Consider the following 950,000-nt stretch of genomic DNA (forward strand, 5'->3'; position numbering starts at 1 on the left):
TTTGAAGAAACGTCTATTTAGATCTTCTGCCCATTTTTGTATTGGGTTGTTTGTTGTATTAATATTAAGCTGCATGAGCTGTATATATATATTGCAGATTAAACCTTTGTCCATTGATTCGTTTGTGAACGTTTTCGCCCCTTCTGAGGGTTACCTTTTTCCATTCCCGTTTTTTTAACAAAGAAAGAAAGAAAGCAAAAGAATCAGAACACTAATGTGCGTGAAATATGCCTCTTGAAACTGTCGTTTTGAAATATGGACGTCTTTTGAATTTTTTGGTCGATATATGACCCCAGGATTTGTTTTCAGGGCAGGTGTCATTTACAGGCCTGTAATGATTTGGAATATCCACTGACCTTTAGCGCTGGGATTAAAGCTGCTGTTGTGTGAAACGGCCACAAGGTGGCAGCAGTTCTCCCTTACCAAATCTGGTGACTAGGGCAGCAGAGCCTCAATGGAAGTCGCGTTCTAGATTGGAATGTAGAACGGAATGTGCCAGGAGAAAGCCCCTCAAGTTTGTCTCACTACTTCTTGTTCGTGTTTTTAATTTAATTTATTATTTTTTATTACAGCAAGTTTGAGTACAACGTTTAGCTTGTTGTAGGTGTGCAAGAGGTGGTTCTTTTACACATATACATATGTCTCTTCTTCCTGGGATCCTTTTCCCATGTACGTTATGACAGAATGTTGAGTAGTCTTCTCTTGCTACTCCGTAGGTCTTTGGTGATTATATATGTCACCTGTGTTTGTATATGTCTGTTAACCCCAATATCGTAATGAATTCAATCCTCACACCTTTCCTTTGGTGAACCATAAGTTTGTTTAATGAATCTGTGATTGCCCTTATCCGTGGAAATATCTGCCCTGGTATCAATTTATAGGTAACACCTATAAGTGATATGATATGATATGTGCCTTTCACTTTCTGACTTACTCCAAGTCACGTGATTACCTCTAGACTCATCTACGGTGCTGCAAATGGCATTGTGTGCTTCTTTTCCTTGGCGAATATTCTGTCTTAGCGAGGTCCATTTTCTGCAATGTGATTCCCTGAGGGCTGAGGATTAGCTGACCTGTGCAGCCTGACCCTGCCGGCAAGCCCTCCCCAGGTGTGCCTGGGTTGAGGTCAATATAAACAGCACTCCAGGCAGCAATAGCCCCTGCAGCTGTGCCTGAATCCATATTCTCTGCCCCGTCAGCAGTCTCGGAGTTGTGCTGGTGGGAGGGTGTGTGGGTCCACGGCTGTGTGGGTGGCCCGGTGTGAGTGGGGCTCTGCTGGACTTTCTGCAGGAGTTGCCAGGCTGCCACCTGTAAAGAAGAGGATGTGTCACCCATAACTTCCACTGGAATATCTCTCCGGGCTGAGGTGAGGAAGGAAAAAATGGAGTGGGGGCCGGGACAGGAGGGGTATCTCAGGCAGGGCAATGGAAAGCTTCCAGAAGAGCGCCCGTGGCCAGGACCATCCTGGCTGACCTGCAGGCACCAAGTTGGCCTGCGTGCTGTCGCTGGTGTGGCTCCACGGCCCTTCCTCTAGGCTTTCAAGCCCTTGTACATATTCAGGTGTTTCACCTGGGAAGGGTGGGAACAGTTCAGCAGCAGCTGGCCTGGGGCTCAGCTCACGTTTACTCACAGAGGCCTCGGCATAGTCCCCCAGCTTTGCAATAAGGACGCTCCTTGCGTGGGCGGGCGGGGCTGCTGGCTGTATGGGAGATGATTCCCCACCTCTGACCAATTTCAGAATTGTTTACCACTGGAGCAAGTGCCTTGGTAGTGTTTTCCTCTGTATAACTGTTAGGTTCAGGGTTTTTTTTCTTTTTTGGTTCAAGTTTGATTTTATTCCTCTTTTATGTATTTATAGATATAAGCATGGAAATAATTCATTCTTATAAATACATCAGTGTGAATGGAAGAAATTTTTTTCTGTTTTATTTTTACATTTTATTTTTAAAAATTTTGAAATTTAATTTTATTTATTTTTTTATACAGTAGGTTATTATTAGTTATCTATTATATGCATAAACATGTATACAGGTCAATCCCAATCTCCCAACTCATCCCACCACCACCACCCCATGGCTTCTCCCACTTTGTGTCCATACGTTTGTTCTCTACCTCTGTGTCTCTATTTCTGCCCTGCAAACCAGTTCATCTGTCCCATTTTTCTAGGTTCCACATATAGGCATTAATATACAATATTTGTTTTTCTCTTTCTGACTTACTTCACTCTGTATGACAGTCTCTAGATCCATCAACTTCTCTACAAATGACCCAGTTTCATTCCTTTTTATGGCTGAGTAATATTCCATTTTATATATGTACCACATCTTTATCCATTCTTCTGTCTGTGGGCATTTAGGTTGCTTCCATTACCTGGCTATTGTAAATAGTGCTGCAATGAACATTGTGGTGAATGTGTCTCTGTGATTTATGGTTTTCTCTGGGTATATGCCCAGAAGTGGGATTGCTGGATCCTATTGTAATTCTGTTTTTAGTTTTTCAAAGGAACCTCCATACTGTTCTCCATAGAGACTGTATCAATTTACATTCCCACCAATAGCGGAAGAGGGTTCCTTTTGTCCACACCCTCCCCAGAATTTGTTGTTTGTAGATTATCTGATGATGCCGATTCTAACAGGTGTGAGGTCTTACCTCATTGTAGTTTTGATTTGCATTTCTCTAATAATTAGTGATGTTGAGCAGCTTTTCATGTGCGTCTTGGCCATCTCTGTGTCTTCTTTGAAGAAACGTCTATTTAGATCTTCTGCCCATTTTTGTATTGGGTTGTTTGTTTTATTAATATTAAGCTGCATGAGCTGTTTATATATATTGGAGATGAAACCTTTGTCCATTGATTCGTTTGTGAACGTTTTTGCCCATTCTGAGGGTTGCCATTTTCCATTCCCGTTTTTTTAACAAGGAAAGAAAGAAAGCAAAAGAAGCGGAACACTAATGTGCGTGAAATATGCCTCTTGAATCTGTCGTTTTGAAATATGGACGTCTTTTGAATTTTTTGGTCGATATATGACCCCAGGATTTTTTTTCAGGGCAGGTGTCATTTACAGGCCTGTAATGATTTGGAATATCCACTGACCTTTAGCGCTGGGATTAAAGCTGCTGTTGTGTGAAACGGCCACAAGGTGGCAGCAGTTCTCCCTTACCAAAACTGGTTACTAGGGCAGCAAAGCCTCAATGGAAGTCGCGTTCTAGATTGGAATGTAGAACGGAATGTGCCAGGAGAAAGCCCCTCAAGTTGTCTCACTACTTCTTGTTCGTGTTTTTAATTTATTTTTTTATTTTTTATTACAGAAAGTTTGAGTACAACGTTTAGCTTGTTGTAGGTGTGCAAGAGGTGGTTGTTTTACACATATACATATGTCTGTTCTTCCTGGGATCCTTTTCCCATGTACGTTATGACAGAATGTTGAGTAGTCTTCTCTTGGTACTCCGTAGGTCTTTGGTGATTATATACGTCTACTGTGTTTGTATATGTCTGTTAACCCCAATATCGTAATGAATTCAATCCTCACACCTTTCCTTTGGTGAACCATAATTTTGTTTAATGAATCTGTGATTGCCCTTCTCCGTGGAAATATCTGCCCAGGTATCAATTTATAGGTAACACCTATAAGTGATATGATATGATATGTGTCTTTCACTTTCTGACTTACTACAAGTCACGTGATTACTTCTAGACTCATCTACGGTGCTGCAAATGGCATTGTGTCCTTCTTTCCTTGTTGATTATTCTGCCTTAGCCAGGTCCATATTCTGCAATGTGATTCCCTGAGGGCTGAGGATTAGCTGACCTGGGCAGCCTGACCCTGCCGGCAAGCCCTCCCCAGGTGTCCCTGGGTTGAGGTCAATATAAACAGCACTCCAGGCAGCAACAGCCCCTGCAGCTGTGACTGACTCCATATTCTCTGCCCCGTCAACAGTCTCGGGGCTGTGCTGGTCGGAGGGTGTGAGGGTCCACGGCTTTGTGGGTGGCCCGGTGTGAGTGGGGCTCTGCTGGACTTTCTGCAGGAGTTGCCAGGCTGCCACCTGTAAAGAAGAGGATGTGTCACCCATAACTTGCACTGGAATATCTCTCCGGGCTGAGGTGAGGAAGGAAAAAAAGGAGTGGGGGCCGGGACAGGAGGGGTGTCTCAGGCAGGGCAATGGAAAGCTTCCAGAAGAGCGCCCGTGGCCATGACCATCCTGGCTGCCCTGCAGGCACCAAGTTGGCCTGCGTGCAGTCGCTGGTGTGGTTCCACGGCCCTTCCTCTAGGCTTTCAAGCCCTTGTACATATTCAGGTGTTTCACCTGGGAAGGGTGGGAACAGTTCAGCAGCAGCTGGCCTGGGGCTCAGCTCACGTTTACTCACAGAGGCTCCGGCCCTGTCCCCCAGCTTTGCAATAAGGACGCTCCTTGCGTGGGCGGGTGGGGCTGCTGGCTGTATGGGAGATGATTCCCCACCTCTGACCAATTTCAGAATTGTTTACCACTGGAGCAAGTGCCTTGATAGTGTTTTCCTCTGTATAACAGTTGGGTTCAGGTTTTTTTTTTGTTTTTTGGTTCAAGTTAGATTTTATTCCTCTTTTATGTATTTATGGATATAAGCATGGAAATAATTCATTCTTATAAATTCATCAGTGTGAATGGCAGAACTTTTTTTCTGTTTTATTTTTACATTTTATTTTTAAAATTTTTGAAATTTAATTTTCTTTATTTTTTTATACAGTAGGTTATTATTAGTTATCTATTTTATGCATAAACATGTATACAGGTCAATCCCAATCTCCCAACTCATCCCACCACCACCACCCCATGGCTTCCCCCACTTTGTGTCCATACGTTTGTTCTCTACCTCTGTGTCTCTATTACTGCCCTGCAAACCAGTTCATCTGTACCATTTTTCTAGGTTCCACATATGCATTAATATACAATATTTGTTTTTCTCTTTCTGACTTACTTCACTCTGTATGACAGTCTCTAGATCCATCAGCTTCTCTACAAATGACCCAGTTTCATTCCTTTTTATGGCTGAGTAATATTCCATTTTATATATGTACCACATCTTTATCCATTCGTCTGTCTGTGGGCATTTAGGTTGCTTCCATTACCTGGCTATTGTAAATAGTGCTGCAATGAACATTGTGGTGAATGTGTCTCTGTGATTTATGGTTTTCTCTGGGTATATGCCCAGAAGTGGGATTGCTGGATCCTATGGTAATTCTCTTTTTAGTTTTTTAAAGGAACCTCCATACTGTTCTCCATAGTGACTGTATCAATTTACATTCCCACCAATAGCGGAAGAGGGTTCCTTTTGTCCACACCCTCCCCAGAATTTGTTGTTTGTAGATTATCTGATGATGCCGATTCTAACAGGTGTGAGGTCTTACCTCATTGTAGTTTCGATTTGCATTTCTCTAATAATTAGTGATGTTGAGCAGCTTTTCATGTGCGTCTTGGCCATCTCTGTGTCTTCTTTGAAGAAACGTCTATTTAGATCTTCTGCCCATTTTTGTATTGGGTTGTTTATTGTATTAATATTAAGCTGCATGAGCTGTATATATATATTGGAGATTAAACCTTTGCCCATTGATTCGTTTGTGAATGTTTTCGCCCCTTCTGAGGTTACCTTTTTCCATTCCCGTTTTTTTAACAAAGAAAGAAAGAAAGCAAAAGAATCAGAACACTAATGTGCGTGAAATATGCCTCTTGAAACTGTCGTTTTGAAATATGGACGTCTTTTGAATTTTTTGGTCGATATATGACCCCAGGATTTGTTTTCAGGGCAGGTGTCATTTACAGGCCTGTAATGATTTGGAATATCCACTGACCATTAGCGCTGGGATTAAAGCTGCTGTTGTGTGAAACGGCCACAAGGTGGCAGCAGTTCTCCCTTACCAAATCTGGTTACTAGGGCAGCAGAGCCTCAATGGAAGTCGCGTTCTAGATTGGAATGTAGAACGGAATGTACCAGGAGAAAGCCCCTCAAGTTTTTCTCACTAATTCTTGTTCGTGTTTTTAATTTAATTTTTTATTTTTTATTACAGCCAGTTTGAGTACAACGTTTAGCTTGTTGTAGGTGTGCAAGAGGTGGTTCTTTTACACATATACATATGTCTCTTCTTCCTGGGATCCTTTTCCCATGTACGTTATGACAGAATGTTGAGTAGTCTTCTCTTGGTACTCCGTAGGTCTTTGGTGATTATATATGTCTACTGTGTTTGTATATGTCTGTTAACCCCAATATCGTAATGAATTCAATCCTCACACCTTTCCTTTGGTGAACCATAATTTTGTTTAATGAATCTGTGATTGCCCTTCTCCGTGGAAATATCTGCCCAGGTATCAATTTATAGGTAACACCTATAAGTGATATGATATGATATGTGTCTTTCACTTTCTGACTTACTCCAAGTCACGTGATTACCTCTAGACTCATCTACGGTGCTGCAAATGGCATTGTGTGCTATTTTTCCATGGCTAATATTCTGTCTTGGCGAGGTCCATTTTCTGCAATGTGATTCCCTGAGGGCTGAGGATTAGCTGACCTGGGCAGCCTGACCCTGCCGGCAAGCCCTCCCCAGGTGTGCCTGGGTCGAGGTCAATATAAACAGCACTCCAGGCAACAATAGCCCCTGCAGCTGTGCCTGACTCCATATTCTCTGCCCCGTCAGCAGTCTCAGGGCTGTGCTGGTGGGAGGGTGTGAGGGTCCACGGCTTTGAGGGTGGCCCGGTGTGAGAGGGGCTCTGCTGGACTTTCTGCAGGAGTTGCCAGGCTGCCACCTGTAAAGAAGAGGATGTGTCACCCATAAATTCCACTGGAATATCTCTCCGGGCTGAGGTGAGGAAGGAAAAAAAGGAGTGGGGGCCGGGACAGGAGGGGTATCTCCGGCAGGGCAATGGAAAGCTTCCAGAATAGCGCCCGTGGCCAGGACCATACTGGCTGACCTGCAGGCACCAAGTTGGCCTGCGTGCTTTCGCTGGTGTGGCTCCACGGCCCTTCCTCTAGGCTTTCAAGCCCTTGTACATATTCAGGTGTTTCACCTGGGAAGGGTGGGAACAGTTCAGCAGCAGCTGGCCTGGGGCTCAGCTCACGTTTACTCACAGAGGCATCGGCACGGTCCCCCAGCTTTGCAATAAGGATGCTCCTTGCGTGGGCGGGTGGGGCTGCTGGCTGTATGGGAGATGATTCCCCACCTCTGACCAATTTCAGAATTGTTTACCACTGGAGCAAGTGCCTTGGTAGTGTTTTCCTCTGTATAACTGTTAGGTTCAGTTTTTTTTTTCTTTTTTGGTTCAAGTTAGATTTTATTCCTCTTTTATGTATTTATAGATATAAGCATGGAAATAATTCATTCTTATAAATACATCAGTGTGAATGGAAGTACTTTTTTTCTGTTTTATTTTTACATTTTATTTTTAAAATTTTTGAAATTTAATTTTATTTATATTTTTATACACTAGGTTATTATTCGTTATCTATTTTATGCATATACATGTATACAGGTCAATCCCAATCTCCCAACTCATCCCACCACCACCACCCCATGGCTTCCCCCACTTTGTGTCCATACGTTTGTTCTCTACCTCTGCGTCTCTATTTCTGCCCTGCAAACCAGTTCATCTGTAGCATTTTTCTAGGTTCCACATATAGGCATTAATATACAATATTTGTTTTTCTCTTTCTGACTTACTTCACTCTGTATGACAGTCTCTAGATCCATCAACTTCTCTACAAATGACTCAGTTTCATTCCTTTTTATGGCTGAGTAATATTCCATTTTATATATGTACCACATCTTTATCCATTCGTCTGTCTGTGGGCATTTAGGTTGCTTCCATTACCTGGCTATTGTAAATAGTGCTGCAATGAACATTGTGGTGAATGTGTCTCTGTGATTTCTGGTTTTCTCTGGATATATGCCCAGAAGTGGGATTGCTGGATCCTATGGTAATTGTCTTTTTAGTTTTTTAAAGGAACTTCCATACTGTTCTCCATAGTGACTGTATCAATTTACATTCCCACCAATAGCGGAAGAGGGTTCCTTTTGTCCACACCCTCCCCAGAATTTGTTGTTTGTAGATTATCTGATGATGCCGATTCTAACAAGTGTGAGGTCTTACCTCATTGTAGTTTTGATTTGCATTTCTCTAATAATTAGTGATGTTGAGCAGCTTTTCATGTGCGTCTTGGCCATCTCTGTGTCTTCTTTGAAGAAACGTCTATTTAGATCTTCTGCCCATTTTTGTATTGGGTTGTTTGTTTTATTAATATTAAGCTGCATGAGCTGTTTATATATATTGGAGATTAAACCTTTGTCCATTGATTCGTTTGTGAACGTTTTCGCCCATTGTGAGGGTTGCCTTTTTCCATTCCCGTTTTTTTAACAAAGAAAGAAAAAAATCAAAAGAAGCAGAACAGTAATGTGCGTGAAATATGCCTCTTGAAACTGTCGTTTTGAAATATGGACGTCTTTTGAATTTTTTGGTCGATATATGACCCCAGGATTTGGTTTCAGGGCAGGTGTCATTTACAGGACTGTAATGATTTGGAATATCCACTGACCATTAGCGCTGGGATTAAAGCTGCTGTTGTGTGAAACGGCCACAAGGTGGCAGCAGTTCTCCCTTACCAAATCTGGTTACTAGGGCAGCAGAGCTTCAATGGAAGTCGCGTTCTAGATTGGAATGTAGAACGGAATGTACCAGGAGAAAGCCCTTCAAGTTTTTCTCACTAATTCTTGTTCGTGTTTTTAATTTAATTTTTTTATTTTTTATTACAGCAAGTTGGAGTACAACGTTTAGCTTGTTGTAGGTGTGCAAGAGGTGGTTCTTTTACACATATACATATGTCTGTTCTTCCTGGGATCCTTTTCCCATGTTCGTTATGACAGAATGTTGAGTAGTCTTCTCTTGGTACTCCGTAGGTCTTTGGTGATTATATACGTCTACTGTGTTTGTATATGTCTGTTAACCCCAATATCATAATGAATTCAATCCTCACACCTTTCCTTTGGTGAACCATAAGTTTGTTTAATGAATCTGTGATTGCCCTTCTCTGTGGAAATATCTGCCCTGGTATCAATTTATAGTTAACACCTATAAGTGATATGATATGATATGTGTCTTTCACTTTCTGACTTACTCCAAGTCACGTGATTACCTCTAGACTCATCTACGGTGCTGCAAATGGCATTGTGTGCTTTTTTTCCTTGGCTAATATTCTGTCTTAGCGAGGTCCATTTTCTGCAATGTGAATACCTGAGGGCTGAGGATTAGCTGACCTGGGCAGCCTGACCCTGCCGGCAAGCCCTCCCCTGGTGTGCCTGGGTTGAGGTCAATATAAACAGCACCCAAGGCAGCAATAGCCTCTGCAGCTGTGCCTGACTCCATATTCTTTGCCCCGTCAGCAGTCTCGGGGCTGTGCTGGTGAGAGGTTGTGAGGGTCCACGGCTTTGTGGGTGGCCCGGTGTGAGTGGGGCTCTGCTGGACTTTCTGCAGGAGTTGCCAGGCTGCCACCTGTAAAGAAGAGGATGTGCCACCCATAACTACCACTGGAATATCTCTCCGGGCTGAGGTGAGTAAGGAAAAAAAGGAGTGGGGGCCGGGACAGGAGGGGTATCTCAGGCAGGGCAATGGAAAGCTTCCAGAAGAGCGCCCGTGGCCAGGACCATCCTGGCTGACCTGCAGGCACCAAGGTGGCCTGCGTGCTGTCGCTGGTGTGGCTCCATGGCCCTTCCTCTAGGCTTTCAAGCCCTTGTACATATTCAGGTGTTTCACCTGGGAAGGGTGGGAACAGTTCAGCAACAGCTGGCCTGCGGCTCAGGTCACCTTTTTTTAGAGATACCTCGGCTCGGTCCCCCAGCTTTGCAATGAGGACGCTCCTTGTGTGGGGTGTGGGTTGCTGGCTGTATGGGGATGATTCCCCACCTCTGACCAATTTCAGAATTGTTTGCCGCTGGAGCAAGTGCCCTGATAGGGTTTTCCTCTGTATAACTGGTGGGTTCAGGTTTTTATTCTTTTATGGTTCAAGTTAGATTTTATTCCTCTTTTATATATTTATAGATATAAGCATGGAAATAATTCATTCCTATAAATACATCTGTGTGAAGGGAAGAACTTTTTTCTGTTTTATTTTTAAATTTTATTTTTTAAGATATTGAAATTTAATTTTATTTACTTTTATATACAGCAGGTTATTATTAGTTATGTATTTTATGCATATACATTTATACAGGTCAATCTCAAACACCCAACTCATCCCACCACCACCACCCCATGCCTTCCCACACTTGGTGTCCATACGTTTGTTCTCTACCTCTGTGTCTCTATTTCTTCCCTGCAAACCAGTTCATCTGTACCATTTTTTAGGTTCCACATATATGCATTAATATACAATATTTGTTTTCCTCTTTCTGACCTACTTCATTCTGTATGACTGTCTCTAGATCCATCAATGTCTCTACAAATGACCCAGTTTCACTCCTTTTTATGGTTGAGTAATATTCCATTTTATACATGTACCACATCTTTATCCATTCATCTGTGTGAGGGCATTTAGTTTGCTTCCATTACCTGGCCTTTGTAAATAGTGCTGCAAAGAACATTGTGGTGAATGTGCCTTTTTGATTTATGGTTTTCTCTGGGTCTATTCCCAGAAGTGGGATTGCAGGATCAGATGGTAATTCAAATTCTAGTTTTTTTAAGGAAACTCCATAGTGTTCTCCATAGTGACTGTATCAATTTACATTCCCACCAATAGTGGAAGAGGGATCCTTTTGTCCACACCCTCCCCAGAATTTGTTGTTTGTAGATTTTCTGATGATGCCGATTCTAACAGGTGTGAGGTGATACCTCATTGTAGTTTCGATTTGCATTTCTCTAATAATTAGTGCTCTTCAGCAGCTTTTCATGTGCGTCTTGGCCATCTCTGTGTCGTCTTTGTAGAAACGTCTCTTTAGATCTACTGCCCATTTTTGTATTGGGTTTTTTGTTTTTTTTAATATTAAGCTGCATGAGCTGTTTATATATTGGAGATTAAACCTTTGTCCATTGATTCATTTTCAAAGATTTTTGCCCATTCTGAGGGATGCCTTTTTCCATTCCAGTTTTTTTAACAAAAAAGTAAAGAAACAAAAAGAAGAAGAACACTAATGTGCGTAAAATATGGCTTTTGAAAAGGTCGTTTTGAAATATGGACGTCCTTTGAATTTTTTGGACGATATGTGACCCCAGGATTTGTTTTCAGGGCAGGTGTCATTTACCGGCCTGCAATGATTTTGAATATCAACTGACCATTAGCGCTGGGATTAAAGCTGCTGTTGTGTGAAATGGCCACAAGGTGGCAGCACTTCTCCCTTACCAATTCTGGTTACTAGGGCAACAGAGCCTCAATGGAAGTCGTGTTCTAGATTGGAATTTAGAATGCAATGTGCCAGGAGAAAGCCCCTCAAGTTTGTCTCCCTACTTCTTGTTCGTGTTTTTAATTTAATTTTTATTTTTTATTACAGCAAGTTTGATTAAAATGTTTGGCTTGTTGTAGGTGTGGAAGATGTGGTTCTTTTACACATATACAGATGTCGGTTTTTCCTGGGATCCTTTTCCCATGTACGTTATGACAGAATGTTGAGTAGTCTTCTCTTGGTACTCCGTAGGTCTTTGGTGATTATATATGTCACCTGTGTTTGTATAAGTCTGTTAACCCCGATATCATAATGAAACCAATGCTCACACCTTTCCATTCGTGAACCATAAGTTTGTTTAATGAATCTCTAATTGCCCTTCTCGGTGGAAATATCTGCCCTGGTATCCATTTTTAGGTAACACCTATAAGTGATATGATATGATATGTGTCTTTCACCTTCTGACTTACTACATGTCACGTGATTACCTCTAGACTCATCTACGGTGCTGCAAAAGGCATTGTGTCCTTTTTTTCCTTGCCTTCTATTCTGACTTAGCGAGGTCCCTTTTCAACAATGTGATTCCCTGCGGGTTGTGGATTAGCTGACGTGGGCAGCCTTATCCTGCCGGCCGGCCTTCCCAAGGTGTGCCTGGTTGAGGTCAATATAAACAGCGCTCCATGCAGCAATAGCCCCTGAAGCTGTGCCTACCTCCATATTCTCTGCCCCGTCAGCAGTCTCGGGGCTGTGCTGGTGGGAGGGTGTGAGGGGCCACAGCTTTGTTGGTGGCCCGGTGTGAGTGGGGTTCTGCTGGCCTTTCTGCAGGAGATGCCAGGCTGCCTCCTGTAAAGAGGAGGATGTGTCTCCCATAACTTCCGCTGGAATTTCTCTCCGGACTGAGGTGAGGAAGGAAAAAAGCAGTGGGGGCCGGGACATGGTGGGTATCACAGGCAGGACAATGGAAAGCTTCTGGAAGAGCGCCCGTGGCCAGGACCACCCTGGCTGGCCTGCAGGCACCAAGTTGGCCTGCGTGCTGTCGCTGGTGTGGCTCCATGGCCCTTCCTCTAGTATTTCAAGGCCATGTACATATTCAGGTGTTTTACCTGGGAAGGGTGGGAGCAGTTCAGCAGCAGCTGACCTGGGGCTCAGCTCACCTTTATTCAGAGAAACCTCGGCTCGGTCACCCAGCTTTGCAATGAGGACGCTCCTTGTGTGGGGTGTGTGTTGATGGCTGTATGGGAAATGATTCCCCACCTCTGACCAATTTCAATATTGTTTACCGTTGGAACAAGTGCCCTGTTAGGGTTTTCCTCTGTATAACTGGTGGGTTCAGGTTTTTCTTCTTTTATGGTTCACGTTAGCTTTTATTCCTCTTTTATGTATTTATAGATATAAGCATGGAAATAATACATTCCTATAAATACGTCTGTGTGAAGGGAAGAACTTTTTTCTGTATTATTTTTAAATTGTATTTTTTAAAATTTTGAAATTTAATTTTATTTATTTTTTTATACAGCAGGTTATTATTAGTTATGTATTTTATGCATATAGATGTATGCAGGTCAATCCCAATCTCCCAAGTCATCCCACCACCACCACCCCATGGCTTTCCACACTTGGTGTCCATACGTTTGCTCTCTACATCTGTGTCTCTATTTCTTCCCTGCAAACCAGTTCCGCTGTAAAATTTCGTAGGTTCCACATATATGCATTAATATACAATATTTGTTTTCCTCTTTCTGACTTACTTCATTCTGTATGACAGTCTCTAGATCCATCGCTGTCTCTAAAAATGACCCGGTTTCATTCCTTTTTATGGCTGAGTAATATTCCATTTTATACATGTAGCACATCTTTATCCATTCATCTGTGTGTGGGCATTTATGTTGCTTCCATTACCTGGCCTTTGTAAATAGTGCTGCAATGAACATTGTGGTGAATGTGCCTTTCTGATTTATGGTTTTCTTTGGGTATATGAGCAGAAGTGCGATTGCTGGATCAGATGGTAATTCTATTTCTAGTTTTTTTAAGGAAACTCCATAGTGTTCTCCATAGTGAGTGTATCAATTTACATTCCCAACAATAGTGGAAGAGGGCTCCTTTTGTCCACACCCTCCCCAGAATTTGTTGTTTGTAGATTTTCTGATGATGCCGATTCTAACAGGTGTGAGGTGATACCTCATTGTAGTTTTGATTTGCATTTCTCTAATAATTAGTGCTGTTGAACAGCTTTTCATGTGCGTCTTGCCCATCTCTGTGTCTTCTTTGAAGAAACGTCTCTTTAGATCTGCCCATTTTTGTATTGGGTTGTTTGTTTTTTTAATATTAAGCTGCATGAGATGTTTATATATATTGGAGATTAAACCTTTGTCCATTGATTCGTTTGCAACTATTTTCGCCCCTTTTGAGGGATGTCTTTTTCCTTTCCCATTTTTTTAACCAAAAAAGAAAAAAAGAAAAAGAAGTAGAAAACTAATGTGCGTAAAATATGCCTTTTGAAATGGTCGTTTTGAAATATGGACGTCCTTTAAATTTTTTGGTCGATATGTGACCCCAGAATTTGTTTTCAGGGCAGGTGTCATTTACAGGCCTGCAATGATTTTGAATATCAACTGACCATTAGCGCTGGGATTAAAGCTGCTGTTGTGTGAAACGGCCGCAATGTGGCAGCAGTTCTCCCTTACCAATTCTGGTTACTAGGGCAACAGAGCCTCAATGGAAGTCGTATTCTAGATTGGAATTTAGAATGGAATGTGCCAGGAGAAAACCCCTCAAGTTTGTCTCCCGACTTCTTGTTCGTGTTTTTAATTTAATTTTTATTTTTTATTACAGCAAGTTTGATTACAATGTTTGGCTTGTTGTAGGTGTGGAAGATGTGGTTCTTTTACACATATACAGATGTCTGTTTTTCCTGGGATCCTTTTCCCATGTACCTTATGACAGAATGTTGAGTAGTCTTTTGGTATTCCGTTGGTCTTTTGTGATTATATATGTCACCTGTCTTTGTATAAGTCTGTTAACCCCGATATCGTAATGAAACCAATCCTCACAACTTTCCATTGGTGAACCATAAGTTTGTTTAATGAATCTCTGATTGCTCTTCTCGGTGGAAATATCTGGCCTGGTATGCATTTTTAGGTAACACCTATAAGTGATATAATATGATATGTGTCTTTCACTTTCTGACTTACTACATGTCACGTGATTACCTCTAGACTCAGCTACGGTGCTGCAAAAGGCATTGTGTCCTTTTTTTCCTTGCCTTCTATTCTGACTTAGCGAGGTCCCTTTTCAACAATGTGCTTCCCTGCCTGTTGTGGATTAGCTGACGTGGGCAGCCTTATCCTGCCGGCCGTCCCTCCCCAGGTGTGCCTGGTTGAGGTCAATATAAACAGTGCTCCATGCAGCAATAGCCCCTGAAGCTGTGCCTGCCTCCATATTCTCTGCCCCGTGAGCAGTCTCGGGGCTGTGCTGGTGGGAGGGAGTGAGGGGCCACAGCATTGTTGGTGGCCCGGTGTGAGTGTGGTTCTGCTGGCCTTTTTGAAGGAGTTTCCAGGCTGCCTCCTGTAAGGAGGAGGATGTGTCACCCATACCTTCCGCTGGAATTTCTCTCCGGACAGAGGTGAGGAAGGAAAAAAGCAGTGGGGGCCGGGACAAGTGGGGTATCTCAGGCAGTACAATGGAAAGCTTCCGGAAGAGCGCCCGGGGCCAGGACCACCCTGGCTGGCCTGCAGGCACCAAGTTGGCCTGCGTGCTGTCGCTGGTGTGGCTCCACGGCCCTTCCTCTAGTCTTTCAAGCCCTTGTACATATTCAGGTGTTTTACCTGGGAAGGGTGGGAACAGTTCAGCAACAGCTGGCCTGGGGATCAGCTCACCTTTGTTCAGAGATGCCTCGGCTCGGTCCCCCCGCTTTGCAATGAGGAAGCTCCTTGTGTGGGGTGTGGGTTGCTGGCTGTATGGGAGATGATTCCCCACCTCTGAACTATTTCAATATTGTTTACCGTTGGAGCAAGTGCCCTGATAGTGTTTTTCTCTGTATAACTGGTCAGTTCAGGTTTTTCTTCGTTTATGGTTCAAGTTAGCTTTTATTCCTCTTTTATGTATTTGTAGATATAAGCATGGAAATAATTCATTCCTATAAATACATCTGTGTGAAGGGAAGAACTTTTTTCTGTTTTATTTTTAAATTTTATTTTTTATAATTTTGAAATTTAATTTTATTTACTTTTTTATACAGCTGGTTATTATTAGTTATGTGTTTTATGCATATACATGTATACAGGTCAATCTCAATCTCCCAACTCATCCCACCACCACCACCCCATGGCTTCCCACACTTGGTGTCCATACGTTTGTTCTCTACCTCTGTGTCTCTATTTCTTCCCTGCAAACCAGTTCATCTGTACCATTTTTTAGGTTCCACATATATGCATTAATATACTATATTTGTTTTCCCCTTTCTGACTTACTTCATTCTGTATGACAGTCTCTAGATCCATCGATGTCTCTACAAATGACCCTGATTCATTCCTTTTTATGGCCGAGTAATATTCCGTTTTATATATGTACCCCATCTTTATCCATTCATCTGTCTTTGGGCGTTTAGGTTGCTTCCATTACCTGGCTATTGTAAATAGTGCTGCAATGAACATTGTGGTGAATGTGCCTTTTTGATTTATGGTTTTCTTTGGGTATATGCCCAGAAGTGGAATTGCTGGATCAGATGGTAATTCTATTTCTAGATTTTTTAAGGAAACTCCATAGTGTTCTCCATAGTGACTCTATCAATTTACATTCCCACCAATAGTGGAAGAGGGCTCCTTTTGTCCACACCCTCCCCAGAATTTGTTGTTTGTAGATTTTCTGATAATGCCGATTCTAACAGGTGTGAGGTGATACCTCATTGTAGTTTTGATTTGCATTTCTCTAATAATTAGTGCTCTTGAGCAGCTTCTCATGTGTGTCTTGTCCATCTCTGTGTCTTCTTTGAAGAAACGTCTCTTGAGATCTTCTGCCCATTTCTGTATTGGGAGGGTCGTGGGATGGTCAGGCTGTGTGCTGACGCACGTTTCAGTGCCAACGTAAGGGCTAGGAGTAGCGTACAGCATAGGGTAACGTGTAGGGCTGGTGGTGGGTTTCCGTTCCAGGCTATGGATAGGGTTAGGGAACGGCAAGTTTTAGGGAACAGGTGAGCATAGGGACACGTGGGAGAGGCAGGCTACGTGCTGACAAACGTGTCAGTGCCAGCGTACGGGTCAGGAGTAAAGTATGGTGTAGGGCTGGTTGTGGGTTTCCATTCCGCGCTAGGGTTAGGGTTAGGGAACGGCAAGGCTTAGGGCACAGCTGAGGGTACAGAAACGTGGGAGGGTCAGGCTATGTGCTGACGCACGGTTCAGTGCCAGTGTACGGGCCAGGATTAGGGTACGGAGTAGGGTAAGGTGTAGGGCTGTTGGTGGGTTTCTGTTCCGGGTTAGGGTTAGGGAACGGCAAGGCTTAGGGCACAGGTAAGGGTACAGAAACGAGGGAGAGGCACGCTACATGATGACACACGGGTCAGTGCCAGCGTACGCGCCAGAATTAGGGTACGGCCTAGGGTAAGGTGTAGGGCTGGTGGTGGGTTTCTGTTCCAGGGTAGGGTTAGGGTTAGGGATCGGCAAGGCTTAGGGCACAGGTGAGGGAATGGAAACATGGGAGTGGCAGGCTACGTGCTTACACAAGGGGAGTTCCAGTGTACGGCCCAGGAGTAGGGTACGGCGTAGGGTAAGGTGTAGGGCTGGTGGTGGGTTTCCGTTCCCGGCTAGGGTTAGGGTTAGGGAATGGCAAGGCTTAGGGCACAGGTGAGGGTACAGAAACGTGGGAGGGTCAGGCTACGTGCTGACGCAAGTGTCAGTGCCAGCGTACGGCCCAGGAATAGGGTATGGCGTAGAGTAAAGTGTAGGGTTAGGGTTAGGGAACGGCAAGGCTTAGGGCACAGGTGAGGGTACGGAAACGTGGGAGGGTCAGGCTACATGCTGAAGCACGTGTCAGTGCCAGCGTGTGGACCAGGAGTAGGGTACGGCGTAGGGTAAGGTGTAAGACTGGTGGTGGGTTTCCGTTCTGGGCTAGGGTTAGGGTTAGGGAACGGCAAGGCTAAGGGCACAGGTTAGGGTACGGAAACTTGGGAGAGGCAGGCTACGTGCTGACGCACGGGTCAGTGCCAGCATACAGGCAAGGAGTAGGGTACGGCATAGGGTATGGTGTAGGGCTGGTGGTGGGTTTCAGTTCAGGGCTAGGGTTAGGGTTAGTGAACGGCAAGGCTTAGGGCACAGGTGAGGGTACAGAAACGTGTTAGGTTCATGGTGCATGTTGATGCATGGAATAGTGTCATCGTACTCATTAGGATTAGGGTACGGCGTAGAGTAAGGTGTACGGATGGCGGTAGGTTTACATTCCGGTGTAGGGTTAGGGATAGCGAATTGCAAGGTATAGGGCACAGGTGATGGTACGGAAATGTGTTAGGTTCAGGGTACGTGTTGACTCACGGGTTAGTGTGAGCGTACGCATGAGGATTAGGGTACCGCATAGAGTAAGGTGTAGGGTTGGTGGTAGGTTTCCGTTCCAGTCTAGGGTTATGTTTAGGGACTGGCAAAGTTTAGGGCACAGGTGAGGGTACGAAACGTGTTAGGGTCAGGGTACGTGTTGATGCACAGGTTAGTGTCAGCATACGAATTAGGATTAGGGTATGGCGTAAGGTAAGGTGTAGGGTTGGTGGTAGTTTTCCGTTCCGGGCTAGGGTTAAGGTAAGGGAACGGCAAGGTTTATGGCAGAGGTGAGGGTACGGAAACGTGTTAGGGTCAGGGTACGTGTTGACGTATGGATTAGGATTAGGGTACGGCTTAGGGTAAGGTGTAGGGCTGATGGTAGGTTTCTGTTCCGGGCTAAGGTTAAGGATAGGCAACGGCAAGGTTTGGGGCACAGCTGAGGGTACGGAAACGTGTTAGTGTCAGGGTACATGTTGACTCACCGGTTAGTGCCAGCGTACGGATTAGGATTAGTGTACCGCGTAGATAAGGTGCACGGTTGGTGGTAGGTTTCCGTTCCAGGCTATGGTTAGGGTTAGGGAAAGTCAAGGTTTCTATTTGTAGGTTTTTTAAGGAAACTCCATACTGTTCTCCATAGTGACTGTATCAATTTACATTCCCAACAATAGTGGAAGAGGGCTCCTTTTGTCCACACCCTCCCCAGAATTGGTTGTCTGTAGATTTTCTGATGATGCCGATTCTAACAGGTGTGAGGTGATACCTCATTGTAGTTTTGATTTGCATTTCTCTAATAGTTAGTGCTCTTGAGCAGCTTTTCATGTGCGTCTTAGCCATCTCTGTGTCTTCTTTGAAGAAACATCTCTTTAGATATTCTGCCCATGTTTGTATTGGGTTGTTTGTTTATTTAATATTAAGCTGCATGAGCTGTTTATATATATTGGAGATTAAACCTTTGTCCATTGATTCGTTTGCAACTATTTTCGCCCCTTCTGAGGGATGCCTTTATCCATTCCCGTGTTTTTAACCAAAAAAGAAAGAAAGAAAAAGAAACAGAAGACTAATGTGCATAAAATATGCCTTTTGAAACGGTCGTTTTGAAATATGGACGTCCTTTAAATTTTTTGGTCGATATGTGGCCCCAGGATTTGTTTTCAGGGCAGGTGTCATTTACAGGCCTGCAATGATTTTGAATATCAACTGACCATTAGCACTGGGATTAAAGCTGCTGTTGTGTGAAACGGCCACTAGGGGGCAGCAGTTCTCCCTTAACACATCTGGTTACTAGGGCAACAGAGCCTCAATGTACGTCTTGTTCTACATTGGAATTTAGAATGGAATGTGCCAGGAGAAAGCCCCTCAAGTTTGACTCCCTACTTCTTGTTCGTATTTTTAATTTAATTTTTTTTTATTATAGCAATTTTGATTACAATGTTTGGCTTGTTGTAGGTGTGGAAGATGTGGTTCTTTTACACATATACAGATGTCTGTACTTCCTAGGATCCTTTTCCCATGTACGTTATGACAGAATGTTGAGTAGTCTTCTCTTGGTATTCCGTAGGTCTTTGGTGATTATATATGTCACCTCTATTTGTATATGTCTGTTAACCCCGATATCGTAATGAAACCAATCCTCACACCTTTCCATTGGTGAACCATAAGTTTGTTTAATGAATCTATGATTTCACTTCTCAGTGGAATTGACTGCCCTGGTTTCTATTTTAGGTAACACCTATAAGTGATATGAAATGATATGTGTCTTTCACTTTCTGACTTACTACAAGTCACGTGATTACCTCTAGACTCATCTACAGTGCTGCAAATGGCATTGTGTCCTTATTTTCCTTGGCTTCTATTCTGCCTTAGCGAGGTCCATTTTCAACAATGTGATTCCCTGAGGGTTGTGAATTAGCTGATCTGGGCATCCTTACCCTGCCGGCCGGCCCTCCCCAGGTCTGCCTGGTTGAGGTCAATATAAACAGCGCTCCAGGCAGCAATAGCCACTGAAGCTGTTCCTGACTCCATATTCTCTGCCCCGTCAGCAGTCATGGGGCTGTGCTGGTGGGAGGGAGTGAGGGGCCACAGCTTTGTTGGTGGCCCTGTGTGAGTGGGGTTCTGCTGGCCTTTCTGCAGGAGTTGCCAGGCTGCCACCTGTAAAGAAGAGGATGTGTCACCCATAAGTTCCACTGGAATTACTCTCCGGGCTGAGGTAAGGAAGGAAAAAAAGGGGTGGGGTCCGGGACAGGAGGTGTATCTCAGGCAGGGAAATGGAAAGCTTCCAGAAGAGCTCCCGGGGTCAGGACAATCCTGCCTCGCCTGCAGGCACCAAGTTGGCCTGTGTGCTGTCGCTGGTGTGGCTCCACGGCCCTTCCTCTAGGATTTCATGCCCTTGTACATATTCAGGTGTTTTACCTGGGAAGGGTGAGAACAGTTCAGCTGCAGCTGGCCTGGGGCTCAGCTCACCTTTATTCAGAGATGCCTCGGCACGGTCCCCCAGCTTTGCAATGAGGACGCTCCTTGCATGCGGGGTGGGTTGCTGGCTGTATGGGAGATGATTCCCCACCTCTGACCAATTTCAGAATTGTTTACCGCTGGAGCAAGTTCCCTGATAGGGCTTTCCTCTGTATAACTGGTGGGTTCAGGTTTTTTTTCGTTTATGGTTCAAGTTAGATTTTATACCTCTTTTATGTATTTATAGATATAAGCATGGAAATAATACATTTCTATATCTACATCTGTGTGAAGGGAAGAACTCTTTTCTCTTTTATTTTTAAATTTTATTTTTTAAAATTTTGAAATTTAGTTTTATTTTTTTATACAGCAGGTTATTATTAGTTATGTATTTTATGCATATGCATGTATGCAGGCCAATCCCAATCTCCCAACTCATCCCACCTCTACCACCCCATGGCTTCCCACACTTGGTGTCCGTAAGTTTGTTCTCTACCTGTGTCTCTATTTCTTCCCTGCAAACCAGTTCATCTGTACCACTTTTTAGGTTCCACATATATGCATTAATATACAATATTTGTTTTCCTCTTTCTGACTTACTTCATTCTGTATGACAGTCTCTAGATCCATCGATGTCTCTACAAATGACCCAGTTTCATTCCTTTTTATGGCCGAGTAATATTCCATTTTATATATGTACCACATCTTTACCCATTCATCTGTTTGTGGGTATTTAGTTTGCTCCCTTACCTGGCTATTGTAAATAGTGCTGCAATGAACATTGTGGTGAATGTGCCTTTTTGATTTATGGTTTTCTCTGGGTATATGCCCAGAAGTGCGATTGCTGGATCAGATGATAATTCTATTTCTAGTTTTTTTAAGGAAACTTCACACTGTTCTCCATAGTGACTGTATCAATTTACATTCCCACCAATAGTGGAAGAGCGCTCCTTTTGTCCACACCCTCCCCAGAATTTGTTGTTTGTAGGTTTTCTGATGATGCCGATTCTAACATGTGTGAGGTGATACCTCATTGTAGTATATTTTTTATTTTTTTATTTTTTTTGTGTTACGCGGGCCTCTCACTGTTGTGGCCTCTCCCGTTGCGGAGCACAGGCTCCGGACGCGCAGGCTCAGTGCCCATGGCTCACGGGCCCAGCTGCTCCGCGACATGTGGGATCTTCCCTGACCGGGGCACGAACCCTTGTCCCCTGCATCGGCAGGCGGACTCTCAACCACTGCGCCACCAGGGAAGCCCCCTCATTGTAGTTTTGATTTGCTTTTCTCTAATAATTAGTGATGTTGAGCAGCTTTTCATCTGCGTCTTGGCCATGTCTGTGTCTTCTTTAAAGGATGGTCTCATGAGATCTTCTGACCATTTCTGTATTGGGAGGGTGGTTGGAGGGTAAGGCTATGTGCTCACGCACGTATCAGTGCCAGCGTAAGGGCCAGGAGTAGGGTACTGCGTAGGGTAAGGTGTAGGTCTGGTGGTGGTTTCCGTTCCGGGCTAGGTTTTGGGTTTGGGAACGGCAAGGCTTAGGGCCCAGGTGAGGGTACGGAAACGTGGGATGGTCAGGCTACGTTCTTAAGCATGGGTCAGTGCCAATGTACGGGCCAGGAATAGGCTACGGCGTAGGCTAATGTGTAGGGCTGGTGGTGGGTTTCCGTTTCGTGCTAGGGTTAGGGTTAGGGAATGACAATACTTAGGGCACAGGTGAGGGTACGGAAACGTGGGAGGGTCCGGCTATGTGCTGACGCACGGGTCAGTGCCAGCGTAAGGGCCAGGAATAGGGAAAGGCGTAGGGTAAGGAGTAGGGCTGGTTGTGAGATACCGTTCCGGGCTAGGGTTAGGGTTAGGGAACGGCAAGGCTTAGGGCACAGGTGAACGTAAGGAAACGTGGGAGGGTCAGGCTACGTGCTGACGCACGTGTCAGTGCCAGCGTACGGGCCAGGAGTAGGGTAAGGCGTAGGGTAAGGTTTAGGGCTGGTGGTGGGTTTCCGTTCCGGGCTAGGGTTAGGGTGAGGGAACAGCAAGGCTTAGGGCACAGGTGAACGTACGGAAACGTGGGAGTGGCAGGCTACGTGTTGACGCACGGGTCTGTGCCAGCGTACGGGCCAGGATTATGGTACGTCGTAGCATAAGGTTTAGGGCTGGTGGTGGGTTTCCGTTCCAGGCTAGGGTTAGGGTTAGGGAACGGCAAGGCTTAGGATACAGGTGAGGGTATGGAAACGTGGGAGAGGCAGGCTACGTGCTGACGCACAGGTCAGTGCCAGCGTAGGGGCCAGGAGTAGGGTACAGCGTAGGGTAAGGTTTAGGGCTGGTGGTGGGTTTATGTTCCGGGCAAGGGTTAGGGTTAGGGAACGGCAAGGCTTAGGGCACAGGTGAGGGTACGGAAACGTAGGAGTGGCAGGCTACGTGCTGACGCACGGGTCAGTGCCAGCGTACGGGGCAGGATTAGGGTACGGCGTAGGGTAAGGTTTAGGGCTGGTGGTGGGTTTCCGTTCCAGGCTAGGTTTAGGGTTAGGGAACGGCAAAGATTAGGGCACAGAAGATGGTACGGAAAAGTGGGAGGGTCAGGCTACGTGCTGACGCACGTGTCAGTGCCAGCGTATGGGCCAAGTGTAGGGTGTGGCGTAGGGTCAGGTGTAGGGTTAGGGTTGGGAACGGCAAGGCTTAGGGCACAGGTGAGGGTACGGAAACGTGGGAGGGTCTGGCTACGTGATGAGGCACGGGTCTTTGCCAGCGTACGCGCCAGGATTCGGGTACGGCATTGGGTAAGGTGTAGGGCTGGTTGTGGGTTTCCGTTCCAGGTTAGAGTTAGGGAACGGCAAGGCTTAGTGCACACGTGAGGGTATGGAAACGTGGCAGAGGCAGGCTATGTGCTGATGCAAGGGTCACTGCCAGCGTACGGGTCAGGAGTAGTCTACGGCGTACGTTAAGGTTTAGGGTTTGTGGTGGGTTTCCGTTCCGGGCTAGGGTTAGGGATAGGGAAAGGCAAGGCTTAGGGCACAGGTGAGGGTACGGAAACGTGGGAGGGTTAGGCTACATGCTGAAGCACGGTTCAATGCCTGGGTATGGACCAGGTGTAGGGTACGGCGTAGGGTAAAGTGTAAGGCTGGTGGTGGGTGTCCATTCCGGGCTAGTGTTAGGGTTAGGGAGCGGCAAGGCTTAGGGCACAGGTGAGGGTACGGAAACGTGGGAGGGTCAGGCTACATGCTGAAGAACGGGTCAGTGCCAGGGTGTGGACCAGGAGTAGGGTAAGGCGTTGGGTATGGTGTAAGGGCGGTGGTGGGTGTCCATTCCGGTCTAGGGTTAGGGTTAGGGAACGTTAAGGCTTAGGACACAGGTGAGGGTACGGAAACGTGGGAGGGTCAGGATACGTGCTGAAGAATGGGTCAGTGCCAGCGTACGGGCCAGGAGTAGGGTACGGCATAGCGTAATGTTTAGGGCTGGTGGTGGTTTCCATTCCGGGCTAGGGTTAGAGGTAGGGAACTGCAAGGCTTAGGGCACAGGTGATGGTACGGAAACGTGGGAGAGGCAGGCTACGGGCTGACACATGGGAGAGTGCCAGCTTACGGGCCAGCAGTAGGCTACGACGTAGGGTAGGGTGTAGGGCTGGTGGTGGGTTTCCGTTCCGGGCTAGGGTTAGAGTTAGGGATCGGCAAGGCTTAGGGAACAGGTGAGGGTAAGGAAAAGTGGGAGGGTTAGGCTACATGCTGACGCACGGATCAGTGCCAGCGTACGGGCCAGGTGTAGGGTACGGCGTAGGGTAATGTTTAGGGCTGGTGGTGGGTTTCCGTTTGGGGTTATGGTTAGGGTTATGGAACGGCAAGGCTTAGGACACAGGTGAGGGTACGGGAACGTGGGAAGGTCAGGCTACGTGCTGACGCATGGATCAGTGCCAGCGTACGGGCCAGGATTAGGCTACGGCGTAGGGTAAGCTGTAGGGCTGGTGGTGGGTTTCTGTTCTGGGCTAGGGTTAGGGTTAGGGAAGGACAAGACTTAGGGCACAGTTGAGGGTACGGAAATGGTGGAGGGTCAGGCTATGTGCTGACGCACGGGTCAGTGCCAGCGTACAGGCCAGGAGTAGGCAACAACGTAGGGTAAGGTGTAGGGCTGGTGGTTGGTTTCCTTTCCGGGCTAGGGTTAGGGTTAGGGAATGTCAAGGCTTAGGGCACAGGTGAGGGTATGGAAACGTGGGATGGTCATGCTACGTGCTGACACACGTGTCAGTGCCAGCGTATGGGCCAGTCGTAGGCTACGGCGTAGGGAAAGGTGTAGGGCTGGTGGTGGGCTTCCTTTCCGGGCTAGGGTTAGGGTTAGGGAACGGCAAGTCTTAGGGCACAGGTGCGGGTACGGAAACGTGGGAGAGTCAGGCTATGTGCTGACGCACGGGTCAGTGCCAGCGTACGGGCCACGAGTAGTGTACGTCGTAGGGTAAGGTGTAGGGCTGGTGGTGGGTTTCCGTTCTGGGCTAGGGTTAGGGTTAGGGAACGGCAAGGTTTAGGGCACACGTGAGGGTATCGAAACGTGTTAGGCTCAGGGTACGTGTTGACGCACGGGTTAGTGTGAACGTACAGATGAGGATTATGGTGCGGCATAGGGTAAAGTGTATGGTTGGTGGTAGGTTTCCGTTTCAGGCTAGGGTTAGTGTTAGGGAACGGCAAGGTTTTGGGCACAGATGAGGGTATGGAAACGTGTTAGTGTCAGGGTACGTGTTGACATATGGATTAGCATTAGGGTACGGCTTAGGGTAAGGTGTAGGCTTGGTGGTAGGTTTCCATTGTGGTCTAGGGTTAGGGTTAGGGAATGGCAAGGTTTAGGTCACAGGTGAAGGTACGGAAACGTGTTAGGGTCAGGGTAAGTGTTGACGCATGTGTTAGTGTCAGCGTACGGAGTAGGTTTATGGTCCTTCGTAGGTTAAGGTCTAGGGTTGGTGGTAGGTTTCCGTTCCAGGCTAGGGTTAGTGTTATGGAACGGCAAGGTTTAGGGCATAGGTGAGGGTACGGAAATGTGTTAGGGTCAGGGTACGTGTTGACGCTCGGATTATGATTAGGGTATGGCGTAGAGTAACGTGTAGGGTTGGTGGTAGGTTTCCGTTTTGGGCTAGGGTTAGGGTTAGGCAACGGCACGGTTTAGGGCACAGGTGAGGGAACGGAAAAGTGTTAGGGTCAGTGTACGTGTTGACGCACGGGTTAGTGTCAGTGTACGGATTAGGACTAGGGAACCGTGTAGGGTATGCTGTACGGTTTGTGGTAGTTTTCCATTCTGGGCTAGGGTTAGTGTTAGGGTACGGCAAGGTTTAGGGTACAGGTGACGGAACAGAAACGTGTTAGGGTCATGATACATGTTGATACATGGAATAGTGTCATCATACGCATTAGGATTAGGGTACGGCGTAGGGTAAGGTGTACGGAGGGTGGTAGGTTTCCATTCCGTTGTAGGGTTAGGGTTAGCGAATTGCAAGGTTTTGGGCACAGGTGATGGTACAGAAATGTGTTAGGTTCAGGGTACGTGTTGACTCACGGGTTAGTGTCAGCATACGCATGAGGATTAGGGTACCGCATAGAGTAAGGTGTAGGGTTGGTGGTACGTTTCCGTTCCAGTCTAGGGTTATGTTTAGGGACCGGCAAAGTTTAGGGCACAGGTGAGGGTACGAAACGTGTTAGGGTCAGGGTATGTGTTGATGCACAGGTTAGTGTCAGCATACGAATTAGGATTAGGGTACGGCTTAAGGTAAGGTGTAGGGTTGGTGGTAGGTTTCCGTTCTGGGCTAGGGTTAGGGTTAGGGAACGGCAAGGTTTATGGCAGAGGTGAGGGTAGGGAAATGTGTTAGGGTCAGGGTACGTGTTGATGTATGAATTAGGATAAGGGTACAGTTTAGGGTAAGGTGTAGGGCTGATGGTAGGTTTCCGTTCCGGGATAAGGTTAAGGATAGGCAACGACAAGTTTTAGGGCACAGCTGAGGGTATGGAAACGTGTTAGGGGCAGGGTACGTGTTGACTCACTGGTTAGTGCCAGCGTACGGATTAGGATTAGTGTACGGCATAGATAAGGTGTAGGGTTGGTGGTAGGATTCCGTTCCGGTCTATGGTTAGGGTTAGGGAAAGTCAAGGTTTCTATTTCTAGTTCTTTTAAGGAAACTCCATACTGTTCTCCATAGTGACTGTATCAATTTACATTCCCACCATAGTGGAAGAGGGCTCCTTTTGTCCACACCCTCCCCAGAATTTGTTTGTAGATTTTCTGATGATGCCGATTCTAACGGTGTGAGGTGATACCTCATTGTAGTTTTGATTTGCATTTCTCTAATAATTAGTGCTCTTGAGCAGCTTCTCATGTGCGTCTTGGCCATCTCTGTGTCTTCTTTGAAGAAACGTCTCTTTAGATATTCTGCCCATTTTTGTATTGGGTTGTTTGTTTTTTTAAAAAGCTGCATGAGCTGTTTATATATATTGCAGATTAAACCTTTGTCCATTGATTCGTTTGCAACTATTTTCGCCCCTTCTGAGGGATGCCTTTTTCCATTCCCGTGTTTTTAACCAAAAAAGAAAGAAAGAAAAAGAAGCAGAACACTAATGTGCATAAAATATGCCTTTTGAAACGGTCGTTTTGAAATATGGACGTCCTTTAAATTTTTTGTTCGATATGTGACCCCAGGATTTGTTTTCAGGGCAGGTGTCATTTACAGGCCTGCAATGATTTTGAATATCAACTGACCATGAGCGCTGGGATTAAAGCTGCTGTTGTGTGAAACGGACACTAGGTGGCAGCAGTTCTCCCTTAACACATCTGGTTACTAGGGCAACAGGGCCTCAAAGGAAGTCGTGTTCTACTTTGGAATTTAGAATGGAATGTGCCAGGAGAAAGCCCCTCAAGTTTGACTCCCTACTTCTTGTTCGTATTTTTAATTTAATTTTTTTATTTTTTATTATAGCAAGTTTGATTACAATGTTTGACTTGTTGTAGGTGTGGAAGATGTGGTTCTTTTACACATATACACATGTCTGTTCTTCCTGGGATCCTTTTCCCATGTACGTTATGACAGAATGTTGAGTAGTCTTCTCTTGGTAATCCGTAGGTCTTTGGTGATTATATATGTCACCTCTGTTTGTATATGTCTGTTAACCCCGATATCGTAATGAAACCAATCCTCACACCTTTCCATTGGTGAACCATATGTTTGTTTAATGAATCTATGATTGCACTTCTTAGTGGAAATGACTGCCCTGGTTTCTATTTTAGGTAACACCTATAAGTGATATGAAATGATATGTGTCTTTCACTTTCTGACTTACTACATGTCACGTGATTACCTCTAGACTCATCTACGGTGCTGCAAATGGCATTGTGTCCTTATTTTCCTTGGCTTCTATTCTGCCTTAGCGAGGTCCATTTTCAACAATGTGATTCCCTGAGGTTTGTGGCTTAGCTGACCTGGGCAGCCTTACCCTGCCGGCCGGCGCTCTCAAGGTCTGCCTGGTTGAGGTCAATATAAACAGCGCTCCAGGCAGCAATAGCCCCTGAAACTGTGCCTGACTCCATATTCTCTGCCCCGTCAGCAGTCTCGGGGCTGTGCTGGTGGGAGGGAGTGAGGGGCCACAGCTTTGTTGGTGGCGCGGTGTGAGTGGGGTTCTGCTGGCCTTTCTGCAGGAGTTGCCAGGCTGCCACCTGTAAAGAAGAGGATGTGTCACCAATACCTTCCGCTGGAATTTCTATCCGGACAGAGGTGAGGAAGGAAAAAAGCAGTGGGGGCCGGGACAAGAGGGGTATCTCAGACAGGACAATGGAAAGCTTCCGGAAGAGCGCCCGGGGCAAGGATCACCCTGGCTGGCCTGCAGTCACCAAGTTGGCCTGCGTGCTGTCGCTGGTGTGGCTCCACGGCCCTTCCTCTAGGCTTTCAAGCCTTTGTACATATTCAGGTGTTTTACGTGGGAAGGGTGGGAACAGTTCAGCAGCAGCTGGCCTGGGGCTCAGCTCACCTTTATTCAGAGATGCCTCGGCACGATCCCCCAGCTTTGCAATGAGGACGCTCCTTGCGTGGTGTGTGGGTTGCTGGCTGTATGGGAGATGATTCCCCACCTCAGACTCATTTCAGAATTGTTTACCACTGGAGCAAGTGCCCTGATAGGGTTTTCCTCTGTATAACTGGTGTGTTCAGGTTTTTTTTTTTTTATGGTTCAAGTTAGATTTTATTCCTCTTTTATGTATTTATAGATATAAGCATGGAAATAATTCATTCCTGTAAATACATCTGTGTGAAGGGAAGAACTTTTTTCTGTATTATTTTTAAATATTATTTTTTTTTAATTTTGAAATTTAATTTTATTTATTTTTTTATACAGCAGGTTATTATTAGTTATGTATTTTATGCATATACATGTATGCAGGTCAATCCCAATCTCCCAACTCATCCCACCACCACCACACCATGGCTTCCCACACTTGGTGTCCATACGTTTGTTCTCTACCTCTGTCTCTATTTCTTCCCTGCAAACCAGTTCATCTGTACCAGGTTTTAGGTTCCACATATATGCATTAATATACTATATTTGTTTTCCTCTTTCTGACTTACTTCATTCTGTATGACAGTCTCTAGATCCATCGATGTCTCTACAAATGACCCAGTTTCATTCCGTTTTATGGCTGAGTAATATTCTATTTTATACATGTACCACATCTTTATCCATTCATCTGTCTGTGGGCATTTAGGTTGCTTCCATTACCTGGCTAATGTAAATAGTGCTGCAATGAACATTATGGTGAATGTGCCTTTTTGATTTATGGTTTTCTTTGGGTATATGCCCAGAAGTGGGATTGCAGGATCAGATGGTAATTCTATTTCTAGTTTTTTTTTAACGAAACTCCATACTGTTCTCCATAGTGACTGTATCAATTTACATTCCCACCAATAGTGGAAGAGGGCTCCTTTTGTCCACACACTCCCCAGAATTTGTTGTTTGTAGATTTTCTGATGATGCCAATTCTAACTGTGTGAGGTGATACCTCATTGTAGTTTTGATTTGCATTTCTCTAATAATTAGTGCTGTTGAGCAGCTTTTCATGTGCGTCTTGGCCATCTCTGTGTCTTCTTTGAAGAAACGTCTCTTTAGATATTCTGCCCATTTTTGTATTGGGTTGTTTGTTTTTTTAAAAAGCTGCATGAGCTGTTTATATATATTGCAGATTAAACCTTTGTCCATTGATTCGTTTGCAACTATTTTCGCCCCTTCTGAGGGATGCCTTTTTCCATTCCCGTGTTTTTAACCAAAAAAGAAAGAAAGAAAAAGAAGCAGAACACTAATGTGCATAAAATATGCCTTTTGAAACGGTCGTTTTGAAATATGGACGTCCTTTAAATTTTTTGTTCGATATGTGACCCCAGGATTTGTTTTCAGGGCAGGTGTCATTTACAGGCCTGCAATGATTTTGAATATCAACTGACCATGAGCGCTGGGATTAAAGCTGCTGTTGTGTGAAACGGACACTAGGTGGCAGCAGTTCTCCCTTAACACATCTGGTTACTAGGGCAACAGGGCCTCAAAGGAAGTCGTGTTCTACTTTGGAATTTAGAATGGAATGTGCCAGGAGAAAGCCCCTCAAGTTTGACTCCCTACTTCTTGTTCGTATTTTTAATTTAATTTTTTTATTTTTTATTATAGCATGTTTGATTACAATGTTTGACTTGTTGTAGGTGTGGAAGATGTGGTTCTTTTACACATATACACATGTCTGTTCTTCCTGGGATCCTTTTCCCATGTACGTTATGACAGAATGTTGAGTAGTCTTCTCTTGGTAATCCGTAGGTCTTTGGTGATTATATATGTCACCTCTGTTTGTATATGTCTGTTAACCCCGATATCGTAATGAAACCAATCCTCACACCTTTCCATTGGTGAACCATATGTTTGTTTAATGAATCTATGATTGCACTACTTAGTGGAAATGACTGCCCTGGTTTCTATTTTAGGTAACACCTATAAGTGATATGAAATGATATGTGTCTTTCACTTTCTGACTTACTACATGTCACGTGATTACCTCTAGACTCATCTACGGTGCTGCAAATGGCATTGTGTCCTTATTTTCCTTGGCTTCTATTCTGCCTTAGCGAGGTACATTTTCAACAATGTGATTCCCTGAGGTTTGTGGATTAGCTGACCTGGGCAGCCTTATCCTGCCGGCCGGCGCTCTCAAGGTCTGCCTGGTTGAGGTCAATATAAACAGCGCTCCAGGCAGCAATAGCCCCTGAAACTGTGCCTGACTCCATATTCTCTGCCCCGTCAGCAGTCTCGGGGCTGTGCTGGTGGGAGGGAGTGAGGGGCCACAGCTTTGTTGGTGGCGCGGTGTGAGTGGGGTTCTGCTGGCCTTTCTGCAGGAGTTGCCAGGCTGCCACCTGTAAAGAAGAGGATGTGTCACCAATACCTTCCGCTGGAATTTCTATCCGGACAGAGGTGAGGAAGGAAAAAAGCAGTGGGGGCCGGGACAAGAGGGGTATCTCAGGCAGGACAATGGAAAGCTTCCGGAAGAGCGCCCGGGGCAAGGATCACCCTGGCTGGCCTGCAGTCACCAAGTTGGCCTGCGTGCTGTCGCTGGTGTGGCTCCACGGCCCTTCCTCTAGGCTTTCAAGCCTTTGTACATATTCAGGTGTTTTACGTGGGAAGGGTGGGAACAGTTCAGCAGCAGCTGGCCTGGGGCTCAGCTCACCTTTATTCAGAGATGCCTCGGCACGATCCCCCAGCTTTGCAATGAGGACGCTCCTTGCGTGGTGTGTGGGTTGCTGGCTGTATGGGAGATGATTCCCCACCTCAGACTCATTTCAGAATTGTTTACCACTGGAGCAAGTGCCCTGATAGGGTTTTCCTCTGTATAACTGGTGTGTTCAGGTTTTTTTTTTTTTATGGTTCAAGTTAGATTTTATTCCTCTTTTATGTATTTATAGATATAAGCATGGAAATAATTCATTCCTGTAAATACATCTGTGTGAAGGGAAGAACTTTTTTCTGTATTATTTTTAAATATTATTTTTTTTTAATTTTGAAATTTAATTTTATTTATTTTTTTATACAGCAGGTTATTATTAGTTATGTATTTTATGCATATACATGTATGCAGGTCAATCCCAATCTCCCAACTCATCCCACCACCACCACACCATGGCTTCCCACACTTGGTGTCCATACGTTTGTTCTCTACCTCTGTCTCTATTTCTTCCCTGCAAACCAGTTCATCTGTACCAGTTTTTAGGTTCCACATATATGCATTAATATACTATATTTGTTTTCCTCTTTCTGACTTACTTCATTCTGTATGACAGTCTCTAGATCCATCGATGTCTCTACAAATGACCCAGTTTCATTCCGTTTTATGGCTGAGTAATATTCTATTTTATACATGTACCACATCTTTATCCATTCATCTGTCTGTGGGCATTTAGGTTGCTTCCATTACCTGGCTATTGTAAATAGTGCTGCAATGAACATTATGGTGAATGTGCCTTTTTGATTTATGGTTTTCTCTGGGTATATGCCCAGAAGTGGGATTGCTGGATCAGATGGTAATTCTTTTTCTAGTTTTTTTTAACGAAACTCCATACTGTTCTCCATAGTGACTGTATCAATTTACATTCCCACCAATAGTGGAAGAGGGCTCCTTTTGTCCACACACTCCCCAGAATTTGTTGTTTGTAGATTTTCTGATGATGCCAATTCTAACTGTGTGAGGTGATACCTCATTGTAGTTTTGATTTGCATTTCTCTAATAATTAGTGTTGTTGAGCAGCTTTTCATGTGCGTCTTGGCCATCTCTGTGTCTTCTTTGAAGAAACGTATCTTTAGATCTTCTGCCCATTTTTGTATTGGGTTGTTTGTTTTTTTAATATTAAACTGCATGAGCTGTTTATATATATTGGAGATTAAACCTTTCTCCATTGATTCGTTTGCAACTATTTTCGCCCCTTCTGAGGGATGCCTTTTTCCATTCCCGTTTTTTTAACCAAAATAGAAAGAAAGAAAAGGAAGCAGAAAACTAATGTGCATAAAATATGCCTTTTGAAATGGTCGTTTTGAAATATGGACGTCCTTTGAATTTTTTGGTCGATATGTGACCCCAGGATTTGTTTTCAGGGCAGGTGTCATTTACAGGCCTGCAATGATTTTGAATATCAACTGACCTTTAGCGCTGGGATTAAAGCTGCTGTTGTGTGAAACGGCCACAAGGTGGCAGCAGTGCTCCCTTACCAATTCTGGTTACTAGGGCAACAGAGCCTCAATGGAAGTCGTGTTCTAGATTGGAATTTAGAATGGAATGTGCCAGGAGAAAGCCCCTCAAGTTTGTCTCCCTACTTCTTGTTCGTGTTTTTAATTTCATTTTTATTTTTTATTACAGCAAGTTTGATTACAATGTTTGGCTTGTTGGAGGTGTGGAAGATGTGGTTTTTTTACACATATAAACATGTCTGTTTTTCCTGGGATCCTTTTCCCATGTACGTTATGACAGAATGTTGAGTAGTCTTTTGGTATTCCGTAGGTCTTTGGTGATTATATATGTCACCTGTGTTTGTATAAGTCTGTTAACTCCGATATCATAATGAAACCAATCCTCACACCTTTCCATTGGTGAACCATAAGTTTGTTTAATGAATCTCTGATTGCCCTTCTCGGTGGAAATATCTGCCCTGGTATCCATTTTTAGGTAACACCTATAAGTGATATGATATGATATGTGTCTTTCACTTTCTGACTTACTACAAGTCACGTGATTACCTCCAGACTCATCTACGGTGGTGCAAATGGCATTGTGTTCTTTTTTTCCTTGGCTTCTCTTCTTTCTTAGCGAGGTCCATTTTCAACAAGGTGATTCCCTGAGTGTTGTGGATTATCTGACCTGGGCAGCCTTACCCTGCCGCCCAGCCCTCCCCAGGTGTGCCTGTTTGAGGTCAGTATAAACAGCGCTCCAGGCAGCAATAGCCCCTGAAGCTGTTCCTGACTCCATATTCTCCGCCCCGTCAGCAGTCTCGGGGCTGTGCTGGTGGGAGGGAATGAGGGGCCACAGCTTTGTTGGTGGCCCGGTGTGAGTTGGGATCTGCTGGCCTTTCTGCAGGAGTTGCCAGGCTGCCACCTGTAAAGATGAGGATGTGTCACCCATACCTTCCACTGGAATTTCTCTCCGGACAGAGTTGAGGAAGGAAAAAAGCAGTGGGGGCCGGGACAGGTGGGGTATCTCAGGCAGGACAATGGAAAGCTTCCGGAAGAGCGCCCGGGGGCAGGACAACCCTGGCTGGACAGCAGGCACCAAGTTGGCCTGCTTGCTGTTGCTGGGGTGGCTCCACGGCCCTTCCGCTAGTCTTTCAAGCCCTTGTACATATTCAGGTGTTTTACCTGGGAAGGGTGGGAACAGTTCAGCAGCAGCTGGCCTGGGGCTCAGCTCACCTTTATTCAGAGATGTCTCTGCACGATCCCCAAGCGTTGCAATGAGGACGCTCCTTGCGTGGGGTGTGGGTTGCTGGCTGTTTGGGAGATGATTCCCCACCTCTGACCAATTTCAGAATTGTTTACCGCTGGAGCAAGTGCCCTGATAGGGTTTTCCTCTGTATAACTGGTGGGTTCAGGTTTTTTTTTCTTTTATGGTTCAATTTAGATTTTATACCTCTTTTATGTATTTATAGATATAAGCATGGAAATAATACATTCCTATAAATACATCTGTGTGAAGGGAAGAACTTTTTCTGTATTATTTTTAAATTTTATTTTTGAAAACTTTGAAATTTAATTTTATTTATTTTTTTATACAGCAGGTTATTATTAGTTATGTATTTTATGCATATACATGTATGCAGGTCAATCCCAATCTCCCAACTCATCCCACCACCACCACACCATGGCTTCCCACACTTGGTGTCCATACGTTTGTTCTCTACCTCTGTCTCTATTTCTTCCCTGCAAACCAGTTCATCTGTACCAGTTTTTAGGTTCCACATATATGCATTAATATACAATATTTGTTTTCCTCTTTCTGACTTACTTCATTCTGTATGACAGTCTCTAGATCCATCGATGTCTCTACAAATGACCCAGTTTCATTCCTTTTTATGGCTGAGTAATATTCCATTTTATACATGTACCACATCTTTATCCATTCATCTGTCTGTGGGCATTTAGGTTCCTTCCATTACCTGGCTATTGTAAATAGTGCTGCAATGAACATTGTGGTGAATGTGCCTTTTTGATTTATGGTTTTCTTTGGGTATATGCCTAGAAGTGGGATTGCTGGATCAGATGGTAATTCTTTTTCTAGTTTTTTTTAACGAAACTCCATACTGTTCTCCATAGTGACTGTATCAATTTACATTCCCACAAATAGTGGAAGAGGGCTCCTTTTGTCCACACCCTCCCCAGAATTTGTTGTTTGTAGATTTTCTGATGATGCCGATTCTAACAGTGTGAAGTGATACCTCATTGTAGTTTTGATTTGCATTTCTCTAATAATTAGTGCTGTTGAGCAGCTTTTCATGTGCGTCTTGGCCATCTCTTTGTCTTCTTTGAAGAAACGTCTCTTGAGATCTTCTTCCCATTTCTGTATTGGGAGGGTCGTGCGTGGGTCAGGCTACGTGCTCACGCACGTGTCAGTGCCACCGTAAGGGCCAGGAGTAGAGTACTGCGTAGGGTAAGGTGTAAATCTGATGGTGGGTTTCCGTTCCGGGCTTGGTTTATGGTTAGGGAACGTCAAGGCTTAGGGCACAGCTGAGGGTACGGAAACGTGGGATGGCCAGGCTACGTTCTTACGCACGGGTCAGTGCCAATGTATGGGCCAGGATTAGGCTACGGCGTAGGCTAATGTGTAGGGCTGGTGGTGGGTTTCCGTTCCGTGCTAGTGTTAGGGTTAGGGAATGACAAAGCTTAGGGCACAGGTGAGGGTACGGAAACGTGGGAAGGTCAGGCTAGGTGCTGACGCATGCGTCAGTGCCAGCGTACGGGCCAGGAATAGGGTAAGGCGTATGGTAAAGAGTAGGGCTGGTTGTGAGATACCATTCCGGGCTAGGGTTAGGGTTAGGGAACGGCAAGGCTTAGGGCACAGGTGAACGTATGGAATCGTGGGAGCGTCAGGCTACGTGCTGACGCACGGGTTAGTGCCAGCGTACGGGCCAGGAGTAGTGTATGGCGTAGGGTAAGGTTTAGGGCTGGTGGTGGGTTTCCGTTCCGGGCTAGGGTTAGAGTGAGGGAACAGCAAGGCTTAGGGCACAGGTGAACGTACAGAAACGTGGGAGTGGCAGGCTACGTGTTGACGCACGGGTCTGTGCCAGCGTACGGGCCAGGAGTAGGGTACGTCGTAACGTAAGTTTTAGGGCTGTTGGTGGGTTTCCGTTCCAGGCTTGGGTTAGGGTTAGGGAACGGCAAGGCTTAGGACACAGGTGAGGGTACGGAAACGTGGGAGAGGCAGGCTACGAGCTGACGCACAGGTCAGTGCCAGTGTAGGGGCCAGGAGTAGGGTACGGCGTAGTGTAAGGTCTAGGGCTGGTGGTGGGTTTATGTTCCGGGCTAGGGTTAGGGTTAGGGAATGGCATGGCTTAGGACACAGGTGAGGGTACGGAAACGTAGGAGTGGCAGGCTACGTGCTGACGCACGGGTCAGTGCCAGCGTACGGGGCAGGATTAGGGTACGGCGTAGGGTAAGGTGTAGGGCTGGTGGTGGGTTTCCGTTACGGGCTAGGGTTAGGGTGAGGGAACGGCAAGGCTTAAGGCACAGGTGAGGGTACGGAAACGTGGGAGGGTCAGTCTACGTGCTGACGCACGTGTCAGTGACAGCGTACGGTCCAGGAGTATGGTACGGTGTAGGGTAAGGTGTAGGGCTGGTGTTGGTTTTCCGTTCCAGGTTAGGGTTAGGGAACGGCAAGGCTTAGTGCACAGGTGAGGGTATGGAAACGTGGCAGAGGCAGGCTATGTGCTGACGCAATGGTCACTGCCAGCGTACGGGTCAGGAGTAGGCTACGGCATACATTAAGGTTTAGGGTTTCTGGTGGGTTTCTGTTCCGGGCTAGGGTTAGGGATAGGTAAAGGCAAGGCTTAGGGCACAGGTGAGGTTACGGAAACGTGGGCGGGTCAGGCTACATGCTGAAGCACTGGTCACTGACAGGGTATGAACCAGGAGTAGGGGACGGCGTAGGGTATGGTGTAAGGGCGGCGTTGGGTGTCCATTCCGGTCTAGGGTTAGGGTTAGGGAACGTTAAGGCTTAGGGCACACGTGAGGGTACGGAAACGTGGGAGGGTCAGGCTACGTGCTGAAAAACGTGTCAGTGCCAGCGTATGGGCCAGGAGTTGGGTACGGCGTAGGGTATGGTGTAGGGGTCGTGGTGGGTTTCCGTTCCAGGCAAGGGTTAGGGGTAGGGAACCGCAAGACTTAGGGCACAGGTGATGTTACGTAAACGTGGGAGGGTCAGACTATGTGCTGACACACGGGTCAATGACAGCGTACACCCAGGTGTAGGCTTCGGCGTAGGGTAAGGTGTAGGCCCGGTGGTGGGTTTCCGTTCCAGGCCAGGGTAAGGGTTAGCGAATGGCAAGGCTTAGGGCACAGGTGAGGGTACGGAAAAGTGGGAGGGTCAGGGTACGTGCTCACGCACGTGTCAGTGTCAGCTTCCGGGCAGGAGTAGGCTACGACGTACGGTAAGGTGTAGGGCTGGTGGCGGGTCTCCGTTCTGGGCTAGGGTTAGGGTTAGGGATCGGGAAGGCTTAAGGCACAGTTGAGGGTACGGAAACGAGGGAGGGTCAGGCTCCATGCTGACGCACGGGTCAGTTCCAGCGTACGGGCCAGGAGTAAGTTACTGCGTAGCGTAAGGTGTAGGGCTGGTGGTGGGTTTCCGTTTTGGTATAGGGTTAGGGAACAGCAAGGCTAAGGGCACAGGTGAGGGTACAGAAAGTTGGGAGAGGTAGGCTACGTGCTGACGCATGGGTCAGTGCCAGCGTACGGGCAAGGAGTAGGGTACGGCGTAGGGTAAGCTGTAGGGCTGGTGGTGTGTTTCCGGTCTGGGCTAGGGTAGGGTTAGGGAACGGCAAGGCTTAGGGCACTGGTGAGGGTGCGGAAACGTGGGAGTGGTAGGCTATGTGCTGAGGCATGGGTCAGTGCTAGCGTATTGGGCAGGATTAGCGTACGGCGTAGGGTAAGGTGTAGGGCTGGTGGTGGGTTTCCGTTCCGGGCTAGGGTTAGGGTTAGGGAATGGCAAAGCTTAGGGCACAGTAGATGGTACGGAAACGTGGGAGGGTCAGGCTACGTGCTGACGCACGGGTCAGTGCCAGCGTACAGGCCAAGAGTAGGGTACGGCGTAGGGTGAGGTGTAGGGCTGGTGGTGGGTTACCATTCCGGGCTAGCGTTAGGGTTAGGGAACGGCAAGGCATAAGGCACAGGTGAGGGTACGGAAACGTGGGAGGTTCAGGCTATGTTCTGACGCATGGATCAGTGCCAGCGTACGGGCCAGGAGTAAGGTACGGCGTAGGGTAAGGTGTAGGGCTGGGGTTGGGTTTCCTTTCCGGGCTAAGGTTAGGTTTAGGGAATGACAAGGCTTAGGGTTCGGGTGAGGATACGGAAACGTGGGAGGGGCAGGCTACGTGGTGACGCACAGGTCAGTGCCAGCGTATGGGCCAGGAGTGGGCTATCGCGTAGAGTAAGGTGTAGGGCTTGTGGTAGGTTTCCTTTCGGGGTTATGTTTAGGGTTATGGAATGGCAAGGCTTAGGACACAGGTGAGGGTACGGGAACGTGGGAGGGACAGGCTACGTGCTGACGCACGGATCAGTGCCAGCGTACGGGCCAGGATTAGTCTACGGCGTAGGGTAAGGTGTAGGGCTGGTGGTGGGTTTCTGTTCTGGGCTAGGGTTAGGGTTAGGGCACGACAAGCCTTAGGGCACATGTGAGGGTACGGAAACGGGGGAGGGTCAGGCTATGTGCTGACACACGGGTCACTGCCAGCGTACAGGCCAGGAGTAGGCAACAGCGTAGGGTAAGGTGTAGGGCTGTTGGTTGCTTTCCTTTCCGGGCTAGGGTTAGGGTTAGGGAATGGCAAGGCATAGGGCACAGGTGATGGTATGGAAACGTGGGAGGGTCATGCTACGTGCTGACACACGGGTGAGTGCCAGCATATGGGCCAGGCGTAGGCTAAGGCGTACGTTAAGGTGTAGGGCTGGTGGTGGGTTTCCTTTCCGGGCTAGGGTTAGGGTTAGGTAACGGTAAGGCTTAGGGCACAGGTGAGGGTACGGAAACGTGTGAGAGGCAGGCTACGTGCTGACACCCAGGTCAGTGCCACCGTACGGGCCAGGAGTTGGGTACGGCGTAGGGTATGCTGTAGGGTTGGTCGTGGGATTCCGTTCCGGGCTAGGGTTAGGGGTAGGGAACCGCAAGGCTTAGGGCACAGGTGAGGTTATGGAAACGTGGGAGTGTCAGACTACGTGCTGACACATGGGTCAATGACAGCGTACGCCCAGGTGTAGGCTTCGGTATAGGGTAAGGTGTAGGCCCGGTGGTGGGTTTCCGTTCTGGGCTAGGGTTAGGGTTAGCGAACGGCAAGGCTTAGGGCACAGGTGAGGGTACGGAAAAGTGGGAGCGTCAGGCTACGTGCTCACGCACGTGTCAGTGTCAGCTTCTGGGCAGGAGTAGGCTTCGACGTAGGGTAAGGTGTAGGGCTGGTGGTGGGTCTCTGTTCCGGGCTAGTGTTAGGGTTAGGGAACGGGAAGTCTTAGGGCACAGGTGAAGGTACGGAACCGTGGGAGGGTCAGGCTCCGTGCTGACGCACGCGTCAGTGCCAGTGTACGGGCCAGGAGTAGGATACGGCATAGGGTAAGGTGTAGGGCTGGTGGTGTGTTTCCGTTCCGGGCTAGGGTTAGGGTTAGGGAATGGCAAGGTTTAGGGCACAGGTGAGGGTATGGAAACGTCGGAGGGTCAGGCTACATGCTGAATCAAGGGTTAGTTCCAGGGTATGGACCAGGTGTAGGGTACGGCGTAGGGTAAAGTGTAAGGCTGGTGGTGGGTGTCCATTCCGGGCTAGGGTTAGGGTTAGGGAGTGGCAAGGCTTAGGGCACAGGTGAGGGTACGGAAACGTGGGAGAGGCAGGCTACGGGCTGACACATGGGAGAGTGTCAGCTTACGGGCCAGCAGTAGGCTACGACTTAGGGTAGGGTGTAGGGCTGGTGGTGGGTTTCCGTTCCGGGCTAGGGTTAGAGTTAGGGATCGGTAAGGCTTAGGGAACAGGTGAGGGTATGGAAAAGTGGGAGGGTCAGGCTACATGCTGACGCACGGGTCAGTGCCACTGTACGGGCCAGGAGTATGGTACGGCGTAGGGTAATGTTTAGAGCTGGTGGTGGGTTTCCGTTCCGGGCTAGGGTTAGGGTTACGGAACGGCAAGGCTTAGGGCACAGGTGAGGGTTCGGAAAAGTGGGAGGGTCAGGCTACGTGCTGACGCACGGGTCAGTGCCAGCATACGGGCCAGGAGTCGTTTAAAGCATAGGGTAAGGTGTCGGGCTGGCTGTGGTTTCCCGTTCCGGGCTAGGGTTAGGGTTACGGAACGGCAAGGCTTAGGGCACAGGTGAGGGTACGGAAACGTGGGTGGGTCAGGCTACGTGCTGACGCACGGGTCTGTGCCAGCGTATAGGCCAAGAGTAGGGTACGGCGTACGGTAAGGTGTAGGGCTGGTGGTGGGTTTCCGTTCCCGGCTAGGGTTAGGGTTAGGGAAAGGCAATGCTTAGGGCACAGGTGAGGGTACGGAAACGTGGGTGGGTCAGGCTACGTGCTGACGCACGGGTCTGTGCCAGCGTATAGGCCAAGAGTAGGGTACGGCGTACGGTAAGGTGTAGGGCTGGTGGTGGGTTTCCGTTCCCGGCTAGGGTTAGGGTTAGGGAAAGGCAATGCTTAGGGCACAGGTGAGGGTACGGAAACGTGGGTGGGTCAGGCTACATGCTGAATCACGTGTCAGTGCCAGCGTACGGTCCAGGAATAGGGTACGGCATAGGGTAAGGTGTAGGGCTGGTGGTGGGTTTCTGTTCCGGGCTAGGGTTAGTGTTAGGGAATTGCGAGGCTTAGGGCAGAGGTGAGGGTAAGGAAACGTGGGAAAGGCAGGCTACGTGCTGACACACGTGTCAGTGCCACCGTACGGGGCAGGAGTTGGGTATGACATTGGGTATGGTGTAGGGGTGGTGGTGGGTTTCCTTTCCGGGCAACTGTTAGGGGAAGGGAACCACAAGACTTAGGGCACAGGTGAGGTTACAGAAACGTGGGGGCGTCACACTACGTGCTGACGCACGGGTCAATGACAGCGTACTCCCAGGTGTAGTCTTCGTCGTAGTGTAAGGTGTAGGCCCGGTGGTGGGTTTCCGTTCCGGGCCAGGGTAAGGGTTAGCGAACGAAAGGCTTAGGGAACAGGTGAGGGTACGGAAAAGTGGGAGGGTCTGGGTACGTGCTCACGCACGTGTCAGTGTCAGCTTCCGGGCAGGAGTAGGCTTCGACAAGGGTAAGGTGTAGGGCTGATGGTGGGTCTCCGTTCCGGGCTAGGGTTAGGGTTAGGGAACGGCGAGGCTTAGGGCACAGGTGAGGGTACGTAAACGTGGGAGTGTCAGGCTCCATGCTGACGCACGGGTCAGTGCTAGCGTACGGGGCAGGATTAGGGTACGGCGTAGGGTAAGGTGTAGGGCTTGTGGTGGGTTTCCATTCCGGGCTAGGGTTAGGGTTAGGGAATGGCAAAGCTTAGGGCACAGAAGATGGTACGGAAACGTGGGAGGGTCATGCTACGTGTTGACGCACGGGTCAGTGCCAGCGTACGGGCCAAGAGTAGGGTACGGTGTAGGGTAAGGTGTAGGGTTAGGGTTAGGGAACGGCAAGGCTTAGGGCACGGGTGAGGGTACGGTAACGTGGGAGGGTCAGGCTACATGCTGACGCACGGGTCAGTGCCAGTGTACTGGCCAGAAGTAGGGTACAGTGTAGGGTAAGGTTTAGGGCAGGGGGTGGTTTTCCGTTCCGGGATAGGCTTAGGGCTAGAGAACGACAAGCCTTAGGGCACAGGTGCTGGTACGGAAACGTGGGAGGTTCAGGCTATGTTCTGACGCACGGGTTAGTGCCAGCGTACGGGCCAGGAGTAAGGTACGGTGTAGGGTAAGGTGTAGGGCTGGTGGTGGGTTTCCTTTCCGGGCTAAGGTTAGGTTTAGGGAATGACAAGGCTTCGGGTTCGGGTGAGGATACGGAAACGTGGGAGAGGCAGGCTACGTGCTGACGCACAAGTCAGTGCCAGCGTATGGGCCAGGAGTGGGCTATGGCGTAGAGTAAGGTGTAGGGCTGGTGGTAGGTTTCCGTTCGGGGTTATGGTTAGGGTTATGGAACGGCAAGGCTTAGGACAGAGGTGAGGGTACGGGAACGTGGGAGGGTCAGGCTACGTGCTGCCGCACGGATCAGTGCCAGCGTATGGGCCAGGAAGAGTCTACGGCGTAGGGTAAGGTTTAGGGCTGGTGGTGGGTTTCTGCTCTGGGCTAGGGTTAGGGTTAGGGCACGACAAGCCTTAGGGCACAGGTGAGGGTACGGAAATGGGGGAGGGTCAGGCTATGTGCTGACGCACGTGTCAGTGCCAGTGTACAGGCCAGGAGTAGGCAACAGCGTAGGGTAAGGTGTAGGGCTGGTGGTTGGTTTCCATTCCGGGCTAGGGTTAGGGTTACGGAATGGCAAGGCATAGGGCACAGATGAGGGTATGGAAACGTGGGAGGGTCATGCTACGTGCTGACACACGGGTCAGTGCCAGCATATGGGCCAGGCGTAGGCTACGCCGTACGGTAAGGTGTAGGGCTGGTGGTGGGTTTCCTTTCCGGGCTAGGGTTAGGGTTAGGGAACGGTAAGGCTTAGGGCACAGGTGAGGGTACGGAAACGTGTGAGAGGCAGGCTACGTGCTGACACACAGGTCAGTGCCACCGTACGGGCCAGGAGTTGGGTACGGCGTAGGGTATGCTGTAGGGGTGGTCGTGGGATTCCGTTCCGGGCTAGGGTTAGGGGTAGGGAATCGCAAGGCTTAGGGCACAGGTGAGCTTACGGAAACGTGGGAGTGTCAGACTACGTGCTGACACACGGGTCAATGACAGCGTACGCCCAGGTGTAGGCTTCGGCGTAGGGTAAGGTGTAGGCCCGGTGGTGGGTTTCCGTTCTGGGCTAGGGTTAGGGTTAGCGAACGGCAAGGCTTAGGGCACAGGTGAGGGTACGGAAAAGTGGGAGGGTCAGGCTACGTGCTCACGCACGTGTCAGTGTCAGCTTCTGGGCAGGAGTAGGCTTCGACGTAGGGTAAGGTGTAGGGCTGGTGGTGGGTCTCTGTTCCGGGCTAGGGTTAGGGTTAGGGAACGGGAAGGCTTAGGGCACAGGTGAGGGTACGGAAACGTGGGAGGGTCAGGCTGCATCTGACGCACGGTTCAGTTCCAGCGTACTCTCCAGGAGTATGGTACGGCGTAGGGTAATGTGTAGGGCTGGTGGTGGGTTTCCGTTTCGGGCTATGGTTAAGGTTAGGGAACGGCAAGGCTTAGGGCACAGGTAAGGGTACAGAAACGGGGGACGGTCAGGCTACGTGGTGACGCACGGGTCAGTGCCAGCATACAGGCCAGGAGTAGGCAATGGCTTAGGTTAAGGTGTAGGGCTGGTGGTTGGTTTCCTTTCCAGGCTAGGGTTAGGGTTAGGGAATGGCAAGGTTTAGGGCAAAGGTGAGGGTACGGAAACGTGCGAGGGTCAGGCTCCGTGCTGACGCACGTGTCACTGCCAGCGTACGGGCCAGGAGTAGGGTACGGCATAGGGTAAGGTGTAGGGCTGGTGGTGGGTTTCCGTTCTGGGCTAGGGTTAGGGTTAGTGAACGGCAAGGCTTAGGGCACAGGTGAGGGTATGGAAACGTCGGAGGGTCAGGCTACGTGCTGACACACGGGTCAGTGCCAGCGTCCGGGCCAGGAGTAGGCTTCGGTGTAGGGTAATGTGTTGGGCTGGTGGTGGGTTTCCTTTCCGGGCTAGGGTTAGGGTTAGGGATTGGCAAAGTTTGGGCACAGGTGAGCTTACAGAAACTTGTTACAGTCAAGGTACGTGTTGAAACACGGATTAGTGTCAGCGTATGGATTAGGATTAGGGTACGGCGTAGGGTAATGTGTAGGGTTGGTGGTAGGTTTCCGTTCCGTGCTAGGGTTAGGGTTAGGGAATGGCAATGTTTAGGGCACAGGTGAGGGTACGGAAACGTTTTAGGGTCAGGGTACATGTTGACGTACAGATTAGGATTACGGTATGGCTTAGGGTAAGGTGTTGTGTTGGTGGTAGGTTTCCGTTCCGGGCTTGGGTTAGGGTTAGGGAATGACAAGGTTTAGGGCACACGTGAGGGTATCGAAACGTGTTAGGCTCAGGGTACGTGTTGACGCACGGGTAAGTGTGAACGTACAGATGAGGATTATGGTGCAGCATAGGGTAAGGTGTATGGTTGGTGGTAGGTTTCCGTTCCAGGCTAGGGTTAGTGTTAGGGAACGGCAAGGTTTTGGGCCCAGATGAGGGTATGGAAACGTGTTAGTGTCAGGGTACGTGTTGACATATGGATTAGCATTAGGGTACGGCTTAGGGTAAGGTGTAGGTTTGGTGGCAGGTTTCCGTTGTGGGCTAGGGTTAGGGTTAGGGAATGGCAAGGTTTAGGTCACAGGTGAAGGTACGGAAACGTGTTAGGGTCAGGGTAAGTGTTGACGCATGTGTTAGTTTCAGCGTACGGAGTAGGTTTATGGTCCTTCGTAGGTTAAAGTCTAGGGTTGGTGGTAGGTTTCCGTTCCAGGCTAGGGTTAGTGTTATGGAACGGCAAGGTTTAGGGCATAGGTGAGGGTACGGAAATGTGTTAGGGTCATGGTACGTGTTGACGCTCGGATTATGATTAGGGTATGGCGTAGGTTAACGTGTAGGGATGGTGCTAGGTTTCCGTTTTGGGCTAGGGTTAGGGTTAGGCAACGGCATGGTTTAGGGCACAGGTGAGGGTACGGAAAAGTGTTAGGGTCAGTGTACGTGTTGACGCACGGGTTAGTGTCAGTGTACGGATTAGGATTAGGGTACCGTGTAGGGTATGCTGTACGGTTTGTGGTAGTTTTCCATTCTGGGCTAGGGTTAGTGTTAGGGTACGGCAAGGTTTAGGGCACAGGTGAGGGTACAGAAACGTGTTAGGGTCATGGTACATGTTGATGCATGGAATAGTGTCATCGTACGCATTAGGATTAGGGTACGGCGTAGGGTAAGGTGTACGGATGCCGGTAGGTTTCCATTCCGTTGTAGGGTTAGGGTTAGCGAATTGCAAGGATTTGGGCACAGGTGATGGTACGGAAATGTGTTAGGTTCAGGGTACGTGTTGACTCACGGGTTAGTGTCAGCGTACGTAGGAGGATTAGGGTACCACATAGAGTAAGGTGTAGGGTTGGTGGTACGTTTCCGTTCCAGTCTAGGGTTATGTTTAGGGACCGGCAAAGTTTAGGGCACAGGTGAGGGTACGAAACGTGTTAGGGTCAGGGTACGTGTTGATGCACAAGTTAGTGTCAGCATACGAATTAGGATTAGGGTATGGCGTAAGGTAGGTGTAGGGTTGGTGGTAGGTTTCCGTTCTGGGCTAGGGTTAGGGTTAGGGAACGGCAAGGTTTATGGCAGAGGTGAGGGTACGGAAACGTGTTAGGGTAAGGGTACGTGTTGACGTATGGTTTAGGATTAGGGTACGGCTTAGGGTAAGGTGTAGGGCTGATGGTAGGTTTCTATTCCGGGCTAAGGTTAAGGATAGGCAACGGCAAGGTTTAGGGCACAGCTGAGGGTACGGAAACGTGTTAGGGTCAGGGTACGTGTTGACTCACCGGTTAGTGCCAGCGTACGGATTAAGATTAGTGTACGGCATAGATAAGGTGTAGGGTTGGTGGTAGGTTTCCGTTCCGGGCTATGGTTAGGGTTAGGGAAAGTCAAGGTTTCTATTTCTAGTTTTTTTAAGGAAACTCCATACTATTCTCCATAGTGACTGTATCAATTTACATTCCCACCATAGAGGAAGACGGCTCCTTTTGTCCGCACCCTCCCCAGAATTTGTTGTTTGTAGATTTTCTGATGATGCCGATTCTAACAGGTGTGAGGTGATACCTCATTATAGTTTTGATTTGCATATCTCTAATAATTAGTGCTGTTGAGCATCTTTTCATGTGCGTCTTAGCCATCTCTGTGTCTTCTTTGAAGAAACGTCTCTTTAGATATTCTGCCCATTTTTGTATTGGGTTGTTTTTTTTTTTAATATTAAGCTGCATGAGCTGTTTATATATATTGGAGATTAAACCTTTGTCCATTGATTCGTTTGCAACTATTTTCGCCCCTTCTGAGGGATGCCTTTTTCCATTCCCGTTTTTTTAAACAAAAAAGAAAGAAAGAAAAAGAAGCAGAACACTAATGTGCATAAAATATATCTTTTGAAACGGTCGTTTTGAAATATGGACGTCCTTTAAATTTTTTGGTCGATATGTGACCCCAGGATTTGTTTTCAGGGCAGGTGTCATTTACAGGCCTGCAATGATTTTGAATATCAACTGACCATTAGCGCTGGGATTAAAGCTGCTGTTGTGTGAAACGGCCACAAGGTGGCAGCAGTTCTCCCTTATCACATCTGGTTACCAGGGAAACAGAGCCTCAAAGGACGTCGTGTTCTATTTTGGAATTTAGAATGGAATGTGCCAGGAGAAAGCCCCTGAAGTTTGTCTCCCTACTTCTTGTTCGTATTTTTAATTTCTTTCTTTTATTTTTTATTATAGCAAGTTTGATTAAAATGTTTGGCTTGTTGTAGGTGTGGAAGATGTGGTTCTTTTACACATATACAGATGTCTGTTCTTCCTGGGATCCTTTACCATGTACGTTATGACAGAATGTTGAGTAGTCTTCTCTTGGTATTCCATAGGTCTTTGGTGATTATATATGTCACCTCTGTTTGTATATGTCTGTTAACCCCGATATTATAATGAAACCAATCCTCACACCTTTCCATTGGTGAACCATAAGTTTGTTTAATGAACCTGTGATTGCCCTTCTCAGTGGATATAACTGCCCTGCTATCTATTTTAGGTAACACCTATAAGTGATATGATATGATATGTGTCTTTCACTTTCTGACTTACTACAAGTCACGAGATTACCTCTAGACTCATCTACTGTGCTGCAAATGGCATTGTGTCCTTATTTTCCTTGGCTTCTATTCTGCCTTAGCGAAGTCCATTTTCAACAATGTGATTCCCTGAGGGTTGTGGATTAGCTGACCTGGTCACCCTTACCCTGCCGGCCGGCCCTCCCCAGGTCTGCCTGCTGGAGGTCAATATAAACAGCTTTCCAAACAGCAATAGCCCCTGAAGCTGTGCCTGACTCCATATTCTCTGCCCCGTCAGCAGACTCGGGGCTGTGCTGGTGGGAGGGAGTGAGGGGTCACAGCTTATTTGGGGGCCCGTTGTGAGTGGGGTTCTGCTGGCCTTTCTGGAGGAGTTGCCAGGCTGCCACCTGTAAAGAAGGGTATGTGTCACCCATACCTTCCGCTGGAATTTCTCAGTGGACAGAGGTGAGGAAGGAAAACGCAGTGCGGGCCGGGACAGGTGGGGTATGTCAGGCAGGACAATGAAAAGCTTCCGGAAGAGCGCCCGGGGCCAGGACCACCCTGGCTGGCCTGCAGGCACCAAGTTGGCCTGCGTGCTGTCGCTGGTGTGGCTTCACGGCCCTTCCTCTATGCTTTCATGCCCTTGTACATATTCAGGTGTTTTACCTGGGAAGGGTGGGAACAGTTCAACAGCAGCTGGCCTGGGGCTCAGCTCACGTTTACTCAGAGATGCCTCGGCACGGTCCACCAGCCTTGCAATGAGGATGCTCCTTGCGTGGGGGCTGTGTTGTTGTTTGTATGGGAGATGATTCCCCACCTCTGACCAATTTCAGAAATGTTTACCGCTGGAGCAAGAGCCCTGATAGTGTTTTCCGCTGTATAACTGGTGGGTTCAGGTTTTTTTTTTCTTTTATGGTTCAAGTTAGATTTTATTCCTCATTTATGTATTTATAGATATAAGCATGGAAATAATTCATTCCTATAAATACATCTGTTTGAAGGGGAGATCTTTTTACTCATTTTTAAATTTTATTTTTTAAAATTTTGAAATTTAATTTTATTTACTTTTTTATATAGCAGGTGATTATTAGTTATGTATTTTATGCATATACATGTATGCAGGCCAATCCCAATCTCCCAACTAATACCAACACCACCACCCCATGGCTTCCCACACTTGGTTTCCATACGTTTGTTCTCTACCTCTGTGTCTCTATTTCTTCCCTGCAAACCAGTTCATCTGTACAATTTTTTAGGTTCCACATATATGCATTAATATAGAATATTTGTTTTCCCCTTTCTGACTTACTGCATTCTGTATGACAGTCTCTAGATCCATCGATGTCTCTACAAATGACCCAGATTCATTCCTTTTTATGGCCGAGTAATATTCCATTTTATATATGTACCCCATCTTTATCCATTCATCTGTCTTTGGGCGTTTAGGTTGCTTCCATTACCTGGCTATTGTAAATAGTGCTGCAATGAACATTGTGGTGAATGTGCCTTTTTGATTTATGGTTTTCTTTGGGTATATGCCCAGAAGTGGAATTGCTGGATCAGATGGTAATTCTATTTCTAGATTTTTTAAGGAAACTCCATAGTGTTCTCCATAGTGACTCTATTAATTTACATTCCCACCAATAGTGGAAGAGGGCTCCTTTTGTCCACACCCTCCCCAGAATTTGTTGTTTGTAGATTTTCTGATGATGCCGATTCTAACAGGTGTGAGGTGATACCTCATTGTAGTTTTGATTTGCATTTCTCTAATAATTAGTGCTCTTGAGCAGCTTCTCATGTGCATCTTGGCCATCTCTGTGTCTTCTTTTAAGAAACGTCTCTTGAGATCTTCTGCCCATTTCTGTATTGGGAGGGTCGAGGGATGGTCAGGCTGTGTGCTGACGCACGTGTCAGTGCCAGCGTAAGGGCCAGGAGTAGGGTACAGCATAGGGTAACGTGTAGGGCTGGTTGTGGGTTTCTGTTCCAGGTTAGGGTTAGCGAACGGCAAGGTTTAGGGAACAGGTGAGCATAGGGACACGTGGGAGAGGCAGGCTACGTGCTGACAAACGTGTCAGTGCCAGCGTACAGGTCAGGAGTAAAGTACGGTGTAGGGCTGGTTGTGGGTTTCCATTCCACGCTAGGGTTAGGGTTAGGGAACGGCAAGGCTTAGGGCACAGCTGAGGGTACAGAAACGTGGGAGGGTCAGGCTATGTGCTGACGCACGGTTCAGTGCCAGTGTACGGGCCAGGATTAGGGTACGGAGTAGGGTAAGGTGTAGGGCTGTTGGTGGGTTTCTGTTCCGGGTTAGGGTTAGGGAACGGCAAGGCTTAGGGCACAGGTAAGGGTACGGAAACGAGGGAGAGGCACGCTACGTGCTGACACACGGGTCAGTGCCAGCGTACGCGCCAGAATTAGGGTACGGCGTAGGGTAAAGTGTAGGGCTGGTGGTGGGTTTCTGTTCCAGGGTAGGGTTAGGGTTAGGGATCGGCAAGGCTTAGGGCACAGGTGAGGGTATGGAAACATGGGAGTGGCAGGCTACGTGCTTACACAAGGGTCAGTTCCAGTGTACGGCCCAGGAGTAGGGTACGGCGTAGGGTAAGGTGTAGGGCTGGTGGTGGGTTTCCGTTCCCGGCTAGGGTTAGGGTTAGGGAATGGCAAGGCTTAGGGCACAGGTGAGGGTACAGAAACGTGGGAGGGTCAGGCTACGTGCTGACGCAAGTGTCAGTGCCAGCGTACGGCCCAGGAATAGGGTATGGCGTAGGGTAAAGTGTAGGGTTAGGGTTAGGGAACGGCAAGGCTTAGGGCACAGGTGAGGGTACGGAAATGTGGGAGGGTCAGGTTACATGCTGAATCACGGGTCAGTGCCAGGGTGTGGACCAGGAGTAGGGTACGGCGTAGGGTAAGGTGTAAGACTGGTGGTGGGTGTCCATTCCGGGGTTTGATTAGGGTTAAGGAACGTCAAGTTTTAGGGCACAGGTGAGGGTACGGAAACGTGGGAGGGTCAGGCTACCTGCTGACGCATGGGTCAGTGCCAGCGTATGGGCCAGGAGTAGGGTACGGCGTAGGGTAAGGTGTAGGGCTGGTGGTGGGTTTCCGTTCTGGGCTAGGGTTAGGGTTAGGGAACGGCAAGGCTAAGGGCACAGGTGAGGGTACGGAAACTTGGGAGAGGCAGGCTACGTGCTGACGCACGGGTCAGTGCCAGCATACAGGCCAGGAGTAGGGTACGGCATAGGGTATGGTGTAGGGCTGGTGGTGGGTTTCAGTTCAGGGCTAGGGTTAGGGTTAGTGAACGGCAAGGCTTAGGGCACAGGTGAGTGTACAGAAACGTGTTAGGTTCATGGTGCATGTTGATGCATGGAATAGTGTCATCGTACGCATTAGGATTAGGGTACGGCGTACAGTAAGGTGTACGGATGGCGGTAGGTTTACATTCCGGTGTAGGGTTAGGGATAGCGAATTGCAAGGTATAGGGCACAGGTGATGGTACGGAAATGTGTTAGGTTCAGGGTACGTGTTGACTCACGGGTTAGTGTGAGCGTACGCATGAGGATTAGGGTACCCCATAGAGTAAGGTGTAGGGTTGGTGGTAGGTTTCCGTTCCAGTCTAGGGTTATGTTTAGGGACTGGCAAAGTTTAGGGCACAGGTGAGGGTACGAAACGTGTTAGGGTCAGGGTACGTGTTGATGCACAGGTTAGTGTCAGCATACGAATTAGGATTAGGGTATGGCGTAAGGTAAGGTGTAGGGTTGGTGGTAGTTTTCCGTTCCGGGCTAGGGTTAAGGTAAGGGAACGGCAAGGTTTATGGCAGAGGTGAGGGTCCGGAGACGTGTAAGGGTCAGGGTACGTGTTGATGTATGAATTAGGATTAGGGTACAGCTTAGGGTAAGGTGTAGGGCTGATGGTAGGTTTCTGTTCCGGGCTAAGGTTAAGGATAGGCAACGGCAAGGTTTGGGGCACAGCTGAGGGTACGGAAACGTGTTAGTGTCAGGGTACATGTTGACTCACCGGTTAGTGCCAGCGTACGGATTAGGATTAGTGTACCGCGTAGATAAGGTGCACGGTTGGTGGTAGGTTTCCGTTCCAGGCTATGGTTAGGGTTAGGGAAAGTCAAGGTTTCTATTTGTAGGTTTTTTAAGGAAACTCCATACTGTTCTCCATAGTGACTGTATCAATTTACATTCCCAACAATAGTGGAAGAGGGCTCCTTTTGTCCACACCCTCCCCAGAATTTGTTGTCTGTAGATTTTCTGATGATGCCGATTCTAACAGGTGTGAGGTGATACCTCATTTTAGTTTTGATTTGCATTTCTCTAATAATTAGTGCTCTTGAGCAGCTTTTCATTTGCGTCTTGGCCATCTCTGTGTCTTCTTTGAAGAAACGTCTCTTTAGATATTCTGCCCATTTTTGTGTTGGGTTGTTTGTTTTTTTAATATTAAGCTGCATGAGCTGTTTATATATATTGGAGATTAAACCTTTGTCCATTGATTCGTTTGCAACTATTTTCGCCCATTCTGAGGGATGCCTTTTTCCATTCCCCGCTTTTTAACCAAAAAAGAAAGAAAGAAAAAGAAGCAGAACACTAATGTGCATAAAATATGCCGTTTGAAACGGTCGTTTTGAAATATGGACGTCCTTTGAATTTTTTGGTCGATATGTGACCCCAGGATTTGTTTTCAGGGCAGGTGTCATTTACAGGCCTGCAATGATTTTGAATATCAACTGACCATTAGCGCTGGGATTAAAGCTGCTGTTGTGTGAAACGGCCACAAGGTGGCAGCAGTTCTCCCTTACCAAATCTGGTTAATAGGGCAACAGAGCCTCAATGGAAGTCGTGTTCTAGATTGGAATTTAGAATGGAATGTGCCAGGAGAAAGCCCCTCAAGTTTGTCTCCCTACTTCTTGTTCGTATTTTTAATTTAAATTTTTATTTTTTATTACAGCAAGTTTGATTACAATGTTTGGCTTGTTGTAGGTGTGGAAGATGTGGTTCTTTTACACATATACAGATGTGTGTTCTTCCTGGGATCCTTTTTCCAGGTACATTATGACAGAATGTTGAGTAGTCTTCTCTTGGTATTCCGTAGGTCTTTGGTGATTATATATGTCACCTGTGTTTGTATATGTCTGTTAACCCCGATATCGTAATGAAACCAATCCTCACACCTTTCCATTGGTGAACCATAACTTTGTTTAATGAATCTGTGATTGCCCTTCTCCGTGGAAATATCTGCCCTGGTATCCATTTTTAGGTAACACCTATAAGTGATATGATATGATATGTGTCTTTCACTTTCTGACTTACTACAAGTCACGTGATTACCTCTAGACTCATCTACGGTGCTGCAAATGGCATTGTGTCCTTATTTTCCTTGGCTTCTATTCTGACTTAGCGAGGTCCATTTTCAACAATGTGATTCCCTGAGGGTTGTGGATTAGCTGACCTGGGCAACCTTACCCTGCCGGCCGGCCCTCCCCAGGTGTGCCTGGTTGAGGTCAATATAAACAGTGCTCCAGGCAGCAATAGCCCCTGAAGCTGTGCCTGACTCCATATTCTCTGCCCCGTCAGCAGTCTCGCGGCAGAGCTGGTGGGAGGAAATGAGGGGCCACAGCTTTATGGGTGGCCTGGTGTGAGTGGGGTTCTGCTGGCCTTTCTGCAGGAGTTGCCAGGCTGCCACCTGTAAAGGAGAGGATGTGTCACCCATACCTTCCGCTGGAATTTCTCTCCGGACCGAGGTGAGGAAGGAAAAAAGCAGTGGGGGCCGGGACAGGAGGGGTATCACAGGCAGGACAATGGAAAGCTTCCGGAAGTGCGCCCGGGGCGAGGACCACCCTGGCTGGCCTGCAGGCACCAAGTTGGCCTGCGTGCTGTCGCTGGTGTGGCTAGACGGCCCTTCCTCTTGTCTTTCAAGCCCTTGTACATATTCAGGTGTTTTACCTGGGAAGGGTGGGAACAGTTCAGCAGCAGCTGGCCTGGGGCTCAGCTCACCTTTATCCAGAGATGCCTCGGCACGGTCTCCCAGCTTTGCAATGTGGACGCTCCTTGTGTGGGGTGTGGGTTGCTGGCTGTATGGGAGATGATTCCCCACCTCTGACCAATTTCAGAATTGTTTAGCGCTGGAGCAATTGCCCGGATAGGGGTTTCCTCTGTATAACTGGTGGGCTCAGGATTTTCTTCTTTTATGTTTCAAGTTAGCATTTATTCCTCTTTTATGTATTTATAGATATAAGCATGGATATAATTCATTCCTATAAATACATCTATGAGAAGGGAAGAACATTTTTCTGTTTTATTTTTAAATTTTATTTTTTATAATTTTGAAATTTAATTTTATTTACTTTTTTATACAGCAGGTTATTATTAGTTATGTATTTTATGCATATACATGTATACAGGTCAATCTCAATCTCCCAACTCATCCCACCACCACCACCCCATGGCTTCCCACACTTGGTGTCCATACGTTTGTTCTCTACCTCTGTGTCTCTATTTCTTCCCTGCAAACCAGTTCATCTGTACAATTTTTTAGGTTCCACATATATGCATTAATATACAATATTTGTTTTCCTCTTTCTGACTTACTTCATTCTGTATGACAGTCTCTAGATCCATCCATGGAAAGAAACAAAAAGAAGCGGAACACTAATGTGCGTAAAATATGGCTTTTGAAACGGTCGTTTTGAAATATGGACGTCCTTTGAATTTTTTGGTCGATATGTGACCCCAGGATTTGTTTTCAGGGCAGGTGTCATTTACAGGCCTGCAATGGTTTTGAATATCAACTGACCATTAGCGCAGGGATTAAAGCTGCTGTTGTGTGAAACGGCCACAAGGTGGCAGCAGTTCTCCCTTACCAATTCTGGTTACTAGGGCAACAGAGCCTCAATGGAAGTCGTGTTGTAGATTGGAATTTAGAATGGAATGTGCCAGGAGAAAGGCCCTCATGTTTGTCTCCCTACTTCTTGTTCATGTTTTCAGTTTAATTTTTATTTTTTATTACAGCAAGTTTGATTACAATGTTTGGCTTGTTGGAGGTGTAGAAGATGTGGTTCTTTTACACATATACAGATGTCTGTTTTTCCTGGGATCCTTTTCCCATGTACGTTATGACAGAATGTTGAGTAGTCTTTTGGTATTCCATAGGTCTTTGGTGATTATATATGTCACCTGTGTTTGTATATGTCTGTTAACCCCGATATCGTAATGAAACCAATCCTCACACCTTTCCATTGGTGAACCATAAGTTTGTTTAATGAATCTCTGATTGCCCTTCTCGGTGGAAATATCTGCCCTGGTATCCATTTTTAGGTAACACCTATAAGTGATATGATATGATATGTGTCTTTCACTTTCTGACTTACTACAAGTCATGTGATTACCTCTAGACTCATCTACGGTGGTGCAAATGGCATTGTGTTCTTTTTTTCCTTGGCTTCTCTTCTGCCTTAGTGTGGTCCATTTTCAACAATGTGATTCCCTGAGTGTTGTGGATTAGCTGACCTGGGCAGCCTTACTCTACCGCCCGGCCCTCCCCATTTGTGCCTGGTTGAGGTCAATATAAACAGCGCTCCAGGCAGCAATAGCCCCTGAAACTGTGCCTGACTCCATATTCTCTGCCCCGTCAGCAGTCTCGGGGCTGTGCTGGTGGGAGGGAATGAGGGGCCACAGCTTTGTTGGTGGCCCGGTGTGAGTGGGGTACTGCTGGCCTTTCTGCAGGAGTTGCCAGGCTGCCACCTGTAAAGAAGAGGATGTGTCACCCATACGTTCCGCTGGAGTCTCTCTCCGGACAGAGGTGAGGAAGGAAAAACGCAGTGGGGGCCGGGACAGGTGGGGTATCTCAGGCAGGACAATGGAAAGCTTCCGGAAGAGCGCCCGGGGGCAGGACCACCCTGGCTGGCCTGCAGGCACCAAGTTGGCCTGCGTGCTGTTGCTGGTGTGGCTCCACAGCCCTTCCTCTAGTCTTTCAAGCCCTTGTACATATTCAGGTGTTTTACCTGGGAAGGGTGGGAACAGTTCAGCAGCAGCTGGCCTTGGGCTCAGCTCACCTTTTTTCAGAGATGCCTTGGCTCGGTCCCCCAGCTTTGCAATGAGGACGCTCCATGTGTGGAGTGTGGGTTGCTGGCTGTATGGGGATGATTCCCACCTCTGACCAATTTCAGAATAGTTTGCCGCTGGAGCAAGTGCCCTGATAGGGTTTTCCTCTGTATAACTGGTGGGTTCAGGTTTTTTTCCTTTTATGGTTCCAGTTAGATTTTATTCCTCTTTTATATATTTATAGATATAAGCATGGAAATAATTCATTCCTATAAATACATCTGTGTGAAGGGAAGAACTTTTTTCTGTTTTATATTTAAGTTTTATTTTTTAAGATTTTGAAATTTAATTTTATTTACTTTTATATACAGCAGGTTATTATTAGTTATGTATTTTATGCATATACATGTATACAGGTCAATCTCAAACTCCCAACTCATCCCACCACCACCACCCCATGGCTTCCCACACTTGGTGTCCATACGTTTGTTCTCTACCTCTGTGTCTCTATTTCTTCCCTGCAAACCAGTTCATCTGTACCATTTTTTAGGTTCCACATATATGCATTAATATACAATATTTGTTTTCCTCTTTCTGACCTACTTCATTCTGTATGACTGTCTCTAGATCCATCGATGTCTCTACAAATGACCCAGTTTCATTCCTTTTTATGGTTGAGTAATATTCCATTTTATACATGTACCACATCTTTATCCATTCATCTGTGTGAGGGCATTTAGGTTGCTTCCATTACCTGGCCTTTGTAAATAGTGCTGCAATGAACATTGTGGTGAATGTGCCTTTTTGATTTATGGTTTTCTCTGGGTCTATTCCCAGAAGTGGGATTGCAGGATCCGATGGTAATTCTATTTCTAGTTTTTTTAAGGAAACTCCATAGTGTTCTCCATAGTGACTGTATCAATTTACATTCCCACCAATAGTGGAAGAGGGATCCTTTTGTCCACACCCTCCCCAGAATTTGTTTTTTGTAGATTTTCTGATGATGCCGATTCTAACAGGTGTGAGGTGATACCTCATTGTAGTTTCGATTTGCATTTCTCTAATAATTAGTGCTCTTCAGCAGCTTTTCATGTGCGTCTTGGCCATCTCTGTGTCGTCTTTGAAGAAACGTCTCTTTAGATCTACTGCCCATTTTTGTATTGGGTTTTTTGTTTTTTTTAATATTAAGCTGCATGAGCTGTTTATATATTGGAGATTAAACCTTTGTCCATTGATTCGTTTTCAATGATTTTCACCCATTCTGAGGGATGCCTTTTTCCATTCCCGTTTTTTTAACAAAAAAGTAAAGAAACAAAAAGAAGAAGAACACTAATGTGCGTAAAATATGGCTTTTGAAACGGTCGTTTTGAAATATGGACGTCCTTTGAATTTTTTGGTCGATATGTGACCCCAGGATTTGTTTTCAGGGCAGGTGTCATTTTCCGGCCTGCAATGATTTTGAATATCAACTGACCATTAGCGCTGGGATTAAAGCTGCTGTTGTGTGAAACGGCCACAAGGTGGCAGCAGTTCTCCCTTACCAATTCTGGTTACTAGGGCAACAGAGCCTCAATGGAAGTCGTGTTCTAGATTGGAATTTAGAATGGAATGTGCCAGGAGAAAGCCCCTCAAGTTAGTCTCCCTACTTCTTGTTCGTGTTTTTAATTTAATTTTTATTTTTTATTACAGCAAGTTTGATTAAAATGTTTGGCTTGTTGTAGGTGTGGAAGATGTGGTTCTTTTACACATATACAGATGTCGGTTTTTCCTGGGATCCTTTTCCCATGTACGTTATGACAGAATGTTGAGTAGTCTTTTGGTATTCCGTAGGTCTTTGGTGATTATATATGTCACCTGTGTTTGTATAAGTCTGTTAACTCCGATATCGTAATGAAACCAATGCTCAAACCTTTCCATTGGTGAACCATAAGTTTGTTTAATGAATCTCTGATTGCCCTTCTCGGTGGAAATATCTGCCCTGGTATCCATTTTTAGGTAACACCTATAAGTGATATGATATGATATGTGTCTTTCACTTTCTGACTTACTACATGTCACGTGATTACCTCTAGACTCATCTAAGGTGCTGCAAAAGGCATTGTGTCCTTTTTTTCCTTGCCTTCTATTCTGACTTAGCGAGGTCCCTTTTCAACAATGTGCTTCCCTGCGGGTTGTGGATTAGCTGACGTGGGCAGCCTTATCCTGCCGGCCGGCCCTCCCCAGGTGTGCCTGGTTGAGGTCAATATAAACAGCGCTCCATGCAGCAATAGCCCCTGAAGCTGTGCCTGCCTCCATATTCTCTGCCCCGTGAGCAGTCTCGGGGCTGTGCTGGTGGGAGGGAGTGAGGGGCCACAGCTTTGTTGGTGGCCCGGTGTGAGTGGGGTTCTGCTGGCCTTTCTGAAGGAGTTGCCAGGCTGCCTCCTGTAAGGAGGTGGATGTGTCACCCATACCTTCCGCTGGAATTTCTCTCCGGACAGAGGTGAGGAAGGAAAAAAGCAGTGGGGGCCGGGACAAGTGGGGTATCTCAGGCAGGACAATGGAAAGCTTCCGGAAGAGCGCTCGGGGCCAGGACCACCCTGGCTGGCCTGCAGGCACCAAGTTGGCCTGCGTGCTGTCGCTGGTGTGGCTCCACGGCCCTTCTCTAGTCTTTCAAGCCCTTGTACATATTCAGGTGATTTACCTGGGAAGGGTGGGAACAGTTCAGCAACAGCTGGCCTGGGGCTCAGCTCACCTTTGTTCAGAGATGCCTCGGCTCGGTCCCCTCGCTTTGCAATGAGGAAGCTCCTTGTGTTGGGTGTGGGTTGCTGGCTGTATGGGAGATGATTCCCCACCTCTGAACAATTTCAATATTGTTTACCGTTGGAGGAAGTGCCCTGATAGTGTTTTTCTCTGTATAACTGGTCGGTTCAGGTTTTTCTTCGTTTATGGTTCAAGTTAGCTTTTATTCCTCTTTTATGTATTTATAGGTATAAGCATGGAAATAATTCATTCCTCTAAATACATCTGTGTGAAGGGAAGAACTTTTTTCTGTTTTATTTTTTATAATTTTGAAATTTAATTTTATTTACTTTTTTATACAGCGGGTTATTATTAGTTATTTGTTTTATGCATATACATGTATACAGGTCAATCTCAATCTCACAACTCATCCCACCACCACCACCCCATGGCTTCCCACACTTGGTGTCCATACGTTTGTTCTCTACCTCTGTGTCTCTATTTCTTCCCTGCAAACCAGTTCATCTGTACAATTTTTTAGGTTCCACATATATGCATTAATATACAATATTTGTTTTCCCCTTTCTGACTTACTGCATTCTGTATGACAGTCTCTAGATCCATCGATGTCTCTACAAATGACCCAGATTCATTCCTTTTTATGGCCGAGTAATATTCCATTTTATATATGTACCCCATCTTTATCCATTCATCTGTCTTTGGGCGTTTAGGTTGCTTCCATTACCTGGCTATTGTAAATAGTGCTGCAATGAACATTGTGGTGAATGTGCCTTTTTGATTTATGGTTTTCTTTGGGTATATGCCCAGAAGTGGAATTGCTGGATCAGATGGTAATTCTATTTCTAGATTTTTTAAGGAAACTCCATAGTGTTCTCCATAGTGACTCTATTAATTTACATTCCCACCAATAGTGGAAGAGGGCTCCTTTTGTCCACACCCTCCCCAGAATTTGTTGTTTGTAGATTTTCTGATGATGCCGATTCTAACAGGTGTGAGGTGATACCTCATTGTAGTTTTGATTTGCATTTCTCTAATAATTAGTGCTCTTGAGCAGCTTCTCATGTGCATCTTGGCCATCTCTGTGTCTTCTTTTAAGAAACGTCTCTTGAGATCTTCTGCCCATTTCTGTATTGGGAGGGTCGTGGGATGGTCAGGCTGTGTGCTGACGCACGTGTCAGTGCCAGCGTAAGGGCCAGGAGTAGGGTACAGCATAGGGTAACGTGTAGGGCTGGTTGTGGGTTTCCGTTCCAGGTTAGGGTTAGGGAACGGCAAGGTTTAGGGAACAGGTGAGCATAGGGACACGTGGGAGAGGCAGGCTACGTGCTGACAAACGTGTCAGTGCCAGCGTACGGGTCAGGAGTAAAGTATGGTGTAGGGCTGGTTGTGGGTTTCCATTCCGCGCTAGGGTTAGGGTTAGGGAACGGCAAGGCTTAGGGCACAGCTGAGGGTACAGAAACGTGGGAGGGTCAGGCTATGTGCTGACGCACGGTTCAGTGCCAGTGTACGGGCCAGGATTAGGGTACGGAGTAGGGTAAGGTGTAGGGCTGTTGGTGGGTTTCTGTTCCGGGTTAGCGTTAGGGAACGGCAAGGCTTAGGGCACAGGTAAGGGTACGGAAACGAGGGAGAGGCACGCTACGTGCTGACACACGGGTCAGTGCCAGCGTACGCGCCAGAATTAGGGTACGGCGTAGGGTAAGGTGTAGGGCTGGTGGTGGGTTTCTGTTCCAGGGTAGGGTTAGGGTTAGGGATCGGCAAGGCTTAGGGCACAGGTGAGGGTATGGAAACATGGGAGTGGCAGGCTACGTGCTTACACAAGGGTCAGTTCCAGTGTACGGCCCAGGAGTAGGGTACGGCATAGGGTAAGGTGTAGGGCTGGTGGTGGGTTTCCGTTCCCGGCTAGGGTTAGGGTTAGGGAATGGCAAGGCTTAGGGCACAGGTGAGGGTACAGAAACGTGGGAGGGTCAGGCTACGTGCTGACGCAAGTGTCAGTGCCAGCGTACGGCCCAGGAATAGGGTATGGCGTAGGGTAAAGTGTAGGGTTAGGGTTAGGGAACGGCAAGGCTTAGGGCACAGGTGAGGGTACGGAAACGTGGGAGGGTCAGGCTACATGCTGAAGCACGGGTCAGTGCCAGGGTGTGGACCAGGAGTAGGGTACGGCGTAGGGTAAGGTGTAAGACTGGTGGTGGGTGTCCATTCCGGGGTTTGATTAGGGTTAGGGAACGTCAAGTTTTAGGGCACAGGTGAGGGTACGGAAACGTGGGAGGGTCAGGCTACCTGCTGACGCATGGGTCAGTGCCAGCGTAGGGGCCAGGAGTAGGGTACGGCGTAGGGTAAGGTGTAGGGCTGGTGGTGGGTTTCCGTTCTGGGCTAGTGTTAGGGTTAGGGAACGGCAAGGCTAAGGGCACAGGTGAGGGTACGGAAACTTGGGAGAGGCAGGCTACGTGCTGACGCACGGGTCAGTGCCAGCATACAGGCCAGGAGTAGGGTACGGCATAGGGTATGGTGTAGGGCTGGTGGTGGGTTTCAGTTCAGGGCTAGGGTTAGGGTTAGTGAACGGCAAGGCTTAGGGCACAGGTGAGGGTACAGAAACGTGTTAGGTTCATGGTGCATGTTGATGCATGGAATAGTGTCATCGTACGCATTAGGATTAGGGTACGGCGTACAGTAAGGTGTATGGATGGCGGTAGGTTTACATTCCGGTGTAGGGTTAGGGATAGCGAATTGCAAGGTATAGGGCACAGGTGATGGTACGGAAATGTGTTAGGTTCAGGGTACGTGTTGACTCACGGGTTAGTGTGAGCGTACGCATGAGGATTAGGGTACCGCATAGAGTAAGGTGTAGGGTTGGTGGTAGGTTTCCGTTCCAGTCTAGGGTTATGTTTAGGGACTGGCAAAGTTTAGGGCACAGGTGAGGGTACGAAACGTGTTAGGGTCAGGGTACGTGTTGATGCACAGGTTAGTGTCAGCATACGAATTAGGATTAGGGTATGGCGTAAGGTAAGGTGTAGGGTTGGTGGTAGTTTTCCGTTCCGGGCTAGGGTTAAGGTAAGGGAACGGCAAGGTTTATGGCAGAGGTGAGGGTACGGAAACGTGTTAGGGTCAGGGTACGTGTTGACGTATGGATTAGGATTAGGGTACGGCTTAGGGTAAGGTGTAGGGCTGATGGTAGGTTTCTGTTCCGGGCAAAGGTTAAGGATAGGCAACGGCAAGGTTTGGGGCACAGCTGAGGGTACGGAAACGTGTTAGTGTCAGGGTACATGTTGACTCACCGGTTAGTGCCAGCGTACGGATTGGGATTAGTGTACCGCGTAGATAAGGTGCACGGTTGGTGGTAGGTTTCCGTTCCAGGCTATGGTTAGGGTTAGGGAAAGTCAAGGTTTCTATTTGTAGGTTTTTTAAGGAAACTCCATACTGTTCTCCATAGTGACTGTATCAATTTACATTCCCAACAATAGTGGAAGATGGCTCCTTTTGTCCACACCCTCCCCAGAATTTGTTGTCTGTAGATTTTCTGATGATGCCGATTCTAACAGGTGTGAGGTGATACCTCATTGTAGTTTTGATATGCATTTCTCTAATAATTAGTGCTCTTGAGCAGCTTTTCATTTGCGTCCTTGCCATCTCTGTGTCTTCTTTGAAGAAACGTCTCTTTAGATATTCTGCCCATTTTTGTGTTGGGTTGTTTGTTTTTGTAATATTAAGCTGCATGAGCTGTTTATATATATTGGAGATTAAACCTTTGTCCATTGATTCGTTTGCAACTATTTTCGCCCATTCTGAGGGATGCCTTTTTCCATTCCCCGCTTTTTAACCAAAAAAGAAAGAAAGAAAAAGAAGCAGAACACTAATGTGCATAAAATATGCCGTTTGAAACGGTCGTTTTGAAATATGGACGTCCTTTGTATTTTTTGGTCGATATGTGACCCCAGGATTTGTTTTCAGGGCAGGTGTCATTTACAGGCCTGCAATGATTTTGAATATCAACTGACCATTAGCGCTGGGATTAAAGCTGCTGTTGTGTGAAACGGCCACAAGGTGGCAGCAGGTCTCCCTTACCAAATCTGGTTAATAGGGCAACAGAGCCTCAATGGAAGTCGAGTTCTAGATTGGAATTTAGAATGGAATGTGCCAGGAGAAAGGCCCTCATGTTTGTCTCCCTACTTCTTGTTCGTATTTTTAATTTAAATTTTTATTTTTTATTACAGCAAGTTTGATTACAATGTTTGGCTTGTTGTAGGTGTGGAAGATGTGGTTCTTTTACACATATACAGATGTATGTTCTTCCTGGGATCCTTTTTCCAGGTACATTATGACAGAATGTTGAGTAGTCTTCTCTTGGTATTCCGTAGGTCTTTGGTGATTATATATGTCACCTGTGTTTGTATATGTCTGTTAACCCCGATATCGTAATGAAACCAATCCTCACACCTTTCCATTGGTGAACCATAACTTTGTTTAATGAATCTGTGATTGCCCTTCTCCGTGGAAATATCTGCCCTGGTATCCATTTTTAGGTAACACCTATAAGTGATATGATATGATATGTGTCTTTCACTTTCTGACTTACTACAAGTCACGTGATTACCTCTAGACTCATCTACGGTGCTGCAAATGGCATTGTGTCCTTATTTTCCTTGGCTTCTATTCTGCCTTAGCGAGGTCCATTTTCAACAATGTGATTCCCTGAGGGTTGTGGATTAGCATACCTGGGCAACCTTACCCTGCCGGCTGGCCCTCCCCAGGTGTGCCTGGTTGAGGTCAATATAAACAGCGCTCCAGGCAGCAATAGCCCCTGAAGCTGTGCCTGACTCCATATTCTCTGCCCCGTCAGCAGTCTCGCGGCAGAGCTGGTGGGAGGAAATGAGGGGCCACAGCTTTGTGGGTGGCCTGGTGTGAGTGGGGTTCTGCTGGCCTTTCTGCAGGAGTTGCCAGGCTGCCACCTGTAAAGGAGAGGATGTGTCACCCATACCTTCCGCTGGAATTTCTCTCCGGACCGAGGTGAGGAAGGAAAAAAGCAGTGGGGGCCGGGACAGGAGGGGTATCACAGGCAGGACAATGGAAAGCTTCCGGAAGTGTGTCCGGGGCGAGGACCACCCTGGCTGGCCTGCAGGCACCAAGTTGGCCTGCGTGCTGTCGCTGGTGTGGCTAGACGGCCCTTCCTCTTGTCTTTCAAGCCCTTGTACATATTCAGGTGTTTTACCTGGGAAGGGTGGGAACAGTTCAGCAGCAGCTGGCCTGGGGCTCAGCTCACCTTTATCCAGAGATGCCTCGGCACGGTCTCCCAGCTTTGCAATGTGGACGCTCCTTGTGTGGGGTGTGGGTTGCTGGCTGTATGGGAGATGATTCCCCACCTCTGACCAATTTCAGAATTGTTTAGCGCTGGAGCAAGTGCCCGGATTGGGGTTTCCTCTGTATAACTGGTGGGCTCAGGATTTTCTTCTTTTATGTTTCAAGTTAGCATTTATTCCTCTTTTATGTATTTATAGATATAAGCATGGATATAATTCATTCCTATAAATACATCTATGAGAAGGGAAGAACATTTTTCTGTTTTATTTTTAAATTTTATTTTTTATAATTTTGAAATTTAATTTTATTTACTTTTTTATACAGCAGGTTATTATTAGTTATGTATTTTATGCATATACATGTATACAGGTCAATCTCAATCTCCCAACTCATCCCACCACCACCACCCCATGGCTTCCCACACTTGGTGTCCATACGTTTGTTCTCTACCTCTGTGTCTCTATTTCTTCCCTGCAAACCAGTTCATCTGTACAATTTTTTAGGTTCCACATATATGCATTAATATACAATATTTGTTTTCCTCTTTCTGACTTACTTCTTTCTGTATGACAGTCTCTAGATCCATCCATGGAAAGAAACAAAAAGAAGCGGAACACTAATGTGCGTAAAATATGGCTTTTGAAACGGTCGTTTTGAAATATGGACGTCCTTTGAATTTTTTGGTCGATATGTGACCCCAGGATTTGTTTTCAGGGCAGGTGTCATTTACAGGCCTGCAATGATTTTGAATATCAACTGACCATTAGCGCTGGGATTAAAGCTGCTGTTGTGTGAAACGGCCACAAGGTGGCAGCAGTTCTCCCTTACCAATTCTGGTTACTAGGGCAACAGAGCCTCAATGGAAGTCATGTTGTAGATTGGAATTTAGAATGGAATGTGCCAGGAGAAAGCCCCTCATGTTTGTCTCCCTACTTCTTGTTCATGTTTTCAATTTAATTTTTATTTTTTATTACAGCAAGTTTGATTACAATGTTTGGCTTGTTGGAGGTGTGGAAGATGTGGTTCTTTTACACATATACAGATGTCTGTTTTTCCTGGGATCCTTTTCCCATGTACGTTATGACAGAATGTTGAGTAGTCTTTTGGTATTCCATAGGTCTTTGGTGATTATATATGTCACCTGTGTTTGTATAAGTCTGTTAACCCCGATATCGTAATGAAACCAATCCTCACACCTTTCCATTGGTGAACCATAAGTTTGTTTAATGAATCTCTGATTGCCCTTCTCGGTGGAAATATCTGCCCTGGTATCCATTTTTAGGTAACACCTATAAGTGATATGATATGATATGTGTCTTTCACTTTCTGACTTACTACAAGTCATGTGATTACCTCTAGACTCATCTACGGTGGTGCAAATGGCATTGTGTTCTTTTTTTCCTTGGCTTCTCTTCTGCCTTAGTGTGGTCCATTTTCAACAATGTGATTCCCTGAGTGTTGTGGATTAGCTGACCTGGGCAGCCTTACTCTACCGCCCGGCCCTCCCCATTTGTGCCTGGTTGAGGTCAATATAAACAGCGCTCCAGGCAGCAATAGCCCCTGAAGCTGTGCCTGACTCCATATTCTCTGCCCCGTCAGCAGTCTCGGGGCTGTGCTGGTGGGAGGGAATGAGGGGCCACAGCTTTGTTGGTGGCCCGGTGTGAGTGGGGTACTGCTGGCCTTTCTGCAGGAGTTGCCAGGCTGCCACCTGTAAAGAAGAGGATGTGTCACCCATACGTTCCGCTGGAGTCTCTCTCCGGACAGAGGTGAGGAAGGAAAAACGCAGTGGGGGCCGGGACAGGTGGGGTATCTCAGGCAGGACAATGGAAAGCTTCCGGAAGAGCGCCCGGGGGCAGGACCACCCTGGCTGGCCTGCAGGCACCAAGTTGGCCTGCGTGCTGTTGCTGGTGTGGCTCCACAGCCCTTCCTCTAGTCTTTCAAGCCCTTGTACATATTCAGGTGTTTTACCTGGGAAGGGTGGGAACAGTTCAGCAGCAGCTGGCCTTGGGCTCAGCTCACCTTTTTTCAGAGATGCCTTGGCTCGGTCCCCCAGCTTTGCAATGAGGACGCTCCATGTGTGGAGTGTGGGTTGCTGGCTGTATGGGGATGATTCCCACCTCTGACCAATTTCAGAATTGTTTGCCGCTGGAGCAAGTGCCCTGATAGGGTTTTCCTCTGTATAACTGGTGGGTTCAGGTTTTTTTCCTTTTATGGTTCCAGTTAGATTTTATTCCTCTTTTATATATTTATAGATATAAGCATGGAAATAATTCATTCCTATAAATACATCTGTGTGAAGGGAAGAACTTTTTTCTGTTTTATATTTAAGTTTTATTTTTTAAGATTTTGAAATTTAATTTTATTTACTTTTATATACAGCAGGTTATTATTAGTTATGTATTTTATGCATATACATGTATACAGGTCAATCTCAAACTCCCAACTCATCCCACCACCACCACCCCATGGCTTCCCACACTTGGTGTCCATACGTTTGTTCTCTACCTCTGTGTCTCTATTTCTTCCCTGCAAACCAGTTCATCTGTACCATTTTTTAGGTTCCACATATATGCATTAATATACAATATTTGTTTTCCTCTTTCTGACCTACTTCATTCTGTATGACTGTCTCTAGATCCATCGATGTCTCTACAAATGACCCAGTTTCATTCCTTTTTATGGTTGAGTAATATTCCATTTTATACATGTACCACATCTTTATCCATTCATCTGTGTGAGGGCATTTAGGTTGCTTCCATTACCTGGCCTTTGTAAATAGTGCTGCAATGAACATTGTGGTGAATGTGCCTTTTTGATTTATGGTTTTCTCTGGGTCTATTCCCAGAAGTGGGATTGCAGGATCCGATGGTAATTCTATTTCCAGTTTTTTTAAGGAAACTCCATAGTGTTCTCCATAGTGACTGTATCAATTTACATTCCCACCAATAGTGGAAGAGGGATCCTTTTGTCCACACCCTCCCCAGAATTTGTTTTTTGTAGATTTTCTGATGATGCCGATTCTAAAAGGTGTGAGGTGATACCTCATTGTAGTTTCGATTTGCATTTCTCTAATAATTAGTGCTCTTCAGCAGCTTTTCATGTGCGTCTTGGCCATCTCTGTGTCGTCTTTGAAGAAACGTCTCTTTAGATCTACTGCCCATTTCTGTATTGGGTTTTTTGTTTTTTTTAATATTAAGCTGCATGAGCTGTTTATATATTGGAGATTAAACCTTTGTCCATTGATACGTTTTCAACGATTTTCGCCCATTCTGAGGGATGCCTTTTTCCATTCCCGTTTTTTTAACAAAAAAGTAAAGAAACAAAAAGAAGAAGAACACTAATGTGCGTAAAATATGGCTTTTGAAACGGTCGTTTTGAAATATGGACGTCCTTTGAATTTTTTGGTCGATATGTGACCCCAGGATTTGTTTTCAGGGCAGGTGTCATTTTCCGGCCTGCAATGATTTTGAATATCAACTGACCATTAGCGCTGGGATTAAAGCTGCTGTTGTGTGAAACGGCCACAAGGTGGCAGCAGTTCTCCCTTACCAATTCTGGTTACTAGGGCAACAGAGCCTCAATGGAAGTCGTGTTCTAGATTGGAATTTAGAATGGAATGTGCCAGGAGAAAGCCCCTCAAGTTAGTCTCCCTACTTCTTGTTCGTGTTTTTAATTTAATTTTTATTTTTTATTACAGCAAGTTTGATTAAAATGTTTGGCTTGTTGTAGGTGTGGAAGATGTGGTTCTTTTACACATATACAGATGTCGGTTTTTCCTGGGATCCTTTTCCCATGTACGTTATGACAGAATGTTGAGTAGTCTTTTGGTATTCCGTAGGTCTTTGGTGATTATATATGTCACCTGTGTTTGTATAAGTCTGTTAACTCCGATATCGTAATGAAACCAATGCTCAAACCTTTCCATTGGTGAACCATAAGTTTGTTTAATGAATCTCTGATTGCCCTTCTCGGTGGAAATATCTGCCCTGGTATCCATTTTTAGGTAACACCTATAAGTGATATGATATGATATGTGTCTTTCACTTTCTGACTTACTACATGTCACGTGATTACCTCTAGACTCATCTAAGGTGCTGCAAAAGGCATTGTGTCCTTTTTTTCCTTGCCTTCTATTCTGACTTAGCGAGGTCCCTTTTCAACAATGTGCTTCCCTGCGGGTTGTGGATTAGCTGACGTGGGCAGCCTTATCCTGCCGGCCGGCCCTCCCCAGGTGTGCCTGGTTGAGGTCAATATAAACAGCGCTCCATGCAGCAATAGCCCCTGAAGCTGTGCCTGCCTCCATATTCTCTGCCCCGTGAGCAGTCTCGGGGCTGTGCTGGTGGGAGGGAGTGAGGGGCCACAGCTTTGTTGGTGGCCCGGTGTGAGTGGGGTTCTGCTGGCCTTTCTGAAGGAGTTGCCAGGCTGCCTCCTGTAAGGAGGTGGATGTGTCACCCATACCTTCCGCTGGAATTTCTCTCCGGACAGAGGTGAGGAAGGAAAAAAGCAGTGGGGGCCGGGACAAGTGGGGTATCTCAGGCAGGACAATGGAAAGCTTCCGGAAGAGCGCCCGGGGCCAGGACCACCCTGGCTGGCCTGCAGGCACCAAGTTGGCCTGCGTGCTGTCGCTGGTGTGGCTCCACGGCCCTTCTCTAGTCTTTCAAGCCCTTGTACATATTCAGGTGATTTACCTGGGAAGGGTGGGAACAGTTCAGCAACAGCTGGCCTGGGGCTCAGCTCACCTTTGTTCAGAGATGCCTCGGCTCGGTCCCCCCGCTTTGCAATGAGGAAGCTCCTTGTGTGGGGTGTGGGTTGCTGGCTGTACGGGAGATGATTCCCCACCTCTGAACAATTTCAATATTGTTTACCGTTGGAGCAAGTGCCCTGATAGTGTTTTTCTCTGTATAACTGGTCGGTTCAGGTTTTTCTTCGTTTATGGTTCAAGTTAGCTTTTATTCCTCTTTTATGTATTTATAGGTATAAGCATGGAAATAATTCATTCCTCTAAATACATCTGTGTGAAGGGAAGAACTTTTTTCTGTTTTATTTTTTATAATTTTGAAATTTAATTTTATTTACTTTTTTATACAGCGGGTTATTATTAGTTATTTGTTTTATGCATATACATGTATACAGGTCAATCTCAATCTCACAACTCATCCCACCACCACCACCCCATGGCTTCCCACACTTGGTGTCCATACGTTTGTTCTCTACCTCTGTGTCTCTATTTCTTCCCTGCAAACCAGTTCATCTGTACCATTTTTTAGGTTCCACATATATGCATTAATATACAATATTTGTTTTCCCCTTTCTGACTTACTGCATTCTGTATGACAGTCTCTAGATCCATCGATGTCTCTACAAATGACCCAGATTCATTCCTTTTTATGGCCGAGTAATATTCCATTTTATATATGTACCCCATCTTTATCCATTCATCTGTCTTTGGGCGTTTAGGTTGCTTCCATTACCTGGCTATTGTAAATAGTGCTGCAATGAACATTGTGGTGAATGTGCCTTTTTGATTTATGGTTTTCTTTGGGTATATGCCCAGAAGTGGAATTGCTGGATCAGATGGTAATTCTATTTCTAGATTTTTTAAGGAAACTCCATAGTGTTCTCCATAGTGACTCTATTAATTTACATTCCCACCAATAGTGGAAGAGGGCTCCTTTTGTCCACACCCTCCCCAGAATTTGTTGTTTGTAGATTTTCTGATGATGCCGATTCTAACAGGTGTGAGGTGATACCTCATTGTAGTTTTGATTTGCATTTCTCTAATAATTAGTGCTCTTGAGCAGCTTCTCATGTGCATCTTGGCCATCTCTGTGTCTTCTTTGAAGAAACGTCTCTTGAGATCTTCTGCCCATTTCTGTATTGGGAGGGTCGTGGGATGGTCAGGCTGTGTGCTGACGCACGTGTCAGTGCCAGCGTAAGGGCCAGGAGTAGGGTACAGCATAGGGTAACGTGTAGGGCTGGTTGTGGGTTTCCGTTCCAGGTTAGGGTTAGGGAACGGCAAGGTTTAGGGAACAGGTGAGCATAGGGACACGTGGGAGAGGCAGGCTACGTGCTGACAAACGTGTCAGTGCCAGCGTACGGGTCAGGAGTAAAGTATGGTGTAGGGCTGGTTGTGGGTTTCCATTCCGCGCTAGGGTTAGGGTTAGGGAACGGCAAGGCTTAGGGCACAGCTGAGGGTACAGAAACGTGGGAGGGTCAGGCTATGTGCTGACGCACGGTTCAGTGCCAGTGTACGGGCCAGGATTAGGGTACGGAGTAGGGTAAGGTGTAGGGCTGTTGGTGGGTTTCTGTTCCGGGTTAGCGTTAGGGAACGGCAAGGCTTAGGGCACAGGTAAGGGTACGGAAACGAGGGAGAGGCACGCTACGTGCTGACACACGGGTCAGTGCCAGCGTACGCGCCAGAATTAGGGTACGGCGTAGGGTAAGGTGTAGGGCTGGTGGTGGGTTTCTGTTCCAGGGTAGGGTTAGGGTTAGGGATCGGCAAGGCTTAGGGCACAGGTGAGGGTATGGAAACATGGGAGTGGCAGGCTACGTGCTTACACAAGGGTCAGTTCCAGTGTACGGCCCAGGAGTAGGGTACGGCGTAGGGTAAGGTGTAGGGCTGGTGGTGGGTTTCCGTTCCCGGCTAGGGTTAGGGTTAGGGAATGGCAAGGCTTAGGGCACAGGTGAGGGTACAGAAACGTGGGAGGGTCAGGCTACGTGCTGACGCAAGTGTCAGTGCCAGCGTACGGCCCAGGAATAGGGTATGGCGTAGGGTAAAGTGTAGGGTTAGGGTTAGGGAACGGCAAGGCTTAGGGCACAGGTGAGGGTACGGAAACGTGGGAGGGTCAGGCTACATGCTGAAGCACGGGTCAGTGCCAAGGTGTGGACCAGGAGTAGGGTACGGCGTAGGGTAAGGTGTAAGACTGGTGGTGGGTGTCCATTCCGGGGTTTGATTAGGGTTAGGGAACGTCAAGTTTTAGGGCACAGGTGAGGGTACGGAAACGTGGGAGGGTCAGGCTACCTGCTGACGCATGGGTCAGTGCCAGCGTATGGGCCAGGAGTAGGGTACGGCGTAGGGTAAGGTGTAGGGCTGGTGGTGGGTTTCCGTTCTGGGCTAGTGTTAGGGTTAGGGAACGGCAAGGCTAAGGGCACAGGTGAGGGTACGGAAACTTGGGAGAGGCAGGCTACGTGCTGACGCACGGGTCAGTGCCAGCATACAGGCCAGGAGTAGGGTACGGCATAGGGTATGGTGTAGGGCTGGTGGTGGGTTTCAGTTCAGGGCTAGGGTTAGGGTTAGTGAACGGCAAGGCTTAGGGCACAGGTGAGGGTACAGAAACGTGTTAGGTTCATGGTGCATGTTGATGCATGGAATAGTGTCATCGTACGCATTAGGATTAGGGTACGGCGTACAGTAAGGTGTACGGATGGCGGTAGGTTTACATTCCGGTGTAGGGTTAGGGATAGCGAATTGCAAGGTATAGGGCACAGGTGATGGTACGGAAATGTGTTAGGTTCAGGGTACGTGTTGACTCACGGGTTAGTGTGAGCGTACGCATGAGGATTAGGGTACCGCATAGAGTAAGGTGTAGGGTTGGTGGTAGGTTTCCGTTCCAGTCTAGGGTTATGTTTAGGGACTGGCAAAGTTTAGGGCACAGGTGAGGGTACGAAACGTGTTAGGGTCAGGGTACGTGTTGATGCACAGGTTAGTGTCAGCATACGAATTAGGATTAGGGTATGGCGTAAGGTAAGGTGTAGGGTTGGTGGTAGTTTTCCGTTCCGGGCTAGGGTTAAGGTAAGGGAACGGCAAGGTTTATGGCAGAGGTGAGGGTACGGAAACGTGTTAGGGTCAGGGTACGTGTTGACGTATGGATTAGGATTAGGGTACGGCTTAGGGTAAGGTGTAGGGCTGATGGTAGGTTTCTGTTCCGGGCAAAGGTTAAGGATAGGCAACGGCAAGGTTTGGGGCACAGCTGAGGGTACGGAAACGTGTTAGTGTCAGGGTACATGTTGACTCACCGGTTAGTGCCAGCGTACGGATTGGGATTAGTGTACCGCGTAGATAAGGTGCACGGTTGGTGGTAGGTTTCCGTTCCAGGCTATGGTTAGGGTTAGGGAAAGTCAAGGTTTCTATTTGTAGGTTTTTTAAGGAAACTCCATACTGTTCTCCATAGTGACTGTATCAATTTACATTCCCAACAATAGTGGAAGATGGCTCCTTTTGTCCACACCCTCCCCAGAATTTGTTGTCTGTAGATTTTCTGATGATGCCGATTCTAACAGGTGTGAGGTGATACCTCATTGTAGTTTTGATATGCATTTCTCTAATAATTAGTGCTCTTGAGCAGCTTTTCATTTGCGTCCTTGCCATCTCTGTGTCTTCTTTGAAGAAACGTCTCTTTAGATATTCTGCCCATTTTTGTGTTGGGTTGTTTGTTTTTGTAATATTAAGCTGCATGAGCTGTTTATATATATTGGAGATTAAACCTTTGTCCATTGATTCGTTTGCAACTATTTTCGCCCATTCTGAGGGATGCCTTTTTCCATTCCCCGCTTTTTAACCAAAAAAGAAAGAAAGAAAAAGAAGCAGAACACTAATGTGCATAAAATATGCCGTTTGAAACGGTCGTTTTGAAATATGGACGTCCTTTGTATTTTTTGGTCGATATGTGACCCCAGGATTTGTTTTCAGGGCAGGTGTCATTTACAGGCCTGCAATGATTTTGAATATCAACTGACCATTAGCGCTGGGATTAAAGCTGCTGTTGTGTGAAACGGCCACAAGGTGGCAGCAGGTCTCCCTTACCAAATCTGGTTAATAGGGCAACAGAGCCTCAATGGAAGTCGAGTTCTAGATTGGAATTTAGAATGGAATGTGCCAGGAGAAAGGCCCTCATGTTTGTCTCCCTACTTCTTGTTCGTATTTTTAATTTAAATTTTTATTTTTTATTACAGCAAGTTTGATTACAATGTTTGGCTTGTTGTAGGTGTGGAAGATGTGGTTCTTTTACACATATACAGATGTATGTTCTTCCTGGGATCCTTTTTCCAGGTACATTATGACAGAATGTTGAGTAGTCTTCTCTTGGTATTCCGTAGGTCTTTGGTGATTATATATGTCACCTGTGTTTGTATATGTCTGTTAACCCCGATATCGTAATGAAACCAATCCTCACACCTTTCCATTGGTGAACCATAACTTTGTTTAATGAATCTGTGATTGCCCTTCTCCGTGGAAATATCTGCCCTGGTATCCATTTTTAGGTAACACCTATAAGTGATATGATATGATATGTGTCTTTCACTTTCTGACTTACTACAAGTCACGTGATTACCTCTAGACTCATCTACGGTGCTGCAAATGGCATTGTGTCCTTATTTTCCTTGGCTTCTATTCTGCCTTAGCGAGGTCCATTTTCAACAATGTGATTCCCTGAGGGTTGTGGATTAGCATACCTGGGCAACCTTACCCTGCCGGCCGGCCCTCCCCAGGTGTGCCTGGTTGAGGTCAATATAAACAGCGCTCCAGGCAGCAATAGCCCCTGAAGCTGTGCCTGACTCCATATTCTCTGCCCCGTCAGCAGTCTCGCGGCAGAGCTGGTGGGAGGAAATGAGGGGCCACAGCTTTGTGGGTGGCCTGGTGTGAGTGGGGTTCTGCTGGCCTTTCTGCAGGAGTTGCCAGGCTGCCACCTGTAAAGGAGAGGATGTGTCACCCATACCTTCCGCTGGAATTTCTCTCCGGACCGAGGTGAGGAAGGAAAAAAGCAGTGGGGGCCGGGACAGGAGGGGTATCACAGGCAGGACAATGGAAAGCTTCCGGAAGTGTGTCCGGGGCGAGGACCACCCTGGCTGGCCTGCAGGCACCAAGTTGGCCTGCGTGCTGTCGCTGGTGTGGCTAGACGGCCCTTCCTCTTGTCTTTCAAGCCCTTGTACATATTCAGGTGTTTTACCTGGGAAGGGTGGGAACAGTTCAGCAGCAGCTGGCCTGGGGCTCAGCTCACCTTTATCCAGAGATGCCTCGGCACGGTCTCCCAGCTTTGCAATGTGGACGCTCCTTGTGTGGGGTGTGGGTTGCTGGCTGTATGGGAGATGATTCCCCACCTCTGACCAATTTCAGAATTGTTTAGCGCTGGAGCAAGTGCCCGGATTGGGGTTTCCTCTGTATAACTGGTGGGCTCAGGATTTTCTTCTTTTATGTTTCAAGTTAGCATTTATTCCTCTTTTATGTATTTATAGATATAAGCATGGATATAATTCATTCCTATAAATACATCTATGAGAAGGGAAGAACATTTTTCTGTTTTATTTTTAAATTTTATTTTTTATAATTTTGAAATTTAATTTTATTTACTTTTTTATACAGCAGGTTATTATTAGTTATGTATTTTATGCATATACATGTATACAGGTCAATCTCAATCTCCCAACTCATCCCACCACCACCACCCCATGGCTTCCCACACTTGGTGTCCATACGTTTGTTCTCTACCTCTGTGTCTCTATTTCTTCCCTGCAAACCAGTTCATCTGTACAATTTTTTAGGTTCCACATATATGCATTAATATACAATATTTGTTTTCCTCTTTCTGACTTACTTCTTTCTGTATGACAGTCTCTAGATCCATCCATGGAAAGAAACAAAAAGAAGCGGAACACTAATGTGCGTAAAATATGGCTTTTGAAACGGTCGTTTTGAAATATGGACGTCCTTTGAATTTTTTGGTCGATATGTGACCCCAGGATTTGTTTTCAGGGCAGGTGTCATTTACAGGCCTGCAATGATTTTGAATATCAACTGACCATTAGCGCTGGGATTAAAGCTGCTGTTGTGTGAAACGGCCACAAGGTGGCAGCAGTTCTCCCTTACCAATTCTGGTTACTAGGGCAACAGAGCCTCAATGGAAGTCATGTTGTAGATTGGAATTTAGAATGGAATGTGCCAGGAGAAAGCCCCTCATGTTTGTCTCCCTACTTCTTGTTCATGTTTTCAATTTAATTTTTATTTTTTATTACAGCAAGTTTGATTACAATGTTTGGCTTGTTGGAGGTGTGGAAGATGTGGTTCTTTTACACATATACAGATGTCTGTTTTTCCTGGGATCCTTTTCCCATGTACGTTATGACAGAATGTTGAGTAGTCTTTTGGTATTCCATAGGTCTTTGGTGATTATATATGTCACCTGTGTTTGTATAAGTCTGTTAACCCCGATATCGTAATGAAACCAATCCTCACACCTTTCCATTGGTGAACCATAAGTTTGTTTAATGAATCTCTGATTGCCCTTCTCGGTGGAAATATCTGCCCTGGTATCCATTTTTAGGTAACACCTATAAGTGATATGATATGATATGTGTCTTTCACTTTCTGACTTACTACAAGTCATGTGATTACCTCTAGACTCATCTACGGTGGTGCAAATGGCATTGTGTTCTTTTTTTCCTTGGCTTCTCTTCTGCCTTAGTGTGGTCCATTTTCAACAATGTGATTCCCTGAGTGTTGTGGATTAGCTGACCTGGGCAGCCTTACTCTACCGCCCGGCCCTCCCCATTTGTGCCTGGTTGAGGTCAATATAAACAGCGCTCCAGGCAGCAATAGCCCCTGAAGCTGTGCCTGACTCCATATTCTCTGCCCCGTCAGCAGTCTCGGGGCTGTGCTGGTGGGAGGGAATGAGGGGCCACAGCTTTGTTGGTGGCCCGGTGTGAGTGGGGTACTGCTGGCCTTTCTGCAGGAGTTGCCAGGCTGCCACCTGTAAAGAAGAGGATGTGTCACCCATACGTTCCGCTGGAGTCTCTCTCCGGACAGAGGTGAGGAAGGAAAAACGCAGTGGGGGCCGGGACAGGTGGGGTATCTCAGGCAGGACAATGGAAAGCTTCCGGAAGAGCGCCCGGGGGCAGGACCACCCTGGCTGGCCTGCAGGCACCAAGTTGGCCTGCGTGCTGTTGCTGGTGTGGCTCCACAGCCCTTCCTCTAGTCTTTCAAGCCCTTGTACATATTCAGGTGTTTTACCTGGGAAGGGTGGGAACAGTTCAGCAGCAGCTGGCCTTGGGCTCAGCTCACCTTTTTTCAGAGATGCCTTGGCTCGGTCCCCCAGCTTTGCAATGAGGACGCTCCATGTGTGGAGTGTGGGTTGCTGGCTGTATGGGGATGATTCCCACCTCTGACCAATTTCAGAATTGTTTGCCGCTGGAGCAAGTGCCCTGATAGGGTTTTCCTCTGTATAACTGGTGGGTTCAGGTTTTTTTCCTTTTATGGTTCCAGTTAGATTTTATTCCTCTTTTATATATTTATAGATATAAGCATGGAAATAATTCATTCCTATAAATACATCTGTGTGAAGGGAAGAACTTTTTTCTGTTTTATATTTAAGTTTTATTTTTTAAGATTTTGAAATTTAATTTTATTTACTTTTATATACAGCAGGTTATTATTAGTTATGTATTTTATGCATATACATGTATACAGGTCAATCTCAAACTCCCAACTCATCCCACCACCACCACCCCATGGCTTCCCACACTTGGTGTCCATACGTTTGTTCTCTACCTCTGTGTCTCTATTTCTTCCCTGCAAACCAGTTCATCTGTACCATTTTTTAGGTTCCACATATATGCATTAATATACAATATTTGTTTTCCTCTTTCTGACCTACTTCATTCTGTATGACTGTCTCTAGATCCATCGATGTCTCTACAAATGACCCAGTTTCATTCCTTTTTATGGTTGAGTAATATTCCATTTTATACATGTACCACATCTTTATCCATTCATCTGTGTGAGGGCATTTAGGTTGCTTCCATTACCTGGCCTTTGTAAATAGTGCTGCAATGAACATTGTGGTGAATGTGCCTTTTTGATTTATGGTTTTCTCTGGGTCTATTCCCAGAAGTGGGATTGCAGGATCCGATGGTAATTCTATTTCCAGTTTTTTTAAGGAAACTCCATAGTGTTCTCCATAGTGACTGTATCAATTTACATTCCCACCAATAGTGGAAGAGGGATCCTTTTGTCCACACCCTCCCCAGAATTTGTTTTTTGTAGATTTTCTGATGATGCCGATTCTAAAAGGTGTGAGGTGATACCTCATTGTAGTTTCGATTTGCATTTCTCTAATAATTAGTGCTCTTCAGCAGCTTTTCATGTGCGTCTTGGCCATCTCTGTGTCGTCTTTGAAGAAACGTCTCTTTAGATCTACTGCCCATTTCTGTATTGGGTTTTTTGTTTTTTTTAATATTAAGCTGCATGAGCTGTTTATATATTGGAGATTAAACCTTTGTCCATTGATACGTTTTCAACGATTTTCGCCCATTCTGAGGGATGCCTTTTTCCATTCCCGTTTTTTTAACAAAAAAGTAAAGAAACAAAAAGAAGAAGAACACTAATGTGCGTAAAATATGGCTTTTGAAACGGTCGTTTTGAAATATGGACGTCCTTTGAATTTTTTGGTCGATATGTGACCCCAGGATTTGTTTTCAGGGCAGGTGTCATTTTCCGGCCTGCAATGATTTTGAATATCAACTGACCATTAGCGCTGGGATTAAAGCTGCTGTTGTGTGAAACGGCCACAAGGTGGCAGCAGTTCTCCCTTACCAATTCTGGTTACTAGGGCAACAGAGCCTCAATGGAAGTCGTGTTCTAGATTGGAATTTAGAATGGAATGTGCCAGGAGAAAGCCCCTCAAGTTAGTCTCCCTACTTCTTGTTCGTGTTTTTAATTTAATTTTTATTTTTTATTACAGCAAGTTTGATTAAAATGTTTGGCTTGTTGTAGGTGTGGAAGATGTGGTTCTTTTACACATATACAGATGTCGGTTTTTCCTGGGATCCTTTTCCCATGTACGTTATGACAGAATGTTGAGTAGTCTTTTGGTATTCCGTAGGTCTTTGGTGATTATATATGTCACCTGTGTTTGTATAAGTCTGTTAACTCCGATATCGTAATGAAACCAATGCTCAAACCTTTCCATTGGTGAACCATAAGTTTGTTTAATGAATCTCTGATTGCCCTTCTCGGTGGAAATATCTGCCCTGGTATCCATTTTTAGGTAACACCTATAAGTGATATGATATGATATGTGTCTTTCACTTTCTGACTTACTACATGTCACGTGATTACCTCTAGACTCATCTAAGGTGCTGCAAAAGGCATTGTGTCCTTTTTTTCCTTGCCTTCTATTCTGACTTAGCGAGGTCCCTTTTCAACAATGTGCTTCCCTGCGGGTTGTGGATTAGCTGACGTGGGCAGCCTTATCCTGCCGGCCGGCCCTCCCCAGGTGTGCCTGGTTGAGGTCAATATAAACAGCGCTCCATGCAGCAATAGCCCCTGAAGCTGTGCCTGCCTCCATATTCTCTGCCCCGTGAGCAGTCTCGGGGCTGTGCTGGTGGGAGGGAGTGAGGGGCCACAGCTTTGTTGGTGGCCCGGTGTGAGTGGGGTTCTGCTGGCCTTTCTGAAGGAGTTGCCAGGCTGCCTCCTGTAAGGAGGTGGATGTGTCACCCATACCTTCCGCTGGAATTTCTCTCCGGACAGAGGTGAGGAAGGAAAAAAGCAGTGGGGGCCGGGACAAGTGGGGTATCTCAGGCAGGACAATGGAAAGCTTCCGGAAGAGCGCCCGGGGCCAGGACCACCCTGGCTGGCCTGCAGGCACCAAGTTGGCCTGCGTGCTGTCGCTGGTGTGGCTCCACGGCCCTTCTCTAGTCTTTCAAGCCCTTGTACATATTCAGGTGATTTACCTGGGAAGGGTGGGAACAGTTCAGCAACAGCTGGCCTGGGGCTCAGCTCACCTTTGTTCAGAGATGCCTCGGCTCGGTCCCCTCGCTTTGCAATGAGGAAGCTCCTTGTGTTGGGTGTGGGTTGCTGGCTGTATGGGAGATGATTCCCCACCTCTGAACAATTTCAATATTGTTTACCGTTGGAGGAAGTGCCCTGATAGTGTTTTTCTCTGTATAACTGGTCGGTTCAGGTTTTTCTTCGTTTATGGTTCAAGTTAGCTTTTATTCCTCTTTTATGTATTTATAGGTATAAGCATGGAAATAATTCATTCCTCTAAATACATCTGTGTGAAGGGAAGAACTTTTTTCTGTTTTATTTTTTATAATTTTGAAATTTAATTTTATTTACTTTTTTATACAGCGGGTTATTATTAGTTATTTGTTTTATGCATATACATGTATACAGGTCAATCTCAATCTCACAACTCATCCCACCACCACCACCCCATGGCTTCCCACACTTGGTGTCCATACGTTTGTTCTCTACCTCTGTGTCTCTATTTCTTCCCTGCAAACCAGTTCATCTGTACAATTTTTTAGGTTCCACATATATGCATTAATATACAATATTTGTTTTCCCCTTTCTGACTTACTGCATTCTGTATGACAGTCTCTAGATCCATCGATGTCTCTACAAATGACCCAGATTCATTCCTTTTTATGGCCGAGTAATATTCCATTTTATATATGTACCCCATCTTTATCCATTCATCTGTCTTTGGGCGTTTAGGTTGCTTCCATTACCTGGCTATTGTAAATAGTGCTGCAATGAACATTGTGGTGAATGTGCCTTTTTGATTTATGGTTTTCTTTGGGTATATGCCCAGAAGTGGAATTGCTGGATCAGATGGTAATTCTATTTCTAGATTTTTTAAGGAAACTCCATAGTGTTCTCCATAGTGACTCTATTAATTTACATTCCCACCAATAGTGGAAGAGGGCTCCTTTTGTCCACACCCTCCCCAGAATTTGTTGTTTGTAGATTTTCTGATGATGCCGATTCTAACAGGTGTGAGGTGATACCTCATTGTAGTTTTGATTTGCATTTCTCTAATAATTAGTGCTCTTGAGCAGCTTCTCATGTGCATCTTGGCCATCTCTGTGTCTTCTTTTAAGAAACGTCTCTTGAGATCTTCTGCCCATTTCTGTATTGGGAGGGTCGTGGGATGGTCAGGCTGTGTGCTGACGCACGTGTCAGTGCCAGCGTAAGGGCCAGGAGTAGGGTACAGCATAGGGTAACGTGTAGGGCTGGTTGTGGGTTTCCGTTCCAGGTTAGGGTTAGGGAACGGCAAGGTTTAGGGAACAGGTGAGCATAGGGACACGTGGGAGAGGCAGGCTACGTGCTGACAAACGTGTCAGTGCCAGCGTACGGGTCAGGAGTAAAGTATGGTGTAGGGCTGGTTGTGGGTTTCCATTCCGCGCTAGGGTTAGGGTTAGGGAACGGCAAGGCTTAGGGCACAGCTGAGGGTACAGAAACGTGGGAGGGTCAGGCTATGTGCTGACGCACGGTTCAGTGCCAGTGTACGGGCCAGGATTAGGGTACGGAGTAGGGTAAGGTGTAGGGCTGTTGGTGGGTTTCTGTTCCGGGTTAGGGTTAGGGAACGGCAAGGCTTAGGGCACAGGTAAGGGTACGGAAACGAGGGAGAGGCACGCTACGTGCTGACACACGGGTCAGTGCCAGCGTACGCGCCAGAATTAGGGTACGGCGTAGGGTAAGGTGTAGGGCTGGTGGTGGGTTTCTGTTCCAGGGTAGGGTTAGGGTTAGGGATCGGCAAGGCTTAGGGCACAGGTGAGGGTATGGAAACATGGGAGTGGCAGGCTACGTGCTTACACAAGGGTCAGTTCCAGTGTACGGCCCAGGAGTAGGGTACGGCGTAGGGTAAGGTGTAGGGCTGGTGGTGGGTTTCCGTTCCCGGCTAGGGTTAGGGTTAGGGAATGGCAAGGCTTAGGGCACAGGTGAGGGTACAGAAACGTGGGAGGGTCAGGCTACGTGCTGACGCAAGTGTCAGTGCCAGCGTACGGCCCAGGAATAGGGTATGGCGTAGGGTAAAGTGTAGGGTTAGGGTTAGGGAACGGCAAGGCTTAGGGCACAGGTGAGGGTACGGAAACGTGGGAGGGTCAGGCTACATGCTGAAGCACGGGTCAGTGCCAAGGTGTGGACCAGGAGTAGGGTACGGCGTAGGGTAAGGTGTAAGACTGGTGGTGGGTGTCCATTCCGGGGTTTGATTAGGGTTAGGGAACGTCAAGTTTTAGGGCACAGGTGAGGGTACGGAAACGTGGGAGGGTCAGGCTACCTGCTGACGCATGGGTCAGTGCCAGCGTATGGGCCAGGAGTAGGGTACGGCGTAGGGTAAGGTGTAGGGCTGGTGGTGGGTTTCCGTTCTGGGCTAGTGTTAGGGTTAGGGAACGGCAAGGCTAAGGGCACAGGTGAGGGTACGGAAACTTGGGAGAGGCAGGCTACGTGCTGACGCACGGGTCAGTGCCAGCATACAGGCCAGGAGTAGGGTACGGCATAGGGTATGGTGTAGGGCTGGTGGTGGGTTTCAGTTCAGGGCTAGGGTTAGGGTTAGTGAACGGCAAGGCTTAGGGCACAGGTGAGGGTACAGAAACGTGTTAGGTTCATGGTGCATGTTGATGCATGGAATAGTGTCATCGTACGCATTAGGATTAGGGTACGGCGTACAGTAAGGTGTACGGATGGCGGTAGGTTTACATTCCGGTGTAGGGTTAGGGATAGCGAATTGCAAGGTATAGGGCACAGGTGATGGTACGGAAATGTGTTAGGTTCAGGGTACGTGTTGACTCACGGGTTAGTGTGAGCGTACGCATGAGGATTAGGGTACCGCATAGAGTAAGGTGTAGGGTTGGTGGTAGGTTTCCGTTCCAGTCTAGGGTTATGTTTAGGGACTGGCAAAGTTTAGGGCACAGGTGAGGGTACGAAACGTGTTAGGGTCAGGGTACGTGTTGATGCACAGGTTAGTGTCAGCATACGAATTAGGATTAGGGTATGGCGTAAGGTAAGGTGTAGGGTTGGTGGTAGTTTTCCGTTCCGGGCTAGGGTTAAGGTAAGGGAACGGCAAGGTTTATGGCAGAGGTGAGGGTACGGAAACGTGTTAGGGTCAGGGTACGTGTTGACGTATGGATTAGGATTAGGGTACGGCTTAGGGTAAGGTGTAGGGCTGATGGTAGGTTTCTGTTCCGGGCAAAGGTTAAGGATAGGCAACGGCAAGGTTTGGGGCACAGCTGAGGGTACGGAAACGTGTTAGTGTCAGGGTACATGTTGACTCACCGGTTAGTGCCAGCATACAGATTGGGATTAGTGTACCGCGTAGATAAGGTGCACGGTTGGTGGTAGGTTTCCGTTCCAGGCTATGGTTAGGGTTAGGGAAAGTCAAGGTTTCTATTTGTAGGTTTTTTAAGGAAACTCCATACTGTTCTCCATAGTGACTGTATCAATTTACATTCCCAACAATAGTGGAAGATGGCTCCTTTTGTCCACACCCTCCCCAGAATTTGTTGTCTGTAGATTTTCTGATGATGCCGATTCTAACAGGTGTGAGGTGATACCTCATTGTAGTTTTGATATGCATTTCTCTAATAATTAGTGCTCTTGAGCAGCTTTTCATTTGCGTCCTTGCCATCTCTGTGTCTTCTTTGAAGAAACGTCTCTTTAGATATTCTGCCCATTTTTGTGTTGGGTTGTTTGTTTTTGTAATATTAAGCTGCATGAGCTGTTTATATATATTGGAGATTAAACCTTTGTCCATTGATTCGTTTGCAACTATTTTCGCCCATTCTGAGGGATGCCTTTTTCCATTCCCCGCTTTTTAACCAAAAAAGAAAGAAAGAAAAAGAAGCAGAACACTAATGTGCATAAAATATGCCGTTTGAAACGGTCGTTTTGAAATATGGACGTCCTTTGTATTTTTTGGTCGATATGTGACCCCAGGATTTGTTTTCAGGGCAGGTGTCATTTACAGGCCTGCAATGATTTTGAATATCAACTGACCATTAGCGCTGGGATTAAAGCTGCTGTTGTGTGAAACGGCCACAAGGTGGCAGCAGGTCTCCCTTACCAAATCTGGTTAATAGGGCAACAGAGCCTCAATGGAAGTCGAGTTCTAGATTGGAATTTAGAATGGAATGTGCCAGGAGAAAGGCCCTCATGTTTGTCTCCCTACTTCTTGTTCGTATTTTTAATTTAAATTTTTATTTTTTATTACAGCAAGTTTGATTACAATGTTTGGCTTGTTGTAGGTGTGGAAGATGTGGTTCTTTTACACATATACAGATGTATGTTCTTCCTGGGATCCTTTTTCCAGGTACATTATGACAGAATGTTGAGTAGTCTTCTCTTGGTATTCCGTAGGTCTTTGGTGATTATATATGTCACCTGTGTTTGTATATGTCTGTTAACCCCGATATCGTAATGAAACCAATCCTCACACCTTTCCATTGGTGAACCATAACTTTGTTTAATGAATCTGTGATTGCCCTTCTCCGTGGAAATATCTGCCCTGGTATCCATTTTTAGGTAACACCTATAAGTGATATGATATGATATGTGTCTTTCACTTTCTGACTTACTACAAGTCACGTGATTACCTCTAGACTCATCTACGGTGCTGCAAATGGCATTGTGTCCTTATTTTCCTTGGCTTCTATTCTGCCTTAGCGAGGTCCATTTTCAACAATGTGATTCCCTGAGGGTTGTGGATTAGCATACCTGGGCAACCTTACCCTGCCGGCCGGCCCTCCCCAGGTGTGCCTGGTTGAGGTCAATATAAACAGCGCTCCAGGCAGCAATAGCCCCTGAAGCTGTGCCTGACTCCATATTCTCTGCCCCGTCAGCAGTCTCGCGGCAGAGCTGGTGGGAGGAAATGAGGGGCCACAGCTTTGTGGGTGGCCTGGTGTGAGTGGGGTTCTGCTGGCCTTTCTGCAGGAGTTGCCAGGCTGCCACCTGTAAAGGAGAGGATGTGTCACCCATACCTTCCGCTGGAATTTCTCTCCGGACCGAGGTGAGGAAGGAAAAAAGCAGTGGGGGCCGGGACAGGAGGGGTATCACAGGCAGGACAATGGAAAGCTTCCGGAAGTGTGTCCGGGGCGAGGACCACCCTGGCTGGCCTGCAGGCACCAAGTTGGCCTGCGTGCTGTCGCTGGTGTGGCTAGACGGCCCTTCCTCTTGTCTTTCAAGCCCTTGTACATATTCAGGTGTTTTACCTGGGAAGGGTGGGAACAGTTCAGCAGCAGCTGGCCTGGGGCTCAGCTCACCTTTATCCAGAGATGCCTCGGCACGGTCTCCCAGCTTTGCAATGTGGACGCTCCTTGTGTGGGGTGTGGGTTGCTGGCTGTATGGGAGATGATTCCCCACCTCTGACCAATTTCAGAATTGTTTAGCGCTGGAGCAAGTGCCCGGATTGGGGTTTCCTCTGTATAACTGGTGGGCTCAGGATTTTCTTCTTTTATGTTTCAAGTTAGCATTTATTCCTCTTTTATGTATTTATAGATATAAGCATGGATATAATTCATTCCTATAAATACATCTATGAGAAGGGAAGAACATTTTTCTGTTTTATTTTTAAATTTTATTTTTTATAATTTTGAAATTTAATTTTATTTACTTTTTTATACAGCAGGTTATTATTAGTTATGTATTTTATGCATATACATGTATACAGGTCAATCTCAATCTCCCAACTCATCCCACCACCACCACCCCATGGCTTCCCACACTTGGTGTCCATACGTTTGTTCTCTACCTCTGTGTCTCTATTTCTTCCCTGCAAACCAGTTCATCTGTACAATTTTTTAGGTTCCACATATATGCATTAATATACAATATTTGTTTTCCTCTTTCTGACTTACTTCTTTCTGTATGACAGTCTCTAGATCCATCCATGGAAAGAAACAAAAAGAAGCGGAACACTAATGTGCGTAAAATATGGCTTTTGAAACGGTCGTTTTGAAATATGGACGTCCTTTGAATTTTTTGGTCGATATGTGACCCCAGGATTTGTTTTCAGGGCAGGTGTCATTTACAGGCCTGCAATGATTTTGAATATCAACTGACCATTAGCGCTGGGATTAAAGCTGCTGTTGTGTGAAACGGCCACAAGGTGGCAGCAGTTCTCCCTTACCAATTCTGGTTACTAGGGCAACAGAGCCTCAATGGAAGTCATGTTGTAGATTGGAATTTAGAATGGAATGTGCCAGGAGAAAGCCCCTCATGTTTGTCTCCCTACTTCTTGTTCATGTTTTCAATTTAATTTTTATTTTTTATTACAGCAAGTTTGATTACAATGTTTGGCTTGTTGGAGGTGTGGAAGATGTGGTTCTTTTACACATATACAGATGTCAGTTTTTCCTGGGATCCTTTTCCCATGTACGTTATGACAGAATGTTGAGTAGTCTTTTGGTATTCCATAGGTCTTTGGTGATTATATATGTCACCTGTGTTTGTATAAGTCTGTTAACCCCGATATCGTAATGAAACCAATCCTCACACCTTTCCATTGGTGAACCATAAGTTTGTTTAATGAATCTCTGATTGCCCTTCTCGGTGGAAATATCTGCCCTGGTATCCATTTTTAGGTAACACCTATAAGTGATATGATATGATATGTGTCTTTCACTTTCTGACTTACTACAAGTCATGTGATTACCTCTAGACTCATCTACGGTGGTGCAAATGGCATTGTGTTCTTTTTTTCCTTGGCTTCTCTTCTGCCTTAGTGTGGTCCATTTTCAACAATGTGATTCCCTGAGTGTTGTGGATTAGCTGACCTGGGCAGCCTTACTCTACCGCCCGGCCCTCCCCATTTGTGCCTGGTTGAGGTCAATATAAACAGCGCTCCAGGCAGCAATAGCCCCTGAAGCTGTGCCTGACTCCATATTCTCTGCCCCGTCAGCAGTCTCGGGGCTGTGCTGGTGGGAGGGAATGAGGGGCCACAGCTTTGTTGGTGGCCCGGTGTGAGTGGGGTACTGCTGGCCTTTCTGCAGGAGTTGCCAGGCTGCCACCTGTAAAGAAGAGGATGTGTCACCCATACGTTCCGCTGGAGTCTCTCTCCGGACAGAGGTGAGGAAGGAAAAACGCAGTGGGGGCCGGGACAGGTGGGGTATCTCAGGCAGGACAATGGAAAGCTTCCGGAAGAGCGCCCGGGGGCAGGACCACCCTGGCTGGCCTGCAGGCACCAAGTTGGCCTGCGTGCTGTTGCTGGTGTGGCTCCACAGCCCTTCCTCTAGTCTTTCAAGCCCTTGTACATATTCAGGTGTTTTACCTGGGAAGGGTGGGAACAGTTCAGCAGCAGCTGGCCTTGGGCTCAGCTCACCTTTTTTCAGAGATGCCTTGGCTCGGTCCCCCAGCTTTGCAATGAGGACGCTCCATGTGTGGAGTGTGGGTTGCTGGCTGTATGGGGATGATTCCCACCTCTGACCAATTTCAGAATTGTTTGCCGCTGGAGCAAGTGCCCTGATAGGGTTTTCCTCTGTATAACTGGTGGGTTCAGGTTTTTTTCCTTTTATGGTTCCAGTTAGATTTTATTCCTCTTTTATATATTTATAGATATAAGCATGGAAATAATTCATTCCTATAAATACATCTGTGTGAAGGGAAGAACTTTTTTCTGTTTTATATTTAAGTTTTATTTTTTAAGATTTTGAAATTTAATTTTATTTACTTTTATATACAGCAGGTTATTATTAGTTATGTATTTTATGCATATACATGTATACAGGTCAATCTCAAACTCCCAACTCATCCCACCACCACCACCCCATGGCTTCCCACACTTGGTGTCCATACGTTTGTTCTCTACCTCTGTGTCTCTATTTCTTCCCTGCAAACCAGTTCATCTGTACCATTTTTTAGGTTCCACATATATGCATTAATATACAATATTTGTTTTCCTCTTTCTGACCTACTTCATTCTGTATGACTGTCTCTAGATCCATCGATGTCTCTACAAATGACCCAGTTTCATTCCTTTTTATGGTTGAGTAATATTCCATTTTATACATGTACCACATCTTTATCCATTCATCTGTGTGAGGGCATTTAGGTTGCTTCCATTACCTGGCCTTTGTAAATAGTGCTGCAATGAACATTGTGGTGAATGTGCCTTTTTGATTTATGGTTTTCTCTGGGTCTATTCCCAGAAGTGGGATTGCAGGATCCGATGGTAATTCTATTTCTAGTTTTTTTAAGGAAACTCCATAGTGTTCTCCATAGTGACTGTATCAATTTACATTCCCACCAATAGTGGAAGAGGGATCCTTTTGTCCACACCCTCCCCAGAATTTGTTTTTTGTAGATTTTCTGATGATGCCGATTCTAAAAGGTGTGAGGTGATACCTCATTGTAGTTTCGATTTGCATTTCTCTAATAATTAGTGCTCTTCAGCAGCTTTTCATGTGCGTCTTGGCCATCTCTGTGTCGTCTTTGAAGAAACGTCTCTTTAGATCTACTGCCCATTTCTGTATTGGGTTTTTTGTTTTTTTTAATATTAAGCTGCATGAGCTGTTTATATATTGGAGATTAAACCTTTGTCCATTGATACGTTTTCAACGATTTTCGCCCATTCTGAGGGATGCCTTTTTCCATTCCCGTTTTTTTAACAAAAAAGTAAAGAAACAAAAAGAAGAAGAACACTAATGTGCGTAAAATATGGCTTTTGAAACGGTCGTTTTGAAATATGGACGTCCTTTGAATTTTTTGGTCGATATGTGACCCCAGGATTTGTTTTCAGGGCAGGTGTCATTTTCCGGCCTGCAATGATTTTGAATATCAACTGACCATTAGCGCTGGGATTAAAGCTGCTGTTGTGTGAAACGGCCACAAGGTGGCAGCAGTTCTCCCTTACCAATTCTGGTTACTAGGGCAACAGAGCCTCAATGGAAGTCGTGTTCTAGATTGGAATTTAGAATGGAATGTGCCAGGAGAAAGCCCCTCAAGTTAGTCTCCCTACTTCTTGTTCGTGTTTTTAATTTAATTTTTATTTTTTATTACAGCAAGTTTGATTAAAATGTTTGGCTTGTTGTAGGTGTGGAAGATGTGGTTCTTTTACACATATACAGATGTCGGTTTTTCCTGGGATCCTTTTCCCATGTACGTTATGACAGAATGTTGAGTAGTCTTTTGGTATTCCGTAGGTCTTTGGTGATTATATATGTCACCTGTGTTTGTATAAGTCTGTTAACTCCGATATCGTAATGAAACCAATGCTCAAACCTTTCCATTGGTGAACCATAAGTTTGTTTAATGAATCTCTGATTGCCCTTCTCGGTGGAAATATCTGCCCTGGTATCCATTTTTAGGTAACACCTATAAGTGATATGATATGATATGTGTCTTTCACTTTCTGACTTACTACATGTCACGTGATTACCTCTAGACTCATCTAAGGTGCTGCAAAAGGCATTGTGTCCTTTTTTTCCTTGCCTTCTATTCTGACTTAGCGAGGTCCCTTTTCAACAATGTGCTTCCCTGCGGGTTGTGGATTAGCTGACGTGGGCAGCCTTATCCTGCCGGCCGGCCCTCCCCAGGTGTGCCTGGTTGAGGTCAATATAAACAGCGCTCCATGCAGCAATAGCCCCTGAAGCTGTGCCTGCCTCCATATTCTCTGCCCCGTGAGCAGTCTCGGGGCTGTGCTGGTGGGAGGGAGTGAGGGGCCACAGCTTTGTTGGTGGCCCGGTGTGAGTGGGGTTCTGCTGGCCTTTCTGAAGGAGTTGCCAGGCTGCCTCCTGTAAGGAGGTGGATGTGTCACCCATACCTTCCGCTGGAATTTCTCTCCGGACAGAGGTGAGGAAGGAAAAAAGCAGTGGGGGCCGGGACAAGTGGGGTATCTCAGGCAGGACAATGGAAAGCTTCCGGAAGAGCGCCCGGGGCCAGGACCACCCTGGCTGGCCTGCAGGCACCAAGTTGGCCTGCGTGCTGTCGCTGGTGTGGCTCCACGGCCCTTCTCTAGTCTTTCAAGCCCTTGTACATATTCAGGTGATTTACCTGGGAAGGGTGGGAACAGTTCAGCAACAGCTGGCCTGGGGCTCAGCTCACCTTTGTTCAGAGATGCCTCGGCTCGGTCCCCTCGCTTTGCAATGAGGAAGCTCCTTGTGTTGGGTGTGGGTTGCTGGCTGTATGGGAGATGATTCCCCACCTCTGAACAATTTCAATATTGTTTACCGTTGGAGGAAGTGCCCTGATAGTGTTTTTCTCTGTATAACTGGTCGGTTCAGGTTTTTCTTCGTTTATGGTTCAAGTTAGCTTTTATTCCTCTTTTATGTATTTATAGGTATAAGCATGGAAATAATTCATTCCTCTAAATACATCTGTGTGAAGGGAAGAACTTTTTTCTGTTTTATTTTTTATAATTTTGAAATTTAATTTTATTTACTTTTTTATACAGCGGGTTATTATTAGTTATTTGTTTTATGCATATACATGTATACAGGTCAATCTCAATCTCACAACTCATCCCACCACCACCACCCCATGGCTTCCCACACTTGGTGTCCATACGTTTGTTCTCTACCTCTGTGTCTCTATTTCTTCCCTGCAAACCAGTTCATCTGTACAATTTTTTAGGTTCCACATATATGCATTAATATACAATATTTGTTTTCCCCTTTCTGACTTACTGCATTCTGTATGACAGTCTCTAGATCCATCGATGTCTCTACAAATGACCCAGATTCATTCCTTTTTATGGCCGAGTAATATTCCATTTTATATATGTACCCCATCTTTATCCATTCATCTGTCTTTGGGCGTTTAGGTTGCTTCCATTACCTGGCTATTGTAAATAGTGCTGCAATGAACATTGTGGTGAATGTGCCTTTTTGATTTATGGTTTTCTTTGGGTATATGCCCAGAAGTGGAATTGCTGGATCAGATGGTAATTCTATTTCTAGATTTTTTAAGGAAACTCCATAGTGTTCTCCATAGTGACTCTATTAATTTACATTCCCACCAATAGTGGAAGAGGGCTCCTTTTGTCCACACCCTCCCCAGAATTTGTTGTTTGTAGATTTTCTGATGATGCCGATTCTAACAGGTGTGAGGTGATACCTCATTGTAGTTTTGATTTGCATTTCTCTAATAATTAGTGCTCTTGAGCAGCTTCTCATGTGCATCTTGGCCATCTCTGTGTCTTCTTTTAAGAAACGTCTCTTGAGATCTTCTGCCCATTTCTGTATTGGGAGGGTCGTGGGATGGTCAGGCTGTGTGCTGACGCACGTGTCAGTGCCAGCGTAAGGGCCAGGAGTAGGGTACAGCATAGGGTAACGTGTAGGGCTGGTTGTGGGTTTCCGTTCCAGGTTAGGGTTAGGGAACGGCAAGGTTTAGGGAACAGGTGAGCATAGGGACACGTGGGAGAGGCAGGCTACGTGCTGACAAACGTGTCAGTGCCAGCGTACGGGTCAGGAGTAAAGTATGGTGTAGGGCTGGTTGTGGGTTTCCATTCCGCGCTAGGGTTAGGGTTAGGGAACGGCAAGGCTTAGGGCACAGCTGAGGGTACAGAAACATGGGAGGGTCAGGCTATGTGCTGACGCACGGTTCAGTGCCAGTGTACGGGCCAGGATTAGGGTACGGAGTAGGGTAAGGTGTAGGGCTGTTGGTGGGTTTCTGTTCCGGGTTAGGGTTAGGGAACGGCAAGGCTTAGGGCACAGGTAAGGGTACGGAAACGAGGGAGAGGCACGCTACGTGCTGACACACGGGTCAGTGCCAGCGTACGCGCCAGAATTAGGGTACGGCGTAGGGTAAGGTGTAGGGCTGGTGGTGGGTTTCTGTTCCAGGGTAGGGTTAGGGTTAGGGATCGGCAAGGCTTAGGGCACAGGTGAGGGTATGGAAACATGGGAGTGGCAGGCTACGTGCTTACACAAGGGTCAGTTCCAGTGTACGGCCCAGGAGTAGGGTACGGCGTAGGGTAAGGTGTAGGGCTGGTGGTGGGTTTCCGTTCCCGGCTAGGGTTAGGGTTAGGGAATGGCAAGGCTTAGGGCACAGGTGAGGGTACAGAAACGTGGGAGGGTCAGGCTACGTGCTGACGCAAGTGTCAGTGCCAGCGTACGGCCCAGGAATAGGGTATGGCGTAGGGTAAAGTGTAGGGTTAGGGTTAGGGAACGGCAAGGCTTAGGGCACAGGTGAGGGTACGGAAACGTGGGAGGGTCAGGCTACATGCTGAAGCACGGGTCAGTGCCAGGGTGTGGACCAGGAGTAGGGTACGGCGTAGGGTAAGGTGTAAGACTGGTGGTGGGTGTCCATTCCGGGGTTTGATTAGGGTTAGGGAACGTCAAGTTTTAGGGCACAGGTGAGGGTACGGAAACGTGGGAGGGTCAGGCTACCTGCTGACGCATGGGTCAGTGCCAGCGTAGGGGCCAGGAGTAGGGTACGGCGTAGGGTAAGGTGTAGGGCTGGTGGTGGGTTTCCGTTCTGGGCTAGTGTTAGGGTTAGGGAACGGCAAGGCTAAGGGCACAGGTGAGGGTACGGAAACTTGGGAGAGGCAGGCTACGTGCTGACGCACGGGTCAGTGCCAGCATACAGGCCAGGAGTAGGGTACGGCATAGGGTATGGTGTAGGGCTGGTGGTGGGTTTCAGTTCAGGGCTAGGGTTAGGGTTAGTGAACGGCAAGGCTTAGGGCACAGGTGAGGGTACAGAAACGTGTTAGGTTCATGGTGCATGTTGATGCATGGAATAGTGTCATCGTACGCATTAGGATTAGGGTACGGCGTACAGTAAGGTGTACGGATGGCGGTAGGTTTACATTCCGGTGTAGGGTTAGGGATAGCGAATTGCAAGGTATAGGGCACAGGTGATGGTACGGAAATGTGTTAGGTTCAGGGTACGTGTTGACTCACGGGTTAGTGTGAGCGTACGCATGAGGATTAGGGTACCGCATAGAGTAAGGTGTAGGGTTGGTGGTAGGTTTCCGTTCCAGTCTAGGGTTATGTTTAGGGACTGGCAAAGTTTAGGGCACAGGTGAGGGTACGAAACGTGTTAGGGTCAGGGTACGTGTTGATGCACAGGTTAGTGTCAGCATACGAATTAGGATTAGGGTATGGCGTAAGGTAAGGTGTAGGGTTGGTGGTAGTTTTCCGTTCCGGGCTAGGGTTAAGGTAAGGGAACGGCAAGGTTTATGGCAGAGGTGAGGGTACGGAAACGTGTTAGGGTCAGGGTACGTGTTGACGTATGGATTAGGATTAGGGTACGGCTTAGGGTAAGGTGTAGGGCTGATGGTAGGTTTCTGTTCCGGGCAAAGGTTAAGAATAGGCAACGGCAAGGTTTGGGGCACAGCTGAGGGTACGGAAACGTGTTAGTGTCAGGGTACATGTTGACTCACCGGTTAGTGCCAGCATACAGATTGGGATTAGTGTACCGCGTAGATAAGGTGCACGGTTGGTGGTAGGTTTCCGTTCCAGGCTATGGTTAGGGTTAGGGAAAGTCAAGGTTTCTATTTGTAGGTTTTTTAAGGAAACTCCATACTGTTCTCCATAGTGACTGTATCAATTTACAGTCCCAACAATAGTGGAAGATGGCTCCTTTTGTCCACACCCTCCCCAGAATTTGTTGTCTGTAGATTTTCTGATGATGCCGATTCTAACAGGTGTGAGGTGATACCTCATTGTAGTTTTGATATGCAATTCTCTAATAATTAGTGCTCTTGAGCAGCTTTTCATTTGCGTCCTTGCCATCTCTGTGTCTTCTTTGAAGAAACGTCTCTTTAGATATTCTGCCCATTTTTGTGTTGGGTTGTTTGTTTTTGTAATATTAAGCTGCATGAGCTGTTTATATATATTGGAGATTAAACCTTTGTCCATTGATTCGTTTGCAACTATTTTCGCCCATTCTGAGGGATGCCTTTTTCCATTCCCCGCTTTTTAACCAAAAAAGAAAGAAAGAAAAAGAAGCAGAACACTAATGTGCATAAAATATGCCGTTTGAAACGGTCGTTTTGAAATATGGACGTCCTTTGTATTTTTTGGTCGATATGTGACCCCAGGATTTGTTTTCAGGGCAGGTGTCATTTACAGGCCTGCAATGATTTTGAATATCAACTGACCATTAGCGCTGGGATTAAAGCTGCTGTTGTGTGAAACGGCCACAAGGTGGCAGCAGGTCTCCCTTACCAAATCTGGTTAATAGGGCAACAGAGCCTCAATGGAAGTCGTGTTCTAGATTGGAATTTAGAATGGAATGTGCCAGGAGAAAGGCCCTCATGTTTGTCTCCCTACTTCTTGTTCGTATTTTTAATTTAAATTTTTATTTTTTATTACAGCAAGTTTGATTACAATGTTTGGCTTGTTGTAGGTGTGGAAGATGTGGTTCTTTTACACATATACAGATGTATGTTCTTCCTGGGATCCTTTTTCCAGGTACATTATGACAGAATGTTGAGTAGTCTTCTCTTGGTATTCCGTAGGTCTTTGGTGATTATATATGTCACCTGTGTTTGTATATGTCTGTTAACCCCGATATCGTAATGAAACCAATCCTCACACCTTTCCATTGGTGAACCATAACTTTGTTTAATGAATCTGTGATTGCCCTTCTCCGTGGAAATATCTGCCCTGGTATCCATTTTTAGGTAACACCTATAAGTGATATGATATGATATGTGTCTTTCACTTTCTGACTTACTACAAGTCACGTGATTACCTCTAGACTCATCTACGGTGCTGCAAATGGCATTGTGTCCTTATTTTCCTTGGCTTCTATTCTGCCTTAGCGAGGTCCATTTTCAACAATGTGATTCCCTGAGGGTTGTGGATTAGCTGACCTGGGCAACCTTACCCTGCCGGCCGGCCCTCCCCAGGTGTGCCTGGTTGAGGTCAATATAAACAGCGCTCCAGGCAGCAATAGACCCTGAAGCTGTGCCTGACTCCATATTCTCTGCCCCGTCAGCAGTCTCGCGGCAGAGCTGGTGGGAGGAAATGAGGGGCCACAGCTTTGTGGGTGGCCTGGTGTGAGTGGGGTTCTGCTGGCCTTTCTGCAGGAGTTGCCAGGCTGCCACCTGTAAAGGAGAGGATGTGTCACCCATACCTTCCGCTGGAATTTCTCTCCGGACCGAGGTGAGGAAGGAAAAAAGCAGTGGGGGCCGGGACAGGAGGGGTATCACAGGCAGGACAATGGAAAGCTTCCGGAAGTGTGTCCGGGGCGAGGACCACCCTGGCTGGCCTGCAGGCACCAAGTTGGCCTGCGTGCTGTCGCTGGTGTGGCTAGACGGCCCTTCCTCTTGTCTTTCAAGCCCTTGTACATATTCAGGTGTTTTACCTGGGAAGGGTGGGAACAGTTCAGCAGCAGCTGGCCTGGGGCTCAGCTCACCTTTATCCAGAGATGCCTCGGCACGGTCTCCCAGCTTTGCAATGTGGACGCTCCTTGTGTGGGGTGTGGGTTGCTGGCTGTATGGGAGATGGTTCCCCACCTCTGACCAATTTCAGAATTGTTTAGCGCTGGAGCAAGTGCCCGGATTGGGGTTTCCTCTGTATAACTGGTGGGCTCAGGATTTTCTTCTTTTATGTTTCAAGTTAGCATTTATTCCTCTTTTATGTATTTATAGATATAAGCATGGATATAATTCATTCCTATAAATACATCTATGAGAAGGGAAGAACATTTTTCTGTTTTATTTTTAAATTTTATTTTTTATAATTTTGAAATTTAATTTTATTTACTTTTTTATACAGCAGGTTATTATTAGTTATGTATTTTATGCATATACATGTATACAGGTCAATCTCAATCTCCCAACTCATCCCACCACCACCACCCCATGGCTTCCCACACTTGGTGTCCATACGTTTGTTCTCTACCTCTGTGTCTCTATTTCTTCCCTGCAAACCAGTTCATCTGTACAATTTTTTAGGTTCCACATATATGCATTAATATACAATATTTGTTTTCCTCTTTCTGACTTACTTCTTTCTGTATGACAGTCTCTAGATCCATCCATGGAAAGAAACAAAAAGAAGCGGAACACTAATGTGCGTGAAATATGCCTTTTGAAACGGTCGTTTTGAAATATGGACGTCCTTTAAATTTTTTGGTCGATATGTGGCCCCAGGATTTGTTTTCAGGGCAGGTGTCATTTACAGGCCTGCAATGATTTTGAATATCAACTGACCATTAGCGCTGGGATTAAAGCTGCTGTTGTGTGAAACGGCCACAAGGTGGCAGCAGTTCTCCCTTACCAATTCTGGTTACTAGGGCAACAGAGCCTCAATGGAAGTCATGTTGTAGATTGGAATTTAGAATGGAATGTGCCAGGAGAAAGCCCCTCATGTTTGTCTCCCTACTTCTTGTTCATGTTTTCAATTTAATTTTTATTTTTTATTACAGCAAGTTTGATTACAATGTTTGGCTTGTTGGAGGTGTGGAAGATGTGGATCTTTTACACATATACAGATGTCTGTTTTTCCTGGGATCCTTTTCCCATGTACGTTATGACAGAATGTTGAGTAGTCTTTTGGTATTCCATAGGTCTTTGGTGATTATATATGTCACCTGTGTTTGTATAAGTCTGTTAACCCCGATATCGTAATGAAACCAATCCTCACACCTTTCCATTGGTGAACCATAAGTTTGTTTAATGAATCTCTGATTGCCCTTCTCGGTGGAAATATCTGCCCTGGTATCCATTTTTAGGTAACACCTATAAGTGATATGATATGATATGTGTCTTTCACTTTCTGACTTACTACAAGTCATGTGATTACCTCTAGACTCATCTACGGTGGTGCAAATGGCATTGTGTTCTTTTTTTCCTTGGCTTCTCTTCTGCCTTAGTGTGGTCCATTTTCAACAATGTGATTCCCTGAGTGTTGTGGATTAGCTGACCTGGGCAGCCTTACTCTACCGCCCGGCCCTCCCCATTTGTGCCTGGTTGAGGTCAATATAAACAGCGCTCCAGGCAGCAATAGCCCCTGAAGCTGTGCCTGACTCCATATTCTCTGCCCCGTCAGCAGTCTCGGGGATGTGCTGGTGGGAGGGAATGAGGGGCCACAGCTTTGTTGGTGGCCCGGTGTGAGTGGGGTACTGCTGGCCTTTCTGCAGGAGTTGCCAGGCTGCCACCTGTAAAGAAGAGGATATGTCACCCATACGTTACGCTGGTGTCTCTCTCCGGACAGAGGTGAGGAAGGAAAAACGCAGTGGGGGCCGGGACAGGTGGGGTATCTCAGGCAGGACAATGGAAAGCTTCCGGAAGAGCGCCCGGGGGCAGGACCACCCTGGCTGGCCTGCAGGCACCAAGTTGGCCTGCGTGCTGTTGCTGGTGTGGCTCCACAGCCCTTCCTCTAGTCTTTCAAGCCCTTGTACATATTCAGGTGTTTTACCTGGGAAGGGTGGGAACAGTTCAGCAGCAGCTGGCCTTGGGCTCAGCTCACCTTTTTTCAGAGATGCCTTGGCTCGGTCCCCCAGCTTTGCAATGAGGACGCTCCATGTGTGGAGTGTGGGTTGCTGGCTGTATGGGGATGATTCCCACCTCTGACCAATTTCAGAATTGTTTGCCGCTGGAGCAAGTGCCCTGATAGGGTTTTCCTCTGTATAACTGGTGGGTTCAGGTTTTTTTCCTTTTATGGTTCCAGTTAGATTTTATTCCTCTTTTATATATTTATAGATATAAGCATGGAAATAATTCATTCCTATAAATACATCTGTGTGAAGGGAAGAACTTTTTTCTGTTTTATATTTAAGTTTTATTTTTTAAGATTTTGAAATTTAATTTTATTTACTTTTATATACAGCAGGTTATTATTAGTTATGTATTTTATGCATATACATGTATACAGGTCAATCTCAAACTCCCAACTCATCCCACCACCACCACCCCATGGCTTCCCACACTTGGTGTCCATACGTTTGTTCTCTACCTCTGTGTCTCTATTTCTTCCCTGCAAACCAGTTCATCTGTACCATTTTTTAGGTTCCACATATATGCATTAATATACAATATTTGTTTTCCTCTTTCTGACCTACTTCATTCTGTATGACTGTCTCTAGATCCATCGATGTCTCTACAAATGACCCAGTTTCATTCCTTTTTATGGTTGAGTAATATTCCATTTTATACATGTACCACATCTTTATCCATTCATCTGTGTGAGGGCATTTAGGTTGCTTCCATTACCTGGCCTTTGTAAATAGTGCTGCAATGAACATTGTGGTGAATGTGCCTTTTTGATTTATGGTTTTCTCTGGGTCTATTCCCAGAAGTGGGATTGCAGGATCCGATGGTAATTCTATTTCTAGTTTTTTTAAGGAAACTCCATAGTGTTCTCCATAGTGACTGTATCAATTTACATTCCCACCAATAGTGGAAGAGGGATCCTTTTGTCCACACCCTCCCCAGAATTTGTTTTTTGTAGATTTTCTGATGATGCCGATTCTAACAGGTGTGAGGTGATACCTCATTGTAGTTTCGATTTGCATTTCTCTAATAATTAGTGCTCTTCAGCAGCTTTTCATGTGCGTCTTGGCCATCTCTGTGTCGTCTTTGAAGAAACGTCTCTTTAGATCTACTGCCCATTTTTGTATTGGGTTTTTTGTTTTTTTTAATATTAAGCTGCATGAGCTGTTTATATATTGGAGATTAAACCTTTGTCCATTGATTCGTTTTCAACGATTTTCGCCCATTCTGAGGGATGCCTTTTTCCATTCCCGTTTTTTTAACAAAAAAGTAAAGAAACAAAAAGAAGAAGAACACTAATGTGCGTAAAATATGGCTTTTGAAACGGTCGTTTTGAAATATGGACGTCCTTTGAATTTTTTGGTCGATATGTGACCCCAGGATTTGTTTTCAGGGCAGGTGTCATTTTCCGGCCTGCAATGATTTTGAATATCAACTGACCATTAGCGCTGGGATTAAAGCTGCTGTTGTGTGAAACGGCCACAAGGTGGCAGCAGTTCTCCCTTACCAATTCTGGTTACTAGGACAACAGAGCCTCAATGGAAGTCGTGTTCTAGATTGGAATTTAGAATGGAATGTGCCAGGAGAAAGCCCCTCAAGTTAGTCTCCCTACTTCTTGTTCGTGTTTTTAATTTAATTTTTATTTTTTATTACAGCAAGTTTGATTAAAATGTTTGGCTTGTTGTAGGTGTGGAAGATGTGGTTCTTTTACACATATACAGATGTCGGTTTTTCCTGGGATCCTTTTCCCATGTACGTTATGACAGAATGTTGAGTAGTCTTTTGGTATTCCGTAGGTCTTTGGTGATTATATATGTCACCTGTGTTTGTATAAGTCTGTTAACTCCGATATCGTAATGAAACCAATGCTCAAACCTTTCCATTGGTGAACCATAAGTTTGTTTAATGAATCTCTGATTGCCCTTCTCGGTGGAAATATCTGCCCTGGTATCCATTTTTAGGTAACACCTATAAGTGATATGATATGATATGTGTCTTTCACTTTCTGACTTACTACATGTCACGTGATTACCTCTAGACTCATCTAAGGTGCTGCAAAAGGCATTGTGTCCTTTTTTTCCTTGCCTTCTATTCTGACTTAGCGAGGTCCCTTTTCAACAATGTGCTTCCCTGCGGGTTGTGGATTAGCTGACGTGGGCAGCCTTATCCTGCCGGCCGGCCCTCCCCAGGTGTGCCTGGTTGAGGTCAATATAAACAGCGCTCCATGCAGCAATAGCCCCTGAAGCTGTGCCTGCCTCCATATTCTCTGCCCCGTGAGCAGTCTCGGGGCTGTGCTGGTGGGAGGGAGTGAGGGGCCACAGCTTTGTTGGTGGCCCGGTGTGAGTGGGGTTCTGCTGGCCTTTCTGAAGGAGTTGCCAGGCTGCCTCCTGTAAGGAGGTGGATGTGTCACCCATACCTTCCGCTGGAATTTCTCTCCGGACAGAGGTGAGGAAGGAAAAAAGCAGTGGGGGCCGGGACAAGTGGGGTATCTCAGGCAGGACAATGGAAAGCTTCCGGAAGAGCGCCCGGGGCCAGGACCACCCTGGCTGGCCTGCAGGCACCAAGTTGGCCTGCGTGCTGTCGCTGGTGTGGCTCCACGGCCCTTCTCTAGTCTTTCAAGCCCTTGTACATATTCAGGTGATTTACCTGGGAAGGGTGGGAACAGTTCAGCAACAGCTGGCCTGGGGCTCAGCTCACCTTTGTTCAGAGATGCCTCGGCTCGGTCCCCTCGCTTTGCAATGAGGAAGCTCCTTGTGTTGGGTGTGGGTTGCTGGCTGTATGGGAGATGATTCCCCACCTCTGAACAATTTCAATATTGTTTACCGTTGGAGGAAGTGCCCTGATAGTGTTTTTCTCTGTATAACTGGTCGGTTCAGGTTTTTCTTCGTTTATGGTTCAAGTTAGCTTTTATTCCTCTTTTATGTATTTATAGGTATAAGCATGGAAATAATTCATTCCTCTAAATACATCTGTGTGAAGGGAAGAACTTTTTTCTGTTTTATTTTTTATAATTTTGAAATTTAATTTTATTTACTTTTTTATACAGCGGGTTATTATTAGTTATTTGTTTTATGCATATACATGTATACAGGTCAATCTCAATCTCACAACTCATCCCACCACCACCACCCCATGGCTTCCCACACTTGGTGTCCATACGTTTGTTCTCTACCTCTGTGTCTCTATTTCTTCCCTGCAAACCAGTTCATCTGTACAATTTTTTAGGTTCCACATATATGCATTAATATACAATATTTGTTTTCCCCTTTCTGACTTACTGCATTCTGTATGACAGTCTCTAGATCCATCGATGTCTCTACAAATGACCCAGATTCATTCCTTTTTATGGCCGAGTAATATTCCATTTTATATATGTACCCCATCTTTATCCATTCATCTGTCTTTGGGCGTTTAGGTTGCTTCCATTACCTGGCTATTGTAAATAGTGCTGCAATGAACATTGTGGTGAATGTGCCTTTTTGATTTATGGTTTTCTTTGGGTATATGCCCAGAAGTGGAATTGCTGGATCAGATGGTAATTCTATTTCTAGATTTTTTAAGGAAACTCCATAGTGTTCTCCATAGTGACTCTATTAATTTACATTCCCACCAATAGTGGAAGAGGGCTCCTTTTGTCCACACCCTCCCCAGAATTTGTTGTTTGTAGATTTTCTGATGATGCCGATTCTAACAGGTGTGAGGTGATACCTCATTGTAGTTTTGATTTGCATTTCTCTAATAATTAGTGCTCTTGAGCAGCTTCTCATGTGCATCTTGGCCATCTCTGTGTCTTCTTTTAAGAAACGTCTCTTGAGATCTTCTGCCCATTTCTGTATTGGGAGGGTCGTGGGATGGTCAGGCTGTGTGCTGACGCACGTGTCAGTGCCAGCGTAAGGGCCAGGAGTAGGGTACAGCATAGGGTAACGTGTAGGGCTGGTTGTGGGTTTCCGTTCCAGGTTAGGGTTAGGGAACGGCAAGGTTTAGGGAACAGGTGAGCATAGGGACACATGGGAGAGGCAGGCTACGTGCTGACAAACGTGTCAGTGCCAGCGTACGGGTCAAGAGTAAAGTATGGTGTAGGGCTGGTTGTGGGTTTCCATTCCGCGCTAGGGTTAGGGTTAGGGAACGGCAAGGCTTAGGGCACAGCTGAGGGTACAGAAACGTGGGAGGGTCAGGCTATGTGCTGACGCACGGTTCAGTGCCAGTGTACGGGCCAGGATTAGGGTACGGAGTAGGGTAAGGTGTAGGGCTGTTGGTGGGTTTCTGTTCCGTGTTAGGGTTAGGGAACGGCAAGGCTTAGGGCACAGGTAAGGGTACGGAAACGAGGGAGAGGCACGCTACGTGCTGACACACGGGTCAGTGCCAGCGTACGCGCCAGAATTAGGGTACGGCGTAGGGTAAGGTGTAGGGCTGGTGGTGGGTTTCTGTTCCAGGGTAGGGTTAGGGTTAGGGATCGGCAAGGCTTAGGGCACAGGTGAGGGTATGGAAACATGGGAGTGGCAGGCTACGTGCTTACACAAGGGTCAGTTCCAGTGTACGGCCCAGGAGTAGGGTACGGCGTAGGGTAAGGTGTAGGGCTGGTGGTGGGTTTCCGTTCCCGGCTAGGGTTAGGGTTAGGGAATGGCAAGGCTTAGGGCACAGGTGAGGGTACAGAAACGTGGGAGGGTCAGGCTACGTGCTGACGCAAGTGTCAGTGCCAGCGTACGGCCCAGGAATAGGGTATGGCGTAGGGTAAAGTGTAGGGTTAGGGTTAGGGAACGGCAAGGCTTAGGGCACAGGTGAGGGTACGGAAACGTGGGAGGGTCAGGCTACATGCTGAAGCACGGGTCAGTGCCAGGGTGTGGACCAGGAGTAGGGTACGGCGTAGGGTAAGGTGTAAGACTGGTGGTGGGTGTCCATTCCGGGGTTTGATTAGGGTTAGGGAACGTCAAGTTTTAGGGCACAGGTGAGGGTACGGAAACGTGGGAGGGTCAGGCTACCTGCTGACGCATGGGTCAGTGCCAGCGTAGGGGCCAGGAGTAGGGTACGGCGTAGGGTAAGGTGTAGGGCTGGTGGTGGGTTTCCGTTCTGGGCTAGTGTTAGGGTTAGGGAACGGCAAGGCTAAGGGCACAGGTGAGGGTACGGAAACTTGGGAGAGGCAGGCTACGTGCTGACGCACGGGTCAGTGCCAGCATACAGGCCAGGAGTAGGGTACGGCATAGGGTATGGTGTAGGGCTGGTGGTGGGTTTCAGTTCAGGGCTAGGGTTAGGGTTAGTGAACGGCAAGGCTTAGGGCACAGGTGAGGGTACAGAAACGTGTTAGGTTCATGGTGCATGTTGATGCATGGAATAGTGTCATCGTACGCATTAGGATTAGGGTACGGCGTACAGTAAGGTGTACGGATGGCGGTAGGTTTACATTCCGGTGTAGGGTTAGGGATAGCGAATTGCAAGGTATAGGGCACAGGTGATGGTACGGAAATGTGTTAGGTTCAGGGTACGTGTTGACTCACGGGTTAGTGTGAGCGTACGCATGAGGATTAGGGTACCGCATAGAGTAAGGTGTAGGGTTGGTGGTAGGTTTCCGTTCCAGTCTAGGGTTATGTTTAGGGACTGGCAAAGTTTAGGGCACAGGTGAGGGTACGAAACGTGTTAGGGTCAGGGTACGTGTTGATGCACAGGTTAGTGTCAGCATACGAATTAGGATTAGGGTATGGCGTAAGGTAAGGTGTAGGGTTGGTGGTAGTTTTCCGTTCCGGGCTAGGGTTAAGGTAAGGGAACGGCAAGGTTTATGGCAGAGGTGAGGGTCCGGAAACGTGTAAGGGTCAGGGTACGTGTTGATGTATGAATTAGGATTAGGGTACAGCTTAGGGTAAGGTGTAGGGCTGATGGTAGGTTTCTGTTCCGGGCTAAGGTTAAGGATAGGCAACGGCAAGGTTTGGGGCACAGCTGAGGGTACGGAAACGTGTTAGTGTCAGGGTACATGTTGACTCACCGGTTAGTGCCAGCGTACGGATTAGGATTAGTGTACCGCGTAGATAAGGTGCACGGTTGGTGGTAGGTTTCCGTTCCAGGCTATGGTTAGGGTTAGGGAAAGTCAAGGTTTCTATTTGTAGGTTTTTTAAGGAAACTCCATACTGTTCTCCATAGTGACTGTATCAATTTACATTCCCAACAATAGTGGAAGAGGGCTCCTTTTGTCCACACCCTCCCCAGAATTTGTTGTCTGTAGATTTTCTGATGATGCCGATTCTAACAGGTGTGAGGTGATACCTCATTGTAGTTTTGATTTGCATTTCTCTAATAATTAGTGCTCTTGAGCAGCTTTTCATTTGCGTCTTGGCCATCTCTGTGTCTTCTTTGAAGAAACGTCTCTTTAGATATTCTGCCCATTTTTGTGTTGGGTTGTTTGTTTTTTTAATATTAAGCTGCATGAGCTGTTTATATATATTGGAGATTAAACCTTTGTCCATTGATTCGTTTGCAACTATTTTCGCCCATTCTGAGGGATGCCTTTTTCCATTCCCCGCTTTTTAACCAAAAAAGAAAGAAAGAAAAAGAAGCAGAACACTAATGTGCATAAAATATGCCGTTTGAAACGGTCGTTTTGAAATATGGACGTCCTTTGAATTATTTGGTCGTTATGTGACCCCAGGATTTGTTTTCAGGGCAGGTGTCATTTACAGGCCTGCAATGATTTTGAATATCAACTGACCATTAACGCGGGGATTAAAGCTGCTGTTGTGTGAAACGGCCACAAGGTGGCAGCAGGTCTCCCTTACCAAATCTGGTTAATAGGGCAACAGAGCCTCAATGGAAGTCGTGTTCTAGATTGGAATTTAGAATGGAATGTGCCAGGAGAAAGCCCCTCAAGTTAGTCTCCCTACTTCTTGTTCGTATTTTTAATTTAAATTTTTATTTTTTATTACAGCAAGTTTGATTACAATGTTTGGCTTGTTGTAGGTGTGGAAGATGTGGTTCTTTTACACATATACAGATGTGTGTTCTTCCTGGGATCCTTTTTCCAGGTACATTATGACAGAATGTTGAGTAGTCTTCTCTTGGTATTCCGTAGGTCTTTGGTGATTATATATGTCACCTGTGTTTGTATATGTCTGTTAACCCCGATATCGTAATGAAACCAATCCTCACACCTTTCCATTGGTGAACCATAACTTTGTTTAATGAATCTGTGATTGCCCTTCTCCGTGGAAATATCTGCCCTGGTATCCATTTTTAGGTAACACCTATAAGTGATATGATATGATATGTGTCTTTCACTTTCTGACTTACTCCAAGTCACGTGATTACCTCTAGACTCATCTACGGTGCTGCAAATGGCATTGTGTGCTGCTTTTCCTTGGCGAATATTCTGTCTTAGCGAGGTCCATTTTCTGCAATGTGATTCCCTGAGGGCTGAGGTTTAGCTGACCTGGGCAGCCTGACCATGCCGGCAAGCCCTCCCCAGGTGTGCCTGGGTTGAGGTCAATATAAACAGCACTCCAGGCAGCAATAGCCCCTGCAGCTGTGCCTGACTCCATATTCTCTGCCCCGTCAGCAGTCTCGGGGCTGTGCTGGTGGGAGGGTGTGAGGGTCCACGGCTTTGTGGGTGGCCCGGTGTGAGTGGGGCTCTGCTGGACTTTCTGCAGGAGTTGCCAGGCTGCCACCTGTAAAGAAGAGGATGTGTCACCCATAACTTCCACTGGAATATCTCTCCGGGCTGAGGTGAGGAAGGAAAAAAAGGAGTGGGAGCCTGGACAGGAGGGGTATCTCAGGCAGGGCAATGGAAAGCTTCCAGAAGAGCGCCCGTGGCCAGGACCATCCTGGCTGACCTGCAGGCACCAAGGTGGCCTGCGTGCTGTCGCTGGTGTGGCTCCACGGCCCTTCCTCTAGGCTTTCAAGCCCTTGTACATATTCAGGTGTTTCACCTGGGAAGGGTGGGAACAGTTCAGCAGCAGCTGGCCTGGGGCTCAGCTCACGTTTACTCACAGAGGCCTCGGCACGGTCCCCCAGCTTTGCAATAAGGACGCTCCTTGCGTGGGCGGGTGGGGCTGCTGGCTCTGTGGGAGATGATTCCCCACCTCTGACCAATTTCAGAATTGTTTACCACTGGAGCAGGTGCCTTGGTAGTGTTTTCCTCTGTATAACTGTTAGGTTCAGTTTTTTTTTTTTTTCTTTTTTGGTTCAAGTTAGATTTTATTCCTCTTTTATGTATTTATAGATATAAGCATGGAAATAATTCATTCTTATAAATACATCACTGTGAATGGAAGAAATTTTTTTCTGTTTTATTTTTACATTTTATTTTCAAAAATTTTGAAATTTAATATTATTTATTTTTTTATACACTAGGTTATTATTAGTTATCTATTTTATGCATATACATGTATACAGGTCAATCCCAATCTCCCAAATCATCCCACCACCACCACCCCATGGCTTCCCCCACTTTGTGTCCATACGTTTGTTCTCTACCTCTGTGTCTCTATTTCTGCCCTGCAAACCAGTTCATCTGTAGCATTTTTCTAGGTTCCACATATAGGCATTAATATACAATATTTGTTTTTCTCTTTCTGACTTACTTCACTCTGTATGACAGTCTCTAGATCCATCAACTTCTCTACAAATGACTCAGTTTCATTCCTTTTTATGGCTGAGTAATATTCCATTTTATATATGTACCACATCTTTATCCATTCGTCTGTCTGTGGGCATTTAGGTTGCTTCCATTACCTGGCTATTGTAAATAGTGCTGCAATGAACATTGTGGTGAATGTGTCTCTGTGATTTATGGTTTTCTCTGGGTATATGCCCAGAAGTGGGATTGCTGGATCCTATGGTAATTCTCTTTTTAGTTTTCTAAAGGAACCTCCATACTGTTCTCCATAGTGACTGTATCAATTTACATTCCCACCAATAGCGGAAGAGGGTTCCTTTTGTCCACACCCTCCCCAGAATTTGTTGTTTGTGGATTATCTGATGATGCCAATTCTAACAGGTGTGAGGTCTTACCTCATTGTAGTTTTGATTTGCATTTCTCTAATAATTACTGATGTTGAGCAGCTTTTCATGTGCGTCTTGGCCATCTCTGTGTCTTCTTTGAAGAAACGTCTATTTAGATCTTCTGCCCATTTTTGTATTGGGTTGTTTGTTGTATTAATATTAAGCTGCATGAGCTGTATATATATATTGGAGATTAAACCTTTGTCCATTTATCCGTTTGTGAACGTTTTCGCCCCTTCTGAGGGGCGAAACCTTTTTCCATTCCCGTTTTTTTAACAAAGAAAGAAAGAAAGCAAAAGAATCAGAACACTAATGTGCGTGAAATATGCCTCTTGAAACTGTCGTTTTGAAATATGGACGTCTTTTGAATTTTTTGGTCGATATATGACCCCAGGATTTGTTTTCAGGGCAGGTGTCATTTACAGGCCTGTAATGATTTGGAATATCCACTGACCATTAGCGCTGGGATTAAAGCTGCTGTTGTGTGAAACGGCCACAAGGTGGCAGCAGTTCTCCCTTACCAAATCTGGTTACTAGGGCAGCAGAGCCTCAATGGAAGTCGCGTTCTAGATTGGAATGTAGAACGGAATGTGCCAGGAGAAAGCCCCTCAAGTTTGTCTCACTACTTCTTGTTGGTGTTTTTAATTTAATTTTTTATTTTTTATTACAGCAAGTTTGAGTACAACGTTTAGCTTGTTGTAGGTGTGCAAGAGGTGGTTCTTTTACACATATACATATGTCTGTTCTTCCTGGGATCCTTTTCCCATTTTCGTTATGACAGAATGTTGAGTAGTCTTCTCTTGGTACTCCGTAGGTCTTTGGTGATTATATATGTCTACTGTGTTTGTATATGTCTGTTAACCCCAATATCGTAATGAATTCAATCCTCACACCTTTCCTTTGGTGAACCATAAGTTTGTTTAATGAATCTGTGATTGCCCTTCTCCGTGGAAATATCTGCCCTGGTATCAATTTATAGGTAACACCTATAAGTGATATGATACGATATGTGTCTTTCACTTTCTGACTTACTCCAAGTCACGTGATTACCTCTAGACTCATCTACGGTGCTGCAAATGGCATTGTGTGCTGCTTTTCCTTGGCGAATATTCTGTCTTAGCGAGGTCCATTTTCTGCAATGTGATTCCCTGAGGGCTGAGGATTAGCTGACCTGGGCAGCCTGACCCTGCCAGCAAGCCCTCCCCAGGTGTGCCTGGGTTGAGGTCAATATAAACAGCACTCCAGGCAGCAATAGCCCCTGCAGCTGTGCCTGACTCCATATTCTCTGCCCTGTCAGCAGTCCTTGGGCTGTGCTGGTGGGAGGGTGTGAGGGTCCACGGCTTTGTGGGTGGCCCGGTGTGAGTGGGGCTCTGCTGGACTTTCTGCAGGAGTTGCCAGGCTGCCACCTGTAAAGAAGAGGATGTGTCACCCATAACTTCCACTGGAATATCTCTCCGGGCTGAGGTGAGGAAGGAAAAAAAGGAGTGGGGGCCTGGACAGGAGGGGTATCTCAGGCAGGGCAATGGAAAGCTTCCAGAAGAGCGCCCGTGGCCAGGACCATCCTGGCTGACCTGCAGGCACCAAGGTGGCCTGCGTGCTGTCGCTGGTGTGGCTCCACGGCCCTTCCTCTAGGCTTTCAAGCCCTTGTACATATTCAGGTGTTTCACCTGGGAAGGGTGGGAACAGTTCAGCAGCAGCTGGCCTGGGGCTCAGCTCACGTTTACTCACAGAGGCCTCGGCACGGTCCCCCAGCTTTGCAATAAGGACGCTCCTTGCGTGGGCGGGTGGGGCTGCTGGCTCTATGGGAGATGATTCCCCACCTCTGACCAATTTCAGAATTGTTTACCACTGGAGCAGGTGCCTTGGTAGTGTTTTCCTCTGTATAACTGTTAGGTTCAGTTTTTTTTTTTTTTCTTTTTTGGTTCAAGTTAGATTTTATTCCTCTTTTATGTATTTATAGATATAAGCATGGAAATAATTCATTCTTATAAATACATCAGTGTGAATGGAAGAACTTTTTTCTGTATTATTTTTAAATTTTATTTTTTTAAATTTTGAAATTTAATTTTATTTATTTTTTTATACAGCAGGTTATTATTAGTTATGTATTTTATTCATATACATGTATGCAGGTCAATCCCAATCTCCCAAGTCATCCCACCACCACCACCCCATGGCTTTCCACACTTGGTGTCCATACGTTTGTTCTCTACATCTGTGTCTCTATTTCTTCCCTGCAAACCAGTTCCTCTGTAAAATTTCGTAGTTTCCACATGTATGAATTAATATACAATATTTGTTTTCCTCTTTCTGACTTACTTCATTCTGTATGACAGTCTCTAGATTCATCGCTGTCTCTACAAATGACCCGGTTTCATTCCTTTATATGGCTGAGTAATATTCCATTTTATACATGTAGCACATCTTTATCCATTCATCTGTGTGTGGGCATTTAGGTTGCTTCCATTACCTGGCCTTTGTAAATAGTGCTGCAATGAACATTGTGGTGAATGTGCCTTTCTGATTTATGGTTTTCTTTGGGTATATGAGCAGAAGTGGGATTGCTGGATCAGATGGTAATTCTATTTCTAGTTTTTTTAAGGAAACTCCATAGTGTTCTCCATAGTGAGTGTATCAATTTACATTCCCACCAATAGTGGAAGAGGTCTCCTTTTGTCCACACCCTCCCCAGAATTTGTTGTTTGTAGATTTTCTGATGATGCCGAGTCTAACAGGTGTGAGGTGATACCTCATTGTAGTTTTGATTTGCATTTCTCTAATAATTAGTGCTGTTGAACAGCTTTTCATGTGCGTCTTGGCCATCTCTGTGTCTTCTTTGAAGAAACGTCTCTTTAGATCTGCCCATTTTTGTATTGGGTTGTTTGTTTTTTTAATATTAAGCTGCATGAGCTGTTTATATATATTGGAGATTAAACCTTTGTCCATTGATTCGTTTGCAACTATTTTCGCCCCTTTTGAGGGATGTCTTTTTCCTTTCCCGTTTTTTAACCAAAAAAGAAAAAACGAAAAAGAAGTAGAAAACTAATGTGCGTAAAATATGCCTTTTGAAACGGTCGTTTTGAAATATGGACGTCCTTTGAATTTTTTGGTCGATATGTGACCCCAGAATTTGTTTTCAGGGCAGGTGTCATTTACAGGCCTGCAATGATTTTGAATATCAACTGACCATTAGCGCTGGGATTAAAGCTGCTGTTGTGTGAAACGGCCACAAGGTGGCAGCAGTTCTCCCTTACCAATTCTGGTTACTAGGGCAACAGAGCCTCAAAGGAAGTCGTGTTCTAGATTGGAATTTAGAATGGAATGTGCCAGGAGTAAACCCCTCAAGTTTGTCTCCCTACTTCTTGTTCGTGTTTTTAATTTAATTTTTATTTTTTATTACAGCAAGTTTGATTACAATGTTTGGCTTGTTGGAGGTGAGGAAGATGTGGTTCTTTTACACATATACACATGTCTGTTTTTCCTGGGATCCTTTTCCCATGTACCTTATGACAGAATGTTGAGTAGTCTTTTGGTATTCCGTAGGTCTTTGGTGATTATATATGTCACCTGTGTTTGTGTAAGTCTGTTAACCCCGATATCGTAATGAAACCAATCCTCACACCTTTCCATTGGTGAACCATAAGTTTGTTTAATGAATCTCTGATTGCCCTTCTCGGTGGAAATATCTGCCCTGGTATCCATTTTTAGGTAACACCTATAAGTGATATGATATGATATGTGTCTTTCACTTTCTGACTTACTACAAGTCACGTGAGTACATCTAGACTCATCTACGGCGCTGCAAATGGCATTGTGTCCTTATTTTCCTTGGCTTCTATTCTGCCTTAGCGAGGTCCATTTTCAACAATGTGATTCCCTGAGGGTTGTGGATTAGCTGACCTGGGCAGCCTTACACTGCGGGCCGGCCCTCCCCAGGTCTGCCCGGTTGAGGTCAATATAAACAGCGCTCCAGGCAGCAATAGCCCCTGAAGCTGTGCCTGACTCCATATTCTCTGCCCCGTCAGCAGTCTCGGGGCTGTGCTGGTGGGAGGGAGTGAGGGGCCACAGCTTTGTTGGTGGTCCGGTGTGAGTGGGGTTCTGCCTGCCTTTTTGCAGGAGTTGCCAGGCTGCCACCTGTAAAGAAGAGGATGTGTCACCCATACCTTCCGCTGGAATTTCTCTCCGGACAGAGGTGAGGAAGGAAAAGTGCAGTGGGGCCCAGGACAAGAGGGGTATCTCAGGCAGGACAATGGAAATCTTCCGGAAGAGCGCACGGGGACAGGATCACCCTGGCTGGCCTGCAGTCACCAAGTTGGCCTGCGTGCTGTCGCTGGTGTGGCTCCACGGCCCTTCCTCTAGACTTTCAAGCCTTTGTACATATTCAGGTGTTTGACCTGGGAAGGGTGGGAACAGTTCAGCAGCAGCTGGCCTGGGGCTCAGCTCACCTTTATTCAGAGATGCCTCCGCACGGTCCCCCAGCTTTGCAATGAGGACGCTCCTTGCTTGGGGGGTGGGTTGCTGGCTGTACGGGAGATGATTCCCCACCTCTGACCAATTTCAGAATTGTTTACCACTGGAGCAAGTGCCCTGATAGGGTTTTCCTCTGTATAACTGGTGGGTTCAGGTTTTTTTTTCATTTATGGTTCAAGTTAGATTTTATTCCTCTTTTATGTATTTATAGATATAAGCATGGAAATAATACATACCTATAAATACATCTGTGTGAAGGGAAGAACTTTTTTCTCTTTTATTTTTAAATTTTATATTTTAAAATTTTGAAATTTAATTTTATTTACTTTTTTATACAGCAGGTTATTATCAGTTATGTATTTTATGCATATACATGTATGCAGGTCAATCCCAATCTCCCAACTCATCCCACCACCACCACACCATGGCTTCCCACACTTGGTGTCCATACGTTTGTTCTCTACCTCTGTCTATTTCTTCCCTGCAAACCAGTTCATCTGTACCAGTTTTTAGGTTCCACATATATGCATTAATATACAATATTTGTCCTCTTTCTGACTTACTTCATTCTGTATGACAGTCTCTAGATCCATCGATGTCTCTACAAATGACCCAGTTTCATTCCTTTTTATGGCTGAGTAATATTCCATTTTATACATGTACCACATCTTTATCCAGTCATCTGTCTGTGGGCATTTAGGTTGCTTCCATTACCTGGCTATTGTAAATAGTGCTGCAATGAACATTGTGGTGAATGTGCCTTTTTGATTTATGGTTTTCTCTGGGTATATGCCCAGAAGTGGGATTGCTGGATCAGATGGTAATTCTATTTCTAGTTTTTTTAAGGAAACTCCATAGTGTTCTCCATAGTGACTGTATCAATTTACATTCCCACCAATAGTGGAAGAGGGCTCCTTTTGTCCACACCCTCCCCAGAATTTGTTGTTTGTAGATTTTCTGATGATGCCGATTCTAACAGGTGTGAGGTGATACCTCATTGTAGTTTTGATTTGCATTTCTCTAATAATTAGTGCTGTTGAGCAGCTTCTCATGTGCGTCTTGGCCATCTCTGTGTCTACTTTGAAGAAACGTCTCTTTAGATATTCTGCCCATTTTTGTATTGGGTTGTTTGTTTTTTTTAATATTGAGCCGCATGAGCTGTTTATATATATTGGAGAGTAAACCTTTGTCCATTGATTCGTTTGCAACGATTTTCGCCCTTTCTGAGGGATGCCTTTTTCCATTCCCGTTTTTTTAACCAAGAAAGAAAGAAAGACAAAGAAGCAGAACACTAATGTGCGTAAAATATGGCTTTTGAAACGGTCGTTTTGAAATATGGACGTCCTTTGAATTTTTTGGTCCATATGAAACCCCAGGATTTGTTTTCAGGACAGGTGTCATTTACAGGCCTGCAATGATTTTGAATATCAACTGACCTTTAGCGCTGGGATTAAAGCTGCTGTTGTGTGAAACGGCCACAAGGTGGCAGCAGTTCTCTCATACAAATCTGGTTATTAGTGCAACAGAGCCTCAATGGAAGTCGTGTTCTAGATTGGAATTTAGAATGGAATGTGCCAGGAGAAAGCCCCTCAAGTTTGTCTCACTACTTCTGGTTGGTGTTTTTAATTTAGTTTTTTATTTTTTATTACAGCAAGTTCTATTACAATGTCTGGCTTGTTGTAGGTGTGGAAGATGTGGTTCTTTTACACATATACAGATGTCTGTTCTTCCTGGGATCCTTTTCCCATGTACGTTATGACAGAATGTTGAGTAGTCCTCTCTTTGTATTCCGTAGGTCTTCGGTGATTATATATGTCACCTGTGTTTGTATATGTCTGTTAACCCCAATATCGTAATGAAACCAATACTCACAGCTTTCCATTGGTGAACCATAAGTTTTTTTAATGAATCTGTGATTGCCCTTCTCCGTGGAAATATATGCCCTGGTATCCATTTTTAGGTAACACCTATAAGTGATATGATACGATATGTGTCTTTCACTTTCTGACTTACTACAAGTCACGTGATTACCTCTAGACTCATCTACGGTGCTGCAAATGGCATTGTGTCATTTTTTTCCTTGGCTTCTATTCTTCTTTAGCGAGGTCCACTTTCAACACTGTGATTCCCTGAGGGTTGTGGATTAGCTGACGTGGGCAGCCTTATCCTGCCGGCCGGCCCTCCCCAGGTGTGCCTGGTTGAGGTCAATATAAACAGTGCTCCAGGCAGCAATAGCCCCTGAAGCTGTGCCTGCCTCCATATTCTCTGCCCCGTGAGCAGTCTCAGGGCTGTGCTGGTGGGAGGGAGTGAGGGGCCACAGCTTTGTTGGTGGCCCGGTGTGAGTGGAGTTCTGCTGGCCTTTCTGCAGGAGTTGCCAGGCTGCCACCTGTAAAGAGGAGGATGTGTCACCCATACCTTCCGCTGGAATTTCTCTCCGGACAGAGGTGAGAAAGGAAAAACGCAGTGGGGGCCGGGAAAGGTGGGGTATCTCAGGCGGGACAATGGAAAGCTTCCGGAAGAGCACCCGGGGCCACGACCACCCTGGCTGGGCTGCAGGCTTCAAGTTGGCCTGCGTGCTGTCGCTGGTGTGGCTCCACGTCCCTTCCTCTAGTCTTTCACGCCCTTGTACATATTCAGGTGTTTTACCTGGGAAGTGTGGGAACAGTTCAGCAGCAGCTGGTCTGGGGCTCAGCTCACCTTTATTCAGAGATGCCTCGGCTCGGTCCCACAGCTTTGCAATGAGGACGCTCCTTGCGTGGGGGGTGGGTTGTTGGCTGTATGGGAGATGATTCCCCACCTCTGACCAATTTCAGAATTGTTTGCCGCTGGAGCAAGTGCCCTGGTAGGGTTTTCCTCTGTATAACTGGTGGGTTCAGGTTTTTTTTCTTTTATGGTTCAAGTTAGATTTTATTCCTCTTTTATATATTTATAGATATAAGCATGGAAATAATTCATTCCTATAAATACATCTGTGTGAAGGGAAGAACTTTTTTCTGTTTTATATTTAAATTTTATTTTTTAAAATTTTGAAATTTAGTTTTATTTACTTTTATATTACAGCAGGTTATTATTAGTTATGTATTTTATGCATATACATGTATACAGGTCAATCTCAATCTCCCAACTCGTCCCACCACCACCACCCCAAGGCTTTCCACACTTGGTGTCCATACGTTTGTTCTCTACCTGTGTGTCTCTATTTCTTCCCTGCAAACCAGTTCATCTGTACCAGTTTTTAGGTTCCACATATATGCATTAATATACAATATTTGTTTTCCTCTTTCTGACTTACTTCATTCTGTATGACAGTCTCTAGATCCATCGATGTCTCTACAAATGACCCAGTTTCATTCCTTTTTATGGCTGAGTAATATTCCATTTTATACATGTACCACATCTTTATCCATTCATCTGTCTGTGGGCATTTAGGTTGCTTCCATTACCTGGCTATTGTAAATAGTGCTGCAATGAACATTGTGGTGAATGTGCCTTTTTGATTTATGGTTTTCTCTGGGTATATGCCCAGAAGTGGGATTGCTGGATCAGATGGTAATTCTATTTGTAGTTTTTTTAAGGAAAATCCATAGTGTTCTCCATAGTGACTGTATCAATTTACATTCCCACCAATATTGGAAGAGGGATCCTTTTGTCCACACCCTCCCCAGAATTTGTTGTTTGTAGATTTTCTGATGATGCCGATTCTAACAGGTGTGAGGTGATACCTCATTGTAGTTTTGATTTGCATTTCTCTAATAATTAGTGCTCTTGAGCAGCTTTTCATATGCGACTTGGCCATCTCTGTGTCTTCTTTGAAAAAACGTCTCTTTATATCTTCTGCCCATTTTTGTATTGGGTTGTTTGTTTTTTTTTAATATTAAGCCGCATGTGCTGTTTATATATATTGGAGATTAAACCTTTGTCCATTGATTCGTTTGCAACGATTTTCGCCCTTTCTGAAGGATGCCTTTTTCCATTCCCGTTTTTTTAACCAAAAAAGAAAGAAAGACAAAGAAGCAGAACACTGATGTGCGTAAAATATGGCTTTGGAAACGGTCGTTTTGAAATATGGACGTCCTTTGAATTTTTTGGTTGATATGTGACCCAGGGATTTGTTTTCAGGGCAGGTGTCATTTACAGGCCTGCAATGATTTTGAATATCAACTGACCATTAGCGCTGGGATTAAAGCTGCTGTTGTGTGAAACGGCCACAAGGTGGCAGCAGTTCTCTCTTTCAAATCTGGTTATTAGTGCAACAGAGCCTCAATGGAAGTCGTGTTCTATATTGGAATTTACAATGGAATGTGCCAGGAGAAAGCCCCTCAAGTTTGTCTCACTACTTCTTGTTCGTGCTTTTAATTTAATTTTTTATTTTTTATTACAGCAATTTCGATTACAATGTATGGCTTTTTGTAGGTGTGGAAGATATGGTTCTTTTACACATATACAGATGTCTGTTCTTCCTGGGATCCTTTGCCCATGTACGTTATGACAGAATGTTGAGTAGTCCTCTCTTTGTATTCCGTAGGTCTTAGGGATTATATATGTCACCTGTGTTTGTATATGTCTGTTAACCCCAATATCGTAATGAAACGAATCCTCACACCTTTCCATTGGTGAACCATAAGTTTTTTTAATGAATCTGTGATTGCCCTTCTCCGTGGAAATATCTCCCCTGGTATCCATTTTTAGGTAACACCTATAAGTGATATGATACGATATGTGTCTCTCACTTTCTGACTTACTACAAGTCACGTGATAACCTCTAGACTCATCTACGGTGCTGCAAATGGCATTGTGTCCTTTTTTTCCTTGGCTTCTCTTCTGATTTAGCGAGGTCTATTTTCAACACTGTGATTCCCTGAGTGTTGTGGATTAGCTGACCTGGGCAGCCTTATCCTGCCGGCGGGCCCTCCCCAGGTGTGCCTGGTTGAGGTCAATATAAACAGCGCTCCAGGCTGCAATAGCCCCTGAAGCTGTGCCTGACTCCATATTCTCTGCCCCGTCAGCAGTCTCGGGGCTGTGCTGGTGGGAGGGAATGAGGGGCCACAGCTTTGTTGGTGGCCAGGTGTGAGTGGGGTTCTGCTGGCTTTCTGCAGGAGTTTCCAGGCTGCCACCTGTAAAGAAGAGGATGTGTCACACATACATTCCGCTGGAATTTCTCTCCGGAGAGAGGTGAGGAAGGAAAAAAGCAGTGGGGGCTGAGACAGGTGGGGTATCTCAGGCAGGACATTGGAAAGCTTCCGGAAGAGCGCCCGGGGGCAGGACCACCCTGGCTGGCCTGCAGGCACCAAGTTGGCCTGCATGCTGTTGCTTATTCTAGTCTTTCAAGCCCTTCTTCTAGTCTTTCAAGCCCTTGTACATATTCAGGTGTTTTACCTGGGAAGGGTGGGAACAGTTCAGCAGCAGCTGAGCTGGGGCTCAGCTCACTTTTATTCAGAGATGCCTCGGCATATTCCCCCAGCTTTGCAATGAGGACGCTCCTTGCGTGGGGTGTGGGTTGCTGGCTGTATGGGAGATGATTCCCCACCTCTGACCAATTTCGAATTGTTTACCACTCTAGCAAGTGCCCTGATAGGGTTTTCCTCTGTATAACTGGTGGGTTCATGTTTTTTTTTTCTTTTATGGTTCAAGTTAGATTTTATTCCTCTTTTATGTATTTATAGTTATAAGCATGGAAATAATTCATTCCTATAAATACATCTGTGTGAAGGGAAGAAATTTTTTCTGTATTATTTTTAAATTTTATTTTTTAAAATTTTGAAATTTAATTTTATTTACTTTTTTATACAGCAGGTTATTATCAGTTATGTATTTTATGCATATACATGTATGCAGGTCAATCCCAATCTCCCAACTCATCCCACCACCACCACACCATGGCTTCCCACACTTGGTGTCCATACGTTTGTTCTCTACCTCTGTCTCTATTTCTTCCCTGCAAACCAGTTCATCTGTGCCAGTTTTTATGTTCCACATATATGCATTAATATACAATATTTGTCCTCTTTCTGACTTACTTCATTCTGTATGACAGTCTCTAGATCCATCGATGTCTCTACAAATGACCCAGTTTCATTCCGTTTAATGCCTGAGTAATATTCCATTTTATACATGTACCACATCTTTATCCATTCATCTGTCTGTGGGCATTTAGGTTGCTTCCATTACCTGGCTATTGTAAATAGTGCTGCAATGAACATTGTGGTGAATGTGCCTTTTTGATTTATGGTTTTCTTTGGGTATATGCCCAGAAGTGGGATTGCTGGATCAGATGGTAATTCTATTTTGAGTTTTTTTTAACGAAACTCCATACTGTTCTCCATAGTGACTGTATCAACTTACATTCCCACCAATAGTGGAAGAGGGCTGCTTTTGTCCACACCCTCCCCAGAATTTGTTGTTTGTAGATTTTCTGATTATGTCGATTCTAACAGTGTGAGGTGATACCTCATTGTAGTTTTGATTTGCATTTCTCTAATAATTAGTGCTGTTGAGCAGCTTCTCATGTGCGTCTTGGCCATCTCTGTGTCTTCTTTGAAGAAACGTCTCTTTAGATCTTCTGCCCATTTTTGTATTGGGTTGTTTGTTTTTTTAATATTAAGCTGAATGAGCTGTTTATATATATTGGAGATTAAACCTTTGTCCATTGATTCGTTTGCAACTATTTTCGCCCCTTCTGAGGGATGCCTTTTTCCATTCCCGTTTTTTTAACCAAAAAAGAAAGAAAGAAAAAGAAGCAGAAAACTAATGTGCATAAAATATGCCTTTTGAAACGGTCCTTTTGAAATATGGACGTCCTTTGAATTTTTTGGTCGATATGTGACCCCAGGATTTGTTTTCAGGGCAGGTGTCATTTACAGGCCTGCAATGATTTTGAATATCAACTGACCATTAGCGCTGGGATTAAAGCTGCTGTTGTGTGAAACGGCCACAAGGTGGCAGCAGTTCTCCCTTACCAATTCTGGTTACTAGGGCAACAGAGCCTCATTGGAAGTCGTGTTCTAGATTGGAATTTAGAATGGAATGTGCCAGGAGATAGCCCCTCAAGTTTGTCTCCCTACTTCTTGTTCGTGTTTTTAATTTCATTTTTATTTTTTATTACAGCAAGTTTGATTACAATGTTTGGCTTGTTGGAGGTGTGGAAGATGTGGTTCTTTTACACATATACACATGTCTGTTTTTCCTGGGATCCATTTCCCATGTAAGTTATGACAATGTTGAGTAGTCTTTTGGTATTCCGTAGGTCTTTGGTGATTATATATGTCACCTGTGTTTGTATAAGTGTCTTAACCCCGATATCGTAATGAAACCAATCCTCTCACATTTCCATTGGTGAACCATAAGTTTGTTTAATGAATCTCTGATTGCCCTTCTCGGTGGAAATATCTGCCCTGGTATCCATTTTTAGGTAACACCTATAAGTGATATGATATGATATGTGTCTTTCACGTTCTGACTAACTACAAGTCACGTGATTACCTCTAGACTCTTCTACGGTGGTGCAAATGGCATTGTGTTCTTTTTTTCCTTGGCTTCTCTTCTGCCTTAGCGAGGTCCATTTTCAACAATGTGATTCCCTGAGTGTTGTGGATTAGCTGACCTGGGCAGCCTTACCCTGCCGCCCGGCCCTCCCCAGGTGTGCCTGGTTCAGGTCAATATAAACAGCGCTCCAGGCAGCAATAGCCCCTGAAGCTGTTCCTGACTCCATATTCTCTGCCCCGTCAGCAGTCTCGGGGCTGTGCTGGTGGGAGGGAATGAGGGGCCACAGCTTTGTTGGTGGCCCGGTGTGAGTGGGGTTCTGCTGGCCTTTCTGCAGGTGTTGCCAGGCTGCCACCTGTAAAGAAGAGGATGTGTCACCCATACCTTCCGCTGGAATTTCTCTCCGGACAGAGGTGAGGAAGGAAAAAAGAAGTGGGGGCCGGGACAGGTGGGGTATCTCAGGCAGGACAATGGAAAGCTTCCAGAAGAGCGCCCGGTGTCAGGACAACCCTGGCTGGCCTGCAGGCACCAAGTTGGCCCGCGTGCTGTTGCTGGTGTGGCTCCACGGCCCTTCCTCTAGTCCTTCAAGCCCTTGTACATATTCAGGTGCTTTACCTGTGAAGGGTGGGAACAGTTCAGCAGCAGCTGGCCTGGGGCTCAGCTCACCTTTATTCAGAGATGCCTCGGCACGATCCCCCAGCTTTGCAATGAGGATGCTCCTTGCGTGGGGTGTGGGTTGCTGGCTGTATCGGAGATGATTCCCCACCTCTGACCAATTTCAGAATTGTTTACCGCTGGAGCAAGTGCCCTGATAGGGTTTTCCTCTGTGTAACTGGTTGGTTCAGGTTTTTTTTTTTCTTTTATGGTTCAAGTTAGATTTTATTCCTCTTTTATGTATTTATAGATATAAGCATGGAAATAATTCATTCCTATAAATACATCTGTGTGAAGGGAAGAACTTTTTTCTGTATTATTTTTAAATTTTATTTTTGAAAATTTTGCAATTTAATTTTATTTATTTTTTTATACAGCAGGTTATTATTAGTTATGTATTTTATGCATATACATGTATGCACGTCAATCCCAATCTCCCAACTCATCCCACCACCACCACACCATGGATTCCAACACTTGGTGTCCATACGTTTGTTCTCTACCTCTGTCTCTATATCTTCCCTGCAAACCAGTTCATCTGTACCAGTTTTTAGGTTCCACATATATGCATTAATATACAGTATTTGTTTTCCTCTTTCTGACTTACTTCATTCTGTATGACAGTCACTAGATCCATCCATATCTCTACAAATGACCCAGTTTCATTCCTTTTTATTGCCGAGTAATATTCCATTTTATATATGTACCCCATCTTTATCCATTCATCTGTCTGTGGGCATTTAGTTTGCTTCCATTACCTGGCTATTGTAAATAGTGCTGCAATGAACATTGTGGTGAATGTGCCTTTTTGATTTATGGTTTTCTTTGGGTATATGCCCAGAAGTGGGATTGCTGGATCAGATGGTAATTCTATTTCTAGTTTTTTTAAGGAAACTCCATTCTGTTCTCCATAATGACTGTATCAATTTACATTCCCACCAATAGTGGAAGAGGGCTCCTTTTGTCCACACCCTCCCCAGAATTTGTTGTTTGTAGGTTTTCTGATGATGCCGATTCTAACAGTTATGAGGTGATACCTCATTGTAGTTTTGATTTGCATTTCTCTAATAATTAGTGATGTTGAGCAGCTTTTCATGTGCGTCTTGGTCATATCAGTGTCTTCTTTGAAGAAACGTCTCTTGAGATCTTCTGCCCATTTCTGTATTGGGAGGGTCGTGGGTGGGTCAGGCTACGTGCTCACGCACGTGTCAGTGCCAGCGTAAGGGCCAGGAGTAGGGTACGGCGTAGGGTAAGCTGTAGGGCTGGTGGTGTGTTTCCGGTCTGGGCTAGGGTTAGGGTTAGCGAACGGCAAGGCTTAGGGCACAGGTGACGGTACGGAAAAGTGGGAGGGTCAGGCTAGGTGTTCACGCACGTGTCAGTGTCAGCTTCTGGGCAGGAGTAGGCTTCGACGTAGGGTATGGTGTAGGGCTGGTGGTGGGTCTCTGTTCCGGGCTAGTGTTAGGGTTAGCGAACCGGAAGTCTTAGGGCACAGGTGAAGGTACGGAAACGTGGGAGGGTCAGGCTCCGTGCTGACGCACGGGTCAGTGCCAGTGTACGGGCCAGGAGTAGGATACGTCATAGGGTAAGGTGTAGGGCTGGTGGTGGGTTTCCGTTCCGGGCTAGGGTTAGGGTTAGGGAATGGCAAGGCTTAGGGCACAGGTGAGGGTATGGAGAAGTCGGAGGGTCAGGCTACATGCTGAATCAAGGATTAGTTCCAGGGTATGGAGCAGGTGTATGGTACGGCGTAGGGTAAAGTGTAAGTCTGGTGGTGGGTGTCCATTCTGGGCTAGGGTTAGGGTTAGGGAGCGGCAAGGCTTATGGCACAGGTGAGGGTACGGAAACGTGGGAGAGGCAGGCTACGGGCTGACACATGGGAGAGTGTCAGCTTACGGGCCATCAGTAGGCTACGACGTATGGTAGGGTGTAGGGCTGGTGGTGGGTTTCCGTTCCGGGCTAGGGTTAGAGTTAGGGATCGGTAAGGCTTAGGGAACAGGTGAGGGTAAGGAAAAGTGGGAGGGTCAGGCTACATGCTGACGCACGGGTCAGTGCCAGCGTACGGCCCAGGAGTATGGTACGGCGTAGGGTAAGGTTTAGGGCTGGTGGTGGGTTTCCGTTCCGGGCTAGGGTTAGGGTTACGGAACGGCAAGGCTTAGGGCACAGGTGAGGGTACGGAAACGTGGGTGGGTCAGGCTACGTGCTGACGCACGGGTCAGTGCCAGCGTATAGGCCAAGAGTAGGGTACGGCGTACGGTAAGGTGTAGGGCTGGTGGTGGGTTTCCGTTCCCGGCTAGGGTTAGGGTTAGGGAAAGGCAATGCTTAGGGCACAGGTGAGGGTACGGAAACGTGGGTGGGTCAGGCTACATGCTGAATCACGTGTCAGTGCCAGCGTACGGTCCAGGAATAGGGTACGGCGTAGTGTAAGGTGTAGGGCTGGTGGTGGGTTTCTGTTCCGGGCTAGGGTTAGTGTTAGGGAGTTGCGAGGCTTAGGGCACAGGTGAGGGTAAGGAAAAGTTGGAAAGGCAGGCTACGTGCTGACACACGGGTCAGTGCCACCGTACGGGGCAGGTGTTGGGTATGACGTTGGGTATGGTGTAGGGGTGGTGGTGGGTTTCCTTTCCGGGCAACTGTTAGGGGAAGTGAACCACAAGACTTAGGGCATAGGTGAGGTTACAGAAACGTGGGGGGGTCACACTACGTGCTGACGCACGGGTCAATGACAGCGTACGCCCAGGTGTAGTCTTCGGCCTAGTGTAAGGTGTAGGCCCGGTGGTGGGTTTCCGTTCTGGGCCAGGGTAATTGTAAGCGAACGCAAGGCTTAGGGAACAGGTGAGGGTACGGAAAAGTGGGAGGGTCTGGGTACGTGCTCACGCACGTGTCAGTGTCAGCTTCCGGGCAGGAGTAGGCATCGACAAGGGTAAGGGGTAGGGCTGATGGTGGGTCTCCGTTCCAGCCTAGGGTTAGGGTTAGGGAACGGCGAGGCTTAGGGCACAGGTGAGGGTATGGAAACGTGGGAGTGTCAGGCTCCATGCTGACGCACGGGTCAGTGCTAGCGTACGGGGCAGGATTAGGGTACGGCGTAGGGTAAGGTTTAGGGCTGGTGGTGGGTTTCCATTCTGGGCTAGGGTTAGGGTTAGGGAATGGCAAAGCTTAGGGCACAGAAGATGGTACGGAAACGTGGGAGGGTCATGCTACGTGTTGACGCACGGGTCAGTGCCAGCGTACGGGCCAAGAGTAGGGTACGGCGTAGGGTAAGGTGTAGGGTTAGGGTTAGGGAACGGCAAGGCTTAGGGCACGGGTGAGGGTACGGAAACGTGGGAGGGTCAGGCTACATGCTGACGCACGGGTCAGTGCCAGTGTACTGGCCAGAAGTAGGGTACAGTGTAGGGTAAGGTTTAGGGCAAGGGGTGGTTTTCCATTCCGGGATAGGGTTAGGGCTAGAGAACGACAAGCCTTAGGGCACAGGTGCGGGTACGGAAACGTTGGAGGTTCAGGCTATGTTCTGACGCATGGGTCAGTGCCAGCGTACGGGCCAGGAGTAAGGTACGGCGTAGGGTAAGGTGTAGGGCTGGTGGTGGGTTTCCTTTCCGGGCTAAGGTTAGGTTTAGGGAATGACAAGGCTTCGGGTTCGGGTGAGGATACGGAAACGTGGGAGGGGCAGGCTACGTGCTGACGCACAAGTCAGTGCCAGCGTATGGGCCAGGAGTGGGCTATGGCGTAGAGTAAGGTGTAGGGCTGGTGGTAGGTTTCCGTTCGGGGTTATGGTTAGGGTTATGGAACGGCAAGGCTTAGGGCAGAGGTGAGGGTACGGGAACGTGGGAGGGTCAGGCTAAGTGCTGTCGCACGGATCAGAGCCAGCGTACGGGCCAGGAATAGGCTACGGCGTAGGGTAAGGTTTAGGGCTGTTGGTGGGTTTCTGCTCTGGGCTAGGGTTAAGGTTAGGGCACGACAAGCCTTAGGGCACAGGTGAGGGTACGGAAATGGGAGAGGGTCAGGCTATGTGCTGACGCACGTGTCAGTGCCAGCGTACAGGCCAGAAGTAGGCAACAGCGTAGGGTAAGGTGTAGGGCTGGTGGTTGGTTTCCTTTCCGGGCTAGGGTTAGGGTTAGGGAATGGCAAGGCATAGGGCACAGGTGAGGGTATGGAAACGTGGGAGGGTCATGCTACGTGCTGACACACGGGTCAGTGCCAGCATATGGGCCAGGCGTAGGCTACGGCGTACGGTAAGGTGTAGGGCTGGTGGTGGGTTTCCTTGCCGGGCTAGGGTTAGGGTTAGGGTACGGTAAGGCTTAGGGCACAGGTGAGGGTACAGAAACGTGTGAGAGGCAGGCTACGTGCTGACACATAGGTCAGTGCCACCGTACGGGCCAGGAGTTGGGTACGGCGTAGTGTATGCTGTAGGGGTGGTCGTGGGATTCCGTTCCGGGCTAGGGTTAGGGGTAGGGAATCGCAAGGTTTAGGGCAGAGGTGAGGTTACGGAAACGTGGGAGTGTCAGACTACGTGCTGACACACGGGTCAATGACAGCGTACGCCCAGGTGTAGGCTTCGGCGTAGGGTAAGGTGTAGGCCCGGTGGTGGATTTCCGTTCTGGGCTAGGGTTAGGGTTAGCGAACGGCAAGGCTTAGGGCACAGGTGAGGGTACGGAAAAGTGGGAGGGTCAGGCTACGTGCTCACGCACGTGTCAGTGTCAGCTTCTGGGCAGGAGTAGGCTTCGACATAGGGTAAGGTGTAGGGCTGGTGGTGGGTCTCTGTTCCGGGCTAGGGTTAGGGTTAGGGAACGGGAAGGCTTAGGGCACAGGTGAGGGTACGGAAACGTGGGAGGGACAGGCTGCATCTGACGCAGGGTTCAGTTCCAGCGTACGCTCCAGGAGTATGGTACGGCATAGGGTAAGGTTTAGGGCTGGTGGTGGGTTTCCGTTCCGGGCTAGGGTTAGGGTTACGGAATGGCAAGGCTTAGGGCACAGGTGAGGGTTCGGAAAAGTGGGAGGGTCAGGCTACGTGCTGACGCACGGGTCAGTGCCAGCATACGGGCCAGGAGTCGTTTACGGCATAGGGTAAGGTGTCGGGCTGGCTGTGGTTTCCCGTTCCGGGCTAGGGTTAGGGTTACGGAACGGCAAGGCTTAGGGCACAGGTGAGGGTACGGAAACGTGTGTGGGTCAGGCTACGTGCTGACGCACGGGTCAGTGCCAGCGTATAGGCCAAGAGTAGGGTACGGCGTACGGTAAGGTGTAGGGCTGGTGGTGGGTTTCCGTTCCTGGCTAGGGTTAGGGTTAGGGAAAGGCAATGCTTAGGGCACAGGTGAGGGTACGGAAACGTGGGTGGGTCAGGCTACATGCTGAATCACGTGTCAGTGCCAGCGTACGGTCCAGGAATAGGGTACGGCTTAGGGTAAGGTGTAGGGCTGGTGGTGGGTTTCTGTTCCGGGCTAGGGTTAGTGTTAGGGAATTGCGAGGCTTAGGGCACAGGTGAGGGTAAGGAAACGTTGGAAAGGCAGGCTACGTGCTGACACACGGGTCAGTGCCACCGTACGGGGCAGGAGTTGGGTATGACGTTGGGTATGGTGTAGGGGTGGTGGTGGGTTTCCTTTCCGGGCAACTGTTAGGGGAAGGGAACCACAAGACTTAGGGCACAGGTGAGGTTACAGAAACGTGGTGGGGTCACACTACGTGCTGACGCACGGGTCAATGACAGCGTACGCCCAGGTGTAGTCTTCGGCGTAGTGTAAGGTGTAGGCCCGGTGGTGGGTTTCCGTTCCGGGCCAGGGTAAGGGTTAGCGAACGCAAGGCTTAGGGAACAGGTGAGGGTACGGAAAAGTGGGAGGGTCTGGGTACGTGCTCACGCACGTGTCAGTGTCAGCTTCCGGGCAGGAGTAGGCTTCGACAAGGGTAAGGGGTAGGGCTGATGGTGGGTCTCCGTTCCGGGCTAGGGTTAGGGTTAGGGAACGGCGAGGCTTAGGGCACAGGTGAGGGTACGGAAACGTGGGAGTGTCAGGCTCCATGCTGACGCACGGGTCAGTGCTAGCGTACGGGGCAGGATTAGGGTACGGCGTAGGGTAAGGTGTAGGGCTGGTGGTGGGTTTCCATTCTGGGCTAGGGTTAGGGTTAGGGAATGGCAAAGCTTAGGGCACAGAAGATGGTACGGAAACGTGGGAGGGTCATGCTACGTGTTGACGCACGGGTCAGTGCCAGCGTACGGGCCAAGAGTAGGGTACGGCGTAGGGTAAGGTGTAGGGTTAGGGTTAGGGAACGGCAAGGCTTAGGGCACGGGTGAGGGTACGGAAACGTGGGAGGGTCAGGCTACATGCTGACGCACGGGTCAGTGCCAGTGTACTGGCCAGAAGTAGGGTACAGTGTAGGGTAAGGTTTAGGGCAGGGGGTGGTTTTCCGTTCTGGGATAGGGTTAGGGCTAGAGAACGACAAGCCTTAGGGCACAGGTGCGGGTACGGAAACGTGGGAGGTTCAGGCTATGTTCTGACACACGGGTCAGTGCCAGAGTACGGGCCAGGAGTAAGGTACGGCGTAGGGTAAGGTGTAGGGCTGGTGGTGGGTTTCCTTTCCGGGCTAAGGTTAGGTTTAGGGAATGACAAGGCTTTGGGTTCGGGTGAGGATACGGAAACGTGGGAGGGGCAGGCTACGTGCTGACGCACAAGTCAGTGCCAGCGTATGGGCCAGGAGTGGGCTATGGCGTAGAGTAAGGTGTAGGGCTGGTGGTAGGTTTCCGTTCGGGGTTATGGTTAGGGTTATGGAACGGCAAGGCTTAGGACAGAGGTGAGGGTACGGGAACGTGGGAGGGTCAGGCTAAGTGCTGACGCACGGATCAGTGCCAGCGTACGGGCCAGGAATAGGCTACGGCGTAGGGTAAGGTTTAGGGCTGTTGGTGGGTTTCTGCTCTGGGCTAGGGTTAAGGTTAGGTAATGACAAGCCTTACGGCACAGGTGAGGGTACGGAAATGGGGGAGTGTCAGGCTACGTGCTGACGCACGTGTCAGTGCCAGCGTACAGGCCAGGAATAGGCAACAGCGTAGGGTAAGGTGTAGGGCTGGTGGTTGGTTTCCTTTCCGGGCTAGGGTTAGGGTTAGGGAATGGCAAGGCATAGGGCACAGGTGAGGGTATGGAAACGTGGGAGGGTCATGCTACGTGCTGACACACGGGTCAGTGCCAGCATATGGGCCAGGCGTAGGCTACGGCGTACGGTAAGGTGTAGGGCTGGTGGTGGGTTTCCTTTCCGGGCTAGGGTTAGGGTTAGGGTACGGTAAGGCTTAGGGCACAGGTGAGGGTACAGAAACGTGTGAGAGGCAGTCTACGTGCTGACACACAGGTCAGTGCCACCGTACGGGCCAGGAGTTCGGTACGGCGTAGGGTATGCTGTAGGGGTGTTCGTGGGATTCCGTTCCGGGCTAGGGTTAGGGGTAGGGAATCGCAAGGCTTAGGGCACAGGTGAGGTTACGGAAACGTGGGAGTGTCAGACTACGTGCTGACACACGGGTCAATGACAGCGTACACCCAGGTGTAGGCTTCGGCGTAGGGTAAGGTGTAGGCCCGGTGGTGGGTTTCCGTTCTGGGCTAGGGTTAGGGTGAGTGAACGGCAAGGCTTAGGGCACAGGTGAGGGTACGGAAAAGTGGGAGGGTCTGGCTACGTGCTCACACACGTGTCAGTGTCAGCTTCTGGGCAGGAGTAGGCTTCGACGTAGGGTAAGGTGTAGGGCTGGTGGTGGGTCTCTGTTCCGGGCTAGGGTTAGGGTTAAGGAACGGGAAGGCTTAGGGCACAGGTGAGGGTACGGAAACGTGGGAGGGTCAGGCTGCATCTGACGCAGGGTTCAGTTCCAGCGTACGCTCCAGGAGTATGGTACGGCGTAGGGTAAGTTGTAGGGCTGGTTGTGGGTTTCCGTTTCGGGCTAGGGTTAGGGTTAGGGAACGGCAAGGCTTAGGGCACAGGTGAGGGTACAGAAACGGGGGACGGTCAGGCTACGTGGTGACGCACGGGTCAGTGCCAGCATACAGGCCAGGAGTAGGCAATGGCTTAGGTTAAGGTGTAGGGCTGGTGGTTGGTTTCCTTTCCAGGCTAGGGTTAGGGTTAGGGAATGGCAAGGTTTAGGGCAAAGGTGAGGGTACGGAAACGTGGGAGGGTCAGGCTCCGTGCTGACGCACGTGTCAGTGCCAGCGTACGGGCCAGGAGTAGGGTACGGCATAGGGTAAGGTGTAGGGCTGGTGGTGGGTTTCCGTTCCGGGCTAGGTTTAGGGTTAGGGAACGGCAAGGCTCAGGGCACAGGTGAGGGTATGGAAACGTCGGAGGGTCAGGCTACGTGCTGATACACGGGTCAGTGCCAGGGTACGGGCCAGGAGTAGGCTTCGGTGTAGGGTAATGTGTTGGGCTGGTGGTGGGTTTCCTTTCCGGGCTAGGGTTAGGGTTAGGGAATGGCAATGTTTAGGGCACAGGTGAGGGTACGGAAACGTTTTAGGGTCAGGGTACATGTTGACGTACAGATTAGGATTACGGTATGGCTTAGGGTAAGGTGTTGTGTTGGTGGTAGGTTTCCGTTCCGGGCTTGGGTTAGGGTTAGGGAATGACAAGGTTTAGGGCACACGTGAGGGTATTGAAACGTGTTAGGCTCAGGGTACGTGTTGACGCACGGGTTAGTGTGAACGTACAGATGAGGATTATGGTGCGGCATAGGGTAAGGTGTATGGTTGGTGGTAGGTTTCCGTTCCAGGCTAGGGTTAGTGTTAGGGAACGGCAAGGTTTTGGGCCCAGATGAGGGTATGGAAACGTGTTAGGGTCATGGTACGTGTTGACGCTCGGATTATGATTAGGGTATGGCGTAGGGTAACGTGTAGGGTTGGTGGTAGGTTTGCGTTTTGGGCTAGGGTTAGGGTTAGGCAACGGCATGGTTTAGGGCACAGGTGAGGGTACGGAAAAGTGTTAGGGTCAGTGTACGTGTTGACGCACGGGTTAGTGTCAGTGTACGGATTAGGATTAGGGTACCGTGTAGGGTATGCTGTACGGTTTGTGGTAGTTTTCCATTCTGGGCTAGGGTTAGTGTTAGGGTACGGCAAGGTTTAGGGCACAGGTGAGGGTACAGAAATGTGTTAGGGTCATGGTACATGTTGATGCATGGAATAGTGTCATCGTACGCATTAGGATTAGGGTACGGCGTAGGGTAAGGTGTACGGATGGCGGTAGGTTTCCATTCCGTTGTAGGGTTAGGGTTAGCGAATTGCAAGGTTTTGGGCACAGGTGATGGTACGGAAATGTGTTAGGTTCAGGGTACGTGTTGACTAACGGGTTAGTGTCAGCGTACGTAGGAGGATTAGGGTACTGCATAGAGTAAGGTGTAGGGTTGGTGGTACGTTTCCGTTCCAGTCTAGGGTTATGTTTAGGGACCGGCAAAATTTAGGGCACAGGTGAGGGTACAAAACGTGTTAGGGTCAGGGTACGTGTTGATGCACAAGTTAGTGTCAGCATACGAATTAGGATTAGGGTACGGCGTAAGGTAAGGTGTAGGGTTGGTGGTAGGTTTCCGTTCTGGGCTAGGGTTAGGGTTAGGGAACGGCAAGGTTTATGGCAGAGGTGAGGGTACGGAAACGTGTTAGGGTAAGGGTACGTGTTGACGTATGGTTTAGGATTAGGGTACGGCTTAGGGTAAGGTGTAGGGCTGATGGTAGGTTTCTATTCCGGGCTAAGGTTAAGGATAGGCAACGGCAAGGTTTAGGGCACATCTGAGGGTACGGAAACGTGTTAGGGTCAGGGTACGTGTTGACACACCGGTTAGTGCCAGCGTACGGATTAAGATTAGTGTACGGCATAGATAAGGTGTAGGGTTGGTCGTAGGTTTCCGTTCCGGGCTATGGTTAGGGTTAGGGAAAGTCAAGGTTTCTATTTCTAGTTTTTTTAAGGAAACTCCATAGTGTTCTCCATAGTGACTGTATCAATTTACATTCCCACCAATAGTGGAAGAGGGCTCCTTTTGTCCACACCCTCCCCAGAATTTGTTGTTTGTAGATTTTCTGATGATGTCGATTCTAACAGGTGTGAAGTGATACATCATTGTAGTTTTGATTTGCATTTCTCTAATAATTAGTGCTGTTGAGCAGCTTTTCATGTGCGTCTTGGCCATCTCTGTGTCTACTTTGAAGAAACGTCTCTTTAGATATTCTGCCCATTTTTGTATTGGGTTGTTTGTTTTTTTTTAATATTAAGCCGCATGAGCTGTTTATATATATTGGAGAGTAAACCTTTGTCCATTGATTCGTTGGCAACGATTTTCGCCCTTTCTGAGGGATGCCTTTTTGCATTCCCGTTTTTTTAACCAAAAAAGAAAGAAAGACAAAGAAGCAGAACACTAATGTGCGTAAAATATGGCTTTTGAAACGGTCGTTTTGAAATATGGACGTCCTTTGAATTTTTTGGTCGATATGAAACCCCAGGATTTGTTTTCAGGACAGGTGTCATTTACAGGCCTGCAATGATTTTGAATATCAACTGACCTTTAGCGCTGGGATTAAAGCTGCTGTTGTGTGAAACGGCCACAAGGTGGCAGCAGTTCTCTCATTCAAATCTGGTTATTAGTGCAACAGAGCCTCAATGGAAGTCGTGTTCTAGATTGGAATTTAGAATGGAATGTGCCAGGAGAAAGCCCCTCAAGTTTGTCTCACTACTTCTGGTTCGTGTTTTTAATTTAGTTTTTTATTTTTTATTACAGCAAGTTCGATTACAATGTTTGGCTTGTTGTAGGTGTGGAAGATGTGGTTCTTTTACACATATACAGATGTCTGTTCTTCCTGGGATCCTTTTCCCATGTACGTTATGACAGAATGTTGAGTAGTCCTCTCTTTGTATTCCGTAGGTGTTCGGTGATTATATATGTCACCTGTGTTTGTATATGTCTGTTAACCCCAATATCGTAATGAAACCAATCCTCACAGCTTTCCATTGGTGAACCATAAGTTTGTTTAATGAATCTGTGATTGCCCTTCTCCGTGGAAATATATGCCCTGGTATCCATTTTTAGGTAACACCTATAAGTGATATGATATGATATGTGTCTTTCACTTTCTGACTTACTACAAGTCACGTGATTACCTCTAGACTCATCTACGGTGCTGCAAATGGCATTGTGTCATTTTTTTCCTTGGCTTCTATTCTTCTTTAGCGAGGTCCACTTTCAACACTGTGATTCCCTGAGGGTTGTGGATTAGCTGACGTGGGCAGCCTTATCCTGCCGGCCGGCCCTCCCCAGCTGTGCCTGGTTGAGGTCAATATAAACAGTGCTCCAGGCAGCAATAGCCCCTGAAGCTGTGCCTGCCTCCATATTCTCTGCCCCGTGAGCAGTCTCAGGGCTGTGCTTGTGGGAGGGAGTGAGGGGCCACAGCTTTGTTGGTGGCCCGGTGTGAGTGGAGTTCTGCTGGCCTTTCTGCAGGAGTTGCCAGGCTGCCACCTGTAAAGAGGAGGATGTGTCACCCATACCTTCCGCTGGAATTTCTCTCCGGACAGAGGTGAGAAAGGAAAAAAGCAGTGGGGGCCGGGACAGGTGGGGTATCTCAGGCGGGACAATGGAAAGCTTCCGGAAGAGCACCCGGGGCCAGGACCACCCTGGCTGGGCTGCAGGCTTCAAGTTGGCCTGCGTGCTGTCGCTGGTGTGGCTCCACGTCCCTTCCTCTAGTCTTTCACGCCCTTGTACATATTCAGGTGTTTTACCTGGGAAGTGTGGGAACAGTTCAGCAGCAGCTGGCCTGGGGCTCAGCTCACCTGTATTCAGAGATGCCTCGGCTCGGTCCCACAGCTTTGCAATGAGGACGCTCCTTGCGTGGGGTGTGGGTTGTTGGCTGTATGGGAGATGATTCCCCACCTCTGACCAATTTCAGAATTGTTTGCCGCTGGAGCAAGTGCCCTGGTAGGGTTTTCCTCTGTATAACTGGTGGGTTCAGGTTTTTTTTCTTTTATGGTTCAAGTTAGATTTTATTCCTCTTTTATATATTTATAGATATAAGCATGGAAATAATTCATTCCTATAAATACATCTGTGTGAAGGGAAGAACTTTTTTCTGTTTTATATTTAAATTTTATTTTTTAAAATTTTGAAATTTAGTTTTATTTACTTTTATATTACAGCAGGTTATTATTAGTTATGTATTTTATGCATATACATGTATACAGGTCAATCTCAATCTCCCAACTCGTCCCACCACCACCACCCCAAGGCTTTCCACACTTGGTGTCCATACGTTTGTTCTCTACCTGTGTGTCTCTATTTCTTCCCTGCAAACCAGTTCATCTGTACCAGTTTTTAGGTTCCACATATATGCATTAATATACAATATTTGTTTTCCTCTTTCTGACTTACTTCATTCTGTATGACAGTCTCTAGATCCATCGATGTCTCTACAAATGACCCAGTTTCATTCCTTTTTATGGCTGAGTAATATTCCATTTTATACATGTACCACATCTTTATCCATTCATCTGTCTGTGGGCATTTAGGTTGCTTCCATTACCTGGCTATTGTAAATAGTGCTGCAATGAACATTGTGGTGAATGTGCCTTTTTGATTTATGGTTTTCTCTGGGTATATGCCCAGAAGTGGGATTGCTGGATCAGATGGTTATTCTATTTCTAGTTTTTTTAAGGAAACTCCATAGTGTTCTCCATAGTGACTGTATCAGTTTACATTCCCAACAATTTTGGAAGAGGGATCCTTTTGTCCAAACCCTCCCCAGAATTTGTTGTTTGTAGATTTTCTGATGATGCCGATTCTAACAGGTGTGAGGTGATACCTCATTGTAGTTTTGATTTGCATTTCTCTAATAATTAGTGCTCTTGAGCAGCTTTTCATATGCGACTTGGCCATCTCTGTGTCTTCTTTGAAGAAACGTCTCTTTAGATCTTCTGCCCATTTTTGTATTGGGTTGTTTGTTTTTTTTTAATATTAAGCCGCATGAGCTGTTTCTATATATTGGAGATTAAACCTTTGTCCATTGATTCGTTTGCAACGATTTTCGCCCTTTCTGAGGGATGCCTTTTTCCATTCCCGTTTTTTTAACCAAAAAAGAAAGAAAGACAAAGAAGCAGAACACTAATGTGCGTAAAATATGGCTTTTGAAACGGTCGTTTTGAAATATGGACGTCCTTTGAATTTTTTGGTTGATATGTGACCCCAGGATTTGTTTTCAGGGCAGGTGTCATTTTCCGGCCTGCAATGATTTTGAATATCAACTGACCATTAGCGCTGGGATTAAAGCTGCTGTTGTGTGAAACGGCCACAAGGTGGCAGCAGTTCTCCCTTACCAATTCTGGTTACTAGGTCAACAGAGCCTCAATGGAAGTCGTGTTCTAGATTGGAATTTAGAATGGAATGTGCCAGGAGATAGCCCCTCAAGTTTGTCTCCCTACTTCTTGTTCGTGTTTTTAATTTCATTTTTATTTTTTATTACAGCAAGTTTGATTACAATGTTTGGCTTGTTGGAGGTGTGGAAGATGTGGTTCTTTTACACATATACAGATGTCTGTTCTTCCTGGGATCCTTTTCCCATGTACGTTATGACAGAATGTTGAGTAGTCTTCTCTTTGTATTCCGTAGGTCTTAGGGATTATATATGTCACCTGTGTTTGTATATGTCTGTTAACCCCAATATCGTAATGAAACCAATTCTCACACCTTTCCATTGGTGAACCATAAGTTTTTTTAATGAATCTGTGATTGCCCTTCTCCGTGGAAATATCTCCCCTGGTATCCATTTTTAGGTAACACCTATAAGTGATATGATACGATATGTGTCTCTCACTTTCTGACTTACTACAAGTCACGTGATAACCTCTAGACTCATCTACGGTGCTGCAAATGGCATTGTGTCCTTTTTTTCCTTGGCTTCTATTCTGATTTAGCGAGGTCCATTTTCAACACTGTGATTCCCTGAGTGTTGTGGATTAGCTGACCTGGGCAGCCTTATCCTGCCGGCCGGCCCTCCCCAGGTGTGCCTGGTTGAGGTCAATATAAACAGCGCTCCAGGCAGCAATAGCCCCTGAAGCTGTGCCTGACTCCATATTCTCTGCCCCGTCAGCAGTCTCGGGGCTGTGCTGGTGGGAGGGAATGAGGGGCCACAGCTTTGTTGGTGGCCCGGTGTGAGTGGGGTTCTGCTGGCTTTCTGCAGGAGTTTCCAGGCTGCCACCTGTAAAGAAGAGGATGTGTCACACATACCTTCCGCTGGAATTTCCTTCCGGACAGAAGTGAGGAAGGAAAAAAGCAGTGGGGGCCGAGACAGGTGGGGTATCTCAGGCAGGACATTGGAAATCTTCCGGAAGAGCGCCTGGGGGCAGGACCACCCTGGCTGCCCTGCAGGCACCAAGTTGGCCTGCATGCTGTTGCTTGTGTGGCACCACGGCCCTTCCTCTAGTCTTTCAAGCCCTTGTACATATTCAGGTGTTTTACCTGGGAAGGGTGGGAACAGCTCAGCAGCAGCTGAGCTGGGGCTCAGCTCACTTTTATTCAGAGATGCCTCGGCAAATTCCCCCAGCTTTGCAATGAGGACGCTCCTTGCGTGGGGTGTGGGTTGCTGGCTGTATGGGAGATGATTCCCCACCTCTGACCAATTTCGAATTGTTTACCGCTCTAGCAAGTGCCCTGATAGGGTTTTCCTCTGTATAACTGGTGGGTTCATGTTTTTTTTTTCTTTTATGCTTCAAGTTAGATTTTATTCCTCTTTTATGTATTTATAGTTATAAGCATGGAAATAATTCATTCCTATAAATACATCTGTGTGAAGGGAAGAAATTTTTTCTGTATTATTTTTAAATTTTATTTTTTAAAATTTTGAAATTTAATTTTATTTACTTTTTTATACAGCAGGTTATTATCAGTTATGTATTTTATGCATATACATGTATGCAGGTCAATCCCAATCTCCCAACTCATCCCACCACCACCACACCATGGCTTCCCACACTTGGTGTCCATACGTTTGTTCTCTACCTCTGTCTCTATTTCTTCCCTGCAAACCAGTTCATCTGTGCCAGTTTTTAGGTTCCACATATATGCATTAATATACAATATTTGTCCTCTTTCTGACTTACTTCATTCTGTATGACAGTCTCTAGATCCATCGATGTCTCTACAGATGACCCAGGTTCATTCCTTTTTATGGCTGAGTAATATTCCATTTTATACATGTACCACATCTTTATCCATTCATCTGTCTGTGGGCATTTAGGTTGCTTCCATTACCTGGCTATTATAAATAGTGCTGCAATGAACATTGTGGTGAATGTGCCTTTTTGATTTATGGTTTTCTTTGGGTATATGCCCAGAAGTGGGATTGCTGGATCAGATGGTAATTCTATTTCTAGTTTTTTTTTTAACGAAACTCCATACTGTTCTCCATAGTGACTGTATCAATTTACATTCCCACCAATAGTGGAAGAGGTCTCCTTTTGTCCACACCCTCCCCAGAATTTGTTGTTTGTAGATTTTCAGATGATGCCGATTCTAACAGGTGTGAGGTGATACCTCATTGTAGTTTTGATTTGCATTTCTCTAATAATTAGTGCTCTTGAGCAGCTTTTCATATGCGACTTGGCCATCTCTGTGTCTTCTTTGAAGAAACGTTTCTTTAGATCTTCTGCCCATTTTTGTATTGGGTTGTTTGTTTTTTTTTTAATATTAAGCCGCATGAGCTGTTTATATATATTGGAGATTAAACCTTTGGCCATTGCTTCGTTTGCAACTATTTTCACCCCTTCTGAGGGATGCCTTTTTCCATTCCCGTTTTTTTAACCAAAAAAGAAAGAGAGACAAAGAAGCAGAAAACTAATGTGCATAAAATATGCCTTTTGAAACGGTCGTTTTGAAATATGGACGTCCTTTGAATTTTTTGGTCGATATGTGACCCCAGGATTTGTTTTCAGGGCAGGTGTCATTTACAGGCCTGCAATGATTTTGAGTATCAACTGAAATTTAGCGCTGGGATTAAAGCTGCTGTTGTGTGAAACGGCCACAAGGTGGCAGCAGTTCTCTCTTTCAAATCTGGTTATTAGTGCAACAGAGCCTCAATGGAAGTCGTGTTCTAGATTGGAATTTAGAATGGAATGTGCCAGGAGAAAGCCCCTCAAGTTTGTCTCACTAATTCTTGTTCGTGTTTTTAATTTAATTTTTTATTTTTTATTACAGCAAGTTTGATTACAATGTTTGGCTTGTTGGAGGTGTGGAAGATGTGGTTATTTTACACATATACAAATGCCTGTTTTTCCTTGGATCCTTTTCCCATGTACGTTATGACAGAATGTTGAGTAGTCTTTTGGTATTCCGTAGGTCTTTGGTGATTATATATGTCACCTGTGTTTGTATAAGTCTGTTAACCCCGATATCGTAATGAAACCAATCCTCACACCTTTCCATTGGTGAACCATAAGTTTGTTTAATGAATCTCTGATTGCCCTTCTCGGTGGAAATATCTGCCCTGGTATCCATTTTTAGGTAACACCTATAAGTGATATGATATGATATGTGTCTTTCACTTTCTGACTTACTACAAGTCACGTGATTACCTCTAGACTCATCTACGGTGGTGCAAATGGCATTGTGTTCTTTTATCCCTTGGCTTCTCTTCTGCCTTAGCGAGGTCCATTTTCAACAATGTGATTCCCTGAGGGTTGTGGATTAGCTGACCTGGGCAGCCTTACCCTGCCGCCCGGCCCTCCCCAGGTGTGCCTGGTTGAGGTCAATATAAACAGTGCTCCAGGCAGCAATAGCCCCTGAAGCCGTGCCTGACTCCATATTCTCTGCCCCGTCAGCAGTCTCGGGGCTGTGCTGGTGGGAGGGAATGAGGGGCCACAGCTTTGTTGCTGGCCCGGTGTGAGTGGGGTTCTGCTGGCCTTTCTGCAGGAGTTGCCAGGCGGCCACCTGTAAAGAAGAGGATGTGTCACCCATACCTTCCGCTGGAATTTCTCTCCGGACAGAGGTGAGGAAGTAAAAAAGCAGTGGGGGCCGGGACAGGTGGGGTATCTCAGGCAGGAGAATGGAAAGCTTCCGGAAGAGCGCCCGGGGCCAGGACCACCCTGGCTGGCCTGCAGGCACCAAGTTGGCCAGCGTGCTGTTGCTGGTGTGGCTCCACGGCCCTTCCTCTAGTCTTTCAAGCCCTTGTACATATTCAGGTGTTTTACCTGGGAAGGGTGGGAACAGTTCAGCAGCAGCTGAGCTGGGGCTCAGCTCACCTTTATTCAGAGATGCCTCTGCACGATCGCCCAGCTTTGCAATGAGGACGCTACTTGCGTGGGGTGTGGGTTGCTGGCTGTATGGGGGATGATTCCCCACCTCTGACCAATTTCACAATTGTATACCGCTGGAGCAAGTGCCCTGATAGGGTTTTCCTCTGTATAACTGGTGGGTTCAGGTTTTTTTTTTCTTTTATGGTTCAAGTTAGATTTTATTCCTCTTTTATTTATTTATAGAAAGAAGCATGGAAATAATTCATTCCTATAAATACATATGTGTGAAGGGAAGAACTTTTTTCTGTATTATTTTTAAATTTTATTTTTTAAAATTTTGAAATTTAATTTTATTTACTTCTTTATACAGCAGGTTATTATCAGTTATGTATTTTATGCATATACATGTATGCAGGTCAATCCCAATCTCCCAACTCATCCCACCACCACCACACCATGGCTTCCCACACTTGGTGTCCATACGTTTGTTCTCTACCTCTGTCTCTATTTCTTTCCTGCAAACCAGTTCATCTGTACCAGTTTTTAGGTTCCACATATATGCATTAATATACAATATTTGTCCTCTTTCTGACTTACTTCATTCTGTATGACAGTCTCTAGATCCATCGATGTCTCTACAAATGACCCAGTTTCATTCCGTTTAATGGCTGAGTAATATTCCATTTTATACATGTACCACATCTTTATCCATTCATCTGTCTGTGGGCATTTAGGTTGCTTCCATTACATGGCTATTGTAAATAGTGCTGCAATGAACATTGTGGTGAATGTGCCTTTTTGATTTATGGTTTTCTCTGGGTATATGCCCAGAAGTGGGATTGCTGGATCAGATGGAAATTCTATTTCTAGTTTTTTTAAGGAAACTCCATAGTGTTCTCCATAGTGAATGTATCAATTTACATTCCCACCAATAGTGGAAGAGGGATCCTTTTGTCCCCACCCTCCCCAGAATTTGTTGTTTGTAGATTTTCTGATGATGCCGATTCTAACAGGTGTGAGGTGATACCTCATTGTAGTTTTGATTTGCATTTCTCTAATAATTAGTGCTCTAGAGCAGCTTTTCATGTGCGTCTTGGCCATCTCTGTGTCTTCTTTGAAGAAACGTCTCTTTAGATCTTCTGCCCATTTTTGTATTGGGTTGTTTGTTTTTTTTAATATTAAGCCGCATGCGCTGTTTTTATATATTGGAGAGTAAACCTTTGTCCATTGATTCGTTTGCAACGATTTTCGCCCTTTCTGAGGGATGCCTTATTCCATCCCCGTTTTTTTAACCAAAAAAGAAAGAAAGACAAAGAAGCAGAACACTAATGTGCGTAAAATATGGCTTATGAAACGGTCGTTTTGAAATATGGACGTCCTTTGAATTTTTTGGTCGATATGTGACCCCAGGATTTGTTTTCAGGGCAGGTGTCATTTACAGGCCTGCAATGATTTTGAATATCAACTGACCATTAGCGCTGGGATTAAAGCTGCTGTTGTGTGAAACGGCCACAAGGTGGCAGCAGTTCTCCCTTACCAATTCTGGTTACTAGGGCAACAGAGCCTCAATGGAAGTCGTGTTCTAGATTGGAATTTAGAATGGAATGTGCCAGGAGAAAGCCCCTCAAGTTTGCCTCCCTACTTCTTGTTCGTGTTTTTAATTTAATTTTTATTTTCTTATTACAGCAAGTTTGATTACAATGTTTGGCTTGTTGGAGGTGTGGAAGATGTGGTTCTTTTACACATATACACATGTCTGTTTTTCCTGGGATCCTTTTCCCATGTACGTTATGACAGAATGATGAGTAGTCTTTTGGTATTCCGTAGGTCTTTGGTGATTATATATGTCACCTGTGTTTGTATAAGTCTGTTAACCCTGATATCGTAATGAAACCAATCCTCACACCTTTCCATTGGTGAACCATAAGTTTGTTTAATGAATATCTGATTGCCCTTCTCGGTGGAAATATCTGCCCTGGTATCCATTTTTAGGTAACACCTATAAGTGATATCATATGATATGTGTCTTTCACTTTCTGACTTACTACAAGTCACGTGATTACCTCTAGACTCATCTACGGTGGTGCAAATGGCATTGTGTTCTTTTTGTCCTTGGCTTCTCTTCTGCCTTAGCGAGGTCCATTTTCAACAATGTGATTCCTTGAGGGTTGTGGATTAGCTGACCTGGGCAGCCTTACCCTGCCACCCGGCCCTCCCCAGGTGTGCCTGTTTGAGGTCAATATAAACAGCGCCCCAGGCATCAATAGCCCCTGAAGCTGTGCCTGACTCCATATTCTCTGCCCCGTCAGCAGTCTCGGGGCTGTGCTGGTAGGAGGGAATGAGGGGCCACAGCTTTGTTGGTGGCCCGGTGTGAGTGGGGTTCTGCTGGCCTTTCTGCAGGAGTTGCCAGGCTGCCACCTGTAAAGAAGAGGATGTGTCACACATACCTTCCGCGGGAATTTCTCTCCGGACAGAGGTGAGGAAGGAAAAAAGCAGTGGTGGCCGGGACAGGTGGGGTATCTCAGGCAGGACAATGGAAAGCTTCCGGAAGAGCGCCCGGGGGCAGGACCACCCTGGCTGGCCTGCAGGCACCAAGTTGGCCAGCGTGCTGTTGCTGGTGTGGCTCCACGGCCCTTCCTCTAGTCTTTCAAGCCCTTGTACATATTCAGGTGTTTTACCTGGGAAGGGTGGGAACAGTTCAGCAGCAGCTGAGCTGGGGCTCAGCTCACCTTTATTCAGAGATGCCTCTGCACGATCGCCCAGCTTTGCAATGAGGACGCTCCTTGCGTGGGGTGTGGGTTGCTGGCTGTATGGGGGATGATTCCCCACCTCTGACCAATTTCACAATTGTTTACCGCTGGAGCAAGTGCCCTGATAGGGTTTTCCTCTGTATAACTGGTGGGTACAGGTTTTTTTTTCTTTTATGGTTCAAGTTAGATTTTATTCCTCTTTTATGTATTTATAGATATAAGCATGGAAATAATTCATTCCTATAAATACATCTGTGTGAAGGGAAGAAATTTTTTCTGTATTATTTTTAAATTTTATTTTTTAAAATTTTGAAATTTAATTTTATTTACTTTTTTATACAGCAGGTTATTATCAGTTATGTATTTTATGCATATACATGTATGCAGGTCAATCCCAATCTCCCAACTCATCCCACCACCACCACACCATGGCTTCCCACACTTGGTGTCCATACGTTTGTTCTCTACCTCTGTCTCTATTTCTTCCCTGCAAACCAGTTCATCTGTGCCAGTTTTTAGGTTCCACATATATGCATTAATATACAATATTTGTCCTCTTTCTGACTTACTTCATTCTGTATGACAGTCTCTAGATCCATCGATGTCTCTACAGATGACCCAGGTTCATTCCTTTTTATGGCTGAGTAATATTCCATTTTATACATGTACCACATCTTTATCCATTCATCTGTCTGTGGGCATTTAGGTTGCTTCCATTACCTGGCTATTATAAATAGTGCTGCAATGAACATTGTGGTGAATGTGCCTTTTTGATTTATGGTTTTCTTTGGGTATATGCCCAGAAGTGGGATTGCTGGATCAGATGGTAATTCTATTTCTAGTTTTTTTTTAACGAAACTCCATACTGTTCTCCATAGTGACTGTATCAATTTACATTCCCACCAATAGTGGAAGAGGTCTCCTTTTGTCCACACCCTCCCCAGAATTTGTTGTTTGTAGATTTTCAGATGATGCCGATTCTAACAGGTGTGAGGTGATACCTCATTGTAGTTTTGATTTGCATTTCTCTAATAATTAGTGCTCTTGAGCAGCTTTTCATATGTGACTTGGCCATCTCTGTGTCTTCTTTGAAGAAACGTTTCTTTAGATCTTCTGCCCATTTTTGTATTGGGTTGTTTGTTTTTTTTTTAATATTAAGCCGCATGAGCTGTTTATATATATTGGAGATTAAACCTTTGGCCATTGCTTCGTTTGCAACTATTTTCGCCCCTTCTGAGGGATGCCTTTTTCCATTCCCGTTTTTTTAACCAAAAAAGAAAGAGAGACAAAGAAGCAGAAAACTAATGTGCATAAAATATGCCTTTTGAAACGGTCGTTTTGAAATATGGACGTCCTTTGAATTTTTTGGTCGATATGTGACCCCAGGATTTGTTTTCAGGGCAGGTGTCATTTACAGGCCTGCAATGATTTTGAGTATCAACTGAAATTTAGCGCTGGGATTAAAGCTTCTGTTGTGTGAAACGGCCACAAGGTGGCAGCAGTTCTCTCTTTCAAATCTGGTTATTAGTGCAAGAGAGCCTCAATGGAAGTCGTGTTCTAGATTGGAATTTAGAATGGAATGTGCCAGGAGAAAGCCCCTCAAGTTTGTCTCACTAATTCTTGTTCGTGTTTTTAATTTAATTTTTTATTTTTTATTACAGCAAGTTTGATTACAATGTTTGGCTTGTTGGAGGTGTGGAAGATGTGGTTATTTTACACATATACAAATGCCTGTTTTTCCTTGGATCCTTTTCCCATGTACGTTATGACAGAATGTTGAGTAGTCTTTTGGTATTCCGTAGGTCTTTGGTGATTATATATGTCACCTGTGTTTGTATAAGTCTGTTAACCCCGATATCGTAATGAAACCAATCCTCACACCTTTCCATTGGTGAACCATAAGTTTGTTTAATGAATCTCTGATTGCCCTTCTCGGTGGAAATATCTGCCCTGGTATCCATTTTTAGGTAACACCTATAAGTGATATGATATGATATGTGTCTTTCACTTTCTGACTTACTACAAGTCACGTGATTACCTCTAGACTCATCTACGGTGGTGCAAATGGCATTGTGTTCTTTTTTCCCTTGGCTTCTCTTCTGCCTTAGCGAGGTCCATTTTCAACAATGTGATTCCCTGAGGGTTGTGGATTAGCTGACCTGGGCAGCCTTACCCTGCCGCCCGGCCCTCCCCAGGTGTGCCTGGTTGAGGTCAATATAAACAGTGCTCCAGGCAGCAATAGCCCCTGAAGCCGTGCCTGACTCCATATTCTCTGCCCCGTCAGCAGTCTCGGGGCTGTGCTGGTGGGAGGGAATGAGGGGCCACAGCTTTGTTGCTGGCCCGGTGTGAGTGGGGTTCTGCTGGCCTTTCTGCAGGAGTTGCCAGGCGGCCACCTGTAAAGAAGAGGATGTGTCACCCATACCTTCCGCTGGAATTTCTCTCCGGACAGAGGTGAGGAAGTAAAAAAGCAGTGGGGGCCGGGACAGGTGGGGTATCTCAGGCAGGAGAATGGAAAGCTTCCGGAAGAGCGCCCGGGGCCAGGACCACCCTGGCTGGCCTGCAGGCACCAAGTTGGCCAGCGTGCTGTTGCTGGTGTGGCTCCACGGCCCTTCCTCTAGTCTTTCAAGCCCTTGTACATATTCAGGTGTTTTACCTGGGAAGGGTGGGAACAGTTCAGCAGCAGCTGAGCTGGGGCTCAGCTCACCTTTATTCAGAGATGCCTCTGCACGATCGCCCAGCTTTGCAATGAGGACGCTACTTGCGTGGGGTGTGGGTTGCTGGCTGTATGGGGGATGATTCCCCACCTCTGACCAATTTCACAATTGTATACCGCTGGAGCAAGTGCCCTGATAGGGTTTTCCTCTGTATAACTGGTGGGTTCAGGTTTTTTTTTTCTTTTATGGTTCAAGTTAGATTTTATTCCTCTTTTATTTATTTATAGAAAGAAGCATGGAAATAATTCATTCCTATAAATACATATGTGTGAAGGGAAGAACTTTTTTCTGTATTATTTTTAAATTTTATTTTTTAAAATTTTGAAATTTAATTTTATTTACTTCTTTATACAGCAGGTTATTATCAGTTATGTATTTTATGCATATACATGTATGCAGGTCAATCCCAATCTCCCAACTCATCCCACCACCACCACACCATGGCTTCCCACACTTGGTGTCCATACGTTTGTTCTCTACCTCTGTCTCTATTTCTTTCCTGCAAACCAGTTCATCTGTACCAGTTTTTAGGTTCCACATATATGCATTAATATACAATATTTGTCCTCTTTCTGACTTACTTCATTCTGTATGACAGTCTCTAGATCCATCGATGTCTCTACAAATGACCCAGTTTCATTCCGTTTAATGGCTGAGTAATATTCCATTTTATACATGTACCACATCTTTATCCATTCATCTGTCTGTGGGCATTTAGGTTGCTTCCATTACATGGCTATTGTAAATAGTGCTGCAATGAACATTGTGGTGAATGTGCCTTTTTGATTTATGGTTTTCTCTGGGTATATGCCCAGAAGTGGGATTGCTGGATCAGATGGAAATTCTATTTCTAGTTTTTTTAAGGAAACTCCATAGTGTTCTCCATAGTGAATGTATCAATTTACATTCCCACCAATAGTGGAAGAGGGATCCTTTTGTCCCCACCCTCCCCAGAATTTGTTGTTTGTAGATTTTCTGATGATGCCGATTCTAACAGGTGTGAGGTGATACCTCATTGTAGTTTTGATTTGCATTTCTCTAATAATTAGTGCTCTAGAGCAGCTTTTCATGTGCGTCTTGGCCATCTCTGTGTCTTCTTTGAAGAAACGTCTCTTTAGATCTTCTGCCCATTTTTGTATTGGGTTGTTTGTTTTTTTTAATATTAAGCCGCATGCGCTGTTTTTATATATTGGAGAGTAAACCTTTGTCCATTGATTCGTTTGCAACGATTTTCGCCCTTTCTGAGGGATGCCTTTTTCCATCCCCGTTTTTTTAACCAAAAAAGAAAGAAAGACAAAGAAGCAGAACACTAATGTGCGTAAAATATGGCTTATGAAACGGTCGTTTTGAAATATGGACGTCCTTTGAATTTTTTGGTCGATATGTGACCCCAGGATTTGTTTTCAGGGCAGGTGTCATTTACAGGCCTGCAATGATTTTGAATATCAACTGACCATTAGCGCTGGGATTAAAGCTGCTGTTGTGTGAAACGGCCACAAGGTGGCAGCAGTTCTCCCTTACCAATTCTGGTTACTAGGGCAACAGAGCCTCAATGGAAGTCATGTTCTAGATTGGAATTTAGAATGGAATGTGCCAGGAGAAAGCCCCTCAAGTTTGCCTCCCTACTTCTTGTTCGTGTTTTTAATTTAATTTTTATTTTCTTATTACAGCAAGTTTGATTACAATGTTTGGCTTGTTGGAGGTGTGGAAGATGTGGTTCTTTTACACATATACACATGTCTGTTTTTCCTGGGATCCTTTTCCCATGTACGTTATGACAGAATGATGAGTAGTCTTTTGGTATTCCGTAGGTCTTTGGTGATTATATATGTCACCTGTGTTTGTATAAGTCTGTTAACCCCGATATCGTAATGAAACCAATCCTCACACCTTTCCATTGGTGAACCATAAGTTTGTTTAATGAATCTCTGATTGCCCTTCTCGGTGGAAATATCTGCCCTGGTATCCATTTTTAGGTAACACCTATAAGTGATATGATATGATATGTGTCTTTCACTTTCTGACTTACTACAAGTCACGTGATTACCTCTAGACTCATCTACGGTGGTGCAAATGGCATTGTGTTCTTTTTTTCCTTGGCTTCTCTTCTGCCTTAGCGAGGTCCATTTTCAACAATGTGATTCCTTGAGGGTTGTGGATTAGCTGACCTGGGCAGCCTTACCCTGCCGCCCGGCCCTCCCCAGGTGTGCCTGGTTGAGGTCAATATAAACAGTGCTCCAGGCAGCAATAGCCCCTGAAGCCGTGCCTGACTCCATATTCTCTGCCCCGTCAGCAGTCTCGGGGCTGTGCTGGTGGGAGGGAATGAGGGGCCACAGCTTTGTTGCTGGCCCGGTGTGAGTGGGGTTCTGCTGGCCTTTCTGCAGGAGTTGCCAGGCTGCCACCTGTAAAGAAGAGGATGTGTCACCCATACCTTCCGCTGGAATTTCTCTCCATACAGAGGTGAGGAAGTAAAAAAGCAGTGGGGGCCGGGACAGGTGGGGTATCTCAGGCAGGACAATGGAAAGCTTCCAGAAGAGCGCCCGGGAGCAGGACCACCCTGGCTGGCCTGCAGGCACCAAGTTGGCCAGCGTGCTGTTGCTGGTGTGGCTCCACGGCCCTTCCTCTAGTCTTTCAAGCCCTTGTACATATTCAGGTGTTTTACCTGGGAAGGGTGGGAACAGTTCAGCAGCAGCTGGCCTGGGGCTCAGCTCACCTTTATTCAGAGATGCCTCGGCACGATCCCCCAGCTTTGCAATGAGGACGCTCCTTGCGTGGGGTGTGGGTTGCTGGCTGTATGGGAGAAGATTCCCCACCTCTGACCAATTTCACAATTGTTTACCGCTGGAGCAAGTGCCCTGATAGGGTTTTCCTCTGTATAACTGGTGGGTTCAGGTTTTTTTTTCTTTTATTGTTATAGTTAGATTTTATTCCTCTTTTATGTATTTATAGATATAAGCATGGAAATAATTCATTCCTATAAATACATCTGTGTGAAGGGAAGAACTTTTTTCTGTATTATTTTCAAATTTTCTTTTTTAAAATTTTGAAATTTAATGTTATTTATTTTTTTATACAGCAGGTTATTATTAGTTATGTATTTTATGCATATACATGTATGCAGGTCAATCCCAATCTCCCAACTCATCCCACCACCACCACACCATGGCTTCCCACACTTGGTGTCCATACGTTTGTTCTCTACCTCTGTCTCTATTTAGTCCCTGCAAACCTGTTCATCTGTACCAGTTTTTAGGTTCCACATATATGCATTAATATACAATATTTGTTTTCCTCTTTCTGACTTACTTCATTCTGTATGACAGTCTCTAGATCCATCGATGTCTCTACAAATGACCCAGTTTCATTCCTTTTTATGGCTGAGAAATATTCCATTTTATACATGTACCACATCTTTATCCATTCATCTGTCTGTGGGCATTTAGGTTGCTTCCATTACCTGGCTATTGTAAATAGTGCTGCAATGAACATTGTGGTGAATGTGCCTTCTTCATTTATGGTTTTCTTTGGGTATATGCCCAGAAGTGGGATTGCTGGATCAGATGGTAATTCTATTTCTAGTTTTTTTTAAGGAAACTCCATACTGTTCTCCATAGTGACTGTATCAATTTACATTCCCACCAATAGTGGAAGAGGGCTCCTTTTGTCCGCACCCTCCCCAGAATTTGTTGTTTGTAGATTTTCTGATGATGCCGATTCTAACAGGTGTGAGGTGATACCTCATTGTAGTTTTGATTTGCATTTCTCTAATAATTAGTGCTGTTGAGCAGCTTTTCATGTGCGTCTTGGCCATCTCTGTGTCTTCCTTGAAGAAACGTATCTTTAGATCTTCTGCCCAATTTTGTATTGGGTTGTTTGTTTTTTTAATATTAAGCTGCATGAGCTGTTTATATATATTGGAGATTAAACCTTTGTCCATTGATTCGTTTGCAACAATTTTCGCCCCTTCTGAGGGATGCCTTTTTCCATTCCCGTTTTTTTAACCAAAAAAGAAAGAAAGAAAAAGAAGCAGAAAACTAATGTGCATAAAATATGCCTTTTGAAACGGTCGTTTTGAAATATGGACGTCCTTTGAACTTTTTGGTCGATATATGACCCCAGGATTTGTTTTCAGGGCAGGTGTCATTTACAGGCCTGCAATGATTTTGAATATCAACTGACCATTAGCGCTGGGATTAAAGCTGCTGTTGTGTGAAACGGCCACAAGGTGGCAGCAGTTTTCCCTTACCAATTCTGGTTACTAGGGCAACAGAGCCTAAATGGAAGTCGTGTTCTAGATTGGAATTTAGAATGGAATGTGCCAGGAGAAAGCCCCTCAAGTTTGTCTCCCTACTTCTTGTTCGTGTTTTTAATTTAATTTTTATTTTTTTATTACAGCAAGTTTGATTACAATGTTTGGCTTGTTGGTGGTGTGGAAGATGTGGTTCTTTTACACATATACACATGTCTGTGTTGCCTGGGATCCTTTTCCCATGTACGTTATGACAGAATGATGAGTAGTCTTTTGGTATTCCATAGGTCTTTGATGATTATATATGTCACCTGTGTTTGTATAAGTTTGTTAACCCCGATATCGTAATGAAACCAATCCTCACACCTTTCCATTGGTGAACCATAAGTTTGTTTAATGAAGCTCTGATTGCCCTTCTCGGTGGAAATATCTGCCCTGGTATCCATTTTTAGGTAACACCTATAAGTGATATCATATGATATGTGTCTTTCACTTTCTGACTTACTACAATTCACGTGATTACCTCTAGACTCATCTACGGTGGTGCAAATGGCATTGTGTACTTTTTTTCCTTGGCTTCTCTTCTGCCTTAGCGAGGTCCAGTTTCAACAATGTGATTCCCTGAGTGTTGTGGATTAGCTGACCTGGGCAGCCTTATCCTGCCGGCCGGCCCTCCCCAGGTCTGCCTGGTTGAGGTCAATATAAACAGCGCTCCAGGCAGCAATAGCCCCTGAAGCTGTTCCTGACTCCATATTCTCTGCCCCGTCAGCAGTCTCGGGGCTCTGCTGGTGGGAGCGTGTGAGGGGCCACGGCTTTGTGGTTGGCCCGGTGTGTGTGGGGCTCTGCTGGCCTTTCTGCAGGAGTTGCCAGGCTGCCACCTGTAAAGAAGAGGATGTGTCACCCATAAGTTCCACTGGAATTTCTCTCCAGGATTAGGTAAGGAAGGAAAAAAAGGGGTGGAGTCCGGGACAGGAGGGGTATCTCAGGCAGGGAAATGGAAATCTTCCAGAAGGGCGCCCGGGGTCAGGACCATCCTGCCTCGCCTGCAGGCACCAAGTTGGCCTGTGTGCTGTCGCTGGTGTGGCTCCACGGCCCTTCCTCTAGGATTTCATGCCCTTGTACATATTCAGGTGTTTTACCTGGGAAGGGTGGGAACAGTTCAGGTGCAGCTGGCCTGGGGCTCAGCTCACCTTTATTCAGAGATGCCTCAGCACGGTCCCCCAGCTTTGCAATGAGGATGCTCCTTACATGCGGGGTGGGTTGCTGGCTGTATGGGAGATGATTCCCCACCTCTGACCAATTTCAGAGTTGTATACCGCTGGAGCAAGTTCCCTGATAGGGCTTTCCTCTGTATAACTGGTGGGTTCAGGTTTTTTTTCGTTTATGGTTCAAGTTAGATTTTATACTTCTTTTATATATTTATAGATATAAGCATGGAAATAATACATTCCTATAAATACATCAGTGTGAAGGGAAGAACTTTTTTCTCTTTTATTTTTAAATTTTATTTTTTATAATTTTGAAATTTAGTTTTATTTTTTTATACAGCAGGTTATTATTAGTTATGTATTTTATGCATATGCATGTATGCAGGACAATCCCAATCTCCCAACTCATCCCACCTCTACCACCACATGGCTTCCCACACTTGGTGTCCATAAGTTTGTTCTCTACCTGTGTCTCTATTTCTTCCCTGCAAACCCGTTCATCTGTACCACTTTTTAGGTTCCACATATATGCATTAATATACAATATTTGTTTTCCTCTTTCTGACTTACTTCATTCTTTATGACAGTCTCTAGATCCATCGATGTCTCTACAAATGACCCAGTTTCATTCCTTTTTATGGCCGAGTAATATTCCATTTTATATATGTACCCCATCTTTATCCATTCATTTGTCTGTGGGCATTTAGGTTGCTTCCATTACCTGGCTATTGTAAATAGTGCTGCAATGAACATTGTGGTGAATGTGCCTTTTTGATTTATGGTTTTCTCTGGGTATATGCCCAGAAGTGCGATTGCTGGATCAGATGGTAATTCTATTTCTAGTTTTTTTAAGGAACCTCCACACTGTTCTCCATAGTGACTGTATCAATTTACATTCCCACCAATAGTGGAAGAGGGCTCCTTTTGTCCACACCCTCCCCAGAATTTGTTGTTTGTAGGTTTTCTGATGATGCCGATTCTAACAAGTGTGAGGTGATACCTCATTGTACATTTTATTTTTATTTTTATTTTTTTTGTGGTACGCGGGCCGCTCACTGTTGTGGCCTCTCCCGTTGCGGAGCCCAGGCTCCGGACGCGCAGGCTCAGTGGCCATGGCTCACGGGCCCAGCTGCTCCGCGACATGTGGGATCTTCCCGGACCGGGGCACGAACCCGTGTCCCCTGCATCGGCAGGCGGACTCTCAACCACTGCGCCACCAGGGAAGCCCCCTCACTGTAGTTTTGATTTGCATTTCTCTAATAATTAGTGATGTTGAGCAGCTTTTCATCTGCGTCTTGGCCATGTCTGTGTCTTCTTTGAAGGATCGTCTCATGAGATCTTCTGACCATTTCTGTATTGGGAGTGTGGTTGGAGGGTAAGGCTATGTGCTCACGCACGTGTCAGTGCCAGCGTAAGGGCCAGGAGTAGGGTACTGCGTAGGGTAAGGTGTAGGTCTGGTGGTGGTTTCCGTTCCGGGCTAGGTTTAGGGTTTGGGAACGGCAAGGCTTAGGGCCCAGGTGAGGGTACGGAAACGTGGGATGGTCAGGCTACGTTCTTATGCATGGGTCACTGCCAATGTATGGGCCAGGAATAGGCTACGGCGTAGGCTAATGTGTAGGGCTGGTGGTGGGTTTCCGTTCCGTGCTAGGGTTAGGGTTAGGGAATGACAAGGCTTAGGGCACAGGTGAGGGTACGGAATCGTGGGAGGGTCCGGCTATGTGCTGACGCACGGGTCAGTGCCAGCGTACGGGCCAGGAATAGGGAACGGCGTAGGGTAAGGAGTATGGCTGGTTGTGAGATACCGTTCCGGGCTAGGGTTAGGGTTAGGGAACGGCAAGGCTTAGGGCACAGGTGAACGTAAGGAAACGTGGGAGCGTCAGGCTACGTGCTGACGCACGGGTCAGTGCCAGCGTACGGGCCAGGAGTAGGATATGGCGTAGGGTAAGGTTTAGGGCTGGTGGTGGGTTTCCGTTCCGTGCTAGGGTTAGGGTGAGGGAACAGCAATGCTTAGGGCACAGGAGAACGTACGGAAACGTGGGAGTGGCAGGCTACGTGTTGACGCACGGGTCTGTTCCAGCGTACGGGCCAGGATTAGGGTACGTCGTAGCGTAAGGTTTAGTGCTAGTGGTGGGTTTCCGTTCCAAGCTAGGGTTAGGGTTAGGGAACGGCAAGGCTTAGGACACAGGTGAGGGTATGGAAACGTGGGAGAGGCAGGCTACGTGCTGACGCACAGGTCAGTGCCAGCGTAGGGGCCAGGAGTAGGGTACAGCGTAGGGTAAGGTTTAGGGCTGGTGGTGGGTTTATGTTCCGGGTTAGGGTTAGGGAACGGCAAGGCTTAGGGCACAGGTGAGGGTACGGAAACGTAGGAGTGGCAGGCTACGTGCTGACGCACGGGTCAGTGCCAGCGTACGGGGCAGGATTAGGGTACGGCGTAGGGTAAGGTTTAGGGCTGGTGGTGGGTTTCCGTTCCAGGCTAGGTTTAGGGTTAGGGAACGGCAAAGCTTAGGGCACAGATGATGGTATGGAAAAGTGGCAGGGTCAGGCTACGTGCTGACGCACGGGTCAGTGCCAGCGTATGGGCCAAGTGTAGGGTAAGGCGTAGGGTTAGGTGTAGGGTTAGGGTTAGGGAACGGCAAGGCTTAGGGCACAGGTGAGGGTACGGAAACGTGGGAGGGTCAGGCTACGTGATGACGCAAGGGTCACTGCCAGCGTACGGGTCAGGAGTAGTCTACGGCGTACGTTAAGGTTTAGGTTTTGTGGTGGGTTTCCGTTCCGGGCTAGGGTTAGGGATAGGGAAAGGCAAGGCTTAGGACACAGGTGAGAGTACGGAAACGTGGGAGGGTTAGGCTACATGCTGAAGCACGGTTCAATGCCAGGGTATGGACCAGGAGTACGGTACGGCGTAGGGTAAAGTGTAAGGCTGGTGGTGGGTGTCCATTCCGGGCTAGTGTTAGGGTTAGGGAGCGGCAAGGCTTAGGGCACAGGTGAGGGTACGGAAACGTGGGAGGGTCAGGCTACATGCTGAAGAAAGGGTCAGTGCCAGGGTGTGGACCAGGAGTAGGGTACGGCGTTGGGTATGGTGTAAGGGCGGTGGTGGGTGTCCATTCCGGTCTAGGGTTAGGGTTAGGGAACGTTAAGGCTTAGGACACAGGTGAGGGTACGGAAACGTGGGAGGGTCAGGATACGTGCTGAAGAATGGGTCAGTGCCAGCGTACGGGCCAGGAGTAAGGTACGGCATAGCGTAATGTGTAGGGCTGGTGGTGGTTTCCGTTCCGGGCTAGGGTTAGAGGTAGGGAACTGCAAGGCTTAGGGCACAGGTGAGGTTTCGGAAACGTGGGAGAGGCAGGCTACGGGCTGACACATGGGAGAGTGCCAGCTTACGGGCCAGCAGTAGGCTACGACGTAGGGTAGGGTGTAGGGCTGGTGGTGGGTTTCCGTTCCGGGCTAGGGTTAGAGTTAGGGATCGGCAAGGCTTAGGGAACAGGTGAGGGTAAGGAAAAGTGGGAGGGTTAGGCTACATGCTGACGCACGGATCAGTGCCAGCGTACGGGCCAGGTGTAGGGTATGGCATAGGGTAAGGTTTAGGGCTGGTGGTGGGTTTCCGTTTGGGGTTGTGGTTAGGGTTATGGAACGGCAAGGCTTAGGACACAGGTGAGGGTACGGGAACGTGGGAAGGTCAGGCTACATGCTGACGCACGGATCAGTGCCAGCGTACGGGACAGGATTAGGCTACGGCGTAGGGTAAGCTGTAGGGCTGGTGGTGGGTTTCTGTTCTGGGCTAGGGTTAGGGTTAGGGAAGGACAAGACTTAGGGCACAGTTGAGGGTACGGAAATGGTGGAGGGTCAGGCTATGTGCTGACGCACGGGTCAGTGCCAGCGTACAGGCCAGGAGTAGGCAACAACGTAGGGTAAGGTGTAGGGCTGGTGGTTGGTTTCCTTTCCGGGCTAGGGTTAGGGTTAGGGAATGTCAAGGCTTAGGGCACAGGTGAGGGTATGGGAACGTGGGAGGGTCATGCTACGTGCTGACACACGTGTCAGTGCCAGCGTATGGGCCAGTCGTAGGCTACGGCTTAGGGAAAGGTGTAGGGCTGGTGGTGGGCTTCCTTTCCGGGCTAGGGTTAGGGTTAGGGAACGGCAAGTCTTAGGGCACAGGTGCGGGTACGGAAACGTGGGAGAGTCAGGCTATGTGCTGATGCACGGGTCAGTGCCAGCGTACGGGCCAGGAGTAGTGTACGTCGTAGGGTAAGGTGTAGGGCTGGTGGTGGGTTTCCGTTCTGGTCTAGGGTTAGTGTTAGTGAACGGCAAGGTTTAGGGCACACGTGAGGGTATCGAAACGTGTTAGGCTCAGGGTACGTGTTGACGCACGGGTTAGTGTGAACGTACAGATGAGGATTATGGTGCGGCATAGGGTAAAGTGTATGGTTGGTGGTAGGTTTCCGTTTCAGGCTAGGGTTAGTGTTAGGGAACAGCAAGGTTTTGGGCACAGATGAGGGTATGGAAACGTGTTAGTGTCAGGGTACGTGTTGACATATGGATTAGCATTAGGGTACCGCTTAGGGTAAGGTGTAGGCTTGGTGGTAGGTTTCCATTGTGGTCTAGGGTTAGGGTTAGGGAATGGCAAGGTTTAGGTCACAGGTGAAGGTACGGAAACGTGTTAGGGTCAGGGTAAGTGTTGACGCATGTGTTATTCTCAGCGTACGGAGTAGGTATATGGTCCTTCGTAGGTTAAGGTCTAGGGTTGGTGGTAGGTTTCCGTTCCAGGCTAGGGTTAGTGTTATGGAACGGCAAGGTTTAGGGCATAGGTGAGGGTACGGAAATGTGTTAGGGTCAGGGTACGTGTTGACGCTCGGATTATGATTAGGGTATGGCGTAGAGTAACGTGTAGGGTTGGTGGTAGGTTTCCGTTTTGGGCTAAGGTTAGGTTTAGGCAACGGCACGGTTTAGGGCACAGGTGAGGGAACGGAAAAGTGTTAGGGTCAGTGTACGTGTTGACGCACGGGTTAGTGTCAGTGTACGGATTAGGATTAGGGTACCGTGTAGGGTATGCTGTACGGTTTGTGGTAGTTTTCCATTCTGGGCTAGGGTTAGTGTTAGGGTACGGCAAGGTTTAGGGTACAGGTGACGGTACAGAAACGTGTTAGGGTCATGATACATGTTGATACATGGAATAGTGTCATCATACGCATTAGGATTAGGGTACGGCGTAGGGTAAGGTGTACGGAGGGCGGTAGGTTTCCATTCCGTTGTAGGGTTAGGGTTAGCGAATTGCAAGGATTTGGGCACACGTGATGGTACAGAAATGTGTTAGGTTCAGGGTACGTGTTGACTCACGGGTTAGTGTCAGCATACGCATGAGGATTAGGGTACCGCATAGAGTAAGGTGTAGGGTTGGTGGTACGTTTCCGTTCCAGTCTAGGGTTATGTTTAGGGACCGGCAAAGTTTAGGGCACAGGTGAGGGTACGAAACGTGTTAGGGTCAGGGTATGTGTTGATGCACAGGTTAGTGTCAGCATACGAATTAGGATTAGGATACGGCGTAAGGTAAGGTGTAGGGTTGGTGGTAGGTTTCCGTTCCGGGCTAGGGTTTGGGTTAGGGAACGGCAAGGTTTATGGCAGAGGTGAGGGTACGGAAACGTGTTAGGGTCAGGGTACGTGTTGATGTATGAATTAGGATTAGGGTACAGCTTAGGGTAAGGTGTAGGGCTGATGGTAGGTTTCCGTTCCGGGCTAAGGTTAAGGATAGGCAACGACAAGTTTTAGGGCACATCTGAGCGTATGGAAACGTGTTAGGGTCAGGGTACGTGTTGACTCACTGGTTAGTGCCAGCGTACGGATTAGGATTAGTGTACAGCATAGATAAGGTGTAGGGTTGGTGGTAGGATTCCGTTCTGGGCTATGGTTAGGGTTAGGGAAAGTCAAGGTTTCTATTTCTAGTTCTTTTAAGGAAACTCCATAATGTTCTCCATAGTGACTGTATCAATTTACATTCCCACCATAGTGGAAGAGGTCTCCTTTTGTCCACACCCTCCCCAGAATTTGTTTCTAGATTTTCTGATGATGCCGATTCTAACAGGTGTGAGGTGATACCTCATTGTAGTTTTGATTTGCATTTCTCTAATAAATAGTGCTCTTGAGCAGCTTTTCATGTGCGTCTTGGCCATCTCTGTGTCTTCTTTGAAGAAACGTCTCTTTAGATCTTCTGTCCATTTTTGTATTGGGTTGTTTGTTTTTTTAATAAGCTGCATGAGCTGTTTATATATATTGGAGATTAAACCTTTGTCCATTGATTCGTTTGCAACTATTTTCGCCCCTTCTGAGGGATGCCTTTTTCCATTCCCGTGTTTTTAACCAAAAAAGAAAGAAAGGAAAAGAAGCAGAACACTAATGTGCATAAAATATGCCTTTTGAAACGGTCGTTTTGAAATATGGACGTCCTTTAAATTTTTTGGTCGATATGTGACCCCAGGATTTGTTTTCAGGGCAGGTGTCATTTACAGGCCTGCAATGATTTTGAATATCAACTGACCATGAGTGCTGGGATTAAAACTGCTGTTGTGTGAAACGGCCACAAGGTGGGAGCAGTTCTCCCTTACCAATTCTGGTTACTAGGGCAACAGAGCCTCAATGGAAGGCGTGTTCTAGAATGGAATTTAGAATGGAATGTGACAGGAGAAAGCCCCTCAAGTTTGTCTACCTAATTCTTTTTCGTGTTTTTAATTTAATTATTTATTTTTTATTACAGCAAGTTTGATTACAATGTTTGGCTTGTTGTAGGTGTGGAAGATGTGATACTTTTACACATATACAGATGTCTGTTGTTCCTGGGATCCTTTTCCCATGTACGTTATGACAGAATGTTGAGTAGTCTTTTGGTATTCCGTAGGTCTTTGGTGATTATATATGTCACCTGTGTTTGTATAAGTCTGTTATCCCCGATATCGTAATGAAACCAATCCTCACACCTTTCCATTGGTGAACCATAAGTTTGTTTAATGAATCTCTGATTGCCCTTCTCGGTGGAAATATCTGCCCTGGTATCCATTTTTAGGTAACACCTATAAGTGATATGATATGATATGTGTCTTTCACTTTCTGACTTACTACAAGTCACGTGATTACCTCTAGACTCATCTACGGTGGTGCAAATGGCATTGTGTTCTTTTTTTCCTTGGCTTCTCTTCTGCCTTAGCGAGGTCCATTTTCAACAATGTGATTCCCTGAGTGTTGTGGATTAGCTGACCTGGGCAGCCTTACCCTGCCGCCCGGCCCTCCCCAGGTGTGCCTGGTTGAGGTCAATATAAACAGCGCTCCAGGCTGCAATAGCCCCTGAAGCTGTTCCTGACTCCATATTCTCTGCCCCGTCAGCAGTCTCGGGGCTGTGCTGGTGGGAGGGAATGAGGTGCCACAGCTTTGTTGGTGGCCCGGTGTGAGTTGGGTTCTGATGGCCTTTCTGCAGGAGATGCCAGGCTGCCTCCTGTAAAGAGGAGGATGTGTCACCCATACCTTCCGCTGGAATTTCTCTCCGGACTGACGTGACGAAGGAAAAAAGCAGTGGGGCCCGGGACAGGGTGGGTATCTCAGGCAGGACAATGGAAAGCTTCTGGAAGAGCGCCCGTGGTCAGGACCACCCTGGCTGGCCTGCAGGCACCAAGTTGCCCTGCGTGCTGTCGCTTGTGTGGCTCCATGGCCCTTCCTCTAGTCTTTCAAGCCCATGTACATATTCAGGTGTTTTACCTGGGAAGGGTGGGAACAGTTCAGCAGCAGCTGACCTGGGGCTCAGCTCACCTTTATTCAGAGATGCCTCGGCTCGGTCACCCAGCTTTGCAATGAGGACGCTCCTTGTGTGGGGTGTGTGTTGATGGCTGTATGGGAGATGATTCCCCACCTCTGACCAATTTCAATATTGTTTACCGTTGGAGCAAGTGCCCTGATAGGGTTTTCCTCTGTATAACTGGTGGGTTCAGGTTTTTCTTCTTTTATGGTTCACGTTAGCTTTTATTCCTCTTTTATGTATTTATAGATATAAGCATGGAAATAATACTTTCCTATAAATACATCTGTGTGAAGGGAAGAACTTTTTTCTGTATTATTTTTAAATTTTATTTTTTAAAATTTTGAAATTTAATTTTATTTATTTTTTTATACAGCAGGTTATTATTAGTTATGTATTTTATGCATATACATGTATGCAGGTCAATCCCAATCTCCCAAGTCATCCCACCACCACCACCCCATGGCTTTCCACACTTGGTGTCCATACGTTTGTTCTCTACATCTGTGTCTCTATTTCTTCCCTGCAAACCAGTTCCTCTGTAAAGTTTCGTAGGTTCCACATATATGCATTAATATACAATATTTGTTTTCCTCTTTCTGACTTACTTCATTCTGTATGACAATCTCTAGATCCATCGCTGTCTCTACAAATGACCCGGTTTCATTCCTTTTTATGGCTGAGAAATATTCCATTTTATACATGTAGCACATCTTTATCCATTCATCTGTGTGTGGGCATTTAGGTTGCTTCCATTACCTGCCCTTTGTAAATAGTGCTGCAATGAACATTGTGGTGAATGTGCCTTTCTGATTTATGGTTTTCTTTGGGTATATGAGCAGAAGTGGGATTGCTGGATCAGATGGTAATTCTATTTCTAGTTTTTTTAAGGAAACTCCATAGTGTTCTCCATAGTGAGTGTATCAATTTACATTCCCACCAATAGTGGAAGAGGTCTCCTTTTGTCCACACCCTCCCCAGAATTTGTTGTTTGTAGATTTTCTGATGATGCCGATTCTAACAGGTGTGAGGTGATACCTCATTGTAGTTTTGATTTGCATTTCTCTAATAATTAGTGCTCTTCAGCAGCTTTTCATGTGCGTCTTGGCCATCTCTGTGTCTTCTTTGAAGAAACGTCTCTTTAGATCTGCCCATTTTTGTATTGGGTTGTTTGTTTTTTTAATATTAAGCTCCATGAGCTGTTTATATATATTGGAGATTAAACCTTTGTCCATTGATTCGTTTGCAACTATTTTCGCCTCTTTTGAGGGATGTCTTTTTCCTTTCCCATTTTTTTAACCAAAAAAGAAAAAAATAAAAAGAAGTAGAAAACTAATGTGCGTAAAATATGCCTTTTGAAACGGTCGTTTTGAAATATGGACGTCCTTTGAATTTTTTGGTCGATATGTGACCCCAGGATTTGTTTTCAGGGCAGGTGTCATTTACAGGCCTGCAATGATTTTGAATATCAACTGACCATTAGCGCTGGGATTAAAGCTGCTGTTCTGTGAAACGGCCACAAGGTGGCAGATGTTCTCCCTTACTAATTCAGGTTACTAGGGCAACAGAGCCTCAATGGAAGTCGTGTTCTAGATTGGAATTTAGAATGGAATGTGCCAGGAGAAAATCCCTCAAGTTTGTCTCCCTACTTCTTGTTCGTGTTTTTAATTTAATTTTTATTTTTTATTACAGCAAGTTTGATTACAATGTTTGGCTTATTGGAGGTGTGGAAGATGTGGTTCTTTTACACATATACAGATGTCGGTTTTTCCTGGGATCCTTTTCCCATGTACCTTATGACAGAATGTTGAGTAGTCGTTTGGTATTCCGTAGGTCTTTGGTGATTATATATGTCACCTGTGTTTGTATAAGTCTGTTAACCCCGATATCGTAATGAAACCAATCCTCACAACTTTCCATTGGTGAACCATAAGTTTGTTTAATGAATCTCTGATTGCCCTTCTCGGTGGAAATATCTGCCCTGGTATCCATTTTTAGGTAACACCTATAAGTGATATGGTATGATATGTGTCTTTCAGTTTCTGACTTCCTACATGTCACGTGATTACCTCTAGACTCATCTACGGTGCTGCAAAAGGCATTGTGTCCTTTTTTTCCTTGCCTTCTAGTATGACTTAGCGAGGTCCCTTTTCAACAATGTGCTTCCCTGCGGGTTGTGGATTAGCTGACGTGGGCAGCCTTATCCTGCCGGCCGGCCCTCCCCAGGTGTGCCTGGTTGAGGTCAATATAAACAGCGCTCCATGCAGCAATAGCCCCTGAAGCTGTGCCTGCCTCCATATTCTCTGCCCCGTGAGCAGTCTCGGGGCTGTGCTGGTGGGAGGGAGTGAGGGGCCACAGCTTTGTTGGTGGCCCGGTGTGAGTGGGGTTCTGCTGGCCTTTCTGAAGGAGTTGCCAGGCTGCCTCCTGTAAGGAGGAGGATGTGTCACCCATACCTTCCGCTGGAATTTCTCTCCGGACAGAGGTGAGGAAGGAAAAAAGCAGTGGGGGCCGAGACAAGTGGGGTATCTCAGGCAGGACAACGGAAAGCTTCCGGAAGAGCGCCCGGGGCCAGGACCACCCTGGCTGGCCTGCAGGCACCAAGTTGGCCTGCGTGCTGTCGCTGGTGTGGCTCCACGGCCCTTCCTCTAGTCTTTCAAGCCCTTGTACATATTCAGGTGTTTTACCTGGGAAGGGTGGGAACAGTTCACCAACAGCTGGCCTAGGGCTCAGCTCACCTTTGTTCAGAGATGCCTCGGTTTGGTCCCCCCACTTTGCAATGAGGAAGCTCCTTGTGTGGGGTGTGTGTTGATGGCTGTATGGGAGATGATTCCCCACCTCTGACCAATTTCAATATTGTTTACCATTGGAGCAAGTGCCCTGATAGTGTTTTTCTCTGTATAACTGGTCGGTTCAGGTTTTTCTTCGTTTATGGTTCAAGTTAGCTTTTATTCCTCTTTTATGTATTTATAGATATAAGCATGGAAATAATTCATTCCTATAAATACATCTGTGTGAAGGGAAGAACTTTTTTCTGTTTTATTTTTAAATTTTATTTTTTATAATTTTGAAATTTAATTTTATTTACTTTTTTATACAGCTGGTTATTATTAGTTATGTGTTTTATGCATATACATGTATACAGGTCAATCTCAATCTCCCAACTCATACCACCACCACCACACCATGGCTTCCCACACTTGGTGTCCATACGTTTGTTCTCTACCTCTGTGTCTCTATTTCTTCCCTGCAAACCAGTTCATCTGTACAATTTTTTAGGTTCCACACATATGCATTAATATACAATATTTGTTTTCCCCTTTCTGACTTACTTCATTCTGTATGACAGTCTCTAGATCCATCGATGTCTCTACAAATGACCCAGATTCATTCCTTTTTATGGCCGAGTAATATTCCATTTTATATATGTACCCCATCTTTATCCATTCATCTGTCTTTGGGCGTTTAGGTTGCTTCCATTACCTGGCTATTGTAAATTGTGCTGCAATGAACATTGTGGTGAATGTGCCTCTTTGATTTATGGTTTTCTTTGGGTATATGCCCAGAAGTGGAATTGCTGGATCAGATGGTAATTCTATTTCTAGATTTTTTAAGGAAACTCCATAGTGTTCTCCATAGTGACTGTATCAATTTACATTCCCACCAATAGTGGAAGAGGGCTCCTTTTGTCCACACCCTCCCCAGAATTTGTTGTTTGTTGATTTTCTGATGATGCCGATTCTAACAGGTGTGAGGTGATACCTCATTGTAGTTTTGATTTGCATTTCGCTAATAATTAGTGCTCTTGAGCAGCTTCTCATGTGCGTCTTGGCCATCTCTGTGTCTTCTTTGAAGAAACGTCTCTTGAGATCTTTTGCCCATTTCTGTATTGGGAGGGTCGTGGGATGGTCAGGCTGTGTGCTGACGCACGTGTCAGTGCCAGCGTAAGGGCCAGGAGTAGGGTACAGCATAGGGTAACGTGTAGGGCTGGTGGTGGGTTTCCGTTCCAGGCTAGGTTTAGGGTTAGGGAACGGCAAGGTTTAGGGAACAGGTGAGCATAGGGACACGTGGGAGAGGCAGGCTACGTGCTGACAAACGTGTCAGTGCCAGCGTACGGGTCAGGAGTAAAGTATGGTGTAGGGCTTGTTGTGGGTTTCCATTCCGCGCTAGGGTTAGAGTTCGGGAACGGCAAGGCTTAGTGCACAGCTGAGGGTACAGAAACGTGGGAGGGTCAGGCTTTGTGCTGACGCACGGTTCAGTGCCAGTGTACGGGCCAGGATTAGGGTACGGAGTAGGATAAGGTGTAGGGCTGTTTGTGCGTTTCTGTTCCGGGTTAGGGTTAGGGAACGGCAAGTCTTAGGGCACAGGTAAGGGTACGGAAACAAGGGAGAGGCACGCTACGTGCTGACACACGGGTCAGTGCCAGCGTACGCGCCAGAATTAGGGTACGGCGTAGGGTAAGGTGTAGGGCTGATGGTGGGTTTCTGTTCCAGGGTAGGGTTAGGGTTAGGGATCGGCAAGGCTTAGGGCACAGGTGAGGGTATGGAAACATGGGAGTGGCAGGCTACGTGCTTACACAACGGTCAGTTCCAGTTTACGGCCCAGGAGTAGGGTACGGCTTAGGGTAAGGTGTAGGGCTGGTGGTGGGTTTCCGTTCCCGGTTAGGGTTAGGGAATGGCAAGCCCTAGGGCACAGGTGAGTGTACAGAAACATGGGAGGGTCAGGCTACGTGCTGACGCAAGTGTCAGTGCCAGCGTACGGCCCAGGAATAGGGTATGGCGTAGGGTAAAGTGTAGGGTTAGGGTTAGGGAACGGCAAGGCTTAGAGCACAGTTGAGGGTACGGAAACGTGGGAGGGTCAGGCTACATGCTGAAGCACGGGTCAGTGCCAGGGTTTGGACCAGGAGTAGGGTACGGCGTAGGGTAAGGTGTAAGACTGGTGGTGGGTGTCCATTCCGGGGTTTGATTAGGGTTAGGGAACGTCAAGTTTTAGTGCACAGCTGAGGGTACGGAAACGTGGGAGGGTCAGGCTACCTGCTGACGCATGGGTCAGTGCCAGCATATGGGCTAGGAGTAGGGTACGGTGTAGGGTAAGGTGTAGGGCTGGTGGTGGGTTTCCGTTCTGGGCTAGGGTTAGGGTTAGGGAACGGCAAGGCTAAGGGCACAGGTGAGGGTACGGAAACTTGGGAGAGGCAGGCTACGTGCTGTCGCATGGGTCAGTGCCAGCATACAGGAAAGGAGTAGGGTACGGCATACGGTATGGTGTAGGCCTGGTGGTGGGTTTCAGTTCAGGGCTAGGGTTAGGGTTAGTGAACGGCAAGGCTTAGGGCACAGGTGATGGTACAGAAACGTGTTAGGTTCATGGTGCATGTTGATGCATGGAATAGTGTCATCGTACGCATTAGGATTAGGGTACGGCGTAGAGTAAGGTGTACGGATGGCGGTAGGTTTACATTCCGGTGTAGGGTTAGGGATAGCGAATTGCAAGGTATAGGCCACAGGTGATGTTACGGAAATGTGTTAGGTTCAGGGTACGTGTTGACTCACGGGTTAGTGTGAGCGTACGCATGAGGATTAGGGTACCGCATAGAGTAAGGTGTAGGGTTGGTGGTAGGTTTCCGTTCCAGTCTAGGGTTATGTTTATGGACTGGCAAAGTTTAGGGCACAGGTGAGGGTACGAAACATGTTAGGGTCAGGGTACGTGTTGATGCACAGGTTAGTGTCAGCATACGAATTAGGATTAGGGTATGGCGTAAGGTAAGGTGTAGGGTTTGTGGTAGTTTTCCGTTCTGGTCTAGGGTTAAGGTAAGGGAACGGCAAGGTTTATGGCAGAGTTGAGGGTACGGAAATATGTTAGGGTCAGGGTACGTGTTGACGTATGGATTAGGATTAGGGTACGGCTTAGGGTAAGGTGTAGGGCTGATAGTAGGTTTCTGTTCCGGGCTAAGGATAAGGATAGGCAACGGCAAGGTTTGGGGCAGAGCTGAGGGTACGGAAACGTGTTAGTGTCAGGGTACATGTTGACTCACCGGTTAGTGCCAGCGTACGGATTAGGATTAGTGTACCGCGTAGATAAGGTGCACGGTTGGTGGTAGGTTTCCGTTCCAGGCTATGGTTAGGGTTAGGGAAAGTCAAGGTTTCTATTTCTAGTTCTTTTAAGGAAACTCCATAATGTTCTCCATAGTGACTGTATCAATTTACATTCCCAACAATAGTGGAAGAGGGCTCCTTTTGTCCACACCCTCCCCAGAATTTGTTGTCTGTAGATTTTCTGATGATGCCGATTCTAACAGGTGTGAGGTGATACCTCATTGTAGTTTTGATTTGCATTTCTCTAATAATTAGTGCTCTTGAGCAGCTTTTCATGTGCGTCTTAGCCATCACTGTGTCTTCTTTGAAGAAACGTCTCTTTAGATATTCTGCCCATGTTTGTATTGGGTTGTTTGTTTTTTTAATATTAAGCTGCATGAGCTGTTTATATATATTGGAGATTAAACCTTTGTCCATTGATTCGTTTGCAACTATTTTCGCCCCTTCTGAGGGATGCCTTTTTCCATTCCCGTGTTTTTAACCAAAAAAGAAAGAAAGAAAAAGAAGCAGAACACTAATGTGCATCAAATATGCCTTTTGAAACGGTCGTTTTGAAATATGGACGTCCTTTAAATTTTTTGGTCGATATGTGGCCCCAGGATTTGTTTTCAGGGCAGGTGTCATTTACAGGCCTGCAATGATTTTGAATATCAACTGACCATTAGCACTGGGATTAAAGCTGCTGTTGTGTGAAACGGCCAGTAGGTGGCAGCAGTTCTCCCTTAACACATCGGGTTACTAGGGCAACAGAGCCTCAATGGATGTCGTGGTCTAGATTGGAATTTAGAATGGAATGTGCCAGGAGAAAGCCCCTCAAGTTTGACTCCCTACTTCTTGTTCGTATTTTTAATTTAATTTTTTTTTTTATTATAGCAAGTTTGATTACAATGTTTGGCTTGTTGTAGGTGTGGAAGTTGTGGTTCTTTTACACATATACAGATGTCTGTACTTCCTGGGATCCTTTTCCCATGTACGTTATGAAAGAATGTTGAGTAGTCTTCTCTTGGTATTCCGTAGGTCTTTGGTGATTATATATGTCACCTCTGTTTGTATATGTCAGTTAACCCCGATATCGTAATGAAACCCATCCTCACACCTTTCCATTCGTGAACCATAAGTTTGTTTAATGAATCTATGATTGCACATCTCAGTGGAAATGACTGCCCTGGTTTCTATTTTAGATAACACCTATAAGTGATATGAAATGATATGTGTCTTTCACTTTCTGACTTACTACAAGTCACGTGATTACCTCTAGACTCATCTACAGTGCTGCAAATGGCATTGTGTCCTTATTTTCCTTGGCTTCTATTCTGCCTTAGCGAGGTCCATTTTCAACAATGTGATTCCCTGAGGGTTGTGGATTACCTGACCTGGGTAGCCTTACCCTGCCGGCCGACCCTCCCCAGGTCTGCCTGGTTGAGGTCATTATAAACAGCGCTCCAGGCAGCAATAGCCCCTGAAGCTGTTCCTGACTCCATATTCTCTGCCCTGTGAGCAGTCTCGGGGCGGTGCTGGTGGGAGGGGGTGAGGGGCCACAGCTTTGTTGGTGGCCCGGTGTGAGTGGGGTTCTGCTGGCCTTTCTGCAGGAGTTGCCAGGCTGCCACCTGTAAAGAAGAGGATGTGTCACCCATAACTTCCGCTGGAATTTCTCTCCGGACAGAGGTGAGGAAGGAAAAAAGCAGTGGGGGCCGGGACAAATGGGGTATCTCAGGCAGGACAATGGAAAGCTTCCGGAAGAGCGCCCGGGGCCAGGATCACCCTGGCTGGCCTGCAGTCACCAAGTTGGCCTGCGTGCTGTCGCTGGTGTGGCTCCACGGCCCTTCCTCTAGGCTTTCAAGACTTTGTACATATTCAGGTGTTTTACCTGGGAAGGGTGGGAACAGTTCAGCTGCAGCTGGCCTGGGGCTCAGCTCACCTTTATTCAGAGATGCCTTGGCACGGTCCCCCAGCTTTGCAATGAGGACGCTCCTTGCATGCGGGGTGGGTTGCTGGCTGTATGGGAGATGATTCCCCACCTCTGACCAATTTCAGAATTGTTTACCGCTGGAGCAAGTTCCCTGATAGGGCTTTCCTCTGTATAACTGGTGGGTTCAGGTTTTTTTTCGTTAATGGTTCAAGTTAGATTTTATACCTCTTTTATGTATTTATAGATATAAGCATGGAAATAATACATTCTTATAAATACATCTGTGTGAAGGCAAGAACTTTTTTCTCTTTTATTTTTAAATTTTATTTTTTAAAATTTTGAAATTTAGTTTTATTTTTTTATACAGCAGGTTATATTAGTTATGTATTTTATGCATATGCATGTATGCAGGCCAATCCCAATCTCCCAACTCATCCCACCTCTACCACCCCATGGCTTCCCACACTTGGTGTCCATAAGTTTGTTCTCTACCTGTGTCTCTTTTTCTTCCCTGCAAACCAGTTCATCTGTACCACTTTTTAGGTTCCACATATATCCATTAATATACAATATTTGTTTTCCTCTTTCTGACTTACTTCATTCTGTATGACAGTCTCTAGATCCATCGATGTCTCTACAAATGACCCAGTTTCATTCCTTTTTATGGCCGAGTAATATTCCATTTTATATATGTACCACATCTTTACCCATTCATCTGTTTGTGGGTATTTAGTTTGCTCCCTTACCTGGCTATTGTAAATAGTGCTGCAATGAACATTGTGGTGAATGTGCCTTTTTGATTTATGGTTTTCTCTGGGTATATGCCCAGAAGTGCGATTGCTGGATCAGATGGTAATTCTATTTCTAGTTTTTTTAAGGAAACTCCACACTGTTCTCCATATTGACTGTATCAATTTACATTCCCACCAATAGTGGAAGAGGGCTCCTTTTGTCCACACCCTCCCCAGAATTTGTTGTTTGTAGGTTTTCTGATGATGCCGATTCTAACATGTGTGAGGTGATACCTCATTGTAGTTTTTTTTTATTTATTTTTTTTTATTTTTTTTGTGGTACGCGGGCCTCTCACTATTGTGGCCTCTCCCGTTGCGGAGCACAGGCTCCGGACGCGCAGGCTCAGTGGCCATGGCTCACGGGCCCAGCTGCTCCGCGACATGTGGGATCTTCCCGGACCGGGGCACGAACCCATGTCCCCTGCATCGGCAGGCGGACTCTCAACCACTGCGCCACCAGGGAAGGCCCCTCATTGTAGTTTTGATTTGCATTTCTCTAATAATTAGTGATGTTGAGCAGCTTTCCATCTGCGTCTTGGCCATGTCTGTGTCTTCTTTGAAGGATCGTCTCATGAGATCTTCTGACCATTTCTGTATTGGGAGGGTGGTTGGAGGGTAAGGCTATGTGCTCACGCACGTATCAGTGCCAGCGTAAGGGCCAGGAGTAGGGTACTGCGTAGGGTAAGGTGTAGGTCTGTTGGTGGTTTCCGTACCGGGCTTGGTTTAGGGTTTGGGAATGGCAAGGCTTAGGGCCCAGGTGAGGGTACGGAAACGTGGGATGGTCAGGCTACGTTCTTACGCATGGGTCAGTGCCAATGTACGGGCCAGGAATAGGCTACGGCGTAGGCTAATGTGTAGGGCTGGAGGTGGGTTTCCATTCGGTGCTAGGGTTAGGGTTAGGGAATGACAAGGCTTAGGGCACAGGTGAGGGTACGGAAACGTGGGAGGGTCCGGCTATGTGCTGACGCACGGGTCAGTGCCAGCGTACGGGCCAGGAATAGGGAACGGCGTAGGGTAAGGAGTATGGCTGGTTGTGAGATACCGTTCCGGGCTAGGGTTAGGGTTAGGGAACGGCAAGGCTTAGGGCACAGGTGAACGTAAGGAAACGTGGGAGGGTCAGGCTACGTGCTGACGCACGGGTCAGTGCCAGCGTACGGGCCAGGAGTAGGGTATGGCGTAGGGTAAGGTTTAGGGCTGGTGGTGGGTTTCCGTTCCGGGCTAGGGTTAGGGTGAGGGAACAGCAAGGCTTAGGGCACAGGTGAACGTACGGAAACGTGGGAGTGGCAGGCTACGTGTTGACGCACGGGTCTGTGCCAGCGTACGGGCCAGGATTAGGGTACGTCGTAGCTTAAGGTTTAGGGCTGGTGGTGGGTTTCCGTTCCAGGCTAGGGTTAGGGTTAGGGAACGGCAAGGCTTAGGACACAGGTGAGGGTATGGAAACGTGGGAGAGGCAGGCTACGTGCTGACGCACAGGTCAGTGCCAGCGTAGGGGCCAGGAGTAGGGTACAGCGTAGGGTAAGGTTTAGGGCTGGTGGTGGGTTTATGTTCCGGGTTAGGGTTAGGGAACGGCAAGGCTTAGGGCACAGGTGAGGGTACGGAAACGTAGGAGTGGCAGGCTACGTGCTGACGCACGGGTCAGTGCCAGCGTACGGGGCAGGATTACGGTACGGCGTAGGGTAAGGTTTAGGGCTGGTGGTGGGTTTCCGTTCCAGGCTAGGTTTAGGGTTAGGGAACGGCAAAGCTTAGGGCACAGAAGATGGTACGGAAAAGTGGGAGTGTCAGGCTACGTGCTGACGCACGGGTCAGTGCCAGCGTATGGGCCAAGTGTAGGGTAAGGCGTAGGGTTAGGTGTAGGGTTAGGGTTAGGGAACGGCAAGGCTTACGGCACAGGTGAGGGTACGGAAACGTGGGAGGGTCAGGCTACGTGATGACGCACGGGTCTTTGCCAGCGTACGCGCCAGGATTCGGGTATGGCATTGGGTAAGGTGTAGGGCTGGTTGTGGGTTTCCGTTCCAGGTTAGAGTTAGGGAACGGCAAGGCTTAGTGCACAGGTGAGGGTATGGAAACGTGGCAGAGGCAGGCTATGTGCTGACGCAAGGGTCACTGCCAGCGTACGGGTCAGGAGTAGTCTACGGCGTACGTTAAAGTTTAGGTTTTGTGGTGGGTTTCCGTTCCGGGCTAGGGTTAGGGATAGGGAAAGGCAAGGCTTAGGGCACAGATGAGGGTACGGAAACGTGGGAGGGTTAGGCTACATGCTGAAGCACGGTTCAATGCCAGGGTATGGACCAGGAGTAGGGTACGGCGTAGGGTAAAGTGTAAGGCTGGTGGTGGGTGTCCATTCCGGGCTAGTGTTAGAGTTAGGGAGCGGCAAGGCTTAGGGCACAGGTGAGGATACGGAAACGTGGGAGGGTCAGGCTACATGCTGAAGAACGGGTCAGTGCCAGGGTGTAGACCAGGAGTAGGGTACGGCGTTGGGTATGGTGTAAGGGCGGTGGTGGGTGTCCATTCTGGTCTAGGGTTAGGGTTAGGGAATGTTAAGGCTTAGGACACAGGTGAGGGTACGGAAACGTGGGAGGGTCAGGATACGTGCTGAAGAATGGGTCAGTGCCAGCGTACGGGCCAGGAGTAGGGTACGGCATAGCGTAATGTGTAGGGCTGGTGGTGGTTTCCGTTCCGGGCTAGGTTTAGAGGTAGGGAACTGCAAGGCTTAGGGCACAGGTGAGGGTACGGAAACGTGGGAGAGGCAGGCTACGGGCTGACACATGGGAGAGTGCCAGCTTACGGGCCAGGAGTAGGCTACGACGTAGGGTAGGGTGTAGGGCTGGTGGTGGGTTTCCGTTCCGGGCTTGGGTTAGGGTTAGGGAACGGCAAGGCTTAGTACACAGGTGAGGGTACGGAAACGTAGGAGTGGCAGGCTACGTGCTGACGCACGGGCCAGTGCCAGCGTACGGGGCAGGATTAGGGTACGGCGTAGGGTAAGGTGTAGGGCTGGTGGTGGGTTTCCGTTACGGGCTAGGGTTAGGGTTAGGGAACGGCAAGGCTTAGGGCACAGGTGAGGGTACGGAAACGTGGGAGGGTCAGTCTATGTGCTGACGCACGTGTCAGTGACAGCGTACGGTCCAGGAGTATGGTACGGTGTAGGGTAAGGTGTAGGGCTGGTGTTGGTTTTCCGTTCCAGGTTAGGGTTAGGGAACGGCAAGGCTTAGTGCACAGGTGAGGGTATGGAAACGTGGCAGAGGCAGGCTATGTGCTGACGCAATGGTCACTGCCAGTGTACGGGTCAGGAGTAGGCTACGGCATACATTAAGGTTTAGGGTTTCTGGTGGGTTTCCGTTCCGGGCTAGGGTTAGGGATAGGTAAAGGCAAGGCTTAGGGCACAGGTGAGGGTACGGAAACGTGGGCGGGTCAGGCTACATGCTGAAGCACTGGTCAGTGCCAGGGTATGAACCAGGAGTAGGGTACGGCGTAGGGTAAAGTGTAAGGCTGGTGGTGGGGATCCATCCCGGGCTAGGGTTAGGGTTAGGGAGCGGCAAGGCTTAGGGCACAGGAGAGGGTACGGAAACGTGGGAGGGTCAGGCTACGTGCTGAAGAACGGGTCAGTGCCACGGTGTGGACCAGGAGTAGGGTACGGCGTAGGGTATGGTGTAAGGGCGGCGGTGGGTGTCCATTCCGGTCTAGGGTTAGGGTTAGGGAACGTTAAGGCTTAGGGCACACGTGAGGGTACGGAAACGTGGGAGGGTCAGGCTACGTGCTGAAAAACGTGTCAGTGCCAGCGTATGGGCCAGGAGATGGGTACGGCGTAGGGTATGGTGTAGGGATCGTGGTGGGTTTCCGTTCCAGGCAAGGGTTAGGGGTAGGGAACCGCAAGACTTAGGGCACACGTGAGGTTACGTAAACGTGGGAGGGTCAGACTACGTGCTGATGCACGGGTCAATGACAGCGTACACCCAGGTTTAGGCTTCGGCGTAGGGTAAGGTGTAGGCCCGGTGGTGGGTTTCCGTTCCAGGCCAGGGTAAGGGTCAGCGAATGGCAAGGCTTAGGGCACAAGTGAGGGTACGGAAAAGTGGGAGGGTCAGGGTACGTGCTCACGCACGTGTCAGTGTCAGCTTCCGGGCAGGAGTAGGCTTCGACGTACGGTAAGATGTAGGGCTGGTGGTGGGTCTCCGTTCTGGGCTAGGGTTAGGGTTAGGGATCGGGAAGGCTTAAGGCACAGTTGAGGGTACGGAAACGTGGGAGGGTCAGGCTCCATGCTGACGCACGGGTCAGTTCAAGCGTACGGGCCAGGAGTAAGTTACTGCGTAGGGTAAGGTGTAGGGCTGGTAGTGGGTTTCCGTTTTGGTATAGGGTTAGGGAACGGCAAGGCTAAGGGCACAGGTGAGGGTACAGAAAGTTGGGAGAGGTAGGCTACGTGCTGACGCATGGGTCAGTGCCAGCGTACGGGCAAGGAGTAGGGTACGGCGTAGGGTAAGCTGTAGGGCTGGTGGTGTGTTTCCGGTCTGGGCTAGGGTTAGGGTTAGGGAACGGCAAGGCTTAGGGCACTGGTGAGGGTGCGGAAACGTGGGAGTGGTAGGCTATGTGCTGAGGCACGGGTCAGTGCTAGCGTATGGGGCAGGATTAGCGTACGGCGTAGGGTAAGGTGTAGGGCTGGTGGTGGGTTTCCGTTCCGGGCTAGGGTTAGGGTTAGGGAATGGCAAAGCTTAGGGCACAGTAGATGGTACGGACACGTGGGAGGGTCAGGCTACGTGTTGACGCACAGGTCAGTGCCAGCGTACGGGCCAAGATTAGGGTACGGCGTAGTGTAAGGTGTAGGGTTAGGGTTAGGGAACGGCAAGGCTTAGGGCACAGGTGAGGGTACAGAAACGTGGGAGGGTCAGGCTACGCGCTGACGCATGGGTCAGTGACAGCATACGCGCCAGAAGTCGTGTACGGCGTAGGGTAAGGTGTCGGGCTGGCTGTGGTTTCCCGTTCCGGGCTAGCGTTAGGGTTAGGGAACGGCAAGGGATAAGGCACAGGTGAGGGTACGGAAACGTGGGAGGTTCAGGCTATGTTCTGACACATGGATCAGTGCCAGCGTACGGGCCAGGAGTAAGGTACGGCGTAGGGTAAGGTGTAGGGCTGGGGGTGGGTTTCCTTTCCGGGCTAAGGTTAGGTTTAGGGAATGACAAGGTTTAGGGTTCGGGTGAGGATACGGAAACGTGGGAGGGGCAGGCTACGTGCTGACGCACAGGTCAGTGCCAGCGTATGGGCCAGAAGTGGGCTATGGCGTAGAGTAAGGTGTAGGGCTGTTGGTAGGTTTCCGTTAGGGGTTATGGTTAGGGTTATGGAATGGCAAGGCTTAGGACACAGGTGAGGGTACGGGAACGTGGGAGGGTCAGGCTACGTGCTGACGCACGGATCAGTGCCAGCGTACGGGCCAGGATTAGTCTACGGCGTAGGGTAAGGTGTAGGGCTGGTGGTGGGTTTCTGTTCTGGGCTAGGGTTAGGGTTAGGGCACGACAAGACTTAGGGCACAGGTGACGGTACGGAAACGGGGGAGGGTCAGGCTATGTGCTGACGCACGGGTCAGTGCCAGCGTACAGGCCAGGAGTAGGCAAAAGCGTAGGGTAAGGTGTAGGGCTGTTGGTTGGTTTCCTTTCCGGGCTAGGGTTAGGGTTACGGAATGGCAAGGCATAGGGCACAGGTGAGGGTATGGAAACGTGGGAGGGTCATGCTACGTGCTGACACACGGGTCAGTGCCAGCATATGGGCCCGGCGTAGGCTACGGCGTACGGTAAGGTGTAGGGCTGGTGGTGGGTTTCTTTTCCGGGCTAGGGTTAGGGTTAGGTAACGGTAAGGTTTAGGGCACAGGTGAGGGTACGGAAACGTGTGAGAGGCAGGCTACGTGCTGATACACAGGTCAGTGCCACCGTACGGGCCAGGAGTTGGGTACGGTGTAGGGTATGCTGTAGGGGTGGTCGTGGGATTCCGTTCCGGGCTAGGGTTAGGGGTAGGGAATCGCAAGGCTTAGGGCACAGGTGAGGTTATGGAAACGTGGGAGTGTCAGACTACGTGCTGACACATGGGTCAATGACAGCGTACGCCCAGTTGTAGGCTTCGGCATAGGGTAAGGTGTAGGCCCCGTGGTGGGTTTCCGTTCTGGGCTAGGGTTAGGGTTAGTGAACGGCAAGGCTTAGGGCACAGGTGAGGGTATGGAAAAGTGGGAGGGTCAGGCTGCGTGCTCACGCACGTGTCAGTGTCAGCTTCTGGGCAGGAGTAGGCTTCGACGTAGGGTAAGGTGTAGGGCTGGTGGTGGGTCTCTGTTCCGGGCTAGTGTTAGGGTTAGGGAACGGGAAGTCTTAGGGCACAGGTGAAGGTACGGAAACGTGGGAGGGTCAGGCTCCGTGCTGACGCACGGGTCAGTGCCAGTGTACGGGCCAGGATTAGGATACGGCATAGGGTAAGGTGTAGGGCTGGTGGTGGGTTTCCGTTCCGGGCTAGGGTTAGGGTTAGGGAATGGCAAGGCTTAGGGCACAGGTGTGGGTATGGAAACATCGGAGGGTCAGGCTACAGGCTGAATCAAGGGTTAGTTCCAGGGTATGGACCAGGTGTAGGGTACGGCGTAGGGTAAAGTGTAAGGCTGGTGGTGGGTGTCCATTCTGGGCTAGGGTTAGGGTTAGGGAGCGGCAAGGCTTAGGGCACAGGTGAGGGTACGGAAACGTGGGTGGGTCAGGCTACGTGCTGACGCACGTGTCAGTGCCAGCGTACAGGCCAAGAGTAGGGTACGGCGTAGGGTAAGGTGTAGGGCTGGTGGTGGGTTACCATTGCGGGCTAGCGTTAGGGTTAGGGAACGGCAAGGCATAAGGCACAGGTGAAGGTACGGAAACGTGGGAGGTTCAGGCTATGTTCTGACGCATGGATCAGTGCCAGCGTACGGGCCAGGAGTAAGGTACGGCGTAGGGTAAGGTGTAGGGCTGGGGGTGGGTTTCCTTTCCGGGCTAAGGTTAGGTTTAGGGAATGACAAGGTTTAGGGTTCGGGTGAGGATACGGAAACGTGGGAGGGGCAGGCTACGTGCTGACGCACAGGTCAGTGCCAGCGTATGGGCCAGAAGTGGGCTATGGCGTAGAGTAAGGTGTAGGGCTGGTGGTAGGTTTCCGTTAGGGGTTATGGTTAGGGTTATGGAATGGCAAGACTTAGGGCACAGGTGAGGGTACGGAAACGGGGGAGGGTCAGGCTATGTGCTGACGCACGGGTCAGTGCCAGCGTACAGGCCAGGAGTAGGCAAAAGCGTAGGGTAAGGTGTAGGGCTGTTGGTTGGTTTCCTTTCCGGGCTAGGGTTAGGGTTACGGAATGGCAAGGCATAGGGCAGAGGTGAGGGTATGGAAACGTGGGAGGGTCATGCTACGTGCTGACACACGGGTCAGTGCCAGCATATGGGCCCGGCGTAGGCTACGGCGTACGGTAAGGTGTAGGGCTGGTGGTGGGTTTCTTTTCCGGGCTAGGGTTAGGGTTAGGTAACGGTAAGGCTTAGGGCACAGGTGAGGGTACGGAAACGTGGGAGAGGCAGGCTACGTGCTGAAGCACAGGTCAGTGCCGGCGTAGGGGCCAGGAGTAGGGTACAGCGTAGGGTAAGGTTTAGGGCTGGTGGTGGGTTTATGTTCCGGGTTAGGGTTAGGGAACGGCAAGGCTTAGGGCACAGGTGAGGGTACGGAAACGTAGGAGTGGCAGGCTACGTGCTGACGCACGGGTCAGTGCCAGCGTACGGGGCTGGATTAGGGTACGGCGTAGGGTAAGGTTTAGGGCTGGTGGTGGGTTTCCGTTCCAGGCTAGGTTTAGGGTTAGGGAACGGCAAAGCTTAGGGCACAGAAGATGGTACGGAAAAGTGGGAGGGTCAGGCTACGTGCTGACGCACGGGTCAGTGCCAGCGTATGGGCCAAGTGTAGGGTATGGCGTAGGGTTAAGTGTAGGGTTAGGGTTAGGGAACGGCAAGTCTTAGGGCACAGGTGAGGGTACGGAAACGTGGGAGGGTCAGGCTACGTGATGACGCACGGGTCTTTGCCAGCGTACGCGCCAGGATTCGGGTACGGCATTGGGTAAGGTGTAGGGCTGGTTGTGGGTTTCCGTTCCAGGTAAGAGTTAGGGAACGGCAAGGCTTAGTGCACAGGTGAGGGTATGGAAACGTGGCAGAAGCAGGCTATGTGCTGACGCAAGGGTCACTGCCAGCGTACGGGTCAGGAGTAGTCTACGGCGTACGTTAAGGTTTAGGTTTTGTGGTGGGTTTCCGTTCCGGGCTAGGGTTAGGGATAGGGAAAGGCAAGGCTTAGGGCACAGGTGAGGGTACGGAAACGTGGGAGGGTTAGGCTACATGCTGAAGCACGGTTCAATGCCAGGGTATGGACCAGGAGTAGGGTACGGCGTAGGGTAAAGTGTAAGGCTGGTGGTGGGTGTCCATTCCGGGCTAGTGTTAGGGTTAGGGAGCGGCAAGGCTTAGGGCACAGGTGAGGATACGGAAACGTGGGAGGGTCAGGCTACATGCTGAAGAACGGGTCAGTGCCAGGGTGTGGACCAGGAGTAGGGTACGGCATTGGGTATGGTGTAAGGGCGGTGGTGGGTGTCCATTCCGGTCTAGGGTTAGGGTTAGGGAACGTTAAGGCTTAGGACACAGGTGAAGGTACGGAAACGTGGGAGGGTCAGGATACGTGCTGAAGAATGGGTCAGTGCCAGCGTACGGGCCAGGAGTAGGGTACGGCATAGCGTAATGTGTAGGGCTGGTGGTGGTTTCCGTTCCGGGCTAGGTTTAGAGGTAGGGAACTGCAAGGCTTAGGGCACAGGTGAGGGTACGGAAACGTGGGAGAGGCAGGCTACGGGCTGACACATGGGAGAGTGCCAGCTTACGGGCCAGCAGTAGGCTACGACGTAGGGTCGGGTGTAGGGCTGGTGGTGGGTTTCCGTTCCGGGCTAGGGTTAGAGTTAGGGATCGGCAAGGCTTAGGGAACAGGTGAGGGTAAGGAAAAGTGGGAGGGTTAGGCTACATGCTGACGCACGGATCAGTGCCAGCGTACGGGCCAGGTGTAGGTTACGGCGTAGGGTAAGGTTTAGGGCTGGTGGTGGGTTTCCGTTTGGGGTTATGGTTAGGGTTATGGAACGGCAAGGCTTAGGACACAGGTGAGGGTACGGGAACGTGGGAAGGTCAGGCTACGTGCTGACGCACGGATCAGTGCCAGCGTACGGGCCAGGATTAGGCTACGGCGTAGGGTAAGCTGTAGGGCTGGTGGTGGGTTTCTGTTCTGGGTTAGGGTTAGGGTTAGGGAAGGACAAGACTTAGGGCACAGTTGAGGGTACGGAAATGGTGGAGGGTCAGGCTATGTGCTGACGCACGGGTCAGTGCCAGCGTACAGGCCAGGAGTAGGCAACAACGTAGGGTAAGGTGTAGGGCTGGTGGTTGGTTTCCTTTCCGGGCTAGGGTTAGGGTTAGGGAATGTCAAGGCTTAGGGCACATGTGAGGGTATGGGAACGTGGGAGGGTCATGCTACGTGCTGACACACGTGTCAGTGCCAGCGTATGGGCCAGTCGTAGGCTACGGCGTAGGGAAAGGTTTAGGGCTGGTGGTGGTCTTCCTTTCCAGGCTAGGGTTAGGGTTAGGGAACGGCAAGTCTTAGGGCACAGGTGCGGGTACGGAAACGTGGGAGAGTCAGGCTATGTGCTGACGCACGGGTCAGTGCCAGCGTACGGGCCAGGAGTAGTGTACGTCGTAGGGTAAGGTGTAGGGCTGGTGGTGGGTTTCCGTTCTGGTCTAGGGTTAGTGTTAGTGAACGGCAAGGTTTAGGGCAAACGTGAGGGTATCGAAACGTGTTAGGCTCAGGGTACGTGTTGACGCACGGGTTAGTGTGAACGTACAAATGAGGATTATGGTGCGGCATAGGGTAAAGTGTATGGTTGGTGGTAGGTTTCCGTTTCAGGCTAGGGTTAGTGTTAGGGAACGGCAAGGTTTTGGGCACAGATGAGGGTATGGAAACGTGTTAGTGTCAGGGTACGTGTTGACATATGGATTAGCATTAGGGTACGGCTTAGGGTAAGGTGTAGGCTTGGTGGTAGGTTTCCATTGTGGTCTAGGGTTAGGGTTAGGGAATGGCAAGGTTTAGGTCACAGGTGAAGGTACGGAAACGTGTTAGGGTCAGGGTAAGTGTTGACGCATGTGTTATTGTCAGCGTACGGAGTAGGTATATGCTCCTTCGTAGGTTAAGGTCTAGGGTTGGTGGTAGGTTTCCGTTCCAGGCTAGGGTTAGTGTTATGGAACGGCAAGGTTTAGGGCATAGGTGAGGGTACGTAAATGTGTTAGGGTCAGGGTACGTGTTGACGCTCGGATTATGATTAGGGTATGGCGTAGAGTAACGTGTAGGGTTGGTGGTAGGTTTCCGTTTTGGGCTAGGGTTAGGTTTAGGCAACGGCATGGTTTAGGGCACAGGTGAGGGAACGGAAAAGTGTTAGGGTCAGTGTACGTGTTGACGCACGGGTTAGTGTCAGTGTACGGATTAGGATTAGGGTACCGTGTAGGGTATGCTGTACGGTTTGTGGTAGTTTTCCATTCTGGGCTAGGGTTAGTGTTAGGGTACGGCAAGGTTTAGGGTACAGGTGACGGTACAGAAACGTGTTAGGGTCATGATACATGTTGATACATGGAATAGTGTCATCATACGCATTATGATTAGGGTACGGCGTAGGGTAAGGTGTACGGAGGGCGGTAGGTTTCCATTCCGTTGTAGGGTTAGGGTTAGCGAATTGCAAGGTTTTGGGCACACGTGATGGTACAGAAATGTGTTAGGTTCAGGGTACGTGTTGACTCACGGGTTAGTGTCAGCATACGCATGAGGATTAGGGTACCGCATAGAGTAAGGTGTAGGGTTGGTGGTACGTTTCCGTTCCAGTCTAGGGTTATGTTTAGGGACCGGCAAAGTTTAGGGCACAGGTGAGGGTACGAAACGTGTTAGGGTCAGGGTATGTGTTGATGCACAAGTTAGTGTCAGCATACGAATTAGGATTAGGGTACGGCGTAAGGTAAGGTGTAGGGTTGGTGGTAGGTTTCCGTTCCGGGCTAGGGTTTGGGTTAGGGAACGGCAAGGTTTATGGCAGAGGTGAGGGTACGGAAACGTGTTAGGGTCAGGGTACGTGTTGATGTATGAATTAGGATTAGGGTACAGCTTAGGGTAAGGTGTAGGGCTGATGGTAGGTTTCCGTTCCGGGCTAAGGTTAAGGATAGGCAACGACAAGTTTTAGGGCACATCTGAGGGTATGGAAACGTGTTAGGGTCAGGGTACGTGTTGACTCACCGGTTAGTGCCAGCGTACGGATTAGGATTAGTGTACAGCTTAGATAAGGTGTAGGGTTGGTGGTAGGATTCCGTTCTGGTCTATGGTTAGGGTTAGGGAAAGTCAAGGTTTCTATTTCTAGTTCTTTTAAGGAAACTCCATACTGTTCTCCATAGTGACTGTATCAATTTACATTCCCACCATAGTGGAAGAGGGCTCCTTTTGTCCACACCCTCCCCAGAATTTGTTTGTAGATTTTCTGATGATGCCGATTCTAACAGGTGTGAGGTGATACCTCATTGTAGATTTGATTTGCATTTCTCTAATAAATAGTGCTCTTGAGCAGCTTTTCATGTGCGTCTTGGCCATCTCTGTGTCTTCTTTGAAGAAACGTCTCTTTAGATCTTCTGTCCATTTTTGTATTGGGTTGTTTGTATTTTTAATAAGCTGCATGAGCTGTTTATATATATTGGAGATTAAACCTTTGTCCATTGATTCGTTTGCAACTATTTTCGCCCCTTCTGAGGGATGCCTTTTTCCATTCCCGTGTTTTTAACCAAAAAAAGAAAGAAAGAAAAAGAAGCAGAACACTAATGTGCATCAAATATGCCTTTTGAAACGGTCGTTTTGAAATATGGACGTCCTTTAAATTTTTTGGTCGATATGTGACCCCAGGATTTGTTTTCAGGGCAGGTGTCATTTACAGGCCTGCAATGATTTTGAATATCAACTGACCATGAGTGCTGGGATTAAAGCTGCAGTTGTGTGAAACGGCCACAAGGTGGGAGCAGTTCTCCCTTACCAATTCTGGTTACTAGGGCAACAGAGCCTCAATGGAAGTCGTGTTCTAGAATGGAATTTAGAATGGAATGTGACAGGAGAAAGCCCCTCAAGTTTGTCTCCCTAATTCTTGTTCGTGTTTTTAATTTAATTTTTTATTTTTTATTACAGCAAGTTTGATTACAATGTTTGGCTTGTTGTAGGTGTGGAAGATGTGGTTCTTTTACACATATACACATGTCTGTATTTCCTGGGATCCTTTTCCCATGTACGTTATGACAGAATGATGAGTAGTCTTTTGGTATTCCGTAGGTCTTTGGTGATTATATATATCACCTGTGTTTGTATAAGTCTGTTAACCCCGATATCGTAATGAAACCAATCCTCACACCTTTCCATTGGTGAACCATAAGTTTGTTAAATGAATCTCTGATTGCCCTTCTCGGTGGAAATATCTGCCCTGGTATCCATTTTTAGGTAACACCTATAAGTGATATCATATGATATGTGTCTTTCACTTTCTGACTTACTACAAGTCACGTGATTACCTCTAGCCTCATCTATGGTGGTGCAAATGGCATTGTGTTCTTTTTTTCCTTGGCTTCTCTTCTGCCTTAGCGAGGTCCATTTTCAACAATGTGATTCCCTGAGTGTTGTGGATTAGCTGACCTGGGCAGCCTTACCCTGCCGCCCGGCCCTCCCCAGGTGTGCCTGGTTGAGGTCAATATAAACAGCGCTCCAGGCAGCAATAGCCCCTGAAGCTGTTCCTGACTCCATATTCTCTGCCCCGTCAGCAGTCTCGGGGCTGTGCTGGTGGGAGGGAATGAGGTGCCACAGATTTGTAGGTGGCCCGGTGTGAGTGGGGTTCTCCTGGCCTTTCTGCAGTAGTTGCCAGTCTGCCTCCTGTAAAGAAGAGGATGTGTCACCCATACCTTCTGCTGAAATTTCTCTCCGGACAGAGGTGAGGAAGGAAAAAAGCAGTGGGGGCCGGGACAGGTGGGGTATCTCAGGCAGGACAATGGAAAGCTTCTAGAAGAGCGCCCGGGGCCAGGACCACCCTGGCTGGCCTGCAGGCACCAAGTTGGCCTGCGTGCTGTCGCTGTTGTGGCTCCACGGCCCTTCCTCTAGTCTTTCAAGCCCTTGTACATATTCAGTTGTTTTACCTGGGAAGGGTGGGAACAGTTCAGCAATAGATGGCCTGCGGCTCACCTCACCTTTTTTTAGAGATGCCTCGGCTCGGTCCCCGAGCTTTGCAATGAGGACGCTCCTTGTGTGGGGTGTGGGTTGCTGGCTGTATGGGGATGATTCCCAACCTCTGACCAATTTCAGAATTGTTTGCCGCTGGAGCAAGTGCCCTGATAGGGTTTTCCTCTGTATAACTGGTGGGTTCACGTTTTTTTCCTTTTATGGTTCAAGTTAGATTTTATTCCTCTTTTATATATTTATAGATATAAGCATGGAAATAATTCATTCCTATAAATACATCTGTGTGAAGGGAAGAACTTTTTTCTGTTTTATATTTAAATTTTATTTTTTATGATTTTGAAATTTAATTTTATTTACTTTTATATACAGCAGGTTATTATTAGATATGTATTTTATGCATATACATGTATACAGGTCAATCTCAAACTCCCAACTCATCCCACCACCACCACCCCATGGCTTCCCACACTTGGTGTCCATACGTTTGTTCTCTACCTCTGTGTCTCTATTTCTTCCCTGCAAACCAGTTCATCTGTACCACTTTTTAGGTTCCACATATATGCATTAATATACAATATTTGTTTTCCTCTTTCTGACCTACTTCATTCTGTATGACAGTCTCTAGATCCATCGATGTCTCTACAAATGACCCAGTTTCATTCCTTTTTATGGTTGAGTAATATTCCATTTTATACATGTACCACATCTTTATCCATTCATCTGTGTGAGGGCATTTAGGTTGCTTCCATTACCTGGCCTTTGTAAATAGTGCTGCAATGAACATTGTGCTGAATGTGCCTTTTTGATTTATGGTTTTCTCTGGGTCTATTCCCAGAAGTGCGATTGCAGGATCAGATGGTAATTCTATTTCTAGTTTTTTTAAGGAAACTCCATAGTGTTCTCCATAGTGACTGTATCAATTTATATTCCCACCAATACTGGAAGAGGGATCCTTTTGTCCACACCCTCCCCAGAATTTGTTGTTTGTAGATTTTCTGATGATGCCGATTCTAACAGGTGTGAGGTGATACCTCATTGTAGTTTCGATTTGCATTTGTCTAATAATTAGTGCTCTTGAGCAGCTTTTCATGTGCGTCTTAGCCATCTCTGTGTCGTCTTTGAAGAAACGTCTATTTAGATCTACTGCCCATTTTTGTATTGGGTTTTTTGTTTTTTTTAATATTAAGCTGCATGAGCTGTTTATATATTGGAGATTAAACCTTTGTCCATTGATTCGTTTTCACGATTTTTGCCCATTCTGAGGGATGCCTTTTTCCATTCCCGTTTTTTTAACAAAAAAGTAAACAAAAAGAAGAAGAACACTAATGTGCGTAAAATATGGCTTTTGAAACGGTCGTTTTGAAATATGGACGTCCTCTGAATTTTTTGGTCGATATGTGACCCTAGGATTTGTTTTCAGGGCAGGTGTCATTTACCGGCCTGCAATGATTTTGAATATCAACTGACCAGTAGCGCTGGGATTAAAGCTGCTGTTGTGTGAAACGGCCACAAGGTGGCAGCAGTTCTCCCTTACCAATTCTGGTTACTAGGTCAACAGAGCCTCAATGGAAGTCGTGTTCTAGATTGGAATTTAGAATGGAATGTGCCAGGAGAAAGCCCCTCAAGTGTGTCTCCCTACTTCTTGTTCGTGTTTTTAATTTAATTTTTATTTTTTATTACTGCAAGTTTGATTAAAATGTTTGGCTTGTTGGAGGTGTGGAAGATGTGGTTCTTTTACACATATACAGATGTCGGTTTTTCCTGGGATCCTTTTCCCATGTACGTTATGACAGAATGTTGAGTAGTCTTTTGGTATTCCGTAGGTCTTTGGTGATTATATATGTCACCTGTGTTTGTATAAGTCTGTTAACCCCGATATCGTAATGAAACCAATGCTCACACCTTTCCATTGGTGAACCATAAGTTTGTTTAATGAATCTCTAATTGCCCTTCTCGGTGGAAATATCTGCCCTGGTATCCATTTTTAGGTAACACCTATAAGTGATATGATATGATATGTGTCTTTCACTTTCTGACTTACTACATGTCACGTGATTACCTCTAGACTCATCTACGGTGCTGCAAAAGGCATTGTGTCCTTTTTTTCATTGCCTTCTATTCTGACATAGCGAGGTCCCTTTTCAAAAATGTGATTCCCTGAGGGTTGTGGATTAGCTGACGTGGGCAGCCTTAACCTGCCGGCCGGCCCTCCGAAGGTGTGCCTGGTTGAGGTCAATATAAACAGCGCTCCATGCAGCAATAGCCCCTGAAGCTGTGCCTGCCTCCATATTCTCTGCCCCGTGAGCAGTCTCGGGGCTGTGCTGGTGGGAGGGAGTGAGGGGCCACAGCTTTGTTGGTGGCCCAGTGTGAGTGGGGTTCTGATGGCCTTTCTGCAGGAGATGCCAGGCTGCCTCCTGTAAAGTGGAGGATGTGTCACCCATACCTTCCGCTGGAATTTCTCTCCGGACTGACGTGACGAAGGAAAAAAGCAGTGGGGCCCGGGACAGGGTGGGTATCTCAGGCAGGACAATGGAAAGCTTCTGGAAGAGCGCCCGTGGTCAGGACCACCCTGGCTGGCCTGCAGGCACCAAGTTGCCCTGCGTGCTGTCGCTTGTGTGGCTCCATGGCCCTTCCTCTAGTCTTTCAAGCCCATGTACATATTCAGGTGTTTTACCTGGGAAGGGTGGGAACAGTTCAGCAGCAGCTGACCTGGGGCTCAGCTCACCTTTATTCAGAGATGCCTCGGCTCGGTCACCCAGCTTTGCAATGAGGACGCTCCTTGTGTGGGGTGTGTGTTGATGGCTGTATGGGAGATGATTCCCCACCTCAGACCAATTTCAATATTGTTTACCGTTGGAGCAAGTGCCCTGATACGGTTTTCCTCTGTATAACTGGTGGGTTCAGGTTTTTCTTCTTTTATGGTTCACGTTAGCTTTTATTCCTCTTTTATGTATTTATAGATATAAGCATGGAAATAATACATTCCTATAAATACATCTGTGTGAAGGGAAGAACTTTTTTCTGTATTATTTTTAAATTTAATTTTTTAAAATTTTGAAATTTAATTTAATTTATTTTTTTATACAGCAGGTTATTATTAGTTATGTATTTTATGCATATACATGTATGCAGGTCAATCCCAATCTCCCAAGTCATCCCACCACCACCACCCCATGGCTTTCCACACTTGGTGTCCATACGTTTGTTCTCTACATCTGTGTCTCTATTTCTTCCCTGCAAACCAGTTCCTCTGTAAAGTTTCGTAGGTTCCACATATATGCATTAATATACAATATTTGTTTTCCTCTTTCTGACTTACTTCATTCTGTATGACAATCTCTAGATCCATCGCTGTCTCTACAAATGACACGGTTTCATTCCTTTTTATGACTGAGAAATATTCCATTTTATACATGTAGCACATCTTTATCCATTCATCTGTGTGTGGGCGTTTAGGTTGGTTCCATTACCTGCCCTTTGTAAATAGTGCTGCAATGAACATTGTGGTGAATGTGCCTTTCTGATTTATGGTTTTCTTTGGGTATATGAGCAGAAGTGGGATTGCTGGATCAGATGGTAATTCTATTTCTAGTTTTTTTAAGGAAACTCCATAGTGTTCTCCATAGTGAGTGTATCAATTTACATTCCCACCAATAGTGGAAGAGGTCTCCTTTTGTCCACACCCTCCCCAGAATTTGTTGTTTGTAGATTTTCTGATGATGCCGATTCTAACAGGTGTGAGGTGATCCCTCATTGTAGTTTTGATTTGCATTTCTCTAATTATTAGTGCTCTTCAGCAGCTTTTCATGTGCGTCTTGGCCATCTCTGTGTCTTCTTTGAAGAAACGTCTCTTTAGATCTGCCCATTTTTGTATTGGGTTGTTTGTTTTTTTAATATTAAGCTCCATGAGCTGTTTATATATATTGGAGATTAAACCTTTGTCCATTGATTCGTTTGCAACTATTTTCGCCCCTTTTGAGGGATGAAATTTTTCCTTTCCCATTTTTTTAACCAAAAAAAGAAAAAAATAAAAAGAAGTAGAAAACTAATGTGCGTAAAATATGCCTTTTGAAACGGTCGTTTTGAAATATGGACGTCCTTTGAATTTTTTGGTCGATATGTGACCCCAGAATTTGTTTTCAGGGCAGGTGTCATTTACAGGCCTGCAATGATTTTGAATATCAACTGACCATTAGCGCTGGGATTAAAGCTGCTGTTCTGTGAAACGGCCACAAGGTGGCAGATGTTCTCCCTTACCAATTCAGGTTACTAGGGCAACAGAGCCTCAATGGAAGTCGTGTTCTAGATTGGAATTTAGAATGGAATGTGCCAGGAGAAAATCCCTCAAGTTTGTCTCCCTACTTCTTGTTCGTGTTTTTAATTTAATTTTTATTTTTTATTACAGCAAGTTTGATTACAATGTTTGGCTTATTGGAGGTGTGGAAGATGTGGTTCTTTTACACATATACAGATGTCGGTTTTTCCTGGGATCCTTTTCCCATGTACCTTATGACAGAATGTTGAGTAGTCGTTTGGTATTCCGTAGGTCTTTGGTGATTATATATGTCACCTGTGTTTGTATAAGTCTGTTAACCCCGATATCGTAATGAAACCAATCCTCACAACTTTCCATTGGTGAACCATAAGTTTGTTTAATGAATCTCTGATTGCCCTTCTCGGTGGAAATATCTGCCCTGGTATCCATTTTTAGGTAACACCTATAAATGATATGGTATGATATGTGTCTTTCAGTTTCTGACTTCCTACATGTCACGTGATTACCTCTAGACTCATCTACGGTGCTGCAAAAGGCATTGTGTCCTTTTTTTCCTTGCCTTCTAGTATGACTTAGCGAGGTCCCTTTTCAACAATGTGCTTCCCTGCGGGTTGTGGATTAGCTGACGTGGGCAGCCTTATCCTGCCGGCCGGCCCTCCCCAGGTGTGCCTGGTTGAGGTCAATATAAACAGCGCTCCATGCAGCAATAGCCCCTGAAGCTGTGCCTGCCTCCATATTCTCTGCCCCGTGAGCAGTCTCGGGACTGTGCTGGTGGGAGGGAGTGAGGGGCCACAGCTTTGTTGGTGGCCCGGTGTGAGTGGGGTTCTGCTGGCCTTTCTGAAGGAGTTGCCAGGCTGCCTCCTGTAAGGAGGAGGATGTGTCACCCATACCTTCCGCTGGAATTTCTCTCCGGACAGAGGTGAGGAAGGAAAAAAGCAGTGGGGGCCGGGACAAGTGGGGTATCTCAGGCAGTACAACGGAAAGCTTCTGGAAGAGCGCCCGGGGCCAGGACCACCCTGGCTGGCCTGCAGGCACCAAGTTGGCCTGCGTGCTGTCGCTGGTGTGGCTCCACGGCCCTTCCTCTAGTCTTTCAAGCCCTTGTACATATTCAGGTGTTTTACCTGGGAAGGGTGGGAACAGTTCACCAACAGCTGGCCTAGGGCTCAGCTCACCTTTGTTCAGAGATGCCTCGGTTTGGTCCCCCCACTTTGCAATGAGGAAGCTCCTTGTGTGGGGTGTGGGTTGCTGGCTGTATGGGAGATGATTCCCCACCTCTGACCAATTTCAATATTGTTTACCGTTGGAGCAAGTGCCCTGATAGTGTTTTTCTCTGTATAACTGGTCGGTTCAGGTTTTTCTTCGTTTATGGTTCAAGTTAGCTTTTATTCCTCTTTTATGTATTTATAGATATAAGCATGGAAATAATTCATTCCTATAAATACATCTGTGTGAAGGGAAGAACTTTTTTCTGTTTTATTTTTAAATTTTATTTTTTATAATTTTGAAATTTAATTTTATTTACTTTTTTATACAGCTGGTTATTATTAGTTATGTGTTTTATGCATATACATGTATACAGGTCAATCTCAATCTCACAACTCATACCACCACCACCACACCATGGCTTCCCACACTTGGTGTCCATACGTTTGTTCTCTACCTCTGTGTCTCTATTTCTTCCCTGCAAACCAGTTCATCTGTACAATTTTTTAGGTTCCACATATATGCATTAATATACAATATTTGTTTTCCCCTTTCTGACTTACTTCATTTTGTATGACAGTCTCTAGATCCATCGATGTCTCTACAAATGACCCAGATTCATTCCTTTTTATGGCCGAGTAATATTCCATTTTATATATGTACCCCATCTTTATCCATTCATCTGTCTTTGGGCGTTTAGGTTGCTTCCATTACCTGGCTATTGTAAATAGTGCTGCAATGAACATTGTGGTGAATGTGCCTCTTTGATTTATGGTTTTCTTTGGGTATATGCCCAGAAGTGGAATTGCTGGATCAGATGGTAATTCTATTTCTAGATTTTTTAAGGAAACTCCATAGTGTTCTCCATAGTGACTGTATCAATTTACATTCCCACCAATAGTGGAAGAGGGCTCCTTTTGTCCACACCCTCCCCAGAATTTGTTGTTTGTTGATTTTCTGATGATGCCGATTCTAACAGGTGTGAGGTGATACCTCATTGTAGTTTTGATTTGCATTTCGCTAATAATTAGTGCTCTTGAGCAGCTTCTCATGTGCGTCTTGGGCATCTCTGTGTCTTCTTTGAAGAAACGTCTCTTGAGATCTTTTGCCCATTTCTGTATTGGGAGGGTCGTGGGATGGTCAGGCTGTGTGCTGACGCACGTGTCAGTGCCAGCGTAAGGGCCAGGAGTAGGGTACAGCATAGGGTAACGTGTAGGGCTTGTGGTGGTTTTCCGTTCCGGGCTAGGTTTAGGGTTAGGGAACGGCAAGGTTTAGGGAACAGGTGAGCATAGGGACACGTGGGAGAGGCAGGCTACGTGCTGACAAACGTGTCAGTGCCAGCGTACGGGTCAGGAGTAAAGTATGGTGTAGGGCTTGTTGTGGGTTTCCATTCCGCGCTAGGGTTAGGGTTCGGGAACGGCAAGGCTTAGTGCACAGCTGAGGGTACAGAAACGTGGGAGGGTAAGGCTATGTGCTGACGCACGGTTCAGTGCCAGTGTACGGGCCAGGATTAGGGTACGGAGTAGGGTAAGGTGTAGGGCTGTTGGTGCGTTTCTGTTCCGGGTTAGGGTTAGGGAACGGCAAGTCTTAGGGCACAGGTATGGGTACGGAAACAAGGGAGAGGCACGCTACGTGCTGACACACGGGTCAGTGCCAGCGTACGCGCCAGAATTAGGGTACGGCATTGGGTAAGGTGTAGGGCTGGTTGTGGGTTTCCGTTCCAGGTTAGGGTTAGGGAACAGCAAGGCTTAGTGCACAGGTGAGGGTATGGAAACGTGGCAGAGGCAGGCTATGTGCTGACGCAAGGGTCACTGCCAGCGTACGGGTCAGGAGTAGTCTACGGCGTACATTAAGGTTTAGGTTTTGTGGTGGGTTTCCGTTCCGGGCTAGGGTTAGGGATAGGGAAAGGCAAGGCTTAGGGCACAGGTGAGGGTACGGAAACGTGGGAGGGTTAGACTACATGCTGAAGCATGGTTCAATGCCAGGGTATGGACCAGGAGTAGGGTACGGCGTAGGGTAAAGTGTAAGGCTGGTGGTGGGTGTCCATTCCGGGCTAGTGTTAGGGTTAGGGAACGTTAAGGCTTAGGGCACAGGTGAGGGTACGGAAACGTGGGAGGGTCAGGCTACATGCTGAAGAACGGGTCAGTGCCAGGGTGTGGACCAGGAGTAGGGTACGGCGTTGGGTATGGTGTAAGGGCGGTGGTGGGTGTCCATTCCGGTCTAGGGTTAGGGTTAGGGAACGTTAAGGCTTAGGACACAGGTGAGGGTACGGAAACGTGGGAGGGTCAGGATACGTGCTGAAGAATGGGTCAGTGCCAGCGTACGGGCCAGGAGTAGGGTACGGCATAGCGTAATGTGTAGGGCTGGTGGTGGTTTCCGTTCCGGGCTAGGGTTAGAGGTAGGGAACTGCAAGGCTTAGGGCACAGGTGAGGGTACGGAAACGTGGGAGAGGCAGGCTACGGGCTGACACATGGGAGAGTGCCAGCTTACGTGCCAGCAGTAGGCTACGACTTAGGGTAGGGTGTAGGGCTGGTGGTGGGTTTCCGTTCCGGGCTAGGGTTAGAGTTAGGGATCGGCAAGGCTTAGGGAACAGGTGAGGGTAAGGAAAAGTGGGAGGGTTAGGCTACATGCTGACGCACGGATCAGTGCCAGCGTACGGGCCAGGTGTAGGGTACGGCGTAGGGTAAGGTTTAGGGCTGGAGGTGGGTTTCCGTTTGGGGTTATGGTTAGGGTTATGGAACGGCAAGGCTTAGGACACAGGTGAGGGTACGGGAACGTGGGAAGGTCAGGCTACGTGCTGACGCACGGATCAGTGCCAGCGTACGGGCCAGGATTAGGCTACGGCGTAGGGTAAGCTGTAGGGCTGGTGGTGGGTTTCTGTTCTGGGCTAGGGTTAGGGTTAGGGAAGGACAAGACTTAGGGCACAGTTGAGGGTACGGAAATGGTGGAGGGTCAGGCTATGTGCTGACGCACGGGTCAGTGCCAGCGTACAGGCCAGGAGTAGGCAACAACGTAGGGTAAGGTGTAGGGCTGGTGGTTGGTTTCCTTTCCGGGCTAGGGTTAGGGTTAGGGAATGTCAAGGCTTAGGGCACAGGTGAGGGTATGGAAACGTGGGAGGGTCATGCTACATGCTGACACACGTGTCAGTGCCAGCGTATGGGCCAGTCGTAGGCTACGGCATAGGGAAAGGTGTAGGGCTGGTGGTGGGCTTCCTTTCCGGTCTAGGGTTAGGGTTAGGGAACGGCAAGTCTTAGGGCACAGGTGCGGGTACGGAAACGTGGGAGAGTCAGGCTATGTGCTGACGCACGGGTCAGTGCCAGCGTACGGGCCAGGAGTAGTGTACGTCGTAGGGTAAGGTGTAGGGCTGGTGGTGGGTTTCCGTTCTGGGCTAGGGTTATGGTTAGGGAACGGCAAGGTTTAGGGCACACGTGAGGGTATCGAAACGTGTTAGGCTCAGGGTACGTGTTGACGCACGGGTTAGTGTGAACGTTCAGATGAGGATTATGGTGCGGCATAGGGTAAAGTGTATGGTTGGTGGTAGTTTTCCGTTTCAGGCTAGGGTTAGTGTTAGGGAACGGCAAGGTTTTGGGCACAGATGAGGGTATGGAAACGTGTTAGTGTCAGGGTACGTGTTGACATATGGATTAGCATTAGGGTACAGCTTAGGGTAAGGTGTAGGCTTGGTGGTAGGTTTCCATTGTGGTCTAGGGTTAGGGTTAGGGAATGGCAAGGTTTAGGTCACAGGTGAAGGTACGGAAACGTGTTAGGGTCAGGGTAAGTGTTGACGCATGTGTTAGTGTCAGCGTACGGAGTAGGTTTATGGTCCTTCGTAGGTTAAGGTCTAGGGTTGGTGGTAGGTTTCCGTTCCAGGCTAGGGTTAGTGTTATGGAACGGCAAGGTTTAGGGCATAGGTGAGGGTACGGAAATGTGTTAGGGTCAGGGTACGTGTTGATGCTCGGATTATGATTAGGGTATGGCATAGAGTAACGTGTAGGGTTGGTGGTAGGTTTCCGTTTTGGGCTAGGGTTAGGGTTAGGCAACGGCACGGTTTAGGGCACAGGTGAGGGAACGGAAAAGTGTTAGGGTCAGTGTACGTGTTGACGCACGGGTTAGTGTCAGTGTACGGATTAGGATTAGGGTACCGTGTAGGGTATGCTGTACGGTTTGTGGTAGTTTTCCATTCTGGGCTAGGGTTAGTGTTAGGGTACGGCAAGGTTTAGGGTACAGGTGACGGTACAGAAACGTGTTAGGTTCATGATACATGTTGATACATGGAATAGTGTCATCATACGCATTAGGATTAGGGTACGGCGTAGGGTAAGGTGTACGGAGGGCGGTAGGTTTCCATTCCGTTGTAGGGTTAGGGTTAGCGAATTGCAAGGTTTTGGGCACAGGTGATGGTACAGAAATGTGTTAGGTTCAGGGTACGTGTTGACTCACGGGTTAGTGTCAGCATACGCATGAGGATTAGGGTACCGCATAGAGTAAGGTGTAGGGTTGGTGGTACGTTTCCGTTCCAGTCTATGGTTATGTTTAGGGACCGGCAAAGTTTAGGGCACAGAAGAGGGTACAAAACGTGTTAGGGTCAGGGTATGTGTTGATGCACAGGTTAGTGTCAGCATACGAATTAGGATTAGGGTACGGCGTAAGGTAAGGTGTAGGGTTGGTGGTAGGTTTCCGTTCCGGGCTAGGGTTAGGGTTAGGGAACGGCAAGGTTTATGGCAGAGGTGAGGGTACGGAAACGTGTTAGGATCAGGGTACGTGTTGATGTATGAATTAGGATTAGGGTACAGCTTAGGGTAAGGTGTAGGGCTGATGGTAGGTTTCCGTTCCGGGCTAAGGTTAAGGATAGGCAACGACAAGTTTTAGGGCACAGCTGAGGGTATGGAAAAGTTTTAGGGTCAGGGTACGTGTTGACTCACTGGTTAGTGCCAGCGTACGGATTAGGATTAGTGTACGGCATAGATAAGGTGTAGGGTTGGTGGTAGGATTTCGTTCCGGGCTATGGTTAGGGTTAGGGAAAGTCAAGGTTTCTATTTCTAGTTCTTTTAAGGAAACTGCATACTGTTCTCCATAGTGACTGTATCAATTTACATTCTCACCATAGTGGAAGAGGGCTCCTTTTGTCCACACCCTCCCCAGAATTTGTTTGTAGATTTTCTGATGATGCCGATTCTAACAGGTGTGAGGTGATACCTCATTGTAGTTTTGATATGCATTTCTCTAATAATTAGTGCTCTTGAGCAGCTTTTCATGTGCGTCTTGGCCATCGCTGTGTCTTCTTTGAAGAAACGTATCTTTAGATCTTCTGCCCATTTTTGTATTGGGTTGTTTGTTTTTTTAATATTAAGCTGCATGAGCTGTTTATATATATTGGAGATTAAACCTTTGTCCATTGATTCGTTTGCAACTATTTTCGCCCCTTCTGAGGGATGCCTTTTTCCATTCCCGTTTTTTTAACCAAAAAAGAAAGAAAGAAAAAGAAGCAGAAAACTAATGTGCATAAAATATGCCTTTTGAAATGGTCGTTTTGAAATATGGACGTCCTTTGAATTTTTTGGTCGATATGTGACCCCAGGATTTGTTTTCAGGGCAGGTGTCATTTACAGGCCTGCAATGATTTTGAATATCAACTGACCTTTAGCGCTGGGATTAAAGCTGCTGTTGTGTGAAACGGCCACAAGGTGGCAGCAGTTCTCCCTTACCAATTCTGCTTACTAGGGCAACAGAGCCTCAATGGAAGTCGTGTTCTAGATTGGAATTTAGAATGGAATGTGCCAGGAGAAAGCCCCGCAAGTTTGTCTCCCTACTTCTTGTTCGTGTTTTTAATTTAATTTTTATTTTTTATTACAGCAAGTTTGATTACAATGTTTGGCTTGTTGGAGGTGTGGAAGATGTGGTTCTTTTACACATATACACATGTCTGTTTTTCCTGGGATCCTTTTCCCATGTACGTTATGACAGAATGTTGAGTAGTCTTTTGGTATTCCGTAGGTCTTTGGTGATTATATATGTCACCTGTGTTTGTATAAGTCTGTTAACCCCGATATCGTAATGAAACCCATCCTCACACCTTTCCATTGGTGAACCATAAGTTTGTTTAATGAATCTCTGATTGCCCTTCTCGGTGGAAATATCTGCCCTGGTATCCATTTTTAGGTAACACCTATAAGTGATATGATATGATATGTGTCTTTCACTTTCTGACTTACTACAAGTCACGTGATTACCTCTAGACTCATCTACGGTGGTGCAAATGGCATTGTGTTCTTTTTTTCCTTGGCTTCTCTTCTGCCTTAGCGAGGTCCATTTTCAACAATGTGATTCCCTGAGTGTTGTGGATTAGCTGACCTGGGCAGCCTTACCCTGCCGCCCGGCCCTCCCCAGGTGTGCCTGGTTGAGGTCAATATAAACAGCGCTCCAGGCAGCAATAGCCACTGAAGATGTTCCTGACTCCATATTCTCTGCCCCGTCAGCAGTCTCGGGGCTGTGCTGGTGGGAGGGAATGAGGGGCCACAGCTTTGTTGGTGGCCCGGTGTGAGTGGGGTTCTGCTGGCCTTTCTGCAGGAGTTGCCAGGCTGCCACCTGTAAAGAAGAGGATGTGTCACCCATACCTTCCGCTGGACTTTCTCTCCGGACAGAGGTGAGGAAGGAAAAATGCATTGGGGGCCGGGACAGGTGGGGTATCTCAGGCAGGACAATGGAAAGCTTCCGGAAGAGCGCCCGGGGGCAGGACCACCCTGGCTGGACAACAGGCACCAAGTTGGCCTGCGTGCTGTTGCTGGGGTGGCTCCACGGCCCTTCCTCTAGTCTTACAATCCCTTGTACATATTCAGGTGTTTTACCTGGGAAGGGTGGGAACAGTTCAGCAGCAGCTGGCCTGGGGCTCAGCTCACCTTTATTCAGAGATGCCTCTGCACGATCCCCAAGCGTTGCAATGAGGACGCTCCTTGCCTGGGGTGTGGGTTGCTGGCTGTATGGGAGATGATTCCCCACCTCTGACCAATTTCAGAATTGTTTACCGCTGGAGCAAGTGCCCTGATAGGGTTTTCCTCTGTATAACTGGTGGGTTCAGGTTTTTTTTTCTTTTATGGTTCAAGTTAGATTTTATTCCTCTTTTATGTATTTATAGATATAAACATGGAAATAATTCATTCCTATAAATACATCTGTGTGAAGGGAAGAACTTTTTTCTGTATTGTTTTTAAATTATCGTTTTTTAAATTTTGAAATTTAATTTTATTTATTTTTTTATACAGCAGGTTATTATTAGTTATGTATTTTATGCATATACATGTATGCAGGTCAATCCCAATCTCCCAACTCATCCCACCACCACCACACCATGGCTCTCCACACTTGGTGTCCATACGTTTGTTCTCTACCTCTGTCTCTATTTCTTCCCTGCAAACCAATTCATCTGTACCAGTTTTTAGGTTCCACATATATGCATTAATATACAATATTTGTTTTCCTCTTTCTGACTTACTTCATTCTGTATGACAGTCTCTAGATCCATCGATGTCTCTACAAATGACCCAGTTTCATTCCTTTTTATGGCTGAGTAATATTCCATTTTATACATGTACCACATCTTTATCCTTTCATCTGTCTGTGGGCATTTAGGTTCCTTCCATTACCTGGCTATTGTAAATAGTGCTGCAATGAACATTGTGGTGAATGTGCCTTATTGATTTATGGTTTTCTTTGGGTATATGCCCAGAAGTGGGATTGCTGGATCAGATGGTAATTCTATTTCTAGTTTTTTTTAACGATACTCCATACTGTTCTCCATAGTGACTGTATCAATTTACATTCCCACCAATAGTGGAAGAGGTCTCCTTTTGTCCACACCCTCCCCAGAATTTGTTGTTTGTAGATTTTCTGATGATGCCGATTCTAACAGTGTGAAGTGATACCTCATTGTAGTTTTGATTTGCATTTCTCTAATAATTAGTGCTATTGAGCAGCTTTTCATGTGCGTCTTGGCCATCTCTGTGTCTTCTTTGAAGAAACGTATCTTTAGATCTTCTGCCCATTTTTGTATTGGGTTGTTTGTTTTTTTAATATTAAGCTGCATGAGCTGTTTATATATATTGGAGATTAAACCTTTGTCCATTGATTCGTTTGCAACTATTTTCGCCCCTTCTGAGGGATGCCTTTTTCCATTCCCGTTTTTTTAACCAAAAAAGAAAGAAAGAAAAAGAAGCAGAAAACTAATGTGCATAAAATATGCCTTTTGAAATGGTCGTTTTGAAATATGGACGTCCTTTGAATTTTTTGGTCGATATGTGACCCCAGGATTTGTTTTCAGGGCAGGTGTCATTTACAGGCCTGCAATGATTTTGAATATCAACTGACCTTTAGCGCTGGGATTAAAGCTGCTGTTGTGTGAAACGGCCACAAGGTGGCAGCAGTTCTCCCTTACCAATTCTGCTTACTAGGGCAACAGAGCCTCAATGGAAGTCGTGTTCTAGATTGGAATTTAGAATGGAATGTGCCAGGAGAAAGCCCCGCAAGTTTGTCTCCCTACTTCTTGTTCGTGTTTTTAATTTAATTTTTATTTTTTATTACAGCAAGTTTGATTACAATGTTTGGCTTGTTGGAGGTGTGGAAGATGTGGTTCTTTTACACATATACACATGTCTGTTTTTCCTGGGATCCTTTTCCCATGTACGTTATGACAGAATGTTGAGTAGTCTTTTGGTATTCCGTAGGTCTTTGGTGATTATATATGTCACCTGTGTTTGTATAAGTCTGTTAACCCCGATATCGTAATGAAACCCATCCTCACACCTTTCCATTGGTGAACCATAAGTTTGTTTAATGAATCTCTGATTGCCCTTCTCGGTGGAAATATCTGCCCTGGTATCCATTTTTAGGTAACACCTATAAGTGATATGATATGATATGTGTCTTTCACTTTCTGACTTACTATAATTCACGTGATTACCTCTAGACTCATCTACGGTGGTGCAAATGGCATTGTGTTCTTTTTTTCCTTGGCTTCTCTTCTGCCTTAGCGAGGTCCATTTTCAACAATGTGATTCCCTGAGTGTTGTGGATTAGCTGACCTGGGCAGCCTTACCCTGCCGCCCGGCCCTCCCCAGGTGTGCCTGGTTGAGGTCAATATAAACAGCGCTCCAGGCAGCAATAGCCCCTGAAGCTGTTCCTGACTCCATATTCTCTGCCCCGTCAGCAGTCTCGGGGCTGTGCTGGTGGGAGGGAATGCGGGGCCACAGCTTTGTTGGTGGCCCGGTGTGAGTGGGGTTCTGCTGGCCTTTCTGCAGGAGTTGCCAGGCTGCCACCTGTAAAGAAGAGGATGTGTCACCCATACCTTCCGCTGGACTTTCTCTCCGGACAGAGGTGAGGAAGGAAAAAAGCATTGGGGGACGGGACAGGTGGGGTATCTCAGGCAGGACAATGGAAAGCTTCCGGAAGAGCGCCCGGGGGCAGGACCACCCTGGCTGGACAGCAGGCACCAAGTTGGCCTGCGTGCTGTTGCTGGGGTGGCTCCACGGCCCTTCCTCTAGTCTTACAATCCCTTGTACATATTCAGGTGTTTTACCTGGGAAGGGTGGGAACAGTTCAGCAGCAGCTGGCCTGGGGCTCAGCTCACCTTTATTCAGAGATGCCTCTGCACGATCCCCAAGCTTTGCAATGAGGACGCTCCTTGCCTGGGGTGTGGGTTGCTGGCTGTATGGGAGATGATTCCCCACCTCTGACCAATTTCAGAATTGTTTACCGCTGGAGCAAGTGCCCTGATAGGGTTTTCCTCTGTATAACTGGTGGGTTCAGGTTTTTTTTTCTTTTATGGTTCAAGTTAGATTTTATTCCTCTTTTATGTATTTATAGATATAAACATGGAAATAATTCATTCCTATAAATACATCTGTGTGAAGGGAAGAACTTTTTTCTGTATTATTTTTAAATTTTCTTTTTTTAAATTTTGAAATTTAATTTTATTTATTTTTTTATACAGCAGGTTATTATTAGTTATGTATTTTATGCATATACATGTATGCAGGTCAATCCCAATCTCCCAACTCATCCCACCACCACCACCCCATGGCTCTCCACACTTGGTGTCCATACGTTTGTTCTCTACCTCTGTCTCTATTTCTTCCCTGCAAACCAGTTCATCTGTACCAGTTTTTAGGTTCCACATATATGCATTAATATACAATATTTGTTTTCCTCTTTCTGACTTACTTCATTCTGTATGACAGTCTCTAGATCCATCGATGTCTCTACAAATGACCCAGTTTCATTCCTTTTTATGGCTGAGTAATATTCCATTTTATACATGTACCACATCTTTATCCATTCATCTGTCTGTGGGCATTTAGGTTGCTTCCATTACCTGGCTATTGTAAATAGTGCTGCAATGAATATTGTGGTGAATGTGCCTTTTTGATTTATGGTTTTCTTTGGGTATAGGCCCAGAAGTGGGATTGCTGGATCAGATGGTAATTCTATTTCTAGTTTTTTTTAACGAAACTCCATACTGTTCTCCATAGTGACTGTATCAATTTACATTCCCACCAATAGTGGAAGAGGTCTCCTTTTGTCCACACCCTCCCCAGAATTTGTTGTTTGTAGATTTTCTGATGATGCCGATTCTAACAGTGTGAAGTGATACCTCATTGTAGTTTTGATTTGCATTTCTCTAATAATTAGTGCTGTTGAGCAGCTTTTCATGTGCGTCTTGGCCATCTCTGTGTCTTCTTTGAAGAAACGTATCTTTAGATCTTCTGCCCATTTTTGTATTGGGTTGTTTGTTTTTTTAATATTAAGCTGCATGAGCTGTTTATATATATTGGAGATTAAACCTTTGTCCATTGATTCGTTTGCAACTATTTTCGCCCCTTCTGAGGGATGCCTTTTTCCATTCCCGTTTTTTTAACCAAAAAAGAAAGAAAGAAAAAGAAGCAGAAAACTAATGTGCATAAAATATGCCTTTTGAAATGGTCGTTTTGAAATATGGACGTCCTTTGAATTTTTTGGTCGATATGTGACCCCAGGATTTGTTTTCAGGGCAGGTGTCATTTACAGGCCTGCAATGATTTTGAATATCAACTGACCTTTAGCGCTGGGATTAAAGCTGCTGTTGTGTGAAACGGCCACAAGGTGGCAGCAGTTCTCCCTTACCAATTCTGCTTACTAGGGCAACAGAGCCTCAATGGAAGTCGTGTTCTAGATTGGAATTTAGAATGGAATGTGCCAGGAGAAAGCCCCGCAAGTTTGTCTCCCTACTTCTTGTTCGTGTTTTTAATTTAATTTTTATTTTTTATTACAGCAAGTTTGATTACAATGTTTGGCTTGTTGGAGGTGTGGAAGATGTGGTTCTTTTACACATATACACATGTCTGTTTTTCCTGGGATCCTTTTCCCATGTACGTTATGACAGAATGTTGAGTAGTCTTTTGGTATTCCGTAGGTCTTTGGTGATTATATATATCACCTGTGTTTGTATAAGTCTGTTAACCCCGATATCGTAATGAAACCCATCCTCACACCTTTCCATTGGTGAACCATAAGTTTGTTTAATGAATCTCTGATTGCCCTTCTCGGTGGAAATATCTGCCCTGGTATCCATTTTTAGGTAACACCTATAAGTGATATGATATGATATGTGTCTTTCACTTTCTGACTTACTATAATTCACGTGATTACCTCTAGACTCATCTACAGTGGTGCAAATGGCATTGTGTTCTTTTTTTCCTTGGCTTCTCTTCTGCCTTAGCGAGGTCCATTTTCAACAATGTGATTCCCTGAGTGTTGTGGATTAGCTGACCTGGGCAGCCTTACCCTGCCGCCCGGCCCTCCCCAGGTGTGCCTGGTTGAGGTCAATATAAACAGCGCTCCAGGCAGCAATAGCCCCTGAAGCTGTTCCTGACTCCATATTCTCTGCCCCGTCAGCAGTCTCGGGGCTGTGCTGGTGGGAGGGAATGCGGGGCCACAGCTTTGTTGGTGGCCCGGTGTGAGTGGGGTTCTGCTGGCCTTTCTGCAGGAGTTGCCAGGCTGCCACCTGTAAAGAAGAGGATGTGTCACCCATACCTTCCGTTGGACTTTCTCTCCGGACAGAGTTGAGGAAGGAAAAAAGCATTGGGGGACGGGACAGGTGGGGTATCTCAGGCAGGACAATGGAAAGCTTCCGGAAGAGCGCCCGGGGGCAGGACCACCCTGGCTGGACAGCAGGCACCAAGTTGGCCTGCGTGCTGTTGCTGGGGTGGCTCCACGGCCCTTCCTCTAGTCTTACAATCCCTTGTACATATTCAGGTGTTTTACCTGGGAAGGGTGGGAACAGTTCAGCAGCAGCTGGCCTGGGGCTCAGCTCACCTTTTTTCAGAGATGCCTCTGCACGATCCCCAAGCGTTGCAATGAGGACGCTCCTTGGCTGGGGTGTGGGTTGCTGGCTGTATGGGAGATGATTCCCCACCTCTGACCAATTTCAGAATTGTTTACCGCTGGAGCAAGTGCCCTGATAGGGTTTTCCTCTGTATAACTGGTGGGTTCAGGTTTTTTTTTTCTTTTATGGTTCAAGTTAGATTTTATTCCTCTTTTATGTATTTATAGATATAAGCATGGAAATAATTCATTCCTATAAATACATCTGTGTGAAGGGAAGAACTTTATTCTGTATTATTTTTATATTTTCTTTTTTTAAATTTTGAAATTTAATTTTATTTATTTTTTTATACAGCAGGTTATTATTAGTTATGTATTTTATGAATATACATGTATGCAGGTCAATCCCAATCTCCCAACTCATCCCAACACCACCACACCATGGCTTCCCACACTTGGTGTCCATACGTTTGTTCTCTACCTCTGTCTCTATTTCTTCGCTGCAAACCAGTTCATCTGTACCAGTTTTTAGGTTCCACATATATGCATTAATATACAATATTTGTTTTCCTCTTTCTGACTTACTTCATTCTGTATGACAGTCACTAGATCCATCCATATCTCTACAAATGACCCAGTTTCATTCCTTTTTATGGCCGAGTAATATTCCATTTTATATATGTACCCCATCTTTATCCATTCATCTGTCTGTGGGCATTTAGGTTGCTTCCATTACCTGGCTATTGTAAATAGTGCTGCAATGAACATTGTGGTGAATGTGCCTTTTTGATTTATGGTTTTCTTTGGGTATAAGCCCAGAAGTGGGATTGCTGGATCAGATGGTAATTCAATTTCTAGTTTTTTTAAGGAAACTCCATTCTGTTCTCCATAATGACTGTATCAATTTACATTCCCACCAATAGTGGAAGAGGGCTCCTTTTGTCCACACCCTCCCCAGAATTTGTTGTTTGTAGGTTTTCTGATGATGCCGATTCTAACAGTTATGAGGCGATACCTCATTGTAGTTTTGATTTGCATTTCTCTAATAATTTGTGATGTTGAGCAGCTTTTCATGTGCGTCTTGGTCATATCTGTGTCTTCTTTGAAGAAACGTCTCTTGAGATCTTCTGCCCATTTCTGTATTGGGAGGGTCGTGGGTGGGTCAGGCTACGTGCTCACGCTCGTGTCAGTGCCACCGTAAGGGCCAGGAGTAGGGTACTGCGTAGGGTAAGGTGTAAGTCTGGTGGTGGGTTTCCGTTCAGGGCTTGGTTTACGGTTAGGGAACGGCAAGGCTTAGGGCACATCTGAGGGTACGGAAACGTGGGATGGTCAGGATACGTTCTTACGCACGTGTCAGTGCCAATGTACAGGCCAGGATTAGGCTACGGCGTTGGCTAATGTATAGGGCTGGTGGTGGGTTTCCGTTCCGTGCTAGTGTTACGGTTACGGAATGACAAAGCTTAGGGCACAGGTGAGGGTACGGAAACGTGGGAAGGTCAGGCTAGGTGCTGACGCATGCGTCAGTGCCAGCGTACGGGACAGGAATAGGGTATGGCGTAGGGTAATGAGTAGGGCTGGTTGTCAGATACCTTTCCGGGCTAGGGTTAGGGTTAGGGAACGGCAAGGCTTAGGGCACAGGTGAACGTATGGAATCGTGGGAGGGTCAGGCTACGTGCTGACGCACGGGTGAGTGCCAACGTACGGGCCAGGAGTAGGGTATGGCGTAGGGTAAGGTTTAGGGCTGGTGGTGGGTTTCCGTTCCGGGCTAGGGTTAGGGTGAGGGAACAGCAAGGCTTAGGGCACAGGTGAACGTACAGAAACGTGGGAGTGGCAGGCTACGTGTTGACGCACGGGTCTGTGCCAGCGTACGGGCCAGGAGTGGGGTACGTCGTAACGTAAGGTTTAGGGCTCGTGGTGGGTTTCTGTTCCAGGCTTGGGTTAGGGTTAGGGATCGGCAAGGCTTAGGACACAGGTGAGGGTACGGAAACGTGGGAGAGGCAGGCTACGAGCTGACGCACAGGTCAGTGCCAGTGTAGGGGCCAGGAGTAGGGTACGGCGTAGTGTAAGGTCTAGGGCTGGTGGTGGGTTTATGTTCCGGGCTAGGGTTAGCGTTAGGGAATGGCATGGCTTAGGACACAGGTGAGGGTACGGAAACGTAGGAGTGGCAGGCTACGTGCTGACGCACGGGCCAGTGCCAGCGTACGGGGCAGGATTAGGGTACGGCGTAGAGTAAGGTGTAGGGCTGGTGGTGGGTTTCCGTTACGGGCTAGGGTTAGGGCTAGGGAACGGCAAGGCTTAGGGCACAGGTGAGGGTACGGAAACGTGTTAGGGTCAGTCTACGTGCTGACGTACGTGTCAGTGACAGCGTACGGTCCAGGAGTATGGTACGGTGTAGGGTAAGGTGTAGGGCTGGTGTTGGTTTTCCGTTCCAGGTTAGGGTTAGGGAACGGCAAGACTTAGTGCACAGGTGAGGGTATGGAAACGTGGCAGAGGCAGGCTATGTGCTGACGCAATGGTCACTGCCAGCGTACGGGTCAGGAGTAGGCTACGGCATACATTAAGGTTTAGGGTTTCTGGTGGGTTTCCGTTCCGGGCTAGGGTTAGGGATAGGTAAAGGCAAGGCTTAGGGCCCAGGTGAGGGTACGGAAACGTGGGCGGGTCAGGCTACATGCTGAAGCACTGGTCAGTGCCAGGGTATGAACCAGGAGTAGGGTACGGCGTAGGGTAAAGTGTAAGGCTGGTGGTGGGGATCCATTCCGGGCTAGGGTTAGGGTTAGGGAGCGGCAAGGCTTAGGGCACAGGAGAGGGTACGGAAACGTGGGAGGGTCAGGCTACGTGCTGAAGAACTGGTCAGTGCCAGGGTGTGGACCAGGAGTAGGGTACGGCGTAGGGTATGGTGTAAGGGCGGCGGTGGGTGTCCATTCCGGTCTAGGGTTAGGGTTAGGGAACGTTAAGGCTTAGGGCACACGTGAGGGTACGGAAACGTGGGAGGGTCAGGCTACGTGCTGAAAAACGTGTTAGTGCCAGCGTATGGGCCAGGAGTTGGGTACGGCGTAGGGTATGGTGTAGGGGTCGTGGTGGGTTTCCGTTCCAGGCAAGGGTTAGGGGTAGGGAACCGCAAGACTTAGGGCACAGGTGAGGTTACGTAAACGTGGGAGGGTCAGACTACGTGCTGATGCACGGGTCAATGACAGCGTACACCCAGGTGTAGGCTTCGGCGTAGGGGAAGGTGTAGGCCCGGTGGTGGGTTTCCGTTCCAGGCCAGGGTAAGGGTTAGCGAATGGCAAGGCTTAGGGCACAGGTGAGGGTACGGAAAAGTGGGAGGGTCAGGGTACGTGCTCACGCACGTGTCAGTGTCAGCTTCCGGGCAGGAGTAGGCTTCGACGTACGGTAAGGTGTAGGGCTGGTGGTGGGTCTCCGTTCTGGGCTAGGGTTAGGGTTAGGGATCGGGAAGGCTTAAGGCACAGTTGAGGGTACGGAAACGTGGGAGGGTCAGGCTCCATGCTGACGCATGGGTCAGTTCCAGCGTACGGGCCAGGAGTAAGTTACTGCGTAGGGTAAGGTGTAGGGCTGGTGGTGGGTTTCCGTTTTGGTATAGGGTTAGGGAACGGCAAGGCTAAGGGCACAGGTGAGGGTACAGAAAGTTGGGAGAGGTAGGCTACGTGCTGACGCATGGGTCAGTGCCAGCGTACGGGCAAGGAGTAGGGTACGGCGTACGGTAAGCTGTAGGGCTGGTGGTGTGTTTCCGGTCTGGGCTAGGGTTAGGGTTAGGGAACGGCAAGGCTTAGGGCACTGGTGAGGGTGCAGAAACGTGGGAGTGGTAGGCTATGTGCTGAGGCACGGGTCAGTGCTAGCGTATGGGGCAGGATTAGCGTACGGCGTATGGTAAGGTTTAGGGCTGGTGGTGGGTTTCCGTTACGGGCTAGGGTTAGGGTTAGGCAATGGCAAAGCTTAGGGCACAGTAGATGGTACGGAAACGTGGGAGGGTCAGGCTACGCACTGACGCATGTGTCAGTGACAGCATACGGGCCAGAAGTCGTGTACGGCGTAGGGTAAGGTGTCGGGCTGGATGTGGTTTCCCGTTCCGGGCTAGGGTTAGGGTTACAGAACGTCAAGGCTTAGGGCACAGGTGAGGGTACGGAAACGTGGGTGGGTCAGGCTACGTGCTGACGCACGGGTCAGTGCCAGCGTACAGGCCAAGTGTAGGGTACGGCGTAGGGTAAGGTGTAGGGCTGGTGGTGGGTTACCATTCCGGGCTAGCGTTAGGGTTAGGGAACGGCAAGGCATAAGGCACAGGTGAGGGTACGGAAACGTGGGAGGTTCAGGCTATGTTCTGACGCATGGATCAGTGCCAGCGTACGGGCCAGGAGTAAGGTACGGCGTAGGGTAAGGTGTAGGGCTGTGGGTGGGTTTCCTTTCCGGGCTAAGGTTAGGTTTAGGGAATGACAAGGCTTAGGGTTCGGGTGAGGATACGGAAACGTGGGAGGGGCATGCTACGTGCTGACGCACAGGTCAGTGCCAGCGTATGGGCCAGGAGTGGGCTATGGCGTAGAGTAAGGTGTAGGGCTGGTGGTAGGTTTCCGTTTGAGGTTATGGTTAGGGTTATGGAATGGCAAGGCTTAGGACACAGGTGAGGGTACGGGAACGTGGGAGGGTCAGGCTACGTGCTGACGCACGGATCAGTGTCAGCGTACAGGCCAGGATTAGTCTACGGCGTAGGGTAAGGTGTAGGGCTGGTGGTGGGTTTCTGTTCTGGGCTAGGGTTAGGGTTAGGGCACGACAAGCCTTAGGGCACAGGTGAGGGTACGGAAACGGGGCAGGGTCAGGCTATGTGCTGACGCACGGGTCAGTGCCAGCGTACAGGCCAGGAGTAGGCAACAGCGTAGGGTAAGGTGTAGGGCTGTTGGTTGGTTTCCTTTCCGGGCTAGGGTTAGGGTTAGGGAATGGCAAGGCATAGGGCACAGGTGAGGGTATGGAAACGTGGGAGGGTCATGCTACATGCTGACACACGGGTCAGTGCCAGCATATGGGCCCGGCGTAGGCTACGGTGTACGGTAAGGTGTAGGGCTGGTGGTGGGTTTCCTTTCCGGGCTAGGGTTAGGGTTAGGTATCGGTAAGGCTTAGGGCACAGGTGAGGGTACGGAAACGTGTGAGAGGCAGGCTACGTGCTGACACACAGGTCAGTGCCACCGTACGGGCCAGGAGTTGGGTACGGCGTAGGGTATGCTGTAGGGGTGGTCGTGGGATTCCGGTCCGGGCTATGGTTAGGGGTAGGGAACCGCAAGACTTAGGGCACAGGTGAGGTTATGGAAACGTGGGAGTGTCAGACTACGTGCTGACACATGGGTCAATGACAGCGTACGCCCAGGTGTAGGCTTCGGTGTAGGGTAAGGTGTAGGCCCAGTGGTGGGTTTCCGTTCTGGGCTAGGGTTAGGGTTAGCGAACGGCAAGGCTTAGGGCACAGGTGAGGGTAAGGAAACGTGGGAGGGTCAGGCTCCGTGCTGACGAACGTGTCAGTGTCAGCTTCTGGGCAGGAGTAGGCTTCGACGTAGGGTAAGGGGTAGGGCTGGTGGTGGGTTTCCGTTCCGGGCTAGGGTTAGGGTTAGGGAATGGCAAGGCTTAGGGCACAGGTGAGGGTATGGAAACGTCGGAGGGTCAGGCTACATGCTGAATCAAGGGTTAGTTCCAGGGTATGGACCAGGTGTAGGGTACGGCGTAGGGTAAAGTGTACGGCTGGTGGTGGGTGTCCATTCCGGGCTAGGGTTAGGGTTAGCGAGCGGCAAGGCTTAGGGCACCGGTGAGGGTACGGAAACGTGGGAGAGGCAGGCTACGGGCTGACACATGGGAGAGTGTCAGCTTACGGGCCAGCAGTAGGCTACGACGTAGGGTAGGGTGTAGGGCTGGTGGTGGGTTTCCGTTCCGGGCTAGGGTTAGAGTTAGGGATCGGTAAGGCTTAGGGAACAGGTGAGGGTAAGGAAAAGTGGGAGGGTCAGGCTACATGCTGACGCACGGTTCAGTGCCAGCGTACGGGACAGGAGTATGGTACGGCGTAGGGTAAGATTTAGGGCTGGTGGTGGGTTTCCGTTCCGGGCTAGGGTTAGGGTTACGGAACAGCAAGGCTTAGGGCACAGGTGAGGGTTCGGAAAAGTGGGAGGGTCAGGCTACGTGCTGACGCACGGGTCAGTGCCAGCATACGGGCCAGGAGTCGTTTACGGCATAGGGTAAGGTGTCGGGCTGGCTGTGGTTTCCCGTTCCGGGCTAGGGTTAGGGTTACGGAACGGCAAGGCTTAGGGCACAGGTGAGGGTACGGAAACGTGGGTGGGTCAGGCTACGTGCTGACGCACGGGTCAGTGCCAGCGTATAGGCCAAGAGTAGGGTACGGCGTACGGTAAGGTGTAGGGCTGGTGGTGGGTTTCCGTTCCTGGCTAGGGTTAGGGTTAGGGAAAGGCAATGCTTAGGGCACATGTGAGGGTACGGAAACGTGGGTGGGTCAGTCTACATGCTGAATCACGTGTCAGTGCCAGCGTACGGTCCAGGAATAGGGTACAGCGTAGGGTAAGGTGTAGGGCTGGTGGTGGGTTTCTGTTCCGGGCTAGGGTTAGTGTTAGGGAATTGCGAGGCTTAGGGCACAGGTGAGGGTAAGGAAACGTGGGAAAGGCAGGCTACGTGCTGACACACGGGTTAGTGCCACCGTACGGGGCAGGAGTTGGGTATGACGTTGGGTATGGTGTAGGGGTGGTGGTGGGTTTCCTTTCCGGGCAACTGTTAGGGGAAGGGAACCACAAGACTTAGGGCACAGGTGAGGTTACAGAAACGTGGGGGGGTCACACTACGTGCTGACGCACGGGTCAATGACAGTGTACGCCCAGGTGTAGTCTTCGGCATAGTGTAAGGTGTAGGCCCGGTGGTGGGTTTCCGTTCCGGGCCAGGGTAAGGGTTAGCGAACGCAAGGCTTAGGGAACAGGTGAGGGTACGGAAAAGTGGGAGGGTCTGGGTACGTGCTCACGCACGTGTCAGTGTCAGCTTCCGGGCAGGAGTAGGCTTCGACAAGGGTAAGCGGTAGGGCTGATGGTGGGTCTCCGTTCCGGGCTAGGGTTAGGGTTAGGGAACGGCGAGGCTTAGGGCACAGGTGAGGGTACGGAAACGTGGGAGTGTCAGGCTCCATGCTGACGCATGGGTCAGTGCTAGCGTACGGGGCAGGATTAGGGTACGGCGTAGGGTAAGGTGTAGGGCTGGTGGTGGGTTTCCATTCTGGGCTAGGGTTAGGGTTAGGGAATGGCAAAGCTTAGGGCACAGAAGATGGCACGGAAACGTGGGAGGGTCATGCTACGTGTTGACGCACGGGTCAGTGCCAGTGTACGGGCCAAGAGTAGGGTACGGCGTAGGGTAAGGTGTAGGGTTAGGGTTAGGGAACGGCAAGGCATAAGGCACAGGTGCGGGTACGGAAACGTGGGAGGTTCAGGCTATGTTCTGACGCACAGGTCAGTGCCAGCGTACGGGCCAGGAGTAAGGTACGGCGTAGGGTAAGGTGTAGGGCTGGTGGTGGGTTTCCTTTCCGGGCTAAGGTTAGGTTTAGGGAATGACAAGGCTTCGGGTTCGGGTGAGGATACGGAAACGTGGGAGGGGCAGGCTACGTGCTGACGCACAAGTCAGTGCCAGCGTATGGGCCAGGAGTGGGCTATGGCGTAGAGTAAGGTGTAGGGCTGGTGGTAGTTTTCCGTTCGTGGTTATGGTTAGGGTTATGGAACGGCAAGGCTTAGGACAGAGGTGAGGGTACGGGAACGTGGGAGGGTCAGGCTACGTGCTGACGCACGGATCAGTGCCAGCGTACGGGCCAGGAATAGGCTACGGCGTAGGGTAAGGTTTAGGTCTGGTGGTGGGTTTCTGCTCTGGGCTAGGGTTAGGGTTAGGGCACGACAAGCCTTAGGGCACAGGTGAGGGTACGGAAACGTGTTAGGGTCAGTCTACGTGCTGACGTACGTGTCAGTGACAGCGTACGGTCCAGGAGTATGGTACGGTGTAGGGTAAGGTGTAGGGCTGGTGTTGGTTTTCCGTTCCAGGTTAGGGTTAGGGAACGGCAAGACTTAGTGCACAGGTGAGGGTATGGAAACGTGGCAGAGGCAGGCTATGTGCTGACGCAATGGTCACTGCCAGCGTACGGGTCAGGAGTAGGCTACGGCATACATTAAGGTTTAGGGTTTCTGGTGGGTTTCCGTTCCGGGCTAGGCTTAGGGATAGGTAAAGGCAAGGCTTAGGGCCCAGGTGAGGGTACAGAAACGTGGGCGGGTCAGGCTACATGCTGAAGCACTGGTCAGTGCCAGGGTATGAACCAGGAGTAGGGTACGGCGTAGGGTAAAGTGTAAGGCTGGTGGTCTGGATCCATTCCGGGCTAGGGTTAGGGTTAGGGAGCGGCAAGGCTTAGGGCACAGGAGAGGGTACGGAAATGTGGGAGGGTCAGGCTACGTGCTGAAGAACGGGTCAGTGCCAGGGTGTGGACCAGGAGTAGGGTACGGCGTAGGGTATGGTGTAAGGGCGGCGGTGGGTGTCCATTCCGGTCTAGGGTTAGGGTTAGGGAACGTTAAGGCTTAGGGCACACGTGAGGGTACGGAAACTTGGGAGGTTCAGGCTACGTGCTGAAAAACGTGTTAGTGCCAGCGTATGGGCCAGGAGTTGGGTACGGCGTAGGGTATGGTGTAGGGGTCGTGGTGGGTTTCCGTTCCAGGCAAGGGTTAGGGGTAGGGAACCGCAAGACTTAGGGCACAGGTGAGGTTACGTAAACGTGGGAGGGTCAGACTACGTGCTGATGCACGGGTCAATGACAGCGTACACCCTGGTGTAGGCTTCGGTGTAGGGTAAGGTGTAGGCCCGGTGGTGGGTTTCCGTTCCAGGCCAGGGTAAGGGTTAGCGAATGGCAAGGCTTAGGGCACAGGTGAGGGTACGGAAAAGTGGGAGGGTCAGGGTACGTGCTCACGCACGTGTCAGTGTCAGCTTCCGGGCAGGAGTAGGCTTCGACGTACGGTAAGGTGTAGGGCTGGTGGTGGGTCTCCGTTCTTGGCTAGGGTTAGGGTTAGGGATCGGGAAGGCTTAAGGCACAGTTGAGGGTACGGAAACGTGGGAGGGTCAGGCTCCATGCTGACGCACGGGTCAGTTCCAGCGTACGGGCCAGGAGTAAGTTACTGCGTAGGGTAAGGTGTAGGGCTGGTGGTGGGTTTCCGTTTTGGTATAGGGTTAGGGAACGGCAAGGCTAAGGGCACAGGTGAGGGTACAGAAAGTTGGGAGAGGTAGGCTACGTGCTGACGCATGGGTCAGTGCCAGCGTACGGGCAAGGAGTAGGGTACGGCGTACGGTAAGCTGTAGGGCTGGTGGTGTGTTTCCGGTCTGGGCTAGGGTTAGGGTTAGGGAACGGCAAGGCTTAGGGCACTGGTGAGGGTGCGGAAACGTGGGAGTGGTAGGCTATGTGCTGAGGCACGGGTCAGTGCTAGCGTATGGGGCAGGATTAGCGTACGGCGTATGGTAAGGTGTAGGGCTGGTGGTGGGTTTCCGTTACGGGCTAGGGTTAGGGTTAGGCAATGGCAAAGCTTAGGGCACAGTAGATGGTACGGAAACGTGGGAGGGTCAGGCTACGCGCTGACGCATGGGTCAGTGACAGCATACGGGCCAGAAGTCGTGTACGGCGTAGGGTAAGGTGTCGGGCTGGCTGTGGTTTCCCGTTCCGGGCTAGGGTTAGGGTTACAGAACGGCAAGGCTTAGGGCACAGGTGAGGGTACGGAAACGTGGGTGGGTCAGGCTACGTGCTGACGCACGGGTCAGTGCCAGCGTACAGGCCAAGAGTAGGGTACGGCGTAGGGTAAGGTGTAGGGCTGGTGGTGGGTTACCATTCCGGGCTAGCGTTAGGGTTAGGGAACGGCAAGGCATAAGGCACAGGTGAGGGTACGGAAACGTGGGAGGTTCAGGCTATGTTCTGACGCATGGATCAGTGCCAGCGTACGGGCCAGGAGTAAGGTACGGCGTAGGGTAAGGTGTAGGGCTGTGGGTGGGTTTCCTTTCCGGGCTAAGGTTAGGTTTAGGGAATGACAAGGCTTAGGGTTCGGGTGAGGATACGGAAACGTGGGAGGGGCATGCTACGTGCTGACGCACAGGTCAGTGCCAGCGTATGGGCCAGGAGTGGGCTATGGCGTAGAGTAAGGTGTAGGGCTGGTGGTAGGTTTCCGTTCGTGGTTATGGTTAGGGTTATGGAATGGCAAGGCTTAGGACACAGGTGAGGGTACGGGAACGTGGGAGGGTCAGGCTACGTGCTGACGCACGGATCAGTGTCAGCGTACGGGCCAGGATTAGTCTACGGCGTAGGGTAAGGTGTAGGGCTGGTGGTGGGTTTCTGTTCTGGGCTAGGGTTAGGGTTAGGGCACGACAAGCCTTAGGGCACAGGTGAGGGTACGGAAACGGGGGAGGGTCAGGCTATGTGCTGATGCACGGGTCAGTGCCAGCGTACAGGCCAGGAGTAGGCAACAGCGTAGGGTAAGGTGTAGGGCTGTTGGTTGGTTTCCTTTCCGGGCTAGGGTTAGGGTTAGGGAATGGCAAGGCATAGGGCACAGGTGAGGGTATGGAAACGTGGGAGGGTCATGCTACATGCTGACACACGGGTCAGTGCCAGCATATGGGCCCGGCGTAGGCTACGGTGTACGGTAAGGTGTAGGGCTGGTGGTGGGTTTCCTTTCCGGGCTAGGGTTAGGGTTAGGTATCGGTAAGGCTTAGGGCACAGGTGAGGGTACGGAAACGTGTGAGAGGCAGGCTACGTGCTGACACACAGGTCAGTGCCACCGTACGGGCCAGGAGTTGGGTACGGCGTAGGGTATGCTGTAGGGGTGGTCGTGGGATTCCGGTCCATGCTAGGGTTAGGGGTAGGGAACCGCAAGACTTAGGGCACAGGTGAGGTTATGGAAACGTGGGAGTGTCAGACTACGTGCTGACACATGGGTCAATGACAGCGTACGCCCAGGTGTAGGCTTCGGTGTAGGGTAAGGTGTAGGCCCGGTGGTGGGTTTCCGTTCTGGGCTAGGGTTAGGGTTAGCGAACGGCAAGGCTTAGGGCACAGGTGAGGGTAAGGAAACGTGGGAGGGTCAGGCTCCGTGCTGACGAACGTGTCAGTATCAGCTTCTGGGCAGGAGTAGGCTTCGACGTAGGGTAAGGGGTAGGGCTGGTGGTGGGTTTCCGTTCTGGGCTAGGGTTAGGGTTAGGGAATGGCAAGGCTTAGGGCACAGGTGAGGGTATGGAAACGTCGGAGGGTCAGGCTACATGCTGAATCAAGGGTTAGTTCCAGGGTATGGACCAGGTGTAGGGTACGGCGTAGGGTAAAGTGTACGGCTGGTGGTGGGTGTCCATTCCGGTCTAGGGTTAGGGTTAGCGAGCGGCAAGGCTTAGGGCACAGGTGAGGGTACGGAAACGTGGGAGAGGCAGGCTACGGGCTGACACATGGGAGAGTGTCAGCTTACGGGCCAGCAGTAGGCTACGACGTAGGGTAGGGTGTAGGGCTGGTGGTGGGTTTCCGTTCCGGGCTAGGGTTAGAGTTAGGGATCGGTAAGGCTTAGGGAACAGGTGAGGGTAAGGAAAAGTGGGAGGGTCAGGCTACATGCTGACGCACGGTTCAGTGCCAGCGTACGGGCCAGGAGTATGGTACGGCGTAGGGTAAGATTTAGGGCTGGTGGTGGGTTTCCGTTCCGGGCTAGGGTTAGGGTTACGGAACGGCAAGGCTTAGGGCACAGGTGAGGATTCGGAAAAGTGGGAGGGTCAGGCTACGTGCTGACGCACGGGTCAGTGCCAGCATACGGGCCAGGAGTCGTTTACGGCATAGGGTAAGGTGTCGGGCTGGCTGTGGTTTCCCGTTCCGGGCTAGGGTTAGGGTTAAGGAACGGCAAGGCTTAGGGCACAGGTGAGGGTACGGAAACGTGGGTGGGTCAGGCTACGTGCTGACGCACGGGTCAGTGCCAGCGTATAGGCCAAGAGTAGGGTACGGCGTACGGTAAGGTGTAGGGCTGGTGGTGGGTTTCCGTTCCCGGCTAGGGTTAGGGTTAGGGAAAGGCAATGCTTAGGGCACAGGTGAGGGTACGGAAACGTGAGTGGGTCAGGCTACATGCTGAATCACGTGTCAGTGCCAGCGTACGGTCCAGGAATAGGGTACGGCGTAGGGTAAGGTGTAGGGCTGGTGGTGGGTTTCTGTTCCGGGCTAGGGTTAGTTTAGGGAATTGCGAGGCTTAGGGCACAGGTGAGGGTAAGGAAACGTGGGAAAGGCAGGCTACGTGCTGACACACGGGTTAGTGCCACCGTACGGGGCAGGAGTTGGGTATGACGTTGGGTATGGTGTAGGGGTGGTGGTGGGTTTCCTTTCCGGGCAACTGTTAGGGGAAGGGAACCACAAGACTTAGGGCACAGGTGAGGTTACAGAAACGTGGGGGGGTCACACTACGTGCTGACGCACGGGTCAATGACAGTGTACGCCCAGGTGTAGTCTTCGGCAGTGTAAGGTGTAGGCCCGGTGGTGGGTTTCCGTTCCGGGCCAGGGTAAGGGTTAGCGAACGAAAGGCTTAGGGAACAGGTGAGGGTACGGAAAAGTGGGAGGGTCTGGGTACGTGCTCACGCACGTGTCAGTGTCAGCTTCCGGGCAGGAGTAGGCTTCGACAAGGGTAAGCGGTAGGGCTGATGGTGGGTCTCCGTTCCGGGCTAGGGTTAGGGTTAGGGAACGGCGAGGCTTAGGGCACAGGTGAGGGTACGGAAACGTGGGAGGGTCAGGCTCCATGCTGACGCACGGGTCAGTGCTAGCGTACGGGGCAGGATTAGGGTACGGCGTAGGGTAAGGTGTAGGGCTGGTGGTGGGTTTCCATTCTGGGCTAGGGTTAGGGTTAGGGAATGGCAAAGCTTAGGGCACAGAAGATGGCACGGAAACGTGGGAGGGTCATGCTACGTGTTGACGCACGGGTCAGTGCCAGCGTACGGGCCAAGAGTAGGGTACGGCGTAGGGTAAGGTGTAGGGTTAGGGTTAGGGAACGGCAAGGCTTAGGGCACAGGTGAGCGTACAGAAACGGGGGACGGTCAGGCTACGTGGTGACGCACGGGTCAGTGCCAGCATACAGGCCAGGAGTAGGCAATGGCTTAGGTTAAGGTTTAGGGCTGGTGGTTGGTTTCCTTTCCAGGCTAGGGTTAGGGTTAGGGAATGGCAAGGTTTAGGGCAAAGGTGAGGGTACGGAAACCTGGGAGGGTCAGGCTCCGTGCTGACGCACGTGTCAGTGCCAGCATACAGGCCAGGAGTAGGGTACGGCATAGGGTAAGGTGTAGGGCTGGTGGTGGGTTTCCGTTCGGGGCTAGGGTTAGGGTTAGGGAACGGCAAGGCTTAGGGCACAGGTGAGGGTATGGAAACGTCGGAGGGTCAGGCTATGTGCTGACACACGGGTCAGTGCCATCGTACGGGCCAGGAGTAGGCTTCGGTGTAGGGTAATGTGTTGGGCTGGTGGTGGGTTTTCTTTCCGGGCTAGGGTTAGGGTTAGGGATTGGCAAATTTTGGGCACAGGTGAGTTTACAGAAACTTGTTACAGTCAAGGTACGTGTTGAAACACGGGTTAGTGTCAGCGTATGGATTAGGATTAGGGTACGGCGTTGGGTTATGTGTAGGGTTAGTGGTAGGTTTCCGTTCCGTGCTAGGTTTAGGGTTAGGGAATGGCAATGTTTAGGGCACAGGTGAGGGTACGGAAACGTTTTAGGGTCAGGGTACATGTTGACGTACAGATTAGGATTACGGTATGGCTTAGTGTAAGGTGTTGTGTTGGTGGTAGGTTTCCATTCCGGGCTTGGGTTAGGGTTAGGGAATGACAAGGTTTAGGGCACACGTGAGGGTATTGAAACGTGTTAGGCTCAGGGTACGTGTTGACGCACGGGTTAGTGTGAACGTACAGATGAGGATTATGGTGCAGCATAGGGTAAGGTGTATGGTGGGTGGTAGGTTTCTGTTCCAGGCTAGGGTTAGTGTTAGGGAACGGCAAGGTTTTGGGCCCAGATGAGGGTATGGAAACGTGTTAGTGTCAGGGTACGTGTTGACATATGGATTAGCATTAGGGTACGGCTTAGGGTAAGGTGTAGGTTTGGTGGTAGGTTTCCGTTGTGGGCTAGGGTTAGGGTTAGGCAACGGCACGGTTTAGGTCACAGGTGAAGGTACGGAAACGTGTTAGGGTCAGGGTAAGTGTTGACGCATGGGTTAGTGTCAGCGTACGGAGTAGGTTTATGGTCCTTCGTAGGTTAAAGTCTAGGGTTGGTGGTAGGTTTCCGTTCCAGGCTAGGGTTAGTGTTATGGAACGGCAAGGTTTAGGGCATAGGTGAGGGTACGGAAATGTGTTAGGGTCATGGTACGTGTTGACGCTCGGATTATGATTAGGGTATGGCGTAGGGTAACGTGTAGGGTTGGTGGTAGGTTTCCGTTTTGGGCTAGGGTTAGGGTTAGGCAACGGCACGGTTTAGGGCACAGGTGAGGGAACGGAAAAGTGTTAGGGTCAGTGTACGTGTTGACGCACGGGTTAGTGTCAGTGTACGGATTAGGATTAGGGTACCGTGTAGGGTATGCTGTACGGTTTGTGGTAGTTTTCCATTCTGGGCTAGGGTTAGTGTTAGGGTACGGCAAGGTTTAGGGCACAGGTGAGGGTACAGAAACGTGTTAGGGTCATGGTACATGTTGATGCATGGAATAGTGTCATCGTACGCATTAGGATTAGGGTACGGCGTAGGGTAAGGTGTACGGATGGCAGTAGGTTTCCATTCCGATGTAGGGTTAGGGTTAGCGAATTGCAAGGTTTTGGGCACAGGTGATGGTACGGAATTGTGTTAGGTTCAGGGTACGTGTTGACTCACGGGTTAGTGTCAGCGTACATAGGAGGATTAGGGTACCGCATAGAGTAAGGTGTAGGGTTGGTGGTACGTTTCCGTTCCAGTCTAGGGTTATGTTTAGGGACCGGCAATGTTTAGGGCTCAGGTGAGGGTACGAAACGTGTTAGGGTCAGGGTACGTGTTGATGCACAAGTTAGTGTCAGCATACGAATTAGGATTAGGGTACGGCGTAAGGTAAGGTGTAGGGTTGGTGGTAGGTTTCCGTTCTGGGCTAGGGTTAGGGTTAGGGAACGGCAAGGTTTATGGCAGAGGTGAAGGTACGGAAACGTGTTAGGGTAAGGGTACGTGTTGACGTATGGTTTAGGATTAGGGTACGGCTTAGGGTAAGGTGTAGGGCTGATGGTAGGTTTCTATTCCGGGCTAAGTTTAAGGATAGGCAACAGCAAGGTTTAGTGCACAGCTGAGGGTATGGAAACGTGTTAGGGTCAGGGTACGTGTTGACTCACCGGTTAGTGCCAGCGTACGGATTAAGATTAGTGTACGGCATAGATAAGGTGTAGGGTTGGTGGTAGGTTTCCGTTCCGGGCTATGGTTAGGGTTAGGGAAAGTCAAGGTTTCTATTTCTAGTTTTTTTAAGGAAACTCCATACTGTTCTCCATAGTGACTGTATCAATTTACATTCCCACCATAGAGGAAGACGGATCCTTTTGTCCGCACCCTCCCCAGAATTTGTTGTTTGTAGATTTTCTGATGATGCCGATTCTAACAGGTGTGAGGTCATACCTCATTATAGTTTTGATTTGCATATCTCTAATAATTAGTGCTGTTGAGCAGCTTTTCATGTGCGTCTTAGCCATCTCTGTGTCTTCTTTGAAGAAACGTCTCTTTAGATATTCTGCCCATTTTTGTATTGGGTTGTTTGTTTTTTTAATATTAAGCTGCATGAGCTGTTTATATATATTGGAGATTAAACCTTTGTCCATTGATTCTTTTGCAACTATTTTCGCCCATTCTGAGGGATGCCTTTTTCCATTCCCGTTTTTTTAACCAAAAAAGAAAGAAAGAAAAAGAAGCAGAACACTAATGTGCATAAAATATATCTTTTGAAACGGTCGTTTTGAAATATGGACGTCCTTTAAATTTTTTGGACGATATGTGACCCCAGGATTTGTTTTCAGGGCAGGTGTCATTTACAGGCCTGCAATGATTTTGAATATCAACTGACCTTTAGCGCTGGTATTAAAGCTGCTGTTGTGTGAAACGGCCACAAGGTGGCAGCAGTTCTCCCTTACCAATTCTGGTTACTAGGGCAACAGAGCCTCAATGGAAGTCGTGTTCTAGATTGGAATTTAGAATGGAATGTGCCAGGAGAAACCCCTCAAGTTTGTCTCCCTACTTCTTGTTCGTGTTTTTAATTTAATTTTTATTTTTTATTACAGCAAGTTTGAGTACAATGTTTGGCTTGTTGGAGGTGTGGAAAATGTGGTTCTTTTACACATATACACATGTCTGTTTTTCCTGGGATCCTTTTCCCATGTACGTTATGACAGAATGATGAGTAGTCTTTTGGTATTCTGTAGGCCTTTGGTGATTATAAATGTCACCTGTGTTTGTATAAGACTGTTAACCCCGATATCGTAATGAAACCCATCCTCACACCTTTCCATTGGTGAACCATAAGTTTGTTTAATGAATCTCTGATTGCCCTTCTCGGTGGAAGTATCTGCCCTGGTATCCATTTTTAGGTAAAACCTATAAGTGATATGATATGGTATGTGTCTTTCACTTTCTGACTTACTACAATTCACGTGATTACCTCTAGACTCATCTACGGTGGTGAAATGGCATTGTGTTCTTTTTTACCTTGGCTTCTCTTCTGCCTTAGCGAGATCCATTTTCAACAATGTGATTCCCTGAGTGTTGTGGATTAGCTGACCTAGGCAGCCTTACCCTGCCGCCCGGCCCTCCCCAGTTGTGCCTGGTTGAGTTCAATATAAACAGCGCTCCAGGCAGCAATATCCCATGAAGCTGTGCCTGACTCCATATTCTCTACCCCGTCAGCAGTCTCGGGGCTGTGCTGGTGGGAGGGAATGAGGGGCCACAGCTTTGTTGGTGGCCCGGTGTGAGTGGGGTTCTGCTGGCCTTTCTGCAGGAGTTGCCAGGCTGCCACATGTAAAGAAGAGGATGTGTCACCCATACTTTCCGCTGGAATTTCTCTCCGGACAGAGGTGAGGAAGGAAAAAAGCAGTGGGGGCCGGGACAGGTGGGGTATCTCAGGCAGGACAATGGAAAGCTTCCGGAAGAGCGCCCGGGGGCATGACCACCCTGGCTGGACAGCAGGCACCAAGTTGGCCTGCGTGCTGTTGCTGGTGTGGCTCCACGGCCCTTCCTCTAGTCTTTCAAGCCCCTGTACATATTCAGGTGTTTTACCTGGGAAGGGTGGGAACAGTTCAGCAGCAGCTGCCCTGGGGCTCAGCTCACCTTTATTCAGAGATGCCTCTGCACGATCCCCCAGCTTTGCAATGAGGACGCTCCTTGCGTGGGGTGTGGGTTGCTGGCTGTATGGGAGATGATTCCCCACCTCTGACCAATTTCAGAATTGTTTGCCGCTGGAGCAAGTGCCCTGATAGGGTTTTCCTCTGTATAACTGGTGGGTTCGGGTTTTTTTTTTTTCTTTTATGGTTCACATTAGATTTTATTCCTCTGTTATTATTTATAGATATAAGCATGGAAATAATTCATTCCTCTAAATACATCTGTGTGAAGGGAAGAACTTTTTTCTGTATTATTTTTAAATTTTATTTTTGAAAATTTTGAAATTTAATTTTATTTACTTTTTTATACAGCAGGTTATTATCAGTTATGTATTTTATGCATATACATGTATGCAGGTCAATCCCAATCTCCCAACTCATCACACCACCACCACACCATGGCTTCCCACACTTGGTGTCCATACGTTTGTTCTCTACCTCTGTCTCTATTTCTTCCCTGCAAACCAGTTCATCTGTACCAGTTTTTAGGTTCCACATATATGCATTAATATACAATATTTGTTTTCCTCTTTCTGACTTACTTCATTCTGTATGACAGTCTCTAGATCCATCGATGTCTTTACAAATGACCCAGTTTCATTCCTTTTTATGGCTGAGTAATATTCCATTTTATACATGTACCACATCTTTATCCATTCATCTGTCTGTGGGCATTTAGGTTCCTTCCATTACCTGGCTATTGTAAATAGTGCTGCAATGAACATTGTGGTGAATGTGCCTTTTTGATTTATGGTTTTCTCTGGGTATATGCCCAGAAGTGGGATTGCTGGATCAGATGGTAATTCTATTTCTAGTTTTTTTAAGGAAACTCCATAGTGTTCTCCATAGTGACTGTATCAATTTACATTCCCACCAATAGTGGAAGAGGGATCCTTTTGTCCCCACCCTCCCCAGAATTTGTTGTTTGTAGATTTTCTGATGATGCCGATTCTAACAGGTGTGAGGTGATACCTCATTGTAGTTTTGATTTGCATTTCTCTAATAATTAGTGCTCTTGAGCAGCTTTTCATGTGCGTCTTGGCCATCTCTGTGTCTTCTTTGAAGAAACGTCTCTTTAGATCTTCTGCCCATTTTTGTATTGGGTTGTTTGTTTTTTTTTAATATTAAGCCGCATGAGCTGTTTATATATATTGGAGAGTAAACCTTTGTCCATTGATTCGTTTGCAACGATTTTCGCCCTTTCTGAGGGATGCCTTTTTCCATTCCCGTTTTTTTATCCAAAAAAGAAAGAAAGACAAAGAAGCAGAACACTAATGTGCATAAAATATGGCTTTTGAAAAGGTCGTTTTGAAATATGGACGTCCTTTGAATTTTTTGGTCGATATGTGACCCCAGGATTTGTTTTCAGGGCAGGTGTCATTTACAGGCCTGCAATGATTTTGAATATCAACTGACCTTTAGTGCTGGGATTAAACCTGCTGTTGTGTGAAACGGTCACAAGGTGGCAGCAGTTCTCTCTTTCAAATCTGGTTATTAGTGCAACAGAGCATCAATGGAAGTCGTGTTCTAGATTGGAGTTTAGAATGCAATGTGCCAGGAGAAAGCCCCTCAAGTTTGTCTCACTATTTCTTGTTCGTGTTTTTATTTTAATTTTTATTTTTTATTACAGCAAGTATGATTACAATGCTTGGCTTGTTGTAGGTGTGGAAGATGTGGTTCTATTACACATATACAGATGTCTGTTCTTCCTGTGATCCTTTGAGCATGTACGTTATGACAGAATGTTGAGTAGTCCTCTCTTTGTATTCCGTAGGTCTTAAGTGATTATATATGTCACCTGTGTTTGTATATGTCTGTTAACCCCAATATCGTAATGAAACCCATCCTCACAACTTTCCATTGGTGAACCATATGTTCGTTTAATGAATCTGTTATTGCCCTTCTCCGTGGAAATATCTGCCCTGGTATCCATTTTTAGGTAACACCTATAAGTGATATGATACGATATGTGTCTTTCACTTTCTGACTTACTACAAGTCATGTGATAACCTCTAGGCTCATCTACGGTGCTGCAAATGGCATTGTGTCCTTTTTTTCCTTGGCTTGTATTCTGCTTTAGCGAGGTCCATTTTCAACACTGTGATTCCCTGAGGGTTGTGGATTAGCTGACGTGGGCAGCCTTATCCTGCCGGCCGACACTCCCCAGGTGTGCCTGGTTGAGGTCAATATAAACAGCGCTCCAGGCAGCAATAGCCCCTGAAGCTGTGCCTGCCTCCATATTCTTTGCCCCGTGAGCAGTCTCGGGGCTGTGCTGGTGGGAGGGAGTGAGGGGCCACAGCTTTGTTGGTGGCCCGGTGTGAGTGGGGTTCTGCTGGCCTTTCTGCAGGAGTTGCCAGGCTGCCACCTGTAAAGAAGAGGATGTGTCACCCATACCTTCCGCTGGAATTTCTCTCCGGACAGAGGTGAGGAAGGAAAAAAGCAGTGGGGGCCGGGACAGGTGGGGTATCTCAGGCAGGACAATGGAAAGCTTCCAGAAGAGCGCCCGGGGCCAGGACCAACCTGGCTGGGCTGCAGGCATCATGTTGGCCTGCGTGCTGTCGCTGGTGTGGCTCCACGGCCCTTCCTCTAGTCTTTCACGCCCTTGTACATATTCAGGTGTTTTACCTGGGAAGGGTGGGAAGAGTTCAGCAGCAGCTGGCCTGGGGCTCAGCTCACCTTTATTCAGAGATGCCAAGCTCGGTCCCCCAGCTTTGCAATGAGGACGCTCCTTGCGTGGGGTGTGGGTTGCTGGCTGTATGGGAGATGATTCCCCACCTCTGACCAATTTCAGAATTGTTTGCCGCTGGAGCAAGTGCCCTGATAGGGTTTTCCTCTGTATAACTGGTGGGTTCAGGTTTTTTTTCTTTTATGGTTCAAGTTAGATTTTATTCCTCTTTTATATATTTATGGATATAAGCATGGAAATAATTCATTCCTATATATACATCTGTGTGAAGCGAAGAACTTTTTTCTGTTTTATACTTAAATTTTATTTTTTAAAATTTTGAAATTTAATTTTATTTACTTTTATATTACAGCAGGTTATTATTAGTTATGTATTTTATGCATATACATGTATACAGGTCATTATCAATCACCCAACTCGTCCCACCACCCTCACCCCATGGCTTCCCACACTTGGTGTCCATACGTTTGTTCTCTACCTGTGTGTCTCTATTTCTTCCCTGAAAACCAGTTCACCTGTACCATTTTTTAGGTTCCACATATATGCATTAATATACAATATTTGTTTTCCTCTTTCTGACTTACTTCATTCTGTATGACAGTCTCTAGATCCATCGATGTCTCTACAAATGACCCAGTTTCATTCCTTTTTATGGCCGAGTAATATTCCATTTTATATATGTACCCCATCTTTATCCATTCATCTGTCTGTGGGCATTTAGGTTGCTTCCATTACCTGGCTATTGTAAATAGTGCTGCAATGAACATTGTAGTGAATGTGCCTTTTTGATTTATGGTTTTCTTTGGGTATATGCCCAGAAGTGGGATTGCTTGATCAGATGGTAATTCTATTTCGAGTTTTTTTTTTTTTTTTTTTCTTCCTTTGAGATACGCGGGCCTCTCACCGCTGTGGCCTCTCCTGCTGCGGAGCACAGTCTCCAGACGCGCAGGCTCAGTAGTTGTGGCACATGGGCCTAGTTGCTCCGCGGCATGTGGGATCCTCCCAGACGAGGGCTCGAACCCGTGTCCCCTGCATCGGCAGGCGGACCTTCAACCACTGTGCCACCAGGGAAACCCCTCGAGTTTTTTTTTAAGGAAACTCCATACTGTTCTCCATAGTGACTGTATCAATTTACATTCCCACCAATAGTGGAAGAGGGCTCCTTTGGTCCACACCCTCCCCAGAATTTGTTGTTTGTAGATTTTCTGATGATGCCGATTCTAACAGGTGTGAGGTGATACCTCATTGTAGTTTTGATTTGCATTTCTCTAATAATTAGTGCTGTTGAGCAGCTTTTCATGTGCGTCTTGGCCATCTCTGTGTCTTCTTTGAAGAAACGTATCTTTAGATATTCTGCCCATTTTTGTATTGGGTTGTTTGTTTTTTTAATATTAAGCTGCATGAGCTGTTTCTATATATTGGAGATTAAACCTTTGTCCATTGATTCGTTTGCAACTATTTTCGCCCCTTCTGAGGGATGCCTTTTTCCATTCCCGTGTTTTTAACCAAAAAAGAAAGAAAGAAAAAGAAGAACACTAATGTGCATAAAATATGCCTTTTGAAACGGTCGTTTTGAAATATGGACGTCCTTTGAATTTTTTGGTCGATATGTGACCCCAGGATTTGTTTTCAGGGCAGGTGTCATTTACAGGCCTGAAATGATTTTGAATATCACCTGATCTTTAGCGCTGGGATTAAAGCTGCTGTTGTGTGAAACGGCCACAAGGTGGCAGCAGTTCTCTCTTTCAAACCTGGTTATTAGTGCAACAGAGCTTCAATGGAAGTCGTGTTCTAGATTGGAATTTAGAATGGAATGTGCCAGGAGAAAGCCCCTCATGTTTGTCTCACTACTTCTTGTTCGTGTTTTTAATTTAATTTTTTATTTTTAATTATAGCAAGTTTGATTACAATGTTTGGCTTGTTGTAGGTGTGGAAGATGTGGTTCTTTTACACATATACAGATGTCTGTTCTTCCTGGGATCCTTTTCCCATGTACGTTATGACAGAATGTTGAGTAGTCTTCTCTTTGTATTCCGTAGGTCTTAGGTGATTATATATGTCACCTGTGTTTGTATATGTCTGTTAACCCCAATATCGTAATGAAACCAATCCTCACACCTTTCCATTGTTGAACCATAAGTTTGTTTAATGAATCTGTGATTGCCCTTCTCCGTGGAAATATCTGCCCTGGTATCCATTTTTAGGTAACACCTATAAGTGATATGATACGATATGTGTCTTTCACTTTCTGACTTACTACAAGTCACGTGATAACCTCTAGACTCATCTACGGTGCTGCAAATGGCATTGTGTCCTTTTTTTCCTTCGCTTCTATTCTGCTTTAGCGAGGTCCATTTTCAACACTGTGATTCCCTGAGGGTTGTGGATTAGCTGACGTGGGCAGCCTTATCCTGCCGGCCTGCCCTCCCCAGGTGTGCCTGGTTGAGGTCAATATAAACAGCGATCCAGGCAGCAATAGCCCCTGAAGCTGTGCCTGCCTCAATATTCTTTGCCCGTGAGCAGGCTCGGGGCTGTGCTGGTGGGAGGGAGTGAGGGGCCACAGCTTTGTTGGTGGCCCGGTGTGAGTGGAGTTCTGCTGGCCTTTCTGCAGGAGTTGCCAGGCTGCCACCTGTAAAGAAGAGGATGTGTCACCCATACCTTCCGCTGGAATTTCTCTCCGGACAGAGGTGAGGAAGGAAAAAAGCAGTGGGGGCCGGGACAGGTGGGGTATCTCAGGCAGGACATTGGAAAGCTTCCGGAAGAGCGCCCGGGGCAGGACCACCCTGGCTGGCCTGCAGGCCCCAAGTTGGCCTGCGTGCTGTTGCTGGTGTAGCTCCACGGCCCTTCCTCTAGTCTTTCAAGCCCTTGTACATATTCAGGTGTTTTACCTGGAAAGGGTGGGAACAGTTCAGCAGCAGCTGGCCTGGGGCTCAGCTCACCTTTATTCAGAGATGCCTCGGCACAGTCCCCCAGCTTTGCAATGAGGACGCACCTTGCGTGGGGTGTGGTTTGCTGGCTGTATGGGAGATGATTCCCCACCTCTGACCAATTTCAGAATTGTTTGCCGCTGGAGCAAGTGCCCTGATAGGGTTTTCCTCTGTATAACTGGTGGGTTCAGGTTTTTTTTTTCTTTTAGGGTTTAAGATAGATTTTATTCCTCTTTTATGTATTTATAGATATAAGCATGGAAATAATTAATTCCTGTAAATACATCTGTGTGAAGGGAAGAACTTTTTTCTGTATTATTTTTAAATATTATTCTTTTTAATTTTGAAATTTAATTTTATTTATTTTTTATACAGCGGGTTATTATTAGTTACGTATTTTATGCATATACATGTATGCAGTTCAATCCCAATCTCCCAACTCATCCCACCACCACCACACCATGGCTTCCCACACTTGGTGTCCATACGTTTGTTCTCTACCTCTGTCTCTATTTCTTCCCTGCAAACCAGTTCATCTGTACCAGTTTTTAGGTTCCACATATATGCATTAATATACAATATTTGTTTTCCTCTTTCTGACTTACTTCATTCTGTATGACAGTCTCTAGATCCATCGATGTCTCTACAAATGACCCAGGTTCATTCCGTTTTATGGCTGAGTAATATTCCATTTTATACATGTACCACATCTTTATCCATTCATCTGTCTGTGGGCATTTAGGTTGCTTCCATTACCTGGCTATTGTAAATAGTGCTGCAATGAACATTGTGGTGAATGTGCCTTTTTGATATATGGTTTTCTTTGGGTATATGCCCAGAAGTGGGATTGCTGGATCAGATGGTAATTCTATTTCTAGTTTTTTTTAACGAAACTCCATACTGTTCTCCATAGTGACTGTATCAATTTACATTCCCACCAATAGTGGAAGAGGGCTCCTTTGGTCCACACCCTCCCCAGAATTTGTTGTTTGTAGATTTTCTGATGATGCCGATTCTAACAGTGTGAGGTGATACCTCATTGTAGTTTTGATTTGCATTTCTCTAATAATTAGTGTTGTTGAGCAGCTTTTCATGTGCGTCTTGGCCATCTCTGTGTCTTCTTTGAAGAAACGTATCTTTAGATCTTCTGCCCATTTTTGTATTGGGTTGTTTGTTTTTTTAATATTAAGCTGCATGTGCTGTTTATATATATTGGAGATTAAACCTTTGTCCATTGATTCGTTTGCAACTACTTTCGCCCCTTCTGAGGGATGCCTTTTTCCATTCCCGTTTTTTTAACCAAAAAATAAAGAAAGAAAAAGAAGCAGAAAACTAATGTGCATAAAATATGCCTTTTGAAATGGTCGTTTTGAAATATGGATGTCCTTTGAATTTTTTGGTCGATATGTGACCCCAGGATTTGTTTTCAGGGCAGGTGTCATTTACAGGCCTGCAATGATTTTGAATATCAACTGACCATTAGCGCTGGGATTAAAACTGCTGTTGTGTGAAACGGCCACGAGGTGGCAGCAGTGCTCCCTTACCAATTCTGGTTACTAGGGCAACAGAGCCTCAATGGAAGTCGTGTTCTAGATTGGAATTTAGAATGGAATGTGCCAGGAGAAAGCCCCTCAAGTTTGTCTCCCTACTTCTTGTTCGTGTTTTTAATTTAATTTTTATTTTTTATTACAGCAAGTTTGATTACAATGTTTGGCTTGTTGGAGGTGTGGAAGATGTGGTTCTTTTACACATATACACATGTCTGTTTTTCCTGGGATCCTTTTCCCATGTACGTTATGACAGAATGTTGAGTAGTCTTTTGGTATTCCGTAGGTCTTTTGTGATTATATATGTCACCTGTGTTTGTATAAGTCTGTTAACCCCGATATCGTAATGAAACCAATCCTCACACCTTTCCATTGGTGAACCATAAGTTTGTTTAATAAATCTCTGATTGCCCTTCTCGATGGAAATATCTGCCCTGGTATCCATTTTTAGGTAACACCTATAAGTGATATGATATGATATGTGTCTTTCACTTTCTGACTTACTACAAGTCACGTGATTACTTCTAGAATCATCTACGGTGGTGCAAATGGCATTGTGTTCTTTTTTTCCTTGGCGTCTCTTCTGCCTTAGCGAGGTCCATTTTCAACAATGTGATTCCCTGAGTGTTGTGGATTAGCTGACCTGGGCAGCCTTACCCTGCCGCCCGGCCCTCCACAGGTGTGCCTGGTTGAGGTCAATATAAACAGCGCTCCAGGCAGCAATAGCCCCTGAAGCTGTTCCTGACTCCATATTCTCTGCCCCGTCAGCAGTCTCGGGGCTGTGCTGGTGGGAGGGAATGAGGGGCCACAGCTTTGTTGGTGGCCCGGTGTGAGTGGGGTTCTGCTGGCCTTTCTGCAGGAGGTGCCAGGCTGCCACCTGTAAAGAAGAGGATGTGTCACCCATACCTTCCGCTGGAATTTCTCTCCGGACAGAGGTGAGGAAGGAAAAAAGCATTGGGGGCCGGGACAGGTGGGGTATCTCAGGCAGGACATTGGAAAGCTTCCGGAAGAGCGCCCGGGGGCAGGACCACCCTGGCTGGACAGCAGGCACCAAGTTGGCCTGCGTGCTGTTGCTGGGGTGGCTCCACGGCCCTTCCTCTAGTCTTACAATCCCTGGTACATATTCAGGTGTTTTACCTGGGAAGGGTGGGAACAGTTCAGCAGCAGCTGGCCTGGGGCTCAGCTCACCTTTATTCAGAGATGCCTCTGCACGATCCCCAAGCGTTGCAATGAGGACGCTCCTTGCCTGGGGTGTGGGTTGCTGGCTGTATGGGAGATGATTCCCCACCTCTGACCAATTTCAGAATTGTTTACCGCTGGAGCAAGTGCCCTGATAGGGTTTTCCTCTGTATAACTGGTGGGTTCAGGTTTTTTTTTCTTTTATGGTTCAAGTTAGATTTTATTCCTCTTTTATGTATTTATAGATATAAGCATGGAAATAATACTTTCCTATAAATACATCTGTGTGAAGGGAAGAACTTTTTTCTGTATTATTTTTAAATTCTCTTTTTTTAAATTTTGAAATTTAATTTTATTTATTTTTTTATACAGCAGGTTATTATTAGTTATGTATTTTATGCATATACATGTATGCAGGTCAATCCCAATCTCCCAACTCATCCCACCACCACCACACCATGGCTCTCCACACTTGGTGTCCATACATTTGTTCTCTACCTCTGTCTCTATTTCTTCCCTGCAAACCAGTTCATCTGTACCAGTTTTTAGGTTCCACATATATGCATTAATATACAATATTTGTTTTCCTCTTTCTGACTTACTTCATTCTGTATGACAGTCTCTAGATCCATCGATGTCTCTACAAATGACCCAGTTTCATTCCTTTTTAGGGCTGAGTTATATTCCATTTTATACATGTACCACATCTTTATCCATTCATCTGTCTGTGGGCATTTAGGTTGCTTCCATTACCTGGCTATTGTAAATAGTGCTGCAATGAACATTGTGGTGAATGTGCCTTTTTGATTTATGGTTTTCTTTGGGTATATGCCCAGAAGTGGGATTGCTGGATCAGATGGTAATTCTATTTCTATTTTTTTTTAACGAAACTCCATACTGTTCTCCATAGTGACTGTATCAATTTACATTCCCACCAATAGTGGAAGAGGGCTCCTTTTTTCCACACCCTCCCCAGAATTTGTTGTTTGTAGATTTTCTGATGATGCCGATTCTAACAGTGTGAAGTGATACCTCATTGTAGTTTTGATTTGCATTTCTCTAATAATTAGTGCTGTTGAGCAGCTTTTCATGTGCGTCTTGGCCATCTCTGTGTCTTCTTTGAAGAAACGTATCTTTAGATCTTCTGCCCATTTTTGTATTGGGTTGTTTGATTTTTTAATATTAAGCTGCATGAGCTGTTTATATATATTGGAGATTAAACCTTTGTCCATTGATTCGTTTGCAACTATTTTCGCCCCTTCTGAGGGATGCCTTTTTCCATTCCCGTTTTTTTAACCAAAAAAGAAAGAAAGAAAAAGCAGAAAACTAATGTGCATAAAATATGCCTTTTGAAATGGTCGTTTTGAAATATGGACGTCCTTTGAATTTTTTGGTCGATATGTGACCCCAGGATTTGTTTTCAGGGCAGGTGTCATTTACAGGCCTGCAATGATTTTGAATATCAACTGACCTTTAGCGCTGGGATTAAAGCTGCTGTTGTGTGAAACGGCCACAAGGTGGCAGCAGTTCTCCCTTACCAATTCTGGTTACAAGGGCAGCAGAGCCTCAATGGAAGTCGTGTTCTAGATTGGAATTTAGAATGGAATGTGCCAGGAGAAATCCCCGCAAGTTTGTCTCACTACTTCTTGTTCGTGTTTTTAATTTAATTTTTATTTTTTATTACAGCAAGTTTGATTACAATGTTTGGCTTGTTGGAGGTGTGGAAGATGTGGTTCTTTTACACATATACACATGTCTGTTTTTCCTGGGATCCTTTTCCCATGTACGTTATGACAGAATGTTGAGTAGTCTTTTGGTATTCCGTAGGTCTTTGGTGATTATATATGTCACCTGTGTTTGTATAAGTCTGTTAACCCCGATATCGTAATGAAACCCATCCTCACACCTTTCCATTGGTGAACCATAAGTTTGTTTAATGAATCTCTGATTGCCCTTCTCGGTGGAAATATCTGCCCTGGTATCCATTTTTAGGTAAAACCTATAAGTGATATGATATGATATGTGTCTTTCACTTTCTGACTTACTATAATTCACGTGATTACCTCTAGACTCATCTACGGTGGTGCAAATGGCATTGTGTTCTTTTTTTCCTTGGCTTCTCTTCTGCCTTAGCGAGGTCCATTTTCAACAATGTGATTCCCTGAGTGTTGTGGATTAGCTGACCTGGGCAGCCTTACCCTGCCGCCCGGCCCTCCCCAGGTGTGCCTGGTTGAGGTCAATATAAACAGCGCTCCAGGCAGCAATAGCCCCTGAAGCTGTTCCTGACTCCATATTCTCTGCCCCGTCAGCAGTCTCGGGGCTGTGCTGTTGGGAGGGAATGAGGGGCCACAGCTTTGTTGGTGGCCCGGTGTGAGTGGGGTTCTGCTGGCCTTTCTGCAGGAGTTGCCAGGCTGCCACCTGTAAAGAAGAGGATGTGTCACCCATACCTTCCGCTGGAATTTCTCTCCGGACAGAGGTGAGGAAGGAAAAAAGCATTGGGGGCTGGGACAGGTGGGGTATCTCAGGAAGGACAATGGAAAGCTTCTGGAAGAGCGCCCGTGGGCAGGACCACCCTGGCTGGACAGCAGGCACCAAGTTGGCCTGCGTGCTGTTGCTGGGGTGGCTCCACGGCCCTTCCTCTAGTCTTACAATCCCTTGTACATATTCAGGTGTTTTACCTGGGAAGGGTGGGAACAGTTCAGCAGCAGCTGGCCTGGGGCTCAGCTCACCTTTATTCAGAGATGCCTCTGCACGATCCCCAAGCGTTGCAATGAGGACGCTCCTTGCCTGGGGTGTGGGTTGCTGTCTGTATGGGAGATGATTCCCCACCTCTGACCAATTTCAGAATTGTTTACCGCTGGAGCAAGTGCCCTGATAGGGTTTTCCTCTGTATAACTGGTGGGTTCAGGTTTTTTTTTCTTTTATGGTTCAAGTTAGATTTTATTCCTCTTTTATGTATTTATAGATATAAGCATGGAAATAATTCATTCCTATAAATACATCTGTGTGAAGGGAAAAACTTTTTTCTGTATTATTTTTAAATTTTCTTTTTTTAAATTTTGAAATTTAATTTTATTTATTTTTTTATACAGCAGGTTATTATTAGTTATGTATTTTATGCATATACATGTATGCAGGTCAATCCCAATCTCCCAACTCATCCCACCACCACCACACCATGGCTTCCCACACTTGGTGTCCATACGTTTGTTCTCTACCTCTGTCTCTATTTCTTCCCTGCAAACCAGTTCATCTGTACCAGTTTTTAGGTTCCACATATATGCATTAATATACAATATTTGTTTTCCTCTTTCTGACTTACTTCATTCTGTATGACAGTCTCTAGATCCATCGATGTCTCTACAAATGACCCAGTTTCATTCCTTTTTATGGCTGAGTAATATTCCATTTTATACATGTACCACATCTTTATCCATTCATCTGTCTGTGGGCATTTAGGTTGCTTCCATTACCTGGCTATTGTAAATAGTGCTGCAATGAACATTGTGGTGAATGTACCTTTTTGATTTATGGTTTTCTTTGGGTATATGCCCAGAAGTGGGATTGCTGGATCAGATGGTAGTTCTATTTCTAGTTTTTTTTAACGAAACTCCATACTGTTCTCCATAGTGACTGTATCAATTTACATTCCCACCAATAGTGGAAGAGGTCTCCTTTTGTCCACACCCTCCCCAGAATTTGTTGTTTGTAGATTTTCTGATGATGCCGATTCTAACAGTGTGAAGTGTTACCTCATTGTAGTTTTGATTTGCATTTCTCTAATAATTAGTGCTGTTGAGCAGCTTTTCATGTGCGTCTTGGCCATCTCTGTGTCTTCTTTGAAGAAACGTATCTTTAGATCTTCTGCCCATTTTTGTATTGGGTTGTTTGATTGTTTAATATTAAGCTGCATGAGCTGTTTATATATATTGGAGATTAAGCCTTTGTCCATTGATTCGTTTGCAACTATTTTCGCCCCTTCTGAGGGATGCCTTTTTCCATTCCCGTTTTTTTAACCAAAAAAGAAAGAAAGAAAAAGAAGCAGAAAACTAATGTGCATAAAATATGCCTTTTGAAATGGTCGTTTTGAAATATGGACGTCCTTTGAATTTTTTGGTCGATATGTGACCCCAGGATTTGTTTTCAGGGCAGGTGTCATTTACAGGCCTGCAATGATTTTGAATATCAAGTGACCTTTAGCGCTGGGATTAAAGCTGCTGTTGTGTGAAACGGCCACAAGGTGGCAGCAGTTCTCCCTTACCAATTCTGGTTACTAGGGCAACAGAGCCTCAATGGAAGTCGTGTTCTAGATTGGAATTTAGAATGGAATGTGCCAGGAGAAAGCCCCTCAAGTTTGTCTCCCTACTTCTTGTTCGTGTTTTTAATTTAATTTTTATTTTTTATTACAGCAAGTTTGATTACAATGTTTGGCTTGTTGGAGGTGTGGAAGATGTGGTTCTTTTACACATATACACATGTCTGTTTTTCCTGGGATACTTTTCCCATGTACGTTATGACAGAATGTTGAGTAGTCTTTTGGTATTCCGTAGGTCTTTGGTGATTATATATGTCACCTGTGTTTGTATAAGTCTCTTAACCCCGATATCCTAATGAAACCAAACCTCACACCTTTCCATTGGTGAACCATAAGTTTGTTTAATGAATCTCTGATTGCCCTTCTCGGTGGAAATATCTGCCCTGGTATCCATTTTTAGGTAACACCTATAAGTGATATGATATGATATGTGTCTTTCACTTTCTCACTTAGTACAAGTCACGTGATTACCTCTAGACTCATCTACGGTGGTGCAAATGGCATTGTGTTCTTTTTTTCCTTGGCTTCTCTTCTGCCTTAGCGAGGTCCATTTTCAACAATGTGATTCCCTGAGTGTTGTGGATTAGCTGACCTGGGAAGCCTTACACTGCTGCCCGGCCCTCCCCAGGTGTGCCTGGTTGAGGTCAATATAAACAGTGCTCCAGGCAGCAATAGCCCCTGAAGCTGTTCCTGACTCCATATTCTCTGCCCCGACAGCAGTCTCGGGGCTGTGCTGGTGGGAGGGAATGAGGGGCCACAGCTTTCTTGGTGGCCCGGTGTGAGTGGGCTTCTACTGGCCTTTCTGCTGGAGTTGCCAGGCTGCCACCTGTAAAGAAGAGGATGTGTCACCCATACCTTCCGCTGGAATTTCTCTCCGGAGAGAGGTGAGAAAGGAAAAAAGCAGTGGGGGCCGGGACAGGTGGGGTATCTCAGGCAGGACAATGGAAAGCTTCCGGAAGAGCGCCCGGGGGCAGGACCACCCTGGCTGGCATGCAGGCACCAAGTTGGCCTGCGTGCTGTTGCTGGTGTGGCTCCACAGCCCTTCCTCTAGTCTTTCAAGCCCTTGTACATATTCAGGTGTTTTACCTGGGAAGGGTGGGAACAGTTCAGCAGCAGCTGGCCTGGGGCTCAGCTCACCTTTATTCAGAGATGCATCTGCACGATCCCCCAGCTTTGCAATGAGGACGCTCCTTGAGTGGGGTGTGGGTTGCTGGCTGTATGGGAGATGATTCCCCACCTCTGACCAATTTCAGAATTGTTTACCGCTGGAGCAAGTGCCCTGATAGGGTTTTCCTCTGTATAACTGGTGGGTTCAGTTTTTTTTTTCTTTTATGGTTCAAGTTAGATTTTATTCCTCTTTTATGTATTTATAGATATAAGCATGGAAATAATTCATTCCTATAAATACATCTGTGTGAAGGGAAGAACTTTTTTCTGTATTATTTTTAAATTTTTTTTTTAAATTTTGAAATTTAATTTTATTTATTTTTTTATACAGCAGGTTATTGTTAGTTATGTATTTTATGCATATACATGTATGCAGGTCAATCCCAATCTCCCAACTCATCCCACCACCACCACACCATGGCTTCCCACACTTGGTGTCCATACGTTTGTTCTCTACCTCTGTCTCTATTTCTTCCCTGCAAACCAGTTCATCTGTACCAGTTTTTAGGTTCCACGTATATGCATTAATATACAATATTTTTTTTCCTCTTTCTGACTTACTTCATTCTGTATGACAGTCACTAGATCCATCCATATCTCTACAAATGACCCAGTTTCATTCCTTTTTATGGCCGAGTAATATTCCATTTTATATATGTACCCCATCTTTATCCATTCATCTGTCTGTGGGCATTTAGTTTGCTTCCATTACCTGGCTATTGTAAATAGTGCTGCAATGAACATTGTGGTGAATGTGCCTTTTTGATTTATGGTTTTCTTTGTGTATATGCCCAGAAGAGGGATTGCTGGATCAGATGGTAATTCTATTTCTAGTTTTTTTAAGGAAACTCCATTCTGTTCTCCATAATGACTGTATCAATTTACATTCCCACCAATAGTGGAAGAGGGCTCCTTTTGTCCACACCCTCCCCAGAATTTGTTGTTTGTAGGTTTTCTGATGATGCCGATTCTAACAGTTATGAGGTGATACCTTATTGTAGTTTTGATTTGCATTTCTCTAATAATTAGTGATGTTGAGCAGCTTTTCATGTGCGTCTTGGTCATATCTGTGTCGTCTTTGATGAAACGTCTCTTGAGATCTTCTGCCCATTTCTGTATTGGGAGGGTAGTGGGTGGGTCAGGCTACGTGCTCATGCACGTGTCAGTGCCACCGTAAGGGCCAGGAGTAGGGTACTGCGTAGGGTAAGGTGTAAGTCTGGTGGTGGGTTTCCGTTCCGGGCTTGGTTTAGGGTTAGGGAGCGGCAAGGCTTAGGGCACAGGAGAGGGTACGGAAACGTGGGAGGGTCAGGCTACGTGCTGAAGAACGGGTCAGTGCCAGGGTGTGGACCAGGAGTAGGGTACGGCGTAGGGTATGGTGTAAGGGCGGCGGTGGGTGTCCATTCCGGTCTAGGGTTAGGGTTAGGGACCGTTAAGGCTTAGGGCACACGTGAGGGTACGGAAACGTGGGAGGGTCAGGCTACGTGCTGAAAAACATGTCAGTGCCAGTGTATGGGCCAGGAGTTGGGTACGGCGTAGGGTATGGTGTAGGGGTCGTGGTGGGTATCCGTTCCAGGCAAGGGTTAGGGGTAGGGAACCGCAAGACTTAGGGCACAGGTGGGGTTACGTAAACGTGGGAGGGTCAGACTACGTGCTGATGCACGGGTCAATGACAGCGTACTCCCAGGTGTGGGCTTCGGCGTAGGGTAAGGTGTAGGCCCGGTGGTGGGTTTCCGTTCCAGGCCAGGGTAAGGGTTAGCGAATGGCAAGGCTTAGGGCACAGGTGAGTGTACGGAAAAGTGGGAGGGTCAGGGTACGTGCTCACGCACGTGTCAGTGTCAGCTTCCGGGCAGGAGTAGGCTTCGACGTACGGTAAGGTGTAGGGCTGGTGGTGGGTCTCCGTTCTGGGCTAGGGTTAGGGTTAGGGATCGGGAAGGCTTAAGGCACAGTTGAGGGTACAGAAACGTGGGAGGGTCAGGCTCCATGCTGACGCACGGGTCAGTTCCAGCGTACGGGCCAGGAGTAAGTTACTGCGTAGGGTAAGGTGTAGGGCTGGTGGTGGGTTTCCGTTTTGGTATAGGGTTAGGGAACGGCAAGGCTAAGGGCACAGGTGAGGGTACAGAAAGTTGGGAGAGGTAGGCTACGTGCTGACGCATGGGTCAGTACCAGCGTACGGGCAAAGAGTAGGGCACGGCGTAGGGTAAGCTGTAGGGCTGGTGGTGTGTTTCCGGTCTGGGCTAGGGTTAGGGTTAGGGAACGGCAAGGCTTAGGGCACTGGTGAGGGTGCGGAAACGTGGGAGTGGTAGGCTATGTGCTGAGGCACGGGTCAGTGCTAGCGTATGGGGCAGGATTAGCGTACGGCGTATGGTAATGTGTAGGGCTGGTGGTGGGTTTCCGTTACGGGCTAGGGTTAGGGTTAGGCAATGGCAAAGCATAGGGCACAGTAGATGGTACGGAAACGTGGGAGGGTCAGGCTACGTGTTGACGCACGGGTCAGTGCCAGCGTAGGGGCCAAGAGTAGGGTACGGCGTAGTGTATGGTGTAGGGTTAGGGTTAGGGAACGGCAAGGCTTAGGGCACAGGTGAGGGTACAGAAACGTGGGAGGGTCAGGCTACGCGCTGACGCATGGGTCAGTGACAGCATACGGGCCAGAAGTCGTGTACGGCGTAGGGTAAGGTGTCGGGCTGGCTGTGGTTTCCCGTTCCGGGCTAGGGTTAGGGTTACAGAACGGCAAGGCTTAGGGCACAGGTGAGGGTATGAAAACGTGGGAGGGTCATGCTACGTGCTGACGCACGGGTCAGTGCCAGCGTACAGGCCAGGTGTAGGCAACAGCGTAGGGTAATGTGTAGGGCTGTTGGTTGGTTTCCTTTCCGGGCTAGGGTTAGGGTTAGGGAATGGCAAGGCATAGGGCACAGGTGAGGGTATGAAAACGTGGGAGGGTCATGCTACGTGCTGACACACGGGTCAGTGCCAGCATATGGGCCCGGCGTAGGCTACGGCGTATGGTAAGGTGTAGGGCTGGTGGTGGGTTTCCTTTCCGGGCTAGGGTTAGGGTTAGGTATCGGTAAGGCTTAGGGCACAGGTGAGGGTACGGAAACGTGTGAGAGGCAGGCTACGTGCTGACACACAGGTCAGTGCCACCGTACGGGCCAGGAGTTGGGTACGGCGTAGGGTATGCTGTAGGGGTGGTCGTGGGATTCCGTTCCGGGCTAGAGTTAGGGATAGGGAACCGCAAGACTTAGGGCACAGGTGAGGTTATGGAAACGTGGGAGTGTCAGACTACGTGCTGACACATGGGTCAATGACAGCGTACGCCCAGGTGTAGGCTTCGGTGTAGGGTAAGGTGTAGGCCCGGTGGTGGGTTTCCGTTCTGGGCTAGGGTTAGGGTTAGCGAACGGCAAGGCTTAGGGCACAGGTGAGGGTACGCAAAAGTGGGAGGGTCAGGCTACGTGCTCACGCACGTGTCAGTGTCAGCTTCTGGGCAGGAGTAGGCTTCGACGTAGGGTAAGGTGTAGGGCTGGTGGTGGGTCTCTGTTCCGGGCTAGTGTTAGGGTTAGGGAACGGGAAGTCTTAGGGCACAGGTGAAGGTACGGAAACGTGGGAGGGTCAGGTTCCGTGCTGACGCACGGATCAGTGCCAGTGTACGGGCCTGGATTAGGATACGGCATAGGGTAAGGTGTAGGGCTGGTGGTGGGTTTCCGTTCCGGGCTAGGGTTAGGGTTAGGGAATGGCAAGGCTTAGGGCACAGGTGAGGGTATGGAAACGTCGGAGGGTCAGGCTACATGCTGAATCAAGGGTTAGTTCCAGGGTATGGACCAGGTGTAGGGTACGGCATAGGGTAAAGTGTACGGCTGGTGGTGGGTGTCCATTCCGGGCTAGGGTTAGGGTTAGGGAGCGGCAAGACTTAGGGCACAGGTTAGGGTACGGAAACGTGGGAGAGGCAGGCTACGGGCTGACACATTGGAGAGTGTCAGCTTACGGGCCAGCAGTAGGCTACGACGTAGGGTAGGGTGTAGGGCTGGTGGTGGGTTTCCGTTCCGGGCTAGGGTTAGAGTTAGGGATCGGTAAGGCTTAGGGAACAGGTGAGGGTAAGGAAAAGTGTGAGGGTCAGGCTACATGCTGACGCACGGTTCAGTGCCAGCGTACGGGCCAGGAGTATGGTACGGCGTAGGGTAAGGTTTAGGGCTGGTGGTGGGTTTCCGTTCCGGGCTAGGGTTAGGGTTACGGAACAGCAAGGCTTAGGGCACAGGTGAGGGTTCGGAAAAGTGGGAGGGTCAGGCTACGTGCTGACGCACGGGTCAGTGCCAGCATACGGGCCAGGAGTCGTTTACGGCATAGGGTAAGGTGTCGGGCTGGCTGTGGTTTCCCGTACCGGCTAGGGTTAGGGTTACGGAACGGCAAGGCTTAGGGCACAGGTGAGGGTACAGAAACGTGGGTGGGTCAGGCTACGTGCTGACGCACGGGTCAGTGCCAGCGTATAGGCCAAGAGTAGGGTACGGCGTACGGTAAGGTGTAGGGCTGGTGGTGGGTTTCCGTTCCTGGCTAGGGTTAGGGTTAGGGAAAGGCAATGCTTAGGGCACAGGTGAGGGTACGGAAACGTGGGTGGGTCAGGCTACATGCTGAATCACGTGTCAGTGCCAGCGTACGGTCCAGGAATAGGGTACGGCGTAGGGTAAGGTGTAGGGCTGGTGGTGGGTTTCTGTTCCGGGCTAGGGTTAGTGTTAGGGAATTGCGAGGCTTAGGGCACAGGTGAGGGTAAGGAAACGTGGGAAAGGCAGGCTACGTGCTGACACACTGGTCAGTGCCACCGTACGGGGCAGGAGTTGGGTATGACGTTGGGTATGGTTTAGGGGTGGTGGTGGGTTTCCTTTCCGGGCAACTGTTAGGGGAAGGGAACCACAAGACTTAGGGCACAGGTGAGGTTACAGAAACGTGGGGAGGTCACACTACGTGCTGACGCACGGGTCAATGACAGCGTACGCCCAGGTGTAGTCTTCGGCGTAGTGTAAGGTGTAGGCCCGGTGGTGGGTTTCCGTTCCGGGCCAGGGTAAGGGTTAGCGAACGCAAGGCTTAGGGAACAGGTGAGGGTACGGAAAAGTGGGAGGGTCTGGGTACGTGCTCACGCACGTGTCAGTGTCAGCTTACGGGCAGGAGTAGGCTTCGACAAGGGTAAGCGGTAGGGCTGATGGTGGGTCTCCGTTCCGGGCTAGGGTTAGGGTTAGGGAACAGCGAGGCTTAGGGCACAGGTGAGGGTACGGAAACGTGGGAGTGTCAGGCTCCATGCTGACACATGGGTCAGTGCTAGCGTACGGGGCAGGATTAGGGTACGGCGTAGGGTAAGGTGTAGGGCTGGTGGTGGGTTTCCATTCTGGGCTAGGGTTAGGGTTAGGGAATGGCAAAGCTTAGGGCACAGAAGATGGCACGGAAACGTGGGAGGGTCATGCTACGTGTTGACGCACGGGTCAGTGCCAGCGTACGGGCCAAGAGTAGGGTACGGCGTAGGGTAATGTGTAGGGTTAGGGTTAGGGAACGGCAAGGCATAAGGCACAGGTGCGGGTACGGAAACGTGGGAGGTTCAGGCTATGTTCTGACGCACAGGTCAGTGCCAGCGTACGGGCCAGGAGTAAGGTACGGCGTAGGGTAAGGTGTAGGGCTGGTGGTGGGTTTCCTTTCCAGGCTAAGGTTAGGTTTAGGGAATGACAAGGCTTCGGGTTCGGGTGAGGATACGGAAACGTGGGAGGGGCAGGCTACGTGCTGACGCACAAGTCAGTGCCAGCGTATGGGCCAGGAGTGGGCTATGGCGTAGAGTAAGGTGTAGGGCTGGTGGTAGGTTTCCGTTCGTGGTTATGGTTAGGGTTATGGAACGGCAAGGCTTAGGACAGAGGTGAGGGTACGGGAACGTGGGAGGGTCAGGCTACGTGCTGACGCACGGATCAGTGCCAGCGTACGGGCCAGGAATAGGCTACGGCGTAGGGTAAGGTTTAGGGCTGGTGGTGGGTTTCTGCTCTGGGCTAGGGTTAGGGTTAGGGCACGACAAGCCTTAGGTCACAGGTGAGGGTACGGAAATGGGGGAAGGTCAGGGTATGTGCTGACGCACGTGTCAGTGCCAGCGTACAGGCCAGGAGTAGGCAACAGCATAGGGTAAGGTGTAGGGCTGGTGGTTGGTTTCCTTTCCGGGCTAGGGTTAGGGTTAGGGAATGGCAAGGCATAGGGCACAGGTGAGGGTATGGAAACGTGGGAGGGTCATGCTACGTGCTGACACACGGGTCAGTGCCAGCATATGGGCCAGGCGTAGGCTACGGCGTAGGGAAAGGTTTAGGGCTGGTGGTGGGTTTCCTATCCGGGCTAGGGTAAGGGTTAGGGAACGGTAAGGCTTAGGGCACAGGTGAGAGTACGGAAACGTGTGAGAGGCAGGCTACGTGCTGACACACAGGTCAGTGCCACCGTACGGGCCAGGAGTTGGGTACGGCGTAGGGTATGCTGTAGGGGTGGTCGTGGGATTCCGTTCCGGGCTAGGGTTAGGGGTAGGGAATCGCAAGTCTTAGGGCACAGGTGAGGGTACGGAAAAGTGGGAGGGTCAGGCTACGTGCTCACGCACGTGTCAGTGTCAGCTTCTGGGCAGGAGTAGGCTTCGATGTAGGGTAAGGTGTAGGGCTGGTGGTGGGTCTCTGTTCCGGGCTAGGGTTAGGGTTAGGGAACGGGAAGGCTTAGGGCACAGGTGAGGGTACGGAAACGTGGGAGGGTCAGGCTGCATCTGACGCAGGGTTCAGTTCCAGCGTACGCTCCAGGAGTATGGTACGGCGTAGGGTAAGGAGTAGGGCTGGTGGTGTGTTTCCGTTTCGGGCTAGGGTTAGGGTTAGGGAACGGCAAGGCTTAGGGCACAGGTGAGGGTACAGAAACGGGGGACGGTCAGGCTACGTGGTGACGCACGGGTCAGTGCCAGCATACAGGCCAGGAGTAGGCAATGGCTTAGGTTAAGGTGTAGGGCTGGTGGTTGGTTTCCTTTCCAGGCTAGGGTTAGGGTTAGGGAATGGCAAGGTTTAGGGCAAAGGTGAGGGTACGGAAACGTGGGAGGGTCAGGCTCCGTGTTGACGCACGTGTCAGTGCCAGCGTACGGGCCAGGAGTAGGGTACGGCATAGGGTAAGGTGTAGGGCTGGTGGTGGGTTTCCTTTCCGGATAAGGGTTAGGGTTAGGGAACGGCAAGGCTTAGGGCACAGGTGAGGTTATGGAAACGTCGGAGGGTCAGGCTACGTGCTGACACACGGGTCAGTGCCAGCGTACGGGCCAGGAGTAGGCTTCGGTGTAGGGTAATGTGTTGGGCTGGTGGTGGGTTTCCTTTCCGGGCTAGGGTTAGGGTTAGGGATTGGCAAAGTTTGGGCACAGGTGAGCTTACAGAAACTTGTTACAGTCAAGGTACGTGTTGATGCACAGTTTAGTGTCAGCATACGAATAAGGATTAGGGTATGGCGTAATGTAAGGTGTAGGGTTGGTGGTAGTTTTCCGTTCCGGGCTAGGGTTAAGGTAAGGGAACGGCAAGGTTTATGGCAGAGGTGAGGGTACGGAAACGTGTTAGGGTCAGGGTACGTGTTGATGTATGAATTAGGATTAGGGTACAGCTTAGGGTAAGGTGTAGGGCTGATGGTAGGTTTCCGTTCCGGGCTAAGGTTAAGGATAGGCAACGACAAGTTTTAGGGCACAGCTGAGGGTATGGAAACCTGTTAGGGTCAGGGTACGTGTTGACTCACTGGTTAGTGCCAGCGTACGGATTAGGATTAGTGTACGGCATAGATAAGGTGTAGGGTTGGTGGTAGGATTCCGTTCCGGGCTATGGTTAGGGTTAGGGAAAGTCAAGGTTTCTATTTCTAGTTCTTTGAAGGAAACTCCATACTGTTCTCCATAGTGACTGTATCAATTTACATTCCCACCATAGTGGAAGAGGGCTCCTTTTGTCCACACCCTCCCCAGAATTTGTTTGTAGATTTTCTGATGATGCCGATTCTAACAGGTGTGAGGTGATACCTCATTGTAGTTTTGATTTGCATTTCTCTAATAATTAGTGCTCTTGAGCAGCTTTTCATGTGCGTCTTGGCCATCTCTGTGTCTTCTTTGAAGAAACGTCTCTTTAGATCTTCTGCCCATTTTTGTATTGGGTTGTTTGTTTTTTTTAATAAGCTGCATGAGGGGTTTATATATATTGGAGATTAAACCTTTGTCCATTGATTCGTTTGCAACAATTTTCGCCCCTTCTGAGGGATGCCTTTTTCCATTCCCGTGTTTTTAACCAAAAAAGAAACAAAGAAAAAGAAGCAGAACACTAATGTGCATAAAATATGCCGTTTGAAACGGTCATTTTGAAATATGGACGTCCTTTAAATTTTTTGGTCGATATGTGACCCCAGGATTTGTTTTCAGGGCAGGTGTCATTTACAGGCCTGCAATGATTTTGAATATCAACTGACCATGAGAGCTGGGATTAAAGCTGCTGTTGTGTGAAACGGCCACAAGGTGGCAGCAGTTCTCCCTTACCAATTCTGCTTACTAGGGCAACAGAGCCTCAATGGAAGTCGTGTTCTAGATTGGAATTTAGAACGGAATGTGCCAGGAGAAAGCCCCTCAAGTTTGTCTCACTACTTCTTGTTCGTGTTTTTAATTTAATTTTTTGTTTTTTATGACAGCAAGTTTGATTACAATGTTTGGCTTGTTGTAGGTGTGAAAGATGTGGTTCTTTTACACATACAGAGCTGTCGGTTTTTCCTGGGATCCTTTTCCCATGTACGTTATGACAGAATGATGAGTAGTCTTTTGGTATTCCGTAGGTCTTTGGTGATTATATATGTCACCTGTGTTTGTATAAGTCTGTTAACCCCGATATCGTAATGAAACCCATCCTCACACCTTTCCATTGGTGAACCATAAGTTTGTTTAATGAATCTGTGATTGCCCTTCTCCGTGGAAATATCTGCCCTGGTATCCATTTTTAGGTAACACCTATAAGTGATATGATATGATATGTGTCTTTCACTTTCTCACTTACTACAAGTCACGTGATTACCTCTAGACTCATCTACGGTGGTGCAAATGACATTGTGTTATTTTTTTGCTTGGCTTCTCTTCTGCCTTAGCGAGGTCCATTTTCAACAATGTGATTCCCTGAGTGTTGTGGATTAGCTCACCTGGGCAGCCTTACCCTGCCGCCCGGCCCTCCCCAGGTGTGCCTGGTTGAGGTCAATATAAACAGCGCTCCAGGCAGCAATAGCCCCTGAAGCTGTTCCTGACTCCATATTCTCTGCCCCGTCAGCAGTCTCGGGGCTGTGCTGGTGGGAGGGAATGAGGTGCCACAGATTTGTTGGTGGCCCGGTGTGAGTGGGGTTCTCCTGGCCTTTCTGCAGTAGTTGCCAGGCTAACCCTGTAAAGAAGAGGATGTGTCACCCATACCTTCTGCTGGAATTTCTCTCCGGACAGAGGTGAGGAAAGAAAAAAGCAGTGGGGGCCGGGACAGGTGTGGTATCTAAGGCAGGACAATGGAAAGCTTCCGGAAGAGCGCCCGGGGCCAGGACCACCCTGGCTGGCCTACAGGCACCAAGTTGGCCTGCGTGCTGTCGCTGTTGTGGCTCCAAGGCCCTTCCTCTAGTCTTTCAAGCCCTTGTACATATTCAGTTGTTTTACCTGGGAAGGGTGGGAACAGTTCAGCAACAGCTGGCCTGCGGCTCAGCTCACCTTATTTTAGAGATGCCTCGGCTCGGTCCCCCAGCTTTGCAATGAGGACGCTCCTTGTTTGGCGTGTGGGTTGCTGGCTGCATGGGGATGATTCCTCACCTCTGACCAATTTCAGAATTGTTTGCCGCTGGAGCAAGTGCCCTGATAGGGTTTTCCTCTGTATAACTGGTGGGTTCAGGTTTTTTTCCTTTTATGGTTCAAGTTAGATTTTATTCCTCTTTTATATATTTATAGATATAAGCATGGAAATAATTCATTCCTATAAATACATCTGTGTGAAGGGAAGAACTTTTTTCTGTTTTATATTTAAATTTTATTTTTTAAGATTTTGAAATTTAATTTTATTTACTTTTATATACAGCAGGTTATTATTAGATATGTATTTTATGCATATACATGTATACAGGTCAATCTCAAACTCCCAACTCATCCCACCACCACCACCCCATGGCTTTCCACACTTGGTGTCCATACGTTTGTTCTCTACCTCTGTGTCTCTATTTCTTCCCTGCAAACCAGTTCATCTGTACCATTTTTTAGGTTCCACATATATGCATTAATATACAATATTTGTTTTCCTCTTTCTGACCTACTTCATTCTGTATGACAGTCTCTAGATCCATCGATGTCTCTACAAATGACCCAGTTTCATTCCTTTTTATGGTTGAGTAATATTCCATTTTATACATGTACCATATCTTTATCCATTCATCTGTTTCAGGGCATTTAGGTTGCTTCCATTACCTGGCCTTTGTAAATAGTGCTGCAATGAACATTGTGGTGAATGTGACTTTTTGATTTATGGTTTTCTCTGGGTCTATTCCCAGAAGTGGGATTGCAGGATCAGATGGTAATTCTATTTCTAGTTTTTTTAAGGAAACTCCATAGTGTTCTCCATAGTGAGTGTATCAATTTACATTCCCACCAATAGTGGAAGAGGGATCCTTTTGTCCACACCCTCCCCAGAATTTGTTGTTTGTAGATTTTCTGATGATGCCTATTCTAACAGGTGTGAGGTGATACCTCATTGTAGTTTCGATTTGCATTTCTCTAATAATTAGTGCTCTTCAGCAGCTTTTCATGTGCGTCTTGGCCATCTCTGTGTCGTCTTAGAAGAAACGTCTCTTTAGATCTGCTGCCCATTTTTGTATGGGGTTTTTTGTTTTTTTTAATATTAAGCTGCATGAGCTGTTTATATATTGGAGATTAAACCTTTGTCCATTGATTCGTTTTCAACGATTTTCACCCATTCTGAGGGATGCCTTTTTCCATTCCCGTTTTTTTAACAAAAAAGTAAAGAAACAAAAAGAAGAAGAACACTAATGTGCGTAAAATATGGCTTTTGAAACGGTCGTTTTGAAATATGGACGTCCTTTGAATTTTTTGGTCGATATGTGACCCCAGGATTTGTTTTCAGGGCAGGTGTCATTTACAGGCCTGCAATGATTTTGAATATCAACTGACCTTTAGCGCTGGGATTAAAGCTGCTGTTGTGTGAAACGGCCACAAGGTGGCAGCAGTTCTCCCTTACCAATTCTGCTTACTAGGGCAACAGAGCCTCAATGGAAGTCGTGTTCTAGATTGGAATTTAGAATGGAATGTGCCAGGAGAAAGCCCCTCAAGTTTGTCTCCCTACTTCTTGTTCGTGTTTTTAATTTAATTTTTATTTTTTATTACAGCAAGTTTGATTACAATGTTTGGCTTGTTGGAGGTGTGGAAGATGTGGTTCTTTTACACATATACACATGTCTGTTTTTCCTGGGATCCTTTTCCCATGTACGTTATGACAGAATGTTGAGTAGTCTTTTGGTATTCCGTAGGTCTTTGGTGATTATATATGTCACCTGTGTTTGTATAAGTCTGTTAACCCCGATATCGTAATGAAACCAATGCTCACACCTTTCCTTTGGTGAACCATAAGTTTGTTTAATGAATCTCTAATTGCCCTTCTCGGTGGAAATATCTGCCCTGGTATCCATTTTTAGGTAACACCTATAAGTGATATGATATGATATGTGTCTTTCACTTTCTGACTTACTACATGTCACGTGATTACCTCTAGACTCATCTACGGTGCTGCAAAAGGCATTGTGTCCTTTTTTTCCTTGCCTTCTATTCTGACTTAGCGAGGTCCGTTTTCAACAATGTGATTCCCTGCGGGTTGTGGATTAGTTGACGTGGGCAGCCTTATCCTGCCGGCCGGCCCTCCAAGGTGTGCCTGGTTGAGGTCAATATAAACAGCGCTCCATGCAGCAATAGCCCCTGAAGCTGTGCCTGCCTCCATATTCTCTGCCCCGTGAGCAGTCTCGGGGCTGTGCTGGTGGGAGGGAGTGAGGGGCCACAGCTTTGTTGGTGGCCAGGTGTGAGTGGGGTTCTGCTGGCCTTTCTGAAGGAGATGCCAGGCTGCCTCCTGTAAAGAGGAGGATGTGTCACCCATACCTTCCGCTGGAATTTCTCTCCAGACCGAGGTGACGAAGGAAAAAAGCAGTGGGGGCTGGGACAGGGTGGGTATCTCAGGCAGGACAATGGAAAGCTTCTGGAAGAGCGCCCGTGGCCAGGACCACCCTGGCTGGCCTGCAGGCACCAAGTTCACCTGCGTGCTGTCGCTGGTGTGGCTCCACGGCCCTTTCTCTAGTCTTTCAAGCCCATGTACATATTCAGGTGTTTAACCTGGGAAGGGTGGGAACTGTTCAGCAGCAGCTGACCTGGGTCTCAGCTCACCTTTATTCAGAGATGCCTTGGCTCGGTCACCCAGCTTTGCAATGAGGACGCTCCTTGTGTGGGGTGTGTGTTGATGGCTGTATGGGAGATGATTCCCCACCTCCGACCAATTTCAATATTGTTTGCCGTTGGAACAAGGGCCCTGATAGGGTTTTCCTCTGTATAACTGGTGGGTTCAGGTTTTTCTTCTTTTATGGTTCACGTTAGCTTTTATTCCTCTTTTATGTATTTATAGATATAAGCATGGAAATAATACTTTCCTATAAATACATCTGTGTGAAGGGAAGAACTTTTTTCTGTATTATATTTAAATTTTATTTTTTAAAATTTTGAAATTTAATTTTATTTATTTTTTTATACAGCAGGTTATTATTAGTTATGTATTTTATGCATATACATGTATGCAGGTCAATCCCAATCTCCCAAGTCATCCCACCACCACCACCCCATGGCTTTCCACACTTGGTGTCCATAAGTTTGTTCTCTACATCTGTGTCTCTATTTCTTCCCTGCAAACCAGTTCCTCTGTAAAATTTCGTAGGTTCCACATATATGCATTAATATACAATATTTGTTTTCCTCTTTCTGACTTACTTCATTCTGTATGACAGTCTCTAGATCCATCGCTGTCTCTACAAATGACCCGGTTTCATTCCTTTTTATGGCTGAGTAATATTCCATTTTATACATGTAGCACATCTTTATCCATTCATCTGTGTGTGGGCATTTAGGTTGCTTCCATTACCTGGCCTTTGTAAATAGTGCTGCAATGAACATTGTGGTGAATGGGCATTTCTGATTTATGGTTTTCTTTGGGTATATGAGCAGAAGTGGGATTGCTGGATCAGATGGTAATTCTATTTCTATTTTTTTTAAGGAAACTCCATAGTGTTCTCCATAGTGAGTGTATCAATTTACATTCCCACCAATAGTGGAAGAGGTCTCCTTTTGTCCACACCCTCCCCAGAATTTGTTGTTTGTAGATTTTCTGATGATGCCGATTCTAACAGGTGTGAGGTGATACCTCATTGTAGTTTTGATTTGCATTTCTCTAATAATTAGTGCTGTTGAACAGCTTTTCATGTGCGTCTAGGCCATCTCTGTGTCTTCTTTGAAGAAACGTCTCTTTAGATCAGCCCATTTTTGTATTGGGTTGTTTGTTTTTTTAATATTAAGCTGCATGAGCTGTTTATATATATTGGAGATTAAACCTTTGTCCATTGATTCGTTTGCAACTATTTTCGCCACTTTTGAGGGATGTCTTTTTCCTTTCCCGTTTTTTTAACCAAAAAAGAAAAAACGAAAAAGAAGTAGAAAACTAATGTGCGTAAAATATGCCTTTTGAAACGGTCGTTTTGAAATATGGACGTCCTTTGAATTTTTTGGTCGATATGTGACCCCAGAATTTGTTTTCAGGGCAGGTGTCATTTACACGCCTGCAATGATTTTGAATATCAACTGACCATTAGCGCTGGGATTAAAGCTGCTGTTGTGTGAAACGGCCACAAGGTGGCAGCAGTTCTCCCTTACCAATTCTGCTTACTAGGGCAACAGAGCCTCAATGGAAGTCGTGTTCTAGATTGGAATTTAGAATGGAATGTGCCAGGAGAAAACCCCTCAAGTTTGTCTCCATACTTCTTGTTCGTGTTTTTAATTTAATTTTTATTTTTTATTACAGCAAGTTTGATTACAATGTTTGGCTTGTTGTAGGTGTGGAAAATGTGGTTCTTTTACACATATACAGATGTCGGTTTTTCCTGGGATCCTTTTCCCATGTACCTTATGACAGAATGTTGAGTAGTCTTTTGGTATTCCGTAGGTCTTTGGTGATTATATATGTCACCTGTGTTTGTATAAGTCTGTTAACCCCGATATCTTAATGAAACCAATCCTCAAAACTTTCCATTGGTGAACCATAAGTTTGTTTAATGAATCTCTGATTGCCCTTCTCGGTGGAAATATCTGCCCTGGTATCCATTTTTAGGTAACACCTATAAGTGATATGATATGATATGTTTCTTTCACTTTCTGACTTACTACATGTCACGTGATTACCTCTAGACTCATCTACGGTGCTGCAAAAGGCATTGTGTCCTTTTTTTCCTTGCCTTCTATTCTGACTTAGCGAGGTCCCTTTTCAACAATGTGCTTCCCTGCGGGTTGTGGATTAGCTGACGTGGGCAGCCTTATCCTGCCGGCCGGCCCTCCCCAGGTGTGCCTGGTTGAGGTCAATATAAACAGCGCTCCATGCAGCAATAGCCCCTGAAGCTGTGCCTGCCTCCATATTCTTTGCCCCGTGAGCAGTCTCGGGGCTGTGCTGGTGGGAGGGAGTGAGGGGCTACAGCTTTGTTGGTGGCCCGGTGTGAGTGGGGTTCTGCTGGCCTTTCTGAAGGAGTTGCCAGGCTGCCTCCTGTAAAGAGGAGGATGTGTCACCCATACCTTCCACTGGAATATCTCTCCGGACAGAGGTGAGGAAGGAAAAAAGCAGTGGGGGCCGGGACAAGTGGGGTATCTCAAGCAGTACAATGGAAAGCTTCCGGAAGAGCGCCCGGGGCCAGGACCACCCTGGCTGGCCTGCAGGCACCAAGTTGGCCTGCGTGCTGTCGCTGGTGTGGCTCCACGGCCCTTCCTCTAGTCTTTCAAGCCCTTGTACATATTCAGGTGTTTTACCTGGGAAGGGTGGGAACTGTTCAGCAACAGCTGGCCTGGGGCTCAGCTCACCTTTGTTCAGAGATGCCTCGGCTCGGTCCCCCCGCTTTGCAATGAGGAAGCTCCTTGTGTGGGGTGTGGGTTGCTGCCTGTATGGGTGATGATTCCCCACCTCTGAACAATTTCAATATTGTTTACCGTTGGAGCAAGTGCCCTGATAGTGTTTTTCTCTGTATAACTGGTCGGTTCAGGTTTTTCTTCGTTTATGGTTCAAGTTAGCTTTTATTCCTCTTTTATGTATTTATAGATATAAGCATGGAAATAATTCATTCCTATAAATACATCTGTGTGAAGGGAAGAACTTTTTTCTGTTTTATTTTTAAATTTTATTTTTTATAATTTTGAAATTTAATTTTATTTACTTTTTTATACAGCTGGTTATTATTAGTTATGTGTTTTATGCATATACATGTATACAGGTCAATCACAATCTCCCAACTCATCCCACCACCACCACCCCATGGCTTCCCACACTTGGTGTCCATACGTTTGTTCTCTACCTCTGTGTCTCTATTTCTTCCCTGCAAACCAGTTCATCTGTACCAGTTTTTAGGTTCCACATATATGCATTAATATACAATATTTGTTTTCCTCTTTCTGACTTACTTCATTCTGTATGACAGTCTCTAGATCCATCGATGTCTCTACAAATGACCCAGATTCATTCCTTTTTATGGCCGAGTAATATTCCATTTTATATATGTACCCCATCTTTATCCATTCATCTGTCTTTGGGCGTTTAGGTTGCTTCCATTACCTGCCTATTGTAAATAGTGCTGCAATGAACATTGTGGTGAATGTGCCTTTTTGATTTATGGTTTTCTTTGGGTATATGCCCAGAAGTGGAATTGCTGGATCAGATGGTAATTCTATTTCTAGATTTTTTAAGGAAACTCCATAGTGTTCTCCATAGTGACTCTATCAATTTACATTCCCACCAATAGTGGAGGAGGGCTCCTTTTGTCCACACCCTCCCCAGAATTTGTTGTTTGTAGATTTTCTGATGATGCCGATTCTAACAGGTGTGAGGTGATACCTCATTGTAGTTTTGATTTGCATTTCTCTAATAATTAGTGCTCTTGAGCAGCTTCTCATGTGCGTCTTGGCCATCTCTGTGTCTTCTTTGAAGAAACGTCTCTTGAGGTCTTCTGCCCATTTCTGTATTGGGAGGGTCGTGGGATGGTCAGGCTGTGTGCTGACGCACGTGTCAGTGCCAGCGTAAGGGCCAGGAGTTGGGTACAGCATAGGGTAACGTGTAGGGCTGGTGGTGGGTTTCCGTTCCGGGCTAGGGTTAGGGTTAGGGAACGGCAAGGTTTAGGGAACAGGTGAGCATAGGGACACGTGGGAGAGGCAGGCTACGTGCTGACAAATGTGTCAGTGCCAGCGTACGGGTCAGGAGTAAAGTATGGTGTAGGGCTGGTTGTGGGTTTCCATTCCGTGCTAGGGTTAGGGTTAGGGAACGGCAAGGCTTAGGGCACAGCTGAGGGTACAGAAACGTGGGAGGGTCAGGCTATGTGCTGACGCACGGTTCAGAGCCAGTGTACGGGCCAGGATTAGGGTACGGAGTAGGGTAAGGTGTAGGGCTGTTGGTGGGTTTCTGTTCTGGGTTAGGGTTAGGGAACGGCAAGGCTTAGGGCACAGGTGAGGGTATGGAAACATGGGAGTGGCAGGCTACGTGCTTACACAAGTGTCAGTTCCAGTGTACGGCCCTGGAGTAGGGTACGGCGTAGGGTAAGGTGTAGGGCTGGTGGTGGGTTTCCGTTCCCGGCTAGGGTTAGGGTTAGGGAATGGCAAGGCTTAGGGCACAGGTGAGGGTACAGAAACGTGGGAGGGTCAGGCTACGTGATGACGCAAGTGTCAGTGCCAGCGTACGGCCCAGGAAGAGGGTATGGCGTAGGGTAAAGTGTAGGGTTAGTGTTAGGGAACGGCAAGGCTTAGGGCACAGGTGAGGGTACGGAAACGTGGGAGGGTCAGGCTACATGCTGAAGCACGGGTCAGTGCCAGGGTGTGGACCAGGAGTAGGATACGGCGTAGGGTAAGGTGTAAGACTGGTGGTGGGTGTCCATTCCGGGGTTTGATTAGGGTTAGGGAACGTCAAGTTTTAGGGCACAGGTGAGGGTACGGAAACGTGGGAGGTTCAGGCTACCTGCTGATGCATGGGTCAGTGCCAGCGTATGGGCCAGGAGTAGGGTACGGCGTAGGGTAAGTTGTAGGGCTGGTGGTGGTTTTCCGTTCTGGGCTAGGGTTAGGGTTAGGGAACGGCAAGGCTAAGGGCACAGGTGAGGGTTCGGAAACTTGGGAGAGGCAGGCTACGTGCTGACGCACGGGTCAGTGCCAGCATACAGGCAAGGAGTAGGGTACGGCATAGGGTATGGTGTAGGGCTGGTGGTGGGTTTCAGTTCAGGGCTAGGGTTAGGGTTAGTGAACGGCAAGGCTTAAGGCACAGGTGAGGGTACAGAAACGTGTTAGGTTCATGGTGCATGTTGATGCATGGAATAGTGTCATCGTACGCATTAGGATTAGGGTACGGCATAGAGTAAGGTGTACGGATGGAGGTAGGTTTACATTCCGGTGTAGGGTTAGGGATAGCGAATTGCAAGGTATAGGGCACAGGTGATGGTACGCAAATGTGTTAGGTTCAGGGTACGTGTTGACTCACGGGTTAGTGTGAGCGTACGCATGAGGATTAGGGTACCGCATAGAGTAAGGTGTAGGGTTGGTGGTAGGTTTCCGTTCCAGTCTAGGGTTATGTTTAGGGACTGGCAAAGTTTAGGGCACAGGTGAGGGTACGAAACGTGTTAGGGTCAGGGTACGTGTTGATGCACCGGTTAGTGTCAGCATACGAATTAGGATTAGGGTATGGCGTAAGGTAAGGTGTAGGGTTGGTGGTAGTTTTCCGTTCAGGGCTAGGGTTAAGGTAAGGGAACGGCAAGGTTTATGGCAGAGGTGAGGGTACGGAAACGTGTTAGGGTCAGGGTACGTGTTGACGTATGGATTAGGATTAGGGTACGGCTTAGGGTAAGGTGTAGGGCTGATGGTAGGTTTCTGTTCCGGGCTAAGGTTAAGGATAGGCAACGGCAAGGTTTGGGGCACAGCTGAGGGTACGGAAACGTGTTAGAGTCAGGGTACATGTTGACTCACCGGTTAGTGCCAGCGTACGGATTAGGATTAGTGTACCGCGTAGATAAGGTGCACGGTTGGTGGTAGGTTTCCGTTCCAGGCTATGGTTAGGGTTAGGGAAAGTCAAGGTTTCTATTTGTAGGTTTTTCAAGGAAACTCCATACTGTTCTCCATAGTGACTGTATCAATTTACATTCCCAACAATAGTGGAAGAGGGCTCCTTTTGTCCACACCCTCCGCAGAATTTGTTGTCTGTAGATTTTCTGATGATGCCGATTCTAACAGGTGTGAGGCGATACCTCATTGTAGTTTTGATTTGCATTTCTCTAATAATTAGTGCTCTTGAGCAGCTTTTCATGTGCGTCTTAGCCATCTCTGTGTCTTCTTTGAAGAAACGTCTCTTTAGATATTCTGCCCATGTTTGTATTGGGTTGTTTGTTTTTTTAATATTAAGCTGCATGAGCTGTTTATATATATTGGAGATTAAACCTTTGTCCATTGATTCGTTTGCAACTATTTTCGCCCCTTCTGAGGGATGCCTTTTTCCATTCCCGTGTTTTTAACCAAAAAAGAAAGAAAGAAAGAGAAGCAGAACACTAATGTGCATAAAATATGCCTTTTGAAACGGTTGTTTTGAAATATGGACGTCCTTTAAATTTTTTGGTCGATATGGGGCCCCAGGATTTGTTTTCAGGGCAGGTGTCATTTACAGGCCTGCAATGATTTTGAATATCAACTGACCATTAGCACTGGGATTAAAGCTGCTGTTGTGTGAAACGGCCACTACGTGGCAGCAGTTCTCCCTTAACACATCTGGTTACTAGGGCAACAGAGCCTCAATGGAACTCGTGTTCTACATTGGAATTTAGAATGGAATGTGCCAGGAGAAAGCCCCTCAAGTTTGACTCCCTACTTCTTGTTCGTATTTTTAATTTAATTTTTATTTTTTATTATAGCAAGTTTGATTACAATGTTTGGCTTGTTGTAGGTGTGGAAGATGTGGTTCTTTTACACATACAGAGCTGTCGGTTTTTCCTGGGATCCTTTTCCCATGTACGTTATGACAGAATGTTGAGTAGTCTTTTGGTATTCCGTAGGTCTTTGGTGATTATATATGTCACCTGTGTTTGTATAAGTCTGTTAACCCCGATATCGTAATGAAACCAATCCTCACACCTTTCCATTGGTGAACTATAAGTTTGTTTAATGAATCTATGATTGCACTTCTCAGTGGAAATGTCTGCCCTGGTTTCTATTTTAGGTAACACCTATAAGTGATATGAAATGATATGTGTCTTTCACTTTCTGACTTACTACAAGTCACGTGATTACCTCTAGACTCATCTACAGTGCTGAAAATGGCATTGTGTCCTTATTTTCCTTGGCTTCTATTCTGCCTTAGCGAGGTCCATTTTCAACAATGTGATTCCCTGAGGGTTGTGGATTAGCGGACCTGGGCAGCCTTAACCTGCCGGCCGGCCCTCCCCAGGTCTGCCTGGTTGAGGTCAATATAAACAGCGCTCCAGGCAGCAATAGCCCCTGATGCTGTTCCTGACTCCATATTCTCTGCACCGTCAGCAGTCTCGGGGCTGTGCTGGTGGGAGGGAGTGAGGGGCCACAGCTTTGTTGGTGGCCCTGTGTGAGTGGTGTTCTGCTGGCCTTTCTGCAGGAGTTGCCAGGCTGCCACCTGTAAAGAAGAGGATGTGTCACCCATACCTTCCGCTGGAATTTCTCTCCGGACAGAGGTGAGGAAGGAAAAAAGCAGTGGGGGCTGGGAAAAATGGGGTATCTCAGGCAGGACAATGGAAAGCTTCCGGAAGAGCGCCCGGGGCCAGGATCACCCTGGCTGGCCTGCAGTCACCAAGTTGGCCTGCGTGCTGTCGCTGGTGTGGCTCCACGGCCCTTCCTCTAGGCTTTCAAGCCTTTGTACATATTCAGGTGTTTGACCTGGGAAGGGTGGAACAGGTCAGCAGCAGCTGGCCTGGGGCTCAGCTCACCTTTATTCAGAGATGCCCCGGCACGGTCCCCCAGCTTTGCAATGTGGATGCTCCTTGCATGGGGTGTGGGTTGCTGGCTGTATGGGAGATGATTCCCCACCTCTGACCAATTTCAGAATTGTTTACCGCTGGAGCAAGTGCCCTGATAGGGTTTTCCTCTGTATAACTGGTGGGTTCAGGTTTTTTTTTCGTTTATGTTTCAAGTTAGATTTTATTCCTCTTTTATGTATTTATAGATATAAGCATGGAAATAATTCATTCCTATAAATACATCTGTGTGAAGGGAAGAACTTTTTTCTGTTTTATTTTTAAATTTTATATTTTAAAATTTTGAAATTTAATTTTATTTACTTTTTTATACAGCGGGTTATTATTAGTTATATATTTTATGCATATACATGTATACAGGTCAATCTCAAACTCCCAACTCATCCCACCACCACCACCCCATGTCTTCCCACACTTGGTGTCCATACGTTTGTTCTCTACCTCTGTGTCTCTATTTCTTCCCTGCAAACCAGTTCATCTGTACCATTTTTTAGGTTCCACATATATGCATTAATATAGAATATTTGTTTTCCTCTTTCTGACGTACTTCATTCTGTATGACAGTCTCTAGATCCATCGATGTCTCCACAAATGACCCAGTTTCATTCCTTTTTATGGCCGAGTAATATTCCATTTTATATATGTACCCCATCTTTATCCATTCATCTGTCTTTGGGCATTTAGGTTGCTTCCATTACCTGGCTATTGTAAATAGTGCTGCAATGAACCTTGTGGTGAATATGCCTTTTTGATTTATGGTTGTCTCTGGGTATATGCCCAACAGTGGGATTGCTGGGTCAGATGGTAATTCTATTTCTAGTTTTTTAAAGGAAACTCCATACTGTTCTCCATAGTGACTGTATCAAATTACATTCCCACCAATAGTGGAAGAGGGCTCCTTTTGTCCACACCCTCCCCAGAATTTGTTGTTTGTAGATTTTCTGATGATGCCGATTCTAACAGGTGTGAGGTGATACCTCATTGTAGTTTTGATTTGCATTTCTCTAATAATTAGTGCTCTTGAGCAGCTTTTCATGTGCGTCTTGGCCATCTCTGTGTCTTCTTTGAAGAAACGTCTCTTTAGATCTTCTGCCCATTTTTGTATTGGGTTGTTTGTTTTTTTAATAAGCTTCATGAGCTGTTTATATATATTGGAGATTAAACCTTTGTCCATTGATTCGTTTGCAACTATTTTCGCCCCTTCTGAAGGATGCCTTTTTCCATTCCCGTGTTTTTAACCAAAAAAGAAAGAAATAAAAAGAAGCAGAACATTAATGGGCATAAAATATGCCTTTTGAAACGGTCGTTTTGAAATATGGACGTCCTTTAAATTTTTTGGTCGATATGTGACCCCAGGATTTGTTTTCAGGGCAGGTGTCATTTACAGGCCTGCAATGATTTTGAATATCAACTGACCATGAGCGCTGGGATTAAAGCTGCTGTTGTGTGAAACGGCCACAAGGTGGCAGCAGTTCTCTCTTTCATATCTGGTTTCTAGGGCAACAGAGCCTCAATGGAAGTCGCCTTCTAGATTGGAATTTAGAACAGAATGTGACAGGAAAAAGCCCCTCAAGTTTGTCTCCCTACTTCTTGTTCGTGTTTTTAATTTAATTTTTTATTTTTTATTACAGCAAGTTTGATTACAATGTTTGGCTTGTTGTAGGTATGGTAGATGTGTTTCTTTTACACATATACAGATGACTGTTCTTCCTGGGATCCTTTTCCCATGTACGTTATGACAGAATGTTGTGTACTCCTCTCTTTGTATTCTGTAGCTCTTTGGTTATTATATATATCACCTGTGTTTGTATGTCTGTTAACCCCAATATCGTAATGAAACCAATCCTCACACCTTTCCATTGGTGAACCATAAGTTTGTTTAATGAATATGTGATTGCCCTTCTCCGTGGAAATATCTGCCCTGGTATCCATTTTTAGGTAACACCTATAAGTGATATGATACGATATGTGCCTTTCACTTTCTGACTTACTACATGTCACATGATTACCTCTAGACTCATCTACGGTGCTTCAAATGGCATTGTGTCCTTATTTTCCTTGGCTTCTATTCTGCCTTAGCGAGGTCCATTTTCAACAATGTGATTCCCTGAGGGTTGTGGATTAGCTGTCCTGGGCAGCCTTACCGTGCCGGCCGGCCCTCCCCAGGTGTGCCTGGTTGAGGTCAATATAAACAGCGCTCCAGGCAGCAATAGCCCCTGAAGCTGTGCCTGACTCAATATTCTCTGCCCCGTCAGCAGTCTCGGGGCTCTGCTGGTGGTAGCGTGAGGGGCCACGGCTTTGTGGGTGGCCCGGTGTGTGTGGGGCTCTGCTGGACTTTGTGCAGGAGTTGCCAGGCTGCCACCTGTAAAGAAGAGGATGTGTCACCCATAAGTTCCAGTGGAATTTCTCTCCGGGCTGAGGTAAGGAAGGAAAAAAAGGGGTGGGGTCCGGGACAGGAGGGGTATCTCAGGCAGGGAAATGGAAAGCTTCCAGAAGAGCGCCCGGGGTCAGGACAATCCTGCCTCGCCTGCAGGCACCAAGTTGGCCTGTGTGCTGTCGCCTGTGTGGCTCCACGGCCCTTCCTCTAGGATTTCATGCCCTTGTACATATTCAGGTGTTTTACCTGGGATGGGTGGGAACAGTTCAGCTGCAGCTGGCCTGGGGCTCAGCTCACCTTTATTCAGAGATGCCTCGGCACGGTCCCCCAGCTTTGCAATGAGGACGCTCCTTGCATGCGGGGTGGGTTGCTGTCTGTATGGGAGATGATTCCCCACCTCTGACCAATTTCAGAATTGTTTACCGCTGGAGCAAGTTCCCTGATAGGGCTTTCCTCTGTATAACTGGTGGGTTCAGGTTTTTTTTCGTTTATGGTTCAAGTTAGATTTTATACCTCTTTTATGTATTTATAGATATAAGCATGGAAATAATACATTCCTATAAATACATCTGTGTGAAGGGAAGAACTTTTTTCTCTTTTATTTTTAAATTTTATTTTTTAAAATTTTGAAATTTAGTTTTATTTTTTAATACAGCAGGTTATTATTAGTTATGTATTTGATGCATATGCATGTATGCAGGCCAATCCCAATCCTCCAACTCATCCCACCTCTACCACCCCATGGCTTCCCACACTTGGTGTCCATAAGTTTGTTCTCTACCTGTGTCTCTATTTCTTCCCTGCAAACCAGTTCATCTGTACCACTTTTTAGGTTCCACATATATGCATTAATATACAATATTTGTTTTCCTCTTTCTGACTTACTTCATTCTGTATGAGAGTCTCTAGATCCATCGATGTCTCTACAAATGACCCAGTTTCATTCCTTTTTATGGCCGAGTAATATTCCATTTTATATATGTACCACATCTTTACCCATTCATCTGTTTGTGGGTATTTAGTTTGCTCCCTTACCTGGCTATTGTAAATAGTGCTGCAATGAACATTGTGGTGAATGTGCCTTTTTGATTTATGGTTTTCTCTGGGTATACGCCCAGAAGTGCGATTGCTGGATCAGATGATAATTCTATTTCTAGTTTTTTTAAGGAAACTCCACACTGTTCTCCATCGTGACTGTATCAATTTACATTCCCACCAATAGTGGAAGAGGGCTCCTTTTGTCCACACCCTCCCCAGAATTTGTTGTTTGTAGGTTTTCTGATGATGCCGATTCTAACATGTGTGAGGTGATACCTCATTGTAGTTTTTTTTTGTTTTGTTTTGTTTTTTTATTTATTTATTTTTTTTTGTACGCGGGCCTCTCACTGTTGTGGCCTGTCCCGTTGCGGAGCACAGGCTCCGGACGTGCAGGCTCAGTGGCCATGGCTCATGGGCCCAGCTGCTCCGTGACATGTGGGATCTTCCCGGACCGGGGCACGAACCCGTGTCCCCTGCATCGGCAGGCGGACTCTCAACCACTGCGCCACCAGGGAAGCCCCCTCATTGTAGTTTTGATTTGCATTTCTCTAATAATTAGTGATGTTGAGCAGCTTTTCATCTGCGTCTTGGCCATGTCTGTGTCTTCTTTGAAGGATCGTCTCATGAGATCTTCTGACCATTTTTGTATTGGGAGCGTGGTTGGAGGGTAAGGCTATGTGCTCACGCACGTGTCAGTGCCAGCATAAGGGCCAGGAGTAGGGTACTGCGTAGGGTAAGGTGTAGGTCTGGTGGTGGTTTCCGTTCCGGGCTAAGTTGAGGGTTTGGGAACGGCAAGGCTTAGTGCCCAGGTGAGGGTACGGAAACGTGGGATGGTCAGGCTACGTTCTTACGCATGGGTCAGTGCCAATGTACGGGACAGGAATAGGCTACGGCGTAGGCTAATGTGTAGGGCTGGTGGTGGGTTTCCGTTCCGTGCTAGGGTTAGGGTTAGTGAATGACAAGGTTAGGGCACAGGTGAGGGTACGGAAACGTGGGAGGGTCCGGCTATGTGCTGACGCACGGGTCAGTGCCAGCGTACGGGCCAGGAATAGGGAACGGCGTAGGGTAAGGAGTAGGGCTGGTTGTGAGATACCGTTCCGGGCTAGGGTTGGGTTAGGGAACGGCAAGGCTTAGGGCACAGGTGAACGTAAGGAAACGTGGGAGGGTCAGGCTACGTGCTGACGCACGGGTCAGTGCCAGCGTACGGGCCAGGAGTAGGGTATGGCGTAGGGTAAGGTTTAGGGCTGGTGGTGGGTTTCCGTTCCGGGCTAGGGTTAGGGTGAGGGAACAGCAAGGCTTAGGGCACAGGTGAACGTACGGAAACGTGGGAGTGGCAGGCTGCGTGTTGACGCACGGGTCTGTGCCAGCGTACGGGCCAGGATTAGGGTACGTCGTAGCGTAAGGTTTAGGGCTGGTGGTGGGTTTCCGTTCCAGGCTAGGGTTAGGGTTAGGGAACGGCAAGGCTTAGGACACAGGTGAGGGTATGGAAACGTGGGAGAGGCAGGCTACGTGCTGACGCACAGGTCAGTGCCAGCGTAGGGGCCAGGAGTAGGGTACAGCGTAGGGTAAGGTTTAGGGCTGGTGGTGGGTTTATGTTCCGGGTTAGGGTTAGGGAACGGCAAGGCTTAGGGCACAGGTGAGGGTACGGAAACGTAGGAGTGGCAGGCTACGTGCTGACGCACGGGTCAGTGCCAGCGTACGGGGCAGGATTAGGGTACGGCGTAGGGTAAGGTTTAGGGCTGGTGGTGGGTTTCCGTTCCAGGCTAGGTTTAGGGTTAGGGAACGGCAAAGCTTAGGGCACAGAAGATGGTACGGAAAAGTGGGAGGGTCAGGCTACGTGCTGACGCACGGGTCAGTGCCAGCGTATGGGCCAAGTGTAGGGTATGGCGTAGGGTTAGGTGTAGGGTTAGGGTTAGGGAACGGCAAGGCTTAGGGCACAGGTGAGGGTACGGAAACGTGGGAGGGTCAGGCTACGTGATGACGCACGGGTCTTTGCCAGCGTACGCGCCAGGATTCGGGTACGGCATTGGGTAAGGTGTAGGGCTGGTTGTGGGTTTCCGTTCCAGGTTAGGGTTAGGGAACAGCAAGGCTTAGTGCACAGGTGAGGGTATGGAAACGTGGCAGAGGCAGGCTATGTGCTGACGCAAGGGTCACTGCCAGCGTACGGGTCAGGAGTAGTCTACGGCGTACATTAAGGTTTAGGTTTTGTGGTGGGTTTCCGTTCCGGGCTAGGGTTAGGGATAGGGAAAGGCAAGGCTTAGGGCACAGGTTAGGGTACGGAAACGTGGGAGGGTTAGGCTACATGCTGAAGCATGGTTCAATGCCAGGGTATGGACCAGGAGTAGGGTACGGCGTAGGGTAAAGTGTAAGGCTGGTGGTGGGTGTCCATTCCGGGCTAGTGTTAGGGTTAGGGAACGTTAAGGCTTAGGGCACAGGTGAGGGTACGGAAACGTGGGAGGGTCAGGCTACATGCTGAAGAACGGGTCAGTGCCAGGGTGTGGACCAGGAGTACGGTACGGCGTTGGGTATGGTGTAAGGGCGGTGGTGGTTGTCCATTCCGGTCTAGGGTTAGGGTTAGGGAACGTTAAGGCTTAGGACACAGGTGAGGGTACGGAAACGTGGGAGGGTCAGGATACGTGCTGAAGAATGGGTCAGTGCCAGCGTACGGGCCAGGAGTAGGGTACGGCATAGCGTAATGTGTAGGGCTGGTGGTGGTTTCCGTTCCGGGCTAGGGTTAGAGGTAGGGAACTGCAAGGCTTAGGGCACAGGTGAGGGTACAGAAACGTGGGAGAGGCAGGCTACGGGCTGACACATGGGAGAGTGCCAGCTTACGGGCCAGCAGTAGGCTACGACGTAGGGTAGGGTGTAGGGCTGGTGGTGGGTTTCCGTTCCGGGCTAGGGTTAGAGTTAGGGATCGGCAAGGCTTAGGGAACAGGTGAGGGTAAGAAAAAGTGGGAGGGTTAGGCTACATGCTGACGCACGGATCAGTGCCAGCGTACGGGCCAGGTGTAGGGTACGGCGTAGGGTAAGGTTTAGGGCTGGTGGTGGGTTTCCGTTTGGGGTTATGGTTAGGGTTATGGAACGGCAAGGCTTAGGACACAGGTGAGGGTACGGGAACGTGGGAAGGTCAGGCTACGTGCTGACGCACGGATCAGTGCCAGCGTACGGGCCAGGATTAGGCTACGGCGTAGGGTAAGCTGTAGGGCTGGTGGTGGGTTTCTGTTCTGGGCTAGGGTTAGGGTTAGGGAAGGACAAGACTTAGGGCACAGTTGAGGGTACGGAAATGGTTGAGGGTCAGGCTATGTGCTGACGCACGGGTCAGTGCCAGCGTACAGGCCAGGAGTAGGCAACAACGTAGGGTAAGGTGTAGGGCTGGTGGTTGGTTTCCTTTCCGGGCTAGGGTTAGGGTTAGGGAATGTCAAGGCTTAGGGCACAGGTGAGGGTATGGAAACGTGGGAGGGTCATGCTACATGCTGACACACGTGTCAGTGCCAGCGTATGGGCCAGTCGTAGGCTACGGCATAGGGAAAGGTGTAGGGCTGGTGGTGGGCTTCCTTTCTGGTCTAGGGTTAGGGTTAGGGAACGGCAAGTCTTAGGGCACAGGTGCGGGTACGGAAACGTGGGAGAGTCAGGCTATGTGCTGACGCACGGGTCAGTGCCAGCGTACGGGCCAGGAGTAGTGTACGTCGTAGGGTAAGGTGTAGGGCTGGTGGTGGGTTTCCGTTCTGGGCTAGGGTTAGGGTTAGGGAACGGCAAGGTTTAGGGCACACGTGAGGGTATCGAAACGTGTTAGGCTCAGGGTACGTGTTGACGCACGGGTTAGTGTGAACGTACAGATGAGGATTATGGTGCGGCATAGGGTAAAGTGTATGGTTGGTGGTAGTTTTCCTTTTCAGGCTAGGGTTAGTGTTAGGGAACGGCAAGGTTTTGGGCACAGATGAGGGTATGGAAACGTGTTAGTGTCAGGGTACGTGTTGACATATGGATTAGCATTAGGGTACGGCTTAGGGTAAGGTGTAGGCTTGGTGGTAGGTTTCCATTGTGGTCTAGGGTTAGGGTTAGGGAATGGCAAGGTTTAGGTCACAGGTGAAGGTACGGAAACGTGTTAGGGTCAGGGTAAGTGTTGACGCATGTGTTAGTGTCAGCGTACGGAGTAGGTTTATGGTCCTTCGTAGGTTAAGATCTAGGGTTGGTGGTAGGTTTCCGTTCCAGGCTAGGGTTAGTGTTATGGAACGGCAAGGTTTAGGGCATAGGTGAGGGTACGGAAATGTGTTAGGGTCAGGGTACGTGTTGATGCTCGGATAATGATTAGGGTATGGCATAGAGTAACGTGTAGGGTTGGTGGTAGGTTTCCGTTTTGGGCTAGGGTTAGGGTTAGGCAATGGCACGGTTTAGGGCACAGGTGAGGGAACGGAAAAGTGTTAGGGTCAGTGTACGTGTTGACGCACGGGTTAGTGTCAGTGTACGGATTAGGATTAGGGTACCGTGTAGGGTATGCTGTACGGTTTGTGGTAGTTTTCCATTCTGGGCTAGGGTTAGTGTTAGGGTACGGCAAGGTTTAGGGTACAGGTGACGGTACAGAAACGTGTTAGGGTCATGATACATGTTGATACATGGAATAGTGTCATCATACGCATTAGGATTAGGGTACGGCGTAGGGTAAGGTGTACGGAGGGCGGTAGTTTTCCATTCCGTTGTAGGGTTAGGGTTAGCGAATTGCAAGGTTTTGGGCACAGGTGATGGTACAGAAATGTGTTAGGTTCAGGGTACGTGTTGACTCACGGGTTAGTGTCAGCATACGCATGAGGATTAGGGTACCGCATAGAGTAAGGTGTAGGGTTGGTGGTACGTTTCCGTTCCAGTCTAGGGTTATGTTTAGGGTCCGGCAAAGTTTAGGGCACAGAAGAGGGTACAAAACGTGTTAGGGTCAGGGTATGTGTTGATGCACAGGTTAGTGTCAGCATACAAATTAGGATTAGGGTACGGCGTAAGGTAAGGTGTAGGGTTGGTGGTAGGTTTCCGTTCCGGGCTAGGGTTAGGGTTAGGGAACGGCAAGGTTTATGGCAGAGGTGAGGGTACGGAAACGTGTTAGGGTCAGGGTACGTGTTGATGTATGAATTAGGATTAGGGTTCAGCTTAGGGTAAGGTGTAGGGCTGATGGTAGTTTTCCGTTCCGGGCTAAGGTTAAGGATAGGCAACGACAAGTTTTAGGGCACAGCTGAGGGTATGGAAAAGTGTTAGGGTCAGGGTACGTGTTGACTCACTGGTTAGTGCCAGCGTACGGATTAGGATTAGTGTACGGCATAGATAAGGTGTAGGGTTGGTGGTAGGATTTCGTTCCGGGCTATGGTTAGGGTTAGGGAAAGTCAAGGTTTCTATTTCTAGTTCTTTTAAGGAAACTGCATACTGTTCTCCATAGTGACTGTATCAATTTACATTCCCACCATAGTGGAAGAGGGCTCCTTTTGTCCACACCCTCCCCAGAATTTGTTTGTAGATTTTCTGATGATGCCGATTCTAACAGGTGTGAGGTGATACCTCATTGTAGTTTTGATTTGCATTTCTCTAATAATTAGTGCTCTTGAGCAGCTTTTCATGTGCGTCTTGGCCATCTCTGTGTCTTCTTTGAAGAAACGTATCTTTAGATCTTCTGCCCATTTTTGTATTGGGTTGTTTGTTTTTTAATATTAAGCTGCATGAGCTGTTTATATATATTGGAGATTAAACCTTTGTCCATTGATTCGTTTGCAACTATTTTCGCCCCTTCTGAGGGATGCCTTTTTCCATTCCCGTTTTTTTAACCAAAAAAGAAAGAAAGAAAAAGAAGCAGAAAACTAATGTGCATAAAATATGCCTTTTGAAATGGTCGTTTTGAAATATGGACGTCCTTTGAATTTTTTGGTCGATATGTGACCCCAGGATTTGTTTTCAGGGCAGGTGTCTTTTACAGGCCTGCAATGATTTTGAATATCAACTGACCTTTAGCGCTGGGATTAAAGCTGCTGTTGTGTGAAACGGCCACAAGGTGGCAGCAGTTCTCCCTTACCAATTCTGCTTACTAGGGCAACAGAGACTCAATGGAAGTCGTGTTCTAGATTGGAATTTAGAATGGAATGTGCCAGGAGAAATCCCCGCAAGTTTGTCTCCCTACTTCTTGTTCGTGTTTTTAATTTAATTTTTATATTTTATTACAGCAAGTTTGATTACAATGTTTGGATTGTTGGAGGTGTGGAAGATGTGGTTCTTTTACATATATACACATGTCTGTTTTTCCTGGGATCCTTTTCCCATGTACGTTATGACAGAATGTTGAGTAGTCTTTTGGTATTCCGTAGGTCTTTGGTGATTATATATGTCACCTGTGTTTGTATAAGTCTGTTAACCCCGATATCGTAATGAAACCCATCCTCACACCTTTCCATTGGTGAACCATAAGTTTGTTTAATGAATCTCTGATTGCCCTTCTCGGTGGAAATATCTGCCCTGGTATCCATTTTTAGGTAACACCTATAAGTGATATGATATGATATGTGTCTTTCACTTTCTGACTTACTACAAGTCACGTGATTACCTCTAGACTCATCTACGGTGGTGCAAATGGCATTGTGTTCTTTTTTTCCTTGGCTTCTCTTCTGCCTTAGCGAGGTCCATTTTCAACAATGTGATTCCCTGAGTGTTGTGGATTAGCTGACCTGGGCAGCCTTACCCTGCCGCCCGGCCCTCCCCAGGTGTGCCTGTTTGAGGTCAATATAAACAGCGCTCCAGGCAGCAATAGCCCCTGAAGCTGTTCCTGACTCCATATTCTCTGCCCCGTCAGCAGTCTCGGGGCTGTGCTGGTGGGAGGGAATGAGGGGCCACAGCTTTGTTGGTGGCCCGGTGTGAGTGGGGTTCTGCTGGCCTTTCTGCAGGAGTTGCCAGGCTGCCACCTGTAAAGAAGAGGATGTGTCACCCATACCTTCCACTGGAATTTCTCTCCGGACAGAGGTGAGGAAGGAAAAAAGCATTGGGGGCCGGGACAGGTGGGGTATCTCAGGCAGGACAATGGAAAGCTTCCGGAAGAGCGCACGGGGCCAGGACAACCTTGGCTGACCTGCAGTCACCATGTTGGCCTGCGTGCTGTCGCTGGTGTGCCTCCGCGGCCCTTCCTCTAGGCTTTCAAGCCCTTGTACATATTCAGGTGTTTTACCTGGGAAAGGTGGGAACAGTTCAGCAGCAGCTGGACTGGGGCTCAGCTCACCTTTATTCAGAGATGCCTCGGCACGGTCTCCCAGCTTTGCAATGAGGACGCTCCTTGCGTGGGGTGTGGGTTGCTGGCTGGATGGGTGATGATTCCAAACCTCTGACCAATTTCAGAATTGTTTACCACTGGAGCAAGTGCCCTGATAGGGTTTTCCTCTGTATAACTGGTGGGTTCAGGTATTTTTTCGTTTATGGTTCAACTTAGATTTTATTCCTCTTTTATGTATTTATAGATATAAGCATGGAAATAATTCATTTCTATAAATACATCTGTGTGAAGGGAAGAACTTTTTTCTGTTTTATTTTTAAGTTTTATTTTTTTTAAATTTTTAAATTTAATTTTATTTACTTTTTTATACAGCAGGTTATTATCACTTATGTATTTTATGCATATACATGTATACAGGTCTATCCCAATCTCCCAACTCATCCCACCACCACCACACCATGGCTTCCCACACTTGGTGTCCATACGTTTGTTCTCTACCTCTGCGTCTCTATTTCTTCCCTGCAAACCAGTTCATCTGTATCATTTTTTTAGGTTCCACATATATGCATTAATATACAATATTTGTTTTCCTCTTTCTGACTTACTTCATTCTGTATGACAGTCTCTAGATCCATCGATGTCTCTACAAATGACCCAGTTTCATTCCTTTTTATGGCCGAGTAATATTCCATTTTATATATGTACCCCATCTTTATCCATTCATCTGTCTGTGGGCATTTAGGTTGCTTCCATTACCTGGCTATTGTAAATAGTGCTGCAATGAACATTGTGGTGAATGTGCCTTTTTGATTTATGGTTTTCTCTGGGTATATGCCCAGAAGTGGGATTGCTGGATCAGATGGTAATTCTATTTCTAGTTTTTTTAAGGAAACTCCATACTGTTCTCCATAGTGACTGTATCAATTTACATTCCCACCAATAGTTGTTTGTAGATTTTCTGATGATGCCGATTCTAACAGGTGTGAGGGGATACCTCATTGTAGTTTTGATTTGCATTTCTCTAATAATTAGTGCTCTTGAGCAGCTTTTCATGTGCGTCTTGGCCCTCTCTGTGTCTTCTTTGAAGAAACGTCTCTTTAGATCTTCTGCCCATTTTTGTATTGGGTTTTTAGTTTTTTTAACATTAAGGTGCATGAGCTGTTTATATATATTGGAGATTAAACCTTTGTCCATTGATTCATTTGCAACTATTTTCGCCCATTCTGAGGGATGCCTTTTTCCATTCCCGTCTTTTTAACCAAAAAAGAAAGAAAGACAAAGAAGCAGAACACTAATGTGCATAAAAATGCCTTTTGAAACGGTCGTTTTGAAATATGGACGTCCTTTGAAATTTTTGGTCGATATGTGACCCCAGGATTTGTTTTCAGGGCAGGTGTCATTTACAGGCCTGCAATGATTTTGAATATCAACTGACCATTAGCGCTGGGATTAAAGCTGCTGTTGTGTGAAACGGCCACAAGGTGGCAGCAGTTTTCCCTTAGCAAATCTGGTTACTAGGGCAACAGAGCCTCAATGGAAGTCGTGTTCTAGATTGGAATTTAGAATGGAATGTGCCAGGAGAAAGCCCCTCAAGTTTGTCTCCCTACTTCTTGTTCGTATTTTTAATTTAATTTTTTATTTTTTATTACAGCAAGTATGATTACAATGTTTGGTTATTGTAGGTGTCGAAGATGCGGTTCTTTTACACATATACAGATGTCTGTTCTTCCTGGGATCCTTTACCCATGTACGTTATGACAGAATGTTGAGTAGTCTTCTCTTGGTATTCCATAGGTCTTTGGTGATTATATATGTCACCTCTGTTTGTATATGTCTGTTAACCCCGATATCGTAATGAAACCAATCCTCACACCTTTCCATTGGTGAACCATAAGCTTGTTTAATGAACCTGTGATTGCACTTCTCAGTGGAAATAACTGCCCTGCTATCTATTTTAGGTAACACCTCTAAGTGATATGATATGATATGTGTCTTTCACTTTCTGACATACTACAAGTCACGTGATTAACTCTAGACTCATCTACGGTGCTGCAAATGGCATTGTGTCCTTATTTTCCTTGGCTTCTATTCTGCCTTAGCGAGGTCCATTTTCAACAATGTGATTCCCTGAGGGTTGTGGATTAGCTGACCTGGGCAGCCTTACCCTGCCGGCCGGCCCTCCCCAGGTGTGCCTGGTTGAGGTCAATATAAACAGCGCTCCAGGCGGCAATAGCCCCTGAAGCTGTGCCTGACTCCATATTCTCTGCCCCGTCAGCAGTCTCGGGGCTGAGCTGGTGGGATGGAAATAGGGGCCACAGCTTTGTTGGTGGCCTGGTGTGAGTGGGGTTCTGCTGGCCTTTCTGCAGGAGTTGCCAGGCTGCCACCTGTAAAGAAGAGGATGTGTCACCCATACCTTCCGCTGGAATTTCTCTCCGGACAGAGGTGAGGAAGGAAAAATCAGTGGGGACCGGGGCAGGAGGGGTATCTCAGGTAGGATAATGGAAAGCTTCCGGAAGAGCGCACGGGGCCAGGACAACCTTGGCTGACCTGCAGTCACCATGTTGGCCTGCGTGCTGTCGCTGGTGTGGCTCCGCGGCCCTTCCTCTAGGCTTTCAAGCCCTTGTACATATTCAGGTGTTTTACCTGGGAAGGGTGGGAACAGTTCAGCAGCAGCTGGACTGGGGCTCAGCTCACCTTTATTCAGAGATGCCTCGGCACGGTCTCCCAGCTTTGCAATGAGGACGCTCCTTGCGTGGGTGGTGGGTTGCTGGCTGGATGGGTGATGATTCCACACCTCTGACCAATTTCAGAATTGTTTACCGCTGGAGCAAGTGCCCTGATAGGGTTTTCCTCTGTATAACTGGTGGGTTCAGGTATTTTTTCGTTTATGGTTCAACTTAGATTTTATTCCTCTTTTATGTATTTATAGATATAAGCATGGAAATAATTCATTTCTATAAATACATCTGTGTGAACGGAAGAACTTTTTTCTGTTTTAGTTTTTTTATTTTTTTAAATTTTTAAATTTAATTTTATTTACTTTTTTATACAGCAGGTTATTATCACTTATGTATTTTATGCATATACATGTATACAGGTCAATCCCAACCTCCCAACTCAACCCACCACCACCACCCCATGGCTTCCCACACTTGGTGTCCATACGTTTGTTCTCTACCTCTGCGTCTCTATTTCTTCCCTGCAAACCAGTTCATCTGTATCATTTTTTAGGTTCCACATATATGCATTAATATACAATATTTGTTTTCCTCTTTCTGACTTACTTCATTCTGTATGACAGTCTCTAGATCCATCGATGTCTCTACAAATGACCCAGTTTCATTCCTTTTTATGGCCGAGTAATATTCCATTTTATATATGTACCCCATCTTTATCCATTCATCTGTCTGTGGGCATTTAGGTTGCTTCTATTACCTGGCTATTGTAAATAGTGCTGCAATGAACATCGTGGTGAATGTGCCTTTTTGATTTATGGTTTTCTCTGGGTATATGCCCAGAAGTGGGATTGCTGGATCAGATGGTAATTCTATTTCTAGTTTTTTTAAGGAAACTCCATACTGTTCTCCATAGTGACTGTATCAATTTACATTCCCACCAATAGTGGAAGAGGGTTCCTTTTGTCCACACCCTCCCCAGAATTTGTTGTTTGTAGATTTTCTGATGATGCCGATTCTAACAGGTGTGAGGGGATACCTCATTGTAGTTTTGATTTGCATTTCTCTAATAATTAGTGCTCTTGAGCAGCTTTTCATGTGCGTCTTGGCCCTCTCTGTGTCTTCTTTGAAGAAACGTCTCTTTAGATCTTCTGCCCATTTTTGTATTGGGTTGTTTGTTTTTTTAACATTAAGGTGCATGAGCTGTTTATATATATTGGAGATTAAACCTTTGTCCATTGATTCGTTTGCAACTATTTTCGCCCATTCTGAGGGACGCCTTTTTCCATTCCCGTCTTTTTAACCAAAAAAGAAAGAAAGACAAAGAAGCAGAACACTAATGTGCATAAAATATGCCTTTTGAAACGGTCGTTTTGAAATACGGACGTCCTTTGAATTTTTTGGTCGATATGTGATACCAGGATTTGTTTTCAGGGCAGGTGTCATTTACAGGCCTGCAATGATTTTGAATATCAACTGACCATTAGCGCTGGGATTAAAGCTGCTGTTGTGTGAAACGGCCACAAGGTGGCAGCAGGTCTCCCTTACCAAATCTGGTTAATAGGGCAACAGAGCCTCAATGGAAGTCGTGTTCTAGATTGGAATTTAGAATGGAATGTGCCAGGAGAAAGCCCCTCAAGTTTGTCTCCCTACTTCTTGTTCGTATTTTTAATTTAATTTTTTATTTTTCATTACAGCAAGTATGATTACAATGTTTGGCTTATTGTAGGTGTCGAAGATGTGGTTCTTTTACACATATACAGATGTCTGTTCTTCCTGGGATCCTTTACCAATGTACGTTATGACAGAATGTTGAGTAGTCTTCTCTTGGTATTCCATAGGTCTTTGGTGATTATATATGTCACCTCTGTTTGTATATGTCTGTTAACCCCGATATCGTAATGAAACCAATCCTCACACCTTTCCATTGGTGAACCATAAGCTTGTTTAATGAACCTGTGATTGCACTTCTCAGTGGAAATAACTGCCCTGCTATCTATTTTAGGTAACACCTCTAAGTGATATGATATGATATGTGTCTTTCACTTTCTGACTTACTACAAGTCACGTGATTACCTCTAGACTCATCTACGGTGCTGCAAATGGCATTGTGTCCTTATTTTCCTTGGCTTCTATTCTGCCTTAGCGAGGTCCATTTTCAACAATGTGATTCCCTGAGGGTTGTGGATTAGCTGACCTGGGCAGCCTTACCCTGCCGCCCGGCCCTCCCCAAGTGTGCCTGGTTGAGGTCAGTAGAAACAGCGCTCCAGGCGGCAATAGCCCCTGAAGCTGTGCCTGACTCCATATTCTCTGCCCCGTCAGCAGTCTCGGGGCTGAGCTGGTGGGAGGGAAATAGGGGCCACAGCTTTGTTGGTGGCCTGGTGTGAGTGGGGTTCTGCTGGCCTTTCTGCAGGAGTTGCCAGGCTGCCACCTGTAAAGAAGAGGATGTGTCACACATACCTTCCACTGGAATTTCTCTCCGGACAGAGGTGAGGAAGGAAAAATCAGTGGGGACCGGGACAGGAGGAGTATCTCAGGCAGGATAATGGAAAGCTTCCGGAAGAGCGCACGGGGCCAGGACAACCTTGGCTGACCTGCAGTCACCATGTTGGCCTGCGTGCTGTCGCTGGTGTGGCTCCGCAGCCCTTCCTCTAGGCTTTCAAGCCCTTGTACATATTCAGGTGTTTTACCTGGGAAGGGTGGGAACAGTTCAGCCGCAGCTGGACTGGGGCTCAGCTCACCTTTATTCAGAGATGCCTCGGCACGGTCTCCCAGCTTTGCAATGAGGACGCTCCTTGCGTGGGGTTGGTTTGCTGGCTGGATGGGTGATGATTCCACACCTCTGACCAATTTCAGAATTGTTTACCGCTGGAGCAAGTGCCCTGATAGTGTTTTCCTCTGTACAACTGGTGGGTTCAGGTATTTTTTCGTTTATGGTTCAACTTAGATTTTATTCCTCTTTTATGTATTTATAGATATAAGCATGGAAATAATTCATTTCTATAAATACATCTGTGTGAAGGGAAGAACTTTTTTCTGTTTTAGTATTAAGTTTTATTTTTTTAAATTTTTAAATTTAATTTTATTTACTTTTTTATACAGCAGGTTATTATCACTTATGTATTTTATGCATATACATGTATACAGGTCAATCCCAATCTCCCAACTCAACCCACCACCACCACACCATGGCTTCCCACACTTGGTGTCCATAAGTTTGTTCTCTACCTCTGCGTCTCTATTTCTTCCCTGCAAACCAGTTCATCTGTATCATTTTTTAGGTTCCACATATATGCATTAATATACAATATTTGTTTTCCTCTTTCTGACATACTTCATTCTGTATGACAGTCTCTAGATCCATCGATGTCTCTACAAATGACCCAGTTTCATTCCTTTTTATGGCCGAGTAATATTCCATTTTATATATGTACCCCATCTATATCCATTCATCTGTCTGTGGGCATTTAAGTTGCTTCCATTACCTGGCTATTGTAAATAGTGCTGCAATGAACATCGTGGTGAACGTGCCTTTTTGATTTATGGTTTTCTCTGGGTATATGCCCAGAAGTGGGATTGCTGGATCAGATGGTAATTCTATTTCTAGTATTTTTAAGGAAACTCCATACTCTTCTCCATAGTGACTGTATCAATTTACATTCCCACCAATAGTGGAAGAGGGTTCCTTTTGTCCACACCCTCCCCAGAATTTGTTGTTTGTAGATTTTCTGATGATGCCGATTCTAACAGGTGTGTGGGGTTACCTCATTGTAGTTTTGATTTGCATTTCTCTAATAATTAGTGCTCTTGAGCAGCTTTTCATGTGCGTCTTGTCCCTCTCTGTGTCTTCTTTGAAGAAACGTCTCTTTAGATCTTCTGCCCATTTTTGTATTGGGTTTTTTGTTTTTTAAACATTAAGGTGCATGAGCTGTTTATATATATTGGAGATTAAACCTTTGTCCATTGATTCGTTTGCAACTCTTTTCGCCCATTCTGAGGGATGCCTTTTTCCATTCATGTCTTTTTAACCAAAAAAGAAAGAAAGACAAAGAAGCAGAACACTAATGTGCATAAAATATGCCTTTTGAAACGGTCGTTTTGAAATATGGACGTCCTTTGAATTTTTTGGTCGATATGTGACCCCAGGATTTGTTTTCAGGGCAGGTGTCATTTACAGGCCTGCAATGATTTTGAGTATCAACTGACCATTAGCGCTGGGATTATACCTGCTGTTGTGTGAAACGGCCACTAGGTGGCAGCAGTTATCCCTTACCAAATCTGGTTACTAGGGCAACAGAGCCTCAATGGAAGTCGTGTTCTAGATTGGAATTTAGAATGGAATATGCCAGGAGAAAGCCCCTCAAGTTTGTCTCCCTACTTCTTGTTCGTATTTTTAATTTAATTTTTTTATTTTTTATTACAGCAAGTATGATTACAATGTTTGGCTTATTGTAGGTGTCGAAGATGTGGTTCTTTTACACATATACAGATGTCTGTTCTTCCTGGGATCCTTTACCCATGTACGTTATGACAGAATGTTGAGTAGTCTTCTCTTGGTATTCCATAGGTCTTTGGTGATTATATATGTCACATCTGTTTGTATATGTCTGTTAACCCCGATATCGTAATGAAACCAATCCTCACACCTTTCCATTGGTGAACCATAAGCTTGTTTAATGAACCTGTGATTGCACTTCTCAGTGGAAATAACTGCCCTGCTATCTATTTTAGGCAACACCTATAAGTGATATGATATGATATGTGTCTTTCACTTTCTGACTTACTACAAGTCACGTGATTACCTCTAGACTCATCTACGGTGCTGCAAATGGCATTGTATCCTTATTTTCCTTGGCTTCTATTCTGCCTTAGCGAGGTCCATTTTCAACAATATGATTCCCTGAGGGTTGTGGATTAGCTGACCTGGGCAGCCTTACCCTGCCGGCCGGCCCTCCCCAGGTGTGCCTGGTTGAGGTCAATAGAAACAGCGCTCCAGGCAGCAATAGCCCCTGAAGCTGTGCCTGACTCCATATTCTCTGCCCCGTCAGCAGTCTCGGGGCTGAGCTGGTGGGAGGGAAATAGGGGCCACAGCTTTGTTGGTGGCCTGGTGTGAGTGGGGTTCTGCTGGCCTTTCTGCAGGAGTTGCCAGGCTGCCACCTGTAAAGAAGAGGATGTGTCACCCATACCTTCCGCTGGAATTTCTCTCCGGACAGAGGTGAGGAAGGAAAAAAGCAGTGGGGACCGGGTCAGGAGGGGTTTCACAGGCAGGATAATGGAAAGCTTCCGGAAGAGCGCACGGGGCCAGGACAACCTTGGCTGACCTGCAGTCACCACGTTGGCCTGCGTGCTGTCGCTGGTGTGGCTCCGCGGCCCTTCCTCTAGGCTTTCAAGCCCTTGTACATATTCAGGTGTTTTACCTGGGAAGGGTGGGAACAGTTCAGCAGCAGCTGGACTGGGGCTCAGCTCACCTTTATTCAGAGATGCCTCGGCACGGTCTCCCAGCTTTGCAATGAGGACGCTCCTTGCGTGGGGTTGGGTTGCTGGCTGGATGGGTGATGATTCCACAACTCTGACCAATTTCAGAATTGTTTACCGCTGGAGCAAGTGCCCTGATAGGGTTTTCCTCTGTACAACTGGTGGGTTCAGGTATTTTTTCGTTTATGGTTCAACTTAGATTTTATTCCTCTTTTATGTATTTATAGATATAAGCATGGAAATAATTCATTTCTATAAATACATCTGTGTGAAGGGAAGAACTATTTTCTGTTTTATTTTTAAGTTTTATTTTTTAAATTTTTAAATTTAATTTTATTTACTTTTTTATACAGCAGGTTATTATCACTTATGTATTTTATGCATATACATGTATACAGGTCAATCCCAATCTCCCAACTCATCCCACCACCACCACCCCATGGCTTCCCACACTTGGTGTCCATACGTTTGTTCTCTACCTCTGCGTCTCTATTTCTTCCCTGCAAACCAGTTCATCTGTATCATTTTTTTAGGTTCCACATATATGCATTAATATACAATATTTGTTTTCCTCTTTCTGACTTACTTCATTCTGTATGACAGTCTCTAGATCCATCGATGTGTCTACAAATGACCCAGTTTCATTCCTTTTTATGGCCGAGTAATATTCCATTTTATATATGTACCCCATCTTTATCCATTCATCTGTCTGTGGGCATTTAGTTTGCTTCCATTACCTGGCTATTGTAAATAGTGCTGCAATGAACATCGTGGTGAATGTGCCTTTTTGATTTATGGTTTTCTCTGGGTATATGCCCAGAAGTGGGATTGCTGGATCAGATGGTAATTCTATTTCTAGTTTTTTTAAGGAAACTCCATACTGTTCTCCATAGTGACTGTATCAATTTACATTCCCACCAATAGTGGAAGAGGGTTCCTTTTGTCCACACCCTCCTCAGAATTTGTTGTTTGTAGATTTTCTGATGATGCCGATTCTAACAGGTGTGAGGGGATACCTCATTGTAGTTTTGATTTGCATTTCTCTAATAATTAGTGCTCTTGAGCAGCTTTTCATGTGCGTCTTGGCCCTCTCTGTGTCTTCTTTGAAGAAACGTCTCTTTAGATCTTCTGCCCATTTTTGTATTGGGTTTTTTGTTTTTTTAACATTAAGGTGCATGAGCTGTTTATATATATTGGAGATTAAACCTTTGTCCACTGATTCATTTGCAACTATTTTCGCCCATTCTGAGGGATGCCTTTTTCCATTCTCGTCTTTTTAACCAAAAAAGAAAGAAAGACAAAGAAGCAGAACACTAATGTGCATAAAATATGCCTTTTGAAACGGTCATTTTGAAATATGGACGTCCTTTGAATTTTTTGGTCGATATGTGACCCCAGGATTTGTTTTCAGGGCAGGTGTCATTTACAGGCCTGCAGTGATTTTGAATATCAACTGACCATTAGCGCTGGGATTAAAGGTGCTGTTGTGTGAAACAGCCACAAGGTGGCAGCAGTTATCCCTTAGCAAATCTGGTTACTAGGGCAACAGAGCCTCAATGGAAGTCGTGTTCTAGATTGGAATTTAGAATGGAATGTGCCAGGAGAAAGCCCCTCAAGTTTGTCTCCCTACTTCTTGTTTGTATTTTTAATTTAATTTTTTATTTTTTATTACAGCAAGTATGATTACAATGTTTGGCTTATTGTAGGTGTCGAAGATGTGGTTCTTTTACACATATACAGATGTCTGTTCTTCCTAGGATCCTTTACCCATGTACGTTATGACAGAATGTTGAGTAGTCTTCTCTTGGTATTCCATAGGTCTTTGGTGATTATATATGTCACCTCTGTTTGTATATGTCTGTTAACCCCGATATCGTAATGAAACCAATCCTCACACCTTTCCATTGGTGAACCATAAGCTTGTTTAATGAACCTGTGATTGCACTTCTCAGTGGAAATAACTGCCCTGCTATCTATTTTAGGTAAAACCTATAAGTGATATGATATGATATGTGTCTTTCACTTTCTGACTTACTACAAGTCACGTGATTACCTCTAGACTCATCTACGGTGCTGCAAATGGCATTGTGTCCTTATTTTCCTTGGCTTCTATTCTGCCTTAGCGCGGTCCATTTTCAACAATATGATTCCCTGAGGGGTGTGGATTAGCTGACCTGGGCAGCCTTACCCTGCCGGCCGGCCCTCCCCAGGTGTGCCTGGTTGAGGTCAATAGAAACAGCGCTCCAGGCAGCAATAGCCCCTGAATCTGTGCCTGAATCCATATTCTCTGCCCCGTCAGCAGTCTCGGGGCTGAGCTGGTGGGAGGGAAATAGGGGCCACAGCTTTGTTGGTGGCCTGGTGTGAGTGGGGTTCTGCTGGCCTTTCTGCAGGAGTTGCCAGGCTGCCACCTGTAAAGAAGAGGATGTGTCACCCATACCTTCCGCTGGAATTTCTCTCCGGACAGAGGTGAGGAAGGAAAAAAGCAGTGGGGACCGGGTCAGGAGGGGTTTCACAGGCAGGATAATGGAAAGCTTCCGGAAGAGCGCACGGGGCCAGGACAACCTTGGCTGACCTGCAGTCACCACGTTGGCCTGCGTGCTGTCGCTGGTGTGGCTCCGCGGCCCTTCCTCTAGGCTTTCAAGCCCTTGTACATATTCAGGTGTTTTACCTGGGAAGGGTGGGAACAGTTCAGCAGCAGCTGGACTGGGGCTCAGCTCACCTTTATTCAGAGATGCCTCGGCACGGTCTCCCAGCTTTGCAATGAGGACGCTCCTTGCGTGGGGTTGGGTTGCTGGCTGGATGGGTGATGATTCCACACCTCTGACCAATTTCAGAATTGTTTACCGCTGGAGCAAGTGCCCTGATAGGGTTTTCCTCTGTACAACTGGTGGGTTCAGGTATTTTTTCGTTTATGGTTCAACTTAGATTTTATTCCTCTTTTATGTATTTATAGATATAAGCATGGAAATAATTCATTTCTATAAATACATCTGTGTGAAGGGAAGAACTATTTTCTGTTTTATTTTTAAGTTTTATTTTTTTAAATTTTTAAATTTAATTTTATTTACTTTTTTATACAGCAGGTTATTATCACTTATGTATTTTATGCATATACATGTATACAGGTCAATCCCAATCTCCCAACTCATCCCACCACCACCACCCCATGGCTTCCCACACTTGGTGTCCATACGTTTGTTCTCTACCTCTGCGTCTCTATTTCTTCCCTGCAAACCAGTTCATCTGTATCATTTTTTTAGGTTCCACATATATGCATTAATATACAATATTTGTTTTCCTCTTTCTGACTTACTTCATTCTGTATGACAGTCTCTAGATCCATCGATGTGTCCACAAATGACCCAGTTTCATTCCTTTTTATGGCCGAGTAATATTCCATTTTATATATGTACCCCATCTTTATCCATTCATCTGTCTGTGGGCATTTAGGTTGCTTCCATTACCTGGCTATTGTAAATAGTGCTGCAATGAACATCGTGGTGAATGTGCCTTTTTGATTTATGGTTTTCTCTGGGTATATGCCCAGAAGTGGGATTGCTGGATCAGATGGTAATTCTATTTCTAGTTTTTTTAAGGAAACTCCATACTGTTCTCCATAGTGACTGTATCAATTTACATTCCCACCAATAGTGGAAGAGGGTTCCTTTTGTCCACACCCTCCCCAGAATTTGTTGTTTGTAGATTTTCTGATGATGCCGATTCTAACAGGTGTGAGGGGATACCTCATTGTAGTTTTGATTTGCATTTCTCTAATAATTAGTGCTCTTGAGCAGCTTTTCATGTGCGTCTTGGCCCTCTCTGTGTCTTCTTTGAAGAAACGTCTATTTAGATCTTCTGCCCATTTTTGTATTGGGTTTTTTGTTTTTTTAACATTAAGGTGCATGAGCTGTTTATATATATTGGAGATTAAACCTTTGTCCACTGATTCATTTGCAACTATTTTCGCCCATTCTGAGGGATGCCTTTTTCCATTCTCGTCTTTTTAACCAAAAAAGAAAGAAAGACAAAGAAGCAGAACACTAATGTGCATAAAATATGCCTTTTGAAACGGTCATTTTGAAATATGGACGTCCTTTGAATTTTTTGGTCGATATGTGACCCCAGGATTTGTTTTCAGGGCAGGTGTCATTTACAGGCCTGCAGTGATTTTGAATATCAACTGACCATTAGCGCTGGGATTAAAGGTGCTGTTGTGTGAAACAGCCACAAGCTGGCAGCAGTTATCCCTTAGCAAATCTGGTTACTAGGGCAACAGAGCCTCAATGGAAGTCGTGTTCTAGATTGGAATTTAGAATGGAATGTGCCAGGAGAAAGCCCCTCAAGTTTGTCTCCCTACTTCTTGTTCGTATTTTTAATATAATTTTTTATTTTTTATTACAGCAAGTATGATTACAATGTTTGGCTTATTGTAGGTGTCGAAGATGTGGTTCTTTTACACATATACAGATGTCTGTTCTTCCTGGGATCCTTTACCCATGTACGTTATGACAGAATGTTGAGTAGTCTTCTCTTGGTATTCCATAGGTCTCTGGTGATTATATATGTCACCTCTGTTTGTATATGTCTGTTAACCCCGATATCGTAATGAAACCAATCCTCACACCTTTCCATTGGTGAACCATAAGCTTGTTTAATGAACCTGTGATTGCACTTCTCAGTGGAAATAACTGCCCTGCTATCTATTTTAGGTAAAACCTATAAGTGATATGATATGATATGTGTCTTTCACTTTCTGACTTACTACAAGTCACGTGATTACCTCTAGACTCATCTACGGTGCTGCAAATGGCATTGTGTCCTTATTTTCCTTGGCTTCTATTCTGCCTTAGCGAGGTCCATTTTCAACAATATGATTCCCTGAGGGTTGTGGATTAGCTGACCTGGGCAGCCTTACCCTGCCGGCCGGCCCTCCCCAGGTGTGCCTGGTTGAGGTCAATAGAAACAGCGCTCCAGGCAGCAATAGCCCCTGAAGCTGTGCCTGACTCCATATTCTCTGCCCCGTCAGCAGTCTCGGGGCTGAGCTGGTGTGAGGGAAATAGGGGCCACAGCTTTGTTGGTGGCCTGGTGTGAGTGGGGTTCTGCTGGCCTTTCTGCAGGAGTTGCCAGGCTGCCACCTGTAAAGAAGAGGATGTGTCACCCATACCTTCCGCTGGAATTTCTCTCCGGACAGAGGTGAGGAAGGAAAAAAGCAGTGGGGACCGGGTCAGGAGGGGTTTCACAGGCAGGATAATGGAAAGCTTCCGGAAGAGCGCACGGGGCCAGGACAACCTTGGCTGACCTGCAGTCACCACGTTGGCCTGCGTGCTGTCGCTGGTGTGGCTCCGCGGCCCTTCCTCTAGGCTTTCAAGCCCTTGTACATATTCAGGTGTTTTACCTGGGAAGGGTGGGAACAGTTCAGCAGCAGCTGGACTGGGGCTCAGCTCACCTTTATTCAGAGATGCCTCGGCACGGTCTCCCAGCTTTGCAATGAGGACGCTCCTTGTGTGGGGTTGGGTTGCTGGCTGGATGGGTGATGATTCCACACCTCTGACCAATTTCAGAATTGTTTACCGCTGGAGCAAGTGCCCTGATAGGGTTTTCCTCTGTACAACTGGTGGGTTCAGGTATTTTTTCGTTTATGGTTCAACTTAGATTTTATTCCTCTTTTATGTATTTATAGATATAAGCATGGAAATAATTCATTTCTATAAATACATCTGTGTGAAGGGAAGAACTATTTTCTGTTTTATTTTTAAGTTTTATTTTTTTAAATTTTTAAATTTAATTTTATTTGCTTTTTTATACAGCAGGTTATTATCACTTATGTATTTTATGCATATACATGTATACAGGTCAATCCCAATCTCCCAACTCATCCCACCACCACCACCCCATGGCTTCCCACACTTGGTGTCCATACGTTTGTTCTCTACCTCTGCGTCTCTATTTCTTCCCTGCAAACCAGTTCATCTGTATCATTTTTTTAGGTTCCACATATATGCATTAATATACAATATTTGTTTTCCTCTTTCTGACTTACTTCATTCTGTATGACAGTCTCTAGATCCATCGATGTCTCTACAAATGACCCAGTTTCATTCCTTTTTATGGCCGAGTAATATCTCATTTTATATATGTACCCCATCTTTATCCATTCATCTGTCTGTGGGCATTTATGTTGCTTCCATTACCTGGCTATTGTAAATAGTGCTGCAATGAACATCGTGGTGAATGTGCCTTTTTGATTTATGGTTTTCTCTGGGTATATGCCCAGAAGTGGGATTGCTGGATCAGATGGTAATTCTATTTCTAGTTTTTTTAAGGAAACTCCATACTGTTCTCCATAGTGACTGTATCAATTTACATTCCCACCAATAGTGGAAGAGGCTTCCTTTTGTCCACACCCTCCCTAGAATTTGTTGTTTGTAGATTTTCTGATGATGCCGATTCTAACAAGTGTGAGGGGATACCTCATTGTAGTTTTGATTTGCATTTCTCTAATACTTAGTGCTCTTGAGCAGCTTTTCATGTGCGTCTTGGCCCTCTCTGTGTCTTCTTTGAAGAAACGTCTCTTTAGATCTTCTGCCCATTTTTGTATTGGGTTTTTTGTTTTTTTAACATTAAGGTGCATGAGCTGTTTATATATATTGGAGATTAAACCTTTGTCCATTGATTCGTTTGCAACTATTTTCGCCCATTCTGAGGGATGCCTTTTTCCATTCCCGTCTTTTTAACCAAAAAAGAAAGAAAGACAAAGAAGCAGAACACTAATGTGCATAAAATATGCCTTTTGAAACGGTCGTTTTGAAATATGGACGTCCTTTGAATTTTTTGGTCGATATATGACCCCAGGATTTGTTTTCAGGGCAGGTGTCATTTACAGGCCTGCAATGATTTTGAATATCAACTGACCATTAGCGCTGGGATTAAAGCTGCTGTTGTGTGAAACGGACACAAGGTGGCAGCAGTTATCCCTTACCAAATCTGGTTACTAGGGCAACAGAGCCTCAATGGAAGTCGTGTTCTAGATTGGAATTTAGAATGGAATGTGCCAGGAGAAAGCCCCTCAAGTTTGTCTCCCTACTTCTTGTTCGTATTTTTAATTTAATTTTTTATTTTTTATTACAGCAAGTATGATTACAATGTTTGGCTTATTGTAGGTGTCGAAGATGTGGTTCTTTTACACATATACAGATGTCTGTTCTTCCTGGGATCCTTTACCCATGTACGTTATGACAGAATGTCGAGTAGTCTTCTCTTGGTATTCCATAGGTCTTTGGTGATTATATATGTCACCTCTGTTTGTATATGTCTGTTAACCCCGATATCGTAATGAAACCAAACCTCACACCTTTCCATTGGTGAACCATAAGCTTGTTTAATGAACCTGTGATTGCACTTCTCAGTGGAAATAACTGCCCTGCTATCTATTTTAGGTAACACCTATAAGTGATATGATATGATATGTGTCTTTCACTTTCTGACTTACTACAAGTCACGTGATTAACTCTAGACTCATCTACGGTGCTGCAAATGGCATTGTGTCCTTATTTTCCTTGGCTTCTATTCTGCCTTAGCGAGGTCCATTTTCAACAATGTGATTTCCTGAGGGTTGTGGATTAGCTGACCTGGGCAGCCTTACCCTGCCGGCCTGCCCTCCCTAGGTGTGCCTGGTTGAGGTCAATATAAACAGCGCTCCAGGGAGCAAGAGCCCCTGAAGCTGTGCCTGACTCCATATTCTCTGCCCCGTCAGCAGTCTCGGGGCTGAGCTGGTGGGAGGGAAATAGGGGCCACAGATTTGTTGGTGGCCTGGTGTGAGTGGGGTTCTGCTGGCCTTTCTGCAGGAGCTGCCAGGCTGCCACCTGTAAAGAAGAGGATATGTCACCCATACCTTCCGCTGGAATTTCTCTCCGGACAGAGGTGAGGAAGGAAAAAAGCAGTGGGGACCGGGACAGGAGGGGTATCTCAGGCAGGATAATGGGAAGCTTCCGGAAGAGGGCACGGGGCCAGGACAACCTTGGCTGACCTGCAGTCACCACGTTGGCCTGCGTGCTGTTGCTGGAGTGGCTCCGCGGCCATTCCTCTAGGCTTTCAAGCCCTTGTAAATATTCAGGTGTTTTACCTGGGAAGGGTGGGAACAGTTCAGCAGCAGCTGGACTGGGGCGCAGCTCACCTTTATTCAGAGATGCCTCGGCACGGTCTCCCAGCTTTGCAATGAGGACGCTCCTTGCGTGGGGGTTGGGTTGCTGGCTGGATGGGTGATGATTCCACACCTCTGACCAATTTCAGAATTGTTTACCGCTGGAGCAAGTGCCCTGATAGGGTTTTCCTCTGTAAAACTGGTGGGTTCAGGTATTTTTCCGTTTATGGTTCAGCTTAGATTTTATTCCTCTTTTATGTCTTTATAGATATAAGCATGGAAATAATTCATTTCTATAAATACATCTGTTTGAAGGGAAGAACTTTTTTCTGTTTTATTTCCAAGTTTTATTTTTTTAAATTTTTAAATTTAATTTTATTTACTTTTTTATACAGCAGGTTATTATCACTTATGTATTTTATGCATATACATGTATACCGGTCAATCTCAAACTCCCAACTCATCGCACCAGCACCATCCCATGGCTTCCCACACTTGGTGTCCATACGTTTGTCCTCTACCTCTGTGTCTCTACTTCTTCCCTGCTAACCAGTTCATCTGTACCATTTTTTAGGTTCCACATATATGCATTAATATACAATATTTGTTTTCCTCTTTCTGACTTACTTCATTCTGTATGACAGTCTCTAGATCCATCGATGTCTCTACAAATGACCCAGTTTCATTCCTTTTTATGGCCGAGTAATATTCCATTTTATATATGTACCCCTTCTTTATCCATTCATCTGTCTGTGGGCATTTAGGTTGCTTCCATTACCTGGCTATTGTAAATAGTGCTGCAATGAACCTTGTGGTGAATGTGCCTTTTTGATTTATGGTTGTCTCTGGGTATATGCCCAAAAGTGTGATTGATGGGTCAGATGGTAATTCTATTTCTAGTTTTTTAAAGGAAACTCCATACTCTTCTCCGTAGTGACTGTATCAATTTACATTCCCACCAATAGTGGAAGAGGGCTCCTTTTGTCCACACCCTCCCCAGAATTTGTTGTTTGTAGATTTTCTGATGATGCCGATTCTAACAGGTGTGAGGGGATACCTCATTGTAGTTTTGATTTGCATTTCTCTAATAATTAGTGCTCTTGAGCAGCTTTTCATGTACGTCTTGGCCATCTCCGTGTCTTCTTTGAAGAAACGTCTCTTTAGATCTTCTGCCCATTTTTGTATTGGGTTATTTGTTTTTTTAATAAGCTGCATGAGCTGTTTATATATATTGGAGATTAAACCTTTGTCCATTGATTCGTTTGCAACTATTTTCGCCCCTTCTGAGGGATGCCTTTTTCCATTCCCGTGTTTTTAACTAAAAAAGAAAGAAAGAAAAAGAAGCAGAACACTAATGTGCATAAAATATGCCTTTTGAAACGGGCGTTTTGAAATATGGACGTCCTTTAAATTTTTTGGTCGATATGTGGCCCTAAGATTTGTTTTCAGGGCAGGTGTCATTTACACGCCTGCAATGATTTTGAATATCAACTGACCTTTAGCGCTGGGATTAAAGCTGCTGTTGTGTGAAACGGCCACTAGGTGGCAGCAGTTCTCCCTTAACACAACTGGTTACTAGGGCAACAGAGCCTCAAAGGACGACATGTTCTAGATTGGAATTTAGAATGGAATGTGCCAGGAGAAAGCCCCTCAAGTTTGACTCCCTACATCTTGTTCGTATTTTTAATTTAATTTTTTTATTTTTTATTATAGCAAGTTTGATTACAATGTTTGGCTTGTTGTAGGTGTGGAAGATGTGGTTCTTTTACACATATACAGATGTCTGTTCTTCCTGGGATCCTTTTCCCATGTACGTTATGAGAGAATGTTGAGTAGTCTTCTCTTGGTATTGCGTAGGTCTTTGGTGATTATATATGTCACCTCTGTTTGTATATGTCTGTTAACACCGATATCGTAATGAAACCAATCCTCACACCTTTCCATTGGTGGACCATAAGTTTGTTTAATGAATCTATGATTGCACTTCTCAGTGGAAATGACTGCCCTGGTTTCTATTTTAGGTAACACCTATAAGTGATATGAAATGATATGTGTCTTTCACTTTCTGACTTACTACAAGTCACGTGATTACCTCTAGACTCATCTACGGTGCTGCAAATGTCATTGTGTCCTTATTTTCCTTGACTTCTATTGTGCCTTTGCGAGGTCCATTTACAACAATGTGATTCCCTGAGTGTTGTGGATTAGCTGACCTGGGCAGCCTTACCCTGCCGGCCGGCCCTCCCCAGGTCTGCCTGGTTGAGGTCAATATAAACAGCGCTCCAGGCAGCAATAGACCATGAAGCTGTGCCTGACTCCATATTCTCTGCCTCGTCAGCAGTCTCGGGGCTGTGCTGGTGGGAGGGAGTGAGGGGCCACAGCTTTGTTGGTGGCCCGGTGTGAGTGGGGATCTGCTGGCCTTTCTGCAGGAGTTGCCAGGCTGCCACCTGTAAAGAAGAGGATATGTCACCCATACCTTCCGCTGGAATTTCTCTCCGGACAGAGGTGAGGAAGGAAAAAAGCAGTGGGGGCCGAGGCAAGAGGGGTATCTCAGGCAGGACAATGGAAAGCTTCCAGAAGTGCGCCCGGGGACAGGATCACCCTGGCTGGCCTGCAGTCACCTAGTTGGCCTGCGTGCTGTCGCTGGTGTGGCTCCACGGCCCTTCCTCTAGGCTTTCAAGCCTTTGTACATATTCAGGTGTTTTACCTGGGATGGGTGGGAACAGTTCAGCAGCAGCTGGCCTGGGGCTCAGCTCACCTGTATTCAGAGATGCCTCGGCACGGTCCCCCAGCTTTGCAATGAGGACGCTCCTTGCATGGGGGTTGGGTTCCTGGCTGTATGGAAGATGATTCCCCACCTCTGACCAATTTCAGAATTGTTTACCACTGGAGCAGGTGTCCTGATAGGGTTTTCCTCTGTATAACTGGTGGGTTCAGGTTTTTTTTTCATTTATGGTTCAAGTTATATTTTATTCCTCTTTTATGTATTTATAGGTATAAGCATGGAAATAATTCATTCCTATAAATACATCTGTGTGAAGGGAAGAACTTTTTTCTGTTTTATTTTTAAATTTTATATTTTAAAATTTTGAAATTTAATTTTATTTACTTTTTTATACAGCGGGTTATTATTAGTTATGTATTTTATGCATATACATGTATATAGGTCAATCTCAAACTTCCAACTCATCCCACCACCACCACCCCATGGCTTCCCACACTTGGTGTCCATACGTTTGTTCTCTACCTGTGTGTCTCTATTTCTTCCCTGCAAACCAGTTCATCTGTACCATTTTTTAGTTTCCACATATATGCATTAATATACAATATTTGTTTTACTCTTTCTGACTTACTTCATTCTGTATGACAGTCTAGATCCATCGATGTCTCTACAAATGACCCAGTTTCATTCCTTTTTATGGCCGAGTGATATTCCATTTTATATATGTACCCCATCTTTATCCATTCATCTGTCTGTGGGCATTTAGGTTGCTTCCATTACCTGGCTATTGTAAATAGTGCTGCAATGAACATCGTGGTGAATGTGCCTTTTTGATTTATGGTTTTCTCTGGGTATATGCCCAGAAGTGGGATTGCTGGATCAGATGGTAATTCTATTTCCAGTTTTTTTAAGGAAACTCCATACTGTTTTCCATAGTGACTGTATCAATTTACATTCCCACCAATAGTGGAAGAGGGTTCCTTTTGTCCACACCCTCCCCAGAATTTGTTGTTTGTAGATTTTCTGATGATGCCGATTCTAACAGGTGTGAGGGGATACCTCATTTTAGTTTTGATTTGCATTTCTCTAATAATTAGTGCTCTTGATCAGCTTTTCATGTGCGTCTTGTCCCTCTCTGTGTCTTCTTTGAAGAAACGTCTCTTTAGATCTTCTGCCCATTTTTGTATTGGGTTTTATGTTTTTTTAACATTAAGGTGCATGAGCTGTTTATATATATTGGAGATTAAACCTTTGTCCATTGATACGTTTGCAACTATTTTCGCCCATTCTGACGGATGCCTTTTTCCATTCCCGTGTTTTTAACCAAAAAAGAAAGAAAGACAAAGAAGCAGAACACTAATGTGCATAAAATATGCCTTTTGAAACGGTCGTTTTGAAATATGGACGTCCTTTAAATTTTTTGGTCGATATGTGACCCCAGGATTTGTTTTCAGGGCAGGTGTCATTTACAGGCCTGCAATGATTTTGAATATCAACTGACCATTAGCGCTGGGATTAAATCTGCTGTTGTGTGAAACGGCCACAAGGTGGCAGCAGTTCTCCCTTACCAATTCTGGTTACTAGGGCAACAGAGCCTCAATGGAAGTCATGTTCTAGATTGGAATTTAGAATGGAATGTGCCAGGAGAAAGCCCCTCAACTTTGTCTCCCTACTTCTTGTTCGTGTTTTTAATTTAATTTTTATTTTTTATTACAGCAAGTTTGATTACAATGTTTGGCTTGTTGTAGGTGTGGAAGATATGGTTCTTTTACCCATATTCACATATCTGTTCTTCCTGTGATCCTTTTCCCATGTACGTTAAGACAGAATGTTGAGTAGTCCTCTCTTTGTATTCCATAGGTCTTTGGTGATTTTATATGTCACATTTGTTGTATATGTCTGTTAACCCCAATATCGTAATGAAACCAATCCTCACACCTTTCCATTGGTGAACCATAAGTTTGTTTAATGAATATGTGATAGCCCTTCTCCGTGGAAATATCTGCCCTCGTATCCATTTTTATGTAACACCTATAAGTGATATGATACGATATGTGTCTTTCACTTTCTGACTTACTACAAGTCACGTGATAACCTCTAGACTCATCTACGGTGCTGCAAATGGCATTGTGTCCTTTTTTTCCTTGGATTCTATTCTGCTTTAGCGAGGTCCATTTTCAACACTGTGATTCCCTGAGGGTTTTGAATTAGCTGACGTGGGCAGCCTTATCCTGCCGGCCGGCCCTCCCCAGGAGTGCCTGGTTGAGGTCAATATAAACAGTGCTCCAGGCAGCAATAGTCCCTGAAGCTGTGCCTGCCTCCATATTCTCTGCCCCGTGAGCAGTTTCGGGGCTGTGCTGCTGGGAGGGACTGAGGGGCCACAGCTTTGTTGGTGGCCCCGTGTGAGTGGAGTTCTGCTGGCCTTTCTGCAGGAGTTGCCAAGCTGCCACCTGTAAAGAAGAGGATGTGTCACCCATACCTTCCGCTGGAATTTCTCTCCGGACAGTTGTGAGGAAGGAAAAAAGCAGTGGGGGACGGGACAGGTGGGGTATCTAAGGCAGGACAATGGAAAGTTTCCGGAAGAGCGCCCGGGGCCAGGAAAACCCTGGCTGGGCTGCAGGCATCAAGTTGGCCTGCGTGCTGTCACTGGTGTGTCTCCACGGTCCTTCCTCTATGCTTTCTAGCCCTTGTACATATTCAGGTGTTTTACCTGGGAAGGGTGGGAACAGTTCAGCAGCAGCTGGCCTGGGGCTCAGCTCACCTTTATTCAGAGATGCCTCAGCACGATCACCCAGCTTTGCAATGAGGACGCTCCTTGCGTGGGGTGTGTGTTGCTGGCTGTATGGGAGAAGATTCCCCACTTCTAAACAATTTCAGAATTGTTTACCGCTGGCGCAAGTGCCCTGATAGGTTTTTCCTCTGTATAACTGGTGGGTTCAGGTTTTTTTTTTTCTTTTATGGTTCAAGTTAGATTTTATTCCTCTTTTATATATTTATAGATATAAGCATGGAAATAATTCATTCCTATAAATACATCTATGTGAAGGGAAGAACTTTTTTCTGTATTATTTTTAAATTTTACTTTTTAAAATTTTGAAATTTAATTTTATTTACTTTTTTATATAGCAGGTTATTATTAGTTATGTATTTTATGCTTATACATGTATACAGGTTAATCTCAATCTCCCAACTCATCCCACCACCACCACCCCATGGCTTCCCACACTTGGTGTCCATACGTTTGTTCTCTACCTGTGTGTCTCTATTTGTTCCCTGCAAACCAGTTCATCTGTACCATTTTTTAGGTTCCACATATATGCATTAATATACAATATTTGTTTTCCTATTTCTGACTTACCTCATTCTGTATGACAGTCTCTAGATCCATCGATGTCTCTACAAATGACCCAGTTTCATTCATTTTATGGCTGAGTAATATTCCTTTTTATACATGTACCATATCTTTATCCATTCATCTGAGTGTTGGCATTTAGGTTGCTTCCATTACCTGGCCTTTGTAAATAGTGCTGCAATGAACATTGTGGTGAATGTGCCTTTTTGATTTATGGTTTTCTCTGGGTCTATTCCCAGAAGTGGGATTGCTGGATCAGATGGTAATTCTTTTTCTAGTTTTTTTAAGGAAACTCCATAGTGTTCTCCATAGTGACTGTATCAATTTACATTCCCACCAACAGTGGAAGAGGGATCCTTTGGTCTACACCCTCCCCAGAATTTGTTGTTTGTAGATTTTCTGATGATGCCGATTCTAACAGGTGTGAGTTGATACCTCATTGTAGTTTCGATTTGCATTTCTCTAATAATTAGTGCTGTTGAGCAGCTTTTCATGTGCGTCTTGGCCATCTCTGTGTCTTCTTTGAAGAAACGTCTCTTTAGATCTTCTGCCCATTTTTGTATTGGGTTGTTTGTTTTTTTAATATTAAGCTGCATGAGCTGTTTATATGTATTGGAGATTAAACCTTTGTCCATTGATTCGTTTGCAACTATTTTCGCCCCTTCTGAGGGATGCCTTTTTCCATTCCCGTTTTTTTAACCAAAAAAGAAAGAAAGAAAAAGAAGCAGAAAACGAATGTGCATAAAATATGCCTTTTGAAACGGTTGTTTTGAAATATGGACGTCCTTTGAATTTTTTGGTCGATATGTGACCCCAGGATTTGTTTTCAGGGCAGGTGTCTTTTACAGGCCTGCAATGATTTTGTATATCAACTGACCATTAGCGCTGGGATTAAAGCTGCTGTTGTGTGAAACAGAACCAAGGTGGCAGCAGTTCTCCCTTACCTAATCTGGTTACTAGGGCAACAGATCCTCAATGGACGTCGTGTTCTAGATTGGAATTTAGAATGGAATGTGCTGGAGAAAGCCCCTCAAGTTTGTCTCCCTACTTCTTGTTCGTGTTTTTAATTTAATTTTTATTTTTTATTACAGCAACTTTGATTACGATGTTTGGCTTGTTGGAGGTGTGGAAGATGTGGTTCTTTTACACATATACAGATGTCTGTTTTTCCTGGGATCCATTTCCCATGTACCTTATGACAGAATGTTGAGTAGTCTTTTTGTATTCCGTAGGTCTTTGGAGATTATATATGTCATCTGTGTTTGTATAAGTCTGTTAACCCCAATATCGTAATTAAACCAATCCTCACACATTTCCATTGGTGAACCATAAGTTTGTTTAATGAATCTCTGAATGCCCTTCTCGGTGGAAATATCTGCCCTTGTATCCATTTTTAGGTGACACCTATAAGTGTTATGATATGATATGTGTCTTTCACTTTCTGACTTACTACATGTCACGTGATTACCTCTAGACTCATCTACGGGGCTGCAAAGGGCATTGTGTCCTTTTTTTCCTTGCCTTCTATTCTGACTTAGCGAGGTCCCGTTTCAACAATGTGATTCCCTGCGGGTTGTGGATTAGCTGACGTGGGCAGCCTTATCCTGCCGGCCGGCCCTGCCCAGGTGTGCCTGGTTGAGGTCAATATAAACAGCGCTCCAGGCAGCAATAGCCCCTGAAGCTGTGCCTGACTCCATATTCTCTTCCCCGTTAGCAGTCTCAGGGCTGTGCTGGTGGGAGGGAGTGAGGGGCCACAGCTTTGTTGGTGGCCCGGTGTGAGTGGGGTTCTGCTGGCCTTTCTGCAGGAGTTTCCAGGCTGCCTCCTGTAAAGAGGAGGATGTGTCACCCATACATTCCGCTGGAATTTCTCTCCGGACTGAGGTGAGGAAGGAAAAAAGCAGTGGGGGCCGGGACAGTTGGGGTATCTCAGGCAGGACAATGGGATGCTTCCGGAAGAGTGCCCGGGGCCAGGACAACCCTGGCTGGCCTGCAGGCACCAAGTTGGCCTGCGTGCTGTCGCTGGTGTGGCTCCACGTCCCTTCCTCTAGGCTTTCTAGCCCTTGTACATATTCAGGTGTTTTACCTGGGAAGGGTGGGAACAGTTCAGCAGCAGCTGGCCTGGGGCTCAGCTCACCTTTATTCAGAGATGCCTCAGCTCGGTCCCCCAGCTTTGCAATGAGGACGCTCCTTGTGTGGGGTGTGGGTTGCTGGCTGTACGGGAGATGATTCCCCTCCTCTGACCAATTTCAGAATTGTTTACCATTGGAGCAAGTACCCTGATAGGGTTTTCCTCTGTATAACTGGTGGATTCAGGTGTTTCTTCTTTTATGGTTCAAGTTAACTTTTATTCCTCTTTTATGTATTTATAGATATAAGCATGGAAATAATTCATTCCTATAAATACATCTGTGTGAAGGGAAGAACTTTTTTTGTATTATTTTTAAATTTTATTTTTTAAAATTTTGAAATTTAATTTTATTTATTTTTTTTATACAGCTGGTTATTATTAGTTATGTATTTTATGCATAGACATGTATGCAGGTCAATCCCAATCTCCCAACTCATCCCACCACCACCACCCCGTGGCTTCCCACACTTGGTGTCCATACTTTTGTTCTCTACATCTGTGTCTCTATTTCTTCCCTGTAAACCAGTTCCTTTGTAAAATTTCGTAGGTTCCACATATATGCATTAATATACAATATTTGTTTTCCTCTTTCTGACTTACTTCATTCTGTATGACAGTCTCTAGATCCATTGATGTCTCTACAAATGACCCAGTTTCATTCCTTTTTATGGCCGAGTAATATTCCATTTTATATATGTACCCCATCTTTATCCATTCATCTGTCTGTGGGCATTTAGGTTGCTTCCATTACCTGGCTATTGTAAATAGTGCTGCAATGAACATTGTGGTGAATGTGCCTTTTTGATTTATGGTTTTCTTTGGGTATATGTCCAGAAGTGGGATTGCTGGATCAGATGGTAGTTCTATTTCTAGTTTTTTTAAGGAAACTCCATACTGTTCTCCATAATGACTGTATCAATTTACGTTCCCACCAATAGTGGAAGAGGGCTCCTTTTGTCCACATCCTCCCCAGAATTTGTTGTTTGTAGGTTTTCTGATGATGCCGATTCTAACAGGTATGAGGTGATACCTCATTGGAGGTTTGATTTGCATTTCTCTCATAATTAGTCATGTTGAGCAGCTTTTCATGTGCGTCTTGGCCATCTCTGTGTCTTCTTTGAAGAAACGTCTCTTGAGATCTTCTGCCCATTTCTGTATTGGGAGGGTCGTGGGTGGGTCAGGCTACGTGCTCACGCACGTGTCAGTGCCAGCGTAAGGGCCAGGAGTAGGGTACTGCGTAGGGTAAGGTGTACGTCTGGTGGTGGGATTCCGTTCCGGGCTAGGTTTACGGTTAGGGAACGGCAAGGCTTAGGGCACAGGTGAGGGTACGGAAACTTGGGATGGTCAGGCTACGTTCTTATGCACGGGTCAGTGCCAATGTTGGGCCAGGATTAGTCTACGGCATAGGCTAATGTGTAGGGCTGGTGGTGGTTTTCCGTTTCGTGCTAGGTTTAGGTTTAGGGAATGACAAAGCTTAGGGCACAGGTGAGGGTACGGAAACGTGGGAGGGTCAGGCTAGGTGATGACGCACGCATTAGTGCCAGCGTACGGGCCAGGAATAGGGTACGGCGTAGGGTAAGGAGTAGGGCTGGTTGTGAGATACCATTCCGGGCTATGGTTAGGGTTAGGGAACGGCAAGGCTTAGGGCACAGGTGAACGTACGGAATCGTGGGAGGGTCAGGCTACGTGCTGATGCATGGGTTAGTGCCAGCGTACGGGCCAGGAGTAAGGTATGGCATAGGGTAAGGTTTAGGGCTGGTGGTGGGTTTCCGTTCTGGGCTAGGGTTAGGGTGAGGGAACAGCAAGGCTTAGGGCACAGGTGAACGTACAGAAACGTTGGAGTGGCAGGCTACGTGTTGACGCACGGATCTGTGCCAGCGTACGGGCCAGGAGTAGGGTACGTCGTAACGTAAGTTTTAGGGCTGGTGGTGGGTTTCCGTTCCAGGTTAGGGTTAGGGAACGGCAAGGCTTAGGGCACAGGTGAGGGTACGGAAACGTAGGAGTGGCAGGCTACGTGCTGACGCACTGGTCAGTGCCAGCGTACGGGGCAGGATTAGGGTATGGCGTAGGGTATGGTGTAGGGCTGGTGGTGGGTTTCCGTTATGGGCTAGGGTTAGGGTTAGGGAATGGCAAGGCTTAGGGCACAGGTGAGGGTACAGAAACGTGGGAGGGTCAGTCTACGTGCTGACGCACGTGTCAGTGACTGCGTACGGTCCAGGAGTATGGTACGGTGTAGGGTAAGGTGTAGGGCTGGTGGTGGTTTTCCGTTCCAGGTTAGGGTTAGGGAACGGCAAGGCTTAGGGCACAGGTGAGGGTACGGAAACGTGGGCGGGTCAGGCTACATGCTGAAGCACTGGTCAGTGCCAGGGTATGGACCAGGAGTAGGGTACGGCGTAGGGTAAAGTGTAAGGCTGGTGGTGGGGATCCATTCCGGGATAGGTTTAGGGTTAGGGAGTGGCAAGTCTTAGGGCACAGGTGAGGGTACGGAAACGTGGGAGGGTCAGGCTACGTGCTGAAGAACGGGTCAGTGCCAGGGTGTGGACCAGGTGTAGGGTACCGCGTAGGGTATGGTGTAAGGGCGGTGGTGGGTGTCCATTCCGGTCTAGGGTTAGGGTTAGGGAACGTTAAGGCTTAGGGTACACGTGAGGGTACGGAAACGTGGGAGGGTCAGGCTACGTGCTGAAGAACGTGTCAGTGCCAGCGTATGGGTCAGGAGTTGGGTACGGCGTAGGGTATGGTGTAGGGGTCGTGGTGGGTTTCCGTTCCATTCAAGGGTTAGGGGTAGGGAACCGCAAGACTTAGGCCACAGGTGAGGTTACGAAAACATGGGAGAGTCAGACTACGTGCTGATGCACGGGTCAATGACAGCGTACACCCAGGTGTAGGCTTCGGCGTAGGGTAAGGTTTAGGCCCGGTGGTGGGTTTCCGTTCCAGGCCAGGGTAAGGGTTAGCGAATGGCAAGCCTTAGGGCACAGGTGAGGGTACGGAAAAGTGGGAGGGTCAGGGTACGTGCTCACGCATGTGTCAGTGTCAGCTTCCGGGCAGGAGTAGGCTTCGACGTACAGTAAGGCTTAGGGCTGGTGGTGGGTCTCCGTTCCGGGCTAGGGTTAGGGTTAGGGAACGGGAAGGCTTAGGGCACAGTTGAGGGTACAGAAACATGGGAGGGTCAGGCTCCATGCTGACGCACAGGTCAGTTCCAGCGTACGGGCCAGGAGTAAGTTACTGCGTAGGGTAAGGTGTAGGGCTGGTGGTGGGTTTCCGTTTTGGTATAGGGTTAGGGAACGGCAAGGCTAAGGGCACAGGTGAGGGTACAGAAATTTGGGAGAGGTAGGCTACGTGCTGACGCATGTGTCAGTGCCAGCGTACGGGCAAGGAGTAGGGTATGGCGTAGGGTAAGCTGTAGGGCTGGTGGTGTGTTTCCGGTCTGGGCTAGGGTTAGGGTTAGGGAACGGCAAGGCTTAGGGCACTGGTGAGGGTGCGGAAACGTGGGAGTGGTAGGCTACGTGTTGATGCACGGTTCAGTGCTAGCGTATGGGGCAGGATTATGGTACGGCGTAGGGTAAGGTGTAGGGCTGGTGGTGGGTTTCCTTTCCGGGCTAGGGTTAGTGTTAGGGAATTGCGAGGCTTAGGGCACAGGTGAGGGTAAGGAAACGTGGGAAAGGCAGGCTACGTGCTGACACACGGGTCAGTGCCACCGTACGGGGCAGGAGTTGGGTATGGCGTAGGGTATGGTGTAGGGGTGGTGGTGGGTTTCCCTTCCGGGCAACTGTTAGGGGTAGGGAACCACAAGACTTAGGGCACATGTGAGGTTACAGAAACGTGGGGGGGTCAGACTACGCGCTGACGCACGGGTCAATGACAGCGTATGCCCAGGTGTAGGCTTCGGCGTAGTGTAAGGTGTAGGCCCGGTGGTGGGTTTCCGTTCCGGACCAGGGTAAGCGTTAGCGAACGGCAAGGCTTAGGGAACAGGTGAGGGTACGGATAAGTGGGAGGGTCTGGGTACGTGCTCACGCACGTGTCAGTGTCAGCTTCTGGGCAGGAGTAGGCTTCGACAAGGGTAAGGGGTAGGGCTGATGGTGGGTCTCCGTTCCGGGCTAGGGTTAGGGTTAGGGAACAGCAAGGCTTAGGGCACACGTGAGGGTACGGAAACGTGGGAGGGTCAGGCTCCATGCTGACACACGGGTCAGTGCTAGCGTACGGGGCAGGATTAGGGTACGGCGTAGGGTAAGGTGTAGGGCTGGTGGTGGGTTTCCATTCCGGGCTAGGGTTAGGGTTAGGGAATGGCAAAGCTTAGGGCACAGAAGATGGTACGGAAACGTGGGAGTGTCATGCTACGTGTTGACGCACGGGTCAGTGCCAGCGTACAGGCCAAGAGTAGGGTACGGCGTAGGGTAAGGTGTAGGATTAGGGTTAGGGTTAGGGAACGGCAAGGCTTAGGGCACGGGTGAGGGTACGGAAACGTGGGAGTGTCATGCTACGTGTTGACGCACGGGTCAGTGCCAGCGTACAGGCCAAGAGTAGGGTACCGCGTAGGGTAAGGTTTAGGGCAGGGGGTGGGTTTCCGTTCCGGGATAGGGTGAGGGTTAGAGAACGACAAGCCTTAGGGCACAGGTACGGGTACGGAAACGTGGGAGGTTCAGGCTATGTTCTGACGCACGGGTCAGTGCCAGCGTACGGGCCAGGAGTAAGGTACGGCGTAGGGTAAGGTGTAGGGCTGGTGGTGGGTTTCCTTTCCGGGCTAAGGTTAGGTTTAGGGAATGACAAGGCTTAGGGTTCGGGTGAGGATACGGAAACGTGGGAGGGGCAGGCTACGTGCTGACGCACAGGTCAGTGCCAGCGTATGGGCCAGGAGTGGGCTATGGCGTAGAGTAAGGTGTAGGGCTGGTTGTAGGTTTCCATTCGGGGTTATGGTTAGGGTTATGGAACGGCAAGGCTTAGGACACAGGTGAGGGTACGGGAACTTGGGAGGGTCAGGCTATGTGCTGATGCATGGATCAGTGCCAGCGTACGGGCCAGAATTAGGCTACGGCGTAGGGTAAGGTGTAGGGCTGGTGGTAGGTTTCTGTTCTGGGCTAGGGTTAGGGTTAGGGCACGACAAGCCTTAGGGCACAGGTGAGGGTACGGACACGGGGGAGGGTCAGGCTATGTGCTGACGCACGGGTCAGTGCCAGCGTACAGGCCAAGAGTAGTCAACAGCGTAGGGTAAGGTGTAGGGCTGGTGGTTGGTTTCCCTTCCGGGCTAGGGTTAGGGTTAGGGAATGGCAAGGCATAGGGCACAGGTGATGGTATGGAAACGTGGGAGGGTCATGCTACGTGCTGACACACGGGTCAGTGCCAGCATATGGGCCAGGCCTAGGCTACGGCGTAGGGTAAGGTGTAGGGCTGGTGGTGGGTTTCCTTTCCGGGCTAGGGTTAGGGTTAGGGAACGGTAAGGCTTAGGGCACAGGTGAGGGTACGGAAACGTGTGAGAGGCAGGCTACGTGCTGACACACAGGTCAGTGCCACCGTACAGGCCAGGAGTTGGGTACGGCGTAGAGTATGCTGTAGGGGTGGTCGTGGGTTTCCGTTCCCGGCTAGGGTTAGGGGTAGGGTACCGCAAGTCTTAGAGCACAGGTGAGGTTACGGAAACGTGGGAGTGTCAGACTACGTGCTGACACACGGGTCAAAGACAGCGTACGCCCAGGTGTAGGCTTCGGCGTAGGGTAAGGTTTAGGCCCGGTGGTGGGTTTCCGTTCTGGGCTAGGGTTAGGGTTAGCGAACGGCAAGGCTTAGGGCACAGGTGAGGGTACGGAAAAGTGGGAGGGTCAGGCTACGTGCTCACGCACGTGTCAGTGTCAGCTTCTGGGCAGGAGTAGGCTTCGACGTAGGGTAAGGTGTAGGGCTGGTGGTGGGTTTCCGTTTCGGGCTAGGGTTAGGGTTAGGGAACGGCAAGGCTTAGGGCACAGGTAAGGGTACGGAAACGTGGGAGGGTCAGGCTCCATCTGACGCACGGTTCAGTTCCAGCGTACGGGCCAGGCGTATGGTACGGCGTAGGGTAAGGTGTAGGGCTGGTGGTGGGTTTCCTTTTCAGGCTAGGGTAAGGGTTAGGGAACGGAAAGGCTTAGGGCACAGGTGAGGGTACGGAAACGGGGTACGGTCAGGCTACGTGGTGACGCACGGGTCAGTGCCAGCATACAGGCCAGGAGTAGGCAATGTCTTAGGTTAAGGTGTAGGGCTGGTGGTTGGTTTCCTTTCCAGTCTAGGGTTAGGGTTAGGGAAAGGCAAGGTTTCGGGTAAAGGTGAGGGTACGGAAACGTGGGAGGGTCAGGCTCCGTGCTAACGCACGTGTCAGTGCCAGCGTACGGGCCAGGAGTAGGGTACGGCATTGGGTAAGGTGTAGGGCTGGTGGTGGGTTTCCGTCCCGGGCTAGGGTTAGGGTTAGGGAACGGCAAGGCTTAGGGCACAGGTGACGGTATGGAAACGTCGGAGAGTCAGGCTACGTGCTGACGCACGCGTCAGTGCCTGCGTACGGGCCAGGAGTAGGCTTCGGTGTAGGGTAATGTGTTGGGCTGGTGGTGGGTTTCCTTTCCGGGCTAGGGTTAGGGTTAGGGATTGGCAAAGTTTGGGCACAGGTGAGCTTACAAAAACTTGTTACAGTCAAGGTACGTGTTGACACACGGGTTAGTGTCAGCGTATGGATTAGGATTAGGGTACGGCGTAGGTTAATGTGTAGGGTTGGTGGTAGGTTTCCGTTCCGTGCTAGGGTTAGGGTTAGGGAATGGCAATGTTTAGGGCACAGGTGAGGGTACGGAAACGTTTTAGGGTCAGGGTACATGTTGACGTACAGATTAGTATTACGGTATGGCTTAGGGTAAGGTGTTGTGTTGGTGGTAGGTTTCCGTTCCGGGCTTGGGTTAGGGTTAGGGAATGGCAAGGTTTAGGGCACACGTGAGGGTATCGAAACGTGTTAGGCTCAGGGTACGTGTTGACGCACGGGGTAGTGTGAACGTACAGATGAGGATTATGGTGCGGCATAGGGTAAGGTGTATGGTTGGTGGTAGGTTTCCGTTCCAGGCTAGGGTTAGTGTTAGGGAACGGCAAGGTTTTGGGCCCAGATGAGGGTATGGAAACGTGTTAGTGTCAGGGTACGTGTTGACATATGGATTAGCATTAGGGTACGGCTTAGGGTAAGGTGTAGGTTTGGTGGTAGGTTTCCGTTGTGGGCTAGGGTTAGGGTTAGGGAATGGCAAGGTTTAGGTCACAGGTGAAGGTACGGAAACGTGTTAGGGTCAGGGTAAGTGTTGACGCATGGGTTAGTGTCAGCGTACGGAGTAGGTTTATGGTCCTTCGTAGGTTAAAGTCTAGGGTTGGTGGTAGGTTTCCTTTCCAGGCTAGGGTTAGTGTTATGGAACGGCAAGGTTTAGGGCATAGGTGAGGGTACGGAAATGTGTTAGGGTCATGGTACGTGTTGACGCTCGGATTATGATTAGGGTATGGCGTAGGGTAACGTGTAGGGTTGGTGGTAGGTTTCCGTTTTGGGCTAGGGTTAGGGTTAGGCAATGGCATGGTTTAGGGCACAGGTGAGGGTACGGAAAAGTGTTAGGGTCAGTGTACGTGTTGACGCACGGGTTAGTGTCAGTGTACGGATTAGGATTAGGTTACCGTGTAGGGTATGCTGTACGGTTTGTGGTAGTTTTCCGTTCCGGGCTAGGGTTAAGGTAAGGGAACGGCATGGTTTATGGCAGAGGTGAGGGTACGGAAACATGTAAGGGTCAGGGTACGTGTTGACGTATGATGTAGGATTAGGGTACGGCTTAGGGTAAGGTGTAGGGCTGATGGTAGGTTTCTGTTCCGGGCTAAGTTTAAGGATAGGCAACGGCAAGGTTTAGGGCACAGCTGAGGGTACGGAAACGTGTTAGGGTCAGGGTACGTGTTGAGTCACCGGTTAGTGCCAGCGTACGGACTAAGATTAGTGTACGGCATAGATAAGGTGTAGGGTTGGTGGTAGGTTTCCCTTCCGGGCTATGGTTAGGGTTAGGGAAAGTCAAGGTTTCTATTTCTAGTTCTTTGAAGGAAACTCCATACTGTTCTCCATAGTGACTGTATCAATTTACATTCCCACCATAGTGGAAGACGGCTCCTTTCGTCCACACCCTCCCCAGAATTTGTTGTTTGTAGATTTTCTGATGATGCCGATTCTAACAGTTGTGAGGTGATACCTCATTATAGTTTTGATTTGCATTTCTCTAATAATTAGTGCTGTTGAGCAGCTTTTCATGTGCGTCTTGGCCATCTCTGTGTCTTCTTTGAAGAAACGTCTCTTTAGATATTCTGCCCATTTTTGTATTGGGTTGTTTGTTTTTTTAATATTAAGCTGCATGAGCTGTTTATATATATTGGAGATTAAACCTTTGTCCATTGATTCGTTTACAACTATTTTCGCCCATTCTGAGGGATGCCTTTTTCCATTCCCGTTTTTTTAACCAAAAAAGTAAGAAAGAAAAAGAAGCAGAACACTAATGTGCATAAAATATGTCTTTTGAAATGGTCGTTTTGAAATATGGACGTCCTTTAAATTTTTTGGTCGATATGTGACCCCAGGATTTGTTTTCAGGGCAGGTGTCATTTACAGGCCTGCAATGATTTTGAATATCAACTGACCTTTAGCGCTGGGAATAAAGCTGCTGTTGTGTGAAACGGCCACAAGGTGGCAGCAGTTCTCCCTTAACACATCTGGTTACTAGGGCAACAGAGCCTCAATGGAAGTCGTGTTCTAGATTGGAATTTAGAATGGAATGTGCCAGGAGAAAGCCCCTCAAGTTTGTCTCACTACTTCTTGTTTGTGTTTTTAATTTAATTTTTTATTTTTTAGTACAGCAAGTTTGATTACAATGTTTGGCTTGGTGTAAGTGTGGAAGATGTGGTTTTTTTACAAATATACAGATGTCTGTTTTTCCTGGGATCCTTTTCCCATGTACGTTATGACAGAATGTTGAGTAGTCTTTTGGTATTCCGTAGGTCTTTGGTGATTATATATGTCACCTGTGTTTGTATATATCTGTTAACCCCGATATCGTAATGAAACCAATCCTCCTCACACCTTTCCATTGGTGAACCATAAGTTTGTTTAATGAATCTGTGATTGCCCTTCTCCGTGGAAATATCTGCCCTGGTATCCATTTTTAGGTAATACCTATAAGTGATATGATACGATAATGTGTCTTTCACTTTCTAACTTACTACAAGTCACGTGATTACCTCTAGACTCATCTACGGTGCTGCAAATGGCATTGTGTCCTTATTTTCCGTGGCTTCTATTCTGCCTTAGCGAGGTCCATTTTCAACAATGTGATTCCCTGAGGGTTGTGGATTAGCTGACCTGGGCAGCCTTACCCTGCCGGCCGGCCCTCCCCAGGTCTGCCTGGTTGAGGTCAATATAAACAGCGCTCCAGGCAGCAATAGCCCCTGAAGCTGTGCCTGACTCCATATTCTCTGCCCCGTCAGCAGTCTCGGGGCTGTGCTGGTGGGAGGGAGTGAGGGGCCACAGCTTTGTTGGTGGCCCGGTGTCAGTGGAGTTCTGCTGGCCTTTCTGGAGGAGTTTCCAGGCAGCCACCTGTAAAGAAGAGAATATGTCACCCATACCTTCCGCTGGATTTCTCTCCGGACAGAGGTGAGGAAGGAAAAAAGCAGTTGGAGCTGGGACAGGTGTGGTATCACAGGCAGGACAATGGAAAGCTTCCAGAAGAGCGCACGGGGCCAAGACCACCCTGACTGGCCTGCAGTCACCAAGTTGGCCTGCGTGCTGTCGCTGGTGTGGCTCCACGGCCCTTCCTCTAGGCTTTCAAGCCCTTGTACATATTCAGGTGTTTTACCTGGGAAGGGTGGGAACAGTTCAGCAGCAGCTGGCCTAGGGCTCAGCTCACCTTTATACAGAGATGCCTTGGCACGGTCCCCCGGCTTTGCAATGAGGACACTCCTTGGGTGGGTGGTGGGTTGCTGGCTGTATGGGAGATAATTCCCCAACTCTGACCAATTTCAGAATTGTTTACCGCTGGAGCAAGTGCCCTGATAGGGTTTTCCTCTGTATAACTGGTGGGTTCAGGTTTTTTTTCGTTTATTGTTCAAGTTAGATTTTATTCCTCTTTTATATATTTATAGATATAAGTATGGAAATAATTCATTCCTATAAATACATCTGCGTGAATCGAAGAACTTTTCTCTGTTTTATTTTTAAATTTTATTTTTTAAAATTTTGAAATTTAATTTTATTTACTTTATATACAGCAGGTTATTATCAGTTATGTATTTTATACATATGCATGTATAGAGGTCAATCTCAAACTCCCAACTCATCCCACCACCACCACCCCATGGCTTCTCACACTTGGTCCATACGTTTGTTCTCTACCTGTGTGTCTCTATTTCTTCCCTGCAAACCAGTTCATCTGTACCATTTTTAGTTTCCAGCTATATGCATTAATATACAATATTTGTTTTCCTCTTTCTGACATACTTCATTATGTATGACAGTCTCTAGATCCATCGATGTCTCTACAAATGACCCAGTTTCATTCCTTTTTATGGCCGAGTAATATTCCATTTTATATATGTACCCCAATTTTATCCATTCATCTGTCTGTGGGCATTTAGGTTGCTTCCATTATCTGGCTATTGTAAATAGTGCTGCAATGAACCTTGTGGTGAATGTGCCTTTTTGATTTATGGTTGTCTCTGGGTATATGCCCAAAAGTGGGATTGCTGGGTCAGATGGTAATTCTATATCTAGTTTTTTAAAGGAAACTCCATACTGTTCTCCATAGTGACTGTATCAATTTACATTCGCAAAAATAGTGGAAGAGGGCTCCTTTTGTCCACACCCTCTCCAGAATTTGTTGTCTGTAGATTTTCTGATGATACCGATTCTAACAGGTGTGAGGTGATACCTCATTGTAGTTTTGATTTGCATTTCTCTAATAATTAGTGCTGTTGAGCAGCTTTTCATGTGCGTCTTGGCCATCTCTGTGTCTTCTTTGAAGAAACGTCTCTTTAGATCTTCTGCCCATTTTTGTATTGGGTTGTTTGTTTTTTTAATATTAAGGTGCATGAGCTGTTTATATATATTGGAGATTAAACCTTTGTCCATTGATTCGTTTGCAACTATTTTCGCCCCTTCTGAGGGATGCCTTTTTCCATTCCCGTGTTTTTAACCAATAAAGAAAGAAAGAAAAAGAAGCAGAAAACTAATGTGCGTAAAATATGCCTTTTGAAACGGTCGTTTTGAAATATGGACGTCCTTTGAACTTTTTGGTCGATATGTGACCCCAGGATTTGTTTTCAGGGCAGGTGTCATTTACAGGCCTGCAATGATTTTGAATATCCACTGACCATTATCGCTGGGATTAAAGCTGCTGTTGTGTGAAACGGCCACTAGGTGGCAGCAGTTCTCCATTACCTAATCTTGTTACTAGGGCAACAGATCCTCAATGGACCTCGTGTTCTAGATTGGAATTTAGAATGGAATGTGCCAGGAGAAAGCCCCTCAAGTTTGTCTCACTACTTCTTGTTCGTGTTTTTAATTTAATTTTTTATTTTTTTATTACAGCAAGTTTGATTACTATGTGTGGCTTGGTGTAAGTGTGGAAGATTTGGGTTTTTTACACATATACAGATGTCTGTTTTTCCTGGGATCCTTTTCCCATGTACGTTATGACAGAATGTTGAGTAGTCTTTTGGTATTCTGTAGGTCTTTGGTAATTATATATGTCACCTCTGTTTGTATATGTCTCTTAACACCGATATCGTAATGAAACCAATCCTCCTCACACCTTTCCTTTGGTGAACCAAAAGTTTGTTTAATGAATCTGTGATTGCCCTTCTCCGTGGAAATATCTGCCCTGGTATCCATTTTTAGGTAACACCTATAAGTGATATGATATGATATGTGTCTTTCACTTTCTGACTTAATACAAGTGACGTGATTACCTCTAGTCTCTTCTATGGTGCTGCAAATGGCATTGTGTCCTTATTTTCCTTGGCTTCTTTCTGCCTTAGCGAAGTGCATTTTCAACAATGTGATTCCCTGAGATCTGTGGATTAGCTGACCTGGGTAGCCTTACCCTGCTGGGGGACCCTCCACAGGTGTGCCTGGTTGAGGTCAATATAAAGAGCACTCCAGGCAGGAATAGACCCTGAAGCTGGCATGCCTCCATATTCTCTGCCCCGTCAGCAGTCTCGGGGCTGTGATGTTGGGAGGGAGTGAGGGGCCACAGCTGTTTTGGTTGCCCAGTGTGAGTGGGGTTCTGCTGGCCTTTCTGCAGGAGTTGCCAGGCTGCCACCTGTAAATAAGAGGATGTGTCACCCATACCTATCGCTGGAATTCCTCACTGGACAGATGTGAGGAAGGAAAATGCAGTGCGTGACGGGATAGGTGGGGTATGTCAGGCAGGACAATGAAAAGCTTCTGGAAGAGCGCCTGGGGCCAGGACCACCCTGGCTTGCCTGCAGGCACCAAGTTGGCCTTCCTGCTGTCGCTGGTGTGGCTTCACGGCCCTTCCTCTATGCTTTCAAGCTCTTGTACATATTAAGGTGTTTACCTGGGAAGGGTGGGAACAGTTCAGCAGCAGCTGGCCTGGGGCTCAGCTCACGTTTACTCAGAGATGCCTCGGCTCGGTCCCCCAGCCTTGCAATGAGGATGCTCCTTGCGTGGGGGCTGTGTTGCTGTTTGTATGGGAGATGATTCCCCACCTCTGACCAATTTCAGAATTGTTTACCGCTGGAGCAAGAGCCCTGATAGTGTTTTCCTCTGTATAACAGGTGGGTTCAGGTTTTTTTTTTCTTTTATGGTTCAAGTTAGATTTTATTCCTCTTTTATGTATTTATAAATATAAGCATGGAAATAATTCATTCCTATAAATACATCTGTTTGAAGGGGAGATCTTTTTTCTCATTTTTAAATTTTATTTTTTAAAATTTTGAAATTTAATTTTATTTACTTTTTTATACAGCAGGTTATTATTAGTTATGTATTTTATGCATATACATTTATACAGGTCAATCCCAATCTCCCAACTCATCCCACCACCACCACCCCATGGCTTCCCACACTTGGTGTCCATACTTTTGTTCTCTACCTCTGTGTCTCTATTTCTTCCCCGCAAACCAGTTCATCTGTACCATTTTTTAGGTTCCACATATATGCATTAATATACAATATTTGTTTTCCTCTTTCTGACTTACTTCATTCTGTATGACAGTCTCTAGATCCATCGATGTCTCTACAAATGACCCAGTTTCATTCCTTTTTATGGCCGAGTAATATTCCATTTGATATAGGTACCCCATCTTTATCCATTCATCTCTCTGTGGGCATTTAGATTGCTTCCATTACCTGGCTATTGTAAATAGTGCTGCAAAGAATATTGTGGTGAATGTGCCTTTTTGATTTATGGTTTTCTCTGGGTATATGACCAGAAGTGGGATTGCTGGATCAGATGGTAATTCTGTTTCTGGTTTTTTAAAGGAATCTCCATAGTGTTCTCCATAGTGACTGTATCAATTTACATTCCCACCAATAGTGGAAGAGTGCTCCTTTTGTCCACACCCTCCCCAGAATTTGTTGTTTGTAGATTTTCTGATGATGCCAATTCTAACAGGTTTTAGGTGATACCTCATTGTAGTTTTGAGTTGCATTTCTCTAATAATTAGTCCTGTGGAGTAGCTTTTCATGTGCTTGTTGGCCATCTCTGTGTCTTCTTTGAAGAAACGTCTCTTTAGTTCTTCTGCCCATTTTTGTATTGGGTTGTTTGTTTTTTTTTTAATATTAAGCTGCATGAGCTGTTTGTATATATTGGAGATTAAACCTTTGTCCATTGATTCGTGTGCAACGATTTTCGCACATTCTGAGGGATGCCTTTTTCCATTCCCGTTTTTTAACCAAAAAAGAAATAAAGAAGAACAAGCAGAACACTAATGTGCGTAAAATATGCCTTTTGAAACGGTCGTTTTGAAATATGGACGTCCTTTGAATTTTTTGTTCGATATGTGACCTGGGCAGGTGTCATTTACAGGCCTGCAATGATTTTGAATATCCACTGACCATTAGCGCTGGGATTAAAGCTGCTGTTGTGTGAAACGGCCACAAGGTGGCAGCAGTTCTCCCTTACCTAATCTGGTTCCTAGGGCAACAGAGCCTCAATGGAAGTCATGTTCTAGATTGGAATTTAGAATGGAATGTGCCAGGAGAAAGCCCCTCAAGTTTGTCTCACTACTTCTTGTTCGTGTTTTTAATTTAATTTTTTATTTTTTATTACAGCAAGTTTGATTACAATGTTTGGCTTTGTGTAAGTGTGGAAGATATGGTTCTTTTACACATATACACATGTCTGTAATTCCTGGGATCCTTTTCCCATGTACGTTATGAAAGAATGTTGAGTAGTCTTTTGGTATTCTGTAGGTCTTTGGTAATTATATATATCACCTGTGTTTGTATATATCTGTTAACCCCGATATCGTAATGAAACCAATCCCCCTCACACCTTTCCATTGGTGAACCATAAATTTGTTTAATGAATCTGTGATTGCCCTTCTCCAAGGAATTATCTGCCCTGGTATCCATTTTTAGTTAACACCTATAAGTGATATGATATGATATGTGTCTTTCACTTTCTGACTTACTCCAAGTCACGTGATTACCTCTAGACTCATCTACGGTGCTGCAAATGGCATTGTGTCCTTATTTTCCTTGGCTTCAATTCTGCCTTAGCGAAATGCATTTTCAACAATGTGATTCCCTGAGGTCTGTGGATTAGCTAACCTGGGTAGCCTTACCCTGCCGGCCGGCCCTCCACAGGTGTCCCTGGTTGAGGTCAATATAAACAGCGCTCCAGGCAGCAATAGCCCCTGAAGCTGTGCCTGCCTCCATATTCTCTGCCGCGTGCGCAGTCTCGGGGCTGTGCTGGTGGGAGGGAGTGAGGGGCCACAGCCTTTTTGGTGGCCCAGTGTGAGTGGGGTTCTGCTGGCCTTTCTGCAGGAGTTGCCAGGCTGCCATCTGTATAGAAGAGGATGTGTCACCCATACCTTCCGGTGGAATTTCTCACTGGACAGAGGTGAGGAAGGAAAACGCAGTGCAGGCCGGGACAGGTGGGGTATGTCAGGCAGGACAATGAAAAGCTTCCGGAAGAGCGCCCGGGGCCAGGACCACCCTGGCTGGCCTGCAGGCACCTAGTTGGCCTGCGTGCTGTCGCTTGTGTGGCTTCACGGGCCTTCCTCTATGCTTTCAAGCCCTTGTACATATTAAGGTGTTTTACCTGGGAAGGGTGGGAACAGTTCAGCCGCAGGTGGCCTGGGGCTCAGCTCACGTTTACTCAGAGATGCCTCGGCACGGTCCCCCAGCCTTGCAGTGAGGATGCTCCTTGCGTGGGTGCTGTGTTGCTGTTTGTATGGGAGATGATTCCCCACCTCTGACCAATTTCACAATTGTTTACCGCTGGAGCAAGATCCCTGATAGTGTTTGCCTCTGTATAACAGGTGGGTTCAGGTTTTTTTTTTTCTTTTATGGTTCAAATTAGATTTTATTCCTCTTTTATGTATTTATAGATATAAGCATGGAAATAATTCATTCCTATAAATACATCTGTTTGAAGGGGAGATCTTTTTTCTCATTTTGAAATTTGATTTTTTAAAATTTTGAAATTTAATTTTATTTACTTTTTTATACAGCAGGTTATTATCAGTTATATATTTTATGCATATACATGTATGCATATCAATCCCAATCTCCCAACTCATCCCACCACCACCACACCATGGCTTCCCACACTTGGTGTCCATACGTTTGTTCTCTACCTCTGTCTCTATTTCTTCCCTGCAAACCAGTTCATCTGTACCAATTTTTAGGTTCCACATATATGCATTAATATACAATATTTGTTTTCCTCTTTCTGACTTACTTCATTCTGTATGACAGTCTCTAGATCCATCGATGTCTCTACAAATGACCCAGTTTCATTCCTTTTTATGGCTGAGAAATATTCCATTTTATATATGTACCCCATCTTTATCCATTCATCTGTCTGTGGGCATTTAGTTTGCTTCCATTACCTGGCTATTGTAAATAGTGCTGCAATGAACATTGTGGTGAATGTGCCTTTTTGATTTATGGTTTTCTTTGGGTATATGCCCAGAAGTGGGATTGCTGGATCAGATGGTAATTCTATTTGTAGTTTTTTTAAGGAAACTCCATACTGTTCTCCATAGTGACTGTATCAATTTACATTCCCACCAATAGTGGAAGAGGGCTCCTTTTGTCCACACCCTCCCCAGAATTTGTTGTTTGTAGATTTTCTGATGATGCCGATTCTAACAGGTGTGAGGTGATACCTCATTGTAGTTTTGATTTGCATTTCTCTAATAATTAGTGCTGTTGAGCAGCTTTTCATGTGCGTCTTGGCCATCTCTGTGTCTTCTTTGAAGAAACGTCTCTTTAGATCTTCTGCCCATGTTTGTATTGGGTTGTTTGTTTTTTTTAATATTAAGCTCCATGAGCTGTTTATATATATTGGAGATTAAACCTTTGTCCATTGATTCGTTTGCGACTATTTACGCCCCTTCTGTGGGATGCCTTTTTCCATTCCCGTTTTTTTAACCAAAAAAGAAAGAAAGAAAAAGAAGCACAACACTAATGTGGGTAAAATATGCCTTTTGAAACGGTCGTTTTGAAATATGGACGTCCTTTGAAATTTTTGGTCGATATGTGACCCCAGGATTTGTTTTCAGGGCAGGTGTCATTTACAGGCCTGCAATGATTTTGAATATCAACTGACCATTAGCGCTGGGATTAAAGCTGCTGTTGTGTGAAACGGCCACAAGGTGGCAGCAGTTCTCCCTTACCTAATCTGGTTACTAGGGCAACAGAGCCTCAATGGAAGTCGTGTTCTAGATTGGAATTTAGAATGGAATGTGCCAGGAGAAAGCCCCTCAAGTATGTCTCACTACTTCTTGTTTGTGTTTTTAATTTAATTTTTTATTTTTTAGTACAGCAAGTTTGATTACAATGTTTGGCTTGGTGTAAGTGTGGAAGATGTGGTTTTTTTACAAGTATACAGATGTCTGTTTTTCCTGGGATCCTTTTCCCATGTACGTTATGACAGAATGTTGAGTAGTCTTTTGGTATTCCGTAGGTCTTTGGTGATTATATATGTCACCTGTGTTTGTATATATCTGTTAACCCCGATATCTTAATGAAACCAATCCTCCTCACACCTTTCCATTGGTGAACCATAAGTTTGTTTAATGAATCTGTGATTGCCCTTCTCCGTGGAAATATCTGCCCTGGTATGCATTTTTAGGTAATACCTATAAGTGATATGATACGATAAAGTGTCTTTCACTTTCTAACTTACTACAAGTCACGTGATTACCTCTAGACTCAGCTACGGTGCTGCAAATGGCATTGTGTCCTTATTTTCCTTGGCTTCTATTCTGCCTTAGCGAGGTCCATTTTCAACAATGTGATTCCCTGAGGGTTGTGGATTAGCTGACCTGGGCAGCCTTACCCTGCCGGCCGGCCCTCCCCAGGTCTGCCTGGTTGAGGTCAATATAAACAGCGCTCCAGGCAGCAATAGCCCCTGAAGCTGTGCCTGACTCCATATTCTCTGCTCCGTCAGCAGTCTCGGGGCTGTGCTGGTGGGAGGGAGTGAGGGGCCACAGCTTTGTTGGTGGCCCGGTGTCAGTGGGGTTCTGCTGGCCTTTCTGCAGGTGTTTCCAGGCAGCCACCTGTAAAGAGGAGGATGTGTCACCCATACCTTCCGCTGGAATTTCTCTCCGGACAGAGGTGAGGAAGGAAAAAAGCAGTGGGGGCCGGGACAAGAGGGGTATCTCAGGCAGTACAATGGAAAGATTGCGGAAGAGCGCCCGGGGCCAGGATCACCCTGGCTGGCCTGCAGTCACCAAGTTGGCCTGCGTGCTGTCGCTGGTGTGGCTCCACGGCACTTCCTCTAGGCTTTCTAGCCTTAGTACATATTCAGGTGTTTTACCTGGGAAGGGTGGGAACAGTTCAGCAGCAGCTGGCCTGGGGCTCAGCTCTCCTTTATTCAGAGATGCCTCAGCACGGTCCCCCAGCTTTGCAATGAGGACGCTACTTGCATGGGGGGTGGGTTGCTGGCTGCATGGGAGATGATTCCCCACCTCTGACCAATTTCAGAATTGTTTACCGCTGGAGCAAGTGCCCTGATAGGGTTTTCCTCTGTATAACTGGTGGGTTCAGGTTTTTTTTTCGTTTATGGTTCAAGTTAGATTTTATTCCTCTTTTATGTATTTATAGATATAAGCATGGAAATAATTCATTCCTATAAATACATGTGTGTGAAGGGAAGAACTTTTTTCTGTTTTATTTTTAAATTTTATATTTTAACATTTTGAAATTTAATTTTATTTACTTTTTTATACAGCGGGTTATTATTAGTTATGTATTTTATGCATATACATGTATACAGGTCAATCTCAAACTCCCAACTCATCCCACCACCACCATCCCATGGCTTCCCACACTTGGTGTCCATACGTTTGTCCTCTACCTCTGTGTCTCTATTTCTTCCCTGCAAACCAGTTCATCTGTACCATTTTTTAGGTTCCACATATATGCATTAATATACAATATTTGTTTTCCTCTTTCTGACTTACTTCATTCTGTATGACAGTCTCTAGATCCATCGATGTCTCTACAAATGACCCAGTTTCATTCCTTTTTATGGCCGAGTAATATTCCATTTTATATATGTACCCCATCTTTATCCATTCATCTGTCTGTGGGCATTTAGGTTGCTTCCATTACCTGGCTATTGTAAATAGTGCTGCAGTGAACCTTGTGGTGAATGTGCCTTTTTGATTTATGGTTGTCTGTGGGTATATGCCCAAAAGTGGGATTGCTGGGTCAGATGGTAATTCGATTTCTAGTTTTTTAAAGGAAACTCCATACTGTTCTCTATAGTGACTGTATCAATTTACATTCCCACCAATAGTGGAAGAGGGCTCCTTTTGTCCACACCCTCCCCAGAATTTGTTGTCTGTAGATTTTCTGATGATGCCGATTCTAACAGGTGTGAGGTGATACCTCATTGTAGTTTTGATTTGCATTTCTCTAATAATTAGTGCTCTTGAGCAGCTTTTCATGTGCGTCTTGGCCATCTCTGTGTCTTCTTTGAAGAAACGTCTCTTTAGATCTTCTGCCCATTTTTGTATTGGGTTGTTTGTTTTTTTAATAAGCTGCATGAGCTGTTTATATATATTGGAGATTAAACCTTTGTCCATTGATTCGTTTGCAACTATTTTCGCCCCTTCTGAGGGATGCCTTTTTCCATGCCCGTGTTTTTAAACAAAAAAGAAAGAAAGAAAAAGAAGCAGAACACTAATGTGCATAAAATATGCCTTTTGAAACGGTCGTTTTGAAATATGGACGTCCTTTAAATTTTTTGGTCGATATGTGCCCCCAGGTTTTCTTTTCAGGGCAGGTGTCATTTACAGGCCTGCAATGATTTTGAATATCTACTGACCATTAGCCCTGGGATTAAAGCTGCTGTTGTGTGAAACGGCCACTAGGTGGCAGCAGTTCTCCCTTAACACATCTGGTTACTAGGGCAACAGAGCCTCAATGGATGTCATGTTCTAGATTGGAATTTAGAATGGAATGTGCCAGGAGAAAGCCCCTCAAGTTTGACTCCCTACTTCTTATTCGTATTTTTAATTTTTTTTTATTTTTTATTATAGAAAGTTTGATTACAATGTTTGGCTTGTTGTAGGTGTGGAAGATATGGTTCTTTTACACATATACAGATGTCTGTTCTTCCTGGGATCCTTTTCCCATGTACGTTATGACAGAATGTTGAGTAGTCTTCTCTTGGTATTCCGTAGGTCTTTGGTGATTATATATGTCACCTCTGTTTGTATATGTCTGTTAACCCCGATATCGTAATGAAACCAATCCTCACACCTTTCCATTGGTGAACCATAAGTTTGTTTAATGAATCTATGATTGCACTTCTCAGTGGAAATGACTGCCCTGGTTTCTATTTTAGGTAACACCTATAAGTGATATGAAATGATATGTGTCTTTCACTTTCTGACTTACTCCAAGTCACGTGATTACCTCTAGACTCATCTACGGTGCTGCAAATGGCATTGTGTCCTTATTTTCCTTGGCTTCTATTCTGCCTTAGCGAAGTCCATTTTCAACAATGTGATTCCCTGAGGGTTGTGGATTAGCTGACCTGGGCAGCCTTACCCTGCCGGCCGGCACTCCCCAGGTCTGCCTGTTTGAGGTCAATATAAACAGCGCTCCAGACAGCAATAGCCCCTGAAGCTGTGCCTGACTCCATATTCTCTGCCCCGTCAGCAGTCTCGGGGCTGTGCTGGTGGGAGGGAGTGAGGGGCCACAGCTTTGTTGGTGGCCCGGTGTGAGTGGGGTTCTGCTGGCCTTTCTGCAGGAGTTGCCAGGCTGCCACCTGTAAAGAGGAGGATGTGTCACCCATACCTTCTGCTGGAATTTCTCTCCGGACAGAGGTGAGGAAGGAAAAAAGCAGTGGGGGCCGGGACAAGAGGGGTATCTCAGGCAGGACAATGGAAAGCTTCCGGAAGAGCGCCCGGGGCCAGGATCACCCTGGCTGGCCTGCAGTCACCAAGTTGGCCTGCGTGTTGTCGCTGGTGTGGCTCCACGGCCCTTCCTCTAGGCTTTCAAGCCTTTGTACATATTCAGGTGTTTTACCTGGGAAGGGTGGGAACAGTTAAGCAGCAGCTGGCCTGGGGCTCAGCTCACCTTTATTCAGAGATGCCTCGGCACGGTCCCCCAGCTTTGCAATGAGGACGCTCCTTGCATGGGGGGTGGGTTGCTGGCTGTATGGGAGATGATTCCCCACCTCTGACCAATTTCAGAATTGTTTACCGCTGGAGCAAGTGCCCTGATAGGGTTTTCCTCTGTATAACTGGTGAGTTCAGGTTTTTTTTTTCGTTTATGTTTCAAGTTAGATTTTATTCCTCTTTTATGTATTTATAGATATAAGCATGGAAATAATTCATTCCTATAAATACATCTGTGTGAAGGGAAGAACTTTTTTCTGTTTTATATTTAAATTCTATATTTTAAAATTTTGAAATTTAATTTTATTTACTTTTTTATACAGCGGTTTATTATTAGTTATGTATTTTATGCATATACAGGTATTCAGGTCAATCTCAAACTCCCAACTCATCCCACCACCACCACCCCATGGCTTCCCACACTTGGTGTCCATACGTTTCTTCTCTACCTCTGTGTCTCTATTTCTTACATGCAAACCAGTTCATCTGTACCATTTTTTGTTTCAACATATATGCATTAATATACAATATTTGTTTTCCTCTTTCTGACTTACTTCATTCTGTATGACAGTCTCTAGATCCATCGATGTCTCTACAAATGACCAAGTTTCATTCCTTTTTATGGCTGAGTAATATTCCATTTTATATATGTACTAAATCTTTATCAATTCATCTGTCTGTGGGCATTTAGGTTGCTTCCATTACCTGGCTATTGTAAATAGTGCTGCAATGAACATTGTGGTGAATGTGCCTATTTGATTTATGGTTTTCTCTGGGTATATGCCCAGAAGTGGGATTGCTGGATCAGATGGTAATTCTATTTCTAGTTTTTTTAAGGACTCTCCATACTGTTCTGCATAGTGACTGTATCAATTTACATTCCCACCAATAGTGGAAGAGGGCTCCTTTTGTCCACACCCTCTCAAGAATTTGTTGTTTGTAGATATTCTGATGATGCCGATTCTAACAGGTGTGAGGTGATACCTCATTGTAGTTTTGATTTGCATTTCTGAAATAATTAGTGTTGTTGAGCACCTTTGCATGTGTGTTTTCGCTATCACTGTGCCGTCTATGAAGAAACGTCTCTTATAGTGGGTTTGAGCTGATTCTCAATGCCGTGTTTATGCCATGCTAGACACAGTTGATTCCCTTACGGAGACATATCAATACATAGGTTTTAAGATTCTTACTATTCAGATATATTCCTTTGCCCGGAATATGTTGTTTTGAGTCCCTGTCACTGAGGAAGGTGTAAGTCTTGTTTATTCCGTATTTTGTTTTTAGATCGGTACCTGTGCTTATATCAAACTCTGATTTTATGCATCACCCCACCTCTCCTTCCCCCTTAAGCAGGCATAAGTGTGTTTTCTAAATGTGAGACTCTGTTCTCTTTCCTAACTCAGTTCATGTGTAGCCATGTTTACAGGATATTCATAAGTGCTATCTTATTATAAGTTTATTTTTCTGTGTGACTTATTTCACTTAGAATCATCGTAACTGAATCTACTCACATTGGTGCTCCTGGTCTTATGACATTGATTTAATGGCTGAGCGATATTCCATCGTACGTAAGTACCACAATTTTTTAACCATTTTTATATTTCCTGGGTTATTTAAGGTGTACCCAAGTTGAGGTTCTTGTAAGCAGTGCAGCCCTAAATTTGGGTGTGGTTCTGTCATATTGATTTTCAGTTTTCCCAAGGTATATTCCCTAGACTGCAAATGCCCTTGGCTCTGTAGCTGTTGTTTACTTGTTTTATGGAACACAATGCACTCCACCAGTGAGGCAGTTGGCAATTTACATCCCGCCCATCAGCATAAAAAGGCTCCTATTCTCCAGGGCCTGTCATGCCTTTCTGGTTTTTACATATTTTGTGGATGTCCCTTTTGACCGGTGGGAAGAGATACTTCTTTGAAGTGCAGACTTGCATTGCCCGCTTGCTTTCTTGGCCAAAAAGGGCGTATGAGTTTTTTCCTGATCATATTCAGGAGAAAACGCATATGCCCTTTTTGGCCAAGTGCATCATTGTCGAAGTTGTGCTCCTCTTCCTGTGCTTCACAGGCGATTCCTACGTACCTCTTGAAATCAGTTTCCTGCTATTCTGCCTCGCTTTCAAGGAGGCCACGTTGCCTTCCCTCAGCAGACTTTTGGTCGATAGTTGTCCTTTATTACTCTGCCATTCTGTGAATTTCTGTGCCCCTGAGCTCCAGTTTTCAACACTTTTTTTGTGAGCTGAACGCAAGTACAAAATATTGGTTTAGGATCTATACTGGTTCCCGGCGGGTGTCTGAGACTTTGGTTAATTCTTCTTCCTGCCGGGATATCAGAGTGACATGTGCCCGTCCAAATGCCTAACAGCTACTCTCTCATTGGTTCTCCCTCTTCCCTTCCATCCTCTGCCAAATTGGCAACCGTTGCGAACCAGGAGCTTAAAGGGGCTGTCTCTCCAAGTTGGGAGATTGATAGTAAAGCAGTTGGAAAGTCAAACCGGAGCACCAGGAGAGGGACTACTCGTTGAGTTTTAGAAACCTTTTGTATTCACAGTGTGTCCATTTTCTAGGTTTCCCGTACAGGTTATAGCTGTAGTAATATTCCCTTCAACATGGAGAATTGGGACCCATGGAATGGGGGCCATGCGTTCTTGCTTTAAAGGGTCTGCATTTGCTCACCGAATCTCACCAATCCTCTCAGTCCCAAGTGTCCAGCCTTATGCCACATCCAGCTGTCATTGTAGATAGGGTCATTCCAGGTTTCATCAGAGACCCTGAAGGAAATGTAAAGAATTTCCCTGTTTTTTGGTTTTGTTTTTGAAATTCCGTTTTATAGTGGGTTTGAGCTGATTCTCGCTGCCATGTTTATGCCAGTCTAGACACACTTGATTTCCTTACAGAGACATATCAATACATAGGTTTTAAGATTCTTACTAGTCAGATCTATTCCTTTGTGGGAAATATGGGGTTTTGAGTCCCTTTCACTGTGGAAAGTTAAGGTCTTGTCTATTCCACAGTTGGTTTTAGAAATGGTACCTGTGCTTATATCAAACTCTGGTTTTATGCATCACCCCACCTCTCCATTCCCGTTAAGCAGGCATAAGAGTGTTTTCTAAATGTGAGACTCTGTTCTCTTTCCTAACTCAGTTCATGTGTAGCCATGTTTACAGGATGTTCTTAAGTGATATCTTATGATAAGTTTCTTTTTCTGTGTGACTTTTTTCACTTAGAATCATCGTACCTGAATCCAATCACTTTGCTGCTCCTGGTCTTATGACATTGATTTCATGGCTGAGGGATATTCCATCGTACATAAATACCAGAGTTTTTTGAACCATTTTTATATTTCCTGGGATATTTAAGGTGTACCCAAGTTGAGGTTCTTGTAAGCAGTGCAGCCCTAAATTTGGGTGTGGTTCTGTCTTATTGATTTTCTGTTTTCCCAAGGTATATTCCCTAGACTGGATATGCCCTTGGCTCTGTAGCTCTGTTGATTACTTCTTTTAGGGAACGCAATGCACTCCTCCAGTGAGGCAGTTGGCAATTTACATCCCGCCAATCAGCATAACAAGGCTCCCTGTTCTCCAGGGCCTGTCTTGCCTTTCTGGTTTTTACACATTTTGTGGATGTCCCTTTTGACCGGTGGGAAGTGATACTTCTTTGTAGTGCAGATTTGCATTGCCCGCTTGCTTGCTTGGCCAAAAAGGGCGTATGCATTTTCTCCTGAATATATTCAGAAGAAAACGCTTACGCCCTTTTTGGCCCAGTGCGTCACTGTCGAAGTTGTGCCCCTCTTCCTGTGCTTTAAAGGCGATTCCAACGTACCTCTTGAAATCTGTTTCCTGCTATTCTGCCTGGCTTTCAAGTCCACCTCGTTGCCTTCCCTCAACAGATTTCTGGACGATAGTTGTGCTTTATTACTCTGCCAGTTTGTGAATTGCTGTGCCCCTGTGCTCCATTTTTCAACTCGTTTTTTCTGAGCTGTACGCAAGTCCAAAATTTTGGTTCAGGACCTATACTGGTTCCCGGTGGGTGGCTGAGACTCTGGTTAATTCTTCTTCCTGCCGGGAAATTAGAGTGACATGTGCCCGTGCAAATGTCTAACAGCTACTCTCTCATTGGTTCTCCCTCTTCCCTTCCATCCTCTGCCAAATTGGCAACCTGTGCGAACCAGGAGGTTAAAGGGGCTGTCTCTCCAAGTTGGGAGATTGATAGGAAAGCAGTTGCAAAGTCAAACCGGAGCTACAGGAGAGGGACTTCTCGTTGAGTTTTAGAAACCTTTTGTATTCACTGTGTGTCCATTCTCTAGGTTTCCCGTACATGTTATATCTGTAGTAATATTCCCTTCAACATGGAGAGTTGGGACCCATGGAATGGGGGCCATGCATTTTTGCTTTAAAGGGTCTGCATTTGCTCACCCAATCTCACCAATCCTCTCAGTCCCAAGTGTCCAGCCTTATGCCACTTCCAGCTGTCATTGTAAATAGGGTCATTCCAGGTTTCATCAGAGACCCTGAAGGAAATGTAAAGAATTTCCCTGTTTTTTGGTTTTGTTTTTGAATTTCCTTTTTATAGTGGGTTTCAGCTGATTCTCACTGCCATGTTTATGCCAGTCTAGACACATTTGATTCCCTTACAAAGACATATCAATACATAGGTTTTAAGATTCTTACTAGTCAGATCTATTCCTCTGCGGGAAATATGGTGTTTTGAGTCCCTTTCACTGAGGAAGGTGTAGGTCTTGTCTATTCCACAGTTGGTTTTAGAAATGGTACCTGTGCTTATATCAAACTCTGGTTTTATGCATCACCCCACCTCTCCTTTCCCCTTAAGCAGGCATAAGAGTGTTTTCTAAATGTGAGACTCTGTTCTCTTTCCTAACTCAGTTCATGTGTAGCCATGTTTACAGCATCTTCATAAGTGATATCTTATGAGAAGTTTCTTTTTCTGTGTGACTTATTTCACTTAGAATCATCGTACCTGAATCCACTCACTTTGCTGCTCCTGGTCTTATGACATTGATTTCATGGCTGAGGGATATTCCATCGTACATAAATACCACAGTTTTTTGAACCATTTTTATATTTCCTGGGATATTTAAGGTGTACCCAAGTTGAGGTTCTTGTAAGCAGTGCAGCCCTAAATTTGGGGGTGGCTCTGTCTTATTGATTTTCAGTTTTCCCAAGGTATATTCCCTTGACTGGAAGTGCCCTTGGCTCTGTAGCTCTGTTGTTTACTTGTTTTAGGGAACGCAATGCACTCCTCCAGTGAGGCAGTTGGCAATTTACATCACGCCCATCAGCATAAAAAGGCTCCCTGTTCTCCAGGGCCTGTCTTGTCTTTCTGGTTTTTACATATTTTGTCGATGTCCCTTTGGAACGATGGGAAGTGATACTTCTTTGTAGTGCAGATTTGCATTGCCCGCCTGCTTGCTTGGCCAAAAAGAGCGTATGCGTTTTCTCCTGAATATATTCAGGAGAAAACGCATACGCTCTTTTTGGCCAAGTGCGTCATTGTCGAAGTTGTGCCCCTCTTCCTGTGCTTTAAAGGCGATTCCAACGTACCTCTTGAAATCTGTTTCCTGCTATTCTGCCTCGCTTTCAAGTCCGCCTCGTTGCCTTCCCTCAACAGATTTTTGGACGACAGTTGTCCTTTATTACTCTGCCAGTTTGTGAATTGCTGTGCCCCTGAGCTCCATTTTTCAACTCGTTTTTTGTGAGCTGTACGCAAGTCCAAAATTTTGGTTCAGGACCTATACTGTTTCCCGGTGGGTGGCTGAGACACTGGTTAATTCTTCTTCCTGCCGGGAAATTAGAGTGACCTGTGCCCGTCCAAATGTCTAACAGCTACTCTCTCATTGGTTCTCCCTCTTCCCTTCCATCCTCTGCCAAATTGGCAACCTGTGCGAACCAGGAGGTTAAAGGGGATGTCTCTCCAAGTTGGGAGATTGATAGGAAAGCAGTTGCAAAGTCAAACCTGAGCACCAGGAGAGGGACTTCTCGTTGAGTTTTAGAAACCTTTTGTATTCAAGTGTGTCCATTCTCTATGTTTCCCGTACATGTTATATCTGTAGTAATATTCCCTTCAACATGGAGAGTTGGGACCCATGGAATGGGGGACATGCATTTTTGCTTTAAAGGGTCTGCATTTGCTCACCCAATCTCACCAATCCTCTCAGTCCCAAGTGTCCAGCCTTATGCCACATCCAGCTCTCATTGTAGATAGGGTCATTCCAGGTTTCATCAGAGACCCTGAAGGAAATGTAAAGAATTTCCCTGTTTTTTGGTTTTGTTTTTAAAATTCCTTTTTATAGTGGGTTTGAGCTAATTCTCGCTGCCATGTTTATGCCAGTCTAGACACACTTGATTCCCTTACAGAGACATATCAATACATAGGTTTTAAGATTCTTACTACTCAGATCTATTCCTCTGCGGGAAATATGGGGTTTTGAGTCCCTTTCACTGAGGAAGGTGTAGGTCTTGTCTATTCCACAGTTGGTTTTAAAATGGTACCTGTGCTTATATCAAACTCTGGTTTTATGCATCACCCCACCTCTCCTTTCCCCTTAAGCAGGCATAAGAGTGTTTTCTAAATGTGAGACTCTGTTCTCTTTCCTAACTCAGTTCATGTGTAGCCATGTTTACAGGATCTTCATAAGTGATATCTTATGAAAAGTTTCTTTTTCTGTGTGACTTATTTCACTTAGAATCATCATACCTGAATCCACTCACTTTGTTGCTCCTGGTCTTAAAACATTGATTTCATGGCTGAGGGATATTCCATCGTACATAAATACCAGAGTTTTTTGAACCATTTTTATATTTCCTGGGATATTTAAGGTGTACCCAAGTTGAGGTTCTTGTAAGCAGTGCAGCCCTAAATTTGGGTGTGGTTCTGTCTTATTGATTTTCAGTTTTCCCAAGGTATATTCCCTAGACTGGATATGCCCTTGGCTCTGTAGCTCTGTTGATTACTTCTTTTAGGGAACGCAATGCACTCCTCCAGTGAGGCAGTTGGCAATTTACATCCTGCCCATCAGCATAACAAGGCTCCCTGTTCTCCAGGGCCTGTCTTGCCTTTCTGGTTTTTACACATTTTGTGGATGTCCCTTTTGACCGGTGGGAAGTGATACTTCTTTGTAGTGCAGATTTGCATTGCCCGCTTGCTTGCTTGGCCAAAAAGGGCGTATGCGTTTTCTCCTGAATATATTCAGGAGAAAACGCTTACGCCCTTTTTGGCCAAGTACGTCATTGTCGAAGTTGTGCCCCTCTTCCTGTGCTTTAAAGGCGATTCCAACGTACCTCTTGAAATCTGTTTCCTGCTATTCTGCCTGGCTTTCAAGTCCGCCACGTTGCCTTCCCTCAACAGATTTTTGGGCGATAGTTGTCCTTTATTACTCTGCCAGTTTGTGAATTGCTGTGCCCCTGAGCTCCATTTTTCAACTCGTTTTTTGTGAGCTGTACGCAAGTCCAAAATTTTGATTCAGGACCTATACTGGTTCCCGGTGGGTGGCTGTGACTCTGGTTAATTCTTCTTCCTGCCGGAAAATTAGAGTGACATGTGCCCGTCCAAATGCCTAACAGCTACTCTCTCATTGGTTCTCCCTCTTCCCTTCCATCCTCTGCCAAATTGGCAACCTGTGCGAACCAGGAGGTTACAGGGGTTGTCTCTCCAAGTTGGGAGATTAATAGTAAAGCAGTTGGAAGGTCAAACCGGAGCACCAGGAGAGGGACTACTCGTTGAGTTTTAGAAAACTTTTGTATTCACAGTGTGTCCATTCTCTAGGTTTCCCGTACATGTTATAGCTGTAGTAATATTCCCTTCAACATGGAGAGTTGGGACCCATGGAATGGGGGCCATGCATTTTTGCTTTAAAGGGTCTGCATTTGCTCACCCAATCTCACCAATCCTCTCAGTCCCAAGTGTCCAGCCTTATGCCACATCCAGCTGTCATTGTAGATAGGGTCATTCCAGGTTTCATCAGAGACCCTGAAGGAAATGTAAAGAATTTCCCTGTTTTTTGGTTTTGTTTTTGAAATTCCTTTTTATAGTGGGTTTGAGTTGATTCTCGCTGCCATGTTTATGCCAGTCTAGACACACTTGATTCCCTTACAGAGACATATCAATACATAGATTTTAAGATTCTTACTAGTCAGATCTATTCCTCTGCGGGAAATATGGGGTTTTGAGTCGCTTTCACTGAGGAAGGTGTAGGTCTTGTCTTTTCCACAGTTGGTTTTAGAAATGGTACCTGTGCTTATATCAGACTCTGGTATTATGCATCACCCCACCTCTCCTTTCCACTTAAGCAGGCATAACAGTGTTTTCTAAATGTGAGACTCTGTTCTCTTTCCTAACTCAGTTCATGTGTAGCCATGTTTACAGGATCTTCATAAGTGATATCTTATGAGAAGTTTCTTTTTCTGTGTGACTTATTTCACTTAGAATCATCGTACCTGAATCCACTCACTTTGCTGCTCCTGGTCTTATGACATTGATTTCATGGCTGAGGGATATTCCATCGTACATAAATACCACAGTTTTTTGAACCATTTTTATATTTCCTGGGATACTTAAGGTGTACCCATGTTGAGGTTCCTGTAAGCAGTGCAGCCCTAAATTTGGGGGTGGCCCTGTCTTATTGATTTTCAGTTTTCCCAATGTATATTCCCTAGACTGGATGTGCCCTTGGCTCTGTATCTGTGTTGTTTACTTGTTTTACGGAACGCATTGCACTCCTCCAGTGAGGCAGTTCGCAATTTACATCCTGCCCATCAGCATAACAAGGCTCCCTGTTCTCCAGGGCCTGTCTTGCCTTTCTGGTTTTTACACATTTTGTGGATGTCCCTTTTGACCGGTGGGAAGTGATACTTCTTTGTAGTGCAGATTTGCATTGCCCGCTTGCTTGCTTGGCCAAAAAGGGCGTATGCGTTTTCTCCTGAATATATTCAGGAGAAAACGCATACGCCCTTTTTGGCCAAGTACGTCATTGTCGAAGTTGTGCCCCTCTTCCTGTGCTTTAAAGGCGATTCCAACGTACCTCTTGAAATCTGTTTCCTGCTATTCTGCCTGGCTTTCAAGTCCGCCACGTTGCCTTCCCTCAAGAGATTTTTGGACGACAGTTGTCCTTTATTACTCTGCCAGTTTGTGAATTGCTGTGCCCCTGAGCTCCATTTTTCAACTCGTTTTTTGTGAGCTGTACGCAAGTCCAAAATTTTGGTTCAGGACCTATACTGGTTCCCGGTGCGTGGCTGTGACTCTGGTTAATTCTTCTTCCTGCCGGAAAATTAGAGTGACATGTGCCCGTCCAAATGCCTAACAGCTACTCTCTCATTGGTTCTCCCTCTTCCCTTCTATCCTCTGCCAAATTGGCAACCTGTGCAAACCAGGAGGTTACAGGGGTTGTCTCTCCAATTTGGGAGATTGATAGTAAAGCAGTTGGAAGGTCAAACCGGAGCACCAGGAGAGGGACTACTCGTTGAGTTTTAGAAACCTTTTGTATTCACAGTGTGTCCATTCTCTAGGTTTCCCGTACATGTTATAGCTGTAGTAATATTCCCTTCAACATGGAGAGTTGGGACCCATGGAATGGGGGACATGCATTTTTGCTTTAAAGGGTCTGCATTTGCTCACCCAATCTCACCAATCCTTTCAGTCCCAAGTGTCCAGCCTTATGCCACATCCAGCTGTCATTGTAGATAGGGTCATTCCATGTTTCTTCAGAGACCCTGAAGGAAATGTAAAGAATTTCCCTGTTTTTTGGTTTTGTTTTTGAAATTCCTTTTTATAGTGGGTTTGAGCTGATTCTCACTGCCATGTTTATGCCAGTCTAGACACACGTGATTCCCTTACAGAGACATATCAATACATAGGTTTTAAGATTCTTACTAGTCAGATATATTCCTCTGCGGGAAAAATGGGGTTTTGAGTCCCTTTCACTGAGGAAGGTGTAGGTCTTGTCTATTCCACTGTTGGTTTTAGAAATGGTTCCTGTGCTTATATCACACTCTGGTTTTATGCATCACCCCACCTCTCCTTTCCCCTTAAGCAGGCATAACAGTGTTTTCTAAATGTGAGACTCTGTTCTCTTTCCTAACTCAGTTCATGTGTAGCCATGTTTACAGGATCTTCATAAGTGATATCTTATGAGAAGTTTCTTTTTCTGTGTGACTTATTTCACTTAGAATCATCGTACCTGAATCCACTCACTTTGCTGCTCCTGGTCTTATGACATTGATTTCATGGCTGAGGGATATTCCGTCGTACATAAATACCACAGTTTTTTGAACCATTTTTATATTTCCTTGGATATTTAAGGTGTACCCAAGTTGAGGTTCTTGTAAGCAGTGCAGCCCTAAATTTGGGGGTGGCTCTGTCTTATTGATTTTCAGTTTTCCCAAGGTATATTCCCTAGACTGGAAGTGCCCTTGGCTCTGTAGCTCTGTTGTTTACTTGTTTTAGGGAACGCAATGCACTCCTCCAGTGAGGCAGTTTGCAATTTACATCCCGCCCATCAGCATAAAAAGGCTCCCTGTTCTCCAGGGCCTGTCTTGCCTTTCTGGTTTTTACACATTTTGTGGATGTCCCTTTTGACCGGTGGGAAGTGATACTTCTTTGTAGTGCAGATTTGCATTGCCCGCTTGCTTGCTTGGCTAAAAAGGGCGTATGCGTTTTCTCCTGAATATATTCAGGAGAAAACGCATACGCCCTTTTTGGCCAAGTGCGTTATTGTCGAAGTTGTGCCCCTCTTCCTGTGCTTTAAAGGCGATTCCAACGTAACTCTTGAAATTTGTTTCCTGCTATTCTGCCTCGCTTTCAAGTCCGCCTCGTTGTCTTCCCTCAAGAGATTTTTGGACGACAGTTGTCCTTTATTACTCTGCCGGTTTGTGAATTGCTGTGCCCCTGTGCTCCATTTTTCAACTCGTTTTTTGTGAGCTGTACACAAATCCAAAATTTTGGTTCAGGACCTATACTGGTTCCCGGTGGGTGGCTGAGAATCTGGTTAATTCTTCTTCCTGCCGGGAAATTAGAGTGACATGTGCCCGTCCAAATGTCTAACAGCTACTCTCTCATTGGTTCTCCCTCTTCCCTTCCATCCTCTGCCAAATTGGCAACCTGTGCGAACCAGGAGGTTAAAGGGGCTGTCTTTCCAAGTTGGGAGATTGACAGGAAAGCAGTTGGAAAGTCAAACCAGAACACCAGGAGAGGGACTTCTCGTTGAGTTTTAGAAACCTTTTGTATTCACTGTGTGTCCATTCTCTAGGTTTCCCGTACATGTTATATCTGTAGTAATATTCCCTTCAACATGGAGAGTTGGAACGCATGGAATGGGGGCCATGCATTTTTGCTTTAAAGGGTCTGCATTTGCTCACCCAATCTCACCAATCCTCTCAGTCCCAAGTGTCCAGCCTTATGCCACATCCAGCTGTCATTGTAGATAGGGTCATTCCAGGTTTCATCAGAGACCCTGAAGGAAATGGAAAGAATTTCCCTGTTTTTTGGTTTTGTTTTTGAAATTCCTTTTTATAGTGGGTTTGAGCTGATTCTCGCTGCCATGTTTATGCCAGTCTAGACACACTTGATTCCCTTACAGAGACATATCAATACATAGATTTTAAGATTCTTACTAGTCAGATCTATTCCTCTGCGGGAAATATGGGGTTTTGAGTCGCTTTCACTGAGGAAGGTGTAGGTCTTGTCTAATCCACAGTTGGTTTTAGAAATGGTACCTCTGCTTATATCAAACTCTGGTATTATGCATCACCCCACCTCTCCTTTCCACTTAAGCAGGCATAAGAGTGTTTTCTAAATGTGAGACTCTGCTCTCTTTCCTAACTCAGTTCATGTGTAGCCATGTTTACAGGATCTTCATAAGTGATATCTTATGAGAAGTTTCTTTTTCTGTGTGACTTATTTCACTTAGAATCATCGTACCTGAATCCACTCACTTTGCTGCTCCTGGTCTTATGACATTGATTTCATGGCTGAGGGATATTCCATCGTACATAAATACCACAGTTTTTTGAACCATTTTTATATTTCCTGGGATATTTAAGGTGTACCCATGTTGAGGTTCCTGTAAGCAGTGCAGCCCTAAATTTGGGGGTGGCCCTGTCTTATTGATTTTCAGTTTTCCCAATGTATATTCCCTAGACTGGATGTGCCCTTGGCTCTGTAGCTCTGTGGATTACTTCTTTTAGGGAATGCAATGCACTCCTCCAGTGAGGCAGTTGGCAATTTACATCCCGCCCATCAGCATAACAAGGCTCCCTGTTCTCCAGGGCCTGTCTTGCCTTTCTGGTTTTTACACATTTTGTGGATGTCCCTTTTGACCGGTGGGAAGTGATACTTCTTTGTAGTGCAGATTTGCATTGCCCGCTTGCTTGCTTGGCCAAAAAGGGCGTATGCGTTTTCTCCTGAACATATTCAGGAGAAAACGCATACGCCCTTTTTGGCCAAGTGCGTCATTGTCGAAGTTGTGCCCCTCTTCCTGTGCTTTAAAGGCGATTCCAACGTACCTCTTGAAATCTGTTTCCTGCTATTCTGCCTCGCTTTCAAGTCCGCCTCGTTGCCTTCCCTCAAGAGATTTTTGGACGACAGTTGTCCTTTATTACTCTGCCAGTTTGTGAATTGCTGTGCCCCTGAGCTCCATTTTTCAACTCGTTTTTTGTGAGCTGTACGCAAGTCCAAAATTTTGGTTCAGGACCTATACTGGTTCCCGGTGGGTGGCTGTGACTCTGGTTAATTCTTCTTCCTGCCGGAAAATTAGAGTGACATGTGCCCGTCCAAATGCCTAACAGCTACTCTCTAATTGGTTCTCCCTCTTCCCTTCCATCCTCTGCCAAATTGGCAACCTGTGCAAACCAGGAGGTTACAGGGGTTGTCTCTCCAAGTTGGGAGATTGATAGTAAAGCAGTTGGAAGGTCAAACCGGAGCACAAGGAGAGGGACTACTCGTTGAGTTTTAGAAACCTTTTGTATACACAGTGTGTCCATTCTCTAGGTTTCCCGTACATGTTATAGCTGTAGTAATATTCCCTTCAACATGGAGAGTTGGGACCCATGGAATGGGGTCATGCATTTTTGCTTTAAAGGGTCTGCATTTGCTCACCCAATCTCACCAATCCTCTCAGTCCCAAGTGTCCAGCCTTATGCCACATCCAGCTCTCATTGTAGATAGGGTCATTCCAGGTTTCATCAGAGACCCTGAAGGAAATGTAAAGAATTTCCCTGTTTTTTGGTTTTGTTTTTGAAATTCCTTTTTATAGTGGGTTTGAGCTGATTCTCACTGCCATGTTTATGCCAGTCTAGACACACGTGATTCCCTTACAGAGACATATCAATACATAGGTTTTAAGATTCTTACTAGTCAGATCTATTCCTCTGCGGGAAATATGGGGTTTTGAGTCCCTTTCCCTGAGGAAGGTGTAGTTCTTGTCTATTCCAATCTTGGTTTTAGAAATGGTTCCTGTGCTTATATCAAACTCTGGTATTATGCATCACCCCACCTCTCCTTTCCACTTAAGCAGGCATAAGAGTGTTTTCTAAATGTGAGACTCTGTTCTCTTTCCTAACTCAGTTCTTGTGTAGCCATGTTTACAGGATCTTCATAAGTGATATCTTATGGGAAGTTTCTTTTTCTGTGTGACTTATTTCACTTAGAATCATCGTACCTGAATCCACTCACTTTGCTGCTCCTGGTCTTATGACATTGATTTCATGGCTGAGGGATATTCCGTCGTACATAAATACCACAGTTTTTTGAACCATTTTTATATTTCCTTGGATATTTAAGGTGTACCCAAGTTGAGGTTCTTGTAAGCAGTGCAGCCCTAAATTTGGGGGTGGCTCTGTCTTATTGATTTTCAGTTTTCCCAAGGTATATTCCCTAGACTGGAAGTGCCCTTGGCTCTGTAGCTCTGTTGTTTACTTGTTTTAGGGAACGCAATGCACTCCTCCAGTGAGGCAGTTGGCAATTTACATCCCGCCTATCAGCATAAAAAGGCTCCCTGTTCTCCAGGGCCTGTCTTGCCTTTCTGGTTTTTACACATTTTGTGGATGTCCCTTTTGACCGGTGGGAAGTGATACTTCTTTGTAGTGCAGATTTGCATTGCCCGCTTGCTTGCTTGGCCAAAAAGGGCGTATGCGTTTTCTCCTGAATATATTCAGGAGAAAACGCATACTCCCTTTTTGGCCAAGTGCGTCATTGTCAAAGTTGTGCCCCTCTTCCTGTGCTTTAAAGGCGATTCCAACGTAACTCTTGAAATTTGTTACCTGCTATTCTGCCTCGCTTTCAAGTCCGCCTCGTTGCCTTCCCTCAAGAGATTTTTGGACGACAGTTGTCCTTTATCACTCTGCCGGTTTGTGAATTGCTGTGCCCCTGTGCTCCATTTTTCAACTCGTTTTTTGTGAGCTTACACAAGTCCAAAATTTTGGTTCAGGACCTATACTGGTTCCCGGTGGGTGGCTGAGAATCTGGTTAATTCTTCTTCCTGCCGGGAAATTAGAGTGACATGTGCCCGTCCAAATGTCTAACAGCTACTCTCTCATTGGTTCTCCCTCTTCCCTTCCATCCTCTGCCAAATTGGCAACCTGTGCGAACCAGCAGGTTAAAGGGGCTGTCTCTCCAAGTTGGGAGATTGACAGGAAAGCAGTTGGAAAGTCAAACCGGAGCACCAGGAGACGGACTTCTCGTTGAGTTTTAGAAACCTTTTGTATTCACTGTGTGTCCATTCTCTAGGTTTCCCGTACATGTTATAGCTGTAGTAATATTCCCTTCAACATGGAGAGTTGGGACCCATGGAATGGGGGCCATGCATTTTTGCTTTAAAGGGTCTGCATTTGCTCACCCAATCTCACCAATCCTCTCAGTCCCAAGTGTCCAGCCTTATGCCACATCCAGCTGTCATTGTAGATAGGGTCATTCCAGGTTTCATCAGAGACCCTGAAGGAAATGTAAAGAATTTCCCTGTTTTTTGGTTTTGTTTTTGAAATTCCTTTTTATAGTGGGTTTGAGCTGATTCTCGCTGCCATGTTTATGCCAGTCTAGACACACTTTATTCCCTTACAGAGACATATCAATACATAGGTTTTAAGATTCTTACTAGTCAGATCTATGCCTCTGCGTGATATATGGGGTTTTGAGTCCCTTTCAGTGAGGAAGGTGTAGGTCTTGTCTATTCCACAGTTGGTTTTAAAATGGTACCTGTGCTTATATCAAACTCTGGTTTAATGCATCACCCCACCTCTCCTTTCCCCTTAAGCAGGCATAAGAGTGTTTTCTAAATGTGAGACTCTGTTCTCTTTCCTAACTCAGTTCATGTGTAGCCATGTTTACAGGATCTTCATAAGTGATATCTTATGAGAAGTTTCTTTTTCTGTGTGACTTATTTCACTTAGAATCATCGTACCTGAATCCACTCACTTTGCTGCTCCTGGTCTTATGACATTGATTTCATGGCTGAGGGATATTCCGTCGTACATAAATACCACAGTTTTTTTAACCATTTTTATATTTCCTGGGATATTTAAGGTGTACCCAAGTTGAGGTTCTTGTAAGCAGTGCAGCCCTAAATTTGGGTGTGGCTCTGTCTTATTGATTTTCAGTTTTCCCAAGGTATATTCCCTAGACTGGAAGTGCCCTTGGCTCTGTATCTCTGTTGTTTACTTGTTTTAGGGAACGCAATGCACTCTTCCAGTGAGGCAGTTGGCAATTTACATCCTGCCCATCAGCATAACAAGGCTCCCTGTTCTCCAGGGCCTGTCTTGCCTTTCTGGTTTTTACACATTTTGTGGATGTCCCTTTTGACCGGTGGGAAGTGATACTTCTTTGTAGTGCAGAGTTGCATTGCCCGCTTGCTTGCTTGGCCAAAAAGGGCGTATGCGTTTTCTCCTGAATATATTCAGGAGAAAACGCATACGCCCTTTTGGGCCAAGTACGTCATTGTCGAAGTTGTGCCCCTCTTCCTGTGCTTTAAAGGCGATTCCATCGTACCTCTTGAAATCTGTTTCCTGCTATTCTGCCTGGCTTTCAAGTCCGCCACGTTGCCTTCCCTCAACAGATTTTTGGACGATAGTTGTCCTTTATTACTCTGCCAGTTTGTGAATTGCTGTGCCCCTGAGCTCCATTTTTCAACTCGTTTTTTGTGAGCTGTACGCAAGTCCAAAATTTTGGTTCAGGACCTATACTGGTTCCCGGTGGGTGGCTGTGACTCTGGGTAATTCTTCTTCCTGCCGGAAAATTAGAGTGACATGTGCCCGTCCAAATGCCTAACAGCTACTCTCTCATTGGTTCTCCCTCTTCCCTTCCATCCTCTGCCAAATTGGCATCCTGTGCGAACCAGGAGGTTACAGGGGTTGTCTCTCCAAGTTGGGAGATTGATAGTAAAGCAGTTGGAAGGTCAAAACGGAGCACCAGGAGAGGGACTACTCGTTGAGTTATAGAAACCTTTTGTATTCACAGTGTGTCCATTCTCTAGGTTTCCCGTACATGTTATAGCTGTAGTAATATTCCCTTCAACCTGGAGAGTTGGGACCCATGGAATGGGGGCCATGCATTTTTGCTTTAAAGGGTCTGCATTTGCTCACCCAATCTCACCAATCCTCTCAGTCCCAAGTGTCCAGTCTTATGCCACATCCAGCTGTCATTGTAGATAGGGTCATTCCAGGTTTCATCAGAGACCCTGAAGGAAATGTAAAGAATTTCCCTGTTTTTTGGTTTTGTTTTTGAAATTCCTTTTTATAGTGGGTTTGAGCTGATTCTCGCTGCCATGTTTATGCCAGTCTAGACACACTTGATTCCCTTACAGAGACATATCAATACATAGATTTTAAGATTCTTACTAGTCAGATCTATTCCTCTGCGGGAAATATGGGGTTTTGAGTCCCTTTCACTGAGGAAGATGTAGGTCTTGTCTATTCCACAGTTGGTTTTAGAAATGGTACCTCTGCTTATATCAAACTCTGGTATTATGCATCACCCCACCTCTCCTTTCCACTTAAGCAGGCATAAGAGTGTTTTCTAAATGTGAGACTCTGTTCTCTTTCCTAACTCAGTTCATGTGTAGCCATGTTTACAGGATCTTCATAAGTGATATCTTATGGGAAGTTTGTTTTTCTGTGTGACTTATTTCACTTAGAATCATCGTACCTGAATCCACTCACTTTGCTGCTCCAGGTCTTATGACATTGATTTCATGGCTGAGGGATATTCCGTCGTACATAAATACCACAGTTTTTTTAACCATTTTTATATTTCCTGGGATATTTAAGGTGTACACAAGTTGAGGTTCTTGTAAGCAGTGCAGCCCTAAATTTGGGTGTGGCTCTGTCTTATTGATTTTCAGTTTTCCCAATGTATATTCCCTAGACTGGATGTGCCCTTGGCTCTGTAGCTCTGTTGATTACTTCTTTTAGGGAACACAATGCACTCCTCCAGTGAGGCAGTTGGCAATTTACATCCTGCCCATCAGCATAACAAGGCTCCGTGTTCTCCAGGGCCTGTCTTGCCTTTCTGGTTTTCACACATTTTGTGGATGTCCCTTTTGACTGGTGGGAAGTGATACTTCTTTGTAGTGCAGATTTGCATTGCCCGCTTGCTTGCTTGGCCAAAAAGGGCGTATGCGTTTTCTCCTGAATATATTCAGGAGAAAACGCATACGCCCTTTTTGGCCAAGTACGTCATTGTCGAAGTTGTGCCCCTCTTCCTGTGCTTTAAAGGCGATTCCAACGTACCTCTTGAAATCTGTTTCCTGCTATTCTGCCTGGCTTTCAAGTCCGCCACGTTGCCTTCCCTCAACAGATTTTTGGACGAGTGTTGTCCTTTATTACTCTGCCAGTTTGTGAATTGCTGTGCCCCTGAGCTCCATTTTTCAACTCGTTTTTTGTGAGCTGTACGCAAGTCCAAAATTTTGGTTCAGGACCTATACTGGTTCCCGGTGGGTGGCTGAGAATCTGGTTAATTCTTCTTCCTGCCGGGAAATTAGAGTGACATGTGCCCGTCCAAATGTCTAACAGCTACTCTCTCATTGGTTCTCCCTCTTCCCTTCCATCCTCTGCCAAATTGGCAACCTGTGCGAACCAGGAGGTTAAAGGGGCTGTCTCTCCAAGTTGGGAGATTGACAGGAAAGCAGTTGGAAAGTCAAACCGGAGCACCAGGAGAGGGACTTCACGTTGAGTTTTAGAAACCTTTTGTATTCACTGTGTGTCCATTCTCTAGGTTTCCCGTACATGTTATAGCTGTAGTAATATTCCCTTCAACATGGAGAGTTGGGACCCATGGAATGGGGGCCATGCATTTTTGCTTTAAAGGGTCTGCATTTGCTCACCCAATCTCACCAATCCTCTCAGTCCCAAGTGTCCAGCCGTATGCCACATCCAGCTGTCATTGTAGATAGGGTCATTCCAGGTTTCATCAGAGACCCTGAAGGAAATGGAAAGAATTTCCCTGTTTTTTGGTTTTGTTTTTGAAATTCCTTTTTATAGTGGGTTTGAGCTGATTCTCGCTGCCATGTTTATGCCAGTCTAGACACACTTGATTCCCTTACAGAGACATATCAATACATATGTTTTAAGATTCTTACTAGTCAGATCTATTCCTCTGCGGGAAATATGGGGTTTTGAGTCCCTTTCACTGAGGAAGGTGTAGGTCTTGTCTATTCCACAGTTGGTTTTAAAATGGTACCTGGGCTTATATCAAACTCTGGTTTAATGCATCACCCCACCTCTCCTTTCCCCTTAAGCAGGCATAAGAGTGTTTTCTAAATGTGAGACTCTGTTCTCTTTCCTAACTCAGTTCATGTGTAGCCATGTTTACAGGATCTTCATAAGTGATATCTTATGAGAAGTTTCTTTTTCTGTGTGACTTATTTCACTTAGAATCATCGTACCTGAATCCACTCACTTTGCTGCTCCTGGTCTTATGACATTGATTTCATAGCTGAGGGATATTCCGTCGTACATAAATACCACAGTTTTTTGAACCATTTTTATATTTCCTGGGATATTTAAGGTGTACACAAGTTGAGGTTCTTGTAAGCAGTGCCGCCCTAAATTTGGGTGTGGCTCTGTCTTATTGATTTTCTGTTTTCCCAAGGTATATTCCCTAGACTGGATGTTCCCTTGGCTCTGTAGCTCTGTTGATTACTACTTTTAGGGAACGCAATGCACTCCTCCAGTGAGGCTGTTGGCAATTTACATCCCGCCCATCAGCATAACAAGGCTCCCTGTTCTCCAGGGCCTGTCTTGACTTTCTGGTTTTTACACATTTTGTGGATGTCCCTTTTGACCAGTGGGAAGTGATACTTCTTTGTAGTGCAGATTTGCATTGCTCGCTTGCTTGCTTGGCCAAAAAGGGCGTATGCGTTTTCTCCTGAATATATTCAGGAGAAAACGCATACGCCCTTTTGGGCCAAGTGCGTCACTGTCGAAGTTGTGCCCCTCTTCCTGTGCTTTAAAGGCGATTCCAACGTACCTCTTGAAATCTGTTTCCTGCTATTCTGCCTCGCTTTCAAGTCCGCCTCGTTGCCTTCCCTCAACAGATTTTTGGACGATAGTTGTCCTTTATTACTCTTCCAGTTTGTGAATTGCTGTGCCCCTGTGCTCCATTTTTCAACTCGTTTTTTGTGAGCTGTACACAAGTCCAAAATTTTGGTTCAGGACCTATACAGGTTCCGGGTGGGTTGCTGAGACTCTGGTTAATTCTTCTTCCTGCCGGGAAATTAGAGTGACATGTGCGCGTCCAAATGTCTAACAGCTACTCTCTCATTGGTTCTCCCTCTTCCCTTCCATCCTCTGCCAAATTGGCAACCTGTGCGAACCAGGAGGTTAAAGGGGCTGTCTCTCCACGTTGGGAGATTGATAGGAAACCAGTTGGAAAGTCAAACCGGAGCACCATGAGAGGGAATTCTCGTTGAGTTTTAGAAACCTTTTGTATTCACTGTGTGTCCATTCTCTAGGTTTCCCGTACATGTTATATCTGTGGTAATATTCCCTTCAACATGGAGAGTTGGGACCCATGGAATGGGGGCCGTGCATTTTTGCTTTAAAGGGTCTGCATTTGCTCACCCAATCTCACCAATCCTCTCAGTCCCAAGTGTCCAGCCTTATGCCACATCCAGCTGTCATTGTAGATAGGGTCATTCCAGGTTTCATCAGAGACCCTGAAGGAAATGTAAAGAATTTCCCTGTTTTTTGGTTTTGTTTTTGAAATTCCTTTTTATAGTGGGTTTGAGCTGATTCTCGCTTCCATGTTTATGCCAGTGTAGACGCAATTGATTCCCTTACAGAGACATATCAATACATAAGGTTTAAGATTCTTACTAGTCAGATCTATTCCTCTGCGGGAAATATGGGGTTTTGAGTCCCTTTCACTGAGGAAGGTGTAGGTCTTGTCTATTCCACAGTTGGTTTTAGAAATGGTACCTGTGCTTATATCAAACTCTGGGTTTATGCATTACCCCACCTCTCCTTTCCCCTTAAGCAGGCATAAGAGTGTTTTCTAAATGTGAGACTCTGTTCTCTTTCGTAACTCAGTTCATGTGTAGCCATGTTTACAGGATCTTCATAAGTGATATCTTATGAGAAGTTTCTTTTTCTGTGTGACTTATTTCACTTAGAATCATCGTACCTGAATCCACTCACTTTGCTGCTCCTGGTCTTATGACATTGATTTCATGTCTGAGGGATATTCCATCGTAAATAAATACCACAGTTTTTTGAACCATTTTTATATTTCCTGGGATATTTAAGGTGTACCCATGTTGAGGTTCTTGTAAGCAGTGCAGCCCTAAATTTGGGGGTGGCTCTGTCTTATTGATTTTCAGTTTTCCCAAGGTATATTCCCTAGACTGGATGTTCCCTTGGCTCTGTAGCTCTGTTGATTACTACTTTTAGGGAACGCAATGCACTCCTCCAGTGAGGCTGTTGGCAATTTACATCCCGCCCATCAGCATAACAAGGCTCCCTGTTCTCCAGGGCCTGTCTTGACTTTCTGGTTTTTACACATTTTGTGGATGTCCCTTTTGACCAGTGGGAAGTGATACTTCTTTGTAGTGCAGATTTGCATTGCTCGCTTGCTTGCTTGGCCAAAAAGGGCGTATGCGTTTTCTCCTGAATATATTCAGGAGAAAACGCATACGCCCTTTTGGGCCAAGTGCGTCACTGTCGAAGTTGTGCCCCTCTTCCTGTGCTTTAAAGGCGATTCCAACGTACCTCTTGAAATCTGTTTCCTGCTATTCTGCCTCGCTTTCAAGTCCGCCTCGTTGCCGTCCCTCAACAGATTTTTGGACGATAGTTGTCCTTTATTACTCTTCCAGTTTGTGAATTGCTGTGCCCCTGTGCTCCATTTTTCAACTCGTTTTTTGTGAGCTGTACACAAGTCCAAAATTTTGGTTCAGGACCTATACAGGTTCCGGGTGGGTTGCTGAGACTCTGGTTAATTCTTCTTCCTGCCGGGAAATTAGAGTGACATGTGCGCGTCCAAATGTCTAACAGCTACTCTCTCATTGGTTCTCCCTCTTCCCTTCCATCCTCTGCCAAATTGGCAACCTGTGCGAACCAGGAGGTTAAAGGGGCTGTCTCTCCAAGTTGGGAGATTGATAGGAAAGCAGTTGGAAAGTCAAACCGGAGCACCAGGAGAGGGACTTCTCGTTGAGTTTTAGAAACCTTGTGTATTCACTGTGTGTCCATTCTCTAGGTTTCCCGTACATGTTATATCTGTGGTAATATTCCCTTCAACATGGAGAGTTGGGACCCATGGAATGGGGGCCATGCATTTTTGCTTTAAAGGGTCTGCATTTGCTCACCCAATCTCACCAATCCTCTCAGTCCCAAGTGTCCAGCCTTATGCCACATCCAGCTGTCATTGTAGATAGGGTCATTCCAGGTTTCATCAGAGACCCTGAAGGAAATGTAAAGAATTTCCCTGTTTTTTGGTTTTGTTTTTGAAATTCCTTTTTATAGTGGGTTTGAGCTGATTCTCGCTTCCATGTTTATGCCAGTGTAGACGCAATTGATTCCCTTACAGAGACATATCAATACATAAGGTTTAAGATTCTTACTAGTCAGATCTATTCCTCTGCGGGAAATATGGGGTTTTGAGTCCCTTTCACTGAGGAAGGTGTAGGTCTTGTCTATTCCACAGTTGGTTTTAGAAATGGTACCTGTGCTTATATCAAACTCTGGGTTTATGCATTACCCCACCTCTCCTTTCCCCTTAAGCAGGCATAAGAGTGTTTTCTAAATGTGAGACTCTGTTCTCTTTCGTAACTCAGTTCATGTGTAGCCATGTTTACAGGATCTTCATAAGTGATATCTTATGAGAAGTTTCTTTTTCTGTGTGACTTATTTCACTTAGAATCATCGTACCTGAATCCACTCACTTTGCTGCTCCTGGTCTTATGACATTGATTTCATGTCTGAGGGATATTCCATCGTACATAAATACCACAGTTTTTTGAACCATTTTTATATTTCCTGGGATATTTAAGGTGTACCCATGTTGAGGTTCTTGTAAGCAGTGCAGCCCTAAATTTGGGGGTGGCCCTGTCTTATTGATTTTCAGTTTTCCCAAGGTATATTCCCTAGACTGGATGTGCCCTTGGCTCTGTAGCTCTGTTGATTACTTCTTTTAGGGAACGCAATGCACTCCTCCAGTGAGGCAGTTGGCAATTTACATCCCGCCCATCAGCATAACAAGGCTCCCTGTTCTCCAGGGCCTGTCTTGCCTTTCTGGTTTTTACACATTTTGTGGATGTCCCTTTTGACCGGTGGGAAGTGATACTTCTTTGTAGTGCAGATTTGCATTGCCCGCTTGCTTGCTTGGCCAAAAAGGGCGTATGCGTTTTCTCCTGAATATATTCAGAAGAAAACGCTTACGCCCTTTTTGGCCAAGTGCGTCACTGTCGAAGTTGTGCCCCTCTTCCTGTGCTTTAAAGGCGATTCCATCGTACCTCTTGAAATCTGTTTCCTGCTATTCTGCCTGGCTTTCAAGTCCGCCACGTTGCCTTCCCTCAACAGATTTTTGGACGAGTGTTGTCCTTTATTACTCTGCCAGTTCGTGAATTGCTGTGCCCCTGAGCTCCATTTTTCAACTCGTTTTTTGTGAGCTGTACGCAAGTCCAAAATTTTGGTTCAGGACCTATACTGGTTCCCGGTGGGTGGCTGTGACTCTGGGTAATTCTTCTTCCTGCCGGAAAATTAGAGTGACATGTGCCCGTCCAAATGCCTAACAGCTACTCTCTCAATGGTTCTCCCTCTTCCCTTCCATCCTCTGCCAAATTGGCATCCTGTGCGAACCAGGAGGTTACAGGGGTTGTCTCTCCAAGTTGGGAGATTGATAGTAAAGCAGTTGGAAGGTCAAAACAGAGCACCAGGAGAGGGACTACTCGTTGAGTTTTAGAAACCTTTTGTATTCACAGTGTGTCCATTCTCTAGGTTTCCCGTACATGTTATAGCTGTAGTAATATTCCCTTCAACCTGGAGAGTTGGGACCCATGGAATGGGGGCCATGCATTTTTGCTTTAAAGGGTCTGCATTTGCTCACCCAATCTCACCAATCCTCTCAGTCCCAAGTGTCCAGCCTTATGCCACATCCAGCTGTCATTGTAGATAGGGTCATTCCAGGTTTCATCAGAGACCCTGAAGGAAATGTAAAGAATTTCCCTGTTTTTTGGTTTTGTTTTTGAAATTACTTTTTATAGTGGGTTTGAGCTGATTCTCGCTGCCATGTTTATGCCAGTCTAGACACACTTGATTCCCTTTCAGAGACATATCAATACATAGATTTTAAGATTCTTACTAGTCAGATCTATTCCTCTGCGGGAAATATGGGGTTTTGAGTCCCTTTCACTGAGGAAGATGTAGGTCTTGTCTATTCCACCGTTGGTTTTAGAAATGGTACCTCTGCTTATATCAAACTCTGGTATTATGCATCACCCCACCTCTCCTTTCCACTTAAGCAGGCATAAGAGTGTTTTCTAAATGTGAGACTCTGTTCTCTTTCCTAACTCAGTTCATGTGTAGCCATGTTTACAGGATCTTCATAAGTGATATCTTATGGGAAGTTTCTTTTTCTGTGTGACTTATTTCACTTAGAATCATCGTACCTGAATCCACTCACTTTGCTGCTCCAGGTCTTATGACATTGATTTCATGGCTGAGGGATATTCCGTCGTACATAAATACCACAGTTTTTTGAACCATTTTTATATTTCCTGGGATATTTAAGGTGTACCCATGTTGACGTTCCTGTAAGCAGTGCAGCCCTAAATTTGGGGGTGGCCCTGTCTTATTGATTTTCAGTTTTCCCAATGTATATTCCCTAGACTGGATGTGCCCTTGGCTCTGTAGCTCTGTTGATTACTTCTTTTAGGGAACGCAATGCACTCCTCCAGTGAGGCAGTTGGCAATTTACATCCTGCCCATCAGCATAACAAGGCTCCGTGTTCTCCAGGGCCTGTCTTGCCTTTCTGGTTTTCACACATTTTGTGGATGTCCCTTTTGACCGGTGGGAAGTGATACTTCTTTGTAGTGCAGATTTGCATTGCCCGCTTGCTTGCTTGGCCAAAAAGGGCGTATGCGTTTTCTCCTGAATATATTCAGGAGAAAACGCATACGCCCTTTTTGGCCAAGTACGTCATTGTCGAAGTTGTGCCCCTCTTCCTGTGCTTTAAAGGCGATTCCAACGTACCTCTTGAAATCTGTTTCCTGCTATTCTGCCTGGCTTTCAAGTCCGCCACGTTGCCTTCCCTCAACAGATTTTTGGACGAGTGTTGTCCTTTATTACTCTGCCAGTTTGTGAATTGCTGTGCCCCTGAGCTCCATTTTTCAACTCGTTTTTTGTGAGCTGTACGCAAGTCCAAAATTTTCGTTCAGGACCTATACTGGTTCCCGGTGGGTGGCTGAGAATCTGGTTAATTCTTCTTCCTGCCGGGAAATTAGAGTGACATGTGCCCGTCCAAATGTCAAACAGCTACTCTCTCATTGGTTCTCCCTCTTCCCTTCCATCCTCTGCCAAATTGGCAACGTGTGCGAACCAGGAGGTTAAAGGGGCTGTCTCTCCAAGTTGGGAGATTGACAGGAAAGCAGTTGGAAAGTCAAACCGGAGCACCAGGAGAGGGACTTCACGTTGAGTTTTAGAAACCTTTTGTATTCACTGTGTGTCCATTCTCTAGGTTTCCCGTACATGTTATAGCTGTAGTAATATTCCCTTCAACATGGAGAGTTGGGACCCATGGAATGGGGGCCATGCATTTTTGCTTTAAAGGGTCTGCATTTGCTCACCCAATCTCACCAATCCTCTCAGTCCCAAGTGTCCAGCCTTATGCCACATCCAGCTGTCATTGTAGATAGGGTCATTCCAGGTTTCATCAGAGACCCTGAAGGAAATGTAAAGAATTTCCCTGTTTTTTGGTTTTGTTTTTGAAATTCCTTTTTATAGTGGGTTTGAGCTGATTCTCGCTGCCATGTTTATGCCAGTCTAGACACACTTGATTCCCTTACAGAGACATATCAATACATATGTTTTAAGATTCTTACTAGTCAGATCTATTCCTCTGCGGGAAATATGGGGTTTTGAGTCCCTTTCACTGAGGAAGGTGTAGGTCTTGTCTATTCCACAGTTGGTTTTAAAATGGTACCTGTGCTTATATCAAACTATGGTTTAATGCATTACCCCACCTCTCCTTTCCCCTTAAGCAGGCATAAGAGTGTTTTCTAAATGTGAGACTCTGTTCTCTTTCCTAACTCAGTTCATGTGTAGCCATGTTTACAGGATCTTCATAAGTGATATCTTATGAGAAGTTTCTTTTTCTGTGTGACTTATTTCACTTAGAATCATCTTACGTGAATCCACTCACTTTGCTGCTCCTGCTCTTATGACATTGATTTCATAGCTGAGGGATATTCCGTCTTACATAAATACCACAGTTTTTTGAACCATTTTTATATTTCCTGTGATATTTAAGGTGTACCCAAGTTGAGGTTCTTGTAAGCAGTGCAGCCCTAAATTTGGGGGTGGCTCTGTCTTATTGATTTTCAGTTTTCCCAAGGTATATTCCCTTGACTGGAAGTGCCCTTGGCTCTGTAGCTCTGTTGTTTACTTGTTTTAGGGAACGCAATGCACTCCTCCAGTGAGGCAGTTGGCAATTTACATCACGCCCATCAGCATAAAAAGGCTCCCTGTTCTCCAGGGCCTGTCTTGTCTTTCTGGTTTTTACATATTTTGTCGATGTCCCTTTGGAACGATGGGAAGTGATACTTCTTTGTAGTGCAGATTTGCATTGCCCGCCTGCTTGCTTGGCCAAAAAGAGCGTATGCGTTTTCTCCTGAATATATTCAGGAGAAAACGCATACGCTCTTTTTGGCCAAGTGCGTCATTGTCGAAGTTGTGCCCCTCTTCCTGTGCTTTAAAGGCGATTCCAACGTACCTCTTGAAATCTGTTTCCTGCTATTCTGCCTGGCTTTCAAGTCCGCCTCGTTGCCTTCCCTCAACAGATTTTTGGACGACAGTTGTCCTTTATTACTCTGCCAGTTTGTGAATTGCTGTGCCCCTGTATCCATTTTTCAACTCGTTTTTTGTGAGCTGTACGCAAGTCCAGAATTTTGGTTCAGGACCTATGCTGGTTCCCGGTTGGTGACTGAGACTGTGGTTAATTCTTCTTCCTGCCGGGAAATTAGAGTGACATGTGCCCGTCCAAATGTCTAACAGCTACTCTCTCATTGGTTCTACCTCTGCCCTTCCATCCTCTGCCAAATTGGCAACCTGTGTGAACCAGGAGTTTAAAGGGGCTGTCTCTCCAAGTTGGGAGATTGATAGGAAAGCAGTTGCAAAGTCAAACCGGAGCACCAGGAGAGGGACTTCTCGTTGAGTTTTAGAAACCTTTTGTATTCACTGTGTGTCCATTCTCTAGGTTTCCCGTACATGTTATATCTGTAGTAATATTCCCTTCAACATGGAGAGTTGGGACCCATGGAATGGGGCCATGCATTTTTGCTTTAAAGGGTCTGCATTTGCTCACCCAATCTCACCAATCCTCTCAGTCCCAAGCGTCCAGCTTTATGCCACATCCAGCTGTCATTGTAGGTAGGGTCATTCCAGGTTTCATCAGAGACCCTGAAGGAAATGGAAATAATTTCCCTGTTTATTGGTTTTGTTTTTGAAATTCCTTTTTATAGTGAGTTTGAGCTGATTCTCGCTGCCATGTTTATTCGAGTCTAGACACACTTGATTCCCTTACAGAGACATATCAATACATAGGTTTTAAGATTCTTACTAGTCAGATCTATTCCTCTGCGGGAAATATGGGGTTTTGAGTCCCTTTCACTGAGGAAGTTGTAGGTCTTGTCTATTCCACAGTTGGTTTTAGAAATGGTACCTGTGCTTATATCAAACTCTGGTTTTATGCATCACCCCACCTCTCCTTTCCCCTTAAGCAGGCATAAGAGTGTTTTCTAAATGTGAGTCTCTGTTCTCTTTCCTAACTCAGTTCATGTGTAGCCATGTTTACAGGATCTTCATAAGTGATATCTTATGAGAAGTTTCTTTTTCTGTGTGACTTATTTCACTTAGAATCATCGTACCTGAATCCACTGACTTTGCTGCTCCTGGTCTTATGACATTGATTTCATGGCTGAGGGATATTCCATCGTACATAAATACCACAGTTTTTTGAACCATTTTTATATTTCCTGGGATATTGAAGGTGTACCCAAGTTGAGGTTCTTGTAAGCAGTGCAGCCCTAAATTTGGGGGTGGACCTGTCTTATTGATTTTCAGTTTTCCCAAGGTATATTCCCTAGACTGGAAGTGCCCTTGGCTCTGTAGCTCTGTTGTTTACTTGTTTTAGGGAAAGCAATGCACTCCTCCAGTGAGGCAGTTGGCAATTTACATCCCGCCCATCAGCATAACAAGGCTCCCTGTTCTCCAGGGCCTGTCTTGCCTTTCTGGTTTTTACACATTTTGTGGATGTCCCTTTGGACCGGTGGGAATTGATACTTCTTTGTAGTGCAGATTTGCATTGCCCGCTTGCTTGCTTGGCCAAAAAGGGCGTATGCGTTTTCTCCTGAATATATTCAGGAGAAAACGCATACGCCCTTTTTGGCCAAGTGCGTCATTGTCGAAGTTGTGCCCCTCTTCCTGTGCTTTAAAAGCGATTCCAACGTACCTCTTGAAATCTGTTTCTTGCTATTCTGCCTCGCTTTCAAGTCCGCCTCGTTGCCTTCCCTCAACAGATTTAGGGACCACAGTTGTCCTTTATTACTCTGCCAGTTTGTGAATTGCTGTGCCCCTGAGCTCCATTTTTCAACTCATTTTTTGTGAGCTGTACGCAAGTCCAAAATTTTGGTTCAGGACCTATACTGGTTCCCGGTGCTTGGCTGAGACTCTGGTTAATTCTTCTTCCTGCCGGGGAATTAGAGTGACATGTGCCCGTCCAAATGTCTAACAGCTACTCTCTCATTGGTTCTCCCTCTTCCCTTCCATCCTCTGCCAAATGGGCAACCTGTGCGAACCAGGAGGTTAAAGGGGTTGTCTCTCCAAGTTGGGAGATTGATAGGAAAGCAGTTGGAAAGTCAAACCGGAGCACCAGGAGAGGGACTACTCGTTGAGTTTTAGAAACCTTTTGTATTCACAGTGTGTCCATTCTCTAGGTTTCCCGTACATATTATAGCTTTAGTAATATTCCCTTCAACATGGAGAGTTGGGACCCATGGAATGGGGGCCATGCATTTTTGCTTTAAGGGGTCTGCATTTGCTCACCCAATCTCACCAATCCTCTCAGTCCCAAGTGTCTCGCCTTATGCCACATGCCGCTGTCATTGTAGATAGGGTCATTCCAGGTTTCATCAGAGACCCTGAAGGAAATGGAAAGAATTTCCCTGTTTTTTGGTTTTGTTTTTGAAATTCCTTTTTATAGTGGGTTTGAGCTGATTCTCGCTTCCATGTTTATGCCAGTCTAGCACACTTGATTCCCTTACAGAAACATATCAATACATAGGTTTTAAGAATCTTACTAGTCAGATCTATTCCTCTGCGGGAAATATGGGGTTTTGAGTCCCTTTCACTGAGGAAGGTGTAGGTCTTGTCTATTCCACTGTTGGTTTTAGAAATGGTACCTGTGCTTATATCAAACTCTGGTTTTATGCATCACCCCACCTCTCCTTTCCCCTTAAGCAGGCATAAGAGTGTTTTCTAAATGTGAGACTCTGTTCTCTTTCCTAACTCAGTTCATGTGTAGCCATGTTTACAGGATCTTCATAAGTGATATCTTATGATAAGTTTCTTTTTCTGTGTGACTTTTTTCACTTAGAATCATCGTACCTGAATCCACTCACTTTGCTGCTCCTTGTCTTATGACATTGATTTCATGGCTGAGGGATATTCCATCGTACATAAATACCACAGTTTTTTGAACCATTTTTATATTTCCTGGGATATTTAAGGTGTACCCAAGTTTAGTTTCTTGTAAGCAGTGCAGCCCTAAATTCGGGGGTGGCTCTGTCTTATTGATTTTCAGTTTTCCCAAGGTATATTCCCTAGACTGGAAGTGCCCTTGGCTCTGTAGCTCTGTTGTTTACTTGTTTTAGGGAACGCAATGCACTCCTCCAGTGAGGCAGTTGGCAATTTACATCCCGCCCATCAGCATAACAAGGCTCCCTGTTCTCCAGGGCCTGTCTTGCCTTTCTGGTTTTTACACATTTTGTGGATGTCCCTTTTGACCGGTGGGAATTGATACTTCTTTGTAGTGCAGATTTGCATTGCCCGCTTGCTTGCTTGGGCAAAAAGGGCGTATGCGTTTTCTCCTGAATATATTCAGGAGAAAACGCATACGCACTTTTTGGCCAAGTGCGTCATTGTCGAAGTTGTGCCCCTCTTCCTGTGCTTTAAAGGCGATTCCAACGTACCTCTTGAAATCTGTTTCCTGCTATTCTGCCTCGCTTTCAAGTCCGCCTCGTTGCCTTCCCTCAACAGATTTTTGGACGACAGTTGTCCTTTATTACTCTGCCAGTTTGTGAATTGCTGTGCCCCTGAGCTCCATTTTTCAAGTCGTTTTTTGTTAGCTGTATGCAAGTCCAAAATTTTGGTTCAGGACCTATACTGGTTCCCGGTGCTTGGCTGAGACTCTGGTTAATTCTTCTTCCTCCCGGGGAATTAGAGTGACATGTGCCCGTCCAAATGTCTAACAGCTACTCTCTCATTGGTTCTCCTTCTTGCCTTCCATCCTCTGCCAAATGGGCAACCTGTGCGAACCAGGAGGTTAAAGGGGTTTTCTCTCCAAGTTGGGAGATTGATAGTAAAGCAGTTGGAAAGTCAAACCGGAGAACCAGGAGAGGGACTACTCGTTGAGTTTTAGAAACCTTTTGTATTCACAGTGTGTCCATTCTCTAGGTTTCCCGTACATGTTATAGCTGTAGTAATATTTCCTTCAACATGGAGAGTTGGGACCCATGGAATGGGGGCCATGCATTTTTGCTTTAAAGGGTCTGCATTTGCTCACCCAATCTCACCAATCCTCTCAGTCCCAAGTGTCCAGCCTTATGCCACATCCAGCTGTCATTGTAGATAGGGTCATTCCAGGTTTCATCAGAGACCCTGAAGGAAATGGAAAGAATTTCCCTGTTTTTTGGTTTTGTTTTTGAAATTCCTTTTTATAGTGGGTTTGAGCTGATTCTCGCTGCCATGTTTATGCCAGTCTAGACACACTTGATTCCCTTACAGAGACATATCAATACATAGGTTTTAAGATTCTTACTAGTCAGATCTATTCCTCTGCGGGAAATATGGGGTTTTGAGTCCCTTTCACTGAGGAAGGTGTAGGTCTTGTCTATTCCACAGTTGGTTTTAGAAATGGTACCTGTGCTTATATCAAACTCTGGTTTTATGCATCACCCCACCTATCCTTTCCCCTTAAGCAGGCATAAGAGTGTTTTCTAAATGTGAGACTCTGTTCTCTTTCCTAACTCAGTTCATGTGTAGCCATGTTTACAGGATCTTCATAAGTGATATCTTATGAGAAGTTTCTTTTTCTGTGTGACTTATTTCACTTAGAATCATCGTACCTGAATCCACTCACTTTGCTGCTCCTGGTCTTATGACATTGATTTCATGGCTGAGGGATATTCCATCGTACATAAATACCACAGTTTTTTGAACCATTTTTATATTTCCTGGGATATTTAAGGTGTACCCATGTTGAGGTTATTGTAAGCAGTGCAGCCCTAAATTTGGGGGTGGCTCTGTCTTATTGATTTTCAGTTTTCCCAAGGTATATTCCCTAGACTGGATGTGCCCTTGGCTCTGTAGCTCTGTTGATTACTTCTTTTAGGGAACGCAATGCACTCCTCCAGTGAGGCAGTTGACAATTTACATGCCGCCCATCAGCATAACAAGGCTCCCTGTTCTCCAGGGCCTGTCTTGCCTTTCTGGTTTTTACACATTTTGTGGATGTCCCTTTGGACCGGTGGGAAGTGATACTTCTTTGTAGTGCAGATTTCCATTGCCCGCTTGCTTGCTTGGCCAAAAAGGGCGTATGCGTTTTCTCCTGAATATATTCAGGAGAAAATGCATACGCCCTTTTTGGCCAACTGCGTCACTGTCCAAGTTGTGCCCCTCTTCCTGTGCTTTAAAGGCGATTCCAACGTACCTCTTGAAATCTGTTTCCTGCTATTCTGCCTCGCTTTCAAGTCCGCCTCGTTGCCTTCCCTCAACAGATTTTTGGACGATAGTTGTCCTTTATTACTCTGCCAGTTTGTGAATTGCTGTACCCCTGTGCTCCATTTTTCAACTCGTTTTTTGTGAGCTGTACGCAAGTCCAAAATTTTGGTTCAGGTCCTATACTGGTTCCCGGTGTGTGGCTGAGACTCTGGTTAATTCTTCTTCCTCCCGGGGAATTAGAATGACATGTGCCCGTCCAAATGTCTAACAGCTACTCTCTCATTGGTTCTCCCTCTTCCCTTCCATCCTCTGCCAAATTGGCAACCTGTGCGAACCAGGAGGTTAAAGGGGCTGTTTCTCCAAGTTGGGAGATTGATAGTAAAGCAGTTGGAAAGTCAAACCGGAGCACCAGGAGAGGGACTACTCGTTGAGTTTTAGAAACCTTTTGTATTCACAGTGTGTCCATTCTCTAGGTTTCCCGTATATGTTATAGCTGTAGTAATATTCCCTTCAACATGGAGAGTTGGGACCCATGGAATGGGGGCCATGCATTTTTGCTTTAAAGGGTCTGCATTTGCTCACCCAATCTCACCAATCCTCTCAGTCCCAAGTGTCCAGCCTTATGCCACATCCAGCTGTCATTGTAGATAGGGTCATTCCAGGTTTCATCAGAGACCCTGAAGGAAATGTAAAGAATTTCCCTGTTTTTTGGTTTTGTGTTTGAAATTCCTTTTTATAGTGGGTTTGAGCTGATTCTCGCTTCCATGTTTATGTCAGTGTAGACGCACTTGATTCCCTTACAGAGACATATCAATACATAGGTTTTAAGATTCTTACTAGTCAGATCTATTCCTCTGCGGGAAATATGGGGTTTTGAGTCCCTTTCACTGAGGAAGGTGTAGGTCTTGTCTATTCCACAGTTGGTTTTAGAAATGGTACCTGTGCTTATATCAAACTCTGGTTTTATGCATCACCCCACCTCTCCTTTCCCCTTAAGCAGGCATAAGAGTGTTTTCTAAATGTGAGACTCTGTTCTCTTTCCTAACTCAGTTCATGTGTAGCCATGTTTACAGGATCTTCATAAGTGATATCTTATGAGAAGTTTCTTTTTCTGTGTGACTTATTTCACTTAGAATCATCGTACCTGAATCCAATCACTTTGCTGCTCCTGGTCTTATGACATTGATTTCATGTCTGAGGGATATTCCATCGTAAATAAATGCCACAGATTTTTGAACCATTTTTATATTTCCTGGGATATTTAAGGTGAACCCATGTTGAGGTTCTTGTAAGCAGTGCAGCCCTAAATTTGGGGGTGGCTCTGTCTTATTGATTTTCAGTTTTCCCAAGGTATATTCCCTAGACTGTATGTTCCCTTGGCTCTGTAGCTCTGTTGATTACTACTTTAAGGGAACGCAATGCACTCCTCCAGTGAGGCAGTTGGCAATTTACATCCCGCCCATCAGCATAACAAGGCTCCCTGTTCTCCAAGGCCTGTCTTGACTTTCTGGTTTTTAGACATTTTGTGGATGTCCCTTTTGACCAGAGGGAAGTGATACTTCTTTGTAGTGCAGATTTGCATTGCTCGCTTGCTTGCTTGGCCAAAAAGGGCGTATGCGTTTTCTCCTGAATATATTCTGGTGAAAACGCATACGCACTTTTTGGCCAAGTGCGTCACTGTCGAAGTTGTGCCCCTCTTCCTGTGCTTTAAAGGCGATTCCAACGTACCTCTTGAAATCAGTTTCCTGCTATTCTGCCTCGCTTTCAAGTCCGCCTCGTTGCCTTCCCTCAACAGATTTTTGGACGACAGTTGTCCTTTATTACTCTGCCAGTTTGTGAATTGCTGTGCCCCTGAGCTCCATTTTTCAAGTCGTTTTTTGTTAGCTGTATGCAAGTCCAAAATTTTGGTTCAGGACCTATACTGGTTCCCGGTGCTTGGCTGAGACTCTGGTTAATTCTTCTTCCTCCCGGGGAATTAGAGTGACATGTGCCCGTCCAAATGTCTAACAGCTACTCTCTCATTGGTTCTCCTTCTTGCCTTCCATCCTCTGCCAAATGGGCAACCTGTGCGAACCAGGAGGTTAAAGGGGTTTTCTCTCCAAGTTGGGAGATTGATAGTAAAGCAGTTGGAAAGTCAAACCGGAGAACCAGGAGAGGGACTACTCGTTGAGTTTTAGAAACCTTTTGTATTCACAGTGTGTCCATTCTCTAGGTTTCCCGTACATGTTATAGCTGTAGTAATATTTCCTTCAACATGGAGAGTTGGGACCCATGGAATGGGGGCCATGCATTTTTGCTTTAAAGGGTCTGCATTTGCTCACCCAATCTCACCAATCCTCTCAGTCCCAAGTGTCCAGCCTTATGCCACATCCAGCTGTCATTGTAGATAGGGTCATTCCAGGTTTCATCAGAGACCCTGAAGGAAATGGAAAGAATTTCCCTGTTTTTTGGTTTTGTTTTTGAAATTCCTTTTTATAGTGGGTTTGAGCTGATTCTCGCTGCCATGTTTATGCCAGTCTAGACACACTTGATTCCCTTACAGAGACATATCAATACATAGGTTTTAAGATTCTTACTAGTCAGATCTATTCCTCTGCGGGAAATATGGGGTTTTGAGTCCCTTTCACTGAGGAAGGTGTAGGTCTTGTCTATTCCACAGTTGGTTTTAGAAATGGTACCTGTGCTTATATCAAACTCTGGTTTTATGCATCACCCCACCTATCCTTTCCCCTTAAGCAGGCATAAGAGTGTTTTCTAAATGTGAGACTCTGTTCTCTTTCCTAACTCAGTTCATGTGTAGCCATGTTTACAGGATCTTCATAAGTGATATCTTATGAGAAGTTTCTTTTTCTGTGTGACTTATTTCACTTAGAATCATCGTACCTGAATCCACTCACTTTGCTGCTCCTGGTCTTATGACATTGATTTCATGGCTGAGGGATATTCCATCGTACATAAATACCACAGTTTTTTGAACCATTTTTATATTTCCTGGGATATTTAAGGTGTACCCATGTTGAGGTTATTGTAAGCAGTGCAGCCCTAAATTTGGGGGTGGCTCTGTCTTATTGATTTTCAGTTTTCCCAAGGTATATTCCCTAGACTGGATGTGCCCTTGGCTCTGTAGCTCTGTTGATTACTTCTTTTAGGGAACGCAATGCACTCCTCCAGTGAGGCAGTTGACAATTTACATGCCGCCCATCAGCATAACAAGGCTCCCTGTTCTCCAGGGCCTGTCTTGCCTTTCTGGTTTTTACACATTTTGTGGATGTCCCTTTGGACCGGTGGGAAGTGATACTTCTTTGTAGTGCAGATTTCCATTGCCCGCTTGCTTGCTTGGCCAAAAAGGGCGTATGCGTTTTCTCCTGAATATATTCAGGAGAAAATGCATACGCCCTTTTTGGCCAACTGCGTCACTGTCCAAGTTGTGCCCCTCTTCCTGTGCTTTAAAGGCGATTCCAACGTACCTCTTGAAATCTGTTTCCTGCTATTCTGCCTCGCTTTCAAGTCCGCCTCGTTGCCTTCCCTCAACAGATTTTTGGACGATAGTTGTCCTTTATTACTCTGCCAGTTTGTGAATTGCTGTACCCCTGTGCTCCATTTTTCAACTCGTTTTTTGTGAGCTGTACGCAAGTCCAAAATTTTGGTTCAGGTCCTATACTGGTTCCCGGTGTGTGGCTGAGACTCTGGTTAATTCTTCTTCCTGCCGGGGAATTAGAATGACATGTGCCCGTCCAAATGTCTAACAGCTACTCTCTCATTGGTTCTCCCTCTTCCCTTCCATCCTCTGCCAAATTGGCAACCTGTGCGAACCAGGAGGTTAAAGGGGCTGTTTCTCCAAGTTGGGAGATTGATAGTAAAGCAGTTGGAAAGTCAAACCGGAGCACCAGGAGAGGGACTACTCGTTGAGTTTTAGAAACCTTTTGTATTCACAGTGTGTCCATTCTCTAGGTTTCCCGTATATGTTATAGCTGTAGTAATATTCCCTTCAACATGGAGAGTTGGGACCCATGGAATGGGGGCCATGCATTTTTGCTTTAAAGGGTCTGCATTTGCTCACCCAATCTCACCAATCCTCTCAGTCCCAAGTGTCCAGCCTTATGCCACATCCAGCTGTCATTGTAGATAGGGTCATTCCAGGTTTCATCAGAGACCCTGAAGGAAATGTAAAGAATTTCCCTGTTTTTTGGTTTTGTGTTTGAAATTCCTTTTTATAGTGGGTTTGAGCTGATTCTCGCTTCCATGTTTATGTCAGTGTAGACGCACTTGATTCCCTTACAGAGACATATCAATACATAGGTTTTAAGATTCTTACTAGTCAGATCTATTCCTCTGCGGGAAATATGGGGTTTTGAGTCCCTTTCACTGAGGAAGGTGTAGGTCTTGTCTATTCCACAGTTGGTTTTAGAAATGGTACCTGTGCTTATATCAAACTCTGGTTTTATGCATCACCCCACCTCTCCTTTCCCCTTAAGCAGGCATAAGAGTGTTTTCTAAATGTGAGACTCTGTTCTCTTTCCTAACTCAGTTCATGTGTAGCCATGTTTACAGGATCTTCATAAGTGATATCTTATGAGAAGTTTCTTTTTCTGTGTGACTTATTTCACTTAGAATCATCGTACCTGAATCCAATCACTTTGCTGCTCCTGGTCTTATGACATTGATTTCATGTCTGAGGGATATTCCATCGTAAATAAATGCCACAGATTTTTGAACCATTTTTATATTTCCTGGGATATTTAAGGTGAACCCATGTTGAGGTTCTTGTAAGCAGTGCAGCCCTAAATTTGGGGGTGGCTCTGTCTTATTGATTTTCAGTTTTCCCAAGGTATATTCCCTAGACTGTATGTTCCCTTGGCTCTGTAGCTCTGTTGATTACTACTTTAAGGGAACGCAATGCACTCCTCCAGTGAGGCAGTTGGCAATTTACATCCCGCCCATCAGCATAACAAGGCTCCCTGTTCTCCAGGGCCTGTCTTGACTTTCTGGTTTTTAGACATTTTGTGGATGTCCCTTTTGACCAGAGGGAAGTGATACTTCTTTGTAGTGCAGATTTGCATTGCTCGCTTGCTTGCTTGGCCAAAAAGGGCGTATGCGTTTTCTCCTGAATATATTCTGGTGAAAACGCATACGCACTTTTTGGCCAAGTGCGTCACTGTCGAAGTTGTGCCCCTCTTCCTGTGCTTTAAAGGCGATTCCAACGTACCTCTTGAAATCAGTTTCCTGCTATTCTGCCTCGCTTTCAAGTCCGCCTCGTTGCCTTCCCTCAACAGATTTTTGGACGACAGTTGTCCTTTATTACTCTGCCAGTTTGTGAATTGCTGTGCCCCTGAGCTCCATTTTTCAAGTCGTTTTTTGTTAGCTGTATGCAAGTCCAAAATTTTGGTTCAGGACCTATACTGGTTCCCGGTGCTTGGCTGAGACTCTGGTTAATTCTTCTTCCTCCCGGGGAATTAGAGTGACATGTGCCCGTCCAAATGTCTAACAGCTACTCTCTCATTGGTTCTCCTTCTTGCCTTCCATCCTCTGCCAAATGGGCAACCTGTGCGAACCAGGAGGTTAAAGGGGTTTTCTCTCCAAGTTGGGAGATTGATAGTAAAGCAGTTGGAAAGTCAAACCGGAGAACCAGGAGAGGGACTACTCGTTGAGTTTTAGAAACCTTTTGTATTCACAGTGTGTCCATTCTCTAGGTTTCCCGTACATGTTATAGCTGTAGTAATATTTCCTTCAACATGGAGAGTTGGGACCCATGGAATGGGGGCCATGCATTTTTGCTTTAAAGGGTCTGCATTTGCTCACCCAATCTCACCAATCCTCTCAGTCCCAAGTGTCCAGCCTTATGCCACATCCAGCTGTCATTGTAGATAGGGTCATTCCAGGTTTCATCAGAGACCCTGAAGGAAATGGAAAGAATTTCCCTGTTTTTTGGTTTTGTTTTTGAAATTCCTTTTTATAGTGGGTTTGAGCTGATTCTCGCTGCCATGTTTATGCCAGTCTAGACACACTTGATTCCCTTACAGAGACATATCAATACATAGGTTTTAAGATTCTTACTAGTCAGATCTATTCCTCTGCGGGAAATATGGGGTTTTGAGTCCCTTTCACTGAGGAAGGTGTAGGTCTTGTCTATTCCACAGTTGGTTTTAGAAATGGTACCTGTGCTTATATCAAACTCTGGTTTTATGCATCACCCCACCTATCCTTTCCCCTTAAGCAGGCATAAGAGTGTTTTCTAAATGTGAGACTCTGTTCTCTTTCCTAACTCAGTTCATGTGTAGCCATGTTTACAGGATCTTCATAAGTGATATCTTATGAGAAGTTTCTTTTTCTGTGTGACTTATTTCACTTAGAATCATCGTACCTGAATCCACTCACTTTGCTGCTCCTGGTCTTATGACATTGATTTCATGGCTGAGGGATATTCCATCGTACATAAATACCACAGTTTTTTGAACCATTTTTATATTTCCTGGGATATTTAAGGTGTACCCATGTTGAGGTTATTGTAAGCAGTGCAGCCCTAAATTTGGGGGTGGCTCTGTCTTATTGATTTTCAGTTTTCCCAAGGTATATTCCCTAGACTGGATGTGCCCTTGGCTCTGTAGCTCTGTTGATTACTTCTTTTAGGGAACGCAATGCACTCCTCCAGTGAGGCAGTTGACAATTTACATGCCGCCCATCAGCATAACAAGGCTCCCTGTTCTCCAGGGCCTGTCTTGCCTTTCTGGTTTTTACACATTTTGTGGATGTCCCTTTGGACCGGTGGGAAGTGATACTTCTTTGTAGTGCAGATTTCCATTGCCCGCTTGCTTGCTTGGCCAAAAAGGGCGTATGCGTTTTCTCCTGAATATATTCAGGAGAAAATGCATACGCCCTTTTTGGCCAACTGCGTCACTGTCCAAGTTGTGCCCCTCTTCCTGTGCTTTAAAGGCGATTCCAACGTACCTCTTGAAATCTGTTTCCTGCTATTCTGCCTCGCTTTCAAGTCCGCCTCGTTGCCTTCCCTCAACAGATTTTTGGACGATAGTTGTCCTTTATTACTCTGCCAGTTTGTGAATTGCTGTACCCCTGTGCTCCATTTTTCAACTCGTTTTTTGTGAGCTGTACGCAAGTCCAAAATTTTGGTTCAGGTCCTATACTGGTTCCCGGTGTGTGGCTGAGACTCTGGTTAATTCTTCTTCCTGCCGGGGAATTAGAATGACATGTGCCCGTCCAAATGTCTAACAGCTACTCTCTCATTGGTTCTCCCTCTTCCCTTCCATCCTCTGCCAAATTGGCAACCTGTGCGAACCAGGAGGTTAAAGGGGCTGTTTCTCCAAGTTGGGAGATTGATAGTAAAGCAGTTGGAAAGTCAAACCGGAGCACCAGGAGAGGGACTACTCGTTGAGTTTTAGAAACCTTTTGTATTCACAGTGTGTCCATTCTCTAGGTTTCCCGTATATGTTATAGCTGTAGTAATATTCCCTTCAACATGGAGAGTTGGGACCCATGGAATGGGGGCCATGCATTTTTGCTTTAAAGGGTCTGCATTTGCTCACCCAATCTCACCAATCCTCTCAGTCCCAAGTGTCCAGCCTTATGCCACATCCAGCTGTCATTGTAGATAGGGTCATTCCAGGTTTCATCAGAGACCCTGAAGGAAATGTAAAGAATTTCCCTGTTTTTTGGTTTTGTGTTTGAAATTCCTTTTTATAGTGGGTTTGAGCTGATTCTCGCTTCCATGTTTATGTCAGTGTAGACGCACTTGATTCCCTTACAGAGACATATCAATACATAGGTTTTAAGATTCTTACTAGTCAGATCTATTCCTCTGCGGGAAATATGGGGTTTTGAGTCCCTTTCACTGAGGAAGGTGTAGGTCTTGTCTATTCCACAGTTGGTTTTAGAAATGGTACCTGTGCTTATATCAAACTCTGGTTTTATGCATCACCCCACCTCTCCTTTCCCCTTAAGCAGGCATAAGAGTGTTTTCTAAATGTGAGACTCTGTTCTCTTTCCTAACTCAGTTCATGTGTAGCCATGTTTACAGGATCTTCATAAGTGATATCTTATGAGAAGTTTCTTTTTCTGTGTGACTTATTTCACTTAGAATCATCGTACCTGAATCCAATCACTTTGCTGCTCCTGGTCTTATGACATTGATTTCATGTCTGAGGGATATTCCATCGTAAATAAATGCCACAGATTTTTGAACCATTTTTATATTTCCTGGGATATTTAAGGTGAACCCATGTTGAGGTTCTTGTAAGCAGTGCAGCCCTAAATTTGGGGGTGGCTCTGTCTTATTGATTTTCAGTTTTCCCAAGGTATATTCCCTAGACTGTATGTTCCCTTGGCTCTGTAGCTCTGTTGATTACTACTTTAAGGGAACGCAATGCACTCCTCCAGTGAGGCAGTTGGCAATTTACATCCCGCCCATCAGCATAACAAGGCTCCCTGTTCTCCAGGGCCTGTCTTGACTTTCTGGTTTTTAGACATTTTGTGGATGTCCCTTTTGACCAGAGGGAAGTGATACTTCTTTGTAGTGCAGATTTGCATTGCTCGCTTGCTTGCTTGGCCAAAAAGGGCGTATGCGTTTTCTCCTGAATATATTCTGGTGAAAACGCATACGCACTTTTTGGCCAAGTGCGTCACTGTCGAAGTTGTGCCCCTCTTCCTGTGCTTTAAAGGCGATTCCAACGTACCTCTTGAAATCAGTTTCCTGCTATTCTGCCTCGCTTTCAAGTCCGCCTCGTTGCCTTCCCTCAACAGATTTTTGGACGAGAGTTGTCCTTTATTACTCTGCCAGTTTGTGAATTGTTGTGCCCCTGTGCTCCATTTTTCAACTCGTTTTTTGTGAGCTGTACGCAAGTCCAAAATTTTGGTTCAGGACCTATACTGGTTCCCGGTGGGTGGCTGAGAGTCTGGGTAATTTTTCTTCCTGCCGGGAAATTAGAGTGACATGTGCCCGTCCAAATGTCTAACAGCTACTCTCTCATTGGTTCTCCCTCTTCCCTTCCATCCTCTGCCAAATTGGCAACATGTGCGAACCAGGATGTTAAGGGGATGTCTCTCCAAGTTGGGAGATTGATAGGAAAGCAGTTGCAAAGTCAAACCGGAGCACCAGGAGAGGGACTTCTCGTTAAGTTTTAGAAACTTTTTGTATTCACTGTGTGTCCATTCTCTAGGTTTCCCGTACATGTTATATCTGTAGTAATATTCCCTTCAACATGGAGAGTTGGGACCCATGGAATGGGGGCCATGCATTTTTGCTTTAAAGGGTCTGCATTTGCTCACCCAATCTCACCAATCCTCTCAGTCCCAAGTGTCCAGCCTTATGCCACATCCAGCTGTCATTGTAGATAGGGTCATTCCAGGTTTCATCAGAGACCCTGAAAGAAATGTAAAGAATTTCCCTGTTTTTTGGTTTTGTTTTTGAAATTCCGTTTTATAGTGGGTTTGAGCTGATTCTCGCTGCCATGTTTATGCCAGTCTAGACACACTTGATTCCCTTACAGAGACACATCAATACATAGGTTTTAAGATTCTTACTAGTCAGATCGATTCCTCTGCGGGAAATATGGGGTTTTGATTCCCTTTCACTGAGGAAGGTGTAAGTCTTGTCTATTCCACAGTTGGTTTTAGAAATGGTACCTGTGCTTATATCAAACTCTGGTTTTATGCATCACCCCACCTCTCCTTTCCCCTTAAGCAGGAATAAGAGTGTTTTCTAAATGTGAGACTCTGTTCTCTTTCCTAACTCAGTTCATGTGTAGCCATGTTTACAGGATCTTCATAAGTGATATCTTATGAGAAGTTTCTTTTTCTGTGTGACTTATTTCACTTAGAATCATCGTACCTGAATCCACTCACTTTGCTGCTCCTGGTCTTATGACATTGATTTCATGGCTGAGGGATATTCCATCGTACATAAATACCACAGTTTTTTGAACCATTTTTATATTTCTTGGGATATTTAAGGTGTACCCAAGTTGAGGTTCTTGTAAGCAGTGCAGCCCTAAATTTTGGGGTGGCCCTGTCTTATTGATTTTAAGTTTTCCCAAGGTATATTCCCTAGACTGAATGTGCCCTTGGCTCTGTAGCTCTGTTGATTACTTCTTTTAGGGAACGCAATGCACTCCTCCAGTGAGGCAGTTGGCAATTTACATCCTGCCCATCAGCATAACAAGGTTCCCTGTTCTCCAGGGCCTGTCTTGCCTTTCTGGTTTTTACACATTTTGTGGATGTCCCTTTTGACCGGTAGGAAGTGATACTTCTTTGTAGTGCAGATTTGCATAGCCCGCTTGCTTGGTTGGCCAAAAAGGGCGTATGCGTTTTCTCCTGAATATATTCAGGAGAAAACGCATACGCCCTTTTTGGCCAAGTGCGTCACTGTCGAAGTTGTGCCCCTCTTCCTGTGCTTTAAAGGCGATTCCAACGTACCTCTTGAAATCTGTTTCCTGCTATTCTGCCTCGCTTTCAAGTCCGCCTCGTTGCCTTCCCTCAACAGATTTTTGGACGATAGTTGTCATTTATTACTCTGCCAGTTTGTGAATTGCTTTGCCCCTGAGCTCCATTTTTCAACTTGTTTTTTGTGAGCTGTACGCAAGACCAAAATTTTGGTTCAGGACCTATACTGGTTCCCAGTGGGTGGCTGAGACTCTGGTTAATTCTTCTTCCTGCCGGGAATTTAGAGTGACATGTCTCCGTCCAAATGTCTAACAGCTGCTCTCTCATTGGTTCTCCCTCTTCCCTTCTATCCTCTGCCACATTGGCAACCTGTGCGAACCGGGAGGTTAAAGGGGCTGTCTCTCCACGTAGGGAGATTGATAGGAAAGCACTTGGAATGTCAAACCGGAGCACCAGGAGAGGGACTACTCGTTGAGTTTTAGAAACCTTTTGTATTCACTGTGTGTCCATTCTCTAGGTTTCCCGTACATGTTATATCTGTAGTAATATTCCCTTCAACATGGAGAGTTGGGACCAATGGAATGGGGGCCATGCATTTTTGCTTTAAAGGGTCTGCATTTGCTCACCCAATCTCACCAATCCTCTCAGTCCCAAGTGTCCAGCCTTATGCCACATCCAGCTGTTATTGTAGATAGGGTCATTCCAGGTTTCATCAGAGACCCTGAAGGAAATGTAAAGAATTTCCCTGTTTTTTGGTTTTGTTTTTGAAATTCCTTTTTATAGTGGGTTTGAGCTGATTCTCGCTGCCATGTTTATGCCCGTCTAGACACACTTGATTCCCTTACAGAGACATATCAATACATAGGTTTTAAGATTCTTACTAGTCAGATCTATTCCTCTGCGGGAAATATGGGGTTTTGAGTCCCTTTCACTGAGGAAGGTGTAGGTCTTGTCTATACCACTGTTGGTTTTAGAAATGGTACCTGTGCTTATATCAAACTCTGGTTTTATGCATCACCGCACCTCTCCTTTCCCCTTCAGCAGGCATAAGAGTGTTTTCTAAATGTGAGACTCTGTTCTGTTTCCTAACTCAGTTCATGTGTAGCCATGTTTACAGGATCTTCATAAGTGATATCTCATAGAAGTTTCTTTTTCTGTGTGACTTATTTCACTTAGAATCATCGTACCTGAATCCACTCACTTTGCTGCTCCTGCTCTTATGACATTGATTTCATGGCTGAGGGATATTCCATCGTACATAAATACCACAGTTTTTTTAACCATTTTTATATTTCCTGGGATATTTAAGGTGTACCCATGTTGAGGTTCTTGTAAGCAGTGCAGCCCTAAATTTGGGGGTGGCTCTGTCTTATTGATTTTCAGTTTTCCCAAGGTATATTCCCTAGACTGGATGTGCCCTTGGCTCTGTATCTCTGTTGATTACTTCTTTTAGGGAACGCAATGCACTCCTCCAGTGAGGCAGTTGGCAATTTACATCCCGCCCATCAGCATAACAAGGCTCCCTGTTCTCCAGGGCCTGTCTTGACTTTCTGGTTTTTACACATTTTGTGGATGTCCCTTTTGACCAGTGGGACGTGATACTTCTTTGTAGTGCAGATTTGCATTGCCCGCTTGCTTGCTTGGCCAAAAAGGGCGTATGCATTTTCTCCTGAATATATTCAGGATAAAACGCATACGCCCTTTTTGGCCCAGTGCGTCACTGTCGAAGTTGTGCCCCTCTTCCTGTGCTTTAAAGGCGATTCCAACGTACCTCTTGAAATCTGTTTCCTGCTATTCTGCCTCGCTTTCAAGTCCGCCTCGTTGCCTTCCCTCAACAGATTTTTGGACGATAGTTGTCCTATATTACTCTGCCAGTTTGTGAATTGCTGTGCCCCTGTGCTCCATTTTTCAACTCGTTTTTTGTGAGCTGTACGCAAGTCCAAAATTTTGGTGCAGGACCTATACTGGTTCCCGGTGGGTGGCTGAGACTCTGGTTAATTCTTCTTCCTGCCGGGAAATTAGAGTGACATGTGCCCGTCCAAATGACTAACAGCTACTCTCTCATTGGTTCTCCCTCTTCCCTTCCATCCTCTGCCAAATTGGCAACCTGTGCGAACCAGGAGGTTAAAGGGGCTGTCTCTCCAAGTTGGGAGATTGATAGGAAAGCAGTTGGAAAGTCAAACCGGATCACCAGGAGAGGGACTTCTCGTTGAGTTTTAGAAACCTTCTGTATTCACTGTGTGTCCATTCTCTAGGTTTCCCGTACATGTTATATCTGTAGTAATATTCCCTTCAACATGGAGAGTTGGGACCCATGGAATGGGGGCCATGCATTTTTGCTTTAAAGGGTCTGCATTTCCTCACCCAATCTCACCAATCCTCTCAGTCCCAAGTGTCCAGCCTTATGCCACATCCAGCTGTCATTGTAGATAGGGTCATTCCAGGTTTCATCAGAGTCCCTGAAGGAAATGTAAAGAATTTCCCTGTTTTTTGGTTTTGTTTTTGAAATTCCGTTTTATAGTGGGTTTGAGCTGATTCTCGCTGCCATGTTTTTGCCAGTCTAGACACACTTGATTCCCTTACAGAGACATATCAATACATAGGTTTTAATATTCTTACTAGTCAGATCTATTCCTCTGCGGGAAATATGGGGTTTTGAGTCCCTTTCACTGAAGAAGGTGTAAGTCTTGTCTATTCCACAGTTGGTTTTAGAAATGGTACCTGTGCTTCTATCAAACTCTGGTTTTATGCATCACCCCACCTCTCCTTTCCCCTTAAGCAGGCATAAGAGTGTTTTCTAAATGTGAGACTCTGTTCTCTTTCCTAACTCAGTTCATGTGTAACCATGTTTACAGGATCTTCATAAGTGATATCTTATGAGAAGTTTCTTTTTCTGTGTGACTTATTTCACTTAGAATCATCGTACCTGAATCCACTCACTTTGCTGCTCCTGCTCTTATGACATTGATTTCATGGCTGAGGGATATTCCGTCGTACATAAAGACCACAGTTTTTTGAACCATTTTTATATTTCCTGGGATATTTAAGATGTACCCATGTTGAGGTTCTTGTAAGCAGTGCAGCCCTAAATTTGGGGGTGGCCCTGTCTTATTGATTTTCAGTTTTCCCTAGGTATATTCCCTAGACTGGAAGTGCCCTTGGCTCTGTAGCTCTGTTGATTACTTCTTTTAGGGAACGCAATGCACTCCTCCAGTGAGGCAGTTGGCAATTTACATCCCGCCCATCAGCATAACAAGGCTCCCTGTTCTCCAGGGCCTGTCTTGCCTTTCTGGTTTTTACACATTTTGTGGATGTCCCTTTTGACCGGTGGGAAGTGATACTTCTTTGTAGTGCAGATTTGCATTGCCCGCTTGCTTGCTTGGCCAAAAAGTGCGTATGTGTTTTATCCTGAATATATTTAGGAGAAAACGCATACACCCTTTTTGGCCAAGTGCGTCACTGTCGAAGTTGTGCCCCTCTTCCTGTGCTTTAAAGGCGATTCCAACGTACCTCTTGAAATCTGTTTCCTGCTATTCTGCCTCGCTTTCAAGTCCGCCTCGTTGCCTTCCCTCAACAGATTTTTGGACGATAGTTGTGCTTTATTACTCTGCCAGTTTGTGAATTGCTGTGCCCCTGTGCTCCATTTTTCAACTCGTTTTTTGTGAGCTGTACGCAAGTCCAAAATTTTGGTTCAGGACCTATACTGGTTCCCGGTGGGTGGCTGAGACTCTGGTTAATTCTTCTTCCTGCCGGGAAATTAGAGTGACATGTGCTAGTCCAAATGTCTAACAGCTACTCTCTCATTGGTTCTCCCTTTTCCCTTCCATCCTCTGCCAAATTGGCAACCTGTGCGAACCAGGAGGTTAAAGGGGCTGTCTCTCCAAGTTGGGAGATTGATAGGAAAGCAGTTGGAAAGTCAAACCGGAACACCAGGAGAGGGACTTCTCATTGAGTTTTAGAAACCTTCTGTATTCACTGTGTGTCCATTCTCTAGGTTTCCCGTACATGTTATATCTGTAGTAATATTCCCTTCTACATGGAGAGTTGGGACCCATGGAATGGGGGCCTTGCATTTTTGCTTTAAAGGGTCTGCATTTGCTCACCCAATCTCACCAATCCTCTCAGTCCCAAGTGTCCAGCCTTATGCCACATCCAGCTGTCATTGTAGATAGGGTCATTCCAGGTTTCATCAGAGACCCTGAACGAAATGTAAAGAATTTCCCTGTTTTTTGGTTTTGTTTTTGAAATTCCATTTTATAGTGGGTTAGAGCTGATTCTCGCTTCCATGTTCATGCCAGTGTAGACACACTTGATTCCCTTACAGAGACATATCAATACATAGGTTTTAAGATTCTTACTAGTCAGATCTATTCCTCTGCGGGAAATATGGGGTTTTGAGTCCCTTTCACTGAGGAAGGTGTAGGTCTTGTCTATTCCACAGTTGGTTTTAAAATGGTACCTGTGCTTATATCAAACTCTGGTTTAATGCATCACCCCACCTCTCCTTTCCCCTTAAGCAGGCATAAGAGTGTTTTCTAAATGTGAGACTCTGTTCTCTTTCCTAACTCAGTTCATGTGTAGCCATGTTTACAGGATCTTCATAAGTGATATCTTATGAGAAGTTTCTTTTTCTGTGTGACTTATTTCACTTAGAATCATCGTACCTGAATCCACTCACTTTGCTGCTCCTGCTCTTATGACATTGATTTCATGGCTGAGGGATATTCCATCGTACATAAATACCACAGTTTTTTGAACCATTTTTATATTTCCTGGGATATTTAAGGTGTACCCAAGTTGAGGTTCTTGTAAGCATTGCAGCCCTAAATTTGGGGGTGGCTCTGTCTTATTGATTTTCAGTTTTCACAAGGTATATTCCCTAGACTGGAAGTGCCCTTGGCTCTGTAGCTCTGTTGTTTACTTGTTTTAGGGAACGCAATGCACTCCTCCAGTGAGGCAGTTGGCAATTTACATCCCGCCCATCAGCATAACAAGGCTCCCTGTTCTCCAGGGCCTGTCTTGCCTTTCTGGTTTTTACACATTTTGTGGATGTCCCTTTTGACCTGTGGGAAGTGATACTTCTTTGTAGTGCAGATTTGCATAACCGCTTGCTTGCTTGGCCAAAAAGGGCGTATGCGTTTTCTCCTGAATATATTCAGGAGAAAACGCATACGCCCTTTTTGGCCAAGTGCGTCATTGTCGAAGTTGTGCCCCTCTTCCTGTGCTTTAAAGGCGATTCCAACGTACCTCTTGAAATCTGTTTCCTGCTATTCTGCCTCGCTTTCAAGTCCGCCTCGTTGCCTTCCCTCAACAGATTTTTGGACGACAGTTGTCCTTTATTACTCTGCCACTTTGTGAATTGCTGTGCCCCTGAGCTCCATTTTTCAACTCGTTTTTTGTGAGCTGTACGCAAGTCCAAAATTTTGGTTCAGGACCTATACTGGTTCCCGGTGGGTGGCTGAGACTCTGGTTAATTCTTCTTCCTGCCGGGAAATTATAGTGACATGTGCCCGTCCAAATGCCTAACAGCTACTCTCTCATTGGTTCTCCCTCTTCCCTTCCATACTCTGCCAAATTGGCAACCTGTGCGGACAAGGAGGTTAAAGGGGTTGTCTCTCCAAGTTGGGAGATTGATAGTAAAGCAGTTGGAAAGTCAAACCGGAGCACCAGGAGAGGGACTACTCGTTGAGCTTTAGAAACCTTTTGTATTCACAGTGTGTCCATTCTCTAGGTTTCCCGTACATGTTATAGCTGTAGTAGTATTCCCTTCAAAATGGAGAGTTGGGACCCATGGAATGGGGGCCATGGATTTTTGCTTTAAAGTGTCTGCATTTGCTCACCCAATCTCACCAATCCTCTCAGTCCGAAGTGTCCAGCCTTATGCCACATCCAGCTGTCATTGTAGATAGGGTCATTCCAGGTTTCATCAGTGATCCTGAAGTAAATGTAAAGAATTTCCCTCTTTTTCGGTTTTGTTTTTGAAATTCCTTTTTATAGTGGGTTTGAGCTGATTCTCGCTTCCATGTTTATGCCAGTCTAGACATACTTGATTCCCTTACAGAGACATATCAATACATAGGTTTTAAGATTCTTACTAGTCAGATCTATTCCTCTGTGGGAAATATGGGGTTTTGAGTCCCTTTCACTGAGGAAGGTGTAGGTCTTGTCTATTCCACAGTTGGTTTTAGAAATGGTACCTGTGCTTATATCAAACTCTGGTTTTATGCATCACCTCACCTCTCCTTTCCCCTTAAGCAGGCATAAGAGTGTTTTCTAAATGTGAGACTCTGTTCTCTTTCCTAACTCAGTTCATGTGTAGCCGTGTTTACAGGATCTTCATAAGTGATATCTTATGCTAAGTTTCTTTTTCTGTGTGACTTATTTCACTTCGAATCATCGTACCTGAATCCACTCACTTTGATGCTCCTGTCTTATGACATTGATTTCATGGCTGAGGGATATTCCATCGTACATAAATACCACAGTTTTTTAAACCAATTTTATATTTCCTGGGATATTTAAGGTGTACCCAAGTTGAGGTTCTTGTAAGCAGTGCAGCCCTAAATTTGGGGGTGGCTCTGTCTTATTGATTTTCAGTTTTCCCAAGGTATATTCCCTAGACTGGAAGTGCCCTTGGCTCTGTAGCTCTGTTGTTTCCTTGTTTTAGGGAACGCAATGCACTCCTCCAGAGAGGGAGTTGGCAATTTACATCCCGCCCTTCAGCATAACAAGGCTCCCTGTTCTCCAGGTCCTGTCTTGCCTTTCTGGTTTTTACACATTTTGTGGATGTCCCTTTTGACCGGTGGGAAGTGATACTTCTTTGTAGTGCAGATTTGCATTGCCCACTTGCTTGCTTGGCCAAAAAGGGCGTATGCGTTTTCTCCTGAATATATTCAGGAGAAAACGCATACGCCCTTTTTGGCCAAGTGCGTCACTGTCGAAGTTGTGCCCCTCTTCCTGTGCTTTAAAGGCGATTCCAACGTACCTCTTGAAATCTGTTTCCTGCTATTCTGCCTCGCTTTCAAGTCCGCCTCGTTGCCTTCCCTCAACAGATTTTTGGACGATAGTTGTCATTTATTACTCTGCCAGTTTGTGAATTGCTTTGCCCCTGAGCTCCATTTTTCAACTTGTTTTTTGTGAGCTGTACGCAAGACCAAAATTTTGGTTCAGGACCTATACTGGTTCCCAGTGGGTGGCTGAGACTCTGGTTAATTCTTCTTCCTGCCGGGAATTTAGAGTGACATATCTCCGTCCAAATGTCTAACAGCTGCTCTCTCATTGGTTCTCCCTCTTCCCTTCTATCCTCTGCCACATTGGCAACCTGTGCGAACCGGGAGGTCAAAGGGGCTGTCTCTCCACGTAGGGAGATTGATAGGAAAGCACTTGGAATGTCAAACCGGAGCACCAGGAGAGGGACTACTCGTTGAGTTATAGAAACCTTTTGTATTCACTGTGTGTCCATTCTCTAGGTTTCCCGTACATGCTATATCTGTAGTAATATTCCCTTCAACATGGAGAGTTGGGACCAATGGAATGGGGGCCATGCATTTTTGCTTTAAAGGGTCTGCATTTGCTCACCCAATCTCACCAATCCTCTCAGTCCCAAGTGTCCAGCCTTATGCCACATCCAGCTGTTATTGTAGATAGGGTCATTCCAGGTTTCATCAGAGACCCTGAAGGAAATGTAAAGAATTTCCCTGTTTTTTGGTTTTGTTTTTGAAATTCCTTTTTATAGTGGGTTTGAGCTGATTCTCGCTGCCATGTTTATGCCCGTCTAGACACACTTGATTCCCTTACAGAGACATATCAATACATAGGTTTTAAGATTCTTACTAGTCAGATCTATTCCTCTGCGGGAAATATGGGGTTTTGAGTCCCTTTCACTGAGGAAGGTGTAGGTCTTGTCTATTCCACTGTTGGTTTTAGAAATGGTACCTGTGCTTATATCAAACTCTGGTTTTATGCATCACCGCACCTCTCCTTTCCCCTTAAGCAGGCATAAGAGTGTTTTCTAAATGTGAGACTCTGTTCTGTTTCCTAACTCAGTTCATGTGTAGCCATGTTTACAGGATCTTCATAAGTGATATCTCATAGAAGTTTCTTTTTCTGTGTGACTTATTTCACTTAGAATCATCGTACCTGAATCCACTCACTTTGCTGCTCCTGCTCTTATGACATTGATTTCATGGCTGAGGGATATTCCATCGTACATAAATACCACAGTTTTTTGAACCATTTTTATATTTCCTGGGATATTTAAGGTGTACCCATGTTGAGGTTCTTGTAAGCAGTGCAGCCCTAAATTTGGGGGTGGCTCTGTCTTATTGATTTTCAGTTTTCCCAAGGTATATTCCCTAGACTGGATGTGCCCTTGGCTCTGTATCTCTGTTGATTACTTCTTTTAGGGAACGCAATGCACTCCTCCAGTGAGGCAGTTGGCAATTTACATCCCGCCCATCAGCATAACAAGGCTCCCTGTTCTCCAGGGCCTGTCTTGACTTTCTGGTTTTTACACATTTTGTGGATGTCCCTTTTGACCAGTGGGACGTGATACTTCTTTGTAGTGCAGATTTGCATTGCCCGCTTGCTTGCTTGGCCAAAAAGGGCGTATGCATTTTCTCCTGAATATATTCAGGATAAAACGCATACGCCCTTTTTGGCCCAGTGCGTCACTGTCGAAGTTGTGCCCCTCTTCCTGTGCTTTAAAGGCGATTCCAACGTACCTCTTGAAATCTGTTTCCTGCTATTCTGCCTCGCTTTCAAGTCCGCCTCGTTGCCTTCCCTCAACAGATTTTTGGACGATAGTTGTCCTATATTACTCTGCCAGTTTGTGAATTGCTGTGCCCCTGTGCTCCATTTTTCAACTCGTTTTTTGTGAGCTGTACGCAAGTCCAAATTTTTGGTGCAGGACCTATACTGGTTCCCGGTGGGTGGCTGAGACTCTGGTTAATTCTTCTTCCTGCCGGGAAATTAGAGTGACATGTGCCCGTCCAAATTACTAACAGCTACTCTCTCATTGGTTCTCCCTCTTCCCTTCCATCCTCTGCCACATTGGCAACCTGTGCGAACCAGGAGGTTAAAGGGGCTGTCTCTCCAAGTTGGGAGATTGATAGGAAAGCAGTTGGAAAGTCAAACCGGATCACCAGGAGAGGGACTTCTCGTTGAGTTTTAGAAACCTTCTGTATTCACTGTGTGTCCATTCTCTAGGTTTCCCGTACATGTTATATCTGTAGTAATATTCCCTTCAACATGGAGAGTTGGGACCCATGGAATGGGGGCCATGCATTTTTGCTTTAAAGGGTCTGCATTTCCTCACCCAATCTCACCAATCCTCTCAGTCCCAAGTGTCCAGCCTTATGCCACATCCAGCTGTCATTGTAGATAGGGTCATTCCAGGTTTCATCAGAGTCCCTGAAAGAAATGTAAAGAATTTCCCTGTTTTTTGGTTTTGTTTTTGAAATTCCGTTTTATAGTGGGTTTGAGCTGATTCTCGCTGCCATGTTTATGCCAGTCTAGACACACTTGATTCCCTTACAGAGACATATCAATACATAGGTTTTAAGATTCTTACTAGTCAGATCTATTCCTCTGCGGGAAATATGGGGTTTTGAGTCCCTTTCACTGAGGAAGGTGTAGGTCTTGTCTATTCCACTGTTGGTTTTAGAAATGGTACCTGTGCTTATATCAAACTCTGGTTTTATGCATCACCGCACCTCTCCTTTCCCCTTAAGCAGGCATAAGAGTGTTTTCTAAATGTGAGACTCTGTTCTGTTTCCTAACTCAGTTCATGTGTAGCCATGTTTACAGGATCTTCATAAGTGATATCTCATAGAAGTTTCTTTTTCTGTGTGACTTATTTCACTTAGAATCATCGTACCTGAATCCACTCACTTTGCTGCTCCTGCTCTTATGACATTGATTTCATGGCTGAGGGATATTCCATCGTACATAAATACCACAGTTTTTTGAACCATTTTTATATTTCCTGGGATATTTAAGGTGTACCCATGTTGAGGTTCTTGTAAGCAGTGCAGCCCTAAATTTGGGGGTGGCTCTGTCTTATTGATTTTCAGTTTTCCCAAGGTATATTCCCTAGACTGGATGTGCCCTTGGCTCTGTATCTCTGTTGATTACTTCTTTTAGGGAACGCAATGCACTCCTCCAGTGAGGCAGTTGGCAATTTACATCCCGCCCATCAGCATAACAAGGCTCCCTGTTCTCCAGGGCCTGTCTTGACTTTCTGGTTTTTACACATTTTGTGGATGTCCCTTTTGACCAGTGGGACGTGATACTTCTTTGTAGTGCAGATTTGCATTGCCCGCTTGCTTGCTTGGCCAAAAAGGGCGTATGCATTTTCTCCTGAATATATTCAGGATAAAACGCATACGCCCTTTTTGGCCCAGTGCGTCACTGTCGAAGTTGTGCCCCTCTTCCTGTGCTTTAAAGGCGATTCCAACGTACCTCTTGAAATCTGTTTCCTGCTATTCTGCCTCGCTTTCAAGTCCGCCTCGTTGCCTTCCCTCAACAGATTTTTGGACGATAGTTGTCCTATATTACTCTGCCAGTTTGTGAATTGCTGTGCCCCTGTGCTCCATTTTTCAACTCGTTTTTTGTGAGCTGTACGCAAGTCCAAATTTTTGGTGCAGGACCTATACTGGTTCCCGGTGGGTGGCTGAGACTCTGGTTAATTCTTCTTCCTGCCGGGAAATTAGAGTGACATGTGCCCGTCCAAATTACTAACAGCTACTCTCTCATTGGTTCTCCCTCTTCCCTTCCATCCTCTGCCACATTGGCAACCTGTGCGAACCAGGAGGTTAAAGGGGCTGTCTCTCCAAGTTGGGAGATTGATAGGAAAGCAGTTGGAAAGTCAAACCGGATCACCAGGAGAGGGACTTCTCGTTGAGTTTTAGAAACCTTCTGTATTCACTGTGTGTCCATTCTCTAGGTTTCCCGTACATGTTATATCTGTAGTAATATTCCCTTCAACATGGAGAGTTGGGACCCATGGAATGGGGGCCATGCATTTTTGCTTTAAAGGGTCTGCATTTCCTCACCCAATCTCACCAATCCTCTCAGTCCCAAGTGTCCAGCCTTATGCCACATCCAGCTGTCATTGTAGATAGGGTCATTCCAGGTTTCATCAGAGTCCCTGAAGGAAATGTAAAGAATTTCCCTGTTTTTTGGTTTTGTTTTTGAAATTCCGTTTTATAGTGGGTTTGAGCTGATTCTCGCTGCCATGTTTATGCCAGTCTAGACACACTTGATTCCCTTACAGAGACATATCAATACATAGGTTTTAATATTCTTACTAGTCAGATCTATTCCTCTGCGGGAAATATGGGGTTTTGAGTCCCTTTCACTGAAGAAGGTGTAAGTCTTGTCTATTCCACAGTTGGTTTTAGAAATGGTACCTGTGCTTCTATCAAACTCTGGTTTTATGCATCACCCCACCTCTCCTTTCCCCTTAAGCAGGCATAAGAGTGTTTTCTAAATGTGAGACTCTGTTCTCTTTCCTAACTCAGTTCATGTGTAACCATGTTTACAGGATCTTCATAAGTGATATCTTATGAGAAGTTTCTTTTTCTGTGTGACTTATTTCACTTAGAATCATCGTACCTGAATCCACTCACTTTGCTGCTCCTGCTCTTATGACATTGATTTCATGGCTGAGGGATATTCCGTCGTACATAAAGACCACAGTTTTTTGAACCATTTTTATATTTCCTGGGATATTTAAGATGTACCCATGTTGAGGTTCTTGTAAGCAGTGCAGCCCTAAATTTGGGGGTGGCCCTGTCTTATTGATTTTCAGTTTTCCCTAGGTATATTCCCTAGACTGGAAGTGCCCTTGGCTCTGTAGCTCTGTTGATTACTTCTTTTAGGGAACGCAATGCACTCCTCCAGTGAGGCAGTTGGCAATTTACATCCCGCCCATCAGCATAACAAGGCTCCCTGTTCTCCAGGGCCTGTCTTGCCTTTCTGGTTTTTACACATTTTGTGGATGTCCCTTTTGACCGGTGGGAAGTGATACTTCTTTGTAGTGCAGATTTGCATTGCCCGCTTGCTTGCTTGGCCAAAAAGTGCGTATGCGTTTTATCCTGAATATATTTAGGAGAAAACGCATACACCCTTTTTGGCCTAGTGCGTCACTGTCGAAGTTGTGCCCCTCTTCCTGTGCTTTAAAGGCGATTCCAACGTACCTCTTGAAATCTGTTTCCTGCTATTCTGCCTCGCTTTCAAGTCCGCCTCGTTGCCTTCCCTCAACAGATTTTTGGACGATAGTTGTGCTTTATTACTCTGCCAGTTTGTGAATTGCTGTGCCCCTGTGCTCCATTTTTCAACTCGTTTTTTGTGAGCTGTACGCAAGTCCAAAATTTTGGTTCAGGACCTATACTGGTTCCCGGTGGGTGGCTGAGACTCTGGTTAATTCTTCTTCCTGCCGGGAAATTAGAGTGACATGTGCTAGTCCAAATGTCTAACAGCTACTCTCTCATTGGTTCTCCCTTTTCCCTTCCATCCTCTGCCAAATTGGCAACCTGTGCGAACCAGGAGGTTAAAGGGGCTGTCTCTCCAAGTTGGGAGATTGATAGGAAAGCAGTTGGAAAGTCAAACCGGAACACCAGGAGAGGGACTTCTCATTGAGTTTTAGAAACCTTCTGTATTCACTGTGTGTCCATTCTCTAGGTTTCCCGTACATGTTATATCTGTAGTAATATTCCCTTCTACATGGAGAGTTGGGACCCATGGAATGGGGGCCTTGCATTTTTGCTTTAAAGGGTCTGCATTTGCTCACCCAATCTCACCAATCCTCTCAGTCCCAAGTGTCCAGCCTTATGCCACATCCAGCTGTCATTGTAGATAGGGTCATTCCAGGTTTCATCAGAGACCCTGAACGAAATGTAAAGAATTTCCCTGTTTTTTGGTTTTGTTTTTGAAATTCCATTTTATAGTGGGTTAGAGCTGATTCTCGCTTCCATGTTCATGCCAGTCTAGACACACTTGATTCCCTTACAGAGACATATCAATACATAGGTTTTAAGATTCTTACTAGTCAGATCTATTCCTCTGCGGGAAATATGGGGTTTTGAGTCCCTTTCACTGAGGAAGGTGTAGGTCTTGTCTATTCCACAGTTGGTTTTAAAATGGTACCTGTGCTTATATCAAACTCTGGTTTAATGCATCACCCCACCTCTCCTTTCCCCTTAAGCAGGCATAAGAGTGTTTTCTAAATGTGAGACTCTGTTCTCTTTCCTAACTCAGTTCATGTGTAGCCATGTTTACAGGATCTTCATAAGTGATATCTTATGAGAAGTTTCTTTTTCTGTGTGACTTATTTCACTTAGAATCATCGTACCTGAATCCACTCACTTTGCTGCTCCTGGTCTTATGACATTGATTTCATGGCTAAGGGATATTCCATCGTACATAAATACCACAGTTTTTTGAACCATTTTTATATTTCCTGGGATATTTAAGGTGTACCCAAGTTGAGGTTCTTGTAAGCATTGCAGCCCTAAATTTGGGGGTGGCTCTGTCTTATTGATTTTCAGTTTTCCCAAGGTATATTCCCTAGACTGGAAGTGCCCTTGGCTCTGTAGCTCTGTTGTTTACTTGTTTTAGGGAACGCAATGCACTCCTCCCGTGAGGCAGTTGGCAATTTACATCCCGCCCATCAGCATAACAAGGCTCCCTGTTCTCCAGGGCCTGTCTTGCCTTTCTGGTTTTTACACATTTTGTGGATGTCCCTTTTGACCTGTGGGAAGTGATACTTCTTTGTAGTGCAGATTTGCATAACCGCTTGCTTGCTTGGCCAAAAAGGGCGTATGCGTTTTCTCCTGAATATATTCAGGAGAAAACGCATACGCCCTTTTTGGCCAAGTGCGTCATTGTCGAAGTTGTGCCCCTCTTCCTGTGCTTTAAAGGCGATTCCAACGTACCTCTTGAAATCTGTTTCCTGCTATTCTGCCTCGCTTTCAAGTCCGCCTCGTTGCCTTCCCTCAACAGATTTTTGGACGACAGTTGTCCTTTATTACTCTGCCACTTTGTGAATTGCTGTGCCCCTGAGATCCATTTTTCAACTCGTTTTTTGTGAGCTGTACGCAAGTCCAAAATTTTGGTTCAGGACCTATACTGGTTCCCGGTGGGTGGCTGAGACTCTGGTTAATTCTTCTTCCTGCCGGGAAATTATAGTGACATGTGCCCGTCCAAATGCCTAACAGCTACTCTCTCATTGGTTCTCCCTCTTCCCTTCCATACTCTGCCAAATTGGCAACCTGTGCGGACAAGGAGGTTAAAGGGGTTGTCTCTCCAAGTTGGGAGATTGATAGTAAAGCAGTTGGAAAGTCAAACCGGAGCACCAGGAGAGGGACTACTCGTTGAGCTTTAGAAACCTTTTGTATTCACAGTGTGTCCATTCTCTAGGTTTCCCGTACATGTTATAGCTGTAGTAATATTCCCTTCAAAATGGAGAGTTGGGACCCATGGAATGGGGGCCATGGATTTTTGCTTTAAAGTGTCTGCATTTGCTCACCCAATCTCACCAATCCTCTCAGTCCGAAGTGTCCAGCCTTATGCCACATCCAGCTGTCATTGTAGATAGGGTCATTCCAGGTTTCATCAGTGATCCTGAAGTAAATGTAAAGAATTTCCCTCTTTTTCGGTTTTGTTTTTGAAATTCCTTTTTATAGTGGGTTTGAGCTGATTCTCGCTTCCATGTTTATGCCAGTCTAGACATACTTGATTCCCTTACAGAGACATATCAATACATAGGTTTTAAGATTCTTACTAGTCAGATCTATTCCTCTGTGGGAAATATGGGGTTTTGAGTCCCTTTCACTGAGGAAGGTGTAGGTCTTGTCTATTCCACAGTTGGTTTTAGAAATGGTACCTGTGCTTATATCAAACTCTGGTTTTATGCATCACCTCACCTCTCCTTTCCCCTTAAGCAGGCATAAGAGTGTTTTCTAAATGTGAGACTCTGTTCTCTTTCCTAACTCAGTTCATGTGTAGCCATGTTTACAGGATCTTCATAAGTGATATCTTATGCTAAGTTTCTTTTTCTGTGTGACTTATTTCACTTCGAATCATCGTACCTGAATCCACTCACTTTGATGCTCCTGTCTTATGACATTGATTTCATGGCTGAGGGATATTCCATCGTACATAAATACCACAGTTTTTTAAACCAATTTTATATTTCCTGGGATATTTAAGGTGTACCCAAGTTGAGGTTCTTGTAAGCAGTGCAGCCCTAAATTTGGGGGTGGCTCTGTCTTATTGATTTTCAGTTTTCCCAAGGTATATTCCCTAGACTGGAAGTGCCCTTGGCTCTGTAGCTCTGTTGTTTACTTGTTTTAGGGAACGCAATGCACTCCTCCAGTGAGGGAGTTGGCAATTTACATCCCGCCCTTCAGCATAACAAGGCTCCCTGTTCTCCAGGTCCTGTCTTGCCTTTCTGGTTTTTACACATTTTGTGGATGTCCCTTTTGACCGGTGGGAAGTGATACTTCTTTGTAGTGCAGATTTGCATTGCCCACTTGCTTGCTTGGCCAAAAAGGGCGTATGCGTTTTCTCCTGAATATATTCAGGAGAAAACGCATACGCCCTTTTTGGCCAAGTGCGTCATTGTCGAAGTTGTGTCCCTCTTCCTGTGCTTTAAAGGCGATTCCAACGTACCACTTGAAATCTGTTTCCTGCTATTCTGCCTCGCTTTCAAGTCCGCCTCGTTGCCTTCCCTCAACAGATTTTTGGACGACAGTTGTCATTTATTGCTCTGCCAGTTTGTGAATTGCTGTGCCCCTGAGCTCCATTTTTCAACTCGTTTTTTGTGAGCTGTACGCAAGTCCAAAATTTTGGTTCAGGACATATACTGGTTCCCGGTGGGTGGCTGAGACTCTGGTTAATTCTTCTTCCTGCCGGGAAATTATAGTGACATGTGCCCGTCCAAATGCCTAACAGCTACTCTCTCATTGGTTCTCCCTCTTCCCTTCCATACTCTGCCAAATTGGCAACCTGTGCGAACCAGGAGGTTAAAGGGGTTGTCTCTCCAAGTTGGGAGATTGATAGTAAAGCAGTTGGAAAGTCAAAGCGGAGCACCGGGAGAGGGACTACTCGTTGAGTTTTAGAAACCTTTTGTATTCACATTGTGTCCATTCTCTAGGTTTCCCGTACATGTTATAGCTGTAGTAATATTCCCTGCAACATGGAGAGTTGGGACCCATGGAATGGGGGCCATGCATTTTTGCTTTAAAGGGTCTGCCTTTGCTCACCCAATCTCACCAATCCTCTCAGTCCAATGTGTCCAGCCTTATGCCACATCCAGCTGTCATTGTAGATAGGGTCATTCCAGGTTTCATCAGAGACCCTGAAGAAAATGTAAAGAATTTCCCTGTTTTTTGGTTTTGTTTTTGAAATTCCTTTTTATACTGGGTTTGAGCTGATTCTCGCTTCCAAGTTTATGCCAGTCTAGACACACTTGATTCCCTTACAGAGACATATCAATACATAGGTTTTAAGATTCTTTCTAGTCAGATCTTTTCCTCTGAGGGAAATATGGGGTTTTGAGTCCCTTTCACTGAGGAAGGTGTATGTCTTGTCTATTCCACAGTTGGTTTTAGAAATGGTACCTGTGCTTATATCAAACTCTGGTTTTATGCATCACCCCACCTCTCCTTTCCCCTTAAGCAGGCATAAGAGTGTTTTCTAAATGTGAGACTCTGTTCTCTTTCCTAACTCAGTTCATGTGTAGCCATGTTTACAGGATCTTCATAAGTGATATCTTATGAGAAGTTTCTTTTTCTGTGTGACTTATTTCACTTAGAATCATCGTACCTGAATCCACTCACTTTGCTGCTCCTGGTCTTATGACATTGATTTCATGGCTGAGGGATATTCCATCGTACATAAATACCACAATTTTTTGTACCATTTTTATATTTCCTGGGATATTTAAGGTGTACCCAAGTTGAGGTTCTTGTAAGCAGTGCAGCCCTAAATTTGGGGGTGTCTCTGTCTTATTCATTTTCAGTTTTCCCAAGGTATATTCCCTAGACTGGAAGTGCCCTTGGCTATGTAGCTCTGTTGTTTACTTGTTTTCGGGAATGCAGTGCACTCCTCCAGTGAGGCAGTTGTTAATTTACATCCCGCCCATCAGCATAACAAGGCTCCCTGTTCTCCAGGGCCTGTCTTGCCTTTCTGGTTTTTACACATTTTGTGGATGTCCCTTTTGACCGGTGGGAAGTGATACTTCTTTGTAGTGCAGATTTTCATTGCCCGCTTGCTTGCTTGGCCAAAAAGGGCGTATGCGTTTTCTCCTGAATATATTCAGGAGAAAATGCATACGCCCTTTTTGGCCAAGTGCGTCATTGTCGAAGTTGTGCCACTCTTCCTGTGCTTTAAAGGTGATTCCAACGTACCTCTTGAAATCTGTTTCCTGCTATTCTGCCTCGCTTTCAAGTCCGCCTCGTTGCCTTCCCTCAACAGATTTTTGGACGACAGATGTCCTTTATTACTCTGCCAGTTTGTGAATTGCTGTGCCCCTGAGCTCAATTTTTCAACTCGTTTTTTGTGAGCTCTACGCAAGTCCAAAATTTTGGTTCAGGACCTATACTGGTTCCCGGTGGGTGGCTGAGACTCTGGTTAATTCTTCTTCCTGCCGGGAAATTATAGTGACATGTGCCCGTCCAAATGCCTAACAGCTACTCTCTCATTGGATCTCCCTCTTCCCTTCCATCCTCTGCCAATTTGGCAACCTTTGCGAACGAGGAGGTTAAAGGGGTTGTCTCTCCAAGGTGAGAGATAGATAGGAAAGCAGTTGGAAAATCAAACCGGAGCACCAGGAGAGGGAGTACTCGTTGAGTTTTAGAAACCTTTTGTATTCACAGTGTGTCCATTCTCTAGGTTTCCCGTACATGTTATAGCTGTAGTAATATTCCCTTCAACATGGAGAGTTGGGACCCATGGAATGGGGGCCATGCATTTTTGCTTTAAAGGGTCTGCATTTGCTCACCCAATCTCACCAATCCTCTCAGTCCCAAGTGTCCAGCCTTATGCCACATCCAGCTCTCATTGTAGATAGGGTCATTCCAGGTTTCATCAGGGACCCTGAAGGAAATGTAAAGAATTTCCCTGTTTTTTGGTTTTGTTTTTGAAATTCCTTTTTATAGTGGGTTTGAGCTGATTCTCGCTTCCAAGTTTATGCCAGTCTAGACACACTTGATTCCCTTACAGAGACATATCAATACATAGGTTTTAAGATTCTTACTAGTCAGATCTATTCCTCTGCGGGAAATATGGGTTTTTGAGTCCCTTTCACTGAGGAAGGTGTAGGTCTTGTCTATTCCACAGTTGGTTTTAGAAATGGTACCTGTGCTTATATCAAACTCTGGTTTTATGCATCACCCCACCTCTCCTTTCCCCTTAAGCAGGCATAAGAGTGTTTTCTAAATGTGAGACTCTGTTCTCTTTCCTAACTCAGTTCATGTGTAGCCATGTTTACAGGATCTTCATAAGTGATATCTTATGATAAGTTTCTTTTTCTGTGTGACTTATTTCACTTAGAATCATCGTACCTGAATCCACTCACTTTGCTGCTCCTGGTCTTATGACATTGATTTCATGGCTGAGGGATATTCCATCGTACATAAATACAACAGTTTTTTGAACCATTTTTATATTTCCTGTGATATTGAAGGTGTACCCAAGTTGAGGTTCTTGTAAGCAGTGCAGCCCTAAATTTGGGGGTGGCCCTGTCTTATTGATTTTCAGTTTTCCCAAGGTATATTCCCTAGACTGGAAGTGCCCTTGGCTCTGTAGCTCTGTTGTTTACTTGTTTTAGGGAACGCAATGCACTCCTCCCGTGAGGCAGTTGGCAATTTACATCCCGCCCATCCGCATAACAAGGCTCCCTGTTCTCCAGGGCCTGTCTTGCCTTTCTGGTTTTTACACATTTTGTGGATGTCCCTTTTGACAGGTGGGAAGTGATACTTCTTTGTAGTGCAGATTTGCATAACCGCTTGCTTGCTTGGCCAAAAAGGGCGTATGCGTTTTCTCCTGAATATATTCAGGAGAAAACGCATACGCCCTTTTTGGCCAAGTGCGTCATTGTCGAAGTTGTGCCCCTCTTCCTGTGCTTTAAAGGCGATTCCAACGTACCTCTTGAAATCTGTTTCCTGTTATTCTGCCTCGCTTTCTAGTCCGACTCGTTGCCTTTCCTCAACAGATTTTTGGACGAAAGTTGTCCTTTATTACTCTGCCAGTTTGTGAATTGCTATGCCCCTGAGCTCCATTTTTCAACTCGTTTTTTATGAGCTGTACGCAAGTCCAAAACTTTGGTTCAGGACCTATACTGGTTCCCGGTGGGTGGCTGAGACTCTGGTTAATTCTTCTTCCTGCCGGGAAATTAGAGTGACATATGCCCGTCCCTATGCCTAACAGCTACTCTCTCATTGGTTCTCCCTCTTCCCTTCCATCCTGTGCCAAATTGGTAACCTTTGCGAACAAGGAGGTTAAAGGGGTTGTCTCTCCAACTTGGGAGATTGATAGGAAAGCAGTTGGAAAGTCAAACCGGAAAACCAGGAGGGGGACTACTCGTTGAGTTTTAGAAACCTTTTGTATTCACAGTGTGTCCATTCTCTAGGTTTCCCGTACATGTTATAGCTTTAGTAATATTCCCTTCAACATGGAGAGTTGGGACCCATGGAATGGGGGCCATGCATTTTTGCTTTAAAGTGTCTGCATTTGCTCACCCAATCTCACCAATCCTCTCAGGCCCAAGTGTCCAGCCTTATGCCACATCCAGCTGTCATTGTAGATAGGGTCATTCCAGGTTTCATCAGAGACCCTGAAGGAAATGTAAAGAATTTCCCTGTTTTATGGTTTTGTTTTTGAAATTCCTTTTTATACTGGGTTTGAGCTGATTCTCGCTTCCAAGTTTATGCCAGTCTAGACACACTTGATTCCCTTACAGAGACATATCAATACATAGGTTTTAAGATTCTTTCTAGTCAGATCTTTTCCTCTGAGGGAAATATGGGGTTTTGAGTCCCTTTCACTGAGGAAGGTGTAGGTCTTGTCTATTCCACAGTTGGTTTTAGAAATGGTACATGTGCTTATATCAAACTCTGGTTTTATGCATCACCCCACCTCTCCTTTCCCCTTAAGCAGGCATAAGAGTGTTTTCTAAATGTGAGACTCTGTTCTCTTTCCTAAATCAGTTTATGTGTAACCATGTTTACAGGATCTTCATAAGTGATATCTTATGAGAAGTTTCTTTTTCTGTGTGACTTATTTCACTTAGAACCATCGTAACTGAATCCACTCACTTTGCTGCTCCTGGTCTTATGACATTGGTTTCATGGCTGAGGGATATTCCATCGTACATAAATACCACAGTTTTTTGAACCATTTTTATATTTCCTGGGATATTTAAGGTGTACCCAAGTTGAGGTTCTTGTAAGCAGTGCAGCCCTAAATTTGGGGGTTGCTCTGTCTTATTGATTTTCAGTTTTCCCAAGGTATATTCCCTAGACTGAAAGTGCCCTAGGCTCTGTAGCTCTGTTGTTTACTTGTTTTAGGGAACGCAATGCACTCCTCCAGTGAGGCAGTTGGCAATTTACATCCCGCCCATCCGCATAACAAGGCTCCCTGTTCTCCAGGGCCTGTCTTGCCTTTCTGGTTTTTACAGATTTTGTGGATGTCCCTTTTGACCGGTTGGAAGTGATACTTCTTTGTAGTGCAGATTTGCATTGCCCGCTTGCTTGCTTGGCCAAATAGGGCGTATGCGTTTTCTCCTGAATATATTCAGGAGAAAACGCATACGCCCTTTTTGGCCAAGTGCGTCATTGTCGAAGTTGTGCCACTCTTCCTGTGCTTTAAAGGCGATTCCAACGTACCTCTTGAAATCTGTTTCCTGCTATTCTGCCTCGCTTTCAAGTCCGCCTCGTTGCCTTCCCTCAACAGATTTTTGGACGACAGTTGTCCTTTATTACTCTGCCAGTTTGTGAATTGATGTGCCCCTGAGCTCAATTTTTCAACTCGTTTTTTGTGAGCTGTACGCAAGTCCAAAATTTTGGTTCAGGACCTATACTGGTTCTCGGTGGGTGGCTGAGACTCTGGTTAATTCTTCTTCCCGCCGGGAAACTAGAGTGACATGTGCCCGTCCAATTGCCTAACAGCTACTCTCTCATTGGTTCTCCCTCTTCCCTTCCATCCTCTGCCAAATTGGCAACCTGTGCGAACGAGGAGGTTAAAGGGGTTGTCTCTCCAAGTTGGGAGATTGATAGGAAAGCAGTTGGAAAGTCAAACCGGAGCACAAGGAGGGTGACTACTCGTTGAGTTTTAGGAACCTTTTGTATTCACTGTGTGTCCATTCTCTAGGTTTCGCGTACATGTTATAGCTGTAGTAATATTCCCTTCAACATGGAGAGTTGGGACCCATGGAATGGAGGCCATGCATTTTTGCTTTAAAGGGTCTGCATTTGCTCACCCAATCTCACCAATCCTCTCAGTCCCAAGTGTCCAGCCTTATGCCACATCCAGCTGTCATTGTAGATAGGGTCATTCCAGGTTTCATCAGAGACCCTGAAGTAAATGTAAAGAATTTCCCTGTTTTTTGGTTTTTTTTTTGAAATTCCTTTTTATAGTGGGTTTGAGCTGATTGTCACTGCCATCTGTATGCCAGTCTAGACACACTTCATTCACTTACAGAGACATATCAATACATAGGTTTTTAGATTCTTACTAGTCTGATGTATTCCTCTCCTGGAAATATGGGGTTTTGAGTCCCTTTCACTGAGGAAGGTGTAGGTCTTGTCTATTCCACAGTTGGTTTTAGCAATGGTACCTGTGCTTATATCAAACTCTGGGTTTATGCATTACCCCACCTCTCCTTTCCCCTTAAGCAGGCATAAGAGTGTTTTCTAAATGTGAGACTCTGTTCTCTTTCCTAACTCAGTTCATGTGTAGCCATTTTTACAGGATCTTCATAAGTGATATCTTATGAGAAGTTTCTTTTTCTGTGTGACTTATTTCACTTAGAATCATCGTACCTGAATCCACTCACTTTGCTGCTCCTGGTCTTATGACATTGATTTCATGGCTGAGGGTTATTCCATCGTACATAAATACCACAGTTTTTTGAACCATTTATTATATTTCCTGGGATATTTAAGGTGTACCCAAGTTGAGGTTCTTGTAAGCAGTGCAACCCTAAATTTCGGGGTGGCTCTGTCTTATTTATTTTCAGTTTTCCCAAGGTATATTACCTAGACGGGATGTGCCCTTGGCTCTGTAGCTCTGTTGATTACTTCTTTTAGGGAACACAATGCACTCCTCCAGTGAGGCGGTTGGCAATTTACATCCCGCCCATCAGCATAACAAGGCTCCCTGTTCTCCAGGGCCTGTCTTGACTTTCCGGTTTTTACACATTTTGTGGATGTCCCTTTTGAACGTTGGGAAGTGATACTTCTTTGAAGTGCAGATTTGCATTGCCCGCATGCTTGCTTGGCCAAAAAGGGCGTATGCGTTTTCTCCTGAATATATTCAGGAGAAAACTCATACGCCCTTTTTGGCCAAGTGGGTCATTGTCGAAATTGTGCCCCTCTTCCTGTGGTTTAAAGGCGATTCCAACGTACCTCTTGAAATCTGTTTCCTGCTATTCTGCCTCGCTTTCAAGTCCGCCTATTTGCCTTCCCTCAACAGATTTTTGGACGATAGTTGTCCTTTAATACTCTGCCAGTTTGTGAAATGTTGTGCCCCTGAGCTCCATTTTTCAACTCGTTTTTTGGGAGCTGTACGCAAGTCCAAACTTTTGGTTCAGTACCTATACTGGTTCCCGATGGGTGGCTGTGAATCTGGTTAATTCTTCTTCCTGCCGGGAAATTAGTGACATGTGCCCGTCCAAATGCCTCACAGCTACTCTCTCATTGGTTCTCCCTCTTCCCTTCCATCCTCTGCCAAATTGGCAACCTGTGCGAACGAGGAGGTTAAAAGGGTTGTCTCTCCAAGTTGGGAGATTGATAGTAAAGCAGTTGGAAAGTCAAACCGGAGCGCCAGGAGAGGGACTACTCGTTGAGTTTTAGAAACCTTTTGTATTCACAGTGTGTCCATTCTCTAGGTTTCCCGTACATGTTATAGCTGTAGTAATATTCCCTTCAACATGGAGAGCTGGGACCCATGGAATCGGGGCCATGCATTTTTGCTTCAAAGGGTCTGCATTTGCTTTCCCAATCTCACCAATCCTCTCAGTCCCAAGTGTCCAGCCTTATGCCACATCCAGCTGTCATTGTAGATAGGGTCATTCCAGGTTTCATCAGAGACCCTGAAGGAAATGTAAAGAATTTCCCTGTTTTTTGGTTTTTTTTTTGAAATTCCTTTTTATAGTGGGTTTGAGCTGATTGTCACTGCCATCTGTATGCCAGTCTAGACACACTTCATTCACTTACAGAGACATATCAATACATAGGTTTTTAGATTCTTACTAGTCTGATGTATTCCTCTGCTGGAAATATGGGGTTTTGAGTCCCTTTCACTGAGGAAGGTGTAGGTCTTGTCTATTCCACAGTTGGTTTTAGCAATGGTACCTGTGCTTATATCAAACTCTGGGTTTATGCATTACCCCACCTCTCCTTTCCCCTTAAGCAGGCATAAGAGTTTTTTCTAAATGTGAGACTCTGTTCTCTTTCCTAACTCAGTTCATGTGTAGCCATTTTTACAGGATCTTCATAAGTGATATCTTATGAGAAGTTTCTTTTTCTGTGTGACTTATTTCACTTAGAATCATCGTACCTGAATCCACTCACTTTGCTGCTCCTGGTCTTATGACATTGATTTCATGGCTGAGGGTTATTCCATCGTACATAAATACCACAGTTTTTTGAACCATTTATTATATTTCCTGGGATATTTAAGGTGTACCCAAGTTGAGGTTCTTGTAAGCAGTGCAACCCTAAATTTCGGGGTGGCTCTGTCTTATTTATTTTCAGTTTTCCCAAGGTATATTACCTAGACGGGATGTGCCCTTGGCTCTGTAGCTCTGTTGATTACTTCTTTTAGGGAACACAATGCACTCCTCCAGTGAGGCGGTTGGCAATTTACATCCCGCCCATCAGCATAACAAGGCTCCCTGTTCTCCAGGGCCTGTCTTGACTTTCCGGTTTTTACACATTTTGTGGATGTCCCTTTTGAACGTTGGGAAGTGATACTTCTTTGAAGTGCAGATTTGCATTGCCCGCATGCTTGCTTGGCCAAAAAGGGCGTATGCGTTTTCTCCTGAATATATTCAGGAGAAAACGCATACGCCCTTTTTGGCCAAGTGGGTCATTGTCGAAATTGTGCCCCTCTTCCTGTGGTTTAAAGGCGATTCCAACGTACCTCTTGAAATCTGTTTCCTGCTATTCTGCCTCGCTTTCAAGTCCGCCTATTTGCCTTCCCTCAACAGATTTTTGGACGATAGTTGTCCTTTAATACTCTGCCAGTTTGTGAAATGTTGTGCCCCTGAGCTCCATTTTTCAACTCGTTTTTTGGGAGCTGTACGCAAGTCCAAACTTTTGGTTCAGGACCTATACTGGTTCCCGATGGGTGGCTGTGAATCTGGTTAATTCTTCTTCCTGCCGGGAAATTAGTGACATGTGCCCGTCCAAATGCCTAACAGCTACTCTCTCATTGGTTCTCCCTCTTCCCTTCCATCCTCTGCCAAATTGGCAACCTGTGCGAACGAGGAGGTTAAAAGGGTTGTCTCTCCAAGTTGGGAGATTGATAGTAAAGCAGTTGGAAGTCAAACCGGAGCGCCAGGAGAGGGACTACTCGTTGAGTTTTAGAAACCTTTTGTATTCACAGTGTGTCCATTCTCTAGGTTTCCCGTACATGTTATAGCTGTAGTAATATTCCCTTCAACATGGAGAGCTGGGACCCATGGAATCGGGGCCATGCATTTTTGCTTCAAAGGGTCTGCATTTTCTTTCCCAATCTCACCAATCCTCTCAGTCCCAAGTGTCCAGCCTTATGCCACATCCAGCTGTCATTGTAGATAGGGTCATTCCAGGTTTCATCAGAGACCCTGAAGGAAATGTAAAGAATTTCCCTGTTTTTTGGTTTTGTTTTTGAAATTCCTTTTTATACTGGGTTTGAGATGATTCTCGCTTCCATGTTTATGCCAGTCTAGACACACTTGATTCCCTTACACAGACATATCAATACATAGGTTTTAAGATTCTTACTAGTCAGATCTATTCCTCTGCGGGAAATATGGGGTTTTGAGTCCCTTTCACTGAGGAAGGTGTAGGTCTTGTCTATTCCACAGTTGGTTTTAGAAATGGTACCTGTGCTTATATCAAACTCTGGTTTTATGCATCACCCCACCACTCCTTTCCCCTTAAGCAGGCATAAGAGTGTTTTCTAAATGTGAGACTCTGTTCTCTTTCCTAACTCAGTTCATGTGTAGCCATGTTTACAGGACCTTCATAAGTGATTTCTTATGATAAGTTTCTTTTTCTGTGTGACTTATTTCACTTAAAATCATCGTACCTGAATCCACTCACTTTGCCGCTCCTGGTCTTATGACATTGATTTCATGGCTGAGGGATATTCCATCGTACATAAATACCACAGTTTTTTGAACCATTTTTATATTTCCTGGGATATTTAAGGTGTACCCAAGTTGAGGTTCTTGTAAACAGTGCAGCCCTAAATTTGGGGGTGGCTCTGTCTTTTTGATTTTCAGTTTTCCCAAGGTATATTCCCTAGACTGGAAGTGCCCTTGGCTCTGTAGCTCTGTTGTTTACTTGTTTTAGGGAACGCAATGCACTCCTCCAGTGAGGCAGTTGGCAATTTACATCCCGCCCATCAGCATAACAAGGCTCCCTGTTCTCCAGGGCCTGTCTTGCCTTTCTGGTTTTTACACATTTTGTGGATGTCCCTTTTGACCGTTGGGAAGTGATACTACTTTTTAGTGCAGATTTGCATTGCCCGCTTGCTTGCTTGGCCAAAAAGGGCGTATGCGTTTTCTCCTGAATATATTCAGGAGAAAACGCATACGCCCTTATTGGCCAAGTGCGTCATTGTCGAAGTTGTGCCCCTCTTCCTGTGCTTTAAAGGCGATTCCAACGTACCTCTTGAAATGTGTTTCCTGCTATTCTGCCTCGCTTTCAAGTCCGCCTCGTTGCCTTTCCTCAACAGAATTTTGGACGATAGTTGTCCTTTATTACTCTGCCAATTTGTGAAATGCTGTGCCCCTGAGCTCCATTTTTCAACTCGTTTTTTGTGAGCTGTACGCAAGTCCAAAATTTTGGTTCAGGACCTATACTGGTTCCCGATGGGTGGCTGTGTCTCTGGTTAATTCTTCTTCCTGCCGGGAAATTAGTGACATGTTCCCGTCCAAATGCCTAACAGCTACTCTCTCATTGGTTCTCCCTATTCCCTTCCATCCTCTGCCAAATTGGCAACCTGTGCGAACCAGGAGGTTAAAGGGGTTGTCTCTCCAATTTGGGAGATTGATAGTAAAGCAGTTGGAAAGTCAAACCGGAGCACCAGGAGAGGGACTACTCGTTGAGTTTTAGAAAATTTTTGTATTCACAGTGTGTCCATACTCTAGGTTTCCCGTACATGTTATAGCTGTAGTAATATTCCCTTCAACATGGAGAGTTGGGACCCATGGAATGGAGGACATGCATTTTTGCTTTAAAGGGTCTGCATTTGCTCAGCCAATCTCACCAATCCTCTCAGTCCCAAGTGTCCAGCCTAATGCCACATCCAGCTGTCATTGTAGATAGGGTCATTCCAGGTTTCATTAGAGACCCTGAAGGTAATGTAAAGAATTTCCCTGTTTTTTGGTTTTGTTTTTGAAATTCCTTTTTATAGTGGGTTTGAGCTGATTCTCGCTGCCATGTATATGCCAGTCTAGACACACTTGATTCCTTTACAGAGACCTATCAATACATAGGTTTTAAGATTCTTACTAGTCAGATCTATTCATCTGCGGGAAATATGGGGTTTTGAGTCCCTTTCACTGAGGAAGGTGTAGGTCTTGTCTATTCCACAGTTGGTTTTAGAAATGGTACCTGTGCTTATATCAAACTCTGGTTTTATGCATCACCCCACCTCTCCTTTCCCCTTAAGCAGGCATAAGAGTGTTTTCTAAATGTGAGACTCTGTTCTCTTTCCTAACTCAGTTCATGTGTAGCCATGTTTACAGGATCTTCATAAGTGATATCTTATGAGAAGTTTCTTTTTCTGTGTGACTTATTTCACTTAGAATCATCGTACCTGAATCCACTCACTTTGCTGCTCCTGTTCTTATGACATTGATTTCATGGCTAAGGGATATTCCATCGTACATAAATACCACAGTTTTTTGAACCATTTTTATATTTCCTGTGGTATTTAAGGTGTACCCATGTTGAGGTTCTTGTAAGCAGTGCAGCGTTAAATTTGGGGGTAGCTCTGTCTTATTGATTTTCAGTTTTCCCAAGGTATATTCCCTAGACTGGATGTGCCCTTGGCTCTGTAGCTCTGTTGATTACTTGTTTTAGGGAACGCAATGCACTCCTCCAGTGAGGCGGTTGGCAATTTACATCCCGCCCATCAGCATAACAAGGCTCCCTGTTCTCCAGGGCCTGTCTTGCCTTTCTGGTTTTTACACATTTTGTGGATGTCCCTTCTGACCGGTGGGAAGTTATACTTCTTTGTAGTGCAGATTTGTATTGCCTGCTTGCTTGCTTGGCCAAAAAGGGCCTATGCGTTTTCTCCTGAATATATTCAGGAGAAAAAGCATACGCCCTTTTTGGCCAAGTGCGTCATTGTCGAAGTTGTGCCCCTCTTCCTGTGCTTTAATGGCGATTCCAACGTACCTCTTGAAATCTGTTTCCTGCTATTCTGCCTCGCTTTCAAGTCCGCCTCGTAGCCTTCCCTCAACAGATTTTTTGACGATAGTAGTCCTTTAATACTCTGCCAGTTTGTGAAATGCTGTGCCCCTGAGCTCCATTTTTCAACTCGTTTTTTGTGAGCTGTACGCAAGCCCAAAATTTTGGTTCAGGACCTATACTGGTTCCCGATTGGTGGCTGTGATTCTGGTTAATTCTTCTTCCTGCCGGAAAATTAGTGACATGTTCCCGTCCAAATGCCTAACAGCTACTCTCTCATTGGTTCTCCCTCTTCCCTTCCAACCTCTGCCAAATTGGCAACCTGTGCGGACCAGGAGGTTAAAGGGGTTGTCTCTCCAAGTTGGGAGATTGATAGGAAAGCAGTTGGAAAGTCAAACCGGAGCACCAGGAGAGGGACTACTCTTTGAGTTTTAGAAACCTTTTGTATTCACAGTGTGTCCATACTCTAGGTTTCCCGTACATGTTATAGCTGTAGTAATATTCCCTTCAACATGGAGAGTTGGGACCCATGGAATGGGGGCCAGGCATTTTGCTTTATAGGGACTGCATTTGCTCACCCATTCTCACCAATCCTCTCAGTCCCAAGTGTCCAGGCTTATGCCACATCCAGCTGTCATTGTAGATAGGGTCATTCCAGGTTTCATCAGAGAGGCTGAAGGAAATGTAAAGAATTTCCCTGTTTTTTGGTTTTGTTTTTGAAATTCCTTTTTATAGTGGGTTTGAGCTGATTCTCGCTGCCATGTTTATGCCAGTCTAGACACACTTGATTCCCTTACACAGACATATCAATACATAGGTTTTAAGATTCTTACTAGTCAGATCTATTCCTCTGCGGGAAATATGGGGTTTTGAGTCCCTTTCACTGAGGAAGGTGTAGGTCTTGTCTATTCCACAGTTGTTCTTAGAAATGGTACCTGTGCTTATATCAAACTCTGGTTTTATGCATCACCCCACCTCTCCTTTCCCCTTAAGCAGGCATAAGAGTGTTTTCTAAATGTGAGACTCTGTTCTCTTTCCTAACTCAGTTCTTGTGTAGCCATGTTTACAGGATGTTCATAAGTGATATCTTATGATAAGTTTCTTTTTCTGTGTGACTTATTTCACTTAGAATCATCGTAACTGAATCCACTCACTTTGATGCTCCTGGTCTTTTGACCTTGATTTCATGGCTGAGGGATATTCCATCGTACATAAATACCACAGTTTTTTGAACCATTTTTATATTTCCTGGGATATTTAAAGTGTAGCCATGTTGAAGTTCTTGTAAGCAGTGCAGCCCTAAATTTGGGGGTGGCTCTGTCTTATTGATTTTCAGTTTTCCCAAGGTATATTCCCTAGACGGGATGTGCCCTTGGCTCTGTAGCTCTGTTGATTACTTGTTTTAGGGAGCACAATGCACTCCTCCAGTGAGGCAGTTGGCAATTTACATCCCGCCCATTAGCATAAGAAGGCTCCCTGTTCTCCAGGGCCTGTCTTGCCTTTCTGGTTTTTACACATTTTGTGGATGTCCCTTTTGAACGTTGGGAAGTGATACTTCTTTGTAGTGCAGATTTGCATTGCCCGCATGGTTGCTTGGCCAAAAAGGGCGTATGCGTTTTCTCCTGAATATATTCAGGAGAAAACGCATACGCCCTTTTTGGCCAAGTGGGTCATTGTCGAAGTTGTGCCCCTCTTCCTGTGGTTTAAAGGCGATTCCAACGTACCTCTTGAAATCTGTTTCCTGCTATTCTGCCTCGCTTTCAAGTCCGCCTCGTAGCCTTCCCTCAACAGATTTTTGGACGATAGTTGTCCTTTAATACTCTGCCAGTTTGTGAAATGCTGTGCCCCTGAGCTCCATTTTTCAACTCGTTTTTTGTGAGCTGTACGCAAGTCCAAAATTTTGGTTCAGGACCTATACTGGTTCCCGATGGGTGGCTGTGACTCTGGTTAATTCTTCTTCCTGCCGGGAAATTAGTGACATGTTCCCGTCCAAATGCCTAACAGCTACTCTCTCATTGGTTCTCCCTCTTCCCTTCCATCCTCTGCCAAATTGGCAACTTGTGCGGACCAGGAGGTTAAAGGGGTTGTCTCTCCAAGTTGGGAGATTGATAGTAAAGCAGTTGGAAAGTCAAATCGGAGCACCAGGAGCGGGACTACTCGTTGAGTTTTAGAAACCTTTTGTATTCACAGTGTGTCCATACTCTAGGTTTCCCGTACATGTTATAGCTGTAGTAATCTTCCCTTAAACATGGAGAGATGGGACCCATGGAATGGAGGCCATGCATTTTTGCTTTAAAGGGACTGCATTTGCTCACCCAATGTCACCAATCCTCTCAGTCCCAAGTGTCCAGCCTTATGCCAAATCCAGCTGTCATTGTAGATAGGATCATTCCAGGTTTCATTAGAGACCCTGAAGGTAATGTAAAGAATTTCCCTGTTTTTTGGTTTTGTTTTTGAAATTCCTTTTTATAGTGGGTTTGAGCTGATTCTCGCTGCCATGTTTATGCCAGTCTAGACACACTTGATTCCTTTACAGAGACATATCAATACATAGGTTTTAAGATTCTTACTAGTCAGATCTATTCCTCTGCGGGAAATTTGGGGTTTTGAGTCCCTTTCACTGAGGAAGGTGTAGGTCTTGTCTATTCCACAGTTGGTTTTAGAAATGGTACCTGTGCTTATATCAAACTCTGGTTTTATGCATCACCCCACCTCACCATTCCCCTGAAGCAGGCATAAGAGTGTTTTCTAAATGTGAGACTCTGTTCTCTTTCCTAACTCAGTTCATGTGTAGCCATGTTTACAGGATCTTCATAAGTGATTTCTTATGATAAGTTTCTTTTTCTGTGTGACTTATTTCACTTAGAATCATCGTACCTGAATCCACTCACTTTGCTGCTCCTGGTCTTATGACATTGATTTCATGGCTGAGGGATATTCCACCGTACATAAATACCACAGTTTTTTGAACCATTTTTATATTTCCTGGGATATTTAAGGTGTACCCAAGTTGAGGTTCTTGTAAACAGTGCAGCCCTAAATTTGGGGGTGGCTCTGTCTTATTGATTTTCAGTTTTCCCAAGGTATATTCCCTAGACTGGAAGTGCCCTTGCCTCTGTAGCTCTGTTGTTTACTTGTTTTAGGGAACGCAATGCACTCCTCCAGTGACGCAGTTGGCAATTTACATCCCGCCCATCTGCATAAAAAGGCTCCCTGTTCTCCAGGGCCTGTCTTGCCTTTCTGTTTTTTACAGATTTTGTGGATGTCCCTTTTGACCGGTTTGGAAGTGATACTTCTTTGTAGTGCAGATTTGCATTGCCCGCTTGCTTGCTTGGCCAAAAAGGGTGTATGCGTTTTCTCCTGAATATATTCAGGAGAAAACGCATACGCCCTTTTTGGCCAAGTGCGTCATTGTCGAAGTTGTGCCCCTCTTCCTGTGCTTTAAAGGCGATTCCAACGTACCTCTTGAAATGTGTTTCCTGCTATTCTGCCTCGCTTTCAAGTCCGCCTCGTTGCCTTTCCTCAACAGAATTTTGGACGATAGTTGTCCTTTATTACTCGGCCAATTTGTGAAATGCTGTGCCCCTGAGCTCCATTTTTCAACTCGTTTTTTGTGAGCTGTACGCAAGTCCAAAATTTTGGTTCAGGACCTATACTGGTTCCCGATGGGTGGCTGTGACTCTGGTTAATTCTTCTTCCTGCCGGGAAATTAGTGACATGTTCCCGTCCAAATGCCTAACAGCTACTCTCTCATTGGTTCTCCCTATTCCCTTCCATCCTCTGCCAAATTGGCAACCTGTGCGAACCAGGAGGTTAAAGGGGTTGTCTCTCCAATTTGGGAGATTGATAGTAAAGCAGTTGGAAAGTCAAACCGGAGCACCAGGAGAGGGACAACTCGTTGAGTTTTAGAAAATTTTTGTATTCACAGTGTGTCCATACTCTAGGTTTCCCGTACATGTTATAGCTGTAGTAATATTCCCTTCAACATGGAGAGTTGGGACCCATGGAATGGAGGACATGCATTTTTGCTTTAAAGGGTCTGCATTTGCTCAGCCAATCTCACCAATCCTCTCAGTCCCAAGTGTCCAGCCTAATGCCACATCCAGCTGTCATTGTAGATAGGGTCATTCCAGGTTTCATTAGAGACCCTGAAGGTAATGTAAAGAATTTCCCTGTTTTTTGGTTTTGTTTTTGAAATTCCTTTTTATAGTGGGTTTGAGCTGATTCTCGCTGCCATGTATATGCCAGTCTAGACACACTTGATTCCTTTACAGAGACCTATCAATACATAGGTTTTAAGATTCTTACTAGTCAGATCTATTCATCTGCGGGAAATATGGGGTTTTGAGTCCCTTTCACTGAGGAAGGTGTAGGTCTTGTCTATTCCACAGTTGGTTTTAGAAATGGTACATGTGCTTATATCAAACTCTGGTTTTATGCATCACCCCACCTCTCCTTTCCCCTTAAGCAGGCATAAGAGTGTTTTCTAAATGTGAGACTCGGTTCTCTTTCCTAACTCAGTTCATGTATAGCCATGTTTACAGGATCTTCATAAGTGATATCTTATGAGAAGTTTCTTTTTCTGTGTGACTTATTTCACTTAGAATCATCGTACCTGAATCCACTCACTTTGCTGCTCCTGTTCTTATGACATTGATTTCATGGCTAAGGGATATTCCATCGTACATAAATACCACAGTTTTTTGAACCATTTTTATATTTCCTGTGGTATTTAAGGTGTACCCATGTTGAGGTTCTTGTAAGCAGTGCAGCGTTAAATTTGGGGGTAGCTCTGTCTTATTGATTTTCAGTTTTCCCAAGGTATATTCCCTAGACTGGATGTGCCCTTGGCTCTGTAGCTCTGTTGATTACTTGTTTTAGGGAACGCAATGCACTCCTCCAGTGAGGCGGTTGGCAATTTACATCCCGCCCATCAGCATAACAAGGCTCCCTGTTCTCCAGGGCCTGTCTTGCCTTTCTGGTTTTTACACATTTTGTGGATGTCCCTTCTGACCGGTGGGAAGTGATACTTCTTTGTAGTGCAGATTTGTATTGCCCGCTTGCTTGCTTGGCCAAAAAGGGCCTATGCGTTTTCTCCTGAATATATTCAGGAGAAAAAGCATACGCCCTTTTTGGCCAAGTGCGTCATTGTCGAAGTTGTGCCCCTCTTCCTGTGCTTTAATGGCGATTCCAACGTACCTCTTGAAATCTGTTTCCTGCTATTCTGCCTCGCTTTCAAGTACGCCTCGTAGCCTTCCCTCAACAGATTTTTTGACGATAGTTGTCCTTTAATACTCTGCCAGTTTGTGAAATGCTGTGCCCCTGAGCTCCATTTTTCAACTCGTTTTTTGTGAGCTGTACGCAAGCCCAAAATTTTGGTTCAGGACCTATACTGGTTCCCGATTGGTGGCTGTGATTCTGGTTAATTCTTCTTCCTGCCGGAAAATTAGTGACATGTTCCCGTCCAAATGCCTAACAGCTACTCTCTCATTGGTTCTCCCTCTTCCCTTCCAACCTCTGCCAAATTGGCAACCTGTGCGGACCAGGAGGTTAAAGGGGTTGTCTCTCCAAGTTGGGAGATTGATAGGAAAGCAGTTGGAAAGTCAAACCGGAGCACCAGGAGAGGGACTACTCTTTGAGTTTTAGAAACCTTTTGTATTCACAGTGTGTCCATACTCTAGGTTTCCCGTACATGTTATAGCTGTAGTAATATTCCCTTCAACATGGAGAGTTGGGACCCATGGAATGGGGGCCAGGCATTTTGCTTTAAAGGGACTGCATTTGCTCACCCATTCTCACCAATCCTCTCAGTCCCAAGTGTCCAGGCTTATGCCACATCCAGCTGTCATTGTAGATAGGGTCATTCCAGGTTTCATCAGAGAGGCTGAAGGAAATGTAAAGAATTTCCCTGTTTTTTGGTTTTCTTTTTGAAATTCCTTTTTATAGTGGGTTTGAGCTGATTCTCGCTGCCATGTTTATGCCAGTCTAGACACACTTGATTCCCTTACACAGACATATCAATACATAGGTTTTAAGATTCTTACTAGTCAGATCTATTCCTCTGCGGGAAATATGGGGTTTTGAGTCCCTTTCACTGAGGAAGGTGTAGGTCTTGTCTATTCCACAGTTGTTCTTAGAAATGGTACCTGTGCTTATATCAAACTCTGGTTTTATGCATCACCCCACCTCTCCTTTCCCCTTAAGCAGGCATAAGAGTGTTTTCTAAATGTGAGACTCTGTTCTCTTTCCTAACTCAGTTCTTGTGTAGCCATGTTTACAGGATGTTCATAAGTGATATCTTATGATAAGTTTCTTTTTCTGTGTGACTTATTTCACTTAGAATCATCGTAACTGAATCCACTCACTTTGATGCTCCTGGTCTTTTGACCTTGATTTCATGGCTGAGGGATATTCCATCGTACATAAATACCACAGTTTTTTGAACCATTTTTATATTTCCTGGGATATTTAAAGTGTAGCCATGTTGAAGTTCTTGTAAGCAGTGCAGCCCTAAATTTGAGGGTGGCTCTGTCTTATTGATTTTCAGTTTTCCCAAGATATATTCCCTAGACGGGATGTGCCCTTGGCTCTGTAGCTCTGTTGATTACTTGTTTTAGGGAACACAATGCACTCCTCCAGTGAGGCAGTTGGCAATTTACATCCCGCCCATCAGCATAAGAAGGCTCCCTGTTCTCCAGGGCCTGTCTTGCCTTTCTGGTTTTTACACATTTTGTGGATGTCCCTTTTGAACGTTGGGAAGTGATACTTCTTTGTAGTGCAGATTTGCATTGCCCGCATGGTTGCTTGGCCAAAAAGGGCGTATGCGTTTTCTCCTGAATATATTCAGGAGAAAACGCATACGCCCTTTTTGGCCAAGTGGGTCATTGTCGAAGTTGTGCCCCTCTTCCTGTGGTTTAAAGGCGATTCCAACGTACCTCTTGAAATCTGTTTCCTGCTATTCTGCCTCGCTTTCAAGTCCGCCTCGTAGCCTTCCCTCAACAGATTTTTGGACGATAGTTGTCCTTTAATACTCTGCCAGTTTGTGAAATGCTGTGCCCCTGAGCTCCATTTTTCAACTCGTTTTTTGTGAGCTGTACGCAAGTCCAAAATTTTGGTTCAGGACCTATACTGGTTCCCGATGGGTGGCTGTGACTCTGGTTAATTCTTCTTCCTGCCGGGAAATTAGTGACATGTTCCCATCCAAATGCCTAACAGCTACTCTCTCATTGGTTCTCCCTCTTCCCTTCCATCCTCTGCCAAATTGGCAACTTGTGCGGACCAGGAGGTTAAAGGGGTTGTCTCTCCAAGTTGGGAGATTGATAGTAAAGCAGTTGGAAAGTCAAATCGGAGCACCAGGAGCGGGACTACTCGTTGAGTTTTAGAAACCTTTTGTATTCACAGTGTGTCCATACTCTAGGTTTCCCGTACATGTTATAGCTGTAGTAATCTTCCCTTAAACATGGAGAGATGGGACCCATGGAATGGAGGCCATGCATTTTTGCTTTAAAGGGACTGCATTTGCTCACCCAATGTCACCAATCCTCTCAGTCCCAAGTGTCCAGCCTTATGCCAAATCCAGCTGTCATTGTAGATAGGATCATTCCAGGTTTCATTAGAGACCCTGAAGGTAATGTAAAGAATTTCCCTGTTTTTTGGTTTTGTTTTTGAAATTCCTTTTTATAGTGGGTTTGAGCTGATTCTCGCTGCCATGTTTATGCCAGTCTAGACACACTTGATTCCTTTACAGAGACATATCAATACATAGGTTTTAAGATTCTTACTAGTCAGATCTATTCCTCTGCGGGAAATATGGGGTTTTGAGTCCCTTTCACTGAGGAAGGTGTAGGTCTTGTCTATTCCACAGTTGGTTTTAGAAATGGTACCTGTGCTTATATCAAACTCTGGTTTTATGCATCACCCCACCTCACCTTTCCCCTGAAGCAGGCATAAGAGTGTTTTCTAAATGTGAGACTCTGTTCTCTTTCCTAACTCAGTTCATGTGTAGCCATGTTTACAGGATCTTCATAAGTGATTTCTTATGATAAGTTTCTTTTTCTGTGTGACTTATTTCACTTAGAATCATCGTACCTGAATCCACTCACTTTGCTGCTCCTGGTCTTATGACATTGATTTCATGGCTGAGGGATATTCCACCGTACATAAATACCACAGTTTTTTGAACCATTTTTATATTTCCTGTGATATTTAAGGTGTACCCAAGTTGAGGTTCTTGTAAACAGTGCAGCCCTAAATTTGGGGGTGGCTCTGTCTTATTGATTTTCAGTTTTCCCAAGGTATATTCCCTAGACTGGAAGTGCCCTTGCCTCTGTAGCTCTGTTGTTTACTTGTTTTAGGGAACGCAATGCACTCCTCCAGTGACGCAGTTGGCAATTTACATCCCGCCCATCTGCATAAAAAGGCTCCCTGTTCTCCAGGGCCTGTCTTGCCTTTCTGTTTTTTACAGATTTTGTGGATGTCCCTTTTGACCGGTTTGGAAGTGATACTTCTTTGTAGTGCAGATTTGCATTGCCCGCTTGCTTGCTTGGCCAAATAGGGCGTATGCGTTTTCTCCTGAATATATTCAGGAGAAAACGCATACGCCCTTTTTGGCCAAGTGCGTCATTGTCGAAGTTGTGCCACTCTTCCTGTGCTTTAAAGGCGATTCCAACGTACCTCTTGAAATCTGTTTCCTGCTATTCTGCCTCGCTTTCAAGTCCGCCTCGTTGCCTTCCCTCAACAGATTTTTGGACGACAGTTGTCCTTTATTACTCTGCCAGTTTGTGAATTGATGTGCCCCTGAGCTCCATTTTTCAACTCGTTTTTTGTGAGCTGTACGCAAGTCCAAAATTTTGGTTCAGGACCTATACTGGTTCTCGGTGGGTGGCTGAGACTCTGGTTAATTCTTCTTCCCGCCGGGAAACTAGAGTGACATGTGCCCGTCCAAATGCCTAACAGCTACTCTCTCATTGGTTCTCCCTCTTCCCTTCCATCCTCTGCCAAATTGGCAACCTGTGCGAACGAGGAGGTTAAAGGGGTTGTCTCTCCAAGTTGGGAGATTGATAGGAAAGCAGTTGGAAAGTCAAACCGGAGCACAAGGAGGGGGACTACTCGTTGAGTTTTAGGAACCTTTTGTATTCACAGTGTGTCCATTCTCTAGGTTTCCCGTACATGTTATAGCTGTAGTAATATTCCCTTCAACATGGAGAGTTGGGACCCATGGAATGGAGGCCATGCATTTTTGCTTTAAAGGGTCTGCATTTGCTCACCCAATCTCACCAATCCTCTCAGTCCCAAGTGTCCAGGCTTATGCCACATCCAGCTGTCATTGTAGATAGGGTCATTCCAGGTTTCATCAGAGACCCTGAAGGAAATGGAAAGAATTTCCCTGTTTTTTGGTTTTGTTTTTGAAATTCCTTTTTATAGTGGGTTTGAGCTGATTCTCGCTTCCATGTTTATGCCAGTCTAGACACACTTGATTCCCTTACAGAGACCTATCAATACATAGGTTTTAAGATTCTTACTAGTCAGATCTATTCCTCTGCGGAAATATGGGGTTTTGAGTCCCTTTCACTGAGGAAGGTGTAGGTCTTGTCTATTCCACAGTTGGTTTTAGAAATGGTACCTGTGCTTATATCAAACTCTGGTTTTATGCATCACCCCACCTCTCCTTTCCCCTTAAGCAGGCATAAGAGTGTTTTCTAAATGTGAGACTCTGTTCCCTTTCCTAACTCAGTTCATGTGTAGCCATGTTTACAGGATCTTCATAAGTGATATCTTATGATATGTTTCTTTTTCTGTGTGACTTATTTCACTTAGAATCATCGTACCTGAATCCACTCACTTTGCTGCTCCTGGTCTTATGACATTGATTTCATGGCTGAGGGATATTCCATCGTACACAAATACCACAGTTTTTTGAACCATTTTTATATTTCCTGGGATATTTTAAGTGTAGCCATGTTGAAGTTCTTGTAAGCAGTGCAGCCCTAAATTTGGGGGTGGCTCTGTCTTATTGATTTTCAGTTTTCCCAAGGTATATTCCCTAGACTGGAAGTGCCGTTGGCTCTGTAGCTCTGTTGTTTACTTGTTTTAGGGAATGCAATGCACTCCTCCAGTGAGGCAGTTGGCAATTTACATCCCGCCCATCAGCATAACAAGGCTCCCTGTTCTCTAGGGCCTGTCTTGCCTTTCTGGTTTTTACCCATTTTGTGGATGTCCCTTTTGACCGTTGGGAAGTGATACTAATTTTTAGTGCAGATTTTCATTGCCCGCTTGCTTGCTTGGCCAAAAAGGGCGTATGCGTTTTCTCCTGAATATATTCAGGAGAAAACGCATACGCCCTTTTTGGCCAAGTGTGTCATTGTCGAAGTTGTGCCCCTCTTCCTGTGCTTTAAAGGCGATTCCAACCTATCTCTTGAAATCTGTTTCCTGCTATTCTGCCTCGCTTTCAAGTCCGCCTCGTTGCCTTTCCTCAACAGATTTTTCGACGATAGTTGTCCTTTATTACTCTGCCAATTTCTGAAATGCTGGGGCCCTGAGCTCCATTTTTCAACTCGTTTTTTGTGAGCTGTACGCAAGTCCAAAATTTTGGTTCAGGACCTATACTGGTTCCCGATGGGTGGCTGTGTCTCTGGTTAATTCTTCTTCCTGCCGGGAAATTAGTGACATGTTCCCGTCCAAATGCCTAACAGCTACTCTCTCATTGGTTCTCCCTCTTCCCTTCCATCCTCTGCCAAACTGGCAACCTGTGCGAACCAGGAGGTTAAAGGGGTTGTCTCTCCAAGTTGGGAGATTGATAGTAAAGCAGTTGGAAAGTCAAACCGGAGCACCAGGAGAGGGACTACTCGTTGAGTTTTAGAAACCTTTTGTATTCACAGTGTGTCCATACTCTAGGTATCCCGTACATGTTATAGCTGTAGTAATATTCCCTTCAACATGGAGAGTTGGGACCCATGGAATGGAGGACATGCATTTTTGCTTTAAAGGGTCTGCATTTGCTCACCCAATCTCACCAATCCTCTCAGTCCCAAGTGTCCAGCCTAATGCCACATCCAGCTGTCATTGTAGATAGGGTCATTCCAGGTTTCATTAGAGACCCTGAAGGTAATGTAAAGAATTTCCCGGTTTTTTGGTTTTGTTTTTGAAATTCCTTTTTATAGTGGGTTTGAGCTGATTCTCGCTGCCATGTTTATGCCAGTCTAGACACACTTGATTCCTTTACAGAGACCTATCAATACATAGGTTTTAAGATTCTTACTAGTCAGATCTATTCATCTGCGGGAAATATGGGGTTTTGAGTCCCTTTCACTGAGGAAGGTGTAGGTCTTGTCTATTCCACAGTTGGTTTTAGAAATGGTACCTGTGCTTATATCAAACTCTGGTTTTATGCATCACCTCACCTCTCCTTTCCCCTTAAGCAGGCATAAGAGTGTTTTCTAAATGTGAGACTCGGTTCTCTTTCCTAACTCAGTTCATGTGTAGCCATGTTTACAGGATCTTCATAAGTGATATCTTATGATAAGTTTCTTTTTCTGTGTGACTTATTTCACTTAGAATCATCGTACCTGAATCCACTCACTTTGCTGCTCCTGTTCTTATGACATTCATTTCATGGCTAAGGGATATTCCATCGTACATAAATACCACAGTTTTTTGAACCATTTTTATATTTCCTGGGGTATTTAAGGTGTACCCATGTTGATGTTCCTGTAAGCAGTGCAGCGCTAAATTTGGGGGTGGCTCTGTCTTATTGATTTTCAGTTATCCCAAGGTATATTCCCTAGACTGGATGTGCCCTTGGCTCTGTAGCTCTGTTGATTACTTGTTTTAGGGAACGCAATGCACTCCTCCAGTGAGGCGGTTGGCAATTTACATCCCGCCCATCAGCATAACAAGGCTCCCGGTTCTCCAGGGCCTGTCTTGCCTTTCTGGTTTTTACACATTTTGTGGATGTCCCTTCTGACCGGTGGGATGTGATACTTCTTTGTAGTGCAGATTTGTATTGCCCGCTTGCTTGCTTGGCCAAAAAGGGCCTATGCGTTTTCTCCTGAATATATTCAGGAGAAAAAGCACACGCCCTTTTTGGCCAAGTGCGTCATTGTCGAAGTTGTGCCCCTCTTCCTGTGGTTTAAAGGCGATTCCAACGTACCTTTTGAAATCTGTTTCCTGCTATTCTGTCTCGCTTTCAAGTCCGCCTCGTAGCCTTCCCTCAACAGATTTTTGGACGATAGTTGTCCTTTAATACTCTGCCAGTTTGTGAAATGCTGTGCCCCTGAGCTCCATTTTTCAACTCGTTTTTTGTGAGCTGTACGCAAGTCCAAAATTTTGGTTCAGGACCTATACTGGTTCCCGATGGGTGGCTGTGACTCTGGTTAATTCTTCTTCCTGCCGGGAAATTAGTGACATGTTCCCATCCAAATGCATAACAGCTACTCTCTCATTGGTTCTCCCTCTTCCCTTCCATCCTCTGCCAAATTGGCAACCTGTGCGGACCAGGAGGTTAAAGGGGTTGTCTCTCCAAGTTGGGAGATTGATAGGAAAGCAGTTGGAAAGTCAAATCGGAGCACCAGGAGCGGGACTACTCGTTGAGTTTTAGAAACCTTTTGTATTCACAGTGTGTCCATACTCTAGGTTTCCCGTACATGTTATAGCTGTAGTAATCTTCCCTTCAACATGGAGAGTTGGGACCCATGGAATGGAGGCCATGCATTTTTGCTTTAAAGGGACTGCATTTGCTCACCCAATCTCACCAATCCTCTCAGTCCCAAGTGTCCAGCCTTATGCCAAATCCAGCTGTCATTGTAGATAGGGTCATTCCAGGTTTCATTAGAGACCCTGAAGGTAATGTAAATAATTTCCCGGTTTTTTGGTTTTGTTTTTGAAATTCCTTTTTATAGTGGGTTTGAGCTGATTCTCGCTGCCATGTTTATGCCAGTCTAGACACACTTGATTCCTTTACAGAGACATATCAATACATAGGTTTTAAGATTCTTACTAGTCAGATCTATTCCTCTGCGGGAAATATGGGGTTTTGAGTCCCTTTCACTGAGGAAGGTGTAGGTCTTGTCTATTCCACAGTTGGTTTTAGAAATGGTACCTGTGCTTATATCAAACTCTGGTTTTATGCATCACCCCACCTCTCCTTTCCCCTTAAGCAGGCATAAGAGTGTTTTCTAAATGTGAGACTCTGTTCTCTTTCCTAACTCAGTTCATGTGTAGCCATGTTTACAGGATCTTCATAAGTGATTTCTTATGATAAGTTTCTTTTTCTGTGTGACTTATTTCACTTACAATCATCGTACCTGAATCCACTCACTTTGCTGCTCCTGGTCCTATGACATTGATTTCATGGCTGAGGGATATTCCATCGTACATAAATACCACAGTTTTTTGAACCATTTTTATATTTCCTGGGATATTTAAGGTGTACCCAAGTTGAGGTTCTTGTAAGCAGTGCAGCCCTAAATTTGGGGGTGGCTCTGTCTTATTGATTTTCAGTTTTCCCAAGATATATTCCCTAGACTGGAATGCCCTTGGCTCTGTAGCTCTGTTGTTTACTTGTTTTAGGGAACGCAATGCACTCCTCCAGTGAGGCAGTTGGCAATTTACATACCGCCCATCAGCATAACAAGGCTCCCTGTTCTCCAGGGCCTGTCTTGCCTTTCTGGTTTTTACACATTGTGTGGATGTCCCTTTTGACAGGTGGGAAGTGATACTTCTTTGTAGTGCAGATTTGCATTGCCCGCTTCCTTGCTTGGCCAAAAAGGGGGTATGCGTTTTCTCCTAAATATATTCAGGAGAAAATGCATACGCCCTTTTTGGCCTAGTGCCTCATTGTCGAAATTGTGCCCCACTTCCTGTGCTTTAAAGGCGATTCCGACGTACCTCTTGAAATCTGTTTCCTGCTATTCTGCCTCGCTTTCAAGTCCGCCTCGTTGCCTTCCCTCAACAGATTTTTGGACGACAGTTTTCCTTTATTATTCTGCCAGTTTGTGAATTGCTGTGCCCCTGAGCTCCATTTTTCAACTCGTTTTTTGTGAGCTTTACGCAAGTCCAAAATTTTGGTTCAGGAACTATACTGGTTCTCGGTGGGTGGCTGAGACTCTGGTTAATTCTTCTTCCCGCCGGGAAACTAGAGTGACATGTGCCCGTCCAAATGCCTAACAGCTACTCTCTCATTGGTTAACCCTATTCCCTTGCATCGTCTGCCAAATTGGCAACCTGTGCGAACGAGGAGGTTAAAGGGGTTGTCTCTCCAAGTTGGGAGATTGATAGGAAAGCAGTTGGAAAGTCAAACCGGAGCACAAGGAGGGGGACTACTCGTTGAGTTTTAGGAACCTTTTGTATTCACTGTGTGTCCATTCTCTAGGTTTCCCGTACATGTTACAGCTGTAGTAATATTCCCTTCAACATGGAGAGTTGGGACCCATGGAATGGAGGCCATGCATTTTTGCTTTAAAGGGTCTGCATTTGCTCACCCAATCTCACCAATCCTCTCAGTCCCAAGTGTCCAGGCTTATGCCACATCAAGCTGTCATTGTAGATAGGGTCATTCCAGGTTTCATCAGAGACCCTGAAGGAAATGTAAAGAATTTCCCTGTTTTTTGGTTTTGTTTTTGAAATTCCTTTTTATACTGGGTTTGAGATGATTCTCGCTTCCATGTTTATGCCAGTCTAGACACACTTGATTCCCTTACAGAGACATATCAATACATAGGTTTTAAGATTCTTACTGGTCAGATCTATTCCTCTGCGGGAAATACGGGGTTTTGAGTCCCTTTCACTGAGGAAGGTGTAGGTCTTGTCTATTCCACAGTTGGTTTTAGAAATGGTACCTGTGCTTATATCAAACTCTGGTTTTATGCATCACCCCACCTCTCCTTTCCCCTTAAGCAGGCATAAGAGTGTTTTCTAAATGTGAGACTCTGTTCCCTTTCCTAACTCAGTTCATGTGTAGCCATGTTTACAGGATCTTCATAAGTGATATCTTATGATAAGTTTCTTTTTCTGTGTGACTTATTTCACTTAGAATCAACGTACCTGAATCCACTCACTTTGCTGCTCCTGGTCTTATGACATTGATTTCATGCCTGAGGGATATTCCATCGTACATAAATACCACAGTTTTTTGAACCATTTTTATATTTCCTGGGATATTTAAAGTGTAGCCATGTTGAAGTTCTTGTAAGCAGTGCAGCCCTAAATTTGGGGGTGGCTCTGTCTTATTGATTTTCAGTTTTCCCTAGGTATATTCCCTAGACTGGAAGTGCCCTTGGCTCTGTAGCTCTGTTGTTTACTTGTTTTAGGGAACGCAATGCACTCCTCCAGTGAGGCAGTTGGCAATTTACATCCCGCCCATCAGCATAACAAGGCTCCCTGTTCTCTAGGGCCTGTCTTGCTTTTCTGGTTTTTACACATTTTGTGGATGTCCCTTTTGACCGGTGGGAAGTAATACTTCTTTGTAGTGCAGATTTGCATTGCCCGCTTGCTTGCTTGGCCAAAAAGGGCGTATGCGTTTTCTCCTGAATATATTCAGGAGAAAACGCATACGCCCTTTTTGGCCAAGTGCGTCATTGTCGAAGTTGTGCCCCTCTTCCTGTGCTTTAAAGGCGATTCCAACGTATCTCTTGAAATCTGTTTCCTGCTATTCTGCCTCGCTTTCAAGTCCGCCTCGTTGCCTTTCCTCAACAGATTTTTCGACGATAGTTGTCCTTTATTACTCTGCCAATTTCTGAAATGCTGGGCCCCTGAGCTCCATTTTTCCACTCGTTTTTTGTGAGCTGTACGCAAGTCCAAAATTTTGGTTCAGGACCTATACTGGTTCCCGATGGGTGGCTGTGTCTCTGGTTAATTCTTCTTCCTGCCGGGAAATTAGTGACATGTTCCCGTCCAAATGCCTAACAGCTACTCTCTCATTGGTTCTCCCTCTTCCCTTCCATCCTCTGCCAAATTGGCAACCTGTGCGAACCAGGAGGTTAAAGGGGTTGTCTCTCCAAGTTGGGAGATTGATAGTAAAGCAGTTGGAAAGTCAAACCGGAGCACCAGGAGAGGGACTACTCGTTGAGTTTTAGAAACCTTTTGTATTCACAGTGTGTCCATACTCTAGGTATCCCGTACATGTTATAGCTGTAGTAATATTCCCTTCAACATGGAGAGTTGGGACCCATGGAATGGAGGACATGCATTTTTGCTTTAAAGGGTCTGCATTTGCTCACCCAATCTCACCAATCCTCTCAGTCCAAAGTGTCCAGCCTAATGCCACATCCAGCTGTCATTGTAGATAGGGTCATTCCAGGTTTCATTAGAGACCGTGAAGGTAATGTAAAGAATTTCCCGGTTTTTTGGTTTTGTTTTTGAAATTCCTTTTTATAGTGGGTTTGAGCTGATTCTCGCTGCCATGTTTATGCCAGTCTAGACACACTTGATTCCTTTACAGAGACCTATCAATACATAGGTTTCAAGATTCTTACTAGTCAGATCTATTCATCTGCGGGAAATATGGGGTTTTGAGTCCCTTTCACTGAGGAAGGTGTAGGGCTTGTCTATTCCACAGTTGGTTTTAGAAATGGTACCTGTGCTTATATCAAACTCTAGTTTTATGCATCACCTCACCTCTCCTTTCCCCTTAAGCAGGCATAAGAGTGTTTTCTAAATGTGAGACTCGGTTCTCTTTCCTAACTCAGTTCATGTGTAGCCATGTTTACAGGATCTTCATAAGTGATATCTTATGATAAGTTTCTTTTTCTGTGTGACTTATTTCACTTAGAATCATCGTACCTGAATCCACTCACTTTGCTGCTCCTGTTCTTATGACATTCATTTCATGGCTAAGGGATATTCCATCGTACATAAATACCACAGTTTTTTGAACCATTTTTATATTTCCTGGGGTATTTAAGGTGTACCCATGTTGATGTTCCTGTAAGCAGTGCAGCGCTAAATTTGGGGGTGGCTCTGTCTTATTGATTTTCAGTTTTCCCAAGGTATATTCCCTAGACTGGATGTGCCCTTGGCTCTGTAGCTCTGTTGATTACTTGTTTTAGGGAACACAATGCACTCCTCCAGTGAGGCGGTTGGCAATTTACATCCCGCCCATCAGCATAACAAGGCTCCCGGTTCTCCAGGGCCTGTCTTGTCTTTCTGGTTTTTACACATTTTGTGGATGTCCCTTCTGACCGGTGGGATGTGATACTTCTTTGTAGTGCAGATTTGTATTGCCCGCTTGCTTGCTTGGCCAAAAAGGGCCTATGCGTTTTCTCCTGAATATATTCAGGAGAAAAAGCACACGCCCTTTTTGGCCAAGTGCGTCATTGTCGAAGTTGTGCCCCTCTTCCTGTGGTTTAAAGGCGATTCCAACGTACCTCTTGAAATCTGTTTCCTGCTATTCTGTCTCGCTTTCAAGTCCGCCTCGTAGCCTTCCCTCAACAGATTTTTGGACGATAGTTGTCCTTTAATACTCTGCCAGTTTGTGAAATGCTGTGCCTCTGAGCTCCATTTTTCAACTCGTTTTTTGTGAGCTGTACGCAAGTCCAAAATTTTGGTTCAGGACCTATACTGGTTCCCGATGGGTGGCTGTGACTCTGGTAAATTCTTCTTCCTGCCGGGAAATTAGTGACATGTTCCTATCCAAATGCCTAACAGCTACTCTCTCATTGGTTCTCCCTCTTCCCTTCCATCCTCTGCCAAATTGGCAACCTGTGCGGACGAGGAGGTTAAAGGGGTTGTCTCTCCAAGTTGGGAGATTGATAGTAAAGCAGTTGGAAAGTCAAATCGGAGCACCAGGAGCGGGACTACTCGTTGAGTTTTAGAAACCTTTTGTATTCACAGTGTGTCCATACTCTAGGTTTCCCGTACATGTTATAGCTGTAGTAATCTTCCCTTCAACATGGAGAGTTGGGACCCATGGAATGGAGGCCATGCATTTTTGCTTTAAAGGGACTGCATTTGCTCACCCAATCTCACCAATCCTCTCAGTCCCAAGTGTCCAGCCTTATGCCAAATCCAGCTGTCATTGTAGATAGGGTCATTCCAGGTTTCATTAGAGACCCTGAAGGTAATGTAAAGAATTTCCCGGTTTTTTGGTTTTGTTTTTGAAATTCCTTTTTATAGTGGGTTTGAGCTGATTCTCGCTGCCATGTTTATGCCAGTCTAGACACACTTGATTCCTTTACAGAGACATATCAATACATAGGTTTTAAGATTCTTACTAGTCAGATCTATTCCTCTGCGGGAAATATGGGGTTTTGAGTCCCTTTCACTGAGGAAGGTGTAGGTCTTGTCTATTCCACAGTTGGTTTTAGAAATGGTACCTGTGCTTATATCAAACTCTGGTTTTATGCATCACCCCACCTCTCCTTTCCCCTTAAGCAGGCATAAGAGTGTTTTCTAAATGTGAGACTCTGTTCTCTTTCCTAACTCAGTTCATGTGTAGCCATGTTTACAGGATCTTCATAAGTGATTTCTTATGATAAGTTTCTTTTTCTGTGTGACTTATTTCACTTAGAATCATCGTACCTGAATCCACTCACTTTGCTGCTCCTGGTCCTATGACATTGATTTCATGGCTGAGGGATATTCCATCGTACATAAATACCACAGTTTTTTGAACCATTTTTATATTTCCTGGGATATTTAAGTTGTACCCAAGTTGAGGTTCTTGTAAGCAGTTCAGCCCTAAATTTGGGGGTGGCTCTGTCTTATTGATTTTCAGTTTTCCCAAGGTATATTCCCTAGACTGGAATGCCCTTGGCTCTGTAGCTCTGTTGTTTACTTGTTTTAGGGAACGCAATGCACTCCTCCAGTGAGGCAGTTGGCAATTTACATACCGCCCATCAGCATAACAAGGCTCCCTGTTCTCCAGGGCCTGTCTTGCCTTTCTGGTTTTTACACATTTTGTGGATGTCCCTTTTGACAGGTGGGAAGTGATACTTATTTGTAGTGCAGATTTGCATTGCCCGCTTGCTTGCTTGGCCAAAAAGGGGGTATGCGTTTTCTCCTAAATATATTCAGGAGAAAATGCATACGCCCTTTTTGGCCTAGTGCCTCATTGTCGAAATTGTGCCCCTATTCCTGTGCTTTAAAGGCGATTCCGACGTACCTCTTGAAATCTGTTTCCTGCTATTCTGCCTCGCTTTCAAGTCCGCCTCGTTGCCTTCCCTCAACAGATTTTTGGACGACAGTTTTCCTTTATTATTCTGCCAGTTTGTGAATTGCTGTGCCCCTGAGCTCCATTTTTCAACTCGTTTTTTGTGAGCTGTACGCAAGTCCAAAATTTTGTTTCAGGACCTATACTGGTTCCCGGTGGGTGGCTGAGACTCTGGTTAATTCTTCTTCCTGCCGGGAAATTAGAGTGACATGTGCCCGTCCAAATGCCTAACAGCTACTCTCTCATTGGTTCTCCCTCTTCCCTTCCATCCTCTGCCAAATTGGCAACCTTTGCGCACGAGGAGGTTAAAGGAGTTGTCTCTCCAAGTTGGGAGATTGATAGGAAAGCAGTTGGAAAGTCAAACCGGAGCACCTGGAGAGGGACTACTCGTTGAGTTTTAGAAACCTTTTTTATTCACATGTGTCCATTCTCTAGGTTTCCCGTACATGTTATAGCTGTAGTAATATACCCTTCAACATGGAGAGTTGGGACCCATGGAATGGGGGCCATGCATTTTTGCTTTGAAGGGTCTGCATTTTCTCACCAAATCTCACCAATCCTCTCAGTCCCAAGTGTCCAGCCTTATGCCACATCCAGCTGTCATTGTAGATAGGGTCATTCCAGGTTTCATCAGAGACCCTGAAGGATATGGAAAGAATTTCCCTGTTTTTTGGTTTTGTTTTTGAAATTCCTTTTTATAGTGGGTTTGAGCTGATTCTCACTGCCATCTGTATGCCAGTCTAGACACACTTCATTCACTTACAGAGACATATCAATACATAGGTTTTTAGATTCTTACTAGTCTGATCTATTCCTCTGCTGGAAATATGGGGTTTTGAGTCCCTTTCACTGAGGAAGGTTAAGGTCTTGTCTATTCCACAGTTGGTTTTAGAAATGGTACCTGTGCTTATATCAAACTCTGGTTTTATGCATCACCCCACCTCTCCTTTCCCCTTAAGCAGGCATAAGAGTGTTTTCTAAATGTGAGACTCTGTTCTCTTTCCTAACTCAGTTCATGTGTAGCCATGTTTACAGGATCTTCATAAGTGATATGTTACGAGAAGTTTCTTTTTCTGTGTGACTTATTTCACTTAGAATCATCGTACCTGAATCCACTCACTTTGCTGCTCCTGGTCTTATGACATTGATTTCATGGCTGTGGGTTATTCCATCGTACATAAATACCACAGTTTTTTGAACCATTTTATATATTTCCTGGGATATTTAAGGTGTACCCAAGTTGAGGTTCTTGTAAGCAGTGCAACCCTAAATTTCGGGGTGGTTCTGTCTTATTTATTTTCAGTTTTCCCAAGGTATATTCCCTAGACGGGATGTCCCCTTGGCTCTGTAGCTCTGTTGATTACTTCTTTTAGGGAACACAATGCACTCCTCCAGTGAGGCTGTTGGCAATTTACATCCCGCCCATCAGCATAACAAGGCTCCCTGTTCTCCAGGGCCTGTCTTGCCTTTCTGGTTTTTACACATTTTGTGGATGTCCCTTTTGAACGTTGGGAAGTGATACTTCTTTGAAGTGCAGATTTGCATTGCCCGCATGCTTGCTTGGCCAAAAAGGGCGTATGCGTTTTCTCCTGAATATATTCAGGAGAAAACGCATACGCCCTTTTTGGCCAAGTGGGTCATTGTCGAAATTGTGCCCCTCTTCCTGTGGTTTAAAGGCGATTCCAACGTACCTCTTGAAATCTGTTTCCTCCTATTCTACCTCGCTTTCAAGTCAGCCTATTTGCCTTCCCTCAACAGATTTTTGGACGATAGTTGTCCTTTAATACTCTGCCAGTTTGTGAAATGTTGTGCCCCTGAGCTCCATTTTTCAACACGTTTTTTGGGAGCTGTACGCAAGTCCAAACTTTTGGTTCAGGACCTATACTGGTTCCCGATGGCTGGCTGTGAATCTGGTTAATTCTTCTTCCTGGCGGGAAATTAGTGACATGTTCCCGTCCAAATGCCTAACAGCTACTCTCTCATTGGTTCTCCCTCTTCCCTTCCATCCTCTGCCAAATTGGCAACCTGTGCGAACCAGGAGGTTAAAGGGGTTGTCTCTCCAATTTGGGAGATTGATAGTAAAGCAGTTGGAAAGTCAAACCGGAGCACCAGTACAGGGACTACTCGTTGAGTTTTAGAAAACTTTTGTATTCACAGTGTGTCCATACTCTAGGTTTCCCGTACATCTTATAGCTGTAGTAATATTCCCTTCAATATGGAGAGTTGGGACCCATGGAATGGAGGACATGCATTTTTGCTTTAAAGGGTCTGCATTTGCTCACCCAATCTCACCATTCCTCTCAGTCCCAAGTGTCCAGCCTAATGCCACATCCAGCTGTCATTGTAGATAGGGTCATTCCAGGTTTCATTAGAGACCCTGAAGGTAATGTAAAGAATTTCCCTGTTTTTTTGTTTTGTTTTTGAAATTCCTTTTTATAGTGGGTTTGAGCTGATTCTCGCTGCCATGTATATGCCAGTCTAGACACACTTGATTCCTTTACAGAGACCTATCAATACATAGGTTTTAAGATTCTTACTAGTCAGATCTATTCCTCTGCGGGAAATATGGGGTTTTGAGTCCCTTTCACTGAGGAAGGTGTAGGTCTTGTCTATTCCACAGTTGGTTTTAGAAATGGTACCTGTGCTTATATCAAACTCTGGTTTTATGCATCACCCCACCTCTCCTTTCCCCTTAAGCAGGCATAAGAGTGTTTTCTAAATGTGAGACTCGGTTCTCTTTCCTAACTCAGTTCATGTGTAGCCATGTTTACAGGATCTTCATAAGTGATATCTTATGAGAAGTTTCTTTTTCTGTGTGACTTATTTCACTTAGAATCATCGTACCTGAATCCACTCACTTTGCTGCTCCTGTTCTTATGACATTGATTTCATGGCTAAGGGATATTCCATCGTACATAAATACCACAGTTTTTTGAAGCATTTTTATATTTCCTGTGGTATTTAAGGTGTACCCATGTTGAGGTTCTTGTAAGCAGTGCAGCGCTAAATTTGGGGGTGGCTCTGTCTTATTGATTTTCAGTTTTCCCAAGGTATATTCCCTAGACTGGATGTGCCCTTGGCTCTGTAGCTCTGTTGATTACTTGTTTTAGGGAACGCAATGCACTCCTCCAGTGAGGCGGTTGGCAATTTACATCCCGCCCATCAGCATAACAAGGCTCCCTGTTCTCCAGGGCCTGTCTTGCCTTTCTGGTTTTTACACATTTTGTGGATGTCCCGTCTGACCGGTAGGAAGTGATACTTCTTTGTAGTGCAGATTTGTATTGCCCGCTTGCTTGCTTGGCCAAAAAGGGCCTATGCGTTTTCTCCTGAATATATTCAGGAGAAAAAGCATACGCCCTTTTTGGCCAAGTGCGTCATTGGCGAAGTTGTGAATCTCTTCCTGTGCTTTAATGGCGATTCCAACGTACCTTTTGAAATCTGTTTCCTGCTATTGTGCCTCGCTTTCAAGTCCGCCTCGTAGCCTTCCCTCAACAGATTTTTGGACGATAGTTGTCCTTTAATACTCTGCCAGTTTGTGAAATGCTGTGCCCCTGAGCTCCATTTTTCAACTCGTTTTTTGTGAGCTGTACGCAAGTCCAAAATTTTGGTTCAGGACCTATACTGGTTCCAGATTGGTGGCTGTGACTCTGGTTAATTCTTCTTCCTGCCGGAAAATTAGTGACATGTTCCCGTCCAAATGCCTAACAGCTACTCTCTCATTGGTTCTCCCTCTTCCCTTCCATCCTCTGCCAAATTGGCAACCTGTGCGGACCAGGAGGTTAAAGGGGTTGTCTCTCCAAGTTGGGAGATTGATAGTAAAGCAGTTGGAAAGTCAAACCGGAGCACCAGGAGAGGGACTACTCATTGAGTTTTAGAAACCTTTTGTATTCACAGTGTGTCCATACTCTAGGTTTCCCGTACATGTTATAGCTGTAGTAATATTCCCTTCAACATGGAGAGTTGGGACCCATGGAATGGGGGCCAGGCATTTTGCTTTAAAGGGACTGCATTTGCTCACCCAATCTCACCAATCCTCTCAGTCCCAAGTGTCCAGGCTTATGCCACATCCAGCTGTCATTGTAGATAGGGTCATTCCAGGTTTCATCAGAGAGGCTGAAGGAAATGTAAAGAATTTCCCTGTTTTTTGGTTTTCTTTTTGAAATTGCTTTTTATAGTGGGTTTGAGCTGATTCTCGGTGCCATGTTTATGCCAGTCTAGACACACTTGATTCCCTTACACAGACATATCAATACATAAGGTTTAAGATTCTTACTAGTCAGATCTATTCCTCTGCGGGAAATATGGGGTTTTGAGTCCCTTTCACTGAGGAAGGTGTAGGTCTTGTCTATTCCACAGTTGGTTTTAGAAATGGTACCTGTGCTTATATCAAACTCTGGTTTTATGCATCACCCCACCTCTCCTTTCCCCTTAAGCAGGCATACGAGTGTTTTCAAATGTGAGACTCTGTTCTCTTTCCTAACTCAGTTCATGTGTAGCCATGTTTACAGGATCTTCATAAGTGATATCTTATGATAAGTTTCTTTTTCTGTGTGACTTATTTCACTTAGAATCATCGTACATTAATCCACTCACTTTGCTGCTCCTGGTCTTATGACATTGATTTCATGGCTGAGGGATATTCCATTGTACATAAATACCACAGTTTTTTGAACCATTTTTATATTTCCTGGGATATTTAAGGTGTACCAAACTTGAGGTTCTTGTAAGCAGTGCAGCTCTAAATTTGGGTGTGGCTCTGTCTTATTGATTTTCAGTTTTCCCAAGGTATATTCCCTAGACTGGATGTGCCCTTGGCTCTGTAGCCCTGTTGAATACTTGTTTTAGGGAAAGCAATGCACTCCTCCAGTGAGGCAGTTGGCAATTTACATCCCGCCCATCAGCATAACAATGGTCCCTGTTCTCCAGGGCCTGTCTTGCCTTTCTGGTTTTTACACATTTTGTGGATGTCCCTTTTGACCGGTGGGAAGTGATACTTCATTGTAGTGCAGATTTGCATTGCCCGCTTGCTTGCTTGGCCAAAAAGGGCGTATGCGTTTTCTCCTGAATATATTCAGGAGAAAACGAATACACCCTTTTTGGCCAAGTGCGTCATTGTCGAAGTTGTGCCCCTCTTCCTGTGCTTTAAAGGCGATTGCAACGTACCTCTTGAAATCTGTTTCCTGCTATTGTGCCTCGCTTTCAAGTCCGCCTCGTTGCCTTCCCTCAACAGATTTTTGTACGACAGTTGTCCTTTATTACTCTGCCAGTTTGTGAATTGCTGTGCCCCTGAGCTCCATTTTTCAACTCGTTTTTTGTGAGCTGTACGCAAGTCCAAAATTTTGGTTCAGGACCTATACTGGTTCCCGGTGGGTGGCTGAGACTCTGGTTAATTCTTCTTCCTGCCGGGAAACTAGAGTGACATGTGCCCGTCCAAATGCCTAACAGCTACTCTCTCATTGGTTCTCCCTCTTCCCTCCCATCCTCTGCCAAATTGGCAACTTTTGCGAATGAGGAGGTTAAAGGGTTGTCTCTCCAAGTTGGGAGATTGATAGGAAAGCAGTTGGAAAGTCAAACCGGAGCACCAGGAGAGGGACTACTCGTTGAGTTTTAGAAACCTTTTGTATTCACAGTGTGTCCATTCTCTAGGTTTCCCGTACATGTTATAGCTGTAGTAATATTCCCTTCAACATGGAGAGTTGGGACCCATGGAATGGGGGCCAGGCATTTTTGCTTTAAAGGGTCTGCATTTGCTCACCCAATCTCACCAATCCTCTCAGTCCCAAGTGTCCAGCCTTATGCCACATCCAGCTGTCATTGTAGATAGGGTCATTCCAGGTTTCATCAGAGACCCTGAAGGAAATGTAATGAATTTCCCTGTTTTTTGGTTTTGTTTTTGAAATTCCTTTTTATAGTGTGTTTGAGCTGATTCTCACTGCCATGTTTATGCCAGTCTAGACACACTTGATACTCTTACAGAGACATATCAATACATAGGTTTTAAGATTCTTACTAGTCAGATCTATTCCTCTGCGGGAAATATGGGGTTTTGAGTCCCTTTCACTGAGTAAGGTGTAGGTCTTGTCTATTCCACAGTTGGTTTTAGAAATGGTACCTGTGCTTATATCAAACTCTGGTTTTATGCATCACCCCACCTCTCCTTTCCCCTTAAGCAGGCATAAGAGTGTTTTCTAAATGTGAGACTCTGTTCTCTTTCCTAACTCAGTTCATGTGTAGCCAGGTTTACAGGATCTTCATAAGTGATATCTTATGATAAGTTTCTTTTTCTGTGTGACTTATTTCACTTAGAATCATCGTACCTGAATCCACTCACTTTGCTGCTCCTGGTCTTATGACATTGATTTCATGGCTGAGGGATATTCCATCGTACATAAATACCACAGTTTTTTGAACCATTTTTATATTTCCTGGGATATTTAAGGTGTACCCAAGTTGAGGTTCTTGTAAGCAGTGCAGCCCTAAATTTGGGGGTGGCTCTGTCTTATTGATTTTCAGTTTTCCCAAGGTATATTCCCTAGACTGGATGTGCCCTTGGCTCTGTAGCTCTGTTGATTACTTGTTTTAGGGAACGCAATGCACTCCCCAGTGAGGCAGTTGGCAATTTACATCCCGCCCATCAGCATAACAAGGCTCCCTGTTCTCCAGGGCCTGTCTTGCCTTTCTGGTTTTAACACATTTTGTGGATGTCCCTTTTGACCGGTTGGAAGTGATACTTCTTTGTAGTGCTGATTTGAATTGCCCGCTTGCTTGCTTGGCCAAAATGTGCTTATGTGATTTCCCCAGAATATATTCCGGAGAAAACGCATACGCCCTTTTTGGCCAAGTGCGTCATTGTCGAAGTTGTGCCCCTCTTCTTGTGCGTTAAAGGCGATTCCAACGTACCTCTTGAAATCTGTTTCCTGCTATTCTGCCTCGCTTTCAATTCCGCCTCGTTGCCTTTCCTCAACAGATTTTTGGACGATAGTTGTCCTTTATTACTCTGCCAGTTTGTGAATTGCTGTGCCCCTGAGCTCCATTTTTCAACTCGTTTTTTGTGAGCTGTACGCAAGTCCAGAATTTTGGTTCAGGAACTATACTGGTTCCCGGTGGGTGGCTGAGACTCTGGTTAATTCTTCTTCCTGCCGGGAAATTAGAGTGACATGTGCCCGTCCAAATGTCTAACAGCTACTCTCTCATTGGTTCTCCCTCTTCCCTTTCATCCTCTGCCAAATTGGCAACCTGTGCGAACCAGGAGGTTAAAGGGGCTGTCTCTCCAAGTTGGGAGATTGATAGTAAAGCAGTTGGAAAGTCAAACCGGAGCACCAGGAGAGGGACTACTCGTTGAGTTTTAGAAACCTTTTGTATTCACAGTGTGTCCATTCTCTAGGTTTCCCGTACATGTTATAGCTGTAGTAATATTCCCTTCAACATGGAGAGTTGGGACCCATTTAATGGGGGCCAGGCATTTTGCTTTAAAGGGTCTGCATTTGCTCACCCAATCTCACCAATCCTCTCAGTCCCAAGTGTCCAGGCTTATGCCACATCCAGCTGTCATTGTAGATAGGGTCATTCCAGGTTTCATCAGAGACCCTGAAGGAAATGTAAAGAATTTCCCTGTTTTTTGGTTTTCTTTTTGAAATTCCTTTTTATAGTGGGTTTGAGCTGATTCTCGCTGCCATGTTTATGCCAGTCTAGACACACTTGATTCCCTTACAGAGACATATCAATACATAGGTTTTAAGATTCTTACTAGTCAGATCTATTCCTCTGCGGGAAATATGGGGTTTTGAGTCCCTTTCACTGAGGAAGGTGTAGGTCTTGTCTATTCCACAGTTGGTTGTAGAAATGGTACCTGTGCTTATATCAAACTCTGGTTTTATGCATCACCCCACCTCTCCTTTCCCCTTAAGCAGGCATAAGAGTGTTTTCTAAATGTGAGACTCTGTGCTCTTTCCTAACTCAGTTCATGTGTAGCCATGTTTACAGGATCTTCATAAGTGATATCTTATGATAAGATTCTTTTCTGTGTGACTTATTTCACTTAGAATCATCGTACCTGAATCCACTCACTTTGCTGCTCCTGGTCTTTTGACCTTCATTTCATGGCTGAGGGATATTCCATCGTTCATAAATACCACAGTTTTTTTAACCATTTTTATATTTCCTGGGATATTTATGGTGCACCCAAGTTGAGGTTCTTGTAAGCAGTGCAGCCCTAATTTTGGTGGTGGCTCTGTCTTATTGATTATCAGTTTTCCCAAGGTATATTCCCTAGACTGGAAGTGCCCTTGGATCTGTAGCTCTGTTGATTACTTCTTTTAGGGAACACAATGCACTCCTCCAGTGAGGCAGTTGGCAATTTACATCCCGCCCATCAGCATAACAAGGCTCCCTGTTCTCCAGGGCCTGTCTTGCCTTTCTGGTTTTTACACATTTTGTGGATGTCCCTTTTGACCGGTGGGAAGTGATACTTCTTTGTAGTGCAGACTTGCATTGCCCGCTTGCTTGCTTGGTCAAAAAGGGCGTATGCGTTTTCTCCTGAATATATTCAGGAGAAAATGCATACGCCATTTTTGGCCAAGTTCGTCATTGTCGAAGTTGTGCCCCTCTTCCTGTGCTTTAAAGGCGATTCCAAGGTACCTGTTGAAATCTGTTTCCTGCTATTCTGCCTCGCTTTCAAGTCCGCCTCGTTGCCTTCCCTCAACAGATTTTTGGACGATAGTTGTCCTTTATTACTCTGCCAGTTTGTGAATTGCTGTACCCCTGAGCTCCATTTATCAACTCGTTTTTTGTGAGCTGTACGCAAGTCCAAAATTTTGGTTCAGGACCTATACTGGTTCCTGGTGGGTGGCTGTGACTCTGTTTAATACTTCTTCCTGCCGGGAAATTAAAGTGACATGTGCCTGTCCAAATGCCTAACTGCTACTCTCTCATTGGTTTTACCTCTTCCCTTCCATCCTCTGCCAAATTGGCAACCTGTGCGAACCAGGAGGTTAAAAGGGTTGTCTCTCCAAGGGGGAGATTGATAGTAAAGCAGTTGGAAAGTCAAACCGGAGCACCAGGAGAGGGACTACTCGTTGAGTTTTAGAAACCTTTTGTATTCAGAGTATGTCCATTCTCTAGGTTTCCCGTACGTGTTATAGCTGTACTAATATTCCCTTCAACATTGAGAGTTGGGACCCATGGAATGGGGGACAAGCATTTTTGCTTTAAAGGGTCTGCATTTGCTCACCCAATCTCACCAATCCTCTCAGTCCCAAGTGTCCAGCCTTATGCCACATCCAGCTGTCATTGTAGATAGGGTCATTCCAGGTTTGATCAGAGACCCTGAAGGAAATGTAAAGAATGTCCATGTTTTTTGGTTTTGTTTTTGAAATTCCTTTTTATAGTGGGTTTGAGCTGATTCTCGCTTCCATGTTTATGCCAGTCTAGACACACTTGATTCCCTTACAGAGACATATCAATACATAGGTTTTAAGATTCTTACTAGTCAGATCTATTCCTCTGCGGGAAATATGGGATTTTGAGTCCCTTTCACTGAGGAATGTGTAGGTCTTGTCTATTCCACAGTTGGTTTTAGAAATGGTACCTGTGCATATATCAAAATATGGATTTATGCATCACCCCACCTCTCCATTCCCCTTAAGCAGGCATAAGAGTGTTTTCTAAATGTGAGACTCTGTTCTCTTTCCTAACTCAGTTCATGTTTAGCGATGTTTACAGGATCTTCATAAGTGATATCTTATGATAAGTTTCTTTTTCTGTGTGACTTATTTCACTTAGAATCATCGTACCTGAATCCACTCACTTTGCTGCTCCTTGTCTTATGACATTGATTTCATGTCTGTGGGATATTCCATCGTACATAAATACCACAGTTTTTTGAACCATTTATATATTTCCTGGGATATTTAAGGTGTACCCAAGTTAAGGTTCTTGTAAGCAGTGCAGCCCTAAATTTGGGGGTGGCTCTGTCTAATTGATTTTCAGTTTTCCCAAGGTATATTCCCTAGACTGGAAGTGCCCTTGCCTCTGTGGCTCTATTGTTTACTTGTTTTAGGGAACGCAATGCACTCCTGCAGTGAGGCAGTTGCAATTTACATCCCGCCCATCAGCATAAAAAGGCTCCCTGTTCTCCAGGGCCTGTCTTGCCTTTCTGGTTTTTACACATTTTGTGGATGTCCATTTTGACCGGTGGGAAGTGATACTTCTTTGTAGTGCAGATTTGCATTGCCCGCTTGCTTGCTTGGCCAAAAAGGGCGTATGCGTTTTCTCCTGAATATATTCAGGAGAAAACGCCTACGCCCTTTTTGGCCAAGTTCGTCATTGTCGAAGTTGTGCCCCTCTTCCTGTGCTTTAAAGGCGATTCCAACGTACCTCTTGAAATCTGTTTCCTCCTATTCTGCCTCGCTTTCAAGTCCGCCTTGTTGCCTTCCCTCAACAGATTTTTGGACGATAGTTGTTCTTTATTACTCTGCCAGTTTGTGAATTGCTGTGCCCCTGAGCTCCATTTTTCAACTCGTTTTTTGTGAGCTCTACGCAAGTCCAAAATTTTGGTTCAGACCTATACTGGTTCCTGGTGGGTGGCTGTGACTCTGCTTAATTCTTCTTCCTGCCGGGAAATTAGAGTGACATGTGCCCGTCCAAATGCCTAACAGCTACTCTCTCATTGGTTCTCCCTCTTCCCTTCTATCCTCTGCCAAATTGTCAACCTGTGCGAACCAGGAGGTTAAAGGGGTTGTCTCTCCAAGTTGGGAGATTGATAGTAAAGCAGTTGGAAAGTCAAACCGGAGCACCAGGAGAGGGACTACTCGTTGAGTTTTAGAAAACTTTTGTATTCACAGTGTGTCCATTCTCTAGGTTTCCCGTACATGTTATAGCTGTAGTAATATTCCCTTCAACATAGAGAGTTGGGACCCATGGAATGGGGGCCATGCATTTTTGCTTTAAAGGGTTTGCATTTGCTCACCCAATCTCACCAATCCTCTCAGTCCCAAGTGTCCAGCATTATGCCACATCCAGCTGTCTTTGTAGATTGGGTCATTCCTGGTTTCATCAGAGACCCTGAAGGAAATGGAAAGAATTTCCCTGTTTTTTGGTTTTGTTTTTGAAATTCCTTTTTATAGTGGGTTTGAGCTGATTCTCGCTGCCATGTTTATGCCAGTCTAGACACACTTGATTCCCTTAAAGAGACATATCGATACATAGGTTTTAAGTTTCTTACTAGTCAGATCTATTCCTCTGCGGGAAATATGGGTTTTGAGTCCCTTTCACTGAGGAAGGTGTAGGTCTTGTCTATTCCACAGTTGGTTTTAAAAATGGTACCAGTGCTTATAACAAACTCTGGTTTTATGCATCACCCCACCTCTCCTTTCCCCTTAAGCAGGCATAAGAGTGTTTTTTGAATGTGAGACTCTGTTGTCTTTCCTAACTCAGTTCATGTGTAGCCATGTTTACAGGATCTTCATAAGTGATATCTTATGATAAGTTTCTTTTTCTGTGTGACTTATTTCACTTAGAATCATCGTACCTGAATCCACTCACTTTGCTGCTCCTGGTCTTATGACATTGATTTCATGGCTGAGGGATATTCCATCGTACATAAATACCACAGTTTTTTGAACCATTTTTATATTTCCTGGGATATTTAAGGGGTACCCAAGTTGAGGTTCTTGTAAGCAGTGCAGCCCTATATTTGGGGGTGGCTCTGTCTTATTGATTTTCAGTTTTCCCAAGGTATATTCCCTAGACTGGATGTGCCCTTGGCTCTGTAGCTCTGTTGTTTACTTGTTTTAGGGAACGCAATGCACTCCTCCTGTGAGGCAGTTGGCAATTTACATCACGCCCATCAGCATAACAAGGCTCCCTGTTCTCCAGGGCCTCTCTTGCCTTTCTGGTTTTTACACATTTTGTGGATGTCCCTTTTGACCGGTGGTAAGTGATACTTCTTTGTCGTGCAGATTTGCATTGCCCGCTTGCTTGCTTGGCCTAAAAGTGCGTATGCGTTTTCTCCTGAATATATTCAGGAGAAAACGCATACGCCCTTTTTGGCCAAGTGCGTCATTGTCGAAATTGTGCCCCTCTTCCTGTGCTTTAAAGGTGATTCCAACGTACCTCTTGAAATCTGTTTCCTGCTATTCTGCCTCGCTTTCAAGTCCGCCTCGTTGCCTTCCCTCAACAAATTTTTGGACGATAGTTGTCCTTTATTACTCTGCCAATTTGTGAATTGCTGTGCCCCTGAGCTCCACTTTTCAACTCGTATTTTTTGAGCTGTACGCAATTCCAAAATTTTGGTTCAGGACCTATACTGGTTCCCCGTGGGTGGCTGAGACTCTGGTTAATTCTTCTTCCTGCCGGGAAATTAGAGTGACATCTGCCCGTCCAAATGCCTAACAGCTACTCTCTCATTGGTTCTCCCTCTTCCCTTCCATCCTCTGCCAAATTGGCAACCTGTGCGAACCAGGAGGTTAAAGGGGCTGTCTCTCCAAGTTGGGAGATTGATAGTAAAGCAGTTGGAAAGTCAAACCGGAGCACCAGGAGAGGGACTACTCGTTGAGTTTTAGAAACCTTTTGTATTCACAGTGTGTCCATTCTCTAGATTTCCCGTACATGTTATAGCTGTAGTAATATTTCCTTCAACATGGAGAGTTGGGACCCATGGAATGGGGGCCATGCATTTTTGCTTTAAAGGGTCTGCCTTTGCTCACCCAATCTCACCAATCCTCTCAGTCACAAGTGTCTAGCCTTATGCCACATCCAGCTGTCATTCTAGATAGGGTCATTCCAGGTTTCATCAGAGACCCTGAAGGAAATGTAAAGAATTTCCCTGTTTTTTGGTTTTGTATTTGAAATTCCTTTTTATAGAGGGTTTGAGCTGATTCTCGCTGCCATGTTTATGCCAGTCTAGACACACTTGATTCCCTTACAGAGACATATCAATACATAGGTTTTAAGATTCTTACTAGTCCGATCTATTCCTCTGTGGGAAATATGGGGTTTTGAGTCCCTTTCACTGAGGAAGGCGTAGGTATTGTCTATTCCAAATTTGGTTATAGAAATGGTACCTGTGCTTATATCAAACTCTGGTTTTATGCATCACCCCACCTCTCCTTTCCCCTTAAGCAGGCATGAGTGTTTTCTAAATGTGAGACTCTGTTCTCTTTCCTAACACAGTTCATGTGTAGCCATGTTTACAGGATCTTCATAAGTGATATCTTATGATAAGTGTCTTTTTCTGTGTGACTTATTGCACTTAGAATCATCGTACCTGAATCCACTCACTTTGCTGCTCCTGGTCTTATGACATTGATTTCATGGCTGAGGGATATTCCATCGTACATAAATACCACAGTTTTTGGAACCATTTTTATATTTCCTGGGATATTTAAGGTGTACCCAAGTTGAGGCTCTTGTAAGCAGTGCAGCCCTAAATTTGGGGGTGGCTCTGTCTTATTGATTTTCAGTTTTCCCAAGGTATATTCCCTAGACTGTAAGTGCCCTTGGCTCTGTAGCTCTGTTGTTTACTTGTTTTAGGGAACGCAATGCACTCCTGCAGTGAGGCAGTTGCAATTTACATCCCGCCCATCAGCATAACAAGGCTCCCTGTTCTCCAGGGCCTGTCTTGCCTTTCTGGTTTTTACAGATTTTGTGGAAGTCCCTTTTGACCGGTGGGAAGTGATACTTCTTTGTAGTGCAGATTTGCATTGCCCGCTTGCTTGCTTGGCCTAAAAGGGCGTATGCGTTTTCCCCTGAATATATTCAGGAGAAAACGCCTACGCCCTTTTTGGCCAAGTGCGTCATTGTCGAAGTTGTGCCCCTCTTCCTGTGCTTTAAAGGCGATTCCAACGTACCTCTTGAAATCTGTTTCCTGCTATTCTGCCTCGCTTTCAAGTCCGCCTTGCTGCCTTCCCTCAACAGATTTTTGGACGATAGTTGTTCTTTATTACTCTGCCAGTTGGTGAATTGCTGTGCCCCTGAGCTCCATTTTTCAACTCATTTTTTGTGAGCTCTACGCAAGTCCAAAATTTTGGTTCAGGACCTATACTGCTTCCCGGTGGTTGGCTGAGACTCTCGTTAATTCTTCTTCCTGCCGGGGAATTAGAGAGACATGTGCCCGTCCAAATGTCTAACAGCTACTCTCTCATTGGTTCTCCCTCTTCCCTTCCATCCTCTGCCAAATTGGCAACCTGTGCGAACGAGGAGGCTAAAGGGGTTGTCTCTCCAAGTTGGGAGATTGATAGGAAAGCAGTTGGAAAGTCAAACCGGAGCACCACGAGAGGGACTACTCGTTGAGTTTTAGAAACCTTTTGTATTCACAGTGTGTCCATTCTCTAGGTTTCCCGAACATGTTATAGCTGTAATAATATTCCCTTCAACATGGAGAGCTGGGACCCATGGAATGGGGGCCATGCATTTTTGCTTTAAATGGTCTGCATTTGCTCACCCAATTTCACCAATCCTCTCAGTCCCAAGTGTCCAGCCTTATGCCACATCCAGCTGTCATTGTAGATAGGGTCATTCCAGGTTTCATCAGAGACCCCGAAGGAAATGTAAAGAATTTCCGTGTTTTTTGGTTTTGTTTTTGAAATTCCTTTTTATAGTGGGTTTGAGCTGATTCTCGCTTCCAAGTTTATGCCAGTCTAGACACACTTGATTCCCTTACAGAGACATATCAATACATAGGTTTTAAGATTCTTACTAGTCAGATCTATTCCACTGCGGGAAATATGGGGTTTTGAGTCCCTTTCACTGAGGAAGGTGTAGGTCTTGTCTATTCCACAGTTGGCTTTAGAAATGGTACCTGTGCTTATATCAAACTCTGGTTTTATGCATCACCCCACCTCTCCTTTCCCCTTAAGCAGGCATAAGAGTGTTTTCTAAATGTGAGACTCTGTTCTCTTTCCTAACTCAGTTCATGTGTAGCCATGTTTACAGGATCTTCATAAGTGATATCTTATGATAAGTTTCTTTTTCTGTGTGACTTATTTCACTTAGAATCAACGTACCTGAATCCACTCACTTTGCTGCTCCTGGTCTTATGACATTGATTTCATGGCTGAGGGATATTCTATCGTACATAAATAGCACAGTTTTTTGTACCATTTTTATATTTCCTGGGATATTTAAGGTGTACCCAAGTTGAGGTTCTTGTAAGCAGTGCAGCCCTAAATTTGGGGGTGGCTCTGACTTATTGATTTTCAGTTTTCCCAAGGTATATTCCCTAGACTGGAAGTGCCCTTGGCTATGTAGCTCTGTTGTTTACTTGTTTTAGGGAACGCAATGCACTCCTCCAGTGAGGCAGTTGGCAATTTACATCCCGCCCATCAGCATAACAAGGCTCCCTGTTCTCCAGGGCCTGTCTTGCCTTTCTGGTTTTTACACATTTTGTGGATGTCCCTTTTGAACAGTGGGAAGTGATACTTCTTTGTAGTGCAGATTTGCATTGCCCGCTTGGTTGCTTGGCCAAAAAGGGCGTATGCGTTTTCTCCTGAATATATTCAGGAGAAAACGCATACGCCCTTTTTGGCCAAGTGCGTCATTGTCGAAGTTGTGCCACTCTTCCTGTGCTTTAAAGGCGATTCCAACGTACCTGTTGAAATCTGTTTCCTGCTATTCTGCCTCGCTTTCAAGTCCGCCTCGATGCCTTCCCTCAACAGATTTTTGGACGACAGTTGTCCTTTATTACTCTGCCAGTTTGTGAATTGCTGTGCCCCTGAGCTCAATTTTTCAACTCGTTTTTTGTGAGCTGTACGCAAGTCCAAAATTTTGGTTCAGGACCTATACTGGTTCCCGGTGGGTGGCTGAGACTCTGGTTAATTCTTCTTCCTGCCGGGAAACTAGAGTGACATGTGCCCGTCCAAATGCCTAACAGCTACTCTCTCATTGGTTCTCCCTCTTCCCTTCCATCCTCTGCCAAATTGGCAACCTATGCGAACCAGGAGGTTTAAGGGTTTGTCTCTCCAAGTTGGGAGATTGATAGTAAAGCAGTTGGAAAGTCAAACCGGAGCACCAGGAGAGGGACTACTCGTTGAGTTTTAGAAACCTTTTGTATTCACAGTGTGTCCATTCTCTAGGTTTCCCGTACATGTTATAGCTGTAGTAATATTCCCTTCAACATGGAGAGTTGGGACCCATGGAATGGGGGCCATGCATTTTTGCTTTAAAGGGTCTGCATTTGCTCACCCAATCTCACCAATCCTCTCAGTCCCAAATGTCCAGCCTTATGCCACATCCAGCTGTCATTGTAGATAGGGTCATTCCAGGTTTCATCAGAGACCCTGAAGGAAATGTAAAGAATTTCCCTGTTTTTTGGTTTTCTTTTTGAAATTCCTTTTTATAGTGGGTTTGAGCTGATTCTCGCTGCCATGTTTATGCCAGTCTAGACACACTTGATTCCCTTACAGAGACATATCAATACATAGGTTTTAAGATTCTTACTAGTCAGATCTATTCCTCTGCGGGAAATATGGGGTTTTGAGTCCCTTTCACTGAGGAAGGTGTAGGTCTTGTCTATTCCACAGTTGGTTTAAGAAATGGTACCTGTGCTTATATCAAACTCTGGTTTTATGCATCACCCTTCCTCTCCTTTCCCCTCAAGCAGGCATAAGGGTGTTTTCTAAATGTGAGACCCTGTTCTCTTTCCTAACTCAGTTCATGTGTAGCCATGTTTACAGGATCTTCATAAGTGATAACTTATGATAAGTTTCTTTTTCTGTGTGACTTATTTCACTTAGAATCATCGTACCTGAATCCACTCACTTTGCTGCTCCTGGTGTTATGACATTGATTTCATGGCTGAGGGATATTCCATCGTACATAAATACCAGAGTTTTTTGAACCATTTTTATATGTCCTGGGATATTTAAGGTGTACCCAAGTTGAGGTTCTTGTAAGCAGTGCAGCCCTAAATTTGGGGGTGGCTCTGTCTTATTGATTTTCAGTTTTCCCAAGGTATATTCCCTAGACAGGAAGTGCCCTTGGCTTTGTAGCTCTGTTGTTTACTTGTTTTAGGGAATGCAATGCACTCATCCAGTGAGGCAGGTGGCAATTTACATCCCGCCCATCAGCATAACAAGGCTCCCTGTTCTCCAGGGCCTGTCTTGCCTTTCTGGTTTTTACACATGTGTGGATGTCCCTTTTGACCGGTGGGAAGTGATACATCTTTGTAGTGCAGATTTGCATTGCCCTCTTGCTTGATTGGCCAAAAAGAGCGTATGCGTTTTCTCCTGAATATATTCAGGAAAAAACACATACGCCCTTTTTGGCCAAGTGCGTCATTGTCGAAGTTGTGCCCCTCTTCCTGTGCTTTAAAGGCGATTCCAACGCACCTCTTGAAATCTGTTTCCTGCTATTCTGCCTCGCTTTCAAGTCCGCCTCGTTGCCTTCCCTCCACAGATTTTTGGACGGTAGTTGTCCTTTATTACTCTGCGAGTTTGTGAATTGCTGTGCCCCTGAGCTCCATTTTTCAACTCGTTTTTTGTGAGCTGTACTCAAGTCCAAAATTTTGGTTCAGGACCTATACTGGTTCCCGGTGGGTGGCTGAGACTCTGGTTAATTCTTCTTCCTGCCGGGAAATTAGAGTGACATGTGCCCGTCCAAATGCCTAACAGCTACTCTCTCATTGGTTCTCCCTCTTCCCTTCCATCCTCTGCCAAATTGGCAACCTGTGCGAACCAGGAGGTTAAAGGGGTTGTCTCTCCAAGTTGGGAGATTGATAGTAAAGCAGTTGGAAAGTCAAACCGGAGCAACACGAGAGGGACTACTCGTTGAGTTTTAGAAACCTTTTGTATTCACAGTGTGTCCATTTTCTACGTTTCCCGTACATGTTATAGCTGTAGTCATATTCCCTTCAACATGGAGAGTTGGGACCCATGGAATGGGGGCCATGCAATTTTGCTTTAAAAGGTCTGCATTTGCTCACGCAATCTCACCAATCCTCTCAGCCTCAAAAGTCCAGCCTTATGCCACATCCAGCTGTCATTGTAGATAGGGTCATTCCAGGTTTCATCAGAGACCCTGAAGGAAATGTAAAGTATTTCCCTGTTTTTTGGTTTGGTTTTTGAAATTCCTTTTTATAGTTGGTTTGAGCTGATTCTCGCTGCCATGTTTATGCCAGTCTAGACACACTTGATTCCCTTACAGAGACATATCAATACATAGGTTTTAAGATTCTTACTAGTCAGATCTATTCCTCTGCGGGAAATATGGGGTTTTGAGTCCCTTTCACTGAGGAAGGTGTAGGTCTTGTCTATTCCACAGTTGGTTTTAGAAATGGTACCTGTGCTTATATCAAACTCTGGTTTTATGCATCACCCCACCTCTCCTTTCCCCTTAAGCAGGCATAAGAGTGTTTTCTAAATGTGAGACTCTGTTCTCTTTCCTCTCAGTTCATGTGTAGCCATTTTTACAGGATCTTCATAAGTGATATCTTATGATAAGTTTCTTTTTCTGTGTGACTTATTTCACTTACAATCATCGTACCTGAATCCACTCACTTTGCTGCTCCTGGTCTTTGACATTGATTTCATGGCTGAGGGATATTCCATCGTACATAAATACCACAGTTTTTTGAACCATTTTTATATTTCCTGGGATATTTAAGGTGTACCCAAGTTGAGGTTCTTGTAAGCATTGCAGGCCTAATTTTGGGGGTGGCTCTGTCTTATTGATTATCAGTTTTCCCAAGGTATATTCCCTAGACTGGAAGTGCCCTTGGCTCTGTAGCTCTGTTGTTTACTTGTTTTAGGGAACGCAATGCACTCCTCCAGTGAGGCAGTTGGCAATTTACATCCCGCCCATCAGCATAACAAGGCTCCCTGTTCTCCAGTGCCTCTCTTGCCTTTCTGGTTTTTACACATTTTGTGGTTGTCCCTTTTGTCCAGTGGGAAGTGATACTTCTTTGTAGTGCGGATTTGCATTGCACGCGTGCTTGCTTGGCCAAAAAGGGCGTATGCGTTTTCTCCTGAATATATTCAGGAGAAAACGCATACGCCCTTTATGGCAAAGTGCTTCATTGTCGAAGTTGTGCCCCTCTTCCTGTGCTTTAAAGGCGATTCCAACGTACCTCTTGAAATCTGTTCCCTGCTATTCTGCCTCGCTTTCAAATCCGCCTCGTTGCCTTCCCTCAACAGATTTTTGGACGATAGTTGTCCTTTATTACTCTGCCAGTTTGTGAATTGCTGTGCCCCTGAGCTCCATTTTTAAACTCATTTTTTGTGAGCTGTATGCAAGTCCAAAATTTTGGTTCAGGACCTATACTGGTTCCCGGTGGGTGGCTGAGACTCTCGTTAATTCTTATTCCTGCCGGGATATTAGAGTGACATATGCCCATCCAAATGCCTAACAGCTACTCTCTCATTGGTTCTCCCTCTTCCCTTCCATCCTCTGCCAAATTGGCAACCTGTGCGAACCACGAGGTTAAAGGGGTTGTCTCTCCAAGTTGGGAGATTGATAGTAAAGCAGTTGGAAAGTCAAACCGGAGCACCAGGAGAGGGACTACTCGTTGAGTTTTAGAAACCTTTTGTATTCACAGTGTATCCATTTTCTACGTTTCCAGTACATGTTATAGCTGTAGTAAAATTCCCTTCAACATGGAGAGTTGGGAGCCATGGAATGGAGGCCATGCATTTTTGCTTTAAAGGGTCTGCATTTGCTCACGCAATCTCACCAATCCTCTCAGTCCCAAGTGTCCAGCCTTATGCCACATCCAGCTGTCATTATAGATAGGGTCATTCCAGGTTACATCAGAGGCCTTGAAGGAAATGTAAAGAATTTCCCTGTTTTTTGGTTTTGTTTTTGAAATTCCTTTTTATAGTGGATTTGAGCTGATTCTCGCTGCCATATTTATGCCTGTCTAGTCACAATTGATTCCCTTACAGAGACATATCAATATATAGGTTTTAAGATTCTTACTAGTCAGATCTATTCCTCTGCGGGAAATATGGCGTTTTGAGTCCCTTTCACTGAGGAAGGTGTAGGTCTTGTCTATTCCACAGTTGGTTTTAGCAATGGTACCTGTGCTTATATCAAACTCTGGTTTTATGCATCACCCCACCTCTCCTTTCCCCTTAAGCAGGCATAAGAGTGTTTTCTAAATGTGAGACTCTGTTCTCTTTCCTAACTCAGTTCATGTGTAGCCATTTTTACAGGATCTTCATAAGTGATATCTTATGATAAGTTTCTTTTTCTGTGTGACTTATTTCACTTACAATCATCGTACCTGAATCCACTCACTTTGCTGCTCCTGGTCTTTGACATTGATTTCATGGCTGAGAGATATTCCATCGTACATAAATACCACAGTTTTTTGAACCATTTTTATATATCCTGGGATATTGAAGGTGTACCCAAGTTGAGGTTCTTGTAAGCAGTGCAGCCCTAATTTTGGGGGTGGCTCTGTCTTATTGATTTTCAGTTTTCCCAAGGTATATTCCCTAGACTGGAAGTGCCCTTGGCTCTGTAGCTCTGTTGTTTACTTGTTTTAGGGAACGCAATGCACTCCTCCAGTGAGGCAGTGGGCAATTTACATCCCGCCCATCAGCATAACAAGGCTCCCTATTCTCCAGTGCCTCTCTTGCCTTTCTGGTTTTTACACATTTTGTGGTTGTCCCTTTTGTCCAGTGGGAAGTGATACTTCTTTGTAGTGCAGATTAGCATTGCCCGCATGCTTGCTTAGCCAAAAAGGGCGTATGCGTTTTCTCCTGAATATATTCAGGGGAAAATGCATACGCCCTTTATGGCCAAGTGCGTCATTGTCGAAGTTGTGCCCCTCTTCCTGTGCTTTAAAGGCGATTCCAACGTACCTCTTGAAATCTGTTTCCTGCTATTCTGCATAGCTTTCAAGTCCGCCTCATTGCCTTCCCTCAACAGATTTTTGGACGATAGTTGTCCTTTATTACTCTGCCAGTTTGTGAATTGCTGTGCCCCTGAGCTCCATTTTTCAACTCGTTTTTTGTGAGCTGTACGCAAGTCTAAAATTTTGGTTCAGGACCTATACTGGTTCCCGGTGGGTGGCTGAGACACTGGTTAATTATTATTCCTGCCGGGAAATTAGAGTGACATATGCCATCCAAATACCTAACAGCTACTCTCTCATTGGTTCTCCCTCTTCCCTTCCATCCTCTGCCAAATTGGCAACCTGTGCGAACCAGGAGGTTTAAGGGGTTGTCTCTCCAAGTTGGGAGATTGATAGTAAAGCAGTTGGAAAGTCAAACCGGAGCACCACGAGAGGGACTACTCGTTGAGTTTTAGAAACCTTTTGTATTCACAGTGTGTCCATTCTCTAGGTTTCCCGTACATGTTATAGCTGTAGTAATATTCCCTTCAACATGGAGAGTTGGGACCCATGGAATGGGGGCCATGCATTTTTGCTTTAAAGGGTCTGCATTTGCTCACCCAATCTCACCAATCCTCTCAGTCCCAAATGTCCAGCCTTATGCCACATCCAGCTGTCATAGTAGATAGGGTCATTCCAGGTTTCATCAGAGACCCTGAAGGAAATGTAAAGAATTTCCCTGTTTTTTGGTTTTCTTTTTGAAATTCCTTTTTATAGTGGGTTTGAGCTGATTCTCGCTGCCATGTTTATGCCAGTCTAGACACACTTGATTCCCTTACAGAGACATATCAATACATAGGTTTTAAGATTCTTACTAGTCAGATCTATTCCTCTGCGGGAAATATGGGGTTTTGAGTCCCTTTCACTGAGGAAGGTGTAGGTCTTGTCTATTCCACAGTTGCTTTTAGCAATGGTACCTGTGCTTATATCAAACTCTGGTTTTATGCATCACCCTTCCTCTCCTTTCCCCTCAAGCAGGCATAAGGGTGTTTTCTAAATGTGAGACCCTGTTCTCTTTCCTAACTCAGTTCATGTGTAGCCATGTTTACAGGATCTTCATAAGTGATAACTTAATGATAAGTTTCTTTTTCTGTGTGACTTATTTCACTTAGAATCATCGTACCTGAATGCACTCACTTTGCTGCTCCTGGTGTTATGACATTGATTTCATGGCTGAGGGATATTCCATCGTACATAAATACCAGAGTTTTTTGAACCATTTTTATATTTCCTGGGATATTTAAGGTGTACCCAAGTTGAGGTTCTTGTAAGCAGTGCAGCCCTAAATTTGGGGGTGGCTGTGTCTTATTGATTTTCAGTTTTCCCAAGGTATATTCCCTAGACAGGAAGTGCCCTTGGCTTTGTAGCTCTGTTGTTTACTTGTTTTAGGGAATGCAATGCACTCATCCAGTGAGGCAGGTGGCAATTTACATCCCACCCATCAGCATAACAAGGCTCCCTGTTCTCCAGGGCCTGTCTTGCCTTTCTGGTTTTTACACATGTGTGGATGTCCCTTTTGACCGGTGGGAAGTGATACATCTTTGTAGTGCAGATTTGCATTGCCCTCTTGCTTGATTGGCCAAAAAGAGCGTATGCGTTTTCTCCTGAATATATTCAGGAAAAAACGCATACGCCCTTTTTGGCCAAGTTCGTCATTGTCGAAGTTGTGCCCATCTTCCTGTGCATTAAAGGCGATTCCAACGTACCTCTTGAAATCTGTTTCCTGCTATTCTGCCTGGCTTTCAAGTCCGCCTCGTTGCCCTCCCTGAACAGATTTTTGGACGATACTTGTCCTTTATTACTCTGCCAGTTTGTGAATTGCTGTGCCCCTGTGCTCCATTTTTCAACTCGTTTTTTGTGAGCTGTACGCAAGTCCAAAATTTTGGTTCAGGACCTATACTGGTTCCCGGTGGGTGGCTGAGACTCTGGTTAATTCTTCTTCCTGCCAGGAAATTAGAGTGACATGTGCCCATCCAAATGCCTAACGGCTACTCTCTCATTGGTTCTCCCTCTTCCCTTTCATCCTCTGCCAAATAGGCAACCTCTGCGAACCAGGAGGTTAAAGGTGTTGTCACTCCAATTTGGGAGAGGATAGTAAAGCTGTTGGAAAGTCAAACCGGAGCACCAGGAGAGGGACTACTCGTTGAGTTTTAGAAACCTTTTGTATTCACAGTGTGTCCATTTTCTACGTTTCCCGTACATGTTATAGCTGTAGTAATATTCCCTTCAACATGGAGATTTGGGACACATGGAATGGGGGCCATGCATTTTTGCTTTAAAGGGTCTGCATTTGCTCACCCAATCTCACCAATCCTCTCAGTCCCAAGTGTCCAGCCTTATGCCACATCCAGCTGTCATTGTAGATAGGGTCATTCCAGGTTTCATCAGAGGCCCTGAAGGAAATGTAAAGAATTTCCCTGTTTATTCGTTTTGTTTTTGAAATTCCTTTTTATAGTGGGTTTGAGCTGATTCTCGCTGCCATGTTTATGCCAGTCTAGACACACTTGATTCCCTTACAGAGACATATCAATATATAGGTTTTAAGATTCTTACTAGTCAGATCTATTCCTCTGCGGGAAATATGGGGTTTTGAGTCCCTTTCACTGAGGAAGGTGTAGGTCTTGTGTATTCCACAGTTGGTTTTAGCAATGGTACCTGTGCTTATATCAAACTCTGGTTTTATGCATCACCCTACCTCTCCATTCCCCTTAAGCAGGCATAAGAGTGTTTTCTAAATGTGAGACTCTGTACTCTTTCCTAACTCAGTTCATGTGTAGCCATGTTTACAGGATCTTCATAAGTGATATCTTATGATAAGTTTCTTTTTCTGTGTGACTTATTTCACTTAGAATCATCGTACCTGAATGCACTCACTTTGCTGCTCCTGGTCTTTGACATTGATTTCATGGCTGAGGGATATTCCATCGTACATAAATACCAGAGTTTTTTGAACCATTTTTATATTTCCTGGGATATTTAAGGTGTACCCAAGTTGAGGTTCTTGTAAGCAGTGCAGCCCTAAATTTGTGGGTGGCTGTGTCTTATTGATTTTCAGTTTTCCCAAGGTATATTCCCTAGACAGGAAGTGCCCTTGGCTTTGTAGCTCTGTTGTTTACTTGTTTTAGGGAATGCAATGCACTCATCCAGTGAGGCAGGTGGCAATTTACATCCCGCCCATCAGCATAACAAGGCTCCCTGTTCTCCAGGGCCTGTCTTGCCTTTCTGGTTTTTACACATGTGTGGATGTCCCTTTTGACCGGTGGGAAGTGATACATCTTTGTAGTGCAGATTTGCATTGCCCTCTTGCTTGATTGGCCAAAAAGAGCGTATGCGTTTTCTCCTGAATATATTCAGGAAAAAACGCATACGCCCTTTTTGGCCAAGTTCGTCATTGTCGAAGTTGTGCCCATCTTCCTGTGCATTAAAGGCGATTCCAACGTACCTCTTGAAATCTGTTTCCTGCTATTCTGCCTGGCTTTCAAGTCCGCCTCGTTGCCCTCCCTGAACAGATTTTTGGACGATACTTGTCCTTTATTACTCTGCCAGTTTGTGAATTGCTGTGCCCCTGTGCTCCATTTTTCAACTCGTTTTTTGTGAGCTGTACGCAAGTCCAAAATTTTGGTTCAGGACCTATACTGGTTTCCGGTGGGTGACTGAGACTCTGGTTAATTCTTCTACCTGCCGGGAAATTAGAGTGACATGTGCCCGTCCAAATGCCTAACAGCTACTCTCTCATTGGTTCTACCTCTTCCCTTTCATCCTCTGCCAAATAGGCAACCTCTGCGAACCAGGAGGTTAAAGGTGTTGTCACTCCAATTTGGGAGATTGATAGTAAAGCAGTTGGAAAGTCAAACCGGAGCACCAGGAGAGGGACTACTCGTTGAGTTTTCGAAACCTTTTGTATTCACAGTGTGTCCATTCTCTAGGTTTCCCGTACATGTTATAGCTGTAGTAATATTCCCTTCAACATGGAGAGTTGGGACCCATGGAATGGGGGCCATGCATTTTTGCTTTAAAGGGTCTGCATTTGCTCACCCAATCTCACCAAACCTCTCAGTCCCAAGTGTCCAGCCTTATGCCACATCCAGCTGTCATTGTAGATAGGGTCATTCCAGGTTTCATCAGAGACCCTGAAGGAAATGGAAAGAATTTCCCTGTTTTTTGGTTTTGTTTTTGAAATTCCTTTTTATAGTGGGTTTGAGCTGATTCTCGCTGCCCGGTTTATGCCAGTCTAGACAAAATTGATTCCCTTACAGAGACATATCAATACATAGGTTTTAAGTTTCTTACTAGTCAGATCTATTCCTCTGTAGGAATTATGGCGTTTTGAGTCCCTTTCACTAAGGAAGGTGTAGGTCTTGTCTATTCCACAGTTGGTTTTAAAAATGGTACCTGTGCTTATATCAAACTCTGGTTTTATGCATCACCCCACATCTCCTTTCCCCTTAAGCAGGCATAAGAGTGTTTTCTAAATGTGAGACTCTGTGCTCTTTCCTAACTCAGTTCATGTGTAGCCATGTTTACAGGATCTTCATAAGTGATATCTTATGATAAGGTTCTTTTTCTGTGTGACTTATTTCACTTAGAATCATCGTACCTGAATCCACTCACTTTGCTCCTCCTGGTCTTATGACATTGATTTCATGGCTGAGGGATATTCCATCGTACATAAATACCACAGTTTCTTGAACCATTTTTATATTTCCTGGGATATTGAAGGTGTACCCAAGTTCAGGTTCTTGTAAGCAGTGCAGCCCTAATTTTGGGGGTGGCTCTGTCTTATTGATTTTCAGTTTTCCCAAGGTATATTCCCTAGACTGGAAGTGCCCTTGGCTCTGTAACTCTGTTGTTTACGTGTTTTAGGGAACGCAATGCACTCCTCCAGTGAGGCAGTTGGCAATTTACATCCCGCCCATCAGCATAACAAGGCTCCCTGTTCTCCAGGGCCTGTCTTGCCTTTCTGGTTTTTACACATTTCGTGGATATCCCTTTTGACCGGTGGGAAGTGATACTTCTTTGTAGTGCAGATTTGCATTGCCCACTTGCTTGCTTGGCCAAAAAAAGCGTATGCGTTTTCTCCTGAATATATTCAGGAGAAAACGCATACGCCCTTTATGGCCAAGTGCGTCATTGTCGAAGTTGTGCCCCACTTCCTGTGCTTTAAAGGCGATTCCAATGTACGTCTTGAAATCTGTTTCCTGCTATTCTGCTTCGCTTTCAAGTCCGCCTCGTTGCCTTCCCTCAACATATTTTTGGACGATAGTTGTCCTTTATTACTCTGCCAGTTTGTGAATTGCTGTGCCCCTGAGCTCAATTTTTCAACTCATTTTTTGTGAGCTGTACGCAAGTCCAAAATTTTGGTTCAGGAACTATACTGGTTCCCCGTGGGTGACTGAGACTCTGGTTAATTCTTCTTCCTGCCGGGAAATTAGAGTGACATGTGCCCGTCCAAATGCCTAACAGCTACTCTCTCATTGGTTCTCCTTCTTCCCTTCCATCCTCTGCCAAACTGGCAACCTCTGCGAACCAGGAGTTTAAAGGGGTTGTCTCTCCAAGTTGGGAGATTGATAGTAAAGCAGTTGGAAAGTCAAACCGGAGCACCAGGAGAGGGACTACTCGTTGAGTTTTAGAATCCTTTTGTATTCACAGTGTGTCCATTCTCTAGGTTTCCCGTACATGTTATAGCTGTAGTAATATTCCCTTCAACATGGAGAGTTGGGACCCATGGAATGGTGGCCATGCATTTTTGCTTTAAAGGGTCTGCATTTGCTCACCCTATCTCACCAAACCTCTCAGTCCCAAGTGTCCAGCCTTATGCCACATCCAGCTGTCATTGTAGATAGGGTCATTCCAGGTTTCATCAGAGACCCTGAAGGAAATGGAAAGAATTTCCCTGTTTTTTGGTTTTGTTTTTGAAATTCCTTTTTATAGTGGGTTTGAGCTGATTCTCGCTGCCATGTTTATGCCAGTCTAGACACACTTGATTCCCTTACAGAGACATATCAATACATAGGTTTTAAGATTCTTACTAGTCAGATCTCTTCCTCTTCGGGAAATATGGGGTTTTGAGTCCCTTTCCCTGAGGAAGGTGTAGGTCTTGTCTATTCCACAGTTGGTTTTAGAAATGGTACCTGTGCTTATATCAAACTCTGGTTTTATGCATCACCCCACCTCTCCTTTCCCCTTAAGAAGGCATAAGAGTGTTTTCTAAATGTGAGACTCTGTGCTCTTTCCTAACTCAGTTCATATGTAGCCATGTTTACAGGATCTTCATAAGTGATATCTTATGATAAGTTTCTTTTTCTGTGTGACTTATTTCACTTAGAATCTTCGTACCTGAATCCACTCACTTTGCTCCTCCTGGTCTTATGACATTGATTTCATGGCTGAGGGATATTCCATCGTACATAAATACCACAGTTTTTTGAACCATTTTTATATTTCCTGGGATATTTAAGGTGTACCCAAGTTGAGGTTCTTGTAAGCAGTGCAGCCCTAAATTTGCGAGTGGCTCTCTCTTATTGATTTTCAGTTTTCCCAAGGTATATTCCCTAGACTGGAAGTGCCCTTGGCTTTGTAGCTCTGTTGTTTACTTGTTTTAGGGAACGGAATGCACTCCTCCTGTGAAGCAGTTGGCAATTTACATCCCGCCCATCAGCATAACAAGGCTCCCTGTTCTCCAGGGCCTGTCTTGCCTTTCTGGATTTTACACATTTGTGGATGTCCCTTTTGATCGGTGGGAAGTGATACTTCTTTGTAGTGCAGATTTGTATTGCCCGCTTGCTTGCTTGGCGAAAAAGGGCGTATGCCTTTTCTCCTGAATATATTCAGGAGAAAACGCATGCGCCCTTTATGGCCAAGTGCGTCATTGTCGAAATTGTGCCCCTTTTCCTGTGCTTTAAAGGCGATTCCAACGTACCTCTTGAAATCTGTTTCCTGCTATTCTGCCTCGCTTTCAAGTCCGCCTCGTTGCCTTCCCTCAAAAGGTTTTTGTACGATAGTTGTCCTTTATTACTCTGCCAGTTTGTGAATTGCTGGGCCCCTGTGCTCCATTTTTCAACTCATTTTTTGTGAGCTGTACGCAAGTCCAAAATTTTGGTTCAGGACCTATACTGGTTCCCGGTGGGTGACTGAGACTCTGGTTAATTCTTCTACCTGCCGGGAAATTAGAGTGACATGTGCCCGTCCAAATGCCTAACAGCTACTCTCTCATTGGTTCTACCTCTTCCCTTCCATCCTCTGCCAAATTGGCAACCTCTGCGAACCAGGAGGTTAAAGGGGTTGTCTATCCAAGTTGGGAGATTGATAGTAAAGCAGTTGGAAAGTCAAACCGGAGCACCAGGAGAGGGACTACTCGTTGAGTTTTAGAAACCTTTTGTATTCACAGTGTGTCCATTCTCTAGGTTTCCCGTACATGTTATAGCTGTAGTAATATTCCCTTCAACATGGAGAGTTGGGACCCATGGAATGGAGGCCATGCATTTTTGCTTTAAAGGGTCTGCATTTGCGCACCCAATCTCACCAATCCTCTCAGTCCAAAGTGTCCAGCCTTATGCCACATCCAGCTGTCATTGTAGATAGGGTCATTCCAGGTTTCATCAGAGACCCTGAAGGAAATGTAAAGAATTTCCCTGTTTTTTGGTTTTGTTTTTGAAATTCCTTTTTATAGTGGGTTTGAGCTGACTCTCGCTGCCATGTTTATGCCAGTCTAGACACACTTGATTCCCTTACAGAGACATATCAATACATAGGTTTTAAGATTCTTACTAGTCAGATCTATTCCTCTGTAGGAATTATGGCGTTTTGAGTCCCTTTCACTGAGGAAGGTGTAGGTCTTGTCTATTCCACAGTTGGTTTTACACATGGTACCTGTGCTTATATCAAACTCTGGTTTTATGCATCACCCCACGTCTCCTTTCCCCTTAAGCAGGCATAAGAGTGTTTTCTAAATGTGAGACTCTGTTCTCTTTCCTAACTCAGTTCATGTGTAGCCATGTTTACAGGATCTTCATAAGTGATATCTTATGATAAGTTTCTTTTTCTGTGTGACTTATTTCACTTAGAATCATCGTACCTGAATCCACTCACTTTGCTCCTCCTGGTCTTATGACATTGATTTCATGGCTGAGGGATATTCCATCGTACATAAATACCACAGTTTCTTGAACCATTTTTATATTTCCTGGGATATTGAAGGTGTACCCAAGTTGAGGTTCTTGTAAGCAGTGCAGCCCTAATTTTGGGGGTGGCTCTGTCTTATTGATTTTCAGTTTTCCCAAGGTATATTCCCTAGACTGGAAGTGCCATTGGCTCTGTAACTCTGTTGTTTACGTGTTTTAGGGAACGCAATGCACTTCTCCACTGAGGCAGTTGGCAATTTACATCCCGCCCATCAGCATAAGAAGGCTCCATTTTCTCCAGGGCCTGTCTTGCCTAGCTGTTTTTTACACATTTTGTGGATGTCCCTTTAGACTGGTGGGAAGTGATACTTCTTTGTAGGGCAGATTTGCATTGCCCGCGTGCTTGCTTGGCCAAAAAGGGCGTATGCGTTTTTTCCTGAATATATTCAGGAGAAAACGCATACGCCCTTTATGGCCAAGTGTGTCATTGTCGAAGTTGTGCCCCTCTTCCTGTGCTTTAAAGGTGATTCCAACGTACCTCTTGAAATCTGTTTCCTGCTATTCTGCCTCGCTTTCAAGTCCGCCTCGTTGCCTTCCCTCAACAGATTTTTGGACGATAGTTGTCCTTTATTACTCTGCCAGTTTGTGAATTGCTGTGCCCCTGAGCTCGATTTTTCAACTCATTTTTTGTGAGCTGTACGCATGTCCAAAATTTTGGTTCAGGACCAATACTGGTTCCCGGTGGGTGGCTGAGACTCTGGTTAATTCTTCTTCCTGCCGGGAAATTAGAGTGACATGTGCCCGTCCAAATGCCTAACAGCTACTCTCTCATTGGTTCTCCCTCTTCCCTTCCATCCTCTGCCATATTGGCAACCTGTGCGAACCAGGAGGTTAAATGGGTTGTCTCTCCCAGTTGGGAGATTGATAGTAAAGCAGTTGCAAAGTCAAACCGGAGCACCAGGAGAGGGACTACTCGTTGAGTTTTCGAAACCTTTTGTATTCACAGTGTGTCCATTCTCTAGGTTTCCCGTACATGTTATACCTGTAGTAATATTCCCTTCAACATGGAGAGTTGGGACCCATGGAATGGGGGCCATGCATTTTTGCTTTAAAGGGTCTGCATTTGCGCACCGAATCTCACCAATCCTCTCAGTCCCAAGTGTCCAGCCTTATGCCACATCCAGCTGTCATTGTAGATAGGGTCATTCCAGGTTTCATCAGAGACCCTGAAGGAAATGGAAAGAATTTCCCTGTTTTTTGTTTTTTTTTTTAAATTCCTTTTTATAGTGGGTTTGAGCAGATTCTCGCTGCCATGTTTATGCCAGTCTAGACACACTTGATTCCCTTACAGAGACATATCAATACATAGGTTTTAAGATTCTTTCTCTTCAGATCTATTCCTCTGCAGGAATTATGGCGTTTTGAGTCCCTTTCACTGAGGAAGGTATAGGTCTTGTCTATTCCACAGTTGGTTTTAAAAATGGTACCTGTGCTTATATCAAACTCTGGTTTTATGCATCACCCCAGGTCTCCTTTCCCCTTAAGCAGGCATAAGAGTGTTTTCTAAATGTGAGACTCTGTTCTCTTTCCTATCTCAGTTCATGTGTAGCCATGTTTACAGGATCTTCATAAGTGATATCTTATGATAAGTTTCTTTTTCTGTGTGACTTATTTCACTTAGAATCATCGTACCTGAATCCACTCACTTTGCTCCTCCTGGTCTTATGACATTGATTTCATGGCTGAGGGATATTCCATCGTACATAAATACCACAGTTTTTTGAACCATTTTTATATTTCCTGGGATATTTAAGGTGTACCCAAGTTGAGGTTCTTGTAAGCAGTGCAGCCCTAAATTTGGGGGTGGCTCTGTCTTATTGATTTTCAGTTTTCCCAAGGTATATTCCCTAGACTGGAAGTGCCCTTGACTTTGTAGCTCTGTTGTTTACATGTTTTAGGGAACGGAATGCACTCCTCCTGTGAGGCAGTTCGCAATTTGCATCCCGCCCATCAGCATAACAAGGCACCATTTTCTCCAGGGCCTGTCTTGCCTAGCTGTTTTTTACACATTTTGTGGATGTCCCTTTAGACTGGTGGGAAGTGATACTTCTTTGTAGGGCAGATTTGCATTGCCCGCGTGCTTGCTTGGCCAAAAAGGGCGTATGCGTTTTTTCCTGAATATATTCAGGAGAAAACGCATACGCCCTTTATGGCCAAGTGCGTCATTGTCGAAGTTGTGCCCCTCTTCCTGTGCTTTAAAGGCGATTCCAACGTACCTCTTGAAATCTGTTTCCTGCTATTTTGCCTCGCTTTCAAGTCCGCCTCGTTGCCTTCCCTCAACAGATTTTTGGACGATAGTTGTCCTTTATTACTCTGCCAGTTTGTGAATTGCTGTGCCCCTGAGCTCCATTTATCAACTCATTTTTTGTGAGCTGTACGCAAGTCCAAAATTTTGGTTCAGGACCAATACTGGTTCCCGGTGGGTGGCTGAGACTCTGGTTAATTCTTCTTCCTGCCGGGAAATTAGAGTGACATGTGCCCGTCCAAATGCCTAACAACTACTCTCTCATTGGTTCTCCCTCTTCGTTTCCATACTCTGCCAAATTGGCAACCTCTGCGAACCAGGAGGTTAAAGGGGTTGTCTCTCCAAGTTGGGAGATTGATAGGAAAGCAGTTGGAAAGTCAAACCGGAGCACCAGGAGAGAGACTACTCGTTGAGTTTTAGAAACATTTTGTATTCACAGTGTGTCCATTCTCTAGGTTTCCCGTACATGTTATAGCTGTAGTAATATTCCCTTCAACATGGAGAGTTGGGACCCATGGAATGGGGGCCATGCATTTTTGCTTTAAAGGGTCTGCATTTGCTCACCCAATCTCACCAATCCTCTCAGTCCCAAGTGTCCAGCCTTATGCCACATCCAGCTGTCATTGTAGATAGGGTCATTCCAGGTTTCATCAGAGACTCTGAAGGAAATGTAAAGAATTTCCCTGTTTTTTGGTTTTGTTTTTGAAATTCCTTTTTATAGTGGGTTTGAGCAGATTCTCGCTGCCATGTTTATGCCAGTCTAGACACACTTGATTCCCTTACAGAGACATATCAATACATAGTTTTTAAGATTCTTACTAGTCAGATCTATTCCTCTGCGCGAAATATGGGGTTTTGAGTTCCTTTCACTGAGGAAGGTGTAGGACTTGTCTATTCCACAGTTGGTTTTACAAATGGTACCTGTGCTTATATCAAACTCTGGTTTTATGCATCACCCCACATCTCCTTTCCCCTTAAGCAGGCATAAGAGTGTTTTCTAAATGTGAGACTCTGTTCTCTTTCCTAACTCAGTTCATGTGTAGCCATGTTTACAGGATCTTCATAAGTGATATCTTATGATAAGTTTCATTTTCTGTGTGACTTATTTCACTTAGGATCATCGTACCTGAATCCACTCACTTTGCTCCTCCTGGTCTTATGACGTTGATTTCATAGCTGAGGGATATTCCATCGTACATAAATACCACAGTTTTTTGAACCATTTTTATATTTCCTGGGATATTTAAGGTGTACCCAAGTTGAGGTTCTTGTAAGCAGTGCAGCCCTAAATTTGGGGGTGGCTCTGTCTTATTGATTTACAGTTTTCCCAAGGTATATTCCCTAGACTGGAAGTGCCCTTGGATTTGTATCTCTGTTGTTTACTTCTTTTAGAGAACGGAATGCACTCCTCCAGTGAGGCAGTTGGCAATTTACATCCCGCCCATCAGCATAACAAAGCTCCCTGTTTTCCAGGGCCTGTCTTGCCTTTCTGGTTTTTACACTTTTGTGGATGTCCCTTTTGACCGGTGGGAAGTGATACTTCTTTGTAGTGCAGATTTGCATTGCCCGCTTGCTTGCTTGGCCAAAAAGGGCGTATTCGTTTTCTCCTGAGTATATTCAGGAGAAAACATATTCGCCCTTTTTGGCCAAGTGCGTCATTGTCGAAGTTGTGCCCCTCTTCCTGTGCTTTAAAGGCGATTCCAACGTACCTCTTAAAATCTGTTTCCTGCTATTCTGCCAAGCTTTCAAGTCCGCCTCGTTGCCTTCCCTCAACAGATTTTTGGACGATAGTTGTCCTTTATTACTCTGCCATTTTGTGAATTGCTGTGCCCCTGAGCTCCATTTTTCAACTCGTTTTTTTGTGAGCTGTACGCAAGTCCAAAATTTTGGTTCAGGGCCTATACTGGTTCCCGGTGGGTGGCTGAGACTCTGGTTAATTCTTCTTCCTGCCGGGAAATTAGAGTGACATGTGCCCGTCCAAATGCCTAACAGCTACTCTCTCATTGGTTCTCCCTCTTCCCTTCCATCCTATGCCAAATTGGCAACCTCTGCGAACCAGGAGGTTAAAGGGGTTGTCTCTCCAAGTTGGGAGATTGATAGGAAAGCAGTTGGAAAGTCAAACCGGAGCACCAGGAGAGAGACTACTCGTTGAGTTTTCGAAACCTTTTGTATTCACAGTGTGTCCATTCTCTAGGTTTCCCGTACATGTTATAGCTGTAGTAATATTCCCTTCAACATGGAGAGTTGGGACCCATGGAATGGGGGCCATGCATTTTTGCTTTAAAGGGTCTGCATTTGCTCACCCAATCTCACCAAACCTCTCAGTCCCAAGTGTCCAGCCTTATGCCACATCCAGCTGTCATTGTAGATAGGGTCATTCCAGGTTTCATCAGAGACCCTGAAGGAAATGGAAAGAATTTCCCTGTTTTTTGGTTTTGTTTTTGAAATTCCTTTTTATAGTGGGTTTGAGCTGATTCTCGCTGCCCGGTTTATGCCAGTCTAGACAAACTTGATTCCCTTACAGAGACATATCAATACATAGGTTTTAAGTTTCTTACTAGTCAGATCTATTCCTCTGTAGGAATTATGGCGTTTTGAGTCCCTTTCACTAAGGAAGGTGTAGGTCTTGTCTATTCCACAGTTGGTTTTAAAAATGGTACCTGTGCTTATTTCAAACTCTGGTTTTATGCATCACCCCACATCTCCTTTCCCCTTAAGCAGGCATAAGAGTGTTTTCTAAATGTGAGACTCTGTGCTCTTTCCTAACTCAGTTCATGTGTAGCCATGTTTACAGGATCTTCATAAGTGATATCTTATGATAAGTTTCTTTTTCTGTGTGACTTATTTCACTTAGAATCATCTTACCTGAATCCACTCACTTTGCTCCTCCTGGTCTTATGACATTGATTTCATGGCTGAGGGATATTCCATCGTACATAAATACCACAGTTTTTTGAACCATTTTTATATTTCCTGGGATATTGAAGGTGTACCCAAGTTCAGGTTCTTGTAAGCAGTGCAGCCCTAATTTTGGGGGTGGCTCTGTCTTATTGATTTTCAGTTTTCCCAAGGTATATTCCCTAGACTGGAAGTGCCCTTGGCTCTGTAACTCTGTTGTTTACGTGTTTTAGGGAACGCAATGCACTCCTCCAGTGAGGCAGTTGGCAATTTACATCCCGCCCATCAGCATAACAAGGCTCCCTGTTCTCCAGGGCCTGTCTTGCCTTTCTGGTTTTTACACATTTCGTGGATATCCCTTTTGACCGTTGGGAAGTGATACTTCTTTGTAGTGCAGATTTGCATTGCCCACTTGCTTGCTTGGCCAAAAAAAGCGTATGCGTTTTCCCCTGAATATATTCAGGAGAAAACGCATACGCCCTTTATGGCCAAGTGCGTCATTGTCGAAGTTGTGCCCCACTTCCTGTGCTTTAAAGGCGATTCCAATGTACGTCTTGAAATCTGTTTCCTGCTATTCTGCTTCGCTTTCAAGTCCGCCTCGTTGCCTTCCCTCAACAGATTTTTGGACGATAGTTGTCCTTTATTACTCTGCCAGTTTGTGAATTGCTGTGCCCCTGAGCTCCATTTTTCAACTCATTTTTTGTGAGCTGTACGCAAGTCCAAAATTTTGGTTCAGGAACTATACTGGTTCCCGGTGGGTGACTGAGACTCTGGTTAATTCTTCTTCCTGCCGGGAAATTAGAGTGACATGTGCCCGTCCAAATGCCTAACAGCTACTCTCTCATTGGTTCTCCTTCTTCCCTTCCATCCTCTGCCAAACTGGCAACCTCTGCGAACCAGGAGTTTAAAGGGGTTGTCTCTCCAAGTTGGGAGATTGATAGTAAAGCAGTTGGAAAGTCAAACCGGAGCACCAGGAGAGGGACTACTCGTTGAGTTTTAGAAACCTTTTGTATTCACAGTGTGTCCATTCTCTAGGTTTCCCGTACATGTTATAGCTGTAGTAATATTCCCTTCAACATGGAGAGTTGGGACCCATGGAATGGTGGCCATGCATTTTTGCTTTAAAGGGTCTGCATTTGCTCACCCTATCTCACCAAACCTCTCAGTCCCAAGTGTCCAGCCTTATGCCACATCCAGCTGTCATTGTAGATAGGGTCATTCCAGGTTTCATCAGAGACCCTGAAGGAAATGGAAAGAATTTCCCTGTTTTTTGGTTTTGTTTTTGAAATTCCTTTTTATAGTGGGTTTGAGCTGATTCTCGCTGCCATGTTTATGCCAGTCTAGACACACTTGATTCCCTTACAGAGACATATCAATACATAGGTTTTAAGATTCTTACTAGTCAGATCTCTTCCTCTTCGGGAAATATGGGGTTTTGAGTCCCTTTCCCTGAGGAAGGTGTAGGTCTTGTCTATTCCACAGTTGGTTTTAGAAATGGTACCTGTGCTTATATCAAACTCTGGTTTTATGCATCACCCCACCTCTCCTTTCCCCTTAAGAAGGCATAAGAGTGTTTTCTAAATGTGAGACTCTGTGCTCTTTCCTAACTCAGTTCATGTGTAGCCATGTTTACAGGATCTTCATAAGTGATATCTTATGATAAGTTTCTTTTTCTGTGTGACTTATTTCACTTAGAATCTTCGTACCTGAATCCACTCACTTTGCTCCTCCTGGTCTTATGACATTGATTTCATGGCTGAGGGATATTCCATCGTACATAAATACCACAGTTTTTTGAACCATTTTTATATTTCCGGGGATATTTAAGGTGTACCCAAGTTGAGGTTCTTGTAAGCAGTGCAGCCCTAAATTTGCGAGTGGCTCTCTCTTATTGATTTTCAGTTTTCCCAAGGTATATTCCCTAGACTGGAAGTGCCCTTGGCTTTGTAGCTCTGTTGTTTACTTGTTTTAGGGAACGGAATGCACACCTCCTGTGAAGCAGTTGGCAATTTACATCCCGCCCATCAGCATAACAAGGCTCCCTGTTCTCCAGGGCCTGTCTTGCCTTTCTGGATTTTACACATTTGTGGATGTCCCTTTTGATCGGTGGGAAGTGATACTTCTTTGTAGTGCAGATTTGTATTGCCCGCTTGCTTGCTTGGCGAAAAAGGGCGTATGCCTTTTCTCCTGAATATATTCAGGAGAAAACGCATGCGCCCTTTATGGCCAAGTGCGTCATTGTCGAAATTGTGCCCCTTTTCCTGTGCTTTAAAGGCGATTCCAACGTACCTCTTGAAATCTGTTTCCTGCTATTCTGCCTCGCTTTCAAGTCCGCCTCGTTGCCTTCCCTCAAAAGGTTTTTGTACGATAGTTGTCCTTTATTACTCTGCCAGTTTGTGAATTGCTGGGCCCCTGTGCTCCATTTTTCAACTCATTTTTTGTGAGCTGTACGCAAGTCCAAAATTTTGGTTCAGGACCTATACTGGTTCCCGGTGGGTGACTGAGACTCTGGTTAATTCTTCTACCTGCCGGGAAATTAGAGTGCCATGTGCCCGTCCAAATGCCTAACAGCTGCTCTCTCATTGGTTCTACCTCTTCCCTTCCATCCTCTGCCAAATTGGCAACATCTGCGAACCAGGAGGTTAAAGGGTTTGTCTATCCAAGTTGGGAGATTGATAGTAAAGCAGTTGGAAAGTCAAACCGGAGCACCAGGAGAGGGACTACTCGTTGAGTTTTAGAAACCTTTTGTATTCACAGTGTGTCCATTCTCTAGGTTTCCCGTACATGTTATAGCTGTAGTAATATTCCCTTCAACATGGAGAGTTGGGACCCATGGAATGGAGTCCATGCATTTTTGCTTTAAAGGGTCTGCATTTGCGCAACCAATCTCACCAATCCTCTCAGTCCAAAGTGTCCAGCCTTATGCCACATCCAGCTGTCATTGTAGATAGGGTCATTCCAGGTTTCATCAGAGACCCTGAAGAAAATGTAAAGAATTTCCCTGTTTTTTGGTTTTGTTTTTGAAATTCCTTTTTATAGTGGGTTTGAGCTGACTCTCGCTGCCATGTTTATGCCAGTCTAGACACACTTGATTCCCTTACAGAGACATATCAATACATAGGTTTTAAGATTCTTACTAGTCAGATCTATTCCTCTGTAGGAATTATGGCGTTTTGAGTCCCTTTCACTGAGGAAGGTGTAGGTCTTGTCTATTCCACAGTTGGTTTTACACATGGTACCTGTGCTTATATCAAACTCTGGTTTTATGCATCACCCCACGTCTCCTTTCCCCTTAAGCAGGCATAAGAGTGTTTTCTAAATGTGAGACTCTGTTCTCTTTCCTAACTCAGTTCATGTGTAGCCATGTTTACAGGATCTTCATAAGTGATATCTTATGATAAGTTTCTTTTTCTGTGTGACTTATTTCACTTAGAATCATCGTACCTGAATCCACTCACTTTGCTCCTCCTGGTCTTATGACATTGATTTCATGGCTGAGGGATATTCCATCGTACATAAATACCACAGTTTCTTGAACCATTTTTATATTTCCTGGGATATTGAAGGTGTACCCAAGTTGAGGTTCTTGTAAGCAGTGCAGCCCTAATTTTGGGGGTGGCTCTGTCTTATTGATTTTCAGTTTTCCCAAGGTATATTCCCTAGACTGGAAGTGCCATTGGCTCTGTAACTCTGTTGTTTACGTGTTTTAGGGAACGCAATGCACTTCTCCAGTGAGGCAGTTGGCAATTTACATCCCGCCCATCAGCATAACAAGGCTCCCTGTTCTCCAGGGCCTGTCATGCCTTTCTGGTTTTTACACATTTCGTGGATATCCCTTTTGACCGCTGTGAAGTGATACTTCTTTGTAGTGCAGATTTGCATTGCCCACTTGCTTGCTTGGCCAAAAAAAGCGTATGCGTTTTCTCCTGAATATATTCAGGAGAAAACGCATACGCACTTTATGGCCAAGTGCGTCATTGTCGAAGTTGTGCCCAACTTCCTGTGCTTTAAAGGCGATTACAATGTACCTCTTGAAATCTGTTTCCTGCTATTCTGCCTCGCTTTCAAGTCCGCCTCGTTGCCTTCCCTCAACAGATTTTTGGACGATAGTTGTCCTTTATTACTCTGCCAGTTTGTGAATTGTTAGGCCCCTGAGCTCCGTTTTTCAACTCATTTTTTGTGAGCTGTACGCAAGTCCAAAATTTTGGTTCAGGACCTATACTGGTTCCCGGTGGGTGGCGGAGACTCTGGTTAATTCTTCTTCCTGCCGGGAAATTAGAGTGACATGTGCCCGTCCAAATGCCTAACAGCTACTCTCTCATTGGTTCTCCCTCTTCCCTTCCATCCTCTGCCAAATTGGCAACCTCTGCGAACCAGGAGTTTAAAGGGGTTGTCTCTCCAAGTTGGGAGATTGATAGTAAAGCAGTTGGAAAGTCAAACCGGAGCACCAGGAGAGGGACTACTCGTTGAGTTTTAGAAACCTTTTGTATTCACAGTGTGTCCATTCTCTAGGTTTCCCGTACATGTTATAGCTGTATTAATATTCCCTTCAACATGGAGAGTTGGGACCCATGGAATGGGGGCCATGCATTTTTGCTTTAAAGGGTCTGCATTTGCTCACCCAATCTCACCAATCCTCTCAGTCCCAAGTGTCCAGCCTTATGCCACATCCAGCTGTCATTGTAGATAGGGTCATTCCAGGTTTCATCAGAGACCCTGAAGGAAATGTAAAGAATTTCCCTGTTTTTTGGTTTTGTTTTTGAAATTCCTTTTTATAGAGGGTTTGAGCTGATTCTCGCTGTCATGTTTATGCCAGTCTAGACACACTTGATTCCCTTACAGAGACATATCAATACATAGGTTTTAAGATTCTTACTAGTCAGATCTATTCCTCTGCGGGAAATATGGGGTTTTGAGTCCCTTTCACTGAGGAAGGTGTAGGTCTTGTCTATTCCACAGTTGGTTTTAGAAATGGTACCTGTGCTTATATCAAACTCTGGTTTTATGCATCACCCCACCTCTCCTTTCCCCTTAAGCAGGCATAAGAGTGTTTTCTAAATGTGAGACTCTGTGCTCTTTCCTAACTCAGTTCATGTGTAGCCATGTTTACAGGATCTTCATAAGTGATATCTTAAGATAAGTTTCTTTTTCTGTGTGACTTATTTCACTTAGAATCATCGTACCTGAATCCATTCACTTTGTTGCTCCTGCTCTTTTGACATTGATTTCATGGCTGAGGGATATTCCATCGTACATAAATACCACAGATTTTTGAACCATTTTTATATTTCCTGGGATATTTAAGGTGTACCCAAGTTGAGGTTCTTGTAAGCAGTGCAGCCCTAATTATGGGGTTGGCTCTGTCTTATTGATTTTCAGTTTTCCCAAGGTATATTCCCTAGACTGGAACTGCCCTTGGCTCTCTAGCTCTGTTGTTTACGTGTTTTAGGGAACGCAATGCACTCCTCCAGTGAGGCAGTTGGCAATTTACATCCCGCCCATCAGCATAAGAAGGCTCCATTTTCTCCAGGGCCTGTCTTGCCTAGCTGTTTTTTACACATTTTGTGGATGTCCCTTTAGACTGGTGGGAAGTGATACTTCTTTGTAGGGCAGATTTGCATTGCCCGCGTTCTTGCTTGGCCAAAAAGGGCGTATGCGTTTTTTCCTGAATATATTCAGGAGAAAACGCATACGCCCTTTATGGCCAAGTGTGTCATTGTCGAAGTTGTGCCCCTCTTCCTGTGCTTTAAAGGTGATTCCAACGTACCTCTTGAAATCTGTTTCCTGCTATTCTGCCTCGCTTTCAAGTCCGCCTCGTTGCCTTCCCTCAACAGATTTTTGGACGATAGTTGTCCTTTATTACTCTGCCAGTTTGTGAATTGCTGTGCCCCTGAGCTCGATTTTTCAACTCATTTTTTGTGAGCTGTACGCATGTCCAAAATTTTGGTTCAGGACCAATACTGGTTCCCGGTGGGTGGCTGAGACTCTGGTTAATTCTTCTTCCTGCCGGGAAATTAGAGTGACATGTGCCCGTCCAAATGCCTAACAGCTACTCTCTCATTGGTTCTCCCTCTTCCCTTCCATCCTCTGCCATATTGGCAACCTGTGCGAACCAGGAGGTTAAATGGGTTGTCTCTCCAAGTTGGGAGATTGATAGTAAAGCAGTTGGAAAGTCAAACCGGAGCACCAGGAGAGGGACTACTCGTTGAGTTTTCGAAACCTTTTGTATTCACAGTGTGTCCATTCTCTAGGTTTCCCGTACATGTTATACCTGTAGTAATATTACCTTCAACATGGAGAGTTGGGACCCATGGAATGGGGGCCATGCATTTTTGCTTTAAAGGGTCTGCATTTGCGCACCGAATCTCACCAATCCTCTCAGTCCCAAGTGTCCAGCCTTATGCCACATCCAGCTGTCATTGTAGATAGGGTCATTCCAGGTTTCATCAGAGACCCTGAAGGAAATGTAAAGAATTTCCCTGTTTTTTGGTTTTGTTTTTGAAATTCCTTTTTATAGTGGGTTTGAGCAGATTCTCGCTGCCATGTTTATGCCAGTCTAGACACACTTGATTCCCTTACAGAGACATATCAATACATAGGTTTTAAGATTCTTACTCTTCAGATCTATTCCTCTGCAGGAATTATGGCGTTTTGAGTCCCTTTCACTGAGGAAGGTATAGGTCTTGTCTATTCCACAGTTGGTTTTAAAAATGGTACCTGTGCTTATATCAAACTCTGGTTTTATGCATCACCCCAGGTCTCCTTTCCCCTTAAGCAGGCATAAGAGTGTTTTCTAAATGTGAGACTCTGTTCTCTTTCCTATCTCAGTTCATGTGTAGCCATGTTTACAGGATCTTCATAAGTGATATCTTATGATAAGTTTCTTTTTCTGTGTGACTTATTTCACTTAGAATCATCGTACCTGAATCCACTCACTTTGCTCCTCCTGGTCTTATGACATTGATTTCATGGCTGAGGGATATTCCATCGTACATAAATACCACAGTTTTTTGAACCATTTTTATATTTCCTGGGATATTTAAGGTGTACCCAAGTTGAGGTTCTTGTAAGCAGTGCAGCCCTAAATTTGGGGGTGGCTCTGTCTTATTGATTTTCAGTTTTCCCAAGGTATATTCCCTAGACTGGAAGTGCCCTTGACTTTGTAGCTCTGTTGTTTACATGTTTTAGGGAACGGAATGCACTCCTCCTGTGAGGCAGTTCGCAATTTGCATCCCGCCCATCAGCATAACAAGGCACCATTTTCTCCAGGGCCTGTCTTGCCTAGCTGTTTTTTACACATTTTGTGGATGTCCCTTTAGACTGGTGGGAAGTGATACTTCTTTGTAGGGCAGATTTGCATTGCCCGCGTGCTTGCTTGGCCAAAAAGGGCGTATGCGTTTTTTCCTGAATATATTCAGGAGAAAACGCATACGCCCTTTATGGCCAAGTGCGTCATTGTCGAAGTTGTGCCCCTCTTCCTGTGCTTTAAAGGCGATTCCAACGTACCTCTTGAAATCTGTTTCCTGCTATTTTGCCTCGCTTTCAAGTCCGCCTCGTTGCCTTCCCTCAACAGATTTTTGGACGATAGTTGTCCTTTATTACTCTGCCAGTTTGTGAATTGCTGTGCCCCTGAGCTCCATTTATCAACTCATTTTTTGTGAGCTGTACGCAAGTCCAAAATTTTGGTTCAGGACCAATACTGGTTCCCGGTGGGTGGCTGAGACTCTGGTTAATTCTTCTTCCTGCCGGGAAATTAGAGTGACATGTGCCCGTCCAAATGCCTAACAGCTACTCTCTCATTGGTTCTCCCTCTTCGTTTCCATACTCTGCCAAATTGGCAACCTCTGCGAACCAGGAGGTTAAAGGGGTTGTCTCTCCAAGTTGGGAGATTGATAGGAAAGCAGTTGGAAAGTCAAACCGGAGCACCAGGAGAGAGACTACTCGTTGAGTTTTAGAAACATTTTGTATTCACAGTGTGTCCATTCTCTAGGTTTCCCGTACATGTTATAGCTGTAGTAATATTCCCTTCAACATGGAGAGTTGGGACCCATGGAATGGGGGCCATGCATTTTTGCTTTAAAGGGTCTGCATTTGCTCACCCAATCTCACCAATCCTCTCAGTCCCAAGTGTCCAGCCTTATGCCACATCCAGCTGTTATTGTAGATAGGGTCATTCCAGGTTTCATCAGAGACTCTGAAGGAAATGTAAAGAATTTCCCTGTTTTTTGGTTTTGTTTTTGAAATTCCTTTTTATAGTGGGTTTGAGCAGATTCTCGCTGCCATGTTTATGCCAGTCTAGACACACTTGATTCCCTTACAGAGACATATCAATACATAGTTTTTAAGATTCTTACTAGTCAGATCTATTCCTCTGCGGGAAATATGGGGTTTTGAGTTCCTTTCACTGAGGAAGGTGTAGGACTTGTCTATTCCACAGTTGGTTTTACAAATGGTACCTGTGCTTATATCAAACTCTGGTTTTATGCATCACCCCACATCTCCTTTCCCCTTAAGCAGGCATAAGAGTGTTTTCTAAATGTGAGACTCTGTTCTCTTTCCTAACTCAGTTCATGTGTAGCCATGTTTACAGGATCTTCATAAGTGATATCTTATGATAAGTTTCATTTTCTGTGTGACTTATTTCACTTAGGATCATCGTACCTGAATCCACTCACTTTGCTCCTCCTGGTCTTATGACGTTGATTTCATAGCTGAGGGATATTCCATCGTACATAAATACCACAGTTTTTTGAACCATTTTTATATTTCCTGGGATATTTAAGGTGTACCCAAGTTGAGGTTCTTGTAAGCAGTGCAGCCCTAAATTTGGGGGTGGCTCTGTCTTATTGATTTTCAGTTTTCCCAAGGTATATTCCCTAGACTGGAAGTGCCCTTGGATTTGTAGCTCTGTTGTTTACTTCTTTTAGAGAACGGAATGCACTCCTCCAGTGAGGCAGTTGGCAATTTACATCCCGCCCATCAGCATAACAAAGCTCCCTGTTCTCCAGGGCCTGTCTTGCCTTTCTGGTTTTTACACTTTTGTGGATGTCCCTTTTGACCGGTGGGAAGTGATACTTCTTTGTAGTGCAGATTTGCATTGCCCGCTTGCTTGCTTGGCCAAAAAGGGCGTATGCGTTTTCTCCTGAGTATATTCAGGAGAAAACATATTCGCCCTTTTTGGCCAAGTGCGTCATTGTCGAAGTTGTGCCCCTCTTCCTGTGCTTTAAAGGCGATTCCAACGTACCTCTTAAAATCTGTTTCCTGCTATTCTGCCTCGCTTTCAAGTCCGCCTCGTTGCCTTCCCTCAACAGATTTTTGGACGATAGTTGTCCTTTATTACTCTGCCATTTTGTGAATTGCTGTGCCCCTGAGCTCCATTTTTCAACTCGTTTTTTTGTGAGCTGTACGCAAGTCCAAAATTTTGGTTCAGGGCCTATACTGGTTCCCGGTGGGTGGCTGAGACTCTGGTTAATTCTTCTTCCTGCCGGGAAATTAGAGTGACATGTGCCCGTCCAAATGCCTAACAGCTACTCTCTCATTGGTTCTCCCTCTTCCCTTCCATCCTCTGCCAAATTGGCAACCTCTGCGAACCAGGAGGTTAAAGGGGTTGTCTCTCCAAGTTGGGAGATTGATAGGAAAGCAGTTGGAAAGTCAAACCGGAGCACCAGGAGAGAGACTACTCGTTGAGTTTTCGAAACCTTTTGTATTCACAGTGTGTCCATTCTCTAGGTTTCCCGTACATGTTATAGCTGTAGTAATATTCCCTTCAACATGGAGAGTTGGGACCCATGGAATGGGGGCCATGCATTTTTGCTTTAAAGGGTCTGCATTTGCTCACCCAATCTCACCAAACCTCTCAGTCCCAAGTGTCCAGCCTTATGCCACATCCAGCTGTCATTGTAGATAGGGTCATTCCAGGTTTCATCAGAGACCCTGAAGGAAATGGAAAGAATTTCCCTGTTTTTTGGTTTTGTTTTTGAAATTCCTTTTTATAGTGGGTTTGAGCTGATTCTCGCTGCCCGGTTTATGCCAGTCTAGACAAACTTGATTCCCTTACAGAGACATATCAATACATAGGTTTTAAGTTTCTTACTAGTCAGATCTATTCCTCTGTAGGAATTATGGCGTTTTGAGTCCCTTTCACTAAGGAAGGTGTAGGTCTTGTCTATTCCACAGTTGGTTTTAAAAATGGTACCTGTGCTTATATCAAACTCTGGTTTTATGCATCACCCCACATCTCCTTTCCCCTTAAGCAGGCATAAGAGTGTTTTCTAAATGTGAGACTCTGTGCTCTTTCCTAACTCAGTTCATGTGTAGCCATGTTTACAGGATCTTCATAAGTGATATCTTATGATAAGTTTCTTTTTCTGTGTGACTTATTTCACTTAGAATCATCTTACCTGAATCCACTCACTTTGCTCCTCCTGGTCTTATGACATTGATTTCATGGCTGAGGGATATTCCATCGTACATAAATACCACAGTTTTTTGAACCATTTTTATATTTCCTGGGATATTGAAGGTGTACCCAAGTTCAGGTTCTTGTAAGCAGTGCAGCCCTAATTTTGGGGGTGGCTCTGTCTTATTGATTTTCAGTTTTCCCAAGGTATATTCCCTAGACTGGAAGTGCCCTTGGCTCTGTAACTCTGTTGTTTACGTGTTTTAGGGAACGCAATGCACTCCTCCAGTGAGGCAGTTGGCAATTTACATCCCGCCCATCAGCATAACAAGGCTCCCTGTTCTCCAGGGCCTGTCTTGCCTTTCTGGTTTTTACACATTTCGTGGATATCCCTTTTGACCGGTGGGAAGTGATACTTCTTTGTAGTGCAGATTTGCATTGCCCACTTTCTTGCTTGGCCAAAAAAAGCGTATGCGTTTTCCCCTGAATATATTCAGGAGAAAACGCATACGCCCTTTATGGCCAAGTGCGTCATTGTCGAAGTTGTGCCCCACTTCCTGTGCTTTAAAGGCGATTCCAATGTACGTCTTGAAATCTGTTTCCTGCTATTCTGCTTCGCTTTCAAGTCCGCCTCGTTGCCTTCCCTCAACAGATTTTTGGACGATAGTTGTCCTTTATTACTCTGCCAGTTTGTGAATTGCTGTGCCCCTGAGCTCCATTTTTCAACTCATTTTTTGTGAGCTGTACGCAAGTCCAAAATTTTGGTTCAGGAACTATACTGGTTCCCGGTGGGTGACTGAGACTCTGGTTAATTCTTCTTCCTGCCGGGAAATTAGAGTGACATGTGCCCGTCCAAATGCCTAACAGCTACTCTCTCATTGGTTCTCCCTCTTCCCTTCCATCCTCTGCCAAATTGGCAACCTCTGCGAACCAGGAGTTTAAAGGGGTTGTCTCTCCAAGTTGGGAGATTGATAGTAAAGCAGATGGAAAGTCAAACCGGAGCACCAGGAGAGGGACTACTCGTTGAGTTTTAGAAACCTTTTGTATTCACAGTGTGTCCATTCTCTAGGTTTCCCGTACATGTTATAGCTGTATTAATATTCCCTTCAACATGGAGAGTTGGGACCCATGGAATGGGAGCCATGCATTTTTGCTTTAAAGGGTCTGCATTTGCTCACCCAATCTCACCAATCCTCTCAGTCCCAAGTGTCCAGCCTTATGCCACATCCAGCTGTCATTGTAGATAGGGTCATTCCAGGTTTCATCAGAGACCCTGAAGGAAATGTAAAGAATTTCCCTGTTTTTTGGTTTTGTTTTTGAAATTCCTTTTTATAGAGGGTTTGAGCTGATTCTCGCTGTCATGTTTATGCCAGTCTAGACACACTTGATTCCCTTACAGAGACATATCAATGCATAGGTTTTAAGATTCTTACTAGTCAGATCTATTCCTCTGCGGGAAATATGGGGTTTTGAGTCCCTTTCACTGAGGAAGGTGTAGGTCTTGTCTATTCCACAGTTGGTTTTAGAAATGGTACCTGTGCTTATATCAAACTCTGGTTTTATGCATCACCCCACCTCTCCTTTCCCCTTAAGCAGGCATAAGAGTGTTTTCTAAATGTGAGACTCTGTGCTCTTTCCTAACTCAGTTCATGTGTAGCCATGTTTACAGGATCTTCATAAGTGATATCTTAAGATAAGTTTCTTTTTCTGTGTGACTTATTTCACTTAGAATCATCGTACCTGAATCCATTCACTTTGCTGCTCCTGCTCTTTTGACATTGATTTCATGGCTGAGGGATATTCCATCGTACATAAATACCACAGATTTTTGAACCATTTTTATATTTCCTGGGATATTTAAGGTGTACCCAAGTTGAGGTTCTTGTAAGCAGTGCAGCCCTAATTATGGGGGTGGCTCTGTCTTATTGATTTTCAGTTTTCCCCAGGTATATTCCCTAGACTGGAACTGCACTTGGCTCTCAGGCTCTGTTGTTTACGTGTTTTAGGGAACGCAATGCACTCCTCCAGTGAGGCAGTTGGCAATTTACATCCCGCCCATCAGCATAAGAAGGCTCCATTTTCTCCAGGGCCTGTCTTGCCTAGCTGTTTTTTACACATTTTGTGGATGTCCCTTTAGACTGGTGGGAAGTGATACTTCTTTGTAGGGCAGATTTGCATTGCCCGCGTGCTTGCTTGGCCAAAAAGGGCGTATGCGTTTTTTCCTGAATATATTCAGGAGAAAACGCATACGCCCTTTATGGCCAAGTGTGTCATTGTCGAAGTTGTGCCCCTCTTCCTGTGCTTTAAAGGTGATTCCAACGTACCTCTTGAAATCTGTTTCCTGCTATTCTGCCTCGCTTTCAAGTCCGCCTCGTTGCCTTCCCTCAACAGATTTTTGGACGATAGTTGTCCTTTATTACTCTGCCAGTTTGTGAATTGCTGTGCCCCTGAGCTCGATTTTTCAACTCATTTTTTGTGAGCTGTACGCATGTCCAAAATTTTGGTTCAGGACCAATACTGGTTCCCGGTGGGTGGCTGAGACTCTGGTTAATTCTTCTTCCTGCCGGGAAATTAGAGTGACATGTGCCCGTCCAAATGCCTAACAGCTACTCTCTCATTGGTTCTCCCTCTTCCCTTCCATCCTCTGCCATATTGGCAACCTGTGCGAACCAGGAGGTTAAATGGGTTGTCTCTCCAAGTTGGGAGATTGATAGTAAAGCAGTTGGAAAGTCAAACCGGAGCACCAGGAGAGGGACTACTCGTTGAGTTTTCGAAAACTTTTGTATTCACAGTGTGTCCATTCTCTAGGTTTCCCGTACATGTTATACCTGTAGTAATATTCCCTTCAACATGGAGAGTTGGGACCCATGGAATGGGGGCCATGCATTTTTGCTTTAAAGGGTCTGCATTTGCGCACCGAATCTCACCAATCCTCTCAGTCCCAAGTGTCCAGCCTTATGCCACATCCAGCTGTCATTGTAGATAGGGTCATTCCAGGTTTCATCAGAGACCCTGAAGGAAATGTAAAGAATTTCCCTGTTTTTTGGTTTTGTTTTTGAAATTCCTTTTTATAGTGGGTTTGAGCAGATTCTCGCTGCCATGTTTATGCCAGTCTAGACACACTTGATTCCCTTACAGAGACATATCAATACATAGGTTTTAAGATTCTTACTCTTCAGATCTATTCCTCTGCAGGAATTATGGCGTTTTGAGTCCCTTTCTCTGAGGAAGGTATAGGTCTTGTCTATTCCACAGTTGGTTTTAAAAATGGTACCTGTGCTTATATCAAACTCTGGTTTTATGCATCACCCCAGGTCTCCTTTCCCCTTAAGCAGGCATAAGAGTGTTTTCTAAATGTGAGACTCTGTTCTCTTTCCTATCTCAGTTCATGTGTAGCCATGTTTACAGGATCTTCATAAGTGATATCTTATGATAAGTTTCTTTTTCTGTGTGACTTATTTCACTTAGAATCATCGTACCTGAATCCACTCACTTTGCTCCTCCTGGTCTTATGACATTGATTTCATGGCTGAGGGATATTCCATCGTACATAAATACCACAGTTTTTTGAACCATTTTTATATTTCCTGGGATATTTAAGGTGTACCCAAGTTGAGGTTCTTGTAAGCAGTGCAGCCCTAAATTTGGGGGTGGCTCTGTCTTATTGATTTTCAGTTTTCCCAAGGTATATTCCCTAGACTGGAAGTGCCCTTGACTTTGTAGCTCTGTTGTGTACATGTTTTAGGGAACGGAATGCACTCCTCCTGTGAGGCAGTTCGCAATTTGCATCCCGCCCATCAGCATAACAAGGCACCATTTTCTCCAGGGCCTGTCTTGCCTAGCTGTTTTTTACACATTTTGTGGATGTCCCTTTAGACTGGTGGGAAGTGATACTTCTTTGTAGGGCAGATTTGCATTGCCCGCGTGCTTGCTTGGCCAAAAAGGGCGTATGCGTTTTTTCCTGAATATATTCAGGAGAAAACGCATACGCCCTTTATGGCCAAGTGCGTCATTGTCGAAGTTGTGCCCCTCTTCCTGTGCTTTAAAGGCGATTCCAACGTACCTCTTGAAATCTGTTTCCTGCTATTTTGCCTCGCTTTCAAGTCCGCCTCGTTGCCTTCCCTCAACAGATTTTTGGACGATAGTTGTCCTTTATTACTCTGCCAGTTTGTGAATTGCTGTGCCCCTGAGCTCCATTTATCAACTCATTTTTTGTGAGCGGTACGCAAGTCCAAAATTTTGGTTCAGGACCAATACTGGTTCCCGGTGGGTGGCTGAGACTCTGGTTAATTCTTCTTCCTGCCGGGAAATTAGAGTGACATGTGCCCGTCCATATGCCTAACAGCTACTCTCTCATTGGTTCTCCCTCTTCGTTTCCATACTCTGCCAAATTGGCAACCTCTGCGAACCAGGAGGTTAAAGGGGTTGTCTCTCCAAGTTGGGAGATTGATAGGAAAGCAGTTGGAAAGTCAAACCGGAGCACCAGGAGAGAGACTACTCGTTGAGTTTTAGAAACATTTTGTATTCACAGTGTATCCATTCTCTAGGTTTCCCGTACATGTTATAGCTGTAGTAATATTCCCTTCAACATGGAGAGTTGGGACCCATGGAATGGGGGCCATGCATTTTTGCTTTAAAGGGTCTGCATTTGCTCACCCAATCTCACCAATCCTCTCAGTCCCAAGTGTCCAGCCTTATGCCACATCCAGCTGTCATTGTAGATAGGGTCATTCCAGGTTTCATCAGAGACTCTGAAGGAAATGTAAAGAATTTCCCTGTTTTTTGGTTTTGTTTTTGAAATTCCTTTTTATAGTGGGTTTGAGCAGATTCTCGCTGCCATGTTTATGCCAGTCTAGACACACTTGATTCCCTTACAGAGACATATCAATACATAGGTTTTAAGATTCTTACTAGTCAGATCTATTCCTCTGTGGGAAATATGGGGTTTTGAGTTCCTTTCACTGAGGAAGGTGTAGGACTTGTCTATTCCACAGTTGGTTTTACAAATGGTACCTGTGCTTATATCAAACTCTGGTTTTATGCATCACCCCACATCTCCTTTCCCCTTAAGCAGGCATAAGAGTGTTTTCTAAATGTGAGACTCTGTTCTCTTTCCTAACTCAGTTCATGTGTAGCCATGTTTACAGGATCTTCATAAGTGATATCTTATGATAAGTTTCATTTTCTGTGTGACTTATTTCACTTAGGATCATCGTACCTGAATCCACTCACTTTGCTCCTCCTGGTCTTATGACGTTGATTTCATAGCTGAGGGATATTCCATCGTACATAAATACCACAGTTTTTTGAACCATTGTTATATTTCCTGGGATATTTAAGGTGTACCCAAGTTGAGGTTCTTGTAAGCAGTGCAGCCCTAAATTTGGGGGTGGCTCTGTCTTATTGATTTACAGTTTTCCCAAGGTATATTCCCTAGACTGGAAGTGCCCTTGGATTTGTAGCTCTGTTGTTTACTTCTTTTAGAGAACGGAATGCACTCCTCCAGTGAGGCAGTTGGCAATTTACATCCCGCCCATCAGCATAACAAAGCTCCCTGTTCTCCAGGGCCTGTCTTGCCTTTCTGGTTTTTACACTTTTGTGGATGTCCCTTTTGACCGGTGGGAAGTGATACTTCTTTGTAGTGCAGATTTGCATTGCCCGCCTGCTTGCTTGGCCAAAAAGGGCGTAAGCGTTTTCTCCTGAGTATATTCAGGAGAAAACATATTCGCCCTTTTTGGCCAAGTGCGTCATTGTCGAAGTTGTGCCCCTCTTCCTGTGCTTTAAAGGCGATTCCAACGTACCTCTTAAAATCTGTTTCCTGCTATTCTGCCTCGCTTTCAAGTCCGCCTCGTTGCCTTCCCTCAACAGATTTTTGGACGATAGTTGTCCTTTATTACTCTGCCATTTTGTGAATTGCTGTGCCCCTGAGCTCCATTTTTCAACTCGTTTTTTTGTGAGCTGTACGCAAGTCCAAAATTTTGGTTCAGGGCCTATACTGGTTCCCGGTGGGTGGCTGAGACTCTGGTTAATTCTTCTTCCTGCCGGGAAATTAGAGTGACATGTGCCCGTCCAAATGCCTAACAGCTACTCTCTCATTGGTTCTCCCTCTTCCCTTCCATCCTCTGCCAAATTGGCAACCTCTGCGAACCACGAGGTTAAAGGGGTTGTCTCTCCAAGTTGGGAGATTGATAGTAAAGCAGTTGGAAAGTCAAACCGGAGCACCAGGAGAGGGACTACTCGTTGAGTTTTAGAAACCTTTTGTATTCACAGTGTGTCCATTCTCTAGGTTTCCCGTACATGTTATAGCTGTAGAAATATTCCCTTCAACATGGAGAGTTGTGACCCATGGAATGGGGGCCATGCATTTTTGCTTTAAAGGGTCTGCATTTGCTCACCCAATCTCACCAATCCTCTCAGTCCCAAGTGTCCAGCCTTATGCCACATCCAGCTGTCATTGTAGATAGGGTCATTCCAGGTTTCATCAGAGACCCTGAGGGAAATGTAAAGAATTTCCCTGTTTTTTGGTTTTGTTTTTGAAATTCCTTTTTATAGAGGGTTTGAGCTGATTCTCGCTGTCATGTTTATGCCAGTCTAGACACACGTGATTCCCTTACAGAGACATATCAATACATAGGTTTTAAGATTCTTACTAGTCAGATCTATTCCTCTGCGGGAAATATGGGGTTTTGAGTCCCTTTCACTGAGGAAGGTGTAGTTCTTGTCTATTCCACAGTTGGTTTTAGAAATGGTACCTGTGCTTATATCAAACTCTGGTTTTATGCATCACCCCACCTCTCATTTCCCCTTAAGTAGGCATAAGAGTGTTTTCTAAATGTGAGACTCTGTTCTCTTTCCTAACTCAGTTCATGTGTAGCCATGTTTACAGGATATTCATAAGTGATATCTTATGATAAGTTTCTTTTTCTGTGTGACTTATTTCACTTAGAATCATCGTACCTGAATCCATTCACTTTGCTGCTCCTGCCCTTTTGACATTGATTTCATGGCTGAGGGATATTCCATCGTACATAAATACCACTGTTTTTTGAACCATTTTTATATTTCCTGGGATATTTAAGGTGTACCCAAGTTGAGGTTCTTGTAAGCAGTGCAGCCCTAAATTTGGGGGTGGCTCTGTCTTATTGATTTTCAGTTTTCCCAAGGTATATTCCCTAGACTGGAAGTGCCCTTGGCTTTGTAGCTCTGGTTTTTACTTGTTTTAGGGAACGGAATACACTCCTCCAGTGAGGCAGTTGGCAATTTACATCCCGCCCATCAGCATAACGTGGCTCCCTGTTCTCCAGGGCCTGTCTTGCCTTTCGGGTTTTTACACATTTGTGGATGTCCCTTTTGACCGGTGGAAGTGATACTTCTTTGTAGTGCAGATTTGCATTGCCCACTTGCTTGCTTGGCCAAAAAGGGCGTATGCGTTTTCCCCTGAATATATTCAGGGGAAAACGCATACGCCCTTTTTGGCCAAGTGCGTCATTGTCGAAGTTGTGCCCCTCTTCCTGTGCTTTAAAGGCGATTCCAACGTACCTCTTGCAATGTGTTTCCTGCTATTCTGCCTCGCTTTCAAGTCCGCCTCGTTGCCTTCCCTCAACAGATTTTTGGACGATAGTTGTCCTTTATTACTCTGCCAGTTTGTGAATTGCTGTGCCCCTGAGCTCCATTTTTCAACTCGTTTTTTGTGAGCTGTACGCAAGTCCAAACTTTTGGTTCAGGACCTATACTGGTTCCCGGTGGGTGACTGAGACTCTGGTTCATTCTTCTTCCTGCCGGGAAATTAGAGTGACATGTGCCCGTCCAAATGCCTAACAGCTACTCTCTCATTGGTTCTCCCTCTTCCCTTCCATCCTCTGCCAAATTGGCAACCTGTGCGAACCAGGAGGTTAAAGGGGTTGTCTCTCCAAGTTGGGAGATTGATAGTAAAGCAGTTGGAAAGTCAAACCGGAGCACCAGGAGAGGGACTACTCGTTGAGTTTTAGAAACCTTTTGTATTCACAGTGTGTCCATTCTCTAGGTTTCCCGTACATGTTATAGCTGTAGTAATATTCCCTTCAACATGGAGAGTTGGGACCCATGGAATGGGGGCCATGCATTTTTGCTTTAAAGGGTCTGCATTTGCTCACCCAATCTCACCAATCCTCTCAGTCCCAAGTGTCCAGCCTTATGCCACATCCTGCTGTCATTGTAGATAGGGTCATTCCAGGTTTCATCAGAGACCCTGAAGGAAATGGAAAGAATTTCCCTGTTTTTTGGTTTTGTTTTTGAAATTCCTTTTTATAGTGGGTTTGAGCTGATTCTCGCTGCCATGTTTATGCCAGTCTAGACACACTTGATTCCCTTACAGAGACATATCAATATATAGGTTTTAAGTTTCTTACTAGTCAGATCTATTCCTCTGCGGGAAATATGGGGTTTTGAGTCCCTTTCACTGAGGAAGGTGTAGGTCTTGTCTATTCCACAGTTGGTTTTAGCAATGGTACCTGTGCTTATATCAAAATCTGGTTTTATGCATCACCCCACCTCTCCTTTCCCCTTAAGCAGGCATAAGAGTGTTTTCTAAATGTGAGACTCTGTTCTCTTTCCTAACTCAGTTCATGTGTAGCCATGTTAACAGGATCTTCATAAGTGATATCTTATGATAAGTTTCTATTTCTGTGTGACTTATTTCACTTAGAATCATCGTACCTGAATCCACTCACTTTGCTCCTCCTGGTCTTTTGACATTGATTTCATGGCTGAGGGATATTCCATCGTACATAAATACCACAGTTTTTTGAACCATTTTTATATTTCCTGGGATATTTAAGGTGTACCCAAGTTGAGGTTCTTGTAAGCAGTGCAGCCCTAAATTTGGGGGTGGCTCTGTCTTATTGATTTTCAGTTTTCCCAAGGTATATTCCCTAGACTGGAAGTGCCCTTGGCTTTGTAGCTCTGTTGTTTACTTGTTTTATGGAACGGAATGCACTCCTCCAGTGAGGCAGTTGGCAATTTACATCCCGCCCATCAGCATAACGTGGCTCCCTGTTCTCCAGGGCCTGTCTTGCCTTTCGGGTTTTTACACATTTGTGGATGTCCCTTTTGACCGGTGGAAGTGATACTTCTTTGTAGTGCAGATTTGCATTGCCCGCTTGCTTGCTTGGCCAAAAAGGGCGTATGCGTTTTCTCCTGAATATATTCAGGAGAAAACGCATATGCCCTTTTTGCCCAAGTGCGTCATTGTCGAAGTTGTGCCCCTCTTCCTGTGCTTTAAAGGCGATTCCAACGTACCTCTTGAAATGTGTTTCCTGCTATTCTGCCTCGCTTTCAAGTCCGCCTCGTTGCCTTCCCTCAACAGATTTTTGGACGATAGTTGTCCTTTATTACTCTGCCAGTTTGTGAATTGCTGTGCCCCTGAGCTCCATTTTTCAACTCGTTTTTTGTGAGCTGTACGCAAGTCCAAAATTTTGGTTCAGGACCTATACTGGTTCCCGGTGGGTGGCTGAGACTCTGGTTAATTCTTCTTCCTGCCGGGAAATTAGAGTGACATGTGCCCGTCCAAATGCCTAACAGCTACTCTCTCATTGGTTCTCCCTCTTCCCTTCCATCCTCTGCCAAATTGGCAACCTGTGCGAACCAGGAGGTTAAAGGGGTTGTCTCTCCAAGTTGGGAGATTGATAGTAAAGCAGTTGGAAAGTCAAACCGGAGCACCAGGAGAGGGACTACTCGTTGAGTTTTAGAAACCTTTTGTATTCACAGTGTGTCCATTCTCTAGGTTTCCCGTACATGTTATAGCTGTAGTAATATTCCCTTCAACATGGAGAGTTGGGACCCATGGAATGGGGGCCATGCATTTTTGCTTTAAAGGGTCTGCATTTGCTCACCCAATCTCACCAATCCTCTCAGTCCCAAGTGTCCAGCCTTATGCCACATCCTGCTGTCATTGTAGATAGGGTCATTCCAGGTTTCATCAGAGACCCTGAAGGAAATGGAAAGAATTTCCCTGTTTTTTGGTTTTCTTTTTGAAATTCCTTTTTATAGTGGGTTTGAGCTGATTCTCGCTGCCATGTTTATGCCAGTCTAGACACACTTGATTCCCTTACAGAGACATATCAATATATAGGTTTTAAGTTTCTTACTAGTCAGATCTATTCCTCTGCGGGAAATATGGGGTTTTGATTCCATTTCACTGAGGAAGGTGTAGGTCTTGTCTATTCCACAGTTGGTTTTAGCAATGGTACCTGTGCTTATATCAAAATCTGGTTTTATGCATCACCCCACCTCTCCTTTCCCCTTAAGCAGGCATAAGAGTGTTTTCTAAATGTGAGACTCTGTTCTCTTTCCTAACTCAGTTCATGTGTAGCCATGTTAACAGGATCTTCATAAGTGATATCTTATGATAAGTTTCTTTTTCTGTGTGACTTATTTCACTTAGAATCATCGTACCTGAATCCACTGACTTTGCTCCTCCTGGTCTTTTGACATTGATTTCATGGCTGAGGGATATTCCATCGTACATAAATACCACAGTTTTTTGAACCATTTTTATATTTCCTGGGATATTTAAGGTGTACCCAAGTTGAGGTTCTTGTAAGCAGTGCAGCCCTAAATTTGGGGGTGGCTCTGTCTTATTGATTTTCAGTTTTCCCAAGGTATATTCCCTAGACTGGAAGTGCCCTTGGCTTTGTAGCTCTGTTGTTTACTTGTTTTAGGGAACGGAATGCACTCCTCCAGTGAGGCAGTTGGCAATTTACATCCCGCCCATCAGCATAACGTGGCTCCCTGTTCTCCAGGGCCTGTCTTGCCTTTCGGGTTTTTACACATTTGTGGATGTCCCTTTTGACCGGTGGGAAGTGATACTTCTTTGTAGTGCAGATTTGCATTGCCCGCTTGCTTGCTTGGCCAAAAAGGGCGTATGCGTTTTCTCCTGAATATATTCAGGAGAAAACGCATATGCCCTTTTTGCCCAAGTGCGTCATTGTCGAAGTTGTGCCCCTCTTCCTGTGCTTTAAAGGCGATTCCAACGTACCTCTTGAAATGTGTTTCCTGCTATTCTGCCTCGCTTTCAAGTCCGCCTCGTTGCCTTCCCTCAACAGATTTTTGGACGATAGTTGTCCTTTATTACTCTGCCAGTTTGTGAATTGCTGTGCCCCTGAGCTCCATTTTTAACTCGTTTTATGTGAGCTGTACGCAAGTCCAAAATTTTGGTTCAGGACCTATACTGGTTCCCGGTGGGTGGCTGAGACTCTGGTTAATTCTTCTTCCTGCCGGGAAATTAGAGGGACATGTGCCCGTCCAAATGCCTAACAGCTACTCTCTCATTGGTTCTCCCTCTTCCCTTCCATCCTCTGCCAAATTGGCAACCTGTGCGAACCAGGAGGTTAAAGGGGTTGTCTCTCCAAGTTGGGAGATTGATAGTAAAGCAGTTGGAAAGTCAAACCGGAGCACCAGGAGAGGGACTACTCGTTGAGTTTTAGAAACCTTTTGTATTCACAGTGTGTTCATTCTCTAGGTTTCCCGTACATGTTATAGCTGTAGTAATATTCCCTTCAACATGGAGAGTTGGGACCCATGGAATGGGGGCCATGCATTTTTGCTTTAAAGGGTCTGCATTTGCTCACCCAATCTCACCAATCCTCTCAGTCCCAAGTGTCCAGCCTTATGCCACATCCTGCTGTCATTGTAGATAGGGTCATTCCAGGTTTCATCAGAGACCCTGAAGGAAATGGAAAGAATTTCCCTGTTTTTTGGTTTTGTTTTTGAAATTCCTTTTTATAGTGGGTTTGAGCTGATTCTCGCTGCCATGTTTATGCCAGTCTAGACACACTTGATTCCCTTACAGAGACATATCAATATATAGGTTTTAAGTTTCTTACTAGTCAGATCTATTCCTCTGCGGGAAATATGGGGTTTTGAGTCCATTTCACTGAGGAAGGTGTAGGTCTTGTCTATTCCACAGTTGGTTTTAGCAATGGTACCTGTGCTTATAACAAAATCTGGTTTTATGCATCACCCCACCTCTCCTTTCCCCTTAAGCAGGCATAAGAGTGTTTTCTAAATGTGAGACTCTGTTCTCTTTCCTAACTCAGTTCATGTGTAGCCATGTTAACAGGATCTTCATAAGTGATATCTTATGATAAGTTTCTTTTTCTGTGTGACTTATTTCACTTAGAATCATCGTACCTGAATCCACTGACTTTGCTCCTCCTGGTCTTTTGACATTGATTTCATGGCTGAGGGATATTCCATCGTACATAAATACCACAGTTTTTTGAACCATTTTTATATTTCCTGGGATATTTAAGGTGTACCCAAGTTGAGGTTCTTGTAAGCAGTGCAGCCCTAAATTTGGGGGTGGCTCTGTCTTATTGATTTTCAGTTTTCCCAAGGTATATTCCCTAGACTGGAAGTGCCCTTGGCTTTGTAGCTCTGTTGTTTACTTGTTTTAGGGAACGGAATGCACTCCTCCAGTGAGGCAGTTGGCAATTTACATCCCGCCCATCAGCATAACGTGGCTCCCTGTTCTCCAGGGCCTGTCTTGCCTTTCGGGTTTTTACACATTTGTGGATGTCCCTTTTGACCGGTGGGAAGTGATACTTCTTTGTAGTGCAGATTTGCATTGCCCGCTTGCTTGCTTGGCCAAAAAGGGCGTATGCGTTTTCTCCTGAATATATTCAGGAGAAAACGCATATGCCCTTTTTGGCCAAGTGCGTCATTGTCGAAGTTGTGCCCCTCTTCCTGTGCTTTAAAGGCGATTCCAACGTACCTCTTGAAATGTGTTTCCTGCTATTCTGCCTCGCTTTGAAGTCCGCCTCGTTGCCTTCCCTCAACAGATTTTTGGACGATAGTTGTCCTTTATTACTCTGCCAGTTTGTGAATTGCTGTGCCCCTGAGCTCCATTTTTCAACTCGTTTTTTGTGAGCTGTACGCAAGTCCAAAATTTTGGGTCAGGACCTATACTGGTTCCCGGTGGGTGGCTGAGACTCTGGTTAATTCTTCTTCCTGCCGGGAAATTAGAGGGACATGTGCCCGTCCAAATGCCTAACAGCTACTCTCTCATTGGTTCTCCCTCTTCCCTTCCATCCTCTGCCAAATTGGCAACCTGTGCGAACCAGGAGGTTAAAGGGGTTGTCTCTCCAAGTTGGGAGATTGATAGTAAAGCAGTTGGAAAGTCAAACCGGAGCACCAGGAGAGGGACTACTCGTTGAGTTTTAGAAACCTTTTGTATTCACAGTGTGTCCATTCTCTAGGTTTCCCGTACATGTTATAGCTGTAGTAATATTCCCTTCAACATGGAGAGTTGGGACCCATGGAATGGGGGCCATGCATTTTTGCTTTAAAGGGTCTGCATTTGCTCACCCAATCTCACCAATCCTCTCAGTCCCAAGTGTCCAGCCTTATGCCACATCCTGCTGTCATTGTTGATAGGGTCATTCCAGGTTTCATCAGAGACCCTGAAGGAAATGGAAAGAATTTCCCTGTTTTTTGGTTTTGTTTTTGAAATTCCTTTTTATAGTGGGTTTGAGCTGATTCTCGCTGCCATGTTTATGCCAGTCTAGACACACTTGATTCCCTTACAGAGACATATCAATATATAGGTTTTAAATTTCTTACTAGTCAGATCTATTCCTCTGCGGGAAATATGGGGTTTTGAGTCCCTTTCACTGAGGAAGGTGTAGGTCTTGTCTATTCCACAGTTGGTTTTAGAAATGGTACCTGTGCTTATATCAAAATCTGGTTTTATGCATCACCCCACCTCTCCTTTCCCCTTAAGCAGGCATAAGAGTGTTTTCTAAATGTGAGACTCTGTTCTCTTTCCTAACTCAGTTCATGTGTAGCCATGTTAACAGGATCTTCATAAGTGATATCTTATGATAAGTTTCTTTTTCTGTGTGACTTATTTCACTTAGAATCATCGTACCTGAATCCACTCACTTTGCTCCTCCTGGTCTTTTGACATTGATTTCATGGCTGAGGGATATTCCATCGTACATAAATACCACACTTTTTTGAACCATTTTTATATTTCCTGGGATATTTAAGGTGTACCCAAGTTGAGGTTCTTGTAAGCAGTGCAGCCCTAAATTTGGGGGTGGCTCTGTCTTATTGATTTTCAGTTTTCCCAAGGTATATTCCCTAGACTCGAAGTGACCTTGGCTTTGTAGCTCTGTTGTTTACTTGTTTTAGGGAACGGAATGCACTCCTCCAGTGAGGCAGTTGGCAATTTACATCCCGCCCATCAGCATAACGTGGCTCCCTGTTCTCCAGGGCCTGTCTTGCCTTTCGGGTTTTTACACATTTGTGGATGTCCCTTTTGACCGGTGGGAAGTGATACTTCTTTGTAGTGCAGATTTGCATTGCCCGCTTGCTTGCTTGGCCAAAAAGGGCGTATGCGTTTTCTCCTGAATATATTCAGGAGAAAACGCATATGCCCTTTTTGGCCAAGTGCGTCATTGTCGAAGTTGTGCCCCTCTTCCTGTGCTTTAAAGGCGATTCCAACGTACCTCTTGAAATGTGTTTCCTGCTATTCTGCCTCGCTTTCAAGTCCGCCTCGTTGCCTTCCCTCAACAGATTTTTGGACGATAGTTGTCCTTTATTACTCTGCCAGTTTGTGAATTGCTGTGCCCCTGAGCTCCATTTTTCAACTCGTTTTTTGTGAGCTGTACGCAAGTCCAAAATTTTGGGTCAGGACCTATACTGGTTCCCGGTGGGTGGCTGAGACTCTGGTTAATTCTTCTTCCTGCCGGGAAATTAGAGGGACATGTGCCCGTCCAAATGCCTAACAGCTACTCTCTCATTGGTTCTCCCTCTTCCCTTCCATCCTCTGCCAAATTGGCAACCTGTGCGAACCAGGAGGTTAAAGGGGTTGTCTCTCCAAGTTGGGAGATTGATAGTAAAGCAGTTGGAAAGTCAAACCGGAGCACCAGGAGAGGGACTACTCGTTGAGTTTTAGAAACCTTTTGTATTCACAGTGTGTCCATTCTCTAGGTTTCCCGTACATGTTATAGCTGAGGTAATATTCCCTTCAACATGGAGAGTTGGGACCCATGGAATGGGGGCCATGCATTTTTGCTTTAAAGGGTCTGCATTTGCTCACCCAATCTCACCAATCCTCTCAGTCCCAAGTGTCCAGCATTATGCCACATCCTGCTGTCATTGTAGATAGGGTCATTCCAGGTTTCATCAGAGACCCTGAAGGAAATGGAAAGAATTTCCCTGTTTTTTGGTTTTGTTTTTGAAATTCCTTTTTATAGTGGGTTTGAGCTGATTCTCGCTGCCATGTTTATGCCAGTCTAGACACACTTGATTCCCTTACAGAGACATATCAATATATAGGTTTTAAGTTTCTTACTAGTCAGATCTATTCCTCTGCGGGAAATATGGGGTTTTGAGTCCCTTTCACTGAGGAAGGTGTAGGTCTTGTCTATTCCACAGTTGGTTTTAGCAATGGTACCTGTGCTTATATCAAAATCTGGTTTTATGCATCACCCCACCTCTCCTTTCCCCTTAAGCAGGCATAAGAGTGTTTTCTAAATGTGAGACTCTGTTCTCTTTCCTAACTCAGTTCATGTGTAGCCATGTTAACAGGATCTTCATAAGTGATATCTTATGATAAGTTTCTTTTTCTGTGTGACTTATTTCACTTAGAATCATCGTACCTGAATCCACTCACTTTGCTCCTCCTGGTCTTTTGACATTGATTTCATGGCTGAGGGATATTCCATCGTACATAAATACCACAGTTTTTTGAACCATTTTTATATTTCCTGGGATATTTAAGGTGTACCCAAGTTGAGGTTCTTGTAAGCAGTGCAGCCCTAAATTTGGGGGTGGCTCTGTCTTATTGATTTTCAGTTTTCCCAAGGTATATTCCCTAGACTGGAAGTGCCCTTGGCTTTGTAGCTCTGTTGTTTACTTGTTTTAGGGAACGGAATGCACTCCTCCAGTGAGGCAGTTGGCAATTTACATCCCGCCCATCAGCATAACGTGGCTCCCTGTTCTCCAGGGCCTGTCTTGCCTTTCGGGTTTTTACACATTTGTGGATGTCCCTTTTGACCGGTGGGAAGTGATACTTCTTTGTAGTGCAGATTTGCATTGCCCGCTTGCTTGCTTGGCCAAAAAGGGCGTATGCGTTTTCTCCTGAATATATTCAGGAGAAAACGCATATGCCCTTTTTGCCCAAGTGCGTCATTGTCGAAGTTGTGCCCCTCTTCCTGTGCTTTAAAGGCGATTCCAACGTACCTCTTGAAATGTGTTTCCTGCTATTCTGCCTCGCTTTGAAGTCCGCCTCGTTGCCTTCCCTCAACAGATTTTTGGACGATAGTTGTCCTTTATTACTCTGCCAGTTTGTGAATTGCTGTGCCCCTGAGCTCCATTTTTCAACTCGTTTTTTGTGAGCTGTACGCAAGTCCAAAATTTTGGGTCAGGACCTATACTGGTTCCCGGTGGGTGGCTGAGACTCTGGTTAATTCTTCTTCCTGCCGGGAAATTAGAGGGACATGTGCCCGTCCAAATGCCTAACAGCTACTCTCTCATTGGTTCTCCCTCTTCCCTTCCATCCTCTGCCAAATTGGCAACCTGTGCGAACCAGGAGGTTAAAGGGGTTGTCTCTCCAAGTTGGGAGATTGATAGTAAAGCAGTTGGAAAGTCAAACCGGAGCACCAGGAGAGGGACTACTCGTTGAGTTTTAGAAACCTTTTGTATTCACAGTGTGTCCATTCTCTAGGTTTCCCGTACATGTTATAGCTGTAGTAATATTCCCTTCAACATGGAGAGTTGGGACCCATGGAATGGGGGCCATGCATTTTTGCTTTAAAGGGTCTGCATTTGCTCACCCAATCTCACCAATCCTCTCAGTCCCAAGTGTCCAGCCTTATGCCACATCCTGCTGTCATTGTTGATAGGGTCATTCCAGGTTTCATCAGAGACCCTGAAGGAAATGGAAAGAATTTCCCTGTTTTTTGGTTTTGTTTTTGAAATTCCTTTTTATAGTGGGTTTGAGCTGATTCTCGCTGCCATGTTTATGCCAGTCTAGACACACTTGATTCCCTTACAGAGACATATCAATATATAGGTTTTAAATTTCTTACTAGTCAGATCTATTCCTCTGCGGGAAATATGGGGTTTTGAGTCCCTTTCACTGAGGAAGGTGTAGGTCTTGTCTATTCCACAGTTGGTTTTAGCAATGGTACCTGTGCTTATATCAAAATCTGGTTTTATGCATCACCCCACCTCTCCTTTCCCCTTAAGCAGGCATAAGAGTGTTTTCTAAATGTGAGACTCTGTTCTCTTTCCTAACTCAGTTCATGTGTAGCCATGTTAACAGGATCTTCATAAGTGATATCTTATGATAAGTTTCTTTTTCTGTGTGACTTATTTCACTTAGAATCATCGTACCTGAATCCACTGACTTTGCTCCTCCTGGTCTTTTGACATTGATTTCATGGCTGAGGGATATTCCATCGTACATAAATACCACAGTTTTTTGAACCATTTTTATATTTCCTGGGATATTTAAGGTGTACCCAAGTTGAGGTTCTTGTAAGCAGTGCAGCCCTAAATTTGGGGGTGGCTCTGTCTTATTGATTTTCAGTTTTCCCAAGGTATATTCCCTAGACTCGAAGTGACCTTGGCTTTGTAGCTCTGTTGTTTACTTGTTTTAGGGAACGGAATGCACTCCTCCAGTGAGGCAGTTGGCAATTTACATCCCGCCCATCAGCATAACGTGGCTCCCTGTTCTCCAGGGCCTGTCTTGCCTTTCGGGTTTTTACACATTTGTGGATGTCCCTTTTGACCGGTGGGAAGTGATACTTCTTTGTAGTGCAGATTTGCATTGCCCGCTTGCTTGCTTGGCCAAAAAGGGCGTATGCGTTTTCTCCTGAATATATTCAGGAGAAAACGCATATGCCCTTTTTGGCCAAGTGCGTCATTGTCGAAGTTGTGCCCCTCTTCCTGTGCTTTAAAGGCGATTCCAACGTACCTCTTGAAATGTGTTTCCTGCTATTCTGCCTCGCTTTCAAGTCCGCCTCGTTGCCTTCCCTCAACAGATTTTTGGACGATAGTTGTCCTTTATTACTCTGCCAGTTTGTGAATTGCTGTGCCCCTGAGCTCCATTTTTCAACTCGTTTTTTGTGAGCTGTACGCAAGTCCAAAATTTTGGGTCAGGACCTATACTGGTTCCCGGTGGGTGGCTGAGACTCTGGTTAATTCTTCTTCCTGCCGGGAAATTAGAGGGACATGTGCCCGTCCAAATGCCTAACAGCTACTCTCTCATTGGTTCTCCCTCTTCCCTTCCATCCTCTGCCAAATTGGCAACCTGTGCGAACCAGGAGGTTAAAGGGGTTGTCTCTCCAAGTTGGGAGATTGATAGTAAAGCAGTTGGAAAGTCAAACCGGAGCACCAGGAGAGGGACTACTCGTTGAGTTTTAGAAACCTTTTGTATTCACAGTGTGTCCATTCTCTAGGTTTCCCGTACATGTTATAGCTGAGGTAATATTCCCTTCAACATGGAGAGTTGGGACCCATGGAATGGGGGCCATGCATTTTTGCTTTAAAGGGTCTGCATTTGCTCACCCAATCTCACCAATCCTCTCAGTCCCAAGTGTCCAGCCTTATGCCACATCCTGCTGTCATTGTAGATAGGGTCATTCCAGGTTTCATCAGAGACCCTGAAGGAAATGGAAAGAATTTCCCTGTTTTTTGGTTTTGTTTTTGAAATTCCTTTTTATAGTGGGTTTGAGCTGATTCTCGCTGCCATGTTTATGCCAGTCTAGACACACTTGATTCCCTTACAGAGACATATCAATATATAGGTTTTAAGTTTCTTACTAGTCAGATCTATTCCTCTGCGGGAAATATGGGGTTTTGAGTCCCTTTCACTGAGGAAGGTGTAGGTCTTGTCTATTCCACAGTTGGTTTTAGCAATGGTACCTGTGCTTATATCAAAATCTGGTTTTATGCATCACCCCACCTCTCCTTTCCCCTTAAGCAGGCATAAGAGTGTTTTCTAAATGTGAGACTCTGTTCTCTTTCCTAACTCAGTTCATGTGTAGCCATGTTAACAGGATCTTCATAAGTGATATCTTATGATAAGTTTCTTTTTCTGTGTGACTTATTTCACTTAGAATCATCGTACCTGAATCCACTCACTTTGCTCCTCCTGGTCTTTTGACATTGATTTCATGGCTGAGGGATATTCCATCGTACATAAATACCACACTTTTTTGAACCATTTTTATATTTCCTGGGATATTTAAGGTGTACCCAAGTTGAGGTTCTTGTAAGCAGTGCAGCCCTAAATTTGGGGGTGGCTCTGTCTTATTGATTTTCAGTTTTCCCAAGGTATATTCCCTAGACTCGAAGTGACCTTGGCTTTGTAGCTCTGTTGTTTACTTGTTTTAGGGAACGGAATGCACTCCTCCAGTGAGGCAGATGGCAATTTACATCCCGCCCATCAGCATAACGTGGCTCCCTGTTCTCCAGGGCCTGTCTTGCCTTTCGGGTTTTTACACATTTGTGGATGTCCCTTTTGACCGGTGTGAAGTGATACTTCTTTGTAGTGCAGATTTGCATTGCCCGCTTGCTTGCTTGGCCAAAAAGGGCGTATGCATTTTCTCCTGAATATATTCAGGAGAAAACGCATATGCCCTTTTTGGCCAAGTGCGTCATTGTCGAAGTTGTGCCCCTCTTCCTGTGCTTTAAAGGCGATTCCAACGTACCTCTTGAAATGTGTTTCCTGCTATTCTGCCTCGCTTTCAAGTCCGCCTCGTTGCCTTCCCTCAACAGATTTTTGGACGATAGTTGTCCTTTATTACTCTGCCAGTTTGTGAATTGCTGTGCCCCTGAGCTCCATTTTTCAACTCGTTTTTTGTGAGCTGTACGGAAGTCCAAAATTTTGGTTCAGGACCTATACTGGTTCCCGGTGGGTGGCTGAGACTCTGGTTAATTCTTCTTCCTGCCGGGAAATTAGAGTGACATGTGCCCGTCCAAATGCCTAACAGCTACTCTCTCATTGGTTCTCCCTCTTCCCTTCCATCCTCTGCCAAATTGGCAACCTCTGCGAACCAGGAGGTTAAAGGGGTTGTCTCTCCAAGTTGGGAGATTGATAGTAAAGCAGTTGGAAAGTCAAACCGGAGCACCAGGAGAGGGACTACTCGTTGAGTTTTAGAAACCTTTTGTATTCACAGTGTGTCCATTCTCTAGGTTTCCCGTACATGTTATAGCTGTAGTAATATTCCCTTCAACATGGAGAGTTGGGACCCATGGAATGGGGGCCATGCATTTTTGCTTTAAAGGGTCTGCATTTGCTCACCCAATCTCACCAATCCTCTCAGTCCCAAGTGTCCAGCCTTATGCCACATCCAGCTGTCATTGTAGACAGGGTCATTCCAGGTTTCATCAGAGACCCTGAAGGAAATGGAAAGAATTTCCCTGTTTTTTGGTTTTGTTTTTGAAATTCCTTTTTATAGTGGGTTTGAGCTGATTCTCGCTGCCATGTTTATGCCAGTCTAGACACACTTGATTCCCTTACAGAGACATATCAATACATAGGTTTTAAGATTCTTACTAGTCAGATCTATTCCTCTTCGGGAAATATGGGGTTTTGAGTCCCTTTCACTGAGGAAGGTGTAGGTCTTGTCTATTCCACAGTTCGTTTTAGAAATGGTACCTGTGCTTATATCAAACTCTGGTTTTATGCATCACCCCACGTCTCCTTTCCCCTTAAGCAGGCATAAGAGTGTTTTCTAAATGTGAGACTCTGTTCTCTTTCCTAACTCAGTTCATGTGTAGCCATGTTAACAGGATCTTCATAAGTGATATTTTATGATAAGTTTCTTTTTCTGTGTGACTTATTTCACTTAGAATCATCGTACCTGAATCCACTCACTTTGCTCCTCCTGGTCTTTTGACATTGATTTCATGGCTGAGGGATATTCCATCGTATATAAATACCACAGTTTTTTGAACCATTTTTATATTTCCTGGGATATTTAAGTTGTACCCAAGTTGAGTTTCTTGTAAGCAGTGCAGCCCTAAATTTGCGAGTGGCTCTGTCTTATTGATTTTCACTTTTCCCAAGGTATATTCCCTAGACTGAAAGTGCCCTTCGCTTTGTAGCTCTGTTGTTTACTTGTTTTAGGGAACGGAATGCACTCCTCCAGTGAGGCAGTTGGCAATTTACATCCCGCCCATCAGCATAACAAGGCTCCCTGTTCTCCAGGGACTGTCTTGCCTTTCTGGTTTTTACACATTTGTGGATGTCCCTTTTGACCGGTGGGAAGTGATACTTCTTTGTAGTGCAGATTTGCATTGCCCGCTTGCTTGCTTGGCCAAAAAGGGCGTATGCGTTTTCTCCTGAATATATTCAGGAGAAAACACATTCGCCCTTTTTGTCCAACTGCGTCATTGTCGAAGTTGTGCCCCTCTTCCTGTGCTTTAAAGGCGATTACAACGTACCTCTTGAAATCTGTTTCCTGCTATTCTGCCTCGCTTTCAAGTCCGCCTCGTTTCCTTCCCTCAACAGATTTTTGGACGATAGTTGTCCTTTATTACTCTGCCAGTTTGTGAATTGCAGTGCCCCTGAGCTCAATTTATCTACTCGTTTTTTGTGAGCTGTACGCAAATCCAAAATTTTGGTTCAGGACCTATACTGGTTCCCGGTGGGTGGCTGAGACTCTGGTTAATTCTTCTTCCTGCCGGGAAATTAGAGTGATATGTGCCATTCCAAATGCCTAACAGCTACTCTCTCATTGGTTCTCCCTCTTCCCTTCCATCCTTTGCCAAATTGGCAACCTCTGCGAACCAGGAGGTTAAAGGGGTTGTCTCTCCAAGTTGGGAGATTGATAGTAAAGCAGTTGGAAAGTCAAACCGGAGCACCGGGATAGGGACTACTCGTTGAGTTTTAGAAACCTTTTGTATTCACAGTGTGTCCATTCTCTAGGTTTCCCGTACATGTTATATCTGTAGTAATATTCCCTTCAACATGGAGAGTTGGGACCCATGGAATGGGGGCCATGCATTTTTGCTTTAAATGGTCTGCATTTGCTCAACCAATCTCACCAATCCTCTCAGTCCCAAGTGTCCAGCCTTATGCCACATCCAGCTGTCATTGTAGATAGGGTCATTCCAGGTTTCATCAGAGGCCCTGAAGGAAATGGAAAGCATTTCCCTGTTTTTTGGTTTTGTTTTTGAAATTCCTTTTTATACTGGGTTTGAGCTGATTCTCGCTGCCATGTTTATGCCAGTCTGGACACACTTGTTTCCCTTACAGAGACATATCAATATATAGGTTTTAAGATTCTTACTAGTCAGATCTATTCCTCTGCGGGAAATGTGGGGTTTTGAGTCCCTTTCACTGAGGAAGGTTTAGGTCTTTTCTATTCCACAGTTGGTTTTAGCAATGGTACCTGTGCTTATATCAAACTCTGGTTTTATGCATCACCCCACCTCTCCTTTCACCTTAAGCAGGCATAAGAGTGTTTTCTAAATGTGAGACTCTGTTCTCTTTCCTAACTCAGTTCATGTGTAGCCATGTTACAGGATCTTCATAAGTGATATCTCATGATAAGTTTCTTTTTCTGTGTGACTTATTTCACTTAGAATCATCGAACCTGAATCCACTCACTTTGCTGCTCCTGGTCTTTTGACATTGATTTCATGGCTGAGGGATATTCCATCGTACATAAATACCACAGTTTTTTGAACCATTTTTATATTTCCTGGGATATTTAAGGTGTAACCAAGTTGAGGTTCTTGTAAGCAGTGCAGCCCTAATTTTGGGGGTGGCTCTGTCTTATTGATTTTCAGTTTTCACAAGGTATATTCCCTAGACTGGAAATGCCCTTGGCTCTGTAGCTCTGTTGTTTACTTGTTTTAGGGAACGCACTGCACTCCTCCAGAGAGGCAGTTGGCAATTTACATCCCGCCCATCAGCATAACAAGGTTCCCTGTTCTCCAGGGCCTGTCTTGGCTTTCTGGTTTTTACATATTTTGTGGATGTCCCTTTTGACCGGTGGGAAGTGATACTTCTTTGTAGTGCAGATTTGCATTGCCCGCGTGCTTGCTTGGCCAAAAAGGGCGTATGAGTATACTCCTGAATATATTCAGTAGAAAACGCATACGCCCTTTATGGCCAAGTGCATCATTGTCGAAGTTGTGCCCCTCTTCCTGTGCTTTAAAGACGATTACAACGTACCTCTTGAAATCTGTTTCCTGCTATTCTGCCTCACTTTCAAGTCCGCCTCGGTGCCTTCCCTCAACAGATTTTTGGACGATTGTTGTCCTTTATTACTCTGCCAGCATGTGAATTGCTGTGCCTCTGAGCTCCATTTTTCAACTCATTTTTTGTGAGCTGTACGCAAGTCCAAAATTTTGGTTCAGGACCTATACTGGTTCCCGGTGGGTGGCTGAGACTCTGGTTAATTCTTCTTCCTGCCGGGAAATTAGAGTGACATGTGCCCGTCCAAATGCCTAATAGCTACTTTCTCATTGGTTCTCCCTCTTCCCTTCCATCCTCTGCCAAATTGGCAACCACTGCGAACGAGGAGGTTAAAGGGGTTGTCTCTCCAAGTTGGGAGATTGATAGTAAAGCAGTTGGAAAGTCAAACCGGAGCACCGGGAGAGGGACTACTCGTTGAGTTTTAGAAACCTTTTGTATTCACAGTGTGTCCATTCTCTAGGTTTCCCGTACATGTTATAGCTGTAGTAATATTCCCTTCAACATGGAGAGTTGGGACCCATGGAATGGGGGCCATGCATTTTTGATTTAAAGGGTCTGCATTTGCTCACCCTATCTCACCAATCCTCTCAGTCCCAAGTGTCCAGCCTTATGCCACATCCAGCTGTCATTGTAGATAGGGTCATTCCAGGTTTCATCAGAGACCCTGAAGGAAATGGAAAGAATTTCCCTGTTTTTTGATTTTGTTTTTGAAATTCCTTTTTATAGTGGGTTTGAGCTGATTCTCGCTGCCATGTTTATGCCAGTCTAGACACACTTGATTCCCTTACAGAGACATATCAATACATAGGTTTAAAGATTCTTACTAGTCAGATCTATTCCTCTGCGGGAAATATGGGGTTTTGAGTCCCTTTCACTGAGGAAGGTGTAGGTCTTGTGTATTCCACAGTTGGTTTTAGCAATGGTACCTGTGCTTATATTAAACTCTGGTTTTATGCATCACCCCACCTCTCCTTTCCCCTTAAGCAGGCATAAGAGTGTTTTCTAAATGTGAGACTCTGTTCTCCTTCCTAACTCAGTTCATGTGTAGCCATGTTTACAGGATCTTCATAAGTGATATATCATGATAAGTTTCTTTTTCTGTGTGACTTATTTCACTTAGAATCATTGTACCTGAATCCACTCACTTTGCTGCTCTTGGTCTTTTGACATTGATTTCATGGCTGAGGGATATTCCATCGTACATAAATACCACAGTTTTTTGAACCATTTTTATATTTCCTGGGATATTTAAGGTGTAAGCAAGTTGAGGTTCTTGTAAGCAGTGCAGCCCTAATTTTGGGGGTGGCTGTGTCTTATTGATTTTCAGTTTCCACAAGGTATATTCCCTAGACTGGAAGTGCCCTTGGCTCTGTAGCTCTGTTGTTTACTTGTTTTAGGGAACGCACTGCACTCCTCCAGGGAGGCAGTTGGCAATTTACATCCCGCCCATCAGCATAACAAGTTTCCCTGTTCTCCAGGGCCTGTCTTGGCTTTCTGGTTTTTACACATTTTGTGGATGTCCCTTTTGACCGGTGGGAAGTGATACTTCTTTGTAGTGCAGATTTGCATTGCCCGCGTGCTTGCTTGGCCAAAAATGGCGTATGAGTTTTCTCCTGAATATATTCAGGAGAAAACTCATACGCCCTTTATGGCCAAGTGCGTCATTGTCGAAGTTGTGCCCCTCTTCCTGTGCTTTAAAGGCGATTCCAACGTACCTCTTGAAATGTGTTTCCTGCTATTCTGCCTCGCTTTCAAGTCCGCCTCGTTGCCTTCCCTCAACAGATTTTTGGACGATAGTTGTCCTTTATTACTCTGCCAGTTTGTGAATTGCAGTGCCCCTGAGCTCCATTTTTCAACTCGTTTTTTGTGAGCTGTACGCAAGTCCAAAATTTTGTTTCAGGACCTATACTGGTTCCCGGTGGGTGGCTGAGACTCTGGTTAATTCTTCTTCCTGCCAGGAAATTAGAGTGGCATGTGCCCGTCCAAATGCCTAACAGCTACTCTCTCATTGGTTCTCCCTCTTCCCTTCCATCCTCTGCCAAATTGGCAACCTCTGCGAACCAGGAGGTTAAAGGGGTTGTCTCTCCAAGTTGGGAGATTGATAGTAAAGCAGTTGGAAAGTCAAACCGCAGCACCAGGAGAGCGACTACTCGTTGAGTTTTAGAAACCTTTTGTATTCACAGTGTGTCCATTCTCTAGGTTTCCCGTACATGTTATAGCTGTAGTAATATTCCCTTCAACATGGAGAGTTGGGACCCATGGAATGGGGACCATGCATTTTTGATTTAAAGGGTCTGCATTTGCTCACCCTATCTCACCAATCCTCTCAGTCCCAAGTGTCCAGCCTTATGCCACATCCAGCTGTCATTGTAGATAGGATCATTCCAGGTTTCATCAGAGACCCTGAAGGAAATGGAAAGAATTTCCCTGTTTTTTGATTTTGTTTTTGAAATTCCTTTTTATAGTGGGTTTGAGCTGATTCTCGCTGCCATGTTTATGCCAGTCTAGACACACTTGATTCCCTTACAGAGACATATCAATACATACGTTTTAAGATTCTTACTAGTCAGATCTATTCCTCTGCGGGAAATATGGGATTTTGAGTCCCTTTCACTGAGGAAGGTGTAGGTCTTGTCTATTCCACAGTTGGTTTTAGAAATGGTACCTGTGCTTATATCAAACTCTGGTTTTATGCATCACCCCATGTCTCCTTTCCCCTGATGCAGGCATAAGAGTGTTTTCTAAATGTGAGACTCTGTTCTCTTTCCTAACTCAGTTCATGTGTAGCCATGTTTACAGGATCTTCATAAGTGATATCTTATGATAAGTTTCTTTTTCTGTGTGACTTATTTCACTTAGAATCATCGTACCTGAATCCACTCACTTTGCTCCTCCTGATCTTATGACATTGATTTCATGGCTGAAGGATATTCCATCGTACATAAATACCACAGTTTTTTGAACCATTTTTATATTTCCTGGGATATTTAAGTTGTACCCAAGTTGAGTTTCTTGTAAGCAGTGCAGCCCTAAATTTGCGAGTGGCTCTGTCTTATTGATTTTCACTTTTCCCAAGGTATATTCCCTAGACTGAAAGTGCCCTTCGCTTTGTAGCTCTGTTGTTTACTTGTTTTAGGGAACGGAATGCACTCCTCCAGTGAGGCAGTTCGCAATTTACATCCCGCCCATCAGCATAACAAGGCTCCATGTTCTCCAGGGACTGTCTTGCCTTTCTGGTTTTTACACATTTGTGGATGTCCCTTTTGACCGGTGGGAAGTGATACTTCTTTGTAGTGCAGTTTTGCATTGCCCGCTTGCTTGCTTGGCCAAAAAGGGCGTATGCGCTTTCTCCTGAATATATTCAGGAGAAAACGCATACGCCCTTTATGGCCAAGTGCGTCATTGTCGAAGTTGTGCCCCTCTTCCTGTGCTTTAAAGGCGATTACAACGTACCTCTTGAAATCTGTTTCCTGCTATTCTGCCTCACTTTCAAGTCCGCCTCGTTGCCTTCCCTCAACAGATTTTTGGACGATTGTTGTCCTTTATTACTCTGCCAGCTTGTGAATTGCTGTGCCCCTGAGCTCCATTTTTCAACTCGTTTTTTGTGAGCTGTACGCAAGTCCAAAATTTTGGTTCAGGACCTATACTGGTTCCCGGTGGGTGGCTGAGACTCTGGTTAATTCTTCTTCCTGCCGGGAAATTAGAGTGACATGTGCCCGTCCAAATGCCTAACAGCTACTCTCTCATTGGTTCTCCCTCTTCCCTTCCATCCTCTGCCAAATTGGCAACCTCTGCAAACCAGGAGGTTAAAGGGGTTGTCTCTCCAAGTTGGGAGATTGATAGTAAAGCAGTTGGAAAGTCAAACCGCAGCACCAGGAGAGGGACTACTCGTTGAGTTTTAGAAACCTTTTGTATTCACAGTGTGTCCATTCTCTAGGTTTCCCGTACATGTTATAGCTGTAGTAATATTCCCTTCAACATGGAGAGTTGGGACCCATGGAATGGGGGCCATTCATTTTTGATTTAAAGGGTCTGCATTTGCTCACCCTATCTCACCAATCCTCTCAGACCCAAGTGTCCAGCCTTATGCCATATCCAGCTGTCATTGTAGATAGGGTCATTCCAGGTTTCATCAGAGACCCTGAAGGAAATGGAAAGAATTTCCCTGTTTTTTGATTTTGTTTTTGAAATTCCTTTTTATAGTGGGTTTGAGCTGATTCTCGCTGCCATGTTTATGCCAGTCTAGACACACTTGATTCCCTTACAGAGACATATCAATACATAGGTTTTAAGATTCTTACTAGTCAGATCTATTCCTCTGCGGGAAATATGGGGTTTTGAGTCCCTTTCACTGAGGAAGGTGTAGGTCTTGTCTATTCCACAGTTGGATTTAGAAATGGTACCTGTGCTTATATCAAACTCTCGTTTTATGCATCACCCCACGTCTCCTTTCCCCTGATGCAGGCATAAGAGTGTTTTCTAAATGTGAGACTCTGTTCTCTTTCCTAATTCAGTTCATGTGTAGCCATGTTTACAGGATCTTCATAAGTGATATCTTATGATAAGTTTCTTTTTCTGTGTGACTTATTTCACTTAGAATCATCGTACCTGAATCCACTCACTTTGCTCCTCCTGATCTTATGACATTGATTTCATGGCTGAGGGATATTCCATCGTACATAAATACCACAGTTTTTTGAACCATTTTTATATTTCCTGGGATATTTAAGTTGTACCCAAGTTGAGGTTCTTGTAAGCAGTGCAGCCCTAAATTTGCGAGTGGCTCTGTCTTATTGATTTTCACTTTTCCCAAGGTATATTCCCTAGACTGGAAGTGCCCTTCGCTTTGTAGCTCTGTTGTTTACTTGTTTTAGGGAACGGAATGCACTCCTCCAGTGAGGCAGTTGGCAATTTACATCCCGCCCATCAGCATAAGAAGGCTCCCTGTTCTCCAGGGACTGTCTTGCCTTACTGGTTTTTACACATTTGTGGATGTCCCTTTTGACCGGTGGGAAGTGATACTTCTTTGTAGTGCAGATTTGCATTGCCCGCTTGCTTGCTTGGCCAAAAAGGTCGTATGCGTTTTCTCCTGAATATATTCAGGAGAAAACACATTCGCCCTTTTTGTCCAAGTGCGTCATTGTCGAAGTTGTGCCCCTCTTCCTGTGCTTTAAAGGCGATTCCAACGTACCTCTTGAAATCTGTTTCCTGCTATTCTGCCTCGCTTTCAAGTCCGCCTCGTTTCCTTCCCTCAACAGATTTTTGGACGATAGTTGTCCTTTATTACTCTGCCAGTTTGTGAATTGAGTGCCCCTGAACTCCATTTTTCAACTCGTTTTTTGTGAGCTGTACGCAAGTCCAAAATTTTGGTTCAGGACCTATACTGGTTACCGGTGGGTGGCTGAGACTCTGGTTAATTCTTCTTCCTGCCGGGAAATTAGAGTGATATGTGCCAGTCCAAATGCCTAACAGCTACTCTCTCATTGGTTCTCCCTCTTCCCTTCCATCCTTTGCCAAATTGGCAACCTCTGCGAACCAGGAGGTTAAAGGGGTTGTCTCTCCAAGTTGGGAGATTGATAGTAAAGCAGTTGGAAAGTCAAACCGGAGCACCGGGAGAGGGACTACTCGTTGAGTTATAGAAACCTTTTGTATTCACAGTGTGTCCATTCTCTAGGTTTCCCGTACATGTTATATCTGTAGTAATATTCCCTTCAACATGTAGAGTTGGGACCCATGGAATGGGGGCCATGCATTTTTGCTTTAAAGGGTCTGCATTTGCTCAACCAATCTCACCAATCCTCTCAGTCCCAAGTGTCCAGCCTTATGCCACATCCAGCTGTCATTGTAGATAGGGTCATTCCAGGTTTCATCAGAGGCCCTGAAGGAAATGGAAAGAATTTCCCTGTTTTTTGGTTTTGTTTTTGAAATTCCTTTTTATAGTGGGTTTGAGCTGATTCTCGCTGCCATGTTTATGCCAGTCTGGACACACTTGATTCCCTTACAGAGACATATCAATACATAGGTTTTAAGATTCTTACTAGTCAGATCTATTCCTCTGCGGGAAATGTGGGGTTTTGAGTCCCTTTCACTGAGGAAGGTGTAGGTCTTTTCTATTCCACAGTTGGTTTTAGCAATGGTACCTGTGCTTATATCAAACTCTGGTTTTATGCATCACCCCACCTCTCCTTTCCCCTTAAGCAGGCATAAGAGTGTTTTCTAAATGTGAGACTCTGTTCTCTTTCCTAACTCAGTTCATGTGTAGCCATGTTTACAGGATCTTCATAAGTGATATCTCATGATAAGTTTCTTTTTCTGTGTGACTTCTTTCACTTAGAATCATTGTACCTGAATCCACTCACTTTGCTGCTCCTGGTGTTTTGACATTGATTTCATGGCTGAGGGATATTCCATCGTACATAAATACCACAGTTTTTTGAACCATTTTTATATTTCCTGGGATATTTAAGGTGTAACCAAGTTGAGGTTCTTGTAAGCAGTGCAGCCCTAATTTTGGGGGTGGCTCTGTCTTATTGATTTTCAGTTTTCACAAGGTATATTCCCTAGACTGGAAGTGCCCTTGGCTCTGTAGCTCTGTTGTTTACTTGTTTTAGGGAACGCACTGCACTCCTCCAGAGAGGCAGTTGGCAATTTACATCCCGCCCATCAGCATAACAAGGTTCCCTGTTCTCCAGGGCCTGTCTTGGCTTTCTGGTTTTTACACATTTTGTGGATGTCCCTTTTGACCGGTGGGAAGTGATACTTCTTTGTAGTGCAGATTTGCATTGCCCGCGTGCTTGCTTGGCCAAAAATGGCGTATGAGTTTTCTCCTGAATATATTCAGGAGAAAACGCATACGCCCTTTATGGCCAAGTGCGTCATTGTCGAAGTTGTGCCCCTCTTCCTGTGCTTTAAAGGCGATTCCAACGTACCTCTTGAAATCTGTTTCCTGCTATTCTGCCTCGCTTTCAAGTCCGCCTCGTTGCCTTGCCTCAACAGATTTTTGGACGATAGTTGTCCTTTATTACTCTGCCAGTTTGTGAATTGCAGTGCCCCTGAGCTCCATTTTTCAACTCGTTTTTTGTGAGCTGTACGCAAGTCCAAAATTTTGGTTCAGGACCTATACTGGTTCCCGGTGGGTGGCTGAGACTCTGGTTAATTCTTCTTCCTGCCGGGAAATTAGAGTGATATGTGCCCGTCCAAATGCCTAACAGCTACTCTCTCATTGGTTCTCCCTCTTCCCTTCCATCCTTTGCCAAATTGGCAACCTCTGCGAACCAGGAGGTTAAAGGGGTTGTCTCTCCAAGTTGGGAGATTGATAGTAAAGCAGTTGGAAAGTCAAACCGGAGAACCGGGAGAGGGACTACTCGTTGAGTTTTAGAAACCTTTTGTATTCACCGTGTGTCCATTCTCTAGGTTTCCCGTACATGTTATATCTGTAGTAATATTCCCTTCAACATGGAGAGTTGGGACCCATGGAATGGGGGCCATGCATTTTTGCTTTAAAGGGTCTGCATTTGCTCACCCAATCTCACCAATCCTCTCAGTCCCAAGTGTCCATGCTTATGCCACATCCAGCTGTCATTGTAGATAGGGTCATTCCAGGTTTCATCAGAGACCCTGAAGGAAATGGAAAGAATTTCCCTGTTTTTTGGTTTTCTTTTTGAAATTCCTTTTTATCGTGGGTTTGAGCTGATTCTCGCTGCCATGTTTATGCCAGTCTAGACACACTTGATTCCCTTACAGAGACGTATCAATATATAGGTTTTAAGATTCTTACTAGACAGATCTATTCCTCTGCGGGAAATATGGGGTTTTGAGTCCCTTTCACTGAGGAAGGTGTAGGTCTTGTCTATTCCACAATTGGTGTTAGAAATGGTACCTGTGATTATATCAAACTCTGGTTTTATGCATCACCCCACCTCTCCTTTCCCCTTAAGCAGGCATAAGAGTGTTTTCTAAATGTGAGACTCTGTTCTCTTTCCTAACTCAGTTCATGTGTAGCCATGTTTACAGGATCTTCATAAGTGATATCTTATGATAAGTTTCTTTTTCTGTGTGACTTATTTCACTTAGAATCATCGTACCTGAATCCACTCACTTTGCTCCTCCTGGTCTTTTGACATTGATTTCATGGCTGAGGGATATTCCATCGTATATAAATACGACAGTTTTTTGAACCGTTTTTATATTTCCTGGGATATTTAAGGTGTACCCAAGTTGAGGTTCTTGTAAGCAGTGCAGCCCTAATTTTGGGGGTGGCTCTGTCTTATTGATTTTCAGTTTTCCCAAGGTATATTCCCTAGACTGGAAGTGCCCTTGGCTCTGTAGCTCTGTTGTTTACTTGTTTTAGGGAACGCAATGCACTCCTCCAGTGAGGCAGTTGTCAATTTACATCCCGCCCATCAGCATAAAAAGGCTCCCTGTTCTCCAGGGCCTGTCTTGCCTATCTGGTTTTTACACATTTCGTGAATATCCCTTTTGACCGGTGGGAAGTGATACTTCTTTGTAGTGCAGATTTGCATTGCCCACTTGCTTGCTTGGCCAAAAAGGGTGTATGCGTTTTCTCCTGAATATATTCAGGAGAAAACGCATACGCCCTTTATGGACAAGTGCGTCATTGTCGAAGTAGTGCCCCACTTCCTGTGCTTTAAAGGTGATACCAATGTACCTCTTGAAATCTGTTTCCTGCTATTCTGCCTCGCTTTCAAGTCCGCCTCGTTGCCTTCCCTCAACAGATTTTTGGACGATAGTTGTCCTTTATTACTCTGCCAGTTTGTGAATTGCTGGGCCCCTGAGCTCCATTTTTCAACTCATTTTTTGTGAGCTGTACGCAAGTCCAAAATTTTGGTTCAGGACCTATACTGGTTCCCGTTGGGTGACTGAGACTCTGGTTAATTCTTCTTCCTGCCGGGAAATTAGAGTGACATGTGCCCGTCCAAATGCCTAACAGCTACTCTCTCATTGGTTCTCCCTCTTCCCTTCCATCCTCTGCCAAATTGGCAACCTCTGCGAACCAGGATGTTAAAGGGGTTGTCTCTCCAAGTTGGGAGATTGATAGTAAAGCAGTAGGAAAGTCAAACCGGAGCACCAGGAGAGGGACTACTCGTTGAGTTTTAGAAACCTTTTGTATTCACAGTGTGTCCATTCTCTAGGGTTCCCGTACATGTTATAGCTGTAGTAATATTCCCTTCAACATGGAGAGTTGGGACCCATGGAATGGGGGCCATGCATTTTTGCTTTAAAGGGTCTGCATTTGCTCACCCAATCTCACCAATCCTCTCAGTCCCAAGTGTCCAGCCTTATGCCACATCCAGCTGTCATTGTAGATAGGGTCATTCCAGGTTTCATCAGAGACCCTGAAGGAAATGGAAAGAATTTCCCTGTTCTTTGGTTTTGTTTTTGAAATTCCTTTTTATAGTGGGTTTCAGCTGATTCTCGCTGCCATGTTTATGCCAGTCTAGACACACTTGATTCCCTTACAGAGACATATCAATATATATGTTTTAAGATTCTTACTAGTGAGATCTGTTCCTCTGCGGGAAATATGGGGTTTTGAGTCCCTTTCACTGAGGAAGGTGTAGGTCTTGTCTATTCCACAGTTGGTTTTAGCAATGGTACCTGTGCTTATATCAAACTCTGGTTTTATGCATCAACCCACCTCTCCTTTCCCCTTAAGGAGGCATAAAAGTATTTTCTAAATGTGAGACTCTGTTCTCTTTCCTAACTCAGTTCATGTGTAGCCATGTTTACAGGATCTTCATAAGTGATATCTTATGATAAGTTTCTTTTTCTGTGTGACTTATTCCACTTAGAATCATCGTACCTGAATCCACTCACTTTGCTGCTCCTGGTCTTATGACATTGATTTCATGGCTGAGGGATATTCCATCGTACATAAATACCACAGTTTTTTGAACCATTTTTATATTTCCTGGGATATTTAAGGTGTACCCATGTTGAGGTTCTTGTAAGCAGTGCAGCCCTAAATTTGGAGGTGGCTCTGTCTTATTGATTTTCAGATTTCCCAAGGTATATTCCCGAGACTGGATGTGCCCTTGGCTCAGTAGCTCTGTTGATTACTTCTTTTAGGGAACGCAATGCACTCCTCCAGTGAGGTAGTTGGCAATTTACATCCCGCCCATCAGCATAACAAGGCTCCCTGTTCTCAAGGGCCTCTCTTGCCTTTCTGGTTTTTACACATTTTGTGGATGTCCCTTTGGACCGGTGGGAAGTGATACTTCTTTTGTAGTGCAGATTTGCATTGCCCGCTTGCTTGCTTGGCCAAAAAGGGGGTATGCGTTTTCTCCTGAATATATTCAGGAGAAAACGCATACGCCCTTTTTCGCCAAGTGTGTCATTGTCGAAGATGTGCCCCTCTTCTTGTGCTTTAAAGGCGATTCCAACGTACCTCTTGAAATCTGTTTCCTACTATTCTGCCTCGCATTCAAGTCTGCCTCGTTGCCTTCCCGAAACAGATTTTTGGACGATAGTTGTCCTTTATTACTCTGCCAATTTGTGAATTGCTGTGCCCCTGAGCTCCATTTTTCAACTCGTTTTTTGTGAGCTGTACGCAAGTCCAAACTTTTGGTTCAGGACCTATACTGGTTCCCGGTGGGTGGCTGAGACTCTGGTTAATTCTTCTTCCTGCCGGTAAATTAGAGTGACATGTGCCCGTCCAAATGCCTAACAGCTACTCTCTCATTGGTTCTCCCTCTTCCCTTCCATCCTCTGCCAAATTGGCAACCTGTTCGAACCAGGAGGTTAAAGGGGTTTTCTCTCCAAGTTGGGAGATTGATAGTAAAGCAGTTGGAAAGTCAAACGGGAGCATCAAGAGAGGGACTACACGATGAGATATAGAGACCTTTTTTATTCACTGTGTGTCCATTCTCTAGGTTTCCCATACATATTATATCTGTAGTAATATTCCCTTCAACATCGAAAGTTGGGAACCATGGAATGGGGGCTATGCATTTTTGCTTCAAAGGGTCTGCATTTGTTCATCCAATCTCACCAATCCTCTCAGTCCCAAGTGTCCAGCTTTATGCCACATCCAGCTGTCATTGTAGATAGGGTCATTCCAGGTTTCATCAGAGACCCTGAAGGAAATGGAAAGAATTTCCCTGTTTTTTGGTTTTCTTTTTGAAATTCCTTTTTATCGTGGGTTTGAGCTGATTCTCGCTGCCATGTTTATGCCAGTCTAGACACACTTGATTCCCTTACAGAGACGTATCAATATATAGGTTTTAAGATTCTTACTAGACAGATCTATTCCTATGCGGGAAATATGGGGTTTTGAGTCCCTTTCACTGAGGAAGGTGTAGGTCTTGTCTATTCCACAATTGGTGTTAGAAATGGTACCTGTGATTATATCAAACTCTGGTTTTATGCATCACCCCACCTCTCCTTTCCCCTTAAGCAGGCATAAGAGTGTTTTCTAAATGTGAGACTCTGTTCTCTTTCCTAACTCAGTTCATGTGTAGCCATGTTTACAGGATCTTCATAAGTGATATCTTATGATAAGTTTCTTTTTCTGTGTGACTTATTTCACTTAGAATCATCGTACCTGAATACACTCACTTTGCTCCTCCTGGTCTTATGACATTGATTTCATGGCTGAGGGATATTCCATCGTGCATAAATACCACAGTTTTTTGAACCATTTTTATATTTCCTGGGATATTTAAGGTGTACCCAAGTTGAGGTTCTTGTAAGCAGTGCAGCCCTAAATTTGCGGGTGGCTCTGTCTTATTGATTTTCAGTTTTCCCAAGGTATATTCCCTAGACTGGAAGTGCCCTTGTCTTTGTAGCTCTGTTGTTTACTTGTTTTAGGGAACGGAATGCACTCCTCCAGTGAGGCAGTTCGCAATTTACATCCCGCCCATCAGCATAACAAGGCTCCCTGTTCTCCAGGGCCTGTCTTGCCTTTCTGGTTTTTACACATTTTGTGGATTCCCTTTTGACCGGTGGGAAGTGATACTTCTTTGTAGTGCAGATTTGCATTGCCCGCTTGCTTGCTTGGCCAAAAAGGGTGTATGCGTTTTCTCCTGAATATATTCAGGAGAAAACGCATACGCCCTTTTTGGCCAAGTGCGTCATTGTCGAAGCTGTGCCCCTCTTCCTGTGCTTTAAAGGCGATTCCAACGTACCTCTTGAAATCTGTTTCCTGCTATTCTGCCTCGCTTTCAAGTCCGCCTCGTTGCCTTCCCTCAACAGATTTTTGGACGATAGTTGTCCTTTATTACTCTGCCAGTTTGTGAATTGCTGTGCCCCTGAGTTCCATTTTTCAACTCGTTTTTTGTGAGCTTTACGCAAGTCCAAAATTTTGGTTCAGGACCTATACTGGTTCCCGGTGGGTGGCTGAGACTCTGGTTAATTCTTCTTCCTGCCGGGAAATTAGAGTGACATGTGCCCGTCCAAATGCCTAACAGCTACTCTCTCATTGGTTCTCCCTCTTCCCTTCCATCCTCTGCCAAATTGGCAACCTGTGCGAACCAGGAGTTTAAATGGGCTGTCTCTCCATGTTGGGAGATTGATAGGAAAGCAGTTGGAAAGTCAAACCGGAGCACCAGGAGAGGGACTACTCGTTGAGTTTTAGAAACCTTTTGTATTCAGAGTGTGTCCATTCTCTAGGTTTCCCGTACATGTTATAGCTGTAGTAATATTGCCTTCAACATGGAGAGTTGGGACCCATGGAATGGGGACCATGAATTTTTGCTTTAAAGGGTCTGCATTTGCTCACCCAATCTCACCAATCCTCTCAGTCCCAAGTGTCCATGCTTATGCCACATCCAGCTGTCATTGTAGATAGGGTCATTCCAGGATTCAACAGAGACCCTGAAGGAAATGGAAAGAATTTCCCAGTTTTTTGGTTTTGTTTTTGAAATTCCTTTTTATAGTGGGTTTGAGCTGATTCTCGCTTCCATGTTTATGCCAGTCTAGAGACACTTGATTCCCTTCCAGAGACATATCAATACATAGGTTTTAAGATTCTTACTAGTCAGATCTATTCCTCTGCGGGAAATATGGGGTTTTGAGTCCCTTTCACTGAGGAAGGTGTAGGTCTTGTCTATTCCACAGTTGGTTTTAGAAATGGTACCTGTGCTTATATCAAACTCTGGTTTTATGCATCACCCCACCTCTCCTTTCCCCTTAAGCAGGCATAAGAGTGTTTTCTAAATGTGAGACTCTGTTCTCTTTCCTAACTCAGTTCATGTGTAGCCATGTTTACAGGATCTTCATAAGTGATATCTTATGATAATTTTCTTTTTCTGTGTCACTTATTTCACTTAGAATCATCGTACATGAATCCACTCACTTTGCTGCTCCTGGTCTTATGACATTGATTTCATGGCTGAGGGATATTCCATCGTACATAAATACCACAGTTTTTTGAACCATTTTTATATTTCCTGGGATATTTAAGGTGTAGCCATGTTGAGGTGTTTTAAGCAGTGCAGCCCTAAATTTGTGGGTGGCTCTGTCTTATTGATTTTCAGTTTCCCCAAGGTATATTCCCTAGACTGGAAGTGCCCTTGGCTCTGTAGCTCTGTTGTTTACTTGTTTTAGGGAACGCAGTGCACTCCTCCAGTGAGGCAGTTGGCAATTTACATACCGCCCATCAGCATAACAAGGCTCCTTGTTCTCCAGGGCCTGTCTTGCTTTACCGGTTTTTACACATTTTGTGGAAGTCCTTTTTGACCGGTGGGAAGTGATACTTCTTTGTAGTTCAGATTTGCATTGCCGCTTGCTTGCTTGGCCAAAAAGGGCGTATGCGTTTTCTCCTAAATATATATAGGAGAAAACGCATACGCCCTTTTTGGCCAAGTGCGTCATTGTCGAAGTTGTGCCCCTCTTACTGTGCTTTAGAGGCGATTCCAACGTACCTCTTGAAATCTGTTTCCTGCTATTCTGCCTCGCTTTCAAGTCGGCCAGGTTGCCTTCCCTCAACAGATTTTTGGACGATAGTTGTCTTTTATTACTCTGTGAGTTTGTGAATTGCTGTGCCCCTGAGCTCCATTTTTCAACTCGTTTTTTGTGAGCTGTACGCAAGTTCAAAATTTTGGTTCAGGACATATACTGGTTCCCGAAGGGTGGCTAAGACTCTGGTTAATTCTTCTTCCTCCCGGGAAATTAGAGTGACATGTGCCCGTCCAAATGCCTAATAGCTACTCTCTCATTGGTTCTCCCTCTTCCCTTCCATCCTCTGCCAGATTGGCAACCTCTGCGAACCAGGAGGTTAAAGGATTTATCTCTCAAAGTTGGGAGATTGATAGCAAAGAAGTTGGAAAGTCAAACCGGAGCACCAGGAGAGGGACTACTCGTTGAGTTTTAGAAACCTTTTGTATTCACAGTGTGTCCATTCTCTATGTTTCCCGTACATGTTATAGCTGTAGTAATATTCCCTTCAACATGGAGAGTTGGGACCCATGGAATGGGGGCCATGCATTTTTGCTTTAAAGGGTCTGCATTTGCTCACCCAATCTCACCAATCCTCTCAGTCCCAAGTGTCCATGCTTATGCCACATCCAGCTGTCATTGTAGATAGGGTCATTCCAGGATTCAACAGAGACCCTGAAGGAAATGGAAAGAATTTCCCAGTTTTTTGGTTTTGTTTTTGAAATTCCTTTTTATAGTGGGTTTGAGCTGATTCTCGCTGCCATGTTTATGCCAGTCTAGACACACTTGATTCCCTTACAGAGACATATCAATACATAGGTTTTAAGATTCTTACTTGCCAGATCTATTCCTCTGCGGGAAATATGGTGTTTTGAGTCCCTTTCACTGAGGAAGGTGTAGGTCTTGTCTATTCCACAGTTGGTTTTAGAAATGGTACCTGTGCTTTTATCAAACTCTGGTTTTATGCATCACCCCACATATCCTTTCCCTTAAGCAGGCATAAGAGTGTTTTCTAAATGTGAGACTCTGTTCTCTTTCCTAAATCAGTTCATGTGTAGCCATGTTTACAGGATCTTCATCAGTGATATCTTATGATAAGTTTCTTTTTCTGTGTGACTTATTTCACTTAGAATCATCGTACCTGAATCCACTCACTTTGCTGCTCCTGGTCTTATGACATTGATTTCATGTCTGAGGGATCTTCAAATCGTACATAAATACCACAGTTTTTTGAACCATTTTTATATTTCCTGGGATATTTAAGGTGTACCCAAGTTGAGGTTCTTGTACGCAGTGCAGCCCTATATTTGGGGGTGGCTCTGTCTTATTGATTTTCAGTTTTCCCAAGGTATATTCCCTTGACTGGAAGTGCCCTTGGCTCTGTAGCTCTGTTGTTTACTTGTTTTAGGGAACGCAATACACTCCTCCAGTGAGGCAGTTGGCAATTTACATCCCGCCCATCAGCATAAAAATGTTCCCTGTTATCCAGGGCCTGTCTTGCCTTTCTGGTTTTTACACATTTTGTGGATGTCCCTTTTGACCGGTGGGAAGTTATATTTCTTTGTAGTGCAGATTTCATTGCCCGCATGCTGGCTTGGCCAAAAAGGGCGTATGTGTTTTCTCCTGAATATATTCAGGAGAAAACGCATACGCCCTTTTTGGCCAAGTGCGTCATTTTCGAAGTTGTGCCCCTCTTCCTGTGCTTTAAAGGCGATTCCAACGTACCTCTTGAAATCTGTTTCCTGCTATTCTGCCTCGCTTTCAATTCCGCCTAGTTGCCTTCCCTCAACAGATTTTTTGTCGATAGTTGTCCTTTATTACTCTCCCAGTTTGTGAATTGCTGTGCCCCTGAGCTCCATTTTTCAACTCGTTTTTTGTGAGCTGTACGCAAGTCCAAAATTTTGGTTCAGGACCTATACTTGTACCCGGTGGGTGGCTGAGACTCTGGTTAATTCTTCTTCCTGCCGGAAAATTAGAGTGACATGTGCCCGTCCAAATGCCTAACAGCTACTCTCTCATTGGTTCTCCCTCTTCCCTTCCATCCTCTGCCAAATTGGCAACCTGTGCGAACCACGAGGTTAAATGGGCTGTCTCTCCAAGTTGGGAGATTGATAGTAAAGCAGTTGGAAAGTCAAACCGGAGCACCAGGAGAGGGACTACCCGTTGAGTTTTAGAAACCTTTTGTATTCACAGTGTGTCCATTCTCTAGGTTTCCCGTACATGTTATAGCTGTAGTAATATTCCCTTCAACATGGAGAGTTGGGACCCATGGAATGGGGGCCATGCATTTTTGCTTTAAAGGATCTGCATTTGCTCACCCAGTCTCACCAATCCTCTCAGTCCCAAGTGTCCAGCCTTATGCCACATCCAGCTGTCATTGTAGATAGGGTCATTCCAGGTTTCATCAGAGACCCTGAAGGAAATGTAAAGAATTTACCTGTTTTTTGGTTTTGTTTCTGAAATTCCTTTTTATAGTGGGTTTGAGCTGATTCTCGGTGCCATGTTTATGTCAGTCTAGACACACTTGATTCCCTTACAGAGACATATCAATACATAGGTTTTAAGATTCTTACTAGTCAGATCTATGCCTCTGCGTGATATATGGGGTTTTGAGTCCCTTTCAGTGAGGAAGGTGTAGGTCTTGTCTATTCCACAGTTGGTTTTAGAAATGGTATCTGTGCTTATATCAAACTCTGGTTTTATGCATCACCCCACCTCTCCTTTCCCCTTAAGCAGGCATAAGAGTGTTTTCTAAATGTGAGACTCTGTTCTCTTTCCTAACTCAGTTCATGTGTAGCCATGTTTACAGGATCTTCATAAGTGATATCTTATGATAATTTTCTTTTTCTGTGTCACTTATTTCACTTAGAATCATCGTACCTGAATCCACTCACTTTGCTGCTCCTGGTCTTATGACATTGATTCCATGGCTGAGGGATATTCCATCGTACATAAATACCACAGTTTTTTGAACCATTTTTATATTTCCTGGGATATTTAAGGTGTAGCCATGTTGAGGTTTTTTAAGCAGTGCAGCCCTAAATTTGGGGGTGGCTCTGTCTTATTGATTTTCAGTTTCCCCAAGGTATATTCCCTAGACAGGAAATGCCCTTGGCTCTGTAGCTCTGTTGTTTACTTGTTTTAGGGAACGCAATGCACTCCTCCAGTGAGGCAGTTGGCAATTTACATACTGCCCATCAGCATAACAAGGCTCCTTGTTCTCCAGGGCCTGTCTTGCCTTACCGGTTTTTACACATTTTGTGGAAGTCCCTTTTGACCGGTGGGAAGTGATACTTCTTTGTAGTTCAGATTTGCATTGCCGCTTGCTTGCTTGGCCAAAAAGGGCGTATGCGTTTTCTCCTAAATATATATAGGAGAAAACGCATACGCCCTTTTTCGCCAAGTGCGTCATTGTCGAAGTTGTGCCCCTCTTACTGTGCTTTAGAGGCGATTCCAACGTACCTCTTGAAATCTGTTTCCTGCTATTCTGCCTCGCTTTCAAGTCGGCCTCGTTGCCTTCCCTCAACAGATTTTTGGACGATAGTTGTCTTTTATTACTCTGTGAGTTTGTGAATTGCTGTGCCCCTGAGCTCCATTTTTCAACTCGTTTTTTGTGAGCTGTACGCAAGTTCAAAATTTTGGTTCAAGACCTATACTGGTTCCCGAAGGGTGGCTAAGCCTCTGGTTAATTCTTCTTCCTCCCGGTAAATTAGAGTGACATGTGCCCGTCCAAATGCCTAATAGCTACTCTCTCATTGGTTCTCCCTCTTCCCTTCCATCCTCTGCCAAATTGGCAACCTGTGCGAACGAGGAGGTTAAAGGATTTATCTCTCAAAGTTGGGAGATTGATAGTAAAGCAGTTGGAAAGTCAAACCGGAGCACCAGGAGAAGGACTACTCGTTGAGTTTTAGAAACCTTTTGTATTCACAGTGCGTCCATTCTCTATGTTTCCCGTACATGTTATAGCTGTAGTAATATTCCCTTCAACATGGAGAGTTGGGACCCATGGAATGGGAGCCATGCATTTTTGCTTTAAAGGGTCTGCATTTGCTCACCCAATCTCACCAATCCTCTCAGTCCCAAGTGTCCAGCCTTATGCCACATCCAGCTGTCATTGTAGATAGGGTCATTCCAGGATTCAACAGAGACCCTGAAGGAAATGGAAAGAATTTCCCAGTTTTTTGGTTTTGTTTTTGAAATTCCTTTTTATAGTGGGTTTGAGCTGATTCTCGCTTCCATGTTTATGCCAGTCTAGAGACACTTGATTCCCTTACAGAGACATATCAATACATAGGTTTTAAGATTCTTACTTGCCAGATCTATTCCTCTGCGGGAAATATGGTGTTTTGAGTCCCTTTCACTGAGGAAGGTGTAGGTCTTGTCTATTCCACAGTTGGTTTTAGAAATGGTACCTGTGCTTTTATCAAACTCTGGTTTTATGCATCACCCCACATATCCTTTCCCTTAAGCAGGCATAAGAGTGTTTTCTAAATGTGAGACTCTGTTCTCTTTCCTAACTCAGTTCATGTGTAGCCATGTTAACAGGATCTTCATCAGTGATATCTTATGATAAGTTTCTTTTTCTGTGTGACTTATTTCACTTAGAATCATCGTACCTGAATCCACTCACTTTGCTGCTCCTGGTCTTATGACATTGATTTCATGTCTGAGGGATCTTCCATCGTACATAAATACCACAGTTTTTTGAACCATTTTTATATTTCCTGGGGTATTTAAGGTGTACCCAAGTTGAGGTTTTTGTAAGCAGTGCAGCCCTAAATTTGGGAGTGGCTCTCTCTTATTGATTTTCAGTTTTCCCAAGGTATATTCCCTAGACTGGAAGTGCCCTTGGCTCTGTAGCTCTGTTGTTTACTTGTTTTAGGGAACGCAATACACTCGTCCAGTGAGGCAGTTGGCAATTTACATCCCGCCCATCAGCATAAAAATGCTCCCTGTTATCCAGGGCCTGTCTTGCCTTTCTGGTTTTTACACATTTTGTGGATGTCCCTTTTGACCGGTGGGAAGTGATACTTCTTTGTAGTGCAGATTTCATTGCCCGCTTGCTGGCTTGGCCAAAAAGGGCGTATGCGTTTTCTCCTGAATATATTCAGGAGAAAACGCATACGCCCTTTTTGGCCAAGTGCGTCATTTTCGAAGTTGTGCCCCTCTTCCTGTGCTTTAAAGGCGATTCCAACGTACCTCTTGAAATCTGTTTCCTGCAATTCTGCCTTTCTTTCAAGTCCGCCTCGTTGCCTTCCCTCAACAGATTTTTGGACGATAGTTTTCCTTTATTACTCTGCCAGTTTGTGAATTGCTGTGCCCCTGAGCACCATTTTTCAACTCGTTTTTTGTGAGCTGTACACAAGTCCAAAATTTTGGTTCAGGAACTATACTGGTTCCCGGTGGTTGGCTGAGACTCTGGTTAATTCTTCTTCCTGCCGGGGAATTAGAGTGACATGTGCCCGTCCAAATGTCTAACAGCTACTCTCTCATTGGTTCTCCCTCTTCCCTTCAATCCTCTGCCAAATTGGCAACCTGTGCGAACCAGGAGGTTAAAGGGGCTGTCTCTCCAAGTTGGGAGATTGATAGTAAAGCAGTTGGAAAGTCAAACCTGAGCACCAGGAGAGGGACTACTCGTTGAGTTTTAGAAACATTTTGTATTCACAGTGTGTCCATTCTCCAGGTTTCCCGTACATGTTATAGCTGTAGTAATATTCCCTTCAACATGGAGAGTTGGGACCCATGGAATGGGGGCCATGCATTTTTGCTTTAAAGGATCTGCATTTGCTCACCCAATCTCACCAATCCTCTCAGTCCCAAGTGTCCAGCCTTATGCCACATCCAGCTGTCATTGTAGACAGGGTCATTCCAGGTTTCATCAGAGACACTGAAGGAAATGTAAAGAATTTCCCTGTTTTTTGGTTTTGTTTTTGAATTTCCTTTTTATAGTGGGTTTGAGCAGATTCTCACTGCCATGTTTATGCCAGTCTAGACACACTTGATTCCCTTACAGAGACATATCAATACATAGGTTTTAAGATTCTTACTAGTCAGATCTATTCCTCTGCGGGAAATATGGGGTTTTGATTCCCTTTCACTGAGGAAGGTGTAGGTCTTGTCTATTCCACAGTTGGTTTTAGAAATGGTACCTGTGCTTATATCAAACTGTGGTTTTATGCATCGCCCCACCTCTCCTTTCCCCTTAAGCAGGCATAAGAGTGTTTTCTAAATGTGAGACTCTGTTCTCTTTCCTAACTCAGTTCATGTGTAGGCATGTTTACAGGATCTTCATAAGTGATATCTTATGATGAGTTTCTTTTTCTGTGTGACTTATTTCACTTAGAATCATCGTACCTGAATCCACTCTCTTTGCTGCTCCTGGTCTTATGACATTGATTCCATGTCTGAGGGATCTTCCATCGTACATAAATACCACAGTTTTTTGAACCATTTTTATATTTCCTTTGTTATTTAAGGTGTACCCATGTTGAGGTTCTTGTAAGCAGTGCAGCCGTAAATTTGGGGGTGGCTCTGTCTTATTGATTTTCAGTTTTCCCAAGGTATATACCCTAGACAGGATGTGCCCTTGTCTCTGTAGCTCTGTTGATTACTTAATTTATGGAACGCAATGCACTCCTCCAGTGAGGCAGTTGGCAATTTACATCCCGCCCATCAGCATACAAGGCTCCCTGTTCTCAAGGGCCTGTCTTGCCTTTCTGGTTTTTACACATTTTGTGGATGTCCCTTTTGACCGGTGGGAAGTGATACTTCTTTGTAGTGCAGATTTGCATTGCCTGCTTGCTTGCTTGGCCAAAAAGGGCGTATGCGTTTTCTCCTGAATATATTCAGGAGAAAACGCATACTCCCTTTTTGGCCAAGTGCGTCATTGTCGAAGTTGTGCCCCTCTTCCTATGCTTTAAAGGTGATTCCAACGTACCTCTTTAAATCTGTTTCCTGCTATTCTGCCTCGCTTTCAAGTCCGCCTAGTTGCCTTCCCTCAACAGATTTTTTGTCGATAGTTGTCCTTTATTACTCTGCCAGTTTGTGAATTGCTGTGCCCCTGAGCTCTATTTTTCAACTCGTTTTTTGTGAGCTGTACGCAAGTCCATAATTTTGGTTCAGGACCTATACTGGTACCCGGTGGGTGGCTGAGACTCTGGTTAATTCTTCTTCCTTCCGGAAAATTAGTGTGACATGTGACCGTCCAAATGCCTAACAGCTACTCTCTCATTGGTTCTCCCTCTTCCCTTCCATCCTCTGCCAAATTGGCAACCTGTGCGAACCAAGAGGTTAAAGGGGCTGTCTCTCCAAGTTGGGAGATTGATAGTAAAGCAGTTGGAAAGTCAAACCAGAGCACCAGGAGAGGGACTACTCGTTGAATTTTAGAAACCTTTTGTATTCAGAGTGTGTCCATTCTCTAGGTTTCCCGTACATGTTATAGCTGTAGTAATATTCCCTTCAACATGGAGAGTTGGGACCCATGGAATGGGGGCCATGCATTTTTGCTTTAAAAGGTCTGCATTTGCTCACCCAATCTCACCAATCCTCTCAGTCCCAAGTGTCCATGCTTACGCCACATCCAGCTGTCATTGTAGATAGGGTCATTCCAGGTTTCATCAGAGACCCTGAAGGAAATGGAAAGAATTTCCCTTTTTTTTGGTTTTGTTTCTGAAATTTATTTTTATAGTGGGTTTGAGCTGATTCTCACTGCCATGTTTATGCCAGTCTAGACACAATTGATTCCCTTACAGAGACATATCAATACGTAGGTTTTAAGATTCTTACTAGTCAGATTTATTCCTCTGTGGGAAATATGGGGTTTTGAATACCTTTCACTGAGGAAGGTGTAGGTCTTGTCTATTCCACAGTTGGTTTTAGAAATGGTACCTGTGCTTATATCAAATTCTGGTTTTATGCATCACCCCACCTCTCCTTTCCCCTTAAGCAGGCATAAGAGTGTTTTCTAAATGTGAGACTCTGTTCTCTTTCCTAAATCAGTTCATGTGTAGTCATGTTTACAGGATCTTCATAAGTGATATCTTATGATGAGTTTCATTTTCTGTGTGACTTATTTCACTTAGAATCATCGTACCTGAATCCACTCACTTTGCTGCTCCTAGTCTTATGACATTGATTTCATGTCTGAGGGATCTTCCATCGTACATAAATACCACAGTTTTTTGAACGATTTTTATATTTCCTTTGATATTTAAGGTGTACCCACGTTGAAGTTCTTGTAAGCAGTGCAGCCGTAAATTTGGTGGTGGCTCTGTCTTATTGATTTTCAGTTTTCCCAAGGTATATACCCTAGACAGGATGTGCCCTTGGCTCTGTAGCTCTGTTGATTAATTCATTTAGGGAACGCAATGCACTCCTCCAGTGAGGCAGTTGGCAATTTACATCCCGCCCATCAGCATAACAAGGCTCCCTGTTCTCCAGGGCCTGTCTTGCCTTTCTGGTTTTTACACATTTTGTGGATGTCCCTTTTGACCGTTGGGAAGTGATACTTCTTTGTAGTGCAGATTTGCATTGCCCGCTTGCTTGCTTGGCCAAAAAGGGCGTATGCGTTTTCTCCTGAATATATTCAGGAGAAAACGCATACGCCCTTTTTGGCCAAGTGCGTCATTGTCGAAGTTGTGCCCCTCTTCCTGTGCTTTAAAGGCGATTCCAACGTACCTCTTGAAATCTGTTTCCTGCTACTCGGCCTCGCTTTCAAGTCCGCCTCGTTGCCTTCCCTCAACAGATTTTTGGACGATCGTTGTCCTTTAATACTCTGCCAGTTTGTGAATTGCTGTGCCCCTGAGCTCCATTTTTCAACTCGTTTTTTGTGAGCTGTACGCAAGTCCAAAATTTTGCTTCAGGACCTATACTGGTTCCCGTTGGGTGGCTCTGACTCCGGTTAATTCTTCTTCCTGCCGGGAAATTAGTGACATGTTCCCGTTCCAATGCCTAACAGCTAATCTCTCATTGGTTCTCCCTCTTCCCTTCCATCCTCTGCCGAATTGGCAACCTGTGCGAACCAGGAGGTTAAAGGGGTTGTCTCTCCAAGTTGGGAGATTGATAGGAAGGCAGTTGGAATGTCAAACCTGAGCACCAGGAGAGGGACTACTCGTTGAGTTTTAGAAATCTTTTGTATTCACAGTGTGTCCATTCTCTAGGTTTCCCGTACATGTTATAGCTGTAGTAATATTCCCTTCAACATGGAGAGTTGGGACCCATGGAATGGAGGCCATGCATTTTTGCTTTAAAGGGTCTGCATTTGCTCACCCAATCTCACCAATCCTCTCAGTCCCAAGTATCCAGCCTTATGCCACATCAAGCCGTCATTGTAGATAGGGTCATTCCAGGTTTCATCAGAGACCCTGAAGGAAATGGAAAGAATTTCCCTGTTTTTTGGTTTTGTTTTTGACATTCCTTTTTATAGTGGGTTTGAGGTGATTCTCGCAGCCATGTTTATGCCAGTCTAGACACACATGATTCCCTTACAGAGACATATCAATACATAGGTTTTAAGATTCTTACTAGTCAGGTCTATTCCTCTGCGGGAAATATGGGGTTTTGAGTCCCTTTCACTGAGGAAGGTGTATGTCTTTTCTATTCCACAGTTGGTTTTAGAAATGGTACCTGTGCTTATATCAAACTCTGGTTTTATGCATCACCCCACCTCTCCTTTCCCCTTAAGCAGGCATAAGAGTGTTTTCTAAATGTGAGACTCTGTTCTCTTTCCTAACTCAGTTCATGTGTAGCCATGTTTACAGGATCTTCATAAGTGATATCTTATGATAAGTTTCTTTTTCTGTGTGACTTATTTCACTTAGAATCATCGAACCTGAATCCACTCACTTTGCTGCTCCTGGTCTGATGACATTGATTTCATGGCTGAGGGATATTCCATCGTACATAAATACCACAGTTTTTTGAACCATTTTTATATTTCCTGAGATATTTAAGGTGTACCCAAGTGGAGGTTCTTGTAAGCAGTGCAGCCCTAAATTAGGGGGTGTCTCTGTCTTATTGATTTTCAGTTTTCCCAAGGTATATTCCCTAGACTGGAAGTGCCCTTGGCTCTGTAGCTCTGTTGGTTACTTGTTTTTGGGAACACAATGCACTCCTCCAGTGAGTGGGTTGGCAATTTACATCCCGCCCATCAGCATAACAAGGCTCCCTGTTCTCCAGGGCCTGTCTGGACTTTCTGGTTTTTACACATTTTGTGGATGTCCCTTTTGACTGGTGGGAAGTGATACTTCTTTGTAGTGCAGATTTGCATGGACCGCGTGCTTGCTTGCTTGGCCAAAAAGGGCGTATGCATTTTCTCCTGAATATATTCAGGAGAAAACGCATACGACGCTTTTGGACAAGTGCGTCATTGTCGAAGTTGTGCCCCTCTTCCTGTGCTTTAAACGCGATTCCATCGTACCTCTTGAAATCTGTTTCCTGCTATTCTGCCTCGCTTTCAAGTCCGCCTCGTTCCCTTCCCTCAACAGATTTTTGGACGATAGTTGTCCTTTATTACTCTGCCAGTTTGTGAATTGCTGTGCCCCTGAGCTCCATTTTTCAACTCGTTTTTTGTGAGCTATACGCAAGTCCAAAGTTTTGGTTCAGGACCTATACTGGTTCCCGGTGGGTGGCTGAGACTTTAGTTAATACTTCTTCCTGCCGGGAAATTAGAGTGACATGTGCCCGTCCAAATGCCTAACAGCTACTCTCTCATTGGTTCTCCCTCTTCCCTTCCATCCTCTGCCAAATTTGCAACCTGTGCGAAACAGGATTTTAAAGGGGCTGTCTCTCCAAGTTGGGCGATTGATAGTAAAGCAGTTGGAAAGTCAAACCTGAGCCTTAGGAGAGGGACTATTCGTTGTGTTTTAGAAACCTTTTGTATTCACAGTGTGTCTATTCTCTAGGTTTCCTGTACATGTTATAGCTATAGTAATATTCACTTCAACCTGGAGAGTTGGGCCCCATGGAATGGGGGCCATGCATTATTGTTTTAAAGTGTCTGCATTTGCTCACCCAATCTCACCAAACCTCTCAGTACCAAGTGTCCAGCCTTATTCCACATCCAGCTGTCATTGTAGATAGGGGCATTACAGGTTTCGTCAGAGACATGAAGGAATTGTAAAGAATTTCCCTGTTTTTTTTTGTTTTTGAAATTCCTTTTTATAGTGGGTTTGAGCTGATTCTCGCTGCCATGTTTATGCCAATCTAGACACACTTGATTCCCTAACGGAGACATATCAATACATAGGTTTTAAGATTCTTACTACTCAGATCTATTCCTCTGCGGGAAATATGGGCTTTTGAGTCCCTTTCACAGAGGAAGGTGTAGGTCTTGTCTATTCCATAGTTTGTGTTTGGAACGGTACCTGTGGTTATATAAAACTCTGGTATTATGCATCACCCCACCTCTCCTTCCCCCTTAAGCAGGCATAAGAGTGTTTTCTAAATGTGAGACTCTGTTCTCTCTCCTAACTCAGTTCATGTGTAGCCATGTTTACAGGATCTTCATAAGTGATATCTTGTGATAAGTTTCTTTTTCGGTGTGACTTATTTCACTTAGAATCATCGTACCTGAATCCACTCACTTTGCTGCTCCTGGTCTTATGACATTGATTTCATGTCTGAGGGATATACCATCGTACATAATTACCACATTTTTTGAACAATTTTTATATTTCCTGCCATATTTAAGGTGTACCCAAGTTGAGTTTCTTGTAAGCAGTGCAGCCCTGAATTTGGGGTGGCTCTGTCATATTGATTTTCAGTTTTCCCAAGGTATATTCCCTAGACTGGAAATGCCCTTGGCTCTGTAGCTCTATTGTTTACTTGTTTTAGGGAACACAGTGCAGTCCTCCAGTGCGGCAGTTGGCAATTTACATCCCGCCAATCAGCATAACAAGGCTCCTGTTCTCCAGGTCCAGTCGTGCATTTCTAGTTTTTACACATTTTGTGGATGTCCCTTTTGACTGGTGGGAATAGATACTTCTTTTTAGTGCAGATTAGCATTGCCCGCTTGCTTGCTGGGCCAAAAAGGGCGTTTGCGTTTTCTCCTGAATATATTCAGGAGAAAACGCATACATACTTTTTGGCCAAGTGCCTCATTGTCGAAGTTGTGTCCCTCTTTTGTGCTTTACAGGAGATTCCTACGTACCTCTTGAAATCTGTTTCCTGGTATTCTGCCTCGCTTTCAAGTCCACCTCGTTGCCTTCCCTCTGCAGACTTTTGGACGATAGTTTTCCTTTATTACTCTGCCAGTTTGTGAATTGCTGTGCCCCTGAGCTCCATTTTTCAACTCGTTTATTGTGAGCTATACGCAAGTCCAAAATTTTGGCTCAGGACCTATACTGGTTCCCGGTGGGTGGCTGAGACTCTGGTTAATTCTTCTTCCTGCCTGGAGATTAGAGTGAAATGTGTCCGTCCAAATGCCTAACAGCTAATCTCTCACTGATTCTCCCTCTTCCTTTTCATCCTCTGCCAAAATGGCAACCTGTGCGAAGCAGTTGCTTAAAGGGGCTGTCTCTCCAAGTTGGGAGATTGATAGTAAAGCAGTTGGATAGTCAAACCGGAGCACCAGGAGAGGGACTATTCGTTGAGTTTTAGAAACCATTCGTATTCACAGTGTGTTCATTCTCTAGGATTCCCGTACTTGTTATAGCTTTACTAATATTCCCTTCAACCTGGAGAGTTGGGACCCATGGAATGGGGGCCTTGCATTATTGCTTTAAAGTGTCTGCATTTGCTCACACAATCTCAGCAATCCATTCAGTCCCAAGTGTCCAGCCTTATGCCACATCCAGCTGTCATTGTAGATAGGGGCATTTCAGGTTTCGTCAGAGACCCTGAAGGAATTGTAAAGGATTTCCCTGTTTTTTTGATTTGTTTTGTAATTCCTTTTTATAGTGGGTTTGAGCTGATTCTCGCTGCCATGTTTATGCCTGTCTAGACACACTTGATTCCCTTATGGAGACATATCAATACATAGGTTTTAAAATTCTTATTAGTGAGATCTATTCCTCTGCGGGAAATATGGGTTTTGAGTCCCTTTCACTGGAAGGTGTCGGTGTTGTCTATTCCATAATTGGTTTTTGGAATGGTAGCTGTGCTTATATTAAACTCTGGTTTTATGCATCACCCCACCTCTCCTTCCCCCTTAAGCAGGCATAAGAGTGTTTTCTAAATGTGAGACTCTGTTCTCTTTCCTAAGTCAGTTCATGTTTAGCCATGTTAACAGGATCTTCATAAGTGATATCTTATGATAAGTTTCTTTTTCTGTGTGACTTATTTCACTTAGAATCATCGTACCTGAATCCACTCACTTTGCTGCTACTGGTCTTATGACATTGATTTCATGGCTGAGGGATATTCCATCGTACATAAGTACCACAATTTTTTGAACCATTTTTATATTTCTTGGGATATTTAAGGTGTACCCAAGTTGAGGTTGTTGTAAGCAGTGCAGCCCTGAATTCGGGGGTGGCTCTGCCATATTGATTTTCAGGTTTCCCAAGGTATATTCCCTAGACTGGAAATGCCCTTTGCTCTGTAGCTCTGTTGTTTACTTGTTTTAGGGAACACAATGCACTCCTCCAGTGAGGCAGTTGGCCATTTACATCCCGCCCATCAGCTAACAAGGCTCCTGTTCTCCAGGGCCTGTCTTGCCCTCTGGTTTTTACACATTTTGTGGATGTCCCTTTTGACCGTTGGTAAGAGATACTTCTTTGTAGTGCAGATTTCCATTGCCCGTTTGCTTGCTTGGCCAAGAAGGGCGTATGAGTTTTCTCCTGAATATATTCAGGAGAAAACTCATACACCCTTTTTGGGCAAGTGCATCTTTGTCGAAGTTGTGCCCCTCTTCCTGTGCTTTAAAGGCGATTCCAACGTATCTCTTGAAATCTGTTTCCTGCTATTCTGCCTCGCTTTCAAGTTGGCCTCATTGCCTTCCCTCAACAGATTTTTGGATGATAGTTGTCCTTTATTAATCTGCCCGTTTGTGAATTGCTGTGCCCCTGAGCTCCATTTTTCAACTCATTTTTTTGTGAGCTGAACGCACTTCCAAAATTTTGGTTCAGGAACTATACTGGTTCCCGGTGGGTGGCTGAGACTTTGGTTAATTCTTCTTCCTACCGTGAAATTAGAGTGACATGTGCCCGTCCAAATGCCTAACAGCTACTCTCTCATTGGTCCTCCCTCTTCCCTTTCATCCTCAGCCAAATTGGCAACCAGTGGGAACCAGGAGGTTAAAGGGGCTGTCTCTCCAAGTTGGGAGATTGATAGTAAAGCATTTCAAAGTCAAACCGGTGCACCAAGAGAGGGACTGTTCGTTGAGTTTTAGAAACCTTTCCTATTCACTCTGTGTCCACTCTCTAGGTTTTCCCTACATTTTATAGCTGTAGTAATATTACCTTCAACCTGGAGAGTTGGCACCCATCTAATGGGTGGCACGCATTATGGGTCTAAAGGGACTGCATTTTCGCCACCAATCTCACCCATCCCCTCAGTCCCATGTGTCCAGCCTTATGTCTCTTCCAGCTGTTGTTGTAGATACTGTCATTCCAGGTTGCATCAGAGCCCTTGAAGGAATTGTGTAAGAATATCGCTGTTTTTTTTATTTTGTTTTGTTTTTCAAATTCAGTTTTATAATGGGGTTGAGCTGATTATCCCTGACTAGTTTTTGCCAGTCTAGACAAAATTGATTCCCTTACAGAGACATATAAATACACTGATTTTAAGATTCTTACTAGTCAGATCTATTCCTCTGCTGGAAATATGGTTTTGAGTCCCGTTCACTACGGAAGGAGTAGTTCTTGTCTATTCTGTATTTGGATTATGGAACGGTACATGTGCTAATATCAAACTCTGGTTTTGTGCATCTCCCCACCTCTCCTTTCCCCTTAAGCAAGCATAAGAGTGTTTCCTAAATCTGAGACTCTGTTCTGTTTCCTAATTCAGTTCATATGTAGCCATGTTTACATTCCCTTCATAAGTGATATCTTATGTGATAATGCACCATGGCCCTTGTCATAATAATGCTCCATGACCCCTGTCATCACATTGCACCATGTCCTAGTTATCACAATGCTCCATGTCCCTTGTCATCACAATTATCCTCGTCCTTGTCATCACGATGCTACATGACACTTCTCATCACAACATTACATGCTCTTCTTATCACAATGCTCCATGACCCCTGTCATCTCAATGCTCCCTGACACCAGTCATCACAGTGCTTCATGCCCCTTTTCATTACAGTGCTCCATGATGCTCGTCATCACAATTACTCAAGGTCTTCTCATCACAATGCTCCACGGTTTTGCCATCAGAATGCTCCATGCCCTGGTCATCTCGCAGCTCAATGTCCCTTGTCCTCACAATTCTCCACGTCCTTGTCATCACAGTGCTCCATGGCACTTCTCATCACAATGTTATATGCTCTTGTCATCACAATACTCCATGCACTTGTCATCACAATACTCCATTACCATTGTCATCACGATCCTCCATGAAACTTGGGATCACATTGCTTCATGCCCTTGTCATCACAATGCTCCATGCTCCTTGAAATCAAAATGATCCATGACCTCTGTCATCACAATGCTCCAAACTCTTGTGATCACAATGTTCCATAACACTTGTCATCACAACTCTCCATGACGCCTGTCATCTCAATACTCCATGCCCTTATTGTCACAATGCTCCATGACCTTTGTCATCACAATGCTCAATACACTTGTCATCACAATGCTCCCCGTCAGAATGCTCCTTGAACCCTGTCACAGAAAGGCTCCATGCCTTTTTCATCACAATGTCCCATGCCATTTTCATCACAATAATCCAAGCCATTGTCATCACAATGTTCCATTATCTTTTTCATCATAATCCTCCATGACACTTGGCATCACAATGCTCCATGCCACTGTCATCACAATGGGCCATTACATATGTCATCACAATGCTCCCTGACACCTGTCTTCATAATACTGCATGACCTTGTCATCACAATTCTCCATTCCCTTGCCATCACAGTGCGCCATTCCAACTGTCATCGCAATAATCCATGAAACTTATTAGGCCAATGCTCCATGTCCTTGTCATCACAATGCTCCATGACCGTGTCATCACAATGCTCCGTGACTCCAGTCATCACAATGCTTCATGACCTTTGTCATCACAATTGTCCATGCCTTCGTCATCAACAGTCTCTATGACTTTTTAACCACAGTGCTCCATGAAGTTCTCATCACAATGCTCTTTGACCCATGTCATCACAATGCTCTATGCCTTTCTCAACACAATGCTCCATGACCATTGTCATCACAATGCTCCATGGGCTTGTCAGCACAATGCTCCATGACCCTTGTCATCACAATGTGTCATGCGCTTGTCATCACAGTGCTCCACAACCTTGTCATCACAATGCTCCTTATACCTTGTCATCACAATGCTCCATGCACTTCTCATCAAAATGCTCTCTCACCACTGATATCACAATGTTACATCACTATTCATCACAGTACTCCCTCACCGCTGTCATCACAGTGTTCCATGACTCCTGTCATCACAATGCTACATGACACTTCTCATCACAACATTACATGCTCTTGTTATCACAATGCTCCATGACCCCTGTCATCTCAATGCTCCCTGACACCAGTCATCACAGTGCTTCATGCCCCTTTTCATTACTGTGCTCCATGATGCTCGTCATCACAGTTACTCAAGGTCTTCTCATCACAATGCTCCACGGTTTTGCCATCAGAATGCTCCATGCCCTGGTCATCTCGCAGCTCAATGTCCCTTGTCCTCACAATTCTCCACGTCCTTGTCATCACAGTGCTCCATGGCACTTCTCATCACAATGTTATATGTTCTTGTCATCACAATACTCCATGCACTTGTCATCACAATACTCCATTACCATTGTCATCACGATCCTCCATGAAACTTGGGATCACATTGCTTCATGCCCTTGTCATCACAATGCTCCATGCTCCTTGAAATCAAAATGATCCATGACCTCTGTCATCACAATGCTCCAAACTCTTGTGATCACAATGTTCCATAACACTTGTCATCACAACTCTCCATGACGCCTGTCATCTCAATACTCCATGCCCTTATTGTCACAATGCTCCATGACCTTTGTCATCACAATGCTCAATACACTTGTCATCACAATGCTCCCCGTCAGAATGCTCCTTGAACCCTGTCACAAAAAGGCTCCATGCCTTTTTCATCACAATGTCCCATGCCATTTTCATCACAATGCTCCATGCCATTGTCATCAAAATACTCCACAAGATTGTCATCAGAATGCTCCATGACCCTTGTCATCACAATTCTCCATGTACTTGTTGGCACAATGCTCCCTGACCCTTGTCATCACAATACTCCAAGCCATTGTCATCACAATGCTCCATTATCTTTGTCATCGTAATCCTCCATGACACTTGGCATCACAATGCTCCATGCCACTGTCATCACAATGGGCCATTACATATGTCATCACAATGCTCCCTGACACCTGTCTTCATAATACTGCATGACCTTGTCATCACAATTCTCCATTCCCTTGCCATCACAGTGCGCCATTCCAACTGTCATCGCAATAATCCATGAAACTTATTAGGCCAATGCTCCATGTCCTTGTCATCACAATGCTCCATGACCGTGTCATCACAATGCTCCGTGACTCCAGTCATCACAATGCTTCATGACCTTTGTCATCACAATGGTCCATGCCTTCGTCATCAACAGTCTCTATGACTTTTTAACCACAGTGCTCCATGAAGTTTTCATCACAATGCTCTTTGACCCATGTCATCACAATGCTCTATGCCTTTCTCAACACAATGCTCCATGACCCTTGTCATCACAATGCTCCATGGGCTTGTCAGCACAATGCTCCATGACCCTTGTCATCACAATGTGTCATGCGCTTGTCATCACAGTGCTCCACAATCTTGTCATCACAATGCTCCTTATACTTTGTCATCACAATGCTCCATGCACTTCTCATCAAAATGCTCTCTCACCACTGATATCACAATGTTACATCACTATTCATCACAGTACTCCCTCACCGCTGTCATCACAGTGTTCCATGACTCCTGTCATCACAATGCTACATGCACTTATCATCACAATGTTTGATGACCCCTGACATCACAGTGCTCCATAACCCCTGTCATCAAAATGATCCATGACCGTTTTCATCAAAATGCTCCATGACCCCTGACATCACAATGTTCCATAACCATTGTCATCAAAATGTTCCATGAGCCTTTTCATCAAATTGCTCCATGACCCTGGCATCACAATGCTCCCTGCCCTTCTCATCACAATGCACCACACCCTTGTCATCAAAATGCTCCATGACCTTTGTCATCACAAAGCTCCATGACCCTTGGCATCACAATGCTCCATCACATTGATCCATGCAATTGTCATCAAAAAGCTCCATGACACTTGTCATCACACTACTCGATGCCCTTTTCATCACAATGCTCCAGGCCCTTGTCATTACAATCCTCCATGACACATGTATCACTGTGTTCCGTGCCCTTGTCATCACAATGCTCCATGCCCACTCTCATCACAATAATCCATGAAATATTTCAGACCAATGCTCCATGCACTTCTCATCACAATGCTCCATTACCCCTGTCATAACAATGCTCCATGACCCCTGTCATCACAATGCTCCACACCCCTTGTCATTACAGTGCTCCTTGAGGCTTGTCATCAAAATTATCCATGGTCTTCTCATCACAATGCTCCACGGTCTTGCCATCACAATGCTCCATGCCCTGGTCATCACACTGCTCCATGTCACTGTCATCACAATTCTCCACGTTCCTGGCATCACTATGCTCCATGACACTTCTCATCAAAGTGTTACATGCTTTGTCATCACAATTCTCAATGCACTTGTCATCGCAATGCTCCATGACCCCTGTCATAGCAAGCTCCATGTGCTTGTCATAACAATACTCCATGTCCTTATCGTCACAATGGTCCATGACCTTTGTCATCACAGTGCTCAATACACTGGTCATCAAAATGCTCCCTGACACTTGTTGTCTGTATGCTCCTTGAAACCTGTCATGCCAAGGCTCCATGTATTTTTCATAAGAATGATCCATGCTCTTTTCATCACAATGCTCCATGACCCCTGTAATCACAATGTTCCATGCCCTTGTCATCACAAAGCTCCATGACGCCTGTTAGAATGCTCCATTGCCTTCTCATCACAATGCTCCATGCCCTTGTCATCACAATGCTCCAAGACCACTGTAATCACAATGCTCCATGCCCCTTTTCATCAGAATGCTCCATGAGACTTTTCATTATAAGGCTCCATGGTTTTCTCATCACAGTGCTCCAGGAACTTGTCATCACAGTGCTCCATTCCATTGTCATCACAATGCTCCATGACCCCTGTCATCACAATACTCCATGAATATTTTCAGCCCAATGCTCCATGGCCTTTTCATCACAATGCTCCATTACCCCTGTCATAACAATGCTCCATGATCCCTTCCATCACCATGTTCCATGGCCTTGTCATCACAAGGCTCCATGACCCTTGCCACCACAATGCTCCAAGACCCCTTTAATCACCATGCTCCATGCACCTTTTCATCTCATTGCTCCATGAACCCTGTCATCACAATGCACCATGCCCACTATCATAATGCTTCATGCTATTGTCATCACAATGAAATCAAAATTCTCCATGAACTCTGTCATCACAATGCTCCAAACCCTTGTGATCACAATGTTCCATAACACTTGCCATCACAACGCCCCATGCCGCTGGTCATCACAATTATCCATGGACTTCTCATCACAATGCTCCATGACCTTTGTCATCACAATTCTCAATACACTTGTCATCACAATGCTCCCTGACACTTTTCGTCAGTATGCTCCTTGAAACCTGTCATGACATGTCTCCATGCATTTTTCATCACAATGATCCATGCCCTTTTCATCACAATGCTCCATGCCATTGTCATCACAATACTCCACAAGCTTGTCATCAGAATGCTCCGTGACACTTGTCATCACAATGATCCATGACCCCTGTCATCACAATGCTCCATGACACCTGTCATCACAATGCTCCATGTCCCTTGTCATTACAGTGCTCCATGATGCTCGTCATCACAATTATCCATGGTCTTCTCATCACAGTGCTCCACGGTCTTGCCATCACAATGCTCCATGCCCTGATCATCACAATACTCCATGTCCCTTGTTATCACAATTCTCCTCGTCCTTGTCATCACAATGCACCATGACAGTTCTCATCACACTGCTCCATGACAGTTCTCATCACAATGTTACATGCTCTTGTCATCACAATTCTCCATGCACTTGTCATTGCAATGTCCCATGACCCCTGTCATAGCAAGCTCCATGCCTTTGTCATCACAATGCTTCACGACCTTTTCATCAAAATTCTCAATGACCATTGTCATCACAATGCTCCATGCCCTTGTCATCACAATGCTCCAAGCCCTTGTCATCACAATGTTCCATTACCTTTGTCATCACAATCCTCCATAACACTTGGCATCACAATGCTCCATGCCATTGTCATCACAATGGTCCATGAAATATGTCATCACAATGCTCCCAGACACCTGTCTTCACAATATTCCATGACCTTGTCTTCCCAATGCTCCATGCCCTTGTCATCACAATGTGCCATGCCCACTCTCAACACAATTATCCATGAAATTTATCAGACCAATCCTCCATGCCCCTGTCATCAAAATGTTCCAAGTCTTTTTCATCACAATGCTCCATGAACCCTCTCATCACATTGTTCCATGTCCTTGTCATCACAAAGCCCCATGATGCTTGTCATCACAATGCCCGATGCCCTTCTCATCACAGTGCTCCATGCCCTTGTCATTACAATCCACCATGACCCATGTATCACAGTGTTCAGTGCCCTTGTCATCACAATGCTCCATGCCCACTCTCATCACAATAATCCATGAAACATTTCAGACCAATGCTCCATGCCCTTCTCATCACAATGCTCCATTACCCCTGTCATAACAATGCTTCATGACCACTGCCATCACAATGTTCCACAGCCTTGTCATCACAAGGCTCAATGACCCTTGTCATCACAATGCTCCAAGAACCCTGTAATCACAATGCTACATGCCCTTGTCATCACAAAGCTCCATGACGCATGTCATCAGAATGCTCCATGGCCTTCTCATTCATGATGCTCCATGCCCATGTCATCACAATGCTCCAAGACTCCTGTAATAACAATACTCCATGCCCCTTTTCATCTCAATGCTCCATGAACCCTGTCATCACAATGCACCATGTGCAACATCATAATGGTTCAGGCTATTGTCATCACAATGAAATCAAAATGCTCCATGACCTCTGCCATCACAATGCTCCAAATCCTTGTGATCACAGTGTTCCATAACACTTATCATCACAACGCCCCATGACACTTGTCATAACAATTATCCATTGTCTTCTCATCACAATGCTCCATGACCTTTGTCATCACAATTCTCAATACCCTTGTCATCACAATGCTCCCAGACACTTGCCATCAGTATGCTCCTTGAACCCTGTCATGACAAGGCTCCATGCCTTTTTCATGACACTGATCCATACCCTTTTCATCACAGTGCTCCAAGAACCCTGTAATCACAATGCTCCATGCTCTTGTCATCACAAAGCTCCATGATGCATGTCATCAGAACGCTCCATGTCCTTCTCACCCTAATGCTTCATGTCCTTGTCATCACAATGCTCCAAGACTCCTGTAATCACAATGCTCCATGCCCCTTTTCATCAGAATGCTCCATGAGACTTGTCATCACAAGGCTCCATGGTCTTCTCATCACAGTGCTCCAGTACCTTGTCATCACAATGCTCCATGACCCCTTTAATCACAATACTCCATGAGCATATTCAGCCCAATGCTCCATCACCTTTTCTTCACAATGCTCCATGACTCCTGTCATCACAATGCTCCATGACCACTGTCATCACAACGCTCCATGAACCCTGACAACACAACGATCTGGGACTCTTGTCATCAAAATGCTCCATGACCCTTGTCATCACAGTGATCCATGCCCTTGTCATCCCAATGCTCCATGATCCCTGTAATCACAATGCTCCGTGACGCTTGTCATCACAGTGCTCCATGAACCTTGTCATCACAATGCTCCTTGCCTTTGTCAGCAAAATGGTACATAATCTTGTCATCACAATGCTCCATGCGCTTGTCATCACATTCCTCCCTAACCATTGGGATCACATTGCTTCATGCCCTTGTCAACTCTCTCTTGCCTTTCTGTTTTTTACAGATATTCGGATGTCCCTTTTGACCGGTGGGAAGTGACAATTCTTTGTAGTGTGGATTTGCATTGTGTGCCTTGCTTAATTGGCCAGAAAGGGCGTATGCGTTTTCTCCAGAATATATTCAGGAGAAAAGGCATACGCCCTTTTTGGCCAAGGGCATCACTGTCCAAGTTGTGATGCTTTTCCTGTGCTTTAAAGGCGATTCCAATTTACCTCTTGAAATATGTTTTGTGCAATTCTGCCTCATTTTCAAGTCCCCTTCTTTACCTTCCCTCAACAGATTTTGGAAGAGAGTAGTCCTTTATAACTCTGCAGGTTGGTGAATTGCTGTGCCCCTGAGTCCCAATTTTCAAATCCCATTTTTGAGAGCTGGCCGCAAATCCACAATTTTGCTTCAGGACCTATACTGGTTCCAGGGGTGGCTATATTGGTTCCCTGTGGGTGGCTGAGGCTTTGGTTAATTCTTCTTCCTGACGGGAAATTAGAGTGACATGTGCCCGTCCAAATGCCTACATCTACTCTCTGATAGGTTCTCCCTCTTCCCTTTCATCCTCTGCACAATTAGCAAACTGTGTGAACCAGGAGGTTATAGGGGCTGACTCTGCTAAGTTGCGAGATTGATAGTAAAGCAGTTGGAATACCAAACTGGAATACAAGGAGAAGAAAAATTAGGAGAGTTTTAGAAACCTTTTGCCATGACAGGTTGTCCATTCTCTAGGTTTCCCATACATGTTATAACTGTAGTGATATTCCCTTCTACCTGGAGATTTGGGACCCATGGAATGGTTGCATGCATTACTACTTTAAGGGTCTGCATTTTCTCTCCCAATCTCACCAGTCCTCTCAGTCCCAAGTCTCCAGCCTTATGTCTCATCCAGCTGTCTTTGCCGATAGGGTCATTCCAGGTTTCATCAGAATCTTTGAAGGAATTGCGTAAGAATTTCGCTGTTTTTTGGTTTTGTTTTTGAAATTCATGTTTATAATGGGGTTGAGCTGATTATCACTGACTTGTTTATGCCGGTCTAGACACAATTGGTTCCCTTATGAAGACATATTAATACATAGGTTTTAAGATTCTTACTAGTCAGATATATACCTATGCGGGAAATAGGGGTGTTGAGTCCCGTTCACTGAGGAAGTTGTAGGTCTTGTCTATTCTGTATTTGGTTTATGGAATGGTACCTGTGTTAATATCAAACTCTGGTTTTATGCATCACCCCACCTCTCCTTTCTCCTGAAGCAGGCATATGATTTTTTTTTCTAAATGTGAGACTCTGTTCTCTTTCCTAATTCAGTTCATGTGTTGTGATATTGACATTTCCTCTATAAGTGATATCTTATGATAAGATTCTTTTTCTGTGTGACTAATTTCCCTTAGAATCATCATACTTAAATCCACTCATTATGCTGCTACTGGCCTTATATACATTGATTTCACGTCTGAGTGATATTCTGTTGTACAAAATTACCACAAGTTCTTTATGCATTTCTGTTTTTCCTGGGATATTTTAGGTGTACCAAAGTTGAGGTTCTTGTATGCAGAGCAGCCCTAAACTTTGGGGTGCCTGTGTCTTATTGATATTTAGTCTTACCAAGTTATATGCCCATGAGTTGAAGTCCCCTTTGCTCGGGGGCTTTGTATTTTAGATGTTTTAGGAAACAGCATACACTTCTAAAGAGTGGCTCTTGGATATTTATACCCCACCCATCAGCGTGACTTGGCTCCCTCTTTCCCATGGCCTCTCCTGCATTTCTGGTTTGTACACATTTTTTGGATGGCCTTTCTGAGCAGTGGAAATTGAGACTTCTTTGTTGTGCGGATATGCATTTCCCTCTTGCTTGGTTGGCCATAAACTCTGTCTGTGTTTTTTTCCTGAAGATATTCACGAAAAAAAACACATACACCCTTTTGCCCAACTGCATCATTTTAGAAATTCTGCTGCTTTTCATATGATTTAAATGTGAGTAGAATCTACCTTTTGAAATCTGTTTCCTGCAATTCTGCCTCTCATTCAGATCCTCTTCGTTGCCTTACCTGAATATATTTTTGGACGTTGGTTATCATTTATATCTTTGCAGGTCTTTGAATTGTCTGCTCCTGAGCTGCATTTTGCAACTCGCTTTTTTTGTGTGCTGTATGCCAAACCATTGGATTGCTTCCGGCCCTATTCTGGTTCTGGGGAGGCAGGCTGAGCCTTTGGTTAATTCTTCTTCCTAATGGGAAAATAGAGTGGCATGTGCCTGTCAAAACTCCTACAGCTAACCTCTCATTGGTTCCCCCTCTTCCCATTTATCCTCTGCACAAATTGAAAACTGTGTAAAACAGGAGGTTAAAGGTGCTGATTCTCCAAGTGGAGAGATTGTTAGTAATGTGGCTGGAATGGCGAACCTCAGCACCAGGAGATCAAAAATGAGGTGCATTGTAGACACCTTTTCCTGAGCACATGGTGTACATTCATCTCGGTTTCCCAGGCATGTTTTCACTGTCAGAAGATTCCCTTGAACCTGCAGATTTGGGACCCGTGGAATGGGTACCAGGCAGTATTACTTTAAAAGGTCTGCATTTTCTCACCAAGCCTCTGTAACATCTCTTAGCGTGCATAGCTTCCAGCCTTATATATCATCCTGCTGTGGGTCTACATGTGTTCAATTCATGTTACATCGTAGACCTTCAACAAAAGTTGTAAGAATTTTTGTCTGTCTCACTTTTTTTATAAATATTTTTAAATTTATTTTTATATTGGTTACAGCTGATTTTCAAAGCTCTGTTTTTTGTTCCTGTACATCCACTTGATTCATGTACTGTGAGACAACAATAAATTCCTTTTCAGATGCTTACCAGTCATATGAATTATTTTCCAGTGACTTGAGTGGGCTGAGTGCAGTTCTTTGAGGTACCGTGTAGGCCTTGTCAGTTATTCAATTTGGTACTTGGAATGGTATCTTTGCTAATTTCAACCTCCTGGATAATACCTCACCATTCCCCACCTTTCCCATTTAGCAGCCTTATGTCTATTTTCTACATATTTGACTATGTTTCTGTATTGTAATTTATTTCATGTGTAGCCATTTTTGATTCCACCTTTAAGTGACATCTTATGATATGTGTCTTTTTCTTTCTGACATATGTCACTTAGAATGATCGTATGTAACTCCTCCAGAGTTGTTCCAACTGGCCTTATTTCATTGATTTCTGGATGAGTCATATTCCACTCTACATAAGTACCCCATCTCTTTTATCCATTTTATCCTTCCAGGGACATTTAGGTTATATCCAAGTTGAGGCCCTTTTTAACAGAGAGGTGGTAAACGTTGGGGTGCCTGTTTTCTGTCGATTTTTGTTTTTCCCAAGGTATACGCCCATGAGTGCAAGTGCCCTATGCTCTGCAGCTCATTTTGTAGATGTTTTAGCAAACACAATACTCTTCTCCAGAGTGGCTGTTGGCAAATTGCATTTCCACTATCAGCCTCACAGGGCTCCCTTTTCTCCTTGCCCTGTCCTGCATTTCTGGTGTTTACACTTTACGTGGATGGCCCTTCTGACTGATGTGAAGTGATACATTTTGTAGTATTGATTTCCAGTGTCCACCTGTTTGGTTGGATAAAAAGTGTGTATGGCCTTTACTTGAATATATTCAGAAAAAATGCATACGCCCTTTTTGGCCAACAGCATCATTGGCGATGTTCAGACCCTTTTCTTGTACTTTAACGGGGAGTCCTTTCTACCTGTTCAAATATGTTTCCTGCCACTCTCCCTTGCTTACAAGTCCTTTTCTGTGACTTACCTCAAGACATTTTTCGATGATAGATATTTTCAACTCTGCAGTTTCATGAATTTTAGTGACCCTGAGTTCCATTATTCAACTTGTGTTTATGGAAACTGGACACAAAACAGCGGGATTTCCTCTAGCCCTATTCTGTTTCCGTGGGCAATTCTAGCCTTTGATGAATTTGTCTTCCGGATAGGAAATTAGAGTGGCATGTGCCTGTCCGAATACCTAAGACTTGTCTCTAAATTTTTCTCATCCTTCCGCTTCATCCTCTGGACAAATTCCAAACTGTGTGCAACAGGATGTTGACGGTGCTGATATGCCCAAGTGAGGAGGTTGTTAGGAAAGATGCTGGAGGGGTGAACCCAAGCACCAGGCTATGAGGAGATGAGGTGCAATTTCCAAACTCTTTCCGATCAAATTGTGTACCATCCTCTAGGTGTGACAGGCATGTTTTAGCTGTAGGAAGGGTCCCGTGCATGTAAGGAGAACACCAGGGATTTTTCCAAATCAGTGCCTCCCCGAACCCCAAACTGGGGAATTTTTAAGCTACGGCTACACGCATGTCCATTAAGGGCCTTGGGAAATAGGCAGAGCCCAAACTTTAGATGATTGAAATCTTCAGGGTCAGAAGCACTCACCATTGGCCTTGCTTAGGTTACATTTTATCTGTCATTGATAGATGATGTCAATAAAAATATCTATTCTTTTTCAGATTATTTCCCCTTATAGGTTATTGCAAAATATTCAGTGTAGTTCCCTGTGCTATACAGTAGTTCCTTGTTGATGATCTATTTTATACATAGCAGTGTGTATGTGTTAATCCCAAACTGTTAATTTATCCCTTCTCCTACCTTTCCCCTTTGGTAATAATAAATTATAAGATTTTATACTTCTCAGAAATGGGGGAGCTGAAAGAGAGGTATCATTTTCAATGGAAAAGCATTGAAAACACGATTGAAGCTTCAGCCAAGAGTATTCGATGTACATCCATGGAAATAAATCCCTTCATTTCTCTAATGTTGACCTGACAAATAAGACAAACGTCTTCACTGAACTTGCTTATAGGAAAGTGATGGAAATATCAAATGTAAGTCTTAGAAACATCTTATTTTACCCGAGCGTTATACACTGCTCTAGGTTAACTACAGTTTGGCTCACACATCTGTTCATTGAAGTTACAATGTTCTCAATTTCTGTTACTGATCCTCCAGAGTGGACCCCAACAGGAGTCCCCGTGCCCAGTGTCATTGGAGCCAACAGATCAAGACTGAGTTTGGTTCAGAAGCAAAGGAAACATTATTTTGAAAACAGAAAGGAGAGGTGAGAGCGTGCACTCCCCCACGGGCTGTGGGCTGGGCTGCTGTGTAGGGATCCCGGCAGCGTCAGTGGGAGGGTGGGGATCGAGCTCTCGAGGGCTGGGTTGGCTGCAGCTCAGGCTCTATGCCGCGGAGTCTGCATGGGACCCCGCCAGCTGAGGTGTCGACCCAGCCATTCTGCACTAGGAAATCGGGTCTGAAGTGCCGGGTGTGGGACCTCTGCATGCGGAACCCTAGGAGCACGTGAAATTAGACAAAGCACAAAGGAAAAACAGGTTAGACTTTATGTTATTGCCCAGATTCTCTTTTTATCTCCCAGGAGTTTTTAATGAACGTTGCCGGAGATGAACACCTCCTCGGCTTTTTGTTCCGTTCCTCATTCTTGGGGTGTTGAGGGTGCAGACCCCTCTTTTGTGACTGCTTCATGCTGTGGTGGGAGCCCTGATACATGGGGGGAGGGTCAAAACGTCTCCCCACCAGCCTCCAGGTGAGGTTGATTGTCCCAAGGCCTCCTGCCTCACTTCTCGTCCGCCTGAGCACCAGCATTGGAAGTGTTATAGATTCTAATGACCTTTAAGGGTCCAGGAAAGAGATGCGCAGAGATGCTGTGGTGGCAGGTTTCACCCCACCCCACATTTGTTCGGCGACCTTAGGCTGACGTTTTTTGCCAGCCTAGATGCTCTGACCACTAGTCTGTGCTTTCTTTAATTAGGTCCCTGAATTAATGTACAAACAGCACCATGTGTCAGAGCCCTGCCCGCACAACTCCCAGACAGTCCAGGGTCAGTGGTGATCCAGGACCATGACGTCCACAGAGTCAACGGCCTTTAGAAGTATCCAGCAGTCCAGCCGGTCATATTGACCATCATCACCGCGGTGTCTGTAGGGCTTTCTATGGTGAAAGCATGATATATGTTTCCCCCGCCAAGCTTATTAGCGCCCCTCTGGGTGCAGTAAGTCCTGCAAGCAGTAGTCTGCTCTTTCGGGGCACAGTCTTGTTGTTTTCTGAGAGAAACTCCAGGTCAAGTGATGGTCACACGAGTCATTTTGGGGGCCTGTTGCCCCCGTTTGTCTCTCTGGAGGTTGGAGTTGGAGGGCCTCCTCACTCGAGGTCAGTGTGTCCACAGAGCGACCCCTGCAACTTCTGGGCATGATGAGTGGTTAGGATCACCACGTGGGGTCCTTTTCCCTTAGGAGGGAGCTGGCCTTGCGGGCTTCTGATTCAGCTTTTTAGATACCCCAGTATCCTGGCCTGATGAGTCGGTGGGCAAAGTCCTTGGTGACCATAGTTTATCATACCTGAAGGGCATTCTTTTGTTGCTCCATTTCAAGTGGTCCCAGTTTTTACACTAAGGCTCCAAGGGCGATTAACCTATGACTGGGTATGTAAAGGTCAAAGGGTTTAGCTAAATTAGGGAGATCCTGGGCAAGGGTCTGAATTGACTGCTCTTTCCATTCTTGAAAGGCTGCTTCTGGATTCTATTCAAAAGGATCATCATCTTTTCGTGTCAGTGTTTCATGTAGAGGCCCAGCTATTAGACTGTAGTTAGGGATCCAGATGCAGAAAACCTTGGCCTCCCCAGGAACCCCTAAGCTGTCTTCTAGTTTTAGAAGAGGTAAGGCTGCAAATGGCTTCTTCCCTATCCTGGGATGTGTTTCTCCGAATATCTGTGACAATGAAGCCCAGGCATGTCACCTTAGCCTGGGATATTTGAGCCTTTTTCTTGGACACCTTCTATCCTTTCTTGACTAGGTAGTTCAGAGGCGTCTTTAGTAGGCCTGGTGATCAGAATGTCCTCTGCATATTGAAGGAGGGTTCCCTTTTACAGAGGTAGAACTTTTAGGTCTTTAGAGGACATTTCCCCAATGATGGTGTGGGTATTTTTGAACCATTGGGGAAGGATGGCCCAGCATTATTGCTTTGGTTGCATGTTGTGTCCTGCCACTCACAAGCCAAAAATCCTTGTGACTCTGAGATGAATGGAATACAGAAGAAGGCATCATTGAAGTCTAATACAGAATGCCATGGCCTGGTGGATGGTAGAATGACCAGCAGGGTGTAGGAAATAGGAGCTACTGGATGTATATCCTCGATGGCTTCACTGACTGTCCTGATATCCTTTACCAGGTCTCCAGCAGCCAATGGGACTCTCGTGGTCAGGCCAATCCCAGAAAATGGAGCTCACCTGGGCTGCACCCCCCACCCCTCAGCCTACGGGGCCCTCGTGGTCATGTCCCTCCCAGCGTATGGAGCTCACCTGTGCAGTTACCCAGCAGCCCATTGGGCTCTCATATCCAGGCCCTTCCCAGGATACAGAGCTCCCCTGGGCAGGTACCCAAGCAGGGCTGGACACACAAGAACTGTGCACATTGCCCACCTTGCAGAGAACCCCCATCTCACCTGTCACTCACAGCTGACTCAGAACGCCTCAGAGCAGGACTTGAACTAACAAACAGCAGCCCTGACAGGTCTGTGACCCTGGCTATCACTCTGTGCAGCCTCTCTCGGCCTGGTCTTCCAGACACTTCCACTGCAGCCAGGGCACCAGGCCTCTGTCTCCACCCACCATCACTCCTCTCCCTGACTCCTGGGTTCCTCTCATTAGTATAGGGTCTTCTTGAAGTTGTTTTCCACTCATGGACCAGATAAAATGATGAGAAAAAAGCCGCAGCTGAAGCCCCTTGTCTATCCTGACTCTCAAGAGCCCACACCTGTTCCTTGGCCGTGGCCTGTTTAGCAAGGTTCATTTTCTGCAACTGTGATCCCCTGAGGGGTGAGGATTGGCTGATTTGGGCAGCCTGACACTGCCTGCCAGCCCTCCTCAGGTGTGTCTGGGTTAAGGTCAATATAAACTCCTCTACAGTCAGCAAGAGCCCCTGTAGCTGTGCCTGACGCCATATTCTCTGCCCCGTCAGCAGTGTCGGGGCTGGGGTGGTGGGAGGGAGTGAGGGGCCATGGCTTTGTGTGTGGCCCAGTGTGAGTGGGGCTCTGCTGGACTTTCTGCAGGAGTTGCCAGGCTGCCACCTGCTAAAGAAGAGGATGTGTCACCCATACCTGCCGCTGGAATTTCTCCCCAGGCAGAGGTGAGGAAGTAAAAAAGCAGTGGGGGCCGTGGCAGGAGGGGTATCTCAGGTAGGGAAATGGAAAGCTTCCAGAAGAGCATCTGGGGCCAGGACCATCCTGGCTGGCCAGCAGGCACCAAGTCGGCCTGCGTGCTGTCGCTGGTGTGGCTCCACAGCCCTTCCTCTAGGCTTGCAAGTTCTTGTACATATTCAGCTGTTTTACCTGGAAAGGGTGGGAAGAGTTCAGCTGCAGCAGGACTGGGGCTCATCTCACATTTACTCACAGACGCCTCGACACAGTCCCCCAGCTTTGCAATGAGGATGTTCCTTGTGGGGGGGAGCGCTGCTCACTGCATGGGAGACGATTTCCCACCTCTGACCAACTTAAGAATTTTTTACAACTGGAGCAAGTGCCCTGATACGATTTTCCTCTGTATAACTGGTGGGTTCTGATTTTTTTTTCTTTTTTTCTTTTTGTTTCAAGGTAGATGTTATTTATTCCTCTTTTTTTTTAAATTTGGAGATATAAACATGGAAATAATGCATTAATATAAAGACGTCTATGTGAAGGGAAAAACGTTTTTTTTGGTTTATTTTATTAAATGTTATTTATTTTTAATTTTTTTAAATTTATTTATTTCTTTTATACAGCAGGTTCTTACTGGATATCTATTTTATACTTATGTGTGCACATGTGAATCCCAGTCTCCCAATTCATCCCACCACCACCCTCACATGGCGTTCCCCCCTTGGTGTCCATATGTTTGTTCTCTACATCTGTGTCTCTATCTCTGCCCTGCAAACCGGTTCATCTGTACCATTTTTCTAGGTTCCACATATATGCATTAACATACAATATTTGTTTTTCTCTTTCTGACTTACTTCACTCTGTATGACAGTCTCTAGATCCATCAAGGTCTCTACAAATGACCCAATTTCATTCCGATGTATGGCTGAGTAATATTCCATTGTATATATGTACCACATCTTTATCCATTCATCTCTCTATGGGCACTTAGGTTGCTTTCATTACCTGGCTATTGTAAATAGTGCTGCAATGAACATTGTGGTGAATGTGTCTTTTTGATTTATGGTTTTCTCTGGGTATATGCCCAGTAGTGGGATTGCTGGATTATATGGTAATTCTATTTTTAGTTTTTTAAGGAACCTCCATACTGTTCTGCATAGAGACTATATCGATTTACATTCCCAGCAATAGTGGAAGAAGGTTCCTTTTCTCCACACCCTCTCCATCATTTGTTGTTTGTAGATTTTCTGATGATGCCCATTCTAACAGGTGTGACGTGATACCTCATTGTAGTTTCGATTTCCATTTCTCTAATAATTAGTGATGTTGAGCAGATTTTCATGTGCGTACTGGCCATCTCTATGTCTTCTTGGAAGAAATGTCTATTTAGATCTTCTTCCATTTCTGTATGGGGTTGTTTGTTTTATTAATATTGAGCTGCATGAGCTGTTTATATATATTGGAGATTAATCATTTGTCCATTGATTCATTGGCAAAAATGTTCTGCCATTCTGAGGGTTGTCTTTTCGTCTTGTTTGTAGTTTCCTTTGCTTTGCAAAAGCTTTTACATTTCATTAGGTCCCATCTGTTTAGTTTTCTTTTTTATTTCATTACTATAGGAGGTGGATCAAAAAAGATCTTGCTGTGATTTACGTCAGAGTATCCTTCGTAAGTTTTCCTCTCAGAGTTTTATACTGTCCGGTCTTACATTAAGGTCTCTAATCCATTTTGAATATATTTTTATGTATGGTGTTGGGGAGTGTTCTAATTTCATTGTTTTACATGTAGCTGTCCATATTTCCCAGCACCAATGATTGAAGAGACTGTCTTATCTCCATTGTATAGTCTTGCCTCCTTTGTCATAGATTAGTTGACCATAGGTGTGTAGGTTTATCCCTGGGCTTTCTTTTTTTTTTTTTTCCTTGTACACGTTTATTGGAGTATAATTGTTTTACAATGGAGTGTTAGTTTCTGCTGTATAACAAAGTGAATCATCTGTACATATACAAATATCACCAGATCCCCTCCCTCTTGCATCTCCCTCCCACACCCCATATCCCACCCCTTTATGTGGTCACAAAGCACCGAGCTGATCTCCCTGGTCGATGTGGCTGATTCTCAGTAGCTATCGGTGTTACATTTGGTAATGTGTTTATGTCCATGCCACTCTGTCACTTCGTCTCAGCTTACCCATCCCCCTTCCGGTGTCCTCAAGTCCTTTCTCTACGTCTGTGTCCTTAATCCTGTCCTGCCACTAGGTTCTTCAACATCTTTTTGTTTTTCTTCATTAGATCCCGTATATCTCTGTTAACATACAGTATTTGTTTTTCACTTTCTGACTTACTTCACTGTGTAGGACAGATTCTAAGTCCATCTACCTCAGTACAAATAACTCAGTTTTGCTTCTTTGTATGGCTGAGTAATATTCCATTGTATATATGTGCCAGATCTTCTTTATCCATTCATCTGGCGATGGACACTTAGGTTGCTTCCATGTCCAAGCTATTGTAAATAGAGCTGCAATGAACTTTTTTGTACATAACGCTTTTTGAATTATGGTTTTCGCAAGGCAAATGCCCAGTAGTTGGATTGTTGTGTCGTATGGTACCTCTATTGTTAGTTATTTAGAGGAACCTCCGTACTGTTCTCCTTAGTGCCCATATCAATTTACATTCCCACCCACAGTGCAAGTGTGTTCCCTTTTCTCCAATAAAGGCCTCTCCAGCATTTATTGTTTTGTAGATTATTTTGATGATTGCCACTCTGACTGCTGTGTCGTGATACCTCACGATAGTTATGATTTGCATTTCTCTAATGATTAGTGATGTTCAGCATCCTTTCATGTGTTTCTTGGTAATCTGTATATCTTCTTTGGAGAAATGTCTATTTAGGTCTTCTGGCCGTTTTTGGATTGGGTTGTTTGTTTTTGTGATATTGAGCTACATGAGGTGCTTGTAAAGTTTGGAGATTAATCCTTTGTCAATTGCTTCATTTGAAAATATTTTCTCCCATTCTGAGGGTTGTTTTTGCATCTTGTTTATGTTTTCCTGTACCGTGTAAAAGCTTTTAAGTTTCATTAGGTCCCATTTGTTGATTTCTGTTTTTATTTCCATTTCTCTAGAAGGTGAGTCAAAAAGGATCTTGCTGTGATTTATGTCATAGAGTGTTCTGCCTATGGTTTCCTCTAAGTGTTTTATAGTGTCTGGTCTTATATTTAGATCTCTAATCCATTTAGAGTTTATTTTTGTGTATGGTGTTATGGAGTGTTCTAATTTCATTCTTTTATGTGTAGGGGTCCAGTTTTCTCAGCACCAATTACTGAAGAGACTGTCGTTTCTCCATTGTATATCCTTAGCTCCTTTGTCATAGATGAGATAGCCATAGGTATGTAGGTTTATCTCTGGGCTTTCTGTCCTGTTCCATTGATCTGTGTTTATGCCAATCTACATACACTTGATTCCATTATGGAGACATATAAATACATAGGTTTCAAGATTGTTACCAGTCAGATATATTCCTCTTCAGTGAATAGGGTGTTTTGTGTCCAGTTCATTGAGAAAGGAGTAGATCTTGTCTATTACATATTTGGTATATGGAATGGTATCTGTGCTAATTTCAAACTCTGCTTTTACACATCACCCCACGTCACCTTTCCCCTTAAGGAGGCATAAGTGTGTTTTCTAAATGTGTAACTCTGTTCTCTTCTGAAATTCAGTTCATGTGTAGCCATGTTTACATTCCCTCTATAAGTGATATATTACAATAAGTTTCTGTTTCTTTGTGGCTCATTTCACTTAGCATCATCTTACCTAAAGCCACTCATTATGCTGCTATTGGCCTTATGACATTGATTTTATGTCTGAGTGACATTCCATTGTATATAAGTACCACTACATCTATATCCATTTTTTTTTCCTTTCCTGGGATATTTAATGTGTACTGAAGTCGAGGTTCTTGTAAGCAGAGCAGCCCTGAACTTTGCGCTGGCTGTGTGTTGTGGATTTTTAGTTTTCCCAAAATACACGCCCATGTGTGGAAGTGTGCTATGCTCTGTAGCTCTGTTTTAGAAAACAACATACAGTTCTGCAGAGAGGCTGTTGGCAATTTACATCCTGTCCATCGGTGTAACCAGGCTCCCTTTTCTCCATGGCCTGTCCTGCATTTGTGGTTTTTACACTATTTGTGGATGGCCCTTTTGACTGGAGGTAAGGGACACTTCTATGTAGTGTGGATTTTCAATGCCTGATGGCTTGCTTGGCCAAAAAGGGCTTATGCATTTTTTCCCGAATATATTCAAGAAAATGCACATACTCCCTTTTCAGCTAAGGGCAACATTGTTGAAGTTCTGTCGCTTTTCATGTGCTTTAAAGATGACTCCAATGTACCTCTTGAAATCTGTTTCCTTCAATTCTGCCTTGCATTCAAATCCTCTTCACGGCCTTACCTCAATATATTTCTGGATGATAGTTGTCCTTTATAACTCTGCAAGTTTGTGAATTGCTGTGCCCCTGATTTCCATTTTTCAAATCGCCTATTTGTGAGCTGGCTGCAATACCGCAGGATGGCTTTAGGTCCTAGTCTGGTTCCGCGGTTTCAGGCTGAGCCTTTGGCTAATGCTTCTTCCTGATGGGAAAGTAGAGTGATATGTGCCCATCCAAACAACTACAGCTAATCTCTCATTTGTTTCCCCTCTTCCTGTTCATCCTCTGCACAATTTGCAAACTGTGCATAAAAGGAGGGTAAAGGCACTGACACTCCAAGTGGGGAGATTTTTAGTAATGCAGATGGAATGGTGAAGCCGAGCACGACGAAAGGAAAAATGAGGTACCTTTTAGAAAACTTTCCCAATTACACAGTGTACCATCCACTGGGTTTCCCATGCATGTTTTAACTGTAGGAAGATTCCCTTAAACCTGGAGATTTGGGAACACTAGAATGGGTAGCACACAGTATTGTTCTAAGTGGTGTTCATTTGCTCACACAACCTCAGCAATCTTGTCAGTCCCAAGTGTCCAGTCTTTTGTCTCATCCAGCTGTGGGTGTAAAGGTGGTCAATCCAGGTTGGATCACAGGCCCTGAACGTAATTTTTAAGATTTCTCTCTGTTTCGCTGTTTTTGTATTTTGCTTTTGAAACTTATTTTTATAAGGGGGTTAAGCTGAATTTCAGTGCTCTGTTCATGCAATTATACACACATATGATTCCTTTATGGAGACATGAGAATACATATGATTTAAAATTCTTAGAGTCAGATATATTCCTCTGCAATGAATAGGGGGTGTTGAGTCCAGTTCATTGTGCTGGAAGTAGGTGTTGTCTATTATATATTTAGTTTATGTCACGGTATCTGTGTTAATTTAAAACTGTGATTTAATGCATCAACCAACCTCGCCTTTCCCCTTAAGCAGGCAAAAGATTGTTTTCTAAATGTGTGACTCTGTTGTGTTTGTAAATCAGTTCATGTGTAGCCATGAGTACATTCACCCTATGAGTGATATGTTAAGATAAGATTCGTTACTCTGTTATCTTTCCTAACTCAGTTCATGTGTAGCCATGTTTACAGGATCTTCATAAGTGATATCTTATGATAAGTTTCTTTTTCTATGTGACTTATTTCACTTAGAATCATCGTACCTGAATCCACTCACTTTGCTGCTCCTGGTCTTATGACATTGATTTCATGGCTGAGGGATATTCCATCGTACGTAAGTACCACAGTTTTTTGAACCATTTTTATATTTCCTGGGATTTTTAAGGTGTACCCAAGTTGAGGTTCTTGTAAGCAGTGCAGTCTTAAATTTGGGGGTGTCTCTGTCTTATTGATTTTCAGGTTTCCCAAGGTATATTCCCTAGACTGGAAGTGCCCTTGGCTCTGTAGCACTGTTGCTTACTTGTTTTAGGGAACACAATGCACTCCTCCAGTGAGGCACTTGGCAATTTACATCCTGCCCATCAGCATAACAAGGTTCCCTGTTCTCCAGTGCCTGTCTTGCCTTTCTGGTTTTTACACATTTTGTGGATGTCCCTTTTGACCGGTCGGAAGTGATACTTCTTTGTAGTGCAGATTTGCATTGTCCTCTTGCTTGTTTGGCCAAAAAGAGCATATGCGTTTTCTCCTGAATATATTCAGGAGAAAACGCATACGCCCTTTTTGGCCAACTGCGTCATTGTCGAAGTTGTGCCCCTCTTCCTGTGCTTTAAAGGCGATTCCAACGTACCTCTTGAAATCTGTTTCCTGCTATTCTTCCTCGCTTTCAAGTCCGGCTCATTGCCTTCCCTCAACAGATTTTTGGTCGCTAGTTGTCCTTTATTACTCTGCCAGTTTGTGAATTGCTGTACCCATGAGCTCCATTTTTCAACTTTTTTTTTGTGAGCTGTACGCAAGTCCAAAATTTTGGTTCAGGAACTATAATGGTTGCCGGTGGGTGGCTGAGACTCTGGTTTATTCTTCTTCCTGCCGGGAAATTAGAGTGACATGTGCCCGTCCAAATGCCTAACAGCTACTCTCTCATTGGTTCTCCCTCTTCCCTTCCATCCTCTGCCAATTTGGCAACCTGTGCGTAACAGGAGGTTAAAGGTGTTGTCTCTCCAAGTTGGGAGATTGATAGTAAAGCAGTTGGAAAGTCAAACTGGAGCACCAGGAGAGGGACTACTCGTTGAGTTTTAGAAACCTTTTGTATTCACAGTGTGTCCATTCTCTAGGTTTCCCGTACATTTTATAGCTGTAGTAATATTCCCTTCAACTTGGAGAGTTGGGACCCATGGAAAGGGGGTCATGCATTTTTGCTTTAAAGGGTCTGCATTTGCTCACACAATCTCTCGAATCCTCTCAGTCCCAAGTGTCCAGCCTTATGCCACATGCAGCTGTCAGTGTAGATAGGGTCATTCCTGGGTTCATCAGAGACCCTGAAGGAATTGTAAAGATTTTCCCTGTTTTTTGGTTTTGTTTTGAAATTCCTTTTTATAGTGGGTTTGAGCTGATTCTCGCTGCCATGTTTATGCCAGGCTAGACTCACTTGATTCCCTTACAGAGACATATCAATACATAGGTTTTAAGATTCTTACTAGTCAGATCTATTTCTCTGCTGGAAATATGGGGTTCTGAGTCCCTTTCACTAAGGAAGGTGTAGGTGTTGTCTATTCCACAGTTGGTTTTAGAAATGGTACCTGTGCTTATGTCAAACTCTGGTTTTATGCATCACCCCACCTCTCCTTCCCCCTTAAGCAGGCATAAGAGTGTTTTCTAAATGTGAGACTCTGTTCTCTTTCCTAACTCAGTTCATGTGCAGTCATGTTTAAAGGATCTTCATAAGTGATATCTTATGATAAGTTTCTCTTTCTGTGTGACTTATTTCACTTAGAATCATCGTACCTGAATCTACTCACTTTGTTTCTCCTGGTCTTATGACAATGATTTCATGGCTGAGGGATATTCCATCGTACATAAGTACCACAATTTTTTGAACCATTTTTATATTTCCTGGGATATTTAAGGTGTACCCAAGTTGAGGTTCTTGTAAGCAGTGCAGCCCTAAATTTGAGGGTGGCTCTGTCTTATTGATTTTCAGGTTTCCCAATGTATAGTCCCTAGACTGGAAGAGACCTTGGCTCTGTAGCTCTGTTGTTTACTTGTTTTAGGGAACGCAATGCACTCCTCCAGTGAGGCAGTTGGCAATTTACATCCCGCCCATGAGCATAAGAATGCTCCCTGTTCTCCAGGGCCTGTCTTGCCTTTCTGGATTTTACACATTTTGTGGATATCCTTTTTGACCGGTGGGAAGTGATACTTCTTTGTAGTGCAGATTTGCATTGCCTGCTTACTTGCTTGGCCAAAAAGGGAGTATGCGTTTTCTTCTGAATATATTCAGGAGAAAACACATACGCCCTTTTTGGCCAAGTGCGTCATTGTCGAAGTTGTGCCCCTCTTCCTGTGCTTTAAAGGCGATTCCAACGCACCTCTTGAAATCTGTTTCCTGCTATTCTGCCTCGCTTTCAAGTCTGGCTCATTGCCTTCCCTCAACACATTTTTGGACGATAGTTGTCCTTTATTACTCTGCCAGTTTGTGAATTGCTGTGCCCATGAGCTCCATTTTTCAACTTTTTTTTTTGTGAGCTGTACGCAAGTCCAAAATTTTGGTTCAGGACCTGTAATGTTTGCCGGTGGGTGGCTGAGACTCTGGTTTATTCTTCTTCCTGCCAGGAAATTAGAGTGACAAGTGCCCGTCCAAATGCCTAACAGCTACTCTCTCATTGGTTCTCCCTCTTCCCTTCCATCCTCTGCACAATTGGCAACCTTGCGAACCAGGAGCTCAAAGGGGCTGTCTCTCCAATTTGGGAGATTGATAGTAAAGCAGTTGGAAAGTCAAACCGGAGCACCAGGAGAGGGACTATTCTTTGAGTTTTAGAAACCTTTTGTTTTCACAGTGTGTCCATTCTCTAGGTTTCCCATACATGTTATAGCTGTAGTAATATTCCCTTCAACCTGGAGAGTTGGGACGCATGGAATGCGGGCCATGCATTTTTGCTTTAAAGGGTCTGCATTTGCTCACCCAATCTCACCAATCCTCTCAGTACCAAGTGTCCAGCATTATACCACATCCAGCTGTCATTGTAGATAGGGTCATTCCAGGTTTCATCAGAGACCCTGAAGGAAATGGAAAGAATTTCCCTGTTTTTTGGTTTTGTTTTTGAAATTCCTTTTTATAGTGGGTTTGAGCTGATTCTCGCTGCCATGTTTATGCCAGTCTAGACACAGTTGATTCCCTTAGAGAGACATTTCCATACATAGGTTTTAAGTTTCTAACTAGTCATATCTATTCCTCTGCGTGAAATATGGGGTTTTGAGTCCCTTTCACTGATGAAGGTGTAGGTCTTGTCTATTCCAAAGTTGGTTTTAGAAATGGTACCTGTGCTTATGTCAAACTCTGGTTTTATGCATCACCCCACCTCTCTTTTCCCATTAAGCAGGCATAAGAGTGTTTTCTAAATGTGAGACACTGTTCTCTTTCCTAACTCAGTTCTTGTGTAGCCATGCTTACAGGATCTTCATAAGTGATATCTTATGATAAGTTTCTTTTCCTGTGTGAGTTATTTCACTTAGAATCATCGTACCTGAATCCACTCACTTTGCTGCTCCTGTTATTATGACATTGATTTCATGGCTGATGGATATTACATCTTACATAAATACCACAACTTTTTTATCCATTTTTATATTTCCTGGGATATTTAAGGTGTACCCAATTGAGGTTCTTGTAAGCATTGCAGCCATAAATTTAGGTGTGGCTCTGTCTTATTGATTTTCAGTTTTCCCTAGGTATATTCCCTAGAATGGAAGTGCCCTTGGCTCTGTAGCTCTGTTGTTTACTTGTTTTAGGGAACACAATGCACTCCTCCAGTGAGGCAGTTGGCAATTTACATCCCGCCCATCAGCATAACAAGGCTCCCTATTCGCCAGGGCCTGTCTTGCCTTTCTGGTTTTTACACATTTTGTACAAGTCCCTTTTGACCGGTGGGAAGTGATACTTCTTTGTAGTGCAGATTTGCATTGCCCGATTGCTTGCTTGGCCAAAAAGGGCGTATGCGTTTTCTCCTGAATATATTCAGGAGAAAACGCATACACCCTTTTTGGCCAAGTGCGTCATTGTCGAAGTTGTGCCCCTCTTCCTGTGCTTTAAAGGCGATTCCAACGTACCTCTTGAAATCTGTTTCCTGCTATTCTGCCTCGCTTTCAAGTCCGCCTCGTTGACTTCCCTCAACAGACTTTTGGACGATAGTTGTCCTTTATTACTCGGCCAGTTTGTGAATTGCTGTGCCCATGAGCTCCATTTTTCAACTTGTTTTTGTGAGCTGTACGCAAGTCCAAAATTTTCGTTCAGGACCTATACTGGTTGCCGGTGGGTGGCTGCGAATCTGGTTAATTCTTCTTCCTCCTGGGAAATTAGAGTGTCATGTGCCCGTCCAAATGCCTAACAGCTACTCTCTCATTAGTTCTCCCTCTTCCTTTCCATCGTCTGCGAAATTGGCAACCTGGGCGAACCAGGAGGTTAAAGGGGTTGTCTCTCCAAGTTGGGAGATTGATAGTATAGCAGTTGGAAAGTCAAACTGGAGCACCAGGAGAGGGACTATTCGTTGAGTTTTAGAAACCTTTTGTATTCACAGTGTGTCCATTCTCTAGGTTTCCCATACATGTTATAGCTGTAGTAATATTCCCTTCAACCTGGAGAGTTGGGACCCATGGAAAGGGGGCCATGCATTTTTGCTTTAAAGGGTCTACATTTGCTCACCCAATCTCACCAATCCTCTCAGTCCCAAGTGTCCAGCCTTATGCCACATGCAGCTGTCAGTGTAGATAGGGTCATTCCTGGGTTCATCAGAGACCCTGAAGGAATTGTAAAGATTTTCCCTGTTTTTTGGTTTTGTTTTGAAATTCCTTTTTATAGTGGGTTTGAGCTGATTCTCGCTGCCGTGTTTATGCCAGGCTAGACTCACTTGATTCCCTTACAGAGACATATCAATACATAGGTTTTAAGATTCTTACTAGTCAGATCTATTTCTCTGCTGGAAATATGGGGTTCTGAGTCCCTTTCACTAAGGAAGGTGTAGGTGTTGTCTATTCCACAGTTGGTTTTAGAAATGGTACCTGTGCTTATGTCAAACTCTGGTTTTATGCATCACCCCACCTCTCCTTCCCCGTTAAGCAGGCATAAGAGTGTTTTCTAAATGTGAGACTCTGTTCTCTTTCCTAACTCAGTTCATGTGCAGTCATGTTTAAAGGATCTTCATAAGTGATATCTTATGATAAGTTTCTCTTTCTGTGTGACTTATTTCACTTAGAATCATCGTACCTGAATCTACTCACTTTGTTTCTCCTGGTCTTATGACAATGATTTCATGGCTGAGGGATATTCCATCGTACATAAGTACCACAATTTTTTGAACCATTTTTATATTTCCTGGGATATTTAAGGTGTACCCAAGTTGAGGTTCTTGTAAGCAGTGCAGCCCTAAATTTGAGGGTGGCTCTGTCTTATTGATTTTCAGGTTTCCCAATGTATAGTCCCTAGACTGGAAGAGACCTTGGCTCTGTAGCTCTGTTGTTTACTTGTTTTAGGGAACGCAATGCACTCCTCCAGTGAGGCAGTTGGCAATTTACATCCCGCCCATGAGCATAAGAATGCTCCCTGTTCTCCAGGGCCTGTCTTGCCTTTCTGGATTTTACACATTTTGTGGATATCCTTTTTGACCGGTGGGAAGTGATACTTCTTTGTAGTGCAGATTTGCATTGCCTGCTTACTTGCTTGGCCAAAAAGGGAGTATGCGTTTTCTTCTGAATATATTCAGGAGAAAACACATACGCCCTTTTTGGCCAAGTGCATCATTGTCGAAGTTGTGCCCCTCTTCCTGTGCTTTAAAGGCGATTCCAACGCACCTCTTGAAATCTGTTTCCTGCTATTCTGCCTCGCTTTCAAGTCTGGCTCATTGCCTTCCCTCAACACATTTTTGGACGATAGTTGTCCTTTATTACTCTGCCAGTTTGTGAATTGCTGTGCCCATGAGCTCCATTTTTCAACTTTTTTTTTTGTGAGCTGTACGCAAGTCCAAAATTTTGGTTCAGGACCTGTAATGTTTGCCGGTGGGTGGCTGAGACTCTGGTTTATTCTTCTTCCTGCCAGGAAATTAGAGTGACAAGTGCCCGTCCAAATGCCTAACAGCTACTCTCTCATTGGTTCTCCCTCTTCCCTTCCATCCTCTGCACAATTGGCAACCTTGCGAACCAGGAGCTCAAAGGGGCTGTCTCTCCAATTTGGGAGATTGATAGTAAAGCAGTTGGAAAGTCAAACCGGAGCACCAGGAGAGGGACTATTCTTTGAGTTTTAGAAACCTTTTGTTTTCACAGTGTGTCCATTCTCTAGGTTTCCCATACATGTTATAGCTGTAGTAATATTCCCTTCAACCTGGAGAGTTGGGACGCATGGAATGCGGGCCATGCATTTTTGCTTTAAAGGGTCTGCATTTGCTCACCCAATCTCACCAATCCTCTCAGTACCAAGTGTCCAGCATTATACCACATCCAGCTGTCATTGTAGATAGGGTCATTCCAGGTTTCATCAGAGACCCTGAAGGAAATGGAAAGAATTTCCCTGTTTTTTGGTTTTGTTTTTGAAATTCCTTTTTATAGTGGGTTTGAGCTGATTCTCGCTGCCATGTTTATGCCAGTCTAGACACAGTTGATTCCCTTAGAGAGACATTTCCATACATAGGTTTTAAGTTTCTAACTAGTCATATCTATTCCTCTGCGTGAAATATGGGGTTTTGAGTCCCTTTCACTGATGAAGGTGTAGGTCTTGTCTATTCCAAAGTTGGTTTTAGAAATGGTACCTGTGCTTATGTCAAACTCTGGTTTTATGCATCACCCCACCTCTCTTTTCCCATTAAGCAGGCATAAGAGTGTTTTCTAAATGTGAGACACTGTTCTCTTTCCTAACTCAGTTCTTGTGTAGCCATGCTTACAGGATCTTCATAAGTGATATCTTATGATAAGTTTCTTTTCCTGTGTGAGTTATTTCACTTAGAATCATCGTACCTGAATCCACTCACTTTGCTGCTCCTGTTATTATGACATTGATTTCATGGCTGATGGATATTACATCTTACATAAATACCACAACTTTTTTATCCATTTTTATATTTCCTGGGATATTTAAGGTGTACCCAATTGAGGTTCTTGTAAGCATTGCAGCCATAAATTTAGGTGTGGCTCTGTCTTATTGATTTTCAGTTTTCCCTAGGTATATTCCCTAGAATGGAAGTGCCCTTGGCTCTGTAGCTCTGTTGTTTACTTGTTTTAGGGAACACAATGCACTCCTCCAGTGAGGCAGTTGGCAATTTACATCCCGCCCATCAGCATAACAAGGCTCCCTGTTCGCCAGGGCCTGTCTTGCCTTTCTGGTTTTTACACATTTTGTACAAGTCCCTTTTGACCGGTGGGAAGTGATACTTCTTTGTAGTGCAGATTTGCATTGCCCGATTGCTTGCTTGGCCAAAAAGGGCGTATGCGTTTTCTCCTGAATATATTCAGGAGAAAACGCATACACCCTTTTTGGCCAAGTGCGTCATTGTCGAAGTTGTGCCCCTCTTCCTGTGCTTTAAAGGCGATTCCAACGTACCTCTTGAAATCTGTTTCCTGCTATTCTGCCTCGCTTTCAAGTCCGCCTCGTTGACTTCCCTCAACAGACTTTTGGACGATAGTTGTCCTTTATTACTCGGCCAGTTTGTGAATTGCTGTGCCCATGAGCTCCATTTTTCAACTTGTTTTTGTGAGCTGTACGCAAGTCCAAAATTTTCGTTCAGGACCTATACTGGTTGCCGGTGGGTGGCTGCGAATCTGGTTAATTCTTCTTCCTGCTGGGAAATTAGAGTGTCATGTGCCCGTCCAAATGCCTAACAGCTACTCTCTCATTAGTTCTCCCTCTTCCTTTCCATCCTCTGCGAAATTGGCAACCTGGGCGAACCAGGAGGTTAAAGGGGTTGTCTCTCCAAGTTGGGAGATTGATAGTATAGCAGTTGGAAAGTCAAACTGGAGCACCAGGAGAGGGACTATTCGTTGAGTTTTAGAAACCTTTTGTATTCACAGTGTGTCCATTCTCTAGGTTTCCCATACATGTTATAGCTGTAGTAATATTCCCTTCAACCTGGAGAGTTGGGACCCATGGAAAGGGGGCCATGCATTTTTGCTTTAAAGGGTCTACATTTGCTCACCCAATCTCACCAATCCTCTCAGTCCCAAGTGTCCAACCTTATACCACATCCAGCTGTCGTTGTAGATAGGGTCATTCCAGGTTTCATCAGAGACCCTGAAGGAATTGTAAAGAATTTCCCTGTTTTTTGCTTTTGTTTTTCAAATTCCTTTTTATAGTGTGTTTGAGCTGATTCTCACTGCCATGTTTATGACAGTCTAGACACACTTGATTCCCTTATAGTGACATATCAATACAGAGGTTTTAAGTTCCTTACTAGTCAGATCTATTCCTCTGCGGGAAATATGGGGTTTTGAGTCCCTTTCACTGAGGAAGGTGTAGGTCTTGTCTATTCCAAAGTTGGTTTTAGAAATGGTACCTGTGCTTATGTCAAACTCTGGTTTTATGCAACACCCCACCTCTCCTTCCCCCTTAAGCAGGCATAAGAGTGTTTTCTAAATGTGAGGCTCTGTTCTCTTTCCTAACTCAGTTCATGTGTAGCCATGTTTACAGTATCTTCATAAGTGATATCTTATGATAAGTTTCTTTTTCTGAGTGACTTATTTCACTTAGAATCATCGTACCTGAATCCACTCACTTTGCTGCTCCTGGTATTATGACATTGATTTCATGGCTGAGGGATATTCCATCGTACATAAGTACCACAATTTTTTGAACCATTTTTATATTTCCTGGGATATTTAAGGTGTACACAAGTTGAGGTTCTTGTAAGCAGTGCAGCCCTAAATTTGGGGGTGGCTCTGTCTTACTGATTTTCAGTTTTCCCAAGGTATATTCCCTAGACTGGAAGTGCCCTTGGCTTTGTAGCTCTGTTGTTTACTTGTTTTAGGGAACGCAATGCACCGCTCCAGTGAGGCAGTGGGCAATTTACATCCCGCCCATCAGCATAACAAGGCTTTCTGTTCTCCAGGGCCTGTCTTGCCTTTCTGGTTTTTACACATTTTGTGGATGTCCCTTTTGACCGGTGGGAAGTGATACTTCTTTGTAGTGAAGATTTGCATTGCCCGCATGCTTGCTTGGCCAAAAACGGCGTATGCGTTTTCTCCTGAATATATTCAGGAGAAAACGCATACGCCCTTTTTGGCCAAGTGCGTCATTGTCGAAATTGTGCCCCTCTTCCTGTTCTTTAAAGGCGATTCCAACGTGCCTCTTGAAATCTGTTTCCTGATATTCTGCTTCGCTGTCAAGTCCGCTTCGTTGCCTTCCCTCAACAGATTTTTGGACGATAGTTATCCTTTATTACTCTGCCAGTGTGTTCATTGCTGTGCCCCTGAGCTCCATTTTTCAACTCTGTTTTTGTGAGCTCTACGCAAGTCCAAAATTTTGGTTCAGTACCTTTACTGGTTTCAGGTGGGTGGCTGAGACTGTGGTTAATTCTTCTTCCTGCCGGGAAATTAGAGTGACATGTGCCCGTACAAATGCCTAACAGCTACTCTCTCATTGGTTCTCCCTCTTCTCTTCCATCCTCTGCCAAATTGTCAACCTGTGCGAATCAGGAGCTTAAAGGGGCTGTCTCTCCAATTTGGGAGATTGATAGTAAAGCAGTTGGAAAGTCCAACCAGAGCACCAGGAGAGGGACTATTCGTTGAGGTTTAGAAACCTTTTGTATTCACAGAGTGTCCATTCTCTAGGTTTCCCATACATGTTATAGCTGTAGTAATATTCCCTTCAACATGGAGAGTTGGGACCCATGGAATGGGGGCCATGCATTTTTGCTTTAAAGTGTCTGCATTTGCTCACTCAATCTCACCAATCCTCTCAGTTCCAAGTGTCCAGCCTTATACCACATCCAGCTGTCATTTTAGATAGGGTCATTCCAGGTTTCATCAGAGACCCTGAAGGAAATGTAAAGAATTTCCCTGTTTTTTGGATTTGAATATGAAATTCGTTTTTATAGTGGGTTTGAGCTGATTCTCACTGCCATGTTTATGACAGTCTAGACACACTTGATTCCCTTACAGAGACATATCAATACATAGGTTTTAAGATTCTTACTAGTCAGATCTATTCCTCTGCGGGAAATATGGGGTTTTGAGTCCCTTTCACTGAGGAAGGTGTAGGTCATGTCTATTCCACAGTTGGTTTTAGAAATGGTACATGTGCTTATATCAAACTCTGGTTTTATGCATCACCCCACCTCTCCTTCCCCCTTAAGCAGGCATAAGAGTGTTTTCTAAATGTGAGACTCTGTTCTCTTTTCTAACTCAGTGCATGTGTAGCCATGTTTAAAGGATCTTCATAAGTGATATCTTAATATAAGTTTCTTCTTCTGTGTGACTTATTTCACTTAGAATCATCGTACCTGAATCCACTCACTTTGCAGCTCCTGGTCTTATGACATTGATTTCATGGCTGAGGAATAATCCATCGTACATAAATACCACAGTTTTTTTAACCATTTTTATATTTCCTGGGATATTTAAGGTGTACCCAAGTTGAGGTTCTTGTAAGCAGTGCAGCCCTAAATTTGGGGGTGGCTCTGTCTTATTGATTTTCAGTTTTCCCAATGTATATTCCCTACACTGGAAGTGCCCTTGGCTCTGTAGCTCTGTTGTTTACTTGTTTTAGGGAATACAATGCACTCGTACAGTGAGGCAATTGTCAATTTACATCCCTCCGATCAACATAACAAGGATCCCTGTTCTCCAGGGCCTGTCTTGCCTTTCTGGTTTTTACACATTTGTGGATGTCCCTTTTGACCAGTGGGAAGTGATACTTCTTTGTAGTGCAGATTTGCATTGCCCGCGTGCTTGCTTGGCAACAAAAGGCGTATGCGTTTTCTCCTGAATATATTCAGGTGAAAAAGCATACGCCCTTTATGGCCAAGTGCATCATTGTCGAAGTTGTGCCCCTCTTCCTGTGCTTTAAAGGCGATTCCAACGTACCTCTTGAAATCTGTTTCCTTCTATTCTGCCTCGCTTTCAAGTCCGCCTCGTTGCCTTCCCTCAACAGATTTTTGGATGGTAGTTGTCCTTTATTACTCTGCGAGTTTGTGAATTGCTGTGCCCCTGAGCTCCATTTTTCAACTCGTTTTTTGTGAGCTGTACGCAAGTCCAAAATTTTGGTTCAGGACCTATACTGGTTCCCGGTGGGTGGCTGAGACTCTGGTTAATTCTTCTTCCTGCCGGGAAATTAGAGTGACATGTGCCCGTCCAAATGCCTAACAGCTAATCTCTCATTGGTTCTCCCTCTTCCCTTCCATCCTCTGCCAAATTGGCAACCTCTGCGAACCAGGAGGTTAAAGGGGTTGTCTCTCCAAGTTGGGAGATTGATAGTAAAGCAGTTGGAAAGTCAAACCGGAGCACCAGGAGAGGGACTATTCGTTGAGTTTTAGAAACGTTTTGTATTCACAGTGTATCCATTCTCTTGGATTCCCGTACATGTTATAGCTGTAGTAATATTCCCTTCAACATGGAGAGTTGGGACCCATGGAATTGGGCCATGCATTTTTGCTTTAAAGGGTCTGCATTTGCTCACCCAATCTCACCAATCCTCTCAGTCCCAAGTGTCCAGCATTATGCCACATACAGCTGTCATTGTAGATAGGTTCATTCCAGGTTTTATCAGAGACCCTGAAGGAAATGTAAAGAATTTCCCTGTTTTTTGGTTTTGTTTTTGAAATTCCTTTTTATAGTGGGTTTGAGCTGATTCTCGCTGCCATGTTTATGCCAGTCCAGACACACTTGATTCCCTTACAGAGACATATCAATACATAGGTTTTAAGATTCTTACTATTCAGATCTCTTCCTCTGCGGGAAATATGGGGTTTTGAGTCCCTTTCACTGAGGAAGGTGTAGGTCTTGTCTATTCCACAGTTGGTTTTAGAAATGGTACCTGTGCTTATATCAAACTCTGGTTTTATGCATCACCCCACCTCTCCTTTCCCCTTAAGCAGGCATAAGAGTGTTTTCTAAATGTGAGACTCTGTTCTCTTTCCTAAATCACTTCATGTGTAGCCATGTTTACAGGATCTTCATAAGTGATATCTTATGATAAGTTTCTTTTTCTGTGTGACTTATTTCACTAAGAATCATCGTACCTGAATCCACTCACTTTGCTGCTCCTGGTCTTATGACATTGATTTCATGGCTGAGGGATATTCCATCGTACATAAATACCACAGTTTTTTGAACCATTTTTATATTTCCTGGGATATTTAAGGTGTACCCAATTTGAGGTTCTTATAAGCAGTGCAGCCCTAAATTTGGGGGTGTCTCTGTCTTATTGATTTTCATTTTTCCCAAGGTATATTCCCTAGACTGGAAGTGCCCTTGGCTGTGTAGCTCTGTTGTTTACTTGTTTTAGGGAAGCCAATACACTCATCCAATGAGGCAGTTGGCAATTTACATCCCGCCCATCAGCATAACAAGGCTCCCTGTTCTCCAGTGCCTGTCTTGCCTTTCTGGTTTTTACACATTTTGTGGATGACCCTTTTGACCGGTGGGAAGTGATACTTCTTTGTAGTGCAGATTTGCATTGCCCGCTTGCTTGCTTGGCCAAAAAGGGCGTATGCGTTTTCTCCTGAATATATTCAGGAGAAAACGCATACGCCCTTTTTGGCCAAGTGCGTCATTGTCGAAGTTGTGCCTCTCTTCCTGTGCTTTAAAGGTGATTCCAACGTACCTCTTGAAATCTGTTTCCTGCTATTCTGCCTTCTATTCATGTCCGCCTCGTTGCCTACCCTTAACAGATTTTTGGGCGATACTTGTCCTTTATTACTCTGCCAGTTTGTGAATTGCTGTGCCCCTGAGCTCCATTTTTCAACTCATTTTTTGTGAGCTGTACGCAAGTCCAAAATTTTGGTTCAGGAACTATACTGGTTCCCGTGGGTGGCTGAGACTCTGGTTAATTCTTCTTCCTGCCGGGAAATTAGAGTGACATGTGCCCGTCCAAATGCCTAACAGCTACTCTCTCATTGGTTCTCCCTCTTCCCTTCCATCCTCTGCCAAATTGGCAACCTCTGCGAACCAGGAGGTTAAAGGGGTTGTCTCTCTAAGTTGGGAGACTGATAGTAACGCAGTTGGAAAGGCAAACCGGAGCTTCAGGAGAGGGACTACTCGTTGAGTTTTAGAAACCTTTTGTATTCACAGTGTGTCCATTCTCTAGGTTTCCCGTACATGTTATAGCTGTAGTAATATTCCCTTCAACATGGAGAGTTGGGACCCATGGAATGGGGGCCATGCATTTTTGCTTTAAAGGGTCTGCATTTGCTCACCCAATCTCACCAATCCTCTCAGTCCCAAGTGTCCAGCCTTATGCCACATCCAGCTGTCATTGTAGATAGAGTCATTCCAGGTTTCATCAGAGACCCTGAAGGAAATGGAAAGAATTTCCCTGTTTTTTGGTTTTGTTTTTGAAATTCCATTTTATAGTGGGTTTGAGCTGATTCTCGCTGCCATGTTTTTGCCAGTCTGGACACACTTGATTCCCTTACAGAGACATATCAATATATTGGTTTTAAGATTCTTACTAGTCTGATCTATTCCTCTGAGGGCAATATGGGGTTTTGAGTCCCTTTCACTGAGGAAGGTGTAGGTCTTGTCTATTCCACAGTTGGTTTTAGCAATGATACCTGTGCTTATATCAAACTCTGGTTTTATGCATCACCCCACCTCTCATTTCCCCTTAAGCAGGCATAAGAGTGTTTTCTAAATGTGAGACTCTGTTCTCTTTCCTAACTCAGTTCATGTGTAGCCATGTTTACAGGATCTTCATAAGTGATATCTTATGATAAGTTTCTTTTTCTGTGTGACTTATTTCACTTAGAATCATTGTACCTGAATCCACTCACTTTGCTGCTCCTGGTCTTTTGACATTGATTTTATGGCTGAGGGATATTCCATCGTACATAAATACCACAGTTTTTTGAACCATTTTTATATATCCTGGGATATTTTAGGTGTAACCAAGTTGAGGTTCTTGTAAGCAGTGCAGCCCTAATTTTGGGGGTGGCTCTGTCTTATTGATTTTCAGTTTTCCCAAGTTATATTCCCTAGACTGGAAGTGCCCTTGTCTCTGTAGCTCTGTTGTTTACTTGTTTTAGGGAACGCAATGCACTCCTCCAGAGAGGCAGTTGGCAATTTACATCCCGCCCATCAGCATAACAAGGCTCCCTGTTCTCCAGGGCCTGTCTTGCCTTTCTGGTTTTTACACATTTTGTGGATGTCCCTTTTGACCGGTGGGAAGTGATACTTCTTTGTAGTGCAGATTTGCATTGCCCGCGTGCTTGCTTGCCCAAAAAGGACGTATGCGATTTCTCCTGAATATATTCAGGAGTAATCACATACGCCCTTTATGGCCAAGTGCGTCATTGTCGAAGTTGTGCCCCTCTTCCTGTGCTTTAAAGGCGATTCCAACGTACCTCTTGAAATCTGTTTCCTGCTATTCTGCCTCGCTTTCAAGACCGCCTCGTTGCCTTCCCTCAACAGATTTTTGGACGATTGTTGTCCTTTATTACTCTGCCTGTTTGTGAATTGCTGTGCCCCTGAGCTCCATTTTTCAACTCATTTTTTGTGAGCTGTACGCAAGTCCAAAATTTTGGTTCAGGACATATACTGGTTCCCGGTGGGTGGCTGAGACTCTGGTTAATTCTTCTTCCTGCCGGGAAATTAGAGTGACATGTGCCCGTCCATATGCCTAACAGCTACTCTCTCATTGGTTCTCCCTCTTCCCTTCCATCCTCTGCCAAATTGGCAACCTCTGCGAACCAGGAGGTAAAAGGGGTTGTCTCTCCAAGTTGGGAGATTGAGAGTAAAGCAGTTGGAAAGTCAAACCGGAGCACCAGGAGAGGGACTACTCGTTGAGTTTTAGAAACCTTTTGTATTCACAATGTGTCCATTCTCTAGGTTTTCCGTACATGTTATAGCTGTAGTAATATTCCCTTCAACATGGAGAGTTGGGACCCATGGAATGGGGGCCATGCATTTTTGCTTTAAAGGGTCTGCATTTGCTCACCCAATCTCACCAATCCTCTCAGTCCCAAGTGTCCAGCCTTATGCCACATCCAGCTGTCATTGTAGATAGAGTCATTCCAGGTTTCATCAGAGACCCTGAAGGAAATGGAAAGAATTTCCCTGTTTTTTGGTTTTGTTTTTGAAATTCCTTTTTATAGTGGGTTTGAGCTGATTCTCGCTGCCATGTTTATGCCAGTCTGGAAACACTTGACTCCCTTACAGAGACATATCAATATATAGGTTTTAAGATTCTTACTAGTCAGATCTATTCCTCTGAGGGAAATATGCAGTTTTGAGTCCCTTTCACAGAAGAAGGTGTAGGTCTTGTCTATTCCACAGTTGGTTTTAGCAATGGTACCTGTGCTTATATCAAACTCTGGTTTTATGCATCCCCCCACGTCTCCTTTCCCCTTAAGCAGGCATAAGAGTGTTTTCTAAATGTGAGACTCTGTTCTCTTTCCTAACTCACTTCATGTGTAGCCATGTTTACAGGATCTTCATAAGTGATATCTTATGATAAGTTTCTTTTTCTGTGTGACTAATTTCACTTAGAATCATCGTACGTGAATCCACCCACTTTGCTCCTCCTTGTCTTATGACATTGATTTCATGGCTTTGGGATATTCCATCGTACATAAATACCACAGTTTTTTGAACCATTTTTATATTTCCTGGGATATTTAAGGTGTACCCAAGTTGAGGTTCTTGTAAGCAGTGCAGCCCTAATTTTGGGGGTGGCTCTGTCTTATTGATTTTCAGTTTTCCCAAGGCATATTCCCTAGACTGGAAGTGCCCTTGGCTCTGTAGCTCTGTTGTTTACTTGTTTTAGGGAACGCAATGCACTCCTCCAGTGAGGCAGTTGGCAATTTACATCCCGCCCATCAGCATAACAAGGCTCCCTGTTCTCCAGGGCCTGTCGTGCCTTTCTGGTTTTTACACATTTGTGGATGTCCCTTTTGACCAGTGGGAAGTGATACTTCTTTGTAGTGCAGATTTGCATTGCCCGCTTGCTTGCTTGGCCAAAAGGGGCGTATGCGTTTTCTCCTGAATAAATTCAGGAGAAAACACATACGGCCTTTTTGGCCAAGTGCGTCATTGTCGAAGTTGTGCCCCTCTTCCTGTGCTTTAAAGGTGATTCCAACGTACCTCTTGAAATCTGTTTCCTGCTATTTTGCCTCGCTTTCAAGTCCGCCTCGTTGCCTTCCCTCAACAGATTTTTGGACGATTGTTGTCCTTTATTACTCTGCCAGTTTGTGAAATGCTGTGCCCCTGAGCTCCATTTTTCAACTCATTTTTTGTGAGCTGTACGCAAGTCCAAAATTTTGGTTCAGGACATATACTGGTTCCCGGTGGGTGGCTGAGACTCTGGTTAATTCTTTTTCCTGCCGGGAAATTAGAGTGACATGTGCCCGTCCAAATGCCTAACAGCTACTCTCTCATTGGTTCTCCCTCTTCCCTTCCATCCTCTGCCAAATTGGCAACCTCTGCGAACCAGGAGGTTAAAGGTGTTGTCTCTCCAAGTTGGGAGATTGATAGTAAAGCAGTTGGAAAATCAAACCGGAGCACCAGGAGAGGGACTACACGTTGAGTTTTAGAAACCTTTTGTATTCACAGTGTATCCATTCTCTTGGATTCCCGTACATGTTATAGCTGTAGTAATATTCCGTTCAACATGGAGTGTTGGGACCCATGGAATGGGGGCCATGCATTTTTGCTTTAAAGGGTCTGCATTTGCTAACCCAATCTCACCAATCCTCTCAGTCCCAAGTGTCCAGCCTTATGCCACATCCAGCTGTCATTGTAGATAGGGTCATTCCAGGTATCATCAGAGACCCTGAAGGAAATGGAAAGAATTTCCCTGTTTTTTGGTTTTGTTTTTGAAATTCCATTTTATAGTGGGTTTGAGCTGATTCTCGCTGCCATGTTTTTGCCAGTCTGGACACACTTGATTCCCTTACAGAGACATATCAATATATTGGTTTTAAGATTCTTACTAGTCTGATCTATTCCTCTGAGGGCAATATGGGGTTTTGAGTCCCTTTCACTGAGGAAGGTGTAGGTCTTGTCTATTCCACAGTTGGTTTTAGCAATGATACCTGTGCTTATATCAAACTCTGGTTTTATGCATCACCCCACCTCTCATTTCCCCTTAAGCAGGCATAAGAGTGTTTTCTAAATGTGAGACTCTGTTCTCTTTCCTAACTCAGTTCATGTGTAGCCATGTTTACAGGATCTTCATAAGTGATATCTTATGATAAGTTTCTTTTTCTGTGTGACTTATTTCACTTAGAATCATTGTACCTGAATCCACTCACTTTGCTGCTCCTGGTCTTTTGACATTGATTTTATGGCTGAGGGATATTCCATCGTACATAAATACCACAGTTTTTTGAACCATTTTTATATATCCTGGGATATTTAAGGTGTAACCAAGTTGAGGTTCTTGTAAGCAGTGCAGCCCTAATTTTGGGGGTGGCTCTGTCTTATTGATTTTCAGTTTTCCCAAGTTATATTCCCTAGACTGGAAGTGCCCTTGGCTCTGTAGCTCTGTTGTTTACTTGTTTTAGGGAACGCAATGCACTCCTCCAGAGAGGCAGTTGGCAATTTACATCCCGCCCATCAGCATAACAAGGCTCCCTGTTCTCCAGGGCCTGTCTTGCCTTTCTGTTTTTTACACATTTGTGGATGTCCCTTTTGACCGGTGGGAAGTGATACTTCTTTGTAGTGCAGATTTGCATTGCTCGCTTGCTTGCTTGGCCAAATGGGGCGTATGCGTTTTCTCCTGAATAAATTCAGGAGAAAACACATACGGACTTTTTGGCCAAGTGCGTCATTGTCGAAGTTGTGCCCCTCTTCCTGTGCTTTAAAGGTGATTCCAACGTACCTCTTGAAATCTGTTTCCTGCTATTCTGCCTCGCTTTCAAGTCCGCCTCGTTGCCTTCCATCAACAGATTTTTGGACGATAGTTGTCCTTTATTACTCTGCCAGTTTGTGAATTGCTGTGCCCCTGAGCTCCATTTTTCAACTCATTTTTTGTGAGCTGTACGCAAGTCCAAAATTTTGGTTCAGGAACTATACTGGTTCCCGTGGGTGGCTGAGACTCTGGTTAATTCTTCTTCCTGCCGGGACATTAGAGTGACATGTGCCCGTCCAAATGCCTAACAGCTACTCTCTCATTGGTTCTCCCTCTTCCCTTCCATCCTCTGCCAAATTGGCAACCTCTGCGAACCAGGAGGTTAAAGGGGTTGTCTCTCTAAGTTGGGAGACTGATAGTAAAGCAGTTGGAAAGGCAAACCGGAGCTTCAGGAGAGGGACTACTCGTTGAGTTTTAGAAACCTTTTGTATTCACAGTGTGTCCATTCTCTAGGTTTCCCGTACATGTTATAGCTGTAGTAATATTCCCTTCAACATGGAGAGTTGGGACCCATGGAATGGGGGCCATGCATTTTTGCTTTAAAGGGTCTGCATTTGCTCACCCAATCTCACCAATCCTCTCAGTCCCAAGTGTCCAGCCTTATGCCACATCCAGCTGTCATTGTAGATAGAGTCATTCCAGGTTTCATCAGAGACCCTGAAGGAAATGGAAAGAATTTCCCTGTTTTTTGGTTTTGTTTTTGAAATTCCATTTTATAGTGGGTTTGAGCTGATTCTCGCTGCCATGTTTATGCCAGTCTGGACACACTTGATTCCCTTACAGAGACATATCAATATATAGGTTTTAAGATTCTTACTAGTCAGATCTATTCCTCTGAGGGCAATATGGGGTTTTGAGTCCCTTTCACTGAGGAAGGTGTAGGTCTTGTCTATTCCACAGTTGGTTTTAGCAATGATACCTGTGCTTATATCAAACTCTGGTTTTATGCATCACCCCACCTCTCATTTCCCCTTAAACAGGCATAAGAGTGTTTTCTAAATGTGAGACTCTGTTCTCTTTCCTAACTCAGTTCTTGTGTAGCCATGTTTACAGGATCTTCATAAGTGATATCTTATGATAAGTTTCTTTTTCTGTGTGACTTATTTCACTTAGAATCATTGTACCTGAATCCACTCACTTTGCTGCTCCTGGTCTTTTGACATTGATTTTATGGCTGAGGGATATTCCATCGTACATAAATACCACAGTTTTTTGAACCATTTTTATATATCCTGGGATATTTTAGGTGTAACCAAGTTGAGGTTCTTGTAAGCAGTGCAGCCCTAATTTTGGGGGTGGCTCTGTCTTATTGATTTTCAGTTTTCCCAAGTTATATTCCCTAGACTGGAAGTGCCCTTGTCTCTGTAGCTCTGTTGTTTACTTGTTTTAGGGAACGCAATGCACTCCTCCAGAGAGGCAGTTGGCAATTTACATCCCGCCCATCAGCATAACAAGGCTCCCTGTTCTCCAGGGCCTGTCTTGCCTTTCTGGTTTTTACACATTTTGTGGATGTCCCTTTTGACCGGTGGGAAGTGATACTTCTTTGTAGTGCAGATTTGCATTGCCCGCGTGCTTGCTTGCCCAAAAAGGACGTATGCGATTTCTCCTGAATATATTCAGGAGAAATCACATACGCCCTTTATGGCCAAGTGCGTCATTGTCGAAGTTGTGCCCCTCTTCCTGTGCTTTAAAGGCGATTCCAACGTACCTCTTGAAATCTGTTTCCTGCTATTCTGCCTCGCTTTCAAGACCGCCTCGTTGCCTTCCCTCAACAGATTTTTGGACGATTGTTGTCCTTTATTACTCTGCCTGTTTGTGAATTGCTGTGCCCCTGAGCTCCATTTTTCAACTCATTTTTTGTGAGCTGTACGCAAGTCCAAAATTTTGGTTCAGGACATATACTGGTTCCCGGTGGGTGGCTGAGACTCTGGTTAATTCTTCTTCCTGCCGGGAAATTAGAGTGACATGTGCCCGTCCATATGCCTAACAGCTACTCTCTCATTGGTTCTCCCTCTTCCCTTCCATCCTCTGCCAAATTGGCAACCTCTGCGAACCAGGAGGTAAAAGGGGTTGTCTCTCCAAGTTGGGAGATTGAGAGTAAAGCAGTTGGAAAGTCAAACCGGAGCACCAGGAGAGGGACTACTCGTTGAGTTTTAGAAACCTTTTGTATTCACAATGTGTCCATTCTCTAGGTTTTCCGTACATGTTATAGCTGTAGTAATATTCCCTTCAACATGGAGAGTTGGGACCCATGGAATGGGGGCCATGCATTTTTGCTTTAAAGGGTCTGCATTTGCTCACCCAATCTCACCAATCCTCTCAGTCCCAAGTGTCCAGCCTTATGCCACATCCAGCTGTCATTGTAGATAGAGTCATTCCAGGTTTCATCAGAGCCCCTGAAGGAAATGGAAAGAATTTCCCTGTTTTTTGGTTTTGTTTTTGAAATTCCTTTTTATAGTGGGTTTGAGCTGATTCTCACTGCCATGTTTATGCCAGTCTGGAAACACTTGACTCCCTTACAGAGACATATCAATATATAGGTTTTAAGATTCTTACTAGTCAGATCTATTCCTCTGAGGGAAATATGCAGTTTTGAGTCCCTTTCACAGAAGAAGGTGTAGGTCTTGTCTATTCCACAGTTGGTTTTAGCAATGGTACCTGTGCTTATATCAAACTCTGGTTTTATGCATCCCCCCACGTCTCCTTTCCCCTTAAGCAGGCATAAGAGTGTTTTCTAAATGTGAGACTCTGTTCTCTTTCCTAACTCAGTTCATGTGTAGCCATGTTTACAGGATCTTCATAAGTGATATCTTATAAGTTTCTTTTTCTGTGTGACTTATTTCACTTAGAATCATCGTACGTGAATCCACTCACTTTGCTCCTCCTTGTCTTATGACATTGATTTCATGGCTTTGGGATATTCCATCGTACATAAATACCACAGTTTTTTGAACCATTTTTATATTTCCTGGGATATTTAAGGTGTACCCAAGTTGAGGTTCTTGTAAGCAGTGCAGCCCTAATTTTGGGGGTGGCTCTGTCTTATTGATTTTCAGTTTTCCCAAGGCATATTCCCTAGACTGGAAGTGCCCTTGGCTCTGTAGCTCTGTTGTTTACTTGTTTTAGGGAACGCAATGCACTCCTACAGTGAGGCAGTTGGCAATTTACATCCCGCCCATCAGCATAACAAGGCTCCCTGTTCTCCAGGGCCTGTCGTGCCTTTCTGGTTTTTACACATTTGTGGATGTCCCTTTTGACCGGTGGGAAGTGATACTTCTTTGTAGAGCAGATTTGCATTGCCCGCTTGCTTGCTTGGCCAAAAGGGGCGTATGGGTTTTCTCCTGAATAAATTCAGGAGAAAACACATACGGCCTTTTTGACCAAGTGCGTCATTGTCGAAGTTGTGCCCCTCTTCCTGTGCTTTAAAGGTGATTCCAACGTACCTCTTGAAATCTGTTACCTGCTATTTTGCCTCGCTTTCAAGTCCGCCTCGTTGCCTTCCCTCAACAGATTTTTGGACGATTGTTGTCCTTTAGTACTCTGCCAGTTTGTGAAATGCTGTGCCCCTGAGCTCCATTTTTCAACTCATTTTCTGTGAGCTGTACGCAAGTCCAAAATTTTGGTTCAGGACATATACTGGTTCCCGGTGGGTGGCTGAGACTCTGGTTAATTCTTTTTCCTGCTGGGAAATTAGAGTGACATGTGCCCGTCCAAATGCCTAACAGCTACTCTCTCATTGGTTCTCCCTCTTCCCTTCCATCCTCTGCCAAATTGGCAACCTCTGCGAACCAGGAGGTTAAAGTTGTTGTCTCTCCAAGTTGGGAGATTGATAGTAAAGCAGTTGGAAAATCAAACCGGAGCACCAGGAGAGGGACTACACGTTGAGTTTTAGAAACCTTTTGTATTCACAGTGTATCCATTCTCTTGGATTCCCGTACATGTTATAGCTGTAGTAATATTCCGTTCAACATGGAGTGTTGGGACCCATGGAAAGGGGGCCATGCATTTTTGCTTTAAAGGGTCTGCATTTGCTAACCCAATCTCACCAATCCTCTCAGTCCCAAGTGTCCAGCCTTATGCCACATCCAGCTGTCATTGTAGATAGGGTCATTCCAGGTTGCATCAGAGACCCTGAAGGAAATGTAAAGAATTTCCCTGTTTTTTGGTTTTGTTTTTGAAATTCCATTTTATAGTGGGTTTGAGCTGATTCTCGCTGCCATGTTTATGCCAGTCTGGACACACTTGATTCCCTTACAGAGACATATCAATATATAGGTTTTAAGATTCTTACTAGTCTGATCTATTCCTCTGAGGGCAATATGGGGTTTTGAGTCCCTTTCACTGAGGAAGGTGTAGGTCTTGTCTATTCCACAGTTGGTTTTAGCAATGATACCTGTGCTTATATCAAACTCTGGTTTTATGCATCACCCCACCTCTCATTCCCCCTTAAGCAGGCATAAGAGTGTTTTCTAAATGTGAGACTCTGTTCTCTTTCCTAACTCAGTTCATGTGTAGCCATGTTTACAGGATCCTCATAAGTGATATCTTATGATAAGTTTCTTTTTCTGTGTGACTTATTTCACTTAGAATCATTGTACCTGAATCCACTCACTTTGCTGCTCCTGGTCTTTTGACATTGATTTTATGGCTGAGGGATATTCCATCGTACATAAATACCACAGTTTTTTGAACCATTTTTATATATCCTGGGATATTTAAGGTGTAACCAAGTTGAGGTTCTTGTAAGCAGTGCAGCCCTAATTTTGGGGGTGGCTCTGTCTTATTGATTTTCAGTTTTCCCAAGTTATATTCCCTAGACTGGAAGTGCCCTTGGCTCTGTAGCTCTGTTGTTTACTTGTTTTAGGGAACGCAATGCACTCCTCCAGAGAGGCAGTTGGCAATTTACATCCCGCCCATCAGCATAACAAGGCTCCCTGTTCTCCAGGGCCTGTCTTGCCTTTCTGGTTTTTACACATTTTGTGGATGTCCCTTTTGACCGGTGGGAAGTGATACTTCTTTGTAGTGCAGATTTGCATTGCTCGCTTGCTTGCTTGGCCAAATGGGGCGTATGCGTTTTCTCCTGAATAAATTCAGGAGAAAACACATACGGCCTTTTTGGCCAAGTGCGTCATTGTCGAAGTTGTGCCCCTCTTCCTGTGCTTTAAAGGTGATTCCAACGTACCTCTTGAAATCTGTTTCCTGCTATTCTGCCTCGCTTTCAAGTCCGCCTCGTTGCCTTCCCTCAACAGATTTTTGGACGGTAGTTGTCCTTTATTACCCTGCGAGTTTGTGAATTGCTGTGCCCCTGAGCTCCATTTTTCAACCCGTTTTTTGTGAGCTGTACGCAAGTCCAAAATTTTGGTTCAGGACCTATACTGGTTCCCGGTGGGTGGCTGAGACTCTGGTTAATTCTTCTTCCTGCCGGTAAATTAGAGTGATATGTGCCCGTCCAAATGCCTAACAGCTACTCTCTCATTGGTTCTCCCTCTTCCCTTCCATCCTCTGCCAAATTGGCAACCTCTGCGAACCAGGAGGTTAAAGGGGTTGTCTCTCCAAGTTGGGAGATTGATAGTAAAGCAGTTGGAAAGTCAAACCGGAGCACCAGGAGAGGGACTACTCGTTGAGTTTTAGAAACCTTTTGTATTCACAGTGTGTCCATTCTCTAGGGTTCCCGTACATGTTATAGCTGTAGTACTATTCCCTTCACCATGGAGAGTTGGGACCCATGGAATGGGGGCCATGCATTTTTGCTTTAAAGGGTCTGCATTTGCTCACCCAATCTCACCAATCCTCTCAGTCCCAAGTGTCCAGCCTTATGCCACATACAGCTGTCATTGTAGATAGAGTCATTCCAGGTTTCATCAGAGACCCTGAAGGAAACGGAAAGAATTTCCCTGTTTTTTGGTTTTGTTTTTGAAATTCCTTTTTATAGTGGGTTTGAGCTGATTCTCGCTGCCATGTTTATGCCAGTCTGGACACACATGATTCCCTTACAGAGACATATCAATATATAGGTTTTAAGATTCTTACTAGTCAGATCTATTCCTCTGAGGGAAATATGGGGATTTGAGTCCCTTTCACTGAGGAAGGTGTAGGTCTTGTCTATTCCACAGTTGGTTTTAGCAATGGTACCTGTGCTTATATCAAACTCTGGTTTTATGCATCACCCCACGTCTCCTTTCCCCTTAAGCAGGCATAAGAGTGTTTTCTAAATGTGAGACTCTGTTCTCTTTCCTAACTCAGTTCATGTGTAGCCATGTTTACAGGATCTTCATAAGTGATATCTTATGATAAGTTTCTTTTTCTGTGTGACTTATTTCACTTAGAATCATTGTACCTGAATCCACTCACTTTGCTGATCCTGGTCTTTTGACATTGATTTCATGGCTGAGGGATATTCCATCGTACATAAATACCACAGTTTTTTGAACCATTTTTATATTTCCTGGGATATTTAAGGTGTACCCAAGTTGAGGTTCTTGTAAGCAGTGCAGCCCTAATTTTGGGGGTGGCTCTGTCTTATTGATTTTCAGTTTTCCCAAGGTATATTCCCTAGACTGGTAGTGCCCTTGGCTCTGTAGCTCTGTTGTTTACTTGTTTTAGGGAAAGCAATGCACTCCTCCAGAGAGGCAGTTGGCAATTTATATCCCGCCCATCAGCATAACAAGGCTCCCTGTTCTCCAGGACCTGTCTTGCCTTTCTGGTTTTTACACATTTTGTGGATGTCCCTTTTGACCGGTGGGAAGTGATACTTCTTTGTAGTGCAGATTTGTATTGCCCGCGTGCTTGCTTGCCCAAAAAGGGCCTATGCGATTTCTCCTGAATATATTCAGGAGAAATCACATACGCCCTTTATGGCCAAGTGCGTCATTGTCGAAGTTGTGCCCCTCTTCCTGTGCTTTAAAGGCGATTCCAACGTACCTCTTGAAATCTGTTTCCTGCTATTCTGCCTCGCTTTCAAGTCCGCCTCGTTGCCTTCCCTCAACAGATTTTTGGACGATTGTTGTCCATTATTACTCTGCCAGTTTGTGAATTGCTGTGCCCCTGAGCACCATTTTTCAACTCATTTTTTGTGAGCTGTACGCAAGTCCAAAATTTTGGTTCAGGACATATACTGGTTCCCGGTGGGTGGCTGAGACTCTGGTTAATTCTTCTTCCTGCCGGGAAATTAGAGTGACATGTGCCCGTCCAAATGCCTAACAGCTACTCTCTCATTGGTTCTCCCTCTTCCCTTCCATCCTCTGCCAAATTGGCAACCTCTGCGAACCAGGAGGTTAAAGGGGTTGTCTCTCCAAGTTGGGAGATTGATAGTAAAGCAGTTGGAAAGTCAAACCGGAGCACCAGGAGAGGGACTACACGTTGAGTTTTAGAAACCTTTTGTATTCACAGTGTGTCCATTCTCTAGGTTTCCCGTACATGTTATAGCTGTAGTAATATTCCTTTCAACATGGAGAGTTGGGACCCATGGAATGGGGGCAATGCATTTTTGATTTAAAGGGTATGCATTTGCTCACCCAATGTCACCAATCCTCTCAGTCCCAAGTGTCCAGCCTTATGCCACATCCAGCTGTCATTGTAGATAGGGTCATTCCAGGTTTCATCAGAGACCCTGAAGTAAATGGAAAGAATTTCCCTGTTTTTTGGTTTTGTTTTTGAAATTCCTTTTTATAGTGCGTTTGAGCTGATTCTCGCTGCCATGTTTATGCCTGTCTAGACACACTTGATTCCCTTACAGAGACATATCAATACATAGGTTTTAAGATTCTTACTAGTCAGATCTATTCCACTGCGGGAAATATGGGGTTTTGAGTCCCTTTCACTGAGGAAGGTGTAGGTCTTGTCTATTCCACATTTGGTTTTAGAAATGGTACCTGTGCTTATATCAAACTCTGGTTTTATGCATCACCCCACGTCTCCTTTCCCCTTAAGCAGGCATAAGAGTGTTTTCTAAATGTGAGACTCTGTTCTCTTTCCTAACCCAGTTCATGTGTAGCCATGTTTACAGGATCTTCATAAGTGATATCTTATGATAAGTTTCTTTTTCTGTGTGACTTATTTCACTTAGAATCATTGTACCTGAATCCACTCACTTTGCTGCTCCTGGTCTTTTGACATTGATTTCATGGCTGAGGGATATTCCATCGTACATAAATACCACAGTTTTTTGAACCATTTTTATATTTCCTGGGATATTTAAGGTGTACCCAAGTTGAGGTTCTTGTAAGCAGTGCAGCCCTAATTTTGGGGGTGGATCTGTCTTATTGATTTTCAGTTTTCCCAAGGTATATTCCCTAGACTGGAAGTGCCCTTGGCTCTGTAGCTCTGTTGTTTACTTGTTTTAGGGAAAGCAATGCACTCCTCCAGAGAGGCAGTTGGCAATTTATATCCCGCCCATCAGCATAACAAGGCTCCCTGTTCTCCAGGGCCTGTCTTGCCTTTCTGGTTTTTACACATTTTGTGGATGTCCCTTTTGACCGGTGGGAAGTGATACTTCTTTGTAGTGCAGATTTGCATTGCCCGCGTGCTTGCTTGCCCAAAAAGGGCGTATGCGATTTCTCCTGAATATATTCAGGAGAAATCACATACGCCCTTTATGGCCAAGTGCGTCATTGTCGAAGTTGTGCCCCTCTTCCTGTGCTTTAAAGACGATTCCAACGTACCTCTTGAAATCTGTTTCCTGCTATTCTGCCTCGCTTTCAAGTCCGCCTCATTGCCTTCCGTCAACAGATTTTTGGACGGTACTTGTCCTTTATTACTCTGCCAGTTTGTGAATTGCTGTGCCCCTGAGCACCATTTTTCCACTCATTATTTGTGAGCTGTACGCAAGTCCAAAATTTTGGTTCAGGACCTATACTGGTTCCCGATGGGTGGCTGAGACTCTGGTTCATTCTTCTTCCTGCCGGGAAATTAGAGTGACATGTGCCCGTCCAAATGCCTAACAGCTACTCTCTCATTGGTTCTCCCTCTTCCCTTCCATCCTCTGCCAAATTGGCAACGTGTGCGAACCAGGAGGTTAAAGGGGTTGTCTCTCCAAGTTGGGAGATTGATCGTAAAGCAGTTGGAAAGTCAAACCGGAGCACCAGGAGAGGGATTACTCGTTGAGTTTTAGAAACCTTTTGTATTCACAGTGTGTCCATTTTCTAGGTTTCCCGTACATGTTATTGCTGTAGTCATATTCCCTTCAACATGGAGATTTGGGACCCACGGAATGGGGGCCATGCATTTTTGCTTTAAAGGGTCTGCATTTTCTCACCCAATCTCACCAATCCTCTCAGTCCCAAGTGTCCAGCCTTATGCCACATCCAGCTGTCTTTGTAGATAGGGTCATTCCAGGTTTCATCAGAGACCCTGAAGGAAATGGAAAGAATTTCCCTGTTTTTTGGTTTTGTTTTTGAAATTCATTTTTATAGTGGGTTTCAGCTGATTCTCGCTGCCATGTTTATGCCAGTCTAGACACACTTGATTCCCTTACAGAGACATATCAATATATAGGTTTTAAGATTCTTACTAGTCAGATCTATTCCTCTGCGAGAAATATGGGGTTTTGAGTCCCTTTCACTGAGGAAGGTGTAGGTCTTGTCTATTCCACAGTTGGTTTTAGCAATGGTACCTGTGCTTATATCAAACTCTGGTTTTATGCATCACCCTTCCTCTCCTTTCCCCTCAAGCAGGCATAAGAGTGTTTTCTAAATGTGAGACTCTGTTCTCTTTCCTAACTCAGTTCATGTGTAGCCATGTTTACAGGATCTTCATAAGTGATATCTTATGATAAGTTTCTTTTTCTCTGTGACTTATTTCACTTACAATCATCGTACCTGAATCCACTCACTTTGCTGCTCCTGGTCTTATGACATTGATTTCATGGCTGAGGGATATTCCATCGTACATAAACACCACAGTTTTTTGAACAATTTTTATATTTCCTGGGATATTTAAGTTGTACCGAAGTTGAGGTTCTTGTAAGCAGTGCAGCCCTAATTTTGGGGGTGGCTCTGTCTTATTGATTTTCAGTTTTCCCAAGGTATATTCCCTAGACTGGAAGTGCCCTTAGCTCTGTAGCTCTGTTGATTACTTGTTTTAGTGAACGCAATGCACTCCTCCAGTGAGGCAGTTGGCAATTTACATCCCGCCCATCAGCATAAAAACGCTCCCTGTTCTCCAGTGCCGGTCTTGCCTTTCTGGTTTTTACACATTTTGTGGATGTCCCTTTTGACCGGTGGGAAGTGATACTTGTTTGTAGTGCTGATTTGCATTGCCCGCGTGCTTGCTTGGCCAAAAAGGGCGTATGCGTTTTCTCCTGAATATATTCAGGAGAAAAAGCATACGCCGTTTATGGCCAAGTGCGTCATTGTCGAAGTTGTGCCCCTCTTCCTGTGCTTTAAAGGCGATTCCAACGTACCTCTTGAAATCTGTTTCCTGCTATTCTGCCTCGCTTTCAAGTCTGCCTCGTTGCCTTCCCTCAACAGATTTTTGGACGGTAGTTGTCCTTTATTACTCTGCCAGTTTGTGAATTGCTGTGACCCTGAGCTCGATTTTTCAACTCATTTTTTGTGAGCTGTACGCAAGTCCAAAATTTTGGTTCAGGACCTATACTGGTTCCCGGTGGGTGGCTGAGACTCTGGTTAATTCTTCTTCCTGCCGGGAAATTAGAGTGACATGTGCCCGTCCAAATGCCTAACAGCTACTCTCTCATTGGTTCTCCCTCTTCCCTTCCATCCTCTGCCAAATTGGCAACCTCTGCGAACCAGGAGGTTAAAGGGGTTGTCTCTCCAGGTTGGGAGATTGATAGTAAAGCAGTTGGAAAGTCAAACCGGAGCACCAGGAGTGGGACTACTCGTTGAGTTTTAGAAAACTTTTGTATTCACAGTGTGTCCATTCTCTTGGATTCCCGTACATGTTATAGCTGTAGTAATATTCCCTTCAACATGGAGAGTTGGGACCCATGGAATGGGGGCCATGCATTTTTGTTTTAAAGGGTCTGCATTTGCTCACCCAATCTCACAAATCCTCTCAGTCCCAAGTGTCCAGCCTTATGCCACATCCAGCTGTCATTGTAGATAGGGTCATTCCAGGTTTCATCAGAGACCCTGAAGGAAATGTAAAGAATTTCCCTGTTTTTTGGTTTTGTTTTTGAAATTCCTTTTTATAGTGGGTTTGAGCTGATTCTCGCTGCCATGTTTATGCCAGTCTAGACACACTTGATTCCCTTACAGAGACATATCAATATATAGATTTTAAGATTCTTACTAGTCAGATCTATTCCTCTGAGGGAAATATGGGGTTTTGAGTCCCTTTCACTGAGGAAGGTGTAGGTCTTGTCTATTCCACAGTTGGTTTTAGAAATGGTACCTGTGCTTATATCAAACTCTGGTTTTATGCATCACCCCACGTCTCCTTTCCCCTTAAGCAGGCATAAGATTGTTTTCTAAATGTGAGACTCTGTCCTCTTTCCTAACTCAGTTCATGTGTAGCCATGTTTACAGGATCTTCATAAGTGATATCTTATGATAAGTTTCTTTTTCTGTGTGACTTATTTCACTTAGAATCATCGTACCTGAATCCACTCACTTTGCTGCTCCTGGTCTTTTGACATTGAATTCATGGATGAAGGATATAACATCGTACATAAATACCACAGATTTTTGAAGCATTTTTATATTTCCTGGGATATTTAAGGTGTACCCAGGTTGAGGTTCTTGTAAGCAGTGCAACCTTATAATTGGGGGTGGCTCTGTCTTATTGATTTTCGGTTTTCCCAAGGTATATTCCCCAGACTGGAAGTGCCCTTGGCTCTGTAGCTCTGTTGTTTGCTTGTTTTACGAACGCAGTGCACTCCTCCAGTGAGGCAGTTGGCAATTTACATCCCGCCCATCAGCATAACAAGGCTCCCTGTTCTCCAGGGCCTGTCTTGCGTTTCTGGTTTTTAAACATTTTGTGGATGTCCCTTTTGACCTGTGGGAAGTGATACTTCTTTGTAGTGCAGATTTGCATTGCCCACGTGCTTTCTTGGCCAAAAAGGACGTATGCGTTTTCTCCTGAATATATACATGAGAAAATGCATACGCCCTTTATGGCCAAGAGCGTCATTGTCGAAGTTGTGCCCCTCTTCCTGTGCTTTAAAGGCAATTCCAACGTACCTCTTGAAATCTGTTTCCTGCTATTCTGCCTAGCTTTCAAGTCCCCCTCGTTGCCTTCCGTCAACAGATTTTTGGACGATAGTTGTCCTTTATTACTCTGCCAGTTTGTGAACTGCTGTGCCCCTGAACTCCTTTTTTCAACTCATTATTTGTGAGCTGTACGCAAGTCCAAAATTTCTGTTCAGGACCTATACTGGTTCCCGGTGGGTGGCTGAGACTCTGGTTAATTCTTCTTCCTGCCAGGAAATTAGAGTGACATGTGCCCGTCCAAATGCCTAACAGCTACTCTCTCATTGGTTCTCCCTCTTCCCTTCCATCCTCTGCCAAATTGGCAACCTCTGCGAACCAGGAGGTTAAAGGGGTTGTCTCTCCAAGTTGGGAGATTGATAGTAAAGCAGTTGGAAAGTCAAACCGGAGCTCCAGGAGAGGGACTACTCGTTGAGTTTTAGAAACCTTTTGTATTCACATTGTGTCCATTTTCTACGTTTCCCATACATGTTATAGCTGTAGTAATATTCCCTTCAACATGGAGAGTTGGGACCCATGGAATGGGGGCCATGCATTTTTGCTTTAAAGGGTCTGCATTTGCTCACCCAATCTCACCAATCCTCTCAGTCCCAAGTGTCCAGCCTTATGCCACATCCAGCTGTCATTGTAGATAGGGTCATTCCAGGTTTCATCAGAGACCCTGAAGGAAATGTAAAGAATTTCCCTGTTTTTTGGTTTTGTTTGTGAAATTGCTTTTTATAGTGGGTGTGAGCTGATTCTCGCTGCCATATTTATTCCTGTCTAGTCACACTTGATTCCCATACAGAGACATATCAATACACAGGTTTTAAGATTCTTACTAGTCAGATCTATTCCTCTGCGGGAAATATGGGGTTTTGAGTCCCTTTCACTGAGGAAGCTGTAGGTCTTGTCTATTCCACAGTTGGTTTTAGAAATGGTACCTGTGCTTATATCAAACTCTGGTTTTATGCATCACCCCACCTCTCATGTCCCCTTAAGCAGGCATAAGAGTGTTTTCTAAATGTGAGACTCTGTTCTCTTTCCTAACTCAGTTCATGTGTAGCCATGTTTACAGGATCTTCATAAGTGATATCTTATGATAAGTTTCTTTTTCTGTGTGACTTATTTCACTTATAATCATCGTACCTGAATCCACTCACTTTGCTGCTGCTGGTCTTATGGCATTCATTTCATGGCTAAGGGATATTCCATCGTACATAATTACCACAGTTTTTTGAACCATTTTTATATTTCCTGGGATATTTAAGGTGTACCCAAGTTGAGATTCTTGTAAGCAGTGCAGCCCTAAATTTGGGGGTCGCTCTGTCTTATTGATTTTCAGTTTTCCCAAGGTATATTCCCTAGACTGGAAGTGCCCTTGGCTCTGTAGCTCTGTTGTTTACTTGTTTTAGGGAACGCAATGCACTCCTCCAGTGAGGCAGTTGGCAATTTACATCCCGCCCATCAACATGACAAGGCTCAATCTTCTCCAGGGCCTCTCTTGCCTTTCTGGTTTTTACACATTAGTGGATGTCCCTTTTGACCGGTGGGAAGTGATACTTCTTTGTAGTGCAGATTTGCATTGCCCGCTTGCTTGCTTGGCCAAAAAGGGCATATGCGTTTTCTCCTGAATATATTCAGGAGAAAATGCATACGCACTTTTTGGCCAAGTGCGTCATTGTCTAAGTTGTGCCCATCTTCCTGTGCTTTAAAGGCGATTCCAAAGTACCTCTTGAAATCTGTTTCCTGCTATTCTGCCTCGCTTTCAAGTCCTCCTCGTTGACTTCCCTCAACAGATTTTTGGACGATAGTTGTCCTTTATTACTCTGCCAGTTTGTGAATTGCTGTGCCCCTGAGCTCCATTTTTCAACTCGTTTTTTGTGAGCTGTACGCAAGTCCAAAATTTTGGTTCAGGACCAATACTGGTTCCCTGTGGGTGGCTGAGACTCTGGTTAATTCTTCTTCCTGCCCGGAAATTAGAGTGTCATGTGCCCTTCCAAATGCCTAACAGCTACTCTCTCATTGGTTCTCCCTCTTCCCTTCCATCCTCTGCCAAATTGGCAACCTCTGCGAACCAGGAGGTTAAAGGGTTTGTCTCTCCAAGTTGCGAGATTGATAGTAAAGCAGTTGGAAAGTCAAACCGGAGCACCAGGAGAGGGACTACTCGTTGAGTTTTAGAAACCTTTTGTATTCACAGTGTGTCCATTCTCTAGGTTTCCCGTACATGTTATAGCTGTAGTAATATTCCCTTCAACATGGAGAGTTGGGACCCATGGAATGGGGGCCATGCATTTTTGCTTTAAAGGGTCTGCATTTGCTCACCCAATCTCACCAATCCTCTCAGTCCCAAGTGTCCAGCCTTATGCCACATCCAGCTGTCATTGTAGATAGGGTCATTCCAGGTTTCATCAGAGACCCTGAAGGAAATGGAAAGAATTTCCCTGTTTTTTGGTTTTGTTTTTGAAATTCCTTTTTATAGTGCGTTTGAGCTGATTCTCGCTGCCATGTTTATGCCAGTCTAGACAAACTTGATTCCCTTACAGAGACATATCAATATATAGGTTTTAAGATTCTTACTAGTCAGATGTATTCCTCTGCGGGAAATATGGGGTTTTGAGTCCCTTTCACTGAGAAAGGTGTAGGTCTTGTCTATTCCACAGTTGGTTTTAGCAATGGTACCTGTGCTTATATCAAACTCTGGTTTTATGCATTACCCCACCTCTCCTTTCCCCTTAAGCAGGCATAAGATTGTTTTCTAAATGTGAGACTCTGTCCTCTTTCCTAACTCAGTTCATGTGTAGCCATGTTTACAGGATCTTCATAAGTGATATCTTATGATAAGTTTCTTTTTCTGTGTGACTTATTTCACTTATAATCATCGTACCTGAATCCACTCACTTTGCTGCTCCTGGTCTTTTGATATTGAATTCATGGCTGAAGGATATACCATCGTACATAAATACCACAGATTTTTGAAGCATTTTTATATTTCCTGGGATATTTAAGGTGTACCCAGGTTGAGGTTCTTGTAAGCAGTGCAACCTTATAATTGGGGGTGGCTCTGTCTTATTGATTTTCGGTTTTCCCAAGGTATATTCCCTAGACTGGAAGTGCCCTTGGCTCTGTAGCTCTGTTGTTTGCTTGTTTTACGAACGCAGTGCACTCCTCCAGTGAGGCAGTTGGCAATTTACATCCCGCCCATCAGCATAACAAGGCTCCCTGTTCTCCAGGGCCTGTCTTGCCTTTCTGGTTTTTAAACATTTTGTGGATGTCCCTTTTGACCTGTGGGAAGTGATACTTCTTTGTAGTGCAGATTTGCATTGCCCACGTGCTTTCTTGGCCAAAAAGGACGTATGCGTTTTCTCCTGAATATATACATGAGAAAATGCATACGCCCTTTATGGCCAAGAGCGTCATTGTCGAAGTTGTGCCCCTCTTCCTGTGCTTTAAAGGCAATTCCAACGTACCTCTTGAAATCTGTTTCCTGCTATTCTGCCTCGCTTTCAAGTCCCCCTCGTTGCCTTCCGTCAACAGATTTTTGGACGATAGTTGTCCTTTATTACTCTGCCAGTTTGTGAATTGCTGTGCCCCTGAACTCCTTTTTTCAACTCATTATTTGTGAGCTGTACGCAAGTCCAAAATTTCTGTTCAGGACCTATACTGGTTCCCGGTGGGTGGCTGAGACTCTGGTTAATTCTTCTTCCTGCCAGGAAATTAGAGTGACATGTGCCCGTCCAAATGCCTAACAGCTACTCTCTCATTGGTTCTCCCTCTTCCCATCCATCCTCTGCCAAATTGGCAACCTCTGCAAACCAGGAGGTTAAAGGGGTTGTCACTCCAAGTTGGGAGATGGATAGTAAAGCAGTTGGAAAGTCAAACCGGAGCACCAGGAGAGGGACTACTCGTTGAGTTTTCGAAACCTTTTGTATTCACATTGTGTCCATTTTCTACGTTTCCCATACATGTTATAGCTGTAGTAATATTCCCTTCAACATGGAGAGTTGGGACCCATGGAATGGGGGCCATGCATTTTTGCTTTAAAGGGTCTGCATTTGCTCACCCAATCTCACCAATCCTCTCAGTCCCAAGTGTCCAGCCTTATGCCACATCCAGCTGTCATTGTAGATAGGGTCATTCCAGGTTTCATCAGAGACCCTGAAGGAAATGTAAAGAATTTCCCTGTTTTTTGGTTTTGTTTTTGAAATTGCTTTTTATAGTGGGTGTGAGCTGATTCTCGCTGCCATATTTATTCCTGTCTAGTCACACTTGTTTCCCATACAGAGACATATCAATACACAGGTTTTAAGATTCTTACTAGTCAGATCTATTCCTCTGCGGGAAATATGGGGTTTTGAGTCCCTTTCACTGAGGAAGCTGTAGGTCTTGTCTATTCCACAGTTGGTTTTAGAAATGGTACCTGTGCTTATATCAAACTCTGGTTTTATGCATCACCCCACCTCTCATGTCCCCTTAAGCAGGCATAAGAGTGTTTTCTAAATGTGAGACTCTGTTCTCTTTCCTAACTCAGTTCATGTGTAGCCATGTTTACAGGATCTTCATAAGTGATATCTTATGATAAGTTTCTTTTTCTGTGTGACTTATTTCACTTATAATCATCGTACCTGAATCCACTCACTTTGCTGCTGCTGGTCTTATGGCATTCATTTCATGGCTAAGGGATATTCCATCGTACATAATTACCACAGTTTTTTGAACCATTTTTATATTTCCTGGGATATTTAAGGTGTACCCAAGTTGAGATTCTTGTAAGCAGTGCAGCCCTAAATTTGGGGGTCGCTCTGTCTTATTGATTTTCAGTTTTCCCAAGGTATATTCCCTAGACTGGAAGTGCCCTTGGCTCTGTAGCTCTGTTGTTTACTTGTTTTAGGGAACGCAATGCACTCCTCCAGTGAGGCAGTTGGCAATTTACATCCCGCCCATCAACATGACAAGGCTCAATCTTCTCCAGGGCCTCTCTTGCCTTTCTGGTTTTTACACATTAGTGGATGTCCCTTTTGACCGGTGGGAAGTGATACTTCTTTGTAGTGCAGATTTGCATTGCCCGCTTGCTTGCTTGGCCAAAAAGGGCATATGCGTTTTCTCCTGAATATATTCAGGAGAAAATGCATACGCACTTTTTGGCCAAGTGCGTCATTGTCGAAGTTGTGCCCATCTTCCTGTGCTTTAAAGGCGATTCCAAAGTACCTCTTGAAATCTGTTTCCTGCTATTCTGCCTCGCTTTCAAGTCCTCCTCGTTGACTTCCCTCAACAGATTTTTGGACGATAGTTGTCCTTTATTACTCTGCCAGTTTGTGAATTGCTGTGCCCCTGAGCTCCATTTTTCAACTCGTTTTTTGTGAGCTGTACGCAAGTCCAAAATTTTGGTTCAGGACCAATACTGGTTCCCTGTGGGTGGCTGAGACTCTGGTTAATTCTTCTTCCTGCCCGGAAATTAGAGTGTCATGTGCCCTTCCAAATGCCTAACAGCTACTCTCTCATTGGTTCTCCCTCTTCCCTTCCATCCTCTGCCAAATTGGCAACCTCTGCGAACCAGGAGGTTAAAGGGTTTGTCTCTCCAAGTTGCGAGATTGATAGTAAAGCAGTTGGAAAGTCAAACCGGAGCACCAGGAGAGGGACTACTCGTTGAGTTTTAGAAACCTTTTGTATTCACAATGTGTCCATTCTCTATGTTTCCCGTACATGTTATAGCTGTAGTAATATTCCCTTCAACATGGAGAGTTGGGACCCATGGATTGGGGTCCATGCATTCTTGCTTTAAAGGGTCTGCATTTGCTCACCCAATCTCACCAATCCTCTCAGTCCCAAGTGTCCAGCCTTATGCCACATCCAGCTGTCATTGTAGATAGGGTCATTCCAGGTTTCATCAGAGACCCTGAAGGAAATGGAAAGAATTTCCCTGTTTTTTGGTTTTGTTTTTGAAATTCCTTTTTATAGTGCGTTTGAGCTGATTCTCGCTGCCATGTTTATGCCAGTCTAGACAAACTTGATTCCCTTACAGAGACATATCAATATATAGGTTTTAAGATTCTTACTAGTCAGATGTATTCCTCTGCGGGAAATATGGGGTTTTGAGTCCCTTTCACTGAGAAAGGTGTAGGTCTTGTCTATTCCACAGTTGGTTTTAGCAATGGTACCTGTGCTTATATCAAACTCTGGTTTTATGCATTACCCCACCTCTCCTTTCCCCTTAAGCAGGCATAAGAGTGTTTTCTAAATGTGAGACTCTGTTCTCTTTCCTAACTCAGTTCATGTGTAGCCATGTTTACAGGATCTTCATAAGTGATATCTTATGATAAGTTTCTTTTTCTGTGTGACTTATTTCACTTAGAATCATCGAACTTGAATCCACTCACTTTGCTGCTCCTGGTCTTTTGACATTGATTTCATGGCTGAGGGATATTCCATCGTACATAAATACCACAGTTTTTTGAACCATTTTTATATTTCCTGGGATATTTAAGGTGTACCCAAGTTGAGGTTCTTGTAAGCAGTGCAGCCCTAATTTTGGGGGTGGCTCTGTCTTATTGATTTTCAGTTTTCCCAAGGTATATTCCCTAGACTGGAAGTGCCCTTGGCTCTGTAGCTCTGTTGTTTACTTGTTTTAGGGAGCGCAATGCACTCCTCCAGTGAGGCAGTTGGCAATTTACATCCCGCCCATCAGCATAAGAAGGCTCCCTGTTCTCCAGGTCCTGTCTTGCCTTTCTGGTTTTTACACATTTGTGGATGTCCCTTTTGACCGGTGGGAAGTGATACTTCTTTGTAGTGCAGATTTGCATTGCCCGCTTGCTTGCTTGGCCAAAAAGGGCGTATGCGTTTTCTCCTGAATATATTCAGGAGAAAACGCATACGCCCTTTTTGGCCAAGTGCGTCATTGTCGAAGTTGTGCCCCTCTTCCTGTGCTTTAAAGGCGATTCCAACGTACCTCTTGAAATCTGTTTCCTGCTATTCTGCCTCGCTTTCAAGTCCGCCTCGTTGCCTTCCCTCAACAGATTTTTGGACGATAGTTGTCCTTTATTACCTTGCCAGTTTGTGAATTGCTGTGCCCCTGAGCTCCATTTTTCAACTCGTTTTTTGTGAGCTGTACGCAAGTCCAAAATTTTGGTTCAGGACCTATACTGGTTCCCGGTGGGTGGCTGAGACTCTGGTTAATTCTTCTTCCTGCCGGGAAATTAGAGTGACATGTGCCCGTCCAAATGCCTAACAGCTACTCTCTCATTGGTTCTCCCTCTTCCCTTCCATCCTCTGCCAAATTGGCAACCTCTGCGAACCAGGAGGTTAAAGGGGTTGTCTCTCCAGGTTGGGAGATTGATAGTAAAGCAGTTGGAAAGTCAAACCGGAGCACCAGGAGTGGGACTACTCGTTGAGTTTTAGAAACCTTTTGTATTCACAGTGTGTCCATTCTCTAGGTTTCCCGTACATGTTATAGCTGTAGTAATATTCCCTTCAACATGGAGAGTTGGGACCCATGGAATGGGGGCCATGCATTTTTGCTTTAAAGGGTCTGGATTTGCTCACCCAATCTCACCAATCCTCTCAGTCCCAAGTGTCCAGCCTTATGCCACATCCAGCTGTCATTGTAGACAGGGTCATTCCAGGTTTCATCAGAGACCCTGAAGGAAATGGAAAGAATTTCCCTGTTTTTGGTTTTGTATTTGAAATTCCTTTTTATAGAGGGTTTGAGCTGATTCTCGCTGTCATGTTTATGCCAGTCTAGACACACTTGATTCACTTACAGAGACATATCAATACATAGGTTTTAAGATTCTTACTAGTCAGATCTATTCCTCTGCGGGAAATATGGGGTTTTGAGTCCCTTTCACTGAGGAAGGTGTAGGTCTTGTCTATTCCACAGTTGGTTTTAGCAATGGTACTTGTGCTTATATGAAACTCTGGTTTTATGCATCACCCCACGTCTCCTTTCCCCTTATGCAGGCATAAGAGTGTTTTCTAAATGTGAGACTCTGTTCTCTTTCCTAACTCAGTTCATGTGTAGCCATGTTTACAGGATCTTCATAAGTGATATCTTATGATAAGTTTCTTTTTCTGTGTGACTTCTTTCACTTAGAATCATCGTACCTGAATCCACTCACTTTGCTCCTCCTGGTCTTGTGACATTGATTTCATGGCTGAGGGATATTCCATCGTACATAAATACCACAGTTTTTTGAACCATTTTTATATTTCCTGGGATATTTAATGTGTACCCAAGTTGAGGTTCTTGTAAGCAGTGCAGCCCTAATTTTGGGGGTGGCTCTGTCTTATTGATTTTCAGTTTTCCCAAGGTATATTCCCTAGACTGGATGTGCCCTTGCCTTTGTAGCTCTGTTGTTTACTTGTATTAGGGAACGGAATGCACTCCTCCAGTGAGGCAGTTCGCAATTTACATCCCGCCCATCAGCATAACAAGGCTCCCTGTTCTCCAGGGCCTGTCATGCCTTTCTGGTTTTTACACATTTGTGGATGTCCCTTTTGACCGGTGGGAAGTGATACTTCTTTGTAGTGCAGATTTGCATTGCCCGCTTGCTTGCTTGGCCAAAAATGGAGTATGTGTTTTCTCCTGAATATATTCAGGAGAAAACACATACGCCCTTTACGGCCAAGTGCGTCATTGTCGAAGTTGTGCCCCTCTTCCTGTGCTTTAAAGGCAATTCCAACGTACCTCTTGAAATCTGTTTCCTGCTATTCTGCCTCGCTTTCAAGTCCGCCTCGTTGCCTTCCCTCAACAGATTTTTGGACGATAGTTGTCCTTTATTACTCTTCCAGTTTGTGAATTGCTGTGCCCCTGAGCTCCATTTTTCAACTCGTTTTTTGTGAGCTGTGCGCAAGTCCAAAATTTTGGTTCAGGACCTATACTTGTTCCCGGTGGGTGGCTGAGACTCTGCTTAATTCTTCTTCCTGCCGGGAAATTAGAGTGACATGTGCCCGTCCAAATGCCTAACAGCTACTCTCTCATTGGTTCTCCCTCTTCCGTTCCATCCTCTGCCAAATTGGCAACCTCTGCGAACCAGGAGGTTAAAGGGGTGGTCTCTCCAAGTTGGGAGATTGATAGTAAAGCAGTTGGAAAGTCAAACCGGAGCACCAGGAGATGGACTACTCGTTGAGTTTTAGAAACCTTTTGTATTCACAGTGTGTCCATTCTCTAGGTTTCCCGTGCATGTTATAGCTGTAGTAATATTCCCTTCAGCATGGAGAGTTGGGACCCATGGAATGGGGGCCATGCATTTTTGCTTTAAAGGGTCTGGATTTGCTCACCCAATCTCACCAATCCTCTCAGTCCCAAGTGTCCAGCCTTATGCCACATCCAGCTGTCATTGTAGACAGGGTCATTCCAGTTTTCATCAGAGACCCTGAAGGAAATGTAAAGAATTTCCCTGTTTTTTGGTTTTGTTTTTGAAATTCCTTTTTATAGTGGGTTTGAGCTGATTTTCGCTGCCATGTTTATGCCAGTCTAGACACACTTGATTCCCTTACAGAGACATATCAATACATAGGTTTTAAGATTCTTACTAGTCAGATCTATTCCTCTGCGGGAAATATGGGGTTTTGAGTCCCTTTCACTGAGGAAGGTGTAGGTCTTGTCTATTCCACATTTGGTTTTAGAAATGGTACCTGTGCTTATATCAAACTCTGGTTTTATGCATCACCCCACGTCTCCTTTCCCCTTAAGCAGGCATAAGAGTGTTTTCTAAATGTGAGACTCTGTTCTCTTTTCTAACTCAGTTCATGTGTAGCCATGTTTACAGGATCTTCATAAGTGATATCTCATGATAAGTTTCTTTTTCTGGGTGACTTATTTCACTTAGAATCATCGTACCTGAATCCACTCACTTTGCTGCTCCTGGTCGTTTGACCTTGATTTCATGGCTGAGGGATATTCCATCGTACATAAATACCACAGTTTTTTAAACCATTTTTATATATCCTGGGATATTTAAGGTGTACCCAAGTTGAGGTTCTTGTAAGCAGTGCAGCCCTAATTTTGGGGGTGGCTCTGACTTATTGATTTTCAGATTTCCCAAGGTATATTCCCTAGACTGGAAGTGCCCTTGGCTCTGTAGCTCTGTTGTTTACTTGTTTTAGGGAACGCAATGCACTCCTCCAGTGAGGCAGCTGGCAATTTACATCCAGCCCATCAGCATAACAAGGCTCCCTGTTCTCCAGGGCCTGTCTTGACTTTCTCATTTTTACACATTTTGTGGATGTCCCTTTTGACCGGTGGGAAGTGATACTACTTTGTAGTGCACATTTGCATTGCACGCGTGCTTGCTTGGCCAAAATGGGCGTATGCGTTTTCTCCTGAATATATTCAGGAGAAAACACATACGGCCTTTATGGCCAAGTGCGTCATTGTCGAAGTTGTGCCCCTCTTCCTGTGCTTTAAAGGCGATTCCAATGTACCTCTTGAAATCTGTTTCCTGCTATTCTGCCTCGCTTTCAAGTCCGCCTCGTTGCCTTCCCTCAACAGATTTTTGGACGATAGTTGTCCTTTATTACTCTTCCAGTTTGTGAATTGCTGTGCCCCTGAGCTACATTTTTCAACTCATTTCTTGTGAGCTGTACGCAAGTCCAAAATTTTGGTTCAGGACCTATACTGGTTCCCGGTGAGTGCTGAGACTCTGGTTAATTCTTCTTCCTGCCGGGAAATTAGAGTGACATGTGCAGGTCCAAATGCCTAACAGCTACTCTCTCATTGGTTCTCCCTCTTCCGTTCCATCCTCTGCCAAATTGGCAACCTCTGCGAACCAGGAGGTTAAAGGGGTTGTCTCTCCAAGTTGGGAGATTGATAGTAAAGCAGTTGGAAAGTCAAACCGGAGCACCAGGAGAGGGACTACTCGTTGAGTTTTAGAAACCTTTTGTATTCACATTGTGTCCATTCTCTAGGTTTCCCGTACATGTTATAGCTGTAGTAATATTCCCTTCAACATGGAGAGTTGGGACCCATGGAATGGGGGCCATGCATTTTTGCTTTAAAGGGTCTGGATTTGCTCACCCAATCTCACCAATCCTCTCAGTCCCAAGTGTCCAGCCTTATGCCACATCCAGCTGTCATTGTAGACAGGGTCATTCCAGTTTTCATCAGAGACCCTGAAGGAAATGTAAAGAATTTCCCTGTTTTTGGTTTTGTTTTTGAAATTCCTTTTTATAGAGTGTTTGAGCGGATTCTCGCTGTCATGTTTATGCCAGTCTAGACACACTTGATTCCCTTACAGAGACATATCAATACATAGGTTTTAAGATTCTTACTAGTCAGATCTATTCCTCTGCGGGAAATATGGGTTTTGAGTCCCTTTCACTGAGGAAGGTGTAGGTCTTGTCTATTCCACAGTTGGTTTTAGCAATGGTACTTGTGCTTATATCAAACTCTGGTTTTATGCATCACCCCACGTCTCCTTTCCCCTTATGCAGGCATAAGAGTGTTTTCTAAATCTGAGACTCTGTTCTCTTTCCTAACTCAGTTCATGTGTAGCCATGTTTACAGGATCTTCATAAGTGATATCTTATGATAAGTTTCTTTATCTGTGTGACTTCTTTCACTTAGAATCATCGTACCTGAATCCACTCACTTTGCTCCTCCTGGTCTTGTGACATTGATTTCATGGCTGAGGGATATTCCATCGTACATAAATACCACAGTTTTTTGAACCATTTTTATATTTCCTGGGATATTTAATGTGTACCCAAGTTGAGGTTCTTGTAAGCAGTGCAGCCCTAAATTTGGGGGTGGCTCTGTCTTATTGATTTTCAGTTTTCCCAAGGTATATTCCCTAGACTGGAAGTGCCCTTGCCTTTGTAGCTCTGTTGTTTACTTGTATTAGGGAACGGAATGCACTCCTCCAGTGAGGCAGTTCGCAATTTACATCCCGCCCATCAGCATAACAAGGCTCCCTGTTCTCCAGGGCCTGTCATGCCTTTCTGGTTTTTACACATTTGTGGATGTCCCTTTTGACCGGTGGGAAGTGATACTTCTTTGTAGTGCAGATTTGCATTGCCCGCTTGCTTGCTTGGCCAAAAATGGAGTATGTGTTTTCTCCTGAATATATTCAGGAGAAAACACATACGCCCTTTACGGCCAAGTGCGTCATTGTCGAAGTTGTGCCCCTCTTCCTGTGCTTTAAAGGCGATTCCAACGTACCTCTTGAAATCTGTTTCCTGCTATTCTGCCTCGCTTTCAAGTCCGCCTCGTTGCCTTCCCTCAACAGATTTTTGGACGATAGTTGTCCTTTATTACTCTTCCAGTTTGTGAATTGCTGTGCCCCTGAGCTCCATTTTTCAACTCGTTTTTTGTGAGCTGTGCGCAAGTCCAAAATTTTGGTTCAGGACCTATACTTGTTCCCGGTGGGTGGCTGAGACTCTGGTTAATTCTTCTTCCTGCCGGGAAATTAGAGTGACATGTGCCCGTCCAAATGCCTAACAGCTACTCTCTCATTGGTTCTCCCTCTTCCGTTCCATCCTCTGCCAAATTGGCAACCTCTGCGAACCAGGAGGTTAAAGGGGTGGTCTCTCCAAGTTGGGGATTGATAGTAAAGCAGTTGGAAAGTCAAACCGGAGCACCAGGAGAGGGACTACTCGTTGAGTTTTAGAAACCTTTTGTATTCACAGTGTGTCCATTCTCTAGGTTTCCCGTGCATGTTATAGCTGTAGTAATATTCCCTTCAGCATGGAGAGTTGGGACCCATGGAATGGGGGCCATGCATTTTTGCTTTAAAGGGTCTGGATTTGCTCACCCAATCTCACCAATCCTCTCAGTCCCAAGTGTCCAGCCTTATGCCACATCCAGCTGTCATTGTAGACAGTGTCATTCCAGGTTTCATCAGAGACCCTGAAGGAAATGTAAAGAATTTCCCTGTTTTTTGGTTTTGTTTTTGAAATTCCTTTTTATAGTGGGTTTGAGCTGATTCTCGCTGCCATGTTTATGCCAGTCTAGACACACTTGATTCCCTTACAGAGACATATCAATACATAGGTTTTAAGATTCTTACTAGTCAGATCTATTCCTCTGCGGGAAATATGGGGTTTTGAGTCCCTTTCACTGAGGAAGGTGTAGGTCTTGTCTATTCCACATTTGGTTTCAGAAATGGTACCTGTGCTTATATCAAACTCTGGTTTTATGCATCACCCCACATCTCCTTTCCCCTTAAGCAGGCATAAGAGTGTTTTCTAAATGTGAGACTCTGTTCTCTTTCCTAACTCAGTTCATGTGTAGCCATGTTTACAGGATCTTCATAAGTGATATCTCATGATAAGTTTCTTTTTCTGGGTGACTTATTTCACTTAGAATCATCGTACCTGAATCCACTCACTTTGCTGCTCCTGGTCGTTTGACCTTGATTTCATGGCTGAGGGATATTCCATCGTACATAAATACCACAGTTTTTTAAACCATTTTTATATATCCTGGGATATTTAAGGTGTACCCAAGTTGAGGTTCTTGTAAGCAGTGCAGCCCTAATTTTGGGGGTGGCTCTGACTTATTGATTTTCAGATTTCCCAAGGTATATTCCCTAGACTGGAAGTGCCCTTGGCTCTGTAGCTCTGTTGTTTACTTGTTTTAGGGAACGCAATGCACTCCTCCAGTGAGGCAGCTGGCAATTTACATCCAGCCCATCAGCATAACAAGGCTCCCTGTTCTCCAGGGCCTGTCTTGCCTTTCTCGTTTTTACACATTTTGTGGATGTCCCTTTTGACCGGTGGGAAGTGATACTACTTTGTAGTGCACATTTGCATTGCACGCGTGCTTGCTTGGCCAAAATGGGTGTATGCGTTTTCTCCTGAATATATTCAGGAGAAAACACATACGGCCTTTATGGCCAAGTGCGTCATTGTCGAAGTTGTGCCCTTCGTCCTGTGCTTTAAAAGCGATTCCAACGTACCTCTTGAAATCTGTTTCCTGCTATTCTGCCTCGCTTTCAAGTCTGCCTCGTTGCCTTCCCTCAACAGATTTTTGGACGATAGTTGTCCTTTATTACTCTGCCTGTTTGTGAATTGCTGTGCCCCTGAGGTACATTTTTCAACTCATTTTTTGTGAGCTGTACGCAAGTCCAAAATTTTGGTTCAGGACCTATACTGGTTCCCGGTGAGTGGCTGAGACTCTGGTTAATTCTTCTTCCTGCCGGGAAATTAGAGTGACATGAGCCCGTCCAAATGCCTAACAGCTAATCTCTCATTGGTTCTCCCTCTTCCCTTCCATCCTCTGCCAAATTGGCAACCTCTGCGAACCAGGAGGTTAAAGGGGTTGTCTCTCCAAGTTGGGAGATTGATAGTAAAGGAGTTGGAAAGTCAAACCGGAGCACCAGGAGAGGGACTACTCGTTGAGTTTTACAAACCTTTTGTATTCACAGTGTGTCCATTCTCTAGGTTTCCCGTACATGTTATAGCTGTAGTAATATTCCCTTCAACATGGAGAGTTGGGACCCATGGAATGGGGGCCATGCATTTTTGCTTTAAAGGGTCTGGATTTGCTCACCCAATCTCACCAATCCTCTCAGTCCCAAGTGTCCAGCCTTATGCCACATCCAGCTGTCATTGTAGACAGGGTCATTCCAGGTTTCATCAGAGACCCTGAAGGAAATGGAAAGAATTTCCCTGTTTTTGGTTTTGTATTTGAAATTCCTTTTTATAGAGGGTTTGAGCTGATTCTCGCTGTCATGTTTATGCCAGTCTAGACACACTTGATTCACTTACAGAGACATATCAATACATAGGTTTTAAGATTCTTACTAGTCAGATCTATTCCTCTGCGGGAAATATGGGGTTTTGAGTCCCTTTCACTGAGGAAGGTGTAGGTCTTGTCTATTCCACAGTTGGTTTTAGCAATGGTACTTGTGCTTATATGAAACTCTGGTTTTATGCATCACCCCACGTCTCCTTTCCCCTTATGCAGGCATAAGAGTGTTTTCTAAATGTGAGACTCTGTTCTCTTTCCTAACTCAGTTCATGTGTAGCCATGTTTACAGGATCTTCATAAGTGATATCTTATGATAAGTTTCTTTTTCTGTGTGACTTCTTTCACTTAGAATCATCGTACCTGAATCCACTCACTTTGCTCCTCCTGGTCTTGTGACATTGATTTCATGGCTGAGGGATATTCCATCGTACATAAATACCACAGTTTTTTGAACCATTTTTATATTTCCTGGGATATTTAATGTGTACCCAAGTTGAGGTTCTTGTAAGCAGTGCAGCCCTAATTTTGGGGGTGGCTCTGTCTTATTGATTTTCAGTTTTCCCAAGGTATATTCCCTAGACTGGATGTGCCCTTGCCTTTGTAGCTCTGTTGTTTACTTGTATTAGGGAACGGAATGCACTCCTCCAGTGAGGCAGTTCGCAATTTACATCCCGCCCATCAGCATAACAAGGCTCCCTGTTCTCCAGGGCCTGTCATGCCTTTCTGGTTTTTACACATTTGTGGATGTCCCTTTTGACCGGTGGGAAGTGATACTTCTTTGTAGTGCAGATTTGCATTGCCCGCTTGCTTGCTTGGCCAAAAATGGAGTATGTGTTTTCTCCTGAATATATTCAGGAGAAAACACATACGCCCTTTACGGCCAAGTGCGTCATTGTCGAAGTTGTGCCCCTCTTCCTGTGCTTTAAAGGCAATTCCAACGTACCTCTTGAAATCTGTTTCCTGCTATTCTGCCTCGCTTTCAAGTCCGCCTCGTTGCCTTCCCTCAACAGATTTTTGGACGATAGTTGTCCTTTATTACTCTTCCAGTTTGTGAATTGCTGTGCCCCTGAGCTCCATTTTTCAACTCGTTTTTTGTGAGCTGTGCGCAAGTCCAAAATTTTGGTTCAGGACCTATACTTGTTCCCGGTGGGTGGCTGAGACTCTGCTTAATTCTTCTTCCTGCCGGGAAATTAGAGTGACATGTGCCCGTCCAAATGCCTAACAGCTACTCTCTCATTGGTTCTCCCTCTTCCGTTCCATCCTCTGCCAAATTGGCAACCTCTGCGAACCAGGAGGTTAAAGGGGTGGTCTCTCCAAGTTGGGAGATTGATAGTAAAGCAGTTGGAAAGTCAAACCGGAGCACCAGGAGATGGACTACTCGTTGAGTTTTAGAAACCTTTTGTATTCACAGTGTGTCCATTCTCTAGGTTTCCCGTGCATGTTATAGCTGTAGTAATATTCCCTTCAGCATGGAGAGTTGGGACCCATGGAATGGGGGCCATGCATTTTTGCTTTAAAGGGTCTGGATTTGCTCACCCAATCTCACCAATCCTCTCAGTCCCAAGTGTCCAGCCTTATGCCACATCCAGCTGTCATTGTAGACAGGGTCATTCCAGTTTTCATCAGAGACCCTGAAGGAAATGTAAAGAATTTCCCTGTTTTTTGGTTTTGTTTTTGAAATTCCTTTTTATAGTGGGTTTGAGCTGATTTTCGCTGCCATGTTTATGCCAGTCTAGACACACTTGATTCCCTTACAGAGACATATCAATACATAGGTTTTAAGATTCTTACTAGTCAGATCTATTCCTCTGCGGGAAATATGGGGTTTTGAGTCCCTTTCACTGAGGAAGGTGTAGGTCTTGTCTATTCCACATTTGGTTTTAGAAATGGTACCTGTGCTTATATCAAACTCTGGTTTTATGCATCACCCCACGTCTCCTTTCCCCTTAAGCAGGCATAAGAGTGTTTTCTAAATGTGAGACTCTGTTCTCTTTTCTAACTCAGTTCATGTGTAGCCATGTTTACAGGATCTTCATAAGTGATATCTCATGATAAGTTTCTTTTTCTGGGTGACTTATTTCACTTAGAATCATCGTACCTGAATCCACTCACTTTGCTGCTCCTGGTCGTTTGACCTTGATTTCATGGCTGAGGGATATTCCATCGTACATAAATACCACAGTTTTTTAAACCATTTTTATATATCCTGGGATATTTAAGGTGTACCCAAGTTGAGGTTCTTGTAAGCAGTGCAGCCCTAATTTTGGGGGTGGCTCTGACTTATTGATTTTCAGATTTCCCAAGGTATATTCCCTAGACTGGAAGTGCCCTTGGCTCTGTAGCTCTGTTGTTTACTTGTTTTAGGGAACGCAATGCACTCCTCCAGTGAGGCAGCTGGCAATTTACATCCAGCCCATCAGCATAACAAGGCTCCCTGTTCTCCAGGGCCTGTCTTGACTTTCTCATTTTTACACATTTTGTGGATGTCCCTTTTGACCGGTGGGAAGTGATACTACTTTGTAGTGCACATTTGCATTGCACGCGTGCTTGCTTGGCCAAAATGGGCGTATGCGTTTTCTCCTGAATATATTCAGGAGAAAACACATACGGCCTTTATGGCCAAGTGCGTCATTGTCGAAGTTGTGCCCCTCTTCCTGTGCTTTAAAGGCGATTCCAATGTACCTCTTGAAATCTGTTTCCTGCTATTCTGCCTCGCTTTCAAGTCCGCCTCGTTGCCTTCCCTCAACAGATTTTTGGACGATAGTTGTCCTTTATTACTCTTCCAGTTTGTGAATTGCTGTGCCCCTGAGCTACATTTTTCAACTCATTTCTTGTGAGCTGTACGCAAGTCCAAAATTTTGGTTCAGGACCTATACTGGTTCCCGGTGAGTGCTGAGACTCTGGTTAATTCTTCTTCCTGCCGGGAAATTAGAGTGACATGTGCAGGTCCAAATGCCTAACAGCTACTCTCTCATTGGTTCTCCCTCTTCCGTTCCATCCTCTGCCAAATTGGCAACCTCTGCGAACCAGGAGGTTAAAGGGGTTGTCTCTCCAAGTTGGGAGATTGATAGTAAAGCAGTTGGAAAGTCAAACCGGAGCACCAGGAGAGGGACTACTCGTTGAGTTTTAGAAACCTTTTGTATTCACATTGTGTCCATTCTCTAGGTTTCCCGTACATGTTATAGCTGTAGTAATATTCCCTTCAACATGGAGAGTTGGGACCCATGGAATGGGGGCCATGCATTTTTGCTTTAAAGGGTCTGGATTTGCTCACCCAATCTCACCAATCCTCTCAGTCCCAAGTGTCCAGCCTTATGCCACATCCAGCTGTCATTGTAGACAGGGTCATTCCAGTTTTCATCAGAGACCCTGAAGGAAATGTAAAGAATTTCCCTGTTTTTGGTTTTGTTTTTGAAATTCCTTTTTATAGAGTGTTTGAGCGGATTCTCGCTGTCATGTTTATGCCAGTCTAGACACACTTGATTCCCTTACAGAGACATATCAATACATAGGTTTTAAGATTCTTACTAGTCAGATCTATTCCTCTGCGGGAAATATGGGTTTTGAGTCCCTTTCACTGAGGAAGGTGTAGGTCTTGTCTATTCCACAGTTGGTTTTAGCAATGGTACTTGTGCTTATATGAAACTCTGGTTTTATGCATCACCCCACGTCTCCTTTCCCCTTATGCAGGCATAAGAGTGTTTTCTAAATCTGAGACTCTGTTCTCTTTCCTAACTCAGTTCATGTGTAGCCATGTTTACAGGATCTTCATAAGTGATATCTTATGATAAGTTTCTTTATCTGTGTGACTTCTTTCACTTAGAATCATCGTACCTGAATCCACTCACTTTGCTCCTCCTGGTCTTGTGACATTGATTTCATGGCTGAGGGATATTCCATCGTACATAAATACCACAGTTTTTTGAACCATTTTTATATTTCCTGGGATATTTAATGTGTACCCAAGTTGAGGTTCTTGTAAGCAGTGCAGCCCTAAATTTGGGGGTGGCTCTGTCTTATTGATTTTCAGTTTTCCCAAGGTATATTCCCTAGACTGGAAGTGCCCTTGCCTTTGTAGCTCTGTTGTTTACTTGTATTAGGGAACGGAATGCACTCCTCCAGTGAGGCAGTTCGCAATTTACATCCCGCCCATCAGCATAACAAGGCTCCCTGTTCTCCAGGGCCTGTCATGCCTTTCTGGTTTTTACACATTTGTGGATGTCCCTTTTGACCGGTGGGAAGTGATACTTCTTTGTAGTGCAGATTTGCATTGCCCGCTTGCTTGCTTGGCCAAAAATGGAGTATGTGTTTTCTCCTGAATATATTCAGGAGAAAACACATACGCCCTTTACGGCCAAGTGCGTCATTGTCGAAGTTGTGCCCCTCTTCCTGTGCTTTAAAGGCGATTCCAACGTACCTCTTGAAATCTGTTTCCTGCTATTCTGCCTCGCTTTCAAGTCCGCCTCGTTGCCTTCCCTCAACAGATTTTTGGACGATAGTTGTCCTTTATTACTCTTCCAGTTTGTGAATTGCTGTGCCCCTGAGCTCCATTTTTCAACTCGTTTTTTGTGAGCTGTGCGCAAGTCCAAAATTTTGGTTCAGGACCTATACTTGTTCCCGGTGGGTGGCTGAGACTCTGGTTAATTCTTCTTCCTGCCGGGAAATTAGAGTGACATGTGCAGGTCCAAATGCCTAACAGCTACTCTCTCATTGGTTCTCCCTCTTCCGTTCCATCCTCTGCCAAATTGGCAACCTCTGCGAACCAGGAGGTTAAAGGGGTGGTCTCTCCAAGTTGGGGATTGATAGTAAAGCAGTTGGAAAGTCAAACCGGAGCACCAGGAGAGGGACTACTCGTTGAGTTTTAGAAACCTTTTGTATTCACAGTGTGTCCATTCTCTAGGTTTCCCGTGCATGTTATAGCTGTAGTAATATTCCCTTCAGCATGGAGAGTTGGGACCCATGGAATGGGGGCCATGCATTTTTGCTTTAAAGGGTCTGGATTTGCTCACCCAATCTCACCAATCCTCTCAGTCCCAAGTGTCCAGCCTTATGCCACATCCAGCTGTCATTGTAGACAGTGTCATTCCAGGTTTCATCAGAGACCCTGAAGGAAATGTAAAGAATTTCCCTGTTTTTTGGTTTTGTTTTTGAAATTCCTTTTTATAGTGGGTTTGAGCTGATTCTCGCTGCCATGTTTATGCCAGTCTAGACACACTTGATTCCCTTACAGAGACATATCAATACATAGGTTTTAAGATTCTTACTAGTCAGATCTATTCCTCTGCGGGAAATATGGGGTTTTGAGTCCCTTTCACTGAGGAAGGTGTAGGTCTTGTCTATTCCACATTTGGTTTCAGAAATGGTACCTGTGCTTATATCAAACTCTGGTTTTATGCATCACCCCACATCTCCTTTCCCCTTAAGCAGGCATAAGAGTGTTTTCTAAATGTGAGACTCTGTTCTCTTTCCTAACTCAGTTCATGTGTAGCCATGTTTACAGGATCTTCATAAGTGATATCTCATGATAAGTTTCTTTTTCTGGGTGACTTATTTCACTTAGAATCATCGTACCTGAATCCACTCACTTTGCTGCTCCTGGTCGTTTGACCTTGATTTCATGGCTGAGGGATATTCCATCGTACATAAATACCACAGTTTTTTAAACCATTTTTATATATCCTGGGATATTTAAGGTGTACCCAAGTTGAGGTTCTTGTAAGCAGTGCAGCCCTAATTTTGGGGGTGGCTCTGACTTATTGATTTTCAGATTTCCCAAGGTATATTCCCTAGACTGGAAGTGCCCTTGGCTCTGTAGCTCTGTTGTTTACTTGTTTTAGGGAACGCAATGCACTCCTCCAGTGAGGCAGCTGGCAATTTACATCCAGCCCATCAGCATAACAAGGCTCCCTGTTCTCCAGGGCCTGTCTTGCCTTTCTCGTTTTTACACATTTTGTGGATGTCCCTTTTGACCGGTGGGAAGTGATACTACTTTGTAGTGCACATTTGCATTGCACGCGTGCTTGCTTGGCCAAAATGGGTGTATGCGTTTTCTCCTGAATATATTCAGGAGAAAACACATACGGCCTTTATGGCCAAGTGCGTCATTGTCGAAGTTGTGCCCTTCGTCCTGTGCTTTAAAAGCGATTCCAACGTACCTCTTGAAATCTGTTTCCTGCTATTCTGCCTCGCTTTCAAGTCTGCCTCGTTGCCTTCCCTCAACAGATTTTTGGACGATAGTTGTCCTTTATTACTCTGCCTGTTTGTGAATTGCTGTGCCCCTGAGGTACATTTTTCAACTCATTTTTTGTGAGCTGTACGCAAGTCCAAAATTTTGGTTCAGGACCTATACTGGTTCCCGGTGAGTGGCTGAGACTCTGGTTAATTCTTCTTCCTGCCGGGAAATTAGAGTGACATGAGCCCGTCCAAATGCCTAACAGCTAATCTCTCATTGGTTCTCCCTCTTCCCTTCCATCCTCTGCCAAATTGGCAACCTCTGCGAACCAGGAGGTTAAAGGGGTTGTCTCTCCAAGTTGGGAGATTGATAGTAAAGGAGTTGGAAAGTCAAACCGGAGCACCAGGAGAGGGACTACTCGTTGAGTTTTACAAACCTTTTGTATTCACAGTGTGTCCATTTTCTAGGTTTCCCGTACATGTTATAGCTGTAGTAATATTCCCTTCAACATGGAGAGTTGGGACCCATGGAATGGGGGCCATGCATTTTTGCTTTAAAGGGTCTGCATTTGCTCACCCAATCTCACCAATCCTCTCAGTCCAGAGTGTCCAGCCTTATGCCACATGCAGCTGTCATTGTACATAGGGTCATTCCAGGTTTCATCAGAGACCCTGAAGGAAATGGAAAGAATTTCCCTGTTTTTTGGTTTTGTTTTTGAAATTCCTTTTTATAGTGGGTTTGAGCTGATTCTCGCTGCCATGTTTATGCCATTCTAGACACACTTGATTCCCTTACAGAGACATATAAATACATAGGTTTTAAGATTCTTACAAGTCAGATCTATTCCTCTGCGGGAAATATGGGGTTTTGAGTCCCTTTCACTGAGGAAGGTGTAGGTCTTGTCTATTCCACATTTGGTTTTAGAAATGGTACCGGTGCTTATATCAAACTCTGGTTTTATGCATCACCCCACGTCTCCTTTCCCCTTAAGCAGGCATAAGAGTGTTTTCTAAATGTGAGACTCTGTTCTCTTTCCTAACTCAGTTCATGTGTAGCCATGTTTACAGGATCTTCATAAGTGATATCTTATGATAAGTTTCTTTTTCTGTGTGACTTATTTCACTTAGAATCATCGTACCTGAATCCATTCACTTTGCTGCTCCTGGTCTTTTGACATTGATTTCATGGCTGAGGGATATTCCTTCGTATATAAATACCACAGTTTTTTGAACCATGTTTATATTTCCTGAGATATTTAAGGTGTACCCAAGTTGAGGTTCTTGTAAGCAGTGCAGCCCTAATTTTGGGGGTGGCTCTGTCTTATTGATTTTCAGTTTTCCCAAGGTATATTCCCTAGACTGGAATTGCCCTTGGCTCTGTAGCTCTGTTCTTTACTTCTTTTAGGGAACGCAATGCACTCCTCCAGTGAGGCAGTTGGCAATTTACATCCCGCCCATCAGCATAACAAGGCTCCCTGTTCTCCAGGACCTGTCTTGCCTTTCTGGTTTTTACACATTTTGTGGATGTCCCTTTTGACCGGTGGGAAGTGATACTTCTTTGTAGTGCAGATTTGCATTGCCCGCGTGCTTGCTTGGCCAAAAGGGGCACATGCGTTTTCTCCTGAATATATTTAGGAGAAAACGCATACGCCCTTTATGGCCAAGTGCGTCATTGTCGAAGTTGTGCCCCTCTTCCTGTGCTTTAAAGGCGATTCCAACGTACCTCTTGAAATCTGTTTCCTGCTATTCTGCCTCGCTTTCAAGTCCGCCTCGTTGCCTTCCCTCAACAGATTTTTGGACGATAGTTGTCCTTTATTACTCTGCCAGTTTGTGAATTGCTGTGCCCCTGAGCTCGATTTTTCAACTCATTTATTGTGAGCTGTGCGCAAGTCCAAAATTTTGGTTCAGGACCTATACTGGTTCCCGGTGGGTGGCTGAGACTCTGTTTAATTCTTCTTCCTGCCGGGAAATTAGAGTGACATGTGCCCGTCCAAATGCCTAACAGCTACTCTCTCATTGGTTCTCCCTCTTCCCTTCCATCCTCTGCCAAATTGGCAACCTGTGCGAACCAGGAGGTTAAAGGGGTTGTCTCTCCAAGTTGGGAGATTGATAGTAAAGCAGTTGGAAAGTCAAACCGGAGCACCAGGAGAGAGACTACTCGTTGAGTTTTAGAAACCTTTTGTATTCACAGTGTGTCCATTCTCTAGGTTTCCCGTACATGTTATAGCTGTAGTAATATTCCCTTCAACATGGAGAGTTGGGACCCATGGAATGGGGGCCATGCATTTTTGCTTTAAAGGGTCTGCATTTGCTCACCAAATCTCACCAATCCTCTCAGTCCCAAGTGTCCAGCCTTATGCCACATCCAGCTGTCATTGTAGATAGGGTCATTCCAGGTTTCATCAGAGACCCTGAAGGAAATGGAAAGAATTTCCCTGTTTTTTGGTTTTGTTTTTGAAATTCCTTTTTATAGTGGGTTTGAGCTGATTCTCGCTGCCATGTTTATGCCAGTCTAGACACACTTGATTCCCTTACAGAGACATATAAATACATAGGTTTTAAGATTCTTACTAGTCAGATCTATTCCTCTGCGGGAAATATGGGGTTTTGAGTCCCTTTCACTGAGGAAGGTGTAGGTCTTGTCTATTCCACATTTGGTTTTAGAAATGGTACCGGTGCTTATATCAAACTCTGGTTTTATGCATCACCCCACGTCTCCTTTCCCCTTAAGCAGGCATAAGAGTGTTTTCTAAATGTGAGACTCTGTTCTCTTTCCTAACTCAGTTCATGTGTAGCCATGTTTACAGGATCTTCATAAGTGATATCTTATGATAAGTTTCTTTTTCTGTGTGACTTATTTCACTTAGAATCATCGTACCTGAATCCATTCACTTTGCTGCTCCTGGTCTTTTGACATTGATTTCATGGCTGAGGGATATTCCATCGTACATAAATACCACAGTTTTTTGAACCATGTTTATATTTCCTGGGATATTTAAGGTGTACCCAAGTTGAGGTTCTTGTAAGCAGTGCAGCCCTAATTTTGGGGGTGGCTCTGTCTTATTGATTTTCAGTTTTCCCAAGGTATATTCCCTAGACTGGAAATGCCCTTGGCTCTGTAGCTCTGTTCTTTACTTCTTTTAGGGAACGCAATGCACTCCTCCAGTGAGGCAGTTGGCAATTTACATCCCGCCCATCAGCATAACAAGGCTCCCTGTTCTCCAGGACCTGTCTTGCCTTTCTGGTTTTTACACATTTTGTGGATGTCCCTTTTGACCGGTGGGAAGTGATACTTCTTTGTAGTGCAGATTTGCATTGCCCGCGTGCTTGCTTGGCCAAAAGAGGCGCATGCGTTTTCTCCTGAATATATTTAGGTGAAAACGCATACGCCCTTTATGGCCAAGTGCGTCATTGTCGAAGTTGTGCCCCTCTTCCTGTGCTTTAAAGGCGATTCCAACGTACCTCTTGAAATCTGTTTCCTGCTATTCTGCCTCGCTTTCAAGTCCGCCTCATTGCCTTCCCTCAACAGATTTTTGGACGATAGTTGTCCTTTATTACTCTGCCAGTTTGTGAATTGCTGTGCCCCTGAGCTCCATTTTTCAACTCATTTATTGTGAGCTGTGCGCAATAAAAAATTTTGGTTCAGGACCTATACTGGTTCCCGGTGGGTGGCTGAGACTCTGTTTATTTCTTCTTCCTGCCGGGAAATTAGAGTGACATGTGCCCGTCCAAATGCCTAACAGCTACTCTCTCATTGGTTCTCCCTCTTCCCTTCCATCCTCTGCCAAATTGGCAACCTCTGCGAACCAGGAGGTTAAAGGGGTTGTCTCTCCAAGTTGGGAGATTGATAGTAAAGCAGTTGGAAAGTCAAACCGGAGCACCAGGAGAGAGACTACTCGTTGAGTTTTAGAAACCTTTTGTATTCACAGTGTGTCCATTCTCTAGGTTTCCCGTACATGTTATAGCTGTAGTAATATTCCCTTCAACATGGAGAGTTGGGACCCATGGAATGGGGGCCATGCATTTTTGCTTTAAAGGGTCTGCATTTGCTCACCAAATCTCACCAATCCTCTCAGTCCCAAGTGTCCAGCCTTATGCCACATCCAGCTGTCATTGTAGATAGGGTCATTCCAGGTTTCATCAGAGACCCTGAAGGAAATGGAAAGAATTTCCCTGTTTTTTGGTTTTGTTTTTGAAATTCCTTTTTATAGTGGGTTTGAGCTGATTCTCGCTGCCATGTTTATGACAGTCTAGACACACTTGATTCCCTTACAGAGACATATCAATATATAGGTTTTAAGATTCTTACTAGTCAGATCTATTCCTCTGTGGGAAATATGGGGTTTTGAGTCCCTTTCACTGAGGAAGGTGTAGGTCTTGTCTATTCCACAGTTGGTTTTAGCAATGGTACCTGTGCTTATATCAAACTCTGGTTTTATGCATCACCCCACCTCTCCTTTCCCCTTAAGCAGGCATAAGAGTGTTTTCTAAATGTGAGACTCTGTTCTCTTTCCTAACTCAGTTCATGTGTAGCCATGTTTACAGGATCTTCATAAGTGATATCTCATGATAAGTTTCTTTTTCTGGGTGACTTATTTCACTTAGAATCATCGTACCTGAATCCACTCACTTTGCTGCTCCTGGTCGTTTGACCTTGATTTCATGGCTGAGGGATATTCCATCGTACATAAATACCACAGTTTTTTAAACCATTTTTATATATCCTGGGATATTTAAGGTGTACCCAAGTTGAGGTTCTTGTAAGCAGTGCAGCCCTAAATTTGGGGGTGGCTCTGACTTATTGATTTTCAGATTTCCCAAGGTATATTCCCTAGACTGGAAGTGCCCTTGGCTCTTTAGCTCTGTTGTTTACTTGTTTTAGGGAACGCAATGCACTCCTCCAGTGAGGCAGCTGGCAATTTACATCCAGCCCATCAGCATAACAAGGCTCCCTGTTCTCCAGGGCCTGTCTTGCCTTTCTGGTTTTTACACATTTTGTGCATGTCCCTTTTGACCGGTGGGAAGTGATACTACTTTGTAGTGCACATTTGCATTGCACGCGTGCTTGCTTGGCCAAAATGGGCGTATGCGTTTTCTCCTGAATATATTCAGGAGAAAACACATACGGCCTTTATGGCCAAGTGCGTCATTGTCGAAGTTGTGCCCTTCGTCCTGTGCTTTAAAAGCGATTCCAACGTACCTCTTAAAATCTGTTTCCTGCTATTCTGCCTCGCTTTCAAGTCTGCCTCGTTGCCTTCCCTCAACAGATTTTTGGACGATAGTTTTCCTTTATTACTCTGCCTCTTTGTGAATTGCTGTGCCCCTGAGCTACATTTTTCAACTCATTTTTTGTGAGCTGTACGCAAGTCCAAAATTTTGGTTCAGGACCTATACTGGTTCCCGGTGAGTGGCTGAGACTCTGGTTAATTCTTCTTCCTGCCGGGAAATTAGAGTGACATGAGCCCGTCCAAATGCCTAACAGCTAATCTCTCATTGGTTCTCCCTCTTCCCTTCCATCCTCTGCCAAATTGGCAACCTCTGCGAACCAGGAGGTTAAAGGGGTTGTCTCTCCAAGTTGGGAGATTGATAGTAAAGGAGTTGGAAAGTCAAACCGGAGCACCAGGAGAGGGACTACTCGTTGAGTTTTACAAACCTTTTGTATTCACAGTGTGTCCATTTTCTAGGTTTCCCGTACATGTTATAGCTGTAGTAATATTCCCTTCAACATGGAGAGTTGGGACCCATGGAATGGGGGCCATGCATTTTTGCTTTAAAGGGTCTGCATTTGCTCACCCAATCTCACCAATCCTCTCAGTCCAGAGTGTCCAGCCTTATGCCACATGCAGCTGTCATTGTACATAGGGTCATTCCAGGTTTCATCAGAGACCCTGAAGGAAATGGAAAGAATTTCCCTGTTTTTTGGTTTTGTTTTTGAAATTCCTTTTTATAGTGGGTTTGAGCTGATTCTCGCTGCCATGTTTATGCCATTCTAGACACACTTGATTCCCTTACAGAGACATATAAATACATAGGTTTTAAGATTCTTACAAGTCAGATCAATTCCTCTGCGGTAAATATGGGGTTTTGAGTCCCTTTCACTGAGGAAGGTGTAGGTCTTGTCTATTCCACATTTCGTTTTAGAAATGGTACCGGTGCTTATATCAAACTCTGGTTTTATGCATCACCCCACGTCTCCTTTCCCCTTAAGCAGGCATAAGAGTGTTTTCTAAATGTGAGACTCTGTTCTCTTTCCTAACTCAGTTCATGTGTAGCCATGTTTACAGGATCTTCATAAGTGATATCTTATGATAAGTTTCTTTTTCTGTGTGACTTATTTCACTTAGAATCATCGTACCTGAATCCATTCACTTTGCTGCTCCTGGTCTTTTGACATTGATTTCATGGCTGAGGGATATTCCATCGTACATAAATACCACAGTTTTTTGAACCATGTTTATATTTCCTGGGATATTTAAGGTGTACCCAAGTTGAGGTTCTTGTAAGCAGTGCAGCCCTAATTTTGGGGGTGGCTCTGTCTTATTGATTTTCAGTTTTCCCAAAGTATATTCCCTAGACTGGAACTGCCCTTGGCTCTGTAGCTCTGTTGTTTACTTGTTTTAGGGAACGCAATACACTCCTCCAGTGAGGCAGTTGGCAATTTACATCCCGCCCATCAGCATAACAAGGCTCCCTGTTCTCCAGGGCCTGTCTTGCCTATCTGTTTTTTACACATTTTGTGGATGTCCCTTTAGACCGGTGGGAAGTGATACTTCTTTGTAGTGCAGATTTGCATTGCCCGCGTGCTTGCTTGGCCAAAAAGGGCGTATGCGTTTTCTCCTGAATATATTCAGGAGAAAACGCATACGCCCTTTATGGCCAAGTGCGTCATTGTCGAAGTTGTGCCCCTCTTCCTGTGCTTTAAAGGCGATTCCAACGTACCTCTTGAAATCTGTTTCCTGCTATTCTGCCTCTCTTTCAAGTCCGCCTCGTTGCCTTCCCTCAACAGATTTTTGGACGATAGTTGTCCTTTATTACTCTGCCAGTTTGTGAATTGCTGTGCCCCTGAGCTCCATTTTTCAACTCGTTTTTTGTGAGCTGTACGCAAGTCCAAAATTTTGGTTCAGGACCTATACTGGTTCCCGTTGGGTGGCTGACAATCTGGTTAATTCTTCTTCCTGCCGGGAAATTAGAGTGACATGTGCCCGTCCAAATGCCTAACAGCTACTCTCTCATTGGTTCTCCCTCTTCCGTTCCATCCTCTGCCAAATTGGCAACCTCTGCGAACCAGGAGGTTAAAGGGGTTGTCTCTCCAAGTTGGGAGATTGATAGTAAAGCAGTTGGAAAGTCAAACCGGAGCACCAGGAGAGGGACTACTCGTTGAGTTTTAGAAACCTTTTGTATTCACAGTGTGTCCATTCTCTAGGTTTCCTGTACATGTTATAGCTGTAGTAATATTCCCTTCAACATGGAGAGTTGTGACCCATGGAATGGGCGCCATGAATTTTTGCTTTAAAGGGTCTGCATTTGCTCACCCAATCTCACCAATCCTCTCAGTCCCAAGTGTCCAGCCTTATGCCACATCCAGCTGTCATTGTAGATAGGGTCATTCCAGGTTTCATCAGAGACCCTGAAGGAAATGGAAAGAATTTCCCTGTTTTTTGGTTTTGTTTTTGAAATTCCTTTTTATAGAGGGTTTGAGCTGATTCTCGCTGCCATGTTTATGCCAGTCTAGACACACTTGATTCCCTTACAGAGACATATCAATACATAGGTTTTAAGATTCTTCCTAGTCAGATCTATTCCTCTGCGGGAAATATGGGGTTTTGAGTCCCTTTCACTGAGGAAGGTGTAGGTCTTGTCTATTCCACAGTTTGTTTTAGAAATGGTACCTGTGCTTATATCAAACTCTGGTTTTATGCATCACCCCACGTCTCCTTTCCCCTTATGCAGGCATAAGAGTGTTTTCTAAATGTGAGACTCTGTTCTCTTTCCTAACTCAGTTCATGTGTAGCCATGTTTACAGGATCTTCATAAGTGATATCTTATGATAAGTTTCTTTTTCTGTGTGACTTATTTCACTTAGTATCATCGTACCTGAATCCACTCACTTTGCTCCTCCTGGTCTTATGACATTGATTTCATGGCTGAGGGATATTCCATCGTACATAAATACCACAATTTTTTGAACCATTTTCATATTTCCTGGGATATTTAAGGTGTACCCAAGTTGAGGTTCTTGTAAGCAGTGCAGCCATAAATTTGGGGGTGCCTCTGTCTTATTGATTTTCAGTTTTCCCAAGGTATATTCCCTAGACTGGAAGTGCCCTTGGCTCTGTAGCTCTGTTGTTTACTTGTTTTAGGGAACTCAATGCACTCCTCCTGTGAGGCAGCTGGCAATTTACATCCCGCCCATCAGCATAACAAGGCTCCCTGTTCTCCAGGGCCTGTCTTGCCTTTCTGGTTTTTACACATTTTGTGGATGTCCCTTTTAACCGGTGGGAAGTGATACTTCTTTGTAGTGCAGATTTGCATTGCCCGCGTGCTTGCTTGGCCAAAAAGGGCGTATGCGTTTTCTCCTGAATATATTCAGGAGAAAACGCATACGCCCTTTATCGCAAAGTGAGTCATTGTCGAAGTTGTGCCCCTCTTCCTGTGCTTTAAAGGCGATTACAACGTACCTCTTGAAATCTGTTTCCTGCTATTCTGCCTCGCTTTCAAGTCTGCCTCGTTGCCTTCCCTCAACAGATTTTTGGACGATAGTTGTCCTTTATTACTCTTCCAGTTTGTGAATTGCTGTGCCCCTGAGCTCCATTTTCCAACTCGTTTTTTGTGAGCTGTACGCAAGTCCAAAATTTTGGTTCAGGACCTATACTGGTTCCCGGTGGGTGGCTGAGACTCTGGTTAATTCTTCTTCCTGCCGGGAAATTAGAGTGACATGTGCCCGTCCAAATGCCTAACAGCTACTCTCTCATTGGTTCTCCCTCTTCCCTTCCATCCTCTGCCAAATTGGCAACCTCTGAGAACCAGGAGGTTAAAGGGGTTGTCTCTCCAACTTGGGAGATTGATAGTAAAGCAGTTGGAAAGTCAAACCGGAGCACCAGGAGAGGGACTACTCGTTGAGTTTTAGAAACCTTTTGTATTCACAGTGTGTCCATTCTCTAGGTTTCCCGTACATGTTATAGCTGTAGTAATATTCCCTTCAACATGGAGAGTTGGGACCCATGGAATGGGGGCCATGCATTTTTGCTTTAAAGGGTCTGCATATGCTCACCCAATCTCACCAATCCTCTCAGTCCCAAGTGTCCAGCCTTATGCCACATCCAGCTGTCATTGTAGATAGGGTCATTCCAGGTTTCATCAGAGACCCTGAAGGAAATGGAAAGAATTTCCCTGTTTTTTGGTTTTGTTTTTGAAATTCCTTTTTATAGTGGGTTTGAGCAGATTCTCGCTGCCATGTTTATGCCAGTCTAGACACACTTGATTCCCTTACAGATACATATCAATACATAGGTTTTAAATTCTTACTAGTCAGATCTATTCCTGTGCGGGAAATATGGGGTTTTGAGTCCCTTTCACTGAGGAAGGTGTAGGACTTGTCTATTCCACAGTTGGTTTTAGAAATGGTACCTGTGCTTATATCAAACTCTGGTTTTATGCATCACCCCACGTCTCCTTTACCCTTAAGTGGGCATAAGAGTGTTTTCTAAATGTGAGACTCTGTTCACTTTCCTAACTCAGTTCATGTGTAGCCATGTTTACAGGATCTTCATAGGTGATATCTTATGATAAGTTTCTTTTTCTGTGTGACTTATTTCACTTAGAATCATCGTACCTGAATCCACTCACTTTGCTCCTCCTGGTCTTATGACATTGATTTCATGGCTGAGGGATATTCCATCGTACATAAATACCACAGTTTTTTGAACCATTTTTATATTTCCTGGGATATTTAAGGTGTACCCAAGTTGAGGTTCTCGTAAGCAGTGCAGCCCTAAATTTGGGGGTGGCTCTGTCTTATTGATTTTCGTTTTTCCCAAGGTATATTCCCTAGACTGGAAGTTCCCTTGGCTTTGTAGCTCTGTTGTTTACTTGTTTTAGGGAACGGAATGCACTCCTCCAGTGAGGCAGTTGGCAACTTACATCCCGCCCATCAGCATAACAAGGCTCCCAGTTCTCCAGGGCCTGTCTTGCCTTTCTGGTTTTTACACATTTGTGGATGTCCCTTTTGACCGGTGGGAAGTGATATTTCATGTAGTGCAGACTTGCATTGCCCGCGTGCTTGCTTGGCCAAAAAGGGCGTATGCGTTTTCTCCTGTATATATTCAGGAGAAAACGCATACGCACTTTTTTGCCAAGTGCCTCATTGTCGAAGTTGTGCCCCTCTTCCTGTGCTTTAAAGGCGATTCCAACGTACCTCTTGAAATCTGTTTCCTGCTATTCTGCCTCGCTTTCATGTCTGCCTCGTTGCCTTCCCTCAACAGATTTTTGACGATAGTTGTCCTTTATTACTCTGCCAGTTTGTGAATTGCTGTGCCCCTGAGCTCCATTTTTCAACTCGTATTTTGTGAGCTGTACGCAAGTCCAAAATTTTGGTTCAGGACCTATACTGGTTCCCAGTGGGTGGCTGAGACTCTGGTTAATTCTTCTTCCTGCCGGGAAATTAGAGTGACATGTGCCCTTCCAAATGCCTAACAGCTAATCTCTCATTGGTTCTCCCTCTTCCCTTCCATCCTCTGCCAAATTGGCAACCTCTGCGAACCAGGAGGTTAAAGGGGTTGTCTCTCCAAGTTGGGAGATTGATAGTAAAGCAGTTGGAAAGTCAAACCGGAGCACCAGGAGAGGGACTACTCGTTGAGTTTTAGAAACCTTTTGTATTCACAGTGTGTACCTTCTCTAGGTTTCCCATACATGTTATAGCTGTAGTAATATTCCCTTCAACATGGAGAGTTGGGACCCATGGAATGGGGGCCATGCATTTTTGCTCTAAAGGGTCTGCATTTGCTCACCCAATCTCACCAATCCTCTCAGTCCCAAGTGTCCAGCCTTATGCCCCATCCAGCTGTCATTGTAGATAGGGTCATTCCAGGTTTCATCAGAGACCCTGAAGGAAATGGAAAGAATTTCCCTGTTTTTTGGTTTTGTTTTTGAAATTCCTTTTTATAGAGGGTTTGGGCTGATTCTCGCTGTCATGTTTATGCCAGTCTAGACACACATGATTCCCTTACAGAGACATATCAATACATAGGTTTTAAGATTCTTACTAGTCAGATATATTCCTCTGCGGGAAATATGGGGTTTTGAGTCCCTTTCACTGAGGAAGGTGTAGGTCTTGTCTATTCCACAGTTGGTTTAAAAATGGTACCTGTGCTTATATCAAACTCTGGTTTTATGCATCACCCCACCTCTCCTTTCCCCTTAAGCAGGCATAAGAGTGTTTTCTAAATGTGAGACTCTGTGCTCTTTCCTAACTCAGTTCATGTGTAGCCATGTTTACGGGATCTTCATAAGTGATATCTTATGATAAGTTTCTTTTTCTGTGTGACTTATTTCACTTAGAATCCTCGTACCTGAATCCATTCACTTTGCTGCTCCTGGTCTTTTGACATTGATTTCATGGCAGAGGGATATTCCATCGTACATAAATACCACAGTTTTTTGAACCATTTTTATATTTCCTGGGATATTTAAGGTGTACCCAAGTTGAGGTTCTTGTAAGCAGTGCAGCCCTAATTATGGGGGTGGCTCTGTCTTATTGATTTTCAGTTTTCCCAAAGTATATTCCCTAGACTGGAACTGCCCTTGGCTCTGTAGCTCTGTTGTTTACTTGTTTTAGGGAACGCAATGCACTTCTCCAGTGAGGCAGTTGGCAATTTACATCCCGCCCATCAGCATAACAAGGCTCCCTGTTCTCCAGGACCTGTCTTGCCTTTCTGGTTTTTACACATTTTGTGGATGTCCCTTTTGACCGGTGGGAAGTGATACTTCTTTGTAGTGCAGATTTGCATTGCCCGCGTGCTTGCTTGGCCAAAAGGGGCACATGCGTTTTCTCCTGAATATATTTAGGAGAAAACGCATACGCCCTTTATGGCCAAGTGCGTCATTGTCGAAGTTGTGCCCCTCTTCCTGTGCTTTAAAGGCGATTCCAACGTACCTCTTGAAATCTGTTTCCTGCTATTCTGCCTCGCTTTCAAGTCCGCCTCGTTGCCTTCCCTCAACAGATTTTTGGACGATAGTTGTCCTTTATTACTCTGCCAGTTTGTGAATTGCTGTGCCCCTGAGCTCGATTTTTCAACTCATTTATTGTGAGCTGTGCGCAAGTCCAAAATTTTGGTTCAGGACCTATACTGGTTCCCGGTGGGTGGCTGAGACTCTGTTTAATTCTTCTTCCTGCCGGGAAATTAGAGTGACATGTGCCCGTCCAAATGCCTAACAGCTACTCTCTCATTGGTTCTCCCTCTTCCCTTCCATCCTCTGCCAAATTGGCAACCTGTGCGAACCAGGAGGTTAAAGGGGTTGTCTCTCCAAGTTGGGAGATTGATAGTAAAGCAGTTGGAAAGTCAAACCGGAGCACCAGGAGAGAGACTACTCGTTGAGTTTTAGAAACCTTTTGTATTCACAGTGTGTCCATTCTCTAGGTTTCCCGTACATGTTATAGCTGTAGTAATATTCCCTTCAACATGGAGAGTTGGGACCCATGGAATGGGGGCCATGCATTTTTGCTTTAAAGGGTCTGCATTTGCTCACCAAATCTCACCAATCCTCTCAGTCCCAAGTGTCCAGCCTTATGCCACATCCAGCTGTCATTGTAGATAGGGTCATTCCAGGTTTCATCAGAGACCCTGAAGGAAATGGAAAGAATTTCCCTGTTTTTTGGTTTTGTTTTTGAAATTCCTTTTTATAGTGGGTTTGAGCTGATTCTCGCTGCCATGTTTATGCCAGTCTAGACACACTTGATTCCCTTACAGAGACATATAAATACATAGGTTTTAAGATTCTTACTAGTCAGATCTATTCCTCTGCGGGAAATATGGGGTTTTGAGTCCCTTTCACTGAGGAAGGTGTAGGTCTTGTCTATTCCACATTTGGTTTTAGAAATGGTACCGGTGCTTATATCAAACTCTGGTTTTATGCATCACCCCACGTCTCCTTTCCCCTTAAGCAGGCATAAGAGTGTTTTCTAAATGTGAGACTCTGTTCTCTTTCCTAACTCAGTTCATGTGTAGCCATGTTTACAGGATCTTCATAAGTGATATCTTATGATAAGTTTCTTTTTCTGTGTGACTTATTTCACTTAGAATCATCGTACCTGAATCCATTCACTTTGCTGCTCCTGGTCTTTTGACATTGATTTCATGGCTGAGGGATATTCCATCGTACATAAATACCACAGTTTTTTGAACCATGTTTATATTTCCTGGGATATTTAAGGTGTACCCAAGTTGAGGTTCTCGTAAGCAGTGCAGCCCTAAATTTGGGGGTGGCTCTGTCTTATTGATTTTCGTTTTTCCCAAGGTATATTCCCTAGACTGGAAGTTCCCTTGGCTTTGTAGCTCTGTTGTTTACTTCTTTTAGGGAACGGAATGCACTCCTCCAGTGAGGCAGTTGGCAATTTACATCCCGCCCATCAGCATAACAAGGCTCCCAGTTCTCCAGGGCCTGTCTTGCCTTTCTGGTTTTTACACATTTGTGGATGTCCCTTTTGACCGGTGGGAAGTGATACTTCTTTGTAGTGCAGACTTGCATTGCCCGCGTGCTTGCTTGGCCAAAAAGGGCGTATGCGTTTTCTCCTGTATATATTCAGGAGAAAACGCATACGCACTTTTTTGCCAAGTGCGTCATTGTCGAAGTTGTACCCCTCTTCCTGTGCTTTAAAGGCGATTCCAACGTACCTCTTGAAATCTGTTTCCTGCTATTCTGCCTCGCTTTCAAGTCCGCCTCGTTGCCTTCCCTCAACAGATTTTTGGACGATAGTTGTCCTTTATTACTCTGCCAGTTTGTGAATTGCTGTGCCCCTGAGCTCCATTTTTCAACTCGTATTTTGTGAGCTGTACGCAAGTCCAAAATTTTGGTTCAGGACCTATACTGTTTCCCAGTGGGTGGCTGAGACTCTGGTTAATTCTTCTTCCTGCCGGGAAATTAGAGTGACATGTGCCCTTCCAAATGCCTAACAGCTACTCTCTCATTGGTTCTCCCTCTTCCCTTCCATCCTCTGCCAAATTGGCAACCTCTGCGAACCAGGAGGTTAAAGGGGTTGTCTCTCCAAGTTGGGAGATTGATAGTAAAGCAGTTGGAAAGTCAAACCGGAGCACCAGGAGAGGGACTACTCGTTGAGTTTTAGAAACCTTTTGTATTCACAGTGTGTCCATTCTCTAGGTTTCCCATACATGTTATAGCTGTAGTAATATTCCCTTCAACATGGAGAGTTGGGACCCATGGAATGGGGGCCATGCATTTTTGCTTTAAAGGGTCTGCATTTGCTCACCCAATCTCACCAATCCTCTCAGTCCCAAGTGTCCAGCTTTATGCCCCATCCAGCTGTCATTGTAGATAGGGTCATTCCAGGTTTCATCAGAGACCCTGAAGGAAATGGAAAGAATTTCCCTGTTTTTTGGTTTTGTTTTTGAAATTCCTTTTTATAGAGGGTTTGGGCTGATTCTCGCTGTCATGTTTATGCCAGTCTAGACACACATGATTCCCTTACAGAGACATATCAATACATAGGTTTTAAGATTCTTACTAGTCAGATATATTCCTCTGCGGGAAATATGGGGTTTTGAGTCCCTTTCACTGAGGAAGGTGTAGGTCTTGTCTATTCCACAGTTGGTTGAAAAATGGTACCTGTGCTTATATCAAACTCTGGTTTTATGCATCACCCCACCTCTCCTTTCCCCTTAAGCAGGCATAAGAGTGTTTTCTAAATGTGAGACTCTGTGCTCTTTCCTAACTCAGTTCATGTGTAGCCATGTTTACGGGATCTTCATAAGTGATATCTTATGATAAGTTTCTTTTTCTGTGTGACTTATTTCACTTAGAATCCTCGTACCTGAATCCATTCACTTTGCTGCTCCTGGTCTTTTGACATTGATTTCATGGCTGAGGGATATTCCATCGTACATAAATACCACAGTTTTTTGAACCATTTTTATATTTCCTGGGATATTTAAGGTGTACCCAAGTTGAGGTTCTTGTAAGCAGTGCAGCCCTAATTATGGGGGTGGCTCTGTCTTATTGATTTTCAGTTTTCCCAAAGTATATTCCCTAGACTGGAACTGCCCTTGGCTCTGTAGCTCTGTTGTTTACTTGTTTTAGGGAACGCAATGCACTCCTCCAGTGAGGCAGTTGGCAATTTACATCCCGCCCATCAGCATAACAAGGCTCCCTGTTCTCCAGGGCCTGTCTTGCCTATCTGTTTTTTACACATTTTGTGGATGTCCCTTTAGACCGGTGGGAAGTGATACTTCTCTGTAGTGCAGATTTGCATTGCCCGCGTGCTTGCTTGGCCAAAAAGGGCGTATGCGTTTTCTCCTGAATATATTCAGGAGAAAACGCATACGCCCTTTATGGCCAAGTGCGTCATTGTCGAAGTTGTGCCCCTCTTCCTGTGCTTTAAAGGCGATTCCAACGTACCTCTTGAAATCTGTTTCCTGCTATTCTGCCTCTCTTTCAAGTCCGCCTCGTTGCCTTCCCTCAACAGATTTTTGGACGATAGTTGTCCTTTATTACTCTGCCAGTTTGTGAATTGCTGTGCCCCTGAGCTCCATTTTTCAACTCGTTTTTTGTGAGCTGTACGCAAGTCCAAAATTTTGGTTCAGGACCTATACTGGTTCCCGTTGGGTGGCTGAGAATCTGGTTAATTCTTCTTCCTGCCGGGAAATTAGAGTGACATGTGCCCGTCCAAATGCCTAACAGCTACTCTCTCATTGGTTCTCCCTCTTCCGTTCCATCCTCTGCCAAATTGGCAACCTCTGCGAACCAGGAGGTTAAAGGGGTTGTCTCTCCAAGTTGGGAGATTGATAGTAAAGCAGTTGGAAAGTCAAACCGGAGCACCAGGAGAGGGACTACTCGTTGAGTTTTAGAAACCTTTTGTATTCACAGTGTGTCCATTCTCTAGGTTTCCTGTACATGTTATAGCTGTAGTAATATTCCCTTCAACATGGAGAGTTGTGACCCATGGAATGGGGGCCATGAATTTTTGCTTTAAATGGTCTGCATTTGCTCACCCAATCTCACCAATCCTCTCAGTCCCAAGTGTCCAGCCTTATGCCACATCCAGCTGTCATTGTAGATAGGGTCATTCCAGGTTTCATCAGAGACCCTGAAGGAAATGGAAAGAATTTCCCTGTTTTTTGGTTTTGTTTTTGAAATTCCTTTTTATAGAGGGTTTGAGCTGATTCTCGCTGCCATGTTTATGCCAGTCTAGACACACTTGATTCCCTTACAGAGACATATCAATACATAGGTTTTAAGATTCTTACTAGTCAGATCTATTCCTCTGCGGGAAATATGGGGTTTTGAGTCCCTTTCACTGAGGAAGGTGTAGGTCTTGTCTATTCCACAGTTTGTTTTAGAAATGGTACCTGTGCTTATATCAAACTCTGGTTTTATGCATCACCCCACGTCTCCTTTCCCCTTATGCAGGCATAAGAGTGTTTTCTAAATGTGAGACTCTGTTCTCTTTCCTAACTCAGTTCATGTGTAGCCATGTTTACAGGATCTTCATAAGTGATATCTTATGATAAGTTTCTTTTTCTGTGTGACTTATTTCACTTAGTATCATCGTACCTGAATCCACTCACTTTGCTCCTCCTGGTCTTATGACATTGATTTCATGGCTGAGGGATATTCCATCGTACATAAATACCACAATTTTTTGAACCATTTTCATATTTCCTGGGATATTTAAGGTGTACCCAAGTTGAGGTTCTTGTAAGCAATGCAGCCATAAATTTGGGGGTGCCTCTGTCTTATTGATTTTCAGTTTTCCCAAGGTATATTCCCTAGACTGGAAGTGCCCTTGGCTCTGTAGCTCTGTTGTTTACTTGTTTTAGGGAACTCAATGCACTCCTCCTGTGAGGCAGCTGGCAATTTACATCCCGCCCATCAGCATAACAAGGCTCCCTGTTCTCCAGGGCCTGTCTTGCCTTTCTGGTTTTTACACATTTTGTGGATGTCCCTTTTAACCGGTGGGAAGTGATACTTCTTTGTAGTGCAGATTTGCATTGCCCGCGTGCTTGCTTGGCCAAAAAGGGCGTATGCGTTTTCTCCTGAATATATTCAGGAGAAAACGCATACGCCCTTTATCGCAAAGTGAGTCATTGTCGAAGTTGTGCCCCTCTTCCTGTGCTTTAAAGGCGATTACAACGTACCTCTTGAAATCTGTTTCCTGCTATTCTGCCTCGCTTTCAAGTCTGCCTCGTTGCCTTCCCTCAACAGATTTTTGGACGATAGTTGTCCTTTATTACTCTTCCAGTTTGTGAATTGCTGTGCCCCTGAGCTCCATTTTCCAACTTGTTTTTTGTGAGCTGTACGCAAGTCCAAAATTTTGGTTCAGGACCTATACTGGTTCCCGGTGGGTGGCTGAGACTCTGGTTAATTCTTCTTCCTGCCGGGAAATTAGAGTGACATGTGCCCGTCCAAATGCCTAACAGCTACTCTCTCATTGGTTCTCCCTCTTCCCTTCCATCCTCTGCCAAATTGGCAACCTCTGAGAACCAGGAGGTTAAAGGGGTTGTCTCTCCAACTTGGGAGATTGATAGTAAAGCAGTTGGAAAGTCAAACCAGAGCACCAGGAGAGGGACTACTCGTTGAGTTTTAGAAACCTTTTGTATTCACAGTGTGTCCATTCTCTAGGTTTCCCGTACATGTTATAGCTGTAGTAATATTCCCTTCAACATGGAGAGTTGGGACCCATGGAATGGGGGCCATGCATTTTTGCTTTAAAGGGTCTGCATATGCTCACCCAATCTCACCAATCCTCTCAGTCCCAAGTGTCCAGCCTTATGCCACATCCAGCTGTCATTGTAGATAGGGTCATTCCAGGTTTCATCAGAGACCCTGAAGGAAATGGAAAGAATTTCCCTGTTTTTTGGTTTTGTTTTTGAAATTCCTTTTTATAGTGGGTTTGAGCAGATTCTCGCTGCCATGTTTATGCCAGTCTAGACACACTTGATTCCCTTACAGATACATATCAATACATAGGTTTTAAATTCTTACTAGTCAGATCTATTCCTGTGCGGGAAATATGGGGTTTTGAGTCCCTTTCACTGAGGAAGGTGTAGGACTTGTCTATTCCACAGTTGGTTTTAGAAATGGTACCTGTGCTTATATCAAACTCTGGTTTTATGCATCACCCCACGTCTCCTTTACCCTTAAGTGGGCATAAGAGTGTTTTCTAAATGTGAGACTCTGTTCACTTTCCTAACTCAGTTCATGTGTAGCCATGTTTACAGGATCTTCATAGGTGATATCTTATGATAAGTTTCTTTTTCTGTGTGACTTATTTCACTTAGAATCATCGTACCTGAATCCACTCACTTTGCTCCTCCTGGTCTTATGACATTGATTTCATGGCTGAGGGATATTCCATCGTACATAAATACCACAGTTTTTTGAACCATTTTTATATTTCCTGGGATATTTAAGGTGTACCCAAGTTGAGGTTCTCGTAAGCAGTGCAGCCCTAAATTTGGGGGTGGCTCTGTCTTATTGATTTTCGTTTTTCCCAAGGTATATTCCCTAGACTGGAAGTTCCCTTGGCTTTGTAGCTCTATTGTTTACTTCTTTTAGGGAACGGAATGCACTCCTCCAGTGAGGCAGTTGGCAATTTACATCCCGCCCATCAGCATAACAAGGCTCCCTGTTCTCCAGGGCCTGTCTTGCCTTTCTGGTTTTTACACATTTGTGGATGTCCCTTTTGACCGGTGGGAAGTGATATTTCATGTAGTGCAGACTTGCATTGCCCGCGTGCTTGCTTGGCCAAAAAGGGCGTATGCGTTTTCTCCTGTATATATTCAGGAGAAAACGCATACGCACTTTTTTGCCAAGTGCGTCATTGTCGAAGTTGTGCCCCTCTTCCTGTGCTTTAAAGGCGATTCCAACGTACCTCTTGAAATCTGTTTCCTGCTATTCTGCCTCGCTTTCATGTCTGCCTCGTTGCCTTCCCTCAACAGATTTTTGACGATAGTTGTCCTTTATTACTCTGCCAGTTTGTGAATTGCTGTGCCCCTGAGCTCCATTTTTCAACTCGTTTTTTGTGAGCTGTACGCAAGTCCAAAATTTTGGTTCAGGACCTATACTGGTTCCCAGTGGGTGGCTGAGACTCTGGTTAATTCTTCTTCCTGCCGGGAAATTAGAGTGACATGTGCCCTTCCAAATGCCTAACAGCTAATCTCTCATTGGTTCTCCCTCTTCCCTTCCATCCTCTGCCAAATTGGCAACCTCTGCGAACCAGGAGGTTAAAGGGGTTGTCTCTCCAAGTTGGGAGATTGATAGTAAAGCAGTTGGAAAGTCAAACCGGAGCACCAGGAGAGGGACTACTCGTTGAGTTTTAGAAACCTTTTGTATTCACAGTGTGTACCTTCTCTAGGTTTCCCATACATGTTATAGCTGTAGTAATATTCCCTTCAACATGGAGAGTTGGGACCCATGGAATGGGGGCCATGCATTTATGCTTTAAAGGGTCTGCATTTGCTCACCCAATCTCACCAATCCTCTCAGTCCCAAGTGTCCAGCCTTATGCCCCATCCAGCTGTCATTGTAGATAGGGTCATTCCAGGTTTCATCAGAGACCCTGAAGGAAATGGAAAGAATTTCCCTGTTTTTTGGTTTTGTTTTTGAAATTCCTTTTTATAGAGGGTTTGGGCTGATTCTCGCTGTCATGTTTATGCCAGTCTAGACACACATGATTCCCTTACAGAGACATATCAATACATAGGTTTTAAGATTCTTACTAGTCAGATATATTCCTCTGCGGGAAATATGGGGTTTTGAGTCCCTTTCACTGAGGAAGGTGTAGGTCTTGTCTATTCCACAGTTGGTTGAAAAATGGTACCTGTGCTTATATCAAACTCTGGTTTTATGCATCACCCCACCTCTCCTTTCCCCTTAAGCAGGCATAAGCGTGTTTTCTAAATGTGAGACTCTGTGCTCTTTCCTAACTCAGTTCATGTGTAGCCATGTTTACGGGATCTTCATAAGTGATATCTTATGATAAGTTTCTTTTTCTGTGTGACTTATTTCACTTAGAATCCTCGTACCTGAATCCATTCACTTTGCTGCTCCTGGTCTTTTGACATTGATTTCATGGCAGAGGGATATTCCATCGTACATAAATACCACAGTTTTTTGAACCATTTTTATATTTCCTGGGATATTTAAGGTGTACCCAAGTTGAGGTTCTTGTAAGCAGTGCAGCCCTAATTATGGGGGTGGCTCTGTCTTATTGATTTTCAGTTTTCCCAAAGTATATTCCCTAGACTGGAACTGCCCTTGGCTCTGTAGCTCTGTTGTTTACTTGTTTTAGGGAACGCAATGCACTTCTCCAGTGAGGCAGTTGGCAATTTACATCCCGCCCATCAGCATAACAAGGCTCCCTGTTCTCCAGGGCCTGTCTTGCCTATCTGTTTTTTACACATTTTGTGGATGTCCCTTTAGATCGGTGGGAAGTGATACTTCTTTGTAGTGCAGATTTGCATTGCCCGCGAGCTTGCTTGGCCCAAAAGGGCGTATGCGTTTTCTCCTGAATATATTCAGGAGAAAACGCATACGCCCTTTATGGCCAAGTGCGTCATTGTCGAAGTTGTGCCCCTCTTCCTGTGCTTTAAAGGCGATTCCAACGTACCTCTTGAAATCTGTTTCCTGCTATTCTGCCTCGCTTTCAAGTCCGCCTCGTTGCCTTCCCTCAACAGATTTTTGGACGATAGTTGTCCTTTATTACTCTGCCAGTTTGTGAATTGCTGTGCCCCTGAGCTCCATTTTTCAACTCGTTTTTTGTGAGCTGTACGCAAGTCCAAAATTTTGGTTCAGGACCTATACTGGTTCCCGTTGGGTGGCTGAGAATCTGGTTAATTCTTCTTCCTGCCGGGAAATTAGAGTGACATGTGCCCGTCCAAATGCCTAACAGCTACTCTCTCATTGGTTCTCCCTCTTCCGTTCCATCCTCTGCCAAATTGGCAACCTCTGCGAACCAGGAGGTTAAAGGGGTTGTCTCTCCAAGTTGGGAGATTGATAGTAAAGCAGTTGGAAAGTCAAACCGGAGCACCAGGAGAGGGACTACTCGTTGAGTTTTAGAAACCTTTTGTATTCACTGTGTGTCCATTCTCTAGGTTTCCCGTACATGTTATAGCTGTAGTAATATTCCCTTCAACATGGAGAGTTGGGACCCATAGAATGGGGGCCATGCATTTTTGCTTTAAAGGGTCTGCATTTGCTCACCCAATCTCACCAATCCTCTCAGTCCCAAGTGTCCAGCCTTATGCCACATCCAGCTGTCATTGTAGATAGGGTCATTCCAGGTTTCATCAGAGACCCTGAAGGAAATGGAAAGAATTTCCCTGTTTTTTGGTTTTGTTTTTGAAATTCCTTTTTATAGAGGGTTTGAGCTGATTCTCGCTGCCATGTTTATGCCAGTCTAGACACACTTGATTCCCTTACAGAGACATATCAATACATAGGTTTTAAGATTCTTACTAGTCAGATCTATTCCTCTGCGGGAAATATGGGGTTTTGAGTCCCTTTCTCTGAGGAAGGTGTAGGTCTTGTCTATTCCACAGTTGGTTTTAGAAATGGTACCTGTGCTTATATCAAACTCTGGTTTTATGCATCACCCCACGTCTCCTTTCCCCTTATGCAGGCATAAGAGTGTTTTCTAAATGTGAGACTCTCTTCTCTTTCCTAACTCAGTTCATGTGTAGCCATGATTACAGGATCTTCATAAGTGATATCTTATGATAAGTTTCTTTTTCTGTGTGACTTATTTCACTTAGAATCATCGTACCTGAATCCACTCACTTTGCTCCTCCTGATCTTATGACATTGATTTCATGGCTGAGGGATATTCCATCGTACATAAATACCACAGTTTTTTGAACCATTTTTATATTTCCTTGGATATTTAAGGTGTGCCAAAGTTGAGGTTCTTGTAAGCAGTGCAGCCCTAAATTTGGGGGTGTCTCTGTCTTATTGATTTTCAGTTTTCCCAAGGTATATTCCCTAGACTGGAAGTGCCCTTGGCTCTGTAGCTCTGTTGTTTACTTGTTTTAGGGAAGGCAATGCACTCCTCCAGTGAGGCAGCTGGCAATTTACATCCCGCCCATCAGCATAACAAGGCTCCCTGTTCTCCAGGGCCTGTCTTGCCTTTCTGGTTTTTACACATTTGTGGATGTCCGTTTTGACCGGTGGGAAGTGATACTTCTTTGTAGTGCAGATTTGCATTGCCCGCGTGCTTGCTTGGCCAAAAGGGGCGTATGCGTTTTCTCCTGAATATATTCAGGTGAAAAAGCATACGCCCTTTATGGCCAAGTGCGTCATTGTCGAAGTTGTGCCCCTCTTCCTGTGCTTTAAAGGCGATTCAAACGTACCTCTTGAAATCTGTTTCCTGCTATTCTCCCTCGCTTTCAAGTCCGCCTCGTTGCCTTGCCTCAACAGATTTTTGGACGATAGTTGTCCTTTATTACTCTGCCAGTTTGTGAATTGCTGTGCCCCTGAGCTCCATTTTTCAACTCGTTTTTTGTGAGCTGTACGCAAGTCCAAAATTTTGGTTCAGGACCTATACTGGTTCCCAGTGGGTGGCTGAGACTCTGGTTAATTCTTCTTCCTGCCGGGAAATTAGAGTGACATGTGCCCGTCCAAATGCCTAACAGCTACTCTCTCATTGGTTCTCCCTCTTCCCTTCCATCCTCTGCCAAATTGGCAACCTCTGCGAACCAGGAGGTTAAAGGGGTTGTCTCTCCAAGTTGGGAGATTGATAGTAAAGCAGTTGGAAAGTCAAACCGGAGCACCAGGAGAGGGACTACTCGTTGAGTTTTAGAAACCTTTTGTATTCACAGTGTGTCCATTCTCTAGGTTTCCCGTACATGTTATAGCTGTAGTAATATTCCCTTCAACATGGAGAGTTGGGACCCATGGAATGGGGCCCATGCATTTTTGCTTTAAAGGGTCTGCATTTGCTCACCCAATCTCACCAATCCTCTCAGTCCCAAGTGTCCAGCCTTATGACACATCCAGCTGTCATTGTAGATAGGGTCATTCCAGGTTTCATCAGAGACCCTGAAGGAAATGGAAAGAATTTCCCTGTTTTTTGGTTTTGTTTTTGAAATTCCTTTTTATAGTGGGTTCGAGCTGATTCTCGCTGCCATGTTTATGCCAGTCTAGACACACTTCATTCCCTTACAGAGACATATCAATATATAGGTTTTAAGATTCTTACTAGTCAGATCAATTCCTCTGCGGGAAATATGGGGTTTTGAGTCCCTTTCACTGAGGAAGGTGTAGGTCTTGTCTATTCCACAGTTGGTTTTAGAAATGGTACCTGTGCTTATATCAAACTCTGGTTTTATGCATCACCCCACCTCTCCTTTCCCCTTAAGCAGGCATAAGAGTGTTTTCTAAATGTGAGACTCTGTTCTCTTTCCTAACTCAGTTCATGTGTAGCCATGATTACAGGATCTTCATAAGTGATATCTTATGATAAGTTTCTTTTTCTGTGTGACTTATTTCACTTAGAATCATCGTACCTGAATCCACTCACTTTGCTCCTCCTGGTCTTATGACATTGATTTCATGGCTGAGGGATATTCCATTGAACATAAATACCACAGTTTTTTGAACCATTTTTATATTTCCTGGGATATTTAAGGTGTACCCAAGTTGAGGTTCTTGTAAGCAGTGCAGCCCTAAATTTGGGGGTGGCTCTGTCTTATTGATTTTCAGTTTTCCCAAGGTATATTCCCTAGACTGGAAGTGCCCTTGGCTTTGTAGCTCTGTTGTTTACTTGTTTTAGGGAACGCAATGCACTCCTCCAGTGAGGCAGTTCGCAATTTACATCCCGCCCATCAGCATAACAAGGCTCCCTCTTCTCCAGGGCCTGTCTTGCCTTTCGGGTTTTTACACATTTGTGGATGTCCCTTTTGACCGATGGGCAGTGATACTTCTTTGTAGTGCAGATTTGCATTGCCCCCTTGCTTGCTTGGCCGAAAATGGAGTATGTGTTTTCTCCTGAATATATTCAGGTGAAAAAGCATACGCCCTTTTTGGCCAAGTGCGTCATTGTCGAAGTTGTGCCCCTCTTCCTGTGCTTTAAAGGCGATTCCAACGTACCTCTTGAAATCTGTTTCCTGCTATTCTCCCTCGCTTTCAAGTCCGCCTCGTTGCCTTGCCTCAACAGATTTTTGGACGATAGTTGTCCTTTATTACTCTGCCAGTTTGTGAATTGCTGTGCCCCTGAGCTCCATTTTTCAACTCGTTTTTTGTGAGCTGTACGCAAGTCCAAAATTTTGGTTCAGGACCTATACTGGTTCCCAGTGGGTGGCTGAGACTCTGGTTAATTCTTCTTCCTGCCGGGAAATTAGAGTGACATGTGCCCGTCCAAATGCCTAACAGCTACTCTCTCATTGGTTCTCCCTCTTCCCTTCCATCCTCTGCCAAATTGGCAACCTCTGCGAACCAGGAGGTTAAAGGGGTTGTCTCTCCAAGTTGGGAGATTGATAGTAAAGCAGTTGGAAAGTCAAACCGGAGCACCAGGAGAGGGACTACTCGTTGAGTTTTAGAAACCTTTTGTATTCACAATGTGTCCATTCTCTAGGTTTCCCGTACATGTTATAGCTGTAGTAATATTCCCTTCAACATGGAGAGTTGGGACCCATAGAATGGGGGCCATGCATTTTTGCTTTAAAGGGTCTGCATTTGCTCACCCAATCTCACCAATCCTCTCAGTCCCAAGTGTCCAGCCTTATGCCACATCCAGCTGTCATTGTAGATAGGGTCATTCCAGGTTTCATCAGAGACCCTGAAGGAAATGTAAAGAATTTCCCTGTTTTTTGGTTTTGTTTTTGAAATTCCTTTTTATAGTGGGTTTGAGCTGATTCTCGCTGTCATGTTTATGCCAGTCTAGACACACTTGATTCCCTTACAGAGACATATCAATACATAGGTTTTAAGATTCTTACTAGTCAGATCTATTCCTCTGCGGGAAATATGGGGTTTTGAGTCCCTTTCACTGAGGAAGGTGTAGGTCTTGTCTATTCCACAGTTGGTTTTAGAAATGGTACCTGTGCTTATATCAAACTCTGGTTTTATGCATCACCCCACGTCTCCTTTCCCCTTATGCAGGCATAAGAGTGTTTTCTAAATGTGAGACTCTGTTCTCTTTCCTAACTCAGTTCATGTGTAGCCATGATTACAGGATCTTCATAAGTGATATCTTATGATAAGTTTCTTTTTCTGTGTGACTTATTTCACTTAGAATCATCGTACCTGAATCCACTCACTTTGCTCCTCCTGATCTTATGACATTGATTTCATGGCTGAGGGATATTCCATCGAACATAAATACCACAGTTTTTTGAACCATTTTTATATTTCCTGGGATATTTAAGGTGTGCCCAAGTTGAGGTTCTTGTAAGCAGTGCAGCCCTAAATTTGGGGGTGTCTCTGTCTTATTGATTTTCAGTTTTCCCAAGGTATATTCCCTAGACTGGAAGTGCCCTTGGCTCTGTAGCTCTGTTGTTTACTTGTTTTAGGGAAGGGAATGCACTCCTCCAGTGAGGCAGCTGGCAATTTACATCCCGCCCATCAGCATAACAAGGCTCCCTGTTCTCCAGGGCCTGTCTTGCCTTTCTGGTTTTTACACATTTGTGGATGTCCGTTTTGACTGGTGGGAAGTGATACTTCTTTGTAGTGCAGATTTGCATTGCCCGCGTGCTTGCTTGGCCAAAAGGGGCGTATGCGTTTTCTCCTGAATATATTCAGGTGAAAAAGCATACGCCCTTTATGGCCAAGTGCGTCATTGTCGAAGTTGTGCCCCTCTTCCTGTGCTTTAAAGGCGATTCCAACGTACCTCTTGAAATCTGTTTCCTGCTATTCTGCCTCGCTTTCAAGTCCGCCTCGTTGCCTTCCCTCAACAGATTTTTGGACGATAGTTGTCCTTTATTACTCTGCCAGTTTGTGAATTGCTGTGCCCCTGAGCTCCATTTTTCAACTCGTTTTTTGTGAGCTGTACGCAAGTCCAAAATTTTGGTTCAGGACCTATACTGGTTCCCGGTGGGTGCCTGACACTCTGGTTAATTCTTCTTCCTGCCGGGAAATTAGAGAGACATGTGCCCGTCCAAATGCCTAACAGCTACTCTCTCATTGGTTCTCCCTCTTCCCTTCCATCCTCTGCCAAATTGGCAACCTGTGCGAACCAGGAGGTTAAAGGGGTTGTCTCTCCAAGTTGGGAGATTGATAGTAAAGCAGTGGGAAAGTCAAACCGGAGCACCAGGAGAGGGACTACTCGTTGAGTTTTAGAAACCTTTTGTATTCACAGTGTGTCCATTCTCTAGGTTTCCCGTACATGTTATAGCTGTAGTAATATTCCCTTCAACATGGAGAGTTGGGACCCATGGAATGGGGGCCATGCATTTTTGCTTTAAAGGGTCTGCATTTGCTCACCCAATCTCACCAATCCTCTCAGTCCCAAGTGTCCAGCCTTATGCCACATCCAGCTGTCATTGTAGATAGGGTCATTCCAGGTTTCATCAGAGACCCTGAAGGAAATGGAAAGAATTTCCCTGTTTTTTGGTTTTGTTTTTGAAATTCCTTTTTATAGTGGGTTTGAGCTGATTCTCGCTGCCATGTTTATGCCAGTCTAGACACACTTGATTCCCTTACAGAGACATATCAATATATAGGTTTTAAGATTCTTACTAGTCAGATCTATTCCTCTGCGGGAAATATGGGGTTTTGAGTCCCTTTCACTGAGGAAGGTGTAGGTCTTGTCTATTCCACAGTTGGTTTTAGCAATGGTACCTGTGCTTATATCAAACTCTGGTTTTATGCATCACCCCACCTCTCCTTTCCCCTTAAGCAGGCATAAGAGTGTTTTCTAAATGTGAGACTCTGTTCTCTTTCCTAACTCAGTTCATGTGTAGCCATGTTTACAGGATCTTCATAAGTGATATCTTATGATAAGTTTCTTTTTCTGTGGGACTTATTTCACTTAGAATCATCGTACCTGAATCCACTCACTTTGCTCCTCCTGGTCTTATGACATTGATTTCATGGCTGAGGGATATTCCAACGTACATAAATACCACAGTTTTTTGAACCATTTTTATATTTCCTGGGATATTTAAGGTGTACCCAAGTTGAGGTTCTTGTAAGCAGTGCAGCCCTAAATTTGGGGGTGGCTCTGTCTTATTGATTTTCAGTTTTCCCAAGGTATATTCCCTAGACTGGAAGTGCCCTTGGCTTTGTAGCTCTGTTGTTTACTTGTTTTAGGGAACGCAATGCACTCCTCCAGTGAGGCAGTTCGCAATTTACATCCCGCCCATCAGCATAACAAGGCTCCCTGTTCTCCAGGGCCTGTCTTGCCTTTCGGGTTTTTACACATTTGTGGATGTCCCTTTTGACCGATGGGCAGTGATACTTCTTTGTAGTGCAGATTTGCATTGCCCCCTTGCTTGCTTGGCCGAAAATGGAGTATGTGTTTTCTCCTGAATATATTCAGGAGAAAACGCATACGCCCTTTTTGGCCAAGTGCGTCATTGTCGAAGTTGTGCCCCTCTTCCTGTGCTTTAAAGGCGATTCAAACGTACCTCTTGAAATCTGTTTCCTGCTATTCTCCCTCGCTTTCAAGTCCGCCTCGTTGCCTTGCCTCAACAGATTTTTGGACGATAGTTGTCCTTTATTACTCTGCCAGTTTGTGAATTGCTGTGCCCCTGAGCTCCATTTTTCAACTCGTTTTTTGTGAGCTGTACGCAAGTCCAAAATTTTGGTTCAGGACCTATACTGGTTCCCAGTGGGTGGCTGAGACTCTGGTTAATTCTTCTTCCTGCCGGGAAATTAGAGTGACATGTGCCCGTCCAAATGCCTAACAGCTACTCTCTCATTGGTTCTCCCTCTTCCCTTCCATCCTCTGCCAAATTGGCAACCTCTGCGAACCAGGAGGTTAAAGGGGTTGTCTCTCCAAGTTGGGAGATTGATAGTAAAGCAGTTGGAAAGTCAAACCGGAGCACCAGGAGAGGGACTACTCGTTGAGTTTTAGAAACCTTTTGTATTCACAATGTGTCCATTCTCTAGGTTTCCCGTACATGTTATAGCTGTAGTAATATTCCCTTCAACATGGAGAGTTGGGACCCATAGAATGGGGGCCATGCATTTTTGCTTTAAAGGGTCTGCATTTGCTCACCCAATCTCACCAATCCTCTCAGTCCCAAGTGTCCAGCCTTATGCCACATCCAGCTGTCATTGTAGATAGGGTCATTCCAGGTTTCATCAGAGACCCTGAAGGAAATGGAAAGAATTTCCCTGTTTTTTGGTTTTGTTTTTGAAATTCCTTTTTATAGAGGGTTTGAGCTGATTCTCGCTGTCATGTTTATGCCAGTCTAGACACACTTGATTCCCTTACAGAGACATATCAATACATAGGTTTTAAGATTCTTACTAGTCAGATCAATTCCTCTGCGGGAAATATGGGGTTTTGAGTCCCTTTCACTGAGGAAGGTGTAGGTCTTGTCTATTCCACAGTTGGTTTTAGAAATGGTACCTGTGCTTATATCAAACTCTGGTTTTATGCATCACCCCACGTCTCCTTTCCCCTTATGCAGGCATAAGAGTGTTTTCTAAATGTGAGACTCTGTTCTCTTTCCTAACTCAGTTCATGTGTAGCCATGATTACAGGATCTTCATAAGTGATATCTTATGATAAGTTTCTTTTTCTGTGTGACTTATTTCACTTAGAATCATCGTACCTGAATCCACTCACTTTGCTCCTCCTGATCTTATGACATTGATTTCATGGCTGAGGGATATTCCATCGAACATAAATACCACAGTTTTTTGAACCATTTTTATATTTCCTGGGATATTTAAGGTGTACCCAAGTTGAGGTTCTTGTAAGCAGTGCAGCCCTAAATTTGGGGGTGTCTCTGTCTTATTGATTTTCAGTTTTCCCAAGGTATATTCCCTAGACTGGAAGTGCCCTTGGCTCTGTAGCTCTGTTGTTTACTTGTTTTAGGGAAAGCAATGCACTCCTCCAGTGAGGCAGCTGGCAATTTACATCCCGCCCATCAGCATAACAAGGCTCCCTGTTCTCCAGGGCCTGTCTTGCCTTTCTGGTTTTTACACATTTGTGGATGTCCGTTTTGACTGGTGGGAAGTGATACTTCTTTGTAGTGCAGATTTGCATTGCCCGCGTGCTTGCTTGGCCAAAAGGGGCGTATGCGTTTTCTCCTGAATATATTCAGGTGAAAAAGCATACGCCCTTTATGGCCAAGTGCGTCATTGTCGAAGTTGTGCCCCTCTTCCTGTGCTTTAAAGGCGATTCCAACGTACCTCTTGAAATCTGTTTCCTGCTATTCTGCCTCGCTTTCAAGTCCGCCTCGTTGCCTTCCCTCAACAGATTTTTGGACGATAGTTGTCCTTTATTACTCTGCCAGTTTGTGAATTGCTGTGCCCCTGAGCTCCATTTTTCAACTCGTTTTTTGTGAGCTGTACGCAAGTCCAAAATTTTGGTTCAGGACCTATACTGGTTCCCGGTGGGTGCCTGACACTCTGGTTAATTCTTCTTCCTGCCGGGAAATTAGAGAGACATGTGCCCGTCCAAATGCCTAACAGCTACTCTCTCATTGGTTCTCCCTCTTCCCTTCCATCCTCTGCCAAATTGGCAACCTGTGCGAACCAGGAGGTTAAAGGGGTTGTCTCTCCAAGTTGGGAGATTGATAGTAAAGCAGTGGGAAAGTCAAACCGGAGCACCAGGAGAGGGACTACTCGTTGAGTTTTAGAAACCTTTTGTATTCACAGTGTGTCCATTCTCTAGGTTTCCCGTACATGTTATAGCTGTAGTAATATTCCCTTCAACATGGAGAGTTGGGACCCATGGAATGGGGGCCATGCATTTTTGCTTTAAAGGGTCTGCATTTGCTCACCCACATCTCACCAATCCTCTCAGTCCCAAGTGTCCAGCCTTATGACACATCCAGCTGTCATTGTAGATAGGGTCATTCCAGGTTTCATCAGAGACCCTGAAGGAAATGGAAAGAATTTCCCTGTTTTTTGGTTTTGTTTTTGAAATTCCTTTTTATAGTGGGCTCGAGCTGATTCTCGCTGCCATGTTTATGCCAGTCTAGACACACTTGATTCCCTTACAGAGACATATCAATATAAAGGTTTTAAGATTCTTACTAGTCAGATCTATTCCTCTGCGGGAAATATGGGGTTTTGAGTCCCTTTCACTGAGGAAGGTGTAGGTCTTGTCTATTCCACAGTTGGTTTTAGAAATGGTACCTGTGCTTATATCAAACTCTGGTTTTATGCATCACCCCACCTCTCCTTTCCCCTTAAGCAGGCATAAGAGTGTTTTCTAAATGTGAGACTCTGTTCTCTTTCCTAACTCAGTTCATGTGTAGCCATGTTTACAGGATCTTCATAAGTGATATCTTATGATAAGTTTCTTTTTCTGTGGGACTTATTTCACTTAGAATCATCGTACCTGAATCCACTCACTTTGCTCCTCCTGGTCTTATGACATTGATTTCATGGCTGAGGGATATTCCAACGTACATAAATACCACAGTTTTTTGAACCATTTTTATATTTCCTGGGATATTTAAGGTGTACCCAAGTTGAGGTTCTTGTAAGCAGTGCAGCCCTAAATTTGGGGGTGGCTCTGTCTTATTGATTTTCAGTTTTCCCAAGGTATATTCCCTAGACTGGAAGTGCCCTTGGCTTTGTAGCTCTGTTGTTTACTTGTTTTAGGGAACGCAATGCACTCCTCCAGTGAGGCAGTTCGCAATTTACATCCCGCCCATCAGCATAACAAGGCTCCCTGTTCTCCAGGGACTGTCTTGCCTTTCGGGTTTTTACACATTTGTGGATGTCCCTTTTGACCGATGGGCAGTGATACTTCTTTGTAGTGCAGATTTGCATTGCCCCCTTGCTTGCTTGGCCGAAAATGGAGTATGTGTTTTCTCCTGAATATATTCAGGAGAAAACGCATACGCCCTTTTTGGCCAAGTGCGTCATTGTCGAAGTTGTGCCCCTCTTCCTGTGCTTTAAAGGCGATTCAAACGTACCTCTTGAAATCTGTTTCCTGCTATTCTGCCTCGCTTTCAAGTCCGCCTCGTTGCCTTGCCTCAACAGATTTTTGGACGATAGTTGTCCTTTATTACTCTGCCAGTTTGTGAATTGCTGTGCCCCTGAGCTCCATTTTTCAACTCGTTTTTTGTGAGCTGTACGCAAGTCCAAAATTTTGGTTCAGAACCTATACTGGTTCCCAGTGGGTGGCTGAGACTCTGGTTAATTCTTCTTCCTGCCGGGAAATTAGAGAGACATGTGCCCGTCCAAATGCCTAACAGCTACTCTCTCATTGGTTCTCCCTCTTCCCTTCCATCCTCTGCCAAATTGGCAACCTCTGCGAACCAGGAGGTTAAAGGGGTTGTCTCTCCAAGTTGGGAGATTGATAGTAAAGCAGTTGGAAAGTCAAACCGGAGCACCAGGAGAGAGACTACTCCTTGAGTTTTAGAAACCTTTTTTATTCACAGTGTGTCCATTCTCTAGGTTTCCCATACATGTTATAGCTGTAGTAATATTCCCTTCAACATGGAGAGTTGGGACCCATGGAATGGGGGCCATGCATTTTTGCTTTAAAGGGTCTGCATTTGCTCACCCAATCTCACCAATCCTCTCAGTCCCAAGTGTCCAGCCTTATGCCACATCCAGCTGTCATTGTAGATAGGGTCATTCCAGGTTTCATCAGAGACCCTGAAGGAAATGGAAAGAATTTCCCTGTTTTTTGGTTTTGTTTTTGAAATTCCTTTTTATAGTGGGTTTGAGCTGATTCTCGCTGCCATGTTTATGCCAGTCTAGACACACTTGATTCCCTTACAGAGACATATCAATACATAGGTTTTAGGATTCTTACTAGTCAGATCTATTCCTCTGCGGGAAATATGGGGTTTTGAGTCCCTTTCACTGAGGAAGGTGTAGGTCTTGTCTATTCCACAGTTGGTTTTAGCAATGGTACCTGTGCTTATATCAAACTCTGGTTTTATGCATCACCCCACCTCTCCTTTCCCCTTAAGCAGGCATAAGAGTGTTTTCTAAATGTGAGACTCTGTTCTCTTTCCTAACTCAGTTCATGTGTAGCCATGTTTACAGGATCTTCATAAGTGATATCTTATGATAAGTTTCTTTTTCTGTGTGACTTATTTCACTTAGAATCATCGTACCTGAATCCATTCACTTTGCTGCTCCTGCTCTTTGACATTGATTTCATGGCTGAGGGATATTCCATCGTACATAAATACCACAGTTTTTTGAACCATTTTTATATTTCCTGGGATATTTAAGGTGTACCCAAGTTGAGGTTCTCGTAAGCAGTGCAGCCCTAAATTTGGGGGTGGCTCTGTCTTATTGATTTTCTGTTTTCCCAAGGTATATTCCCTAGACTGGAACTGCCCTTGTCTCTGTAGCTCTGTTGTTTACTTGTTTTAGGGAACGCAATGCACTCCTCCAGTGAGGCAGTTGGCAATTTACATCCAGCCCATCAGCATAACAAGGCTCCCTGTTCTCCAGGGCCTGTCTTGCCTATCTGTTTTTTACACATTTTGTGGATGTCCCTTTAGACCGGTGGGAATTGATACTTCTTTGTAGTGCAGATTTGCATTGCCCGCGTGCTTGCTTGGCCAAAAAGGGCGTATGCGTTTTCTCCTGAATATATTCAGGAGAAAACGCATACGCCCTTTATGGCCAAGTGCATCATTGTCGAAGTTGTGCCCCTCTTCCTGTGTTTTAAAGGTGATTCCAACGTACCTCTTGAAATCTCTTTCCTGCTATTCTGCCTCGCTTTCAAGTCCACCTCGTTGCCTTCCCTCAACAGATTTTTGGACGATAGTTGTCCTTTATTACTCTTCCAGTTTGTGAATTGCTGTGCCCCTGAGCTCCATTTTTCAACTCGGTTTTTGTGAGCTGTACGCAAGTCCAAAATTTTGGTTCAGGACCTATACTGGTTCCATGTGGGTGGCTGAGACTCTGGTTAATTCTTCTTCCTGCCGGGAAATTAGAATGACATATGCCCGTCCAAATGCCTAACAGCTACTCTCTCATTGGTTCTCCCTCTTCCCTTCCATCCTCTGCCAAATTGGCAACCTCTGCGAACCACGAGGTTAAAGGGGTTGTCTCTCCAAGTTCAGAGATTGATAGTAAAGCAGTTGGAAAGTCAAACCGGAGCACCAGGAGAGGGACTACTCGTTGAGATTTAGAAGCCTTTTGTATTCACAGTGTGTCCATTCTCTAGGTTTCCCGTACATGTTATAGCTGTAGTAATATTCCCTTCAACATGGAGAGTTGGGACCCATGGAATGGGGGCCATGCATTTTTGCTTTAAAGGGTCTGCATTTGCTCACCCAATCTCACCAATACTCTCAGTCCCAAGTGTCCAGCCTTATGCCACTTCCAGCTGTCATTGTATATAGGGTCATTCCAGGTTTCATCAGAGACCCTGAAGGAAATGTAAAGAATTTCCCTGTTTTTTGGTTTTGTTTTTGAAATTCCTTTTTATAGTGGGTTTGAGCTGATTCTCGCTGCCATGTTTATGCCAGTCTAGACACACTTGATTCCCTTACAGAGACATATCAATACATAGGTTTTAAGATTCTTACTAGTCAGATCTATTCCTCTGCGGGAAATATGGGGTTTTGAGTCCCTTTCACTGAGGAAGGTGTAGGTCTTGTCTATTCCACAGTTGGTTTTAGAAATGGTACCTGTGCTTATATCAAACTCTGGTTTTATGCATCACCCCACCTCTCCTTTCCCCTTAAGCAGGCATAAGAGTGTTTTCTAAATGTGAGACTCTGTTCTCTTTCCTAACTCAGTTCATGTGTAGCCATGTTTACAGGATCTTCATAAGTGATGTCTTATGATAAGTTTCTTTTTCTGTGTGACTTATTTCACTTACAATCATCGTACCTGAATCCACTCACTTTGCTGCTCCTGGTCTTTTGACATTGATTTCATGGCTGAGGGATATTCCATCGTACATAAATACCGCAGTTTCTTGAACCGTTTTTATATTTCCTATGATATTTAAGGTATACCCAAGTTGAGGTTCTTGTAAGCAGTGCAGCCCTAATTTTGGGGGTGGCTCTGTCTTATTGATTTTCAGTTTTCCCAAGGTATATTCCATAGACTGGAAGTGCCCTTGGCTGTGTAGCTCTGTTGTTTACTTGTATTAGGGAACGCAATGCACTCCTCCAGTGAGGCAGTTGGCAATTTACATCCCGCCCATCAGCATAACAAGACTCCCTGTTCTCCAGGGCCTGTCTTGCCTTTCCGGTTTTTACACATTTCGTGGATATCCCTTTTGACCGGTGGGAAGTGATACTTCTTTGTAGTGCAGATTTGCATTGCCCACTTGCTTGCTTGGCCAAAAAAAGCGTATGCGTTTTCTCCTGAATATATTCAGGAGAAAACACATACGCCCTTTATGGACTAGTGCGTCATTGTCGAAGTTGTGCCCCACTTCCTGTGCTTTAAAGCGATTCCAATGTACCTCTTGAAATCTGTTTCCTGCTATTCTGCCTCGCTTTCAAGTCCGCCTCGTTGCCTTCCCTCAACAGATTTTTGGACGATAGTTGTCCTTTATTCATCTGCCAGTTTGTGAATTGCTGGGCCCCTGAGCTCCATTTTTCAACTCATTTTTTGTGAGCTGTACGCAAGTCCAAAATTTTGGTTCAGGACCTATACTGGTTCCCGATGGGTGACTGAGACTCTGGTTAATTCTTCTTCCTGCCGGGAAATTAGACTGACATATGCCCGTCCAAATGCCTAACAGCTACTCTCTCATTGGTTCTCCCTCTTCCCTTCCATCCTCTGCCAAATTGGCAACCTGTGCGAACCAGGAGGTTAAAGGGGTTGTCTCTCCAAGTTGGGAGATTGATAGTAAAGCAGTAGGAAAGTCAAACCGGAGCACCAGGAGAGGGACTACTCGTTGAGTTTTAGAAACCTTTTGTATTCACAGTGTGTCCATTCTCTAGCTTTCCCGTACATGTTATAGCTGTAGTAATATTCCCTTCAACATGGAGAGTTGGGACCCATGGAATGGGGGCCATGCATTTTTGCTTTAAAGGGTCTGCATTTGCTCACCCAATCTCACCAATCCTCTCAGTCCCAAGTGTCCAGCCTTATGCCACATCCAGCTGTCATTGTAGATAGGGTCATTCCAGGTTTCATCAGAGACCCTGAAGGAAATGGAAAGAATTTCCCTGTTTTTTGGTTTTGTTTTTGAAATTCCTTTTTATACTGGGTTTGAGCTGATTCTCGCTGCCATGTTTATGCCAGTCTAGACACACTTGATTCCCTTACAGAGACATATCAATACATAGGTTTTAAGATTCTTACTAGTCAGATCTATTCCTCTGCGGGAAATATGGGGTATTGAGTCCCTTTCACTGAGGAAGGTGTAGGTCTTGTCTATTCCACAGTTGGTTTTAGAAATGGTACCTGTGCTTATATCAAACTCTGGTTTTATGCATCACCCCACCTCTCCTTTCCCCTTAAGCAGGCATAAGAGTGTTTTCTAAATGTGAGACTCTGTTCTCTTTCCTAACTCAGTTCATGTGTAGCCATGTTTACAGGATCTTCATAAGTGATGTCTTATGATAAGTTTCTTTTTCTGTGTGACTTATTTCACTTAGAATCATCGTACCTGAATCCACTCACTTTGCTGCTCCTGGTCTTTTGACATTGATTTCATGGCTGAGGGATATTCCATCGTACATAAATACCGCAGTTTCTTGAACCGTTTTTATATTTCCTGGGATATTTAAGGTGTACCCAAGTTGAGGTTCTTGTAAGCAGGGCAGCCCTAATTTTGGGGGTGGCTCTGTCTTATTGATTTTCAGTTTTCCCAAGGTATATTCCCTAGACTGGAAGTGCCCTTGGCTGTGTAGCTCTGTTGTTTACTTGTATTAGGGAACGCAATGCACTCCTCCAGTGAGGCAGTTGGCAATTTACATCCCGCCCATCAGCATAACAAGACTCCCTGTTCTCCAGGGCCTGTCTTGCCTTTCTGGTTTTTACACATTTCGTGGATATCCCTTTTGACCGGTGGGAAGTGATACTTCTTTGTAGTGCAGATTTGCATTGTCGCTTGCTTGAAATTTAATTTTATTTATTTTTTTATACAGTAGGTTATTATTAGTTATCTATTATATGCATAAACATGTATACAGTTCAATCCCAATCTCCCAACTCATCCCACCACCAACACCCCATGGCTTCCCCCACTTTGTGTCGATACGTTTGTTCTCTACCTCTGTGTCTCTATTTCTGCCCTGCAAACCAGTTCATCTGTCCCATTTTTCTAGGTTCCACATATAGGCATTAAAAAGAATAATTGTTTTTCTCTTTCTGACTTACTTCACTCTGTATGACAGTCTCTAGATCCATCAACTTCTCTACAAATGACTCAGTTTCATTCCTTTTTATGGCTGAGTAATATTCCATTTTATATATGTACCACATCTTTATCCATTCGTCTGTCTGTGGGCATTTAGGTTGCTTCCATTACCTGGCTATTGTAAATAGTGCTGCAATGAACATTGTGGTGAATGTGTCTCTGTGATTTATGGTTTTCTCTGGGTATATGCCCAGAAGTGGGATTGCTGGATCCTATGGTAATTCTCTTTTTAGTTTTTTCAAGGAACCTCCATACTGTTCTCCATAGTGACTGTATCAATTTACATTCCCACCAATAGCGGAAGAGGGTTCCTTTTGTCCACACCCTCCCCAGAATTTGTTGTTTGTAGATTATCTGATGATGCCGATTCTAACAGGTGTGAGGTCTTACCTCATTGTAGTTTTGATTTGCATTTCTCTAATAATTAGTGATGTTGAGCAGCTTTTCATGTGCGTCTTGGCCATCTCTGTGTCTTCTTTGAAGAAACGTCTATTTAGATCTTCTGCCCATTTTTGTATTGGGTTGTTTGTTGTATTAATATTAAGCTGCATGAGCTGTATATATATATTGGAGATTATACCTTTGTACATTGATTCGTTTGTGAACGTTTTCGCCCCTTCTGAGGGTTGCCTTTTTCCATTCCCGTTTTTTTAACAAAGAAAGAAAGAAAGCAAAAGAATCAGAACACTAATGTGCGTGAAATATGCCTCTTGAAACTGTCGTTTTGAAATATGGACGTCTTTTGAATTTTTTGGTCGATATATGACCCCAGGATTTGTTTTCAGGGCAGGTGTCATTTACAGGCCTGTAATGATTTGGAATATCCACTGACCATTAGCGCTGGGATTAAAGCTGCTGTTGTGTGAAACGGCCACAAGGTGGCAGCAGTTCTCCCTTACCAAATCTGTTTACTAGGGCAGCAGAGCCTCAATGGAAATCCCAATCTAGATTGGAATGTAAAACGGAATGTGCCAGGAGAAAGCCCCTCAAGTTTGTCTCACTACTTCCTGTTCGTGTTTTTAATTTATTTTTTAATTTTTTATTACAGCAAGTTTGAGTACAACGTTTAGCTTGTTGTAGGTGTGCAAGAGGTGGTTCTTTTACACATATACATATGTCTGTTCTTCCTGGGATCCTTTTCCCATGTACGTTATGACAGAATGTTGAGTAGTCTTCTCTTGGTACTCCGTAGGTCTTTGGTGATTATATATGTCTACTGTGTTTGTATATGTCTGTTAACCCCAATATCGTAATGAATTCAATCCTCACACCTTTCCTTTGGTGAACCATAAGTTTGTTTAATGAATCTGTGATTGCCCTTCTCCGTGGAAATATCTGCCCTGGTATCAATTTATAGGTAACACCTATAAGTGATATGATATGATATGTGTCTTTCACTTTCTGACTTACTCCAAGTCACGTGATTACCTCTAGACTCATCTACGGTGCTGCAAATGGCATTGTGTGCTTCTTTTCCTTGGCGAATATTCTGTCTTAGCGAGGTCCATTTTCTGCAATGTGATTCCCTGAGGGCTGAGGATTAGCTGACCTGGGCAGCCTGACCCTGCCGGCAAGCCCTCCCCAGGTATGCCTGGGTTGAGGTCAATATAAACAGCACTCCAGGCAGCAATAGCCCCTGCAGCTGTGCCTGACTCCATATTCTCTGCCCCGTCAGCAGTCTCGGGGCTGTGCTGGTGGGAGTGTGTGAGGGTCCATGGCTTTGTGGGTGGCCCGGTGTGAGTGGGGCTCTGCTGGACTTTGTGCAGGAGTTGCCAGGCTGCAACCTGTAAAGAAGAGGATGTGTCACCCATAACTTCCACTGGAATATCTCTCCGGGCTGAGGTGAGTAAGGGAAAAAAGGTGTGGGGGCCGGGACAGGAGGGGTATCTCAGGCAGGGCCATGGAAAGCTTCCAGAAGAGCGCCCGTGGCCAGGACCATCCTGGCTGACCTGCAGGCACCAAGTTGGCCTGCGTGCTTTCGCTGGTGTGGCTCCACGGCCCTTCCTCTAGGCTTTCAAGCCCTTGTACATACTCAGGTGTTTCACCTGGGAAGGGTGGGAACAGTTGAGCAGCAGCTGCCCTGGGGCTCAGCTCACGTTTACTCACAGAGGCCTCGGCACGGTCCCCCAGCTTTGCAATAAGGACGCTCCTTGGGTGGGCGGGTGGGGATGCTGGCTGTATGGGAGATGATTCCCCACCTCTGACCAATTTCAGAATTGTTTACCACTGGAGCAAGTGCCTTGGTAGTGTTTTCCTCTGTATAACTGTAAGTTCAGTTTTTTTTTTCTTTTTTGGTTCAAGTTAGATTTTATTCCTCTTTTATGTATTTATAGATATAAGCATGGAAATAATTCATTCTTATAAATACATCAGTGTGAATGGAAGTACTTTTTTTCTGTTTTATTTTTACATTTTATTTTTAAAACTTTTGAAATTTAATTTTATTTATTTTTTTATACACTAGGTTATTATTAGTTATCTATTTTATGCATAGACATGTATACAGGTCAATCCCAATCTCCCAACTCATCCCACCACCACCACCCCATGGCATCCCCCACTTTGTGTCGATACGTTTGTTCTCTACCTCTGTGTCTCTATTTCTGCCCTGCAAACCAGTTCATCTGTAGCATTTTTCTAGGTTCCACATATAGGCATTAATATACAATATTTGTTTTTCTCTTTCTGACTTAGTTCACTCTGTATGACAGTCTCTAGATCCATCAACTTCTCTACAAATGACCCAGTTTCATTCCTTTTTATGGCTGAGTAATATTCCATTTTATATATGTACCACATCTTTATCCATTCGTCTGTCTGTGGCCATTTAGGTTGCTTCCATTACCTGGCTATTGTAAATAGTGCTGCAATGAACATTGTGGTGAATGTGTCTCTGTGATTTATGGTTTTCTCTGGGTATATGCCCAGAAGTGGGATTGCTGGATCCTATGGTAATTCTCTTTTTAGTTTTTTAAAGGAACCTCCATACTGTTCTCCATAGTGACTGTATCAATTTACATTCCCACCAATAGCGGAAGAGGGTTCCTTTTGTCCACACCCTCCCCAGAATTTGTTGTTTGTAGATTATCTGATGATGCCGATTCTCACAGGTGTGAGGTCTTACCTCATTGTAGTTTTGATTTGCATTTCTCTAATAATTAGTGATGTTGAGCAGCTTTTCATGTGCGTCTTGTCCATCTCTGTGTCTTCTTTGAAGAAACGTCTATTTAGATCTTCTGCCCATTTTTGTATTGGGTTGTTTGTTGTATTAATATTAAGCTGCATGAGCTGTATATATATATTGGAGATTATACCTTTGTCCATTGATTCGTTTGTGAAAGTTTTCGCCCCTTCTGAGGGTTACCTTTTTCCATTCCCGTTTTTTTAACAAAGAAAGAAAGAAAGCAAAAGAATCAGAACACTAATGTGCGTGAAATATGCCTCTTGAAACTGTCGTTTTGAAATATGGACGTCTTTTGAATTTTTTGGTCGATATATGACCCCAGGATTTGTTTTCAGGGCAGGTGTCATTTACAGGCCTGTAATGATTTGGAATATCCACTGACCATTAGCGCTGGGATTAAAGCTGCTGTTGTGTGAAACGGCCACAAGGTGGCAGCAGTTCTCCCTTACCAAATCTGGTTACTAGGGCAGCAGAGCCTCAAAGGAAGTCGCGTTCTAGATTGGAATTTAGAACGGAATGTGCCAGGAGAAATCCCATCTAGTGTGTCTCACTACTTCCTGTTCGTGTTTTTAATTTAATTTTTTATTTTTTATTACAGCAAGTTTGAGTACAACGTTTAGCTTGTTGTAGGTGTGCAAAAGGTGGTTCTTTTACACATATACATATGTCTGTTCTTCCTGGGATCCTTTTCCCATGTACGTTATGACAGAATGTTGAGTAGTCTTCTCTTGGTACTCCGTAGGTCTTTGGTGATTATATACGTCTACTGTGTTTGTATATGTCTGTTAACCCAAATATCAAAATGAATTCAATCCTCACACCTTTCCTTTGGTGAACCATAAGTTTGTTTAACGAATCTGTGATTGCCCTTCTCCGTGGAAATATCTGCCCTGGTATCAATTTATAGGTAACACCTATATGTGATATGATATGATATGTGTCTTTCACTTTCTGACTTACTCCAAGTCACGTAATTACCTCTAGAGTCATCTACGGTGCTGCAAATGGCATTGTGTGCTTTTTTTCCTTGGCTAATATTCTGTCTAAGCGAGGTCCATTTTCTGCAATGTGACTCCCTGAGGGCTGAGGATTAGCTGACCTGGGCAGCCTGACCCTGCCGGCAAGCCCTCCCCAGGTGTGCCTGGGTTGAGGTCAATATAAACAGCACTCCACGCAGCAATAGCCCCTGCAGCTGTGCCTGACTCCATATTTCTGCCCCGTCAGCAGTCTCGGGGCTGTGATGGTGGGAGGGTGTGAGGGTCCACGGCTTTGTGGGTGGCCCGGTGTGAGTGGGGCTCTGCTGTACTTTCTGCAGGAGTTGCCAGGCTGCCACCTGTAAAGAAGAGGATGTGTCACCCATAACTTCCACTGGAATATCTCTCCGGGCTGAGGTGAGTAAGAAAAAAAAGGAGTGGGGGCCGGGACAGGAGGGGTATCTCAGGCAGGGCAATGGAAAGCTTCCAGAAGAGCGCCCGTGGCCAGGACCATCCTGGCTGACCTGCAGGCACCAAGTTGGCCTGCGTGCTTTCGCTCATGTGGCTCCACTGCCCTTCCTCTAGGCTTTCAAGCCCTTGTACATATTCAGGTGTTTCACCTGGGAAGGGTGGGAACAGTTCAGCAGCAGCTGGCCTGGGGCTCAGCTCACGTTTACTCACAGAGGCCTCGGCACGGTCCCCGAGCTTTGCAATAAGGACGCTCCTTGCGTGGGCTGGCGGGGCTGCTGGCTGTATGGGAGATGATTCCCCACCTCTGACCAATTTCAGAATTCTTTACCACTGGAGCAAGTGCCTTGGTAGTGTTTTCCTCTGTATAACTGTTAGGTTCAGTTTTTTTTTTTTTTCTTTTTTGGTTCAAGTTAGATTTTATTCCTCTTTTATGTATTTATAGATATAAGCATGGAAATAATACATTCTTATAAATACATCAGTGTGAATGGAAGAAATTTTATTCTGTTTTATTTTTACTTTTTATTTTTAAAAATTTTGAAATTTAATTTTATTTATTTTTTTATACGATAGGTTATTATTAGTTATCTATTTTATGCATATACAAGTATACAGGTCAATCCCAATCTCCCAACTCATCCCACCACCACCACCCCATGGCTTCCCCCACTTTGTGTCGATACGTTTGTTCTCTACCTCTGTGTCTCTATTTCTGCCCTGCAAACCCGTTCATCTGTAGCATTTTTCTAGGTTCCACATATAGGCATTAATATACAATATTTGTTTTTCTCTTTCTGACTTACTTCACTCTGTATGACAGTCTCTAGATCCATCAACTTCTCTACAAATGACTCAGTTTCATTCCTTTTTATGGCTGAGTAATATTCCATTTTATATATGTACCACATCTTTATCCATTCGTCTGTCTGTGGGCATTTAGGTTGCTTCCATTACCTGGCTATTGTAAATAGTGCTGCAATGAACATTGTGGTGAATGTGTCTCTGTGATTTATGGTTTTCTCTGGGTATATGCCCAGAAGTGGGATTGCTGGATCCTATGGTAATTCTCTTTTTAGTTTTTTCAAGGAACCTCCATACTGTTCTCCATAGTGACTGTATCAATTTACATTCCCACCAATAGCGGAAGAGGGTTCCTTTTGTCCACACCCTCCCCAGAATTTGTTGTCTGTAGATTATCTGATGATGCCGATTCTCACAGGTGTGAGGTCTTACCTCATTGTAGTTTTGATTTGCATTTCTCTAATAATTAGTGATGTTGAGCAGCTTTTCATGTGCGTCTTGGCCATCTCTGTGTCTTCTCTGAAGAAACTTCTATTTAGATCTTCTGCCCATTTTTGTATTGGGTTGTTTGTTTTATTAATATTAAGCTGCATGAGCGGTTTATATATATTGGAGATTAAACCTTTGTCCATTGATTCGTTTGTGAACGTTTTCGCCCATTCTGAGGGTTGCCTTTTTCCATTCCCGTTTTTTAAACAAAGAAAGAAAGAAATCAAAAGAAGCAGAACACTAATGTGCGTGAAATATGCCTCTTGAAACTGTCGTTTTGAAATATGGACGTCTTTTGAATTTTTTGGTCGATATATGACCCCAGGATTTGTTTTCAGGGCAGGTGTCATTTACAGGCCTGTAATGATTTGGAATATCCACTGACCATGAGCACTGGGATTAAAGCTGCTGTTGTGTGAAACGGCCACAAGGTGGCAGCAGTTCTCCCTTACCAAATCTGGTTACTAGGGCAGCAGAGCCTCAATGGAAGTCGCGTTCTAGATTGGAATGTAGAACGGAATGTACCAGGAGAAAGTCCCTCAAGTTTTTCTCACTAATTCTTGTTCGTGTTTTTAATTTAATTTTTTATTTTTTATTACAGGAAGTTTGAGTACAACGTTTAGCTTGTTGTAGGTGTGCAAGAGGTGGTTCTTTTACACATATACATATGTCTGTTCTTCCTGGGATCCTTTTCCCATGTTCGTTATGACAGAATGTTGAGTAGTCTTCTCTTGGTACTCCGTAGGTCTTTGGTGATTATATACGTCTACTGTGTTTGTATATGTCTGTTAACCCCAATATTATAATGAATTCAATCCTCACACCTTTCCTTTGGTGAACTATAAGTTTGTTTAATGAATCTGTGATTGCCCTTCTCCGTGGAAATATCTGCCCTGGTATCAATTTATAGGTAACACCTATAAGTGATATGATATGATATGTGTCTTTCACTTTCTGACTTACTCCAAGTCACGTGATTACCTCTAGACTCATCTATGGTGCTGCAAATGGCATTGTGTGCTTTTTTTCCTTGGCGAATATTCTGTCTTAGCGAGGTCCATTTTCTGTAATGTGATTCCCTGAGGGCTGAGAATTAGCTGACCTGGGCAGCCTGACCCTGCCGGCAAGCCCTCCCCAGGTGTGCCTGGGTTGAGGTCAATATAAACAGCACTCCAGGCAGCAATAGCCCCTGCAGCTGTGCCTGACTCCATATTCTCTCCCCCGTCAGCAGTCTCGGGGCTGTGCTGGTGGGAGGGTGTGAGGGTCCACGGCTTTGTGGGTGGCCCGGTGTGAGTGGGGCTCTGCTGGACTTTCTGCAGGAGTTGCCAGGCTGCCACCTGTAAAGAAGAGGATGTGTCACCCATAACTTCCACTGGAATATCTCTCCGGGCTGAGGTGAGGAAGGAAAAAAAGGAGTGGGGGCCGGGACAGGAGGGGTATCTCAGGCAGGGCAATGGAAAGCTTCCAGAAGAGCGCCCGTGGCCAGGACCATCCTGGCTGACCTGCAGGCACCAAGTTGGCCTGCGTGCTTTCGCTGGTGTGGCTCCACGGCCCTTCCTCTAGGCTTTCAAGCCCTTGTACATATTCAGGTGTTTCACCTGGGAAGGGTGGGAACAGTTCAGCAGCAGCTGGCCTGGGGCTCAGCTCACGTTTACTCACAGAGGCCTCGGCACGGTCCCCCAGCTTTGCAATAAGGACGCTCCTTGCGTGGGCGGGCGGCGCTGCTGGATGTATGGGAGATGATTCCCCACCTCTGACCAATTTCAGAATTGTTTACCACTGGCGCAAGTGCCTTGGTAGTGTTTTCCTCTGTATAACTGTTAGGTTCAGTTTTTTTTTTTTTCTTTTTTGGTTCAAGTTAGATTTTATTCCTCTTTTATGTATTTATAGATATAAGCATGGAAATAATTCATTCCTATAAATACATCTGTGTGAAGGGAAGAACATTTTTCTGTTTTATTTTTAAATTTTATTTTTTATATTTTTGAAATTTAATTTTATTTACTTTTTTATACAGCTGGTTATTATTAGTTATGTGTTTTATGCATATACATGTATACAGGTCAATCTCAATCTCCCAACTCATCCCACCACCACCACCCCATGGCTTCCCACACTTGGTGTCCATACGTTTGTTCTCTACCTCTGTGTCTCTATTTCTTCCCTGAAAACCAGTTCATCTGTACCATTTTTTAGGTTCCACATATATGCATTAATATACAATATTTGTTTTCCCCTTTCTGACTTACTTCATTCTGTATGACAGTCTCTAGATCCATCGATGTCTCTACAAATGACCCAGATTCATTCCTTTTTATGGCCGAGTAATATTCCATTTTATATATGTACCCCATCTTTATCCATTCATCTGTCTTTGGGCCTTTAGGTTGCTTCCATTACCTGGCTATTGTAAATAGTGCTGCAATGAACATTGTGGTGAATGTGCCTTTTTGATTTATGGTTTTCTTTGGGTATATGCCCAGAAGTGGAATTGCTGGATCAGATGGTAATTCTATTTCTAGATTTTTTAAGGAAACTCCATAGTGTTCTCCATAGTGACTCTATCAATTTACATTCCCACCAATAGTGGAAGAGGGCTCCTTTTGTCCACACCCTCCCCAGAATTTGTTGTTTGTAGATTTTCTGATGATGCCGATTCTAACAGGTGTGAGGTGATACCTCATTGTAGTTTTGATTTGCATTTCTCTAATAATTAGTGCTCTTGAGCAGCTTCTCATGTGCATCTTGGCCATCTCTGTGTCTTCTTTGAAGAAACATCTCTTGAGATCTTCGGCCCATTTCTGTATTGGGAGGGTCGTGGTATGGTCAGGGTGTGTGCTGACGCACGTGTCAGTGCCAGCGTAAGGGCCAGGAGTAGGGTACAGCATAGGGTAACGTGTAGGGCTGGTGGTGGGTTTCCGTTCCGGGTTAGGGTTAGGGAACGGCAAGGTTTAGGGAACAGGTGAGCATAGGGACACGTGGGAGAGGCAGGCTACGTGCTGACAAACGTGTCAGTGCCAGCGTACGGGTCAGGAGTAAAGTATGGTGTAGGGCTGGTTGTGGGTTTACATTCCGCGCTAGGGTTAGGGTTAGGGAACAGCAAGGCTTAGGGCACAGCTGAGGGTACAGAAACGTGGGAGGGTCAGGCTATGTGCTGACGCACGGTTCAGTGCCAGTGTATGGGCCAGGATTAGGGTACGGAGTAGGGTAAGGTTTAGGGCTGTTGGTGGGTTTCTGTTCCGGGTTAGGGTTAGGGAACGGCAAGGCTTAGGGCACAGGTAAGGGTACGGAAACGAGGGAGAGGCACACTACGTGCTGACACACGGGTCAGTGCCAGCGTACGCGCCAGAATTAGGGTACGGCGTAGGGTAAGGTGTAGGGCTGGTGGTGGGTTTCTGTTCCAGGGTAGGGTTAGGGTTAGGGATCGGCAAGGCTTAGGGCACAGGTGAGGGTATGGAAACATGGGAGTGGCAGGCTACGTGCTTACACAAGGGTTAGTTCCAGTGTACGGCCCAGGAGTAGGGTACGGCGTAGGGTAAGGTGTAGGGCTGGTGGTGCGTTTCCGTTCCCGGCTAGGGATAGGGTTAGGGAATGGCAAGGCTTAGGGCACAGGTGAGGGTACAGAAACATGGGAGGGTCAGGCTACGTGCTGACGCAAGTGTCAGTGCCAGCGTACGGCCCAGGAATAGGGTATGGCGTAGGGTAAACTGTAGGGTTAGGGTTAGGGAACGGCAAGGCTTAGGGCACAGGTGAGGGTACGGAAACTTGGGAGGGTCAGGCTACATGCTGAAGCACGGGTCAGTGCCAGGGTGTGGACCAGGAGTAGGGTACGGCGTAGGGTAAGGTGTAAGACTGGTGGTGGGTGTCCATTCCGGGGTTTGATTAGGGTTAGGGAACGTCAAGTTTTAGGGCACAGGTGAGGGTACGGAAACGTGCGAGGGTCAGGCTACCTGCTGACGCATGGGTCAGTGCCAGCGTATGGGCCAGGAGTAGGGTACGGCGTAGGGTAAGGTGTAGGGCTGGTGGTGGGTTTCCGTTCTGGGCTAGGGTTAGGGTTAGGGAACGGCAAGTCTAAGGGCACAGGTGAGGGTACGGAAACTTGGGAGAGGCAGGCTACGTGCTGACACACGGGTCAGTGCCAGCATACAGGCCAGGAGTAGGGTACGGCATAGGGTATGGTGTAGGGCTGGTGGTGGGTTTCAGTTCAGGGCTAGGGTTAGGGTTAGTGAACGGCAATGCTTAGGGCACAGGTGAGGGTACAGAAACGTGTTAGGTTCATGGTGCATGTTGATGCATGGAATAGTGTCATCATACGCATTAGGATTAGGGTACGGCGTAGAGTAAGGTGTACGGATGGCGGTAGGTTTACATTCCGGTGTAGGGTTAGGGATAGCGAATTGCAAGGTATAGGGCACAGTTGATGGTACGGAAATGTGTTAGGTTCAGGGTACGTGTTGACTCACGGGTTAGTGTGAGCGTACGCATGAGGATTAGGGTACCGCATAGAGTAAGGTGTAGGGTTGGTGGTAGGTTTCCGTTCCAGTCTAGGGTTATGTTTAGGGACTGGCAAAGTTTAGGGCACAGGTGAGGTTACGAAACGTGTTAGGGTCAGGGTACGTGTTGATGCACCAGTTAGTGTCAGCATACGAATTAGGATTAGGGTATGGCGTAAGGTAAGGTGTAGGGTTGGTGGTAGTTTTCCGTTCTGGGCTAGGGTTAAGGTAAGGGAACGGCAAGGTTTATGGCAGAGGTGTTGGTACGGAAACGTGTTAGGGTCAGGGTACGTGTTGACGTATGGATTAGGATTAGGGTACGGCTTAGGGTAAGGTGTAGGGCGGATGGTAGGTTTCTGTTCCGGGCTAAGGTTAAGGATAGGCAACGTCAAGGATTGGGGCACAGCTGAGGGTACGGAAACGTGTTAGTGTCAGGGTACATGTTGACTCACCGGTTAGTGCCAGCGTACGGATTAGGATTAGTGTACCGCGTAGATAAGGTGCACGGTTGGTGGTAGGTTTCCGTTCCAGGCTATGGTTAGGGTTAGGGAAAGTCAAGGTTTCTATTTGTAGGTTTTTTAAGGAAACTCCATACTGTTCTCCATAGTGACTGTATCAATTTACGTTCCCAACAATAGTGGAAGAGGGCTCCTTTTGTCCACACACTCCCCAGAATTTGTTGTCTGTAGATTTTCTGATGATGCCGATTCTAACAGGTGTGAGGTGATACCTCATTGTAGTTTTGATTTGCATTTCTCTAATAATTAGTGCTCTTGGGGAGCTTTTCATATGCGTCTTAGCCATCTCGTGTCTTCTTTGAAGAAACGTCTCTTTAGATATTCTGCCCATGTTTGTATTGGGTTGTTTGTTTTTTTAATATTAAGCTGCATGAGCTGTTTATATATATTGGAGATTAAACCTTTGTCCATTGATTCGTTTGCAACTATTTTCGCCCCTTCTGAGGGATGCCTTTTTCCATTCCCGTGTTTTCAACCAAAAAAGAAAGAAAGAAAAAGAAGCAGAACACTAATGTGCATAAAATATGCCTTTTGAAACGGTCGTTTTGAAATATGGACGTCCTTTAAATTTTTTGGTCGATATGTGGCCCCAGGATTTGTTTTCAGGGCAGGTGTCATTTACAGGCCTGCAATGATTTTGAATATCAACTGACCATTAGCCCTGGGATTAAAGTTGCTGTTGTGTGAAACGGCCACTAGGTGGCAGCAGTTCTCCCTTAACACATCTGGTTACTAGGGCAACAGAGCCTCAAAGGACGTCGTGTTCTACATTGGAATTTAGAATGGAATGTGCCAGGAGAAAGCCCCTCAAGTTTGACACCCTACTTCTTGTTCGTATTTTTAATTTAATTTTTTTTTTATTATAGCAAGTTTGATTACAATGTTTGGCTTGTTGTAGGTGCGGAAGATGTGGTTCTTTTACACATATACAGATGTCTGTACTTCCTGGGATACTTTTCCCATGTACGTTATGACAGAATGTTGAGTAGTCTTCTCTTGGTATTCCGTAGGTCTTTGGTGATTATATATGTCACCTCTGTTGTATATGTCTGTTAACCCCGATATCGTAATGAAACCAATCCTCACACCTTTCCTTTGCTGAACCATAAGTTTGTTTAATGAATCTATGATTGCACTTCTCAGTGGAAATGACTGCCCTGGTTTCTATTTTAGGTAACACCTATAAGTGATACGAAATGATATGTGTCTTTCACTTTCTGACTTACTACAAGTCACGTGATTACCTCTAGACTCATCTACAGTGCTGCAAATGGCATTGTGTCCTTATTTTCCTTGGCTTCTATTCTGCCTTAGCGAGGTCCATTTTCAACAATGTGATTCCCTGAGGATTGTGGATTAGCTGACCTGGGCAGCCTTACCCTGCCGGCCGGCCCTCCCCAGGTCTGCCTGGTTGAGGTCAATATAAACAGCGCTCCAGGCAGCAATAGCCCCTGAAGCTGTGCCTGACTCCATATTCTCTGCCCCGTCAGCAGTCTCGGGTCAGTGCTGGTGGGAGGGAGTGAGGGGCCACAGCTTTGTTGGTGGCCCTGTGTGAGTGGGGTTCTGCTGGCCTTTCTGCAGGTGTTGCCAGGCTGCCACCTGTAAAGAAGAGGATGTTTCACCCATAACTTCCGCTGGAATTTCTCTCCGGACAGAGGTGAGGAAGGAAAAAAGCAGTGGGGGCCGGGACAAATGGGGTATCTCAGGCAGGACAATGGAAAGCTTCCGGAAGAGCGCCCGGGGCCAGGATCACCCTGGCTGGCCTGCAGTCACCAAGTTGGCCTGCGTGCTGTCGCTGGTGCGGCTCCACGGCCCTTCCTCTAGGCTTTCAAGCCTTTGTACATATTCAGGTGTTTGACCTGGGAAGGGTGGGAACAGTTCAGCAGCAGCTGTGCTGGGGCTCAGCTCACCTTTATTCAGAGATGCCTCGGCACGGTCCCCCAGCTTTGCAATGAGGATGCTCCTTGCATGGGTTGTGGTTTGCTGGCTGTATGGGAGATGATTCCCCACCTCTGACCAATTTCAGAATTGTTTACCGCTGGAGCAAGAGCCCTGATAGGGTTTTCCTCTGTATAACTGGTGGGTTCAGGTTTTTTTTTCGTTTATGGTTCAAGTTAGATTTTATTCCTCTTTTATGTATTTATAGATATAAGCATGGAAATAATTCATTCCTATACATCTGTGTGAAGGGAAGAACTTTTTTCTGTTTTATTTTTAAATTTTATATTTTAAAATTTTGAAATATAATTTTATTTAATTTTTTATACAGCGGGTTATTATTAGTTATGTATTTTAGGCATATACATGTATACAGGTCAATCTCAAACTCCCAACTCATCCCACCACCACCACCCCATGGATTCCCACACTTGGTGTCTATACGTTTGTTCTCTACCTCTGTGTCTCTATTTCTTCCCTGCAAACCAGTTCATCTGTACCATTTTTTAGGTTCCACATATATGCATTAATATACAATATTTGTTTTCCTCTTTCTGACTTACTTCATTCTGTATGACAGTCTCTAGATCCATCGATGACTCTAGAAATGACCCAGTTTCATTCCGTTTTATGGCCGAGTAATATTCCATTTTATATATGTACCCCATCTTTATCCATTCATCTGTCTGTGGGCATTTAGGTTGCTTCCATTACCTGGCTATTGTAAATAGTGCTGCAATGAACCTTGTGGTGAATGTGCCTTTTTGTTTTATGGTTGTCTCTGGGTATATGCCCAACAGTGGGATTGCTGGGTCAGATGGTAATTCTATTTCTAGTTTTTTAAAGGAAACTCTATACTGTTCTCCATAGTGACTGTATCAAATTACATTCCCACCAATAGTGGAAGAGGGCTCCTTTTGTCCTCACCCTCCCCAGAATTTGTTGTTTGTAGATTTTCTGATGATGCCGATTCTAACAGGTGTGAGGTGATAACTCATTGTAGTTTTGATTTGCATTTCTCTAATAATTAGTGCTCTTGAGCAGCTTTTCATGTGCGTCTTGGCCATCTCTGTGTCTTCTTTGAAGAAACGTCTCTATAGATCTTCTGCCCATTTGTGTATTGGGTTGTTTGTTTTTTTAATAAGCTGCATGAGCTGTTTATATATATTGGAGTTTAAACCTTTGTCCATTGATTCGTTTGCAACTATTTTCGCCCCTTCTGAGGGATGCCTTTTTCCATTCCCGTGTTTTTAACCAAAAAAGAAAGAAAGAAAAAGAAGCACAACATTAATGTGCATAAAATATGCGTTTTGAAACGGTCGTTTTGAAATATGGACGTCCTTTAAATTTTTTGGTCGATATGTGACCCCAGGATTTGTTTTCAGGGCAGGTGTCTTTTACAGGCCTGCAATGATTTTGAATATCAACTGACCATGAACGCTGGGATTAAAGCTGCTGTTGTGTGAAACGGCCACAAGGTGGCAGCAGTTCCCTCTTTCATATCTGGTTACTAGGGCAACAGAGCCTCAATGGAAGTCGCCTTCTAGATTGGAATTTAGAACAGAATGTGACAGGAAAAAGCCCCTCAAGTTTGTCTCACTACTTCTTGATCGTGTTTTTAATGTATTTTTTTATTTTTTATTACAGCAAGTTTGATTACAATGTTTGGCTTGTTGTAGGTATGGTAGATGTGGTTCTTTTACACATATACAGATGTCTGTTCTTCCTGGGATCCTTTTCCCATGTACGTTATGACAGAATGTTGTGTACTCCTCTCTTTGTGTTCCGTAGCTCTTTGGTTATTATATATATCACCTGTGTTTGTATGTCTGTTAACCCCAATATCGTAATGAAACCAATCCTCACACCTTTCCATTGGTGAACCATAAGTTTGTTTAATGAATATGTGATTGCCCTTCTCCGTGGAAATATCTGCCCTGGTATCCATTTTTAGGTAACACCTATAAGTGATATGATACGATATGTGCCTTTCACTTTCCGACTTACTACATGTCACATGATTACCTCTAGACTCATCTACGGTGCTGCAAATGGCATTGTGTCCTTATTTTCCTTGGCTTCTATTCTGCCTTAGCGAGGTCCATTTTCAACATTGTGATTCCCTGAGGGTTGTGGATTAGCTGACCTGGGCAGCCTTACCGTGCCGGCCTGCCCTCCCCAGGTGTGCCTGGTTGAGGTCAATATAAACAGCGCTCCAGGCAGCAATAGCCCCTGAAGCTGTGCCTGACTCCATATTCTCTGCCCCGTCAGCAGTCTCGGGGCTGTGCTGGTGGGAGGGAGTGAGGGGCCACAGCTTTGTTGGTGGCGCGGTGTGAGTGGGGTTCTGCTGGCCTTTCTGCAGGAGTTGCCAGGCTGCCACCTGTAAAGAAGAGGATGTGTCACCCATACCTTCCGCTGGAATTTCTCTCCGGACAGAGGTGAGGAAGGAAAAAAGCAGTGGGGGCCGGGACAAGAGGGGTATCTCAGGCAGGACAATGGAAAGCTTCCGGAAGAGCGCCCAGGGCAAGGATCATCCTGGCTGGCCTGCAGGCACCAAGTTGGCCTGTGTGCTGTCGCTGGTGTGGCTCCACGGCCCTTCTTCTAGGATTTCATGCCCTTTTACATATTCAGGTGTTTTACCTGGGAAGGGTGGGAACAGTTCTGCTGCAGCTGGCCTGGGGCTCAGCTCACCTTTATTCAGAGATGCCTCGGCACGGTCCCCCAGCTTTGCAATGAGGACGCTCCTTGCATGCGGGGTGGGTTGCTGGCTGTATGGGAGATGATTCCCCACCTCTGACCAATTTCAGAATTGTTTACCGCTGGAGCAAGTTCCCTGATAGGGCTTTCCTCTGTATAACTGGTGGGTTCAGGTTTTTTTTCGTTTATGGTTCAAGTTAGATTTTATACCTCTTTTATGTATTTATAGATATAAGCATGGAAATAATACATTCCTATAAATACATCTGTGTGAAGGGAAGAACTTTTTTCTCTTTTATTTTTAAATTTTATTTTTTAAAATTTTGAAATTTAGTTTTATTTTTTTATACAGCAGGTTATTATTAGTTATGTATTTTATGCATATGCATGTATGCAGGCCAATCCCAATCTCCCAACTCATCCCACCTCTACCACCCCATGGCTTCCCACACTTGGTGTCCATAAGTTTGTTCTCTTCCTGTGTCTCTATTTCTCCCCTGCAAACCAGTTCATCTGTACCACTTTTTAGGTTCCACATATATGCATTAATATACAATATTTGTTTTCCTCTTTCTGACTTACTTCATTCTGTATGACAGTCTCTAGATCCATCGATGTCTTTACAAATGACCCAGTTTCATTCCTTTTTATGGCCGAGTAATATTCCATTTTATATATGTACCACATCTTTACCCATTCATCTGTTTGTGGGTATTTAGTTTGCTCCCTTACCTGGCTATTGTAAATAGTGCTGCAATGAACATTGTGGTGAATGTGCCTTTTTGATTAATGGTTTTCTCTGGGTATATGCCCAGAAGTGCGATTGCTGGATCAGATGGTAATTCTATTTCTAGTTTTTTTAAGGAAACTCCACACTGTTCTCCATAGTGACTGTATCAATTTACATTCCCACCAATAGTGGAAGAGGGCTCCTTTTGTCCACACCCTCCCCAGAATTTGTTGTTTGTAGGTTTTCTGATGATGCCTATTCTAACATGTGTGAGGTGATACCTCATTGTAGTTTTTTTTTTATTATTTTGTTTATTTTTTTTTTTGTGGTATGCGGGCCTCTCACTGTTGTGGCCTCTCCCGTTGCGGAGCACAGGCTCCGGACGCGCAGGCTCAGTGGCCATGGCTCACGGGCCCAGCTGCTCCGCGACATGTGGGATCTTCCCGGACCGGGGCACGAACCCGTGTCCCCTGCATCGGCAGGCGGACTCTCAACCACTGCGCCACCAGGGAAGCCCCCTCATTGTAGTTTTGATTTGCATTTCTCTAATAATTAGTGATGTTGAGCAGCTTTTCATCTGCGTCTTGGCCATGTCTGTGTCTTCTTTGAAGGATCGTCTCATGAGATCTTCAGACCATTTCTGTATTGGGAGGGTGGTTGGAGGGTAAGGCTATGTGCTCACGCACGTGTCAGTGCCAGCGTAAGGGCCAGGAGTAGGGTACTGCGTAGGGTAAGTGGTAGGTCTGGTGGTGGTTTCCGTTCAGGGCTAGGTTTAGGGTTTGGGAACGGCAAGGCTTAGGGCCCAGGTGAGGGTACGGAAACGTGGGATGGTCAGGCTACGTTCTTACGCATGGGTCAGTGCCAATGTACGGGCCAGGAATAGGCTACGGCGTAGGCTAATGTGTAGGGCTGGTGGTGGGTTTCCGTTCCGTGCTAGGGTTAGGGTTAGGGAATGACAAGGCTTAGGGCACAGGTGAGGGTACGGAAATGTGGGAGGGTCCGGCTATGTGCTGACGCACGGGTCAGTGCCTGCGTATGGGCCAGGAATAGGAAACGGCGTAGGGTAAGGAGTAGGGCTGGTTGTGAGATACCGTTCCGGGCTAGGGTTAGGGTTAGGGAACGGCAAGGCTTAGGGCACAGGTGAACGTAAGGAAACGTGGAAAGGTCAGGCTACATGCTGACGCACGGGTCAGTGCCAGCGTACGGGCCAGGAGTAGGGTATGGCGTAGGGTAAGGTTTAGGGCTGGTGGTGTGTTTCCGTTCCGGGCTAGGGTTAGGGTGAGGGAACAGCAAGGCTTAGGCCACAGGTGAACGTACGGAAACGTGGGAGTGGCAGGCTACGTGTTGACGCACGGGTCTGTGCCAGCGTACGGGCCAGGATTAGGGTACGTCGTAGCGTAAGGTTTAGGGCTGGTGGTGGGTTTTCGTTCCAGGCTAGGGTTAGGGTTAGGGAACGGCAAGGCTTAGGACACAGGTGAGGGTATGGAAACGTGGGAGAGGCAGGCTACGTGCTGACGCACAGGTCAGTGCCAGCGTAGGGGCCAGGAGTAGGGTACAGCGTAGGGTAAGGTTTAGGGCTGGTGGTGGGTTTATGTTCCGGGCTAGGGTTAGGGTTAGGGAACGGCAAGGCTTAGGGCACAGGTGAGGGTACGGAAACGTAGGAGTGGCAGGCTACGTGCTGACGCACGGGTCTTTGCCAGCGTACGCGCCAGGATTCGGGTACGGCATTGGGTAAGGTTTAGGGCTGGTTGTGGGTTTCCGTTCCAGGTTAGAGTTAGGGAACGGCAAGGCTTAGTGCACAGGTGAGGGTATGGAAACGTGGCAGAGGCAGGCTATGTGCTGACGCAAGGGTCACTGCCAGTGTACGGGTCAGGAGTAGTCTACGGTGTACGTTAAGGTTTAGGTTTTGTGGTGGGTTTCCGTTCCGGGCTAGGGTTAGGGATAGGGAAAGGCAAGGCTTAGGGCACAGGTGAGGGTACGGAAACGTGGGAGGGTTAGGCTACATGCTGAAGCACGGTTCAATGCCAGGGTATGGACCAGGAGTAGGGTACGGCGTAGGGTAAAGTGTAAGGCTGGTGGTGGGTGTCCATTCCGGGCTAGTGTTAGGGTTAGGGAGCGGCAAGGCTTAGGGCACAGGTGAGGGTACGGAAACGTGGGAGGGTCAGGCTACATGCTGAAGAACGGGTCAGTTCCAGGGTGTGGACCAGGAGTAGGGTACGACGTTGGGTATGGTGTAAGGGCGGTGGTGGGTGTCCATTCCAATCTAGGGTTAGGGTTAGGGAACGTTAAGGCTTAGGACACAGGTGAGGGTACGGAAACGTGGGAGGGTCAGGATACGTGCTGAAGAATGGGTCAGTGCCAGCGTACGGGCCAGGAGTAGGGTACGGCATAGCGTAATGTGTAGGGCTGGTGGTGGTTTCCGTTCCGGGCTAGGGTTAGAGGTAGGGAACTGCAAGGCTTAGGGCACAGGTGAGGGTACGGAAACGTGGGAGAGGCAGGCTACGGGCTGACACATGGGAGAGTGCCAGCTTACGGGCCAGCAGTAGGCTACGACGTAGGGTAGGGTGTAGGGCTGGTGGTGGGTTTCCGTTCCGGGCTAGGGTTAGAGTTAGGGATCGGCAAGGCTTAGGGAACAGGTGAGGGTAAGGAAAAGTGGGAGGGTTAGGCTACATGCTGACGCACGGATCAGTGCCAGCGTACGGGCCAGGTGTAGGGTACGGCGTAGGGTAAGGTTTAGGGCTGGTGGTGGGTTTCCGTTTGGGGTTATGGTTAGGGTTATGGAACGGCAAGGCTTAGGACACAGGTGAGGGTACGGGAACGTGGGAAGGTCAGGCTACGTGCTGACGCACGGATCAGTGCCAGCGTACGGGCCAGGATTAGGCTACGGCGTAGGGTAAGCTGTAGGGCTGGGGGTGGGTTTCTGTTCTGGGCTAGGGTTATGGATAGGGAAGGACAAGACTTAGGGCACAGTTGAGGGTACGGAAATGGTGGAGGGTCAGGCTATGTGCTGACGCACGGGTCAGTGCCAGCGTACAGGCCAGGAGTAGGCAACAACGTAGGGTATGGTGTAGGGCTGGTGGTTGGTTTCCTTTCCGGGCTAGGGTTAGGGTTAGGGAATGTCAAGGCTTAGGGCACAGGTGAGGGTATGGAAACGTGGGAGGGTCATGCTACGTGCTGACACACGTGTCAGTGCCAGCGTATGGGCCAGTCGTAGGCTACGGCGTAGGGAAAGGTGTAGGGCTGGTGGTGGGCTTCCTTTCCGGGCTAGGGTTAGGGTTAGGGAACGGCAAGTCTTAGGGCACAGGTGCGGGTACGGAAACGTGGGAGAGTCAGGCTATGTGCTGACGCACGGGTCAGTGCCAGCATATGGGCCAGGAGTAGTGTACGTCGTAGGGTAAGGTGTAGGGCTGGTGGTGGGTTTCCGTTCTGGGCTAGGGTTAGGGATAGGGAACGGCAAGGTTTAGGGCACACGTGAGGATATCGAAACGTGTTAGGCTCAGGGTACGTGTTGACGCACGGGTTAGTGTGAACGTACAGATGAGGATTATGGTGCGGCATAGGGTAAAGTGTATGGTTGGTGGTAGGTTTCCGTTTCAGGCTAGGGTTAGTGTTAGGGAACGGCAAGGTTTTGGGCACAGATGAGGGTATGGAAACGTGTTAGTGTCAGGGTACGTGTTGACATATGGATTAGCATTAGGGTACGGCTTAGGGTAAGGTGTAGGCTTGGTGGTAGGTTTCCATTGTGGTCTAGGGTTAGGGTTAGGGAATGGCAAGGTTTAGGTCACAGGTGAAGGTACGGAAACGTGTTAGGGTCAGGGTAAGTGTTGACGCATGTGTTAGTGTCAGCGTACGGAGTAGGTTTATGGTCCTTCGTAGGTTAAGGTCTAGGGTTGGTGGTAGGTTTCCGTTCCAGGCTAGGGTTAGTGTTATGGAACGGCAAGGTTTAGGGCATAGGTGAGGGTACGGAAATGTGTTAGGGTCAGGGTACGTGTTGACGCTCGGATTATGATTAGGGTATGGCGTAGAGTAACGTGTAGGGTTGGTGGTAGGTTTCCGTTTTGGGCTAGGGTTAGGGTTAGGCAACGGCACGGTTTAGGGCACAGGTGAGGGAACGGAAAAGTGTTAGGGTCAGTGTACGTGTTGACGCACGGGTAAGTGTCAGTGTACGGATTAGGATTAGGGTACCGTGTAGGGTATGCTGTACGGTTTGTGGTAGTTTTCCATTCTGGGCTAGGGTTAGTGTTAGGGTACGGCAAGGTTTAGGGTACAGGTGACGGTACAGAAACGTGTTAGGGTCATGATACATGTTGATACATGGAATAGTGTCATCATACGCATTAGGATTAGGGTACGGCGTAGGGTAAGGTGTACGGAGGGCGGTAGGTTCCATTCCGTTGTAGGGTTAGGGTTAGCGAATTGCAAGGTTTTGGGCACAGGTGATGGTACAGAAATGTGTTAGGTTCAGGGTACGTGTTGACTCACGGGTTAGTGTCAGCGTACGCATGAGGATTAGGGTACCGCATAGAGTAAGGTGTAGGGTTGGTGGTACGTTTCCGTTCCAGTCTAGGGTTATGTTTAGGGATCGGCAAAGTTTAGGGCACAGGTGAGGGTACGAAACGTGTTAGGGTCAGGGTATGTGTTGATGCACAGGTTAGTGCCAGCATACGAATTAGGATTAGGGTACGGCGTAAGGTAAGGTGTAGGGTTGGTGGTAGGTTTCCATTCCGGGCTAGGGTTAGGGTTAGGGAACGACAAGGTTTATGGCAGAGGTGAGGGTACGGAAACGTGTTAGGGTCAGGGTACGTGTTGATGTATGAATTAGGATTAGGGTACAGCTTAGGGTAAGGTGTAGGGCTGATGGTAGGTTTCCGTTCCGGGCTAAGGTTAAGGATAGGCAACGACAGGTTTTAGGGCACAGCTGAGGGTATGGAAACGTGTTAGGGTCAGGGTACGTGTTGACTCACTGGTTAGTGCCAGCGTACGGATTAGGATTAGTGTACGGCATAGATAAGGTGTAGGGTTGGTGGTAGGATTCCGTTCCGGGCTATGGTTAGGGTTAGGGAAAGTCAAGGTTTCTATTTCTAGTTCTTTTAAGGAAACTCCATACTGTTCTCCATAGTGACTGTATCAATTTACATTCCCAGCATTGTAGAAGAGGGCTCCTTTTGTCCACACCGTCCCCAGAATTTGTTTGTAGATTTTCTGATGATGACGATTCTAACAGGTGTGAGGTGATACCTCATTGTAGTTTTGATTTGCATTTCTCTAATAATTAGTGCTCTTGAGCAGCTTTTCATGTGCGTCTTCGCAATCTCTGTGTCTTCTTTGAAGAAACGTCTCTTAAGATCTTCTGCCCATTTTTGTATTGGGTTGTTTGTTTTTTTTAATATTAAGCAGCATTAGCTGTTTATATATATTGGAGATTAAACCTTTGTCCATTGATTCGTTTGCAACTATTTTCGCCCTTCTGAGGGATGCCTTTTTCCATTCCCGTGTTTTTAACCAAAAAAGAAAGAAAGAAAAAGAAGCAGAACACTAATGTGCATAAAATATGCCTTTTGAAACGGTCGTTTTGAAATATGGACGTCCTTTAAATTTTTTGGTCGATATGTGGCCCCAGGATTTGTTTTCAGGGCAGGTGTCATTTACAGGCCTGCAATGATTTTGAATATCAACTGACCATGAGCGCTGGGATTAAAGCTGCTGTTGTGTGAAACGGCCACAAGGTGGCAGCAGTTCTCCCTTACCAATTCTGGTTACTAGGGCAACAGAGCCTCAATGGAAGTCGTGTGCTAGATTGGAATTTAGAATGGAATGTGACAGGAGAAAGCCCCTCAAGTTTGTCTCCCTACTTCTTGTTCGTGATTTTAATTTAATTTTTTATTTTTTATTACAGCAAGTTTGATTGAAATGTTTGGCTTGTTGTAGGTGTGGAAGATGTGGTTCTTTTACACATATACAGATGCCTGTTTTTCCTGGGATCCTTTTCCCATGTGCGTTATGAGATAATGTTGAGTAGTCTTTTGGTACTCCGTAGGTTTTTGGTAATTATATATGTCACCTGTGTTTGTATATGTCTGTTAACCCCAATATCGTAATGAAACCAATCCTCACACCTTTCCATTGGTGAACCATAAGTTTGTTTAATGAATCTGTGATTGCCCTTCTCCGTGGAAATATCTGCCCTGGTATCCATTTTAAGGTAACACCTATAAGTGATATGATATGATATGTGTCTTTCACTTTCTGACTTACTACAAGTCACGTGATTACTTCTAGACTCATGTACGGTGCTGCAAATGGCACAGTGTCCTTTTTTTCCTTGGATTCTATTCTGCCTTAGCGAGGTCCATTTTCAAGAATGTGATTCCCTGAGGGTTGTGGATTAGCTGACCTGGGGAGCCTAATCCTGCCGGCCGGACCACCGCAGGTGTGCCTGCTTGAGGTCAATATAAGCAGCGCTCCAGGCCGCAATAGCCCCTGAAGCTGTGCCTGACTCCATATTCTCTGCCCCGTCAGCAGTCTCGGGGCTCTGTGGTGGGAGGGAGTGAGGGGCCACTGCTTTGTGGGTGGCCCGGTGTGAGTGGGGTTCTGCTGACCTTTCTGCATGAGTTGCCAGGCTGCCACCTGTAAAGAAGAGGATGTGTCACCCATACCTTCCCATGGAATTTCTCTCCGGACAGAGGTGAGGAAGGAAAAAAGCAGTGGGGGCCGGGACAAGAAGGGTATCTCAGGCAGGACAATGGAAAGCTTCCGGAAGAGCGCCCGGGGCCAGGATCACCCTGGCTGGCCTGCAGTCACCAAGTTGGCCTGCGTGCTGTCGCTGGTGTGGCTCCACGGCCCTTCCTCTAGGCTTTCAAGCCTTTGTACATATTCAGGTGTTTTACCTGGGAAGGGTGGGAACAGTTCAGCAGCAGCTGGCCTGGGGCTCAGCTCACCTTTATTAGGAGATGCCTCGGCACGGTCCCCCAGCTTTGCAATGAGGACGCTCCTTGCATGGGGGGTGGGTTGCTGGCTGTATTGGAGATGATTCCCCACCTCTTACCAATTTCAGAATTGTTTACCGCTGGAGCAAGAGCCCTGATAGTGTTTTCCTCTGTATAACTGGTGGGTTCAGTGTTTTTTTTCGTTTATGGTTCAAGTTAGATTTTATTCCACTTTTATGTATTTATAGATATAAGCATGGAAATAATTCATTCCTATAAATACATCTGTGTGAAGGGAAGAACTTTTTTCTGTTTTATTTTTAAATTTTATATTTTAAAATTTTGAAATTTAATTTTATTTACTTTTTTGTACAGCGGGTTATTATTAGTTATGTATTTTATGCATATACATGTATACAGGTCAATCGCAAACTCCCAACTCATCCCACCACCACCACCCCATGGCTTCCCACACTTGGTGTCCATACGTTTGTTCTCTACCTCTGTGTCTCTATTTCTTCCCTGCAAACCAGTTCATCTGTACCATTTTTTAGGTTCCACATATATGCATTAATATACAATATTTGTTTTCCTCTTTCTGACTTACTTCATTCTGTATGACACTCTCTAGATCCATCGATGTCTCTACAAATGACCCAGTTTCATTCCTTTTTATGGCCGAGTAATATTCCATTTTATATAAGTACCCCATGTTTATCCATTCATCTGTCTGTGGGCATTTAGGTTGCTTCCATTACCTGGCTATTGTAAATAGTGCTGCAATGAACCTTGTGGTGAATGTGCCTTTTTGATTTATGGTTGTCTCTGTGTATATGCCCAAAATTGGGATTGCTGGGTCAGATGGTAATTCTATTTCTAGTTTTTTAAAGGAAACTCCATACTGTTCTCCATAGTGACTGTATCTATTTACATTCCCACCAATAGTGGAAGAGGGCTCCTTTTGTCCACACCCTCCCCAGAATTTGTTGTCTGTAGATTTTCTGATGATGCCGATTCTAACAGGTGTGAGGTGATATCTCATTGTAGTTTTGATTTGCATCTCTCTAATATTTAGTGCTCTTGAGCAGCTTTTCATGTGCGTCTTGGCCATCTCTGTGTCTTCTTTGAAGAAACGACTCTTTAGAACTTCTGCCCAGTTTTGTATTGGGTTGTTTGTTTTTTTAATAAGCTGCATGAGCTGTTTATATATATTGGAGATTAAACCTTTGTCCATTGATTCGTTTGCAACTATTTTCGCCCCTTCTGAGGGATGCCTTTTTCCATTCCCGTGTTTTTAACCAAAAAAAGGAAAGAAAGAAAAAGAAGCAGAACACTAATGTGCATAAAATATGCCTTTTGAAACGGTCGTTTTGAAATATGGACGTCCTTTAAATTTTTTGGTCGATATGTGACCCCAGGATTTGTTTTCAGGGCAGGTGTCATTTAGAGGCCTGCAATGATTTTGAATATCAACTGACTATTAGCACTGGGATTAAAACTGCTGTTGTGTGAAACGGCCACTAGGTGGCAGCAGTTCTCCCTTAACACATCTGGTTACTAGGGCAACAGAGCCTCAATGGAAGTCATGTTCTAGATTGGAATTTAGAATGGAATGTGCCAGGAGAAAGCCCCTCAAGTTTGACTCCCTACTTCTTGTTCGTATTTTTAATTTAATTTTTTTATTTTTTATTATAGCAAGTTTGATTACAATGTTTGGCTTGTTGTAGGTGTGGAAGATGTGGTTGTTTTGCACATATACAGATGTCTGTTCTTCCTGGGATCCTTTTCCCATGTACGTTATGACAGAATGTTGAGTAGTCTTCTCTTGGTATTCCGTAGGTCTTTGGTGATTATACATGTCACCTCTGTTTGTATATGTCTGTTAACCCCGATATCGTAATGAAACCAATCCTCACACCTTTCCATTGGTGAACCATAAGTTTGTTTAATGAATCTATGATTGCACTTCTCAGTGGAAATGACTGCCCTGGTTTCTATTTTAGGTAACACCTATAAGTGATATGAAATGATATGTGTCTTTCACTTTCTGACTTACTCCAAGTCACGTGATTACCTCTAGACTCATCTACGGTGCTGCAAATGGCATTGTGTCCTTATTTTCCTTGGCTTCTATTCTGCCTTAGCGAGGTCCATTTTCAACAATGTGATTCCCTGAGGGTTGTGGATTAGCTGACCTGGGCAGCCTTACCCTGCCGGCCGGCCCTCCCCAGGTCTGCCTGGTTGAGGTCAATATAAACAGCGCTCCAGGCAGCAATAGCCCCTGAAGCTGTGCCTGACTCCATATTCTCTGCCCCGTCAGCAGTCTCGGGGCTGTGCTGGTGGGAGGGAGGGAGGGGCCACAGCTTTGTTGGTGGCGCGGTGTGAGTGGGGTTCTGCTGGCCTTTCTGCAGGAGTTGCCAGGCTGCCACCTGTAAAGAAGAGGATGTGTCACCCATACCTTCCGCTGGAATTTCTCTCCGGACAGAGGTGAGGAAGGAAAAAAGCAGTTGGGGCCGGGACAAGAGGGGTATCTCATGCAGGACAATGGAAAGCTTCCGGAAGAGTGCCCGGGGCAAGGATCACCCTGGCTGGCCTGCAGTCACCAAGTTGGCCTGCGTGCTGTCGCTAGTGTGGCTCCACGGCCCTTCCTCTAGGCTTTCAAGCCTTTGTACATATTCAGGTGTTTTACCTGGGAAGTGTGGGAACAGTTCAGCAGCAGCTGGCCTGGGGCTCAGCTCACCTTTATTCAGAGATGCCTCGGCACGATCCCCCAGCTTTGCAGTGAGGACGCTCCTTGCGTGGGGTGTGGGTTTCTGGCTGTATGGGAGATGATTCCACACCTCAGACCCATTTCAGAATTGTTTACCGCTGGAGCAAGTGCCCTGATAGGGTTTTCCTCTGTATAACTGGTGGGTTCAGGTTTTTTTTTTCTTTTATGGTTCAAGTTAGATTTTATTCCTCTTTTATGTATTTATAGATATAAGCATGGAAATAATTCATTCCTGTAAATACATCTGTGTGAAGGGAAGAACTTTTTTCTGTATTATTTTTAAATATTATTTTTTTTAATTTTGAAATTTAATATTATTTATTTTTTTATACAGCAGGTTATTATTAGTTATGTATTTTATGCATATACATGTATGCAGGTCAATCCCAATCTCCCAACTCATCCCACCACCACCACACAATGGCTTCCCACACTTGGTGTCCATACGTTTGTTCTCTACCTCTGTCTCTATTTCTTCCCTGCAAACCATTTCATCTGTACCAGTTTTTAGGTTCCACATATATGCATTAATATACAATATTTGTTTTCCTCTTTCTGACTTACTTCATTCTGTAAGACAGTCTCTAGATCCATCGATGTCTCTACAAATGACCCAGTTTCATTCCGTTTTATGGCCGAGTAATATTCCATTTTATACATGTAGCACATCCTTATCCATTCATCTGTCTGTGGACATTTAGGTTGCTTCCATTACCTGGCTATTGTAAATAGTGCTGCAATGAACATTGTGGTGAATGTGCCTTGTTGATTTATGTTTTTTTTTGGGTATATGCCCAGAAGTGGGATTGCTGGATCAGATGGTAATTCTATTTCTAGTTTTTTTTTTAACGAAACTCCATACTGTTCTCCATAGTGACTGTATCAATTTACATTCCCACCAATAGTGGAAGAGGGCTCCTTTTGTCCACACCCTCCCCAGAATTTGTTGTTTGTAGATTTTCTGATGATGCCGATTCTAACAGTGTGAGGTGATACCTCATTGTAGTTTTGATTTGCATTTCTCTAATAATTAGTGCTGTTGAGCAGCTTTTCATCTGCGTCTTGGCCATCTCTGTGTCTTCTTTGAAGAAACGTATCTTTAGATCTTCTGCCCATTTTTGTATTGGGTTGTTTGTTTTTTTACTAAGCTGCATGAGCTGTTTATATATATTGGAGATTAAACCTTTGTCCACTGATTCGTTTGCAACTATTTTCGCCCCTTCTGAGGGATGCCTCTTTCCATTCCCTTGTTTTTAACCAAAAAAGAAGGAAAGAAAAAGAAGCAGAACACTAATGTGCATAAAATATGCCTTTTGAAGCGGTCGTTTTGAAATATGGACGTCCTTTAAATTTTTTGGTCGATATGTGACCCCAGGATTTGTTTTCAGGGCAGGTGTCATTTACAGGCCTGCAATGATTTTGAGTATCAACTGACCATGAGCGCTGGGATTAAAGCTGCTGTTGTGTGAAACGGCCACAAGGTGGCAGCAGTTCTCCCTTACCAATTCTGGTTACTAGGGCAACAGAGCCTCAATGGAAGTCTTGTTCTAGATTGGAATTTAGAATGGAATGTGACAGGAGAAAGCCCCTCAAGTTTGTCTCCCTAATTCTTGTTCGTGTTTTTAATTTAATTTTTTATTTTTTATTACAGCAAGTTTGATTAAAATGTTTGGCTTGTTGTAGGTGTGGAAGATGTGGTTCTTTTACACATATACAGATGTCTGTTTTTCCTGGGATCCTTTTCCCATGTGCGTTATGAGATAATGTTGAGTAGTCTTTTGGTACTCCGTAAGTCTTTGGTAATTATATATGTCACCTGTGTTTGTATATGTCTGTTAACCCCAATATCGTAATGAAACCAATCCTCACACCTTTCCATTGGTGAACCATAAGTTTGTTTAATGAATCTGTGATTGCCCTTCTCCGTGGAAATATCTGCCCTGGTATCCATTTTAAGGTAACACCTATAAGTGATATGATATGATATGTGTCTTTCACTTTCTGACTTACTACAAGTCACGTGATTACCTCTAGACTCATGTACGGTGCTGCAAATGGCACAGTGTCCTTTTTTTCCTTGGATTCTATTCTGCCTTAGCGAGGTCCATTTTCAAGAATGTGATTCCCTGAGGGTTGTGGATTAGTTGACCTGGGGAGCCTAATCCTGCCGACTGGACCACCGCAGGTGTGCCTGCTTGAGGTCAATATAAGCAGCGCTCCAGGCTGCAATAGCCCCTGAAGCTGTGCCTGACTCCATATTCTCTGCCCCGTCAGCAGTCTCGGGGCTGTGCTGGTGGGAGGGAGTGAGGGGCCACAGCTTTGTTGGTGGCCCGGTGTGAGTGGGGTTCTGCTGGCCTTTGTGCAGGAGTTGCCAGGCTGCCACCTGTAAAGAAGAGGATGTGTCACCCATACCTTCCGCTGGAATTTCTCTCCGGACAGAGGTGAGGAAGGAAAAAAGCAGTGGGGGCCGGGACAAGAGGGGTATCTCAGGCAGGACAATGGAAAACTTCCGGAAGAGCGCCCGGGGCCAGGATCACCCTGGCTGGCCTGCAGTCACCAAGTTGGCCTGCGTGCTGTCCCTGGTGTGGCTCCACGGCCCTTCCTCTAGGCTTTCAAGCCTTTGTACATATTCAGGTGTTTTACCTGGGAAGGGTGGGAACAGTTCACCTGCAGCTGCCCTGGGGCTCAGCTCAACTTTATTCAGAGATGCCTCGGCCTGGTCCCCCAGCTTTGCACTGAGGACGCTCCTTGCATGGGGGTTGGGTTGCTGGCTGTATGGGAGATGATTCCCCACCTCTGACCAATTTCAAAATTGTTTACCGCTGGAGCAAGTGCCCTGATAGGGTTTTCCTCTGTATAACTGGTGGGTTCAGGTTTTTTTTTCGTTTATGGTTCAAGTTAGATTTTATTCCTCTTTTATTTATTTATAGATATAAGCATGGAAATAATTCATTTCTATAAATACATCTGTGTGAAGGGAATAACTTTTTTCTGTTTTATTTTTAAATTTTATATTTTAAATTTTGAAATTTAATTTTATTTACTTTTTTATACAGCGGGTTATTATTAGTTATGTATTTTATGCATATACATGTATACAGGTCAATCTCAAACTCCCAACTCATCCCACCACCACCACCCCATGGCTTCCCACACTTGGTGTCCATACGTTTGTTCTCTACCTCTGTGTCTCTATTTCTTCCCTGCAAACCAGTTCATCTGTACCATTTTTTAGGTTCCACATATATGCATTCATATACAATATTTGTTTTCCTCTTTCTGACTTACTTCATTCTGTATGACAGTCTCTAGATCCATCGATGTCTCTACAAATGACCCAGTTTCATTCCTTTTTATGGCCGAGTAATATTCCATTTTATATATGTACCACATCTTTACCCATTCATCTGTTTGTGGGCATTTATGTTGCTTCCATTACCTGGCTATTGTAAATAGTGCTGCAATGAACCTTGTGGTGAATGTGCCTTTTTGATTTATGGTTGTCTCTGGGTATATGCCCAAAAGTGGGATTGCTGGGTCTGATGGTAATTCTATTTCTAGTTTTTTAAAGGAAACTCCATACTGTTCTCCATAGAGACTGTATCAATTTACATTCCCACCAATAGTGGAAGAGGGCTCCTTTTGTCCACACCCTCCCCAGAATTTGTTGTCTGTAGATTTTCTGATGATGCCGATTCTAACAGGTGTGAGGTGATACCTCATTGTAGTTTTGATTTGCATCTCTCTAATAATTAGTGCTCTTGAGCAGCTTTTCATGTGTGTCTTGGCCATCTCAGTGTCTTCTTTGAAGAAACGTCTCTTTATATCTTCTGCGCATTTTTGTATTGGGTTGTTTGTTTTTTTAATAAGCTGCATGAGCTGTTTATTTATATTGGAGATTAAACCTTTGTCCATTGATTCGTTTGCAACTATTTTCGCCCCTTCTGAGGGATGCCTTTTTCCATTCCCGTGTTTTTAACGAAAAAAGGAAAGAAAGAAAAAGAAGCAGAACACTAATGTGCATAAAATACGCCTTTTGAAACGGTCGTTTTGAAATATGGACGTCCTTTAAATTTTTTGGTCGATATGTGACCCCAGGATTTGTTTTCAGGGCAGGTGTCATTTACAGGCCTGCAATGATTTTGAATATCAACTGACCATTAGCACTGGGATTAAAGCTGCTGTTGTGTGAAACGGCCACTAGGTGGCAGCAGTTCTCCCTTAACACATCTGGTTACTAGGGCAACAGAGCCTCAATGGAAGTCATGTTCTAGATTGGAATTTAGAATGGAATGTGCCAGGAGAAAGCACCTCAAGTTTGACTCCCTACTTCTTGTTCGTATTTTTAATTTAATTTTTTTATTTTTTATTATAGCAAGTTTGATTACAATGTTTGGCTTGTTGTAGGTGTGGAAGATGTGGTTCTTTTGCACATATACAGATGTCTGTTCTTCCTGGGATCCTTTTCCCATGTACGTTATGACAGAATGTTGAGTAGTCTTCTCTTGGTATTCCGTAGGTCTTTGGTGATTATACATGTCACCTCTGTTTGTATATGTCTGTTAACCCCGATATCGTAATGAAACCAATCCTCACACCTTTCCATTGGTGAACCATAAGTTTGTTTAATGAATCTATGATTGCACTTCTCAGTGGAAATGACTGCCCTGGTTTCTATTTTAGGTAACACCTATAAGTGATATGAAATGATATGTGTCTTTCACTTTCTGACTTACTCCAAGTCACGTGATTACCTCTAGACTCATCTACGGTGCTGCAAATGGCATTGTGTCCTTATTTTCCTTGGCTTCTATTCTGCCTTAGCGAGGTCCATTTTCAACAATGTGATTCCCTGAGGGTTGTGGATTAGCTGACCTGGGCAGCCTTACCCTGCCGTCCGGCCCTCCCAAGGTCTGCCTGGTTGAGGTCAATATAAAGAGCGCTCCAGGCAGCAATAGCCCCTGAAGCTGTGCCTGACTCCATATTCTCTGCCCTGTCAGCTGTCCTGGGGCTGTGCTGGTGGGAGGGAGTGAGGGGCCACAGCTTTGTTGGTGGCCCGGTGTGAGTGGGGTTCTGCTGGCCTTTCTGCAGGAGTTGCCAGGCTGCCACCTGTAAAGAAGAGGATGTGTCACCCATACCTTCCGCTGGAATTTCTCTCCGGACAGAGGTGAGGAAGGATAAAAGCAGTGGGGCCCGGGACAAGAGGGGTATCTCAGGCAGGACAATGGAAAGCTTCCGGAAGAGTGCCCGGGTCCTGGATCACCCTGGCTGGCCTGCAGTCACCAAGTTGGCCTGCGTGCTGTCGCTGGTGTGGCTCCACGGCCCTTCCTCTAGGCTTTCAAGCCTTTGTACATATTCAGGTGTTTTACCTGGGAAGGGTGGGAACAGTTCAGCAGCAGCTGGCCTGGGGCTCAGCTCACCTTTATTCAGAGATGCCTCGGCACGGTCCCCCAGCTTTGCAATGAGGACGCTCCTTGCATGGGGGGTGGGTTGCTGGCTGTATGGGAGATGATTCCCCACCTCTGACCAATTTCAGAATGGTTTACCGCTGGAGCAAGTGCCCTGATAGGGTTTTCCTCTGTATAACTGGTGGGTTCAGGGTTTTTTTTCGTTTATGGTTCAAGTTAGATTTTATTCCTCTTTTATGTATTTATAGATATAAGCATGGAAATAATTCATTCCTATAAATACATCTGTGTGAAGGGAAGAACTTTTTTCTGTTTTATTTTTAAATTTTATATTTTAAAATTTTGAAATTTAATTTTATTTACTTTTTTATACAGCGGGTTATTATTAGTTATGTATTTTATGCATATACATGTATACAGGTCAATCTCAAACTCCCAACTCATCACACCACCACCACCCCATGGCTTCCCACACTTGGTGTCCATACGTTTGTTCTCTACCTCTGTGTCTCTATTTCTTCCCTGCAAACCAGTTCATCTGTACCATTTTTTAGGTTCCACATATATGCATTCATATACAATATTTGTTTTCCTCTTTCCGACTTACTTCATTCTGTATGACAGTCTCTAGATCCATCGATGTCTCTACAAATGACCCAGTTTCATTCCCTTTTATGGCCGAGTAATATTCCATTTTATATATGTACCCCATCTTTATCCATTCATCTGTCTGTGGGCATTTAGGTTGCTTCCATTACCTGGCTATTGTAAATAGTTCTGCAATGAACCTTGTGGTGAATGTGCCTTTTTGATTTATGGTTGTCTCTGGGTATATGCCCAAAAGTGGGATTGCTGGGTCAGGTGGTAATTCTATTTCTAGTTTTTTAAAGGAAACTCCATACTGTTCTCCATAGAGACTGTATCAATTTACATTCCCACCAATAGTGGAAGAGGGCTCCTTTTGTCCACACCCTCCCCTGAATTTGTTGTCTGTAGATTTTCTGATGATGCCGATTCTAACAGGTGTGAGGTGATAACTCATTGTAGTTTTGATTTGCATCTCTCTAATAATTAGTGCTCTTGAGCAACTTTTCATGTGCGTCTTGGCCATCTCTGTGTCTTCTTTGAAGAAACGTCTCTTTAGATATTCTGCCCATTTTTGTATTGGGTTGTTTGTTTTCTTAATAAGCTGCATGAGCTGTTTATATATATTGGAGATTAAACCTTTGTCCATTGATTCGTTTGCAACTATTTTCGCCCCTTCTGAGGGATGCCTTTTTCCATTCCCGTGTTTTTAACCAAAAAAAGAAAGAAAGAAAAACAAGCAGAACACTAATGTGCATAAAATATGCCTTTTGAAACGGCCGTTTTGAAATATGGACGTCCTTTAAATTTTTTGGTCGATATGTGGCCCCAGGATTTGTTTTCAGGGCAGGTGTCATTTACAGGCCTGCAATGATTTTGAATATCAACTGACCATTAGCACTGGGATTAAAGCTGCTGTTGTGTGAAACGGCCACTAGGTGGCAGCAGTTCTCCCTTAACACATCTGGTTACTAGGGCAACAGAGCCTCAATGGACATCATGTTCTAGATTGGAATTTAGAATGGAATGTGCCAGGAGAAAGCCCCTCAAGTTTGACTCCCTACTTCTTGTTCGTATTTTTAATTTAATTTTTTTATTTTTTATTATAGCAAGTTTGATTACAATGTTTGGCTTGCTGTAGATGTGGAAGATGTGGTTCTTTTGCACATATACAGATGTCTGTTCTTCCTGGGATCCTTTTCCCATGTACGTTATGACAGAATGTTGAGTACTCTTCTCTTGGTATTCCGTAGGTCTTTGGTGATTATATATGTCACCTCTGTTTGTATATGTCTGTTAACCCCGATATCGTAATGAAACCAATCCTCACACCTTTCCATTGGTGAACCATAAGTTTGTTTAATGAATCTATGATTGCACTTCTCAGTGGAAATGACTGCCCTGGTTTCTATTTTAGGTAACACCTATAAGTGATATGAAATGATATGTGTCTTTCACTTTCTGACTTACTCCAAGTCACGTGATTACCTCTAGACTCATCTACGGTGCTGCAAATGGCATTGTGTCCTTATTTTCCTTGGCTTCTATTCTGCCTTAGCGAGGTCCATTTTCAACAATGTGATTCCCTGAGGGTTGTGGATTAGCTGACCTGGGCAGCCTTACCCTGCCAGCCGGCCCTCCCCAGGTCTGCCTGGTTGAGGTCAATATAAACAGCGCTCCAGGCAGCAATAGCCCCTGAAGCTGTGCCTGCCTCCATATTCTCTGCCCCGTCAGCAGTCTCGGGGCTGTGCTGGTGGGAGGGAGTGAGGGGCCACAGCTTTGTTGGTGGCCCGGTGTGAGTGGGGTTCTGCTGGCCTTTCTGCAGGAGTTGCCAGGCTGCCACCTGTAAAGAAGAGGATGTGTCACCCATACCTTCCGCTGGAATTTCTCTCCGGACAGAGATGAGGAAGGAAAAAAGCAGTGGGGGCCGGGACAAGAGGGGTATCTCAGGCAGGACAATGGAAAGCTTCCGGAAGAGCGCCCGGGGCCAGGATCACCCTGGCTGGCCTGCAGTCACCAAGTTGGCCTGCGTGCTGTCGCTGGTGTGGCTCCACGGCCCTTCCTCTAGGCTTTCAAGCCTTTGTACATATTCAGGTGTTTTACCTGGGAAGGGTGGGAACAGTTCAGCAGCAGCTGGCCTGGGGCTCAGCTCACCTTTATTCAGAGATGCCTCGGGCCTGTCACCCAGCTTTGCAATGAGGACGCCCCTTGCATGGGGGGTGGGTTGCTGGCTGTATGGGAGATGATTCCCCACCTCTGACCAATTTCAGAATTGTTTACCGCTGGAGCAAGTGCCCTGATAGGGTTTTCCTCTGTATAACTGGTGGGTTCAGGTTTTTTTTTCGTTTATGGTTCAAGTTAGATTTTATTCCTCTTTTATGTATTTATAGATATAAGCATGGAAATAATTCATTCCTATAAATACATCTTTGTGAAGGGAAGAACTTTTTTCTGTTTTATATTTAAATTTTATTTTTTAAAATTTTGAAATTTAATTTTATTTACTTTTTTATACAACGTGTTATTATTAGTTATGTATTTTATGCATATACATGTATACAGGTCAATCTCAAACTCCCAACTCATCCCACCACCACCACCCCATGGCTTCCCACACTTGGTGTCCATACGTTTGTTCTCTACCTCTGTGTCTCTATTTCTTCCCTGCAAACCAGTTCATCTGTACCATTTTTTAGGTTCCACATATATGCATTAATATACAATATTTGTTTTCCTCTTTCTGACTTACTTCATTCTGTATGACAGTCTCTAGATCCATCGATGTCTCTACAAATGACCCAGTTTCATTCCTTTTTATGGCCGAGTAATATTCCATTATATATATGTACCCCAACTTTATCCATTCATCTGTCTGTGGGCATTTAGGTTGCTTCCATTACCTGGCTATTGTAAATAGTGCTGCAATGAACCTTGTGGTGAATGTGCCTTTTTGATTTATGGTTGTCTCTGGGTATATGCCCAAAAGTGGGATTGCTGGGTCAGATGGTAATTCTATTTCTAGTTTTTTAATGGAAACTCCATACTGTTCTCCATAGAGACTGTATCAAATTACATTCCCACCAATAGTGGAAGAGGGCTCCTTTTGTCCACACCCTCCCCAGAATTTGTTGTTTGTAGATTTTCTGATGATGCCAATTCTAACAGGTGTGAGGTGATACCTCATTGTAGTTTTGATTTGCATTTCTCTAATAATTAGTGCTCTTGAACAGCTTTTCATGTGCGTCTTGGCCATCTCTGTGTCTTCTTTGAAGAAACGTCTCTTTAGATCTTCTGCCCATTTTTGTATTGGGTTGTTTGTTTTCTTAATAAGCTGCATGAGCTGTTTATATATATTGGAGATTAAACCTTTGTCCATTGATTCGTTTGCAACTATTTTCGCCCCTTCTGAGGGATGCCTTTTTCCATTCCCGTGTTTTTAACCAAAAAAGAAAGAAAGAAAAAGAAGCAGAACACTAATGTGCATAAAATATGCCTTTTGAAACGGTCGTTTTGAAATATGGACGTCCTTTAAATTTATTGGTCGATATGTGGCCCCAGTATTTGTTTTCAGGGCAGGTGTCATTTACAGGCCTGCAATGATTTTGAATATCAACTGACCATTAGCACTGGGATTAAAGCTGCTGTTGTGTGAAACGGCCACTAGGTGGCAGCAGTTCTCCCTTAACACATCTGGTTACTAGGGCAACAGAGCCTCAATGGACATCATGTTCTAGATTGGAATTTAGAATGGAATGTGCCAGGAGAAAGCCCCTCAAGTTTGACTCCCTACTTCTTGTTCGTATTTTTAATTTAATTTTTTTATTTTTTATTATAGCAAGTTTGATTACAATGTTTGGCTTGTTGGAGGTGTGGAAGATGTGGTTCTTTTGCACATATACAGATGTCTGTTCTTCCTGGGATCCTTTTCCCATGTACGTTATGACAGAATGTTGAGTACTCTTCTCTTGGTATTCCGTAGGTCTTTGGTGATTATATATGTCACCTCTGTTTGTATATGTCTGTTAACCCCGATATCGTAATGAAACCAATCCTCACACCTTTCCATTGGTGAACCATAAGTTTGTTTAATGAATCTATGATTGCACTTCTCAGTGGAAATGACTGCCCTGGTTTCTATTTTAGGTAACACCTATAAGTGATATGAAATGATATGTGTCTTTCACTTTCTGACTTACTCCAAGTCACGTGATTACCTCTAGACTCATCTACGGTGCTGCAAATGGCATTGTGTCCTTATTTTCCTTGGCTTCTATTCTGCCTTAGCGAGGTCCATTTTCAACAATGTGATTCCCTGAGGGTTGTGGATTAGCTGACCTGGGCAGCCTTACCCTGCCGGCCGGCCCTCCCCAGGTCTGCCTGGTTGAGGTCAATATAAACAGCGCTCCAGGCAGCAATAGCCCCTGAAGCTGTGCCTGACTCCATATTCTCTGCCCTGTCAGCTGTCTCGGGGCTGTGCTGGTGGGAGGGAGTGAGGGGCCACAGCTTTGTTGGTGGCCCGGTGTGAGTGGGGTTCTGCTGGCCTTTCTGCAGGAGTTGCCAGGCTGCCACCTGTAAAGAAGAGGATGTGTCACCCATACCTTCCGCTGGAATTTCTCTCCGGACAGAGGTGAGGAAGGATAAAAGCAGTGGGGCCCGGGACAAGAGGGGTATCTCAGGCAGGACAATGGAAAGCTTCCGGAAGAGCGCCCGGGTCCTGGATCACCCTGGCTGGCCTGCAGTCACCAAGTTGGCCTGCGTGCTGTCGCTGGTGTGGCTCCACGGCCCTTCCTCTAGGCTTTCAAGCCTTTGTACATATTCAGGTGTTTTACCTGGGAAGGGTGGGAACAGTTCAGCAGCAGCTGGCCTGGGGCTCAGCTCACCTTTATTCAGAGATGCCTCGGCACGGTCCCCCAGCTTTGCAATGAGGACGCTCCTTGCATGGGGGGTGGGTTGCTGGCTATATGGGAGATGATTCCCCACCTCTGACCAATTTCAGAATGGTTTACCGCTGGAGCAAGTGCCCTGATAGGGTTTTCCTCTGTATAACTGGTGGGTTCAGGGTTTTTTTTCGTTTATGGTTCAAGTTAGATTTTATTCCTCTTTTATGTATTTATAGATATAAGCATGGAAATAATTCATTCCTATAAATACATCTGTGTGAAGGGAAGAACTTTTTTCTGTTTTATTTTTAAATTTTATATTTTAAAATTTTGAAATTTAATTTTATTTACTTTTTTATACAGCGGCTTATTATTAGTTATGTATTTTATGCATATACATGTATACAGGTCAATCTCAAACTCCCAACTCATCCCACCACCACCACCCCATGGCTTCCCACACTTGGTGTCCATACGTTTGTTCTCTACCTCTGTGTCTCTATTTCTTCCCTGCAAACCAGTTCATCTGTACCATTTTTTAGGTTCCACATATATGCATTCATATGCAATATTTGTTTTCCTCTTTCTGACTTACTTCATTCTGTATGACAGTCTCTAGATCCATCGATGTCTCTACAAATGACCCAGTTTCATTCCTTTTTATGGCCGAGTAATATTCCATTTTATATATGTACCCCATCTTTATCCATTCATCTGTCTGTGGGCATTTAGGTTGCTTCCATTACCTGGCTATTGTAAATAGTGCTGCAATGAACCTTGTGGTGAAAGTGCCTTTTTGATTTATGGTTGTCTCTGTGTATATGCCCAAAAGTGGGATTGCTGGGTCAGATGGTAATTCTATTTCTAGTTTTTTAAAGGAAACTCCATACTGTTCTCTACAGTGACTGTATCAATTTACATTCCCACCAATAGTGGAAGAGGGCTCCTTTTGTCCACACCCTCCCCAGAATTTGTTGTCTGTAGATTTTCTGATGATGCCGATTCTAACAGGTGTGAGGTGATACCTCATTGTAGTTTTGATTTGCATTTCTCTAATAATTAGTGCTCTTGAGCAGCTTTTCATGGGCGTCTTGGCCATCTCTGTGTCTTCTTTGAAGAAACGTCTCTTTAGATCTTCTGCCCATTTTTGTTTTGGGTTGTTTGTTTTCTTAATAAGCTGCATGAGCTGTTTATATATATTGGAGATTAAACCTTTGTCCATTGATTCGTTTGCAACTATATTCGCCCCTTCGGAGGGATGCCTTTTTCCATTCCCGTGTTTCTAACCAAAAAAGAAAGAAAGAAAAAGAAGCAGAACACTAATGTGCATAAAATATGCCTTTTGAAACGGTCGTTTTGAAATATGGACGTCCTTTAAATTTTTTGGTCGATATGTGGCCCCAGGATTTGTTTTCAGGGCAGGTGTCATTTACAGGCCTGCAATGATTTTGAATATCAACTGACCATTAGCACTGGGATTAAAGCTGCTGTTGTGTGAAACGGCCACTAGGTGGCAGCAGTTCTCCCTTAACACATCTGGTTACTAGGGCAACAGAGCCTCAATGTATGTCGTCGTGTTCTAGATTGGAATTTAGAATGGAATGTGCCAGGAGAAAGCCCCTCAAGTTTGACTCCCTACTTCTTGTTCGTATTTTTAATTTATTTTTTTTACTTTTTATTATAGCAAGTTTGATTACAATGTTTGGCTTGTTGTAGGTGTGGAAGATGTGGTTCTTTTACACATATACAGATGTCTGTTCTTCCTGGGATCCTTTTCCCATGTACGTTATGACAGAATGTTGAGTAGTCTTCTCTTGGTATTCCGTAGGTCTTTGGTGATTATATATGTCACCTCTGTTTGTATATGTCTGTTAACCCCGATATCGTAATGAAACCAATCCTCACACCTTTCCATTGGTGAACCATAAGTTTGTTTAATGAATCTATGATTGCACTTCTCAGTGGAAATGACTGCCCTGGTTTCTATTTTAGGTAACACCTATAAGTGATATGAAATGATATGTGTCTTTCACTTTCTGACTTACTCCAAGTCACGTGATTACCTCTAGACTCATCTACGGTGCTGCAAATGGCATTGTGTCCTTATTTTCCTTGGCTTCTATTCTGCCTTAGCGAGGTCCATTTTCAACAATGTGATTCCCTGAGGGTTGTGGATTAGCTGACCTGGGCAGCCTTACCCTGCCGGCCGGCCCTCCCCAGGTCTGCCTGGTTGAGGTCAATATAAACAGCGCTCCAGGCAGCAATAGCCCCTGAAGCTGTGCCTGCCTCCATATTCTCTGCCCCGTCAGCAGTCTCGGGGCTGTGCTGGTGGGAGGGAGTGAGGGGCCACAGCTTTGTTGGTGGCCCGGTGTGAGTGGGGTTCTGCTGGCCTTTCTGCAGGAGTTGCCAGGCTGCCACCTGTAAAGAAGAGGATGTGTCACCCATACCTTCCACTGGAATTTCTCTCCGGACAGAGGTGAGGAAGGAAAAAAGCAGTGGGGGCCGGGACAAGAGGGGTATCTCAGGCAGGACAATGGAAAGCTTCCGGAAGAGCGCCCGGGGCCAGGATCACCCTGGCTGGCCTGCAGTCACCAAGTTGGCCTGCGTGCTGTCGCTGGTGTGGCTCCACGGCCCTTCCTCTAGGCTTTCAAGCCTTTGTACATATTCAGGTGTTTTACCTGGGAAGGGTGGGAACAGTTCAGCAGCAGCTGGCCTGGGGCTCAGCTCACCTTTATTCAGAGATGCCTCGGCACGGTCCCCCAGCTTTGCAATGAGGACGCTCCTTGCATGGGGGGTGGGTTGCTGGCTGTATGGGAGATGATTCCCCACCTCTGACCAATTTCAGAATGGTTTACCGCTGGAGCAAGTGCCCTGATAGGGTTTTCCTCTGTATAACTGGTGGGTTCAGGGTTTTTTTTCGTTTATGGTTCAAGTTAGATTTTATTCCTCTTTTATGTATTTATAGATATAAGCATGGAAATAATTCATTCCTATAAATACATCTGTGTGAAGGGAAGAACTTTTTTCTGTTTTCTTTTTAAATTTTATTTTTGAAAATTTTGAAATTTAATTTTATTTACTTTTTTATACAGCGGCTTATTATTACTTATGTATTTTATGTATATACATGTATACAGGTCAATCTCAAACTCCCAACTCATCCCACCACCACCACCCCATGGCTTCCCACACTTGGTGTCCATACGTTTGTTCTCTACCTCTGTGTCTCTATTTCTTCCCTGCAAACCAGTTCATCTGTACCATTTTTTAGGTTCCACATATATGCATTAATATGCAATATTTGTTTTCCTCTTTCTGACTTACTTCATTCTGTATGACAGTCTCTAGATCCATCGATGTCTCTACAAAAGACCCAGTTTCATTCCTTTTTATGGCCGAGTAATATTCCATTTTATATATGTACCCCATCTTTATCCATTCATCTGTCTGTGGGCATTTAGGTTGCTTCCATTACCTGGCTATTGTAAATAGTGCTGCAATGAACCTTGTGGTGAATGTGCCTTTTTGATTTATGGTTGTCTCTGGGTATATGCCCAAAAGTGGGATTGCTGGGTCAGAAGGTAATTCTATTTCTAGTTTTTTAAAGGAAACTCCATACTGTTCTCCATAGTGACTGTATCAATTTACATTCCCACCAATAGTGGAAGAGGGCTCCTTTTGTCCACACCCTCCCCAGAATTTGTTGTCTGTAGATTTTCTGATGATGCCGATTCTAACAGGTGTGAGGTGATACCTCATTGAACTTTTGATTTGCATTTCTCTAATAATTAGTGCTCTTGAGCAGCTTTTCATGTGCGTCTTGGCCATCTCTGTGTCTTCTTTGAAGAAACGTCTCTTTAGATCTTCTGCCCATTTTTGTATTGGGTTGTTTGTTTTTTTAATAAGCTGCATGAGCTGTTTATTTATATTGGAGATTAAACCTTTGTCCATTGATTCGTTTGCAACTATTTTCGCCCCTTCTGAGGGATGCCCTTTTCCATTCCCGTGTTTTTAACCAAAAAAAGAAAGAAAGAAAAAGAAGCAGAACACTAATGTGCATAAAATATGCCTTTTGAAACGGTCGTTTTGAAATATGGACGTCCTTTAAATTTTTTGGTCGATATGTGACCCCAGGATTTGTTTTCAGGGCAGGTGTCATTTACAGGCCTGCAATGATTTTGAATATCAACTGACCATTAGCACTGGGATTAAAGCTGCTGTTGTGTGAAACGGCCACTAGGTGGCAGCAGTTCTCCCTTAACACATCTGGTTACTAGGGCAACAGAGCCTCAATGGAAGTCATGTTCTAGATTGGAATTTAGAATGGAATGTGCCAGGAGAAAGCCCCTCAAGTTTGACTCCCTACTTCTTGTTCGTATTTTTAATTTAATTTTTTTATTTTTTATTATAGCAAGTTTGATTACAATGTTTGGCTTGTTGTAGGTGTGGAAGATGTGGTTCTTTTACACATATACAGATGTCTGTCCTTCCTGGGATCCTTTTCCCATGTACGTTATGACAGAATGTTGAGTAGTCTTCTCTTGGTATTCCGTAGGTCTTTGGTGATTATATATGTCACCTCTGTTTGTATATGTCTGTTAACCCCGATATCGTAATGAAACCAATCCTCACACCTTTCCATTGGTGAACCATAAGTTTGTTTAATGAATCTATGATTGCACTTCTCAGTGGAAATGACTGCCCTGGTTTCTATTTTAGGTAACACCTATAAGTGATATGAAATGATATGTGTCTTTCACTTTCTGACTTACTCCAAGTCACGTGATTACCTCTAGACTCATCTACGGTGCTGCAAATGGCATTGTGTCCTTATTTTCCTTGGCTTCTATTCTGCCTTAGCGAGGTCCATTTTCAACAATGTGATTCCCTGAGGGTTGTGGATTAGCTGACCTGGGCAGCCTTACCCTGCCGGCCGGCCCTCCCCAGGTCTGCCTGGTTGAGGTCAATATAAACAGCGCTCCAGGCAGCAATAGCCCCTGAAGCTGTGCCTGACTCCATATTCTCTGCCCCGTCAGCAGTCTCGGGGCTGTGCTGGTGGGAGGGAGTGAGGGGCCACAGCTTTGTTGGTGGCCCGGTGTGAGTGGGGTTCTGCTGGCCTTTCTGCAGGAGTTGCCAGGCTGCCACCTGTAAAGAAGAGGATGTGTCACCCATACCTTCCGCTGGAATTTCTCTCCGGACAGAGGTGAGGAAGGAAAAAAGCAGTGGGGGCCGGGACAAGAGGGGTATCTCAGGCAGGACAATGGAAAGCTTCCGGAAGAGGGCCCGGGGCCAGGATCACCCTGGCTGGCCTGCAGTCACCAAGTTGGCCTGCGTGCTGTCGCTGGTGTGGCTCCACGGCCCTTCCTCTAGGCTTTCAAGCCTTTGTACATATTCAGGTGTTTTACCTGGGAAGGGTGGGAACAGTTCAGCAGCAGCTGGACTGGGGCTCAGCTCACCTTTATTCAGAGATGCCTCGGCACGGTCCCCCAGCTTTGCAATGAGGACGCTCCTTGCATGGGGGGTGGGTTGCTGGCTGTATGGGAGATGATTCCCCACCTCTGACCAATTTCAGAATTGTTTACCGCTGGAGCAAGTGCCCTGATAGGGTTTTCCTCTGTATAACTGGTGGGTTCAGGCTTTTTTTTCGTTTATGGTCCAAGTTAGATTTTATTCCTCTTTTATGTATTTATAGATATAAGCATGGAAATAATTCATTCCTATAAATACATCTGTGTGAAGGGAAGAACTTTTTTCTGTTTTATTTTTAAATTTTATATTTTAAAATTTTGAAATTTAATTTTATTTACTTTTTTGTACAGCGGGTTATTATTAGTTATGTATTTTATGCATATACATGTATACAGGTCAATCGCAAACTCCCAACTCATCCCACCACCACCACCCCATGGCTTCCCACACTTGGTGTCCATACGTTTGTTCTCTACCTCTGTGTCTCTATTTCTTCCCTGCAAACCAGTTCATCTGTAAAATTTTTTAGGTTCCACATATATGCATTAATATACAATATTTGTTTTCCTCTTTCTGACTTACTTCTTTCTGTATGACAGTCTCTAGATCCATCGATGTCTCTACAAAAGACCCAGTTTCATTCCCTTTTATGGCCGTGTAGTATTCCATTTTATATATGTATGCCATCTTTATCCATTCATCTGTCTGTGGGCATTTAGGTTGCTTCCATTACCTGGCTTTTGTAAATAGTGCTGCAATGAACCTTGTGGTGAATGTGCCTTTTTGATTTATGTTTGTCTCTGGGTATATGCCCAAAAGTGGGATTGCTGGGTCAGATGGTAATTCTATTTCTAGTTTTTTAAAGGAAACTCCATACTGTTCTCCATAGTGACTGTATCAATTTACATTCCCACCAATAGTGGAAGAGGGCTCCTTTTGTCCACACCCTCCCCAGAATTTGTTGTTTGTAGATTTTCTGATGATGCCGATTCTAACAGGTGTGAGGTGATACCTCATTGTAGTTTTAATTTGCATCTCTCTAATAATTAGTGCTCTTGAGCAGCTTTTCATGTGCGTCTTGGCCATCTCTGTGTCTTCTTTGAAGAAACGTCTCTTTATATCTTCTGCCCATTTTTGTATTGGGTTGTTTGTTTTTTTTAATAAGCTGCATGAGCTGTTTATATATATTGGAGATTAAACCTTTGTCCATTGATTCGTTTGCAACTATTTTCGCCCCTTCTGAGGGATGACTTTTTCCATTCCCGTGTTTCTAACCAAAAAAGAAAGAAAGAAAAAGAAGCAGAACACTGATGTGCATAAAATATGCCTTTTGAAACGGTCGTTTTGAAATATGGACGTCCTTTAAATTTTTTGGTCGATATGTGGCCCCAGGATTTGTTTTCAGGGCAGGTGTCATTTACAGGCCTGCAATGATTTTGAATATCAACTGACCTTTAGCACTGGGATTAAAGCTGCTGTTGTGTGAAACGGCCACTAGCTGGCAGCAGTTCTCCTTTAACACATTTGGTTACTAGGGCAACAGAGCCTCAATGGAAGTCATGTTCTAGATTGGAATTTAGAATGGAATGTGCCAGGAGAAAGCCCCTCAAGTTTGACTCCCTACTTCTTGTTCGTATTTTTAATTTAATTTTTTTATTTTTTATTATAGCAAGTTTGATTACAATGTTTGGCTTGTTGTAGGTGTGGAAGATGTGGTTCTTTTACACATATACAGATGTCTGTTCTTCCTGGGATCCTTTTCCCATGTACGTTATGACAGAATGTTGAGTAGTCTTCTCTTGGTATTCCGTAGGTCTTTGGTGATTATATATGTCACCTCTGTTTGTATATGTCTGTTAACCCCGATATCGTAATGAAACCAATCCTCACACCTTTCCATTGGTGAACCATAAGTTTGTTTAATGAATCTATGATTGCACTTCTCAGTGGAAATGACTGCCCTGGTTTCTATTTTAGGTAACACCTATAAGTGATATGAAATGATATGTGTCTTTCACTTTCTGACTTACTCCAAGTCACGTGATTACCTCTAGACTCATCTACGGTGCTGCAAATGGCATTGTGTCCTTATTTTCCTTGGCTTCTATTCTGCCTTAGCGAGGTCCATTTTCAACAATGTGATTCCCTGAGGGTTGTGGATTAGCTGACCTGGGCAGCCTTACCCTGCCGGCCGGCCCTCCCCAGGTCTGCCTGGTTGAGGTCAATATAAACAGCGCTCCAGGCAGCAATAGCCCCTGAAGCTGTGCCTGCCTCCATATTCTCTGCCCCGTCAGCAGTCTCGGGGCTGTGCTGGTGGGAGGGAGTGAGGGGCCACAGCTTTGTTGGTGGCCCGGTGTGAGTGGGGTTCTGCTGGCCTTTCTGCAGGAGTTGCCAGGCTGCCACCTGTAAAGAAGAGGATGTGTCACCCATACCTTCCGCTGGAATTTCTCTCCGGACAGAGGTGAGGAAGGAAAAAAGCAGTGGGGGCCGGGACAAGAGGGGTATCTCAGGCAGGACAATGGAAAGCTTCCGGAAGAGGGCCCGGGGCCAGGATCACCCTGGCTGGCCTGCAGTCACCAAGTTGGCCTGCGTGCTGTCGCTGGTGTGGCTCCACGGCCCTTCCTCTAGGCTTTCAAGCCTTTGTACATATTCAGGTGTTTTACCTGGGAAGGGTGGGAACAGTTCAGCAGCAGCTGGACTGGGGCTCAGCTCACCTTTATTCAGAGATGCCTCGGCACGGTCCCCCAGCTTTGCAATGAGGACGCTCCTTGCATGGGGGGTGGGTTGCTGGCTGTATGGGAGATGATTCCCCACCTCTGACCAATTTCAGAATTGTTTACCGCTGGAGCAAGTGCCCTGATAGGGTTTTCCTCTGTATAACTGGTGGGTTCAGGCTTTTTTTTCGTTTATGGTCCAAGTTAGATTTTATTCCTCTTTTATGTATTTATAGATATAAGCATGGAAATAATTCATTCCTATAAATACATCTGTGTGAAGGGAAGAACTTTTTTCTGTTTTATTTTTAAATTTTATATTTTAAAATTTTGAAATTTAATTTTATTTACTTTTTTGTACAGCGGGTTATTATTAGTTATGTATTTTATGCATATACATGTATACAGGTCAATCGCAAACTCCCAACTCATCCCACCACCACCACCCCATGGCTTCCCACACTTGGTGTCCATACGTTTGTTCTCTACCTCTGTGTCTCTATTTCTTCCCTGCAAACCAGTTCATCTGTAAAATTTTTTAGGTTCCACATATATGCATTAATATACAATATTTGTTTTCCTCTTTCTGACTTACTTCTTTCTGTATGACAGTCTCTAGATCCATCGATGTCTCTACAAAAGACCCAGTTTCATTCCCTTTTATGGCCGTGTAGTATTCCATTTTATATATGTATGCCATCTTTATCCATTCATCTGTCTGTGGGCATTTAGGTTGCTTCCATTACCTGGCTTTTGTAAATAGTGCTGCAATGAACCTTGTGGTGAATGTGCCTTTTTGATTTATGTTTGTCTCTGGGTATATGCCCAAAAGTGGGATTGCTGGGTCAGATGGTAATTCTATTTCTAGTTTTTTAAAGGAAACTCCATACTGTTCTCCATAGTGACTGTATCAATTTACATTCCCACCAATAGTGGAAGAGGGCTCCTTTTGTCCACACCCTCCCCAGAATTTGTTGTTTGTAGATTTTCTGATGATGCCGATTCTAACAGGTGTGAGGTGATACCTCATTGTAGTTTTAATTTGCATCTCTCTAATAATTAGTGCTCTTGAGCAGCTTTTCATGTGCGTCTTGGCCATCTCTGTGTCTTCTTTGAAGAAACGTCTCTTTATATCTTCTGCCCATTTTTGTATTGGGTTGTTTGTTTTTTTTAATAAGCTGCATGAGCTGTTTATATATATATTGGAGATTAAACCTTTGTCCATTGATTCGTTTGCAACTATTTTCGCCCCTTCTGAGGGATGACTTTTTCCATTCCCGTGTTTCTAACCAAAAAAGAAAGAAAGAAAAAGAAGCAGAACACTGATGTGCATAAAATATGCCTTTTGAAACGGTCGTTTTGAAATATGGACGTCCTTTAAATTTTTTGGTCGATATGTGGCCCCAGGATTTGTTTTCAGGGCAGGTGTCATTTACAGGCCTGCAATGATTTTGAATATCAACTGACCTTTAGCACTGGGATTAAAGCTGCTGTTGTGTGAAACGGCCACTAGCTGGCAGCAGTTCTCCTTTAACACATTTGGTTACTAGGGCAACAGAGCCTCAATGGAAGTCATGTTCTAGATTGGAATTTAGAATGGAATGTGCCAGGAGAAAGCCCCTCAAGTTTGACTCCCTACTTCTTGTTCGTATTTTTAATTTAATTTTTTTATTTTTTATTATAGCAAGTTTGATTACAATGTTTGGCTTGTTGTAGGTGTGGAAGATGTGGTTCTTTTACACATATACAGATGTCTGTTCTTCCTGGGATCCTTTTCCCATGTACGTTATGACAGAATGTTGAGTAGTCTTCTCTTGGTATTCCGTAGGTCTTTGGTGATTATATATGTCACCTCTGTTTGTATATGTCTGTTAACCCCGATATCGTAATGAAACCAATCCTCACACCTTTCCATTGGTGAACCATAAGTTTGTTTAATGAATCTATGATTGCACTTCTCAGTGGAAATGACTGCCCTGGTTTCTATTTTAGGTAACACCTATAAGTGATATGAAATGATATGTGTCTTTCACTTTCTGACTTACTCCAAGTCACGTGATTACCTCTAGACTCATCTACGGTGCTGCAAATGGCATTGTGTCCTTATTTTCCTTGGCTTCTATTCTGCCTTAGCGAGGTCCATTTTCAACAATGTGATTCCCTGAGGGTTGTGGATTAGCTGACCTGGGCAGCCTTACCCTGCCGGCCGGCCCTCCCCAGGTCTGCCTGGTTGAGGTCAATATAAACAGCGCTCCAGGAAGCAATAGCCCCTGAAGCTGTGCCTGACTCCATATTCTCTGCCCCGTCAGCAGTCTCGGGGCTGTGCTGGTGGGAGGGAGTGAGGGGCCACAGCTTTGTTGGTGGCCCGGTGTGAGTGGGGTTCTGCTGGCCTTTGTGCAGCAGGTGCCAGGCTGCCACCTGTAAAGATGAGGATGTGTCACCCATACCTTCCGCTGGAATTTCTCTCCGGACAGAGGTGAGGAAGGAAAAAAGCAGTGGGGGCCGAGACAAGAGGGGTATCTCAGGCAGGACAATGGAAAGCTTCCGGAAGAGCGCCCGGGGCCAGGATCACACTGGCTGGCCTGCAGTCACCAAGTTGGCCTGCGTGCTGTCGCTAGTGTGGCTCCACGGCCCTTCCTCTAGGCTTTCAAGCCTTTGTACATATTCAGGTGTTTTACCTGGGAAGGGTGGGAACAGTTCAGCAGCAGCTGGCCTGGGGCTCAGCTCACCTTTATTCAGAGTTGCCTTGGCACGGTCCCCCAGCTTTGCAATGAGGACGCTCCTTGCATGGGGTGTGGGTTGCTGGCTGTATGGGAGATGATTCCCCACCTCTGACCAATTTCAGAATTGTTTACCGCTGGAGCAAGTGCCCTGATAGGGTTTTCCTCTGTATAACTGGTGGGTTCAGGGTTTTTTTTCGTTTATGGTTCAAGTTAGATTTTATTCCTCTTTTATGTATTTATAGATATAAGCATGGAAATAATTCATTCCTATAAATACATCTGTGTGAAGGGAAGAACTTTTTTCTGTTTTATTTTTAAATTTTATATTTTTAAATATTGAAATTTAATTTTATTTACTTTTTTATACAGCGGCTTATTATTAGTTATGTATTTTATGCATATACATGTATACAGGTCAGTCTCAAACTCCCAACTCATCCCACCACCACCACCCCATGGCTTCCCACACTTGGTGTCCATACGTTTGTTCTCTACCTCTGTGTCTCTATTTCTTCCCTGCAAACCAGTTCATCTGTACCATTTTTTAGGTTCCACATATATGCATTAATATACAATATTTGTTTCCCTCTTTCTGACTTACTTCATTCTGTACGACAGTCTCTAGATCCATCGAAGTCTCTACAAATGACCCAGTTTCATTCCTTTTTATGGCCGAGTAATATTCCATTTTATATATGTACCCCATCTTTATCCATTCATCTGTCTGTGGGCATTTAGGTTGCTTCCATTACCTGGCTATTGTAAATAGTGCTGCAATGAACCTTGTGGTGAATGTGCCTTTTTGATTTATGGTTGTCTCTGGGTATATGCCCAAAAGTGGGATTGCTGGGTCAGATGGTAATTCTATTTCTAGTTTTTTAAAGGAAACTCCATACTGTTCTCCATAGTGACTGTATCAATTTACATTCCCACCAATAGTGGAAGAGGGCTCCTTTTGTCCACACCCTCCCCAGAATTTGTTGTCTGTAGATTTTCTGATGATGCCGATTCTAACAGTGTGAGGTGATACCTCATAGTAGTTTTGATTTGCATTTCTCTAATAATTAGTGCTCTTGAGCAGATTTTCATGTGCGTCTTGGCCATCTCTGTGTCTTCTTTGAAGAAACGTCTCTTTAGATCTTCTGCCCATTTTTGTATTGGGTTGTTTGTTTTCTTAATAAGCTGCATGAGCTGTTTATATATATTGGAGATTAAACCTTTGTCCATTGATACGTTTGCAACTATTTTCGCCCCTTCTGAGGAATGCCTTTTTCCATTCCCGTGTTTTTAACCAAAAAAGAAAGAAAGAAAAAGAAGCAGAACACTAATGTGCATAAAATATGCCTTTTGAAACGGTCGTTTTGAAATATGGACGTCCTTTAAATTTTTTGGTCGATATGTGGCCCCAGGATTTGTTTTCAGGGCAGGTGTCATTTACAGGCCTGCAATGATTTTGAATATCAACTGACCATTAGCACTGGGATTAAAGCTGCTGTTGTGTGAAACGGCCACTAGGTGGCAGCAGTTCTCCCTTAACACATCTGGTTACTAGGGCAACAGAGCCTCAATGGAAGTCATGTTCTATTTTGGAATTTAGAATGGAATGTGCCAGGAGAAAGCCCCTCAAGTTTCACTCCCTACTACTTGTTCGTATTTTTAATTTAATTTTTTTTATTTTTTATTATAGCAAGTTTGATTACAATGTTTGGCTTGTTGTAGGTGTGGAAGATGTGGTTCTTTTACACATATACAGATGTCTGTTCTTCCTGGGATCCTTTTCCCATGTACGTTATGACAGAATGTTGAGTAGTCTTCTCTTGGTATTCCGTAGGTCTTTGGTGATTATATATGTCACCTCTGTTTGTATATGTCTGTTAACCCCGATATCGTAATGAAACCAATCCTCACACCTTTCCATTGGTGAACCATAAGTTTGTTTAATGAATCTATGATTGCACTTCTCAGTGGAAATGACTGCCCTGGTTTCTATTTTAGGTAACACCTATAAGTGATATGAAATGATATGTGTCTTTCACTTTCTGACTTACTAAAAGTCACGTGATTACCTCTAGACTCATCTACGGTGCTGCAAATGGCATTGTGTCCTTATTTTCCTTGGCTTCTATTCTGCCTTAGCGAGGTCCATTTTCAACAATGTGATTCCCTGACGGTTGTGGATTAGCTGACCTGGGCAGCCTTACCCTGCCGGCCGGCCCTCCCCAGGTCTGCCTGGTTGAGGTCAATATAAACAGCGCTCCAGGCAGCAATAGCCCCTGAAGCTGTGCCTGACTCCATATTCTCTGCCCCGTCAGCAGTCTCGGGGCTGTGCTGGTGGGAGGGAGTGAGGGGCCACAGCTTTGTTGGTGGCCCGGTGTGAGTGGGGTTCTGCTGGCCTTTCTGCAGGAGTTGCCAGGCTGCCACCTGTAAAGAAGAGGATGTGTCACCCATACCTTCCGCTGGAATTTCTCTCCGGACAGAGGTGAGGAAGGAAAAAAGCACTGGGGGCCGGGACAAGAGGGGTATCTCAGGCAGGACAATGGAAAGCTTCCGGAAGAGCGCCCGGGGCCAGGATCACCCTGGCTGGCCTGCAGTCACCAAGTTGGCCTGCGTGCTGTCGCTGGTGTGGCTCCACGGCCCTTCCTCTAGGCTTTCAAGCCTTTGTACATATTCAGGTGTTTTACCTGGGAAGGGTGGGAACAGTTCAGCAGCAGCTGGCCTGGGGCTCAGCTCACCTTTACTCAGAGATGCCTCGGCACGGTCCCCCAGCTTTGCAATGAGGACGCTCCTTGCATGGGGGGTGGGTTGCTGGCTGTATGGGAGATGATTCCCCACCTCTGACCAATTTCAGAATTGTTTACCGCTGGAGCAAGTGCCCTGATAGGGTTTTCCTCTGTATAACTGGTGGGTTCAGGGTTTTTTTTCGTTTATGGTTCAAGTTAGATTTTATTCCTCTTTTATGTATTTATAGATATAAGCATGGAAATAATTCATTCCTATAAATATATCTGTGTGAAGGGAAGAACTTTTTTCTGCTTTATTTTTAAATTTTATATTTTAAAATTTTGAAATTTAATTTTATTTACTTTTTTGTACAGCGGGTTATTATTAGTTACGTATTTTATGCATATACATGTATACAGGTCAGTCTCAAACTCCCAACTCATCCCACCACCACCACCCCATGGCTTCCCACACTTGGTGTCCATACGTTTGTTCTCTACCTCTGTGTCTCTATTTCTTCCCGGCAAACCAGTTCATCTGTAAAATTTTTTAGGTTCCACATATATGCATTAATATACAATATTTGTTTTCCTCTTTCTGACTAACTTCATTCTGTATGACAGTCTCTAGATCCATCGATGTCTATACAAATGACCCAGTTTCATTCCTTTTTATGGCCGAGTAATATTCCATTTTATATATGTACCCCATCTTTATCCATTCATCTGTCTGTGGGCATTTAGGTTGCTTCCATTACCTGGCTATTGTAAATAGTGCTGCAATGAACCTTGTGGTGAATGTGCCTTTTTGATTTATGGTTGTCTCTGGGTATATGCCCAAAAGTGGGATTGCTGGGTCAGATGGTAATTCTATTTCTAGTTTTTTAAAGGAAACTCCATACTGTTCTCCATAGTGACTGTATCAATTTACATTCCCACCAATAGTGGAAGAGGGCTCCTTTTGTCCACACCCTCCCCAGAATTTGTTGTCTGTAGATTTTCTGATGATGCCGATTCTAACAGTGTGAGGTGATACCTCATAGTAGTTTTGATTTGCATTTCTCTAATAATTAGTGCTCTTGAGCAGATTTTCATGTGCGTCTTGGCCATCTCTGTGTCTTCTTTGAAGAAACGTCTCTTTAGATCTTCTGCCCATTTTTGTATTGGGTTGTTTGTTTTCTTAATAAGCTGCATGAGCTGTTTATATATATTGGAGATTAAACCTTTGTCCATTGATACGTTTGCAACTATTTTCGCCCCTTCTGAGGAATGCCTTTTTCCATTCCCGTGTTTTTAACCAAAAAAGAAAGAAAGAAAAAGAAGCAGAACACTAATGTGCATAAAATATGCCTTTTGAAACGGTCGTTTTGAAATATGGACGTCCTTTAAATTTTTTGGTCGATATGTGGCCCCAGGATTTGTTTTCAGGGCAGGTGTCATTTACAGGCCTGCAATGATTTTGAATATCAACTGACCATTAGCACTGGGATTAAAGCTGCTGTTGTGTGAAACGGCCACTAGGTGGCAGCAGTTCTCCCTTAACACATCTGGTTACTAGGGCAACAGAGCCTCAATGGAAGTCATGTTCTATTTTGGAATTTAGAATGGAATGTGCCAGGAGAAAGCCCCTCAAGTTTGACTCCCTACTACTTGTTCGTATTTTTAATTTAATTTTTTTTATTTTTTATTATAGCAAGTTTGATTACAATGTTTGGCTTGTTGTAGGTGTGGAAGATGTGGTTCTTTTACACATATACAGATGTCTGTTCTTCCTGGGATCCTTTTCCCATGTACGTTATGACAGAATGTTGAGTAGTCTTCTCTTGGTATTCCGTAGGTCTTTGGTGATTATATATGTCACCTCTGTTTGTATATGTCTGTTAACCCCGATATCGTAATGAAACCAATCCTCACACCTTTCCATTGGTGAACCATAAGTTTGTTTAATGAATCTATGATTGCACTTCTCAGTGGAAATGACTGCCCTGGTTTCTATTTTAGGTAACACCTATAAGTGATATGAAATGATATGTGTCTTTCACTTTCTGACTTACTAAAAGTCACGTGATTACCTCTAGACTCATCTACGGTGCTGCAAATGGCATTGTGTCCTTATTTTCCTTGGCTTCTATTCTGCCTTAGCGAGGTCCATTTTCAACAATGTCATTCCCTGACGGTTGTGGATTAGCTGACCTGGGCAGCCTTACCCTGCCGGCCGGCCCTCCCCAGGTCTGCCTGGTTGAGGTCAATATAAACAGCGCTCCAGGCAGCAATAGCCCCTGAAGCTGTGCCTGACTCCATATTCTCTGCCCCGTCAGCAGTCTCGGGGCTGTGCTGGTGGGAGGGAGTGAGGGGCCACAGCTTTGTTGGTGGCCCGGTGTGAGTGGGGTTCTGCTGGCCTTTCTGCAGGAGTTGCCAGGCTGCCACCTGTAAAGAAGAGGATGTGTCACCCATACCTTCCGCTGGAATTTCTCTCCGGACAGAGGTGAGGAAGGAAAAAAGCACTGGGGGCCGGGACAAGAGGGGTATCTCAGGCAGGACAATGGAAAGCTTCCGGAAGAGCGCCCGGGGCCAGGATCACCCTGGCTGGCCTGCAGTCACCAAGTTGGCCTGCGTGCTGTCGCTGGTGTGGCTCCACGGCCCTTCCTCTAGGCTTTCAAGCCTTTGTACATATTCAGGTGTTTTACCTGGGAAGGGTGGGAACAGTTCAGCAGCAGCTGGCCTGGGGCTCAGCTCACCTTTACTCAGAGATGCCTCGGCACGGTCCCCCAGCTTTGCAATGAGGACGCTCCTTGCATGGGGGGTGGGTTGCTGGCTGTATGGGAGATGATTCCCCACCTCTGACCAATTTCAGAATTGTTTACCGCTGGAGCAAGTGCCCTGATAGGGTTTTCCTCTGTATAACTGGTGGGTTCAGGGTTTTTTTTCGTTTATGGTTCAAGTTAGATTTTATTCCTCTTTTATGTATTTATAGATATAAGCATGGAAATAATTCATTCCTATAAATATATCTGTGTGAAGGGAAGAACTTTTTTCTGCTTTATTTTTAAATTTTATATTTTAAAATTTTGAAATTTAATTTTATTTACTTTTTTGTACAGCGGGTTATTATTAGTTACGTATTTTATGCATATACATGTATACAGGTCAGTCTCAAACTCCCAACTCATCCCACCACCACCACCCCATGGCTTCCCACACTTGGTGTCCATACGTTTGTTCTCTACCTCTGTGTCTCTATTTCTTCCCGGCAAACCAGTTCATCTGTAAAATTTTTTAGGTTCCACATATATGCATTAATATACAATATTTGTTTTCCTCTTTCTGACTAACTTCATTCTGTATGACAGTCTCTAGATCCATCGATGTCTATACAAATGACCCAGTTTCATTCCTTTTTATGGCCGAGTAATATTCCATTTTATATATGTACCCCATCTTTATCCATTCATCTGTCTGTGGGCATTTAGGTTGCTTCCATTACCTGGTATTGTAAATAGAGCTGCAATGAACCTTGTGGTGAATGTGCCTTTTTGATTTATGGTTGTCTCTGGGTATATGCCCAAAAGTGGGATTGCTGGGTCAGATGGTAATTCTATTTCTAGTTTTTTAAAGGAAACTCCATACTGTTCTCCATAGTGACTGTATCAATTTACATTCCCACCAATAGTGGAAGAGGGCTCCTTTTGTCCACACCCTCCCCAGAATTTGTTGTCTGTAGATTTTCTGATGATGCCGATTCTAACAGTGTGAGGTGATACCTCATAGTAGTTTTGATTTGCATTTCTCTAATAATTAGTGCTCTTGAGCAGATTTTCATGTGCGTCTTGGCCATCTCTGTGTCTTCTTTGAAGAAACGTCTCTTTAGATCTTCTGCCCATTTTTGTATTGGGTTGTTTGTTTTCTTAATAAGCTGCATGAGCTGTTTATATATATTGGAGATTAAACCTTTGTCCATTGATACGTTTGCAACTATTTTCGCCCCTTCTGAGGAATGCCTTTTTCCATTCCCGTGTTTTTAACCAAAAAAGAAAGAAAGAAAAAGAAGCAGAACACTAATGTGCATAAAATATGCCTTTTGAAACGGTCGTTTTGAAATATGGACGTCCTTTAAATTTTTTGGTCGATATGTGGCCCCAGGATTTGTTTTCAGGGCAGGTGTCATTTACAGGCCTGCAATGATTTTGAATATCAACTGACCATTAGCACTGGGATTAAAGCTGCTGTTGTGTGAAACGGCCACTAGGTGGCAGCAGTTCTCCCTTAACACATCTGGTTACTAGGGCAACAGAGCCTCAATGGACGTCGTCGTGTTCTAGATTGGAATTTAGAATGGAATGTGCCAGGAGAAAGCCCCTCAAGTTTGACTCCCTACTTCTTGTTCGTATTTTTAATTTAATTTTTTTACTTTTTATTATAGCAAGTTTGATTACAATGTTTGGCTTGTTGTAGGTGTGGAAGATGTGGTTCTTTTACACATATACAGATGTCTGTTCTTCCTGGGATCCTTTTCCCATGTACGTTATGACAGAATGTTGAGTAGTCTTCTCTTGGTATTCCGTAGGTCTTTGGTGATTATATATGTCACCTCTGTTTGTATATGTCTGTTAACCCCGATATCGTAATGAAACCAATCCTCACACCTTTCCATTGGTGAACCATAAGTTTGTTTAATGAATCTATGATTGCACTTCTCAGTGGAAATGACTGCCCTGGTTTCTATTTTAGGTAACACCTATAAGTGATATGAAATGATATGTGTCTTTCACTTTCTGACTTACTACAAGTCACGTGATTACCTCTAGACTCATCTACGGTGCTGCAAATGGCATTGTGTCCTTATTTTCCTTGGCTTCTATTCTGCCTTAGCGAGGTCCATTTTCAACAATGTGATTCCCTGACGGTTGTGGATTAGCTGACCTGGGCAGCCTTACCCTGCCGGCCGGCCCTCCACAGGTCTGCCTGGTTGAGGTCAATATAAACAGCGCTCCAGGCAGCAATAGCCCCTGAAGCTGTGCCTGACTCCATATTCTCTGCCCCGTCAGCAGTCTCGGGGCTGTGCTGGTGGGAGGGAGTGAGGGTCCACAGCTTTGTTGGTGGCCCAGTGTGAGTGGGGTTCTGCTGGCCTTTGTGCAGGAGTTGCCAGGCTGCCACCTGTAAAGAAGAGGATGTGTCACCCATACCTTCCGCTGGAATTTCTCTCCGGACAAAGGTGAGGAAGGAAAAAAGCAGTGGGGGCCGGGACAAGAGGGGTATCTCAGGCAGGACAATGGAAAGCTTCCAGAAGAGCGCCCGGGGCCAGGATCACCCTGGCTGGCCTGCAGTCACCAAGTTGGCCTGCGTGCTGTAGCTGGTGTGGATCCACGGCCCTTCCTCTAGGCTTTCAAGCCTTTGTACATATTCAGGTGTTTTACCTGGGAAGGGTGGGAACAGTTCAGCAGCAGCTGGCCTGGGGCTCAGCTCACCTTTATTCAGAGATGCCTCGGCATGGTCCCCCAGCTTTGCAATGAGGACGCTCCTTGCATGGTGTTTGGGTTGCTGGCTGTATGGGAGATGATTCCCCACCTCTGACCAATTTCAGAATTGTTTACCGCTGGAGCAAGTGCCCTGATAGGGTTTTCCTCTGTATAACTGGTGGGTTCAGGATTTTTTTTCGTTTATGGTTCAAGTTAGATTTTATTCCTCTTTTATATATTTATAGATATAAGCATGGAAATAATTCATTCCTATAAATACATCTGTGTGAAGGGAATAACTTTTTTCTGTTTTATGTTTAAATTTTATATTTTAAAATTTTGAAATTTAATTTTATTTACTTTTTTATACAGCGGCTTATTATTAGTTATGTATTTTATGCATATACATGTATACAGGTCAATCTCAAACTCCCAACTCATCCCACCACCACCACCCCATGGCTTCCCACACTTCGTGTCCATACGTTTGTTCTCTACCTCTGTGTCTGTATTTCTTCCCTGCAAACCAGTTCATCTGTACCATTTTTTAGGATCCACATATATGCATTAATATACAATATTTGTTTTCCTCTTTCTGACTTACTTCTTTCAGTATGACAGTCTCTAGATCCATTGATGTCTCTACAAAAGACCCAGTTTCATTCCTTTTTATGGCCGAGTAGTATTCCATTTTATATATGTACCCCATCTTTATCCATTATTCATCTGTCTGTGGGCATTTAGGTTGCTTCCATTACCTGGCTATTGTAAATAGTGCTGCAATGAACCTTGTGGTGAATGTGCCTTGTTGATTTATGGTTGTCTCTGGGTATATGCCCAAAAGTGGGATTGCTGGGTCAGATGGTAATTCTATTCCTAGTTTTTTAAAGGAAACTCCATACTGTTCTCTATAGTGACTGTATCAATTTACATTCCCACCAATAGTGGAAGAGGGCTCCTTTTGTCCACACCCTCCCCAGAATTTGTTGTTTGTAGATTTTCTGATGATGCCGATTCTAACAGGTGTGAGGTGATACCTCATTGTAGTTTTGATTTGCATCTCTCTAATAATTAGTGCTCTTGAGCAGCTTTTCATGTGCGTCTTGGCCATCTATCTCTGTGTCTTCTTTGAAGAAACGTCTCTTTAGATCTTCTGCCCATTTTTGTATTGGGTTGTTTGTTTTTTTAATAAGCTGCATGAGCTGTTTATATATATTGGAGATTAAACCTTTGTCCATTGATTCGTTTGCAACTATTTTCGCCCCTTCTGAGGGATGACTTTTTCCATTCCCGTGTTTCTAACCAAAAAAGAAAGAAAGAAAAAGAAGCAGAACACTAATGTGCATAAAATATGCCTTTTGAAACGGTCGTTTTGAAATATGGACGTCCTTTAAATTTTTTGGTCGATATGTGGCCCCAGGATTTGTTTTCAGGGCAGGTGTCATTTACAGGCCTGCAATGATTTTGAATATCAACTGACCTTTAGCACTGGGATTAAAGCTGCTGCTGTGTGAAACGGCCACTAGCTGGCAGCAGTTCTCCTTTAACACATCTGGTTACTAGGGCAACAGAGCCTCAATGGAAGTCATGTTCTAGATTGGAATTTAGAATGGAATGTGCCAGGAGAAAGCCCCTCAAGTTTGACTCCCTACTTCTTGTTCGTATTTTTAATTTAATTTTTTTATTTTTTATTATAGCAAGTTTGGTTACAATGTTTGGCTTGTTGTAGGTGTGGAAGATGTGGTTCTTTTACACATATACAGATGTCTGTTCTTCCTGGGATCCTTTTCCCATGTACGTTATGACAGAATGTTGAGTAGTCTTCTCTTGGTATTCCGTAGGTCTTTGGTGATTATATATGTCACCTCTGTTTGTATATGTCTGTTAACCCCGATATCGTAATGAAACCAATCCTCACACCTTTCCATTGGTGAACCATAAGTTTGTTTAATGAATCTATGATTGCACTTCTCAGTGGAAATGACTGCCCTGGTTTCTATTTTAGGTAACACCTATAAGTGATATGAAATGATATGTGTCTTTCACTTTCTGACTTACTCCAAGTCACGTGATTACCTCTAGACTCATCTACGGTGCTGCAAATGGCATTGTGTCCTTATTTTCCTTGGCTTCTATTCTGCCTTAGCGAGGTCCATTTTCAACAATGTGATTCCCTGAGGGTTGTGGATTAGCTGACCTGGGCAGCCTTACCCTGCCGGCCGGCCCTCCCCAGGTCTGCCTGGTTGAGGTCAATATAAACAGCGCTCCAGGCAGCAATAGCCCCTGAAGCTGTGCCTGCCTCCATATTCTCTGCCCCGTCAGCAGTCTCGGGGCTGTGCTGGTGGGAGGGAGTGAGGGGCCACAGCTTTGTTGGTGGCCCGGTGTGAGTGGGGTTCTGCTGGCCTTTCTGCAGGAGTTGCCAGGCTGCCACCTGTAAAGAAGAGGATGTGTCACCCATACCTTCCGCCGGAATTTCTCTCCGGACAGAGGTGAGGAAGGAAAAAAGCAGTGGGGGCCGGGACAAGAGGGGTATCTCAGGCAGGACAATGGAAAGCTTCTGGTAGAGCGCCTGGGGCCAGGATCACCCTGGCTGGCCTGCAGTCACCAAGTTGGCCTGCGTGCTGTCGCTGGTGTGGCTCCACGGCCCTTCCTCTAGGCTTTCAAGCCTTTGTACATATTCAGGTGTTTTACCTGGGAAGGGTGGGAACAGTTCAGCAGCAGCTGGCCTCGGGCTCACCTCACCTTTATTCAGAGATGCCTCGGCACGGTCCCCCAGCTTTGCAATGAGGACGCTCCTTGCATGGGGTGTGGGTTGCTGGCTGTATGGGGGATGATTCCCCACCTCTGACCAATTTCAGAATTGTTTACCGCTGGAGCAAGTGCCCTGATAGGGTTTTCCTCTGTATAACTGGTGGGTTCAGGGTTTTTTTTCGTTTATGGTTCAAGTTAGATTTTATTCCTCTTTTATGTATTTATAGATATAAGCATGGAAATAATTCATTCCTATAAATACATCTGTGTGAAGGGAAGAACTTTTTTCTGTTTTATTTTTAAATTTTATATTTTAAAATTTTGAAATTTAATTTTATTTACTTTTTTATACAGCGTCTTATTATTAGTTATGTATTTTATGCATATACATGTATACAGGTCAATCTCAAACTCCCAACTCATCCCACCACCACCAATCCATGGCTTCCCACACTTGGTGTCCATACGTTTGTTCTCTACCTCTGTGTCTCTATTTCTTCCCTGCAAACCAGTTCATCTGTACCATTTTTTAGGTTCCACATATATGCATTAATATACAATATTTGTTTTCCTCTTTCTGACTTACTTCATTCTGTATGACAGTCTCTAGATCCATCGAAGTCTCTACAAATGACCCAGTTTCATTCCTTTTTATGGCCGAGTAATATTCCATTTTATATATGTACACCATCTTTATCCATTCATCTGTCTGTGGGCATTTAGGTTGCTTCCATTACCTGGCTATTGTAAATAGTGCTGCAATGAACCTTGTGGTGAATGTGCCTTTTTGATTTATGGTTGTCTCTGGGTATATGCCCGAAAGTGGGATTGCTGTGTCAGATGGTAATTCTATTTCTAGTTTTTTAAAGGAAACTCCATACTGTTCTCCATAGTGACTGTATCAATTTACATTCCCACCAATAGTGGAAGAGGGCTCCTTTTGTCCACACCCTCCCCAGAATTTGTTGTTTGTAGATTTTCTGATGATGCCGATTCTAACAGGTGTGAGGTGATACCTCATTGTAGTTTTGATTTGCATCTCTCTAATAATTAGTGCTCTTGAGCAGCTTTTCATGTGCGTCTTGGCCATCTATCTCTGTGTCTTCTTTGAAGAAACGTCTCTTTAGATCTTCTGCCCATTTTTGTATTGGGTTGTTTGTTTTTTTAATAAGCTGCATGAGCTGTTTATATATATTGGAGATTAAACCTTTGTCCATTGATTCGTTTGCAACTATTTTCGCCCCTTCTGAGGGATGACTTTTTCCATTCCCGTGTTTCTAACCAAAAAAGAAAGAAAGAAAAAGAAGCAGAACACTAATGTGCATAAAATATGCCTTTTGAAACGGTCGTTTTGAAATATGGACGTCCTTTAAATTTTTTGGTCGATATGTGGCCCCAGGATTTGTTTTCAGGGCAGGTGTCATTTACAGGCCTGCAATGATTTTGAATATCAACTGACCTTTAGCACTGGGATTAAAGCTGCTGCTGTGTGAAACGGCCACTAGCTGGCAGCAGTTCTCCTTTAACACATCTGGTTACTAGGGCAACAGAGCCTCAATGGAAGTCATGTTCTAGATTGGAATTTAGAATGGAATGTGCCAGGAGAAAGCCCCTCAAGTTTGACTCCCTACTTCTTGTTCGTATTTTTAATTTAATTTTTTTATTTTTTATTATAGCAAGTTTGGTTACAATGTTTGGCTTGTTGTAGGTGTGGAAGATGTGGTTCTTTTACACATATACAGATGTCTGTTCTTCCTGGGATCCTTTTCCCATGTACGTTATGACAGAATGTTGAGTAGTCTTCTCTTGGTATTCCGTAGGTCTTTGGTGATTATATATGTCACCTCTGTTTGTATATGTCTGTTAACCCCGATATCGTAATGAAACCAATCCTCACACCTTTCCATTGGTGAACCATAAGTTTGTTTAATGAATCTATGATTGCACTTCTCAGTGGAAATGACTGCCCTGGTTTCTATTTTAGGTAACACCTATAAGTGATATGAAATGATATGTGTCTTTCACTTTCTGACTTACTCCAAGTCACGTGATTACCTCTAGACTCATCTACGGTGCTGCAAATGGCATTGTGTCCTTATTTTCCTTGGCTTCTATTCTGCCTTAGCGAGGTCCATTTTCAACAATGTGATTCCCTGAGGGTTGTGGATTAGCTGACCTGGGCAGCCTTACCCTGCCGGCCGGCCCTCCCCAGGTCTGCCTGGTTGAGGTCAATATAAACAGCGCTCCAGGCAGCAATAGCCCCTGAAGCTGTGCCTGCCTCCATATTCTCTGCCCCGTGAGCAGTCTCGGGGCTGTGCTGGTGGGAGGGAGTGAGGGGCCACAGCTTTGTTGGTGGCCCGGTGTGAGTGGGGTTCTGCTGGCCTTTCTGCAGGAGTTGCCAGGCTGCCACCTGTAAAGAAGAGGATGTGTCACCCATACCTTCCGCCGGAATTTCTCTCCGGACAGAGGTGAGGAAGGAAAAAAGCAGTGGGGGCCGGGACAAGAGGGGTATCTCAGGCAGGACAATGGAAAGCTTCTGGTAGAGCGCCTGGGGCCAGGATCACCCTGGCTGGCCTGCAGTCACCAAGTTGGCCTGCGTGCTGTCGCTGGTGTGGCTCCACGGCCCTTCCTCTAGGCTTTCAAGCCTTTGTACATATTCAGGTGTTTTACCTGGGAAGGGTGGGAACAGTTCAGCAGCAGCTGGCCTCGGGCTCACCTCACCTTTATTCAGAGATGCCTCGGCACGGTCCCCCAGCTTTGCAATGAGGACGCTCCTTGCATGGGGTGTGGGTTGCTGGCTGTATGGGGGATGATTCCCCACCTCTGACCAATTTCAGAATTGTTTACCGCTGGAGCAAGTGCCCTGATAGGGTTTTCCTCTGTATAACTGGTGGGTTCAGGGTTTTTTTTCGTTTATGGTTCAAGTTAGATTTTATTCCTCTTTTATGTATTTATAGATATAAGCATGGAAATAATTCATTCCTATAAATACATCTGTGTGAAGGGAAGAACTTTTTTCTGTTTTATTTTTAAATTTTATATTTTAAAATTTTGAAATTTAATTTTATTTACTTTTTTATACAGCGTCTTATTATTAGTTATGTATTTTATGCATATACATGTATACAGGTCAATCTCAAACTCCCAACTCATCCCACCACCACCAATCCATGGCTTCCCACACTTGGTGTCCATACGTTTGTTCTCTACCTCTGTGTCTCTATTTCTTCCCTGCAAACCAGTTCATCTGTACCATTTTTTAGGTTCCACATATATGCATTAATATACAATATTTGTTTTCCTCTTTCTGACTTACTTCATTCTGTATGACAGTCTCTAGATCCATCGAAGTCTCTACAAATGACCCAGTTTCATTCCTTTTTATGGCCGAGTAATATTCCATTTTATATATGTACACCATCTTTATCCATTCATCTGTCTGTGGGCATTTAGGTTGCTTCCATTACCTGGCTATTGTAAATAGTGCTGCAATGAACCTTGTGGTGAATGTGCCTTTTTGATTTATGGTTGTCTCTGGGTATATGCCCGAAAGTGGGATTGCTGTGTCAGATGGTAATTCTATTTCTAGTTTTTTAAAGGAAACTCCATACTGTTCTCCATAGTGACTGTATCAATTTACATTCCCACCAATAGTGGAAGAGGGCTCCTTTTGTCCACACCCTGCCCAGAATTTGTTGTTTGTAGATTTTCTGATGATGCCGATTCTAACAGGTGTGAGGTGATACCTCATTGTAGTTTTGATTTGCATTTCTCTAATAATTAGTGCTCTTGAGCAGCTTTTCATGTGCGTCTTGGCCATCTCTGTGTCTTCTTTGAAGAAACGTCTCTTTAGATCTTCTGCCCATTATTGTATTGGGTTGTTTGTTTTTTTAATAAGCTGCACGAGCTGTTTATATATATTGGGGATTAAACCTTTGTCCATTGATTCGTTTGCAACTATTTTCGCCCCTTCTGAGGGATGCCTTTTTCCATTCCCGTGTTTCTAACCAAAAAAGAAAGAAAGAATAAGAAGCAGAACACTAATGTGCATAAAATTTGCCTTTTGAAACGGTCGTTTTGAAATATGGACGTCCTTTAAATTTTTTGGTCGATATGTGGCCCCAGGATTTGTTTTCAGGGCAGGTGTCATTTACAGGCCTGCAATGATTTTGAATATCAACTGACCTTTAGCACTGGGATTAAAGCTGCTGTTGTGTGAAACGGCCACTAGCTGGCAGCAGTTCTCCTTTAACACATTTGGTTACTAGGGCAACAGAGCCTCAATGGAAGTCATGTTCTAGATTGGAATTTAGAATGGAATGTGCCAGGAGAAAGCCCCTCAAGTTTGACTCCCTACTTCTTGTTCGTATTTTTAATTTAATTTTTTTATTTTTTATTATAGCAAGTTTGATTACAATGTTTGGCTTGTTGTAGGTGTGGAAGATGTGGTTCTTTTACACATATACAGATGTCTGTTCTTCCTGGGATCCTTTTCCCATGTACGTTATGACAGAATGTTGAGTAGTCTTCTCTTGGTATTCCGTAGGTCTTTGGTGATTATATATGTCACCTCTGTTTGTATATGTCTGTTAACCCCGATATCGTAATGAAACCAATCCTCACACCTTTCCATTGGTGAACCATAAGTTTGTTTAATGAATCTATGATTGCACTTCTCAGTGGAAATGACTGCCCTGGTTTCTATTTTAGGTAACACCTATAAGTGATATGAAATGATATGTGTCTTTCACTTTCTGACTTACTCCAAGTCACGTGATTACCTCTAGACTCATCTACGGTGCTGCAAATGGCATTGTGTCCTTATTTTCCTTGGCTTCTATTCTGCCTTAGCGAGGTCCATTTTCAACAATGTGATTCCCTGAGGGTTGTGGATTAGCTGACCTGGGCAGCCTTACCCTGCCGGCCGGCCCTCCCCAGGTCTGCCTGGTTGAGGTCAATATAAACAGCGCTCCAGGAAGCAATAGCCCCTGAAGCTGTGCCTGCCTCCATATTCTCTGCCCCGTGAGCAGTCTCGGGGCTGTGCTGGTGGGAGGGAGTGAGGGGCCACAGCTTTGTTGGTGGCCCGGTGTGAGTGGGGTTCTGCTGGCCTTTGTGCAGCAGGTGCCAGGCTGCCACCTGTAAAGAAGAGGATGTGTCACCCATACCTTCCGCTGGAATTTCTCTCCGGACAGAGGTGAGGAAGGAAAAAAGCAGTGGGGGCCGAGACAAGAGGGGTATCTCAGGCAGGACAATGGAAAGCTTCCGGAAGAGCGCCCGGGGCCAGGATCACACTGGCTGGCCTGCAGTCACCAAGTTGGCCTGCGTGCTGTCGCTAGTGTGGCTCCACGGCCGTTCCTCTAGGCTTTCAAGCCTTTGTACATATTCAGGTGTTTTACCTGGGAAGGGTGGGAACAGTTCAGCAGCAGCTGGCCTGGGGCTCAGCTCACCTTTATTCAGAGATGCCTTGGCACGGTCCCCCAGCTTTGCAATGAGGACGCTCCTTGCATGGGGTGTGGGTTGCTGGCTGTATGGGAGATGATTCCCCACCTCTGACCAATTTCAGAATTGTTTACCGCTGGAGCAAGTGCCCTGATAGGGTTTTCCTCTGTATAACTGGTGGGTTCAGGGTTTTTTTTCGTTTATGGTTCAAGTTAGATTTTATTCCTCTTTTATGTATTTATAGATATAAGCATGGAAATAATTCATTCCTATAAATATATCTGTGTGAAGGGAAGAACTTTTTTCTGCTTTATTTTTAAATTTTATATTTTAAAATTTTGAAATTTAATTTTATTTACTTTTTTGTACTGCGGGTTATTATTAGTTACGTATTTTATGCATATACATGTATACAGGTCAGTCTCAAACTCCCAACTCATCCCACCACCACCACCCCATGGCTTCCCACACTTGGTGTCCATACGTTTGTTCTCTACCTCTGTGTCTCTATTTCTTCCCGGCAAACCAGTTCATCTGTAAAATTTTTTAGGTTCCACATATATGCATTAATATACAATATTTGTTTTCCTCTTTCTGACTAACTTCATTCTGTATGACAGTCTCTAGATCCATCGATGTCTATACAAATGACCCAGTTTCATTCCTTTTTATGGCCGAGTAATATTCCATTTTATATATGTACCCCATCTTTATCCATTCATCTGTCTGTGGGCATTTAGGTTGCTTCCATTACCTGGCTATTGTAAATAGTGCTGCAATGAACCTTGTGGTGAATGTGCCTTTTTGATTTATGGTTGTCTCTGGGTATATGCCCAAAAGTGGGATTGCTGGGTCAGATGGTAATTCTATTTCTAGTTTTTTAAAGGAAACTCCATACTGTTCTCCATAGTGACTGTATCAATTTACATTCCCACCAATAGTGGAAGAGGGCTCCTTTTGTCCACACCCTCCCCAGAATTTGTTGTCTGTAGATTTTCTGATGATGCCGATTCTAACAGTGTGAGGTGATACCTCATAGTAGTTTTGATTTGCATTTCTCTAATAATTAGTGCTCTTGAGCAGATTTTCATGTGCGTCTTGGCCATCTCTGTGTCTTCTTTGAAGAAACGTCTCTTTAGATCTTCTGCCCATTTTTGTATTGGGTTGTTTGTTTTCTTAATAAGCTGCATGAGCTGTTTATATATATTGGAGATTAAACCTTTGTCCATTGATACGTTTGCAACTATTTTCGCCCCTTCTGAGGAATGCCTTTTTCCATTCCCGTGTTTTTAACCAAAAAAGAAAGAAAGAAAAAGAAGCAGAACACTAATGTGCATAAAATATGCCTTTTGAAACGGTCGTTTTGAAATATGGACGTCCTTTAAATTTTTTGGTCGATATGTGGCCCCAGGATTTGTTTTCAGGGCAGGTGTCATTTACAGGCCTGCAATGATTTTGAATATCAACTGACCATTAGCACTGGGATTAAAGCTGCTGTTGTGTGAAACGGCCACTAGGTGGCAGCAGTTCTCCCTTAACACATCTGGTTACTAGGGCAACAGAGCCTCAATGGAAGTCATGTTCTATTTTGGAATTTAGAATGGAATGTGCCAGGAGAAAGCCCCTCAAGTTTGACTCCCTACTACTTGTTCGTATTTTTAATTTAATTTTTTTTATTTTTTATTATAGCAAGTTTGATTACAATGTTTGGCTTGTTGTAGGTGTGGAAGATGTGGTTCTTTTACACATATACAGATGTCTGTTCTTCCTGGGATCCTTTTCCCATGTACGTTATGACAGAATGTTGAGTAGTCTTCTCTTGGTATTCCGTAGGTCTTTGGTGATTATATATGTCACCTCTGTTTGTATATGTCTGTTAACCCCGATATCGTAATGAAACCAATCCTCACACCTTTCCATTGGTGAACCATAAGTTTGTTTAATGAATCTATGATTGCACTTCTCAGTGGAAATGACTGCCCTGGTTTCTATTTTAGGTAACACCTATAAGTGATATGAAATGATATGTGTCTTTCACTTTCTGACTTACTAAAAGTCACGTGATTACCTCTAGACTCATCTACGGTGCTGCAAATGGCATTGTGTCCTTATTTTCCTTGGCTTCTATTCTGCCTTAGCGAGGTCCATTTTCAACAATGTCATTCCCTGACGGTTGTGGATTAGCTGACCTGGGCAGCCTTACCCTGCCGGCCGGCCCTCCCCAGGTCTGCCTGGTTGAGGTCAATATAAACAGCGCTCCAGGCAGCAATAGCCCCTGAAGCTGTGCCTGACTCCATATTCTCTGCCCCGTCAGCAGTCTCGGGGCTGTGCTGGTGGGAGGGAGTGAGGGGCCACAGCTTTGTTGGTGGCCCGGTGTGAGTGGGGTTCTGCTGGCCTTTCTGCAGGAGTTGCCAGGCTGCCACCTGTAAAGAAGAGGATGTGTCACCCATACCTTCCGCTGGAATTTCTCTCCGGACAGAGGTGAGGAAGGAAAAAAGCACTGGGGGCCGGGACAAGAGGGGTATCTCAGGCAGGACAATGGAAAGCTTCCGGAAGAGCGCCCGGGGCCAGGATCACCCTGGCTGGCCTGCAGTCACCAAGTTGGCCTGCGTGCTGTCGCTGGTGTGGCTCCACGGCCCTTCCTCTAGGCTTTCAAGCCTTTGTACATATTCAGGTGTTTTACCTGGGAAGGGTGGGAACAGTTCAGCAGCAGCTGGCCTGGGGCTCAGCTCACCTTTACTCAGAGATGCCTCGGCACGGTCCCCCAGCTTTGCAATGAGGACGCTCCTTGCATGGGGGGTGGGTTGCTGGCTGTATGGGAGATGATTCCCCACCTCTGACCAATTTCAGAATTGTTTACCGCTGGAGCAAGTGCCCTGATAGGGTTTTCCTCTGTATAACTGGTGGGTTCAGGGTTTTTTTTCGTTTATGGTTCAAGTTAGATTTTATTCCTCTTTTATGTATTTATAGATATAAGCATGGAAATAATTCATTCCTATAAATATATCTGTGTGAAGGGAAGAACTTTTTTCTGCTTTATTTTTAAATTTTATATTTTAAAATTTTGAAATTTAATTTTATTTACTTTTTTGTACAGCGGGTTATTATTAGTTACGTATTTTATGCATATACATGTATACAGGTCAGTCTCAAACTCCCAACTCATCCCACCACCACCACCCCATGGCTTCCCACACTTGGTGTCCATACGTTTGTTCTCTACCTCTGTGTCTCTATTTCTTCCCGGCAAACCAGTTCATCTGTAAAATTTTTTAGGTTCCACATATATGCATTAATATACAATATTTGTTTTCCTCTTTCTGACTAACTTCATTCTGTATGACAGTCTCTAGATCCATCGATGTCTATACAAATGACCCAGTTTCATTCCTTTTTATGGCCGAGTAATATTCCATTTTATATATGTACCCCATCTTTATCCATTCATCTGTCTGTGGGCATTTAGGTTGCTTCCATTACCTGGTATTGTAAATAGAGCTGCAATGAACCTTGTGGTGAATGTGCCTTTTTGATTTATGGTTGTCTCTGGGTATATGCCCAAAAGTGGGATTGCTGGGTCAGATGGTAATTCTATTTCTAGTTTTTTAAAGGAAACTCCATACTGTTCTCCATAGTGACTGTATCAATTTACATTCCCACCAATAGTGGAAGAGGGCTCCTTTTGTCCACACCCTCCCCAGAATTTGTTGTCTGTAGATTTTCTGATGATGCCGATTCTAACAGTGTGAGGTGATACCTCATAGTAGTTTTGATTTGCATTTCTCTAATAATTAGTGCTCTTGAGCAGATTTTCATGTGCGTCTTGGCCATCTCTGTGTCTTCTTTGAAGAAACGTCTCTTTAGATCTTCTGCCCATTTTTGTATTGGGTTGTTTGTTTTCTTAATAAGCTGCATGAGCTGTTTATATATATTGGAGATTAAACCTTTGTCCATTGATACGTTTGCAACTATTTTCGCCCCTTCTGAGGAATGCCTTTTTCCATTCCCGTGTTTTTAACCAAAAAAGAAAGAAAGAAAAAGAAGCAGAACACTAATGTGCATAAAATATGCCTTTTGAAACGGTCGTTTTGAAATATGGACGTCCTTTAAATTTTTTGGTCGATATGTGGCCCCAGGATTTGTTTTCAGGGCAGGTGTCATTTACAGGCCTGCAATGATTTTGAATATCAACTGACCATTAGCACTGGGATTAAAGCTGCTGTTGTGTGAAACGGCCACTAGGTGGCAGCAGTTCTCCCTTAACACATCTGGTTACTAGGGCAACAGAGCCTCAATGGACGTCGTCGTGTTCTAGATTGGAATTTAGAATGGAATGTGCCAGGAGAAAGCCCCTCAAGTTTGACTCCCTACTTCTTGTTCGTATTTTTAATTTAATTTTTTTACTTTTTATTATAGCAAGTTTGATTACAATGTTTGGCTTGTTGTAGGTGTGGAAGATGTGGTTCTTTTACACATATACAGATGTCTGTTCTTCCTGGGATCCTTTTCCCATGTACGTTATGACAGAATGTTGAGTAGTCTTCTCTTGGTATTCCGTAGGTCTTTGGTGATTATATATGTCACCTCTGTTTGTATATGTCTGTTAACCCCGATATCGTAATGAAACCAATCCTCACACCTTTCCATTGGTGAACCATAAGTTTGTTTAATGAATCTATGATTGCACTTCTCAGTGGAAATGACTGCCCTGGTTTCTATTTTAGGTAACACCTATAAGTGATATGAAATGATATGTGTCTTTCACTTTCTGACTTACTACAAGTCACGTGATTACCTCTAGACTCATCTACGGTGCTGCAAATGGCATTGTGTCCTTATTTTCCTTGGCTTCTATTCTGCCTTAGCGAGGTCCATTTTCAACAATGTGATTCCCTGACGGTTGTGGATTAGCTGACCTGGGCAGCCTTACCCTGCCGGCCGGCCCTCCACAGGTCTGCCTGGTTGAGGTCAATATAAACAGCGCTCCAGGCAGCAATAGCCCCTGAAGCTGTGCCTGACTCCATATTCTCTGCCCCGTCAGCAGTCTCGGGGCTGTGCTGGTGGGAGGGAGTGAGGGTCCACAGCTTTGTTGGTGGCCCAGTGTGAGTGGGGTTCTGCTGGCCTTTGTGCAGGAGTTGCCAGGCTGCCACCTGTAAAGAAGAGGATGTGTCACCCATACCTTCCGCTGGAATTTCTCTCCGGACAAAAGTGAGGAAGGAAAAAAGCAGTGGGGGCCGGGACAAGAGGGGTATCTCAGGCAGGACAATGGAAAGCTTCCAGAAGAGCGCCCGGGGCCAGGATCACCCTGGCTGGCCTGCAGTCACCAAGTTGGCCTGCGTGCTGTAGCTGGTGTGGATCCACGGCCCTTCCTCTAGGCTTTCAAGCCTTTGTACATATTCAGGTGTTTTACCTGGGAAGGGTGGGAACAGTTCAGCAGCAGCTGGCCTGGGGCTCAGCTCACCTTTATTCAGAGATGCCTCGGCATGGTCCCCCAGCTTTGCAATGAGGACGCTCCTTGCATGGTGTTTGGGTTGCTGGCTGTATGGGAGATGATTCCCCACCTCTGACCAATTTCAGAATTGTTTACCGCTGGAGCAAGTGCCCTGATAGGGTTTTCCTCTGTATAACTGGTGGGTTCAGGATTTTTTTTCGTTTATGGTTCAAGTTAGATTTTATTCCTCTTTTATATATTTATAGATATAAGCATGGAAATAATTCATTCCTATAAATACATCTGTGTGAAGGGAATAACTTTTTTCTGTTTTATGTTTAAATTTTATATTTTAAAATTTTGAAATTTAATTTTATTTACTTTTTTATACAGCGGCTTATTATTAGTTATGTATTTTATGCATATACATGTATACAGGTCAATCTCAAACTCCCAACTCATCCCACCACCACCACCCCATGGCTTCCCACACTTCGTGTCCATACGTTTGTTCTCTACCTCTGTGTCTGTATTTCTTCCCTGCAAACCAGTTCATCTGTACCATTTTTTAGGATCCACATATATGCATTAATATACAATATTTGTTTTCCTCTTTCTGACTTACTTCTTTCAGTATGACAGTCTCTAGATCCATTGATGTCTCTACAAAAGACCCAGTTTCATTCCTTTTTATGGCCGAGTAGTATTCCATTTTATATATGTACCCCATCTTTATCCATTATTCATCTGTCTGTGGGCATTTAGGTTGCTTCCATTACCTGGCTATTGTAAATAGTGCTGCAATGAACCTTGTGGTGAATGTGCCTTGTTGATTTATGGTTGTCTCTGGGTATATGCCCAAAAGTGGGATTGCTGGGTCAGATGGTAATTCTATTCCTAGTTTTTTAAAGGAAACTCCATACTGTTCTCTATAGTGACTGTATCAATTTACATTCCCACCAATAGTGGAAGAGGGCTCCTTTTGTCCACACCCTCCCCAGAATTTGTTGTTTGTAGATTTTCTGATGATGCCGATTCTAACAGGTGTGAGGTGATACCTCATTGTAGTTTTGATTTGCATCTCTCTAATAATTAGTGCTCTTGAGCAGCTTTTCATGTGCGTCTTGGCCATCTATCTCTGTGTCTTCTTTGAAGAAACGTCTCTTTAGATCTTCTGCCCATTTTTGTATTGGGTTGTTTGTTTTTTTAATAAGCTGCATGAGCTGTTTATATATATTGGAGATTAAACCTTTGTCCATTGATTCGTTTGCAACTATTTTCGCCCCTTCTGAGGGATGACTTTTTCCATTCCCGTGTTTCTAACCAAAAAAGAAAGAAAGAAAAAGAAGCAGAACACTAATGTGCATAAAATATGCCTTTTGAAACGGTCGTTTTGAAATATGGACGTCCTTTAAATTTTTTGGTCGATATGTGGCCCCAGGATTTGTTTTCAGGGCAGGTGTCATTTACAGGCCTGCAATGATTTTGAATATCAACTGACCTTTAGCACTGGGATTAAAGCTGCTGCTGTGTGAAACGGCCACTAGCTGGCAGCAGTTCTCCTTTAACACATCTGGTTACTAGGGCAACAGAGCCTCAATGGAAGTCATGTTCTAGATTGGAATTTAGAATGGAATGTGCCAGGAGAAAGCCCCTCAAGTTTGACTCCCTACTTCTTGTTCGTATTTTTAATTTAATTTTTTTATTTTTTATTATAGCAAGTTTGGTTACAATGTTTGGCTTGTTGTAGGTGTGGAAGATGTGGTTCTTTTACACATATACAGATGTCTGTTCTTCCTGGGATCCTTTTCCCATGTACGTTATGACAGAATGTTGAGTAGTCTTCTCTTGGTATTCCGTAGGTCTTTGGTGATTATATATGTCACCTCTGTTTGTATATGTCTGTTAACCCCGATATCGTAATGAAACCAATCCTCACACCTTTCCATTGGTGAACCATAAGTTTGTTTAATGAATCTATGATTGCACTTCTCAGTGGAAATGACTGCCCTGGTTTCTATTTTAGGTAACACCTATAAGTGATATGAAATGATATGTGTCTTTCACTTTCTGACTTACTCCAAGTCACGTGATTACCTCTAGACTCATCTACGGTGCTGCAAATGGCATTGTGTCCTTATTTTCCTTGGCTTCTATTCTGCCTTAGCGAGGTCCATTTTCAACAATGTGATTCCCTGAGGGTTGTGGATTAGCTGACCTGGGCAGCCTTACCCTGCCGGCCGGCCCTCCCCAGGTCTGCCTGGTTGAGGTCAATATAAACAGCGCTCCAGGCAGCAATAGCCCCTGAAGCTGTGCCTGCCTCCATATTCTCTGCCCCGTGAGCAGTCTCGGGGCTGTGCTGGTGGGAGGGAGTGAGGGGCCACAGCTTTGTTGGTGGCCCGGTGTGAGTGGGGTTCTGCTGGCCTTTCTGCAGGAGTTGCCAGGCTGCCACCTGTAAAGAAGAGGATGTGTCACCCATACCTTCCGCCGGAATTTCTCTCCGGACAGAGGTGAGGAAGGAAAAAAGCAGTGGGGGCCGGGACAAGAGGGGTATCTCAGGCAGGACAATGGAAAGCTTCTGGTAGAGCGCCTGGGGCCAGGATCACCCTGGCTGGCCTGCAGTCACCAAGTTGGCCTGCGTGCTGTCGCTGGTGTGGCTCCACGGCCCTTCCTCTAGGCTTTCAAGCCTTTGTACATATTCAGGTGTTTTACCTGGGAAGGGTGGGAACAGTTCAGCAGCAGCTGGCCTCGGGCTCACCTCACCTTTATTCAGAGATGCCTCGGCACGGTCCCCCAGCTTTGCAATGAGGACGCTCCTTGCATGGGGTGTGGGTTGCTGGCTGTATGGGGGATGATTCCCCACCTCTGACCAATTTCAGAATTGTTTACCGCTGGAGCAAGTGCCCTGATAGGGTTTTCCTCTGTATAACTGGTGGGTTCAGGGTTTTTTTTCGTTTATGGTTCAAGTTAGATTTTATTCCTCTTTTATGTATTTATAGATATAAGCATGGAAATAATTCATTCCTATAAATACATCTGTGTGAAGGGAAGAACTTTTTTCTGTTTTATTTTTAAATTTTATATTTTAAAATTTTGAAATTTAATTTTATTTACTTTTTTATACAGCGTCTTATTATTAGTTATGTATTTTATGCATATACATGTATACAGGTCAATCTCAAACTCCCAACTCATCCCACCACCACCAATCCATGGCTTCCCACACTTGGTGTCCATACGTTTGTTCTCTACCTCTGTGTCTCTATTTCTTCCCTGCAAACCAGTTCATCTGTACCATTTTTTAGGTTCCACATAAATGCATTAATATACAATATTTGTTTTCCTCTTTCTGACTTACTTCATTCTGTATGACAGTCTCTAGATCCATCGAAGTCTCTACAAATGACCCAGTTTCATTCCTTTTTATGGCCGAGTAATATTCCATTTTATATATGTACACCATCTTTATCCATTCATCTGTCTGTGGGCATTTAGGTTGCTTCCATTACCTGGCTATTGTAAATAGTGCTGCAATGAACCTTGTGGTGAATGTGCCTTTTTGATTTATGGTTGTCTCTGGGTATATGCCCGAAAGTGGGATTGCTGTGTCAGATGGTAATTCTATTTCTAGTTTTTTAAAGGAAACTCCATACTGTTCTCCATAGTGACTGTATCAATTTACATTCCCACCAATAGTGGAAGAGGGCTCCTTTTGTCCACACCCTCCCCAGAATTTGTTGTTTGTAGATTTTCTGATGATGCCGATTCTAACAGGTGTGAGGTGATACCTCATTGTAGTTTTGATTTGCATCTCTCTAATAATTAGTGCTCTTGAGCAGCTTTTCATGTGCGTCTTGGCCATCTATCTCTGTGTCTTCTTTGAAGAAACGTCTCTTTAGATCTTCTGCCCATTTTTGTATTGGGTTGTTTGTTTTTTTAATAAGCTGCATGAGCTGTTTATATATATTGGAGATTAAACCTTTGTCCATTGATTCGTTTGCAACTATTTTCGCCCCTTCTGAGGGATGACTTTTTCCATTCCCGTGTTTCTAACCAAAAAAGAAAGAAAGAAAAAGAAGCAGAACACTAATGTGCATAAAATATGCCTTTTGAAACGGTCGTTTTGAAATATGGACGTCCTTTAAATTTTTTGGTCGATATGTGGCCCCAGGATTTGTTTTCAGGGCAGGTGTCATTTACAGGCCTGCAATGATTTTGAATATCAACTGACCTTTAGCACTGGGATTAAAGCTGCTGCTGTGTGAAACGGCCACTAGCTGGCAGCAGTTCTCCTTTAACACATCTGGTTACTAGGGCAACAGAGCCTCAATGGAAGTCATGTTCTAGATTGGAATTTAGAATGGAATGTGCCAGGAGAAAGCCCCTCAAGTTTGACTCCCTACTTCTTGTTCGTATTTTTAATTTAATTTTTTTATTTTTTATTATAGCAAGTTTGGTTACAATGTTTGGCTTGTTGTAGGTGTGGAAGATGTGGTTCTTTTACACATATACAGATGTCTGTTCTTCCTGGGATCCTTTTCCCATGTACGTTATGACAGAATGTTGAGTAGTCTTCTCTTGGTATTCCGTAGGTCTTTGGTGATTATATATGTCACCTCTGTTTGTATATGTCTGTTAACCCCGATATCGTAATGAAACCAATCCTCACACCTTTCCATTGGTGAACCATAAGTTTGTTTAATGAATCTATGATTGCACTTCTCAGTGGAAATGACTGCCCTGGTTTCTATTTTAGGTAACACCTATAAGTGATATGAAATGATATGTGTCTTTCACTTTCTGACTTACTCCAAGTCACGTGATTACCTCTAGACTCATCTACGGTGCTGCAAATGGCATTGTGTCCTTATTTTCCTTGGCTTCTATTCTGCCTTAGCGAGGTCCATTTTCAACAATGTGATTCCCTGAGGGTTGTGGATTAGCTGACCTGGGCAGCCTTACCCTGCCGGCCGGCCCTCCCCAGGTCTGCCTGGTTGAGGTCAATATAAACAGCGCTCCAGGCAGCAATAGCCCCTGAAGCTGTGCCTGCCTCCATATTCTCTGCCCCGTGAGCAGTCTCGGGGCTGTGCTGGTGGGAGGGAGTGAGGGGCCACAGCTTTGTTGGTGGCCCGGTGTGAGTGGGGTTCTGCTGGCCTTTCTGCAGGAGTTGCCAGGCTGCCACCTGTAAAGAAGAGGATGTGTCACCCATACCTTCCGCCGGAATTTCTCTCCGGACAGAGGTGAAGAAGGAAAAAAGCAGTGGGGGCCGGGACAAGAGGGGTATCTCAGGCAGGACAATGGAAAGCTTCTGGTAGAGCGCCTGGGGCCAGGATCACCCTGGCTGGCCTGCAGTCACCAAGTTGGCCTGCGTGCTGTCGCTGGTGTGGCTCCACGGCCCTTCCTCTAGGCTTTCAAGCCTTTGTACATATTCAGGTGTTTTACCTGGGAAGGGTGGGAACAGTTCAGCAGCAGCTGGCCTCGGGCTCACCTCACCTTTATTCAGAGATGCCTCGGCACGGTCCCCCAGCTTTGCAATGAGGACGCTCCTTGCATGGGGTGTGGGTTGCTGGCTGTATGGGGGATGATTCCCCACCTCTGACCAATTTCAGAATTGTTTACCGCTGGAGCAAGTGCCCTGATAGGGTTTTCCTCTGTATAACTGGTGGGTTCAGGGTTTTTTTTCGTTTATGGTTCAAGTTAGATTTTATTCCTCTTTTATGTATTTATAGATATAAGCATGGAAATAATTCATTCCTATAAATACATCTGTGTGAAGGGAAGAACTTTTTTCTGTTTTATTTTTAAATTTTATATTTTAAAATTTTGAAATTTAATTTTATTTACTTTTTTATACAGCGTCTTATTATTAGTTATGTATTTTATGCATATACATGTATACAGGTCAATCTCAAACTCCCAACTCATCCCACCACCACCAATCCATGGCTTCCCACACTTGGTGTCCATACGTTTGTTCTCTACCTCTGTGTCTCTATTTCTTCCCTGCAAACCAGTTCATCTGTACCATTTTTTAGGTTCCACATATATGCATTAATATACAATATTTGTTTTCCTCTTTCTGACTTACTTCATTCTGTATGACAGTCTCTAGATCCATCGAAGTCTCTACAAATGACCCAGTTTCATTCCTTTTTATGGCCGAGTAATATTCCATTTTATATATGTACACCATCTTTATCCATTCATCTGTCTGTGGGCATTTAGGTTGCTTCCATTACCTGGCTATTGTAAATAGTGCTGCAATGAACCTTGTGGTGAATGTGCCTTTTTGATTTATGGTTGTCTCTGGGTATATGCCCGAAAGTGGGATTGCTGTGTCAGATGGTAATTCTATTTCTAGTTTTTTAAAGGAAACTCCATACTGTTCTCCATAGTGACTGTATCAATTTACATTCCCACCAATAGTGGAAGAGGGCTCCTTTTGTCCACACCCTGCCCAGAATTTGTTGTTTGTAGATTTTCTGATGATGCCGATTCTAACAGGTGTGAGGTGATACCTCATTGTAGTTTTGATTTGCATTTCTCTAATAATTAGTGCTCTTGAGCAGCTTTTCATGTGCGTCTTGGCCATCTCTGTGTCTTCTTTGAAGAAACGTCTCTTTAGATCTTCTGCCCATTATTGTATTGGGTTGTTTGTTTTTTTAATAAGCTGCACGAGCTGTTTATATATATTGGGGATTAAACCTTTGTCCATTGATTCGTTTGCAACTATTTTCGCCCCTTCTGAGGGATGCCTTTTTCCATTCCCGTGTTTCTAACCAAAAAAGAAAGAAAGAATAAGAAGCAGAACACTAATGTGCATAAAATATGCCTTTTGAAACGGTCGTTTTGAAATATGGACGTCCTTTAAATTTTTTGGTCGATATGTGGCCCCAGGATTTGTTTTCAGGGCAGGTGTCATTTACAGGCCTGCAATGATTTTGAATATCAACTGACCTTTAGCACTGGGATTAAAGCTGCTGTTGTGTGAAACGGCCACTAGCTGGCAGCAGTTCTCCTTTAACACATCTGGTTACTAGGGCAACAGAGCCTCAATGGAAGTCATGTTCTAGATTGGAATTTAGAATGGAATGTGCCAGGAGAAAGCCCCTCAAGTTTGACTCCCTACTTCTTGTTCGTATTTTTAATTTAATTTTTTTATTTTTTATTATAGCAAGTTTGATTACAATGTTTGGCTTGTTGTAGGTGTGGAAGATGTGGTTCTTTTACACATATACAGATGTCTGTTCTTCCTGGGATCCTTTTCCCATGTACGTTATGACAGAATGTTGAGTAGTCTTCTCTTGGTATTCCGTAGGTCTTTGGTGATTATATATGTCACTTCTGTTTGTATATGTCTGTTAACCCCGATATCGTAATGAAACCAATCCTCACACCTTTCCATTGGTGAACCATAAGTTTGTTTAATGAATCTATGATTGCACTTCTCAGTGGAAATGACTGCCCTGGTTTCTATTTTAGGTAACACCTATAAGTGATATGAAATGATATGTGTCTTTCACTTTCTGACTTACTCCAAGTCACGTGATTACCTCTAGACTCATCTACGGTGCTGCAAATGGCATTGTGTCCTTATTTTCCTTGGCTTCTATTCTGCCTTAGCGAGGTCCATTTTCAACAATGTGATTCCCTGAGGGTTGTGGATTAGCTGACCTGGGCAGCCTTACCCTGCCGGCCGGCCCTCCCCAGGTCTGCCTGGTTGAGGTCAATATAAACAGCGCTCCAGGAAGCAATAGCCCCTGAAGCTGTGCCTGCCTCCATATTCTCTGCCCCGTGAGCAGTCTCGGGGCTGTGCTGGTGGGAGGGAGTGAGGGGCCACAGCTTTGTTGGTGGCCCGGTGTGAGTGGGGTTCTGCTGGCCTTTGTGCAGCAGGTGCCAGGCTGCCACCTGTAAAGAAGAGGATGTGTCACCCATACCTTCCGCTGGAATTTCTCTCCGGACAGAGGTGAGGAAGGAAAAAAGCAGTGGGGGCCGAGACAAGAGGGGTATCTCAGGCAGGACAATGGAAAGCTTCCGGAAGAGCGCCCGGGGCCAGGATCACACTGGCTGGCCTGCAGTCACCAAGTTGGCCTGCGTGCTGTCGCTAGTGTGGCTCCACGGCCGTTCCTCTAGGCTTTCAAGCCTTTGTACATATTCAGGTGTTTTACCTGGGAAGGGTGGGAACAGTTCAGCAGCAGCTGGCCTGGGGCTCAGCTCACCTTTATTCAGAGATGCCTTGGCACGGTCCCCCAGCTTTGCAATGAGGACGCTCCTTGCATGGGGTGTGGGTTGCTGGCTGTATGGGAGATGATTCCCCACCTCTGACCAATTTCAGAATTGTTTACCGCTGGAGCAAGTGCCCTGATAGGGTTTTCCTCTGTATAACTGGTGGGTTCAGGGTTTTTTTTCGTTTATGGTTCAAGTTAGATTTTATTCCTCTTTTATGTATTTATAGATATAAGCATGGAAATAATTCATTCCTATAAATACATCTGTGTGAAGGGAAGAACTTTTTTCTGTTTTATTTTTAAATTTTATATTTTTAAATATTGAAATTTTATTTTATTTACTTTTTTATACAGCGGCTTATTATTAGTTATGTATTTTATGCATATACATGTATACAGGTCAGTCTCAAACTCCCAACTCATCCCACCACCACCACCCCATGGCTTCCCACACTTGGTGTCCATACGTTTGTTCTCTACCTCTGTGTCTCTATTTCTTCCCTGCAAACCAGTTCATCTGTACCATTTTTTAGGTTCCACATATATGCATTAATATACAATATTTGTTTTCCTCTTTCTGACTTACTTCATTCTGTACGACAGTCTCTAGATCCATCGAAGTCTCTACAAATGACCCAGTTTCATTCCTTTTTATGGCCGAGTAATATTCCATTTTATATATGTACCCCATCTTTATCCATTCATCTGTCTGTGGGCATTTAGGTTGCTTCCATTACCTGGCTATTGTAAATAGTGCTGCAATGAACCTTGTGGTGAATGTGCCTTTTTGATTTATGGTTGTCTCTGGGTATATGCCCAAAAGTGGGATTGCTGGGTCAGATGGTAATTCTATTTCTAGTTTTTTAAAGGAAACTCCATACTGTTCTCCATAGTGACTGTATCAATTTACATTCCCACCAATAGTGGAAGAGGGCTCCTTTTGTCCACACCCTCCCCAGAATTTGTTGTCTGTAGATTTTCTGATGATGCCGATTCTAACAGTGTGAGGTGATACCTCATAGTAGTTTTGATTTGCATTTCTCTAATAATTAGTGCTCTTGAGCAGATTTTCAAGTGCGTCTTGGCCATCTCTGTGTCTTCTTTGAAGAAACGTCTCTTTAGAACTTCTGCCCATTTTTGTATTGGGTTGTTTGTTTTCTTAATAAGCTGCATGAGCTGTTTATATATATTGGAGATTAAACCTTTGTCCATTGATACGTTTGCAAGTATTTTCGCCCCTTCTGAGGAATGCCTTTTTCCATTCCCGTGTTTTTAACCAAAAAAGAAAGAAAGAAAAAGAAGCAGAACACTAATGTGCATAAAATATGCCTTTTGAAACGGTCGTTTTGAAATATGGACGTCCTTTAAATTTTTTGGTCGATATGTGGCCCCAGGATTTGTTTTCAGGGCAGGTGTCATTTACAGGCCTGCAATGATTTTGAATATCAACTGACCATTAGCACTGGGATTAAAGCTGCTGTTGTGTGAAACGGCTACTAGGTGGCAGCAGTTCTCCCTTAACACATCTGGTTACTAGGGCAACAGAGCCTCAATGGAAGTCATGTTCTATTTTGGAATTTAGAATGGAATGTGCCAGGAGAAAGCCCCTCAAGTTTGACTCCCTACTACTTGTTCGTATTTTTAATTTAATTTTTTTTATTTTTTATTATAGCAAGTTTGATTACAATGTTTGGCTTGTTGTAGGTGTGGAAGATGTGGTTCTTTTACACATATACAGATGTCTGTTCTTCCTGGGATCCTTTTCCCATGTACGTTATGACAGAATGTTGAGTAGTCTTCTCTTGGTATTCCGTAGGTCTTTGGTGATTATATATGTCACCTCTGTTTGTATATGTCTGTTAACCCCGATATCGTAATGAAACCAATCCTCACACCTTTCCATTGGTGAACCATAAGTTTGTTTAATGAATCTATGATTGCACTTCTCAGTGGAAATGACTGCCCTGGTTTCTATTTTAGGTAACACCTATAAGTGATATGAAATGATATGTGTCTTTCACTTTCTGACTTACTAAAAGTCACGTGATTACCTCTAGACTCATCTACGGTGCTGCAAATGGCATTGTGTCCTTATTTTCCTTGGCTTCTATTCTGCCTTAGCGAGGTCCATTTTCAACAATGTGATTCCCTGACGGTTGTGGATTAGCTGACCTGGGCAGCCTTACCCTGCCGGCCGGCCCTCCCCAGGTCTGCCTGGTTGAGGTCAATATAAACAGCGCTCCAGGCAGCAATAGCCCCTGAAGCTGTGCCTGACTCCATATTCTCTGCCCCGTCAGCAGTCTCGGGGCTGTGCTGGTGGGAGGGAGTGAGGGGCCACAGCTTTGTTGGTGGCCCGGTGTGAGTGGGGTTCTGCTGGCCTTTCTGCAGGAGTTGCCAGGCTGCCACCTGTAAAGAAGAGGATGTGTCACCCATACCTTCCGCTGGAATTTCTCTCCGGACAGAGGTGAGGAAGGAAAAAAGCACTGGGGGCCGGGACAAGAGGGGTATCTCAGGCAGGACAATGGAAAGCTTCCGGAAGAGTGCCCGGGGCAAGGATCACCCTGGCTGGCCTGCAGTCACCAAGTTGGCCTGCGTGCTGTCGCTGGTGTGGCTCCACGGCCCTTCCTCTAGGCTTTCAAGCCTTTGTACATATTCAGGTGTTTTACCTGGGAAGGGTGGGAACAGTTCAGCAGCAGCTGGCCTCGGGCTCACCTCACCTTTACTCAGAGATGCCTCGGCACGGTCCCCCAGCTTTGCAATGAGGACGCTCCTTGCATGGGGGGTGGGTTGCTGGCTGTATGGGAGATGATTCCCCACCTCTGACCAATTTCAGAATTGTTTACCGCTGGAGCAAGTGCCCTGATAGGGTTTTCCTCTGTATAACTGGTGGGTTCAGGGTTTTTTTTCGTTTATGGTTCAAGTTAGATTTTATTCCTCTTTTATGTATTTATAGATATAAGCATGGAAATAATTCATTCCTATAAATATATCTGTGTGAAGGGAAGAACTTTTTTCTGCTTTATTTTTAAATTTTATATTTTAAAATTTTGAAATTTAATTTTATTTACTTTTTTGTACAGCGGGTTATTATTAGTTACGTATTTTATGCATATACATGTATACAGGTCAGTCTCAAACTCCCAACTCATCCCACCACCACCACCCCATGGCTTCCCACACTTGGTGTCCACACGTTTGTTCTCTACCTCTGTGTCTCTATTTCTTCCCTGCAAACCAGTTCATCTGTAAAATTTTTTAGGTTCCACATATATGCATTAATATACAATATTTGTTTTCCTCTTTCTGACTAACTTCATTCTGTATGACAGTCTCTAGATCCATCGATGTCTATACAAATGACCCAGTTTCATTCCTTTTTATGGCCGAGTAATATTCCATTTTATATATGTACCCCATCTTTATCCATTCATCTGTCTGTGGGCATTTAGGTTGCTTCCATTACCTGGTATTGTAAATAGAGCTGCAATGAACCTTGTGGTGAATGTGCCTTTTTGATTTATGGTTGTCTCTGGGTATATGCCCAAAAGTGGGATTGCTGTGTCAGATGGTAATTCTATTTCTAGTTTTTTAAAGGAAACTCCATACTGTTCTCCATAGTGACTGTATCAATTTACATTCCCACCAATAGTGGAAGAGGGCTCCTTTTGTCCACACCCTCCCCAGAATTTGTTGTCTGTAGATTTTCTGATGATGCCGATTCTAACAGGTGTGAGGTGATACCTCATTGTACCTTTGATTTGCATTTCTCTAATAATTAGTGCTCTTGAGCAGCTTTTCATGTGCGTCTTGGCCATCTCTGTGTCTTCTTTGAAGAAACGTCTCTTTAGATCTTCTGCCCATTTTTGTATTGGGTTGTTTGTTTTCTTAATAAGCTGCATGAGCTGTTTATATATATTGGAGATTAAACCTTTGTCCATTGATTCGTTTGCAACTATTTTGGCCCCTTCTGAGGGATGCCTTTTTCCATTCCCGTGTTTCTAACCAAAAAAGAAGGAAAGAAAAAGAAGCAGAACACTAATGTGCATAAAATATGCCTTTTGAAACGGTCGTTTTGAAATATGGACGTCCTTTAAATTTTTTGGTCGATATGTGGCCCCAGGATTTGTTTTCAGGGCAGGTGTCATTTACAGGCCTGCAATGATTTTGAATATCAACTGACCATTAGCACTGGGATTAAAGCTGCTGTTGTGTGAAACGGCCACTAGCTGGCAGCAGTTCTCCCTTAACACATCTGGTTACTAGGGCAACAGAGCCTCAATGGACGTCGTCCTGTTCTAGATTGGAATTTAGAATGGAATGTGCCAGGAGAAAGCCCCTCAAGTTTGACTCCCTACTTCTTGTTCGTATTTTTAATTTAATTTTTTTACTTTTTATTATAGCAAGTTTGATTACAATGTTTGGCTTGTTGTAGGTGTGGAAGATGTGGTTCTTTTACACATATACAGATGTCTGTTCTTCCTGGGATCCTTTTCCCATGTACGTTATGACAGAATGTTGAGTAGTCTTCTCTTGGTATTCCGTAGGTCTTTGGTGATTATATATGTCCCCTCTGTTTGTATATGTCTGTTAACCCCGATATCGTAATGAAACCAATCCTCACACCTTTCCATTGGTGAACCATAAGTTTGTTTAATGAATCTATGATTGCACTTCTCTGTGGAAATGACTGCCCTGGTTTCTATTTTAGGTAACACCTATAAGTAATATGAAATGATATGTGTCTTTCACTTTCTGACTTACTCCAAGTCACGTGATTACCTCTAGACTCATCTATGGTGCTGCAAATGGCATTGTGTCCTTATTTTCCTTGGCTTCTATTCTGCCTTAGCGAGGTCCATTTTCAACAATGTGATTCCCTGAGGGTTGTGGATTAGCTGACCTGGGCAGCCTTCCCCTGCCGGCCGGCCCTCCACAGGTCTGCCTGGTTGAGGTCAATATAAACAGCGCTCCAGGCAGCAATAGCCCCTGAAGCTGTTCCTGCCTCCATATTCTCTGCCCCGTGAGCAGTCTCGGGGCTGTGCTGGTGGGAGGGAGTGAGGGTCCACAGCTTTGTTGGTGGCCCAGTGTGAGTGGGGTTCTGCTGGCCTTTGTGCAGGAGTTGCCAGGCTGCCACCTGTAAAGAAGAGGATGTGTCACCCATACCTTCCGCTGGAATTTCTCTCCGGACAAAGGTGAGGAAGGAAAAAAGCAGTGGGGGCCGGGACAAGAGGGGTATCTCAGGCAGGACAATGGAAAGCTTCCGGAAGAGCGCCCGGGGCCAGGATCACCCTGGCTGGCCTGCAGTCACCAAGTTGGCCTGCGTGCTGTAGCTGGTGTGGATTCACGGCCCTTCCTCTAGGCTTTCAAGCCTTTGTACATATTCAGGTGTTTTACCTGGGAAGGGTGGGAACAGTTCAGCAGCAGCTGGCCTGGGGCTCAGCTCACCTTTATTCAGAGATGCCTCGGCATGGTCCCCCAGCTTTGCAATGAGGACGCTCCTTGCATGGTGTTTGGGTTGCTGGCTGTATGGGAGATGATTCCCCACCTCTGACCAATTTCAGAATTGTTTACCGCTGGAGCAAGTGCCCTGATAGGGTTTTCCTCTGTATAACTGGTGGGTTCAGGATTTTTTTTCGTTTATGGTTCAAGTTAGATTTTATTCCTCTTTTATATATTTATAGATATAAGCATGGAAATAATTCATTCCTATAAATACATCTGTGTGAAGGGAATAACTTTTTTCTGTTTTATGTTTAAATTTTATATTTTAAAATTTTGAAATTTAATTTTATTTACTTTTTTATACAGCGGCTTATTATTAGTTATGTATTTTATGCATATACATGTATACAGGTCAATCTCAAACTCCCAACTCATCCCACCACCACCACCCCATGGCTTCCCACACTTCGTGTCCATACGTTTGTTCTCTACCTCTGTGTCTCTATTTCTTCCCGGCAAACCAGTTCATCTGTACCATTTTTTAGGATCCACATATATGCATTAATATACAATATTTGTTTTCCTCTTTCTGACTTACTTCTTTCAGTATGACAGTCTCTAGATCCATCGATGTCTCTACAAAAGACCCAGTTTCATTCCTTTTTATGGCCGAGTAGTATTCCATTTTATATATGTACCCCATCTTTATCCATTATTCATCTGTCTGTGGGCATTTAGGTTGCTTCCATTACCTGGCTATTGTAAATAGTGCTGCAATGAACCTTGTGGTGAATGTGCCTTTTTGATTTATGGTTGTCTCTGGGTATATGCCCAAAAGTGGGATTGCTGGGTCAGATGGTAATTCTATTCCTAGTTTTTTAAAGGAAACTCCATACTGTTCTCCATAGTGACTGTATCAATTTACATTCCCACCAATAGTGGAAGAGGGCTCCTTTTGTCCACACCCTCCCCAGAATTTGTTGTTTGTAGATTTTCTGATGATGCCGATTCTAACAGGTGTGAGGTGATACCTCATTGTAGTTTTGATTTGCATCTCTCTAATAATTAGTGCTCTTGAGCAGCTTTTCATGTGCGTCTTGGCCATCTATCTCTGTGTCTTCTTTGAAGAAACGTCTCTTTAGATCTTCTGCCCATTTTTGTATTGGGTTGTTTGTTTTTTTAATAAGCTGCATGAGCTGTTTATATATATTGGAGATTAAACCTTTGTCCATTGATTCGTTTGCAACTATTTTCGCCCCTTCTGAGGGATGACTTTTTCCATTCCCGTGTTTCTAACCAAAAAAGAAAGAAAGAAAAAGAAGCAGAACACTAATGTGCATAAAATATGCCTTTTGAAACGGTCGTTTTGAAATATGGACGTCCTTTAAATTTTTTGGTCGATATGTGGCCCCAGGATTTGTTTTCAGGGCAGGTGTCATTTACAGGCCTGCAATGATTTTGAATATCAACTGATCTTTAGCACTGGGATTAAAGCTGCTGCTGTGTGAAACGCCCACTAGCTGGCAGCAGTTCTCCTTTAACACATCTGGTTACTAGGGCAACAGAGCCTCAATGGAAGTCATGTTCTAGATTGGAATTTAGAATGGAATGTGCCAGGAGAAAGCCCCTCAAGTTTGACTCCCTACTTCTTGTTCGTATTTTTAATTTAATTTTTTTATTTTTTATTATAGCAAGTTTGGTTACAATGTTTGGCTTGTTGTAGGTGTGGAAGATGTGGTTCTTTTACACATATACAGATGTCTGTTCTTCCTGGGATCCTTTTCCCATGTACGTTATGACAGAATGTTGAGTAGTCTTCTCTTGGTATTCCGTAGGTCTTTGGTGATTATATATGTCACCTCTGTTTGTATATGTCTGTTAACCCCGATATCGTAATGAAACCAATCCTCACACCTTTCCATTGGTGAACCATAAGTTTGTTTAATGAATCTATGATTGCACTTCTCAGTGGAAATGACTGCCCTGGTTTCTATTTTAGGTAACACCTATAAGTGATATGAAATGATATGTGTCTTTCACTTTCTGACTTACTCCAAGTCACGTGATTACCTCTAGACTCATCTACGGTGCTGCAAATGGCATTGTGTCCTTATTTTCCTTGGCTTCTATTCTGCCTTAGCGAGGTCCATTTTCAACAATGTGATTCCCTGAGGGTTGTGGATTAGCTGACCTGGGCAGCCTTACCCTGCCGGCCGGCCCTCCCCAGGTCTGCCTGGTTGAGGTCAATATAAACAGCGCTCCAGGCAGCAATAGCCCCTGAAGCTGTGCCTGCCTCCATATTCTCTGCCCCGTGAGCAGTCTCGGGGCTGTGCTGGTGGGAGGGAGTGAGGGGCCACAGCTTTGTTGGTGGCCCGGTGTGAGTGGGGTTCTGCTGGCCTTTCTGCAGGAGTTGCCAGGCTGCCACCTGTAAAGAAGAGGATGTGTCACCCATACCTTCCGCCGGAATTTCTCTCCGGACAGAGGTGAGGAAGGAAAAAAGCAGTGGGGGCCGGGACATGAGGGGTATCTCAGGCAGGACAATGGAAAGCTTCTGGTAGAGCGCCTGGGGCCAGGATCACCCTGGCTGGCCTGCAGTCACCAAGTTGGCCTGCGTGCTGTCGCTGGTGTGGCTCCACGGCCCTTCCTCTAGGCTTTCAAGCCTTTCTACATATTCAGGTGTTTTACCTGGGAAGGGTGGGAACAGTTCAGCAGCAGCTGGCCTGGGGCTCACCTCACCTTTATTCAGAGATGCCTCGGCACGGTCCCCCAGCTTTGCAATGAGGACGCTCCTTGCATGGGGGGTGGGTTGCTGGCTGTATGGGGGATGATTCCCCACCTCTGACCAATTTCAGAATTGTTTACCGCTGGAGCAAGTGCCCTGATAGGGTTTTCCTCTGCATAACTGGTGGGTTCAGGGTTTTTTTTCGTTTATGGTTCAAGTTAGATTTTATTCCTCTTTTATGTATTTATAGATATAAGCATGGAAATAATCCATTCCTATAAATACATCTGTGTGAAGGGAAGAACTTTTTTCTGTTTTATTTTTAAATTTTATATTTTAAAATTTTGAAATTTAATTTTATTTACTTTTTTATACAGCGTCTTATTATTAGTTATGTATTTTATGCATATACATGTATACAGGTCATTCTCAAACTCCCAACTCATCCCACCACCACCAATCCATGGCTTCCCACACTTGGTGTCCATACGTTTGTTCTCTACCTCTGTGTCTCTATTTCTTCCCTGCAAACCAGTTCATCTGTACCATTTTTTAGGTTCCACATATATGCATTAATATACAATATTTGTTTTCCTCTTTCTGACTTACTTCATTCTGTATGACAGTCTCTAGATCCATCGAAGTCTCTACAAATGACCCAGTTTCATTCCTTTTTATGGCCGAGTAATATTCCATTTTATATATGTACACCATCTTTATCCATTCATCTGTCTGTGGGCATTTAGGTTGCTTCCATTACCTGGCTATTGTAAATAGTGCTGCAATGAACCTTGTGGTGAATGTGCCTTTTTGATTTATGATTGTCTCTGGGTATATGCCCAAAAGTGGGATTGCTGTGTCAGATGGTAATTCTATTTCTAGTTTTTTAAAGGAAACTCCATACTGTTCTCCATAGTGACTGTATCAATTTACATTCCCACCAATAGTGGAAGAGGGCTCCTTTTGTCCACACCCTGCCCAGAATTTGTTGTTTGTAGATTTTCTGATGATGCCGATTCTAACAGGTGTGAGGTGATACCTCATTGTACTTTTGATTTGCATTTCTCTAATAATTAGTGCTCTTGTGCAGCTTTTCATGTGCGTCTTGGCCATCTCTGTGTCTTCTTTGAAGAAACGTCTCTTTAGATCTTCTGCCCATTATTGTATTGGGTTGTTTGTTTTTTTAATAAGCTGCACGAGCTGTTTATATATATTGGGGATTAAACCTTTGTCCATTGATTCGTTTGCAACTATTTTCGCCCCTTCTGAGGGATGCCTTTTTCCATTCCCGTGTTTCTAACCAAAAAAGAAAGAAAGAAAAAGAAGCAGAACACTAATGTGCATAAAATATGCCTTTTGAAACGGTCGTTTTGAAATATGGACGTCCTTTAAATTTTTTGGTCGATATGTGGCCCCAGGATTTGTTTTCAGGGCAGGTGTCATTTACAGGCCTGCAATGATTTTGAATATCAACTGACCTTTAGCACTGGGATTAAAGCTGCTGTTGTGTGAAACGGCCACTAGCTGGCAGCAGTTCTCCTTTAACACATCTGGTTACTAGGGCAACAGAGCCTCAATGGAAGTCATGTTCTAGATTGGAATTTAGAATGGAATGTGCCAGGAGAAAGCCCCTCAAGTTTGACTCCCTACTTCTTGTTCGTATTTTTAATTTAATTTTTTTATTTTTTATTATAGCAAGTTTGGTTACAATGTTTGGCTTGTTGTAGGTGTGGAAGATGTGGTTCTTTTACACATATACAGATGTCTGTTCTTCCTGGGATCCTTTTCCCATGTACGTTATGACAGAATGTTGAGTAGTCTTCTCTTGGTATTCCGTAGGTCTTTGGTGATTATATATGTCACCTCTGTTTGTATATGTCTGTTAACCCCGATATCGTAATGAAACCAATCCTCACACCTTTCCATTGGTGAACCATAAGTTTGTTTAATGAATCTATGATTGCACTTCTCAGTGGAAATGACTGCCCTGGTTTCTATTTTAGGTAACACCTATAAGTGATATGAAATGATATGTGTCTTTCACTTTCTGACTTACTCCAAGTCACGTGATTACCTCTAGACTCATCTACGGTGCTGCAAATGGCATTGTGTCCTTATTTTCCTTGGCTTCTATTCTGCCTTAGCGAGGTCCATTTTCAACAATGTGATTCCCTGAGGGTTGTGGATTAGCTGACCTGGGCAGCCTTACCCTGCCGGCCGGCCCTCCCCAGGTCTGCCTGGTTGAGGTCAATATAAACAGCGCTCCAGGCAGCAATAGCCCCTGAAGCTGTGCCTGCCTCCATATTCTCTGCCCCGTGAGCAGTCTCGGGGCTGTGCTGGTGGGAGGGAGTGAGGGGCCACAGCTTTGTTGGTGGCCCGGTGTGAGTGGGGTTCTGCTGGCCTTTCTGCAGGAGTTGCCAGGCTGCCACCTGTAAAGAAGAGGATGTGTCACCCATACCTTCCGCCGGAATTTCTCTCCGGACAGAGGTGAGGAAGGAAAAAAGCAGTGGGGGCCGGGACATGAGGGGTATCTCAGGCAGGACAATGGAAAGCTTCTGGTAGAGCGCCTGGGGCCAGGATCACCCTGGCTGGCCTGCAGTCACCAAGTTGGCCTGCGTGCTGTCGCTGGTGTGGCTCCACGGCCCTTCCTCTAGGCTTTCAAGCCTTTCTACATATTCAGGTGTTTTACCTGGGAAGGGTGGGAACAGTTCAGCAGCAGCTGGCCTGGGGCTCACCTCACCTTTATTCAGAGATGCCTCGGCACGGTCCCCCAGCTTTGCAATGAGGACGCTCCTTGCATGGGGTGTGGGTTGCTGGCTGTATGGGAGATGATTCCCCACCTCTGACCAATTTCAGAATTGTTTACCGCTGGAGCAAGTGCCCTGATAGGGTTTTCCTCTGTATAACTGGTGGGTTCAGGGTTTTTTTTCGTTTATGGTTCAAGTTAGATTTTATTCCTCTTTTATGTATTTATAGATATAAGCATGGAAATAATTCATTCCTATAAATACATCTGTGTGAAGGGAAGAACTTTTTTCTGTTTTATTTTTAAATTTTATATTTTAAAATTTTGAAATTTAGTTTTATTTACTTTTTTATGCAGCGTCTTATTATTAGTTATGTATTTTATGCATATACATGTATACAGGTCAATCTCAAACTCCCAACTCATCCCACCACCACCAATCCATGGCTTCCCACACTTGGTGTCCATACGTTTGTTCTCTACCTCTGTGTCTCTATTTCTTCCCTGCATACCAGTTCATCTGTACCATTTTTTAGGTTCCACATATATGCATTAATCTACAATATTTGTTTTCCTCTTTCTGACTTACTTCATTCTGTATGACAGTCTCTAGATCCATCGAAGTCTCTACAAATGACCCAGTTTCATTCCTTTTTATGGCCGAGTAATATTCCATTTTATATATGTACACCATCTTTATCCATTCATCTGTCTGTGGGCATTTAGGTTGCTTCCATTACCTGGCTATTGTAAATAGTGCTGCAATGAACCTTGTGGGGAATGTGCCTTTTTGATTTATGGTTGTCTCTGGGTATATGCCCAAAAGTGGGATTGCTGTGTCAGATGGTAATTCTATTTCTAGTTTTTTAAAGGAAACTCCATACTGTTCTCCATAGTGACTGTATCAATTTACATTCCCACCAATAGTGGAAGAGGGCTCCTTTTGTCCACACCCTGCCCAGAATTTGTTGTTTGTAGATTTTCTGATGATGCCGATTCTAACAGGTGTGAGGTGATACCTCATTGTAGTTTTGATTTGCATTTCTCTAATAATTAGTGCTCTTGAGCAGCTTTTCATGTGCGTCTTGGCCATCTCTGTGTCTTCTTTGAAGAAACGTCTCTTTAGATCTTCTGCCCATTATTGTATTGGGTTGTTTGTTTTTTTAATAAGCTGCACGAGCTGTTTATATATATTGGAGATTAAACCTTTGTCCATTGATTCGTTTGAAACTATTTTCGCCCCTTCTGAGGGATGCCTTTTTCCATTCCCGTTTTTTTAACCAAAAAAGAAAGAAAGAAAAAGAAGCAGAACACTAATGTGCATAAAATATGCCTTTTGAAACGGTCATTTTGAAATATGGACGTCCTTTAAATTTTTTGGTCGATATGTGACCCCAGGATTTGTTTTCAGGGCAGGTGTCATTTACAGGCCTGCAATGGTTTTGAATATCAACTGACTATTAGCACTGGGATTATAGCTGCTGTTGTGTGAAACGGCCACTAGGTGGCAGCAGTTCTCCCTTAACACATCTGGTTACTAGGGCAACAGAGCCTCAATGGAAGTCATGTTCTAGATTGGAATTTAGAATGGAATGTGCCAGGAGAAAGCCCCTCAAGTTTGACTCCCTACTTCTTGTTCGTATTTTTAATTTAATTTTTTTATTTTTTATTATAGCAAGTTTGGTTACAATGTTTGGCTTGTTGTAGGTGTGGAAGATGTGGTTCTTTTACACATATACAGATGTCTGTTCTTCCTGGGATCCTTTTCCCATGTACGTTATGACAGAATGTTGTGTACTCCTCTCTTTGTGTTCCGTAGCTCTTTGGTTATTATATATATCACCTGTGTTTGTATGTCTGTTAACCCCAATATCGTAATGAAACCAATCCTCACACCTTTCCATTGGTGAACCATAAGTTTGTTTAATGAATATGTGATTGCCCTTCTCCGTGGAAATATCTGCCCTGGTATCCATTTTTAGGTAACACCTATAAGTGATATGATACGATATGTGCCTTTCACTTTTCGACTTACTACATGTCACATGATTACCTCTAGACTCATCTACGGTGCTGCAAATGGCATTGTGTCCTTATTTTCCTTGGCTTCTATTCTGCCTTAGCGAGGTCCATTTTCAACAATGTGATTCCCTGAGGGTTGTGGATTAGCTTTCCTGGGCAGCCTTACCGTGCCGGCCGGCCCTCCCCAGGTGTGCCTGGTTGAGGTCAATATAAACAGCGCTCCAGGCAGCAATAGCCCCTGAAGCTGTGCCTGACTCCATATTCTCTGCCCCGTCAGCAGTCTCGGGGCTCTGCTGGTGGGAGCGTGTGAGGGGCCACGGCTTTGTGGGTGGCCCGGTGTGTGTGGGGCTCTGCTGGACTTTGTGCAGGAGTTGCCTGGCTGCCACCTGTAAAGAAGAGGATGTGTCACCCATAAGTTCCACTGGAATTTCTCTCCGGGCTGAGGTAAGGAAGGAAAAAAAGGGGTGAGGTCCGGGACAGGAGGGGTATCTCAGGCAGGGAAATGGAAAGCTTCCAGAAGAGCGCCCGGGGTCAGGACCATCCTGCCTCGCCTGCAGGCACCAAGTTGGCCTGTGTGCTGTCGCTGGTGTGGCTCCACGGCCCTTCCTCTAGGATTTCATGCCCTTGTACATATTCAGGTGTTTTACCTGGGAAGGGTGGGAACAGTTCAGCTGCAGCTGGCCTGGGGCTCAGCTCACCTTTATTCAGAGATGCCTCGGCACGGTCCCCCAGCTTTGCAATGAGGACGCTCCTTGCATGCGTGGTGGGTTGCTGGCTGTATGGGAGATGATTCCCCACCTCTGACCAATTTCAGAATTGTTTACCGCTGGAGTAAGTTCCCTGATAGGGCTTTCCTCTGTATAACTGGTGGGTTCAGGTTTTTTTTCGTTTATGGTTCAAGTTAGATTTTATACCTCTTTTATGTATTTATAGATATAAGCATGGAAATAATACATTCCTATAAATACATCTGTGTGAAGGGAAGAACTTTTTTCTCTTTTATTTTTAAATTTTATTTTTTAAAATTTTGAAATTTAATTTTATTTTTTTATACAGCAGGTTATTATTAGTTATGTATTTTATGCATATGCATGTATGCAGGCCAATCCCAATCTCCCAACTCATCCCACCTCTACCACCCCATGGCTTCCCACACTTGGTGTCCATAAGTTTGTTCTCTACCTGTGTCTCTATTTCTTGCCTGCAAACCAGTTCATCTGTACCACTTTTTAGGTTCCACATATATGCATTAATATACAATATTTGTTTTCCTCTTTCTGACTTACTTCATTCTGTATGACAGTCTCTAGATCCATCGATGTCTCTACAAATGACCCAGTTTCATTCCTTTTTATGGCCGAGTAATATTCCATTTTATATATGTACCACATCTTTACCCATTCATCTGTTTGTGGGTATTTAGTTTGCTCCCTTACCTGGCTATTGTAAATAGTGCTGCAATGAACATTGTGGTGAATGTGCCTTTTTGATTTATGGTTTTCTCTGGGTATATGCCCAGAAGTGCGATTGCTGGATCAGATGGTAATTCTATTTCTAGTTTTTTTAAGGAAACTCCACACTGTTCTCCATAGTGACTGTATCAATTTACATTCCCACCAATAGTGGAAGAGGGCTCCTTTTGTCCACACCCTCCCCAGAATTTGTTGTTTGTAGGTTTTCTGATGATGCCGATTCTAACATGTGTGAGGTGATACCTCATTGTAGTTTTTTTTATTTTTATTTTTTTTTTTATTTTTTTTTTGTGGTACGCGGGCCTCTCACTGTTGTGGCCTCTCCCGTTGCGGAGCACAGGCTCCGGACGTACAGGCTCAGTGGCCATGGCTCACGGGCCCAGCTGCTCCGCGACATGTGGGATCTTCCCGGACCGGGGCACGAACCCGTGTCCCCTGCATCGGCAGGCGGACTCTCAACCACTGCGCCACCAGGGAAGCCCCCTCATTGTAGTTTTGATTTGCATTTCTCTAATAATTAGTGATGTTGAGCAGCTTTTCATCTGCGTCTTGGCCATGTCTGTGTCTTCTTTGAAGGATCGTCTCATGAGATCTTCTGACCATTTCTGTATTGGGAGGGTGGTTGGAGGGTAAGGCTATGTGCTCACGCACGTGTCAGTGCCAGCGTAAGGGCCAGGAGTAGGGTACTGCGTAGGGTAAGGTGTAGGTCTGGTGGTGGTTTCCGTTCCGGGCTAGGTTTAGGGTTTGGGAACGGCAAGGCTTAGGGCCCAGGTGAGGGTACGGAAACGTGGGATGGTCAGGCTACGTTCTTACGCATGGGTCAGTGCCAATGTACGGGTCAGGAATAGGCTACGGCGTAGGCTAATGTGTAGGGCTGGTGGTGGGTTTCCGTTCCGTGCTAGGGTTAGGGTTAGGGAATGACAAGGCTTAGGGCACAGGTGAGGGTACGGAAATGTGGGAGGGTCCGGCTATGTGCTGACGCACGGGTCAGTGCCAGCGTATGGGCCAGGAATAGGGAACGGCGTAGGGTAAGGAGTAGGGCTGGTTGTGAGATACCGTTCCGGGCTAGGGTTAGGGTTAGGGAACGGCAAGGCTTAGGGCACAGGTGAACATAAGGAAACGTGGTTGGTTCAGGCTACGTGCTGACGCACGGGTCAGTGCCAGCGTACGGGCCAGGAGTAGGGTATGGCGTAGGGTAAGGTTTAGGGCTGGTGGTGGGTTTCCGTTCCGGGCTAGGGTAATGGTGAGGGAACAGCAAGGCTTAGGGCACAGGTGAACGTACAGAAACGTGGGAGTGGCAGGCTACGTGTTGACGCACGGGTCTGTGCCAGCGTACGGCCCAGGATTAGGGTACGTCGTAGCGTAAGGTTTAGGGCTGGTGGTGGGTTTCCGTTCCAGGCTAGGGTTAGGGTTAGGGAACGGCAAGGCTTAGGGCACAGGTGAGGGTACGGAAACGTAGGAGTGGCAGGCTACGTGCTGACGCACGTGTCTTTGCCAGCGTACGCGCCAGGATTCGGGTACGGCATTGGGTAAGGTGTAGGGCTGGTTGTGGGTTTCCGTTCCAGGTTACAGTTAGGGAACGGCAAGGCTTAGTGCACAGGTGAAGGTATGGAAACGTGGCAGAGGCAGGCTATGTGATGACGCAAGGGTCACTGCCAGCGTACGGGTCAGGAGTAGTCTACGGTGTACGTTAAAGTTTAGGTTTTGTGGTGGGTTTCCGTTCCTGGCTAGGGTTAGGGATAGGGAAAGGCAAGGCTTAGGGCACAGGTGAGGGTACGGAAACGTGGGAGGGTTAGGCTACATGCTGAAGCACGGTTCAATGCCAGGGTATGGACCAGGAGTAGGGTACGGCGTAGGGTAAAGTGTAAGGCTGGTGGTGGGTGTCCATTCCGGGCTAGTGTTAGGGTTAGGGAGCGGCAAGGCTTAGGGCACAGGTGAGGGTACGGAAACGTGGGAGGGTCAGGCTACATGCTGAAGAACGGGTCAGTGCCAGGGTGTGGACCAGGAGTAGGGTACGGCGTTGGGTATGGTGTAAGGGCGGTGGTGGGTGTCCATTCCGGTCTAGGGTTAGGGTTAGGGAACGTTAAGGCTTAGGACACAGGTGAGGGTACGGAAACGTGGGAGGGTCAGGATACGTGCTGAAGAATGTGTCAGTGCCAGCGTACGGGCCAGGAGTAGGGTACGGCATAGCGTAATGTGTAGGGCTGGTGGTGGTTTCCGTTCCGGGCTAGGGTTAGAGGTAGGGAACTGCAAGGCTTAGGGCAGAGGTGAGGGTACGGAAACGTGGGAGAGGCAGGCTACGGGCTGACACATGGGAGACTGCCAGCTTACGGGCCAGCAGTAGGCTACGACGTAGGGTAGGGTGTAGGGCTGGTGGTGGGTTTCCGTTCCGGGCTAGGGTTAGAGTTAGGGATCAGCAAGGCTTTGGGAACAGGTGAGGGTAAGGAAAAGTGGGAGGGTTAGGCTACATGCTGACGCACGGATCAGTGCCAGCGTACGGGCCAGGTGTAGGGTACGGCGTAGGGTAAGGTTTAGGGCTGGTGGTGGGTTTCCGTTTGTGGTTATGGTTAGGGTTATGGAACGGCAAGGCTTAGGACACAGGTGAGGGTACGGGAACGTGGGAAGGTCAGGCTACGTGCTGACGCACGGATCAGTGCCAGCGTACGGGCCAGGATTAGGCTACGGCGTAGGGTAAGCTGTAGGGCTGGTGGTGGGTTTCTGTTCTGGGCTAGGGTTAGGGTTAGGGAAGGACAAGACTTAGGGCACAGTTGAGGGTACGGAAATGGTGGAGGGTCAGGCTATGTGCTGACGCACGGGTCAGTGCCAGCGTACAGGCCAGGAGTAGGCAACAACGTAGGGTAAGGTGTAGGGCTGGTGGTTGGTTTCCTTTCCGGGCTAGGGTTAGGGTTAGGGAATGTCAAGGCTTAGGGCACAGGTGAGGGTATGGAAACGTGGGAGGGTCATGCTACGTGCTGACACACGTGTCAGTGCCAGCGTATGGGCCAGTCGTAGGCTACGGCGTAGGGAAAGGTGTAGGGCTGGTGGTGGGCTTCCTTTCCGGGCTAGGGTTAGGGTTAGGGAACGGCAAGTCTTAGGGCACAGGTGCGGGTACGGAAACGTGGGAGAGTCAGGCTATGTGCTGACGCACGGGTCAGTGCCAGCGTATGGGCCAGGAGTAGTGTACGTCGTAGGGTAAGGTGTAGGGCTAGTGGTGGGTTTCCGTTCTGGGCTAGGGTTAGGGATAGGGAACGGCAAGGTTTAGGGCACACGTGAGGATATCGAAACGTGTTAGGCTCAGGGTACGTGTTGACGCACGGGTTAGTGTGAACGTACAGATGAGGATTATGGTGCGGCATAGGGTAAAGTGTATGGTTGGTGGTAGGTTTCCGTTTCAGGCTAGGGTTAGTGTTAGGGAACGGCAAGGTTTTGGGCACAGATGAGTGTATGGAAACGTGTTAGTGTCAGGGTACGTGTTGACATATGGATTAGCATTAGGGTACGGCTTAGGGTAAGGTGTAGGCTTGGTGGTAGGTTTCCATTGTGGTCAAGGGTTAGGGTTAGGGAATGGCAAGGTTTAGGTCACAGGTGAAGGTACGGAAACGTGTTAGGGTCAGGGTAAGTGTTGACGCATGTGTTAGTGTCAGCGTACGGAGTAGGTTTATGGTCCTTCGTAGGTTAAGGTCTAGGGTTGGTGGTAGGTTTCCGTTCCAGGCTAGGGTTAGTGTTATGGAACGGCAAGGTTTAGGGCATAGGTGAGGGTACGGAAATGTGTTAGGGTCAGGGTACGTGTTGACGCTCGGATTATGATTAGGGTATGGCGTAGAGTAACGTGTAGGGTTGGTGGTAGGTTTCCGTTTTGGGCTAGGGTTAGGGTTAGGCAACGGCACGGTTTAGGGCACAGTTGAGGGAACGGAAAAGTGTTAGGGTCAGTGTACGTGTTGACGCACGGGTTAGTGTCAGTGTACGGATTAGGATTAGGGTACCGTGTAGAGTATGCTGTACGGTTTGTGGTAGTTTTCCATTCTGGGCTAGGGTTAGTGTTAGGGTACGGCAAGGTTTAGGGTACAGGTGACGGTACAGAAACGTGTTAGGGTCATGATACATGTTGATACATGGAATAGTGTCATCATACGCATTAGGATTAGGGTACGGCGTAGGGTAAGGTGTACGGAGGGCGGTAGGTTTCCATTCCGTTGTAGGGTTAGGGTTAGCGAATTGCAAGGTTTTGGGCACAGGTGATGGTACAGAAATGTGTTAGGTTCAGGGTACGTGTTGACTCACGGGTTAGTGTCAGCATACGCATGAGGATTAGGGTACCGCATAGAGTAAGGTGTAGGGTTGGTGGTACGTTTCCGTTCCAGTCTAGGGTTATGTTTAGGGACCGGCAAAGTTTAGGGCACAGGTGAGGGTACGAAACGTGTTAGGGTCAGGGTATGTGTTGATGCACAGGTTAGTGTCAGCATACGAATTAGGATTAGGGTACGGCGTAAGGTAAGGTGTAGGGTTGGTGGTAGGTTTCCGTTCCGGGCTAGGGTTAGGGTTAGGGAACGGCAAGGTTTATGGCAGAGGTGAGGGTACGGAAACGTGTTAGGGTCAGGGTACGTGTTGATGTATGAATTAGGATTAGGGTACAGCTTAGGGTAAGGTGTAGGGCTGATGGTAGGTTTCCGTTCCGGGCTAAGGTTAAGGATAGGCAACGACAAGTTTTAGGGCACAGCTGAGGGTATGGAAACGTGTTAGGGTCAGGGTACGTGTTGACTCACTGGTTAGTGCCAGCGTACGGATTAGGATTAGTGTACGGCATAGATAAGGTGTAGGGATGGTGGTAGGATTCCGTTCCGGGCTATGGTTAGGCTTAGGGAAAGTCAAGGTTTCTATTTCTAGTTTTTTTAAGGAAACTCCATACTGTTCTCCATAGTGACTGTATCAATTTACATTCCCACCATAGTGGAAGAGGGCTCCTTTTGTCCACACCCTCCCCAGAATTTGTTTGTAGATTTTCTGATGATGCCGATTCTAACAGGTGTGAGGTGATACCTCATTGTAGTTTTGATTTGCATTTCTCTAATAATTAGTGCTGTTGAGCAGCTTTTCATGTGCGTCTTGGCCATCTCTGTGTCTTCTTTGAAGAAACGTCTCTTTAGATCTTCTGCCCAATTTTGTATTGGGTTGTTTGTTTTTTTAATAAGCTGCATGAGCTGTTTATATATATTGGAGATTAAACCTTTGTCCATTGATTCGTTTGCAACTATTTTCGCCCCTTCTGAGGGATGCCTTTTTCCATTCCCGTGTTTTTAACCAACAAAGAAAGAAAGAAAAAGAAGCAGAACACTAATGTGCATAAAATATGCCTTTTGAAACGGTCGTTTTGAAATATGGACGTCCTTTAAATTTTTTGGTCGATATGTGGCCCCAGGATTTGTTTTCAGGGCAGGTGTCCTTTACTGGCCTGCAATGATTTTGAATATCAACTGACCATGAGTGCTGGGATTAAAGCTGCTGTTGTGTGAAACGGCCACAAGGTGGCAGCAGTTCTCCCTTACCAATTCTGGTTACTAGGGCAACAGAGCCTCAATGGAAGTCGTGTTCTAGATTGGAATTTAGAATGGAATGTGCCAGGAGAAAGCCCCTCAAGTTTGTCTCCCTACTTCTTGTTCGTGTTTTTAATTTAATTTTTTATTTTTTATTACAGCAAGTTTGATTACAATGTTTGGCTTGTTGTAGGTGTGGAAGATGTGGTTCTTTTACACATAAACAGATGTCTGTTTTTCCTGGGATCCTTTTCCCATGTACGTTATGACAGAACGTTGAGTTGTCTTTTGGTATTCCGTAGGTCTTTGGTGATTATATATGTCACCTGTGTTTGTATAAGTCTGTTAACCCCGATATCGTAATGAAACCAATCCTCACACCTTTCCATTGGTGAACCATAAGTTTGTTTAATGAATCTCTGATTACCCGTCTCAATGGAAATATATGCCCTGTTATCCATTTTTAGGTAACACCTATAAGTGATATGATATGATATGTGTCTTTCACTTTCTCACTTACTACAAGTCACGTGATTACCTCTAGACTCATCTACGGTGCTGCAAATGGCATTGTGTTCTTTTTTTCCTTGGCTTCTCTTCTGCCTTAGCGAGGTCCATTTTCAACAATGTGATTCCCTGAGTGTTGTGGATTAGCTCACCTGGGCAGCCTTACCCTGCCGCTCGGCCCTCCCCAGGTGTGCCTGGTTGAGGTCAATATAAACAGCGCTCCAGGCAGCAATAGCCCCTGAAGCTGTTCCTGACTCCATATTCTCTGCCCCGTCAGCAGTCTCGGGGCTGTGCTGGTGGGAGGGAATGAGGTGCCACAGATTTGTTGGTGGCCCGGTGTGAGTGGGGTTCTCCTGGCCTTTCTGCAGTAGTTCCCAGGCTGCCTCCTGTAAAGAACAGGATGTGTCACCCATACCTTCTGCTGGAATATCTCTCCGGACAGAGGTGAGGAAGGAAAAAAGCAGTGGGGGCCGGGACAGGTGGGGTATCTCAGGCAGGACAATGGAAAGCTTCCGGAAGAGCGCCCGGGGCCAGGACCACCCTGGCTGGCCTGCAGGCACCAAGTTGGCCTGCGTGCTGTCGCTGTTGTTGCTCCATGGCCCTTCCTCTAGTCTTTAAAGCCCATGTACATATTCAGGTGTTTTACCTGGGAAGGGTGGGAACAGTTCAGCAGCAGCTGACCTGGGGCTCAGCTCACCTTTATTCAGAGATGCCTCGGCTCGGTCACCCAGCTTTGCAATGAGGACGCTCCTTGTGTGGGGTGTGTGTTGATGGCTGTATGGGAGATGATTCCCCTCCTCTGACCAATTTCAATATTGTTTACCGTTGGAACAATTCCCCTGATAGGTTTTTCCTCTGTATAACTGGTGGGGTCAGGTTTTTCTTCTTTTATGGTTCACGTTAGCTTTTATTCCTCTTTTATGTATTTATAGATATAAGCATGGAAATAATACTTTCCTATAAATACATCTGTGTGAAGGGAAGAACATTTTTCTGTATTATTTTTAAATTTTACTTTTTAAAATTTTGAAATTTAATTTTATTTATTTTTTTATACAGCAGGTTATTATTAGTTCTGAATTTTATGCATATACATGTATGCAGGTCAATCCCAATCTCCCAAGTCATCCCACCACCACCACCCCATGGCTTTCCACACTTGGTGTCCATACGTTTGTTCTCTACATCTGTGTCACTGTTTCTTCCCTGCAAACCAGTTCCTCTGTAAAATTTCGTAGGTTCCACATATATGCATTAATATACAATATTTGTTTTCCTCTTTCTGACTTACTTCATTCTGTATGACAGTCTCTAGATCCATCGCTGTCTCTACAAATGACCCGGTTTCATTCCTTTTTATGGCTGAGTAATATTCCATTTTATACATGTACCACATCTTTATCCATTCATCTGTGTGTGGGCATTTAGGTTGCTTCCATTACCTGGCTTTTGTAAATAGTGCTGCAATGAACATTGTGGTGAATGTGCCTTTCTGATTTATGGTTTTCTTTGGGTATATGAGCAGAAGTGGGATTGCTGGATCAGATGGTAATTCTATTTCTAGCTTTTTTAAGGAAACTCCATATTGTTCTCCATAGTGAGTGCATCAGTTCACATTCCCACCAATAGTGGAAGAGGTCTCCTTTTGTCCACACCGTCCCCAGAATTTGTTGTTTGTAGATTTTCTGATGATGCCGATTCTAACAGGTGTGAGGTGATACCTCATTGTAGTTTTGATTTGCATTTCTCTAATAATCAGTGCTGTTGAACAGCTTTTCATGTGTGTCTTGGCCATCTCTGTGTCTTCTTTGAAGAAACGTCTCTTATATCTGCCCATTTTTGTATTGTGTTGTTTGTTTTTTTAATATTAAGCTGCATGAGCTGTTTATATATATTGGAGATTAAACCTTTGTCCATTGATTCGTTTGCAACTATTTTCGCCCCTTTTGAGGGATGTGTTTTTCCTTTCCCGTTTTTTAACCAAAAAAGAAAAAAACGAAAAAGAAGTAGAAAACTAATGTGCGTAAAATATGCCTTTTGAAACGGTCGTTTTGAAATATGGACGTCCTTTGAATTTTTTGGTCGATATGTGACCCCAGAATTTGTTTTCAGGGCAGGTGTCATTTACAGGCCTGCAATGATTTTGAATATCAACTGACAATTAGCGCTGGGATTAAAGCTGCTGTTGTGTGAAACGGCCACAAGGTGGCAGCAGTTCTCCCTTACCAATTCTGGTTACTAGGGCAACAGAGCCTCAATGGAAGTCGTGTTCTAGATTGGAATTTAGAATGGAATGTGCCAGGAGAAAACCCCTCAAGTTTGTCTCCCTATTTCTTGTTCGTGTTTTTAATTTAATTTTTATTTTTTATTACAGCAAGTTTGATTACAATGTTTGGCTTGTTGTAGGTGTGGAAGATGTGGTTCTTTTACACATATACAGATGTCGGTTTTTCCTGGGATCCTTTTCCCATGTACCTTATGACAGAATGTTGAGTAGTCTTTTGGTATTCCGTAGGTCTTTGGTGATTATATATGTCACCTGTGTTTGTATAAGTCTGTTATCCCCGATATCGTAATGAAACCAATCCTCACAACTTTCCATTGGTGAACCATAAGTTTGTTTAATGAATCTCTGATTGCCCTTCTCGGTGGAAATATCTGCTCTGGTATCCATTATTAGGTAACACCTATAAGTGATATGATATGATATGTGTCTTTCACTTTCTGACTTACTACATGTCAAGTGATTACCTCTAGACTCATCTACGGTGCTGCAAAAGGCATTGTGTCCTTTTTTTCCTTGCCTTCTATTCTGACTTAGCGAGGTCCCTTTTCAACAATGTGCTTCCCTGCGGGTTGTGAATTAGCTGCCGTGGGCAGCCTTATCCTGCTGGCCGGCCCTCCCCAGGTGTGCCTGGTTGAGGTCAATATAAACAGCGCTCCAGGCAGCAATAGCCAATGAAGCTGTGCCTGCCTCCATATTTTCTGCCCCGTGAGCAGTCTCGGGGCTGTGCTGGTGGGAGGGAGTGAGGGGCCACAGCTTTGTTGGTGGCCCGGTGTGAGTGGGCTTCTGCTGGCCTTTCTGAAGGAGTTGCCAGGCTGCCTCCTGTAAGGAGGAGGATGTGTCACCCATACCTTCCGCTGGAATTTCTCTCCGGACAGAGGGGAGGAAGGAAAAAAGCAGTGGGGGCCGGGACAAGTGGGGTATCTCAGGCAGTACAATGGAAAGCTTCCGGAAGAGCGCCCGGGGCCAGGACCACCCTGGCTGGCCTGCAGGCACCAAGTTGGCCTGCGTGCTGTCGCTGGTGTGGCTCCACGGCCCTTCCTCTAGTCTTTCAAGCCCTTGTACATATTCAGGTGTTTTTCCTGGGAAGGGTGGGAACAGTTCAGCAACAGCTGGCCTGGGGCTCAGCTCACCTTTGTTCAGAGATGCCTCGGCTCGGTCCCCCCGGTTTGCAATGAGGAAGCTCCTTGTGTGGGGTGTGGGTTGCTGGCTGTATGGGAGATGATTCCCCACCTCTGAACAATTTCAATATTGTTTACCGTTGGAGCAAGTGCCCTGATAGTGTTTTTCTCTGTATAACTGGTCGGTTCAGGTTTTTCTTCGTTTATGGTTCAAGTTAGCTTTTATTCCTCTTTTATGTATTTATACATATAAGCATGGAAATAATTCATTCCTATAAATACATCTGTGTGAAGGGAAGAACTTTTTTCTGTTTTATTTTTAAATTTTATTTTTTATAATTTTGAAATTTAATTTTATTTACTTTTTTATACAGCTGTTTATTATTAGTTATGTGTTTTATGCATATACATGTATACAGGTCAATCTCAATCTACCAACTCATCCCACCACCACCACCCCATGGCTTCCCACACTTGGTGTCCATACGTTTGTTCTCTACCTCTGTGTCTCTATTTCTTCCCTGAAAACCAGTTCATCTGTACCATTTTTTAGGTTCCACATATATGCATTAATATACAATATTTGTTTTCCCCTTTCTGACTTACTTCATTCTGTATGACAGTCTCTAGATCCATCGATGTCTCTACAAATGACCCAGATTCATTCCTTTTTATGGCCGAGTAATATTCCATTTTATATATGTACCCCATCTTTATCCATTCATCTGTCTTTGGGCGTTTAGGTTGCTTCCATTACCTTCCTATTGTAAATAGTGCTGCAATGAACATTGTGGTGAATGTGCCTTTTTGATATATGGTTTTCTTTGGGTATATGCCCAGAAGTGGAATTGCTGGATCAGATGGTAATTCTATTTCTAGATTTTTTAAGGAAACTCCATAGTGTTCTCCATAGTGACTCTATCAATTTACATTCCCACCAATAGTGGAAGAGGGCTCCTTTTGTCCAAACCCTCCCCAGAATTTGTTGTTTGTAGATTTTCTGATGATGCCGATTCTAACAGGTGTGAGGTGATACCTCATTGTAGTTTTGATTTGCATTTCTCTAATAATTAGTGCTCTTGAGCAGCTTCTCATGTGCGTCTTGGCCATCTCTGTGTCTTCTTTGAAGAAACGTCTCTTGAGATCTTCTGCCCATTTCTTTATTGGGAGGGTCGTGGGATGGTCAGGCTGTGTGCTGACGCACGTGTCAGTGCCAGCGTAAGGGCCAGGAGTAGGGTACAGCATAGGGTAACGTGTAGGGCTGTTGGTGGGTTTCCGTTCCAGGCTAGGGTTAGGGTTAGGGAACGGCAAGGTTTAGGGAACAGGTGAGCATAGGGACACGTGGGAAAGGCAGGCTACGTGCTGACAAACGTTTCAGTGCCAGCGTACGGGTCAGGAGTAAAGTATGGTGTAGGGCTGGTTGTGGGTTTCCATTCCGCGCTAGGGTTAGGGTTAGGGAACTGCAAGGCTTAGGGCACAGCTGAGGGTACAGAAACGTGGGAGGGTCAGGCTATGTGCTGACGCATGGTTCAGTGCCAGTGTACGGGCCAGGATTAGGGTACGGAGTAGGGTAAGGTGTAGGGCTGTTTGTGGGTTTCTGTTCCGGGTTAGGGTTAGGGAACGGCAAGGCTTAGGGCACAGGTAAGGGTACGGAAACGAGGGAGAGGCACGCTACGTGCTGACACACGGGTCAGTGCCAGCGTACGCGCCAGAATTAGGGTACGGCGTAGGGTAAGGTGTAGGGCTGGTGGTGGATTTCTGTTCCTGGGTAGGGTTAGGGTTAGGGATCGGCAAGGCTTAGGGCACAGGTGAGGGTATGGAAACATGGGAGTGGCAGGCTACGTGCTTACACAAGGGTCAGTTCCAGTGTACGGCCCAGGAGTAGGGTACGGCGTAGGGTAAGGTGTAGGGCTGGTGGTGGGTTTCCGTTCCCGGCTAGGGTTAGGGTTAGGGAATGGCAAGGCTTAGGGCACAGGTGAGGGTACAGAAACGTGGGAGGGTCAGTCTACGTGCTGACGCAAGTGTCAGTGCCAGCGTACGGCCCAGGAATAGGGTATGGTGTAGGGTAAAGTGTAGGGTTAGGGTTAGGGAACGGCAAGGCTTAGGGCACAGGTGAGGGTACGGAAACGTGGGAGTGTCAGGCTACATGCTGAAGCACGGGTCAGTGCCAGTGTGTGGACCAGGAGTAGGGTACGGCGTAGGATAAGGTGTAAGACTGGTGGTGGGTGTCCATTCCGGGGTTTGATTAGGGTTAGGGAACGTCAAGTTTTAGGGCACAGGTGAGGGTACGGAAACTTGGGAGGGTCAGGCTACCTGCTGACGCATGGGTCAGTGCCAGCGTATGGGCCAGGAGTAGGGTACGGCGTAGGGTAAGGTGTAGGGCTGGTGGTGGGTTTCCGTTCTGGGCTAGGGTTAGGGTTAGGGAACGGCAAGGCTAAGGGCACAGGTGAGGGTACGGAAACTTGGGAGAGGCAGGCTACGTGCTGACACACGGGTCAGTGCCAGCATACAGGCAAGGAGTAGGGTACGGCATAGGGTATGGTGTAGGGCTGGTGGTGGGTTTCAGTTCAGGGCTAGGGTTAGGGTTAGTGAACGGCAAGGCTTAGGGCACAGGTGAGGGTACAGAAACGTGTTAGGTTCATGGTGCATGTTGATACATGGAATAGTGTCATCATACGCATTAGGATTAGGGTACGGCGTAGGGTAAGGTGTACGGAGGGCGGTAGGTTTCCATTCCGTTGTAGGGTTAGAGATAGCGAATTGCAAGGTATAGGGCACAGGTGATGGTACGCAAATGTGTTAGGTTCAGGGTACGTGTTGACTCACGGGTTAGTGTGAGCGTACGCATGAGGATTAGGGTACCGCATAGAGTTAGGTGTAGGGTTGGTGGTAGGTTTCCGTTCCAGTCTAGGGTTTTGTTTAGGGACTGGCAAAGTTTAGGGCACAGGTGAGGGTACGAAACGTGTTAGGGTCAGGGTACGTGTTGATGCACAGGTTAGTGTCAGCATACGAATTAGGATTAGGGTATGGCGTAAGGTAAGGTGTAGGGTTGGTGGTAGTTTTCCTTTCCGGGCTAGGGTTAAGGTAAGGGAACGGCAAGGTTTATGGCAGAGGTGAGGGTACGGAAACGTGTTAGGGTCAGGGTACGTGTTGACGTATGGATTAGGATTAGGGTACGGCTTAGGGTAAGGTGTAGGGCTGATGGTAGGTTTCTGTTCCAGGCTAAGGTTAAGGATAGGCAACGGCATGGTTTGGGGCACAGCTGAGGGTACGGAAACGTGTTAGTGTCAGGGTACATGTTGACTCACCGGTTAGTGCCAGCGTACGGATTAGGATTAGTGTACCGCGTAGATAAGGTGCACGGTTGGTGGTAGGTTTCCGTTCCAGTCTATGGTTAGGGTTAGGGAAAGTCAAGGTTTCTATTTGTAGGTTTTTTAAGGAAACTCCATACTGTTCTCCATAGTGACAGTATCAATTTACATTCCCAACAATAGTGGAAGAGGGCTCCTTTTGTCCACACCCTCCCCAGAATTTGTTGTCTGTAGATTTTCTGATGATGCCGATTCTAACAGGTGTGAGGTGATACCTCATTGTAGTTTTGATTTGCATTTCTCTAATAATTAGTGCTCTTGGGCAGCTTTTCATGTGCGTCTTAGCCATCTCTGTGTCTTCTTTGAAGAAACGTCTCTTTAGATATTCTGCCCATGTTTGTATTGGGTTGTTTGTTTTTTTAATATTAAGCTGCATGAGCTGTTTATATATATTGGAGATTAAACCTTTGTCCATTGATTCGTTTGCAACTATTTTCGCCCCTTCTGAGGGATGCCTTTTTCCATTCCCGTGTTTTTAACCAAAAAAGAAAGAAAGAAAAAGAAGCAGAACACTAATGTGCATAAAATATGCCTTTTGAAACGGTCGTTTTGAAATATGGACGTCCTTTAAATTTTTTGGTCGATATGTGGCCCCAGGATTTGTTTTCAGGGCAGGTGTCATTTACAGGCCTGCAATGATTTTGAATATCAACTGACCATTAGCACTGGGATTAAAGCTGCTGTTGTGTGAAATGGCCACTAGGTGGCAGCAGTTCTCCCTTAACACACCTCGTTACTAGGGCAACAGAGCCTCAATGGATGTCGTGTTCTACATTGGAATTTAGAATGGAATGTGCCAGGAGAAGGCCCCTCAAGTTTGACTCCCTACTTCTTGTTCGTATTTTTAATTTAATTTTTTTTTATTATAGCAAGTTTGATTACAATGTTTGGCTTGTTGTAGGTGTGGAAGATGTGGTTCTTTTACACATATACAGATGTCTGTATTTCCTGGGATCCTTATCCCATGTACATTATGACAGAATGTTGAGTAGTCTTCTCTTGGTATTCCGTAGGTCTTCGGTGATTATATATGTCACCTCTGTTTGTATATGTCTGTTAACCCCGATATCGTAATGAAACCAATCCTCACACCTTTCCATTGGTGAACCATAAGTTTGTTTAATGAATCTATGATTGCACTTCTCAGTGGAAATGACTGCCCTGGTTTCTATTTCAGGTAACACCTATATGTGATATGAAATGATATGTGTCTTTCACTTTCTGACTTACTACAAGTCACGTGATTACCTCAAGACTCATCTACAGTGCTGCAAATGGCATTGTGTCCTTATTTTCCTTGGCTTCTATTCTGCCTTAGCGAGGTCCATTTTCAACAATGTGATTCCCTGAGGGTTGTGGATTAGCTGACCTGGGCAGCCTTACCCTGCCGGCCGGCCCTCCCCAGGTCTGCCTGGTTGAGGTCAATATAAACAGCTCTCCAGGCAGCAATAGCCCCTGAAGCTGAGCCTGACTCCATATTCTCTGCCCCATCAGCAGTCTCGGGGCTGTGCTGGTGGGAGGGAGTGAGGGGCCACAGCTTTGTTGGTGGCCCTCTGTGAGTGGGGTTCTGCTGGCCTTTCTGCAGGAGTTGCCAGGCTGCCACGTGTAAAGAAGAGGATGTGTCACCCATAACTTCCGCTGGAATTTCTCTCCGGACAGAGGTGAGGAAGGAAAAAAGCAGTGGGGGCCGGGACAAATGGGGTATCTCAGGCAGGACAATGGAAAGCTTCCGGAAGAGCGCCCGGGGCCAGGATCACCCTGGCTGGCCTGCAGTCACCAAGTTGGCCTGCGTGCTGTCGCTGGTGTGGCTCCACGTCCCTTCCTCTAGGCTTTCAAGCCTTTGTACATATTCAGGTGTTTTACCTGGGAAGGGTGGGAACAGTTCAGCAGCAGCTGGCCTGGGGCTCAGCTCACCTTTATTCAGAGATGCCCCGGCACGGTCCCACAGCTTTGCAATGAGGATGCTCCTTGCATGGGGTGTGGGTTGCTGGCTGTATGGGAGATGATTCCCCACCTCTGACCAATTTCAGAATTGTTTACCGCTGGAGCAAGTGCCCTGATAGGGTTTTCCTCTGTATAACTGGTGGGTTCAGGTTTTTTTTTCGTTTATGGTTCAAGTTAGATTTTATTCCTCTTTTATGTATTTATAGATATAAGCATGGAAATAATTCATTCCTATAAATACATCTGTGTGAAGGGAAGAACTTTTTTCTGTTTTATTTTTAAAAATTATATTTTAAAATTTTGAAATTTAATTTTATTTACTTTTTTATACAGCGGGTTATTATTAGTTATGTATTTTATGCATATACATGTATACAGGTCAATCTCAAACTCCCAACTCATCCCACCACCACCACCCCATGGCTTCCCACACTTGGTGTCCATACGTTTGTTCTCTACCTCTGTGTCTCTATTTCTTCCCTGCAAACCAGTTCATCTGTACAATTTTTTAGGTTCCACATATATGCATTCATATACAATATTTGTTTTCCTCTTTCTGACTTACTTCATTCTGTATGACAGTCTCTAGATCCATTGATGTCCCTACAAATGACCCAGTTTCATTCCTTTTTATGGCCGAGTAATATTCCATTTTATATATGTACCCCATCATTATCCATTCATCTGTCTGTGGGCATTTAGGTTGCTTCCATTACCTGGCTATTGTAAATAGTGCTGCAATGAACCTTGTGGTGAATGTGCCTTTTTGATTTATGGTTGTCTCTGGGTATATGCCCAACAGTGGGATTGCTGGGTCAGATGGTAATTCTATTTCTAGTTTTTTAAAGGAAACTCCATACTGTTCTCCATAGTGACTGTATCAATTTACATTCCCACCAATAGTGGAAGAGGGCTCCTTTTGTCCCCACCCTCCCCAGAATTTGTTGTTTGTAGATTTTCTGATGATGCCGATTCTAACAGGTGTGAGGTGATACCTCATTGTAGTTTTGATTTGCATTTCTCTAATAATTAGTGCTCTTGAGCAGCTTTTCATGTGCGTCTTGGCCATCTCTGTGTCTTCTTTGAAGAAACGTCTCTTTAGATCTTCTGCCCATTTTTGTATTGGGTTGTTTGTTTTTTTAATAAGCTGCATGAGCTGTTTATATATATTGGAGATTAAACCTTTGTCCATTGATTCGTTTGCAACTATTTTCGCCCCTTCTGAGGGATGCCGTTTTCCATTCCCGTGTTTTTAACCAAAAAAGAAAGAAAGAAAAAGAAGCAGAACATTAATGGGCATAAAATATGCCTTTTGAAACGGTCGTTTTGAAATATGGACGTCCTTTAAATTTTTTGGTCGATATGTGACCCCAGGATTTATTTTCAGGGCAGGTGTCATTTACAGGCCTGCAATGATTTTGAATATCAACTGACCATTAGCGCTGGGATTAAAGCTGCTGTTGTGTGAAACGGCCACAAGGTGGCAGCAGTTCTCTCTTTCATATCTGGTTACTAGGGCAACAGAGCCTCAATGGAAGTCGCCTTCTAGATTGGAATTTAGAACAGAATGTGACAGGAAAAAGCCCCTCAAGTTTGTCTCACTACTTCTTGTTCGTGTTTTTAATTTAATTTTTTATTTTTTATTACAGCAAGTTAGATTACAATGTTTGGCTTGTTGTAGGTATGGTAGATGTGGTTCTTTTACACATATACAGATGTCTGTTCTTCCTGGGATCCTTTTCCCATGTACGTTATGACAGAATGTTGTGTACTACTCACTTTGTATTCCGTAGCTCTTTGGTTATTATATATATCACCTGTGTTTGTAGGTCTGTTAACCCCAATATCGTAATGAAACCAATCCTCACACCTTTCCATTGGTGAACCATAAGTTTGTTTAATGAATATGTGATTGCCCTTCTCCGTGGAAATATCTGCCCTGGTATCCATTTTTAGGTAACACCTATAAGTGATATGATACGATATGTGCCTTTCACTTTCTGACTTACTACATGTCACATGATTACCTCTAGACTCATCTACGGTGCTGCAAATGGCATTGTGTCCTTATTTTCCTTGGCTTCTATTCTGCCTTAGCGAGGTCCATTTTCAACAATGTGATTCCCTGAGGGTTGTGGATTAGCTGTCCTGGGCAGCCTTACCGTGCCGGCCGGCCCTCCCCAGGTGTGCCTGGTTGAGGTCAATATAAACAGCGCTCCAGGCAGCAATAGCCCCTGAAGCTGTGCCTGACTCCATATTCTCTGCCCCATCAGCAGTCTCGGGGCTCTGCTGGTGGGAGCGTGTGAGGGGCCACGGCTTTGTGGGTGGCCCGGTGTGTGTGGGGTTCTGCTGGACTTTGTGCAGGAGTTGCCAGGCTGCCACCTGTAAAGAAGAGGATGTGTCACCCATAAGTTCCACTGGAATTTCTCTCCGGGCTGAGGTAAGGAAGGAATAAAAGGGGTGGGGTCCAGGATAGGATGGGTATCTCAGGCAGGGAAATGGAAATCTTCCAGAAGAGCGCCCGGTGTCAGGACCATCCTGCCTCGCCTGCAGGCACCAAGTTGGCCTGTGTGCTGTCGCTGGTGTGGCTCCACGGCCGTTCCTCTAGGATTTCATGCCCTTGTACATATTCAGGTGTTTTACCTGGGAAGGTTGGGAACAGTTCAGCTGCAGCTGGCCTGTGGCTCAGCTCACCTTTATTCAGAGATACCACGGCACGGTCCCCCAGCTTTGCAATGAGGACGCTCCTTGCATGCGGGGTGGGTTGCTGGCTGTATGGGAGATGATTCCCCACCTCTGACCAATTTCAGAATTGTTTACCGCTGGAGCAAGTTCCCTGATAGGGCTTTCCTCTGTATAACTGGTGGGTTCAGGTTTTTTTTCGTTTATGGTTCAAGTTAGATTTTATTCCTCTTTTATGTATTTATAGATATAAGCATGGAAATAATACATTCCTATAAATACATCTGTGTGAAGGGAAGAACTTTTTTCTCTTTTATTTTTAAATTTTATTTTTTAAAATTTTGAAATTTAGTTTTATTTTTTTATACAGCAGGTTATTATTAGTTATGTATTTTATGCATATGCATGTATGCAGGCCAATCCCAAACTCCCAACTCATCCCACCTCTACCACCCCATGGCTTCCCACACTTGGTGTCCATAAGTTTGTTCTCTACCTGTGTCTCTATTTCTTCCCTGCAAACCAGTTCATCTGTACCACTTTTTAGATTCCACATATATGCATTAATATACAATATTTGTTTTCCTCTTTCTGACTTACTTCATTCTGTATGACAGTCTCTAGATCCATCGATGTCTCTACAAATGACCCAGTTTCATTCCTTTTTATGGCCGAGTAATATTCCATTTTATATATGTACCACATCTTTACCCATTCATCTGTTTGTGGGTATTTAGTTTGCTCCCTTACCTGGCTATTGTAAATAGTGCTGCAATGAACATTGTGGTGAATGTGCCTTTTTGATTTATGGTTTTCTCTGGGTATATGCCCAGAAGTGCGATTGCTGGATCAGATGGTAATTCTATTTCTAGTTTTTTTAAGGAAACTCCACACTGTTCTCCATAGTGACTGTATCAATTTACATTCCCACCAATAGTGGAAGAGGGATCCTTTTGTCCACACCCTCCCCAGAATTTGTTGTTTGTAGGTTTTCTGATGATGCCAATTCTAACATGTGTGAGGTGATACCTCATTGTAGTTTATTTTTTATTTTTTATTTTTTTTGTGGTACGCGGGCCTCTCACTGTTGTGGCCTCTCCCGTTGCGGAGCACAGGCTCCGGACGCGCAGGCTCAGTGGCCATGGCTCACGGGCCCAGCTGCTCCGCGACATGTGGGATCTTCCCGGACCGGGGCACGAACCCCTGTCCCCTGCATCGGCAGGCGGACTCTCAACCACTGCGCCACCAGGGAAGCCCCCTCATTGTAGTTTTGATTTGCATTTCTCTAATAATTAGTGATGTTGAGCAGCTTTTCATCTGCGTCTTGGCCATGTCTGTGTCTTCTTTGAAGGATCGTCTCATGAGATCTTCTGACCATTTCTGTATTGGGAGGGTGGTTGGAGGGTAAGGCTATGTGCTCACGCACGTGTCAGTGCCAGCGTAAGGGCCAGGAGTAGGGTACTGCGTAGGGTAAGGTGTAGGTCTGGTGGTGGTTTCCGTTCCGGGCTAGGTTTAGGGTTTGGGAACGGCAAGGCTTAGGGCCCAGGTGAGGGTACGGAAACGTGGGATGGTCAGGCTACGTTCTAACGCATGGGTCAGTGCCAATGTATGGGCCAGGAATAGGCTACGGCGTAGGCTAATGTGTAGGGATGGTGGTGGGTTTCCGTTCCGTGCTAGGGTTAGGGTTAGGGAATGACAAGGCTTAGGTCACAGGTGAGGGTACGGAAACGTGGGAGGGTCCGGCTATGTGCTGACGCACGGGTCAGTGCCAGCGTACGGGCCAGGAATAGGGAACGGCGTAGGGTAAGGAGTAGGGCTGGTTGTGAGATACCGTTCCGGGCTAGGGTTAGGGTCAGGGAACGGCAAGGCTTAGGGCACAGGTGAACGTAAGGAAACGTGGGAGGGTCAGGCTACGTGCTGACGCTCGGTTCAGTGCCAGCGTACGGGCCAGGAGTAGGGTATGGCGTAGGGTAAGATTTAGGGCTGGTGGTGGGTTTCCGTTCCGAGCTAGGGTTAGGGTGAGGGAACAGCAAGGCTTAGGGCACAGGTGAACGTACGGAAACGTGGGAGTGCCAGGCTATGTGTTGACGCATGGGTCTGTGCCAGCGTACGGGCCAGGATTAGGGTACGTCGTAGCGTAAGGTTTAGGGCTGGTGGTGGGTTTCCGTTCCAGGCTAGGGTTAGGGTTAGGGAACGGCAAGCCTTAGGACACAGGTGAGGGTATGGAAACGTGGGAGAGGCAGGCTACGTGCTGACGCACAGGTCAGTGCCAGCGTAGGGTCCAGGAGTAGGGTACAGCGTAGGGTAAGGTTTAGGGCTGGTGGTGGGTTTATGTTCCGGGTTAGGGTTAGGGAACGGCAAGGCTTAGGGCACAGGTGAGGGTACGGAAACGTAGGAGTGGCAGGCTACGTGCCGACGCACGGGTCAGTGCCAGCGTACGGGGCAGGATTAGGGGACGGCGTAGGGTAAGGTTTAGGGCTGGTGGTGGGTTTCCGTTCCAGGCTAGGTTTAGGGTTAGGGAACGGCAAAGCTTAGGGCTCAGAAGATGGTACGGAAAAGTGGGAGGGTCAGGCTACGTGCTGAGGCACGGGTCAGTGCCAGCGTATGGGCCAAGTGTAGGGTATGGCGTAGTGTTAGGTGTAGGGTTAGGGTTAGGGAACGGCAAGGCTTAGGGCACAGGTGAGGGTACGGAAACGTGGGAGGGTCAGGCTACGTGATGACGCACGGGTCTTTGCCAGCGTACGCGCCAGGATTCGGGTATGGCATTGGTTAAGGTGTAGGGCTGGTTGTGGGATTCCGTTCCAGGTTAGAGTTAGGGAACGGCAAGGCTTAGTGCACAGGTGAGGGTATGGAAACGTGGCAGAGGCTGGCTATGTGCTGACGAAAGGGTCACTGCCAGCGTACGGGTCAGGAGTAGTCTATGGCGTACGTTAAGGTTTAGGTTTTGTGGTGGGTTTCCGTTCCGGGCTAGGGTTAGGGATAGGGAAAGGCAAGGCTTAGGGCACAGGTGAGGGTACGGAAACGTGGGAGGGTTAGGCTACATGCTGAAGCACGGTTCAATGCCAGGGTACGGACCAGGAGTAGGGTACGGCGTAGGGTAAAGTGTAAGGCTGGTGGTGGGTGTCCATTCCGGGCTAGTGTTAGGGTTAGGGAGCGGCAAGGCTTAGGGCACAGGTGAGGGTACGGAAACGTGGGAGGGTCAGGCTACATGCTGAAGAACGGGTCAGTGCCAGGGTGTGGACCAGGAGTAGGGTACGGCGTTGGGTATGGTGTAAGGGCGGTGGTGGGTGTCCATTCCGGTCTAGGGTTAGGGTTAGGGAACGTTAAAGCTTAGGACACAGGTGAGGGTACGGAAACGTGGGAGGGTCAGGATACGTGCTGAAGAATGGGTCAGTGCCAGCGTACGGGCCAGGAGTAGGGTACGGCATAGCGTAATGTGTAGGGCTGGTGGTGGTTTCCGTTCCCGGCTATGGTTAGAAGTAGGGAACGGCAAGGCTTAGGGCACATCTGAGGGTACGGAAACGTGGGATGGTCAGGCTACGTTCTTACGCACGGGTCAGTACCAATGTACGGGCCAGGATTAGGCTACGGCGTAGGCTAATGTATAGGGCTGGTGGTGCGTTTCCGTTCCGTGCTAGTGTTAGGGTTACGGAATGACAAAGCTTAGGGCACAGGTGAGGGTACGGAAACGTGGGAAGGTCAGGCTAGGCGCTGACGCATGCGTCAGTGCCAGCGTACGGGCCAGGAATAGGGTACGGCATAGGGTAATGCGTAGGGCTGGTTGTGAGATACCATTCCGGGGTAGGGTTAGGGTTAGGGAACGGCAAGGCTTAGGTCACAGGTGAACGTATGGAATCGTGGGAGGGTCAGGCTACGTGCTGACGCACGGGTGAGTGCCAGCGTACGGGCCAGGAGTAGGGTATGGCGTAGGGTAAGGTTTAGGGCTGGTGGTGGGTTTCCGTTCCGGGCTAGGGTTAGGGTGAGGGAACAGCAAGGCTTAGGGCACAGGTGAACGTACAGAAACGTGGGAGTGGCAGGTTACGTGTTGACGCACGGATCTGTGCCAGCGTACGGGCCAGGAGTGGGGTACGTCGTAACGTAAGGTTTAGGGCTGGTGGTGGGTTTCCGTTCCAGGCTTGAGTTAGGGTTAGGGAACGGCAAGGCTTAGGACACAGGTGAGGGTCCGGAAACGTGGGAGAGGCAGGCTACGAGCTGACGCACAGGTCAGTGCCAGTGTAGGGGCCAGGAGTAGGGTACGGCGTAGTGTAAGGTCTAGGGCTGGTGGTGGGTTTATGTTCCGGGCTAGGGTTAGGGTTAGGGAATGGCATGGCTTAGGACACAGGTGAGGGTACGGAAACTTAGGAGTGGCAGGCTACGTGCTGACGCACGGGCCAGTGCCAGCGTACGGGGCAGGATTAGGGTACGGCGTAGAGTAAGGTGTAGGGCTGCTGGTAGGTTTCCGTTACGGGCTAGGGTTAGGGTTAGGGAACGGCAAGGCTTAGGGCACAGGTGAGGGTACGGAAACGTGTTAGGGTCAGTCTACGTGCTGACGTACGTGTCAGTGACAGCGTACGGTCCAGGAGTATGGTACGGTGTAGGGTAAAGGGTAGGGCTGGTGTTGGTTTTCCGTTCCAGGTTAGGGTTAGGGAACGGCAAGCCTTAGTGCACAGGTGAGGGTATGGAAACGTGGCAGAGGCAGGCTATGTGCTGACGCAATGGTCACTGACAGCGTACGGGTCAGGAGTAGGCTACGGCATACATTAAGGTTTAGGGTTTCTGGTGGGTTTCCGTTCCGGGCTAGGGTTAGGGATAGGTAAAGGCAAGGCTTAGGGCCCAGGTGAGGGTACGGAAACGTGGGCGTGTCAGGCTACATGCTGAAGCACTGGTCAGTGCCAGGGTATGAACCAGGAGTAGGGTACGGCGTAGGGTAAAGTGTAAGGCTGGTGGTTGGGATCCATTCCGGGCTAGGGTTAGGGTTAGGGAGCGGCAAGGCTTAGGGCACAGGAGAGGGTACGGAAACGTGGGAGGGTCAGGCTACGTGCTGAAGAACGGGTCAGTGCCAGGGTGTGGACCAGGAGTAGGGTACGGCGTAGGGTAGGGTGTAAGGGCGGCGGTGGGTGTCCATTCCGGTCTAGGGTTAGGGTTAGGGAACGTTAAGGCTTAGGGCACACGTGAGGGTACGGAAACGTGGGAGGGTCAGGCTACGTGCTGAAAAACGTGTCAGTGCCAGCGTATGGGCCAGGAGTTGGGTACGGCGTAGGGTATGGTGTAGGGGTCAAGGTGGGTTTCCGTTCCAGACAAGGGTTAGGGGTAGGGAACCGCAAGACTTAGGGCACAGGTGAGGTTACGTAAACGTGGGAGGGTCAGACTACGTGCTGATGCACGGGTCAATGACAGCGTACACCCAGGTGTAGGCTTCGGCGTAGGGTAAGGTGTAGGCCCGGTGGTGGGTTTCCGTTCCAGGCCAGGGTAAGGGTTAGCGAATGGCAAGGCTTAGGGCACAGGTGAGGGTACGGAAAAGTGGGAGGTTCAGGGTACGTGCTCACGCACGTGTCAGTGTCAGCTTCCGGGCAGGAGTAGGCTTCGACGTACGGTAAGGTGTAGGGCTGGTGGTGGGTCTCCGTTCTGGGCTAGGGTTAGGGTTAGGGATCGGGAAGGCTTAAGGCACAGTTGAGGGTACGGAAACGTGGGAGGGTCAGGCTCCATGCTGACGCACGGGTCAGTTCCAGCGTACGGGCCAGGAGTAAGTTACTGCGTAGGGTAAGGTTTAGGGCTGGTGGTGGGTTTCCGTTTTGGTATAGGGTTAGGGAACGGCAAGGCTAAGGGCACAGGTGAGGGTACAGAGTGTTGGGAGAGGTAGGCTACGTGCTGACGCATGGGTCAGTGCCAGCGTACGGGCAAGGAGTAGGGTACGGCGTAGGGTAAGCTCTAGGGCTGGTGGTGTGTTTCCAGTCTGGGCTAGGGTTAGGGTTAGGGAACGGCAAGGCTTAGGGCACTGGTGAGGGTGCGGAAACGTGGGAGTGGTAGGCTATGTGCTGAGGCACGGGTCAGTGCTAGCGTATGGGGCAGGATTAGCGTACGGCGTATGGTAAGGTGTAGGGCTGGTGGTGGGTTTCCGTTACGGGCTAGGGTTAGGGTTAGGCAATGGCAAAGCTTAGGGCACAGTAGATGGTACGGAAACGTGGGAAGGTCAGGCTACGTGTTGACGCACGGGTCAGTGCCAGCGTACGGGCCAAGAGTAGGGTACGGCGTAGTGTAAGGTGTAGGGTTAGGGTTAGGGAACGGCAAGGCTTAGGGCACAGGTGAGGGTACAGAAACGTGGGAGGGTCAGGCTACGCGCTGACGCATGGTTCAGTGACAGCATACGGGCCAGAATTCGTGTACGGCGTAGGGTAAGGTGTCGGGCTGGCTGTGGTTTCCCGTTCTGGGCTGAGGTTAGGGTAACAGAACGGCAAGGCTTAGGGCACAGGTGAGGGTACGGAAACGTGGGTGGGTCAGGCTACGTGCTGACGCACGGGTCAGTGCCAGCGTACAGGCCAAGAGTAGGGTACGGCGTAGGGTACGGTGTAGGGCTGGTGGTAGGTTTCCTTTCGTGGTTATGGTTAGGGTTATGGAATGGCAATGCTTAGGACACAGGTGAGGGTACGGGAACGTGGGAGGGTCAGGCTACGTGCTGACGCACGGATCTGTGTCAGCGTACGGGCCAGGATTAGTCTACGGCGTAGGGTAAGGTGTAGGGCTGGTGGTGGGTTTCTGTTCTGGGCTAGGGTTAGGGTTAGGGCACGACAAGCCTTAGGGCACAGGTGAGGGTACGGAAACGGGGGAGGGTCAGGCTATGTGCTGACGCACGGGTCAGTGCCAGCGTACAGGCCAGGAGTAGGAAACAGCGTAGGGTAAGGTGTAGGGCTGTTGGTTGGTTTCCTTTCCGGGCTAGGGTTAGGGTTAGGGAATGGCAAGGCATAGGGCACAGGTGAGGGTATGGAAACGTGGGAGGGTCATGCTACGTGCTGACACACGGGTCAGTGCCAGCATATGGGCCCGGCGTAGGCTACGGCGTACGGTAAGGTGTAGGGCTGGTGGTGGGTTTCCTTTCCGGGCTAGGGTTAGGGTTAGGTATCGGTAAGGCTTAGGGCACATGTGAGGGTACGGAAACGTGTGCGAGGCAGGCTACGTGCTGACACACAAGTCAGTGCCACCGTACGGGCCAGGAGTTGGGTACGGCGTAGGGTATGCTGTAGGGGTGGTCGTGGGATTCCGTTCCAGGCTAGGGTTAGGGGTAGGGAACCGCAAGACTTAGGGCACAGGTGAGGTTATGGAAACGTGGGAGTGTCAGACTACGTGCTGACACATGGGTCAATGACAGCGTACGCCCATGTGTAGGCTTCGGTGTAGGGTAAGGTGTAGGCCCGGTGGTGGGTTTCCGTTCTGGGCTAGGGTTAGGGTTAGCGAACGGCAAGTCTTAGGGCACAGGTGAGGGTACGGAAAAGTGGGAGAGTCAGGCTACGTGCTCACGCACGTGTCAGTGTCAGCTTCTGGGCAGGAGTAGGCTTCGACGTAGGGTAAGGTGTAGGGCTGGTGGTGGGTCTCTGTTCTGGGCTAGTGTTAGGGTTAGGGAACGGGAAGTCTTAGGGCACAGGTGAAGGTACGGAAACGTGGGAGGGTCAGGCTCCGTGCTGACGCACGGGTCAGTGCCAGTGTACGGGACAGGAGTAGGATACGGCATAGGGTAAGGTGTAGGGCTGGTGGTGGGTTTCCGTTCCGGGCTAGGGTTAGGGTTAGGGAATGGCAAGGCTTAGGGCACAGGTGAGGGTATAGAAACGTCGGAGGGTCAGGCTACATGCTGAATCAAGGGTTAGTTCCAGGGTATGGACCAGGTGTAGGGTACGGCGTAGGGTAAAGTGTACGGCTGGTGGTGGGTGTCCATTCCGGGCTAGGGTTAGGGTTAGGGAGCGGCAAGGCTTAGGGCACAGGTGAGGGTACGGAAACGTGGGAGAGGCAGGCTACGGGCTGACACATGGGAGAGTGTCAGCTTATGGGCCAGCAGTAGGCTACGACGTAGGGTAGGGTGTAGGGCTGGTGGTGGGTTTCCGTTCCGGGCTAGGGTTAGAGTTAGGGATCGGTAAGGCTTAGGGAACAGGTGAGGGTAAGGAAAAGTGGGAGGGTCAGGCTACATGCTGACGCACGGTTCAGTGCCAGCGTACGGGCCAGGAGTATGGTACGGCGTAGGGTAAGGTTTAGGGCTGGTGGTGGGTTTCCGTTCCGGGCTAGGGTTAGGGTTACGGAACGGCAAGGCTTAGGGCACAGGTGAGGGTTCGGAAAAGTGGGAGGGTCAGGCTACGTGCTGACGCACGGGTCAGTGCCAGCATACGGGACAGGAGTCGTTTACGGCATAGGGTAAGGTGTCGGGCTGGCTGTGGTTTCCCGTTCCGGGCTAGGGTTAGGGTTACGGAACGGCAAGGCTTAGGGCACAGGTGAGGGTACGGAAACGTGGGTGGGTCAGGCTACGTGCTGACGCACGGGTCAGTGCCAGCGTATAGGCCAAGAGTAGGGAACGGCGTACGGTAAGGTGTACGGCTGGTGGTGGGTTTCCGTTCCCGGCTAGGGTTAGTGTTAGGGAAAGGCAATGCTTAGGGCACAGGTGAGGGTACGGAAACGTGGGAGGGTCAGGCTACATGCTGAATCACGTGTCAGTGCCAGCGTACGGTCCAGGAATAGGGTACGGCGTAGGGTAAGGTGTAGGGCTGGTGGTGGGTTTCTGTTCCGGGCTAGGGTTAGTGTTAGGGAATTGCGAGGCTTAGGGCACAGGTGAGGGTAAGGAAACGTGGGAAAGGCAGGCTACGTGCTGACACACTGGTCAGTGCCACCGTACGGGGCAGGAGTTGGGTATGACGTTGGGTATGGTGTAGGGGTGGTGGTGGGTTTCCTTTCCGGGCAACTGTTAGGGGAAGGGAACCACAAGACTTAGGGCACAGGTGAGGTTACAGAAACGTGGGGGGGTCACACTACATGCTGACGCACGGGTCAATGACAGCGTACGCCCAGGTGTAGTCTTCGGCGTAGTGTAAGGTGTAGGCCCGGTGGTGGGTTTCCGTTCCGGGCCAGGGTAAGGGTTAGCGAACGCAAGGCTTAGGGAACAGGTGAGGGTACGGAAAAGTGGGAGGGTCTGGGTACGTGCTCACGCACGTGTCAGTGTCAGCTTCCGGGCAGGAGTAGGCTTCGACAAGGGTAAGGGGTAGGGCTGATGGTGGGTCTCCGTTCCGGGCTAGGGTTAGGGTTAGGGAACGGCGAGGCTTAGGGCACAGGTGAGGGTACGGAAACGTGGGAGTGTCAGGCTCCATGCTGACGCACGGGTCAGTGCTAGCATACGGGGCAGGATTAGGGTACGGCGTAGGGTAAGGTGTAGGGCTGGTGGTGGGTTTCCATTCTGGGCTAGGGTTAGGGTTAGGGAATGGCAAAGCTTAGGGCACAGAAGATGGCACGGAAACGTGGGAGGGTCATGCTATGTGTTGACGCACGGGTCAGTTCCAGCGTACGGGCCAAGAGTAGGGTACGGCATAGGGTAAGGTGTAGGGTTAGGGTTAGGGAACGGCAAGGCTTAGGGCACGGGTGAGGGTACGGAAACGTGGGAGGGTCAGGCTACATGCTGACGCACGGGTCAGTGCCAGTGTACTGGCCAGAAGTAGGGTACAGTGTAGTGTAAGGTTTAGGGCAGGGGGTTGTTTTCCGTTCCGGGATAGGGTTAGGGCTAGAGAACGACAAGCCTTAGGGCACAGTTGCGGGTACGGAAACGTGGGAGGTTCAGGCTATGTTCTGACGCACGGGTCAGTGCCAGCGTACGGGCCAGGAGTAAGGTACGGCGTAGGGTAAGGTGTAGGGCTGGTGGTGGGTTTCCTTTCCGGGCTAAGGTTAGGTTTAGGGAATGACAAGGCTTCGGGTTCGGGTGAGGATACGGAAACGTGGGAGGGGCAGGCTACGTGCTGACGCACAAGTCAGTGCCAGCGTATGGGCCAGGAGTGGGCTATGGCGTAGAGTAAGGTGTAGAGCTGGTGGTAGGTTTCCGTTCGGGGTTATGGTTAGGGTTATGGAACGGCAAGGCTTAGGACAGAGGTGAGGGTACGGGAACGTGGGAGGGTCAGGCTACGTGCTGACGCACGGATCAGTGCCAGCGTACGGGCCAGGAATAGGCTACGGCGTAGGGTAAGGTTTAGGGCTGGTGGTGGGTTTCTGCTCTGGGCTAGGGTTAGGGTTAGGGCACGACAAGCCTTAGGGCACAGGTGAGGGTACGGAAATGGGGGAGGGTCAGGCTATGTGCTGACGCACGTGTCAGAGCCAGCGTACAGGCCAGGAGTAGGCAACAGCGTAGGGTAAGGTGTAGGGCTGGTGGTTGGTTTCCTTTCCGGGCTAGGGTTAGGGTTAGGGAATGGCAAGGCATAGGGCACAGGTGAGGGTATGGAAACGTGGGAGGGTCATGCTACGTGCTGACACACGGGTCAGTGCCAGCATATGGGCCAGGCGTAGGCTACGGCGTAGGGAAAGGTGTAGGGCTGGTGGTGGGTTTCCTTTTCGGGCTAGGGTTAGGGAACGGTAAGGCTTAGGGCACAGGTGAGAGTTCGGAAACATGTGAGAGGCAGGCTACGTGCTGACACACAGGTCAGTGCCACCGTACGGGCCAGGAGTTGGGTACGGCGTAGGGTATGCTGTAGGGGTGGTCGTGGGATTCCGTTCCGGGCTAGGGTTAGGGGTAGGGAATCGCAAGGCTTAGGGCACAGGTGAGGTTACGGAAACGTGGGAGTGTCAGGCTACGTGCTGACACACGGGTCAATGACAGCGTACGCCCAGGTGTAGCCTTCGGCGTAGGGTAAGGTGTAGGCCCGGTGGTGGGTTTCCGTTCTGGGCTAGGGTTAGGGTTAGCGAACGGCAAGGCTTAGGGCACAGGTGAGGGTACGGAAAAGTGGGAGGGTCAGGCTACGTGCTCACGCACGTGTCAGTGTCAGCTTCTGGGCAGGAGTAGGCTTCGACGTAGGGTAAGGTGTAGGGCTGGTGGTGGGTCTCTGTTCCGGGCTAGGGTTAGGGTTAGGGAACGGGAAGGCTTAGGGCACAGGTGAGGGTACGGAAACGTGGGAGGGTCAGGCTGCATCTGACGCAGGGTTCAGTTCCAGCGTACGCTCCAGGAGTATGGTACGGCGTAGGGTAAGGTGTAGGGCTGGTGGTGGGTTTCCGTTTCGGGCTAGGGTTAGGGTTAGGGAACGGCAAGGCTTAGGGCACAGGTGAGGGTACAGAAACGGGGGACGGTCAGGCTACGTGGTGACGCACGGGTCAGTGCCAGCATACAGGCCAGGAGTAGGCAATGGCTTAGGTTAAGGTGTAGGGCTGGTGGTTGGTTTCCTTTCCAGGCTAGGGTTAGGGTTAGGGAATGGCAAGGTTTAGGGCAAAGGTGAGGGTACGGAAACGTGGGAGGGTCAGGCTCCGTGCTGACGCACGTGTCAGGGCCAGCGTACGGGCCAGGAGTAGGGTACGGCATAGGGTAAGGTGTAGGGCTGGTGGTGGGTTTCCGTTCCGGGCTAGGGTTAGGGTTAGGGAACGACAAGGCTTAGGGCCCAGGTGAGGGTATGGAAACGTCGGAGGGTCAGGCTACGTGCTGACACACGGGTCAGTGCCAGCGTACGGGCCAGGAGTAGGCTTCGGTGTAGGGTAATGTGTTGGGCTGGTGGTGGGTTTCCTTTCCGGGCTAGGGTTAGGGTTAGGGATTGGCAAAGTTTGGGCACAGGTGAGCTTACAGAAACTTGTTACAGTCAAGGTACGTGTTGAAACACGGGTTAGTGTCAGCGTATGGATTAGGATTAGGGTACGGCGTAGGGTAATGTGTAGGGTTAGTGGTAGGTTTCCGTTCCGTGCTAGGGTTAGGGTTAGGGAATTGCAATGTTTAGGGTACAGGTGAGGGTACGGAAACGTTTTAGGGTCAGGGTACATGTGGACGTACAGATTAGTATTACGGTATGGCTTAGTGTAAGGTGTTGTGTTGGTGGTAGGTTTCCGTTCCGGGCTTGGGTTAGGGTTAGGGAATGACAAGGTTTAGGGCACACGTGAGGGTATTGAAACGTATTCGGCTCAGGGTACGTGTTGACGGACGGGTTAGTGGAAAGTACAGATGAGGATTATGGTGCGGCATAGGGTAAGGTGTATGGTTGGTGGTAGGTTTCCGTTCCAGGCTAGGGTTAGTGTTAGGGAACGGCAAGGTTTTGGGCACAGATGAGGGTATGGAAACGTGTTAGTGTCAGGGTACGTGTTGACATATGGATTAGCATTAGGGTACGGCTTAGGGTAAGGTGTAGGTTTGGTGGTAGGTTTCCGTTGTGGGCTAGGGTTAGGGTTAGGGAATGGCAAGGTTTAGGTCACAGGTGAAGGTACGGAAACGTGTTAGGGTCAGGGTAAGTGTTGACGCATGGGTTAGTGTCAGCGTACGGAGTAGGTTTATGGTCCTTCGTAGGTTAAAGTCTAGGGTTGGTGGTAGGTTTCCGTTCCAGGCTAGGGTTAGTGTTATGGAACGGCAAGGTTTAGGGCATAGGTGAGGGTACGGAAATGTGTTAGGGTCTTGGTACGTGTTGACGCTCGGATTATGATTAGGGTATGGCGTAGGGTAACGTGTAGGGTTGGTGGTAGGTTTCCGTTTTGGGCTAGGGTTAGGGTTAGGCAACGGCACGGTTTAGGGCACAGGTGAGGGAAAGGAAAAGTGTTAGGGTCAGTGTACGTGTTGACGCACGGGTTAGTGTCAGTGTACGGATTAGGATTAGGGTACCGTGTAGGGTATGCTGTACGGTTTGTGGTAGTTTTCCATTCTGGGCTAGGGTTAGTGTTAGGGTACGGCAAGGTTTAGGGCACAGGTGAGGGTACAGAAACGTGTTAGGGTCATGGTACATGTTGATGCATGGAATAGTGTCATCGTACGCATTAGGATTAGGGTACGGCGTAGGGTAAGGTGTACGGATGGCAGTAGGTTTCCATTCCGATGTAGGGTTAGGGTTAGCGAATTGCAAGGTTTTGGGCACAGGTGATGGTACGGAAATGTGTTAGGTTCAGGGTACGTGTTGACTCACGGGTTAGTGTCAGCATACGTAGGAGGATTAGGGTACCGCATAGAGTAAGGTGTAGGGTTGGTGGTAGGTTTCCGTTCTAGTCTAGGGTTATGTTTAGGGACCGGCAAAGTTTAGGGCACAGGTGAGGGTACGAAACGTGTTAGGGTCAGGGTACGTGTTGATGAACAATTTAGTGTCAGCATACGAATTAGGATTAGGGTACGGCGTAAGGTAAAGTGTAGGGTTGGTGGTAGGTTTCCGTTCTGGGCTAGGGTTAGGGTTAGGGAACGGCAAGGTTTATGGCAGAGGTGAGGGTACGGAAACGTGTTAGGGTAAGGGTACGTGTTGACGTATGGTTTAGGATTAGGGTACGGCTTAGGGTAAGGTGTAGGGCTGATGGTTTCTATTCCGGGCTAAGGTTAAGGATAGGCAACGGCAAGGTTTAGGGCACAGCTGAGGGTACGGAAACGTGTTAGGGTCAGGGTACGTGTTGACTCACCGGTTAGTGCCAGCGTACGGATTAAGATTAGTGTACGGCATAGATAAGGTGTAGGGTTGGTGGTAGGTTTCCGTTCCGGGCTATGGTTAGGGTTAGGGAAAGTCAAGGTTTCTATTTCTAGTTTTTTTAAGGAAACTCCATACTGTTCTCCATAGTGACTGTATCAATTTACATTCCCACCATAGAGGAAGACGGCTCCTTTTGTCCGCACCCTCCCCAGAATTTGTTGTTTGTAGATTTTCTGATGATGCCGATTCTAACAGGTGTGAGGTCATACCTCATTATAGTTTTGATTTGCATATCTCTAATAATTACTGCTGTTCAGCAGCTTTTCATGTGCGTCTTAGCCATCTCTGTGTCTTCTTTAAAGAAACGTCTCTTTAGATATTCTGCCCATTTTTGTATTGGGTTGTTTGTTTTTTTTAATATTAAGCTGCATGAGCTGTTTATATATATTGGAGATTAAACCTTTGTCCATTGATTCGTTTGCAACTATTTTCGCCCCTTCTGAGGGATGCCTTTTTCCATTCCCGTGTTTTTAACCAAAAAAGAAAGAAAGAAAAAGAAGCAGAACACTAATGTGCATAAAATATGCCTTTTGAAACGGTCGTTTTGAAATATGGATGTCCTTTAAATTTTGTGGTCGATATGTGGCCCAAGGATTTGTTTTCAGGGCAGGTGTCATTTACAGGCCTGCAATGATTTTGAATACCAACTGACCATTAGCACTGGGATTAAAGCTGCTGTTGTGTGAAACGGGCACTAGGTGGCAGCAGTTCTCCCTTAACACATCTGGTTACTAGGGAAACAGAGCCTCAATGGACGTCGTGTTCTACATTGGAATTTAGAATGGAATGTGCCAGGAGAAAGCCCCTCAAGTTTGACTCCCTACTTCTTGTTCGTATTTTTAATTTAATTTTTTTTTATTATAGCAAGTTTGATTACAATGTTTGGCTTGTTGTAGGTGTGGAAGATGTGGTTCTTTTACACATATACAGATGTCTGTACTTCCTGGGATCCTTTTCCCATGTACGTTATGACAGAATGTTGAGTAGTCTTCTCTTGGTATTCCGTAGGTCTTTGGTGATTATATATGTCACCTCTGTTTGTATATGTCTGTTAACCCCGATATCGTAATGAAACGACTCCTCACACCTTTCCATTGGTGAACCATAAGTTTGTTTAATGAATCTATGATTGCACTTCTCAGTGTAAATGACTGCCCTGGTTTCTATTTTAGGTAACACCTATAAGTGATATGATACGATATGTGCCTTTCACTTTCTGACTTACTACATGTCACGTGATTACCTCTAGACTCATCTACGGTGCTGCAAATGGCATTGTGTCCTTATTTTCCTTCGCTTCTATTCTGCCTTAGCGAGGTCCATTTTCAACAATGTGATTCCCTGAGGGTTGTGGATTAGCTGACCTGGGCAGCCTTACCGTGCCGGCCGGCCCTCCCCAGGTGTGCCTGGATGAGGTCAATATAAACAGCGCTCCAGGCAGCAATAGCCCCTGAAGCTGTGCCTGTCTCCATATTCTCTGCCCCGTCAGCAGTCTCGGGGCTCTGCTGGTGGGAGCGTGTGAGGGGCCACGGCTTTGTGGGTGGCCCGGTGTGTGTGGGGCTCTGCTGGACTTTGTGCAGGTGTTGCCAGGCTGCCACCTGTAAAGAAGAGGATGTGTCACCCATAAGTTCCACTGGAATTTCTCTCCGGGCTGAGGTAAGGAAGGAAAAAAAGGGGAGGGGTCCGGGACAGGAGTGGTATCTCAGGCAGGGAAATGGAAAGCTTCCGGAAGAGCACCCGGGGTCAGGACCATCCTGCCTCGCCTGCAGGCACCAAGTTGGCCTGTGTGCTGTCGCTGGTGTGGCTCCACGGCTCTTCCTCTAGGATTTCATGCCCTTGTACATATTCAGGTGTTTTACCTGGGAAGGGTGGGAACAGTTCAGCTGCAGCTGGCCTGGGGCTCAGCTTACCTTTATTCAGTGATGCCTCGGCACGGTCCCCCAGCTTTGCAATGAGGACGCTCCTTGCATGCGGGGTGAGTTGCTGGCTGTATGGGAGATGATTCCCCACCTCTGACCAATTTCAGAATTGTTTACCGCTGGAGCAAGTTCCCTGATAGGGCTTTCCTCTGTATAACTGGTGGGTTCAGGTATTTTTTCGTTTATGGTTCAAGTTAGATTTTATACCTCTTTTATGTATTTATAGATATAAGCATGGAAATAATACATTCCTATAAATACATCTGTGTGAAGGGAAGAACTTTTTTCTCTTTTAATTTTAAATTTTATTTTTTAAAATTTTGAAATTTAGTTTTATTTTTTTATACAGCGGGTTATTATTAGTTATGTATTTTATGTATATGCATGTATGCAGGCCAATCCCAATCTCCCAACTCATCCCACCTCTACCACCCCATGGCTTCCCACACTTGGTGTCCATAAGTTTGTTCTCTAACTGTGTCTCTATTTCTTCCCTGCAAACCAGTTCATCTGTACCACTTTTTAGGTTCCACATATATGCATTAATATACAATATTTGTTTTCCTCTTTCTGACTTACTTCATTCTGTATGACAGTCTCTAGATCCATCGATGTCTCTAAAAATGACCCAGTTTCATTCCTTTTTATGGCCGAGTAATATTCCATTTTATATATGTACCACATCTTTACCCATTCATCTGTTTGTGGGTATTTAGTTTGGTCCCTTACCTGGCTATTGTAAATAGTGCTGCAATGAACATTGTGGTGAATGTGCCTTTTTGATTTATGGTTTTCTCTGGGTATATGCCCAGAAGTGCGATTGCTGGATCAGATGGTAATTCTATTTCTAGTTTTTTTAAGGAAACTCCACACTGTTCTCCATAGTGACTGTATCAATTTACATTCCCACCAATAGTGGATGAGGGCTCCTTTTGTCCACACCCTCACCAGAATTTGTTTTTTTTAGGTTTTCTGATGATGCCGATTCTAACATGTGTGAGGTGATACCTCATTGTAGTTTTTTTTTTTTTTTTTTTTTTTTGTTGTTGTTGTTGTACGCGGGCCTCTCACTGTTGTGGCCTGTCCCGTTGCGGAGCACAGGCTCCGGACGCGCAGGCTCAGTGGCCATGGCTCACGGGCCCAGCTGCTCCACGACATGAGGGATCTTCCCGGACCGGGGCACGAACCCGTGTCCCCTGCATCGGCAGACGGACTCTCAACCACTGCGCCACAAGGGAAGCCCCCTCATTGTAGTTTTGATTTGCATTTCTCTAATAATTAGTGATGTTGAGCAGCTTTTCATCTGCGTCTTGGCCATGTCTGTGTCTTCTTTGAAGGATCGTCTCATGAGATCTTCTGACCATTTCTGTATTGGGAGGGTGGTTGGAGGGTAAGGCTATGTGCTCACGCACGTGTCAGTGCCAGCGTAAGGGCCAGGAGTAGGGTACTGCGTAGGGTAAGGTGTAGGTCTGGTGGTGGTTTCCGTTCCGGGCTAGGTTTAGGGTTTGGGAACGGCAAGGCTTAGGGCCCAGGTGAGGGTACGGAAACGTGGGATGGTCAGGCTACGTTCTTACGCATGGGTCAGTGCCAATGTACGGGCCAGGAATAGGCTACGGCGTAGGCTAATGTGTAGGGCTGGTGGTGGGTTTCCGTTCTGTGCTAGGGTTAGGGTTAGGGAATGACAAGGCTTAGGGCACAGGTGAGGGTACGGAAACGTGGGAGGGTCCGGCTATGTGCTGACGCACGGGTCAGTGCCAGCGTACGGGCCAGGAATAGGGAACGACATAGGGTAAGGTGTAGGGCTGGTTGTGAGATACCGTTCCGGGCTAGGGTTAGGGTTAGGGAATGGCAAGGCTTAGGGCACAGGTGAACGTAAGGAAACGTGGGAGGGTCAGGCTACGTGCTGACGCACGGGTCAGTGCCAGCGTACGGGCCAGGAGTAGGGTATGGCGTAGGGTAAGGTTTAGGGCTGGTGGTGGGTTTCCGTTCCTGGCTAGGGTTAGGGTGAGGGAACAGCAAGGCTTAGGGCACAGGTGAACGTACGGAAACGTGGGAGTGCCAGGCTATGTGTTGACGCACGGGTCTGTGCCAGCGTACGGGCCAGGATTAGGGTACGTCGTAGCGTAAGGTTTAGGGCTGGTGGTGGGTTTCCGTTCCAGGCTAGGGTTAGGGTTAGGGAACGGCAAGGCTTAGGACACAGGTGAGGGTATGGAAACGTGGGAGAGGCAGGCTACGTGCTGATGCACAGGTCATTGCCAGCGTAGGGTCCAGGAGTAGGGTACAGCGTAGGGTAAGGTTTAGGGCTGGTGGTGGGTTTATGTTCCGGGTTAGGGTTAGGGAACGGCAAGGCTTAGGGCACAGGTGAGGGTACGGAAACGTGGGAGGGTCAGGCTACATGCTGAAGAACGGGTCGGTGCCAGGGTGTGGACCAGGAGTAGGGTACGGCATTGGGTATGGTGTAAGGGCGGTGGTGGGTGTCCATTCCGGTCTAGGGTTAGGGTTAGGGAACGTTAAGGCTTAGGACACAGGTGAGGGTACGGAAACGTGGGAAGGTCAGGATACGTGCTGAAGAATGGGTCAGTGCCAGCGTACGGGCCAGGAGTAGGGTACGGCATAGCGTAATGTGTAGGGCTGGTGGTGGTTTCCGTTCCGGGCTACGGTTAGAGGTAGGGAAGTGCAAGGCTTAGGTCACAGGTGAGGGTACGGAAACGTGGGAGAGGCAGGCTACGGGCTGACACATGGGAGAGTGCCAGCTTACGGGCCAGCAGTAGGCTACGACGTAGGGTATGGTGTAGGGCTGGTGGTTGGTTTCCGTTCCGGGCTAGGGTTAGAGTTAGGGATCGGCAATGCTTAGGGAACAGGTGAGGGTAAGGAAAAGTGGGAGGGTTAGGCTACATGCTGACGCATGGATCAGTGCCAGCGTACGGGCCAGGTGTAGGGTACGGCGTAGGGTAAGGTTTAGGGCTGGTGGTGGGTTTCCGTTTGGGGTTATGGTTAGGGTTATGGAACGGCAAGGCTTAGGACACAGGTGAGGGTACGGGAACGTGGGAAGGTCAGGCTACGTGCTGACGCACGGATCAGTGCCAGCGTACGGGCCAAGATTAGGCTACGGCATAGGGTAAGCTGTAGGGCTGGTGGTGGGTTTCTGTTCTGGGCTAGGGTTAGGGTTAGGGAAGGACAAGACTTTGGGCACAGTTGAGGGTACGGAAATGGTGGAGGGTCAGGCTATGTGCTGACGCACGGGTCAGTGCCAGCGTACAGGCCAGGAGTAGGCATCAACGTAGGGTAAGGTGTAGGGCTGGTGGTTGTTTTCCTTTCTGGGCTAGGGTTAGGGTTAGGGAATATCAAGGCTTAGGGCACAGGTGAGTGTATGGAAACGTGGGAGGGTCATGCTACGTGCTGACACACGTGTCAGTGCCAGCGTATGGGCCAGTCGTAGGCTACGGCGTAGGGAAAGGTGTAGGGCTGGTGGTGGGCTTCCTTTCCGGGCTAGGGTTAGGGTTAGGGAACGGCAAGTCTTAGGGCACAGGTGCGGGTACGGAAACGTGGGAGAGTCAGGCTATGTGCTGACGCACGGGTCAGTGCCAGCGTACGGGCCAGGAGTAGTGTACGTCGTAGGGTAAGGTGTAGGGCTGGTGGTGGGTTTCCGTTCTTGGCTAGGTTTAGGGTTAGGGAACGGCAAGGTTTAGGGCACACGTGAGGGTATTGAAACGTGTTAGGCTCAGGGTACGTGTTGACGCACGGGTTAGTGTGAACGTACAGATGAGGATTATGGTGCGGCATAGGGTAAAGTGTATGGTTGGTGGTAGTTTTCCGTTTCAGGATAGGGTTAGTGTTAGGGAACGGCAAGGTTTTGGGCACAGATGAGGGTATGGAAACGTGTTAGTGTCAGGGTACGTGTTGACATATGGATTAGCATTAGGGTACGGCTTAGGGTAAGGTGTAGGCTTGGTGGTAGGTTTCCATAGTGGTCTAGGGTTAGGGTTAGGGAATGGCAAGGTTTAGGTCACAGGTGAAGGTACGGAAACGTGTTAGGGTCAGGGTAAGTGTTGACGCATGTGTTAGTGTCAGCGTACGGAGTAGGTTTATGGTCCTTCGTAGGTTAAGGTCTAGGGTTGGTGGTAGGTTTCCGTTCCAGGCTAGGGTTAGTGTTATGGAACGGCAAGGTTTAGGGCATAGGTGAGGGAACGGAAAAGTGTTAGGGTCAGTGTACGTGTTGACGCACGGGTTAGTGTCAGTGTACGGATTAGGATTAGGGTACCGTGTAGGGTATGCTGTACGGTTTGTGGTAGTTTTCCATTCTGGGCTAGGGTTAGTGTTAGGGTACGGCAAGGTTTAGGGTACAGGTGACTGTACAGAAACGTGTTAGGGCCATGATACATGTTGATACATGGAATAGTGTCATCATACACATTAGGATTAGGGTACGGCGTAGGGTAAGGTGTACGGAGGGCGGTAGGTTTCCATTCCGTTGTAGGGTTAGGGTTAGCGAATTGCAAGGTTTTGGGCACAGGTGATGGTACAGAAATGTGTTAGGTTCAGGGTACGTGTTGACTCACGGGTTAGTGTCAGCATACGCATGAGGATTAGGGTACCACATAGAGTAAGGTGTAGGGTTGGTGGTACATTTCCGTTCCAGTCTAGGGTTATGTTTAGGGACCGGCAAAGTTTAGGGCACAGGTGAGGGAACGAAACGTGTTAGGGTCAGGGTATGTGTTGATGCACAGGTTAGTGTCAGCATACGAATTAGGATTAGGGTACGGCGTAAGGTAAGGTGTAGGGTTGGTGGTAGGTTTCCGTTCCGGGCTAGGGTTAGGGTTAGGGAACGGCAAGGTTTATGGCAGAGGTGAGGGTACGGAAACGTGTTAGGGTCAGGGTACGTGTTGATGTATGAATTAGGATTAGGGTACAGCTTAGGGTAAGGTGTAGGGCTGATGGTAGGTTTCCGTTCCGGGCTAAGGTTAAGGATAGGCAACGACAAGTTTTAGGGCACAGCTGAGGGTATGGAAACGTGTTAGGGTCAGGGTACGTGTTGACTCACTGGTTAGTGCCAGCGTACGGATTAGGATTAGTGTAGGGCATAGATAAGGTGTAGGGTTGGTGGTAGGATTCCGTTCCGGGCTATGGTTAGGGTTAGGGAAAGTCAAGGTTTCTATTTCTAGTTCTTTTAAGGAAACTCCATACTGTTCTCCATAGTGACTGTATCAATTTACATTCCCACCATAGTGGAAGAGGGCTCCTTTTGTCCACACCCTCCCCAGAATTTGTTTGTAGATTTTCTAACGATGCCGATTCTAACAGGTGTGAGGTGATACCTCATTGTAGTTTTGATTTGCATTTCTCTAATAATTAGTGCTCTTGAGCAGCTTTTCATGTGCGTCTTGGCCATCTCTGTGTCTTCTTTGAAGAAACGTCTCTTTAGATCTTCTGCCCATTTTTGTATTGGGTTGTTTGTTTTTTTAATAAGCTGCATGAGCTGTTTATATATATTGGAGATTAAACCTTTGTCCATTGATTCGTTAGCAACTATTTTCGCCCCTTCTGAGGGATGCATTTTTCCATTCCCGTGTTTTTTTTTTTTTTTTTTTTTTTTTTTTTTTTGCTGTACGCGGGCTTCTCACTGCTGTGGCCTCTCCCGTTGCGGAGCACAGGCTCCGGACACACAGGCCCCGCGGCCATGGCTTGCGGGCCCAGCCGCTCCACGGCATGTGGGGTCTTCCTGGATAGGGGCACGAACCCGTGTCCCCTGCATTGGCAGGCGGACTCTCAACCACTGCGCCACCAGGGAAGCCCTTTTCCCGTGTTTTTAACCAAAAAAGAAAGAAAGAAAAAGAAGCAGAACACTAATGTGCAGAAAATATGCCTTTTGAAACGGTCATTTTGAAATATGGACGTCCTTTGAATATTTTGGTCGATATGTGACCCCAGGATTTGTTTTCAGGGCAGGTGTCATTTAGAGGCCTGCAATGATTTTGAATATCAACTGACCTTTAGCGCTGGGATTAATGCTGCTGTTGTGTGAAACGGCCACAAGGTGGCAGCAGTTCTCTCTTTCAAATCTGGTTATTAGTGCAACAGAGCCTCAATGGAAGTCTTGTTCTAGATTGGAATTTAGAATGGAATGTGCCAGGAGAAAGCCCCTCAAGTTTGTCTCACTACTTCTTGTTCGTGTTTTTAATTTAATTTTTTATTTTTTATTACAGCAAGTTTGATTACAATGTTTGGCTTGTTGTAGGTGTGGAAGATGTTGTTCTTTTACACATATACAGATGTCTGTTCTTCCTGGGATCCTTTGCCCATGTACATTATGACAGAATGTTGAGTAGTCCTCTCTTTGTATTCCGTAGGTCTTAGGTGATTATCTATGTCACCTGTGTTTGTATATGTCTGTTAACCCCAATATCGTAATGAAACCAATCCTCACACCTTTCCATTGGTGAACCATAAGTTTGTTTAATGAATCTCTGATTGCCCTTCTCGGTGGAAATATCTGCCCTGGTGTCCATTTTTAGGTAACACCTATAAGTGATTTGATATGATATGTGTCTTTCACTTTCTGACTTACTACAAGTCACGTGATTACCTCTAGACTCATCTACGGTGGTGCAAATGGCATTGTGTCCCTTTTTTCCTTGGCTTCTCTTCTGCCTTAGCAAGGTCCATTTTCAACAATGTGATTCCCTGAGTGTTGTGGATTAGCTGACCTGGGCAGCCTTACCCTGCCGGCCGGCCCTCCCCAGGTGTGCCTGGTTGAGGTCAATATAAACAGCGCTCCAGGCAGCAATAGCCCCTGAAGCTGTGCCTGACTCCATATTCTCTGCCCCGTCAGCAGTCTCGGGGCTGTGCTGGTGGGAGGGAATGAGGGGCCACAGCTTTGTTGGTGGCCCGGTGTGAGTGGGGTTCTGCTGGCCTTTCTGCAGGAGTGCCAGGCTGCCACCTGTAAAGAAGAGGATGTGTCACCCATACCTTCCGGTGGAATTTCTCTCCGGACAGAGGTGAGGAAGGAAAAAAGCAGTGGGGGCCGGGACAGGTGGGGTATCTCAGGCAGGACAATGGAAAGCTTCCGTTAGAGCGCCCGGGGGCAGGACCACCGTGGCTGGCCTGCAGGCACCAAGTTGGCCTGCGTGCTGTTGCTGGTGTGGCTCCACGGCCCTTCCTCTAGTCTTTCAAGCCCTTGTACATATTCAGGTGTTTTACCTGGGAAGGGTGGGAACAGTTCAGCAGCAGCTCTGCTGGGCCTCAGCTCACCTTTATTCAGAGATGCCTCGGCACGATCCCCCAGCTTTGCAATGAGGACGCTCCTTGCATGGGGTGTGGATTGCTGGCTGTATGGGAGATGATTCCCCACCTCTGACCAATTTCAGAATTGTTTACCACTGGAGCAAGTGCCCTGATAGGGTTTTCCTCTGTATAACTGGTGGGTTCAGGTTTTTTTTTCTTTTATGTTTCAAGTTAGATTTTATTCCTCTTTTATGTATTTATAGATATAAGCATGGAAATAATTCATTCGTATAAATACATCTGTGTGAAGGGAAGAACTTTTTTCTGTATTATTTTTAAATTTTATATTTGAAAATTTTGAAATTTAATTTTATTTACTTTTTTATACAGCAGGTTATTATCAGTTATGTATTTTATGCATATACATGTATGCAGGTCAATCCCAATCTCCCAACTCATCCCACCACCACCACCACACCATGGCTTCCCACACTTGGTGTCCATACGTTTGTTCTCTACCTCTGTCTCTATTTCTTCCCTGCAAACCAGTTCATCTGTACCAGTTTTTAGGTTCCACATATATGCATTAATATACAATATTTGTCCTCTTTCTGACTTACTTCATTCTGTATGACAGTCTCTAGATCCATCGATGTCTCTAAAAATGACCCAGTTTCATTCCTTTTTATGGCTGAGTAATATCCCATTTTATACATATAATACATCTTTATCCATTCATCTGTCTGTGGGCATTTAGGTTGCTTCCATTACCTGGCTATTGTAAATAGTGCTGCAATGAACATTGTGGTGAATGTGCCTTTTTGATTTATGGTTTTCTCTGGGTATATGCCCAGAAGTGGGATTGCTGGATCAGATGGTAATTCTATTTCTAGTTTTTTTAAGGAAACTGCATAGTGTTCTCCATAGTGACTGTATCAATTTACATTCCCAACAATAGTGGAAGAGGGATCCTTTTGTCCCCACCCTCCCCAGAATTTGTTCTTTGTAGATTTTCTTATGATGCCGATTCTAACAGGTGTGAGGTGATACGTCATTGTAGTTTTGATTTGCATTTCTCTAATAATTAGTGCTGTTGAGCATCTTTTCATGTGCGTCTTGGCCATCTCTGTGTCTTCCTTGAAGAAACGTCTCTTTAGATCTTCTGCCCATTTTTGTATTGGGTTGTTTGTTTTTTTTAATATTAAGCCGCATGAGATGTTTATATATATTGGAGAGTAAACCTTTGTCCATTGATTCATTGCAACGATTTTCGCCCTTTCTGAGGGATGCCTTTTTCCATTCCCGTTTTTTTAAACAAAAAAGAAAGAAAGACAAAGAAGCAGAACACTAATGTGCGTAAAATATGGCTTTTGAAACGGTCGTTTTGAAATATGGACGTCCTTTGAATTTTTTGGTCGATATGTGACCCCAGGATTTGTTTTCAGGGCAGGTGTCATTTACACGCCTGCAATGATTTTGAATATCAACTGACCTTTAGCGCTGGGATTAAAGCTGCTGTTGTGTGAAACGGCCACAAGGTGGCAGCAGTTCTCTCTTTCAAATCTGGTTATTAGTGCAACAGAGCCTCAATGGAAGTCGTGTTCTAGATTGGAATTTAGAATGGAATGTGCCAGGAGAAAGCCCCTCAAGTTTGTCTCACTACTTCTTGTTCGTGTTTTTAATTTAATTTTTTATTTTTTATTACAGCAAGTTTGATTACAATGCTTGGCTTGTTGTAGGTGTTGAAGATGTGGTTCTTTTACACATATACAGATGTCTGTTCTTCCTGGGATCCTTTTCCCATGTACGTTATGACAGAACGTTGAGTAGTCCTCTCTTTGTATTCCGTAGGTCTTTGGTGATTATCTATGTCACCTGTGTTTGTATATGTCTGTTAACCCCAATATCGTAATGAAACCCATCCCCACACCTTTCCATTGGTGAACCATAAGTTTGTTTAATGAATCTGTGATTGCCCTTCTCCGTGGAAATAACTGCCCTGGTATCCATTTTTAGGTAACACCTATAAGTGATATGATACGATATGTGTCTTTCACTTTCTGACTTACAACAAGTCATGTGATAACCTCTAGGCTCATCTACGGTGCTGCAAATGGCATTGTGTCCTTTTTTTCCTTGGCTTCTATTCTCCCTTAGCGAGGTCCATTTTCAACAATGTGATTCCCTGAGGGTTGTGGATTAGCTGACCTGGGCAGCCTTACCCTGCCGGCCGGCCCTCCCCAGGTGTGCCTGGTTGAGGTCAATATAAACAGCGCTCCAGGCAGCAATAGCCCCTGAAGCTGTGCCTGCCTCCATATTCTTTGCCCCGTGAGCCATCTCGGGGCTGTGCTGGTGGGAGGGAGTGAGGGGCCACAACTTTGTTGGTGGCCCGGTGTGAGTGGAGTTCTGCTGGCCTTTCTGCAGGAGTTGCCAAGCTGCCACCTGTAAAGAAGAGGATGTGTCACCCATACCTTCCGCTGGAATTTCTCTCCGGACAGAGGTGAGGAAGGAAAAAAGCAGTGGGGGCCGGGACAGGTGGGGTATCTCAGGCAGCACAATGGAAAGCTTCCGGAAGAGCGTCCGGGGGCAGGACCACCCTGGCTGGCCTGCAGGCACCAAGTTGGCCTGTGTGTTGTTGCTGGTGTGGCTCCACGACCCTTCCCCTAGTCTTTCAAGCCCTTGTACATATTCAGGTGTTTTACCTGGGAAGGGTGGGAACAGTTCAGCAGTAGCTGGCCTGGGGCTCAGCTCATGTTTATTCAGAGATGCCTCGGCACGGTCCCCCAGCTTTGCAATGAGGACGCTCCTTGCGTGGGGTGTGGGTTGCTGGCTGTATGGGAGATGATTCCCCACCTCTGACCAATTTCAGAATTGTTTACCGCTGGATCAAGTGCCCTGATAGGGTTTTCCTCTGTATAACTGGTGGGTTCAGGTTTTTTTTTTTCTTTTATGGTTCAAGTTAGATTTTATTCCTCTGTTATGTATTTATAGATATAAGCATGGAAATAATTCATTCCTATAAATACATCTGTGTGAAGGGAAGAACTTTTTTCTGTATTATTTTTAAATTTTATTTTTGTAAATTTTGAAATTTAATTTTATTTACTTTTTTATACAGCAGGTTATTATCAGTTATGTATTTTATGCATATACATGTATGCAGGTCAATCCCAATCTCCCAACTCATCCCACCACCACCACACCATGGCTTCCCACACTTGTTGTCCATACGTTTGTTCTCTACCTCTGTCTCTATTTCTTCCCTGCAAACCAGTTCATCTGTACCAGTTTTTAGGTTCCACATATATGCATTAATATACAATATTTGTCCTCTTTCTGACTTACTTCATTCTGTATGACAGTCTCTACATCCATCGATGTCTCTACAAATGACCCAGTTTCATTCCTTTTTATGGCTGAGTAATATTCCATTTTATACAAGTACCACTTCTTTACCCATTCATCTGATGTGGGCATTTAGGTTGCTTCCATTACCTGGCTATTGTAAATAGTGCTGCAATGAACATTGTGGTGAATGTGCCTTTTTGATTTATGGTTTTCTCTGGGTATATGCCCAGAAGTGGGATTGCTGGATCAGATGGTAATTCTATTTCTAGTTTTTTTAAGGAAACTCCATAGTGGTCTCCATAGTGACTGTATCAATTTACATTCCCACCAATAGTGGAAGAGGGATCCTTTTGTCCCCACCCTCCCCAGAATTTGTTGTTTGTAGATTTTCTGATGATGCCGATTCTAACAGGTGTGAGGTGATACCTCATTGTAGTTTTGATTTGCATTTCTCTAATAATTAGTGCTCTTGAGCAGCTTTTCATGTGCGTCTTGGTCCTCTCTGTGTCTTCTTTGAAGAAACGTCTCTTTAGATCTTCTGCCCATTTTTGTATTGGTTTGTTTGTTTTTTTAATATTAAGCCACATGAGCTGTTTATATATATTGGAGAGTAAACCTTTGTCCATTGCTTGGTTTGCAACGATTTTCGCCCTTTCTGAGGGATGCCTTTTTCCATTCCCGTTTTTTTAACCAATAAAGAAAGAAAGACAAAGAAGTAGAACACTAATGTGCGTAAAATATGGCTTTTGAAACGGTCGTTTTGAAATATGGACGTCCTTTGAAATTTTTGGTCGATATGTGACCCCAGAATTTGTTTTCAGGGCAGGTGTCATTTACAGGCCTGCAATGATTTTGAATATCAACTGACCTTTAGCGCTGGGATTAAAGCTGCTGTTGTGTGAAACGGCCACAAGGTGGCAGCAGTTCTCTCTTTCAAATCTGGTTATTAGTGCAACAGAGCCTCAATGGAAGTCGTGTTCTAGATTGGAATTTAGAATGGAATGTGCCAGGAGAAAGCCCCTCATGTTTGTCTCACTACTTCTTGTTCGTGTTTTTAATTAATTTTTTATTTTTTATTATAGCAAGTTTGATTACAATGTTTGGCTTGTTGTAGGTGTGGAAGATGTGGTTCTTTTACACATATACAGATGTCTGTTCTTCCTGGGATCCTTTTCCCATGTTCGTTATGACAGAATGTTGAGTAGTCTTCTCTTTGTATTCCGTAGGTCTTAGGTGATTATATATGTCACCTGTGTTTGTATATGTCTGTCAACCCCAATATCGTAATGAAACCAATCCTCACACCTTTCCATTGGTGAACCATAAGTTTGTTTAATGAATCTGTGATTGCCCTTCTCCGTGGAAATATCTGCCCTGGTATCCATTTTTAGGTAACACCTATAAGTGATATGATACGATATGTGTCGTTCACTTTCTGACTTACTACATGTCACGTGATTACCTCTAGACTCATCTACGGTGCTGCAAAAGGCATTGTGTCCGTTTTTTCCTTGCCTTCTATTCTGACTTAGCGAGGTCCCTTTTCAACAATGTGATTCCCTGCGGGTTGTGGATTAGATGACGTGGGCAGCCTTATCCTGCCGACCGGCCTCCCCAAGGTGTGCCTGGTTGAGGTCAATATAAACAGCGCTCCATGCAGCAATAGCCCCTGAAGCTGTGCCTGCCTCCATATTCTCTGCCCCGTGAGCAGTCTCGGGGCTGTGCTGGTGGGAGGGAGTGAGGGGCCTCAGCTTTGTTGGTGGCCCGGTGTGAGTGGGCTTCTGCTGGCCTTTCTGAAGGAGTTGCCAGGCTGCCTCCTGTAAGGAGGAGGATGTGTCACCCATACCTTCCGCTGGAATTTCTCTCCGGACAGAGGTGAGGAAGGAAAAAAGCAGTGGGGGCCGGGACAAGTGGGGTATCTCAGGCAGTACAATGGAAAGCTTCCGGAAGAGCGCCCGGGGCCAGGACCACCCTGGCTGGCCTGCAGGCACCAAGTTGGCCTGCGTGCTGTCGCTGGTGTGGCTCCACGGCCCTTCCTCTAGTCTTTCAAGCTCTTGTACATATTCAGGTGTTTTACCTGGGAAGGGTGGGAACAGTTCAGCAACAGCTGGCCTGGGGCTCAGCTCACCTTTGTTCAGAGATGCCTCGGCTCGGTACCCCCGCTTTGCAATGAGGAAGCTCCTTGTGTGGGGTGTGGGTTGCTGGCTGTATGGGAGATGATTCCCCACCTCTGAACAATTTCAATATTGTTTACCGTTGGAGCAAGTGCCCTGATAGTGTTTTTCTCTGTATAACTGGTCGGTTCAGGTTTTTCTTCGTTTATGGTTCAAGTTAGCTTTTATTCCTCTTTTATGTATTTATAGATATAAGCATGGAAATAATTCATTCCTATAAATACATCTGTGTGAAGGTAAGAACTTTTTTCTGTTTTATGTTACAATTTTATTTTTTATAATTTTGAAATTTAATTTTATTTACTTTTTTATACAGCTGGTTATTATTAGTTATGTGTTTTATGCATATACATGTATACAGGTCAATCTCAATCTCCCAACTCATCCCACCACCACCACCCAATGGCTTCCCACACTTGGTGTCCATACGTTTGTTCTCTACCTCTGTGTCTCTATTTCTTCCCTGCAAACCAGTTCATCTGTACAATTTTTTAGGTTCCACATATATGCATTAATATACAATATTTGTTTTCCCCTTTCTGACTTACTTCATTCTGTATGACAGTCTCTAGATCCATCGATGTCTCTACAAATGACCCAGATTCATTCCTTTTTATGGCCGAGTGATATTCCATTTTATATATGTACCCCATCTTTATCCATTCATCTGTCTTTGGGCGTTTAGGTTGCTTCCATTACCTGGCTATTGTAAATAGTGCTGCAATGAACATTGTGGTGAATGTGCCTTTTTGATTTATGGTTTTCTTTGGGTATATGCCCAGAAGTGGAATTGCTGGATCAGATGGTAATTCTATTTCTAGTTTTTTTAAGGAAACTCCATAGTGGTCTCCATAGTGACTGTATCAATTTACATTCCCACCAATAGTGGAAGAGGGATCCTTTTGTCCCCACCCTCCCCAGAAATTGTTGTTTGTAGATTTTCTGATGATGCCGATTCTAACAGGTGTGAGGTGATACCTCATTGTAGTTTTGATTTGCATTTCTCTAATAATTAGTGCTCTTGAGCAGCTTTTCATGTGCGTCTTGGTCCTCTCTGTGTCTTCTTTGAAGAAACCTCTCTTTAGATCTTCTGCCCATTTTGTATTGTTTTTTTTGTTTTTTTAATATTAAGCCGCATGAGCTGTTTATATATATTGGAGAGTAAACCTTTGTCCATTGATTGGTTTGCAACGATTTTCGCCCTTTCTGAGGGATGCCTTTTTCCATTCCCGTTTTTTTAACCAATAAAGAAAGAAAGACAAAGAAGCAGAACACTAATGTGCGTAAAATATGGCTTTTGAAACGGTCGTTTTGAAATATGGACGTCCTTTGAATTTTTTGGTCGATATGTGACCCCAGAATTTGTTTTCAGGGCAGGTGTAATTTACAGGCCTGCAATGATTTTGAATATCAACTGACCTTTAGCGCTGGGATTAAAGCTGCTGTTGTGTGAAAAGGCCACAAGGTGGCAGCAGTTCTCTCTTTCAAATCTGGTTATTAGTGCAACAGAGCCTCAATGGAAGTCGTGTTCTAGATTGGAATTTAGAATGGAATGTGCCAGGAGAAAGCCCCTCATGTTTGTCTCACTACTTCTTGTTCGTGTTTTTAATTTAATTTTTTATTTTTTATTATAGCAAGTTTGATTACAATGTTTGGCTTGTTGTAGGTGTGGAAGATGTGGTTCTTTTACACATATACAGATGTCTGTTCTTCCTGGGATCCTTTGCCCATGTACGTTATGACAGAATGTTGAGTAGTCTTCTCTTTATATTCCGTAGGTCTTAGGTGATTATATATGTCACCTGTGTTTGTATATGTCTGTCAACCCCAATATCGTAATGAAACCAATCCTCACACCTTTCCATTGGTGAACCATAAGTTTGTTTAATGAATCTGTGATTGCCCTTCTCCGTGGAAATATCTGCCCTGGTATCCATTTTTAGGTAACACCTATAAGTGATATGATACGATATGTGTCGTTCACTTTCTGACTTACTACATGTCACGTGATTACCTCTAGACTCATCTACGGTGCTGCAAAAGGCATTGTGTCCGTTTTTTCCTTGCCTTCTATTCTGACTTAGCGAGGTCCCTTTTCAACAATGTGATTCCCTGCGGGTTGTGGATTAGATGACGTGGGCAGCCTTATCCTGCCGACCGGCCTCCCCAAGGTGTGCCTGGTTGAGGTCAATATAAACAGCGCTCCATGCAGCAATAGCCCCTGAAGCTGTGCCTGCCTCCATATTCACTGCCCCGTGAGCAGTCTCGGGGCTGTGCTGGTGGGAGGGAGTGAGGGGCCACAGCTTTGTGGGTGGCCCGGTGTGAGTGGGGTTCTGCTGGCCTTTCTGCAGGAGATGCCAGGCTGCCTCCTGTAAAGGGGAGGATGTGTCACCCATACCTTCCGCTGGAATTTCTCTCCGGACTGAGGTGACGAAGGAAAATAGCATTGGGGGCCGGGACAGGGTTGGTAACGCAGGCAGGACAATGGAAAGCTTCTGGAAGAGCGCCCGTGGCCAGGACCACCCTGGCTGGCCTGCAGGCACCAAGTTGGCCTGCGTGCTGTCGCTGGTGTGGCTCTATGGCCCTTCCTCTAGTCTTTCAAGCCCATGTACATATTCATGTGTTTTACCTGGGAAGGGTGGGAACAGTTCAGCAACAGCTGGCCTGGGGCTCAGCTCACCTTTGTTCAGAGATGCCTCGGCTCGGTACCCCCGCCTTGCAATGAGGAAGCTCCTTGTGTGGGGTGTTGGTTGCTGGCTGTATGGGAGATGATTCCCCACCTCTGAACAATTTCAATATTGTTTACCGTTGGAGCAAGTGCCCTGATAGTGTTTTTCTCTGTATAACTGGTCGGTTCAGGCTTTTCTTCGTTTATGGTTCAAGTTAGCTTTTATTCCTCTTTTATGTATTTATAGATATAAGCATGGAAATAATTCATTCCTATAAATACATCTGTGTGAAGGTAAGAACTTTTTTCTGTTTTATGTTTCAATTTTATTTTTTATAATTTTGAAATTTAATTTTATTTACATTTTTATACAGCTGGTTATTATTAGTTATGTGTTTTATGCATATACATGTATACAGGTCAATCTCAATCTCCCAACTCATCCCACCACCACCACCCCATGGCTTCCCACACTTGGTGTCCATACGTTTGTTCTCTACCTCTGTGTCTCTATTTCTTCCCTGCAAACCAGTTCATCTGTACAATTTTTTAGGTTCCACATATATGCATTAATATACAATATTTGTTTTCCCCTTTCTGACTTACTTCATTCTGTATGACAGTCTCTAGATCCATCGATGTCTCTACAAATGACCCAGTTTCATTCCTTTTTATGGCCGAGTAATATTCCATTTTATATATGTACCCCATCTTTATCCATTCATCTGTCTGTGGGCATTTAGGTTGCTTCCATTACCTGGCTATTGTAAATAGTGCTGCAATGAACATTGTGGTGAATGTGCCTTTTTGATTTATGGTTTTCTTTGGGTATATGCCCAGAAGTGGGATTGCTGGATCAGATGGTATTTCTATTTCTAGATTTTTTAAGGAAACTCCATAGTGTTCTCCATAGTGACTCTATCAATTTACATTCCCACCAATAGTGAAAGACGGCTCCTTTTGTCCACACCCTCCCCAGAATTTGTTGTTTGTAGATTTTCTGATGATGCCGATTCTAACAGGTGTGAGGTGATACCTCGTTGTAGTTTTGATTTGCATTTCTCTAATAATTAGTGCTCTTGAGCAGCTTCTCATGTGCGTCTTGGCCATCTCTGTGTCTTCTTTGAAGAAACGTCTCTTGAGATCTTCTGCCCATTTCTGTATTGGGAGGGTCGTGGGATGGTCAGGCTGTGTGCTGACGCACGTGTCAGTGCCAGCGTAAGGGCCAGGAGTAGGGTACAGCATAGGGTAACGTGTAGGGCTGGTGGTGGGTTTCCGTTCCGGGCTAGGGTTAGGGTTAGGGAACGGCAAGATTGAGGGAACAGGTGAGCATAGGGACACGTGGGAGAGGCAGGCTACGTGCTGACAAACGTATCAGTGCCAGTGTACGGGTCAGGACTAAAGTATGGTGTAGGGCTGGTTGTGGGTTTCCATTCCGCGCTAGGGTTAGGGTTAGGGAACGGCAAGGCTTAGGGCACAGGTGAGGGTACAGAAACGTGGGAGGGTCAGGCTATGTGCTGACGCACGGGTCAGTGCCAGCGTACGGGCCAGGAATAGGGAACGGCGTAGGGTAAGGTGTAGGGCTGGTTGTGAGATACCGTTCCGGGCTAAGGTTAGGGTTAGGGAACGGCAAGGCTTAGGGCACAGGTAAGGGTACGGAAAAGAGGGGGAGGCACGCTACGTGCTGACACACGGGTCAGTGCCAGCGTACGCGCCAGAATTAGGGTACGGCGTAGGGTAAGGTGTAGGGCTGGTGGTGGGTTTCTCTTCCAGGGTAGGGTTAGGGTTAGGGATCGGCAAGGCTTAGGGCACAGGTGAGGGTATGGAAACATGGGAGTGGCAGGCTACGTGCTTACACAAGGGTCAGTTCCAGTGTACGGCCCAGGAGTATGGTACGGCGTAGGGTAAGGTGTAGGGCTGGTGGTGGGTTTCCGTGCCCAGCTAGGGTTAGGGTTAGGGAATGGCAAGGCTTAGGGCACAGGTGAGGGTACAGAAACGTGGGAGGGTCAGGCTACGTGCTGACGCAAGTGTCAGTGCCAGCGTACGGCCCAGGAATAGGGTATGGCATAGGGTAAAGTGTAGGGTTAGGGTTAGGGAACGGCAAGGCTTAGGGCACAGGTGAGGGTACGGAAACGTGGGAGGGTCAGGCTACATGCTGAAGCACGGGTCAGTGCCAGGGTGTGGACCAGGAGTAGGGTACGGCGTAGGGTAAGGTGTAAGACTGGTGGTGGGTGTCCATTCCGGGGTTTGATTAGGGTTAGGGAACGTCAAGTTTTAGTGCACATGTGAGGGTACAGAAACGTGGGAGGTTCAGGCTACCTGCTGACGCATGGGTCAGTGCCAGCGTATGGGCCAGGAGTAGGGTACGACGTAGGGTAAGGTGTAGGGCTGGTGGTGGGTTTCCGTTCTGGGCTAGGGTTAGGGTTAGGGAACGGCAAGGCTAAGGGCACAGGTGAGGGTACGGAAACTTGGGAGAGGCAGGCTACGTGCTCACGCACGGGTCAGTGCCAGCATACAGGCAAGGAGTAGGGTACGGCATAGGGTATGGTGTAGGGCTGGTGGTGGGTTTCAGTTCAGGGCTAGGGTTAGGGTTAGTGAACGGCAAGGCTTAGGGCACAGGTGAGGGTACAGAAACGTGTTAGGTTCATGGTGCATGTTGATGCATGGAATAGTGTCATCGTACGCATTAGGATTAGGGTACGGCGTAGAGTAAGGTGTACGGATGGCGGTAGGTTTACATTCCGGTGTAGGGTTAGGGATAGCGAATTGCAAGGTATAGGGCACAGGTGATGGTACGGAAATGTGTTAGGTTCAGGGTACGTGTTGACTCACGGGTTAGTGTGAGCGTACGCATGAGGATTAGGGTACCGCATAGAGTAAGGTGTAGGGTTGGTGGTAGGTTTCCGTTCCAATCTAGGGTTATGTTTAGGGACTGGCAAAGTTTAGGGCACAGGTGAGGGTACGAAACGTGTTAGGGTCAGGGTACGTGTTGATGCACAGGTTAGTGTCAGCATACGAATTAGGATTAGGGTATGGCGTAAGGTAAGGTGTAGGGTTGTTGGTAGTTTTCCGTTCCGGGCTAGGGTTAAGGTAAGGGAACGGCAAGGTTTATGGCAGAGGTGAGGGTACGGAAACGTGTTAGGGTCAGGGTACGTGTTGACGTATGGATTAGGATTAGGGTACGGCTTAGGGTAAGGTGTAGGGCTGATGGTAGTTTTCTGTTCCGGGCTAAGGTTAAGGATAGGCAACGGCAAGGTTTGGGGCACAGCTGAGGGTACGGAAAGGTGTTAGAGTCAGGGTACATGTTGACTCACCGGTTAGTGCCAGCGTACGGATTAGGATTAGTGTACCGCATAGATAAGGTGCACGGTTGGTGGTAGGTTTCCGTTCCAGGCTATGGTTAGGGTTAGGGAAAGTCAAGGTTTCTATTTGTATGTTTTTTAAGGAAACTCCATACTGTTCTCCATAGTGACTGTATCAATTTACATTCCCAACAATAGTGGAAGAGGGCTCCTTTTCTCCACACCCTCCCCAGAATTTGTTGTCTGTAGATTTTCTGATGATGCCGATTCTAACAGGTGTGAGGTGATACCTCATTGTAGTTTTAATTTGCATTTCTCTAATAATTAGTGCTCTTGGGCAGCTTTTCATGTGCGTCTTAGCCATCTCTGTGTCTTCTTTGAAGAAACGTCTCTTTAGATATTCTGCCCATGTTTGTATTGGGTTGTTTGTTTTTTTAATATTAAGCTGCATGAGCTGTTTATATATATTGGAGATTAAACCTTTGTCCATTGATTCGTTTGCAACTATTTTCGCCCATTCTGAGGGATGCCTTTTTCCATTCCCGTGTTTTTAACCAAAAAAGAAAGAAAGAAAGAGAAGCAGAACACTAATGTGCATAAAATACGCCTTTTGAAACGGTCATTTTGAAATATGGACGTCCTTTAAATTTTTTGGTCGATATGTGGCCCCAGGATTTGTTTTCAGGGCAGGTGTCATTTACAGGCCTGCAATGATTGTGAATATCAACTGACCATTAGCACTGGGATTAAAGCTGCTGTTGTGTGAAACGGCCACTACGTGGCAGCAGTTCTCCCTTAACACATCTGGTTTCTAGGGCAACAGAGCCTCAATGGAAGTCGTGTTCTACATTGGAATTTAGAATGGAATGTGCCAGGAGAAAGCCCCTCAAGTTTGACTCCCTACATCTTGTTCGTATTTTTAATTTAATTTTTTTTTTATTATAGCAAGTTTGATTACCATGTTTGGCTTGTTGTAGGTGTGGAAGATGTGGTTCTTCTACACATATACAGATGTCTGTACTTCCTGGGATCCTTTTCCCATGTACGTTATGACAGAACGTTGAGTAGTCTTCTCTTGGTATTCCGTAGGTCTTTGGTGATTATATATGTCACCTCTGTTTGTATATGTCTGTTAACCCCGATATCGTAATGAAACCAATCCTCACACCTTTCCATTGGTGAACTATAAGTTTGTTTAATGAATCTGTGATTGCACTTCTCAGTGGAAATAACTGCCCTGGTTTCTATTTTAGGTAACACCTATAAGTGATATGAAATGATATGTGTCTTTCACTTTCTGACTTACTACAAGTCACGTGATTACCTCTAGACTCATCTACAGTGCTGAAAATGGCATTGTGTCCTTATTTTCCTTGGCTTCTATTCTGCCTTAGCGAGGTCCATTTTCAACAATGTGATTCCCTGAGGGTTGTGGATTAGCTGACCTGGGCGGCCTTAACCTGCCGGCCGGCCCTCCCCAGGTCTGCCTGGTTGAGGTCAATATAAACAGCGCTCCAGGCAGCAATAGCCCCTGAAGCTGTTCCTGACTCCATATTCTCTGCCCCGTCAGCAGTCTCGGGGCTGTGCTGGTGGGAGGGAGTGAGGGGCCACAGCATTGTTGGTGGCCCTGTGTGAGTGGGGTTCTGCTGGCCTTTCTGCAGGAGTTGCCAGGCTGCCACCTGTAAAGAAGAGGATGTGTCACCCATAACTTCCGCTGGAATTTCTCTCCGGACAGAGGTGAGGAAGGAAAAAAGCAGTGGGGGCCGGGACAAATGGGGTATCTCAGGCAGGACAATGGAAAGCTTCCGGAAGAGCGCCCGGGGCCAGGATCACCCTGGCTGGCCTGCAGTCACCAAGTTGGCCTGCGTGCTGTCGCTGGTGTGGCTCCACGGCCCTTCCTCTAGGCTTTCAAGCCTTTGTACATATTCAGGTGTTTGACCTGGGAAGGGTGGGAACAGTTCAGCAGCAGCTGGCCTGGGGCTCAGCTCACCTTTATTCAGAGATGCCCCGGCATGGTCCCCCAGCTTTGCCATGTGGATGCTCCTTGCATGGGGTGTGGGTTGCTGGCTGTATGGGAGATGATTCCCCACCTCTGACCAATTTCAGAATTGTTTACCGCTGGAGCAAGTGCCCTGATAGGGTTTTCCTCTGTATAACTGGTGGGTTCAGGTTTTTTTTTCGTTTATGGTTCAAGTTAGATTTTATTCCTCTTTTATGTATTTATAGATATAAGCATGGAAATAATTCATTCCTATAAATACATCTGTGTGAAGGGAACAATTTTTTCTGTTTTATTTTTAAATTTTATATTTTAAAATTTTGAAATTTAATTTTATTTACTTTTTTATTCAGCTGGTTATTGTTAGTTATGTGTTTTATGCATATACATGTATACAGGTCAATCTCAAACTCCCAACTCATCCCACCACCACCACCCCATGGCTTCCCACAATTGGTGTCCATACGATTGTTCTCTACCTCTGTGTCTCTATTTCTGCCCTGCAAAACAGTTCATCTGTACCATTTTTAGGTTCCACACATATGCATTAATATACAATATTTGTTTTCCTCTTTCTGACTTACTTCATTCTGTATGACAGTCTCTAGATCCTTCGATGTCTCTACAAATGACCCAGTTTCATTCCTTTTTATGGCCGAGTAATATTCCATTTTATATATGTACCCCATCTTTATCCATTCATCTGTCTGTGGGCATTTAGGTTGCTTCCATTACCTGGCTATTGTAAATAGTGCTGCAATGAACCTTGTGGTGAATGTGCCTTTTTGTTTTATGGTTGTCTCGGTGTATATGCCCAACAGTGGGATTGCTGGGTCAGATGGTAATTCTATTTCTAGTTTTTTAAAGGAAACTCCATACTGTTCTCCATAGTGACTGTATCAATTTACATTCCCACCAATAGTGGAAGAGGGCTCCTTTTGTCCACACCCTCCACAGAATTTGTTGTTTGTAGATTTTCTGATGATGCCGATTCTAACAGGTGTGAGGTGATACCTCATTGTAGTTTTGATTTGCATTTCTCTAATAATTAGTGCTCTTGAGCAGCTTTTCATGTGCGTCTTGGCCATCTCTGAGTCTTCTTTGAAGAAACGTCTGTTTAGATCTTCTGCCCATTTTGTATTGTGTTGTTTGTTTTTTTAATAAGCTGCATGAGCTGTTTATATATATTGGAGATTAAACCTTTGTACATTGATTCGTTTGCAACTATTTTCGCCCATTCTGAGGGAAGCCTTTTTCCATTCCCGTGTTTTTAACCAAAAAAGAAAGAAAGAAAAAGAAGCAGAACATTAATGTGCATAAAATATGCCTTTTGAAATGGTCGTTTTGAAATATGGACGTCCTTTAAATTTTTTGGTCGATATGTGACCCCAGGATTTGTTTTCAGGGCAGGTGTCATTTACAGGCCTGCAATGATTTTGAATATCAACTGACCATTAGCGCTGGGATTAAAGCTGCTGTTGTGTGAAACGGCCACAAGGTGGCAGCAGTTCTCTCTTTCATATCTGGTTACTAGGGCAACAGAGCCTCAATGGAAGTCGCCTTCTAGATTGGAATTTAGAACCGAATGTGACAGGAAAAAGCCCCTCAAATTTGTCTCACTACTTCTTGTCCGTGTGTTTAATTTAATTTTTTATTTTTTATTACAGCAAGTTTGATTACAATGTTTGGCTTGTTGTAGGTATGGTAGATGTGGTTCTTTTACACATATACAGATGTCTGTTCTTCCTGGGATCCTTTTCCCATGTACGTTATGACAGAATGTTGAGTAGTCTTTTGGTATTCCGTAGCTCTTTGGTGATTATATATATCACCTGTGTTTGTATGTCTGTTAACCTCAATATCGTAATGAAACCAATCCTCACACCTTTCCATTGGTGAACCATAAGTTTGTTTAATGAATATGTGATTGCCCTTCTCCGTGGAAATATCTGCCCTGGTATCCATTTTTAGGTAACACCTATAAGTGATATGATACGATATGTGCCTTTCACTTTCCGACTTACTACATGTCACATGATTACCTCTAGACTCATCTATGGTGCTGCAAATGGCATTGTGTCCTTATTTTCCTTGGCTTCTATTCTGCCTTAGCGAGGTCCATTTTCAACAATGTGATTCCCTGAGGGTTGTGGATTAGCTGTCCTGGGCAGCCTTACCGTGCCGGCCGGCCCTCCCCAGGTGTGCCTGGTTGAGGTCAATATAAACAGCGCTCCAGGCAGCAATAGCCCCTGAAGCTGTGCCTGACTCCATATTCTCTGCCCCGTCAGCAGTCTCGGGGCTCTGCTGGTGGGAGCGTGTGAGGGGCCACGGCTTTGTGGGTGGCCCGGTGTGTGTGGGGCTCTGCTGGACTTTGTGCAGGAGTTGCCAGGCTGCAACCTGTAAAGAAGAGGATGTGTCACCCATAAGTTCCAGTGGAATTTCTCTCCGGGCTGAGGTAAGGAAGGAAAAAAATGGGTGGGGTCCGGGACAGGAGGGGTATCTCAGGCAGGGAAATGGAAAGCTTCCAGAAGAGCGCCCAGGGTCAGGACCATCCTGCCTCGCCTGCAGGCACCAAGTTGGCCTGTGTGCTGTCGCTGGTGTGGCTCCACGGCCCTTCCTCTAGGATTTCATGCCCTTGTACATATTCAGGTGTTTTACCTGGGAAGGGTGGGAACAGTTCAGCAGCAGCTGGCCTGGGGCTCAGCTCACCTTTATTCAGAGATGCCTCGGCACGGTCCCCCAGCTTTGCAATGAGGACGCTCCTTGCATGCGGGGTGGGTTGTTGGCTGTATGGGAGATGATTCCCCACCTCTGACCAATTTCAGAATTGTTTACCACTGGAGCAAGTTCCCTGATAGGGCTTTCCTCTGTATAACTGGGGGGTTCAGGTTTTTTTTCGTTTATGGTTCAAGTTAGATTTTATACCTCTTTTATGTATTTATAGATATAAGCATGGAAATAATACATTCCTATAAATACATCTGTGTGAAGGGAAGAACTTTTTTCTCTTTTATTTTTAAATTTTATTTTTTAAAGTTTTGAAATTTAGTTTTATTTTTTTATACAGCAGGTTATTATTAGTTATGTATTTTATGCATATGCATGTATGCAGGCCAATCCCAATCTCCCAACTCATCCCACCTCTACCACCCCATGGCTTCCCACACTTGGTGTCCATAAGTTTGTTCTCTACCTGTGTCTCTATTTCTTCCCTGCAAACCAGTTCATCTGTACCACTTTTTAGGTTCCACATATATGCATTAATATACAATATTTGTTTTCCTCTTTCTGACTTACTTCATTCTGTATGACAGTCTCTAGATCCATCGATGTCTCTAAAAATGACCCAGTTTCATTCCTTTTTATGGCCGAGTAATATTCCATTTTATATATGTACCACATCTTTACCCATTCATCTGTTTGTGGGTATTTAGTTTGCTCCCTTACCTGGCTATTGTAAATAGTGCTGCAATGAACATTGTGGTGAATGTGCCTTTTTGATTTATGGTTTTCTCTGGGTATATGCCCAGAAGTGCGATTGCTGGATCAGATGGTAATTCTATTTCTAGTTTTTTTAAGGAAACTCCACACTGTTCTCCATAGTGACTGTATCAATTTACATTCCCACCAATTGTGGAAGAGGGCTCCTTTTGTCCCCACCCTCCCCAGAATTTGTTGTTTGTAGGTTTTCTGATGATGCCGATTCTAACATGTGTGAGGTGATACCTCATTGTAGTTTTTTTTTTTATTTTTATTTTTTATTTTTATTTTTTTTGTGGTACGCGGGCCTCTCACTGTTGTGGCCTCTCCCGTTGCGGAGCACAGGCTCCGGACGCGCAGGCTCAGTGGCCATGGCTCACGGGCCCAGCTGCTCCGCGACATGTGGGATCTTTCCGGACCGGGGCACGAACCCGTGTCCCCTGCATCGTCAGGCGGACTCTCAACCACTGTGCCACCAGGGAAGCCCCCTCATTGTAGTTTTGATTTGCATTTCTCTAATAATTAGTGATGTTGAGCAGCTTTTCATCTGCGTCTTGGCCATGTCTGTGTCTTCTTTGAAGGATCGTCTCATGAGATCTTCTGACCATATCTGTATTGGGAGGGTGGTTGGAGGGTAAGGCTATGTGCTCACGCACATGTCAGTGCCAGCGTAAGGGCCAGGAGTAGGGTACTGCGTAGGGTAAGGTGTAGGTCTGGTGGTGGTTTCCGTTCCGGGCTAGGTTTAGTGTTTGGGAACGGCAAGGCTTAGGGCCCAGGTGAGGGTACGGAAACGTGGGATGGTCAGGCTACGTTCTTACGCATGGGTCAGTGCCAATGTACGGGCCAGGAATAGGCTACGGCGTAGGCTAATGTGTAGGGCTGGTGGTGGGTTTCCTTTCCGTGCTAGGGTTAGGGTTATGGTATGACAAGGCTTAGGGCACAGGTGAGGGTACGGAAACGTGGGAGGGTCCGGCTATGTGCTGACGCACGGGTCAGTGCCAGCGTACGGGCCAGGAATAGGGAACGGCGTAGGGTAAGGAGTAGGGCTGGTTGTGAGATACCGTTCCGGGCTAGGGTTAGGGTTAGGGAACGGCAAGGCTTAGGGCACAGGTTAACGTAAGGAAACGTGGGAGGGTCAGGCTACGTGCTGACGCACGGGTCAGTGCCAGCGTACGGGCCAGGAGTAGGGTATGGCGTAGGGTAAGGTTTAGGGCTGGTGGTGGGTTTCCGTTCCGGGCTAGGGTTAGGGTGAGGGAACAGCAAGGCTTAGGGCACAGGTGAACGTACGGAAACGTGGGAGTGGCAGGCTACGTGTTGACGCACGGGTCTGTGCCAGCGTACGGGCCAGGATTAGGGTACGTCGTAGCGTAAGGTTTAGGGCTGGTGGTGGGTTTCCGTTCCAGGCTAGGGTTAGGGTTAGGGAACGGCAAGGCTTAGGACACAGGTGAGGGTATGGATACGTGGGAGAGGCAGGCTACGTGCTGACGCACAGGTCAGTGCCAGCGTAGGGGCCAGGAGTAGGGTACAGCGTAGGGTAAGGTTTAGGGCTGGTGGTGGGTTTATGTTCCGGGTTAGGGTTAGGGAACGGCAAGGCTTAGGGCACAGGTGAGGGTACGGAAACGTAGGAGTGGCAGGCTACGTGCTGACGCACGGGTCAGTGGCAGCGTTGGGGCAGGATTAGGGTACGGCGTAGGGTAAGGTTTAGGGCTGGTGGTGGGTTTCCCTTCCAGGCTAGGTTTAGGGTTAGGGAACGGCAAAGCTTAGGGCACAGAAGATGGTACGGAAAAGTGGGAGGGTTAGGCTACATGCTGAAGCACGGTTCAATGCCAGGGTATGGACCAGGAGTAGGGTACGGCATAGGGTAATGTGTAAGGCTGGTGGTGGGTGTCCATTCCGGGCTAGTGTTAGGGTTAGGGAGCGGCAAGGCTTAGGGCACAGGTGAGGGTACGGAAACGTGGGAGGGTCAGGCTACATGCTGAAGAACGGTCAGTGCCTGGGTGTGGACCAGGAGTAGGGTACGGCGTTGGGTATGGTGTAAGGGCGGTGGTGGGTGTCCATTCCGGTCTAGGGTTAGGGTTAGGGAACGTTAAGGCTTAGGACACAGGTGAGGGTACGGAAACGTGGGAGGGTCAGGATACGTGCTGAAGAATGGGTCAGTGCCAGCGTACGGGCCAGGAGTAGGGTACGGCATAGCGTAATGTGTAGGGCTGGTGGTGGTTTCCGTTCCGGGCTAGGGTTAGAGGTAGGGAACTGCAAGGCTTAGGGCACAGGTGAGGGTACGGAAACGTGGGAGAGGCAGGCTACGGGCTGACACATGGGAGAGTGCCAGCTTACGGGCCAGCAGTAGGCTACGACGTAGGGTAGGGTGTAGGGCTGGTGGTGGGTTTCCGTTCCGGGCTAGGGTTAGAGTTAGGGATCGGCAAGGCTTAGGGAACAGGTGTGGGTAAGGAAAAGTGGGAGGGTTAGGCTACATGCTGACGCACGGATCAGTGCCAGCGTACGGGCCAGGTATAGGGTACGGCGTAGGGTAAGGTTTAGGGCTGGTGGTGGGTTTCCGTTTGGGGTTATGGTTAGGGTTATGGAACGGCAAGGCTTAGGGCACAGGTGAGGGTACGGGAACGTGGGAAGGTCAGGCTACGTGCTGACGCACGGATCAGTGCCAGCGTACGGGCCAGGAATAGGCTACGGCGTAGTGTAAGCTGTAGGGCTGGTGGTGGGTTTCTGTTCTGGGCTAGGGTTAGGGTTAGGGAAGGACAAGACTTCGGGCACAGTTGAGGGTACGGAAATGGTGGAGGGTCAGGCTATTTTCTGACGCATGGGTCAGTGCCAGCGTACAGGCCAGGAGTAGGCAACAACGTAGGGTAAGGTGTAGGGCTGGTGGTTGGTTTCCATTCCGGGCTAGGGTTAGGGTTAGGGAATGTCAAGGCTTAGGGCACAGGTGAGGGTATGGAAACGTGGGAGGGTCATGCTACGTGCCGACACACGTGTCAGTGCCAGCGTATGGGCCAGTCGTAGGCTACGGCGTAGGGAAAGGTGTAGGGCTGGTGGTGGGCTTCCTTTCCGGGCTAGGGTTAGGGTTAGGGAACGGCAAGTCTTAGGGCACAGGTGCGGGTACGGAAACGTGGGAGAGTCAGGCTATGTGCTGACGCACGGGTCAGTGCCAGCGTACGGGCCAGGAGTAGTGTACGTCGTAGGGTAAGGTGTAGGGCTGGTGGTGGGTTTCCGTTCTGGGCTAGGGTTAGGGTTAGGGAACGGCAAGGTTTAGGGCACACGTGAGGGTATCGAAACGTGTTAGGCTCAGGGTACGTGTTGACGCACGGGTTAGTGTGAACGTACAGATGAGGATTATGGTGCGGCATAGGGTAAAGTGTATGGTTGGTGGTAGGTTTCCGTTTCAGGCTAGGGTTAGTGTTAGGGAACGGCAAGGTTTTGGGCACAGATGAGAGTAAGGAAACGTGTTAGTGTCAGGGTACGTGTTGACATATGGATTAGCATTAGGGTACGGCTTAGGGTAAGGTGTAGGCTTGGTGGTAGGTTTCAATTGTGGTCTAGGGTTAGGGTTAGGGAATGGCAAGGTTTAGGTCACAGGTGAAGGTACGGAAACGTGTTAGGGTCAGGGTAAGTGTTGACGCATGTGTTAGTGTCAGCGTACGGAGTAGGTTTATGGTCCTTCGTAGGTTAAGGTCTAGGGTTGGTGGTAGGTTTCCATTCCAGGCTAGGGTTAGTGTTATGGAACGGCAAGGTTTAGGGCATAGGTGAGGGTACGGAAATGTGTTAGGGTCAGGGTACGTGTTGACGCTCAGATTGTGATTAGGGTATGGCGTAGAGTAACGTGTAGGGTTGGTGGTAGGTTTCCGTTTTGGGCTAGGGTTAGGGTTAGGGAACGGCACGGTTTAGGGCACAGGTGAGGGAACGGAAAAGTGTTAGGGTGAGTGTACGTGTTGATGCACGGGTTAGTGTCAGTGTACGGATTAGGATTAGGGTACCGTGTAGGGTATGCTGTACGGTTTGTGGTAGTTTTCCATTCTGGGCTAGGGTTAGTGTTAGGGTACGGCAAGGTTTAGGGTACAGGTGACGGTACAGAAACGTGTTAGGGTCATGATACATGTTGATACATGGAATAGTGTCATCATACGCATTAGGATTAGGGTACGGCGTAGGGTAAGGTGTACGGAGGGCGGTAGGTTTCCATTCCGTTGTAGGGTTAGGGTTAGCGAATTGCAAGGTTTTGGGCACAGGTGATGGTACAGAAATGTGTTAGGTTTAGGGTACGTGTTGACTCACGGGTTAGTGTCAGCATACGCATGAGGATTAGGGTACCGCATAGAGTAAGGTGTAGGGTTGGTGGTACGTTTCCGTTCCAGTCTAGGGTTATGTTTAGGGACCGGCAAAGTTTAGGGCACAGGTGAGGGTACGAATCGTGTTAGGGTCAGCATACGAATTAGGATTAGGGTACGGCGTAAGGTAAGGTGTAGGGTTGTTGGTAGGTTTCCATTCCGGGCTAGGGTTAGGGTTAGGGAACGGGAAGGTTTATGGCAGAGGTGAGGGTACGGAAACGTGTTAGGGTCAGGGTACGTGTTGATGTATGAATTAGGATTAGGGTACAGCTTAGGGTAAGGTGTAGGGCTGATGGTAGGTTTCCGTTCCGGGCTAAGGTTAAGGATAGGCAACGAGAAGTTTTAGGGCACAGCTGCGGGTATGGAAACGTGTTAGGGTCAGGGTACGTGTTGACTCACTGGTTAGTGCCAGCGTACGGATTAGGATTAGTGTACGGCATAGATAAGGTGTAGGGTTGGTGGTAGGATTCCGTTCCGGGCTATGGTTAGGGTTAGGGAAAGTCAAGGTTTCTATTTCTAGTTCTTTTAAGGAAACTCCATACTGTTCTCCATAGTGACTGTATCAATTTACATTCCCACCATAGTGGAAGAGGGCTCCTTTTGTCCACACCCTCCCCAGAATTTGTTTGTAGATTTTCTGATGATGCCGATTCTAACAGGTGTGAGGTGATACCTCATTGTAGTTTTGATTTGCATTTCTCTAATAATTAGTGCTCTTGAGCAGCTTTTCATGTGCGTCTTGGCCATCTCTGTGTCTTCTTTGAAGAAACGTCTCTTTAGATCTTCTGCCCATTTTTGTATTGGGTTGTTTGTTTTTTTAATAAGCTGCATGAGCTGTTTATATATATTGGAGATTAAACCTTTGTCCATTGATTCGTTAGCAACTATTTTCGCCCCTTCTGAGGGATGCCTTTTTCCATTCCCGTGTTTATTTTTTTTTTTTTTTTTTTTTTTTTTGCTGTACGCGGGCCTCTCACTGCTGTGGCCTCTCCCGTTGCGGAGCACAGGCTCCGGACACACAGGCCCCGCGACCATGGCTCGCGGGCCCAGCCGCTCCACAGCATGTGGGATCTTCCGGGATAGGGGCACGAACCCGTCTCCCCTGCATCGGCAGGCGGACTCTCAACCACTGCGCCACCAGGGAAGCCCTTTTCCCGTGTTTTTAACCAAAAACGAAAGAAAGAAAAAGAAGCAGAACACTAATGTGCATAAAATATGCCTTTTGAAACGGTCATTTTGAAATATGGACGTCCTTTAAATTTTTTGGTCGATATGTGACCCCAGGATTTGTTTTCAGGGCAGGTGTCATTTACAGGCCTGCAATGATTTTGAATATCAACTGACCATGAGCGCTGGGATTAAAGCTGCTGTTGTGTGAAACGGCCACAAGGTGGCAGCAGTTCCCCCTTACCAATTCTGGTTACTAGGGCAACAGAGCCCCAATGGAAGTCGTGTTCTAGAATGGAATTTAGAATGGAATGTGCCAGGAGAAAACCCCTCAAGTTTGTCTCCCTACTTCTTGTTCGTGTTTTTAATTTAATTTTTTGTTTTTTATTACAGCAAGTTTGATTACAATGTTTGGCTTGTTGTAGGTGTGGAAGATGTGGTTCTTTTACACATATACAGATGTCTGTTTTTCCTGGGATCCTTTTCCCATGTACGTTATGACAGAATGTTGAGTAGTCTTTTGGTATTCCGTAGGTCTTTGGTGATTATATATGTCACCTGTGTTTGTATAAGTCTGTTAACCCCGATATCTTAATGAAACCAATCCTCACAACTTTCCATTGGTGAACCATAAGTTTGTTTAATGAATCTATGATTGCACTTCTCAGTGGAAATGACTGCCCTGGTTTCTATTTTAGGTAACACCAGTAAGTGATATGAAATGATATGTGTCTTTCACTTTCTGACTTACTCCAAGTCACGTGATTACCTCTAGACTAATCTACAGTGCTGCAAATGGCATTGTGTCCTTATTTTCCTTGGCTTCTATTCTGCCTTAGCGAGGTCCATTTTCAACAATGTGATTCCCTGAGGGTTGTGGATTAGCTGACCTGGGCAGCCTTACCTTGCCGGCCGGCCCTCCCCAGGTCTGCCTGGTTGAGGTCAATATAAACAGCGCACCAGGCAGCAATATCCCCTGAAGCTGTGCCTGACTCCATATTCTCTGCCCCGTCAGCAGTCTCGGGGCTGTGCTGGTGGGAGGGAGTGAGGGGCCACAGCTTTGTTGGTGGCCCTGTGTGAGTGGGGTTCTGCTGGCCTTTCTGCAGGAGTTGCCAGGCTGCCACCTGTAAAGAAGAGGATGTGTCACCCATACCTTGCGCTGGAATTTCTCTCCGGACAGAGGTGAGGAAGGAAAAAAGCAGTGGGGGCCGGGACAAATGGGGTATCTCAGGCAGGACAATGGAAAGCTTCCGGAAGAGCGCCCGGGGCCAGGATCACCCTGGCTGGCCTGCAGTCACCAAGTTGGCCTGCGTGCTGTCGCTGGTGAGGCTCCACGGCCCTTCCTCTAGGCTTTCAAGCCTTTGTACATATTCAGGTGTTTGACCTGGGAAGGGTGGGAACAGTTCAGCAGCAGCTGGCCTGGGGCTCAGCTCACCTTTATTCAGAGATGCCCCGGCACGGTCCCCCAGCTTTGCAATGAGGATGCTCCTTGCATGGGGTGTGGGTTGCTGGCTGTATGGGAGATGATTCCCCCCCTCTCACCAATTTCAGAATTGTTTACCGCTGGAGCAAGTGCCCTGACAGGGTTTTCATCTGTATAACAGGTGGGTTCAGGTTTTTTTCCTTTTATGGTTCAAGTTAGATTTTATTCCTCTTTTATATATTTATAGGTATAAGCATGGAAATAATTCATTCCTATAAATATATCAGTGTGAAGGGAAGAACTTTTTTCTGTTTTATATTTAAATTTTATTTTTTAAGATTTTGAAATTTAATTTTATTTACTTTTATATACAGCAGGTTATTATTAGTTATGTGTTTTATGCATATACATGTATACAGGTCAATCTCAAACTCCCAACTCATCCCACCACCACCACCCCATGGCTTCCCACACTTGGTGTCCATACGTTTGTTCTCTACCTCTGTGTCTCTATTTCTTCCCTGCAAACCAGTTCATCTGTACAATTATTTAGGTTCCACATATATGCATTAATATACAATATTTGTTTTCCTCTTTCTGACTTACTTCATTCTGTATGACAGTCTCTAGATCCATCGATGTCTCTACAAATGACCCAGTTTCATTCCTTTTTATGGCCGAGTAATATTCCATTTTATATATGTACCCCATCTTTATCCATTCATCTGTCTGTGGGCATTTAGGTTGCTTCCATTACCTGGCTATTGTAAATAGTGCTGCAATGAACCTTGTGGTGAATGTGCCTTTTTGATTTATGGTTGTCTCTGGGTATATGCCCAACAGTGGGATTGCTGGGTCAGATGGTAATTCTATTTCTAGTTTTTTAAAGGAAACTCCATACAGTTCTCCATAGTGACTGTATCAATTTACATTCCCACCAATTGTGGAAGAGGGCTCCTTTTGTCCACACCCTCCCCAGAATTTGTTGTTTGTAGATTTTCTGATGATGCCGATTCTAACATGTGTGAGGTGATACCTCATTGTAGTTTTTTTTTGTTTTGTTTTTTATTTATTTATTTATTTATTTATTTTTTTGTACGCGGGCCTCTCACTTTTGTGGCCTGTCCCGTTGCGGAGCACAGGCTCCGGACGCGCAGGCTCAGTGGCCATGGCTCACGGGCCCAGCTGCTCCGCGACATGTGGGATCTTCCCGGACCGGGGCACGAACCCGTGTCCCCTGCATCGGCAGGCGGACTCTCAACCACTGCGCCACCAGGGAAGCCCCCTCATTGTAGTTTTGCTTTGCATTTCTCTAATAATTAGTGATGTTGAGCAGCTTTTCATCTGCGTCTTGGCCATGTCTGTGTCTTCTTTGAAGGATCGTCTCATGAGATCTTCTGACCATTTCTGTATTTGGAGGGTGGTTGGAGGTTAAGGCTATGTGCTCACGCACGTGTCAGTGCCAGCGTAAAGGCCAGGAGTAGGGTACTGCGTAGGGTAAGTTGTAGGTCTGGTGGTGGTTTCCGTTCCGGGCTAGGTTTAGGGTTTGGGAACGGCAAGACTTAGGGCCCAGGTGAGGGTACGGAAACGTGGGATGGTCAGGCTACGTTCTTACGCATGGGTCAGTGCCAATGTACGGGCCAGGAATAGGCTACGGCGTAGGCTAATGTGTAGGGCTGGTGGTGGGTTTCCGTTCGGTGCTAGGGTTAGGGTTAGGGAATGACAAGGCTTAGGGCACAGGTGAGGGTACGGAAACGTGGGAGGGTCCGGCTATGTGCTGACGCACGGGTCAGTGCCAGCGTACGGGCCAGGAATAGGGAACGGCGTTGGGTAAGGAGTAGGGCTGGTTGTGAGATACCGTTCCGGACTAGGGTTAGGGTCAGGGAACGGCAAGGCTTAGGGCACAGGTGAACGTAAGGAAACGTGGGAGGGTCAGGCTACGTGCTGACGCACGGGTCAGTGCCAGCGTACGGGCCAGGAGTAGGGTATGGCGTAGGGTAAGGTTTAGGGCTGGTGGTGGGTTTCCGTTCCGGGCTAGGGTTAGGGTGAGGGAACAGCAAGGCTTAGAGCACAGGTGAACGTACGGAAACGTGGGAGTGCCAGGCTATGTGTTGACGCACGGGTCTGTGCCAGCGTACGGGCCAGGATTAGGGTACGTCGTAGCCTAAGGTTTAGGGCTGGTGGTGGGTTTCCGTTCTGGGCTAGGGTTAGGGTTAGGGAACGGCAAGGCTTAGGACACAGGTGAGGGTATGGAAACGTGGGAGAGGCAGGCTACGTGCTGACGCACAGGTCAGTGCCAGCGTAGGGGCCAGGAGTAGGGTACAGCGTAGGGTAAGGTTTAGGGCTGGTGGTGGGTTTATGTTCCGGGTTAGGATTAGGGAACGGCAAGGTTTAGGGCACAGGTGAGGGTACGGAAACGTAGGAGTGGCAGGCTACGTGCTGACGCACGGGTCAGTGTCAGCGTACGGGGCAGGATTAGGGTACGGCGTAGGGTAAGGTTTAGGGCTGGTGGTGGGTTTCCGTTTCAGGCTAGGTTTAGGGTTAGGGAATGGCAAAGCTTAGGGCACAGTAGATGGTACGGAAAAGTGGGAGGGTCAGGCTACGTGCCGACGCACGGGTCAGTGCCAGCGTATGGGCCAAGTGTAGGGTATGGCGTAGGGTTAGGTGTAGGGTTAGGGTTAGGGAACGGCAAGGCTTACGGCACAGGTGAGGGTACGGAAACGTGGGAGGGTCAGGCTACGTGATGACGCACGGGTCTTTGCCAGCGTACGCGCCAGGATTCGGGTACGGCATTGGGTAAGGTTTAGGGCTGGTTGTGGGTTTCCGTTCCAGGTTAGAGTTAGGGAACGGCAAGGCTTAGTGCACAGGTGAGGGTATGGAAACGTGGCAGAGGCTGGCTATGTGCTGACGCAAGGGTCACTGCCAGTGTACGGGTCAGGAGTAGTCTACGGCGTACGTTATGGTTTAGGTTTTGTGGTGGGTTTCCGTTCCGGGCTAGGGTTAGGGATAGGGAAAGGCAAGGCTTAGGGCACAGGTGAGGGTACGGAAACGTGGGAGGGTTAGGCTACATGCTGAAGCACGGTTCAATGCCAGGGTATGGACCAGGAGTAGGGTACGGCGTAGGTTAAAGTGTAAGGCTGGTGGTGGGTGTCCATTCAGGGCTAGTGTTAGGGTTAGGGAGCGGCAAGGCTTAGGGCACAGGTGAGGGTACGGAAACGTGGGAGGGTCAGGCTACATGCTGAAGAACGGGTCAGTGCCAGGGTGTGGACCAGGAGTAGGGTACGGCGTTGGGTATGGTGTAAGGGCGGTGGTGGGTGTCCATTCCGGTCTAGGGTTAGGGTTAGGGAACGTTAAGGCTTAGGACACAGGTGAGGGTACGGAAACGTGGGAGGGTCAGGATACGTGCTGAAGAATGGGTCAGTGCCAGCGTACGGGCCAGGAGTAGGGTACGGCATAGCGTAATGTGTAGGGCTGGTGGTGGTTTCCGTTCCGGGCTAGGGTTAGAGGTAGGGAACTGCAAGGCTTAGGGCACAGGTGAGGGTACGGAAACGTGGGAGAGGCAGGCTACGGGCTGACACATGGGAGAGTGCCAGCTTACGGGCCAGCAGTAGGCTACGACGTAGGGTAGGGTGTAGGGCTGGTGGTGGGTTTCCGTTCCGGGCTAGGGTTAGAGTTAGGGATCGGCAAGGCTTAGGGAACAGGTGAGGGTAAGGAAAAGTGGGAGGGTTAGGCTACATGTTGACGCACGGATCAGTGCCAGCATACGGGCCAGGTGTAGGGTACGGCGTAGGGTAAGGTTTAGGGCTGGTGGTGGGTTTCCGTTTGGGGTTATGGTTAGGGTTATGGAACGGCAAGGCTTAGGACACAGGTGAGGGTACGGGAACGTGGGAAGGTCAGGCTACGTGCTGACGCACGGATCAGTGCCAGCGTACGGGCCAGGATTAGGCTACGGCGTAGGGTAAGCTGTAGGGCTGGTGGTGGGTTTCTGTTCTGGGCTAGGGTTAGGTTTAGGTTTAGGGAAGGACAAGACTTAGGGCACAGTTGAGGGTACGGAAATGGTGGAGGGTCAAGCTATGTGCTGACGCACGGGTCAGTGCCAGCGTACAGGCCAGGAGTAGGCAACAACGTAGGGTAAGGTGTAGGGCTGGTGGTTGGTTTCCTTTCCGGGCTAGGGCTAGGGTTAGGGAATGTCAACGCTTAGGGCACAGGTGAGGGTATGGAAACGTGGGACGGTCATGTTACGTGCTGACACACGTGTCAGTGCCAGCGTATGGGCCAGTCGTAGGCTACGGCGTAGGGAAAGGTGTAGGGCTGGTGGTGGGCTTCCTTTCCGGGCTAGGGTTAGGGTTAGGGAACGGCAAGTCTTAGGGCACAGGTGCGGGTACGGAAACGTGGGAGAGTCAGGCTATGTGCTGACGCACGGGTCAGTGCCAGCGTACGGGCCAGGAGTAGTGTACGTCGTAGGGTAAGGTGTAGGGCTGGTGGTGGGTTTCCGTTCTGGGCTAGGGTTAGGGTTAGGGAACGGCAAGGTTTAGGGCACACGTGAGGGTATCGAAACGTGTTAGGCTCAGGGTACGTGTTGACGCACGGGTTAGTGTGAACGTACAGATGAGGATTATGGTGCGGCATAGGGTAAAGTGTATGGTTGGTGGTAGGTTTCCGTTTCAGGCTAGGGTTAGTGTTAGGGAACGGCAAGGTTTTGGGCACAGATGAGGGTATGGAAACGTGTTAGTGTCAGGGTACGTGTTGACATATGGATTAGCATTAGGGTACGGCTTAGGGTAAGGTGTAGGCTTGGTGGTAGGTTTCCATTGTGGTCTAGGTTTAGGGTTAGGGAATGGCAAGGTTTAGGTCACAGGTGAAGGTACGGAAACGTGTTAGGGTCAGGGTAAGTGTTGACGCATGTGTTAGTGTCAGCATACGGAGTAGGTTTATGGTCCTTCGTAGGTTAAGGTGTAGGGTTGGTGGTAGGTTTCCGTTCCAGGCTAGGGTTAGTGTTATGGAACGGCAAGGTTTAGGGCATAGGTGAGGGTACGGAAATGTGTTAGGGTCAGGGTACGTGTTGACGCTCGGATTATGATTAGGGTATGGCGTAGAGTAACGTGTAGGGTTGGTGGTAGGTTTCCGTTTTGGGCTAGGGTTAGGGTTAGGCAACGGCACGGTTTAGGGCACAGGTGAGGGAATGGAAAAGTGTTAGGGTCAGTGTACGTGTTGACGCACGGGTTAGTGTCAGTGTACGGATTAGGATTAGGGTACCGTGTAGGGTATGCTGTACGGTTTGTGGTAGTTTTCCATTCTGGGCTAGGGTTAGTGTTAGGGTACGGAAAGGTTTAGGGTACACGTGACGGTACAGAAACGTGTTAGGGTCATGATACATGTTGATACATGGAATAGTGTCATCATACGCATTAGGATTAGGGTACGGCGTAGGGTAAGGTGTACGGAGGGCGGTAGGTTTCCATTCCGTTGTAGGGTTAGGGTTAGCGAATTGCAAGGTTTTGGGCACAGGTGATGGTACAGAAATGTGTTAGGTTCAGGGTACGTGTTGACTCACGGGTTAGTGTCAGCATACGCATGAGGATTAGGGTACCGCATAGAGTAAGGTGTAGGGTTGGTGGTACATTTCCGTTCCAGTCTAGGGTTATGTTTAGGGACCGGCAAAGTTTAGGGCACAGGTGAGGGTACGAAACGTGTTAGGGTCAGGGTATGTGTTGATGCACAGGTTAGTGTCAGCATACGAATTAGGATTAGGGTACGGCGTAAGGTAAGGTGTAGGGTTGGTGGTAGGTTTCCGTTCCGGGCTAGGGTTAGGGTTAGGGAACGGCAAGGTTTATGGCAGAGGTGAGGGTACGGAAACGTGTTAGGGTCAGGGTACGTGTTGATGTATGAATTAGGTTTAGGGTACAGCTTAGGGTAAGGTGTAGGGCTGATGGTAGGTTTCCGTACCGGGCTAAGGTTAAGGATAGGCAACGACAAGTTTTAGGGCACAGCTGAGGGTATGGAAACGTGTTAGGGTCAGGGTACGTGTTGACTCACTGGTTAGTGCCAGCGTACGGATTAGGATTAGTGTACGGCATAGATAAGGTGTAGGGTTGGTGGTAGGATTCCGTTCCGGGCTATGGTTAGGGATAGGGAAAGTCAAGGTTTCTATTTCTAGTTCTTTGAAGGAAACTCCATACTGTTCTCCATAGTGACTGTATTAATTTACATTCCCACCATAGTGGAAGAGGGCTCCTTTTGTCCACACCCTCCCCAGAATTTGTTTGTAGATTTTCTGATGATGCCGATTCTAACAGGTGTGAGGTGATACCTCATTGTAGTTTTGATTTGCATTTCTCTAATAATTAGTGCTCTTGAGCAGCTTTTCATGTGCGTCTTGGGCATCTCTGTGTCTTCTTTGAAGAAACGTCTCTTTAGATCTTCTGCCCATTTTTGTATTGGGTTGTTTGTTTTTTTAATAAGCTGCATGAGCTGTTTATATATATTGGAGATTAAACCTTTGTCCATTGATTCGTTTGCAACTATTTTCGCCCCTTCTGAGGGATGCCTTTTTCCATTCCCGTGTTTTTAACCAAAAAAGAAAGAAAGAAAAAGAAGCAGAACACTAATGTGCATAAAATATGCCTTTTGAAACGGTCATTTTGAAATATGGACGTCCTTTAAATTTTTTGGTCGATATGTGACCCCAGGATTTGTTTTCAGGGCAGGTGTCATTTACAGGCCTGCAATGATTTTGAATATCCACTGACCATGAGCGCTGGGATTAAAGCTGCTGTTGTGTGAAACGGCCACAAGGTGGCAGCAGTTCTCCCTTACCTATTCTGGTTACTAGGGCAACAGAGCCTCAATGGAAGTCGTGTTCTAGATTGGAATTTAGAATGGAATGTGACAGGAGAAAGCCCCACAAGTTTGTCTCCCTACTTCTTGTTCGTGTTTTTAATTTAATTTTTTGTTTTTTATTACAGCAAGTTTGATTACAATGTTTGGCTTGTTGTAGGTGTGGAAGATGTGGTTCTTTTACACATATACAGATGTCTGTTTTTCCTGGGATCCTTTTCCCATGTACGTTATGACAGAATGTTGAGTAGTCTTTTGGTATTCCGTAAGTCTTTGGTGATTATATATGTCACCTGTGTTTGTATAAGTCTGTTAACCCCGATATCGTAATGAAACCAATCCTCACACCTTTCCATTGGTGAACCATAAGTTTGTTTAATGAATCTCTGATTGCCCTTCTCGGTGGAAATATATGCCCTGTTATCCATTTTTAGGTAACACCTATAAGTGATATGATATGATATGTGTCTTTCACTTTCTGACTTACTACAAGTCACGTGATTACCTCTAGACTCATCTACGGTGGTGCAAATGGCATTGTGTTCTTTTTTTCCTTGGCTTCTCTTCTGCCTTAGCGTGGTCCATTTTCAACAATGTGATTCCCTGAGTGTTGTGGATTAGCTCACCTGGGCAGCCTTACCCTGCCGCCCGGCCCTCCACAGGTGTGCCTGGTTGAGGTCAATATAAACAGCGCTCCAGGCAGCAATAGCCCCTGAAGCTGTTCCTGACTCCATATTCTCTGCCCCGTCAGCAGTCTCGGGGTTGTGCTGGTGGGAGGGAATGAGGTGCCACAGATTTGTTGGTGGCCCGGTGTGAGTGGGGTTCTCCTGGCCTTTCTGCAGTATTTGCCAGGCTGCCTCCTGTAAAGAATAGGATGTGTCAACCATACCTTCTGCTGGAATTTCTCTCCGGACAGAGGTGAGGAAGGAAAAAAGCAGTGAGGGCCGGGACAGGTTGGGTATCTCAGGCAGGACAATGGTAAGCTTCCGGAAGAGCGCCCGGGGCCAGGACCAACCTGGCTGGCCTGCAGGCACCAAGTTGGCCTGCGTGCTGTCGCTGTTGTGGCTCCACGGCCCTTCCTCTAGTCTTTCAAGCCCTTGTACATATTCAGTTGTTTTACCTGGGAAGGGTGGGAACAGTTCAGCAACAGCTGGCCTGCGGCTCAGCTCACCTTTTTTTAGAGATGCCTCGGCTCGGTCCCCCAGCTTTGCAATGAGGGCGCTCCTTGTGTGTGGTGTGGGTTGCTGGCTGTATGGGGATGATTCCCCACCACTTACCAATTTCAGAATTGTTTGCCGCTGGAGCAAGTGCCCTGATAGGGTTTTCCTCTGTATAACTGGTGGGTTCAGGTTTTTTTCCTTTTATGGTTCAAGTTAGATTTTATTCCTCTTTTATATATTTATAGATATAAGCATGGAAATAATTCATTCCTATAAATACATCTGTGTGAAGGGAAGAACTTTTTTCTGTTTTATATTTAAATTTTATTTTTTAAGAATTTGAAATTTAATTTTATTTACTTTTATATACAGCAGGTTATTATTAGTTATGTATTTTATGCATATACATGTATACAGGTCAATCTCAAACTCCCAACTCATCCCACCACCACCACCCCATGGCTTCCCACACTTGGTGTCCATACGTTTGTTCTCTACCTCTGTGTCTCTATTTCTTCCCTGCAAACCAGTTCATCTCTACCAGTTTTTAGGTTCCACATATATGCATTAATATACAATATTTGTTTTCCTCTTTCTGACCTACTTCATTCTGTATGACAGTCTCTAGATCCATCGATGTCTCTACAAATGACCCAGTTTCATTCCTTTTTATGGTTGAGTAATATTCCACTTTATACATGTACCACATCTTTATCCTTTCATCTGTGTGAGGGCATTTATGTTGCTTCCATTACCTGGCCTTTGTAAATAGTGCTGCAATGAACATTGTGGTGAATGTGCCTTTTTGATTTATGTTTTTCTCTGGGTCTATTCCCAGAGGTGGGATTGCAAGATCAGATGGTAATTCTATTTCTAGTTTTTTTAAGGAAACTCCATAGTGTTCTCCATAGTGACTGTATCAATTTACATTCCCACCAATAGTGGAAGAGGGATCCTTTTGTCCACACCCTCCCCAGAATTAGTTGTTTGTAGATTTTCTGATGATGCCGATTCTAACAGGTGTGAGGTGATACCTCATTGTAGTTTCGATTTGCATTTCTCTAATAATTAGTGCTCTTCAGCAGCTTTTCATGTGCGTCTTGGCCATCTCTGTGTCTTCTTTGAAGAAACGTCTCTTTAGATCTTCTGACCATTTTTGTATTGGGTTGTTTGTTTTTTTTAATATTAAGCTGCATGAGCTCTTTATATATTGGAGATTAAACCTTTGTCCATTGATTCGTTTTCAACGATTTTTGCCCATTCATAGGGATGCCTTTTTCCATTCCCGTTTTTTAAACAAAAAAGTAAAGAAACAAAAAGAAGAAGAACACTAATGTGCGAAAATATGCCTTTTGAAACGGTCGTTTTGAAATATAGACGTCCTTTGAATTTTTTGGTCGATATGTGACCCCAGGATTTGTTTTCAGGGCAGGTGTCATTTACCGGCCTGCAATGATTTTGAATATCCACTGACCATGAGCGCTGGGATTAAAGCTGCTGTTGTGTGAAACGGCCACAAGGTGGCAGCAGTTCTCCCTTACCAATTCTGGTTACTAGGGCAACAGAGCCTCAATGGAAGTCGTGTTCTAGATTGGAATTTAGAATGGAATGTGCCAGGAGAAAGCCCCTCAAGTTTGTCTCCCTACTTCTTGTTCGTGTTTTTAATTTAATTTTTATTTTTTATTACAGCAAGTTTGATTAAAATGTTTGGCTTGTTGTAGGTGTGGAAGATGTGGTTCTTTTACACATATACAGATGTCTGTTTTTCCTGGGATCCTTTTCCCATGTACGTTATGACAGAATGTTGAGTAGTCTTTTGGTATTCCGTAGGTCTTTGGTGATTATATATGTCACCTGTGTTTGTATAAGTCTGTTAACCCCGATATCTTAATGAAACCAATGCTCACACCTTTCCATTGGTGAAAAGTAAGTTTGTTTAATGAATCTCTAATTGCCCTTCTCGGTGGAAATATCTGCCCTGGTATCCATTTTTAGGTAACACCTATAAGTGATATGATATGATATGTGTCTTTCACTTTCTGACTTACTACATGTCACGTGATTACCTCTAGGCTCATCTACGGTGCTGCAAAAGAAATTTTGTCCTTTTTTTCCTTGCCTTCTATTCTGACTTAGCGAGGTCCCTTTTCAACAATGTGATTCCCTGCGGGTTGTGTATTAGCTGACGTGGACAGCCTTATCCTGCCGGCCGGCCCTCCCCAGGTGTGCCTGGTTGAGGTCAATATAAACAGCGCTCCATGCAGCAATAGCCCCTGAAGCTGTGCCTGCCTCCTTATTCTCTGCCCCGTGAGCAGTCTTGGGGCAGTGCTGGTGGGAGGGAGTGAGGGGCCACAGCTTTGTTGGTGGCCCGGTGTGAGTGGGGTTCTGCTGGCCTTTCGGCAGGAGATTCCAGGCTGCCTACTGTAAAGAGGAGGATGTGTCACCCATTCCTTCCGCTGGAATTTCTCTCCGGACTGAGGTGACGAAGGAAAAAAGCAGTGGGGGCCGGGACAGGGTGGGTATCTCAGGCAGGACAATGGAAAGCTTCTGGAAGAGCGCCCGTGGCCAGGACCACCCTGGCTGGGCTGCAGGCACCAAGTTGTCCTGCGTGCTGTCGCTGGTGTGGCTCTATGGCCCTTCCTCTAGTCTTTCAAGCCCATGTACATATTCAGGTGTTTTACCTGGGAAGGGTGGGAACAGTTCAGCAGCAGCTGACCTGGGGCTCAGCTCACCTTTATTCAGGATGCCTCGTCTCGGTCACCCAGCTTTGCAATGAGGACGCTCCTTGTGTGGGGTGTGTGTTGATGGCTGTATGGGAGATGATTCCCCACCTCTGACCAATTTCAATATTGTTTACCGTTGGAACAAGTGCCCTGATAGGGTTTTCCTCTGTATAACTGGTGGGTTCAGGTTTTTCTTTTATGGTTCACGTTAGCTTTTATTCCTCTTTTATGTATTTATATATATAAGCATGGAAATAATACTTTCCTATAAATACATCTGTGTGAAGGGAAGAACTTTTTTCTGTATTATTTTTAAATTTTATTTTTGAAAATTTTGAAATTTAATTTTATTTATTTTTTTATACAGCAGGTTATTATTAGTTATGTATTTTATGCATATACATGTATGCAGGCCAATCCCAATCTCCCAAGTCATCCCACCACCACCACCCCATGGCTTTCCACACTTGGTGTCCATACGTTTGTTCTCTACATCTGTGTCTCTATTTCTTCCCTGCAAACCAGTTCCTCTGTAAAAGTTCGTAGGTTCCACATATATGCATTAATATACAATATTTGTTTTCCTCTTTCTGACTTACTTCATTCTGTATGACAGTCTCTAGATCCATCGCTGTCTCTACAAATGACCCGGTTTCATTCCTTTTTATGGCTGAGTAATATTCCATTTTATACATGTAGCACATCTTTATCCATTCATCTGTGTGTGGGCATTTAGGTTGCTTCCATTACCTGGCCTTTGTAAATACTGCTGCAATGAACATTGTGGTGAATGTGCCTTTCTGATTTATGGTTTTCTTTGGGTATATGAGCAGAAGTGGGATTGCTGGATCAGATGGTAATTCTATTTCTAGTTTTTTTAAGGAAACTCCATAGTGTTCTCCATAGTGAGTGTATCAATTTACATTCCCACCAATAGTGGAAGAGGTCTCCTTTTGTCCACACCCTCCCCAGAATTTGTTGTTTGTAGATTTTCTGATGATGCCGATTCTAACAGGTGTGAGGTGATACCTCATTGTAGTTTTGATTTGCATTTCTCTAATAATTAGTGCTGTTGAACAGCTTTTCATGTGCGTCTTGGCCATCTCTGTGTCTTCTTTGAAGAAACGTCTCTTTAGATCTGCCCATTTTTGTATTGGGTTGTTTGTTTTTTTAATATTAAGCTGCATGAGCTGTTTATATATATTGGAGATTAAACCTTTGTCCATTGATTCGTTTGCAACTATTTTCGCCCCTTTTGAGGGATGTCTTTTTCCTTTCCCGTTTTTTTTACCAAAAAAGAATAAAAGAAAAAGAAGTAGAAAACTAATGTGCGTAAAATATGCCTTTTGAAACGGTCGTTTAGAAATATGGACGTCCTTTGAATTTTTTGGTCGATATGTGACCCCAGAATTTGTTTTCAGGGCGGGTGTCATTTACAGGCCTGCAATGATTTTGAATATCAACTGACCATTAGCGCTGGGATTAAAGCTGCTGTTGTGTGAAACGGCCACTAGGGGGCAGCAGTTCTCCCTTAACACATCTGGTTACTAGGGCAACAGAGCCTCAATGTACGTCGTGTTCTAGATTGGAATTTAGAATGGAATGTGCCAGGAGAAAACCCCTCAAGTTTGTCTCCCTACTTCTTGTTCGTGTTTTTAATTTAAAATTTATTTTTTATTACAGCAAGTTTGATTACAATGTTTGGCTTGTTGTAGGTGTGGAAGATGTGGTTCTTTTACACATATACAGATGTCGGTTTTTCCTGGGATCCTTTTCCCATGTACCTTATGACAGAATGTTGAGTAGTCTTTTGGTATTCCGTAGGTCTTTGGTGATTATATATGTCACCTGTGTTTGTGTAAGTCTGTTAACCCCGATCTCGTAATGAAACCAATCCTCACAACTTTCCATTGGTGAACCATAAGTTTGTTTAATGAATCTCTGATTGCCCTTCTCGGTGGAAATATCTGCCCTGGTATCCATTTTTAGGTAACACCTATAAGTGATATGATATTATATGTGTCTTTCACTTTCTGACTTACTACATGTCACGTGATTACCTCTAGACTCATCTACGGTGTTGCAAAAGGCATTGTGTCCTTTTTTTCCTTGCCTTCTATTCTGACTTAGCGAGGTCCCTTTTCAACAATGTGCTTCCCTGCGGGTTCTGAATTAGCTGACGTGGGCAGCCTTATCCTGCCGGTCGGCCCTCCCCAGGTGTGCCTGGTTGAGGTCAATATAAACAGCGCCCCATGCAGCAATAGCCACTGAAGCTGTGCCTGCCTCCATATTCTCTGCCCCGTGAGCAGTCTCGGGGCTGTTCTGGTGGGAGGGAGTGAGGGGCCACAGCTTTATTGGTGGCCCGGTGTGAGTGGGGTTCTGCTGGCCTTTCTGAAGGAGTTGCCAGGCTGCCTCCTGTAAAGAGGAGGATGTGTCACCCATACCTTCCGCTAGAATTTCTCTCCGGACAGAGGTGAGGAAGGAAAAAAGCAGTGGGGGCCGGGACAAGTGGGGTATCTCAGGCAGTACAATGGAAAGCTTCCGGAAGAGCGCCCGGGGCCAGGACCACCCTGGCTGGCCTGCAGGCACCAAGTTGGCCTGCGTGCTGTCGCTGGTGTGGCTCCACGGCCCTTCCTCTAGTCTTTCAAGCCCTTGTACATATTCAGGTGTTTTACCTGGGAAGGGTGGGAACAGTTCAGCAACAGCTGGCCTGGGGCTCAGCTCACCTTTGTTCAGAGATGCCTCGGCTCGGTCCCCCCGCTTTGCAATGAGGAAGCTCCTTGTGTGGGGTGTGCGTTGCTGCCTGTATGGGAGATGATTCCCCACCTCTGAACAATTTCAATATTGTTTACCGTTGGAGCAAGTGCCCTGATAGTGTTTTTCTCTGTATAACTGGTCGGTTCAGGTTTTTCTTCGTTTATGGTTCAAGTTAGCTTTTATTCCTCTTTTATGTATTTATAGATATAAGCATGGAAATAATTCATTCCTATAAATACATCTGTGTGAAGGGAAGAACTTTTTTCTGTTTTCTTTTTAAATTTTATTTTTGAAAATTTTGAAATTTAATTTTATTTACTTTTTTATACTGCTGGTTATTATTAGTTATGTGTTTTATGCATATACATGTATACAGGTCAATCTCAAACTCCCAACTCATCCCACCACCACCACCCCATGGCTTCCCACACTTGGTGTCCATACGTTTGTTCTCTACCTCTGTGTCTCTATTTCTTCCCTGCAAACCAGTTCATCTGTACCATTTTTTAGCTTCCACATATATGCATTAATATACAATATTTGTTTTCCCCTTTCTGACTTACTTCATTCTGTATGACAGTCTCTAGATCCATCGATGTCTCTACAAATGACCCAGATTCATTCCTTTTTATGGCCGAGTAATATTCCATTTTATATATGTACCCCATCTTTATCCATTCATCTGTCTTTGGGCGTTTAGGTTGCTTCCATTACCTGGCTATTGTAAATAGTGCTGCAATGAACATTGTGGTGAATGTGCCTTTTTGATTTATGGTTTTCTTTGGGTATATGCCCAGAAGTGGAATTGCTGGATCAGATGGTAATTCTATTTCTAGATTTTTTAAGGAAACTCCATAGTGTTCTCCATAGTGACTCTATCAATTTACATTCCCACCAATAGTGGAAGAGGGCTCCTTTTGTCCACACCCTCCCCAGAATTTGTTGTTTGTAGATTTTCTGATGATGCCGATTCTAACAGGTGAGAGGTGATACCTCATTGTAGTTTTGATTTGCATTTCTCTAATAATTAGTGCTCTTGAGCAGCTTCTCATGTGCGTCTTGGCCATCTCTGTGTCTTCTTTGAAGAAACGTCTCTTGAGATCTTCTGCCCATTTCTGTATTGGGAGGGTCGTGGGATGGTCAGGCTGTGTGCTTACGCACGTGTCAGTGCCAGCGTAAGGGCCAGGAGTAGGGTACAGCATAGGGTAACGTGTAGGGCTGGTGGTGGGTTTCCGTTCCGGGCCAGGGTTAGGGTTAGGGAACGGCAAAGTTTAGGGAACAGGTGAGCATAGGGACACGTGGGAGAGGCAGGCTACGTGTGACAAACGTGTCAGTGCCAGCGTACGGGTCAGGAGTAAAGTATGGTGTAGGGCTGGTTGTGGGTTTCCATTCCGCGCTAGGGTTAGGGTTAGGGAACGGCAAGGCTTAGGGCACAGCTGAGGGTACAGAAACGTGGGAGGGTCAGGCTATATGCTGACGCACGGTTCAGTGCCAGTGTACGGGCCAGGATTAGGGTACGGAGTAGGGTAAGGTGTAGGGCTGTTGGTGGGTTTCTGTTCCGGGTTAGGGTTAGGGAACGGCAAGGCTTAGGGCACAGGTAAGGGTACGGAAACGAGGGAGAGGCACGCTACGTGCTGACACATGGGTCAGTGCCAGCGTACGCGCCAGAATTTGGGTACGGCGTAGGGTAAGGTGTAGGGCTGGTGGTGGGTTTCTGTTCCAGGGTAGGGTTAGGGTTAGGGATCGGCAAGGCTTAGGGCACAGGTGTGGGTATGGAAACATGGGAGTGGCAGGCTACGTGCTTACACATGGGTCAGTTCCAGTGTACGGCCCAGGAGTAGGGTACGGCGTAGGGTAAGGTGTAGGGCTGGTGGTGGGTTTCCGTTCCCGGCTAGGGTTAGGGTTAGGGAATGGCAAGGGTTAGGGCACAGGTGAGGGTACAGAAACGTGGGAGGGTCAGGCTACGTGCTGACGCAAGTGTCAGTGCCAGCGTACGGCCCAGGAATAGGGTATGGCGTAGGGTAAAGTGTAGGGTTAGGGTTAGGGAACGGCAAGGCTTAGGGCACAGGTGAGGGTACGGAAACGTGGGAGGGTCAGGCTACATGCTGAAGCACGGGTCAGTGCCAGTGTGTGGACCAAGAGTAGGGTACGGCGTAGGGTAAGGTGTAAGACTGGTGGTGGGTGTCCATTCCGGGGTTTGATTAGGGTTAGGGAACGTCAAGTTTTAGGGCACAGGTTAGGGTACGGAAACGAGGGAGGGTCAGGCTACCTGCTGACGCATGGGTCAGTGCCAGCGTATGGGCCAGGAGTAGGGTACGGCGTAGGGTAAGGTGTAGGGCTGGTGGTGGGTTTCCGTTCTGGGCTAGGGTTAGGGTTAGGGAACGGCAAGGCTAAGGGCACAGGTGAGGGTACGGAAACTTGGGAGAGGCAGGCTACGTGCTGACGCACGGGTCAGTGCCAGCATACAGGCAAGGAGTAGGGTACGGCATAGGGTATGGTGTAGGGCTGGTGGTGGGTTTCAGTTCAGGGCTAGGGTTAGGGTTAGTGAACGGCAAGGCTTAGGGCACAGGTGAGGGTACAGAAACGTGTTAGGTTCATGGTGCATGTTGATGCATGGAATAGTGTCATCGTACGCATTAGGATTAGGGTACGGCGTAGAGTAAGGTGTACGGATGGCGGTAGGTTTACATTCCGGTGTAGGGTTAGGGATAGCGAATTGCAAGGTATAGGGCACAGGTGATGGTACGGAAATGTGTTAGGTTCAGGGTACGTGTTGACTCACGGGTTAGTGTGAGCGTACGCATGAGGATTAGGGTACCGCATAGAGTAAGGTGTAGGGCTGGTGGTAGGTTTCCGTTCCAGTCTAGGGTTATGTTTAGGGACTGGCAAAGTTTAGGGCACAGGTGAGGGTACGAAACGTGTTAGGGTCAGGGTACGTGTTGATGCACAGGTTAGTGTCAGCATACGAATTAGGATTAGGGTATGGCGTAAGGTAAGGTGTAGGGTTGGTGGTAGTTTTCCGTTCCGGGCTAGGGTTAAGGTAAGGGAACGGCAAGGTTTATGGCAGAGGTGAGGGTACGGAAACGTGTTAGGGTCAGGGTACGTGTTGACGTATGGATTAGGATTAGGGTACGGCTTAGGGTAAGGTGTAGGGCTGATGGTAGGTTTCTGTTCCGGGCTAAGGTTAAGGATAGGCAACGGCAAGGTTTGGGGCACAGCTGAGGGTACGGAAACGTGTTAGGGTCAGGGTACATGTTGACTCACCGGTTAGTGCCAGCGTACGGATTAGGATTAGTGTACCGCGTAGATAAGGTGCACGGTTGGTGGTAGGTTTCCGTTCCAGGCTATGGTTAGGGTTAGGGAAAGTCAAGGTTTCTATTTGTAGGTTTTTTAAGGAAACTCCATACTGTTCTCCATAGTGACTGTATCATTTTACATTCCCAACAATACTGGAAGAGGGCTCCTTTTGTCCACACCCTCCCCAGAATTTGTTGTCTGTAGATTTTCTGATGATGCCGATTCTAACAGGTGTGAGGTGATACCTCATTGTAGTTTTGATTTGCATTTCTCTAATAATTAGTGCTCTTGGGCAGCTTTTCATGTGCGTCTTAGCCATCTCTGTGTCTTCTTTGAAGAAACGTCTCTTTAAATATTCTGCCCATGTTTGTATTGGGTTGTTTGTTTTTTTAATATTAAGCTGCAAGAGCTGTTTATATATATTGGAGATTAAACCTTTGTCCATTGATTCGTTTGCAACTATTTTCGCCCCTTCTGAGGGATGCCTTTTTCCATTCCCGTGTTTTTAACCAAAAAAGAAAGAAAGAAAAAGAAGCAGAACACTAATGTGCATAAAATATGCCTTTTGAAACGGTCGTTTTGAAATATGGACGTCCTTTAAATTTTTTGGTCGATATGTGGCCCCAGGATTTGTTTTCAGGGCAGGTGTCATTTACAGGCCTGCAATGATTTTGAATATCAACTGACCATTAGCACTGGGATTAAAGCTGCTGTTGTGTGAAACGGCCACTAGGTGGCAGCAGTTCTCCCTTAACACATCTGGTTACTAGGGCAACAGAGCCTCAATGGACGTCGTGTTCTACATTGGAATTTAGAATGGAATGTGCCAGGAGAAAGCCCCTCAAGTTTGACTCCCTACTTCTTGTTCGTATTTTTAATTTAATTTTTTTTTTATTATAGCAAGTTTGATTACAATGTTTGGCTTGTTGTAGGTGTGGAAGATGTGGTTCTTTTACACATATACAGATGTCTGTACTTCCTGGGATCCTTTTCCCATGTACGTTATGAGAGAATGTTGAGTAGTCTTCTCTTGGTATTCCGTAGGTCTTTGGTGATTATATATGTCACCTCTGTTTGTATATGTCTGTTAACCCCGATATCGTAATGAAACCAATCCTCACACCTTTCCATTGGTGAACCATAAGTTTGTTTAATGAATCTATGATTGCACTTCTCAGTGGAAATGACTGCCCTGGATTCTATTTTAGGTAACACCTATAAGTGATATGAAATGATATGTGTCTTTCACTTTCTGACTTACTACAAGTCACGTGATTACCTCTAGACTCATCTACAGTGCTGCAAATGGCATTGTGTCCTTATTTTCCTTGGCTTCTATTCTGCCTTCGCGAGGTCCATTTTCAACAATGTGATTCCCTGAGGGTGGTGGATTAGCTGACCTGGGCAGCCTTACCCTGCCGGCCGGCCCTCCCCAGGTCTGCCTGGTTGAGGTCAATATAGACAGCGCTCCAGGCAGCAATAGCCCCTGAAGCTGTGCCTGACTCCATATTCTCTGCCCCATCAGCAGTCTCGGGGCTGTGCTGGTGGGAGGGAGTGAGGGGCCACAGCTTTGTTGGTGGCCCTGTTTGAGTGGGGCCAGTTTTGATTTGCATTTCTCTAATAATTAGTGCTCTTGAGCAGCTTTTCATGTGCGTCTTGGCCATCTCTGTGTCTTCTTTGAAGAAACGTCTCTTTAGATCTTCTGCCCATTTTTGTATTGGGTTGTTTGTTTTTTTAATATTAAGCTGCATGAGCTGTTTATATATTGGAGATTAAACCTTTGTCCATTGATTCGTTTTCAACGATTTTTGCCCATTCTGAGGGATGCCTTTTTCCATTCCCGTTTTTTTTTTTTTTTTTTTTTTTTTTTTTTTTTTTTTTTTTGCTTTACGCCGGCCTCTCACTGTTGTGGCCTCTCCCATTGTGGAGCACAGGCTCCGGACGCACAGGCCCAGCGGCCATGGCTCACGGGCCCAGCTGCTCCGCAGCATGTGGGATCTTCCCAGACCGGGGCACGAACACGTGTCCCCTGCATCGGCAGGCGGACTCTCAAACACTGCGCCACCAGGGAAGCCCCATTCCCGTTTTTTTTAACAAAAAAGTAAAGAAACAAAAAGAAGAAGAACACTAATGTGTGTAAAATATGGCTTTTGAAACGGTCGTTTTGAAATATGGACGTCCTTTGAATTTTTTGGTCGATATGTGACCCCAGGATTTGTTTTCAGGGCAGGTGTCATTTACAGGCCTGCAATGATTTTGAATATCAACTGACCTTTAGCGCTGGGATTAAAGCTGCTGTTGTGTGAAACGGCCACAAGGTGGCAGCTGTTCACCCTTACAAATTCTGGTTACTAGGGCAACAGAGCCTCAATGGAAGTCGTGTTCTAGATTGGAATTTAGAATGGAATGTGCCAGGAGAAAGCCCCTCAAGTTTGTCTCCCTACTTCTTGTTCGTGTTTTTAATTTAATTTTTATTTTTTATTACAGCAAGTTTGATTAAAATGTTTGGCTTGTTGTAGTTGTGGAAGATGTGGTTCTTTTACACATATACAGATGTCGGTTTTTCCTGGGATCCTTTTCCCATGTACGTTATGACAGAATGTTGAGTAGTCTTTTGGTATTCCCTAGGTCTTTGGTGATTATATATGTCACCTGTGTTTGTATAAGTCTGTTAACCCCGATATCTTAATGAAACCAATGCTCACACCTTTCCATTGGTGAACCATAATTTTGTTTAATGAATCTCTGATTGCCCTTCTCGGTGGAAATATCTGCCCTGGTATCCATTTTTAGGTAACACCTATAAGTGATATAATATGATATGTGTCTTTCACTTTCTGACTTACTACATGTCACGTGATTACCTCTAGACTCATCTACGGTGCTGCAAAAGGCATTGTGTCCTTTTTTTCCTTGCCTTCTATTCTGACTTAGCGAGGTCCCTTTTCAACAATGTGCTTCCCTGCGGGTTGTGGATTAGCTGACGTGGGCAGCCTTATCCTGCCGGCTGGCCCTCCCAAGGTGTGCCTGGTTGAGGTCAATATAAACAGCGCTCCATGCAGCAATAGCCCTTGAAGCTGTGCCTGCCTGCATATTCTCTGCCCAGTGAGCAGTCTCGGGGCTGTGCTGGTGGGAGGGAGTGAGGGGCCACAGCTTTGTTGGTGGCCCGGAGTGAGTGGGGTTCTGCTGGCCTTTCTGCAGGAGATGCCAGGCTGCCTCCTGTAAAGGGGAGGATGTGTCACCCATACCTTCCGCTGTAATTTCTCTCCGGACTGAGGTGACGAAGGAAAAAAGCAGTGGGGGCCGGGACAGGGTGGGTATCTCAGGCAGGACAGTGGAAAGCTTCTGGAAGAGCTCCCGTGGCCAGGACAACCCTGACTGGCCTGCAGGCACCAAGTTGGCCTGCGTGCTGTCGCTGGTGTGGCTCCATGGCCCTTCCTCTAGTCTTTCAAGCCCATGTACGTATTCAGGTGTTTAACCTGGGAAGGGTGGGAACAGTTCAGCAGCAGCTGACCTGGGGCTCAGCTCACCTTTATACAGAGATGCCTCGGCTCGGTCACCCAGCTTTGCAATGAGGACGCTCCTTGTGTGGGGTGTGTGTTGATGGCTGTATGGGAGATGATTCCCCACCTCTGACCAATTTCAATATTGTTTACCGTTGGAACCAGTGCACTGATAGGGTTTTCCTCTGTATAACTGGTGGGTTCAGGTTTTTCTTCTTTTATTGTTCACGTTAGCTTTTATTCCTCTTTTATGTATTTATACATATGAGCATGGAAATAATACTTTCCTATAAATACATCTGTGTGAAGGGAAGATCTTTTTTCTGTATTATTTTTAAATTTTTTTTTGAATTTTGAAATTTAATTTTATTTATTTTTTATACTGCATGTTATTATTAGTTATGTATTTTATGCATATACATGTATGCAGGTCAATCCCAATCTCCCAAGTCATCCCACCACCACCACCCCATGTCTTTCCACACTTGGTGTCCATACGTTTGTTCTCTACATCTGTGTCTCTATTTCTTCCCTGCAAACCAGGTCCTCTGTAAAATTTCGTAGGTTCCACATATATGCATTAATATACAATATTTGTTTTCCTCTTTCTGACTTACTTCATTCTGTATGACAGTCTCTAGATCCGTCGCTGTCTCTACAAATGACCCGGTTTCATTCCTTTTTATGGCTGAGTAATATTCCATTTTATACATGTAGCACATCTTTATCCATTCATCTGTGTGTGGGCATTTAGGTTGCTTCCATTACCTGGCTTTTGTAAATAGTGCTGCAATGAACATTGTGGTGAATGTGCCTTTCTGATTTATGGTTTTCTTTGGGTATATGAGCAGAAGTGGGATTGCTGGATCAGATGGTAATTCTATTTCTAGTTTTTTTAAGGAAACTCCATAGTGTTCTCCATAGTGAGTGTATCAATTCACATTCCCACCAATAGTGGAAGAGGTCTCCTTTAGTCCACACCCTCCCCAGAATTTGTTGTTTGTAGATTTTCTGATGATGCCGATTCTAACAGGTGTGAGGTGATACCTCATTGTAGTTTTGATTTGCATTTCTCTAATAATTAGTGCTCTAGAGCAGCTTTTCATGTGCGTCTTGGCCATCTCTGTGTCTTCTTTGAAGAAACGTCTCTTATATCTGCCCATTTTTGTATTGGGTTGTGTGTTTTTTTAATATTAAGCTGCATGAGCTGTTTATATATTTTGGAGATTAAACCTTTGTCCATTGATTCGTTTGCAACTATTTTCGCCCCTTTTGAGGGATGTCTTTTTCCTTTCCCGTTTTTTAACCAAAAAAGAAAAAACGAAAAAGAAGTAGAAAACTAATGTGCGTAAAATATGCCTTTTGAAACGGTCGTTTTGAAATATGGACGTCCTTTGAATTTTTTGGTCGATATGTGACCCCAGAATTTGTTTTCAGGGCAGGTGTCATTTACAGGCCTGCAATGATTTTGAATATCAACTGACCATTAGCGCTGGGATTAAAGCTGCTATTGTGTGAAACGGCCACAAGGTTGCAGCAGTTCTCCCTTACCAATTCTGGTTACTAGGGCAACAGAGCCTCAATGGAAGTCGTGTTCTAGATTGGAATTTAGAATGGAATGTGCCAGGAGAAAACCCCTCAAGTTTGTCTCCCTACTTCTTGTTCGTGTTTTTAATTTAATTTTTATTTTTTCTTACAGCAAGTTTGATTACAATGTTTGGCTTGTTGGAGGTGTGGAAAATGTGGTTCTTTTACACATATACAGATGTCGGTTTTTCCTGGGATCCTTTTCCCATGTACCTTATGACAGAATGTTGAGTAGTCTTTTGGTATTCCGTAGGTCTTTGGTGATTATATATGTCACCTGTGTTTGTATAAGTCTGTTAACCCCGATATTGTAATGAAACCAATCCTCACAACTTTCCATTGGTGAACCATAAGTTTGTTTAATGAATCTCTGATTGCCCTTCTCGGTGGAAATATCTGCCCTAGTTTCTATTTTAGGTAACACCTATAAGTGATATGATATGATATGTGTCTTTCACTTTCTGACTTACTACATGTCACGTGATTACCTCTAGACTCATCTACGGTGGTGCAAAAGGCATTGTGTCCTTTTTTTCCTTGCCTTCTATTCTGACTTAGCGAGGTCACATTTCAACAATGTGCTTCCCTGCGGGTTGTGGATTAGCTGACGTGGGCAGCCTTATCCTGCCGGCCGGCCCTCCCCAGGTGTGCCTGGTTGAGGTCAATATAAACAGCGCTCCATGCAGCAATAGCCCCTGAAGCTGTGCCTGCCTCCATATTCTCTGCCCCGTGAGCAGTCTCGGGGCTGTGCTGGTGGGAGGGAGTGAGGGGCCACAGCTTTGTTGGTGGCCCGGTGTGAGTGGGCTTCTGCTGGCCTTTCTGAAGGAGTTGCCAGGCTGCCTCCTGTAAGGAGGAGGATGTGTCACCCATAACTTCCGCTGGAATTTCTCTCCGGACAGAGGTGAGGAAGGAAAAAAGCAGTGGGGGCCGGGACAAGTGGGGTATCTCAGGCAGTACAATGGAAAGTTTCTGGAAGAGCGCCCGGGGCCAGGACCACGCTGGCTGGCCTGCAGGCACCAAGTTGGCCTGCGTGCTGTCGCTTGTGTTGCTCCACGGCCCTTCCTCTAGTCTTTCAAGCCCTTGTACATATTCAGGTGTTTTTCCTGGGAAGGGTGGGAACAGTTCAGCAACAGCTGGCCTGGGGCTCAGCTCACCTTTGTTCAGAGATGCCTCGGCTCGGTCCCACCGCTTTGCAATGAGGAAGCTCCTTGTGTGGGGTGTGGGTAGCTGGCTGTATGGGAGATGATTCCCCACCACTGAACAATTTCAATATTGTTTACCGTTGGAGCAAGTGCCCTGATAGTGTTTTTCTCTGTATAACTGGTCGGTTCAGGTTTTTCTTCGTTTATGGTTCAAGTTAGCTTTTATTCCTCTTTTATGTATTTATAGATATAAGCATGGAAATAATTCATTCCTATAAATACATCTGTGTGAAGGGAAGAACTTTTTTCTGTTTTATTTTTAAATTTTATTTCTGAAAATTTTGAAATTTAATTTTATTTACTTTTTTATACAGCTGGTTATTATTAGTTATGTGTTTTATGCATATACATTTATACAGGTCAATCTCAATCTCCCAACTCATCCCACCACCACCACCCCATGGCTTCCCACACTTGGTGTCCATACGTTTGTTCTCTACCTCTGTGTCTCTATTTCTTCCCTGCAAACCAGTTCATCTGTACAAGTTTTTAGGTTCCACATATATGCATTAATATACAATATTTGTTTTCCTCTTTCTGACTTACTTCATTCTGTATGACACTCTCTAGATCCATCGATGTCTCTACAAATGACCCAGATTCATTCCTTTTTATAGCCGAGTAATATTCCATTTTATATATGTACCCCATCTTTATCCATTCATCTGTCTTTGGGCGTTTAGGTTGCTTCCATTACCTGGCTATTGTAAATAGTGCTGCAATGAACATTGTGGTGAATGTGCCTTTTTGATTTATGGTTTTCTTTGGGTATATGCCAAGAAGTGGAATTGCTGGATCAGATGGTAATTCTATTTCTAGATTTTTTAAGGAAACTCCATAGTGTTCTCCATAGTTACTCTATCAATTTACATTCCCACCAATAGTGGAAGAGGGCTCCTTTTGTCCACACCCTCCCCAGAATTTGTTGTTTGTACATTTTCTGATGATGCCGATTCTAACAGGTGTGAGGTGATACCTCATTGTAGTTTTGATTTGCATTTCTCTAATAATTAGTGCTCTAGAGCAGCTTTTCATGTGCGTCTTGGCCATCTCTGTGTCTTCTTTGAAGAAACGTCTCTTATATCTGCCCATTTTTGTATTGGGTTGTATGTTTTTTTAATATTAAGCTGCATAAGCTGTTTATATATATTGGAGATTAAACCTTTGTCCATTGATTCGTTTGCAACTATTTTCGCCCCTTTTGAGGGATGTCTTTTTCCTTTCCCGTTTTTTAACCAAAAAAGAAAAAACGAAAAAGAAGTAGAAAACTAATGTGCGTAAAATATGCCTTTTGAAACGGTCGTTTTGAAATATGGACGTCCTTTGAATTTTTTGGTCGATATGTGACCCCAGAATTTGTTTTCAGGGCAGGTGTCATTTACAGGCCTGCAATGATTTTGAATATCAACTGACCATTAGCGCTGGGATTAAAGCTGCTGTTGTGTGAAACGGCCACAAGGTTGCAGCAGTTCTCCCTTACCAATTCTGGTTACTAGGGCAACAGAGCCTCAATGGAAGTCGTGTTCTAGATTGGAATTTAGAATGGAATGTGCCAGGAGAAAACCCCTCAAGTTTGTCTCCCTACTTCTTGTTCGTGTTTTTAATTTAATTTTTATTTTTTATTACAGCAAGTTTGATTACAATGTTTGGCTTGTTGTAGGTGTGGAAGATGTGGTTCTTTTACACATATACAGATGTCGTTTTTTCCTGGGATCCTTTTCCCATGTACCTTATGACAGAATGTTGAGTAGTCTTTTGGTATTCCGTAGGTCTTTGGTGATTATATATGTCACCTGTGTTTGTATAAGTCTGTTAACCCCGATATCGTAATGAAACCAATCCTCACACCTTTCCATTGGTGAACCATAAGTTTGTTTAATGAATCTCTGATTGCCCTTCTCGGTGGAAATATCTGCCCTGGTTTCTATTTTAGGTAACACCTATAAGTGATATGATATGATATGTGTCTTTCACTTTCTGACTTACTACATGTCACGTGATTAACTCTAGACTCATCTACGTTGCTGCAAAAGGCATTGTGTCCTTTTTTTCCTTGCCTTCTATTCTGACTTAGCGAGGTCCCTTTTCAACAATGTGCTTCCCTGCGGGTTGTGGATTAGCTGACGTGTGCAGCCTTATCCTGCCGGCCGGCCCTCCCCAGGTGTGCCTGGTTGAGGTCAATATAAACAGCGCTCCATGCAGCAATAGCCCCTGAAGCTGTGCCTGCCTCCATATTCTCTGCCCCGTGAGCAGTCTCGGGGCTGTGCTGGTGGGAGTGAGTGAGGGGCCACAGCTTTGTTAGTGGCCCGGTGTGAGTGGGGTTCTGCTGGCCTTTCTGAAGGAGTTGCCAGGCTGCCTCCTGTAAGGAGGAGGATGTGTCACCCATACATTCCGCTGGAATTTCTCTCCGGACAGAGGTGAGGAAGGAAAAAAGCAGTGGGGGCCGGGACAGTGGGGTATCTCAGGCAGTACAATGGAAAGCTTCCGGAATAGCGCCCGGGGCCAGGACCACCCTGGCTGGCCTGCAGGCACCAAGTTGGCCTGCGTGCTGTCGCTGGTGTGGCTCCACGGCCCTTCCACTAGTCTTTCAAGCCCTTGTACATATTCAGGTGTTTTTCCTGGGAAGGGTGGGAACAGTTCAGCAACAGCTGGCCTGGGGCTCAGCTCACGTTTGTTCAGAGATGCCTCGGCTCGGTCCCCCCGCTTTGCAATGAGGAAGCTCCTTGTGTGGGGTGTGGGTTGCTGGCTGTATGGGAGATGATTCCCCACCTCTGAACAATTTCATTATTGTTTACCGTTGGAGCAAGTGCCCTGATAGTGTTTTTCTCTGTATAACTGGTCGGATCAGGTTTTTCTTCGTTTATGGTTCAAGTTAGCTTTTATTCCTCTTTTATGTATTTATAGATATAAGCATGGAAATAATTCATTCCTATAAATACATCTGTGTGAAGGGAAGAACTTTTTTCTGTTTTCTTTTTAAATTTTATTTTAGAAAATTTTGAAATTTAATTTTATTTACTTTTTTATACAGCTGGTTATTATTAGTTATGTGTTTTATGCATATACATGTATACAGGTCAATCTCAAACTCCCAACTCATCCCACCACCACCACCCCATGGCTTCCCACACTTGGTGTCCATACGTTTGTTCTCTACCTCTGTGTCTCTATTTCTTCCCTGCAAACCAGTTCATCTGTACAATTTTTTAGGTTCCACATATATGCATTAATATACAATATTTGTTTTCCCCTTTCTGACTTACTTCATTCTGTATGACAGTCTCTAGATCCATCGATGTCTCTACAAATGACCCAGATTCATTCCTTTTTATGGCCGAGTAATATTCCATTTTATATATGTACCCCATCTTTATCCATTCATCTGTCTTTGGGCGTTTAGGTTGCTTCCATTACCTGGCTATTGTAAATACTGCTGCAATGAACATTGTGGTGAATGTGCCTTTTTGATTTATGGTTTTCTTTGGGTATATGCCCAGAAGTGGAATTGCTGGCTCAGATGGTAATTCTATTTCTAGATTTTTTAAGGAAACTCCATAGTGTTCTCCATAGTGACTCTATCAATTTACATTCCCACCAATAGTGGAAGAGGGCTCCTTTTGTCCACACCCTCCCCAGAATTTGTTGTTTGTAGATTTTCTGATGATGCCGATTCTAACAGGTGTGAGGTGATACCTCATTGTAGTTTTGATTTGCATTTCTGTAATAATTAGTGCTCTTGAGCAGCTTCTCATGTGCGTCTTGGCCATCTCTGTGTCTTCTTTGAAGAAACGTCTCTTGAGATCTTCTGCCCATTTCTGTATTGGGAGGGTCTTGGGATGGTCAGGCTGTGTGCTGACGCACGTGTCAGTGCCAGCGTAAGGGCCAGGAGTAGGGTACAGCATAGGGTAACGTGTAGGGCTGGTGGTGGGTTTCCGTTCCGGGCTAGGGTTAGGGTTAGGGAACGGCAAGGTTTAGGGAACAGGTGAGCATAGGGACACGTGGGAGAGGCAGGCTACGTGCTGACAAACGTGTCAGTGCCAGCGTAAGGGTCAGGAGTAAAGTATGGTGTAGGGCTGGTTGTGGGTTTCCATTCCGCGCTAGGGTTAGGGTTAGGGAACGGCAAGGCTTAGGGCACAGCTGAGGGTACAGAAACGTGGGAGGGTCAGGCTATGTGCTGACGCACGGTTCAGTGCCAGTGTACGGGCCAGGATTAGGGTACGGAGTAGGGTAAGGTGTAGGGCTGTTGGTGGGTTTCTGTTCCGGGTTAGGGTTAGGTAACGGCAAGGCTTAGGGCACAGGTAAGGGTACGGAAACGAGGGAGAGGCACGCTACGTGCTGACATACGGGTCAGTGCCAGCGTACGCGCCAGAATTAGGGTACGGCGTAGGGTAAGGTGTAGGGCTGGTGGTGTATTTCTGTTCCAGGGTAGGGTTAGGGTTAGGGATCGGCAAGGCTTAGGGCACAGGTGTGGGTCTGGAAACATGGGAGTGGCAGGCTACGTGCTTACACATGGGTCAGTTCCAGTGTACGGCCCAGGAGTAGGGTACGGCGTAGGGTAAGGTGTAGGGCTGGTGGTGGGTTTCCGTTCCCGGCTAGGGTTAGGGTTAGGGAATGGCAAGGCTTAGGGCACAGGTGAGGGTACAGAAACGTGGGAGGGTCAGGCTACGTGCTGACGCAAGTGTCAGTGCCAGCGTACGGCCCAGGAATAGGGTATGGCGTAGGGTAAAGTGTAGGGTTAGGGTTAGGGAACGGCAAGGCTTAGGGCACAGGTGAGGGTACGGAAACGTGGGAGGGTCAGGCTACATGCTGAAGCACGGGTCAGTGCCAGGGTGTGGACCAGGAGTAGGGTACGGCGTAGGGTAAGGTGTAAGACTGGTGGTGGGTGTCCATTCCGGGGTTTGATTAGGGTTAGGGAACGTCAAGTTTTAGGGCACAGGTTAGGGTACGGAAACGTGGGAGGGTCAGGCTACCTGCTGACGCATGGGTCAGTGCCAGCGTATGGGCCAGGAGTAGGGTACGGCGTAGGGTAAGGTGTAGGGCTGGTGGTGGGTTTCCGTTCTGGGCTAGGGTTAGGGTTAGGGAACGGCAAGGCTAAGGGCACAGGTGAGGGTACGGAAACTTGGGAGAGGCAGGCTACGTGCTGATGCACGGGTCAGTGCCAGCATACAGGCAAGGATTAGGGTACGGCATAGGGTATGGTGTAGGGCTGGTGGTGGGTTTCATTTCAAGCCTAGGGTTAGGGTTAGTGAACGGCAAGGCTTAGGGCACAGGTGAGGGTACAGAAACGTGTTAGGTTCATGGTGCATGTTGATGCATGGAATAGTGTCATCGTACGCATTAGGATTAGGGTACGGCATAGAGTAAGGTGTACGGATGGCGGTAGGTTTACATTCCGGTGTAGGGTTAGGGATAGCGAATTGCAAGGTATAGGGCACAGGTGATGGTACGCAAATGTGTTAGGTTCAGGGTACGTGTTGACTCACGGGTTAGTGTGAGCGTACGCATGAGGATTAGGGTACCGCATAGAGTAAGGTGTAGGGCTGGTGGTAGGTTTCCGTTCCAGTCTAGGGTTATGTTTAGGGACTGGCAAAGTTTAGGGCACAGGTGAGGGTACGAAACGTGTTAGGGTCAGGGTACGTGTTGATGCACAGGTTAGTGTCAGCATACGAATTAGGATTAGGGTATGGCGTAAGGTAAGGTGTAGGGTTGGTGGTAGTTTTCCGTTCCGGGCTAGGGTTAAGGTAAGGGAACGGCAAGGTTTATGGCAGAGGTGAGGGTACGGAAACGTGTTAGGGTCAGGGTACGTGTTGACGTATGGATTAGGATTAGGGTACGGCTTAGGGTAAGGTGTAGGGCTGATGGTAGGTTTCTGTTCCGGGCTAAGGTTAAGGATAGGCAACGGCAAGGTTTGGGGCACAGCTGAGGGTACGGAAACGTGTTAGTGTCAGGGTACATGTTGACTCACCGGTTAGTGCCAGCGTACGGATTAGGATTAGTGTACCGCGTAGATAAGGTGCACGGTTGGTGGTAGGTTTCCGTTCCAGCCTATGGTTAGGGTTAGGGAAAGTCAAAGTTTCTATTTGTAGGTTTTTTAAGGAAACTCCATACTGTTCTCCATAGTGACTGTATCAATTTACATTCCCAACAATAGTGGAAGAGGGCTCCTTTTGTCCACACCCTCCCCAGAATTTGTTGTCTGTAGATTTTCTGATGATGCCGATTCTAACAGGTGTGAGGTGATACCTCATTGTAGTTTTGATTTGCATTTCTCTAATAATTAGTGCTCTTGGGCAGCTTTTCATGTGCGTCTTAGCCATCTCTGTGTCTTCTTTGAAGAAACGTCTCTTTAGATATTCTGCCCATGTTTGTATTGGGTTGTTTGTTTTTTTAATATTAAGCTGAATGAGCTGTTTATATATATTGGAGATTAAACCTTTGTCCATTGATTCGTTTGCAACTATTTTCGCCCCTTCTGAGGGATGCCTTTTTCCATTCCCGTGTTTTTAACCAAAAAAGAAAGAAAGAAAAAGAAGCAGAACACTAATGTGCATACAATATGCCTTTTGAAACGGTCGTTTTGAAATATGGACGTCCTTTAAATTTTTTGGTCGATATGTGGCCCCAGGATTTGTTTTCAGGGCAGGTGTCATTTACAGGCCTGCAATGATTTTGAATATCAACTGACCATTAGCACTGGGATTAAAGCTGCTGTTGTGTGAAACGGCCACTAGGTGGCAGCAGTTCTCCCTTAACACATCTGGTTACTAGGGCAACAGAGCCTCAATGGACGTCGTGTTCTACATTGGAATTTAGAATGGAATGTGCCAGGAGAAAGCCCCTCAAGTTTGACTCCCTACTTCTTGTTCGTATTTTTAATTTAATTTTTTTTTATTATAGCAAGTTTGATTACAATGTTTGGCTTGTTGTAGGTGTGGAAGATGTGGTTCTTTTACACATATACAGATGTCTGTACTTCCTGGGATCCTTTTCCCATGTACGTTATGACAGAATGTTGAGTAGTCTTCTCTTGGTATTCCGTAGGTCTTTGGTGATTATATATGTCACCTCTGTTTGTATATGTCTGTTAACCCCGATATCGTAATGAAACCAATCCTCACACCTTTCCATTGGTGAACCATAAGTTTGTTTAATGAATCTATGATTGCACTTCTCAGTGGAAATGACTGCCCTGGTTTCTATTTTAGGTAACACCTATAAGTGATAAGAAATGATATGTGTCTTTCACTTTCTGACTTACTACAAGTCACGTGATTACCTCTAGACTCATCTACAGTGCTGCAAATGGCATTGTGTCCTTATTTTCCTTGGCTTCTATTCTGCCTTAGCGAGGTCCATTTTCAACAATGTGATTCCCTGAGGGTTGTGGATTAGCTGACCTGGGCAGCCTTACCCTGCCGGCCGGCCCTCCCCAGGTCTGCCTGGTTGAGGTCAATATAAACAGCGCTCCAGGCAGCAATAGCCCCTGAAGCTGTTCCTGACTCCATATTCTCTGCCCCGTCAGCAGTCTCGGGGCTGTGCTGGTGGGAGGGAGTGAGGGGCCACAGCTTTGTTGGTGGCCCTGTGTGAGTGGGGTTCTGCTGGCCTTTCTGCAGGAGTTGCCAGGCTGCCACCTGTAAAGAAGAGGATGTGTCACCCATAACTTCCGCTGGAATTTCTCTCCGGACAGAGGTGAGGAAGGAAAAAAGCAGTGGGGGCCGGGACAAATGGGGTATCTCAGGCAGGACAATGGAAAGCTTCCGGAAGAGCGCCCGGGGCCAGGATCACCCTGGCTGGCCTGCAGTCACCAAGTTGGCCTGCGTGCTGTCGCTGGTGTGGCTCCACGGCCCTTCCTCTAGGCTTTCAAGCCTTTGTACATATTCAGGTGTTTGACCTGGGAAGGGTGGGAACAGTTCAGCAGCACCTGGCCTGGGGCTCAGGTCACCTTTATTCAGAGATGCCCCGGCACGGTCCCCCAGCTTTGCAATGAGGATGCTCCTTGCATGGGGTGTGGGTTGCTGGCTGTATGGGAGATGATTCCCCACCTCTGACCAATTTCAATATTGTTTACCGCTGGAGCAAGTGCCCTGATAGGGTTTTCCTCTGTATAACTGGTGGGTTCAGGGTTTTTTTTCGTTTATGGTTCAAGTTAGATTTTATTCCTCTTTTATGTATTTATAGATATAAGCATGGAAATAATTCATTCCTATAAATACATCTGTGTGAAGGGAAGAATTTTTTCTGTATTATTTTTAAATTTTATATTTTAAAATTTTGAAATTTAATTTTATTTACTTTTTTATACAGCGGGTTATTATTAGTTATGTATTTTATGCATATACATGTATACAGGTCAATCTCAAACTCCCAACTCATCCCACCACCACCACCCCATGGCTTCCCACACTTGGTGTCCATACGTTTGTTCTCTACCTCTGTGTCTCTATTTCTTCCCTGCAAACCAGTTCATCTGTACAATTTTTTAGGTTCCACATATATGCATTAATATACAATATTTGTTTTCCCCTTTCTGACTTACTTCATTCTGTATGACAGTCTCTAGATCCATCGATGTCTCTACAAATGACCCAGATTCATTCCTTTTTATGGCCGAGTAATATTCCATTTTATATATGTACCCCATCTTTATCCATTCATCTGTCTTTGGGCGTTTAGGTTGCTTCCATTACCTGGCTATTGTAAATAGTGCTGCAATGAACATTGTGGTGAATGTGCCTTTTTGATTTATGGTTTTCTTTGGGTATATGCCTAGAAGTGGAATTGCTGGATCAGATGGTAATTCTATTTTTAGATTTTTTAAGGAAACTCCATACTGTTCTCCATAGTGACTGTATCAAATTACATTCCCACCAATAGTGGAAGAGGGCTCCTTTTGTCCACACCCTCCCCAGAATTTGTTGTTTGTAGATTTTCTGATGATGCCGATTCTAACAGGTGTGAGGTGATACCTCATTGTAGTTTTGATTTGCATTTCTCTAATAATTAGTGCTCTTGAGCAGCTTCTCATGTGCGTCTTGGCCATCTCTGTGTCTTCTTTGAAGAAACGTCTCTTGAGATCTTCTGCCCATTTCTGTATTGGGAGGGTCGTGGGATGGTCAGGCTGTGTGCTGACGCACGTGTCAGTGCCAGCGTAAGGGCCAGGAGTAGGGTACAGCATAGGGTAACGTGTAGGGCTGGTGGTGGGTTTCCGTTCCGGGTTAGGGTTAGGGAACGGCAAGGTTTAGGGAACAGGTGAGCATAGGGACACGTGGGAGAGGCAGGCTACGTGCTGACAAACGTGTCAGTGCCAGCGTACGGGTCAGGAGTAAAGTATGGTGTAGGGCTGGTTGTGGGTTTCCATTCCGCGCTAGGGTTAGGGTTAGGGAACGGCAAGGCTTAGGGCACAGGTAAGGGTACGGAAACGAGGGAGAGGCACGCTATGTGCTGACACACGTGTCAGTGCCAGCGTACGCGCCAGAATTAGGGTACGGTGTAGGGTAAGGTGTAGGGCTGGTGGTGGGTTTCTGTTCCAGGGTAGGGTTAGGGTTAGGGATCGGCAAGGCTTAGGGCACAGGTGAGGGTATGGAAACATGGGAGTGGCAGGCTACGTGCTTACACAAGGGTCAGTTCCAGTGTACGGCCCAGGAGTAGGGTACGGCGTAGGGTAAGGTGTAGGGCTGGTGGTGGGTTTCCGTTCCCGGCTAGGGTTAGGGTTAGGGAATGGCAAGGCTTAGGGCACAGGTGAGGGTACAGAAACATGGGAGGGTCAGGCTACATGCTGACGCAAGTGTCAGTGCCAGCGTACGGCCCAGGAATAGGGTATGGCGTAGGGTAAAGTGTAGGATTAGGGTTAGGGAACGGCAAGGCTTAGGGCACAGGTGAGGGTACGGAAACGTGGGAGGGTCAGGCTACATGCTGAAGCACGGGTCAGTGCCAGGGTGTGGACCAGGAGTAGGGTACGGCGTAGGGTACGGTGTAAGACTGGTGGTGGGTGTCCATTCCGGGGTTTGATTAGGGTTAGGGAACGTCAAGTTTTAGGGCACAGGTGAGGGTACGGAAACGTGGTACAGTCAGGCTACCTGCTGACGCATGAATCAGTGCCAGCGTATGGGCCAGGAGTAGGGTATGGCGTAGGGTAAGGTGTAGGGCTGGTGGTGGGTTTCAGTTCTTGGCTAGGGTTAGGGTTAGGGAACGGCAAGGCTAAGGGCACAGGTGAGGGTACGGAAACTTGGGAGAGGCAGGTTACGTGCTGACGCACGGGTCAGTGCCAGCATACAGGCAAGGAGTAGGGTACGGCATAGGGTATGGTGTAGGGCTGGTGGTGGGTTTCAGTTCAGGGCTAGGGTTAGGGTTAGTGAACGGCAAGGCTTAGGGCACAGGTGAGGGTATAGAAACCTGTTAGGTTCATGGTGCATGTTGTTGCATGGAATAGTGTCATCGTACGCATTAGGATTAGGGTACGGCGTAGAGTAAGGTGTACGGATGGCGGTAGGTTTACATTCCGATGTAGGGTTAGGGATAGCGAATTGCAAGGTATAGGGCACAGGTGATGGTACGGAAATGTGTTAGGTTCAGGGTACGTGTTGACTCACGGGTTAGTGTGAGCGTACGCATGAGGATTAGGGTACCGCATAGAGTAAGGTGTAGGGTTGGTGGTAGGTTTCCGTTCCAATCTAGGGTTATGTTTAGGGACTGGCAAAGTTTAGGGCACAGGTGAGGGTACGAAACGTGTTAGGGTCAGGGTACGTGTTGATGCACAGGTTAGTGTCAGCATACGAATTAGGATTAGGGTATGGCGTAAGGTAAGGTGTAGGGTTGGTGGTAGTTTTCCGTTCCGGGCTAGGGTTAAGGTAAGGGAACGGCAAGGTTTATGGCAGAGGTGAGGGTACGGAAACGTGTTAGGGTCAGGGTACGTGTTGACGTATGGATTAGGATTAGGGTACGGCTTAGGGTAAGGTGTAGGGCTGATGGTAGGTTTCTGTTCCGGGCTAAGGTTAAGGATAGGCAACGGCAAGGTTTGGGGCACAGCTGAGGGTACGGAAACGTGTTAGTGTCAGGGTACATGTTGACTCACCGGTTAGTGCCAGCGTACGGATTAGGATTAGTGTACCGCGTAGATAAGGTGCACGGTTGGTGGTAGGTTTCCGTTCCAGCCTATGGTTAGGGTTAGGGAAAGTCAAAGTTTCTATTTGTAGGTTTTTTAAGGAAACTCCATACTGTTCTCCATAGTGACTGTATCAATTTACATTCCCAACAATAGTGGAAGAGGGCTCCTTTTGTCCACACCCTCCCCAGAATTTGTTGTCTGTAGATTTTCTGATGATGCCGATTCTAACAGGTGTGAGGTGATACCTCATTGTAGTTTTGATTTGCATTTCTCTAATAATTAGTGCTCTTGGGCAGCTTTTCATGTGCGTCTTAGCCATCTCTGTGTCTTCTTTGAAGAAACGTCTCTTTAGATATTCTGCCCATGTTTGTATTGGGTTGTTTGTTTTTTTAATATTAAGCTGAATGAGCTGTTTATATATATTGGAGATTAAACCTTTGTCCATTGATTCGTTTGCAACTATTTTCGCCCCTTCTGAGGGATGCCTTTTTCCATTCCCGTGTTTTTAACCAAAAAAGAAAGAAAGAAAAAGAAGCAGAACACTAATGTGCATACAATATGCCTTTTGAAACGGTCGTTTTGAAATATGGACGTCCTTTAAATTTTTTGGTCGATATGTGGCCCCAGGATTTGTTTTCAGGGCAGGTGTCATTTACAGGCCTGCAATGATTTTGAATATCAACTGACCATTAGCACTGGGATTAAAGCTGCTGTTGTGTGAAACGGCCACTAGGTGGCAGCAGTTCTCCCTTAACACATCTGGTTACTAGGGCAACAGAGCCTCAATGGACGTCGTGTTCTACATTGGAATTTAGAATGGAATGTGCCAGGAGAAAGCCCCTCAAGTTTGACTCCCTACTTCTTGTTCGTATTTTTAATTTAATTTTTTTTTATTATAGCAAGTTTGATTACAATGTTTGGCTTGTTGTAGGTGTGGAAGATGTGGTTCTTTTACACATATACAGATGTCTGTACTTCCTGGGATCCTTTTCCCATGTACGTTATGACAGAATGTTGAGTAGTCTTCTCTTGGTATTCCGTAGGTCTTTGGTGATTATATATGTCACCTCTGTTTGTATATGTCTGTTAACCCCGATATCGTAATGAAACCAATCCTCACACCTTTCCATTGGTGAACCATAAGTTTGTTTAATGAATCTATGATTGCACTTCTCAGTGGAAATGACTGCCCTGGTTTCTATTTTAGGTAACACCTATAAGTGATAAGAAATGATATGTGTCTTTCACTTTCTGACTTACTACAAGTCACGTGATTACCTCTAGACTCATCTACAGTGCTGCAAATGGCATTGTGTCCTTATTTTCCTTGGCTTCTATTCTGCCTTAGCGAGGTCCATTTTCAACAATGTGATTCCCTGAGGGTTGTGGATTAGCTGACCTGGGCAGCCTTACCCTGCCGGCCGGCCCTCCCCAGGTCTGCCTGGTTGAGGTCAATATAAACAGCGCTCCAGGCAGCAATAGCCCCTGAAGCTGTTCCTGACTCCATATTCTCTGCCCCGTCAGCAGTCTCGGGGCTGTGCTGGTGGGAGGGAGTGAGGGGCCACAGCTTTGTTGGTGGCCCTGTGTGAGTGGGGTTCTGCTGGCCTTTCTGCAGGAGTTGCCAGGCTGCCACCTGTAAAGAAGAGGATGTGTCACCCATAACTTCCGCTGGAATTTCTCTCCGGACAGAGGTGAGGAAGGAAAAAAGCAGTGGGGGCCGGGACAAATGGGGTATCTCAGGCAGGACAATGGAAAGCTTCCGGAAGAGCGCCCGGGGCCAGGATCACCCTGGCTGGCCTGCAGTCACCAAGTTGGCCTGCGTGCTGTCGCTGGTGTGGCTCCACGGCCCTTCCTCTAGGCTTTCAAGCCTTTGTACATATTCAGGTGTTTGACCTGGGAAGGGTGGGAACAGTTCAGCAGCACCTGGCCTGGGGCTCAGGTCACCTTTATTCAGAGATGCCCCGGCACGGTCCCCCAGCTTTGCAATGAGGATGCTCCTTGCATGGGGTGTGGGTTGCTGGCTGTATGGGAGATGATTCCCCACCTCTGACCAATTTCAATATTGTTTACCGCTGGAGCAAGTGCCCTGATAGGGTTTTCCTCTGTATAACTGGTGGGTTCAGGGTTTTTTTTCGTTTATGGTTCAAGTTAGATTTTATTCCTCTTTTATGTATTTATAGATATAAGCATGGAAATAATTCATTCCTATAAATACATCTGTGTGAAGGGAAGAATTTTTTCTGTATTATTTTTAAATTTTATATTTTAAAATTTTGAAATTTAATTTTATTTACTTTTTTATACAGCGGGTTATTATTAGTTATGTATTTTATGCATATACATGTATACAGGTCAATCTCAAACTCCCAACTCATCCCACCACCACCACCCCATGGCTTCCCACACTTGGTGTCCATACGTTTGTTCTCTACCTCTGTGTCTCTATTTCTTCCCTGCAAACCAGTTCATCTGTACAATTTTTTAGGTTCCACATATATGCATTAATATACAATATTTGTTTTCCCCTTTCTGACTTACTTCATTCTGTATGACAGTCTCTAGATCCATCGATGTCTCTACAAATGACCCAGATTCATTCCTTTTTATGGCCGAGTAATATTCCATTTTATATATGTACCCCATCTTTATCCATTCATCTGTCTTTGGGCGTTTAGGTTGCTTCCATTACCTGGCTATTGTAAATAGTGCTGCAATGAACATTGTGGTGAATGTGCCTTTTTGATTTATGGTTTTCTTTGGGTATATGCCTAGAAGTGGAATTGCTGGATCAGATGGTAATTCTATTTTTAGATTTTTTAAGGAAACTCCATACTGTTCTCCATAGTGACTGTATCAAATTACATTCCCACCAATAGTGGAAGAGGGCTCCTTTTGTCCACACCCTCCCCAGAATTTGTTGTTTGTAGATTTTCTGATGATGCCGATTCTAACAGGTGTGAGGTGATACCTCATTGTAGTTTTGATTTGCATTTCTCTAATAATTAGTGCTCTTGAGCAGCTTCTCATGTGCGTCTTGGCCATCTCTGTGTCTTCTTTGAAGAAACGTCTCTTGAGATCTTCTGCCCATTTCTGTATTGGGAGGGTCGTGGGATGGTCAGGCTGTGTGCTGACGCACGTGTCAGTGCCAGCGTAAGGGCCAGGAGTAGGGTACAGCATAGGGTAACGTGTAGGGCTGGTGGTGGGTTTCCGTTCCGGGTTAGGGTTAGGGAACGGCAAGGTTTAGGGAACAGGTGAGCATAGGGACACGTGGGAGAGGCAGGCTACGTGCTGACAAACGTGTCAGTGCCAGCGTACGGGTCAGGAGTAAAGTATGGTGTAGGGCTGGTTGTGGGTTTCCATTCCGCGCTAGGGTTAGGGTTAGGGAACGGCAAGGCTTAGGGCACAGGTAAGGGTACGGAAACGAGGGAGAGGCACGCTATGTGCTGACACACGTGTCAGTGCCAGCGTACGCGCCAGAATTAGGGTACGGTGTAGGGTAAGGTGTAGGGCTGGTGGTGGGTTTCTGTTCCAGGGTAGGGTTAGGGTTAGGGATCGGCAAGGCTTAGGGCACAGGTGAGGGTATGGAAACATGGGAGTGGCAGGCTACGTGCTTACACAAGGGTCAGTTCCAGTGTACGGCCCAGGAGTAGGGTACGGCGTAGGGTAAGGTGTAGGGCTGGTGGTGGGTTTCCGTTCCCGGCTAGGGTTAGGGTTAGGGAATGGCAAGGCTTAGGGCACAGGTGAGGGTACAGAAACATGGGAGGGTCAGGCTACATGCTGACGCAAGTGTCAGTGCCAGCGTACGGCCCAGGAATAGGGTATGGCGTAGGGTAAAGTGTAGGATTAGGGTTAGGGAACGGCAAGGCTTAGGGCACAGGTGAGGGTACGGAAACGTGGGAGGGTCAGGCTACATGCTGAAGCACGGGTCAGTGCCAGGGTGTGGACCAGGAGTAGGGTACGGCGTAGGGTAAGGTGTAAGACTGGTGGTGGGTGTCCATTCCGGGGTTTGATTAGGGTTAGGGAACGTCAAGTTTTAGGGCACAGGTGAGGGTACGGAAACGTGGTACAGTCAGGCTACCTGCTGACGCATGAATCAGTGCCAGCGTATGGGCCAGGAGTAGGGTATGGCGTAGGGTAAGGTGTAGGGCTGGTGGTGGGTTTCAGTTCTTGGCTAGGGTTAGGGTTAGGGAACGGCAAGGCTAAGGGCACAGGTGAGGGTACGGAAACTTGGGAGAGGCAGGTTACGTGCTGACGCACGGGTCAGTGCCAGCATACAGGCAAGGAGTAGGGTACGGCATAGGGTATGGTGTAGGGCTGGTGGTGGGTTTCAGTTCAGGGCTAGGGTTAGGGTTAGTGAACGGCAAGGCTTAGGGCACAGGTGAGGGTATAGAAACCTGTTAGGTTCATGGTGCATGTTGTTGCATGGAATAGTGTCATCGTACGCATTAGGATTAGGGTACGGCGTAGAGTAAGGTGTACGGATGGCGGTAGGTTTACATTCCGATGTAGGGTTAGGGATAGCGAATTGCAAGGTATAGGGCACAGGTGATGGTACGGAAATGTGTTAGGTTCAGGGTACGTGTTGACTCACGGGTTAGTGTGAGCGTACGCATGAGGATTAGGGTACCGCATAGAGTAAGGTGTAGGGTTGGTGGTAGGTTTCCGTTCCAATCTAGGGTTATGTTTAGGGACTGGCAAAGTTTAGGGCACAGGTGAGGGTACGAAACGTGTTAGGGTCAGGGTACGTGTTGATGCACAGGTTAGTGTCAGCATACGAATTAGGATTAGGGTATGGCGTAAGGTAAGGTGTAGGGTTGGTGGTAGTTTTCCGTTCCGGGCTAGGGTTAAGGTAAGGGAACGGCAAGGTTTATGGCAGAGGTGAGGGTACGGAAACGTGTTAGGGTCAGGGTACGTGTTGACGTATGGATTAGGATTAGGGTACGGCTTAGGGTAAGGTGTAGGGCTGATGGTAGGTTTCTGTTCCGGGCTAAGGTTAAGGATAGGCAACGGCAAGGTTTGGGGCACAGCTGAGGGTACGGAAACGTGTTAGTGTCAGGGTACATGTTGACTCACCGGTTAGTGCCAGCGTACGGATTAGGATTAGTGTACCACGTAGATAAGGTGCACGGTTGGTGGTAGGTTTCCGTTCCAGGCTATGGTTAGGGTTAGGGAAAGTCAAGGTTTCTATTTGTAGGTTTTTTAAGGAAACTCCATACTGTTCTCCATAGTGACTGTATCAATTTACATTCCCAACAATAGTGGAAGAGGGCTCCTTTTGTCCACACCCTCCCCAGAATTTGTTGTCTGTAGATTTTCTGATGATGCCGATTCTAACAGGTGTGAGGTGATACCTCATTGTAGTTTTGATTTGCATTTCTCTAATAATTAGTGCTCTTGGGCAGCTTTTCATGTGCGTCTTAGCCATCTCTGTGTCTTCTTTGAAGAAACGTCTCTTTAGATATTCTGCCCATGTTTGTATTGGGTTGTTTGTTTTTTTAATATTAAGCTGAATGAGCTGTTTATATATATTGGAGATTAAACCTTTGTCCATTGATTCGTTTGCAACTATTTTCGCCCCTTCTGAGGGATGCCTTTTTCCATTCCCGTGTTTTTAACCAAAAAAGAAAGAAAGAAAAAGAAGCAGAACACTAATGTGCATAAAATATGCCTTTTGAAACGGTCGTTTTGAAATATGGACGTCCTTTAAATTTTTTGGTCGATATGTGGCCCCAGGATTTGTTTTCAGGGCAGGTGTCATTTACAGGCCTGCAATGATTTTGAATATCAACTGACCATTAGCACTGGGATTAAAGCTGCTGTTGTGTGAAACGGCCACTAGGTGGCAGCAGTTCTCCCTTAACACATCTGGTTACTAGGGCAACAGAGCGTCAATGGACGTCGTGTTCTACATTGGAATTTAGAATGGAATGTGCCAGGAGAAAGCCCCTCAAGTTTGACTCCCTACTTCTTGTTCGTATTTTTAATTTAATTTTTTTTTATTATAGCAAGTTTGATTACAATGTTTGGCTTGTTGTAGGTGTGGAAGATGTGGTTCTTTTACACATATACAGATGTCTGTACTTCCTGGGATCCTTTTCCCATGTACGTTATGAGAGAATGTTGAGTAGTCTTCTCTTGGTATTCCGTAGGTCTTTGGTGATTATATATGTCACCTCTGTTTGTATATGTCTGTTAACCCCGATATCGTAATGAAACCAATCCTCACACCTTTCCATTGGTGAACCATAAGTTTGTTTAATGAATCTATGATTGCACTTCTCAGTGGAAATGACTGCCCTGGATTCTATTTTAGGTAACACCTATAAGTGATATGAAATGATATGTGTCTTTCACTTTCTGACTTACTACAAGTCACGTGATTACCTCTAGACTCATCTACAGTGCTGCAAATGGCATTGTGTCCTTATTTTCCTTGGCTTCTATTCTGCCTTAGCGAGGTCCATTTTCAACAATGTGATTCCCTGAGGGTGGTGGATTAGCTGACCTGGGCAGCCTTACCCTGCCGGCCGGCCCTCCCCAGGTCTGCCTGGTTGAGGTCAATATAGACAGCGCTCCACGCAGCAATAGCCCCTGAAGCTGTTCCTGACTCCATATTCTCTGCCCCGTCAGCAGTCTCGGGGCTGTGCTGGTGGGAGGGAGTGAGGGGCCACAGCTTTGTTGGTGGCCCTGTGTGAGTGGGGTTCTGCTGGCCTTTCTGCAGGAGTTGCCAGGCTGCCACCTGTAAAGAAGAGGATGTGTCACCCATAACTTCCGCTGGAATTTCTCTCCGGACAGAGGTGAGGAAGGAAAAAAGCAGTGGGGGCCGGGACAAATGGGGTATCTCAGGCAGGACAATGGAAAGCTTCCGGAAGAGCGCCCGGGGCCAGGATCACCCTGGCTGGCCTGCAGTCACCAAGTTGGCCTGCGTGCTGTCGCTGGTGTGGCTCCACGGCCCTTCCTCTAGGCTTTCAAGCCTTTGTACATATTCAGGTGTTTGACCTGGGAAGGGTGGGAACAGTTCAGCAGCACCTGGCCTGGGGCTCAGCTCACCTTTATTCAGAGATGCCCCGGCACGGTCCCCCAGCTTTGCAATGAGGATGCTCCTTGCATGGGGTGTGGGTTGCTGGCTGTATGGGAGATGATTCCCCACCTCTGACCAATTTCAGAATTGTTTACCGCTGGAGCAAGAGCCCTGATAGGGTTTTCCTCTGTATAACTGGTGGGTTCAGGTTTTTTTTTCGTTTATGGTTCAAGTTAGATTTTATTCCTCTTTTATGTATTTATAGATATAAGCATGGAAATAATTCATTCCTATAAATACATCTGTGTGAAGGGAAGAATTTTTTCTGTTTTATTTTTAAATTTTATATTTTAAAATTTTGAAATTTAATTTTATTTACTTTTTTATACAGCGGGTTATTATTAGTTATGTATTTTATGCATATACATGTATACAGGTCAATCTCAAACTCCCAACTCATCCCACCACCACCACCCCATGGCTTCCCACATTTGGTGTCCATACGATTGTTCTCTACCTCTGTGTCTCTATTTCTGCCCTGCAAACCAGTTCATCTGTACCATTTTTAGGTTCCACATATATGCATTAATATACAATATTTGTTTTCCTCTTTCTGACTTACTTCATTCTGTATGACAGTCTCTAGATCCATCGATGTCTCTACAAATGACCCAGTTTCATTCCTTATTAAGGCCGAGTAATATTCCATTTTATATATGTACCCCATCTTTATCCATTCATCTGTCTGTGGGCATTTAGGTTGCTTCCATTACCTGGCTATTGTAAATAGTGCTGCAATGAAACTTGTGGTGAATGTGCCTTTTTGATTTATGGTTGTCTCTGGGTATATGCCCAACAGTGGGATTGCTGGGTCAGATGGTAATTCTATTTCTAGTTTTTTAAAGGAAACTCCATACTGTTCTCCATAGTGACTGTATCAAATTACATTCCCACCAATAGTGGAAGAGGGCTCCTTTTGTCCACACCCTCCCCAGAATTTGTTGTTTGTAGATTTTCTGATGATGCCGATTCTAACAGGTGTGAGGTGATACCTCATTGTAGTTTTGATTTGCATTTCTCTAATAATTAGTGCTCTTGAGCAGCTTTTCATGTGCATCTTGGCCATCTCTGTGTCTTCTTTGAAGAAACGTCTCTTTAGATCTTCTGCCCATGTTTGTATTGGGTTGTTTGTTTTTTTAATAAGCTGCATGAGCTGTTTATATATATTGGAGATTAAACCTTTGTCCATTGATTCGTTTGCAACTGTTTTCGCCCCTTCTGAGGGATGCCTTTTTCCATTCCCGTGTTTTTAACCAAAAAAGAAAGAAAGAAAAAGAAGCAGAACACTAATGTGCATAAAATATGCCTTTTGAAACGGTCGTTTTGAAATATGGACGTCCTTTAAATTTTTTGGTCGATATGTGACCCCAGGATTTGTTTTCAGGGCAGGTGTCATTTAAAGGCCTGCAATGATTTTGAATATCAACTGACCATTAGCGCTGGGATTAAAGCTGCTGTTGTGTGAAACGGCCACAAGGTGGCAGCAGTTCTCTCTTTCATATCTGGTTACTAGGGCAACAGAACCTCAATGGAAGTCGCCTTCTAGATTGGCATTTAGAACCGAATGTGACAGGAAAAAGCCCCTCAAGTTTGTCTCACTACTTCTTGTTCGTGTTTTTAATTTAATTTTTTATTTTTTATTACAGCAAGTTTGATTACAATGTTTGGCTTGTTGTAGGTATGGTAGATGTGGTTCTTTTACACATATACAGATGTCTGTTCTTCCTGGGATCCTTTTCCCATGTACGTTATCACAGAATGTTGAGTAGTCTTTTGGTATTCCGTAGGTCTTTGGTGATTAAATATGTCACCTGTGTTTGTATAAGTCTGTTAACCCCGATATCGTAATGAAACCAATGCTCACACCTTTCCATTGGTGAACCATAAGTTTGTTTAATGAATCTCTAATTGCCCTTCTCGGTGGAAATATCTGCCCTGGTATCCATTTTTAGGTAACACCTATAAGTGATATGATATGATATGTGTCTTTCACTTTCTGACTTACTACATGTCACGTGATTACCTCTAGACTCATCTACGGTGCTGCAAATGGCATTGTGTCCTTTTTTTCCTTGCCTTCTATTCTGACTTAGCGAGGTCCCTTTTCAACAGTGTGATTCCCTGCGGGTTGTGGATTAGTTGACGTGGGCAGCCTTATCCTGCCGGCCGGCCCTCCAAGGTGTGCCTGCTTGAGGTCAATATAAACAGCGCTCCATGCAGCAATAGCCCCTAAAGCTGTGCCTGCCTCCATATTCTCTGCCCCGTGAGCAGTCTCGGGGCTGTGCTGGTGGGAGGGAGTGAGGGGCCACAGCTTTGTTGGTGGCCAGGTGTGAGTGGGTTTCTGCTGGCCTTTCTGCAGGAGATGCCAGGCTGCCTCCTGTAAAGAGGAGGATGTGTCACCCATACCTTCCGCTGGAATTTATCTCCGGACTGAGGTGACGAAGGAAAAAAGCAGTGGGGGCCGGGACAGGGTGGGTATCTCAGGCAGGACAATGGAAAGCTTCTGGAAGAGCGCCCGTGGCCAGGACCACCCTGGCTGGCCTGCAGGCACCAAGTTGACCTGCGTGCTGTCGCTGGTGTGGCTCCACGGCCCTTTCTCTAGTCTTTCAAGCCCATGTACATATTCAGGTGTTTAACCTGGGAAGAGTGGGAACAGTTCAGCAGCAGCTGACCTGGGGCTCAGCTCACCTTTATTCAGAGATGCCTTGGCTCGGTCACCCAGCTTTGCAATGAGGACGCTCCTTGTGTGGGGTGTGTGTTGATGGCTGTATGGGAGATGATTCCCCACCTCTGACCAATTTCAATATTGTTTGCCGTTGGAACAAGTGCCCTGATAGTGTTTTCCTCTGTATAACTGGTGGGTTCTGGTTTTTCTTCTTTTATGGTTCACGTTAGCTTTTATTCCTCTTTTATGTATTTATAGATATAAGCATGGAAATAATACTTTCCTATAAATACATCTGTGTGAAGGGAAGAACTTTTTTCTGTATTATTTTTAAATTTTATTTTTTAAAATTTTGAAATTTAATTTTATTTATTTTTTTATACAGCAGGTTATTATTAGTTATGTATTTTATGCATATACATGTATGCAGGTCAATCCCAATCTCCCAAGTCATCCCACCACCACCACCCCATGGCTTTCCACACTTGGTGTCCATAAGTTTGTTCTCTACCTCTGTGTCTCTATTTCTTCCCTGCAAACCAGTTCCTCTGTAAAATTTCGTACGTTCCACATATATGCATTAATATACAATATTTGTTTTCCTCTTTCTGACTTACTTCATTCTGTATGACAGTCTCTTGATCCATCGCTGTCTCTACAAATGACCCGGTTTCATTCCTATTTATGGCTGAGTAATATTCCATTTTATACATGTAGCACATCTTTATCCATTCATCTGTGTGTGGGCATTTAGGTTGCTTCCATTACCTGGCCTTTGTAAATAGTGCTGCAATGAACATTGTGGTGAATGGGCATTTCTGATTTATGGTTTTCTTTGGGTATATGAGCAGAAGTGGGATTGCTGGATCAGATGGTAATTCTATTTCTATTTTTTTTAAGGAAACTCCATAGTGTTCTCCATAGTGAGTGTATCAATTTACATTCCCACCAATAGTGGAAGAGGTCTCCTTTTGTCCACACCCTCCCCAGAATTTGTTGTTTGTAGATTTTCTGATGATGCCGATTCTAACAGGTGTGAGGTGATACCTCATTGTAGTTTTGATTTGCATTTCTCTAATAATTAGTGCTGTTGAACAGCTTTTCATGTGCGTCTTGGCCATCACTGTGTCTTCTTTGAAGAAACGTCTCTTTAGATCTGCCCATTATTGTATTGGGTTGTTTGTTTTTTTAATATTAAGCTGCATGAGCTGTTTATATATATTGGAGATTAAACCTTTGTCCATTGATTCGTTTGCAACTATTTTCGCCCCTTTTGAGGGATGTCTTTTTCCTTTCCCGTTTTTTTAACCAAAAAAGAAAAAACGAAAAAGAAGTAGAAAACTAATGTGCGTAAAATATGCCTTTTGAAACGGTCGTTTTGAAATATGGACGTCCTTTGAATTTTTTGGTCGATATGTGACCCCAGAATTTGTTTTCAGGGCAGGTGTCATTTACACGCCTGCAATGATTTTGAATATCAAGTGACCATTAGCGCTGGGATTAAAGCTGCTGTTGTGTGAAACGGCCACAAGGTGGCAGCAGTTCTCCCTTACCAATTCTGGTTACTAGGGCAACAGAGCCTCAATGGAAGTCGTGTTCTAGAATGGAATTTAGAATGGAATGTGCCAGGAGAAAACCCCTCAAGTTTGTCTCCCTACTTCTTGTTCGTGTTTTTAATTTAATTTTTATTTTTTATTACAGCAAGTTTGATTACAATGTTTGGCTTGTTGTAGGTGTGGAAGATGTGGTTCTTTTACACATATACAGATGTCGGTTTTTCCTGGGATCCTTTTCCCATGTACCTTATGACAGAATGTTGAGTAGTCTTTTGGTATTCCGTAGGTCTTTGGTGATTATATATGTCACCTGTGTTTGTATAAGTCTGTTAACCCCGATATCGTAATGAAACCAATCCTCACACCTTTCCATTGGTGAACCATAAGTTTGTTTAATGAATCTCTGATTGCCCTTCTCGGTGGAAATATCTGCCCTGGTATCCATTTTTAGGTAACACCTATAAGTGATATGATATGATATGTGTCTTTCACTTTCTGACTTACTACATGTCACGTGATTACCTCTAGACTCATCTACGGTGCTGCAAAAGGCATTGTGTCCTTTTTTTCCTTGCCTTCTATTCTGACTTAGCGAGGTCCCTTTTCAACAATGTGCTTCCCTGCGGGTTGTGGATTAGCTGACGTGGGCAGCCTTATCCTGCCGGCCGGCCCTCCACAGGTGTGCCTGGTTGAGGTCAATATAAACAGCGCTCCATGCAGCAATAGCTCCTGAAGCTGTGCCTGCCTCCATATTCTCTGCCCCGTGAGCAGTCTCGGGGCTGTGCTGGTGGGAGGGAGTGAGGGGCCACAGCTTTGTTGGTGGCCCGGTGTGAGTGGGGTTCTGCTGGCCTTTCTGAAGGAGTTGCCAGGCTGCCTCCTGTAAGGAGGAGGATGTGTCACCCATACCTTCCGCTGGAATATCTCTCCGGACAGAGGTGAGGAATGAAAAAAGCAGTGGGGGCCGGGACAAGTGGGTTATCTCAGGCAGTACAATGGAAAGCTTCCGGAAGAGCGCCCGGGGCCAGGACAACCCTGGCTGGCCTGCAGGCACCAAGTTGACCTGCGTGCTGTCGCTGGTGTGGCTCCAGGGCCCTTCCTCTAGTCTTTCAAGCCCTTGTACATATTCAGGTGTTTTACCTGGGAAGGGTGGGAACAGTTCAGCAACAGCTGGCCTGGGGCTCAGCTCACCTTTGTTCAGAGATGCCTCGGCTCGGTCCCCCCGCTTTGCAATGAGGAAGCTACTTGTGTGAGGTGTGGGTTGCTGCCTGTATGGGAGATGATTCCCCACCTCTGAACAATTTCAATATTGTTTACCGTTGGAGCAAGTGCCCTGATAGTGTTTTTCTCGGTATAACTGGTCGGTTCAGGTTTTTCTTCGTTTATGGTTCAAGTTAGCTTTTATTCCTCTTTTATGTATTTATAGATATAAGCATGGAAATAATTCATTCCTATAAATACATCTGTGTGAAGGGAAGAACTTTTTTCTGTTTTATTTTTAAATTTTATTTTTTTATAATTTTGAAATTTAATTTTATTTACTTTTTTATACAACTGGTTATTATTAGTTATGTGTTTTATGCATATACATGTATACAGGTGAATCTCCATCTCCCAACTCATCCCACCACCACCACCCCATGGCTTCCCACACTTGGTGTCCATACGTTTGTTCTCTACCTCTGTGTCTCTATTTCTTCCCTGCAAACCAGTTCATCTGTACAATTTTTAGGTTCCACATATATGCATTAATATACAATATTTGTTTTCCCCTTTCTGACTTACTTCATTCTGTATGACAGTCTCTAAATCCATCGATGTCTCTACAAATGACCCAGATTCATTCCTTTTTATGGCCGAGTAATATTCCATTTTATATATGTACCCCATCTTTATCCATTCATCTGTATTTGGGCGTTTAGTTTGCTTCCATTACCTGGCTATTGTAAATAGTGCTGCAATGAACATTGTGGTGAATGTGCCTTTTTGATTTATGGTTTTATTTGGGTATATGCCCAGAAGTGGAATTGCTGGCTCAGATGGTAATTCTATTTCTAGATTTTTTAAGGAAACTCCATAGTGTTCTCCATAGTGACTCTATCAATTTACATTCCCACCAATAGTGGAAGAGGGCTCCTTTTGTCCACACCCTCCCCAGAATTTGTTGTTTGTAGATTTTCTGATGATGCCGATTCTAACAGGTGTGAGGTGATACCTCATTGTAGTTTTGATTTGCATTTCTCTAATAATTAGTGCTCTTGAGCAGCTTCTCATGTGCGTCTTGGCCATCTCTGTTTCTTCTTTGAAGAAACGTCTCTTGAGATCTTCTGCCCATTTCTGTATTGGGAGGGTCGTGGGATGGTCATGCTGTGTGCTGACGCACGTGTCAGTGCCAGCGTATGGGCCAGGAGTAGGGTACAGCATAGGGTAACGTGTAGGGCTGTTGGTGGGTTTCCGTTCCGGGCTAGGGTTAGGGTTAGGGAACGGCAAGGTTTAGGGAACAGGTGAGCATAGGGACACGTGGGAGAGGCAGGCTACGTGCTGACAAACGTGTCAGTGCCAGCGTACGGGTCAGGAGTAAAGTATGGTGTAGGGCTGGTTGTGGGTTTCCATTCCGTGCTAGGGTTAGGGTTAGGGAACGGCAAGGCTTAGGGCACAGCTGAGGGTACAGAAACGTGGGAGGGTCAGGCTATGTGCTGACGCACAGTTCAGTGCCAGTGTACGGGCCAGGATTAGGGTACGGAGTAGGGTAAGGTGTAGGGCTGTTGGTGGGTTTCTGTTCCGGGTTAGGGTTAGGGAACGGCAAGGCTTAGGGCACAGGTAAGGGTACGGAAACGAGGGAGAGGCACGCTACGTGCTGACACACGGGTCAGTGCCAGCGTACGCGCCAGAATTAGGGTACGGCGTAGGGTAAGGTGTAGGGCTGGTGGTGGGTTTCTGTTCCAGGGTAGGGTTAGGGTTAGGGATCGGCAAGGCTTAGGGCACAGGTGAGGGTATGGAAACATGGGAGTGGCAGGCTACGTGCTTACACAAGGGTCAGTTCCAGTGTACGGCCCAGGAGTAGGGTACGGCGTAGGGTAAGGTGTAGGGCTGGTGGTGGGTTTCCGTTCCCGGCTAGGGTTAGGTTTAGGGAATGGCAAGGCTTAGGGCACAGGTGAGGGTACAGAAACGTGGGAGGGTCAGGCTACGTGCTGATGCAAGTGTCAGTGCCAGCGTACGGCCCAGGAATAGGGTATGGCGTAGGGTAAAGTGTAGGGTTAGGGTTAGGGAACGGCAAGTCTTAGGGCACAGGTGAGGGTACGGAAACGTGGGAGGGTCAGGCTACATGCTGAAGCACGGGTCAGTGCCAGGGTGTGGACCAGGAGTAGGGTACGGCGTAGGGTAAGGTGTAAGACTGGTGGTGGGTGTCCATTCCGGGGTTTGATTAGGGTTAGGGAACGTCAAGATTTAGGGCACAGGTGAGGGTACAGAAACGTGGGAGGTTCAGGTTACCTGCTGACGCATGGGTCAGTGCCAGCGTATGGGCCAGGAGTAGGGTACGACGTAGGGTAAGGTGTAGGGCTGGTGGTGGGTTTCCGTTCTGGGCTAGGGTTAGGGTTAGGGAACGGCAAGGCTAAGGGCACAGGTGAGGGTACGGAAACTTGGGAGAGGCAGGCTACGTGCTGACGCACGGGTCAGTGCCAGCATACAGGCAAGGAGTAGGGTACGACATACGGTATGGTGTAGGGCTGGTGGTGGGTTTCAGTTCAGGGCTAGGGTTAGGGTTAGTGAACGGCAAGGCTTAGGGCACAGGTGAGGGTACAGAAACGTGTTAGGTTCATGGTGCATGTTGTTGCATGGAATAGTGTCATCGTACGCATTAGGATTAGGGTACGGCGTAGAGTAAGGTGTACGGATGGCGGTAGGTTTACATTCCGATGTAGGGTTAGGGATAGCGAATTGCAAGGTATAGGGCACAGGTGATGGTACGGAAATGTGTTAGGTTCAGGGTACGTGTTGACTCACGGGTTAGTGTGAGCGTACGCATGAGGATTAGGGTACCGCATAGAGTAAGGTGTAGGGTTGGTGGTAGGTTTCCGTTCCAGTCTAGGGTTATGTTTAGGGACTGGCAAAGTTTAGGGCACAGGTGAGGGTACGAAACGTGTTAGGGTCAGGGTACGTGTTGATGCACAGGTTAGTGTCAGCTTACGAATTAGGATTAGAGTATGGCGTAAGGTAAGGTGTAGGGTTGGTGGTAGTTTTCCGTTCCGGGCTAGGGTTAAGGTAAGGGAACGACAAGGTTTATGGCAGAGGTGAGGGTACGGAAACGTGTTAGGGTCAGGGTACGTGTTGACGTATGGATTAGGATTAGGGTACGGCTTAGGGTAAGGTGTAGGGCTGATGGTAGGTTTCTGTTCCGGGCTAAGGTTAAGGATAGGCAACGGCAAGGTTTGGGGCACAGCTGAGGGTACGGAAACGTGTTAGAGTCAGGGTACATGTTGACTCACTGGTTAGTGCCAGCGTACGGATTAGGATTAGTGTACCGCGTAGATAAGGTGCACGGTTGGTGGTAGGTTTCCGTTCCAGGCTATGGTTAGGGTTAGGCAAAGTCAAGGTTTCTATTTGTAGGTTTTTTAAGGAAACTCCATACTGTTCTCCATAGTGACTGTATCAATTTACATTCCCAACAATAGTGGAAGAGGGCTCCTTTTCTCCACACCCTCCCCAGAATTTGTTGTCTGTAGATTTTCTGATGATGCCGATTCTAACAGGTTTGAGGTGATACCTCATTGTAGTTTTGATTTGCATTTCTCTAATAATTAGTGCTCTTGGGCAGCTTTTCATGTGCGTCTTAGCCATCTCTGTGTCTTCTTTGAAGAAACGTCTCTTTAGATATTCTGCCCATGTATGTATTGGGTTGTTTGTTTTTTTAATATTAAGCTGCATGAGCTGTTTATATATATTGGAGATTAAACCTTTGTCCATTGATTCGTTTGCAACTATTTTCGCCCCTTCTGAGGGATGCCTTTTTCCATTCCCGTGTTTTTAACCAAAAAAGAAAGAAAGAAAGAGAAGCAGAACACTAATGTGCATAAAATATGCCTTTTGAAACGGTCATTTTGAAATATGCACGTCCTTTAAATTTTTTGGTCGATATGTGGCCCCAGGATTTGTTTTCAGGGCAGGTGTCATTTACAGGCCTGCAATGATTTTGAATATCAACTGACCATTAGCACTGGGATTAAAGTTGCTGTTGTGTGAAACGGCCACTACGTGGCAGCAGTTCTCCCTTAACACATCTGGTTACTAGGGCAACAGAGCCTCAATGGAAGTCGTGTTCTACATTGGAATTTAGAATGGAATGTGCCAGGAGAAAGCCCCTCAAGTTTGACACCCTACTTCTTGTTCGTATTTTTAATTTAATTTTTTTTTTATTATAGCAAGTTTGATTACAATGTTTGGCTTGTTGTAGGTGTGGAAGATGTGGTTCTTTTACACATATACAGATGTCTGTACTTCCTGGGATCCTTTTCCCATGTACGTTATGACAGAATGTTGAGTAGTCTTCTCTTGGTATTCCATAGGTCTTTGGTGATTATATATGTCACCTCTGTTTGTATATGTCTGTTAACCCCGATATCGTAATGAAACCAATCCTCACACCTTTCCATTGGTGAACTATAAGTTTGTTTAATGAATCTATGATTGCACTTCTCAGTGGAAATGACTGCCCTGGTTTCTATTTTAGGTAACACCTATAAGTGATATGAAATGATATGTGTCTTTCACTTTCTGACTTACTACAAGTCACGTGATTACCTCTAGACTCATCTACAGTGCTGAAAATGGCATTGTGTCCTTATTTTCCTTGGCTTCTATTCTGCCTTAGCGAGGTCCATTTTCAACAATGTGATTCCCTGAGGGTTGTGGATTAGCTGACCTGGGCAGCCTTAACCTGCCGGCCGGCCCTCCCCAGGTCTGCCTGGTTGAGGTCAATATAAACAGCGCTCCAGGCAGCAATAGCCCCTGAAGCTGTTCCTGACTCCATATTCTCTGCCCCGTCAGCAGTCTCGGTGCTGTGCTGGTGGGAGGGAGTGAGGGGCCACAGCTTTGTTGGTGGCCCTGTGTGAGTGGGGTTCTGCTGGCCTTTCTGCAGGAGTTGCCAGGCTGCCACCTGTAAAGAAGAGGATGTGTCACCCATAACTTCCGCTGGAATTTCTCTCCGGACAGAGGTGAGGAAGGAAAAAAGCAGTGGGGGCCGTGACAAATGGGGTATCTCAGGCAGGACAATGGAAAGTTTCCGGAAGAGCGCCCGGGGCCATGATCACCCTGGCTGGCCTGCAGTCACCAAGTTGGCCTGCGTGCTGTCGCTGGTGTGGCTCCACGGCCCTTCCTCTAGGCTTTCAAGCCTTTGTACATATTCAGGTGTTTGACCTGGGAAGGGTGGGAACAGTTCAGCAGCAGCTGGCCTGGGGCTCAGCTCACCTTTATTCAGAGATGCCCCGGCACGGTCCCCCAGCTTTGCCATGTGGATGCTCCTTGCATGGGGTGTGGGTTGCTGGCTGTATGGGAGATGATTCCCCACCTCTGACCAATTTCAGAATTGTTTACCGCTGGAGCAAGTGCCCTGATAGGGTTTTCCTCTGTATAACTGGTGGGTTCAGGTTTTTTTTTCGTTTATGGTTCAAGTTAGATTTTATTCCTCTTTTATGTATTTATAGATATAAGCATGGAAATAATTCATTCCTATAAATACATCTGTGTGAAGGGAAGAATTTTTTCTGTTTTATTTTTAAATTTTATATTTTAAAATTTTGAAATTTAATTTTATTTACTTTTTTATACAGCTGGTTATTATTAGTTATGTGTTTTATGCATATACATGTATACAGGTCAATCTCAAACTCCCAACTCATCCCACCACCACCACCCCATGGCTTCCCACAATTGGTGTCCACACGATTGTTCTCTACCTCTGTGACTCTATTTCTGCCCTGCAAACCAGTTCATCTGTACCATTTTTAGGTTCCACATATATGCATTAATATACAATATTTGTTTTCCTCTTTCTGACTTACTTCATTCTGTATGACAGTCTCTTGATCCTTCGATGTCTCTACAAATGACCCAGTTTCATTCCTTTTTATGGCCGAGTAATATTCCATTTTATATATGTACACCATCTTTATCCATTCATCTGTCTGTGGGCATTTAGGTTGCTTCCATTACCTGGCTATTGTAAATAGTGCTGCAATGAACCTTGTGGTGAATGTGCCTTTTTGATTTATGGTTGTCTCTGGGTATATGCCCAACAGTGGGATTGCTGGGTCAGATGGTAATTCTATTTCTAGTTTTTTAAAGGAAACTCCATACTGTTCTCCATAGTGACTGTATCAATTTACATTCCCACCAATATTGGAAGAGGGCTCCTTTTGTCCACACCCTCCCCAGAATTTGTTGTTTGTAGATTTTCTGATGATGCCGATTCTAACAGGTGTGAGGTGATACCTCATTGTAGTTTTGATTTGCATTTCTCTAATAATTAGTGCTCTTGAGCAGCTTTTCATGTGCGTCTTGGCCATCTCTGTGTCTTCTTTGAAGAAACGTCTCTTTAGATCTTCTGCCCATTTTTGTATTGGGTTGTTTGTTTTTTTAATAAGCTGCATGAGCTGTTTATATATATTGGAGATTAAACCTTTGTCCATTGATTCGTTTGCAACTATTTTCGCCCCTTCTGAGGGATGCCTTTTTCCATTCCCGTCTTTTTAACCAAAAAAGAAAGAAAGAAAAAGAAGCAGAACACTAATGTGCATAAAATATGCCTTTTGAAACGGTCGTTTTGAAATATGGACGTCCTTTAAATTTTTTGGTCGATATGTGACCCCAGGATTTGTTTTCAGGGCAGGTGTCATTTACAGGCCTGCAATGATTTTGAATATCAACTGACCATGAGCGTTGGGATTAAAGCTGCTGTTGTGTGAAACGGGCACAAGGTGGCAGCAGTTCTCTCTTTCATATCTGGTTACTAGGGCAACAGAGCCTCAATGGAAGTCGCCTTCTAGATTGGAATTTAGAACCGAATGTGACAGGAAAAAGCCCCTCAAATTTGTCTCACTACTTCTTGTTCGTGTGTTTAATTTAATTTTTTATTTTTTATTACAGCAAGTTTGATTACAATGTTTGGCTTGTTGTAGGTATGGTAGATGTGGTTCTTTTACACATATACAGATGTCTGTTCTTCCTGGGATCCTTTTCCCATGTACGTTATGACAGAATGTTGAGTAGTCTTTTGGTATTCCGTAGGTCTTTGGTGATTATATATATCACCTGTGTTTGTATGTCTGTTAACCCCAATATCGTAATGAAACCAATCCTCACACCTTTCCATTGGTGAACCATAAGTTTGTTTAATGAATATGTGATTGCCCTTCTCCGTGGAAATATCTGCCCTGGTATCCATTTTTAGGTAACACCTATAAGTGATATGATACGATATGTGCCTTTCACTTTCCGACTTACTACATGTCACATGATTACCTCTAGAATCATCTACGGTGCTGCAAATGGCATTGTGTCCTTATTTTCCTTGGCTTCTATTCTGCCTTAGCGAGGTCCATTTTCAACAATGTGATTCCCTGAGGGTTGTGGATTAGCTGTCCTGGGCAGCCTTACCGTGCCGGCCGGCCCTCCCCAGGTGTGCCTGTTTGAGGTCAATATAAACAGCGCTCCAGGCAGCAATAGCCCCTGAAGCTGTGCCTGACTCCATATTCTCTGCCCCGTCAGCAGTCTCGGGGCTCTGCTGGTGAGAGCGTGTGAGGTGCCCCGGCTTTGTGGGTGGCCCGGTGTGTGTGGGGCTCTGCTGGACTTTCTGCAGGAGTTGCCAGGCTGCCACCTGTAAAGAAGAGGATGTGTCACCCATAAGTTCCACTGGAATTTCTCTCCGGGCTGAGGTAAGGAAGGAAAAAAAGGGGTGGGGTCCGGGACAGGAGGGGTATCTCAGGCAGGGAAATGGAAAGCTTCCAGAAGAGCGCCCGGTTTCAGGACCATCCTGCCTCGCCTGCAGGCACCATGTTGGCCTGTGTGCTGTCGCTGGTGTGGCTCCACGGCCCTTCCTCTAGGATTTCATGCCCTTGTACATATTCAGGTGTTTTACCTGGGAAGGGTGGGAACAGTTCAGCTGCAGCTGGCCTGGGGCTCAGCTCACCTTTATTCAGAGATGCCTCGGCACGGTCCTCCAGCTTTGCAATGAGGACGCTCCTTGCATGCGGGGTGGGTTGCTGGCTGTATGGGAGATGATTCCCCACCTCTGACCAATTTCAGAATTGTTTACCGCTGGAGCAAGTTCCCTGATAGGGCTTTCCTCTGTATAACTGGTGGGTTCAGGTTTTTTTTCGTTTATGGTTCAAGTTAGATTTTATACCTCTTTTATGTATTTATAGATATAAGCATGGAAATAATACATTCCTATAAATACATCTGTGTGAAGGGAAAAACTTTTTTCTCTTTTATTTTTAAATTTTATTTTTTAAAATTTTGAAATTTAGTTTTATTTTTTTATACAGCAGGTTATTATTAGTTATGTATTTTATGCATATGAGTGTATGCAGGCCAATCCCAATCTCCCAACTCATCCCACCTCTACCACCCCATGGCTTCCCACACTTGGTGTCCATAAGTTTGTTCTCTACCTGTGTCTCTATTTCTTCCCTGCAAACCAGTTCATCTGTACCACTTTTTAGGTTCCACATATATGCATTAATATACAATATTTGTTTTCCTCTTTCTGACTTACTTCATTCTGTATGACAGTCTCTAGATCCATCGATGTCTCTACAAATGACCCAGTTTCATTCCTTTTTATGGCCGAGTAATATTCCATTTTATATATGTACCACATCTTTACCCATTCATCTGTTTGTGGGTATTTAGTTTGCTCCCTTACCTGGCTATTGTAAATAGTGCTGCAATGAACATTGTGGTGAATGTGCCTTTTTGATTTATGGTTTTCTCTGGGTATATGCCCAGAAGTGCGATTGCTGGATCAGATGGTAATTCTATTTCTAGTTTTTTTAAGGAAACTCCACACTGTTCTCCATAGTGACAGTATCAATTTACATTCCCACCAAAAGTGGAAGAGGGCTCCTTCTGTCCACACCCTCCCCAGAATTTGTTGTTTGTAGGTTTTCTGATGATGCCGATTCTAACATGTGTGAGGTGATACCTCATTGTAGATTTTTTTTTTTTTTTTTTTTGTGGTACGCGGGCCTCTCACTGTTGTGGCCTCTCCCGTTGCGGAGCACAGGCTCTGGACGCGCAGGCTCAGTGGCCATGGCTTACGGGCCCAGCTGCTCCGCGACATGTGGGATCTTCCCGGACCGGGGCACGAACCCGTGTCCCCTGCATCGGCAGGCGGACTCTCAACCACTGCGCCACCAGAGAAGCCCCCTCATTGTAGTTTTGATTTGCATTTCTCTAATAATTAGTGATGTTGAGCAGCTTTTCATCTGCGTCTTGGCCATGTCTGTGTCTTCTTTGAAGGATCGTCTCATGAGATCTTCTGACCATTTCTGTATTGGGAGGGTGGTTGGAGGGTAAGGCTATGTGCTCACGCACGTGTCAGTGCCAGCGTAAGGGCCAGGAGTAGGGTACTGCGTAGGGTAAGGTGTACGTCTGGTGGTGGTTTCCGTTAGGGGGTAGGTTTAGGGTTTGAGAACAGCAAGGCTTAGGGCCCAGGTGAGGGTACGGAAACGTGGGATGGTCAGGCTACGTTCTTACGCATGGGTCAGTGCCAATGTACGGGCCAGGAATAGGCTACGGCGTAGGCTAATGTGTAGGGCTGGTGGTGGGTTTCCGTTCCGTGCTAGGGTTAGGGTTAGGGAATGACAAGGCTTAGGGCACAGGTGAGGGTACGGAAACGTGGGAGGGTCCGGCTATGTGCTGACGCACGGGTCAGTGCCAGCGTACGGGCCAGGAATAGGGAACGGCGTAGGGTAAGGAGTAGGGCTGGTTGTGAGATACCGTTCCGGTCTAGGGTTAGGGTCAGGGAACGGCAAGGCTTAGGGCACAGGTGAACGTAAGGAAACGTGGGAGGGTCAGGCTACGTGCTGACGCACGGGTCATTGCCAGCGTACGGGCCAGGAGTAGGGTATGGCGTAGGGTAAGGTTTAGGGCTGGTGGTGGGTTTCCGTTCCGGGCTAGGGTTAGGGTGAGGGAACAGCAAGGCTTAGGGCACAGGTGAACGTACGGAAACGTGGGAGTGGCAGGCTACGTGTTGACGCACGGGTCTGTGCCAGCGTACGGGCCAGGATTAGGGTACGTCGTAGCGTAAGGTTTAGGGCTGGTGGTGGGTTTCCGTTCCAGGCTAGGGTTAGGGTTAGGGAACGGCAAGGCTTAGGACACAGGTGAGGGTATGGAAACGTGGGAGAGGCAGGCTACATGCTGACGCACAGGTCAGTGCCAGCGTAGGGGCTAGGAGTAGGTTACAGCGTAGGGTAAGGTTTAGGGCTGGTGGTGGGTTTATGTTCCGGGTTAGGGTTATGGAACGGCAAGGCTTAGGGCACAGGTGAGGGTACGGAAACGTAGGAGTGGCAGGCTACGTGCTGACGCACGGGTCAGTGCCAGCGTACGGGGCAGGATTAGGGTACGGCGTATGGTAAGGTTTAGGGCTGGTGGTGGGTTTCCGTTCCAGGCTAGGTTTAGGGTTAGGGAACGTCAAAGCTTAGGGCACAGAAGATGGTTGGGAAAAGTGGGAGGGTCAGGCTACGTGCTGACGCACGGGTCAGTGCCAGCGTATGGGCCAAGTGTAGGGTATGGCGTAGGGTAAGGTGTAGGGTTAGGGTTAGGGAACGGCAAGGCTTAGGGCACAGGTGAGGGTATGGAAACGTGGGAGGGTCAGGCTACGTGATGTCGCACGGGTCTTTGCCAGCGTACACGCCAGGATTCGGGTACGGCATTGATTAAGGTGTAGGGCTGGTTGTGGGTTTCCGTTCCAGGTTAGAGTTAGGGAACGGCAAGGCTTAGTGCACAGGTGAGTGTATGGAAACGTGGCAGAGGCAGGCTATTTGCTGACGCAAGGGTCACTGCCAGCGTACGGGTCAGGAGTAGTCTACGGCGTACGTTAAGGTGTAGGTTTTGTGGTGGGTTTCCGTTCCGGGCTAGGGTTAGGGATAGGGAAAGGCAAGGCTTAGGGCACAGGTGAGGGTATGGAAACGTGGGAGGGTTAGGCTACATGCTGAAGCACGGTTCAATGCCAGGGTATGGACCAGGAGTAGGGTACGGCGTAGGGTAAAGTGTAAGGCTGTTGGTGGGTGTCCATTCCGGGCTAGGTTTAGGGTTAGGGAGCGGCAAGGCTTAGGGCACAGGTGAGGGTACGGAAACGTGGGAGGGTCAGGCTACATGCTGAAGAACGGGTCAGTGCCAGGGTGTGGACCAGGAGTAGGGTACGGCGTTGGGTATGGTGTAAGGGCGGTGGTGGGTGTCCATTCCGGTCTAGGGTTAGGGTTAGGGAACGTTAAGGCTTAGGACACAGGTGAGGGTACGGAAACGTGGGAGGGTCAGGATACGTGCTGAAGAATGGGTCAGTGCCAGCGTACGGGCCAGGAGTAGGGTACGGCATAGCGTAATGTGTAGGGCTGGTGGTGGTTTCCGTTCCGGGCTAGGGTTAGAGGTAGGGAACTGCAAGGCTTAGGGCACAGGTGAGGGTACGGAAACGTGGGAGAGGCAGGCTACGGGCTGACACATGGGAGAGTGCCAGCTTACGGGCCAGCAGTAGGCTACGACGTAGGGTAGGGTGTAGGGCTGGTGGTGGGTTTCCGTTCCGGGCTAGGGTTAGAGTTAGGGATCGGCAAGGCTTAGGGAACAGGTGAGGGTAAGGAAAAGTGGGAGGGTTAGGCTACATGCTGACGCAAGGATCAGTGCCAGCGTACGGGCCAGGTGTAGGGTACGGCGTAGGGTAAGGTTTAGGGCTGGTGGTGGGTTTCCATTTGGGGTTATGGTTAGGGTTATGGAACAGCAAGGCTTAGGACACAGGTGAGGGTACGGGAACGTGGGAAGGTCAGGCTACGTGCTGACGCACGGATCAGTGCCAGCGTACGGGCCAGGATTAGGCTACGGCGTAGGGTAAGCTCTAGGGCTGGTGGTGGGTTTCTGTTCTGGGCTAGGGTTAGGGTTAGGGAAGGACAAGACTTAGGGCACAGTTGAGGGTACGGAAATGGTGGAGGGTCAGGCTATGTGCTGACGCACGGGTCAGTGCCAGCATACAGGCCAGGAGTAGGCAACAACGTAGGGTAAGGTGTAGGGCTGGTGGTTGGTTTCCTTTCCGGGCTAGGGTTAGGGTTAGGGAATGTCAAGGCTTAGGGCACAGGTGAGGGTATGGAAACGTGGGAGGGTCATACTACGTGCTGACACATGTGTCAGTGCCAGCGTATGGGCCAGTCGTAGGCTACGGCATAGGGAAAGGTGTAGGGCTGGTGGTGGGCTTCCTTTCCGGGCTAGGGTTAGGGTTAGGGAACGGCAAGTCTTAGTGCACAGGTGAGGGTATGGAAACGTGGCAGAGGCAGGCTATGTGCTGACGCAAGGGTCACTGCCAGCGTACGGGTCAGGAGTAGTCTACGGCGTACGTTAAGGTTTAGGTTTTGTGGTGGGTTTCCGTTCCGGGCTAGGGTTAGGGATAGGGAAAGGCAAGGCTTAGGGCACAGGTGAGGGTACGGAAACGTGGGAGGGTTAGGCTACATGCTGAAGCACGGTTCAATGCCAGGGTATGGACCAGGAGTAGGGTACGGCGTAGGGTAAAGTGTAAGGCTGGTGGTGGGTGTCCATTCCGGGCTAGTGTTAGGGTTAGGGAGCGGCAAGGCTTAGGGCACAGGTGAGGGTACGGAAACGTGGGAGGGTCAGGCTACATGCTGAAGAACGGGTCAGTGCCAGGGTGTGGACCAGGAGTAGGGTACGGCGTTGGGTATGGTGTAAGGGCGGTGGTGGGTGTCCATTCCGGTCTAGGGTTAGGGTTAGGGAACGTTAAGGCTTAGGACACAGGTGAGGGTACGGAAACGTGGGAGGGTCAGGATACGTGCTGAAGAATGGGTCAGTGCCAGCGTACGGGCCAGGAGTAGGGTACGGCATAGCGTAATGTGTAGGGCTGGTGGTGGTTTCCGTTCCGGGCTAGGGTTAGAGGTAGGGAACTGCAAGGCTTAGGGCACAGGTGAGGGTACGGAAACGTGGGAGAGGCAGGCTACGGGCTGACACATGGGAGAGTGCCAGCTTACGGGCCAGCAGTAGGCTACGACGTAGGGTAGGGTGTAGGGCTGGTGGTGGGTTTCCGTTCCGGGCTAGGGTTAGAGTTAGGGATCGGCAAGGCTTAGGGAACATGTGAGGGTAAGGAAAAGTGGGACGGTTAGGCTACATGCTGACGCACGGATCAGTGCCAGCGTACGGGCCAGGTGTAGGGTACGGCGTAGGGTAAGGTTTAGGGCTGGTGATGGGTTTCCGTTTGGGGTTATGGTTAGGGTTATGGAACGGCAAGGCTTAGGACACAGGTGAGGGTACGGGAACGTGGGAAGGTCAGGCTACGTGCTGACGCACGGATCACTGCCAGCGTACGGGCCAGGATTAGGCTACAGCGTAGGGTAAGCTGTAGGGCTGGTGGTGGGTTTCTGTTCTGGGCTAGGGTTAGGGTTAGGGAAGGAAAAGACTTAGGGCACAGTTGAGGGTACGGAAATGGTGGAGGGTCAGGCTATGTGCTGACGCACGGGTCAGTGCCAGCGTACAGGCCAGGAGTAGGCAAAAACGTAGGGTAAGGTGTAGGGCTGGTGGTTGGTTTCCTTTCCGGGCTAGGGTTAGGTTTAGGGAATGTCAAGGCTTAGGGCACAGGTGAGGGTATGGAAACGTGGGAGGATCATGCTACGTGCTGACACACGTGTCAGTGCCAGCGTATGGGCCAGTCGTAGGCTACGGCGTAGGGAACGGTGTAGGGCTGGTGGTGGGCTTCCTTTCCGGGCTAGGGTTAGTGTTAGGGAACGGCAAGTCTTAGGGCACAGGTGCGGGTACGGAAACGTGGGAGAGTCAGGCTATGTGCTGACGCACGGGTCAGTGCCAGCGTACGGGCCAGGAGTAGTGTACGTCGTAGGGTAAGGTGTAGGGCTGGTGGTGGGTTTCCGTTCTGGGCTAGGGTTAGGGTTAGGGAACGGCAAGGTTTAGGGCACACGTGAGGGTATCGAAACGTGTTAGTCTCAGGGTACGTGTTGACGCACGGGTTAGTGTGAACGTACAGATGAGGATTATGGTGCGGCATAGGGTAAAGTGTATGGTTGGTGGTAGGTTTCCGTTTCAGGCTAGGGTTAGTGTTAGGGAACGGCAAGGTTTTGGGCACAGATGAGGGTATGGAAACGTGTTAGTGTCAGGATACGTGTTGACATATGGATTAGCATTAGGGTACGGCTTAGGGTAAGGTGTAGGCTTGGTGGTAGGATTCCATTGTGTTCTAGGGTTAGGGTTAGGGAATGGCAAGGTTTAGGTCACAGGTGAAGGTACGGAAACGTGTTAGGGTCAGGGTAAGCGTTGACGCATGTGTTAGTGTCAGCGTACGGAGTAGGTTTATGGTCCTTCGTAGGTTAAGGTCTAGTGTTGGTGGTAGGTTTCCGTTCCACGCTAGGGTTAGTGTTATGGAACGGCAAGGTTTAGGGCATAGGTGAGGGTACGGAAATGTGTTAGGGTCAGGGTACGTGTTGACGCTCGGATTATGATTAGGGTATGGCGTAGAGTAACGTGTAGGGTTGGTGGTAGGTTTCCGTTTTGGGCTAGGGTTAGGGTTAGGCAACGGCACGGTTTAGGGCACAGGTGAGGGAACGGAAAAGTGTTAGGGTCAGTGTACGTGTTGACGCACGGGTTAGTGTCAGTGTACGGATTAGGATTAGGGTACCGTGTAGGGTATGCTGTACGGTTTGTGGTAGTTTTCCATTCTGGGCTAGGGTTAGTGTTAGGGTACGGCAAGGTTTAGGGTACAGGTGACGGTACAGAAACGTGTTAGGGTCATGATACATGTTGATACATGGAATAGTGTCATCATACGCATTAGGATTAGGGTACGGCGTAGGGTAAGGTGTACGGAGGGCGGTAGGTTTCCATTCCGTTGTAGGGTTAGGGTTAGCGAATTGCAAGGTTTTGGGCACAGGTGATGGTACAAAAATGTGTTAGGTTCAGGGTACGTGTTGACTCACGGGTTAGTGTCAGCATACGCATGAGGATTAGGGTACCGCATAGAGTAAGGTGTAGGGTTGGTGGTACGTTTCCGTTCCAGTCTAGGGTTATGTTTAGGGACCGGCAAAGTTTAGGGCACAGGTGAGGGTGCGAAACGTGTTAGGGTCAGGGTATGTGTTGATGCACAGGTTAGTGTCAGCATACGAATTAGGATTAGGGTACGGCGTAAGGTAAGGTGTAGTGTTGGTGGTAGGTTTCCGTTCCGGGCTAGGGTTAGGGTTAGGGAACGGCAAGGTTTATGGCAGAGGTGAGGGTACGGAAACGTGTTAGGGTCAGGGTACGTGTTGATGTATGAATTAGCATTAGGGTACAGCTTAGGGTAAAGTGTAGGGCTGATGTTAGGTTTCCGTTCCGGGCTAAGGTTAAGGATAGGCAACGACAAGATTTAGGGCACAGCTGAGGGTATGGAAACGTGTTAGGGTCAGGGTACGTGTTGACTCACTGGTTAGTGCCAGCGTACGGATTAGGATTAGTGTACGGCATAGATAAGGTGTAGGGTTGGTGGTAGGATTCCATTCCGGGCTATGGTTAGGTTTAGGGAAAGTCAAGGTTTCTATTTCTAGTTCTTTGAAGGAATCTCCATACTGTTCTCCATAGTGACTGTATCAATTTACATTCCCACCATAGTGGAAGAGGGCTCCTTTTGTCCACACCCTCCCCAGAATTTGTTTGTAGATTTTCTGATGATGCCGATTCTAACAGGTGTGAGGTGATACCTCATTGTAGTTTTGATTTGCATTTCTCTAATAATTAGTGCTCTTGAGCAGCTTTTCATGTGCGTCTTGGCCATCTCTGTGTCTTCTTTGAAGAAACGTCTCTTTAGATCTTCTGCCCATTTTTGTATTGGGTTGTTTGTTTTTTTAATAAGCTGCATGAGCTGTTTATATATATTGGAGATTAAACCTTTGTCCATTGATTCGTTTGCCACTATTTTCGCCCCTTCTGAGGGAAGCCTTTTTCCATTCCCGTGTTTTTAACCAAAAAAGAAAGAAAGAAAAAGAAGCAGAACACTAATGTGCATAAAATATGCCTTTTGAAACGGTCGTTTTGAAATATGGACGTCCTTTAAATTTTTTGGTCGATATGTGACCCCAGGATTTGTTTTCAGGGCAGGTGTCATTTACAGGCCTGCAATGATTTTGAATATCAACTGACCATGAGCGCTGGTATTAAAGCTGCTGTTGTGTGAAACGGCCACAAGGTGGCAGCAGTTCTCTCTTTCATATCTGGTTACCTGGGCAACAGAGCCTCAATGGAAATCGCCTTCTAGATTGGCATTTAGAACCGAATGTGACAGGAAAAAGACCCTCAAGTTTGTCTCACTACTTCTTGTTCGTGTTTTTAATTTAATTTTTTATTTTTTATTACAGCAAGTTTGATTACAATGTTTGGCTTGTTGTAGGTATGGTAGATGTGGTTCTTTTACACATATACAGATGTCTGTTCTTCCTGGGATCCTTTTCCCGTGTACGTTATGACAGAATGTTGTGTACTCCTCTCTTTGTATTCCGTAGCTCTTTGGTTATTATATATATCACCTGTGTTTGTATGTCTGTTAACCCCAATATCGTAATGAAACCAATCCTCACACCTTTCAATTAGTGAACCATAAGTTTGTTTAATGAATATGTGATTGCCCTTCTCCGTGGAAATATCTGCCCTGGTATCCATTTTTAGGTAACACCTATAAGTGATATGATACGATATGTGCCTTTCACTTTCCGACTTACTACATGTCACATGATTACCTCTAGACTCATCTACTGTGCTGCAAAAGGCATTGTGTCCTTATTTTCCTTGGCTTCTATTCTGCCTTAGCGAGGTCCATTTTCAACAATGTGATTCCCTGAGGGTTGTGGATTAGCTCTCCTGGGCAGCCTTACCGTGCCGGCCGGCCCTCCCCAGGTGTGCCTGGTTGAGGTCAATATAAACAGCCCTCCAGGCAGCAATAGCCCCTGAAGCTGTGCCTGACTCCATATTCTCTGCCCCGTCAGCAGTCTCGGGGCTCTGCTGGTGGGAGCGTGTGAGGGGCCACGGCTTTGTGGGTGGCCCGGTGTGTGTGGGGCTCTGCTGGACTTTGTGCAGGAGTTGCCAGGCTGCCACCTGTAAAGAAGAGGATGTGTCACCCATAAGTTCCACTGGAATTTCTCTCCGGGCTGAGGTAAGGAAGGAAAAAAAGGGGTGGGGTCCGGGACAGGAGGGGTATCTCAGGCAGGGAAATGGAAAGCTTCCAGAAGAGCGCCCGGGGTCAGGACCATCCTGCCTCGCCTGCAGGCACCAAGTTGGCCTGTGTGCTGTCGCTGGTGTGGCTCCACGGCCCTTCCTCTAGGATTTCATGCCCTTGTACATATTCAGGTGTTTTACCTGGGAAGGGTGGGAACAGTTCAGCTGCAGCTGGCCTGGGGCTCAGCTCACCTTTATTCAGAGATGCCTTGGCACGGTCCCCCAGCTTTGCAATGAGGACGCTCCTTGCATGCGGGGTGGGTTGCTGGCTGTATGGGAGATGATTCCCCACCTCTGACCAATTTCAGAATTGTTTACCGCTGGAGCAAGTTCCCTGATAGGGCTTTCCTCTGTATAACTGGTGGGTTCAGGTTTTTTTTCGTTTATGGTTCAAGTTAGATTTTATACCTCTTTTATGTATTTATAGATATAAGCATGGAAATAATACATTCCTATAAATACATCTGTGTGAAGGGAAGAACTTTTTTCTCTTTTATTTTTAAATTTTATTTTTTAAAATTTTGAAATTTAGTTTTATTTTTTTATACTGCAGGTTATTATTAGTTATGTATTTTATGCATATGCATGTATGCAGGCCAATCCCAATCTCCCAACTCATCCCACCTCTACCACCTCATGGCTTCCCACACTTGGTGTCCATAAGTTTGTTCTCTACCTGTGTCTCTATTTCTTCCCTGCAAACCAGTTCATCTGTACCACTTTTTAGGTTCCACATATATGCATTAATATACAATATTTGTTTTCCTCTTTCTGACATACTTCATTCTGTATGACAGTCTCTAGATCCATTGATGTCTCTACAAATGACCCAGTTTCATTCCTTTTTATGGCCGAGTAATATTCCATTTTATATATGTACCACATCTTTACCCATTCATCTGTTTGTGGGTATTTAGTTTGGTCCCTTACCTGGCTATTGTAAATAGTGCTGCAATGAACATTGTGGTGAATGTGCCTTTTTGATTTATGGTTTTCTCTGGGTATATGCCCAGAAGTGCGATTGCTGGATCAGATGGTAATTCTATTTCTAGTTTTTTTAAGGAAACTCCACACTGTTCTCCATAGTGTGTGTATCAATTTACATTCCCACCAATAGTGGAAGAGGGCTCCTTTTGTCCACACCCTCCCCAGAATTTGTTGTTTGTAGGTTTTCTGATGATGCCGATTCTAACATGTGTGAGGTGATACCTCATTGTAGTTTTTTTTTTTTTTTTCTGGTACGCGGGCCTCTCACTGTTGTGGCCTCTCCCGTTGCGGAGCACAGGCTCCGGACGCGCAGGCTCAGTGGCCATGGCTCACGGGCCCAGCTGCTCCGCGACATGTGGGATCTTCCCGGACCGGGGCACGAACCCGTGTCCCCTGCATCGGCAGGCGGACTCTCAACCACTGCGCCACCAGGGAAGCCCCCTCATTGTAGTTTTGATTTGCATTTCTCTAATAATTAGTGATGTTGAGCAGTTTTTCATCTGCGTCTTGGCCATGTCTGTGTCTTCTTTGAAGGATCGTCTCATGAGATCTTCTGACCATTTCTGTATTGGGAGGGTGGTTGGAGGGTAAGGCTATGTGCTCACGCATGTGTCAGTGCCAGCGTAAGGGCCAGGAGTAGGGTACTGCGTAGGGTAAGGTGTAGGTCTGGTGGTGGTTTCCGTTCCGGGCTAGGTTTAGGGTTTGGGAACGGCAAGGCTTAGGGCCCAGGTGAGGGTACGGAAACGTGGGATGGTCAGGTTACGTTCTTACGCATGGGTCAGTGCCAATGTACGGGCCAGGAATAGGCTACGGCGTAGGCTAATGTGTAGGGCTGGTGGTGGGTTTCCGTTCCGTGCTAGGGTTAGCGTTAGAGAATGACAAGGCTTAGGGCACAGGTCAGGGTACGGAAACGTGGGAGGGTCCGGCTATGTGCTGACGCACGGGTCAGTGCCAGCGTACGGGCCAGGAATAGGGAACGGCTTAAGGTAAGGAGTAGGGCTGGTTGTGAGATACCGTTCCGGGCTAGGGTTAGGGTTAGGGAACGGCAAGGCTTAGGGCACAGGTGAGCGTAAGGAAACGTGGGAGGGTCAGGCTACGTGCTGACGCACGGGTCAGTGCCAGCGTACGGGCCAGAAGTAGGGTATGGCGTAGGGTAAGGTTTAGGGCTGGTGGTGGGTTTCCGTTCCGGGCTAGGGTTAGGGTGAGGGAACAGCAAGGCTTAGGGCACAGGTGAACGTACGGAAACGTGGGAGTGGCAGGCTACGTGTTGACGCACGGGTCTGTGCCAGCGTACGGGCCAGGATTAGGGTACGTCGTAGCGTAAGGTTTAGGGCTGGTGGTGGGTTTCCGTTCCAGGCTAGGGTTATGTTAGGGAACGGCAAGGCTTAGGACACAGGTGAGGGTATGGAAACGTGGGAGAGGCAGGCTACGTGCTGACGCACAGGTCAGTGCCAGCGTAGGGGCCAGGAGTAGGGTACAGCGTAGGGTAAGGTTTAGGGCTGGTGGTGGGTTTATGTTCCGGGCTAGGGTTAGGGTTAGGGAACGGCAAGGCTTAGGGCACAGGTGAGGGTACGGAAACGTTGGAGTGGCAGGCTACGAGCTGACGCACGGGTCAGTGCCAGCGTACGGGGCAGGATTAGGGTACGGCGTAGGGTAAAGTTTAGGGCTGGTGGTGGGTTTCCGTTCCTGGTTAGGTTTAGGGTTAGGGAACGGCAAAGCTTAGGGCACAGAAGATGGTACGGAAAAGTGGGAGGGTCAGGCTACGTGCTGACGCACGGGTCAGTGCCAGCGTATGGGCCAAGTGTAGGGGATGGCGTAGGGTTAGGTGTAGGGTTAGGGTTAGGGAACGGCAAGGCTTAGGGCACAGGTGAGGGTACGGAAACGTGGGAGGGTCAGGCTACGTGATGACGCACGGGTCTTTGCCAGCGTACGCGCCAGGATTCGGGTACGGCATTGGGTAAGGTGTAGGGCTGGTTGTGGGTTTCCATTCCAGGTTAGAGTTAGGGAACGGCAAGGCTTAGTGCACAGGTGAGGGTATGGAAACGTGGCAGAGGCAGGCTATGTGCTGACGCAAGGGTCACTGCCAGCGTACGGGTCAGGAGTAGTCTACGGCGTACGTTAAGGTTTAGGTTTTGTGGTGGGTTTCCATTCCGGGCTAGGGTTAGGGATAGGGAAAGGCAAGGCTTAGGGCACAGGTGAGGGTACGGAAACGTGGGATGGTTAGGCTACATGCTGAAGCACGGTTCAATGCCAGGGTATGGACCAGGAGTAGGGTACGGCGTAGGGTAAAGTGTAAGGCTGGTGGTGGGTGTCCACTCCGGGCTAGTGTTAGGGTTAGGGAGCGGCAAGGCTTAGGGCACAGGTGAGGGTACGGAAACGTGGGAGGGTCAGGCTACATGCTGAAGAACGGGTCAGTGCCAGGGTGTGGACCAGGAGTAGGGTACGGCGTTGGGTATGGTGTAAGGGCGGTGGTGGGTGTCCATTCCGGTCTAGGGTTAGGGTTAGGGAACGTTAAGGCTTAGGACACAGGTGAGGGTACGGAAACGTGGGAGGGTCAGGATACGTGCTGAAGAATGGGTCAGTGCCAGCGTACGGGCCAGGAGTAGGGTACGGCATAGCGTAATGTGTAGGGCTGGTGGTGGTTTCCGTTCCGGGCTAGGGTTAGAGGTAGGGAACTGCAAGGCTTAGGGCACAGGTGAGGGTACGGAAACGTGGGAGAGGCAGGCTACGGGCTGACACATGGGAGAGTACCAGCTTACGGGCCAGCAGTAGGCTACGACGTAGGGTAGGGTGTAGGGCTGGTGGTGGGTTTCCGTTCCGGGCTAGGGTTAGAGTTAGGGATCGGCAAGGCTTAGGGCACAGGTGAGGGTATGGAAACGTGGGAGAGGCAGGCTTCGTGCTGACGCTCAGGTCAGTGCCAGCGTAGGGGCCAGGAGTTGGGTACAGCGTAGGGTAAGGTTTAGGGCTGGTGGTGGTTTTATGTTCCGGGTTAGGGTTAGGGAACGGCAAGGCTTAGGGCACAGGTGAGGGTACGGAAACATAGGAGTGGCAGGCTACGTGCTGACGCACGGGTCAGTGCCAGCGTATGGGGCAGGATTAGAGTACGGCGTAGGGTAAAGTTTAGGGTTGGTGGTGGGTTTCCGTTCCAGGTTAGGTATAGGGTTAGGGAACGGCAAAGCTTAGGGCACAGAAGATGGTACGGAAAAGTGGGAGGGTCAGGCTACGTGCTGACGCACGGGTCAGTGCCAGCGTATGGGCCAAGTGTAGGGGATGGCGTAGGGTTAGGTGTAGGGTTAGGGTTAGGGAACGGCAAGGCTTAGGGCACAGGTGAGGGTACGGAAACGTGGGAGGGTCAGGCTACGTGATGACGCACGGGTCTTTGCCAGCGTACGCGCCAGGATTCGGGTACGGCATTGGGTAAGGTGTAGGGCTGGTTGTGGGTTTCCGTTCCAGGTTAGAGTTAGGGAACGGCAAGGCTTAGTGCACAGGTGAGGGTATGGAAACGTGGCAGAGGCAGGCTATGTGCTGACGCAAGGGTCACTGCCAGCGTACGGGTCAGGAGTAGTCTACGGCGTACGTTAAGGTTTAGGTTTTGTGGTGGGTTTCCGTTCCGGGCTAGGGTTAGGGATAGGGAAAGGCAAGGCTTAGGGCACAGGTGAGGGTACGGAAACGTGGGAGGGTTAGGCTACATGCTGAAGCACGGTTCAATGCCAGGGTATGGACCAGGAGTAGGGTACGGCGTAGGGTAAAGTGTAAGGCTGGTGGTGGGTGTCCATTCCGGGCTAGTGTTAGGGTTAGGGAGCGGCAAGGCTTAGGGCACAGGTGAGGGTACGGAAACGTGGGAGGGTTAGGCTACATGCTGAAGAACGGGTCAGTACCAGGGTGTGGACCACGAGTAGGGTACGGCGTTGGGTATGGTGTAAGGGCGGTGGTGGGTGTCCATTCCGGTCTAGGGTTAGGGTTAGGGAACGTTAAGGCTTAGGACACAGGTGAGGGTACGGAAACGTGGGAGGGTCAGGATACGTGCTGAAGAATGGGTCAGTGCCAGCGTACGAGCCAGGAGTAGGGTACAGCATAGCGTAATGTGTAGAGCTGGTGGTGGTTTCCGTTCCGGGCTAGGGTTAGAGGTAGGGAACTGCAAGGCTTAGGGCACAGGTGAGGGTACGGAAACGTGGGAGAGGCAGGCTACGGGCTGACACATGGGAGAGTGCCAGCTTACGGGCCAGCAGTAGGCTACGACGTAGGGTAGGGTGTAGGGTTGTTGGTGGGTTTCCGTTCCGGGCTAGGGTTAGAGTTAGGGATCGGCAAGGCTTAGGGAACAGGTGAGGGTAAGGAAAAGTGGGACGGTTAGGCTACATGCTGACGCACGGATCAGTGCCAGCGTACGGGCCAGGTGTAGGGTACGGCGTAGGGTAAGGTTTAGGGCTGGTGGTGGGTTTCCGTTTGGGGTTATGGTTAGGGTTATGGAACGGCAAGGCTTAGGACACAGGTGAGGGTACGGGAACGTGGGAAGGTCAGGCTACGTGCTGACGCACGGATCAGTGCCAGCGTACGGGCCAGGATTAGGCTACGGCGTAGGGTAAGCTGTAGGGCTGGTGGTGGGTTTCTGTTCTGGGCTAGGGTTAGGGTTAGGGAAGGACAAGACTTCGGGCACAGTTGAGGGTACGGAAATGGTGGAGGGTCAGGCTATGTGCTGACGCACGGGTCAGTGCCAGCGTACAGGCCAGGAGTAGGCAACAACGTAGGGTAAGGTGTAGGGCTGGTGGTTGGTTTCCTTTCCGGGCTAGGGTTAGGGTTAGGGAATATCAAGGCTTAGGGCACAGGTGAGGGTATGGAAACGTGGGAGGGTCATGCTACGTGCTGACACATGTGTCAGTGCCAGCGTATGGGCCAGTCGTAGGCTACGGCGTAGGGAAAGGTGTAGGGCTGGTGGTGGGCTTCCTTTCCGGGCTAGGGTTAGGGTTAGGGAACGGCAAGTCTTAGGGCACAGGTGCGGGTACGGAAACGTGGGAGAGTCAGGCTATGTGCTGACGCACGGGTCAGTGCCAGCGTACGGGCCAGGAGTAGTGTACGTCGTAGGGTAAGGTGTAGGGCTGATGGTGGGTTTCCGTTCTGGGCTAGGGTTAGGGTTAGGGAACGGCAAGGTTTAGGGCACACGTGAGGGTATCGAAACGTGTTAGGCTCAGGGTACGTGTTGACGCATGGGTTAGTGTGAACGTACAGATGAGGATTATGGTGCGGCATAGGGTAAAGTGTATGGTTGGTGGTAGGTTTCCGTTTTGGGCTAGGGTTAGGGTTAGGCAACGGCACGGTTTAGGGCACAGGTGAGGGAACGGAAAAGTGTTAGGGTCAGTGTACGTGTTGACGCACGGGTTAGTGTCAGTGTACGGATTAGGATTAGGGTACCGTGTAGGGTATGCTGTACGGTTTGTGGTAGTTTTCCATTCTGGGCTAGGGTTAGTGTTAGGGTACGGCAAGGTTTAGGGTACAGGTGACGGTACAGAAACGTGTTAGCGTCATGATACATGTTGATACATGGAATAGTGTCATCATACGCATTAGGATTAGGGTACGGCGTAGGGTAAGGTGTACGGAGGGCGGTAGGTTTCCATTCCGTTGTAGGGTTAGGGTTAGCGAATTGCAAGGTTTTGGGCACAGGTGATGGTACAGAAATGTGTTAGGTTCAGGGTACGTGTTGACTCACGGGTTAGTGTCAGCATACGCATGAGGATTAGGGTACCGCATAGAGTAAGGTGTAGGGTTGGTGGTACGTTTCCGTTCCAGTCTAGGGTTATGTTTAGGGACCGGCAAAGTTTAGGGCACAGGTGAGGGTGCGAAACGTGTTAGGGTCAGGGTATGTGTTGATGCACAGGTTAGTGTCAGCATACGAATTAGGATTAGGGTACGGCGTAAGGTAAGGTGTAGGGTTGGTGGTAGGTTTCCGTTCCGGGCTAGGGTTAGGGTTAGGGAACGGCAAGGTTTATGGCAGAGGTGAGGGTACGGAAACGTGTTAGGGTCAGGGTACGTGTTGATGTATGAATTAGGATTAGGGTACAGCTTAGGGTAAGGTGTAGGGCTGATGGTAGGTTTCCGTTCCGGGCTAAGGTTAAGGATAGGCAACGACAAGATTTAGGGCACAGCTGAGGGTATGGAAACGTGTTAGGGTCAGGGTACGTGTTGACTCACTGGTTAGTGCCAGCGTACGGATTAGGATTAGTGTACGGCATAGTTAAGGTGTAGGGTTGGTGGTAGGATTCCATTCCGGGCTATGGTTAGGTTTAGGGAAAGTCAAGGTTTCTATTTCTAGTTCTTTGAAGGAATCTCCATATTGTTCTCCATAGTGACTGTATCAATTTACATTCCCACCATAGTGGAAGAGGGCTCCTTTTGTCCACACCCTCCCCAGAATTTGTTTGTAGATTTTCTGATGATGCCGATTCTAACAGGTGTGAGGTGATACCTCATTGTAGTTTTGATTTGCATTTCTCTAATAATTAGTGCTCTTGAGCAGCTTTTCATGTGCGTCTTGGCCATCTCTGTGTCTTCTTTGAAGAAACGTCTCTTTAGATCTTCTGCCCATTTTTGTATTGGGTTGTTTGTTTTTTTAATAAGCTGCATGAGCTGTTTATATATATTGGAGATTAAACCTTTGTCCATTGATTCGTTTGCAACTATTTTCGCCCCTTCTGAGGGAAGCCTTTTTCCATTCCCGTGTTTTTAACCAAAAAAGAAAGAAAGAAAAAGAAGCAGAACACTAATGTGCATAAAATATGTCTTTTGAAACGGTCGTTTTGAAATATGGACGTCCTTTAAATTTTTTGGTCGATATGTGACCCCAGGATTTTTTTTCAGGGCAGGTGTCATTTACAGGCCTGCAATGGTTTTGAATATCAACTGACCATGAGCGCTGGGATTAAAGCTGCTGTTGTGTGAAACGGCCACAAGGTGGCAGCAGTTCTCTCTTTCATATCTGGTTACCTGGGCAACAGAGCCTCAATGGAAGTCGCCTTCTAGATTGGCATTTAGAACCGAATGTGACAGGAAAAAGCCCCTCAAGTTTGTCTCACTACTTCTTGTTCGTGTTTTTAATTTAATTTTTTATTTTTTATTACAGCAAGTTTGATTACAATGTTTGGCTTGTTGTAGGTATGGTAGATGTGGTTCTTTTACACATATACAGATGTCTGTTCTTCCTGGGATCCTTTTCCCATGTACGTTATGACAGAATGTTGTGTACTCCTCTCTTTGTATTCCGTAGCTCTTTGGTTATTATATGTATCACCTGTGTTTGTATGTCTGTTAACCCCAATATCGTAATGAAACCAATCCTCACACCTTTCCATTGGTGAACCATAAGTTTGTTTAATGAATATGTGATTGCCCTTCTCCGTGGAAATATCTGCCCTGGTATCCATTTTTAGGTAACACCTATAAGTGATATGATACGATATTGTCCTTTCACTTTCCGACTTACTACATGTCACATGATTACCTCTAGACTCATCTACGGTGCTGCAAATGGCATTGTGTCCTTATTTTCCTTGGCTTCTATTCTGCCTTAGCGAGGTCCATTTTCAACAATGTGATTCCCTGAGGGTTGTGGATTAGCTCTCCTGGGCAGCCTTACCCTGCCGGCCGGCCCTCCCCAGGTGTGCCTGGTTGAGGTCAATATAAACAGCGCTCCAGGCAGCAATAGCCCCTGAAGCTGTGCCTGACTCCATATTCTCTGCCCCGTCAGCAGTCTCGGGGCTCTGCTGGTGGGAGCGTGTGAGGGGCCACGGCTTTGTGGGTGGCCCGGTGTGTGTGGGGCTCTGCTGGACTTTGTGCAGGAGTTGCCAGGCTGCCACCTGTAAAGAAGAGGATGTGTCACCCATAAGTTCCACTGGAATTTCTCTCCGGGCTGAGGTAAGGAAGGAAAAAAAGGGGTGGGGTCCGGGACAGGAGGGGTATCTCAGGCAGGGAAATGGAAAGCTTCCAGAAGAGCGCCCGGGGTCAGGACCATCCTGCCTCGCCTGCAGGCACCAAGTTGGCCTGTGTGCTGTCGCTGGTGTGGCTCCACGGCCCTTCCTCTAGGATTTCATGCCCTTGTACATATTCAGGTGTTTTACCTGGGAAGGGTGGGAACAGTTCAGCTGCAGCTGGCCTGGGGCTCAGCTCACCTTTATTCAGAGATGCCTTGGCACGGTCCCCCAGCTTTGCAATGAGGACGCTCCTTGCATGCGGGGTGGGTTGCTGGCTGTATGGGAGATGATTCCCCACCTCTGACCAATTTCAGAATTGTTTACCGCTGGAGCAAGTTCCCTGATAGGGCTTTCCTCTGTATAACTGGTGGGTTCAGGTTTTTTTTCGTTTATGGTTCAAGTTAGATTTTATACCTCTTTTATGTATTTATAGATATAAGCATGGAAATAATACATTCCTATAAATACATCTGTGTGAAGGGAAGAACTTTTTTCTCTTTTATTTTTAAATTTTATTTTTTAAAATTTTGAAATTTAGTTTTATTTTTTTATACAGCAGGTTATTATTAGTTATGTATTTTATGCATATGCATGTATGCAGGCCAATCCCAATCTCCCAACTCATCCCACCTCTACCACCCCATGGCTTCCCACACTTGGTGTCCATAAGTTTGTTCTCTACCTGTGTCTCTATTTCTTGCCTGCAAACCAGTTCATCTGTACCACTTTTTAGGTTCCACATATATGCATTAATATACAATATTTGTTTTCCTCTTTCTGACTTACTTCATTCTGTATGACAGTCTCTAGATCCATCGATGTCTCTACAAATGACCCAGTTTCATTCCTTTTTATGGCCGAGTAATATTCCATTTTATATATGTACCACATCTTTACCCATTCATCTGTTTGTGGGTATTTAGTTTGGTCCCTTACCTGGCTATTGTAAATAGTGCTGCAATGAACATTGTGGTGAATGTGCCTTTTTGATTTATGGTTTTCTCTGGGTATATGCCCAGAAGTGCGATTGCTGGATCAGATGGTAATTCTATTTCTAGTTTTTTTAAGGAAACTCCACACTGTTCTCCATAGTGTGTGTATCAATTTACATTCCCACCAATAGTGGAAGAGGGCTCCTTTTGTCCACACCCTCCCCAGAATTTGTTGTTTGTAGGTTTTCTGATGATGCCGATTCTAACATGTGTGAGGTGATACCTCATTGGAGTTTTTTTTTTTTTTTTGTGGTACGCGGGCCTCTCACTGTTGTGGCCTCTCCCGTTGTGGAGCACAGGCTCCGGACGCGCACGCTCAGTGGCCATGGCTCACGGGCCCAGCTGCTCCGCGACATGTGGGATCTTCCCGGACCGGGGCACGAACCCGTGTCCCCTGCATCGGCAGGCGGACTCTCAACCACTGCGCCACGAGGGAAGCCCCCTCATTGTAGTTTTGATTTGCATTTCTCTAATAATTAGTGATGTTGAGCAGCTTTTCATCTGCGTCTTGGCCATGTCTGTGTCTTCTTTGAAGGATCGTCTCATGAGATCTTCTGACCATTTCTGTATTGGGAGGGTGGTTGGAGGGTAAGGCTATGTGCTCACGCACGAGTCAGTGCCAGCGTAAGGGCCAGGAGTAGGGTACTGCGTAGGGTAAGGTGTAGGTCTGGTGGTGGTTTCCATTCCGCGCTAGGTTTAGGGTTTGGGAACGGCAAGGCTTAGGGCCCAGGTGAGGGTAAGGAAACGTGGGATGGTCAGGTTACGTTCTTACGCATGGGTCAGTGCCAATGTACGGGCCAGGAATAGGCTATGGCGTAGGCTAATGTGTAGGGCTGGTGGTGGGTTTCCGTTCGGTGCTAGGGTTAGCGTTAGGGAATGACAAGGCTTAGGGCACAGGTCAGGGTACGGAAACGTGGGAGGGTCCGGCTATGTGCTGACGCACGGGTCAGTGCCAGCGTACGGGCCAGGAATAGGGAACGGCTTAAGGTAAGGAGTAGGGCTGGTTGTGAGATACCGTTCCGGGCTAGAGTTAGGGTTAGGGAACGGCAAGGCTTAGGGCACAGGTGAACGTAAGGAAACGTGGGAGTGGCAGGCTACGTGTTGACGCACGGGTCTGTGCCAGCGTACGGGCCAGGATTAGGGTACGTCGTAGCGTAAGGTTTAGGGCTGGTGGTGGGTTTCCGTTCCAGGCTAGGGATATGTTAGGGAACGGCAAGGCTTAGGACACAGGTGAGGGTATGGAAACGTGGGAGTGGCAGGCTACGTGCTGACGCACAGGTCAGTGCCAGCGTAGGGGCCAGGAGTAGGGTACAGCGTAGGGTAAGGTTTAGGGCTGGTGGTGGGTTTATGTTCCGGGCTAGGCTTAGGGTTAGGGAACGGCAAGGCTTAGGGCACAGGTGAGGGTACGGAAACGTAGGAGTGGCAGGCTACGTGCTGACGCACGGGTCTTTGCCAGCGTACGCGCCAGGATTCGTGTACGGCATTGGGTAAGGTGTAGGGCTGGTTGTGGGTTTCCGTTCCAGTTTAGAGTTAGGGAACGGCAAGGCTTAGTGCACAGGTGAGGGTATGGAAACGTGGCAGAGGCAGGCTATGTGCTGACGCAAGGGTCACTGCCAGCGTACGGGTCAGGAGTAGTCTACGGCGTACGTTAAGGTTTAGGTTTTGTGGTGGGTTTCCGTTCCGGGCTAGGGTTAGGGATAGGGAAAGGCAAGGCTTAGGGCACAGGTGAGGGTACGGAAACGTGGGAGGGTTAGGCTACATGCTGAAGCACGGTTCAATGCCAGGGTATGGACCAGGAGTAGGGTACGGCGTAGGGTAAAGTGTAAGGCTGGTGGTGGGTGTCCATTCCGGGCTAGTGTTAGGGTTAGGGAGCGGCAAGGCTTAGGGCACAGGTGAGGGTACGGAAACGTGGGAGGGTCAGGCTACATGCTGAAGAACGGGTCAGTGCCAGGGTGTGGACCAGGAGTAGGGTACGGCGTTGGGTATGGTGTAAGGGCGGTGGTGGGTGTCCATTCCGGTCTAGGGTTAGGGTTAGGGAACGTTAAGGCTTAGGACACAGGTGAGGGTACGGAAACGTGGGAGGGTCAGGATACGTGCTGAAGAATGGGTCAGTGCCAGCGTACGGGCCAGGAGTAGGGTACGGCATAGCGTAATGTGTAGGGCTGGTGGTGGTTTCCGTTCCGGGCTAGGGTTAGAGGTAGGGAACTGCAAGGCTTAGGGCACAGGTGAGGGTACGGAAACGTGGGAGAGGCAGGCTACGGGCTGACACATGGGAGAGTGCCAGCTTACGGGCCAGCAGTAGGCTACGACGTAGGGTAGGGTGTAGGGCTGGTGGTGGGTTTCCGTTCCGGGCTAGGGTTAGAGTTAGGGATCGGCAAGGCTTAGGGAACAGGTGAGGGTAAGGAAAAGTGGGACGGTTAGGCTACATGCTGACGCACGGATCAGTGCCAGCGTACGGGCCAGGTGTAGGGTACGGCGTAGGGTAAGGTTTAGGGCTGGTGGTGGGTTTCCGTTTGGGGTTATGGTTAGGGTTATGGAACGGCAAGGCTTAGGACACAGGTGAGGGTACGGGAACGTGGGAAGGTCAGGCTACGTGCTGACGCACGGATCAGTGCCAGCGTACGGGCCAGGATTAGGCTACGGCGTAGGGTAAGCTGTAGGGCTGGTGGTGGGTTTCTGTTCTGGGCTAGGGTTAGGGTTAGGGAAGGACAAGACTTAGGGCACAGTTGAGGGTACGGAAATGGTGGAGGGTCAGGCTATGTGCTGACGCACGGGTCAGTGCCAGCGTACAGGCCAGGAGTAGGCCACAACGTAGGGTAAGGTGTAGGGCTGGTGGTTGGTTTCCTTTCCGGGCTAGGGTTAGGGTTAGGGAATGTCAAGGCTTAGGGCACAGGTGAGGGTATGGAAACGTGGGAGGGTCATGCTACGTGCTGACACATGTGTCAGTGCCAGCGTATGGGCCAGTCGTAGGCTACGGCGTAGGGAAAGGTGTAGGGCTGGTGGTGGGCTTCCTTTCCGGGCTAGGGTTAGGGTTAGGGAACGGCAAGTCTTAGGGCACAGGTGCGGGTACGGAAACGTGGGAGAGTCAGGCTATGTGCTGACGCACGGGTCAGTGCCAGCGTACGGGCCAGGAGTAGTGTACGTCGTAGGGTAAGGTGTAGGGCTGATGGTGGGTTTCCGTTCTGGGCTAGGGTTAGGGTTAGGGAACGGCAAGGTTTAGGGCACACGTGAGGGTATCGAAACGTGTTAGGCTCAGGGTACGTGTTGACGCATGGGTTAGTGTGAACGTACAGATGAGGATTATGGTGCGGCATAGGGTAAAGTGTATGGTTGGTGGTAGGTTTCCGTTTTGGGCTAGGGTTAGGGTTAGGCAACGGCACGGTTTAGGGCACAGGTGAGGGAACGGAAAAGTGTTAGGGTCAGTGTACGTGTTGACGCACGGGTTAGTGTCAGTGTACGGATTAGGATTAGGGTACCGTGTAGGGTATGCTGTACGGTTTGTGGTAGTTTTCCATTCTGGGCTAGGGTTAGTGTTAGGGTACGGCAAGGTTTAGGGTACAGGTGACGGTACAGAAACGTGTTAGCGTCATGATACATGTTGATACATGGAATAGTGTCATCATACGCATTAGGATTAGGGTACGGCGTAGGGTAAGGTGTACGGAGGGCGGTAGGTTTCCATTCCGTTGTAGGGTTAGGGTTAGCGAATTGCAAGGTTTTGGGCACAGGTGATGGTACAGAAATGTGTTAGGTTCAGGGTACGTGTTGACTCACGGGTTAGTGTCAGCATACGCATGAGGATTAGGGTACCGCATAGAGTAAGGTGTAGGGTTGGTGGTACGTTTCCGTTCCAGTCTAGGGTTATGTTTAGGGACCGGCAAAGTTTAGGGCACAGGTGAGGGTGCGAAACGTGTTAGGGTCAGGGTATGTGTTGATGCACAGGTTAGTGTCAGCATACGAATTAGGATTAGGGTACGGCGTAAGGTAAGGTGTAGGGTTGGTGGTAGGTTTCCGTTCCGGGCTAGGGTTAGGGTTAGGGAACGGCAAGGTTTATGGCAGAGGTGAGGGTACGGAAACGTGTTAGGGTCAGGGTACGTGTTGATGTATGAATTAGGATTAGGGTACAGCTTAGGGTAAGGTGTAGGGCTGATGGTAGGTTTCCGTTCCGGGCTAAGGTTAAGGATAGGCAACGACAAGATTTAGGGCACAGCTGAGGGTATGGAAACGTGTTAGGGTCAGGGTACGTGTTGACTCACTGGTTAGTGCCAGCGTACGGATTAGGATTAGTGTACGGCATAGATAAGGTGTAGGGTTGGTGGTAGGATTCCATTCCGGGCTATGGTTAGGTTTAGGGAAAGTCAAGGTTTCTATTTCTAGTTCTTTGAAGGAATCTCCATACTGTTCTCCATAGTGACTGTATCAATTTACATTCCCACCATAGTGGAAGAGGGCTCCTTTTGTCCACACCCTCCCCAGAATTTGTTTGTAGATTTTCTGATGATGCCGATTCTAACAGGTGTGAGGTGATACCTCATTGTAGTTTTGATTTGCATTTCTCTAATAATTAGTGCTCTTGAGCAGCTTTTCATGTGCGTCTTGGCCATCTCTGTGTCTTCTTTGAAGAAACGTCTCTTTAGATCTTCTGCCCATTTTTGTATTGGGTTGTTTGTTTTTTTAATAAGCTGCATGAGCTGTTTATATATATTGGAGATTAAACCTTTGTCCATTGATTCGTTTGCAACTATTTTCGCCCCTTCTGAGGGAAGCCTTTTTCCATTCCCGTGTTTTTAACCAAAAAAGAAAGAAAGAAAAAGAAGCAGAACACTAATGTGCATAAAATATGTCTTTTGAAACGGTCGTTTTGAAATATGGACGTCCTTTAAATTTTTTGGTCGATATGTGACCCCAGGATTTTTTTTCAGGGCAGGTGTCATTTACAGGCCTGCAATGGTTTTGAATATCAACTGACCATGAGCGCTGGGATTAAAGCTGCTGTTGTGTGAAACGGCCACAAGGTGGCAGCAGTTCTCTCTTTCATATCTGGTTACCTGGGCAACAGAGCCTCAATGGAAGTCGCCTTCTAGATTGGCATTTAGAACCGAATGTGACAGGAAAAAGCCCCTCAAGTTTGTCTCACTACTTCTTGTTCGTGTTTTTAATTTAATTTTTTATTTTTTATTACAGCAAGTTTGATTACAATGTTTGGCTTGTTGTAGGTATGGTAGATGTGGTTCTTTTACACATATACAGATGTCTGTTCTTCCTGGGATCCTTTTCCCATGTACGTTATGACAGAATGTTGTGTACTCCTCTCTTTGTATTCCGTAGCTCTTTGGTTATTATATGTATCACCTGTGTTTGTATGTCTGTTAACCCCAATATCGTAATGAAACCAATCCTCACACCTTTCCATTGGTGAACCATAAGTTTGTTTAATGAATATGTGATTGCCCTTCTCCGTGGAAATATCTGCCCTGGTATCCATTTTTAGGTAACACCTATAAGTGATATGATACGATATTGTCCTTTCACTTTCCGACTTACTACATGTCACATGATTACCTCTAGACTCATCTACGGTGCTGCAAATGGCATTGTGTCCTTATTTTCCTTGGCTTCTATTCTGCCTTAGCGAGGTCCATTTTCAACAATGTGATTCCCTGAGGGTTGTGGATTAGCTCTCCTGGGCAGCCTTACCCTGCCGGCCGGCCCTCCCCAGGTGTGCCTGGTTGAGGTCAATATAAACAGCGCTCCAGGCAGCAATAGCCCCTGAAGCTGTGCCTGACTCCATATTCTCTGCCCCGTCAGCAGTCTCGGGGCTCTGCTGGTGGGAGCGTGTGAGGGGCCACGGCTTTGTGGGTGGCCCGGTGTGTGTGGGGCTCTGCTGGACTTTGTGCAGGAGTTGCCAGGCTGCCACCTGTAAAGAAGAGGATGTGTCACCCATAAGTTCCACTGGAATTTCTCTCCGGGCTGAGGTAAGGAAGGAAAAAAAGGGGTGGGGTCCGGGACAGGAGGGGTATCTCAGGCAGGGAAATGGAAAGCTTCCAGAAGAGCGCCCGGGGTCAGGACCATCCTGCCTCGCCTGCAGGCACCAAGTTGGCCTGTGTGCTGTCGCTGGTGTGGCTCCACGGCCCTTCCTCTAGGATTTCATGCCCTTGTACATATTCAGGTGTTTTACCTGGGAAGGGTGGGAACAGTTCAGCTGCAGCTGGCCTGGGGCTCAGCTCACCTTTATTCAGAGATGCCTTGGCACGGTCCCCCAGCTTTGCAATGAGGACGCTCCTTGCATGCGGGGTGGGTTGCTGGCTGTATGGGAGATGATTCCCCACCTCTGACCAATTTCAGAATTGTTTACCGCTGGAGCAAGTTCCCTGATAGGGCTTTCCTCTGTATAACTGGTGGGTTCAGGTTTTTTTTCGTTTATGGTTCAAGTTAGATTTTATACCTCTTTTATGTATTTATAGATATAAGCATGGAAATAATACATTCCTATAAATACATCTGTGTGAAGGGAAGAACTTTTTTCTCTTTTATTTTTAAATTTTATTTTTTAAAATTTTGAAATTTAGTTTTATTTTTTTATACAGCAGGTTATTATTAGTTATGTATTTTATGCATATGCATGTATGCAGGCCAATCCCAATCTCCCAACTCATCCCACCTCTACCACCCCATGGCTTCCCACACTTGGTGTCCATAAGTTTGTTCTCTACCTGTGTCTCTATTTCTTGCCTGCAAACCAGTTCATCTGTACCACTTTTTAGGTTCCACATATATGCATTAATATACAATATTTGTTTTCCTCTTTCTGACTTACTTCATTCTGTATGACAGTCTCTAGATCCATCGATGTCTCTACAAATGACCCAGTTTCATTCCTTTTTATGGCCGAGTAATATTCCATTTTATATATGTACCACATCTTTACCCATTCATCTGTTTGTGGGTATTTAGTTTGGTCCCTTACCTGGCTATTGTAAATAGTGCTGCAATGAACATTGTGGTGAATGTGCCTTTTTGATTTATGGTTTTCTCTGGGTATATGCCCAGAAGTGCGATTGCTGGATCAGATGGTAATTCTATTTCTAGTTTTTTTAAGGAAACTCCACACTGTTCTCCATAGTGTGTGTATCAATTTACATTCCCACCAATAGTGGAAGAGGGCTCCTTTTGTCCACACCCTCCCCAGAATTTGTTGTTTGTAGGTTTTCTGATGATGCCGATTCTAACATGTGTGAGGTGATACCTCATTGGAGTTTTTTTTTTTTTTTTGTGGTACGCGGGCCTCTCACTGTTGTGGCCTCTCCCGTTGTGGAGCACAGGCTCCGGACGCGCACGCTCAGTGGCCATGGCTCACGGGCCCAGCTGCTCCGCGACATGTGGGATCTTCCCGGACCGGGGCACGAACCCGTGTCCCCTGCATCGGCAGGCGGACTCTCAACCACTGCGCCACGAGGGAAGCCCCCTCATTGTAGTTTTGATTTGCATTTCTCTAATAATTAGTGATGTTGAGCAGCTTTTCATCTGCGTCTTGGCCATGTCTGTGTCTTCTTTGAAGGATCGTCTCATGAGATCTTCTGACCATTTCTGTATTGGGAGGGTGGTTGGAGGGTAAGGCTATGTGCTCACGCACGAGTCAGTGCCAGCGTAAGGGCCAGGAGTAGGGTACTGCGTAGGGTAAGGTGTAGGTCTGGTGGTGGTTTCCATTCCGCGCTAGGTTTAGGGTTTGGGAACGGCAAGGCTTAGGGCCCAGGTGAGGGTAAGGAAACGTGGGATGGTCAGGTTACGTTCTTACGCATGGGTCAGTGCCAATGTACGGGCCAGGAATAGGCTATGGCGTAGGCTAATGTGTAGGGCTGGTGGTGGGTTTCCGTTCGGTGCTAGGGTTAGCGTTAGGGAATGACAAGGCTTAGGGCACAGGTCAGGGTACGGAAACGTGGGAGGGTCCGGCTATGTGCTGACGCACGGGTCAGTGCCAGCGTACGGGCCAGGAATAGGGAACGGCTTAAGGTAAGGAGTAGGGCTGGTTGTGAGATACCGTTCCGGGCTAGAGTTAGGGTTAGGGAACGGCAAGGCTTAGGGCACAGGTGAACGTAAGGAAACGTGGGAGTGGCAGGCTACGTGTTGACGCACGGGTCTGTGCCAGCGTACGGGCCAGGATTAGGGTACGTCGTAGCGTAAGGTTTAGGGCTGGTGGTGGGTTTCCGTTCCAGGCTAGGGATATGTTAGGGAACGGCAAGGCTTAGGACACAGGTGAGGGTATGGAAACGTGGGAGTGGCAGGCTACGTGCTGACGCACAGGTCAGTGCCAGCGTAGGGGCCAGGAGTAGGGTACAGCGTAGGGTAAGGTTTAGGGCTGGTGGTGGGTTTATGTTCCGGGCTAGGCTTAGGGTTAGGGAACGGCAAGGCTTAGGGCACAGGTGAGGGTACGGAAACGTAGGAGTGGCAGGCTACGTGCTGACGCACGGGTCTTTGCCAGCGTACGCGCCAGGATTCGTGTACGGCATTGGGTAAGGTGTAGGGCTGGTTGTGGGTTTCCGTTCCAGTTTAGAGTTAGGGAACGGCAAGGCTTAGTGCACAGGTGAGGGTATGGAAACGTGGCAGAGGCAGGCTATGTGCTGACGCAAGGGTCACTGCCAGCGTACGGGTCAGGAGTAGTCTACGGCGTACGTTAAGGTTTAGGTTTTGTGGTGGGTTTCCGTTCCGGGCTAGGGTTAGGGATAGGGAAAGGCAAGGCTTAGGGCACAGGTGAGGGTACGGAAACGTGGGAGGGTTAGGCTACATGCTGAAGCACGGTTCAATGCCAGGGTATGGACCAGGAGTAGGGTACGGCGTAGGGTAAAGTGTAAGGCTGGTGGTGGGTGTCCATTCCGGGCTAGTGTTAGGGTTAGGGAGCGGCAAGGCTTAGGGCACAGGTGAGGGTACGGAAACGTGGGAGGGTCAGGCTACATGCTGAAGAACGGGTCAGTGCCAGGGTGTGGACCAGGAGTAGGGTACGGCGTTGGGTATGGTGTAAGGGCGGTGGTGGGTGTCCATTCCGGTCTAGGGTTAGGGTTAGGGAACGTTAAGGCTTAGGACACAGGTGAGGGTACGGAAACGTGGGAGGGTCAGGATACGTGCTGAAGAATGGGTCAGTGCCAGCGTACGGGCCAGGAGTAGGGTACGGCATAGCGTAATGTGTAGGGCTGGTGGTGGTTTCCGTTCCGGGCTAGGGTTAGAGGTAGGGAACTGCAAGGCTTAGGGCACAGGTGAGGGTACGGAAACGTGGGAGAGGCAGGCTACGGGCTGACACATGGGAGAGTGCCAGCTTACGGGCCAGCAGTAGGCTACGACGTAGGGTAGGGTGTAGGGCTGGTGGTGGGTTTCCGTTCCGGGCTAGGGTTAGAGTTAGGGATCGGCAAGGCTTAGGGAACAGGTGAGGGTAAGGAAAAGTGGGACGGTTAGGCTACATGCTGACGCACGGATCAGTGCCAGCGTACGGGCCAGGTGTAGGGTACGGCGTAGGGTAAGGTTTAGGGCTGGTGGTGGGTTTCCGTTTGGGGTTATGGTTAGGGTTATGGAACGGCAAGGCTTAGGACACAGGTGAGGGTACGGGAACGTGGGAAGGTCAGGCTACGTGCTGACGCACGGATCAGTGCCAGCGTACGGGCCAGGATTAGGCTACGGCGTAGGGTAAGCTGTAGGGCTGGTGGTGGGTTTCTGTTCTGGGCTAGGGTTAGGGTTAGGGAAGGACAAGACTTAGGGCACAGTTGAGGGTACGGAAATGGTGGAGGGTCAGGCTATGTGCTGACGCACGGGTCAGTGCCAGCGTACAGGCCAGGAGTAGGCCACAACGTAGGGTAAGGTGTAGGGCTGGTGGTTGGTTTCCTTTCCGGGCTAGGGTTAGGGTTAGGGAATGTCAAGGCTTAGGGCACAGGTGAGGGTATGGAAACGTGGGAGGGTCATGCTACGTGCTGACACATGTGTCAGTGCCAGCGTATGGGCCAGTCGTAGGCTACGGCGTAGGGAAAGGTGTAGGGCTGGTGGTGGGCTTCCTTTCCGGGCTAGGGTTAGGGTTAGGGAACGGCAAGTCTTAGGGCACAGGTGCGGGTACGGAAACGTGGGAGAGTCAGGCTATGTGCTGACGCACGGGTCAGTGCCAGCGTATGGGCCAGGAGTAGTGTACGTCGTAGGGTAAGGTGTAGGGCTGGTGGTGGGTTTCCGTTCTCGGCTAGGGTTAGGGTTAGGGAACGGCAAGTTTTATGGCACACGTGAGGGTATCGAAACGTGTTAGGCTCAGGGTACGTGTTGACGCACGGGTTAGTGTGAACGTACAGATGAGGATTATGGTGCGGCATAGGGTAAAGTGTATGGTTTGTGGTAGTTTTCCGTTTCAGGCTAGGGTTAGTGTTAGGGAACGGTAAGGTTTTGGGCACAGATGAGGGTATGGAAACGTGTTAGTGTCAGGGTACGTGTTGACATATGGATTAGCATTAGGGTACAGCTTAGGGTAAGGTGTAGGCTTGGTGGTAGGTTTCCATTGTGGTCTAGGGTTAGGGTTAGGGAATGGCAAGGTTTAGGTCACAGGTGAAGGTACGGAAACGTGTTAGGGTCAGGGTAAGTGTTGACGCATGTGTTAGTGTCAGCGTACGGAGTAGGTTTTTGGTCCTTCGTAGGTTAAGGTCTAGGGTTGGTGGTAGGTTTCCGTTCCAGGCTAGGGTTAGTGTTATGGAACGGCAAGGTTTAGGGCATAGGTGAGGGTACGGATATGTGTTAGGGTCAGGGTACGTTTTTGACGCTCGGATTATGATTAGGGTATGGCGTAGAGTAACGTGTAGGGTTGGTGGTAGGTTTCCGTTTTGGGCTAGGGTTAGGGTTAGGCAACGGCACGGTTTAGGGCACAGGTGAGGGAACGGAAAAGTGTTAGGGTCAGTGTACGTGTTGACGCACGGGTTAGTGTCAGTGTACGGATTAGGATTAGGGTACCGTGTAGGGTATGCTGTACGGTTTGTGGTAGTTTTCCATTCTGGGCTAGGGTTAGTGTTAGGGTACGGCAAGGTTTAGGGTACAGGTGACGGTACAGAAACGTGTTAGGGTCATGATACATGTTGATACATGGAATAGTGTCATCATACGCATTAGGATTAGGGTACGGCGTAGGGTAAGGTGTACGGAGGGCGGTAGGTTTCCATTCCGTTGTAGGGTTAGGGTTAGCGAATTGCAAGGTTTTGGGCACAGGTGATGGTACAGAAATGTGTTAGGTTCAGGGTACGTGTTGACTCACGGGTTAGTGTCAGCATACGCATGAGGATTAGGGTACCGCATAGAGTAAGGTGTAGGGTTGGTGGTACGTTTCCGTTCCAGTCTAGGGTTATGTTTAGGGACCGGCAAAGTTTAGGGCACAGGTGAGGGTGCGAAACGTGTTAGTGTCAGGGTATGTGTTGATGCACAGGTTAGTGTCAGCATACGAATTAGGATTAGGGTACGGCGTAAGGTAAGGTGTAGGGTTGGTGGTAGGTTTCCGTTCCGGGCTAGGGTTAGGGTTAGGGAACGGCAAGGTTTATGGCAGAGGTGAGGGTACGGAAACGTGTTAGGGTCAGGGTACGTGTTGATGTATGAATTAGGATTAGGGTACAGCTTAGGGTAAGGTGTAGGGCTGATGGTAGGTTTCCGTTCCGGGCTAAGGTTAAGGATAGGCAACGACAAGTTTTAGGGCACAGCTGAGGGTATGGAAACGTGTTAGGGTCAGGGTACGTGTTGACTCACTGGTTAGTGCCAGCGTACGGATTAGGATTAGTGTACGGCATAGATAAGGTGTAGGGTTGGTGGTAGGATTCCGTTCCGGGCTATGGTTAGGGTTAGGGAAAGTCAAGGTTTCTATTTCTAGTTCTTTGAAGGAATCTCCATACTGTTCTCCATAGTGACTGTATCAATTTACATTCCCACCATAGTGGAAGAGGGCTCCTTTTGTCCACACCCTCCCCAGAATTTGTTTGTAGATTTTCTGATGATGCCGATTCTAACAGGTGTGAGGTGATACCTCATTGTAGTTTTGATTTGCATTTCTCTAATAATTAGTGCTCTTGAGCAGCTTTTCATGTGCGTCTTGGCCATCTCTGTGTCTTCTTTGAAGAAACGTCTCTTTAGATCTTCTGCCCATTTTTGTATTGGGTTGTTTGTTTTTTTAATAAGCTGCATGAGCTGTTTATATATATTGGAGATTAAACCTTTGTCCATTGATTCGTTTGCAACTATTTTCGCCCCTTCTGAGGGAAGCCTTTTTCCATTCCCGTGTTTTTAACCAAAAAAGAAAGAAAGAAAAAGAAGCAGAACACTAATGTGCATAAAATATGCCTTTTGAAACGGTCGTTTTGAAATATGGACGTCCTTTAAATTTTTTGGTCGATATGTGACCCCAGGATTTGTTTTCAGGGCAGGTGTCATTTACAGGCCTGCAATGATTTTGAATATCAACTGACCATGAGCGCTGGGATTAAAGCTGCTGTTGTGTGAAAAGGCCACAAGGTGGCAGCAGTTCTCTCTTTCATATCTGGTTACCTGGGCAACAGAGCCTCAATGGAAGTCGACTTCTAGATTGGCATTTAGAACCGAATGTGACAGGAAAAAGCCCCTCAAGTTTGTCTCACTACTTCTTGTTCGTGTTTTTAATTTAATTTTTTATTTTTTATTACAGCAAGTTTGATTACAATGTTTGGCTTGTTGTAGGTATGGTAGATGTGGTTCTTTTACACATATACAGATGTCTGTTCTTCCTGGGATCCTTTTCCCATGTACGTTATGACAGAATGTTGTGTACTCCTCTCTTTGTATTCCGTAGCTCTTTGGTTATTATATATATCACCTGTGTTTGTATGTCTGTTAACCCCAATATCGTAATGAAACCAATCCTCACACCTTTCCATTGGTGAACCATAAGTTTGTTTAATGAATATGTGATTGCCCTTCTCCGTGGAAATATCTGCCCTGGTATCCATTTTTAGGTAACACCTATAAGTGATATGATACGATATGTGCCTTTCACTTTCCGACTTACTACATGTCACATGATTGCCTCTAGACTCATCTACGGTGCTGCAAATGGCATTGTGTCCTTATTTTCCTTGGCTTCTATTCTGCCTTAGCGAGGTCCATTTTCAACAATGTGATTCCCTGAGGGTTGTGGATTAGCTCTCCTGGGCAGCCTTACCGTGCCGGCCGGCCCTCCCCAGGTGTGCCTGGTTGAGGTCAATATAAACAGCGCTCCAGGCAGCAATAGCCCCTGAAGCTGTGCCTGACTCCATATTCTCTGCCCCGTCAGCAGTCTCGGGGCTCTGCTGGTGGGAGCGTGTGAGGGGCCACGGCTTTGTGGGTGGCCCGGTGTGTGTGGGGCTCTGCTGGACTTTGTGCAGGAGTTGCCAGGCTGCCACCTGTAAAGAAGAGGATGTGTCACCCATAAGTTCCACTGGAATTTCTCTCCGGGCTGAGGTAAGGAAGGAAAAAAAGGGGTGGGGTCCGGGACAGGAGGGGTATCTCAGGCAGGGAAATGGAAAGATTCCAGAAGAGCGCCCGGGGTCAGGACCATCCTGCCTCGCCTGCAGGCACCAAGTTGGCCTGTGTGCTGTCGCTGGTGTGGCTCCACGGCCCTTCCTCTAGGATTTCATGCCCTTGTACATATTCAGGTGTTTTACCTGGGAAGGGTGGGAACAGTTCAGCTGCAGCTGGCCTGGGGCTCAGCTCACCTTTATTCAGAGATGCCTTGGCACGGTCCCCCAGCTTTGCAATGAGGACTCTCATTGCATGCGGGGTGGGTTGCTGGCTGTATGGGAGATGATTCCCCACCTCTGACCAATTTCAGAATTGTTTACCGCTGGAGCAACTTCCCTGATAGGGCTTTCCTCTGAATAACTGGTGGGTTCAGGTTTTTTTTCGTTTATGGTTCAAGTTAGATTTTATACCTCTTTTATGTATTTATAGATATAAGCATGGAAATAATACATTCCTATAAATACATCTGTGTGAAGGGAAGAACTTTTTTCTCTTTTATTTTTAAATTTTATTTTTTAAAATTTTGAAATTTAGTTTTATTTTTTTATACTGCAGGTTATTATTAGTTATGTATTTTATGCATATGCATGTATGCAGGCCAATCCCAATCTCCCAACTCATCCCACCTCTACCACCCCATGGCTTCCCACACTTGGTGTCCATAAGTTTGTTCTCTACCTGTGTCTCTATTTCTTGCCTGCAAACCAGTTCATCTGTACCACTTTTTAGGTTCCACATATATGCATTAATATACAATATTTGTTTTCCTCTTTCTGACTTACTTCATTCTGTATGACAGTCTCTAGATCCATCGATGTCTCTACAAATGACCCAGTTTCATTCCTTTTTATGGCCGAGTAATATTCCATTTTATATATGTACCACATCTTTACCCATTCATCTGTTTGTGGGTATTTAGTTTGGTCCCTTACCTGGCTATTGTAAATAGTGCTGCAATGAACATTGTGGTGAATGTGCCTTTTTGATTTATGGTTTTCTCTGGGTATATGCCCAGAAGTGCGATTGCTGGATCAGATGGTAATTCTATTTCTAGTTTTTTTAAGGAAACTCCACACTGTTCTCCATAGTGTGTGTATCAATTTACATTCCCACCAATAGTGGAAGAGGGCTCCTTTTGTCCACACCCTCCCCAGAATTTGTTGTTTGTAGGTTTTCTGATGATGCCGATTCTAACATGTGTGAGGTGATACCTCAGTGTAGTTTTTTTTTTTTTTTTGTGGTACGCGGGCCTCTCACTGTTGTGGCCTCTCCCGTTGTGGAGCACAGGCTCCGGACGCGCAGGCTCAGTGGCCATGGCTCACGGGCCCAGCTGCTCCGCGACATGTGGGATCTTCCCGGACCGGGGCACGAACCCGTGTCCCCTGCATCGGCAGGCGGACTCTCAACCACTGCGCCACGAGGGAAGCCCCCTCATTGTAGTTTTGATTTGCATTTCTCTAATAATTAGTGATGTTGAGCAGCTTTTCATCTGCGTCTTGGCCATGTCTGTGTCTTCTTTGAAGGATCGTCTCATGAGATCTTCTGACCATTTCTGTATTGGGAGGGTGGTTGGAGGGTAAGGCTATGTGCTCACGCACGTGTCAGTGCCAGCGTAAGGGCCAGGAGTAGGGTACTGCGTAGGGTAAGGTGTAGGTCTGGTGGTGGTTTCCGTTCTGGGATAGGTTTAGGGTTTGGGAACGGCAAGGCTTAGGGCCCAGGTGAGGGTACGGAAACGTGGGATGGTCAGGTTACGTTCTTACGCATGGGTCAGTGCCAATGTACGGGCCAGGAATAGGCTACGGCGTAGGCTAATGTGTAGGGCTGGTGGTGGGTTTCCGTTCCGTGCTAGGGTTAGCGTTAGGGAATGACAAGGCTTAGGGCACAGGTCAGGGTACGGAAACGTGGGAGGGTCCGGCTATGTGCTGACGCACGGGTCAGTGCCAGCGTACGGGCCAGGAATAGGGAACGGCTTAAGGTAAGGAGTAGGGCTGGTTGTGAGATACCGTTCCGGGCTAGGGTTAGGGTTAGGGAACGGCAAGGCTTAGGGCACAGGTGAACGTAAGGAAACGTGGGAGTGGCAGGCTACGTGTTGACGCACGGGTCTGTGCCAGCGTACGGGCCAGGATTAGGGTACGTCGTAGCATAAGGTTTAGGGCTGGTGGTGGGTTTCTGTTCCAGGCTAGGGTTATGTTAGGGAACGGCAAGGCTTAGGACACAGGTGAGGGTATGGAAACGTGGGAGAGGCAGGCTACGTGCTGACGCACAGGTCAGTGCCAGCGTAGGGGCCAGGAGTAGGGTACAGCGTAGGGTAAGGTTTAGGGCTGGTGGTGGGTTTATGTTCCGGGCTAGGGTTAGGGTTAGGGAACGGCAAGGCTTAGGGCACAGGTGAGGGTACGGAAACGTAGGAGTGGCAGGCTACGTGCTGACGCACGGGTCTTTGCCAGCGTACGCGCCAGGATTCGTGTACGGCATTGGGTAAGGTGTAGGGCTGGTTGTGGGTTTCCGTTCAAGTTTAGAGTTAGGGAACGGCAAGGCTTAGTGCACAGGTGAGGGTATGGAAACGTGGCAGAGGCAGGCTATGTGCTGACGCAAGGGTCACTGCCAGCGTACGGGTCAGGAGTAGTCTACGGCGTACGTTAAGGCTTAGGTTTTGTGGTGGGTTTCCGTTCCGGGCTAGGGTTAGGGATAGGGAAAGGCAAGGCTTAGGGCACAGGTGAGGGTACGGAAACGTGGGAGGGTTAGGCTACATGCTGAAGCACGGTTCAATGCCAGGGTATGGACCAGGAGTAGGGTACGGCGTAGGGTAAAGTGTAAGGCTGGTGGTGGGTGTCCATTCCGGGCTAGTGTTAGGGTTAGGGAGCGGCAAGGCTTAGGGCACAGGTGAGGGTACGGAAACGTGGGAGGGTCAGGCTACATCCTGAAGAACGGGTCAGTGCCAGTGTGTGGACCAGGAGTAGGGTACGGCGTTGGGTATGGTGTAAGGGCGGTGGTGGGTGTCCATTCCGGTCTAGGGTTAGGGTTAGGGAACGTTAAGGCTTAGGACACAGGTGAGGGTACGGAAACGTGGGAGGGTTAGGATACGTGCTGAAGAATGGGTCAGTGCCAGCGTACGGGCCAGGAGTAGGGTACGGCATAGCGTAATGTGTAGGGCTGGTGGTGGTTTCCGTTCCGGGCTAGGGTTAGAGGTAGGGAACTGCAAGGCTTAGGGCACAGGTGAGGGTACGGAAACGTGGGAGAGGCAGGCTACGGGCTGACACATGGGAGAGTGCCAGCTTACGGGCCAGCAGTAGGCTACGACGTAGGGTAGGGTGTAGGGCTGGTGGTGGGTTTCCGTTCCGGGCTAGGGTTAGAGTTAGGGATCGGCAAGGCTTAGGGAACAGGTGAGGGTAAGGAAAAGTGGGACGGTTAGGCTACATGCTGACGCACGGATCAGTGCCAGCGTACGGGCCAGGTGTAGGGTACGGCGTAGGGTAAGGTTTAGGGCTGGTGGTGGGTTTCCGTTTGGGGTTATGGTTAGGGTTATGGAACGGCAAGGCTTAGGACACAGGTGAGGGTACGGGAACGTGGGATGGTCAGGCTACGTGCTGACGCACGGATCAGTGCCAGCGTACGGGCCAGGATTAGGCTACGGCGTAGGGTAAGCTGTAGGGCTGGTGGTGGGTTTCTGTTCTGGGCTAGGGTTAGGGTTAGGGAAGGACAAGACTTAGGGCACAGTTGAGGGTACGGAAATGGTGGAGGGTCAGGCTATGTGCTGACGCACGGGTCAGTGCCAGCGTACAGGCCAGGAGTAGGCCACAACGTAGGGTAAGGTGTAGGGCTGGTGGTTGGTTTCCTTTCCGGGCTAGGGTTAGGGTTAGGGAATGTCAAGGCTTAGGGCACAGGTGAGGGTATGGAAACGTGGGAGGGTCATGCTACGTGCTGACACATGTGTCAGTGCCAGCGTATGGGCCAGTCGTAGGCTACGGCGTAGGGAAAGGTGTAGGGCTGGTGGTGGGCTTCCTTTCCGGGCTAGGGTTAGGGTTAGGGAACGGCAAGTCTTAGGGCACAGGTGCGGGTACGGAAACGTGGGAGAGTCAGGCTATGTGCTGACGCACGGGTCAGTGCCAGCGTACGGGCCAGGAGTAGTGTACGTCGTAGGGTAAGGTGTAGGGCTGGTGGTGGGTTTCCGTTCTCGGCTAGGGTTAGGGTTAGGGAACGGCAAGGTTTAGGGCACACGTGAGGGTATCGAAACGTGTTAGGCTCAGGGTACGTGTTGACGCACGGGTTAGTGTGAACGTACAGATGAGGATTATGGTGCGGCATAGGGTAAAGTGTATGGTTGGTGGTAGTTTTCCGTTTCAGGCTAGGGTTAGTGTTAGGGAACGGTAAGGTTTTGGGCACAGATGAGGGTATGGAAACGTGTTAGTGTCAGGGTACGTGTTGACATATGGATTAGCATTAGGGTACAGCTTAGGGTAAGATGTAGGCTTGGTGGTAGGTTTCCATTGTGGTCTAGGGTTAGGGTTAGGGAATGGCAAGGTTTAGGTCACAGGTGAAGGTACGGAAACGTGTTAGGGTCAGGGTAAGTGTTGACGCATGTGTTAGTGTCAGCGTACGGAGTAGGTTTTTGGTCCTTCGTAGGTTAAGGTCTAGGGTTGGTGGTAGGTTTCCGTTCCAGGCTAGGGTTAGTGTTATGGAACGGCAAGGTTTAGGGCATAGGTGAGGGTACGGATATGTGTTAGGGTCAGGGTACGTGTTGACGCTCGGATTATGATTAGGGTATGGCGTAGAGTAACGTGTAGGGTTGGTGGTAGGTTTCCGTTTTGGGCTAGGGTTAGGGTTAGGGAACGGCACGGTTTAGGGCACAGGTGAGGGAACGGAAAAGTGTTAGGGTCAGTGTACGTGTTGACGCACGGGTTAGTGTCAGTGTACGGATTAGGATTAGGGTACCGTGTAGGGTATGCTGTACGGTTTGTGGTAGTTTTCCATTCTGGGCTAGGGTTAGTGTTAGGGTACAGCAAGGTTTAGGGTACAGGTGACGGTACAGAAACGTGTTAGCGTCATGATACATGTTGATACATGGAATAGTGTCATCATACGCATTAGGATTAGGGTACGGCGTAGGGTAAGGTGTACGGAGGGCGGTAGGTTTCCATTCCGTTGTAGGGTTAGGGTTAGCGAATTGCAAGGTTTTGGGCACAGGTGATGGTACAGAAATGTGTTAGGTTCAGGGTACGTGTTGACTCACGGGTTAGTGTCAGCATACGCATGAGGATTAGGGTACCGCATAGAGTAAGGTGTAGGGTTGGTGGTACGTTTCCGTTCCAGTCTAGGGTTATGTTTAGGGACCGGCAAAGTTTAGGGCACAGGTGAGGGTGCGAAACGTGTTAGTGTCAGGGTATGTGTTGATGCACAGGTTAGTGTCAGCATACGAATTAGGATTAGGGTACGGCGTAAGGTAAGGTGTAGGGTTGGTGGTAGGTTTCCGTTCCGGGCTAGGGTTAGGGTTAGGGAACGGCAAGGTTTATGGCAGAGGTGAGGGTACGGAAACGTGTTAGGGTCAGGGTACGTGTTGATGTATGAATTAGGATTAGGGTACAGCTTAGGATAAGGTGTAGGGCTGATGGTAGGTTTCCGTTCCGGGCTAAGGTTAAGGATAGGCAACGACAAGTTTTAGGGCACAGCTGAGGGTATGGAAACGTGTTAGGGTAAGGGTACGTGTTGACTCACTGGTTAGTGCCAGCGTACGGATTAGGATTAGTGTACGGCATAGATAAGGTGTAGGGTTGGTGGTAGGATTCCGTTCCGGGCTATGCTTAGGGTTAGGGAAAGTCAAGGTTTCTATTTCTAGTTCTTTGAAGGAATCTCCATACTGTTCTCCATAGTGACTGTATCAATTTACATTCCCACCATAGTGGAAGAGGGCTCCTTTTGTCCACACCCTCCCCAGAATTTGTTTGTAGATTTTCTGATGATGCCGATTCTAACAGGTGTGAGGTGATACCTCATTGTAGTTTTGATTTGCATTTCTCTAATAATTAGTGCTCTTGAGCAGCTTTTCATGTGCGTCTTGGCCATCTCTGTGTCTTCTTTGAAGAAACGTCTCTTTAGATCTTCTGCCCATTTTTGTATTGGGTTGTTTGTTTTTTTAATAAGCTGCATGAGCTGTTTATATATATTGGAGATTAAACCTTTGTCCATTGATTCGTTTGCAACTATTTTCGCCCCTTCTGAGGGAAGCCTTTTTCCATTCCCGTGTTTTTAACCAAAAAAGAAAGAAAGAAAAAGAAGCAGAACACTAATGTGCATAAAATATGCCTTTTGAAACGGTCGTTTTGAAATATGGACGTCCTTTAAATTTTTTGGTCGATATGTGACCCCAGGATTTGTTTTCAGGGCAGGTGTCATTTACAGGCCTGCAATGATTTTGAATATCAACTGACCATGAGCGCTGGGATTAAAGCTGCTGTTGTGTGAAAAGGCCACAAGGTGGCAGCAGTTCTCTCTTTCATATCTGGTTACCTGGGCAACAGAGCCTCAATGGAAGTCGACTTCTAGATTGGCATTTAGAACCGAATGTGACAGGAAAAAGCCCCTCAAGTTTGTCTCACTACTTCTTGTTCGTGTTTTTAATTTAATTTTTTATTTTTTATTACAGCAAGTTTGATTACAATGTTTGGCTTGTTGTAGGTATGGTAGATGTGGTTCTTTTACACATATACAGATGTCTGTTCTTCCTGGGATCCTTTTCCCATGTACGTTATGACAGAATGTTGTGTACTCCTCTCTTTGTATTCCGTAGCTCTTTGGTTATTATATATATCACCTGTGTTTGTATGTCTGTTAACCCCAATATCGTAATGAAACCAATCCTCACACCTTTCCATTGGTGAACCATAAGTTTGTTTAATGAATATGTGATTGCCCTTCTCCGTGGAAATATCTGCCCTGGTATCCATTTTTAGGTAACACCTATAAGTGATATGATACGATATGTGCCTTTCACTTTCCGACTTACTACATGTCACATGATTGCCTCTAGACTCATCTACGGTGCTGCAAATGGCATTGTGTCCTTATTTTCCTTGGCTTCTATTCTGCCTTAGCGAGGTCCATTTTCAACAATGTGATTCCCTGAGGGTTGTGGATTAGCTCTCCTGGGCAGCCTTACCGTGCCGGCCGGCCCTCCCCAGGTGTGCCTGGTTGAGGTCAATATAAACAGCGCTCCAGGCAGCAATAGCCCCTGAAGCTGTGCCTGACTCCATATTCTCTGCCCCGTCAGCAGTCTCGGGGCTCTGCTGGTGGGAGCGTGTGAGGGGCCACGGCTTTGTGGGTGGCCCGGTGTGTGTGGGGCTCTGCTGGACTTTGTGCAGGAGTTGCCAGGCTGCCACCTGTAAAGAAGAGGATGTGTCACCCATAAGTTCCACTGGAATTTCTCTCCGGGCTGAGGTAAGGAAGGAAAAAAAGGGGTGGGGTCCGGGACAGGAGGGGTATCTCAGGCAGGGAAATGGAAAGATTCCAGAAGAGCGCCCGGGGTCAGGACCATCCTGCCTCGCCTGCAGGCACCAAGTTGGCCTGTGTGCTGTCGCTGGTGTGGCTCCACGGCCCTTCCTCTAGGATTTCATGCCCTTGTACATATTCAGGTGTTTTACCTGGGAAGGGTGGGAACAGTTCAGCTGCAGCTGGCCTGGGGCTCAGCTCACCTTTATTCAGAGATGCCTTGGCACGGTCCCCCAGCTTTGCAATGAGGACGCTCATTGCATGCGGGGTGGGTTGCTGGCTGTATGGGAGATGATTCCCCACCTCTGACCAATTTCAGAATTGTTTACCGCTGGAGCAACTTCCCTGATAGGGCTTTCCTCTGAATAACTGGTGGGTTCAGGTTTTTTTTCGTTTATGGTTCAAGTTAGATTTTATACCTCTTTTATGTATTTATAGATATAAGCATGGAAATAATACATTCCTATAAATACATCTGTGTGAAGGGAAGAACTTTTTTCTCTTTTATTTTTAAATTTTATTTTTTAAAATTTTGAAATTTAGTTTTATTTTTTTATACTGCAGGTTATTATTAGTTATGTATTTTATGCATATGCATGTATGCAGGCCAATCCCAATCTCCCAACTCATCCCACCTCTACCACCCCATGGCTTCCCACACTTGGTGTCCATAAGTTTGTTCTCTACCTGTGTCTCTATTTCTTGCCTGCAAACCAGTTCATCTGTACCACTTTTTAGGTTCCACATATATGCATTAATATACAATATTTGTTTTCCTCTTTCTGACTTACTTCATTCTGTATGACAGTCTCTAGATCCATCGATGTCTCTACAAATGACCCAGTTTCATTCCTTTTTATGGCCGAGTAATATTCCATTTTATATATGTACCACATCTTTACCCATTCATCTGTTTGTGGGTATTTAGTTTGGTCCCTTACCTGGCTATTGTAAATAGTGCTGCAATGAACATTGTGGTGAATGTGCCTTTTTGATTTATGGTTTTCTCTGGGTATATGCCCAGAAGTGCGATTGCTGGATCAGATGGTAATTCTATTTCTAGTTTTTTTAAGGAAACTCCACACTGTTCTCCATAGTGTGTGTATCAATTTACATTCCCACCAATAGTGGAAGAGGGCTCCTTTTGTCCACACCCTCCCCAGAATTTGTTGTTTGTAGGTTTTCTGATGATGCCGATTCTAACATGTGTGAGGTGATACCTCAGTGTAGTTTTTTTTTTTTTTTTGTGGTACGCGGGCCTCTCACTGTTGTGGCCTCTCCCGTTGTGGAGCACAGGCTCCGGACGCGCAGGCTCAGTGGCCATGGCTCACGGGCCCAGCTGCTCCGCGACATGTGGGATCTTCCCGGACCGGGGCACGAACCCGTGTCCCCTGCATCGGCAGGCGGACTCTCAACCACTGCGCCACGAGGGAAGCCCCCTCATTGTAGTTTTGATTTGCATTTCTCTAATAATTAGTGATGTTGAGCAGCTTTTCATCTGCGTCTTGGCCATGTCTGTGTCTTCTTTGAAGGATCGTCTCATGAGATCTTCTGACCATTTCTGTATTGGGAGGGTGGTTGGAGGGTAAGGCTATGTGCTCACGCACGTGTCAGTGCCAGCGTAAGGGCCAGGAGTAGGGTACTGCGTAGGGTAAGGTGTAGGTCTGGTGGTGGTTTCCGTTCTGGGATAGGTTTAGGGTTTGGGAACGGCAAGGCTTAGGGCCCAGGTGAGGGTACGGAAACGTGGGATGGTCAGGTTACGTTCTTACGCATGGGTCAGTGCCAATGTACGGGCCAGGAATAGGCTACGGCGTAGGCTAATGTGTAGGGCTGGTGGTGGGTTTCCGTTCCGTGCTAGGGTTAGCGTTAGGGAATGACAAGGCTTAGGGCACAGGTCAGGGTACGGAAACGTGGGAGGGTCCGGCTATGTGCTGACGCACGGGTCAGTGCCAGCGTACGGGCCAGGAATAGGGAACGGCTTAAGGTAAGGAGTAGGGCTGGTTGTGAGATACCGTTCCGGGCTAGGGTTAGGGTTAGGGAACGGCAAGGCTTAGGGCACAGGTGAACGTAAGGAAACGTGGGAGTGGCAGGCTACGTGTTGACGCACGGGTCTGTGCCAGCGTACGGGCCAGGATTAGGGTACGTCGTAGCATAAGGTTTAGGGCTGGTGGTGGGTTTCTGTTCCAGGCTAGGGTTATGTTAGGGAACGGCAAGGCTTAGGACACAGGTGAGGGTATGGAAACGTGGGAGAGGCAGGCTACGTGCTGACGCACAGGTCAGTGCCAGCGTAGGGGCCAGGAGTAGGGTACAGCGTAGGGTAAGGTTTAGGGCTGGTGGTGGGTTTATGTTCCGGGCTAGGGTTAGGGTTAGGGAACGGCAAGGCTTAGGGCACAGGTGAGGGTACGGAAACGTAGGAGTGGCAGGCTACGTGCTGACGCACGGGTCTTTGCCAGCGTACGCGCCAGGATTCGTGTACGGCATTGGGTAAGGTGTAGGGCTGGTTGTGGGTTTCCGTTCAAGTTTAGAGTTAGGGAACGGCAAGGCTTAGTGCACAGGTGAGGGTATGGAAACGTGGCAGAGGCAGGCTATGTGCTGACGCAAGGGTCACTGCCAGCGTACGGGTCAGGAGTAGTCTACGGCGTACGTTAAGGCTTAGGTTTTGTGGTGGGTTTCCGTTCCGGGCTAGGGTTAGGGATAGGGAAAGGCAAGGCTTAGGGCACAGGTGAGGGTACGGAAACGTGGGAGGGTTAGGCTACATGCTGAAGCACGGTTCAATGCCAGGGTATGGACCAGGAGTAGGGTACGGCGTAGGGTAAAGTGTAAGGCTGGTGGTGGGTGTCCATTCCGGGCTAGTGTTAGGGTTAGGGAGCGGCAAGGCTTAGGGCACAGGTGAGGGTACGGAAACGTGGGAGGGTCAGGCTACATCCTGAAGAACGGGTCAGTGCCAGTGTGTGGACCAGGAGTAGGGTACGGCGTTGGGTATGGTGTAAGGGCGGTGGTGGGTGTCCATTCCGGTCTAGGGTTAGGGTTAGGGAACGTTAAGGCTTAGGACACAGGTGAGGGTACGGAAACGTGGGAGGGTTAGGATACGTGCTGAAGAATGGGTCAGTGCCAGCGTACGGGCCAGGAGTAGGGTACGGCATAGCGTAATGTGTAGGGCTGGTGGTGGTTTCCGTTCCGGGCTAGGGTTAGAGGTAGGGAACTGCAAGGCTTAGGGCACAGGTGAGGGTACGGAAACGTGGGAGAGGCAGGCTACGGGCTGACACATGGGAGAGTGCCAGCTTACGGGCCAGCAGTAGGCTACGACGTAGGGTAGGGTGTAGGGCTGGTGGTGGGTTTCCGTTCCGGGCTAGGGTTAGAGTTAGGGATCGGCAAGGCTTAGGGAACAGGTGAGGGTAAGGAAAAGTGGGACGGTTAGGCTACATGCTGACGCACGGATCAGTGCCAGCGTACGGGCCAGGTGTAGGGTACGGCGTAGGGTAAGGTTTAGGGCTGGTGGTGGGTTTCCGTTTGGGGTTATGGTTAGGGTTATGGAACGGCAAGGCTTAGGACACAGGTGAGGGTACGGGAACGTGGGATGGTCAGGCTACGTGCTGACGCACGGATCAGTGCCAGCGTACGGGCCAGGATTAGGCTACGGCGTAGGGTAAGCTGTAGGGCTGGTGGTGGGTTTCTGTTCTGGGCTAGGGTTAGGGTTAGGGAAGGACAAGACTTAGGGCACAGTTGAGGGTACGGAAATGGTGGAGGGTCAGGCTATGTGCTGACGCACGGGTCAGTGCCAGCGTACAGGCCAGGAGTAGGCCACAACGTAGGGTAAGGTGTAGGGCTGGTGGTTGGTTTCCTTTCCGGGCTAGGGTTAGGGTTAGGGAATGTCAAGGCTTAGGGCACAGGTGAGGGTATGGAAACGTGGGAGGGTCATGCTACGTGCTGACACATGTGTCAGTGCCAGCGTATGGGCCAGTCGTAGGCTACGGCGTAGGGAAAGGTGTAGGGCTGGTGGTGGGCTTCCTTTCCGGGCTAGGGTTAGGGTTAGGGAACGGCAAGTCTTAGGGCACAGGTGCGGGTACGGAAACGTGGGAGAGTCAGGCTATGTGCTGACGCACGGGTCAGTGCCAGCGTACGGGCCAGGAGTAGTGTACGTCGTAGGGTAAGGTGTAGGGCTGGTGGTGGGTTTCCGTTCTCGGCTAGGGTTAGGGTTAGGGAACGGCAAGGTTTAGGGCACACGTGAGGGTATCGAAACGTGTTAGGCTCAGGGTACGTGTTGACGCACGGGTTAGTGTGAACGTACAGATGAGGATTATGGTGCGGCATAGGGTAAAGTGTATGGTTGGTGGTAGTTTTCCGTTTCAGGCTAGGGTTAGTGTTAGGGAACGGTAAGGTTTTGGGCACAGATGAGGGTATGGAAACGTGTTAGTGTCAGGGTACGTGTTGACATATGGATTAGCATTAGGGTACAGCTTAGGGTAAGATGTAGGCTTGGTGGTAGGTTTCCATTGTGGTCTAGGGTTAGGGTTAGGGAATGGCAAGGTTTAGGTCACAGGTGAAGGTACGGAAACGTGTTAGGGTCAGGGTAAGTGTTGACGCATGTGTTAGTGTCAGCGTACGGAGTAGGTTTTTGGTCCTTCGTAGGTTAAGGTCTAGGGTTGGTGGTAGGTTTCCGTTCCAGGCTAGGGTTAGTGTTATGGAACGGCAAGGTTTAGGGCATAGGTGAGGGTACGGATATGTGTTAGGGTCAGGGTACGTGTTGACGCTCGGATTATGATTAGGGTATGGCGTAGAGTAACGTGTAGGGTTGGTGGTAGGTTTCCGTTTTGGGCTAGGGTTAGGGTTAGGGAACGGCACGGTTTAGGGCACAGGTGAGGGAACGGAAAAGTGTTAGGGTCAGTGTACGTGTTGACGCACGGGTTAGTGTCAGTGTACGGATTAGGATTAGGGTACCGTGTAGGGTATGCTGTACGGTTTGTGGTAGTTTTCCATTCTGGGCTAGGGTTAGTGTTAGGGTACAGCAAGGTTTAGGGTACAGGTGACGGTACAGAAACGTGTTAGCGTCATGATACATGTTGATACATGGAATAGTGTCATCATACGCATTAGGATTAGGGTACGGCGTAGGGTAAGGTGTACGGAGGGCGGTAGGTTTCCATTCCGTTGTAGGGTTAGGGTTAGCGAATTGCAAGGTTTTGGGCACAGGTGATGGTACAGAAATGTGTTAGGTTCAGGGTACGTGTTGACTCACGGGTTAGTGTCAGCATACGCATGAGGATTAGGGTACCGCATAGAGTAAGGTGTAGGGTTGGTGGTACGTTTCCGTTCCAGTCTAGGGTTATGTTTAGGGACCGGCAAAGTTTAGGGCACAGGTGAGGGTGCGAAACGTGTTAGGGTCAGGGTATGTGTTGATGCACAGGTTAGTGTCAGCATACGAATTAGGATTAGGGTACGGCGTAAGGTAAGGTGTAGGGTTGGTGGTAGGTTTCCGTTCCGGGCTAGGGTTAGGGTTAGGGAACGGCAAGGTTTATGGCAGAGGTGAGGGTACGGAAACGTGTTAGGGTCAGGGTACGTGTTGATGTATGAATTAGGATTAGGGTACAGCTTAGGATAAGGTGTAGGGCTGATGGTAGGTTTCCGTTCCGGGCTAAGGTTAAGGATAGGCAACGACAAGTTTTAGGGCACAGCTGAGGGTATGGAAACGTGTTAGGGTAAGGGTACGTGTTGACTCACTGGTTAGTGCCAGCGTACGGATTAGGATTAGTGTACGGCATAGATAAGGTGTAGGGTTGGTGGTAGGATTCCGTTCCGGGCTATGCTTAGGGTTAGGGAAAGTCAAGGTTTCTATTTCTAGTTCTTTGAAGGAATCTCCATACTGTTCTCCATAGTGACTGTATCAATTTACATTCCCACCATAGTGGAAGAGGGCTCCTTTTGTCCACACCCTCCCCAGAATTTGTTTGTAGATTTTCTGATGATGCCGATTCTAACAGGTGTGAGGTGATACCTCATTGTAGTTTTGATTTGCATTTCTCTAATAATTAGTGCTCTTGAGCAGCTTTTCATGTGCGTCTTGGCCATCTCTGTGTCTTCTTTGAAGAAACGTCTCTTTAGATCTTCTGCCCATTTTTGTATTGGGTTGTTTGTTTTTTTAATAAGCTGCATGAGCTGTTTATATATATTGGAGATTAAACCTTTGTCCATTGATTCGTTTGCAACTATTTTCGCCCCTTCTGAGGGAAGCCTTTTTCCATTCCCGTGTTTTTAACCAAAAAAGAAAGAAAGAAAAAGAAGCAGAACACTAATGTGCATAAAATATGCCTTTTGAAACGGTCGTTTTGAAATATGGACGTCCTTTAAATTTTTTGGTCGATATGTGACCCCAGGATTTGTTTTCAGGGCAGGTGTCATTTACAGGCCTGCAATGATTTTGAATATCAACTGACCATGAGCGCTGGGATTAAAGCTGCTGTTGTGTGAAAAGGCCACAAGGTGGCAGCAGTTCTCTCTTTCATATCTGGTTACCTGGGCAACAGAGCCTCAATGGAAGTCGACTTCTAGATTGGCATTTAGAACCGAATGTGACAGGAAAAAGCCCCTCAAGTTTGTCTCACTACTTCTTGTTCGTGTTTTTAATTTAATTTTTTATTTTTTATTACAGCAAGTTTGATTACAATGTTTGGCTTGTTGTAGGTATGGTAGATGTGGTTCTTTTACACATATACAGATGTCTGTTCTTCCTGGGATCCTTTTCCCATGTACGTTATGACAGAATGTTGTGTACTCCTCTCTTTGTATTCCGTAGCTCTTTGGTTATTATATATATCACCTGTGTTTGTATGTCTGTTAACCCCAATATCGTAATGAAACCAATCCTCACACCTTTCCATTGGTGAACCATAAGTTTGTTTAATGAATATGTGATTGCCCTTCTCCGTGGAAATATCTGCCCTGGTATCCATTTTTAGGTAACACCTATAAGTGATATGATACGATATGTGCCTTTCACTTTCCGACTTACTACATGTCACATGATTACCTCTAGACTCATCTACGGTGCTGCAAATGGCATTGTGTCCTTATTTTCCTTGGCTTCTATTCTGCCTTAGCGAGGTCCATTTTCAACAATGTGATTCCCTGAGGGTTGTGGATTAGCTCTCCTGGGCAGCCTTACCGTGCCGGCCGGCCCTCCCCAGGTGTGCCTGGTTGAGGTCAATATAAACAGCCCTCCAGGCAGCAATAGCCCCTGAAGCTGTGCCTGACTCCATATTCTCTGCCCCGTCAGCAGTCTCGGGGCTCTGCTGGTGGGAGCGTGTGAGGGGCCACGGATTTGTGGGTGGCCCGGTGTGTGTGGGGCTCTGCTGGACTTTGTGCAGGAGTTGCCAGGCTGCCACCTGTAAAGAAGAGGATGTGTCACCCATAAGTTCCACTGGAATTTCTCTCCGGGCTGAGGTAAGGAAGGAAAAAAAGGGGTGGGGTCCGGGACAGGAGGGGTATCTCAGGCAGGGAAATGGAAAGCTTCCAGAAGAGCGCCCGGGGTCAGGACCATCCTGCCTCGCCTGCAGGCACCAAGTTGGCCTGTGTGCTGTCGCTGGTGTGGCTCCACGGCCCGTCCTCTAGGATTTCATGCCCTTGTACATATTCAGGTGTTTTACCTGGGAAGGGTGGGAACAGTTCAGCTGCAGCTGGCCTGGGGCTCAGCTCACCTTTATTCAGAGATGCCTTGGCACGGTCCCCCAGCTTTGCAATGAGGACGCTCCTTGCATGCGGGGTGGGTTGCTGGCTGTATGGGAGATGATTCCCCACCTCTGACCAATTTCAGAATTGTTTACCGCTGGAGCAAGTTCCCTGATAGGGCTTTCCTCTGTATAACTGGTGGGTTCAGGTTTTTTTTCGTTTATGGTTCAAGTTAGATTTTATACCTCTTTTATGTATTTATAGATATAAGCATGGAAATAATACATTCCTATAAATATATCTGTGTGAAGGGAAGAACTTTTTTCTCTTTTATTTTTAAATTTTATTTTTTAAAATTTTGAAATTTAGTTTTATTTTTTTATACAGCAGTTTATTATTAGTTATGTATTTTATGCATATGCATGTATGCAGGCCAATCCCAATCTCCCAACTCATCCCACCTCTACCACCCCATGGCTTCCCACACTTGGTGTCCATAAGTTTGTTCTCTACCTGTGTCTCTATTTCTTGCCTGCAAACCAGTTCATCTGTACCACTTTTTAGGTTCCACATATATGCATTAATATACAATATTTGTTTTCCTCTTTCTGACTTACTTCATTCTGTATGACAGTCTCTAGATCCATCGATGTCTCTACAAATGACCCAGTTTCATTCCTTTTTATGGCCGAGTAATATTCCATTTTATATATGTACCACATCTTTACCCATTCATCTGTTTGTGGGTATTTAGTTTGGTCCCTTACCTGGCTATTGTAAATAGTGCTGCAATGAACATTGTGGTGAATGTGCCTTTTTGATTTATGGTTTTCTCTGGGTATATGCCCAGAAGTGCGATTGCTGGATCAGATGGTAATTCTATTTCTAGTTTTTTTAAGGAAACTCCACACTGTTCTCCATAGTGTGTGTATCAATTTACATTCCCACCAATAGTGGAAGAGGGCTCCTTTTGTCCACACCCTCCCCAGAATTTGTTGTTTGTAGGTTTTCTGATGATGCCGATTCTAACATGTGTGAGGTGATACCTCATTGGAGTTTTTTTTTTTTTTTTGTGGTACGCGGGCCTCTCACTGTTGTGGCCTCTCCCGTTGCGGAGCACAGGCTCCGGACGCGCAGGCTCAGTGGCCATGGCTCACGGGCCCAGCTGCTCCGCGACATGTGGGATCTTCCCGGACCGGGGCACGAACCCGTGTCCCCTGCATCGTCAGGCGGACTCTCAACCACTGCGCCACCAGGGAAGCCCCCTCATTGTAGTTTTGTTTTGCATTTCTCTAATAATTAGTGATGTTGAGCAGTTTTTCATCTGCGTCTTGGCCATGTCTGTGTCTTCTTTGAAGGATCGTCTCATGAGATCTTTTGACCATTTCTGTATTGGGAGGGTGGTTGGAGGGTAAGGCTATGTGCTCACGCACGTGTCAGTGCCAGCGTAAGGGCCAGGAGTAGGGTACTGCGTAGGGTAAGGTGTAGGTCTGGTGGTGGTTTCCGTTCCGGGCTAGGTTTAGGGTTTGGGAACGGCAAGGCTTAGGGCACAGGTGAGGGTACGGAAACGTGGGATGGTCAGGTTACGTTCTTACGCATGGGTCAGTGCCAATGTACGGACCAGGAATAGGCTACGGCGTAGGCTAATGTGTAGGGCTGGTGGTGGGTTTCCGTTCCGTGCTAGGGTTAGGGTTAGGGAATGACAAGGCTTAGGGCACAGGTGAGGGTACGGAAACGTGGGAGGGTCCGGCTATGTGCTGATGCACGGGTCAGTGCCAGCGTACGGGCCAGGAATAGGGAACGGCTTAAGGTAAGGTGTAGGGCTGGTTGTGAGATACCGTTCCGGGCTAGGGTTAGGGTTAGGGAACAGCAAGGCTTAGGGCACAGGTGAACGTAAGGAAACGTGGGAGGGTCAGGCTACGTGCTGACGCACGGGTCAGTGCCAGCGTACGGGCCAGGAGTAGGGTATGCCGTAGGGTAAGGTTTAGGGCTGGTGGTGGGTTTCCGTTCCGGGCTAGGGTTAGGGTGAGGGAACAGCAAGGCTTAGGGCACAGGTGAACGTACGGAAACGTGGGAGTGGCAGGCTACGTGTTGGCGCACGGGTCTGTGCCAGCGTACGGGCCAGGATTAGGGTACGTCGTAGCGTAAGGTTTAGGGCTGGTGGTGGGTTTCCCTTCCAGGCTAGGGTTAGGGTTAGGGAACGGCAAGGCTTAGGACACAGGTGAGGGTATGTAAACGTGGGAGAGGCAGGCTACGTGCTGACGCACAGGTCAGTGACAGCATAGGGGCCAGGAGTAGGGTACAGCGTAGGGTAAGGTTTAGGGCTGGTGGTGGGTTTATGTTCCGGGCTAGGGTTAGGGTTAGGGAACGGCAAGGCTTAGGGCACAGGTGAGGGTACGGAAACTTAGGAGTGGCAGGCTACGTGCTGACGCACGGGTCTTTGCCAGCGTACGCGCCAGGATTCGGGTACGGCATTGGGTTAGGTGTAGGGCTGGTTGTGGGTTTCCGTTCCAGGTTAGAGTTAGGGAACGGCAAGGCTTAGTGCACAGGTGAGGGTATGGAAACGTGGCAGAGGCAGGCTATGTGCTGACGCAAGGGTCACTGCCAGCGTACGGGTCAGGAGTAGTCTACGGCGTACGTTAAGGTTTAGGTTTTGTGGTGGGTTTCCGTTCCGGGCTAGGGTTAGGGATAGGGAAAGGCAAGGCTTAGGGCACAGGTGAGGGTACGGAAACGTGGGAGGGTTAGGCTACATGCTGAAGCACGGTTCAATGCCAGGGTATGGACCAGGAGTAGGGTACGGCGTAGGGTAAAGTGTAAGGCTGGTGGTGGGTGTCCATTCCGGGCTAGTGTTAGGGTTAGGGAGCGGCAAGGCTTAGGGCACAGGTGAGGGTACGGAAACGTGGGAGGGTCAGGCTACATGCTGAAGAACGGGTCAGTGCCAGGGTGTGGACCAGGAGTAGGGTACGGCGTTGGGTATGGTGTAAGGGCGGTGGTGGGTGTCCATTCCGGTCTAGGGTTAGGGTTAGGGAACGTTAAGGCTTAGGACACAGGTGAGGGTACGGAAACGTGGGAGGGTCAGGATACGTGCTGAAGAATGGGTCAGTGCCAGCGTACGGGCCAGGAGTAGGGTACGGCATAGCGTAATGTGTAGGGCTGGTGGTGGTTTCCGTTCCGGGCTAGGGTTAGAGGTAGGGAACTGCAAGGCTTAGGGCACAGGTGAGGGTACGGAAACGTGGGAGAGGCAGGCTACGGGCTGACACATGGGAGAGTGCCAGCTTACGGGCCAGCAGTAGGCTACGACGTAGGGTAGGGTGTAGGGCTGGTGGTGGGTTTCCGTTCCGGGCTAGGGTTAGAGTTAGGGATCGGCAAGTCTTAGGGAACAGGTGAGGGTAAGGAAAAGTGGGAGGGTTAGGCTACATGCTGACGCACGGATCAGTGCCAGCGTAAGGGGCAGGTGTAGGGTACGGCGTAGGGTAAGGTTTAGGGCTGGTGGTGGGTTTCCGTTTGGGGTTATGGTTAGGGTTATGGAACGGCAAGGCTTAGGACACAGGTGAGGGTACGGGAACGTGGGAAGGTCAGGCTACGTGCTGACGCACGGATCAGTGCCAGCGTACGGGCCAGGATTAGGCTACGGCGTAGGGTAAGCTGTAGGGCTGGTGGTGGGTTTCTGTTCTGGGCTAGGGTTAGGGTTAGGGAAGGACAAGACTTAGGGCACAGTTGAGGGTACGGAAATGGTGGAGGGTCAGGCTATGTGCTGACGCACGGGTCAGTGCCAGCGTACAGGCCAGGAGTAGGCAACAACGTAGGGTAAGTTGTAGGGCTGATGGTTGGTTTCCTTTCCGGGCTAGGGTTAGGGTTAGGGAATGTCAAGGCTTAGGGCACAGGTGAGGGTATGGAAACGTGGGAGGGTCATGCTACGTGCTGACACATGTGTCAGTGCCAGCGTATGGGCCAGTCGTAGGCTACGGCGTAGGGAAAGGTGTAGGGCTGGTGGTGGGCTTCCTTTCCGGGCTAGGGTTAGGGTTAGGGAACGGCAAGTCTTAGGGCACAGGTGCGGGTACGGAAACGTGGGAGAGTCAGGCTATGTGCTGACGCACGGGTCAGTGCCAGCGTACGGGCCAGGAGTAGTGTACGTCGTAGGGTAAGGTGTAGGGCTGGTGGTGGGTTTCCGTTCTGGGCTAGGGTTAGGGTTAGGGAACGGCAAGGTTTAGGGCACACGTGAGGGTATCGAAACGTGTTAGGCTCAGGGTACGTGTTGACGCACGGGTTAGTGTGAACGTACAGATGAGGATTATGGTGCGGCATAGGGTAAAGTGTATGGTTGGTGGTAGGTTTCCGTTTCAGGCTAGGGTTAGTGTTAGGGAACGGCAAGGTTTTGGGCACAGATGAGGGTATGGAAACGTGTTAGTGTCAGGGTACGTGTTGACATATGGATTAGCATTAGGGTACGGCTTAGGGTAAGGTGTAGGCTTGGTGGTAGGTTTCCATTGTGGTCTAGGGTTAGGGTTAGGGAATGGCAAGGTTTAGGTCACAGGTGAAGGTACGGAAACGTGTTAGGGTCAGGGTAAGTGTTGACGCATGTGTTAGTGTCAGCGTACGGAGTAGGTTTATGGTCCTTCGTAGGTTAAGGTCTAGGGTTGGTGGTAGGTTTCCGTTCCAGGCTAGGGTTAGTGTTATGGAACGGCAAGGTTTAGGGCATAGGTGAGGGTACGGAAATGTGTTAGGGTCAGGGTACGTGTTGACGCTCGGATTATGATTAGGGTATGGCGTAGAGTAACGTGTAGGGTTGGTGGTAGGTTTCCGTTTTGGGCTAGGGTTAGGGTTAGGCAACGGCACGGTTTAGGGCACAGGTGAGGGAACGGAAAAGTGTTAGGGTCAGTGTACGTGTTGACGCACGGGTTAGTGTCAGTGTACGGATTAGGATTAGGGTACCGTGTAGGGTATGCTGTACGGTTTGTGGTAGTTTTCCATTCTGGGCTAGGGTTAGTGTTAGGGTACGGCAAGGTTTAGGGTACAGGTGACGGTACAGAAACGTGTTAGCGTCATGATACATGTTGATACATGGAATAGTGTCATCATACGCATTAGGATTAGGGTACGGCGTAGGGTAAGGTGTACGGAGGGCGGTAGGTTTCCATTCCGTTGTAGGGTTAGGGTTAGCGAATTGCAAGGTTTTGGGCACAGGTGATGGTACAGAAATGTGTTAGGGTCAGGGTACGTGTTGACTCACGGGTTAGTGTCAGCATACGCATGAGGATTAGGGTACCGCATAGAGTAAGGTGTAGGGTTGGTGGTACGTTTCCGTTCCAGTCTAGGGTTATGTTTAGGGACCGGCAAAGTTTAGGGCACAGGTGAGGGTGCGAAACGTGTTAGGGTCAGGGTATGTGTTGATGCACAGGTTAGTGTCAGCATACGAATTAGGATTAGGGTACGGCGTAAGGTAAGGTGTAGGGTTGGTGGTAGGTTTCCGTTCCGGGCTAGGGTTAGGGTTAGGGAACGGCAAGGTTTATGGCAGAGGTGAGGGTACGGAAACGTGTTAGGGTCAGGGTACGTGTTGATGTATGAATTAGGATTAGGGTACAGCTTAGGGTAAGGTGTAGGGCTGATGGTAGGTTTCCGTTCCGGGCTAAGGTTAAGGATAGGCAACGACAAGATTTAGGGCACAGCTGAGGGTATGGAAACGTGTTAGGGTCAGGGTACGTGTTGACTCACTGGTTAGTGCCAGCGTACGGATTAGGATTAGTGTACAGCATAGATAAGATGTAGGGTTGGTGGTAGGATTCCGTTCCGGGCTATGGTTAGGGTTAGGGAAAGTCAAGGTTTCTATTTCTAGTTCTTTGAAGGAATCTCCATACTGTTCTCCATAGTGACTGTATCAATTTACATTCCCACCATAGTGGAAGAGGGCTCCTTTTGTCCACACCCTCCCCAGAATTTGTTTGTAGATTTTCTGATGATGCCGATTCTAACAGGTGTGAGGTGATACCTCATTGTAGTTTTGATTTGCATTTCTCTAATAATTAGTGCTCTTGAGCAGCTTTTCATGTGCGTCTTGGCCATCTCTGTGTCTTCTTTGAAGAAACGTCTCTTTAGATCTTCTGCCCATTTTTGTATTGGGTTGTTTGTTTTTTTAATAAGCTGCATGAGCTGTTTATATATATTGGAGATTAAACCTTTGTCCATTGATTCGTTTGCAACTATTTTCGCCCCTTCTGAGGGAAGCCTTTTTCCATTCCCGTGTTTTTAACCAAAAAAGAAAGAAAGAAAAAGAAGCAGAACACTAATGTGCATAAAATATGCCTTTTGAAACGGTCGTTTTGAAATATGGACGTCCTTTAAATTTTTTGGTCGATATGTGACCCCAGGATTTGTTTTCAGGGCAGGTGTCATTTACAGGCCTGCAATGATTTTGAATATCAACTGACCATGAGCGCTGGGATTAAAGCTGCTGTTGTGTGAAACGGCCACAAGGTGGCAGCAGTTCTCTCTTTCATATCTGGTTACCTGGGCAACAGAGCCTCAATGGAAGTCGCCTTCTAGATTGGCATTTAGAACCGAATGTGACAGGAAAAAGCCCCTCAAGTTTGTCTCACTACTTCTTGTTCGTGTTTTTAATTTAATTTTTTATTTTTTATTACAGCAAGTTTGATTACAATGTTTGGCTTGTTGTAGGTATGGTAGATGTGGTTCTTTTACACATATACAGATGTCTGTTCTTCCTGGGATCCTTTTCCCATGTACGTTATGACAGAATGTTGTGTACTCCTCTCTTTGTATTCCGTAGCTCTTTGGTTATTATATATATCACCTGTGTTTGTATGTCTGTTAACCCCAATATCGTAATGAAACCAATCCTCACACCTTTCCATTAGTGAACCATAAGTTTGTTTAATGAATATGTGATTGCCCTTCTCCGTGGAAATATCTGCCCTGGTATCCATTTTTAGGTAACACCTATAAGTGATATGATACGATATGTGCCTTTCACTTTCCGACTTACTACATGTCACATGATTACCTCTAGACTCATCTACTGTGCTGCAAAAGGCATTGTGTCCTTATTTTCCTTGGCTTCTATTCTGCCTTAGCGAGGTCCATTTTCAACAATGTGATTCCCTGAGGGTTGTGGATTAGCTCTCCTGGGCAGCCTTACCGTGCCGGCCGGCCCTCCCCAGGTGTGCCTGGTTGAGGTCAATATAAACAGCCCTCCAGGCAGCAATAGCCCCTGAAGCTGTGCCTGACTCCATATTCTCTGCCCCGTCAGCAGTCTCGGGGCTCTGCTGGTGGGAGCGTGTGAGGGGCCACAGCTTTGTGGGTGGCCCGGTGTGTGTGGGGCTCTGCTGGACTTTGTGCAGGAGTTGCCAGGCTGCCACCTGTAAAGAAGAGGATGTGTCACCCATAAGTTCCACTGGAATTTCTCTCCGGGCTGAGGTAAGGAAGGAAAAAAAGGGGTGGGGTCCGGGAAAGGAGGGGTATCTCAGGCAGGGAAATGGAAAGCTTCCAGAAGAGCGCCCGGGGTCAGGACCATCCTGCCTCGCCTGCAGGCACCAAGTTGGCCTGTGTGCTGTCGCTGGTGTGGCTCCACGGCCCTTCCTCTAGGATTTCATGCCCTTGTACATATTCAGGTGTTTTACCTGGGAAGGGTGGGAACAGTTCAGCTGTAGCTGGCCTGGGGCTCAGCTCACCTTTATTCAGAGATGCCTTGGCACGGTCCCCCAGCTTTGCAATGAGGACGCTCCTTGCATGCGGGGTGGGTTGCTGGCTGTATGGGAGATGATTCCCCACCTCTGACCAATTTCAGAATTGTTTACCGCTGGAGCAAGTTCCCTGATAGGGCTTTCCTCTGTATAACTGGTGGGTTCAGGTTTTTTTTCGTTTATGGTTCAAGTTAGATTTTATACCTCTTTTATGTATTTATAGATATAAGCATGGAAATAATACATTCCTATAAATACATCTGTGTGAAGGGAAGAACTTTTTTCTCTTTTATTTTTAAATTTTATTTTTTAAAATTTTGAAATTTAGTTTTATTTTTTTATACAGCAGGTTATTATTAGTTATGTATTTTATGCATATGCATGTATGCAGGCCAATCCCAATCTCCCAACTCATCCCACCTCTACCACCCCATGGCTTCCCACACTTGGTGTCCATAAGTTTGTTCTCTACCTGTGTCTCTATTTCTTCCCTGCAAACCAGTTCATCTGTACCACTTTTTAGGTTCCACATATATGCATTAATATACAATATTTGTTTTCCTCTTTCTGACTTACTTCATTCTGTATGACAGTCTCTAGATCCATCGATGTCTCTACAAATGACCCAGTTTCATTCCTTTTTATGGCCGAGTAATATTCCATTTTATATATGTACCACATCTTTACCCATTCATCTGTTTGTGGGTATTTAGTTTGGTCCCTTACCTGGCTATTGTAAATAGTGCTGCAATGAACATTGTGGTGAATGTGCCTTTTTGATTTATGGTTTTCTCTGGGTATATGCCCAGAAGTGCGATTGCTGGATCAGATGGTAATTCTATTTCTAGTTTTTTTAAGGAAACTCCACACTGTTCTCCATAGTGTGTGTATCAATTTACATTCCCACCAATAGTGGAAGAGGGCTCCTTTTGTCCACACCCTCCCCAGAATTTGTTGTTTGTAGGTTTTCTGATGATGCCGATTCTAACATGTGTGAGGTGATACATCATTGTAGTTTTTTTTTTTTTTTTGTGGTACGCGGGCCTCTCACTGCTGTGGCCTCTCCCGTTGCGGAGCACAGGCTCCGGACGCGCAGGCTCAGTGGCCATGGCTCACGGGCCCAGCTGCTCCGCGACATGTGGGATCTTCCCGGACCGGGGCACGAACCCGTGTCCCCTGCATCGGCAGGCGGACTCTCAACCACTGCGCCACCAGGGAAGCCCCCTCATTGTAGTTTTGATTTGCATTTCTCTAATAATTAGTGATGTTGAGCAGTTTTTCATCTGCGTCTTGGCCATGTCTGTGTCTTCTTTGAAGGATCGTCTCATGAGATCTTCTGACCATTTCTGTATTGGGAGGGTGGTTGGAGGGTAAGGCTATGTGCTCACGCACGTGTCAGTGCCAGCGTAAGGGCCAGGAGTAGGGTACTGCGTAGGGTAAGGTGTAGGTCTGGTGGTGGTTTCCGTTCCGGGCTAGGTTTAGGGTTTGGGAACGGCAAGGCTTAGGGCCCAGGTGAGGGTACGGAAACGTGGGATGGTCAGGTTACGTTCTTACGCATGGGTCAGTGCCAATGTACGGGCCAGGAATAGGATACGGCGTAGGCTAATGTGTAGGGCTGGTGGTGGGTTTCCGTTCCGTGCTAGGGTTAGGGTTAGGGAATGACAAGGCTTAGGGCACAGGTGAGGGTACGGAAACGTGGGAGGGTCCAGCTATGTGCTGACGCACGGGTCAGTGCCAGCGTACGGGCCAGGAATAGGGAACGGCTTAAGGTAAGGAGTAGGGCTGGTTGTGAGATACCGTTCCGGGCTAGGGTTAGGGTTAGGGAACGGCAAGGCTTAGGGCACAGGTGAACGTAAGGTAACGTGGGAGGGTCAGGCTACGTGCTGACGCACGGGTCAGTGCCAGCGTACGGGCCAGAAGTAGGGTATGGCGTAGGGTAAGGTTTAGGGCTGGTGGTGGGTTTCCGTTCCGGGCTAGGGTTAGTGTGAGGGAACAGCAAGGCTTAGGGCACAGGTGAACGTACGGAAACGTGGGAGTGGCAGGCTACGTGTTGACGCACGGGTCTGTGCCAGCGTACGGGCCAGGATTAGGGTACGTCGTAGCGTAAGGTTTAGGGCTGGTGGTGGGTTTCCGTTCCAGGCTAGGGTTATGTTAGGGAACGGCAAGGCTTAGGACACAGGTGAGGGTATGGAAACGTGGGAGAGGCAGGCTACGTGCTGACGCTCAGGTCAGTGCCAGCGTAAGGGCCAGGAGTAGGGTACAGCGTAGGGTAAGGTTTAGGGCTGGTGGTGGGTTTATGTTCCGGGCTAGGGTTAGGGTTAGGGAACGGCAAGGCTTAGGGCACAGGTGAGGGTACGGAAACGTAGGAGTGGCAGGCTACGAGCTGACGCACGGGTCAGTGCCAGCGTACGGGGCAGGATTAGGGTACGGCGTAGGGTAAAGTTTAGGGCTGGTGGTGGGTTTCCTTTCCTGGTTAGGTTTAGGGTTAGGGAACGGCAAAGCTTAGGGCACAGAAGATGGTACGGAAAAGTGGGAGGGTCAGGCTACGTGCTGACGCACGGGTCAGTGCCAGCGTATGGGCCAAGTGTAGGGGATGGCGTAGGGTTAGGTGTAGGGTTAGGGTTAGGGAACGGCAAGGCTTACGGCACAGGTGAGGGTACGGAAACGTGGGAGGGTCAGGCTACGTGATGACGCACGGGTCTTTGCCAGCGTATGCGCCAGGATTCGGGTACGGCATTGGGTAAGGTGTAGGGCTGGTTGTGGGTTTCCATTCCAGGTTAGAGTTAGGGAACGGCAAGGCTTAGTGCACAGGTGAGGGTATGGAAACGTGGCAGAGGCAGGCTATGTGCTGACGCAAGGGTCACTGCCAGCGTACGGGTCAGGAGTAGTCTACGGCGTACGTTAAGGTTTAGGTTTTGTGGTGGGTTTCCATTCCGGGCTAGGGTTAGGGATAGGGAAAGGCAAGGCTTAGGGCACAGGTGAGGGTACGGAAACGTGGGATGGTTAGGCTATATGCTGAAGCACGGTTCAATGCCAGGGTATGGACCAGGAGTAGGGTACGGCGTAGGGTAAAGTGTAAGGCTGGTGGTGGGTGTCCATTCCGGGCTAGTGTTAGGGTTAGGGAGCGGCAAGGCTTAGGGCACAGGTGAGGGTACGGAAACGTGGGAGGGTCAGGCTACATGCTGAAGAACGGGTCAGTGCCAGGGTGTGGACCAGGAGTAGGGTACGGCGTTGGGTATGGTGTAAGGGCGGTGGTGGTTGTCCATTCCGGTCTAGGGTTAGGGTTAGGGAACATTAAGGCTTAGGACACAGGTGAGGGTACGGAAACGTGGGAGGGTCAGGATACGTGCTGAAGAATGGGTCAGTGCCAGCGTACGGGCCAGGAGTAGGGTACGGCATAGCGTAATGTGTAGGGCTGGTGGTGGTTTCCGTTCCGGGCTAGGGTTAGAGGTAGGGAACTGCAAGGCTTAGGGCACAGGTGAGGGTACGGAAACGTGGGAGAGGCAGGCTACGGGCTGACACATGGGAGAGTGCCAGCTTACGGGCCAGCAGTAGGCTACGACGTAGGGTAGGGTGTAGGGCTGGTGGTGGGTTTCCGTTCCGGGCTAGGGTTAGAGTTAGGGATCGGCAAGGCTTAGGGCACAGGTGAGGGTATGGAAACGTGGGAGAGGCAGGCTTCGTGCTGACGCACAGGTCAGTGCCAGCGTAGGGGCCAGGAGTAGGGTACAGCGTAGGGTAAGGTTTAGGGCTGGTGGTGGGTTTATGTTCCGGGTTAGGGTTAGGGAACGGCAAGGCTTAGGGCACAGGTGAGGGTACGGAAACATAGGAGTGGCAGGCTACGTGCTGACGCACGGGTCAGTGCCAGCGTATGGGGCAGGATTAGAGTACGGCGTAGGGTAAAGTTTAGGGCTGGTGGTGGGTTTCCGTTCCAGGTTAGGTATAGGGTTAGGGAACGGCAAAGCTTAGGGCACAGAAGATGGTACGGAAAAGTGGGAGGGTCAGGCTACGTGCTGACGCATGGGTCAGTGCCAGCGTATGGGCCAAGTGTAGGGGATGGCGTAGGGTTAGGTGTAGGGTTAGGGTTAGGGAACGGCAAGGCTTAGGGCACAGGTGAGGGTACGGAAACGTGGGAGGGTCAGGCTACGTGATGACGCATGGGTCTTTGCCAGCGTACGCACCAGGATTCGGGTACGGCATTGCGTAAGGTGTAGGGCTGGTTGTGGGTTTCCGTTCCAGGTTAGAGTTAGGGAACGGCAAGGCTTAGTGCACAGGTGAGGGTATGGAAACGTGGCAGAGGCAGGCTATGTGCTGACGCAAGGGTCACTGCCAGCGTACGGGTCAGGAGTAGTCTCCGGCGTACGTTAAGGTGTAGGTTTTGTGGTGGGTTTCCGTTCCGGGCTAGGGTTAGGGATAGGGAAAGGCAAGGCTTAGGGCACAGGTGAGGGTACGGAAACGTGGGAGGGTTAGGCTACATGCTGAAGCACGGTTCAATGCCAGGGTATGGACCAGGAGTAGGGTACGGCGTAGGGTTAAGTGTAAGGCTGGTGGTGGGTGTCCATTCCGGGCTAGTGTTAGGGTTAGGGAGCGGCAAGGCTTAGGGCACAGGTGAGGGTACGGAAACGTGGGAAGGTTAGGCTACATGCTGAAGAACGGGTTAGTGCAAGGGTGTGGACCACGAGTAGGGTACGGCGTTGGGTATGGTGTAAGGGCGGTGGTGGGTGTCCATTCCGGTCTAGGGTTAGGGTTAGGGAACGTTAAGGCTTAGGACACAGGTGAGGGTACGGAAACGTGGGAGGGTCAGGATACGTGCTGAAGAATGGGTCAGTGCCAGCGTACGGGCCAGGAGTAGGGTACGGCATAGCGTAATGTGTAGAGCTGGTGGTGGTTTCCGTTCCGGGCTAGTGTTAGAGGTAGGGAACTGCAAGGCTTAGGGCACAGGTGAGGGTACGTAAACGTGGGAGAGGCAGGCTACGGGCTGACACATGGGAGAGTGCCAGCTTACGGGCCAGCAGTAGGCTACGACGTAGGGTAGGGTGTAGGGCTGGTGGTGGGTTTCCGTTCCGGGCTAGGGTTAGAGTTAGGGATCGGCAAGGCTTAGGGAACAGGTGAGGGTAAGGAAAAGTGGGAGGGTTAGGCTACATGCTGACGCACGGATCAGTGCCAGCGTACGGGCCAGGTGTAGGGTACGGCGTAGGGTAAGGTTTAGGGCTGGTCGTGGGTTTCCGTTTGGGGTTATGGTTAGGGTTATGGAACGGCAAGGCTTAGGACACAGGTGAGGGTACGGGAACCTGGGAAGGTCAGGCTACGTGCTGACGCACGGATCAGTGCCAGCGTACGGGCCAGGATTAGGCTACGGCGTAGGGTAAGCTGTAGGGCTGGTGGTGGGTTTCTGTTCTGGGCTAGGGTTAGGGTTAGGGAAGGACAAGACTTCGGGCACAGTTGAGGGTACGGAAATGGTGGAGGGTCAGGCTATGTGCTGACGCACGGGTCAGTGCCAGCGTACAGGCCAGGAGTAGGCAACAACGTAGGGTAAGGTGTAGGGCTGGTGGTTGGTTTCCTTTCCGGGCTAGGGTTAGGGTTAGGGAATATCAAGGCTTAGGGCACAGGTGAGGGTATGGAAACGTGGGAGGGTCATGCTACGTGCTGACACACGTGTCAGTGCCAGCGTATGGGCCAGTCGTAGGCTACGGCGTAGGGAACGGTGTAGGGCTGGTGGTGGGCTTCCTTTCCGGGCTAGGGTTAGGGTTAGGGAACGGCAAGTCTTAGGGCACAGGTGCGGGTACGGAAACGTGGGAGAGTCAGGCTATGTGCTGACGCACGGGTCAGTGCCAGCGTACGGGCCAGGAGTAGTGTACGTCGTGGGCCAGGAGTAGTGTACGTCGTAGGGTAAGGTGTAGGGCTGGTGGTGGGTTTCCGTTCTGGGCTAGGGTTAGGGTTAGGGAACGGCAAGGTTTAGGGCACACGTGAGGGTATCGAAACGTGTTAGGCTCAGGGTACGTGTTGACGCACGGGTTAGTGTGAACGTACAGATGAGGATTATGGTGCGGCATAGGGTAAAGTGTATGGTTGGTGGTAGGTTTCCGTTTCAGGCTAGGGTTAGTGTTAGGGAACGGCAAGGTTTTGGGCCCAGATGAGGGTATGGAAACGTGTTAGTGTCAGGGTACGTGTTGACATATGGATTAGCATTAGGGTACGGCTTAGGGTAAGGTGTAGGCTTGGTGGTAGGTTTCCATTGTGGTCTAGGGTTAGGGTTAGGGAATGGCAAGGTTTAGGTCACAGGTGAAGGTACGGAAACGTGTTAGGGTCATGGTAAGTATTGACGCATGTGTTAGTGTCAGCGTACGGAGTAGGTTTATGGTCCTTCGTAGGTTAAGGTCTAGGGTTGGTGGTAGGTTTCCGTTCCAGGCTAGGGTTAGTGTTATGGAACGGCAAGGTTTAGGGCATAGGTGAGGGTACGGATATGTGTTAGGGTCAGGGTACGTGTTGACGCACGGATTATGATTAGGGTATGGCGTAGAGTAACGTGTAGGGTTGGTGGTAGGTTTCCGTTTTGGGCTAGGGTTAGGGTTTGGCAACGGCACGGTTTAGGGCACAGGTGAGGGAACGGAAAAGTGTTAGGGTCAGTGTACGTGTTGACGCACGGGTTAGTGTCAGTGTACGGATTAGGATTAGGGTACCGTGTAGGGTATGCTGTACGGTTTGTGGTAGTTTTCCATTCTGGGCTAGGGTTAGTGTTAGGGTACGGCAAGGTTTAGGGTACAGGTGACAGTACAGAAACATGTTAGGGTCATGATACATGTTGATACATGGAATAGTGTCATCATACGCATTAGGATTAGGGTACGGCGTAGGGTAAGGTTTACGGAGGGCGGTAGGTTTCCATTCCGTTGTAGGGTTAGGGTTAGCGAATTGCAAGGTTTTGGGCACAGCTGATGGTACAGAAATGTGTTAGGTTCAGGGTACGTGTTGACTCACGGGGTAGTGTCAGCATACGCATGAGGATTAGGGTACTGCATAGAGTAAGGTGTAGGGTTGGTGGTACGTTTCCGTTCCAGTCTAGTTTTATGTTTAGGGACCGGCAAAGTTTAGGGCACAGGTGAGGGTACGAAACGTGTTAGGGTCAGGGTATGTGTTGATGCACAGGTTAGTGTCAGCATACGAATTAGGATTAGGGTACGGCGTAAGGTAAGGTGTAGGGTTGGTGGTAGGTTTCCGTTCCGGGCTAGGGTTAGTGTTAGGGAACGGCAAGGTTTATGGCAGAGGTGAGGGTACGGAAGCGTGTTAGGGTCAGGGTACGTGTTGATGTATGAATTAGGATTAGGGTACAGCTTAGGGTAAGGTGTAGGGCTGATGGTAGGTTTCCGTTCAGGGCTAAGGTTAAGGATAGGCAACGACAAGTTTTAGGGCACAGCTGAGGGTATGGAAACGTGTTAGGGTCAGGGTACGTGTTGACTCACTGGTTAGTGCCAGCGTACGGATTAGGATTAGTGTACGGCATAGATAAGGTGTAGGGTTGGTGGTAGGATTCCGTTCCGGGCTATGGTTAGGGTTAGGGAAAGTCAAGGTTTCTATTTCTAGTTCTTTTAAGGAAACTCCATACTGTTCTCCATAGTGACTGTATCAATTTACTTTCCCACCATAGTGGAAGAGGGCTCCTTTTGTCCACACCCTCCCCAGAATTTGTTTGTAGATTTTCTGATGATGCCGATTCTAACAGGTGTGAGGTGATACCTCATTGTAGTTTTGATTTGCATTTCTCTAATAATTAGTGCTCTTGAGCAGCTTTTCATGTGCGTCTTGGCCATCTCTGTGTCTTCTTTGAAGAAACGTCTCTTTAGATCTTCTGCCCATTTTTGTATTGGGTTGTTTGTTTTTTTAATAAGCTGCATGAGCTGTTTATATATATTGGAGATTAAACCTTTGTCCATTGATTCGTTTGCAACTATTTTCGCCCCTTCTGAGCGATGCCTTTTTCCATTCCCGTGTTTTTAACCAAAAAAGAAAGAAAGAAAAAGAAGCAGAACACTAATGTGCATAAAATATGCCTTTTGAAACGGTCGTTTTGAAATATGGACGTCCTTTATATTTTTTGGTCGATATGTGACCCCAGGATTTGTTTTCAGGGCAGGTGTCATTTACAGGCCTGCAATGATTTTGAATATCAACTGACCATGAGCGCTGGGATTAAAGCTGCTGTTGTGTGAAACGGCCACAAGGTGGCAGCAGTTCTCCCTTACCAATTCTGGTTACTAGGGCAACAGAGCCTCAATGGAAGTCGTGTTCTAGATTGGAATTTAGAATGGAATGTGCCAGGAGAAAGCCCCTCAAGTTTGTCTCCCTAAGTCTTGTTCGTGTTTTTAATTTAATTTTTTATTTTTTATTACAGCAAGTTTGATTACAATGTTTGGCTTGTTGTAGGTGTGGAAGATGTGGTTCTTTTACACATATACAGATGTCTGTTTTTCCTGGGATCCTTTTCCCATGTGCGTTATGAGATAATGTTGAGTAGTCTTTTGGTACTCCGTAGGTCTTTGGTAATTATATATGTCACCTGTGTTTGTATATGTCTGTTAACCCCAATATCGTAATGAAACCAATCCTCACACCTTTCCATTGGTGAACCATAAGTTTGTTTAATGAATCTGTGATTGCCCTTCTCCTTGGAAATATCTGCCCTGGTATCCATTTTAAGGTAACACCTATAAGTGATATGATATGATATGTGTCTTTCACTTTCTGACTTACTACAAGTCACGTGATTACCTCTAGACTCATGTACGCTGCTGCAAATGCACAGTGTCCTTTTTTTCCTTGGATTCTATTCTGCCTTAGCGAGGTCCATTTTCAAGAATGTGATTCCCTGAGGGTTGTGGATTAGCTGACCTGGGCAGCCTTACCCTGCCGGCCGGCCCACCGCAGGTGTGCCTGCTTGAGTTCAATATAAACAGTGCTCCAGGCCGCAATAGCCCCTGAAGCTGTGCCTGACTCCATATTCTCTGCCCCATCAGCAGTCTCGGGGCTGTGTGGTGGGAGGGAGTGAGGGGCCACTGCTTTGTGGGTGGCCCGGTGTGAGTGGGGTTCTGCTGACCTTTCTGCAGGAGTTGCCAGGCTGCCACCTGTAAAGAAGAGGATGTGTCACCCATACCTTCCGCTGGAATTTCTCTCCGGACAGAGGTGAGGAAGGAAAAAAGCAGTGGGGGCCGGGACAAGAGGGGTATCTGAGGCAGGACAATGGAAAGCTTCCGGAAGAGCGCCCGGGGCCAGGATCACCCTGGCTGGCCTGCAGTCACCAAGTTGGCCTGCGTGCTGTCGCTGGTGTGGCTCCACGGCCCTTCCTCTAGGCTTTCAAGCCTTTGTACATATTCAGGTGTTTTACCTGGGAAGGGTGGGAACAGTTCAGCAGCAGCTGGCCTGGGGCTCAGCTCACCTTTATTCAGAGATGCCTCGGCACGGTCCCCAAGCTTTGCAATGAGGACGCTCCTTGCATGGGGGGTGGGTTGCTGGCTGTATGGGAGATGATTCCCCACCTCTGACCAATTTCAGAATTGTTTACCGCTGGAGAAAGAGCCCTGTTAGGGTTTTCCTCTGTATAACTGGTGGGTTCAGGGTTTTTTTTCGTTTATGTTTCAAGTTAGATTTTATTCCTCTTTTATGTATTTATAGATATAAGCATGGAAATAATTCATTCCTATAAATACATCTGTGTGAAGGGAAGAACTTTTTTCTGTTTTATTTTTAAATTTTATATTTTAAAATTTTGAAATTTAATTTTATTTACTTTTTTATTCAGCGGGTAATTATTAGTTATGTATTTTATGCATATACATGTATACAGGTCAATCGCAAACTCCCAACTCATCCCACCACAACCACCCCATGGCTTCCCACACTTGGTGTCCATACGTTTGTTCTCTACCTCTGTGTCTCTATTTCTTCCCTGCAAACAAGTTCATCTGTACCAGTTTTTAGGTTCCACATATATGCCTTAATATACAATATTTGTTTTCCTCTTTCTGACTTACTTCATTCTGTATGACATTCTCTAGATCCATCGATGTCTCTACAAATGACCCAGTTTCATTCCTTTTTATGGCCGAGTAATATTCCATTTTATATATGTACCCCATCTTTATCCATTCATCTCTCTGTGGGCATTTAGGTTGCTTTCATTACCTGGCTATTGTAAATAGTGCTGCAATGAAGCTTGTGGTGAATGTGCCTTTTTGATTTATGGTTGTCTCTGGGTATATGCCCAAAAGTGGGATTGCTGGGTCAGATGGTAATTCTATTTCTAGTTTTTTAAAGGAAAATCCATACTGTTCTCCATAGTGACTGTATCTATTTACATTCCCACCAATAGTGGAAGAGGGCTCCTTTTGTCCACACCCTCCCCAGAATTTGTTGTCTGTAGATTTTCTAATGATGCCGATTCTAACAGGTGTGAGGTGATACCTCATTGTAGTTTTGATTTGCATCTCTCTAATAATTAGTGCTCTTGAGCAGCTTTTCATGTGGGTCTTGGCCATCTCTGTGTCTTCTTTGAAGAAACGACTCTTTAGATCTTCTCCCCATTTTTGTATTGGGTTGTTTGTTTTTTTAATAAGCTGCATGAGCTCTTTATATATATTGGAGATTAAACCTTTGTCCATTGATTCGTTTGCAACTATTTTTGCCCCTTCTGAGGGATGCCTTTTTCCATTCCCGTGTTTTTAAACAAAAAAAGGAAAGAAAGAAAAAGAAGCAGAACACTAATGTGCATAAAATATGCCTTTTGAAACGGTTGTTTTGAAATATGGACGTCCTAAAATTTTTTGGTCGATATGTGACCCCAGGATTTGTTTTCAGGGCAGGTGTCATTTACAGGCCTGAAATGATTTTGAATATCAACTGACCATTAGCGCTAGGATTAAAGCTGCTGTTGTGTGAAACGGCCACAAGGTGGCAGCAGTTCTCCCTTACCAATTCTGGTTACTAGGGCAACAGAGCCTCAATGGAAGTCGTGTTCTAGATTGGAATTTAGAATGGAATGTGCCAGGAGAAAGCCCCGCAAGTTTGCTTCCTACTTCTTGTTCGTGTTTTTAATTTAATTTTTATTTTTTATTACAGCAAGTTTGATTACAATGTTTGGCTTGTTGGAGGTGTGGAAGATGTGGTTCTTTTACACATATACAGATGTCTGTTCTTCCTGGGATCCTTTTCCCATGTACGTTATGACAGAATGTTGAGTAGTCTTCTCTTGGTATTCCGTAGGTCTTTGGTGATTATATATGTCACCTCTGTTTCTATATGTCTGTTAACCCTGATATCGTAATGAAACCAATCCTCCCAACTTTCCATTTGTGAACCATAAGTTTGTTTAATGAATCTATGATTGCACTTCTCAGTGGAAATGACTGCCCTGGTTTCTATTTTAGGTAACACCTATAAGTGATATGAAATGATATGTGTCTTTCACTTTCTGACTTACTCCAAGTCACGTGATTACCTCTAGACTCATCTACGGTGCTGCAAATGGCATTGTGTCGTTATTTTCCTTGGCTTCTATTCTGCCTTAGCGAGGTCAATTTTCAACAATGGGATTCCCTGAGGGTTGTGGATTAGCTGACCAGGGCAGCCTTACCCTGCCAGCCGGCCCTCCCCAGGTCTGCCTTGTTGAGGTCAATATAAACAGTGCTCCAGGCAGCAATAGCCCCTGAAGCTGTGCCTGACTCCATATTCTTTGCCCCGTCAGCAGTCTCGGGGCTGTGCTGGTGGGAGGGAGTGAGGGTCCACAGCTTTGTTGGTGGCCCGGTGTGAGTGGGCTTCTGCTGGCCTTTCTGCAGGAGTTGCCAGGCTGCCACCTGTAAAGAAGAGGATGTGTCACCCATACCTTCCGCTGGAATTTCTCTCCGGACAGAGGTGAGGAAGGAAAAAAGCAGTGGGGGCCTGGACATGAGGGGTATCTCAGGCAGGACAATGGAAAGCTTCCGGAAGAGCGCCCGGGGCCAGGATCACCCTGGCTGGCCTGCAGTCACTATGTTGGCCTGCGTGCTATCGCTTGTGTGGCTCCACGGCCCTTCCTCTAGGCTTTCAAGCCTTTGTACATATTCAGGTGTTTGACCTGGGAAGGGTGGGAACAGTTCAGCAGCAGCTGGCCTGGGGCTCAGCTCACCTTTATTCAGAGATGCCTCGGCACGATCCCCCAGCTTTGCAATGAGGACGCTCCTTGCGTGGGGTGTGGGTTGCTGGCTGTATGGGAGATGATTCCCCACCTCAGACCCATTTCAGAATTGTTTACCGCTGGAGCAAGTGCCCTGATAGGGTTTTCCTCTGTATAACTGGTGGGTTCAGGTTTTTTTTTCTTTTAGGCTTCAAGTTAGATTTTATTCCTCTTTTATGTATTTATAGATATAAGCATGGAAATAATTCATTCCTGTTAATACATCTGTGTGAAGGGAAGAACTTTTTTCTGTATTATTTTTAAATATTATTTTTTTAATTTTGAAATTTAATTTTATTTATTTTTTTATACAGCAGGTTATTATTAGTTATGTATTTTATGCATATACATGTATGCAGGTCAATCCCAATCTCCCAACTCATCCCACCACCAACACACCATGGCTTCCCACACTTGGTGTCCATACGTTTGTTCTCTACCTCTGTCTCTATTTCTTCTCTGCAAACCAGTTCATCTGTACCAGTTTTTAGGTTCCACATATATGCATTAATATACAATATTTGTTTTCCTCTTTCTGACTTACTTCATTCTGTATGACAGTCTCTAGATCCATCGATGTCTCTACAAAGGACCCAGTTTCATTCCTTTTTATGGCCGAGTAATATTCCATTTTATATATGTACCACATCTTTACCCATTCATCTGTTTTTGGGGATTTAGTTTGCTCCCTTACCTGGCTATTGTAAATAGTGCTGCAATGAACATTGTGGTGAATGTGCCTTTTTGATTTATGGTTTTCTCTGGGTATATGCCCAGAAGTGCGATTGCTGGATCAGATGGTAATTCTATTTCTAGTTTTTTTAAGGAAACTCCACACTGTTCTCCATAGTGACTGTATCAATTTACATTCCCACCAATAGTGGAAGAGGGCTCCTTTTGTCCACACCCTCCCCAGAGTTTGTTGTTTGTAGGTTTTCTGATGATGCCGATTCTAACATGTGTGAGGTGATAACTCATTGTAGTTTTGATTTGCATTTCTCTAATAATTAGTGATGTTGAGCAGCTTTTCATCTCCGTCTTGGCCATGTCTGTGTCTTCTTTGAAGGATCGTCTCATGAGATCTTCTGACCATTTCTGTATTGGGAGGGTGGTTGGAGGGTAAGGCTATGTGCTCACGCACGTGTCAGTGCCAGCGTAAGGGCCAGGAGTAGGGTACTGCGTAGGGTAAGGTGTTGGTCTGGTGGTGATTTCCGTTCCGGGCTAGGTTTAGGGTTTGGGAACGGCAAGGCTTAGGGCCCAGGTGAGGGTACGGAAACGTGGGATGGTCAGGCTACGTTCTTACGCATGTGTCAGTGCCAATGTACAGGCCAGGAATAGGCTACGGCGTAGGCTAATGTGTAGGGCTTGTGGTGGGTTTCCGTTCCGTGCTAGGGTTAGGGTTAGGGAATGACAAGGCTTAGGGCACAGGTGAGGGTACGGAAACGTGGGAGGGTCCGGCTATGTGCTGACGCACGGGTCAGTGCCAGCGTACGGGCCAGGAATAGTGAACGGTGTAGGGTAAGGAGTAGGGCTGGTTGTGAGATACCGTTCCTGGCTGGGGTTAGGGTCAGGGAACGGCAAGGCTTAGGGCTCAGGTGAACGTAAGGAAATGTGGGAGGGTCAGGCTACGTGCTGACGCACGTGTCAGTGCCAGCATACGGGCCAGTAGTAGGGTGTGGCGTATGGTAAGGTTTAGGGCTGGTGGTGGGTTTCCGTTCCCGGCTAGGGTTAGGGTGAGGGAACAGCAAGGCTTAGGGCACAGGTGAACGTACGGAAACGTGGGAGTGGCAGGCTACGTGTTGACGCACGTGTCTGTGCCAGCGTACGGGCCAGGATTAGGGTACGTCGTAGCGTAAGGTTTAGGGCTGGTCGTGGGTTTCCGTTCCAGGCTAGGGTTAGGGTTAAGGAACGGCAAGGCTTAGGACACAGGTGAGGGTATGGAAACGTGGGAGAGGCAGGCTACGTGCTGACGCACAGGTCAGTGCCAGCGTAGGGGCCAGGAGTAGGGTACAGCGTAGGGTAAGGTTTAGGGCTGGTGGTGGGTTTATGTTCCGGGTTAGGGTTAGGGAACGGCAAAGCTTAGGGCACAGGTGAGGGTACGGAAACGTAGGAGTGGCAGGATACGTGCTGACGCACGGGTCAGTGCCAGCGTACGGGGCAGGATTAGGGTACGGCGTAGGGTAAGGTTTAGGGCTGGTGGTGGGTTTCCGTTCCAGGCTAGGTTTAGGGTTAGGGAACGGCAAAGCTTAGGGCACAGAAGATGGTACGGAAAAGTGGGAGGGTCAGGCTACGTGCTGACGCACGGGTCAGTGGCAGCGTATGGGCCAAGTGTAGGGTATGGCGTAGGGTTAGGTGTAGGGTTAGGGTTAGGGAACGGCAAGGCTTAGGGCACAGGTGAGGGTACGGAAACGTGGGAGGGTCAGGCTACGTGATGACGCACGGGTCTTTGCCAGCGTACGCGCCAGGATTCGGGTACGGCATTGGGTAAGGTTTAGGGCTGGTTGTGGGTTTCCGTTCCAGGTTAGAGTTAGGGAACGGCTAGGCTTAGTGCACAGGTGAGGGTATGGAAACGTGGCAGAGGCAGGCTATGTGCTGACGCAAGGGTCACTGCCAGCGTACGGGTCAGGAGTAGTATATGAGGTACATTAAGGTTTAGGTTTTGTGGTGGGTTTCCGTTCCGGGCTAGGGTTAGGGATAGGGAAAGGCAAGGCTTAGGGCACAGGTGAGGGTACGGAAACGTGGGAGGGTTAGGCTACATGCTGAAGCACGGATCAATGCCAGGGTATGGACCAGGAGTAGGGTACGGCGTAGGGTAAAGTGTAAGGCTGGTGGTGGGTGTCCATTACGGGCTAGTGTTAGGGTTAGGGAGCGGCAAGGCTTAGGGCACAGGTGAGGGTACGGAAACGAGGGAGGGTCAGGCTACATGCTGAAGAACGGGTCAGTGCCAGGGTGTGGACCAGGAGTAGGGTACGGCATAGCGTAATGTGTAGGGCTGGTGGTGGTTTCCGTTCCGGGCTAGGGTTAGAGGTAGGGAACTGCAAGGCTTAGGGCACAGGTGAGGGTACGGAAACGTGGGAGAGGCAGGCTACGGGCTGACACATGGGAGAGTGCCAGCTTACGGGCCAGCAGTAGGCTACGACGTAGGGTAGGGTGTAGGGCTGGTGGTGGGTTTCCGTTCCGGGCTAGGGTTAGAGTTAGGGATCGGCAAGGCTTAGGGAACAGGTGAGGGTAAGGAAAAGTGGGAGGGTTAGGCTACATGCTGACGCACGGATCAGTGCCAGCGTACGGGCCAGGTGTAGGGTACGGCGTAGGGTAAGGTTTAGGGTGGTGGTGGGTTTCCGTTTGGGGTTATGGTTAGGGTTATGGAACGGCAAGGCTTAGGACACAGGTGAGGTACGGGAACGTGGGAAGGTCAGGCTACGTGCTGACGCACGGATCAGTGCCAGCGTACGGGCCAGGATTAGGCTACGGCGTAGGGTAAGCTGTAGGGCTGTTGGTGGGTTTCTGTTCTGGGCTAGGATTAGGGTTAGGGAAGGACAAGACTTAGGGCACAGTTGAGGGTACGGAAATGGTGGAGGGTCAGGCTATGTGCTGACGCACGTGTCAGTGCCAGCGTACAGGCCAGGAGTAGGCCACAACGTAGGGTAAGGTGTAGGGCTGGTGGTTGGTTTCCTTTCAGGGCTAGGGTTAGGGTTAGGGAATGTCAAGGCTTAGGGCACAGGTGAGGGTATGGAAACGTGGGAGGGTCATGCTATGTGCTGCCACACGTGTCAGTGCCAGCGTATGGGCCAGTCGTAGGCTACGGTGTAGGGAAAGGTGTAGGGCTGGTGGTGGGCTTCCTTTCCGGGCTAGGGTTAGGGTTAGGGAACGGCAAGTCTTAGGGCACAGGTGCGGGTACGGAAACGTGGGAGAGTCAGGCTATGTGCTGACGCACGGGTCAGTGCCAGCGTACGGGCCAGGAGTAGTGTACGTCATAGGGTAAGGTGTAGGGCTGGTGGTGGGTTTTCGTTCTGTGCTAGGGTTAGGGTTAGGGAACGGCAAGGTTTAGGGCACACGTGAGGGTATCGAAACGTATTAGGCTCAGGGTACGTGTTGACGCACGGATTAGTGTGAACGTACAGATGAGGATTATGGTGCGGCATAGGGTAAAGTGCATGGTTGGTGGTAGGTTTCCGTTTCAGGCTAGGGTTAGTGTTAGGGAACGGCAAGGTTTTGGGCACAGATGAGGGTATGGAAACGTGTTAGTGTCAGGGTACGTGTTGACATATGGATTAGCATTAGGGTACGGCTTAGGGTAAGGTGTAGGCTTGGTGGTAGGTTTCCATTGTGGTCTAGGGTTAGGGTTAGGGAATGGCAAGGTTTAGGTCACAGGTGAATGTACGGAAACGTGTTAGGGTCAGGGTAAGTGTTGACGCATGTGTTAGTGTCAGCGTACGGAGTAGGTTTATGGTCCTTCGTAGGTTAAGGTCTAGGGTTGGTGGTAGGTTTCCATTCCAGGCTAGGGTTAGTGTTATGGAACGGCAAGGTTTAGGGCATAGGTGAGGGTACGGAAATGTGTTAGGGTCAGGGTACGTGTTGACGCTCGGATTATGATTAGGGTATGGCGTAGAGTAACATGTAGGGTTGGTGGTAGGTTTCCATTTTGGTCTAGGGTTAGGGTTAGGCAACGGCACGGTTTAGGGCACAGGTGAGGGAACGGAAAAGTGTTAGGGTCAGTGTACGTGTTGACGCATGGGTTAGTGTCAGTGTACGGATTAGGATTAGGGTACCGTGTAGGGTATGCTGTACGGTTTGTGGTAGTTTTCCATTCTGGGCTAGGGTTAGTGTTAGGGTACGGCAAGGTTTAGGGTACAGGTGACGGTACAGAAACGTGTTAGGGTCATGATACATGTTGATACATGGAATAGTGTCATCATACGCCTTAGGATTAGGGTACGGCGTAGGGTAAGGTGTACGGAGGGCGGTAGGTTTCCATTCCGTTGTAGGGTTAGGGTTAGCGAATTGCAAAGTTTTGGGCACAGGTGATGGTACAGAAATGTGTTAGGTTCAGGGTACGTGTTGACTCACGGGTTAGTGTCAGCATACGCATGAGGATTAGGGTACCGCATAGAGTAAGGTGTAGGGTTGGTGGTACGTTTCCGTTCCAGTCTAGGGTTATGTTTAGGGACCGGCAAAGTTTAGGGCACAGGTGAGGGTACGAAACGTGTTAGGGTCAGGGTATGTGTTGATGCACAGGTTAGTGTCAGCATACGAATTAGGATTAGGGTACGGCGTAAGGTAAGGTGTAGGGTTGGTGGTAGGTTTCCGTTCCGGGCTAGGGTTAGGGTTAGGGAACGTCAAGGTTTATGGCAGAGGTGAGGGTACGGAAACGTGTTAGGGTCAGGGTACGTGTTGATGTATGAATTAGGATTAGGGTACAGCTTAGGGTAAGGTGTAGGGCTGATGGTAGGTTTCCGTTCCGGGCTAAGGTTAAGGATAGGCAACGACAAGTTTTAGGGCACAGCTGAGGGTATGGAAACGTGTTAGGGTCAGGGTACGTGTTGACTCACTGGTTAGTGCCAGCGTACGGATTAGGATTAGTGTACGGCATAGATAAGGTGTAGGGTTGGTGGTAGGATTCAGTTCCGGGCTATGGTTAGGGTTAGGGAAAGTCAAGGTTTCTATTTCTAGTTCTTTTAAGGAAACTCCATACTGTTCTCCATAGTGACTGTATCAATTTACATTCCCACCATAGTGGAAGAGAGCTCCTTTTGTCCACACCCTCCCCAGAATTTGTTTGTAGATTTTCTGATGATGCCGATTCTAACAGGTGTGAGGTGATACCTCATTGTAGTTTTGATTTGCATTTCTCTAATAATTAGTGATGTTGAGCAGCTTTTCATGTGCGTCTTGGCCATCTCTGTGTCTTCTTTGAAGAAACGTCTCTTTAGATCTTCTGCCCATTTTTGTATTGGGTTGTTTGTTTTTTTAATAAGCTGCATGAGCTCTTTATATATATTGGAGATTAAACCTTTGTCCATTGATTCGTTTGCAACTATTTTCGCCCCTTCTGAGGGATGCCTTTTTCCATTTCCGTGTTTTTAACCAAAAAAGAAAGAAAGACAAAGAAGGAGAACACTAATGTGCATAAAATATGCCTTTTGAAACGGTCATTTTGAAATATGGACGTCCTTTAAATATTTTGGTCGATATGTGACACCAGGATTTGTTTTCAGGGCAGGTGTCCTTTACAGGCCTGCAATGATTTTGAATATCAACTGACCATGAGCGCTGGGATTAAAGCTGCTGTTGTGTGAAACGGCCACAAGGTGGCAGCAGTTCTCCCTTACCAATTCTGGTTACTAGGGCATCAGAGCCTCAATGGAAGTCGTGTTCTAGATTGGAATTTAGAATGCAATGTGAGAGGAGAAAGCCCCTCATGTTTGTCTCCCTACTTCTTGTTCGTGTTTTTAATTTAATTTTTTGTTTTTTATTACAGCAAGTTTGATTACAATGTTTGGCTTGTTGTAGGTGTGGAAGATGTGGTTCTTTTACACATATACAGATGTCTGTTTTTCCTGGGATCCTTTTCCCATGTACGTTATGACAGAATGTTGAGTAGTCTTTTGGTATTCCGTAGGTCTTTGGTGATTATATATGTCACCTGTGTTTGTATAAGTCTGTTAATCCGATATCGTAATGAAACCAATACTCACACCTTTCCATTGGTGAACCATAAGTTTGTTTAATGAATCTCTGATTGCCCTTCTCGGTGGAAATATATGCCCTGTTATCCATTTTTAGGTAACACCTATAAGTGATATGATATGATATGTGTCTTTCACTTTCTCACTTACTACAATCACGTGATTACCTCTAGACTCATCTACGGTGGTGCAAATGGCATTGTGTTCTTTTTTTCCTTGGCTTCTCTTCTGCCTTAGCGAGGTCCATTTTCAACAATGTGATTCCCTGAGTGTTGTGAATTAGCTCACCTGGACAGCCTTACCCTGCCGCCCGGCCCTCCCCAGGTGTGCCTGGTTGAGGTCAATATAAACAGCACTCCAGGCCGCAATAGCCGCTGAAGCTGTTCCTGACTCCATATTCTCTGCCCCGTCAGCAGTCTCGGGGCTGTGCTTGTGGGAGGGAATGAGGTGCCACAGATTTGTTGGTGGCCCCGTGTGAGTGGGGTTCTCCTGGCCTTTCTGCAGTAGTTGCCAGGCTGCCTCCTGTAAAGAAGAGGATGTGTCACCCATACATTCTGCTGGAATTTCTCTCCGGACAGAGGTGAGGAAGGAAAAAAGCAGTGGGGGCCGGGACAGGTGGGGTATCTCAGGCAGGACAATGGGAAGCTTCCGGAAGAGCGCCCGTGGCCAGGACCATCCTGGCTGACCTGCAGGCACCAAGTTGTCCTGCGTGCTGTCGCTGTTGTGGCTCCACGGCCCTTCCTCTAGTCTTTCAAGCCCTTGTACATATTCAGGTGTTTTACCTGGGAAGGGTGGGAACAGTTCAGCAACAGCTGGCCTGCGGCTCAGCTCACCTTTTTTTAGAGATGCCTCGGCTCGGTCCCCCAGCTTTGCAATGAGGACGCTCCTTGTGTGGGGTGTGGGTTGCTGGCTGTATGGGGATGATTCCCCACCTCTGACCAATTTCAGAATTGTTTGCCGCTGGAGCAAGTGCCCTGATAGTGTTTTCCTCTGTATAACTGGTGGGTTCAGGTTTTTTTCCTTTTATGGTTCAAGTTAGATTTTATTCCTCTTTTATATATTTATAGATATAAGCATGGAAATAATTCATTCCTATAAATACATCTGTGTGAAGGGAAGAACTTTTTTCTGTTTTATATTTAAATTTTATTTTTTAAGATTTTGAAATTTAATTTTATTTACTTTTATATACTGCAGGTTATTATTAGATATGTATTTTATGCATATACATGTATACAGGTCAATCTCAAACTCCCAACTCATCCCACCACCACCACCCCATGGCTTCCCACACTTGGTGTCCATACGTTTGTTCTCTACCTCTGTGTCTCTATTTCTTCCCTGCAAACCAGTTCATCTGTACCATTTTTTAGGTTCCACATATATGCATTAATATACAATATTTGTTTTCCTCTTTCTGACATACTTCATTCTGTATGACAGTCTCTAGATCCATCGATGTCTCTACAAATGACCCAGTTTCATTCCTTTTTATGGTTGAGTAATATTCCATTTTATACATGTACCACATCTTTATCCATTCATCTGTGTGAGGGCATTTATGTTGCTTCCATTACCTGGCCTTTGTAAATAGTGCTGCAATGAACATTGTGGTGATTGTGCCTTTTTGATTTATGGTTTTCTCTGGGTCTATTCCCAGAAGTGGGATTGCAGGATCAGATGGTAATTCTATTTCTAGTTTTTTTAAGGAAACTCCATAGTGTTCTCCATAGTGACTGTATCAATTTACATTCCCACCAATAGTGGAAGAGGGATCCTTTTGTCCACACCCTCCCCAGAATTTGTTGTTTGTAGATTTTCTGATGATGCCGATTCTAACAGGTGTGAGGTGATACGTCATTGTAGTTTCGATTTTCATTTCTCTAATAATTAGTGCTCTTGAGCAGCTTTTCATGTGCGTCTTGGCCATCTCTGTGTCTTCTTTGAAGAAACGACTCTTTAGATCTTCTGCCCATTTTTGTATTGGGTTGTTTGTTTTTTTAATAAGCTGCATGAGCTGTTTATATATATTGGAGATTAAACCTTTGTCCATTGATTCGTTTGCAACTATTTTCGCCCCTTCTGAGGGATGCTTTTTTCCATTCCCGTGTTTTTAACCAAAAAACGGAAAGAAAGAAAAAGAAGCAGAACACTAATGTGCATAAAATATGCCTTTTGAAACGGTCGTTTTGAAATATGGACGTCCTAAAATTTTTTGGTCGATATGTGACCCCAGGATTTGTTTTCAGGGCAGGTGTCATTTACAGGCCTGCAATGATTTTGAATATCAACTGACCATGAGCACTGGGATTAAAGCTGCTGTTGTGTGAATCGGCCACTAGGTGGCAGCAGTTCGCCCTTAACATATCTGGTTACTAGGGCAACAGAGCCTCAATGGAAGTCATGTTCTAGATTGCAATTTAGAATGGAATGTGCCAGGAGAAAGCCCCTCAAGTTTGACTCCCTACTTCTTGTTCGTATTTTTAATTTAATTTTTTTATTTTTCATTATAGCAAGTTTGATTACAATGTTTGGCTTGTTGTAGTTGTGGAAGATGTGGTTCTTTTACACATATACAGATGTCTGTTCTTCCTGGGATCCTTTTCCCATGTACGTTATGACAGAATGTTGAGTAGTCTTCTCTTGGTATTCCGTACGTCTTTGGTGATTATATATGTCACCTCTGTTTGTATATGTCTGTTAACCCTGATATCGTAATGAAACCAATCCTCACAACTTTCCATTGGTGAACCATAAGTTTGTTTAATGAATCTATGATTGCACTTCTCAGTGGAAATGACTGCCCTGGTTTCTATTTTAGGTAACACCTATAAGTGATATGAAATGATATGTGTCTTTCACTTTCTGACTTACACCAAGTCACGTGATTAACTCTAGACTCATCTACGGTGCTGCAAATGGCATTGTGTCCTTATTTTCCTTGGCTTCTATTCTGCCTTAGCGAGGTCAATTTTCAACAATGGGATTCCCTGAGGGTTGTGGATTAGCTGACCTGGGCAGCCTTACCCTACCGGCCGGCCCTCCCAAGGTCTGCCTTGTTGAGGTCAATATAAACAGCGCTCCAGGCAGCAATAGCCCCTGAAGCTGTGCCTGACTCCATATTCTTTGACCCGTCAGCAGTCTCGGGGCTGTGCTGGTGGGAGGGAGTGAGGGGCCACAGCTTTGTTGGTGGCCCGGTGTGAGTGGGCTTCTGCTGGCCTTTCTGCAGGAGTTGCCATGCTGCCACCTGTAAAGAAGAGGATGTGTCACCCATACCTTCCGCTGGAATTTCTCTCCGGACAGAGGTGAGGAAGGAAAAAAGCAGTGCGGGCCGGGACAAGAGCGGTATCTCAGGCAGGACAATGGAAAGCTTCCGGAAGAGCGCCCGGGGACAGGATCACCATGGGTGGCCTGCAGTCACTAAGTTGGCCTGCGTGCTATCGCTGGTGTGGCTCCACGGCTCTTCCTCTACGCTTTCAAACCTTTGTACATATTCAGGTGTTTTACCTGGGAAGGGTGGGAACAGTTCAGCAGCAGCTGGCCTGGGGCTCAGCTCACCTTTATTCAGAGATGACTCGGCACGATCCCCGAGCTTTGCAATGAGGACGCTCCTTGCGTGGGGTGTGGGTTGCTGGCTGTATGGGAGATGATTCCCCACCTCAGACCCATTTCAGAATTGTTTACCGCTGGAGCAAGTGCCCTGATAGGGTTTTACTCTGTATAACTGGTGGGTTCAGGTTTTTTTTTTCTTTTAGGGTTCAAGTTAGATTTTATTCCTCTTTTATGTATTTATAGATATAAGCATGGAAATAATTCATTCCTGTAAATACATCTGTGTGAAGGGAAGAACTTTTTTCTGTATTATTTTTAAATATTATTTTTTTTAATTTTGAAATTTAATTTTATTTATTTTTTTATACAGCAGGTTATTATTAGTTATGTATTTTATGCATATACATGTATGCAGGTCAATCCCAATCTCCCAACTCATCCCACCACCACCACACCATGGCTTCCCACACTTGGTGTCCATACGTTTGTTCTCTACATCTGTCTCTATTTCTTCCCTGCAAACCAGTTCATCTGTACCAGTTTTTAGGTTCCACATATATGCATTAATATACAATATTTGTTTTCCTCTTTCTGACTTACTTCATTCTGTATGACAGTCTCTAGATCCATCGATGTCTCTACAAATGACCCAGTTTCATTCTGTTTTATGGCTTTGTAATATTCCATTTTATACATGTACCACATCTTTATCCATTCATCTGTCTGTGGGCATTTAGGTTGCTTCCATTACCTGGCTATTGTAAATAGTGCTGCAATGAACATTGTGGTGAATGTGCCTTTTTGATTTATGGTTTTCTTTGGGTATATGCCCGGAAGTGGGATTGCAGGATCAGATGGTAATTCTATTTCTAGTTTTTTTTTTTAACGAAACTCCATACTGTTCTCCATAGTGAGTGTATCAATTTACATTCCCTCCAATAGTGGAAGAGGGCTCCTTTTGTCCACACCCTCCCCAGAATTTGTTGTTTGTAGATTTTCTGATGATGCCGATTCTAACAGTGTGAGGTGATACCTCATTGTAGTTTTGAATTGCATTTCTCTGATAATTAGTGTTGTTGAGCAGCCTTTCATGTGCGTCTTGGCCATCTCTGTGTCTTCTTTGAAGAAACGTATCTTTAGATCTTCTGCCCATTTTTGTATTGGGTTGTTTGTTTTTAATATTAAGCTGCATGAGCTCTTTATATATATTGGAGGTTAAACCTTTGTCCATTGATTCGTTTGCAACTATTTTCGCCCCTTCTGAGGGATGCCTTTTTCCATTCCCGTTTTTTTAACCAAAAAAGAAAGAAAGAAAAAGAAGCAGAAAACTAATGTGCATAAAATATGCCTTTTGAAATGGTCCTTTTGAAATATGGACGTCCTTTGAGTTTTTGGTCGATATGTGACCCCAGGATTTGTTTTCAGGGCAGGTGTCTTTTACAGGCCTGCAATGATTTTGAATATCAACTGACCTTTAGCACTGGGATTAAAGCTGCTGTTGTGTGAAACGGCCACAAGGTGGCAGCAGAGCTCCCTTACCCATTCTGGTTACTAGGGCAACAGAGCCTCAATGTAAGTCGTGTTCTAGATTGGAATTTAGAATGGAATGTGCCAGGAGAAAGCCGCGCAAGTTTGCTTCCTACTTCTTGTTCGTGTTTTTAATTTAATTTTTATTTTTTATTACAGCAAGTTTGATTACAATGTTTGGCTTGTTGGAGGTGTGGAAGATGTGGTTCTTTTACAAATATACACATGTCTGTTTTTCCTGGGATCCTTTTCCCATGTACGTTATGACAGAATGTTGAGTAGTCTTTTGGTATTCCGTAGGTCTTTGGTGATTATATATGTCACCTTTGTTTGTATAAGTCTGTTAACCCTGATATCGTAATGAAACCAATCCTCACACCTTTCCATTGGTGAACCATAAGTTTGTTTAATGAATCTCTGATTGCCCTTCTCGGTGGAAATATCTGCCCTGGTATCCATTTTTAGGTAACACCTATAAGTGATATGATATGATATGTGTCTTTCACTTTCTGACTTACTACAAGTCACGTGATTACCTCTACAATCATCTACGGTGGTGCAAATGGCATTGTGTTCTTTTTTTCCTTGGCTTCTCTTCTGCCTTAGCGAGGTCCATTTTCAACAATGTGATTCCCTGAGTGTTGTGGATTAGCTGACCTGGGCAGCCTTACCCTGCCGCCCTGCCCTCCCCAGTTGTGCCTGGTTGAGGTCAATATAAACAGCGCTCCAGGCAGCAATAGCCCCTGAAGCTGTTCCTGACTCCATATTCTCTGCCCCGTCAGCAGTCTCGGGGCTGTGCTGGTGGGAGGGAATGAGGGGCCACAGCTTTGTTGGTGACCCGGTGTGAGTGGGGTTCTGCTGGCCTTTCTGCAGGTGTTGCCAGGCTGCCACCTGTAAAGAAGAGGATGTGTCACCCATACCTTCCGCTGGAATTTCTCTCCGGACAGAGGTGAGGAAGGAAAAAAGCATTGGGGGCCGGGATAGGTGGGGTATCACAGGCAGGACAATAGAAAGCTTCCGGAAGAGCGCCCGGGGGCAGGACCACCCTGGCAGGCCTGCAGGCACCTAGTTGGCCTGCGTGCTGTTGCTGGTGTGGCTCCACAGCCCTTCCTCTAGTCTTTCAAGCCCTTGTACATATTCAGGTGTTTTACCTGGGAAGGGTGGGAACACTTCAGCAGCAGCTGGCCTGGGGCTCAGCTCACCTTTATTGAGAGATGCCTCTGCACGATCCCCCAGCTTTGCAATGAGGACGCTCCTTGCGTGGGGTGTGGGTTGCTGGCTGTATGGGAGATGATTCCCCACCTCTGACCAATTTCAGAATTGTTTACCACTGGAGCAAGTGCCCTGATAGGGTTTTCCTCTGTATAACTGGTGGGTTCAGGTTTTTTTTTCTTTTATGGTTCCAGTTAGATTTTATTCCTCTTTTATGTATTTATAGATATAAGCATGGAAATAATTCATTCCTATAAATACATCTGTGTGAAGGGAAGAACTTTTTTCTGTATTATTTTTATATTCTCTTTTTTTAAATTTTGAAATTTAATTTTATGTATTTTTTTATACAGCAGGTTATTATTAGTTATGTATTTTATGAATATACATGTATGCAGGTCAATCCCAATCTCCCAACTCATCCCACCACCACCACCCCATGGCTTCCCACACTTGGTGTCCATACGTTTGTTCTCTACCTCTGTCTCTATTTCTTCCCTGCAAACCAGTTCATCTGTACCAGTTTTTAGGTTCCACATATATGCATTAATATACAATATTTGTTTTCCTCTTTCTGACTTACTTCATTCTGTATGACAGTCACTATATCCATCCATATCTCTACAAATGACCCAGTTTCATTCCTTTTTATGGCCGAGTAATATTCCATTTTATATATGTACCCCATCTTTTTCCATTCATCTGTCTGTGGGCATTTAGTTTGCTTCCATTACCTGGCTATTGTAAATAGTGCTGCAATGAACATTGTGGTGAATGTGCCTTTTTGATTTATGGTTTTCTTTGCGTATATGCCCTGAAGTGGGTTTGCTGGATCAGATGGTAATTCTATTTCTAGTTTTTTTAAGGAAACTCCATTCTGTTCTCCATAATGACTGTATCAATTTACATTCCCACCAATAGTGGAAGAGGGCTCCTTTTGTCCACACTCTCCCCAGAATTTGTTGTTTGTAGGTTCTCTGATGATGCCGATTCTAACAGTTATGAGGTGATACCTTATTGTAGTTTTGATTTGCATTTCTCTAATAATTAGTGATGTTGAGCAGCTTTTCATGTGCGTCTTGGTCATATCTGTGTCGTCTTTGATGAAACGTCTCTTGAGATCTTCTGCCCATTTCTGTATTGGGAGGGTAGTGGGTGGGTCAGGCTACGTGCTCATGCACGTGTCAGTGCCACCGTAAGGGCCAGGAGTAGGGAACTGCGTAGGGTAAGGTGTAAGTCTGGTGGTGGGTTTCCGTTCCGGGCTTGGTTTACGGGTAGGGAACGGCAAGGCTTAGGGCACAGCTGAGGGTACGGAAACGTGGGATGGTCAGGCTACGTTCTTACGCATGGGTCAGTGCCAATGTACGGGCCAGGATTAGGCTACAGCGTAGGCTAATGTATAGGGCTGGTGGTGGGATTCCGTTCCGTGCTAGTGTTAGGGTTAGGGAATGACAAAGCTTAGGGCACAGGTGAGGGTACGGAAACGTGGGAAGGTTAGGCTAGGTGCTGACGCATGCGTCAGTGCCAGCGTACGGGCCAGGAATAGGGTACGGCGTAGGGTAATGAGTAGGGCTGGTTGTGAGCTACCATTCCGGGCTAGGTTTAGGGTTAGGGAACGGCAAGTCTTAGGGCACAGGTGAACGTATGGAATCGTGGGAGGGTCAGGCTACGTGCTGACACACGGGTTAGTGCCAGCGTACGGGCCAGGAGTAGGGTATGGCGTAGGGTAAGGTTTAGGGCTGGTGGTGGGTTTCCGTTCCGGGCTAGGGTTAGGGTGAGGGAACAGCAAGGCTTAAGGCACAGGTGAACGTACAGAAACGTGGGAGTGGCAGGCTACGTGTTGACGCACGGGTCTGTGCCAGCGTACGGGCCAGGAGTAGGGTACGTCATAACGTAAGGTTTAGGGCTGGTGGTGAGTTTCCGTTCCAGGCTTGGTTTAGGGTTAGGGAACGGCAAGGCTTAGGACACAGGTGAGGGTACGGAAACGTGGGAGAGGCAGGCTACGAGCTGACGCACAGTTCAGTGCCAGTGTTGGGGCCAGGAGTAGGGTACGGCATAGTGTAAGGTCTAGGGCTGGTGGTGGGTATATGTTCCGGGCTAGGGTTAGGGTTAGGGAATGGCATGGCTTAGGACACAGGTGAGGGTACGGAAACGTAGGAGTGGCAGGCTACGTGCTGACGCACGGGCCAGTGCCAGCGTACGGGGCAGGATTAGGGTACGGCGTAGGGTAAGGTGTAGGGCTGGTGGTGGGTTTCCGTTACGGGTAGGGTTAGGGTTAGGGAACGGCAAGGCTTAGGGCACAGGTGAGGGTACGGAAATGTGTTAGGGTCATTCTACGTGCTGACGTACGTGTCAGTGACAGCGTACGGTCCAGGAGTATGGTACGGTGTAGGGTAAGGTGTAGGGCTGGTGTTGGTTTTCCGTTCCAGGTTAGGGTTAGGGAACGGCAAGTCTTAGTGCACAGGTGAGGGTATGGAAACGTGGCAGAGGCAGGCTATGTGCTGACGCAATGGTCACTGCCAGCGTACGGGTCAGGAGTAGGCTACGGCATACATTAAGGTTTAGGGTTTCTGGTGGGTTTCCGTTCCGGGCTAGGGTTAGGGATAGGTAAAGGCAAGGCTTAGGGCCCAGGTGAGGGTACGGAAACATGGGCGGGTCAGGCTACATGCTGAAGCACTGGTCAGTGCCAGGGTATGAACCAGGAGTAGGGTACGGCGTAGGGTAAAGTGTAAGGCTGGTGGTGGGGATCCCTTCCGGGCTAGGGTTAGGGTTAGGGAGCGGCAAGGCTTAGGGCACAGGAGAGGGTACGGAAACGTGGGAGGGTCAGGCTACGTGCTGAAGAACGGGTCAGTGCCAGGGTGTGGACCAGGAGTAGGGTACGGCGTAGGGTATGGTGTAAGGGCGGCGGTAGGTGTCCATTCCGGTCTAGGGTTAGGGTTAGGGAACGTTAAGGCTTAGGGCACACGTGAGGGTACGGAAACGTGGGAGCGTCAGGCTACGTGCTGAAAAAGGTGTCAGTGCCAGCGTATGGGCCAGGAGTTGGGTACGGCGTAGGGTATGGTGTAGGGGTCATGGTGGGTTTCCGTTCCAGGCAAGGGTTAGGGGTAGGGAACCGCAAGACTTAGGGCACAGGTGAGGTTACGTAAACGTGGGAGGGTCAGACTCCGTGCCGATGCACGGGTCAATGACAGCGTACACCCAGGTGTAGGCTTCGGCGTAGGGTAAGGTGTAGGCCCGGTGGTGGGTTTCCGTTCCAGGCCAGGGTAAGGGTTAGCGAATGGCAAGGCTTAGGGCACAGGTGAGGGTACGGAAAAGTGGGAGGGTCAGGGTACGTGCTCACGCACGTGTCAGTGTCAGCTTCCGGGCAGGAGTAGGCTTCGACGTAGGGTAAGGTGTAGGGCTGGTGGTGGGGCTCCGTTCTGGGCTAGGGTTAGGGTTAGGGATCGGGAAGTCTTAAGGCACAGTTGAGGGTACGGAAACGTGGGAGGGTCAGGCTCCATGCTGACGCACGGGTCAGTTCCAGCGTACGGGCCAGGAGTAAGTTACTGCGTAGGGTAAGGGGTAGGGCTGGTGGTGGGTTTCCGTTTTGGTATAGGGTTAGGGAACGGCAAGGCTAAGGGCACAGTTGAGGGTACAGAAAGTTGGGAGAGGTAGGCTACGTGCTGACGCATGGGTCAGTGCCAGCGTACGGGCAAGGAGTAGGGTACGGCGTAGGGTAAGCTGTAGGGCTGGTGGTGTGTTTCCGGTCTGGGCTAGGGTTAGGGTTAGGGAACGGCAAGGCTTAGGGCACTGGTGAGGGTGCGTAAACGTGGGAGTGGTAGGCTATGTGCTGAGGCACACGTCAGTGCTAGCGTATGGGGCAGGATTAGCGTACGGCGTATGGTAAGGTGTAGGGCTGGTGGTGGGTTTCCGTTACGGGCTAGGGTTAGGGTTAGGCAATGGCAAAGCTTAGGGCACTGTAGATGGTACGGAAACGTGGGAGGGTCAGGCTACGTGATGACGCATGGGTCAGTGCCAGCGTACGGGCCAAGAGTAGGGTACGGCGTAGTGTGAGGTGTAGGGTTAGGGTTAGGGAACGGCAAGGCTTAAGGCACAGGTGAGGGTACAGAAACGTGGGAGGGTCAGGCTACGCGCTGACGCATGGGTCAGTGACAGCATACGGGCCAGAAGTCGTGTACGGCGTAGGGTAAGGTGTCGGGCTGGCTGTGGTTTCCTGTTCCGGGCTAGGGTTAGGGTTACAGAACGGCAAGGCTTAGGGCACAGGTGAGGGTACGGAAACGTGGGTGGGTCAGGCTACGTGCTGACACACGGGTCAGTGCCACCGTACAGGCCAAGAGTAGGGTACGGCGTAGGGTAAGGTGTAGGGCTGGTGGTGGGTTACCATTCCGGGCTAGCGTTAGGGTTAGGGAATGGCAAGGCATAAGGCACAGGTGAGGGTACGGAAACGTGGGAGGTTCAGGCTATGTTCTGACGCATGGATCAGTGCCAGCGTACGGGCCAGGAGTAAGGTACGGCGTAGGGTAAGGTGTAGGGCTGGGGGTGGGTTTCCTTTCCGGGCTAAGGTTAGGTTTAGGGAATGACAAGGCTTAGGGTTCGGGTGAGGATACGGAAACGTGGGAGGGGCAGGCTACGTGCTGACGCACAGGTCAGTGCCTGCGTATGGGCCAGGAGTGGGCTATGGCGTAGAGTAAGGTGTAGGGCTGGTGGTAGGTTTCCGTTCGTGGTTATGGTTAGGGTTATGGAATGGCAAGGCTTAGGACACAGTTGATGGTACGGGAACGTGGGAGGGTCAGGCTACGTGCTGACGCACGGATCAGTGCCAGCGTACGGGCCAGAATTAGTCTACGGCGTAGGGTAAGGTGTAGGGCTGGTGGTGGGTTTCTGTTCTGGGCTAGGGTTAGGGTTAGGGCACGACAAGCCTTAGGGCACAGGTGAGGGTACGGAAACGGGGGAGGGTCAGGCTATTTGCTGACGCACGGGTCAGTGCCAGCGTACAGGCCAGGAGTAGGCAACAGCGTAGGGTAAGGTGTAGGGCTGTTGGTTGGTTTCCTTTCCGGGCTAGGGTTAGGGTTAGGGAATGGCAAGGCATAGGGCACAGGTGAGGGTATGGAAACGTGGGAGGGTCATGCTACGTGCTGACACACGGGTCAGTGCCAGCATATGGGCCCGGCGTAGGCTACGGCGTACGGTAAGGTGTAGGGCTGGTGGTGGGTTTCCTTTCCGGGCTAGGGTTAGGGTTAGGGAACGGTAAGGCTTAGGGCACAGGTGAGGGTACGGAAACGTGTGAGAGGCAGGCTACGTGCTGACACACAGGTCAGTGCCACCGTACGGGCCAGGAGTTGGGTACGGCGTAGGGTATGCTGTAGGGGTGGTCGTGGGATTCCGTTCCGGGCTAGGGTTATGGGTAGGGAACCGCAAGGCTTAGGGCACAGGTGAGGTTATGGAAACGTGGGAGTGTCAGACTACGTGCTGACACATGGGTCAATGACAGCGTACGCCCAGGTGTAGGCTTCGGTGTAGGGTAAGGTGTAGGCCCGGTGGTGGGTTTCCGTTCTGGGCTAGGGTTAGGGTTAGCGAACGGCAAGGCTTAGGGCACGGTGAGGGTACGGAAAAGTGGGAGGGTCAGGCTACGTGCTCACGCACGTGTCAGTGTCAGCTTCTGGGCAGGAGTAGGCTTCGACGTAGGGTAAGGTGTAGGGCTGGTGGTGGGTCTCTGTTCCGGGCTAGTGTTAGGGTTAGGGAACGGGAAGTCTTAGGGCACAGGTGAAGGTACGGAAACGTGGGAGGGTCAGGCTCCGTGCTGACGCACGGGTCAGTGCCAGTGTACGGGCCAGGAGTAGGATACGGCATAGGGTAAGGTGTAGGGCTGGTGGTGGGTTTCCGTTCCGGGCTAGGGTTAGGGTTAGGGAATGGCAAGGCTTAGGGCACAGGTGAGGGTATGGAAACGTCGGAGGGTCAGGCTACATGCTGAATCAAGGGTTAGTTCCAGGGTATGGACCAGGTGTAGGGTACGGCGTAGGGTAAAGTGTAAGGCTGGTGGTGGGTGTCCATTCCGGGCTAGGGTTAGGGTTAGGGAGCGGCAAGGCTTAGGGCACAGGTGAGGGTACGGAAACGTGGGAGAGGCAGGCTACGGGCTGACACATGGGAGAGTGTCAGCTTATGGGCCAGCAGTAGGCTACGACATAGGGTAGGGTGTAGGGCTGGTGGTGGGTTTCCGTTCCGGGCTAGGGTTAGAGTTAGGGATCGGTAAGGCTTAGGGAACAGGTGAGGGTAAGGAAAAGTGGGAGGGTCAGGCTACATGCTGACGCACGGTTCAGTGCCAGCGTACGGGCCAGGAGTATGGTACGGCGTAGGGTAAGGTTTAGGGCTGGTGGTGGGTTTCCGTTCCGGGCTAGGGTTAGGGTTACGGAACGGCAAGGCTTAGGGCACAGGTGAGGGTTCGGAAAAGTGGGAGGGTCAGGCTACGTGCTGACGCACGGGTCAGTGCCAGCATACGGGCCAGGAGTCGTTTACGGCATAGGGTAAGGTGTCGGGCTGGCTGTGGTTTCCCGTTCCGGGCTAGGGTTAGGGTTACGGAACGGCAAGGCTTAGGGCACAGGTGAGGGTACGGAAACGTGGGTGGGTCAGGCTACATGCTGACGCACGGGTCAGTGCCAGCGTATAGGCCAAGATTAGGGTACGGCATACGGTAAGGTGTAGGGCTGGTGGTGGTTTTCCGTTCCCGGCTAGGGTTAGGGTTAGGGAAAGGCAATGCTTAGGGCACAGGTGAGGGTACGGAAACGTGGGTGGGTCAGGCTACATGCTGAATCACATGTCAGTGCCAGCGTACGGTCCAGGAATAGGGTACGGCGTAGGGTAAGCTGTAGGGCTGGTGGTGTGTTTCCGGTCTGGGCTAGGGTTAGGGTTAGGGAACGGCAAGGCTTAGGGCACTGGTGAGGATGCGTAAACGTGGGAGTGGTAGGCTATGTGCTGAGGCACACGTCAGTGCTAGCGTATGGGGCAGGATTAGCGTACGGCGTATGGTAAGGTGTAGGGCTGGTGGTGGGTTTCCGTTACGGGCTAGGGTTAGGGTTAGGCAATGGCAAAGCTTAGGGCACTGTAGATGGTACGGAAACGTGGGAGGGTCAGGCTACGTGTTGACGCATGGGTCAGTGCCAGCGTACGGGCCAAGAGTAGGGTACGGCGTAGTGTGAGGTGTAGGGTTAGGGTTAGGGAACGGCAAGGCTTAGGGCACAGGTGAGGGTACAGAAACGTGGGAGGGTCAGGCTACGCGCTGACGCATGGGTCAGTGACAGCATACGGGCCAGAAGTCGTGTACGGCGTAGGGTAAGGTGTCGGGCTGGCTGTGGTTTCCTGTTCCGGGCTAGGGTTAGGGTTACAGAACGGCAAGGCTTAGGGCACAGGTGAGGGTACGGAAACGTGGGTGGGTCAGGCTACGTGCTGACGCACGGGTCAGTGCCAGCGTACAGGCCAAGAGTAGGGTACGGCGTAGGGTAAGGTGTAGGGCTGGTGGTGGGTTACCATTCCAGGCTAGCGTTAGGGTTAGGGAATGGCAAGGCATAAGGCACAGGTGAGGGTACGGAAACGTGGGAGGTTCAGGCTATGTTCTGACGCATGGATCAGTGCCAGCGTACGGGCCAGGAGTAAGGTACGGCGTAGGGTAAGGTGTAGGGCTGGGGGTGGGTTTCCTTTCCGGGCTAAGGTTAGGTTTAGGGAATGACAAGGCTTAGGGTTCGGGTGAGGATACGGAAACGTGGGAGGGGCAGGCTACGTGCTGACGCACAGGTCAGTGCCAGCGTATGGGCCAGGAGTGGGCTATGGCGTAGAGTAAGGTGTAGGGCTGGTGGTAGGTTTCCGTTCGTGGTTATGGTTAGGGTTATGGAATGGCAAGGCTTAGGACACAGTTGATGGTACGGGAACGTGGGAGGGTCAGGCTACGTGCTGACGCACGGATCAGTGCCAGCGTACGGGCCAGAATTAGTCTACGGCGTAGGGTAAGGTGTAGGGCTGGTGGTGGGTTTCTGTTCTGGGCTAGGGTTAGGGTTAGGGCACGACAAGCCTTAGGGCACAGGTGAGGGTACGGAAACGGGGGAGGGTCAGGCTATTTGCTGACGCACGGGTCAGTGCCAGCGTACAGGCCAGGAGTAGGCAACAGCGTAGGGTAAGGTGTAGGGCTGTTGGTTGGTTTCCTTTCCGGGCTAGGGTTAGGGTTAAGGAATGGCAAGGCATAGGGCACAGGTGAGGGTATGGAAACGTGGGAGGGTCATGCTACGTGCTGACACACGGGTCAGTGCCAGCATATGGGCCCGGCGTAGGCTACGGCGTACGGTAAGGTGTAGGGCTGGTGGTGGGTTTCCTTTCCGGGCTAGGGTTAGGGATAGGGAACGGTAAGGCTTAGGGCACAGGTGAGGGTACGGAAACGTGTGAGAGGCAGGCTACGTGCTGACACACAGGTCAGTGCCACCGTACGGGCCAGGAGTTGGGTACGGCGTAGGGTATGCTGTAGGGGTGGTCGTGGGATTCCGTTCCGGGCTAGGGTTATGGGTAGGGAACCGCAAGGCTTAGGGCACAGGTGAGGTTATGGAAACGTGGGAGTGTCAGACTACGTGCTGACACATGGGTCAATGACAGCGTACGCCCAGGTGTAGGCTTCGGTGTAGGGTAAGGTGTAGGCCCGGTGGTGGGTTTCCGTTCTGGGCTAGGGTTAGGGTTAGCGAACGGCAAGGCTTAGGGCACGGTGAGGGTACGGAAAAGTGGGAGGGTCAGGCTACGTGCTCACGCACGTGTCAGTGTCAGCTTCTGGGCAGGAGTAGGCTTCGACGTAGGGTAAGGTGTAGGGCTGGTGGTGGGTCTCTGTTCCGGGCTAGTGTTAGGGTTAGGGAACGGGAAGTCTTAGGGCACAGGTGAAGGTACGGAAACGTGGGAGGGTCAGGCTCCGTGCTGACGCACGGGTCAGTGCCAGTGTACGGGCCAGGAGTAGGATACGGCATAGGGTAAGGTGTAGGGCTGGTGGTGGGTTTCCGTTCCGGGCTAGGGTTAGGGTTAGGGAATGGCAAGGCTTAGGGCACAGGTGAGGGTATGGAAACGTCGGAGGGTCAGGCTACATGCTGAATCAAGGGTTAGTTCCAGGGTATGGACCAGGTGTAGGGTACGGCGTAGGGTAAAGTGTAAGGCTGGTGGTGGGTGTCCATTCCGGGCTAGGGTTAGGGTTAGGGAGCGGCAAGGCTTAGGGCACAGGTGAGGGTACGGAAACGTGGGAGAGGCAGGCTACGGGCTGACACATGGGAGAGTGTCAGCTTATGGGCCAGCAGTAGGCTACGACATAGGGTAGGGTGTAGGGCTGGTGGTGGGTTTCCGTTCCGGGCTAGGGTTAGAGTTAGGGATCGGTAAGGCTTAGGGAACAGGTGAGGGTAAGGAAAAGTGGGAGGGTCAGGCTACATGCTGACGCACGGTTCAGTGCCAGCGTACGGGCCAGGAGTATGGTACGGCGTAGGGTAAGGTTTAGGGCTGGTGGTGGGTTTCCGTTCCGGGCTAGGGTTAGGGTTACGGAACGGCAAGGCTTAGGGCACAGGTGAGGGTTCGGAAAAGTGGGAGGGTCAGGCTACGTGCTGACGCACGGGTCAGTGCCAGCATACGGGCCAGGAGTCGTTTACGGCATAGGGTAAGGTGTCGGGCTGGCTGTGGTTTCCCGTTCCGGGCTAGGGTTAGGGTTACGGAACGGCAAGGCTTAGGGCACAGGTGAGGGTACGGAAACGTGGGTGGGTCAGGCTACATGCTGACGCACGGGTCAGTGCCAGCGTATAGGCCAAGATTAGGGTACGGCATACGGTAAGGTGTAGGGCTGGTGGTGGTTTTCCGTTCCCGGCTAGGGTTAGGGTTAGGGAAAGGCAATGCTTAGGGCACAGGTGAGGGTACGGAAACGTGGGTGGGTCAGGCTACATGCTGAATCACATGTCAGTGCCAGCGTACGGTCCAGGAATAGGGTACGGCGTAGGGTAAGGTGTAGGGCTGGTGGTGGATTTCTGTTCCGGGCTAGGGTTAGTGTTAGGGAATTGCGAGGCTTAGGGCACAGGTGAGGGTAAGGAAACGTGGGAAAGGCAGGCTACGTGCTGACACACGGGTCAGTGCCACCGTACGGGGCAGGAGTTGGGTATGACGTTGGGTATGGTGTAGGGGTGGTGGTGGGTTTCCTTTCCGGGCAACTGTTAGGGGAAGGGAACCACAAGACTTAGGGCACAGGTGAGGTTACAGAAACGTGGGGGGGTCACACTACGTGCTGACGCACGGGTCAATGACAGCGTACGCCCAGGTGTAGTCTTCGGCGTAGTGTAAGATGTAGGCCCGGTGGTGGGTTTCCATTCCGGGCCAGGGTAAGTGTTAGCGAACGCAAGGCTTAGGGAACAGGTGAGGGTATGGAAAAGTGGGAGGGTCTGGGTACGTGCTCACGCACGTGTCAGTGTCAGCTTCCGGGCAGGAGTAGGCTTCGACAAGGGTAAGGGGTAGGGCTGATGGTGGGTCTCCGTTCCGGGCTAGGGTTAGGGTTAGGGAACGGCGAGGCTTAGGGCACAGGTGAGGGTACGGAAACGTGGGAGTGTCAGGCTCCATGCTGACGCACGGGTCAGTGCTAGCGTACGGGGCAGGATTAGGGTACGGCGTAGGGTAAGGTGTAGGGCTGGTGGTGGGTTTCCTTTCTGGGCTAGGGTTAGGGTTAGGGAATGGCAAAGCTTAGGGCACAGAAGATGGCACGGAAACGTGGGAGGGTCATGCTACGTGTTGACGCACGGGTCAGTGCCAGCGTACGGGCCAAGAGTAGGGTACGGCGTAGGGTAAGGTGTAGGGTTAGGGTTAGGGAACGGCAAGGCTTAGGGCACGGGTGAGGGTACGGAAACGTGGGAGGGTCAGGCTACATGCTGACGCACGGGTCAGTGCCAGTGTACTGGCCAGAAGTAGGGTACAGTGTAGGGTAAGGTTTAGGGCAGGGGGTGGTTTTCCGTTCCGGGATAGGGTTAGGGCTAGAGAACGACAAGCCTTAGGGCACAGGTGCGGGTAGGGAAACGTGGGAGGTTCAGGCTATGTTCTGACGCACGGGTCAGTGCCAGCGTACGGGCCAGGAGTAAGGTACGGCGTAGGGTAAGGTGTAGGGCTGGTGGTGGGTTTCCTTTCCGGGCTAAGGTTAGGTTTAGGGAATGACAAGGCTTCGGGTTTGGGTGAGGATACGGAAACGTGGGAGGGGCAGGCTACGTGCTGACGCACAATTCAGTGCCAGCGTATGGGCCTGGAGTGGGCTATGGCGTAGAGTAAGGTGTAGGGCTGGTGGTAGGTTTCCGTTCGGGGTTATGGTTAGGGTTATGGAACGGCAAGGCTGAGGACAGAGGTGAGGGTACGGGAACGTGGGAGGGTCAGGCTACGTGCTGACGCACGGATCAGTGCCAGCGTACGGGCCAGGAATAGGCTACGGCGTAGGGTAAGGTTTAGGGCTGGTGGTGGGTTTGTGCTCTGGGCTAGGGTTAGGGTTAGGGCACGACAAGCCTTAGGGCACAGGTGAGGGTACGGAAATGGGGGAGGGTCAGGCTATGTGCTGACGCACGTGTCAGTGCCAGCGTACAGGCCAGGAGTAGGCAACAGCGTAGGGTAAGGTGTAGGGCTGGTGGTTGGTTTCCTTTCCGGGCTAGGGTTAGGGTTAGGGAATGGCAAGGCATAGGGCACAGGTGAGGGTATGGAAACGTGGGAGGGTCATGCTACGTGCTGACACACGGGTCAGTGCCAGCATATGGGCCAGGCGTAGGCTACGGCATACGGTAAGGTGTAGGGCTGGTGGTGGGTTTCCTTTCCGGGCTAGGGTTAGGGTTAGGGAACGGTAAGGCTTAGGGCACAGGTGAGAGTACGGAAACGTGTGAGAGGCAGGCTACGTGCTGACACACAGGTCAGTGCCACAGTACGGGCCAGGAGTTGGGTACGGCGTAGGGTATGCTGTAGGGGTGGTCGTGGGATTCCGTTCCGGGCTAGGGTTAGGGGTAGGGAATCGCAAGGCTTAGGGCACAGGTGAGTTTACGGAAACGTGGGAGTGTCAGGCTACGTGCTGACACACGGGTCAATGACAGCGTACGCCCAGGTGTAGGCTTCGGCGTAGGGTATGGTGTAGGCCCGGTGGTGGGTTTCCGTTCTGGGCTAGGGTTAGGGTTAGCGAACGGCAAGGCTTAGGGCACAGGTGAGTGTACGGAAAAGTGGGAGGGTCAGGCTACGTGCTCACGCACGTGTCAGTGTCAGCTTCTGGGCAGGAGTAGGCTTCGACGTAGGGTAAGGTGTAGGGCTGGTGGTGGGTCTCTGTTCCGGGCTAGGGTTAGGGTTAATGAACGGGAAGGCTTAGGGCACAGGTGAGGGTACGGAAACGTGGGAGGGTCAGGCTGCATCTGACGCAGGGTTCAGTTCCAGCGTACGCTCCAGGAGTATGGTACGGCGTAGGGTAAGGTGTAGGGCTGGTGGTGGGTTTCCGTTTCGGGCTAGGGTTAGGGTTAGGGAACGGCAAGTCTTAGGGCACAGGTGAGGGTACAGAAACGGGGGACGGTCAGGCTACGTGGTGACGCACGGGTCAGTGCCAGCATACAGGCCAGGAGTAGGCAATGGCTTAGGTTAAGGTGTAGGGCTGGTGGGTGGTTTCCTTTCCAGGCTAGGGTTAGGGTTAGGGAATGGCAAGGTTTAGGGCAAAGGTGAGGGTACGGAAACGTGGGAGGGTCAGGCTCCGTGCTGACGCACGTGTCAGTGCCAGCGTACGGGCCAGGAGTAGGGTACGGCATAGGGTAAGGTGTAGGGCTGGTGGTGGGTTTCCGTTCCGGGCTAGGGTTAGGGATAGGGAACCGCAAGGCTTAGGGCACAGGTGAGGGTATGGAAACGTCGGAGGGTCAGGCTACGTGCTGACACACGGGTCAGTGCCAGCGTACGGGCCAGGAGTAGGCTTCGGTGTAGGGTAATGTGTTGGGCTGGTGGTGGGTTTCCTTTCCGGGCTAGGGTTAGGGTTAGGGATTGGCAATGTTTGGGCACAGGTGAGCTTACAGAAACTTGTTACAGTCAAGGTACGTGTTGAAACACGGGTTAGTGTCAGCGTATGGATTAGGATTAGGGTACGGCGTAGGGTAATGTGTAGGGTTAGTGGTAGGTTTCCGTTCCGTGCTAGGGTTAGGGTTAGGGAATGGCAATGTTTAGGGCACAGGTGAGGGTATGGAAACGTTTTAGGGTCAGGGTACATGTTGACGTACAGATTAGGATTACGGTATGGCTTAGGGTAAGGTGTTGTGTTGGTGGTAGGTTTCCGTTCCGGCCTTGGGTTAGGGTTAGGGAACGGCAAGGTTTAGGGCACACGTGAGGGTATCGAAACGTGTTAGGCTCAGGGTACGTGTTGACGCACGGGTTAGTGTGAAAGTACAGATGAGGATTATGGTGCGGCATAGGGTAAGGTGTATGGTTGGTGGTAGGTTTCCGTTCCAGGCTAGGGTTAGTGTTAGGGAACGGCAAGGTTTTGGGCCCAGATGAGGGTATGGAAACGTGTTAGTGTCAGGGTACGTGTTGACATATGGATTAGCATTAGGGTACGGCTTAGGGTAAGGTGTAGGTTTGGTGGTAGGTTTCCGTTGTGGGCTAGGGTTAGGGTTAGGGAATGGCAAGGTTTAGGTCACAGGTGAAGGTACGGAAACGTGTTAGGGTCAGGGTAAGTGTTGACGCATGGGTTAGTGTCAGCATACGGAGTAGGTTTATGGTCCTTCGTAGGTTAAAGTCTAGGGTTGGTGGTAGGTTTCCGTTCCAGGCTAGGGTTAGTGTTATGGAACGGCAAGGTTTAGGGCATAGGTGAGGGTACGGAAATGTGTTAGGGTCATGGTACGTGTTGACGCTCGGATTATGATTAGGGTATGGCGTAGGGTAACGTGTAGGGTTGGTGGTAGGTTTCCGTTTTGGGCTAGGGTTAGGGTTAGGCAACGGCATGGTTTAGGGCACAGGTGAGAGTACGGAAAAGTGTTAGGGTCAGTGTACGTGTTGACGCACGGGTTAGTGTCAGTGTACGGATTAGGTTTAGGGTACCGTGTAGGGTATGCTGTACGGTTTGTGGTAGTTTTCCATTCTGGGCTAGGGTTAGTGTTAGGGTACGGCAAGGTTTAGGGCACAGGTGAGGGTACAGAAACGTGTTAGGGTCATGGTACATGTTGATGCATGGAATAGTGTCATCGTACGCATTAGGATTAGGGTACGGCGTAGGGTAAGGTGTACGGATGCAGTAGGTTTCCATTCCGTTGTAGGGTTAGGGTTAGCGAATTGCAAGGTTTTGGGCACAGGTGATGGTACGGAAATGTGTTAGGTTCAGGGTACGTGTTGACTCACGGGTTAGTGTCGGCGTACGTAGGAGGATTAGGGTACCGCATAGAGTAAGGTGTAGGGTTGGTTGTACGTTTCCGTTCCAGTCTAGGGTTATGTTTAGGGACCGGCAAAGTTTAGGGCACAGGTGAGGGTGCGAAACGTGTTAGGGTCAGGGTACGTGTTGATGCACAAGTTAGTGTCAGCATACGAATTAGGATTAGGGTACGGCGTAAGGTAAGGTGTAGGGTTGGTGGTAGGTTTCCGTTCTGGGCTATGGTTAGGGTTAGGGAAAGTCAAGGTTTCTATTTCTAGTTCTTTTAAGGAAACTCCATACTGTTCTCCATAGTGACTGTATCAATTTACATTCCCACCATAGAGGAAGACGGCTCCTTTTGTCTGTACCCTCCCCAGAATTTGTTATTTGTAGATTTTCTGATGATGCCGATTCTAACAGGTGTGAGGTCATACCTCATTATAGGTTTGATTTGCATATCTCTAATAATTAGTGCTGTTGAGCAGCTTTTCATGTGCGTCTTAGCCATCTCTGTGTCTTCTTTGAAGAAACGTCTCTTTAGATATTCTGCCCATTTTTGTATTGGGTTGTTTGTTTTTTTAATATTAAACTGCATGAGCTGTTTATATATATTGGAGATTAAACCTTTGTCCATTGATTCGTTTGCAACTATTTTCGCCCCTTCTGAGGGATGCCTTTTTCCATTCCCGTTTTTTTAACCAAAAAAGAAAGAAAGACAAAGAAGCAGAAAACAAATGTGCATAAAATATGCCTTTTGAAACGGTCGTTTTGAAATATGGACGTCCTTTGAATTTTTTGGTCGATATGTGACCCCAGGATTTGTTTTCAGGGCAGGTGTCATTTGCAGGCCTGCAATGATTTTGAATATCAACTGACCATTAGCGCTGGGATTAAAGCTGCTGTTGTGTGAAACGGCCACAAGGTGGCAGCAGTGCTCCCTTACCTATTCTGGTTACTAGGGCAACAGAGCCTCAATGGAAGTCGTGTTCTAGATTGGAATTTAGAATGGAATGTGCCAGGAGAAAGCCCTTCAAGTTTGCTTCCTACTTCTTGTTCGTGTTTTTAATTTAATTTTTATTTTTTATTACAGCAAGTTTGATTACAATGTTTGGCTTGTTGGAGGTGTGGAAGATGTGGTTCTTTTACACATATACACATGTCTGTTTTTCCTGGGATCCTTTTCCCATGTACGTTATGACAGAATGTTGAGTAGTCTTTTGGTATTCCGTAGGTCTTTGGTGATTATATATGTCACCTGTGTTTGTATAAGTCTGTTAACCCCGATATCGTAATGAAACCAATCCTCACACCTTTCCATTGGTGAACCATAAGTTTGTTTAATGAATCTCTGATTGCCCTTCTCGGTGGAAATATCTGCCCTGGTATCCATTTTTAGGTAACACCTATAAGTGATATGATATGATATGTGTCTTTCACTTTCTGACTTACTACAAGTCACGTGATTACCTCTAGACTCATCGACGGTGGTGCAAATGGCATTGTGTTCTTTTTTTCCTGGGCTTCTCTTCTGCCTTAGCGAGGTCCATTTTCAACAATGTGATTCCCTGAGTGTTGTGGATTAGCTGACCTGGGCAGCCTTACCCTGCCGCCCGGCCCTCCCCAGGTGTGCCTGGTTGAGGTCAATATAAACAGCGCTCCAGGCAGCAATAGCCCCTGAAGCTGTTCCTGACTCCATATACTCTGCCCCGTCAGCAGTCTCGGGGCTGTGCTGGTGGGAGGGAATGAGGGGCCACAGCTTTGTTGGTGGCCCGGTGTGAGTGGTGTTCTCCTGGCCTTTCTGCAGGAGTTGCCAGGCTGCCAACTGTAACGAAGAGGATGTGTCACCCATACCTTCCGCTGGAATTTCTCTGCGGACAGAGGTGAGGAAGGAAAAAAGCACTGGGGGCCGGGACAGGTGGGGTATCTCAGGCAGGACAATGGAAAGCTTCCGGAAGAGCGCCCGGGGGCAGGACCACCCTGGATGGACAGCAGGCACCAAGTTGGCCTGCGTGCTGTTGCTGGGGTGGCTCCACGGCCCTTCCTCTAGTCATACAATCCCTTGTACATATTCAGGTGTTTTACCTGGGAAGGGTGGGAACAGTTCAGCAGCAGCTGGCCTGGGGCTCAGCTCTCCTTTATTCAGAGATGCCTCTGCACGATCCCCAAGCGTTGCAATGAGGACGCACCTTGCCTGGGGTGTGGGCTGCTGGCTGTATGGGAGATGATTCCCCACCTCTGACCAATTTCAGGATTGTTTGCCGCTGGAGCAAGTGCCCTGATACGGTTTTCCTCTGTATAACTGGTGGGTTCAGGTTTTTTTTTCGTTTATGGTTCAAGTTAGATTTTATTCCTCTTTTATGTATTTATAGATATAAGCATGGAAATAATTCATTCCTATAAATACATCTCTGTGAAGGGAAGAACTTTTTTCTGTATTATTTTTAAATTTTATTTTTTAAAATTTTGAAATTTAATTTTATTTATTTTTTTATACAGCAGGTTATTATTAGTTATGTATTTTATGCATATACATGTATGCAGGTCAATCCCAATCTCCCAAGTCATCCCACCACCACCACCCCATGGCTTTCCACACTTGGTGTCCATACGTTTGTTTTCTACATCTGTGTCTCTATTTCTACCCTGCAAACCAGGTCCTCTGTAAAATTTCGTAGGTTCCACATATATGCATTAATATACAATATTTGTTTTCCTCTTTCTGACTTACTTCATTCTGTATGACAGTCTCTAGATCCATCGCTGTCTCTACAAATGACCCGGTTTCATTCCTTTTTATGGCTGAGTAATATTCCATTTTATACATGTAGCACATCTTTATCCATTCGTCTGTGTGTGGGCATTTAGGTTGCTTCCATTACCTGGCTTTTGTAAATTGTGCTGCAATGAACATTGTGGTGAATGTGCCTTTCTGATTTATGGTTTTCTTTGGGTATATGAGCAGAAGTGGGATTGCTGGATCAGATGGTAATTCTATTTCTAATTTTTTTAAGGAAACTCCATAGTGTTCTCCATAGTGAGTGTATCAATTCACATTCCCACCAGTAGTGGAAGAGGTCTCCTTTTGTCCACACCCTCCCCAGAATTTGTTGTTTGTAGATTTTCTGATGATGCCGATTCTAACAGGTGTGAGGTGATACCTCATTGTAGTTTTGATTTGCATTTCTCTAATAATTAGTGCTGTGGAACAGCTTTTCATGTGCGTCTTGGCCATCTCTGTGTCTTCTTTGAAGAAACGTCTCTTATATCTGCCCATTTTTGTATTGGGTTGTTTGTTTTTTTAATATTAAGCTGCATGAGCTGTTTATATATATTGGAGATTAAACCTTTGTCCATTGATTCGTTTGCAACTATTTTCGCCCCTTTTGACGGATGTCTTTTTCCTTTCCCGTTTTTTAAGCAAAAAAGAAAAAACGAAAAAGAAGTAGAAAACTAATGTGCGTAAAATATGCCTTTTGAAACGGTCGTTTTGAAATATGGACGTCCTTTGAATTTTTTGGTCTATATGTGACCCCAGAATTTGTTTTCAGGGCAGGTGTCATTTACAGGCCTGCAATGATTTTGAATATCCACTGACCATTAGCGCTGGGATTAAAGCTGTTGTTGTGTGAAACGGCCACAAGGTGGCAGCTGTTCTCCCTTACCAATTCTGGTTACTAGGGCAACAGAGCCTCAATGGAAGTCGTGTTCTAGATTGGAATTTAGAATGGAATGTGCCAGGAGAAAGCCCCTCAAGTTTGACTCCCTACTTCTTGTTCGTATTTTTAATTTAATTTTTTTTTTATTATAGCAAGTTTGATTACAATGTTTGGCTTCTTGTAGGTGTGGAAGATGTGGTTCTTTTACACATATACAGATGTCTGTACTTCCTGGGATCCTTTTCCCATGTACGTTATGACAGAATGTTGAGTAGTCTTCTCTTGGTATTACGTAGGTCTTTGGTGATTATATATGTCACCTCTGTTTGTATATGTCTGTTAACCCCGATATCGTAATGAAACCAATCCTCACACCTTTCCATTGGTGAACCATAAGTTTGTTTAATGAATCTATGATTGCACTTCTCAGTGGAAATGACTGCCCTGGTTTCTATTTTAGGTAACACCTGTAAGTGATATGAAATGATATGTGTCTTTCACTTTCTGACTTACTACAAGTCACGTGATTACCTCTAGACATATCTACGGTGCTGCAAATAGCATTGTGTCCTTATTTTCATTGGCTTCTATTCTGCCTTAGCGAGGTCCATTTTCAACAATGTGATTCCATGAGGGTTGTGGATTAGCTGACCTGGGCAGCCTTACCCTGCCGGCCGGCCCTCCCCAGGTCTGCCTGGTTGAGGTCAATATAAACAGCGCTCCAGGCAGCAATAGCCCCTGAAGCTGTTCCTGACTCCATATTCTCTGCCCCGTCACCAGTCTCGGGGCTGTGCTGGTGGGAGGGAGTGAGGGGCCACAGCTTTGTTGGTGGCCCTGTGTGAGTGGGGTTCTGCTGGCCTTTCTGCAGGAGTTGCCAGGTTGCCACCTGTAAAGAAGAGGATGTGTCACCCATAACTTCCGCTGGAATTTCTCTCCGGACAGAGGTGAGGAAGCAAAAAAGCAGTGGGGGCCGGGACAAATGGGCAATCTCAGGCAGGACAATGGAAAGCTTTTGAAAGAGCGCCCGGGGCCAGGATCACCCTGGCTGGCCTGCAGTCACCAAGTTGGCCTGCGTGCTGTCGCTGGTGTGGCTCCACGGCCCTTCCTCTAGTCTTTCAAGCCCTTGTACATATTCAGGTGTTTTACCTGGGAAGGGTGGGAACAGTTCAGCAGCAGCTGGCCTGGGGCTCAGCTCACCTTTATTCAGAGATGCCCCGGCACGGTCCCCCAGCTTTGCAATGAGGATGCTCCTTGCATGGGGTGTGGGTTGCTGGCTGTATGGGAGATGATTCCCCACCTCTGACCAATTTCAGAATTGTTTACCGCTGGAGCAAGAGCCCTGATAGGGCTTTCCTCTGTATAACTGGTGGGTTCAGGTTTTTTTTTCGTTTATGGTTCAAGTTAGATTTTATTCCTCTTTTATGTATTTATAGATATAAGCATGGAACTAATTCATTCCTATAAATACATCTGTGTGAAGGGAAGAACTTTTTTCTGTTTTATTTTTAAATTTTGTATTTTAAAATTTTGAAATTTAATTTTATTTACTTTTTTTACAGCGGGTTATTATTAGTTATGTATTTTATGCATATACATGTATACAGGTCAATCCCAATCTCCCAACTCATCCCACCACCACCACCCCATGGCTTCCCACACTTGGTGTCCATACGTTTGTTCTCTACCTCTGTCTCTATTTCTTCCCTGCAAACCAGTTCATCTGTACCAGTTTTTAGGTTCCACATATATGCATTAATATACAATATTTGTTTTCCTCTTTCTGACTTACTTCATTCTGTATGACAGTCTCTAGATCCATCGATGTCTCTACAAATGACCCAGTTTCATTCCTTTTTATGGCTGAGTAATATTCCATTTTATACATGTACCACATCTTTATCCATTCATCTGTCTGTGGGCATTTAGGTTGCTTCCATTACCTGGCTATTGTAAATAGTGCTGCAATGAACATTGTGGTGAATGTGCCTTTTTGATTTATGGTTTTCTTTGGGTATATGCCCAGAAGTGGGATTGCTGGATCAGATGGTAATTCTATTTCTAGTTTTTTTTAACGAAACTCCATACTGTTCTCCATAGTGACTGTATCAATTTACATTCCCACCAAAAGTGGAAGAGGGCTCCTTTTGTCCACACCCTCCCCAGAATTTGTTGTTTGTAGAATTTCTGATGATGCCGATTCTAACAGGTGTGTGGTGATACCTCATTGTAGTTTTGATTTGCATTTCTCTAATAATTAGTGCTGTTGAGCAGCTTTTCAGGTGCGTCTTGGCCATCTCTGTGTCTTCTTTGAAGAAACGTACCTTTAGATCTTCTGCCCATTTTTGTATTGGGTTGTTTGTTTTTTTAATATTAAGCTGCATGAGCTGTTTATATATATTGGAGATTAAACCTTTGTCCATTGATTCGTTTGCAACTATTTTCGCCCCTTCTGAGGGATGCCTTTTTCCATTCCCGTTTTTTTAACCAAAAAAGAAAGAAAGAAAAAGAAGCAGAAAACTAATGTGCATAAAATATGCCTTTTGTAACGGTCGTTTTGAAATATGGACGTCCTTGAATTTTTTGGTCGATATGTGACCCCAGGATTTGTTTTCAGGGCAGGTGTCATTTACAGGCCTGCAATGATTTTGAATATCAACTGACCGTTAGCCCTGGGATTAAAGCTGCTGTTGTGTGAAACGGCCACAAGGTGGCAGCAGTTCTCCCTTACCAATTCTGGTTACTAGGGCAACAGAACCTCAATGGAAGTCGTGTTCTAGATTGGAATTTAGAATGGAATGTGCCAGGAGAAAGCCCCTCAAGTTTGTCTCCCTACTTCTTGTTCGTGTTTTTAATTTAATTTTTATTTTTTATTACAGCAAGTTTGATTACAATGTTTGGCTCGTTGGAGGTGTGGAAGATGTGGTTCTTTTACACATATACAGATGTCTGTTTTTCCTGGGATCCTTTTCCCATGTACGTTATGACAGAATGTTGAGTAGTCTTTTGGTATTCCGTAGGTCTTTGGTGATTATATATGTCACCTGTGTTTGTATAAGTCTGTTAACCCCGATATCGTAATGAAACCAATCCTCACACCTTTCCATTGGTGAACCATAAGTTTGTTTAATGAATCTCTGATTGCCCTTCTCGGTGGAAATATCTGCCCTGGTATCCATTTTTAGGTAACACCTATAAGTGATATGATATGATATGTGTCTTTCACTTTCTGACTTACTACAAGTCACGTGATTACCTCTAGACTCATCGACGGTGGTGCAAATGGCATTGTGTTCTTTTTTTCCTTGGCTTCTCTTCTGCCTTAGCGAGGTCCATTTTCAACAATGTGATTCCCTGAGTGTTGTGGATTAGCTGACCTGGGCAGCCTTACCCTGCCGCCCGGCCCTCCTCTGGTGTGCCTGGTTGAGGTCAATATAAACAGCGCTCCAGGCAGCAATAGCCCCTGAAGCTGTTCCTGACTCCATATTCTCTGCCCCGTCAGCAGTCTCGGGGCTGTGCTGGTGGGAGGGAATGAGGGGCCACAGCTTTGTTGGTGGCCCGGTGTGAGTGGGGTTCTGCTGGCCTTTCTGCAGGAGTTGCCAGGCTGCCACCTGTAAAGAAGAGGATGTGTCACCCATGCCTTCCGCTGGAATTTCTCTCCGGACAGAGGTGAGGAAGGAAAAAAGCAGTGGGGGCCGGGACAGGTGGGGTATCTCAGGCAGGACAATGGAAAGCTTCCGGAAGAGCGCCCGGGGGCAGGACCACCCTGTCTGGCCTGCAGGCACCAAGTTGTCCTGCGTGCTGTTGCTGGTGTGGCTCCACGGCCCTTCCTCTAGTCTTTCAAGCCCTTGTACATATTCAGGTGTTTTACCTGGGAAGGGTGGGAACAGTTCAGCAGCAGCTGGCCTGGGGCTCAGCTCACCTTTATTCAGACATGCCTCGGCACGGTCCCCCAGCTTTGCAATGAGGACGCTCCTTGCGTGGGGTGTGGGTTGCTGGCTGTATGGGAGATGATTCCCCACCTCTGACCAATTTCAGAATTGTTTACCGCTGGAGCAAGTGCCCTGATAGGGTTTTCCTCTGTATAACTGGTGGGTTCAGGATTTTTTTTTTTCTTTTATGGGTCAAGTTAGATTTTATTCCTCTTTTATGTATTTATAGATATAAGCATGGAAATAATTCATTCCTATAAATACATCTGTGTGAAGGGAAGAATTTTTTCTGTATTATTTTTAAATTTTATTTTCTAAAATTTTGAAATTTTATTTTATTTACTTTTTTATACAGCAGGTTATTATCAGTTATGTATTTTATGCATATACATGTATGCAGGTCAATCCCAATCTCCCAACTCATCCCACCACCACCACCCCATGGCTTCCCACACTTGGTGTCCATACGTTTGTTCTCTACCTCTGTCTCTATTTCTTCCCTGCAAACCAGTTCATCTGTACCAGTTTTTAGGTTCCACATATATGCATTAATATACAATATTTGTTTTCCTCTTTCTGACTTACTTCATTCTGTATGACAGTCTCTAGATCCATCGATGTCTCTACAAATGACCCAGTTTCATTCCTTTTTATGGCTGAGTAATATTCCATTTTATACATGTACCACGTCTTTATCCATTTATCTGTCTGTGGGCATTTAGGTTGCTTCCATTACCTGGCTATTGTAAATAGTGCTGCAATGAACATTGTGGTGAATGTGCCTTTTTGATTTATGGTTTTCTTTGGGTATATGCCCAGAAGTGGGATTGCTGGATCAGATGGTAATTCTATTTCTAGTTTTTTTTAACGAAACTCCATACTGTTCTCCATAGTGACTGTATCAATTTACATTCCCACCAAAAGTGGAAGAGGGCTCCTTTTGTCCACACCCTCCCCAGAATTTGTTGTTTGTAGAATTTCTGATGATGCCGATTCTAACAGGTGTGTGGTGATACCTCATTGTAGTTTTGATTTGCATTTCTCTAATAATTAGTGCTGTTGAGCAGCTTTTCAGGTGCGTCTTGGCCATCTCTGTGTCTTCTTTGAAGAAACGTACCTTTAGATCTTCTGCCCATTTTTGTATTGGGTTGTTTGTTTTTTTAATATTAAGCTGCATGAGCTGTTTATATATATTGGAGATTAAACCTTTGTCCATTGATTCGTTTGCAACTATTTTCGCCCCTTCTGAGGGATGCCTTTTTCCATTCCCGTTTTTTTAACCAAAAAAGAAAGAAAGAAAAAGAAGCAGAAAACTAATGTGCATAAAATATGCCTTTTGTAACGGTCGTTTTGAAATATGGACGTCCTTGAATTTTTTGGTCGATATGTGACCCCAGGATTTGTTTTCAGGGCAGGTGTCATTTACAGGCCTGCAATGATTTTGAATATCAACTGACCATTAGCCCTGGGATTAAAGCTGCTGTTGTGTGAAACGGCCACAAGGTGGCAGCAGTTCTCCCTTACCAATTCTGGTTACTAGGGCAACAGAACCTCAATGGAAGTCGTGTTCTAGATTGGAATTTAGAATGGAATGTGCCAGGAGAAAGCCCCTCAAGTTTGTCTCCCTACTTCTTGTTCGTGTTTTTAATTTAATTTTTATTTTTTATTACAGCAAGTTTGATACAATGTTTGGCTCGTTGGAGGTGTGGAAGATGTGGTTCTTTTACACATATACAGATGTCTGTTTTTCCTGGGATCCTTTTCCCATGTACGTTATGACAGAATGTTGAGTAGTCTTTTGGTATTCCGTAGGTCTTTGGTGATTATATATGTCACCTGTGTTTGTATAAGTCTGTTAACCCCGATATCGTAATGAAACCAATCCTCACACCTTTCCATTGGTGAACCATAAGTTTGTTTAATGAATCTCTGATTGCCCTTCTCGGTGGAAATATCTGCCCTGGTATCCATTTTTAGGTAACACCTATAAGTGATATGATATGATATGTGTCTTTCACTTTCTGACTTACTACAAGTCACGTGATTACCTCTAGACTCATCTACGGTGGTGCAAATGGCATTGTGTTCTTTTTTTCCTTGGCTTCTCTTCTGCCTTAGCGAGGTCCATTTTCAACAATGTGATTCCCTGAGTGTTGTGGATTAGCTGACCTGGGCAGCCTTACCCTGCCGCCCGGCCCTCCTCTGGTGTGCCTGGTTGAGGTCAATATAAACAGCGCTCCAGGCAGCAATAGCCCCTGAAGCTGTTCCTGACTCCATATTCTCTGCCCCGTCAGCAGTCTCGGGGCTGTGCTGGTGGGAGGGAATGAGGGGCCACAGCTTTGTTGGTGGCCCGGTGTGAGTGGGGTTCTGCTGGCCTTTCTGCAGGAGTTGCCAGGCTGCCACCTGTAAAGAAGAGGATGTGTCACCCATGCCTTCCGCTGGAATTTCTCTCCGGACAGAGGTGAGGAAGGAAAAAAGCAGTGGGGGCCGGGACAGGTGGGGTATCTCAGGCAGGACAATGGAAAGGTTCCGGAAGAGCGCCCGGGGGCAGGACCACCCTGTCTGGCCTGCAGGCACCAAGTTGTCCTGCGTGCTGTTGCTGGTGTGGCTCCACGGCCCTTCCTCTAGTCTTTCAAGCCCTTGTACATATTCAGGTGTTTTACCTGGGAAGGGTGGGAACAGTTCAGCAGCAGCTGGCCTGGGGCTCAGCTCACCTTTATTCAGAGATGCCTCGGCACGGTCCCCCAGCTTTGCAATGAGGACGCTCCTTGCGTGGGGTGTGGGTTGCTGGCTGTATGGGAGATGATTCCCCACCTCTGACCAATTTCAGAATTGTTTACCGCTGGAGCAAGTGCCCTGATAGGGTTTTCCTCTGTATAACTGGTGGGTTCAGGAATTTTTTTTTTTCTTTTATGGGTCAAGTTAGATTTTATTCCTCTTTTATGTATTTATAGATATAAGCATGGAAATAATTCATTCCTATAAATACATCTGTGTGAAGGGAAGAATTTTTTCTGTATTATTTTTAAATTTTATTTTCTAAAATTTTGAAATTTTATTTTATTTACTTTTTTATACAGCAGGTTATTATCAGTTATGTATTTTATGCATATACATGTATGCAGGTCAATCCCAATCTCCCAACTCATCCCACCACCACCACACCATGGCTTCCCACACTTGGTGTCCATACGTTTGTTCTCTACCTCTGTCTCTATTTCTTCCCTGCAAACCAGTTCATCTGTACCAGTTTTTAGGTTCCACATATATGCATTAATATACAATATTTGTTTTCCTCTTTCTGACTTACTTCATTCTGTATGACAGTCTCTAGATCCATCGATGTCTCTACAAATGACCCAGTTTCATTCCTTTTTATGGCTGAGTAATATTCCATTTTATACATGTACCACGTCTTTATCCATTTATCTGTCTGTGGGCATTTAGGTTGCTTCCATTACCTGGCTATTGTAAATAGTGCTGCAATGAACATTGTGGTGAATGTGCCTTTTTGATTTATGGTTTTCTTTGGGTATATGCCCAGAAGTGGGATTGCTGGATCAGATGGTAATTCTATTTCTAGTTTTTTTTAACGAAACTCCATACTGTTCTCCATAGTGACTGTATCAATTTACATTCCCACCAAAAGTGGAAGAGGGCTCCTTTTGTCCACACCCTCCCCAGAATTTGTTGTTTGTAGAATTTCTGATGATGCCGATTCTAACAGGTGTGTGGTGATACCTCATTGTAGTTTTGATTTGCATTTCTCTAATAATTAGTGCTGTTGAGCAGCTTTTCAGGTGCGTCTTGGCCATCTCTGTGTCTTCTTTGAAGAAACGTATCTTTAGATCTTCTGCCCATTTTTGTATTGGGTTGTTTGTTTTTTTAATATTAAGCTGCATGAGCTGTTTATATATATTGGAGATTAAACCTTTGTCCATTGATTCGTTTGCAACTATTTTCGCCCCTTCTGAGGGATGCCTTTTTCCATTCCCGTTTTTTTAACCAAAAAAGAAAGAAAGAAAAAGAAGCAGAAAACTAATGTGCATAAAATATGCCTTTTGTAACGGTCGTTTTGAAATATGGACGTCCTTGAATTTTTTGGTCGATATGTGACCCCAGGATTTGTTTTCAGGGCAGGTGTCATTTACAGGCCTGCAATGATTTTGAATATCAACTGACCATTAGCCCTGGGATTAAAGCTGCTGTTGTGTGAAACGGCCACAAGGTGGCAGCAGTTCTCCCTTACCAATTCTGGTTACTAGGGCAACAGAACCTCAATGGAAGTCGTGTTCTAGATTGGAATTTAGAATGGAATGTGCCAGGAGAAAGCCCCTCAAGTTTGTCTCCCTACTTCTTGTTCGTGTTTTTAATTTAATTTTTATTTTTTATTACAGCAAGTTTGATTACAATGTTTGGCTCGTTGGAGGTGTGGAAGATGTGGTTCTTTTACACATATACAGATGTCTGTTTTTCCTGGGATCCTTTTCCCATGTACGTTATGACAGAATGTTGAGTAGTCTTTTGGTATTCCGTAGGTCTTTGGTGATTATATATGTCACCTGTGTTTGTATAAGTCTGTTAACCCCGATATCGTAATGAAACCAATCCTCACACCTTTCCATTGGTGAACCATAAGTTTGTTTAATGAATCTCTGATTGCCCTTCTCGGTGGAAATATCTGCCCTGGTATCCATTTTTAGGTAACACCTATAAGTGATATGATATGATATGTGTCTTTCACTTTCTGACTTACTACAAGTCACGTGATTACCTCTAGACTCATCGACGGTGGTGCAAATGGCATTGTGTTCTTTTTTTCCTTGGCTTCTCTTCTGCCTTAGCGAGGTCCATTTTCAACAATGTGATTCCCTGAGTGTTGTGGATTAGCTGACCTGGGCAGCCTTACCCTGCCGCCCGGCCCTCCTCTGGTGTGCCTGGTTGAGGTCAATATAAACAGCGCTCCAGGCAGCAATAGCCCCTGAAGCTGTTCCTGACTCCATATTCTCTGCCCCGTCAGCAGTCTCGGGGCTGTGCTGGTGGGAGGGAATGAGGGGCCACAGCTTTGTTGGTGGCCCGGTGTGAGTGGGGTTCTGCTGGCCTTTCTGCAGGAGTTGCCAGGCTGCCACCTGTAAAGAAGAGGATGTGTCACCCATGCCTTCCGCTGGAATTTCTCTCCGGACAGAGGTGAGGAAGGAAAAAAGCAGTGGGGGCCGGGACAGGTGGGGTATCTCAGGCAGGACAATGGAAAGCTTCCGGAAGAGCGCCCGGGGGCAGGACCACCCTGTCTGGCCTGCAGGCACCAAGTTGTCCTGCGTGCTGTTGCTGGTGTGGCTCCACGGCCCTTCCTCTAGTCTTTCAAGCCCTTGTACATATTCAGGTGTTTTACCTGGGAAGGGTGGGAACAGTTCAGCAGCAGCTGGCCTGGGGCTCAGCTCACCTTTATTCAGACATGCCTCGGCACGGTCCCCCAGCTTTGCAATGAGGACGCTCCTTGCGTGGGGTGTGGGTTGCTGGCTGTATGGGAGATGATTCCCCACCTCTGACCAATTTCAGAATTGTTTACCGCTGGAGCAAGTGCCCTGATAGGGTTTTCCTCTGTATAACTGGTGGGTTCAGGATTTTTTTTTTTCTTTTATGGGTCAAGTTAGATTTTATTCCTCTTTTATGTATTTATAGATATAAGCATGGAAATAATTCATTCCTATAAATACATCTGTGTGAAGGGAAGAATTTTTTCTGTATTATTTTTAAATTTTATTTTCTAAAATTTTGAAATTTAATTTTATTTACTTTTTTATACAGCAGGTTATTATCAGTTATGTATTTTATGCATATACATGTATGCAGGTCAATCCCAATCTCCCAACTCATCCCACCACCACCACCCCATGGCTTCCCACACTTGGTGTCCATACGTTTGTTCTCTACCTCTGTCTCTATTTCTTCCCTGCAAACCAGTTCATCTGTACCAGTTTTTAGGTTCCACATATATGCATTAATATACAATATTTGTTTTCCTCTTTCTGACTTACTTCATTCTGTATGACAGTCTCTAGATCCATCGATGTCTCTACAAATGACCCAGTTTCATTCCTTTTTATGGCTGAGTAATATTCCATTTTATACATGTACCACATCTTTATCCATTTATCTGTCTGTGGGCATTTAGGTTGCTTCCATTACCTGGCTATTGTAAATAGTGCTGCAATGAACATTGTGGTGAATGTGCCTTTTTGATTTATGGTTTTCTTTGGGTATATGCCCAGAAGTGGGATTGCTGGATCAGATGGTAATTCTATTTCTAGTTTTTTTTAACGAAACTCCATACTGTTCTCCATAGTGACTGTATCAATTTACATTCCCACCAAAAGTGGAAGAGGGCTCCTTTTGTCCACACCCTCCCCAGAATTTGTTGTTTGTAGAATTTCTGATGATGCCGATTCTAACAGGTGTGTGGTGATACCTCATTGTAGTTTTGATTTGCATTTCTCTAATAATTAGTGCTGTTGAGCAGCTTTTCAGGTGCGTCTTGGCCATCTCTGTGTCTTCTTTGAAGAAACGTACCTTTAGATCTTCTGCCCATTTTTGTATTGGGTTGTTTGTTTTTTTAATATTAAGCTGCATGAGCTGTTTATATATATTGGAGATTAAACCTTTGTCCATTGATTCGTTTGCAACTATTTTCGCCCCTTCTGAGGGATGCCTTTTTCCATTCCCGTTTTTTTAACCAAAAAAGAAAGAAAGAAAAAGAAGCAGAAAACTAATGTGCATAAAATATGCCTTTTGTAACGGTCGTTTTGAAATATGGACGTCCTTGAATTTTTTGGTCGATATGTGACCCCAGGATTTGTTTTCAGGGCAGGTGTCATTTACAGGCCTGCAATGATTTTGAATATCAACTGACCATTAGCCCTGGGATTAAAGCTGCTGTTGTGTGAAACGGCCACAAGGTGGCAGCAGTTCTCCCTTACCAATTCTGGTTACTAGGGCAACAGAACCTCAATGGAAGTCGTGTTCTAGATTGGAATTTAGAATGGAATGTGCCAGGAGAAAGCCCCTCAAGTTTGTCTCCCTACTTCTTGTTCGTGTTTTTAATTTAATTTTTATTTTTTATTACAGCAAGTTTGATTACAATGTTTGGCTCGTTGGAGGTGTGGAAGATGTGGTTCTTTTACACATATACAGATGTCTGTTTTTCCTGGGATCCTTTTCCCATGTACGTTATGACAGAATGTTGAGTAGTCTTTTGGTATTCCGTAGGTCTTTGGTGATTATATATGTCACCTGTGTTTGTATAAGTCTGTTAACCCCGATATCGTAATGAAACCAATCCTCACACCTTTCCATTGGTGAACCATAAGTTTGTTTAATGAATCTCTGATTGCCCTTCTCGGTGGAAATATCTGCCCTGGTATCCATTTTTAGGTAACACCTATAAGTGATATGATATGATATGTGTCTTTCACTTTCTGACTTACTACAAGTCACGTGATTACCTCTAGACTCATCGACGGTGGTGCAAATGGCATTGTGTTCTTTTTTTCCTTGGCTTCTCTTCTGCCTTAGCGAGGTCCATTTTCAACAATGTGATTCCCTGAGTGTTGTGGATTAGCTGACCTGGGCAGCCTTACCCTGCCGCCCGGCCCTCCTCTGGTGTGCCTGGTTGAGGTCAATATAAACAGCGCTCCAGGCAGCAATAGCCCCTGAAGCTGTTCCTGACTCCATATTCTCTGCCCCGTCAGCAGTCTCGGGGCTGTGCTGGTGGGAGGGAATGAGGGGCCACAGCTTTGTTGGTGGCCCGGTGTGAGTGGGGTTCTGCTGGCCTTTCTGCAGGAGTTGCCAGGCTGCCACCTGTAAAGAAGAGGATGTGTCACCCATGCCTTCCGCTGGAATTTCTCTCCGGACAGAGGTGAGGAAGGAAAAAAGCAGTGGGGGCCGGGACAGGTGGGGTATCTCAGGCAGGACAATGGAAAGCTTCCGGAAGAGCGCCCGGGGGCAGGACCACCCTGTCTGGCCTGCAGGCACCAAGTTGTCCTGCGTGCTGTTGCTGGTGTGGCTCCACGGCCCTTCCTCTAGTCTTTCAAGCCCTTGTACATATTCAGGTGTTTTACCTGGGAAGGGTGGGAACAGTTCAGCAGCAGCTGGCCTGGGGCTCAGCTCACCTTTATTCAGAGATGCCTCGGCACGGTCCCCCAGCTTTGCAATGAGGACGCTCCTTGTGTGGGGTGTGGGTTGCTGGCTGTATGGGAGATGATTCCCCACCTCTGACCAATTTCAGAATTGTTTACCGCTGGAGCAAGTGCCCTGATAGGGTTTTCCTCTGTATAACTGGTGGGTTCAGGATTTTTTTTTTTCTTTTATGGGTCAAGTTAGATTTTATTCCTCTTTTATGTATTTATAGATATAAGCATGGAAATAATTCATTCCTATAAATACATCTGTGTGAAGGGAAGAATTTTTTCTGTATTATTTTTAAATTTTATTTTCTAAAATTTTGAAATTTAATTTTATTTACTTTTTTATACAGCAGGTTATTATCAGTTATGTATTTTATGCATATACATGTATGCAGGTCAATCCCAATCTCCCAACTCATCCCACCACCACCACCCCATGGCTTCCCACACTTGGTGTCCATACGTTTGTTCTCTACCTCTGTCTCTATTTCTTCCCTGCAAACCAGTTCATCTGTACCAGTTTTTAGGTTCCACATATATGCATTAATATACAATATTTGTTTTCCTCTTTCTGACTTACTTCATTCTGTATGACAGTCTCTAGATCCATCGATGTCTCTACAAATGACTCAGTTTCATTCCTTTTTATGGCTGAGTAATATTCCATTTTATACATGTACCACATCTTTATCCATTTATCTGTCTGTGGGCATTTAGGTTGCTTCCATTACCTGGCTATTGTAAATAGTGCTGCAATGAACATTGTGGTGAATGTGCCTTTTTGATTTATGGTTTTCTTTGGGTATATGCCCAGAAGTGGGATTGCTGGATCAGATGGTAATTCTATTTCTAGTTTTTTTTAACGAAACTCCATACTGTTCTCCATAGTGACTGTATCAATTTACATTCCCACCAAAAGTGGAAGAGGGCTCCTTTTGTCCACACCCTCCCCAGAATTTGTTGTTTGTAGAATTTCTGATGATGCCGATTCTAACAGGTGTGTGGTGATACCTCATTGTAGTTTTGATTTGCATTTCTCTAATAATTAGTGCTGTTGAGCAGCTTTTCAGGTGCGTCTTGGCCATCTCTGTGTCTTCTTTGAAGAAACGTATCTTTAGATCTTCTGCCCATTTTTGTATTGGGTTGTTTGTTTTTTTAATATTAAGCTGCATGAGCTGTTTATATATATTGGAGATTAAACCTTTGTCCATTGATTCGTTTGCAACTATTTTCGCCCCTTCTGAGGGATGCCTTTTTCCATTCCCGTTTTTTTAACCAAAAAAGAAAGAAAGAAAAAGAAGCAGAAAACTAATGTGCATAAAATATGCCTTTTGTAACGGTCGTTTTGAAATATGGACGTCCTTGAATTTTTTGGTCGATATGTGACCCCAGGATTTGTTTTCAGGGCAGGTGTCATTTACAGGCCTGCAATGATTTTGAATATCAACTGACCATTAGCCCTGGGATTAAAGCTGCTGTTGTGTGAAACGGCCACAAGGTGGCAGCAGTTCTCCCTTACCAATTCTGGTTACTAGGGCAACAGAACCTCAATGGAAGTCGTGTTCTAGATTGGAATTTAGAATGGAATGTGCCAGGAGAAAGCCCCTCAAGTTTGTCTCCCTACTTCTTGTTCGTGTTTTTAATTTAATTTTTATTTTTTATTACAGCAAGTTTGATTACAATGTTTGGCTCGTTGGAGGTGTGGAAGATGTGGTTCTTTTACACATATACAGATGTCTGTTTTTCCTGGGATCCTTTTCCCATGTACGTTATGACAGAATGTTGAGTAGTCTTTTGGTATTCCGTAGGTCTTTGGTGATTATATATGTCACCTGTGTTTGTATAAGTCTGTTAACCCCGATATCGTAATGAAACCAATCCTCACACCTTTCCATTGGTGAACCATAAGTTTGTTTAATGAATCTCTGATTGCCCTTCTCGGTGGAAATATCTGCCCTGGTATCCATTTTTAGGTAACACCTATAAGTGATATGATATGATATGTGTCTTTCACTTTCTGACTTACTACAAGTCACGTGATTACCTCTAGACTCATCGACGGTGGTGCAAATGGCATTGTGTTCTTTTTTTCCTTGGCTTCTCTTCTGCCTTAGCGAGGTCCATTTTCAACAATGTGATTCCCTGAGTGTTGTGGATTAGCTGACCTGGGCAGCCTTACCCTGCCGCCCGGCCCTCCTCTGGTGTGCCTGGTTGAGGTCAATATAAACAGCGCTCCAGGCAGCAATAGCCCCTGAAGCTGTTCCTGACTCCATATTCTCTGCCCCGTCAGCAGTCTCGGGGCTGTGCTGGTGGGAGGGAATGAGGGGCCACAGCTTTGTTGGTGGCCCGGTGTGAGTGGGGTTCTGCTGGCCTTTCTGCAGGAGTTGCCAGGCTGCCACCTGTAAAGAAGAGGATGTGTCACCCATGCCTTCCGCTGGAATTTCTCTCGGGACAGAGGTGAGGAAGGAAAAAAGCAGTGGGGGCCGGGACAGGTGGGGTATCTCAGGCAGGACAATGGAAAGCTTCCGGAAGAGCGCCCGGGGGCAGGACCACCCTGTCTGGCCTGCAGGCACCAAGTTGTCCTGCGTGCTGTTGCTGGTGTGGCTCCACGGCCCTTCCTCTAGTCTTTCAAGCCCTTGTACATATTCAGGTGTTTTACCTGGGAAGGGTGGGAACAGTTCAGCAGCAGCTGGCCTGGGGCTCAGCTCACCTTTATTCAGAGATGCCTCGGCACGGTCCCCCAGCTTTGCAATGAGGACGCTCCTTGCGTGGGGTGTGGGTTGCTGGCTGTATGGGAGATGATTCCCCACCTCTGACCAATTTCAGAATTGTTTACCACTGGAGCAAGTGCCCTGATAGGGTTTTCCTCTGTATAACTGGTGGGTTCAGGATTTTTTTTTTTCTTTTATGGGTCAAGTTAGATTTTATTCCTCTTTTATGTATTTATAGATATAAGCATGGAAATAATTCATTCCTATAAATACATCTGTGTGAAGGGAAGAATTTTTTCTGTATTATTTTTAAATTTTATTTTCTAAAATTTTGAAATTTTATTTTATTTACTTTTTTATACAGCAGGTTATTATCAGTTATGTATTTTATGCATATACATGTATGCAGGTCAATCCCAATCTCCCAACTCATCCCACCACCACCACCCCATGGCTTCCCACACTTGGTGTCCATACGTTTGTTCTCTACCTCTGTCTCTATTTCTTCCCTGCAAACCAGTTCATCTGTACCAGTTTTTAGGTTCCACATATATGCATTAATATACAATATTTGTTTTCCTCTTTCTGACTTACTTCATTCTGTATGACAGTCTCTAGATCCATCGATGTCTCTACAAATGACCCAGTTTCATTCCTTTTTATGGCTGAGTAATATTCCATTTTATACATGTACCACATCTTTATCCATTCATCTGTCTGTGGGCATTTAGGTTGCTTCCATTACCTGGCTATTGTAAATAGTGCTGCAATGAACATTGTGGTGAATGTGCCTTTTTGATTTATGGTTTTCTTTGGGTATATGCCCAGAAGTGGGATTGCTGGATCAGATGGTAATTCTATTTCTAGTTTTTTTTAACGAAACTCCATACTGTTCTCCATAGTGACTGTATCAATTTACATTCCCACCAAAAGTGGAAGAGGGCTCCTTTTGTCCACACCCTCCCCAGAATTTGTTGTTTGTAGAATTTCTGATGATGCCGATTCTAACAGGTGTGTGGTGATACCTCATTGTAGTTTTGATTTGCATTTCTCTAATAATTAGTGCTGTTGAGCAGCTTTTCAGGTGCGTCTTGGCCATCTCTGTGTCTTCTTTGAAGAAACGTACCTTTAGATCTTCTGCCCATTTTTGTATTGGGTTGTTTGTTTTTTTAATATTAAGCTGCATGAGCTGTTTATATATATTGGAGATTAAACCTTTGTCCATTGATTCGTTTGCAACTATTTTCGCCCCTTCTGAGGGATGCCTTTTTCCATTCCCGTTTTTTTAACCAAAAAAGAAAGAAAGAAAAAGAAGCAGAAAACTAATGTGCATAAAATATGCCTTTTGTAACGGTCGTTTTGAAATATGGACGTCCTTGAATTTTTTGGTCGATATGTGACCCCAGGATTTGTTTTCAGGGCAGGTGTCATTTACAGGCCTGCAATGATTTTGAATATCAACTGACCGTTAGCCCTGGGATTAAAGCTGCTGTTGTGTGAAACGGCCACAAGGTGGCAGCAGTTCTCCCTTACCAATTCTGGTTACTAGGGCAACAGAACCTCAATGGAAGTCGTGTTCTAGATTGGAATTTAGAATGGAATGTGCCAGGAGAAAGCCCCTCAAGTTTGTCTCCCTACTTCTTGTTCGTGTTTTTAATTTAATTTTTATTTTTTATTACAGCAAGTTTGATTACAATGTTTGGCTCGTTGGAGGTGTGGAAGATGTGGTTCTTTTACACATATACAGATGTCTGTTTTTCCTGGGATCCTTTTCCCATGTACGTTATGACAGAATGTTGAGTAGTCTTTTGGTATTCCGTAGGTCTTTGGTGATTATATATGTCACCTGTGTTTGTATAAGTCTGTTAACCCCGATATCGTAATGAAACCAATCCTCACACCTTTCCATTGGTGAACCATAAGTTTGTTTAATGAATCTCTGATTGCCCTTCTCGGTGGAAATATCTGCCCTGGTATCCATTTTTAGGTAACACCTATAAGTGATATGATATGATATGTGTCTTTCACTTTCTGACTTACTACAAGTCACGTGATTACCTCTAGACTCATCGACGGTGGTGCAAATGGCATTGTGTTCTTTTTTTCCTTGGCTTCTCTTCTGCCTTAGCGAGGTCCATTTTCAACAATGTGATTCCCTGAGTGTTGTGGATTAGCTGACCTGGGCAGCCTTACCCTGCCGCCCGGCCCTCCTCTGGTGTGCCTGGTTGAGGTCAATATAAACAGCGCTCCAGGCAGCAATAGCCCCTGAAGCTGTTCCTGACTCCATATTCTCTGCCCCGTCAGCAGTCTCGGGGCTGTGCTGGTGGGAGGGAATGAGGGGCCACAGCTTTGTTGGTGGCCCGGTGTGAGTGGGGTTCTGCTGGCCTTTCTGCAGGAGTTGCCAGGCTGCCACCTGTAAAGAAGAGGATGTGTCACCCATGCCTTCCGCTGGAATTTCTCTCCGGACAGAGGTGAGGAAGGAAAAAAGCAGTGGGGGCCGGGACAGGTGGGGTATCTCAGGCAGGACAATGGAAAGGTTCCGGAAGAGCGCCCGGGGGCAGGACCACCCTGTCTGGCCTGCAGGCACCAAGTTGTCCTGCGTGCTGTTGCTGGTGTGGCTCCACGGCCCTTCCTCTAGTCTTTCAAGCCCTTGTACATATTCAGGTGTTTTACCTGGGAAGGGTGGGAACAGTTCAGCAGCAGCTGGCCTGGGGCTCAGCTCACCTTTATTCAGAGATGCCTCGGCACGGTCCCCCAGCTTTGCAATGAGGACGCTCCTTGCGTGGGGTGTGGGTTGCTGGCTGTATGGGAGATGATTCCCCACCTCTGACCAATTTCAGAATTGTTTACCGCTGGAGCAAGTGCCCTGATAGGGTTTTCCTCTGTATAACTGGTGGGTTCAGGATTTTTTTTTTTCTTTTATGGGTCAAGTTAGATTTTATTCCTCTTTTATGTATTTATAGATATAAGCATGGAAATAATTCATTCCTATAAATACATCTGTGTGAAGGGAAGAATTTTTTCTGTATTATTTTTAAATTTTATTTTCTAAAATTTTGAAATTTTATTTTATTTACTTTTTTATACAGCAGGTTATTATCAGTTATGTATTTTATGCATATACATGTATGCAGGTCAATCCCAATCTCCCAACTCATCCCACCACCACCACCCCATGGCTTCCCACACTTGGTGTCCATACGTTTGTTCTCTACCTCTGTCTCTATTTCTTCCCTGCAAACCAGTTCATCTGTACCAGTTTTTAGGTTCCACATATATGCATTAATATACAATATTTGTTTTCCTCTTTCTGACTTACTTCATTCTGTATGACAGTCTCTAGATCCATCGATGTCTCTACAAATGACCCAGTTTCATTCCTTTTTATGGCTGAGTAATATTCCATTTTATACATGTACCACATCTTTATCCATTCATCTGTCTGTGGGCATTTAGGTTGCTTCCATTACCTGGCTATTGTAAATAGTGCTGCAATGAACATTGTGGTGAATGTGCCTTTTTGATTTATGGTTTTCTTTGGGTATATGCCCAGAAGTGGGATTGCTGGATCAGATGGTAATTCTATTTCTAGTTTTTTTTAACGAAACTCCATACTGTTCTCCATAGTGACTGTATCAATTTACATTCCCACCAAAAGTGGAAGAGGGCTCCTTTTGTCCACACCCTCCCCAGAATTTGTTGTTTGTAGAATTTCTGATGATGCCGATTCTAACAGGTGTGTGGTGATACCTCATTGTAGTTTTGATTTGCATTTCTCTAATAATTAGTGCTGTTGAGCAGCTTTTCAGGTGCGTCTTGGCCATCTCTGTGTCTTCTTTGAAGAAACGTACCTTTAGATCTTCTGCCCATTTTTGTATTGGGTTGTTTGTTTTTTTAATATTAAGCTGCATGAGCTGTTTATATATATTGGAGATTAAACCTTTGTCCATTGATTCGTTTGCAACTATTTTCGCCCCTTCTGAGGGATGCCTTTTTCCATTCCCGTTTTTTTAACCAAAAAAGAAAGAAAGAAAAAGAAGCAGAAAACTAATGTGCATAAAATATGCCTTTTGTAACGGTCGTTTTGAAATATGGACGTCCTTGAATTTTTTGGTCGATATGTGACCCCAGGATTTGTTTTCAGGGCAGGTGTCATTTACAGGCCTGCAATGATTTTGAATATCAACTGACCATTAGCCCTGGGATTAAAGCTGCTGTTGTGTGAAACGGCCACAAGGTGGCAGCAGTTCTCCCTTACCAATTCTGGTTACTAGGGCAACAGAACCTCAATGGAAGTCGTGTTCTAGATTGGAATTTAGAATGGAATGTGCCAGGAGAAAGCCCCTCAAGTTTGTCTCCCTACTTCTTGTTCGTGTTTTTAATTTAATTTTTATTTTTTATTACAGCAAGTTTGATTACAATGTTTGGCTCGTTGGAGGTGTGGAAGATGTGGTTCTTTTACACATATACAGATGTCTGTTTTTCCTGGGATCCTTTTCCCATGTACGTTATGACAGAATGTTGAGTAGTCTTTTGGTATTCCGTAGGTCTTTGGTGATTATATATGTCACCTGTGTTTGTATAAGTCTGTTAACCCCGATATCGTAATGAAACCAATCCTCACACCTTTCCATTGGTGAACCATAAGTTTGTTTAATGAATCTCTGATTGCCCTTCTCGGTGGAAATATCTGCCCTGGTATCCATTTTTAGGTAACACCTATAAGTGATATGATATGATATGTGTCTTTCACTTTCTGACTTACTACAAGTCACGTGATTACCTCTAGACTCATCTACGGTGGTGCAAATGGCATTGTGTTCTTTTTTTCCTTGGCTTCTCTTCTGCCTTAGCGAGGTCCATTTTCAACAATGTGATTCCCTGAGTGTTGTGGATTAGCTGACCTGGGCAGCCTTACCCTGCCGCCCGGCCCTCCTCTGGTGTGCCTGGTTGAGGTCAATATAAACAGCGCTCCAGGCAGCAATAGCCCCTGAAGCTGTTCCTGACTCCATATTCTCTGCCCCGTCAGCAGTCTCGGGGCTGTGCTGGTGGGAGGGAATGAGGGGCCACAGCTTTGTTGGTGGCCCGGTGTGAGTGGGGTTCTGCTGGCCTTTCTGCAGGAGTTGCCAGGCTGCCACCTGTAAAGAAGAGGATGTGTCACCCATGCCTTCCGCTGGAATTTCTCTCCGGACAGAGGTGAGGAAGGAAAAAAGCAGTGGGGGCCGGGACAGGTGGGGTATCTCAGGCAGGACAATGGAAAGGTTCCGGAAGAGCGCCCGGGGGCAGGACCACCCTGTCTGGCCTGCAGGCACCAAGTTGTCCTGCGTGCTGTTGCTGGTGTGGCTCCACGGCCCTTCCTCTAGTCTTTCAAGCCCTTGTACATATTCAGGTGTTTTACCTGGGAAGGGTGGGAACAGTTCAGCAGCAGCTGGCCTGGGGCTCAGCTCACCTTTATTCAGAGATGCCTCGGCACGGTCCCCCAGCTTTGCAATGAGGACGCTCCTTGCGTGGGGTGTGGGTTGCTGGCTGTATGGGAGATGATTCCCCACCTCTGACCAATTTCAGAATTGTTTACCGCTGGAGCAAGTGCCCTGATAGGGTTTTCCTCTGTATAACTGGTGGGTTCAGGATTTTTTTTTTTCTTTTATGGGTCAAGTTAGATTTTATTCCTCTTTTATGTATTTATAGATATAAGCATGGAAATAATTCATTCCTATAAATACATCTGTGTGAAGGGAAGAATTTTTTCTGTATTATTTTTAAATTTTATTTTCTAAAATTTTGAAATTTTATTTTATTTACTTTTTTATACAGCAGGTTATTATCAGTTATGTATTTTATGCATATACATGTATGCAGGTCAATCCCAATCTCCCAACTCATCCCACCACCACCACCCCATGGCTTCCCACACTTGGTGTCCATACGTTTGTTCTCTACCTCTGTCTCTATTTCTTCCCTGCAAACCAGTTCATCTGTACCAGTTTTTAGGTTCCACATATATGCATTAATATACAATATTTGTTTTCCTCTTTCTGACTTACTTCATTCTGTATGACAGTCTCTAGATCCATCGATGTCTCTACAAATGACCCAGTTTCATTCCTTTTTATGGCTGAGTAATATTCCATTTTATACATGTACCACATCTTTATCCATTCATCTGTCTGTGGGCATTTAGGTTGCTTCCATTACCTGGCTATTGTAAATAGTGCTGCAATGAACATTGTGGTGAATGTGCCTTTTTGATTTATGGTTTTCTTTGGGTATATGCCCAGAAGTGGGATTGCTGGATCAGATGGTAATTCTATTTCTAGTTTTTTTTAACGAAACTCCATACTGTTCTCCATAGTGACTGTATCAATTTACATTCCCACCAAAAGTGGAAGAGGGCTCCTTTTGTCCACACCCTCCCCAGAATTTGTTGTTTGTAGAATTTCTGATGATGCCGATTCTAACAGGTGTGTGGTGATACCTCATTGTAGTTTTGATTTGCATTTCTCTAATAATTAGTGCTGTTGAGCAGCTTTTCAGGTGCGTCTTGGCCATCTCTGTGTCTTCTTTGAAGAAACGTATCTTTAGATCTTCTGCCCATTTTTGTATTGGGTTGTTTGTTTTTTTAATATTAAGCTGCATGAGCTGTTTATATATATTGGAGATTAAACCTTTGTCCATTGATTCGTTTGCAACTATTTTCGCCCCTTCTGAGGGATGCCTTTTTCCATTCCCGTTTTTTTAACCAAAAAAGAAAGAAAGAAAAAGAAGCAGAAAACTAATGTGCATAAAATATGCCTTTTGTAACGGTCGTTTTGAAATATGGACGTCCTTGAATTTTTTGGTCGATATGTGACCCCAGGATTTGTTTTCAGGGCAGGTGTCATTTACAGGCCTGCAATGATTTTGAATATCAACTGACCGTTAGCCCTGGGATTAAAGCTGCTGTTGTGTGAAACGGCCACAAGGTGGCAGCAGTTCTCCCTTACCAATTCTGGTTACTAGGGCAACAGAACCTCAATGGAAGTCGTGTTCTAGATTGGAATTTAGAATGGAATGTGCCAGGAGAAAGCCCCTCAAGTTTGTCTCCCTACTTCTTGTTCGTGTTTTTAATTTAATTTTTATTTTTTATTACAGCAAGTTTGATTACAATGTTTGGCTCGTTGGAGGTGTGGAAGATGTGGTTCTTTTACACATATACAGATGTCTGTTTTTCCTGGGATCCTTTTCCCATGTACGTTATGACAGAATGTTGAGTAGTCTTTTGGTATTCCGTAGGTCTTTGGTGATTATATATGTCACCTGTGTTTGTATAAGTCTGTTAACCCCGATATCGTAATGAAACCAATCCTCACACCTTTCCATTGGTGAACCATAAGTTTGTTTAATGAATCTCTGATTGCCCTTCTTGGTGGAAATATCTGCCCTGGTATCCATTTTTAGGTAACACCTATAAGTGATATGATATGATATGTGTCTTTCACTTTCTGACTTACTACAAGTCACGTGATTACCTCTAGACTCATCGACGGTGGTGCAAATGGCATTGTGTTCTTTTTTTCCTTGGCTTCTCTTCTGCCTTAGCGAGGTCCATTTTCAACAATGTGATTCCCTGAGTGTTGTGGATTAGCTGACCTGGGCAGCCTTACCCTGCCGCCCGGCCCTCCTCTGGTGTGCCTGGTTGAGGTCAATATAAACAGCGCTCCAGGCAGCAATAGCCCCTGAAGCTGTTCCTGACTCCATATTCTCTGCCCCGTCAGCAGTCTCGGGGCTGTGCTGGTGGGAGGGAATGAGGGGCCACAGCTTTGTTGGTGGCCCGGTGTGAGTGGGGTTCTGCTGGCCTTTCTGCAGGAGTTGCCAGGCTGCCACCTGTAAAGAAGAGGATGTGTCACCCATGCCTTCCGCTGGAATTTCTCTCCGGACAGAGGTGAGGAAGGAAAAAAGCAGTGGGGGCCGGGACAGGTGGGGTATCTCAGGCAGGACAATGGAAAGCTTCCGGAAGAGCGCCCGGGGGCAGGACCACCCTGTCTGGCCTGCAGGCACCAAGTTGTCCTGCGTGCTGTTGCTGGTGTGGCTCCACGGCCCTTCCTCTAGTCTTTCAAGCCCTTGTACATATTCAGGTGTTTTACCTGGGAAGGGTGGGAACAGTTCAGCAGCAGCTGGCCTGGGGCTCAGCTCACCTTTATTCAGAGATGCCTCGGCACGGTCCCCCAGCTTTGCAATGAGGACGCTCCTTGCGTGGGGTGTGGGTTGCTGGCTGTATGGGAGATGATTCCCCACCTCTGACCAATTTCAGAATTGTTTACCGCTGGAGCAAGTGCCCTGATAGGGTTTTCCTCTGTATAACTGGTGGGTTCAGGATTTTTTTTTTTCTTTTATGGGTCAAGTTAGATTTTATTCCTCTTTTATGTATTTATAGATATAAGCATGGAAATAATTCATTCCTATAAATACATCTGTGTGAAGGGAAGAATTTTTTCTGTATTATTTTTAAATTTTATTTTCTAAAATTTTGAAATTTTATTTTATTTACTTTTTTATACAGCAGGTTATTATCAGTTATGTATTTTATGCATATACATGTATGCAGGTCAATCCCAATCTCCCAACTCATCCCACCACCACCACCCCATGGCTTCCCACACTTGGTGTCCATACGTTTGTTCTCTACCTCTGTCTCTATTTCTTCCCTGCAAACCAGTTCATCTGTACCAGTTTTTAGGTTCCACATATATGCATTAATATACAATATTTGTTTTCCTCTTTCTGACTTACTTCATTCTGTATGACAGTCTCTAGATCCATCGATGTCTCTACAAATGACCCAGTTTCATTCCTTTTTATGGCTGAGTAATATTCCATTTTATACATGTACCACATCTTTATCCATTCATCTGTCTGTGGGCATTTAGGTTGCTTCCATTACCTGGCTATTGTAAATAGTGCTGCAATGAACATTGTGGTGAATGTGCCTTTTTGATTTATGGTTTTCTTTGGGTATATGCCCAGAAGTGGGATTGCTGGATCAGATGGTAATTCTATTTCTAGTTTTTTTTAACGAAACTCCATACTGTTCTCCATAGTGACTGTATCAATTTACATTCCCACCAAAAGTGGAAGAGGGCTCCTTTTGTCCACACCCTCCCCAGAATTTGTTGTTTGTAGAATTTCTGATGATGCCGATTCTAACAGGTGTGTGGTGATACCTCATTGTAGTTTTGATTTGCATTTCTCTAATAATTAGTGCTGTTGAGCAGCTTTTCAGGTGCGTCTTGGCCATCTCTGTGTCTTCTTTGAAGAAACGTACCTTTAGATCTTCTGCCCATTTTTGTATTGGGTTGTTTGTTTTTTTAATATTAAGCTGCATGAGCTGTTTATATATATTGGAGATTAAACCTTTGTCCATTGATTCGTTTGCAACTATTTTCGCCCCTTCTGAGGGATGCCTTTTTCCATTCCCGTTTTTTTAACCAAAAAAGAAAGAAAGAAAAAGAAGCAGAAAACTAATGTGCATAAAATATGCCTTTTGTAACGGTCGTTTTGAAATATGGACGTCCTTGAATTTTTTGGTCGATATGTGACCCCAGGATTTGTTTTCAGGGCAGGTGTCATTTACAGGCCTGCAATGATTTTGAATATCAACTGACCATTAGCCCTGGGATTAAAGCTGCTGTTGTGTGAAACGGCCACAAGGTGGCAGCAGTTCTCCCTTACCAATTCTGGTTACTAGGGCAACAGAACCTCAATGGAAGTCGTGTTCTAGATTGGAATTTAGAATGGAATGTGCCAGGAGAAAGCCCCTCAAGTTTGTCTCCCTACTTCTTGTTCGTGTTTTTAATTTAATTTTTATTTTTTATTACAGCAAGTTTGATTACAATGTTTGGCTCGTTGGAGGTGTGGAAGATGTGGTTCTTTTACACATATACAGATGTCTGTTTTTCCTGGGATCCTTTTCCCATGTACGTTATGACAGAATGTTGAGTAGTCTTTTGGTATTCCGTAGGTCTTTGGTGATTATATATGTCACCTGTGTTTGTATAAGTCTGTTAACCCCGATATCGTAATGAAACCAATCCTCACACCTTTCCATTGGTGAACCATAAGTTTGTTTAATGAATCTCTGATTGCCCTTCTCGGTGGAAATATCTGCCCTGGTATCCATTTTTAGGTAACACCTATAAGTGATATGATATGTGTCTTTCACTTTCTGACTTACTACAAGTCACGTGATTACCTCTAGACTCATCTACGGTGGTGCAAATGGCATTGTGTTCTTTTTTTCCTTGGCTTCTCTTCTGCCTTAGCGAGGTCCATTTTCAACAATGTGATTCCCTGAGTGTTGTGGATTAGCTGACCTGGGCAGCCTTACCCTGCCGCCCGGCCCTCCTCTGGTGTGCCTGGTTGAGGTCAATATAAACAGCGCTCCAGGCAGCAATAGCCCCTGAAGCTGTTCCTGACTCCATATTCTCTGCCCCGTCAGCAGTCTCGGGGCTGTGCTGGTGGGAGGGAATGAGGGGCCACAGCTTTGTTGGTGGCCCGGTGTGAGTGGGGTTCTGCTGGCCTTTCTGCAGGAGTTGCCAGGCTGCCACCTGTAAAGAAGAGGATGTGTCACCCATGCCTTCCGCTGGAATTTCTCTCGGGACAGAGGTGAGGAAGGAAAAAAGCAGTGGGGGCCGGGACAGGTGGGGTATCTCAGGCAGGACAATGGAAAGGTTCCGGAAGAGCGCCCGGGGGCAGGACCACCCTGTCTGGCCTGCAGGCACCAAGTTGTCCTGCGTGCTGTTGCTGGTGTGGCTCCACGGCCCTTCCTCTAGTCTTTCAAGCCCTTGTACATATTCAGGTGTTTTACCTGGGAAGGGTGGGAACAGTTCAGCAGCAGCTGGCCTGGGGCTCAGCTCACCTTTATTCAGAGATGCCTCGGCACGGTCCCCCAGCTTTGCAATGAGGACGCTCCTTGCGTGGGGTGTGGGTTGCTGGCTGTATGGGAGATGATTCCCCACCTCTGACCAATTTCAGAATTGTTTACCGCTGGAGCAAGTGCCCTGATAGGGTTTTCCTCTGTATAACTGGTGGGTTCAGGATTTTTTTTTTCTTTTATGGGTCAAGTTAGATTTTATTCCTCTTTTATGTATTTATAGATATAAGCATGGAAATAATTCATTCCTATAAATACATCTGTGTGAAGGGAAGAATTTTTTCTGTATTATTTTTAAATTTTATTTTCTAAAATTTTGAAATTTTATTTTATTTACTTTTTTATACAGCAGGTTATTATCAGTTATGTATTTTATGCATATACATGTATGCAGGTCAATCCCAATCTCCCAACTCATCCCACCACCACCACCCCATGGCTTCCCACACTTGGTGTCCATACGTTTGTTCTCTACCTCTGTCTCTATTTCTTCCCTGCAAACCAGTTCATCTGTACCAGTTTTTAGGTTCCACATATATGCATTAATATACAATATTTGTTTTCCTCTTTCTGACTTACTTCATTCTGTATGACAGTCTCTAGATCCATCGATGTCTCTACAAATGACCCAGTTTCATTCCTTTTTATGGCTGAGTAATATTCCATTTTATACATGTACCACATCTTTATCCATTCATCTGTCTGTGGGCATTTAGGTTGCTTCCATTACCTGGCTATTGTAAATAGTGCTGCAATGAACATTGTGGTGAATGTGCCTGTTTGATTTATGGTTTTCTTTGGGTATATGCCCAGAAGTGGGATTGCTGGATCAGATGGTAATTCTATTTCTAGTTTTTTTTAACGAAACTCCATACTGTTCTCCATAGTGACTGTATCAATTTACATTCCCACCAAAAGTGGAAGAGGGCTCCTTTTGTCCACACCCTCCCCAGAATTTGTTGTCTGTAGAATTTCTGATGATGCCGATTCTAACAGTGTGAGGTGATACCTCATTGTAGTTTTGATTTGCATTTCTCTAATAATTAGTGCTGTTGAGCAGCTTTTCAGGTGCGTCTTGGCCATCTCTGTGTCTTCTTTGAAGAAACGTATCTTTAGATCTTCTGCCCATTTTTGTATTGGGTTGTTTGTTTTTTTAATATTAAGCTGCATGAGCTGTTTATATATATTGGAGATTAAACCTTTGTCCATTGATTCGTTTGCAACTATTTTCGCCCCTTCTGAGGGATGCCTTTTTCCATTCCCGTTTTTTTAACCAAAAAAGAAAGAAAGAAAAAGAAGCAGAAAACTAATGTGCATAAAATATGCCTTTTGTAACGGTCGTTTTGAAATATGGACGTCCTTGAATTTTTTGGTCGATATGTGACCCCAGGATTTGTTTTCAGGGCAGGTGTCATTTACAGGCCTGCAATAATTTTGAATATCAACTGACCATTAGCCCTGGGATTAAAGCTGCTGTTGTGTGAAACGGACACAAGGTGGCAGCAGTTCTCCCTTACCAATTCTGGTTACTAGGGCAACAGAACCTCAATGGAAGTCGTGTTCTAGATTGGAATTTAGAATGGAATGTGCCAGGAGAAAGCCCCTCAAGTTTGTCTCCCTACTTCTTGTTCGTGTTTTTAATTTAATTTTTATTTTTTATTACAGCAAGTTTGATTACAATGTTTGGCTCGTTGGAGGTGTGGAAGATGTGGTTCTTTTACACATATACAGATGTCTGTTTTTCCTGGGATCCTTTTCCCATGTACGTTATGACAGAATGTTGAGTAGTCTTTTGGTATTCCGTAGGTCTTTGGTGATTATATATGTCACCTGTGTTTGTATAAGTCTGTTAACCCCGATATCGTAATGAAACCAATCCTCACACCTTTCCATTGGTGAACCATAAGTTTGTTTAATGAATCTCTGATTGCCCTTCTCGGTGGAAATATCTGCCCTGGTATCCATTTTTAGGTAACACCTATAAGTGATATGATATGATATGTGTCTTTCACTTTCTGACTTACTACAAGTCACGTGATTACCTCTAGACTCATCTACGGTGGTGCAAATGGCATTGTGTTCTTTTTTTCCTTGGCTTCTCTTCTGCCTTAGCGAGGTCCATTTTCAACAATGTGATTCCCTGAGTGTTGTGGATTAGCTGACCTGGGCAGCCTTACCCTGCCGCCCGGCCCTCCTCTGGTGTGCCTGGTTGAGGTCAATATAAACAGCGCTCCAGGCAGCAATAGCCTCTGAAGCTTTTCCTGACTCCATATTCTCTGCCCCGTCAGCAGTCTCGGGGCTGTGCTGGTGGGAGGGAATGAGGGGCCACAGCTTTGTTGGTGGCCCGGTGTGAGTGGGGTTCTGCTGGCCTTTCTGCAGGAGTTGCCAGGCTGCCACCTGTAAAGAAGAGGATGTGTCACCCATGCCTTCCGCTGGAATTTCTCTCCGGACAGAGGTGAGGAAGGAAAAAAGCAGTGGGGGCCGGGACAGGTGGGGTATCTCAGGCAGGACAATGGAAAGGTTCCGGAAGAGCGCCCGGGGGCAGGACCACCCTGTCTGGCCTGCAGGCACCAAGTTGTCCTGCGTGCTGTTGCTGGTGTGGCTCCACGGCCCTTCCTCTAGTCTTTCAAGCCCTTGTACATATTCAGGTGTTTTACCTGGGAAGGGTGGGAACAGTTCAGCAGCAGCTGGCCTGGGGCTCAGCTCACCTTTATTCAGAGATGCCTCGGCACGGTCCCCCAGCTTTGCAATGAGGACGCTCCTTGCGTGGGGTGTGGGTTGCTGGCTGTATGGGAGATGATTCCCCACCTCTGACCAATTTCAGAATTGTTTACCGCTGGAGCAAGTGCCCTGATAGGGTTTTCCTCTGTATAACTGGTGGGTTCAGGATTTTTTTTTTTTCTTTTATGGGTCAAGTTAGATTTTATTCCTCTTTTATGTATTTATAGATATAAGCATGGAAATAATTCATTCCTATAAATACATCTGTGTGAAGGGAAGAATTTTTTCTGTATTATTTTTAAATTTTATTTTCTAAAATTTTGAAATTTTATTTTATTTACTTTTTTATACAGCAGGTTATTATCAGTTATGTATTTTATGCATATACATGTATGCAGGTCAATCCCAATCTCCCAACTCATCCCACCACCACCACCCCATGGCTTCCCACACTTGGTGTCCATACGTTTGTTCTCTACCTCTGTCTCTATTTCTTCCCTGCAAACCAGTTCATCTGTACCAGTTTTTAGGTTCCACATATATGCATTAATATACAATATTTGTTTTCCTCTTTCTGACTTACTTCATTCTGTATGACAGTCTCTAGATCCATCGATGTCTCTACAAATGACCCAGTTTCATTCCTTTTTATGGCTGAGTAATATTCCATTTTATACATGTACCACATCTTTATCCATTCATCTGTCTGTGGGCATTTAGGTTGCTTCCATTACCTGGCTATTGTAAATAGTGCTGCAATGAACATTGTGGTGAATGTGCCTTTTTGATTTATGGTTTTCTTTGGGTATATGCCCAGAAGTGGGATTGCTGGATCAGATGGTAATTCTATTTCTAGTTTTTTTTAACGAAACTCCATACTGTTCTCCATAGTGACTGTATCAATTTACATTCCCACCAAAAGTGGAAGAGGGCTCCTTTTGTCCACACCCTCCCCAGAATTTGTTGTTTGTAGAATTTCTGATGATGCCGATTCTAACAGTGTGAGGTGATACCTCATTGTAGTTTTGATTTGCATTTCTCTAATAATTAGTGCTGTTGAGCAGCTTTTCAGGTGCGTCTTGGCCATCTCTGTGTCTTCTTTGAAGAAACGTATCTTTAGATCTTCTGCCCATTTTTGTATTGGGTTGTTTGTTTTTTTAATATTAAGCTGCATGAGCTGTTTATATATATTGGAGATTAAACCTTTGTCCATTGATTCGTTTGCAACTATTTTCGCCCCTTCTGAGGGATGCCTTTTTCCATTCCCGTTTTTTTAACCAAAAAAGAAAGAAAGAAAAAGAAGCAGAAAACTAATGTGCATAAAATATGCCTTTTGTAACGGTCGTTTTGAAATATGGACGTCCTTGAATTTTTTGGTCGATATGTGACCCCAGGATTTGTTTTCAGGGCAGGTGTCATTTACAGGCCTGCAATGATTTTGAATATCAACTGACCATTAGCCCTGGGATTAAAGCTGCTGTTGTGTGAAACGGCCACAAGGTGGCAGCAGTTCTCCCTTACCAATTCTGGTTACTAGGGCAACAGAACCTCAATGGAAGTCCTGTTCTAGATTGGAATTTAGAATGGAATGTGCCAGGAGAAAGCCCCTCAAGTTTGTCTCCCTACTTCTTGTTCGTGTTTTTAATTTAATTTTTATTTTTTATTACAGCAAGTTTGATTACAATGTTTGGCTCGTTGGAGGTGTGGAAGATGTGGTTCTTTTACACATATACAGATGTCTGTTTTTCCTGGGATCCTTTTCCCATGTACGTTATGACAGAATGTTGAGTAGTCTTTTGGTATTCCGTAGGTCTTTGGTGATTATATATGTCACCTGTGTTTGTATAAGTCTGTTAACCCCGATATCGTAATGAAACCAATCCTCACACCTTTCCATTGGTGAACCATAAGTTTGTTTAATGAATCTCTGATTGCCCTTCTCGGTGGAAATATCTGCCCTGGTATCCATTTTTAGGTAACACCTATAAGTGATATGATATGATATGTGTCTTTCACTTTCTGACTTACTACAAGTCACGTGATTACCTCTAGACTCATCTACGGTGGTGCAAATGGCATTGTGTTCTTTTTTTCCTTGGCTTCTCTTCTGCCTTAGCGAGGTCCATTTTCAACAATGAGATTCCCTGAGTGTTGTGGATTAGCTGACCTGGGCAGCCTTACCCTGCCGCCCGGCCCTCCTCTGGTGTGCCTGGTTGAGGTCAATATAAACAGCGCTCCAGGCAGCAATAGCCCCTGAAGCTGTTCCTGACTCCATATTCTCTGCCCCGTCAGCAGTCTCGGGGCTGTGCTGGTGGGAGGGAATGAGGGGCCACAGCTTTGTTGGTGGCCCGGTGTGAGTGGGGTTCTGCTGGCCTTTCTGCAGGAGTTGCCAGGCTGCCACCTGTAAAGAAGAGGATGTGTCACCCATGCCTTCCGCTGGAATTTCTCTCCGGACAGAGGTGAGGAAGGAAAAAAGCAGTGGGGGCCGGGACAGGTGGGGTATCTCAGGCAGGACAATGGAAAGGTTCCGGAAGAGCGCCCGGGGGCAGGACCACCCTGTCTGGCCTGCAGGCACCAAGTTGTCCTGCGTGCTGTTGCTGGTGTGGCTCCACGGCCCTTCCTCTAGTCTTTCAAGCCCTTGTACATATTCAGGTGTTTTACCTGGGAAGGGTGGGAACAGTTCAGCAGCAGCTGGCCTGGGGCTCAGCTCACCTTTATTCAGAGATGCCTCGGCACGGTCCCCCAGCTTTGCAATGAGGACGCTCCTTGCGTGGGGTGTGGGTTGCTGGCTGTATGGGAGATGATTCCCCACCTCTGACCAATTTCAGAATTGTTTACCGCTGGAGCAAGTGCCCTGATAGGGTTTTCCTCTGTATAACTGGTGGGTTCAGGATTTTTTTTTTTCTTTTATGGGTCAAGTTAGATTTTATTCCTCTTTTATGTATTTATAGATATAAGCATGGAAATAATTCATTCCTATAAATACATCTGTGTGAAGGGAAGAATTTTTTCTGTATTATTTTTAAATTTTATTTTCTAAAATTTTGAAATTTTATTTTATTTACTTTTTTATACAGCAGGTTATTATCAGTTATGTATTTTATGCATATACATGTATGCAGGTCAATCCCAATCTCCCAACTCATCCCACCACCACCACCCCATGGCTTCCCACACTTGGTGTCCATACGTTTGTTCTCTACCTCTGTCTCTATTTCTTCCCTGCAAACCAGTTCATCTGTACCAGTTTTTAGGTTCCACATATATGCATTAATATACAATATTTGTTTTCCTCTTTCTGACTTACTTCATTCTGTATGACAGTCTCTAGATCCATCGATGTCTCTACAAATGACCCAGTTTCATTCCTTTTTATGGCTGAGTAATATTCCATTTTATACATGTACCACATCTTTATCCATTCATCTGTCTGTGGGCATTTAGGTTGCTTCCATTACCTGGCTATTGTAAATAGTGCTGCAATGAACATTGTGGTGAATGTGCCTTTTTGATTTATGGTTTTCTTTGGGTATATGCCCAGAAGTGGGATTGCTGGATCAGATGGTAATTCTATTTCTAGTTTTTTTTAACGAAACTCCATACTGTTCTCCATAGTGACTGTATCAATTTACATTCCCACCAAAAGTGGAAGAGGGCTCCTTTTGTCCACACCCTCCCCAGAATTTGTTGTTTGTAGAATTTCTGATGATGCCGATTCTAACAGGTGTGTGGTGATACCTCATTGTAGTTTTGATTTGCATTTCTCTAATAATTAGTGCTGTTGAGCAGCTTTTCAGGTGCGTCTTGGCCATCTCTGTGTCTTCTTTGAAGAAACGTACCTTTAGATCTTCTGCCCATTTTTGTATTGGGTTGTTTGTTTTTTTAATATTAAGCTGCATGAGCTGTTTATATATATTGGAGATTAAACCTTTGTCCATTGATTCGTTTGCAACTATTTTCGCCCCTTCTGAGGGATGCCTTTTTCCATTCCCGTTTTTTTAACCAAAAAAGAAAGAAAGAAAAAGAAGCAGAAAACTAATGTGCATAAAATATGCCTTTTGTAACGGTCGTTTTGAAATATGGACGTCCTTGAATTTTTTGGTCGATATGTGACCCCAGGATTTGTTTTCAGGGCAGGTGTCATTTACAGGCCTGCAATGATTTTGAATATCAACTGACCATTAGCCCTGGGATTAAAGCTGCTGTTGTGTGAAACGGCCACAAGGTGGCAGCAGTTCTCCCTTACCAATTCTGGTTACTAGGGCAACAGAACCTCAATGGAAGTCGTGTTCTAGATTGGAATTTAGAATGGAATGTGCCAGGAGAAAGCCCCTCAAGTTTGTCTCCCTACTTCTTGTTCGTGTTTTTAATTTAATTTTTATTTTTTATTACAGCAAGTTTGATTACAATGTTTGGCTCGTTGGAGGTGTGGAAGATGTGGTTCTTTTACACATATACAGATGTCTGTTTTTCCTGGGATCCTTTTCCCATGTACGTTATGACAGAATGTTGAGTAGTCTTTTGGTATTCCGTAGGTCTTTGGTGATTATATATGTCACCTGTGTTTGTATAAGTCTGTTAACCCCGATATCGTAATGAAACCAATCCTCACACCTTTCCATTGGTGAACCATAAGTTTGTTTAATGAATCTCTGATTGCCCTTCTCGGTGGAAATATCTGCCCTGGTATCCATTTTTAGGTAACACCTATAAGTGATATGATATGATATGTGTCTTTCACTTTCTGACTTACTACAAGTCACGTGATTACCTCTAGACTCATCTACGGTGGTGCAAATGGCATTGTGTTCTTTTTTTCCTTGGCTTCTCTTCTGCCTTAGCGAGGTCCATTTTCAACAATGTGATTCCCTGAGTGTTGTGGATTAGCTGACCTGGGCAGCCTTACCCTGCCGCCCGGCCCTCCTCTGGTGTGCCTGGTTGAGGTCAATATAAACAGCGCTCCAGGCAGCAATAGCCCCTGAAGCTGTTCCTGACTCCATATTCTCTGCCCCGTCAGCAGTCTCGGGGCTGTGCTGGTGGGAGGGAATGAGGGGCCACAGCTTTGTTGGTGGCCCGGTGTGAGTGGGGTTCTGCTGGCCTTTCTGCAGGAGTTGCCAGGCTGCCACCTGTAAAGAAGAGGATGTGTCACCCATGCCTTCCGCTGGAATTTCTCTCCGGACAGAGGTGAGGAAGGAAAAAAGCAGTGGGGGCCGGGACAGGTGGGGTATCTCAGGCAGGACAATGGAAAGGTTCCGGAAGAGCGCCCGGGGGCAGGACCACCCTGTCTGGCCTGCAGGCACCAAGTTGTCCTGCGTGCTGTTGCTGGTGTGGCTCCACGGCCCTTCCTCTAGTCTTTCAAGCCCTTGTACATATTCAGGTGTTTTACCTGGGAAGGGTGGGAACAGTTCAGCAGCAGCTGGCCTGGGGCTCAGCTCACCTTTATTCAGAGATGCCTCGGCACGGTCCCCCAGCTTTGCAATGAGGACGCTCCTTGCGTGGGGTGTGGGTTGCTGGCTGTATGGGAGATGATTCCCCACCTCTGACCAATTTCAGAATTGTTTACCGCTGGAGCAAGTGCCCTGATAGGGTTTTCCTCTGTATAACTGGTGGGTTCAGGATTTTTTTTTTTCTTTTATGGGTCAAGTTAGATTTTATTCCTCTTTTATGTATTTATAGATATAAGCATGGAAATAATTCATTCCTATAAATACATCTGTGTGAAGGGAAGAATTTTTTCTGTATTATTTTTAAATTTTATTTTCTAAAATTTTGAAATTTTATTTTATTTACTTTTTTATACAGCAGGTTATTATCAGTTATGTATTTTATGCATATACATGTATGCAGGTCAATCCCAATCTCCCAACTCATCCCACCACCACCACCCCATGGCTTCCCACACTTGGTGTCCATACGTTTGTTCTCTACCTCTGTCTCTATTTCTTCCCTGCAAACCAGTTCATCTGTACCAGTTTTTAGGTTCCACATATATGCATTAATATACAATATTTGTTTTCCTCTTTCTGACTTACTTCATTCTGTATGACAGTCTCTAGATCCATCGATGTCTCTACAAATGACCCAGTTTCATTCCTTTTTATGGCTGAGTAATATTCCATTTTATACATGTACCACATCTTTATCCATTCATCTGTCTGTGGGCATTTAGGTTGCTTCCATTACCTGGCTATTGTAAATAGTGCTGCAATGAACATTGTGGTGAATGTGCCTTTTTGATTTATGGTTTTCTTTGGGTATATGCCCAGAAGTGGGATTGCTGGATCAGATGGTAATTCTATTTCTAGTTTTTTTTAACGAAACTCCATACTGTTCTCCATAGTGACTGTATCAATTTACATTCCCACCAAAAGTGGAAGAGGGCTCCTTTTGTCCACACCCTCCCCAGAATTTGTTGTTTGTAGAATTTCTGATGATGCCGATTCTAACAGGTGTGTGGTGATACCTCATTGTAGTTTTGATTTGCATTTCTCTAATAATTAGTGCTGTTGAGCAGCTTTTCAGGTGCGTCTTGGCCATCTCTGTGTCTTCTTTGAAGAAACGTACCTTTAGATCTTCTGCCCATTTTTGTATTGGGTTGTTTGTTTTTTTAATATTAAGCTGCATGAGCTGTTTATATATATTGGAGATTAAACCTTTGTCCATTGATTCGTTTGCAACTATTTTCGCCCCTTCTGAGGGATGCCTTTTTCCATTCCCGTTTTTTTAACCAAAAAAGAAAGAAAGAAAAAGAAGCAGAAAACTAATGTGCATAAAATATGCCTTTTGTAACGGTCGTTTTGAAATATGGACGTCCTTGAATTTTTTGGTCGATATGTGACCCCAGGATTTGTTTTCAGGGCAGGTGTCATTTACAGGCCTGCAATGATTTTGAATATCAACTGACCATTAGCCCTGGGATTAAAGCTGCTGTTGTGTGAAACGGCCACAAGGTGGCAGCAGTTCTCCCTTACCAATTCTGGTTACTAGGGCAACAGAACCTCAATGGAAGTCGTGTTCTAGATTGGAATTTAGAATGGAATGTGCCAGGAGAAAGCCCCTCAAGTTTGTCTCCCTACTTCTTGTTCGTGTTTTTAATTTAATTTTTATTTTTTATTACAGCAAGTTTGATTACAATGTTTGGCTCGTTGGAGGTGTGGAAGATGTGGTTCTTTTACACATATACAGATGTCTGTTTTTCCTGGGATCCTTTTCCCATGTACGTTATGACAGAATGTTGAGTAGTCTTTTGGTATTCCGTAGGTCTTTGGTGATTATATATGTCACCTGTGTTTGTATAAGTCTGTTAACCCCGATATCGTAATGAAACCAATCCTCACACCTTTCCATTGGTGAACCATAAGTTTGTTTAATGAATCTCTGATTGCCCTTCTCGGTGGAAATATCTGCCCTGGTATCCATTTTTAGGTAACACCTATAAGTGATATGATATGATATGTGTCTTTCACTTTCTGACTTACTACAAGTCACGTGATTACCTCTAGACTCATCGACGGTGGTGCAAATGGCATTGTGTTCTTTTTTTCCTTGGCTTCTCTTCTGCCTTAGCGAGGTCCATTTTCAACAATGTGATTCCCTGAGTGTTGTGGATTAGCTGACCTGGGCAGCCTTACCCTGCCGCCCGGCCCTCCTCTGGTGTGCCTGGTTGAGGTCAATATAAACAGCGCTCCAGGCAGCAATAGCCCCTGAAGCTGTTCCTGACTCCATATTCTCTGCCCCGTCAGCAGTCTCGGGGCTGTGCTGGTGGGAGGGAATGAGGGGCCACAGCTTTGTTGGTGGCCCGGTGTGAGTGGGGTTCTGCTGGCCTTTCTGCAGGAGTTGCCAGGCTGCCACCTGTAAAGAAGAGGATGTGTCACCCATGCCTTCCGCTGGAATTTCTCTCCGGACAGAGGTGAGGAAGGAAAAAAGCAGTGGGGGCCGGGACAGGTGGGGTATCTCAGGCAGGACAATGGAAAGGTTCCGGAAGAGCGCCCGGGGGCAGGACCACCCTGTCTGGCCTGCAGGCACCAAGTTGTCCTGCGTGCTGTTGCTGGTGTGGCTCCACGGCCCTTCCTCTAGTCTTTCAAGCCCTTGTACATATTCAGGTGTTTTACCTGGGAAGGGTGGGAACAGTTCAGCAGCAGCTGGCCTGGGGCTCAGCTCACCTTTATTCAGAGATGCCTCGGCACGGTCCCCCAGCTTTGCAATGAGGACGCTCCTTGCGTGGGGTGTGGGTTGCTGGCTGTATGGGAGATGATTCCCCACCTCTGACCAATTTCAGAATTGTTTACCGCTGGAGCAAGTGCCCTGATAGGGTTTTCCTCTGTATAACTGGTGGGTTCAGGATTTTTTTTTTTCTTTTATGGGTCAAGTTAGATTTTATTCCTCTTTTATGTATTTATAGATATAAGCATGGAAATAATTCATTCCTATAAATACATCTGTGTGAAGGGAAGAATTTTTTCTGTATTATTTTTAAATTTTATTTTCTAAAATTTTGAAATTTTATTTTATTTACTTTTTTATACAGCAGGTTATTATCAGTTATGTATTTTATGCATATACATGTATGCAGGTCAATCCCAATCTCCCAACTCATCCCACCACCACCACACCATGGCTTCCCACACTTGGTGTCCATACGTTTGTTCTCTACCTCTGTCTCTATTTCTTCCCTGCAAACCAGTTCATCTGTACCAGTTTTTAGGTTCCACATATATGCATTAATATACAATATTTGTTTTCCTCTTTCTGACTTACTTCATTCTGTATGACAGTCTCTAGATCCATCGATGTCTCTACAAATGACCCAGTTTCATTCCTTTTTATGGCTGAGTAATATTCCATTTTATACATGTACCACATCTTTATCCATTCATCTGTCTGTGGGCATTTAGGTTGCTTCCATTACCTGGCTATTGTAAATAGTGCTGCAATGAACATTGTGGTGAATGTGCCTTTTTGATTTATGGTTTTCTTTGGGTATATGCCCAGAAGTGGGATTGCTGGATCAGATGGTAATTCTATTTCTAGTTTTTTTTAACGAAACTCCATACTGTTCTCCATAGTGACTGTATCAATTTACATTCCCACCAAAAGTGGAAGAGGGCTCCTTTTGTCCACACCCTCCCCAGAATTTGTTGTTTGTAGAATTTCTGATGATGCCGATTCTAACAGGTGTGTGGTGATACCTCATTGTAGTTTTGATTTGCATTTCTCTAATAATTAGTGCTGTTGAGCAGCTTTTCAGGTGCGTCTTGGCCATCTCTGTGTCTTCTTTGAAGAAACGTACCTTTAGATCTTCTGCCCATTTTTGTATTGGGTTGTTTGTTTTTTTAATATTAAGCTGCATGAGCTGTTTATATATATTGGAGATTAAACCTTTGTCCATTGATTCGTTTGCAACTATTTTCGCCCCTTCTGAGGGATGCCTTTTTCCATTCCCGTTTTTTTAACCAAAAAAGAAAGAAAGAAAAAGAAGCAGAAAACTAATGTGCATAAAATATGCCTTTTGTAACGGTCGTTTTGAAATATGGACGTCCTTGAATTTTTTGGTCGATATGTGACCCCAGGATTTGTTTTCAGGGCAGGTGTCATTTACAGGCCTGCAATGATTTTGAATATCAACTGACCGTTAGCCCTGGGATTAAAGCTGCTGTTGTGTGAAACGGCCACAAGGTGGCAGCAGTTCTCCCTTACCAATTCTGGTTACTAGGGCAACAGAACCTCAATGGAAGTCGTGTTCTAGATTGGAATTTAGAATGGAATGTGCCAGGAGAAAGCCCCTCAAGTTTGTCTCCCTACTTCTTGTTCGTGTTTTTAATTTAATTTTTATTTTTTATTACAGCAAGTTTGATTACAATGTTTGGCTCGTTGGAGGTGTGGAAGATGTGGTTCTTTTACACATATACAGATGTCTGTTTTTCCTGGGATCCTTTTCCCATGTACGTTATGACAGAATGTTGAGTAGTCTTTTGGTATTCCGTAGGTCTTTGGTGATTATATATGTCACCTGTGTTTGTATAAGTCTGTTAACCCCGATATCGTAATGAAACCAATCCTCACACCTTTCCATTGGTGAACCATAAGTTTGTTTAATGAATCTCTGATTGCCCTTCTCGGTGGAAATATCTGCCCTGGTATCCATTTTTAGGTAACACCTATAAGTGATATGATATGATATGTGTCTTTCACTTTCTGACTTACTACAAGTCACGTGATTACCTCTAGACTCATCGACGGTGGTGCAAATGGCATTGTGTTCTTTTTTTCCTTGGCTTCTCTTCTGCCTTAGCGAGGTCCATTTTCAACAATGTGATTCCCTGAGTGTTGTGGATTAGCTGACCTGGGCAGCCTTACCCTGCCGCCCGGCCCTCCTCTGGTGTGCCTGGTTGAGGTCAATATAAACAGCGCTCCAGGCAGCAATAGCCCCTGAAGCTGTTCCTGACTCCATATTCTCTGCCCCGTCAGCAGTCTCGGGGCTGTGCTGGTGGGAGGGAATGAGGGGCCACAGCTTTGTTGGTGGCCCGGTGTGAGTGGGGTTCTGCTGGCCTTTCTGCAGGAGTTGCCAGGCTGCCACCTGTAAAGAAGAGGATGTGTCACCCATGCCTTCCGCTGGAATTTCTCTCCGGACAGAGGTGAGGAAGGAAAAAAGCAGTGGGGGCCGGGACAGGTGGGGTATCTCAGGCAGGACAATGGAAAGCTTCCGGAAGAGCGCCCGGGGGCAGGACCACCCTGTCTGGCCTGCAGGCACCAAGTTGTCCTGCGTGCTGTTGCTGGTGTGGCTCCACGGCCCTTCCTCTAGTCTTTCAAGCCCTTGTACATATTCAGGTGTTTTACCTGGGAAGGGTGGGAACAGTTCAGCAGCAGCTGGCCTGGGGCTCAGCTCACCTTTATTCAGAGATGCCTCGGCACGGTCCCCCAGCTTTGCAATGAGGACGCTCCTTGCGTGGGGTGTGGGTTGCTGGCTGTATGGGAGATGATTCCCCACCTCTGACCAATTTCAGAATTGTTTACCGCTGGAGCAAGTGCCCTGATAGGGTTTTCCTCTGTATAACTGGTGGGTTCAGGATTTTTTTTTTTCTTTTATGGGTCAAGTTAGATTTTATTCCTCTTTTATGTATTTATAGATATAAGCATGGAAATAATTCATTCCTATAAATACATCTGTGTGAAGGGAAGAATTTTTTCTGTATTATTTTTAAATTTTATTTTCTAAAATTTTGAAATTTTATTTTATTTACTTTTTTATACAGCAGGTTATTATCAGTTATGTATTTTATGCATATACATGTATGCAGGTCAATCCCAATCTCCCAACTCATCCCACCACCACCACCCCATGGCTTCCCACACTTGGTGTCCATACGTTTGTTCTCTACCTCTGTCTCTATTTCTTCCCTGCAAACCAGTTCATCTGTACCAGTTTTTAGGTTCCACATATATGCATTAATATACAATATTTGTTTTCCTCTTTCTGACTTACTTCATTCTGTATGACAGTCTCTAGATCCATCGATGTCTCTACAAATGACCCAGTTTCATTCCTTTTTATGGCTGAGTAATATTCCATTTTATACATGTACCACATCTTTATCCATTCATCTGTCTGTGGGCATTTAGGTTGCTTCCATTACCTGGCTATTGTAAATAGTGCTGCAATGAACATTGTGGTGAATGTGCCTTTTTGATTTATGGTTTTCTTTGGGTATATGCCCAGAAGTGGGATTGCTGGATCAGATGGTAATTCTATTTCTAGTTTTTTTTAACGAAACTCCATACTGTTCTCCATAGTGACTGTATCAATTTACATTCCCACCAAAAGTGGAAGAGGGCTCCTTTTGTCCACACCCTCCCCAGAATTTGTTGTTTGTAGAATTTCTGATGATGCCGATTCTAACAGGTGTGTGGTGATACCTCATTGTAGTTTTGATTTGCATTTCTCTAATAATTAGTGCTGTTGAGCAGCTTTTCAGGTGCGTCTTGGCCATCTCTGTGTCTTCTTTGAAGAAACGTACCTTTAGATCTTCTGCCCATTTTTGTATTGGGTTGTTTGTTTTTTTAATATTAAGCTGCATGAGCTGTTTATATATATTGGAGATTAAACCTTTGTCCATTGATTCGTTTGCAACTATTTTCGCCCCTTCTGAGGGATGCCTTTTTCCATTCCCGTTTTTTTAACCAAAAAAGAAAGAAAGAAAAAGAAGCAGAAAACTAATGTGCATAAAATATGCCTTTTGTAACGGTCGTTTTGAAATATGGACGTCCTTGAATTTTTTGGTCGATATGTGACCCCAGGATTTGTTTTCAGGGCAGGTGTCATTTACAGGCCTGCAATGATTTTGAATATCAACTGACCATTAGCCCTGGGATTAAAGCTGCTGTTGTGTGAAACGGCCACAAGGTGGCAGCAGTTCTCCCTTACCAATTCTGGTTACTAGGGCAACAGAACCTCAATGGAAGTCGTGTTCTAGATTGGAATTTAGAATGGAATGTGCCAGGAGAAAGCCCCTCAAGTTTGTCTCCCTACTTCTTGTTCGTGTTTTTAATTTAATTTTTATTTTTTATTACAGCAAGTTTGATTACAATGTTTGGCTCGTTGGAGGTGTGGAAGATGTGGTTCTTTTACACATATACAGATGTCTGTTTTTCCTGGGATCCTTTTCCCATGTACGTTATGACAGAATGTTGAGTAGTCTTTTGGTATTCCGTAGGTCTTTGGTGATTATATATGTCACCTGTGTTTGTATAAGTCTGTTAACCCCGATATCGTAATGAAACCAATCCTCACACCTTTCCATTGGTGAACCATAAGTTTGTTTAATGAATCTCTGATTGCCCTTCTCGGTGGAAATATCTGCCCTGGTATCCATTTTTAGGTAACACCTATAAGTGATATGATATGATATGTGTCTTTCACTTTCTGACTTACTACAAGTCACGTGATTACCTCTAGACTCATCGACGGTGGTGCAAATGGCATTGTGTTCTTTTTTTCCTTGGCTTCTCTTCTGCCTTAGCGAGGTCCATTTTCAACAATGTGATTCCCTGAGTGTTGTGGATTAGCTGACCTGGGCAGCCTTACCCTGCCGCCCGGCCCTCCTCTGGTGTGCCTGGTTGAGGTCAATATAAACAGCGCTCCAGGCAGCAATAGCCCCTGAAGCTGTTCCTGACTCCATATTCTCTGCCCCGTCAGCAGTCTCGGGGCTGTGCTGGTGGGAGGGAATGAGGGGCCACAGCTTTGTTGGTGGCCCGGTGTGAGTGGGGTTCTGCTGGCCTTTCTGCAGGAGTTGCCAGGCTGCCACCTGTAAAGAAGAGGATGTGTCACCCATGCCTTCCGCTGGAATTTCTCTCCGGACAGAGGTGAGGAAGGAAAAAAGCAGTGGGGGCCGGGACAGGTGGGGTATCTCAGGCAGGACAATGGAAAGGTTCCGGAAGAGCGCCCGGGGGCAGGACCACCCTGTCTGGCCTGCAGGCACCAAGTTGTCCTGCGTGCTGTTGCTGGTGTGGCTCCACGGCCCTTCCTCTAGTCTTTCAAGCCCTTGTACATATTCAGGTGTTTTACCTGGGAAGGGTGGGAACAGTTCAGCAGCAGCTGGCCTGGGGCTCAGCTCACCTTTATTCAGAGATGCCTCGGCACGGTCCCCCAGCTTTGCAATGAGGACGCTCCTTGCGTGGGGTGTGGGTTGCTGGCTGTATGGGAGATGATTCCCCACCTCTGACCAATTTCAGAATTGTTTACCGCTGGAGCAAGTGCCCTGATAGGGTTTTCCTCTGTATAACTGGTGGGTTCAGGATTTTTTTTTTTCTTTTATGGGTCAAGTTAGATTTTATTCCTCTTTTATGTATTTATAGATATAAGCATGGAAATAATTCATTCCTATAAATACATCTGTGTGAAGGGAAGAATTTTTTCTGTATTATTTTTAAATTTTATTTTCTAAAATTTTGAAATTTTATTTTATTTACTTTTTTATACAGCAGGTTATTATCAGTTATGTATTTTATGCATATACATGTATGCAGGTCAATCCCAATCTCCCAACTCATCCCACCACCACCACCCCATGGCTTCCCACACTTGGTGTCCATACGTTTGTTCTCTACCTCTGTCTCTATTTCTTCCCTGCAAACCAGTTCATCTGTACCAGTTTTTAGGTTCCACATATATGCATTAATATACAATATTTGTTTTCCTCTTTCTGACTTACTTCATTCTGTATGACAGTCTCTAGATCCATCGATGTCTCTACAAATGACCCAGTTTCATTCCTTTTTATGGCTGAGTAATATTCCATTTTATACATGTACCACATCTTTATCCATTCATCTGTCTGTGGGCATTTAGGTTGCTTCCATTACCTGGCTATTGTAAATAGTGCTGCAATGAACATTGTGGTGAATGTGCCTTTTTGATTTATGGTTTTCTTTGGGTATATGCCCAGAAGTGGGATTGCTGGATCAGATGGTAATTCTATTTCTAGTTTTTTTTAACGAAACTCCATACTGTTCTCCATAGTGACTGTATCAATTTACATTCCCACCAAAAGTGGAAGAGGGCTCCTTTTGTCCACACCCTCCCCAGAATTTGTTGTTTGTAGAATTTCTGATGATGCCGATTCTAACAGGTGTGTGGTGATACCTCATTGTAGTTTTGATTTGCATTTCTCTAATAATTAGTGCTGTTGAGCAGCTTTTCAGGTGCGTCTTGGCCATCTCTGTGTCTTCTTTGAAGAAACGTACCTTTAGATCTTCTGCCCATTTTTGTATTGGGTTGTTTGTTTTTTTAATATTAAGCTGCATGAGCTGTTTATATATATTGGAGATTAAACCTTTGTCCATTGATTCGTTTGCAACTATTTTCGCCCCTTCTGAGGGATGCCTTTTTCCATTCCCGTTTTTTTAACCAAAAAAGAAAGAAAGAAAAAGAAGCAGAAAACTAATGTGCATAAAATATGCCTTTTGTAACGGTCGTTTTGAAATATGGACGTCCTTGAATTTTTTGGTCGATATGTGACCCCAGGATTTGTTTTCAGGGCAGGTGTCATTTACAGGCCTGCAATGATTTTGAATATCAACTGACCGTTAGCCCTGGGATTAAAGCTGCTGTTGTGTGAAACGGCCACAAGGTGGCAGCAGTTCTCCCTTACCAATTCTGGTTACTAGGGCAACAGAACCTCAATGGAAGTCGTGTTCTAGATTGGAATTTAGAATGGAATGTGCCAGGAGAAAGCCCCTCAAGTTTGTCTCCCTACTTCTTGTTCGTGTTTTTAATTTAATTTTTATTTTTTATTACAGCAAGTTTGATTACAATGTTTGGCTCGTTGGAGGTGTGGAAGATGTGGTTCTTTTACACATATACAGATGTCTGTTTTTCCTGGGATCCTTTTCCCATGTACGTTATGACAGAATGTTGAGTAGTCTTTTGGTATTCCGTAGGTCTTTGGTGATTATATATGTCACCTGTGTTTGTATAAGTCTGTTAACCCCGATATCGTAATGAAACCAATCCTCACACCTTTCCATTGGTGAACCATAAGTTTGTTTAATGAATCTCTGATTGCCCTTCTCGGTGGAAATATCTGCCCTGGTATCCATTTTTAGGTAACACCTATAAGTGATATGATATGATATGTGTCTTTCACTTTCTGACTTACTACAAGTCACGTGATTACCTCTAGACTCATCTACGGTGGTGCAAATGGCATTGTGTTCTTTTTTTCCTTGGCTTCTCTTCTGCCTTAGCGAGGTCCATTTTCAACAATGTGATTCCCTGAGTGTTGTGGATTAGCTGACCTGGGCAGCCTTACCCTGCCGCCCGGCCCTCCTCTGGTGTGCCTGGTTGAGGTCAATATAAACAGCGCTCCAGGCAGCAATAGCCCCTGAAGCTGTTCCTGACTCCATATTCTCTGCCCCGTCAGCAGTCTCGGGGCTGTGCTGGTGGGAGGGAATGAGGGGCCACAGCTTTGTTGGTGGCCCGGTGTGAGTGGGGTTCTGCTGGCCTTTCTGCAGGAGTTGCCAGGCTGCCACCTGTAAAGAAGAGGATGTGTCACCCATGCCTTCCGCTGGAATTTCTCTCCGGACAGAGGTGAGGAAGGAAAAAAGCAGTGGGGGCCGGGACAGGTGGGGTATCTCAGGCAGGACAATGGAAAGGTTCCGGAAGAGCGCCCGGGGGCAGGACCACCCTGTCTGGCCTGCAGGCACCAAGTTGTCCTGCGTGCTGTTGCTGGTGTGGCTCCACGGCCCTTCCTCTAGTCTTTCAAGCCCTTGTACATATTCAGGTGTTTTACCTGGGAAGGGTGGGAACAGTTCAGCAGCAGCTGGCCTGGGGCTCAGCTCACCTTTATTCAGAGATGCCTCGGCACGGTCCCCCAGCTTTGCAATGAGGACGCTCCTTGCGTGGGGTGTGGGTTGCTGGCTGTATGGGAGATGATTCCCCACCTCTGACCAATTTCAGAATTGTTTACCGCTGGAGCAAGTGCCCTGATAGGGTTTTCCTCTGTATAACTGGTGGGTTCAGGATTTTTTTTTTTCTTTTATGGGTCAAGTTAGATTTTATTCCTCTTTTATGTATTTATAGATATAAGCATGGAAATAATTCATTCCTATAAATACATCTGTGTGAAGGGAAGAATTTTTTCTGTATTATTTTTAAATTTTATTTTCTAAAATTTTGAAATTTAATTTTATTTACTTTTTTATACAGCAGGTTATTATCAGTTATGTATTTTATGCATATACATGTATGCAGGTCAATCCCAATCTCCCAACTCATCCCACCACCACCACCCCATGGCTTCCCACACTTGGTGTCCATACGTTTGTTCTCTACCTCTGTCTCTATTTCTTCCCTGCAAACCAGTTCATCTGTACCAGTTTTTAGGTTCCACATATATGCATTAATATACAATATTTGTTTTCCTCTTTCTGACTTACTTCATTCTGTATGACAGTCTCTAGATCCATCGATGTCTCTACAAATGACCCAGTTTCATTCCTTTTTATGGCTGAGTAATATTCCATTTTATACATGTACCACATCTTTATCCATTCATCTGTCTGTGGGCATTTAGGTTGCTTCCATTACCTGGCTATTGTAAATAGTGCTGCAATGAACATTGTGGTGAATGTGCCTTTTTGATTTATGGTTTTCTTTGGGTATATGCCCAGAAGTGGGATTGCTGGATCAGATGGTAATTCTATTTCTAGTTTTTTTTAACGAAACTCCATACTGTTCTCCATAGTGACTGTATCAATTTACATTCCCACCAAAAGTGGAAGAGGGCTCCTTTTGTCCACACCCTCCCCAGAATTTGTTGTTTGTAGAATTTCTGATGATGCCGATTCTAACAGTGTGAGGTGATACCTCATTGTAGTTTTGATTTGCATTTCTCTAATAATTAGTGCTGTTGAGCAGCTTTTCAGGTGCGTCTTGGCCATCTCTGTGTCTTCTTTGAAGAAACGTACCTTTAGATCTTCTGCCCATTTTTGTATTGGGTTGTTTGTTTTTTTAATATTAAGCTGCATGAGCTGTTTATATATATTGGAGATTAAACCTTTGTCCATTGATTCGTTTGCAACTATTTTCGCCCCTTCTGAGGGATGCCTTTTTCCATTCCCGTTTTTTTAACCAAAAAAGAAAGAAAGAAAAAGAAGCAGAAAACTAATGTGCATAAAATATGCCTTTTGTAACGGTCGTTTTGAAATATGGACGTCCTTGAATTTTTTGGTCGATATGTGACCCCAGGATTTGTTTTCAGGGCAGGTGTCATTTACAGGCCTGCAATGAT

General features: G+C 45.7%; 2 long non-coding RNA genes across 2 annotated transcripts; one reads left to right on the forward strand and one right to left on the reverse strand.

Annotated features, from left to right (window-relative positions):
* Positions 1-31,141: 31,141 nt before the first annotated feature.
* On the reverse strand, positions 31,142-905,401 carry LOC308611409. Its single transcript, XR_014014895.1, has 3 exons — positions 905,313-905,401; positions 288,888-288,946; positions 31,142-31,359 (listed from the first exon to the last, which is right to left on the reverse strand). It is a non-coding gene; the product is annotated as an uncharacterized lncRNA (long non-coding RNA).
* On the forward strand, positions 150,914-274,999 carry LOC308611410. Its single transcript, XR_014014896.1, has 3 exons — positions 150,914-150,958; positions 208,177-208,337; positions 274,932-274,999. It is a non-coding gene; the product is annotated as an uncharacterized lncRNA (long non-coding RNA).
* Positions 905,402-950,000: the final 44,599 nt, after the last annotated feature.

This window comes from Mesoplodon bidens, assembly GCF_964165515.1.
Source record: "Mesoplodon bidens genome assembly, contig: HAP1_SCAFFOLD_196, whole genome shotgun sequence".
NCBI classification, from domain to species: Eukaryota; Metazoa; Chordata; class Mammalia; order Artiodactyla; family Ziphiidae; genus Mesoplodon; species Mesoplodon bidens.